General features: G+C 44.3%; 2 protein-coding genes and 1 long non-coding RNA gene across 13 annotated transcripts; 1 reads left to right on the top strand and 2 right to left on the bottom strand.

The window, feature by feature from the left end:
* Positions 1 to 27000: 27000 nt before the first annotated feature.
* Positions 27001 to 500848, bottom strand: DNM1L (dynamin 1 like). Of its 6 annotated transcripts, none has more exons than XM_069228228.1 (20): positions 500596 to 500848; positions 425465 to 425612; positions 399547 to 399585; positions 345649 to 345695; positions 344304 to 344375; positions 276637 to 276723; positions 265804 to 265966; positions 245323 to 245443; positions 237678 to 237809; positions 203943 to 204149; positions 201760 to 201880; positions 188934 to 189089; positions 161393 to 161482; positions 159521 to 159613; positions 155929 to 155985; positions 134800 to 134892; positions 84779 to 84943; positions 55524 to 55633; positions 28980 to 29139; positions 27001 to 27489 (listed from the first exon to the last, which is right to left on the bottom strand). In XM_069228228.1, the coding sequence occupies exons 1-20, from the start codon at positions 500695 to 500697 to the stop codon at positions 27433 to 27435; spliced, it is 2220 nt and encodes a 739-aa protein (XP_069084329.1). In that variant the 5' UTR covers positions 500698 to 500848; the 3' UTR covers positions 27001 to 27432. The 6 variants fall into 6 exon arrangements, with proteins under 6 accessions (XP_069084329.1, XP_069084334.1, XP_069084330.1 ...); XM_069228233.1 differs by lacking the exon at positions 500596 to 500848 and adding an exon at positions 500253 to 500560; XM_069228229.1 differs by lacking the exon at positions 399547 to 399585 and having other exon boundaries at positions 500596 to 500828.
* Positions 316611 to 321668, top strand: LOC138287635 (uncharacterized). The gene is made up of 2 exons (XR_011202257.1): positions 316611 to 317748; positions 319805 to 321668. It is a non-coding gene; the product is annotated as an uncharacterized lncRNA (long non-coding RNA).
* Positions 500849 to 636082: 135234 nt separating the features above from the next.
* Positions 636083 to 1150802, bottom strand: FGD4 (FYVE, RhoGEF and PH domain containing 4). 6 transcript variants are annotated; one of them, XM_069228222.1, is made up of 17 exons: positions 1149609 to 1150802; positions 810266 to 810439; positions 799677 to 799863; positions 777509 to 778235; positions 740210 to 740299; positions 738654 to 738799; positions 711349 to 711505; positions 681790 to 681928; positions 671013 to 671071; positions 669614 to 669760; positions 666984 to 667156; positions 666387 to 666417; positions 659522 to 659617; positions 657414 to 657539; positions 645189 to 645332; positions 643226 to 643366; positions 636083 to 639636 (listed from the first exon to the last, which is right to left on the bottom strand). In XM_069228222.1, the coding sequence occupies exons 1-17, from the start codon at positions 1149853 to 1149855 to the stop codon at positions 639385 to 639387; spliced, it is 3036 nt and encodes a 1011-aa protein (XP_069084323.1). In that variant the 5' UTR covers positions 1149856 to 1150802; the 3' UTR covers positions 636083 to 639384. The 6 variants fall into 6 exon arrangements, with proteins under 6 accessions (XP_069084323.1, XP_069084326.1, XP_069084328.1 ...); XM_069228225.1 differs by lacking the exon at positions 1149609 to 1150802 and adding an exon at positions 973487 to 973614; XM_069228227.1 differs by lacking the exon at positions 1149609 to 1150802 and adding an exon at positions 941974 to 942190.
* Between the last annotated feature and the right edge of the window lie 1976 nt (positions 1150803 to 1152778).

The following is a 1152778-nucleotide window of genomic DNA, read 5'->3' as shown; positions in this document are numbered from 1 at the left end:
AGGTTTCTGTGCTTGTGCTTGCTTGTTCAGTGGCAACATATAGCAATAATTGGTGCTTGGTGGATTTCCTAGAGTTCTTGACCCCTATGCCACTGCACTATTCAAACTGTGCTTGGGACTGCTTGTCAAGTGGCAAGATACAGCAATATTCAATGCTCAGTGGGTTTTCTAGAGATTTTGGCCACTGTGCTACTGCACCATCCAAATCAGGACCCTGGAGCCTGCAGGGAAACATTAAATAATTTATATCCAGTAATGTATGTGTTCCGAAAAAGGCACAGTTGCATACGGAATACATAATTATTTTGTAGGTAAACAAACACAAAAATGTACATAAAAAGTGAGTTTAAACCTATCCAACACTTCAAAACGAGTGCCCCACATATGTCATAAATAAAGGCTATGCTTTACACATCAAAGTGAAAACCAAGCATTGTTAAAAAAAATAGCTTGACATTTGACCTCCAGCTTTGAATGCCCAGGATGCGTGACAGATCAGAACAAGTTTTAAAGGCCTTTTGATAGAAAAAAAGGAGTTATCGGAAGTATGCAGTGAACAAAGCTTTTACTTTGGGTTGGACAAACGGAGTCTAGTCAGCCTAAAGCAAAGAGAGACAACAAATGGGAAGCAACAAAACATGAGTTACAAACCACAAAGCCAATGGCCAGCAACAGGCAAAATGCATCCCCAAGTCTACTTTCTGAAACTCCCCAAGATGTCTTTAGCATACCACACAGCTGCAATGTATGGTAGTTTGTGACTTAATGTTTATTTTATACAGCATTGTGATTTATTTATTAACAATTTATTAAATACATCCTTTAAAAAAATGTAGCCATTGCTGAATGGTGTGCTTAGTTTCATTTTAAAATACCATTTAAAAAAAAAAAAAAAATCTCATACAATTTCATTATTTTTTTATATAGTTTTACTTAACTCTTAATTTATATTTTAAAGAAAGTAATATATATTGTGCTATAATAATATTAAATCCAAAAATGGATGTACACATTTATAAAAGTAAAGTATAGACATTTCTTTCAAAAGGACTAACATTCATTGTTCCGAAATGAATGTAACATGGTCACGTTCTCTGATTTGCCAACATTCTGTCTAATAATCTGTTGTTGCTTTCAGAATCAAAGTGAAAGTGTGTACAGGCATTATTTATAGTCACCAGTGCCATCTACTGTATTTTAAGGTAAATGCACTTATTTTTATAACTAATATTTCCGATTGTACTTACGTTTGCCTGTGAAATTGATATTAATATTGTTGTTTGCTTTTTAAAAAAAATAATTATGTTTTAGTCATCCGGCTAAATGTTAAAAATAAGGCAAATGTCTATTTTACCTATCTTGTTTTTAACTTTATTATAACCGGAATTAACTATAGTACAATGTTTTTATCTAATTTATAAGTATTTTAATGAATACATTGATTTTTAATTTTCTACGACTAGTAATACATCAATATTTATTATTTTTAATGGATTAAGGATTACCAACTAAATGTTAATTATGCAGATTAATATGAATTTTAAAGAAATCATTTATAAATTAACCAAAACAATGTACTTTCATGTTACCGTTTTATATTCAAAGTTTGTATTAGATAGAAAATAATGTACTTATGTATAATGTTCTTCCGATTTAATACAAAAGTAAATTATTTAGAAAAAATATTTGTATTAGATTTTTCTAAACTTAATAAAATACTAAGGAAATTTCACTAATTAAAACAAACATTTAAATACACAAAATAAAAAAATATTTAATCTTGTATTTTTAATGCATAACTGAAAGGCATAGCATAATATATTTCTTCAAAAATAGACAACCATACTCTCTATTATATAGACACACTAGAGATTTGTGAATTATTATATTACACACTACAAGGAAGACCTTGTACTGTTGAAGATAACATAAGGAAGACCACAGAACACAACCAGTCTACCTCAGCCATAGAAACTGAGGCAAGAGAAAAATAATAGAATATGTTAAGAGGTTAGCTATGTTTTCAAGTGAACGCTCTGGTTCTGTTTGGGAGAAGCTTCTACTAGCATCCTATCACATGTTGCTGTAATGATGATAACAATTGAAAAAGACGAATCACCAGAAAAAAGAACAGCAATGTGCTTTCTGTTCCAAAATCTTCCCGAAAACCAACTTTAAGTTACTAAAATTAAAATTTTGATTTTACAATTATGAGGATACACAAAAAAAAGTAAGGGGCATATTTATGGAAAAGTGGCGCATCACTCATTATGTGCCACTTTTCTAGCACCCCATTGTGTTCCCCTAACACCACCATTTGTGCGCCGTATTTGCCATGGTGAGCCGTATTTTAGTCATGTCCACATTAGCGTCATTTATGGCACTAATCTGCCACATTGCTGGATTAGTGCCATAAATGATGGCGCTAATGCAGCACAGGACAGGGAGGCCCACTGTTTTCAATGGGAGCCTCATCTTAATAATGACGCTACAAATAGCGCAGTGAAATCTAGTAAATTTCACTGCACCATTTTTCTGTGCCTCCCTATGTGGGAAGGCCCCCCCTGAATACATTATGCCTGGCGCAGGCATAATGTTGCACAAGGGTTTACAAAGTGGTGCAATGCTTGCACTGGGCCACTCTGTAAATATGGCGCGTGGGAAATGACACCTTAATGCCACATTTACGTCAAAAACATTATGCAAAGTTGGCACTAGGGGCACCATAAATATGCCCCTAAATTCTTCAACTGTCACTGCCTTATTAACTAATAAAATATGATATTTCATTGATGGATGTCACATTTAAGAGTACTCCACCTGTATTCTAACAAATATATAAAGTTCAAGCAAAAATAACACTACACTTACGTGTAAAGAAACACTAACCAGCCACCAAAAATATAGATTTAGAATTTTCAATTATTAATTAAAACATTTTATCCCAATACTCACAAGCAACTACGTTTTTTTCCATTTTACTCAAGCGGTATAGAAGAAAATTAAAGAAATAAATAAAATATAAATTGACTGCAAGGTACAATTTGAAATTAACATTGTTACCTCTCTTCCCACCTAAATGTGTAGATTAATATTACACAGAAATCATAAAATTTTATATTTTTACTGAAAAGAAAATGCCGCAAAATGGCACCATTATTAAACTTCTTTGAAGAAACATGGTTTGGAAATCTAAACAGATATGGTAGCAGATTTATCTGAAGAGACTTCTAGATGCAGACTCCTTGCCTTAGAATTGCACCAGGCTGGATGTGGAAGATTTTTCATGAGCAGTACTCCTGCACACTTGTAGGTGGTGTTGATCGGCTTTGCGTTCGTCAATATCATCAGTGCTGTTAGTAACCTCTGTGGCACCTATATAGGCACCACCCAGGCGCACTGACGCCAGTTGCTCTCTTTCCGTGCCAGCCAGCGTAGATCAGTCACTTTCACTTTTTTTTTCTCGTTTTGTCGAGGCTTTTTTGAGTTTTTACTCATGGTGTGGCAGAATGTCATCTAGGAGGCCAGCTTCAAGCCCTGTGGCGCCTGTCACCGACCGATGTCAGTGATGGACCCACACCTTGTTTGCCTGCGATCGGTCGCGGAGTCTGAGGTCATCATCCAGTTACAAATCTTTGGGACACTTGGGTAAGACCAAACATGAGAAGAAGTCGAAGCATGCTTTGATTTCTCCTCGTCTGTCGGCCGACGAGACGCGGGAGCATCTGAATTCTAAGTCTCGCTTAGAGGTTAAGCCTGTGTCAGCATCATGCTTCCCCAAGTTTTCGGGAGCTGGAGCCATCACTGCTCAACTTAGAGTTTTAGGACGCCTTGTGCACCATATTTGAGGGGGCTGGCCCCACAGGATTTTCAGGGGCCCTTGCTGGTTCTGCACTGGCAGCTCGAGCTCTGGCACCAGTGGGGCCCCAAGGATCCACTTCTGGGTCTGGACCAACGGCAGTCGTACATCATCAACCTTCCCTGGTGCTGGTCCCGATGCTGAGCCATCCCCATTTTGATCCAGACTCCCCTACGAAGCCAAAGGGGCATCACTCAACGCGTCCCACATCCGATCCTGAGCCTTATTCCTATGGGCTTGGCCTTGCGGAGGAATGGGGGTACGGGGTGTCATGGGACCCTGAAGTCCAGCCTTCTGAACATGATATGGACTGGTGTAAGGAACTGAGTGAAGGCAGTGGCCTGGATACTTCCCCAGATGCTGACATGCTTTCTCCCCTACCGTGGCTGCACAGGAGGGAGTGTATTTTGCAATGGTGGTGTAGAGGTCCTCGACATTAAGTTGCCCTTAATGGCAGTCCAGACTGATGTCTTGACAGATGTGCTTCAGCCAGGAGATTCCCCCATCTGGACCACTCCTCCCATTTAAGGAAGCCCTCACAGATGTCCTTTTGGATACCTCGTCCAAACCTAACACGGGCTCCTGTGAACAGTACAATTGCCCATTGCCACTACCCCATCTGAGGGGACCCAAGTTTCCTCACTCAGTATTCCACCCCCACCCAACCCAAACCTGGCGCCTTCCATACCGCTCCTCTGGAAAGAGAATCCAAGAGGATGGAGACATTTGGGTAGAAGATGTTTGCCTACGCTAGCCTGGCATTGTGGTCTGTAAACACTGCATGGCTTTTAGGCCGTTAATGCCACGCTTTGTGGGATATGGTTGTGCAAGTGTTGCCTGCAGTCTATGAGGAGGCCCGGGTTGTGCTTTCCCAAGTGGTAGCAGATGGGAGGGATGCAACAAACATTACAAGTCTATGTGGACTCAACATGTTAGGCAGAGCGGTTTCATCAATGGTGGCCATTAGCCACTGGTAGCCTGGCTACAAACTACTGGCTTTTCAGGGAATGTCATGTCTTCTCTGATGGACATGCCGTTGTATGGCTCTTGTCTTATCCGTAATTAGGGGGACTCAGCACTTGAGATTTAAGGATAGTGTGGAAATGGCATGATCCTTGCGCTTATCTTCTGCCCTGTGTCATCACCAGTCAGCTTTTTGCCCCTTTCATGGCTATGGAAGGGGCTACCAACCGCGCCAGGGAGAATGGCTTTTCGTGTGATGTCCAATCATCCTTGATAGACATGCTCTTTAATGGCTCCTGTCTCCTGCAACAAACCAGGGTTGAGGGGGTTGTGGGCTGTATGTCAAGAGGCCCTCTATCCCTGGACATGGGTGGAACATCCGGGCATTTCCCTGGTGGGTCAACCCCTGGTGGGTACTCTGAATGTCAGGGTGGCAAACTGAACTGCAGATGCTTAACAGATCACGAGTGGCGTCTTCACCCTGGAGGTGGTGCAAGGTCTTTTTCAGCGATGGGGAGAGCCTTGTTTGGATCTGTTTGCCTCTGCCGAGAACATGCAATGTCAGCAGTTTTGCACGCTTGGGTTTCCATGGTGTCTCTCGCAAGGCAATGCTTTTTATTTGGAGTGGAGCTCAGGCTTCCTGTACACCTTTCCACGTATACCACTCCTCCCAGAGTTCTCAAGAACAACCGAGCTCAAGTCATCCTTGTGGCACAGGATTGGGCAGAGAGAGACAGGTATCCCGAGCTACTGTGCATGGCAATTGATCCTCCAATCAGACTGTCCCTTTGGGAGGATCTTCTGTCAAAACAGCAGGGGAAGGTTCTCCCTACAAAGCTGTCCAATCTCCACCTTCTCGTGTTGAGATCAAGCGGCAGCAGTTGACAGCCTTTGACCTTCTTCCAGAAGTCTGTGATGGTATCTTGGCAGCCAGGAGTTCTTCGACTAAGATAGTATATGCCTGCCATTGTAAGAAATTTGTGACTTGGTGTTCCAACAGAAATGCTGATCCTTTTCTGCCCCGATTTCTCAGGTTCTTCTATTTCTTCTGCCTCTTGCCCACCAGGGCTCTGCTCTGGGCACTCTTAAAGGTTATCTTTCAGCTATCTATGTATTCCTGAAATACCCTGATTAATCGTCTCTTTTCAAAATTTCTGCTGTAAATAAATTCTTGAAAGGTTTAGTTCATTTTTCCCCTTCTTATATCATGCCTCAGTGGGACTTGAATGTAGTGCTTACATTCTTATTAGAACATTGGAACGTTGGCAGCTCCATTGAAAACAATGGAGTGCTGTGGGCTTTTACTGGCCGGTAAAAGCCCGCAGCGCCAACATTCCAATGTTCGCTTTGTTCACAGAAACAGCTGTGAACAAAGCCTCACGGAGCCCGAGCGGATTTTAATCCCCTCGGGCTCCGTGAGCAATTTGTTTTATTTAATGGAACATTCTGCCCTGAGTGGCAGAATGTTCTAATAGCCTCAGAACTCGCCGTAGCGGGCTCTACTGGCTATTAAAGGCCCTTTCCCTTGTTAAATGCCCTCGCCTTTGGCTCAGGCATTTAATGCGGGAGCAGGCCTTTAATAGCCGGTAGGGCTCGCTACGGCGGGTTCTAAGGCTATAATGTGCGCTTCCTTTGAGTTGCTTCACAATTGTCCTTTGCAGTTACTCACTATCAAAACAGCTTTCCTCGTGGCTATTACATTTGCCTGATGAATTAGTGAGCTACAGGCTAGATCATCTAAGCCGCCCTAGGCAAGGCAAAGTGGTGCTTCGCATTCTGGCTTCCTTACTTACAAAGGTGGTCCTGCATTTTCATGTAGGTCAATCCATCACCCTGCCTACTGTCTACGTTCAACCTCATCCTTCCAAGGATGAGAAGTGTCTCCCTTGTCTAGACCTCAAACGAGCATTGGTGCTCTACCTTCACCGCATACAGGGATTCCAGGTGGACGATCAACTCTTCGAGGGGTATGTCGGAACAAAAAAGGATCCTGCTGTGCAGCAAAGGACCATCTCCAGATGGGTTCTACTCTGCATTAAAATCTGCACATTGACCAAGAAGCAAACCCCTGAGGGCTTGTGTGCTCATTCTGCAAAAGCTGCAACAACTGCGTTAGCACATGGAGCCCCAGTCCTGGATATCTGCCAAGCAGCAACCTGTGCCTCCATGCACACGTGGCTGGACAGTCAGGTCCGTTGTGACGTGTCTTTTGCCCATTCGGTCTTACAGGACTTCCTCGCCTGAAATTGGTCCGCAGACCCACCACCAGGGATGGTATTGCTTGGATATCTATTCTAAGGTAAGAAATCCACAGCTAGAGATCTATCTGATGAACAAGTTATTTACCTTGGGCAACCCTTATGTGGTAGAGGTTACATCTAGCTGCAGATTATTTACCCCCCCCCCCCCCCACCACCTTCTCTCCAATAACAAATTTCTAGGGGCGGGGCTGTATCCCTTTTGGGGGGCCCTAATTATCCACACCAGTGGTCAGTGTTCTTCATGTCTCTGCGCTTTTATTGTGGAAAGTCGTGCATAAACTGATGCCGGAGCACATGGGTGGCGCTTATATAGTCTTCACTTCCCGTGCCGGTAACAACGCTTGCGTAGCTGATCGACGCCACCTACCGGTGTGCATGGGTACTGCTCACGAAAAACCTTACAGATCTAGTCTGATGCCTGGGATACTTCTAAGGTAAAGAATCTACAGCTAGATATAGTCTCTACCAGATAAGGTAAGTAACTTGTTCTTTAATACAATTGTGGAACTGCTACATGAGCTGCTTTGAGAGAGAGGTAAAGACTAGTATTTGTTAAGGACTGGCATAATGTATTGGCAAGCACCATAGGTAAAGTTCACCTAAGCAAAGTTTCCAGGAAATGAAACTTGCGAATCGTTTGTTGTAATCTAGAACTTTGCATTTTGCAAAGAGATGAATGAGAAAATACAAACTAAATTAGAACAATTTGGGAAAATATTTTCACAAGATTACCTACAAAACATTGCATTTATTTTGAATTACTAATATTTTATTAAAATAGTAATTTTAAATTCCTAATTTTTAATTACTCTCCTGTCTTTTTTCCATGCATAATATTTTAACAAAAATATTGAATATTCCTATCCTGAAGATGTCTTCAACTAGATGTGGGTTACCATATCATCCAACCCCCATAAGGGAACAATCAACCATCAAAACATTTTTGTAAATATTTAAATATCAATTAAATTATCTACCTTTTTAAAAATGTAAAATATTAAGTAATGAATAAACTTGTGAATTCTTTTTTTTTTTTTTAAATGTATTTTATAAAAGGAAGGTTTTTAAATGTTTGTATATAAAAAATAAATCAAAAACATATGCACTTATTTTTTATAGTGTTATGATTGCATTATAACTGTAAAACAAAAATCTTCACTAAAAACTGCAGTCCCACCTCTTCTGCGATTCACAACCAATTTATACAAAACTACTAGCTGAACGTGAGAGAAAATGGCCAGAGTTAAAACTGAGAAAGGACTATTGTTTACATTTTAATGTAGTAAAATGACCAGCATGGCCCATCTGGGACCTCAGGACAGTCTGTTCCCCTCACACTGAAACAGGCCACCACAGAGCTTCCCCCCTCTGGAAACACCAGCACAGCACAGCACAGCACAGCACCCACCCAGTGGGCCCATACCTCTGTCCCCAGGACACGTCAATCAGCAGTGTGTCCACCACTACAGGGAACCCAGGCTAACCCACCACCCCAACAACAACAGGGACCTGGGGCAGTGGCAGTGGCAGTGGCAGTGGGCACACAGTCCAGGGGACAGAGGTCCAGGAACACAGGGGAACTGGGAGGGCTGCTGTGCGACAGGGGGAGGACAGGCCCAGGGAACCCACTCTCCATGAGGCCCTCTCCAACATCATGGGAGCCTACCATCATTCCCAGGAGACGATGGCAACGGTACTGGCCAAGTTTCAGGAGACCTAGCGGCTGCAGGAGGAACAGTATTTGGGCTTCAGGGAGGAACTCAGATCCATCAATTCCACCCTGGGCACCATCTTAGGGGTGCTGAAGGAAGTCCTCAACACCAGGAGGGAAACTGTGGCACAACAAGGGGCCCCTGACACTAGCCTGGACGATGAACTTCCCACCACCTCCACCGGCGCTAGTGGACAGGAGGCACCGCCACAGGACCACCACACCAGCACCCCACCCCCTGCAGATGGAGAACCACCCCGCAAGCGGTCCCTGAGATCCAGGTCAAAGACAGAGAATAATGCCAAGACCCCCGCCAAGAAATGAGACCGCCCTGAATGTCATCCTTTTGTCCCACCTTGTCACTCTGTCCATCCTCAAACTGCCCCAGCTCCACTTCCTATGCCCCTTTGGGCAATGCACCTGTGAGACTAATAGAGTGGACTCTGCCATGGACATTCCTCCACCATCAACCCTCACCATTTTACAGCACCCTCCAATATTGAGCACTTAAACAAACACCCTTACAGCACAAAACAATCTGGAGTCCGTCTGTGATTTCGAAATAGTGTATTAGCAATTACAGTGACAAAATGCTCTTTCCATTGTAATGTCAACATACCTATGTCACACAGCTCTAGTCCATGAGGAAACTAAGCAGATGTCACACAGTGGGACCCACATCTGTGAAATCGTAAGGGAAAGTGACAACTCAGTGACCATACACTGGGTGAAAACGACAGACAGTAGAGGTAGTAGTGTTAAAGTACATGTAGTAGGCAATTTGTATTCTTACCTGTGTCTCAGTGGAAGTATTGCAGGATCACCGTTGTCGATGTCCTCTTCTGCTTCCTCGTCTTCACTGTCCACAGGCTCCACAGCTGCCACAACACCTCCATCTGGACCATACTCCTGCAGAAAAGGCACCTGTCGTCGCAAAGCTAAGTTGTGAAGCATACAGCAGGCCACGATGATCTGGCACACCTTCTTTGGTGAGTAGAATAGGGATCCACCTGTCATATGGAGGCACCTGAACCTGGCCTTCAGGAGGCCGAAGGTCCACTCTGTAATCCTCTTAGTTCGCCCATGGGCCTCATTGTAGCGTTCCTCTGCCTTGTCCTGGGATTCCTCACTGGGGTCAGTAGCCATGACAGGTTGGGGTAACCAGAGTCACCTGCAAATGGTGAGGGACAACTGTTAGACACACACTAACCTGTAAGGATATCCCCAGACCCAGACAACCATTCCCACTGACTTGCTTCCAGGTTCTCACCTAATAGCCACACACAGTGCCTCTGGAGTTGCCCCATCACATAAGGGATGCTGCTATTCCGCAGGATGTAGGCGTCATGCACTGAGCCAGGGAATTTGGCATTCTCATGGGAGATGTACTGGTCTGCCAAACACACCATCTGCACATTCATCGAATGATAACTCTTCCGGTTTCTGTACACCTGTTCACTCCTGCGGGGGGAGGTACCAAAGCCACATGTGTCTCATCAATGGCACCTATGATGTTGGGGATATGTCCCAGGGCATAGAAATCACCTTTCACTGTAAGCAAATCCTCCACCTGAGGGAAAACGATGTAGCTCCGCATGTGTTTCGGCAGGGCAGACAACACTATGGAGAACACGTTGGAAAACATAGGCTGGGACATCCCTGATGCTATGGCAACTGTTGTTTGAAGTGACCCACTTGCAAGGAAATGGAGTACTGACAGCACCTGCACTAGAGGGGGGATTCCTGTGGGATGGCGGATAGCTGACATCAGGTCTGGCTCCAACTGGGCACACGGTTCCAGGATTGTGGCACGATCAAGCCTGTAGGTGATGATCACATGTCTTTCCTCCATTGTTGACAGGTCCACCAGCGGTCTGTACACCGGAGGATGCCGCCATCTCCTCACATGTCCCAGCAGACGGTGCCTATGAAGGACAACAGCAAGCACAGAGTCAACCAACTCAGAGGTACGTACCCCCAGCTTACACAGAACACGATTCATAATCCGAAAATTTGCATGTATGAGTGTTGAGGCAAGGCCTAGGTATGTGTGACGCAGTTAAAAATTAAGCAATGTGGGCCCCTGAAATGGCGGCTGCCTGACTTGTAAAGTGGGACAATGGGATGTGAGGTAACTGCGCTGGCGTTGTACACCGTCGCTGTAGGTGGTCGAAGACCGCAGCGCAATTCTGCATTGGTTAACATTGGACCCTATGGGTCCCAGAAGCCAATGACATTGTACTCCGGCGGTGACGGTACACACCGCTGCGGACGTGACTGCCATTTTCTCTCTGTTCAATCACTCGATACCTGATCTTCGACTGGAGAGGACCTACACTGCAAGTGCTGCTGTGACCTCAGTCTGGAAGAGACAATGGCTCGTGCGTCTGGGGAAAGAGCCCCTGTCTTCACCACGGAGGAGTTGGAGAAACTAGTGGATGGGGTCCTCCCCCAGTACACACTACTCTACAGTCCTCCAGACAAACAGGTAAGTACACTGGGAGCATGCTGTATGGGCTATGCCTGTGTGGAGTGGAGTGGGGTGGATGAAAGATATGGGTGGGGGAGAATGAGGCGTGCATGAAACGACGGTGAGTGCATGTGCCACATGGCAAGGGTAGGGATCGGGGCCAATGACTGTGACAGTGCAGTTGGTAATAACTTTTCATTTTCCCCTGTACAATTCATGTAGGTCAGCGCCCGCCAGAAGGAGGACATCTGGCGTGCCATCGCCAAGGACGTCCGGACCCTGGGGGTCTATCACAGACGGAGCACCCACTGCTGTAAGAGATGGAAGGACATTCACCGCTGGAGCAAGAAGACGGCGGAGGCCCAGCTGGGGATGGCCTCCCAACGTGGGAGGGGTGCCCGTCGCACCATGACCCCCCTGATGTTCAGGATCCTGGCGGTGGCGTATCCGGAGTTGGCTGGGCGCTTGAGGGCATCACAGCAGCCACAAGGGGGTGAGTACACTCTCATTCAGCTGATTCAGCGTGCAGTGGATCTGTCTGGGTGGGGGAGGTGGGCTGTGGGTTTCCCTAGGCCAGGGCGAGTGTGCTAGTTAGGTCCCCTTCTTCTGGCAGACCCCGTGGCACCCCACCCCACCTGTGTACAGTGCCAACTACACCTAGTCAGGCTCCTGTGACATCCATGTGTGCAGATGTTGGCCATAGCCTTGTAGGCCATGTCCCAGGGATTGAACAGTGGGCCCCAAGTGCGTGGCGTAGTGCAGGGGGCTTCTGTGTCTGTCGTGTCCGCCAACGGTAGCGGAAATGCATGCACTCAACATGTTTTTTTTTCTGTCGTTCCCCCCCCTTTTGTGGTCTCCCTGTTCTTGTGTGCATTAGCATCATCAGGCGGAGGAGCAGTGGCACCGGAGCTGGAGGGAGCTGCATCCCACATGGCCCTGGAGGGCAACACTACGGAGTCTGAATTCACCAGTGGGACGGAGGGCACGGGGAGCTCCACGGGGGGGACAGGAGCGGACACCAGTGATATGGTCTTGTCCTCTGATGGGAGCTCCCTTGTGGTGGCGGCCACATCTGTGCCCCCCGCATCTACAGGTACAGCCGCCACCCTCCCTACCAGCACTGCCCTCCCAGCAGCCCCTCAGCGTGTGCCCCGTGCCCGCTCACCCAGGAGGGTGGGCATCACCTTTGCCCCAGGCACCTCAGGCCCTGCCCCAGTCACCCCTGCTGCCCTCAGTGAGGAGGCCATTGACCACCTCAGGACCCTCACTGTTGGGCAGTCTACCATTTTGAATGCCATCCAGGGTGTAGAGAGGCAGTTGCAACAAACCAATGCATTCCTGGAGGGCATTCATTCTGGTCAGGCAGCCCTTCAGCGAGCTTTTCAGACTCTGGCTTCAGCACTGATGGCAGCTATTGTCCCTGTCTCTAGCCGCCCCCCTCCAACTTCCTCCACCCAGACCCACACCCCTGTACCTCAACCTACCCCAAGCACACCATCAGACCAGCATGCACACACCTCAACACACAAAGGAAGCTCAGGCAAACATAAGCACCACACATCCCACAGGCACTCACGCAAGCATCACACATGCAGACACACCAACATCCACTGTGTGTCCCCCTCCTCCTCCTCGTCTCCCTCCTCCCTCCCAGTCTCGTCTCCACTCACACATGCATGCACTACATCTACAGCCACCACTTCCATCACCAGCACACCCACCACCACCCCCGCTCATGTGCAGTCACCACCCCCACTACCATTCACACGTCCACTGTGTCCTCTCCCAGTGTGTCTGTGACGCCACCTCCCAAGTTACACAAACGCAGGCACACACCCACCCAACAGCCATCCACCTCACGACAGCCTCCAGCGCATGCACCTTCACCCAAAGTCACCAAACGTACACCTCCTACAACCACAACCTTCCTCCACTCCCAAACCCCCTCCAGCTACCCGTCCCAGTGTTCCCAAGAAACTTTTCCTGTCCACCCTTGACCTCTTTCCCTCACTTACCCCACCTCGTCAGTCTCTTAGGGCCCGACTCTCCAGGTACCAACCTAGCACCTCAGCCACAACATCTCCGGGACCAGTGGTGCCAGTAGTCACCGGATTCTGGAGTGCACCAGGCAGCAGGGCAGCCAGTGTGGCAAGGAGCCACAGCACGGACAGTCCCCCACCTGTCAAGCATCAAAAGTTGGCCTGTTCCCGGCGGGAGAGGGGGGAGACTCCAGCCACCAAAGCCGCTCCCAGGGGTACAGGTGGGAGTGTGGAGTCAGCTGTGACACCTTCCAAGGTGGGGAAGGGGCACAAGAAACCTGGCAAGTCTGGGAAGACAGGACCGCCAGCAGCAGCCCCGCTGGGCCAGACAGCACCGCCAGCAGCAGCCCCGCTGGGCCAGACAGCACCGCCAGCAGCAGCCCCGCTGGGCCAGACAGCACCGCCAGCAGCAGCCCCGCTGGGCCAGACAGCACCGCCAGCAGCAGCCCCGCTGGGCCAGACAGCACCGCCAGAACCAGCCCCTCTGGGCCAGACAGGACCGCCAGCAGCTGATTTGCTGCCAAGGACCCTGCCGCCACAAGCACCGCTGAACAGGACACCTCCGCCACAGGCACAGCTGCCAAGGGCACCGCCGCCACAAGCACTGCTGAACAGGACACCTCTGCCACAAGCACCGCTGAACAGGAGACTCCCGCCACAAGCACCGCTGGCCCAGGAGCGCCAAGGGCACTGACGCTACTGAGTCCACCACGAGCAGGAGGAAGCACTCTGGGCACAAAGCCCCCTCCAGAACCAGTGGAGAAAGGCGTCCACTCACACAGTCCTTGGCAGGATGAAGCACTCTGGTCACACAGCCCCCTCCAGAACCAGTGGAGAAAGCCATCCACTCACACAGTCCTTGGCAGGATGAAGCACTCTGGGCACAAAGCCCCCTCCAGAACCAGTGGAGTAAGGCATCCACTACCTCAGTCCTTGGCAGGATGAAGCACTCTGGGCACAAAGCCCCCTCCAGAACCAGTGGAGAAAGGCATCCACTCACACAGTCCTTGGCAGGATGAAGCACTCTGGGCACACAGCCCCCTCCAGAACCAGTGGAGAAAGGCATCCACTCACACAGTCCTTGGCAGGATGAAGCACTCTGGGCACAAAGCCCCCTCCAGAACCAGTGGAGTAAGGCATCCACTACCTCAGTCCTTGGCAGGATGAAGCACTCTGGGCACAAAGCCCCCTCCAGAACCAGTGGAGTAAGGCATCCACTACCTCAGTCCTTGGCAGGATAAAGCACTCTGGGCACAAAGCCCCCTCCAGAACCAGTGGAGAAAGGCATCCACTACCTCAGTCCTTGGCAGGATGAAGCACTCTGGGCACAAAGCCCCCTCCAGAACCAGTGGAGACTGTTATCCACTTGTGAGACTGTGGTTTGCACTCCCCAGGATTGAACAGTGGGCATGTGGCCCCCTCGTGGATTTGTCGTCGTGCACTCAACCGGCTGAGGTGCGCGCCCCCTCCCCCCCCCTTTTTCCCTTCCCCCCTGAGGTGCCTGTTTTATTGCAATCTGATGCCCCTGCAGTGTTCTCTCCGTCATGTTCGGGTATTGAGTGTGGGCCTCGCCCATGCAGTGTGGGCCCAGTGTTCCACGGACTTCAATGGAGCAATACCTGGACTACTATTCTTGGTGTATATATTTGTTTATAGTGTATATATATATTTTTGCGTACTGGATTTTAATATATTACAATGGTTACACTAATTTCCTTTTATCTTTGCATGGTTTGGGGGGTGTAACTGTAATGTATCAGCATGTATTAGTGTGTGTGTTGTTGTGGGTGGGGGTGTTGCGTGTGTGTGTGTGTCCCCCTGGTTTTTCCCCCCCCCCCCCCCCTCCCCTGTGCCGTAGGTGCAGTACTCACCGTGGTCTTTGCCGCCGGCGTTCGTGCTCCTGGTAGAGGAGCAAGAAGATAAGGGCAGGGAAAATGTTAAGCTCTGGTTCCATGGCGTCCTGGTTCCTCGTGGGGTGTGTAGAGGTGAGCGTTTTCCCTTCGAAGTCCTGTTTCGGCCGTGTTTTTGTTCGCGGTGAATCCGCCCCGGAAAAGGTGGCGGATTGGTAGGTTGTGATACTGTGGGCGGTGCATTGTCCTCCACCTGTCTGTTGGTTTGTACCGCCTTGGCGGTTGGAGTGTTAAAGTGGCTGTCTTTGTTGGCGGTTTCCGCCACGATCGTGATTCAATTTTTTTTCCGCCAGCCTGTTGGTGGTCTTCCTGCCGCTTTAACACCATCCGCCAGGGTTATAATGACCACCTATGTGTCTAGTCCCAATGCAACAATAAATCCCTTTGTCCATTAGCGGGTGTAGCAAACCAAGGCCTTTAGGGAGGCCGTGATTTGCATATTTGGCTGCTTCTAGCATGCCTTTGGGCCCCGAGGATCTGCAGAGGCCTCAAATTGGGAATCTCCCTTGCAGATTCGTCTTTGGCAGAGTTTGTGCTTCTTGAACAAGCTTTGAATTCTGCACTGGCTTTAGTTCCTGACTCAGTCTCACTTGAAGTAGATGTCAGTGCTAGAAGAGGGTCCACCACTTAGAAGGGGTTCAAAGCCCAAGTCAGCTTTGTCTCGACCAAGGCTGCATTCTGCTCCCAATGGAGCACAGCCAATAGCCATCCCTTCAGATTCTGACATACTGCCTTTACCACACAGTAAAGCTCATACCTTACACCAGCTGTTTGATTTGTCCCACGGTATGGGGATTACAATTAGTGCACCAACACTACTCCAGACACTGAATTTTCTCTTACCCCAGCTGCTGTGCAGTGGCTGGGTAATAAGTTGGGAATAGCGGTGATCAAACTAGCAGATCATAAAAGATTAATACAGTTGTACTGCCTAAAAAGGAAATAATGAAACACTGCAGTTGCACCACTAAAATCTATGGCCGCTGCCATTATCATAATAGGATAATTTCACTATTTTCTTTTTTAAAGAAATACCTTTCGCCTGGAAGATTATAATTAGATGTTTAGAGAGCCATTGTGAGTAAGGTGAGCGCTAAGTTGAAACTTTGATTTAAAACTTGACAATGGACAAAAGTACGTCCTTTTGTTGGAGACCTAGTGAAACATAGCGTTAACTTTAGGAACATTGTTATTGATAAAAACAGTGAAGACCGAAATGCTTCAACGCAGAATAAATGTAGTTACTTTTATGAATTCGGTATATACTTCGTTGTAAAACAGATTTTTGTAATGTTTCCAGGTATCAATAAGGTGTCATGATTTAATCACCTTTTGGGATTGTAAAGCAACAAAAAATAAACAATCTTTTGGAAGGAATTGCATCACTTAGAGAAAATATTTTCATGGTATAAATAATGCAGATAACTGAGAAGTTAGTAGCAATGGGAACTCATCAATTGTAACATAGGATACCTACTTTTGGGACGGAAAAGTCCTCTGCCTGGTAACCAATGTGCACCTGTGTCCAACTGTACTGTGGATCTCTAATGCTGATTTTTGTTGTCAGAGGCAAACATGTATCGTTTGTGCACGCCATGACATAGGCCTGTCTCAAGGATTGCAGCCTTGTTGGACCAAGAGGGACACCCAAAGCGCTACCCTCATAGTGGTGGAAGGCTATGGCCTTCACCAGAAGTTGAGCAGCGCAAGCAAAATGGTGGCAGCATATTATGCGGTGATCAGTAGGAGTTAACAGACCTTTTTAACGTGCATCACTGGAGTGACACCTATATCCTCACTCAAAGTTCCACTGCTGTGTGCTTAACTCACCCTTGCCCCACATCAGTTTGGCATACAGTGCTGCACAACACATTAGTGGTGTATCTGTGCCTGGAACGGGGACCATACATAGATAATGTATTACTCTGCATGCTGAATGCATATGCTGGATGTATGTGTGCCACGTAAAGGTACAATACACAAAGGACACCACTGTGGAGAGTGTACGTGTTTCAAAAAATATGTACTGGATGTATGAGTGCTTATGAGTGGCACAGTACAGGGAAGATTCAGTGCTGTGTGTATATTGTACACATGCACTGGGTGTATGTGTGGCTGTGAATGGTACAAAACCTGGAGGGCTCTTTGTTGCAGTTTGGGAGACCCAGGCATACAAGGTGAAACAGGGAGGAAGTAGAGGAATCCCCTCCCCCAGACAAAATTGTGTATTGCTGCATTCCTGTAAGCTGGATTTGACACACTGGAGAGGCAGGCTTCCTAGTACACGTCAAAGGGAGCTTGTTGATTCAGGAAAAGGGACACGGAAGAGGCCTGGGCACATCGCCACAAGGAGATGGTGCTGATGACAGAATCATAAAGAGTAGGGCTGAGGCCCTGGGCTAACATTTCGATTCACACCCCACTGTGGCTGACATCCAGGTGTGAACTTTAGTCATACCCATATCCTGTGTGGAGGGGCTATCAGCCTTGGAGTCACTCATGCTGTGACAGGCTGCTTTCAAGAGGGCATAGGTGTTGTCTCTTCAAAAGAAGCAGACCACCAACAAACTTAAGACTCAGGCTCTAAATCACATTTAGGCCCGTATTTATACTTTTTTTGCACCGCATTTGCGTTGTTTTTTGACGCAAAAACGGCACAAACTTGCAAAATACAATGGTATTTTGCAAGTTTGCGCCGTTTTTGCGTAAAAAAACGACGCAAATGCGGTGCAAAAAAAAGTATAAATACGGGCCTTAGTGTTTTGAAATGGACTATAGAAGGGTATTTGAGACCCCCAAAGATTGTCATCTACCAGGCTCTCAGACGGTCTGTGTGAGGTGAAGCTCTGCAAGGCTTCCTCCTGTGACAGGGACTGGGGCCCAAGGCCTGCTAGTTTCCCTGGTGGGTGATGGGACATCACCCAGGGAATCCAAGACCACCTGCCCTAGAGAACCATCGCCTGCCTGCTTACTATGGCCAGTGTGCCCTGTGAGAAAGGGGAGAGCAATGGAGAAAGCAAGGTCTGGTGGGGAATGCCGCAGAGTGGACTCCTGTTGTGAGGTGCCCATGTGCAGGACGAAGTCGGTGACCCCTGTATGCCAGGGGAGGACTGCAGTGAAGTGAGTTATGGTGAATGCTGCACCAATCAGGCCGACGTCCTTCTGGGGCTGAGGATGGGAAACCATACATGTCAGAAGGGGCTGCACAAATGAACTTTGCTGGACACAGTGGCCCATATTTATACTTTTTTAGCGCCGCATGTGTGTCATTTTTATTCGCGAAAGCAGCACAAACTTACAAATTACAATTGTATTTGGATTGACAAACCTGTATGCCAGGAGGGGCTGCAGCTCGTGAACTTTGCTGAACGTTGTGCCAATTGGGCCAGAGCTCATGTCCCGCTAAGGTATGCCAGGATGGGCTGCTGTGAGGACACATGCTGTGCCGAGTGGGTTGGTACCCGTGTACACTAGGGATGCAGTGGCCCTGCATGCCAGACGGTAGCACTGGAGATGCCCAGAAGTGTGTTCTGAGCCAGAGGATTAAGGCTATACAACTTGAAACTCTTGTTGATCTTTCTGGAGTCTCCACTACCTAATTTATCACTAACACCTAACCCTACCCTCTCACTATCTGTCACCTTCAAACAGTTGGCCCTTTTCTTCATCCTTACTGCAAACAGCTAGTTAAATACACCTACATCTGAAAGAGACATCTAGTTGCAGATTCCTTACCTGAAAGTTTCCCCAAGCATCAGTCTGGATCCAGAGATTTTCTCTAGCAGTACCCCTGCGCACCTTTAGGTGGGGTTGATTGGCTCTGCATCCATTGTCTGTTGTCTGCAACAGATGATATGCTGCGGGTGCAACAGAGGTACCACCCCAGCGCTCTGACGTCGTTCTTTTCTTTCCACACCAGCCAGCGCTGATTCAAACAAACAGCTACGTCTCAGTTATTTTTTGACGGGTTCTTTATCCACTTTTGTTGAAGCTTTTTTGAGTATTTTTACTCCTGGTGTGTTTAGGGATGTCTTTGTGTAAGACTGGGTTCAAGTCCAGTGGATCCTGCCATCGGGCAATTTCTGATGGATCTCCACCTTGTGTGCCTTTGGTGTCTGGAGCACTGCCACGACCCAAGGTTGAAGAGGCAGTCCCTAAAGTTGATGCCGATCTAGCGCTAGGCTCCATTTAAGTCCCGGTCAAAAGGAAGATCTTGGGATCTGTCGTGTAGTCCCCAACCACCCCCTCTTGCTCATCCCACTCCAAGTCCTTGGGATGATCAGGTACGTCTAGGCATAAGAAGTAGTCAAAGAAAGCAAAACATTCTTCGACATCACCTCATCCGTTGGCTGACAACACGAGGGAGTGAGAGCGTCTTCAATCTAGGCCTCGCTCTACAGAGACTGTGCCTTTCCGAGTTTCTGGGAGCTGGAGCGACTCCTGCCCAACTTAAGGAGTTTAATGAGCCCATGCTCCTCATTTTTGGGCAGTCTGACTCCACTGCCATGCCTTTAGGCCCTTCAGGGTCAAAAGGGGCCCCTTTGGGTTCCACAGCGGCATCTTTGGTTTCTAGGGGGCACCCATAGATCCATTCTTGGATCTAGACTGACGCCAATCATACCACCTTGACTTACCCCAGGGCCAGCCCTAACGTTGATGCTCCCGGCGCTGTTGTCCCCATCTTCATTCCCACTCTGACACAGACGGGCGGATGCCATGTGACATGGACTCCAGTGCCAACAGAGGCCTTGCCCCTTATGTCGGATCAGGAGCCTTATTCATATGGGCTAGGTTACGGTGAGGAATGGGATTGATCACTAGACCCTTTGAATATCAGCTCCAAGATCCCATGGACTGGTGTACAGACCTGGGTGAAGCCAGTGGACTGGATACCTCCCCTGATACTCGCATGCTCACTCTCCCTACAGTGGCTGCGGAGGAGGGAGCTTTCTATGCAATGGTGGTATAGAGAGCAGCCAAGATTCTGGACCTCGAGCTGCCTTTAGTGGCATTCAGGACTAACCTCCTGACAGAGGTGCTTCAGTCTGGGGCATCATCCTCTGGACCCCTGCTCCCCTTTAATGAAGCCCTTACAGATGTCCTACTGGGTACCTGGTCCAAACCCAGCACATGGGCTCCTGTGAACAGGACAAATGTCCACCGCCATCCCCCTGCACCAGGTGACCTGATGAAACACCCCACCCCTTGGTTATCCAAGCCTCAACCTCCCAGGGCGAGTTACCTTCCACACCCTCGGGGTAGGGAATTCAAGAGGCTGGCTTGGAAAGAGATGTTTTCCTGGCATTGAACACTGCATGCCTTTTGGGTTGTTATTCCCACGTGCTGTGGGAGAAGGTGGCACAAGCGTCAAGGGCTGTACTTTCCCAAGCAGATGCTGATGGGTGAGATAAAGCAAAGTTCACAATCCCGATGTGGACTGGATACAACCGACTCACTGGGCAGAGCGATTGCTTTAACAGTGGCCTTGAGGGGGCCAAGCCCGGTTGAGGATGTCTGGCTTTTTAGGGGATGTCCAAGCTAATCTTAATGTCAGGAAACCCCAAGGTGCCTCCTGTGTTATCTGTCAGCATCCCCCGGGATTAGGGTTAAATCATCTGTTCTTGGTTAAACGTTCATGTTTCTAAGTAAACATAATGTGCTGTGTTACACAATTGGTTTTATTGATGCTTGTTTGCTAATGTGTGCTTCTAATTGGGTGTGGTGACTCATCCGCATGTGGAAACTCAACTGCTTTCCTGATTGGCTATAAATAGCAGAGTGAAGCATGCCTCCCTACTTTGTTTTGCTTCCTGATCTCAGCATCTGATTTGGCAGTCCAGCCCCTGCTGTCATCCTCGTATTCAGGACTTTTGAGGCAATTCTTTTCTTCGTTCCTGTACCAACTGACACCAGGCATACCTTCAGCACAAGACTGCAGCTAAGTGACTAGTATTCTCCAGGGAGTTTGTTCTTTGAGCGCTGCGCTTTCCTAGAACAGCTGGTGTATTTCAGACCTCATATTTTGGCAGAGTGCTTAACTTGAAGAGACAAATGCATTTCTAAATATTCTATATTCTTATTGTAGTTACTTGCCTAAATGTGCTTCAGGAAATCTGCTTGAGCTCAAGTACTACAAAAAGTGACTGTACAATTTTAAAAGAGCATTTACGTGACTTTTCTTTCTCTAATAGCATAACTCTTGGATTTAAATTGTCATTAATGCCTGTGTTTCAGGTTTGAGGAATTTGCATTTGAAGGGTTTTTCACACACAGTGAAACCAAACTGTGCCACCCTAACTTTTTAAACCTAGAATGGACATTTGTATTTCTTGGATTGTTTTTGTTCCTTTTAGTTTAACCCTATGCATGCAGGAAAGTTATACGAGATATAATGAATGCCCTTTGTTTGTCTTTCTTGTGCATGATAAGTGCAACCACAGTTCTAATTGTAGTGTGCAACGGTGAATCTCTGTGAAGCCAGCCCTAGTGTTACAGTACTTATTGTTATGGTACTCAGTTTGGGTTTTTGGTAATGCAGTGTTAGTAATTGTGGCAACAGTTATTATTATCCAAGAAAAGTGCTGGAGCATCCTGGTGTTATTCTACTGTATTGCAACACCACTTTTCTTAAATCTGGCCTTTAGTTTCATATTTTCATCCTGCCTGCACACAAATGATACCTGCAGTTCACGGTTGGCTATGAGCATTTTCAGTTCAACATGCTCCCCTTTGGCCTCACCAGCGCACCTTGGGTGTTCATAAAGGTGATGGCAGTTTTTGCAACTCATCTGTGCAGATATGGGGATTCAGTCCTCCCCCTCTCTCGACGACTGGCTGTTGAAGGTGGGCTTGCCCTAGGCTGTCATCTTCCACCTCCAGACTAAGGCAGACCTCCTGCATTCGCTGGGCTTCACTATAAATCTGCCGAAGTCACACAGGACTCCCTCTCAGATGCTCCCTTTCATCGGAGCTATTCCGGACAGTGCATTTTCGGGGTTATCTTCCCGAGTGTCAAATCCAGGATAGTCAGACTATGATACTGATGTCTGAGCCTCTAGCCTGGTTTTCGGTGAGAATGACTGGGGCTGTTGGGCCTCATGGCCTCCTGTTGGTGACAGATGCCAGATGGCATATACGGGCTCTGCAGTGGGACCTGATATTTTAGTGGGCGCATCATTAGGGGAATCTTTTTAACATGGTTCAGATCTCTGAGGTTTTTCACTCAGGAAACCAAGACAGAGCTAGAAAACACATACTCTTATGGAGAACTGATTGAAAAAGAGAGGTAGTAGCTCCCTAAATGTGAACAGTGGAAGGATACAAGTCAGGCAGTGAAGTGGATCATCGAGAGGCTATACTCTAGGGAAGGAATAAACACAAAAAGAAAACGAGTTGTTGAATGAGAAGCAATCAATGAGTGTGACAGTAAACCCGACAAATGGTAAGCAATGGGCTGGTTGTAAGCCCCATGTAAATTCGCAAGAGGTCTTCTACAACCAGAAAGCGTGTGGTGCCTGGTAGGCGACAATAGTATATGTGAATATACAATATGAGTCAGTTGTGGCTTTCAACCATACTTTGCATGAGAGGATTGTTTACCTAATAGAACATAAACAAACAAAAAAAAGAAACACCATGAAAAAGCTGGTGGATAACATGGTTGAAATCAGCACGGCCGCTCTGACTTCAGTGCCGCTGTGGATGATTCCATCACAACCGCCGTCACTCCATCGGGATCAGAGATCCTGGCACAGATGGCGGTCTTTTGGCGGCACTGACTTCCAATCTTGTAATGTGGAGGTCGGATTGCCACAGCCGCGGCGATCCGACCTCGACCGCGAGTCTGGTGGTCTTCAGACTTGTACTCGGGCCCTTAGTGCTTTGTTGTGAATACATATTTACTATTTTACACTACTCTTTGTTTGGGCCTCAAGTACTTTAGCTGCATCACTCTGACACTGGCATAGAGCTAAGGGGATATTTCATCTAAATTTGTTAGCCACAATCTGGACTAGGATGCCGTAGGAGCTTCGCTAAAGCACCTTACCCTTTTCTATAGTGTAAGCCAGTTTTTTTTTTTCAGAAAACACGCTGTGATTTACCGCATTCTAAGTTTCAAAGTGCAAACGCTCAGAATTCAAGTCTAAACTGACAAACTGAGTGGCGTGGACTAGCACAGTGCAGCAGACTGGCCAAATTGGTGACAGCATTGATTTGCTTGTTGTGCGATAGGTGGGAGTCTCCAGAATAGACTAATGAAAGGAAATCAAGGACTTAGATCCTTCCCCGTGGCGGGGCAGTATCGGTCCATTTCTATGAGACATGAAAAACAGGACACAAAGGACTTTGATGTTATAGGAGAGCTTGAAGTTTGTTTCAAATTGAGGCCAAAAGGGCATTATTTGTAGATAAAGTGTTCACGTATATTTTACACTGCAGAAAAATACAATGGCATGAAAAGCTATGGGGCAATTAATAGTGGAGAAAATGCGCACTAGTCTGTGAAAAATTCCATAAGCACACTCTCTGCCTATGCTTAGAACCCTAGGTTATAAATATCCTGTTGTAGGAAGTGAGTGGTGCTTGCATGGACGGAGAAGACATCTTAGGATACAGGACCCCCTTCATATTGTGCCAATACGTTAAACCATGGCGAGTTAAAAGAAATCCATGCTTAAAAGGTTGCTTTTATTGGCGTAAACTAAGTGCACCTGTTTTATTTACAACATCGAACATTTCATACACACATATGATATCAGTGCATAGTATTTTTCTAACTGTGTCATCTGTGTTGGGCCCATCTACAGAACCAGAAAGAACATGTGATAGTGATTTTATATATATATATATATATATATATATATATATATATATATATATATATAACTACAAAGAAAAATCACACGCTGGGCCCATTATATAAAACATTTAAACAGGTGAAACACTGTAGAGCCAAAGGACAGTTTCATAATGAACAGGAATAGACATGTCTGTCCCAGAAACACAGTAAATGAATGAGTAAATAAAGAGGTCAGCTAATTGCTATCCTGTAAGCATATAGGCTAGTATTCACGGAATGAAATATTCTTAACTGGTCTTACTGTGAAAACGTCTACGCACGATCAGTTGTTAAAGAACTTTAATCTAGGTTCTTGGTAATGCCCATTTTAGGAACAGACACTTGAATGTTTGGATATGATATCCTGTTCAGAACCAACGCATTCAGAATGTAAAATGTGCCCCGCACTCCTATTTTCTATCATTGAAGCTGTTGCTCTAAAAAGAGGTAATTGATGCTCCACGCAGAGTCAAGCATGGCAAACAACCGTAGCAGGACAGACGGCACACTGCCAACTTCTGTAGCACAGTAAGCAATCTTCCTTTGGGATACATGCTAGGCGGGACACAATGATGCCGGGCCAATGCTCTGGAGGATAAAAAGCAATTAACTAAAGTTTGAATTTAGCCCTATATCTGAACTGGAGACATATTCCTCTAAAAACGAAGCAAGATATACCAATTAACTAATGGGTAAGCGTGAAGCACTTGTGCATTTAGGCACTTTCAAGAAGCTTTGAGTATTGAAAATACAAGACAGTTCAGAGAGGCATTCACGTCCATGAAGATCAAAGCCTCAGTCAGATAGAACAAAGCAGACCGTGCTATAATAAACATACAATATAAGCTAACTGTGAAGCTGACCATGTCTCTAATGGAGCAAAGGGTTAAACCTTCATCCCACTGGCGTAACAATAGCCCCCGCAGCGCGGTGGAGCCCTGAGCTCCACAGGGCCTCCCCAGCACTGTACATTGTGCACAGGACCTTGGCCTGAGAGCTCCTGACTGGCTCGCCCCCTTCCATGTACTCTGCAGGGGGACCCCCTCAAGTTTTGTTACGCCACTGCTTCTTCCTAAATATATTCAGCTGTCCTTCGAATATTCGTTAGGTGATGAATATATATCAAGGTCAAATCCACTACTACACAAGTAAGAAAGGAGTATACGTCATTGCCGTACAAGCGCTGGCTGTCTCACACAGACTTGCTGCTGCAGCTTTAGGTCGGTAAACTATCTGACGTCTGCCCATTTACAAGGAAATGTAGAAACATTACTCGGGCCTTTACTTGCTATACATTGACACGAAAATTAAGCCACTTAACAGACAGGATTTACATCGAAGATGTCTGGTTTCAGAAGAGGGAAAAGTGAAGAAAATGGTAGATCGAGGACACAAAGTAGATTTGGGGATTCTTTGGGGAGCTCTTGCAGGCCAATGCTAGGATTCCTTAGGAGATGTGCAAAGGCAAGGAAAGGAATCACTGGATGGATCTGTAGCGTGACAAGGCTCGAGAACTGCTGCACGACTGGCCTGCCACTCTCATGGGGTACAGAATGGAAAAGGCGGCTAATTCCGAGCTGTGAGGAAGAACAGTGCGCAAGGATGGAAATTAAACCGTCAAGCCCTAACACCAAAACCATTTCTAACAAAGACAGAATAGCAAAGAGGTCTGTAGTACAGTGCATAGATTACTGTACCAAAAGCAGTCCAGCTGGATTCAGAATCAGTCACTAAACTGGCATCTGCGCCTTGACACAAAGGGATAACAAGAAGGTAGAAGCTGGGAAATGTGGGCATGCATGGCGGGCTAGGGAAGGTTTCAGCTACATCACGTGCAAAATGGTCTTTTTATTGGTTTTAAGGACCTAGATCAATGGAGGTACAAAAGGTCAGAGCCTTTCTACACCCCAGAGGAGCTCGGTCACACAGGAGACCCTAGTACACTTCTGTAGAAAACAGGCCCGTTCTGCTTCCCACAAGAACAAAGTTATGGGCCTGGTTTAGATCTTGGCGGATGTAATACTGTCACAAGCATGACGGATATCCTGTCTGCCGTATTACGATCTCCACAGTATATGATGGGATTGCAATAAGGTGGACGGGATATCCGTCAAGTTGTGATGGAGTATTTCCCTCTGCTAAGATCTAGATCAGGTCCTATCTCTTGTGTAAAGTGAGTTTGGAGAGCTGTTGTTCTAGTCCCTATAAAAGAAATACAAACGCTGGTGAGAGGATCTGGGAGCCAGCAGGATTCAGCAGCTGGGACCCTTTCTGAGCAGTAGGGTTTCTCACAGATAGTGGGAAGCAACCTTTCTATTTAGGACAATGTCATCAGTGCTCTTCAGAAAACGCTGACAATCTGCTGAGAATATAAGCGCTGAAGCCTCGGTATGGAAAGTTTTTTTTACGTGCAATTTGCCAGTGTTAATCTTCAACCGAAAGAGACGGAATACTTAGTAACGCGCTACAAGGCACTGGCACAGCAGATTTCTATGACTTTTGTTGGTTTGTCACTTTAGCAAAAAAAAAACAAAAAAAAAAAAAAAAAAACTTTAGGGAATCTCATTTTTGAGCGATAAAGACAATTAAAGGGCAATAACGTGCACAGCACTGTCTTGCCATGAAGTAACATGAGATCTGCAAAACGCTGGTCACTCGTACCCTACCATGTAACATCAGCCCTGCAACTCGCAGCACGGGTACTTTCATCGACAAGTTATTCCCCTCAATCAATCCCTTTACCAACTGCAATGTGATTCAATGACGGTGTGTGCCCGGGGTGGGAGTTCATTCATTTATACTTCATTTTTTGCTGATTGTAGGTAGCCAGTATTTTTTCTGACTGTTTTTCACCGTACACTGTCTGTGAACCCAAACATTCTTACAAACAAGTCGAAAGGCTGATGTCTCGAAACAAAGGTAAATAAGCCACACTGCACACTGACATGTGAAAAGACAACGTTTTCCTGGCTTTTATTATGGCATCAGAAACTGACATTGTAAGAAGAGCACTTGGCATGCCCATGCTGACTGATCCTCAGCTTTTATGGCACATGCCCAGGCTCCCAACAACTAGACAGGATACTTTTGGTCAGGTCATGGCCAACGGGGCTTTCGTTTGCCACAACAGGAAACTGGAAGGTGTACACCATGACGGACGTCTGAAGGTTTATAACGTGGATGATATAGGGCTTGTTTACCTAAGTACAGCATAGAATTCAGAAATAACTTTGTGTGAGCAGATTACCACAGTACACAGCTAAGAGTTCATAAATACAATTCCACCAAATATGCAATAAATGGCATTTTGTGTCGGAATTAACACATTTTGAAGTCGTATAAGTCTCCGCTCCGTACTAGAAGACATGCAGTTTTCTCCTTCACCACAGATGCGTTTCTCGAATTTCAGCAATAATTTGACCGGCTCGTTGCAGTGCCTGTGCGGGGAAATAAAAGGAAAAGATTGCAGAAAAATGTATCGCAACCACTGCAATTTAATTACAACAGTCTAGCGTAACTGCGCCTTCCTTTGGTACATATTAGGGGGATTACATGAAAAATGGCTCGAATGTGAACGCTTGCATCCGAGTTTACAGTTTAAAATTAATCAATGCCTTACACATCAGCCATCACTCAGGGTCTACTGGTGCTCAATAACTGCATCTGGTAAACTCCACATCCGCAGAGCACTATATTTTTCAGATGCGGGAATTCCATCCACTCAGAGTCCGGCATGTTGCAATGAGGTGGGACGTGTAGGATCGGTGTTTATCCCTAGACACATTTCTGCTGTCTTCCCCCTGGCAAAATGTGTCTGTGGATGCGTATTAATTACTGATTCATGTACTAACTCTTGTTTGTGCCCAAATCTTGTGAGCACAGATGCAAAAAGTAAGTATTTTTGGTCGTAATAAGAACCAATACAAACATATATGGGCTGTCTAGGGTAATTACAGTGCACATCCTTTCCATTTCACATATTATTGTATAATTACTTTGAGCATCACAAAACATCAGTTATTAATAAGAAGTGCAGAGCTAGCAGGTTACCCCAGAGTACTCAACTACATGAGCTGTTAAGCGTCAAAACAGAAAAACAAACGCTAGCCTTCACACCTCCTATTACAGTATTTATTATACAAAATCAATTTCATAGGAATGCCTCTTATAAAGGTTTAAAAACAGTGCCGTGTTTCACAGTTTAAGTTTTTTTTAAGATTCTCCAGACAACCAGTGTTTCGTCAAACGGGACACACCAAAAAAATATGGGAAATTTGCTGTAGCACGATTGAGAACAGAAAGATGAGGTTACTGAACCTTCCATGAAGATGATGCATAGATTTAATGCGATTCTGAATAATACACATTCCTTAAGGTGAACATCTTTGTATGAAAAGAGAGATGACCGCTGAAGTATTCTATTACAGTGGATATGCCCTGAATAAGTCATAGGTAAATTGTCCCATTTGATGAAACACGTCTTGACTGGAGGAGGCTGGGAAAAAAATAACTTCAAAATGTGAAAGAATGCTCTAATTTTAAACTTGTACATACGAAACATCTCTATAAATTTGATTCTGTATACTAAATACTGTAATAATGACGTGTGCAGGCTAGAATTAGTTCTGCTGTTTAGCATCATAAGAATCAATGTTAACTCAGTTGTGGGTCTCTGGACAATCAAGTGGGAGGGGGTTTCAAGGTACTGCTTTTCTCTGTGTTTCGCTTTAGCACAAGGTTTTAAATCTTACAAAGGAAATCTGCAACAGAAGTTTGCTGAAATGACTCGCCCCCCCCCCCCCCCCCCCAACAAAATACATGCTGTATTTTAACATATGGTAAGCCTCACTAATAGAAGAACGCTGGCACACACGACCAATTAACGTGTGCACACTAACGCATGTTCGGAGTGCCAACAGCCTTGTACCTTCAGCATGTCGGCTGCCTCCTTCCTTCGCTGAGCCATGTCCTCAGACTCCGTCAAGAGGTCTTCAAGTAACAACGATTTGTACAGCTGGCCAACAAGTTCGCTCTGAAGAGTGTCCTTCACGTGGTTGACAAGAAAATGCATAACAGCCTTCGGAACACTGAAGATAAGAAACACACAGGACCATGATTAGGATAAAACAAGTGTGCAGTAAAATACTGCTAAAACACTGCTATGCAATAACCAGCAAGTTACAAATAAAACAGCATAAACTGATCAAATCAAAGTAGTTCTCCTGATTTTTGGCCAGCAATTCTGGGTTTTGAGATAACTCAGGTCACCAAAGGCGACTTGTTGCAGCTTAAGGCAGCCCTCCACTCAGCAGTGCATCTGATGAGGACGCAAGGAGTCCAATATCTCTGGGAAGACACAGGACATCCCACCTGCTCATACTGCTGTACATCTAGACGGGTCTACCTACATATGTAACATTTCATCTGTCTATGGGGTAGTGCGGTCTGGCTTGTGCTCATGTTATCATTTCTACCAAATACGGTCTACATTTCGGAATAGTCTTCAAGCCCAGCCCATTATTTTTTTTTTATTTTTTATAACGAGTTAAACATTTTTCAACCCAAAATATAGGTTTACTTTGATCATACAGACCCATAAAACATACACACCCTTACACTGATTTGAAGATAGAAGGAATACATATCCTATTTATTCGCTATGCCCCATAGTGGAGATTTAAGATGAAAAAATGTAGGATGCTTTTCAAGTTATTCAAGCTCTACATTTGTGTTCACGATGTCCGCCGAGGGTCCAGGTGCCATTTACAGATGGTACTGAAGGTTACCCACCCTGTTTTTTTTTTTTTTATAGTAAAGGCCTGCAGAACGCAAGTATTCTTCTCTACCATGCAATTCAAACAAGAGATGGTCATACAGCTACACCAAATGCAAAGCATCAACAGTCACTTAACCCACAAACAACAGTACTTACTTCACAAGAAAGAAGCTGGCCTGTAATGCTCAGATGTTCTTCAACAAGGGCAGTCCACATTCGGCTCGAATAAAGCAGAGGTTTCAACATACAGTTTATTCATTTATTTTCTTCTCCAATTCTAGGCACAAGCGATCTCGGAATCACTAGCCCTGTTTATGCAAACACTGTTGTATATAATGGGTTCCTCTCTGTGAAACTAATTTGTTTCCATTTGGCCTGAAAACTCATGGATTAAAGTTTATGAATCAAGTCTCATCACAATACACAGCACATGTGTGTGATGTGCTAATTCGTACAAGAGATGTCAGCTGGAAAGAAGGGGAAAAATACGTATTTAAACGGGCAAATATGTGACTAAAGGAGCAGCCTACCCCCAACAGACCATAAAGGTAAAGTGTAACCCTAAATAGGGTTGTAAATGTGAAACAAGAAGAGGTGGGAAATAACCGCCCTTCTTAGATGTATTTAAAAAAATAAATACTCTAAAATAACTATAGTTAGGGATCTTTTGACAGCCCTGAGGAATACCCCTGGCACATTGAGCAGGCAGAAACATGTCAGCACTTCGTAAAGATGGTGGGGCCATTGTACCTGTAGACATCCAATATTTTATTTTTTAAATCATACCTAGGTTACCACTAAATACAGGATACACCTGTGGTATACTTTATGGTATTTTTAACCTAAAGTGGATCCCAGTATTGTCCAAGCAATTAATATGTCTTAAGAACTCCAACACTGATTGGGGATGAGTCCACCCTGGTATAAACACTCTTGCCAAGGGGTGGGATGAGGTAGCCAAAGACGAAGCATGTCATATTATGTGGGTGACACCATCTCATCTAAATCTTTTTTTTGACCCACAAGGGGTCAGAAAACCTGCAGACAAGGGGCTAGGAATAGGAAGCCCTCTTCCTGCAAATAAACTGATCGCACCCTTAGATTTTTTTGATGATGTGCTCTGGGAGGAACGGCGGTCCTCAATCGGCCTCTTCTCTCGAAGCGCTGTGTAACTACCTTTGTGTGCTGCCAAAGCAAAAAGTCACACCTTTTACAGTAGTTCTAATCTATGGGCCCCATGTATGATAATTACAGAATGTGATTCGCAACTTGCATGTTTTTGAGAGTTGCAAATTGCGAGTCGCAATATGTAATGTACAACAGTGTCAGACACTTAGCAATTCCCAAATGGGGCGCAAAGTACCTGCCTCATTAATATTCATGAGATAGGTTACAATCTGCGACCCATTTGGGAACTGCCGCACTCACAGGGATGGTGGCCTGCTAGTCAGCAGACCACCTTGTCTGTGTCTGCTTTTTCAATGAAGCAGTTTTTTTTTTTTTTAAATGCAGTTCATTTTCCTTGAAGGAAAACGTAATGCATTTCAAAAATAAAAATGACAAGTTTTCTTTTCATTTTTTCAGAGTAGGCAGTGGTCCCTGGGACCACTGTCTGCTCTGGAAAAACATTCACAAAGGGGAAAGGGTCCCATTGGAACTCCTTCCGATTTGCGAATGGGTTACCAGCAATTTGAAATTGGTGTTAACTGCAATTGTTTTGCGACTGCATTCACAGTCACATAACAATCACAGATGGGGCTGCGAGTCGCAATTAGGAAGGGACGCCCTTGGACCACTCCTTCCTAATTGCAAGTCGCAATCCATATTTTGCAAGTCGGTAACAGGATATCGACTCACAAAATAGGGATGGTACATTGTACATGGCCATTCTGCAGTTGCAAATGGCGAAATTTGCATTTTACGACCGCAAAATGTACATCGGACCCCTTATGCTATAATGCTGTTCCAAATTTGCACTTTGTTACTTTTCATTTATTTTTATTTTTAAATCAAAACATCTTAGGAACAATACTTAGCTATGGCATTGTGACGTTTTTGTGAGTAATGCAAATAGTGCCTTTTACTCATTAACCCCTTCGCTGGCAGGGCTTTTTCCCCTCCTGTGCTGAGCCTTTTTTTTGGCTATTTGTGGCAGTTCGCGCTTAGGCCCTCATAATTTCTTCTCCACATAAGCTAACCAGGCCAAATTTGCGTCCTTTTCCCCCCAACATCCTAGGGATTCTAGAGGTACCCAGACTTTGTGGGTTCCCCTGAAGGAGACAAGAACTTAGCCAAAATACAGCAAAAATTTTGTTTTTTGTTTTTTAAAAATGGGAAAAAGGGCTGCAGAAGAAGGCTCTTGTTTTTTTTTCCCTGAAAATGGTATCAACAAAGGGTTTGCGGTGGTAAAGTCACCATCTTCCCAGCTTCCAGGAACAGGCAGACTTGAATTAGAAAACCCAATTTTTCAACACAAGTTTGACATTTTAATGGGACATACCACATTTCTACTATTTTTTGTGCTTTCAGCCTCCTCTCAGTTAGTGACAGAAATGGGTGAGAAACCAATGCTGGCTCCCAGAAAGCTATACATTTCTGAAAAGTAGAAAACATTCTGAATTCAGCAAGGGGTCATTTGTGTAGATCCTACAAGTGTTTCCTACAGAAAATAACAGCTGAAATAAAAGAATATTGAAATTGAGGTGAAAAAACACAGCCATTTTTCTCCACATTTTACTCTAACTTTTTCCTGCGATGTCAGATTTTTGAAAGCAATATACTGTTACGTCAGCTGGACTCTTCTGGTTGCAGGGATATATAGGGCTTGTAGGTTCATCAAGAACTCCAGGCACCCAGAGCCAATAATTGAGCTGCACCTTGCAATGGGTTTTCTTTTTATACCGGGTATACAGCAATTCATTTGCTGAAATAAAAAAGTGAAAAATAGGTATCCAGAAAACCTTTGTATTTCCAAAATGGGCACAAGATAAGGTGTTGAGAAGCAGAGGTCATTTGCACATCTCTGAATTCCGGGGTGCCCATACTAGCATGTGAATTACAGGGCATTTCTCAAATAGATGTCTTTTTTACACACGGTCTTACATTTGGAAGGAAAAAATGTAGACAAAGACAAGGGGCAGTAACACTTGTTTTGCTATTCTGTGTTTCCCAAGTCTCTCGATAAAAATGGTACCTCACTTGCGTGGGTAGGCCTAGCGCTCGCGACAGGAAATGCTCCGAACACACAACGTGGACACATCACATTTTCACAAAGAAAACAGAGCTGTTTTTTGCAAAGTGCCTAGCTGTGGATTTTGGCCTCTAGCTCAGCCAGCACCTAGGGAAACCTAGCAAACCTGCGCAGTTTTGAAAACTAGACACCTAGGGGAAACCAAGATGGGGTGACTTGTGGTGCTCTGACCAGGTTCTGTTACCCAGAATACTCTGCAAACCTCAAAATTTGGCCAAAAAAACACTTTTTCCTCTCATTTCAGTGACAAAGTTCTGGAATCAGAGAGGAGCCACAACTTTCCTTCCACCCAGCGTTCCCTCAAGTCTCCAGATAAAAATGGTACCTCACTTGTGGGGGTAGGCCTAGCGCCCGCAACAGGAAATGCCCCAAAACACAACGTGGACACATAAAAATTATCAAATACAAAACTACCTGTTTTTGCAGGTGATTGGGGGCACCTGCGTTTTTAGTCCTGGGCTCAGCAGCCATCTAGGGAAACCTACCAAACCCAGACATGTCTGAAAACTAGACACCCGAGGGAGTCCAGGAGGTGTGACTTGCGTGGATCCCCCAATGTTTTCTTACCCAGAATCCGCTGCAAACCTCAAATTTAGCTAAAAAAATAAAATCAAATTTTTCCCACATTTGTGTGGTATTACTGCACTGGGACAAATTTCATACTACCCAACGTTCCCCTCAGTCTCCCGGTAAAAATGATACCTCATTTGTGTAGGTGGGCCAAGTGCTTGTGACCGGGAAGAGCCAAAAACATGTTGAATTTGAGGGGGGAACCAAAGTGGGTCCAAAAGGGCAGTTTGAAAAAAAAAAAAAAAAAAAACTTTTTAGGCTGACAAGTGCAGCAGAATTGCCTAAGGGGTCGCTCCCCACCTCAAAAAAATAAAATAAAAATAAAAATAAAATGAGGGCAGAAATGGCCTAAAATAAATTTACCCCCCCACCTTGCCTAAGGGGTCGCTCCCCTTGCGTGAATTTGGTGCAAAAAAAAAAAAAAAAAACTCCGGTGCCTAGTGGTTTCTGGCCTAACAAAAATAGGCCAACAAGGCCTTGAAAAAGTGCCCCCCTGGGGAGCGACCCTTGCCCAAGGGGTCGCTCCCCTTATGCCAATTTCACTTGAAAAAATAATCCCTGGTGTCTAGTGGGCATTTCAGAAGCCGGATCGCTTTACGATCCGGCTTCTGAAATGCTCAGAGAGACTTCAGAGGGAAGGAAATTCCTTTCCTTCCCTTTGAAGCCTCTCAGGCCCCCATAACATGATCGGAAGAGAAATGCAAAGCTGACATCAGACGGTACTTGGGGGGGGGGGGTGGGGTGAAAGGAAGAGGAAGGGCATCCCTTTCCATCCCTGCCTTTTAAACCCACAGAGGGAGCGCTAGTGCTCCCTCTGACTTCCATGCCGAGGACATAATGGTTACGTCCACGGCACAGGAGCACTGTGCCGGTGGACGTAACCATTACGTCCCCGGCACAGAAGGGTTTAATTAGAACTGCGCTCAATGTGTACATTTTAGAACTCAGAAGAATTTCTTTGTACTACGTTACTTATGTATTCACATTTTCAGGGTCTGTTTAACTCTGTGTATTCAATCGAAATTTTCCTCATGATGAAGGGTAATGGTTTATGTAAAATGCACTGAGCACTGATACCAGACTCATGAAATGAAATAAGTGATAAGAACAAGAGACTCCACCTGCAGATTCCTTACCTTTGAGTTCCCTGGTGTCAGCTTCGAATCTGGAACCTTTTTGCTGAGCAATACCCTGCGAGCGCTGTCAGATGGCGTCATTTGGTCCCGCGTGCGTCGTCTGGCTCCGCATGGCTTCGTCTGCATTGTTGGAGCCGTCTATGACATCACGGTCGGCTATATAGATTCCACTTTGGCATGTGTTCCTCACTTCTTTTAAGAGGCACGAGTTCTGAGAACCACTTTATCTGGATGGATGGTGAGATACGGCGGCTTTGATGACACGACCTACTTCTCATTCACCATCCTGGCAGATGTTATTGCCACTAAGAAAGCTGTCTGGATGGTGAGCAGCCGGAGGCGACAGTTGGATAAAGGCTTGAAGGGAGCACACATGAGAAATGCAAGGACAAGATTGAAGTCTCATTGAGACATAATAAAGGGCATAAGGGGAAACATATGTACAAGCACTTTGAGGAATATATTTACAATGGAAGATTTGAACAAGGAAGGCTGGTCAGGCAGCCGACAAAATGCCGGTAAGGCAGAAAGATAGCCCTTTAGAGTCCCTAAGGTAAAACCCTGCTGAGCTAGAGACATAATGAAAAGAAGAATGTCAGAAAGAAAAACAGAAAGAGGGTCAATAGACCTTTCTGTACAACAATATACAAAGCGTTTCCAACGGCAGGCGTATACCGTCTTAGTGGAGGGACGCCTAGCTGCCAAAATAACCTTATAGACTTCGGGAGGAAGGTCAAAAGCCATCAACTGCCGCTGCTCAATCTCCACGCATGAAGACACAGAGTTGACTGGTTCGGGTGGAGAACCCTCCCCTGCTGCTGCGACAGAAGATCCTCTCGAAGGGGCAGCCTCATTGGAGGAATGATGCTCATTTTGAGTAGCTTGGGATACCAGACTCTCCGTGCCCAATCCGGAGCCACTAAGATGACTTGGGCCCGGTCGTTCTTGATCTTCTTGAGAACTCTGGGCAGAAGTGGTATGGGTGGAAATGCGTACAGGAGGCCCGATTTCCACTTGCGACGAAAAGCGTTGCCAAGCAATTGCCGCCTTGGAAACTCCAATGCGCTGACATTGCGCGTTCTCTATGGAGACGAACAGATCTAACTGAGGCTCTCCCCACTGCTGAAAGAGTCCTTTCGCCACCCTCCGGGTGGAGATACCATTTGTGATCCACTAGACATCGATGGCTGAATTTGTCTGCCCTGGCATACAGAGAACCTGCCAGGTGTTGAGCCACCAGGGTTATGCCCTTCTGTTTCAGCCATGTCCACAGACGCAGAGCCTCTTGACAAAGGGTCCACGACCCCACCCTGCCCTGCTTGTTGCAGTAACACATTGCAGTGGTGTTGTCCGTGAACCCATGCACTATCTTCCCTTTCACAAGAAGAAGAAATGCTTTTAATGAAAGCCGGATTGCTCAGAGCTCCAATAAGTTGCTTTGGAGCCCAGATTCCGCTGGAATCCAGAGGCCCCTGATCCCTGCTCTCCCAGGTGGCTGCTCCATCTCAGAAGTGCCGCATCTGTCACTACTGTGAAACCTGGTTGGGGAAGGGAGAGGAGTTTGCCTTTGACCCAATTGCAGTTCACTAACCAAAACTGCAGGTCTTTTCCAGTGCCCTCTGAGATCGGAACGGTGTCGGTAAGATTTCCCTGGTGCTGTGCCCACTGGAACTTCAGGTCCCATTGCAGAGCCCTCATATGCCAGGATGTAGGATGGGGACGTGAAAATACGTATCCTGCAAGTCCAACGCTACAATCTAGTCTCCTTGGTCTAGGGCAGGCAAGACTTGAGCAAGAGTGAGCATCCTGAATTTCTCCTTTTTGAGGAAGAGATTGATGTCCCTTAAACCCAAAATAGGGCGGAGACCCTTGTTCTTTTTTGGAACCAGAAGTAGCGGGGAAAAACAAACCATTGCCTACTTCTGACATCGGGACCCTTTCTATGGCTCCCTTGGCCAAGAGAGCCGTAACTTCCTAGCCAAGTAAGATCAAATGATCCTCCATTAGCCAATCTTTTCCAGGAGGAATAGAAGGAGGGAAAGACTGGAAGGAGAGGGAATAGCCCTTCTGTACGATCTGCAAGACCCATTTGTCCGATGTTATGGACCACCAGTGAGGGCGATGAAATTGAATCCTCCCTCCAACTGGGCGGACATGGTCTTTCAGAACCATACCAGGAGGGCTTGGGTGTTGCGGAAGAGGGGGGGCTGGGTGGTGGCCAACCTCTGGCTATACCCTCTGGGTCTGAAAGTACCATGACCCCGTCCTCGCATGAGATGCTGTGAAGCTGGAGAAGGCGGCTAACCTGTGGTTGGCGTGGTACCTCGCCCCGCCTGAAGCCTCGAAAGGGGCGATAGGCAGACTGCTGGAGATCAGGCGCTGAAAGGCCCAAGGACCTGGCCGTAGCCCGGGAATCCTTGAATCTATCAAGCACAGTCTGCCTTCTCACCAAAAAGGCATGAGCCATCGAAAGGCATGTCCATCAAGTTCGATTGGACATACCCCGAAAACCCAGTGGTACGCAGCCAGGTGTGGCATTGGAGGGCCACTGTCAAAGAAATCGCCCTGCCCAGCGAGTCGGTCGTATACAAGTCACACCTGATGGTAAACTTGGTTGCATCCCTCCCATCCTTGACAGCCTAGGTGAGAGTGTCCTGTACGCCCTCCGGGACCTGGGGCAGCACTTGTGCCACTGTATCCCATGGAGTATGGGTAAAACGGCCCAAGAGGTGTTTACCGACCTCAATGACAGGCTGAAGGAAGAAAACATTTTCTTCCCAAATTGGTCCTGCATCTTGGATTCCCTATCCGGGGGAGCGGAAGGGAAGGCACCACGGGAAGCGGAGGCTTGGACCACCAAGCTCTCGGGGACGGGGTGTTGGGTGAGGAAACTAGGGTCGTTTGGAGCCGGTCTATGGCAGCGGCCGATTGTCCTATTCATAGGAGCGCCTGTGCAGGGTTTGGACAGAGTCCTCAGAAGGACACCTGTAAGGGCTTCATTGAAGGGTAACATCAGCTCTGATGCAGCAACCCCTGGCTGAAGCACCTTTGTCAGGAGAATGACTGGCACTGTAGGCAAGTCTAGGTCCAAGACTTTAGCTGCCCTACGCACCACCATGGCATAAGATGCCCCCCCACCCTCCGTCGCCACAGAAGGAGGCGAGAGCATGCCAGCAGCTGAAGAAGATTGCAGTCCACTGGCTTCCCCTAGATCCTCATACCAGTCCTGTTTATGCTCCAATCCATATTCTAAAGGGTCCTCAGACTCCTCCCACTCCTCACCTTTGCCTGGCTGTATAAAATAAGCCTCAGGCACTGATCTGGGCCTAATCGGCACCAAAGTCGGAATCAGTGTCGTATAACGTTGATCTGGCTCATCAAGAATGAGGATGGGGCTACCACCACCGATGGGCGTGGGTGGTGGAGGGAGCGTCGACGTCTGGCCCGGCACCGGGGCAGGCCGACTGTGAGAATCCGGCACCGGTCCGGATCCGCTATCGGATCCTGGGGTCCCCAACAGCACCGAAGCTGCTGGCGTCGAATCTGATGGGGCCCCTGCTGACCCCAAAGACCCACCCGAGGGGGCAGCCCGCTCAAAAACAAGGCGCAAGGCCTTGCAAAAGTTTTTTCATTGAGCGGGGGTCACTCCAGATACTGAAAGAGGGGGAAAGACACGAAGTGGGCCGTAGCAACGGCTCCGTGCTCTGAACATCGATGTTCCTGAGACGCCTCGTGGGCCAAAGGGCATGCCAAAGTCGAAGTCCTCTTGGATTTCTTCTTCTTCTTGTGCCTCTTCCGTGAGTGCCCGAGGACCTTGAGTGGGACGAAGAGGACTTGGGGTTCCTGGAGCGGTTCCGCAACCTCCTCCTTGAGCGGACCATGACCTCCTAGGAGTCGCACAAATGGAAGTCGACTGCCGGTCCACCATGAGCTTTAGGGACCGGTCCCTCAAAGCTTTTGGGGTCATGGCCAGGCAGTTGGAACACGACTTCGAGTTGTGGTCCCTGTCAAGGCACCAGAGACATACCTCATGGGGGTCCATAACTCACCGCGCAATGGCAGGCGCTGCACGGCTCGAACCCCACCTTTCTAGAGGACATATCCCTCGCACAGACAACAAAAATCCACGTCAAAACATCGAAAAAAGGCTGGTCAAAAAAGGCAAATGGTAGCTCAATCCCAGATCTGTGCTTACCAACACGAAAGGAAAAGAAATGACGTACACACGCTGAGGTGGTGTCTATATAGACGCCTGTGTCATCATAGACTGCTCCAATGACGCTGAGAAAGCCATGTGGAGCCAGACGACGTCACCCGATGGCGTGTGGATTCGAAACGGACAGCAGGGAATTCAAAGGTAAGAAATCTGCAGCTCGAAGTCTCTATCAGATGTACTGTGCTTAGTCCTACTCCACTTTGAGAAGTGCAACTATCACTGCTGGTGAAAAAAATATTTACAATTTGTGCCAGCCTGGTCAGTCACTATGGTCCTTCAACACAGTGTGGCTAGTAATTCTCATCATTAGCAAAGTTTATTTGGGTGAAAAAGCTTCCTTTCCTCACACCACTGACTATAAAATGCCCTTCCTGTAGACTTGGGAGAAAAGTATGATCGCACAAAGTTTAGATATGAATTGGAAACTTGGCTGCATCAGTATACTGCATGTAAAAATCCAGGTGTTACACCTGCCAGCTGTTGCTGTGGTTTTCCTCTACTTTTTGCTTCTGACCTCCTGTTTTTGGACCCTTTGCTGTAATTTGTATTCGCTGGTTTTGATACTCTGGATACTTCACAACTGCTAACCAGTGCTAAAGCGCAAGTGCTCACTGGCTAAAATATATTGGTAATTGATTTTTTAATGATTGGCACATTTGATTTACTGGTAGGTCCCTAGTAAAGTACACTATGGGTGCCCGGGGCCTGTAAATCAAATGCTACTAATGGACCAGCAGCACTGTTTGTGCCACACACGAGTAGCCATGTACACGTCTCAGACCTGCCACTGCAGTGTCTGTGTGTGCAGTTTTGCACTGCCAATTCAAACTGGTAAGTGTACCCACTTGCCAGGCCCAAACCTTCCCTTTTACTACATTTAAATCACGCCTAAGGTAGGCCCAAGGTAGCCCCATAGACAGGGTGCAGTGTATTTAAAAGGTACATGCACTGCTGTGTTTTACGTGTCCTGATAGTGAAATACTGCCAAATTCGTTTTTCACTATTGCAAGGCCTATCTCTCCCACAGGTTAACATGAGGATTGCCTTTAAATATCTTTTAAGTGCAGTTCCCCATTGGGAGCAGATAGAGATATGGAGTTTTGGGGCTCTGAACTCACAATGAAAAAACACATCTTTTGGTGAAGTTGGTTTTTCGATTGTCCGTTTGAAAATGTCAGTTTTAGAAAGTGGGCATTTTCTTGCTCAACCATTCTGTGCCTCTGCCTGACTGCTGAACACATGTCTGGGTCAGACTGTCAGTTGGACTGTTGGTGAATTCACTTTAGGCAGGGACACAAAGGGAGCTAAGGTGTGTCCTGCATATCCTGATGAGTCTCCCGAGCTAGAGTGGGAGGGAAGAGCTGTCAGGTGACTGCCCTCACACAATACAGTCTCCACTCCCTATTGTATGCCTGGGGAAGGGCAAGGAAGAGACAGGGTCTTGTGCACTACAAATACTTTCCTTAGAAGTTTGCCTACTTCAAAGGCAGAAATGAGTATAAACAGTGGACCTAAAACACCAGACTTTTAGATTACTTCTGGATCAAGATGACTCTGCCAAGGAGAACAGCTTGATGCTTGAGTAGGACCTGCCACTCTGCCTGTTTGGCTGTGCAGGCCTGCTGCTTCTGCCTTAAGAGGGAAAGGACTGGAATTTGCTTTCTGAAGTCCTGCTTGTGAAGTTTCTCCATGGGCTTGGCCTGAGCTTGCCCCCTGTTCTGAAGGCTCAGGGACATCAAAGACTTCATCAGCCAGTGCCTCGGCTCTTCTGCTTAGAGTCATGACTTGCTAAGTGGTGCAAAATCCAGTTCTTGGGCCCTTAGAAATAGAAGCTGGTAACCTGCGGGAGAATATCCACGCACCACTGTGTGTGAGTCAGAAAAATCAACATAGTGCCTGTCCAGCAGCTGAAAATTCAACGCAGTACCTGCCTCGCGGCTGGAGAATCAACACAGTGCCTGTTCTCAATGAGAACCCTTCGTACAGCGGGTCAGATTTTTTCAGGCATCAACCCTGGGCGTCAAAATCTTCAACATCATTGCACGGACCCGACTGTTTGTCTAGAAACGGGCGCATCCCTTCCCTGCGAGGAAAGAATCAACGCACAGCTTGCTTAGCGGTGAAAGAAACGATTTACGGCCTCACTTGCGAGTAAGGAATCAATGCATTACTTGCTTTTCCTACGCGTGCTCGCCTGTGCGGCTTTATTCTTGACGCATACCAGGTACTTTGAGCTACAACAACACATCCATTGATTTCTATGGATTAAGACTCTTTTTACTTTAAAAATCATCTCTTTGCTTGTGTATGTCACATTTTTGTCATTTTGGTCTTGTTTGGTTTGGATAAATATTTGGCTATTTTTCTAAACTGGTGTGAAGTCCTTTTGTGGTGTTTTCAATGTGTTATTGTGCGTGTTGGTACAAATACTTTGCACATTGCCTCTGAGATCAGCCCGACTGCTTGTGCCAGGGTACGAAGTGGGTGAGAAGGGGCTATCGGAGTTGTGTTTCTCCCTTGCCCTGACTTCAGTGAGGGCCCCTACTTGGACAGGGTGTAAACTGACTGGCAACTAGAGACCCCATTTCGAACACCTATCTACTATTCTATATGCACACAAAGCACAAAACCCGATCACAAAAAATGCCTTAAGTAGGAAAGCAACTAGTGCCCTAAGATTTTTAGGCACATAGTAGGTAGGATCACAACCAGCCAGTAGTTGCATGGGAAACTAGGATCAAATTGTAATATAATTAAAGTGAGGTTTCCGATAGCATGCTTATATTTAGATTGAGATGTGCACAGAGAGACAAAGGTATTCAAAACAGAGTAGAAGATGCAAACAGTTCTTCCAGGAGCCCAACCACGCACCAATGCTGGATATGGTAAGATAGGAGTGGCCAGCAGGACTTCTTGCACTGAAATGAATCTTAAGTGTAGGAAAATGGCTCCCTGTTGCAGTTACCCCCCACTTTTTGCCTGATACTGATGCTGACTTGACTGAGTAGTGTACTGGGACCCCTGCCTACCAGGCCCCAGCACCAGTGTTCTTTCACTTGAAATGTACCATTGTTTCCACAATTGACACACCCCTGGCACACAGATAAGTCCCTTGTAAAAGGTACCAGTGGTACCAAGGGCCCTGTGACCAGGGAAGGTCCCTAAAGGCTGCAGCATATGTTGTGCCACCCTAAGGGACCCCTCACCTAACACATGCACACTGCCATTGTAGATTGTGTGTGTTGGTGGGGAGAAAAAGGCAAAGTCGACATGGCATCCCCTTAAGGATGCCATGCCCACAAAATACTGCCTGTGGCATAGGTAAGTCACCCCTATAGCAGGCCTTACAGTCCTAAGGCAGGGTGCACTATACCACAAGTGAGGGATTAGCTGCATGAACAATATACCCCTACAGTGTCTAAGTCCATTCTTAGACATTGTAAGTACAGTGTAGCCATATTAAGTATATGGTCTGGGAGTTTGTCAAAATGAACTCCACAGCTCCATAATGGCTACACTGAATACTGGGAAGTTTTGTACAAACTTCTCAGAATAATAAACCCACACTGATGCCAGTGTTGGATTTATTAGAAAATGCACACAAGGGGCATCTCAGAGATGCCCCATGTATTTTACCCAATCCTTCAGTGCAGGACTGACTGGTCTGTGCCAGCCTGCTGCTGAGAGACGAGTTACTGACCCCCTGTGGTGAGGTCCTTTGTGCCCTCTGAGGCCAAAAACAAAGCCTGCTCTGGGTGGAGGTGCTTCACACCTTCCCCCTGCAGGAACTTCAACACCTAGCAGTCAGCTTCAAAGGCCCAGGCTTCGTGTTACAATGCCCCAGGGCACTCCAGCTAGTGGAGATGCCCGTCCCTAGACACAGCCCCCACTTTTGGCGGCAAGTCCAGGGGAGATAATGAGAAAAACAAGGAGTCACCCACCAGTCAGGACAGCCCCTAAGGTGTCCTGAGCTGAGGTGACCCCTGCCTTTAGAAATCTTCCATCTTGATTTTGGAAGATTCCCCCAATAGGAATAGGGATGTGCCTCCCTCCCCTCAGGGAGGAGGCACAAGGAGGGTGTAGCCACCCTCAAGGACAGTAGCTATTGGCTACTGCCCCAGTCCTAAACACACACCCCTAAATTGAGTATTTAGGGGCGACCCTGAACCCAGGAAATAAGATTCCTGCAACCTGAACAAACAAGGAGGACTGCTGACCTACAAGCCTGCAGGGAAGGAGGAAGACGACAACTGCTTTGGCCCCAGCCCTACCAGCCTGTCTCCTACTTCGAAAACCTGCTCCAGCGACGCATCCAACAGGGACCAGCGACCCCTGAAGCTTCAGAGGACTGCCCTGGACTAAAGGACCAAGAAACTCCCGTGAACAGCGGCCCTGTTCAAAACCAGCTACTTCTTTGCAACTTCCAAAAGACTTGACGTTTCCCGACGGAAGCGTGAGACGTCCCACTCTGCACCCGACGCCCCCGGCTCGAGATGCAGAGAACAAACACCTCAGGGAGGACTCCCCGGCGACTGCGAGCCCATGAGTAACAAGGCGACTCCCCCCCCTAAGCGCCCACCGCAACGCCTGCAGAGAATGCAGAGGCTCCCCCTGACCACTACTGCATGGAACAAGGGACCTGACGCCTGGAACCAACACTGCACCCGCAGCCCCAGGACCTGAAGGAACCGAGCTTTGATGCAGGAGTGACCCCCAGGTGACCCTCTGCCTAGCCCAGGTGGTGGCTGTCCCGAGAAGCCCCCCTGTACCTTCCTGCACCGCTAGAGTGAACCCCGGGTCCCTCCATTGTTTCCTAACTGAAACCCGACGCCTGCTATGCACACTCCACCCGGCCGCCCCTGTGCCACTGAGGGTGTGTTTTGTGTGCCTACTTGTGCTCTACAAAACCCCCCTGGTCTGCCCCCCGCCCCCGAGGACACAGGTACTTATATGCTGGCAGACTGGAACCGGAGCACCCCTGTTCTCCATAGGCACCTATATGTTTTGGGCACCTCTTTGACCTCTGCACCTGACCGGCCCTGAGCTGCTGGTGTGGTAATTTTGGGGTTGCCTTGAATCCCCAACGGTGGGCTGCCTATGCCCCAGAACTGAGACTTGTAAGTGTTTTACTTACCTCCTAATCTAACCTTTACTTACCTCCCCCAGGAACTGTTGATTTTTGCAGTGTCCACTTTGTAAAAATGGCAATAAGCTATTTTCAAAGACTGTACATGATATTGTTTTCATTCAATGTTCCTAAAGTATCTAAGTGAAGTACCTTACATTTAAAGTGTTTGATGTAAATCTTGAACCTGTGGTTCTTAAAATAAACTAAGAAAATATATTTTTCAATATAAAAACCTATTGGCCTGGAATTGTCTTTGAGTGTGTGTTCTTCATTTATTACCTGTGTGTGTAAAACAAATGCTTAACACTACCCTCTGATAAGCCTACTGCTCGACCACACTAACACAAAATAGAGCATTAGGATTATCTACTTTTGCTACTATCTTACCTCTAAGGGGAACCCTTGGACTCTGTGCACACTATTTCTTACTTTGAAATAGTATATACAGAGCAAACTTCCTACATTAAGTAAAAGCTGAAGGTTACTCAATGTAGCCACAGCAAAGTTTTTTTGTTGTTGCAGTTTTATATAGCTCAAACATGAGTCGACGATACTGGATCACTTTATATGCGCACCAGTTACACTACACAAGGGCACATTCATTTTTTTGGTAGGTACGGGGAGATTGAGTGATTAGCCCAGAATCCAAGTACATTGAGCCGATGCAAAGACTCAAACCTAGTTATCCAGCTCCACAGTCAGCAGCTCTAGCAGTCACACTGCATCCCCTCACAAGGTTAAAGAGCTTGACGCAAACAAAGCTGAATATGCACCATTGTGGGTCAAGCACCAATACTAATATGGAGGCAGTCCAGCTGGCAAATTATTGGCCTGCAAACTTACAGGGAAAACAGCAGCAGATAGAATAGCTACAATCAAGAACAATTCCCCAGTAAATGTTACAACTGACAAGATAGACTAATACTTTTCAAAGGCGCCCATACAAAATCTACAATTGAGCAGGTGGAGGACATGGAGAAGACTATGGGGAGGACTGCAGTGGGGCCCGCCTATCCGCCCGGTGAGTGAGGACAGCGAGGGGTGGCCCCGGGGCCGGTAGAGGAGGAGGGGGGCTCCCAGACCAGAACGAGTGTGAGAGAGCATCAGACAGCCGACCCCGGGGGACACTGATGGAGCAGTAGGGCAGCCTGAGAAGACCTGATTGGGGCCCGGCCCACGGGGAGGGGTAGGGCCCCAGCCCATTCCAGCACAGAGCGCTGCGTGAGGGCCCCGAGGGTGCCGCTGGGGGCTCTCTGCCCCGTTGGCAGGGACCTGGTGGACCCTTCATCGACTGAAGCCCCTTGCCCAAAGAGGAGGAGGGAGCCCCCCACATTCGACAGTGGCGGTAGGCTGGGTGCTAAGGCCTACGCATCCACTGCAGGGAGGAGAGCTGGGCAGAGACTGGTGAGGCCTGCAGGGTGAGGCTGAACTGGGCACTTGCACTGGGTGTGGATCCTTGGCCTGGCCCCGGACCTGAGTGCTCCATGAAACAAGATGGGGGAGTGCGCTACTGGGCCTCGGGCTCAGGGCCTTGTGGGACCCGCGTGCCAGCTGCGAAGAGGATAGTAGAGCGGAGCCTGACGGGGCTAACAGAGAGGGAGACAAGAGATGGTGGCACCACAACTTTAAAAAGATAGATCCGTTAAGGACATGCTGACTAGGCCTGCAGCGGGCAAAGTCGAAGAGGACGCTCCAGTGACAGGGAAGCATAGAGATGAGGAGACAGAAGAGGATAATGGGGCAACCTGTCACATGGAGCTTCCTTGAAGGCCTCTTCACATCACTTAGAGATGATAAACAGGCGGTGAAGAGAGACCTGTTGCAGGACCTGAAGGTGGTGCGTCGGGAACTGGAGGTCGGTGAGAGAGTGGCCACCCTGGAAGAGCACGAGAACACCAGAGATGAGGAAATCAAACAACTACAGCAAGAAATAATCTGGCTACAAGACCAACAAATCAAACTTCCGGCCCATTCGGAGGACTTGTAGAACCAATCAAGACAGAACAACATTCGCATCCAAGGAGCACCAACTGGGGCTGAAGAGGAGGACATATCAGCATAAGTAGGGGCTCTCTTCCACCAGATACTAGGAGAGACCTCAGACAGGGAGGTACGCATAGACAGGGTCCACAGGGCAGGACTGCTGAGGCCGTCTCACGTACCACCGGCAGACATCTTGGCCTGCATCCATCACTTTACCCTGAAAGAACGCATACTTTGGTTGGCGGGAGAGCAGCAACTGCTGAAATTCCGGGGCCACACACACTGCTCCTGTATCAGGACCTAGCTGCCATCACTTTACAAAAACAGAGAGACTTTCGTCCAATCACCTCCCACCTCAGAGACAAGGGAGTCCCCTATTCCTGGGGTCACCCCTTCTGTCTTATTTTCCGATAGGAGGGTAAATTGCACCAACTACGCTCATTGAAAGAGGCTTATAATGTACTGCAACTGGAGGAGGCCTTGGAGGGGAGTCCAAGCTTGCCGAAACCGCAGCGGAGGAACAGGAGACGCACACGCTGGCAGACTGTCTCGCACTGGAGCACCAAGCCAGACAGAGAGACTATGGAATCAGAAAGAAGAGCAGTCCTGGAGCCCCTCACCGGGGACATGAAGGCAGACCAGGACAAGACATGCATCTGCAATGGACGGGGAGGGGGATGGAGGGATGTCCAATGAACACTGGAACACTTGGGGCGCTAGCTCCTGAAACTCAGGTTTACCCTCTTGACTATGCCAGGCAGTCCCGCCTGCCATCAGTGGGGTTGTTTGACTATGTTGTTTGAATGTGTTTTGTTTATGGGTGGGGTTGGGTGCGACAGTCGCATACAGTTATACCAGTCACATGGATGGGACCAGAGCCCCTACTAAGACTCATTTATTTGAGGGTGGGGATAAAGGGTGCAGAGTGGCTGGCGACATTTCACCCGTTCCGCCAACATGACTGTTAAAATAGTCACACTTAATGTCGAGGGATTGAACAACCCGATCAAGCGCAGAGCGGTCCTCTCTTATTTAGAACACAGACTTATGCCTCCTACAGGAGACCCGCTTAATTCCCGCAGACCATCATAGAATGCGCTCTAGATCTTTCCCAATAAAACACTGTTCCTCATGTGAGACCAAGGTGGCAGGGGTGGCACTTCTAGTATCACGCTCCTTCCAGGTGAGGGTGGGAGACAAGAGTGCCAAAATACAGGGTTGCTTGCTGGCCTTTTGAATACACATCGGGAGCACTCAAGTGGTTATAGCGACTATATATGCCCACAATGAGGGACAGGAAAGGTTCATTCACAAGGCGCTAACAGCGGTCATGGCCACACATGACAGACAGGTGCTCATAGGGGGCGACTATAACATAGTTCTAAACAAGGAATGGGATAGATCAGCTTCCAGATAAGGTAGGACCGGGGCACTATCCGCAAGGGGTCTGGGGAGGTTGGAGGAACTGGGTCTCAGGGACCTCTGGAGGGGCACACACTCTACCACTAGAGACTACACTTTTTACCCCCACGCACATAAGACCTATGCTCGCATTGCCCTTTTTCTGGGTTCTAAAGAAATCCAACAGTCACTGAGAGACAGACATTGAGCCCTGTGCATTGTAAGACCACACAGTGGTATCCCTCACGCTCAACATTCCCTCCCGACCCAGGCCAAGGGTCTCCGCCCATGGCAATTGAGAACCACACTCCTGATGAGACTGGAGGTGGTGGCCCAGATAACCAAAGCTATTACTACTTTTATAGAATTTAATGACACACCAATCTCTCTTGTGTGGGACATGCTGAAGGCGGTAATAAGAGGGGAATTCATTGCAATATCAGCGTCGGATAACAAAATCCGACGAGAGAAAAGGGCACAACTACAGCAGCAAGTGACAGAACTTGAGAGGATTCACAAGAGGACGGGGGCTCCCAGAATTTTGAGACATCTCAGTGCAGCTAGCACGCAACTTGTGGGGCTAGACATGGATAGGGCGGAATACGCAACTCTCCGACTACACCACTCCTAATATGTGGGCGGCAATAAATGCGGCCGCCTTTTGGCAACCAGGCTTAGGACCCAGAGGCAGACCACAGCGGTGGAAGTAATAAGGACCCCAGAGGGATCAGAGGTAACGAACGACACACAGATTGCCTCGGCCTTCCGTAGCTTTTATCAGGCTCTTTATTCTCCTCAACAAACTGACTTGTGCGCCTCACAGCAATATCTTAAACAGGCCCGCACAACTAAATTGATGCCCATAGAGGCAGCCCTGCTAGAGGCCCCTATTAGGATATAGGAGGTAATTTCTGCAATAGCCTGGTTGGAGTCCTCAAAATCCCTACAAACAGACGGTTTCCCCGGCCCCTTTTACAAAACATTCCGTACCATCCTGTCGCCGATCTTAACTCAACTTTTTAATACTATTACGGGAGAGATGGCACCAACTATGCTGGATGCATCTATTGTGGTTATCCCCCAGCCTGTAATGGACCCCATAGAGTGCAGTTCCTATGGACCTATCTTATTACTAAATGTAGACTTCAAGCTGCTTATGGGTATTCTTGATGCTTACCCAGTGTACATCTGTTCGTGGCATGAGGCGCTGAAGATTCACATGCTGTGCACATCCCGCCATCTAGTGTTGGGCTCGGAGTGTTACAAGTTGTTTTTCTTCGAAGAAGGCTTTTCGAGTCACGAGATCGAGGGACTCCTACCCTTTCGGCTCCATTGCGCATGCGCGTCGACTCCATCTTAGATTGTTTTCCCCGCAGAGGGTGAGGTAGGAGTTGTGTATATAGAAATAGTGCCCATGCAATGGAGTAAATATGTATGTACATAATGTGGTTAAAAGTGATATATTTAAAAATTTACAAACATACAAGTCTAATTTTTCTCAACTTAAAACGACTACAGGCTCCCGGGGAGGTGGGAGGGCACATGTGAATCTGCAGCGCCTCATGCCACGAACAGATGTACACTGGGTAAGTGACAGTTTCCGTTCAATGGCATGTGTAGCTGCAGATACACATGCTGTGCATAGACTAGTAAGCAGTTATCTCCCCAAAAGCGGTGGTTCAGCCTATAGGAGTTGAAGTTGTTTGAAATAAAGTCCGTAATACTGCTTGTCCTACTGTGGCTTGCTGTGTTGTTAACACATCCACGCAGTAATGCTTGGTAAATGGATGAGGCGTAGACCATGTGGCTGCCTTACAGATTTCAGTCATTGGTATGTTTCCTAGAAAGGCCATGGTAGCACCTTTCTTTCTAGTGGAGTGTGCCTTTGGTGTAATAGGCAGTTCTCGTTTTGCTTTAATATAACAGGTTTGAATACATTTAACTATCCATCTGGCAATGCCTTGTTTGGATATTGGATTCCCTTTATGAGGTTTTTGGAAAGCAACAAACAATTGTTTTGTTTTGCGAATTTGTTTTGTTCTATCAATGTAGTACATTAGTGCTCTTTTGATGTCTAATGTATGTAATGCTCTCTCAGCTACAGAATCTGGTTCTGGAAAGAAAACTGGGAGTTCCACTGTTTGATTTAAGTGGAACGGTGATATGACTTTAGGTAAGAATTTAGGATTTGTTCGTAGAACTACTTTATGTTTGTGTATTTGAATAAAGGGTTCTTGTATGGTAAAGGCTTGTATTTCACTTACTCTTCTGAGAGATGTGATAGCTATTAGAAATGCTACTTTCCATGTTAAGTACTGTATCTCACATGAGTGCATGGGTTCAAATGGTGGACCCATGAGTCGTGTTAATACGATGTTGAGGTTCCACGAAGGAACTGGTGGTGTTCTTGGTGGGATAATCCTTTTCAGACCCTCCATAAATGCTTTTATGACTGGGATTCTGAATAATGAAGTTGAGTGCGTAATTTGCAGATAAGCTGAAATTGTAGTGAGATGTATTTTAATGGATGAAAAAGCTAACTTGGACTTTTGTAAGTGTAGTAGGTAGCTTACGATGTTTTTAGCAGATGCGTGTAATGGTTGAATTTGATTATTATAGCAGTAATAAACAAATCTTTTCCACTTATTTGCGTAGCAATGTCTTGTGGTTGGTTTCCTAGCTTGTTTTATGACCTCCATGCATTCTTGTGTAAGGTCTAGGTGTCCGAATTCTAAGATTTCAGGAGCCAAATTGCTAGATTAAGCGATGCTGGATTCGGGTGTCTGATCTGTTGTTTGTGTTGAGTTAACAGATCTGGTCTGTTTGGCAGTTTGATATGAGGCACTACTGAGAGGTATAGTAGTGTCGTGTACCAAGGTTGTTGTGCCCAAGTTGGTGCTATTAGTATGAGTTTGAGTTTGTTTGGACTCAATTTGTTTACTAGATACGGAAGGAGTGGGAGAGGGGGAAAAGCGTATGCAAATATCCCTGACCAACTCATCCATAACGCATTGCCTTGAGTGTGAGCCTGTGGGTACCTGGATGCAAAGTTTTGGCATTTTGCGTTTTCTTTTGTTGCAAATAGGTCTATTTGCGGTGTTCCCCATCTTTGGAAGTAAGTTTTTAGTATTTGGGGATGAATTTCCCATTCGTGGATCTGTTAGGGATCCCGAGAGAGATTGTCGGCTAACTGGTTTTGAATTCCTGGTATGAACTGCGCTATTAGGCGAATGTGGTTGTGAATCGCCCAATGCCATATCTTTTGTGCTAAGAGACAGAACTGTGTCGAGTGTGTCCCTCCCTGTTTGTTCAGATAATACATTGTTGTCAGTTTTGACAAGAATGTGTTTGTTGGTTATTATAGGTTGAAATGCTTTCAACGCTAGAAATACTGCTAGTAGTTCTAAGTGATTTATATGAAGCTGTCTCTGCTGAGTGTCCCATTGTCCTTGGATGTTGTGTTGGTTGAGGTGTGCTCCCCACCCTATCATGGAAGCATCCGTTGTGATTACGTATTGAGGCACTGGGTCTTGAAAAGGCCGCCCTTTGTTTAAGTTGATAGTATTCCACCATTGAAGCGAGGTGTATGTTTGGCGGTCTATCAACACTAGATCTTGAAGTTGACCCTGTGCTTGTGACCATTCTGATGCTAGGCACTGTTGTAAGGGCCGCATGTGTAATCTTGCGTTTGGGACAATGGCTATGCATGAGGACATAATGCCTAGTAGTTTCATTACTAATTTTACCTGGAACTTTTGGTTTGGGTGCATGGCCTGTATTACGTTTTGGAATGCCTGTACCCTTTGTGGACTTGGAGTGGCAATCCCTTTAGTTGTGTTGATTGTTGCTCGTAAGTACTGTTGTATTTGACACGGCTGTAGGTGTGATTTGTTGTAGTTGACTGAGAAACCTAGCTTGTGAAGGGTTTCTATGACATACTTTGTGTGTTGTGAACACCGTTCTTGCGTATTGGTTTTGATTAACCAATCATCTAGGTACGGGAACACATGTATTTGCTGCCTTCTGATATGGGCTGCCACTACGGCAAGGCATTTTGTAAAAACTCTTGGCGCTGTTGTTATTCCGAATGGCAACACTTTGAACTGGTAATGTACTCCTTAGATTACAAACCTTAAGTACTTTCTGTGGGAAGGATGTATGGGTATATGGCAATACGCATCCTTGAGGTCTAGTGTTGTCATGTAGTCTTGTTGTTTGAGCAATGGGATCACGTCTTGCAGTGCCACCATGTGAAAGTGATCTGATTTGATGTAAATGTTTAATGTTCTGAGATCTAGGATAGGTCTTAGAGTTTTGTCTTTTTTGGGTATGAGAAAGTACAGGGAGTAAACCCCTGTTCCTTTCTGATGAATTGGTACTAGTTCTATTGCATCTTTTTGTAACAACGCTTGGACCTCCAGTTGTAATAGATCCATATGTTGTTTGGACATGTTGTGTGTTTTCGGTGGGACATTTTGAGGGAATTGTAGAAATTCTATGCAATAACCATGTTGGATAATGGCTAGGACGCACGTGTCTGTTGTTATTTCCACCCAGTTTTTGTAAAAATTGGTTAGTCTCCCCCCCCCCCCAACTGGTGTTATGTGTTGTGGATTTGTGACGCTGAAGTCACTGTTTATTTTGCGGTGTCTTGGGACTTTGGAACATCACTCTAGTTTTAGGGAACTGTCCCCCTCTGTATTGTCCCAGAAAACTTCCCCTCTGATATTGACTCTGGTAAGTAGGTCTTGTTTGTGAGGTTGAGGGTTCTGTGCTCTGTCCTCGAAACCCCCCTCTAAACTGTGATTTACGAAATGTGCCTCTGCTCTGTGGGGAGTAGAGTGCACCCATGGCTTTGGCCGTATCTGTGTCCTTTTTAAGTTTCTCGATAGCAGTGTCCACCTCCGGCCCAAACAACTGCTGTCTGTTAAAAGGCATATTCAGCACCGCTTGTTGAATTTCCTGCTTGAATCCTGAGGTGCGTAGCCATGCATGTCTCCGTTTGGTGACCACTGTATTTACAGTCCTAGCAACTGTGTCAGCTGCATCCATTGCCGACCGTATCTGAGTGTTAGAGATACTTTGGCCTTCTTCCACCACTTGCTGTGCCCTCTTTTGGAACTCTTTGGGTAGATGTTCTATGAAATGTTGCATTTCGTCCCAATGAGCCCTATCATATCTAGCCAGCAAGGCCTGTGAATTGGCAATGAGCCATTGGTTAGCTGCTTGTGCCGCGACCCTTTTCCCCGCTGCGTCAAACTTGCGACTTTCCTTGTCGGGTGGTGGTGCATCTCCCGAGGTGTGTGAGTTTGCCTTTTTGCGAGCTGCCCCTACTACCACCGAGTCCGGTGTTAATTGCTGCGTGATGTACACAGGGCCGGTCGGTGGAGGTTTGTACTTTTTCTCCACCCTTGGAGTGATGACCCTGCCTTTCACCGGCTCTTGAAACACTTGCTTTGAGTGTTTCAGCATTCCCTGTAACATAGGGAGACTCTGGTACTGGCTATGTGTGGACAACAGCGTATTAAACAAAAAGTCATCTTCTATTGGTTCTGCGTGCAGGGTGACATTGTGAAACGCGGCTGCTCTTGACACCACCTGTGTGTAGGCAGTACTGTCCTCAGGTGGTGACTGTCTCGCTGGATAACAGTCGGGACTGTTATCTGATACTGGCGCATCATAAAGATCCCATGCATCAGGATCATCCTGTCTCATTCCTGTCTGAGTTGGAGATTGCATCATTGGTGGAGTGTCTACCGGTGATGGTAGTGGTGAGCGTTGTGGTGATGGTGGGGGAGTTATTTGTTTTGCCACCTTTGCTTGGGGTTGCTTGTCCTTCTCTTGGAAGGCAAGTTTCCTTTTAATTCGGATTGGAGGGAGAGTACTGATTTTTCCTGTGTCCTTCTGAATGTGGAGCCTTCTTTGAGTGTAATCTGGCTCCCCTGCCTCTAGCTCCTGTCCGAATCTGTGTCCTTGCATCTGTGAGGACAGGCCCTGTTCCTTGGTGTAGGAACTTGGTTTCGGCTCCGAGGCCGGATGTTTCGGTATCGAAACCTTTTCAACTGTCTTTTTCGGCTCCGAAGACACTTTTTTGCCTTTCGGTGTTCCGATCTCTCGGTGCCGCTATCTCGATGTCGAGATTGCTCTGACCCGGTGTCGAGTCTGTTCAGTGCCGGTATCTCGACCGGAGTCGGATGACTTCGACACATGTGTGCCCTTTTTCGGTGCCGATGGCCGGTCACCTAATTTTCAGGTTAAGCCATGGCCTGTTGGCGTCCCCTGGGCTTTAGTGAATTTTCCGTGAGTTTTGGGCAGGGGCATCTTACTCACGGTTCTTGGCGTCTGTTCGGAATCGACCTTGTCCGAGTCTGAATCCGCGATGGAGAAGGTTTCTTCTTCCTCCAAGTGTTGGTGTCCTGCCGACGCCATTTGACGTCTTCTTGCTCTTCGGTCTCTTAGCGTTTTCCTCGACCGAAACGCTCGACAAGCCTCGCAGGTATCCTCTTTGTGTTCTGGAGACAAACACAAATTACAGACCAGATGCTGATCTGTGTAAGGATACTTGTTGTGACATTCGGGGCAGAAGCGGAATGGGGTCCGTTCCATTAGCCTTGAAGACGCACGAGGTCGGGCCGAGCAGGCCCCGCCGGGGAATCAAAAACCCTGAAGGGCCACCGGAGCTCTTCAAAATTCGGTGTCGATCTGTTTTAACTAACCCAATACCGAACGCAAACAATACCGTCGAATGTTCTGAGATTTAACTAACTTTCCGAACCGAAACACGGAGCGAAGAGGAACACATCCGAACCCGATGGCGGAAAGAAAACAATCTAAGATGGAGTCGACGCCCTTGTGCAATAGAGCCGAAAGGGGAGGAGTCCCTCGATCTCGTGACTCGAAAAGACTTCTTCGAAGAAAAACGACTTGTAACACTCCGAGCCCAACACTAGATGGCGGGATGTGCACAGCATGTGTATCTGCAGCTACACATGCCATCGAACATATATATACACACACACACATTTTTTTTAAAGGTGAGGTCAATAGGCCCTGGGAACGCTTTCCCTCAGTGCCACATATAAATACTTAAAGCTGCATCTGGCCCCGGGGTCCACATCATCCAGGGTTGTATCTAACTAAAAGGGGAGGCAGCGTGGCCTGCCTCCTCAAGCCCATTATGGCAACGGGGGTCAGGAGTTATAGTTAAATTAAGGCACGAGTTATAGTTACTTGAAATAACTCACTTTTCAACTGCTGTGGTTTTGTGTGTAAAATCTGAAACCAACTATAATGTCCCTTTAACAGTTTTTAAATTTATTTCCTAACTTCCTAACTATAACGTCCATGTCCCCAACCTCAGATGACTTCACACTTTTTTTTTTTTCAAAGCCAACTGGTCCACCTGTTCAACACATTAACAGAATAGACAGGAATCGCCAAGTCAATGTCCTAGGCTAGCATCTCCATCATTCCCAACCTAGGGAAAGACAAGCAATTATGCAGCTCATACAGACTGATATCCCGACTAAGGGGCCGAGTCACAAACTGCATTTTGTAGTACGTTTAGAGGTACTACTAACATACAACAAAAATGCTATTCAAAAACCTCTGCCGCCCCCTCTCTGTGTAGGGACCTCTGCACACACAAGTATATGTTCCAGCAGTAAATGTGAGAGGAACAGAGGGAAGTGGCTTGAGAATGGGGAGTACTTCCATCCATCACTTTAATCCTCTTTAATACATAATCATTTTTATTTACAGAAGGATTTTTCTATAATTTACACTCCAAAAAAAGTGAGCTAAATTTTAAGTAAATCAGAGTAGGTCATGTCTGGGGATATCAGGGACAAAAGGCCTCAACCCCCTCAACTGAGGCACAGTAACCCCTGCGTTCCCTGGGAGCCCCAAAATGGGTTTGTCAAAGTGGTAGACAGACTAAATTTGGTGGCACATTTAATGGGTGGTAGCAACAGCTTGGTATTTGCAAATAAAAATAACAAAGCTTCCTCACCTGTCTTGAATGTTCTTTCTGACAATAAGGAAGTACGATTTAATTAACCGCTCAATCACTTCACAGTCTCGCTGCTCACGGGCAGAGAGTTTGCGTGCAACAGGAACAGGCTAAATTCAGAAATAAACCAATATTATTCAACAAATAAGAGAACATCCCAGCCTTTGAATCGACACAATGGATAGGTTAAGCATCTTCTATATTTCTGATAAGCACTATTTACCCAATCTGATATGTTTCATGAACAATAAGTTTTTCAGAATGAAGTTCCAATTTATCCATAGCTTAAACAAGTCTAGTGCCATATGATTCTCTTTCATCCTGTATGAAATATTTGCAAAGGAATTAACACTCAGTGCACTGTTTCAATTGATGTTTTAGATTTATATTTGTGCTTCCAAATGTCGTCCAAAACCTATGTAACAAAACTGATCATCCTTAAGGGATCAAAATGTGAGAAAACCATTTTGGAGCAGAGCCTCTATGATCTTCGGAAAAACCTTAGCAAGAAAATATACTATAGAAATGACGGGCATAAAATTGATCAAGTATGAACATTAGCTCTCAAACAGTAGTGTTCTGCAAAGGTGTGGTGGAATGTTCACATGGCTGCATTACTGAGCAGTACAACCATCATATTACCCACGGGAAGAGCGCTTCCTATATATGGAAAATGTCACTTACCCAGTGTACATCTGTTCGTGGCATTAGTCGCTGCAGATTAACATGCTGTGCACATCCCGCCATCTGGTGTTGGGCTCGGAGTGTTACAAGTTGTTTTTCTTCGAAGAAGTCTTTTCGAGTCACGAGACCGAGGGACTCCTCCCATTACGGCTCCATTGCGCATGGGCGTCGACTCCATCTTAGATTGTTTTCCCCCGCAGAGGGTGAGGTAGGAGTTGTGTATGCTAGTAATAGTGCCCATGCAATGGAGTAATGTACATAATGTAGTTTAAAGTAATATATTTTCAAATTTACAAATGTTCAAGATCAACTTCTTAACGGCTACAGGCTTACGGGGAGGGGGGTGGGCGCATGTGAATCTGCAGCGACTAATGCCACGAAAAGATGTACACTGGGTAAGTGACATTTTCCGTTCGATGGCATGTGTAGCTGCAGATGCACATGCTGTGCATAGACTAGTAAGCAGTTATCTCCCCAAAAGCGGTGGTTCAGCCTGTAGGAGTTGAAGTTGTTTGAAACAATGTTCGTAGTACCGTTTGACCTACTGTGGCTTGTTGTGCCGTTAACACATCTACACAGTAGTGTTTGGTAAATGTATGAGGCGTAGACCATGTAGCTGCCTTACATATTTCGGTCACTGGAATGTTTCCTAGAAAGGCCATGGTAGCACCTTTCTTTCTGGTTGAGTGTGCCTTTGGTGTAATAGGCAGTTCTCTCTTTGCTTTAAGATAGCAGGTTTGAATACACCTAACTATCCATCTAGCAATGCCTTGTTTAGAAATTGGATTACCTGTATGAGGTTTTTGGAAAGCAACAAATAATTGTTTTGTTTTTCGAATTAGTTTTGTTCTGTCAATGTATTACATTAACGCTCTTTTGATGTCTAATGTATGTAGTGCTCTTTCAGCTACAGAGTCTGGCTGTGGGAAGAACACTGGTAATTCTACGGTTTGATTAAAGTGGAACGGTGATATAACTTTTAGTAAAAATTTTGGATTTGTCCGTAGAACTACTTTATGCTTGTGTATTTGAATAAATGGTTCTTGTATGGTAAATGCTTGAATTTCACTCACTCTTCTTAGAGATGTGATGGCAATTAAAAATGCAACTTTCCATGTTAAGTATTGCATTTCACAAGAGTGCATGGGCTCAAAAGGTGGACCCATGAGTCGTGTTAAGACAATGTTGAGGTTCCATGAAGGAACTGGTGGTGTTCTTGGTGGTATAATTCTCTTTAGTCCTTCCATAAACGCTTTTATGACTGGTATCCTAAATAGTGAGGTTGAGTGCGTAATTTGCAGGTAAGCTGAAATTGCGGTAAGATGTATCTTTATGGAAGAGAAAGCTAGCTTTGACTTTTGCAAATGTAGTAAGTATCTTACGATGTCTTTGGCAGATGCGTGTAAGGGTTGAATTTGATTATTATAGCAGTAATAAACAAATCTTTTCCACTTATTTGCATAGCAATATCTAGTGGTAGGTTTTCTAGCTTGTTTTATGACCTCCATACATTCCTGTGTAAGGTCTAAGTGTCCGAATTCTAGGACTTCAGGAGCCAAATTGCTAGATTCAGTGATGCTGGATTTTGATGTCTGATCTGTTGTTTGTGTTGTGTTAACAGATCTGGTCTGTTTGGTAGTTTGACATGAGGCACTACAGAGAGGTCTAGTAGTGTTTTGTACCAAGATTGTCTCGCCCATGTTGGCGCTATCAGTATGAGTTTGAGTTTGTTTTGACTCAATTTGTTTACCAGATATGGAAGGAGTGGGAGAGGGGGAAAAGCGTAAGCAAATATACCTGACCAGCTCATCCATAACGCATTGCCCTGAGACTGATCTTGTGGGTACCTGGATGCGAAGTTTCGGCATTTTGCGTTTTCCTTTGTTGCAAATCTATTTGTGGTGTTCCCCAATTTTGGAAGTATTTGTTTAGTATTTGGGGGTGAATCTCCCATTCGTGGATCTGTTGGTGATCCCGAGAGAGATTGTCTGCTAACTGGTTCTGAATCCCTGGAATAAATTGTGCTATTAGGCGAATGTGGTTGTGAATCGCCCAATGCCATATTTTGTGTGCCAGGAGACACAACTGTGTTGAGTGTGTCCCTCCCTGTTTGTTTAGGTAATACATTGTTGTCATGTTGTATGTTTTGACAAGAATGTGTTTGTGGCTTATTATGGGTTGAAATGCTTTTAGCGCTAGAAATACTGCCAATAGTTCTAAGTGATTTATGTGAAACTGTTTTTGCTGAGTGTCCCATTGTCCTTGGATGCTGTGTTGATTGAGGTGTGCTCCCCACCCTATCATGGAGGCATCTGTTATTACATATTGTGGCACTGGGTCTTGGAAAGGCCGCCCTTGGTTTAAATTTATACTGTTCCACCATTGAAGCGAGGTGTATGTTTGGCGGTCTATCAACACCAGATCTAGAAGTTGACCCTGTGCTTGTGACCATTGTGATGCTAGGCACTGTTGTAAGGGCCGCATTTGCAACCTTGCGTTCGGGACAATGGCTATGCATGAGGACATCATGCCTGGTAGTTTCATCACCATTTTGACTTGTATCTTTTGTTTTGGATACATGGTCTTTATTACATTGTGAAATACTTGAACCCTTTGTGGGCTTGGAGTGGCAATCCCTTCTGCTGTGTTGATTGTCGCCCCTAAGTATTGCTGTGTTTGACACGGCAGAAGGTGTGACTTTGTGTAGTTGATTGAGAAACCTAGATTGTGGAGGATTTCTATGACGTACTTCGTGTGTTGTGAACACCGTTTTAGCGTGTTGGTTTTGATTAACCAATCGTCTAGGTACGGGAACACATGTATTTGCTGCCTTCTGATATGTGCAGCTACTACTGCTAGGCATTTTGTAAAAACTCTTGGCGCAGTTGTTATTCCGAATGGCAACACCTTGAACTGGTAATGTACCCCTTGGAATACAAACCTTAGGTACTTTCTGTGTGAAGGATGTATCGGTACATGGAAATATGCATCCTTTAGGTCTAGTGTTGTCATGTAGTCTTGTTTTTTGAGTAGTGGGATTACGTCCTGTAATATCACCATGTGAAAGTGATTTGATGTATGTATTTAATGTTCTGAGATCTAGTATAGGTCTCAGACTCTTGTCTTTTTTGGGTATGAGAAAGTACAGAGAGTAAACTCCTGTCCCTTTCTGTTGGTTTGGTACTAATTCTATTGCTTCTTTTTGTAGCAATGCCTGAACTTCTAGTCCTAGAAGATCTATATTTTGTTTTGACATATTGTGTGTTTTCGGTGGGACGTTTGGAGGGAATTTGAGAAATTCTATGCAATAACCATGCTGGATAATTGCTAGGACCCAAGTGTCTGTTGTTATTTCCTCCCAATGTTTGTAAAACTTGGTTAGTCTCCCCCCCACAGATGTTATGTGTTGGGGATGTGTGACTTGGAAGTCACTGCTTGTTTTGAGGAGTTTTGGGACTTTGGAACTTCCCTCTATTCTTTTGGATTTGTCCCCCTTTATATTGTCCCCGAAAACTTCGCTGATACTGACTCTGGTAAGTGGGTCTTGTTTGTGAGGTTGTGGGTTCTGTGCTTTGTCCTCGAAACCCCCCTCTAAACTGTGTTTTTCGAAATGTGCCTCTGCTCTGTGGGGAGTAGAGTGCGCCCATGGCTTTGGCCGTGTCAGTGTCTTTCTTAAGTTTTTCGATCGCAGTGTCCACCTCCGGCCCAAACAACTGCTGTCCGTTGAATGGCATATTCAGCACAGCTTGCTGTATTTCTGGTTTAAATCCTGATGTACGCAGCCACGCATGTCTCCTTATTGTTACTGCTGTGTTGACAGTTCTAGCAGCTGTTTATGCAGCATCCATTGCTGACCGTATCTGATTGTTGGAGATACTCTGTCCTTCTACTACCTGCTGCGCTCTCTTTTGGAACTCCTTGGGCAAATGTTCTATAAAGTGTTGCATTTCGTCCCAATGGGCCCTATCGTATCTGGCCAACAAAGCCTGTGAATTGGCAATACGCCACTGGTTTGCTGCCTGTGCCGCAACCCTCTTGCCTGCTGCGTCAAATTTTCGACTTTCTTTATCTGGAGGTGGTGCATCTCCTGAAGTATGTGAGTTCGCTCTTTTGCGCGCTGCCCCTACTACAACTGAGTCCGGTGTTAGCTGTTGTGTGATGTACACAGGGTCTGTTGGTGGCGGTTTATATTTTTTCTCCACTCTTGGAGTAATGGCCCTTCCTTTTACAGGCTCTTCAAACACTTGTTTGGAGTGTTTTAGCATTCCGGGTAGCATAGGAAGACTTTGATACTGGCTGTGTGTGGACGACAGTGTGTTAAAAAGAAAGTCGTCTTCAATGGGCTCAGCATGCAGGCTGACATTATGAAATGCCGCTGCTCTCGACACCACCTGTGCGTAGGCTGTACTATCCTCTGGTGGCGACGGTCTAGCTGGATAACATTCAGGACTATTATCTGACACTGGTGCGTCATAAAGGTCCCATGCGTCAGGGTCATCTTGACTCATTCCTGTATGAGTTGGGGACTGCATCATTGGTGGAGTGGCTACCGGTGATGGTTGCGGAGAGCATTGTGGAGATGGTGGCGGGGTTACTTGTTTAGCCACCTTTGCCTGTGGCTGCTTGTCTTTTTCTTGGAAGGCAAGTTTGCGTTTCATTTTAATGGGAGGGAGAGTACTGATTTTCCCCGTTTCTTTTTGGATATGGAGCCTTCTTTGTGTATAGTCTGGCTCTACTGTTTCCAATTCTTGTCCAAATCTATGTGTCTTCATTTGTGTGGACAGTCCTTGTTCCTCAGTGTAGGAACTTGTTTTCGGTTCCGAGGCCGGATGTTTCGGTATCGAAACCTTTTCGGCTGCTTTTTTTGGTTCCGACGAAACCTTCTTTACTTTCGGCGTCGTGGTCTCTCGGTGCCGACCCATTTCGGTGCCGCTATCTCGGTGCCGAACCTGCTTGGAGCCACTATTTCGGGCCCGAGATTGCTGTGTGGCGGTATCTCGACCGGAGTCGGATGACTTCGCCACCAGAGTGCCCTTTTTCGGTGCAGATGACCGGTCACCTATTTTTCGGGTAAAGCCATGGCCTGTTGGCGGTGGCGTCCCCTGGGCTTTAGTGGTTTTTTCGTGAGTTTTGCGTTTCGACGTCTTACTCACGGTTTTCGGCGTTTCTTCGGGATCGATCTCATCCGAGTCCGATTCCTGGATGGAGAATGTTTCTTCCTCCTCCTCGAAACGCTCTTGTCCTGTCGGCGCCGACGCCATTTGCAGTCTCCTTGCTCTTCGGTCTCTTAGTGTCTTCCTGGACCGAAACGCTCGACAGGCTTCACAAGTATCTTCCTTGTGTTCCGGCGACAAACACAAGTTAAAGACCAGATGCTGATCTGTATATGGATACTTGTTATGGCATTTTGGGCAGAAGCGGAATGGGATCCGTTCCATCAGCCTTGAAGAGACACGTGGCTGGGCCGACCAGGCCCCGACGGGGGAATCGAAAAAAACCTGAAGGGCCACCGGAGCTCTTTAAAAGTCGGTGTCGATCTGTTGTAACTAACCAGATACCGAACGCGAACAATACCGACGATTTTTTCGAGATTCTAACTAACTTTCCGACCCGAAACACGGAGCGAAAAGGAACACGTCCGAACCCGATGGTGGAAAAAAAACAATCTAAGATGGAGTCGACGCCCATGCGCAATGGAGCCGAAATGGGAGGAGTCCCTCGGTCTCGTGACTCGAAAAGACTTCTTCGAAGAAAAACAACTTGTAACACTCCGAGCCCAACACCAGATGGCGGGATGTGCACAGCATGTGTATCTGCAGCTACACATGCCATCGAACATATATATATATACACACACACACACAACCATACCTAAAACCAGTGATGGCTGCATCAGCACAAAGAAGGACTTCATATCTTAGCTGGAGTAGTAAGGAAAGGCCTATATTTGAGGTATTAATACTTTCAGATCCTCCCTTGCGAGAGAGACATCTACTACAGAAATCATAAGAGGTCTGCAACAAACTGTTGAAGCAAAACCCGGAGGTTTAAGCACTGTGGATTTTGGGCAGAGGTCTAGCTGAAAGAGCAGAGCATTTTGTTCTCATTCAACACTTTGGTGGTTCAAGGGACACTAGGGACAATTCCAAAACGTCCCGAGTGCCCCTTGGACAAATTACAAAATGAAATGTTTGCTACTTTTTTTGATGGGCCTAGCTATCTGCAACACATCGAACAATAATAATTACCATCTAATGTGACGTCATCTCAAATATGACATGAATGACTGACTCCTTAGCGGAGTGATCTCAGTAATACTGGGGTTAAGAAATATTTTCTGGGTGTGGCAAGCCAAAATAACGAAGGCATTTCTCTGACCTAAGAGACGTGGCTTCTTTGGAAGTAATTTGTTTATTTGGAGTGCTCTCTTTCTCATAGCAAGAGAACAATTGAACTCCTCATTTACAGCTGCATTAAATTTATCAACAAAAAAGGCTGTGCTGCTTCAAACCCACACATCATTTGTGATGCAAGGAAAATAAGTGGTTCCTCTAAGCTTAGTCCTACAACAGTGGCCTACTGGGCAGTGTTTGTTGTGAGGCTGGGAACCTGCACAACACGTGTAAACAGATATTTAAAGAGGCTGTGTACCTACCTGCTCATCACTATTTGTGCAATTTATGTTTCAGCCAGTGCGCGGATGGTCAGGTCAGCCCCGCCTTAAGCATAAACCTGCTTAACCCTATGAACTGACCTCACAAGTACAAAGGAAGGCCATAAATGAATTTAAGAAAGATACTGTGGCAACCGTCGCTGTCGGAGCTGAGCAGAACCACTAGATGGGGGTCGGGTTTCATACTACCCTCCCATTATCGTAGCAGATCACAGCTGTAACTAAAGTGCAAACTTTCAGCTCCAAAAAGTAAGAAGCAACCTTGTACTACTCAAGAATAAACACCGGATATAAATTGAGGACCAGGAAACTATCTTGACAAGACTACTACAACATGGTCTGTACACAAAATCCATGGAAAGATACACAAATTCCAAAGGATCCAGAACAAAGCTGCCAGCCCATTCTTGAACGTGAAGAGCTCCAATGGCTGTAACTGGGATAAAGTCAATTTTAAAAGACTTTGCTCTACTGAAAGAGCAAAGTAAAGAAAGGAACCAGACTATCTGCGTAGCTGGGGTCTCAGAACAATATTGATGTAACCTAAAATGAATGCACAAACAAATAATTGATCTTGGCCAATGTCTGAGATTCTCGGCACTCTCTCAAGGGGGTGAACTGCCAAACGAGCTACATTTTAGGAGAGGTCTGGAGAAACCACTTTTCAAACCCTTCTAAGCAAAAGCAGACTGACGCAAAGTGACAAGAAGACAAGATGCAGACATGCAAAAAAAAAAAAAAACACAGCTAAGTACGTAGAACAAAACTAGATACTTTAATCTCTAGAGTGCTAAATAATTTCTTAGCATCAACCATCCACTTTCCTGAAGTCTTTCAGCGCGATACAATGCTAGACTACAGAAGTTCAGCTGGGAGCAGCAATTAGAAATCTAGAAAATCATTGATAAAACGTAAAAGCCAGGTCTTTAACATTTTCCAAAACTTCACCAAGGCAGTTTCCCCACAAAACAAACGGGATGAAATTCCAGTGCTGGGCAGTTGGTGCTCCCAGGGCAAAGCCCCCCTATTTTTTTTTTTAAATAAACTTGTATTTCTGTGTAAAAAGCAAAAGCATATTAAAGTGAACAATTTGGCGTGTATTATAATTTTTGGTGGGGAAGAATTGAATGTAACCTCTGAAGAAGTGTGGTCAAATTTCTTTAACCTTTGCAAATGCTTGACGGCAGCAACTGGAATGCAGACTGACAAAAAGCTTTGATAGTTATAATCTTTTGGGTAACATTAAAACAAGTCAACACTCATAGGTAACTTAGATAACAGAAAAAGGTTTTAGTTAGAAGCAATTTGTTGATTCACGATAAGCTCCTGATCAAATACAATGTCAAGATTACAAACCTGGTCAATGAGATGGGTCCAGTATCCTGAGAAAAGGGTTAAGGAATGGGATCCCATTTACTATAACTTGTTTGAAAGCGCAATCTGCATTTTGTGACTGATTTAACTTCAGGCGGTTCACCGACATCCAAGCCTGCACCTCCTGCAAGACTTCAGAGAAGTTTAGAGAGCAGTTCTGAGCATGAACTGCAAGACTGAAGTGTAAGTGTGTGTGTGTGTGTGTGTGTGTTTAAGTGTGTGTGTCCGTCCGTCTGTCTGTCCATGCAGCTGATGTGTCAGGAAACAGCTAATCCACTGCAGGACAATATCTTGCACAGCATCATTTTTCAGGCTTTCAACGAGAAGTGGATGGCTGACTGTGTCGAACGCAGCAGAAAGATCTAAAGGAACTGCTCCAGCCACCACCCACCGTCATGCTGCCAGCCTCTGAGGCCACTACCGCTCTAGGTATGCCTACGGGGCCTGAATCAGGCCTGTGCAGCATATAGAAGACCGCTGATGCACAGTTGCTGCGTGACAATTTTGTCCTGAAACTTAACTGTAAGTTTCCAGTAACACTGATGAAGTTAACCAGATCAACGCAGTCTAAAGAAGATTTTTTTTTTTTTAAGCAAAGCTTAAACAATAATTTCCTTGAAATTCGATGGTACCATGACTAAACTTTTAAGAGTTAAAGAACAAGTTAGTTAACTTCGGTAAAGCATTATCTGGTAGATACAATATCCAGCCGCAGGCTCCTTACCTTTAAATTTCCCAGGTGACAGACTGGATCCAGAAGATTTTTGTGTACGCACCGGTATGTGGCATCAATTAGCTCAACATGGCGGAGTCCACACCAGAGTAATGTTGAGGTAGCCTATATAGCCGACCCGACATGTTACGTTTTCCCTTTTCAAACCGGGAGCACAGATCCATGAAGTGTATGGACACTGGTCTTTCCAAACTATGGCCCTGAAAGGGAGTATCCTTAGCCCTAGAAATTTGTCCACAGAGCGGGGAGGATGGGTGGGTCTGTAAGGAATCTGCTGCTATATGTTGTCTCTACCAGCTGTGTTACCGAAAGTAAGCAGCCTGTTCATCTGATAGCGACATCTAGCTGCAGATTCCTTACCTCTGATTAGATACCCAAGCAATACTGTCCAAGGCGGTGGGCAGTGGACAAATGTTCTGAACTATGAAGTCCTGCAGGAGCAAACAGGTGAAATGTCTGCCCCTTCAGACCCAAGTATCCAGTTTGAAATGTGTGATAAACTTGTGCAGTGATGCCCATGTTGCTGCCTGGCAGATGTCCCGGGCTGAGACTCCACACACTAAAGTAGTGGTCGCAGCTCTGCCCATGGTAGAATGAGCCTGCAAGCCCTCAGGAGGCTGCTTTCTGGCCAATGCATAGCAGATTTTAATACGGAGAACGACCCACCATGAAATGGTTTGTTTCTGCACTGCCTGATCTTTCTTTGCTCCAACCTACCCCACGAAGAGCTGGTCGTCCACCCGGAACTCTGTGTGGTCCAGGTAAAACAACGCTCTTTGGTTCTAGGTGGTGGAATCGCTCCTCTCCTTTAGAGGGATGTGGAGGAGCATAGAAGGTGGACAGGGTGACAGATTGGACGCATGAAATGGAGTCACCAATTTCGGGAGGAAAGTGTGTCTGGAAAAACAGACAGGAATGGAGGCTTGGATGACAAAACCTGCAGATCACTCACCCTCTGGGCAGATGTTATTGCCGCTAGAAAGGCTGTCTTGATGGTGAGCAGCCAGAGCAACAATTGAGAAGAGGCTCGAAATTAGGTAGGTGAAAACTAAATTAATGTTCCACTGAGGCATAATGAAGGGTGAAGGGGGAAACATGTACAAGTCCTCTTAGAAACCTATTTACAATAGGAGACTTAAAGTCCTCAGAAAGGCAGACAGAGCAGCGTGGTAACCCTTAAGAGTACCCAGAGCAGAGCCCTGCTGCGCAAGGGTGAGAATAAAGAGAATATCAGAAAGATAGAAAGAGGGTTGATAGACTTTTCTGTACAATCACTTATAAATTTGTTCCATCTGCAGGTGAATACCGTCTTGCTGGAGGGATGCCTAGCTGCCAGAATAACATTGCAGACTTCGGGAGGACGGTCCAAGGCTTTCAACTGTTGCTCCTTAATCGCCTCAAAAGAAGGTGGAGACTTGACCGGTTCAGGTGGAGGACCTTCCCTTCTGCTGCGACATAAGATACTCCAGGAGGGGCAGATGGCAGTTTTCTTCTGAAAGCGTCTTTCAATTGCAGGCTTAAATTCTAGGAACTGGTGCCTCAAGTGTGACAGAAGAAGCTTAACGGTAAGGAAAACATCACATTTCTTTAACACAAGGGTTGGTGCCTGTAGAGTAGTAGGATAGATCACATTCTGAGTACTCTTCCACCATCTAGTGTTGTGTTCAGAATATTCCACAATGGCTTCCTTTCCAGTGCTTCTTTTGGTTTCCAAGAATTACTTACGATTATGTTCCTGAAACCCAAAATGCATCACACAACATACTCCGCCTAGATTACGTAATATTTTTCCCGTCGGATGGGAAGGGTGTCTATGTACATTAGTGAAGGAAAGTAAGAACAATTAGTAAAGCAAGGAGCAACCCTAGTACTTTCAAATCCGAAGGGAGGAGGAAGGGCGCCTGTGAATCTTCAACACTACAAGTGAGAACCCCAGGGTTAGAGGTGCCATTTTCAGTTTGCATCATTTTTTCTTGTAGCGCACATGCTGAGCACATACAGAATAGTAATACACTTTAGCTCTCAAGCTGTGGGCAAGGAAAGTGGCAGAAGATGGTGCAAATACATTTTTAACACTGCTTGACAGTGTCTCTGACAGCATTGTCAGCAGCGCAATGGTTAATGAAGCTAGGGACTGACTACCAAATGTCAGCATCACAAATATTAATGAGCAGAATGTTCCTTATGAGCACAAAAATGGCTGCCTTTTTCTCTGTAGAAGCAGGTCAGATAACACATTTACAATCCACAACTGACTTGAATGTATCATACTGTCCATCGAGTAATCCCCACCCATTTGGATGTAGGGGAACCTGACTGGTGGGAAGATAGACACAAAGAGCTGCTGTGTTTTGAAATGGATTGTTATGCCAGTTTTATAAACGAGGGCTTGTTAAACATCAAGTAAGTTTAATTTCCTCTCTGCCCTTCTTGAGGGATTAGGAAAAAACACATGAAGCTCAATCACTTTACACATATGAAACGTCAAGACCACCTTTGGTATGAACAGTGGGTGTCTGCGTGAATAACAAACTTATTCTTATACAACTGAAGGTATGCTTCATCACAGGTAGCACCTTTATTTCACTTCCTTGGTGCAATTACTTAACGGCCACAACAAATACAACCTTCAAAGAACCTGCAGTTCACATTAATGGAGTGATTCAATATGCTGACCTATTAATCTTGTGAGAACAATATTGAGATTCCATGATAGAGCATGTAGTGCCCATAAGTGAATAACCCATTATGCAGCTGCAGGGATGGATGAACATTAGGACAATTTTATTTAACCAGTAAACAACTGTTTGTGACCTGTAGTGCTGTACACATGCTCTGCATACTCCTGCCATCCAATGTTTGGCCAGAATGTTTGAAGTTGTTTTTCTTTGAAGAAGCACTTTCGAGTTACGGGTTTGAGTGACAACTCCTTCTAGGTGATTCTGCGCATGGGCATTGACGCCTTTGTTAGATTGTTTTCCCACAGGCAGATGAGAAAAGGAGTGTAGAGGAAGTATAGAGAAAGATGTCCATGCAATTTTAACTACATATGTACAAGTATATACAAATATGAAATAAAAGAAAGGGCCACAGGTGTCCGGGGAGGAGGGAGGGTGCAGGTGAATCTACGGAACATGCCACGAACAGTTGCGTACTGGGTAACATTTTTTGTTCTATGGGATGTGTGGCTATATATACACATGCTCTGCATAGACTGTAAAAAAGTCCCTCCATAAAAGTAGTAGCTAGCCTGTGGGAGTTGCAGTTGACTGGAAAAGTGTTTGTAGCCCAGCTTGACCTACACTGACTTGCTGACGTACTAGTACATCCACTTTACAAGAGTAATGCTTTGTAAAAACAAATATGTGGTGTAGACTTTATAGGTGCCTTACAAATGTCAACTATGGTACGTTTCCAAGGAAAGCCATAGTGCCTCCTTTTTTCCTAGTAGAATGTTCTCTAGGAGTGAGAACTAACTGTCTCTTTGCTTTAGCGTAGCAAGTTTGCATACACTTAACTATCCATCTAGCTATGCTGTTTTGGGATATTGGACTGCCTTTGTGAGGTTGTGAAAAAGCTACAAAGAGCTGTTTAGTTTTCCTAAAGTATTTGGTTTTGTCAGTGTAAAATATAAGTGCTCATTTTATATCTAGTGTTGAGAGCTCTTTTTGCAACTGAGTCAGGCTGCGGAAAGGAGACCGATAGCTCAATGGATTGATTGATATGGAATTGGGAAACCACTTTAGGAAGGAACTTTGGCTTTGTGTGAAGGACCACCTTGTCTCTGAATTTGGGAGAAAGGTTCTCCGAAGGTTAGGGCCTGGAACTCACTAGCACGTCTGAGTGATGTGACAGCAACTAAGAACACCACTACCAAGAAAGGCACTGAAGAGGACATGAAAAGTGGCTCAAAAGAAGGGCCCATAAGTCTGGTAAGCACCATATTGAGGTTCCAGGATGGTGCAGAAGGCACTCTGGGTGCAATAACCCTTTTAAGTCCTTCCATGAAAGCTTTGATGACTGGTATTCTGAACAAGGAAGTAAGTTGCATTTTCTGCAGATATGCAGCTATAGCTGCAAGATGTATGCGAATGGAAGTGTAAGCTAAATTTGCTTTCTGTAAGTGGAGCAAATAAACAATGTCTTGGACAGTAGCTTTAGAGGGATTAAAATATTTGGGTTGGCAGTAGCATACAAAACGTTTCCATTTTGCAGCATAACATGCTCTTTTGTGGATCTACAAACTTCCCTGACAATGTCCATACATTCCGCAGGCAAGCCTAAGTAATTAAACTCTACGACTTCAGGAGCCATATTGCAAGGTTGAGTGACTTGGGGTCTGGATGTCTGATCGGTCCTTGATTTTGAGTAAGAAGGTCTGGCCTGTTGGGGACCTTCTCTTGGGGAACTACTGAGAGGTCCGGAAGTGTGGTGGACCAGGGCTGATGCGCCCAAGTGGGTGCTCCAATGATCATGGTGAGAGATATCTGCCTGATCCTCCAAACCAGAAATGGAATGAGAAGGAGAGGTGGAAAAGTATAAGCAAATATCCCTATCCAGTTCATCCATAGAGCATTGCCCTGGGATAGAGGGTGTGGATACCTGGAGGAAAGCATTATTGGACGCCGTCTTGTGCTATCCTATTATTCTGCCTGGAGGCGGAGTTTGGGCATTTTGCATTTTCTGATGTGGCGAAAAGCCCTATCTGAGGAGTTCCATACTTTAGGAAGTATTTTTGAAGGACTTGCAGTTCGATTGCCCATCCGAGGACTTGCAGCTGCATCCTGCTGAGCAGGTCTGCAAAGACGTTGTCCGTCCCTCGGAGATACTCTGCCACCAGGTGAATGTGGTGGTGGCAAGCCCACTTCCATAGTGTCTGAGAGAGTTGTGACAATAGAGACAACTGTGTCCACCCCCACCTTGTTTCTATAGGTAATACACAGCTGTCATGTTGTCCGTGCGGACTAAGACAACCTTGTGAGAGTGGAGATGAAGAAATGCTTTCAGGGCTAGAAATACTGCCTGAAGCTCGAGAAGATTGATATGTAGGGACGGTGGTGGGATCTCAAAGGCCCTGGACTGTGAGGTCTTGAAGGCGAGCGTCCCAACCAGTCAGTGATATATCTATGGTCAGAATGACCTGAGGCACAGGGTCCCGAAAAGGCCACCCTTTCAACAGGTTGGTGGTGTTCCATCATTGCAGAGAGCGGTGAGGATGGCGGTCTAACACTAGATCTTCCAGGTGACCCTGTAACTGAGACCACTGATGAGAGAGACACTATTGTTGGGGATGCATGGAGTCTGGCAGGAGGAACAATGGCAATGCAGGAGGCCATCTCTAACAGGTGCATTATAGTCCTGACTGTGTATGTACGATTCTCCTGAAACTGGAGAAGAGACTGAAAACTGTGAACCCGAGCTGGATTGGGGTATGCTAGCCCCAACTCTGCATTGAGAATAGCTCCTAAATAAGGCTGTATCCAGGGGTGTGGAATTTATTAAACTATCTACTTGTCCAGGGGACAGGTTGCTTCTCAAATCTACTTGTCCTGTAAAAAGATCTACTTGTCCCTTTGGTGCCATGTAGTGTGGCGACGAATTATGGCAGCAATTAATAGCCTCTCTGATTATGCCAGGGCTACTACCATAGTAGGGCTTGAATACTTGGAGTTTCAATCCCTACTGTAGCAATTTCCTTATTTTGCCACCTTTCTGCAGATCTGCATACTGGGGCTGGAGGAAGCAGTAAGCAATAGTTCCAGGGCTGGAATGCCTTTGAGTCTGCAAACCTACTAACCTGCATGTTTTAAAGATTTTTACCAGCTTCTCTCTAATATTTTCCCATAATAAGAAAGGTTGGACATTTACTCCTGACAATGGCAGAATTAGAACTTCTTCCAGGGTTGGGAAGAAAGTGGCTGGAGGGAAAATGAACTTGCAAATGCTCAATAGATTTTCACATGAGCAAATCTACACATCGTATTTACCCATGCTAAAATACAGTTCACAAATATTTTATAGGGGTACGACATATATCATGGGTGCACTTTTGTGACTTTCTTTAAGAATTTGGGGCCACAAGTAGGTAGGTTCAGATTTGTGACCTGCAAATTGCGAGTCGCAAATCCGAATGTAGGATGGTGTCCTTGACACCATCTGTGATTCGCAAGGGCTTCGCAAATGCCCACATCATGAATAATCATGAGGTGGGTCGCAATTTGCGACCCCCTCGCGAATGGTGGCCTGCTGGAGACAGCAGACCACCATGTCTGTGACTGCTTTTCAATAAAGCAGGTTTTTTTGGGGTTTTTTTGTAATGCAGCCCGTTTATCTTAAAGGAAAACGAGTTGCATAACAAAAACGAAAAATGAAACGTTTTCGTTTCATTTTTTTCAGAGCAGGCAGTGGTCCGCAGGACCACTGCCTGCTCTGAATTTTCTTTTACAGTGACATTCACAATAGGGGAAGGGGTCCCATTGGGATCCCTTCCCTTTTGTGAAAGTGTTCGCACCCATTTGAAATGGGTGCAAACTGTGATTGGTTTGCGCCCGCGTTCGCGGTCACAAAACAATCCTACATTGCACTGCGAGTTGCAATTAGGAAGGGAACACCCCTTACTAATTGCGAGTCGCAAACCCGTTTTGTGATTCGGTGACCAGGTTACTGAATCGCAAAACGGGGTTTGTGCATCGCAATGTGCTTTTTGCACGTCGCAAACAGCGAAAGTCGCTGTTTGCGACATGCAAAAAGCTACCTACATGTGGGTCTTGGTCCCTAATTAGGTCTGGTGTTAACAAAGACATTTTGTTTTTATTAAACTTCTATTTCTCTCTCTTTCGGCTGGCTTTACTGTGAGTGATCGCATTCTGCTCTTCCACAAGGAGCATATTGCCACACAAAGTAGTTTTGTTCAGTGTCAGGGACTACAGTGGCAATCAGTGACGTAACGAAACTGGAGGGTGCCCCTTTGCAAAGAACATGGAGGAGCCCCCTCTCCAGACTCACTCAGGGCAGGTGCTGTGCTGAAGGGGCCCCCTGGAGGGCGGCTGCGGGGCCTTTGTTATGCCGCTGGTGGCAACGTGTGCTTTAAGAGTTCAAAAACTTTTTGGGGGGGTTTTGCCAATGTTTGTTACAATGTTGAGGGCCTGGTAGCTCCCACAACAATAAAGTGTTACAAAAGCCATGTCAAAACAAGACACGCATTGATGAAACTAAAAGACTTATAAAAATATGTCAGATCAGTTGGCTTTGTCAGTGATTGTTTATTTTCATGCTTCCCATAATCGTGTTGAAAATGGTTACACTGATTTTCCATTAGTAATATTTTTGGGAAATACTAGCATGCATCAACACATTTTACTAAATGACACTTCATTTGCATATAATCAGAGAGCATTCTGGGAGCATTATACTTAGCCTCTTAGCCTAAACTTTTCAAACATGTGTGTACACTTTTTTTTTTTTTGTACTGGAACCAACGTCAGTAGTGAAGTGTGACCTTAAAACATTTATTTACAGCACGCACCCTAATAATGAAGGCTTTCAAATAATGAACCATAAATACAAGTTCGAACAGCATTATCTTTTGAAAACACATTACCTCAACTGCAGAGAGTTCCACTCTCTGTAAACAGGCAGCCAAAGGGTTTGTGCTGCAGGGGGTTGGGCCTACTTGTCCCAAGGACAAAGTAAACATAAAAACTTGTTGCCCTTGACCCCAAACAAGATGTCCCGGGCGTCGGGCGATAGGAATTCCACATCCCTGACTGTATCTGAAGAGGTTGGAGATGAGATTTAACTAAGATGATTGTGAATCCCACTGTATGAAGCAGGTCCACTGTGATCTGAATGTGATATTGGCACTGTAGTTGTGTGCTGGCTATGATGAGCCAGTCATCTAGGTAAGGGAACATGTGTATGTGTCTTCTGAGGTCCACGTCGACCACTGGTAAACACTTTGTGAAGATTCTGGGAGCAGTTGCAACTTTGAAAGGCAGGACTTTGAACTGGTAATGTTTGCCTGCAACCACAAATCTTAGGTATTTTTGGTGTGCAGGGTGGATGGGAATATGGAAGTAGGTGCCTTTCAGATCTAGGGGCATCAAAAGGTTGCCTTGTTGTAGAAGTGGAATATCTTGAAGAGTAACCATATGAAAGTGTAGTGAGTGAATGTAGTAATGTAATGGCTTGAGGTCCAGAATAGGCCTGAGAGCAGTCTTTTTTGGGAATGGGGAAGTACAGAGAGTATACTCTTGATCCCTGGTTTTGTAGGGGAACATGCTCGGTGGCCCTTTTGAAAAGAAGGGACTGAACCTCTTGCTTGAGAAGGGTGAGGTGCTCATGGGATAGTCTGTGAGAGCTAGGCGGAATGTTTGGAGGAGTGGTAATGAGCTCCAGACAATAACTATGTTGGATAATGCTAATGCAAATGACTCAGTCCAAGGAGATGCTGATCCATTCTAGATTAAGCTTATAGTCTTCCCCCGACAGGTGTGCAGTGTTTGTGTGTGTGTGTGTGTGTGTGTGTGTGTGTGGGGGGGGGGGGGGGGGAGGAGGGCGGACTTAGAGAGGTGATGCTACTACCTCTGCCCTGGTTATTGTCTCTGTAGGACTCCCTAAAACACCCCTAGAGTAGGAGGTTGAAGGCTATCTGGTTTAGGAGGTAGATGCTTCTAGGGGTGTAGATTTGTAACCATCTCTGAAGGTGGGGTGATGAAAAGTGCCCCTTTGTGTGGGGGACTGTAGAGCAGCCATGCATTTTGCTGTGTCAGTCTCTTTTTCTGCCTCTCATGGGTAAAATCCACTTGAGGGCAGAAAAGATGATCCTTATCATAGGGCATGTTAAGCACCGCTTGCTGGACTGCTGGTTTGAACCCAGAGCATTGAAGTCATGCGTGTCTCCTTATCAAGACACTGGTATTAAAGCCGCGTGCAGCATCTACGGAAACTAGGGCACAGTATATGGAGTTGTTAGTAAGGGTTTGCTCCTTAGCAACAATCTGCTGCCCTCTTTTGCTGCGCTCTTCTTGGAAAAGCTGCAGGACTCCTCCATTTCATCCCAGTGAGCCCAGTCATACCTGGCTAGTAAGGCCTGTGAACTGGTGATACGCCAATAGTTACCTGGCTTGTGCAGCCACCCTTTTGCCGGCAGCATCCAACTTTTTACTCTCCTTGCCAAGAGGAGAAGAGTCCCCTGTGGCCTGTCTACTGGCATGTTTTCATGCAGTGGTGGCTACTATGAAGTCTGGAGGGACTTGTGACCTAATGTATACTGGATCCGAGGGTGCAGGGTAATATATATTTTTTAATGTACTCTAGGGGTGATAACCCTAGAGAGAATGGGCTCCTTGAAAATTTAGACACCATGACAAAGCATGCCAGGGAGCGCAGGGAGAAACTGCATATCCTTGTGGGTAGATGTAGGGATATCGAACAGGAAGTCCTGTTCGATGGGGTGCCTGTGCAGCTCTATATTGTGGAAGGCTGCTGCCCTTGCGACTACCTGATGGGAGGATGTAGTATCCTCTGATGGGGAGGGGTGTGAAGGGTATAAATATGGGCCACTGCTCAATATGGGGTAAGGATCATATGTCTCCCATGGATCTGGGTCATGCTGTGTCCCACCCAAATCTTCCCCAGTATATACAGGGGATCCCGGAGGTGCACAAACTCCTGCAGTAGGTGAGGCAGATTAATGAGGAGGGGAGGGAGGTGGAGGAGAAGCAGGGGGTGGATCAGGTGGCAGTGGAGAAGGCTTGTGAGGTGTGCTGGTAGCCTTGTCCTTAGTAACCTTCTTTGGAGGTGGACAAGTGTTCAAAGCCTCTTGGAAGGACAGTTCCCTCTTCAAACAAACAGGGGAAGAAGCAATAATATGCCCCATACCCCTCCTGGATATGGAGGAGGTGCTCCCAAGCGTTCATCGTCTCCAAAATGGGTTCCACAGGTGAAGGTGTAGCTGAAGACAGGCTACAGTCTTTCTGCTCCGATATTCTCAGTTCTATGGTTTTCGGTCGCTGCAGTTTGGCTGGCAATGAAGTAGAGGTGAAAGCTGGTCAACTCAGAGCCAAAGTACTTGAAGCCCAAGATTGCACTGAGATGGCAATTATGTCTCAGTCTGAGGTGCCGGTGGTCGAAGCCGAAGAAGCCGTTTTGTTCTTGGCTATTTTTGGAGCGGAGCCTGAGGATGTGGCAGCCGAAAAGGTTTTTGGGATCTGGTCATGGCCAGGTGGCAGTCCGTGAACCTCTGCAAGGGGCTTTTTAACAGTTTTAGGGTGGGAAGGAGGGGTCACTGTACTCACGGGTTGCGTGGATCTCCCCTCAGGCTTTCGATATCTGACTGCACGTCAGGGTCCTGGATCAAAAAGGTCTTCCTCTTGTTCCAGATCCTCCTGGACATGTTCCTCCCCAAAGGTATCTGGGGGTGTTGCTTGAAGTCCTGTGTGCCATCTCCAACTGATGAGCTCTTTGGTCTCGAAGGGTCTTCGTCGACCAGAATGATTTGCAGGTGTCGCAGGTAGCTTCCTGGTGATTGGGGGAGAGGCACAGGTTACACAACAGATGATGGTCAGTGTGGGGAAATTTTGCGTGGCACTAAGGAAATAAACGAAACTGTGTCCATTCCATCAGCTAGGCATAATGTTCAGTGCTGCACAGTGAGGTAGGCCCAAAATGGGTGAGGACACACCAGAAGGCGTGCGGTTTGTGCCCAGACCAACAAGTGGAGACGAACGAGAAGACAGAAATACGTAACTGAGAAAACTGAGAAACAATACTGTTGATAAATAGAAGACAGAAAGAAAGATTTCAAACCGGAGCGAGTCAAAAGTCGGAGCGGAGACGCACAAGTCCGAGCCCAACAGCGGAGAGAAAACAATCTAACAAAGGAGTTGATGCCCATGCGCAGTATAACTGAGAAGGAGCCACTCGATCCGTGATTCAAAAATGCTTCTTCAAAGAAAAACAACTTGCAACACTCCAGACCCAACACTAGAAGACAGGATTATGCAGAGCATGTGTATCTACAGCCACAAATGCCATTGGACATTTAATTTCATGCCAACCCTGTTTTTGTAGCCTAAACAGATACTGAACAATGTCTGCTGGTGAAGCTTTCAGAAATTCTGCAGAAGAAAGGGTGCATTAATGTACAAATTCTTTCCATTAGGCTGCACAACATGAATGTGCTGCACATCAACGTGTATTTAGTAACCCTGTCACATAATTTAAAAAGAACCCAAGAGGCAAACTTCAACCAATCGGGCATAATTAGTCTAAAGACCATACCGTGAGAGGGCAACTTCCTGTGAAGGAGTGATAGAAGTAGGTGAGTCTTAAGTGGGGAGGAGTAGTATGGGTCACATGTGAATTTATGAAAGATACCAATACTAGAGGACTAACATTAGAAATAAGTAACAGTTTCTTCTCCAGTACTGGATCTTTCACAGATAGCTTGTGTCATTCAGAATTACAAGCAGTACACAACATGCAACATCAAAAGAACATAGTGGATGGAGGCAAAAACACCAAGGCTGGCTCACCAAACACAACATAACGTTTCCTGGCCCATGACCAACTGCTGCTTTCTCTTGAACTGTCTCTTCCTGACAAATGTCCTGAACAAGTGTGTACATTTTTTCATGTTGCTGATCTGCATGTTTGTTAAAGACACTCCAGCAAATACAGCTATTGATGTTGACACACCTCTAGTAGATCAGCATTCACTTTGCTGTGTAGTGGTTTGCCCGCCTTCATGGCAAAATTAAATTGCATCTGCAACCCGTCAGGCCATGTCATACTTAGAAATGGCTTCTCCTTTTTTTGTGGGTTGCCAAAGGTGATTAAAAGCTAATATGACTTTCTAAAACACTTAATTCTATTCAGGTAGAATTTGAGACAAATTCTTATATCAAGAGAATACAAAGTTATCTCTGGAAGTTCTCTCTCTTGCTGAATTTGGAAGAAATTACTTTAGCATAACTGGTTCATTCAATTGCAAATTTGAAAGTATTTTTAATGCAATCTTGTTAATTGTATTTGAAATAATGACATGGGAGATATTATTTTCCATATGTGCAGGTTGACAGATAAAGTAAAGTAATATACCAGTAACATATCCGGTTAATAGTGTTTCACCAGTGGTCATGTATATAGAAACAGTACAGTCAACAAAAGCCATCAAAGAGAGCTAGGTCATTGTCAAACTGTGGGTAAGGACGGAGGTGGTACATCATCCAGCAATTCATTTTGTCATTAAGCACCAGCCGGAAATACCCTTGTGGACTTTATCTATGTGGACTAGTTTCATACATATTTCCCCCGCTAACAGACATTCTTTAAGATCTTTATACCATAGCTGTACTAGGGAGCCATGTTTCCAATGAATCGTAATCCAAAACTGAGCCAATACCAGTACCAATGCAGTAAACCTATATTCTAGTTTACTTTTTCATGGTATAAGGTGTAATCCCAAAATGCAGTGTTGTAGTGACCTTACAATCTTTAGCGTTTGCATTTTAGCCAGGGTTTCCATCACTAGCTTCCATTATTTAGTAATCACTGGACATGTTAAGATCATGTGCAGCAAGTCTGCCATAGATAGTATATATGCACAGTTTAAGAGTAGGAACTGCCGGAGGCAGACTAAAGCATTACAGGATGCCGCCTTGTGGTACCCCAATATTCTGTCTCAATCACTATTGCTGCTCCCATCTGGGCCGTATAGTCGGGGGATAATATACCCTGCCTCTCAGAAGATGTTTTATAGGCCAAAACTGCCTTGGCCAGACTGGCCCAATTAATATTATTGAGTAAGGTGCTCTTATCATTTTCCTCAGCACCTGTGGAATTAGAACAAGAGTCAGAAATACATATACGGAAATCTCGGACCATGCAATCAATGGGTATATCCCCACGATCCTGGTAGCATCCGCCTGCTTGTGCAACATTCACATTTGCAAATTCAGCCTGTTGACAGGGATCGATCTTTGGCTTATCCCCACATTCCAAACACTTTGTTGATCTGGGCTTGATGTAACACCTATTTGTGACAATTGCCATACACTGTGAATTAGGATGTCTCTGCCCACTTGACCTGCCATGGTAGGAGTTCTGCCTTTAAAGACCCTTTCTTCTCTATTGCTCAGTTACAGGTTTATGTCCTCTTGTTCAGTGCTTAATTTGTAAAAGAATAACTGCCGGGGGCCCAAAGTTTTACTCAGAAGCCAGGGCTGATTCTCTTGTCGTAGTGCCGCATACCAGGGCAATGTAGCCTTGATTCCATCAGACACTCCCTGTAGCCATGTATCCATGCGGCCATTAATTGCACTCCTGCAGGTTCTTTCTCATCCCAGCTCTCTACCTTTGCCACTGGTTTTCGAATTGTTCCCCAGAGTCTTATTTCCATCTTTCTTTTTAGCTTTTGTTTTTTTTCTTGCTCTAGTTCTAAGAGTCGATCCACAAAAATGAGTGCTGCTGGGCCCCACAAGCAACCACCAGTTTAAATAAGCACTGCACGTGCCATTGATAGCTATGTCCTGGAGATGAACGCCCCATGCTTCCAGGTGTCTTTCAGAATAAACTTTGAAGGGTCCATCAGGAAACTGAGACGCTTTGATATATTGGACCTTTTATTTCACCAAGCAAAACTACCTTTTACCTTCCTTGTTACTTTGATCTGTGCTCAAAATGTCCTCTTATCTGGAGCCACTGATGGTCCAGTTCTTCTTGGAGCAGTCTCATGTGCAACTGACAGAATGGAATACAGGAGATCACACATAAAAGGCCTTTGAATGGCGTAGAGTGAACTGTCTTTTACATTGTTTTTGAGTCACTAGATCATGTAATATGCATTGTCTCCTTTGAAGGATTTTTTTTTCCTTCTCTTGTATTCAAAGTTGCAGCTAGAAATTAGATCTTGGTACCTGGTTATATTAAGGACTTCTGCGTACAAAGTGTCAGTTACAAGTTCTGGAATTGACATGCTGACCGAATTATATGCTGGACCTTTTATCTGCCAGCTGTCTAAATATGGAAACACTTACTGTCCCTTTCTCCTTAAATGAGTTGCAACTGGTGACATGCACTTCGTAAATATCCGTGGTATGGACTGCAGTTCTGCTAGGTAATAGGTTGGACTGATAGTGGCAACTAGCCACCTGGAAATGCACATATTTTCGATTGCTGTGGCAAACATAGTTGAGGAAATAAGCATCCTGTTGGTCCAATGTGGTCAATAATTCGGATTCTGTTTACAGCTGAAGGATAGTCCGGAGGCAGGAGATAATGAACTTTTGTTTCTTTGGGAAAGCACAGAGCTGCTACAGGTCCAAAGTTGGTCGCCATTTTGTTGTATTCTTCCTGATTAAAAAGAAACCAGAACAGAATCTTAAGTTTTATTTGGGGACCCCTTCTATTGTGAAATTTCCTCTTATAACTTCATCTGATGTAGATATTGCACACTGGTTAAAGGTGTATTTGGAGAACTTTCAATAAACTACAAAGCATGACCTTTCTTTCTCCACTCGTTCAAGGATCCATCTGTCCATACTGATCTTGTTCCAAGCTTGTAAGCAAGAGACATTTTCCCACCTAGTCAATGGTAGTTTTTGGTGACCAGTTCTTGTGTTTCATCATCATCTACTTTCAGTGTCTAACTATCTAGACTGAGTAGTGCTTCTTCCTTTTGGCACATTCCTTCAATATAATGTTGCTGATGACCTGTACGTAGGTTGATAATGCAGATGGGATGGTTGGTGCTGTACCTGGGATGGTTGACTCCTGTACTGCTAGTATCTCCGTGTATAGACTGGTTGTCTAAAATTCTACTTCTAGTCTAAATGAAGTGCATTGTAGCCGTCTTTGTCTTCTTAAGGCAGCTGCTTCAGCCAGGTGCCTGTATCTTGTGTTTGCCACATGCTCAGATGTGTCTATGAATGCAGCTGTTGTTGGTTCTACATCTCAGAATGATTAATGCATATTTTTGTATCCTCCAGTATTTCTTCCAAAAACAGATCTATGTGAGACGTCACTCTGTCAGTGTCCTAAAAACCTACTATTGTTAGAGCGTGTGCTGTTCTGATGGTTACTGCAGATGTAGCGAAACCTTTATTCTAATATTGTCTACGAGTCTGCCTTCTCTTTCAGGTGGCACAGTACAAGGGATGGATGGATTCCTCAACCTTCTTTGTACTTTCAACTAATACTGAGTCCACTTTAGAACTGCCTATCAAACAAGTGGATGAAGTGTTTGTGCCTTGCATTTCTTGTTCAGTCTAGGGACCACTATTGATACTGGATTCTGCATACCGTTAATGCATTCATTCAGGATGTGATTGATGATAGAAATTGATCTGATTGCCTTTTTTGGTGTGTCTGAATTCTTACAGAAAACAGTCTAAGTCTAACTGGTAGTGGTATTTGGAACTGTTAGAAGCCTATTCAATAAGAGTGAAATCCTGCCATATCAGGTGAGGAGTCAACAGGTGGTGCTGCTGAAAAATACAGTGACTGAGCCACATTATCATATCCCTGGGGTTCTTAGCCACATAACCATGTCCCTGGGTTTCATGGCAAGGAGTGTCTTGTGTCATCCTGGCCATTACAGGATGAAAAACGTGTTGGTGTAGAAGTCGAAACAGGACATTACTTTTTGGATGGAGATACAACTGAGCAAGTGGTTGAGGACCAGAGAGTGTTCTTTGCGGAATTTGACTTGGATTAACTTGTGGTTGGTGTTTATCTGGGCAGCTTTTCTAATAGTCCACCATCTTTAGTCTCAGACCAGGTCTATTGGTATTTGTTTCTTCATTAGGATAATAATGGTCTCCATTGAATGTTTCATACTCCGGGAGGGACTATAAATTAGATGGCCGTCAATCTTCAATGAAAGCTTCATAACCCCTTTGTTGATAGGGCTCATCACATGTCCCATCAAAAGGTTTAGTGACAGGATACTCCCGATAGTTACTATATTCATCACATAATCTTGAATTTAATAGGGTTATATGAAGTGGCCTTTCATCTTCTGAACCATAAATGTCCAGCAGTCTGCAAGGTGGATGTTCCGATATACTGATTGAGGAGGAGTGCTGGGGAACAAGTTCTGTGGATACACCAGTCTAAGAGATAGAAGTTATTGGGGCTGTGAAAGGCTCCTCAGCCAAAAACAGAATCAGAGATTGTACTGTCAACACAAATACCGTCGACAGGTGCATCGTTGATGTAGATCTAAGGGTCAGGTATCTTGTCTATGGGGAAACCAACAGAGTTCTCAACGAAGGTGTCATCAACAGATGTCCCATCGACTTGGTGGACAGCGACAATTTGAGTTGTCATCAAGAAGGATTTCTCTTTTACTGATTTGGTCGACACCACTGCTGTGGACGGAGATGTTGACAGGCCGCTGACTGCATAGTCGATAAGCGAACGTTTGCCAGTGAGAGGGAATCTGATGGTGAAAATGGTATGCTCTGAGGTCCTGGAGATGCAGCTTTCAATGAAGCATGTAGCATTCTTGGAGAAAATGGCTCTAGTTGAAGCTTAGGCTTCTTTTGAATCCGAAGTACCTCAGGAGATTCACTGGGCTGCTTGGAATTCTTCACACCTTGTCTTGATGTAGATGGAACCTCTACTTTTAAGACTGTTTAAGAGGCAGTTTTGTTTCTTTAGAATAAGAAATCCTATTGATCTTTTCGATATCTTTGAAGACACGCTTGATTCCTTACCTGTGTTATCTTCCTCGCCTGGTTTGAGGTTTTTGAAGAAAACTTTCTGCATATTTTGCAGTCTTTTGGTTACCAATGGCAAGCTGGGAACTCTGCTCTAGGATAGTCTGAGGTCCGTGGTGAAGTGGAAGATCTGGATCACTTATTGTTAGACCCGGCATCCTTGGGTTGATCTTACTCCAGACTTTTACTTCCTGCTTTGCTGCTGTATCTTTTTGTTGTCCTTAGGACTCTGAGGACTTTACCAATGCTAACCAGGGCATGTGCTTCCAACCCTAAACATGGTAACATCAATCTATCACCAACTGCCATATTTAATTTACATGCAAGTCCCTTGTAAAGTGGTATACTATAAACCCAGGACCTGTAAGTTAAATGTTACTAGTGGGCCTGCAGCAGTGATTATGCCCCACACTCAAGTAGCCCTGTAATCATCTCAGGCCTGCCACTGCAGTCTCACTGCCTCTCCGACTTAGCATTCAAAAACCCTTGTCAAGCCTTAGACTCCCCTTTTCTTACATACAAGTCACTGCTAAAGTAGAACCTAGGTAGCCCATAGGGCAGGGAACCATGTAAGTAAAAGGCATGCCATGTGCTTTTAAGTCTTTCATGTCCTGATAATGAAAAACTCCCAAAGTTGTTGTTCATTACTGTGAGGTTTGGCCCTCTCATTGGCTAGCATTGGGAATTCCTTATAATACTTCTAACCTGTAATTTCTGATCTGAGAGGAGTTGACACATTTTTCGTACCACTGGAATAGTAATAATAAACCCACTTCACTGGTAAAGTCGGATTTATTATTACTATTTTAGAAATACCACTTTTAGAAAGTGGGCATTTCTCTGCTCGCACTGCCCTGTGTGTCCACAGTCTATCGCCAATACATGTCTGATCTGGGCTAGGTGACAGCTACACTTGTGCATTCCCTCCAGGCACCCACAATGCAGGATACTCAACTGCATCTGCATACTGATGGGCCTTCCTGGGGAAGAGGTTGGGAAGGGTTCATAATTGCACTTCAAAGGGTAGTGACGAGAGTCCACACAAAGGGGCTGATTACCTCCCACTGATAGTCTGGAGCCAAGGCTGGGGCTGAAAAGGTGTCTGTGCACTTCACAGAAACCTTCTGAAGTCATCCCCCACATCAAAGACACTTTTCTGGAATAAGTAATGGGTCTCTGACCCACTCAAAAACAGTACACTTCTGGACTCAAGGAAACTTTGCTGTTTTGCAGGAACTGCTATTCTGCCCTGCTGATCTCTGCCCTGCACGCCCAAGGACTGATCATCTGCTCCGGAGTGATCCAACTGCTTGCTGACTTGCCTCTGCTTTAATTAAGGGACATCAAAGACCCCGTTGCCCAGTAGAAACACCATCTAGGCCTCCCATAGCCCAAAGGGTGAGTGTGGCGCTCCTCCTTTGATTGCCGTGACCAAGTGCTGATCCCCTGGGCCTGGCGTACTGTCTCACCCGTTTGCATTATTCAATGCACTGCCCAACTAGCCTGCTAGCGCCATGCCACCGGCCCACTAACCTCTGTATGACCTATGCACTAGCACGACCCAGACCGCATTGTGAGCTTCCTGGGTAAGGGCACCGGTGGCAAGAACTTCAACCGCCAGCAGCACCGAGAGCTGTACAGCTGCATGCTCCAATACGGAGAAGCGGGCCCAGCAAAGGAAGCTTGTCACCATAAACCTCTGCCTAGAAGCACAAAGGCGCCCCAAAGCTTCAACCCAGGTAAGGGGCCCGTGAAACTTGTAATAGGGGCACCTGTAATGTCTGCGGGGACAACAACACAACCAGCTTCACGGATGACCGAGTGGTCTTAGTGCTTCTGCTGTGCCCTCTGCAGTGAAAGGATCAACACCTTTGACGATCTGAATCCCATTCTCGAGCCGGCCTCACATGGCCCGACTAGACCTCCCTGTGCGGTCATTAAGGAACACAAGTACTCTCTCAGAAATACCATAATGGCCCTAAAACGAGCCCCGTCCAAATTACGCTGAATCTTGACAGCACTGTAGTGATCGTACTTTTCCTAAATTACATATCTTTATTGCTATTAATTGGATTTTTGTGGCATCAGTCTTCTTTAAAACCAAATAAATATCATCTATTTTCCTAAACCTGTGTGGAGACTTGTGGTGCTGTTACTGTGTGTGTGTTGCACAAATACTTTACACATTGACTTATAAGTTAAGCCTGCCAGCTCTGCGCCAAGCTACCAGAGGGTAAGCAAAGGTTAACTTGACTTGTGTAATTGACTTGCCTTGATAGGATTGTGGTCCCTACATGGACAGGGTGCATACCTCTGCCAATTGGAGACCCAATTTCTAACACCTATCAACCTACAGGATCAGGTAATAGAAAGTAGATGGCAGAGTCACCTGTTACCACCTTAGGGAGGTGCCACCACTCATCTAAACTAGATGACAGGTTGACCAGGTGAAATGTACCAATTGCCACCATGTCCAAAGGAGAAACAGGCATATATACCCAGATGTAGGGGGACCAGCAGTTTAGAATTACTGTGAATGAGAAAACATTCCAGTCCATACTGGATTGAGAACAAGAGGGCATGGGCAAATATGCAGGCAAATTCATGTGCTGAACTAGCTGTGCAAGGTCCAGTAACAGCATTTTAGCAGTTTATAGTAACACCACTACTGCATCAAATTCCTCTTCTTGTACCAAGTATTATGAAGTTAATATTGCCTTCTAAAATGTTTTTTTGGGAGTAACTATCAGTGTTTTGGATATAGTAAGTAATTTCATAACCTTTTATGAAGAAACATATTACAACACACTTCTCCTGTGCAAGATCATCTATTCTTAGTGTTAGGATGAACAAAATCACAAGAGACTTATAATGATGTACATAGTGTTCAATAGTACTTAAAAGTATGATGGAATAGGCAAATCCATACAGCCACCCTTAACAGACCCTGAAAAGCATATTCCCCTTGATAATGGCTCTGTAATAAGATAATTGTGTGCGCCCACCTATGCAAAAGGCCTGCAAATGTAAACACTTGATATACTGAAAATGGAACAAAAATACATACCACATCCAAAAGATTTACAGCATGACCCCTCTGTGGGCTAGCAGGAACCAGCGGGATCTTTGGCTTTTCCTCAGTGTCTTCTCCTTTTGATGCTTTCAACATTCCTCGCCAGTTACCCGTTCCTGAATCTTGAGTCACATCACCTGTACCACCTCCAGAACCAGCCTATGCAGAAAGAACAAAATTGTACACTTTCAAATAAGGTATTTATTCATTCTTAACACATTTGAATACCCCTCCGAGAAGACCTCACAGGAGTCTTACTTGGTCCGAAGGAGAGGAAAAACGTCACTTCAGATCTTCAATGTGAGGAAGTTTTGAACCATGGGTCAAACACATGTGAAGGCCCAAGACCAGTGTGCTTATTTAAAATTGATAGGCACACTTTGAAGCTCACAATACTATTCGGATGTAAATTTCAAACCCTATAGAATTTTTTCTATACTGCCAGGACCTTTATGAGTAGCTGTGCAGAAATTTGTGGCACAACGAAAATAAGTTACTTACCTGTAACTGCAGTTATCCAATATTGGTATGTTTCATAGATTCACAAGTTTGAATCATTCATTAAGTGGGAGTCCCACGGTACCTTGATAAAGCAGTATGTAAAACTATCATAGGCTATATGGCCTTAGACCATCAGTTTAATAGCCTATGGGCTTCAAAAAAATAAAATAATAATAAGTACCCCACTTGAACTATGACCAATCAAATGGCAGCACCCTCCAGAATATTCCCAAGAGAGGCGGAGTCCCTCAGATTTTCGAACACAAGTGGGAATAGCATCCCTAGTAATAAGGGGTGCCTATCTGGGAAGGAGGGTGAGTTGCATGTTAATCTATGAAAGATACCAATGCTGGATAACTGCAGTTATGGCTAACAATGTCTTAGCCAGTACTGGATCGTTCATAGAATTAGAATAGCAAGCGGTATTATAGGTACATTAAGTACCCTAAAGAGGACGTGGGTAAAAGCAATATATCTTCAGGGTAGACCATACAAAATGTTATATATATATATATATAAATATATATATATGGAAAATGTCACTTATCCAGTGTACATCTGTTCGTGGAATTAGTCGCTGCAGATTCACATGCTGTGCACATCCCGCCATCTGGTGTTGGGCTCGGAGTGTTACAAGTTGTTTTTCTTCGAAGAAGTCTTTTTGAGTCACGAGACCGAGGGACTCCTCCCATTTCGACTCCATTGCGCATGGGCGTCGACTCCATCTTAGATTGTTTTCCCCGCAGAGGGTGAGGTAGGAGTTGTGTATGCTAGTAATAGTGCCCATGCAATGGAGTGAATGCGTATGTACATAATGAAGTTTCAAGTAATATATTTACAAATGTACAAATGTTTAAGATCTACTTCTAAAAGGCTACAGGCTCTCGGGGAGGCGGGTGGGCGCATGTGAATCTGCAGCGACTAATGCCACGAACAGATGTACACTGGGTAAGTGACATTTTCCGTTCAATGGCATGTGTAGCTGCAGATACACATGCTGTGCATAGACTAGTAAGCAGTTATCTCCCCAAAAGCGGTGGTTCAGCCTGTAGGAGTTGAAGTAGTTTGAAATAATGTTCTTAGTACAGCTTGACCTACTGTTGCTTGTTGTGCAGTTAACACATCTACACAGTAGTGCTTGGTACATGTATGAGGCGTAGACCATGTTGCTGCCTTACATATTTCGTTCATTGGAATATTTCCTAGAAAGGCCATGGTAGCACCTTTCTTTCTGGTTGAGTGTGCCTTTGGTGTAATAGGCAGTTCTCTTTTAGCTTTAAGATAGCAGGTTTGAATGCACTTAACTATCCATCTAGCAATGCCTTGTTTTGAAATTGGATTTCCTGTATGAGGTTTTTGAAAGGCGATAAATCGTTGTTTTGTCTTTCGTATTAGTTTTGTTCTGTCAATGTAGTACATTAGTGCTCTTTTGATGTCTAATGTATGTAGTGCTCTTTCAGCTACAGAATCTGGCTGTGGGAAGAACACTGGTAATTCTACCGCTTGATTCAAGTGGAACGGTGAGATTACTTTTGGTAAAAATTTAGGATTGGTCCGTAGAACAACTTTATTTTTGTGTATTTGAATAAATGGTTCTTGAATGGTAAATGCTTGAATTTCACTCACTCTTCTTAGAGATGTGATGGCAATTAAAAATGCAACTTTCCACGTTAAGTATTGCATTTCACAAGAGTGCATGGGCTCAAAAGGTGGACCCATGAGTCGTGTTAAGACAATGTTGAGGTTCCATGAAGGAACTGGTGGTGTTCTTGGTGGTATAATTCTCTTTATGCCTTCCATAAACGCTTTTATGACTGGTATCCTAAACAATGAAGTTGAGTGCGTAATTTGCAGGTAAGCTGAAATTGCCGTAAAATGTATTTTAATGGAAGAGAAAGCTAGTTTAGATTTTTGCAAATGTAATAAGTATCCTACTATCTTTTTGCAGATGCGTGTAAAGGTTGAATTTGATTATTATGGCAGTAATAAACAAATCTTTTCCACTTATTTGCATAGCAGTGTCTAGTGGTAGGTTTTCTAGCTTGTTTTATGACCTCCATACATTCCTGTGTGAGGTCTAAGTGCCCGAATTCTAGGATTTCAGGAGCCAAATTGCTAGATTCAGCAATGCTGGATTTGGATGTCTGATCTGTTGTTTGTGTTGTGTTAACTGATCTGGTCTGTTTGGCAGTTTGACATGAGGTACTACTGAAAGGTCTAGTAGTGTTGTGTACCAAGGTTGCCTTGCCCATGTTGGTGCTATTAGTATGAGTGAGTTTGTTTTGACTCAACTTGTTTACTAGATATGGAAGAAGTGGGAGAGGGGGAAAAACGTACGCAAATATCCCTGACCAGTTCATCCATAGTGCATTGCCCTGAGACTGATGTTGTGGGTACCTGGGTGCGAAGTTTTGGCATTTTGAGTTTTCTTTTGTTGCAAATAGATCTATTTGTGGCGTTCCCCACATTCTGAAGTAAGTGTTTAGTATTTGGGGGTGAATTTCCCATTCGTGGATCTGTTGGTGATCCCGAGAGAGATTGTCTGCTAACTGATTCTGAATCCCTGGAATAAATTGTGCTATTAGGCGAATGTGGTTGTGAATCGCCCAATGCCATATTTTTTGTGTTAGGAGACACAACTGTGTCGAGTGTGTTCCTCCCTGTTTGTTTAGGTAATGCATTGTTGTCATGTTGTCTGTTTTGACAAGAGTGTATTTGTGGGTTATTAAGGGTTGAAATGCTTTCAGCGCTAGAAACACCGCTAACAGTTCTAAGTGGTTTATATGAAACTGTCTTTGCTGAATGTCCCATTGTCCTTGGATGCTGTGCTGATTGAGGTGTGCTCCCCACTCTGTCATGGATGCATCTTTTGTTATTACGTATTGTGGCACTGGGTCTTGAAAAGGCCGCCCTTCGTTTAAATTTATACTGTTCCACCATTGAAGCGAGATGTATGTTTGGCGGTCTATCAACACCAGATCTAGAAGTTTACCCTGTGCCTGTGACCACTGTGATGCTAGGCACTGTTGTAAGGGCCGCATGTGCAACCTTGCGTTTGGGACAGTGGCTATGCATGAGGACATCATGCCTAAGAGTTTCATTACTAATTTGACCTGTATCTTTTGGTTTGGATACATGGCTTGTATTACATTGTGGAATGTTTGGACTCTTTGTGGACTTGGAGTGGCAATTCCTTTTACTGTGTTGATTGTTGCTCCTAGGTATTGCTGTGTTTGACACGGCAGAAGGTGTGACTTTGAGTAATTGATTGAGAAACCTAGTTTGTGTAGGGTTTCTATGACATAATTTGTGTTGTGAACACTGTATTTGCGTGTTGGTTTTGATTAACCAATCGTCTAGGTACGGGAACACATGTATTTGCTGCCTTCTGATATGTGCAGCTACTACTGCTAGACATTTTGTAAAAACTCTTGGCGCAGTTGTTATTCCGAATGGCAACACTTTGAATTGGTAATGTATCCCTTGGAATACAAACCTTAGGTACTTTCTGTGTGAAGGATGTATTGGTATATGGAAATATGCATCCTTTAGATCCAGTGTTGTCATGTAGTCTTGTTGTTTGAGCAGTGGGATTACTTCTTGTAATGTAACCATGTGAAAGTGGTCTGATTTGATGTATGTATTTAATATTCTGAGATCTAGTATAGGTCTTAGAGTTTTGTCTTTTTTAGGTATCAGAAAGTACAGTGAGTAAACTCCTGTGTTTAGTTCTTGTTTTGGTACTAATTCTATTGCCTCTTTTTGGAGCAATGCTTGAACTTCTAATCCTAGAAGATTTATATGTTGTTTTGACATACGGTGTGTTTTCTGTGGGACTGTTGGAGGGAATTCGAGAAATTCTATGCAATAACCATGCTGGATAATTGCTAGTGCCCAAGTATCTGTTGTTATCTCCTCCCAATGTTTGTAAAATTGGCTTAGTCTTCCCCCCACAGGTGTTATGTGATGGGGGATGTGTGACTTGTAAGTCACTGCTTATTTTGAGGACTTTTGGGGCTTTGGAATTTCCCTCTATTTTTTTGGAATTGTCCCCCTCTATATTGCCCCCGAAAACTTCCCCGCTGATATTGGCTTTGGTAAGTGGGCCTTGTTTGTGATGTTGTGGTTTCCTCGAAACCCTCCCCTAAAAGGTGTTTTGCGAAATGTGCCTCTGCTCTGCGGGGAGTAGAGTGCACCCATGGCTTTTGCTGTATCAGTGTCTTTCTTGAGTTTATCAATAGCAGTGTCGACTTCCGGCCCAAACAACTGCTGTTCATTAAATGGCATATTTAGCACGGCTTGTTGAATTTCCGGCTTGAAACCGGACGTGCGCAGTCATGCGTGCCTTCTTATTGTTATTGCAGTATTTACTGTCCTTGCAGCCGTATCTGCTGCATCCATTGAAGACCGTATCTGATTATTAGAGACACTTTGTCCTTCTTCCACCACTTGTTGTGCTCTTTTTTGGAACTCCTAGGGTAAGTGTTCTATCAAATGTTGCATCTCATCCCAGTGAGCTCTATCATATCGTGCCAAAAGTGCTTGTGAATTGGCAATGCGCCATTGGTTTGCTGCTTGTGCTGCAACCCTTTTGCCCGCAGCATCAAATTTGCGACTCTCTTTGTCTGGAGGTGGTGCGTCCCCCGAGGTATGAGAGTTTGCTCTCTTACGAGCTGCCCCGACAACTACTGAGTCTGGTGTTAACTGGGTTGTAATATAAACTGGATCTGTTGGCGGTGGCTTGTACTTTTTCTCCACCCTTGGAGTTATGGCTCGGCCTTTAACAGGATCCTGAAAGATTTGTTTTGAATGTTTTAGCATTCCTGGGAGCATAGGTAGTCTTTGGTATTGGCTATGAGTGGAGGATAGCGTGTTAAACAAAAAGTCCTCCTCAATTGGTTCGGAATGCAAGGTGACGTTATGGAAAGCAGCTGCCCTTGCGATCACCTGTGTGTAAGATGTACTGTCCTCAGGAGGGGACGGCCTGGCAGGGTACGAGTCTGGTCTGTTGTCCGATACTGGAGCATCGTAAAGGTCCCATGCATCGGGATCATCTTGACTCATGGCAGTATGAGTTGGGGAGTGCATCAGTGGAGGAGTTGCTACTGGTGATGTGTGCACTGATGGTGGTGGAGACGGTGGTGGAGTTGTTTTCTTTGCCATCTTTGCCTGTGGCTCCTTGTCCTTTTTCTGAAAGGCAAGTTTTCTTTTTATTTTAATTGGGGGAAGAGTGGTTATCTTCCCTGTGTCTTGATGAATGTGGAGCCTCCTTTGAGTATAGTCTGGCTCTACAGCTTGAAGTTCCTCTCCAAATCTATGTTTTTGCATTTGGAAGGACAATTCTTGTTCCTCTGTATAGGAACCTGTTTTCGGCTCCGAGGCTGGATCTTTCGGAACCGAAACTTTTTCGGACGTCTTTTTAGGCTCCGAAGAAACCTTTGTAATTTTCGGCGTGGTGGTTTCTCGGTGCCGAATTTGTTCGGTGCCGCTGTCACGGTGCCGAAATTTCTCTGAGCCGATGTCTCGGGTCCGAGATTGCTGTGTGGCGGTATCTCGACCGGAGTCGGATGACTTCGACACCAGCATGCCCTTTTTCGGTGCCTTGGCTCGGTCACCTATTTTTTGGGTTAAGCCATGGCCTGTTGGCGGTGGCGTCCCCTGGGCTTTTGTTGACTTCTCGTGAGTCTTATGTTTCGACGTCTTACTCACGGTTTTCGGCATTTCTTCGGCCTCGAGCTCTTCCGAGTCCGACTCGTGGATAGAGAAAGCTTCCTCTTCCTCCTCGAAAAGCTCTTGTCCTGTCGGCGTCCACGCCATCTGCAGTCTTCTGGCTCTTCGGTCTCTTAACGTCTTTCTGGACCGAAACGCTCGACAGGCCTCACAAGTATCTTCCTTGTGCTCTGGGGACAAGCACAAGTTACAGACCAGATGCTGATCCGTATACGGATACTTGTTATGGCATTTTGGACAGAAGCGGAATGGGGTCCGTTCCATCAGCCTTGAAGTCACACGTGGCCGGGCCGACCAGGCCCCGACGGGGGAATCGAAAAAACCCCGAAGGGCCACCGGAGCTCTTCAAAATTCGGTGTCGATCGGTCGTAACTAACCCGATACCGAACGCAAACAATACCGACGTTTTTTCCGAGATTCTAACTAACTTTCCGACCCGAAACACGGAGCGAAAAGGAACACGTCCGAACCCGATGGCGGAAAAAAAACAATCTAAGATGGAGTCGACGCCCATGCGCAATGGAGTCGAAATGGGAGGAGTCCCTCGGTCTCGTGACTCGAAAAGACTTCTTCGAAGAAAAACAACTTGTAACACTCCAAGCCCAACACCAGATGGCGGGATGTGCACAGCATGTGTATCTGCAGCTACACATGCCATCGAACATATATATATATATATATGGAAGATGTCACTTACCCAGTGTACATCTGTTCGTGGCATTAGTTGCTGCAGATTCACATGCTGTGCACGGTCCGTTCCATCAGCCTTGAAGAGACACGTGGCCGGGCCACCGGAGCTCTTCAAAAGTCGGTGTCGATGTTTTGTAACTAACCCGATACCGAACGCAAACAATACAGACGATTTTTCCGAGATTCTAACTAACTTTCCGACCCGAAACACGGCGCGAAAAGGAACACGTCCGAACCCGATGGCGGAAAAAAAACAATCTAAGATGGAGTCGACGCCCATGCGCAATGGAGCCGAAATGGGAGGAGTCCCTCGGTCTCGTGACTCGAAAAGACTTCTTCGAAGAAAAACAACTTGTAACACTCCAAGCCCAACACCAGATGGCGGGATGTGCACAGCATGTGTATCTGCAGCTACACATGCCATCGAACACACATATATATATATATATACATACATATACACACACACACACACACTGGACTCCTAACTATTCATCTATAAAACCTTTAGCTAATGAAAGTTAATAGAACACGCAAGCCGCAATATACAGCTGTTTGAAAAGCATTTGAATTTAATATGAATAAACACCTCTATTGAAAGAGGCTCACATTCTGGCCTACGGCTGCGTCACTGCGTTTTGTTGACTCAAAGTAGTAGTGCTGTGTGAACATGTTGGTACTATTCCACATCGCAGCAGGGAAATGCCTGCAAACAGAGCAGCTTGTAGAATGAGCTTTAGCTTCTGTTGTCAGGGGCTTGCCAGCTTTGGAATGGCAAAACGGATTTGTTGCTGATATCCATCGTGCTATTGTTGCTTTCGTCACTGCAATTCCTTGACACCCTTGTCCATAAGAAACTAGTAGCTGATCTGTTTTGTGAATATGTTTAGTATGGTGGAGGTAAAATTTGAGACACCATTTACTGTTCAAAGTATGGAGAGCCCTCTCCGCCAGTGTGGATGGGTTGGGGAAATAAAGTTCAAAGTATGATAGGTTTGTTGAGATGAAATTGAGAAGGGACCTTTGGAATGAATTTTGGGTTTGTTCTAAGAAGTACAAACTCATCAGTGAAACACAGAAAAAGCTCTTGGGTCTTGAAGGCCTGTGCCTCACTGACCCTTCTTGTGGATGTGAGAGAGTAGTAGAGCCACTTTCCATGTGAGAAACCTTAGGTCAGCCTTATGAATGGGTTCGAAAGGAGACTTCATTAATTGTGAGAGGACCACATTGAAATGTCATTCTAGGGGAGGAGTTTACACCAGTGGGAAAGCTCTGATAAGCCCTTTCATGAAGTGTTTGAGTCTTTCTGAGCAGAGAGTTTGACTCTTGCAGAGCAGAGAGATGGAGTTAGTGTAGGACGTCTGTATCTTGAAATTGTGGCAAGGTGAACCTTAACTGATGCATGAACAAGGCTTGAATATGGTGTAAGTTGTTTTGTTGACACCAGAAACAGAATCTTTTCCAATTAGCTTGTAAGTTTTGTTTGCACCCTCCGCTCTTGCTTTGGATACAATATCTCTGCATTCTTGAGTGATATTTAAGTTTTGAAACTCATAGAACCCAGGAGCCACATTTGTAACTGTAGAGAGGTGGCTCAGGGTGTAAATCTTGGTCCTGGTTCATCATCAGAAGCGTTAGCATTTTCGGTAGGCATATGGGACCGGTCACTGACAGGAAAATGAGTTCTGTAAACCAGAGCTGTCTGGGCCACTTTGGAGTGATCAAAATGAGGCAACAGTTTTCAGCTTTCATCTTGTTAGGAACCTTGGGAATTAATGGTAAGGGGGAAAAAAACGTATGCATAAAAGGCCGGACCACTGCATCGAAAGGGCATTCCCCCACGACCGCAGAGTAGGGTATCAACTAGCACATAACTGGTATTTGGTGTTCCTGTCTGTCGTAAAAAGATCCAACGCTGGTTTGCCCCAGTGTGAGAATATTGTGTCCAATTCCAGTTGATCTAGCTCCCACTTGTGGCAACTGTCTCTGGTTCTGCTGAGTGTGTCCGCTAAGGTACTACTGACCGCTGACACATGCTCGGCTCTTAGAGATATCTTGTGAATTGTGAGTCAGTCCCAAAGATCCTGAGCTTCTTGAGAGAGATACACAGAGACCGGATTCCAGCCTTGCTTATTGATGTAATTACTGGTCATGTTGTCTATACCAGACCAGCTCGGAGGCACCTGCTATTTGTGGTATAAAAGCTTGTAGAGTAAGAAAAATCGCTTTCAGTTCCAGATGCTTGATGTGCATCGATTTCTGATATGTGGACCATTTCCCCTGGATTTGTAGGTCCTATAGATCGCCGCCCCAGCCCTCCAAGGAAACATCAGTTGTGATGGCAAAGTCTGGAACTGGAGTCAGAAATGTAAGGCCTTGAGAGAGATGATTTACTTGGGACCACCATGCTAGTGCTTCCCTCATCTTTGGGGTAGTGTTAATCAAGGCCTCAAAGGAGCATTGTGATTGGATCCATTGTATCTGTAGCTCCTATTATAATGCCTCATTTTTAGTCGTACCAGCGGATCTAGGTTTATTGTAAATGAGATAATGCCCAGGAGCGACTTGAGTAGTTTTAAAGAAACGGACTTTCTTTTGAAGATTTGTAAAGCCAGTTTGGACAATCTTCATTGTCTTTTCTGTGATAGATAGCCCTGGTTTTTGATTGTATCGAGGTTGGCACCCAAGAACATTATCCTTTGAGCTGGAATAGTGTAAGATTTTAGGTAGTTTACAGTGAGGCCTAGCCTGTGAAACAGTGAGAGGCAGGCTTTGGTAGCTTTGGAAGCTTGCTGCGCTGCTGAGGGGTTTGGCAGCGAGTGGTCTAGGTAGGGCAATACCTGATGACCTTGTTTGTGGAGTGTGGCTGCCACCAGGGCGAGACACTTGGTGAAAATCTGACGAGCGGACTTTGGGCAAAAGGAAGGACCTTGAATTGGTAATGGGTACCGGCTACAGCGAAATGGAGTATTTGAAATGCTTGGGATGTATGGGAATGCGGAAGTACATGTCTTGCAAATCCAATGAGGTAATGTAATCTCCGATGTTTAACAGATGAAGGCGCTCAGATAGAGTAATCATAGGGAAAGACTGTTTGCACAGAAATTTGTTCAGTTTCCGGAGGTCCAGGATAGGTCTCCATTCCCCTGCCTTCTTTCGTACTAGGAAAAAACGGTAATAGATTTCCATGCCCTTTTGATGGGAAGGAACCTTTTCTATCGCACCCTTGGCCAGCATTGTTAGGTCTCCTTTCCTCAGTAAGTGCAAATGAGGTGGGTGCGCTACTTTCGGAGGATTGTTTGGTGGTTTCTGTACAAACTCCAGGGTATGCCTGTACTTTACCAAGTCCAACACCCATGTGTCCGATGTAATCTCCTTCATTGGTGAATACAGTTGGAAATATTCGTACCCACATCGGTGGAAGAAGCGGATGTAGCCTTTAACTGGTCCATGCCATTGTTTACGGCCTGTGGACGTGACGTAGAGAGGACAATCTATAATGTCTGAAGAGTTACATTCGCCATCTTGCAGTATCTTTTTTCCTTCCGCCTTCTTGTTTTCAGGTATCAAATTGAATGAGCTGCTGGTGGTCATAGCGCCCCCAGAATTGCAAGTGAGTTGGCTGCTTGAATGGTGAAGGCAGATATAAGAGAGAATCTTTTCCCTACATTGTCCAAGTGTCTCCCTTCCTTATCTGGTGGCGCGGAAATGGGAATGGAAAGGTTTTTCGAATGCCTTTGCGCTGCCTGTGAAATGACAGTCAGGTTTATGGTGATCAATGAGGCAGGCAGGGGAATCATCTATGGCCTTGTATTTCTTGTCCAGGCAAGGTGGTACTGGAGGTACCATAGCCGGGTTCTTTATGATTTTTACTCCCTCATTTCAAATATAGTCTATGATAGGAATGGCTCTCACAGACTACCTGGCCTGCTCCTTAAAATCTTGAAGAAAACAGTTGAACTGCTTAACATAGGTTAGATGGAATCCGGCTGTTGCTCGGGCCATTAGATTGTGAAACCCCTGATGTGTTCTGGAAGAGAGCCTGAAGGATGAGTTGGCATAGGAGATAGAGCAGGGACAAGGGGATCATCCCATTCGTCCGGACGATGTTGCAGGTCAGGGATCTCACCTTTCTCTCATCCTCTGTGGAAGTGTGATCCTCCCTTTGAGGGGCAGCAATAGTTAAGGCTGGTGTGAACCACCTGGGTGTTACCGGAGGAGGGCTGTTTCTTGGTGTGGCAGGAAAAGCAGTCTGAGGTGGCGCTGGCTGTTGTTCTTGAGGAGGTCCAGGAAACCTTCTCCTATAGTCCTGCAGCATGGCTTGCAAATTCTTAACAAGGTAGGTATCTGAGTAACATCTTGCCTAGGATGAGGATGTAGAGGATACTCACAATATTCATAGTGCCTGCTATGAGGGGTAGTGTAAGGTTCATAGCATTGCTGTTCGTCTTTGTCTTCATCATCTTCCTCCTGATACTTCACGTGAAGCTCTGAAGGACTGCGCATCCCCAAAACATCCATCATCTGATTCTTCCCATTCCAGTAAATGGCTCAGAAACAAAACTGAGATCTTGCTTGGAGAAGTCCCTTCAGGTCCTAAAGCAGTATGTATGAATTTAGTAATATTTATTTTTGTTGTTGGACCCGTTGACTATGTGTAGGAAGTTGGCTCTGTATGTGCTATTTCAAAGTGAGGAATAGCATGCACAGAGTCCAAGGGTTCCCCTTAGAGGTAAAATAGTGGTAAAAATAGATAATACTAATGCTCTATTTTGTGGTAGTGTGGTCGAGCAGTAGGCTTATCCAAGGAGTAGTGTTAAGCATTTGTTGTACATACACATAGACAATAAATGAGGTACACACACTCAGAGACAAATCCAGCCAATAGGTTTTTGTATAGAAAAATATCTTTTCTTAGTTTATTTTAAGAACCACAGGTTCAAATTCTACATGTAATATCTCATTCGAAAGGTATTGCAGGTAAGTACTTTAGGAACTTTAAATCATAAAAATTGCATGTATACTTTACAAGTTATTGACAAATAGCTGTTTTAAAAGTGGACACAGTGCAATTTTCACAGTTCCTGGGGGAGGTAAGTTTTTGTTAGTTTTACCAGGTAAGTAAGACACTTACAGGGTTCAGTTCTTGGTCCAAGGTAGCCCACCGTTGGGGGTTCAGAGCAACCCCAAAGTCACCACACCAGCAGCTCAGGGCCGGTCAGGTGCAGAGTTCAAAGTGGTGCCCAAAACACATAGGCTAGAATGGAGAGAAGGGGGTGCCCCGGTTCCGGTCTGCTTGCAGGTAAGTACCCGCGTCTTCGGAGGGCAGACCAGGGGGGTTTTGTAGGGCACCGGGGGGGACACAAGCCCACACAGAAATTTCACCCTCAGCAGCGCGGGGGCGGCCGGGTGCAGTGTAGAAACAAGCGTCGGGTTCGCAATGTTAGTCTATGAGAGATCTCGGGATCTCTTCAGCGCTGCAGGCAGGCAAGGGGGGGGTTCCTCGGGGAAACCTCCACTTGGGCAAGGGAGAGGGACTCCTGGGGGTCACTTCTCCAGTGAAAGTCCGGTCCTTCAGGTCCTGGGGGCTGCGGGTGCAGGGTCTCTCCCAGGCGTCGGGACTTAGGATTCAAAGAGTCGCGGTCAGGGGAAGCCTCGGGATTCCCTCTGCAGGCGGCGCTGTGGGGGCTCAGGGGGGACAGGTTTTGGTACTCACAGTATCAGAGTAGTCCTGGGGTCCCTCCTGAGGTGTTGGATCTCCACCAGCCGAGTCGGGGTCGCCGGGTGCAGTGTTGCAAGTCTCACGCTTCTTGCGGGGAGTTTGCAGGGTTCTTTCAAGGCTGCTGGAAACAAAGTTGCAGCCTTTCTTGGAGCAGGTCCGCTGTCCTCTGGAGTTTCTTGTCTTTTCGAAGCAGGGGCAGTCCTCAGAGGATGTCGAGGTCGCTGGTCCCTTTGGAAGGCGTCGCTGGAGCAGGATCTTTGGAAGGCAGGAGACAGGCCGGTGAGTTTCTGGAGCCAAGGCAGTTGTCGTCTTCTGGTCTTCCTCTGCAGGGGTTTTCAGCTAGGCAGTCCTTCTTCTTGTAGTTGCAGGAATCTAATTTTCTAGGGTTCAGGGTAGCCCTTAAATACTAAATGGCCAATGGCTACTAGCCCTGAGGGTGGGTACACCCTCTTTGTGCCTCCTCCCAAGGGGAGGGGGTCACAATCCTAACCCTATTGGGGGAATCCTCCATCTGCAAGATGGAGGATTTCTAAAAGTTAGAGTCACTTCAGCTCAGGACACCTTAGGGGCTGTCCTGACTGGCCACAGTGACTCCTCCTTGTGGCTTTCTTTGTTCCCTCCAGCCTTGCCGCCAAAAGTGGGGGCCGTGGCCGGAGGGGGCGGGCAACTCCACTAAGCTGGAGTGCCCTGCTGGGCTGTGACAAAGGGGTGAGCCTTTGAGGCTCACCGCCAGGTGTCACAGCTCCTGCCTGGGGGAGGTGTTAGCATCTCCACCCAGTGCAGGCTTTGTTACTGGCCTCAGAGTGACAAAGGCACTCTCCCCATGGGGCCAGCAACATGTCTCTAGTGTGGCAGGCTGCTGGAACTAGTCAGCCTACACAGACAGTCGGTTAAGTTTCAGGGGGCACCTCTAAGGTGCCCTCTGGGGTGTATTTTGCAATAAAATGTACACTGGCATCAGTGTGCATTTATTGTGCTGAGAAGTTTGATACCAAACTTCCCAGTTTTCAGTGTAGCCATTATGGTGCTGTGGAGTTCGTGTTTGACAGACTCCCAGACCATATACTCTTATGGCTACCCTGCACTTACAATGTCTAAGGTTTTGTTTAGACACTGTAGGGGTACCATGCTCATGCACTGGTACCCTCACCTATGGTATAGTGCACCCTGCCTTAGGGCTGTAAGGCCTGCTAGAGGGGTGTCTTACCTATACTGCATAGGCAGTGAGAGGCTGGCATGGCACCCTGAGGGGAGTGCCATGTCGACTTACTCGTTTTGTCCTCACTAGCACACACAAGCTGGCAAGCAGTGTGTCTGTGCTGAGTGAGAGGTCTCCAGGGTGGCATAAGACATGCTGCAGCCCTTAGAGACCTTCCTTGGCATCAGGGCCCTTGGTACTAGAAGTACCAGTTACAAGGGACTTATCTGGATGCCAGGGTCTGCCAATTGTGGATACAAAAGTACAGGTTAGGGAAAGAACACTGGTGCTGGGGCCTGGTTAGCAGGCCTCAGCACACTTTCAATTGTAAACATAGCATCAGCAAAGGCAAAAAGTCAGGGGGCAACCATGCCAAGGAGGCATTTCCTTACACAACCCCCCCCCCAAACGAAAGAGGATGAGACTAACCTTTCCCAAGAGAGTCTTCATTTTCTAAGTGGAAGAACCTGGAAAGGCCATCTGCATTGGCATGGGCAGTCCCAGGTCTGTGTTCCACTATAAAGTCCATTCCCTGTAGGGAGATGGACCACCTCAACAGTTTAGGATTTTCACCTTTCATTTGCATCAGCCATTTGAGAGGTCTGTGGTCAGTTTGAACTAGGAAGCGAGTCCCAAAGAGGTATGGTCTCAGCTTCTTCAGGGACCAAACCACAGCAAAGGCCTCCCTCTCAATGGCACTCCAACGCTGCTCCCTGGGGAGTAACCTCCTGCTAATGAAAGCAACAGGTTGGTCAAGGCCATCATCATTTGTTTGGGACAAAACTGCCCCTATCCCATGTTCAGAGGCATCTGTCTGCACAATGAACTGCTTAGAATAATCTGGAGCTTTTAGAACTGGTGCTGAGCACATTGCCTGTTTCAGGGTGTCAAAGGCCTGTTGGCATTCCACAGTCCAGTTCACTTTCTTGGGCATTTTCTTGGAGGTGAGTTCAGTGAGGGCTGTCACAATGGATCCATATCCCTTCACAAACCTCCTGTAATACCCAGTCAAGCCAAGGAATGCCCTGACTTGAGTCTGGGTTTTTGGAGCTACCCAGTCCAGAATAGTCTGGATCTTGGGTTGGAGTGGCTGAACTTGGCCTCCACCTACAAGGTGGCCCAAGTAAACCACAGTTCCCTGCCCGATCTGGCATTTGGATGCCTTGATAGAGAGGCCTGCAGATTGCAGAGCCTTCAAAACCTTCTTCAGGTGGACCAGGTGATCCTGCCAGGTGGAGCTAAAGACAGCAATATCATCAAGATAAGCTGTGCTAAAGGACTCCAAGCCAGCAAGGACTTGATTCACCAACCTTTGGAAGGTGGCAGGGGCATTCTTTAAACCAAAGGGCATAACAGTAAACTGATAATGCCCATCAGGTGTGGAGAATGCTGTTTTCTATTTTGCTCCAGGTGCCATTTTTATTTGCCAGTACCCTGCTGTCAAGTCAAAGGTACTTAAGAATTTGGCAGCACCTAATTTGTCTATGAGCTCATCAGCTCTTGGAATTGGATGAGCATCTGTCTTGGTGACAGAATTGAGCCCTCTGTAGTCCACACAAAACCTCATCTCTTTCTTTCCATCTTTGGTGTGAGGTTTGGGGACTAAGACCACTGGGCTAGCCCAGGGGCTGTCAGAGCGCTCAATTACTCCCAATTCTAGCATCTTGTGGACTTCCACCTTGATGCTTTCCTTAACATGGTCAGACTGTCTAAAGATTTTGTTTTTGACAGGCATGCTGTCTCCTGTGTCCACATCATGGGTACACAGGTGTGTCTGACCAGGGGTTAAGGAGAAGAGTTCAGGAAACTGTTGTAGGACTCTCCTACAATCAGCTTGCTGTTGGCCAGAGAAGGTGTCTGAGTAGATCACTCCATCTACTGTGCCATCTTTTGGGTCTGATGACAGAAGATCAGGGAGAGGTTCACTCTCTGCCTCCTGATCCTCATCTGTTACCATTAACAGATTTACATCAGCCCTGTCATGGAAGAGCTTAAGGCGGTTCACATGGATCACCCTCTTGGGGCTCCTGCTTGTGCCCAGGTCCACCAGGTAGGTGACCTGACTCTTCCTTTCTAGCACTGGGTAAGGGCCACTCCATTTGTCCTGGAGTGCCCTGGGAGCCACAGGCTCCAGAACCCAGACTTTCTGCCCTGGTTGGAACTCAACCAGTGCAGCCTTTTGGTCATACCAAAACTTCTGGAGCTGTTGGCTGGCCTCAAGGTTTTTGGTTGCCTTTTCCATGTACTCTGCCATTCTAGAGCGAAGGCCAAGTACATAGTCCACTATGTCTTGTTTAGGCTCATGAAGAGGTCTCTCCCAGCCTTCTTTAACAAGAGCAAGTGGTCCCCTTACAGGATGACCAAACAGAAGTTCAAAGGGTGAGAATCCTACTCCCTTCTGTGGCACCTCTCTGTAAGCGAAAAGCAGACATGGCAAGAGGACATCCCATCTCCTTTTGAGCTTTTCTGGGAGCCCCATGATCATGCCCTTTAATGTCTTGTTGAATCTCTCAACTAAGCCATTAGTTTGTGGATGGTAAGGTGTAGTGAATTTATAAGTCACTCCACACTCATTCCACATATGTTTCAGGTATGCTGACATGAAGTTGGTACCTCTGTCAGACACCACCTCCTTAGGGAAACCCACTCTGGTAAAGATACCAATGAGGGCCTTGGCTACTGCAGGGGCAGTAGTCGACCTAAGGGGAATAGCTTCAGGATACCTAGTAGCATGATCCACTACTACTAGGATGTACATATTTCCTGAGGCTGTGGGAGGTTCCAGTGGACCAACTATGTCCACACCCACTCTTTCAAAGGGGACCCCCACCACTGGAAGTGGAATGAGGGGGGCCTTTGGGTGCCCACCTGTCTTACCACTGGCTTGACAGGTGGGGCAGGAGAGGCAAAACTCCTTAACCATGTTGGACATATTGGGCCAGTAGAAGTGGTTGACTAGCCTCTCCCACGTCTTGGTTTGTCCCAAATGTCCAGCAAGGGGAATGTCATGGGCCAATGTTAGGATGAACTCTCTGAACAGCTGAGGCACTACCACTCTCCTAGTGGCACCAGGTTTGGGGTCTCTGGCCTCAGTGTACAGGAGTCCATCTTCCCAATAGACCCTATGTGTTCCACTTTTCTTGCCCTTGGACTCTTCAGCAGCTTGCTGCCTAAGGCCTTCAAGAGAGGGACAGGTTTCTTGTCCCTTACACAGCTCCTCCCTTGAGGGTCCCCCTGGGCCTAAGAGCTCAACCTGATAAGGTTCAAGCTCCAAAGGCTCAGTTCCCTCAGAGGGCAGAACTTCTTCCTGAGAAGAGAGGTTCCCTTTCTTTTGCTGTGTTGCAGTTGGCTTCCCAACTGACTTTCCTGTTCTCTTGGTAGGCTGGGCCATTCTTCCAGACTCCAGCTCTACTTGTTCACCCTGTGCCTTGGACTGTGCTCTTGTTTTCACACACACCAGTTCAGGGATACCCAGCATTGCTGCATGGGTTTTTAGTTCTACCTCAGCCCATGCTGAGGACTCCAGGTCATTTCCAAGCAGACAGTCCACTGGGATATTTGAGGAGACCACCACCTGTTTCAGGCCATTGACCCCTCCCCATTCTAAAGTAACCATTGCCATGGGATGTACTTTTCTCTGATTGTCAGCGTTGGTGACTGTGTAAGTTTTTCCAGTCAGGTATTGGCCAAGGGAAACCAGTTTCTCTGTCACCATGGTGACACTGGCACCTGTATCCCCCAGGCCCTCTATTCTAGTCCCATTAATTAAGAGTTGCTGTCTGTATTTTTGCATGTTAGGCGGCCAGACAGCTAGTGTGGCTAAATCCACCCCACCCTCAGAAACTAGAGTAGCTTCAGTGTGGACCCTGATTTGCTCTGGGCACACTGTTGATCCCACTTGGAGACTAGCCATACCAGTGTTACCTGGATGGGAGTTTGGAGTGGAACCTTTCTTGGGACAGGCCTTGTCTCCAGTTTGGTGTCCATGCTGTTTACAGCTATGACACCAGGCCTTTTTGGGATCAAAGTTTTTACCCTTGTACCCATTGTTTTGTGAAGAGGCTCTGGGCCCACCCTCCTGTGCAGGTTTTTGGGGGCCTGTAGAAGACTCTTTACTATTTTTAGTTTTGGTTGTCTCATCACCCTTCCCCTGGGGAGTCTTTGTGACCCCTTTCTTTTGGTCACCCCCTGTTGAAGTCTTGGACACCCTTGTCTTGACCCAATGGTCCGCCTTCTTTCCCAATTCTTGGGGAGAAATTGGTCCTAGGTCTACCAGATGCTGATGCAGTTTATCATTGAAACAATTACTCAATAGGTGCTCTTTCACAAATAAATTGTACAGCCCATCATAATTACTTACACCACTGCCTTGAATCCAACCATCTAGTGTTTTCACTGAGTAGTCTACAAAGTCAACCCAGGTCTGGCTCGAGGATTTTTGAGCCCCCCTGAATCTAATCCTATACTCCTCAGTGGAGAATCCAAAGCCCTCAATCAGGGTACCCTTCATGAGGTCATAAGATTCTGCATCTTGTCCAGAGAGTGTGAGGAGTCTATCCCTACACTTTCCTGTGAACATTTCCCAAAGGAGAGCACCCCAGTGAGATCTGTTCACTTTTCTGGTTACACAAGCCCTCTCAAAAGCTGTGAACCATTTGGTGATGTCATCACCATCTTCATATTTAGTTACAATCCCTTTAGGGATTTTCAACATGTCAGGAGAATCTCTGACCCTATTTATGTTGCTGCCACCATTGATGGGTCCTAGGCCCATCTCTTGTCTTTCCCTCTCTATGGCTAGGATCTGTCTTTCCAAAGCCAATCTTTTGGCCATCCTGGCTAACTGGATGTCCTCTTCACTGGGGTTATCCTCAGTGATTTCAGAGGTGTTGGTCTCTCCTGTGAGGGAACCAGCATCTCTGACTATTATTTTTGGAGTCAGGGTTTGAGGGACCCTGTTCTCCCTAGATAGGACTGGTAGGGGGGAATTTTCCTCCAAGTCACTATCTTCTTCCTCTGAGTTGCCACCCTCAGAGGGGTTGGCCTTTTCAAACTCTGCCAAAAGCTCCTGGAGCTGTATTTTGGTAGGTTTGGGGCCCATTGTTATTTTCTTTATTTTACAGAGTGACCTTAGCTCCCTCATCTTAAGATGGAGGTAAGGTGTGGTGTCGAGTTCCACCACAGTCACATCTGTGCTAGACATTTTGCTTCTAAAAGTTGGAATACTTTTTAAGAATCTACAACTGGTTCTAGAATCTAATTCAAACTTTTACAAACTTTTAAACTCTAAAAGAAATGCTAAACAGGATCTAACACAAGGCCCTAGCAGGTCTTTTAAGAATTTAGAAAACTTTTCAAATTGCAAAAATCAATTTCTAATGACAATTTTGGAATTTGTCGTGTGATCAGGTATTGGCTGAGTAGTCCAGCAAATGCAAAGTCTTGTACCCCACCGCTGATCCACCAATGTAGGAAGTTGGCTCTGTATGTGCTATTTCAAAGTGAGGAATAGCATGCACAGAGTCCAAGGGTTCCCCTTAGAGGTAAAATAGTGGTAAAAATAGATAATACTAATGCTCTATTTTGTGGTAGTGTGGTCGAGCAGTAGGCTTATCCAAGGAGTAGTGTTAAGCATTTGTTGTACATACACATAGACAATAAATGAGGTACACACACTCAGAGACAAATCCAGCCAATAGGTTTTTGTATAGAAAAATATCTTTTCTTAGTTTATTTTAAGAACCACAGGTTCAAATTCTACATGTAATATCTCATTCGAAAGGTATTGCAGGTAAGTACTTTAGGAACTTTAAATCATAAAAATTGCATGTATACTTTACAAGTTATTGACAAATAGCTGTTTTAAAAGTGGACACTTAGTGCAATTTTCACAGTTCCTGGGGGAGGTAAGTTTTTGTTAGTTTTACCAGGTAAGTAAGACACTTACAGGGTTCAGTTCTTGGTCCAAGGTAGCCCACCGTTGGGGGTTCAGAGCAACCCCAAAGTCACCACACCAGCAGCTCAGGGCCGGTCAGGTGCAGAGTTCAAAGTGGTGCCCAAAACACATAGGCTAGAATGGAGAGAAGGGGGTGCCCCGGTTCCGGTCTGCTTGCAGGTAAGTACCCGCGTCTTCGGAGGGCAGACCAGGGGGGTTTTGTAGGGCACCGGGGGGGACACAAGCCCACACAGAAATTTCACCCTCAGCAGCGCGGGGGCGGCCGGGTGCAGTGTAGAAACAAGCGTCGGGTTCGCAATGTTAGTCTATGAGAGATCTCGGGATCTCTTCAGCGCTGCAGGCAGGCAAGGGGGGGGTTCCTCGGGGAAACCTCCACTTGGGCAAGGGAGAGGGACTCCTGGGGGTCACTTCTCCAGTGAAAGTCCAGTCCTTCAGGTCCTCGGGGCTGCGGGTGCAGGGTCTCTCCCAGGCGTCGGGACTTAGGATTCAAAGAGTCGCGGTCAGGTGAAGCCTCGGGATTCCCTCTGCAGGCGGCGCTGTGGGGGCTCAGGGGGGACAGGTTTTGGTACTCACAGTATCAGAGTAGTCCTGGGGTCCCTCCTGAGGTGTTGGATCTCCACCAGCCGAGTCGGGGTCGCCGGGTGCAGTGTTGCAAGTCTCACGCTTCTTGCGGGGAGTTTGCAGGGTTCTTTCAAGGCTGCTGGAAACAAAGTTGCAGCCTTTCTTGGAGCAGGTCCGCTGTCCTCGGGAGTTTCTTGTCTTTTCGAAGCAGGGGCAGTCCTCAGAGGATGTCGAGGTCGCTGGTCCCTTTGGAAGGCGTCGCTGGAGCAGGATCTTTGGAAGGCAGGAGACAGGCCGGTGAGTTTCTGGAGCCAAGGCAGTTGTCGTCTTCTGGTCTTCCTCTGCAGGGGTTTTCAGCTAGGCAGTCCTTCTTCTTGTAGTTGCAGGAATCTAATTTTCTAGGGTTCAGGGTAGCCCTTAAATACTAAATTTAAGGGCGTGTTTAGGTCTGGGGGGTTAGTAGCCAATGGCTACTAGCCCTGAGGGTGGGTACACCCTCTTTGTGCCTCCTCCCAAGGGGAGGGGGTCACAATCCTAACCCTATTGGGGGAATCCTCCATCTGCAAGATGGAGGATTTCTAAAAGTTAGAGTCACTTCAGCTCAGGACACCTTAGGGGCTGTCCTGACTGGCCAGTGACTCCTCCTTGTGGCTTTCTTTGTTCCCTCCAGCCTTGCCGCCAAAAGTGGGGGCCGTGGCCGGAGGGGGCGGGCAACTCCACTAAGCTGGAGTGCCCTGCTGGGCTGTGACAAAGGGGTGAGCCTTTGAGGCTCACCGCCAGGTGTCACAGCTCCTGCCTGGGGGAGGTGTTAGCATCTCCACCCAGTGCAGGCTTTGTTACTGGCCTCAGAGTGACAAAGGCACTCTCCCCATGGGGCCAGCAACATGTCTCTAGTGTGGCAGGCTGCTGGAACTAGTCAGCCTACACAGACAGTCGGTTAAGTTTCAGGGGGCACCTCTAAGGTGCCCTCTGGGGTGTATTTTGCAATAAAATGTACACTGGCATCAGTGTGCATTTATTGTGCTGAGAAGTTTGATACCAAACTTCCCAGTTTTCAGTGTAGCCATTATGGTGCTGTGGAGTTCGTGTTTGACAGACTCCCAGACCATATACTCTTATGGCTACCCTGCACTTACAATGTCTAAGGTTTTGTTTAGACACTGTAGGGGTACCATGCTCATGCACTGGTACCCTCACCTATGGTATAGTGCACCCTGCCTTAGGGCTGTAAGGCCTGCTAGAGGGGTGTCTTACCTATACTGCAGAGGCAGTGAGAGGCTGGCATGGCACCCTGAGGGGAGTGCCATGTCGACTTACTCGTTTTGTCCTCACTAGCACACACAAGCTGGCAAGCAGTGTGTCTGTGCTGAGTGAGAGGTCTCCAGGGTGGCATAAGACATGCTGCAGCCCTTAGAGACCTTCCTTGGCATCAGGGCCCTTGGTACTAGAAGTACCAGTTACAAGGGACTTATCTGGATGCCAGGGTCTGCCAATTGTGGATACAAAAGTACAGGTTAGGGAAAGAACACTGGTGCTGGGGCCTGGTTAGCAGGCCTCAGCACACTTTCAATTGTAAACATAGCATCAGCAAAGGCAAAAAGTCAGGGAGCAACCATGCCAAGGAGGCATTTCCTTACACTATGTTAATGTGAATTGCAGAGTCAACAGAATTTTTTTTCCTGCAGTTAACGGTGCTGTTGCCGCCGTTGACCTTGTTCTTGCCGATGCTGTCTTAGACGGTATCTTCGTCGACTGTGTTGGATAGGTCAAATCCACCTTCATTGATGAGATAGTGGTGATAGTGGCCGTCGTCGTCGATACCAATGTCGAAAGTGCCGACAATGGTGTTCTGAGGGGATTTCTGGACCTCGACATCAACAGATCTGAGAAGGGAGATCGATTTTGCTCCATTTTCTTAACAGTAAAATGTTGAGGACGATGACCCTCTGGAGATAAGCTTAATTTTCTTCTTTTTGAGAGAGTCCTTATGATGTGACTTTAAGGCCTTTCTACTCTCCTCAGAAGCCCCTTAGGTCAGAGGATTTTGACTTTTTATGGGGTCTAACAGATGAATCACTGTCCTCAACAAATGAACTGGATTTTTGTGATTTGGACTTTAGTAGCCAGGGAAGTAGTACTCTCTCTCTGTCTCTCAAAGTTTCTGAAGAAAAAAGTATGACAAATTTTGCACTCCTCACTCCTTTACCTGATGTTGGGGGTAGAGGCAATAGAGACAGTGTTTTAGAATACTCACAACATTGTAGATGTAGAAAAAATGGGAAATCACATGAAAAACTAAGCAGAGCTCAGGGAAACTCCCTTCACACGACATGCAAAAGAAAATCTGTGGGACTCAGCCTCTTTTGGGAGTAGTCGGGGGGTACAGGCACATGATTGGTCATAGTTCAAGTTAGGTCCTTTTTTCAAAAAGGATATAAATAGGCTATTAAACTCATGGCCTAAGGCCCTTATAGCCTATGACAGTTTTACATACTTCTTTACCAAGGTACCGTGGGACTCACACTCCAATGACCGGGAATTATTCAAGCATGTGAAACTATGAAAGATCCAATACTGGATAACGGAGTTCCCACACACTGCTAGGTGATTTGCTGATGTGTCGGGCAGGCAAGCCACAGAACCCCGGACCCCAATAAGACTGATCTCTTATGATGTGTGAAATGCCATGCCTTCCATCTGATGCACTGCTCTGAACACCTAGGTCCACTTACTACTGAAAACTAAGGAGGCCCAAGTGTTGATGTTGAATGCAAGATACGCATAAGAAATATTGTGGAAATTCAAGCAGTGGCAGAGCTTGCTGCCACCACAACTGAACAAAACACAAAGAGGTAAACTGCATCATCAGTTTCCCTCTTTTCAATAAGTGAGGGCCTAATTATGAGTTTGGCCGTCCAGAGGACTGGCAAACTCACGGTGGTGGTTGGACCACCGCAATCCTGGCAGTCCGACCACCAGATTACGATCCTGGCAGTCGGACCACCAGGAGATCCCAACAGGCTGACGGCGGTCAAAGTCGTGGTCAGCAATAGCAGTGCTGAGTTCGGCACTGCTGTACTGATCACAACTTTGACCGCCGCCTTTTCATGGCGGGATCGCTATCATGAAAAGGCGGCGGAAAGCCAGCGCTGGGGCCCTCCCTGCCATCACCCTCAGAATGCGCACTGTCTGCTATTGCAAACAGTGCGCATTCTGAGGGTGCTGTATGCGACGGCATTGGCCTTGGAACTGTTTCCACTGGGCTGAAACCCAGTGGAAACTTCATATTATGACCGGGGTGAGGCCGCCGGCTTGACTACTGCATCACCTCCGCTGTATGGGAGTTGTGGCGATTCAACCGGCCAACTCATAGTGAGGTCCTGAGATCCCTCTTTTCAGTGGTTGGGACACCTATATGCATGCAAGGGGTAAGGTGTTTAAGGAGAGTCGAATACAGAAAAACAACACCAACCCACTGTCCTTTCAGAAATAAAACAAGGAACAGTGTCTGCATTCATTAACAAAACAGTTTATAAGCAACAAGAACAGTTGGAGTTCTCCTTGCAAATATTCAATTTCTGAATGAAACAATATATATACGCCCAGAAAATCTTCCCCATTCTCTTGGAAAAGCAAGGCAATGAATTAATTACAGGTCAAATTGTTTTGGACACTTATCTTCACCCAAGTGGTGAGCAAATTACTTTGGCAGTGTCCCTTTGAACCAATTAAAATTCAGCTGACTTGGAACCTTTGAAAGGCAGTTGTCAGTGATCCAGTTATTATCTCTTGTGTGAGGGTGTTGTGCATACACAGAAAAGTAAAAATCAGCCTAGAAATTCAATGCTTGGAGTTGTAATTTCTGGATGGTTATCTTTCCAATTATAACTTCTAGTTTTTGTCTCCCCCTAACCAGCACGTAAACTGATGTTAGGACTGAGAAGCTGCTCGTCACAAATCTCCATGTCAAGCACATATCTACAGTGGGGACTGATTTGTTGTTTAAAACACTAAACATGCTGAAACCTTGATGCCTAAGCAAGGAAATTATACAAGGCCCAGACTACTTGAATTAGTCACACATGACATGGGTCAGCTTGGTACCCCAACAGCTACGTGTCTCAGCTGAGAGAAGGGCAGAATTAGGAAAAAAAAGTCAAGGCTGCCAGAAGAGAGGAATAGTCGGTGGCATGCCAAGATCAGTAAAATGCCAATGCGGATGCGAAAGGGTCAGCTATTTGGCTCTAATTTGGTGTAGGGCTGCTCAGATTCAGTCACTTGGCAGACATTCAGACCAGTGACTGGAAGATTAGTAGTGCTACGGACAATTAGTCACATGACAAGATCACCTCTGAAAAACTGGATGGGCTAGGGCAGAATCATTCATATGTCAGTCTTACATCTGAAAAGATGACAGACAGATTTGCAGAAAAGTAATTCATGTACCAAACACTGTCATGCATATGACTGACTACGTCGCAGTACTTTCTATACATGATGAAAATTAGGGGCACAATCATCATGCCAAATTAAAACAAATGGGTGTGAAATATACATAAATATTCTAATCCTATTATAACAAAACAAGTTTGAAGAGTAACTTTATTAAGATGGCAAATTATTGATTTATAAGGCCTGATGTACCATACATTAATGCTTGGATGAGTGATAGTTATGTGTGTGTGTATATATATATATATATATATATATATATATATATATATATATATATATATGGAAAATGTCACTTACCCAGTGTACATCTGTTCGTGGCATGAGAAACTGCAGATTCACATGCTGTGCACATCCCGCCATCTAGTGTTGGGCTCGGAGTGTTACAAGTTGTTTTTCTTCGAAGAAGTCTGAGTCACGAGATCGAGGGACTCCTCCCCTTTCGGCTCCATTGCGCATGGGTGTCGACTCCATCTTAGATTGTTCTCCCCGCAGAGGGTGAGGTAGGAGTTGTGTATTATAGTAATAGTGCCCATGCAATGGAGTAAATATGTATGTACATAATGTGGTTTAAAGCGATATATTTACAAATTTACAAATGTTCAAGATCAACTTCAAACGGCTACAGGCTCCCGGGGAGGCGGGTGGGCGCATGTGAATCTGCAGCGTCTCATGCCACGAACTGATGTACACTGGGTAAGTGACATTTTCCGTTCGATGGCATGTGTAGCTGCAGATACACATGCTATGCATAGACTACAAAGCAGTTACTCTCCTCAAAAACTGTGGTGGCTAGCCTGTAGGAGCTGGAGTTGTTTGAAATAATGTTCTTAAGACAGCTTGACCAACATTGGCCTGTTGCTTTGAAAGTACATCTACACAGTAATGCTTTGTAAATGTATGTGGTGTAGACCATGTGGCAGCTTTACATATGATTAAAAGTTGTCTTTTTGCCTTAATGTAATATGTTTGAATATATTTAACAATGTAACTACTACAGTGGCTTGTTGCTGTGAGAAAACATCAACACCGCAGTGTTTTGTAAATGTATGAGGCGTTAACCATGTAGCTGCTTTACATATATCAACCATTGGTATGTTTCCTAAAAAAGCCATTGACACACCTTTCTTTCTTGTAGAATCTGCTTTAGGAGTGATCAAAAGTTGTCTTTTTGCTTTGATATAACGTTTGTATGCATCTAACAATCCATCTTGCTAAACCTTGTTTTGATATAGGATTGCCTGTATATGGTTGTTGCTTTGTTTTCCTAAAATCTTTAGTTCTGCCTATATAGTACATAAGAGCTCTTTTGGATTTGTTCTAAGTACAACCTAATGTTTGTGCACTTAGAAAAAAGGTTCTTCAAGAGTAAATGCTTGTAATTCACTAACTCTTCTTAAAGAAGTAATAGCTACAAGGAAGGCGACCTTCCATGTTAAAAATTGAATTTAACAAGAGTGCACGGGTTCAAAAGGTGGCCCCGTGTATCTTGATGGATGAGAAAGCCAAATTTGATTTCTGCAAATTAAGTAAATAATATACAATATGTTGTGTAGATGCTGTAAGTGGATCTGTGTTCTTAGATTGACAGTAGTAGACAAATCTTTTCCACTTGTTTGCGTAGCACTGTCAAGTTGTAGGTTTACATGCTTGTTTAATTAATTCTATACATCTGAGTAGAAGATTTAGGTAACCAAATTCTATGACTTCAGGAGCCAAATCACTAGATTGAGAGCATTGGGGTTTGGATGCCTGATTTGACAGTTGTTTTGTGTTAACAAATCTGGTCTGTTTGGGAGTTTGGAATGAGGTACTAAAGGCAGATCTAGGAGTGTTGTGTACCAATGCTGGCGTGCCCATGTAGGTGCTATGAGTATCATGGTGAGTGACGTTTGACGTAGTTTGCTGACTAGAAAGGGAAGGACTGGAAGAGGGGGAAAAGCGTGAGCAAATATCCCTGACAAATTGATCCATAGAGCATTGACCTTGGATAGGGGATGTGGGTGTCTGGATGCGAAGTTTTGGCATTTTGCGTTTTCGTTTGTTGCGAATAGATCTATGTCTGGTGTTCCCCACTTTTTAAAGTACTTTTGAAGGACTTGGGAGTGAATCTCCCATTCATGTGTTTGCTGGTGATTTCTGCTGAGGAGATCTGCCAACTGATTGTCTATCCCTGGAATATTGTGCTAGTAAACTAATTTGATTGTGAATTGCCCATTTCCACATTGTTTGGGCTAGAAAGGACAGCTGAGATGAAGGTGTCCCTCCCTGTTTGTTGAGATAATACATGGTTGTCATGTTGTCTGTTTTTATGAGAACATTCTTCTGTTTGCCAAGAGGCTGAAAGGCTTTTAGGGCAAGAAACACAGCTAATAATTCGAAGTAGTTTATGTGTAGCTGTTTCTGTTTGACATCCCATTGTCCTTGAATGGTCTGATTGTTTAGGTGATCTCCCCAAACGATCACTGATGCATCTGTTGTAATTATGGTCTGAGGCACAGGGTCTTGAAACAACCGCCCCTTTATTAGATTGCTGCAATTCCACCATTGAAGGGACATATGTGTTTGGTGGTCCATCAACACTAGATCTTGAAGTTGACCGTGTGCTTGTGACCATTGTTGTACAAGGCACTGCTGTAAGGGCCTCATGTTTAGTCTTGCATGTGGGACTATTGCTATGCAATATGCCATCATTCCTAGAATCTTCATGATAAATCTTACAGTGTATTGTTAAATTGACTGTACGAGTGGTATTAGATTTTGGAAACCTTGTATCCTTTGTATATTTGGATAAGATAGATCTAGTTGAGTATTTAGGATAGCACCTAGGTATGGTTGTACTTGTGCTGGTTGAAGGTGTGACTTTTGATAATTTAAAGAGAACCCCAGTGCGTGCAGGGTTTCTATCACATAACGAGTGTGTTTTGGGCATTGTGTAAGATTGCTTGATTTTATTAGCCAATCGTCTAGATGAACGAGTTACTTACCTTCGGTAACGACTTTTCTGGTGGATACATTAGCTACCTGTGGATTCCTCACCTCATGAATACTCCCATGGCGCCAGCATTTGACGGAAATCTTCTTACTAGTCTCTGCACGTCGACGAGGACGTCACTCTAGCCCACGCGACGCCGTCTGACGTCATACAGGCAATAAGAAGTCCTCGCCGACGTGCCGATGACAGTACCAACATTTTTTACGTGCATGAGAATAATAATAATAACCCAATGCAATGAAAGAGCAAAGCAACATCTCTTAATATTGTAAATCACACAACATTGCAATAAAATAGCTGTAGATTTAATATAACCTTTTTTTTTTTTTTTTTTTTAAACAAATAAATATATTTATACATACGAATCATGTATATACCCAATATATATATAGATTTATATATACATATACACATATATACAAATATCATACATGCAAAATGTATTGCAACTTTGAAGACCAAAAGGAGCACACTCAAGGATTGCTTGGAGAGACCAAAAAGGCAACGGGGAGGCGGGTGGGACCGTGAGGAATCCACAGGTAGCTAATGTATCCACCAGAAAAGTCGTTACCGAAGGTAAGTAACTCGTTCTTCTGATGGATACAACTACCTGTGGATTCCTCACCTCATGAATAGAGTCCCAAAGCAGTACCACGCCCGGCGGTGGGTGCCTAAATGGTCAAACCAAGAAATCCTGCAGCACTGACCGTGCAAAATGACCGTCCCTTCTGACCTCAGAGTCCAAACAGTAATGTTTCACAAAAGTGTGAAGGGACGACCAAGTTGCGGCCTTGCAGATGTCAACCACAGGAACACCCCTGGCCAAGGCCGAAGAGGCCGACTTAGCTCTGGTGGAGTGAGCTCTAATGCCCTCAGGCGGATCCTTCTTTGCCAAAGAGTAACAGATTTTAATGCAAAGAACAACCCACCTGGAGAGTGTTCTCTTGTGGACTGCCTTTCCTCTCCTCTTGCCCACGTATCCGACAAACAGCTGATCCTCCAGCCTGATATCCTTCATTCTGTCGATATAGAAGCTCAACGCCCTTTTTGGGTCCAGGCGATGTAGTCTTTCTTCCTCCTTTGAAGGATGAGGCGGAGGATAAAACGTGGACAAAGTGATTGTCTGAGCCAAATGGAAGGGTGAAACAACCTTCGGAAGGAAAGCAGCCTTGGTCCTCAACACCACCTTATCCCCATAAAACGTTATATAAGGGGGTTTAACCGATAAGGCCTGCAACTCACTCACTCTCCTTGCAGATGTTATAGCTACCAGGAATACTGTTTTAATAACCAAATACCTTAAGGGGCAAGAATGCATAGGCTCAAAAGGGGACCCCATAAGGAAAGTCAGGACCAAGGACAAATCCCATTGAGGCATAACGAATGGTTTTGGAGGATATTGATTCAGAAGACCTTTCAAGAATCTGAGAACAATAGGGGATTTAAATAACGATGGTTGGTCTGGAAGACAAATGAAGGCTGACAAGGCCGACAAATAACCCTTAATGGTAGCTACTGCACAACCTTTCTGCGCTAGAGACAGTGCAAAAGACAAAACATGTGACAGACGAGCATGTAAGGGATCAATCTGTCTCTCTCCACACCACATAACAAATTTAGACCACCTATTAGCGTAGATAGATTTAGTGGAGTGTCGCCTGGCCGCTAAGATAACATCCACTACATCAGGCGGGAGAGAGAAGGAACTCAGGTTGCCCCGTTCAATCTCCAAGCATGTAGGTGCAGACTCTGGAGGTTGGGGTGTAAAACCTGCCCCTGCGACTGCGAGAGGAGGTCTGCCCTGAGAGGGAGACGGAGCGGAGGGCACAGTGAGAGTTGGAGAAGGTCGGAGTACCATACCCTCCTTGGCCAATCCGGAGCTATTAAGATGACTTGGGCCCGGTCTTGGCGAATTTTCCTCAACACTCGAGGAATCAAGGGTATGGGGGGAAACGCGTAAAGCAACTGGTCGCACCAGGTTATCTGAAACGCGTCCCCCAACGCTCCCTGCATCGGATACTGGAGGCTGCAGAATAACGGGCAATGCGCGTTCTCCCGAGTGGCAAACAGATCTATCCGAGGAAACCCCCACATCTGGAAGATTAAACAGACTTGATCTGGATGGAGACGCCACTCGTGGTCTGCCGAGAATTGGCGACTGAGACTGTCCGCACGTACATTCAAGACCCCGGCCAGATGATTTGCCACCAAGCAAATCTGATGGTCCTTTGCCCAGGACCATAGCCGAAGAGCTTCTCTGCAGAGAAGGTACGACCCTACTCCTCCCTGTTTGTTTATGTACCACATCGTGGTAGTATTGTCCGTCAGGACCTGTACCGACTGACCACGAAGGGATGGGAGGAAGGCCTTGAGAGCCAAACGTACAGCCCGTAACTCCAACAGATTGATATGAAACACCTGTTCCTCTGGAGACCAAAGCCCTTTGATCTCCAGATCCCCCAGATGAGCTCCCCATCCTAGGGTGGAGGCATCCGTTATTACCGTGGCCACTGGTGGCGACTGCGCGAACGGCTTCCCCTGTGAAAGATTGTTGCCCGCAATCCACCACTTCAATTCCACAGCAGCATCTCTGGAGATCTTGACAGTACCTTCTAAATCTCCCTTGTGTTGAGACCACTGCCTTCGGAGGCACCACTGAAGAGCCCTCATGTGCCAGCGAGCATGCGTGACCAACAGAATGCAGGAGGCGAACAGACCGAGCAGACGAAGGACCTTGAGGACTGGAACTACCGCTCCATTTCGAAACATTGGAACCAATTCCTGAATATCTTGAATCCGCTGAGGCGGAGGAAAGGCTCGACTCAATGTTGTATCCAGTACTGCCCCTATGAACAGGAGGCGCTGAGAGGGCTCCAGGTGAGATTTGGGCACGTTCACCGAAAAGCCCAGGTCGAACAACAACTGGGTTGTTGACTGCAGATGATGCGACACAAGCTCCGGGGACTTGGCTTTGATCAACCAGTCGTCCAAGTAAGGGAATACTGCTATCCCCTTCCTTCTGAGCTCCGCCGCAACCACTGACATCACCTTTGTGAAGACTCGAGGTGCTGAAGTAAGACCAAACGGGAGGACCACAAACTGATAGTGCTGCGACCCTACCACAAACCGGAGATACTTCCTGTGCGACTTGAGTATCGGGATATGAAAGTAAGCATCCTGCAAGTCGACAGACACCATCCAATCTTCCTTGTTCAACGCCAAAAGCACCTGTGCTAGGGTCAGCATCTTGAACTTTTCCTGTTTGAGGAACCAATTCAAGATCCTCAGATCCAGGATTGGTCTCAACTGACCATCCTTTTTGGGAATCAGGAAGTATCTTGAGTAACAACCTCGACCCTTTTCCTGCTCTGGGACCAACTCTACCGCGCCCTTTGAAAGGAGGACTTGAACCTCCTGTTCTAGCAACAGGAGGTGTTCTTCTGAACAATAAGATGGGCGGGGCGGGATGAGGGGCGGGAACTCCCGAAAGGGAAGGGCGTAGCCTTTTCCCACAATGCCGAGAACCCAAGTGTCCGTTGTGATAGACCTCCACTTGTGGAGAAAACGCTGTAATCTTCCCCCTACAGGAGAGGAGTGAGTGGGAAACGGTGGAAGCCTAAGGCTGCTTCCCCTGCTGCACCCCTCCAGAGGACGAGGAAGAGGCAGAGTGCTGTTGAGAGGCTCCTCTGGTACGGACCCCACCCCTCCCCCTCCCTCTAAATGACCTATAGGGGAGGGAAGAGGCGGGTTGCTGGAACCTCCCCCGAAAGGAAGAGGAATAAGAGCCACGCCCAAATCCCCGAAACCTCCTGAAAATTCTAGAAGAGGCAGAGGAAGAAGGAGCTTGCAGTCCTAACGATTTGGCTGTGGCTCTGCTCTCCTTAAATCGTTCCAAGGCCGAATCTGCCTTGGCTCCAAACAGTCTGTCCCCATCAAACGGGAGGTCCAGCAGGGTCGACTGCACATCCGCAGAGAACCCTGAGTTTCGGAGCCAGGCCTGTCTTCTTGCCACCACAGCCGTGCCCATCGCCCTGGCCACCGAGTCGGTCGTGTCCAGCCCAGACTGGATAATCTGGGTCGCGGCAGCCTGGGCGTCCGAGACCACATCCAAAAGACCCTGGGGAAGCTCCGTGAATGAAGACGAAATATCATCCATCAGCGCATGGATGTACCTCCCCAGAATGCACGTGGCGTTGGTGGCCTTCAACGCCAAACTGCATGACGAAAATATTTTCTTGGACTGCGCATCCAGTTTCTTGGAGTCTCTGTCTCCAGGCACCGTCGGGAAGGAACCAGGCGCTGACTTTGAGGAACAGGAGGCTTGCACCACCAAGCTCTCCGGCGTAGGGTGTCTAGAGAGAAAGCCAGGGTCAGATGGTGCAGCTCGATACCTCCTGGCCACAGCCCTATGAACGGCCGAGGAAGACACCGGCTTCTTCCACACCTCCAACACCGGATCCAGCAAAGCCTCATTAAATGGCAAGAGAGGCTCAGCTGCAGCAGAGGCCGGATGCAATACCTCTGTCAGCAAATTCTGCTTTGCCTCTGCCACCGGCAAAGGCAGGTCCAAAAAGCTCGCTGCCTTCCTCACCACAGCATGAAAGGAAGCAGCCTCCTCCGTATATTCCCCTGGAGATGAAAGGTCCCACTCAGGGGAAGTGTCCAGCCCACTGGCTGTATCCAGACCATGCAGTCCGTCTCCAGAGTCCTCAATCTCTCCCTCCTCTAGGACTCGCTGGTACTCTTGCTCTTCTAAAAGACGGAGAGCACGCCTCCTCGAATGAAGTCTCTCCTCGATACGCGGAGTCGACATGGCCTCCGCCGACGTCGAAGAACGGCGCCGATCTCCAGAAGCATCTGACGCCGCGTCCGGCGCCACAGGCAGCTTCGGCGCCGAGGCAGGAGCCGGAGGACGAGGTCTTGGAGCCGATGGACCAACCGGAGTCACAGGGCAAAATCCTGACTTCGACGGAGGGGCAGCCTCCGGGGCCGAAACATCCGAAGCCACCGGAGCGGCCACCGACGCCGGCACCGGCGCCGAGCCCACATTCCCAAAAGGGAGAAAGGGCATAAAGGGTGCCGGCCGAAGAGGCGCAGGATCACCCAACGAAAAGGCCAAGGGCCCCGAAGGACCAGCCGGAGCAGCTCCTGGAGCCATCTGCTGAAAGATGGTATACATCGCATTAAGAAACGCGGTACTATCGGCTCCAGGAGTGGGAAAAGCCGGATACTGGGGTGCCTGGATCGAAGGCGACCCCGACGCCGGCCTCGACGTCTGCGACGCCGGAGAAAACACAAGAGGCTGCACCACCTCAATCACTGACGCCTGACCAGGTGAAGTCGGTGACGCCGGAGAGGGCAACGGCGTCGATGGATGCGGCGTGACCGTGGGGCTGACCTCCCAAGTCCTCCGACGCCGAGCCGAAGGTGACCTCGAATGAGACTCCTTGCTGGAGTGACGTCGTGAGTCTCTACGGCGCCGGGAGTCTCGATGACGCCGGTGAGACCTTGGCGAAGAAGACTTCTTATGATGTTTCTCCTTCTTCTTTGACTTTGCCATGAATAACTTGGCCTCGCGCTCTTTGAGGGCCTTCGGATTCATGTGTTGACATGAATCGCAAGTCGAGACGTCGTGGTCGGAGCTCAAACACCATAGACAGTCGGAGTGAGGATCTGTAACTGACATCTTGCCCCCACACTCTCGACAGGGCTTGAAACCCGACTTCCTCTGAGACATTGTTACCGCAGAGAAGACTACGCAGCAGACAATACACTGTAACCACGAAGGTAACAGTAACTCCCTCGAAGATAACCGTTTCGAATGCACGGAAAAAAGGGAACTGTCATCGGCACGTCGGCGAGGACTTCTTATTGCCTGTATGACGTCAGACGGCGTCGCGTGGGCTAGAGTGACGTCCTCGTCGACGTGCAGAGACTAGTAAGAAGATTTCCGTCAAATGCTGGCGCCATGGGAGTATTCATGAGGTGAGGAATCCACAGGTAGTTGTATCCATCAGAAATGGAAAGACATGGATGTGTTGTCTTGTTAAGTAAGCCCCTGGTACCAAGGGCCCCGATGCCAGGGAAGGTCTGTAAGGGCTGCAGCATGTCTTATGCCACCCTGGGGACTCCTCACTCAGCACATGCACACTGCCTCACAGCTTGTGTGTGTGCTGGTGGGGAGAAAATGACTAAGTCGAGATGGTACTACCCTCAGAGTGCCATGCCAACCTCACACTGCCTGTGGCATAGGTAAGTCACCCCTCTAGCAGGCCTTACAGCCCTAGAGCAGGGTGCACTATACTACAGGTGAGGGCATATGTGCATGAGCACTATGCCGATACAGTGTCTAAGCAAAACCTTAGACATTGTAAGTGCAGGGTAGCCATAAGAGTATATTGTCTGTGAGTTTGTCAAACACGAGCTCCACAGTTCCATAATGGCTAAACTGAAAGCTAGGAAGTTTGGTATCAAACTTCTCAGCACAATAAATGCAAACTGATGCCAGTGTGGAATCTATTGTAAAATACACCCAGAGGGCATCTTAGAGACGCCCCCTGAATACCAACCCGACTTCTAGTGTGGGGCTGACCAGTTCTGCCAGCCTGCCACAACCAGACGAGTTGCTGGCCACATGGGGAGAATGCCTTTGTCACTTTGTGGCCAGGAACAAAGCCTGCACTGGGTGGAAGTGCTTCTCACCTCCCCCTGCAAGAAATGTAACACCTCGTGGTGAGCCTCAAAGGCTCACCTCTTTTGTTACAGCGCCCCAGGTCATCCCAGCTAGTGGAGATGCCCGCCCCTCCAGCCACTGCCCCCACTTTTGGTGTCAAGCCTGGAGGAGATAATTAGAAAAACAAGGAGGAATCACCCACCAGTCAGGACAGCCCCTAAGGTGCCCTGAGCTGAGGTGACCCCTGCCTTTAGAAATCCTCCATATTAGTTTGGAGGATTCCCCCAATAGGATTAGGGAAGTGCCCCCCTCCCTGCAGGGAGGAGGCACAAAGAGGGTGTAGCCACCCTCCAGGACAGTAGCCATTTGCTACTGCCGTCCCAGACTTAAACCCCTAAATTTAGTATTTAGGGGCACCCCAGAACCCAGAAAATCAGATACCTGCAACCTGAACTACAAAGAAGGACTGCTGACCTACAAGCCTGCAGAGACGACGGACAACGACAACTGCTTTGGCCCCAGCCCTACCAGCCTGTCTCCTGAGTCGAAAACCTGCAACCAGCGACCTCTGAAGCCTCAGAGGACTGCCCTGACCCCAAGGACTAAGAAACTCCTGTGAGCAGCGACTCTGTTCAACAACAGCAACATCTTTGCAACAAAGAAGCAACTTTTAAAGAACGTACTCTTCCCGCCGGAAGCGTGAGAATTCACACTCTGCACCCAACGCCCCTGGCTCGAGATCCAGAGAACCAACACCACAGGGAGGACTCCCCGGCGACTGCTACCCCGTGAGTAGCCCGAGACGACCCCCCTGGACCCCAACAGCGACGCCTGCAGAGAGAATCCAGAGGCTCCCCCTGACCGCGACTGCCTGTAACAAGGGACCCGCCGACTGGACCAAGCACTGCCCCGCAGCCTCCAGGACCTGAAGGAACCGAACCTCAGTGCACGAGTGACCCCCAGGCGACCCTCTGCCCAGCCCGAGAAGCCCCCCTGTGCCCTGCCTGCACCGCTTGAGTGACCCCCGGGGCCCTCCATGGAAACCAATACAAAACCAGATGCCTGCTTTGCACACTGCACCCGCTGCTCCTGTGCCACTGAGGGTGTGTTTTGTGTGCCTACTTATGCCCCCCCCCCCCAGTGCTCTACAAAACACCCCTGGGTCTGCCTCCCCAACCCCCCCCCCCCCCCAAGGACGCGGGTACTTACCTGCTGGCAGACTGGAACAGGAGCACCCCTGTTCTCCATAGGCGCCTATGTGTTTTGGGCGTGTCTTTGACCTCTACACCTGACCGGCCCTGAGCTGCTGGTGTGGTAACTTTGGGGCTGCCTTGAACCCCCAACGGTGGGCTGCATATGTCCAGGAACTGAGACTTGTGTCTTGCTTACCTCACAATCTAACCATTACTTACCTCCTCCAGGAACTGTTGATTTTTACACTGTGTCCACTTTTAAAATAGCTTTTTGCCATTTTAACAAAAATTGTATATGTTATTGCACTAATTCAAAGTTCCTAACTTACCTGTGTGGAGTACCTTGCATTTTATGTATTTACTTCAAACCTTGAACTTGTGGTTCTAAAAATAAATTAAGAAAATATATTTCTCTATATAAAAACCTATGGGCCTGGAGTAAGTCAGTGAGTGTGTGTTCCTCATTTATTGCCTGTGTGTGTGTACAACAAATGCTTAACACTACCCTCTGATAAGCCTACTGCTCGACCACACTGCCACAAAATAGAGCATTAGAATTATCTAATTTTGCCACTATCTTACCTCTAAGGGGAACCCTTGGACTCTGTGCACACTATCTCTTACTTTGAGGTAGTATATACAGAGCCAACTTCCTACAGGAGGAATGTGTATTTCTAGACTGTCTCTCATCCATAACCTGTAAAACTGGTTCAATCTCAGGCTCTTCCTCAGAAGCCTTATGAGATTGCCTTAATTTTTTTGAAAGTCCTTGTTCCTCTGTATAAGAGGATTTTTTTGGCTCCAAAGTGTGTAGTTTTTTCCAGTCCCAAAAAGGTGGTCGAAGTTCTCGGCTCCGAAGCAGATTGATGAATTTTTTACTCTGATGGTTGGGCTCTTTTACTAGAGTCTTTAACAGATTTGCTTGACTCCGAAGTGGATGGAGAAGTGGCCTTTTTCGGCGCCAACCCCGAAGGACGGTCACCAACAGTCTATTTTCAGGCCGAACCATGGGCTTCCGGCAGTGGTGGACCCAAGGCCTTTAAATGTTTTTTTGTGCAGGGGCAGACATACTCACATGCTGGCCAGCTGTGATGGGTCTGTCATCTTCCGATTCCTGTTTGGAGTCTGTGTCTCGGATGGAGACTGCTGTCTGTGCCTGCTCTTCTTCCATGAAGTCGAGATGTTTGCTGCTTTTCAACGCCATTTCGAGTCTTCGTGCTCTGCGATCTTGAAGGGTCTTCTTTGATCGAAATGATAGACAGGCCTCACAATCTTCCTCCTGATGGTCTGGAGAAAGGCACAAATTACAAACCAAGTCTTGGTGTGTATAGGGGTACTTCGCATGGCACAGAATCGGAATGGAGTCCGATCCCTCAGGCTTTCCATGCGGTAGGCCCGAACTGGCCCGAATTGGGTGCACGCGCAACAAAGTGCGAAAAATGCAGGTTCCGACGGTACTACCGATTCAATGCTAGATGGGAAACGCGATCGAAAGAGTACCGATGAATAAGAAGGTTTTCTGTGGTTTTCTGAATCAAAATCTCGGAGTGAGAGGAAACACGTCCAAACCCGACCACGGAAAGAAAACAATGAAGTCGATGCCCATGCGCAATGGAACCGAGAGAAGGAGTCACTCGATCCTGTGACTCTTGTAACACTCTGAGCCCAACACTAGAGGTCAAAAGAGCTATGCATAGCATGTGTATCTGCAGCTACACATGCTATCGAACATACATACATATATATATATATATATATATATATATATATATATATATATATATCTCAATAGAGATAGAGAGCGAGGAAGAGGCTTAAAAGAAAGAGTACAAGTACAGCAATATCATACTAAACAACAGCATAAAATTCTAATGTAAGAAGAAATAATGCAATAGGATTCAGAAAGTAGATGATAGCAGTTGATAATAAAATTGAACGAAAACATTCCGAAATGTAGGTGGTAGAACCTTTAGAAGTTGATGCACATTTGTGAATTAGCCCACATACAGCACTCTAGAAACTGAAACTAACCAGTCCAATTTTGTAAACTCCAGAAAGTCGGACCTCATTTTATATGGCTGATTTTAATGCAGAATAAAACATTTAAGTTTGTATGCCACGCGGCTTATTGACGTTTCAATTTGCTACTGATGAGGTCATTTCTCCAATGAACGATGGCAATAGCAACAACTGCCACAGAAAAAGAATTGGGGCTACTACTACACTCACGTTTTGTTTGTGTCATGTTTGTACACAGACATACAAGTAAAAGCGCACAATGAGGAGGTCAAACAAACCCATGTGTGGCAGAGGAAACCAGTTTTATGACAAAAGTAGATACCAGTGTAGATTAAAGGAGCCAGTTGATGGTCTGTAGGTTCTTAAACATACAGTATACCTCCCCCCGAGTCGGACTGATGTCTTCATTAAATGTTGCTCAGTTATCATCAGGGTAGTTATTTTCCTCTCTGTATATTTCATTTTCTCTCATTTTCTTTTGTCAATCTTTTCGTATCTGCACGTCTCACTTTTCCTTTTGTCTCAGCGGAGCACCTCCCCCATTCCATTTTGTTACTCCATGCCATATCTATTCTGCCTTCCTGTTGCAATTTTGTCCCAAGATTAATATTTTTCACAGTAATGTCAAAAAACAATTTGTTCTGAGTTGCTCAAGTTGGTTGTTAGCCTTTTTTATTTTTATTTTCTCTCAATGGAAAACAGAAGCCCCCTCATAGTTTTGAAGATGACAAGGTGGCAGCAGACACCTGAGGCACATCTATCTGCTGCTGGAGACAAAAGTAAAGCCTTCTTAGGGGCCAAGACTTGTAATCTGGCTCCTTGCACAACCCCTTTTCGCTCCACCCCCACGTAACATTAGTGCTAGCTGTGATGTTCAAAAACAGCATTGCCACTCCCAGAGGGCTCACTGTCATGCTCAGTGACTCAGGATGGGAGAAGACCCACCACATGCTGTGCCTGCTCAGTTTGGCCAATTGTCCTACTGCACATGACAAGCAGCCACCCAGAGTCTGTACTTAGTCATACTGAGGTCTGACCTCTGTTCTAAGCCTGCAGCAGCTTTTCGGGTTGTGTGCCAGCAGCCAAGGTGGTCCAAGCAAATGTTTATTTGCAGTGTTGAAGCCTTCTTTCAGGTACAAAAACCAAAGACCAACCAGCCAAGGAAGAATAATGAAAGATATTTTATTGACGTGCACAGAGACTATTGGCTTGAGAGGTCAAGTCCAAGCAGTCCAAATTAAGGAAGTCATACATGATCTTTTATTTCTGCAAGCCACAAGACGTGTTCATGCATCTCATTAATTCTCAACATTAGCATGTGATCATTTCTCGACATTGCAGAAGGTATTACTGTTAATTCTTTATATCACACCAAATAAGGTAAGGTACAATACAGAAAGGAAGTTATAGCACATAGCCTATGTGTCTCACATTGCAAGGTGGAACTTTTCATCTAACAGACAACACATATACAGGATAGTACATTACTTCATACATATTGCTTCAGCAAGCGTCCAATGATATTTCATGAGGGCTCTCTTGATAGCAAGCCTTGCATCATAATGCGTTCCGAGCAAACACAACAGAACAGCAAACAAAGTTCATCTAGGTCATGAGCTGTTCAACAAACAGGTCTTGTAATCATTGAGTATCACAGGGCCTAGCATGCTCAAAACGGGCTCAAGGTAAAATGCAATTCCACAGCAGCTGAATACAAGCTTTGGATCTGTGACAAGTGCTGCTGTTTGACATGTCTACAAATAAATTGACAATACCAAGAGATTTCATAGAGGCAAAACCTATTGGCTTTGCCAATGCTTGTTAAATAAAAGTGCATGACTGATGGCAAAGTATTGCAGTAACAAGGATTTTTCTGCAATCCATGCTTCGACAACGAGCAAGTAACAGAACTTGATTACTTAATGCACCTGTTGCAGAAATATCTGCTACCTACAGGTCAAGGTATGAAGAACTGTCAAGTTTTCAGTTCCAAGCCAGACTAGCTTAGCCAGTCTAGTCATTTAGTTTGGATTTTGGAACTATAGGTGTAGAGAATGTGTGACACGGGGAACAGAACTACTAGTACCAAAAAGCAAAGGAAAGTATTTGACCGGAGGAGCTACAGAGGGTTGGAAGAGAGAAACCTGAGCCTATGAGGCTGGAGCTGTGAAATAAGAAAGCAATTCTTCTAATACAGGGAGGTGTGTGAGAATCTAAGGTAAGGAGGCCTCAGAAACAGCACAGATCTATGTCTATTTGATCTATTTTCGAGGAAAGTGTTAAGGAATGGAACCCAAAAAATCTACTTAGGGATTCTTAGTCCACCTCACCCCAAATAAAGGTCTTCTGAAAACTCTGGAAGCACAAAGTGACTCACCATACACTAACCACACAGCTCTCAAGTAGCCCACTCAAATTTACTTATACCATATGTGACTAGCTGATCCAGCCCAGCTTTATTTCATTGAATTCTGGGACTTATAGTCTTGTATATCCCATTATAAAACAGGGACTACAAGTCCCTGAATTGAAAGAAACAATACTGGTCAAAGAGGTCTACAAATTCCTACAAGCAACAAAAATTTGGACTGGATGAAAATTCAAGCATGGAACTGGGAAACTTGAGAACTCTACAAAGGCCTCCAGACAAAAAAGCCCAGATTTACTAAAGTTTGCACAGGTGCTTACACGATGTAACAGAACCTAGTGCTGCTGAAGTGAGCCTTTATAATTTTAAGTAAATAGACACTGTCTTTTGTCACGAGCCCCGAACAAAAATATTTGTAAAGGCAGGCAAAACTTTTGAATGGAGTAATAACGAAAAGTTGTCTGCACTGCTTCTTATCCTTCAGAGGTGGTTAACATCAGTGTATGAGTGTGGCACACAAAGTTGCCAAACAAAGCACAAGAATTTAGTTAAATTACAGAATAGTATAATATGAAATAACGCAAAAGATGAGATTTCGTCCATCTGAAAAGGAAAACCTTTCCTATATTTGCCTCTAAAGACCATCCCAATGAGCTGCCTCATTTAGTGGTTCTTGTGTGTCGTGGGCCCTTGGAAGAAGGAAATTATGCATTCCTATGGTCCCCCCCAATAGCATGCTTGGTACTAGCTGTATCTGACTCCATTTACAAAGTCCCTTCTGACTAGACAAGCATAGCCAGTGCAGAGATTTTACAGTAGTCAATGAGCCACCATTTTGACTGAGCACTGGGGGTTTAAGGCTGGGAGGGCCCAAAAAAGAATAATTACAGTTTTTCAAGTGCAAAGACAAATTAGCGCCTCTAAAAATACTAAGATCTGCCACAGGACTCGTGACTGCGCCGCACAGATTGAACATCGCCTCCTTGAATCTTTGGTGCTCTGGGGAGCAGAAGAACTATCCTTACATGCAGATAAAGGGGGTTACGAAACAGGAGGTGTTGGTGAAATTAATAAAAAGGATAAACTTGTCTGTGTGTTAGTAATTAGCTTCTAATGAGACCTTTCAGATCGGACGCCATACGGCACCTCTGAACTGGGGCAGGCTAAGACTAAGGCTCAGAAAGTAAATTGAGCTTTACTGTGATTTGCTTCAGCAACACAAGACGCCTACTCAAGAGGGTTAACTACTCTTAAGGAAGTGACCGGAAGGTGTACTTGGTCCCGACTCCACTCGACAGCATCGATGGCAAAGGCAGAGCAGGAACTGAAAGCAGATGATGTGAGACAACATGCTGGCCAATGAGAAGCAAGTAAATGAGATCAAAGTTGGAATAAACAAATTATAAGTTCAGGTAAGCAAGGGGCGAGTTTTCTAAACCCTCTTTGATATTTTTTTCCTTCACAAAAGAATTTTGCAAGCACAGCGCACAAGCACATGTGCAGGCAAAACCTAAAAATTGCAATTCTCAAACTAGAAAGGTAATGTCTCCCAACATCTTGGCACAACGGCGGTACTCTGGCACCACTGACCCTCACACAGCTCCAGATTACTTTCTTATGGTGTCCACTTTCTCGGAGAGTAACAAGCTCACCTGGAGTGCCAGAGAGGGAAAGGGGATCTATTGCTTCTGTCACAATCCGCATGTTTGTATTGGGAGCCTCAGGGTTGGCCACAGCACCGGAGTTCAGGACAGTCCCAACCTGGTCCTGTGCCATGGAGTCAAGTTCACACACAGGTCCGGAATGCAGTTCAGTGTGGCTCCTTGATGTCTTAAAAGGTAACTAACCTGGTGCTAGTGGGCATGTGTGTCAGATGACGCAGGGCGTGATGCTGCACGGGTGTACCCAGTGGTCTGCTCCTGAGAGAAGCAGGAACACATTCATATATTGTGGGGCCTGCAAGACGCAGTGCTTCAGATGTGCAAGTTACTGTCTGCATTTATTTAATCTTCATTGGGGAGTACCTGCCCTTCTCAGCATTGCTGCACTACATTTAATGGGAGAGTACTGGTACTTCTCAGCACTGCTGCAATACATTTAATGAGCGAGGACCAGCACTTCTTAGCACTGCTGCAGTACATTTAATGGGAGGGCACCAGCACTTCTCAGCACTGCTGCATTACATTTAACGGGACAGCACTGGAACGTCTCAGCATTGCAGCAATTCATTTAATGGGTAAGCACCGGCACTTCTCAGCACTGCAGTAATACATTTAATTGGAGAGTACAGGCACTTCTCAGCATTGCTGCGATACATTTAATGGGGAAAGTACTGCTAATTCTCAGCACTGCCGAGCTGCATTTAATGGGAGAGTACATGCACTGCTGCAATACATTCAATGGTACAGGACATGCATGTCTCAGAACTGCTGCAATGAAGTTAATGGGAGAGTACAGGCACTTCTCAGCACTACTGCAATACATTTAATGGGGGAGTACCGGTAATTCTCAACATTGCTTCAATATATTGATTAGGAGAGTACCAACACTACTCAGGAGCAGACAAGTATCCTAAATATGGAGTACCTGCACTTTTATATTTCCATTTAAAGCACTTGGTAGACATGCATTGCTGCACAGCCTACACACCTTGCTTGGCATCCATGTGGTTACAACCCTTCCTGTTCAATCTATTTATGAGTGACTCCTCCTCTCCCTCCCCCCACTGCACGGAGCAGGATAGGTGGCCAAATGTATCATTTGAGCATAAAAATGGCCCAGAGACAGAGGCCCAACTTAAAAAGCGTAATTTATCATAATAATATATTTTTACCATAGGGGCATAGCTCTCAATAGTGCCCTAGGTGCATTGGCACCCAAGTCCATTGGTTTTGGGGCGCACTGCCCTCCAAAGATAGCAATTTTACTATCAGCATAGCGGAGGGACCATTTTCTTTGATTAAGTTAGGATCCATGTCATCTTTGCTTTGCCACATCACTGTTCTACCCCGCAATTGCCCTTAACATGGAAAACATTTTGCCTTTGCTCTTGTTTTTTTCCAATGTTAAGTGCCAGCAGGTACTCAGCACTTTCTCTCGGTGCGAGTAAGGAAACTAGTCATATGAAACACTGTTAATGTTTCCAACATTGTAGTCAGGGAATGGGTGAGGTTATTTGAAATTAATTTACAAAAAGCTGCAGCATTTTACAAGTTTATTTCGCCTTTTCTCGAGTGCGAACATAAGTGCGAATGATGTCAAAGTGCTTGGGGCGAAGCTATAGTTTTGTAGTATACAGAGCTAGTAATTAGATTGCGCTCTGCACCTGTCATGGTAATTAAATCAGGGCATGGCAGTACAAACTAATTTAAAGCACTGTCCTAGATAAGCTGTAACAGTACTCAACTTAATGTTGGTTACCTTGTTATCGACCTTGGAAGAATGATGGCTGATTGGTCTGTCAGCATTCGAACTGGCGACTAAGTGAAATCACCAAAATAACAGGGAGCTCTGACAGATTAACCAGGTATTGTAAAGTGAAAAGTTCTCACTAAAAACTAAGGGGGTCATTATGAACATGGCGGTCCAGACCCCCATGCCAGCGGTGGCAGAAATTACCGCCACCGGCATGGCGGTCTGGACGGCCATAAAGAACCTGTGTTCGTCTAGCCTTTCCCTGGCGGTTCCCCCGCCGGGGAAAGGCTGGCGGAAGGGGTGCTATGGGGCCTCCCAGGGGGCCCCTGCACTTGGCATGGGCAGTGCAGGGGCCCCATTGCGCATGTCTCTGCCAGATTTACAGGCAGTGATATCCGCAACAGGTGCTGCTGCACCCGCCACACTGCGGCATTGACGACGGCTTCATGTGGAGCCGTCAGCAATGTCCTGGCCCAGCATTCCTCTGGGCCGCCCTGTGTTTAGACCGCCAGCATGAACACAGCGGGGAATCCCGCCCTGTTCATAATGACCCCCTAAGTCACTGGAAATGTAAATAAATCACCAATGATTGCAAAATGAATTAAATCCCTTTACAGCCACTCTGGAATTGGGGTAGGCTTAAGACTAGGGATCAACAATTAAATTGTGTTTGGTTGCGATTTGCTTCAGCAACACAAGAAGGCTACTTGAGAAGGTTAACTACTCCAGTGGAAAGAACTGGCCATCAGCCAATAACGAGTGACTAGAAGCTGTACTTTGTCACAACTCCATTTGACAGCAAAAGCAGAGCAGGAACTGAAAGCAGATAACAAGAGACTACTTGCTGGCCCATGATAAGCAAGTACATGAGGATGACATTGAAATGGACGAATGGTGAGTTCAGGTAAGTAAGGGGCGGGTTCTAAGCCCCTTTTATAAAAAAATGTTTTTCTTCTAAAAAGATTTTGCAAGCGTGTGCATGAAAGCAAAACCTAAAAATGGCCCAACAGATGGCCTTTGCCACAGGCCACTCAGACAACAGCCAATTATCAGCCCTGTTAATCCGACCATGATACCCACACACAGTGATACAATCCCAGAGTGTGGATGCTAATAAACAATATTTTTTAAACTGTAAGGGAGCAATTCTATCGTTTCAAGTGAGGCTGTATCATGAAAACATACGAAACCTTCTGGCAACATAAGTTAAACAACAACATTCTCGAAAAGAGGAGGATGGGATAGCCAACCCCAAGCCACATAAATGGCATGTGGAGACCACTATCTAAACAATGAAACAACCTCTAGAGAGAACAGGGACAGGCTGTCCTCATCTCTTTGCTGGGGCATGAAAGAATAAGCTACTTAGGTTCAGTATGGGATTCAAAACTTTCACCATATTTCTCATGTGACCTTAATCCAGGCAAGGGACGCATCCCAGATTTTGGTGTAGTTTTGGCTAATAAATTAAACTCCAGTAGAAGCCACTTCACGGGTCTCCAGAAGATTTTACGGGAGCCTGTGAAATCAGATCTGACATTCTTCTGCTCTTCACATAGGTTAAGCGTGGAATTTTGGAGAGCCGAAGTAGAACTTACAAATTAAAAAACACACAAAGTTAACTAATTTGCAGTCAAAGAGGGGAGGTCGCCAAGAAATTATGTAGAACAGAAGGATATGCTTGTTTTTCTAGGGGACACTAATTTCAGCAGATTCCTTTTATGAACCACTCACAAACCATCCTAGGAAGGGAGGTGGGCTGAGATCAGAGTGGTAGTTAGAACTGAACAACACAGCTTTGTACAACAGTCCGGATAAACTGAGTTTCTACTTTCAAAACAGCATATTTTAATAATACATTGAAAGAGAACCAGGTCACATCCTGAAAAACTAACTGGACAGGCATATCCATAGACAAGGGCTGTATTTAGGTCAAAGCGTACCAGTCAGAGCAGCTTTCTGGTTTGTTAAAGACATTCAGAAAGCTTCCCTGGGAATGCATTCCGCCAGATGCTTCCCTTTGTAACTCACATTTTCTGGCTTTCTTCTTGCTTGCTATATTTGTTTTAGGCGTCCAGGGTGAGTTTGTCCCTCCCAAGGAGCAAAGCCTTTTCTCACTAACTCCCCTTATATTCTTCCATGAGTATTAATTTCTGTTAATAGGCCTGTAAATCTTGTTCTCCTCTTTTCACATTTGATGTGCATTCAAAAACCAGAGGTCAAATGTCAGGCTCTGTCTTCCGAGGGATGAACTTGATGATTTTTTTTTTTTCTCAGACTTCAAAATGAGAGCATTTGTGTGACAATCTTGTTGGACATTGGGGGCAGGAAAGTTTTTTTTTTTCTAGCACACAACATTCAAAATAACTGTGCAAGTATTTTAGAATATATCAGACTAATGAACGCTCAAATTAAGTACATTTTATGTTAATTCTGAAGTGTGCTGGAAAAAAATACTTTAATATGATCAAAATAAAATAAATACACCAGGTTATGCTAATTCCATGGATTATCATTTGTGGGCTGTACAGTTTTATTCGTAAAATTGTATGTGCAAATTGAATGGTCATTTCAAGTGAAAATGTGTTGTCTGTAATGACAGTGTTCTACCACACCATGCATACTCCCACTCTACTCTGTACCACTCCACGTCACTGTACTCTGTCCCTCCGGTCTACGTCACTTCACTCTAAGCCTCTAGTCTATATCCATGCATTCTACTCTAACAGCACTGCACATCACTGCACTCTACATCACTCCAGTCTAGACCACTCTGATTTACTCTGCAACACTCCATTCTCCCACAATCTACAACACTGCCCTCAATACAAATACATCCTATGGCAATATAATTTACTCTAACACTCAACTCTACGCCCCTGCAGTCTGTTTTAATCCACTATACACCACGTTAATCTACTCTGCACCACTGCACTCTATGCCATGGCATTCTACATCAATTTACACCATTTCACACTATACCACTGCACTCTACTCTACTCTGAAACAATTTATTCTATGCCACTGCACTTTATTCCATTCCACTCTGCGCCACTCTACTCTATTGCACAGCATTCTACGTCAGAGCACTCTACACCACTCTGTCAATGCACTCTAAACCACTGCTCTCTACGACACTGCTCTGCAACCCTGCAGTTTCCTCCACTAAGCTTTACATCACTCCGCTCTACACCACTGCACTCTGCCACTTTATTCGACAACACTGCACTCTACGCCACTGCAATCTATGGCACTGTACTCTGCCCCACCTCACTCACTCTACTATGCACAAGTCCAATTCACACCACTGCATTCTACTACGCAGCATTGTACGCCTTTGAATTCTGTGCCGCTGCACTTTAACTCACTGAATTCTACACGAATGCACTCCGCGACGATATGCGAATGTACTCTATACCAGTCGACTCTCCGCCACTGCATTATCTGCAACTCTACTCAACACCACCCTACTCTACAAGGCAACACTTCCTTCTAATTTATGACATCCTACCCTGCACTACTGCATTCTCTGTCAATCAATCAATCATAGCATTTGTATAGCACAGCACTATCACTTGTGAGGGTAGCTGGGCACTGAGGGTGGAGTGTCTCAGTCGAAAAGCCATGTCTTGAGTCTCCTTCTGAAGTCTGCCAGGGAGGGAGCTGTTTGGAGGTAGAGGGGCAGGCTGTTCCTGGATTCGGCTGCTGTGTAAGAGAAGGAGCAGCCCCTGCTGCAATGGATGCGGAGGGGGGAGGGGTGAGCGAGGTTGAGCGTGGCAGATTGTAGTTGTCTTGTTGGGACACAGAAGCTCGGTTGATGTAGGACGGCCCTAGATTGTGGAGAGCCTTGTATGCGAGTGTGAGGATTCTGAAATGGCATCTCTTCTGGACCAGGAGCCAATGAAGGTTCCCGAGGTGCAGGCTGATGCTAGAACACTTAGGGAAGTTGAGGATGAGCATGGCTGCGGTGTTCTGTAGAGTCTGGAGTCTTTTGGGTAGCTGGGAGGACACATTAGCATAGAGAACATTGCCACAGTCGAGGCAGCTGGTGAGCAGGGCGTGCATTCAGTCTTTCTGGTATCAGCAGGGATTCATCTGAAGATTTGGCGCAGCATACAGTGGATGTAGATGCAGGAGGAGGTAACAGTTTTTCTTGTCCATTCATGGATAGTTGGCGGTCAAGGATGATCCTGAGATTTTGTGCGTGGTTCGATGGAGAGGGAATTTGTCTGAGTTCTGCTGGCCACCAGCAGTGGTCCCATATTACTCTGCATCCCTCCACTCTGCGCCACTGCACTTTAATCTACAACACTGCACGTATACACCACTGATTTCTGCACTCTAAGCCACTGCAACACCAATGCACTCTAAACCAGTCCACTCTACGCCAATCTATGCAACTCCACTATCACACTCCAATATACAACACTCTACTCCACTGTACGACTCTCCATGTCACTATCCTCTACGCCATTAACTTTTAGCCATGCTGAACAGCAGCCATGCAGGTGTACAACATGGCTAAAACACATTGGCAAAGCCAATAGCTCTTGCACTGGCGAGACCTAGTGGCTTTGTCAATGCTTGTTTAAAATACTGACTCCTAGAAATGGTAAGCCTTTGGGAATTTGGCAGCAATGACCAATGCTGCATTGTGGAAAAATATTTAGGAGTAGATGAGATCCCTAAGCACCTTGATCTCTGTTGGCATTCCTTAACTTTTTCCAAACATTTGTATCTATCACACAGCAAAACCAGAACTTTTAGACATTCTTCAAAAAACCCAGAGAGCCTAAAAAATAAATCAGTCTCACTGCAGAATCAACATCCTCCAGCTATGAAATCCAAAGAAACCAGAAAGGATCATGTATTTTGATGAGCCATCCCATGATCCACTGTTTGTTTTAATACCTCTAGCTAGGCAAATGGTCTATTTACTTATCCCCTACCTGCTATATGGCTACCTTGCCAAATTGTTGGCAGCATTCACAGACTGCAGTGCCAATGATCCTGTGGCCATGTCGGTTGTGTACTGCTCGAAGACCTAATCTATTAAGGGATCAGAAGGGAGGACTTGAGCTATATCTGCAGATGTACAACCAGAAACCAGAGCCCAGAGGTACTTTGGACATCAGAAGTTTATGCTCAATAAATCAGCTGCCTAGGTTGACCATGAACTGCACTCTTCCTAGTGTCACAACCACCACAGACTGAGCTCAGGGATTCTAGAACACAAAAACTTGACTGCCCTTGGGGTCCTGGTAATTGGTTTTCTACTACTTTAGTATCCAAGACTAAGATAAAGGATTGTTAACATCTGAGCTTGCTTGAGAGCCAGGAGTTCTATGACTAGGGTTGGTCTTAGGGCAGGACGGGTGCTGGAGAGCGGATGAGGCCCCCAAGGCATAAATGCTCCCATTTTCCGATGGGCATCTGTGTCACAATGGACATCAATCCCTACCCCCCTCCAGCTCCCCCCCCCCCCCACATCCAGCCGACAGCATTACAGATTAGTTGTACGTAGGTTCTCTTGGTTCATCTGTAATGGTCTGAGTACAAGTGTCCAGGAACGTATCTAGCTCCCTGAGGTGAGACTTTTTTTTTTTAGGGGGGGGGGGGGGGGGGGATGGAGCTTAGAAAACTGGTTCACATGAACAGTCTCCTGATGCAACTGCCCATAATAGGTGAGGGGTAAATGCACCTGTAGAAATGACTAACAAGAACTGGACCACATATTAACAAATAACCAAACTGGGTCTCAACTCTAATTTTAGGGACATTTGTTTTCAAGAAAAAAGCAGATCAAAAGTGGACAACTTGTTCAAAAATCTCATGGGTGTTAACAGTACCTATATAGGTCACACATCCACTGACCCCCCACTGGCATCCCATACTACATAGAAGTCTCTTCAAGCTCCTCACACACGCTTATAAGGCTCTACAGAATGCTGGACCTGCCTACCTCAAAAACTGACTGACTTGTAACTGACCAACCAGAGAATGCCGATCAGCCCCCCCCCAGTGTGACAAGCATGCGCTCTACAGAACCTCCTGATGAAGATGGCATCACTTGCTTCTGGAGTCACCATGAAACCAAATGGCACTCAATTACCAAAGCTGAACATTTTACTGCATTCTGTCTAGCAGAGGGAGGTTTTTCTAAATGAGAACTGTATAGGAAGAGATGTCTATTAGAAACATCTAAGTAAAGTTCAATCACATTTCCATTTGTTTACGGTGACTTCCCAGTGTAGATTACACATGCAGAAAACAGTATGTAATAACAATGCTAACTGAAAAAGGTGTCCTTAGAATGCCCTATTAGCCTCAGGAAATCTTAACTGCAGTTCTCTTTATTTTAGGTCATGAGGGCCCATGCAATAAAATAAAAGCTATGAAAAACAAGACAACACATGCACGGACTAAAAACTGGAGAAAAAAAAAAGAGGTGTAAAAAACATTTTGATTTGACTATGTTCCCTGCAGACCTGCACCACACAGGAAAACGGACATGCAGTGCTTGTATCAAGCGGCAGGACAGACCTTGCCATCAGACTCGGCAGAAGCAGCAGCAGTAGTAGTAGTAGCAGAAGGCTCCTGGGAGGCAGGTGCCAAAGCCCCTGGTGCTTTAGAAGACTAAAAAGGCAAAAGATGCATACAATGTCAAGTGAGTATACTGCATATTAAACACAATACATCTAAGAATCTTTCTGCACTGGCTGATATAATGAGCACAAATTAGTTAGTCATACAAAAATACAAACTACCCATTGTTGGCCCCTTTAGTTCGAGCCACCCATCAAATGTCTTAGAAAAGAAGTGTAAAAGGGTGAATACATTCCTTACTTGTATTCAAGAGGACAAACTGTAATATATTTAAATAGCTCACAAATGTAAGAGGGCTATGTTCTGAAGAGAGAATGCGATCTCAAATGTAGCATCCTTGAAATAAACGTCTAGAAATACTGACGAGTGGCTTCAGGTGGGTGTGGAATTAGAGCAAATGTAAACTAATGTATAAAGGGCTGACGTACCAACAAAGCAGGATACAAGTAAATGTGTGACAGCACTCACTGGTAGATTTGATAGCATGTCTGATAAACTGGAGAAGCATGATGATCGTCTAAATCAACCGGAGCAGCGAGGGACAGATGTGGAGGATGGTGGTACAACACGCAATGAGCAACTGCTGCGAATGGAGAATGTTCTGGATGCGATTAAGGCCAAGAGCGAGGACCTTGAGGCTCACTCCCGGTGGAATAACCTATGAATTTTAGGCTTACCTGAGTCTACCGCCATGGGAAGATCGAGCTCCATGTTGAAGTCGCTGTTTTGGGAGAAACTGAAAAGTCACTTTGTGGAGCGTGTCCATTGCTCATTGGGCCCGAGGGCCCCGCTGGGAGTCCCGGCATGACCAATTATCGTCTTTTGGATTAAAGCAATTGGGACATTATTTTGCAGCTCACAAGGAAGTCGTCAGAGCTCAAATAACAGGGAAATAAACTTTCCATACACCCTGAATTCACACAGGGTGTCCAAAGTGTGCCTCATAACTCTTATGAATGCTGCCCTACGCCCGCCTATATCCACCTAAATTGAAGTTCACTGTGCAGAGAAAGATCCATCTGTTTACGGACCCTAAGTTGGCTCAGAAATTTAGTCGTAGACAGATCAAGAAAGTTGCAAGCAGTGATGAATTAGCTGCGGATGACCCTTGTGTCCAGCTTAGTGACAATGACTGAAGACGTTGAGGTGTCAGCTATGGACTACTTATTCATTTCCAAACATTGTGTTCTTTGGCTATCGAAAGTACCCCCTTTCTGGACAGGGACTTTAGCCACTGGCACCGCCAAACTACTGTGGACTATTTAGAGTGGCTTCTACTCCAGGGCTGGGACCTTTGCTCCCTTTCTTCATCTCTGGTGGAACGTTTGATGTTCTGGGACCCTGGCAAACATACTTCTGGTGACTGACTCCTTGGTTATGGAGCCGGGCACTTGAGCATGGTTGCTCTACTGCATGATGGGACAGCCACCTTGGTGGCTTCGACTTCACCTCTGTGCATCCCGGCCACCCGTACTCTCTTGAGATAGGGAACCTGCCTGGCCTCTAAGGCTCTCCCTGGGATGGATCCCACTCATTCTATTGCTTTCCCGTTTTGGGGCTTTGTTACATGTTTCTTTGGTTTGTTGGGGGAGTTGCATTTTTAACGGGTTTGGACTGTTGATGTTTTTAGACCTGTGAGCTCATGGTATAGTTTCCCTTGCCTTTTTTGCTTCTTTTCTCCTGAACTTAATTTTTGCTGGCTTTAGGACTCTGGGCACCTTACCACTGCTGACCAGTGCTAAAGTGCAAATGCTCTCTGTCTAAATTGTATTGTGATTGGTTCATCCATGATTGGCCAATTTGATTTACTAGTAAGTCCCCAGTATAGTGCACCAGGTGTGCCCAGGGCCTGTAAATCAAATGCTACTTGCGGGCCTGCAGCACTGGATGTGCCACCCACAAGTAGCCCTACACTCGTATCTCAGGCCTGCCACTGCAGGGTCTGTGTGCAGTTTTAAACTACCATTTCGATCTGGCAAGTACACCCACTTGCCACGCCCAAAGCTTCCCTTTTACTACACGTAAGTCACCCCTAAATTAGGCCAAGTGTATTTAAAAGGTAGGACATGTACTGCTGTGGTTTACGTGTCCTGATAGTGAAATACTACTACATTCGGTTTTTACTAATGCAAAGCTTATCTCTCTCATAGGTAAACATGGGGATTGCCTTGAAATATCTTTTGTGTAATTTCCCTTTTTGAGTAGATAGAGATATGTAGTTTGTGGTCTCTGAACTCACGATTTTAAAAAACATCTTTTGGTGAAGTTGGCTTTTAAATTGTAGGTTCGAAAATGCTGCTTTTAGAAAGTGGGCATTTTCTTGCTTAACCATTCTGTGCTCTACCTATCTGTGAAAAACACGTCTGTGTCAGGATGACAGTTGGGCAGGTTGTGGATTCACTCTACACAGTCACACAAAGGGAGCAGAGGTGTGCCCTGCATATCCTGATGGGTCTTCCTAGGCTAGGCTAGAATGGTGGGAGGAGCTGACATTTGCTTCGTGTGAGGACAGACACAGCCGTATTCAGTTGCAGTCTCCAAACCCCTGGATTGTGTGTGGCGCCAGGACAGGAAAGGCAGGGTCTTGTGCGCTACAAAAGACTTTTCTTCAAAACCAGAAATGGGCCTCTGACCCTACAAAGTTAGAATTATTCTGGACTGAGGACATTCTGCCAAGAAAAAAAGCAAGATGCTGTAGGAGGGACTGCCACTCTGCTTGTTGGTTTGCTGTGCTGGCCTGCTGCTTGTTGCTTCCGTCCTAGGAATGAAAGGATTGGACTTTGCCTTCTGCATTCTGCTTCCAAAGGTGTTGTCCTGAGCTTGCCTCCTGTTATAAGTCTCAGGGACATCAAAGACTTCATCTGTGGTGCCAAATCCAGTCCCTGGGCCCTTGGAAGTGAGTTCTGGTGCAACCAAAAAGAAACAAAGTACATCAACTCCAGAGCAACTTCGGAACCGGTGCCACTGTCCGACTCCATGCCGCTGCCTCCGAAGTCCCGCCACCACATGAGTACCGTATTACCAACGTCTATGACACTTGACTCGGCCGCAGCACCTGTGGCCCTATGGTATGATCGCGACACAGCAAAGTCGATGCCGTGCGTCTTCATCAGCTGCATTCATCGACCTCGCCGGATCGTATCGAACCAACGCCACATCACCTCCCCTGCAACCATAAGGAAAAAAAAAACTCCCCTCCCCTGCCTAGCAGTAAGGAACCAACATCATACCAGCTCCAGCGACGCCCCACCTCCCTGACTCCATGCAACATCTGTTTTCTCGTTTTTCCAAAGGTGTACCTGGAGGTCATGCGACTCCGTGACTGGCCCGCACTCCCTTGCAACTGGCGTTGGGACTGCTGGAAACGACTCCGTCGGGATGTCGTAATAGCCCAAGTGGGAGCTAATGTGTTTCTAAGCACTTTACTGAGATTTAGGGCCTTATTACGACCTTGACAGAGGGATTTCCTCCATCACAAATGTGACTGATCTCCCATCCGTCGTGTTACGATCGCCATAGAATATAATGGGATCATAATACGGAAGATGGGATATCCGTCACATTTGTGATGGAAAAACCCCTCCGTCAAGGTTGTAATAAGGCCCTTAATCTTTAAAAATTCTTATTTTTATTTGTGTATGTTGGATTTTTGCTGTTTTGGTCTTGGTTTACTAAGATAAAGATTGGTTATTTTTCTAACCTGGTGTGGAGGACTTTTGTGATGTACACGGTGTGTGTGTGTGTGTGTGTGTGTGTGTGTGTGTGTGTATTTTCATGGTGTGTGTATGTACAAATACTTTACACATTGCCTCTGAGATAAGCCTGACTGCTTGTGCCAAGCTACCAAGGGGGTGAAGCAGGAGTTATCTTAGCTGTGTGGCTCCCTTACCCTGAGTAGAGTGAGGGTCCCTACTTGGACATGGTGCACAGGGTGCACACCACTGCCAACTAGAGACCCCATTTCTAAAAATAAAGTGGGTGGAGGAGGGATGGGATGTTATGTTGTCTTTACAATGGTAGACTTCTTCATGGATCTAAGGTCTGGGTGCTATGTTTCCAGTCGCTTCTGTTAGTATGTTGAGTGGTTGGAGGTCTTAGCCTGCTTTCTAGCTTGCGATTACTAAGTGCACCCTCTGGCACTGTTGACTGCTACTGTTGTTGTGGGATATTCGTGGGAGTCTGAGAGCCAATGTGGATACTGGGGCTTGCACTGCTGCAGCATGGGAGGGACTATGTTTGAGGTCCGGCCCCCTTCTGTACTTGGCAGATATCCCTTTAGCTAGAACCCTTACCCTGCCACTATCCATGAACAGACGTGTGTAATTAACACCACTGTATGCAATTACAAGTCATGCGTGACCTATATCCAGAGGGTTCATTCATATCACTGGCTGGCCTACAAGCGTGCACTCCTTGCACACCCTTAGATGTCTTCCTTCACTATAAATTGTGTGGCACTTGCAGGCAGCTGCAGCCTGCCTTCCCCAGGCCTCCTGCAGCTTTTGGGCACCTGACTTGCTTATAGTATCTTCATCTGGCAGGCCTAATGATTACATGCCTTTACACTATTATGCAGGATGGAGCCCCCTTGACTGTGCCCAGGGCTTGCGAGGGATAGCAGGGTGAGCTTGGTGAGGTCATCTCTGACCAGCAGTTGGGCTATTGCTGCTCGCACATGTGAATGCTCACTTCCAATTATCAGGACTGCCTTATTCATCTTAAATATTTGCATTGATTATATCGTACGCCCCCTCAACTGCATCATATGGGCCTTTGTCACAGCGCCTGCTGTGGGAAGGACGGGGCTGGGTTCCTCTATCTGGTATGGAACTGCCCGCGAACAGTGGAATACTGGGTTAGAGTGCAAAAGACTACCACTGACATCGTGAGGTATGTGATACCTCAACAGCCTGTGACAGCTCTACTATATGTGAAGGATATACCTGCCTCTGTTTGTAGGCTTACTGTGCTGGTGCTACTCTTGGCCAAAAGACGTACTGTGTTGTGTTGGGGCCATGCTGTGGTGCCCACCATTGATGCCTAGTTCGCTGATGCTGCGTTTTGTCAGGACAGCCTGGAAAACTATTGAACTTTAATGTCGGCATCTAACAGATGAAAAGATATATGGGCACCTTTTCTGAAGTATGTGGTGGCCAGGCTAAGAGCTTGTGGGACAACATAAGTGGTTATGGCTTGACGCGGATCTGACTCACCTTTGTGCGACTTGCTGACGTATGTGCAACGTATTTTGGCCAGCACACCTTCTTACGCTCTCTTACAGCTTTTGATGCTTAGACTCGGATGTGAAGTGTACACCTTGTAAGTGTTATGTTGTTTCTTGAAGTATCGAAAAAGTCAATTAAAAAATGTGTGATGGAAAAGAGATCTTCCAGTCATTAGCTAAACAAACAACATTACCAACTATTGATCTGATGTCTAAAATTTTCCACATACCAGCTCTGACCTGTATTGCTTAGGATCCATTCTACTAGAACAAGGATACCATGCATGAGGGTAGATCTGAATTTTTGCAGTACTAATAAAATGAGAATATATTAACTGTTTCCAGTTTTGACTAGTGGAGAGACTGGAACTCCAACACAGGGGTGAGTATACTGACGATATTAAAGCAATAATGCACTCAGGGACCGATATTTGACATTGGAGGAACGACATAAAATCGATTTAGCCAATATTTAATGAGAATAAATAAAAATCTCAAACCAAGTTCGCAGAGGAATTAATTCCACTTGAATTGGGAGGTAACACGGAGATTACTGCACGAAAATCTGCATGTCCGTGACATTTTTTAATTACTGGATAAATATCATGATACATATCAGAAGGTTTAAACTGTTGATATTCCTCACAAAACTCATAATTCATATACTGAAGGTAACATGAGATACCCAACATACTGAAATTTATCAGCAAACACGTAATGAAGACCTAAAAGTCAAGTGGTTGAGGAGCAAGTGCTCAAAAATGCCCCATGTGCTGTGGGACTAAATCTGGACAACATTTCTGGAAATACACCAGGAGGCTGCTGCATAACAGGCAGAAACCGGGAATATACTGAGATCAAAAAATGGGCAGACAAAGGCAAACAAAAATGTTGACATACTGGAAATTGACCGAATGATACTCAACTCCGCTCACATGCCTACAGGCTAGTTTTACCAAGTGAACAGAGAAGACACAGACAAACAAATATAATGATGGAACGAACGGAGCTTAGACAGAGAAATGGCTGATATACTGTGACCAGATACAACAAGCAGCTTCTAAAGAGATAGCAGTGTAAAGTATGATGGAGGAATGCGAAGAGAAACAGGTGGCTTTGCATAACAGAACTCTGACATAGCATAGGTCCTGCGCCAAGGGAATGGACTGCAGCCACACACATACATCCAGAACTAAAGGAGTAGAGAGTGACATGGAAGAAGATGTGGCTACATGTAATCCCAAAGCTGTAGACAGTACAGTACAGTGAAGGAGTGGTTTCAGGCCAGCCTAGGACATGGTTAAGTTAAGGTAAAAAGTCAAGACTGGATTTCGTTGAGTAAACAGGGTGTTATCTTAGATGTATTAAGCTCAAAAAGATTTTGAGATGGGGCTGCCACCAAACTTTGAAAAATATTATGCAGAAATATTAGTCCAAAAGCCTCATGGATTTTGGTTGGCATTATACAAAAAGTGCAGGTAACACACAACCTCGGATAAGTGCTGTCATCGCTAGGATTCAAATGACAGCTTGATGGAATACAGTAATGGTATTATTTAAATGGCATTACACACTATGTACCACCATCAAACAAGAACAGTAATGTATAGCACGTAACACCATCTGCAAATGTTTAACAATCGATCTGTCACCATATTAAGGACAGTTGATACAGCCATTTAATTAACTAATTGAATGGCACCTTTTCTGTATTTGTCCTGCCTACTCAGTCTTAATTGTGTTGAATAATAAAAAACTATAGTAGAAAGATTAGCCTCAGAGGAATTCTGTAAAGAGGAGGAAGAAGGGTCACAAAATACATTTAGTGGTAAGACACCACACCACCCTTAGCTAAATAACCAATTTTACCAACTGTGGATTTGACACCTATTAGTTCCACATATCGGGACTAACCTGTGTTCTTTAAGTTCTATTGTACCTTCCGGTTCCATTCTGCCACCAGACTAAGTAGCAAGTAATTTTTTTAATCAGAAATCACGATTATATATATATCTATATCTCTCAATCACACCTATTCATCACCCCCTCCACAAACTGTCTTTTGCTCTTTATGGTCCAAGGTAAGCAGGTAACACACAAACGAAATGTGTCACGGATAGTATCTGTCTTCTCATCACAGAGAGATTATAAGCACAAGACAATGGGACCACGCACATTTAACTACATCTCATTCAAGACTCTGCCAACTGCCCCTCAATCCACTTCCCATAAAACAAAATGGCAGTTGCTAGGCCATATTTTCCAATTCCAAATACACAGCCAACACAAGTTATTCACAGAAAAAAATAAAATGACTCTTCCAGCTAACTCAGATAAAACAATTTATATTCTCATCTACTACATACCTATGCCATGCTACCCATCCAGGGTTTGCAAACACCCCTGCAACAACTTGCACAGCACTCTTCATCTACCCTAATTATGGACAGATTCAGTAATGCCTTTTCTGGTGGATACTCTGACCACAAATTCCTCAACTCTGGAGTCCTCCAGGAATCAGACTGGATCCAGAACTTTTCACAGCAGTTGTTTCCGAGAGATTACTAGTGGCGCCACTGGACACTAAGGTGACCTCACGGCCTTCGTACGTGACAGCACAGAGCCATATTTAAAGGCCACCCCTGCTGTGGGACTCTTCTTTCCTCAGACACAGACTGGCCTTGACAGACTGCAAGTGTGACTGTACAAAGTCCTTTTTAGAATCTCAGATGTTCATTCAAGAGAACAGGAAGGAGGCATAGTGATGAGGATTATGCAGTTAGACAGAGTATCCACCATACTACTGAAGGTAAGTAACTTTTTCTTTTGATGGATACTTCCAAACACAGATTCCTCACCTGTTGAAGAGATACTACAGCTCTTCCTCCCAAAAGGTGAAAGGACCGACACCAAGACGTTGTGCAGGATTGTGTGGCCTGAATGGCCCTGGCTGTAGACTTGATTTTCAATACAGTAGTGCCTGTTGAAGGTGTGTACGAACACCCGTGTAGCAGCTGTCCAACACCAGAATACCCCTTGCCAATGGCACTGCTGTGGCCATTGCTTTGGTAGAATGAGCCCAAAGGCCCTCTGGAGGCTCATAGGACAAGGTTTGCTTATGGACCAACTTTCCCATCTTAGCATGGGCAAAACCAATAAAACGTTTGTCAGCAACCTAGTGCTAATTTCTGCACTCTATATAAAATTTAGGAACTCTGTTTGGGTCCGGCTGGCAAAGCCTCAACTCTTCATTAAGAGTAGTGAAGTGCAGCAAAAAAAGGAGAATAATGGATTCTTCCAGGTGACAGAAATGAAGCACAAGTTTGCACCCTCAATGTATCTGTGAGGAAGGTGGCACACGGAGGATGCACTGACAATGTCTGTAGTTCAGTGACAAAGCGAGCAGTAACTGTAATGAGGAATACTGCATCAATGGGCAGCACTCATAGTTAACAACTGTGGATATGCTGGAAGAGCAGGGAAAAAAAGATAACCAAACTGTTTCCAATGAGGCATGCTAAGTGGTGCGGGAGGAACACACTCAAGTCTTTTTAAGAGACACAACACTAATGGTTACCTGAAAAACGAGGGTTGGTAAGGCAGGCATGCCCAAAAGGTTCAAGAAATAACCATTAACTTTGCCCACCATATAGCTTAGCTGGGCCAGAGATAAAACAAACATAAAAACACAGACAGTTTGGCCTGAAGAGGATCACTTTAACAGCTTCCACACCAAACCATGAACGACCAGTATAAACAGATTTGGCATCTAACCTAGAGATTAACATCCACTCCAGGCAAATCAAATCCACACAACTAATACCATTCAATTTCAATGCAAGGAGATGTAGGTAGTGGAGATTAGGATGCAGGGCTTTGCCCCAATGCAGACAGGAGACCCTCCCGTAGGGCTAGCTAGAACAGAGGGCAAATGGTCAGGCTTAGCACACTGGAGTACCACACTCTCCCATTTAGGATGACGCAAGTCCAGGTTTTCGCAAAGGTGGGAAGGTGTACAGGAGACTGGGGTTCTACTGCAGGTCCAATGTGTCTTCGAGAGATCCTGAAGGTATAAACTCCAGTGCACGGTAATCACAACACTGCTCATGCTGGCTAACAAATTCTGTGAAGGCATTCTCCATTGGGCAAAGGAGTCTTGAACCACTTCCGGATGAAGATGTAATTTGTAATCTTCTGGATGATTTATGATAAGCTTATCTGCCCTTTACGGGGCAGTCACCTACAGAATCATGGCACTTCCTGGCACAGACTCCGTGACTCCATGCTGCCCTGGTTGTTGCAGTACCACATGCCAGTTGTGTTGCCTGTCAGGATCAGAATCAACTTCCCTGTGATGTACGGAAGTAAGGCCGTCAGAGCCAACCACAAGGTATAAAGCCCCAGAATGTTGATGTGGTGCTTTTGCTCCACCAGGTATCAAAGGCCCCATATCACCTCTCACAGGTAACCATCCAAGCTGATTGTGATACATTTGTTACTAATATATGCATTGGATGAGGTGGGGAGATCAACCTACCACAGGTAAGGTCAGTGTCTGTCAGCCATCACTGAAGGTCAGGGGCTGCCTCTTTTGCAGAAATCGAAGACAAAACCAGGCAGACCAAAACTGATACCAAAACTGTCCTTGACGAACAAGTTACTTACCTTCAGTAACACCTTATCTAGCTGCCGATTCCTTACCTCAGAATATGCCTTACCTTAGAATATCCCCAGGCATCAGACTGGATCTAGAAGATTTTTGAGCAGTACCCCAGGCTCGTCAGTAGGTGACTATGTTTGGTTCCATGTCGTCAGCTGCACCTAAGTGACATGCGCAGTACCTAAGTGGGCACCACCTAGCAGCACGCAGGGGTACTGCTCGAAAATCTTCCTCATCCAGTCTGAGGCCTGAGGTAAAGTAAGGAATATGCATCTAGAGGCCTCTATCAGATACCTTCCATAAATTGTATTCTAATCTTTATAACCCAAATACCCAATCCATTGCAAAAGACTGCCAAACCTACCTTGATTAACTACAACTACCTTTATTAGCTAATATTGCAGGTTTAGAGCTTAATAAACAAATTGGAAAATAAGAGATCGTCAAAGTGATCAATTCACTTAAATGTGGTAAGGCGCCACCCCCAGATGGGATTTCACCAAGTTTCTATAAAAACTGCTAGGCATAGTTACAGAAGCATAATGAATCTCTGTTTCCATATTTAGTGAAAAAGGTTAAGATTGGTGGTTTGGGCTCTGAGGCCACCACAGTAGTGAGTAAAAGAAGGGAAAGACCCCCTTGAAGCGAAAAACAGTAGGCCCATTTTCTATTCCATTTGAAGACCCCATCTTTTGGGCCTAATACACCTGGACTAAAGATTCTCCAATAAATTGTGAGGATCCACACTAGCATCACTTCGGGGCAACCCTCCTATTAATAGATGGCATATCGACCTGCTAGAAAGAATAGGCTAAAAAGGCTATTCTACAAATAAAAGATTTTGGCCACTGGGCACACCCCCTTTCATTTGCGATGCCACAGCAAAATCACAGCCTAACCTATCTTCAATAGGTTCCCTAGGTTCAAAGCTGCCCTAAGTAAACCACATACTCCTGATCTTATCACTTTACTTGTAAAACTATTCTCACAGGAACACACATAAATAATATTTGCAAACAAAATAATTTGGATATGCCTCCAAATGAAACTTCAGCCCCCATCTGAACAGATGTTGACTCACAAGGCAATTTTCCATGAAAGCGAACATTACCTTTACTATCTCAGTGTAAATTATGAACTACACACAGATCTGTTTGGACACCTAATAAACAGTTTAAGATTGGGCTACTAAACTGCAACACGTGGGGGACTTGCCCAGAAAACGCTGGGGATATGGAGCACATATTTTTCTACAACAAACACCTTAGACCCTTTTGGGGAGTATTTGTACAAACCATAAGGAAAATGCTACTTACCCTGAAAGCATCTGCTTGTGGCATGTACTGCTGTAGATTGACATGCTCTATATACCACAGTCATCTAGTGTTGGGCTTTGACGTGTACAACTTGTTTCTCTTCATAGAAGTCCTTTGAGTCACGAAATATAGTAAATTGTAAGACACACAGACTTCGATTCCAGTTAGAGTGTTGCCAACACAGCAGGTCAGCATGAAGGTGAAGCATGAAAATACACAATGATGATCATGCAAGGAAAAAAGACATGAAAAAAAAAAGTTAAAGAACAAAAGATATCTGCAACGAACAAAGGCTTCCTGGGAGGAAAGCGGGCTCATGTGAATCTACAGCACTACATGCCATGAAGAGATGCTTACAGGGTAAAATTTTCAGTTTGTGGCATGTGTAGCTATAGATACACATTCTCTGCAAAGAATGTAAAGCAGTGCTCCCCAGATCAGTGGTTAGTCAAAATGTACCGAAGAAAATTGATAAAGTGCACATAATACAGCCTGCCCACTTGAGCTTGTTGATCTGCCAGGCCATCCACAAAGTAGTGTTTGTTGAACATGTATGGTGTGGACCAGGTAGATGCCTTACAGATATCAGCTACTGGGATATTACCCATAAAGGCCAAAAAGGCTGCTTTCTTCCAGGAAAAAATGAGGCCTTTGTGAGGCAGGGAGTCGTCTTTTGCTCTTGGTGTAGAGAGCTAGAATACACTTGACTAGCCAGTAAGCTACTCCTGCTTTTGAAACGGCACTGTGAAACAGCATAAAAAAATATCCCTTACCAGTTTATCCATAGTGCATTGCCCATGGACTGTGGGTGTGAAAACCAGGGCTTGAAGCGTGGGCATTTAACATTTTTGGCAGTTGCGAACAAATCTATGTTGCCAAACCTCCAACACTGGAAATAGGGACGCAGGACTCTGGGGTGGAGTTCCTACTAGGAAACTTGTTGCAGCATCCTGGTGAGCAGGTATGCAAAGTAGTTGTCCACTCCCACAGGTGTCTTCTGTGGTGGATCACCCAACGCTTAATTTCTTGTGCTAACACCAAGATTTGGGGAGAACGCATGGCCCCTTGTTGTTTCAGGTAATACATGCCATTCATTAGGTCTATTTTTACCAGGACTGTTTTGTGATGCATGTGTCAAAAGACGAACTTCACACCCAATTGTACTCCCAAACAACTCCACTGCTGAAAGGGTGTCCAGAGACCCTGAATAGTCATGTCCCATAGATATGTCCCCCAGCCTGTGAAAGAGGCATCCATGGTGATGGTCACCAGAGGACCTGAGTCAAGAAAAGGGCTGCCTCGCAACAGATTATTGTTGCACCACTGTAGAAAGTGATGTGTGCTGGCTCAAATCAGCACTAAATTCTCCCATAGACCCTCTGCTGCTAGGCACTCCTGAAGCAGCTGCATGTGTAAGCGAGAATGGGCAATGATGGCCATGCAGGAGGCCATCATACCAAGGAGGCGCTTTACTGTTTTAGCTGCAGCTGACGATTTGGCTAAAAAAGAAGCCGCTGGAGCTGGAAGGCTTGGGCAAGTGTGGGGATGGGATAAGCTTTCCCAGTGACTGAGTTCAGTTCTGCTCCTGGGAATGGCTGCATTTGTAGGAGTTGGAAGTGGGACTTGCCCAGGTTGATGGTGAAACCTAGATTGTGAAGGAGATCTAAGCTGATCTGTGTGTGAGCTAAACACTGCTGTTTGATTGCACACTATCATCAGCTGCTCACTGAGATATGGGAAGCTGTGGACGCTACTCCTCTGGAGATGAATAGCTACCACTACAAGGCATTTGGTGAAATCATCTTGGGGGGTGTCAGACAGAGGGGATCAGGGAAGACACTGGGTTGGCAGGGTGGGGGTTTACCCCCCCAAAGAGCCGTACTTTGAAAGTGAAAGTTCTGTCCACTTACCATGAACATGAGGTAGCAGTGATGTGCAGGGTGGATCAGGATATGGAAAAAGGTATCTTCAAATCCAGGCGGCCTTGAAGGCACCTTGCTTTATTAACGCAATGACATTCTGGACCATGACCATGTGTAAATGCTCCCACAGGAGGTACTTGTTGAGAGGCATGTGGCCTATGATGGGCCTACCCCTGGTAGGAGGTGTTCTTAGCAACGCCACACAATTGTGAGACACAAAAAGCTGAACGGGACGAATGGAGACTGGAGCACTCCCATTGCCTTGGCCGTGTCTGAGTCTTCCTTCATTTTTTCATGCATCTAATCAACTTGAGGCCGGAAGAGGTGTTCCCATTGTTGATCAGATGTTGCTGGACTTCTGGCTTGAAGCCTGAGACACGGCGCCAAGCATGCCTGAGGCTCAAGACGTCAGAATTTGAGCCTCTGCGCTGGTGTCCGCTGTATCAAGAGCGCACCTGATGGTGGTGTTGGAGATGGCTTGCCCTTCGGCTACGATCGCCCATGTCTGTTGTTTGTATTGATCACGGAGATATTGGATTAGGTCTCTTATTTCGTCCCATTAGACTCGATCATAGCTAGAGAACAACCCCACGGAGTTGGTAATTTGCCTAGGAGCTGCAGACTGTGAGGTAACACTTTTCGCCGCTGCATCAATCTTCTTACTGTCTTTCTCGGGCAGCAGGGCATTCTCATTACCCTGTGCATTTGCCCATTTTCGAGCGGGGTGCACCGTCAATGAGTCTGTGGTGGAAGCTGTTCTCTAATTTAGGGCAGATAAGAGGGTGAGGGCTTGCATTTTTTGTCAGTCCCCAGGGTGATGCCTCTAGCCTTGGCTGGGTCTCCTGTGGAGGCAGAAGCATCTCCCCAAGCATGGGCAAAAACTGTGTGGTATGCTGGGTATAGGACAGTGTTTTCACCAGAAAGTCCTCCTCTTCTGGAATTGTGTGAAGGTCCACCTTGTGAAAGGTGGCCGCCCTGTGGTACCGCATGTAAGAGGTAGTATAGGGGAAAGCTTGGGAGGGTGAAGGCTGGGGCCGTTGTCACCTGTAGGGACAACCCTCTAATCACCCTATGGATCATCCCTATGTTCCAGGTCATAAGGAGCATCATAAGGATCTAAGGGCTGAAAGCTACTCTTGCCATAGAAAGACTATTTAAAGCCCTCCAGGGAAAGAGGCAGGGGCCCCTGTCATGGTGAAGCTTGTCTTAACGTTTCCTGAGATTTGGAGGTGGTAGGGGTTCCAATGCTAGTTGCTCTTCAAAAGTCAGCTTCCTCTTGCAAGGGACTGTCTCCTGCTCCTTTGCAGTGATTTTTCACATCTGGGGATTAAAGGACAAACAGTCTTCACTGTCAAGAGTCCAGCTCCTCCTGAAGGCATTGAAGAATCGGCAGCTCCTGATCCCTAGAGGCTCCTTGGGATGTCTGATTGAACACTGAAGGCTGCTTTGGCTCTGAGGCAGTCTTCGACATCGACTGCTGCTTCAGCTCTGAGGTGTTCGACGGTACAGGCGCTGAGACCTTAGAGATTGTCTAGAGAGCTGTCGTTATTAAGGCGGGCTGGGTCCAGGGAGACCTGCTTGGTGCTGGGGTCTGAGTCATTCTGCTTCGAGGCCTTAGGTCAGTTCTGGTCAATGGTCAAAATGCTGTGCCCCCCAACTGTGAGCTCCACAACTGGACCCTAGAGGGGCGGTGAGTGAGCTGGTGAGTGAGAACTAGTACTCACTGCTGTCTTCTGATGCTGGCCCGGCATGGGCTGCAGGTCTGGGATCTCATCATCCAAGGGGAACTCAGATTCCTGGTTGAAGGACATAACTTGTACAGGCTTGGCCTCTCCTTCTGCTTCCTTGAAGATGTCAAGGGGGTGGGGGGGCATTGTCGTATCAACGCTGTTCCATGGCACATCAAGCAAGCCACCCATTACAATGGTTCCGGATGGCCTTTTTGGAATGGAAGGCAAGATGGGGAGGAGACCTCGTTTAGCTCTGGTGAATGACAGAAGTTGCAAACTGCGTGTAGATCCACCCACGAGTACTTAGAATGGCACAGTGAATAGGAGTGAAATTGAGGGTTTGTTTCCATCATGACTAGGTCATTTCCAAACAAAATGATAGACTGTTGATTAGAAGTGGCTTGCAGAACTGAGATCTTGGTATGGGCAGAATTTGAAGCGTTATTGCTCCTAATTGGCTGGGATACCTTGGGGTCAAAAACTTCAGGATATTTTACTTCAACCTGTTTGACAATCCTTATACCCCAATGAGACAATCTTTCCTTTGTAGCATATATTTGACAAGCCGTATTATCAAAGAATCAAATTTCTATTATTTTATTGATTTCATCACTTGGTCCATCCCTGAAGGCGATATAGTCAATGTCCTTTGTAGTGATACTACTTAGGCTTGGGACGGCAGCAAATAAGTTACCAATGTTTAGTATATTCTCCTGGTCAAGCGAGACATATTTATGTTATATTCAGACATTTTTTGAAACACGTCCCTCAAATCACTGGATTGAGCATAGAGTGAGAAGAAAAAATCCTGTTAACATTCCTTAGTGCTAACCTCTTTCAGGGGCTTCTGGTAGCCAAGAACAAAAATTCCTAAGGCTGTTTTTCTTGGAGGGAACGATCGCTGACCACACAGTGGACATTAGGGTTTGAAATAAAGTAACCAACATTACGCATATCAGTAGCTAAAAAGGTGGGGTGATTACTCCCTTAATATGCCCTGCCAGCTGAGTTAGCCTGATCTACATTACAGCCAGACCCCTTCTGCATTCAGTGCACTTGATCTGTTTGTGTTTCCTGGGATAAACAGCCTTTATCAGTGACTGCTTGTGTTACCACAGTAATTTGATTCTGTGTTGAATTATTATCAGAGCAAGCTGTTGAAAGTTTAGAAGTAATCAAACTGGAAGACTGTATCACTGATCTTAGTGTTATGCTGGGGGCTATTAACAGTGCATTACTAGGAGGAGACAGCTCACTATTGACATCATCCGACTCTGGTGCGAACTCAGAAGCACTTTGTTTCTGACCAGACTTTAAAAAATAAATTAAAAAAAACATCGATACCAGTTTTTGTTGCAAGGCCTGCCCTTTTTTGTCTTGGGCCTTTGTTATGCCACTGGCCTGCTCCGAACAAGCACCAAGGAAGTGAATGCCCACTGGCGCTGGCAATATGCAAAAAGAATCAGGTGTTTCTATGGGCAATTTGTCCTCAATATGCTCCAGGGCACTTGGGAGCACTCGAGAGCGAAATGACACAGTCTGCCGGTTACTGAAGACATAGGGCAGTTTTGCAGGCGGTTTGAAGTTTTTGTAGGAGATTTACACTAAATACACTTGCGGCACTCGAGGGTGCTTGAGTAAGATGGAGCAGGGAAGCAATTGGGACGCAAGCTGCACTGACCTCTAAGCCGGCCGCTTCCGCGTCACCAATTCTCAACCGTGTGTCAGCTAGAGTATGGCAACAGACTTGCTCCTTGCGCCAATTACTTGCTCCTGGCTAACCGCACACCTCTCGTTAGCATTTGCTGGCCCCTACTCTCCCTACCACGCATGACAGCTGTGTGAGGAGCAGTTTAGGCAGTTAGGGAGAGCTGGCTCAGTAGTTCATTATCCGAGCCTGGAGAGCAAAACTCAAAATCAGTTCAACAGTGTATTGAGCCAGCGGGAATGGGAATGAGTGGGCGTAAGTAGGAGTCCAGGTGCCCATACCTCGGTCTTCCTTGCCCACATCTTCTCGCTTTAGGCAGCTCCTACAGACCAGAGTCAACCCCGGCAGTCTTCACTGGGGAGTATGAGAGGGGTGTTAAGGCCCACCCAGCTCAACCGCTTGCCGCTCCGCCAAACGCTGCAACACCTCTCTCCTCCCAGCAGCATGCCGCACACAGTTCCTTCTCTCCTCCTGCATTACTTTCTCAATGAGCACAAAAAAAGTTGAGCAATAACACACCATGTAAGATCAAAAGCACCAGGGGACCCTCAACATGTTAGGATAACATACAAGTGACTTCTGCCACAACAATATGTCAGTACTGTTTCACTGGTAGAACAGGTAATCCATCAGGAAAGTCAAAATGACTGTAGTTTGATGATGTCCTGTGAAGCTACTTGGGACTTATGAGGCATCAGGCAGCAAGCAGGCCGGAAAAAAAGGATTTGTGATATTAGGAGCAAGGGAGTCAAGTACCACTGATGTTAGAGTATACAAGAATTGTGCACCTTTCAGAATAATCAGTGAAATCACATACAAATCAATGGAATCACACACACCTTACTCTCACTCAAAATCCTCACAGCTGTTGACTTCCACAGAGGTGTATCAATGTTAAAACATGAAAAAAGCTAAGAATTTCTTCCCCAGGGGCAGGACAAGACTGACTTTAGTTTTTTGCTTCTGTCCAGGTAATTGCAGTACTTGCACTGTGGGTTTTGATTTTAATCTAGTGTTAGTAAACCCTCAACTAAAAAGCCCAGGCAACATGGGAACAAATTAAAGAAAAACTTAAATAGATTTAATATTACAAAAACACTTATAGTCAAGACTCTCTTGTGAAGTTATTCTTTTCTCCTGTGTAAGGAAGTTAAGCATTAAAGGAAATGACAGAGGCAGGTGCAGTCGGATAATGTACTGTAAGCAGAAGTTTAAATGGCCACGGCAATACAGTTGCCAGTAGACTGCTGGAGAAGGGAACCCTCTCTTGTGGTTCCGTCATTTTACGAAAAGTGAAACAATGGACAATGGTGTTGCTTATTTAGAGGATGAGACGTGAGAACCACTCCAAAACTTTCAATCAGAACAAATGCATGGCAATTACTCCAAACAGTGTTTAACCTAATTAAGAGAAACACCTTACTTTGTGCCTGTTCATTCTGGGAATAGCACATCCTTTATGCGGCACGTCTATCTTATGATTAGTGCTAAATTAAAATGCTGACTACAGTAGATTAATGGTCTGTCACCTCTAATTCTCACATGCAATACACCACTAAAAACACACATGATATTAAAGGTATTGTTTTCAATGCTGAAAGTTTTTTAGGTTGAGCCTAACACACAGCACAAGTTGTCAGGTTACGAAAGATGTACTGTGATTGAGGTGGACTACAATTGGCTGGCTTTGTCACTCATTTGCTTGCTTCTTATTTGGTGGCTTGCCTTCCTTTACATGTGCTCTTCTTTCCCCTTCTGATAGCCTGCTAGCAATCATTTAGATTTTAGCTTCTCCAAAGAGAGAGCATTGGTTTTCTAGCGCTCTGTTTTGTGTGCTACTTCATGCATCAACAGCCCCACACCACACTGTTGTTTCCACAGCTCTTAGTTTGTCTGTAAAAGCACAGCAAAGGTGAAATTCTTGCAAAGGTATGGCTGAAGATCAGCCTTTTAAGGTTATGCTTATTGCCTCCATTTCACAAATTGCATGAAAGCACACACTTTGGTAAACAAAGGCCTTTATGGCTATGGTGGTGTCCAGGATTGCAAAGGCTGTTCAAAGAGTTGCAATCAATGTTCAAGATTGCAGAAGGAACATCCTATAAAGGGCAGACATCTAACTGCTTCCAATTCTCGCACACTGCTATGAAGAAGAAACCTTTCTAACTATGTGCCTATTAAATTACAGCTTAATTCAAGTCAAACTTCATTCCAAGATAATTACCACTTCCACAATCTGTGCTGGCACAATAGTTCCCTTTCTCCGTTATTCATATCTGCACACAAGTTGTAGACATCAAAGGAGTCCACAGCAGTATGTAACCTCACAGCCCCAGCTAACATGGAGCTGGCTTGGTCCATGGCTGAGTCTTTAACTGCCCCATTCCCCCACATCATGCATAAAGCTCCACTATTGTTTATTGTTGCATGGACAGTGCATGGATGCCACCAGTCATGGGGCTGCCACAGACGCATGAACAGCATTACAGTAAACAGAATGCTCTTTGTACTTAACAGAAAAGGAGTATTTCACAATCACCGGCAGGCCATCTCAGCATGTGGGTGGCTCTTGAGCTATAGGGGAGAGGTTCACAAACCATTTTCACAAAATTGTTCCTAAGTACTGAGAATATAACTTGGAAAGTTCAGGAAATGATTTTTAATATAAATAAAAAAGTAACATGTTATAACTGAAGGGAGAGTTATCCGAATAACTCAAATGCACTTAAGGGTTGCAGCTAGAGGAGAAACCATCGTGGGTATGCAAATCTAGGGTAAAGCATGGTCAGTTGCAGTTGCCCTGCGTAGTTATTGCGAACACGGAGAAGGCTGTTCTATGAAAATGTATGTGCAAAGACCATAGTTTCACTGACAGCGAACAGAGGAGCACACCTGTAATGCGCGTGTTCACTCACAGGTTAAAGCAAGCAGGGACAACAGCAACTGCCTGACAATTGTGGGGCCTGGGAAAGCATCCCAGCTGAGCTGAGTAGTTCATCTTGTAAGTGGCACTCGCGAGCGTCTACTTTTCAAAGTGCTGTTATCTGTTTATTATTCACATCTGCTTTATTTGTTGTACAAAGTGTGAAGGTTGAAACAAAGGGACACCTTTGTGAAAGACTTGATTCAAAAGTCCATTTTCACCCTGAGCTAGATCATTAATATTGTAAATAGAGCAACTACAACTATGTTTGCAGCATTTATATTTGATAAAATGAGGGACAGAAGTAGATGTACACAAGCATTACTGCTTCGTTTAGTAAAATTATATTTTAATTAGCATATGAGAATAAAATATTTGTGCTGTAATCATCAAATTTCCAACTTTGTGGTCAATTTAGAAGAATAAAACCAGACAGCAAAAGTACAGAATTTAAAGTTTAATAGTCATTCCGACGTTCTTCAGAATAATTTAGGTGTAGCAGTAGTTAACACAATTACCACACTCCAAGAAAGTGGAAGGTCTTCTTCAATTGCTGTTTACTACCTGAAACATTTCTTGCTGTCAGTAATAAATAGTAGAGGAAAATGGACCACACTCATGCAGAACGATTTTGAAATGAGTTCACATCCCACATGAACAAATCCTTCCCCACAATCAAGGTTAAATGCAGTGATTTTCTTACAATATGATTTCAAAACCCAAGAAAGCAAAGCGTAATTAATGTCTCAAAGACAACATTTGCAGCTCTCCATCAGCAATTGCATAGTAAGAAACCTTCTTCATTCGGAAAGCAAAATTGTTTGTTCTGCCATTTCAAAGTGTCCATTTCTTCTGAAATATAAACTGTAAACTTCGCACTTGTATAGTGCAGTACTCACCCGTTAGGGTCTCAAGGCGCTGTACACATATCGCTTGGGAACTCCTCCTGGCTTTTCCTTGTGAGGCGCCCACTCCTGGACAGCCCCAGGGTGAAGCCAGGCATCCAAGCGCTGGGAGGGCCATTGTGGAGATGTAGCAAGCTATTGCCCAGAGTTACAGAGTGGGACCCATTAATTAGATTAGGCACAGAGGCGAGAATTATCTGGTCCAAGGGAATTGAGCCCAAGACCCGCTGAGGTGGGAATTTAACCCTGGTCCCAGGCCAGATCTCTGCATCAGGGTCTGCTGCTCTAACCATTGTGCGACACCTCTCCAAATATGAAGGCAAGAGTAGTAAAGTGACATTAAAAAAGTCTTAAGAAAAAGAACCTGTTAAGAAAGCAGCGATCCCCTGATTCACATACTATAATATGAAAGAAAGAAGAGAAGGAAGTAGAAAATATTCAGATAATTCATTAGGAAAAGCACAGATGCAAACAAAAAAAAACAAAAAAAAGACAGATAGCCATTTCTTATGGGGAAATATACTGTGTACTTTGTATTCTACTGGAATCTCACTTCTTACTTTTTTCTGATGTGGAACATTGCTATTCAGACAGGATCGCTTATCTAACTTGAGGAAAACTTTAGGATTATCACCCCCAGAACCCATCATATTTTCAGACACAATTATCAATTCTCACCTTATCCCGCGGAACAGACTGGGGGAAGTCTCTAGATTGCCTGTTACGCCTCTGCTCCTTTGAAGAAAGCACAACATTGTAAGAACCATGTTTGTCTTTCAACAGCATGCAATAAAGCCAACATATTTTGGAAGTCTTTGTCAAGTACAGGAACATATAAAAAATAGACAGGACTCAAAATAGTTTTGAAGGGCTTGTTTACAACAGAGACTGCAGAACAAGCAAATTTTTTCATGTCTAGCCAGACACAATACTGTGACCTTGGGAAACCATTCACATCTACTAAACGCAACTACATGCTAACGCCTCTAATGCCAGCTAGCAGTCACAAAATACAGCTATAAATAAATACACCTGTAATGATTAGAGGAGCCAAGGAAACTATATCCAGAAAAATTATTTGCACAGTAAATAAGTAGGAAATGCAGCATCTAAGTACTGAGGAACTTCATAAAAATACATAATACATTTTTTTTTAAAAAGACACGTTCACACCTGAAAAACAACCTAGTTTAAGATACAGCCCTAAATCTTCACCCTGTACTTCCATACACAGCACTTCCATACAAATGAGTCTCGTTATGCCTCGTTATGTCAGGAGACGTGTCATGCCTGAGGTTCTCAAATGGATGTAAAAATAATATATTGCAGATTCTTGTTTTTTACTCTAATAGCACTTTATACGTCTGCTGAGGAGCTGAACAGCTTTACAATGGGTTGCGCTCTATGCAGGACAAGTGGAGAGGATGGATAAGTGTCACCGTATGTGAGCATTACATTTGTGCTATTAACCTATTTTAGTCGCTGCGTCTATGGTTGAATTTAGGGGGTGAGGGACAGGATAGGCAGTGGCTGTACTATCCATTATTCATCCCTCTAACAAATCAGGATTCACTCTCTTACACTCTTATTCTCTAGAAGTGTGTCCTCCACCTCTGCTGTCAGAATACCCTCTTTTTCCTCTGGGTCCTGTTCTTGCAATGCAATCTAACTACTACACCTTCCTCCATTTCACAATGGTCACTTTGGCTCATACAGCTACAACAGAAACAAATACTCCCTGCTGCACTCCCACACTCACTACAACTTGGGACTATATCCCTATTGAAAAAACTAAGGCTGGGGCTGAAAAACAGGGTATTTTTCCACAGTTCCTACTCTACTCTGAAGGCAGAAAGAAGTCTACTGTCAGAGTCCTTTTTTGCTCACAGCGTTACCAGTGAAGTGGTAAATACAAACTTGGTAGTAAATGGTGTCAACGTTAGGATTCTGGAATCTGAGTTGAGCGCACACAATGCACTGAACATGGGTCTCTTCCTAACCATTGCCTGGAGACATCTGTGTAGGGTAAACAGGCTGGAGAGGGACAGAATGAGTGGCTTGCGGCTGGTAAGCTGGTAACTGCAGGTTATCTCCCTATCTGATGTGACATTGTGTGCCTCATGACAGAGGGCACCTAAGACACAAAGATATTTACTTAAAAGTCCAATGGAAAGACCAAATATTGTACAAAATTACATAGCATAATCATAAGGTTAACCTTTGTTTTAGGGTACAACTGAAGGTGATAATGTAAAAGGTTGGCCGCTGTAGTCTCAGGAATATTATTTTTTTAAAAGGTCAGCTCAAGCTGACTGGCAAAACCAAAAAAAAAGCAACACCCCCCCCACCCCCCCCAAAAGTGAGAATATTTAAAAAAAAAAAAAAAAAAAAATGTATGTGTCACTAGGAAACATTGGCAACCATGGAAGTTTGTTTACTAGGTGACTTCAACTCCATTCTTTAGCGGGTGGAGGTAAGTCAAGTGATTGTCCAATCAAAATGCTCAAGGGGGTAAGGAGACTGACGTGTCTGACATTCAGATTAGTGTATATGGAAACAGAAGATCAAAAGGATCTGCTTTTTGTTTGGCTACAAAATAGAAGCAAATAGGACAAATAGTAGTAAATAGGACTATAACAGATGTGCACAGCTTTCTTTGAGAGACATATTTAAAACACTACTTCTTAAATATATCTGGGGAAAGCACCCGAGAGTGCTAGTACTGCACAGAGCATAAAATAAATAAAAGTTGCCTAATTTAAATTTTTCTCTTGCTGTATGTAAATGGCTGTGATCTCATTACATTACAATGGAGACACACACTCCAGGAATTCCGTAGGTAACTACTACACCTAGGTCACTTCCAACATTAAGACAACTCTTTCTTTTAGGAATGTTGTTAGAAAAAATTGCACCTGGGACAGCAATAATCTCCAACATGCTGGAATTGTATGCTGCAAAAATGCAGCATACCTAAAGAATGGCTCCCAATGGCAGCAACTGACCTAGACACCATCAATGAGAAAATATAACTAAAAAGTACAAGTTAAATAAGAAAATACTTGAAATGTAAACAAAGCAGGATTCAAAAGTTAAGTAATAACAAAAAGCTATTAAAACTTGTTTTGAATTGTCCTACACCTAACTACTCAAGGCTATAGTAAACTGGCCAGAAAACAAATATATGCTAAATAAAATTCGAATGGCGTTAGAGAGGGCCTTTTAAACTGTTGACCAAGTGTTCACATTTTTACATATCCACAGATACAGTACACCAACGAAGCTGACACTCTGCATTGCATTCCTGGCCTTCACCTTGATCTAGTCTCAAGGCAAAGGTTGTGGGGTAAGCTCTCAGTGTTAGGCCTGGATGCAGCCTTACTCTCACTTGAATTAACACAACTGTACTGACAATCGCCTTAAAACTCCATCTGGACAACAAGAAAGAAGCACTGGGGAACTCCAAACTAGCTGGTCTCCCTGATCTGTTTATTTTTCCCCAACACCCCAACCATATCAGCAGTCTCTGACCAACATCAGATAGAGGAGATTATTTACCATTGTAAGAGGTGGTGCCCTCCTGCAAATGTCTATGCTAAAGAAAAGGAATCTTGCAGCCTATGGGGAATGTTCCAGCAGCCAAACAGAAGTTTTAGTTAACTGCCTATTGAACTGCCCACATTGCAAATCGAAAAACAGAATCTAGTTTATCACATCTAGAGACTGTTGAACGGCTCCTTTTCAACCAAGTCTACATGAAGTGTAAGGCAACAACAAGACTCAAGGGCAGTACGGGCTCAGAATCTGGGACAGAGGAGGACAAAAACTGAAAACAAGAACAAAGACTGAAATTATCAATATATCAGTATACATGTGACGAAGCAGGACACTGAAGAAATCCTGAAAAGAATATTTTAAGATCCACCATTGCCTTTCTCATTCTTCTAGATTTCTTTATTCTGTATTTTATTTCTGTTATTTTTGTTTTTTAAGAACACATAGGAACTTCAAAATAACAGTTTTAATCTTACTGTTCTCTTTTCCCCTTCCCTCCACTTCTTTCATTATCCTAAATTCCAGTGCCAAAGCCAGTTCAGCTGAAAGCACTTTAATACATCAATTCATATCTCAAATTAATTTAAGCAATTTCAAATAAAAAATAATGTGGCTGCATTTCCATGAATTTTGAATCATATCAATGTCTAATAACAGGTTATTGCTTAAACATACCACAAAGCACAACTACCAAAAAAAGATCAATTTGTCTTACCTCAATGTTGTTGTTCATCAGGCAACAGGCATCAGCAAAATCTGGGTGCTTGGTGTTTATGTAGGCCAGCTCAATTGCCACCAAATTGTGGACCTAAAGAAGGGAAAGTAAGGATGACTGAAATCAATACAACAGTGTAGGTTCAGATGATAAACAAGAGGTCACTATGAAGAAGTCTTGATTAATTACTGAATCGGCTGCTAGTGATAACCCATTAGCAGTTAGGGTAATCTCCGAGTGACCTAGGCTGGGGAAATAGGGCTAAGATGTAAGCCAAAAGCTATTAACTAAAACAATCCCTGATTATGTGTTTTATTATAGGTTAGAGCATTTTAAGGCAAGAGAAACATCTGTGGGATTATACTTAAAGTTTGTTATTTAACTGTCTCTACTTGTTTACTCAAATAAAGGTTGTCTGCATTTGATATGCTTTCAATAGGTGTTGTATTTATTTGTATTGTTGTCATGATGTGTTTGATTTCTCTAGGGAATAGTTTCTCTGATGTCAAAGGATAACAGAAAATGGAAAACCCACTGCAATCGTTGAGGCTGCATTGTTGCTGCGTTTCTCACTGATCTGAACTGCTCTTCAGTTGTGTTGCATGTCTAAGAAATTTTAAGTTCCCTTCTTTTTTAGTGGCTATGTGGTACAATTTTATGTAGCTTTTTAGTGAATCTGTCATTAGTACATGGAATATGACACATTGATGTCTGTTAACTAGATTTAATAATCAATCGTTTTGAGCTCACTATTAAGCTAGGGAATGTGTGGGATTTTTCCTCTGGATTTAAATGCTGGAGCTAGCTCATCCAAGGAGCTAATTCAAGTTACAATTGTCATTCTGGCTCCGCTCATTTATAAAGTCTGGCTACGTTATCCGAATTCTCAATTTCTTTTCCAGAGCTGCAGAGAGAACCACCACGAATAAGCTCAAAAGAACGTAACATACATCATTGCACAAACAAAGATGGTGAAGCACAAGGTAAGCCAGCATAACACAAATCATGATTTTTGGGTTATGAGCTAACTGCATCAGCTCAAAAAATGAAGCTAAATACAACCACAAATCTAAACCAACATCCTGAAAAACAAATTCTAAAGTTTTGATGCATGCATTTTAGAGACAGATTTTCACCTCTGGCCCTGCTGACCGTACTTCTGCATGAAAAGCAGATGGTAAACTGTAAACACAACCGGACCACTTCTAACATGGCACACTTGGGACTGAGAGCAACATTTGGCACTACAAAATCAGTGCCCTACATAACAATAGTTAAAGGAACAGACGAAGGAATCAGTTGGTCCAAAGTGCACCTTAAATCTAAAAAAGTATCCTGTAGCAAGGTGACGAGGTGTTCATGCACATAGTTAAGAGGTAGTAGGAAAGGGTAGACCCATCATTTTTTGCAAGGCTAACTAATATCAATAATTTGTTGCAAGACAAACAGACACTGATAAGCATTTCTTATGGGAAAATATACTCTGCACCAAATAGGTGCCAGATCTGCAGTACAGAGCTGGGAAGCAGTTTCATATTTTTGCCACAGCAAATGGGAATATGTTTCATATACCATTGCGTACATCTACTGCACATTTTATTTGTGACTTAGAATATATATGTGGTGCAATCAGTTCTCATGGTTTAATGAATCATTTAGCTGCTCTTGCAGCTGTGGTAGCACTATCACCTAACCCAACAAGCCTTGAGGCTACACGTTATTACAACACAACAGACGTCAACACCAGTAGCCTGACTTAACTAAGTGAAAAGTTCTAACTAAGACGTTATATCTTTGAGTCACTGAATAAAGTGCATTTATTTTTTAATAACAAACTATTCTAAAGTCTTATGAAAATTCAAAATCTCTTACCATTTCATTTGTTACTGGCAGTCTTTTCCGTAGAAGACAAGTCACTACTTCAACAATGGCATCATGCAATTTGGGAAACCTCAGAAGTTCCTAGACAAAGAAGTGCAATATGAACAGGCATACCTAAATGGCAACTGTATGGTCTGCAGGAACACAGCAGTTTCTAAACTAATTATATTTATAACCGTGTTTGCAACTATGATAAAAAGTATGAAAAGTGCATTAGACTTGTGTTGTTTTTAAGGAGTTTTTCCCAAGCCTAGTGTTTTTCAAAAGCATGTACGCTGTGTGCATGTACAACCAAAAATAACCAGAATAACCGTGAAGCACTTGGACGTGTCAATAGATGTTCTCATCTATCAAGGAGGCAGCGGGCATGGTAGGGCTTTATAGTACTCTCAATTCAGCTGTCTCAACCACAAAAGTCTTCATCTATTACTGAAGAAACATGGAACAAGATAGGTTTATAAATAACGTATAACAACCGTTGTCCTAAAGTTGGTATCTTATCTATATTTTCAGATGCTTTTGAATCATTCCCCATTGCCAGGCTTGGAATCCTCAGAATATTTATTCTTTTTTAGCAGTGTCCCATAAAACAGCCAATAAACATATGCAATTAAAAGACAGTCCAACTCAAATGAATTAAATAGTTAAAATGTCCTGCATCTTAAAGCTAACAAGAATTTTCATAGTAAAGTCACAATTTAACAATTAGCAATAATAGTGCTTAATATTGTTCCCTATTACCATAGTTTAAAAAAACATAAGGTGTAAATATTATGACATAGGTCTACAAAAAAAGGAGAATCAAGTAGTATGTGCACTGAACAATATAAGGTAGCAAAATGTACACAAACATTGACATTCTTTCTCTTTTCCAAAAGGGAAAAGGCAAAAACCCAAAACTACTTCAAGGAATAGGCATGGAATAATCCCAGATGCTATTTCAATACTTAAATTTCTAATCTTGGGACAAAACGTTCATGTAAATATTTTGAGCGGACTTACAACCCAAATAAGCTGCAGTTAACTGCATTAAACATTTAACAGTACTTATAAACAATGGCTACTATTAGCTATGCAACTCATTTCCTTTTCAATTAAGTGATTTACAGCTATATAATTGATTCCACGAGGAAGATTAGTGCCTCAAGTAGATTCAACAACTCCAGAGCTCAAGTTAACCAAACTTATAAGAGAGCTATATTTTTCTTAGAGACACTTATTACAATTTAGCTCTCATCTAACTCTCTAACCGATGAAGATAATAAACGTGTCGCAAGATAATCCCCAAAATATTTGATGTTACATAATTAAAGACAAATATTGTATACATCAATCACACAGACCGGGCACTTTCATATGATTATTTGGATATCATGTTCATGTAAATTAAAGGTGAAAAAATATTTTTGTGGATGTGTTGCCTTTCGAAACAGGAGCCTTTACCAAGGTGGCAACAGATAAATGAAAAACTGGTTCAAAATTGCCCACCATTAAGAAGGTTTTTACATCAATAATTACAAGTCATATTTTATGGGATTATTACCATTAGATAATTTATTAGCAGGACTCTTTCTCAATAAGCAGTTACAACACACGGTGTGTGCTAATATTATATTATTAAGTATCTACTTAGTACAAAAAACCTAAATCCACATCAATTTATGTTTAATGTCTACTATGGTAAATAAGTATAATTTGAATATATTTGTGTGTCAAAACAAACAGTGCGCATATATGTCATATTTGCATGGCATGCATTTTTCTATTTCTGTTGGAGATGAAAAAAACATGTTGTTATATATATCAAGCTTTCTTAAGTAAGCATCATAAGTAGAGCTCCGGAGCAGGGTATACGATAATACCAGTATGACAGTGGCTCCTGGTGAGTTGAGAAGGCCTGCCTCAGACAATAGGGAACAGTGGAATAGGTTCTAGATACGAGCAGGAATAGTCCACCACATGGTGACCCTCAACATGTTCTGCAGTGTTATATGACTTATAAAGCACAGCAAATATCCTAAAAGAAAGCCCCGGTGTCCACATCAGACTGCTGGACCACTGGATCCTGACCAAAGAGGGTGCTTTGAGCCACACGTCTCAAACAGCCAGGAGCAGACTAGGTCTAGACTCCCTCACTCCTTTGGTAGCATCTAGCAATGAAGTATGTTGTGTATTAACCTATCCTTGATAAACCTATCTCTTGATTAACAAGAAATGTGTGCCTGATAAGCCTATCTCTTGATAAAAAAGAAACAAGGTAATCTTTTAATGAGTTCCGTGTTAGGTGAAACCAACCTAAAAGGTAACTGTTCCAATGAATGTCATCCACAGACTTTGTGCTATATAAAATAGCTAAATAACCATATTATGCATTAGTTGAACAATTTATGGAACGTATCTCTACCAAACAGTCACTTTCTTCAGACAAAATCTTTGTTTCTGAAAGATGTATGCAAATCTGCAGTTTCTAGCATTTTTGCCCTACTTATGTGAGACCTTGTATATTGACAATCTATGTGACCAGATTGTTCCGATACTTATGACCCAAACACTGTAAACTTGCCAGATCATCTCTAAATTGCTTTAACCATCATTAAAGCATCTGATTATGGAATCAGCATCTGATTATGGAATGTTCTGCTGTAGATTCACGTGCTGTGCATATTCCTGCCATCTAGTGTTGTTCTCGGATATGTACAACTTGTTTTTCTTCAAAGAAGTCTTTGAGTCACGAAGTATGGTGACTACACCTATTACTGGTAATGCACATGGGCATTGCCTCCACTGTCAGGTCAGATTGTCCTCACCATCCACGCAAAGGAACAGACATGGAAGGTGGAAATACATAAGGTGACTGTTCCGAAGAATAAGGAAAGGAGGGCATCTGCAACAAACAAAGGATTAAAGTGAGGAATGTGGGTGCATGTGAATGTACAGCACGAACACATGCTTATAGAGTAAGAAATATTTTCAATTTGTGGCATGTGGAGATGTAGATACATATGCATTGCACAGACTGCAAAGCAGTTCTTCCCTAAAACGTGGCTAGCCATAAGATATTGTAGAGGACTGGAAAAGTGTAGAGTACAACCTGTCCAAAAGTAGCTTGCAGGCGTGCTAAGACATCCACACAGTAATGCTTGCTAAAAGTGTGTGGAGCAGACCAGGTAGTTGCTTTGCTGATGTCAGCTAAACGGATGCTACCTAAGATAGCCCTACAGGCACTATTTCCGCAGAGTGGGGCCTGAGAAGGACAGGAAAAAATTGTTTGGCTTTGGTGTAACAGGTCTGAACACATTTGACCAACCATCGTCCTATTCCCCCTTTTGAGAGAGCACGAACTTCGTGTGGTTTGGCAAAAGAAACAAAGAGATGTGTCTTATGGAAGGGGCTAGTCCTATCAACTTAATACATAATCTCTTGACATCAAGTTTGTGAAAAGTCCTCTCTGCCACTAACTCTAGACGTGGGAAGAACACTGGGAGTTCAATAGCTGATTGAGGTGTAAAGAAATGACCACCTTAGGGAGAAACCTAGGCTTCATCAAAGGGACTACCTTATATTGGTGAACTTGGAAGAAAAGTTCTTCCACAGTAAAAGCCTAAAGTTTACTCACACGTCAGAGGAAGTGATAGCCACTAGGAAGGCTACCCTTTGAGAAAGAATCTGCAGGGAGCACAAGTGAAATGGCTCAAAAGGAGAGCCCATCATTCTGGTGAGAATTATGTTGCGATTCCATACGAGGGCAGGTGGTACCTTGGATGGAATAACTCTTTTGAGCCCTTCCATAAAGGATAATAATGACAGGAACCCTGAAGAGTGAGGTGTGTTCCCTGTTCTGAATGTAAGCCGCTGCTTCAGCCACATGAAGTCTGACTGAAGTATAAGCATGGCCAAACTTCTGCAATTGAAGCAGATCACATACAATGTCCTTGGACTGCTGCCTTGAATGGTTCAATGTGTCTTGGGAAACTGTACAAATCTCTTCAAGTGGCTGAATATTAGGTAATTGTTGTAGGCCAGAGGTACTCCTTAAGGATGGACATGCACTCTGGGAACAGGGTAAGGTAGCTAATTTCCAAGTCCTCAGGCGCCAACTCACAAGATTCATCTGCTTAGGGTTCGGGTGTCTGGGTGTCCCTTGGTTCCGCATAAGACAGTCCGGTTGAGCAGGTTCTCATGAGGCACTAGGGACATGTTGAAGAGGGTGGTGGACCAGGAATATCTTGCCCATGTGGGAGCCACGAGGTTGAGAATGAGGGATGTTTGCTGAAGTCTCTAAACCATAAACTGAATAAATGGGAGAGGTGGAAAAGTGTAGGCAAATATACCTGACCAGTTTATTCATAGTGCATTTCCCCCAGAGTGTGGGTGTGGATATCTGGAGGCGAAGTTTGGGCATTTTGTGTGTTCAGCTGCAGTGAAGAGACCCCCGAAGAGAGTGAAGAGGTGCTCCCTGTCAAAGGGTCTCTGTAAGGAAATGCCTCCTTGGCATGGTTACCCCCTGACTTTTTGCCTTTGCTGATGCTAAGTTTTGATTTGAAAGTGTGCTGAGGCCTACTAACCAGGCCCCAGCACCAGTGTTCTTTCCCTAACCTGTACTTTTGTTTTCACAATTGGCACCCCCTGGCATCCAGGTAAGTCCCTTGTAACTGGTACTCCTGGTACCAAGGGCCCTGATGCCAGGGAAGGTCTCTAAGGGATGCAGCATGTCTTATGCCACCCTGGGGACCCCTCACTCAGCACAGACACACTGCTTGCCAGCTTGTGTGTGCTGGTGGGGACAAAACGAGTAAGTCGACATGGCACTCCCCTCAGGGTGCCATGCCAACCTCACACTGCCTATGCAGTATAGATAAGTCACCCCTCTAGCAGGCCTTACAGCCCTAAGGAAGGGTGCACTATACCATAGGTGAGGGCACAAGTGCATGAGCACTGTGCCCCTACAGTGTCTAAGCAAAACCTTAGACATTGTAAGTGCAGGGTAGCCATAAGAGTATATGGTCTGGGAGTCTGTCATGCACCAACCCCACAGCACCATAATGGCTACACTGAAAACTGGGAAGTTTGGTATCAAACTTCTCAGCACAATAAATGCACACTGATGCCAGTGTACATTTTATTGTAACATACACCCCAGAGGGCACCTTAGATGTGCCCCCTGAAACCTTAACCAACTACCCGTGTAGGCTGACTGGTTTTAGCAGCCTGCCACACTTGAGACATGTTGCTGGCCACATGGGGAGAGTGCCTTTGTCACTCTGTGGCTAGTAACAAAGCCTGTACTGGGTGGAGGTGCTTCACACCTCCCCCTGCAGGAAATGTAACAGCTGGCGGTGAGCCTCAAAGGCTCACCCCCTTTGTTACAGCACCACAGGGCACTCCAGCTAGTGGAGTTGCCCGCCCCCTCCGGCCACAGCCCCACTTTTGGCAGCAAGGCCAGAGGAGATAATGAGAATAACAAGGAGGAGTCACTGGCCAGTCAGGAAAGCCCCTAAGGTGTCCTGAGCTGAGGTGACTCTGACTTCTAGAAATCCTCCATCTTGCAGATGGAGGATTCCCCCAATAGGGATAGGAATTTGACCCCCCTCCCCTTGGGAGGAGGCACAAAGAGGGTGTACCCACCCTCAGGGCTAGTAGACATTGGCTACTAACCCCCCAGACCTAAACACGCCCTTAAATTTAGTATTTAAGGGCTCCCCAGGACCTAGGAACTCAGATTCCTGCAACCTAAGAAGAAGAGGACTGCTAAACTGAAAAACCCTGCAGAGAAGACGGAGACACCAACTGCTTTGGCCCCAGCTCTACCGGCCTGTCTCCCCCCCTTCTGAAGACACTGCTCCAGCGACGCTTTCCCCAGGGACCAGCGACCTCTGAATCCTCAGAGGACTGCCCTGCTCTAAAAGGACCAAGAACTCCCGAGGACAGCGGCTCTGTTCACCCAAGACTGCAACTTTGTTTCAAAGGAGCAACTTTAAAACAACCTGCGTTTCCCACCGGAAGCGTGAAACTTGCTACTCTGCACCCGACGCCCCCGGCTCGACTTGTGGAGAACAATCACTTCAGGGAGGACTCTGCGAGACCGTAAGTAGCCAGAGTTGCCCCCCCTGAGCCTCCACAGCGACGCCTGTAGAGGGAATCCCGAGGCTCCCCCTGACCGCGACTGCCTGTTCCTCAGATCCCGACGCCTGGTAAAGACTCTGCACCCGCAGCCCCCAGGACCTGAAGGATCCGAACTCCAGTGCAGGAGTGACCCCCAGGGACCCTCTCCCTTGCACAGGTGGTGGCTACCCTGAGGAGCCCCCCCCTTGCCTGCATCGCTGAAGAGACCCCTTGGTCTCCCATGGATTCCTATTACAAACCCGACGCTTGTTTGCACACTGCACCCGCCCACCCCCGCGCTGCTGAGGGTGTACTTTCTGTGTGGACTTGTGTCCCCCCCGGTGCCCTACAAAACCCCCCTGGTCTTCCCTCCGAAGACGCGGGTACTTACCTGCTGGCAGACTGGAACCGGGGCACCCCCTTTCTCCATTGAAGCCTATGCGTTTTGGGCACCACTTTGAACTCTGCACCTGACCGGCCCTGAGCTGCTGGTGTGGTAAGTTTGGAGTTGCTCTGAACCCCCAACAGTGGGCTACCTTGGAGCCAAACTTGAACCCCGTAGGTGGTTTACTTACCTGCAAAAACAAACTAACTCTTACTCCCCCCAGGAACTGTTGAAAATTGCACTGTCTAGTTTTACAATAGCTATATGTGCTTTATATGAAAACTGTGTATGCTATTTTGATTATTCAAAGTTCCTAAAGTACCTACCTGCAATACCTTTCATTTGAAGTATTACATATATAATTTGAACCTGTGGTTCTTAAAATAAACTAAGAAAATATATTTTTCTATACAAAAACCTATTGGCCTGGAATTGTCTTTGAGTGTGTGTTCCTCATTTATTGCTTGTGTATGTACAACAAATGCTTAACACTACTCCTTTGATAAGCCTACTGCTCGACCACACTACCACAAAATAGAGCATTAGTATTATCTCTTTTTGCCACTATCTTACCTCTAAGGGGAACCCTTGGACTCTGTGCATACTATTCCTTACTTTGAAATAGTGCATACAGAGCCAACTTCCTACAGTATCTCTGCAGGGAGGAATGTTTGGTGGGGTTGCAGGGAGTTTTAAGTTCTAAGCAGTGTCCCTTCCTGAGGATGGACAGAATCCACTGATCGGAGGTGACCCCGCACCAACTGGCAAGAACCCCCTGCAGTCTTCCTGCAACAGGTGTAATCTGATCAAGGGAAAGGAGAGGGAGTCACTGCTTTGAGGAGGCTGCTGCTTTAGTCAGGGCCATTCTAACTCTGCAGTTATTGTCCTTATAATCTCCCGTGGCGTAGTCCCGTGATGGACTGTTGGTGCTGCTGCCTCTAGTAGAAGGTAGAGGCTTTGGGGTAAGTAATCTTGGAGCCCCCTCTACAGGAACTTTGAAAGGAACCCTGTGGAGACGGCGTTTAGAGAGCTCGCATTGCCTTCATGGTGTTTGTGTATTTTTTTTATTTCTTCTAGTATTTCATCAACCTGTGGCCCGAAGATTTGCTCCCCACTGAAAAGTTGAGGAGATGCTGTTGGAACTCTGGTTTAATACCAGAGACGCACAGCCAGGAGTGTTGTCGAATCGGGAGATACTAGAATTAATGCTCTGCAGTGTCCAATCCTTTTGGGGAACACCAGATAGTGGTACTGAAAATGACCAGTTTGTGTCCCTGCTTTTTTAACTCATCTGGGATGTATTGGAGGAGCTCCTCTAGATCATCCCAGTGAACTCAGTCATATCTTGAGAACAGGCATCTGGTTTGCAGATTGCGAGGCAAAGCATTTGCCTGAGGTAGCAATCTTTCTGCTTTCTTGATCTGGTGGAGGAGCATCGCCAGTACCACGTATATTTGCATGCTTTCATGGAATATGAACTAACATGGTCTGGTGAAATATGGCCCTGGTTGTAGGGTGGGTCAGAGGGTGAGGCTTTGCACTTGTTATCAACCCTCAAGGTCACTACTGTATCGTTGTCTGGTTTCAGGAGCAGATCTCAGCATGCCTGCTGATGACCTTGCAATATGAGACAGTATTGTCGTAAAGACTCCCGTTATAGTAACAAGACATCAGGATTTGGGCGGCAGCACCACCAAGCGTAGGGAACAGAGTCTGATCCTGCGCCGTGTGACAGGTGTTGGTCTAACCCTTCCGGCCAGCTAGCAGCACCTCACCAGTGCCCAAGAGTAAACCTGTGGTGAAACAGATCTTACCCCTTTCTCTCAGTCACATATGTCTCACACATACAAAGACAAGAAGAGGCAGGACTAGGCTCAATAAGGTTATTGAATCAACTGCGTTCTATGTAAAAATGCATACTTTGCAATTACAATGATGATAAAACATAATAAAAGCAAAACCATGACAAGGAAAGTGAAACATAGGATAAGTCCCACCTGTACTACGAATATTCTATTCAAGAGTGAAGCAGTGTCTGCCCTAATCTGGCAGTCAGGCCCCCAGGAAGGAACTTGTCCCCCATACTTGTGTTTGTGTGTAAAGAAGAGGTCTGTGGGTCTACTAAGAGTCCTCCCACCTGGAGGTGGAGAAGGCGTCAGATCTCAGCAGAAACTGCAAAGTTGATGTGCAGCATACAATTGCAACTGGCTAGAATTCTCCTTTATCATAAAGGGGGCAGTGAGGTGTTTTATAATAAAACATCTGGGGTTCTGAGAACCTGCCCTGATGATGAACGCTTTGTGTCGGCATTAACTTATTACGTGCAGCCTTGAGCAAAGTACAGGGTGAAAGTTACTTGAAGAGAAATTAACAGAATTCTGTGTGAAAGGACAACATATAAAATAATAAAAACATCTCCACTTGAATTAAGCTCCTGCTAAAATAATGAGAATATAAATGCATGTATTGGAGTGAAAGGGCACAAGCTGCAGGCCTAAGTTAAAACAATGTGCCTGTGTAATTACTAAAGTAACCCCACAACAGTATCATCAGGAGAGGATGGCTTTGTGGGGTAGAGGTCTGGGTCCGTATCTACAGGTGGTCGATGGTATAATTATTCCATAGGTTGAATCTGGCTGTTGGGTCAAATAGCACTTCGTACGCATCAATGGGGTGCCAAGAGATTTCTTTCCCAGAGCAGGAGCATGATGATCCCTACAGAGAGTATATTTGAGGAGTGGGTGGTGGAAGAGTAAGAGGGGGTGCAGCGCTATGAAGTGGTGCGGGACCAGTGTCCCTGTCACAGTGCTTCCTTAACTTGGATGGAGAAGAAGATTCTTGAGGAAGTTCCTCTTCAAAAGTCAGCTTCAATTTGTGGGGCAATATTTCTTGCACCTCTGGAGGTGGCTCCTTAATAATTCTGCATGTCTGAATGTGTTGTTGTCGAGCTCCTCTGGAGCAACAGCAGGATTGGCAGCTCTTGGTCCTCCAACTCTACAGATGAAGGAGCTTTGGGCACAGAACGCTTAAACACTGCAGGTAAATTTTGGACCTTGTACGTAGAGTGGCCTTTTGGTGCCAATGGACTCTTGGACGCCAAGCTAGGTTTTCAGTGCCAGCTTCAAAGCTTTGTGGGCACTGATGGCAGAGTCTAGAGCTGCTGCTTCGGTGTCAGTGTGTTAATCAGACTATTTCAAGGAGGACCAGAAGCCTGAACGTGGGCTTCGGGCTCGATACATGGCTCTTTCAGGGGCAGTGCTTGGCCTGTCGATGTCAGGGTGGTCGCGAAGGAGGGGGTGTTGAAATCACGGTTGACGGCTTCTGTTGGATGCTTTTCTGCTCCTCTGCCCTAGAGTCAGAGCCGAAGCAAATGACCTGGTGCCAGAAGTCTCGGGCTGTGGCTTCACCCTGGTGTCCTGAAGTGGTCAGGGGTGTGGCATGGCATGGCAAACTAGGCGCTGATCTCATTGGTACTGGAGTGTCTTTTTTTAGCAGGAGGCAAGGCAGGTGGTGCAAATTGGTTGTCGTGCTCCAGTGAGATACGAATTACAGACCCAATGGTGATCTGCCCAGGGGTATTTCCCAATGGCACTGTGGACAGTACTGGAAAGTGGTCCTTTCCATCATGGAGTCTGCATTCTCCATTGAAAATGAGGAGAAGGCCCCGTAAGAGGGCAAGTGCCCCAAGAAAGAGGGTGATGGAAGGAACTTGAATGTCAAAGATGACAGAGATTACATCGGTTGAAGCGGAAAGAAAGATTATTCATGCAAATTGGGGGGAGAACTGATAGGTATCATCAACAAACAGCAGGAGGCACTGACCCGGAGTTCACAGGATGCACTTCCAAATCTGACCGCAGACAGAAATAATCTAACAATGGAGCCAATGCCCATTTGCATTACCAGTAATAGGTGGAGTCACTGTACTTTGTAACTCAGACTTCATGTTTTATTTATTTCATCTGTGTTTTGTTTTTTGCTTTAATCTAAAAATATTTTTAAATGAAAATGTTTTAGGGATATCTAATTCTATTACAATATCACTCTCACCAAGAATGCTACCATTAGCCAAATTAAAATATTTAAGATATGAGTCTGTGATCTTTAACAAGAAGCATCCCTAAAGCATGTACAATGTGTCAAGATTAATTTACCTTCAACCACTGTTGCACAAACAGTTCTCTTTCATCTCCCACTACAAAATCTTTTCTGTCATCACTAATCATTAATAATTTAGCCCCATTTAAAGAAACAACTACTGAAGAGCAGAAGGGCTCTTCGGAGTACTCTGCACAATGTAGTTCAGAGATCAAATCCTTAAGAGCTGCTGAGTGAGTTTAGCAACACAACCAAACACCTCTCAATATGACAAATGCATTCCTTGCCAAGAAAGCGTGCAAAAAAAATACAAAAAAACAAAATACTTTTCGATGCTATGGTTTCCTCAGTCAAAAGTCAACATGACTGACACAAAGACATTGCCAAACTAAAAACGAGTCCTCCTTTGTAGTTGACCTCGATAAAGAAGTGACAAAAAAAATAAAAATCTTTTTTCTTGGATTCTAAAATCACAAACACTGAACACCCTCTTAAATGTCTTCCCCTGTAAAAAATATGCTGATACCTGGGCTATTTTTAAGGATCTCTGTCTGTCTCTATCTCTGGAGATAATCTACTATAGGAAACTCTACAGAATGGATTTAAATCTGGCTGCAGCAGAGACTCTCCTGCTTAAAATTATGACATTCAAGACAATGGCGACTTCTGCCTGCTAGTTCTTAATTTGTCATGTATCCCTTCCCTGAGTGGCCAACTGTACTGGTGGCTGGGTCACTAATGCAGATTTGTTTTGTCATTGACAAACACCGATCATGCATGTGTGCCATGACATAGGCCTATCTTGCTTGAGTACAGCGTAACAGAGCGCATTCCCCGCATGTGGCCACTGGTGAATGGGGAATAACCCCATACATGTTGCATGAAGGAGGGTAGGACAGGGATTGGCCTGAAATCTACTAGAGCCCTGACTTCAAGGGATTGTGTTATTAGTTGTGAACGTCTTATTCTTTTACAAGTTAAGCACTGGGAAAATAGTAAGTGTCAGGGCCCAAAGTTTTGCTCAGAAGCAGGCACTATAAATATCAGGGGTGCCAAATACTAAGGCTGTCATGTCTTGATTCCACCTCGTTCATTATCGGACACTCCCTGCCCCTTTACCTCACTGTTGCAGGTTCTTGTTCATTCCACCTTTCTCTCTCTATTACTGTGTCTTTCTCTTCATCTTTTTTCCACCCCTCTAGTGTTTTCCTCTCTTTGCCGTAAAGTATGGTGGGGGAAAAATATAAAATTAGTTACTTACCTGTAACTCCAGGTCTCCAGCGTTGAATCATTCCCTCTAGTCAGGCTGGGAAAACCCTGGTACTAATAAATTAGCAGAAAACAATGTTAAAATGGTCATAGGTCCCAACAACAGTGTGTGTTTAGTAGCACATCCACTTCATTTGGGGGGGGGGGAGAACGTCAGCCAATAAGGTGGAAGTGGTAGCTCTCTTACTCCCCTCTAGAGGCCGGAATAGGTCAGATTTCATGGCACAAAGTGTAAGTAGGGTTTATAATAAATACAACTCTGACTAGGGAGGATCACGTGTGAATATATAAAAAAGTCCCAATGCTGGAAAAATGGAGTGCCAGGCAGGAAATTAACTCATTTCTTATCCAGCATTGACCATTTCATATACCCACATGCTTGAATCAGAACAGTAAGCAGTACATAATTATAACACAGAAAGAAAGAGGCTCACCTTCACTAAAACAGGTTACGGAGCACTACGTGTGCCCCAGTGTGTGTCCCACTGGGAAGTAGATTTCTGCATTCACATCCAGGTATTAGTGCTTTGTGTACGTGCCAGTCGTATGGGTACAGCAGCAACTAGTGCACTTGGCAAACATACAAGGTGCTGATTTGATGCTGAATAGCAGTGTCTTAAATTGGTAGAAATGCACCCCAATGAAAAGCAGAGGTATTGCCTGAGCTCCAGTTTATAAGGATGTGAAAATATGCACCTTGAACATCCAGAGAGATTAGATAATCTCCTACCTGGATCATCAGGACTTCTTGGAGCCTAGCCTTGTAGACAATTTTGATTTTTCTGGAACTTGTTAAATTTTCTGCAGTCTAGAATCAGTGTCCACTATCATCTCTTTTTATCAAAAAGAACCTATAACAAAATCCCTGGTTTCTTTGGGGACCGTCTCTATCGCTCCCTTGAAGATCAGGAGAGTTTCTTATTGTAGTTTCCTCAAATGGAGATGTTGTTCCCTCTTGGGTGGGCAGACAGATGTTTTTTGCATGTAATTCCAATATAAGGTCACACCCACTGGTATGAAATAATGGACTCTCATGCTGGAGGAAAAGGGAAAATGTGTCCCCCCACATACTGAGATTGGGATGGAAGCAGAGCTAGGATTGTGTTTGGTTGTTTTCTGAGCACGATTTGGAGGCACCCGTCTTCCATCAAGAAGATCTGCCATACCCTTGTCTTTGGTTGTGGTTGCGTTATATCTATGGTCATATCCAGTTTGTTGTGGGTGGTGATATGTTCACCATGACTTCCAAACTGATTGAAACCTTCTGTGTAGCCTTTAGATCTGTGTTAGCCATGAAAAGTGTCTGAGCCTGAATGTAGATATTGCAGTACTTCTAGGGAGAGTCTAAGGTGAGGAAGATAGTCCAGGCTGATAAAAAGAAATAGATTTCCGCACAGGTTTTTGAGTTGGTTGGGGTTATTCCTTTCTGAAATGTTTCACAGAGGAAACTCCAGGTTATCCCCGTTAGGAGGTACCTACAGGCATCTTCGATAACTCCAGCTCTGGAAACTACATGTCTCCATTTTTGCACTACCTCAGTGGAAGTGCTTGCCAGAGCGTTTTTCATGTAATCATCCCGAGATGAGGGGGGCATCCCCTTAAAACGAGGGCATTTCCTCCTCTCCAAGATGCACAGTGGCAAACTCCTCTCCCTTTCCTTCAGAATCTTAAAAGGAAAAAAACCTAGAAAATTTTAAAGTGTGAAGCCTTATCAGCTGGACAAAGGCAATAAATGCACTGTTCATACTGCTCATCAGTACAGATCATTTTCTGTCAACAGGGAAAACAGGATTGAAAATTAGATTTATTCTGTCAGTCATGATGGCAGTTGGTGAAAGAGACGTCTCCCTGGAACAGAAAGGGGTCGTACCTAAAAACAACCTGCAGTACTCCGAAAGCTGAAGGCAGGGCTAGTTCAGTTTCAGAGTAGACCAGAAAAAGTAACAGTAATTTCAATTACACTGCTGTTGGGGCCTAATGCCATTTTAACACTGTTTACTGCTATTTAAGATTACCAGGGACTCCCAGCCTGGTGACTAGAAGTAATTCTAGCATGTGTATAAATGAAACATCCAACGGTGCCAGTGGGCACCGCCTGTAACCAACCACACAAATTAAGCACTGCTGTCAATCATGAAATCATGAATATCTTCAGAATAGGCAGATCACTGATATGGAAGTCCGAAGGGACTTTAGGTATGAATCGTGGGTCTGTCAGTAGGATTATCCTGTGGTCTCTAATCTGTAGGAAGGTTTCCTGAATTGTCAAGGGTTGGACCTCACTGACCTGACTAGCTGATGTGAGAGCCACCAGGATGGCTACCCTCCAGGATAGAAACTTCAAAGTGGACCTGTGAATCGGCTCAAATGGCTGCTTCATGAGCTGTGCAAAGACTTTGTACAGATGCCACAAAAGAAGGGGTGGTCTGAATGGTGGGAAGACCCTGAAGAGCCCTTTCAGCAATTGTTTGATGAGTCTGGAGGACCATAAAGAGGGTGTCCTCTGAACGTCTAAAAGAAGATATGGCAGCCAGATGAACCCTGATGGAGGCGTGAGCTAGGCCTGAACGTGTCAAATGGTAAGGTAATATCTTCACCGGTGAGGAAGACAGTGGATGTATCTGGGGCTGTTGGCACTATAAACAGAAGCTCTTCCACTTACAAGAGTAAGTTCTGTTAGTGCTGGTAGCTGTGATCCTAAATAGTATGTCCCTGCACTACGGAGGGATGTTCAGATGGGCAAACTTATTGTGTTTAGGAGCCATGCTGATAAGTGAAGAGATTCTGGATTTGGGTGCAAGACTTGACCCTTGTTCATGGTCAGGAGAGTCAGGAGATAAGGGGAGACCTTTAACAGGATGGGAGGTTTCGTTAAAAGCAGGAGAAGCTCAGTAAACCAGTGTTGGTGAGGCCACGTTGGGTCTATTAAGTGTGCAGGTCTCTATCTTTAATTGGCAAGTACCTTCAGAATCAGGGGAATAGACGGAAAGGAGCAAGCAAAGATTCCATGCCATGCTATCGAAAATGCATTGCCCCATGATCCCAGATGGTGAAGCCAGCTTGCAAAGAACCGGCATTTGTTGTAAAGTGGCCTAGAGAAAAGGTAGAGACTGGGTGTTCTCCATTGGGAGAACATGTGGTCGACTGTCACCTGATCTAGCTCCCACTCGTGACATGCTGATTTCATTCTCCTGAGAGTGTCCGCTATCTTGCTCTGTTTCCATGGGACATGCACCCCATTTGTGATGGCCCAATTCCAAATCTCTCGCGATTCTCGAGAGAGGAGAAGAGACCTTCAACATCCCTGCTTGTTCAGGTAGTGCATTGTGGTCTTATTTTCCATCCTTATGGGAACCTTTGAGTTGGCAATCCCGGGGAGGAAAGCTTGCAAGGCCAGATGAACTGCTTTCAGCTCGAGGAGATTGATGTGCGAACACGGATGAGGTATCTGCCAGTTGCAGCTGACCTGCAGGTCTTGAAGGTATGCTCCCCATACTTCCAGCAAGGCGTCGGTGGTGATGACAAACAGACATGGTTAAGAGAGGAAGGAGAAGCCGACTGAGAGGTGTTTTTTCGGAGTCCACCAACCTAGGGCTTTGAGCAGGACTGCAGTGATCATGATGAGATCGTCAAAACCGCCTGTGGCTTGAATCCATTGGAGGCTTAGCTCCTCTTGGAGGGGACGCATCCATAGCCTGCAGAACGGTACTAGTGTGATGTACAAGCACATCATCCCTAGTAACAACTTATAAAGGTGTACTGAAAGATAAAACACTTTCTGAATGGCTTTTGCCAATGCGATCAGTCTTTGTTGTCTTTCTGTAGTGGGACAGGCTATGTTGGATCTGGTGTCCTGGTCTGCCCCCAAAAAGGTTGTAGTCCATGATGGTTCAGGACTTGACTTTATCCAAATAAGAGTGAGGCCATGCTTGTTTAATAGGTAAAAATACACCCTTGTAGATTTCTGTGCTGCCTGATAGTGCTTTGCTTTGACAAGCCAGTCTTTCAAAGATAATACTTGGTGCTTCTGTTTTCTTAAGTATGCGGCCACAGGTGTCAGGCACTAAGTAAATATCCTGGGGGCTGATCTGAGACCAAAGTGTAGAACCTAAAACTGATAGGTGCTGCTAGCTATCGTGAATCTTAGAAATTGCCTGTGGGAAGGGCGGATAGGGATATGAAAGTACACGTCCTGCAGCTTGAGGGTGGACATATAATCCCCATGGGTTAAGCATAGGAGGTTATCTTGTATTGTTATCATGCAGAATGATTGTTTCTTTAGACAGATGTTTAAATTTCTGAGGTTGAAGATAGGCCGCCATTTCTTCCACTTTTGCGAATTAGGAAGAAATGGGAGTAGAATTATTTTTCTTGTTGGGAAAGGGGGAACCTCTCTATCGCTCCTTTCTGAAGTATGATCTTGATCTCCAATTTGAGCAACTTAAGATGTTTAGGAATGGACTTGTGTGAAGGTTGAGAGGTGGAATCTAGACAAAGTCTAGAGTCTGTCCGAACTGAACCAGGTCTAGGACCCATTGGTCTGATGTTATCTTCTGCCACTGATGGAGGAATGAGAATATTCTGCCTCCTAGTCTGAAATCTGATGGGATAAGGGTAGCCAGAGCCTTAGATAGATCATTGACAGCGGGTAGAGTCTTTTCCCTGACGAGCTGGTCACCCCACCCTGGGGGCAGTCTGTTGTACACCGTTTGTGGAGGTTGTCTTGGGAGTATTGAGCACAAAACTACTAGGAGGTAGACGTGTAAGATGGGTATCTGTATTGTTTAAAGCCTCCCCTCATTCCACGTCCTCTGGCTCACGAAATGAAGACTTCCTGAACTGCAGTGTCCTAAGTGACTTTGCTGTTCCAGTGGCAGTTTTATTTGCCTGTAGAGCCTCATCAACATGCTTGTCAAACATGGCTTGTCTGTCAAAGGGGAGATCTAGGATCTTATTCTATACTTCCGGGCGAAAGGAAGTAGCCTTTCACCAGCCTTTTGTCCTGAATACAGCAGAACTCGCAAGCTCATGAAATGCATTGGTGGCGATATCCATGGCACAGTCAATAATTTCCGCTGATGTCCTCTCTCTCTCTTGCAAGATCTTTTTTTTAATTCCAGCCTGGCCTCTTCTGGAAGCTGATCTATGAATGGGGCAATATCAGCCCATAACTGTCTGTCGTATCTGCCCAACACTGCCAGAGAATTAGACGCCCTCACTGTGAGACTTGACAGATGGAAATTGTTTACCAATACTGTCTAAACGTCAGCCATCCTTGCCAGGAGGCGCAGAAATCAGGGTAGAGGGATATTTAGATGGTCTTTGAGCTGCTTGAGCAAAACTGAATCTGGGGCATCCACACCCAGACAGGCTGGGGCATCCTCCCAGCTTTATACTTCTTGTCATTACCTTTAAACTCTCCTCCCATATGTAACTGACAAAGAGAATGGAGCGCACACACTACTGGAATGGCTCTTTTAAGTCAGTCCATTTGCTTGAGTGACACTCGGAGTGCAAATCTTTTAGCAGCTTTCTCAAGTAAATTAGGGAAACCTCCAATATCTTCAGGAGGCAAGTCGACCTTCATGGGCGAAGGAGACGACGGGGTAGGGATTACATAGTCATCCCATTCCGTATGAACCTCACAGAGATCTTTTTCCTTTTGTTCTTCGTCTGAGGTCCCTGGATCGTGAAGAGGAGCTGTGGATGGTGTATGGATTGTTGTGAGAGCCACAGATGTAGGCCTCTGGAGCAGGGTGGTTGATTAAGGCGCTGGGGATCCAGCAGGTTTAAGTGGTTGAGGCACAGTCTCTCCAGTAGGTAGATATCTTTTTCTGTAGCCTGACGGCATGAGTTGCAAGTCAGATACTAGACAGCTCGGTATACACACCATCTTCTCCTGGAATGGCTGCTCCTGGGAAGCATAATATTGTGGATCATAATATCCCTCCTCCTCCTCCACCTGGCATTTTACATTTAACAGGGAGGGACTGTGTATGATCCCATAGGGCCCTTCGTTATCCGAGTCTCCTTCCTCCTCTAGCAAATGAGTTGCTATTGGGAGAGGTGTGCTCAAAGGTCAACAGCATTGATTCCTGATGTTTAAGACTTTTTTCTGTCATCGAGGGGGGTCATTAATGAGGTCGTCGACAGGGGCCAATGGCGAGGTCATCGACAGGGCCGGTGTCAGAGTGGTGTCCGGGAGAGTCGTCGATGGCAGTGACGTCATCAGGTTATTGATGACGAGGAAGAGCACCTACGGCTTAGTCACGGACGCCATTGCCGTCAGTATCATAATAGAAAAGGAGGTCGACGTAGGTAAGAGATAGTAACTCATCTTCATGGATGATGTCATCGTATACGTCTTTGTCGTCAACAGTGTCAACGTTGACGCTCTCGTCGACAGTGGGGTGGTCGTCGTCATGGTCGCTGATGACTTGTCGGCAGGCGGAGCTGAGTATTTTCTTTGGAAGTATGGTAGGTCTTATGAGGTGGTGTAGGTGGCTCAGAGGAGGATTTTTTTTTAGTTCTTTCAGAGGAGAATGTTCTTTTCTCTCCTTTACTGATGAACACCTGGCTCTGTGAAGAGACATGGAAGGGCTGAGGCCTTTGTAAGACCATGAAGCAGTCTTTTTTTTAGGCTTGTTTGGGCTGCGCTGAGGAGGATAGAGCAAGGGGTGGTATCTCTCTCTCTCTTGTGGGATCTAATGGAAGACGTAGAGTAGTCCTCACTGGCAGAGTCTGAAACTGGGTTTTAAGCTTTTATAGACAGATTAGCAGCCTTCCTTCTGTGTCCTATAAAGTTTTTGTAGAAAAGGTACAACATACCTTACAGTCTTTTGCAGAGTGATCGGGGTAGAGGCAAAAAAATGCAGTCCTGGTGCGGGTCCTCAGAGTGCAACCTCTTTTTGCTGCAAGTATTACAGGATCTGAATAGACTTTTCTTTTCCTTGTCAGACATAATGTTAGCCCTCTGATAAGGTCAAACTGAGTGGTGAAGGTGGAAACCTTCAGAGTAATAGAGAAAATGAGACTGTAGTCTTATACAGTATCCAAATGTTGAGAAGCCGAGCAGAGCTCAGTGGAGACTCCCTAGCATGACATGCGGTCGAAATTCTGAGGGACTGGAGCTTCCCTTAGTGTTCTAAAGGCATTGCAGCATGACTGGCTGAGGGGTAACTTTGGTCTGTTTTTTTAAATTGACTATGATAGACTGCAAAATTGAAGGGCCTAGGGCCTTCTTGCTCTATCTTTATCATGGTATTACTATTACATGGTACTGGGAACTCCCATCTCGACGACAGGGAATGATTCAAGCATGTGAGTCTTTGAAAGTCTATGAAAGTTCCAATACTGGAGTCACTGAATTAATCAAATCACTTTGATGATTCTGCTTTGATTCAAGACTCAATTAGCTGACTCACACTATTAATACGACCAAAATGCTCATAAGAAATCACATTTACGGAGAAGACTTCTAGCTACTATTCCAGAACATAATTTTATGACGTGGGTACAATCTCTGGTTCTCTACAAACTAGACTAATAAAATTCCATACTCACCTATTTAACTAAAATTCACCCACTCCACTGAAAGCTGCCTTTCAGCTCGTCTTTAGCTCATTTCCTGGCAACCACTCCTATCAATTTACCCCTATTCTCATTTCTCTCCCATTTTCTAGCACCTGATCAGATCTGAGTGCAGTAGGTGCTTGCTAGTGTAAATCTTTAATTTAACTTCTCCTCACAATCACCTTCGCAAACTAAAAATCTCTAGGGGGTATCACTCAAAGCCACAAAACTCTTCGCCTTGAAACCCCTAGAATAAAAAAATAAAGACATTAAAAAAAGACACCAACTCAATCCTTCTCTGGTTGCACTACCAAACCTAGAACTTCGTACAACTTTCCTTTTCCACATTAATCCTTCTTTCACTGCTTCAAACCTGAATTTAGCAAAACTATTTTAAAACATGTCTACACTCTAACACAACATAATCCAACTCTAAGTTTCCTGTACAATTTTATTACATGATCTTTCTTTGTTTACTCATCCCCCTCATTACTGAAATCAGGAGCAAAGTTGCTTCATACAAAAACAAAAGAAAACTAATTAGATTGTACCCAACACCTGGAAATAATTATCAGAGGAATTTTAAGATAAGTGTATCTTACATGAATCCACCAACACCTGGTTAGAAACTCCAACGTGGACCAAAGTTGCTAAAGAAAGGCACAAATGTGGAGAACAATCTTGCAACGCCTCCATTTGTTGAATTGCTTCTGCTTTCTTGCAAATGTTCTCTTGACACAGAACTATGAACGCTATGCAGTTAGCTACACAACAGCATTTGCACTCACTTTGAGAATCACATTATATGAATTTCTATTACATTGAGATATTCATGTACTCTAAACACCTGCTGAAGTTGGAGGTTATCATCATCAAGTAAAATACCCACAGAGACTAATAATCATTTCTGTAAAATGGATTAACCTGTTTATTAGGAGGTAAACAGGTCTAAGAATATTTACTCCATTTACATTCAAGTATGCATGGCCTCAATCCTGGAGTTTTGGAAACCTAAACGAAGACATAACACCATAATATGCCGTAACTAAACATCCTATGTTTTGGAATACTTTTCTGAGGCTCGATAGAGGAACCTGAACATTACTGAGAATGGAATGTAGTGCCTCTAGACTAGGCAACTGGGAATCTCAGCTTGCAGGTAAGACCTCTGGGCACCAGGGATCATTATTTGTTTTTTGTTTGTTTTGTTTTTTTGGAGGTAGGGAGCGACCCCTTAGGCAAGGGTCGCTCCCCTAGGGGGCAAATTATATTTAGGCCATTTCTGCCCCCCCTTGGGAGCAGATTGGGCTATTTTTAGGAGGCAAATCTGCCCCCAAGGGGGACAGAAACCACTAGACACCAGGGAGTTTTTTTTTTTTTACGTGAGCGACCCCTTAGGCAAGGGTCGCTCCCCTGGGGGCAAATTTATTTTAGGCCATTTCAGATTGGCCTATTGTTATCAGGCCGATCTGCCCCCTGGGGGGAGGGGGGGGGGGGGGGCAGAAACCTCTCGGCGCCAGGGCAATTTTTTTTTTTTTTGGTTTGTTTTTTTAGAGATTGGGAGCGAGCCATTAGGCAAGGGTCACTCCCCTGGGGGGCAAATTGTATTTAGACCATTTCTGCCCCCCTTAGGGGCAGATCGGACGATTTTAGGTCAATCTGCGCCCAAGGGGGCAGAAACCACTAGGCACCGGGGATTTTTTTTTTTTGCTCCAATGTCACGCAAGAGGACAACCCCGTAGGCAAGGGGGTCGCTCCCGGGGGGTGGGAGGAGTAGGGGGGTGGGAGGAGGGTTGGGGGAGCAAATTTATTTTAGGCCATTTCTGCTCCCCCCCCCCCCCCCCCCGGGGGCACATCGGCCTATTGTTATTAGGATGATATGCCCCGGGGGGGGGGGTGCAGAAAACCCTAGGCGCCAGGGCAAATTTTGTGTGTTTTTTTTTTTTGTTTGTTTTTTTTTTTTAGAGATGGGGAGCGATCCATTAGGCAAGGGTCGCTCCCCTGGGGAGCAAATTGTATTTAGACCATTTCTGCAGATCGGCCCATTTTAGGGCAGAAACCACTAGGCACATGGGATTATTTATTATTTTGCGCCAATGGGGTGCGACCCCATAGGCAAGGGTCGCTCCCATGGGGGGGGGCAAATTTATTTTAGTTCATTTCTGCCACCCTGGGGCCGGCTGAGCTAGAGGCCAAAATCCACAGGTAGGCACTTTGCAAAAAAGACCTCTGTTTTCAGTGAAAAAATGTGATGTGTCCACGTTGTGTTTTGGGGCATTTCCTTTCGTGGGCGCTAGGCCTACCCACACAAGTGAGGTATCATTTTTATCGGAGACTTGGGGTAACATAGAATAGCAAAACAAGTGTTATTGCCCCTTGTCATTCTCTACATTTTTTCCTTCCAAATATAAGAGTGTGTGTAAAAAAGACGTCTATTTGAGAAATGCCCTGTAATTCACATGCTAGTATGGGCACCCCGGAATTCAGAGATGTGCAAATAACCACTGCTCCTCAACACCTTACCTTGTGCCCATTTTGGAAGTACAAAGGTTTTCTTGATAGCTATTTTTCACTCTTTATATTTCAGCAAATGAATTGCTGCATACCCGGTAGAGAATGAAAACCCACTGCAGGGTGCAGCTCATTTATTGGCTCTGGGTACCTAGGGTTCTTGATGAACCTACAAGCACTATATATCCCCGCAACCAGAAGAGTCCAGCAGACTTAACGGTATATTGTTTTAAAAAATCTGACATTGCAGGAAAAGGTTACAGAGTAAAACGTAGAGAAAAATTGCTGTTTTTTTTCACCTCAATTTCAATATATTTGTTTTCAGTTGTTATTTTCGGTAGGAAACCCTTGTAGGATCTACACAAATTACCCCTTGCTGAATTCAGAATTTTGCCTAATTTTCAGAAATGTTTAGGTTTCTGGGATCCAGCATTGGTTTCACTCCCATATCTGTCACCGACTGGAAGGAGGCTGAAAGCACAAAAAATCGTAAAAATGGGGTATGTCCCAGTAAAATGCCAAATTTGTGTTGAAAAACTGGGTTTTCTGATTCAAGTCTGCCTGTTCCTGAAAGCTGGGAAGCTGGTGATTTTAGCACCGCAAACCCTTTGTTGATGCCATTTCCAGGGAAAAAAACACAAGCCTTCTTTTCCCATTTTTTTTTTTTTTTAAATAAACAAAATTTTCACTGTATTTTGGCTAATTTCTTGGCCTCCTTCAGGGGAACCCAAAAAGTCTGGGTACCTCTAGAATCCCTAGGATGTTGGGGAAAAAGTATGCAAATTTGGCTTGGCTAGCTTATGTGGACAAAATGTTATGAGGGCCTAAGCGCGAACTGCCCCAAATAGCCAAAAAAAGGCCTGGCACAGGAGGGGGAAAAGGCCTGGCAGCGAAGGGGTTAAGGAATATGAGGTATACAAATGTTTGCTACTTGCAATGGCAATGTTCCTACCCCCCACCACCCTCTCAATAACTACCCTGCATAAACACAAGGAAAAACACTTAACAAGAAGTTCTGTTCACTCCAGGAAGATGCCAAGTCCATTTGAGTAAGACATGCAGTTCAGTGCTCCTTTGTTATAAGGCGAGGTCTTTGATCTGTCCACACCTCACAGTGGGTATGAAGTATTTAGGGTCATTTCAACTGTTGCATCACAAAGATGTGCAATAGTTTTCCTTAAAGGGGTGACATAATGTAGACTATGTGGAGTGGACGATTTGTGTCATGAACAAGATCTGAAGCACTCCTTTATTGAGTTTATTGCATCAAATAGCAAATGCTATAGTAGATAATGTCTCATAGATTAGAAGGCTAAAATGTAATTTATATGCAAAGTAATTGAAATGAAAGATGTCTAATGCTCAGAATCTGTCACATTTGAACACACTGTGGCTGTAGAAGAGGATGCTTCAATAGCCTGTATTGTGGTACCAAACTATATTCCACAACAAAAGGTGTATATTTGGAGGTAGTAGTGTTGACTCACAGGAGCAGTGAGAGATTTTAATTAGTTTATTATGATCACAAGGTGAGTAAATTTAAGAAAAAGAACAGGAAGCCCATGTTTGCTTACTGAGTGAAACATGATTTTTTTTAAATGCAAACTTATTTAGTACTAAATGAAAAAATTAATGACTAAACTATTGGATCGTAAGGACTTAGAGACCTGATGCAGCTTGGGAGAACAGATTTAAATCTCCCATGTGGTAATTGTTGAAAGGATCTCTGTGGCACAAGGGAGGGCTAGCTTGGTGAACAGAAAGTAAACCGTAGCCAGTCAATCAATGTAAATATCTGTGAAGCTTGTGAAAGTGTGGAAAAATGACTCATTTTTAGGAAAAACGAAGGCAGCTATAGACGCAAGATCCTCTGATGTGAAAAGCTAGGAACCATGCAACTGTATGTTTACCTACATGCCTAATGAATAAGTTACTTATTTTCAGTAACTCTCTATCTGGTGTACTCTCTATCTATCTGCAAATTCCTCATCTCTTGAATCTCCTCAAGTCACCAGATTTGATATGGAATCTGAGTTAGCCCTCTTCTGCCGGCAGGTGGTGTCATAGCTCTGATTCTGCTCCAGGATACGGCATCAGAGACTCATATGAGGTAGAACCCTGGCACACAGACGTCCGTTCCTCATCTTCATCGCAGTATTTGCCTAATGAAAGATGGCATCCAACAAACCAGTGTGGGTCTGGTGATGGCACCTCTCAACAGTGCAGAGGTGGTGAGATGGGGAAGAGAAGAAGGACTACTTCTTATCTGGATCAGACCCACGAACAGCACCAAGCACACTTGTGCACATTTATTGGGGCAGCAGGTGACACAGGGGAATCTCGAGCCAACCAGAACACGGCAAGACCAGAGCAGTCAGGGAGGGCAAGTAAGAGGCATGAGGCAGCCAGTGGGTCACAGACCATAACATGCAATGCCACCGTGAAGGGGAGGAAGTCTGGCATGCTGATTGCCCTGGAAATGGGTAGAAAAGCAGATCACGTAAGGGGGTTGAGTGTCAAAATTGTGTTTGTACCCAGTCACCAGGAGAGCTAGTGGGGCCAAGGGTCAAACCATTCAATGATGGGACTCCTACAACTCTCCTGAAAAGTGGCGAAGAGCCACACCAGCATTAGAGCCACAGAAACAGAAAGGTAGGTCACAGTGGCAGAAGGAATACTAGACAGCAGCAGCTCTTGCTATCATTTTTAGTTTATAATGTAAGTTGGAAGATTCATAGCTGAACACATACTGTACTTGTAAGATTTTTCAGAACATCTTAAGGCAGGTATCCACCTAAAAGACAGCCACTCTACAAAGCGAATATCTACAGGGAGTGCAGAATTATTAGGCAAATGAGTATTTTGACCACATCATCCTCTTTATGCATGTTGTCTTATTCCAAGCTGTATAGGCTCGAAAGCCTACTACCAATTAAGCATATTAGGTGATGTGCATCTCTGTAATGAGAAGGGGTGTGGTCTAATGACATCAACACCCTATATCAGGTGTGCATAATTATTATGCAACTTCCTTTCCTTTGGCAAAATGGGTCAAAAGAAGGACTTGACAGGCTCAGAAAAGTCAAAAATAGTGAGATATCTTGCAGAGGGATGCAGCACTCTTAAAATTGCAAAGCTTCTGAAGCGTGATCATCGAACAATCAAGCGTTTCATTCAAAATAGTCAACAGGGTCGCAAGAAGCGTGTGGAAAAACCAAGGCGCAAAATTACTGCCCATGAACTGAGAAAAGTCAAGCGTGCAGCTGCCACGATGCCACTTGCCACCAGTTTGGCCATATTTCAGAGCTGCAACATCACTGGAGTGCCCAAAAGCACAAGGTGTGCAATACTCAGAGACATGGCCAAGGTAAGAAAGGCTGAAAGACGACCACCACTGAACAAGACACACAAGCTGAAACGTCAAGACTGGGCCAAGAAATATCTCAAGACTGATTTTTCTAAGGTTTTATGGACTGATGAAATGAGAGTGAGTCTTGATGGGCCAGATGGATGGGCCCGTGGCTGGATTGGTAAAGGGCAGAGAGCTCCAGTCCGACTCAGACGCCAGCAAGGTGGAGGTGGAGGTGGAGTACTGGTTTGGGCTGGTATCATCAAAGATGAGCTTGTGGGGCCTTTTCGGGTTGAGGATGGAGTCAAGCTCAACTCCCAGTTCTACTGCCAGTTCCTGGAAGACACCTTCTTCAAGCAGTGGTACAGGAAGAAGTCTGCATCCTTCAAGAAAACCATGATTTTCATGCAGGACAATGCTCCATCACACGCGTCCAAGTACTCCACAGCGTGGCTGGCAAGAAAGGGTATAAAAGAAGGAAATCTAATGGCATGGCCTCCTTGTTCACCTGATCTGAACCCCATTGAGTACCTGTGGTCCATCATCAAATGTGAGATTTACAAGGAGGGAAAACAGTACACCTCTCTGAACAGTGTCTGGGAGGCTGTGGTTGCTGCTGCACGCAATGTTGATGGTGAACAGATCAAAACACTGACAGAATCCATGGATGGCAGGCTTTTGAGTGTCCTTGCAAAGAAAGGTGGCTATATTGGTCACTGATTTGTTTTTGTTTTGTTTTTGAATGTCAGAAATGTATATTGGTGAATGTTGAGATGTTATATTGGTTTCACTGGTAATAATAAATAATTGAAATGGGTATATATTTGTTTTTTGTTAAGTTGCCTAATAATTATGCACAGTAATAGTCACCTGCACACACAGATATCCCCCTAACATAGCTAAAACTAAAAACAAACTAAAAACTACTTCCAAAAATATTCAGCTTTGATATTAATGAGTTTTTTGGGTTCATTGAGAGCATGGTTGTTGTTCAATAATAAAATTAATCCTCAAAAATACAACCTGCCTAATAATTCTGCACTCCCTGTATTTATCAAGACTGTGAATGTAAACCATGGTCTTAAATTAAAAATAAATATGTAGAATGAAGCTTTATATTTACTGTATTCTTAACTGTGACCTACTTTTAGTATCAAGCTTCAGCATTTTTTCAACTTTGCCCTACAATATTACATTAAACAACTGAAACAACGTGACAAACAAAGTAGTTATGCGGTGCCTAGAAAAAAAGGTTCTGTCCAAAATACACAATAGGAACGACTGGATCAACTCCTTTACTCTGTTGTGTTGTCTGAAGAAAATTTTGAAACCATCTTAGGTTCAAGGTTTCAATGCAACTGAATATATTTTTATACTCTGATATTAACTGCAGCTATGCGACAGGGAAGATATAAAGTTAAGGTTTAGTAATTAACATGAAACGCCAGATACAGGACACTTCAGCAACGTACGTCCTCCACAGTAACAAGACTGTCTTCACAATACAAGTCATGGTGCTTGTCACTTTCTCAGACAGGTCAAGGACGACAATAAAAGATGCAGGTCCACTAGCATTCATCATAACATTACAGAAATAAACAAGAGAAGGCTTTAGCACCCAGAAGAAGGTCAAACTAAAAGTGGTAGATGTTCTCATCGGGATTTATTTGCTTGAGCAGATTGGCTTTGGAAGAAATGATAAATTCCGAAAATGTAATGATATGAGCAAGTATTTCCACTGGCACATAATCAGCACGCCAATGGTTTAAAATGTAATTTCCCATGAATGGGCTACCCTTCACATGCTAGACGTTTGGATTAAAAAATATATATATATATATATATATATATATATATATATATATATATAAAAATAAACACACACAAAAAAAAAAAATTATCACAAAATTTGATGATAGTTCCTGACCCAAACTCTTGGCGAATCCTCCAAAGTGTAAAACATAACTTGTGTAAGAGGCTCCTAAAACATACTAAAGTCCTTGACTCAGGAAGGCTGTGTAAAAATTTTTTTAAAAAAGGACTGAAAATAGCTTGTGACATTTATAAATTGTGTGGTAGTGAAAGTCGTTTTAACGTTATGAGGACTAAATAACATGTCTATGAAAGACAACCCAAGACCTAATGGATAGCATTTACCAACAAGAGATCCTAAAGTGCACTTTAAATAATAACTGGTGAAGAAAGAAAAAATAAAGTATCAGTGATTATCTAGTTTTGCCAGCTACCTGTGTGCTGTAATTGCTGCAGTGTTGTATTATTCTCTGCATCTCCTCATGTACCAACTCCACACAGCGTAAGCTGGGCTCCTCCAAACGTTTGACTTGCCTCTTCACCAGAAGCTCAAAGGAAATTTCAGGCACAAACAAGGCTGGTCGAGGACCCTAAACAGACAGGAGAGAATCAACGTGAATGTAGAGGCATGCAATAATAGCAATTATGATTGGCTATAGACAAACCAAAATCCAAGCACAGCACCACACTTCCACACTGCTGTTTGGAGGCTTGTGTCAAGTCTTATTATTGGTAGAGTTAGGGTATATGAGCCACAGACACCTGCTAGTAAATGGGCCTCGTTAATTCAGTTCATAACTCTGTTTTCAGTGTTTATTTTTTGTGGATTTCAGTGGTGTTTTCATTGGGTTTTTGCAAACATTTTGAATACAGTGCTGGTCATTATTTGTTTTGTTGTCTAACCCGCAAAACAGTTTTTTTCAGTGTTTGCAGAAGATTTGTTTTGCAGTGATCGTTATAAAGCACATATCAAATTTGAATGAGAACTAACAGGGTATGCAGTGTCTTCCTATTTGCAGTGTGACCAATGTTAAACTTTTTTTAAGCATATAAAGTCTTGTATTTCACTCTCACCCATACTCACATGTAAGTACTTCTCTCACATCTCATTAACTCTATATCTCACTCTGTCAGAGCTCTTTGAGGTTTCAGAGCTAATAATGGATTGAAAAAAGTAAGATTACTATATTCAAATGTTTTTATTAACTTTAGGACACAATTGGGGGTCATTCACCTACTTCGTACTAAATATTATGACATTGTAAATGGAGCCAACCCGGCTAACAGCATAAGAACTTAAGAAACCATTAGGCATGCGCGCCACTTCTTTTCCGCACTCTTTCTGACTACATTAAGGTAGTGCTGCTGCTGTGTGGATGTTCAGAGCTGCCAAGTGTCCATATGGCAAATGTTTAAGTCAGTCCTGACCCTTCAACAAGCACCACATTTTATACCAAGACTTGAAATGAAGAAGTAAAGCACCATTGGGGAAAAAGGCAGGACTCTGCTGAAGATATTGCACATAGCATTGGGACGCCATGAAGCTAAGAATTGTGTTGGTATGTGGAAAGTCTTGTGTCATCTTTTCACCACTATCCCATGCACATGGCGACAGCACTCCTTTCACCGGGACCTGTCACTACGCCTTGCACTGAATGGGTAAGGCTTTAGGCGTTTTGGCATGTGACCAGCTATCAATAATGGACTTGTTAAAAAAGCAGCAAATGTAACAAGGAGTTTTACCCATTCTGTGTTTGGGGGTAAATGTGATAATACGTACTGGCCAAGAACCCTAAGAGCCAGACAGTTCACCAATTAGTGAAAGAACTAAACACTGGCAAATGATCAAATAGGATTTAAATATTTCAAGATCCTCTACAGTGTATGAAATAATTAGATGAGACCTCAAATATGCGCCTAAACCCTGCACTTTTAATCCAAGCATACAAAACTGGAGCAAAAAAAAGGAAGAAGAAACAAGAATTTAGTGACATCCCTAAACAACGAAACTCAAGCAGAATAATCTTAGACCTGTCTTTCTTGCAGCTACCTTGCATAACAAAAGTACACTATGTTCGCCCCTTCAGAAATAAATAAAATGACTATTTTTAAGGCATTTTAGTTTATGGCTGTACAGATTGCTAGTTCCATTTTGGTGGGGTTGATTGCCTACATATATCACAAACATCTTTCAACTTCCAGTAAACCCACAGACAAGTTGTGGATTTGATCTCCATTATTTTATTAGGTCGAATGATCTCTTTGGATCACAAGAGGGCAAAAACCTGTAAAGGAATTTGTGCATACAACTGGACAAATACACATTACTAAGGCTGGTCTAGTATACTTCAACAAGAAATAACAAGCATTTGCAATACAATAGGTCTTGCATATTTCGAACAAGTTAATTTTCATCTTTTGACAACAGGGCCCACAAGAAAAAACAAAAGAAAACATGACAAGAAACTGAGAAAAGACGACTTGGCAAAATAAAATAAAGTTAGCTTTAAAAAATAAAATTTTGCAATTTTGTGCCTGCTGGGCACGTTTTTGCCAGTCACATGCCTTCTGTCTGCGGGGTACTCGAAGTTAAAAACAACAATTAGTACCTCGATCACATCGGGATCAGCGGATGGGCACTAATCAAGTTGAATTAATTAGTGCTTGATCCCTGCTCCACATAGAGAAACGGAAGTGATGCCAGGCATGCATTGAAAAATTATAAAGCTGTAAAGAAGAGTCCAACGCAAACCAACAAATTGTGAGTGACAGGCAGGCTCAAAGCCCTGTACTGATCATAACAGTCTCACAAGCGAGACGCATGCACTAGTGCTTGCACTCGCAGACAACCCTAAAAGCCTTAGTCCTCTAATCTAGACTTGCGTGTTTCTCCCCTCAGAAGGATGCACCTCTTGTTTCTTTGCTTTTAGAGTTGCAGCTAAATAATCAATTACTTGTACTGCAGACGATGTTTTTTTAAATTGATGTACAACTCCAGGAGTTTTAACAGATTGGTTGTTGCACTTAAATCCAATTGTGTCCCATTTGTTCCTTGATCAACCAGTCATCCAAATAAGGGTAAAATGTAGATTCTTTTCTTTCTGAGGTTTGCAGTGACTTCTGCCTTTGGAAAAGGTCCTTGGAGATTATTTCAATTCACACAATAGAGATTTGAACTGATAATGGGGCTTGCTTTGGAGAAAGGAAATACAAGGAAGGAGAGCAGAGCAATGTAGAATGGCCACAAATCACAAAGGCTGGAAAAACAGAGAGAAAGTAGCTTTCTGTATCCCAATAGAAATACTTTGTTTACTTTGTCAGACAGCCAGCCTAAGCTAGTCTGAGGGCTGCAATCGATACTGAAAACTTTGGACAGTAATGCTTAAAAAAGGAGAAAAGTAAAACATAAAAAAGAAAGCCTGACTGCTAGCATCAACCTGCTTTTTTGTGAAACTAATGCAAAAAAACAAGTCTGTAGTAGAGTGCTTTCCTACCTTCCCCATGACACAGGTCTATCTACATCAGGGGGAGTCTGTCAAATCGGGGGGACTTTAAGTTTAGCCATTTGAAAGTTTAAATGAAAGCCCGACAGTCTAGAACAATGAATGACAGAGAGGTGTTGTTCATGTGTGCTTAACTGCTAGTGGATATAGCTACATGGATTTCCCCTTTGAGAAGCCGCTCATTCGAATGTAATGCACATTATTTTGTCCTGTTTCCATCCCCGTAATCATTCCTCAACTTACCAGAGGTGCTCAGAGGTAACCAGTGAAGTCAGCACTGCCCTAGAAATCTGACTCTAGGTTTCACTACTGACAATCATGTAGTTTTTCTCTGCTCAAGTAGTCTGCTGTTGCACAATCTCTTACATATTCTTGGTCTGTTTCCAAGCTCTTGTTTCTGAATAAGAATGACATGAAAGGATTTCATCAAGGCTATTCTAAAAGGTAGGCACGCAGCCTCCTCTGCAATGGTAAGCTTTTCCAGCTTTAATTCACAATCAATTATCATACGTGTCTCAAGGATTTCAACGACAGGCTGAAGGGCAAGGCAATTTCAGCAAGATGAGTTTGATGGAGACTATTTATGTAGGTATGCAGACTTAAATAGCAAATACCTAACAACAACGCAAAGAAGCACTATACATAAATGAAGTGAGAATACAATTAGCAATAGATGATGTAGTGGAGATGAGGGGGTTAAAAGAAATGGAGTGAGTGAGGTTATGCAGGGGTAGGCAGGCTACAGATCAAGCAGTAGCAGGTGGATAATTGGAAGACAACTAGAGGGTAGGTACTGTGGTAGTGAAAGTGAACAGAGCTCCACACCCTTGGAGCAAAGTAGGAGAATGTCTTGCATCTGGCATTTTTATATGTGGAGATTTTTGGCTGGGCCAATATGCACCATCTTGCAAACAGCTCAAGCCGTCTTGAACTTATCACAAGGTATGGTGGGGGCTGAGGTTGTTCAGTGACTTTAGATGATGCAGCAGGACCTGGTGGTGATGTGGAAAGATGGAGAAAGCTATTGTGGTTCTGAAAGCTAGAGCTATCTGGTCGAATTTCCAAAGATCTTTGCTGAGATGGGCAACAGCATGGCAGGCACTCTTCAGGTGGCTCTTGGGGAGTTGACAAATAGAGCCACCATTAAAAGGGAGTTAGGACCAGCTCCTGGTCAAACCTTCAGAAGTCATCATCTATTAAGAACAGCTTACCTCTGCAGTGGAGGATCTCTTAATGCCAGGGTGTCATGGTCTTCTGTAAGATGTGCGCCCTGATTCCAAGAGGAAATAGCAAGTTTTGAAGACAACCGGGAAGGAGAAGACCACCAAGATATTTCTTAATCTTATCAGGCATCAAAAAAGAACCGGAAGACCTCCTTGTGTGCTCCATCATACAAACAACATATCCGTGAATTGGCCTTTTATTCCTATGCATCAGAAGAAGTATGCAGACATGGGAAAGACACCCCCATTTCAACTGATTGCTTGAAGCACACCAGAAGCTAGAATCCTTCACTTCAACTATTTCCATCAACTAATGTGTTAACTATGTCTTTAATTGTGATCTCTTATTCTTTTCTCTACTTACCAACAACTACCATTTGATTAGAAATCCTATGTGCTTTTCCAAGACATTTTGTTTTAATTAATATATTTCTACTACAATTAGTTTGTCTGTATCTTTCATTATACATTTTTCACTGAGTTAATAATACAACAATTTTACTTTGGTGTTGCAGAAGACATAATAATCTTTTTTCGGACTAATGTTTTTTGGAGAAGTGGGGGAAATCTTTTCTGAACACCAAGAAGACAAATTCTTAATCATTTCCAGCATTTAAAGCATAAGATATCTTGCATTCCAAGCACATTATGAAGTAATCTCTTTTAAAAGTCAGACCTACAACTATGTTGATACCTTACTTGATCCTGACCAGTCCTTTGAAAGGAAATTATGTATATGCTACTGCAACTGCTTCATCATTAAAGAAACTGAAGATTGTCTAAAACTGCATTGGGCTCAAAATTGTGAATGACCAAATCGCATTGATTCAGCTACTGTAGAGATATAAAATAGTGTAGAGCTTAACATGTAAATATTTGACTACCATTTCAAAATTACAGTTAGAGATAAAATACATCTACTAACATTAATCGACTTGACAGATTTCCTGGTGACCAACAATGACTAATGTGAACAACCAACCTTGAAGCAGAATTCTACACTTCACAGTTGTATATTCCCCATCTGTTACCTGCTGCTTTAATGATATTAAGCTAAGTATCGATGTATGTTGTGTGCTATAGAGGTGATCCTCAGGGAAGGAGCAAGAAACCTTGGGACCACATGGTGCAGAGGTAACAACTGATCTAGTACCTACAGAACTCAAGTGGTTTAAAGGGTTATTTTTCAAATTAAATGCAAAAACAAGATATTTGTACTTGAACTATTTTAGGTATGATTTGACCCCTATCTATGTGGTGCATCCAGTTTTTAAGCTGTCAGCTAAACTTTGTGGAACTCTTGTATCACTTAACATCAGAATTACTTTGATCAAATATATCGTTCTTACATTTTCTATGACCACTTACTTGTCCAAACCAATGTCTCCATTTGACTTTCTGCTATGACAGGCAGTGCTAAGGAGGGGCACTGAGCTTGTGTTTCTTTCTCCAGTTGTGCCCATGTCAGACAAAATTTACAGACTTTACCATATAACTGAAGGTTAGTTTCCACAAATTTAAAAAGCCTTTCTTCTTTAGCAGTTATGAGGCTAGGACCAGTGAGGGTTTGCTTTCGCTATGGATGGCTGGTCTCCCATTTCAGTTGTCACTAAAGGTGTACTTGTTTGAAGAACAACTTTCTTCTAAAATCCTTGTTGTGAACTTTCTAATTCCAATTCCATCAGTCAGTAGACCAGTTCATTGAAAATTAACTTACTCAGGGCAAGGAAGCAGGACCCAAGGACGCTACTCGCTTGTATATGAGGGTGTGGTCGCAGTGGTGAACGGTCTGAGAGTTGGTCTCCCCACCAGCCACCAGACCGATTTTCAGAGGTCCTTTCACCGGCCTTTAAGGCCCTCAGCGGTTTGCAGCGGGTGACCAGGAGTGGAGCAGGAGCGCGGAGGGAGAGACTGCGGCCCCACCGATTTTCAGCGGCCTGCAAGGCCCTTACCGGTTGGCAGCAGCACACTGCGGGCGAGTGGAGCGTGTAGCCTGCCAAAGAAGCTTGCAGGAGACACCACTTGTCCATGCCATCCCACCCACCCTTTGCCGCAGCCCTTCCCTCGCCCCTGAGACTTCAAGGAGAGCAGGTGAGGATACAAGGAGGGGGACTGAGCCTAGCCAAGCGCGTCTGACACCACTCGCCATAATTTGTCATTAAATGGAGCAGACTCCTTCTGCTTCCTCTGACATTCAATTACACAAACCGGGGCAACACCTACCAAGACTATTGGGTCCAGCAGTACACTGACGAGAGCAGGGCAAGACTAGGGAAGAGTGTGGTGGCTTTAGGCAACCGCTGCCAAGAGTGTGCCCCAGAGCCCTGCAGAAGCAGCACGGCTAGTGCTGGGTGTAGCTTACAGGGGTCTGGCAAGCCGCACTCCAACCCTACAGTCCTCTGAGCCCTTGCTCAGTTCTTGCAACCACCACTTAGTCTGCCTCAAAGATCCAAAGCCCACCGCTCTTTGTCGTCGCTCCTTTCGCCCATTCTTGCTCATCTTTGTGATACGGATAACTGCAACACCGCCTCCACTGCCCTCAAATGCCCCTCCACCCATGGGCGCCTGCCCCTAGCCTCAAGACCATCACAAGCAGTGCCAAAAACATGCAAAGCTGCAGTAAACAGTGCAAGGAAGCACGCAGCTCCATCAAAAAGACAAAGTATACATCCACTCTCCTGGAAAATATTCTGTTAATTATCTTTTTCCCGCCAATTCAATCTAGTGGCAAGGCACCCCTCTGCTAGATGGCCCTTCAGCTTAGCATCACTGATAACGTCTTCAAAACCAAAAGAAGGGCCTACGACAAGCAGCCAGCCGCTGGAGAGATCATGTTCGCATCTTGTATTGGTACTAACAGGGCCACTGACCCTTATGCAGGACTCCTATGCCGTTGTGGATGGCAGACAGACTGGCTGCATCAAAGGCAATTATAATGACTGCTTTGCAGCCCAGCAATACTTGTCTCATAATCTTATCCAGATGGGCTTCCTAAGCACCCAGCAAAGAGCTGCCTCCTCGGTACCCCAAATGGATGAAGAGTAATTTGCTCAACGCAACTCTATCTGCTACAATAAACGCCCTCACCTGGCAGTCAGACAAACTTGAGATGCAATTGGACCTCATACCACGCCCTAGCCACATCCATCAATAAGATGGAGGCAAAGCTTACAGCACTGAACAAAGAGGGTTCTGCATCAGCACCAATGCATTCAGCACAGATTCAGCTTCATGTGCCTGTCTTCCAATTATGGCCAAACTATCCATCCTGCAAGAAGTATTGACAGTCCTACAAAGCCCAGGTACTGTTAGGCTGCCTGTGTCTGAACCAACGTGGTCCAAACTTCCAAATCAGACCTCAGAGGCCACACTCAGCCCTACAATAACCCAGGATGATCGAGCACCTCTAATACTAACTGCACAAATTGTCTTTTAAACCCAGCCGGACAAACCGCTTAATATGCCTAAAACTAGAGTGAATGTTCACACAGAGCCTTACATTATATTACAACAACCTCCTGCGCTGTCCCTATATGAGAAGGAGAGAAAGACAGATGCCTCCACCGCCAACGCAAGTAATGCAGACTCACACTGGTCAAAGGCGCTATCAAAGAGCCAAAAAGAGGTTAAAAAAGGCAAAAAGCAAAGCAGGAGAGGAACAACTGCAAGTTCAGCAAATTAGGAAACAGTGGAGCTCCCTAATGGAATAAGTAGATATTGTATATTTAAGAGCAGGACGACTGACAAAATGCTACCGGAAAATCAGAAGTCGCCTCAACCTTTAGCCCACCAGACCACTCAGAGCTCTTTTGGAAGTCAGCCCCTGGCCCATGCCAGTGTATATAATAACAGCAACTAATGCATGAAGTTCAATGAGTCGCCTGATCACTTGACCTCAGCAAGAGCTGCTGCGGATCCAAATCTTTTGCCTCTGCCATTTCAGCCCCGGCCCGGGCTGCTGTCTTGCCTCAAGAATTCCAAACAACAGCCGCCCCGCACCCAGTGTGCCACGCCCGGATATCACAGCTGGGTCTATGTGGGAAAAATCAAAAGTCACTGACATAAATAATCCGGAAGGAATGAATGCTCGGAAAAGCAACATAGCCTCTGCTAAGTTGGCATTCATACCCCAATATTGCTCAGAAGGCAAGCATGACATTCTGAAATTGCTCAAATCTGTTATGGCCATTTAAGGCATTCCTAGAGGTGATTAATATAAATTCCGATGACATCCTGAGACTAGCATTCAAGGTGCTAACGGAGTATAGCAAACACCACGGATCAGCAATACTGACTTTAAGCACCCCGGCATTGGTCGACTGGGAATTAGAAAATAAGCAGACCCTGGAGGAATGAGGTATAACGGTGGTCATGATTGGTCCGCCTAAATATTCTCTCCCCCTCAAAAAGCCTGCACCCACAGCCTTATAAAAGGGGTGGGGCACCTCAAACCACCTGGGTCTAACAATTTGCATCAGAAAGATGTCTTTTGACTCTGGAAATGAAAATAACAACAAATTTGACATGAAGGCCCGCTACTTCTTACAGTAAAACTCAGATACATTCTTAGCAATGACAACCAGGAGTGGGAAACAAAACGTGAGCTGTTAACTGTCTCTTGGATTGTGACGGGTTTGACGAGACTTCTGAAACAGGCTGCATTTCACCAGTTTTTGAGGGATACTAACATTGTCTGTCTCCAAGAAACTTGGTTAACTACCCCCCTCTGGTAATTCCCGTATTTCATTAAATGCACCAACCTGCAATAAAAAGAAATATTTCTGGGCGGTCTTCTGGTGGCCTCTCACTATATTTAAACATTGGCTTGGACTTCAAAGTTTGTAAAGTCTCTGGGCAAGACCCAATGCTGCAAGCGATCACGCTGGAAACCTCAACATCAAAAGGCCATATGCTAAAATCCTTAATAGTTAACCTCTACTTTAACTCTTTCGGCCAATGGAGGGCTGAAAGGATGTCGCAATTAGCAGAAACGCTAGATGTCGATGTTTGTGACCACGCCAGTTACAATATCACTGTCTGCAGGGATTTTACTCTTCAACATTTAGGAACAAGGGCAGATGTCCACCAGCCTCATGCCTATTATCCCAGCAGCTTAAAAATCGGTTTAGCAAACACGGCCTCTTCTCTATCCAGCACACTCTCAAAAAGAGCTCTCCAGCAGAGACTTATTTAAAATCTTATCAGGGCAAAAGCACGCTGGATTATATCTTTGTGTGAGATGAAGTTATTAAACACCTGGTAAACTTTGAAATTCTACAAATGGATGCCAGCGACTATCTCCCTCTCTGAGTAAAACTGGAGACGAAGCCAACCCACCTCGAAATCCAAAAGACAACGGGTACCTCTATGGGAGACGAAGACTTACTGGCAATTAGGCGAATAAAATGGGGACCAATTGCTTCCAAGAGATGTAACATCTGGAAGACTTCGAATGGCCCTGCCATACTGTCCATGACAGGTGAAATACTTCAGAGCAACTGGCCAGAAATCATTGAGGACCTGCTACAGCATGTAGGCCCTTACAACCCCCCCCCCCCCAACTATGGACCCCCGTAAAAGGCCTCCCCAGCTCCCCATAATGGAAAGTAAGCGGAGACTTCGCAGACTGCAGTCGCTATGTGGCAAAACAAGGAATCCTTCAACAAAGCCGGAGCTAGCTTCAAAGTTCCAGGCTTATGCCAAGCAGCATAAGCAACTGATCTGGTCCTTAAAACGTAAACAAGTGGAGAGAGAGAGCCTCCATATATACTCCCTGTTAAGCAAACACAACCATGAAGATTTGTGGAGATATATTAAAAACAAGATGAGCCAGGGAGGGCCACAAACCAATGTGATAAATGAAGATTCCTGGATAAAACATGTAAATAAATTATATGCAACTGATCCATCCCCCTTGGAGCAAGCGTGGATCAAAGCTCGTACTTATGATATTCACTCGGATCTTGGCCCCTCACCGGGCGAAATCTCCACCTTCTTGCGCAGCATGAGGGTGTTGGGGCTCCTGGTCCTAACTGTATTCCAGCACAAGTCTTAAAGGGAGACATGGAGCTTTGGTCATCAATTCTCTCTGCACTCTATTGCTCTTGTTTAGAGTCCCAGAGGGTACCAGGTAGATGGAGGGGCTCCACACTACATCTAATCTGTCAAAAGGGAACAGGCAGGATCCTGCTAACTATTGACTCACTGCTCTTTTGGACATCGAAGCCAAGGGCTTTGCCCTAGTCCTCTTAAAAGAGATGGACAGCTGGGCGGAAGCTACAGGGATTGTCCCCTTTTGTCAAACCAGTTTTAGGGTGAATTCCGCAACCACAGATAACATCATTGCCCTTTCCTTTTTAATACACCAGGCAGCCACTAAGAAGTCACCTCCTCTCTACGCCTGCTTTGTGGATTACTCCGCCCCCTTTGGTGCAGTGGACAGGAGCCTTTTATGGAGGAAGCTCCAAGGCTGGGGAATTCCAAATAAGTTAAGGGCAATAATCCTACTTTATACATCTACTTGGGTAAGGGTCAAGCTGTCAAGCTCTGCCATCAGCATGGAGATCCCTACCACCAATGGGCTAAAACAAGGGTGCGTGTTAGCATCTCTTATAGTTAACCTCTACACAGCAGACATGTCCTTGGCCTTAAGACATGCTAACCTGATTCCACCAAAAATCGAAAATCTTAAATCACCCTCCTACAATATGCAGACGATATTGTGCTGCTGGATCACTCAAGAACTGGGATCCAAAAAGCACTAACCGCCCTTCATGATTACAATATGGAAAATACAATGAAGGTGAATGCTTCGAAGACCAAAGTAAATCTTTGGAGGGCCACGTAAATATCAGAATGCCCGAATATGGGTCCGCTCACTATCAACAGAACAGACTCATACAACTATCTGGGTGTGTGGCTATCCATGAAGGGAAATCCAAAGGTCCATCTGCATCATCTTAAATTGAAGGCTGAATTCATAATAACCAGAACTTAAAGAAAGTCCCACCCCAAGGTTGATTCTCCAAGTTCACCGAGCCTCTCTTCTCCCAGCTTTAAATTATGACCATGAAGCCTTTCCAGGTCAGTTTATCATTCTGGTGGAAAAGCTCCAAGTCAAAGCATACAAAAGAGTGTTCAAGCTACCGCAACACATAAGGGGCTGCCTGATCAGGCTAGCATTTGGATTAGAAGGCCAGAACTGGGCTCACATGGGTGACTACCTGAAATACTACCACAGGATTATTATGGCCCCTCCAAACACTCTGAAATCAGCTCTCCGCCCTATTTTTAATGCAAAAATTAAACCCTGGTTACAATATTTAACCACAGCTCCAGCCTCCCTTCAAAAAGACCAAGCAGAATTAATGAAATTGGAGCATTCGTGTATCACAATCAAGTCTGTACCGAAAAGACAGATAAAAACGCTTTCCCAGGCAACTGACCTGGAACAATTGAGCAGTACTTCTGTACAAAAGGTGGCAGCAGTATCTTATATGAATAGCTTACAACTCGTTACCTCAACCATACTTGGCCTGTACAATTAGGAAAGTCTGTGTGACACAGATCCTGTCTGCCAGGCTGCTAGCCCTTAAGACAAAGGAGATGAGCCCAAAAGGACACTCCCTCTCATATAGTAAATTGCAGACTCTGTGGATACAAATCTGAGTCAATTAACCATCTGTTATGCTGATGCATGATGAATGCACATTGCACGTTATCAAAAAACCCTCTTTCTTCGCTACGGCATAAGATCCTGCAATGAGGCAGGATCACTAGTGTTCACCTTAAGGGAGACATCTGAACTGGCCAAATTTGTGAAGTTTGTCTCCCAGCTACAAAAGAAGCTGAATGAGTGCACTGTGTCTACCCAGACTCCCTTGACCTAAAACAGATGAATAAGCTAAAGGTTCCGACTATGAAATGTTTTGTTTTCGATTATTTTTACAGCCAAAAGGAGCTTGGACATGATGGCTCTTGTCTTTTCATTAAAAACGAAATATGCTATAATCGCACTTTGCACTCAATTGCACAAAACTGAGATATCACTTTTGTTTTTTTTAAAACACGTTTTTCTTTTGATTTTAAATCAGTGACTGTATATGCAAAGGTTTTAATTAATCATGCATAATAAATTTATCTAGCTATCTTACTCACGTAAGCTTTGCGCTTATTTTGGTACACTCTGAATTGCAAGATTGCCATTTCATTCACCACTGGTGGAGGGGGTCTCAGATGCTGTGCCAGGACTGGGCAAAGTTCTTCTGCCAGAGGTCAGCAGCACCTCAGCCAACTTGTTGCTTAAATACAACCTTAATAAGAATCAGGTGATGATTTCACTGTTCGAAATTCCAGAAAATATTAAAATAGTCATCGTTTCTTAACTATGCCATGAGAATTAAAGTTTACAATATGAACCTGCAAGCACTTTGCTCTAAATTATAAAGTTAATTTGTTTTGGAACCGGTACTTTAAATGCAACACAGCAGAACAACCAACAGCTGAACAGAATGCAATCACCATTTAATACTCACAGTGGCATTTCTGATAGCAGTAAGGACATCAATTGTGGTTAGTCCACCCAAAGGGTCGACAGATTCCAATGTTCGCCCAAAGGTCTCATGGAAAATATAGCAGATTCGAGCTCCGCCACATCTGAAAAGTGGAAAACAATACATTTCTTAGTACCCTTTCAGTACTGTCAGCTTTGTAATATTGAAGTGAGTAATAATACAGTGAGGATACAATGCATCATGCGATGGTAGGGGAAAGCAGATGGGGGGGGGGGTCTACCAGCAATGACAGATTGGCAGTGGTATACAAGGTAGGGCATATTGCAGTTCAAGCAGCAGGCAAAGAAGAGAAAAATCAACAGGGAGTTGTATAATAGGAAGAAAATGGAGTCCCACCCTTGGACCAAAGCATCTCACATGGCTCCAGAAATGATGGGGAAAAAGTGCAGCCCAGGACTATACATGTGAATGCACCACCATGACATGGAGAAGTCATTAAATTAGTTATTAACAAACATTCAACCTTCAGTATTGTAATGGATTATCCATATTCTGGGTTGCAAGATCACTGGGAGTTATCCATGATAACAGATTTACTCTCCACTGCCAAACCAATCGCACAGCAAAGACCGCAAGCTTCTACACAGACTGCTAAGGGGTATCGGACACTTTATTCCTGAGAATAATCTGCCTTTTTCAAGCCCTTATTCTCTCTATAACTGGTTATAACAACTCACTAATTACAGGAATACCAAGAGTCTATCCAGCGGCACCTCCCCCCGCTTTCCCTCCAAACTGATAAGTTGTACTATTTGTGGCAGTTTTGTCTCCAAATGAACAAAATTTGATCAAATACCTTGAGTGCTTTTACTGTTTGAATACAATGCTGTCAGATAACCTTTATAGCTGCACTATATAAAAGGGCTTATAAATAAATATAAACACCTAGTTACATACACAGTATTAAATGTACAAGGTTAGCTATCAGAGTGGGTCTAAATGTCTGATCGGAAAACTTAAGTAGCTCATTGGCTGTGCTTGGTTTTCACTGGAGACTGCGAAGAATTAGGTTTAGATTAACTATGTTTTCCCTTTTAACATTTTGGATCACATGGATTTCAATTACTTAGCAGTGAAGGGGCTAACCGAATAACCCAGAGCACCTGGCAATATAAATACAAGAACAATGGTTCCTTCAGATACCAAATCAGTTAACAACTATGTTGGTTGCATTCATATGATGCCATTCTTATCAGAAGCACAAATTCATTTAACCCCAAGTGTCAATCTAGTAGCTATATGTACTTGAAGGAACCACTGTGTCTGCGTTTATGTATTTAAATTAAGCATTTGCATATCTCTTATATTTTATGAATTCTTTTATTCTCCCAGTACAAAGATCTTGCAGATTAAGTATGTTCAGCACTAAGAATTATTCCTATGTCAAAATATTCTGTCACATTTATACAAACATTTTTAGTATGAGCTACCAGATGAACTACATGCAAAATATCCTATGTAAAATACATCAAGATATTAAGGTTTACAACGACTCCACTTTCCTCCAGTGTTTAATATGAAAACTAATTAGTGATGGTGCCTAAAACAGTGCCTAGAAGTGCGTGGCTGGTGCTATTCAACTTCAGCACACAAAATACCAAGACTATATTGTCATGAATCCATGTCGGGCCTCGTTAATCCCCCACCAGATACTCCACACCCCTGTATCTCATTCTTGCAGGTTCCTGTTTTCTCCCTTAGTTACTTTTTATCTTCTTTCTTTCTTCTTTCCCCTTTGTGTGCTTTTCCCTCTCTTGCTATTGGGAAACATCTGATAAAGGAAAATAAGTGTCAGCCCCCAAAAATGAGTGCGGTGCCCCCCACCGGCAACCACCAGTTCAAATTTAGCACCTAAGATGTAATAAAATGAGACAACAGCTGAAACCTTTACAATAACCTTAACAATTCACATGCAAAGCAAAGATTTTGTTTTTGGTGTGCCCACAGGGTGCTAATCCTTATCATTTAATAGACAACCATTTCAATATGAATGCAGTCTGGCTCCCGGCCAGTTCCTCTCAAACTGTCACTCATGTGATCAGACGGACGGCACAGCATCACATGTAAATCAAAGCAAGCCTATAACATGGGGGCAGAAGGGAGGGTCTAAGCAGATCTATAAAAGTAAATACTGCAATGCTTACAGCTCTGAAGTTTCAATATATTTTGCAGTCCCTTCAATTGTGTTGCAATACTCAGTCGCAAACTTGGTGATAAGCTGCAGTAAGGTAGCACTCTGATCTTCCACGGGCTCGCCGTAGCTGTTCAGCAGAGACTGGTATTGAGCAGCTAAAACATTTATTCTAGTCTTCAACTCAGGCAAGCAATCCCGGATATGATGCATTAATAACCTAAAAAGAAAAAGTGCACATAATAACATGAAATGTTGAAAAAACATCCACCAGTTAAGTTTTTCATAAAATGAACAAAAGGTCAAACAGTTTATTTGTGGGCACACAAACATGAAACTGAAAACAACAACAAAAAAGCTTATATTAAGGAACAAACTCAAGAATCAATAACATTTTTCTTTTATGGATTAAAGATATATTTCTAAAAGCTAAATTAAGTTTAGTTTTTTCATCCAATAAAAGTACGCTGATCAACAAAGTATAGAGATGCCAAAATATAGCTTATGGGGTGCTTCCAAATAGATTATTAAAAAAAATACATAACAGCACGTTTTGAATTTAAGTTTTCAAGTATATCATCAAATTCATTGCCCTAAACACGAATACAATGAGTTTATTTTAAACATAATGCTGTAGATAGTAATGTAAATTAGTTATTTGTATCTTGGTTTTCACAATTTAGACTGACATACGTCTGATAAGGTCAGACAGATATTTAACCAGAAGCTCATGACTGATATTATCATTGCTTAGAGAAAGCACCATTAGGAATAGCAGTATATGGCTAGATGACGGAGAGCAAGATGGCGGCCGCGTAACGCAGCCGCGAAGCGTCTGCTCCGACCAAGGAACCCTTCCAGTGTTGCGGCAGCTCTCCCGCGGGTCGGAGCTTCCTTCGGCAGTCGCGCTTAGAGGAAAACAATGTAGTAGCATTTTAGCAACATTGTGCGTTGCTTCACCAGCTCCCTCTTTTTTTGGGGATGACTGTCCCAGGACTCTCAGGAGGGGCGGGAAATATTGCGGGTGACATTGCTTTTTGAAGGACTGCTTCTCATGTGAGGATTGTTCAAGGCTACTTGGCTCTTGGTTTCTTGGTTTCTGCGGGGCCTTTTTTTCCCCTGGGAGAAGTAAAACTACGTGGATTTGCTGACGGAGGCCAAAAGGATTGCAAAGTGTTTTCCCGGGATGCGGTCTGGACTGCTCCTGCTCCTACCTGAAGACAACTACAGGTCTGTGCTCACGGGCCCCAATTGGGGGCAATTTTCGACGTGGACTCAAAAAACGGTCAGAGTTTCTTTATTTTATTACAAGTATTTGACACTGGGCGTATATTATAATAACGCATTTTGCATTAAAAAGGTAAAAATGCCACCTAAGGGAGTGAAAAATGTGACTCTGTCTGGACGAGGCAAGCCGGTAAGAGCAAGCCTGTCGGCACGGCAGGGGGGGGGTACGGATATAAAACAAGGCTTAGGTGAGAAGGTTGTCTCCAAAAACAAGAGTGCTTCACTGGACAGGTATTTTGAGAAAGGGAAGGACATACTGGTGGGGGGCATAGATACCCCCCCCGCCGATGTGGAGGAGGCTGATCCTCTAGTAAACGAAGAGATGACGGCTATAGATGTGCCCCCCCCGCATGAAGGTGGGCAGAGTGATGCTGAAGATGTGGCAACTTTACAAAAACAAGCTACCGGGAGTCAGATGGAGCAGAGGGAGCAGAGGGAGCAGAGGGAGGGCGCACAAGGCGCTAGGTCATTATTACAGGTGGAGCGGAGGCCAGTGGAATTACGCGATAATGAGACAATACAAGGAGACAAGTTTTTCTCACTATCAGATCATTCAAGTTGGTCAAGCAACGAGCAGCTGGATTTGGAGGCGGATAAAACTTCTTCTGAATTCGAATCTGAGGTGTCCTCTTTGGCACTGGGAAAGGAATTACAGGAGAGTGGCAGGAGTGCCACTGTCAGGAAAAAACAGAGGAAGAGAAGTGAGCAAGTAGGACCTAATAAGCACTCCACTAACCCATTGGACACTAAGGGCCTGATTCTAACTTTGGAGGACGGTGTTAAACCGTCCCAAAAGTGGCGGATATACCACCTACCGTATTACGAGTTCCATAGGATATAATGGACTCGTAATACGGTAGGTGGTATATCCGCCACTTTTGGGACGGTTTAACACCGTCCTCCAAAGTTAGAATCAGGCCCTAAGGGTCTTCAGTGGGAGTATTACAAGGATGATTTAACTCTATTTGATAATGGTGAAAAACAGCCTAATCCTGTGTCACTGGAAACCATATATCAAAGCATTATGGAACATCGAGAGGAATCTAAATTAGAGAGCCGTAGGACTCAAATGGCTTGCCGCAAGATGCAAATCCAAATTCGTCGAGTAGCTAAGACATGTTCAGAGTTTACTACACGGATGGAAGAAGCAGAGACCCGGATCTCGCGTCTGGAGGATGAGGCTGGAGCTCGCCAGTCATCTCGAGAAATGATGGAGAAACAACTTGAGGACACTCAGTGGAAATTGACAGATTTAGAGGACAGAATGAGGAGGAATAATCTGCGCGTCCTGGGTGTACCAGAAGGACTTGAAGGATCAGATATACATAGCTTTATGGCCGCACTTCTTAAGGAAGCTTTTCCGGACTTACACCAGTGGGACTGGGACAAAGAGGTTCAAAGAGCCCATCGATTTCCTTTTAGTAAAATAGGACCAAACTCAGAAGGAGGAAGTGGTAGACCTAGAGCAATATTAATCTCTTTGCTTAATTATCAGGCAAGGCAGGCTATATACGACCGAGCTCGACCCAATGCTAGAAGTAAGGCTAAGGGATGTGAGTTTTTTGTGAGACCAGACTATTGCCATATTACTGTTGAAAAAAGGTGGAGGCTCCGGCAGTTAATTCAGCCACTTCAAAGTAAGGGGGCACAGGTTTTTTTATTAAATCCGGCTAAACTGAAAGTAGTAATGGATAATAGGACTTACTTCTTCACGACAGAGGAGAAAGCAAGGGCTTTTTTGGGTGGACTTAACGGTCCGGTTCCCTAAGATAGATTTTCTGGATTGGGACATAGGGGTGGGGATAAAGTAGAGAGGGTTAGGAGTTAAGCCCTGAGAATTCGAGCCGGGGGTAAGATATTGTTTTGGCTGAAACAGGGTTAGATAGAGAGAGATAAAGACAAAGAAAGGGAGAAAAGGTAAAAGAAAAAAAGAAAAAAGAAAATTATGCACTGGGTAGGGACGGTCGGAGCGGAAGCTTTACCATCATTAGGGACAGTGAGATCCCATACTCTCCATAAATTGGGTGTAAGGGTAGGGGTAAGGGGTGTAGGGGGGTGGGGGGGGGTGGTTGGTAGCAGGGTCGGGGTATAAGGGGTGGGAGGATGGGAGAGGGGGGAGAGGGGGGAGAGGGGTGGTGGGGAGAGGGGGGGGGCACTAATATAGGTAGAAATGTTCAGAACAATTTAATGAAGACATATCAAAAGAAGAGGATGTATAGGATTCAATATCAACAAGTTGGTTTCTTTAAGGGAGAAAGTATTGACGTGAGTTTGGTACATCAAACGGAGTGACATGGCAAATAGATTAAGGATTTGTACACTGAATATTTGCGGTCTAAATAGCCCCCAGAAAAGGAAAAGAGTGGCAGCTGGTCTTAAACTAATTAAATCAGATTTATATTGCTTGCAGGAAACACACATTGCATGGAGTAAGCGAGAGCTCATACGAGAGCTTGGGTTGACGCCTCTTGTTTGTACCAGACAGGAGGTTTCGACACGTGGGGTGACGATACTTGCCAGAAATAACAATGTACAAGTTTGTAGATCTCGAGCAAGCAACGATGGGCGGTGGGCTCTCTTAGAATTATCCGTGAATACATTTAAATTTACCCTCTGCACTATATATGGATCAGTTTTGGACGAGGCTGAGCCTCTGGATACGTTGAATATGGAACTAGTTGGATGGCCCTTACCAATAATTATTTGTGGCGACTTAAATATTCATTTAGAGGTAGGTAGCAGGAGCATGGACACCCAGAGTTTATATCAGGGACGAAAGCCTAAAGTATGGAAAGCTCTAAGGAGGTTAGTAAGGGAACATGGGTTGAGAGATGTCTGGGAAAATATTAAAACTGTAGATCCAGGGTATACCTATTACTCGTTCCCACATGCTAAATTGGTAAGGTTGGATTATTTTTTCGTATCACAAAACTTAATCCATGGGGCTGAAATAGAATGCAAACCCAGATTCTTATCAGATCATAATCCATTAATATTGTCCATAACAATTAAGGGACCATCTAATCCGCGTTGTGTATGGACATTTGATAGGAAATTGTTGGTTGACCCAGGATATATATCCCATATGAAAGAGTGGATTCACCACTTTTTTGATATCAATAGGAATACGGCAGATCCGGGGATGGTATGGGATTCATTTAAAGCTGCAGTGAGAGGTGAAACTCTTAGCTATAGTTTGGGAATACAGAAAATTAGGGGGAAGGAAATTGTAGAACTTCAAGAAAGATTAATAACAAAAGAGAGGGAGTTAGCTAGTAAAATTACTAGTAGAGAAGACATTACTCTCACTCAGACCCAAATGGTGATTCTTAAGGCTAAAATAAATGCTTACTTGAATAAAACAGTGGCAGCCGTCTATCAAAGTCACCGATTGGAGTGTTATGAATATGGTGAATCCACAGGAAAAGTCTTAGCTAGACGGGTCAGACAAAAGGCAGTTAAACAGAATGTTTTGAATATAATTGATGGTAATGGGCGGAAACATACAGAGTTAGAAGGAATTCTAGAGGTTTTTAAGGGTTACTATCAGGAGCTGTATAGTGAAGATATAGTGTATTCTGAACAGCTACAAAAAAAGGTTAGTGAATTTCTGGGGGGATTAAAGAGTACAAGGCTCTCTTCTGAGGAACAAATTACATTAGATGCACCAATTCGTATTGATGAGATAATTGAGGCAGTAAGCTCCCTGGCAACAGGGAAAGCTGCTGGACCGGATGCAATACCACTTGAATTTTACAAGACCTTCCTGATAGACATTAAAAAGGATATGCATAGCATTTTTTGTATAGCGCAGGCAGGTCAGGCACCCTTATCGTGGGAATGTGCAAGTATCATAGTGCTAAAAAAAAAGGATAAATCAACAGAGTTCCCCAGTTCATACAGACCCATATCTTTGTTAAACGTAGATGGAAAGATTTATGCAAAGATTTTGGCCAGTAGATTGGCAAATGTGATAGTCAGGCTGGTTAGAAAACAACAACATGGGTTTATTCCGGGTAGAGATACAATAGATCATATAAGAAGAATAATAGCCATGTTTGATCTTGCAGAACTATATCAAACAAATTTAGGATTATTACTTTTGGATGCCGAGAAGGCATTCGATCGTGTATCGTGGAAGTTTCTATGGGAAGTCATGCGCTGGAAAGGTATAGGGAGTGGATATATTACAGCTATAAAAACTCTATATGTAGCCCCAAAAGCTAGAATTTGCATTGCTGGTTTGGAATCAGATACTATCTTAATCTCTAGGGGGACTAGACAAGGGTGTCCATGTTCCCCCCTTGCTCTTTGCTCTATATATTGATTCTTTCTTGCTGAGATTAGAAGAATGCAAAAATATTCAACCTCTATTATATCATGGAGAAACATATAAGGTGTTTGCATATGCTGATGATGTAGCTATAGTGACAAGCAATACGGAGGAAGCTATTGGGGCAATAGAAATAGAGGCAAGAGAGTTCGGAAAATACTCCGGATATAAGCTGAACTCAGATAAAACACAAATAGTATGTTCTGGGCACGTTTCACTAGTAGATAGACGATTGGTATCTGAAGCAGTGTATTTGGGGGTGAAGATTACATCAGTGGTTAATCGGTTGGTGGAAATTAATTTTATCCCATTATTAAATAGAATAAAGAGGGATTTAGACCGAATGCATAATTTGCACTTATCGCTAGAGGGTCGGTGCAATGTATTGAAAATGATGGTTCTGCCAAAAATCCTATATTTATTTCGGGCTATTCCCCTTGAGGTTGATAAAAAATGGCTTAAAAGATTGGAAAAGATGGGGAATAATTTTTTATGGGGGTATGCTAAAACGAGAAGGGCAATGAAGTATATGACACTTCCCAAAGATCGAGGCGGGTGGTCAGTCCCTAATTTTACACTGTATTATTACGCCTGTTGCCTTCAACATATGGATGAACTTATAAGGGGAAGTTTTAAGGGTAATGAAGAAGTAAAATCAACCCCTATTTATACTATGATGGCGGGTGGGGAGGCAAGTGGTTGGTTATCAAAATTTGAGGAACCAAGTTACTTTAAAAAAGTAAGATTTAAGCCTTTTTTGTCCGCCTTCAAGGTTTGGGCTCAGATAAAACGGAGTATGGGACTGGGAAAGTTTACGGCTTATACACCAGTGAAATTTTCAGCTATCCCAAATCATATCTTTAGGGATCCCATACTAGATTTTTGGCGTTCTAGGGGAATAAATAAAGTCGGAGACTTGTATTGTAAATCCGGTTATAAATCATTTACGGATCTGCAGTCTCAATTCGGCTTACCTAAGACCCATTTTTTTAAATTTTTGCAAATACGAATTTTTTTACAGTCTCAGAAGTGCGTTACAGTACAGTTGTCGGAGATCCCGGTAGTTGAGGCTGTTAAAAATGGGGCAAAGATTGGCAAGTTATACAAGTTACTAACAGAGCTACAAGTAGATGATATGGCACAACAGAATGAGAGATGGATTGCACGATTTGGGGTGGCTGGAGAGTGGGTGGACCAATCCTTAGCCATGGCTGAGACAACATTTCTATCAGCTAATTTGAAAAACCAGCATTACAAAACACTGATGGACTTATATTATACTCCAGCAAAACTGAAAAAGTGGGGGATATCCTCTGGAAGCTGCAATCGATGTGGGGAAGTTGAAGCTGAGATAATGCATATGTTCTTTGTATGCCCAATGTTGCAGGGAATATTAAATGAGATAGAGGTATTCCTTAAGAAGATCACGCATTGCAATATTCAGGTTACTGTTATGCTGGTAGTATTGGGAGTCGTGGACTCACCTGAAAGTACGGAACCTGCACTGTATAAAATAAGGCGATTTTTATTTTTGTCCATGGCAATATACCGCTTATGTATTGCTACAGATTGGCTCAAAAAAGAACCCCCCACGTTTGAGAATTGGCGCTCTAGATTACTTACCATCTATAATACTGAATTAAGTCTTTATAAGTTAAAGGGTCATAAGAAGAGACATAGAGGAGAACGAATGTGGGCACCACTGACTAGATGGTTGGAATATCAAGACAGTTTAAAAAAAAAAAAAAAAAATGCTAATTGTTTCGATATGTGATATATATAACTGAGGTTTTTTTTAAAGGTCTTCTTTCTCCCGTTGTTTTGTTTACTTTACTTTCTTCGCATGGATATATTATGTCTTCTTTTTTTTCTCATGTAACCCCCTCCCTCCGACATATTAAAATAAAATAAAATTTGAAAAAAAAAAAAAAAAAAAAAAAAGGAATAGCAGTATATGAATTAAATATCAATTATTGCAGTCAGAAAACCCAAATAGCTGAGCAATGTAGCTCAGAGATCAAAGGAAATGCTCGTTTTAGTAAGTTCCAACCATACCATCACTTTGCTGCAAAAAACATTCTATGCTATACCTTGGAGTTAGTCCGGAGAATACAAGATTAGGGTTTTGGCATGTCCACTGATTCAAATGAACTGAAACAGATTCCTACATTTTTTCATTTTCATTAAGAATATCACCAATACTGAAGATATGTACACAACACACTACATCAAATTGGAAGTCTACATTCTATGTCAAAATTCTGAAGCATAAAAACATTAAATAAAACACCTGATGATTGCTTGTTAGTAAACAGTAAATAATGTCCATCTCACATCTATAACGAGAATCAGAGTTCAGGGTTTATGTAGTAGTAAGCTATTATCTGAGCTGTGTTACCCTGGGAAGCTTGAAGTTTAATTTGTTGGTTTGTGGCAGATTTCCTTTTGTTGAGTTCTTAAGTTCCTTGACGTACATGACTCTCTAAGATTGTAAACTTAGAACATTGTAAGACACGAGGAAGAGAGTGAGACAAGGAGTAAAATAGACAGGCAAATACTGAAAAAGGTAGATTAAGAACTTGGCAGATCTAAAGAAGTCACATCTCTGTTTGCAAAGCAGAGGGGGGAAGAAGACACTTATTTGGAGATATTGGGGAAGATATTGTCAATAGATCGGTTTCTGGTTTAGAGGAATCTTCCAATCTGATGGGGTTGGTATCTATCAACAATAATACAATACTGGTATTTATGTATTATATGTTATGTTTTTTAAGAGGAGGAGCAGGACAAAGTGTGACAAAAATAAATTTGTTTACAAAAAAGTATTGGAGTTATAAGCAACACAAAATTTCTCCAATTAAGGTTTTCACCGAATTACAGAATATATCTGTATTTTTCCCTACTTTATACCAGTAATGTATTATTGTTGTTTGATAGCCCAGGCATAGTGGGGTTACAAGGGCTTCTTCCCCCATGGTTGTGTACAGGGGTTGGTATCTATGGCAGTTTAGACTTTTGTATCTACCCATCCAAGGAATCTCAAAATTGTTTGCCATTTTTGCTGATACTTGAATGCTGTAAGGAGGTGGTGTCTACCATCTGACTTTGTTACAAATGAGATGTAATCAGGTGCAACCTACACAACTAGTCCCAAAATGAATCAGGGCCTTTACAATGGCTGCTTTGTATGCGTTTGCCAGGAGGATTGAGATTTTGTCTGGTTTGTAGAGCAGAGGAGAAGAAAGGAGAGGAGCTTTAGGGTTCTGACAATTTTTTTTGAAAAAAGAGGAGATCAATGACAAATATGGACTTAGTAGTCAGGTTATATTAGATCGTATTCTGATTTGAAACCACTTATTTCCAATGAAAAACAAGAGACTAGTGTTGCTATGCCATGAAACAAAATGCACATCTTATTAGCCTTTATAATAATTGTAATTTTGTTTCCTTAAACATGCAAAACAAACTGTTTTAGAAGTAGTATTTTTTTAAATAATTTTTTTATGACTAAGTATAATCAAAACAACGTTAGGGACCAAAAAGCATTAAAACATCTTTCTGCTTCTACTGTTTCAGGGCTATGACCTGTGGTAGTAGTAGACAATTTCCTGATGTTTGTTGTTGCATGTGCCATATATTAAAAGCATTACGACTGAGAGGCTACTAAGACTGAAAGCATCCTCACTTTCGCCCCCACCTATATCACCATTCCGAGATTTGGCTTGTTTGAATGTTCTCCAAGGCACTTGTGACTGACATGAGCCCACTTGCTAGATCTCTGCTGTAGTGCCTCATTTCTACCTGAATAGTCACTGTTCTGCGAGATAATGTGGTAGTAGTATGGGCCTGAGAGTTCACTGACTGGCTTAAGCCATCCAATCAAGATATATGCTGGTGATGTCTACACCTCTGTTTAATATGGTATTGTTGTATAGTAGTGCATTACATGTTGTTACTGCATCTATGAGCTTATTACATTTCTCACCTATAAATAGTTGTCCCTTTTCTGAAGTTTCTCTCAACTTTTTCTTCCCTTGAACCATATGTGACATGCTTTCATTCGTGGCTACTGACTGTCTAGTATTCCGCAAGTGCTGCACTGAGGCCTTTACACCATCCATCAAGGAGAATATTTCACCACCATCTCAAGGTGTAATAAGCCCTGTGTTTCTTGGCATGAAAGCACTTCACTGACACTTTTGAAGCCTCTTGTGTCCCTGGTGGTCTCTCACAGCAGACTGTGGTGTGTCCATGGCAGTACTTGGCCCACAGAGACATCAGGAAAATCTAGCTAAGGTTCAACAGCAGGTCTGCATCAAAATGCTACAGGTGCAGTTGGTGAGGATGATGCACCTGCATACAAGCCAACATTTTACATGTGAAAAGCGGGAAAATTTAGAAAAAAAAATAATAATCAGGGGAATTAATTTCCTCCAACTGGACTCTCCTGAAGCAGAGGCAATGTCAAGCAGGAGACAGCCAAAATAAAGCCATTTCTGCTTTAAAAAAAAAACAAAAAAAACATCACCCGCCTCCCGCCTGAATCAGGTCTACAGGCAGGTATGCATCTGTAGCTTCCGCAATGTCTGAGGAACTATCATGGGGTGCCTTTTGCTCAATGTGTGACGTACAGATATTTGTTTTACGGTGCTGAATTTTCAATTTTTGGTTTTAAATGAAAACACTTTTTATTTCTTCAATGTATACACTTTTAAAGTTATTATTTGAACACGTTTGACTATCTTTTACCTCTTCATATGAATGATAATGAAAATGTCACTTACCCAGTGTACATCTGTTCGTGGCATCAGTCGCTGGGATTCACATGTTCTGCAATAGCTCGCCATCTGGTGTTGGGTCGGAGTGTTACAAGTTGTTTTTCTACGAAGAAGTGTTTTCGAGTCACGGGACCGAGTGACTCCTCCTTCTGTGCTCATTGCGCATGGGCGTCGACTCCATCTTCGATTGTTTTCCCCGCAGAGGGTGAGGTAGGAGTTGTACTATAGTAATAGTGCCCGCGCAATGAAATGTGTAAGTATGTACCTATTAAAGGTTTAAATAATATATATACAAATGTACAAAATTGAAGGTAACTTCTGAACTGCTACAGGCTTCCGGGGAGGTGGGTGGGCACATGTGAATCTCAGCGACTGATGCCACGAACAGATGTACACTGGGTAAGTGACATTTTCAGTTCGATGGCATCTGTCGCTGTAGATACACATGTTCTGCATAGACTAGTAAGCAGTTATTTCCCCATAAGCGGTGGTTTAGCCTGTAGGAGTAGAAGTTGTCTGAAATAGAGTTCTTAATACAGCTTGACCTACTGTAGCTTGTTGTGCGGATAGCACATCTATACAGTAGTGTTTGGTGAATGTGTGAGGCGTAGACCATGTGGCTGCCTTACATATTTCATGCATTGGGATGTTTCCTAAAAAGGCCATTGAAGCACCTTTTTTCCTTGTTGAATGTGCCCTGGGAGTAATGGGCAGTTGTCTTTTTGCTTTAAGGTAGCAGATTTGGATGCATTTAACTATCCATCTGGCTATACCTTGTTTTGATATTGGGTTACCTGCATGAGGTTTTTGGAATGCAATAAATAGCTGTTTAGTCTTTCTGATGTTCTTTGTTCTGTCAATGTAGTACATTAATGCTCTTTTGACATCTAATGTATGTAGTGCTCTTTCAGCCACAGAATCTGGCTGTGGGAAAAAAACTGGTAGTTCTACCGTTTGATTTAGATGGAACGGTGAAATAACTTTTGGTAAAAATTTAGGATAAGGTCGTAGGACGACCTTATTTTTATGTATTTGTATAAAAGGTTCTTGTGTTGTGAACGCTTGAATTTCACTTACTCTTCTTAGAGATGTAATGGCGATGAGAAAGGCAACTTTCCAGGTTAGGAATTGTATTCCGCAAGAGTGCATGTGTTCGAAAGGTGGGCCCATGAGTCTTGTTAGGACCACGTTTAGGTTCCATGAAGGAACAGGTGGTGTTCTTGGTGGTATAATTCTTTTAAGACCTTCTATGAATGCTTTGATGACTGGTATCCTATACAAGGAAGTTGAATAGGTAGTCTGCAGGTATGCAGATATTGCTGCAAGGTGTATTTTAATAGAAGAGAAGGCTAGCTTTGCTTTTTGTAAATGGAGCAAGTAATTTACTATATGTTTTGGAGTTGCGTGTAGTGGTTGTATCTGATTATGATGGCAGTAACAAACAAATCTTTTCCACTTACTTGCGTAGCAGTGTCTAGTGGATGGCCTTCTGGCCTGCTTTATGACTTCCATACACTCTTGGCTAAGTTGTAAGTGTCCGAATTCTAGGATTTCAGGAGCCAGATTGCTAGATTCAGCGATGCTGGATCTGGGTGTCTGATCTGTTGGTTGTGTTGCGTTAACAGATCTGGTTTGTTGGGCAGTTTGATGTGGGGTACTACAGAGAGATCTAGCAGTGTTGTGTACCAGGGTTGTCTTGCCCACGTTGGTGCTATTAAAATGAGTTTGAGTTTGTTTTGACTCAATTTGTTTACTAGATAAGGAAGGAGAGGGAGGAGGAGGAAAAGCGTAAGCAAATATTCCTGACCAGTTCATCCATAGGGCATTGCCTTGGGATTGCTTGTGTGGGTATCTGGACGCGAAGTTTTGGCATTTTGCGTTCTCTTTTGTTGCAAATAAGTCTATTTGAGGTGTTCCCCAGAGTGTGAAGTAGGTGTTTAGAATTTGTGGGTGGATTTCCCATTCGTGGACTTGCTGGTGATCTCGAGAGAGATTGTCTGCCAGTTGATTCTGGATCCCTGGAATAAACTGTGCTATTAGACGAATTTGATGGTGGATTGCCCACTTCCATATGTTTTGAGCTAATAAGCTTAACTGCGTTGAATGTGTTCCTCCTTGTTTGTTTAGATAATACATCGTTGTCATGTTGTCTGTTTTGACAAGGATGTATTTGTGGATTATGATTGGTTGGAAAGCTTTTAGTGCTTGAAAAACTGCTAATAATTCTAGATGATTTATATGCAGTTTTGTTTGATGTATGTTCCATTGTCCTCTTATGTTGTGTTGATTGAGATGTGCTCCCCACCCTGTCATGGAAGCATCTGTTGTTATTACGTACTGTGGCACTGGGTCTTGGAAAGGCCGCCCTTTGTTTAAATTTATACTGTTCCACCATAGAAGCGAGAGGTAAGTTTGGCGGTCTATTAACACCAGATCTAGAAGGTGACCCTGTGCTTGAGACCACTGTGAAGCTAGGCACTGTTGTAAGGGCCTCATGTGCAGTCTTGCGTTTGGGACAATGGCTATGCATGAGGACATCATGCCTAGGAGCTGTAGTATTGTTCTTGCTTGTATTGTCTGATTTGGAGACATGTGTTGAATGACTCTGTTGAAATTGTGAATTCTTTGTGGAGTTGGCGTTGCTACTCCTTTTGTCGCGTCTATTATGGCTCCTAGATATTGCTGTACTTTGCTTGGCTGAATGTTGGATTTTGCAAAGTTGACGGTGAACCCTAGTTTGTAGAGGGTTTGTAGGACTTGATTTGTGTGGTTTGAGCATTGTGTGAGCGAAGTGGTTTTGATTAGCCAGTCGTCTAGATACGGGAATACATGTATTTGCTGCCTTCTGATGTGTGCAGCGACTACTGCTAGGCATTTTGTGAATACTCTTGGAGCGGTTGTTAAACCAAAAGGCAATACTTTGAATTGGTAATGTATTCTTTTGAATACAAACCTTAGATATTTTCTGTGTGATCGATGTATTGGTATATGGAAATATGCGTCTTTGAGGTCTAGGGTTGTCATGTAGTTGTGTTTTTTGAGCAATGGTAACACTTCTTGTAGTGTGACCATGTGAAAGTGGTCTGATTTGATGAATGTGTTTACTACTCTGAGGTCTAGAATTGGTCTCAGTGTTTTGTCCTTTTTTGGTATCAAAAAGTACAGTGAATAAACTCCTGTGTTTATTTGTGTGCTTGGTACTAATTATATTGCATTTTTTTGCAGTAGTGCTTGAACTTCTATCTCTAGAAGCTGTGAATGGTGTTTTGATAGATTTTGTGATTTTGGTGGTATGTCTGGAGGGAATTGCAGGAATTCTATGCAATAACCATGTTGGATAATTGCTAGGACCCATGTGTCTGTAGTTATTTCCTCCCATGCTTCGTAATATTGACTTATCCTTCCCCCCACTGGTGTTGTGTGGGGGGGGTGAGTGACGTGTGAGTCACTGCTTGTTGGTAGTGGTTTTGGGGCTTTGAAATCTTCCTCTAGTCCTAGGGAATTGCCCTCCTCTATACTGGCCCCGAAAGCCTCCCCTGTACTGTCCCTGGTAGGTGGACGGTGCGGACTGTGAGGTACTAGCTTGTGTGGCCTGACCCCGAAACCCTCCTCTAAAAGGTGTTTTGCGGAAGGTGGTATAAGATCCTCTGCTTTGCGGGGAGTAGAGTGCGCCCATGGCCTTGGCAGTGTCAGTGTCCTTTTTGAGCTTTTCTATGGCTGTGTCGACCTCCGGACCGAACAGAAGTTTTTCGTTTACTGGCATGTTAAGTACTGCCTGCTGAATTTCTGGCTTGAATCCAGACGTTCTGAGCCATGCGTGCCTACGGATGGTAACCGACGTATTAATGGTCCTTGCGGCTGTGTCTGCTGCATCCATAGAGGAGCGTATTTGATTGTTGGAAATGTTTTGACCCTCCTCAACAACCTGTTTTGCTCTTTTTTGTAGATCTTTTGGGAGATGTTCAATGAGATGCTGCATCTCATCCCAGTGGGCTCTGTCGTATCGCGCTAGCAGCGCTTGTGAGTTTGCGATGCGCCACTGGTTTGCTGCTTGGACAGCGACCCTCTTCCCGGCTGCATCGAACTTTCTGCTTTCTTTATCTGGGGGAGGTGCATCCCCAGAAGTGTGTGAATTTGCCCGTTTTCTGGCAGCCCCTACCACCACAGAGTCTGGTGGCAGCTGAGAGGTGATGAATACAGGGTCCGTAGGAGGCGCCTTATACTTTTTGTCCACTCTAGGCGTTACTGCCCTACTTTTAACTGGTTCCTTGAAGATCTCCTTTGCATGGCGTAGCATGCCTGGGAGCATAGGCAGACTTTGGTAGGAGCTGTGGGTGGAGGAGAGGGTGTTAAATAAAAAGTCATCCTCTACTTGTTCAGAGTGTAGTTCCACATTATGGAACTGTGCTGCTCTAGCCACCACTTGTGAATAGGCTGTGCTGTCCTCAGGTGGTGATGGCCTAGTTGGGTATGTGTCTGGGCTGTTATCAGACACTGGTGCATCGTACAAGTCCCACGCGTCTTGATCTTGGTCATCGTGGCTCATGGCGGTGTGAGCTGGCGAATGTGACGGGGTGTAAGTTGGCGAAGCCGGAGTTACAGGTGGAGGCGAGGGAGGAGGTGTTACCTTCTTTGCTGTTTGTTGCTGAGGAGCCTCTAGTGCTATAAACTGAAGTGTTCTTTTTCTTTTGACAGGTGGAAGGGTACTGATCTTCCCTGTCCCCTGCTGAATAAAGATACGCTTTTGCGTGTGATCCACCTCAGTGGATTGCAGTTCCTGTTCGAATCTGTGTTTTTTCATTTGTGAAGACATAGAATGCTCTTCAGTATAGGAGCCTGAAACTGGGTCTGTTGGTGCTTTTTTCGGCTCCGAAAACCCTGTTGTTTGTCTTTTCGGCTCCGAGGTAACCTTCCTCTTCTTTTGTGCCGAAAAATCTTGGCCCCTATGGTCTTCGGCGCCACTGTCTCGGCGTCGATCCGTGTCGACACCGAACTCTCGGTGTCGATGCTTCTCTTTAGCACTCTCTCGGTCCCGAGGAGGCTGCGTGCCGGTGTCTCGACCGGAGTCGGACGATCTCAACACTGAATGGGCCTTTTTCGGTGCCGATTGTTGGTCACCGGTAATTTGGGTTGAGCCATGGCCGGTTGGCAGTGGCGTCCCCTGGGCCTTTTTGCCTTTTTTAAGTTCTGATCTCGACGTCTTACTCACAGTTTTTGTATTGTCGAGTTCGTCGGAGTCTGAATCCTGGATGGAAAAGGATTCCTCCTGTTCCTCTTCTGTCTCGAACTGTCGATGCTCCTTTGGCGTGGACGCCATCTGCAGTCTTCTCGCTCGACGGTCGCGCAGAGTTTTTCGGGACCGGAACGCCCGACAGGCCTCACAGGATTCTTCGCTGTGCTCGGGTGACAGGCACAGGTTACAGACCGAGTGTTGGTCCGTATAAGGATATTTGTTGTGGCATTCAGGGCAGAATCGAAACGGGGTCCGTTCCATCGGCGTTGTTCTCCACGCGGTCGGGCTGACTAGGCCCCGACGGTGTGCCGAAATCTACCCCGAAGGGCACCGAAGCGCTTCGATGTTCAATGCGTCGTCGTGTGTGTTTATCTCGAACCGGATCGCAACGATACCGTCGAAAATCTTCCGTTTTCAGCTATCTTTCCGTTCCGAAACTCAGAGCGACAGGAACACGTCCGAACCCGATGGCGGAAAGAAAACAATCGAAGATGGAGTCGACGCCCATGCGCAATGAGCACAGAAGGAGGAGTCACTCGGTCCCGTGACTCGAAAACACTTCTTCGAAGAAAAACAACTTGTAACACTCCGACCCAACACCAGATGGCGAGCTATTGCAGAACATGTGTATCTACAGCGACAGATGCCATCGAACAATAGTGTTTCTAGGACTTACAATAAAGTTTTAGTACTGCATCTCCCATAATGCATCCTTAAGTAAAATCTAAAAGCTCTTGCTTTATATTGTAGGTTTTAATATGACTAACTGGTAGTGACAAACTTCAAACATTCAGACTTACCTTTAGCTGTACTGGGTGGGCTGTAGGAATCACTGTCTGTGACATCAACAATGGTCTCAGTGTAGAGGGTGGACTCAATAAGTTGTTCTGTAGGAGTTGCAGGGGGCTGTATGGTGGGCTCCCCAACTATTCCATGTGTTGCAGATTCTGGTGGCAATGTTCTTTTTGGTCTGGGATCTCAAGTCCTACCACCTTTTGTGGATTTCCTCTTTGGAATGCTGGATAGCTTCAACAGAGTTGATTTACTTCTCAATACTTCTCCTGATCTTTTCCTGGGACTCAGAGACATGGAATGAGCTTTTTTTCAAAAAGCTCATCATTTTGTGCTACACATTCATCTATGAGCACAGCAAGCTCCTTATTAAACTTGAATTCTCTTTTGCATCCAACACCGTTTTTTTCACAATCTCCTGTGAATATTTCCAATAAAAAGGCTTCCAACAACCCAAATATATCATCAAAGTAGGTAACCAAACAATGCCTGACTACCTCAGTGTTAAAGAGGCCTGCACACTGCCATCAAATCACACCAAAAAGCGACTTTCGCAATTTCAAATTCTGAAATACAGAATCACAATTTAACAATTCAGTATTACAGAATCAGCATATTTTGAATGTTAATTACTGCAAGCTTAACAAGGGCCTTTGGTGTCCAAGATCAACAATTAACGAAATTCCTTTATACGCTCAGTAATCTAGTTTAATTTTTTTGTGCCAAAGAGACGTCATCCTAGATTTGGTCACCTATATCTCCAGTCTCTTATGAATCATTATTAAAGCTGGGGCTGTGTCAGACAGTATACTTTAGAGCGTGGAACATTAAAGTTGGTTAGCATAAATATTAACAGATTGAGAGTTATCAGATCTTTTCCAATGGCAAACCATGTTGGTGTTCTAGACATTGTTTGTGGACACCAAGCATTACCTTGTTGTGATGAGATTGCCTACTTCAAAGAAAGAAATTCAGCAGGTTCTTTGCTTTTCTCCCCATCTACTATTAAACTGAATCTTAGTTACCAGTGTTTTTTGTGAAATACTTTTCTAACCCTTTAAACCTTATAATTAGTTTATGATTTATGGACCACTCGTGAACTATTTTTATTTGTATCCACTGTAATTCAAAGTGTGGGAAGCGGGTGTAACCACTGTACTTTTCATAAGTTGGGGGCAACCCATCTACTGTAAGCAACTTTCGCCCAATCTCTATGATGCTTTTCCCAGTAAAGACTTTGGAGAAATATGTGAGCAGGCAGATAATATTTTTGGAACAGTACATTCGCCATGGCTACAAAGCTGCCCTAGTTTCCATCCGTAACAATTTGTATCTGTCGGCAGAAGAGGGCCACCTGGTGCTGCTTGATCTGTCTGTTGCCTTCAACACGGTATCTCATGACATCCTTTTGTCAAGTCTGGCTGTGACGGGCATACAAGTTTCTGCTTTCCCTTGGTGCAGATCCTTCCAGAAGGGAAGATGCCAAACTGTTCATCTGCCTCCTTTTCACTCTGAGTTTAACACACTGTGTTAAGTTGTTCCGTAGGGCTCCTTATTAAGCCCCACCCTTTCAACCACCTGCTTGTTCAGCTCATCAGATTCTTAATAGGATCAGTTCAGGAATTATACAGATGACACTCAACTGCTTATTTCGACTAATACAATGCCCAACCCCCTTGTTGTCTATTATGAATGTATGCTGGTTGTTTCATCATGGCTCTCTCACAATTCTCTTACATTTAATGTGGACAAGACAGAAGTCCTGTTTTGCACTAATTACATCCTCTCGCATGGCATGCCTTCAAACTTTTGGCTTGCCTCTTAGAGCTTTGCCCTTTGCCCACCTGAGGAAGTTCATAACTCAACTAAATTAGGCAGGTTAATCCGCTATCTGCCACCTGATTCTCACTTCTAGGAGTACTACACAAAATCTTATCACTGGTCCCCCTGCTGTTGCACGTCCACTGGTTTTCCAGGTGTCTATCCTAATTCATCTGAACTATTATAATTCTCTGTTTTGTGGTTCTCCACCAGGACCTCTAAACATGTTACAGCAAATTCAAAATGTCCCTACCAGACTTGCCTCTGCCAAAGCTGCCCCAGACTACCTACATTAGTTGCCATTGCTTAAAAGGATCAATTTTACTTCTCAATACAGTGTACATACTATGGACAGGACCTTGCTACCTCCAGCAGAAGTGTCTAAAATACACTACCTGTAGGTTGCTTTCCTCGGATGTTCACCTGGTGGTTGTGCCAAAGTGTAGGCATAGGGCAACGAGCAGGCAGATCTTTCTCATTAAGAGCTGCTCTGCAATGGAATTCTTCCCCCCCTTTCACTGTGTAAATTGCAGGGTCTGCTTTCCTTTAGTAACACATTCAAAGTATGGTTTTAAACTCAATAGTCTGGGTATTTTCCTACCTCAGTTATTTCTGTATCATCTTAGTACCAGGATACCTTGGTATATGTCACTGTGAACTTTACAAGATCATCTAACATAACATTCATGTCTTTAATGTGCTTCTTGAGATTCAGTCTATTCATCGTGACCTTTGACCTATAGGAGACCATTGGTCTTTACATTTTGTCAAGGTTGGAAGGGGTCTATCTGATTTCCTGATTTGTGGATTGCGGTATGGGGAGCAATGTTTCTCAGTTCAGGCTTAAAAACTCAGTTTCAATAAATATACAGCTAAAGTATGACGTGGAAGCGCATTTTCATTAACAATCAACACATTTTCCACTGAAATGGCCAAAACTATTACAACTAAAATGCAGGTTTGCTGATAAAACTGTGAAAGCTTGGTTTCAGCAAAAATAACCACCAAATAAAGTATTCAGATTTGTTTTCATCCTATTAAAATCTTTATTTACACAGAACTTCAAAAAATGTGTTTCCTAACAACTGAAATAAACATCCTACAGCCTTTTTATTGCATTCTCATTGTACAGTATAAGTGCAAGATAGTTCACTTTACAAAATCCTCTAACTTCAAAGTCAGAGAAAGAAAAGAAAATAAGCAGCAAATTGTAAGAAGACAAACTAACAACTGACCTCGGCCTTTGAACGCACAGCAAATGCGACAAGATGAAAACAAAATTTTAAGTAGGCGTGTGCAGTGAACTCCGCTCTGCTGGCGGAGTATGGGGGAAGGGGATGGGGGGGAACTCTGCCACGCCAGCAGACTGCGGAGCAGAGTTCACCAGCGGGCCAGTGGTGACACCTGGTCTGTACTCGTTACTACTGCATCACCTCTTACTCCATCACACCCTCCCTCCTGCTGCTGTTACCGCCGCTCCCAGGCAGTCGTGCAGACCTGTTGCAACTACTACTAGCCATTGAGTGATGCAAGGGGATTACGGGAACACTAGCTAAGGCTATGCTTTCTGCTGGTCAGCGTGAAGCAGCTGCAGGCTGCTGCTAAGGGGCTGCGCCAGCGCTTGCTCGAGCTGCAGGCCTCCCTCCTTTCATTGTCTTCAGCAGCCCAAGAGAGGAAGGGGTCAGAGGGAGGCAGAGAGCCATGTCACTAGCAAAGGGAACCAGACAGCATTCAGACCCCGTCTGTGCTTAGAAAAAAGGGAAACTGGCAGTCAGAGCTCCACTTGAAAAACCTGTCTCCCCTGTGTCCCTCAGAAAGGAAGTGGTGTTATGGGGTACGCTGCTGAGGCCATCAGGGAGCGCTGGAGACTGGGTGAGCATGAGCTGCTGCTAAGTGGTAGTCCTGCATCCCCCGCCATATAGAGATGTGTGTGGCCTGAGAGAGAGCCTTAGAGCCCAGTGGGAAGCAAGGCTATGCACTTTACACTTGGACCAAAATGAAGAAAACATTTGCGACCGGCAAAGGGAACCCTAGCTCCGGTTGCAGGCCTCCCTCCTTTCACTGTCCTCAGCATCCCAGGAGCAACATGGGGGCAGAGTGAAGCAGAGATCCAGTTCGCTGGCAATGGGGACCCTGGACCAAGATAGCGCTCAGACCCTGGTGTCGCATTCTCTTCTATGTGCACAAGGAGGCAAGCACTGAGCAGGGTCAGTGCTTGCGGGGGTGGAGGAGTCTGTGCTTGAAAAAAAAGGAAAACTTGCTGGCAGAGCTCCACTTGAAAAACCTGTCTCCCCAGAGTCCCTGAGAAAGGAAGTGGTATTATGGAGTACGCTGCTGAGGCCAACAGGGAGAGCTGGTAAATAGGTGAGCATCAGCTGCTCAGGACCGGGTGGCATTCCGTTGCACTCGAAACTCCTCTGAATTTCACAGTTTTTAGATAACTCCACGGAATAGAACTCTGCAAGCTCTGCTCGCCCCTAATTTGAAACCCTCTTTTTGCTCCTTGACTTTGAATGAACTGAACACCTGTTCTTTGCCAGATCACTAGAACAGGCCAGTAGGCCCTAAATTTAGCCTTTCCTGATACAATCTGACTAGCCATACTGAGTGGTAGAGTAGATGTCTATAGGCCTGTATAGGTTTAAAAGGCTGCTCTAATCTCAGTTGAATTGTGTAGGGAAAATCATCATCTCCTTAGGCAGATGTTGACTTTTAGGGAATGTGCTAGCATCTCTTCTGCCCTATTAAGCCAGCATCAGTGTCCGTGTTTTTTTTTTTTTTAGTTGAGCATGCGTTTGCACTTCTACTGAGGATCTTGTTTTATTCATACAATATACTACTTCGTCTTTGTACTGAATTCCTTTGTGGACTTATACAAATGTTCTGAAGATTAAATTATGGCCTCCAATTGAGATAATACTGCATATTGTGGGCTTATATCTTGCATGCCAACATGATTATAATTTCACCCCTTAAGGTTGCTTTGATGGAGTCCTACAAAATTCAGTTAGGGGAAGAGAATGAAGAGGTTGCTTTGTTTAATAGTATGAAAGGGCCTATGCTTTTTCCATTTTAGCATAATCTGTAGTTTCAGAAGATTTCCTGGTTCATTCTTCATAATTTCTGGTTGTCTCAAAGGTATGGTGTAATCAGTGATTTATTTGTAAAAAAAAAAAAAAAAGTGCCAGACAATGATAGCACCAGGACACATACTAACCATCACACTCCTAAAAGTATGACAGTTCAGACTATTCCAGGCTCGTCAAGTTGTAAGAATGGCTTGGGCGGCAGGTATCCATTTTTAATGTATACTGAATCAATAATCAACTGTTGTTGTGCTCATCTCTAAATTAAACAGACATCGCCGCCATGTGGTAGACTGTCACACGTCCTGGTGTTGACAATTAAGTTCTGCTGCCAAGCACAGGAAACCACTGACTAAAATTAAGCACTGGGTTTAGCAAACTAAAGGCATGGTGTGTTACAATCACTGGTTCAAGCTTTGACTCTTCTATCATAGGTAGGTGTAGGCCATCAATTAGTATGTAAATTATGCATAAGTATCTCTGGTGTGGAAACGAGTAGAAGGTAAATTCTGTACCATTGGGTAGAGTATTCCCAGGCTTCTACAAGTTTAAGTACTTTGAATAGCCTTGCCATTTGTGTGATTTTGTTGCCCTGAATTTACATGAAGATTATTTGCCTAAAAAACAAATCCACTGGACCAATCCACCTAGGATTAAATTAGCATTTGGGGGAATCTCATAAGTTTTTTTTTTTTAATTCAATCTGGATCAAAAGTCTGGAGTGTCTGTTATAACAGCAATAATGTTGATTACATTATCAATATTGTATTTGCTCAACCTAGTTATGACACCCCTTTCTTCAACATCAGCTTCTTACATGACAATACGCAATTTGGATTTCTTAGACCGTAAAGTGATAATTCCAATTTTCTTTCTAATTGCTTCTGAGTATGTTAAGCCTTCCACCTACATACCTCTAATTAAAAGGGACTCAGTCCTACCAATTTTAGTTTCTTGCAGGAATACCAGGTCGCCTTTGAGTGTCTGTGATGAACAAGTTACTTTCCTGCACCTTATCTGGTGGAGACAATATCTAGTTTTAGATTCCTTACTTTTGAATTTCCCCCAGACATCAGACTGGATCTGAAGAATTTTGTGAGCAGTAACCCTGCGTGCTGCCAGGTGGCATCAATCGACTCCGCGTCCGTCATCGACCACTAAGGATACGACATTGAGGTTTCTATATAGGCACCACCCCAGCGCACTGACGTCAGTTTCTTTTCACAACTTTCCACGCCAGAAGGGGAGACCCATAAAGAGACTGACTAGTGGTATGTCAAAACTAAGGTCTTGAAGGGGGAGTCCCTGTCTCTAGAAATCAGATTGCAGAACGGGGAGGTTGGGTGGGTTGGTAACAAATCTGCAACTAGATATTGTCTTCTACTCTACCAGATAAAGCGTTAACAAAGGTAAGTTCATCTGATAAAGTCTTCTAGTTGCAGATTCCTTACCTTTGACTAGATACACGAGCAATCCCATCCCCGTAGGTGGGTCTGCGAACTAAGATCACACCAGAAAGTCAGAGTACTCATCCCTTCGGACCTGACTGTCCGGACAACATTGTTTGGTAAATGTGTGCAAGGATGCTCATGTTGCCGCCCGACAGATATCAAGGACTGGAACTCTGTGTGCTAATGCGGTGTTCGCAGCTGTAGCTCGAGCAGAATGACCATGCAAACCCTCAGGGTGTTGCTTTTGGCCATTGCATTGCAGAACTTAATGGAGTATGACCCATTAGGTGATGGTCTGCTTTTGCACTGCCCGACCTTTCTTCGGACCCACATAACCTAAAGAGTAGACTATCCACCCAGAACTCTTTTCTATGATCAAGGTAAAATGCCAACACTCTTTTTGGGTCCATTGAGTGTAGTCTCCTCCTCTCTTCCTTAGAAGGAAGTGGGGGTGCATAAAAAGTAGACAACGTGATGGATTGGCCTACACAAAAGAGCAGAACCACTTTCGACAGAAAAGACGCCCCAATGCAAAGCACCACTTTGACGGGATAGATGGAAAGGCAGGGTAGCTTAGATAACACTGCCTGCAGCTCACTCACCCTGCAGGCAGATGTAATGGTCACAAAGAAGGCTATTTTCAAAGTGAGAAGCCCGAGAGGACAATTGTGGAGAGGCTCAAAAGGAGCACACATCAAAAAGGTAAAAAACAAATTCAGAACCGATTGGGGCATAATGTATAGGGATGGAGGAAAAAGATGTGTAAGATCTTTGAGGAATCTATGTACAATAGGAGACTTGAACAAGGAAGGTTGTCAGGCAACCTCAAAAAAGCAGAAATAGAAGACAAATAACCTTTAAAGGCACCCCTAACTGAGCCTTGCTGGGCCAGGGAAAGGATAAACAACAGGACCTCAGAGAGAGGGGCAGAAAGGGGGTGATTAGACTTGTCTGTGCACCAGGACACAAATTTATTCCGACAACAGGCATATACTGTTTTGGTGGAGGGATACCTGGCTGCAAAGATTACGTTACAGAGGAAGGACAAAAGCTGTCAACTGTTGCCGCTCAATCTCCACGCAAGAAGAAGAGTGGACAGGTTTGGGTGTAGAACCCTCCCCTGCTGCTGCGACAGAAGATCCTTCCGAAGGGGCAGTGGAGGATTGTTGGACATGCTCAGCAGCTCAGGTCACCAGACTCTCCACGCCCAGTCCACAGCCATAAGGATTATTTGGGTCTAGTCGTTTTTGATCTTCTTGAAAGCCCTGGGCAGAAGTGGTGTAGGCAGAAAGGCGTACAAGAGGCCTGAGTTCTGCTCAAGATGAAGTGTCTCTGAGCGACTGTGGTCTTGACGCCAACACCGCATCTCTGACCACCAACCTCTCCAACCTCGGACTCAGACAACTGGTCAACTCACCCACCCACATCGCCGGTCACACCCTTGACCCACTCTTCACTGCAAGCAACCACATCTCGTTCAGCCACACCTCCGAACTCAACTGGACCGACCACCACTGCGTCCATTTCACTTTCAAGAAAAACACCGAACACCACCGCACCCCACTACCGCCTCACCGCCGCTGGGGAAAAGTCACTGAAGACCAACTAACCAGCACCCTCGCCAAAAACCCACCGTCCGACCCCACCGACCCAGACTCCGCCGCCATCAACCTCCAACAGTGGATCCTCAACTGTGCCAACATCCTAGCACCACTCAAGAGACCCACTGTCAACCAAGAAAAGAAAAAAGCAGCCTGGTTCACAGACGAACTGATCACCTCCAAACGCAACTGCCAGAAACTCAAGAAAAAATGGATCCTCGAGCGCACACCCGACAGCCTAGCAACCCACAAGGAAGCCAACCGCAAACACCACCAACTGATCCGACTCGCCAAACGCTCCCACTTCACAGAACGCCTAAACAACAACGCACACGACCGCAAGGAACTCTTCTGCATCGTGAAGGAGCTCTCCAACCCCAACACCAACGTCAACGACGTCTCACCATCCCAGAAACTCTGCGACGCTCTCTCCACCTTTTTCTACCAGAAAATCGCCGCCATCCACGACAGCTTCAACACCACACCTCCGCCAGACCCCACCCCCAACAAACCCTCCCACGTCGACCGCCTCACCACCTGGACCCACGTAGACGACGCCGAAACCCTAAAGACCATGAACTCCATCCACTCAGGATCTCCCTCTGAACCCTGCCCACATCACGTCTTCAACAATGCCAACGCCACCATCGCCCGCCAACTCCGCAAGATCATCAACCTTTCCTTCAACACCGCAACCTTCCCGGACAGCTGGAAGCACGCCGACATCCAACCCCTCCTCAAGAAACCCAAGGCTGACCTCAACGACCTCAAAAACTTCCGACCGATCTCCCTTCTCCCCTTCCCAGCGAAGGTCATCGAGAAGATCGTCAACGCACAGCTCTCCCACTACCTCGAAGACAACTCCATCCTAGACCCCTCCCAATCCGGATTCAGACGCAACCACAGCACCGAGACTGCACTCCTCGCTGCCACAGATGACATCAGACAACGGCGAAACCTCAGCCCTGATCCTCCTAGACCTATCCGCCGCCTTCGATGCGGTCTGCCACCGCACCCTACTAACCCGACTCCACGAAGCCGGAATTCAAGACAATGCCCTCAACTGGATCTCCTCTTTTCTCTCCGGTAGAACCCAGAGAGTCCGACTCTCACCCTTCCGCTCCGAAGCCACCAACCTCATCTGCGGCGTCCCCCAAGGCTCCTCGCTTAGCCAGACGCTGTTCAACGTCTACATGGCACCCCTCGTACAACTGGCCCGTCAGCACAACCTCAGCATCCTCTCCTACGCCGACGACACCCAGCTCGTCCTCTCCCTCACTAAAGATCCACACACCGCCAAAGCCAACCTACACGAGGGACTGAAATCCATCGCCGAATGGATGAGAAACAGCCGCCTGAAACTAAACTCTGACAAGACAGAAGTCCTCATCCTCAGTCGTTCCCCCTCGGCCTGGGACGACTCTTGGTGGCCCACCGCACTGGGCCCCCCACCCACTCCTGCCAACCACGCACGCAACCTCGGCTTCATCCTCGACACCGCTCTCACCATGTCCAAACAGGTCAACGCAGTCTCCTCCTCCTGTTTCAACACCCTCCGCATGCTCCGCAGAATCTTCAAGTGGATCCCTACAGAAACCAGAAAGATGGTGACCCAAGCCCTCATCAGTAGCAGACTTGACTACAGCAACGCACTCTACACAGGCATCCCAACAAAAGACATCCAACGACTCCAACGCATCCAGAACGCATCTGCCCGCTTGATCCTCGACATACCCCGCCGCTGCCACATATCCCACCACCTGAAGGACCTCCACTGGCTCCCCGTGGACAAGAGGATCACCTTCAAACTTCTCACCCACGCGCACAAAGCTCTACACGACACTGGACCCGCCTACCTGAACAACAGACTCAACTTCTACGTCCCCGCCCGCCAACTCCGCTCTGCCAACCTTTCCCTCGCCATCATCCCCCGAATCCAGCGCAAGACCTCCGGCGGCAGATCCTTCTCCTACCTCGCCGCCAAGACCTGGAACTCACTTCCGACCTCCCTACGCCAGACCCAGGACCTCCTCACCTTCAGGAGACTCCTCAAGACATGGCTCTTCGACCGTTAGCAGCCCCCCCCGCAGAAACCCTCACGGGTACATAGCGCGCTTTATAAATTTCTTGATTGATTGATTGAAAACTCCACCTCGCAAAACTGATGACATTGCCCGTTCTCTGCGGAGGCGAACAGCTCTAACTAAGGCTCTCCTCATTGCTTAAAGAGATCTTGTGCCAACTCAAGATGGAAACACCATTTGTGATCCACTACACATTTTCGGCTGAGTTCGTCTGCTCTGGTGTTCAGAGAGCCCACCAGATGTTGAACCACCAGGGATATGCCCTGCTGTTCCAGCCACATCCAGAGGTTCAGAGCCTCTTGACAAAGGGTCCACAACCCACCCTGCTTGTTGCAGTACCACTTGGCAGTGGTGCTGTCTGAACACTTGCACCGTCTTTCCCTTGATAAAGGGAAGAAATGCTTTCGATGGTAGTCGGATCGCACAAAGTTCCAACAGGGTGATGTGGAGTACAGATTCCACTAGAACCAGATGCCTCTGATCTCCACCTCTCCCAGATGGTCGCCCTACTCCAGTAATGACACATCTGTCACTACTATTAGATCTGGTTGGGGAAGGGAGAGGGATCTGCCCCTACCAATTCAGGGTCTGTTAACCACCACTGCATATCCTGTGCAGTTCCCTCATAGATCTGGAGCTTGCCAGGAGTGATTCCCCTGATGCTGCGCCCACTTGAACTTCATGACCCACTGCAGAGCACCCATATGCCATCGGGTATGAGTCATCGGAAGGATGCAGTAGGCCATGAGGCTCAGCAGCCTCAGAGTTATTTGCACCGAAATATAGGATAGAGGCTGAAACATCAGTATCATAGCCTGAATACCCTGGACTAGCCGCTCGGGATGATAAGCCCATAAATACTGTGTCCAGAGAAGCGCCAATGAAAGGGAGTGTCTAAGAGGGAGTTAGGTGTGACTTTGGCACATTTCTAGTGAACCCTGGTAAATGCAGGAGGTCCGCTGTGGTCTGAAGGTGGGAGACAACAGTCTGGGGCGAGCCCGGCTACAACATCAGTTCTGAGACACTGAAACCCCTCATCTGCACAGATGCAACCACCGCCATCACCTTGGTGAACACCCGAGGGGCACTGGTAAGGCCAAAGGAGAGTACAGTAAACTGAAAGTGCTTGTGACCTACTGTGAACAGCCAGTAACATTTGTGGACATGCAGGACAGGAATATAGAAATAAGTATCCTGCAAGTCTAATGCTACCACCCAGTTACCTGGGTTCATGGCAGACAGAACCTGAGCCAGAGTGAGCATTTTGAACTTCTTCTTGATGAAGAGATTGAGGGACTGCAGGTCTAGGATAAAGTGGGTGCCCTCATCATTTTTTGGGTACCAGAAAGTAGCGGAACAGCCACCATGACCTACTTCAGGAATGGGAACCCTCAATGGCCTGACACTCTGAGCATGACTTCAGGTCATGGTCACGCTCCAGGCACCAAAGACACACCAGGTGAGGATACATTACAAAGTCATCCCCTGTCGCGTAGGCTCTCATTATCCTAATGAGACTACTGGATTTTGAGCGGCAAGATCGTCCACAGTGTGGGCGACTAAGTCTGACCCACAGTGAAGAACCCGTGTCACTCTAAATCCGGGTTTTGCTCCGGCTAACTAGCAGTGCCTCATCTCTCCCAAAGGGAAGAGACAATTGGGCAGCCGAGCGCATGACATCTTTAGTACTTCCCAGGGAAGTCGTGGTCACTCAGGTCACAACCGGTTCTCTAATACACACTATGGTCTCATATAGAAATGACAAAGGCAGTTTAAGTTTTAAAGATTGGTTTAATAAAATGACTGCATTTTAGATAGCAAAGCATGAGCTGCAATAACCAGAACTACACAACACAGTAGGATTGAAATAGTAACGAGAGTGAAGCACAGGAATAAGGCTATCATAGTGCAACAAGATTATGTTCTCTCTAAGTTATATTCTGAGCACAGCATGTGAAGCTCTAAGCCTGCCTTTCAGGTTCCCCCGGGAGGACATCAACCCTCATACCTGAGCAAAGGCCTGTAATCTGCAACAGCATCTGCAACGGGGCAGTTAGCATCTAGTTGTAGGTTCCTGGTCGGAATCTCCCTCTGACCTGTACTAGGACTAAGAAGTGTTTTTATAACTAACACGCAGATGTTGTAAGAAAATGTCCCTACGTACGAATGTGTATCTTCTACGAATACTGGAGACTAAACTTCTACCACGTTTACTGGCAATGTACCAGACTGTAGCCTTGACTGAAGCACAGGGCGATCAAGAATGCATTATTTGAGAACACAGTGCTGAACTAAGCTAAACAGTGAGATAGAAGGAAATAAAAACAAGACCGTAAAACTGGTTATTGTAAAATAACAGTGCGAGGTTGAATAAAATGTATCTAGTGCAAAGTGCACAGCGGCCTAGTATGTTAAACTAATGACAAGAACTGCAGGGCTGGAATCCGGTCTCCCTCAATGACACCCTTGATACACCAGGAGTTGCAAACTCAAAAAGACATCTTCAACAAAAAGTTGGAAAAAGCCAGTCGAAAAATGACTGAAGGGTAGCTCTCTTCAGACTCAGGCTTGCTGGCACAGAAAGAAAAGAGCTGGCGTCAACACGCCGGGTGGCGACTAAATAGGAACGCAGAGCTCATCAACGCCACCGGATGGTGTGCAGGGGTACTGCTCACAAAATTCTCCGATTCCAGTCTGACACCTGGGGGACATTCAAAGGTAAGGAATTTGCAACTAGAAGTCTCCAACAGATAATCTAATCTTCTATGGGGGCAATTACAGCATTTAGTATTACTTGAGTGTACTTTAACTTTGTATAGTCTTGGGTTTTATACTGATATTTCCTAGTTCATAGATATTAAGGTATAATTTCTGTATATCTCCAAAATGCTCCTTGCCCAGAGTGCTGATAGTACAATTCCTATACATCCCTTATTATGGAAGCGGTTCATCTCTGGTTTCATTTTGTTTTCAATATTTAGAGGGATCTGTCAAGTAACGCTAAGGCTCATAACAGTGCAGAGAATAACTTCTGCTGAAAGGGAAAGGACAGTATATAACAGAGAAGAATGGAGAAGGCAGAAGACCCCTGACCCTAGTTCCTACACTCAGTCCCCATTACATTTTTACTTGAGACATCTTGCTAGATGTGATCAGTAAACGTTTCCTTTCACTCAGGTTCTACGTAATTTATGTTTGCAGGGAAGATTTCTAGATAGGTCTTGGAGGATGTTGGACTAACTTTGGTAGGTTATTTAAAATATGAACGGACCACCAAAGGAAACATGCATCATTTATGTCTTTCAATTTACTAGACCATGAAACCTTTTCTACTGCTTTGTCTCTTGGGCTTAGTTTTGTGATGTGATTATTTGACTCATTTAAATATTTCACATGTTGTAAAATATGTTGTGTATCAGTAACGCAGTGGTCTGATAATCATAGGGTGCATTTTTTCATGTTTTTCATTTTAGGAGGGGATCTGCGAGCAGGTTAAATGTATAACTGCCTTGAGATTGATGTGGCTAGTGTGCCTGGTATCTATGCCTCAAGGAATTCAACAGTTATTATTGCTATCCATAGCCCTCCAGTGGTTGTGGATAACCCAGGAGGTTAAAGATTATTAAATTGCCCTAAAAGTGGTGGTCCTCTTAATTTGCAATCCCCTTTTCAGTATTGTTTTTGGTGTTAGTGGATTATAACTATTCCTCAATTTCATGTCAGTCTTTCAATCTGCTCACTCTAGACACATATTGAGTTACAAGAACATATCCTTCTTTGAAGATTTCAAATTCCAACGGTTTTGATTTGCAGCATGTTAGCATTTGTTTTCACACTCTGTGCTAGGTTATGAGGCACAACAAGCTTTTTCACAAAGCCCCTAAATCTGTCATGGCTTTAATAGGGAGAACGGACCAGGTTGATTTACTTTTAGTTGGGTTTTGTGACCAAGCTTAACTTTTTCAATCATTTGTCCTTCCATTCTGCCATTTTTGTTTTTTTAAACACAGGATAATGGTCATGTTAGGTTCACACTGAAGTTGGCAATGTAGTACAAATATGACACCATATTTAAAAGTCAGTTACCATGAGTTTGATGTGCCTTTAACTTTAACAGTATGACTGTTAAGGCATGTTAAGAACCACAGTTATTAAGCATATGGCCTATATAAAACATGCTGAAAGGCTGAGTTCTTGGAGTGCAGTAAGGGGTTCAAAAATGCTTTGTGGTATATGGCTGCCCAAATCTGTGAACGCATTGTGCTAATTTAGTGCACACTCAATGCTTAATTTATTCTTCGATCTGCTTGAGAACGTTACACTGCTTAGCAGGCTATCTCGTTAGACTCTATGACAGGCTCAATGTTTAGTTTACTTACATGGCTATCTATATTGTTATCTATGATAATCCTTTACAGCTTTCAGCAAATGTATCGCTAAATACAAAATCATACAATAGAAAAGTTCCATCTTCCATCCTCGATCCGAACTGCTAGATCTGTTAAAGTACTTGTAAAAGTGTCTGGAAATCCAAGAACCTACCACACACCTCCAAAAACAGAGATCACCACAACCATATTTTTGGTGCTAATGCCATTTCACTGTGCCCGTAAAATATCCCAGTACTATACATATCTCATAGAAATTAAGAACAAGACTCCCTTCAGGTCTCTACAGATGTATTAGGATCTCTTTAGTGTTGGTAATACCATTAGGTAAATCCAATTTGAAATTCAAACGCACAGATCTCTTTAGTGCCGGCAAAGCAAATTGGAAATTCGATTTGATAAAACCAGTTGGTAAAAGCCAGTTGGCAAAATCATGTACTTACAGGGACTTCTAAGTGCTCCACTGTCTTTTATAATTCTTTATACTGGCACCTAAAGCTCCAGCTAAATTGCAAGCACTCGTCAGATTTAATAGTTTTGCTCCTGCTGGGCTCACAATGCTGGGAGTCTCCCAAATGTTCTCCTCCTCCTTGTGGGGGCTCCCACTTGCGTTCTGGATTTGCTAATTTTCCACATGGAACAGCTCTGGGTCAGCCAGGTTGCTGCAGCATCTCTCCATCCTTCAGTTCTGCACACCTCTAGCAGTGTCACTGCTGAGATGTGATTGTCTCTTGCCACAGGTTCAGCCATCTACAATGCAGTTTTAGTTGAAGCAGTTCCTCTCAAGTAAATATTCAATGTGGTTTTAGTAACTGTTGCCAACTTGAAACTCCAGAGTCTGGAGGGACGCTACATACCTTTGAGCATTCTGTGTACCCAGGGCTTTCTATACACAGGTAGTGGAGGGGTGGTGGGGGTGGGGGTGGGGGTTGTGGTGGTGGTGGTGGTGGTGGTGGGGGTGGGGGGGTGTATAGGTGGTGCATACCTCCATGTGTGCGTTCCTGTAGGAGAAACCTTTTTAGAGCATGACTATTAGTAAGGCAACCAATTGCACAGCCACGCTACCTCGCCACCTTTCAGAGTTTACTCCTAAAGTTGAATTTAAATCTGGATGTTGTGTAGTGATCTCTGTAAGCTAGGGGGGAGGGGTTGGTGTAGGTGGTGCATACTTCCAGGTGCACGTTCCTGTAGGAGAAACATTTTTAGAGCATGACTAGAGTAGATACAGATAATGAATTATTAGTAAGGCAACCAAATGCGCAATTTTCCTCAGGCACAGCCCCGCCACCTAGTAGACTTAACTCCTAAAGTTACATTTAAATTTGGATGTTCTGCAGTGATCTCTATAAACTAGCCAACAATTGGTAAGACACTTATTTCCTCAAACTTTGCTTTAATCCAAGGTAATATTTGTAATGGCTTTAATAAAGTCACTCAATATTATACACTGTTCACACAGCATGAAGTTGTTTGTGTCTCAATGCACGAACTTTTAGTCACCATGAACTCTTTTGGTGTTCGGCATCTATTACTGCTCAGTGTAGTTAAATGCACTAGAGGAGCATATCCTCTTTGTAAGTTTCAGTTGGTTGTTTACATTCCAGACACTGAATAAGATACAAGTGTAAACTGAAAGCTTAAGGAAGAAGTTAAGTTATAGACAATAGTCATGGTGTGCCAGGTAACATGGAGCTGTCCATGATGAGGTTCGGGATAAAGCTAAAGGAAGACCTAACTTCCCATCCCCAATCCTACAAAACAATCCTAGACCTCACAGCACCATACATATGAACATTTATCACAATTTAAGACTGCATTACAGTACAAAGCTACATACATACCTCATTCCAACAATTTACCTGTTGCATTAATTTAATTTTGTTTCAGTGTTACTGGCTTGACATTTCATCTTGGAATTTGTATTGAAAGGTTCATGTAAATTAAAGGGCTAAAGGAAATGAGGACACTTTGGGATGGGAATGTACAGCATAACAATAAAATAAATTTCCCATAATTTAAGGTTAAATTGTGTTATGTGTTGTACTTCTCTCCAGTGTATTTGATATTAAAAGTGTTTGCATATTATTTGGTGAAGTTTAAAAATAAACATTTAACTGTAAATACCCAAAAACATACAACTAACAATTAAGAATGGTCCAGAAAAACCCTGTAAGTTGAGTAAGCACTGATCAATGTTCATTTACAGTTTAATTGCAGTTAGCAACCCAAAAGTGCCACTGGAATGGCGTTGCCTTTGTGAAAAGAGTGCTGTTAAGTACGGAGGACATCACATAGCCAACTGTCATCTTATAACAATCATTAAGGAAACTGTGATTCTTGCATGATAGGTGATTCAAGGTGTATAATCCTTGTAAACATTTGATAAGTGTGTTTGAAGACGTTTCCCAACTGGCATCAGACACTGACTACAAATGGAACATTGAATTTTAGAGCTTTTTTATATGGATTAGGGAATGGAATGTCGGAGGTACATTTAAGAGTATATCACTTTAGCAAGGATTGCCGGGTGTGAAATTCACATGAACTACAATGGATCAGAATACATAATTTAGATGTTTGAAGAATGCCACTATAGTTGGGACACTAAAAGCATTTAAAAATATTGGCCAATGACAATGAAACCCGTACCTTGATTCAAAAATAGACTGATAAACAACATGACAGTTAAAGAGCATAGTAATCCCAGACTACGTACCTCCACACAAGCGCAACCCTCTTCTTCAACATGTGATTAACAGAAGACCCCCAGCAGTTCCAGAAAGTAATACAGATACCAGTTTCTAAAGAGAATATTTCAAACCCCTACATTTGCAATCTAAATCATTCTTAATGTACACGGATATGATACAATAGAACTTGTTGATGATGGTCACCTGTTAAGGGTCCTAGCAAGATACTTGGTTCCATTACGAGTTGCTAGAGAGGGATATTTCTTTTGAAGAAAAGCATATTCATCTCTAATGGAGTCAGCTACACTTTTCTTATTGTTGATGTCGAGCTGGCTCCTGAAAAGTAATAGCAAAATCACATACACAAAATATCATCTTTGAGCCACTTACATATGTGGTTTTCATATCATATGGAAAACTGTAACAAAGGCACAAATGTTGCTTTCATATTTGGTTTAATGCTTGCATTACCATGTCTAATCCAACTACACGTGCAATGCAGTCACTATTATTCTGCCTGAAATACACTGACCAAGAATTCAGCCGCAATAAGTGAAGTTTAATTCTGTGCCAAATACACAAAGGCAAAAAATAGATAGTCCTAGTGCATAAATTCAATTTCTACTAGAAATAAAACAAGATGTTCTATCAAGAAAACCTTTGGGGTGAAGACAGGAAAACAAATCGTGCAGCTGTATCACCTAACAGAACCTATCTACCTAAACACTACTAATGTGAATTTATGACATCTTCATTTCGAAAGTAATGCTATGCACAGTGCTATGGGTCATTTCTTTAAACCACTGATAATAATATAAGAGAACATCTATACAATTAATACCAGCTTTTGCCAAAAGTCGTCTAAAACTTCCATCAATCAACAAAATAATCAGGCTGTTTCACAATTGCTGCTCTACAGCGGACAGATTCTTACACAGACGGGACTGTTTCTTTCTTGACAAAGCGAAATGCCTTAGACAAAAGAGGCTGCTTTTGGCCAGATGTAGGCACGTTTGTATTGCTTTAGCGTCATCATAATATCAGAAAGCTAACAAATCACTTAGTCTTGCAGCGGAAGCCCAATAAACAAGATGGGAAATTTCACTAGTGTCATTTAGAAGTTTAATTATTATCCTACTCATAAAAAAAGCCAAATTAGTCAGCCTGTAGGCTGTAAAATGTTATTTCAAAATTTTCTTCTTACAAAATAGATAATCTACATTGTAGAAGTGCTCAATGATCCTGCACATGGGCGAGAACATTTAGTGACTATGAAGAACTCACAATGGATAACCGATGCAAAACTTATGTCCACTACTATAATATGTCAAACCCCATGTGCTTTTTTGTGAAAAAATATCTATCATCCTTATTTATATCAGACGTGTGTATGGCATTCCTAACCAAGAAACACAATTCTTTTTTCACACTTTTTACTGCTGTCAACATGTTAATGTTGCATCTGTGTCCTCAAGGTTAAAGACTGTCAGCAGTCAGTTACAATTCAAAAAATACAAGCATAAATGTATTTATTCGGAATATTTGCACTTAATAAAATGCAAAGTCAAAATGGTGAGAGAAAAACCATAAAGAAGTTAATATAGATAAGGAAAATATTACTTACATTGGGGGCATCTGTTCGCAGCTTGTAGTACTGTAAATTTGCATGCTCAGCATTCTCCTGCAATCTAGTGCTTGACTTCTACACTGCAGTTGTTTTTATTGAAAGAAGTATTTTCGAGTCACAAGGTACTCCGCGACTGCCCCCTTAGCTGACAATGTGTATATAGCCATCGACTCCATTATTAGACTGTTTTATGCACAGCAACTTAGGGTATGAATGACGTGGTGGAAAATGGTGACCATGTGAATGGTGTATAAGAGTAGCAGATGTCAGTATTACAGACGTGCAATAAAAAAATAACGCATGTGAATTTACAGTTCTACAAGTTACAAAGTAACGTTTTTCGTTTGCAGCACATGTGGCTGTAAATACACATGCTCTGTACAGAATATAAAGAAGTACTCGCCAGAGTGGTGCCTAGTCAACAGATGATGAAGATGTCTGAAATAAAGTTCTTAATACTACTTGGTCAGCCTTAGTATGCGGTCAGTGCTTAATTTGAGCCGGTGGTTGCAGGTGGGGCCCACTGGCACTCAATTTTGCTCAACCACTCAGCGCAAGAGAGAAGAAAAGGAAAGAGCAAAAAAGGAAGAAAAGAAAGGGGATAAAAAAAAGAACCTGCATGCATGAGATAAAGATGCAGGAAGGGTATGGTGGTGGAAGAAGGAGCCTGGCAGTGGAATCCAGACTATGCATCGTTGGTATTCACCACCCTGACATTTGCCCGCAACGACACTGGACTTTCGAAAAAAAACTTTGGGGGAGTAGCACGTATTATTTTACAAATTAAGTACTCACCGATGGGCAGGAATATCTACACAGTGGTACTTAGTAAAGGTGTGCAGGTTTGACACTGTAGCTGCTTTACAGATGTCAGATAAGGACTGATCCCCTCCAAAAGCCTTTGTTGACTACTTCCTGGAAGAGTGCGGCCCTTGATGAGTGGAGAGAACTCTTTTGGCAGGTAGCCTGTTTGGATACATTCAACTATCCATCTAGCTACATCAGCTTGCGATACGGGGTGTCCTCTCAGGTTAAGCAAAAGCAACAAAAAGCTGTTGAGTTTTACAAAATGACTTAGTTCGGCCAACTTAATACATTACAGCTGTTAACGTCTACTGTGTTAAGGGCCCCTTCCACAACAGATTGAGTGAGGAAAGAGGACAGGTAGCTCAATTATTTGGTTGAGGTGGGAAGGCGAGACTACATTAGGAAGGAATTTAGGGTCCATTTAAAGTACAACCCTATCTGCATGAACCTGGGGGAAGAGCTCTTGCGAAGTGAGGGCACTTATGCACCGTAGAGAGTTAATAGCTGTGAGGAAAGCTACTTCCCAGGATAGTAACTGGAAAAAACATGAGTGCAATGGCTCAAATGGGGGCCCCATGACTCTTCAGAGAGCAATACTGTGATTCCACAGAGGGTCAGGTGGATTTCTGGGTGGGGTAACCCTTTTAAGGTCTGCCATGAAGGATTTAATGACTGGGATTCTAAAAAGGGGAGACTGGTCCCTCTTTTTCATGTATGCAGCAATAGGAGCGAGGTATAGGCAAGCTAACCCTGAGTTTTGTAGGTGAAGCAAATAACAGACAATGTCATGGACAGCTGGTGTAAGAGGGTCTAAATGTTTGGAGTTACAGTAGTGGACAAACCATTCAATGTTGCTGCATAGCTTAGCAGTGAGTAGGCAGGTTTTGGGATATACATGCACTCCTGTGGGAGGTTTAGGACCTCATGCTCCAAATGGCTACTGAGTTGCCTGGGGTTGGGTATTTGATCTGGCCCTGTTGCTGCATGAGAAGACCCTGTCTGTTTGGGGTGCTTCTCGTAGGAAGAAATAGACATCTCAAAGAAAATTCAGACCAATGGCTGCCTGCCTCAGTTAGGAGCCAACTGGACAAAGATGAGACATATGCCACAGCTTCTTTACTATGTACAGATGGCGTGGGAGAGGAGATAAGGCATAGGCAAATATGCCTGACCAATTCATCCACAGAACACTGCCCATGGATTGCGCTTGGAGAAACCTGGAGGTGACGTTTTGGCATTTTATATTGTCATGAGCTGTGAATACGTCTATTGGGAGAACCCCCACCAAAGGAAGTAAGGGAGTAGGACTTGTGGGCGAGTTCCCAATTGTGGACTTGTTGATGAGTCTTAAAGAGCAGGTCAATAAAGGTGTTGTCCACTCCCCGGATGTGCTCTGCAAATTGAATGCAGTGGTGAATCACCCAATGCCAAATCTTTTGCACCAGTGCTAAAAGCTACAGTGAGTGAGTGCTCCCCTGTTTCTGCAGGTAGTACATGCAGTCATGTCTGTTTCTGACCACATTACCTTGCTCTAAATGTTCAGGAAGAGGTCTTTCAGGGTTAGGTAGATGGCAAGAAGTTTCAGACAGACTATGTGGAACGCCCGCTGGAGATGCGCTCCCCAGTCAACAAGAAATGTGTCTGTGGTCACTTACGCAATGGGGTCACCAAAAGGCCTGCCCTGCAACAGGTTGTTGCTGTTTCACCACTGAAAGAGGCAAGGAATACAGGCTCTTACTAACACTAAAATGGACCCTCTGCTTTTGACCAGTGAGTCGAGAGGTATTCCTGCAATGGCCGCCTATGTAGTCTGGCATGGGGAACTTTGGAGATGCAGGAGACTATAATCCCTTATATGCACATTACAGTTCTGACTGGAAGACGATCTGGCTGAAAAAGAGACAGAAGCTAGCACTATGAGAGCTGAGATAAGTTGGGCCAGTAATGGTATTGAGAATTGACCCTAGAAAGGGCCCAATTTGTAGGGGCTGAATGTGGGATTTGGTGGGGTTTACTGTAAATCCCAACCTGTGGAGGAAGGAGGTGGGAGCTGGAATGTGTGTCTGCTGGCTGCCCGCACTCTTGATCGACCTGTCACCTGAATATGAACCCGCTCTCCTGCCCCAAACCCCCAATCTGAGGTGGGCATCCACAGCCACTGGGCATTTTGTAAACATCCTTGAGACAGTGGTAACCCCCGAAGGGTAGCACCTTGAACTGGTAATGTTGTCCCCTTACCATCAAACAAAGGTAGAGCAGACGAGGAGGATGGATACTTATGTGGAAGTTGGTGTCCTTCGAATCTAGAGCAGACACCTTCCAGCAGCAGGGGTATAAAATTATGCAGGGTTGTAAGATAGAGATATTCTAAAAGGAAGTACTTGTTGAGCTGCCTTATGACAAGGATTGGTCTGAGGGAGCTGCCCTTTCTGGGGATTACGAAGTATAGGAAATAAATCCCTCTGCCCTGATATTGTAAGGGTGTTGTCTCTATATGTCCCCCTGAGCAGGAGCCCATGTACCTCTACTTGAAGGAGGCACGCTGTTTAGTACTGACTATGTGTGGATGGGTTGGAATGCTTGTGGGGTTCAGAGAAGTTCTGAGCAATAGTCATGTTTGATTATCCTTACAACCCAACAACCAGAGGTGCTTTCTTCTCAGGGCAGAAGAAATTGTTGCAATTTACCCTAGACAGGTATGATGTGATGTGATGTGAGGTGGAGGGGTTGTGGGGCAAGTCAATGTTTTGAGGTGGATGCTTCCTTAGTGTAAGTACCTGTTAGACTTCTAGTCCTGGATGTTCCACGTGGGTATCCCCTACCTGCACATTGGGTGTTCAGATTGCTGCATGCACTGGTAGGACTAAGGCTGTTCTGGAAAAGTGGCCTTTGCTGCGTCCTTATGCTGCTGCCTACGAAAGGAACCCCTAATGGATGGTGTCCTGAAGAGCCCCAAAACTCTCAGCTATCTTCATACCCTTCTTAATTTCTTCTGACATTTGGGCTACTTGTGGACCAAAAAGGTGCTCACCATTAAAGGGTAAATTGATGAGGTTTTTCTGTCTCTGGTTTAAACCAGAGATTTAGAGCACCAAGTGTCTTTGTCATACTAGCAGCATTCAATGTGCATCATAAGGCACTGGAATGATTTTACCTCCCAATACAATTCCCTGTCCCCTCTTCCTACATTGTTTTGGGAAGTGCTGTAGCAAAAGCTACATCTCTTCCCACTGCTCCCTATTGTATTGTGAGACGAAACCTCATGGAGTTAGCGGTCCGCCAATGCGTGGCAGACCCCACTTCAACCTTTTGGCAAGCAGTATCAAATATTTTGCTCTCTTTATCTGGTGGGGAAGCATCCTCTCTGTCCTGTGCAGCGGCTGTTTACAGGCACTGTGCATCACAAGAGACTCCGGAGGAACGTGTTTCCTAATTTTAGTAGTTTCCAAGAAACTGGTTTGTACTTCTTATCCATTCTTGGAGTAAACTCCAGGGTCCTGAGAGACTTTTTGAAGGTTTCTGTGGCAAACCTAATCATCCCCTTAAGCATCGGAAGTAAGTGCATAAGCCGTTCTAAGTGTTTCTATGAGGAAGTCCTCTTCCACAAGGATGGTGTGCATGTCTATGTAGTTCTCTGCTTGACCTAATGATATCTGACTGTCGTCTGCGGAGAGGCCCTAGTGGAACTGGCTCTAGATTTGCATCCCCTCAAGGGTCTACATCGTAGTGCTGCCACAGATCTTCTGTTGGCTGAGGACAGAACAGTGCTTCTTAGTGATAAGGTTGGAAGGGTATAGGAACTGAGTCTGCTTGTTTTTGAGCAGGGTACACAGGTTGAGAATGTGAAGGGAGTGACGGGGTAGAGGCAGATCTAGTAGAGGTGTGGAAGATGAAGAGTTATGTGAGGAGGTGGGATAGCGGTTGTGTCACTGAACCTCTTGGATTGTGGTGAAGGCTCTGCAGAGATATCCGGCATGGGCTCCTTCTCAAAGGCGAGCCCTCCTCTTCTTTGCTAGAGACTCTAAACCCTTCAGGTCTTTGGAAGTGATCTTCGTAGTCCGGGGTGAATTTTGCCTTTTATCTACTGATTTCAGCAGACTTGAGAGTCGTCAGAGCCATCAGATGAGGACGATCTTAGTCTGATGGTGTTTTCGGCACCGAATGCCTTCAGATTGAATGTTGAATTGAAGCAGATGAGTCCCTTCAGCTTCAACGGGTGACTTGGTTTTTCAGCACTGGAAGGCCCACAAGACTTGAGCCACTTGACTGTATCCTGTTTCTGCTACAATGCCTTACCCTAGTGCTGACTGCAGCCCAAAGGCTGAGGAGGCCAGAGTTCCGCAGAGTTGTGAATCTTGAACTGGACGCCCGCCCCAGTGAGGGGCAGTGCTCTATTTCTGTGTGTGTCCTTTTGTGAGGCTTATGCTGTCTAGTTTCAGACATACTCACAGTCCTCAGCATTAACTTGGTTTGAAGGCCAGGGGGGTGGTGGAGGGGACATCATTTCCTTCCTGTTCTCCAAGCTCTGAGGTGCAGGAGTAAATCACTTCTGGGCTGGATAGGTGTGCAGGTATGCCTTTTTCCTTGTGCTGAGCGGATCTGCTTTCCCAAAAATGTCAGACATCCGTTGACTCCTGCTGCATGGTTATCTGAGTATACTGGACTCTATGCTGCCAGAGAGATTACTTCCAGCAAAAGTCTAAATAGAGGCTACAGTTGGTGCCCTTGTCATCTGGAGAAACACAAATTACACACCGGGCACCGGTAACTCAAACGGTATTTTGCATCACACTGCAAAATACCCTTTGAGCGACTTGCATTTTTGAAGGGTGTGCATTCCATCAGCCACCACTGCTATTCATTCTCCGGAGTCGACTGAAGGGAGGAAAAGGGTATGGGGGCCTTGGCAGTTAAGGACTGGGTCTTCAACTACCACCTCCGAGGAACTTACGATAAGAAGGAAGCTGGATACAGGTGCCAAAGAAGGTCTTCTTGACCATGGGAATGACAGTTTTATTGCAGGGGCCTGAAGCAACTCATATGAAACTTGTCATGAGCCTCATCAGTACACATCCAAACCCAATGGCGGAGAACAAAAAAAACAAATCTAGTAATTGGGTCTTTGGCCATGTTCATTGACAACTAAGGGAGGAGTCACAGGTACCTCTTGACTCGAAAAGACTTCTTTGAAAATTTGTAACATCTGCGACCAAAATCAGATGGAAGTAGTATGCACTAAGCAAGTGAATCTACAGTCACACATGCTACAAACGTAATTTTGCAAAGCTGTTTTCTTTTGTTAAATTGTTTTGCCTGATGTATGTTTATTTCTGTCTCTCTGGAACATCAGATATCTTTAAACATTTCTTATAAAGTAACTGAAACCACTGCAGTAGCAACTCTTTTTGTGCTCACCTGTTCACCACTCCTATGATACCAAGTTTGACTGGAATGACTCTGCCCATAAGCACATCCATTGCATCTGTACCGGCATCCATGAGGTCTAGCTTAGTGATGACAGCTAGGGTTCTGCGGCCTAGCATTAAAATAAGAAGAAAACCGCTCTCAGGCCAACAAGGCAGGTCACATCAAAAGAAAATATATATATTTTTACTTCATTGGTAAAAATGTTTATACATAAGGTATTGCCAGCACAAAGATTAAAGACACTGCACTAAACAAAACCAAAGAAATCTAACATACAGAAATATTAAAACAAATACAATTTTGCTATGAGCAATATTAACTAAAATCTTCCTGAAAAAGTACTTATATTTATCTTGGCAAAAGGCATAGGTGCATAATTAACCATTATAAATCATAATAAAATTCTGATAGAACATGTTTTGGTCAACAAGAAGGAACAAACAGGTGTGAACATTGAAAGTGAAGTGTTCACAAAGAAGTGTGATTTACCTCTAGGTAGCAATCAAAGCCATTTGCTCTTGTACCACTAATTTGGTGGCAGGCATGTAGGAATATAGTTTATTAGAAAATATCACTGCTCACAGACTCCCTTAATTTCCTCTGGCTCCACACTAAACCTGAAGCAAATGTCTCACTTTAGGGGCCTCCCCACACTTTTCACTCATTCCACATGTTACACTGATTCACAACGTTTAAAAATCACAGTTAGTAAGTAGTAATGATGTTTCTAAGACCCTTGAATCACTCTAGCCAACCTCCACAAATGAAGGTGTCTGCTAGCACCATTTGACATAATACTATACTAAACAATTAATGTTTATGAAATGCTTATACATTTTTGAATGATACTGACCAACAACATATCAGACCAATGCTCTCTCCACAAATCGTGATGCTCACAGACTTGATATGAACCCTGTTCAACAGTAACCAGCTAATCCTTAAAATGCTTCCTGTATACCAAGAACAAGCCATATGCTATACCATCAATCACTTTTAAATGCTGTTGTTGACAAAACTAACTTGTTTACTGTACAAGACTGTCAGGTTTTTTCTTAATGCAATACTCTTTCTTATACTGTGACTGACAATTTATTTTTCCTCTGTGAGTTCCTGGACTTGTCTTGAAGTTCATCACCCATTACCACTCACCCATTGTCGCCTCTTGAGATCCTGCCAGGTAGCCCTGTGGCTCTTACTGTCCAACACTTCTTTTAGGGATGGGGTGATGGGGTAGCCTCTTAAAGATTTCTTTTCTCTTACTCCTACACTCACTTCTAATCCACCCTTCCAGCTTGTCCCCTCCTCCAGATAGGTGTCCGAAGTCAATTGACAAACTACCCTTTAGTGCCACAGGCCAACGTACGTTTTTCAGCCTTATTTGTACTAACTGCCTTTTAAGAAACAAGAAAATAAACTGATCTCTATACAAAGCTCAACATGCCTAACACTCTTTAAGTCCTTTCACGAAACACTAAGGGACAAAACCACCCTGTTAAAAGAAGAAAGATTACAGAGTACTGCCAGAAACTTAAAGGCGATATTCTCTTACTTCAAGAAACTAAAAAAGGTGCTTCTATAGCTGACACGCTACTGAACAACTGGTATTCAGACCTTGCATGCTCCCCGGATTCCCCGCCACACTCCCCCCCCAAAAAATTGAGTCATTGCGGTCTTTGCTAAATCTAGGCACCTTCAAGTCCCCAAAACTACACATGATCACCAGTGGTAAGTGCCATGGTGGGAACGTGGGCTAAAGTATGTCTCTCCATACACCTTTCCACACTGGTTTCCCCGCTTACACTGATCATGGGGAACCAGACGGCCTAACAGACACAGACCGAGTGTTTGATACTGAACTGCCACGTTTCCAAAGCTATATCCTCCTCGGCCTGCCCAGTGCTCTGGCATACCCCCTAAATCCTTGAAAGGTAGGGCGATCACTTCAACACTGCACAGCAAAGCAAGTCCTACTATCGAGATGGGGCATGGACAACATACCTACCCACACAGACTGGTTATATAAACTCTGGGACCTCTTGAGCATGGAGAAATTGACAGCCTACGCCGTTGATACTCACCTCCCAATTTGAGAAAACCTAGGGCCGATGCATCCAGTTCCTAGCTCAGGGATTCCAGGAATTAACGTGCCCAACATACTTAAGAGTGATGCGTCTTACCACTGAGACCCAATGCCCTATTTAACACCCTGGCGGGAGGACTCTCTTCTGACTCGACCTGTGAGGGACGTTACGAAGAATGAGCACCATCCTATCCCACCCACCTGGGACTTCATGAGCAATCAGTCCACCCCCTACTCTCCTCTCTCCCAACCCTATTATCCCCCTTACCCCCGTTGGTTCTACTTATCTCTGTCCTTATTTCTCGCCGGCCACTGGATGTAGGTGAGAGGTTTTCCTTATGAAAATTAGTACAAATCTATTTAAACCAAAACTACATGACACCTAGGAGTGGTAGGAAATCGCATGGATATCCAAAAACAACCAAGAATTCTTTATCACAAACATTTATGCACCCACCTCTAATTGCCCTCATTCTGAATCGACCTAAATAAAAGGCAGAATGAAATCCAGAATGGGACAAACGCATTACTTGGAGGAGATTTGAAAATGCCCATGGATCTAGCATTAGTCGGATTGTCCCCTTGCAAACTTAGACCAGGGAAATCTTTCAAACAGATGAAGAATCTCTATATGTCTGTCAAGTTATGTGATAAACAGAGGCAGTTTAACCCCACAGAAGTGAATTCACATTCTACTCCAACCCTCATAACTCCCACTCAATGACGGACTATATTTTTAGCAACCAAAACCTTACCCCATTCTGCTCCAAAACCAAAATAGAACCAATCATCCTTTCAGACCATGCTTATATATCACTGATACTATCTCCAACACTCAAATTTCCAATAGAATTGGTGTCTCAATAAAAAAATACTAAATAACTAGCTGCAGAATTAATTTAACACTCCCCAGCAATTTCACCAGAAACAATTTGGAAAGCCATAAAAGCAACAATCAGATGACTCCTCATTAGTATAATGAAAAACAAAAACAAAATATCCAATAAAAAAAATGGTGAAGCTAGAACATAAGGTGAAACATCTGAAATTTATTTTGCTCTCCATCAGTCCCCTGACTACTTAAACTCACAACCCAGAAATGGAACTACAACAAACTACTCAGTGCAATATCCCATATGTGTGTTAAAATACAAGTAGAAAATTCTGAATTTAATAAAACTGGGAGATTCTTGGCTAACTATTCAAGGGTGATAAACAAACCCCACCCTCCCAATAATTGTGATTGAAAATAAAGCAGGGAAGACAGGGGCTATGACTAAACAAATTGCCCGCTGATCTGCTGAATATTACAAATCTCTCTAAAACCCTACCCAACATCCAGATAACACAGATTGTGACCGTTACCTTAAGAACTCCAAAATCCAAATTATCAGCCGAAGGACCAAACCCTTTTAAACAAACCAATCGACACCCGAGAAACAGAAAAATAAATTAAAACACTTAAAATAAGGAAAGCACATGGTCCGGAGGGCTTCTTGGCTTGCTTTTACAAGACCTTCACATCCTAAGTAATCACTATTTTTCCATGCGTAAGACGGGTCTAAATTTCACAGAAGCTATAATAGCAATCATACCCAAAGAAAGCAAAGACCCGCAAGAAATGAAAAACTACAGGCCCATTTCTTTTCTCAACGTAGACTACAAAATCTATGCAAACATTTTTAGCAACTGGATTAGAAAAACTCGTCCTCTCATCTATTAATCCCTCCCAAACAGGTTTCATCAAAGATAGACTAGTCTCATACAGTATCAGACTCTTCATACATGTACTGGCAAAAGCCCCTATCAGAATACCGGGATATGGTGATGACCATAGACAATGAAACGGCCTCTGACAAAGTCTCTTGTCCTGTTCTTAGATCAGTTATCTGCAAATTCAACCTAGGACTCTTTGGAACGTATGGTGTTTGGCCTTTACAACAACCCCACAGCAAGAGTAAGGGTGAATGGTTCACACTCTGACAAACGTAAACTCTCTCAAGGCACTATGGAGGGCTGCCCTTTATCCTCATTACTTTTCCTACTTGCAAATAAACCCCTACTAGCTGAAGTATGACATAATGAAAACATCAAAGGCATTCCCTTTAACTCCAAATCACAGGAGGTGCCAGCCTTGACGATATCCTCATCTTATCCAAAGATGCAGACACTGCTATACCAGAAATTCTAAACGTGATCAACAAATAAGCCAAAGCCTCAATATATATGCTGCATAAAGAAAAAAAAACAGGTATTCCCATTCAATTCATTATGTATTTGTGCAATTCTCTATAATACCAATCTCAAATGGCTACATCAAAAGCTCAAATATCTAGGACTACACTTTTGAAGGTCTCTGAGTCTACCTCCCCAAATGAAAACACCCTTTTGTAAAATATACAGGATCTTGTTGAATCATTGTCTCCTAAAAGCATTACCTGGTGAGGTAGACTGGAATGCACGAAGGTGCATATTGCTTCCCAAATTAACGTCACCATAAGTATGTTCCAACTGCTCCTCTTTACAAATTTCTTTTAAGCACTAAACAAGATCATTATACAATTTATCTGGCGTAGTAAGAAACAAATGATCTCCACAAAGGTAACCACAATGAATAAAGATAAAGGTGGGGTAGGACTTCCTTACTTGAGCAAACTCCAAGTACCCTTCCTCATTGGATTCAATCTACCTGGAAGATCCCTCCTCAAGTTTGGGCCAGTCTTGAGAAGGACCTCTTCCTTTACTTCACACTAGTAGCCGTTATCTCCAAGAAACACTTCAGGCCTCTGCACTCCACCAACATTATTAAAGATACTATGGACAGTGTTGAACAATTAGATTGTAAATGCTCAGTTAATATAAAATACTACTCCTTTGCCTTGCTATGGTACAACCCTATAATTAAAATTTACAGCAAAATACTACATTGGCAGACTAGGACCTCTCACAACATACTGTATGTCAAAGATCTAATAAACAAAGCCAAACCTATCTTGTTCGCCTCACTACAAAAAACTCTAACATCCCTAATGAGGATTTTATACTCCTAAAACTAAGAGTGGCTATTAATTGGAATCATATTCTTTCGAACCCTCATCGTTACAGAAAAGTCTATCTAATATCCTCTCAAAATCATGAAGCTGCTAAGTTGTACAAAATAGAAATTTCTCATAATACGGCATATAAAACCCAGAGCAAATGGTCCGCCCCCTGACTCTAGGCATCTCAGGTCCCTGCGTCTGAGCACTGTTGGACTCAAATCTGGAAATATGTGACTAAACTCAAGATCTCACCTCTCATTACACAGTGCAAATACTGGCTGTAGGAAGTTGGCTCTGTATGCACTATTTCAAAGTAAGGAATAGTATGCACAGAGTCCAAGGGTTCCCCTTAGAGGTAAGATAGTGGCAAAAAGAGATAATACCAATGCTCTATTTTGTGGTAGTGTGGTCGAGCAGTAGGCTTATCCAAGGAGTAGTGTTAAGCATTTGTTGCACATACACATAGACAATAAATGAGGTACACACACTCAGAGACAAATCCAGCCAATAGGTTTTTATATAGAAAAATATCTTTTCTTAGTTTATTTTAAGAACCACAGGTTCAAATTCTACATGTAATATCTCATTCGAAAGGTATTGCAGGTAAGTACTTTAGGAACTTCAAATCATCAAAATTGCATGTATACTTTTCAAGTTATTCACAAATAGCTGTTTTAAAAGTGGACACTTAGTGCAATTTTCACAGTTCCTAGGGGAGGTAAGTATTTGTTAGGTTAACCAGGTAAGTAAGACACTTACAGGGCTTAGTTCTTGGTCCAAGGTAGCCCACCGTTGGGGGTTCAGAGCAACCCCAAAGTCACCACACCAGCAGCTCAGGGCCGGTCAGGTGCAGAGTTCAAAGTGGTGCCCAAAACACATAGGCTAGAATGGAGAGAAGGGGGTGCCCCGGTTCCGGTCTGCTTGCAGGTAAATACCCGCGTCTTCGGAGGGCAGACCAGGGGGGTTTTGTAGGGCACCGGGGGGGACACAAGCCCACACAGAAATTTCACCCTCAGCAGCGCGGGGGCGGCCGGGTGCAGTGTAGGAACAGGCGTCGGGTTCGCAATGTTAGTCTATGAGAGATCTCGGGATCTCTTCAGCGCTGTAGGCAGGCAAGGGGGGGGGTTCCTCGGGGAAACCTCCACTTGGGCAAGGGAGAGGGACTCCTGGGGGTCACTTCTCCAGTGAAAGTCCGGTCCTTCAGGTCCTGGGGGCTGCGGGTGCAGGGTCTCTCCCAGGCGTCGGGACTTAGGATTCAAAGAGTCGCGGTCAGGGGAAGCCTCGGGATTCCCTCTGCAGGCGGCGCTGTGGGGGCTCAGGGGGGACAGGTTTTGGTACTCACAGTATCAGAGTAGTCCTGGGGTCCCTCCTGAGGTGTTGGATCTCCACCAGCCGAGTCGGGGTCGCCGGGTGCAGTGTTGCAAGTCTCACGCTTCTTGCGGGGAGCTTGCAGGGTTCTTTAAAAGCTGCTGGAAACAAAGTTGCAGCTTTTCTTGGAGCAGGTCCGCTGTCCTCGGGAGTTTCTTGTCTTTTCGAAGCAGGGGCAGTCCTCAGAGGATGTCGAGGTCGCTGGTCCCTTTGGAAGGCGTCGCTGGAGCAGGATCTTTGGAAGGCAGGAGACAGGCCGGTGAGTTTCTGGAGCCAAGGCAGTTGTCGTCTTCTGGTCTTCCTCTGCAGGGGTTTTCAGCTAGGCAGTCCTTCTTGTAGTTGCAGGAATCTAATTTTCTAGGGTTCAGGGTAGCCCTTAAATACTAAATTTAAGGGCGTGTTTAGGTCTGGGGGGTTAGTAGCCAATGGCTACTAGCCCGGAGGGTGGGTACACCCTCTTTGTGCCCCCTCCCAAGGGGAGGGGGTCACAATCCTAACCCTATTGGGGGAATCCTCCATCTGCAAGATGGAGGACTTCTAAAAGTTAGAGTCACTTCAGCTCAGGACACCTTAGGGGCTGTCCTGACTGGCCAGTGACTCCTCCTTGTTGCTTTCTTTGTTCCCTCCAGCCTTGCCGCCAAAAGTGGGGGCCGTGGCCGGAGGGGGCGGGCAACTCCACTAAGCTGGAGTGCCCTGCTGGGCTGTGACAAAGGGGTGAGCCTTTGAGGCTCACCGCCAGGTGTCACAGCTCCTGCCTGGGGGAGGTGTTAGCATCTCCACCCAGTGCAGGCTTTGTTACTGGCCTCAGAGTGACAAAGGCACTCTCCCCATGGGGCCAGCAACATGTCTCTGGTGTGGCAGGCTGCTGGAACTAGTCAGCCTACACAGACAGTCGGTTAAGTTTCAGGGGGCACCTCTAAGGTGCCCTCTGTGGTGTATTTTACAATAAAATGTACACTGGCATCAGTGTGCATTTATTGTGCTGAGAAGTTTGATACCAACCTTCCCAGTTTTCAGTGTAGCCATCATGGTGCTGTGGAGTTCGTGTTTGACAGACTCCCAGACCATATACTCTTATGGCTACCCTGCACTTACAATGTCTAAGGTTTTGTTTAGACACTGTAGGGGTACCATGCTCATGCACTGGTACCCTCACCTATGGTATAGTGCACCCTGCCTTAGGGCTGTAAGGCCTGCTAGAGGGGTGTCTTACCTATACTGCATAGGCAGTGAGAGGCTGGCATGGCACCCTGAGGGGAGTGCCATGTCGACTTACTCATTTTGTTCTCACTAGCACACACAGGCTTGTAAGCAGTGTGTCTGTGCTGAGTGAGGGGTCTCTAGGGTGGCATAAGACATGCTGCAGCCCTTAGAGACCTTCCTTGGCATCAGGGCCCTTGGTACTAGAAGTACCAGTTACAAGGGACTTATCTGAATGCCAGGGTGTGCCAATTGTGGATACAATGGTACATTTTAGGTGAAGGAACACTGGTGCTGGGGCCTGGTTAGCAGGGTCCCAGCACTCTTCTCAGTCAAGTCAGCATCAGTATCAGGCAAAAAGTGGGGGGTAACTGCAACAGGGAGCCATTTCTTTACACAAGCCCCCCCCAGCCCACAGGCCAGGAGACTCAGCCCAAGCTGGGAGAGTCTTCCTAGTCTGTCAGGCGAGGAAGAGTAGGAGAAATAGGCTGGTTAGTTGCAGGGCCTACTCTGCCTTACATCCTTCTGTTCAGGTCATTCCCTTTGGGGAACTGACCTACTTCCACAGTGATAGGACCTAGTCTGAATTGCCTCTTGTCTGCCTCTTCAATGTCTCCACCCATTCTTTCTATTTTGGTCTTAGAGGTATCCACCTCTGCTAAGCTTATCTTGGCCAGGGTTACCCCTAGCTTACCCAGAGAGGTTACCCAGAGCTGGAGTAACCCCACCATGACCAATAGGGTCAGGGGGCCTAACTTGCTATTTGGCATGGGGTCAGACCACCATGCTAAGGATAGTGCAGCCATAAAGGCTAACACCCAGCAGAGGCCACTGACAGCTGTCAGTGCCCAGAACCACACCTTTAGCTCTTCACCTAAAAGGGAAGGGGCTAAGTTACAGGCTTCTTTGGGTTCAGGTTGCCTGTCTGCTGTATTGGAGTGGGGGGTTACCACATCTTGTAGTAAACACCCTTCTTCCACTCTTTCTTCTGTTAGCTGAGGAGCCACCCACTCAGGTTTAACAGTTGCCTGACTAGCCAGGACTTCTTGTGGGCCAGGTTGGACTTTATCAGGGCCATTTTTGGAGTTCTCCCCTACTGGAGCAGAATCTCCTTGGCTTGCTGTAACCTTGGCTAAAGGTTGTCCACCCCTCCTACTCTGTTTTCTTTTCTTCTTCTTCTGGGGCCTGCTTGCATTTACTGCAGAGGCAGGACTTCCAGAATCCTTGGGAGAGGACTGGCACTGGACCAGTTCCTCTCTTGAGCTCTGACTAACCTCTGGGTAGTCATTTCCAAGGAGACAATCAAGGGGGAGGTCTGTACTGACTACTACCCTTCTCCAGCTAAGAGTGCCACCCACTTCTATGGGCACTAAAGCCACAGGCCTCTTAGTGACCCTGTCTAGGCTAACTCTTACCCTGGCAGTCTCACCTGGGATGTACTGGTTTGAGAGCACCAGCCTGTCATGCACAATAGTGTGACTGGCACAAGTGTCTCTCAGGGCAGTGGTTGGGATTCCATTCACCAGTAGGTGGTGGAAGTGTCTACTTCCCTCTGGAATCTCCAACTCACCTGTTGGGCCCTGTTTCCAGTTGAAGGCTAGGAAGACCTCCTCATCTGAGGAGTCATCTCCCATGGCTACACTGGTTACCCCAGGAATTTTGTTCTGGGGTTTGTTTTTGGGACAAGAAGTGTCCTTGGTGTGGTGCCCAGACTGTTTACAATTGTGGCACCATGCCTTAGTGGCATCCCAGTTCTTACCCTGGTACCCACCTTTGTTTTGGGTTGTGTCTTGGGGCCCACCCACCTGTTCTGGTTTTTGGGGGCCTACAGAGGACTCTTTTTCTTTGTTTCTAGTGTTACCCACTTTCTCCTGGGGAGTTTTTGTAACCCCTTTCTTTTGGTCACCCCCAGTGGAAGTTTTGGTTACCCTAGTCTTGACCCAGTGGTCTGCCTTCTTTCCCAATTCTTGGGGAGAAATTGGACCTAGGTCTACCAGATACTGATGCAACTTTTCATTGAAGCAGTTACTTAAAATGTGTTCTTTCATAAACAAATTATAAAGCCCAACATAGTCACACACTTCATTTCCAGTTAACCAACCATCTAGTGTTTTTACTGAGTAGTCTACAAAATCAACCCAGGTCTGGCTCGAGGATTTTTGAGCCCCCCTGAATCTAATTCTATACTCCTCAGTGGAGAATCCAAAGCCCTCAATCAGGGTACCCTTCATGAGGTCATAAGATTCTGCATCTTTTCCAGAGAGTGTGAGGAGTCTATCCCTACACTTTCCAGTGAACATTTCCCAAAGGAGAGCACCCCAGTGAGATCTGTTCACTTTTCTGGTTACACAAGCCCTCTCAAAAGCTGTGAACCATTTGGTGATGTCATCACCATCTTCATATTTTGTTACAATCCCTTTGGGGATTTTTAGGATGTCAGGAGAATCTCTGACCCTATTTAAGTTGCTGCCACCATTGATGGGACCTAGGCCCATCTCTTTTCTTTCCCTTTCTATGGCTAGGAGCTGCTTTTCCAAAGCCAATCTTTTGACCATCCTGGCTAACAGGGGTCATCCTCACTGAGAGCATCCTCAGTGATTTCAGAAATGCTGGACCCTCCTGTGAGGGAAGCAACATTTCTGACTATCATTTTTGGAGACAGGGCTTGAGAGGCCCTGGTCTCCCTATTTAGGACTGGAAGGGGGGAATTGCCCTCCAAGTCACTAATTTCTTCCTCTGTGAAGTCATCCTCAGAGGGGTTGGCTTTTTCAAACTCTGCCAACAGCTCCTGGAGCTGAATTTTGGTAGGTCTGGAGCCAATGGTTATTTTCTTTATATTACAGAGAGACCTTAGCTCCCTCATCTTAAGATGGAGGTAAGGTGTGGTGTCGAGTTCCACCACATTCATCTCTGTATCAGACATTATTTTGCTAAAAGTTGGAAGACTTTTTAAAGAATCTAAAACTGTTTCTAGAATCTAATTTCAAACCTTTAACAAACTTTTAAACTCTAAAAGACAATGCTAAACAGGGACTTAACACACAAGGCCCTAGCAGGACTTTTAAGAATTTAGAAAAATTTCAAATTGCAAAAATGAATTTCTAATGACAATTTTGGAATTTGTCGTGTGATCAGGTATTGGCTGAGTAGTCCAGCAAATGCAAAGTCTTGTACCCCACCGCTGATCCACCAATGTAGGAAGTTGGCTCTGTATGCACTATTTCAAAGTAAGGAATAGTATGCACAGAGTCCAAGGGTTCCCCTTAGAGGTAAGATAGTGGCAAAAAGAGATAATACCAATGCTCTATTTTGTGGTAGTGTGGTCGAGCAGTAGGCTTATCCAAGGAGTAGTGTTAAGCATTTGTTGCACATACACATAGACAATAAATGAGGTACACACACTCAGAGACAAATCCAGCCAATAGGTTTTTATATAGAAAAATATCTTTTCTTAGTTTATTTTAAGAACCACAGGTTCAAATTCTACATGTAATATCTCATTCGAAAGGTATTGCAGGTAAGTACTTTAGGAACTTCAAATCATCAAAATTGCATGTATACTTTTCAAGTTATTCACAAATAGCTGTTTTAAAAGTGGACACTTAGTGCAATTTTCACAGTTCCTAGGGGAGGTAAGTATTTGTTAGGTTAACCAGGTAAGTAAGACACTTACAGGGCTTAGTTCTTGGTCCAAGGTAGCCCACCGTTGGGGGTTCAGAGCAACCCCAAAGTCACCACACCAGCAGCTCAGGGCCGGTCAGGTGCAGAGTTCAAAGTGGTGCCCAAAACACATAGGCTAGAATGGAGAGAAGGGGGTGCCCCGGTTCCGGTCTGCTTGCAGGTAAATACCTGCGTCTTCGGAGGGCAGACCAGGGGGGTTTTGTAGGGCACCGGGGGGGACACAAGCCCACACAGAAATTTCACCCTCAGCAGCGCGGGGGCGGCCGGGTGCAGTGTAGGAACAGGCGTCGGGTTCGCAATGTTAGTCTATGAGAGATCTCGGGATCTCTTCAGCGCTGTAGGCAGGCAAGGGGGGGGGTTCCTCGGGGAAACCTCCACTTGGGCAAGGGAGAGGGACTCCTGGGGGTCACTTCTCCAGTGAAAGTCCGGTCCTTCAGGTCCTGGGGGCTGCGGGTGCAGGGTCTCTCCCAGGTGTCGGGACTTAGGATTCAAAGAGTCGCGGTCAGGGGAAGCCTCGGGATTCCCTCTGCAGGCGGCGCTGTGGGGGCTCAGGGGGGACAGGTTTTGGTACTCACAGTATCAGAGTAGTCCTGGGGTCCCTCCTGAGGTGTTGGATCTCCACCAGCCGAGTCGGGGTCGCCGGGTGCAGTGTTGCAAGTCTCACGCTTCTTGCGGGGAGCTTGCAGGGTTCTTTAAAAGCTGCTGGAAACAAAGTTGCAGCTTTTCTTGGAGCAGGTCCGCTGTCCTCGGGAGTTTCTTGTCTTTTCGAAGCAGGGGCAGTCCTCAGAGGATGTCGAGGTCGCTGGTCCCTTTGGAAGGCGTCGCTGGAGCAGGATCTTTGGAAGGCAGGAGACAGGCCGGTGAGTTTCTGGAGCCAAGGCAGTTGTCGTCTTCTGGTCTTCCTCTGCAGGGGTTTTCAGCTAGGCAGTCCTTCTTCTTGTAGTTGCAGGAATCTAATTTTCTAGGGTTCAGGGTAGCCCTTAAATACTAAATTTAAGGGCGTGTTTAGGTCTGGGGGGTTAGTAGCCAATGGCTACTAGCCCGGAGGGTGGGTACACCCTCTTTGTGCCCCCTCCCAAGGGGAGGGGGTCACAATCCTAACCCTATTGGGGGAATCCTCCATCTGCAAGATGGAGGACTTCTAAAAGTTAGAGTCACTTCAGCTCAGGACACCTTAGGGGTTGTCCTGACTGGCCAGTGACTCCTCCTTGTTGCTTTCTTTGTTCCCTCCAGCCTTGCCGCCAAAAGTGGGGGCCGTGGCCGGAGGGGGCGGGCAACTCCACTAAGCTGGAGTGCCCTGCTGGGCTGTGACAAAGGGGTGAGCCTTTGAGGCTCACCGCCAGGTGTCACAGCTCCTGCCTGGGGGAGGTGTTAGCATCTCCACCCAGTGCAGGCTTTGTTACTGGCCTCAGAGTGACAAAGGCACTCTCCCCATGGGGCCAGCAACATGTCTCTGGTGTGGCAGGCTGCTGGAACTAGTCAGCCTACACAGACAGTCGGTTAAGTTTCAGGGGGCACCTCTAAGGTGCCCTCTGTGGTGTATTTTACAATAAAATGTACACTGGCATCAGTGTGCATTTATTGTGCTGAGAAGTTTGATACCAAACTTCCCAGTTTTCAGTGTAGCCATCATGGTGCTGTGGAGTTCGTGTTTGACAGACTCCCAGACCATATACTCTTATGGCTACCCTGCACTTACAATGTCTAAGGTTTTGTTTAGACACTGTAGGGGTACCATGCTCATGCACTGGTACCCTCACCTATGGTATAGTGCACCCTGCCTTAGGGCTGTAAGGCCTGCTAGAGGGGTGTCTTACCTATACTGCATAGGCAGTGAGAGGCTGGCATGGCACCCTGAGGGGAGTGCCATGTCGACTTACTCATTTTGTTCTCACTAGCACACACAGGCTTGTAAGCAGTGTGTCTGTGCTGAGTGAGGGGTCTCTAGGGTGGCATAAGACATGCTGCAGCCCTTAGAGACCTTCCTTGGCATCAGGGCCCTTGGTACTAGAAGTACCAGTTACAAGGGACTTATCTGAATGCCAGGGTGTGCCAATTGTGGATACAATGGTACATTTTAGGTGAAGGAACACTGGTGCTGGGGCCTGGTTAGCAGGGTCCCAGCACTCTTCTCAGTCAAGTCAGCATCAGTATCAGGCAAAAAGTGGGGGGTAACTGCAACAGGGAGCCATTTCTTTACACTGGCTAATTCACAGATCGTTCTGGACCCCTGAATGACTCTCAAACTGGGATTGATGAGATCAAACAAATGTTAGGGCTATTCTGCTGAAACAGGTGACTTGAACTATGCTTTTCTTCTGTCCTCTTCTTCAACCCTTTTGAAAAGATATTAATAAGACTTTCAACAATATTTTCCACTGTATGATAAATACATTTCTCATTACCCTAGGCCGGATCAATGACACTTCACTCCCACTAAACACTGAGCTCCTGCTACTGGATCTCCTCCATACAGTAGGTGTTAAAACAAAACTTTGGAAGGACTTCAAATCCAAATCCTACCACACATTATTCTTAAAGATTACAACCATACTACCTCCAGACAGCTATGGTCACCTACAGACACTTACCTACAGGAACCAAAACAAAAACTCTTGTGAAAATATGCCCTATCTCCACCCTCCCATTCTTTCCGTTGACTCTGGATGGCTTCTGATTTCCCCCCCCCCATCTCCCTTCTCTCACCTCTAATCCCCTTTGCTCTTTATTTCCGATTCTTACTCTTTCACTCTTGCTCGTTCCCTCTCACAGCAGAGACTGCATCTGTTGTTTCTGGAAGCTTTCCAGGGAAATTCCTCCTCCCAATACAATTCAGTGAGCCACGTTTGTGGCTTCCTATGTAACATTTGTATTTCTTTCTTTGTGGACACGTCTTATGCTGTGCTCTTTACTGTACTGTGTTACTGAGAGTACTCAATGAAATGTTTATTTAAAAAATAAAAAAAAAATGATTAGTGTCTAAAATAGGTTTGGTTTAATTAGCTTAAGTACGCCCCATTAACAAGAGTGCATGTCACACTGCAGAAAAATGCATGCATTCTTTCAGATTCATGCATTAAATTGGTTTTCATAAAATGACTGAAATTCAGCTACAAACCATGGACTCTTCTTGTGTGCAAAATTAACAAAATGGTTTCTAACCTGTAGGAGTAGTTTTGCAGCTTGAAGAATTTTATGAATTCACATGCTGTGCATTATTTCGCCATCTAGGGGTTTAGGTCAGGAATTGTTTGCATAGTACTAGTCGTACTTCCTCTCTGGTTTTTTGTAGGTGGGTGTCAAAGATCCCACTATTTGGTGCCTAGTACATCTCTTCTTGACGTCATACACCCTTCCTGGAAACTTCTGTGCGTGGAAATCTTTAGATTTTTCTTTTTCTCTCCTTCATCTTTTGGGGAGGTGGGTGGGTCGCATGTGAATCCAGAAAATACTTCAAGTTGCAAAACTACCCCGACAGGTAAGAAACCGTTTTGCTTTGCAGAATTAATCTTGTCTGGATTAACCTGCTGCGCATTGATTTGGTCTCGTTATTTGTTTGTTTTTTAACCTTGTAGTGGTTGAAGATGAGTTTGAGCTTGAAAATAAGTGTGTTAGAACTTTCTGTCCCACTTGAGCTTCTTTTTCACTTGAATGTCTATGCAATAATGTTTTGTAAAGGAGTGTACAGATGACTAAGTAGCAGCTCTGCAAATATCCTGTAATGGTATTTTTGCATTAAAGGCTATTATATGCTTCTCTTTTGTGAGTTGAGTGTGCCTAAGGTTTTGTCTGGAGATGAAGCCCTGCAGCTTCATGACATTTGAATAGTTTGTGAAATCCATCTAGCAATGGTACTCTTTGTAACTGGTTTTCCTTGGATGTTGTCTGCAAAAGACACTAAAAGTTGTTTTCCTTTTCTGACTGATGGAGTACTTGTGTCTTGAAAAAAAACTTGGTATCTGAAATTTGAATTGGCTGATGTGGAAAAAGGATATGACATTTGGCAAGAATTGCAGGTCTGTCCTCATGACTTTTTTGTCTTCATGTATTTGCATATATGATTCCTGTATTGTGAGCGCTCGTAACTCACTATACGCAGTGAAATCATTGCTACTAAAAAGGCTGTTTTGAAAGTGACTATTTTTAAAGATCGATGTGAAGCGGTTCAAAGGGCTTCCTCAGCTGTGTTAACAATAAATTCAAATTTGGTGCTGGTACTTCCCTTAGGGGTGCTAATCTTTTTGTTCCCTCAAGAAATACATCTTTTGATTACTGGTGTTGTGAAGTCCTAAATGGCCATTTGTATAGGCCACTATAGCAGCTAAGTGCACCTTTTAAGAAGAATAATTGGAGTGGAGCTTGCCGAGCATGAAAATGGCAGCAAATGTTAGGAGCTCTGCCAGCCGACAGGCAATCACACATTATCCTGGCATCAGTCTGCAATAAATATGGGTGCGCTTGCCGGTACTGGCGGTCTGTACCCATGCTGACCCTATTTGCCCCCTTTAAATCAGTTTTAGTGGACACCGCTGGTGCTAGAATGGGGCCTGCCTCGCTTCCAGGGCCTGCTATCGGCTCGAGGACGAGTGGCCCTGACTCACAGAGTACCACTTCCGCACCTGAAGCTCGAGGGCACGTTTGGAGCTGGCAGCAGGAGGAACACCTGAATTGGGGATATCGGTGGCTGGGACCAGCGGCCTACTGCTGGATGGCTGCGATTGCCTAGAAATGGGAGTGCCTGCAGGGCTTCTGCAGCCTGGTGCGCCTGCAGCCTTGTAACACCCGGCCTGAGGCCACTGTTCAAAAGACACCCTCTTGGAGCTAGTGGCGGCCCCACTGGCTGAATTGTTGCGGAGGGACTCGCAGGGACTCCCAGCATGTTGCTGCATGCCTATCCACCCACCTTGGCCAGATTGCTATGGTTCCCGGCTGATTTTTGTCTATCTTCCGCGACCTGGAAGGAGAGGACTGGAGTGCCCGCAGATGCACTCTAACTGAGGCACTGTCTACTGATGGAGTCCCATGGGGGATGGACGAACCGTTGTGGCCAAAGAAGCTGTGGGTGCTGTCCTGCATCTGGACATTAAACTATGAGTGGGCACGATAGAGGCCTTGTGTAACTGTCATGCACCGTGCCCTGCAGTGCTCTGCAGATAATATGTGAGTGCACACTGGCCCCTGTCAGCGCTGGGGGTTCCCAAAGCAATGCTACTTCAAGAACTGCATAGGGGACACCTTCGCTCTCCTTAAGCTTTGGGATTCCAGGTGGCTGCATGATAGGCTATCTGGAAGGCACAGACGACTTGGAGATTGTGCTCAGTAGAGGAAGTGGTAGCCACCTCCAGACACCCCGAACCCTGCCCCACCACCACCCCTCGCTCCCACTCCCCCCAGTGACGGGTGTGCTGGTGCGCCTGTGGAGGACCGTGAGGACGGATCAGGGTTACAGGTTTCGGGATTTAGTTCTGCTGCTCCTTTGATCCACCTGGGCAGGCAGATTCTGCTGTATGGCATTGCCTCGGACCACCCAGAGACGCATCAGGGATATGTGTGGTGAGGGGATGCAGAAGGTTGGAGGGTCTGGAGCTCTGGACTTGGACTCTGTGTTAAATGTGTGAAACTGTGCACGGTACTTCAGACTGTTAAATATAAGGGCTGTTTAATCAATGAGGATGGGATGTTAGGTTGTTGCTTGTTGATGCTCGCCATGCAGGTTGTTCGATCTTTGGTGGCAATAAGTGTCACCGACACGAGCTGGGCAACTTCTGTTCTTATGAGTGAACCACATAGTTTTAATTCCATTGTGTTTGGGAGGGATGAGTGTTGGTTAGGGGAGGGTAATGTTTCACTCTGTTGTTGGGTAGCATTGTGTGGGAGAGGGCAGGTATTGTTTTTTTACAGCTGTCTCAACACATGTTGACATTGGCTATGGACATCGAGTATGGTATGCATTTGAAAGTTGAGAGATGTGGCAATACTAGGGATGACTGATGTCAGACAGCCAACAACCAAGCCGCTCCCAGTCCCCTGCTGCTACAGCTGGTCATGTGGAATGGTAAAGGGCTCAACGACTGCAGGAAAGTATGCAAGGAGGAGACGTATTTGCAGAGGCATATGGTTGATGATGCAATTTTGAAGAAAACACACTTAGCACCTGGAAGCAGAGTTTTACCGGAGGGCAGGCTGAGGGCCTATGCTATGCAGCATGATTTACAACACATGCCAGGGGTGTGCTCATCTGGGTCCACAAGGGATCAGAGGTTAGGTTGAAGGATTTATGCGCGGGCCAAGGTGACAGGTACATTGTGGTTCAAGGCTATATGGTCGACTTAATGGCCCTAGTAGTTCACTGTATGGGCCTAATCACAACGATCCGCAATTTTATCATGCGCTTAATGATAGCCTGCTGCAGTGGGGTCATTTGCAGCTAATCAGGGGGTTTGGGGGGGGGGGGTGGGGAGGAGATTATAACAGCATACTAGACCCCGCTCGGGATCAATCTCAGGGTCCGCCTAGGCGACCTTCGGAAGCGGCACATGCCATCATTGAGATTTTGCTCCCTGAGGGATTGATGTATGTCTGGCGGCATAAATCCCCAACTTTCTCTGGGTATACCTACTACTCATCCATTCACATAATACACACTCGCATTGACTACTGGCTGATCTCGAGACGCCTGGCTTCCCAGGTACACAGCTGAACATAGCTGCGCACCCTTGTTGAGTAAGTATTCTGATCATTTACCGGTCCTGCTGGGCCTTGAACTGTATTGCCCAGCGCCTACCTGCATTTTCATGGCGATTTTTACTGAACCCATTATTGGACACAGCTTTCCGAGAGGAACTAGGTCAGGCAATGGGAGAGTATTTTACTCTGAACTGTGGTTCAGTGGACAAATTTGCAACGGTTTGCGAAACGTTAAGGTTTACATAAGAAATGTCACCTTGGTGAAACATGCTGGTGTACTTGGGTGTACGAGGGCGCCTCACACGCTTGGAGGCAGACAAGGAAAAGGGATACATGATGGAGGAGGATCAGAGTGCCTCTGATCATACCATGTCTACTGCGGGAGTATGTTATGATGCGGATGTTATCAAAAATTGCTTGTCTGAATGACTTGTCCAAAGATGATTTTTATCATATTGTCTAGATAACAGCCTTTTTATCAGTTCCTCTGATGCTTCTTTGTATGTTTCTGGTTCACTGCATGTCCGTTGATATGTGATAATTCTCCTTTTGGAATATTCATGATAGCTGACTGAGGATGATAACTTTCTGCTCTTAGAGTTGAGATGACTGCAGTATTTCTCCTGGGATAAAAATCTACTTTTCTTATTGTATTTGATGTACTCTTTATTTAAGTCCATGATAGCTGCATTGCAAAAGAGCTCAAATATGAAAAAGTTTCCAGGTGCTAATTGAGGAATACAAGATTATATGTTTATGAATATTGGTGGTACTGATGTGGCTAGTGTCTATTTCCAAATCTTGTGCTATGTCCAAAGTTGCAGAGGTACTGTTTACTGAGACGGAAAGTGCAAAGATGTATATCCTCCACGTCTTGTGCAGTAAGTTTGCTTGATCTCACATGTTGTTCAATAGCAATTTGTGGTGGTTTGTTGCTAAGAAGAACACAAGTTTACGTTTGTGTCAATTTAAACAAATCAATTTTGATTCTAAAGAGGTTCCAGAAAGCTGTTGGGCAAAAGGATAATCCATGATTTAGTACCCCCAGTTGATAGCTTGTCAGATTAATTTTATAAAGGTTGGTAATTAATTTGCAGAGATTTTCTACTGTTTCCTCCTCCTGGCTCTTGTTGTTATTCCTGAAGTTATTGGCCGATTTTCTTTAGGTCTTGGTGCTTCTATTCGTGTTCTTGTATCTTGGGTATTGGTGTTTCTTATACCAAGTCTGTGGTGCTTTACTTCCTCGAAAAAAATCAACATTGTTTTTTTGAAATTGTGGCTTTAATGTCACTCTGTTCTGAATCACCATCAGAGCTTGTTTGATATGTTGAACAGTTAATATGACTTGGTTTATTTGTATTTCTCATTATAATATTATCATTTGTTTACACATGTATACACTCTTCATTGCTAATCTAGTAGGTCCCTATGAAATTTTATATTTTTTCTTTTAGAAGATCTTCATAGTAATCTATTATTTGATTCAAAATCTCAATTTGCTTGTCATACTCTTCTTCTGCAATGTCTAAGAGCTGTCTAATCATATTGTTAGCTGCTTCTTTAAGATTAGCTTCCCATTTTCTGATCTGATCTCGAATTAGTAGCATCCACAGGAGGAAAAAAAAAACAAAATTCCCAGGCCCTTGGGTATGCCATCAGCTTCAATGTATTTTCTTGACCCCGGATGGTTCAAGCATGTGTGAACAGTCATGCTTGGATTTGCTTTAAGCAAATATATAAATGATCAGTTAGTAGAAATACCACAGGCACCAAAGACTTTTGTGGTTGGAATATGTGCATGAGTGTATATCTTATAAAGGAAGCTGTATCTAGCCAATAAAGATCTTTAACATTTTCACATAAGAAATAATACAGTTAGAGGTCATACCGTTCACAGAGCTACAGTTTTAAAATAGTTACCAACTTGCAACATCGTTCTTTCTTATTCCAAGAGGCAACAATTTTGCATCTGGTATCCACTAAATGACTAAGTCCATAGGGCAGGTGTTTATATCAAATGTATTTGCTTTGATAAGATACCGCCAACTCCTGACAATTTTGGCAAAGCATCTCAAAAAGGAGTACCCATAAAGTAAAGCTTCCTTCCTTTAGGCAAAGAATGCACCGCTCACCCAGATATCAGTCTCTCAAAAACATGCCTCTACAAAACACGACAGAAACTATCCAAGTCTGCAAATCATTAAATATCTTTAATGGTAAAACCAAGACAGGGTCTTGACTTCCGAAGATACAAACAAAGGCCTTTAGCACGGATGGAAAGCAAATTAAAGGAAAAAAAATAAATGAGATCCATTTGTTGTGTGTGATAAACAATTTATCAAGGAATTTGCTGTTTAGCAGGATAAAGAAACAAAAATGCAATCCCTTCAATTCACCATTGGTACTCACCATCTGGGTCTACCTCTCTGGCAATTTTAAGTGCTTCAGATGTGGCCATGTCCGTGTTGGCAGCTGTGACTGCGAGAATGATAGAGTTTGGATTACTAATGAACTGAAATATGAGCTCTCTGATTTGAATTTCAATATCCTTGGGCTGGTCACCAACAGGAACCTAAGGATAGGGGAACAATATGAACACCAGATTACACGTTAGCTACAAGTACAAATAAATTAGCAGTACAGGATACAAAACATACCAGTCTAGCAGCACACTTTACTTGGATGATTTTCTGACCGTCACCAATCCAGTAGAAGCTAACCTGACTTATGGAACAGGAGTATGTGATGGAGTTACATTTGCTGTTTTCGGTCAACTAAATAAAGTTACCGATATGGTGACTCTAAACTCTGAGGCCATGATTACAAAGTCCTTCTTAATACCGATTGAGCCAATACCTGTAGTTACTGGAACCATATGAATAACATGGTCCGTGGAAACACTATGGATCTATTGTGATTTAAATGCAGCTAAATTGAGAAACTCCCAGTGGAATAATGCCCGGAATCAATTAATCTTCTATTATTTAATTCTGAGGAGACCCTTAGGCTCCCACTCATAATCCCCATTAGTTCAGTTCAGATACCGGAAGACATACCAGTGCACTCAGAATGAGGCTGTTATTCTGTAGGTCTCCATTTTGTGAGTATTTTAACCTAGCATCTGGACCATAAACTTTCTCTAAGCTGTTCAATACAGAGCTTAACGAGATGGGCACTGTGCAGGCATCATGCCATAGATATGGCCGCACATCCTTTCCCAGCTGAGTTCCCTCTATAGAAAATGTTCTTGTCGGTGTGATGGGTTTGACAGATGGACAGTGTTAGGATAGAAGAATTTACAGACTAGGAGATAATATGACCAAAAACAGATAATTGTATCCTACTCTTACATCCGTCCTGTGAGTACATTTCCCAGCAAGAGAAAAAAAACTGATACAACTTTAACCACTACAATTTAGACCCACAGCAGTTGCACTCCAGAACTGGTCAGCAGTGGTAAAGTGTCCACAGTCCTTAAGCTAGCAAGAGTAAAGTTCAGCACAGGATCAAAATGGGAGGTCAGAAGCCAAAAAGACAGGGGAAACCACGCCAAGAGCTGACAAGTCTAACCTGTGTCCTCATGAGCTGGAAGTGGGGAGAACTACCCAACCTCATGGGAGTTCTCATCACTAAGGTGGAAGAATCTAGACGGACCATCAGCATTGGTGTGTTCTGTGCCAGGGCGGTGTTCCATCTCAACAGATGGGTTCTCACCCTTTATCTGCATTAACCTTCTGAGGGGCCTGTGGTCTGTCTGAACCCGGAAGGGAGTCCCAAACAAGTGGGGTCTTAGCTTCTTCAGTGTCCAAACGACAGCAAAAGCTTCCCTTTCAACTGTGCTTCACCTCTGTTCCCAGGGAAGTAACCTCCTACAAATGAAGGCAACTGGTTGATCTAGGCCCTCTTAGTTTAGCTGTGAGAGCATGGCTCCCATACCATTTTTTGATGCATCTGTTTGCACCACAAATTGTTTGGAAAAGTCCGGAGCCTTGAGCACAGGTGTTGTGCACATGGTCTCCTTCAGGCTGTCAAAAGCAGTCTGGCACGCCTCTGTCCAGATCACCGGAAGGGGCTGCGTCCTGGAAGTCAGCTCTGTCAAGGGAGCAACAATGGTGCCATATCCCTTGATGAATCTCCTGCAGTACTCAGTGAGACATAAAAAGGCTCTCACCTCTGTCGGAGTCTTCGGGGTGCCCAAGCCAGAATAGTGTCAATTTTGGCTTGTAGAGGTGTCACCTGGCTGCTCTCTACCTGGTGTCCCAAGTACACCACAGACCCCTGCCCTATCTGGCACTTACTGGCCTTGATAGTGAGGCCTGCAGTATGTAGAGCCCTCAACACTTCTTGGAGGTGGCATAGGTGGTCCTTCCAACTAGAGCTCAAGACCAGCCAGGAACTGGTTGACCAGTCTCTGAAAGGTGGCAGGGACATTCTTCAAGCCAAAGGCATAACATGGAACTGGTAGTGCCCCTCTGGTGTTCAGAACTCGGACCTCTTTTTGGCTCCCTCGGTTAAAGCAATCTGCTAGTACCCGGACATTAGATCAAATGTGCTGAGGACCTTGCCAGCTCCCAACAGGTCAAGGAGCTCATCAGCTTGGGGGATGGGGTTTGCGTCCGTCTTAGTGACGGCTTTGAGACCCCAGTAGTCTACACAGAACCTCAGTTCAGGTGTGACACCAGGTGGAGTAGCCTTGGGGATCACAACCACTGGACAGGACCAAGGACTGCTGGAGTGCTCAATTACCCCTAACTCCAGCATCTTAGAGACCTCCTCATTGATGCTGTTTCTCACTCTATAAGTCACCGTGTAAGACTTGTGCTTAACAAGGAGGCTGTTCCCAGTGTCAATATCATGAGTACACCATTGTGTGACTCCAGGGGTAAGTGAGAACATAGTGGCGAACTGTCCCAGCAACTGGTGACAGTCCAGACCCTAGAACTGACTGCTGTTCTAGGGTCAGAGTAGGTGAGAGGTTCACACTCTCCACTAATCCATCCTGCTCTTTGGCAGACAAGAGGTTGGGGAGAGGCTCAATCTCCTATTCTCTCAAATTTGTGGCTTGAGGCGGTTCACGGGCAGGACACACAAAGGGCACCTAGGAGTCTGCATGTCCACCCAGCAGGTCTAACAGCCGGTAACTACAGTTCTTCAGAACTGTAGAGGATAATATTACAGTGCAAAGTTCTTTTCATCTTCCATTGCACCCTTGGGATGAGCCTATCAAGGGAAAAGTGCAAGCAAGTTTCCCTGACAAGAGAATCAAAATAGATTTGCCTTTGGAGGCTGGGATACCAACACATGCTTGTGTAATTTTGGCATTTCGCATTCTCCAGCTGAGTTCCCTCTATAGAAAATGTTCTTGTCGGTGTGATGGGTTTGACAGATGGACAGTGTTAGGATAGAAGAATTTACAGACTAGGCGATAATATGACCAAAAACAGATAATTGTATCCTACTCTTACATCCGTCCTGTGAGTACATTTCCCAGCAAGAGAAAAAAAACGGATACAACTTTAACCACTACAATTTAGACCCACAGCAGTTGCACTCTAGAACTGGTCAGCAGTGGTAAAGTGTCCACAGTCCTTAAGCTAGCAAAAGTAAAGTTCAGCACAGGATCAAAATGGGAGGTCAGAAGCCAAAAAGACAGGGGAAACCACGCCAAGAGCTGACAAGTCTAACCTGTGTCCTCATGAGCTGGAAGTGGGGAGAACTACCCAACCTCATGGGAGTTCTCATCACTAAGGTGGAAGAATCTAGACGGACCATCAGCATTGGTGTGTTCTGTGCCAGGGCGGTGTTCCACCTCAACAGATGGGTTCTCACCCTTTATCTGCATTAACCATCTGAGGGGCCTGTGGTCTGTCTGAACCCGGAAGGGAGTCCCAAACAAGTGGGGTCTTAGCTTCTTCAGTGTCCAAACGACAGCAAAAGCTTCCCTTTCAACTGTGCTTCACCTCTGTTCCCAGTTGTTTTAGTCTAGTTCTCAGTTGTGGCAGCCTATGTACTTTCTGCTCAGGGTATCATCATCTTCCGTTGGGCAGGAAGAGAAGGTGTTTCAATATTAGATTTATATTGAGGTAGAACCCAGTGCCACAGCTGCTGAGCATCTTTTTGAAAACTGCGCAAGTCTAAAACCTCACACCCTTCTGAATGTAATGTAGAGTTGTCTGTTCTTATCTTGATATCCTGGCTTATCAGTGGCAGGAACATCTTATGGCAAGGCTGACAACTCAATTCCAGCATGTTTCTGTGTAGCCCTTGCTCATGAAGGGACAAAAGGCCTTCATTGAGACATTTGTTGTCAGATGAAGGTGCAATCAGCCTTGATAAAGGTCCCATCCTGCATAGACATTTTCTTTGATCTTTCATCTGCTGTACTTCATTTCTTTGGCTATCTGCATGTGATCGCTCCAGTGGCCTGTCACTTGTCTACACTACATGTTCAGCCTCTGTTGAAAGGGCCTCACACTGAGCTGAAACTGCAGTACAAATTGACAGTATTCTGCAAAAAGACCTTAAACTTACTGCTTATTTTAGGTCTTAGGGCCTCTAAATGACGGTTCTGTTCTTTGTTTGGAGGCAATGTTGGTGGTATCTAAGTGAATTCTATTGTATGACCATTATGTACTATATGTAATACCCAGAGGTGTGATGTTATTCTTTGTGTGGGCCAGTGCCTTTTTACACACTGGCATCAACAGTGAGTGGGGAAGTGCCACTTAAGTCAGGTGTACCAGCTACTTTCCTGGCCCTTGTTGGATGGTCAGCCTCTTTGCTTACATTGAGGCCTACCTCCTTTTTGCACTCTCCCATCCTGAGAGGTGGACTGGATTGACTTTGTGAATAGTACCCTTGCCTATAAGGACAAAAAGGAAGACAATTCACTCGGTTGGAATGATCATGACCGTGTTAATTTCTTCTGTAACATGAATACGGCTGCCTTCTCTGTGGTACTCTATGAGATCTGGCTGTGTCCGTGCACATCTTAATGGCCTACAAGGCCTTATTGACACCCTTGCTGAACAAATGTTGTCCATTAAATGGCATATCTATAATTTTCACATTAAGTCCACACTTCCTTAACATAGCTTCTTTATCCATCTGCAGGAAACACGTGTTTGAATCATCCAATAATGCATGTTTGAGGCAATGATGCATGTTTGAGCCAGCAGGGTTGATGAAGTCACCTCACCTTCAAGTAATATTTTCTAAGGCTGTTCCAGGCAGTCAGAGTTTTTCAGTGAAAGGGATATATCATTTAATAGAGGTCTATCATAACATGACAGAATGGCACTCCTGTTTGAAATTTTAACACCTGCTAGATAGTGACGAGGAATCATCCGTGAATTGAGCTGGTGGTTCTGGACTTATTAGTTTAGGTGATTTTAACTACAGGAGTAATAGTATTGGTGCAAAAGACACCTGAGGAAAAGCTGGGGTTATCACTGATGTGAACGGCAGACGCTGTTATTGAGACAGATGATGGGGATGTGACTGCTATGACAATAACTGAATCAGAAGACAGCTTTTGAACAAACAGGCGTGGTTGACAATGCCTTTGAAGACAGAGGTTGTTTCACAGTTGGCAGAAATGTCTGCGTGGTAGACTGTGCTTGTTTTGTTGTCAATAGTAATTTCTTTGTTGGTGGGGTCTTCACTGAAGGGAGAATCCAAATCATCAATTGCAGTGACAAAGGAATTACAATCACTTGTAACAACTTTGCTGATAACGGGTGCTAGGTCATCAACTAGGCATTTTTTGCTGTTCGACTGCTGCCGCAAATAATTTCACGCTTTATAATCGTGACACATCTCATTCCATCTTTGTATGTGTGAACCATGTAAGGTATGGCTGGACTACATCATCTCAACTGTGCCGCAACAGAATTTACAGTGAGTTTGGATATGGTTCCAAAGGCATGCTGGAGGCTTCTTGGGTACTTTATACTTTTTTGTCCAGTCGTGTGTGTAGTGTGTGTTTTTGGAAAGGTCCTCTTCCCATATGTAATCCAGGACTGGAATTGTTCTGAGTGACCTCTTGCACTTTCTTTTTTAAACAGAAAATAGTGGTCATGGGCAAATGTAATTTCTGAGCTAGGTCTGATGGTGGTGCCTGAGCAGGAGCTTGCAATTGCGCTAGAGGTATGCTCCATCAACTTTTTCAAAGACTGCAAAACAAATCCGTTGGTACTTTCATCATTTGTGAACCTGACGTTTACAGCATTTCCAATTCTAGAGGATGTCCGGAATAAGATGGCTCCTGATAGTCACGTGATTCCTCTTCCTCATCTTGAAAGTCAAGACCACAGGCACTTCAGCTTGAGATGATGCCTCCAACAGCATACTGTCATCAGAATAAATGTCCCCTCTTGTCTGTTTTCTGATCACCAAATCCCTTACTGTGTGAAATACTGAAGAGTAATCATCCACAGGTAGGGCTGGTTGGTTCTGGATTTATTAGTCTATGTGATTATAACTTCAGAAATGATAGTAGTGGGGTAACAGACATCTGAGAAAAAGCTGGTGTTATCATTGTGATGTGAACAGCAGAGGCTGTTACTGGGACAAAAGATTGGGTTCAGATTGTTATGACAATAACTGCATCAGAAGACACAGCTTTCGAACAAATAGGTATAGTTGATGGTGCCTTTTTTTTGGACAAAGGTTTTTCATTGTTGGCAGAAATGTCTGTCATAGATGGTGCTGGTGCTTGTTTCTTTGTCAATGGTGAGTGCTTTGTCTGTGGGATCTTCACTGAAGGGAGAGCCAAACTCATTGATTTCAGTCAGAAAAGAATTGTAATCACTGCTAACAACTTTGCCAATGATGGACGCTATGTCATCAACTAGGCATTTTGCTTTTAGACTGTGGAGACAGTCATCAACTATGAGATTTTTGACAATGGTGTGACTGTGGTCGACAGTTGAGTTTGTGGTGTCATAGTTGAAGATAACCACTGTGGAAAAGTGGGCAATGCTCTTGTCAATAGAGACTTCATCAATGGCTTCACAGGTGACTGACTTCTTCCTCCAGCTACTCGGGTTGTTCAGACAGTCAGATGTTTTTCTTTTTCTATTACAGTGAACCATCTGGTGAAGTTAGTGCAGTACCTTGTGATGGAAGTTTTCAGAGGGCTCAGATACAGACTCTGTGACCGGACCTTTTGCTGCTGGTCTCTATAGCTTGAGTTTTTTGGTTTTCAGAGAGCTTTTCCCAGATGATGATTCTGAAGGTTCATCGTTTGAGAAATGCACCAGCCGACCTTCTCCATCTTTAAGGGTTGTGTTGCTGAAAGTCTCCCAAATATCACAATTTTTAGACTTGTCAGATTTGTGGCGGTAGAATATACATTTTGTGTGGGTTCTGTTGGTATAAGCCTTCCTATCCAATTGCACCTCCCATGGCTCGAACGGAGTTCTTGAATGTGGGTACTTAACCATGGTTCTAGTTTTAAAAAAAATGTATTTCAAGCAGAAGACACTCTCTGTAGCTCAAGATTCTCTGTAGAGATAGAGAAAAAAGGTCATCAAATCAGTGAAAGTTAAACTGACAGCAGAGGGTTGCCTGATATCAAGCAGTACAAAAATCAGACAGTTGGCCTCAGGAAGGTTGAAACCCTACCTCTCTCCTCTTATTTGGCTTGACTTCATACCTAAAATGAGGTGGATGGGCTTGTAGTCTATGAATGGTTTTCAACTGTTTTCAAAATCAATTTCCTGTATTGAGACACGTCTATATTAACACTGACTATTGATGGTTCCCATGAAAAATAAAATAATTTAAGCATGTGAATCTATTAAATATCTAATGATTCCAAGCTTTTTTTGGTCTTGTGTTGTACTCTATAGAAGAAAAATTGGAGGGAAAGCATAGGAAAACAGTTTTTAACCAGCCCAGCATGAACTAATCTCCTATGGATAATTTGTTTTTGTCCATCCAGGAGGGAAAGATGTAGCATTTTTTTTTATTTTTTTTACTTTAACCATGTTTTAAAGCTATCAATTCCCAGTCAACTGCCTGACGTAAAACAAAGAGCAGAATGCTTCAATTCAAAGTTGAGGCATTAGTTACACACCTGCTCAGATGGTCTGCTGTCAGTTCAGGGCATTACAATGTCATAAAACATGCGAACGTGCTTTGGAAGATATCTGACTCCCATAGTTTAGTGTCAATCAAATCTAGAAAAAGAATTTCAAACCGGTCTGCTAAAGTAAAAATAGTCTGTAGTGTGATTAGTGCCCCTTTAAGACAGCAGAAAGTTTCATAAAGCCACGAAGATGATTTTTTGCGTAACATTTAAGCAAAGGGATTAATCAAATTTGTCCTACAGGTCACTAATGATCAGATCTGTGCAATGTGACTGCAGTTTGGGATCAGGCAGATAGCAACTGGAATGAACACAATTTGACGCTGAGATGGTGAAAGAGATTCTTCCCAATGAGGGTACAAGCAATTACTTTATTCTGGGTCTCTTGTTTAACCCAAAGGCTTTACCCGTAAAGATTGCTGCACACCCCGATTGGTTTTTAATGTCTTGTAGCGGTGTCAATGGTCATCTGTAGTTTTTGTTCTGCTATCCCTTTTCCCAGATTAAGAATACATTTACACTCCAATAGGACTGAAGTAAGCAGTAGTGAGGCACACATACCAAAATGTTTGAGAACATGGTGCTCATGAGGAACAAATAGCAGTTCACTATGAAATAGTTAAGTATAAAATTAATGTTTGACTAGATTTCTTTGCCATTTTGTGCAGCCCTTCCCTCTCATCTTAAGATACTGATTAAATGGCCTAAGACTGACCTGTCTAGGTGTGTACTCGTAGTCTGCAAAACAAAAGAGAAATATTGGATATTACTAACGTACATGCTCAAAATATGCACTCTATGGGTTTTCTGACAGATGAGCTTCCATGTTGCAACTTAGGAGATATCCCTAACTGTTGCTGGATGCAGGCTTGCAACAAATGACAGCATATTACTGGGTCTTGGTGATGTTGAGGATGTTTGTTTTCTCACTCCTTTATGTACCTAACATCATAGATGGAAGTATATTATTATTTGGAGTCGCCACAGTGCTGAATAAAAAAAAGTGTCCAACCTGTACTGCACACATTGTCTTTAATACGTTTAAAGCAGTCTTCCCTCTTTCCCTCACCACGTGTTCTGCAATGGAGCTACCTTGGTCCTAATGAATAGCTTATTTTGGCCTGTTCTCCATCACAGCAAGGCAATGGTTTTCCACACTAATGCAATTTTCTTCTGTTCACACTTTAGGAATAGAGCTCATTTTCTTTCAACTCATTCAGGGGACTTCCTCCCAATAAATTGGACTGATGCTGGCGGCTATAGACCTCTCCCCGGTCTCCCTCACCCCTTCCCCATTATCACTCTTTTTTACTGCTCTCCTAGATATGTTGTTTACTCCTCCTTAAATTAGTAAGCCCTGTAAAGAACTGCTGCAAAATAAATAAATAACCCGCCTAGCCAGATTAGCCTTTTGACCATTGTTTTAGGTTTTGGAGAGAGGTTAGTATTTAGTAGCTTTCTGATGTGGACAGTCTTATCAGGAAGACACAGGGGGTCATTCCGACCCTGGCGGTCCATGACCGCCAGGGGCAGGGACCGTGGAAGCACCGCCAACAGGCTGGCGGTGCTTCCTGGCCAATTCTGACCGTGGCGGTAAAGCCGCGGTCAGAAAAGGGGAACCAGCGGTTTCCCGCCGGTTTTCCCCTGGCCAAAGGAATCCTCCATGGCGGCGCTGCAAGCAGCGCCGCCATGGGGATTCGGACCCCCTTCCCGCCAGCCTGTTCCTGGCGGTTTACATCGCCAGGAAGAGGCTGGCGGGAACGGGTGTCATGGGGCCCCTGGGGGCCCCTGCACTGCCCATGCCACTGGCATGGGCAGTGCAGGGGCCCCCTAAGAGGGCCCCATAAAGATTTTCAGTGTCTGCTTGGCAGACACTGAAAATCGCGACGGGTGCCACTGCACCCGTCGCACCGCAGCAAATCCGCCGGCACCATTCGGAGCCGGCTTCATCTTTGATGGGGCTTTCCCGCTGGGCCGGCGGGCGATCTTTTGCAGATCGCCCGCCGGCCCAGCGGGAAAGTCGGAATGTCCCCCGCTGTCATCTGACCGCGGGGCGGTGTTTGGGCGGTTTCCGCCCGGCGGGCGCTGCCCGCCGCAGTCGGAATGACCCCCACAGTATTTTAATATGCACTCTGGTTGTCAACCGGAAGCCTCTGGACATGTCAACACATGGTCCAGGTTTCCAAATGAAGCATGTTAGGAAGGTCCAGAGGAAGGCCAGCTTATAAGGTGTTAGCATAATCAAACCTCAAATTGACTAGATCTTCTACTAACATCTGTCAATCATTAGCAAGGATGAAGTCAAATATGGGACTGAGAAGAGCTAAAAGGGCAAATACAGCCTTTGAAAAAGTAGTAGGAGATTAAGAGACAGGTCAAAATGAAGGTCTATAGTCAAAATGAGGGGGGTAGTGGGAGTGAACTGGTGTAGATAAATGCTGCAAGGGGGACAAACTTAGGGCTTTTTTTAAGTTGGAGGTGGAAAGCTGACAACCAGCTTTAATGTAATTAAGGTACTGTTCCTAGGTGGCAATTAGGTTTATTAGGCATGGAAAAGGGACAGAGAGATTAGTAACATCCATGTAGGAAGCATAACCCACTTGATGTTAAGAACTAGAGGAGAAAAGGGGTTGAAGTGTGGTAAAGCTTTAATCTGCAAACAACTCCTCTTAATGCAAACTTCTCTAGAAGGCAGTGAAAATCTCTAGAAGGCATGGAAACAAGGGCGATACTGATACGGCTGCTTCCAGTGCTGTGCTTCACCCATCAAGAGGGCTGATGGAGTCCTGTTCCCGGGTCTGAAGCCTGATTGAAACAGGACCAGGTCATGGCTGGCATTGACTTAATTGTTCTGCAAACATCAATATTAAGATTTTACTTAGTGGAATGGGTTCCAAAATGAAATAAGCTTTTAATTATGATCCCCAACTAAGGGATTCTATCAAATGAAATAATTTTGTCCAGAACATCTGTTTAGCCAAACTCTTCAGAGGGGACAGATAAGAGGCAAGCAGCACGGAATACAAACCAGATTGCATAACTTGAAAGATTTCCAATTTTTTGAAGCAAGACATAAAATAGGCTGCATCTGAAACACAGATACCACTGTCTTATAATACAAACTGACATGCAGTGCACGAATTTCTTACCTTTGTCAGGCCAGGTAGATCCACAAGGGTCAAGTTAACAACATGTGGGGAGAAAACCTTGAGGTGAATGGGTTCAGAGCTGATGCCCTAAGGAGAAAAGCCAAATGTATCATTATAGGGGCATCCTCTGGAACAAGCATTCAGCACAGGTCCAAGAGGGCCAGACAAGCCACATTCTCAGGATTTCCACAGAACGTACATTTTCGTCAGTCAGTTTTAAAGGAACTCTTTACCATGGTCTGCGGTTATCCTGAAAATATTACATGGATCCAACAGTCCAGGACGTGTTGGGCAGCCCACACATAATTAAGGCCAATTTTATTACTTTCTACATTTATATTCACATCATATAATGCACTAAAGAAAACCTTCCATTTACTGTTTGAGAAAGGTGAAGCAAGGAAAATAACTGAGACACTTAAGAAAGCAAAGGAATTACAATAGTAGTTATGCACGTTTTTAAAAGTTATCCAGCAATAAACGTTAGCAGTTTTATTAGAGTGCCACCATGCTATGATTAGGCATAAAGGACAAATGATGCATGATGCACAGTTTTTCTAATCTCACATGGCTCAGTGACACTGAATACACACAACAGCATAGACGAGATTGCCAAGGAACAACAAGAACATGTCTGGACCTCACGAATCCCAACCAATGATTCCAACATGAAACATATTACAATCACACATTTTGGCAACCAAACAAACAAGCCCACCACCTGTAATTGCTGAAGCACTACTTTTTCAAACAGGACCACAAATGCTGGACAACATAACAATCATAGAATGTGTCAGGAGAATTAAGTAAGCCAAGTTAAAATAATGTGCCAATTTCCCAGCACACTAAGTTGTACACTCAAATTAGTCTATGCTTTCATCATGAATGTTACTATGCAACTCCACCCTAGAGTAGTTCTAAGCATGTTTGTTCCCCAATCCTTAGTCACACCTTTGAGCATGAAAAAGGACCTCCTAGGAGAGCTCTCATCTTGGTGAGTTTAATCGTCTTCATCCCTTTGAATGCTCCTCTGCACATACAAGGGTTCCCATTTGGTCTGTTTATTCAGGGAGTCAGCTCTCACCGAAACACCCAAGATCTAATCGGGATTGCTGTTCTCCCTATGGCCTTGCAAACAGAGCTAATAAAAGAAGCAGCAGTGCTTAGGAACGCTCCCTACCACGAAGTTCTTTGATTCAGCCGCAAAAGTGTGAGTTGGACATAATGGTCTTAACTCTGGTTAATGAGGACGAAGATCAGTTCCGTATCAAGGGAAATAACAGCATAACAAAGCTGTGTTGCCACCTGGGGAAATCGACAGAAGTGCTATTTTAAAGAAAATAAAGCAAGATGGTTTGACCCAAAGGAAACAAAACAGCAAAAAAAAAAAACAAAAAAAAAATCATCATCCTGGGATATGTGCCTCAAAAAAGTGCTGAATCGCCCTGTCCAAAGTGCACCATTCCCTCTTTCACAAAGCGTCAACCTCTACTAGCCGCCACAGAGTCATTTCAGCACCTGCCTCATCCTGGTAATGGGAGTTCTTTATTAAATCTCCAAATTTTTGTGTTTATTCAGCTTTCAGTCCATTGAATTTTAATCTGCTTTCTGTCGTCTGGCCAAAGTTTATGGTCTGTTCCCACAACATCACACAAAAAGAAAAAGAAAAAGAAAAAAACACAAAAAAACGAATTGGCATAGAAAATCCGTCTCATTTTGCCAGTATGCTCAGCTCACTGCTTTTGACTCTGCATATGCATGATGGCTTTAAAATTGCTCTGGCAACGTGAAAAGAAGTGTCCAGCCATCTTAGAATTTTTTTTTTTTCTCACTATGGTATTTGAATATCATCCTCTCTCTTTTGACTGGGTCTGAACTATACAAATACCACCACCTATACAGATACATCTAAGCAGAGTGACAAATTGTATGTAGAGGTAACGTGGCAGCCACCATAGAAGTACAGAAAATATGTTTGGCAATCTAGGAACGTCATCTTAGAAGCCATCCTGGAAATATAAAAAAAAAAAAAATTCACAATGGCCAAATGTTATTTTTGTTATATTCTACACGTCTACCAAAAGAAATGGAGCAGGACATGCTCTCTAATGGACTGCTAAATAAGAAATAGTAAGCATTTGTTTGCAGCATGTAGTGCTGTAAATTGATTTGCTTAGCAACCTCCTGCCATCTAATACTGGATATTTGCAAACTGCGTTTGCTCACAGACTTCTTTGGAGTCAAAACATGTGGTGTGACTACTCCTCTGAGTACATTTTGTATGGGCACCGACTATGTTAGACTGTTTTTCGCATAGCGGGTGGGAACACATATTTGGAGTGTCAGTAAGGTGTGCGAATCGCAATATGTAGTCAAAAAAGAAAGCAAGTGATTTACAAAAAAAGATAGGCCTCTGGAAAGGAGGGCAGGACATGTATTCACATTTCCTGCCCTCCCCCCCCCCCCCCCCCCCAAGAGGCCTGTCCTTTCTCTGTACAACACTATACACTACGAACAGATGCTAACAAGGTAACCAGCATTTTCTGTTCATAGCATGTATAGCTGTTGATATACATGGTTAGCCTAGAGAGTAAAAGTATTGCCTCTCCCTTCCCCCACACCTGATTCCCCCCTCCACCCCATCCCAGTAGGAAGTGATAGGTTGGCTAGATGTTGCAGGTGTCTGAAATAAGTTCCTTAACACTATGTGGCCTACCAAGGCTTGCTGATGGGCAAAGTTGTGCTTTATAAAGGTGTGTGGTGTCGTTCGGACAGCTGTCTTGCAAATTTCCATTGGTTGCTCTTTTTATGCAGGAGGAGAGTACCCTGGGTGGAACAAGCAGAACTCTTTTTGCTTTGTGAGAGAAGGTCTGAATACGTTTAAAAAAAAAATTGTTATTAAAGTTTCAGAAGTAAACAGACATAGCATACAGTATGGTCCCCAAATACAAACAGTGATTCTGCAACATGCATTTACAGTAGCAGAGTAACAACACACTTAATTCACAGCAGACGACGAAGGATTAATACAGATCACAAAGCTCCTGTTAGTATACTATGGGCACTATTAATTCGCACTTCTATCACAGGTACAAACCTCTCAGTGCAGCATGTCAACTCGTGCAGTAGGGATGTTTAAGGGAATAGTCTCAGATTCCACCATATGGCCCGTTCCCTAGTATCAGCCACTCTAGTATGATCATTAAACTTATCTTAGTAAAGTGGCTCACCCATCTCTCCCATCACACACTGAGGAAAGAAGACTGGGTGCTCTATCGTCTGGTTAAGGTGGAATGGTGACACCACCCTAGGGAGGAACTTAGGATTGGTTCCAAGGACAATCTTGTACTTGTAGACCAAGACGGGAATGGCTCTTGTAAGGGGAATGCCACCAGCTCTCAAAAGCAAAGAAGAAAATAAGTTACTTACCTGTAACTGTGGTTCTCCAGTATTGGTATCTTTCATAGATTCACATGCTTGAATCATTCCCCGTCATCGAAGTGGGAGTCCCACGGTACATAGAAAGCAATAAATAGAGAATTTTTTTTTTTTTTCATTGAAGTCAATAGGAAAAAACACATTCAATTGTACAACTATCAGCCTCATTAGAAAAAACCCAAACTTCAGCCAATCAGGCGAGACCACCCCTTTAGAATCCTCAGCACAGAGGCTCAGTCTCTCAGATTTCTCCGCACTAGTGATTAGAGGAAAGCAAAAGAGGTGAGCCCCTCTGGGGAGGAGGGTGGGTCGCATGTGAATCTATGAAAGATACCAATACTGGAGAACCACAGTTACAGGTAAGTAACTTATTTTCTTCTCCAGTATTGGGGTATCTTTCATAGATTCACATGCTTGAATCAGAGTAGTCAGCAGTAGGAAAGATGGTTGAGTTCTGAAACGCCAGAAGCATACCTGTGTATAGTTTATCCTATATAGACTTATATAGGTAATTAACATTTGCAAATCAACCCTCTACAAGATTATATACATGAATATATATATATATATATATATATATATATATATATATATATATATATATATATATGTATATGTATATATATATATATAATCTACATATATATATCTACACATAGATCTATTTACATGAAAATATCATTCTGGCAATACGTAGAGGTTTGAGGGTAAAAGTTTATTGGCTCACCTTATGCAAATAAATTACGTAACACTGCTTGTCCTACTGCGGCATCCATTCTGTCCGTAGCTTCCAGGCAGTAGTGCTGGGTAAAGGTGTGAGCACGTGTCCACGTTGCCGCTCTGCAGATCTGGCTCAGAGGGACTCCTGCGAATAGAGCTGCCGAAGTGGATACCGCTCTAGTGGAATGCGCTCTGACACTGGATGAGAACGGTTTCCCTGCCAACTGGTGGCATAGCTGTATGGCAGAAGAGATCCAGCGCGCTATGGTCTGCATAGTAACGGCTTTGCCTTTATTGATCCGTCCATAACTAATAAACAGTTGGTCCGATTTACGGAAATTGCTAGACCTTTGTATATAAAATTTTAAACATCGTTTAATGTCCAGAGAATGTAATGCACGCTCCGCTGCAGTTTGCGGATTTGGAAAAAATGTTCTCAGAGCCACCGGCTCATTCAGATGAAAAGACGATGGAACCTTAGGTATAAATTTTGGATTAGTTCTCAGAATGACCACCTCTGGTTTGAATTGGATGAAAGGTGGAGAGACTGTGAAGGCTTGGATATCGCTAACCCTCTTCGCTGATGTCCAGGCCAGAAGGAGGGCTGTTTTAAAAGAAATGAATTTGAGGTCTACCTTATGAATGGGTTCAAACGGATGCTTCATTAACTGGGATAGCACAATATTCAAATGCCACTGAGGTGAAGGACGGTGAATCGGCGGAAACATCCTGAACAAACCCTTAAGAATTTGTTTTATTATTCTGGATGACCATAAAGAAGGTGACTGAGACGTTCGTCGGAAACGGGATATGGCAGCCATGTGCACTCTAATAGACGAATGCGAAAGGCCGGATTTAGCTAAATGCAATAGATATGGCAGAATCTGTTCAGGAGAGGACTTTAGAGGATGAACGTTGGAAGTTGAGCACCATATGCAAAATCTCTTCCACTTGAACTTATATGTCCTGTTTGTAGACTGAGCCCTGGCACAGGCAAGTACCTCCCTGCAATCGGGAGGAATATCTAGGCCGTCGAATTCATAGAATTCAGGAGCAAGGCTGATGTCGGGTTGGGATGACGGACCTGACCCTGACTCGTTGTTAGCAAATCCGGTAGTGTCTTCAGTCGAATGTGAGGCTGCTTCGAGAGTAATAGGAGTTCTGTGAAGCAAAACTGGCGTGGCCATTTGGGAGCAATTAATAGAAGTTTGCATGGTTCCCTCTCCTTTTTTTTGCAGAAGTCTCGGGATGAGTGGAAGCGGGGGAAAAGCGTATGCATAAATTCCGGACCATCTAATCAAGAAAAACATTCCCCTTTGATCCCTTCTGCGGTCGCCAGCTTGCGAAGTGTTGGCATTTCTTGTTGTCTCTGGTCGCAAACAGATCCAGACTGGGTTTGCCCCAACGCCGAAAGAGACAGTCGAGAACTGACTGAGTTCCCACTCGTGGCAGCTGGTTCGAGTCCTGCTTAAGGCATCTGCCCAGGTGTTGGTGATCCCCGGGAGATGTTCTGCTCTGATGGATATTCGATGTTGAATTACCCAATGCCACAGCTTCTGCGTCTCTAGCAATAATGCTTGCGATCTTGTGCCCCCCTGTTTGTTGAGGTAATGCATGACTGTGGTATTGTCTGTTCTTATCAAGACTGAAGAACCCCTGATGTTTGTGAGGAAGGATTTGAGTGCCAAGGAAACCGCCCTTAACTCCAATACGTTTATGTGAAGAGTCGACTCTTGAGTGGACCATTTCCCTCTCACTGAAAGATCCTGCAAATGAGCACCCCATCCCTCTAGGGATGCATCAGTTGTTATAATGTGCACTGGCTTGTCCTTCAGGAATGAAAGACCTTCTGAGATGAGGGGCGTATCCTTCCACCATTTGAGAGCTTGTTTTGCTGATGGGGTTATCCGAATTACGTCGTCGAAAGAACCTTCCGTTTGTTTCCATTGATTGTCTAACTGCTGTTGAAGTGTTATCATGTGCAGACGACAATTTTCTATCAATGGAATGCAAGACGAAATCATCCCCAGAAAAGACTTGTAAGTCCGCACAGAAGCGGACCTTCTTTTGCTGAGACGTGCTGCTAAATCTCGAAGTTTCTTTCGTCTGTCGTGTGAAGCAAAGGCTTTTGCTTGGACTGTGTCCAAGACTGCTCCTAGAAAGGTGATGTTCTGGGAAGGATCTAGATGAGACTTGGGGTAATTGACTGTCAAGCCTTGTGTTCCGAAAAGAGATAGACATGTCTTCGTGTCCCTGGCAGCCTTTGACGTTGTTCGTGCCTTTATTAGCCAGTCGTCTAAATACGGGAACACTTGTATCCCTAGTTGCCTGAGGTGGGCTGCAACCGGTGCCAAAACTTTGGTGAATACTCTTGGGGCCGACCTGAGGCCAAAGGGCAACACTCTGAACTGGTAGTGAGTGCCTGCAACCCTGAATCATAAGAATGTCCGATGACTGGGGTGAATGGGAATGTGGAAATTTGCGTCCTGGAGATCTAATGAGGTCATAAAGTCCTCTCGGTTGAGTAGGCGCAGGACGTCTTGAAGGGAGATCATGCGAAAAGATTGCTTCTTGAGGTATTTGTTGAGAGAACGAAGATCTAAAATAGGTCTCCAGTCTCCTGTCTTTTTCCGTATAAGGAAGAAGCGGGAGTAAAAACCTGTTCCCCTCTGGTTCCTTGGTACGATCTCTATTGCTCCCTTCTACATTAATATAGTAATCTGTTCCAGAAGTTCGTTGAGATGGGCTGGCGGGGGACCTCTTGGTGGTACATGAGGGGGAGGCTGGTTGAATTCTAGTGTATGTCCTCGGTTGACAATATCGAGTACCCATTTGTCTGAAGTAATTTTGGACCACTGGTGGAGGAACTTGGAAATTCTGCCCCCTATTAGAGTGTTGATATAGGGGCTGGGTGCAAGCATCCGATGAAGGTCAGTGCTTTCTTGCAGTCTTCTTGGTCTTGTAAGCCGACTTTCCTCTCGCTTGTTGCCTGAAATGCGTGGATGACTGTTGTCGAAAGGAATGTGGTTGTTGCTGGCCAAAGTTGGAACGAAACTGTCCCTGGTAAGAGGAGTATTGGCGATACTGATGTGCGCCTCCTCTATAAGAAAATGTTCCTCTCCCTCTCGCTCCCCGAAAGGGCTGTCTCTTGTATTGCAATGTTGCCAGAGATCTGGCTGTCTCAGTGTCTGCTTTAATGGATTGTAACGCATCATCCACATGCTTGCCAAACAAGAGCTCGCCATCATACGGCATGTCCAGGATCTTTAATTGTACTTCTGGCCTAAAAGAAGTAGCTTTCAGCCACCCTTGACGTCTGAGTACGGCCGCTCCAGCTAACTGGCGAAAACCTGTAGACGAGACGTCTATGGCGCAGTCTATGATTTCAGCCGAGATCTTTTCACCCTCCTGTAGAATCTTGAGCGCTTCTGCTCTACTATCTTCAGGTAACCTGTCAATAAATTGAGACATATCAGACCACATCTGGCGGTCGTACCTTCCTAGGATTGCTAGGGAATTTGCTGCTCTAACTGTAGTGGCCGCCATCGTTGAGAACTTTTTCCCAATCGAATCCAATCGACGTCCTTCCTTGTCTGGGGGGGCAGTCAGAGATGCTGATGGATTTCTGGACCTTCTCTGAGCTGCCTGCGATATGACCGAGTCTGGTTTAGGATGACTAACCAGACATGCTGGAGAACTGTCCGGTGCTTTATACTTCTTCTCAAGTCTCGGTAAGACTGCTGGAATGGAGGATGGAGTCTGCATGACCTTAAGGCCCTCCTCCCAGATGAAGTCAACAATGGGTATAGCCCTTACAGACTTCCTAGTATCCTCTTTGAAGTCATAAAGAAAAAAGTCTGACTGCTTTGATGTTATTGGCAGTTGGAATCTTTTTGCAGCTCTTTCCATCACACTATGAAAGCCACCAATATCCTGCGGCGGAGAGTCCACTGGCGGTGGCGTAGAAGGAGATGGTGTTTGAATTTGATATTCATCCCATTCTGGAATGAGTGAGTCAGTGTCATGAATTTCACCTTCTTCCTGCTCGTCCTCAGATGAAGGTGGAGCAATATCCTGTCCAGATGAAGGAGCTGTGGTAGGATCAGGCAATTCAGATGGTCTAGCAGGGGTGGACACTGGTGTATGCGGAGGTTGCACCGGAGTAGAAGAGCCAGGTGGAGGAAATCTAGAATAATAATCCTGCATCATCTGCTGTAGCTTAGCTATCAACGAGACCGGCATCTGAACTGTCTGCTCCTGCCGCTCTTGAAGTTGCAAGTGACTCTGATTCTGCTGATCCGAATAAGGCTGGTTATCTTCTTCATCTTCCTCCTGACACTTAATTCATAGTTCAGATGGGCTACGTGCCACCGGGAAGAAACCATCATCAGAATATACATCATCATCATCCTCCTCGTCAGCAAAGAGATGTTGCGGAGGTACTGGTGTGACTTTACTGGGTGATGTATGTGATGGAAGTAGGAGAGAAGATCTGCTCTTTATTGGTAGAATTCTCTGTGGCAGGTAAGGAGATGCTCCAAAATGTTTGGGTATCGGATCAGGGTATTGAGCCGTCGTCGACGGAGCGTTCGTCGATGGTGTTCTCATCGACAGTGTAGGCGTCTACGGAGCCGTCGTCAGTGGAGCCATTATCGGTGCTGTGAGCGTCGACGAAGTTGCCGTCGACGGTGCCAACGTCGACAAGGTTTCCGTCGACGGGTGTGTCGCCGTCACTGCTTTCGTCGGCGAGATCGACGAAGAACTTCTGAATTTACTCGTCGATGAGTGCGTCGACGGTAGAGATTTCATCTTCTTACCCGTTGACTGTTTCTTTGTAATCTTCAAGGTGTGAGCCGACGATGGACCATATTTCAAGCTCACCGACGTTATAGTCGTAGATGACAGTGGAGACGAGGTAACGATCATTGGCGACGATGGAGCCGTAAACGTGGCCGTCGCGGTTGTCGTCGATGAAGGAAGGCCTGCCGTCGACGATGCGCTCGTTGACGGTGTCGTTGACGGTGTGGATCTCCTGGACGTCGGCGGTGGCAGGGAACTTGAAGGTCTTTTGAGCTTCTTTGATGAGGAGGCAGGTGTAGATGGCTCTGAGCGAACCTTACCACCCATTTCTCTGGATGTTGAAGCTTGTTCCTCTGGCCTGTCCTTAAATACATGCAGCTTCTTGGCTGACTTACTGCTCTTGGGGGAGAAGCTCTCCACAGACCTCTTCCTTTTCTTTGAGGCCACTGATGTGTCGCTGTCCTCCTCAGAAAGAGCTTCTCTGGCCTTTCTTTTCTGAAGCCAAAGTAAGAGCCTGGCTTCTCTGTCTCTCAGAGTCTTGTTGGGAAAGGTCCTGCAGATCTTACAGTCTTTGAGCTTATGCTCTGGATGGGGACAGTATATGCATTCCTTGTGAGGGTCCTCACAGTGAAGTCTTAACTTTCCACAGTCCCACAAGGTCTAAACAAACCTTTTCTTGCTGTAGACATGATGGATAATACTACAGTAAGAACAAAAGTGAAAATTGAAGATTATCTCTTGAAGAGAAAGAAAACTGAGCAGAGCTCAGGGAGACTCCCTTACACACGACGTGCGGTAGAAAATCTGAGAGACTGAGCCTCTGTGCTGAGAATTCTAAAGGGGTGGTCTCGCCTGATTGGCTGAAGTTTGGGTTTTTTCTAATGAGGCTGATAGTTGTACAATTGAATGTGTTTTTTCCTATTGACTTCAATGAAAAAAAAAAAAAAATAAGAAGAAATATCTCTATTTATTGCTTTCTATGTACCGTGGGACTCCCACTTCGACGACGGGGAATGATTCAAGCATGTGAATCTATGAAAGATACCCCAATACTGGAGAAGGTCACTTTCCAGGAGATTAACTTAGGGGGACATAAATGCATAGGTTCAAAGACTGGTCCAATGACCCTAGTGTGGACTGCACAGAGTTTCAATACAAATGTAGGAAGCACCATAAAGGGGTGTAACCCTTTTGAGGCCATCCAAGAATGCCTTGAGAAAATGTATGCTGAAGAGGGAAGAGTGATCCCTGTTCTGCATGTCAGCGTCTATGAGTAGAAGTGCTGAAGTGAAGAGAAGGCATGCTTTCTGCAAGTGCGAGAGGTAGACAATGATATTTTAAATGTTAGACCTTAGCGAGTCCAGGTTTTTGATTTTGCAGTGGTAAACAAACTTTCCATTTTGTAGGGTTACAAACCCATTATGTGGGCTGTTGGATTTCTTTTAGGATGGACAAACATTTTTGAGGAAGGCTGCCGTACCAAAATATTAAGATTTCAGGTGCCAAGCTGCGAAATTGAGCTATCTGGGATCAGGGTGGCTGACTTGACCATACCGCTGTTTGAGAAAATACGGTCTGAGCTGGAGTCTTTCATGAGGGTTGACGGGCATCTCCAAGGGCTGGAGTAACAGGGCTATCTGGCTCAGGGTGGCACCACTGGGATGAGGGTTAGTGATTTTGCCAGGGGTTTCTCTCAAGGGAAGCAGCAGGTGAGGTGGAAAAGCCTATGCAAATATGCCTGATCAATTCAACCACAGTACATTGCCCATGGACTGTGGGTGTAGATACCTGGCAGTGAAGCTTGGGCATTCTGAACAGGTCTATCTGTGGGGTACCCTGGTGCCAGAAGAGTGTCTGGAGGACCTGGGGATGCTGTTCCCACTCGTGGACTGAAATTAATGCTGTGGCAGAGTGTTAAATGTGCCTTACGATGGGCCAAGGGGCAAACCAGTGTGCTTCCCAAGGTAGTACACATGGTGGTCATGTTGCCTGGCAAGATGAGAATTATCATGTCAAGAATGTACTGTATGAAGGCCTTTATGGGTAACTGAATGGTTAGCAGTGCCAAGTAATTTATGTGGTTGCCTTGTTGTACAGAGGACCATATTCCTTGGACTGTGTTGTCACTGGTATTTGCACCCCAACATGTGACAGGTGCCTTAAGTAAGTTATTACTGTTTCATCATTGCTTTGGCCTATACCAGAACTAGTTCTTCACAGTGACCCTCCCATTGGGACAATTGAGCCACAAGGCACTCTTGGATGGTGCGTATGTGAAGCCTTGCATGAAGGATGATGGTGATGCAGAAGGCCATAATCCCTACAAGGTGCATGAAAATCTGTACCATGAGTTGATGATTGGACCAAAAAAAGATGAAGCAGGTGCTGAAAGAGACTGTGGATGAGACTTCTGCATTTTTGGTGAAGCCATGGCTGTGGAGCAGAGACACCGCAGCACGAGTGTGTCAGACACTATAGAGTTCTGCTGTCTTGATCAGCCAATCGTCGAGGTAGGGAAATGCATGATTGGCCACCTTTCACAAATGTGTTTCCCAAAAGGTAATACTTTGACCTACTAGCGTTGTCCACTTACCACAAATGACCACATGGTATGATGTGATCCCATGCTGAATGTGCAAAACGATTCAAGCTATACATCACAGACTAAGGCCAAGTAGGCTGACACCAGTCTGTAGTTGCTTGTCTGGAGGGAACCAGACCTGGCAATTCAGGTATGAGTGTTTCTTTTTGTGCATGACCAAAACTGATTTGTATATGGCAGGTCTTTGTCTAGATGGGCACAGTGGATGTAAAACAACTGACTGGAATGGGGACGAGAGATCGCCAGTGACTGAGTTTAAATTCGATCTTTCCATCCATTACTTTGCAGCAGAGTGTTTGGAGGGGCAAAGGCTGCTTCTTTCTTTAAATCACTAGAATCTTGAAGATCAGAAAGACACCAACAATAGAAGCATTCTTACTCTCTGTCTCTGAAGAGTCTGCAAACATACTATACCCAACCCCTTCACATTATGCTCTGAAATGGAGGTCTATAATGAAGAACACAATTAGACAGGGATTTAGGTACTTAAAAAGGTGGACTTGCTTGGTGACAGCTGTTCTTCTCTATGAGCTAATCCTAATCTTTAGGAATAGTGGCTGACCACAAAATGGCCATCAGTTATGACCATGACGAAGAGAGGGAAAAGGTCATAGGACTATTTATTATCTCAATAAGGAGGAAGTAATCACTCATTACATGTGCACTACTACTGCTGGTGTGACAACCCTCTTTACCTGGTATTGAAAGCTAAAGCCAGTTTCTCACGAATGAAGGGCTTGATCGTTTGGAAACCAAACTTCGCAATGCCAAGCTAGCGTCACTAGGATGGCCAAACATCCTGGCATGGCTTTGAAGACCCACAGACTCAGATCAGATGTGATGAGGAAAAGGCATACAGGACCACCAACTTCCAATGTCACACTGTCCGACAGAGCCCAAACACTTGTGCCCATCCAGGACGCAAACTTGGGCATAAAGTATTCATGCGGGTGTCAAATACATCCATACCTGGTGACCAAAGACCTTGAAGTTGAGAACTTTCTGCTGGATCTGCAGCTGATAGGGAGAGCAGCGGCATCTCCTCAGGTTATATGGTGTGGTGTTACCAAATTCCAAATTGTGGTAAACCATTATGAACATTCTATGTTCCATCCCCACTTCCACACCTCTCCCAGAAAGCAGGTAAAAAGAGTTAGGTGCTCTTTCCCTCACCTGCTCCTGCACACAAAGGAGTGCTGATATGCTGTCCAAATACACCATCAGCAATATGCATCTCACCCTCATTGTAAGAGATCTTTCAGTACTTTGAAAACTACATTCAGTACCAACGTTTATGGGGAGGGATAAGTCTGTTCTGTTCTGTTCTAAAACACTGATGGGTAAGTCCATTTAATGAGCCGAGTTTCCCTTACTCTTGAGCGTTGGTTCCAACCACAAGTTGATAGTAGGACAAGAGGAAAGGGTATGCCATCACAATGTTGGTCCCGATACTCTGCCAGATAAAAATCAGGGAACAAGTGAACAGACTGGAATGGGACCACCCCTGTACAGGATGCCTATAGTCAGGGAAGCCAGTGCAATTGTCCGTACCAGTAATCAGACAGATGTCTGATGTAACTGACGTTTTCTGGAGTACATAAGTTCTTCGAAAGGTTTGAGTCCATAACTGCCCTGTTGAATTGAATCCTCTTGAAAAGCACCATTGAGAATTTAGAGGAGTTCAGAGTATCAAAGATAGAATAGGATTGTTAGTGCAAGTAAAAGACAAAACTTTGCTGCCTATGTGAATGCTACTCCGATGATGTTCTTGTCACTAAAATTCCAGGACTTTGGCTACTCCAGCTCAGAAGCCTATTTGTCCAGTTAAGCATTAACTTTTACTCATCTGAGGGAAAGTTCAAGGAGAAACCGGTTTACTTGTCTAACCTATCACACAAATGCTGCCTCTAAGTATGCCAAAAAGGGTATTAGCGTCACAGAGTTTGAACTGTTTCCCACAGCTGAGAGATCTTTACATAAGACCTGCCAATCCACAGAAAAACTCCACTTGACACTACAGCATCTCTCGTTCACGACTCAGCAAAAAGATATATCACCAGCCATTAAAAAAAAATCCACTTCCACTGCAGGAGCATTCTAAGTTCAAGACAGAAAAAGGCAGTCTGTTTGAGCCTGTTTGGGCCTAAAAGACAAAGACCAGCTGCACCTCACAACACAGCGTAAATGTACTGTTAACAATTTGCATTGTCTTGATCCCATCCTGCACAACAACTCACATATGTAGCACAACCCTAATTCATCGATGCACATCAATCCCCAATAAACATTTTGCATACAGCACTCACAGGATATATACACTGAGTGGACTGTCTGATAACAGCAGATGCCATGTTTGCTACAAACCTGGTTGCGCCCGACCACAACACAAATACTCAATGTCTTGGTACTTCAAAACTGCATTATCCAGTAGACAGTCAATACTATCCAAGAAGGGGAGGTAATAGTAATTTAAACATTATTCTGCAGTAACCAGCATTTAACACCATCTATCTCCTTTCCTTGCACTGTCCACAAACAATCACAATCCACCCCTTCAGCCACCCACCCTGCTCCACCCCCAGCATTCAACAAGAGATGTCCCACTGTATCACAAAAGCCTCCAGTATCTATGCAAACAGCTCTTCAAATACTTTTACTTCTCACACATATATATATATATATATATATATATATATATATATATATATATATATATATATATATATATATGTCACTTACCCAGTGTACATCTGTTCGTGGCATTAGTCGCTGCAGATTCACCTGCTTTGCACATCCCGCCATCTAGTGTTGGGCTCTGAGTGTTACAAGTTGTTTTTCTTCGAAGAAGTCTTTTCGAGTCACGAGACCGAGGGACTCCTCCCATTTCGGCTCCATTGCGCATGGGCGTCGACTCCATCTTAGATTGTTTTCCCCGCAGAGGGTGAGGTAGGAGTTGTGTATTATAGTAATAGTGCCCATGCAATGGGGTGAATATGTATGTACATAATGTAGTTTAAAATGATATATTTACAAATTTACAAATGTTCAAGATCAACTTCGAAACGGCTACAGGCTCCCGGGGAGGCGGGTGGGCGCATGTGAATCTGCAGCGACTAATGCCACGAACAGTAAGTGACATTTTCAGTTCAATGGCATGTGTAGCTGCAGATACACATGCTTTGCATAGACTAGTAAGCAGTTATCTCCCCAAAAGCGGTGGTTCAGCCTGTAGGAGTTGAAGTTGTTTGAAACAATGTTCGTAGTACTGCTTGGCCTACTGTGGCTTGTTGTGCCGTTAACACATCCACGCAGTAGTGTTTGGTAAACGTATGAGGCGTAGACCATGTGGCTGCCTTACATATTTCAGTCTTTGGAATATTTCCTAGAAAGGCCATGGTAGCACCTTTCTTTCTAGTCGAGTGTGCCTTTGGTGGAATAGGCAGTTCTCTTTTTGCTTTGAGATAACAAGTTTGAATGCACTTAACTATCCATCTAGCAATGCCTTGTTTTGAAATTGGATTTCCTGTATGAGGTTTTTGGAAAGCAATAAATAAATTGTTTTGTTTTCCGAATTTGTTTTGTTCTGTCAATGTAGTACATTAATGCTCTTTTGATGTCTAATGTATGTAGTGCTCTTTCAGCTACCGAATCTGGCTGTGGAAAGAACACTGGTAGTTCTACAGTTTGATTCAAGTGGAACGGTGATATGACTTTTGGTAAAAATGTAGGATTTGTTCGTAAGACTACTTTATGCTTGTGTATCTGAATAAATGGTTCTTGTATGGTAAATGCTTGTATCTCACTTACTCTTCTTAGAGATGTGATAGCAATTAGAAATGCAACTTTCCATGTTAAGTATTGCATTTCACATGAGTGCATAGGTTCGAAAGGTGGACCCATGAGGTGAGTTAAGACAATGTTGAGGTTCCACAAAGGAACTGGTGGTGTACTTGGTGGTATAATTCTCTTCAGGCCTTCCATAAACGCTTTTTTGACTGGTATCCTAAATAATGAAGTTGAGTGCGTAAATTGCAGATAAGCTGAAATTGCGGTAAGATGTATTTTAATAGATGAAAAAGCTAGCTTTGACTTTTGCAAATGTAGTAAGTAGCTTACAATGTCTTTAGCAGATGCGTGTAATGGCTGGATTTGATTATTATGGCAATAATAAACAAATCTTTTCCACTTATTTGCATAGCAATGTCTAGTGGTTGGTTTCCTAGCTTGTTTTATGCCCTCCATACATTCCTGTGTAAGGTCAAATGTCCGAATTCTAAGATTTCAGGAGCCAAATTGCTAGATTCAGCGATGCTGGATTTGGGTGTCTGATCTGTTGTTTGTGTTGAGTTAACAGATCTGGTTTGTTTGGTAGTTTGACATGAGGCACTACTGAGAGGTCTAGTAGTGTTGTGTACCAAGGTTGTCTTGCCCAAGTTGGTGCTATTAGTATGAGTTTGAGTTTGTTTTGACTCAATTTGTTTACCAGATATGGAAGGAGAGGGGGAAAAGCGTACACAAATATCCCTGACCAAATCATCCATAACGCATTGCCCTGAGACTGATCCTGTGGGTATCTGGATGCGAAGTTTTGGCATTTTGCGTTTTCTTTTGTTGCAAATAGGTCTATTTGTGTTGTTCCCCATCTTCGGAAGTAAGTGGTTAGTATTTGGGGGTGAATCTCCCATTCGTGGATCTGTTGGTGATCCCGAGAAAGATAGTCTGTTAACTGATTCTGAATCCCTGGAATAAACTGTGCTATTAGGTGAATGTGGTTGTGAATCGCCCAATGCCATATTCTCTGTGCCAGGAGACACAACTGTGTTGAGTGTGTTCCTCCCTGTTTGTTCAGATAATACATTGTTGTCATGTTGTCTGTTTTGACAAGGATGTGTTTGTGGCTTATTATGGGTTGAAATGCTTTCAACGCTAGAAATACTGCCAGTAGTTCTAAGTGATTTATGTGAAACTGTCTTTGCTGAGTGTCCCATTGTCCCTGGATGCTGTGTTGATTGAGGTGTGGTCCCCACCCTATCATGGAGGCATCTGTAGTTATTACGTATTGAGGCACTGGGTCTTGGAAAGGCCGCCCTTGGTTTAAATTTATATTGTTCCACCATAGAAGCGAGGTGTATGTTTGTGCGGTCTATCAACACTAGATCTAGAAGTTGACCATGTGCCTGTGACCATTGTGATGCTAGGCACTGTTGTAAGGGCCGCATGTGCAATCTGGCATTTGGGACAATGGCTATGCATGAGGACATCATGCCTAGTAGTTTCATTACCATCTTGACCTGTATTCTTTGTTTTGGATACATGGCCTGTATTACATTGTGAAATGCTTGTACCCTTTGTGGACTTGGAGTGGCAACCTCTTTTGTTGTGTTGATTGTCGCCCCTATGTATTGCTGTGTTTGACACGGCTGAAGGTGTGACTTTGTGTAGTTGAGTGAGAAACCTAGTTTGTGGAGGGTTTCGATGACATACTTTGTGTGTTGTGAACACCGTTCTTGCATGTTGGTTTTGATTAACCAATCGTCTAGGTACGGGAACACGTGTATTTGCTGTCTTCCGATATGCGCAGCTACTACTGCCAGGCATTTTGTAAAAACTCCTGGCGCAGTTGTTATCCCAAATGGCAACACTTTGAATTGGTAATGTACCCCTTGGAATACAAACCTTAGGTACTTTCTGGGTGAAGGATGTATCGGTATATGGAAGTATGCATCCTTTAGGTCTAGTGTTATCATGTAGTCTTGTTGTTTGAACAATGGGATTACGTCCTGTAATGTCACCATGTGAAAGTGATCTGATTTGATGTAGGTATTTAACGTTCTGAGATCTAATATAGGCCTTAGAGTTTTGTCCTTTTTGGGTATGAGAAAGTACAGAGAGTAAACTCCTGTTCCTTTCTGATGAATTGGTACTAATTCTATTGCTTCTTTTTGTAACAACGCTTGGACCTCCAGTTGTAGAAGATCCATGTGTTGTTTTGACATATTGTGTGTTTTCAGTGGGACATTTGGAGGGAAATTGAGAAATTCTATGCAATAACCATGCTGGATAATTGCTAGGACCCAAGTATCTGTTGTTATTTCCTCCCATTGTTTGTAGAACTTGGTTAGCTTCCCCCCCACAGGTGTTATGTGTTGGGGATTTGTGACGTGTAAGTCACTGCTTGTTTTGTGGAGTTTTGGGACTTTGGAACTTCCCTCTACTTTTTTGGAACTGTCCCCCTCTATATTGTCCCCGAAAACTTCCCCGCTGATATTGGCTCTGATAAGTGGGTCTTGTTTGTGAGGTTGTGGGTTCCGTGCTTTGTCCTCGAAACCCCCCTTGAAACTGTGTTTTACGAAATGTGCCTCTGTTCTGTGGGGAGTAGAGTGCACCCATGGATTTGGCCGTATCAGTGTCCTTTTTAAGCTTTTCGATGGCAGTGTCCACCTCCGGCCCAAACAACTGCTCTCCGTTAAATGGCATATTCAGCACGGCTTGTTGTATTTCCGGCTTGAATCCTGATGTACGCAGCCATGCATGTCTCCTTATTGTCACTGCTGCGTTTACAGTTCTAGCAGCTGTGTCTGCTGCATCCATTGCTGACCGTATCTGATTGTTTGAGATACTCTGTCCTTCTTCCACCACTTGCTGTGCTCTCTTTTGGGCAAATGTTCTATAAAGTGTTGCATTTCGTCCCAATGAACCCTATCGTATCTGGCCAACAAAGCCTGCGAGTTTGCAATACGCCACTGGTTTGTTACCTGTGCCGCCACCCTTTTCCCTGCCGCGTCGAATTTACAACTCTCTTTATCTGGAGGTGGTGCATCTCCTGAAGTGTGTGAGTCCGCCCTCTTGCGAGCTGCCCCTACTACCACTGAGTCCGGTGTTAACTGTTGTGTGATGTACACGGGGTCTGTTGGTGGCGGTTTATATTTTTTCTCCACTCTTGGAGTAATGGCCCTTCCTTTTACAGGCTCCTCAAACACTTGTTTGGAGTGTTTTAGCATTCCAGGTAGCATGGGGAGACTCTGGTACTGGCTGTGTGTGGACGACAGCGTATTAAATAGAAAGTCGTCTTCAATTGGCTCTGCATGCAGGCTGACATTATGAAACGCCGCTACCCTTGACACCACCTGTGCGCAGGCTGTACTATCTTCTGGTGGTGACGGTCTAGCTGGATAACAATCAGGACTGTTATCGGACACTGGCGCATCATAAAGATCCCACGCATCTGGATCATCCTGACTCATCCCTGTATGAGTCGGGGACTGCATCATTGGTGGTGTGGCTACCGGTGATGGTGGCGGAGAGCTTGGTGGAGACGGTGGCAGGGTTACTTGTTTAGCCACCTTAGCTTGTGGCTGCTTGTCCTTCTCTTGGAAGGCAAGTTTGCGTTTCATTCTAATAAGAGGGAGAGTGCTGATCTTCCCTGTTTCTTTTTGAATGTGGAGCCTTCTTTGGGTGTAGTCTGTCTCCATTGTCTCCAGTTCCTGTCCAAATCTATGTGTTTTCATTTGTGAGGCCAGTCCTTGTTCCTCTGTGTAGGAACTTGTCTTCGGTTCCGATGCCGGATGTTTCGGTATCGAAACCTTTACGGCTAATTTTTTTGGTTCCGATGCAACCTTTTTTATTTTCGGCGTCGTGGTCTCTCGGTGCCGAATTTGCTCGGAGCCGCTGTCTCGGGCCCGAGATTGCTGTGTGGCGGTATCTCGACCGGAGTCGGATGACTGACACCAGCGTGCCCTTTTTGGGTGCCGATGATCGGTCACCTATTTTTCGGGTTATGCCATGGCCTGTTGGCGGTGGCGTCCCCTGGGCTTGTGTTGTTTTCTCGTGAGTTTTCTGTTTCGACGTCTTACTCACGGTATTCAGCGTATCTTCGGGATCGAGCTCGTCCGAGTCCTGGATGGAGAAGGTTTCTTCTTCCTCCTCGAAACGCCCTTGTCCTGTCGGCGCCGACGCCATCTGCAGTCTTCTTGCTCTTCGGTCTCTTAAAGTCTTCCTGGACCGAAACGTTCGACAGGCTTCACAAGTATCTTCCTTGTGTTCTGGTGACAAACACAAGTTACAGACCAGATGCTGATCTGTATATGGATACTTGTTATGGCATTTTGGACAGAAGCGGAATGGGGTCCGTTCCATCAGCCTTGAAGAGACGTGTCCGGGCCGACCAGGCCCCGACGGGGGATCGAAAAAACCCCGAAGGGCCTCCGGAGCTCTTCAAAAGTCGGTGTCGATCTGTTGTAACTAACCCGATACCGAACGCAAACAATACCGACGATTTTTCCGAGATTCTAACTAACTTTCCGACCCGAAACACGGAGCGAAAAGGGACACGTCTGAACCCGATGGCGGAAAAAAAACAATTTAAGATGGAGTCGACGCCCATGCGCAATGGAGCCGAAATGGGAGGAGTCCCTCAATCTCGTGACTCGAAAAGACTTCTTCGAAGAAAAACAACTTGTAACACTCCGAGCCCAACACCAGATGGCGGGATGTGCACAGCATGTGTATCTGCAGCTACACATGCCATCGAACACATATATATATATATATATATAGACAAAAGAATAGATTATTTTACTTACCACTGACATTGCATAGGTAGTAATGCCACCAACCAATGAGACCCTTCTGGACTTTATCTGCACCAACATGACATCTCACCTTCTCATGGGAACAGAACCAACTACACTGTCACAATTGAACCCCCATGCATCTCTCATTACCAGAGATCAACCAAAGTCAACTAAAATAATAAGCAGATCATTCAAGCACTTACATATTATCTCTACCAGATAAGGTGTTACCAAAGGTAAGTAACTTGTTCATATGATAGAGACATCTAGTTGCAGATTCCTTACCTTAGAATTAATACTCAAGCAATACCATCCCGGAGGTGGGTCTGCGAACTAAGATCACACCAGAAAGTCCTGCAGGACCAAACAGGCAAAATGCCCATCCCTAAAGACCTGACCATCCAGGCATTAGAGTTTGGTAAATGTGTGCAGGGATGCCCACGTTGCCACCTGACAGATGTCTAGGACTGGAACTCCACGTCTGCAGTAGTTGCAGCTTTAGCTCAGCTAGAATGAGCAGGCAAGCTCTCAGGGAGTTGCCTCTTAGCCAATACATAGCAGCACATTTTAATGCAGAGTACGACCCCTCTGGAGATAGTTCTCTTCTGCACAGCCCGACTTTCTTTGCACTCAACATAGCCAACGAGGACTTGATCATGCATTCGGAACTCTTTGGTATGATCAACGTAGAATGCCAATGCTATTTTTGGGTCCAGACAGTGGAGTTCCTCCTCTTCCTTAGAAGGATGTCTGGGTGTGTAAAAGTGTAAAAAGTAGGCAAGGTGATGGATTGGCCTACATGGAAGGACGTGACCACTTTCCACAGAAAGGCAGCCTGTGGGTGAAGCACCACTTTGCCAGGATAGATAGAGAGGTAGCGCGGCTTAGATGACAGTGCCTACAGCTCACTCAACCTGCAGGCAGATGTAATGACCACAAGGAAGGCTGTTTTCAAAGAGAGAAGCCTGAGTGGACAATTGTGGAGAGGCTCGAATGGATCACATATCAGAAATCTCAAAACGAAATTCAAGTCCCATGGGGGCATGATGAATGGGGATGGAGGAAACGTACGAGTAAGGGTTTTAAGGAACCTATTTACTGTAGGGGATTTAAACAAACAAGGCTGATCAGGCAACCTAAAAAAAAAAAAAAAAAGCAGAGATTGTGTTCAAATAACCTTTGAGACTGCACAGTGCAGAACCCAGCTGGGCCAAATAAAGTATAAACCAGAGAACCTCAGAAAGAGAGGCAGAAAGGGGATAAACAAACTTGTCTGTGCACCATGCCACAAACGTATACCGTTTTGGTGCAGTGATGCCTGGCTGCCAAGATTACATTACAGACTTCGGGCAGGAGGTCAAAAGCTGTCAACCACCGCTGCTCAATTTCCATGCAAGAAGGCAGAGACTGGACAGGTTTGGGTGGAGAACCCTCCCCTGCTGATGTAACAGAAGATCCTCCCAAAGGGGCAGTCTGATAGGAGGATCGATGGCCATGCTCAACAGCTCAGGGTACCAAACTCTTTGTGCCCAGTCAGAAGCCACAATGAATACTTAGGTCAATCATTCTTGATAACTCTGGGCAAGTCCCGCCTTGGACACTCCAACGTGCAAAACTGCTGACATCGCGTGTTCTTTGGGGAGGCAAATATATCTAACCAAGGCTCTCCCTCACTGCTAAAAGAGACCCTGTGCCACCAGAGGATGGAGACACCACTCGTGATCAACTAAGCATTGTCAACTGTTTGTCTGCTCTGATGTTCAGAGAGCCTGCCAGATGTTGAACCACCTGGGATATGCCCGGCAGTTACAGCCACGTCCAGAGGCACGGAGAGCCTCTTGGCAAAGGGTCCACAACCCCACTCTGCCCTGCTTGTTACATTACCACACGACTGTAGTGTTGTCTGTGAACACCTGCACTACCTTCCCTTTGAGAGAGGGAATAAATTTGCCTAAAGCTCCAAACAGATTGATGTGGAGTCTAGACTCTGCCAGAGACCAGGTCTCCGCCTCTCCCAGGTGGCCGCCCCATCCCAGGAGTGACCCATCTGCCACTAATGTTAGATCCGGTTTGGAAAGGGAGATAAACCTACTTCAGGCACAGGGACCCTTTCTATGGTTCCCTTGGCCATGACAGCCATATCCTCCTTGCAGAGAAGTGCCAAGTGACCCTCTGTTATCTGATGGTAGCATGGATAGAGGGGTAGGCTCAAAGGGGAGGAAAACCCACCTATCTGACGTGGATTGCCAGAGGAGCAGGTGATGGCGAACCCTACACCCGGGTGGTCCTTGGTGAGGAATCGTCACACTAGGAACATTTGGGGGCAGATGTGGGGGTTGGGAGGTGTGGACTGGCTGGACCGCTGGCTCCCTGATTCACGAGGACGGTGGGTTCCCCCAGCCCTGGCAACTCTGAGGCTAGGACGCATGCGCAACACAGGGGCTGGAGGGGAACAGACGTGGTGTGATGCACCTTCCGTAGCCACGAAAGGGGCGAAAAGCAAACTGAGGTGGAGGAGAGGCCACTGCAAGACCAAAGGACCTGGCAGTAGCACGAGAATCCTTGATGCGCTCCAGCATGAAGTCTTTGTCTCTGAAGAGATGAGTGCACTCAAAGGACATGTCCAGAAGACTGGCTTGGACATCTGCCAAAAAGCCAGACGTCCTCAACCAGACATGCTGCCTCTAGGCCACCATCGATGCAACCGCTCTGGCCAGTGGTCAAGTTCAGTCCACATCGGATTGTGATTTTTTCTGTTTCTCTCCCATCAGTAACAACTTGAGAGTACAGCCCGGGCCTCCTCCGGGACCTGCGGCAGCACTTGCGCAACCGTATCCCACATCATGTGGGAGTAAAGGCCCAAAAAGCATGCAGGGTTCATGGACCCCAATGCAAGGCTGGCAAAAGAAAACATTGTATTCCCCAAGTCGGTCCAGCCTCTTGAATTCCCTAACCAGGGGTGCAGAAGGGAACACGCCCTGCAGTGTAGAGGCTTGAATAACAAAGCTCTCAGGGAAGGGATGTTGCTTCAGGAACGCTGGGTCAGATGGAGTAGGTCAATGACAGTGGGAAATAGTCCTTTTCACAGGAGCCCCTGTGCTGGGTTTGGACCAGGTACCCAGCAGGACATGCTTAAGGGCTTCATTGAAGGGAAATAGGGGTTCAGAGGATGAAGCCCCAAGCTGAAGCATGTCTGTCAGGAGGTTAGTCTTGAGCGCCCCCGAAGGCAGCTGAGTTCTAGCACCTCAGCCACTCTTCACACCACCATGGAATATAAAGCTCCCGCTTCCGTAGCCATGGTAGGGGGAGAAAGCACGTCAGTGTCAGGGGAAGTGTCCAGACCACTGGCTTCACCCAGGTCTGTACGCCAGTCCAAAGGGTTTTGTAGCTGGTACTCTAAAGGGTCCAGCGACGCCTTCCACAACTCATAGTAACACAACCCATAAGATTAAGTGTCAGTGTAGGAAAGTAACATCTTTTCGGCATGGTTCCACACTTTGTGTCTGCTATCAGTGTGCTTAGACTGGTTTCACTGGGATGCTGCTAACCAGGACCCCAGTGACTGAGCTCTCTCCCTCCAAATTTGGTTACCTAGAACCTTTTTGCACTCCAAAATAGGCATACTGGTGTCCTCTTGTAAGTCCCTAGTATATGATACTTAGGTACCCAGAGCAATGGGACACCAGAGGACCCCACTTTGGCTGCAGCATGTATTATGCTACCCATGGGAGCCCATGCAAAATGTGTCTGCAGGCCTGCCATTGCAGCCTGCGTGAAAAAGTGCATTCACGCTTTCACCACAGGTCACTACACCAGGTCACTGTAAATCACCCCTATGGTAGGCCCTCTTAACCAAGAGAGCAGGCTGCAGGTCCCTGTGTGTGAGAGCACCCCTGCATGAGAAGAGGTGCCCCTACGAACTCCAGTTCCAACGCACTGGACTTAGTTAGTGCGGGGAAGCCATTTTACCCATGTACTGGCCACAGGTCACTACTTGTGCCAGCCACATAATGGTAAATCCGAACCTGGGCATATTTGGGATCAAACATGTCGGAATCATATCCCAATACTAATGCCAGTATTGGTTGTACGATTCCATGCACTCTGGGGGCTCCTTAGAGGACCCCCTGGTATTGCTCCTACTAGTCTTCCACGGTTTTATGGGCAGCCCACGCTACTGCCACCCCTCAAGACAGGTTTCTGCCCTCCTGCTGCTTGACCATCTCATGTAGGGGAAGGCAGAACAAAGGCTTTCCTGTGGTAGACGGAGGCAGCACCTTTACCCTTGGAAATAGGTGCTACAAGGCTGGGGAGGGGTAGATTCCCCAAGCCAATGGTTTGCTTTGTAGGGCACATTTAGTGCCCTTCTTGCATAAACCGGTTTGTACCAGCCCAGAGACCCCCCTGATAGGTGGTCACCATGCAAGATGACCAAACCCCCTTTTAGGGTCCCCAGATTTGGTGTGCAAGACTCCACCAGGACTCGTCTGCGTCGTCTACTTCTGCTCCTGGCCACCAGAACCACAACTGGACACTTCAGGAACTGACAAGACTGCAACTCCCGAGACGACCTCTCCTTGCAACATGGTTTCCCCGGCTCCTTGTAGCAACTGCAACATTTCCAGAGCTGTGCATCCTCTGGGGTCGGCAAGACTTCAGCTGCACCAAAGAGCAAGAAGGAATCTCCCTTAGAGTGAAGGAGTCACTCCCGTGCATTTGCAGGCACCTAAAGCAACAACATTCGGCTGAGTGGATCTGCCCTCCTCTGCAACTGGGTGGATCCTGCAACATCGGTGGTGGTCTAGAGTGGTCCTATTGGTCCTCTCTGCTCTCTGTCCACTTTGCTAGACGGTGAGCTCTTTCCTCTCATTGCAGGACAGGACCCCTGTGCACCATGACTCTTGCAGCAACCAAGCTTGTGGTCTCCTGCGCCAAGGGATCTTCAGGCTCCAAGAAGCCCCGGCCCCCAGCACTTCATCTTTGCAAGGACAGTCTCTCCTCTGCTGCTCCAGCAACGTGGGACTCCTCTCCAGGTGTCCTGATCGTGCCTCACTGCAACTTACTGTGCCTGCTGCCAGTGGGATGCCTGTGCAGGCTGCAACTGCTTCTGTTGGCTCTCCCTACTGCTGAGGGTCAGCCCAGACTCCCCTGGATCATGCTGATCCTCTTCAGCCTGGAAACTCTTCTTTGGCTTCATCTTGTATTTGCAAAGGCTTGCTGGTGGTTCTCATAACCACTGACCATCTGCGTCCTGGCAACCGATGTGGGACATCATTTGCACCGCTCAAAGGACTTCTCTGAACCTCCTGGCCTCCCCAGCTGATCTTCTCCTTCCCTTCTTGACCCGGATCTTCTTCCACAGAAGGGAGGGTAGTGGCTCCTGCCCCGACTGAACACTCCATCATGGGCTAGACTTTATCCCCTTCTTTTGCAGGTCCTCTTCTGGCAGAATCTACCTTTGGGCTCCTCTGCTAGGTCTTGTTCTTGCACAATCCTTTTACTAAGTCCTCTGGTTAGTCCTTGGGAAGTCCAGGTACTTACCTCTGCTCTATGGGGGTCACTATGGTACTCATCTCTTGGAGTCCAGAGTTTGCTCAGCTCCCCTCTAACTACTCCATATCCTTGGGTGGGAGACTTAACTTCCCATTCCACTATTTTACTATATGGTTTGGTCCTCCCCTTGGGCCCTAGCAAGAGAGAGAGCAAGAGCGAGCAAGAGAGCAAGAGAACACGTGTACTTATCTCCATTTGGGGGACTGCCTATAAATAGTCTAGTTTAGTGTTATTGTAATTAACGTAATTTTTTTTTTTTTTTTTAACACTGTGTGCTTCCTTTCACGTTTGATAAGTTGCTGTGTGACTATTGCAGTATTGCAAAAGCTTTACATATCTCCTAGACAAGTCTTGGCTGCTCATCCACAGCGATCTCTAGAGAGCCCTGGCTTCCTAGACACTGTCTTCATTCACTAATAGGGGTTGCCTGGACCTGGTATAAGGTGCCAACACTATAGGTGTCCACCATAGGCCAGCTTCCTATAGTCAGGATCCGACAAAGGGGACAAGGCCTCGGTCAGTGGCGTGACACCGGTCAGTGCTGGAGTCCGCAATGAGGATGGGGTCTACGCCACCTGGGGACACAGGTGTCATCGGGAGCGTTGATGTAGGAACCAGCATTGGAGGGGGGGGGGGGGGGTCGAGGTGCTATGACTGACACAGGTTTGGATCCAGAAATGGATCCATGGGTACCCCTGGAGCAAAGGCCAATGCTGAAAGCGCAGAACCTGGGGTGGTGCCCCTTCTGACCCCATGGGGCCCAAAGGTGCTCCAGCAGAGTATGCCTGCCCAAAGATGAGGCACATAGCTTCATAAAACTCAGAGTTGGGTAGGAGTCTCTCTGGCTACTGGAAACCTGGGGAAGTGCAGAGTCGACCCAGATGCCGGCTCCGAGGACGGAGGCCTAGAACGAAAAATAAATCCCTCATCTCGTAGGCCGACTGATAGGATGAAGTTGATGAATGCTTGTTCTTCTCTGACTACTCCTTGTGCCTCGACTTACCCGACAATAATGAGGACTTGGATTGGAATGATGATGGAGGGCTCCAATGACGGTTGTCGGGACCATCCTCTCAATCAAGCTCGGAATCAATGCAGAGCCGAGCACCAGGCCACAAGGAGCTTTATAGACTGCTCCCTCAAAGCTTTCGAATTCATGGCCCGGCACTTGGAGCACGACTTTGGGTTGTGGTTGCACTCCAGACACCGCAGGCACACGAGGTGCGGATAAGTCACAGACATCACCCGATGACAGGATCCGCAAGGCCTGAACTGAGTCTTAAGGGAAGACATCCTCAATGCACCAGGACACACAAAAAACTTCAACAAAAAGTCAAAAAAGATCAGTCAAAAAACAACGGAGGGGTAGCTCTTCTTTGGATCAGCGCTAGGCTGGCGTGAAAAAGAACTGACATCAGTGACCCTGGGTGGTGCCTATATAGGACCCGCAACGTCATTTACGGCGTGAATGCCATCGCTGACTGATGCAGATCTGATCGAGCCAATCAATGCTACCTAACGGCATGCAGGGGTATTGCTTCAGAAAAATCACCAGATCCAGACTGATGCCTGGAGAAAATTCTAAGGTAAGGAATCTGCAACCAGATGTCTCTATTAGATTGCCACAATAACCTGTTGGCTGTAGCAGCCTCGTCTGGATTGTGCGCATATGTTGATCTCTCCTCCAGGACCTCAACTGCACCCTCTAAATGACAGCAGATGATTTTGCCTTAATAAAGTCCTGCGCTGACAAGGTCAAACCGTCTGTACATGGTACAGTCTAGAAACTGCCAACAGCAAACAACATCAAATAATAACTGAAAAAAGTGGTACTTCAACTTGGTCAATACTAAGACTTTTCTTCCAATGAAGACGTGCTTACCGGAATGTACAAAGGCATATATAAACATCTTAGCTCAAGTCACTAACTAGGACTGTAGAAAGTATGACTATTGCGAAAGAACTGAAGTGTGGCCTTCTAGCTTCATACACAAACACTGACGTGGATGCAGATGAAATATGCAGCTAAGTGATTTCAACCATAGGTTGTCAAGAGACAATTACTTCAATCTTAGGAACAAATGTGACATTAGCTGTCCTACAATCTCTTGTTTCTTGCTGAACCTGCAGGTTAAAAAATCGAGCAATGGATTAGCCTTTCATGTTAAGGTCTACACACCAAAACGTTAGACCGAAACTGAAAGAATTAACTGCAACACTTTCCTGCAGGACTATCAGTTCGATGGACACTGTAATGCAGCACAGAGGCAACAACCATCAAAGTGGGAAACTGCATCCTTCTGCTCTAACAAAAAGATTTCATTCTTCCCGTCTTGGTCCACCTCTCAGCAAAACTGGCAACCGTGCCTGGCTGGACACTCCCATCCTCCAAATAAGCTACTACAGCTTTTTCATGTAACATACAAAAAAAGCACAGCCCAAGTAGTCCACCCTATTCCAGAAACATGAGCTGAATGACAAGACTCAATCTTTTTTGTTATCAGAAGGTTTGATGCTACAGAACATACACCAACTGAACGACTGCCTTGCCATCATCCAAGCCCTGATGTCTAACACCTACCTTAACTTGAACCCTAGCAAGATCTTTTATTCATACATGTAGCAAAGGCAAACGTGCAGCTACCACAGATTAAGAAAACCACAACTTGTCAACTGTGGCATGTTCTTAGGTTTGAAAACCTACGTCAAACCGAGCTTTACAAGGAAGTCAATGACCATCTGGTACCGGTTACCACTAAATCCCTTCCTACCAGACAATGACCTTGGAACTTCCATTCAACCACTGGCCATATTTCCCCTTCACTGCTGACCAGCACCCCTAATCCAATCTAACACGCATAAAAAAATTCTGTAGTTCAACTCATGAAAGGCCTGAAGTGATACAAAAAGAACTGCAACACCACTCACTATGCTGACATCACATTGAAGCCATGCTGCACAATCTACTATGCACTCACCTAATGTACACAGTGAGTGAGATCAAGATCTCTGTAGAGTTACACAGTAGGTGCAGCAGCAAAGTCAGGTTGGAGTCCAAGACTTGCAAAAAAATAAACCCAAATTTCACCTGGTACGCCAGAGTTTGGGAAATTTTGATCTGGTAGACAACATCCCTCAGCCATTTCAGTAAAGAACTAAATACCTTTTTATTCAAACAATATCCTGTCAGTGTCCATCATCAAGGTTAACAAACCACCCTGAATTTTGTGCTATGTCTGTGTTCCTTGCACAGTAAACCCTGCCACTATTCCACCCTTGACCTAGTGTTTGGCAAACATGCAACTGACTGTTGCCCTTACCCCAGCAGATATGGGACTGGCATCACCTTCCACGCCAATCCTTCACTCAAAACCTCTATTCACCCTCCTCCACTGAAACCTTCTGCCCTCTCTTACACTTATTCATGTGTATTTCCTCTGTCCATGCTCAACTTGTTCATCCATAGCTTAAAAATATTCTACTACATAGTGACTGACTGCAGCTTTTATGGTGAGGTTTGCATTTCAGAAATCTGATAAACGTAGTCTGCCAGATGGAGAAACTACGCAAGAAAATGTTACTTACTTGCAGTCCTAGTTCTGCTTTGTAGGTGTTCTCACTGAAGTCATAAAAATACAATAGACCTGCCATTTGTCTATGTATATAATAGTCTTCTGACTTTGGAAGTAGATACCTCATTGTTGAACATTACAGTGACACCTCTTGAAGCCCTTGGTAGGTCAGCTTTACTGTATTATTCTGTAGAAAACTACAGTGTTGTGAATAATATAAAAAAACACATTGCAGCATTTAGTGTAGAAATGAGTTTAGTGAAAGATCTACTGTTACTGTGAAGGAGAAAAAAGAAGGGAAAGATGCCAGTCATGTAAAGAACGCTGCACTCAGCATACACTTACTTTAAGAGAGCCAGGAGCTCCCATTCCCTGGCATGCACTGTTAGGTTATGTGAATTTGTAAACATACGATCACCTGCAAGGGTATCCTGGTGCTGAGCAGGTGCTTGGCAGGCCCTTCCTAGGACAGATTGGTTAGTTGAAAAGCAGGGTCTTTAGCTTCTTCTGAGGGAATTCAAGAAGAGATGTGAAGGCTCTGATGTAGAGTGGGTGATTGGTCCATGTTTTAGGTTAAGATATATAAGAGTATGCCAGACCTTCTCATCTGGTTCTGTGTATGTGTGGGATATATACAAATAGGAGCTCCGAGGAGTGTAGGTGTCTGGGTGCAAGGTAGATGGTCCAGCCAATAGTGTATTTGAATATGAACTGCAAATCTGCCTCAGCGTTTGTTATGCCAGTCTTGCCTGGCGATCTTGTAGCTGAAGGAAATGGCTTTAGTGATGTCTGGTGCCGAGGTTGGATTTAGTCAGGTTTCTGTGTGGAAAGGCAGGTCTTGAGTGTGGTCATGCAATAGGTCCTGTATCTTAGTGGCATGCTTGGTGAGCAAGTAGGTGTTGAGGAGCATAAATGCTAGAGTGGCTTGCTACGTGGGTGGTGGTTGTTTTTTGCTGAAGTGTGGATGGTTTGTGTGACAGAGTAGAGTGCTGTGTGCTGTTAGTGTGGGAGTGGTGGGTGTAGGGTGAGAGTGCATGAGAACTTTCAGGAGGCCCACGTGACTGCTTCTGGTGTGTTGTGTGGGGTTTAATGTGGCAGCAGTGCAGCAAGCTGGGGTTGACAGCACAGAGAAGCACAGTAGGTTAGCAGTGGGTAGGGGGAGGACCAGAGTTCCTGGTCTAAGCACAGATGGGATTGCCTTTGGCATGCCAGCGGTGCACCCCCTGTGCCTCCCATTAAGTAGGCCATGGGAGGAGGAGGAATGCATTGGGTTGCGGTTCAGTGTGCAGAAGAATGGTGTGAAATTAAGTCCTTCTGCTTGTCTTCCTCTTTTAAAGACGGTTTCATGGGAAAATAGCGGTGTAAATTCCTGTGCAGATAGATGATGGAAAATTCAGCGAAGTCACTTCCTGTGTAGATGGATTATGAGAAGAACAAGTTACTGATCTTCGGTAATGTTTTTTCTGGTAGAAACAGTAGCTACCTGTGGATTCCTCACCTTCCGAATTGTCCCAGTGCGCCAGGATTTGACAGAAATCTTTTCTTTCTAGCTCTCCACATCGACGAGGACGTCACAATGGAACAGCTCTGCACGTGACTCCGTCTGACGTCATCTAAGCCATATGAAGTCCTCGCTGGTGTGCCGATGTCAGTTTCACCTACTTTTTCTTTATTTTTTTATTTTATTTTTTTAAACTGTGCCTTTGAGGGGAACACCAACATTGCAAGCACAACATGTGCTAACTCAACACAAGAATTTATATATAGATCCATATATAAACATACATTATGTATATATAACATCCCAGAAATACATATATCTACAAGATATACAAACAGTATCCTTCTTAGTATAACCAGAAAGGCAACGGGGAGGCGGGTGGGACAGTGAGGAATCCACAGGTAGAAAATGTACCCACCAGAAAAAGCGTTACCGAAGATAAGTAACTTGCTCTTCTGATGGATACATTTACCTGTGGATTCCTCATCTTTTGAACAGAATCCCAAAGCAGTCCCGCACTCGAAGGTGGGTGCCTGTCTGACTATACCAAGAAATCCTGTAACACTGAATGGCCAAAATGGTTGTCCCTCCTCACTTCTGAGTCCAACAGTAATGCTCCGTCAAAGTGTGGAGGGAAGCCCAAATTGCTGCTTTGCAAATATCTACAACAGGTACACCTCTAGCCAAAGCAGAATTAGTAGACTTGGCGCTGGTAGAATGAGCTCAAATTCCCTCAGGAGGATCCTTCTTTGCTAGTGCATAACACATCAATGCAAAGAATGACCCACCTTGATAGCTTTCTTTTGTGGACTGCTTTTCCCTTCGTCTTGCCCATATAGCCAGTGAAGAGCTGATCGTCCATCCAAAACTCTACTGTCCATGTAGAAGCTCAACGCTCTCTTTGGATCCAGACAGTGCAGCCTTCCCTTCTCCTTAGAGAGATGGGGAGGAGGATAAAAAGACAGAAAGGTGATGGGCTGCCCTTAATGAAAAGGAGTCACCACGTTTGATAGGAAAGCCCTCCTGGTTCTCAAAACCACCTTGTTAGCATGGAATGTGGTAAACGGGGGTTTTACACTCAGAGCTTGTATCTCACTAACATGCCTAGCCGACGTGATCGCTATGAGAAAAACAGTTTTAAACATTAGGAGCCCCAATGGGCAACTATACAATGGTTCAAACGGTGTACCATCAAGTACATTAAAACTAAAATTAAATCCCATTGAGGCATTATAAACTGAGTGGGAGAAAACCTATTAGTCAAACCCTAAAGAAACCTTAGAACTATTGGGGACTTAAATAAAGAGGGTCGGTCAGGTAAACAATAAATGCAGCCAGTGCAGACAGATAGCCCTTCACTGTTGCAACTGTTCACTGTTGCGATTGCACAAACTTGCTGTGCCAAGGAGAGAGCAAATTGTAAAACATTGAACAAAAGGGGCCTTTAAAGGATCAACGTGCCTCTCCTCACACCATTTAAAAACTTGGCCCACCTACCGTTTTGGTGGAGTGTCGCCTGGTCGATAATATAACATCCACTACTTCTGGGGGGAGGGAAAAATAATTCAGAGTGCCCCATTCAATCTCCAGGCATGTAGGTGCAGGCTCAGGAGGTGGATGTGTAGAACCTGACCTTGTGACTGCAAGAGGAGGTCTGCCCTGTGAGGGAAACGGAGCAATGAACACAGTGAGAGGTGAAAGAGGTCTATGTACCACAACCTTCACAGCCTATCCAGGGCTATTAATAGGACTTGGGCCTGGTCTTGGTGATTCTTCCTCAGAACCGGAGGACTCAAGGGTATGTGAGTAAATGCGTAAAGTAGCCGGTTGCCCCAGCTCAACTGAAACGCGTGCCCCAATGCTTCCTGCATCGGATACTGGAGGCTGCAGAACAATGGGCAGTACACATTTTGGTGAGTGGAAAACTGGTCCATTTGAGGTGTCACCCACAACTGGAAGACGTGAAGAACTAACTCCAGATGAAGCCGCCACTCGTGATATGACTGGTCACACGTACTTTGAGAACTCCGGCTAAATGCTTTGCTACTATGCAAATCTGATGATCATGAGCCCAGGACCAGAGTCGTATAGCCTCTCTGCAGAGAAGATACGACCGTGCCCCTCCCCGTTTGTTGATGTACAACATCGCAGTAGTGTTGTCTGTCAAGACTTGAACCGACTGACCGCGAATGGAAGGGAAGAAGGCCTTGAGAGCCACACGTATCGCCTGTAACTCCAACAGATTGGTGTGAAACATCTGTTCCACTGGCGACCAAAGTCCTTTGATCTCCAGACCCCCCAGATGCGCTCTCCACCCTAGAATGGAAGCATCCATTATGACGGTGGGCACCGGAGGTGGAAGACAAAACAGGCCCCACTGCAATGAGTTGCCGTCTACACTCCACCATCGAAGTTTCACTGCAGTGTCTCTGGAGACTGTTATTGACTCCTTGAGATCTCCTGTGTTAAAATCACTGCTTGCGGCGGCACCCTTGGAGAGGCCTCATGTGCCATTATGCGTAATTCGCCCACAGAATACAGAAAGAGAACAGACCGAGCAGGCATAGGACCTTTAGGACCGGAACAACCGCTCCATCCTGAAACATTGGAATCGTAGCCTGAATATCTTGAATCCTTCTCTGAGGAGGGTAGGCATGATTCAATGTTGTGTCCAGTACTGCCCTTATGAACAGGAGGCGCTGAGAGGACTCCAGGTGAGATTTGGGCATGGTCAGCTAAAAGCAGAGGTTGAACAACAGCTGGATTGTGGCCTGCAAATGATGCAGTACCAACTCTGGCGTCCTGGCTTTGAGTACCCAATCGTCCAAGTAAAGGAACACCAATATTCCCCTCTTTCTGAGATGCGCTGCAACCACTGCCATCACCTTTGTAAAGGCTTGTGGTGCGGAACTAAGACCAAAAGTAAATTCCACAAACTGGTAGTGCTGTGATCCTACCATGAACTGGAGATACTTTCTGTGCCACTGGGGTTGGGGATGTGAAAATAAGCATCCAGCAAGTCAATAAAAACCATCCAGTATTCCTTGTCCAGCACCACAAGCACCTGAGCTAGAGTCAGCATTTTGAACTTCTCCTTAGGAACCAATTAAAAATCCTCAGATCCAGCATGAGCTGCAAACGACCATCTTTCTTGGGAATCAGGAAATATCTTGAGCAGCATCGTTGACCCCTTAACTGCTCCGGAACCCACTCCACTGCACCCTTTAAGAGCAGATTTTGTACCTTCTGCTGAAGCAACTGCAGGTGATCCTCTGAACACAAAGTATGCTGGAGAGGGAAGTGTGGGGAAACTCTGGAAAGGGAAGGGCATACCCACTTCCTAAAATGCTCAACACCCATGAGTCTGAGGTTATTGACTCCCACTCTTGCAGAAAATGAATCAACCCTCCCCCTGCTGGCAACATATGCTGCTGAAAGGGAAGAGAACTAGGGCTGCTTTCCTGCCAGGTTCCCAGCAAAGGATTAAGTGGAGGAGGAGGAAGGCTGCAAGGCGGAACCACACTGCCTAAGTCTCCCCTGTCCCCTTCAGGACCTGTATAGTGGATTGACATATTGTTGATCCTGAAACTGCTGCCTCCCAGGAAAGGGCCAAAACACCCTAAACCTTCTGAAAGGTCTATAGGTCGAGGAGAGAGACTGGAGACCCAGAGACTTAGCCATGGCCTTGCTCTCCTTAAACCTCTCTAGTCCTGAGGCAGCCTTCTCTCCAAATAGTCTCGACCCATCAAAAGGGAGATCCATTAAGGTGGACGGAACTTCAGGGGAGAACACAGATTCCCATAACCATGCATGTCTTCTGCTGGCAATCGATGTACCCATGGGCCCTGGCAACAGTGTCCAAAGTGCCCAGGCCTGATTGGATGACCTGATTAGCCTCTGCCCTGCAACAACTCTCTAAAATGCTCCTGCACATCTTGCAGTAGTTTATGAGCCATCTTCTTAGCAGAGTCTATTAGCACATGGCTGTATCTGCCCAAGACATATGTAGCATTCACCCATTTTAATGCCATGCTATATGAGGAAAAGACCGTTTTGATTCCCCATCTGCAGGAGTTGTAGGGAAAAAGTCAGGAGCCAGTTTTGTAGAACAAGAAGCCTGGATCACCAGACTTTCAGGTATCGGATGTTGGCTGAGGAATTGTGGGTCACTTGGTGCAGCCCTAGGTTTCCTAGCTAGGACTTTGGATACAGCAGGTTTAGACACAGGCTTACGTCACAAATCCAGAACTGGTCCCAACCAGGCCTAATTAAAAGGAAGCAAAGGATCTGATGTAGCAGAGGAGGAGTGAAGAACCTCAGTCAGTATGTTGGATTTTAGCTTCGATGTAGGCAATGGCAACTCTAAAAGGTCTGCAGCCTTCCTGATCACACTGTGATATGATGTAACCAGAGGTGGAATACCTAGACGAGATAGCAATCCCCACTCAGGAGAACTGCCTAGACCACTTGCCACCTCAATCCCTTCAAACCCATGAGCATGCCAAGGGATTTCTCTTTCCTCCAAATCCGGATGTTCCTCCAGATACTGCTGCTCCTCTAACAGTCTCAATGCCTCTCTTCTCGATCTTATTCTGGACTCCAATCTCGGTGTTGATAAAGATGAACAGACATAGAGGATGTATGTTGTGGCTATGAGTGATAATCTTTTGAAGCAGAAAGGCAATTTTCTTCTTGCTCATCTGGGAACACAACATGTTCCTCGTCAGTGAAGAACTACCTCCATAACCACCACTGACTTGGCTGTTGCTGGAAGCCTAACAGATGAGAACTACACCAGCAGTGGGAGCTGAAGAAAGGAACTGATGAGTTGATATTTTCACTTTGCCTATAAAGTCATATAGGTGAGTACATCGCTACCTCATGTGTGAGAAGATTACTGTGGACTGCACCTGGGGACCAACATCACGTACTTGCCACCATATATTTTTTTCTTAATGATGAAATCCTATGTCACCTGCACACTAGTCGGGCAGTTCCAGAGCTAGCTTGTACCAATGATGGATAACACACTACAGATATTCACTGTAATTTGTGGGGTAATTAGTAGTGCCTGGTGAGCCACTGAGAGTTACCTGAGCTAACTCTTACTACAACTGGTGAAAAATCAGCTTTTTGACAAGGTTTGCTGTGACTAAGCCAAGCCAAGCAAACAGCTATATCCCGGGGGTGGGCACCCTAGGACATAGCACGTGCCGGCCTTGGGAGTGGGTGGGGTTGTTTGTGTGGGAGAGGAGGGTGGCGGTCCCCAGGGCCATGAGGGGCTCCTTATGGGGGGAACCATAGGGCCCCCCCTAAACATAATATTCCCAGGGAGGTGATGGTCCCTGAAGTGGACCCCCTTCACTTTTTTTCCATCTCTGCCCCAGGGAGGTAGTGGTCCCTGGGGCAGGGTGGGTAGAGGGTTTGTGCCTGGTGATTAAATAGAGGCCTTGTGAGGTGGTGGTCCCCAGGGCTGTGGGGGAGGCTATCATGCCGCCTCCACTAAAAAAAAAAAAATTAAAAAGCATTTTGTCCTTGGGAGGTGGTGATCTCTGGTGCTTATTAAACACAAGGAGGGGGACCCTGTGCACCACCCTCCTCTATTAAGCCCCAAATGCCCCCGGGATCTGGTAATACCAAGGGGCAAGAAAAGAAAAAAAAAAAGCACGGGCCACGTTTTTTGTTCGTTTTTTTTTTATCTTGGAAAAATACGCAGCACCAGGGCTAAGTGGTGAGGGTGACTATCATGACCCCATGAATATAGCAAGTTTGAATTCATTTAACTATCCATCTGGCGATGCCTTGTTTGGATATAGGATTACCTGCATGAGGTTTTTAGAAAGCTACAAACAATTGTTTTGTTTTACGAAATTGTTTCGTTCTATCAATGTAATACATTAGTGCTCTTCTTATGTCTAATGTATGCAAGGCTCTTTCGGCTACTGAGTCTGGTTGCAGAAAGAAGACTGGGAGTTCCACAGTTTGGTTTAGGTGGAATGGTGATATGACCTTTGGTAAGAATTTTGGATTGGTACGGAGAACCACTTTATGTATTTGTATAAAGGGTTCTTGAATAGTAAATGCTTGTATTTCACTTACTCTTCTAAGTAATGTGATAGCTATTAGAAAGGCTACTTTCCAAGTCAGATATTGCATTTGACAAGAATGCATGGGTTCGAATGGTGGGCCCATGAGTCTTGTTAATACAATATTAAGGTTCCACAAAGGCACTGGTGGTGTCCTTGGGGGTATGATTCTTTTTAGTCCCTCCATAAATGCTTTAATGACTGGTATTCTAAAAAGTGATGTTGTATGTGTAATCTGCAGATCAAATCAAATCATTAACATTTATTAAGCGCGCTACTCACCCGTGCGGGTCTCAAGGCGCTAGGGGAAAGGGGGGGTTACTGCTGCTCGAATAGCCAGGTTTTTAGGAGCCCCCGGAAAGCGGAGTGGTCCTGGGTGGTCCTGAGGCTGGTGGGGAGGGCGTTCCAGGTCTTGGCCGCCAGGAAGGAGAAAGATCTCCCACCCGCCGTGGAGCGGCGGATGGGAGGGACGGCAGCGAGTGCGAGACCAGAGGAACGGAGGAGGCGGGTGGGGACGTAGAAGCTGAGGCGCCGGTTGAGGTATTCCGGTCCCTTGTTGTGGAGGGCTTTGTGTGCATGGGTGAGAAGTCGAAAGGTGATCTTTTTGCTGACTGGGAGCCAATGCAGGTGTCTCAGGTGTGCGGAGATGTGGCTGTTGCGGGGTACGTCGAGGATGAGGAGTGCCGATGCGTTTTGAATGTGTTGCAGGCGATTTTGGAGTTTGGCTGTGGTCCCGGCATAGAGGGTGTTGCCGTAGTCCAGGCGGCTCTTGACGAGGGCGTGGGTCACGGTTTTTCTAGTGTCGGCGGGGATCAGCTGAGATCTTGCGGAGCATGCGGAGGGCGAGGAAGCAGGCGGAGGACACGGCGTTGACTTGCTTGGTCATGGTGAGAAGAGGGTCCAAGATGAAGCAGAGGTTGCGGTCGTGGTCTGTGGGGGTCGGTGCGGTGCCGAGGGCCGTGGGCCACCAGGAGTCATCCCAGGCGGACGGGGTGTTGCCGAGGATGAGGACTTCCGTTTTTTCAGAGTTCAGCTTTAGGCGGCTGAGCCTCATCCAATCTGCAACATCCTTCATACCCTCTTGTAGGTTGGTCTTGGCGCTGGCGGGGTCCTTGGTGAGGGAGAGTATAAGTTGGGTGTCGTCGGCGTAGGAGGTGATGATGATGTCGTGCTTGCGAACGATGTTGGCGAGGGGGCTCATGTAGACATTGAAGAGTGTCGGGCTGAGCGATGAGCCTTGAGGTACGCCGCAGATGATCTTGGTGGGTTCTGAGCGAAACGGAGGGAGGTAAACTCTTTGGGAACGGTTTGAGAGGAAGGAGGCGATCCAGTCCAGGGCCTGGCCTTGGATCCCGGTGGAGCGGAGGCGGGTGATTAGGGTGCGGTGACAGACGGTGTCGAAGGCAGCAGAGAGGTCGAGGAGAATGAGGGCGACTGTTTCACCGTTGTCCATCAGGGTTCTGATGTCGTCAGTGACGAGGATGAGGGCGGTTTCCGTGCTGTGGTTGGTTCGGAATCCGGTTTGTGAAGGGTCGAGCAGGTTGTTGTTTTCCAGGAAGGTGGTCAGCTGTTTGTTGACGGTCTTCTCTATTACCTTGGCTGGGAAGGGGAGGAGCGAGATGGGGCGGAAGTTTTTCAGGTCGCTCGGGTCAGCCATAGGTTTCTTTAGTAGGGCGTTGACTTCGGCGTGTTTCCAGCATTCGGGGAAGGTAGCAGAAGAAAAAGAAGAGTTGATGACGGTCTGGAGGTGCGGGGCGATGAGGTCGTCGGCTTTGTTAAAGATGAAGTGAGGGCAGGGGTCCAAAGGGGCGCCGGAGTGGATAGAGTTCATGATGGATTTGGTTTCTTCAGTGTTGATGTGGGTCCAGTTGTTGAAGGTAATGGCCGGGGGTGCGGGTTCAGTGGTGTTATGTTGGGTCTGGTGTCCGAAGCTGTTGTGGAGGTCGCTGATCTTGCGATGGAAGAAAGTGGCGAGGGATTCGCACAAATCCTGTGAGGGCGTGACGGCGTTGGCGTTGGGGTTGGAGAACTCCTTGACGATGCTGAAGAGTTCTTTGTTGTTGTGGCTGTTTTTGTCCAGTCTGTCGGTGAAAAAGGTCTTTTTAGCAGCGCGGATCAGGCGGTGGTGTTCGCGGGTAGCGTTCTTGAGGGCGGTCATGTTGTCAGCGGTGTGGTCCTTGCGCCAGGCCTTCGAGGGCGCGACAAGTTTTCTTTGATTCTTTGAGGGTGTCAGAGAACCAGAGAGGTTTTTTGGTGTTGGTCTGTCGATGTGTGCGTTTGAGGGGAGCAAGGTTGTCTGCGCAGTTGGAGATCCAGTTTGTGAGGCTGAGGGCTGCGTCGTTGGGGTCGGTGGTGAGGGTGGGTTGGTTGGCGGCGAGTGCTGAGAAGAGTTGCTCTTCGGGGATCTTGTTCCACTGTCGACGAGGGATGGGTTGAGTGCGGAGGTGGCGGGTCTCGCGTCGGAATGTGAAGTGGACACAGCTGTGGTCGGTCCAGTGTAGAGCGGAGGTGTGGCTGAAGAAGACGTGTTTGCTGGCGGAGAAGATAGGGTCAAGCGTGTGTCCTGCGATGTGGGTGGCGGTGTTCACCAGTTGTTTGAGGCCGAGGTTGGCGAGGTTGTCGAGCAGGGTGGCGGTGTTGGGGTCGTTGTTTTGTTCCAGATGGAAGTTGAGGTCGCCTAGGAGGATGTAGTCTGGTGAGGCGAGGGCGTGCGGAGAGATGAAGTTGGCAATGGCGTCGCTGAAGGGGGCGCGCGGTCCGGGAGGACGGTAGACAAGGGATCCTCTGAGGGTGGTCCTCGGGTCGGTGCGAATCTGAAAATGCAGGTGTTCAGCGGCGAGGGGGGTGTCTTCGGTGGAGGTGGTGACACTGATGGAGTCTTTGAAGACGATGGCGATACCTCCTCCTACTTGGTTGGTGCGGTCTTTTCTGGAGATCTTGTAGCCTTCGGGGATGGCGGTGGCGATGTCTGGAGCAGAGGAGGCGTTCATCCAGGTCTCCGTGATGAAGGCGACGTCCGGTGCTGTGGAGTCCAGGAGGTCCCAGAGTTCAACGGCGTGCTTGTGGACGGATCGAGCGTTGACCAGGATGCACTTGAGGTGGTGTCCTGCCATTTGATAAAGTTTTGTTTTGACCAATGACTTTGTGTTTCACCACTGCGCATATTAGTTGCTCAATGTTCACCAGTAGCACATGGTATGTTTTGTTCAGTTTAGCCGCCTATGGGCTTTGACATTGCATTAGTCATTACATTCTGTATTGTGCCTATTGGCTTTGACATGGCATTAGCCATTACTTTCTGTATTCAGTTGAGCCGCCTATGGGCTTTGACATTGCATTAGCCATTACATTCTGTATTCTGCCTATTGGCTTTGATATGCTGTATCCAGTCTAGCCGCCTATTGGCTTTGACATTGCATGCCTATTGACTTTGACATGATGTATTCAATTTAGCTGCCTATTGACTTTGACATGCTATTAGATATTCTGCCTATTGGCTTTGACATGATATTATATATTGCATTTTGTATTCAGCTTAACTGCCTATTGGCTTTGACATGATATTCAGCTTAACTGCCTATTGGCTTTGACATGATATTATATATTGCATTTTGTATTCAGCTTAACTGCCTATTGGCTTTGACATGATATTCAGCTTAACTGCCTATTGGCTTTGACATGATATTATACATTGCATTTTATATTCAGCTCAGCTGCCTATGGGCTTTGACATGATATAAGACATTGTATTTTGTATTCAGCTTAGATGCCTATTGGCTTTGACATGACACTAGACATTGCATTTGATATTTAGGTTAGCTGCCTATTGCCTTTAACATGACATTGCATTTGATATTTAGGTTAGCTGCCCATTGCCTTTAACGTGGAGTTCAGTATTTTTCCAAGCTCTGTTTTTGCACCAGAGAACCAAGATGTTTTGCTCTCACAGTAGACTAGACCTGATAAGAGAGAGTACATGGGCGTCGTTTCTCTTCCCTTGATCTTGGGAACAGGAGTAGTCTTGGAGACCTGGCCAGTCTCCAAAAGGCTTGCTCAGTTTCCCAGGTCTGAGAGGAGGGGGCACACCTTTGTAACGAATGTAACAGGCTGCAGAGAGTCAGATTCGAATCTGCCGGACCTCGTGCTGGAGCTTGGCGCAGGCTGCCAGCAATCCCGTGTGGGTAGATGAATCACTCTTTCTCGCGGCTGACAGGGGTCATCAGCTTGCAGACCTTAGAAAGATGTAGCTGTAAATAGTTCCTACACGGTGAAGTATTTGTTTTGCTTTGCATTCAATATCTTATAAATATAACCTGCTGTGTATATTGCAAACTGATATATTTTGTTTGATTAACGCGGACTTGAAAGCTACTAATTCGTCATTCATTCATAAACATTGTGGTTGGGGAAGAATAAAATAACAATAAAAGTCTTCTTTGACCTCACAAGTGCATTTCTGTTGTGTTATGTTAGTGCTTAGAAACTAAATAAGAGAAAAGCACTACAATTGGTACCTGGAGTCGTGGGGTCGGTCATTAAGAGGTGATTAAAGGGTTTGACGAGTTAGTAGATTTCTAAGTGCACACTTTAAAAGTGTAATTGTTTTTTTGTTGTTTGGAGAATTACAGAAATTGTTTTCTGTTTGGAGAATCACAGTAGCACGGCAGACCATGTCTGAGAATACATGTGTTGATGAACTGCCTGATGGTGCTAAGAAAAACTGTGAATTGTTTTCTGTTTGGGGAATTACAGAAGAAAATGCATGTGTAGCTAAAAGGCCTGATGTTGTTTTGAGAAATAATTCCCATTGTATATATGTAGAAAAAGTGTGTTTTGGAAGTAATGATGACAGAAAGGTCTGGATACCTTTATCTGCTTACAGAGAAATGCAGGAGAAATGTAGGCAGTTGGAACATGAAAATAGGAATTTATGTGAGAAAATTAGCCCGACTGAAAGTTATAAAACTGCTGTTTTTGAAGAATCTTTCTTGTCCCATTCCAGTAATGAGGGGGTTAAGACAGCTCCGAGCTGCACTGAGTTTCCGTGTGAGCCAGGGTTTTTGGCAGCCAAAATGCATTCCTTAACTGATAACACGGAGGAGAGAGACCAGAATGTGATTTACGAGTTACCGTTGCAAAATGCACAAGTAAAACGAAGGATTTTAGAGCAAAACACCCCGAGTTTCATTAGCTTGTTTGATTTTTGGAAAAAGAATAGCCCTCATTTGAGAGAAATCCTAACACTTTTGTACATGGTCACTGTGAAAAATTATATGCAGTTGCGCGCTTGTGATTTGGCAAATGAAATAATGCAGACTTTAGGTTTCTGCGCAGTGCAAGAAGGAAATACTTATGTACATGTAATTCAAGAACAAGGGAAGAAAATACTGCCCCTAGCTAGAATCATACAATGGATCTGGTACTTGCAAGACAGGGCTAGAGTACCACAGATAAAAGAGTTACCAATGAAATTGTGTGCACCATTTGAATTCGTGTCTACTGAAGATAAAAAGCATGTTTGTTTTACTAATGATTCATTGACTGAAATGTTGTTTTCTGGCACAGGAGAAGGAACAGCGTTGTATAATGTGTGTCAGATTTTAAAGCAAGAGCTACGTGAGATGTGTCATTTTTATGCTGATTTTTGGTTCTTTGATAATGTTTTAGCACCTAACTGGTTCAATTACCTTGCAGATGTTAATCAGAAAAATTCAGAGAGAGAAGTGTTCACCCAGAATTCTGCCTTAGTGGGGATGGCTATGTGGGTGCCCCAGAAATGTGAAAAGGCCACTTACAGGTGGGCAGAGATGAGAGAGATGCACATTCCCCTAGATTTGATAAAAACTGTGCAGCACGCACAAAAGCAATCTGTCATGCAAGCAGTCACAGAGCAGTTGGGGAGAGGAAAGTTACCAGAACAGAAATGGCAAATTGATCAGGTTTTAGGGAGAGTGATTGCTGCAAATTACCAAGGAAAAATCGAAATTATGCTGATACCTAGAAAAGAATCTGATTCATTCATACAAATTGGAGACAGAATGGCCCAAATTGGCAAAAATGCAGTGAATGGAGGTTTGTTAAAGAAGGAGTCTGCCCCAGCCCTTCTGACAGTGCAAGAAAAGGGAAGCTGTGGCGCAGCAGATAAAAACCTCAGTGCTGATGTGTGGGCCGAAGCCCCAAGTGACCCTCCAGAACCTGCAGAAAATATAACAAAGGGCCCCAAAAACGTCCTGCTGATTATAAAACAGGGAAAGAAAGAGGAAGGGTGCAGTTTAAATGAAAAATGTTATTTGCAAGAACAGTCATACTTGTTTCTTTTGCAGATCCTACCACGTTTCGCCACTGTCCCTGAGTGTGCTGCGTGGTCCCCCTTCCGGTGTGTGCGTGTGGGATCGGGGAAGGGACCGAATCCCCAACCTGAACCTGGCTGAGTAAAGTGCCAGCACCATGGATCCATTTTGCGCAAACTGCGCCTTCAGTTCAAGTTCAACTTGTTTGCTGTGTTTTTTTTTTTTTTCCCCTCTCGTATGGAACTCTGACTTTTGCTTACCTTCCAGAAAACCTTTCAGGTGGACCGTGCACCTTTACATGAGCAGAACTCATGCCACATCAAATTGCTAACACTGTTGAATTAGAGACTCATTCAGAAAAAAAAAAAATTGCCCAGTCTTTTCTATGTAGATGTATCTGATGTGAAAGGTCATGAGATCAATGTGCTAATTCACTTCTATTGCTTTACAGGGATTGCTTTGATCATAATGTTTTTTTTGTGCTGATGTTTTTTTTGTTTGTTTGAAATATGAGATATGTGAAACAAAAATTCATTGGTCAAAGGGCGGAATGTCCTGCCATTTGATAAAGTTTTGTTTTGACCAATGACTTTGTGTTTCACCACTGCGCATATTAGTTGCTCAATGTTCACCAGTAGCACATGGTATGTTTTGTTCAGTTTAGCCGCCTATGGGCTTTGACATTGCATTAGTCATTACATTCTGTATTGTGCCTATTGGCTTTGACATGGCATTAGCCATTACTTTCTGTATTCAGTTGAGCCGCCTATGGGCTTTGACATTGCATTAGCCATTACATTCTGTATTCTGCCTATTGGCTTTGATATGCTGTATCCAGTCTAGCCGCCTATTGGCTTTGACATTGCATGCCTATTGACTTTGACATGATGTATTCAATTTAGCTGCCTATTGACTTTGACATGCTATTAGATATTCTGCCTATTGGCTTTGACATGATATTATATATTGCATTTTGTATTCAGCTTAACTGCCTATTGGCTTTGACATGATATTCAGCTTAACTGCCTATTGGCTTTGACATGATATTATATATTGCATTTTGTATTCAGCTTAACTGCCTATTGGCTTTGACATGATATTCAGCTTAACTGCCTATTGGCTTTGACATGATATTATACATTGCATTTTATATTCAGCTCAGCTGCCTATGGGCTTTGACATGATATAAGACATTGTATTTTGTATTCAGCTTAGATGCCTATTGGCTTTGACATGACACTAGACATTGCATTTGATATTTAGGTTAGCTGCCTATTGCCTTTAACATGACATTGCATTTGATATTTAGGTTAGCTGCCCATTGCCTTTAACGTGGAGTTCAGTATTTTTCCAAGCTCTGTTTTTGCACCAGAGAACCAAGATGTTTTGCTCTCACAGTAGACTAGACCTGATAAGAGAGAGTACATGGGCGTCGTTTCTCTTCCCTTGAGCTTGGGAACAGGAGTAGTCTTGGAGACCTGGCCAGTCTCCAAAAGGCTTGCTCAGTTTCCCAGGTCTGAGAGGAGGGGGCACACCTTTGTAACGAATGTAACAGGCTGCAGAGAGTCAGATTCGAATCTGCCGGACCTCGTGCTGGAGCTTGGCGCAGGCTGCCAGCAATCCCGTGTGGGTAGATGAATCACTCTTTCTCGCGGCTGACAGGGGTCATCAGCTTGCAGACCTTAGAAAGATGTAGCTGTAAATAGTTCCTACACGGTGAAGTATTTGTTTTGCTTTGCATTCAATATCTTATAAATATAACCTGCTGTGTATATTGCAAACTGATATATTTTGTTTGATTAACGCGGACTTGAAAGCTACTAATTCGTCATTCATTCATAAACATTGTGGTTGGGGAAGAATAAAATAACAATAAAAGTCTTCTTTGACCTCACAAGTGCATTTCTGTTGTGTTATGTTAGTGCTTAGAAACTAAATAAGAGAAAAGCACTACAGGTGGTTGATGGCGCGTGGGCTTGTGGTCGTGGTAGTTGCGTGGTGGAAGATGCGTTTGCAGGAGTTGCAGGCGAAGGGTCCATGGGTGCGTTTGGGGTGAGCTTGAAAGCAGGTGTTGGAGCATCCTGGGTTGAGGGCAAGGAGGGTCGTGGGGTCGTAGCGGATAAGCGGGGTTTGGGAGAGCTGGGGACCAGGGGTCGTGGCGCTGGGCGCGGGCCCGGCGCGGTCATGCAGCGGCCGCCATATGAGGTAGGAGGGGGGGGGGAGGGGTCAGCTGGGGGCGAATGGGAGCTGGGGGGGGCGGGAGCGAGCAGGAGGTCGCGGCGGGAAAGCGCGAGGGAGGGGGGACAGGTAGAGTGAGAAGAGCTGGGGGAGGGGGATTTAAGGGTGGAGGGGGGGGAGAGTGTTAGGAGGTTTGGGAGATTAGGAAGAGAGATAGGAGTTGGGTTTTGAAGATAGGGGAGGGGGGGTTGTAGAGGTGGGTGAGGGTGAGAGGTAGAGTGAGAGGATAGGAAAAATAGGTAATAGAGGGGGTGGCGGGAAGGGGGGAAGAGATAGAGAAATAGATAGAGAAAATGGATAGATAGAGAAATAGATAGATAGGAGGAGGTGGGGAGTGAGGGAGTTAGATAGTGAGGTAGAGAGAGGTGGATAGGAGGAGAGAGGGAGGTAGATAGCGAATGGGTTAGATAGGGGTGATAGAGAGGGGGAGGCGAGTGAGGGAGGGGGATGAGGCAGGAGCAGGAGGGCAGGTGCGGGGAGAAGAAGACAGAGGGGGCAGAGGAGCCGAAGACAGGAGAACAGGAGAACTCAGAAGAGCGGAAGTTCACAGAAGAGCAGAAGATCACAGATGAAGATACGAAGAACAGAAGGCAGAAGACGGGCAGAAGAAGATGAAGAAGAAGAAGAAGAGAGGTGACAGGAGAGGCAGAGAAGCACACAGAAGAAGAGAGAAGACGGGGAGAAGAAGAGTACAGAAGATTACAGGCGAGGAGCGAGGAGAAAGAACAGAGAAGAAGAAAAGAAGCAGGAGCAGGAGAGAGGGTGAGTAGCGCGGGGCAGGGCGAGGGGTTGGGAGGTGGGGGGCACTTACTGTGAGGTGGGTCTCAGGAACTCAGGAACCTGGAGGAGCTGCAGCGGCAGGGGGAGCGACCTACCCTTGGGTCAAGGGTCGCTACCACTGTCGCGCAGCGGCCGCCATATGAGGTAGGAGGGGGGGAGGGGTCAGCTGGGGGCGAATGGGAGCTGGGGGGGGCGGGGCGAGCAGGAGGTCGCGGCGGGAAAGCGCGAGGGAGGGGGGAAGGTAGATTGAGAAGAGCTGGTTTAAGGGTGGAGGGGGGAGAGTGTTAGGAGGTTTGGGAGATTAGGAAGAGAGATAGGAGTTGGGTTTTGAATATAGGGGGGGGTTGTAGAGGTGGGTGAGAGGTAGAGTGAGAGGATAGGAAGAATAGGTAATAGAGGGGGTGGCGGGAAGGGGGGGAGAGATAGAGAAAATGGATAGATAGAGAAATCGATAGAAAGATAGGTGGATAGGAGGAGGTGGGGAGTGAGGGAGTTAGATAGTGAGATAGAGAGATAGAGAGATAGGTGGATAGGAGGAGAGAGGGAGGTAGATAGCGAATGGGTTAGATAGGGGTGATAGAGAGGGGGAGGCGAGTGAGGGAGGGGGATGAGGCAGGAGCAGGAGGGCAGGCGCGGGGAGAAGAAGACAGAGGGGGCAGAGGAGCCGAAGATAGAAGATAGAAGACCAGGAGAGCAGGAGACCAGGAGTCCAGAAGAACTCAGAAGAGCGGAAGTTCACAGAAGAGCAGAAGATCACAGATGAAGATACGAAGAACAGAAGGCAGAAGACAGGCAGAAGACCTCAGAAGAAGATGACGAAGAAGAGAGGCAACAGGAGAGGCAGAGAAGCACACAGAAGAAGAGAGAAGACGGGGAGAAGAAGAGTACAGAAGAAGATTACAGGCGAGGAGCGAGGAGGAAGAACAGAGAAGAAGAAAAGAAGCAGGAGCAGGAGAGAGGGTGAGTAGCGCGGTGCAGGGCGAGGGGTTGGGAGGTGGGGGGTACTTACTGTGAGGTGGGTCTCAGGAACCTGGAGGAGCTGCAGCGGCAGGGGGAGCGACCTACCCTTGGGCAGATATTGCAGTGAGATGGATTTAAATGGAAGAGAATGCTAGATTAGACTTTTGTAAGTGTAATAAATAGCTTACAATGTCCTTTCTGGAGGCATGTAGTGGTTGAATTTGATTAGTGTGGCAGTAGCAAACAAATCTTTTCCACTTGGTTGCGTAACAATGTCTTGTTGTAGGTTTTCTCACTTATTTAATGACCTCCATACACTCTTGTGTAAGATTTAAATGTCCGAATTCTAAGACTTCAGGAGCAAGATTGCTAGATTGAGCGATGCTGGATTCGGGTGTCTGATCTGTTGTTTGTGTTGTGTTAACAGATCCGGTATGTTTGGTAATTTGATGTGGGGTACTACTGATAAGTCCAACATTGTTGTGTACCACGGTTGGCGAGCCCAGGTTGGTGCTATGAGTATTAGTTTGAGTTTGTTTTGACTTAGTTTGTTGACCAGATAAGGAATGAGTGGGAGAGGGGGAAAAGCGTAAGCAAATACCCCTGACCAACTGATCCATAGTGCATTGCCCTTGGATTGAGGGTGTGGGTACCTGGACGCGAAGTGTTGGCATTTTGCGTTTTCTTTTGTTGTGAATATGTCTATGTTTGGTGCTCCCCAGCGGTGGAAGTGATCCTGTAGGATCTGGGGATGTATTTTCCATTTGTGAGTTTGCTGGTGATCTCGACTGAGATCGTCGGCTAACTGATTCTGAATGCCTGGTATGTATTGTGCTATTAGGCGAATGTGGTTGTGAATTGCTCAATGCCAAATCTTTTGTGCTAAGAGACACAGTTGTGACAAGTGTGTCCCCCCTTGTTTGTTGAGATAATACATTGTTGTCATGTTGTCGGTTTTGACAAGGATGTGTTTGTGGACTACCAGTGGTTGAAATGCTTTTAATGCTAGAAAAACCACTAGCAGTTCCAAATGATTTATGTCAAGTTGTTTTTGTTGATTGTCCCATTGACCCTGTATGCTGCGTTTGTTGAGGTGTGCTCCCCACCCAATCATGGAAGCATCTGTTGTGATAACAGCTTGAGGCACTGGGTCTTGGAATGGCCGCCCTTTGTTTAAATGTATAGGGTTCCACCAATGAAGCGAGGAGTGTGTTTGGCGGTCTATTAACAATAGACCTTGAAGTTGGGCCTGTGCTTGTGTCCATTGTTTTGCTAGGCACTGTTGAAAGGGCCTCATGTGTAATCTTGCATTTGGGACAATGGCTATGCATGAGGACATCATGCCTAGAAGTTTCATTACAAACCTTACTGTGTAATGTTGGTTTGATTGTATGCTTGATCTTACATTTTGGAACGATTGGACTCTTTGTGGACTTGGAGTGGCAATTGCCCTTTGTGTGTTGAGTGTTGCTCCCAAGTATTGTATTTGGGATGGTTGCAGATGTGATTTCTGGTAATTTATAGAGAACCCCAGTTTGTGTAGAATTTCTATGACGTATTGTATGTGAAGAAGAGCGGCTACTACTGCTAGGCATTTTGTAAATACCCTTGGGGCTGTTGTTATTCCGAACAGTAGCACTTTGAATTGATAGTGTATGCCGTGCATTACAACCCTTAAGTATTTTCTGTGAGAAGGATGGATGGGTATGTGGAAATACGCATCCTTGAGATCCAATGTTGTCATGTATTCCTCCTTTTTTAACAAGGGAACTACGTCTTGAAGTGTTACCATTTGGAAGTGGTCTGATTTGATGAAGAGATTCAGTTTTCTGAGATCTAAGATAGGTCTTAACGTTTTGCCCTTTTTTGGAATCAGGAAATATAGTGAGTAGACGCCTGTTCCTTTCTGATGATTGGGTACGAGCTCTATTGCTTGTTTTGTAGTAGTGCTTGGACCTCTATTTGTAATAGGTCTAATTGTTGTTGGGACAGATGGTGTTTTTTGGGTGGCACATCTGGTGGGAAATGTATGAATTCTTTCCAATAAACATGTTGGATAATTGATAGGACCCATGCGTCTCTGGTAATGTGTGTCCAGTTTTGGTAGTATGTGGTTAGCCTCCCCCCCACTGGTGAGAAGTGTTGGGGTGTTGTGACATTGAAGTCAATGTTTGGGCTGGCTTGGTTTGGATGTTTGGAACTTTCCCCTTCCTCTTGGGAATTGTCCCCTATAGGAACCACGAAACCCTCCCCTTTGGTATTGTGCCTGATAGGTGGGTCTGGTTTGAGAGGTGGAAAGCTCAGACGTTTGTTGCCGAAAACCTCCTCTGAATAGTGGTTTTCTAAAGGTGCCTCTGACTTGTGGGGAATAAAGCGCGCCCATGGCTTTAGCCGTGTCCGTGTCTTTTTACAATTTCTCAATGGCTGTGTCGACTTCCGGCCCAAACAACTGTTGTTGATTAAACGGCATATTCAACACCGCTTGTTGAATCTCTGGCTTGAATCCAGAACTTCTCAGCCATGCATGTCTGCGAATGGTTACCGCCGTGTTGACAGTTCGTGCTGCCGTGTCTAGTGGGGACCTTATCTGGTTGTTAGATATGGCCTGTCCTTCTTCCACTACCTGCTGGGCACGTTTTTGGTGTTCCTTGGGCAAGTGCTGCATGATGTGTTGCATCTCTTCCCAGTATGCCCGGTCATAGCGTGCAAGTAGGGCTTGCGAATTTGCAATCCGCCATTGATTGGCTGCTTGTGCTGCCACTCGCTTGCCCGCTGCGTCGAATTCTTCCATACCCAACTCCTGCTCAAATCTATGTCTTTCCTTGAATTGGCTGGAAAGTCCTTGCTCTTCTGTATAAGAGCTTCTTCTCGGCTCCAAAGCCGCTTTTTTCAGGTACCGAGGTTTCGGTTACAGTCTTTTTCGGTTCCGAAGATATTTTCCTTGCTTTGGGCGAATCGAACTCTCTGTGTTGAGATCGTTCGGTGCCGGAATCTCGACCGGAGTCGCAAGTCTTCGGCAATTCTTTGGCCTTTTTCGGTGCTGATGTTTGGTCACCTTCCTTTAGGTGGGTTGAGCCATGGCCTGCTGGCGGTGGCGTCCCCATGGCCTTAAATTGATTTGTGTGACCCTGAGTTTTGGACGGGCAGGTTTACTCACAGTTCGTTGCACCGTCGAGGGTCATTCACTTTCGGATTCATCCGAGTCCGTCCCCTGGATGGAGATGCTTTCCTCCTCTCCGACATCGAGTTGTTCTTTTGGTTTCAACGCCATTTGTAGTCTTCTTGCGCGCCGATCCCTCAAGGTCTTTTCCGATCGAAATGCTCGGCAAGCTTCGCAAGTATCCTCCCTGTGTTCAGGTGATAAACACAGATTACAGACCCGGTGCTGGTCTGTAAAAGGATACTTCGAATGACACTTAGGACAGAAACGGAAGGGGGTCTGGTCCATTAGCCTGGGACGACAGGTGTGGTCGGGCCGACCAGGCCTCTGTGAAAAGTGGAAGCCCCGAAGGGCCGCCGGAGCGCTCTTGATGTCGGTGCCGATACACTAACACTAACCCGGTACCGAACAATAACAATACCGTTGAATTTTTGATAATTTAGCTAACTTTCCCAAATCGAAATACGGAGCGAAGAGGAACATGTCCGAACCCGCTGGCAGAAAGAAAATAATCTAAGATGGAGTCGACGCCCATGCACAATGGAGCCGAAAAGGAGGAGTCACTCGGTCTCGTGACTCGAAAAGACTTCTTCAAAGAAAAACAACTTTTAACACTCCGAGCCCAACACTAGATGGCAGGATAATGCACAGCATGTGTATCTGCAGCTACACATGCCATCGAACATATAGATATATATATATATATTATTATATATATATATGTATGTATATAAAAAACATCACTTACTCAGTGTACATCTGTTCGTGGCATGTAGTGCTGCAGATTCACATGCTGTGCATATTCCGCCATCTAGTGCTGGGCTCGGAGTGTTACAAGTTGTTTTTTTTCTAAGAAACTTTTTCGAGTCACAAGATCGAGTGACTTCTCCTCTCGGTGATAGTGCACATGAGCATCGAGTCCTTTGTTAAATTGTTTTTCCGCAGGAGGGTGAAGTAAGGAGTGAAGAATTGTGTATGTACACATATATAGTAAGTAAAGAAGATGTCCATGCAATGTATATACATGTTTACATAAGAAAGTACTAGAACAGCTACAGTCTTCCGGGGAGGAGGGAGGGCGCATGTGAATCTGCAGCACTACATGCCTCGAACAGATGTACACTGGGTAAGTGATATTTTCCATTCAATGGCATGTGTAGCTGCAGATATACATGCTGTGTATAGACTGAAAAGCAGTCTCCTCCTAAAATAAGCGGTGGCTAGCCTGTTGGAGTAGTTTGAAATAGTGTTTTAAGCACTGTTAGACCAACATTTGCTTGCTGGCGACATAGCACATCCACACAGTAATGTTTAGTATTTGTGTGTGGTGTGGACCATGTGACTGCTTTACATATGTCTGCCATTGGTATATTTCCCAAAAAATGCCACTGAAGCGCCTTTCTTTCTAGTAGAATGTGCTTTAGGAGTTACTAATAGTTGTCTTTTAGCTTTAAGATAGCAAGTGTGAATACACTATACTATCCATCTGGGCACTCCTTGTTTGGACATATAGGATTCCCTGTATGATGATGTTGAAAAGCCACAAAAGTTGTTTAGATTTTCTAAAATTGTTTGTTCTGTCTACATAATACATGAGAGCTCTTTTGAGATCAAGAGTGTGGAGAGCTCTTTCAGCAACTGAATCTGGCTGTGGAAAGAAGAATGGCAATTCCACTGAATGATTTATGTGAAACCACTTAGGGTAGAAACTTTGGATTTGTCCTAAGTAATATTTTATGTTTGAGAATTTGGAATAAGGGTTCTTCTAAAGTGAATGCTTGAATTTCACTTACTCTCCTTCTAATTGCTGCCAGGAAATCAACTTTCCATGAGAGAAATTGAAGAGCGCAAGAATGCCTGGGTTCAAATGGTGGACCCGTAAGTCTTGTGAGCGCAGTGTTAAGATTCCAGACAGGAGCTGGTGGAGCTCTAGGTAGAATAACTCTTAAGGCATTCCATAAAAGCTTTTATGCAGGAATTCTTAACAGAGAAGTATGCTGTTTGTTTTGGAGGTAGGCTGATATTGCTGTTAAATGGATTTTAATAGATGAATATGCAAGATTTGCTTTTTGTAAATAAAGCAAATAACGTACAATATCCTGTACCGATGCTTTGAGTGGATCAATGTTTTAGGGTTGACGGTAATATACAAAATGTTTCCAATTAGTGCCTTGCACTACCTGGTTGTAGGTTTATGTGCTTCTTTTAGAATGTCCATACAGGATGGAAGCTGTAGATATCTAAACTGACTTCAGGAGCCAAATCGCCAGGTTGAGCATACTGGGATTGGGATGTCTGATTTTACCTTTGTTTTGAGTCAATAAGCCAGGTTTGTTTGGAAGCTTGTGATGTGGTACTACAGATAGATCCAATAGTGTTATGTACCAGTGTTGACGTGCCCACGTGCGAGCTATGACTATCATAGGAATGAAATGTGACGAAAAAAGGAATTAGTGGGAGAGGGGGAAAGCATAAGTAATTATCCCTGACCTATTGATTCACAGAGCATTGCCCTTGGATTGAGGTTGTGGGTACATGGATGCGAAGTTTGTGCATTTTGCATTTTCGATTGTTGCGAAAAGGTCTATATTTGGTGTTCCCCACATATGAAAGTATTGTTGATTTACTTGGGGGTGCATCTCCCAATCATGTATATATTGCTTCGTCCTGCTTTAGAGGTCCACTAGTTGGTTGTGTATCCCTGGGATATACTCTGCTAATAGGTGAATGTGATTGTGAATTGCCCACTTCCAAATTGTTTGTGCTAGAAGGTTCAATTGAGATGAGCGTGTTCCCCCTTGTTTCTGAAGATAATACATTGTTGTCATGTTGTCTATCCTTATTAACACTGTTTTGCTTGTGATCTGTGGCTGGAGTGCTTTGAGTGCTAAGAACACTGCCAGCAATTCCATGTGGTTTATGTGGTAAGTCAGCAGTACCGAGTCCCATTCTCCCTGTATCATAAGATTACTGAGATGGGTTCTCCAACCGGTCATTGATACATCTGTGGTGATTATAGTCTGTGGCACAGGGTCCTGAAATGGCTGCCCTTTTGATAAGTTGGTGTGATTCCACCATTGCAAAGAGTTGCAAGTCTGGGGGTCCAACAACAGCAGATCGTGAAGTTGACCCCATGCCTGAGACCTTTGTTGTGAAAGACACTGTTGCAGGGGTCTCATGTTTCAACGTGCATTGGGTACTATTGCTATGCACGATGCCATAATTCCCAACAGTTTCATGATAAATTTTACTGTGTAAGTTTGATTGTATTGTACCTGTGATATGAGATTGTGGAAAGTTTTAATTATTTGTGGGTTTGGGTACGCTAATCCTGATTTAGGGTTCAGAATTTCTCCCAGATACGGCTGTATTTTTGCTGGAGATGAGGTTTTTGGTAATTGATTGTGAACCCTAGACTGTGTAGGGTATCAATTGTGTATGGTGTTGAGAGGTTTGAATGCTACTGGCTTTTATGAGGCAGTCGTCCAGATAGGGAAAGACATGTAGATGTTGCTTTCTGAGGTATGCTGCAACCACTGCGAGGCATTTGGAGAATACCTTTGGTGCCGTTGTTACTCCAAAAGGTGGCACTTTGAACTGGGAATGTTTGCCTGCTATTACAAATCTTAGGTATTTGTGAGGTGCTGGATGCATGGGAATGTGGAAGTAAGCAATCTTTAGATCTAATGCGGTCATGTAATACTGTTTTTGTAATAGGGGAATGACATCCTGAAGGGTAACCATGTGGAAATGCTCTGAAAGGATGTACTGATTGAGAGGTCTGAGATCTAGAATTGGTCTGAGAGTACCATCCTTTTTTGGTATAAGGAATATACTCATTTCCCTTGTTGAGCTATAGGTTCCACTTCTATTGCCCCTTGAGTATAAGTGATTACATTTCTTCTTTTAATAGAATGAGATGCTCTTGATTTAACTTGTGTGAGTGAGGTGGAATGTTTGGTGGAGTGGAAGTGAGTTCTAGACATTAACCATTTTGGATAATTGACAGAACCCACTGATCTGTAGTCATGTTTTGCCATTGTGGATAGCAATTTACCAGTCTTCCTCCCACAGGAGATGTGTGCTCTGTGGGGATGGTGAGAAAGTCACTGCTTGTTTGATTGTGAGGAACCTCTGGATGCGGAAGGTTTCCCTCTACCTCTACTGATAGATCCTATAGAGGGGCCTCTAAATGATCCCTAGGGTAGAATAGTGAGGATTGTTTTTGATGGGTGGAAGGCGTTTCCGTGGCCTAAGGTTTGAAACCCCCTCTAAATTGTGGCCTATGAAAATAACCTTGGTGGATGTGGTATACAAAGCCCCCATGGCCATAGCTGTTTCTGAATCTTTTTTGAGTTTGTCTATCACGGTGTCAAATTTAGGGCCAAATAAATGCTGCTTATCTAACAGCATGTTTAAAACTGCATGTTCTATCTCATGTTTAAAATCTGAACATCTCAACCAGGCAAGTCTCCTAATAAGCACACTGGTGTTAACTGATCTAGCTGCCATATCAGCTGCATCCATAGCAGATCTAATAACATTGTTAGATATTGCTTGCCCTTCATTAACTATTTGTTGTCCTCTCTTTTGGTGTTCTGGAGGGAGGTATTTTAATAGCTCTTCCATTTCGTCCCAGTGTGCTCTGTCATATCTAGCTAGTAGAGCTTGTGATTTGGCTATCCTCCAGTGATTAGCAGCTTGTGAGGCCACCCTTTTCCCAGATGCATCTATTTTTCAGCTTTCCTTATCAGGAGGAGGGGCATCTCTCATGGATTGACTGGCTGTTGGCCCTTTTTCTCGCTGCACCAACTACAACTGAATCAGGAGGAAGTTGAGGTCTTATAAACACAGGGTGTGAGAGTGCTGGTTTATATTTCTTGTCCACGCTAGGAGTGATAATCCTAGCTTCAACAGGCTCTTGAAAGATATCAGAAGCATGCCTAAGCATCCCTGGGAGCATAGGAAGACATTCATATTGTTTGTGTGTTGATGCTAATGTGTCAAACAGAAAATCCTGCTCTATTTAGTCAGTGTGCATTTGCACATTATGGTATGCTGCAGCTCTAGCCACTACTTCATTATATGCTGTAGTGTCCTCTGGTGATAAGGGTCTGGCAGGATATAACGGAGGTCATTCGGTAATATGGGATATGAGTCATAAGTATCCCATGGCTCTGTGTCCAGCTTATCACTAAAATTATCCCCATGTAGTGAAATTAACGAAGTATGTGGTGATAATTGTGCCTCATATGTGGGTGATAGCAGTGGAGGTGGTGTTGAAGGAGGGATGGGAGAGTGTGGTGGAGAGGGCTGTTTCTGCATTGAAGCCTCTCCCTGTTGTTTCTGCTTAAAGCCTTCTTTGATGGAGGAGCATCTTTTGAAGGGTCTCTAAAAGTCAGTTTCCTTTTAAAGGACACTGGAGGGGAGGCAATTATTCTTTCTGGGTCCTTCTGAATAAGTATTTTACTTTGTTTGGCGTCCATCACCTTTAGAATAGGTTAAATGTCTATGGACTCCAGTGTAGAAGTAGTTTCTTCACTACCCCTAGGTTTCGATTTCAAAATCTTTTGTTGCGGTCAAACCGAAAGTATCGGCTCCGGAGGTGGTGTAATCCTTTTCGGCTCGGAAGATGGTGCTGTCCTTTTCGGCTCCGAAGTTGTTTTTTTGGATTTTGGGCTCGATTCTGAAATTGGTTTAGTCGAAGCAGAGTGCACCTTGGTCTTAAATCTCGGTGCCAAACCCGAAGGTTGGTCATTCAAGCTTTGTTTTCGAATCCGACCGTGGCCTGAAGGCAGTGGAGGATCGACGACCAGTGCTGGAGTCTTTTTAATAACTGGTGTGATGTGGCAGTTGTACTCACGTACTGCGCAGCAGGCACGTAGTGGCTGTTATCATCAGAATGTTCTTCGGAGTCTTGAACGGAAAAGACTGCCCCGTCCTGAACCTCCTCTTGGGCATGTTCTTCACCAAAGATGTCTGGTGTGTCTTCTGTTGGTTTCGACGCCATCATGAGGCGACAAGCTCTACGGTCCCAACCAGTCTTCTTAGATCGAAAAGATCTACAGGCGTCGCAATTGCCTTCTTGATGGTCTGGAGATAGACAAAGATTACACACTGAGTGCTGATCAGTGTACAGAAATTTCACGTGATACTGAGAACAGAATAGAAACGGAGTTTGTTCCATCAGACTCACATGGAAGAAGGTCCCTAAAGGACGCTGCCCTTGTAAGGGTGAGAAAAAACGACCCCGACGGTCTAAATCGGATCGAGTATAGCTGGAAACACGATCGAAAACAATACCGATGATATTACAGCAAGATTTGAATACGTTTTGAATTTCTGAATCAAGATTCACTGGATCGAGAGAAAACACGTCCGAACCCGTTAGAAAGCAATCTAACAGAGGACTCGATGCCCATGTGCACCATCACCGAGAGGAGGAGTCACAATCTTGTGGCTGGAAAAAACTTCTTAGAAGAAAAACAACTTGCAACACTCAAAGCCCAACACTAGATGGCGGAATATGCAAAGCATGTGTATCTGCAGCTACACATGCCATAAAACATACATATATACATATATATATATATATATATATACATATATATATATACATACACATATACATATATACATATATACATATATATACATATATATACATATATATACATATACATATATATACATATACATATATATACATATACATATATATACACATATACATATATATACATATACATATACATATACATATATATATACATATATATATATATACATATACATATACATATACATATATATATATATGTATGTCACTTACCCAGTGTACATCTGTTCATGGCATGAGACGCTGCAGAGTCACATGCTGTGCATATCCCGCCATCTAGTGTTGGGCTCTGAGTGTTACAAGTTGTTTTTCTTCGAAGAAGTCTTTTCGAGTCACGAGATCGAGGGACTCCTCCCATTTTGGCTCCATTGCGCATGGGCGTCGACTCCATCTTAGATTGTTTTCCCCGCAGATGGTGAGGTAGGAGTTGTGTATATAGTAATAGTGCCCATGCAATGGAGTAAGTATATATGTACATAGTGTGATTAAAAAGTGATATATTTACAAATTTATAAATGTACAAGTTTATTTTTATCAACTTATAACGGCTACAGGCTCCCGGGGAGGTGGGAGGGCGCATGTGAATCTGCAGCGTCTCATGCCACGAACAGATGTACACTGGGTAAGTGACATTTTCTGTTCAATGGCATGTGTAGCTGCAGATAACTGCTTACTAGTCTATGCACAGCATGTGTATCTCCCCAAAAGCGGTGGCTTAGCCTGTAGGAGTTGAAGTTGTTTGAAATAATGTTTGTAGTACTGCCTGTCCTACTGTGGCTTGTTGTGTTGTTAACACATCCACACAGTAATGTTTAGTGAATGTATGAGGCACAGACCATGTGGTTGCCTTACAGATTTCTGTCATTGGTATATTCCCTAGAAAGGCCATTGTGGCACCTTTCATTCTAGTGGAGTATGCCTTTGGTGTAATAGGTAGTTCTCTTTTTGCTTTAACATAACAGGTTTGAATACACTTGACTATCCATCTAGCAATGCCTTGTTTAGATATTGGATTACCTGCATGAGGTTTTTGGAAAGCTACAAACAATTGTTTTGTTTTGCGAAATTGTTTGGTTCTATCAATGTAATACATTAGTGCTCTTTTTATGTCTAATGTATGTAATGCTCTTTCAGCTACAGAGTCTGGTTGTGGAAAAAAACACTGGGAGTTCCACTGTTTGGTTTAAGTGGAACGGTGAAGTAACTTTTGGCAAAAATTTTGGCTTTGTGCGTAAAACCACTTTATGCTTGTGTATTTGCATAAAGGGTTCTTGTATGGTAAAAGCTTGTATTTCACTTACTCTCCTAAGAGATGTGATAGCTATTAGGAAGGCTACTTTCCATGTTAAGTATTGTATCTCACAAGAGTGCATGGGTTCAAATCGTGGACCCATGAGTCGTGTTAATACAATATTGAGGTTCCACGAAGGAACTGGTGGTTTTCTTGGGGGAATGATCCTTTTAACCCCCTCCATAAAAGCTTTTATAACAGGGATTCTAAATAACTAAGTTGAATGTGTAGTTTGCAGATAGGCAGAAATTGCTGTGAGATGTATTTTAATGGACGAAAAAGCTAACTTAGACTTTTGCAAGTGAAGTAAGTAGCTTACAATGTTTGTCGTGGAGGAGTGTAATGGTTGTATTTGATTATTATGACAGTAATAAACAAATCGTTTCCATTTATTTGCGTAGCAATGTCTTGTAGTAGGTTTCCTAGCTTGTTTGATGACCTCCATACATTCTTGTTTAAGGTCTAGATGTCCAAATTCTAAGACTTCAGGAGCCAGATTGCTAGACTGAGCGATGCTGGATTCGGGTGTCTGATCTGTTGTCTGTGTTGAGTTAACAGATCTGGTCTGTTTGGTAACTTGCTAGGAGGCACTACTGACAGATCTAGTAGTGTTGTATACCACGGTTGACATGCCCAAGTTGGTGCTACTAGTATTAGTTTGAGTTTGTTTTGACTCAATTTGTTTACTAGATACGGAAGGAGTGGGAGAGGGGGAAAAGCGTAAGCAAATATCCCTGACCAACTCATCCATAACGCATTGCCCTTGGAGTGAGGCTGTGGGTACCTGGATGCGAAGTTTTGGCATTTTGCGTTTTCTTTTGTTGCGAATAGGTCTATTTGCGGTGTTCCCCAGTTTTGGAAGTAGGTTTGTAGTATCTGGGGATGAATTTCCCATTCGTGGATCTGTTGGTGATCTCGACTGAGATTGTCAGCTAACTGGTTCTGAATTCCTGGTATGTATTGTGCTATTAGGCGAATGTGATTGCGAATCGCCCAATGCCAAATCTTTTGTGCTAAGAGACACAACTGTGATGAGTGTGTGCCTCCCTGTTTGTTTAAGTAATACATTGTTGTCATGTTGTCTGTTTTGACAAGAATGTGTTTGTGGGCTTTTAGAGGTTGAAATGCTTTCAATGCTAGAAACACTGCTAGCAGTTCTAGTTGATTTATATGAAGTTGTTTTTGCTGAGTGTTCCATTGTCCATGGATGCTGTGTTGGTTGAGGTGTGCTCCCCACCATACCATGGATGCATCTGTTGTGATCATGTATTGAGGCACTGGGTCTTGGAAGGGCCGCCCTTGGTTTAAATTGATAGGATTCCACCATTGAAGCGAGGTGTGTGTTTGGCGGTCTATCAACACAAGATCCTGAAGTTGACCCTGTGCTTGTGTCCATTGTGTCGCTAGGCACTGTTGTAAGGGCCGCATGTGCAATCTTGCGTTTGGGACAATGGCTATGCATGAAGACATCATGTTTAGAAGTTTCATCACTAATTTTACTTGATATTGTTGGTTTGGGTGCATGCTTTGTATTACATTTTGGAATGCTTGTACCCTTTGTGGACTTGGAGTGGCAATCCCTTTTTTTGTGTTGATTGTAGCTCCCAAGTATTGTTCCATTTGACACGGTTGTAAGTAGTTTATTGAGAACCCTAGTTTGAGAAGGGTTTCTATGACGTATTTTGTGTGTAGAAGACACTTTTTTTTGAGTGTTGGTTTTTATTAACCAATCGTCTAGATACGGGAATACGTGTATGTGCTGTCTTCTGATATGGGCTGCTACTACTGCAAGGCATTTTGTAAATACCCTTGGTGCTGTTGTTATCCCGAATGGAAACACTTTGAATTGCTAATGTACTCCTTGGATTACAAACCTTAAGTATTTCCTGTGTGAAGGATGTATGGGTATATGGAAGTACGCATCCTTGAGATCTAATGTTGACATGTAGTCTTGTTGTTTGAGCAAGGGGATTACGTCTTGAAGTGTCACCATGTAAAAGTGATCTGATTTGATGTAAATGTTTAATGTTCTGAGATCTCAGATGGGTCTCAGAGTTTTGTCCTTTTTGGGTATTAGAAAATACAGGGAATAAACACCTGTTCCTTTCTGATGGTTGGGTACCAGTTCTATTGCGTCTTTTTGTAACAACGCTTGGACTTCTAGTTGTAATAGATCCAAGTGCTGTTTGGAAATGTTGTGTGTTCTTGGAGGCACATTTGGTGGTAATTGTAGGAATTCTATGCAATAACCATGTTGGATAATGGCTAGGACCCACGAGTCTTATTTCCTCCCAGTTTTGGTAAAAATCTGTGAGTCTTCCCCCCACTGGTGTTATGTGTTGGGTATTTGTGACACTGAAGTCACTGTTTAGTTTGAGGGGTCTTTGGAACTTTCCTCTAGTTTTAGGGAACTGTCCACCTCTGTATTGTCCCCGAAAGCCTCCTCTTTGATACTGACCCTGGTATATGGGTCTGGTTTGTGAGGTTGAGGGTTCTGTGCTTTGGGCCCGAAACCCCCCTCTAAATTGTGTCTTCCTAAATGTGCCTCTGCTCTGTGGGGAGTAGAGAGCGCCCATGGCCTTGGCCGTATCAGTGTCCTTCTTCAGCTTCTCTATAGCTGTGTCCACCTCCGGCCCAAAAAACTGCTGTCCATTAAAAGGCATATTAAGCACAGCCTGTTGGATCTCGGGCTTAAACCCGGAGGTGCATAGCCATGCGTGTCTCCGAATAGTGACCGCTGTATTCACAGTTCTTGCGGCTGTGTCCGCTGCATCCATTGCCGATCGTATCTGGTTGTTAGAGATACTTTGGCCCTCTTCCACCACTTGTTGTGCACGCTTTTGAAACTCCTTGGGCAGATGTTCTATAAAGTGCTGCATTTTATCCCAATGAGCTCTGTCATATCTTGACAATAAAGCCTGGGAATTGGCAATGCGCCATTGATTGGCCGCTTGTGCTGCAACTCTTTTCCCTGCTGCATCAAACTTTCGACTTTCTTTGTTGGTGGTGGTGCATCTCCAGAGGTGTGTGAATTTGCCCTTTTACGTGCTGCGCCTACTACTACTACTACTACTGAGTGAGGTGTCATTTGTTGTGTGATGTACACAGGGTCTGTAGGGGGAGGCTTGTACTTTTTCTCCACCCTAGGTGTGATGGCTCTGCCTTTGACGGGTTCTTGAAATACTTGTTTCGCGTGTTTCAACATCCCTGGTAACATTGGGAGACTTTGGTACTGACTGTGTGTCGACGACAAAGTATTAAATAAAAAGTCATCCTCAATGGGTTCTGCGTGCAGTGCCACATTGTGAAAAGCTGCTGCTCTGGACACCACTTGTGTGTAGGCAGTACTGTCTTCAGGTGGTGATGGTCTTGCTGGCTAGCAGTCTAGACTATTATCTGATACTGGCGCATCATATAGATCCCATGCATCTGGGTCATCATGGCTGATCCCTGTGTGCGTTGGTGATTGCATCATAGGGGGGGTTGCAATTGGTGACAGTTGCGGTGAGTGGTGTGGTGAAGAGTGAGGTGGAGTTACTGCTTTTGCCACTTTTGCTTGTGGTTGTTTTTCTTTGTCTTGGAAAGCAAGTTTCCTTTTCATCTTTATAGGAGGGAGAGTTCTTATTTTCCCAGTTTCCTTTTGAATATGGAGCCTTCTTTGTGTATAATCTGGCTCCCCTGCTTCTAGCTCTTGTCCAAGTCTATGGCCTTGTAGTTGTTCTGAAAGGCCTTGTTCTTCGGAGTAGGAGTTTGTTTTCGGCTCCGAAGCTGGGTGTTTCGGTACCTAAACTTTTTCTACAGTCTTTTTCGGCTCCGAATCCACTTTTTTCGGTTTTGGTGTACCGATCTCTCGGTACCGACTTATCTCGGAGCTGGTATCTCTGTGTCGAGTCTGGTCGGAGCCAGGTTCTTGGTGTCGAGTATGCTCTGTGCCGGGATCTCGACCGGAGTCGGATGACTTAGACACGTGTGTGCCCTTTTTCGGTGCCGATGGATGGTCACTGATTTTACGGGTTAATCCATGGCCTGCCGGCGGTGGCGTCCCCTGGGCCTTCATGATTTTGGTGTGAGATTTGGCCGGGGTTGGTTTAATCACGGTTTTCGGCGGCTGCTCATTTTCGGGCTCGTCCGAGTCAGCGATGGAGAAAGTCTCCTCTTCCTCGACGTCGTGGTGTCCTGACGGCACCAATGCCATTTGAAGCCTTCGTGCTCTCCGGTCCCGTAGCGTTTTCTTCGACCGAAACGCCCGACAGGCCTCGCAGGTATCCTCTTTGTGTTCAGGGGACAAACACAAATTACAGAACAGATGTTGATCTGTGTAAGGATACTTGTTGTGGCATTCGGGGCAGAAGCGGAATGGGGTCCGTTCCATTAGCCTTGAAGACGCACGCAGTCGGGCCGACCAGGCCCCGCCGGGGGATAGAAGCCCCGAAGGGCTACCGGAGCTCTTCTTGATTCGGTGTCGATCTGCGTTAACTAACCAGATACCGAACGCAAACAATACCGTCAAATTTTTCCGAGATTTAACTAACTTTCCGAACCGAAACACGGAGCGAAGAGGAACATGTCCGAACCCGATGGCGGAAAGAAAACAATCTAAGATGGAGTCGACGCCCATGCGCAATGGAGCCAAAATGGGAGGAGTTCCTCGATCTCGTGACTCAAAAAGACTTCTTTGAAGAAAAACAACTTGTAACACTCCGAGCCCAACACTAGATGGCGGGATATGCACAGCATGTGTATCTGCAGCTACACATGCCATTGAACATATTATATATATACACACATCCATACACATACATACATATATACATACACATTTCAAAGATGAGAGAGGGCAGAAACCTTGACATTCCTGTGTATTGTAACAAGTCAGGTGCTGATGGTTTGACACAGATACCCAATACCTTTCACCTGGCCTGTAGCTGCCTAAGCAGAACCACTCCCACTCAATCACCTTCCTCCAAGATGATACCACTGCAATGTGACAAAGCATGTTGACAACAAACAAGAGTTCAATTTGTCCTCGAGGCCCTTCACAGGGACTCTACATTCTGCAGCTGCTGGTCTAGCACGGCTGTGGTTTCAGACTTTAGAGCAATCCTAAAATAGAAACCCAGATTAGTGATTAAGGGCTACTAAGAATATAAAGGCCTGTTGAATTTCCCACTCTAGCAAGGCAAGCGCCAAGCTTCTGCCAGCGGTGCTTGGCCAGCTTGTGGGAGTCGACCGACCATGTCCACTAAAAAAATGAAATGAAGAGGATCTAGAAATACCCAGTTTTTTCAATTTCTTTCCCCTCAAGGTCACAGGAGGAAGAGGACAAAGACCCTTGATATGCCAAATATGACTCATGAAATCCCTGTCAGGGACCTACTTGGTATTGACTGCAACTACTAAAAATGTCGAAGGGAAGGTTTCTTCAACAGAAGTTGGTCTGTTGGAATTAGTGTACAGTGGTTAGCCAGCCACCAAAGTGGGAGGAAGGGTTGGAAAATGTATTATGAGGTTGGAGGGCGCAGTCAAAGATCAATGTGAGGCCCTAGTAGAGCAGAACAGTCCAAAAAATGCAAACAAGCATCAGTCACCTGAAACATGACCTGAAGGTGGTTGATCATACTGCCAGAACCACAAACCTCAGGCTTCCTGGCACATCACAATTGCTTGAATCTGAGGACATCAAAACATTGATGTTGCAGTTCTCATCAACCGAAACGCTGGGGATCCTATGAAATTAGAGAGCCATAAGGTGCTTCGCCTTCCAAGAAGAGAAATAGAAAGGAAAAAGCTCTGTGTCAGGGCTGTTAGGTGAACTGGCGTTGTCAAAGAGGTTTGTTTTTGAAGGTTAAAGAGTCAACCATTGTACAGACTTGCAATTCCAATCTAATAAACCAGGACCGCCAACAATAAAAAGTTTGAACCTCAAAGAACAAAATAAACTTACTAGCAACAGGGCATAAAGCTTCATTAGAGTACCGAGCTAAATGCCACAAACTGAGCAACTAAATGTAGAATCTCAAGGCAATACTGCATTAAGTCTTCACAGGATTCTTTATCGTTCTAGTGCAGAGGACATGCACATATTGTCCTTCCACTGCAGGCACCAGAAGGATTTTCTATTTTGTGAAAAATCTGTAACCTGAGACTGCTGAAAGTGAAAGGCTCTTGCTGCTTTCAAGCTAACCAGTACCACTAGAAATTACTGTATGAAGGAAACACCCATGCCCCCCCAGACTTGGCGAAGTATGGCCGAGAAAACGGCATCTTCAGTCTTTCTGTAACATTCCCTTCCTCTCCCCAAAGAACGGCATTTGGAAGCTTACCCCCAATCTGCCCATCTATGGCAAACAAAAGCCAATCATAAGCCATTTTAAGTACAATTTAAAAAAGGGAGAGACAGATAGCGGGGGTGTAGAGCTGCCCAGTTCTGGCATCAGACTGTAACCCCTACAGTCTTTCTGGTGCCTATGTGGAGTTTAGGGGTGGAGAGGGGTTGCCCGTGATCTGTGCTCCTGGAGAAACAGCCTACTTGACACCAGGGTTTATTAATAAAATAAATAAATAGAATTAAACCAGACTGCATCCCTACTCCTAAAGCCCAAAAGTTTTTCCTCCCCCTCTGACCCCACAGAGGGCAGTTTGAGGATTCTCACCCCCCCCAATCTGTCTTTTAGCTGTGCTCAGAAAGCCCACTAGACAGCATGGGTAAGCATAGAAAAAAACAAGATCTCAGGTGTGGATCAATTCATCCTGGCATGTGGCCAATCCACCCCATCCCTATAGCTCAGTCTTTCTGCCAGCTCGGGGGCATATTATGGGGAGGGTCACTCGATGTCAAGGATCTCAAGAACTTCCGGCCTATCTCCCTGCTCCCCTTCCCAGCAAAAGTAATTGAGAAGGCTGTCAACAGCCAACTAACCCGCTTCCTCGAGGAGAACCGCACCCTGGACATTTCCCAATCCGGATTCTGCAGCACCAAAACCGCCTTCATCACCGCCACCGACGACATCAGAACCATACTGGACAGGAGTGAAACCGCAGCCCTCATCCTCCTGGACCTCTCGGCCACGTTCGACACAGTCTGCCACCACACCCTACGCTCACGCCTCAGAAATGCTGGAATCCGCTACAGAGCCCTGGACTGGGTCATCTCATTTCTCACTGGCAGAACCCAGCGAGGCCGCCTCCCGCCATTCCGCTTAGAGGCAACCGAAATCATCTGCGGCGTACCCCAGGGTTCGTCCCTCAGCCCGACCCTCTTCAACGTCTACATGGCCCCGCTCACTAACATCACCTCATCCCACAACCTCAACATCATCTCATACCTGACGACACCCAGCTGATGCTCTCCCTCACCAAGGACTCTGCCAAGAGCTACCTCCATGAAGGAATGAAGGCCAGTCCTGAATGGATGAAGAGCAGTTGCCTCAAACTCAATTCCGACAAGGCGTAAGTCCTCATCTTCAGCTCTACCCCTCCGTGTGGGATGACTCCTGGTGTCCTGCCACTCTCGGAATGACTCCCACTCCCACCGACCACGCACGCAACCTAGGATTCATTTTGGACCCCCTCGCTATCCATGACCCAGCAAGTCAACGCCATCTCCTCATCCTGCTTCAACGCCCTCCGCATGCTCTGAAAGATCTACAAATGGATACCCACCGAAACCAGAAGAACAGTCACCGAAGCCCTCGTAAGCAGCAAGCTGGACTACGGCAACGCCCTCTACGCAGGAACCACTGCCAAACTCCAGAAGAGGCTGGAACGCATCCTGAACGCCTCCGCACGCTTCATCCTCGACATCCCCCGCCACTGCCACATCACAGACCACCTGAAAAACCTGCACTAGCTCCCAGTCAACGAGAATCTCCTTCAAACTCCTGACCCGCGCTCACAAAGCACTGCAGAACACCGGACCAGAATACCTCAACAGAGGACTCTCCTTCTACACCTCAACCCTGCATCTCCGCTCCGCTGACCTCGCAACCATCACACGCGTCCGCAGAACTACAACTGTCGGTAGATCATTCGCGCACCTTGCCGCCAAAACGTGGAACACTCTTCCCACCCACCTGCGCCAGACCAAAGACCTCTTTACCTTCAGGCAGGAAACTTCTCAAGACCTGGCTGTTCCAGAAGTAGCAGCACCTCCCCCTCTCCTCTCCCCTCCCCTCCGCTCCTCAGCGCCTGCAGACCCTCACAGGTGAGTAGTGCGCTTTACAAATTCCTGATTGATTGAAGGATAGTACATTTTCCCTTTAATTGAGGTAGGGCCCAGCCCATTATGGAATTGGCCCATACTGCCTACCTCTAAAACCCTAACAGAATTTCCAAATCCCCCACAAAAAAGCCCTACATTCCTTCTGTTGCCCCCGACCTCCCCCCCTCAACCTCGACTTGAATACTATAGCCATGACAACAGCAAGCAATAAAATTTAATTAGGCATAATTTTGACATAATAGTCAGCAGTCAGTTAACCCTCACCATTGTCCCTCCCCAAGGTGACATAAAAAGAGAGTCAGGAGCACCGGGACGGGGGCTATAGAGCAATGCTGGAACAGGCAAGCCCCACATCCCATTCTATTTCTCACATTTTGTCCTAAAGATCTAGTGGGCATCCTCAGTGACCTTCACATGCCCCCTTGGACTGGCACCTCAATCTATCAACACAGTGGGGCTGAAACTCACCAGCTTACCAGAGGAAAAAAGTGAGAAAAGGAATGGAGAGTGATGCTGGACTATCTTTTCTGGAGAGTATTTCTGCCGCCAGGGGAATGCAGAATGGGGGCTTTCCCCCCTCTGCCAGTCCATATTCAAAATTACATCCAAAGAAATGCCAAATTCTACTCACTTACTATGGGTGGTGATTGTTGTACTCGTTAGCCAGGAACCAGCCAAACCTATCAAGCCTCACCATTTATGTAAGCTAGAATTGTTCAAAGTGCAGCTAACAGTAGACACTATTGGAATTAGAATGTTTAGGTTTTCTTTATCTTTTATTAATTGTTCCTAAAACAATCAATAATGGATTGATGTGATTCTGTCTGCAACGTTTACTGGAATAATTATTGACTTTCCACAACAAACTGCTGCTCCAATGAAGGAAAATACTGCTAAAGCATGAGCTGAATAACTGGCCTGTCCTTTCCACAAAATGTAAGTAAGTTTGATGCACAATTTGGTCCTCTTTTGTCCCATGATCCTAAGTAAGCCCGACAATGGTACGCTCTGGAGGGTGGGGCGGCTGTCATGATGAAACTAACTCCACAGCTGCCTGTGAAATACTAGTTTCATCCCACTGCATTTTTTGCGCTAAAACCACCAGCATATCTGAATACAGTGTCATCCTTTGTGTAAATCATCACCTGCTTACCACGCTATAAACTACGTGTACTTCTAATAGTGGTCTTCAGTCTATTTCTAAGGAAACGCAGGCTTAAATTCATCCCAACCTCTGTACCCGCAAATACATGGAATTCTCACCTTGTTATTTCCCGATATCCTTTCTGTTTCACTTTCGATTTCTTGCCTGATTTCATCAAAATCAGCGTAGATCTAAAGCAGAAAAACACAAAGCAAAAAACTGACAAGCTCAAAGAAGGCTTACAGGACAATACCAAAAGAACAATGACTGTGTGAGTATCCAAGCATCTTACAACCATAAAGCAGACAAGCCCTTATGCAACAAGCACTGACAAAGCCAACGGGTTTAAGCTTTTGGATCCTATCGGCTTTGCAGCATCTCTGAAGCTGTGTAAGATGGCTTAAAAAAAAAAAAAAAGGTGCTATGATACAGACGCATCATTTTGTTGACATGCAAAAGCCTACAAAATAAAATAAGCACCTTGTTATTGTTTTTATTTACCTTTTTAGATCCGTAATTAAATAAAAAAATAAGTAGCGCAAAGCATTTTTTCTTGATGCACAAGGAGCTACACAAACGGCACAGGTGAGTGCAATAGCTACAAATATGTGAGTAGTGAAAAGTAACAAGACGCGTGAGGGTTTGGAGTAAGCAACATAGAGGGTGCGATTTGGGGACCGCGACATGGATGTAAAGGGGAAGCCAGCAGGTAGTAAACCAACGTGAAGTGAGTGGGGAAGAGACACAGATGAGAAAGCAATGCGGGAGAGTGAAGTACATGAGTAAAGGCAACATGGAGAAGCACAAGGGTGACAAATCACAACAGAGTGCGGCCAGAGAAGTAGAGGGAGACAGACTGAAAACACACGCAATCTCATGAAATGCTAAACACAAAAGAAAAAAGTAGTGCTTGAAAAGCAAGCAGTGGAAGGACACAACTTATGCGTGCATGCTCTAGTCCAGTGGTTCCCAACATTTTGCCTTCTGTGGACCCCTATTTTATCATTACTGGAACCCGGGACCCCTACTGAATCTTTATTGGAATCCAGGGACCCCACGCCCCCCAACAGTAAGTCATTGCTGAAAGTTGGGAACCTGATCTGGTAACATTAATTTTCTAAGCAGTCGCAGACCCCCAAGGACCACAGGTTGGGAACCACTAGGCACATACTAAATGTTGATTAACAAGTTGATGAGCGTGAAAAGTCAACGAACGGCAAGCAGTAGGCAGGCTCCAAGCCCACTCTAAGCTGACAGTATGTCTTTTTGCCAATAGATAGCTTACGCTGTCTGGTCCGTAACACCTAAAAAGTCTGGTGTAAAAGGAAAGCTAGGATGGAGTACCGTAAACACTGTGGCTAACAAAGATGCACTATTATAGTGCCTAAACCAAATTATTGGCCAATATGGTCTGCAAGACTGTGTTTAAGTGTTAAGTACAAATTTGCTACAGAGCAGACTCACCTTGTTTTTGGTGTGGAGGAATTTACCCCATTCTTCAGCTTCAACCCCTGAAAATGTATTAAGACGGTGTAAGACAAAAAATAAACTACCATGAATAATATTTTTCAGAAAGGCAACAGTGGGTACAATTCAAATCAAGTTATTGACCTTAAAATCGGGCCAAAGGTCTAAATGAATCAAGGGGTCACACAATGAAATAAGTTCAGATGGTAGAAAGAGATTAACTCCCAGGAAGGCACGCTATGCAGGACGATTAATGTGCTGACGGCCACTTCCTCAGCGTGTCATCACCTGACTAAACTCAACTAGTTAAAGAGAACGTGCGTCACGCCAGGGCCTTTCGTACACATATCCTGGGAGCCTAGCACCCTATGAAACATCCAGTCTTGGAACTATCTTATTCATTGGCCTAGTGTGTGGTTATAAATGTGACCAATTGTGCCCGACCTGCTTGGATGAACGCATGTTCTGGAAGTAAAGCAAGTTATGTTCACGCTTATATCATAACTGATATTTGAGCTCTTACCACTGAAAGTGACAACCTGCCTTAATTTGTAAGTTGTATTTTCCCTTTTCCCAGCTTCCTTCCTCTAGTTACAAGCACTCCCTATCCGACTACATGAAGAATCACACTTATTTCTTCATCTGAATCTGGGTATGACTTGATAACGTTCGACATTTTTTGTGCCGCAAAAGATGATATTCATTGTACATTGATATCTAGCACGCATGCATTATGCAAGGTTATGGGAGACCGGACCGGACAAAAAAAACCAATGAGAACAATATAGATAAAAGCGCGAAAGGAAGGGGTGCCAAACATATAAGGAGGCTCAGACCCCCGAGGCATCCTGTTATTTAGAGGAGCTTGATGACAGAGACTGAAAGCTGTGGTCGCGTGTAGCTCAGTTTGCCTCTTGGGGCCGAGCCTTTCATTCCGACAGCGGCTGTGTTGTGGGAGGTTTAACTCTTCTTGTCCACAGTGTGCTTGGGTGAGAAGCGTGCTCCCACAGCAGCGTGTTAGTGCACATTACCACCAACAGGGCCTAGGCCAGCAATCCATTTAATGATGCCAAAAGCACTTATGTGACTACCAATCTGTGTGTGTGTGTGTTGGGGGGGTGGGGGGGGGAGGGGGGGGGGGGGCGGGGACGACTTTGCAGAGATGCCACAGAAGCTCTGTGCGGAATCTGACATTTTCCAATGGATGCAAGGATGAGGGACTAGGACCCTCCTGCCTCTCCAGCCCCGCTGAGCCCTGCACCCCTTGGAGCCGGTGTTCGCGAAGCCATTCTCCCTCTCCTCGCCCTGCTACGGGGCGGCGGTTACTGGGCAGCGCACCGTGCAGTCATCTCTTTCGGACCATAACACTGACATGTCTGAAGTGACCCGTATTTCTTAGCTCTTTCTTACATTATTATGCAACTCTTTTTCCTGCTATGTTACGAATATACCTGTGGGCGCCATAACCGACATCTCCACTTCTAGCGTTGATTAACCGGGGCGTAGGTGTGCTTAGTCCATTACCTTTATCCACTCATATCAAACAGCAAGAAAAAGGGAAAAAATGGGTGAGGAGGCTAAACTTTCTTATGAGCAAAAGTAGAGCATGAACTTCAAAGCCATCAGTAAGAATGAGCATTCACTGACAGAGCGTAGAGGAGACAAATGGCTGCCAAGGGATTGGTGGTATTTACGTTAAAAACCTGGTCACCCAAGTTAAAGCTTTATTTCACATTGTAAGTAGGAAACTATACCATAAAAAAAAAAAAAAAAAAAAAAAAAAGAAGAGGTGGATCATACGTAGGCGGGACTAAGCAACCAGGCTTGAGTCAATAGAGCTGCAAGCCTTAGGGATGGAGCAACATCTAGCGCAGCACAGAAAATAGAAACCACTTAGGAGGCAGAACAGAAAAAACAATAAAGATTTAATGGCGTGATCAGACCAAAATAACATTTCATCCACTCACACTGCTCCTTTGGAAGCTTTTCTTGAAGGTCCAATGCCAAGTTCTCCTTACATTGTGTCAGTCCAATCGTGCGGAGCATTGGCTGCTGCATCCCTTTCGTCCCAAGACAGTGCACCTGATATTGTGCTTTTAAGCTCTACATCTCCAGCCAAATTAAATCCCAGTTGCCATTGATAGCCCAAAACCTGTAGACTTTGTTGCGATCATTGGGGAGGGAGGTGGTGGTGGTGGTGGTGGTGGGGGGGGTTGGGGAGGTTCTGGGAATGAGGGGAGGGGGTTCCACGACCCCCTAACACCTTCATCGTAACAGTCCACTTTGAAATGGAATCCTCTGGTGTCCCTGAATGTTCAAAAATGGTGCCGTTTGTCATAATCTTGGAGTTGGGATTACCTTTCTACCAGATCTCTGCTGTTTTATAAATTATGAAGAAGGTGTGTCCACACCTGTGATTAATTTGTAAATAAAAACGTGCCGGTGCCCAAAGCCCTCCTCTTAAACATGAGCTGCTGCAATTAAACGTGCGAGCGCAGAATACCGAGGCAACGTAATCATATCGCCATCTCGGGAGCCTTTAATCCATTTACAGACACTCCCTGTCCCTTCAGCTCACTCTTGCAGCTTTCTCCCTTTGTGACGCCTTTTCGGTTTTCTCTTCCTCGTCTTTCCCATATGTGTCTTCTGCTTGCAGTAAATGCTTGAGGCAGAAAAATAACCGCCAGCCCTCAAAACTAAGCACTGGCCCATAGATTCTTTCAGGCGTAATTTATGGAGAGCAATGTAGTGATTGCCAACATTAAGCTCTGAAGAACTGACTGGGTGCACAGCTCAGCACTACTTGGCTCAGACAAGTGAAAATTCCCCTTTAAAATCACAATTCCCCCCAAAAAGCACGATGTTTGCATTACAAGTGAACTGCATTTACTTGGGAGACTATGGCTTTTAATGGACAGATTCAGCTGAAGAACTAAATATGTGATTCCTCCCAATAGTCTTTTCATTGAGGTAAGCTTCAAAATTATTTCTAATTTCGGCTGGAGTCACCAACCAGCACCTTTATTCACGAAAACCCAGCCCTCAGGTTATGCAAAAAAAAAAAAAAAAAAATTTGTAGTCAAACAATGCAAATGGTAAGTGCCTATATATATTTTTTTTTAAAACAAACAGAGAACCAGATTAAACGTTATAACCTGGAAAGAAACACACTCAAAGGATACTGCACTACATAAATAAACGTTACTACAAGCGAAGCCAACAGATCTTAGCAGCAAAATATACTGGCGTGGCCAATGCTTTTTTTGCTGGATAGGGGAAGGCATGGGAAGCCATGAACTAACGGGGTGCAAACCAGGGAAAGTAAAAGGAGAGCAAGGAGTGGTCAGGGGCAAAAAAGGCAAAAGCAGCAAACAGGCAAGAAACCAAGGAAACACATGAACTCCCATAAACAGCTCAAAGGAAAAAAGTAGGTTCCCCGTCAGCAAGCAAAATCAGTATTAGGGGACATAAGTTGTTCAATCAAAATACTGAGATATAAATGACCCTTGTGGGACAAATATAAATAAAAAAGAGGAGGGAAGTCAACAAATCAAGAGGACACAATTCAGACGAACAAAACCATCCAATCATGTGCAAGGGACCGATTTGTTGGCCATCTTAAGGAAGGAGGTCTCACCTCCCACCCACCCAGCCAGCCAGGCAAGTGAAGGGCAGTAAGCTTCAAAGAATTCACCGCCCCTGATAGCCATCTGCGCTGCCTCCCCAGCAGGGAAAACAGCCCTCCACCTGCCCTCAGCACATTTGCTTGTGGACAGACGGGAAATTAGGTATGCAGGACTGGGCACAGCCCTACAAAAGGGGGTTCTGGGTAACAAAAGATTACTTGTCCCACCAGATATGGCCACTACAGGGGCGGATTAGATGGCAGAGCTTGCTGCCCACTAGTCTCCACACCCCTACTTCACCTAAATCCAGATCTGAGATTCTGATACCAGAACCTCAGATCTGATCAACCAACTTCAAAGGACCAGGAGGAGCTCTGCATCACTGACAACAGCACTCTGCTCACTGCAACAAGAAAAAAGGAGGGCTACACTGTCACTGAGACAATGGACTGGGAACTGCGTGATCAACTCTCGTCCTTGGCTGAAACTCGACACTCCGAGAAGAGGGACCCCTGTGGAAGCCATAAGCACCTTCAGTCTCCCTTGGACTAGTGCCTTTAGCCCCCTGCAAACTGCAGGTAAAAATACCAGCAGAATCCGAATCTTCACCGGCTATCGGCCCTGCTGTGGGGTGGTTCAGTGTCTTCTGGGAGTTGTAGTCTAGCCTGCCTTCAACTCTCAGGCTGCTACACCACTCCCTCTGACCCCAGGAATTTCCTAAAGGATTTCTGCACCCTTACCGCTGCAAGGCTTGTTGGTTGCGAGTCCAGTAACTAACCCCTTCACTTAACGCTGCATGTGCAGGGCACATCGTGCAACCTACATGCAACATCTGCAAACAAGCCCCAACTGAGATTGTGCATCCCTTTGTTAGCGATGTTGTGTAAGCGGTAAAACCAGTACCAGCGTGAGTCCCATTCTGCAGCACAAAGAGCCAAGACAACTCTGTACCCGGACCCCATGGATCAGGAAGAAGAGAACAGACTGCTGTGCCTAGTCCCAGGACTTGTACAACCTTTAACCTGCAAGGCTTTCCCTCAGCTCGACCTCCAAGAGGTCGTTTGTCACCAGTTGCTTCCTGCCATTGACTCCAATGCGAGTCCCGTTCAGCACCACTGAGTGTCAGGGCAACTCTGCTAGGGGCCAGGTAAAACTGTACTTACTGTCATGAACTGGACTAGGGACTGCACAGCCTTAACTAAAAAAGGGTTCCAACCAACTTTCTGAGTACATTTTTGCAACCAGTGATATTTCTCCCGTAGACTTCAATGCAACATTTAAATGTAAGTTCTGCTGTGATTTAACATTGCGTCTGAAATCTATAACTCTGGTTATATTTATCCAATTCTCTTTGTTTTCGTGTGTCTAAATTCATATAAAATATGCTGTATTTTTATAAACAGGTGCCATATTTCTTTCAAGTTGTGTCAATTACTTATCATCCATGTTTGCGCTGTGAAGTGATTAACACATGTTCCTCCAAGTAAAGCCTGACTGCTTTGCCACACTAGCAAGATCGAGCTAAGGGTTTACTAGTGTGAATCCAAGGACCATCTCTGGAGTATTGTGAGAGAATTACATGGTGAGGACACCACATAATACCCATCTTTCCTACACCTACTAGGGTAATCTGTGAGATTACATGTAACCAAATACCGGACTACATCCTGTAACTCAGTGTGATAACAATCCACTGTTTGAGGCCAACTGGCTTTAACAAATGGTTTTCATAACAATACACCAGGCATACTAACTTTGTCATGATGTCTCATAATAAAGTGATCATACGCAACGTATCTGGCATAACTTTTCAGTGCACACCAATCAAGCCAATAGGGGTAATCATTGGCTTGTCACCATAGCTAACTCAGGCTTACTGTGTTGAGTGTAAGCATTCGCACAAAGTAACCATCAGATATATAATTACAGATGGTAAGGCAAAATACTATCTCTCCTAAATGGGCTTAGCAAGGATTCTCACTCACAGTGCACATCTCTTGTACCCACAGTTTGTCTGAAGGAGTAACAAACACCAAAATCCTTGCCTTCTTTGGTAACCCGAGAGATACAATTTAATCTAATACCTGTGGGCTTTAATAGAGAATAGTAAAAATTCACCGTTAAATACCTCTCGACTTTAAGATATGCTTTTCACACAAAAAAAAACCCATCAGGCTTACTGTCTTTTTTTGTAACAGTTCATAATTAACAGATCAGACCTATAGCAATGATCATTGGCTTACTACCATAACCAACTCAGCCCTGTTGTATTGATTACAAGCTTTTTCACAAGGTAAAAAGTGCAATACCGGCACTCTTTTTAGCTGAAACAGACGGCACAATAAAAAACAACATGTGGGTGGTGCCTAACCCCCTCTCCAAGTAGTACTACAAATGCTCTTTTTGTTGATCATGCCTGGTCAGGAAGTAGCGGTACTGTCAAAACAGTTTCAACAAACACTGGAAAACCCAATCGGTCTGGCAAATCAGTCTAGCCTTTTACATAGCTACAGTACTTCAAGTAGATGTCCAACGCTGGTATATGCTGATGAATAAATATTACAACTTTCAATTAATGACTTTATTACTACGGGACACTTGTGAAAACAACCTCATATATATGGGTACTAGCAGTCGCTGGTTAAGTGAAGTGCCTTCAACCATATTGTTAGCAACTTGTGTTTTGAGTGTCATCATAGTTATGTCCCAATAAAATGCCCACTGGCTCATGCTATGGGCTGTGATAGGAAGAAGCAAAATACAAACAAATAAATACAAATATTTGGTGATGGATACTTTTATTCACATAATACATAAATGTTGGACTTGTCTCCCTCTGCCTGGTCATCCCCAGACTTTTTGGTTTCACCCCTCCTGTCTTCTGAACCAGTTTTTGCTGACTTTATGACTGTGCACTTTACAGCGGCTAATCAAGGCTGAAGCCCTTGTGCTCTGTCCTTTAAACATGGAGGAAATTGGCTTACATCCAACTGCTACATTGAACTTACTTTTAAGTCCTTAGTTAAGTGGTACCACAGGTATCTAGAGCCTGTAAATTAAAAGCTACATGGGGGGCCTGCAGCACTTATTATTCCACCCATTTAAGGAGCCCTTTAAAACATGTCTCAGGCTTGTCATTACAGCTTGTATGTGCAGTTTTAAACTATTTTGACCTGGCAAAAGAAAGCTTTTGCCAGACCTAAACCTACATTTTTAATACAAGTTACCCCTTGGATAGGCCCTAAACCACCCATAAGGCAGGGGGTAGTGTATTTAAAAAGTCTGAAATGTACTTTTAAGTTTTATATGCCCTGGTAGTGAAAAACTCCTAAATCTGTTTTTCACTGTTGTAAGGCCTACCTCTCCCATAGGATAACACTGGATTACCTTATTACTATATTTAATAGCAGTTTTTGTTTGGAAGGGGATAGGAATATCTTGTTTGGTGTATGAGGTTTTGTAACTTAAAATTTTCTATAACTGTAAAGTCAGATTTTAAGGGACAATTCAGAAAGAACAAGTTACTTACCTTCGGTAACGCTTTTTCTGGTGTATACACTAGCTACCTGTGGATTCCTCACTTTATGAATTCTCCCAATGCGCCAGCATTCAACGGAAAATCTTCTTCCCAGCTATCCACGTCGACGTCACAATTGCACGGCTCCACACGCAACTCCGTCTGACTTCACCCTGGCAATAAGAGGTCCTCACTGGCATGCTGACGTCAGTTTCACCCCTTTTTTACGTGCCTTTGAGGAAAACAGGTGAAAACTGACCTCACAATAGCTCAAATAAATACAAACATATAACCATACTGATGTAACATAAGTACAACAATTATTTATATAGAAATTAATCAAAACATATATACACTTGTAATACAAAAGTCTTGGTATGACCAGACAGGCAATGGGGAGGTGGGTGGGACTGTGAGGGCTCCACAGGTAGCTAGTGTATCCACCAGAAAAGGCATTACTGAAGGTAAGTAACTTGTTCTTCTGATGGATAGAACTACCTGTGGATTCCTCACGTTCTGAAAAGAGTCCCAAAGCAGTACCGCACTCGGAGGTGGGTGCCTGACTAGTCACACCAAAAAATCCTGCAACACGGAATGTGCAAAATGGCCATCCCTTTTGACATCCGAATCCAAGCAATAGTGCTTCGCAAAAGTATGAAAGAAGCCCAAGTTGCCGCTTTACAAATATCTACCACTGGCACACCCCTAGCCAAAGCTGAAGTGGCAGCCTTAGCCCTGGTAGAATGAGCTCTAATACCCCCAGGAGGAATCTTCTTTGCTAACGAATAACAGATCTTAATGCAAAGAATGACCCACCTGGATATTGTTCTTTTATGCACAGCTCTGCCTTTCATCTTTCCCACATATCCAACGAAGAGTTGGTCCATCCAACCAAAAGTTTTTTGTCCTCTCAATATAGAAACTGAGAGCCCTTCTGGGGTCCAAGCGATGGAGTCTTTCTTCCTCTTTCGACCGATGAGGAGGGTAGAAAGATGAAAGGGTAATAGACTGCTCCATATGGAAAGGAGTGACAACTTTAGGAAGGAAAGCCGCCCTGGTTTTCAGCACCACTTTGTCAGCAAAGAATGAAGTAAAGGGGGGTTTGACACAAAGGGCCTGGAGCTCACTCACACGCCTAGCAGACATAATAGCTATAAGGAAAACTGTCTTAAAGACCAATAATCTTAAAAGGACAAGAATGCATAGGTTCAAACGGTGAACCCATTAAAAAAAGTTAAAACCAGATTTAAATCCAACTGAGGCGTAAGAAACGGAGTGGGAGGAAATTTTATTTGTTAAACCTTTCAAGAACCTAACAACAATAGGTGATTTGAACAAGGAAGGTTGATCCGGAAGGCAAAGAAAGGCTGACAGTGCCGAAAAATAGCCTTTGACAGTCCCAACTGCACAACCCTTCTGTGCTAAAGTTAAAGCAAACAACAGAACATCAGACAGATGGGCTCTCAGGGGATCAATTTGTTTCTCTCCACACCAAGCCACGAATTCTGCCCACCTGTCGGCATAAACAGTCTTAGTGGAGTGTCACCTGGCCGATAAAATAACATCTACTACCTCTGGTGGGAGAGAGAAAGAACTCAGATTGGCCCGTTCAATCTCCAGGCATGTAGGTGCAGGGTGTGGAGGTGAGGGTGTAGAACCTGCCCCTGCGAGAGGAGATCTACCCTGAGAGGAAGACAGAGAGAGTTGGAGAAGGTCCGGGTACCAGACCCTTCTCGGCCAATCCGGAGCTATTAAAATTACTTGAGCCCGATCTTGGTGAATCTTCCTCAGAACCCGAGGAATCAAGGGTATGGGGGAAACGCGTAAAGCAACTGGTCGTACCAATACATCTAAAATGTGTCCCCCAAAGCTCCTTGCACTGGATACTGGAGGCTGCAGAACGACGGGCAGTGCACATTCTACAGAGTGGCAAATAGGTCTATCTACGGAAAATCCCACATCCGAAAGATGTGAAGGACCAGGTCCGAATGGAGACGTCACTCATGATCGGCTGAGAAATGCCAACTGAGACTGTCCGCACATATGTTGAGAACTCCGGCCAGATGATTTGTTACCAAGCAAATCCAATGGTCCTGGGCCCAGGACCAGAGCTGCAGAGCCTCTCTGCAGAGAAGGTATGACCCTACTCCTCCCTGCATGATGATGTACCACATTGCGGTAGTATTGTCCATGAAGACGTGAACTGACGGACCGCGAAGGGACAGGAGGGAGGCCTTGAGAGCCAGACATATCACCCGCAACTCTAACAGTTTGATGTGAAACATTTGCTCCACTGGAGACCAATGACCTTTGATCTCCAGGTCCCCCAGATGAGCACCCCACCCTAGAGTGGAAGCATCCGTTATGACTGTGGCCACCGGCGGTGGTAGAGAAAACAGCCTTCCTTGGGAAAGGTTGCCATCCACAGCCCATCATCATAGATCCACTGTAGCGTCTCTGGAGATCATTATCGACTCCTCGAGATCCCCTTTGTGTTGAAACCACTGCCTGCGGAGGCACCACTGAAGAGCCCTCATGCACCAGCGTGCATGAGTGACCAACAGAATGCAAGAAGCGAACAGACCGAGCAGGTGCAGGACATTGAGGACTGGAACAACCGCTCCATTTTGAAACGTTGAAATCAACGCCTGAATGTCCTGAATCTATGGAGGCGGAGGATAGGCCCGATTCAATGTTGTACCCAGTACTGCCCCTAGGAACAGGAGGCGCAGAGAGGGCTCCAGGTGAGATTTGGGCACCTTTATCGAAAAACCCAGACTAAACAAAAACTGAGTTGTCATTTGCAAGTGATGCAGCACGAGCTCTGGAGATTTTGTTTTGATCAACCAATCGTCCAGGTAAGGGAATACCGATATTCCCTTCCTCCTGAGACTTGCCACAACCACCACCATCATCTTCGTGAAGACTCAAGGTGCTGAAGTAAGACCAAATGGAAGGACCGCAAACTGGTAGTGTTGCGACCCCACCACAAACCGGAGATACTTCCTGTTCAACTTGAGAATAGGGATATGAAAGTAAGCATCCTGCAAGTCGACAGACACAATCCAATCCTCTTTGTTCAACGCCAGAAGCACCTGCGCTAGAGTTAGCATCTTGAATTTCTCCTTTTTGGGGAACCAATTCAAAATCCTCAGGTCTAGGATAGGTCTCAATCCCCCATCCTTCTTGGGGGATCAGGAAATATCTTGAATAACAACCCAGACCCCTTTCCTGCTCTGAAACCACCTCCACTGCACCTTTTAATAACAGGATTTGAACCTCCTGCTGCATCAACAAGAGATGGTCTTCTGAACAAAACGAGGGACGGGGAAAGATGGGAGGGGGAAACTCCTGAAAAGGAAGGGCATATCCTTTCCTCACAATATTTAGAACCCAGGAGTCTGAAGTGGCTAACTCCAGTTCGTGGAGAAAAAGACGCAACTTTCTCTCTACAGGAGAAGTGTGACTCAAAATGGGTAGAAAACTAGGGCTGCTTCCCTTGTTGTTGTTCCCCAGAGGAAGATGATGATGAAGGGTGCTGCTGGGTGGCCCCTCTTGTCCGAACCCTCCCCCGTCCTCTAAAGAATCTATATGGGAGGCTGGCAGGCTGTTGGACTGTGGACTGGGGCCTCCCACGGTAAACAGCTCCACGCCCAAACCCCCTGAACATCTGAAAGGGGTAATAGTGGAAGCCTGCAGACTCAAAGACTTCGTTGTGGCCCTACTGTCCTTGAAGCGCTCTAAGGCAGAGTCAGCTTTGGCTCCAAACAGCTTTTCTCCATTGAAAGGCAGGTCCAATAGAGTGGTCTGGACATCCGTAGAAAGGCCGGATGACCTCAACCACGCATGCCTCCTAGTAGTGATTGAGGTACCCATCGTCCTGGCCACTGAGTCTGTAGAATCCAGACCAGACTGGATAATCTGCTTAGCCGCAGCTTGAGCGCCTGACAGGAGCTCACCAAACTGCCCCTGCATATCCTGCGGTAAGTCTGGAACTACAGCTTTAGCCCTGTCCATCAGAGCGTGAACATATCTCCCTAACACACAAATAGCATTTGCAGCTTTCAGGGTCATACTGCAGGATAAAAAAGTCTTCTTTGCCGACTGCTGCATACTCGTGGACTCTGTCAGAAGGAATAACCGGGATGGAGCCTGGTGCAGAACGTGCCGAACAGGAGGCCTGGCCTACTAAACTCTCCAGAGTCGGATGCTTTGACAAAAATCCCGGATCTCCCAGAGCCACTCTATATCGTCTTGCAACAAACTTGTTCGCAGCTGCCGATGACACAGGCTATCTCCAAATCTCCAATATAGGCTCCGTAAGAGCATCATTAAATGGAAGCAAGGGTTCTTCTGAAGCTGAAGGAGGATGCATGACCTCAGTCAAAAAATTCGTTTTAACCTCAGCAGCCGGCAGCGGAAGATCCAAGAAATTTGCTGCCTTCCTGACCACAGAATGGAAAGAGGCCGCTTCCTCTGTAAACTCCCCCTGGAGACGAAAAATCCCACACCTGGGAAGTGTCCAGCCCACTGGCTGAGTCTAGGCCCTGATATTCCCCCAAGGGCTCAGCAATCTCTCCTTCTTCTAGTGGCTGTCTTTGGTACTCTTGTTCTTCTAAGAGCCTCAGTGCTCTTCTGCACGACCTCAACCTGGCCTTTGATCTCTGTGTCGACACAGTGTCAATGACACCGGCTTCAGGACCGATAGACGCGGACCAGGAGAAGGAGGAGACACACTATGATCCAAACCGGATTCATCCGGAGCCGGAGCTGATCCCATTGGCGCTGTGGACACCTGAGGCTCCATCATCAGCGTCGACTGTGTATGAGGCGACATCCCCGGCACCGCAGGTCTATAAGGCGATGTCATCGGTGCCGTGGGCCTATGAGGCGAAGTTATCGGTGCCGAACCGGTACCCCCAGTCAGATAAAAAGGCATGAACGGCGCTGACTTATAAGGGGCCGGGGAGCCCAATGTAAATGCCAATGGGCCCGTGGGACCAGGCGGTGCACCAGCAGGGACCATAGCATTGAACATGTTAAACATGGCATTCAAAAATGCAGCCGGATCCGCTCCCTGAGCAGGGAAGGCCGGATACTGCTGATCTTCCTGAGACACTTGCGCCGGCTGGGCATAAGAGTCCTGCAACCCAGGCGAAAAGCGTGGACTCTCTTGGGGTGCAACCACCTCAAAGACCAATGGCGCCGGAGAAGCCTGAGGGCTTTGAGGCTGTGGAGTCACCGTAGGACTAACCTCCTACATCGCATGGCACCGTCTAGATGGAGACCTGGATCGTGAACAAGCTCTAGCCGAACGACACAGAGAGTCGGCACCGCTTCTTATGCTTCTTTGAAGAAGAATGCGAAGACGATCTGCGATGACTTCTGTGCCCTTTCTTTGCCTTAGCCAATAAAAGTTTGCCTTCTCTCTCCTTCAGCGCCTTCGGATTCATGCTTTGGCAGGACACACACTCCTCCACGTCCTGCTACGAACTTAGGCACCAAAGGCAGTCATCGTGAGGGTCCGTAACCGACGTGCGACCCCCGCACTCCAGACAAGGTTTAAACCCCCGACTTCCTAGGAAGGAGACACTGTAACCAAAGACAAAAAGGACACCTTCGAAACAGTAACTCGAGCTAGGAGAAAACAGTTAGCGTCAAAGGCACGGAAAAAAGGGAACCGACGTCAGCACGCTGGCGAGGACCTCTAATTGCCACAGTGACATCAGACGGAGTCGCGTGCGGAGCCGTGCAATTGTGACATCCTCGTCGACGGAGAGCTGGGAAGAAGATTTTCTGTCGAATGTTGGCACACTGGGAGAATTCATAAGGTGAGGAATCCACAGGTAGTTGTATCCATCAAAAATTACACTTTTAGAAAGTTGCCATTTTCTTGTCCTAACCATTTGGTGCCTGCAGCCTGTATCCTGGGTCATGTCACTAGGTGTAGTTAGCAGCTGACCTTCGTGCATTCTCCCTAGGCAGTATCAACAGAGGGCCTGGGTGGGTGCAGGATGGGACTTGATGAGAGGGGCAAAGCTGTCACCTGGCATAACTGCACTTCAAAGACACTGCCTCAGCTCACACACAAAGAACTTCACACTAGCCTATTGTGATTGCAGACAGATGACCAGCACTGGGAGGCAGGGAATTCTAAACACCTCCGTGGGGGGGGGGGGGAAACAACTCCAGAAGCTTCTCCCTTTTCAAAGATAGAATCAGGTATAAAATTGTGGCCCAGACACCCACTCTTCAGAGCACTTCTAGAGCCAAGGAAAACTACAAAGGAGGAAGGAAGACTGGAACTGTTCGTTGAAGCCAGAACCATAAGTGACTCCACATTAAGCTGCCATTCAGCTAACTGTTCCTAGCTCTCTCTCTCTCAAGGCAAATGCTAAGCATTGAATTTCCTACATGAAGCTGCAGTTCCACAAGTCATTACTAGATGTCCCTCTCATGCCAAATGCAAACGCATTGATAGTGCAGTTCCACTTGTCAGTTACTAGGAGTCGTACACAATAGAAGATCTTTCTTAAGTCGCCTGGTCGCCTCCATTTATTGCATTATCGCCCGTCGGGCAGCCAGTGTATGTAGTGCTCTTTCTGCCAGAGTCTTTGGTTCTTTGGAAGAAACTCTGAATTTGGATTGTTTGGTTTATATGAAACTAGGATATGACCTTAGGAGGGTCCTTGTGTACAGTGTGGTTCCTTAATGGTGAGTGCTTGCAGCTCACTTACTCTATGAAGAGACATCACTGCAATTATAAAGGCTGTTCTGAGTGTGACAAATATGAAGGTGACCTTGTAGAGTGGCTCGAAGTGTTCTTTCATCAGTTGGGTCAGAATTACATTTAGGTTCCATGTAGGTGTTTTTGCACTATTTGACGAGGATATCCTTTTGAGCCTCCAAAAAATCATTTGCAATAGCTTCTTCTGATGGAAGTCCTTGTTTAGGCACTACTGCTGCCAGATGCACCTTTAAAGATGAATACATTAGCTTGATGTCTAGCGGGTGTGTAAGGCATCATTTAACTCTAGTGTCATGTCCTGTCCTGATAAGAGGCCAGATCTCTAGCACCACCTTGTGAATCTCTCCCACTTGGTTGTGTAACATTTCCTTGTTGTCAGTCTTCTTATCTGCTATGAAGAACGCCATTGTTCTTTCTGGAAGTCCTAGGTGTCCGAACTCTATGTCTTCAGGAGTCATGCTGCTAGGCTCATCGTGTTTGGTTCTGGGTGCAGAATCATACCTCCCTGCATGGAAAGTGGACCTCGTATTGCTGATAGCCTCTGCACACTGTTGAGTGCTATCTCTATTAGGTTTGAGAACCAGGTCTGTCTCGCCCACTGTGGAGGGATGAGTATTAAAGTCATCTGCGAATGTCTTCATTTCCTGCTTACTAATGTAACAGAGATATCGGGGGAAAAAACATAAGCAGATTTTCCTGACTGGTCTATTGACGATGCATTCCCCAGGGAGTGACTGTGGACGCCTGGATGCAAAGGCTTGGTATTTTGCGGTCTCTGGTGTCATGAAAATGTCTATTTCTCATCATCTCATCTCATCTATTTCCATCTTCTGAACACCTTTTCATCTGTCCGATTCAGTTCCCACTCATGTGAGGCAGATACCTGTCTTCCCCACGCTCTGTAGCTTGTGACCATTGAATGTTGACCCATTCCTGTACATATGGCATTAGAGGTACGCAGAAATCCATCCTTTTCAGCATCTTCTCTACAGTCCTCACTGTCCAAGACTGACCCTTCCAGTATTGGGGAGTTCCTTGTGCTATCAACAGTATTCTCTTTTCGCCAGGGCTTGTGCCTCTGCTGTGTGGATTCTTACTCTCAGGAAGAGTTTCTCTTGTCCTGGTGAGGGTGACAAGTCTGTGGAGTGTCATTAACACTGTTTTTCCTGCACTTGCATAGGGAATTCACCTTTACTAGCCACTCATCTAGGTAAGGGAACACATGTATCTCTTGCCTTCGCAGGTGTGCCGCAACTGTCACTAAGCATTTCGTAAACACTCTGGGTGCTGATTTTATTCCTAATGGTAGCACCCTGAATTGATAGTGTGTTCGGTCTATCATGAAGCACTAGATTTGTATGTGCTTGTGGTTCTCTAAAATATATACATATGTATCCTTTAGGTATATGATCACCATATAGTCTCCCTGCCGAAGCTGCAGAATGCCATCTTGCAGTGTGGTCATCTTCAACTTCTGTGTCTTTATGAACTTGTTTGAAATGGAGGTCCAGTATAAGTCGTAGTGACCCATCTTATTCAGTAGTTTCCCTGGTTGATCTTCTTCCAGGGAACACTCTCTACTGCCTTTGTCTGCAGCAATTCTTTTACTTTTTGTAATCTACTTTGGAACGATGGCTCCTATGCCCCCCTTCCCCAAACAGGTTGCGTGTGTGTGTGTGGTTGGGGCTGTTGGTTTCTTAAGTCACTTGCAAGCTGGTGGAGCCACCCCTGTCCATGGCGGTGTTCTGCCTCTCGCCCGTCTGCAAAAAGTTTTTTTGTGGTGCTAGGTACTGCCACCTCTGTGTTTGTGTGTACACCTGGCTTGCACTTGAAAAGCTCTATTGTGCAGTGGCACTTTGAAAGCCCCTGCGGGTCTCCTAGTAGGTGTACTTCTCATCTTTGCTGCCCCCGGATTCCCCTGTTCCCATCGATTTTGCAGTATCATCTTTCTTCAACTGTTGCAGTGTATCGTCAACTGCGCTCCCAAAAAGGTGCCCCGCTGAAAGGGGTGTCCATGATATTGGCTTGGACCTCATTTTTTAAGCCAGACATCGGCAGCCAGGCAGTCCGGCAGGTGGTCTTAGGGCTGTCCCTGCCATCATTTGTCTGCTTGCTGTGTCTGTGAGGTCTAGCACATATTTCAAACATATGTTGGCAATACTCTTTCCTTTTTCTGCCAGGGATGTCACTCTCCTTTGATATTGCTCCAGTAGGTGTTTCATCAGCTCTGCCATACCCTCCTAGTGTTGATAGGCATATATATCTGCTGAGCAGGCAATTATAGTTAGCAATGTTCCATTGGGTCACTGCTCCCCTTTCAAACGTGCTCCCCTTTCAAACGTTCTCCCTAGCATATCTATTCTCTCACTCTCCTTATCCAGCAGCAGTCCTGTGGTAGTTGGCATGTTTGTTCTATTCCTGGCAGTGGCTGTGATGATGGGAGTCCACTGTCACGTTACCTGTAACGTATGGTGGGTCCTTCGAGGACTGTTTGTATTTCTTTTCAGCACTGGGCATCGCTATCCTGCAGATTGCAGGTTATTTGAAGGCCTCTCTCCACGGTCCAGTATGCATACAAGCATAGGCAAGTATTGACTCTTACTCTGTGAGGGTAGCAATGTCTATAGTAAAAAACATGTTTGAGACGTCTCCTCCAATTGGATACTATACTAGTCAGCAGCCTTCTTTCTGTTGAATGTACATGGCAATATCATCTGGCGGTGAAATAAGTATCTATTCCCTCCATCGGGGGAATCTGTGTGGATATCCTGCCATTGTGTTTCAAGGCATTCCGGCCCTTCTCTATATTTAAACAGAATTTGGGACTCTTGAGTCCTCTCCGTCATAGAACATCCCCTTATCACCTTCTCCCCGCGTATCTGGGGTCACTGAAAGCTCTAGTTCCCCCAGGTCTTTGTCCTCGTGTATATTTCATCAACGCTTTGGGTGGAATTCTGAAGTCTTGGAGGGTTGCGTAAGAATCCTCCTTTTTCTGGAAGATCAAGGCCATTTCAGCTTTGAGACGCCTTTTCTTCCATTCATTCACACTCCCTTCGACTTGACTGTGGATGCTGATCTCTTGTAAGTCAAGGCCTTTAGAGTTGGTGTTTTGTTTGATATTTTCTTTGCTTTCTATCAATTTTTGTTGATGTTTTTTCAGTGGCACGTCCACCTGCGGGGTCCTTGGTGTGGGACCCGAGGGGCCCTTTCGGCTTCTACTTGCCTTCGGTTGGTGAGAACTTCAGCACAGAGGTAGCTTTTCGGGTACCAGATTCTGTTGTTCGAGACTCACCCACACTCTGCTTTTTTTTTTTTTTTTTTTTTCTTTTAAACGTTACCAGTGTCCTTTTATCTTTGCTTTTGCTGTTCTCGCTCGAAGCCGATTACCTCCTTTTCGAGGACTGAGCCCTCTCCCTCTGCTCCTTTGGCGATGTGGTTCTCCTCCTTGCTCGACAACCCCAGGACTCTCAGCGACAGAGTTTCCATCTGCCCCTCCATGGCCTTGTTTGCTTGCCTTTATTTCTCCCTTGCTCTTAATGACTTAATTCCGAACAGGCCTCGCAGTTGTCGGTGCTGTGGTCTCTTGGTAGAAAACGGTTGCATACCTGATGATTGTCCTTCTGGGCAAACCTGTGATGACACTCTGGGAAGAATCGAAAGGTGTGTTCTCTGTTCTCCATGTTACTCAGAGCAGCAGACAGCCTGCCTATGCATATGCTCGCCTTCCTACAATGAAGACTCATACTACCCTGCCTACTCTGTGGAAAAAACCTGACAGTTTTCCACAAATCGGATTACGATCTCCATGGTTTCTGTTCAGTATTTCTTTCTTTGACAGATTTTCTAGATAATCCTCTACTTTTGGTGGCTGGAGAGCTTTCAGAAATTTTCCAAACTCAACTGTGGAATTTTCTTTTGAAGATGGTGACTACATGGGGACAGTTAATGCCCCCCCCCCAAAAAAAATAAGGGAGAACAAGAAGGACTAGTACACAAGAAGAGAGTTCCGGACCCAACCAACAGAAGGCAAAATAAAGCACAGCCTGTGAATCCAGAAAAGATACATGCTGCAAAAGTACTGGTTTGTATTTCTGTATGTTTTAAAATAAATTTAAAAAAACATAACACTGGCACGAAAATTAAAGTGGTACTTAGGCTAGACCTAAAAAATGCATTTGGAGAACTGTAGCTTGAGAATCTAGTACAGCTCTCAAACACACTTCCAAACTTAAGTCTAAAATTAATGCTGGAAAGGAAAGGGATGTTGTCAAAGAAAAACAACCATCATAAACACCCTACTATTCTAATACACTAACAGTGCTATGTGCATGCCTCTGAAAGTTCAAGTTCCATCTCAATGTAAGCTTTATACTTTAGTGAACCTTCTCTAGGCAGCCATACTGATGATCGTTCATGTAGTTGGATAAACAATGAAATAATCACAACTGCGTAGAGAAGAAGCAATTTTTCTGCTGAAGCACACAGCTTCTACCCTACAACATGTACTCCTGTCTCCAACATGAGGGTGGAGCCAAATCCTCTCTCCGAAGTACTATAGTTTTTAAGTTGATCGCAAAAGGTCTGGTAACAGCTGTGCTGTCAAGTTCGATCTCGAAAATGGAAGTACTTCAAAGAAACATTCATTTCATTGTTCCTTTAATCTTGAGATTTTATGGTTTTCAAACGTCTTTGCATTTCAGATGAGCAAACCTTATTCTTAAAGGTGAGCAGGTAATATTTCGGCATAAAAAGGAGCACAGCCCCACTGGGTTAAGATGAGATTACAGATATATTTATGGCAACATACAGTTTTCTTGCCTGGAGGCTTTCTGGTTTTAATTCAGACAGACCTACATATAATCATCTTTCACTGCTTTCTAGCTAAAAAGATGACCATACATAGGCTTATTTTGACGAATTACTTGCATATGTTCAAACCTAGTCAGGACTCTACACATTTGAAGGAAAGATCCCTTGTTGGCATGGTTTGCCCCCCCCACCTTTTGCCTAATATGGATGCCAACTTTGATTGAGTGTGTGCTGGGATCCTGCTAACAGGCCCCAGTACCAGTGTTCCTTCCCAAAATCTGTACCTGTGTTACCACAATTGGCACACCCATGGCACATGCCCTCTGTACGTTAGCCAAACTGCTAGTGCAGGACTGGCCGTTCTGTGCCTGGCTGCCACTTCTAGACGAGTTTCTGGCCACATGGGGTGAGAGCCTTTGTGCTCCCTGTGGCCAGAAATAAAGCCTGTCCTGGGTGGAGGGGTTTCACACCTCCCCCCTGCGGGAACTGTAACACCTGGAGGTGAGCCTCAAAGGCTCAAGCCTCTTGTTCCAGTGCCCTAGGGCAACCCAGCTAGTGGAGTTACACCCCCCCGACAAAGCCCCACTTTTGGCAGCAAGTCCGGCTGGAAAATCAGGGAGGAGTGACCACACCGGCTAGGACCACCCCCTAAGGTGTCCAGAGATGAGGTGACCCCCTCCCTGCAGAATTCTCAATTTTAGTTTGGAGGACAGGGACCAATAGGGTTAGGTTTGTGTTCCACCTCCCCAAAGGGAGTGGACACAAGAAGGGTGTAGCCACCCTCAGGGACAGTAGCCATTGGCTATTGCCCTCTGACCACTATAATGCCCCTAAATCCAGGATTTAAGGGCTCCCCTGAACCCAAGTCGTCAGATTCCTGGCGACTTGACAAGAAAGAAGGACTGCTAAGCTGAAACCCCAGCAGAGAAGAAAGACGACAAAAACTGACTTGGCTCCAGCCCTACTGACCTGTCACCTGCTTCAAAGAACCTGTCCCTGAACAACGATGCATCCTGCGGGACCAGTGACCTCGGCCAAGCTCAAGAGGACTGCCCTGCATCCCAAAGGACCAAGAACTCCAGAGGACATCGGCCCATGTAAGAAAAAAACAACAACTAAGGACTCCCATCTCACTCCAGAGTCCTGACCACTCTGCACCCGACACCCACGACTCGTGTCCAGGTGGTCCACCCAGCTAGACAGGGTTGCCAGGCGATTGCGAGCAAGTGCCCACCCTGGGTTGACCTCTCCACGACGATGCCTGCAGAGGGAATCCAGAGGACACCCCTGACTGCGAATTTCCGGACGAACATATCCGATGCCTAAAGATAAACTGCACCCGCAGCCCCCAGGCCTTGGAGAACCCGACCTCCGCTGCAGCAACGTTCAGCAGGCAGCCTTCCTCCCTGTCCAGCCTATGGTTTGCCTGAGACGACCCCCTGGATCTCACCTGCAGTCTCTTGAGTGACCCCCGGGGTCTCCTCATAGACCAGCATTGGAAACCCGACGTCCTGTTTGCACCCTGCACCCGGCCGCTCCTGTGCCGCTGAGGGTGTGTGTTTGGTGCCTACTTGTGGCCCCTCCAGTGCTGCTCTAATCCCCTCTGGTCTGCCCTCCGGGCCAAAAGTACTTACCTGCAGGCAGACTGGATTCCGAGTACCACCTGTCTCCACAGGAGCCCACGTTAAATTTACTCATCTTTGACCTCTGCACCCCGCCAGCCCCGTGTTGCTGGTGGTGGGTGTTTGGGGTTAGCTTGAACCCCAACCTGTGGACTTCCTAAAGCCCAGGATCCTCAAGTCCTGACCACTCAGCACCCACGGCCTGTGTCCAGGTGGCCCAACGTGCTAGAGAGGATCCCCAGGCGATCCTGACAAGTGCCCACCCTTGGTTGACCTCTACTGCCCCTTATGATGACACCTGCAGTGTGAATCCAGATGACCCCCCCCCCGGACCACGAAAGCTCCAGATGAAGATATCTGATGCCTAAAGGTACATTGCACCCGCAGCCCCCAAGCCTCGGAGAACCAGACTACTGGTGCAGCAACGTTCAGCAGACGGCCTTCCTACTTGTCCAGCCTGTGGTTTTCCTGAACTGACCCCCTGGACCCGGCCTGCATCATCTAAATGACCCCCGGGGTCTTCTCATAGAAAAGCATTGGGAGCCCGACACTCTGTTTGCACCCTGCACCGGGCCACTCCTGCGCCACTGAGGGTGTGAGTTTGGTACTTACTTGTGGCCCCCGCAGTGCTCCTCTAAAACCCCAGGTCTGCCCTCCAAAGATGTGGGTACTTACCTGCCAGCAGATCTGAAACAGAGTGCCCCCAGTCTCCATAAGAGCCCATGTTAAGTTTGCCTCAACTTTGATCTCTGCACCCGGCTGGCCGCATGGTTGGTGGTGGGTGTTTAGGGTTAACTCAAACCCCAACCTGTGGATTTCCTAACTCCCGGAGATTTTAACTAGAAGTCAAGTATTTACCGGTAAATTGTACTAACTTTTCTTCCCCCAAAGGAACTGTTTCTGAAATCTGCACTGTCAGCTTTTAAAACAGATTATTGCCATATATTCTTAAACTGTATAACTTACTGATTCCAATCAAAGTGATATTGATTCATATGTCAAATATGTATTTATTAATGTACTCACCTGCAACTTGATTCGTGTGGTTCTAGAAATAAATTAAGAAAATATATTTTTGCTATATGAAAAACATTGGTCTGGAGTTAAGTCATTGAGTGAGTGCTTCTTCTATTGTCTGTGTGTATACAAACAATGCTTTGCATTACCCTCAGATAAGCCTAACTGCTCGACCATGCTACCACAAAAGAGCATTAGTATTATCTACTTTAGCCTCTGTTAAACCGCTGGGAACCCTTGGACTGTGCACACTATATCTCATTTTGATATAGTATATACAGAGCCAGCTTCCTACATTGGTGGATCAGCAAAGGGGTCTACGACTTTGCATTTGGTGGACTAATCAGCCAATACCGGATCACGACTAAATTACAAAATTGTGTTTAGAAACTGATTTTTTGAATTTGACAACATTTTCTAAATTTTTAAAAATCCTGCTAGGGCCTTGATTAAGTCCCTTTAACATTTCTTTTTAGATTTAAAAGTTATTTTAAGTTAGGGGTTAGTTACTAGAATTAGTTTTTAGTTTCTAAAAGTAATCCCCAACTTTAAAAACATAATAAGCAGCTCAGAGCAAATGGTTGTGTAACTCAACCTCACACCCCTTACCTCCAACAAGGGATGGGAGAGTTAAGGTCCCACTGCGGCTGAAAAAGATTAAAACAGGATCCAACCCTACCATGGTCAAGCTCCAGGAGCACTTGGCAGAGTACACCAGGAACCATCCTGCTGAGGAGGAAGACCTCCCCTCAGACAGGGAAGATGTTAGAGATGAGGAGGATGAACTACCCTCTATCCTCACCTAACTAGGGAGATGAGGGCCCCAAGGTCCCTATCTCCAAAGATAGTACTCACAGAATCTGTATCTTCCACAGAGGAGTCCAACTCCTCCGAGAACACTGAGGGCAGCCTCAATGAAGAGGACATCCTTTTAGCAAGGATGGCCAAAAGGTTAGTTTTGGAGCAACAACTCCTAGCTAAAGAAAAGGAGAGGGCAGAAATGGGCTTAGCACCCATTAATGGTGGCAGCAAAATAAATAGGGTCAGAGAGAATACTGATGTCCTAAAAATCCTCAAAGGGATTGTGTCAAAATATGAAGAAGGTGATAATATCACCATTTGGTTCACAGCTTTTGAGAGTGCTCGTTGAACCAGAAAGTTAAACAGATCTAACTGGGGAGCCCTCCTCTGGGAACTGTTTACTGGTAAGTGTAGGGATAGACTCCTCACACTCACTGGTGCAGAATCCTATAACCATATTAAGGCTACCCTGATTGAGGTCTTTGGATTCACCACAGAGGAGTATAGAATTAGGTTCTGGGGGGCTCACAAAACCTCCTTTTGTAGACTACTCAGTAAAAACACTAGATAGTTGGGTAACTGGAAGTGGAGTGCATGACTATGATGGGCTTTATAATTTGTTTATGAAGAAACACCTGTTAAGTAACTGCTTCAATGACAAGTTGCATCAATATCTGGCAGACGTAGGTCCAATTTGTCCCCAAAAACTGGTAAAGAAGGCAGACCATTGGGTCAAGAAGAGGGTGGCCAAGACTTCCACAGGGGGTGACCAAAAGAAAGGGGTCACAAAGCCTCCCCAGCGGAAGGGTAGTGAGACATCTAAGGACAAAAACAAAGAGTCTTCACAAGGGCTGTAAAAGACTACACAGGAAGGTGGGCCCCAAGCCTCTTCACAGTCCACAAGTGGGTACAAAGGTAAAAACTGTGATCCCAAGAAGGCCTGGTGTCACACCTGTAAACAGTATGGACACCAAACTGGAAACATGTCCTGTCCCAAAAAGAACCCCCCTAGCACTGCTCCAGTTAGTACTGGTATGACCAGTCTCTATGTGGGATCAACAGTGTGCCCAGAGAAAATCGAGGTCCACACTGAAGCTACTCTATACTCTGAGGGTGGGGTGGATATAGCAACACTTGCTGCCTGGCCACCTAGTATGCAGAAATACAGGCAGCAACTCTTAATTAATGGGACAAAACTAGAAGCCCTGAGGGGTACAGGTGCCAGTGTCACCATGGTGACAGAGAAACTGGTTTCCGCTGGACACACTTATCCAGTCACCAATGCTGACAATGTAACTAAGGTCCAGCCCATGGCTATGGTGACTTTAGAATGAGGAAGGGCTACTGGCCTGAAACAGGTAGTGATCTCTTCTGCAATGCCAGTGGAAGGATTGTTAGGGAATGATCTGGAGTCCTCAGCTTGGGCTAAGGTAGAGCTCAAGACCCATGCTGGGAATCCTTGAACTAGTGTGTATGAAAACAAGAGCACAAGGTGAAAAATAAGTGTTGGAACCTGGAATAACGGCCCAACCTGTCAAGAGAAAAAGCAAAGGGACTGGGGGGGGGAGTGGGGTGTCCAGCCTCTGAACAGCACAATAAACACAACCGCTCTTCCCAAGAAGATATCTTATCACCTGAGGCAACTGAGACCATGGAGCTGGAGCCTTACCAGGTAGAGCTCTTGGGCCTAGGGGGTCCCTCTATGGAACAGCAGTGCCAGGGACAAAAGACTTGTCCCATTCTTGAAAGCCTGAGGCAGCAAGCTGCTGCACAGGAGAAGGGGATGTCAGTGGCTCCCACAGGGTCTATTGGGAAGATGGACTCCTTTACACTGAGGCCAGAGACCCCAAACCTGGTGCAACCAGAAGAGTGGTAGTGCCTCAACTATTTAGGGAGTTTATCCTAACTTTGGCCCATGACACCCCCCTAGCTGGGCATTTGGGACAACCTAAAACATGGATTAGGCTTGTCAACCACTTCTATCGGCCCAATATGTCCCAGAAGATGAAGGAGATTTGTAGCTCCTGTGTCACCTGCCAAGCCAGTGGTAAGGCAGGTGGCCACCCAAAGGCCCCCTCATTCCACTTCCTTTGAAAGGGCTGGTGAGGACATTGTGGGTTCACTTGAGCCATTCACAGCCTCAAGGAACCAGTACATACTGGTAGTAGAGGATCATGCTACCATTTACCATGAAGCAACTCCCCTTAGGTCTACTACAGCTCCTGGTGTAGCCAAAGCCCTGATTGGTATTTTTATCAGACTGAGTTTTCTTAAGGAGGTGGTTTCTGCCAGTGGTACGAACTTTATGTCAGCTCACCTGAAACACATGTAGAATGAGTGTAGCCTGGCTGAGGGGTGATACCGGAAGAGGGAGAGAGGTCGCAGAGGCAAAGCTGCAGAGGCAACGTAGCAGACCAGAAACGCAGGAGAGGCGAGCCACAAACTGTGTCAGCACACACTGGTGCAGAGTTGGGGCAGGGAGTGAGGTGGTACCAGCCGGGAGTGACGCTGTACTGGCTGGGTGGGCGAGTGCGCCTGAACAGGTGACAGTGGCGGGAGGCCGCAGCGGATCGCAACCGCTGCCTCCTTCTGCCTGCCGTTGACGTCACCAGACACCCGCTTGCTTGCCTGCCGCACCCGCCATTCCCACGCTTGCCCTGCCATGCGCACACAGAGGTTGGTCCTGGGGGTGGTCTGGTTTTGGGGTTGGGGTGCCTTAGCTGCCTCAGTGCTCTCTCCGTGGCCCCTTGCAGCCACCTGATGGCCACACACCCTCGTGGCCTCCTGTACCCCCTGTGGCCCGTGCACATCAGTCGCACACTCACCCTCCCCAGCCTGATGACAGCCCACCGCCCAGAGAGGTGCACAGGGGGCAGTGGAGTAACAGGGTGGGGGTGCTGGGCGTGGGGTGCCGGGTTTGGGAGGCAGTAGGGGATAGGAGGTAGTGGGGCCAGTGGTGCTAGTGGAGCCAGCGGGGCTTGCAGAGGGCACCCAGGGAGAGCCCACAGAGAACCCTGGAAACTCAGTACTCCAGCAACCAGACAACCCGGTAGCCCGGCACTGCCCACCAACACCCACCGGCCACCCACTGGGACATCCGGCAATATCTGACCCGCAAATCAGACAACCGCATTAAAACCACTCCAGTGCCAGGAACACCGAAACGGGAGCCTGACGAATGCAGCAGCTTCAGAAGCTGCTGCGAGCGCGTGCCCCAGGACCCAGTGTAAGCGGCTCGGGCAGCTGTAAGTGAGGTTTACAAGGCACCTGGTGAGCTCCACTCACCTAGGCGCAACCCCGCTACCCAAGCCCGTGCATGCCAATTTCGCAGACGTCATTACTGAGGAAAAGAACACCAAAAGACAATGAGGTCAGGGAGACTGGAAATCCTTGGTGCAGCCGTTACTACTCAGCAAGAAAAAGAGGCCATGCCACACTGAGTCCATCCCCCCACCCCCCTGTTGGATATCCAGCCAGCAGACGTCCAGCCAACGGGCACCCATATGGGTCAGAATGGCCCTGCAACAGGGGAAACAATCACCATCCAACCCAAAATAACAACAAAGTTCCAATTTCTGAAGATGAAGGAGCTGCCATCTATTCCTCCCTCCACTGGTCACCGGTCTTCTGGTCCCTATGACACCTCTGGTGATAATCGGAGTCAAGAAGCAAGCACTGTCTCCGACTCCCAACGAGAACTCCCAGCTGGATGGGGCTCCCAGGCAGACTGGGGCACCACAGTTGCCAGAGCCACTATCTAGCTGGAGGATAAGCGGCACAACTACTACAACGGCTGCTACAGCTACAAACAACAACCGCCCCATACAAACTCAGCGGCAAAGCCATCCCAGACAGGCCCAGCATAAGGGCCACAAGCAACTCCCAGACAACTGGCACAGAAAATCGAACACATGTAATGATGCAACCGCAGCAAGTAAAGTGGAAACCCTGGCATGGACCACCCTGTCAGGAGCGCAAAACGATGGGGGCAACTGCACCTGGCCTAACCACCCCCCAACCTTCCCGTCCAGACAGGGGGACGAAGTCCTGATCACCATTACACCAGACCGGGCAAGACAGAGCACAAGAGGAAAATGTCAAGCACGAGAAAGCACTCTTTCAAGAAAAGATCGAGCAAAGTGGTCAAAGACAACCAGACAAAGGCGGCCCAGAGCTCAACAAGGTGGAGCACAGCGAGGCAGAAGCTGACCCCAATATAGAGGTAGACTTCAATGACCTATCAAAGTAAGAATGGAACGAGCTCCTTGCCTCATACCTGTTGGAAAAAGAAAAAAAAAAAAAAAGAGTGCTTGACTGCACATCGAGAACCCCAATCAATGGCTGATGCACTCAGCTACATCTCAGCTAAGGTGGATGTACAACTGGAGATATTGAGATATTGAGCTCAGTAGCAACCCTCGTGGCCAGCATTGATAAGCGCATCAACGACCTTAACAGCCTCGTCAAGAGGGCGCAAGAAGCTACCAACGATCTTGCTCCAAGATGCTGCTGTTCTGTAACTCTAGACAAATTAAGCCAGCTGCAAAGCTTACTTGGGGGTGGGAAATAAAAGAGCTGAAAGACAGGAAGGGTGCCCACACATCCACGCAACCACAAGGAGGGCCCAACACTGCACATGATGACAAGTATGACTGTGTGCCTGAAAATAAGGACTCCCCACCTGGAAAAGCGCCGTCAAACAGCCAAGATCCCTCCCCTCTGAGGAAAACCCCCAAAACCTACCAGGGAGGGGAGAAAAGCACTATCGAGCAACTTGATAACAGAACGAACCACAGGCACCAAGAGCTCATCTAACAGGGCAGCAGACATCGGACGACAGCCATGAGGTGACAGAGGGGCAAACCCCCACGCCTCAGAAAGGAGCAAACTCACCAACCCCACCCAAGAAAGGTCTGCCACAGGCACGGAAGCCAGAAGAACGAGTTACTTACCTTCGGTAACGACTTTTCTGGTGGATACATTAGCTACCTGTGGATTCCTCACCTCATGAATACTCCCATGGCGCCAGCATTCGACGGAAATCTTCTTACTAGTCTCTGCACGTCGACGAGGACGTCACTGTCTCGCACGCGACGCCGTCTGACGTCATACAGGCAATAAGAGGTCCTCGACGACGTGCGGACATCAGTACCAATAATTTTTTACGTGCATGAGAACAACCAGGCAATGCAATGAAAGAACAAAGCAACATCCATTATATTGTAAAAATACCCCACATTGTATGAATAACTGTAAATCTTTTTATGTACATATATATATATATATATATATATAAAACTCTCTTTTAAAATATATACACACACCAAGTATATACATAAAGATATATACACATATACCTACATATATATAAATATATTATATATATACATCTATTGCACCCTCAAAGACCAAGAGGAGCGCACTCAAGGATTACCTGGCAAGACCATAAAGGCAACGGGGAGGCGGTGGGACCGTGAGGAATCCACAGGTAGCTAATGTATCCACCAGAAAAGTCGTTACCGAAGGTAAGTAACTCGTTCTTCTGATGGATACAACTACCTGTGGATTCCTCACCTCATGAATAGAGTCCCAAAGCAGTACCACGCCCGGCGGTGGGTGCCTAAATGGTCAAACCAAGAAATCCTGCAGCACTGACCGTGCAAAATGGCCGTCCCTTCTAACCTCAGAATCTAAACAGTAATGTTTTGCAAAAGTGTGAAGGGACGACCAAGTTGCGGCCTTGCAGATGTCGACCACAGGAACACCTCTGGCTAAGGCCGAAGTGGCCGACTTAGCTCTGGTGGAATGAGCTCTAATGCCCTCAGGAGGATCCTTCTTTGCCAAAGAGTAACATATTTTAATGCAAAGAACAACCCACCTGGATAGTGTTCTCTTGTGGACTGCCTTTCCTCTCCTCTTGCCCACGTATCCAATAAACAGCTGATCCTCCAGCCTGAAATCCTTTGTTCTATCGATAAAGAAGCTCAACGCTCTCTTTGGGTCCAGACGGTGCAGTCTTTCTTCCTCTTTGGAAGGATGAGGCGGAGGATAGAACGTGGACAAAGTAATTGCCTGAGCCAAATGGAAGGGTGAAACAACCTTCGGGAGGAAAGCAGCCTTGGTCCTCAACACCACCTTATCCCCATAAAAAGTTGTATAAGGGGGTTTTACTGATAAGGCCTGCAACTCACTCACTCTCCTTGCTGATGTTATAGCTATCAGGAAGACTGTTTTTAAAACCAAATACCTCAAGGGGCAAGAATGCATAGGTTCAAAAGGGGACCCCATAAGGAAAGTCAGGACTAAGGACAAATCCCATTGCGGCATAACGAATGGCTTTGGAGGATATTGATTTAGAAGACCCTTCAAGAATCTGATAACAATAGGGGATTTAAATAAAGATGGTTGGTCTGGAAGACATATGAAGGCTGACAAGGCCGATAAATAACCTTTAATGGTAGCCACTGCACAACCTTTTTGCGCCAGAGATAGAGCAAAAGACAAAACGTCCGATAGATGAGCATGTAAAGGATCAATCTGCCTCTCTCCACACCACGCAACAAATTTAGACCACCTATTAGCGTAGATAGATTTAGTGGAGTGTCGCCTGGCCGCTAATATAACATCCACTACCTCAGGCGGGAGAGAGAAGGAACTCAGGTTGCCCCGTTCAATCTCCAGGCATGTAGGTGCAGACTCTGGAGGTTGGGGTGTAGAACCTGCCCCTGCGACTGTGAGAGGAGGTCTGCCCTGAAAGGGAGACGGAGCGGCGGGCACGTTGAGAGTTGGAGAAGGTCGGAGTACCACACCCTCCTTGGCCAATCCGGAGCTATTAAGATTACTAGAGCCCGGTCTTGGCGAATCTTCCTCAATACTCGAGGAATCAAGGGTATGGGAGGAAACGCGTAAAGCAACTGGCCGCACCAGGTCATTTGAAACGCGTCCCCCAACGCTTCCTGCATCGGATACTGAAGGCTGCAGAACAACGGACAATGCGCGTTCTCTCGAGTGGCGAACAGATCTACCCGAGGAAACCCCCACTTCTGGAAGATTAAACGGACTTGATCTGGATGGAGACGCCACTCGTGGTCTGCCGAGAAGTGGCGACTGAGACTGTCCGCACGCACGTTCAAGACTCCGGCCAGATGGTTTGCTATCAAGCAAATCCGATGGTCCTTTGCCCAGGACCATAGTCGAAGAGCTTCTCTGCAGAGAAGGTACGACCCCACTCCTCCCTGCTTGTTTATGTACCACATCGTGGTAGTATTGTCCGTTAGGACCTGTACCGACTGACCACGAAGGGAAGGGAGGAAGGCCTTGAGAGCCAGACGTACAGCCCGTAACTCTAACAGATTGATGTGAAACATCTGTTCCTCTGGAGACCAAAGACCTTTGATCTCCAGATCCCCCAGATGAGCTCCCCACCCTAGAGTGGAAGCATCCGTTATGACTGTGGCCACTGGTGGCGACTGCTGGAACGGCTTTCCTTGTGAAAGATTGTTGCTTGCAATCCACCACTTCAAATCCACAGCAGCATCTCTGGAGATCTTGACAGTACCCTCTAGATCCCCTCTGTGTTGAGACCACTGCCTTCGGAGGCACCACTGAAGAGCCCTCATGTGCCAGCGAGCATGCGTGACCAACAGAATGCAGGAGGCAAAAAGACCGAGCAGACGAAGGACCTTGAGGACTGGAACTACCGCTCCATTTCGAAACATTGGAACCAAATCCTGAATATCTTGAATCCGCTGAGGCGGAGGAAAGGCCCGACCCAATGTTGTATCCAGTACTGCCCCTATGAACAGGAGGCGCTGAGAGGGCTCTAGGTGAGATTTGGGCTCGTTCACCGAAAAGCCCAGGTCGAACAACAACTGGGTTGTTGACTGCAGATGACGCAACACAAGCTCCGGGGACTTGGCTTTGATCAACCAATCGTCCAAGTAAGGGAATACTGCTATCCCCTTCCTTCTGAGCTCTGCCGCAACCACCGACATCACCTTCGTGAAGACTCGAGGTGCTGAAGTAAGACCAAACGGAAGGACCGCAAACTGGTAGTGTTGCGATCCCACCACAAACCGGAGATACTTCCTGTGTGACTTGAGTATCGGGATATGAAAGTAAGCATCCTGCAAGTCGACAGACACCATCCAGTCTTCCATGTTCAACGCCAAAAGCACCTGTGCTAGGGTCAGCATCTTGAACTTTTCCTGCTTGAGGAACCAATTCAAGATCCTCAGGTCCAGAATTGGTCTCAAACGACCATCCTTCTTGGGAATCAGGAAATACCTTGAGTAAACTCCTTGACCCCTTTCCTGCTCCGGGACCAACTCCACCGCGCCCTTTAAAAGGAGGACTTCTACCTCCTGTTCTAGCAACAGGAGGTGTTCTTGTGAACAATACGAAGGGCGGGGCGGGATGAGGGGCGGAAACTCCCGAAAGGGAAGGGTGTAGCCTTTTCCCACAACACTGAGAACCCAAGTGTCCGACGTAACAGTCTCCCATTTGGTGAGAAAATGCTGTAATCTTCCCCCTACAGGAGAGGAGTGAGTGGGAAATGGTGGAAGCCTAAGGCTGCTTCCCCTGCTGCACCCCGCCAGAGGATGAGGAAGAGGCAGAGTGCTGCTGAGAGGCTCCCCTGGTGCGGACCCTACCCCTCCCCCTAAAAGATCTATAGGGATGGGAAGAGGCAGGTTGCTGATATCTTCCCCGAAAGGAAGAGGAGGAAGAGCCACGCCCAAATCCACGAAACCTCCTGAAGAATCTGGAAGAGGCCGTGGAAGAAGGAGCTTGGAGTCCCAACGACTTAGTCGTGGCCCTGCTCTCCTTAAAACGTTCCAAGGCCGAATCAGCCTTAGCCCCAAACAGTTTGTCCCCATCAAACGGGAGATCCAACAATGTGGACTGTACATCTGCCGAAAAGCCCGAGTTACGGAGCCAGGCCTGTCTCCTTTCCACCACAGTTGTGCCCATTGCTCTGGCTACCGAGTCGGTGGTATCCAGTCCCGTCTGGATAATTTGGGTCGCAGCAGCCTGGGCATCAGAGACAAGATCCAAAAGACCCTGGGGAAGCTCTGTAAACGAAGAGGAGATGTCATCCATCAGAGCATGAATATACCTCCCCAGGATACAGGTCGCATTAGTGGCTTTTAACGCCAGACTGCAGGACGAAAAAATCTTCTTCGACTGCGCCTCTAGCTTTTTTGAGTCTCTGTCCCCAGGCACCGTCGGGAAAGAACCAGGCGCTGACTTGGACGAACAGGAGGCCTGCACTACCAAGCTCTCCGGCGTAGGGTGCCTAGATAGGAAACCAGGATCAGTTGGAGCCGTCCGATACCTCCTGGCCACGGCTCTGTGAACTGCTGGGGAAGATGCCGGCCTCTTCCACACCTCTAAAACCGGATCCAGCAGAGCGTCATTAAAAGGTAACAGAGGCTCCGCCGCGGCTGAGGCCGGATGCAACACCTCCGTCAAAAGGTTTTGTTTCGCCTCCACCACCGGCAAAGGCAGGTCGAAAAAACTAGCTGCCTTCCGTACCACTGTATGAAAGGAAGCAGCTTCCTCAGTATATTCCCCCGGGGACGAAAGGTCCCACTCAGGGGAAGTGTCCAGCCCACTGGCCGACTCCAGTCCACACAGCCCATCACCCGAGTCCTCTAGCTCTCCTTCCTCTAGGGCTCGTTGGTACTCCTGCTCTTCTAGTACCCAGAGAGCATGCCTCCTTGAATGCAGTCGTTGCTCAATCCGCGGAGTCGACAATGCCTCCGCCGAAGTCGGAGATCGGCGCCGATCTTCCGAAGCCACCGACGCCGCATCCGGCGCCACGGGTAACTTCGGCGCCGACTGAAGAGCAGCTGAAACAGATGGACCCACCGGAGTCACAGGCCGAAATCTCGACGTCGACGGGATGGAGATCCCTGGGGCCAATCCCTCCGAAGACACCGGAGCGGCCACCGGCGCCGACACTGGCGCCGAGCCCACGTTCCCAAACGGGAGAAAGGGCATAAAGGGTGCCGGCCGAAGAGGCGCAGGATCACCCAAAGAAAAGGCCAAAGGCCCAGCCGGAGCACTCCCTGGAGCCATCTGTTGGAAGATGGCATACATCGCATTCAAGAATGCGGAACTATCGGCTCCAGGGGTGGGAAAAGCCGGATACTGGGGTGCCTGTCTCGGAGGCGACCCCGACGCCGGCCTCGGCGTCTGCGCCGGAGAAAACACTTGAGGCTCCAATACCTCAATCACCGACGCCTGTCCAGGCGAAGTTGGTGACGCCGGAGAGGGCAACGGCGTCGAAGGATGCGGCGTCACCGTGGGGCTGACCTCCCATGTCTTTCGGCGCCGATCCGGAGACCTGGAACGAGCCTCCCTTGAATGACGCCGAGATTCTCTACGGCGCCGGGAGTCTCGATGACGCCGATGTCTTGGAGAAGACTTCTTGTGATGCTTCTCCTTTGACTTGGCCATAAACAGCTTCGCCTCACGTTCTTTAATTCTTTTCAGCTGACACAAAAATAAAAAAATAATTACTTATGATAATTGGCAAGAGATCCAGAAAAGGGGCAAAACAACCTGGGGGTTGAGTGGAAGCACACTTAAAGAAACAACTTATAAATATCTAGGCCTTCTGTTTGACCACCACAGCTCCTTTCACAAACACAAAGAAGAAATAAGACAGAAGGGGGGGGGGGGCGCTCTCCATGGGGCTACGGACTCTGTTGACAAAACTGAACAAATACTCACTCTGCCCACTGCTAGAAGTAGCAAGAGCCAAAGTGATTCTAACATTAGCCTACGGCAGTATTGCACTCCACGCCTGAGATGTAAAGGTCATGGATGCCACAGTAGTAAACATCTACAGGCAATTGCTCAAGCTCTCGAGGCATACATCACCAGCACCAATAAGGGTGGAGTTCGGCCTACTCACACAGTCTCTAGCAAGGAGAGCAGCTTTTATCAACTTCCTTCACAAAACAAGGGCTGCGGCCACAAAAAAACATAAACCAAGACATCTGGGAAGAAATTATGATGAAACCCCGTTCACCGCCGAGAATACACATTGACTCCTCAATAAAGCAGTTCAACATCGATAGCCCAAGGACATTAGAGTTTAACCACAAACTTTTCAAAGACCTAACTAAAAGGACAACAAAGCTTCTGTCCCTCACTGAAGACAAGACAGCCCTCAAGAAAAGGCACCAAGCCTGGCTTGACCTGAACAGCTAGAAGACCTCAGCTCTCCTGCCCTATCAGGGTGAAATTTTAACCTACAGCACCAAGAGGAAGTTCTTGCTCCACCGCCAGTAGGGACACACAAGAGGCCATGGTGACGACCACCAAAGGACGGACTCTGCCGGCTGTGTGGGCTAACACCCGAAACGGTGTCCCACGCGATCTGCCTGTGCCCCAGGACTCAGGAGGAGCGTCACAGGCTCCCGAGACTGCTGTGGGTTCAACAGGGTGTCTGCACAAGCAAACATGTGTCTGTAATCTGCCTTAACTCCACCAAACAAAAACTGATCGGCTATACGGTGAGATATCTGGAGGGCATGGAGCGTCCCCTGGCTAAAGCACTCAGGGCTGACAACAAGTCTCTGGAATAAGCCCTCAGCCAGGAAACTAACACTATAACACCCCAGCACCTACGCCACCTGTTTTGAACGGGTCTTAACGCCATGGTTTTATTTGTTATGGTTCTAGTTTCTTTTAAGAGTGATGGTCTGAGTTTACTTTGTATAAGTGCAATGATTTTCGTTAACTGGATGCACTGATAGTAATAAAACTTGAAACTAGAGTGAGAGGTGATTTATAAATTCACCACACCATACCATCCACAAACCAATGGACTTGTTGAAAGGTTCAACAAGACATTGAAGGGCATGATCATGGGGCTCCCTGAAAAACTCAAAAGTAGATGATGGGATGTCCTCCTGCCATGCCTGCTTTCGGTTACAGAGAGGTGCCTCAGAAGGGAGTAGGGTTCTCCCCTGCAAGGGGACAACTTGCACTTGTTAGAGAAGGCTGGGAGAGACCTCCCCATGATGTAGTGGACCAGGTGTTTGGCCTCCGCTCTAAGATGGCTCAGTACATGGAAAAGGCATCTAAAAACCTTGAGGCCAGCCAACAGCTCCAGAATATGTGGTATGACCAAAAGGCTGCACTGGAAGAACTCAAAACTGGGCAGAAGGAATGGGTTCTGGAGCCTGTGGCTCTCAGGGCACTTCAGGACAGATGGAGTGGCCTTTACCCAACCCTGGAGAAAAAGAGTGAGGTCACCTACTTGGTGGACCTGGGCACTAGCATGTTAACCGCCTGAAACATGTTAACCGCCTGAAACATAGGCGCTGAAGAGATCCCTAGATCTCCCATTGACTTCCATTACAAACCCGACGCTTGTTGCTACACTGCACCCGGCCGCCCCCGCGCTGCTGAGGGTGAAATTTCTGTGTGGGCTTGTGTCCCCCCCGGTGCCCTACAAAACCCCCCTGGTCTGCCCTCCGAAGACGCGGGTACTTACCTGCAAGCAGACCGGAACCGGGGCACCCCCTTCTCTCCATTCTAGCCTATGTGTTTTGGGCACCACTTTGAACTCTGCACCTGACCGGCCCTGAGCTGCTGGTGTGGTGACTTTGGGGTTGCTCTGAACCCCCAACGGTGGGCTACCTTGGACCAAGAACTAAGCCCTGTAAGTGTCTTACTTACCTGGTTAACCTAACAAATACTTACCTCCCCTAGGAACTGTGAAAATTGCACTAAGTGTCCACTTTTAAAACAGCTATTTGTGAATAACTTGAAAAGTATACATGCAATTTTGATGATTTGAAGTTCCTAAAGTACTTACCTGCAATACCTTTCGAATGAGATATTACATGTAGAATTTGAACCTGTGGTTCTTAAAATAAACTAAGAAAAGATATTTTTCTATATAAAAAAACCTATTGGCTGGATTTGTCTCTGAGTGTGTGTACCTCATTTATTGTCTATGTGTATGTACAACAAATGCTTAACACTACTCCTTGGATAAGCCTACTGCTCGACCACACTACCACAAAATAGAGCATTAGTATTATCTATTTTTACCACTATTTTACCTCTAAGGGGAACCCTTGGACTCTGTGCATGCTATTCCTTACTTTGAAATAGCACATACAGAGCCAACTTCCTACATTGGTGGATCAGCGGTGGGGTACAAGACTTTGCATTTGCTGGACTACTCAGCCAATACCTGATCACACGACAAATTCCAAAATTGTCATTAGAAATTGATTTTTGCAATTTGAAAAGTTTTCTAAATTCTTAAAAGACCTGCTAGGGCCTTGTGTTAGATCCTGTTTAGCATTTCTTTTAGAGTTTAAAAGTTTGTAAAAGTTTGAATTAGATTCTAGAACCAGTTGTAGATTCTTAAAAAGTATTCCAACTTTTAGAAGCAAAATGTCTAGCACAGATGTGACTGTGGTGGAACTCGACACCACACCTTACCTCCATCTTAAGATGAGGGAGCTAAGGTCACTCTGTAAAATAAAGAAAATAACAATGGGCCCCAAACCTACCAAAATACAGCTCCAGGAGCTTTTGGCAGAGTTTGAAAAGGCCAACCCCTCTGAGGGTGGCAACTCAGAGGAAGAGGATAGTGACTTGGAGGAAAATTCCCCCCTACCAATCCTATCTAGGGAGAACAGGGTCCCTCAAACCCTGACTCCAAAAATAATAGTCAGAGATGCTGGTTCCCTCACAGGAGAGACCAACACCTCTGAAATCACTGAGGATAGCCCCAGTGAAGAGGACATCCAGTTAGCCAGGATGGCCAAAAGATTGGCTTTGGAAAGACAGATCCTAGCCATAGAGAGGGAAAGACAAGAGATGGGCCTAGGACCCATCAATGGTGGCAGCAACATAAATAGGGTCAGAGATTCTCCTGACATGTTGAAAATCCCTAAAGGGATTGTAACTAAATATGAAGATGGTGATGACATCACCAAATGGTTCACAGCTTTTGAGAGGGCTTGTGTAACCAGAAAAGTGAACAGATCTCACTGGGGTGCTCTCCTTTGGGAAATGTTCACAGGAAAGTGTAGGGATAGACTCCTCACACTCTCTGGACAAGATGCAGAATCTTATGACCTCATGAAGGGTACCCTGATTGAGGGCTTTGGATTCTCCACTGAGGAGTATAGGATTAGATTCAGGGGGGCTCAAAAATCCTCGAGCCAGACCTGGGTTGACTTTGTAGACTACTCAGTGAAAACACTAGATGGTTGGATTCAAGGCAGTGGTGTAAGTAATTATGATGGGCTGTACAATTTATTTGTGAAGGAACACCTATTGAGTAATTGTTTCAATGATAAACTGCATCAGCATCTGGTAGACCTAGGACCAATTTCTCCCCAAGAATTGGGAAAGAAGGCGGACCATTGGGTCAAGACAAGGGTGTCCAAGACTTCAACAGGGGGTGACCAAAAGAAAGGGGTCACAAAGAATCCCCAGGGGAAGGGTGATGAGACAACCAAAACTAAAAATAGTAAAGAGTCTTCTACAGGCCCCCAAAAACCTGCACAGGAGGGTGGGCCCAGAGCCTCTTCACAAAACAATGGGTACAAGGGTAAAAACTTTGATCCCAAAAAGGCCTGGTGTCATAGCTGTAAACAGCATGGACACCAAACTGGAGACAAGGCCTGTCCCAAGAAAGGTTCCACTCCAAACTCCCATCCAGGTAACACTGGTATGGCTAGTCTCCAAGTGGGATCAACAGTGTGCCCAGAGCAAATCAGGGTCCACACTGAAGCTACTCTAGTTTCTGAGGGTGGGGTGGATTTAGCCACACTAGCTGTCTGGCCGCCTAACATGCAAAAATACAGACAGCAACTCTTAATTAATGGGACTAGAATAGAGGGCCTGAGGGATACAGGTGCCAGTGTCACCATGGTGACAGAGAAACTGGTTTCCCCTGGCCAATACCTGACTGGAAAAACTTACACAGTCACCAACGCTGACAATCAGAGAAAAGTACATCCCATGGCAATGGTTACTTTAGAATGGGGAGGGGTCAATGGCCTGAAACAGGTGGTGGTCTCCTCAAATATCCCAGTGGACTGTCTGCTTGGAAATGACCTGGAGTCCTCAGCATGGGCTGAGGTAGAACTAAAAACCCATGCAGCAATGCTGGGTATCCCTGAACTGGTGTGTGTGAAAACAAGAGCACAATGCAAGGCACAGGGTGAACAAGTAGAGCTGGAGTCTGGAAGAATGGCCCAGCCTACCAAGAGAACAGGAAAGTCAGTTGGGAAACCAACTGCAACACAGCAGAAGAAAGGGAACCTCTCTTCTCAGGAAGAAGTTCTGCCCTCTGAGGGAACTGAGCCTTTGGAGCTTGAACCTTATCAGGTTGAGCTCTTAGGCCCAGGGGGACCCTCAAGGGAGGAGCTGTGTAAGGGACAAGAAACCTGTCCCTCTCTTGAAGGCCTTAGGCAGCAAGCTGCTGAAGAGTCCAAAGGCAAGAAAAATGGAACACATAGGGTCTATTGGGAAGATGGACTCCTGTACACTGAGGCCAGAGACCCCAAACCTAGTGCCACTAGGAGAGTGGTAGTGCCTCAGCTGTTCAGGAAGTTCATCCTAACATTGGCCCATGACATTCCCCTTGCTGGACATTTGGGACAAACCAAGACGTGGGAGAGGTTAGTCAACCACTTCTACTGGCCCAATATGTCCAACATGGTTAAGGAGTTTTGCCTCTCCTGCCCCACCTGTCAAGCCAGTGGTAAGACAGGTGGGCACCCAAAGGCCCCCCTCATTCCACTTCCAGTGGTGGGGGTTCCCTTTGAAAGAGTGGGTGTGGACATAGTTGGTCCACTAGAACCTCCCACAGCCTCAGGAAATATGTATATCCTGGTAGTAGTGGATCATGCTACCAGGTATCCTGAAGCTATTCCCCTTAGGTCGACTACTGCCCCTGCAGTAGCCAAGGCCCTCATTGGTATCTTTACCAGAGTGGGTTTCCCTAAGGAGGTGGTGTCTGACAGAGGTACCAACTTCATGTCAGCATACCTAAAGCACATGTGGAATGAGTGTGGGGTGACTTATAAATTCACTACACCATACCATCCACAAACTAATGGCTTAGTTGAGAGATTCAACAAGATATTAAAGGGCATTATCATGGGGCTCCCAGAAAAACTCAAAAGGAGATGGGATGTCCTCTTGCCATGTCTGCTTTTCGCTTACAGAGAGGTGCCACAGAAGGGAGTAGGATTCTCACCCTTTGAACTTCTGTTTGGTCATCCTGTAAGAGGACCACTTGCTCTTGTTAAAGAAGGCTGGGAGAGACCTCTCCATGAGCCTAAACAAGACATAGTGGACTATGTACTTGGCCTTCGCTCTAGAATGGCAGAGTACATGGAAAAGGCAACCAAAAACCTTGAGGCCAGCCAACAGCTCCAGAAGTTTTGGTATGACCAAAAGGCTGCACTGGTTGAGTTCCAACCAGGGCAGAAAGTCTGGGTTCTGGAGCCTGTGGCTCCCAGGGCACTCCAGGACAAATGGAGTGGCCCTTACCCAGTACTAGAAAGGAAGAGTCAGGTCACCTACTTGGTGGACCTGGGCACAAGCAGGAGCCCCAAGAGGGTGATCCATGTGAACCGCCTTAAGCTCTTCCATGACAGGGCTGATGTGAATCTGTTGATGGTAACAGATGAGGATCAGGAGGCAGAGAGTGAACCTCTCCCTGATCTTCTGTCATCAGACCCAAAAGATGGCACAGTAGATGGAGTGATCTACTCAGACACCCTCTCTGGCCAACAGCAAGCTGATTGTAGGAGAGTCCTACAACAGTTTCCTGAACTCTTCTCCTTAACCCCTGGTCAGACACACCTGTGTACCCATGATGTGGACACAGGAGACAGCATGCCTGTCAAAAACAAAATCTTTAGACAATCTGACCATGTTAAGGAAAGCATCAAGGTGGAAGTCCACAAGATGCTGGAATTGGGAGTAATTGAGCGCTCTGACAGCCCCTGGGCTAGCCCAGTGGTCTTAGTCCCCAAACCTCACACCAAAGATGGAAAGAAAGAGATGAGGTTTTGTGTGGACTACAGAGGGCTCAATTCTGTCACCAAGACAGATGCTCATCCAATTCCAAGAGCTGATGAGCTCATAGATAAATTAGGTGCTGCCAAATTCTTAAGTACCTTTGACTTGACAGCAGGGTACTGGCAAATAAAAATGGCACCTGGAGCAAAAGAGAAAACAGCATTCTCCACACCTGATGGGCATTATCAGTTTACTGTTATGCCCTTTGGTTTAAAGAATGCCCCTGCCACCTTCCAAAGGTTGGTGAATCAAGTCCTTGCTGGCTTGGAGTCCTTTAGCACAGCTTATCTTGATGATATTGCTGTCTTTAGCTCCACCTGGCAGGATCACCTGGTCCACCTGAAGAAGGTTTTGAAGGCTCTGCAATCTGCAGGCCTCTCTATCAAGGCATCCAAATGCCAGATAGGGCAGGGAACTGTGGTTTACTTGGGACACCTTGTAGGTGGAGGCCAAGTTCAGCCACTCCAACCCAAGATCCAGACTATTCTGGACTGGGTAGCTCCAAAAACCCAGACTCAAGTCAGGGCATTCCTTGGCTTGACTGGGTATTACAGGAGGTTTGTGAAGGGATATGGATCCATTGTGACAGCCCTCACTGAACTCACCTCCAAGAAAATGCCCAAGAAAGTGAACTGGACTGTGGAATGCCAACAGGCCTTTGACACCCTGAAACAAGCAATGTGCTCAGCACCAGTTCTAAAAGCTCCAGATTATTCTAAGCAGTTCATTGTGCAGACTGATGCCTCTGAACATGGGATAGGGGCAGTTTTGTCCCAAACAAATGATGATGGCCTTGACCAGCCTGTTGCTTTCATTAGCAGGAGGTTACTCCCCAGGGAGCAGCGTTGGAGTGCCATTGAGAGGGAGGCCTTTGCTGTGGTTTGGTCCCTGAAGAAGCTGAGACCATACCTCTTTGGGACTCACTTCCTAGTTCAAACTGACCACAGACCTCTCAAATGGCTGATGCAAATGAAAGGTGAAAATCCTAAACTGTTGAGGTGGTCCATCTCCCTACAGGGAATGGACTTTATAGTGGAACACAGACCTGGGACTGCCCATGCCAATGCAGATGGCCTTTCCAGGTTCTTCCACTTAGAAAATGAAGACTCTCTTGGGAAAGGTTAGTCTCATCCTCTTTCGTTTGGGGGGGGGGGGTTGTGTAAGGAAATGCCTCCTTGGCATGGTTGCCCCCTGACTTTTTGCCTTTGCTGATGCTATGTTTACAATTGAAAGTGTGCTGAGGCCTGCTAACCAGGCCCCAGCACCAGTGTTCTTTCCCTAACCTGTACTTTTGTATCCACAATTGGCAGACCCTGGCATCCAGATAAGTCCCTTGTAACTGGTACTTCTAGTACCAAGGGCCCTGATGCCAAGGAAGGTCTCTAAGGGCTGCAGCATGTCTTATGCCACCCTGGAGACCCCTCACTCAGCACAGACACACTGCTTACAAGCCTGTGTGTGCTAGTGAGAACAAAATGAGTAAGTCGACATGGCACTCCCCTCAGGGTGCCATGCCAGCCTCTCACTGCCTATGCAGTATAGGTAAGACACCCCTCTAGCAGGCCTTACAGCCCTAAGGCAGGGTGCACTATACCATAGGTGAGGGTACCAGTGCATGAGCATGGTACCCCTACAGTGTCTAAACAAAACCTTAGACATTGTAAGTGCAGGGTAGCCATAAGAGTATATGGTCTGGGAGTCTGTCAAACACGAACTCCACAGCACCATAATGGCTACACTGAAAACTGGGAAGTTTGGTATCAAACTTCTCAGCACAATAAATGCACACTGATGCCAGTGTACATTTTATTGTAAAATACACCACAGAGGGCACCTTAGAGGTGCCCCCTGAAACTTAACCGACTGTCTGTGTAGGCTGACTAGTTCCAGCAGCCTGCCACACCAGAGACATGTTGCTGGCCCCATGGGGAGAGTGCCTTTGTCACTCTGAGGCCAGTAACAAAGCCTGCACTGGGTGGAGATGCTAACACCTCCCCCAGGCAGGAGCTGTGACACCTGGCGGTGAGCCTCAAAGGCTCACCCCTTTGTCACAGCCCAGCAGGGCACTCCAGCTTAGTGGAGTTGCCCGCCCCCTCCGGCCACGGCCCCCACTTTTGGCGGCAAGGCTGGAGGGAACAAAGAAAGCAACAAGGAGGAGTCACTGGCCAGTCAGGACAGCCCCTAAGGTGTCCTGAGCTGAGGTGACTCTGACTTTTAGAAATCCTCCATCTTGCAGATGGAGGATTCCCCCAATAGGGTTAGGATTGTGACCCCCTCCCCTTGGGAGGAGGCACAAAGAGGGTGTACCCACCCTCAGGGCTAGTAGCCATTGGCTACTAACCCCCCAGACCTAAACACGCCCTTAAATTTAGTATTTAAGGGCTACCCTGAACCCTAGAAAATTAGATTCCTGCAACTACAAGAAGAAGGACTGCCTAGCTGAAAACCCCTGCAGAGGAAGACCAGAAGACGACAACTGCCTTGGCTCCAGAAACTCACCGGCCTGTCTCCTGCCTTCCAAAGATCCTGCTCCAGCGACGCCTTCCAAAGGGACCAGCGACCTCGACATCCTCTGAGGACTGCCCCTGCTTCGAAAAGACAAGAAACTCCCGAGGACAGCGGACCTGCTCCAAGAAAAGCTGCAACTTTGTTTCCAGCAGCTTTAAAGAACCCTGCAAGCTCCCCGCAAGAAGCGTGAGACTTGCAACACTGCACCCGGCGACCCCGACTCGGCTGGTGGCGATCCAACACCTCAGGAGGGACCCCAGGACTACTCTAAGACTGTGAGTACAAAAACCTGTCCCCCCTGAGCCCCCACAGCGCCGCCTGCAGAGGGAATCCCGAGGCTTCCCCTGACCGCGACTCTTTGAACCCTAAGTCCCGACACCTGGGAGAGACCCTGCACCCGCAGCCCCCAGGACCTGAAGGACCGGACTTTCACTGGAGGAGTGACCCCCAGGAGTCCCTCTCCCTTGATCAAGTGGAGGTTTCCCCGAGGAACCCCCCCCTTGCCTGCCTGCAGCGCTGAAGAGATCCCTAGATCTCCCATTGACTTCCATTACAAACCCGACGCTTGTTGCTACACTGCACCCGGCCGCCCCCGCGCTGCTGAGGGTGAAATTTCTGTGTGGGCTTGTGTCCCCCCCGGTGCCCTACAAAACCCCCCTGGTCTGCCCTCCGAAGACGCGGGTACTTACCTGCAAGCAGACCAGAACCGGGGCACCCCCTTCTCTCCATTCTAGCCTATGTGTTTTGGGCACCACTTTGAACTCTGCACCTGACCGGCCCTGAGCTGCTGGTGTGGTGACTTTGGGGTTGCTCTGAACCCCCAACGGTGGGCTACCTTGGACCAAGAACTAAGCCCTGTAAGTGTCTTACTTACCTGGTTAACCTAACAAATACTTACCTCCCCTAGGAACTGTGAAAATTGCACTAAGTGTCCACTTTTAAAACAGCTATTTGTGAATAACTTGAAAAGTATACATGCAATTTTGATGATTTGAAGTTCCTAAAGTACTTACCTGCAATACCTTTCGAATGAGATATTACATGTAGAATTTGAACCTGTGGTTCTTAAAATAAACTAAGAAAAGATATTTTTCTATATAAAAAAACCTATTGGCTGGATTTGTCTCTGAGTGTGTGTACCTCATTTATTGTCTATGTGTATGTACAACAAATGCTTAACACTACTCCTTGGATAAGCCTACTGCTCGACCACACTACCACAAAATAGAGCATTAGTATTATCTATTTTTACCACTATTTTACCTCTAAGGGGAACCCTTGGACTCTGTGCATGCTATTCCTTACTTTGAAATAGCACATACAGAGCCAACTTCCTACAGACACCCTCTCTGCCCAACAGCAAGCTGACTGCAGGCAACTCAGACAGCAGTATGCTGGACTCTTCACTTTGACCCCTGGATAGACACACCTGTATAACCATGATGTGGACACAGGAGACAGTTTACATGTTAAAACAAAAATATACAGACAGTCTAACAAGTCCACAAGATGCTGGAGTTAGGGGTCATTGATCACTCTGACAGTCCCTGGGCTAGCCCAGTGGTCTTAGTCCCCAAACCTCATACCAAAGATGGCAAGAGAGAAATGAGGTTCTGGATGGACTATAGAGGTCTCACCTCTGTCACTAAGACAGATGCACACTCTATACCCAGAGCAGACAGATTAATTGACAAGTTAGGTGCAGCCAAATTCTTAAGTACCTTTGACTTAACTGCAGGGTACTGGCAAATTAAGATGGCGCCTGGAGCAACAACAAAAAACAGCATTCTCTTCACCTGATGAGCATTATCAGTTGCAATAAGTCTAATCACTGGCAATTGCATGGGGTAGCATTTCCACCCATTGTTCTTTTTCACACTGTCGAACGAGTTACTTACCTTCGGTAACGACTTTTCTGGTGGATACATTAGCTACCTGTGGATTCCTCACCTCATGAATACTCCCATGGCGCCAGCATTTGACGGAAATCTTCTTACTAGTCTCTGCACGTCGACGAGGACGTCACTCTAGCCCACGCGACGCCGTCTGACGTCATACAGGCAATAAGAAGTCCTCGCCGACGTGCCGATGACAGTACCAACATTTTTTACGTGCATGAGAATAATAATAATAACCCAATGCAATGAAAGAGCAAAGCAACATCTCTTAATATTGTAAATCACACAACATTGCAATAAAATAGCTGTAGATTTAATATAACTTTTTTTTTTTTTTTTTTTTTTTTTTTTTTTTAAACAAATAAATATATTTATACATACGAATCATGTATATACCCAATATATATATAGATTTATATATACATATACACATATATACAAATATCATACATGCAAAATGTATTGCAACTTTGAAGACCAAAAGGAGCACACTCAAGGATTGCTTGGAGAGACCAAAAAGGCAACGGGGAGGCGGGTGGGACCGTGAGGAATCCACAGGTAGCTAATGTATCCACCAGAAAAGTCGTTACCGAAGGTAAGTAACTCGTTCTTCTGATGGATACAACTACCTGTGGATTCCTCACCTCATGAATAGAGTCCCAAAGCAGTACCACGCCCGGCGGTGGGTGCCTAAATGGTCAAACCAAGAAATCCTGCAGCACTGACCGTGCAAAATGACCGTCCCTTCTGACCTCAGAGTCCAAACAGTAATGTTTCACAAAAGTGTGAAGGGACGACCAAGTTGCGGCCTTGCAGATGTCAACCACAGGAACACCCCTGGCCAAGGCCGAAGAGGCCGACTTAGCTCTGGTGGAGTGAGCTCTAATGCCCTCAGGCGGATCCTTCTTTGCCAAAGAGTAACAGATTTTAATGCAAAGAACAACCCACCTGGAGAGTGTTCTCTTGTGGACTGCCTTTCCTCTCCTCTTGCCCACGTATCCGACAAACAGCTGATCCTCCAGCCTGATATCCTTCATTCTGTCGATATAGAAGCTCAACGCCCTTTTTGGGTCCAGGCGATGTAGTCTTTCTTCCTCCTTTGAAGGATGAGGCGGAGGATAAAACGTGGACAAAGTGATTGTCTGAGCCAAATGGAAGGGTGAAACAACCTTCGGAAGGAAAGCAGCCTTGGTCCTCAACACCACCTTATCCCCATAAAACGTTATATAAGGGGGTTTAACCGATAAGGCCTGCAACTCACTCACTCTCCTTGCAGATGTTATAGCTACCAGGAATACTGTTTTAATAACCAAATACCTTAAGGGGCAAGAATGCATAGGCTCAAAAGGGGACCCCATAAGGAAAGTCAGGACCAAGGACAAATCCCATTGAGGCATAACGAATGGTTTTGGAGGATATTGATTCAGAAGACCTTTCAAGAATCTGAGAACAATAGGGGATTTAAATAACGATGGTTGGTCTGGAAGACAAATGAAGGCTGACAAGGCCGACAAATAACCCTTAATGGTAGCTACTGCACAACCTTTCTGCGCTAGAGACAGTGCAAAAGACAAAACATGTGACAGACGAGCATGTAAGGGATCAATCTGTCTCTCTCCACACCACATAACAAATTTAGACCACCTATTAGCGTAGATAGATTTAGTGGAGTGTCGCCTGGCCGCTAAGATAACATCCACTACATCAGGCGGGAGAGAGAAGGAACTCAGGTTGCCCCGTTCAATCTCCAAGCATGTAGGTGCAGACTCTGGAGGTTGGGGTGTAAAACCTGCCCCTGCGACTGCGAGAGGAGGTCTGCCCTGAGAGGGAGACGGAGCGGAGGGCACAGTGAGAGTTGGAGAAGGTCGGAGTACCATACCCTCCTTGGCCAATCCGGAGCTATTAAGATGACTTGGGCCCGGTCTTGGCGAATTTTCCTCAACACTCGAGGAATCAAGGGTATGGGGGGAAACGCGTAAAGCAACTGGTCGCACCAGGTTATCTGAAACGCGTCCCCCAACGCTCCCTGCATCGGATACTGGAGGCTGCAGAATAACGGGCAATGCGCGTTCTCCCGAGTGGCAAACAGATCTATCCGAGGAAACCCCCACATCTGGAAGATTAAACAGACTTGATCTGGATGGAGACGCCACTCGTGGTCTGCCGAGAATTGGCGACTGAGACTGTCCGCACGTACATTCAAGACCCCGGCCAGATGATTTGCCACCAAGCAAATCTGATGGTCCTTTGCCCAGGACCATAGCCGAAGAGCTTCTCTGCAGAGAAGGTACGACCCTACTCCTCCCTGTTTGTTTATGTACCACATCGTGGTAGTATTGTCCGTCAGGACCTGTACCGACTGACCACGAAGGGATGGGAGGAAGGCCTTGAGAGCCAAACGTACAGCCCGTAACTCCAACAGATTGATATGAAACACCTGTTCCTCTGGAGACCAAAGCCCTTTGATCTCCAGATCCCCCAGATGAGCTCCCCATCCTAGGGTGGAGGCATCCGTTATTACCGTGGCCACTGGTGGCGACTGCGCGAACGGCTTCCCCTGTGAAAGATTGTTGCCCGCAATCCACCACTTCAATTCCACAGCAGCATCTCTGGAGATCTTGACAGTACCTTCTAAATCTCCCTTGTGTTGAGACCACTGCCTTCGGAGGCACCACTGAAGAGCCCTCATGTGCCAGCGAGCATGCGTGACCAACAGAATGCAGGAGGCGAACAGACCGAGCAGACGAAGGACCTTGAGGACTGGAACTACCGCTCCATTTCGAAACATTGGAACCAATTCCTGAATATCTTGAATCCGCTGAGGCGGAGGAAAGGCTCGACTCAATGTTGTATCCAGTACTGCCCCTATGAACAGGAGGCGCTGAGAGGGCTCCAGGTGAGATTTGGGCACGTTCACCGAAAAGCCCAGGTCGAACAACAACTGGGTTGTTGACTGCAGATGATGCGACACAAGCTCCGGGGACTTGGCTTTGATCAACCAGTCGTCCAAGTAAGGGAATACTGCTATCCCCTTCCTTCTGAGCTCCGCCGCAACCACTGACATCACCTTTGTGAAGACTCGAGGTGCTGAAGTAAGACCAAACGGGAGGACCGCAAACTGATAGTGCTGCGACCCTACCACAAACCGGAGATACTTCCTGTGCGACTTGAGTATCGGGATATGAAAGTAAGCATCCTGCAAGTCGACAGACACCATCCAATCTTCCTTGTTCAACGCCAAAAGCACCTGTGCTAGGGTCAGCATCTTGAACTTTTCCTGTTTGAGGAACCAATTCAAGATCCTCAGATCCAGGATTGGTCTCAACTGACCATCCTTTTTGGGAATCAGGAAGTATCTTGAGTAACAACCTCGACCCTTTTCCTGCTCTGGGACCAACTCTACCGCGCCCTTTGAAAGGAGGACTTGAACCTCCTGTTCTAGCAACAGGAGGTGTTCTTCTGAACAATAAGATGGGCGGGGCGGGATGAGGGGCGGGAACTCCCGAAAGGGAAGGGCGTAGCCTTTTCCCACAATGCCGAGAACCCAAGTGTCCGTTGTGATAGACCTCCACTTGTGGAGAAAACGCTGTAATCTTCCCCCTACAGGAGAGGAGTGAGTGGGAAACGGTGGAAGCCTAAGGCTGCTTCCCCTGCTGCACCCCTCCAGAGGACGAGGAAGAGGCAGAGTGCTGTTGAGAGGCTCCTCTGGTACGGACCCCACCCCTCCCCCTCCCTCTAAATGACCTATAGGGGAGGGAAGAGGCGGGTTGCTGGAACCTCCCCCGAAAGGAAGAGGAATAAGAGCCACGCCCAAATCCCCGAAACCTCCTGAAAATTCTAGAAGAGGCAGAGGAAGAAGGAGCTTGCAGTCCTAACGATTTGGCTGTGGCTCTGCTCTCCTTAAATCGTTCCAAGGCCGAATCTGCCTTGGCTCCAAACAGTCTGTCCCCATCAAACGGGAGGTCCAGCAGGGTCGACTGCACATCCGCAGAGAACCCTGAGTTTCGGAGCCAGGCCTGTCTTCTTGCCACCACAGCCGTGCCCATCGCCCTGGCCACCGAGTCGGTCGTGTCCAGCCCAGACTGGATAATCTGGGTCGCGGCAGCCTGGGCGTCCGAGACCACATCCAAAAGACCCTGGGGAAGCTCCGTGAATGAAGACGAAATATCATCCATCAGCGCATGGATGTACCTCCCCAGAATGCACGTGGCGTTGGTGGCCTTCAACGCCAAACTGCATGACGAAAATATTTTCTTGGACTGCGCATCCAGTTTCTTGGAGTCTCTGTCTCCAGGCACCGTCGGGAAGGAACCAGGCGCTGACTTTGAGGAACAGGAGGCTTGCACCACCAAGCTCTCCGGCGTAGGGTGTCTAGAGAGAAAGCCAGGGTCAGATGGTGCAGCTCGATACCTCCTGGCCACAGCCCTATGAACGGCCGAGGAAGACACCGGCTTCTTCCACACCTCCAACACCGGATCCAGCAAAGCCTCATTAAATGGCAAGAGAGGCTCAGCTGCAGCAGAGGCCGGATGCAATACCTCTGTCAGCAAATTCTGCTTTGCCTCTGCCACCGGCAAAGGCAGGTCCAAAAAGCTCGCTGCCTTCCTCACCACAGCATGAAAGGAAGCAGCCTCCTCCGTATATTCCCCTGGAGATGAAAGGTCCCACTCAGGGGAAGTGTCCAGCCCACTGGCTGTATCCAGACCATGCAGTCCGTCTCCAGAGTCCTCAATCTCTCCCTCCTCTAGGACTCGCTGGTACTCTTGCTCTTCTAAAAGACGGAGAGCACGCCTCCTCGAATGAAGTCTCTCCTCGATACGCGGAGTCGACATGGCCTCCGCCGACGTCGAAGAACGGCGCCGATCTCCAGAAGCATCTGACGCCGCGTCCGGCGCCACAGGCAGCTTCGGCGCCGAGGCAGGAGCCGGAGGACGAGGTCTTGGAGCCGATGGACCAACCGGAGTCACAGGGCAAAATCCTGACTTCGACGGAGGGGCAACCTCCGGGGCCGAAACATCCGAAGCCACCGGAGCGGCCACCGACGCCGGCACCGGCGCCGAGCCCACATTCCCAAAAGGGAGAAAGGGCATAAAGGGTGCCGGCCGAAGAGGCGCAGGATCACCCAACGAAAAGGCCAAGGGCCCCGAAGGACCAGCCGGAGCAGCTCCTGGAGCCATCTGCTGAAAGATGGTATACATCGCATTAAGAAACGCGGTACTATCGGCTCCAGGAGTGGGAAAAGCCGGATACTGGGGTGCCTGGATCGAAGGCGACCCCGACGCCGGCCTCGACGTCTGCGACGCCGGAGAAAACACAAGAGGCTGCACCACCTCAATCACTGACGCCTGACCAGGTGAAGTCGGTGACGCCGGAGAGGGCAACGGCGTCGATGGATGCGGCGTGACCGTGGGGCTGACCTCCCAAGTCCTCCGACGCCGAGCCGAAGGTGACCTCGAATGAGACTCCTTGCTGGAGTGACGTCGTGAGTCTCTACGGCGCCGGGAGTCTCGATGACGCCGGTGAGACCTTGGCGAAGAAGACTTCTTATGATGTTTCTCCTTCTTCTTTGACTTTGCCATGAATAACTTGGCCTCGCGCTCTTTGAGGGCCTTCGGATTCATGTGTTGACATGAATCGCAAGTCGAGACGTCGTGGTCGGAGCTCAAACACCATAGACAGTCGGAGTGAGGATCTGTAACTGACATCTTGCCCCCACACTCTCGACAGGGCTTGAAACCCGACTTCCTCTGAGACATTGTTACCGCAGAGAAGACTACGCAGCAGACAATACACTGTAACCACGAAGGTAACAGTAACTCCCTCGAAGATAACCGTTTCGAATGCACGGAAAAAAGGGAACTGTCATCGGCACGTCGGCGAGGACTTCTTATTGCCTGTATGACGTCAGACGGCGTCGCGTGGGCTAGAGTGACGTCCTCGTCGACGTGCAGAGACTAGTAAGAAGATTTCCGTCAAATGCTGGCGCCATGGGAGTATTCATGAGGTGAGGAATCCACAGGTAGTTGTATCCATCAGAAACATTAGTTTAGACTCAGCTGTATGCTAATCAGTCTTGACCTTGCGCCTATTGCAGTAGTGGAGTAGTGGAGCAGGGTCAAGACTGATTTGCATACAACCAAGTCCAAACTGAGGTGGCATGGTGTGCAAAAGAACAATGAATTAGAATGCTACTGTGAGCAAATGCCAGTGGCTAGATTTATTGCAAGCACTCCTCCCATCACCTTCTGTGCGATTTATACCTTTCCTTCTGTGTGTCATGTCAGCCTTTTTTTCCTCCTTCTTCTGTTTGTCTTGCTCTTACCATAGTCACTTTAGTTAGGAGTAGAAAGTATTGGTTTACTGCAGGTTCTCTGCTCCTAGGACATTGGCACTGGCCATGATGTTTAACAGATTTGTATTAGCTGGGTCTCCTTAACACACAGAATTCCACTTGCTTTGACTGGTCAGCAGAAGATCTGGTGCTGGTGTGCTCAATCTGCACATGGCTTGTTGTATATTTGCTACTTCTACTCAATAAGACGTCTCCAAATGCTTCTGACAAATAATTTTTTTTTTTCTGTGAAATGAATTGTGTAAGGATTATCTTCGACGAGCAGCTCATTCACACTTTTGTTGGGATGCTGGAACAAACACTAGAATATTTCAGCTTCAACTCTTACAGCTCTTCTGGTAGTGTCAATCTTTTTTCTGGGATTTCATCCTTAACTACTAGCTTCTCATATGATGGGGTGCCAGCACACATACTGTTGTCGGGGGGAATGTAATGGGGCCGGGACCTCTGTGACATGTCCCATATCTCCATTAAGAGGACAGCATGAAGTGCCATTTTCTGCAAGCTCGTACTTTAAAAGAAGAAAGGACTCTTCCCTGTCTCCTTTCTCCTGTATTCACATCAAGAAGTCCCTTTGGGCCTCTTTCTCAAGCTGAAATTTGATGGTATATTATGTCTTTCTCAGAGCATTTGTCTAACTGCTCCTCTTTATCCACTTCAAACACCCTCCTTTGTCTAGCACTTCTCTAAACCAGCAGAACGTGCTCCTTCACAGCCAAACTACTGCTGCATCTCAGGTGGTGTGAGGGAGAGAACGATATCGAAGGAGAGGGCTGAAGCTGCTGAGCACCTCCTTCTCCCCTACCTCTATACTGTGTTAAAAAGTGGTTTTGTTGTTACTGCTGAACAGATGAGAATGGTTGATGCTGCTTCTGCTGGAAGCTTCAACCAAAGGCTTTGGGTCTGTGAAAAGAATGAGAATTTCCAGAAGAAGACTGTAAGCCAAGAGATCTTGCTGTGGCTCTACTCTCCTAGAAACCTTCTACAGATGACAAAAATCTTGGACAGCTTGTGGAGGATAAGGTGCAGATGACTGAGAATGAGACAGCGCTGGGCCAAATCAACGCTGGTGTGTATACAACACCAAGCTGGGCAATCAAACTAGTTCATATGCCAACGTCCGTGTAGAGCTCAAAAGCTGAGGTTCCGCTGGGTGCAGGGGGGTGGTGAAGAGAGACTGCACCAGCGGAACCAGTATGTCACTAAAGGGACATATGGTATAGAAAGAAGGGCACCGCAGGACTAGTGCTGACCGGAGAACCTCAAGGTCACATGAAGGAAAAAGGTACTCTCCTGAACAGATCCATCACAGCCTGCATGAAGGAGGCTGTATCCTTATGTCAAAAACTCTGGATAAATCAGAATCTGCACTAATAGTGATGGGGGAGGTGGAGAAGGTAGAGACTGAGATAGTGCGGAAACAGTGGTGTCAGAGTTGAGTGGAGGGAAATCTCCACCAGTTCCAGCTCTCCGGAAGATGAAGCTGGGAGAGTGATCTACCTTAAGATTTTGAACTTCTCAGAAGCAGAGATCGTTTTCTTGCAATGCCTCCTTCTACTTGAAAGACTTAGACCATGATCTCACCCTTGGTATTTAACCGTCAATATACTCATCGTGGAACCAATCCGGACATCAATTTGGAGTCAGCACCCCCTACCAGCTCTGGAGAGATTGTTCTGGTGCCTGGATTTTCAAGGGTTAGAAATATGCAGATAGAAGTATCCATAAAAACACATTTGCTTAGAGATCATGAAGAAGAGAGCTTGTCCCCAAATGTCTTGATTATGTGAGGCAAAAGACGAATGGAAGCTCTTCCTCTGACTGAGAAGAGCTAAAGTCGAAGTAATCGGTCTGTAAGGTGAAGGTCTCTTGACTTTCCCAACATTGGGGTTGCTCCAATCTCCACACACAAAACAAACTAACCTACGGAATGGAATCCAAGGCAACTGTCAAGGCTGTTGGCATTCACCCGTGGAAAGTTCTCAAGCTCTTCTAATCCAATCATTTAATGCACACAAATGAGAGCACAAATTATGGTTTGCTTAAGATTACCTCAATGTATTAAACAGTAGCCTTAGTGTGTGGAATATGATGGCCAGAAGGTGCACAAACCTAAGCATAGTTGAATACTTTAAGCCATCCCCCAAAATCACTCAAGCAGCTTCCACTGGGTCAAGTAAATTAAAAACTCACTGCATCCTACCCAAGTCCTACTGGGGAAAAGGACCAGGTTACCTCCGAAATCTAGTCCTCCATTTCCTTCACACCAAAAACGTAACCATTAGCCTAGTCTGAGTTTATCTCTTGATGACCATTCAAACATAAAAGCAAGTTGTCAGATGACTGGGGTAAAAGACTCCAGACAATGGAACAATAATAACTCTCAACGCTAGCCTGAACATTGAAAACGGAGGTGTTTAGTGAGGATAGGCGAATCAGGGGTCATCCCTTGCATCCAGCTCTATTCTAAATACTGACAGCCATTCCTTGTTTCTCCATTGTGTATTCGAGGCACTCTGAAGTGGATAATGGCATTGTATGGTGCACTGCAAAACTCCATAATAAAGTAATACATGACTTTCAACTTTCTGAGAAAAGGATTTGATTCTTCCTCTTCATGAGAATTTGGGTTCCAGCAACAGCAATGGTACTGAGCAAGTTTCAAGTGAATCTTGGTCAATGAAATAACTGCCTACAAGGTGTCAGAAATGCCAGCTCAGCCACATTCTACACAGCCCTCATCCAGGTCCACAAAACCATCACCTTCGATCATTGTCTGCACACCATCAGAGAGGCTCTACACTCCAGTATATCCTGTACTGCACTTGGTAGGAGTCACACATGACACAATCTGAGCAATGGAGGGAGTGCGCACAGACCTGCAGAGTGAATAAAAGAAGTCTGGCAGAACTGTGAAAGTATAGCACAAAAATGAAAAACACACTTAGACATTGCAGTTTCTGGCCAAGCTGTAGGTTAAAGACTAGTTTAAAATGTGTGCATCTCTTACTGCATACACAAACTATCCAGGGAGCACTTTCACAATAGCTGTACGACAGAATATCAAGGTCCGAAATACGGTTGGGCCAAAACATTCTGCAGTTAAGTGCATATAGGTAAGACAGAGTTGGAATATATAACGATTTTCCTACGGAAACTAGGTCCGAGATCACCAGTAGGTACTACATATCATCAAGGTACATCTTTAAGAAGTTAAGTATGTTAAATTAGTGCTTACCTACATATACTTACCCTCACAATATTTTGGTCCTCAGTATTTAGGCCTTAATATTTTGGCCAATAAATAGTCTTAATTCAGTATTACGGAATAATGCCTCTAGGATTGGTTACCAGTAAAACGTTGTAACAAAATTGTGGCTCGCATTGTTTTCAGTTGCTATCAATTGTTACAAACTGAAAAAAATAACATGCCTCCCCGGCTACCTGATGAGGCACTGTGGGGAGCCCAGCTTCTAGCTAAGGAGAATACAGCATGAGGACTACTGCTAGTTTTGAGCCACAGCCATCTACCTGCTTTGGCTATTTTCTCTTGCGTTTAGATAGCTAGAAATTGGCTGTGCAAGTATTCTCAGATGGATTAGATCTATAACGGTTTGGTATTTTCTACGTGCAAATGGTCTTACTGAACTAGTGACTGATAAATATTCAACACAATGATGAAATGTTCCATTAAACATTTAAATATCGCAAGACTGAAAGAGATGCTCTACTTAAATGTGAAGCAGCAAAATATAACAAGAGAAGCTACAAGAAAGAATGTAGATGACAAAGTAATTTGAAGAAACCAAGGTAGGGAGAGATGTGCAGGGAAAATAATGCTTCTGTATGGTGCACAGGCTCACAGACATGCAGAAATTGCATAGCATGAAGGAAGAAAAGGCAAGTGGAAAATTGAACCTTTAGAAAGGTGCCTTGAGTTTTTCCACAGGGCTGGGTCTGTAGTCAAAGAAAAAGAGTACAGAGAAAAAAATTAGACTATTTGACTCACTCTATATCATTCAGAGTTGGATTCATCACTTGCTTTTTTAGAAGATTGGCTATCACACAGTTGCAGATAAGGTGCTCATGTTGTATGTGTACAAATAGTTTAAGTTTAAAGAGATGGCATGATAGAAATAGTTACCTACCTAGAAATGCAGATACTCTTAGCATACAGGCTTTTTTCCACTGGGGCGCCGGGGTAACTTGAATCAAATGAAAACAATGGGATCTAGCGCTATAAAGAGTTTGGTCTCTTGGGCTACGGCAAATCACAGAATCTTTTCCTATTGTTGCTTTGGCCATACTTAGTCACGAGTCAACTAAGCCTGCACGCAGAAAAGCTAGTTTTCTGCAGCCAAACATTCACATTTTGAATGGAATGGAGAGGTAAACTATTCTCTTCACTTTATGCAATGGTAATTCAGACACTGCAACGGGAAGGATTCACAAGAAGAGATTTCTGACAAACACAGAAAGAGGCAAGTCTGTCAGAAGCGAACTACAGTTGGTTTAAAAGTACCAGCAACATGCTTATTATTGTTTACCCCTTGTTCATTAATTATGTATTTTTTTATTTTCAGTAGGACATCAATAACTAACATTGTCAAACCCGATAGGCTGGTCTATTTTGAGTGAGTCAGTGCTTCTTCCTGGATTGGGCTGTTTGTGGATATGGGAATGAATGTGGCAATACATCAATGCATGAATGAGTGCAAGGATGCATAAGCAAGTTAATGAATGCAAGATAAACAAGTGGGTTCACTGAACTATGGATGCATGGCTTGATGAAAGAATGAGAGAATGTCCACATCTCCTGCTTACACTGGTCTCCATGGGTACTCTTATTTTATCTTCACTTTGCAAACATCCCACTATCACAACTGTAGTTCTACCCTTATGGCTGTTTGATTGCCTCTTCCAGAGAGAAGGGCGATGGATGTGGCTGAGGATGATCGACTGAAGCAATGTAGACATGATGAACAGGCAGAGAGGGATTTGGGCATATGGGCAGAACTCCTGGCATCTGTAGACCCTTTGGGGGTACTCAAGCACACTCTTCAACCGAAGATGTAGAATATACTGATACAGATGATGGCCGAATTAATTCATAGTACTAAAGAAGTTCAACTTTGATGTAATGCTCCTGCATTATTGTTTGACACGACCTGTGCTGACCATACCACTATGTGAAATTGTTGGTGATAGCTTTTTCTTTATGTATCTACTGTTTTTCTTTAGACAAATTCAATAAATAGCATCTACAAATTTTTTTTTTTTTTAAATCAGTAGTATAGGCTAAAATCTCAGATAGCAACAGGGATAATGCGAAAAGTGTGAAATAAAGACACCACTGGCAAAGCCAAAAGGTCTTGTCTTTGGGACATATTGGCTTTGTCAATGGTTTTGGGGACTAAACTATGGAACGCCTTGCTTTGCAAACTTTGTCAGTGCAACTCTTTTGCACTGTTTCAAAAGCTGCTGAAAACAAAGAGCTTGGTGTAGCAGGTCTCTTTCTTGTCTTAAATCCGGTAGCGCTGGGAAACCCTTGCTAGGTAGTTATGTTTGATATAATGATTTGCAGGGATGCTATACACCAGGGGTTCTTAACCTTTTGATTTCAGTACAATCCCACTTAACCATTAATGGAATCCGGTTGCCCTCACTAGGTCTTCAGGGGAAGTCGGTCCGCAGCTTAAGCATTTTCAATGATCTGAACCCCAAAACAATACACAAAAAATACTGAAACAAGTATCCACTAATGAAATACTCACATTATTAAATATTTTCTTTAACTCACAAAAAATGTAAACAAAAAAAAAACTAACTAATTTCTAACGGGAAGGTTGGAGCTTTTCGCAATTCAAGTAGGGCCACGCATTGTCCATACTATACTTTGCCTGACACACTTGCACTGCTCCCACAAATCAGTTTGAGGGTACTAACTTATTTAAATTTCAAATTACCTCACATTTACAGAACGATTTACATTTAAGTTTGCATTTTGCTTCTTAATTTATACAGTTTATTAAGTTTATTCAGTTACTAATATTATTTAATTTTCTAAGCAGATGCGACCCCCTGAGTTGGCTTCGTGGACCGTTGAGTATCTCGGACCACAGCTTAAGAATCACAGCTGTACTTTATCACTCCTGCTATTTAAAGAAGGGAAAAAAAAGCCTATCACACACGGCAGTTCGAGTCATTTTGAAGGTGTGTGCACCTAGAAAATGACACAGGCACTTTTTTCTTTGTATTTACTGACCCACGCTGGATGGGTAAAAATATGGGAAAAACCCTACATTTTTTTTTTTGCAAGTTGGGTGAGGGGGGAAGCAACAGGGGAGGGTAGAAACAACACTAAATAAATGCTCGACTTTTTTTGTTTTTTTATTTAAGTCACAAAAAATGTTTAAAAAAAAAAAAGCTTTTCTAAATCCAAGTAGGGCCACTCATTGTCCATACTATATTTTTCTTGATGTACTTGAGCTGCTCCCACAAATCAATTTGAAAGTACTAACGTATTTGTTCTAATTTCAATTTACCTCACATTTACAGAATGATTTAAAATTTTGAAGTTTGCATTTTGCTTTTTAATTTATACAGTTTATTAAGTTTGTTCATTTGCTAATATTATTTAATTTTCTGAGCAGATACGACCCACTGAGTTGGCTTCGCGGACAGTCAGGTATCTCGGAACCACAGGTTAGGAATGACTGCACTCTCATACTGTGCAGCATGGTTTAAAAAAAAAAAAAAGGGGGAAAAAGCCTATCACGTAGCTGTCCAAGTGATTTTGAAGGTGTGTGCACCTAGAAAATGGCACTGGAACTTTTTTTTTTCCTTTGAATTTACTGATCTAAGTTGGATTGGTAAAGAAATGAGGGGAACCCTACAAACCCCACCCCGACCCCCAAGTTAGAGTGGGGAGAATAACACAAGGGAGTGGAAGCAACGAAGGAGGATGGGATGTTGAAGCAGCACATGACCTCAAGGGAAAGACTGCAGGGTGGGGTGAAGTAATACTGGATGTGCGGGAGATGGAGAAGCAACACTAAGGGCACAAGTAGGGAGGGGCGCAAAATTGATGCCATGGGTGAGGGAAAGCAACACAGAGGGTGCGGTGGGGGGGGGAAGCAACACAGAGGGTGCGGTGGTGGGAAACACCACTAAGGGCACAGGTTGGGCAAATCAACACCAAAAGCACGAGTGGAGAAAAGCAAACAAGCCACATGGAGTGCAGGGGAAGCACAAGGAAAAGAGAGCAATGTAGAACTCGAAAGAGAAGCACACAGGCAAGAAAGCAATAAGGAGGCAGGAGTACACTAGAACAAATGCATCATGGCGGGGTGGAACAAAGACAGATAACAATACTGAGTGGGGGCGGGGGGGAAGAAGTACACTATGGAGACAGCTGGAAAACACAAATTGTCATTGAGAGCCAAAGCTGTCTGCAGCCATTATGATAAAGGAACAATTACGTGTATTAAAACAGCTTATAACTAAGACAGACGTTTGTATGTGGGGCTCATTTTAGCTCACATTTGGTAAGATCAAAATTTAATAAGAACATAAACACCAAGGCATATTATGCTACTGAAGATGTTATTTGCTAGTAGTTCACCCCTACAAATACTATTGATTAGTTGGCCTTTTCACATGGGCAAATCTGTATTTAGATGTTGTGAGACTGTTGTATGCTTGAGTTTCAAGTTAAAAGACAAAAGAAACGTTAAAAACTATGAGCAAAAATGTAATTATATTGGTTCGGGTTTCCCTCCCATATATGACTGGTGCTACAAAGGCAGGAAAAGGTGTTTCTATAATCTTGCAAATTAACTGTGCACAACAGGGCGAGTCAACGCTTAATTAAAAAAAAGAAAAGCATAAAATACAACATCGAAAAGGAGCAAGGACTTCACGATACCCGTCCTTTCACTTCGGCACAAAGGAGGAAGTTCCCTGACCCTGTCCAAGCAGGGACAGTGCCATTTATGGACTCTACTGGAGAGGGAACAGCTACGAAAAAACACTCATGCATATTTTCTTACTTGCACTGCTGCTTAAATGTATACATTGATATTGTTCTCCAGAGCATTTTCTTCAGAATTACAATTATTTTTGTGGGCAAAGTCATTTATTGTGATATATTTCACTTCAGTACAAAGTCAGGTTTACTACGTGAAAAACGTTCATGAAAAAGTTGTTGAAATTATTTTCTTTTCTTATATTTCTGCTTAATTTTATACAATGTTATGCTGCAGAGTACTTTCTTCAGAACTGTAACAGTTGAAGTGTACAAACTTATCAAACTTAGTTAAAGTTGATGTACCAACTTTCAAGCATTGTTCTTTGGGCAGCAAATGGAACCTAGAAATGAATGATCTGCCAACCAAACATTTTTAAGAAATCGTACCATTTTCATAATTATTAACCATTACGATGAAAGTAGGAGTGCGCTGCAAAAATGAAAAAAGAAAAAAAAACTGCAGAAACCAAGGAAAAGTTATCTGTCAAGTGAAAGAAATACAATTCTGATAAATTCAGAATGCAGGCTATAAAATATGTGGTGTTTTGTGTACGCTCCTCTGAGAGGTGGCATCTGCAGCCACCATTTCACAAACAGACACCACGTTGTTTAGGATGCAAAATAAATACTGCTTTTTGGCAAGCTGTTCCCTTGAAAATAAATATTAACCGTGACAAAATGAGTTCTGTTCCAATGCTAATTAAATAATGTATAAATCCCAGTGCTCCACAGAGCGCCCTAAACTAAATTACTAAGAGCAATGAAGCAAAACATTAGTTCCGGGCGAAGATCCTGCCCAGACAGATGGGGCTCCATTAGACAACCACAAACACATGCAAGCACTAGGGAAGGCCGATCATCGTAGAAAGGGGCACGAACTACTATGAACGATGCTGCCAGGAACAGGCACCGTTTGGAGCCTCATTAAAAAGGTATGCTGTCCAGACCCGCCGGTCTGACACTGGACAGACTAGACTTCCAAGATACAAGGAGGTAGGGCATGGAGTGTATGTTCTACAACTAACAATACTTCAATCTAAAACAGCTGCAGCAGTTCAAGGCTGTGGTATCTCAGTAGCGGCTGATGCAAATATCAAGGGGAGGGCAGGACAATAGGGAAGGGGGTGTAAATAAATGTAAAAAGAAAAAAAGACTTTCCTTTCGACTACGACGACGTTCTCGCCTGCCACCTCGCTCGTCCTCCTTTCCTGTTCTGGTGTCTCAGCCATCGCGGGTACACCAGAACAGGCTCCCCAGCAATCCTGGCGCTGCTTTCATGCTCAAGCTAGCATGAAAGCAGCGCCATGATTGGTTTGAGTGGCTCGCACTACAGCTCAAACACAACCCTGGGGCCTGTGCAGTCTTAGGCCGTCCAAACACACACGTGCACTTCAATTCCTCGTCCCCCTTCCCAACTCCCGTGGCCCAGCCCCGCCCCTCTCTGCTGGCTGAGCCAGCAGCAGAGAAATAAAACAATATTCAAGTATTGTTTTATTTTTCTGCTGCTGGCTCTTAACCAGTGGGACGACGCTCCTCCGCCATTGCGAAGGAGCCACCCCTGGTGTATCTACAGCTCAATAACTGAGAATACAGTTGTATACTTAAAGAAGAAAAAAGGCCACAGGTTTATGGAGCAGTTTCACTTACAAGGAATCCCTCCTTACATCTACCTTGAGCTCTACGTTGGAGGTGCTTTAGTTTTTAACCCAAAACTCCTTGATCGTTCACCCTCAGATACTTGACAAATCTCGCTTTAGTGTGTGCCCATGAATTTCCACTAGATTACATCAACCGTTCATGATGGAGGGCTGATCGCAGTGTTTAATTTGAACCAGTGGTTGTCGCCCGCACTTATTTTTGGGGCCAAGAAGTTATTTTTCCACATCAGATATTTACCAATAGCAAGAGCAAAAAAAAAAAAAAAAACACACACACAAAGCGGAAAGACTGAGGAAAAGAAAGAAGGGAAGTGAGTCACAAAGGGGAAAGCTGGAACTGCAAGAGTGACATAAAAGGGAAGGGGGGCTGATGGTGGACGAAGAGGCCGGAAGGTGAATTGAAGACTACATTGCTTTGGTATTCAGCAAACTGACATTTTATTGCACCGGCAGTGGGCTTCTTGTCTCCAACACTCATTAATTTACAAATTAAGCACTGGCTATTCATCTCTAGTATCTTTCCACATTCCTCTCCATCAGATGCTATTACCTCTTGCTGGTAGGTGCTCATTCATTCCTTAAACAATAGAACCAAAACCTGAAGGCCCTCAATTTCTAGTAAGTTACAATAACTGAAGCACAGCATGCGGCAATATATGTTTGGCATACTCAGCCTGTTCTTTACTTAAACTGTTCACTTCCGGAAGCCTCTGGCATACATGCCCTTGTGGATTATCAATTACTCATTCATGACAAATCAGAAAGAAAAAAAAAAAAAAAAAAAGACTACTCAATGGCAGTAAGAGGTAAAATAGAAAGCTTTCCAAAAAAAGATGGCCACAGGAGAAAATGAAATAACTAAAGATTTGTCCAAGTAACTTCAGGAGTGATACATTCAACTATCTTCATCATATAAAGGACAAGGCCACCCATTCATTTAGCACGCAATAGGTCTGCAGAAATGCAAAAAAGGTCCTTCAAAGCACCTCACTCCCAACTTGCAGTACACCCAGTTTTTTCTATCCATATCCATGGGTCCTTTCAGTTTTTGGTTTATGTACTGCAATGCACTTGCCCCAAAATCTATGTGGGGAGTACTATTCTGCAGGTACATAAGAGGATTCTTCAAAACCTAAGGACCATCAGAAACAAAGATCAGCGCTATCTGGTGGAACACCACTTTGATGAATGTCATGAAGCAATGATGCCTACCTCTGTTATTTTGTAATAGATTCAGTATCGAACAGTATCAAAGGAGGCAACAGAGATAAGTGCCTGAGAAGGTTGGAACCTAAGCACATTTTAAATTTGAACAGTAAGGTCCTCATTGGGCTGAATATTGAAGAGGAATTGTATGTCCAGTTTTAATAATTTCTATTACTAAAAGCATGCTCAACTCTGCAATTACAAGCAAGTTGATATATGATTCAATGATTTTGGTTGAGTTACATAAATGGAGTTATGATTATTACAGGCATTCTGGGGCAGTACTTGAATGAAAACAGTTATCAAATAAACAGAGCATTCACTGTGATCATATACTCATGAGGGTAAATGTTGATTACTGTATAATACTATGAACTAATGTGGACATTTCTTGAATGACGCAATTCTCGCGGCACAAGATTAATATAGGCAGTATACTTTCCCCTTGGGATGCCCTTGACCGTATTAAATCATGTGTTAATTTTTAAAGTTGTAACTTTATTTGGGAAGATCCTTTTCCGAATGCAGTCAAAGCTGCCAGATGGGCTTTAATGGAAGAGAATTGCAGACCAGATTTAGCCAGGTATAACAAATATGGTAGAATGACATCCTCCTGGCAAGATGTAGGGTCTATCTTTTTGGAGGAACACCAGATGCAGAATCTCTTCCATTTGAAGGCATTTGCAGCTTGGGTGGATGCCCGTTTTGCCTCTTATGATCCCCAGACAATCCTGTGGAAGATTTATTTAAGTGCCTATACTGTACTAGCTTAGGAGCTAGCTGCCAAAACTCAAGGAGGAGAGATTTGGAGGACGGATGATACACCCCAATTTTGTTAGGAGGTCTGGCCTGCATGGCAGCCTGAGATGTGGTCGGAATGACTGGTGAAGAAGGTAAGGGAACCACCACTGCCTCGGCTGTTCTGGTGCAATGAGGATCGTTCTGGCTGACGTCGTTGAGAGTTTGAGTAGGACTACTGGGATCAGGGGAATTGGTAGAAAGGCATACAGAAATTTGTTGGACCAGTCTATCCACAGGGTTTTCTCCAACAATTCAGGATGGTAAAACCATGCAGCAAAGCCACAGCCTTTTCTGTTTTCCGCTGTGGAGAAGAGGTAGATAGAAGGTGTGCCCCACAAACAGAAGATATCTTGAATTAAGTCTTCGTTCAGTACCCAGTTGTGGTTCTTGTCAAGAACCCTGCTGAGGGCATCCAATTGGACATTCTGAACGCCTAGAAGGTGAGCTGCTACTATCTTCTAAATCCTGGCAAGGAGCTGGTGCCATATCGCCTGGGACTCTTGAGACAAGACTCTGGATTTGATTCCCCCCTGCTTGTTCAGGTAGTACATGGTGGTTGTATTGTCTGTCTGGATAAGCAGGGTGTAGGTGTTGAACAACGGGAGAAACGCCTTGAGAGCGAGGCGCACAGCACTGAGCTCTAGGAAACTGGTGTGCCATGAAATCTCCCTTTGGAGACCAGAGGCCTTGTATTTGTAGGTGATCTATATGAGCTCCCATCCGAGGAAAGAGGTATCCGTCACGATGGTCTGCGATGGAGCCTGTGGATGAAATGGCATCCCTTGTAGGAGATTGGTTGGAGAGCCCCACCAACTGAGGGATCTGATCGCGTGGGTGGATAGAATGATCCAGTCTTTCCAGTTTCCCAATAGTTGATTCCATTGGTCCTCCAGGCACTCCTAGAGAGACCGAATGTGGAGGCGAGCATTGGGAGTCAGAAAGATGCAGGAGGCCATGGAGCCTAGAAGTGAGGAGATTGTGGGCACTGTTGGGCGATGCATAGTTTTGAGCGCACTACACTTCTGGAGAACAGATAAGTGTCCCTACTGCAGATCTATGGTAGCTCCTAAGTAGTGCAATTTCTGGACTGGTGTTGTCGTGGACTTGTCATGAAAGATGACATGAAGCCCTAGCCGATAAAGGAGATTGCATGTCAATTTGAAGTGCAGCTGGGCTGCTGGAAGGTGGATGCCTTGATTAGCCAGTCATTCAGATATGGGTAGACAAAGGTTCTGTGCCTCCGAATAAGTGGTGCCACCTCAGCTATGCACTTGGAGAAAGTTCTGTGTGCTGGCTGGAGACCAAATGGTAGGACCGTGTATTGGAAGTGTTGTTGTCCCACAACAAATCACAGGAACTTCTAATGCATTTTTGTGATGGGGATATGAAAGTAGGCATTGTGTAGGTGAGCAAAGCCAGTCCCCCTGGTGAATCTGGGGATATATTAGGTGTAAAGCCAGCATCCTGAAATTTTCCTTTCGGAAGCATTTTGGTCTGAACTCTTTTGTCCTTTTATGGGACAAGGAAGTACCTAGAGTAAATGCCTTTTCCCCGCTGGTTGTAGGGAACATGATCTACCGCTTTCTTTTTCAACAGGATGGTGACTTCTGCCTTTAGAAGGTTGAGATGAGAAGTGGTTGACCTTGGCGGAATACTCATTGGTGGGGTGGAAAACCTGAAACAATACCCATTCTGCACAATGTTGAAGACCCAAGCGTCTGTTGTAATTCACTGCCTCTGCCAGGTAATTGTTGACACTTTCCCCCACTGCAGTGGTTAATGGAAGCGGGGGAAGAAAGTTTTCAGGGTGTAGGTTGTTGAGTACCCTGATTGGGCTAGTGTGCCAACCGTCCTCTTTGTTGTTTCTGCTGAGGCTGGTATGATCTTTGGAATTGCTGCGGAGATCTTCCAGGCAGCCACTGAGGGGTTTGAACCCTCTGAAGTAAAGTGACGCTGGAAAGGTCGGAAGGATCTTCCTTGCTCTTTGGATTTTTCAAGGCCTACCGCCTTCAATTTGTTTACCTCAGCCTTCTTCCTCGACATTTCATTGTTGGCATGAGAGCCGAACAGAATGGATCCTGAAAACGGCAAGTTCTGAATGCGTTGCCTAATGTCCAATTTCAGCGACGTTAGAAGCAGCCAGGCATAACTCTATAAGGTTGCCCCACGACAGTATGCAAGTGCTGCGAGCAAAGAAAAGTCCGTCACTGCACTAATGATCTGGTTAGAGACCATGGCACCTTCTTAGACAAGCTCCAATCCTCCTTCTGATCCCTCAGGAGGTGGGCTGCAAAATGGAGTAGAGAGTCCCACAGGGCCCTATTGTATCTGCCCAAGAGGGCCACTGTGCTTGCCGACCTTCATGGATATTGCCACTGAACTATAGACTTTGCAGCCTGTCAAATCCACCTTTCTACCCTCTTTGTCAGGAGGAGAGGTAGCAGACGGAGATGTGGCGTGAGATTTGAGGGCAGCCAGGATCACAACCGAATCAGGTGTAGGATCGGAACATAGAAACAAGGGTCTTGTTCTGGAGAATGATACTTTTTTTAGTAGCCTGGATCGTACAAACTTAGCCATAGCCGGCCTAAGGAAGACTTCCATGGTGGGTTCCAGAAAACCCAGCACTAGCGGTAGCAAAGGTCTGGAGGCTGTGCGCTGATGGAGTGTCTCCAATATGAACGAAGTGGATGGAGTTGAAACAGCCATAGGAATGTTTAGTTTGGCTGCTCTTCGAACTAGAACTTCTTGAAAGGTGTTGATATAGTCCACCGGTGAGGAACAAGGTTGAGACAAGTCCAATAGTGTGGGTGAATAGTCTCTGGTGGATGATGAAGTCTCTGTGGTAGCGTTAGTAGGAACGCGATCTTATCTTTGTCGTGATCTGTGATGGGAGTGTCTTGACCTTATTGATGAATGGCCAGATGAATGATGGCTATGACAGGAATGGTGGCACGATCCTGAGCGTGGTCTGGGAACTGGAGCGGTGCTAGGCACTTACGGCATCAAAGGCAGTGGTGGTACAGGTCCCGGGAGAACCAGAGAAACTGTCATACCCTGAGGTGGAGGCGTCACAGTCGGCGGAGGAGAGGTGGTGGGAGGCGGAGAATGCGAGGAAGGGAGGAGCACCAGCGAAGGACAAACATCTTTGAAATGCTGCGAAACTCATGAGGAATAGATCCTTCTTCGTTTTGTAGATTTCTGCCTCCTCGTTGTCGAGAAATACTTCTTCGTTGATCTCTCTCTCCGACGTCTAGGTGTTGATGTTGAGCGGGACATCAGCAGGATCAGGAAAAAAGAACTAAGGTATCTGCGTCTCTCTAGGCATGATGGGATACTTGAGGTCCAACTGTTCTTAAAGACACAGTCTCCTTTTTCTTTATTTATAATGGCTGACTATGGATCGCACTGCCCTGCACTCCTTCATCCTTGTTTTGCATTACAATAAGGTTTGTGAAGGATTTTTTCTGCTAAATTTTCAACTTATTCATGAATTTGAATGCATGTGCCTTAGCTATCTGTCCTTTTTAAAAGGAACAAGATGAAGAATTTTAGACACTGTAGCTTTTCCTTTTGGCTCTCTATCATATATCCACTTATTTTCAAAATAATCCATCACCAAGTTTTGGCTGATAAAACGCAAACAGTAAATGATTGTACCTCCACTCTAGCTAGAATGGAGGCAAGATTAACTGAAGAACATGGCACGGGTAGAAGAGGCTTGAATGACCTCAATGAGATGTGAGTATTAATTAAGAATTAACAACTAAGAAATGGTAGGGGATGCCTTTATTCCAGTTTTCCTTAATTAGATCCTCCTGGTTTACATAGGTCCCATTATTTTAGTCATTGTTACTATTTATACCTGAGAGAGAGGTAAAATGACTAAATTTAACAAGAGGTGGGCACTGATTAAGGATTAATTATAGAGAAGTGCTATAGGTCGCCCTCGTTTCAATTCAATTTACTTGGGTTTCTTCTGGTTTACAAAGGTCTCTTTATAATTATCATCAATAGTATTTTAACTTGCTTTTACTAGTTTTTACATAGGGGACAGAGGTAAAGTGACAAGATCTGAGCGCTGAAGCGTACAGTCTTGCGAAACGATATGCCAAGATAGCCGCCACGGTAATACAAATGTGGCTGTCATATGAAAAGAAGTGCTTTGTCTTTCCTTGCTTTCTCTTCGTTGCCGGCTAGAATTAGCTCGGATAGCGTTGTTTGAAACACACGCGTGTAGCCAAATACAAGTGACTCGTATGGTTGAGTGAAAAAAAAACGGCTAAAAGGAAGATATTCACACGCGGGTGACTCAGTCTCTTTTTTTAAAAAGGAATATTGAGCGCAATCTGTAAGTAGAATACCAGGTGTTACTGATTGTACAAGTATAGTATGAATTGAGATGTGTGAAAATAATGTTAAACATTTTACTGATGTTTCTAGTGAAACGGAAAAATACTTTGAAGGAACAGCGATTGCCTTCAGTAAAAGTCCTACGAAAATGAACTCCACACTTAAAGGATAAGGTCAGCTCATGTATTTTATATTGGTTAAATTATAACAATAGAATAAGGAAGAGTATAAGAACAGTTTGGTATAAAAAAATGAGGTGTGCTGATAAATACTTGGAATTGTTTGCTATGGGTCAAATACGCATGTTCTTATTAAAGTTGGGTATCTACTAAGAGCACATTATTGAAGTAAAATGTAAATTAAACGGGCATGATGATGGGCATGTCATGGTTCTTTGGGTGATTCTGTTTGTATGATTATATATGTCTTTTGTGGTTGGATATATGGTTAAGATGTAGATGTAATGGTGAACAGGGCTTTTTGTAGTCCTGGCGGTAATGATTGTTACATGATTTTGATCAGTAGTAACATATTATAAAACGGTTATGAAGGCACTGCTTTTGATGTCCTGAGGAGGCCAGAAGTTGAAAGGCCGAAACGCGCCGTCTACACTTTTGAGGAAATTTCTTGAAATTATGGAATAATGAGACAATGAAAATGGGACTGTATCAAATATAAGTATCAGGAACAAAGAACCTCAGAAAGACGATACTAAATATCATTACCTCATATTACAATACTGCTTGCCGGGAAAAGGTTTAGTAGCTTACATATTGAAAGACTTCAGTGCAAACAATTCATTTTTTTAAAACATTGTTTTAGACCACTGTATTTCAAGTGTTATATATCTATTTGTGCACTGTTTGTACATATTATTTGAAACCTAGTCATATGTATAGTGTTGTAATGTCAACATTTTATTTCATTTATGAGAGTAAGACAAATAGAGATAAAAAAACTAATAAATAATTTCAATGGTAAAGACAGTAATTGTTCCCATTGATCAATTGATTTTTTCACTTAGGATATATTTATAAATACATATTTATCCCCTCTGTATATTTATATGTTGGATTAACACATATCCGGGAGGCACAATACTTTGTCAGACTCCTCTGAAATCACTCGTCACACGTCCTCTCATGTAAAAGAGAAGTATGCTAAGCTAGGATTCCCACATGGCGACTGGCTCAAGAAGCACTCAGTGACCCTGCATTTAGGCATAGGGTAGGTTACAGACACTTGTATAGAAAATAACTGGGAACCAACAGGGCACAGAGGGACGAACAGGAGGCCCTGAAGGTGGTTTTAAGAGGGGAGTGCTTGGGAACTATCAGATCAAATATTCTGAAAAAAGAGTGGAGGCGTACCTGGCAGACTTTTAGAGGGCGGACACTGCCATCACTGCCGCAGTGGTAGAGTAGTTGAGCGGCTGCTAAAGGTCTACAACAAGGCCAGGCAAATCAGAAGATTGCCTACTTCTATGAGCGAATCCATATTCATAATGATCCTCAAATCAGATCGAGACCGGGAGGCCCTGGGGCCTTATAGACCCCTTTCCATGATAAGTGTAGACACCAAATGAAGGGACCAAAATTCTTGCCAAGACCCTCACCAATAGGCTGGGCCAAGTGGTGGAGTCATTGGTGCATGAGGACCAGTGCTGGTTTATCCAGGAGTGCGGCACCCACATATATAGGAGTCGGCTGTGTCATGTACTGCATGAAACTACAAGTAAGGATATAGAGGGACTGTTGGTTGCCTTGGCTACAGAAGGAGTGTTAGTTGCTTTAAATGCTTGGACTGGGCACTTATGAAGGCAGTGCTGGAAAAGATGGGCATTGGCCCACGGTTCCAGACCTGGGTGGGCCTGCTGTACACACCTGACGTCCAGAGTGCAATCTAGGGGTGTAATCTTTAGCAGCTGGGCTGTGGAAAGGGGCAAATGGTAGAGGTGTCCATTGTTATTTATGCTAGTAAGCGAGACGCTGGTGGCTCACCTGCGGGACATGTTGGGGCCCTGAGGAATCCAGCTGGGGACAACAAATCACATGGTGTCAATGTATGCAGGTGACTACCTAGTGTACCCACGGGCCCCCGAGACAGCAGCTCCTCACTTACTAACTGAAATATAGCGGTTCAGGAGCAGGTCTGGCCTACAGATCAACACAGAAATCCCTAGTGTTCCCTCTGGCCTCGATGGCTCATCGTGCACTAGAAGAGCAATTTGCCCTTGAACTGAGATGGAAGGCAGATAGCTTTTGGTACATGTGGATTACAGTCGTGCACACAGAACAAAAGCAACATGAATGCACCATAGGAAGGGTTGTGGAATGACTGCACAACTCAGTCAATTTCTGGAATACCCTATCATTATCTGTGGTAGAAAGGGTTGTGGTGGTGATCATGACGTTTCTTCCACAATACTTTGTACATTGCAGATTTCTCTAGGCCTGATCACGGAGCTACCTTACCGAAATGGATTACTGGCCTCCCTTTTATGGACAGGTAAAAAGGAGCAGAGTGCAGATCGCAGTACTAAAAAGGGATAGAGAGGAAGGTTGTTTCGGCTGACCTGACATGGAGCTCTATTATTTACCCACCCAAATCCAGCATGCTACAACATGGTGTGGATATGCAGAAACCTGGGAGACAAGACTACTGAGGGAACACACATCACTGCCAGTGTGTCTAATGAATGTGGTGGCACAACACAGGGGGACTCTGTACAGAGTAAGGAGAGTGACTAATGCAAGGGAGATCGCTTTTAAGCAGGCCTTGAAGCGGGACCTGCACTCTGGGGATTTGCCCTTAAAATTGTTGCAACCCTTTGTTAAATAAACCAGAGCATGTCACAGCAGAGGTGGGAGAAAGAGGGGTGCATCAAGCTGGGTGACCTGTACCTGGGGGAAACCTTCATCACTTTCATGGAGACTAGAGAGACATGTGGTAAAAGGAGGTGGCCAATTTCTTCAATCTGGTAAGCTGGCCAGAACGACCAGGGAGGTGTGGCTGTGCTTCAAGGATAGGTGCAGTCAAGCACCACTCTAGAAGCTATATTGGGTATTACCTACAAAAGACATCTGATATCACGCCTTTATAAGGACCTTAAAAAAGATAGGTCAAAATTCCCATCGACAGTCAAAGGATGCTGGAAGGAGGTCCTGGAGGGATCACTGAGAGACAGGGACTGGGAATGAATGTGCGATTTGGTGCGGGATATAGTGAGCATTGCTCATTTTAAGCTGGTCCACTTTCATTTTACCCATCCACGTATTTCGCACAGGAGCGGATACACACAATATACCCGCCAAGGTCATCGGCATGTGCCAGATGAGGTGCCCCTAGAGCCACATTCTTAGGCAGGACCTGGCATGTACCCCTGTGTGGGAATTCTGGAGGGAGGTGGTGATGATCTGGACCAGCACAACTAACACTGCCACCGAAAGCACAGTCTATCTTTACATTCTGGGGATAATACTGCGCCCAAAATAAGAAAATTAGAGAAAGATTTGCCTCTCTAGGTATGGTGCAAGGCAAGAGCCGGTTGACAATACACAGATTGAGTGAGGTGGATGATAATTTACATCTGTTTTCGGGGGGGGGGGGGGGGGGGGAAGGGGGGGGGGAGGAAGAGTCCTGCTGAACAAGCTTATGGAACCTGAAGGGAAAGCGAATATAGGGCAAGAGGAATCACGGATGTGATCAGGTGGCCAAATCCAATGGGATTTGCAGACTTGGAGGTGTCTATGGAAGGGCACCTAGCCCATACCGGACATTACTGCAATCACAATCCCTCTCAATATGAAGACTGCAATAGACCAGAACTGCAAAATGCGGTTTTCTCCCTCTGGGTAAAAGATGTGTTATTGTGTCAGCGGGTGGGGATTGGTGGTGGGTTGTTACAGGTGTGATTATATGAACCGAGAAGCGTGTCCATCAGGCATTAAATGTGCATGATTCTTAACATGCTTTGGCAGACATGTCATCCTAAAATTGTCACAGTGAAATCACTTGTCAAAAAAGAAAGAGGGAGGTAGAGTAGAGACACGTTTATTTGGATGTTCCCCTTCGACACCTACTTCCTTCCAGGACACCAATAACAAGAGTTACAAATTGCCCGACAGAGTGACTCTCACAAGATATTTTCTTTCACCAAAATCAGTTTCCTTCAGCACGAAGCCTACCACACTTCCCTAAAATCAATTAACACAAACTTAAGGGGCCTCACTCACAGTTTGAAAACCTCTGGTTAAAAAAATAAAAAAAAGACTTGTTTTGACTAAACGGTAACATCTGGTTTTGAAAAAAAAATCACGAGCAAAAATATGTATTTATGGAGCGCGAACGGAGAGTATTCAGCTTTCTCAAATGGCAGCATCTACGAGCAGGTACAAACATTTTTCATATGAAACCGGTTTATGAGTTACACACACACTTGGGATACAAACATTTTCTGTGAGACCGCCTAGGTGAGTAGTTCCTTTCTGTAAATTATTCTTCAACTCACAAACTAATAAAAAATACAATTATATAATGCATTACGGCAAAAGAACGTCGGACTTGGATTATTCAAAAAGGATTTTAGTGATTCAAACACAAGAGAAATAGAAATATGAAGGTTTGCATGCAGTCGTATGGCCACAACCAAATCTTCATTCGCCAGAGGCACAGTTCCATATCTGAAAAGCACAGTGCTCAATGCACCGATTAAATAATTCTTCCAAGCACAGCTAAATTGCAGCCTCAGGACCTAATATTCTAAAGTTCAGTTTGCTCCTGATAAACCGATAATAAAAAATTGCCTTTCTTACTGTACTTCAAGACACCAAGATAAAAGCACTCCACTAGCAAATAAGGTCCCCTTAAACAACAGGCAATGATGGCTGCATTTAATAAATCCAGTTTATTAAAAACAAGCGTCCCTTTAAGATAGTACGCTTCCACATTACATTTTTGTTAACCTTTAGGTTGCAAGTGGGAATGTTTTTATTCATTAGCAACAACTAATGCAGAGCCAACAGACACAAATCAACTGAGGAAGATCAAGACGAAGTGACAGTTCAGGGATCTTTGTAAACTGAAAAAAATATATTTTTTTCAGTTATTTATTTCACGAGGATTGGAGCTGCAGCTTCAACACCAACAATTTAGCTGAAATCGAACGTTTAACTACCTGACTGCATACATGCACAATAGAGCACAATAGCTGCAAACCACTACCAAAAACGCTGCAACAAAACATGGCTTATTAGCACCTAGAAGCAACTAAGTATTGCAGATGAGGACAGGCGTTGCAAAGTAGGAAGCACTGCTAGGAGTTTGAGACAGGAATAAGTATTGTGGTTCTAGATGTAGACATTACAGAACAAAGGAATGCACACAAGGCTGGCTCAGAACTAGAGGCATCACCGAGTTAGCAACTGCTGGCTGCCATTTGGGTTAATGACATGGAACCGACTGACAGGCACAATTCAGTGGTTCTGTTTTTTACACATATTGGCCTACTGATGCCTGCAAACAGACAAGCATCAGCAATATACAGAGAGCTTTCGGGGTCAGAAGCCAGGCTACAGGAGAAAATTGGAACATTCTTAAAATTTTGCAGATTCCACAGATTTTCAGAGCTAGTTGAACAGCACTTACGGAGTAGGATTAAATAAACTTCTTCAGAAGAATAAGCTTGTGATGTGTCCATGATTAAACAAATAACTTTTGTTTCTATAAAGCTCTTAGTTTTGTCCAAGGAAATCACAGCACTATCTTAACATCTAAGTTTAGTGTCCTATCTGCTGGGTGAGAAAGGTAAGGAAAATATGTTAGGACGAGTAATGGTTTGGTTGAGGTGGAAATAAGCCACTATTTTTGGCAAGAAAGAGGACAGGTCTTGAACCATTTGATGCAGCACTACCTACCCAGTGCGGGGGTCGAACACTGGCTGACACTGGGGAAGTACTTAAAGGCTCCTCTGGAGATTTGCACATCAGGCTGCTCTGGAAGAGCTTCCCGAGCAGCTGCACCGTGACTTTTTTTTTTTTTTTACTGCAAGGACGATGGGCACACAGGGCACTGACGTCATTGCAGTAAAAGTAAAACGAGACAATGGCTTTCACTGAATCAGTGCTAGGGGGCATATCTCAGCCCTCCATGAACTGATTCTAACAGGAGAGGTATCGTTTGGAAAGGGGAGAATCTCCCCTTTCCAATCGTACCTCTGCCCAGTGGATCCCCAATTGGGGATTGCCACAGGAGAGCGATACCCAACCAACGATCCAGCCACTAAAACACCAGGGATAGGGGAAGGAGCCCCTTAGGACAAGTGCTTGTGCTTCCCCTTGTTTTTAGATTTAAGTCTTTCTGCCCACCCAGGTGGTAGATGGGGGGCAATTACCACTGATCTGCCCACCACAGAGGGAGAGGGTAGAATGCCCACCAGACGCCAGGGCTTTTTTTTTTTTAACAATAAAAAATATGTCATGGAGGAGGGGTGCCCACCATTAGAAAGCCCACTAGAAGCTAGGTTTTTTTTTAAATATAAGGGTGGGGGCTGCCTAGAATGGTCAAGGCTATGCACCCACCTCAAACAAGTGGTGAGACCGTTTTTCTGCCCAACTCCCCTCTATTGCCCACCTGGGTAACAGATGGAGTAATTAACCCCGATCTGACCCCCTCCCTGGGAGTGAGGGTGGCAGAAAGCCCACTAGATGGCAGGAAAATATTTTAAAAAATAAAATAGGGTTGGGGGCTGCCCAACATTGGCATGACCATGCTCCCATCCCAACTCAATGGGTCAACAGTGTTTCTGCCCTTGCCCCATCCCCTTGGGGTCAGACTGGGGGTATTTATTTCGAAAGGGGCAACAGTCTTTCTGCCACCCTGGGGAGTAGATGGGGGTAATTATCCTCGATCTGCCACTGGGGGTGCCTAGGGGCCAGATGGGGGTAATTAACCCCGATCTGACCCCGAGGGGGGACAAAAAGCCCACTGTATGACAGCAATACACAATATTAATACAATAATGGGGTGGGTCTAACCCAGCCTAACAGCAAGCCCCCACCCTTACCCCTAAAACCTCAACAGTCTTTCTCCTTCCACACAAACTAAAGCATCCCATACCTATGGCTTTTGCTAGGTTTCCCCAGGTGCCCACTGGGTTAAGGCCCAAAGTTCACAGCTACTCAATTTGCAAAAAAGGAGTCAGTTTTGATGGAAAAAACCCTATAACCATATTGTGCTTTTGACAGTTTTCTGTCGCATGCACTAGACCTACCCACACAACTAAGGTACTTTTTATCTTTTTTTTTTTCTTAGAAGACATGTGGGATCATAGCATAGTAGGATATCTGTTATTACCAACTGAATTTCACTGTATTTGTGCTTTCCAAATGGAAGCCAATGTGTAAGAAAGAAGACTTTTTGAAAAACACCCTCATATGCTTGTAAGGGTACCCACAAATTTAGCGGTGTACAAATAACTACTGCACCGAAAACTCTATCTTGTGCCCATTTCAGAAATACATAGGCTACCTTGATACCTATTTTTCACTTTGCACAGTTGTAAGAATTGGTCTATACTCTGTACAGAATGAAAAACCATTGTACAGTGCAACTCAGTTGGTGACTCTGGGTAACTCGGGTTCTTGGACAGCCTACAAACCCTATATATCCCACACAACCAAAAGGTTCTAGCAAACGTAATGGTAAATTGCTATTGTAAATCAGCCATCGTGACAAAATCTTACAGATTAAAACATTGTCCCAAATGGCTGTTTTTCCTATTCATTTTAAACAATTATTTATTTCAACAGTTAGTTTCTTTCTGAAAACCTTGATAGATCTACAAATAACCCCTTGCTGAGTTCGGAGCGTTGCTTACTTTTCAGAAATCTATAGCATTCCTGGATCACCCATTGGTTTCACATTAGTTTTCTGCTTTCATCTCTTAAAGCATGCCTCACCACTTGAGGCCCTCTTCGTCTTTTTAAGTTGTCTTTGTCAAGGAATGTGACATTTTCAAACCAATGGCAGAGTGCGGTGAGGGGAGGCAGAATACACAAAATTGTTAGCATCACTGACTGCCTAACTCCTCTCACATGAGGGATACAGAGAAGAGGGAGGGCATTAGGACTAAACCATCTTGTCAGAATGATCTCTACAATGGTGCACTACAAGGTAGATGATACAGATGTTCAGTGGAACAATAACAAGTATTTTTCAGACCGAAAAAAAATACGATTTTGGAGGATTGAAATCCTGGGGTATTCTGAGATCCTTCTCTCATGAGCAGGACAAAAATGGCTCTGGGAGGCAATTGATCATTTAATGCTAGTGGGAAAAGGGTGCATTCCAGATTCTTAAAGAAACAGGCTCCTTCTCTACTGCGACGTAAGCCTATTTGGCTGCATTTTCATCCTTATGTACATATTGTTAAAGCTGCAATGCAGACATATTTAACCTAGACAATAAGTTTGTATGCACATTCCGAAAAAAATTATGCCTCTGAAAGACTTACAATATGTGTTTCCATTGTTGCATTAATGGACAAAAACATTATTTACTGCTGTTTCCATGGAAGATAACCCTGCAAGAAAAGGTGTTCCGGGGTCCACATAATGCAATGGAGAATATTCAAACATTTATGACTATCAATGAAGATCCTGCAATGCGAAAGACTTATTGAATATTGCAATTTGTTCATCAAATAGATATTGCTACCTTCAAATTACTCTCCTTTTGGACAGATACCATGGTAAAATGCATCACATATGGTAAGACTGACGAATCATCACCACAAACTCCTGGAGTTCTAAGCAAGCCAAATGGTCATTCCTTCGTACTTCTCAGTCCAAGCAGTAATGCTCAGTGAATGTATGAATCAATGCTGAAGTTGCTGCACAGGTGAGGAATCTGCAAGTAGAAGTCTCCACCAGTATGGGCAGCTATCGTCATGTAATAATTAGCTGCACATTGACACATTTTAATCTGAAAAGGAGAGTACTGGCCCTTTGCATCAGTTGTGCAATACATTTAATGTGGCAGTAAGGTCGCTTCTTAGTAGCAAACAGGTACTATTGATTATTGAATCCTTGCCGTTCTTAAATTTCTTTTTGGCACCAAAGTAGGCCCTCTCTGCTTGCTTTGAAACAACCTAAAATCCTTCGTTTATACATGCATCTAGCAGACAAAGGTAAAAATACGGGACCTGACGTATCATTGTTTTTTTCCAACATTTTGTGTTCATGGGGAATGCATCAGTACATATGGGCCTGGGTGCTGCATGACATGCGGAAAATGCAAAAACAACAAGTTTATGGATGGATTGCTTGAATTAATCTGAGCCACTGTCAATCGCTCAGGGCCACATCCCAAACATTGTTCTCTTTGGGCATGTCATGCGGAGGCATCACTTAGTTGTAAAGGTAACGCAGAAGCTAAGACCTGGATCTTCCAGCTCCACGTTTCAAAACCTATATTCCCTTTCCTCTTACAGAAAAATAAGGCATTGTAGTGGGTACAGAAATTAATTTGTGACTGAACTACTGCAATGCAGTCCACTGGAGCTTACCCAAGTCTTTGACAGCAAAACTTCAAAGCAAAAACAAATGTGTAGGAGTTGTCGATAAAATGCATTTGACTACCTGTGAATCAGGGATCATAACTTAGAAGTTATTACTTTTGAATTCCTAACACAACAAGCCCAAGTCTATTTTTCAGATATGAACAACCACTAGCTACCAAGCTGGGACTTACGCAGCAAAGAGAAAGCTCTCCTGAGGGTTCCGAAATTCAAGTCCTCTACATGGGAAAGTTACTTTCCCTCTCTGCTGGGACCATTTAAAGGAATTCTCTACCTGCTGAGATCACTAAGTGCACTGACAGCACTAGCACCATGTGACTTCCATAGTAGTGTGTCCTTTCAACAGTTCTTTTCAAAGTTATGTTGGTGGGGAGAGGGGTTTGAAGAGTACTAATCTTAGATTGCCAAAATTCCCACTCACCGGTTCTTACTGTCAAGTGTTCACATTTACAGTCCTCTTTCCAGTTGTGATCCTTTACCTTTTTAACTTCTTTAGCTTTAGATTGCCCACTTCTTTGTTTCAAGCTTTTAAAATCTACTGCGAACAAAGCTCACATTAAAATTTGCTCCCCCACATTTATTTATGGGGGTCAGTGTTAAGAAGATTCTGCAGTACCCATTAGTGAGGTTTTAAACCAGAGTCAGAAATTAGGTATGTAACTGGATACTGCCACACAAAAGAATACGGTAACTCTGCAGTATTTTCCATACCTAGAGGTGTGGGAGATTAATGTCAAATAGAATTCCGTGTTGGCTCAACCAAATCTGCAGTGAAAATGATCACTGAAATATTTTACGAATATCAAGTCCAGGGTTTAACTCTTTAGTTGGAAAAAGCAATCATCTGTAGTCCCGAACAGTTAAGATGAATTATGGTAGCCAGATCAATTAGAATATTTAAGTGTCCAAGCAGCAACACTTGTTGAACTTACATAAGTTTACTGTTAAAAATGCTGCCTAGAAAGTAAGCTTTTAATGCTAGCGTATGGTAAAGAGGGCACATTAGTGAGGCATTTCTTACGTGCGCTCAAAGTCGAGGCGAATAGCTCATTTGAGACATCTTAAGGCTTCAGTGCAGGTTAGATGGCCCACTGTGCATTTGGCTGAAAGAATCATACTCTGGGTATTTCAGATACAAATGTTGTAACTACTGACAGCTAACTCTGAGAGCTGCTTCGAACACTGACAACATTCCCAGAAAACACACATTGCAAAATCTTTGCTTTTTGAAATCTTGTACCTCCAAGTGCATAACGGCTCTACTGTGAAATGCTCTAATCCCACTGTTCGCGTGCTCTTCAGGGGTTTATAGGTGAGACAGGAAACTTTAAACTGCACTGAGGCAGGTAATGTTGTGATGCATTTTAAATTACGTTCCCAAGAGTTCCAAGGCAACGGCTTGGGTGGTGGGGGCACCTATAAAGAAATCCTACAATTAAGCTTGGCTAGCACAAGGTACTGAACAAAATCTAATGTCACATGGTGGAATTAATGTTTTAATCGCCTATGATGTACGGTCTTTGGTCCAATGCATTTATTTAGAATATTGAGCAGCTTTGGTCAACCTAATAACATGCTACTATTTATCTGAAGTGAATGTTTTACACTAATTTGGTATCAAACACTGGATTTTTTTCCATTCAGTGTAATGTCTTCCTATATAATTCCTTAGTCAGATTTGTGTAGGGTGTGGAAGCGTTTTTGGGGGACATTTAAATAAGCCAGGTGCAGGAACCTGTCTTGTCAACAGTAACTGATTATTACGGAATATTTGTTGCAAATTTTGAGGGGCTGAATTCAGAAGAGTACGATTGCAATGATCAAAGCTTCTTTTTCATGTGTGGAGAAGGAGCTACTGAACTGTAAATATCCTTAAATGTCAATTTTTTTCTAATTTCTTTTACACTTAAATATCAATACCTTTCACCTCAATACAGGTTGAGGAAATGAAATTCGTTAGTTGATGAACATAACAGGAATTCTTTTGAAAGGATAATGCAGACTGAAACCGAACACAAATGTAGAAGTAAAATGGAGATACTGCACTTAAATGTCTCAAAGTGAAATACTGCACTGACCAGAACTGTTTTTGCGTTTAGATTGTTGTATCACAACTCAACAAACACCGTCCCAGAAGGAGTGTGTGAAACAATCGAGATCACCTAAGTTTATTTTCAAAAGGTAAGTGCAAAACTGCTTAACAGGCATTAAGAAGTGTGCCGCAACCTTCATACCCATAAGTAAGAATTAAGTAACTGGCCCAAGATCCTCCAGTAGCAACAGCTGGTGCAAAATGTTTATTTTATTCCCCACCGGTTATGGTGAAGAGCGTTGCAGATGACCACTACTGCAGGATGTTGAACTGACGATTATTTCACAAAATATGAATGAAGAAAAACTGCAAAAAAGTGAACATAAATGCAATAAAGAGAAATCAACTAGCTATCAAAAGGTTTAAACGACATCATACAAAAAAATGTGTGTTTTATTTTGACCTATAACTGACTGGTAGCTGCAATCAAACATTAGCTCTACTTTTATGAAATGCTGACCTAGCAATCTTATGCTCAAGCACACCCACTCTCTCAGACATTTTAGGTTGCTTGATCCATTCACGTGATTCTTTCAGACCATTCAGTGAGACAAATATAGCCAACCTGGTACAACAGGACTCAACCCAATAGTCTTAGTTTTTGCTTTCAGTTACACTTTCGGGGCATCCCAGGCTGTCATTACGCTGAGAGGATAATTTTCCTTTCTAACATCACTTCAGGAATATTTGCAGAAAATATAATTGTAACCAATAATCCTAGGATTTGAGTTAAGATAATTATTTGGGAGTCACAAGGCAGATGAAGTATGAAGCATAATCTAAGGTCCGTCCTATGTGGTAAGTATATGGGATTTATTTTCTACCTGCCATACCAGATATTCAGAGTATGGGCCAGATGGGAAATCTCCTGTTTTCAGAATAAACCAGCAAGCTGCTGCTTGGTAGGAGACATGCTGCAGTGACTGATCTTAAGTGCCACAGGTTCTAATTAGACAATTCAAACTTGTTAATGGACATTAGAGTTGGTTTTCCATGTGTCGAGCATCAGCTCAACTGTGACTAGCCACCATTATGAGAGGGTTAATACCAATAATCTCTCATCATATTCTCTCGTCAGTATCCTTCTTGCAGCTATATTTCTGCACTCTTCCCATCAATTGCCCTCTTCTTGGAAGTAGTTTGATTTGTATTTATTTTTAAAGAAGGGACAATGGGTAACCTGCTCCTAAGCCCTATCTTGCTTCCTTAGGATCAGGTGACACAAAACACTAAATAATAAAATTGATTTACTTTTAGGGAAAGACGTGTAGGAACACAGACCACAGGGAACGGATGAGTAAGTAGGATTTTTAAAGCTGAACCTTAAACATGTTTATGATTGTTTGTCCCAAATGTCAGCACAAGTCGGTATTTTAATGCTTGCTTAGGTTGTTAATCTGCATAGTGGGACTGTGGGAACCCGCATGTATTACCAAAAACAAACTGCAATAACTCTAGAACACTTCAGAACTGTAGTTAAACAGCATTGTCTTCCTTGTGTAGACTGAACAAATTCTATCAGGAAGTAAACTTCACAGGGATATTTTCTTACATTTGCAGGATATGTTCGACTCCAGCAGCCACGTTAACAGTGTTTGCAAATAATTGATTTGCTCCAATGACGTCACCTGTAGTGGCTGCTAATGGAAGTTTGCATGTTTTAAATGCTTCTGTAATGGACTATCATGTTGTACAATACAGATATATGGTTAAACACTGAAAGTGCCCAGACATTCTGGGCTAACAAAGAAAAAGTAGTTTTAAATTTTATTCTGTGTACTGTGGGGTAAACAGTAGCAACAACAGCGTAGTTTGCATCAAATAAAGCAGCATGTGTTCAGCAGTGCCTCGTCCTTTTAGAAAAGGATGTAGCGTTGCGAGGCTGAAATACAAAGAACTTCTTAGCCCTTTTGAATCATGTTACAGCAAGAAGAGCATTTTTCAAAGAAATAGGATTCAATAAGCTAGAAGACAAAAAGGACACTTGGAAGCTTCGCTAGTAAGGCTGAAGGGAAATGGGTCATTTTTTTAGTATACTTTAATTTACATACATCACATACAGCAGAAAGACGCTACGTAAACGTTCAAGAGGGACAGGAGTATTAAGTATTCATACATACCATTATCATCTGTGACCGGTTTCCGTCTATCCTCCGGGGAGACATGCACCAGCTGCAGGACGAGAGGTCTCCTGGTTACTATTCCAGTGCCCCTGGGAAGCAAGTCTCTGCCAACAAGGCTTTCTAACACCGAGCTCTTTCCACTGCTCTGAAAGACAAATGTTGTCATCTTAAGCTACTCTTCACCCGTCCATAAATAGCATAAAATTAAATTAAATCTCTCCATGCATGACAAAGAAACGGCAAAATCAGAATGGACTTTGTAACCATAAGGCACACTTTGCGTGGGTTTAGATAAACCAATTAAACAACTCAGTTTGCAAGAAACCCTGGAAAGGTTCAATATCCAAAAAGACATCCGCCGATTGATCAGAGCCAGTCAAGGTTCAGAACATTTCTTTACAGCTGACAAAATACAACTAACCAGGACCGAAAGTAATAATTGGAATTGATAAAGCGTCAAAGTTTTTTTCCACAGAGTATCAAGCTACTCCTGGCCCCCAAAGTGGATTAGTGGTGGATTAGCATAGAGAAACGTAAGTAGACATGTGAGTCGGTTAGTTGGATTTAATAGAATAAAGGTGGGCTAGAGGAGGGAAGGTATAGAAAGTGCTATTTGGGAGATCATAGTAGTAAAATGAGATCTGGAATAAGTCAAAAGAGGACTAGAGGAGGGAAAAGTCTACAAAGGGTCATTAGGGAGATCACAGTAGTACAATGATGTTTGGAATGAGTCAGAGTGGAGGCGCTGGACATATTGAGAGAGAGGTATAGGAGGAGATAAGGAGAAAAGTAGAGCAATGCAGAGAGTTTAAGATCTTTTTTATTATTTCTATAGTAGGAGTAAAGTAATATATCTAGAGATACATACCTACATAAAAAAGGTATACATGCATATAAAAATAATAGTCTTATTATATAAAGTTCCAAATATAAATTTATGAATAGATTGTTAGACACACAGACTTTCTAGTGTTGCTATACATAAAGTTGAATAATTTGTGTATTTGTATTTTTGGAAGGGGTTTTATGTATTTGTTTATTTAATGATATTTATGTTTTTATTTTATATTTTCCCCAATATTTCAAAAGTGAAGCACAGATAGCTAGACAGCTAGACTGACAGACAGATAGAAATAAATATACTTTGGCACCTTTTCAGACAGAAATCAGTGTAGGTTTTCCTGCTGATGATTTTTCACATCGTCAGAAAACAGTGCTCCTCATCAAATCACCATATTTTGTTTTTTTGCAAATTTGATATTTTTGTCTACATACTGATTCAAAAAAGTGGTATGTGGTGTAATTAAATAATTCCATATCGTTTGATAAAGAAGTTCCAATTCAAAAATAAAAATACAAAACGAGAGAGAGAGAGCGAGAGAGAGAGAGAGAGAGAGAACGTAAACACAGCTATCTCTTCCCCCCTCGCCCATCCCACCTCAAGATGGTGATCCCTCTAAACCTCTCAGCTGAAATATCTAGTTTACAAAACAAACGTCTCCTCTGTATAACTATCAACCATCAGACTAACTGGTAAAGTGGGAAAATCACCTTTGTCTTCTTGTGAAGCACGCAAACGGGTGAGGGATCGATCTGAAGCCTATAGGCTTTTTTTTTTTTAGTAGTATACATGGAAAGAAAAGGGGAGGGAAAATATGATTTAGGTCTCACACTTGGTTGTCTGTGTGCACAAGGAAAGACTACAACAGGGAGAAAAGAAGAAGAAAAAAAAAAAAAAAAACACTATACACTTCCATTTCAGGAATGAGCTACTTATGTTCTGAACCAGATTTACAGAGCCAGCTTAAATCTCTTCCTAGCTATTCAGCCCTTTAGACAGACATTCACTGTGGCTATCATGGGGCTGCAGTGAATGAGATCCATTCCCATTGACAAATATCCAGCCACGCGTCCCGGAGCCTGTGCCTATTAAATGAATTGTTTCATCAAGGGTAGATGCTAGTTGTCCAAAGACAACAAATCTCGAGGTATATAGTGGAGCAGCTATGACCGAGGTATCACTGCTTTGCAAGTTGCCATCATCCCTTGTACCTAGAAATACTTTTGACACACAGATCCTCAAATAAGCAAGACAATGGTGTTTGACATGTGGCACAGTAATGGACTGAAAGAAACTCAGCAGTGAAAGGGAATTAATACGGACTGCTTGAAAAAACAATGTACCTTTCCAAAGATTAGAAGAGAAGCTTAACCGCAAAGAACTAAGTGTGCCAGTTACCTCGGTGGTCCATATGGAATCTCTTGTTCAGTACCAAAAAATAACAACCAGGTAAGAGTGCAACTATACTTCTTAGCTGTGTAACGTCTAACAGCTGCAACACCACCTCTCATGGATGGGTACATGCAGATAGGTATCTTGGAGATAGTCAACAGGCAACAAGAATCCTCCTAGAAGAGTAACTAAATTAATGCCCAGCAACGATCTGATCCTAAAAGAGTGGTGCTTTAGTAATGCAGACCCCCTGTAGAGCAAAACAAAATTGCCTTTTTACATTACATTAGGACAAAAATAGAGAATTACTAACCTTCCATCCCTCTCTTTCCTACGGAGGTAACAATGCAGTGGCTCCTTTTAGCAAAAGAGACTGGTTTCCGTCTTGAACAGGTTTGAATTTAGGAGAATCGGAAACGGAAATGAAGACTGCGCAGGATTCTGACACAAGGAGCAAAGACGATTTAATATCCGTGACAACCAACACTAAGAAACCATTACTTGCAGACCTTTCAAGGCATATTACTAAAAAGTTTTTGGCGGTTAGGACAAGGGTCAATAAAAGATGACGAGCATGGACTAAAAAAAAAAAAAAAAAAAAAAAAAAAAAAAAAACACACACAACAAAAAAACACAACAAAAAAGACAGACATTGCGTGTCTTGCAGTATTGGAAATTTTGCAGAAATCAAAACTTCCATTAGCTGCAACTCAGGAAAGTCCAAGCCTCCAAAGAGTCATTTCAAATGAAATCCTATTATCTTAGCTGTCAAAGGCACACATTAGTGACAAGAAAATGGAACCCTGAACCTTTCAAATAAGCAGTTTATCTAGACTACGGGCAATAAACGAGAATTACTTATTAAGAAACGCTTGAATAAGCGGATTGCGCAAACAAATACAAAAATATATTTCAGTAATAAGTGCCATATGAGACAAATTATACAATTCATTTCTAATAAAACAAGTATTAAAATATAAATGAGGAATAGGTTTGAATACCATTAATGCGGAATATTTAATTATAAAAAATACTGAATAATTATGAAAAATACAGTAAATCATCTAGTGGGACCCAAATCTTACATGTGAACGAAAGAAAACGCCATTAACGATATGGTGAAAATTTGAAAGGTGGTGCACTAATACGCCTGGCTTTAGACTCATTGAGGGGCAGGATTTCAAGTCCATGAGTGTCCTGTTCCCTTAAGCGCTCTTGTCCGCGCCCTGCTGAGCATGCCTGTTTCCATGGAATGAAACACCCTCGACCTTTGCCTGGCATCCAGCAGAGAGTTTTTTCCCCCCCTGCATGGTGGGCAAGTAAGTACCTATGGAGAGGTTACATATATCGAATAAAAACCCCACCAACTTAGTCATGTGCTATGCCACTGAAGAGCTGGTGAACAAATACAGTAAGCTGTCTGATCGAGAGCAATGAAAATGTAAGTGGTGAAAGAAAATCCATTCCCATGCCAAGTGGCAAAATGTAGTTGCTAAGAAACAAGGCAAGCATCTAAACAAAAACAACTCAGGCGAGAACTGAGAAAGTACTGGGGGGGGGAGGGGGGAACCTTCCACCCAGCACGTGGACAGGCTGAGGATTAGATCGCGGGGCTTGGAAGGAGAATCAAAAAATGATAAATACGGAAACAACATTTTAATAAAAAAAGAAAAGTCTCAACAAGGACGAAATGTTGCCTCAAATAGCAGCCCATGAGCTACAGAAAAACGTAGATTTGCCTCAACACATCCGAGTGCTTGCAGCTAGTATGAGATTACAGTTAAGTAAAACATTTTCCCAAGAAACAAGAACGCAAAAATCTGATGCACTATTTACTCTTCTAATTCCTGTTCCGTCAAACTGTATTAAAGCGACGGCGAGGGGGAAGGTGAGAAGAGAAGCAAATTTTAATATAACATGGCGATCGGGAGCAATGTCATGACGCAGCGCGCTGACAAAACTTCTGATCGTCCACCTACGAGCTGCTTTTCCAGGAATTTATTTTCTATCACTATGAGGTCTGCCAGCGAATATTCACATTGAAAAGAACAACCTTTCTCTCAACTCCACCCGGGCACTCCATGGGAGACAACTAATGTGTCATCTCATTTTTAGTGGCTGAATTTAAGTACATATCTGCCTCGATGTCCCTTTTGCTTACTGCGCTTGCCTCGTCCATGCTTGTCAGACCCAATAGCCTTAGGTGTCCAGGCCTAAGCAAAGTAGGGACAGGCAAACTACGAAAAAATACTTTATTTTTGAGTGCAGGGGAGGAAAAGGGAAGAAATCGGTTACGTGCTTCTACGCAGCTCACACATCACCCTCGCAAAGCTGCCTTCGAGGGTACACACTTCTCAAAGTTACCTCACTTAATCTTCCTCTGGTGTCACCACAGAGCACGAAGTTTGATCAGGCTCCCAAGAAGCACAGCCATCTTGGAACTTGAACAGCTCAAAATTCTCTTCATCGAAAATGAAGTGCAGACGCTGACTATTCTTTTGAGGAGCTAGACGCAGAGCTTTAATTCCAAGTAGAAAAGAATGACGCACTTCACTGAAAAAGTTAAACATACAACCTCCGTCTTGCAGAAAGGATGGAGTCGAATCACTGACAAAGTGGAACAAAAGGACTCCAGAAAAAATAAGAGGAGTGTGTATTTCTAGTTTAACAGCTGAAGACCAAGAACTGTAGCTGTGAAAACTGGTTTCAGTCAGTCCATATACATGAGTTCGAACGCAACTTGCTTTTCGATAGCCAGCACATTAGTTTACCTGATATCCTGGAATTATTAGATTTCATTAACAGTTCTGTGCAGCTAGGGTTTAGATGGACACTATATAGATTTTTTTCAAATAAAGAGGACTCAAATAACTACAGTGAAGAAAAAAAGAAACCGAGGGTAGGTCTAAATCTTCTAAACGAGAACCAGGGGCAATATAAGCCTCACCAAACAGCGGTTCATGGTAGACGTATTTATTATGATATGCTTCCTTAATCCGGGGATGCAAATTCCATCTACTGTTAAACAAATTAACCTTCTTACTGTAAAGAATTCAGAATCAATGTGTCTGCAAAGAACGACCAAAGGTAAAAGTAACTCATTATATTTTATTTGCATAAAAGGTTAAGTAACAACTGATAATGTAATCAAACAGTGATCACACAATTACTCAAGAGGATGCTGGAGAGCCGTAATTAAGTCAGGGCTCGAAAAACCCACTCGATCACAGATCAGGTCGAGCTATTTTTAGGTACGAGCGCAAAGCGCTCCATTCAACGCTGTACTCTCTTTGGGCTTCTAACCACGCCCATGTCACATCAGTCACTTTCATTGGTTCATGGGCTTGCCTTTTAAAATCCGTTGCTTTCATTTGTGAAAGGCATGCATATGTCATACCTTTTCTGGTGTTTAGCCCACCTACACAGCACCAGTAAACCACTGAAACCATTCGAGGCTCGATGTTTTCAGCATGGTTTCCCTACTACATTTTATTTTTATTTCCCAAGTAGTGTGATCGCGCTGGGGTTTACATAGCGCAGTCGTGCTCGGTTTTCCCGTTTTTAATTTCAGCGTGATCGCGCTGCATTTTACGTAGCGCGATCGCGCTGTGTTTTTTTTGTCTTGTAATTTGTGTGGCACGAAACGTCCAGTTAGGAGTTTACAATGCTAATAGCTCTAACTCGAGCAAATGCGAAACCCTTTGCATTGCAAATGCTTGTTAATACTTACTTCTCCTTTCTGGCGAGTTGACACTGAACAGGTGTTCTGTTCAGTTGAAAAGTGGAGGGGCAATAAAAGATGCCTTTAAATCTTTTTCTTATGTCACATTTGCTCTGTGTTCACAGACAGAGGTCAAACTTCAGTTTTTCCTACAATTAATTTTCCTTCTGACTGCAGAGTTCCAGGACTTTGTAAGGTGAACTGTGTGACCTGCTGCTTAGAATGTAAAATAAAAGGATATAGGGTGTCAGATTTTTCCTAACACACAACATTTGAATGACTAAGTCAACCGTGCAAACATTTCAAAATATATTTCAGTAGTTGTGAAAGCCCTTTTTTTATATTTCTGTGTAATGAAAAAATATTTTAATAGGGATGAAAACAAATGAGAATACTTTACATGTTGATATGCAAAGGATATGTTTTCTGAAACCCATTTTTTCACAGTTTGTTAATACACCATATAGTTTTCTCAGTAAAACTGCAAGTTAGTGGAGAGGTTTTTGGACATTTCTGGAAAAGTTAATGTGTGTAAATGACAATATAAGACCACATCATGGTTCAGTAATATATTTAATAAAACTAAGGTCCTCATTATGACATTAGTGGTAAATCCCACTTACCACCACGCTGACTGCCGCCAGCTTACTGCCACTGCGGCAGATATCCGTTCACCGTATTATGACACACACACACACACCAATCCGTCACTATTCAGCCACATACACAATTCCACCACACCCAAGGTCAGTGATAAACTGGCGGTATCCAAACCCACACCGTTACGCCAACAGAACAACGCCCATCACATTATGACCCACAAATCACCACAGCGGACATTCACTGGCGGTACATACCACCGCGCTCAAAATGGACACCCACAAGCAAAACACCACCACATTGGACAATTCAAACACACCTCTGACATCCATACACACACCAACACCACTATAAAATACACATCCACATTACCCACAACCCTTTACGAATACAAACCATTGGCACGAGACAGACTCCAAGACCACAGACAATACCAGAGCCACAGACAATACCAGAGCCACACACTACCTACACACCACCCACGCACCCAATATCACACACCCCAACACATTACCCTACACACCCTCATCTACAGACCTCACAACACCCATGGCACCACAAAGACACCCCCAATTCACAGAGCAGGAGCTAAGGGTCATGGTGGTGGAAATCATCAGGGCAGAACCACAGCTACTTGGAGCACAGGTGCAACAGATATTGATAGCTAGGAAGATGGAACTATGATGGAGAATGGTGGACAGGGTCAACGCCGTTGGACAACACCCAAGAACTAGGGATGACATCAGGAAGAGGTGGAACGACCTATGGGGGAAGGTAGGTTCCATTGCAGCAAGACACCAGCTCGCTATACAGAGGATTGGCGGTGTACCCTACCTCCTCTCCCACAACTAACAGCGTGGGAGGAGCAAGTCTTGGCAATCCTGCATCCTGAGGGCCTGGCCAGAGAAGGAGGAGGACTGGACTCTGGTAAGTCAACTCTCTACTATCATCACCCCCCTACTTGCAAGCCATCACATACCCCCATCCTCATCACTCCACCACCTCCCACACACCCCAACATCACATCTCATTCATCACAATGCCAAGCCCTGCATGCCATACCAATGCATGGACACCACTCACAGCACCGCATGGACACCTATCACTAAAGCATGCACACTAGAGAGAATCAACTATCCCACCACATACCAACTTACACAACTGAAAGCTGCCAGGGCAAATACAACCAAAGAGGGCAAGCCACAGATGCACAATATGCCAGTCACAGAACCATAACACATCACTTACATCCCCACAGGTACCCCAGCCAATGTCACCGGAGAGGAGGGGCCAGCAATATCCAGTCCCCCAACTAAAGAGGCCCACAGGGATGACAGCAACTCTGGTCTACAGGATCTGGATGACCAACCAGGCCCATCAGGGACCTCTGGACAGTCGGTTACCCAGGCCCAGTCACACACCACCACAGCACCCACCCAGCGCACCCACACCTCTTGCCCCCAAGACAATCAGGGACCTGGGGTCAGTGGGCACACGGTTCAGGGGACAGAGGCACAAGCCAACAGGGAAACTGGGAGGACTGCTGTGTGCCAGGGGGAGGGAAGACACAGGGAACAGGATCGCCAGGAGGCACTTGCAGAGATCTTGGGCGTATATCAACATTCCCAGGACACGATGGGCCAGATCCTGGACAATGTGCAGTAGAACAGGCGGCTGCAGGAGGTACCAGGGGGATCAGGGTGGACTTGCAGGCCATCAACACCACCCTGGTCTCCATAGCAGGGGTGCTGGCAGACATGGCCAATATTATGAGGGAGGCAATCACACAACAGCGGGCCCCTGCCACTAGCCAGACATCTGAACTGCCTTCCACCTCCGCTAGTGGACAGGAGGCCCTGCCATAGTACCAACAGGCCACCAGCACCCCTCCCCTGCAGAAGGTGAACCACCCCGCAAACGTTCCCGGCGATCGAGACAGAAGCCAGAGACACTTGCCAAGACCCCACCAGGAAATGAGACTCTCCTGATTGTCACCCTTGTGTCCCATTCAATCACCCTGTCCACCTTGAACTGCCATTGCTCCCCTTCTTAGGTCCCCTTGGACAATGCACCTGTGCTAAAGAGTGGAACAATACCCTGGACTTTCCTCCATCATCACCCCATTCCATTGCACTTGCCCCTCAATATTTTAGCACTTCAATAAACACTCTTGGATAAAAATGGAGTGTGCAGTTTGTCAAATTTTTCAAGTATGTATTCATTTAACCAGGTGCAAACATTGCAATTCAACTGTACAGAAAATGAGCATAGGTTAATGCCCTGTAGCTGGTTGCAGTGATCACACCAGGAGTATATGTGAGGCACCAACATCTGTCAAATGAATTGCCAAAGGATACAGTAAGTGGGCATAGAAGTGGGAAATAACACCATGCCAGGGCCACAGAAAATCCCCAAAATTTCAGTGAAATGTGAAGTAACACCGTCTTACCTGTCTGTCATTGGAAGTATTGTCTGATGACTGATGTTCTGTTGTCCTCATCCTCTGCCTCCTCATCCTCACTGTCCACAGGGTTCACTGCTCCCACACGGGCATCTCCAGCCTCCTCCTCTTGCAGAAAAGGCACATGGCGTCTCAGGGCAGGGTTGTGCAACATGCAGCATGCCACTATTATCTGGCAGACCGTGGGTGATTAGCACAGGGATCCAACTGTTAGATGGAGGCACCTGAACCTGGACTTCAGGAGGCCTAAAGGTACATTCTATAATCCTTCGGGTTCACCCATGTGCCTCATTATAATGTTCTTCTGCCCTTGTCCTGGCATTCCTCAAAGAGGTCAGCAGCCATGAGAGGTTGGCGTAATCAGAGTCACCTGCAATAATGAGGGACAACATTTAGCCACACACCATCCCATATGGCCCACACCATACCCAGACACCCACATATACTGGGTGAGAAGCAGGGCTCACCTATTAGCCACACCCTGTGCCTCTGTAGTTGGCCCTACACATTTGGGATGCTGCTATTCCTCAGGACAAAAGCATCATGCACCGACCCAGGATACTTAGCATTGACGTGGGAGATGTACTGGTCCGCCAAGCACACCACCTCTACATTCATAGAATGGAAACGCTTACGATTTCTGAACACCTGTTTATTTTGACGGGGGTGGGGCGAAGGCAAGTGCAATGTGTTCCATCAGTCGCCCCGATTATGTATGGGATGTGTCCCATTGCATAGAGGTCTGCCTTCACTGTGGCCAAATCTTCAACCTGGGGAAATACAATGTAGCTGCACATGTGTTTAATCAGGGTAGACACCACTCTGGTCAGCACGTCTGAGAACACTGGCTGTGACTTTCCTGCTGCCAAGCCCACTGTCACTTGGAAAGACCCAGTTGCCAGGAAATGGAGCACAAGAGGAGGGGATCCCAGTGGGGTGATGGATAGCATCACCAACTGGCCACACAGCTGTGATTGTGGCCCTGTCAAGTCTATAGGTGAGGATGATGTGCCTGTCCTCCATTGTTGCCAAGTCCACCAGGGGTCTGTACAAGGGGGTATGTCTCCATCTCCTACACATCCGCAGCGGTAGCAGTCTATGGGGCAAAAGAGTGAGGAGCCGGTCACAATCTGAACATTGAGGCTACAACATAACTTTGCATGCTGTTAACTTGTAATGGGTCATTGTGAATTGTCCACTACGTCGAAATTTAACCAGTGATGCAGCAATTATCCAGGGCCTGCCTCCACCCGAAATGGCATCTACCTGTCCTGTGTGGAGGGACAGGTGGAAGTGAGGTAATTCCGCTGACGTTGTGCGCCGTTGCAGGAGGCGGTTGGGAACCGCCATGCAACTCCTCATTGGTTATAATTGGGCCCTATGGGTTACAGTGGCCAATGGTGATCTACGCCAGCGGTGACAATATGCACCACCGCGGACGTGACCGCCATTTTTTATCTGATTCCTCACTTGCTACCTGATCTTCAACAGGAGAGGACCTACAATGCATGTGCTGCTGTGACCTGTGTCTGGAACCTACCATGGCCCCTGTGACTGGAGAAAGGGCCCCAGCCTTCACTTCGGCGGAGTTGGAGAGACTGGTGGATGGGGTCCTACCCCAGTACGGACTGCTGTATGGGCCTCCAGACCAACAGGTGAGTACACTGAGGGCGCGATGCATGGGGCATGAATGCATGGAGTAGTGTGTGAAGGCCTTGTGTAAGGCGGGTGGGTGGATGTCTTCTGGACAGCATATTAGTTGTGTGCTGGGCAATGTGTTTGCAAATGGTGATGTGAAGAGGTATGGTGGGCCATAAGTGTAACAGGCAGAACTGTTTGACTAATACTATTTTCCTGTGTGTATTTTTCCTCTGCAGGCCAGCGCCCATCAAAAGAAGGGTATATGGTGCACCTGAGCCAAGGACGAGCGAACCCTGGGGGTCTACGGCAGGCAGAGCACCCACAGTCGGAAACGGTGGGAGGACCCGAGACGCTGGGCATGGAAGGTGGCGGAGGCCCATCTGGGGATGTCCTCCCAACGAGGAAGGGGTGCCTGTTGAACCCGGACCTCCCTGATGGCCTGAATACTGGCAGTGGCCTATAACAGCAGCCAAAAGGGGGTGAGTACAGTGCCCATCATTATTAATTATGCCTGGTGGGGTGGTATCCGGGTGGTTGATGTGTGTCAGTGGGTGCCCCTAGGTCAGGCCTGACATTGCAGCATAGGTCCCCTGTTGGCTAGGGTTACGAAGGGATAATCCTGCTACCTAGCTCGTAGGCATCCACTACTGGTCAGGGATGCGTGGGTCCCAGGTGTGCTGCATTTGCGTGCCCCTCCCCATACCTTGGTGGCTAGCAAGATCACTGGTAGTGCAATGCATAGTGCATAGGCCTGTTCCCTGTGTGCGACGGTGCTGTGTACGCCAACGGTGGTGTTGGTGCAGCCATTGACCAAGTGCATTCTTTGTCTCTCCCCCCCCCTCTTTGTTTTGTCACCCTGTCCTTATGTGCATTAGCATCATCTGGCGGAGGAGCAGAGGCAACGGAGGGAGCTGCATCACACAGGACCCAGTATGCAGAGTCTACCGATGGTGAGGGCACCAGTGGGATGGAGGGCGAGGGGAGCACCACTGCGGAGATTGGAGGGGACAGTTCCAACACCGATACCTCCTCCGATGGAAGCTCCCTTGTGGTGGCGGACACCTCTGTGACCACCCCAGCTACAGGTAGAGCCGCCACCCTGTACCAGCACCGCCCTCCCAGTAGCCCCTCATCGAGTTCCCCGTGCCCGCTCACCCAGGAGGGTGGGCATCTCCTTCACCCCAGGCACCTCAGGCCCTGCCCCAGTGAGCCCTGCTGCCCTGAATGAGGAGGCTATTGACCTCCCGAGATCCATCTCTGTAGGGCAGTCCACCATTGTGAATGCCATCCAGGGGCTGGCCGTCCAGATGCAACAGACTAATGCATTCCTAGAGGGCATTCACACTGGCTTGGCGGCCCAACACAGAACGCTCCAGGCTCTGGCCTCCTCTCTGCTGGCAGCCATTATCCCAGTTTCCACCCTCCCCCCTCCAACTTCCTCTTCCCAATCCCTTTCTCTTCAACCCCAACCTAACCCAAGCACATAGGCAGATGACACCTCCTACAACCACTCCCTCTTCCTCCACTCCCAAACCTTCTCCCTCTTCCTCTTCCCACTCCAATGTACCTAAAAAAACTGTTCCTATCCACCGCTGACCTCTTCCCTAACCCCTCCCCAGCCCCGCCCCCATCCTGCACATCTGGCCAGGGTGGGAAGAACCCAGCCAAGCACCTCAGCCACCCAGTCCACGGGCCCAGTCATAACCACACCCACTTGTGGTGGAAAAGGATTCAGGGTACATGTCCAGAGGGTGAAGGAGCCCCCACCAGGCAGCCTCCAGGGAGAGGAGGCTGCCCCATCTGCTGGAAGGGCAAGGAGCCTGCCCCAGCTGCTGCCAGGAAGACCAAGGAGCCAGCACCAGCAGGCAGGAAAAGCAAGGGGCCTGGGGCAGGAACTGTGATGGAGCCCCCATCACAAACCATGGTTGTGCAGCCGTCCGAGGTTGCAGGGGATGGGCAGGAGCCTCCCCCCCACCCAGCAGCAGCAGCAGCAGCAGCACCACCACCAGTGAGCAGCCGTCCAAAGTTGCAGGGGATGAGACACCCACTGAAGACACTGTGGACTATCACTCCCCAGGACCAAGCACAGGGCATGTTGCCCCCTCTAGAGCATGTGGGCGAGTCACCCACTTGAGAGACTGTGGTCTTGCACTCCCCAGGACCAAGCACAGGGCATGTGGCCCCCTCCTGAACCAGTGGTCTTGTTCCATCTGCAGGCTGAGGTGTCCCCCCCTTCCCCCTCGAGTGCCTGCCTAGTTCCCAACTGATGCCCCTGCAGTGTTCTCTCCTTGTTGAGGCAGGTGCCATGTGTGGCCTTGGAATTTGGCCTGTGGCCATGTGGACTACGTACATTGTGGACTGGGCTGTGTTCCTTTTTATGTACATATATTATCTAGCTCACTTATTGATCTTGATGTGTTGCTCTCATTACATTCACTTTTTCAAATTAGTTTGGCCTTGCATTTTTCATCAGAGGTACAGGGGAAATATGGTGTGGGTGTGGGTGTGGGTGTGGGTGTGGGTGTGGGTGTGGGTGTGTGTGTGTGTGTGTGTGGCGGGGGGGCCTGTGTGTCACTCTTTTTCCTCCCCCCCTCCCTTGTGTGCTAGGCGGATGTACTTACCGTAGTCTTTGCCGTTGTTGGTGTATGTGGTGGAGCAGCACGCAGAAGATCATGGGGAAGACGTGCAGCTCGGGCTCCATGGCAGTGTGGTTGTTCCCTGTGTCTCCAATGGTGAGTCCTTTCCCTTCTGAGGCCTGTTTCCACCAGGCTTTTGATGTCGTTGGTACCGCCCTGGAAAAAGTGGCGGATCGTCTTGTCATAATTTGGTGGGCGGAACATTGGCTTCCGCCGGGCTGTAGGCGGCTACCGCCGAGGTGCCTATTGTTTCCGCCCTGGCAGTCGGTGTGGTACATTGGCTGTCCATCGGACTGTTGGCGGTATTACTGCCACTTTTACACCAACCGCTAGGGTTGTAATGAGGGCCAGAGTGTTTAAACTGAGAAACACTCCTGCCCTGATGGCAATGTTGTTAGTAAACTCAAAGAAGTCCTAGGTTATGCACGCTAGACCTCATGGGTATGTGGGCTAGATTCTTGTGATGCATTCAGCAAACTTTAGTCTATTTAATCAAACAAAATAAGTTTTTTTGTACTGCAGAAATGCGGAGCTCACATATTTGAAGGTGCAATCATATGTGAGAATTAAGGAAAAGGCGACTGTAAACTATTTGCCTAGGATCACACAATTTAAAACCCGTTTAGGGATCAAGTACATTACAGTTAGGTCGAATAGATTATTTAAGTTACTCAACCTGCAGGTCTAGTAACATTTTAATGATTTTTCGAGTCCTGGAAGTGGCACTCGGTCAGCGGATATTTCAGGGTGGTCCTCTGGCATCCTTGCAGTTACCAGAGCACGCACAGCTGATCTCTCAAAACACCACACTCCTTGATTTATCTCCTGGCTAACACTGGGCATCCTTTAATTTCACATTACCACTGTTGGGAAGCTGTGCCTTGCACTGTGAACTTTTACTAAAGATTCTATACCTTTGGTCCTGGGCCACTGACAGTGCAAGAACCATGGATATACGATGCCCATAATGATTCACCATGGGTCACTTTTATCGCTTCTACCCACCCTAGAGCTTTGGTCCTTATTCTGTGCTGAACTAACAACCACCCACTGCTGATGATGATGATGATGATGATGATGATGATTACCTCACCGTAAAATGGAGGTTGAAGTGCCGTTGACTACAGACAATACATAGGCTCTATTGACCACAATGCTTTTACAATAATAAGGTAAATTTGTTTCATAGTGGATATATTTTGCATCCCCTTCAGTGTATTACCATAAATAAGTATACAGTGAACCTTTTTATGGTCTGGCTTGATAGTGCAGCTGTCGACAGACAATTATGTGAGCAGCACTAGGAAGGGGCTTTGGATCCCGCCATATGTTAGGAGCCAGGATTACAGAGTTTGATTGAGGCAACGTTGTGTGCTTGCACAAAAAAGCTTGCCCTCCACACAGCTGTGATAATTTTGTGTTTATTATCCAGCTGCCTGAGCTTGAATTTTCAGGTGCACACACAATATTTTAATGCTATTGAAGTGTCTTAGCTAAGTAAACAATTGATGGTGTTTTTTCTCAGAGAGCAGCACAGATGGGACGAAGACAGTCATTAACCAACATGGATTTTTAGGTCTGGCTTAACTGTGCAACTGTTAACTTACCTTTCCACCTACACCAAAATTCTTCAACACAAAATTTATCAATGCTCATGCTATTTACTTGTAATGCTTCATAGTATCATAAAACATCCCTTTCAAGTCAGACCTATTAACATTGCTAATGCTTGGTTTGTGATGATATGATGATTTAATTTAAATGCTGCATACGACTATTTGGAAAATATAAAATATATATATATATACACACATACATACACACACACACACATATATATATATACACACACATATATATACACACACACATAGATATATATATACACACACAAACACACACATATACATACATACATACACACACACACTCACATAGACACACACGCAAGACCACTACCACACCTCCTTATTGACCCATGCAGTCACTCACACACCCATACAGTCACTGATAGATCCACTCAGAGACCAGAGAACCACTTGCACACCCACTCAGAGACCCACAAATGCACTCACTACTACATACACACTCATACATCCACGTACGCCCACTCACAGACCTACACAGCCATACAGTAAAATGAGACACACCTGCCTACACAGCCATACAGTCACTGACACACCACTCAGAGACCTAAATAGACACTTCCATACCCACTGATACACCCACACACCACATACTCATAAGTACACTTACAAATCCACACAGCCACTCAGACCCAGAAAACCACTGACACACCCACTCGCACCTATGTAGTCACTCACACACGCAGTCACACATCCATACAGCCACTCACACACCTATACAGACACTTACACACCACTCACAGATCCAGAAATTCAGATAACCACTCGCACACTCATACAGGCACTGACAGCTACTCCCACAAATAGTGAAACAGTTATATAAATTGCAATAGGATATGTCTGTATTAAATGTCTTACTTTTTGTATTGCATGTGTGCTTTTGGTTGCGAATGGATCCGTGGATCAGTTGCAGATTCACCTGCAACATAGCTGGCAGACCCGTAATTTAGCAGAGGATCCGTTTATACACCTATACTCTGACACCTACACAGCCTAACGCACAAACATAACTACTTATGTAGCTACTCACTTGCTTATATTACGTAATGTGAAGTTAAATGTATTGTATATTTGATTTTCAGATATCTACTTGTGTTTAAAGAGGAATATAAAATGAACAGTGAGTTGAAAAAAAAAAAATTATGCTTGTTGACAGCATCCATAAACTGGGCAACAGATGACATTTTTAGTCAAATGGCATTTGCTACAATGAGTGAACAGGTCTTCCAGTTTTGGTGAAAGAGCATGGATGGTAAACATCTGGTCAAGAGGTAAGGGTTCCACAGAAGGTCCTGTTGCTGATGACGATGCACCACCTTCCTTCGCTCTCATTTTGCGATATGTCCTTCCATTTATGGTAACAGTTATTTCCAAACAGAGGATGTGCCACTTGAATACTTCTTTATCATACCTCTTGACAGTTTTTGCTGCATTTATTGCATTGGATGAATTTTAGGAAGAAATTTTATTTCTGGAGGAATGTAGAAATATTTTCAAATGTCTGAGAAATTCTTTGGATGTGGTTAATGTCCTTCGTCCTGCTCTTCCTTTTCTCTTCTATCTTCAACAGAAGACATCTTAACTTTAAAACTCTGTTCTTTTGAAGGAAAGCTAGAAATATGATGGAGCTGTGGTACTGAGTCTGTATCCAGAGAGATGTGATACCCAAATAACTGCTTTAGGGTGTGATTTGCAATGTGAATGAGTGGAGATGGAGTGTATCCAATGAGAAGTTGAGGGTTGGGTTTTCTTGGAATTGGGGCAGACTGGTGGTGGATCTGTGGATCCATAAAATAAATTAAGAAACAAAATCTTGCTGTATTGCATTTAAAGGAAGATTACATAAGTTACCTTATGTTGATTTGTCAATTGTTACTTTGAAAATGTATAATGCGTGTCAATAAAATGTATTTATAAACTTGTGAACATGTACATTATTAAAATGAATGTATGGGTTACATTGTAGTACAATTTATATTTTACAAAACAGCGAAATTCACTAAAGAAAACATATAACAGGGATGTTATAGCTAGGAAATAGAATTTTTAAAAACGTGGAAAATTACTGAAAAAAATTAAAGGTTACAGGTTAAAGTTATATAGTTAGGCTCAGATTTTGCACGCACAAAACAATAGTAACTCAGCAGTCTTCACTATCTGAGCCAAATATGACTTACGCTCCCACAATGCACTGCTTATGACGTCAAATATTACATCACTCATGGCATGGTCAGTGACATCACTGATGACATCTCAAATGACATCACTGATGATGGATTAAGGGATCAAGAGACATGAAAATGCAACGGTCCAGAATTCTTGTTATGCAGGTCCCCAGGTATTTAATACAGACTATCATGCACAACATCTCTCAGTGCACACCAAGTAAGGGTTCCACACACAGCAGAACACCTTCAGTACCTCTCCCCAACTACCCCATACCATAAAGCTGCTTCATCTAAGATACAGGGTTGTGGAATTTAGTAAACTATCTATTTCTTCATGTGACAAGCTGCTTCAGAAATCTACTTGCCCTGTAAGAAAATGTAGGTATGCCTTCGGTGCTATGTAGTGCGGCAACAAATTACGGAAGCAATCTCATTCTATATGAGCTCTGATAATAACTTAGCTGATTATGCTAGGGCTGAAGCTATAGTTGGGCTTGAATACCAGCAATTTCCTTATTTTGTCATCTTTCCGCTAATCTACATACTGCAGCTATAGGTAGCAGTAAGCAATAGTTCCAGGGCTGGAATGCCCTTTCGAGTCTGTGCAAACCTACTAACTTACATGTTTTAAGGGTTTTCAGAAGCTCTCCTCTAATCTTTAGTCATACTGAGAAAGTATGAAAATGCACTCCCGACAAGAACAGAAGTAAAACTTCTTCCAGGGTTGGGGGGGAAAAAAAGCAGTTGGATGGAAAGTGAATTTATAAGCTCTCAACAGATTTTCGCATGAACAAATCTAGACATGCATATTTGCTCATGGTAAAATACAGTTCACAAGTATTTTCTAGATGTACAATTTCCTGGTATACTTGTGCAAATTCTTATGAAATCATGAAATAAGTAAATCTGCACTAATGCAAAGACATCTACCCTGGATGCACTTTTGTGACTTTAAGAATGGGTCCCTAATTAAATCTGGTGTTAACCAAGACCTTTTGTTTTTATTAAACTTCTATCTCGCTCTCTACCCAGGTGTTGGCTGGCTTCACTGTGATGGATAGCAATCTGCTCTTTCACAAGAAGCATATCGGAACACAAAGCAAATTTTGTGCAGTGCTAGAATCACTGTGGCAATGTGTGCTTTTTTAAACAAAAAAATATTTTGGCTTTTTGTCAATGTTTGTTAAAATGTTAAGGGCTGCTCCCACAACAACGTTTAACAAAAGCCATGCCAAAACAAGACATGCAGTGACAAAACCAAAAAAAAAAAACAATATCAGACCAGTTTGTTTTGCCAATGCTTGTTTATTATCATGTTTCCCACAATCTTGTTGAAACTGGTTACACTGATTTTCCATTATGAATATGTTTTGGAAATACTAGAATGCATCAACACATTTTACTACATGATGCTTCAAACAAACAGTACCTAACATTTTACAGTAATTTAGCAAAACATTGTTTTCAGAGATGCATTTTTTGTGAACATTTAGAAAGCAAAGGATCACCAATCTGGCTTTCAAGCTTCTTAAAATATATGCATCTAATCAGAGAGCATTCTGGATGCAGCATTAGATCTAGCCTCATATTATTAAACTTTGCAAAAGTGTGTACACATTTGTTTTTACTGGAACCACTGTCAGTAGTGCAGTCTAAGTTTACAAATTCATTTAGAGCGCTCACCCTAATAATAAAGGCTTTGCATTAGTTAACCAACTCAACTGCAGACAGTTCCCTTCCTTGTAACCTAACAGCCAAAGGGTTTGTGCTGCAGGGTGTTGGGCCTACTTGTCACAAGGACAAAACAAACATGAAAACCTGTTGTCCCTGACCCCAAACAATATGCCCTGGGCATTGGGTTAGAGGAATTCCACATCCCTGAAAGATATCTTAGCAAGGACACCGGGGGTTCAGTTTCCAGATGCAGCATTCACCTGCATCCCCATCAATGCCTTATCGAAGGCTCGTATCACCTCTGGGGCCACATTTTGCAGGCAAGGAGGTGACTCAGTCAGACAGGGTAGGCTGCAGGTTTGGTATTAGCGAAGGACACAAAAGACAGACAACTCTGAATACATCACTGCTTCTCCAAGGCTTTAGTGATGTAGAAAACCTATCCTATTCAAAATATGAATGACTCGCATCTCATGCGGGTGAGTCTTAACTAGATTAGAGACAAGAGAGAACATATCAAAAAAGGGTTGGGGGTGGGGGGTGTGGTTGGGACTTCGCTGAAAACAAAAAACATTTGCACCCTGCGAGGGAGCTTTCCAGGGATAACTGGAAACCAGCATTTCTGTTCTATATTTGTTAGACTGACTGTCCCTAGACCACTGGGATGACTTAGACTACAAGACTACATCTGCTATCATTTGTCCTCTCTTTGGGGTGCAGCTGGTTAAAGATAGCTGACCTATTGCAAGGTGAACTGGAGAGCTGGACTTCTGGTGAGGGAAGGGTCTAGCTTCTTCCACGATGTCTGCTTTGTGTGGCATCCCCAACAGGTCTGGCAACTGCTTGGATTTTTAGCTCACAAGGAGCACTATTTGCTTAGAACAAAACTAGGAAACTTGTTGAAGTGACATTGTCAGTCACCTCAATTCTGGCAATTGTGATGATCCACAAGGCCAGAACAAGTATGGTGTAGCACATAAAACAAAAACACACCCAGCACTACAAGTAGGCATTCAAAAAGCATGAACACATCTAGTCTGCAGTAACGTAAATGGAGGTGTGGCACACTCAGCACTCACTCTCCTTACCAAAGGCTGAACACACATGATAAAACTGAAGATGTTGGCAGACTAAGTTTAAGATAAAATAGACACTCTTCTTTGAAGGGATAACATTCACAACATGAGAAATTATGAAGTCCCTTTTGAGGGCACTTGCTGCTTGAAAAGCCACTGATTTGACAGTACCTTCACTACTTGATGCAGTAATGTAGCATAGGTGCCAAAGGTTGAATTGCAAGCAAAGGAAATGGGCTCTCAATTTCCTATTTGAATAATAATAAAGGAGATGATATCTAGGAGCAATGCACGACTCAGATCCTTGGGTCCCAGTGCCACTGCACCTATCGTACTATTGAAAGATACACTTCTAACTTGCAGCGTTAAGAATGTACATTTTATAGTGCTTAAAAAACAACAAATGCCATTGTAACTCTGCTTCCTAGTTTGGGAACTTGCTTGGTAAAGTTACTTAGTCCTAGTGCCTTGTCTATAAGCCGGTGCATGCTAAAATTAGTTTGTGGAAGTAAAAGTATGTGTTAGAAGTGATTTCTGTGTAATGTGCCAGGATTCTACACATATACGGATGATATCACTGCGTGCTGCAAGTACAAGAGGCATGAGCCGATAGACCAGGTAGGGTAAAGTTACTTGTTGTGTACAATAGACATAGCGACCACTGCAGAGATGTGGTGAGACAGGCACCTGACACTTCGAGCTAGCCTAGCTTGCACCCATTTATATGGATGTCAAAGTAATAGTGACGGGGATTCCACCAGGACGAACTGCACTGATGTGGGAATCTGCAATTTTCAAAAATCCCTTTTTAGAGCGATTAGAAAAGGGGATTTTATACACACCGTAGAGGAACGATGTAACCAGAGACTAGGAATTAGTGTTGCAAAAGACAATGAGGAGAGTACGCTTGATAAACTCAGCATTGCGATTATTATATGGATGTGATTACAAAATTAAGTTATTTGTGTACGTTTATGAGGTAGAGTAAATCAAATGCAACTACAGTAAGTGAGTGATCTTTCTGGTGCTGCTTGCCAGAAGCCTTAAGAACAGAGCCCTCGTTCTTTGGCCACATAAAATTTAGTTTAACTTTAAAATCTGTATCTTGATAATATGGGGAGACACTGCTAAACATCATTTTAAAAAAGGCCATTAATCTCGGAGAAAACGATTTGCTCCAAGGAATTTCAAACACAAGAGCCCATTAGCAATATGACTATGACTGATTGGTAAACAAAGTTACTAAAATTAAACATTCTGGATGTGATGTACTGTATTGATCTATTCATTGAAAGAAACACACACACACAGTCTGCAGAGAACTACAGAAATCTCTTTACACCAACACTGAACAAGCATTGGCAAAGTCATCAGGTCTTACGTTCCCAAGACATTGGCTTTGTCAATTCTTTTAGCCATTCTGCACAGCAGCAAAGCTGTTGCGCAGCATGCCTCAAAGCTTTAAAAAATTGTTTTTTAAAAAATGGTATGACACTGTCAACACTGGTCGTGTCCTAGCTATTTTTATTGCTGGCAGGAGGCAATACAGGAGTTGGGGGAGGTAACACAGAGGTAGAGTGGGGGAGTGCTAGGATGCAGCCAGAAGTGTTCAAGTGTTATCCTTTTTTTGGCTATACCCGGTTGGAGGGGGGGGGGGGGGCAACAGAATGAAGGGAAGATGGACTGGTGGGCAGGACAATGCTGAAAACAGTAGGAGAGAGGAGTGGGGGAAGCACTATGACGGGGCCAGTAGTGTTTGTGCCGTAGTGTCTTTTTTTTTTCTTAAAGTGAGTGGGAGGGACAATGCAGCAGGCAACGGCAGGGAGAGCAGAATAAGAGCAATACACCAGACAACTTCAAGGTAACACAAAAGATAACAGGAAGAGGGTGGGGGCAAAAGGCAACTTTTAAACAACTGATGGCAACATGGTAGGCAGACAACGGGAGGAAAGGTGGGGTGAAAGGCAACATGGTGGACAACAGGAGACGGGGGGTGGGGGGGAGGCCACGCAGCAGACAACAGGAGGCAGGATGGAAGGAAAAAGGCAATGCGGGAGACAACAGAAGTATAGTCACCACAGACAGTGGAGGAGCACAGAGGAGGGAGAAGTAAATGAGGGAGCCAGCTGAAAAAGACGCACACAGAGTGCTTAAACACAATGAAAAAGGTAGCACCTAAAAAAAATGAGCAGTGGAAGGACAGAAGTAATGCGTCCATGCTCAAGGAAAGGGCCAAACAGACGAAGAAAGCCGACTGAGCTGAACAATAAGAAGCAAGAAAATGAGAATGACAATAAAGCCAATCAATGGTAAGCAGTGGGCAATCGAAGGCCACTGATCAAAAACAAAAGGACTAGAAGATACTTCACATGCGCTGTCTCAGCAAGATCTAAAGACATAATCAGGCTAAAATTATTAACTAGATCAAGAAGCATTTGCTCATTTCTTGCACAACAATATCAATATATTTAACACACCACTAAGTGGTGAGATCACCTAAATGGGAATTTGTCAATTACCAGCTAGCTGCATAGAACTTTCTTGCTTTCCCCACAGGCCTGGGAGGGTTTTGAAGCATAGTTCTGGGCCGAGGAGGCAAGCTAGCATTGGCTTCTTAAATAGGCAAAGGCAAGAAAAGAGAAGCCAGATCTCTTATTGTTCAGTGAATATCCACATCTGAAGATACTATCAGCCAAGTGTGGAAACAAGTGCATAAACATCAAACAGATCTTCCCAGACAGAAGATGGGGGATCACTATTCTACAGAGCAGCAGGTTTTTTATCTCTACGTATAAGAGAACCCATTCAGAATTATTAGGGTCTGACAATGCAACACACCGTTGCTAGACCTAGACGTCAAGTCATTCAATAAAGTGACGATACCCACTAGGCATCAGTCTTCTTTTCTTTAAATAGGCGTAATATATATAATTTAGGTAAAATTTTTAGTTTTACCAAAATTATTGCATTATGACTAGGGTGGTGGCGGCTGTGGAACAGGGTCTCCAATGAGTACCTTTGGAGCTACAGTTAGTTCACCAGCACCCTTGAAGTGGTACTCTGATTTAAAGCGAAGCCCATTATCTCATTCAGAGAATCAATGCAAATTAAATGTGGCACTTCTAATCTCAGGACCCTTAGAATAGCAACAAGACAAACCAATGTCAGGGCCTCACAAAAAGACTAATTTTAACTTTATGCATCTGTGTTTTGCTTTACTGCTGACTGAGCTAAAAAACACACACACACACACACACACACACACACACACACAAAGTCAAAATAATCTCTGGAATGCACCTCTTAGTCTAAAGAAGACATTTATTGAATCGCTCTGCAAAGCTTGTAAAGGAAAGTCAATAAAACCGAGAGTGCACCTTTAAAATGTGCACAACCATAAAGTGAGAACATGTACAAAGAATCTTTAATTTATAAGCAGCAAATATATACATATAAAGATAGATACCTATATTTATATAGGAGAGAGAGGGGGCCCAGAGTCATGTCTACTGGAAGATCCAAATTCACCTAGCAACACCTAGGACTGTGGCCCCACTGGAAACCTGGAGGAGAAAGTGGTCTCATCCCCTGGACACAGATGAGAAACTTGTGCCCCTCACCCCCATAAAGGACGGGAATTACACCTAGCAATTACAGAGCAGCATTCATGCTGATGCCAGCTTCTATTCTACCATCTACTCCGCCCCGGGGGGCCTTGCTCTGGGACAAGGCCCCCTCAACCTATGCTCACAAATACTGCAGGGAGAGGGCTCACCCTCGCTACATAAAGATGTGATCTAACACTGATCTCATATGCCTGACCTAACCGGAATCATAGCTCATAGGCCCCTGCTGTAGGCACCTCATGCTTGAACAAGACTCTGCTGAAGGACACCTCCATAGAGCTGGACCACTGCAAGAAACGTATATAGCCTACCATTGCATAGCCTTGTTACATAAGCAGCGCAACCGTGGAGGTATTAACCCCACAAACTATGAATACTTGCTACACTGAGAGCCAACAACTACATTGAACTAACCTGCAGCACTGTCATGGCAGCACATAATAACAAGAGAGACCGTACCCTCAAAGAGATACTAACTAAGGCCTCCTTAAAGAAATTAGAAGCCTTCAAAGAATCATACCCAGAAGGGCTTGACAAAAACAAATCTCACCTAAAGACTCCGGCCATGGGACGACTGGAGCACCCACAATGCTGACCCACTGGGAAGATCATTGTAACTAACACTGAAAGGACTTTGAAACTCCAAGAGGCAGTGTAGCCACTGACCTCAAAGAAGTTAAACAAGATATGGTGGACTTAGTTTAGAGAGTCAACATTGGAGGGCTCCGCTGATGGTAAAGATGAGGAGCTGTAAAACTTCTGTTGTGAAGTTATGGACCTAAAGGAGTAGAATTGTGACCAGCAATCTCACCTCGAAGATTTGGAGAACAGATGATGTAGCTCCCAAAATTAGAATTAAAGGTTTTCCCCATGGCATAGAATGGAGTGACATCGAGGGATATGTGGGACAGCATTCCAGACAAACTCCAGGAGCAGGCAGAAACTGAAGTGAACCTGGAACACATACACATGGCAGAGTCACAGGCCCCTCCAATAAAACAGAGGACATTTTAACTTGTATTCAGCACTTGAGAGAAGAGACTATATTATGAATGCTGCAAGAAGGATCAGGATTCAAAATGTATATGTTCCAAGAATTATCCCCTATCGCACTTCAAATACGAGGCCCGCTGAAACCAGCTACTATGGTTCTTCAAGACAAAGGGATGAAAACAAATAGGGTCACCCTTCTGCCTCATGGAATAATGAAACCCGCACAATTTGCACTTAAGAGGAACCTCTTACTGGGTTTAACAGAGGCCACATGAGAACCTCCATTAACACCTCGTGAACACAGAGATGCAACAAACGTTAAAGCGCTGGACCACACATACACCAGGAAAACTGCTCACAAGCTCATATGCGAAGAGAGACGCTGCATCATATCACCCCTAATCCATTAGCTCCTAAGCAATGACTCAAACTGACTCCTGAGATGGTCCCTGTTGTGAGATAAGATGTCCTAGTGAAGGAGACTCTTAAATCCAGCCCCCCAGGTGAGAACCAGGGGTCTTAAGCAATGCCTAAAATGAACTCCTAACTTTGTTGGGACTGCCACTCCACCTGCTTACACTCCAATCTTGGTCAGGGCAGACCTGGGTGACCTAATCTTAAACAGATTACACATTTCCAACTAGACCGACCAAACACACCTTCTATAAGAAGTATATTCCACTCCATTGGGGTGGGGGACATTTAACTCAGTTTCTTCTCCCCAGTTCAAACCCCTTCCCTCCCAACACCACTGATTCTGGCAATAAACTCACTAGCTCGAGGAAGACCTAATATGAGCACACTCATAATGTTCATACCCTTATGCCAACATATAGTTCTGTCAACACATCTATAAACTAATACCATACCATGGTGACATTGCTAGGCTTGAATGGCAGATCTCAGAGTCCCGGCCAAACGTATAGCTATATTGACAATGCTAAGAAATTATGATTCCAACACATATTTACCACAAGAGATCCATCTGCTTAAGAAAGACTGAGCTTGGGGACGGTCTAGTTGGAAGTGTGCTCTGCAGAAGAACTTTGCACCACCACATAACCCCTTTCATGGTGTGTTTCCCCGAGGCTCTCCATGTTGGATCGAGCCTTGAGACAAATGGCGACTGCCTCATTTGCGGTGGGAGGGGGGTACCTTTCTCGGGGAGAGAAAACTGTGTGGATGCTCCATGTTGTACCTCTCATGGCCCTACCATCTGCTGATGTTGTTCTTGCCCCCTGTGCCAAGACGACAGTGAGGTGAGACAATTTGTTTTATCTCTACACCCCGAAGGCAGCATGGGATTGGGAGGAGGAGAGACCCAACTGATGAATGCCTCTTGTGGGGGTGTGGGGAGGGTCCAGAGTAAGCATATACCATTTTCCAAATTGATGCATTGTGTTTGGTATTCAACTGGTTAAGACGGATGCTAGGGGAAGGAACCGCGAGCTGAAACTGAGAAGGCGAGAGGCATTCTGGATATTAAGACTAAGGGCAGTTGACATGGGTCTTAATGTTGATCATGACTTGAATTATTATCTGGGCGAGTAGGTCCATTGGCTCTCCTATCAGGAATATATGGATGGCACAATACAGGATTCATCCAGGTGCTAATTGATTGCACGTAACTCACGCTTTAATAACTAAAATGCTATGCAATGCGTCAATTTGGAGAACGGTACAAGTTACGTCCGGACTTTGATACCACTCTCCCCTAATGTCTTTTGGTTATGTACATTGCTTAAAATATGTTACTATTTATTAAGCTACGGAATTAACCTTTATACCACACACCTGTATTATTTTTAGCGACAGACGATTTACAGTTTGTGGTGTTGTATATAGAAATATACCCTCTATCCACCTTCTCCTCCTCTGCATTTTGGGCTTTTACGGTGCCTTTTGACTGCACTAATGTGGTGGTGCTACTTTTAACTTCTACTTACGTGTGGGTTCAATTATGTGATGTGCCAATGTAACCAAAACTTACTAAGAGTGAGTCCTATTAGATTTGAAGACAGATTGGTCAGGAATGGAGTTAGATGGGTTATTCCCTGACACATGACTGAACATATTAGACTATATTAATTATAGACAGGTGTTATGTTAATCCAGCCCGATGTTTTAATTTACTATATGTGATATCTTTTTCGGTTACTTCACTTTTCCAGAACACCCATTGATGCAAAGGGTAACGATGCTGCCACACATTGAGCCTGTCGGTACTGTGTATGGTTTAAGTTTTGTGAACAATATACCCATAGCAACATTTAGTAGTCATCTTTATTTTTAGTGTTGGTAGACTAACAATATCTATGGCAATGGTTCCCCTCCCATACTATTTTCCATTAGTGGTGATTAGAAATACTCAAACTTTAAAAGGTGGATTTCCCTTTACATACTTTTTGACAGAATTTAATAAACCAGTATAAGTGAGATTAGCCTTTTAAGATAGCACTTACACTTTTTCTGTAGTTATGAAGCTTAGACCTTTGTTAATGCCACTGATTTATAATAGCCTACAAATATGTTAACCAATATGTCGGCCACGTGACATGCCGGTATTGCAGCCTGTGACACGCCACGTGGCGAGACTGGATTAACTTCCAGGGTAAGTGGGCTTTTGGAGGGTGCATACTCTTCCTGGATGCTATTATCATTAATATTGGCTCATAGATGTTAGGTTTCATGAACAATATACTCACCCTATCTGACACGATACTATATTTATTCGAAACTATGCAACACTAATTAGGCAAGTGTGCACTAGTGGATGCACGGTGTACTATGTATTATGGACCCTGGGGTCAGAGGCTCTAATTGTTATTTGATACTCTATACGTCTCAAAGATAGTCAAGGACTGTTACTGAGTGTCCGAGTGGCACATGGTCTACATTCGGATTTTGAGGTGAACAGCATGATTATTATGCAACGAGTTGAGTTCCCACCACTTAACAGAAGTATATAGAGTAGCATGCTGGAGACACACATACACTGATGTTTGTGGTGAGCACTGTAGATTTAATTGAGTCTTATTGGACTTGAAGTTGGGTTGTTATATGCACGTGCCCTGTGCATACATCTATATTTTACTCAGATCGTATCTCCAATTACTTTCATTTTGAGTTTATTTGGCTCTCAAATTGTAATCTTGATGGGGCTAGCTTTCTCTTTTATTAACACACTTTCTTTTGCATACTAGGATGATATGCACTGATTATCAGCAATAGCACATGGGGTGACTTTGGTAACTGTGTAAACCTAGCACCAGACAGTATTCCTTATGAGTTGTGTTTTCTTGACTTTTGTAGCCCTGATGAAGTCTGCTAATTACTAAAGCTATGCGGATGAAACACGTGTTGGCTACTGTTGCTAACTGATGACAAGTTGGTGATAAAATCAAGAAAATAAATGACAGTATTTCATGATGGAGGAATAAAACGTGATTGAAGAACACGCAAAAGCATCTTTTGTGATATATTAGGTGAATACTTGGAACCTTGTGTTTCGAGTATCTATGCCCCAGTCTGATCTCACATGAGCTGTTGCTTTTGTTGGTATATGTTGAGAAGTGCAGGGGGGCAGGGATCGTCTGGGTGGGGGGTTTGCACAGTAAGGAAGGCACACACCTTTGATTAGCCTAGTTGGCTATCATCAATAGTTGCAATATGCCAGGTAACTCTTCTTGTCGAAGTATAGAGGAGGTGGGGGGTGGTGTTCTTTCCAGTTCCTTTTCTTGCTCTACTGCTTCAATTCCTGCTAACTTCGCGGGCACACAACACTCACGCACTTGACCTTAGGACACTATCACTGATTGACCGATGACTGTTTTGCAGCCACCTGACCATATGGGGATGCTCACTGTTCTCTCGAGGAACGTCAATGGTCTCCTAGATAAGATAAATAGAGGGGTGGTCCTGAAAGTTGCACATAAATATAGCCCAGACGTGCTCCTTTTACAAGCAGTACACTTAGTCTGCAATTATGTTCCCTTCCTAGCATGCAGAAGCTTTTCACAGGTGCTCCAAGCGGGGTTCCACCACGGCTCGAGGAGAGTTGCCATCTTAATACTGAGACACATCCCTGTCGTGGTGTCAAAGATATGGCATGATAAGTTGGATCGCTACATGGCAGTGACCAGCACACTGCAAGGAGGTCCGCCGTCCCTGGTTTGCATTTACATTCCCCACCCTGACGTCAGAGTTTACTGCAACGTTAAGCCAGCTCCTGCTGGTGGTCTTAGGTGGTGACCTCAACAGAATCTATAATCTCAGCCTAGACCATACATCTGTAGTGGCTACATCAGCATTGCAGCCAACTACTTTATCCACATTCCTGTGCAATCCGACTCTCCTGGCCATGTGGAGGGAGCACCATCCGTAAGAGTGATGTGATACCTTCTTCTCCAATGGACAAAGGACTTTCTCCTGTTTAGATTACTTTCTAATCCCCATGCAGATAGTCACAGGGTACTCAATGCACAAATTGTAGCTTGAGGTCTATCGGACCATTCGCCTGTACAGCTCACCCTTGCTTAGGGGGTGGAGGCCTTCGGGGGGCATGGTGGAATAGGGTCTGAGTCAGTGGCGCCTACAAAATGGGGCATTTCGTAAGACCTGCCGCCAAATGAGAGAAAGATATCTAAAAGAAAACAGGGGGTCGGTAGACTTGTCAAGGGTCTTTTGGGAGGCCCTACAGGCTACCTTGCGAGGGGATATTATCAATTACAATAAAAGCCAGAGAGGACAATCCCAACAAAAGATCTCAGAATCAGAATCCTGTATAAGCGAGCTGGATCGGCAATACCTCACTGAGGTGGAAGACTGTTTTGAGGGAGTCTTGTACACCCAGACACTCCGTGACAGGAGCATATGCAGAAGGCCTCTGCAGCATGGCAAGCCACACACAGTTGGATATGCCAATGCGGAGACAAGGCTAGTAAGACACTTTACTGGCTGTGCCCAACCCCAAACTCTGGAAATCCTATATCTTACATCAATCCTGACCAAGGTGAAAGAGCCACAGGCAGTAACAACATAGATCATGCATTTGCCACATATTATCTATGATTGTATAGCCCCCCCACACCTGGGGAGGCAACCTGTTTTGCAGAGCTTTGCAACAGACCTCTCAGTGACCTAATTAGAATTAGCAGAGAGGGAAGTGTCAGAAGCAGATGTCACCCCGGAGGAGCTAGGACGAGCCCTGGCACAACTTTGACTAAGAAAGGCACCAGGGGCCAGTGGGTACCTGGCAAAGTTTTGGAGACTGCTTCGGCCCCAGGTGGTCCTGCTCCCGCTACAGACATTTCCAGAAGCGCTAAGCCGGGGCCGGCTGCCTAGGGACCTCCGGGCGGCGGACATAGTGGTAATTATGAAGCCGGATCAAAGTGGCACACGCTATGAGGAATACCGTTCAATTGCACTACTAAAGACTGAGGTTAAGGTCTGGGCAATAAGCTGTCCAGAGTGATTGGGAAATTGGTTCAGTCAGATCAGTCAGGGTTTACTTCCCAAAGAGCTAATAGGCATAATATTAGAAGAGTCAACAATGCTATCGAAATGAGTCCTAGCTCACAAGGACACCGAGCCTTACTCATGGTTACCTTCCCAAAAGCGTTTGACTCACTGGATTGGGAATATCTTTTCACACTGTTAAGACACTTACAGATTGGCCCCAAATTAATTAGTTACATTAGACTGCTTTATACTAACTTCCAAACAGGGTACAGATTGGCGGTGTTGTCTCCCCAGTGTTCCCCATTGGGAGGGGCACCCATCACTGATGCTGTCAGGGGGTAACAGGCGCCTACCTGGCCGATCGGGATTTTGTAGTCCTTAGGGACTACATATCCCATGACGCTTCGCGCGGGAAGACCGCATAACTCCGGCACTTCCCGGAAGCGGTTGCGCGTTATTCTTTCCTCATTTCCCGTCGGAGGCACAACGAGGGCAGGGTGGACGGCGTTCCCATGGGGGAAGTCACCACGTCCACAACGACGAACTGAAGGCATCCGGAACCCTCACGGAGATCAGCATTTTAAGGCAGCTGGAGATACGAGCTGCCTCCCTTCGAGATTTGGAACCGGTGGTAAGAGGCGAGCCGGTTTCTTGCCGGAGGCTTTCGCCTTCCGGTATGGTTTTGGATCTAGTGATCCGACATTTGGTGTACTTCAGAGATGGTGCACAAAAATTAGAGATCCTCGTGAAACATGAATGGTGGTAGTTCAGGACAGAACCTTTTGTTTTCTTCGTGGCAACTCAGGATCAAGACGTACTGTTTGCAGAAGTCAAACAGCCGGGAACATTTGTCCGTTTATCTTATTCTATGAATTAGGAAGGGGTGACTTCTTCAAGTGCGTGACATTACTTAGAGGCTCAATGTTTTAATTGAATCAAAAGAAGAAGTGCGGGACAAGTTCTTTTCCTTATTATATATATTTTTTTCTCTCTTTTTTGTTGCAACCTAGCTACAGGATTAATTTGCATAAACATCGGGTTTTGAAAAACCCTTAAGTGACTAGTGGTGTTCGTAGTCGGCCTGGGCATCCATCGATGATTTAGGTGGAGAATAGACAGGCGTTGGACTAGTTCTGCCCGCCTGAGTTATGGGCAGGGACGGTCGTGGGTATTTTAGTGAGACTTTATGAGAGTAGATAGGCAATGTGATATTTAACACTGTGTATTTTTTCTTTACAGTTATCCCGTCCCTGCTGTTCCTTCCCCTTCCTTCCCTCACCTGATGACTCCAATACACCGTGGTTTTTATCGGTGACTTGGTGGTGTCGGGAGGTGGACCTTATTTGCATCACACCGAGTCTGAGGAGTACCTACAACGTGACAGAATAACGCGCCCACGAATAATACTCCTCCCGCTCGGTGTAATGCAAAATGGCATCTATGGATGACGTATTACAGGCATTGGTGGTGGTGCAACAAGAGTTAGCTAATTCTAGGGCCGAGACGGCGACCCTAAGGGAAAAAGTAGAAAGGCTTACTAGGAATCCCTTCGATGCCTCAACATCTACACCGCAGATAACCGTGAACGTCTCCCCTCCAATCCCTTTGGCCAGTCCGGAACGGTTTTCAGGGGACCCCAGGAGAGTTCAGGCCTTTTTAACCCAGTTGTCTCTTCAATTCTCTTGTAAGCCTGCATCTTTTCCCTCTAACCTTTCCCGGGTAATGTTCGCTATTTCTTATCTCTCGGGAGACGCAGCTAACTGGGCAGTGCCGTTAGTCAGAAACGATGACCCCTTATTAGCGGATTGGAATGCCTTTCGGGCGGCCTTCGAGAGGGTGTTTGATCATAGAACAACCACCTTTAGCGCTGATAGGGAATTATTGGAGCTGAGACAGGGGAGATCTGACCTGGTCACTTATCTTACGACCTTCAATAGACTGGTGGCGGAATCAGGGTGGCCAGAGGAGAAGCAAATGTCTCTCTATTATCAAGGCTTACGAGACGACATGAAAGACATACTAGCTCAAATAGATCCGCAGCCTTCCACTTGTACGGATCTTGTGAATCTTACTCTAAGATTGAATCACAGAATAGCAGAACGAAGAGTTGAGCGTAGAGCAGGTGATCGGCGACCTGTCATTCCAGAAAAGGAGGGGCAACCAGTTTCTAATCCCAATGATTTGAGTGGGGAACCTATGGAAGTGGGAGCCGTTAGGGCACCCCTGTCAAAGACCGAGAAGGAGACCAGGAGGGTACAGGGGTTGTGCATGTACTGTGGCAGGAAGGGTCATTATGTGAGAGAGTGTCCCCAAAAACCAAAAAAAAGGTTATCCTACTTCCCCACTCAAAAGGCAGCGGTTACTTCAGGGAAGACTTCAGAGAAAGAGGATTTGTCTCTTATAGATTTCCAACCGGGGTTACGGTTAACTTCTTTAACCCTTGCTCCACAAGAGGAAAAGGCGTCACATCTGTTGTTAGCAGTAGAGCTGGGGTCCCGAGATCGAAACTATCCAGTAAGGGCAATGATAGACTCCGGAGCCACGGGAAATTTCATAGATGCAGGTTTGGTTAAGAGACTGGGACTTCCTAGCATTCCCAGGAAGGAACCCGAAATAGTACTGGCAGTTGATGGTACACCACTGAAATCTGGACCCCTTACAGAACAAACTGAGGACGTTGAATTGGTTTTTAAAGGGGTATCTCCTGCCCATAAAGAAAGGATCAGGCTAGATATAATAGAGGCTCCTCAGTATGAAATAATTTTGGGGATGCCTTGGTTAAGAATACACAATCCTGTTATCAATTGGCAAACCAAGACGGTTAGTTTTCAGTCCTTGAGGTGTGAGAGCGTCTGTTTCTTGTGCGACAATCCCCCCACGTTGGCATTGGCTCAAGGGCTACAGTTGGCCACAGTGGTGGAGAAAGCAGTGATATTACCCTCTGTGTATGCCGAGTTCAAGGATTTGTTTGACGAAGGTCAGGCTGAGACGTTGCCACCCCATCGTATATATGACTGCAAGATAGATCTGATTCCTGGAGCACTCCTTCCTTCTTGTAGGGTATATGCTCTATCCAACCCAGAAACCAAGCATTTGAGAAATTATTTGGACCACTTCCTGGAAATCGGGTTCATTAGACCCTCTTGTTCTCCGGCAGCCTCCCCACTCTTTTTCATAGCTAAGGCTAATAAAGAGTTGAGAACCTGCATCGATTATCGAATGTTGAACAAGAACACGATAAGGAATAGATACCCTCTTCCCCTCATTCCTGTGCTATTGGAACAGGTGAAAGAGGCAGTAATATATACAAGGTTGGACCTGAAGGGAACTTACCATCTGGTCAGAATCCGCGAAGGGGATGAGTGGAAGACAGCGTTCAAAACTCGCTATGGCCTGTTTGAGTACTTGGTAATGCCGTTCGGGTTGTGTAACGCCCCGGCGGCTTTCCAGTATTTTCTGAACGATGTTCTCAAAGAATACATAGACCATTTCGTGATCGTTTATATAGATGACATTCTGGTGTATTCTACATCCTTGGAGCGCCACCTTGAACATGTTTCCTTAGTACTTCAAGCATTGCGACATCACAGTCTTTATTGCAAACTGAGCAAATGCGAGTTCCATGTCCAGAAGGTTGAGTTCTTGGGAGTGGATTTAAGCCCTGAAGGGTTCGGCATGTCGACAAGAAAAATACAGGCCGTTCAAGGGTGGCCAGTACCCACTAGTGTGAGAGACGTGCAGTGCTTCCTTGGGTTCTCCAATTATTACAGGAGATTCATTTGTCGTTTTTCCCACATTGTGTCACCTATAACAAGGTTGCTAAGAAAGGGTGTGTCTTTTGTTTGGTCAGAGGAGGCAGAGAAGGCCTTTTGCTTTTTAAAACAGGCCTTTTGCTCAGCACCTATACTTCAACATCCACAGCCAGACGTACCTTTTATAGTCGAAGCAGATGCCTCGGACATAGCGATTGGGGCTGTGTTATCCCAAAGAAACAAAACCACCGGACAGCTTCATCCTGTTGCATTTCTATCTAGGAAGCTATCCGCTGCGGAACTCAACTATACGGTAGCAGAAAAGGAACTGCTAGCCATAAAAAAGGCTTTTCAGGAATGGCGACACTATCTGTGGGGGGGCCCAACACCCGGTCACGGTATATACTGATCACCGAAACCTTCAGTATATGAAGGAGGCTAGGCAGCTTACCCAGCGACAAATGAGGTGGATGCTGTTTTTTTCAGAATATGAGTTTGTAGTCACCTTCCGTCCTGGGGTTGATAATCGCAAGGCAGATTCACTGTCTCGACAAGAGGATGTGAAAGAAATTGCTTCAAGACCTGATGAAGCAATCATCCAACCTGAAAGAGTGATTTGTGCCCTTCATGTCTCCCATTTCCTAGAAAAGATTTCGAAGCATAAGTCTGCTGCTCAATGGAAGAAATGGGCCGAAGTAAGTCAGGACCGTACCCTTAAGCATGGAATACCGTTGCAAGGTAATCGTTTATATTTACCAACACATGAACTCCGAGTACAAGCCCTCAAGTGGTGTCATGATGCAGTAACGGCTGGTCATCCAGGATACACCAAAACCGCGCAAATAGTTCAACGACATTTCCGGTGGGAAGGTTGGGCTAAAGACGTTGCGACATGGGTGGCTCGGTGTGAGATATGTGCTCGAGCCAAGGGAGAAAACGCAAAGAGCCAGGGCAAGTTGATGCCTTTGCCCACTCCGGAGAAACCCTGGCAAACCATCAGCGTGGATTTTGTGGTGGGATTACCAATGGATCAGGGGTACAACGCTATCATGGTGGTAATCGATAGTCTTACCAAGATGGGTCACTTTCTCCCTTGCAGAAACCTACCTACAGCAAGCCAAACCGCCCATCTAATTCTGTCGCAAGTGGTGCGGTTACATGGCCTACCAAGAACCATTATTTCGGACAGAGGCCCCCAGTTCGTCGCTAGGTTTTGGCGCATGTGGTGCAAGGTTCTGCGCATTGAATCCGCACTATCCACCAGTTTCCACCCATAAACCGATGGCCAGACGGAGCGCCTCAACCAAACCCTGAAGAAATATCTGAGATGCTATGCAAAGGACGCCCAGGAATCTTGGGTAGCGTTGCTGTGGCTGGCCGAACTATCATACAACAATGCTTGGCATAGCTCGATAAAGGAGTCTCCTTTCCGTGCTAACACGGGATTCCACGCGGAGATGTTACCTTTAATCATACCTCGGAATGTCACGGATCAACCTACGGTCCATGCTATGATTAAGAACCTCCAATCCATGCACAAAAAGATACGATTCAATCTGGAGAAGGCCAAGGAACAGTATAAGAAATGGGGTGATGAGCACCGGCGTGAGGCGCCGGTGTATCAACCAGGGGATCGGGTGTGGCTTTCCACCAAGTATATACGCTTCAAGATACGTAGCGTCTTTCATCCTCGTTACATTGGTCCCTATGTGGTATCACGCCAGGTAAACCCTGTGGCTTACCGTCTTAACTTACCTGCTTCCTTAAGGATCCATCCGGTGTTTCACTGCAGCCTTTTGAAACCAGCTCTTTCAACGGCCCAACGGGCGGTACCTCCGGTGGTTAGAGATGGGCAGCTGGAGTATGAGGTGCGCAGTGTGTTAGATTCCAAGCGGAGAGGGGGTAAGTTATGGTACTTGGTTTCATGGAAAGGGTACACTGCCGAGGAGGATTCATGGGAGCCGGAGGGCAATATCCATGCCCCTAGGGCGGTGCAACGGTTTCATGCTCGCCATCCCACTAAACCTGGCCCTAGGAGGCGCGTTGGAGGGGGGCGTACTGTCAGGGGGTAACAGGCGCCTACCTGGCCGATCGGGATTTTGTAGTCCTTAGGGACTACATATCCCATGACGCTTCGCGCGGGAAGACCGCATAACTCCGGCACTTCCCGGAAGCGGTTGCGCGTTATTCTTTCCTCATTTCCCGTCGGAGGCACAAAGAGGGCAGGGTGGACGGCGTTCCCATGGGGGAAGTCACCACGTCCACAACGACGAACTGAAGGCATCCGGAACCCTCACGGAGATCAGCATTTTAAGGCAGCTGGAGATACGAGCTGCCTCCCTTCGAGATTTGGAACCGGTGGTAAGAGGCGAGCAGGTTTCTTGCCGGAGGCTTTCGCCTTCCGGTATGGTTTTGGATCTAGTGATCTGACATTTGGTGTACTTCAGAGATGGTGCACAAAAATTAGAGATCCTCGTGAAACATGAATGGTGGTAGTTCAGGACAGAACCTTTTGTTTTCTTCGTGGCAACTCAGGATCAAGACGTACTGTTTGCAGAAGTCAAACAGCCGGGAACATTTGTCCGTTTATCTTATTCTATGAATTAGGAAGGGGTGACTTCTTCAAGTGCGTGACATTACTTAGAGGCTCAATGTTTTAATTGAATCAAAAGAAGAAGTGCGGGACAAGTTCTTTTCCTTATTATATATATTTTTTTCTCTCTTTTTTGTTGCAACCTAGCTACAGGATTAATTTGCATAAACATCGGGTTTTGAAAAACCCTTAAGTGACTAGTGGTGTTCGTAGTCGGCCTGGGCATCCATCGATGATTTAGGTGGAGAATAGACAGGCGTTGGACTAGTTCTGCCCGCCTGAGTTATGGGCAGGGACGGTCGTGGGTATTTTAGTGAGACTTTATGAGAGTAGATAGGCAATGTGATATTTAACACTGTGTATTTTTTCTTTACAGTTATCCCGTCCCTGCTGTTCCTTCCCCTTCCTTCCCTCACCTGATGACTCCAATACACCGTGGTTTTTATCGGTGACTTGGTGGTGTCGGGAGGTGGACCTTATTTGCATCACACCGAGTCTGAGGAGTACCTACAACGTGACAGATGCCCACTTTCTCCTATGCTCTTTGCCCTTGTGATAGAGCCCCTGGCAGCATGGGTGAGTGTAGATGCTTTTCTATGCCGTTTCTGCATTTTACTATATGCCGATGACGTTCTGCTCTTCCTGAATCAATCAATGAATCAGTATTTATGAAACGCAGCTAATCACCTAATAAGGCATCTAGACACTTGCAAATACCGAAGCTTATTTGAACAGCCAGGATTTGAGGGCCATTCAGAATTCCGGAAGAGATGTAATGGCCCAGAGGTGCATGGGAGGCCGTCATCCACTTCTGCTTCGGTAGATGCGGAGAGTATGAGCAAGTGAAAAGGGACGGGTGGTCCCCTGGATGATCCCCCCCCCCCCCACAGCTATGGGTGGTGAGCTCTGCAAATCTTGAACATTTTGGGACCTACTCAGGCCTGCCTATCAATACAGCTAAATCAACTATATATAACATTCCTCATTACACAACGGTCATGTTGTGGACCCCAGAGATACTGGTGCTCCCACAGGGGTTCAGGTACCTTGGGGTGTATATCACAGAAGAGAAGGCCTTGGCATCTGATCGCAACCTCCATTCCCAACTCAAGTGACTGGCTGTGGACGTTAAGTTTCGGAACTCCCTTCCACTGTCTTTGCTTGGCCAGTCAGCCATTATTAAGATGGTCTCACTGGCGAAATGATAACATTAATCATGTAATTTCTTGTTTCCAATGGGAAAACTTTTCTTAGCTAGGGTTAATTCTCTGCTACGAGAGCTCCTGTGGAGGGGTGAATACCCTGCATCTGCCTTACAAAATGCTGCAGACCCGTCTTTCAGGGGGTTCTCGCCACTCCAGATCTATGGCTTTATTCCAGAGTACTGAATCGTCTGGTGGTTTGAGGAGTTCAGGGACCCGGCCTATGCTGTGGCGGGATGGGTCCTGGGTCCAGACTACCTCATTCACCTTCTATTTGGTAGCAAAGGGCCATGCACTATGCTCACCTCCACATGAGTGGTACTGACCATATGGAAAGAGTCAACTAAAGCTGTGGGATGGGCTGACGCTAAAGACCCCAATGTAGAAGGGGACAAGGCTTCCCCAGGGATTGGCGCTCTCTGTATTCGCCAAATGAGATGCCATCGCATCACAACACTGGGGGGTGTCCTCAGACATGGATCTGTTCTAACCTTCTCAGAGCTGCAGCGGGAATACCAAATGCATCACTCACAGTTCTTTCGGTATCTTCAGCTGCAGCACGCCCTAACCCCCTACTTACCCACAGATACTGAAATCCCAGCCTATTCACCACTGAGGGAAAATATCCTGCTGACTGACATTATAAACACACAAGCTATCGGCTCTCTATCAAACACTATTGCACCAACAGCTGGACCGATGGTGATGGTCAGGGAGGCATGGTACAGAGATTTAGGTCAAACTGAGGAGGGAGGCAACTTCGGCCCGAGGGAGACAGTAGTGGCTGCTCAATCCATCTTATAAAACTCAAAATACTCCATCGTACGTACCTTACACGGACACGATTATCCCAAATGGGACTGATGAGCTGCAGGAATTGTCACAATATTCACATCTAACGAACAGGAAGAACAAAGATGTACCAGTGCGAGGAGACTTTAATCTAGCCCTTTAATCGCCACTCTTGACAGAACAGCAGGAGAACAGACCAGTCTGAAGCATTCTCTCCTGAGGATCTCAGATGGTTATCAGATATCAATTCATCAGATTCAGAGACTATTTATTCTACCCAGCCTCCAGACAGACCTACACAAGGCCTGAATAATACTTTGTTCCAAAATTCCTCCACCCACTGAGTTCAGACTGCCACTTCTCATACACAAATATGAATATCCTCTTTACTGGACTATTCTCCCATCCTGCTTACTCTTAAAGACCCATGTTTTTGGTTACTGGATGCACCTAGAGACTTAACAACAACCTTTTACTATTCGGTTCAGTACAGAGATGATCAAACATTTACTGCAAAATAATGGCACTCCAGATATCACAACACCGTGTTGTGGGAAACACTTAAAGAAGTGGTCAGCTTTACCTTCATGACCATTTCTGCCTAGCACAATAAAGATGGAAGGGACATAGACTTAAACTAGAAGGAAGATCGAAAGATTTGGAAGCAGCCCAGAAACACACTGGGGCACACAAGACAGTTGGCATTAGCAAGGAAACAACTTTAAGCCTTAGATTACAATAAAGCAGAATTTGCCGTACTCCATATAAACCAAAATATTATGCCGGGAAAAATAAGGCAGGCTGGCTGCTTGTGTTAGCTAAACAAAGGCAGGGCTGCCCTAATTGATACCCCTGGTGGAGTGGAGGCACATACGGATGAAGATACTGTACAGGCATTCAAAATTTGTATATGGACCGTTATACAGCAGAAGGAGCAGATTCACTGGCAGACTTCTACCTTTTTTCAGCTCAGGTTACACAGCCCCATCCCAGAAGTTAAATCCCTAGATTCAAATATTAATGTAGAGGAAGAAATCACAGACAGTGCCAAGATACACACTGGTAAGGCGCCTGACTTAGATCGTTGCATTCCAGCATTTTATAAAACCTTCAACATCGTCCTGGCACCACTCGCAGCATGACCTGAAGTATCAGTCATACTCAAGCCAGGGAATAATCCCACTCTGCTCTTCCTACAAACCCATCTTCCATATTAATGTGGATGCAAAGCTTTGCACACTCACTAGATGCCTCAACCCCCACATGCAAGGCCAATAGACTTAAATCAGCCAGGCCTCATACCGGAAACAAGCTCTAGTGATGACATGAAACATTCTTCACATGACTGACCATGCTCAAAATCCAGCACTCCTTTAGTTGATCGACGCTGAAGAAAAAAATAATATAAAAAATAAAAAAAAATTGATCAGGTACACTGGCCCTTTCTGGAAAAGACTCTTGATAGAGTTGGCCTTGCCCCGATTTAAAAAGTGGGTATGGTCCAGATACGCACGTCCTAAAGTCCAGGTAAAGGTGAAAGGTATTACATCAGAAGCCTTTGAGGTAGCTTAGCCAGAGGCACACAGCAGGGTGCCCTCTGTGCCTGCTCCTCTTTGCGTTGTAGAGGCCCTGCCAGAGAGGATCAGGTCAAGCCCATCAATCTCAGGTATCACCATAGGACACCAAGAACACAATCTGGCCCTCTATGCAGATGTTGTACTTGTTGCCGCGTCAAATCCATACAAATCTATACCTGCTCTGCGCTGAGCTTGGTCCATTTGAACAGGTCTGGGGCTTAAAGATCAATATCCAGAAGTATCAGATCCTCAATCTTATTTTTAGGGCAGAAGACAGAGTTGCACTGGAGGGCCTTTTTCTCCTCACATGGGCACAAGGTTAAGTTCAATACTTAGGTATTAAATTAAGTCCTTCAGCAGTTATGACAGCTGAACTCAGTTACAATGATCTCATTTCCTGTACAGACTTACACTCCTGGCAATTAGGAAGTCTGTACTGAACAGGTAATATCGCAGGGGTCAAGATGACTCTCTAGCCCAAGATTCTCCACATCATGAAGATGCATCCCTTATGGCCCCCTACCCTGCTCCTAACTAAACTGCAGCAAATTATTGAAGCTATCAGTTGGGGAGGTAGAAGGCCCCTCAAGGCAAGAAAAAGGGCATACCTTTCTGTGGTGTAGGGAGGCCTGGGCATACCTCACATTACCAATTACTGTTTAACTGTACAACTGCGGTATTTGCTGGAGAGGAATAGGCCCCTTTCGAAAAACAATGGTGCTTTATCAATCAAGTTGCCACACAGATAGCTTGAAAATACCATGATGATCTAAAAAAACACATCATGGAGTGTCTACTCCCTAGGACAGAATAACCAAATATCCCTCACCACTTGCTCCTTTAACTGGCAATCTGGACCTCATCAAGAGAATACAAGACTTTTGACCATGATGGGCTAATGACTTTCAACCACCTCCAACTCAACTACAAGATCCCAGAGACTAAGAGGTGGCAATATTTACATATTAGACACTGGGTCACGCAAGCCTAAATCAAAACCACCTACCAGAATGCTGACAAAAAAATAATATTAAAACAATGTAATAATAAAAATAGAAATAATAATATTCAAATATTAATCATAATATTAAAAATATAAAATAATAAAATAATATCAATAATATTAACAACAACAATAATACCACTTGTAAAGGGCATGGCTACTTGTAACCAAGGGTCCCAGCTCTAGGAGGCTAATTACAAAAGAAGAGATGCACACAAACTAGAAACTTAATTGGATCCAAAAAGCCAAGTTTTCAAATTTTTTCTAAAAATCATTTTGGAGAGGGCTAGCCAAAGTTCCAAAGGTAATGAGTTCCAGATGTTAGGAGTCAGCTGACTAAAAGCACAACTTCTGACTTTTTAAAATCTAGGAATAGATGCCACGTTTTGCACCAGTCAACCTAAGATTTCCAGCTGGAACACAGGGAGTAATCATAGACTGTAAATAGGCAGCACCTTGGCAGGAAAGAGCCTTGTAGCAATAACAAAGAGTCTTAAAGGTGATTCTGTGTTTCACTGGCAGCCAGGACAATTTCTTTAAACAGAGGCTCGGCAGCCTAAGCAGTGCCCAAGCTGATGCATTCTGGACCCACTGAAGCCTATTCAATCACCACTGGGTAACATCCAGGTAAAGAACACTACTGTAGTCCAATGTATATAACCAGAGCCTGGACTACTGTTTTCTGGGCGAAATCAGGAAGGAGGCGAAGAATGTTTTTCAAAGATCTCAGTATCATGAAACACTTTCGTGCAAGGGCACTGATCTGGGCATCAAAGGAAAGCTTCTCAGCAAACCAGATGACTAGGTACCTAACCTTTGGCGTGGGTGGTGGTAAAGTACCAAGACTATCTGGCCATGAAGCTTTGGACCAGATTGAGATGCTTGCCCAGTACCAGAACCTCAGCTTCAAACATTTAAGGTCCATCCACTGGCGACATTTGACTGACACACACAGAAAGAAGAGGCCATGCACTCACTGTTGTGGGACAAAGTGATGATGAGTTGTGTGTCAGTGTACGAAATAATTGTAAAACCATACTACTCAATGACCTCAGCCAGAGGGCTAACAAACATTAACAGAGATGGATTCAATGATGAGCCCTGTGGCACTCCTTGCCGCAGAGAGTGAATCAACAACAAAAATGTTTTTTTGTGACACCTGAAAAGTGCGCTGTTGCAGAAATGAAGCTTGTTTGACCCGGAAGGGGGGGGGGGGGGCAGAGGGAGTGTGAGGTGGGGCAAGAGTTTGTCTTAGCCAGCTTTCCAATTGATTACTGCCTTCACTTACATTGAGATCCAGACTCAGACTATTATTTTCCAGGGCATGATTGAGCCTCACCAGTCACTTTAGACAACTTCCAAGCCCAAAAGGGGGCGTTGTAAAGATCTAGTTCATCAATTAATGTTTTATCTATCTGACAGTTAACATCATCAATATGAATATTAAAATCATCCAACACCATCAAATTAGAATAGTGCAAAACTAGAGAGGACAATATATCTGCTAATGAGGTGGAGAAGTCAGACACCAACCCTGGAGGACAACGGATCAGAACTACTGGCACAGCAAAGTTTTTGGAGAGGGTCAGAGAGAAAAAGGAGTCTTCACAGCCCTCATTAGAGAGGTCGCAAAAGGAATATGTGAGGTCCCTTTTGAAGATTATGGCAATTCTCCCCTCACCATAGTAATCTATCTTGCCTGACAATCAAATAACCTTATGGAATGGCCTGCAGCATGTCAGGGAAGGAGTCCTCATTTAACCATGTCTGTTAAAAGACTGCATCAGGCCTGACTTCGATAAAATTATGCATTTAAATTTTATGCCTGACTGGCGACCTACAGTTAAGAGAAAAAGGAGTTTAAAAGGGTGGTGTACTGGTACCACAGGGCTAGCTCCAGATATCATAGGCATGGGCGTTTGGAGTAAAAAAATAAAAAAAACTCGGCCACAGCTGGAGTCCAAAGTCCCCATGTTTAGGAAACTCAGAGCAGGTTTTGAGAGAAACAGCGCAAAGGCCTATAAAACTGCATTTAGTGTAAAAGGGGTCCTGACCTCTGGTGCTGTCCAGGCACAGACAGGCAGGCGCAGACAGCCTTGCCGTGAAGCGGCTTCGCTTTTATGGCCAGCATCCTTAAACAGAATCTGCATTTCAGACTACCGGGTGGCAGGTAAGGAAATAATGCTAAACATTGCCTACTACTGGTACTACACTCCAGGTGGTCCGCAAAGTGGAGGACTTCTGCTATCAGGCACTTGTGGAAACATTGGCACATTAACCCATCTCTTATGTCAATGCCCCAAGCTTATGACATACTAGGACACCGTATTAAAGAACATTTACACAAAATTCTGGCAATTATATTCCATGAGTCAGATCTGGCATCCTTGGCGTTGTTCCCCCTGACTTTCTGCCTACTGATCTCCTGTTTTTCTGACTTCATTTTTGCTGGCTTTAGGATTCTGGGCACTTTACCACTGCTGACCATTGCTAAAGAGCAGGTGCTCTATACTCTAAACATAGTAACATTGGCTTATGCACCATTGGCATATTTAATTTACTCATAAGTCCCTAGTAAAGTGCACTATATTTTCCCAGGGCCTGTAAATTAAATGCTACTAGTAGGTCTGCAGCACCGACTGTGGTACCCACTCAGTAGCCCCTTTAAACATGTCTCAGGCCTGCACTGCAGAGCCTGTATGGGCAGTATTAAAATGCCATTACCCACATTCCAGGCCCAAACCTTCTTTTTTATCACATGAAAGTTACCCCTAAGATAGACAATAGTTAGCCCGAAGGACAGGATGCAGTGTATTTAAAACGTTGGACATGTAGTGAAAAACTATTAAATTTGTTTTTCACTACTACAAGACCTATGTCTCCCACAGGTTAACATCGGGGATATCTTAAAGCAGCCTTTAAGTGTAACTTCCAATTGGGAAAAGATAGAAATGTGGAGTTAGGTGTCTCTGGACTAACAATTTAAAATCACAACTTATGGTGAAGTTAGTTTTTACATTGCAAAAAAATGCCACTTTAGAAGGTTGGCATTTTCTTACTTACCATTCTGTGCCTCTGCCTGCCTCTGTATATACATGTGGGATGTATGACAGCTGGGCTTTGTGCATTCCCTCTAGACAGTCACGCACAAAGGGAGCCAGAGTGTTGCATTTGCAGCCTCCTGATGGCCCATCACCAGGCTGATGGACCTTCCTGGGCCAGATGGGAGGGAAGAGCGAACACCTGAATATGGCTGTGCCTCTCCCCACACAAAGGGCTGCATAACCCCATATAGACTATACGGAGCAAGAGAATGAAGGCCAGGGATCTTGTGCCTTTCTCTGAAGTCTCCCTCACTTCAAAGGCTCACCTGGGTATAAGTACTGGACCTCAAACCCCACCAAATAAGAACTCTACTGGAATCAGGGGCATTCTGCCAGGAGGAAGAGCTGCTGTGCTGCCAAGAGAAAGTGCCACTTTGTTAACTGCATTGCTGTGTTGGCCTGCTGCTTCTTTGATGGGAGTGAGGAGGACTGGCTCTGCTCTCTACATCCATGAATCCAAGTTCTCCAAAGGCATGTTGGCTTTCCCCTTGTTCTTGAAGTCTCAGGACCATCAAAGACTTCCTGCAACTTTGCTTCAGCTGCTGGACTCTGCCAACTGGGAGTCCTCCATTGTCTGAGGTGCCAATCCAGTCCTGGAAGTAGGTTCTACAGCTGTTCCTCACCAAAATGCGGCACATCGATGCTGTTGCGCCGCTCAGAACCGAAGGAGTGCCCTCCGATGCATTGCCGATTCAACTACAACACAGGACCAGACTGTGAGGTTCGTCAACGATGCAGCGCCGATCCGACTACACCGCAGCACGGCTAGACAATGACATATTGCACACAACTCAATGGACCAGACTGCAAGACTTGACAAAGCATCTACCAGATTGCACATCTCTTAACAGACACATCTAGTTTTCAACACCAACGTGTGCCCCATCCAAGGTACTGTTTTCAGCAGACCCTGCGTGGGTTCTGGTGCCAGCCTGTCATCCATTGCGGTCAGCTGAATTTCAGATTTACTTCACTCTAGCATGACCTCAAATAATCTTTTAGCACTATTGACTTCTAAGCACTCTTTCAGGATTTAATCTTTAAAAATTAATTTCTGGACTTCTAATTATTGAATCCTTCTTGTTTTGGTCTTGCTTTACTCAGTCTCTATTTTTCTAAACTGATGAGGAGTCTTTCTGTGGTGTTTTTTCCTGTGTTACTGTAATTTAAGTGTTGCACAAATACTTCACACGTTACCTCCTAAGTTACGCATGACGGCTCTGTGCCAAGCTCCCCGAGGGTGAGCACAGGTTAATTTAGGGTATGGATCTGACTTACCCTGACTAGAATTGTGGTCCCTACTTGGATGGGGTGCATACCTATGCAAACTAGAGACCCAATTTCTAACACCCCACTTTCCTAGCTACATTCTTCTTGGGCTCCTCAATGCACAAACATATTGGTTGTGATCACTTGCCCTTTAAGCTGCAAAGCAGGTTATCACGGCCCAATGGGGCATAAACAGAAACCAGGATCACGTAGACTGGCTTTACAAACTATGGAATTTTACTGGGAATGGAGAAAATAAAGAAATTTTATTTGACAAGGTGTCGAGGCCTTGCATACAGTTAATCTCACAGGAACTTAAAGAACTTACACATCCCTACTTAGCTAGGAGTTCTCAGACTCACAGTGGACTCTGCTGCCTTAAGTTGTTTTAATGGCAGACACTGAACCGGCGAGTGCCAGAGACATACCAGGTTAGGTATAATATTAACTATTGCTCTAATCTCCTTGACAAAGCCACCTGGAAGTGGATACAGACAATCCCAGTTTTTCCACAGTTACTTTATACATGCTAAAAGTCCCACCCCTATCTTTCCCTCCTCTACCTCAATCCTTCCAACTGTTTTGAAATTTAGCTCACCCCACCGGGCACTTGCTGTAAGTGGGTGAATTTATCATATGTTGACAACTAACAAACAAACAGATCTGAACCATAAAAATGACAAGCAATATTTGTTGATTGCGTATTTCATAAAAAATAAAACTGATATTGTGAAGGCAAAATTATTTTGGGAAAATTGAGATTCTTTGCCCAAAATGGAAATAGGTTTTTTTTCTCAAAAATGTTTATTTTCAGGAACTGATATGCTGATAAAGACAACAGGTGGAAATTCAAAAAACACATTTATAGTTCATAGCTGAATGATAACAAAAGCTAAGTTGTGGAGACTTATTGCCGAGGTAATGTACTTTGTGCCGGAGGCGCACAATGCTTTGGTTATTTCATTAGTCAAGTGCAGACATTTAATATTAAGGGTTTTTTCCTGGTATTTCTGCTGGTTACCTCACCTGGGAAGTTGGGCTGGGTCAACTGGGCATATTATAATATTGGCATATGTTGTCACTACTCTATAGTGCTAATATTTGCTAGAAGCTCAGGAGGGCTTTATATGAACAGAAGTAGCTCTCTCTGCCTGACCCAATTAACTCTGAAAAAATGATAAGTACAGGTTCAAATTTCAGCATTTACCATTCCATTTATCCAAAGTTAATTAAGGTAGCAGCATTGAGCTCAGTAACAACAAACATGTGATAACTGTCAACAGAGCCAAGAAACCCCTTAAGCTGACTCCACTTCGAACTCCATTGACATGTCTTATTTGTTTTCAAGCTTATTTAGTTTTCATCTTGTGATGCAGGAGTGCTCAGGTAAAATATGCAACGGTGAAAAGAACTTTAATGACAATCACAAATCTACTGCACTTTTCAATGCAAGACTGTTCTATGACTGATTGCTGTCCAACCCCCCTTCAGAGGTAGGTGAGCTTTTCCTGTAGCTGACTGCCCCCAGTTCACCTACAGTTTCTACTGCTCAGTAAAATGTGATTTTGAACCAGCCATTTAGAAGCGTATCTATCATGTGACTAGCCCTTAGGAACACCACTGGCATTTTACTGGTGATCCGGCTGAAAATACATTATTCCTCGGATCTGCCAGTATACAAATTTTAATGCAGACACGTGATAGACCATACCCTAAGTCTGTTCACTCAAAAAGAATTACTGAGAGGTGCTGTTATGCTGTATTATTACATACTCTCTTCCTCAGGGCTTGTAGTTCTTCATTGACACATGTCTCTAATGTTTCTTAATCTGACCATCTTCGGTACATTATAATATCCTTTTATGAGGCCCCATTTCAGTATCAGCAACAGTATAACCTTGCTATGGCCTCTTCGATTGGTTCCTTGCGTACATGCAGACATGTCTCTCAAAACACATGTTGGCTCGCTTTACATTTGTACTATAATTGACTAAAGGTGTACTTGAAGAAATACAATAAAGACTTCTATGAAGTTTTGTAAGATATCCCAATTGAAATGAAATGAGATAAAAATTGGAGTATGAACTTCCTTTTGACGGATATGGATACAAATTAAACTAGTGGGGCTGATTTGGAGGTGAAGGCGCCAGGCTATAGCTCCTTAACCCCAACGTTTTTTTGTGTTTCAATGCACACAACCTCTATAAATTGTCATCCTCCCTGCAAGCAATTCAGCTTTAGAAAATGTAGCTATGACTGATCACAAAACACTGACCACCATATTGCATGGCTCAGCACGTTACCTTCAACATGCATTAAGAAGTGAAAGTTAAAGAGTTATCAACATGAAGAAGTGTCTGCCCCAGACAAACGAGAAGATTGTTTGTCTCAGCGCCAAAAGCTAGACACCAAAAACTACCTGTCCTGAAGCAGCCAAAAACAACAGGGAATGGCAGTTTGTTTACAGACAGTGTGAGCTCAAAGGCAGTAAGCCACAAGAAATCCTACAAGTGACCCAGTAAAAGTAACCTCTTACACTGGCAATACTAGCTTATGAGGCTGAGAGGTAATATATCTAGTAACATTATTTCTGAAGCCAAGAAGTGTCTCCAAGCATTCAAGAGCACTCATCAGGACCAGTATATTTCCAGAGATATGTTCCTTCTGTGAAAGACATACATCACTGGGCTGTCTCTCTCCATCAGCATTAAAGCATACATGCCAAGGGCAACAAACAATTGCATGCAAGAGATTAAAAAATTGAGTTACTGGGCCAAATGAGATGGTTAAAGATTAGATGATTAATCGCATCATTTTAGGGAACAGGACCATGGACTGGCCTGTATCCATAATTTTAAGAAATCAAGGTTGGGAGCAGTGGCAAAAACGAGTGCTGACTTCTACATGGATATCTTTTAGTAGAAGTTGACTAATACTCACGGTAGCGGAAACAAGGCCAAGATGGCGACCGCATAAGCCACTCTGAGTGAGCTCTGTAACAGACCGTGCATTATCCACCAAATTGTCTCCCCAGCTGTCTTGCTGACACTGTATACTGCTCTGGCTGGCAGGCACCGAAGCAGGTGCAAGCGTAGGGATTTTTCAAGAGAGTCAGGCACCCGAGTTGAGGGCTCGATGATGCAACCGATGAGTGAGGTGCAAGGCTTGTGGCGGGACCTCCAGCAATGCCGACCCGAGGCCGGGATCACGCCGGCGGTGACGAGGGGAACCAGCCTGACTACCTGCGACTGCCAGCAGCACCAAATTCCTAGCATGGAGCCCCAGTCGACCCTAGAATGCACAGATGGTGGCTAGATCCCAGTCTAGCTATACTTGAAAGGGGGTAGAGGGCTGAGATTTGAATTATCATAGAGACGGTGTAGCTCAGAGCAGCAAAGGAACAATAGACTTGCCATAGTTGGTTTACACACATGAAATTTGAGCTGCAAAGTCTTAAATATTAGTTTCTTATCCCATTGGAGAAAAAAAAAAAAGACTGGTCGTACTATTATGGGTGAGGGACAATAAAAGTAAGGCACCCTCAATATACATGATATAAAATCTAGAGAAAATCAATGGTTTTATTTCAGATATTGGTCCTGAAGAAGGTGGGATAAAGGTGAGGGATCCACTGAAATGCTACATCGACAACTTTTTTTTTTTTTTTTGGTAAGTATTTTGGCTGTATACAGTTCTTTTTCATGTTATTTTTAGGCAAAATGTTTTTTGATGATGCATCTCGTCCAATGGATAATAAACTATATTAACAAATATCACTACTATTTTCTTTGTATTTTAATACATATTTATAGGATTCTAAATATTGTGGATGGAACATAATTAGTTATTGTTTGAGAGTGACATTATATCTGTTTTTCTTGGGTTTATAATTAAGCTTGCTTCCCTGACAACACTTAGCACTTGCGCAACAACAAAGGGGACAAAGAACAAAGCCACATACATACCTCACAAGAACTATTGGCCAACCCCAAACTCAACACTTCCAAGATAGGAAACCCAGATCTGTCATGAACCAAACCCCGGGCTCCAGCAAGCCCATGATGCCCTATGCTGACCAGGCCCGAGTGTCCTGAACCACATCAAAGCCGCCATCAACACACACACTGCTCAATTTCAGGTCCTTCATGCTATCTTAGACACCTAAACCATGCTGGAGGCATGGACGTGAATCTCCAGAGAGAGAACCAGCGACAAGCTGGCAGACCGCTTGAACTATGCAGAATCTGTTTTGACCTCTAAGAGCCCCATGGTATGGGAAATACAGACAAAGCTGAAAGTCATGAAAAAAAAAAGGAGGTGGCCTCGTTAAACCACAGAATGGAGGACCCTAAGGGGTGCAAGAACATCCACTCTCTGGGCTTCCCTGAAGGATCCGAAAGCCCCACAGTGCTAAACTCTTCATTGAAAATTGGCTGATGACCACAGTACTGCAAAACAGAGTTCTGAAACTTTTGTCTGTGGAGCAGGTGCACCTCATACCATCAGACCACCACCATCTGGAGTGCCACCACAACCAATTATTGCTCTTTTCCTCAATTACCGGGACCGAGATCTAGTCTTGCAACAGTTTTTACCGAAGGGCCTTTGGTGCTACGAAAACAAGATCGCAGCATACCCTCATTTCACAGCTGAGGTTCAGAGAGTTCACAGTTCCTACATGAAAATCAAGCAATGTCTCTGGGTGCTACAGCTAAAGTAGCCACTCTTGTTCCCAACAAAGCTCAACGCAATTGATGGCCAGAAATCCCACATCTTCTCAATCCCAGAGGATGAGTGGACCTCGCTTCACACTAAAAGACTGGCTCACAATTCCACTGAGAATTAGGCAGCTGGCAAATGGGTGGTGCCCCGACCTACATGTAAGAAATGCAGAAACATTAGAACACATCCTACTCAGGACCATGAGGCCGCAGAACAAGCACGAATAGTGGCAGCGGTGTCACAGCACAGGACAAATCATTTTGCTGCTCAATGACCCAGGCACGCCTAGGACTCCGGCTCGGACACACGCGACTCAGAGACCTTGAACACAAGTATTAGTTGTGGCCAGAAGCTCACACCAACAGTGGCAGATGATCTAATGTGAATGTTCCTGACGGACAGAGGACTGGTCACTGGCAAGGGGAAATAAATTGTCTGAGCATGCTCTATCACAGACCACTACCACTATGGCAGCAGGCCGGATATCAGTTCTCAGAGATGGGAAGATCGCTAATAGTCGAGGACCTAAGCCCCATATGGACGCCAAAGTAGACACGTTTCACCTTTTACTAACTTTACTCAGTTATTGTTTGTATGTTGGGGATTTAGGGCCAGGGACGCAAGAGTCACCTGACCCAGGAGGGAACTGTCACATTCTGCCTTTCGATTAATGCCCTGGTTAGGTGAAGCCAAGGTGATACCTCTGTTCTTGTACATTTTGGTCTGACCAAGATAGGGGTGACCCCTTCCGGTAGCCACTGTGCTGCTGACATGGGAATGCCACGGCAGTCCGTGCCCTCCAGAAGGAGTCCCAGAGGAAAAACCCCAAGGGGAAAAAAACCTCTTCCGCAGGAGCTCCTTGGAACAGAAAAAGGAACAAGTCAGGATACCAGGACTTCAAGGGCTGAAACTCTCCAGGATGTGAAAAATGAAAAGAAAGCAGGAAAAATGGACTCCACAAGGATAGCAAGCCGGAGCGAGGACCACCACCAACTGGAAGTGTTGCAACGCAAAGAAAGCAAGAATCTGACTCCTTATATACTAATAAACAGGAAGTGACATGCAGAAAGATGAAGGAACGCCATCTTGCATTGGGAAGAAGGCATAGAAAAAAAAAAAGCAGGAAAAAGGCACCATTTTGGAAAGGAAAGAAAAAAGGAAACTGATGCATACAGGGAACCAAACAGAATCCTGGGAAGGAGAAAACATGGCTCTGCAGCAGAAGAAAAAGAAGAGGAAAAAGATTTCCAGGACAGGACAGGACACCAGGTGAGTAAAGGGCCAGGTGGAGTATGCGGGAGCCCCATGGCAATCATCTGCGAAGCGTGTTGAAAGTGATGAGGCCCGACACCCAGCCCAGGGCCTCCGACCTCACGCGGGCAACAACCTGCCATGCAGTCAAAGAAAGAGGCCGTGGCAGGCCCGGCAGCGCGAAAAATGGACGCTGATCCCCACCGGGTCCCAGGGACAAGATGCCGTGGGCACCCGCTGAGTAGCAGGAAGAGCCATTCAGGATCTTTGTTTTTATTGTTATTTGTTAGAAATTGAATCCTGGAATCTCATGAAGGGTACTGTAGCTCTAAATAAAACAGAGGGGCATACCTTTTGGTCTACCAATAATGCACTGAAGCTGGTGTCTTGTATAAAAACAGCAAGGTTAGGTTTGTCTGACTGTTCAGATAATTTAAACCCCCTGTTTGAAAAACAGTTGTGCTTATTTTGCTTCCTCTGGAGTAAAGCTGCAACCAATAAAGCTAAGCCATTATTGGTTAGTCCTTGGAATGTAAATAAGCTGAATTGTGGTATTAATTAATTCCTTGGTAAGGGTACAGTCTAAAATGCTACTAGAATCAAGTCAAAAGGGGAAATTAATCAGCTGAAGAATGTTAGAACTAGATTAAAGATGTCTGAGCACAGGAAGGAGGAAGACCAGAAGGGGGTTAATTTGAGAGAAGCTCCCTATTCTTGTGATTCATGCGGATATTGGACATTATTAGCTCAACACTGATTCTAGAGTTAAGGCCGAGACTACTCACATCTCTGATGAAGAGTGGACTCAGTATGTTTCACAATTATATGCTGCTAATTCTAGTAGTAACGTTCATCTGGAGTGGAACGCGGAGGCGGACTCTTTCAATACATTTGGTACACCCTCTGGTAAGGAGATAGAGGATATGACTAAGGGTGCAAGGTCCTCAGGGGCAATGGGCCCAGATGAGCTTACGATATCTCCTACTAAGCAAGGAACGTCTGCTTGGGCTTTATTCTTGTGTTTAAATAAAGTTAGCGAACTGTGGTCATTTCATCCTCTTCTAAGGGAAGTATTGTTGTTCCAGTATATAAACAAGCAACTGCAGTACGATGGGTCTCGCGTTTGCTCGAGTCCTAACTGGACTTTTTTTGCCACATAAATTGAAAATGAAAAGTAACACAGTTGTCATATCCAAACTGATTCAAAGCGCCACGGCTGCCATGAGTGCCATGAGTGCGAAGGAGAGACATAAAAGGAAAAAGAAGTTTGCTCGCAGTCAAACATATTGGGAAAGTGCAATTATCCATGTAACAGGATGGCCAAGGCAGTAACAAAACTGCCCCAAGGAGGAAAAACGTAAAGCATTTACCAATGATAACTAAGAATTTTTGAAACACAAGCTCATGAAGGCGTGCAGTGGGTGTGGTTAAAAGCCCACAAATAGATTACAACAGGCCAGAGCGTTTGCCCGCTCAACCTAAAAAGGTTCCAAATCCCCAACTGTCGTAGTTGGACTCTCGCTCCTAGGCGAGACTGCTGGTTTAGGAATGACAGCACTTTTGTTTGTAGTTGACTAGGCCTGTCCTACAAGTCACAACTGTTGTTTGAACCCTCCTGGCTCACAAGCAGTACCTCACCAAAAACCAAAACAGTAAAAGGTGATTTCTGACAGCTTTACGCATGGACTCTGGCGTGCGACATCTCAAGGAAGTCGTGGTGGAACAGAAGTTATCCTTTTCACATGTTAGTAAAAAGGATCAGTGATACATAAGCAATAAAGGAGATGCAGAAGAGTTTTTAACATATATATTGAAAAGGTTGCAATCTATAATAAAATGCATGAACTGCAATGATTAGGATAATAATATATAATAAAAGAAGCATGATCGTAAAAATGTCCACGAGATGACCAGGAGAAGCACCCCCCAACCCTCATTGCCTTGGAATGAGGTCTAGGTCAGACTCTGTGGTAATACGAAGGCTAGGTCTGCATCAAGGTGAAGTGCAGCATAGATGTCGTGGATAGCATCTGGTAGGAATCCCTCCGATAACCTTGTCTGTGTGAAATTTATTTATACGGATCTTGCAGGACGCCTGACGCAGGTGTTTTCCCAAAAAACAGATAAGAGGGCAGGCTTGTGGCAGCAATTATGTAAACAATTCCCACCAAAAGCACATTATGTTCCTGTCACATGTCAGTGGGAAAGGGACATGGTGTGAACACCTAAGTACATCACTTAATTTTGACGCTGATAGTGACACCTTCACAGAGTGGCACTGATAACGTAAATCAAAACACTACTCAAATGCAGCCATCTTAACAGAAATATTAAAATAAATAGGCTAAGACAGAGCAGGCTAAGTAGGTTAAAAGTCACTAGGTGACGGGGCACAGGCCTGCAAGCCAGAAGGCTAAGCTATACTTAGACCCCTTAAAAATAAACAGGATCCACTACATCCTGCCAGTTACAGGCCGATTGCCCTGTTGAATGCCATTGGAAAACTATTTGCTAAAAGTATTTTACTTCATCTTCAGGAATGGGCCTTTGGTAACAACTCTATTCCTGCTGATCAGGCTGGTTTTCACAAGAACTGCACTACTTAGATAACATCATAGTTCTTCAAACACGGATTGAAAAAATCCGGTGGGGAAAAGGTATGCCTGCATATTCTGCCTTTATCGATTTCTCCACCGAATTCGATAGAGTTGACCGTGGGATGCTGTGCAGGAAATTGTCTGCATTAGGGATTCCATCACATCTCATTAGGTTAATTATTGCTCTGCATTCTTCGACTTGGACTCGGGTCCTGGTAGAAGGGAATCACAGTTTATCTTGTAAAGTGGAAATCCATAACTGTCTGAAGCAAGGGTGACTACTGGTGTCTTTTCTCTCTTTACATTCACAATTTACCTTATAGAGTTGGACAAACGAATGGGGATCTGCCTAAATTGGGATTAATGAATATTGGAGGAGCAGATTTGGTCATTTGAAAAGGTGGAATGGCGTATCTGGCACCATATGTGTGATGTGAATAATCTAACTGCTCCTCCCCCACTTCGGCTTGAGTTTGGCCTCCTCTCTATGACTGTGCTTGTTATGGCAGCTGTTTTGAGGTGGGGGAATAGTTTACTGAATAGGGAGTTAAGTTCCATCCGTGCAGCTTTGAAACTGTTCTTCATTCAAATTACTTGAAAGCTCTGGATATGTTTAACATTGGCCGGAAGGAAATGGCACCTTTGCCTAAGCATCTGTTAAAATATCTGATTTAAAAAAATCTATCTATGCTGAGAGTCGAAAAAGGGGTGTTTTGCTTTGTGCAGAACATGTACGGAACAATATAGTGGTGGAGAGTAGCGTATTATAAAACACCACAACCTTATGTGGTATGGAACCTTACAATTTAATTATTGAGGTTGAATTTGCTTCCACTCAGAGTCACTGGTTCTTGGGAAGGCATATCCAGGGAGGAGAGGTTTTGTGATCTTTGACTGAGTTATGTCCAAGATGTAAACCATGCGATATTTGTGTGTCCCTCTCGTAACACATTACGTCTGGAACAGATTACAAATTGCAGATTTTCAATTAAAAAAAAAATATTTGTAAATGTCTTCATATTATTGATGTTTGAATTAGTAGTTTTGTATGATGTGTATCAAGTCTGGTAATCTAAGTCATGATAGAAGCAGTGCATTAGTATTTTCTCACAATGTTAAATGAACTTTATTGTTAAGTTTAGTTTTGTTTAGGATGAATGTCTTTTCTACTGTTAACATTTGTACTGGTGATTGAACAAATCCCAGGAACCTGCAATTTACTTGTATTTTATCTGTATTTGTTTTTTTATTGTAAAGTATGGTAGTAGGGAGTATATCCCTTCTTAGCATTTTGTATGTTGTATTAACATTTTTTGATGTCTTTATTTAAATAGTTTGTTTTTATGTGGTCCTCTTCGGAGTGCCGAAAACATAATGAATAAAATACTTGAAAATACTTAGAAATGGTGTTTCTAGTTGGCTGTGGTTTGCACCCTGTCCAAGTAGGGACCCTCACACTAGTCAGAGTAGGGAGCCACACAGCTAAGATAACCCTCGCTCACCCCCTTGGTAGCTTGGCACAAGCAGTCAGGCTTATCTCAGAGGCAATGTTAAGTATTTTACACACACACTAACACAGTGAAAACACCACACCAGTTTTGAAAAATAGCCAATATTTATCTGAATAAAACAAGACCAAAACGAAAAAAAATATCCAATACACACAAGCAAAAGGTACAAATTTTTTAAGGTTAAACTTCAGTATAGCGCTTAGAAACAAGATAGCTCCAACTGGGGCTATCACAATGTCTTGACAGAGTCGTTCCCAACAGTCTGACGCCACTCACGAGGGACAGCAGTCTAGTCACGTAGTCGCAAGGACGCCAGGTACAATACCTTTGAAAATGATGAAACAAAGACATTGCACAGAATCGGGGATGTGAGGCTTCACTGGAGCCGGTGCGGCATCGGTTCCTTACTGCTACTGCGGAGGTGCGGTGTTGGTTCCTTACGGCTAGGCAGGGGAGGGTGATGTGTCGGTTCCTTGCGGTTGTGGGGGAGGTAATACGGCGTTGGTAGCGAGGCGTCAGTTCCTTACGACCCGGATGGGGGGGGGGGGGTCGATGAATCCAGCAAGTCAAGACGCAATGCATAGACTTTGCTGTGTTGAGATTACACCACGGGGGTCACAGGTGCTGCAGCAGATTCGGGGGCCCAGGACGTCAGGAACACAGCACTCAGGACTCGCACTGTGGCCAGATTTCAGAGGCGCTGCAGCAACATCAGGACTGCGGCATCGGTCGCAATCACTGCACTCAGCGGGGACCACGGCTTCGGTGCAGGCAGCAGCAAGGAGTCGGATAGCGGCGCCGGTTACGAAGTCAGTATGGAGTGGATGTACTTTGTTTCTTCATGGCTTCACTTGAACTCACTCCCAAGGACCCAGGGACTGGATTCGATGCCACTTGGCAAGTCAGGACTCTCAGCAAAAAAGCCCAGGCACTGACAGGTGAAGTCTTTGCTGTCCCTGAGACTTTGTGAGCAGGATGTAAAAAAAGCAAAGTCCAATCCTTTCATTCTCAGGACAGAGAAAGCAGGAGGCCAGCACAGTAAAGCAACAGGCAGAGTGTCAGTCCCTCCTACAGCACCCAGCTCTTCTTCCTGGCAGAATGTCCTTAGTCCAGAAGAATTCTAAAGTTGTGGTCTAATAGGTCCAGTATTTATACTCATTAATGCCTTTGAAGGAGGCAAACTTCAAAGTTAAGTCTTTGTAGTGCACAAGTCCCTGTCTTTCCTGCCCTGGCCCCAGACACACTCCAGGGGGGTTTGTGTAAGGGCAGGCACAGCCCTTAACAGGTGCAAGTCAGCTCCTCCCACCACTCTAGCTCAGGAAGATCCACCAGAATATGCAGGACACACTTCAGATTCCTTTGTGTGACTATTTAGAGTGAATTTACAAACAGCCCAAATGTCTTCCCGACCCAGACGCGTATTCCAGCAAACAGGCAGAGTCACAGAATGGTTAAGCAAGAAAATGCCAACTTTCTAAAAGTGGCATTTTTAAGCTTACAATCTAAAAAACAACTCCACCAGAAGATGTACTTTTAAAGCGTGGGTTTACAGACTCCAAACTCCATCTCTCTATCTGTGCCCAATGGGAAATTACATTTAAAAGATATTTCAAGGCAATCCCCATGTTAACCTATGGGAGAGATAGGCCATGCAATAGTGAAAAACAAATGTAGCAGCATTGCACTATTGGGACATGTAAAACACACCGCCACATGTCCTACCTTTTAAATACACTGCACCCTGCCAGTGGGGCTGCATCTGGCCTACCTTGGGATGACTTGCATGTAGAAAAAGGGAAGGTTTGGGCCTGGCATGTAGATGTACTTGCCAGGTCGAAATGGCAGTTTAAAACTGCACACACAGACATTGCAGTGACAGGTCTGAGACAGGTTTCCAGGGCTACTCCTGTGGGTGGCAAATCAGTGCTGCTAGTAGCATTTGATTTACAGGCCCTAGGCACACAGGGTGCAATATACTAGGGACTTACTAGCGAATCAAATATGCCAACCATGGATAAACCAATCACCAATACAATTTAGACAGAGAGCACTGGTCAGCAGCTGTAAAGTGCCCAGAGTCCTAAAGCTAACAAAAACAGGTTAGAAAAAATAGGAGGAAAAACCCTGCAAAAAGGGTCATTTCCCACATTATTCATATTGCCTTAAACGAGTCATCTTGAGGTGCTGCTGCGGATCAACACAACATCACAGGGCACGGTAGTCTGCAGAGTGGGGGTGCAACTTGTGCAGCGCACTATATACAGGGGGGGGAATACACATTATCAACATACACCATAGGAACCCATGTGGATAGTCACACCCCACACTATAATGTCCGGACATGGCTTGTGTGTGGCACTGCTACTCCCACCAAACGCTACAGATTTCATGCCTATCTCAAACACCACCACACACATTGCAATGCTGCAAGATACACACCTCCCTCTAGCGGAACTACACAAGATCTGCACAAAATGGAGGTGACAAGTGCACAGCACATCTGCACTGACCTATTCATGCGGAGTACTTATTTGGAATGCCCCGGGCAACCCCTAAGTCGTAGACACTCATAGGGTATACACCAGAGGGCATTATGTGATAACGGAGAGACACCTCAATGGGGCTTCCCTCACACTTGCGGGGGTACATGCACCCAACACCAACCAGTCAGGCTTTCCGCACACACTTCCCCCTGCGCTTTTCTGTGACTCACACTCTCAGGAGATAAGGGATGGCGACTTCAACTGTGTGTCGGACGTAGACCAGGACCATTCTGTATCCTCAATGCATAATGCTGCATGCACCTGCCAGACAATACTTCGATAACTGGCTTGCCCAGAGATGACTGCATGACGCGTGACGGCTAGGGCACCCACTAGATCATGAATTCTTGTTCTACTCCCCAGTCCATGACATCTATATCAGGATACACCTCTTCTCATGCACGAGCAACTGTGTGCGCAGATAATCAGGTCAGAGTACCTGGCACCCATCCTTTCAGACCACTGCCCCTTGCAATTAGCCCTGCAGTGGGGTAGGACGTGCCCCAGGATACCCACCCGGAGGCTGCAAACAGAAGTGCTTCTAGAACCACCTCCCTCCTTCTCCCCCCCCCCCCCCCCCCCCCAACACATTTAGGGAAGACCTGTCGAAGTATATCACCCAAATACTTTGACCTAAACAAAGGTTCCACCCCATCCAGGTCACTGGAATGGGATGCACAGAAAGTGGTCACATTGGGTCACTGCACAGCAGCCGCATTGGGGATATGCCAATATTTGCAGGGGAAAACAATGGCCCTCAGACAGGAGCTGTGCCCTTTAATATTAGAGGTGGCCAACTGTACTGCGATGGTCAAGCAACTCCAACAGCTGCATAAACATTGCAGTGAAGTGGAACGCACATGGGAAAGCACAACTATAAGCTCTGCGTCTCGGGTCCACAACAAACTCAGCTGACACCGATACATGATCAGTAATGACTTAGAAATAGGCTTCAGGGGGGGTTCTGAAGTTGGGGGAAGAGTCCAGAAACAACATAAATAGCTGCACAGAGACCCCAATTAAGCAATTTCCTCACACAAGTCTCCTAAGTGTGGGCAAAGGAAAAATTCCAAGATGGCCTCAGTGGACTGATCAGCCTTCCTGCATCATTCCAATCCAACATTGTCGCCTGTGGACAGTCTGCAGGGGCCAAGACAGAATCTACCATTTTCACCCTAGGTGAATTCAGCTAAAATTAGGCCACTGGCTAAGCTGGGAGGCACCAGAAAAGCGTAGGCCAGCAATGTGTTGCAACCCTCAAAGCACCTGGGGTGATTGCACCATTGTTGTCCACAGAGAGGACCCTCCAGCGCTGAGAACTTGGCCTATGGACATAAGCAGAATTGTCCTATGTGACTGGGGATGGCCCTCTCTATGATAAGGAGATGGTGTCACCTTGGAACACCCCACCAGCTACTTAAAACACCTGCCCAAGAGATAGCCTCCTAGAAAGTTGATTACTATCCTGGTCAGACCAAACACCTTTGTGGTTGGCGTCTGTACTGGCCACAGAGGCGGGAGGCATTCACACTTACTGTACCATAATGGAGGGGACCAGAGGCAAAACCTCAAAGTCATATTTATAATCATAAAAGACATGCTGCAATCACACAAATCAGGTACCCCACAGAATCAGCAAGAGTTGGATACTGAGCGGGAGCCCAGGCCACCGGAGTGCACAGACTCCCAAGCCACAGACATGAGGGAAGATAGTTACATGCTTCTCCAGTAATTTCAGAAAGATCCGTCATCCCTGTTGCAAGATCGGTCAACTAAGCTTGTTGAATTAGATCATTCAATCCAATAGACTGTGCTGTTACTCAACCACTTTGAGGGTTTCATCACAGATCAAGCTCACAAGCAAAATAAGCAGACAATCAGGCGAAACGCGCTCAAGCGACAGCACACACCCAATGTTGGTGGGGCGACAATATTCATCCAGGAAATATAGACAAGAACATAACTAGCCAAGAACTCGAATCCTATGGCCATATTCCGCTTGCCCACATTCTTCAAGGCCAGGATGGTCGATTGTATCACAGGGTGGCCTCAGTCTATCAACAGTGCAAGAACTTGACACCTGACGTGCTAACACAGGTCCACTTTTTTCTGGCAAAAAAGAGGCTCCTAAACAAAGCCAGAAAACAAGAACTGGTGACTTTCCATGGCCTCATCATGCTTTTCAGCACATCTCCTCTCACACCCTGGCCAAGCAGAAAGAATTCAGGAAAGCACGGCTCATTTACAACAGGAAATCTCTCCTAGGGGTGGGGCTTTCCTTTCTGCCTCCACTTCACCATTAAAGGCAAACGCTGGGTGATAAAAGACATCAGAGAAGCTCAAGAAATCTTGGACCTCACCACTTTGGCACCATCTGAGACAGAGACCTCTATGCATCCCACTGGAGGGGCCAGGGGTAAATGGTGACTCCCTAAACCCTCGTAAAGTAGCTCAACGCCTTTGTATTTTACAGGAGAAAAACTAGCCCCCATCATGGGATGACAATTGATCATCAGAAGAAACTCCCATTGCACCAGTTCATCTCTTTGGCCTTGACCGGATGCAGAACTTCCTTCATTGACTGATCTCACTCATATATACTCCTGGCGGACCCACTGGGGCAGGTTCCCTGCCACATTTTGTGGAGCTAACCCATTCCTAGATTTCCAATACTGTTATCAGTTGTATATAGTTAAGCTAGGAGTGACGCACATGCCTGTGATGTATCCTTCTCGTCTGGCGTCTTCATGCATTCAGTAAATTTCAATGCTTAGTTGGTTGGTTTTTTCTAGTTATGATTCACAGATGGGGATGGGTGTTGCACTCCAGTTCGAATATGCACTTCAGTGTTCACCCTCAGGGCGGGTTAGAGCCATTAGTGACAGCACTCTGGGAGACTTTTCTTTGAGGAGCCTAGGGGCTTCCTATGACTATTTCACACAACCGCACCTGCACAGAAATGTCCTTACTTTACCAATGGCACCACTAAGGATGATCTCACTAAATGTCCAAAGATTCAGTTCCCCCATAAATCGTCGAGCTGTGCTCCAATGGCTCCATAGGAAAGAGGCTGACAAGGACTTAACAGAAGAGGCTGATCTTGTAAAAACTGCTACTCATTGGATACCAACACAGTTCCACTCCACGCACAGATCCAAACCTGGGAGAGGTGCATTTCTCTTGTACAGGAGACTCGATCTTACACTCAAAGGCAAAACATCTGACAAGGAGATAGGACAACGGGCATTGAGGAAACACAACGCTAGACCCATATTACAGTGATATCAGTTTATGGGCCTAACGCGGGCCAAGAAGGTTTTTTTTCCATCCCTGTTTCGGAAAACATCACACTTCCTCACGAGAGAGGTATGACAATGGGGTGGAGAGGTGTTTAATATGGTGCCTCAACCCCACCTTGATAGGTCCAGATCGGGACCCCTACCAACCCTCCTTCGTCACTGGTGGTAGCCCTTTCCGGTTTGGATTTAGTGATTATATGGCAACTGAAGTATAATGGAGAAAGAGATCACACTTTTTTCTCCGGCATGCATGGGACATATTTCTGAATAGATTTCTTTCTGCTCTCTAGAGATTTGTTGCCTCAGGTACTTGACTCAGCTGTAGAGGTTATGATTTTGTCAGACCACGCCCCTTTTGTGATACACATCTCCACAATTCTCCCACAAGAACTAAGCACACGCCTGGGGTTCCTTAATTAAAATGCCTTTTGTGACGCTATGCGAAAAGCATAAATGAGGTGATTAAGCACTATTGCAATGAAAACAACAGGAAAGTAGCTAAATGTACCATATGGGACGCTGCCAAGGCGGGAATCCGTGGTGAATTAATTTCACATTCAGCCACTTTCGAACCTCTGGCAAAACAAACAAACAAAAAAAAAAAAACACACTGGTTTAGTATACCAGCTTGCCCAGGAAAAACAGCAACACAAGCAAGGCCGAACAGTAGGCAAAACACAGGAGCCGCTCAAAATCCGAGAAGAACTAAAGCAACTATCAATGAAAGAATCAAGCTGCTCTACACCAAACAAAAATACTATAAAAAAAAAAAAAAAAAAAAAAGTGCAAAGCTGACAGGCTCCAAGGACTAGACCTCCACAGCTGAAATCTTAACCACTTTTCAGAAGATATTATTCAGCCCTCTTCTCTTGCCAACATTTACACCCCCAATGACAAGATGGTTACTAAAAAGAAAATCTCCCCCCAGATTTAAAAAACAACTGAGAAGCTAGAGGAGCCAATAACGGAGGAGGGGGTTTGGAAGGCGATTGCAGCTATGCCGAGCAGCAAGGCCCCAGGGCCTGATGGTTTCACAGCCTTCTTCCATAAGGCATACTCTACCATACTAGTAGGCCCCCTGCGGATACTTCCTGACCTTCCAGTTGGTTAACAACTCCATGCTGGCCTCACATGTCTCGCTCTTATTGCAAGCCAATTACAAAAAAGCTGACAAAAATCTTACAGACTGTGGGTCTTATCAGCCAATAGCACTCCTCAATTTATGCTTTCATCTTAGTTCGACGACTTCACACAGTCTGGTCTTGGTTTATCCGAGTGCAGCAATCAGGCTTTGTCAAGGGACGTCAGACAGGGGGACAACAATTGACTAACCTTTAGCCTCATAAAAGCAGCTGAAAGGCATCAGCAACCTGCAGTCATTCTATTGGTAGATGTGGAGAAGTCACCTGACAGGGTTAACTGTCCATACTTCTTCAAGGTACTACAGCAAGCCTCCACAGGTCTGAAAAGTAAAACATTCATCCAGGATTTATTTAACAATCCCTCCACTACACTTCAAATCAAAGGTGAATTCTCCCCAGAAATCCCAGCGACCAGGGGCACAAGACAGGGCCGCACCTGTACCCACTGATGTTTGTGCCATCCATAAAGCCATTGGTTCTGAAGAAACAAAGGACCAAGGATATTAAGGGGTTACCAGTGGAGGAGACTGGATAAAGTGGTGCTCTTTGCTAACCATCGCCTCTGCTTTATTAGCAAGCCAGAGCTTTCACTTCTAGCAATCCAGTTGGAGCTGAACAGGTTCTCAGACACTCTGGAGTTCAAATTAACTATTTAAAATCTCAGGGCCCAAGAATAGCAGATCCCCATGGCATATGGTAGAATGGATGAGGAGAGCACTATTTGCCTGGTCTCAATAACATATTTAGGAGGATTCCTGACCACCAAATATTAAGATTTGTGTAGCTGCAATATCAACCCCCTTCTGTGTAGTTTGAACAAAGATATGCACTCTTGGGGCAAGCTCAACATTTTATGGATGGGCCACACAGTGAGTTTAAAGATGAATTTCATCCCATGCTTGCATTACCTCGCTCAAACACTGCCCCTCTTTTTCACTAACCAGAATAACTAACAAGACTACCATTTCATTTTATCCAGCTGACCTTCCACAATACCTGAATAGGTCTAGTCATCTTCACCCACTGGAAGTACAGAACCCCCCCCATCACCCCACCACATCTGACTACAGCATATATTAGACACAGTGGCAGTACATGTAACAGCCTAGAAGTACAGTAGTGCAAAGACTGTGATAACACATGTCACAAAGACAGGCATTACATGTTATTACCTACTACTAGGTTTAACACTTACAATGAAGCACAAAAAATAACATACTATGCCACATTGGTATTTTCTTCAGGTGGATTTTGTACCCAATTTAGTGTGACTTTGCAAGACACTTGTCAACAAAGTAGGCAATGCTTAAGGTGGGATGTGGTTTTCAATGGTTTAAATCTGGATTCTGAATATCTAATCAGCCTACAGTTTAATATCGTCCTAACCACCTCAGAAGAACTCATTGTTAAACACAGAGGTTTGGTCTGAGGCATTTTAAAATGAAGAATCTGTTAGCAATACGACTGCGCACGACTAATAAAGGTAATACAAGTAATCGTTTTGGATGAATTCACCAATGCAAAATTCATTGTACAAAGACTAAAAAAAAAAACACATCTTCGACATAAGCTTATTATCAAAATCCCAAAAGCATCTGGTCAGATCCAGGACAAATCTATTTAGATTTAGAATAATCAAGTATTAAAACTGACAAAAAGTGCATCTGTCGCGTAGCCCTTATTCACCAAGCAGGCATGAGAGGTAGGGGTAAGGATAGGGCATGAGGAGTGAGGGGAGCAGAGGCTCTTCAGAAGTCCAAGTCCATACAGTAGCCAGTCTTTTTAATGGTCACTGAATGCATGCAGCTGAAGACACTTAACCATTGGTTGCCATGGCTGTATATGAAAGCCAATAGTTAATACCACCCTGTACTTCCTAGGCTTAGAGGCAGACTGTTGTCTTTTGAGCCACTGTGGTTAAATGTTTCAGTCAAGAGTGAGTATTCCAGCTCTGGAAGTGGGATGAGTGGTAGAGCTGGTTTTAAGCATGTTTTTGCTCTGGCAACCGAAATGTACTTTTCTTCTAAAGTTATCATAAATCAGCTTTCACTAAGATTTCTTTTTTCTTAAATGAGTGGAAAATAAACTTGTCTAGCATCTTCCCAAGAAAAGATGTAGAATTACTTATTTTAATCATACCTAGACTTGGGGACAATGCTGTTGAACCTACACAACGAAAATTGAGTTCACTTCAAGTGCCCACTTTCTAAATTTGTAGTAATTTGTTTTTAAATATATCATCGGAACACTGCTTTATGTGCTTACAAGGCACACTTTAGGGGTGACACATATAAAACAAGTTTTCCCTGCATGGCAAAGGCACTTTTTTTGCCCTTTGATACTGCAGTGCGTTTAAACCGCAGTCCAGCTGTGGCACAGTGGTGTGATTGGTTGGTAGATATATATATTAGTGAGTGGGGTGAAAATATAAACTTCAGCCGATGTAAGACATTTAACTGCCAAACAATTGGTGCATTTTTTTTTTACACCTCCTACAAGTGGTTAAGACTTCTTGCAAGTAGCCTTTTATCACCTTCTGTGTGTCATGTACCATACTAAGAGGCATAGGTATGCCCAGACATCGGTCATGTGCTCACTATGCCCCTGCAACCAAGCTGTACCTGCCTGATGAGCCTATAACTAGGGTGAAACCGGTCCTGGGTGGCAGTTTGGGTTGTACTGTTCTCATGAAGAGCTGGGCCAAGACTGATTTAGACATGGCTGGGTCCAAGCTCAAGGCTTAAAAAAAGAAAAAAAAAAAAAAAAGTGAAAAAAAAGACTTACTTGTATAAGGTTGGGTCCAAACTGAGGTGGCATGGTGAGCAAAGGAATAATGGATTGAAGTGCTACCCTGAGATATTGCCAGTGGTTAGACTTAATACAAGGGGCCTCCCATCACCTTTTGTGTGTTTCATATACTCCCCAAACTTAACAGACCGCTATAGTGACATTTAAGCACAGCTGAGCAATCAGTGAGACATTTAAACAACAAAGCCCCATAATTGAATATAACACCTTCAGAAAACTGCCTAACATGACCATTTTAATAACACATTATTCCAAATGTTTCAAAGACCATACCGTGGTTATTTAGACTCCTATCTACCACAATAGCCTATGAGTGATAGGAGGAGCAGCTCAATATTTGATTACGCACTTCTTCAATTTAATAATAATCCTTTTCTCTGAAACATTTAAGAGTGAGTTGGAATTTTTTAAGTAGGCTAAGCTTTCCTTCGTGATGATAATTCATTAATTTGTGGGAAATTTTTCAACAGTAGATGAACATTAACATATCAGAAATGAAAACAAATAAAATTGCCTTTTGTAAGATATTGTTTCCAAGTAAAATTAGTGGTCTATGTTTTGCCTTGGATTCAAATTTGAAAGTTATGACTTGATAATGCGATGGGTCATGCGATCAGACTTCCATGTATGTTAAGTAAAAGAGAATGGGGAGGAGATGAGGCCTAGAACAGATTAACATTTAGGATTAGGTAACGTATTTATGTGAACCCCGACGATAGTCAAACTATTCTGCATGGTCGTGCTTGTGTGCATGCAGGTGCTGCTGCCACATATGCAGATCGCTTTCACTGCCTGCCAAACAAAATAGTGCACATTATGAGCTTTAAGTGCACACTCTATCAGTTTACCAATATGGTTCATTACTAGCTACAATAATTAAAGAGATCCACGACTAACGTACATCTTGTCCAACTCAGGCCATACATTAAAACTGCAATGCGAATTTGCACCACAAACATTTCCTCAAGGACATCAATTGCTGGAAGCAAAAACCTAAAGTATCAAATTACTAATGAACAGCTTCCGGGTAGAAATTTTCAAGACATTTACTTGGCGCCTAAACATGCAAATTTGATTTGCCGTGAAGAATCTATTGAGCAATACAAACAAGAAGCAGAAGTTCATAGCATTAAAGCAGATGTGGTCTCTTATTAAAAGAAACTGTCCGACAAAAAGAAAATGTGCACTGGCCAAATGCATAGCTCAACCCAAGCAAGAAACTCACTTAATCACTGTTGGAAATTGCCCTTTCTGCAGGGTTATCCCCAAACCTTTTGCCTTTCCTCTCCTATTTTTCTGACCCTCTTTATGTTGGCTTTAGGATTCTGGGCACTTTACCACTGCATGTGCTCTCACCCCTAAAACTTAACATATTTGGATTACACCTGTTTGGCTTCTTTAATTTACCAGTAAGACTCTTGTAGAGTGGTATACCATATACCCAGGGCCTGTAAATTAAATGCTACTAGTGGGCCTGCAGCGCAGATAGCACCACCCACAGAAGTAGCCTTTCAAACATGTCTCAGGCCTGCCACGGCAGGGTCTGCCTGCACTGTTTACCTCTACACTGAGTTGGCAAATCAAAACCCTTGCTAAGGTCTGAACTCCCATTTTACTATACTTAAGTCACCCCTAGGGTGGGCCATAGATAGCTCTTTGGGCAGGGTGCGGTGTTAGTAAACGGTAGGACACATATCTTTATGTAGTACATGTCCTAGTAGTGACAAACAGCCTATTTAATTTCTCAATTCTGTGAGTGCCGCTCTTCTCATAGATTGCATTTGAAATGCCCTTACATATGTCTAAGTGGCATCTTCTGATCTATAAAGAGTCACTTGGCATATTCAGTGTGTCTGGAATGGTAGTAAAAAAATCCTGCTTACTGGTGTAGGTGGATTTTGCATTGCTATTTTAGAAATGCCACTTTTAGAAAGTGGGCATTCCTCTGTGCTTCTAACTCTAGGGCTTTGCAGCCCTACCCCAATCCACGTCTGGGGCAGAATAACAGCGCCACTTGGTGCATACTTTCCAGCCAGCCATCACACGATGGGCTGGGTGTGACAGAAGAGGCATCTGCATACTGATAGTCTTCCTGGGCTGGGGAGAGGGAGGGTCGTTCACACCTTGCTTGTGAATAGGCTGGGTCCTGCCCTCACACAATGGGCTGATTACCCCCTACTGATGTATGGAGATGGGGCTGGGTTGAAAGAGTGTTGTGCTTCACTTGAAAAGTCTATCTTGAAGTCAACCCCTGAACAAAGGCATTTTTGAGTACAAGTAGAGGGGTTGTAGACCCAGATGTTTAGAGCACTTTTGGAACTGGGACCAAACCTCTGCCAGAGGGTCTGCTGGATTGCACAAAGGACTAATCTGGACTGCTCCTTTTGCTGCCTGGTGTCTAGCCCAGGAAGGAACTGCCATTAGGACTGTCTTGCTGTTTTGCTAACCTGTGGCCTGCTGGGTCACAGGAAGGACTGCCACTTTGTGCTCAGGACCCTTTGTGCTGGCCTGCCTGCATCCTGCTTGTAGACCCCAGTATGCTCCAGGAGCTGACTGGTGGCACCCTTTCGCCCCTGCTTGGGTAGTGGCAGCACATGATGAGCACGCTTTGACATCGTTTGCACAAGCGCTGTGTGTATTCCTTCATTGTTTTGCTGCCAGCTAGCGCTCGGCAAGTGCCTGACACTCCACTTTTGTTTCTTGCAACTAGCACGTAGTGATCACTTGGTCGTCCCAGGATTTATTGTTCCTTCTACAAGGCCTCTTTGGGCTAGTACTCCGAGTAGGGGATGGTCACTGTGCTGTGCCAGATTAATCGCTGGAGAAAAGGCAGAGTGCAGAGGCCGAGTCCAGGAGGATTCACCACAAAAACCCAGGCAGAACATCAGAGGAGCTGGCTCATGGCTCAAAGACGCTGGGGAAGCTTCCCATGCTGGATGGGCTCCCCGAGGAGCAAGGTACCAGTCCATAGGGCCCTGGAGGGATCTGGACTCGCTCCTGGGGCCCGTGTAAGGTGGAGAGCAGCTGCACTGGAGTGCTGCCACATGAGGAGACCGGGAGAGGTCTTCCCGACAAAAAAAAAAAAAAAAGTGGGCTATCTTGCGCGCCCCCCTCACTCCCCAATCCCTCCCTCAAAGTGGGATTACCTGTGGACGCGGGGCCTTGTTTGTGCTGGACAGAGTGCTGTGCTTTCTTCCTTAAGTACTGTAGTCCCAACAATGATAGGGGTGCGAGAGCTCCTGAGGTGAACGTGGTGAGGCCTTGGTACCGCATAACCTATAAGAAGAGTACTGAGCCTATATGCTCATGGTGCCAAATGTTTTTCCTTACAACATGCTGCATATCTAAGTTCTCTAAGGTTGACGTAGATCATGCTATCTGAAGACAGGAGCACAGAATACTGCTTTGAGGGCCTAGTGATATGCGCAACAATGTCTCTTCTACGATGTGTTTATCCTGACATGGGCCATATGGAAATGTTTCTTTTTATAGGCATTCATGATGATGAATATGTGACATATGCAATATGGGAATGTGTCTTATTCTGCATTTATGATGATGAACTGGCAACTGCTTTCTTAGTAGAGTATCACATATTCATGTCATTTTTGGTCTAATAATGTTTATGCAATACAGTTTATCTTTATATAACCTGTTGTGCAGTTTTCTCTGTGGTGTATTTATTGTGTCACTAGGTTGTGCGTGTTGTGCAAACGCTTTACACACTGCTTCGGAGATAAGCCTGATTGATCATGCCAAGCTAGAAGTTGTTACCTAGAGTATGCAACTCCCCTGCCCTGACTAGAGTGGGGTTTCTGTCTGGCTGAGGTGCCTACCATAGCCAGCCAGAGACCCCATTTCTAACAATCACACAGAGGCTTGAGCGCTACAACAATAGGGAAGCTAGGAGTCAGGTCTGTTGTTGAGTTACACCCTCAAAGAAGTGTATTATGGAAAGGAGCCAGAAATGACAGTTTCATTGTAGGTCATGATCTTAAAAGGTATATATTGCAACATTATGAATAACGGGCAGTTTGACAAAGGGTCTGTATTTTTGCTTCATCTTTAAGAAATTCTATGTGACTTTCTGCCATCGTTGCAGCTGACACAGACTTAAGGGTTTCCAGAGGGGTGGGAAGACAGGGTCCTACTGCTGCAGGTATTGGAAATAGTGGGGCTTGCCGTGGTAGTAGATGCAGAGGATCACTCCAGCCTCAACTGAAAAACAGATTTAGGAAGTTGTAACCAACTGTCAATTCAAGAGGGGGCCACTTTTGATCGAGCAATATATGTCAGCATTTGAGTAGCACTAACATTTTGAGGAGAGCATTTGGTTACCCATCCCACAAACAGTTTTTTGTTGTATGTTATATATTATCATGACTACATACAAGAACGATCGGTGAAGAGCACCATGTTTAGGGCAAACTAAAGCATTCAAATAGTGCACTTGTCATAAGCAAAAAAAAGTCATAAATCTGCAATTAAAAAGATAATCATGTCAGCTGAGTTAAAAAAAAAAAAAAAAAAAAAAAAACATGGCTCGTATATCATATCTTCAGTGTTACATTAAAAAAAAAAAAAATACCCCAGCACCAAAACCTAAGGGAAACAAATATGGAACAATGCAACCCTCCTCAAAATGCCATGAGCTTTGCGGATAGTCCAGCCAATGGGAAAACAAGACAACTACATGAAAGTCGGCAGCTCAAAGGAGTGACCCAAAGCCCTTTGTTATTGTACTTTTGAATGTCCTTCTTCAGTCTCGTCTAAACGGTGCATGTGCTGTCTCTTTGAGACTTATGTAATCTTACAGTGAGCTTATAGCCCGCCCGCTGCTTACCATTTGTTGGCTTGTGTGGCACTCGTCTTTACAGTCTCATAATGGGTCTCTGCAGGACTAGCATAATTTCTATTCCTGTCTGTGGAGCAGGGACCAAGCACTGAGTGATTCAACTTTATCAGTGCACGTCCACTGCTCCTGACATAATTGAGGAACTTCTTTTCAACTTCTAGTGCCATGCAAACAGAAGATGTATGACGGGCAAAAATATGCCCTGAAAGACAAAACACAATTGTTAAGTTTTATATTCTATAGTTAACTAATTTATTTTATTTAGCCAAGTCCTAAATTCTCACTTTTGCACTCATGTTTTGTTTTTGCTTGTGGGCACTGTTCTCAAAAGATGGCAGTTATCTTGTTCTAAATATTGCAAAGCGACATTGTTTCTTTCGGTTGTGCAATTTCTGAAATTATTCTTTAACACATAATCGCGCAGTACACCACAATCCACCCCACTCCAACCTACACGAATACACCCGACCTCACCCACACCAATCCAATTCACCCCAGACCAATCCAAACCACTCACCCCAATCCATCACACTCCAATCCTTCCAACCCACCCACTCAAGTTTGCCACACTCCAATCCAAAACATTCTGTCCCACTCCATCTGTCCTGCTCAAATCCAAAACAATCCAATTGGCCCCACATCCAATCCACCCCACCCCAATCCAACCCACTCCAATCCAGCACAATCATCCACCCCACTCCAATCCAATCCACCCCACCCCTATCCAATCCACCCCACCCACCCCACTCTAACCCCAATCCAATCAACCCCACCCGCCCCACTCTAATCCAGCCCACTACTTCAATCCACTCAAAAGCACTGCACCGTATTTCACCCCACAACACTGCACTCTAGGACACACTCTGCCACCAACCTCTACTCCCCTCTCTGACACTCAACTCCCCCTACTCCAAAAAATCTATTCTACGACACTACTTCCCCACTCTGACACTCCATGCCACTAACTTTTAGCCACACTGATGTACAACATGCCAAAAACACATTGTGCAGTCAATAACCTTGAAGACTCTGTAACGCATCTTCCCCCACCTTGGATTTTCACACAAGGTGCAGGCTACTATCTCTCTTGTACTATCCAAACTGGATTATGCCAATGGCCTCTACCATGGATCATCTCTATCTATTATGAAAAAACTACAACATATTCAGAACTCAGCTGCCAGGCTACTATTACATGTAAAGCCACAAGCCCACATTTCGCCTGGCTTGAGAGCACTACACTTGTGACCCGCTGCCAGACAATCCACCTTCAAGCTGCTCTGTATCAACCACAAAGCTATACATGGAACAGGACTGCTTTTCACCGGAAACAAAATACATTCAACAAAGAAACCTCCGCTCAAGAGTGGCATCCTACCTTAGAACACCATACAAGAAAAAGACAATAGGTGGTACATCCTTCTCCGTTCAAGCAGCCAAACTATGGAATTCATTGCCCCCAAATAAAAGATCCACGGATAACTATCTTGCCTTCAGAAGACTTCTCAAGAGTTGGCTCTTTCCTTCATAACCACCATATTCAAACAGCAATGGACTGCATATGCCTGTGTTGATAAGTATTAATAATCTGATTATGTGTATATTCTATTCTAGATATGTATAGTTCTTTAAGAAATATGTATTTTATAATAGATTATACACATACTCCTTAAACCCGATTAACAAATGTATATTACTCATGGTTCAATAAATATATATATGTATGTGTATATTATTCCATGCTTAACATGTTCATAGGCCATTGCATAGCTCCTAGATCAGTTGTTATATTAGATACTTAAGAATCCCTGCTTTTGTTTTTATATCACAATGTGCAAATGCTTTATTATCAAAAGCATTTCGCTATTCAAAAATTGAGGAAAGATAAATGAATGTTAGAAAAGAACACTTATTAATTAACTTCAAATATTACAAATCTTGAGTTTGTGTTTATACAATACTACTTTTCTTCTCATTTTATTATACCATTATATTCCTTGCACACGTTCCCTTACTATGTATTTACATATCTATTACTCTATTCCTACTGTACTAGATAAAAATTAATGAGTCTATAAATACAATTTTAATTATAAACAATTACATTTAAAATAATTTAACAAAATATATATATATATATATATATATATATATACACACACACAATAAATAAAAATGATATACATTTATTCTCGTGTAAGCTTTACTCTGTCTCCCCATCACCCTATGTCTCCATCAATCTGTCCCTCCATCCCCACTCGGACTCATCCCAAACCCATTCTACTACTTTCATCTCCACAATAACCCTTCCTAAGCTCTTCCCTCCTCTACCGCATCTAGCTCACCCCAAAGCTCAGTTTACTACCATGATCTCCCAAACAACTCTACTAAATTCTTCCTCATTTATCTCACCTTTGACATCCAAAATCCCTCCTGCTACTATGATCTCCCTAACCCTTTCCACAAACTCTTCCCTCCTCCATCTCTCCTTTACTCATCCCAAGCCTCATCCTATTACTATAAAATCCCAATTAACACTTTTGGATTCTTCCCTCCTCTATCCCTCCATTACTCTAGGCAATCCAACTAAAACTCTGCTCAGCCTAACTCATAATAATACTAATACTGTACTCATATTTCCCCATACTAATCCACCACTAATTCCTCTTGGGTTCCGGAGTACTGCGCTACTTGCCAAAAGCACTTTGACGCCTCGTCAGGGGTAGTAAGCGCTATATAAATACAATTACAATACAATAACTCCTGCAAAGGCAAGACCTATTGGCTTTGCCAATGGTTGTTTAAGCAATTGATAACATGAGCTAACATGGACAAATAAACTAAAAGAATTCTTGACTGAGTAACACATTTCTCCCCAACTTAAAATTGATGTGCAGTACTGTGATACAGAACTAATATACTAGTTCCATTTCTGCCACACTTTACTTAATATGATCACTGAAACTTTTCGTTTCACTAGATCATGTGTACACTTTCAATAGTTAAGTTATTACAATAGTCCTGTTGAATTTGACTAGAGCTCATATATGCTGTAAATATGTAATGGATGCATGACTATTTCTACGTATGATCATATGATTTGTTTTCTACCATTTTTCCTGAGCAACCAATGCACATCCTTTTCCAATCGTGAGCACATAACTTTTCTAGCCCTTCAATTCATCACAATTGCACGTAACTGTCTCCTGGCAAAGCATGTTATCTAACAGTACAGCGCTCTGACGACATCAGCCTTGTCAGTCATTAAGAAAAACTCAAACTAAAGTCCCGCTATTATCTCTTTCCTTAACGTTGGCAACACAGAGTTCAGGGTAAATATGCACAATGCTCACGTGTGGGAGCAAGACAATTTACGATCCTCTCAAAGGCACTGAGCTGCCAATCAGAACATACCACTCATGATACACAGCGGTTCCAACAGATAGGCATTGAATGGCAAAATGTAATTTATTACACCAACGTGTCCTATGCCATGCATACATCAAAAATACAATGCAAAGGAAGTACTCATCCAAAAGGCAGGAAGTGTCGGATGAGAAAACGGTGATGTTGTTTGCCACTTCTGTACCTCTTTCTCACCCTTATGGAAACATATATGCAACACCTTGCATCCTACTGCTGCTACATCACCACTTTTTAAAAGCATAAGGAGCAGACTGTGGGTAATCTTGAAGATATTGCTGGAACTAACATTTTGTTTTGGTTAGTCATTAAAACCGCAGATTTTAAAGGGATGGGTGACTGGTGCTCATGTCTAAATATAGCTCCTGGCCTCATCAGCAATTATTAATAAGTATTTTAATTATTCTGGTCTTTGGTCCGGACAGCATTCTTTGTAGAAAAAAAGTATATATATTTATGTAGTAAAGCTGACCTCACTGAAGTAGTTCATTTTCCTGCACTGTCGGAAAGGTTTACCAAAAAACTTTAAGAATCACTCTCATCGTGACATTGACGGTTGTCCCATCGCCAACTTCGAAACCCGTCTCGTTTCCATTTCGACTTGCTCTTTGATTTAAAGGTCCCCAGGAGGGCCAGATTCATAAACCTTTTTTCCATGAGTAGGTGAGACTTACGTTTGGAAATTAGGAAAACTCCATAAGTCACATATGTTCACAGACAATCTTGGTAAAATAGGTTATCTATGCTTTCAAACAATCAGCATGAGCCATTAGCTGCACAGAGCCAGGAACCCCTCAATAGCAAAGGCTTTTTCTCCGCATCAGCTACCACTTCTTGCTTCATGTCGTCAGCAGATTGGCCTGTGCCCCGATATCTCAATGGCACGCACTCAGGTTGTATTACCTTTAACAGCACCCTCTTATTACGCACTATTAGCAGCTTATGACTGTTTCACTAACTGATAACACGTAACACTGCTCGACACAGCCAACCAGTTACAAACAGCTCCTGATGGATGCACTAATTGAGTATAAACAACGTGCAAGACAATAACTGGACATTCCACAAGCTACGTATTCATTATTGTTTGTGTATTGTCCATTATATCGATCATCCATGGTGTGTTTATGCTTATCAAATCTATCCCTTCCCCGGGAGTCCTCTTACCTTCCCTGTCGGTTTGCCTATATTAAAACTGCAGTGAAAATAATGCCAGCTAAATTTGGGACTAGAGTGTTTATGGATTTAAGCTGGTACTGGCCAACTTTCCCTCTTATTTTTTCTACTACTCAATCAGGGGCTAGTATCCCAAAGCTCATTTACTAATAGATTGCGTATAGACTACGTGCAAGCCAACTGACAATTCCAAACCCTATGTATTCTTCGTATTCATTGTTTGTTTCTTACCTACAATATGGATCATCCATGTTGTGTTTAAATATTAGTATCAATTCAACCCCGTGCCCCAGGAGTCCTCTTGCCTCCAATGTGCCCTTAATCACATCCCCTGCTTCGTTCCCTCAACAACATCCTCGCTTCCTGGTCGCTGTGCGGCGTCCCTTGCTTCGTGCCCTTGGCAGCTACAACCCTTGCCTGGTGGCTCACTCACCACCTCAATTACTACCCTCGGGAGCACAAGCAAATGAGGATGGGCATGACCTCCCAAAATGAAAGAGGAAGCTGTGCCTCTCCGGCAAGTGTGTCCTTACCAGGCCACCATCGTCCGCCCCGCGGGGCCGCGCGCGCTCACCTGGGTCCCCACCACCACGATCTGTGGCAGCTGGATGACATCCGCCCCCACTGTGTTGAAAACATCCTGGAGTTTGTTGATGACGGGAATCAGCGCCTCCATGGCGGCGGCAGCAGGAATCAATGGGGGTTGACAGCGTCGCTGCTTTAAAGCACTTTACCCCCACCGGCTCCCCTGCCACTACCAACCATTGATTGACCCGGCCCGGGAGGCAGTGCGCCGTTGCGGCGCAGTGAAGCCCGACGGGAAATGTAGTACAGCCAGGCAGCGTGACTGGCTATACTCCCTTCAGCGCAGGAGGAGCGAGTAGTGCTGTGTGATGGGAAGTGTAGTTCGGAATGACAGGCCTACCGCAACGGGCGTTCTGGGAGTGTCATATTGAGTTTTGATGAAGCACGCGAGTGCTGTCTTGGCTCAGTGATGTGCCAGCAGCGGAGGCCATGCTGAAGTGCGATAGAATATAAAAACCGTCCGTGGCCAGGTGAAATCAGTGTGAAAGTAATAGTGTCGCATTACTGTCACTGTCAAAAATCTGACACGAATTGTTTCATAGGCGTAGCATGTATGTGACATTTCTGCTAAATAATAAAAACCATGATAAACTGTCGAAAGAGTCGATACTCAATAATATTTTTTAGGTCTGGCCTGGAAATCTAAAGGAATCATCATACTACTCCGCTAACAGGCATTTGAAAATAAAAATACGCACACACGCACTTAAAGGGTCTTTGGTCATCTGCATCCATTGGTCTATTTAACTAAATGTGATATGGCGTGCGTGTTAAAGGAACGGGTATGAAAGACGCTTAACGGCTCTTAGTAACTGCAGCGCGTGGTTTGGTCGTTGTGGTAGATAGAGGCTGCTTCCTATTTAACTGCCATTCTCATTTTGTTTCTGCTGCTATATCCAAAGCCCTGTCAACGGGAAGCGGTTCTTAAACCTGGGTCCGCGCTACGTACTCAGGGGTCTACGACTGTTTAGAAAATTAAATGAGCGGTTAAAAGGCTGATGATGTAGACACTCAATACGAATGGTAATTCAAGTAGAAAATCCAGAGGACAAAAAATACACATATTCCTGAACCTTATCTAGTATTGTATGTTGAAATATTTATTTCATGTATACCAGTCAGTATTTCTAATTTTGTTCATCGAGACAGATCACTTGCGTGAAGGCCTGGGGCTTTTTCAAGGCTCAAATCCGGTTTTCGCAGAAAAGCAGAAACTAAATATTTCCTGGTGTTACCCATTACATGTATCTAATATGCTTGACATTATAGGATAATGAACTTTTTCTCTGCTCGCCCAACTCTCCATCTTTTCCTCTGTCCTTTTTATGGGACGCCATAGTCACTATTTAATGTCCCCAATCAGCATGCAGTGTCTTAATAGATTCTAATAGGACATTTTCAGATCTCCAGGAGTTTCCAATGATCCTACTGCCTGTTACCCCACTCTGTGTGTTTCTTGGCTCCAAGGTAGATTTACTTTTCTTTTTCATTACGCCCCATATCAGGGCTTTACCAGCAGGTAAGTGCTCTGCCTTATTCCTCCACTGTTAAAAATTCACAAAAGGATGTCCCCTCCAACAGTGCAGTATCATCAGGCCACAGGAGACGCCCACATGGGTGCTGTGAGCAGGGTAGGTGCCCCCATGAGTTGTTACGATGAGAGTCTCCGCTTCCAATGTTCGAGGCTGTCAATCACCATAGCTTTGCCCCTCTGTCTCGCTTACTGCCTGCTCCACACAGCCAGGCCACCGAAAGGTCATAACTGCCGTTCCAATTACACAGCGTTCCTCTGCCTGCGCACAACAGCTGGGCCTATTCATCCACTTCCCTATTGGTGCGACTCCCGCCTCCTCCATCTCTTACCTCAGGTTAATCAATTACAGAGTGCCATCACCAGTTCCTCTGGATCTTGTGGTGTCACACCACTTTAGTTAGGGCGGAGTAGGCCACAGGGCGCTGTCTCTTCTTTCTGACTCCTGCAGGTCTCCGCTTACACTGCTCTGATAGGCACACAACGTTCCACCTCCATGGCAGCAGGGACATCGCTGCCTCCCCAGCCACATATCACAGCCAAAGAACATGAGCTGCTGAGGCCATCTTGGCCTTCCATCAGGCTCGCTCCCTTCATAATCCTCCTATTGACTAAAGGCTGGAATATATATCTGCCTCTCCATTTTGTAAAGAACACTGCTACATTCAGATCCCTGTTTATGTAGGAGACACCCTAGTTTACACTCAGGAAAAGAGACACAAAGTACACACCAATCTCCCTCAGATCTATCAAGGGTTCACTGATATCTTTGAAGAAAAGGATGCTGATTAACTGCTACAATCAGATCCCTGTTTATGTAGGAGGCACCCTAGTTTACACTCAGGAAAAGAGACACAAAGTACACACCAATCTCCCTCAGATCTATCAAGGGTTCACTGATATCTTTGAAGAAAAGGATGCTGATTAACTGCTACAATCAGATCCCTGTTTATGTAGGAGGCCCCCTAGTTTACACTCAGGAAAAGAGACACAAAGTACACACCAATCTCCCTCAGATCTATCAAGGGTTCACTGATATCTTTGAAGAAAAGGATGCTGATTAACTTCTGCCTTTCTACCCTTATGACTGTGCGATAAATCAGCTACATGCAACATTTACACTGAATGATTGTATTTAACCTTTTACACAGTGAGAAGAGATGGGACTAAAGAGGTACATTGAAGTAAGCCTAGGAAAAGGATTAATCTGATCATCATCTGCTGAAGGCAGGTGATGAATGGAAGACTGCTTTCAATAAAAATGTGGCCATTCCCATGCAGGAGACCTCCCCTCTTGCAGGGCACATGACTTCTTCAAATGGCCCACCTAGAGGGCTTTAAGCACTGGAATATTATCAGCATCTCTAAGCTGTTTGACATCTAGAGCGGTTCTCACATGACCTCCTTTGTGGAGCTGCAGACCAAATTCACTCCACACAACTCACAATTTTATAAATACCTATAGTTGCACTGTGCCCTTGCGACCTATAACCCCATGTTGTCCAACCTACCTGAAAACAACCCACTGGAAGCCAAGGTCAACTTGGGCCCACCCGGAAGGGGAGCAATCTGAACAAAATGATATATAAAGCAATGATCGGCAACACCCCATGCAACTCTGTGACCCAGAGGGAACAATGGGTGGGCCCACTGGATGAGAGCGATTGGCACAATACCAAAATGGCCCGAGAGAGATAGACATTTCGTCCTTCCTGCGCCTCGTCACATTGAAATATCTCCACTTGGCCTACCTTACCTCTAAGCGTTTTTTCCAGGCATGAGTGTCTGGAAACTATGTTTATTCAACACAAATCATGATGGAATGTTCATTTTCCTGTCTATTTGAACCTGAAGTCTCAGCCAAGTATCAATGACAAAGGTGAATGCATCAATCAAATCAAAACATATCTTGTCATTATGGCCGGTTTGTGTGGCCATTTGGTATGGGTAGATTTTCCTTCCACACTGCTCCTGAGGTTAATTTAGTTCTACTGGTACCATATAATTTTTCTTTCGCAGATTTCTTTTGAGTAGGAATTTGAATCTCTGCCTGGAACTTATTTTCAATTAAGCATGCAAAGGATCCAGCGTCCTTGAAAGGTATTGAGTTATTGCACGAAATGATAAGCAATCTGTTTGACCGATAGTTCGTTAATCAGTAAACTTCTCCTGAATCTGTCTTTTAGGGATGAGCCAATATGTTTCCCGGCCATGGGCATAGGAAGTGTGGGGAACTCGGGGGATGAATTGCCCCCAAATTCTGAAGTGTGGGGGACACGGGAGACAATGGGACAACATCATTTCCCTTCTCATTTCTATGATTCACAGGGTCATTAGCTCACAAAAGTGCTACCTAGAATGGCCCTGTTTGCTGATTGCAGTATGCATCTTGCCATCCTCGACCCTACCCTCACCTGCCGCTTTCAAGACGAGCCCTGCAGGATAATGATGAAGACTACTACAGGCTAGAAAGGAATCTACTCTGCCAAATAGCTGAGCGCCAGTAAATTATGGCAAATTCGTCCTGATATAGCGGGACATTTTCAGTAGCACTTGCACAAACTTTCGGAAATGCTTTAATTCCTTCTGGGCAGCATGAGAGAGGGATTACTTATTTTTTTAATTCGTGCTGGCCCGGACAAAGGCCAAAATTAAGGGGCCATCAGGTCTCCTTTTGTTTGATTATTCTAGCTGGAAGCTGTCTGGAGCGCCTCAATGAGCTGCAATGGAGGAAACAAAGGCACACAGCTTGCTATCACTGCACAGGTATGTAAGGGAGGCATGGTTTTCACTTTGTTCAGCCCCTGCATATTAGAGATATGTATGCACTGTAAGGACGTCAGATGTGTTGGTCTGCTCCAGTATTTACACAAGTAAGAATTTAAATACCACTATTTTGTTTTATTTCTTTTATAGCACTACTCATCCCAATGCAGGATGTTCAAGCGCTTTACATCATACATACACATTATTATTATTCCCTGAGATATATTGGGCACACAAAGATCTCTTCAGCAGATGGCTTAACCCCCCCCCACACAATATATTTTAAAATGCAGACTTTGCAGCCAATTAAGCAGAACTGATTTACTGCAACATTTCTCCTTTATGCCAATTTCGTTGTGGGAGAGCCTCTAACAAATACATTTATAAATTGAGTCCCAGATTTTGTGTCAGGTTTCTGTAACTTTTTTGGCACACCCCCAAAGCAAAATCTAATTTGTTATATATAGTAATGCACTTAAATGTACTCATGATAGACCTGCTAAACATATGTCTTGAGGTGTTAAGATCTGATGCAACTTCCTGTGAAGTCATGGGTTGTGATGCCAAGTGCAATGTCACACGCCATGATGTCATGCATTGTGATATAACTTGCATCCTGCCTAACTTGGGTAGCCCCCCCACTTATTTTCTTGGGGCTTGTGCCCTGAGTATTTGTAGTTGCCTAGGATCAAACCATTTAGTGAAACATGGAAGGTGAGATCTTACCTTTTCACACTATACAATTTAGCCACCTGAAGGGTATCTCTTTCTAACATTTACACGTAATGTTTGAAGGGTTAGATTACAGCGTGGCTAACAGGGAGAAACCACGTATCATGTTGTCCAGTTTTGCCTAGAGCTATTAGCTATGTTGTTGTTATTGTAACACACTTAAACATATTGACGCATAGTGAAATATATTATATTTTCTGGTTGATTTGTATTATAATTGATTTGTATTCATTTTCAACTTTTATGAGTAGAAACAGAAAAAATGGCAAATAAAGAATAACATTTACATGAGGATACATTGGTGATAGCCAGGGCCACTAGAATTATGCAGCAGGAGAGGGCTAAATTATGTGGCAGGGTTGACTAAGTTATGCAGAAAGAAAGGGCAAATTATGTGGCATAATGTGTCACATTTTGTGATAGTATTTCATTATTTTGTAATTTTGACACTTGCTAACACTCTCTGGGCTTCGGTTGCACCTCATTAGTACCAGCTTAACATCTAAATAGAAAGCAAAAGAAAGGGGCCTTCTACTGTGCACCAACACGTGCTGCTGCACGTTTAGTAACTTTTGAAACGGTTGAGCTAGAAACAATTTTTTTGTTTAAATCTGCAGATTATGTAGCAGATGATGGATTTTGTGGCAAATGCAGCAAATCCATAATTATGCAAAAAAAACACTGCAGCAAATCACATTATTCCAGTGGTCCTGGTGATAGCCAGCCAAGGCATCAGCAATACAGTGTTTGCATCAATGCATTTGCATACATCTGCACACATTTCATAATGTTACAGGACAATACAGTGAGTGTGTGTAAAAGGCCCTAAATAGCAAGATACAGTTTGACTGTTGCAGTGGTTAGATGACATATTGTATTCTAGTCTGTCAGATCTCCGAGTAGTGGGAGCATTTATTTCATGGGCATAAAATCCTTACTCTGATGTGTGGGTTAAGCCAGAGGAGGTCAATCGTCCAAGATCCTCATCTGCAGCAATGTGGAATAAAAAGGTACATAGCAGACCTTAGATGGCTTTGGGTCTCAAAGAAGGAAGTGGTAAATCTGCATATATTTTAATCTGTGTTACAGAGGGCAAGATCTCTTAGACAATCTTCTGACGTGTTTCATAATTGGCTGTTCATGAATGTTCCATTTCACACAGCGCCCCTCCAAGTAGTGTAGGGGTGGCAGACGGTGCACAGGTTTGGCAGAAGGGGTATGGAGGTTCAGTGTGCAGGTTCACCAAGCTTTGATTGAGGTTATACCTTTCAATACATAGGGGGTCATTCTGACCCTGGCGGTAATTACCGCCAGGGCGGAGGTTGGCGGTAGCACCGCCAACAGGCTGGCGGTGCTCCGCCGGGCATTCTGACCGCGGCGGTACAGCCGCGGCCAGAAGCGGAAAGCTGGCGGTGTACCGCCGACTTTCCGCTGCCCATGGGAATCCGCCATGGCGGCGCAGCTTGCTGCGCCGCCATGGGGATTCTGACACCCCATACCGCCATCCTGTTCCTGGCGGTTCGCCCGCCAGGAACAGGATGGCGGTATGGGGTGTCGAGGGGCCCCTGGGGGCCCCTGCAGTGCCCATGCCAATGGCATGGGCACTGCAGGGGCCCCCGGATGAGGGCCCCACAAAGATTTTCACTGTCTGCTTTGCAGACAGTGAAAATCGCGACGGGTGCCACTGCACCCGTCGCACCCCTTCAACTCCGCCGGCTCAATTCTGAGTCGGCTTCCTTGTTGACGGGGCTTTCCCGCTGGGCCGGCCGGCGGTCTTCTGGCGGTCGCCCGCCGGCCCCGCAGGAAAGCCAGAATAACCGCCGCCGTCTTTTGACCGCGGAGCGGTCTTTCGGCGGGAACCGCTTGGCGGGCGGCGACCACCGCGGTCAGAATCACCCCCATAGTTCTTAATATAAGGGATAAAGTACTCCCTGCCATACAGTATAAGGATATTGCAAGTCAGAGAGGAGTTCCATAAGCATATAGAGGAACAAGGTTGAAGGCTGAGTTCATTAGGTCGAGGCTGTCTGGTTTGCTAAATACATTTAGGGGACACTTGGAAAGCTTCCCTGGGAATGTATTCTGCCCATTGCTTATCGTTGGCTTTGTGGTTTGTAACTCACATTTCCTTGGTCACTGTTTGCTAGCTGTATTTGATTTAGACTGTCCAGCTTTAGTTTGTCCCTCCAGTAGAGCAACTCTTGTTTACTGTATCCTTCCACCAGTGTTCGATTTCTGTAAACAGGCCTTTAAATATTGTTCTTACCTTGTCTCACTTGCTGTGCATTCGAAGACCAAGGTCAAATAACAGGCTCTGTCTTCTCATGGAGCTTGGTGTTTATCTTTCTTTCTCTGGCTTTAAAGTGAGAGGACTTATATGACAATCATGCTGGCTACTGGGAGTGTGGTGCAGGAAGGCTTTAGGACGCAATTGTTTTCTACCACACAACACACTTGAAATGTCTGTAAATGAAATGTGCAGATACTTCAGAATATAAGTGTAGTGGAAACAAATATCTCAAGATGATCAAAACAAATCAATACACTAGGTAATGGTATTTCCACACATTAACATTTCTGTGCTGTATGTTTTTATCAGTAAAACTGTATGTCTGGGGCGGAGCTTGCCCGGCTACAAGATGGCCGCGTTGCAGTGAGGCTCCGCCAGCCACCGTAAAATCCGTTCACAATCCTACATGTCACATTCGAATCATGCTACCAAGTGCGATGCCAAGGACAGCTACGAGATGGAGGCACATGCGGATGCCCTTTTTTCCAGAAAAAAAAAGGAAGTACCGGAGCACGGTAGAGCAAATCACGTTGGCGGCTAGCCGAGAGAGGGACGCGTGGTGTACCGCAGGTGCGGACAAGAGCGGCCCCGGAGGAAAGACGATAGAGGACAAAAGCCCGGAGAGACAGAGAGAGGTGGAACGTCTCTCGGACCCGCGGAGGAGGGCGGCCCCAGAGGCGAACCTCGGACACCGTGCGACGAGGAGAGGTGAGGTGGGCCGGAGTACGATGCGAGAGAGCGCCGAGGGCACGAGTGCGCTCGAGAAAAACGGTGTGTGGAAGCAGGTGGGCACCCCCTCCCCTCGAAAGTTGGGATCGGTCTTTTGGGGAAAATTAGAAACAGCGCACTAGGGGCAACGGAGTACGCTGGATTGGACATCGGGAGGCAGGGCCCGGAGGGCCAGGGAGGCCGCTGGTTCCGCAGGGGGGCCCCGCTGTTGGCGCACTTGACTAGGCGAGACTGGAACATTAAAGAGTATGTTTAACAAGCGTAGCACTTTCAACGTACAACCGAGCAAAACGGGCCGATTACACCCAGCGTCAATAGCCATTAGCGCACAGCGCCGTCCATAGAGGCCAGAGGGGTGCGCTGCCAGCGGGTGCTTCTTTGGGACGCGAGCAAAAAACTCCACAACTTCTAAAACATGGGCAAGACAGACAAAATGCAAGCCTGGCTGCAATTTGAGTGACGAAGAGCGCAGGGCCCAGCAGGAGATGGAACAGGGACGGACTCAGAGAATAGGGTGTCTGCGACTGAAGACGGGCAAACGGAACTAGTAAACGGCCAATCGAAACTCAGCAAAGAACTAGGGGCACTCAAGCTAAAAGTGGAGGATACGGAAGCCCGGTCCAGAAGGAATAATATACGCATAGTGGGCCTTGCAGAATCCACCGCGATCACCAACATGGAAAGCCACATTGAACAATTACTGGTGCAACTACTGGGTCGAACTACCTTTTCGGACCTATTTGTAGTAGAGAGAGCGCACAGATCCTTGGCGGCTCGCCCACCTCCGGGGGCCCCTCCGCGCCCAATCATCGCCAGGTTATTAAACTTTAGGGACCGTGACGCCGCCTTGCGTCGCGCAAGAGAACTTAAACAATTGCAATATGAGGGGACGACGTTGTCGATATACACGGACTTCACAGTACAGGTACAAGAGGCGAGGAGAAAATTCATTGAGGGTAAAAAACAATTACGGTCCATGCACCTGGAGTACAGAATGCTTTACCCAGCAAAATTGAGAGTTGGCGTAGGAGGGAACCCGATCTTTTTCACAGTCCCCAAAAAACTGGAACAATTTATGAAGCGTAGGAAGGCGCACAATGGTGCTGAAGCAGACGAGGACATGTAGGTAGCGATAAGGAATCGGCGCTTCCAACGCCACTATCATCCTCGACACACTACCAACCTGCGGAAGATGGAACGCTTGAGACACAACGGAACAAAGAGAACACATGCACCGCACGTTATTGAACAAACTGAGCGCAATATGAGAGCAAAAGTGACATGGTTACTCGCAAAATAGGTGGCTGGCACGCTAACACACAGAGACAAAGCAGGGTAACATCCGCCCTGATGTGTGCCCCACTTATACCTCAGGAAAGGAGTGGTGTTGTTTTGGGAGGGGGGTGGGGGAAGACGAAGTTGGGTAAGGGATGGGCGAGATGGGCAAGTTGGGATATAGACTATCGTGGGAGGGGGGCGGAGGGCATTGGGAGGTTCGGGGACAGTTATTTGAGTACATACTCTTACACAAGATAAGGAACTGCAAATTTACAACACAAATAGAATTAATACAACACTGCACGATAATAGAGAAGACAAACCTCCACACACACACACCCTAACATAGATAAAGATCGCAAGCAGCTTCGATTGATAACTTGGAACGTTTGGGGCCTCAATGACGCGCGAAAGACTCGCAAGGTAATTACGTACCTACGTAATCACAAGGTAGATATAGCTATCCTGCAGGAGACACACTTGGCCCCCAACAACCCCATGCTCACATCTCGGAGATTGCAGGGACAATTCGTTGCTGCAGGATACACATCACATTCCAGGGGTGTGCTGATTTGGGCTTCAAAAGAAACTGATATTGGTCTCTCCATGGTAGCAGCGGACCCGGGAGGGCGATATGTGGTGGCACGTTGCACGGTGCGAGCATTCACATTCTTACTGATAGGTATATATGGCCCCAATTATGATGACCCACTGTTTTATCGAGAACTGGCACTTAGGGCGGGCTCCTGGGGAGGGCAGCCACAGCTCTGGTGCGGTGACTTCAACTGTACATTGGACCCGGCACTGGACAGATCGGGTGGGGTAGCTAGAAGGCTGGCACCGGCGGCGCGTGAGATATCGCGATTAGCCGCTGAACTGTATATGGTTGACGTGTGGCGTGATAGACACCCTGAGAGAGTGGGCTATACACACTATTCGGCTGCGCACAATCTACACACGCGTATAGATTTTTGGCTAATGGCTCGCCGACTGCTGTGCAGCCTAACCCCGGAAGCTCCTTGGCCTCAAACATATTCAGACCACTCCCCAGTACCAATACTGTTGACAACTGGTACGATAAAGGCTCCTCCATTTTCATGGAGGTTTCCTCCCTTTTCGCTTCCAGATACTGTCTTTAAGGCCGAATTGGCCTCAGAGATCACAGAGTTCTTTCGGATTAATGAGGGTTCCGTTCCCGAGGCAGGCACGGTATGGCAAACCTTTAAGGTGTACATCAGAGGGATCACCATAACCAAACATGCTGGGGTGCTCCGATCGATAAGGCGGCGGCTCCAAATACTTGAAAGTGACTTATCAAAACTGGAGCGTGACCACAGCGACACCGCAGACGCTAACGTGTTGAGCCAAATTCGCACTAAGATACAAGAATACCAAGAGACAGCTCACGCAGAAATACAACACCTTGGTAAATACACCACAGCCCGAATATACGGGGAGGGAGAAAGACCGGGGGCAGTACTGGCAGGATTGATACGTCCCCAGCGAGGCAAAAACACAATTGAAACCATACGATCCGAGGGGGGAGAGGAAATAAGAGACCCTGAACGTATAGCAGATAGATTCCGAGAATACTATCAAATCAAATGAAATCATTAACATTTATAAAGCGCGCTACTCACCCGTGCGGGTCTCAAGGCGCTAGGGGAAAAAAAGGGGGGTTAACGCTGCTCGAACAGCCAGGTCTTTAGGAGTCTCCGGAAAGCGGAGTGGTCCTGGGTGGTCCTGAGGCTGGTGGGGAGGGAGTTCCAGGTCTTGGCCGCCAGGAAGGAGAAAGATCTCCCACCCGCCGTGGAGCGGCGGATGCGAGGGACAGCAGCAAGTGCGAGGCCAGAGGAGCGCAGGTGGCGGGTGGGGACGTAGAAGCTGAGGCGTCTGTTGAGGTATTCCGGTCCCTTGTCGTGGAGGGCTTTGTGTGCGTGGGTGAGAAGTCGGAAGGTGATCCTTTTGCTGACTGGGAGCCAATGCAGGTGTCTCAGGTGTGCGGAGATGTGGCTGCTGCGGGGTACGTCTAGGATAAGGCGGGCTGAGGCGTTTTGAATGCGTTGCAGGCGATTTTGGAGTTTGGCTGTGGTCCCGGCGTAGAGGGTGTGGCCGTAGTCCAGGCGGCTCGTGACGAGGGCGTGGGTCACGGTTTTTCTGGTGTCGGCGGGGATCCAGCGGAAGATCTTACGGAGCATGCGGAGGGTAAGGAAGCAGGCGGAGGACACGGCGTTGACTTGCTTAGTCATGGTGAGAAGAGGGTCCAAGATGAAGCCGAGGTTGCGGGCGTGGTCTGTGGGGGTCGGTGCGGTGCCGAGGGCCGTGGGCCACCAGGAGTCATCCCAGGCGGACGGGGTGTTGCCGAGGATGAGGACTTCCGTTTTTTCAGAGTTCAGCTTTAGGCGGCTGAGCCTCATCCAATCTGCGACGTCCTTCATACCCTCTTGTAGGTTGGTCTTGGCGCTGGCGGGGTCCTTGGTGAGGGAGAGTATAAGTTGGGTGTCGTCGGCGTAGGAGGTGATGATGATGTCGTGCTTGCGTACGATGTTGGCGAGGGGGCTCATGTAGACATTGAAGAGTGTCGGGCTGAGTGATGAGCCTTGAGGTACGCCGCAGATGATCTCGGTGCGTTCTGAGCGAAACGGAGGGAGGTAAACTCTTTGTGAACGGTTTGCGAGGAAGGAGGCGATCCAGTCCAGGGCCTGGCCTTGGATCCAGGTGGTGCGTAGGCGGATGATTAGGGTGCAGTGACAGACGGTGTCAAAGGCAGCCGAGAGGTCGAGGAGAATGAGGGCGACTGTTTCACCGTTGTCCATCAGGGTTCTGACGTCGTCTGTGACTGAGATGAGGGCGGTTTCAGTGCTGTGGTTGGTTCGGAATCCGGTTTGTGAGGGGTCGAGCAGGTTGTTGTCTTCCAGGAAGGTGGTCAGCTGTTTGTTGACGGTCTTCTCTATTACTTTGGCTGGGAAAGGCAGAAGAGAGATGGGGCGGAAGTTTTTCAGGTCGCTCGGGTCAGCCGTAGGTTTCTTTAGTAGGGCGTTGACTTCGGCGTGTTTCCAGCATTCGGGGAAGGTAGCAGAAGAAAAAGAAGAGTTGATGACGGTCTGGAGGTGCGGGGCGATGATGTCGTCGGCTTTGTTAAAGATGAAGTGCGGGCAAGGGTCCGAAGGGGCGCCGGAGTGGATAGAGTTCATGATGGATTTGGTTTCTTCCGTGTTGATGTGGGTCCAGTTGTTGAGGGTGATGGCCGGGGGTGCGGGTTCGGTGGTGTTTGGTTGGGTCTGGTGTCCGAAGCTGTCGTGGAGGTCGCTGATCTTGCGATGGAAGAAAGTGGCGAGGGATTCGCACATATCCTGTGAGGGCGTGACGGCGTTGGCGCTGGGGTTGGAGAACTCCTTGACGATGCTGAAGAGTTCTCTGCTGTTGTGGCTGTTTTTGTCCAGTCTGTCGGTGAAGAAGTTCCTTTTGGCAGCGCGGATCAGGTGGTGGTGTTCGCGGGTAGCGTTCTTGAGGGCGTTCATGTTGTCAGCGGTGTGGTCCTTGCGCCAGGCTTTCTCAAGGGCGCGACAAGTTTTCTTTGATTCTTTGAGGGTGTCAGAGAACCAGAGAGGTTTTTTAGTGTTGGTCTGTCGATGCGTGCGTTTGAGGGGAGCAAGGTTGTCTGCGCAGTTGGAGATCCAGTTTGTGAGTTTGAGGGCTGCGTCGTTGGGTTCGGTGGTGAGGGTGAGTTGGTTGGCGGCTAGTGCGGAGAAGAGTTGCTCTTCAGGGATCTTGTTCCACTGTCGATGATGGATGGGTTGAGTGCGGAGGTGGTGGGTCTCGCGTCGGAATGTGAAGTGGACGCAGCTGTGGTCGGTCCAGTGTAGGGCGGAGGTGTGGCTGAAGAAGACGTGTTTGCTGGCGGAGAAGATAGGGTCGAGCGTGTGTCCGGCGATGTGGGTGGCGGTGTTCACCAGTTGTTTGAGGCCGAGGTTGGCGAGGTTGTCGAGCAGGGTGGTGGTGTTGGAGTCGTTGTTTTGTTCCAGATGGAAGTTGAGGTCGCCTAGGAGGATGTAGTCCGGTGAGGCGAGGGCGTGCGGGGAGATGAAATCGGCGATGGCGTAGCTGAAAGGGGCGCGTGGTCCGGGAGGACGGTAGACGAGGGATCCTCTGAGGGTGGTCCTCGGGTCGGTGCGAATCTGAAAATGCAGGTGTTCAGCGGCGAGAGGGGTGTCTTCGGTGGAGGTGGTGACGCTGATGGAGTCTTTGAAGACGATGGCGATACCTCCTCCTGCTTGGTTGGTGCGGTCTTTCCTGGAGATCTTGTAGCCTTCGGGGATGGCGGTGGCGATGTCTGGCGCAGAGGAGGCGGTGATCCAGGTCTCCGTGATGAAGGCGACGTCCGGTGCTGTGGAATCCAGGAGGTCCCAGAGTTCGACGGCGTGTTTGTGGACGGAGCGAGCGTTGACTAGGATGCACTTGAGGTGGTTGATGGCGCGTGGGCTTGTGGTCGTGGTAGTAGCGTGGTGGAAGATGCGTTTGCAGGAGTTGCAGGCGAAGGGTCCATGGGTGTGTTTGGGGTGAGCTTGGAAGCAGGTGTTGGAGCGTCCTGGGTTGAGGGCGTGGAGGGTGGTGGGGTCGTAGCGGATCAGCGGGGCTTGGGAGAGCTTGGGACCAGGGGTCGTGGCGCTGGGCGCGGGCCAGGCGCAGACGGGCGCAGACGGGCTTGCCTCTGGCGCGCCAGCGGCGTGCCCGCTGCGCGGTCGCGCAGCGGCCGCCATATGAGGTAGGAGGGGGGGGGAGGGGTCAGCTGGGGGCGAATGGGAGCTGGGGGGCGGGGGAGTGCAGGAGGTCGCGGCGGGAAAGCGCGAGGGAGGGGGGGACAGGTAGAGTGAGAAGAGCTTGGGGAGGGGGGTTTAAGGGTGGAGGGGGGTGAGTGTTAGGAGGTTTAGGAGATTAGGGAGAAAGATAGGAGTAGGGTTGTGAAGATAGGGGAGGGGGGGTTGTAGAGGTGGGTGAGGGTGAGAGATAGAGTGAGAGGATTGGAAGACAGGTAATAGAGGGGGTGGCGGGAAGGGGGGAAAGATAGAGAAGTAGATAGAGAAAATAGATAGATAGAGAAATCGATAGATAGGGAAATGGATAGAGAGATAGGAAGATAAGAGGAGGTGGAGAGTGAGGGAGATTAGATAGTGGGATAGAGAGATAGATAGGTAGATAGGAGGAGTGAGGGAGGGAGGTAGATAGTGAACGGGTTAGATAGGGGAGATAGAGAGGGGGATGCGAGTGAGGGAGGGGGATGAGGTAGGAGCAGGAGGGCAGGCGCGGGGAGAAGAAGACGGAGGAGGCAGAAGACCAGAGGACCGGAAGAACAGAAGACCAGAAGACCGGAAGAACAGGGAACAGAAGACCGGAAGAACACAGAAGAACACAGCAGAACACAGAAGAACACAGAAGAAGATACAGAAAACGAAGAACAGAAGGCAGAAGACCACAGAAGAAGATGAGGAAGAAGAGAGAAGACGGGGAAAAGAAGAGTACAGCAGAAGATTGCAGACGAGGAGGAAGAGCAGAGAAGAAGAAAAGAAGAAAAGAAGCAGGAGCAGGAGAGAGGGTGAGTAGCGCGGGGCAGAGCGAGGGGCTGGGAGGTGGGGGGTACTTACTGTTAGGTGGGTCTCAGGAACCTGGAGGAGCTGCAGCGGCAGGGGGAGCGACCTACCCTTGGGTCAAGGGTCGCTACCACTGTCGCGCAGCGGCCGCCATATGAGATAGGAGGGGGGGGAGGGGTCAGCTGGGGGCGAATGGGAGCTGGGGGGCGGGGGCGTGCAGGAGGTCGCGGCGGGAAAGCGCGAGGGGGGGGGACAGGTAGAGTGAGAAGAGCTGGGGGGAGGGGGTTTAAGGGTGGAGGGGGGTGAGTGTTAGGAGGTTTAGGAGATTAGGGAGAAAGATAGGAGTAGGGTTGTGAAGATAGGGGAGGGGGGGTTGTAGAGGTAGGTGAGGGTGAGAGGTAGAGTGAGAGGATAGGAAGATAGGTAACAGAGGGGGTGGCGGGAAGGGGGGAAAGATAGAGAAGTAGATAGAGAAAATAGATAGATAGAGAAATCGATAGATAGGGAAATAGATAGAGAGATAGGAAGATATGAGGAGGTGGAGAGTGAGGGAGATTAGATAGTGGGATAGAGAGATAGAGAGATAGGTAGATAGGAGGAGTGAGGGAGGTAGATAGTGAACGGGTTAGATAGGGGAGATAGAGAGGGGGATGCGAGTGAGGGAGGGGGATGAGGTAGGAGCAGGAGGGCAGGCGCGGGGAGAAGAAGACGGAGGAGGCAGAAGACCAGAGGACCGGAAGAACAGAAGAACAGAAGACCGGAAGAACAGGGAACAGAAGACCGGAAGAACACAGAAGAACACAGAAGAACACAGAAGAAGATACAGAAAACGAAGAACAGAAGGCAGAAGACCACAGAAGAAGATGAGGAAGAAGAGAAGAAGAGAGAAGACGGGGAAAAGAAGAGTACAGCAGAAGATTGCAGACGAGGAGCGAGGAGGAAGAGCAGAGAAGATGAAAAGAAGAAAAGAAGCAGGAGCAGGAGAGAGGGTGAGTAGCGCGGGGCAGAGCGAGGGGCTGGGAGGTGGGGGGTACTTACTGTTAGGTGGGTCTCAGGAACTCAGGAACCTGGAGGAGCTGCAGCGGCAGGGGCTACTATCAATCATTATACTCCTCCAGGGTAGACCCAAGCTCGGATGCAATAGCAGACTACCTCACACATATCGCTATGCCCAGAGTGGCACAGGAGGATAGAGAGGCTCTTGGTGCACCCTTGACCCTAAGTGAAATTACGAAAGCACTGGGGGGTATGGCTGAGGGGAAAGCTCCTGGTCCAGATGGGCTGACAGTATACTTCTACAAAGCATACCAACACCTATTACTCCCAAAGTTAAAAGACGTATATGATGAAATGGTAGAGAAGGGCAGCATGCCCCCATCAATGAGAGAAGCAATGATAATTGCCTTGCTCAAACCGGGTAAAACCCCGAGAAAACTGCTCCTCTTATAGGCCATTGTCGCTATTTTTGACCGGATTCTGGCTGATCGCTTGGCTGGAGTGCAGCCGCGTCTGATTCGAACTGAGCAAGCTGGTTTTGTCCCCGGTTGCAGTCTGTCCATGAGTCTCCGCACATTATTTGGCACAATACAAAACATTAACCCAGAGCTGAAGGCGGTGGCAGTCTACCTGGATGCTGAAAAGGCATTTGACTCGGTAGAATGGGAGTTCCTAAGGGCGACTTTGCGCAGATTTGGGGTGGGCGACACCTTCCTCAAAATGATCTCCACATTGTATGGTGACCCCCGAGCCAGAGTTTGCGCTAACGGTACGGTGACTGAATCGTTTGGGATTACGAGGGGCACTAGACAGGGATGCCCGTTATCTCCCCTGTTATATGCGTTGGTAGCGGAGCCCCTGGCGTGCGCAATAAGAGAGTACCATGGACACCGGTGCCTCAGATTTCAAAATTACACCCTTGTTTTGTCTACGTATGCAGACGATACCCTATTATATATCAAAAATCCTGAGCGTAACGTCGCTCCAATACTCTGAGAAATCATAAAATTTGGCTCACTGACAGGGCTAGTAATAAATTGGAATAAGTCCATCGTATTTCCCTTAACTCCAGTAACAACGCAGGTAGATGTAGACTTCCCGCTGGCGTGGGAGACTAACACTGTCAGATATCTGGGGATACAAGTGCATACTGACCCTATGAGAGTGATAGAGGATAATTTTGAAACTGCACTGAAAAAATTGTCGATGGAGGTGGAGAGGTGGATCAAACTGCCTTTGTCACTACTTGGGCGCATAGCACTGATGAAAATGGTTGTTTTACAGCGCTTTTGATTCCTGTTACAAAATATACCTATAGTCCTGCCGAAGACATACTTTGCCACTTTGAAAACGCTATTAATTAAATTGGCATGGGCGAACAAGGTACCTCGCGTGAATTGGCGAACTCTGACACTCCCATATGAGATGGGGGGATTGGGCGCCCCAGACCTTGAGATATATTACATAGTAGCGCATGCAGCAGTGGCACAGGAGTGGCTTCATGGGACGGGTGAGGCCCTGTGGCTAAGGATTGAGAGGGAACTGGCTGCCCCAGAGCAGCTGAGTAGCAGATTGTTCCATACACCCCATAGACGAAATAGGGAATTTGCGTCCATAAATTTGGTCACACGAGCATGGCATGAACTCATTAACAAGCAGGGGCTGGCATTATTATATTCTCCGCATGCCCCGTTAGAATGCTGTGCCTGGTTTTCTCCTGGGAGAGACCGTAGTTTGGTGCAATCCATGCACGAAATACGCATTGACAAAATGGGAGATATCTTCGAAGAAGGCATAGTGAAGACCTGGGACGTAATAGCAAGGGACACAGAGACACCCACTTCCCTACACCGATATCAGTACCACAGGGTGAGACACGCTCTGACGAACATATTGGGAGAGGGTATGCAGGAACCCCCCGAGGTACAGGCCCTATCGGTAGTACTGTCGGATAAACAACCTCGCCGACTGATTTCTTGTCTCTATGCACATGTTCAGGGGGCTAGGGAACATGAGTTATCGAGAGCTCGCCTGGAGTGGCAGAGAGAGCTGGAGGTGCAGATCACAGACGCACAATGGCGATACCTCTGCTCTAGAACGAAATCCATATCCTTAAACGTCCGACACCGGCTAATACATTTTAAATATCTAAATAGAGTCTATTATACCCCCCTACGACTCTATCAATATGGACTGAGAGAGACAGCTAATTGTCCCAGATGTGGAGAGGAACGGGCTGGATTCTTGCACATGTCCTGGGGGTGCGGAATGGTACAGCAGTTTTGTAAGGCAGTGACACAGGAACTAAATAGTATCACTGGAGAGCAGGTGACCTGCGAACCGATGACAGCACTTTTGGGCTGGGATAAACAATTAGCGGCCCAAAATGGCAGGCTACTGGCGATGGGGTTCCTATTAGCCAAACGACGGATAGCAATGAGATGGGATCGCGGCCCAGTCCCCACAATACAAGAGTGGCATAGAGATATGGCATACTGTAACACACAGTCAGACAATTATAGTGAGATGCTCCCCCCCACCACTAGGCCGAAGAAATACTGTGAGGCCTATAGCCGCTACCTTGCTGGAATGGAAACAAGCGAACCTGAATCAGGAGAGACACTCTGATGGGACATAATTGTTTCAGGGTGGAGGGGAAATGTGCAGAACTGTTTACCGTATACGACTGCCTAAATATGTCAAGTGATTGATAAGTTTGCAGCAAAATGAATACTTTGTTATGTTGTAAATGACTACACTAAAATATAAATAAAGATATAAAAAAAAAACTGTATGGCTTTGCAAATGTAATGGTAATTTCAATTAAAGATGTTTTGCCTGTAATGGCAATGTGCTACCACACTATGCATACTCCACTTTATGTCACTCCACTCCACTCTTGTCTGGATCACTCCATGCCACTGCATGCTACTCTGCACCACTCCATTCTGCACCTCTCTACTCTGCTCTGTACCACTGTACTCCATGCCAATGCACTTTACCCCACTCCAATCTAGGCCAATACACTCTACTCTACACCACTGCAGTCTACACCAGTGCACTCTACACCACTCTACTATGCACCACTGTACTTTACTGCAGCACTCAACGCCAATGTACTGCATGTCACTCTAATCTACTTTGCACTGCTGCACTCTACACCACTGCTCTCTACATCACTTTACACCACAGCACTCTATGACCCTCTGCTCTGCAATACTGCACACTACGCCACTGTATTCTACTCTGTGCCACTGTACTCTACGCCACTTCATGTGACTGCACTTTACGCCAATGCACTCTACACCACTGTCCTTTATGACACTCTACTCTGCAACACTACACTTTGCCACTGAACTCTGCGCCACTCCACTCTGCACCACTGCACTCTACTCACCACCGCTCAACTCTGTGCCACTCTACCGCACTCTGCGCTAATGCACTCTATGCCATCACACTCTACACCACTCTATCTTGGTCCACTCCACTCTACCATGTACCACATCACCCTACGACACAGCACTCTGCACCACTGCACTCTGCGCCACTACAATCTATGTTGTGCCACTCCACTCTGCGGCCCTCTACTCTTCACCACTAGAGTAGTGCACTTTACTCTAAACCAGTGCACTCTACACCAATGCATTCTACACCACTTTACTAAAAACCAATGTACTCTATGCCACTCTACTCTGCACCACTGTACTCTGCACCACTTCACTCTGGGCCACTCTATGACACTTCACTCTACATTACTCTCCATGATACTCCACTCTGACACTCTACTCCATTAAACTTTACTCCATTCTGTGCCACTATACAACACTTTACTCCACTCTGTGACTCTCTGCACAACTGCCTCTACACCACTCCATGCCATTTTACTCCACTCTATTTTATGACACACTACTCCACTCTGTGCCACTTCAATCTACGATACTCTACTCCACTCTACGACACTCCATACCACTGCACTATATGACAAAGTACTTTGCTCAGAGACACCCTATTCAATGTTTTCTACGCAACTCCATGTTACTTTACTCCACTCTACACCAATCCACTCTTCTTTATGCCTATCCACTCTAGTCCACTCTGACACTACTCCACTCTACGCAATCCTCAACACTCTGTGCCACACAAAACGACAACACTCTATGACACGTCATTCTCCTTTATGCCATTATCATATAGCCATGCTGAAAAGTAGCCATGCTAGTTTACAGCATGGCTAAAACACATTGGAAAAGTCAATAGCTCTGCATAGGTGAGACCTATTGGCTTTGGCAATGCTTATTTATAAAGTATGGCACTCCGAGGTGACTTGCAGTGTCCTTATCATCTACTCCAGGGGATACAATAGCCCATATAATACATGGTCACACCAATAACTTACCCACAAACCACGTAAAACCTTAGTGCATTGGTTCCCATCTGTGGTCTGAGGCCCCCTCAGGGGTCCGTGAAACATTCCCTGGGGATCTGCAGGTCTGGGCCAGCAGGAAGGCACTTCTCCAGCTGGGGCCTCTAGAAACACATGCGTTTTTATATTTATTACTTCCTGTGTGCAGCAGTTTCAAAAAGCACTACAAAGTTCTGTGTACATCCAGCAGCTTTCGGCAGCGGCAGGTCCTCCGCTAAGGCAAAGGTGCATTGTACAAATGCTCTGAGCATTGCAAAAGAGGAAAAATGAAATGATAATAACACAGTGTTATTATCATTTTATTTTTCACTGCAGAGCCATATTAGGGCAAGGTGGGGCTGGGCTGTGTCAGAGAGAGGAGGAGAGGTATGTGCACCGTAAGTGCTCATGACGGTTTGGCCGGTCGTCTTGGGACGGCCAAACAGACATGCGCACTTAGCATTTCTCAACCCAGCTGTACTGCACAGCCAGGTGGAGAATATGCACAGGCTCCCACTCACTGTCTGAGTGCCGAACCAGGCCGCTCAGACCAATCACGAGTCTGCTGTCATACTGGTGGCAGCAGCGTAGTGATTGACTTAAGGGAGTCTGGGAGCTTGTGTGCTTCTGTGCTGCTGGGAGTCAGGAAGAGAAGAGGACGGAGGAGAGACGGCAGCTGTACACAGATAAGTGTTCTTTTGTCTTTTTTCTTTTCATCCCCCCACCCCAGCACCTCTGTTCCGTAGCTGCCGCCACTGGATTTCGGGCAAAAATAAAGTGTCAAGATAACATGATTAATGTACCTGCTGAAGAGAGGTAGGGGTTTTGTTTAATGACAGTTTTGACTCATCTAAGGGTGCACAGGTGGTTAATATGCTTGCTGCTAAGAACAGATATAATGCAAAGAACAGTATTTTATGTGCATGGCACAGTGGGCACAGTAGGTTACTCCTTTTGTCACAGAGATTATTTTGTTATTGTGCAGTTCATAAGATACAATCATAATCTAGCACAGTGAGCTATGAACTGCCATCAGAGAGCTGAATGCAAACTGCATGGTACAAATTAGAACGTTATGTTTTGCTTTCCTAGTCTTTCATTTTCCTTATGGTGCTAATAAAGGTTTGCTTGTGTAGAAATACATTCTTATTATTAGAGTCAATGCTAACCACTGTGTTATGTTCTGAAACCCGAGTTTGTGCTTCTCCAGACCAAGCACTCCTAGAAAATGCCTACCAGTGTGGATGACATGTGAATCCTACACCTTGTAGTCCCCTGTAAATTGCCCAGACACTCTACATTGTTATGAGAGGTGCTATAAAAAACATGAATTACATGTGACACAGAGGTTATGGAGACATGATGGGCCCTTATGGTTTTACTTCCTTTCCCCACCACATATTTATGTGAAAAGCCTTCTCAGATCTTATGTACCTAAAAACTAAAAATAGAAATTACTTGGGAAACGTAGAATCTGACCTGAGGATTTAGCTTTCCAAAATAAGACCAAACATTGAAAAATTAATCACCTGAAATCCAACACCAACCTTCCCATTAAAATGTTTTGATTCTTGCACATTTTTTCAATATAAAATAATTGTATCTTTAGTAATTTGAGTATTTGCTTGATGTGAACATGTTTGTGTATTTTTTGCTAGTTACTGTTTTAATGTTTGAAATTTAAATCCAATAGAAGAAACATCTTAAAACTGATAGGGGAAATTAAAGACCTATCCCAGGTCTCATTGGCAGACCTACTTTCCATCAAATTTAAACCCCACTCACTAAGAAGCGACCAAGAGGCCACACTTACTACATGGTCCACGGCAGGCCTAATACTTCAACTAGTCTCATTTTCTGACATTTTTCATTCATGGGGCATCGAACCGCGACAAGTAGGTCATCCTCGATACCCAGGCCCGCTGCGGGCTCCCACGTACCGTAGTAAACCAGTACTAAGAGGGGCAACAGGAGCAGACACAATTGCATCGGCCAGGGAAAATCTAATGGTTGTGAAGCACGTTGGTGAAACAGGCATTGGGCATAGGCCATATTCTCTGGGCCTCCACAGAGCTCCAGCCCCCTGCATCACAAAATTGTCCCTGACAACAGCCAAAAGGCCAGGGGCTAAGGTTCACTCAGATATACGTCAACATCTGCTCATGGAATGCCCACGGCATTGAATCAACATTACAAGACCCAGAATCGTAGTACATTATCCTACTTCAGGAAACCTGGAGCTTAGAGCAATTGTGGTGTCTGGGTACGCCGTCTTCCACAACCCAGCAAAGAGTTCTAGAAAATATGCTCACACAAAGGGAGGCCTGGCAATCTTGGTGTCCTCGGCACTCATAGGACACAAAGTCTCAATTGACATAGAGTCAAACTTGATTTAGGCAACCAAGGTCACACTTGGTAGGCCGCATAGCAGTCAAATAGAGTTAATCCTTATAAATGTGTATAGTCATCCAAAAAAAGCTCAAAGTGGGGGAAAAGTGGAAACGCTGGGCAAATTAATTAAGGTCCTACAAAGACAACCCATTGAGTTCATATTCATCATCAGTGCCGATTTTAATCTTAACCTGCTCTCCACAAAAGGAGGAACCATGAAGAATCGAATGGCAAGTAGTCACAGGAAACACCTGGAACTTTTAGGCCTAACATTATTGAATGGGAACAGTGAGAAGGACTCCATAACCTTTGTCAGTGGAAAAACATGCTCAACCATCAATTACACCTTGATAAACAACTCTGCAGCATCCCTGGTGCGGAATTTGAAATAAAATGTAGAGTTGAGAGTGATCATTTCCCACAAACACTGGAATTGACATACAAACCCGAGACGCTGCAAACCTCGAATGACTTAATTACAACTCCAGTGATGTTCAACCTCAAGAGATGAAAATGGCTTGAAAAAGGAATAGCGGCAATGATGGATAAGGTGTATCAAAGGGCAGGGTCCCAGAAGGGAGAACAAACATAGTCATGGAACAAAAGGAGCCCACTTTCACAGGGAATTGGAATGAAGAATGGGCTGAGCTTAGTTATGGTCTGCTTTCAAAATGTCTGGCCACTTCCAAAGCAACTATTCAGAGTTTGGCTCTTGACTCAAAAAGGGTTTGAGTCAGACAGCCCTGGTTTAACGAGGCCTTGCGTACATAGAAATTACAAATCGCGCAGCAGGCCAGGAAACTGGGAAAATTGATCAGTCGTGGAGAGGGCGGAGATAAACGTACCTTGTAGGCCATGAAAAAAAAGTATCGCTCTGACTGTTGGCCCACAAAGAAAAACTCTCAAGAACATTCATGGACCAAATTACTTTGAGCAACCAAAAGGCCAAACAGCAAGCACTTTTGGGGCCTGATGAATGAACTGGCTCTGGGGAAAAATAGACATCATAGCTTTGGGATTGATCCAGCCTCTTGGGAGAGTCACATTTGCAGTCTGTATGGGATGACAGACGGTGGAGAAACATCAGCCAATCCCCCACTCAAATTGATGGGGGTGCAACCGCACAACCACCCATCAAGTCAGCAAGCAGAGGGAACGCTTTTGACTATCCCCGAGAAGGAACATCAGGATCTAGTTTGGGACCCAGAACAAATAGCTGGTCTGATAAGGAAGATGAAGTCCGAAGGGGCCTCTGGACCTAATGGGTTCCCAAACGCAATCTTTAAATGCGATCCAGAATACTGGGCACAGTACTTCTCGCCACTCTTTAACACTGCTGCTTATACTAATTGGATCCAAGAGTTGTGGAGAGGCAGCATTATACATACTATCTATAAAAGCGGAAACTCTGCCCTACCTTCGAACTATAGGCTAATAGCTCCCACCTATGTAGAAGCTAAGCTGTATGGCTCTTGCCTGTTACAACGTCTTCAAACTTGGGCAGATGATAATATGCTCCTCCCGAGATTTCAAGTGGACTTTAGGGTAGGCATGGGAACGTCAACAAACCTAATCGCCCTCTCCCTTATTGTGGAAAAGGCCAGACACAGGAAGTTAAGCCTTTATGCATGTTTTGTTGATCTTAAGTCGGCCTTCGACGGGGTCCCCAGGGAAAGGCGTTGGTCCAAGTTGGCCAAATGGGGCCACCCGCACAACCTGTTAAGGGCCATTATAAACATTTATACCAACACCTGGGTCAGGTCAAAATCAGAGATGAAACCAGACTTACAAAAAAAAATCCCATAGAGTCAGGCTTAAAGCAAGGCTGTGTTCTGGCCCCAATCCTTTTCAATTTATATCTTGCCGGTGTGCTGGCAGAGGTAAATAGCCTTCCCCCGGCTCCAGGTCCAGAGAAAGTCGGGTGCCTACAATACGCCAACAACATCTTATTACTGAGTCACACACCACGAGGCCTGCAACAGAGTATATCAGCGCTTAAAACTTTTATGGACTAGCAAGATCTAGAAATAAACCTGGCCAAAACAAAACTGATGAGGCTCCTTGGGGAGAGTCATAAATCATTCAATTGGTTCCTAGGAGAAAAAAAGTGGAGGTGGTGCAGTCATATAAATATTTAGGAGTCCATCTCAAACTATGTCTGAAATGGAAACGCCACCTGCTGTCAGTCCAAGCAAAGGCCCACTCACTAACTTACAGTTTTAAGTTGCTCAAGAGGAAGCTGGATTGTCCAAATTGGTCTCACCTCTTAAAAATCATATCAGCTCAGTTGCTTCCATCCATTTCTTATGGGACCGAAGTACGGCAGGTCTGGGAGATTCCCTCATAAAATATCAGCCAAGTTAGAACATACAGGGCTATCTTCAACATTCCGAAAAGTGCCTCCCCGGCCCCGGTCAGACTGGAGATGGGTTTAAAAAATCTGATTTTTCAGCAACAGGGAGCCTTTCTCATGGCATCATGGAGGCTACGGCTTGCAGAGAACACCTTCATATTCCACTCCTGCTGGCAAGAAGTGCAGACACAACAAACCAGTAATAGAAAAGGATCTTGGGGAAGCTATCTAAACCAAGTCATTATTAACCTGGGTATGGAAGATGCATGGAAATGCAGAGTGGGGAAGTCCGAATTCAATAGATTAGTTGATATCTCCATCCGCTCGCTTTCACTTATCACAGACAAGACCTCCCTAGCCAAAAGACGGCACGCTTGGGCAGACTATGTCTCCTCAAGGTTACTTAGCTGATCACTTCTCCACTCAAACGAAACAACAATTCTTGCTTTATTGCATGGGATTCTTCAATACCAAAGGCGCTCGCCCACTCTGGAAAGAGCAATATGTTGACCAAAACTGCCGCTTTTGTGGCTACAATCAGGAACCATTGTTGCACGCCTTTTGTACCTGCCCAGCTCTAGGCCCAGAAAGAAGGAATCTGCTAAAACTTGACTTTTTAACTCATAATATCCATTCCTGTAGACCGGCGGTAATACCTTCGCTCAAGGGCAATTCAGTCCCATTCTGCTGCAGGGGGGTAAAGTTTTTACAACTGCATCAAAAGAAACTGACCATGGCCTATTTGGGGTAACTGGAGATACACACAGCGTCGCGAACAACTCATCGCAAGTCTCTCCAACATAAGAACTTAGTTTTAACCCTCTCCCCTGATCGCACTGCGCACAAATGTTTCCGCTCTGGCTCAGAACAGGGAAAAGTTTACAAAAGTGGAGTGCCATGGCCATCAATTACTAAGGCCCTCATTATGAACATGGCGGTCTGGGTCGCCATGTCGGCGGTGTCGGTAATTACCGCCACCAGCTGTGGTTCTAAAAATTCTGGACCCATGTAATTTACTTTGCCACAGCAGTACGATTTTAGTATCAAAAGACCGATAATGACTAGTACACTAAGCATGAGCATTTTCGCTCAATTCCAGCAGCGTTTTCACCTCGAAATCGCCATTTTCGTCCTGCACTCGTGGCTCCCATTTTATACACAGCAGCCATTTTTAAAAGTTGCCCTCACATAGGCTTATAATACAGTCAGATTTGATTCCAAGGACACGTACACCTTGATTGACTTTTCTCTGACCTGGGCAAGCTGGAACCATTGCCTCAGGCCAAACCTGTTTGGTCAGTCCCTCTCCCAGTGGCCGAATCAGATAGCATCAAGGCACACCAGGCCATAAAGCCCTTATTATCGCTCACACACCCTGCCTAACTTGCTCACACCTGCACCTGCTCTTTTCTTCTTCTTACTTTACGAGGGGGAGGTGCCCGTTTTTATTAGGGGTCCACACTTATCTGATGTAAAATACTAGGCCTTGCCGGGTAATTTATTATGGGTTGGATGACATGAAATATAAGGTTTCATCATGACACTGTTTTTTCCTTTGTAGTAAAAACATGTGAATGACCAACCAAAATGTCAAGAATGTTTGCCTGAAGCTTAAAAAACTGTATATAAGGAAACCTGACTTTGCATTGAAACACAGTCTCCTGAGAACATACAAATCGTGCTGTTGTACTTCTAGGACACTTGTCAATTGGTTGCAGCCAATAAATTCGATCTTTGACTTCACCTAGAAGACTCTGAGTTTCTGTAGTCTGAATCAGGAAAGTACCCGAGGTCTTTGGGTGTACCCTGGCACCGCTGGGTTACCGGATCAGTACCGGTTCTGAAAAACCCAGTACCTCAGTTGGCGCCCAACGTGGGGCGATACCAGCGGTACCGGTCCAAACCTGAGGTCCGTGGGGAGCTTCGTGTGAAAATTCTGGAGGAAGGCCGCCACTTCATCGACCCCTGCATGTCGACGTGGTCCGAAAGTCTTTGTTGCGAGGTTCCCCGCTTCCCGACGGCTATGAAGGACTGCTGCCCTGGCTATCGCCCTGATTTGGACCCTTGATTTTTGGTAGAGCGAAACGATAAGACGAGTCTTCTGGTGACGTCATTGATATTTTCAGTTAAGTATAAGTGGAGCGTCTCCCAGTCCTTAGTTGGACACTTGGTTTGGTCCTTAGTTGGACACTTGGTTTGGTCCTTAGTTGGACATTTGGTTTGGTATCCCTTTGGGATCACTTTGATTTGGAACTTGCAAGTACCAAAGCCGAAGGACTCGTGTATTCACGAGACTATCGTAAACGATAATCCTTTGAAGTTTGAAGCTAGACTAGTGAGCGAAGATGCCTGGTCTTAGCAGACTTGGAAATTTGTTTTGTCTTGGTTGTAAAAGGGACTCCCGGTTGGAGGACTCATGTCCGGTTCCTCCGATTGGAACTCCAACCTATGAACTATATGTGAAGCACGGAGTGGGCCCCATCACGTTTAATAAAGTATGGGTCGGCTATTCTTGGAAATAACTGAGAAAAGTTTTTTTTTTTTTTTCTTGTAAATATGACTTACAACTAGGATCTGCAAACGGTTCTGTAAGTAAATTGCGACGGCGCTATTTATGAAAAATGGCTAAAGCGCTCTGTATTGTGTGTACTGAGTGTTTTCTGTTTATATCTGAAATGAGATCAATGTGTGTTTGTGGGTCTTCTTGATGTTTACAGTTTGTTAAGTAAAATGTTGGTTAATTAATATTAAGTAGAAACTTAGAAAAAATCCAGAAATGAACCATGTGATGTGCTAACATAGCTATATGTTGCTCTTTAATTTATAGAATGAGTAATTGTGCACATATACAAAACTGCCGTTAAATGCTTAATAAATTAGAAAACACATTCAATAGATATAAATAGGGTCCCCCCCCAAAAAAAAACGAAATTATCTATTTTCAATTCAGCCAGCACTTTCCCAGTTAAACATGGGTGGAATTTTGCATAACCTTCCTTTTAAATGAAAGTGGCGCAAAAATGTGACGCATTTCAAGTTAGGCTTATGCGCTTAGGCTTGTGAGTTAATGTATCCCAAATAATAGGCAAGGGATGCAGCTTGCTTTTATATGTGGAATTATCACAAAAAAAAGAATAATTGTTTTTTTTTTTTTTTTTTTTTTTTTTTATTAATTATGGAAAAATTATTTAAAAAAATAAGTGCCTTTCAAAATCGTTTTTTAATATTTATAAAGCTTAATACCTATACTATGACCTCCTAACATTAAAATTTAATTCAAGTTATGTTGCACCACTAAAATGACATTTGTATGTGCAATTTTCCCTTGGCGCAGGAGCAAACAAGCTCATTTCTATAAAGTATAAGTTAATATTTTCAATGGCTGACTCATGGATTGTGTAATAGACATTCTGGTAATGCATATTATGCAAGAAAATTGTAGGATATTGATTTTTTAATGCCTAAAATATCAAAGTCGATTTTGGGCAAAAGCACTGTTTAAACTGCATTTTCTTTCATTCAGAGTACTTTTTAAAGTGTCTCAGGCTTCAGTAAATGCATACATTTAGGTTTGATATATATATTTGCAGGTTGTGCCTTCTTATGATTCAATGAGTCAATGTGCCAGTACAAAGGCTTGTTTTAATATCAAGGTTGAAGGTTCTAACTTCAGCTGGGCCTACTGAGACGTTCATTCATTCGAGGTTGATGAAATATGTACCATTGCATGGGATTGCAACAAGCATTTATTCTAACAACTGGTATGTGTGTTATTAAGGTTTGTGAATTATTCACAGTAAATGTAGTTTAATAATCTGGAAATAGAGATACATTTTTTTAGCGCCTAAAAAGGAATTTTTTTTTTTTTAAATAGAGTGAATTATTGCAGGTTAGAAGGAAAATAGAAAGGCCTACTGTCTTTGACAGATTCAGAGTGGCAGAAGCTAGGAGAGCTACAGAGGCTGGCTCAAGTCATGCTGCTGAGATGCTATCTTTAGTTTTCCCATAAACAATGGAGGAGGCTGTCGTGTTGACACTTGTGACCTTTTAAATTAGGGCCTTGTCTCTGTGAAATGCAGAATGACCCTACCGGGCCTCTAAAAGTGGGATTTCTGGTTTCTCCAGAAGAACATCAATACAATTAAAGAACTTAATTCCAAAGGGAAAATATAAAAAAAGGGGTTTCTTCGAAAGTCCCAACATCATGTTAAATGCTCTGCAGAACTGATACATTTGTGTCTCCGCTCTAAAAAATAAAATGATGCCTGCTAGTTGCTTTTATTTGACAGAAAACGAAGTGTTGCATTAAGTCTTAGACAGAAAATAAGATGCAGCCCTTTTCTAAAATTTTGAAGGCTACATGCCTTAATGAGAACGATTTGCCAATTAAGACTTATTTTTCACAGTGGAAATTGTAGGTGCCAAATTAATATGGAGTGTCAGTGTAACAATTTTTACTTTTAGAAAGGTAAAACTAAGGTGGCTTGATGTTGCGAAGTAACTGACAAGAGGGTAACAGTTAAGTAATGGAAATTTATTTTTATGTATTTGGTCCTATCATGAATTGTTCTTGCTGGTCCTGTATGTTAGAAGAGAAACAGTAAAGTTATATTTGACAGCAGATTTCCATTGCCTGGTGATCTACTGTCAAAAGGAGGGTAAGGATTTTAAACCTGACAAATTAAACAGGCCCAAATATTGGGTTTTGGGCTGCAGATTTACAGTGCATAAAGTACATGACATGGTGTTGTGTGTCACCGCTTATTCACACATGCTATTGTTTTGTCTATGCTTTTTGTGCTTGATACACAGCAAGTATATCTGATGGCTTGACGTTTTGTGCGTTTTTTTTTTTTTTTTTTTTTTTTTTTTTGCATGTTTGTTGCTGCTTTTGATACTATTACAAGCTCCCCTGTGTTGTGAGGGGATGGTCATGACGATGCCCATCGCTACGCAACAGTTGGTTGAACTTGTTCTGGTTACTAAATTCCACAGATAATGATATTTCATGCTGTGAACATAAAAGACAACACTTCACCAGTGAATGTCTATTTGGCTATAATGGTATTGAAGGAAAATAAAAAGAGATATACAGGATCAAAGTGTGTCACCTGCAGTTAGTCACGTTACTGCCCCTTCCCTTAAAGGAACAGGCAGCCCTACATTTATGTATCCTTGATTGGACCTAAGGATGAAATTATAGATCTGTGACTCAAGGTGGCCTAATTTCTATATTACATTAGTTAATGATGTTGTGTTTCCTAAGTAGCATATGGCTTTCGTTCCTTAAAAGAAAACCAGGTTTTCATTTTTTCCTGAAGAAGGAACTGAAACATTAGCTAGGAGTACCGTATATGTTGTAGTCGCCAACGGTAGAGTTAAAATTTGTGTAACTTTGGCCTTTGTGTATCACCCGTACTCTCGGTGTTGTGTCACATGCCTGACTATCACCCAAATAATTTTTTTTTGTTCTTCCTATAGATTTTTTCTTTTGTTACTTCCCCTGACCAATGTCGCATCATGCTTAGTTATTGAGATTTTAGCTATGTCCTAGTCCCATTTCTCTTTTTCTAATTCCTTTCACCAGTCAACCCTTTTATTATTATTGATGTATTGTTCAGGTTCACATTTCCAGACTGCAGTGATATACCAGGGACCCCCATGTTATGTATAATTCCCTTTGGTATGACCAGACTGGTTTTCAAGAATTTGCCTGCTTCAATGTTTTCCAGCCTGACTGTCAGGGTAGCGATAGACTGGTTAACTGACTCAATATTATAGTAAGACAAGTTTTCCATCTCAATAGGAGATATCTTATGTTTACCTTTTTGAACATGACGAATTTTCAATGTCTATTTTAATTTGGTTTTCGGTTCCCTTCTGTTCCTGCTACTTTAATTTTTGGTGGGATCAGATGTGTCCTAATCATGCAAATATCAGGACCCTCTAGTTCTTGTCTTTTTGTTTGCACATTTGACTATTAGCCTGTGTATTGCATAGTGCACCTGATGCACAGTTTTTAAAGGAAGGTTTCTACATGTCCCTGATAATCGGTATCATGTGATTTCTCTATTGAGATGTTCTAAGGTAAGGAGGAACACCTAGACTTAATCATTGAGGCAAATATGTGTTTACCCCATTAGACAATGCCACTGTGTGAGGAAATCCATTCAGATAGAATTCTCATGTAGCTATAGATGGCAGAGAATAATGGAGAGAACCCAATTAAAGATGCTACAGACCCTGTTTTGCCCTTCTGCCTTTGTCTTTGTATTTTATGCCCATGGTGTATGGCTACTCCTTTGAAGATTGCAGACCACCTGCTTGCAGTCCCCTTGTTAAAAACCATGAACTGTTTTTGTACTAAATTGAAGGAAACTAACAACGGTGGCACATTTCCTACGTCACTAGATTCTGCAGGTATCAAGTCATAATAACCTGCAGGACATTGACTTAAGCCTAATTCCCATCAGTGACAGCTACAGATGAAAGATGGACGTCTTGGCCCTACAGTCTCAGCACCCAGGAAGTAGCAAAGCTGGACAGCGATCGCCAGCGCATGGTATCGTACTTGCTCCATCAGACGGCGTTGGACATCACAAAACCAAAGTTTCAGTGTAAAAGAGCTAAAGAGAAGGATTCCTGTTGTTGATGGCAGAGCTGTTTTGAGGTTTCATTTCTCTACCTGTCATGTGCTGGTAACCTCTGACAGTGTGCAATCCCTTGAGCCCCTTGGCCTGAGTTTTGGCCACACACCCCCTTTTCTTTGCTCCAACGGAAGAAGGGCAGTGCACCGGAGATTTCAAGTTTGGAAAAAGGCACTATATTGTGGTGCCCATGAAAGAGCAGTTTGAGTGTCCTCTGACACTAAATAATGAGTGTTGGAGTCTGAAAGTGCTGCTGAGCTTGAGCTATTTCCCAATTAATGGTGCTTGCCTCTGCACGAGATGATTTGTGCCCTTGATCAATGAAGAGCACATTGTTTGTAGTGTCTGCCACAGAGGAGAGACACTGGTGCATTGCTTTAAGACATTGAGACTTTCGAGTGAGCTGTGGGTGTTTGCCAGGAGGGCACTCCAACTAAGCAGTATTTTCTCACGAAGAGGCCTGAATTGAGAGGCCCATGCGAAAGAAAACAACAAAAGAAAATTTGATGGACAATAGAAGCCTGCCAGAGAGGCTTTTTGAACGGACTCTGGGCATAGTTGGTTTCACAAGAGGTTTCCGTGTGATTGTATAGACTAGGTGTTAGGAGACTGATTGTTTTGCTGGCATTGTTTTAAAGTACTATTCTGTTTAGTAAAAGCAGAATAAAGTCCATTTTCTGTGGAAAGAGTACCCCCTTTTCACCTTAGAGCATTGATGAGAGTCACCACTGTTCCACCTGAACATACAAAAATTACTGAAATGCAGAGGAGCCCTAAAAATGTTACTAGATAATTTTAGGATTTGCTTTTTGGTTAGGGTTGTGAAAAATTATTATTTCATAGTGGTCACTACTTTCTCCCGTTGTCTATATGTTCTTAATAACGTGTTTTCTAGTGTCTTTTAAACATGACGTTGTCATTTATGGGTAGGATTGTTTTTCTCTACTCAATTGACTTCTGCACCCACTTCCCAACCTATGTCTTTTCCTACTATTGTTTCTTTGCACTCTTTTCACCCTTTTCCTGAACATGAGCAGGTTAGAAGATCAGAATTCGTAAGCAATTCTTTTGTACAGCTTCTGCATCAACACTAGTTAGTAGTGAACATCACTAATTGTTGGGTGTGTGATCTTATGCCACCTACTGCAGATAGAGGTATTCCTTATTTTGTCCTGCCATATGTGGCCTTTTTGTGCTACTTCATGTTCGAGGAGACCTGTCCAGAGAGAGTTACCAAGTACTAGAATTTTGCTCCAGCAACATCTCCATGGCCTTATAAACATAGACCTGGACTCAGATTAGCATGAGAATAGGTTTATTGCCTATGTAAGGGCAAAAGGAGGGTTTGTGGTTCTAAAAATTCTGGACCCATGTAATTTACTTTGCCACAGCAGTACGATTTTAGTATCAAAAGACCGATAATGACTAGTACACTAAGCATGAGCATTTTCGCTCAATTCCAGCAGCGTTTTCACCTCGAAATCGCCATTTTCGTCCTGCACTCGAGGCTCCCATTTTATACACAGCAGCCATTTTTAAAAGTTGCCCTCACATAGGCTTATAATACAGTCAGATTTGATTCCAAGGACACGTACACCTTGATTGACTTTTCTCTGACCTGGGCAAGCTGGAACCATTGCCTCAGGCCAAACCTGTTTGGTCAGTCCCTCTCCCAGTGGCCGAATCAGATAGCATCAAGGCACACCAGGCCATAAAACCCTTATTATCGCTCACACACCCTGCCTAACTTGCTCACACCTGCACCTGCTCTTTTCTTCTTCTTACTTTACGAGGGGGAGGTGCCCGTTTTTATTAGGGGTCCACACTTATCTGATGTAAAATACTAGGCCTTGCCGGGTAATTTATTATGGGTTGGATGACATGAAATATAAGGTTTCATCATGACACTGTTTTTTCCTTTGTAGTAAAAACATGTGAATGACCAACCAAAATGTCAAGAATGTTTGCCTGAAGCTTAAAAAACTGTATATAAGGAAACCTGACTTTGCATTGAAACACAGTCTCCTGAGAACATACAAATCGTGCTGTTGTACTTCTAGGACACTTGTCAATTGGTTGCAGCCAATAAATTCGATCTTTGACTTCACCTAGAAGACTCTGAGTTTCTGTAGTCTGAATCAGGAAAGTACCCGAGGTCTTTGGGTGTACCCTGGCACCGCTGGGTTACCGGATCAGTACCGGTTCTGAAAAACCCAGTACCTCAGTGCATGGCGGCCCAGACCGCCACATAATATTCGTGGTAGAACCGCCACTTTGATAACTCCGCCACCGCCAGGCTTCCGCCACCAGGCAGCCTGGCGATGGCGGGGTTACATATCCGACAGGGCAACGATGCAAGCAGCGCTGCCCGCCGGATAATGTTCCTGGTTCCACCAGACTTTCCGAGGGAAAGGCTGGTGGAATGGTTGCCCCGGGGCCCCTGTGCACAGCCCCGTCGCGCATTTCACTGGCCGATTTACAGGCAGTGAAATGTGCGACGGGTGCTGCTGCACCTGCCGCACTGTTACATTGCCGCCGGCTCCACATGTCCAGGCCCTGCATTCAGCTGGGCCTCCTATCGGAAACACTGTTTCCGCCTGCCGGCCCAGCTGAATGAACATTATGGGGTCTTCTGCGCGCTGGTTGTCTTTTGTTGACCGCCAGCGCCAAACTTGGCGGGTTTTCCAACCGAGTTCAAAATGAGGGCCTAAATGTTAGCTTATATATTTCACTGCATTCTTTGATTTCTGCTCAAAAGTTTCTTCATGATGATTGAGGCTAGTTTTTTTCTTTCGAGCCCAAATAGGCAGCCCCATCAATGACTAACGAGCAGGTAGGGCTCCCATTGACTCTATGCAGCCTTGGATAAAACCCTAGCCCTCAGTGCTTTCAAGCATTTTAAATAATTTAAACTTTGACTCTAGCAACTGGTCATTTTATTATGTTTTATAATGTTTTATATTGCAGTGGTTTTTATTAATCTAGCAATAAAGATATTTCATTACATTAAAAAATCGTACACATTGCTTGGTGGTCCCCAGCTTCCAGTAGTGATTCCGTGGGGATCCTCAGGAGTCAAAAGGCTGGGAACCACTGCCTTAGTGTGTTGTTTCTGTCATTGTAAGTTGTTAAAATAGAGCAGAAGAAAGAAAACCTATGTTCCATTTGTTGCTTTAAACAGCTGCTTTATTTATGTTCCATGACCTGAACTGCCTTTCACTTTGGCTGCTGGCAGAAGGCATTGTGAGTCCTAACTCGACTGTAATAAGCTTATAATAGTAAAGTTCTGACATCTTTTCTTTATAATTGAGACTGATGCACCAGAAGTAGCCAATTATATAGAAATTAATGACTGACATTTATACAGGGATCACAGAATCCCATGTATTAAATAGCCTGTAACACCAAGAGCTTCTTCAGTGTAAATGCTCACAGTTTTGACTGATGTGGAGCTGACCTGCCCAAGATTGCACAGGGGAGTAGAAGTGTTACCAAAGCACAGTTTACAATTATTGTACCTGATCGCTTTTAGTATCTCCAGTGCAGTTTCAATTTGCATGAGGCGAGGGGCATAATTGGTGCGGAGCACAAAGGGTATGTTATTCCTGTTCTCCCTCCTGCCTTTATATGCTTGGTGCATTAAGACGCAAGGTGAATCAACATGTTTGTTTCACATTTCGTCTAAATACTTTGTGAATGTAATTTGCAATAAAATATACTTTCAAGCTGTTACAACATGCCTTCTTTTTTCCCTATGTCACGTCCAAACTATATGACTGCGTACATTTATTGGAGCCTGCGTTTCGCAAACAACGGGCGATTTGTATAGGGTCAATTGAAAAGTTCCCAAGGCTGTCGCTGTCCCCGCCAGAAATGTATTGCCTCCTACGCCCCTGTTCCTTGCAGCTGTGGACAGTCTTTCACAAAATGTCCCATCTTACCACCATAAAGGCAAAGGCCTGCCTTATTTTTGCAGTTATTTCTCTTTAGGGAAAGTGTCTTGCATTTTCCTCCAAACTGCGTATCTTCTTCTGGCAGTACTGCTACATCGCTATTCTCCACTCTCTTCTGAGTCCATATTCGCCCTTTGTAATTTCTGCGTTGAGCAAAGTGGGCCTTTTGTTGGGTTTCTATCTGCTTTGATAAGTTGATTAATGCTGCAGAGATGACAGGTCGATTCTCCTGTAAAGATAGCAGGTCCATTAACTTCTCTCACAGTCCTTGATGAAAGGTGGCGGCCACAGATTCATCTGTCCATGCTGCTTTAGCTGCCAATAGTTGGTATTGACTGATACAGTTTAAATGCTCTCAAATTTCCTGCTGTAGTGTTAAAAGGCCTGTCCTGAGCAAATTGGGTGGTATCTCTTTTGTTAACCTCTTCGCTGCCCGGCCTTTTTCACCTCAGGTACTAGGCCTTTTTTGCCTATTTGGGGCAGTTCACGCTTAGGCCCTCATAACTTTATGTCCACATAAGCTACCACCACCAAATTTGCGTCCTTTTTTTCCAACATCCTAGGAATTCTAGAGGTACCTAGAGTTTGTGGGTTCCCCTGGAGGAGTCCAAGAAATTAGCCAAAATACAGCAAAAGTTTGTTGTTTTCAAATAAATAGGAAAAAAGTACTGCAGAAGAAACCTTGTGGTTTTCTTACTGAAAATGACATCAACAAAGGGTTTGCAGTGCTAAAATCACCATCTTCCCAGCTTTCAAGAGCAGGCAGACTTAAATCAGAAAACCACATTTTTCAACACAATTTTGGCATTTTATTGGGACATACCCCATTTTTACTATTGTTTGTGCTTTCAGCCTCCTTCCAGTTAGTGACAGAAATGAGTGTAAAACCAATGCTGGATCTTGGACAGCTAAACATTTCTGAAAAGAAGACATAACTCTGAATTCAGCAATGGGTCATTTGTGTAGATCCTAAAAGGTGTTCCTACAAAAAATAACAGCTGAAATAAAAAACTATTGAAATTGAGCTGGAAAAAAGTCACGTTTTACTATGTAACGTTTTCCTGCGATATCAGGTTTGCAAAAGTAATATACGTTACGTCTGCTGAACTCTTCTGGTTGTGGTGATATATAGGGCCTATACGTTCATCAAGAACCCTAGGTACACACAGCCAATAAAGGAGATGCACCTTGCAGTAGGTTTTCATTGTATACTGGGTATACAGCAATTCATTTAGTGAAATATAAAGAGTGAAAAATAGGTATTAAGGAAACCTTTGTATTTCCAATATGGGCACACGATAAGGTGTTGAGAAGCAGTGGTTATTTGCACATTTCTGAATTCCGGGGTGCCCATACTAGCATGTGAATTACAGGGCATTTCTCAAATAGACGTCTTTTTTACACACTGTCTTACATTTGGAAGGAAACAATTTAGAGAAAGGCAAGGGGCAATAACACTTGTTCTGCTATTCTGTATTCCCCCAAGTCTCCCGATAAAAGTGGTACCTCACTTGCGTGCCCCTTGCTTGCGACAGGAAACACAACATGGACACATCACATTTTTACATTGAAATCTGACGTGTTTTTTTTTAAAGTGCCTAGCTGTGGATTTTGGCCTCTAGCTCAGCCGGCACATAGACCTACCAAACCTGTGCATTTTTGAAAACTAGACAACTAGGGGAATGCAGGATGGGGTGACTTGTTGGGCTCTCACCAGGGGCCAGATGTAGCAAAAAGCCAATTTGCGAGTTGCAAATTGCGAGTCCCTGCGACTCGCAATTTGTAACTCGCAAATTGGTATGCAAAACGGTGTCTCAGACACCGTCTGCGAGTCGCTATGGGGTCGCAGTGACCCACCTCATTAATATTAATGAGGTTGGTCGCAAATTGCGGCCCCATAGCGAGTCTAGGCACTCGCAAACATGGAGGCCTGCTGTAGTCAGCAGACCTCCATGTTCGTGACTGCTTTTAAATAAAGCAGTTTTTTTTTTTTTAAGTGTAGCCCGTTTTCCTTAAAGGAAAACGAGCTGCAATTAAAAAAAAACCTGAAACCTTTAGTTTTGGTATTTTTTCAGGGCAGGTAGTGGTCCCTTGGACCACTACCTGCCCTGAAAAAATAATTTTGGGTCCATTCACAAAGTGGAAGGGGTCCCATGGGGACCCCTTCCAATTTGCGAGTGGGTTACCATCCACTTGAAGTGGATGGTAACTGCGACACCATTTGCGACCGCATATGCGGTCGCAAATGGTATTGCATACCACTCCGAATCGCAAATAGGAAGGGAACACCCCTTCCTATTTGCGATTCTGAAATGCATATTGCGAGTCGGTCCCGACTCGCAATATTCATTTCTGCATAGGAAAATGCGATTTGCGAGTCGCAAACGGCAATTTTTGCCGTTTGCGACTCGTAAATAATTTCCTGCATCTGGCCCCAGGTTCTGTTACACAGAATCCTTTGCAAACCTCCAATTGTGGCAAAAGAAAACACGTTTTCACACATTTTGTGATAGAAAGTTCTGGAATCTGAAAGAAGCCACAAATTTCCTTCCACCCAGCGTTCCCCCAATTCTCCTGATAAAAATGGTACCTCACTTGTGTGGGTAGGCCTAGTGCCCGCAACAGGAAATGTCCTAAAACACAATGTGTACAAATCACATTTTCCTAAAGAAAATAGACCTGTTTTTTGCGAAGTGCCTAGCTGTGAGTTTTGGCCTCTAGCTCAGCCACCACCTAGGAAAACCTACCAAACCTGTGCATTTTCGAAAACTTGACACCTAGGGGAATCCAAGATGGGGTGACTTGTGGGGCTCTGACCAGGTTCTGTTACCCAGAATCCTTTGCAAACCTCAACATTTGGCAAAAAAACCCTTTTCCTCACATTTCAGTGACAGAAAGTTCTGGAATCTAAGAGGAGCAACAAATGTCCTTCCACCCAGCATTCCCCCGAGTCTCCCGATACAAATGGTACCTCACTTGTGTGGGTAGGTCTAGTGCCCGTGACGGGAAATGCCCCAAAACACAACGTGGACACATCACATTTTGCCAAAGAAAACAGACCTGTTTTTTGCAAAGTGCCTAACTGTGGATTTTGGCCTCTAGCTCAGCCCGAACCTACAAAAACCTAACAAACCTGCGCATTTTTGAAAACTAGACACGTAGGGGAATCCAACATGGGGTGACATGTGGGGCTCTCAACAGGCTCTGTTACCCAGAATCCTTTGCAAACCTCAGAATTTGGCCAAAAAAAACACTTTTTCCACACATTTCGGTGACAGAAAGTTCTGAAATCTGAGAGGACCCACAAATTTCCTTCCACCCAGCTTTCCCCCAAGTCTCCCGATAAAAATGGTACCACACTTGTGTGCGTAGGCCTAGGGTCGGCGACAGGAAATGACCCAAAACACAACGTGGACACATCACATTTTTACATTGAAATCTGACGTGTTTTTTGTAAAGTGCCTAGCTGTGGATTTTGGCCTCTAGCTCAGCCGGAACCTAGGAAAACCTACCATACCTGTGCATTTCTGAAAACTAGACACCTAGGGGAATCCAAGATGGGGTGACCTGTGGTGCTCTCACTAGGTTCTGTTACCCAGAATCCTTTGCAAACCTCACAATTCGGCAAAAAAAAACACTTTCTCCTCATATTTCGGTGATAGAAGGTTCTGGAATCTGAGAGAAGCCACAAATTTCATTCCATCCACCATTCCCCCAAGTCTCCTGATAAAAATGGTACCTCACTTGTGTGGGTAGGCCTAGTGCCCGCGAAAGGAAATGACCCAAAACACTATGTGGACACATCAAAATGTCAAATACAAAACTACCTGTTTTTGCGTGGGGCGGGGCACCTGCGTTTTTGGTCCTTCGCTCAGCAGCCATATAGGGAAACCTACCAAACCCAAACATTTCTGAAAACTAGACCCCAGATGGCGACCAGGGAGGTGTGACTTGCATTGTTCCCCCAGTGTTTTCTTACGCAGAATCCTCAGCAAACCTCAAATTTAGCTAAACAAAATCAAATTTTTCCCACATTTCTGTGTGTGATCACTGCACCGGCACAACTTTCCTTTCACCCAACGTTCCCCTCAGTTTCCCGGTAAAAATGATACTTCACTTGTGTAGGTGGGCCAAGTGCCTGTGACCAGGAAGAGCCAAAAACATGTTGAAATTGCAGGGGACCCAAAGCGGGTCCCAAAGGGCAGTTTGAAAAAGAATGTTTTTAGGCTGACTAGTAGGGCAGAATTTTTATCGGTATAGATGGGACAATGCTGGGTGGTAGGAACTTTGTGGATTCCTGCAGATTCCGGAAGGTTCCATCACAAAAATGTGGGAAAATGTGTGATTTCTGATGGATACAAACTACCTGTGGATTCCTCACCTTTTGAATTCATCCTTGCCCTAGCTTCCGACGGAAAGTCTTCTTCCTAGCTCTCCTCATCGACGAGGAGGTCACAATTGCTTGGCTCCACCCGACTCCGTCTGACGTCACCGTGCGAATAAGAGGTCCTTGCTGGCGTGCTGACGCCAGTTTTCTTTTTTTCTATGCCTTCAACGCTAACAGTTTTTTCCTGGCTCGTTGGATAGTGTGTATCTTTGGTAGTTACAATGTCTCCACTGAGAAAATCGGGTTTCAAGCCTTGTAGTGAATGTGGCGGTAGGATGTTGGTCACTGATCCGCATGAGAACTGCCTTTGGTGTCTTAGCTCTAAGCACAATGTCGAAGGGTGTGGATCGTACCAGAGCATGAATCCTAAGGCACTTAAAGAAAGAGAGGCCAAGCTTTTCTTATCGAAGGCTAAGAAGAAGGGCCAAGAGAGGGCTTCATCTAACGCTTCTTCCAAGAGGCATAAGAAGCGGTGTCGTCATGACTCATGGCACTGTCATGACTCACGGCGCCGGTCGACACGGAGTCGATCGAGGTCAAGGTCTCCATCTGCTAGACATCAAAGTAATTGGGAGGTGAGCCCTACTGTGACTCCGCAGCCCTAGAGTCCAGAAGTATCTCCGACGCCGTCAGTCTATGAGGTGGCTCCTCATAGCGCTCAGCAAGAGCCTGATGTGCAGCAGCAGGATCAAGATCAGAGATAGCCTGCCTTCCCGGCTCCGGGAGCAGATCCAGCTGCATTTTTAAATGCCATGTATGCTGTTTTCCAGGCTATGGCCCCTGCGGGTCACCGGCGGGTCCATTGGGGCCATTAGCTTTTTCACTGGGCTCCCCGGCTCCATATAAGATGAGGCCGTTTATGCTGTTTTGCCCGGTTGAGGGTGCCGGGTCGACGTCGATGATGTCTCCTCGAGGTATGGCGTCACCATCTATATCCGTGGCGCCGTTACCATCTCCGCGTCAGCCGACGCTGATGCTCTCCCCTGGCCAGCCGGCCCCATTACCTATGTGCCAGCCGACTCCGAAAAAGGCGCCGTTGGAGTCCGTGTTGGAGCCGGGTCCGAGTGATTCTCAGATCCATACATCTTCTTCTGTGCCTGGTCGGGGTTCGGAAGCAGTGGCTTTGGCGTCGGTGGGTTCGATGTCGATGCCGAGGTTAGAATCCCACTTGAGATCTCAGAGGAAGGCCTTGCATCTCCTTGAAGAAGAAGAATACCGGCAGTTGGAAGAGGGCGAGCTTGTGGAGTCTTTGGAGGAATACCAAGGATTGGGGTCAACCAGTGGGCGGGATACTTTCCCGGAATGGAACATTTAATCTCCGGGGGAGTTTACGGAGGAGGCAGCGTCATTCCACTCGGTCATTAGAAAGGCAGCGGACTATTTAGACCTACCTTTATCTGCAGCAGAGGTAAAGACGAATCTGCTAACTGAGGTGCTGCATCCCTCTACATCCTCAGCTGATCCTTTGCTGCCCTTCAACGAGGCATTGTTGGACCCCATTATCGACTTGTGGAGGAAACCAGTTTTGTCTCCGGCTGTTAATAGAGCTGTGGCAAGGAGGCATAGGGGAGCACCTGGGGATCCTGGGTTCCTGTCATGTCATCCAACCCCGGAGAGTTTAGTGGTTCAAGAGTCTTGCTCCACAAAGTCTGCTCCTGGTTCGTTCCCTGTAGCCCCATCTGATAGGGAGTCCAAACGAATGGAGCAGTCTTCAAAAAAGATCTTTTCGTCTTGCAGCATGGCGCTTAAGGCTGCAAACACTACCTGTGTGCTGGGCAGGTATGTCCATGCCCTTATGGACTCAGCCAAGGCTATGGTCGGGGATCTGCAACAGGAGGCACAGAGGCCTTTTGGAACACTCTTTTCAGATGCACAGGCTGCGGCGCAGCAGATTATACAATCTGGACTTGATACAACAGACTCAGTTGCTAGGGCGATGGGGACATCTGTTGCTACAAGGAGGCATGCTTGGCTGAGGTCCTCCGGATTCTCCTCAGATGTACAGATCACCTTACTAGACTTGCCCTTCGATGGTGAAAGGCTGTTTGTGGAGAAAGCAGACTCTGTCCTTGAATGTTTTAAGGAGAGCCGGGCTACAGGCTTACAGGCTACCCCTGCTGCCTCTTATAGGTCGTTTCGCAGGTTCAGAGGATTTGGTCGTGGGGCGGTTTTTCAGAGGCCTCAGTACTTGGCCCAACAGCCTGCCAATCCATCTTATCGACCCTTTAGAGGGCGTGGGAGGGCTAGAGTTAGAGGGGCAGCCCAGCAGCACCCTTCTTTGTCATCCTCTTCCTCTGGTTGACAACAGCAGGGGAAGCAGCCCTAGTTGTCCCCACTTTATCAAACATGCCTCTCCTGTAGGGAGAAGGCGTAGTCTTTTTCTCCGTGAGTGGGAGTTGATAACAGCAGACTCCTGGGTGTTGAATATTGTGGAAAAAGGATATGCTCTCCCCTTTCAGGAGTTCCCTCCTCCCTTTCCCCCATCCCTCGTTTTGTTCAGAAGACCATCTTCTGTTGTTGCAACCAGAGGTTCTGGCCATGTTATCAAAGGGTGCGATAGAGTTGGTTCCGGAGCAGGAGAGGGGTCAGGGTTGTTATTCAAGATATTTCCTGATCCCCAAGAAGGACGGTCGCCTGAGACCGATCCTAGACCTGAAGATTTTTAATTGGTTCCTCAAGCAGGAGAAATTAAAAATGCTGACTCTAGCACAGGTACTTATGGAGTTGAACAAAGAGGATTGGATGGTGTCTGTCGACTTGCAGGATGTGTACTTTCATATCCTTATACTCAAGTCACACAGGAAGTATCTCCGGTTTGTGGTGGGGTCACAACACTACCAGTTTGCGGTCCTTCCCTTTGGGCTTACTTCAGCACCTCGAGTCTTCACAAAGGTGATGTTGGTGGTTGCAGCACATCTCAGGCGGAAGGGAATAGCAGTATTCCCTTACCTGGACGATTGGTTGGTCAAAGCCAAGTCTCCAGAGCTGGTGCTGCATCACCTGCAGGTGACAACCCAGTTGTTGTTCGATCTGGGGTTTTCGGTAAACGTCTCACCTGGAGCCCTCTCAACGCCTTCTGTTCATAGGGGCAGTACTGGATACAACATTGTATCGGGCCTACCCTCGCCTCAGCGGATTCAGGACATTCAGGCGCTGATTCCAATGTTTCGAAGTGGAGCGGTTGTTCCGGTCCCCAAGGTCTTACGCTTGCTTGGTCTGTTTACTTCTTGCATTCTGTTGGTCACTCATGCGCGCTGGCATATGAGGGCTCTTCAGTGGTGCCTCCACAGGCAGTGGTTTCAGCACAAAGGAGATCTCGAGGATTCAGTAAGGATCTCCAGGGACACTGCAGCGGATCTCCAATGGTGGGCAGTGGATGGCAACCTTTCCCAAGGATGGCCGTTCTCACTACCACCTCCAGTGGCCACAGTTGTTACGGATGCCTCCACTCTAGGGTGGGGTGCTCATCTGGGGGATCTGGAGATCAAGGGTCATTGGTCTCCAGTGGAATAGATGTTTCATATCAATCTGTTGGAACTGCAGGTGACATGTCTGGCTCTCAAGGCCTTCCTCCCTTCCCTTTGCGGTCAGTCGGTTCAAGTCCTCACGGACAACACTACCGTGATGTGGTACGTAAACAAGCAGGGAGGATTAGGATCGTACCTTCTCTGCAGAGGAGCTCTGCAGCTCTGGTCCTGGGTTCAGGACCATCAGATTTGCTTGATAGAAAATCATTTGAACGTACGTGCGGACAGTCTCAGTCGGCACTTCTTGGTCAATCACGAGTGGCTTCTCCATCCAGACCTAGTCCCGTACATCTTCGAGATGTGGGGGTCTCCGCAGGTAGATCTATTCGCCACTCGGGAGAATGCGCATGTCCCGTCGTTCTGCAGTCTCCAGTATCCATTGCAAGGAGCGTTGGGGGACGCGTTTCAAATACCCTGGGACAGCCAGTTGCTTTACGCGTTTCCCCCCATACCCTTGATTCCTCTGGTCCTGAGGAAGATTCGCTAAGACAGGGTCCATGTCATCTTGGTGGCACTGGATTGGCTGAGAAGGGTGTGGTACACAGACCTTCTACAACTCTCAAAGTTCCCTCCGCTCCGTCTCCCGCTCAGGGCAGACCTCCTCTCGCAGTCGCAGGTGAAGGTTCTACACCCCCACCTCCAGAGCCTGCACCTTCATGCCTGGAGATTGAACGGGCAACCTGAGTTCTTTTTCTCTCCCACCGGATGTAGTGGATGTTATTCTATCGTCCAGGCGACACTCCACTAAATCCATTTATGCCAGTAGGTGGGCTAAATTTGTTATTTGGTGTGGAGAGAAACAGAAAGATCCCTTGAAAGCCCACCTTTCCAATGTTTTGTTATTTGCTTTTGATTTAGCAAAGAAAGGCTTTTCAGTAGCTACAGTGAAATGTTATTTGGCCGCTCTATCAGCTTCTCTTTGTCTCTAGGACCAGCCCTCTTTATTTAAATCTCCGATTGTAAATAGGTTTATTAAGGGCTTGCTTAATAAGTTCCCCCCCCACTCCGTTTCACATGCCTCAGTGGGATTTAAATCTTGTTTTACCATTTCTGATGGGTTCACCTTTCGAGCCCATGCATTCATGTCCTTTAAGGTATTTGGGGCCAGATGTAGGTAGGTAAAATTTTGCGAATCAGAAATAGCGACTCATGCAAATCGCTATTTCTGACTCGCAAAACCAAATGCAAGAAAGACTCGCGATACCAATTTGCGAGTCACAGAGGTGTCGCACCGAGTTTTGCAACCTCCGCTTTTAGCGAGGTCGCAATTTGCGAGAAGGGTGTCGCAAATTGCGACTGACTCGCAAATTGCCTGCAGGTGCACCACAACAGTTGGGAAACCCACTTCCTGGCTCTTGGTAATGACATCAGAACCAGGAAGTCATCAAATAGACCTGGGAGGAGGGAGGACCACACCCATTTCAAACTGCTGAGCCACACCCAGGGGAGAGGAGATGCAGCAGCCATGGAGGAGACAGGCAGTGCTGGCAGAAGGAGGAAAATACAATTTTCTGACAAGGAGTTGGAGGTGCTTACAGAAGAATGCTGCCTGCACCATGATGAACTTTTCGGAAAGGCAGCAATGAGTGTCCCAGACACTCAGAAGAAAAGATTATGGCAGCAGATACAGGAGAAAATCAATGCCATAGGGGTAAGCCACCCCACCCTCGAGGAAATCCGCAAAAGGTGGTATGACCTGCGCTCCAGGACCAAGGAGAGGGTTGCAGAGCGCAATGGGGAAATGAGGGGCACCGGAGGAGGCCCATCCACCATACCACCACCAAGAGCCCTGGAAAGCATGGTAGAGCAGACACTGGAGCCAGAAGCCGCACTGGGCATGGGAGAACTGGACAGTTCAGCGCCTGGGACATCAAAAAGCGAGTACCATGAGATATGCTTTGACACCCACAAATGCAGTATACAGACAATCCTAGTACACAACAGCAGGCACCACCAGACTAGCTCCATTCCAGTCTAGCAACCTCTAGAATAGTGCATTATGGGCATTGTAGTACAGTAGTCCACTTGTAGACAAATGTTTATTATGAGGCATAAAACAGATGTGCAAGACTGACAGTGTATCCTCTATGTCCCACAGGTCTCCCACAAGACACCCCCAGCAGCGAGAAAAGGCAGGTAGTGGAACATGGGCCAGACCCACTGCAGGAGGCTGCCGGTGACATAGCAGGGCCCAGCAGGACACCACCAGGGTCCATGGAAGATCCAACGCAGGACATGGGGGCAGCAGAAATAGCACCAGGGCCCAGCCCCACAGAGACGCGCACAGAGACACAAGCTGGAGCAGTGCGCATACGCCAGCGCAGAGTTCAGTCGGTGCCCCAGGATGATGTAGGAGAAGCAGAGTTTGCCGGCTTGGACGCATCACTCATTCAGGGTCCATCAACAGAAACCTGAATAGACTGCAGACCACAATGACACGATGGCAAATGTGGACAGTCAGTTCCACCACATGAATCAACATCTGGGGAATTTAACACCATTGCCATCACCAGGCCATTGAACATTTGGTGACTGAACTTGTGGCAGACAGAGCACAGGCAAGGCGCAGGGAGCGTCACACTGCCGCACGCTTTGACAGACTGGCAGCATCTATTGGGTATCTTGCCACTAATACAACATGCCTGTCAAGGCGTACAGTCAGCCTCCAGGTAGAACTTGGGCATTTTGCAGGGGATGTGGCGCGAGGATTTGGCCGCATCAGCCATGCGGTGGACCTAATGGAGAGCAGGCAGGCTGCAAGGGGCACAGGATATACCCCACAGGACAGCGAGGAGGGGTCTACCATAAGTAGTGTTTCTGCCAGTGATTCCCGTGTACTGCGGAGTAGCAGTGCACGGCAGGGGTAGGGGACCCACCACGAATGAGCCATGGTGGCCGCAATAGGAGGAGGGCATGAGCCACCAAACTGTACTGTGAATAAGGCACATGAATTTAATGTGTCTTAGATGAAAACTGACAATTCAAGACTGTGACATACAGCAATATTCAATCTTTTGCATAGTTTAGAAATAAAAAGGTTTTGTTTGTTTCACTACATAACTGGGCTATGTGTGTCTGACATTAGTGAGTGTGGTGACGTTTGCCGCATACCTGCCAAAGTATTGGGTTGCAATGTGGTTCTGTCTCTGTCTGCCCTCATTTGCGATGCTTCTATCCCCAGGCTGTCTGTGTGGTAGCTCTTGCTCCTCCTCCTCCGTGTCTGTGTCTTCAGGGGTGAGATGTAGCCCACACCTGGTGGCTATGTTGTGTAGAATGGCACAGGCGGCAACTATCTTCCATGCTGTTTCTGGGGCATACTGTGGTGCACCTCCACTTTTGTGGAGGCATCTGAATCTTGCCTTTAACAAGCCAAAGGTCCTCTCCACTACAGTTCTGGTCCGCCGATGTGCACTGTTATATCGCCTCTCGTTCTGATTGCCAGGTTTTAGGTACGGGGTGAGTATCAATGGTCTCAGGGCATTTGCACTGTCACCTGTTTGACAAAAAAGGCAAATTTAGCTGGGCATCAATGGTTTACACAGTGACCTGTATGTATGGCTTCAGGGTGTAGTCAGCAATACCTAATAGATATCCTTCTCCAAACTCCCCACGTTCTAGTCGTTGGTGTATCCCACTGTGCCTGAATATGTATGAGTCACGTGTACTCCCTGGATATTTAGCTACAATGTCAGTAATGACATTATGGGCGTCACATACCACCTGGATGTTTAGTGAGTGGGTACATTTCCTGTTGCGGAACACATATTCCAGATTTGCAGGAGGGCAAATTTGTATATGTGTCCCGTCCACACACCCTATTACATGGTTGGCAATTCTGTAGAAGTCCAACTTGATGCTGTTAATTTCTGCCTCATTCCTGGGTAGCTATATATATCTGGACATGTGTGTGAGTATACCATCTAGGAAACATCTGAAGAATCGTGAGAGTGCACTTTGGGATACCCCACCTGCCACAGCAATCACCCCCTGATAGCTACCCGAGGCCAAGAGTTGCAGCGAGCATAGCACTTGCACATGTGTAAGGATGGCGCTCTTCTGTCTCAGCCTCCTCCTCCTCTGCTGGGCGGCCTGGACTCTCCTCCTCCATGCTATCACGCACAGTTCAGCCATTTTGAGTTGCCCAGATGCCTTCTGGGTCTCCTTTTATACCTTGGTTCTGGTTACCACCTTCTCTGAATCAGTGGTAATTTGGATGTGCAAAATGGGCTTTTTGCGACTAGTCGCAATTTGTGACTGGCTTTTGCATATGGTTTGCGACTCACAATTTGCGACTTCCTGTTTGTGGGTCACAAAATCAGGTAGCAATTTTTGCGAGTCTGTAATGGGTTGCATCGTTATTTGCATTTCGGTAATGGGATTTTTGCATCCCATTTCGGATTTTGCGATGTCACAAATAGCGAATCGGGCCATTTGCGACTCGCAAAACTTTGCAGCATCTGGCCCTTGGTTCTTAAGACTGTATTCCTTATTGCTATAACCTCTGCTAGGAGGGTTGGGGAGCTTCAAGCCCTTTCCGTAAAACCCCCCTTTACCTTGTTTTTCCCTGATAAAGTGGTACTGAAAACCAGGGCAGCTTTCCTGCCAAAAGTTGTCACTCCTTTTCATATGGGGCAAACTATTACCCTTCCCTCTTTCTACCCTCCTCCCCACCCCTCTAAAGTGGAAGAGAGACTCCATCAATTTGACCCTAGAAGGGCTCTCAGTTTTTATATTGAGAGGACGAAAGACTTTTGCCTGGAGGATCAGCTGTTCTTGGGGTATGTTGGTCAGCGGAAAGGCAGAGCAGTCCATATAAGAACAATCTCGAGGTGGGTCATTCTTTGTATAAAAGTTTGCTACTCACTGGCAAAGAAAGTTCCCCCTGAGGGTATCAGGGCCCACTCCACCAGGGCTAAGTCGGCCACTTCGGCCGTGGCAAGGGGAGTCCCGGTGGTGGACATTTGTAAGGCGGCAACTTAGGCGTCCCTCCATACCTTTGCAAAGCATTACTGCTTGGATGCTGAGGTTCGGAGGGACGGCCATTTTGCGCGGTCTGTTTTACAGGATTTCTTGGTGTAATCATACAGGCACCCACTTCCGAGTGCGGTACTGCTTTGGGACTCTATTCATAAGGTGAGGAATCCACAGGTAGTTTGTATCCATCAGAAGAACAAGTTACTTACCTTCGGTAACGCTTTTTCTGGTGGATACAATAGCTAGCTGTGGATTCCTCACGGTCCCACCCGCCTCCCCGTTGCCTGTCTGATTGCACTAGGATTTGTGGTTGTGTAGATATATGTGTATATTGATATTTTGTTTCTGTGTATGGTAAATGATCATGAAGGTTTTATATATATATGTATTTATTGGGGTTATTGTGGAAGCCGGTTCTCACCTGTTCGCCTCAAAGGCACGTAAAAAATGGGTGAAACTGGCGTCAGCACGCCGGCGAGGACCTCTTATTGGCACGGTGACGTCAGGCGGAGTCGCGTGGAGCCTTGCAATTGTGACGTCCTCATCGTCGTGGAGAGCTAGGAAGAAGACTTTCCGTCGGATGCTGGCGCAAGGATGAATTCATAAGGTGAGGAATCCACAGGTAGCTATTGTATCCACCAGAAGAAGCGTTACCGAAGGTAAGTAACTTGTTCTTCAAGCAAAGTTGGACGTTTGCAGGCATTGTGGGTAGGAAAATGGTGCTGGGTGCATGTGAAGTACACCACCCAGAACTCACCTAGATGTTTAGTTTTCAGATGTGTCTAGGTCTCGTAGATTTTTCTACATGGCAGCGTCCCAAAGTCCAAAAAAGTGCAGCCCTCACCGTTCCAAGTGGGACGATTTGGTGAGTTAGACAAACTCTCATGGCCCAAATGTTAAACCAAAACCCTAAATAATCAAATGTCCTCATGCTTGCCGTGGGATAAGATGTTTTAGTGTGTGTGGGGAGAGCTGAAAGACTGTTACCCCCTTCAGTTTGGGTGGGGGCATTATGATGCCCATACTGGTTGGTAGCCACCACACCACTTTTTTTTTCTAGTTCCCTGGCAACTAGTAGATTTTCTGCCCACCCCGGGGAGGGGATCGGGGATAATTGCCCCATCTGCCCAAAGGTGGACAGAACAACATTGTCCCCATTTATTTGAGGTGGGGGTATGGCCATACCGCCACCCTCTTTTTTTGAAAGAAAATGTTCTCTAGTGGGCTTTCTGCCCCCCCCCAAGGGGCAGATGGGCCTTACAAAAATAAGACGATCGGCCCCTAAGGGGCAAAAATGGCCAACACTAATGTGCCCCCATGGGGAGCCACCCTTACCCAAGGGGCTGTTCCCCCCAAACAAAACACACGCACACCAATCCTTGGTGCCTAAGTGATTTTCTGCCCCCCCCGGATGCAGATCGGCATAATAGAAATAGGCCGATCTGCCCCAAGGGGTGCAGAAATGGCCTAAAATAAATTTGCCCCCAGGGAAGCAACCCTTGCCAAAGGGGTCGCGCCCCTTGCGTGAAATTGAGAAAATAAATCAAAATCCCTGGTGTCTAGTGGTTTCTGCCCCCCAGGGGCAGATTAGCCTAATAAAAATAGGTTGATCTACCCCACGGGGGCAGAAATGGCCTAAAATACATTTGCCTCCCCAGGGGAGAGACCCTTTCCTAAGAGGTCGCTCCTCTTGCTTGAAATTGACCTAAAAAATAAAATCCCTGGTGTCTAGTGGTTTCAGTCCCCCCGGGGGCAGATTGGCCTAATAAAAATAGGCTGATGGCCTAAAGATAATTTGCCCCCCAGGGAAGCGACCCTTGCCTAAGGGCTCGTTCCCCAATGTGTACAAAATGAAACAAAACAACAACAAAAATGATCCCTTGTGTCTAGAGGTTTCTGCCCCCCTTCCGGGGGCAGATCGGCCTAATTACAATAGGTCGATCTGCTCCTGGAGGGCGCTGAAATGGCCTAATAATGAATTGCCCCACTGGGGAGTGGCACTTGCCCAAGGGGCCGCTCCTCTTATAAGTAAACTTAGCATAAACAACAATAAACAGACATCTCTTATGTCTAGTGGGTTCTGCCCTCTCCTCCCCGGGGGCAGATCAGTGTAATTAAAATAGGCTGATTTGCCCCCAGGAGGGGCAGAAAGTGCCTTCTAAAAAATACTCCCCTTGGGGAGCAGACCTTGCCCAAGGGGCCGCTCCCCTCATGCAAATTTCACCAAAAAACAAATTCCCTGGTGTCTAGTGGGCATTTATGCAGCCCAATCTCTTCACGATCGGGCTGCAGAAATGCTCAGAGAGACATCAAACTAAAGGAAAGGCCTTTCCTTTGATGCCTCTCCCGCCACCCGCACAAACCCCTACCAAATTTCTCTGGAGGTGCCAAAACCAAACTGGTGTGGGTCAAAAATTCCTTTCAAGTGTTGTACCTCTACTACTTTCCGTGCGTTAATATTATCTGCAAGGATGTTATCATTCTGCTGTGAAGGTGTAATAGTGTTAGACAACCCTGTGTGAGTAAATTAAGCCAACTCAACAAAAACACTCATTCCTGATAAGCAGCCTCTTGCCCTTCCTGAATCTATGTTCCGCTCTGTACCTTAGCTCGAGTGGGGTTTCAGACTGATCCATTTAGGTCTGTCAAACAGTCACGTTCTGAAGATGCAGGCCCACCGTAAGTCTCTGCTTTCCCAGAATACTTAGAGCTGCAAGCAAAGGTGTACTCTCTGCCGGTGACAGGAATTTCGGGAAAAAAGCAAAAAGCACTGAGACAGAAACACCAGATTAGAGTTTGTTCCCTGCTGCAGAATCACTGTAGTAGCATCACACACATGGATGATAGGTGAGTATACCTGATCAGTCGAGTTGGAAATGCAACATACAATTAGGTTTACAATGCTTACTGTTCAGCACTGGGCGTTGATGTGATGATCCTTGCACCAACCTGAAATCAAACTGTGCTCACTAAGATTCTGCTGCAAACTCAAAGGGCAGAACAGCCGAACAACCAAGGAGGCATGACACATCAACAAAAGGAGGTGAGACAAAAGGGAACTAGTGGGGAACTAACAGAAAAACAAAGGGAACCATAAGAGAATAAAACAGTAAACGTGAGTGACACATACAAGTGTGAATAAGTTGTCTTGAAATGCAAGCAAAGTACATCGATTCTTTTGGTTTCACCAATTTTGATAGACAATTTGGCAATTCTTCTTTATGCCACAACTGTACCTGTAGCCAAGTTTGGATGAATATTTGGGGTGTTACTGTAATGTTAATCAAAATGATTGGTTTTCTTACCTTCCAACAGCAGAATTTTCTTACAGTAATGCAACTCATAATGCTAAAACATTATAAGTCTTATTTTATATGTGATGTTTTTTCATCTCCTCCTCAAGTTGGTCCTTTAATTCCCTGCAGCCACAGAAGGCTTGAGTCAATTAAAGAGTAATCAACAGATTACACCATTCTGAACTTGTGATGAAGTATACTGACGAATCAAGATCATATAGTACCATGTCGATCATTAATTTTTGGGCAATTTTGAATTACTCAGCATGTTAATCTTATGGCATTTCCATTAAAGCTACCTCGTACTTTGAAGATTCATCCTGTCATTCACTTTTCTCAACTAAAGGTATATGTGCCTAGTCCTTATCATATACTTACATCTGAACTTCCATCAGTAATGGTGCAAGAACCACCTAAATGTGATGTTCAAGAGATCTGTGATTCTCAAAAAGTCTGTGGAAAACTTCAGTTTCTGATCCAGTTAAAGGACTAACTCTGTGTGAGCCTTCCTGGGAATATGCTTCTTCGAATCATGCCCCTCTGTTCATCCATTGCTTTATTTAAAAAACATTCATATAAATTCTGTACTTCTGAAGTGGGTATGCGGTCACATTTATGCCCAAAACTAAGCAAACGTTCAGAGCTTACCTGCATTCATGCAGTTTTGGAAGGTGAAGAAGTCTCCTATGTGCTACTGTTCAGCATGTTGTTGCATGCTGTCCTTTGCATAGAGCAGACCGGCTGATCGTCAGACTTGCTCTTGTGCCTCTGAACCCAAAGAGACTCAGAGGGATTTTAAATAGGTAGTAGATGGTATGAAGTGGAGGTTACATCAATGGGCCTTCAGAAAACCACATGGCATGTAGAATGTCAGACTAGGGCTGCTCCTTCTTGGAATCGCATGCAGCATGAGTTCCCAGTGAAGGGTGGTGTTTAACCATATTAAATGACCAATCCAAGGCAGTGGTCATTGGTAGTTATTGGAACTTTCCAATCTAGGATGTGGCACGTCTCCTGCTTTGAAGTCAGTACCTGCTTAGGCCAATTAAAGGTGGTGTTTGAAAATGCACGATGCAGCGCAACACATTAGTTACCTGATTTTTCATTGCACTCTTCATTTCTTTGCTATACAATTATGTCCCTCGTTTTTCTGATTAGATCGGATTCTTCCTCTTTTCCCGTGTTTTTTTTTTGTTTAGTGACTTTTACTATTGTCATTTTTCTTCAAGCGGTTTATATCAACTTATTTGTGGATCTACTGATTTTGGACCTGTACTTTGGTTGGCTCTTTTCTCCTTTCTGATGTTAAGGAGTTTAGTGCCTTGCTGATTACACTAACATAGTCTATATCTTCAATAAAGAACAAGACACATTTCCAAAGGAGGTTTTCTCTCCTGTGGGTTTTCTGTCCTAGCTGTGAATCTGTAAAGGAGCCACATTTCACCTTTTCAAGTACAATATTTTGCGCAGAATAGTACCTTTGCTATTGGGAGGCTACACCCTTTCCTCAGACAATCTTGAAGGGTACCTACTTTGTGTCCAGTCCTTTGACACATGCTATTCAAAAATTCTTGACTCAGGAAGATTACATAATCTACAATAGGGGACATCCAGCTACTAAAGATGTTTTCTGTTCACTTAAAGTTCTATCCTGAATGTTCAAAGCCCAGGTCATTGTTTGAACATACCACAAAAATCTAGGTTTCGAGAACCTTCGACATACAAGGTGGATGTAATTTTTCCCAAATTAATTTCTTGATGCTATTTCAACCTGGGCATTAACATAATAAAATGAATGATGATTTATCCCAGATTAGAACATTGGAACGTTGGCAGCTCCATTGAAAACAATGGAGTGCTGCAGGCTTTTACTGGCCGGTAAAAGCCTGCAGCGCCAACATTCCAATGTTCGCTTTGTTTAACAGCTGTGAACAAAGCCTCACGGAGCCCGAGGGGATTTAACCCCCTCGGGCTCCGTGAGGAATTTGTTTTATTTAATAGAACATTCTGCCTTCGGCTCGGGCCTTTAACGCAGGCCTTTAATAGCCGGTAGAGCCCGCTACGGCGGGTTCTAAGACTATATTAAACACATGATATTCCAAGATCCGCTCACCCTATACTTTCTGTGCTAGTCCACACTTTTACTGCAATTGACCACTTTCTCGCTAACGTGAGTGAAGTTCAACAACAAATTGAGAGACAGAAGTGGCTTAAGGAAGACCCAGGCATGAGGCAAGTGATTTTCAGATTATTTTACAGGAGTATGAAATTGTATGTACTCACAAAGGAAGTGTGACACCTCTTGCAATTATGTCATGATACCCCAGTACCCCAGTGGCTGGTCACTGGCGTACTGGGAAATGATGTCAGGACTCAGAGGACATGTAGACAGCCAGTCAACCACAGGATAGGAAGCGGGTGGAATGCGAAAGATGGGGAATTTTAAGCTGTGGGTTCGTAAGAAGAAGACCACAAATGCAGTTTCACATTGGCCCTCACTTCCCTGTTAGGACAAGCACTTCTTGGGAAAGAGCAGCAGTTAAGTCCATCTCTACAGAAAACAAGCAAGCAAGAAATGTTCAAACTACAAACTCCTTCCAGTTCTTAAGTAACTTAATGATGCATCTAGACTTCCTGATACTCTCTTCCAAAGTGCTCATTCCATTGGGGGCAACACTGAGGGTGAGAAGTTCTGGAATATTCAATTCACAAAAAAGAGAATCATTAGATTCTGACAACACATTGATCCTTTTCACCCATAGCTTCAAACTGATTAGTTTTTTGACTCATAACTTCTTTGAAACTCTTTTTAGATACGGATTTTCGAATGTCTGCGAGACTAGAAGGTGCTGTGGAAGAAAATAAGTTAGGAGAACACAAGTCTTTCTACCAACAATTATTTTTTTCCTGGTAGGTTAATCTGAGAGCCTAGGCTAATGTCACATAACTCCAAAGCTTTGACTAGTCTGTGCAAACACCACCATGATCCGTTATTAAGTGTGGCTGATGTTTTTCCTACTCTACAAATCTTACATCACCTAGAAAACCTAAACATTCCTTGTTTGACATGAAAAGGTAATCTGATTTTGCCACAATCTCCTATTGCTAAACTCACTTTATATTTATCACTAATTGCATCAGGATTTTTAGAGATGTAATTGTTGTGTTTGGATTTAACTTCCTGATACATGGCTTTCATATCTAAAACAGGAAAAGTTTTATTAACCCAGTTAGGGTTTAATTTTGTTCTGATGTTCTTCCGCTTAACATCTGAAAAGGACTAAATCTTGTGACACCATTGCTGAGCGGAGTGGTAAGCCCAAATGTTATCTGAGACAATTTTGTATCCAACTAGCAGGTCCAGTTACCACTCTATTGAATCGTGCCACCAAACCACTGACATTTAGCTAGTATAATGCAATCTTTGTATGGAAAATACCTTTCCTTTGAAAGAACTCGTGTAGTTTGCTCGAGGTGAATTGCACCCTAATATCTGAAATAACGTATTCGGATAAAACCTCTCTTTTGAAATAACAATCTGGATATTCAATGACGGAGTCTGTACTAGTTTGAGCTATCCATGTAATTTCTAACAGTTTTGAAACACCTTTCTGCAAGATCATTATTCATAAATTTCCATCAAGGCAAGTTTCTTACATGTAATTAATATTATAACTTCTCCAATTGGACTTCTGTAAGGGAGGTATCAGCATTGAGCAAACAAAGTATCTTTTAACAAAATGCAGAAACGGAAGATCCATAAATGACCACCAAAACATTTTGCTTACCCTTTTCTTCGTCAAAGTCTCACCAAAATGTCCCTCAGGTGGAAAAGAAACAATACAACCATAAATATCCATAGAAGGTACCACACAGCCTTCATTCAATAGTGCATCTCCATTAACAGAAGGATTATCCCTGACATTTCAGAAAATTGTAACCATGGTGATAAAAGTTTCTATAGAACATTGTTTCTCAAACTGTGGGTCGCAAGCTAATTCTTGATGAGTCGCGTAGGTCCAAGCAATTAATAAAGATTTCTTTAAATTCTGTGTTTATCTTGTCAAGTTTGCAGCGCTTCAAAGATAGGGGTCAAGTGACAGGCTATATCTTCTGACAAATTGCTGCTTATTGTTTTCACATGGGGGTTGGTGTTTACAAACTCCTCTCATTTTGGAGTAAAATAAAGAAAAATAAAGTGAATTTTGTTAGAATCTTGCTGAGTACAGGGAGTGTTAAAAGAAAAGGCTGTAGGATGCCATTGTATGTAACACAACACAACATTTAAATACCTGTAAATGAACTGTACATGTTCAGCAGTTCTGAAAGCAAAAACAATGAAGCACATTTTTTGTAATTCTGAAGTGTGATTGAAGCAAATATTTTAATAGGCTCAAAACCAATCAACATACTTTTTTGGTAAGACATAAATTATAAATATTTACTGAAACCCAATTTTCACACATTATCATTTGTGTGCAGTATAGTTTTATCAGTATAACTACACGTCTGTGCAAATTTAGGGTTGCGAATGTTTGTTGTTCTCAAAAGTAGGATGTGGTTTTTAAAAGTTTGGGAAACGCTAAAGGTTAACCTTCATTAATATTTCCTGTTCACGGTATGTATTTAACCTTGAAATTGCAATCAATATTTGGACACAATCTGAACTAGCCTGGCAGAGGCCTTTCCAGTACCAATGTTATTTAACAATGCTAATAAAGGTTTGTGATCATTGTTGACTGTAAATTTCCAAACCTACACATATGTATTCAAATATTTAACTGCCCACACACAGGCAAACCCTTCCCATTCAATGGTGGAAAACTGCCTCTCAGCAGTAGACAAGGATCTACACAGACTGAACCCCGTCATCTTAGGAGGTAACTTGCAAACACAAATGCTTTGGCCTGAAAAACCAAGAGGAAGCTCTAGATCTGTGTCTGAATGTGCAGAAAAAAAGGAACTGACGTCAGTGTGCGTGAATGGCGCTTGTATGCTGCTCCATTTGTCATTTCTGGAGTGCAGCAACGCTGGTGCTGAGCCACGTGACTCCACCTACTAGTGTGCAGACGCACTACTGTAAAGTTTCTTGGTCCATTCCAATGTTTGTGTAAAATTCACAAGGTAAGATAGCAGTTAGTAGTATTCATCAGAAATCAGTGAATGAAAAACTGCAGTGGACAATTCTATGCCAAATGGCAAATATATCAAAATGCACCATAAGGTGTTAACAAAAGTGGTTAATTGATGACAGTACTCAGGTATGCTGATTTTGGATCTAAGGAGGTATAACGAATTTCAGTCTCTCCAACACAGCTAATAGTACCTGAAGTTTAGATAATGGGTGACAACCTTGATTTCCTCATTAAGAGATCTTAGCTCACCACAGAGTCGTAAAGATCCTGAGGTTTACCAATTGAGAACTAAAAGAGCAACCCATTCACTGGAGTCTAAAGGCTGAATACTCTGTGAGACTGTAAATGTTTGAGTAACTAGCTCAACTCAAGTCTTATATTTAATGATACATATCTGAATTTGTGTTTAATGAGGACATTCATGTCCTTTAATTCAATACCGTGAGAGAACCCTCAAGGTTTCCTAACTCTTTGTGAAAAATAAATTTGTGCTTTGGAATAACTTCTTCAGTTACCTTAATGACAGTCATACAATATATGGGAAGATTGGCAACTGAAGCAAGTGCCATTCCCAAATTCCCTTGATGTCTCCAACCAAGAATATCTTGACCATCTTTGGCAATGTAAATTTTCTCCAAAATAGTGTAAGACTAAAAAGTGATGGATGCCACAAAAAAAAATTGAAATTGGATTGTTGCTAAATTTAAAAGAAGTAACAACAACCTTTTCCATTTGTCTGTTTTTCTAAATTTTCCACTGTTTTTTTATGAAAGATGTATGAAATAAAAAAGAATGGTGAACCAGGATTGATCAGCATCATGGTGGAAATACTATCATGATAATTTTACATTTAGGTGCTTTACATGGTTGTACATCAATGCTAACAACTTCTAAGTTGTTAATAGCATCAACTGGCTTAAGATTTATCTCATTAACCTCTAGGTTTAACCACTAAAAGAAAATTATTGTTTTCTGAACTCATGCTAGTTGTGGCCTTGCTCCCTTCAGAACAGAGCCACCTGTGTATTGAGATCTGAAGAAAAATGTCTGCATTTTCAACATTTAAAACAATCATTGTTATACACTGGTTGTTGGACCTGGACGTTTCTGCAGAGTCACCCCCAAACTTCTTGCAATCCTCCTCCCCTTTTTGCTGAATTTGTTTTTGTTGGTCTAAGGACTCTGTGCACTTTACCACTGCTAACCATGCTAAAGGGCTTGTGCTCGCTGCTTAAAATATGGTAATATTGGCTTATACCCAATTGCCATATTTAATCTACTTTTAAGTCCCTAGTAAAGTGCCACTACATGTGCCCATGGTCTCTAAATTAAATGCTTCTAGTGGGCCGGCAGCACTTGCTGGGCCTCCCACTTAAGTAGCCCTTTAAACATGTTTAAGGCCTGCCATTGCAGAGACTGTGTATGCAGTTTAAACTGCCATTTCAACCTGGCAAAATAAACCTTTTGCCCGGCCAAAACCCTTTTTTTTAATACATAAGTCATCCATAACATATGCCCTAGACAGCCCAGGGGACAGAGTGCAATGTATTTAAAAAGTTGGGCATGTGCTAGTTAAAAACTACTCCAAAGCCTATCTCTCCCATAGGATAATATTGAAGTTGCCTTATTACATTTTATATGTGTAATTTCCAGGTGGGAAGAGATAACTCCTTCAAGTTTGTTGTCACTGGAATCCCAATTTAAAATCCTACCTTATGGTGAAGTGAGAATTTAAATTGCAATGAAAAGGCCACTTTTAGGAAGTTGGCATTTTCTTGCCTTAGCAATTTGGTGCCTGCAGCCTGCCTGTTGGTAGTTGGGCTTGGGTGTATTCCTCATAGAGAACCATACACAATGGGAGCCTAGGTGTGACTTGATTGGCAGAATGGTAGGGAGGAGCTGGACACAGCCTCACTTACACTTGAATAGGCTGTGTCCTGTCCACACACAAAGGACATACCAATTGTAAAAGCTAAATAAAATTAAACATAAAAACTTGAACCATTATCCAAGCATTCAGCATTTACATTTGGAATCTTGTTCTACGAATGATCCCTGCAACATGGTTGCATTTCTAAAATGACCACTGATAGAAATAATTGGTTATTTCATAAATGGAATTGCTCACAGAACGTTTGACTGTAAAATAGTACTTTTAGTTGAGATAAAAGTGACATGTGTTTGAAAATTATATCTTTTTACAATATATAACCAGGATGTGCCCTTTAGGGAGGCTAGGTTACTAGATACAGAATGCAATTTTCTTCAAGCAAGGCCCTTGAAGGTAAGATAAGGAGCGAGTACAGGCCCCCTTGACATGTCTCTGTCATAAATTACTCTACTGATAAACTTATCTTTCCTTTGAAGTGTAACTATTTTTCTTTTAAATATAGATTTTGCAGTTGCTCATAGATGATGAAATAGTGCTTGTAATGCAAACCAATGAGTGTTTAAACCTACAAAAGGTGCATCCGAACTAAAGAAAAATGAAGCACACCCACAGTCCGTTTCTGTGTGTCTTCCGCCTTGGGCTAAATCAAATAAACCTTTGCTTCGTTTTATCACCATGACTGTGTTCTAACTGTTCATTTCTTTTCAGATTTGCATTGACACAACTCTGTACTGTCACTTAAGCCAGACTGGAGCCAAGGGATTACTTGCACTTCAAAGCCAATGCTTAGAAGTCTCCCTCACTTTAAAAGCACCACAGGGTAAATACTGCACATTAGACACCACCACTTTGGTACACTTCTGGACCTGTGGATACTTTACGAGGAAGAAGGGCTGCTGTGCTGCTGAAAGGATTGACTCTCTGCTGGACTGCTACTCTGAAGGAGCTGCTGCCTTGCTATGCTGACCTGATACCCACTTGTGTGGGAAGGAAGAACTGGTTCTGCAACGTCATCTTGTACCCAGGACCTCAGACTAAGTCAGAGGGCTAGTCCGATGGCCTCCTGATCTGAGCTTCAGGGACATAATATGCTCCCCACAGCTCCTGGATCCATCTTAAACATGTTGCTGACCACTCAAAAGGTACCTCTTAGGTGCTGGGCCATTGGTGTGGCTCTCCAGCTCTTTAATTCAAGCTTTTGGGCTTTTCACGATTGGGCCTGTTTGCACCATAACTGTGCAGCTCGCATGCCAAATTATCACAAGCCATAGAAGACCATCTCCTTGCACAGCAAGCATCATTTGCCCATGTGGATCGCCAATGTGAGGTTCTAGCCCACCCGTCTGGGATGCCCAGCCTTTTCCTTCTGACCATTACCAAGGTCGCTCTCCTTTCTCCCAAGGAATTTCTTCCCCATGAACAGGACTGTTGGCACAAAACTTAAGAAGGGAAAACGTTAGCTGGACTAATCTGGGACTGTATGAAACCCACGCTCCAGTGCGACCAGATGTCCCCAGCTGGCCCTTTATGCTTTCATGGGCTATTTTACAGTTTATTCTTTTAAAATGCATATCTCCGGTTCTACTGATCACATTTTTATCATTTTGGTCTTGTTTTATTGATCAAATACCACTCCAGTTTTCTAACTTGGTGTGGGCTATTTTTGTATGGTGTTTTCACTATTTTACTGTTTAAAGTGTTGCATAAATATTTTACACATTGTCTTTAGCCTAAACCTGACTGCTCTGCAGCAAGCTACCAAGGGGGTTGAGCACAGGTTAATTTGGGGTTTGCTTGTGCCATTCCATGACTAGGAGTGTGATTGCTGCTTGGCCAAGGCTTACACCCCCAGTCAACCAGTAATTCAATTTTTAATACTGGCCAATTACTTTTGTTGACATTGTGTTTTCTTCTGCATCTGTTGCAATTTTCTTGCAATCCTTTAAAAATTATGGCATCCTTGGTTGTTATATTAAAGCATAATTTCTCTTTACTATTGACAAAATCTATTTCTAAAGAAGAATCTTTTTTTCTTCATTTAAATGCCTGATTGATTTAACTGAACCTTAAATATCCTTGGCTGTGTCTACCACTTGGCACATCGTTGGATTTTCATGCTGGAGACATTTCTCCTGAATCTTTTTAGTGAAGCAATGAATAAGGATTTGGTCTCTACTATATTGTTCTGCAATATCACCAAAATCCCAAGTTTTTGCAAGATCCGGTATTGCTGAATAGCTTCTTTGGTTCTTTACACAGTTAGTGTAGTGTTGTGTGGGTATAAATAATGGAACCCTTTTGGCTCCTAAAGTACTCTGTAGAGGTGTAATGTATGTGTTAGAATGTGATTAAGTGAATGCAGGTTTAGAATGTGGAGTTTGCAGTTACACGCAGTTGAATAAAGACATGTAATACATAGCTCCATGTGTGGTGCATTCATTGGCGGATACCCAGGTTGGGAAGGACTCTACACCTGGTGATCAGATAGGGGATAAGTAACCTGAAGATCAACAGTGCTCTCCCAGAGATTTTGCTGTGGTCCAAGCAAATTGCTTGTGCGTGCCACGTGTGCTTTAGTTGAAGTACAGAATTGACGTTTGGCTTATATGGAGTCAAAGAATAGTCTGAAGTGTTTGAGGATAACGAAAGCTTCACTGAGAGGTCTATGCATCATTGGCCAAGAACCTGCTGGCAAGACCCTAAAGAAAGGTACTGCGATACTATGCAACATAAAGCTACACATCATACGGAGTGATAATGCTAACGGTGGACACAAACAGATACAGAAAAGAAGCGCTAAGAGCTACCATAGTCAAATATGAGTAACATACACAAAAGTGCTGGCTGACACAATAATTGATGAAAAAGCCTACTGTCGGTGCACTTACCAGTGCCTCGATAAGAAAAGCTCCATGACCTCAGCAGCCGACAAAGCTACCCAAGAAGAAGCACAGGGGTTGTGCAACTGAGCTGTCCAATAAATACCCGAAGCGGCACACCACCAAAGCTGCCAGGTGGCAGCTCAGCACAACTCCAGAAGTCTCCAAAAAGTGAAGGGCTCCAATGGAGACCAAGAAAGAGGTCACAGTTCCACCGACTGTCCAAGATGACCCAGAGGACAGTACATCACAGAGCCTTAGAAATGGCACGGATGAAACAGGTCCTAGTGGACTGCAGACAGTATCGGAGTGAACTCCAGTCGTAGTGTCAGCCAGTTCTGTGATCAGTTACACTGTTGCTGCCTTCCTGAAACCACCATCACGATTCGTACTGCCAAAAAGCAAAATATTGGCAATAGATAAACTGCTTGGATAGAGACATTTGATGATTTAAGTGACTCACTAGAAGAAATAGGTAATAAAAAAAGATTAGCAAGTACCTGAAGAATCCTGCTAGAGACGGTGTAAAAGAAGTCATGAAGAAAATGTTGTGAGCTGATGAAGTTACTTACCGTCAAATTAAAGAAGCTTTGAATCTCAAGTTCCATCCAGTGCTGAATGTAGAATACCAAAGGTACATTTTCACTCAAGAACGACAAAGAGTTGGTGAAACCATGGATGAATTTGTTGAGAGACTAGACACACATCAAACACTGTAGATTCAATGAATTCAATGATGAAGAAGCCAGAAGTCTCAGAGTTATTGACAGCAGCCTGTCAAATTCATTCAGATGATGAATGCTGAGAGAAACTCTTAGTCTGGAGCATGTTCTCATGGCTGCCAGAGTTGAAGAGCATGCTGATCGACAAGGTGCTGACATGGAGGCCTGCGGCGCCAAAAGTGAGTTAGTCATGAACATGAAAGGCAAGCAGAAATACAAAATTGAAGGACACCACATGATGTTTCCAAAGAAAAAGAAGTTGTGTTTCAGCTGTGGATTGTCATTTGCACATGAAGGTAAATGTCCTGACATTGGACAGATATGCACAGGCTGTGGGAAAGATTACCATTTTGTAACCATTTGCATGGTGAAGGAATAAGTAAGTGTGTCACGACGAGATGCCAAAATGGCTGACCAAACATTCCAGAGGCGAAGTTCGACGCAAGCCCACAAAAGCCAAGTGACAACATCAGATGAGACAAATAAACACCAAACACAGTCAATTATCATCTAAATCATCGTCTAAAAGGTCATCCGTATCAAGATGACTGTACAATGTAGATGTTTACCTCAGGAAAATGCGCAGATATTGGACTGGCCACATGTGATGAAAAATACCAGTCAAAGAAAAGTCAACATGAAGAAGCACCAAAATCATTCAAACATTGACCGAAGATTACACTGAAGATAAACATTTAAAAAAAAAAATATTTTTATTAAGCATATACCAGCAGGTACGACATTAAGGCATCAAAATTACAAATCAAGATTACGAAATATTCCTAAAGATCGATACAGTGCAGCACTTTGTGTTGAGTTTTCTTGCGCATCTTTTACATAGTAATAATAATTTTACATTTGGTGAAGTTATGTTAATTCATTGTACATTGGATTAGGATTTGATTCTAGATCAAACTGAGGTTGAAGAAATCTTTCCTCGTATGTAATGATACTTCTGTGTGGCCCCGATTCTTTGTGCATACAGAAGTTCTTTAGCTTGAACTGATGTCATTTTCTTTCCCCAGAGATCATATGATGGAGGTTGGGGGGAGGTCTTTCATTGTTGTAAAATCCGGGGTTTCGCAATCAATATTGCAATAAAGATGTATTGCTTTGCATATTTGGACAACCCGGGATAATTAGATATGGCAAAAAGTGCCCTCATCAGTTCTGGTGTTAGCGCTAACTTGAATTTGCATACTAATTGATTGAAAAATTTGGACCCAAAAATTTGTAACAGCAGGGCAGATAACAGACATGGAGCCAATCCCCAACCTCACAATGGCAACGGAAGCAGTTGTTGAAATTGATGGAACCATCTTATTAAGTTGCGCTGGAGTATTGTAGAGCATCCACTTTATAAAAAATTAAATTCTTTTAAAATGTGCGCCTCTCAAAGCTTTGGAGGAATAGTTATTAAAGTGTTTCCATGTCTGGGGAACAATCACGCAAGCTGTAGCAGCTGCTATTCTACTTAGTGCAGGAGGAAGAGCTTTAGCTGGCAGTTCTTTTAGAAGGATGCTGTATCAGTTACCGACCCCTGTCCATTTCTGAACCCACATGGTTGTGTAATTCTGAAAGATAGTGATTCGGCTGAATATTGGCCTACAGAACCCATTGATTGGATGAGGTGAAGTATCTGGAAGTAAGAAAAGCTCTTGCGCGCTGGAATAACTGGATTGCTAATTTTAAATTGCGCCCATGATGTGACCCTATCGCCTGCTAGAAAATCCTGGAACTTTCCCAACCCTAGATTTTCCCAGTTGTTTAGAGGTTTGGTAGCGAGAGGAAGCCCAAATGCAACAGCCTCTCTTAGGGAAATAGTTGGATGGAACCGAGTAAAATGATTCCTTTGTTGGTGTTCTGCACCTCTGGACCAGAGAAAGGGATCTTATATCTGGTACGTTTTGGGAGCCATGGCATTTTAAGAAAATTAGATAGATGAGTGTTGTTTTCAAGAAGCATCTGTTTGAAATAGAAGTACGAGTCAACATGGTATGTAGAAGCAGCACTGACAATCCAACTAATATCATAATATTTTTTTTAATGGGGTAAAGCTAGGCCTCCATCCTCTATGGTCAGCTGGACTTTCTCCAGCTGAGTGCGAGGTTTTTAATTTGACCAAATAAATTCATGTACCATTAAGATCCTTGAAAAACTTATAGGGAGCATTGAGCATAACGTCAGAAAATATGAATAATAATAGAGGTAGTATCATAATTTTGATCAAGGCAATGAAGCCAATTATTGTTAACAGTGAATTCTGCCATTTAAGCATAAGAGCCTTATTGTTAATGGTGAATTCTGCCATTTAAGCATAAGAGCCTGTGCTTTCTTAAGAGTGGGGAGATAGTTCATCGAGTAAAGGTCAGACATGTTTTGAGTGAATTAGATACCAAGATATCTGATAGGGTGGGGAGTCCGATAATTAATCTGCATCTCAGGTGGCAATATTTAATCTTGAGCATTAAAAAGCAGTGCCTCAGATTTTGATTTATTAATGGCTCAATAAAAAGAGCGAAGAGAACCAGAGACAAAGGGCATCCCTGCCGGGTCCCACGTCATATTGAAACCCTACCGACTACTTGTGAATTGACTAAGATGTTGGCCTCCGCCCCTTGGTAGAGGTTAGATAAAAAATTGGACTATTTTATTAGGAAATGTGAGTTTTCGGAGGATTGCAAAAGGGAGGTCCCATTGTACAAGGTCAAAAGCTTTTTCCGCATCAAGCATTATTACCGCTGCTTTGATTTTATTTGTAGAATAATAGTTAATTGCCTGGAGCAGAAATGTTGTTTTAGTGGAGATAAATCTTTCCGGGAGAAACCCACACTGGTCATGGTGAATAAAACCCTGGGCTAAGGGTGTAATGCGAGCTCCCCAAATTTTCATAAGAATATCATTTTCATTATTAAGAAGGCTAATAGTGTGATGAGAATCAGGTTTTTCACTAGGTTTATCTTTCTTAAGGAAGCTGACAATGACTGCCCGGGTAAATGAACTAGGTTTGCATTAAAGAGTGTGGCTAGGGTCGCTGTAATCTGCTCAGACAGGATTTTGTACAACTCCGCATGAAGACCACCTTCCATGGCAGCTTTACCATTTGGGGAGTTCCTAATGGCTTCTGCGACCTCTAATTTAGTGATTGGCTGCAGCAGTGCAGATTGGAGCTCTTGGTTAAGACTCGGTAGAGAGACTGATTCAAGATATTAATTGATGAGCTCATTACATGCAGCTAGACTTAGGAGTAAAGATATTTGTGAAGTGAGCTAAAAACACCTTTCTTATCTTCTCGCCTGGTCCACCATGTGCCCCTGGGACTAGTCAAAAATGGATTTGATAAAAGAAGCATTCTGACATTTTTTAATCTAGTGTGCCAAAAATGTACCTACATGCTCACTCTCTTCGTAATATTGCTAAAAACATGTGTTATGATTAACAATCTCTTGTTCTAAAAAAAAAACTTCAATTGGGTTTTAGCATCAGGGAGGCGAGTCCGTGACTTGTGATCTCTGAGTGACTGATGCAGGCACATGACATGATTAAGTTCCTGCTGAAGGCTGTTTATTTTTTCCTTCTTGCCTTTTTCTTTTTTTAAGGAAGGCATTAAAAGCTACGGCTTTCCCTTTAATATGTGCCTTACATGACTCCAAGATAGCGAAGATAGAGGCAGTTGCTTTATTTCTAGCAAAAAACTCGTCAACTGATGCTTTCAGAGTAGATTTCCAGCCTTCACTGGTTGATAAAGATTTATCTAAAGACCACCTGGGTCTTTCTCGATGATAATCAGAAGAAAGTAGTTGTACCAATGGAACGGAGTGATCCGAAAAGGGGTTGTACATTATGTCAGAGCCAGCTCTATCCCAAGAATGAGACACTAAGAAGAAGTTGATCCTTGATGCCAAATTAAAACTTTTTGAACAACAGATAAAAGATTGATCTTGTGGGTGGCCCAGCCACCAAAGATCCTGCATAGCCAGGTCACAGCTACATTTGTTAAAAAATGGGTGTGCACATGGCTTTTTTTGTGAACGATTCTTACAGGAGGCATCAAGATTCATATCTTCGATTATATTAAAATCACCTCCAACTACCAAGAGACTAGGAAGTGTGCTCAAAAGTTCGTAGAAACTTTGCAGAGAGGTAGTTTTGTCTTCTATTGGACCACAGAAACTTGTAATATGCATTAGTTGACTTTCTACCTTGATGCTAACTACTATCCATCTTGCTTGAGGATCACAATGGACCTCGAGAATTTCTCCTTGGAAGTCCCAACTGAGCAGAACTGCCACCCCATGGACGGCCGCACTAGCAGAGGCAAAAAAGGAACGAGAAATGAAGTTCGGAATCCTAGGACAGTTTGCCTGTTGTTTAAAATGTGTTTTCTGTAATAGAATGACCTGGGCCTGGGAGCATCTTAACCAATGCAGTATTGCTCTAAATTTGTGTGAATTATTCAGCCTATTCGCACTGCATGAAGCAATTTTGAAAAACCCAGAGGAGTACGTACTGGTTTGACTATAGCTCATTTGGTGAGAAGATAAAAGTTTTTAAGAGCCTGGTGGCAATGGACCTGGTCTTGCAACCAATTGATGAGAGTACAAAGCACATTCTTGATGATTTGTATCCTCACCATACCATTGTTTCTCAGCACAATCATTCTAGACCATGAGTTACTAGTTTCCTTGTGTCTGTGACCTGCTCTTTTCACCCACCCTAGTGCAGGGACCCAACCGCCAAGTGCTCCCCACCCATGAAAACAGGCCCTACTCATGACCTCGCCCTCCCAGTGTCTCCAACCCCCCCAGTGTGATACACCCCAAACCCCTGATGGGAGTGCACTGACATGGCACCCATTAGGTCTGTGTCTGGAGAAGATAGCAAGTGTAGGCCGGTGAGAATGCATAATTTTGGCTATTATAACCATATCACGAGCCACCTCTTGCCTAACAACCTAGTTACATCTTGCCTGGTTCTTAAAATTTCCCAAGCGCCAACATTACTTCTTGAGGGGGGCAAGAAAGTATTTTGCCTGTTGAACAATTTGAGAGATATGGGCCTGGCCCTTATGAAAAACCTTCAGCTTTGCAAGTTGCACTATGCCAGCAGTGGCCCCCAATTTCTTAAAGTCATCAATAAGGCTAACAAATTCATGGCATTGACGTGCTGTAGTTTTGAACATGTCAGAGAAGACCTAGAAGGAAAAGTCACTCTCTACTTTGAACATTCTCATTTTAATCGATTGAGATAGAATCCTTTATCCTGTAGTCACTGAAATTGACCAAGATAGTATGTGGATATTTGGAATTCTGAGACCGTACTGACGGAACCCCATGGGCCTGCATAATGGTAAGGTCTGGAAAAACTGTGGTCTTGTCAGGAAGAATTAATTTATGGATTAAGACTGTTATCACTTTTGCAACAGAAGATGCAGCTTCTAGTTCTTCAGGGATCCCAACGAATCTCAAATTAGAAGGCCTAGATCTATTTTCAATATCATCCAGTTTAAACTGGAGTTCCTCAAGCTCGGCCTGGGTTTGACTTGCCACCGTTGCATGTCCACAGTGTCTTCAAGGTCAGGGACCCTCTGTTCCACTTGGGGGATCCGTGACTTCAAATGCGTTACATTAGAACTAAGTTGGGCTAGTTGATAGTTAGTTTTCTTATGGGCCTCTTTATGAGATACTTTTAGGTCATGCAACAACCTTAAAATCTGGTTCAGCATGGTTTCGACCGTCGGACTCGAAGGAGTGGTCTATATTGCCAGGTGTAGGGGATTCGAAATCAGAGCAGAGCTGTCATCCCTGTTGTTATTCCCGTCATCCCTATCAAATGATAGGTCGGATGGCAGGGGGGAAGGATCGTGAGAGACTGGAACCTTTATACTGTTGGTGGTTTGATTATTTAATGCTTTCTCAGCCACGGAGGAACTCTTCTCTTTGTCGCCCCTCTTGTTACTAAATACCGAAAATAAGGGATAGGTGGGCTTGCCTAATAGTTAGGCCTCAACAAGAGACGGAGCAGGAGGTGGAGAGGTCTCCATATTTGTAAATGAAAGTTTTGTCCCATTGTCAAGAGAAAGACAGGGAGAACCCCACTTATTAGAACTGAAGAAGGTGATGGTGGACCTCAGGAACTGCCTATAGCAGGACCAAAGGTCGCTACACCCTATATAGTCCTGATCCTTAGCCCTTGGTCTTTGGAGGGGGACGATACTGCAGTTAATTAAGGAATTCTGGTATCATCGGCTACACGTGGACTTACTGTTTGAATGCTACTATACCAGAAGTCGTGATATGGAATCTACCATTGGAGGGGGGGGGGGGGGGACTGGGTTTTAGATGTGCCTTCTTTAGAGAGTTCTCGCTGATTTACTGAAGACACTATAATGTTTTTTTGCACGCTCGCCAATGCCCTTTGGGTCGTGAGCTTTAGCAGAGTTATATGTTTGCGATTTGACACTGGCTGCACCTCCCTAGAGATTGTTTATGCTCCCTTAGCCCTTGGAGGCAGACGATGGTGCAGTTAGTCTGAAAGTTCGCAAGCTTATAGTACCTTGTCAATTTTTCAACAAATATATAACAAAGTGTGATACTAGTTATCTTTTGGCTTGCTGCAACCCGTTGCTGATTTTACTGAAGGTGGTACAGGGCTTCCCCGCCCCCCTGGTCTTTGACGTGATTCAATGTTCAGAACAGTTCGATTCTTTAGCAGCGATATGCCAGAGTCGTAGGTTTGAACATCAAAATTACATCAATAGGAGATGCGCATCTCTTGAAATAAGTAGAGGTAATTATGCCTCTCCCACCCTCGCATGTAATAAGGCGAGCTCCTCTTCAGCCTCCACCTGATCATTACCTGCTGCTTGAAACCGGCTTGCCACTGAACCGCTGAACCGATATGGCCGTAGCGTTATGAAAATGGAAGGAGAGCCAGATCTGTTCCTGCCGTTGTGCTACGGCGTGTTCAGCTCTGTTCTGCTGCTTCCCCATGGAGACGATGGTGGAGGACTACCTCCACCATCACCTCCTCAACGGTTGCTGCCACCGCCGTGTTGCGATGCCTTGCTCAGCTTCACACTATTCTGGCTCTCTTAGTTGAGCGCCTCCACCATCACCTCCTCACCCGTTGCCGCCGCGGTCATGCTGCATGCTGCAATGCCTTGCTCAGCTTTGCACTATTCTGGCTCTCTTAGTCCACCACCTCCACCATCGCCTGCTCTCCTATTACCGCCACCATTGTGCTGCGTGCTGCAATGCCTTGCTCAGCCTTGCACTGTTTGCACTATTCTGGCTCTCTCTAGTCGACCGCCTCCACCATCACCTCCTCACCCTTTGCTGGTCAGACGTCGTATGGACTTGGCTGTGCAGCGCCTCAGCTCACCGGTCAGCCATCTGCCTCCATCCTGAACGCTGACTCAGTCACGGAGCATGACGAAAGCTCCATGTGACCACTGTCTATAAAATAAACAACAGTTTCATACCTTTCATCATTGGCAGTGGTGTGTTGCTTAATAATATGCCTGTGGAGAAATATAATTAACAATTTCCATTGCCACAACTGACGTCATTGAAAACTAAAGTGTACACCTAGGTTGCACTGATACCCTTGAAAAGTAAAGGGTCATTTGTAGCAACTATGAAACACAAGAAAACAGAAGTGCAAGCACCCATCCACGTGCTTCAATGTATGGCTTCAAGTGCCTGTTTACACAGTTTCAGCACTGCTGCTGATCTTGGACTGATCTCAGTGAACTACAACATGAATGTTCATCACAAAACAGTAAGTCAGTACCCTTCATCGTTTCATGAGTTAGGAAAACCTAAGTCTTTGAAAGTAGCATATTAATGAGGATGTCCGCAAAGACAAATTGCATTTCATTTACAAGAAACTGTTGAAAAGGAATTCAAATCATTACTCAAGCATGATGTCACTTAGCGTTCGACTGGTCTGACTCCATGGTTTCTCCCATTATGGTAGTGCTCAAAAAGAACAGTGAAGGAGCTGTATGCATCTGCGTGGATATGCGTCAAGCAAACAAGGCAGTTGAAAGAGAACATCCAGGTCCGCAGATTGCCGACATGATAACACAATTGAATGGTGCAAAAGTCTTCCCTCTCCTTGATCAAAATAAAGGATATCATCAATTGGAACTTGAGGAGAACTGTGGGTACATTACAACCTTTCCTACAAATATTGGTCTGTTTCAATACAAAAGATTCAGTTTCGGTGTGTCATCAGCTGCAGCGATTTTTCAAGATGTCATTAGACGTATCATACAGCCTTTTATGAATGCTTTCAACTATAGAGATGACATCTTAGTTTTCAGAACTACACAGAAGGAACACAGTAAAGCTCTCAGACAAGAGTGTGGCTTACTTGTTGATGCAGGTTTAATGCTGATGTGAAAAATGTGAATTCACTAGGACAAAATTAAAATTGTTTTGCCATATCTTTTCTGTTGAGAGCATCAGGTCCAATTAAGGAGCAAGGCCAGCTACTATTTCAGATACATACAAGACTTTGCCACTATGAGTGTTTCTTTGGCAGAGTTGACAAAAAAGAATGTTTCTTTTTGCTGGTGACATGAATGTGAGCAAAGTTTTAAGAGAATAAACTAGCTATTGAAAATGCTACTGAAATGGCATATTTTGATCCCAAGCTACATACTGAAGTTGTTGACGCAAGCCTGGTTTGGTTAGTCCCAATCCTTGTACAGCACAGCGGCCACCCAAATGCTCAAACCACATTGTGGCATATTCAAGCAAGACTTTGTCCCAGGTTGAACGTGCTTATTCAAAATCTGAAAAAGAGAGTATATCAGTAGCTTGAGCTTGTGAACATTTCCACGTGTTTCTATATGGAAAACCTTTTACGTTTGTAACAGATCATCAAGTATTGCTGACCAACTTTGGCAATCCAAAGGCCAAGATGCCTCCATGTATTGAACGTTGGGTTCGACGATTACAAGAGTACAACCACACAATTGTGCGTCGTCCAGGGGAAGATCAAAACCCTGTTGACTACTTCTCAGGAATAAACGTGCTACTACAAAACTTTGTACCCATTGCCTGGAAGCCCCCCATGATCCAGACGATTTGAAATGGGTGGTGCTTGATGCTCCTAATGGACAGGGCAATGTGACACGTTCACTGTTTAGACTTGAACAACGTTGGGTATATAGACTTCGGACACATGTTATTGGCCTTAATGATGATATACCCTGGATTAGCCTGTCTCCGAAGACCCAGTAGTATCTACACTGTTAGCATAGCTATATTGATGAACTTTTGGCTCTCAGACTTTTGGTGCCTATCTGTTGTTACATAGCTGTTTAAGTGACCTTTACAGTTTTCTATATATTCCTTGCCAGAGAATGTTTGTGGGAATCTGCTTTATTTCCTTCCCCTCTTTTTTTGAGCTTACATAGGCTGGATAATTTTAATTGCACTCTGACTCTGGGCTAGTGGCCTATCTACTTCAATTTTGATGTCCCAATTATTTTAGTCGAATTGGTCACCACTCCATTTTTTTTTCAGTTTATTTTTTATTTTTATTTTTCTATCTTTTCCAGTCCGATTTTCACTTTTAATGATGGCTCCCATATTGGCGATGACGAGTCCTTTTTCAATGTCATGAATCTTGTTAATTGAATAGTCCTTCTTTTGTTTGTATTATACATGTCGGAGAAATGCTGTACTTCCGCTTTCTCAGACTTCAAAATGCTGATTCTACCCGCAGCGTGTATAGATTCAGGAGGACACGCTGGGGTAGGTGTGGTAGACGAGAGTGTCCCAAGATTCTGTAAGTACTATCTGTTTCTCGCTCCCCGCTGTGTCTCTCGAGTTGCACTCGAGTGCGTGTTTGACGCTAAAGCGTCAGATAGACTTTTTGTGTATTCGGCTATCTTCCTGCATTGTTACCTTAACCGGCACTCCGTCATACGAGCTGGTTATGTCAGTTTAACACCCCCAATGCTGAGATTTGCAGCACCGGGGTTTCATTAAAAGGTCTACTGGGCTAACGATATTATTTAACCCAATAAATCCCATTTTATAAATTGCTTGACTATACCAGGGGTACAATTTTGATTAATGCTGTAGCCTGGTTTAAATATTTTATCTGCACATGACAATTGTCTTTTCTATTCAATACTGTTTACCTGACTGAGTTTGTTATTTAGTATGAATTGAATCCTGTTTAAACTGTCAGGAATATTTGCAATTGTGGTATTTTTTCCTTCTTCTACCTAGTAGGGACAACTTTATGCATGTGCCTCCTATGGAGCCCTTCCTACAACAGGGGATGGTAAGCTCCTTTTTAATTTTCACACTGTGCTATTGGTTTTGTCACTCTGAGTATGCACTAATCCAGCACTGGTCACTGTTGTTTTCATTACTTATGCCGTCTTACTCTTTCTAGGGCGACCTCATTGTGTTAATGTGACTGGACGGACAGTACGCTTCATTGTAAGTGACTGCGACGTTTGGCTTGGTTTATTAGATTTTGGATAAACTACTTTATAATGTTTTGATTTTTGTGACACAGGAGAAGTATCCATATATGATGTATGGTCCTGAAGAAGCATCAGTGGATCTTTCAGACCGAGAGACGCGAAACATGTAGACCTTTATACAGGTGGCCTAGAGATAATTTCTTGCCCCCATTATTTCTGGAAAGTGTTTGAGCATTACCTCATTTTACCAGTTTCATTGCATTTTTTAACCTTGGTCTTATTCCCTCTTTACCCATTAAATGTGAATTTTTCCTTTGGGGTATAGAACCAATTTTAAACTCTCTCCTGCTTTTGAAATACGACCTGCCTGTTGTCCGTCACAGCAGTTCCTTAAAAAAAGATCTCCGGCAAAGAGCCCCCTTACGGGGAGCCCGTCATCTTTGCGATATGGGGCATTCCTGCAATTTTAAAATCTGACAATGGCCCACCTTTCAATAGTCGAGAATTCAGAGACTTTCTCAATCTGCCGAATGTGAAGCATCAGAAGAGCACACCTCTTTGGCCATAGGCTAATGGACTTGTTGAACGTTTCACAAGTACCTTAAAGAAAACTGTTCAGCACGCTGCAGTAGAAAAACTTGACCTCAAGACTGTCTTGAATTCTACCCTATGAGCTTACTGTTTGACTCCTCACTAGACCACAGGTGAAAGCCCTCCAACGTTGATGTTTGGGTGACCAGGTTATCTCAACAGCCCAACATAAGATCGAGAACTGAGAAGAAACTTGTACACAAGACTTGGATCGTAAAAAGAAAATGAAGACCAATGCAGACAAAAAACAACATGAAAAGGACCTTGTGTTCAGAAGAGGAGCTTCAGTGCTCGGCCGTCAGCCATCAGCCAAGAAAACGGAAGTCTGATGTTCAATTTGATGCCGAATCATTCCATGTCGTAACCAGAAAAGGACATATGGTGACTGCCCAATGTCCTGGAAAATCCATCATTCGAGATTCCTTGCATTTCAGACAGGTAGCTCTTCACTCATCAAACACTGATGTCAACATAGCAACTTGTTCAGAAAGGACAATTGGAAAACCCCACAGTGCTGTTGCTCATACATCTCCAATGCAGATCATGGACATTCCTGTTCCTGTTTCCAAGTTTCAGAAGACACAATCAGGACGAGTAATGAAATCGCCAAGAAGGCTTATCGAAGAGATATGATTGTGTAGCTATTTGTAAAAATTTTAATTTTTTTATTTAACAGAGGGGAAAATGTAATGTCATGTGAGTATACATGACGGAACCCTTTTGGCTCCTGAAGAACTTCATAGAGCTGTTATGTAAGTGTTAGTCCGTGGTGAAGTGAATGCAGGTTTAGAATGTGGAGTTCGCGGTGACACGCAGTCGAATAAAGACGTGTAATTCATAGCTCCACGTGTGGCATATTTATTGGTGGGTACTCAGGCTGAAGAGGACGCTACAGGCGGTGTCTTCAGTAAAAACCGAAATGCTCCATAAGAATATGTGATTTAGGGCCAGATGTAGCAAAGAGATTGCGAGTCGCAAACGGCGAAAATCGCCATTTGCGAGGCGCAAATGCCTCTTTGCTATGTAGAAATGCATTTTGCGAGTCGGATCCGACTCGCAAAATGCATTTCCGACTCGCAAATAGGGAGGGGTGTTCCCTATTTGTGACTCGCAATGCAATTCATTTTCATTTGCGACCGCGAAAGTGGTTGCAAATGAAACCGCAGTTACCATCCACTTGAAGTGGATGGTAACCCAGGCGCAAACGGGAAGGGGTCCCCATGGGACCCCTTCCCCTTTACGTCTGGAAAAAATAATAATTTTTCAGAGCAGGCAGTGGTCCAATGGACCACTACCTGCCCTGAAAAATACCGAAACTAAAGGTTTCGTTTTTTTTCTCAAAGTGCAGCTCGTTTTCCTTTAAGGAAAACGGGTTGCACTTTGAAAAAAAAAACTGCTTTATTTAAAAGCAGTCACGGACATGGAGGTCTGCTGACTACAGCAGGCCTCCATCCCCGTCAGTGCCCATACTCACAATGGGGTCGCAAACTGTGACCCACCTCATTATTATTAATGAGGTGGGTCTTTGCGACCCCATTGCAAGTAGCAGAAGGTGTCTGAGACACCTTTCTGCATACCAAATTGCGACTTGCAATTTGCGAGTTGCAGGGACTCGCAAATTGCAAGTCGCAATTTGGGAATTTGCTACATCTGGCCCTTAGTCTCTCTAAAGCTTCAACATAAACATCAAACATTTTCTGCTTGAAGTCCATGAGGTGGATTAACTGACAGTAAGTGTTCAAAAATTTCTTGAGTTTCAGCACCAACCATGACATTTCTGACAGCTGAAAGGAGTCTTTATCAATGGCAACTATATATATATATATATATATATATATATATATATATATATTCCCTGGTGGCAGTTGCCACTAGGTAGTTATAGTTAGGACCACTTTTTCCATAGAAAGAGCATTTTTTGTTTTGCCAAGAACTTTGAGTCGCTTGACGAATCTTCATGAAATTTTCAAAACGTATACTTTCATCAGTTCAGCTACTGTCTTGAAAGTTTCGGGTTGATCCGAGAAGCAGGGGCCAAAATAAAGGGGGGGTCCCAAAACACTTTTTATCCATTCTGTGTCAATGGGGATTTTCAATTTTTTAGACACACCTACAGCCCAAACTGCTGAACGGACTTGCACCAAATTTGGCACGAATCTCAAATCTGTTCTGCAGGTTACGCTTTCTTTGGTTTGGTGTAAATCCATTCTGTAGTTTTGGAGATATTAACGTTTACAAAAATATAGATATCTAGCTCAGCGGATTTGGATTTGCAGATTCGGAAAAGCAAGGCCCTGATTGGTTGGCCTGCAACCTGACAGAAAAGTTGTGGCTGCCATTTTGTTTGTCACATTGGTTGGGGTGGGAAAAGAAGAGAGAAAAACACATAAGGGGTCAAGATACAGGTATCCTGATCACATAGGACAGAGAGAGGTAGGGACCTATCGTGGGCAAAAATTGCCCAATTATTTATTTTTGTACGATTCTCAGATCCACGGATGGATCCTTGGATCCCGGATTTGCGAATCCACTTGAGGATTTACGAATACAAAGAAGAATTGAAAAGAAAAACACACCCACTGTACCCAAACTCATACTGTGCACAGCTGAAGGCAGTGTGCAGCCTGGGTGTGGGTGCATGCAGGCGGGTTGGCCACCTGCCCTGGCCATAGGCCAGGCCTGTGGCACAAACCTGCTGCGCAAGGCCGAAGATGCGGTGCTGCTTATATTCACGCCTGTGCATGCTAAAAAAAAACCATAGAAATTCACTGAAAAAAACAAAGGTTAAAGGGACGTTATTGTTAGGTTCTGAATGTATGCGCACAAAACTTTAGAAATTCAGCAGTTATAGAGTTGCTTCACGTAACTATAATTTGCGCCCTAAGGTAACTATAACCCACGCCTTTGCCATGCACAGCTAATCACTCCCCATTTTATATCACTGATGACACCTTCTATGGTATCTTTGATATTATAACTGCAACATTTAGAATACAATTATTGATCAGAGAACTGTGCATGACGAGGGCGTGAGTTATAGTTATTTGAAATAACTATCTGCTGAATTTCTAGGGTTGTGTGCGAATAAATTCAGAACCTAACTATAACTTCCCTGTAACCTATATATATATATATATATATATATATATATACATATATATATATATATATATATATGGGAAACAGTACTCACTGCCATACATTTTAAGGATTTGAATGACACCAAGGAGTTCTGTGATAATATAGCGAAACAAGGTCAATTGTGAAGTTCCTTTATAAGGTCATGGAACTCCTCAGTGATTTGCAATGTTCTTATAATGTATGGCAGGGGTTACTTAATTCCGTATAATACATGGTCACACCATAACCCTTCCCTAAAAAAAACTCTTAAATCATTGATGTGATGCTCTTTCATTTGAAAGAAGTAGGATGTTTGTAAGCAAGAATATTGAAATTAAAATCTGCAGTGCAAAATTGAGCGCATCAGAAAGAAGTTACATATTTGTTCTAAACAAATATTTGAATCAGTTTAATATATGTCTGAATTAAAAACAACAACTGTAACTGTGTAAAAGCATTCAGAGATTCTATCAATCCTTTAATTCCCTAAAGTGTGGAAAAAATAAACAAGTTGTTTATCTGTGTATCCCTGTTCATTTAGAAAAACTGAGCAGAAAAATATCCATGTTTTGGTTTCATTTTTTAAAGTGCTTCTTTAGTTATGCTCAATCTTTTACCTCAGCTGCTGGCTCTGGCAGCAGGCATTTTGACGTCAGAAATCGACTATGAAAAGGTATTACAGTTAAGTGTCATGTCATTTCTTTATTAGAGGTGAGTGGGAACTACCCGAGTGACCTGTAATATGGAAATTAGAAACAGGCTATCGTACTGGGATTGCAGGCTCCTATGTATTATAATTAATATAAAGATGTAGTGTGTACTGTACTGGAATGCTCGCTTTGCTGACCTAGGGAGATTCCACGTTCTGTTACGTGCAGTCTCCTGAAGTCAGTTGAGCCTGGTGTATTCCCTGAACGGACCTGTTCCTTACGCTTCTACTTATAATAAAAGTTGCTCCTTACTTGGCCTTCAACGCTTCGTGTTTACTACAATTTGGCGACGAGGGAGCCGGATGCTTAGAACCTCAGTATTCGTACAATTTGTATTCCTGACATTTGCCTCGGATATGGCTCAAGCTAACTTTACAATCGTTCCCCCACAAGCATTTTGGGCCATGGGTAATTCTCCACCCATTAAGTGGCAAGAGTGGAAGGACTATGTTTTTTAATTATTTAGGTGCTATCGATGTTGATAACAAGATGTCTGCAGAACAGAAAAAGAGAATTCTATTGCATTCTTTGGGTCCTATGGGCCTGAAAACATATAGTAAAATGTTTTAAAACCCTGTAAGTGGCGATGTTTGTGCTTTTAATGCTGCGATGCTTGATCTTGATAAGTATTTTGCTCCAAAAGTCTGTATGGGAATCGTTCGTTATAAATTTTTCCAAAGGAAACAAGAAAAAAATTAGCCAGTGGATGATTATGTTGCAGACTTAAAGAAATTGGCCCTAGACTGTAAATTTGGGACAATTCATGATGAACTTATTAGAGATCAAATTGTCATGCACTGCAGCAATCAATCTATTCAAGAGAGACTTTGGATAAATGGCGATTCTCCTCTGGAAGAAATTTTAACCATAGTAAGGAAAGCAGAGATCTCTGAAAGATGTTTGTCCGAATTAAAATCTACTGGAAAAAATGAGGATGGTGTTTATAAAGTGACCAATCGGAAACCTGGAAAAATCTTACAGAGTGGGGAAACTGAAAGAAGGTGTTACAGATGTGATAACAAAGACCACTTAGCTCACTCCAAGTCGTGTCCAGCATTAAAATGGAAGTGCAACAAATGTGGAGTGGTGGGCCATTTTGCAAAAGTCTGTAAATCTAAAAAGAAAATAGTCAAATATATATATGAAGGTGAAAACGTTGTAAAATGTGACACAGTGGAAACGGATCCCAGAGGGATGGATGAGGATAAGAATTTCATCCTTAATATTATGGAGGTTAACACTAAGGAAAAACCCATATGTGACATGGAAATTGGTGGAGTACCTGTCACAATGTATGCAGACTCTGGTTCACCATTCACAATCGTGAATGAAGATGTGTGGAACAAATCTTTCGTGGATAAAATTGGCAAGCAGCTTTCCCCACCTGACATTCAGCCGGAGAGTTATACAGGAGAAAAAATAAACTTGTTAGGTTTTAGGTGGTTGGTTTTCTCATTCAAGAATAGGAGTGCAAGAGGCAAATTATATGTGGCCAAAAAAGGACCGTCTGTTCTAGGTTGGAAAGATCAAGGACAATTACAGATGATTCTGGATCCAAATGGTAAAGACAAGGTTTTAATGGTGAACGACGAAGACTGCTCTTTGACCTCCTTGATGAAAACCAAATTTCCAAAAGTATTTAATAAGTGCTTGGGAAAACTTACCGGTTTCGAACATAGAATCATATTAAAGAGGGAAGCTGTACCAAAAATTCATAAAGTCAGAACTGTACCAATTATGATCAGAGAAGAAGTTTCCAGGGAGCTGGACAAATTAATTTCAATGGATGTGATTGAACCAATTGAGAGTTTGGAATGGATTTCGCCTGTAGTTATAGCTCGGCGTAGCAATGGAAAAATCAGTTTATGTGTGGACTTAAGATATTTAAATAATAATATTCTGATTGATCGTTTTCCTTTACCCAAAATCACGGATATGGTTTCTAGTCTGGAGGGAGCTTGTTGGTTTTCCACTATCGACTTGTCTTCTGCATATCATCAGATTTCCTTATCGGAGGACTCCAAAGGTCTAACAGCCTTCATCACACCCTTTGGATGCTTCCAATACAAGAGGATGCCCTTCGGTCTTGCGTCTACGGCAGCTGTTTTTCAATGTCTTATGCACAAACCTTTTGGGAAAATGAAAGGAGTTATGTGCTTCCAGGACGACATTTTAATTTTTTGAAAGGATAAGGGCATGCATGATGAGCGGTTGGAACATGTGTTGGATGTGTTGGGTAATAAGGGGCTGACTGTTGAACTGAGTAAGTGCAAATTTGCAAAGAGGAGTGTGGAATATTTGGGACATGAGATATGTGGTGAGGGTGTTAAACCTAAAGCTTCTTTGGTGAATGCTATAATTGGGGTGTCTCCTCCTGTGTCTAAGGACGAAGTAAGATCTTTTTTGGGCATGGCGGAGTTTTGTGCCAAATTTATTCCGAACTTTGCCAGTAAGGTCTACAATTTAGGTTCTTTGCTTAAAAAGAACTCTTCATTCATGTTGAATGAAGCATGTAATCAGTAGTTTAAGTATGTGAAAAGGGAATTAAGCAAGGCTGCATGTTTGGGAAGTTTTGACCCTAAGTTGGATACTTTTGTTACCACGGATGCAAGTAATAAAGGCCTAGGTGCTGTGTTGTCTCAAAAAGATTGTAATGGTAAGGAAAAGATTATACTTTTTGCTTCTAGATCGTTGTCTCCTCCAGAAGAGAAATACTCAGTTATAGAGAAGGAGGCCTTAGCTTGTGCTTGGGCTTTAGAGCACTTCCGAGCATTCGTGTGGGGAAAAGACATATCTATTTGCTGTGACCACAAACCTTTGATTAAACTTCTTACGAGTGAAGGAAGTGTACTGGCTTCGGCTAGAATTTCAAGGTTGTCTATGCGCTTAAAGGATTACATTTATCGCATTGTGTATGTACCTGGGAAGAGTAATGTAATGGCTGATTGCCTTTCTAGATTACCTAATTTGTTGGAGAGGTGCGTTGATGACCCGTGGTATGAATGGAATGTGGCTCTTATACATGATTCTGGTAGTCCTGCACTTAACGAAGATAGTTGGAGGAAGGAAATGGAGGTGGACACCAATTTACAGTTGATTTTAAAATATGCGTTAGAGGGATGGCCTAAGAAGGATTTGTTACCTGAACAATGCAGAAGTTTTTGGGAGGTCAGGAACGAACTCACTGTTGTAAACAATGTTCTTTGGAGAGGTGATAGAATGATTCCTCCATCAGGTTTAAGAGAAGTAGTCTTAGATTTATGTCATGAGGGACATTTCAGCATCGTTAGAACTAAGTCAGTAGTTAAAGAGTTGTTTTGGTGGCCAGGAGTTGACAAGTCGGTGGAAAGATTTGTCAGAACTTGTCATGTATGTTCCTCTGCTGACAAGAGTTTGTGTAACCTTAGACCACCTATGCAGCAAGCGTTCGTTCCCAGGCAACCATGGGAATATGTCGCCATCGATCTTTTAGGTCCAGTTGGTAGCTCTCAAGAGTTTGTAATAGTCCTCATTGATTTGTTCTCCAAGTGCCAGAAATTGGTATTTTAGAAAAAGCAGATACAGTAAGCGTGCTGGAGTTTTTGGATAAGGTTTTCCTCACAGAAGGCATTCCTTCTAAGTTGCTAAGTGATAATGGTGTGCAGTTTATGTCGGATGCTGCAAAGAAGTATTTTTCGAGGGTGGGTATTGAACATAAAACCACATCTCTGTATAATCCCAGTGGAAATGGCGCAGTAGAAAGGTTCAATAGAGTCATTAAGGGTATAATTCAGAGTGCTATGAATGTGGGAGAGGATTGGCACCTTGCCATTTTTAAAGCGGTGTGGGCGTATAGGATTACTGAGAACGTGACTACTGGACTCAGTCCATTTGTTATTATGAGGGGAAGAAGTCCCAGAGGCAAACATAACCCTGCTTGGTTGGTTGAGACAGGCATCCAACATTGGTCAGTGGAGAGTGTAAGGGATTGTTTGGATAGATCTCTTGGGAAATCAAAGTCTTATTATGACAAGCTCCATCATGTCAAGCCTGTTGAAATCAATGTTGGTGATTGGGTTAGAGTAAAGAAACCTTATAAAGTCAAGAAGGGTGAAAGCCAGTACTTTGAGCCTGAACGTGTTATGGAAGTTTTGCACAATGCCGTAAAACTGAGTGATGGTAAGGTGTGGAATCTTAAGCGCATTGTTTTACTTAGGAATATACAGGGACTGGGGTGGAATGGAGTCCACATTAACAGTAAGAGAGGTGAGAAGGGAAGGCCTGTACGGGCTGAATTGTTGGAAGATGAGGTTACGTGTCACGATGCCGCCCCGTCTCCACAAATTCTTCGTGATAGTGTCTTGAGTGAGGAGGTGGGTGTGAGTGACTCGATGGCTGAGTCAGGGAGTGACTCGATGGCTGAGTCAGAGAATGGGAATGTGTCTGAGTGTGCACTTCAGTGTGACTCTGTAGAAAGGAAAAGGAAAGTGATGCCTCCTGGTTGGTTGAAGGATTACGTGTTAGGATACTTAACTGACGTCTCTGATTTTCATGGTTAATTATTTTCACTTTTTTTATTTTTTATTTTATTTTCCTTGTTTTTTCTTTCGCATTTATTTTCTTGTTGTTGGAAAAGAAGGGGGATGTGTAGTGTGTACTGTACTGGAATGCTCGCTTTGCTGACCTAGGGAGATTCCACGTTCTATTACGTGCAGTCTCCTGAAGTCAGTTGAGCCTGGTGTATTCCCTGAACGGACCTGTTCCTTACGCTTCTACTTATAATAAAAGTTGCTCCTTACTTGGTCTTCAACGCTTCGTGTTTACTACAAAAGACTAAACCATTTGTTCCACTTCATACTTTCCTCACCCGGAGATGGCAAAAGGAGAAGCAGAAGATTTGCATATTGCTGCATGTTGACGCAGAGTGCAATCACATTATAAGGGACTGGCTGGGTGTGAAGTATAGCTGCTATGAATCCAGAAGGTGTGGGAGATGATCACTGACTTGGTATAAATAAAGATAAATAAAAATATGCTTTTCGGTCCTCATATGAGGCAGAACATGATGTCAAAACAGTGGTAATAGGGTGAACACAGTAAGTTCTTGAGCACTTTACCTAGATATAAATATCCAAGTTGAGAAGTCTTTTTTAAAGAAACAAAGTCAACGGTATAATTTGAACAAGGTGATCTCTGTCATGGCGTAGCGTTAGAACAATAAAACAAGATGACGACACATAGTGAACGTCTGCTTTGAATGGTTTACAGGAGTGGCTCCCAAATATTTTCTACCCACGGCTCCCTTGTCATACTGGGCTTTAGCTGCGGCTCCCCATTATGTTAGTTTTTTTTTTTTTTGGGCTGGTGGGGATGTAATCCCAGATTACGGAGTACTTTTGTTTTTCTCCCTGAAAATAATTGGGATGAAGCAGATGAAGGTATTGTCATTCTAGATATAACAAAATAAAAATAAAACAGTTTAATAGAAAATGTAATTGGCTGAGTGAGAAACAATACTCTTGAGCACTGGGGTCTGCATGCCATATGGAATGTTTTTAAACTATTTTTGTTTTAAATAATTGCTTTTGGTGACCACAGTGTATGCAATTTGCAGGAGGACTTCCCATTTTAAATAGTTGCCACCCCACCCTCAGTTACTACTGTTGTATCAAAACATATTCAGTTGTGTTTTGTTTCTGTAGTAAATACTGATAAAATAATTGATTGGGCAAGCCAGTATTTTCTTTCACTTTGAAGATTTTTTAAGCCATTTATTGCTACTATTGTCTTTTCAGTTTTGCCACCACTATTGAATATCATGATACAGTTCTTTAGATTATGGCCAATACTGTTTGTGTGATGTGTATATGATTTTCAAAGGAAACCATCGCCGGTTAAAAAGGCTTTCTTTGGCTATTTTATTATTGCATGGGAAGTTGAAAAGACATTCACCTGCCCATTATAAGGATTATACATACAGTGGACATTGTGCCTTCATTTTGCATTCAAGAAGGAGGGTGTGTTGGATGTTGATGTAATGTTATTATAGCATGCCATCACTATTGATGATTTTGCAATGCACAATGTTCACTTTGATTGAGCCCGCATTTGCTGCTCTGTCTCATTTCCATCTGGATATCTGCCTAAAAGCGGTGTTACAGATATTGTGTTCACTTAGTTTGCAAGATTCTGTGAAAACCTATTGCACTGTTCAGCGTAATCATTTTCAAAGTGCTGTGCCTATTCTGCCACCTTGTGATTACAGCCTGTAACGTATTTTCAAAAATAAATGTTTTGTGAAACAAACAGAACAGGCCTTGAAGGTGACAATACCACTTTTTCCTGATATTCCACATGTATCCCAATTACGAATCCAATCACAAACTAGGTTTAGGGTCCACAATGAAATTCTGAGTAACTTTAATGAGATCAGTTTGTTGGACTAGCTCTAAAGACTGGGCCCTTTTCGAAGACCACTTCTCACGTACTTGTCATATTCACCTCTAGCCATCACAAACTCCTCGGCATGGTCAGACTTCAATTTAATAATAAGCTATACACGGTGGAAACGCCTAAGCACTGTCCTGCTAATGGGGAAGGCAGAGCTTATACCACCCAGCTAACTGAACCAAGGCAATTATCAATGCCATGATTTGTACATGTTAGATTCGTTTTTCACAGACACAGAATGTCTGGCCTCACTTGTTAAGTACATGCTCGTAGCCGGAGTCTTTGTATCCATGATGCTGATGCCAAGTCCGGGGGACACAGAAAAGCTCTTCCACAGCAGGGATCACTCTGATATTAAGTTCAGTCCCTGCCCCGGGCACAGGCTGTCATGATCCCGGAGGAGGTGGAGGCAAGAGACCCGCCAAGACCAGGCTGCAAAGGGTCAATAAATCACACCTCCATGTGTTATTCCTAGCAACAGATAGTTTCCATTAATGTGTTTTTAGTATTTTCAAGTGTGTGCTTTAAGAAATATTTGAACAGAAATATTTACTCTTTACCAAGTGGGCATTGAGTTAGAATAGTAAAAACACACTTCCATGGAGTGGAGGGCTTGTCCTTTTGAATGTAGAGAGTGTGTGGGTGCACACGCATGTCTCCCCCTGCGTAAACATCAAGGCACTGCTGTTGCTCTGACAGCATTGTTCTCAAAATTGTTACGGTTTCAGGAAAGTGATTCATCAAAGCAGTGACAGAATCGCCCTGTGCCTCCGCTTCTCGAGAGTAAGGCCTGCAGTACGGGTTTGCTTAATTTTGTTGTGCAGTGGCTCCCATACTGTGAACGGTGCCGCTGGCTAGTTTTGACGGTCACCAGGGAGTCGTGGCGCACAGATTGGGAACCACTGGTTTACAGCAAGACAGTAGCTTTCACCACCACCGATGAGAGGCTGTTGAAGAAAAAAACAAGATGGCGGTATAGACTGATCGTCAGTACCGGCTGGCTCTCGGTGAGTTTGAGAGCGCCAGGACTGCTGTTGATGATGATGAGGATGAGCTGGCAGCAGTAACTACTTGGCAAATTTCCAGCCTCTGCCAAAATAAGATTTCCGTGTAAGATTTCCAGCAAGGGTACAAAATGCCACAACCGCAGGCGTGGATCAGAGATGTTTTGTAAATAAAATGAAGATTATCCATGAAACAGGAGGACATATGGGGGCAAACAAACTTGCTGCCAGAGTGGGCCGAATTACTTCACTAAAGATTGTTTGATACATTGAGCCCCAGGTGCCTGGATGCAGTGTCCTTCTGCAGAATCACAACATAACTCCTCAACCCACTACCATAATGGAATGTATTAGTTTGAACCGCATGACTACAATGTAAATGAGGAAGGACTGAGAAGGGAGAAAAACAAGGTAAGGCCACAAAGTGACATGATGGAAAACATAAGAAAACAGTATTGTACAACATTTGCACCCATCTTCATTACCACACCTTCATTGTTTTCTCACTTCTCAGACCCCGACTATCAAGGTTCCTGCTCTCACAATCCCTTGGCCTCCTAGTGTCTTTGCCCTTTGATGTTTCTCTAAATGTGATCCCTTCTTAGTGGTTACCTGTTGTTTGCTCTGGCTTTCAGGGGTCTCTGTTACAGGGGTCTCCGCTAACAGGGCTGATCACAGTAACATCCTGCAGAGCAGTGGTTCCCAACCTGTGGTCCATGGACCCCTGGGGGTCTGCTTCTGCCTAGAAAATTAAATATTATTAACAGATTAGGTCTCCAGCTTTCAGGAATGACTTGGTGAGAAGTGTCCCCAGATTCCAGTAAGGATGCAATGGGGGTCCGCGGGTTCCAGTAATTATAAAGTGGGGGTCCACAGAAGTCAAAAGGTTGGGAACCAGTTGTAGTATTCTAGCACTTTGGAGTGTGTTGTATTCTATTCCGACATATGTCACCTAGGATGTCAGAATAGAATGTGGGTTGAACGACGAGAGTCGGGTGGAGGTTGGAGAGGAGTTCTGTTAAGGATGGCTGAGCTGTTGTATCTAGAATACTAAATAAATGGTATTTCATAATGTCTACGGATACGAAGATACCTTATTTCAGTGGTGATGATTGGGCGGACCTGCTGCAGCTCAACATTCTTGGACGGAGATTAGACAAGATGTTACTTATGACGCCGCCGTCGTAAGTAACATGCTATCGCAACTCAATGTTTTTATCTTCAGCGTTCACCTAACCGTGTCTCAATTCCACAATTTGTACACAGTACTGTTCTACTTTAACTTTCTGTTACCTGTTGGCCATTTGTTCTCCTGATTGAAGCCGCAAGTATTTCTTTGCCTGTTGGACGTTGCTGTGACAACCTTTTGTTTTTATTTGTTAGAATCGCAAGGTTGCCCTTAAATGTTTACCGCATTGTGCGGCTGTTGAATGTCATTGTGGCAACCACTACAAAACATCCTTTGTGACGTTTATTCCTCTGAATAGTCAGGAAACATCAGGCAACCATTCATTTCATCACACGTTGGATATGCTTCCAGGCTGACGTTCACCTTGATTAATCATTGGACATTTCTTCTGTCGTTCACCACATTGTGCGGCTTTTAGACGTCGCTGTGGCAACCACTGCGCACTGACGTTTACCTCTATTATGTCAGAAAACACAAATCCATCAGAAGATTGAAATATCTGTTATTCCAACGTATTCTCAGAATTTGGACACATCGCTGATGTGCACAGCATAAATAATTTATCTTTACAAGACAAGCTATTATTACAGGCATCATAATTTCTGCTTATCCCTTAGACATTGGGCACATCATTAATGTGCACAGCATAAATACATTTTCTCTTTCAGGACATCTTATATGTACAATCATCAGACATGTTTAATGTGTTAATTTACCTTCCTCAATAAGTAGTTGTAGTAGCTATGCATGTACACAGTCATGTGTTATAACACTTTATGTTCTTGAACAAGTAGCAAAATGCAAAATGTCACAGCACCCCCTTTTTTCCCTTTCTTCTCCTGGTGAGCCTCCTATTAAATGGGCCAAATGGAAAAAGGTTTTTGAACGTTATGCTAAGGTATGTGGTACTTCTCTGAGTGCTGCACGGAGAACTGCTTTATTGCTCAACTGTTTGGGCTCGGAAGGTCAGGAAATATTTGATCCTCTTCCAGAAGTCCCAGACAGTGAAGCAATAGACCTTAATGAGTATGAAACCTGCATATGCAAGCTAGACATTCACTATCTTCCCAAGGTGAGCACCATTCTAGAACGATATTATTTTGGGAAGAGATTACAAAGAGAAGGGGAATCCATAGAAAATTATGTAACAGACCTCAGACATCTTGCTTCTTCATGTAAGTTTGCACTTTTGACTGATGAAAGAATAGGAGATCAGTTCATGCTAGGTTGTAACATTAAAACACTTTGGGAAGAATTATGGCTCAGGGATGAACCCACTCTTGAGGAAGTCTTAACTGTTGCAAAAAGAATTGAGCATTCCCTGAAATGTGTAGATGTAACTAAGAAGGATTCGTCCAACCAAGTTTACACTGTCATGGGTGGTAGCAAAAAATTGTTTAGTACAAAGAAGAAGGAAAACAGATGTTCTACAGCAGATAAGGAGAAGAGATGTTTTAGATGTGATAAGTCAGAGCATTATGCTAACGATAAAAATTGTCCTGCCCTAAAAGCAGTGTGTATGTTTTGCAAGAAACATGGTCATTTCTTCTCTGTTTGCAGAATAAGGAAATCTAAGCAGAACGTCTATGAAGTTCATGCTCATGATGATGAGAATTTGTCCTCCAGTGATTTTGATTGTGGGCAAATTGTGTTACACGTAGGTAAAGGAAATGGAGTTGGCCGTTTGGACTTCATCCTGGCTGAAGGGAAGAGAACCAAGGTCCTGTTTGATTCTGGTGCAAAAATTACAATCATATCTAATGATTTATTTGATTGTCATCTAAAAGACACTGTTAGGCTACTCAAGCCGGACATCAAACCATGTGCTTATGGTGGCGAGTTAATACACCTGCATGGGTATTTTATAGGCTTGACTGAATATAAAGATCGTTTTACTTCAGGAAAGATATATGTATCTAAGAAAGGTGACAGTATAATAGGTTGGTGGCATCAAATATATTTGGGTGTTATGTTGGATCCCAACAGTGAAAACCCCATAGTGTTGAAAGACACTATTCTTGTCAATGCTGTAACACAAAGGTCTAATGAGACAGATTTAGCATTACAACAAACTTTGTGTGGTGAATTTCCCATTGTCTTTAAGAATGAATTAGGGTGTTTGAGAGGGTATCAATATAAAATCTAAATGTTTCCAGATTCAGTATCAGCTTGTAGCAAGGTAAGGAGTGTTTCTGTGAACATAAGAGAAGAAATGCTATGCAAGTTGGACAAACTCAAGGATCAAGGCATTATTGAGGAGGTGGAGAGTACTGATTGGTTGGCCCCTGTGGTTGCAACCAGGAACTCTAATGGTTCACTTAAATTATATTTTGACCTCAGACAATTAAACAAATGTTTTTTTTTTTTTTTAACATATTTTTATTAAATTTTCAATAAAATCAAACATTTCGATGCATCCATTTAGCAGCAGTGATAGGATGTTTACAGTTACAATAGTTTGCTGGGCGCTTATTTATTAGATTTAACAAACAACCAATAACTTTCGTACACCGCTAGATCCGCGCTTTTATGTCTGTACTTACAGGCATTGCTAGTTCGCGCATTTGATACTATCTTTCGTGCGGAGGTTTCGATGCCAGCAAGAGTTCTAGTTCAGGGCGAACCCTAAGATGGACGGGAGAGAGCGGGGGGCGGGGGAAGGGGCAACTTAACTTCTGAAGACCCTGAGTTTACTAGTTGGGGACGATGGGCTGTGTGTATTAATTGGCTAGTGTGTATTTGGGGGTGCAGTGTATTTATATCTGTGCTTAGGCACCATTGGCAGGTGTGTGCGCTACTCATGATTACTGTGGTATTGCAACCGGGGTGAAACCTACAATTGTCTATGTTATCGCGTCTGACTGCTATTCAGGGAGGTTTTTCGTCATTCTTTGTTTCTAGTTTGGAGACCAATGTGCCCCAGGTTTCACAGCCCGAGTGTCGAGGACCACCTCGCGCCAGTTTCGTTAGTACCTGATATTCAGCACGTGTCCAGCGAAGCGTAAGAGCGAGCCAAGCTCTATGGTCAGGGGCCTTAGAGGCCTTCCAGTTCATGGCTATTAGTCTTTTGTACATTGCATAAGCCAGGTCTACGAATCTGTGCATAAATTTGCTCCTTTTTGTTCTGGTCCTGAGGCCAAGTAGACAGGATTTGGGATTCGCGTCCAAGCCCAGGCCAGTCATTTCCGACAGTGCAGTGGTCAGCGCGGTCCACTCCCCCCTTACCTGCGGGCACTCCCAGACCATATGATAAAACTGTGCTGCTGGGGTTTTACATCTAGGGCAAGTTGGGTCCGATCCAGGGAACATACGTTTAATTCTGGCTGGCGCTAAATAAGTCTGATGTAAGTAATTAAATTGTGTGTATCGGAATCTGGGGTTCCTTGAGACCTCGCGTGTGTGGCTCAGGGCTTTTGACCATTCTGTCTCTGTGATCGGGTCAGGCAGTACGGCATTCCACCTTTCTCGGGCTTTCTGCAGATTAGACTCCGGGGGCTTATTTAGTAGTTTGTATGTATTTGAGACTACTTTTTCACGTGTGTCGTAGCTCAGCATATGGTGTAGGTTCATTGAGATGTCTGGCTCAGCGTCCCCGGGCCCCCATGTACCTCTAATTGCATGACATATAGCGTGGTATGTCAGAAATTGCCCTGGGCTGATCTCTGTGAGGGCCTGTATATCTTCGAAGGACATTAGTTTTCCTTCCTCGAAGCATTCTCCTACCGTGCTTATGCCCGCTTCTATCCAGGTTGCGGATAGGTGAGAACCAGTTGTCACCCATCCAGGGATTCGTTCTAGTGGTATGAGAGGTGAGTAGGAAATTTTTTTGGCATCTTTTTGAATATACTTCTTCCAGTATGCATGTGCTGCTGCCATCAATGGGTTTGCGCATGTGCTTTTAGTTTGCTTGCTCGAGAGCCACTCAAGCAGGGGGACTCCCCGGAGTCGGGTTACCAGCCAAGCAGCTTCCGCCGACCCCGAGTTATGAATCCAATTTGAGATCCACTGCAGCTGTGCTGCCGCAGAGTAGAGCTCAAAGTTAGGGGCTCCCAGTCCACCCGCCGCCACTGGGTGATATAGTGTGTTGAGTGCGACTCGCCTTCTGCCATCACCCCATACCAGCTGCACCAATGCAGAATTTAAACTGTTGAAGAAACTTTTAGGAATTATGATCGGCAGGGCAGCGAAGTGATATAGCAGCCTGGGCAGCACTAGCATGTTGGCTATGGCAACTTTTCCCAATGGTGAGAGCGGTAATTTATTCCAGAAACGCAATGAGCTCTTTATAGATGTCACTGCTCTCCCCAGGTTGCCATCCCTGAGGTCTTCAGCACTGTGATAGACGTTAACCCCGAGATATTTGAATGTGTCGAAGCACCATTTTAATGGGCCTGGTGAAGTGTTCTCTCGTCTCGCTGGGGACCGGCCAACCAGTGGGAATATACAGGATTTCCCCCAATTAACTATCAAGCCCGATATCTCTCCAAACTCGCGTAGCAATGACATCACCGGGGGCAGTGCCTCCCCAACACTGCGTATATAGATCAAAGCATCATCTGCATACAATGATATGACGTGGGATGTGCCGTTCCTTACCACCCCCCATTCTTCTGTTTTTGCACGGACACGCGCGGCCAGTGGTTCCATCGCCAGGGCGAACAACAGGGGGGAAAGGGGACAGCCCTGCCTTGTTCCCCTGCTAATTGGGAAGCTCTCTGATATGACTCCTCCTGTCTTCACCCTGGCCTGCGGGTTGGTGTACAGTATGCGTACCCATCTTATAAATTTTGGGCCTATGCCCATTCGCTGCATGGTGGCAAACAGGAAGTCCCATTCTAGTGTGTCGAATGCTTTTTCGATGTCTAGCGAGATCACCGCTTCCTCAGATGCACTCGGGGGGGTATCGCCCATTACGCTTAGTAGCCTACGAATGTTGAGAAAGGTGTTGCGTTTTGGGATAAATCCATTCTGGTCTTCGTGTACTAAAGTGTGCATATGAGGAGCTAGCCTGTTGGCTAGTATTTTGCCAAGTAGTTTGCAATCTAGATTTAGTAGAGACAGGGGTCTATAGGACCTAACGTCAGTGGGGTCTCGCCCCTGTTTCGGGAGGACCACTATCATTGCCTCTCTCATTGTGGGGGGGAGACTTCCCTTGATCTCTGCTTCTTCCATGACTTTTAGGAGATGTGCGACCAGGTGTGTTGCAAAAGTGGAGTAGTATTCTGATGGCAGGCCGTCTGCCCCTGGAGCTTTATTTCTAGGTAGTTGTTCAAGAGCCTTATTTAGTTCTCCTAGTGTAATGGGGGCCTCTAATGTCTCCCTGTCATTTTGTGTGAGTTGGGGCAGAGAGGATTCCACCAAAAAGGACTCGAGTTGTTGGGGGGTGCATGATGTGCGTGTGCTGTATAGCTGTGTGTAGTATTTCCTGAACGCATCATTAATTTCATCCTGTGTGGTTGCTATTGCGCCTACGCCTAACACTATTGCCCCTATTGGGGGGCATTGCCGTTCCTCCCGCAGGAGCCATGCGAGCAGCCTACCCGATCTGTCGCCTTCCGCTTGTAATCTGGTCAAGTGATATTTGTAGTCATGTAGGCGTAGTGTGGCGTCTGCAGCTGCGTATTCTGCGCGCGCATCTTTTAATGACGTATATGGTGTTTCGCTGCGGGCCACTGCGTTTTCTAGTGCTCTTAGTTTCTTTTCCAGTTTGGTAACCTCTGCATGGAGTGTGCGTCTTACCCCCCATGTAGTGGAAATGCAGTGCCCGCGGGTCACTGCTTTATGTGCGTCCCACTCTACTGCTCTTAAGCTTGTAGTGCCAGTATTCAATTCCCAGTACTGCTTGAGCGCTGTACTCAAAGCGTCTTTAAATGCAGGGTCCTGCAACGCTTCCACTTGTAATCTCCAGGTTGGGATCGCTTGTCGCCTCCTGCCCCAATCTAAAGTTATTTTAAGCGGTGAGTGGTCTGATAGTGACTTAGCTAAGTATTCAATCCCGTTGGTTACTGTGCAAATGTCCCGGGTACCCCATAGCAGATCTATCCTAGTGTATACTTTGTGTGGTACTGAGTAAAATGAGTATTCTCTGCGCTGCGGGTGCTTCATGCGCCACAAATCGCAGAGACCCATGTCACTGGCCCATGTCACCAGTGGGTACCCGGGGCATCTGTTGGCCGCTGAATGTGTGGGGGGGCTTGACCTATCCAATGTCAGGTCCGGCGTATTATTGAAATCACCACCCCATATTGCAGGTGCTGCAGGGTTAGTCAATAGAGCTGGGGTGAGCGTGTTCAGGAACACAGGCAACGCAGTGTTCGGGGCGTATATTCCTATGAGTGACAATTGTTTTCCGTCTAATTTACCCTCCACCACCACGTACCTACCTCCCTGGTCTATCCTGTATGATGTTAGAAGAAATGGAACACTCCCTGCCATCCATATCAGGACCCCCCTCGCAAAGGTTGAATAAGATGTGCCTACGATCTGACCTCCCCATCTGTTCCGCAGTTCTTGTAAGTCTGGGTCCAGTAGGTGGGTTTCTTGTAAAATTGCAATGTGTGTGCCCTGGCGTTTGAGTCTTGCATGCACCCTGGACCTTTTTCTGTGGTTCCCTAGACCCCTGACATTCCAGGTGACTATGATATATTTGCTTACGTTGTGGGCTGTTTGCTGGGCCATGTTTGTTTCGTAGTGGTGCATCTAACAGTCTGGTCCCTGATGGGGTCCAAGCAGTCCTTCCCCTCCCCATCGCCACTACAGCCCGTTCCCCAACCTCCATCTATGTGTCTTGTGTTATGCGCAGACCCGCGGTGTACAAACTGGTAATTACCCTCCCTCCCTCCCCAACTGGATCCCAACCCCAACTGTGAACCAACAAAAAAACAAACGCACACCCCAGAGAGGTGCGACCTAGGCAGTGTCCGTGTGGATGTCTGCGGGGGAGCTATAATACTATCCGGGTGCGGCTCATTATAGGGGCTCGCATCCTTCTGCAGATTCAGCCTGCAAGTTGTGTGGGGCATCCCCGGGGCGCAGCAAACCAACCCTCCCCTGCCGCGCGTCACCTCCAATTACACGCAGGCTAAATACAGGAGTTGACTCTGAAAGCAGAGAAACAAGGATACATAATTTCAAGCGATATATCCAGCCGCTGTCGGCGGGACACACAATATTCAATCCTGTTCTCCTTCTGTGGCAGCGGGTCCCGCCCTGGTGGTGGGTCAGCATCAGTTGTTCAGAGTATGTCCGCGGTCCGGGGAGTAATCTCCGGGCCTTTCAGCGACCCCGTCAGTGTGGAATCCGAGCTTATTGAATCCGATTCCGAACCCTCCTCTGGATGGGTTCTGAGTGTCTCAAAAGCATTTTGTGTCAGCAGGGGAGTTTCCTTCAGGACCCTGGCTCTCTCTTCCGCAGCCTGTTTCTCCGTAGGTTGACCCCCGGGTCGTCTTTTGGGGCGTTTCCGATTGGATGCTGTGGACCAGTTGTCGTTAATACCGGTTTCTTCTCGGGGTTGGGCAAACCCCTTGGCATGTAGCCATGTCCAAGCATCTTCCGGAGATGTGAACACGTGGGTGAGTTCATCTGTTAGTACTCTTAATTTAGCGGGAAATAGCAGAGCATACTTTATGTCATGTTCACGGAGACGTTGCTTAATTTGAGCAAAGGAGTTGCGTTGTCTTTGCACTTCCTGAGTGAAGTCTGGGTAAGCGTGAACAGTTGAGTCCTCATATTGAAATGGACCTTTGCTGCGGAATTGTTGCAGTACCGCATCCCGGTCTCTAAAGTTCAGGAACCTGGCTATCAGCGGTCTTGGGGACTGGCCCGGTACTGGGGGGCGCCCGGGAGTCCTGTGTGCTCTTTCTACTGAGAAGAATTTCGACGGGGCTCCGTTCAGGACCTCTTTGGCTAACCACTGTTCCAGTTGAATCTTTGTGTTTTGTTCTATTGATTTTTCCGGGAGACCAAGAAACCGTATGTTGTTGCGGCGTGATCTTCCCTCCGCCTCTTCTGCTCTCCTCAGCAGTGTTTTTACCTCTAGGTCCAGGCGGAGAATTTGTTTTTGGTTGTCCGTTACTTTGGGGCACATGTCATTTAGCGTCTCTTCCGTTGACTTCACTTTTTCGGATAATTTGCGGTGGTCCGCTCTAAGAATATTTAGATCTTGCGATACCGTATCTATTCTATTTTCTAATGAAATTTTAGTGTCCATAATTGCTTGGAGTACTCTCTCGAATTGTGTAGAATGGGCCAAAAGTGTAGATTCCAGTGATTGTAAGGTAGGAGTAGGTTGTTGGTCCCCAAGCGCTGGTCCCTGCGTGCCCCGGTCCTGATTCCTCGCTGATTTTGATCTCCCGGCCATTTTGACTTGATTTATGGGTCTCTGTTTCTACTGCGCTTACATGAGCTCCTCGAGCCCCAGGTTGGACGGATATGGAGGGCTGTGTGTACTCACGGATCCCCACCGTCATGCGCTTTAAGTTTTTTGGATTACAAACTGCCTAATATTCCACGAAATGAGTTCCTGCTTGGTTGCCCGTTTCCAGGTCCCTCACCCGGCACCAGCGGGGGGGCGACGGATAGCGGGATGATCTCCGAAGTCAATCCAATATGCCCATCATGTCGGCTCCAACGATTCAGGGCCTGGGCGTGGGTCCCCCACCCTCACAAGGTCAATTGCCATATGCACTCACTTCCAATTGGGCTTCCATGCAGGGTTCTGCTCCTCTTACCGGGGGAATGGTGGAGTCATAATATACTTCGGGGGGGCCCCACTCGTAGCCCGCAGACGTTCATGAATTGCAGGAGCCACTAGGAGTGTCCAGGGGGGCGTGTAGAGCAAACCGCCAGGGCTCCAGATGCGCACCGTGACTTTTACTGCGCGACCCCCCTAAGTCGAAGGGGGGGGCACGCCTTGCAGCCGGAACGCAGGCCAAGGGGGGGGGAACCGCCAAAGGTCCCCAATCACGGCTTCACTGCCCCTCCGCTCCTCCCCACCACGGCAGTGGAGAGGGTTGTTCAGCGGTAGGGGGGGGGGGGGGGAGAGCCCGGAGGCAGGTCCGCTGCCCTTCCGCAGCGGGATCCCCCCACTGCCGCACCCCCACCTCACCTCAGGGGCTCCGGGACGGAGCTCCGAGCCTCGCACCGAGGCAAAATGGCGGCCGCAGTCCTGAGGCAATGTCGTCCCTCGGCGGCTCCTCCGTTCAGCCCCGTGACTTTTACTGCGCGACCCCCCTAAATCGAAGGGGGGGGCACGCCTTGCAGCCAGAACGCAAGCCAAGGGGGGGGGAACCGCCCAAGGTCCCCAATCACGGCTTCACCGTCCCACCGCCCCTCCCCACCACGGCAGTGGAGAGGGTTGTCCAGCGGTAGAGGGGGGGGGGGGAGAGCCCCGAGGCAGGTCCGCTGCCCTCCCGCAACGGGATCCCCCCACCGCCGCACCCCCACCTCACCTCAGGGGCTCCGGGACGGAGCTCCGAGCCTCGCGCCGAGGCAAAATGGCGGCCGCAGTCCTGAGGCGATGTTGTCCCTCGGCGGCTCCTCCACTCAGCCGCCCCAGCGCCCCCGTGGCCGTCAGCAAGGGGAGAGAGGCTCCTAGAGCGGGTTACTCCTCTGTATGAGGATATTGGCGACCCCGGGGTGCCCCGCAATCGTTTTGGAGGTGAGCCCGAGACGGAGCGCTTTACGAAGCGTCCTTCCCGGTCGCCATCTTGGCTCCTCCCCACAATTAAACAAATGTGTTGTGGTGGATAGATACCCATCACTTAATATTGCTCAATTGCTCCTGATGATTGGAGATGCAAAAGTTTTCAGTACTATTGATCTTACCTTGGCATATCATCAGATACAACTTGATAGGAAATCTATAGATCTAACTGCTTTCATAATACCGCTCGGTACGTTCAGGTATACCAGACTTCCTTTTAGCTTAATTTCGGCTGCTTCTGTCTTTCAGAGGGTCATGGAGAGAGTGCTTAAAACTTTGGAAGGAGTCTGTGTATATCAGGAAGATATTTTGGTGTATGGAAAAGACAAAGTTGAACATGATTCAAGGGTCAGGCAGGTGTTAAGGAGGTTGAATGATCATAATCTGACTGTGAAATTAGAGAAATGCACATTTGATACTAAGACCATTGATTACGTAGGCCACACCATAACTGGTGAGGGTGTCATTCCTAAGGCTGATCTTGTGAGTACTATTCAAGATATGGTTTCTCCTACTACCAAAGAAGAACTCATGCGTATCTTGGGTACGGTTGAGTACTATCATAAATTTGTTAAAAATGTTGCTGAAATTACTCACAATATGAGGGGTCTTCTGAGGAAAGGTATAGCCTTTGTGTGGAGTGATGAGTGTGAGAAAGAATTTTAGGCAATCAAAGGTAAATTAACCCTAGCTCCCAGACTCAAAAACTTTGATCCGAAAAAGAGTTCCATCATTACGACTGATGCCAGTCTCAAAGGTCTTGGGGCGGTCTTACAACAAGGTGGGTGTGGTCCACAGAACACCATTATGTTTTTATCAAGACGTCTTAAAGGCTCAGAATGCAGATATTTGGTAATTGAAAGAGAAGCCCTTGCTGTGCATTGGGCCATTAAAAAGTTAAAAACACTGTTATGGGGTACTGCTTTCATTGTAGGAACCGATCATAAACCTTTTTGTGAGGTATTCAATAAGAAAGGAATTGACTCAATTTCATCTAGAATATCTAAGTTTGTGGCTGACCTTCAAGAATAGAACTTTGAGGTAAAATACATCCCTGGAGTGGAAAATGTGATTGCAGACACATTTTGTCTAGGTTGGTAAGTGAGGGTAAAATTGACCACATAGACGGTGATATATATAATGAGAATACAGATTTTGTGTGTGAAATGAACCATTAAATTATATCAGAAGACATGTGGCGTGAAGAATAAAAAGGAGATTCAACACTACAAAAAGTAATAGAACTTATCAGTGATGGTTGGAAATACAAACATCAGGGTGGAGATCTGTGTAAGGATTTTTGGTTGGGCAAAGGCCAATTGGCTACCAGGGATGGTTTGGTGTTACGGGGACCAGATTAATACCTCCGGCTAAATTAAGAGAAGAGTTAATGAACATGGCTCATAGCTGTCATTTAGGCATTTCCAAAATGAAAGAAAGATTGCGGTCCAGCTATTGGTGGCCAGGGATGGACATTCAAATTGAACGTCTGGTAAGGGAGTGTATGCAATGTGCCTTAAGTGAAAAAAGCATGAAACCGAAAGTTCAACCTATGATAATGAGGAATCGTCCTGATAAACCATGGAAAGACATTTTAGGACCAATACACGGAAATGGTTGAGAAACCCATGTCATTGTTGCTATTGATATGTTCTCCCGCTGGCCTGAAATATATTTTTCCAGAGGTATCGAAACACAAAACGTCATACATTTTCTAAAATATCTCTTTATGAGAGAGGGTATACGCGAAACATTGCTTACTGACAATGGAGTTCAACTGATTTCCAAAGAGATGGAGGATTTTCTTCACTTGTGCGGGAACAGACACAAAACAGGAGTCCAATGGAATGATAGAAAGATTTAACAGGGCATTGAAAGAGACCATAGCCTTAGCTAAAAGTGACAGCAGGAATTGGGAGGATGAAGTTATCAAGAGAGTTGGTGTATACAGGTTTACTCCTCATACAACCACAGGTCTATCTCCTTTTGTCTTGTTTCGTGGAAGATGTCCCAACACTGTGCTTGAACCTTCTTGGGTTAATACATTTTTGGGTGGTAATGAATGTACTAGTGAAAACAGGCAGTGGAGGGAGAGAGAGTCTTCTAAAATAAGAAATAACAAGCTACATTTTGATCAGAATCATTCTGTCAAGGTAACTAAAGTGAATGTTGGTGACTTGGTTATGATAAGACGTCCTGGTTTACAGACGTGTGGAAACAAGTTGTCTAAACCAATGAGAGTTATCAAGATTTTCACCAATGACGTTAAAACGGACGATCATCGCGTATGGAATCTTAAGAAAGTGGTTTTGTACAAAGATAAAGCTTTGCAGGATGATATAGCAAAGGACAAGAGTAGCTCACGGAAGGTGGATGAAAAGGTCTCTCCGAGGAAGTCTGGCAGAAAGATGCATAAGTCCTGCTTATTTAAAAGACTATGGGGGTGATTCTAACTTCGGCGGGCGGCGGAGGCCGCCCGCCAAAGTTCCCCCACCAAAATACCGCTCCGCGGTCGAAAGACCGCTGAGGGTATTTTGGGATTTGCCCTGGGCTGGCGGGCGGCCGCCAAAAGGCCGCCCGCCAGCCCAGGGCAAATCAACCTTCCCACGAGGACGCCGGCTCAGAATTGAGCCGGCGTAGTGGGAAGGTGCGACGGGTGCAGTGGCACCCGTCGCGTATTTCAGTGTCTGCATAGCAGACACTAAAATACTTTGTGGGGCCCTCTTACGGGGGCCCCTGCAGTGCCCATGCCATTGGCATGGGCACTGCAGGGGCCCCCAGGGGCCCTGCGGCACCCCCTACCGCCATCCTGTTCCTGGCGGGAGACCCGCCAGGAACAGGATGGCGGTAGGGGGTGTCAGAATCCCCATGGCGGCGGAGCGCGCTCCGCCTCCAAGGAGGATTCTGCAGGGCAGCGGGAAACCGGCGGGAGACCGCCGGTTTCCCGCATCTGACCGCGGCCGAACCGCCGCGGTCAGAATGCCCTTCGGGGCACCGCCGGTCTGTCTGTCTCAGACCGCCAGGGTCAGAATGACCCCCTATGTTTAATCTTATATTTGTTTTTGTGCTTTTGAGTACTGTAAGATAAATTTTATTTTTAGTTTGTTTTTGTTCTTATCTTCTTTGGGTTTTTTTCAGGAACCATTAGTCGTGTATGTGCTTTTCTCTGTATTGAAGGGAGGGGGGTATGTAGTATTCTAGCACTTTAGAGTGTGTTGTATTCTATTCTGACATATGTCATCCAGGATGTCCGAATAGTATGTGGGTTGAACGACAAGAGTCAGGTGGAGGTTGGAGAGGAGTTCTGTTAAGGATGGCTGAGCTGTTGTATCCTGAATACTAAATAAATGGTATTTCATCATTTCTACGGATATGAAGATACCTTATTTCACCACTGCTCCAGAGAAAGGAGTAAGTCTTCCCTTCGCTACATCACGGCTGTATATACCTTTCTTCTGTGGTTGCTACCTTCCTAACACCACTTCACCTCTTCACCCCTTAGTTGGTTTCTAAAGTCCTGATAATGTATGGGGAATCCTGAGAAATGGTTTCCTTCCAGCACCAAGATGATTCCTACCAAAAGAAATCTAGACCTGGTTTTCTCCTGCCTTTATTTCTGCTCCCTTTTTTTGTTGTCCTGAGAGCTCTCTATTGGCGTTTCAGTAGTTGTCGTCACGCTGTGGGGACCTTTTGAGACAACAGGACATTCTCAGCACTATACATTTTTAGAACCTGACAAGTTCCTTCTCATCATTTTTGGTGGCCGAATTTCAGAGCGCACGTTTTTATTTCAGCCAAAACATCAAATACATGACTGCAGAATATTTGCATCCATTATCTAAACCAGAGGGTCCTTCACCCATATTTTCTACTGACTTTGTGGTTTATTGTCCTCCTTCTGCTTCAAACACTGCTTGTTAATAACAATTAATTCATTTGCTAAGCTGGGGAACTTCATTCCTTTAAAAATAGTCCCGTCACCTACTAATCTTGCAGGTGTTTTTGCATTATTGTATGTTTGCATTGTCTTCCTTAAGCTACTGTAAGTAATGGGGATTTCAGTTTACTGTGTGTTTTTGATATGCACTGCTATCCATGCTTGTTATGGAAAGCTAAAAGCCTATTATTTATTGTCTACTGTCTGATAACACAGTAGATGGAATGAGTGAACCATGTGATTGAACTATGTTCTCTTTGCTTTCTACCAGAGTACCAATCCTATCATGGAGTGAATTTACTACAACTCTCCACCGTTCACTGATATCTTCCCCTTTCTATTGCACCTATGGGTTCCATGCTCACATGAAACCAATTTCCCTGCTGACTTATATGGTCACAGTAGTTTCCATCCTGAAACACACCTTGCCACAAAAATGGACTGACATTCACTAGACTGCTACTAAAGCACCATATAAACATTTGGCAGTCTACGTGGTATCTTCGTTTGCCCAGTTACTATGCTTAGTTTAAATCTCGTTTTCCTTTCCTTTACTTTTTGTTGGCTCATCCATCCAGTTTTTCATGTGTATCTAGTAAAAAAACTTCTCCTTCATCTTCATTTCAGTAACAGGCATTTTTCATCTTTAGGTCATTACCTGGTGAGGTACTCATCACCAGGTAAGCTTAATTCACACTGAGCAAGGTTGGGAAGTCCCTGCTGAGCAGTGGAGCATGTGTGAACTTTCATTGCAGTAAGCCCCTGCATTTGCTTCCATGAGACCTGATTATACTCATTGCCACGATTTTGAAGTATATAATTTCCAGTTTTCAATCAACTCACCCTGTCTAAAAGGGTTGGGTAACTATCTCTTGATCGTGCATGAAATGCGTGCAGATACATAACTTCAGCTCAGTATAGGTTAGGAGTAGAAGGATCTTAGAGGTCCTGATGAATTCTGTGCATCTTCTGAAGCAGATGAAACATGTCGATCTAGAATAGACAAACTGGCTCAGTAAATGCCTCTTTGTGTCATGTGTCACTGGGCCCCTCTGATTAAAGAATTGGGTTAAGGTTCCCTGGAGATATTTTTAATGTTTTCTGTCTTAGGATCCCACAAATATAAGAACATGGAGAATATCACAGTGCTCCCTCACCGCAAGGTTAAGCACACCTGGTGATTAGTACCTCACCAGGTGAGGACCCCATGATGAAGGAGGACACATGGTTAGCATGTGGGTGAGGGTTCTATAAGAACAGATAAAGTGTGCCTGTGAGCACTAAGGAGCAGGGCATAGTAAGTGCTTGTTCTAGAGACACCCTCCACTTGTGGTGTATATATATATCAGTTTGAGGAAACTGAGGTCCATTTTTACATAACTGTTTCCCTCCCCTCTTACTGGTTTTGGAATAATTTTGGGAACCTCTATATTTTGTCTGTGTCCCCTTTTACTTTGTGCAGTCCATCGGCAGTTCCCTGGGAGCATCATGTGAGGGTCAAAGCTCAGGGCGCCTTGTGGTTGGCAATTTGTGGCAATGGGAGGTATTTGCAGTACAGGGTCCCCTGTAGAAGTGAGTACTATGGTGCGGGTGCATGGTGTCTGCGACAAGTTAATATCTCATCCAGATACAAGATGGAAGCAATCCCTTTCCGGATCAACAAAGAGGCTGATCAATAGGCTCTCTGCTTGGATACTGTTTCTTGGGAGGCGTGGCAGCAAGACAAAAGAAGACTGCTCATATTGCTCCTTCACCTGGCAGTGTCATGGAGGTGGGTTACTTCTGCATCATCCAATTCACACTTGGCTTTTCTCCATTACTTCTACTTCCCTTACTCCTGAGAACTCTGTTGATGCCATCAAGACTTTATCCTACTTTATTAGCTTTTGTTTGACCACCCTCATGTTCACGCTTCATTATCCAAAGGGGTTGTAAGTGCTGATACAATTGTGAAATACATTTTGTATATATAAACATTACATACATTCTGCTGGTGATAACATTATTCCCACTTTATAATGTTCTATGTACATAGAGCCATACAACAGTCAATGTGTAAGTTTCTGTCATTTTCCCCATAGCTAAAGTTTGTAGCTTAATGGATGCATTGGGACTGACACCTGTGGCCTGTTCTACCATACAAAGAACCTGACAGCATGTGATCATCCATCCATCCTGTTCTCAGTTAAAATAGATTGACAGGAACTTTTGTTTTTAAAATTAACACACTCACATACAAAACAAGCATTGTCAAAGCCAATAGGTTTGACATTTGTCTACTGTGGCTTTGTCAATGCTTGCTTGTGTACTGGGGAGGGGGACAACGACAAAAGCATCAGAAAAATGGATGACACAGGAAAGAAGTCCCTTACTTTTCTGTAGCATTCATTGTTCAGAAGCTTTTATCCGTGCACAATCATCATTACTTGCGCGTCACTCATCCACTGATAGTAAACATGGCAGCCATCTTGGAATGGTTACAGAACAGGAGAATACCAGGCAAGGATGGCTACCATAGTTCTAATCAGTCAGGAAGTGGCTGCACTGTTGAGCGAATGCTGATAAAATCCTTGGTAATTTTTTAAAATCAAGCAACATTTTCTTTTGCATCAGGTTTTCTAGTGCTTTTGTCAGCGCTAGTTTCCCGGTGTTGTTGGGCTTCTCGCAGACTGTTAAAGAGTCCCTCATTCATTACAGTGGAGGCAGATGGTCCCTCCTAAACACTCAATGGAATATCTGTGACTAGTGTCAACAACTGGTCCAATAAGTAGTTGACAATGAGGTGAGGCAATGGCTGATGGATCCAAGGCAAAAACAGCCACTGGCTGTAAAAGAATGCACTTTAAAGTAAGTACAGAATATAATATAACCACCAACATTATTACAATTAATAAGGGGTAGAAATGTCTGACGTACAGCAAAATGAATGTATTACACAGTAGGACATTTAAAAACATAGTAATACAGAAGAGAGTTATTTCTGAGGAAAACCCACAATTTCATATTTTCATATATCTGTTGTTACAACATGCTAATAAGCACAGGCTGCATGCCTTGCACACCATCGAACAAACAATTTAGATATCAGATAAAAGAGAAAGTGAGAAACAATGTTCTGAAACCAGAGGATTGGTGATTGATAGATGATCAGGGATAAGAAAAAATTCTAGCTTACGCAACAAGAATTTTCAATTCTATTAAGGACACGGAGGTGAGGATTATGCTTTCTCTTTCTTTTACTAAACTTTCACAGCAGCCAATTACAAAGCGTTAAGGGAAAAAACTACATTTCCCAATATAACTTAATACAAGTCACATGTACCAATCACCAAACGTGACCTCCAACCATAAGAGTCCTGAACCCCAACGTCACTTCCTCTTTCTTTGTATCACAGATAATCCTTAAACCATTTGAACACAAACTTCCTCTGAAAATGAAGAAACATGGAACTTCTCTCTTGAAAACGAAACTGGGGATTAATCCACTCCGGCAACAAGCCCAAAACGAATCCTGCGAAGAAGCAGAAACTAAACGATATTCTCACCAACAGTGATCTCCAATAAGATTTCAAGAATTCTTCTGATCAGAACCTGGAAAATAAGAGTACATAATAATACCTCTCATAGGAAGAATATATCAGAGACAATAATAAACATCTCATCAACAATTCAAGGGTGGGTATAAATCTTTATATACAATTATACAATTGAATAAAAACTTCCCATAACCATACTGGGAGGGATAACCCTCGCCTCCGTGTCCTTAATAGAATTGAAAATTCTTGTCGCGTAAGCTAGAATTTGTTTTATTCTATGTCAGGACTGGAGGCTCGGATTATGCTCTTTTAAAGCTGATCCATAACAATAGATGCAAAATCAACCACAGGTTTAAAGTAAAACTTACGAAATGTGTTCTCAGAAGACCAGTCAGCTGTCTTCATGATATCTTGCAAACTAGAACCAAGACCAAACGATTTGGAAGCCATAGCTCCTCTCACCGAATGAGCACCAAACTGTTCAGTATTAATACCTGCTTCACTCATTAACCATTTAACTCACCTTGCTAAAGTGGCAGAAGTTACAGGTCTAAATGGCTTCTGAATAGAAATTAACAATTGACCATTCATATCTTGTCTGAATTCCTCAGTGGCCGATTCATAATCCTTCAAACATTGTACCACACATAATTTTGAATTACTCGGATACCAAGGATAGGATACCGACCTGCAATTAGTTTTAGTCCTCCTGGAAATGGAAAAAGAAACACCCTCAGGAGAATATAATCTGCCAGATAAATCTAAGGCTTTGACGTCAGAAACCCTTTTAATCAAGCAAAGTAACATAGTTAATTTCGCTGATAGTTGTTTGCGTGGTAAAAATTTATTACTAGGCCAGGAATCAATAAATTTTAAAACCACATTTACATCCCATAAAGTGTTATACTTGGACTGAAGGGGTTTGGAAAACCTAATACCTCTCAATAACTTACATACTAGAGGATGTTCCCCAACCGGTTTGCCATCAATAGGTTTATGTCCGGCCGAAATGGCCGACCTGAAATTGTTAATAGTTCTATAAGCTAGTCCCGTGGAGGCTAAACTTGCTAAGAAATTAACAACTAAATCAATACTTGACTCCACTGGATTGATACTTCTTCCATCACACCAACTATTCCATCTGCGCCTAGCCGAAGCATATCTCTTGTGGGTGCTAGAAGCCCAGGCCTGTTTGATGAAGTCCCTAGCTTGTTGCGAAATGCCTGGGGTTTCCCAATTTTTCCTGAAACCATCCATGCCATCAACGTAAGAGTCCCCGATGAGATCAGAGGATGTTGAAGGCCCTCCGGACTCAGCAACAAGTCCTGTCGAGGAGGAATGAGCAACGGTAGAGCACAAGCTAACTGGAGCGCAATAGGGAACCAGGGCAGAGATCTCCAAACAGGAGTCACTAGTATCAGGTCTGCCTTCTGTCTCCGAATCTGAGAAAGTACCCTGGGGATCAACAGAAATGGAGGGAATGCAAACCCCCGAAAGGAGGACCAACCCTGTAGGAAAGCATCTGTCGCCGAGGCCAGCGGATCCGGTCTCCAGCTGAAGAACTTGTGAATCTGGGTGTTGAGGCGAGAGGCAAAAAGGTCCACCTCGCAAGGGCCCCATATTTGAACTATCTGTTGAAAAATGATCTGATCCAATCTCCAATCGCTGGCATCCCTCAGATACCTGGAGTTCCAATCCGCCACAGTGTTCTGGGCCCCCGGCAGATATTCCGCTACAATCACTAAACTGTGATCTAGACAATAATGCCAGAACTCCTTGGCTATTTCCGCTAAGATCCTGGACCTCGTGCCCCCTAATTTGTTGACATATCTTACTGCTGACACATTGTCCATCCTTAGCAGAATGCAACAATCGGTCTTGAGGGGGGATAAACTCTTTATCGCAAACGAGCCAGCTAGAAGCTCTAAACAATTGATGTGAAGGGATTGTTCCGTCGGGGACCAACGACCCCCTGTCACTACAGATCCTCAGCAGGCTCCCCATCCCCACTGACTGGCATCGGATTCTATCACCACTTCCGGATGGGATCCGAAGATGGCCCTGCCATTCCAGGCTTTCATGTGATGCAACCACCATTGAATCTCCTCTCTGACTTCCCTGGACAACGGGATTAAGGTTGAGTAATTCCAACCCTGGCTCAAATATTTGATCTTTAACCTCTGTAAAGCATGATTATGCAGAGGGGCTGGGAAGATTGCTTGAATAGATGAAGCCAGTAGACCCACCAATCGAGCAATGCTCCTTAAGGAAATATTCGGACTTGCCAAAGCCGTCCTCATCTCCCTCTTTATGTTGCGAATCTTTAGAGATGGAAGAACCAGTTGCGCTTGAATCAAATCTATCTTGAAACCCCAAAACTCTATTACTTGAGTCGGATTCAACAATGACTTCTGCGCATTGATAAGAAATCCCAAGACCTGCAAAAGATTGATTGTCCAATTCAAATGTCTTTGCACTGTAGCTGGTTCCTGGGCCATCAAAAGGATGTCGTCCAGGTAAATTATCAATCGAACTCCCTTGGTTCTCAAAAACTCCACCACTGGTCTCAACAACTTCGTGAAGCACCATGGTGCTGAGGATAGACCGAAGGGGAGGGCTGTGAACTCCAAGCAACGACCCTTCCAGTGGAACTGAAGGAATTTCCTGTGAGGTGGAAAAATTGGAATCGAAAGATAGGCATCCTTCAGATCCAATCTTACCATCCAGTCTCCCTCTATTAAAATGTCCCTTAACATGTGGACTCCTTCCATTTTGAAATGACTGTAGACTAGCCAGGAATTGAAGTCCTTCAAGGTCAAAACCAGGCGATGACCTCCTCCCTTTTTGTCTACGACAAAAATAGGGTTGCAAAACCCTTCTGGGTGAGGGGCTGAAAATACGACCGCCCCTTTGTCTAACAGTGCTTGAACTTCTGCATCTATAAAAGTCTGATTTTCTAGGGAAAAATACATTTGAGCTGGAGGGGAAACTTGGTGAGGGGTACTGAGGAATTCCAGATGAAAACCTGAAACCGTCTGAAGTACCCAAGGGTCCCCGGGAATCTTTCTCCAATTGTGAGCGCATAAACCCACTCTTCCCCCAAGAAGAACCTGAGAAGGGTGAATGAGGCTTACCAGAATAGCGTCTTGGATCGCTCCTTGCTGCCCCTTGAGATGTCCTCTGCGGAACCTGGGTCTGCCACCTCTGTTCCGGGTGGGGTAGAAGGTGGTATCTGACCGGTCCCCGGTCCAGTTACCACGCCCTCTCGGATAATAACTTTGGGGACTGGTATAGGAGCCTTGGCCGGACATTCGTCCACCATAACGTCCGGCCCTGACAAAAAGGCCTCTTCTGAAAACCTTTTTAAGAGACAATTGGGCCTTATCCAGCGTAGAAAAGTGGAGCAAAACTTTGCAAGTTCCTTAATAAAGGAAGATCCGAATAAGAGACCTTCAGCAGAAGGACCAGCCTCTGAAACTGGGAGGTCTACTAACTTTGGGTCCAAGCGCATAAGCATTGATTTCCTGCGCTCCGCTGATATAGCGCAATTAGTGTTGCCCAGTTGGCAAACAGCGCGCTGAGCCCAACCTAGTAATACCTCCGTATCCACCGGAATGCCAGATTCTTTAGAGTTAGCAGCCAAATCAAGAAACTTAGTAAGGGGCCCTGACATGTCTAGGAGTTTGTCCTGGCAAGAGCGCCATGACCTATCCAAACCTTTCTTCGGGTCCTTAGAGAACTTTTTTAAAAAGGTAACCATGGTCGGGTCAACTTCTGGGGTCTCGGACACATTATTATCTAAGTCAGGTCTGGGACACTCGGTCTTGAGGCGAGTGCGAACCTCTTTATCATAACCTTTTCTCAGGTTATCGTGTACATATTGCGCCACCTCTGAAGATGGGAGCCAGTTAGAGGACCTAGGATGTACTATTTCAGAGGGGTCGAAGTCTAATAACTGTGAAGTGTGACGCTTCTTAGCTTTCTTACTGGAAGTTGGCGTGGGCTGGTCATCCGAGCCTTGATCTGAAGAATCACCAGAAGAGGAAGAATTTTCCAAATTACTATAGTTGTGTTCATCGATACGCCTTTTGCGCAGTTTAGCAAATGCTTCTGCATGTATATCCTCAGGGTCCCCTTCAATAATAATATTTTTTGTTTTCGCCTTAGATGTGGAGGCGTTTAGAGAGTTGACCCCTTCGGGATTATCGGAGGATGAAACCGGCATCCAGCCTTGAGAGTGAGCGTACTCCAGAAGTTGCCCGGAAAAGGGGCCTAACGCTCTCACCAAGGCATCATTTACAGATTGTTGCACTCTAGAGTCGAGTGCCTCAACTAAGTTAACCTCCATTTGGTCAACAGTATCCTCAGGGAAGTACCCTGTCTCATCTTCATTCCATTGTGCCATTGTAAGAAGTAGTATACAATTCAAATACAAAGGGGGAGTGAAAAAAACCCTTAACAGGCAGGTAAAATTCACAAGATCAGATTAATCAAATTTAAATATATACTAGAGGGAGCCGCCTGTAATACACTCTAGGCAGAGCCTAATTGAATTTTTACGACCCAGCAGCACACTGTCTGGGCGTCAGGGACACACTTCTCCAGTCTGCCTCAGCCAATAAGTTAAATTGTCCGATGAGCGCTGCAGTTTACGAGCCGATCCGAGAGAAAACACCCTAGGGAATGGATCGGCTCATAAAAAGCGCGCGCTGGGCAAAATTCAATATCAACAGTGAAGACAGAATGCGCGCTAAAACGTTAAAATTTATTGTATAACATTAGTTTAACGAGTAGAAAGAGCGCGCAAAACCGCGGCGCTAAACACGTTGAAATACACACTCAAAACGCATACAATGCACCAATAATGTAGAGAATAGATAAAATGTCACTTAACTGCTGCGAAGCAGCAAAGAAAGAGGAAGTGACGTTGGGGTTCAGGACTCTTATGGTTGGAGGTCACATTTGGCGATTGGTACATGTAACTTGTATTAAGTTATATTGGGCAATGTAGTTTTTTCCTTTAACGCTTTGTAATTGGCTGCTGTGAAAGTTTAGTAAAAGAAAGAGAATGCATAATCCGAACCTCTGGTCCTGACATAGAATCACAGACACACCAGTTAAGTAGGTAATGAAGTAATCAAAGGATCCATTCAAGGAAACATTGGTCTAAAATTACTTTGAAACTCAGCGAAGGGAAGTCAGACGGCTACTGGGAGGATTCAGAAATTACTAAAATGAGCATATAAGAACATGCAAGCGCAGCAGCTAGTCAACAGTATTTAGATCACTTTCCATCAATGGGCTTCAGTGATTTAAGGATAAAAAACTGAATAAGATGCAAAGTATTGTTATGCAATGTGGCGGAATTACTGTGGCTGTGTGGTATGCTCACACAAATATACTCTTGTCATTATGGCAAAGGAATAAATAATTATTTTAAATATAGGAGGATGAGTTACTTTTTATGCAGATACATAATTAATACATTATGCCTTCCGGAAACACATTTGTTGCAAATGGAGGTTGAGATGTCCAGGAGAAGGTGAGGACTATTCTTCTCATTCTGACTTTCCATAAAATTCACAAGAGTTTGGAATTTGGGTGGACTTCCTGAATGGCTAAAATAGACTAGGGTTGTAGATATGTGACAATTCATGACTTTATGCATATGATAAATGCATCCATATTGTTATGCACCAAATGTTGTTATGGGCTATGGATTGGAGACTTCAACTGTATGTTGACTGGTGCATTAGGCAGCGTTCAGCAAGGCTGTATTTATAAGCAGCAGATGACTAAACTCTGTAGACACAATGAAGTGAAGGTTTTTTTGTATTTTTCAGCTGTACATAGTAGTTAAATAAGACTCATTTATGCATTGATTTAAAAGCACAAAGTATCTTTGTTGGAAATGGCCCTTTGTGCCGAACTATCCCCAAGCCTTTTGCCTTTTTCCTCCTATTTATTCTGACCTGTTTTTGTTGGCTTTAAGACTCTGGGCACTTTACCACTGCTGACCAGTGCTAAAGTGCACGTGCTCTCTGTCTAAATTGGGTTGGTGATTGTTTTTCTCTATGACTGGCATATTTGATTTCCTAGCAAGTCCCTAGCAAAGTGCACTACAGGTGCCCAGGGCCTGAAAATCAAATGTTACTAGTAGGCCTGAAAAACTGATTGTGCCACCCATATGAGTAGCCCTGTAAACATGTCTCAGACCTGCCACTGCGGTGTCTGTGTGTGCAGTTTTAAACTGCCATGTTGACCTGACAAGTGCACCCACTTGCCAGGTCCAAACCTTCCCTTTCACTGCATATAAATCACCCTTAAGGTAGGCCCAAGGTAGTCCCATGATCACAGTGCAGTGTATTTAAAGGGTAGGACATGTGTTGATGTGCTTTACATGTCATAATAGTGAAATACTGCTAAATTCGTTTTTCCTTTGCTGAATACACATCTGGGTCAGACTGACAGTTGGGCTGTGTGTAGATTCACTCTAGACAGTGACAAAGGGAGTTGAGGTGTGTCATGCATATCCTGATGGGTCTTTCTGGGCTGGAGGGAGGAGCTGACACTTGCACCTGAATAGGGCTGTGCCTTTCCTTACGTAATACAGTCTCCAACCCCCTGGGGTGTGTCTGGGGGCAGGATAGAGTGTGGCAGGGTCTTGTGCACTACAAAGACTTTCCTTTGGAGTTTGCCTACTTCAAAGGCACAAATGAGTACACATATTGGACTGCTGACCCCACAACTTTAGAACACTTCTGGATTAAGAGGCGACTCTGCCAGGGAGAAGAGCTAGAGGAGGACCTGCCACTCTGCCTGTTGCTCGGCTGTGCTGGCCTGCTGCTTCTGCCCTAGGAGTGAAAGGACTGGACTTTGCTTTCTTTAGCCTGCCTGTCAAAGACTTCATCTGCCAGTGCCTGGGCTCTTCTGCTGAGAGTCCTGAATTACTAAGTGGTGTCAAATCCAGTCCCTGGCTCCTTAGAAGTGGAAGCTGGCACCCTGAATGAAAAACATCCACGCACTGGAGCCGTTGCGGCAGAAAAATTGATGCCTCGCCTGTACCATGGCTGAAAAGTAAACGCATTGCCTGCTTCAGCGCAGATTCATCGTTGCTATACGTCTGGATTTTCCACACATCTTCCATGGCCGCCAAATCTTCAACATAACCCCACGGACCTGAGGCTGCATGTCCGGAAAGCGACGCATCGTCCTCCTGTGGGGAAAGGACTGACGCATCACTGCCCAGTGGGGAAAGAATCGATGCATGGCCTCACTTGCAAGTAAGGAATCGACGCATCACCTGCCTTTCTGCCTTTCTGACGCATCATCTCCCTTTGGCTTTATTTTGGATGCTTACCAGGTACTTTGTGCTAAAACAAAGGAAACCATTGCCTTTTATGGATTAAGACTCTTAGCTTTAAAAAGTAATATCTTTTCTTGAGTGTGTTGGATTTTTTGTTGTTTTAGTCTTGTTTGATTTAGATAAATATTGGCTATTTATCTGAACTGGTGTGGAGTCCTTTTGTGGTGTTTTCACTGTGTTACTGTATGTGTTCGTGCAAATACTTTACACATTAATTCTGAGATAAGCCTGACTGCTTGTGCCAAGCTACCAAAGGGGTGAGTAGGGGTTATCTTAGATGTGTATCTCCCTTCTTGGACAGGGTGTAAACTGACTGCCAACTAGAGACCCGATTACTAACAATCTTGCTCATACACAATACCTTGGGAGATTTCTCTCAGAACACTTTCCATTTGTTTTATCATACAAATGTAGTGGACCTATGCCCGAGTTTACCCACTTGATGTCTTCAACCACATGTGCTGCAGGATGTAAAATTTGGTAGGCATGTGCAAGAAGAACCGCAGGCTTACTTTGCTCTCAGTAAGAGGCTCTTCCCTGTATGTGGTCTGAGATTCAATAATACTGGCACTGAGGGGTTAACTTTGGTAAGGAGACGTGTACATGCAGGAGCCTAGAGGAGTTGGTTATTGTGCCCGAACAGGAGATGGCTAAGTTGGAAAAGAAAAATGAAAAAGGTACTAGTCTAGCGACAGAAAAAAAAAAAAAATTAGAATAGGCAACGTGCGGACGTCTCCGATGTCCTGGGTTCCCCTTTTTGTCCTTAGAACCACTCCTACTTGTGTTGGAATTAGCAATGCTACATCAGGTTGTCTCTTCTAGTCTTGCTGCGTTGTTCATTTGGCTGTGCAGTACGGCTGAATAAATGACATACAGTCCACCAGGCTACGTACGTGCCAACTAACACCCAAGCGAATCTGGCTCTTCTTTTGTTACCTCTGTGACGTCAAGCTTGTCGTCACCATTCTTGCCTTAGATTTGTTAAATACCAGGTAGCACATTAGATTTTGCCACCTATATTTTTCCTACAGTTTCCATACCTTTGAAACTAACAACACACCTATTAAACAAATCTTACTTTTGCGACAAGCACCTGGATCGATAGCCAGTGCTGCAAGTTAATTCAAATATTTATTTAAAAATATTTTTAAACATACTATCTTCCATGACCACATATAGAATTCCACAGTCCTCTCACACTACAATATTTTCAGTAAAATGTCACATTCTGGAATCTTCACAATCTCTTCACCAACCACATTGTTCACCTGCAAGTCAGTCCTATTTACCTTATTATGTATCTCCTTCACAGACTGAACTTTACCCACCTTACAAGCCGAGCATTATGTCTCCCTGTTTCCACAGTTACAAGTGGAGCTTCATGCAAAACGAGCTGCATTGCTGTCTCTGGAAACCAGAACCATTTAAATGTTGCCACACTTTCGCTTCACTCCTTCTAAAGATTGAACAACAGGCTACATTTTTCATTCTCTGTCACCCAAAAAAATAATTTTATCTAATCTACAAGCCCTTGTTGATTAAGGCTGCGTTTCACATGTTGAGAGAGGACTCTAATTCTGTTGGGGCTTCTGAATCTATGGCTAAAATCCTATGCAGAATGGTATTTTGTGGAGGAGTTGTCAATATGTTACTTTTATTTTTAGCTATTTGTAAACCTCAACATTCCCTCAAACAGTTTCATTGCACTAAATAATAGGAGTAACTTAGGACCACTTGCAGGTCACATATAAACCGGATCCACAAAAGGAGGTAACAGAAAGAAGGGCACAACCCTTTTTGAAAAATCTGGCTTTAAATCACTTCTTGAAATTTAAGAGAGGGTTCGAACCTAAGTTATAGGAGAATTTCATACCATAGAGCCTTGAACTCAGAAGCCTCCTCCAAGTTGTAGAAGTCACAATCTGAAGTTGAGATAGAGCTCCAGGAACTCTTGCCACGCGTTTCAGGTCTGTACCTTCAAAACCGAGGGCTTTTAATGTAGCATATGCCCAGTATAATGTCAGCAAATTTTAAATTGATTCTCCTATTCACAGTCGGTGAGAGTGACGCAAGTGCTCATATGTATGATCTCGCAAACAATATAAACTGAAGAGCACTCTCACTCAATAGGCTGCAAACCATTTAGATTTTGTAGTATCTACAAATCGGCAAGTTACTACCCATGAATCTATTCTCTTAGTTTGCGTGTATCACTTCAGGGTGCCCTTTGCCACTGAGGCTTAAAGAGGCACTCAGGCATGGGTTTATACAGTTTTACATTCTGAATGCAATAGCAGTTTAATTCAGACACTCATTCCTCTACTGGCGGAGGAGAGTAGCAATCCAAGAGTATTGGCCTTCTAGGCAATTACTGGCCGCATTTGGGTATTCTTAATGCAGACCTGACGAAGGTTCTGAATCAAGTACTATCATTACAAAATCACAAAGTCTGTAAGTCCTAAAATTAGCAGGAATTTATAGTTCGGGATTGATCTTGCCAAACTCAAGCTAGAGGTTCGTCAAAGTGAAAGAAAATACACTCCAGACGGAAAAATATATTAATCACATTGTCGATATCTTGTAAAAACTGTATTTCAGGAAGGCATACCCCTGGTATTTCTCAAAGCAAATCTTGAACTCCAAGATATTCTTTCACATCATAGTAGCACTAGAAGCTCCCGAGCTAGTTATTAATTCCCACACATTCTGTAGCCCTGTGTGAATATTGTACATATTTATAGGAACACATTTTTTAAATATTCCTTCATCATTAAATCAGCTTCACCAGATAAGAGTGACAGCTCAAATCTTTAATTATGATTAGTTGTCCACTTGCCCTTCCTAATGGCCTTCTTTCAGTATCCACCATAAAAATGGCTAAATTTTGTCTTAGTAAGGAGATCATGCGACTATTCAACCGCACCCTGAAATATTTCACAAACTAGTGATTTAATGAAGCCTTTACAGAAAATGTCTCTATTGTTTAGGTAATCTCAGAAAGGGGAAAATATGAATTCCTTCTTTACAGAAAATTTCTCTATAGTTTAGGTGATCTCAGAAAGGAGAAAAATATGAATCCCTTCAAATAACATGCCCTGGAATGCTCCTATTTTAATGAGAAGTTAATCTGTCTGTGTCCCATTCTACGAGAGAGAGATTATCGCCCTGGGCAATATCTGAAATAATGCATGTACTCATTAGTGCTTCTGCCATATCTGGTCCTTGTTGGTGTAGATCTCAGTTAAGTTATCAGTTCACAAGACAGATTTACCACTCATCAGGGAGAAATATTCTGATTGTTTCTTCAGTGGGTTGATGGGTGAATTCAAAAATCATCATGAAGCTGCTGGCAAACAGGTTCAATAATGTGGGAACTAAATGAATCGTTTCAGATCAAAATGGGTTTGTCTTTGGTCACTTGTTGTTTACTAATACAAACTATTTAATGGAGGCCCACGGAGTCATTTCTATAAAAGAAATTCCAACAGCACTTTTTTGTTAGATGATGAGACCTTATGGCCTAGTAGACTCCTTTTCATATTTCATTGAAATGTTAGTTTCCCTTCAGATCACAGGATTCATACAGAACATGTCTCACAATGCAGAGGCAGGGACATTTAAAATTCAGTGGGGGAGGGGCTAGACAGGGCTGTCCCCTTTATCTAGACTTTTTTCCCTTTTTCATTGAACCTTTGGCTAGAACGGTCTGAAAGGATGGGGTAAATTCAGTCTCCTCTGCAGCTGATAGCTAAGATGAAACTTTATGCAGATGATCCTGAATCCAAAACAAAAAGGGTATGCAAGTGAGAGTCTCCAAAGTCTTTTCAGTGGTTCAGACATTTAGTGGATATAAAATTAGAAAAACACAAATTTAAATATAATGCAACTTTTGCGTTGAGATGTGAGCTTCTACCACTTACCCTATTAGGTAGGGTGGCCTTGATAAAAATGGCAGTTCTTCCACTGTTCAATTTTTTTCTTGGCCATGCCATGTGTTTTACATTCAACCTTTTTCTAAGAAAACCAAATCTATGATTTAAACTTTTATATGGCTTAGTGCCAGTCTATGGCAGGATTCTAATCATAGACTGGCACTAAGATGTGTGGAGGAATGCGACTTAGCACTCCCTTATTGAAAATATATTATCATATGCATTTTGCACAGCATGCATTTAGATTCAGAAGGGTGTATAGATTATATATACATTTTACAAATAATCTGATCAACATGATGTTAAAGAGTATGATATAAAAGACATTTTAAAACTGATAAAATCCTCCAAGAAGGTTTGATGTAAAACACTACTATAGCTGCCTAAAAGTAAAGCTTAGTTTTACAAAAGCTATTCCATTCCCTATATTATTTCAGCAACCCACCTTGATGATCTAGGGCGTGGAAGAAGGGGTAGAATATATCAGGCTATTATAACCAGATGGAAGGTTAACAGCTTTACAAAGGTGACGGATTTTGCAACAGGCTATAGATGGAAAACCTGGTCCAAAACTGGGACTGCAATCACCAGTGATAAACATTGGCTTCAACTGGTCATGAATTTGGTCATAAATTTGTTGAAACATACAGTTTCAGGGAAGCTAGGGAGTTAGATAAAATATCTTACAAGTATAGATAAAGTGGATGTCTTGCATAAAATTGTGAATAAGTGGGCAAAAGAGGAAGACATCATCATAGCCCAAGAAATATGGGTTAAAATGAATTAATTACATTTCTCTGGGCTTAGAGGGGCTAATGTTTGCAGAATGCAATTGTATTCAAAGTGGTTCGTTTATCGGATGCTGCAGTTTTTAAATAAGATCAATCTAGACCAGTGGTTCTTAACCTTTTGACTCCTTAGGACCCCCACTTAATCATTATTGGGGCCAACGACCCCCAATGAATCACTATTGAAATCCAGGGACCCCCGCTGAGTCATTACTTGAAGCAGGAGACTCCAGCCTAAACATTTTTGATGATTTGAACTGCAAAACAATACACAAAAAATATAGAAACAAGCATTTATCAAACAAATACACAATATATGTTATCATTTATTTAATTCACAAACAAATATATATATATATATATATATATATATATTTTTTTATGGGATGGGTGGACATTTCCTAAATTCAATTGAGGCCACTAGTTGTCCATACTATATTATGTTTGATGCACCTGTACTGTTTACACTAATCAAAATGAGGACACTAACAATGTTTAGCCTCCAAGTTTAAATACCTTCACATTTAGAACATTTTAAAATGTTCAGAGATACATTTTGCTTTTTTTTTTTAAAAGTACATACCCTTTATTAATCTGTTAATATAATTCAATCTTCTAAGCAGTCGTAGGCCCCCTGAGTAGGCTTTGCAGACCCCCAGCAGTCCCCGGACCACAGGTTGGGAACCACTGATCCAGACCATCTGGGCCACTGTTTTAGATGCAAATCTGTGTACATTGCAAACTGATCCCACTTTATAAGGTATTGCATTTAATTGGGCACATCCTGTTTGAATATATAGAAATTCAGTGAAGGATTCAAATCCCTCCTGGCTTGGAGCCCGAACACAAACATGAGAAAGATGGTGGCTCTTCAGAGAGCTCTGGTGGCCCTGCTGCTCTACATGGATTGTTGATTTTGTTCCCGATGCCAAATCCTCACTAAACTGGAGGGTCAATCTCTCCAAATCCCAAAGCTGCCCTTGATCTGATTCACAATGCATAAATCACTATTGAATCCTGGAGAAGCTGAAATCAGGGCCAGTCTCTGCTTTGTTCAAGATGGTGGCTGCTCACAAGGAATTCCTGACTGGGAGGAATTTGGATTACTCCCTGCCCTAACATGCCTCTCTGACAACATCCTCGGTCACCCATAGGTTATTTTCTGCACCCGGAGCCTATCTGATTTACCAGCGGCAGTGCTGTGGTGATATCCAACAGTGCTCAGGGCTTATAAGGGCTCATTAGTATTCTGGTCGTCTGAGCCATTTGTCACAGTACTCTTGGATAACTTGCAAGGCTGGGAGCCGGCCCATTTCAACACCAACATCAGGAAAGTATCTCATTATCTTATCATTATTTCTCTTCCTCTTTCTTACTGCCATCTAGAGAGTGTACAACAAGGTTTTGTGATTTCTGGCATACTCCTCTGGTGCTAACATTTTGAGCTTCATCTACAGACATTTCAAGTATCTCTCACAATCTTGTTCAATGTGATCCTTGCAATGATCTGAGCGATCTCCTTCTGTTTTCCTACAATCTTTTAATTGTAGGCTAATTTTCTGCCAGGACACTCTGAATATTTTTGTCCATCCTACATTTGGTGGATATGCTTTAAAGGATTGCTGGGCTCTTTTCTTCATACATTGCCCAGGCACTTTCTTGCCTACCCTTGTCTGTTTTATAGAAGGGAAGTTGCTCAACATGGCGGATGGTAAAGTCCACTGTGACCACAGAAATACTAAAGAGAAAGATGTGAAAGGGACCCTGAAGAGATCTAAACAGGACCACCACACCCTGACTCTCCAATTAAAGATAAAAGTGATAACTTATAACTCTAGACACCAACCTAAAGAAACTTAACGATGTCCACAACATTGCTAAAAAACTAACACTAACTTGCTTCAAGTGGAGGCGGCAGCAATAAGAAAGGACTTCAGAGACCTCATGGCAAGGATCACCAATGCTGAAGGTAGAATCAGTGCCCTGAGGACCAGAACAATCTCCAATAGAAAGGAATGCACAAAACAGATATTATATTAGTGGTCTGAAACAACATTACTGAATTGAAAGATAGGAACAGAAGGAATAATCTCAGAATATTGGGTCTATTACAGGGTGCAGAAAATAAAGCCTCCTGTCCATTCGATTTTCTTGTAGCAAAAGTCCTTGATACACTAGAGATCTCCATCTTAATAGAATTTAATATAGAATGAGCCCACTGTTTCCGCCTAAAGAAGCTTCATATCATAGACCCCTAATTTTCAAACCTTTGAGATACCAACATTCGGAACTGATTTTGATTAATTTGTAAAATACAGCCCATAACACGGACACAAGCCAGGATCTCCATTTCCCAGGATTTCCCCAGAGAATTGGTACCAAGAAGGAAAGGTTTCCTTGCTACAAGAAAAAGACTTTTCAAAAAATCAATTCAATTCTCCTATGTTGGCCCTTCCAAGTTTAAACTCACCTTCAAAGGGAAAACTAAAATCTTTACTGAACCCTCTGCTCGAGTCCTTCCTCGATCATATATCCAAAACCAGCATGGAGGAATTGCTGGTTTCCACCTGTTCCGCTAAATAATGTGTTACCCACGGTGCAGTTTGATACTCATGATGTTGTTGGTCCATTTTCTTGTGTAGTTGATGTTCTCAACTGTCAGCTACATTACAATATTGCAATAGACATATCACAAAGTAATTCTGCCATGATTCTTCCATCCTCCACATCCTGCCTAAAATGTAAGCTGGTCTCCCTCTATATCTGGGGGCTGTTTGTTACCTCATCACGTGGTGTCTCCTTTGCATCCTCTAGCAGAAGCCTCCAAAGTTATCACTATTGATAAGAATCTCTTATCAATAAGGGCTCATTACATACCATTGTTATTTTTTAGAGCCATGCATCTACCTGTGGCTGTGCTCCTTCTTCACAATGTTATTTTGTTCTGAACAATTCTGGTGGGAGGAGGTTATGTTCTGTTGTTGTTCAGATCCCTCTCATGTCTATTATAGTCCTATATTCTGATCCTGACTGGTTGATGTTGATAGTTACAGTGTTTCTAGACGATGTTAACTGAATTTAGCACCATTTTGGCTAATTTGGAGTTTAGCAGGTGCCACTTGCACGGGTCACCCCATAGTTCTGTATTACCTTTCTCTTCTCTTTGAGACTTTCCTACTTAATTTGAAGTGGTACTCTTGCTCCTTTTATTGGGCCCCTGTTTTGTTATGCCTTTACCTTCTCAGATGTTTATTCCTTTCTGATGTAGTGAGGAATTTGCTTGTAACTTACAGATTACATTTAAACATTCTCCTAGGCTCTCCTTTTTCATACCTGACTGGTACCCAAATTACCCTGCCTATGTGTAGCTCTGAATATCTGTCACACAAAGAAATTGTTTATAGACACTTTAAGACATCTATCATCCTCGGCATGGAGTATAACTCCATTGTCAGCAAATAAGCTCATCCATGGGTTCACGATCAAAAAGGCAAAAAACTCTTCTATGCCAACAGAACAGGGACGTCTTTGTCTGCGCACTTAAAATTTAGGAACATTAGCATTAGAGATCCCTCAAGTTCCATTTAAAGTAACAACAACACTATATTAGATGTTTTTAAGAACTTCTAAATGCAAAGTTATACAAATCAACCCCCTCAATCACCAAAACCTCCTGCCTTGAATTCTTATAGTCTATTCCTCAAGCTTGTATATCCTTGGATAGACGTTTGAGAAGGGAAGACATTATTTCTCAAATCAGATCCTTCCCATGTAGCAAGGTCCCCCGGCTCAGATGGCTTTCTCATTAATTTCTGTCCATCAAACGATAAAATTATATAGATTCCTTTTGCCCTTTATGTGCATGAGGTTTCAACCATGGCCCTGTTATGGTTGATCATCAGGATCAGTTTCCTAATCCTGTTTATGCCGAGTCCTTTCTGTCAGAACCTTCCCAACTATATATTGGGACCTGTTTGCAATGTGCAGAGATTGCTGTACTGGATTCATACATGGCTTGCTGCTCCATGTGAATTTTATTAGTCCTGATGATGACCCTTAACAAGGTTAGGATTGAAACGACAAAGAGCTAATGGAACTTATATGATTGTGTTCATTGATAGACCGATAATTGAATGGGCATTAAGGAACACTGATTATCTACTCCTTGGGTTCCTCTGCACATCTTATTCGTGTGACACTGCATTATTTGTTTGTCATTTTTCACTGTGTGAACACTCACAAGCACTGAGAATTTTATTTACAGCAGTATAAATTTGGGATACTTGTGTATGTGTCTCCCTGCTTCATTAATTGAGTTTTTAAATTTGGGTTGGCAATTTTACTTAATTCAAAACTCTTATGGTCATATAGGTAACCGAAAAAAATCTTTATACTCTCAAAATAAAATTATGGCATAATGATCAAGGTGGAATTGCAGAAGACTCCATTTTATTGTTTGATGTTTATTTTCGCTATGTTAACTTTGCCACAGTCTTAACCCCTTAGCTGCTGGGCCTTTTCCCCCCCAGTGCTGAGCCCTTTTTTGGCTATTTGGGGTAGTTCGCGCTTAGGCCTTCATAACTTTTTGTCCACATAAGCTAACCACGCCAAATGTGCGTCCTTTTTTTCCAACATCCTAGGGATTCTAATGGTACCCAGAGTTTGTGGTTTCCCCTGGAGGAGACCAAGAAAATAGCCAAGATACAGTGAAAATTTCGTTTTTTCCAAAACAATGGGAAAGAAGTGCTGCCGAAGAAGGCTTGTGGTTTTTTCCCTGAAAATGCCATCAACAAAGGGTTTCTGGTGCTGAAATCACTATCTTCCCACCTTTCAGAAACGGGCAGACTTGAATCAGAAAACCACATTTTTCAACACAAATTTGGCATTTTACTGGGACATACCCCATTTTTACTATTTTTGGTGCTTTCAGCCTCCTTCCAGTTAGTGAGAGGAATGGGTGTGAAACCAATGCTGGATCCCGGAATGCTAAACATTTCTGAAAACTAGACAAAATTCTGAATTCAGCAAGGGGTCATTTGTGTAGATCCTACAAGGTTTTCCTACAGAAAATAACAGCTGAAATAAAAAAATATTGAAATTGAGCTGAAAACAACAGCCATTTTTCTTTATGTTTTACTCTGTAACTTTTTCCTGCGATGTCAGATTTCCAAAAGCAATATACCGTTTTGTCTGCTGGACTCTTCTGGTTGCGGGGATATAAAGGGCTTGCAGGTTCATCAAGAACCCTAGGTACCCAGAGCCAAAAAATGAGCTGCACACTGTAGTTGGTTTTCATTCTATACTGGGTATACAGCAATTCATTTGCTGAAATATGAAGAGTGAAAAATAGGTATCAAGAAAACCTTTGCATTTCCAAAATGGGCTCAAGATAAGGTTTTGAGGAGCAGTGGTTATTTGCACATCTCTGAATTACGGGGTGCCCATACTAGCATGTGAATTGCAGGGCATTTCTCAAATAGACGTCTTTTTTACACACTCTCTTATATTTGGAAGGAAAAAATTTAGAGAAAGATAAGGGGCAATAACACTTGTTTTGCTATTCTATGTTCCCCCAAGTCTCCCGATAAAAATGATACCTCACTTGTGTGGGTAGGCCTAGTGCCCGCGACAGGAAATGCCCCAAAACACAACGTGGACACATCAAATTGTTTCATAGAAAACAGTGCCTACCTGTGGATTTTGGCCTCTAGCTCAGCCGGCACCTGGGGAAACCTAGCAAACCAGCGCATTTTTGAAAACTAGAAACCCAGGGGAATCCAAGATGAGGTGACTTGTGGGGCTCTGACCAGGTTCTGTTACCCAGAATCCTTTGCAAACCTCAAAATGTGGCTAAAATAACACGTTTTCCTCACATTTCGGTGACAGAAAGTTCTGGAATCTGAGAGGAGCCACAAATTTCCTTCCACCCAGCGTTCCCCCAAGTCTCCCGATAAATACGATACCTCACTTGTGTGGGTAGGCCTGGTGCCCGCGACCGGAATAGATCACACAACGGTCAATGTTGGTCCTTACGTGAGGCAGCTGTTGACCCTGGGGTGATCCATCCCTGACGCATGCACTAGGTGTAGGCACTCAAGTGGGGTAGTGTTTTTATCAGGACAGGTGAGGAGTCACTGGGTGGTAGGAATTTTGTGGATCCTAGCATATTCCTGTAGTTTGTGTAACAGAAATGCAAGAAAAATAGAGTTTTTATTCAACATTTCAGCTTTGCAGGGTATTCTGGGTAAGAAAACTTTGGGGAATCCACACAAGTCACACCTCTGTGGACTCCCCCGAATGTCTAGTTTCCAGAAATGTTTGGGTTTAGTGTGTTTCTCTATATGGCCGCCGAATCCAGGACCAAAAACACAGGTGCCTGCCTTACAAAACCAGTTTGTTTTGCCATAGATAATTTTGATGTCTCCACAATACGATTTGGGTGGTGGAATTTGGGGCTGAACTAAATTGGGGAGCTCCCAAGAGAGCACTCTCTCTCTCTCTCTGCTTGCCGCCGCATTCACCTGCTCTCTGGGTTGGGCTAACCCACTATTACCCAGTTGCACAAACAGCTTGCGAAGGGACACAGCAGGACTGTCCTCATCAACTCCCTCATAATGTACTGGAAGAGGAGTTATCGAATGGGACTCCTCCGACTGAAAAATCACTCCCAGAGTCTGCGCCATTGTCCTATCCCTCAGATGCTGTCTCAGTATCTGATGTCTCAGTCTCTGATCCTATGTCAGAACGGTCCTCTATAACCCGAGTGCAGGCAGCAGTCATCCATCAAGATGCCATCTCTGCTATTGGCTAAACTGTTGCTCTAAAACACTAGCCTACGTAGACAGTCACAAAATCGATGGTGTGTGAGATACGTGCAACAGTAGAGGCCACCTTACCTGCGCTTCTTCCCTCAATCAGCACGTTCTTTCAAGACACTCAAAAAACACCTTGTCACATACCATTCGTCACAGTCTTTAGCACCTCCTGCGCCCAGTCCAACAATCATTATTGGTGCTCCCACTCCCTCCTCCTAGGATTCCCTCATTACCACCCAGCAAAAGTGCCCTTCATCTCTCCATAGCCGCCCTCGACCCCGCACATACATTTCATTGGTATTATAGCGCAGGTAATGGCTGACTTTACTAATGTACTCAGCTATTTACATAAAATACAGATTTGCTCTTTGCAGTAGGCATATAAACCTTCTGCGCTTCGTTATGGCACTAAAACTGCCACTAGACAAGTATGACCCTTTTCCCCCCAGGGAAACCACACACATATTGACAAAAGTGATATATACATGACAGCCAACCACCTGCAACTCAACTCAAGCAAAACCGTGTCAAAGTGGATTAAATCACAATAATTGTTGTTCTACAGCACAATAAATAACCCACATTAATAAAATGCTAAACAACACTAAAAGGCAGCAGAATACCAAACCACGCTGTACATGCAAGTGAATCGCCCCTTACAAGGCACCCCAAAAAAATCAGCCTACAAAAACCTCAGTGTAAAACGTGCATTTTTTACATCATCATAACATGCAACACCAAATATATATATACACACAACACAAACACACACACACACCATGCACAGAAAGTGAAAGTAACAAGGAGAAATAAATATATTTCTCTGCAGTACGCCTGCTTGAGGGAGGCACATGTTTTTGATCCAGTCACAGGTTTACAAGTCTTTGTAAATCTGGAAACATGCCAAAATATAAGGGTGAATGCATGAGAACACCAATGCTCCACTCACGTAATGCCTTCCTAATGAAAGGTAATGCAAGACAGCAATATGCGCTGCCTTGCGTTACTTTGTATTTGCTAAACCACACAAATCCACAAGATGGCTTTTCATGGCTTAGTAAATGCCAAAAAGCATTTTGTGTCCGATCAGTGCCATAAATGTGATGCAACCCCAACACAAAACCTTCCTAAATATGCCCCTAGGTATCCTTCTCAAGTCAAATGCAAAAGCTTGGATATTATTTAATGAAGGTGCAGTATCAAAACTCCTTACTAGGTGTCCCTCACAAGTCAAATGCAAAAGCATTTATATTCTTTTGTGAAGGAGCATTACCACAAGTCATTAGTAGGTGTCCCTCACAAATCAAATGCTAACGTTTTGAAATGTTTGCATGTAGCTGAAGTAACGCTAGTCTTTCCTAGATGTCTCTATAGAGTCAGCTGCAAAAGCATTGACATTCTTACATGAAGCTGCAGGTCCACTAGTGGTTCCTGGGTGCCCCTCACAAGTTGAATGCTAAAGCACTGAAATTTCTACATGAAGCTGCAGTTCTACAAGTAGTTACTAGGTGCCCCTCAAATGCAAAATGAAAAAGCATTGAAATTCTTACATCAAGCCACAGTTCTTCTAGTTTTTACTAGGTGTACCTCAAAGGTCGAATGCAAAAGTATTGAACTTCTTTCATCACTATGTGTCCCTAGCAAATCAGATGCAAAAGCATTTAAATTCTTATGTGAAACTGCAGTTCCATAAGTTAATTGGCGTCCCTCAAAAATCAACTGCAAATGCAGTGAAATACTCTCTTGAAGCTACAGTTCCACTTGTTAGGGAGGTTCAACTGAAGTCAGAAACAACTGCTTAGAATGACATGTACCAAGTGAAAGGGGTGTGATTGTGGCATAGAAATGTGCATACACACATTTGCTATTTTACATTTCTTGATTTTGTTTTTTTTAGTTTCTGATCACACCCTACTATTAGTAAGAACTTGAATTGACTGGTAAGTACAATTGTAGATTTTGCTTTTTATTTTGTGGAAGGTGTTAGGTTTGTCTTTGATTTGAGAGGAGTGATTTCTAGACACTGACAGGGCTTGTACAACACTCCAATAGGGGAGATGCAGTTCCACAAATAGTTACTAGAGGACCCTCTCAAGTCAGATAGAAGTGGTTGAAATGTGGAGGGGTTGCGGCTTAAACTTCAAAATCAGCGCATATATGCTGTAGCTACTCTAATGTTCATTTTCAGTACTATAAATAAATATGCCAAAGCTGGTTTAGAGTGAGGAATGAACAATGTAATTTACAATAAATGTCTTGAGTTATAAAAATAGTTTGTGTACCCTACTATACATAAGGACTATCAGTCACTGGGAAGCACAGGTGGCTTGAGTGGGCTGGTCTGTTGATCTATACCTTATGCTGGGCTGGGAGGGAATATAGTTTGAGTGACATGCTAACAAACCAATGGTGAAAGTGTGTTGATCGGGAGCCCCCATATATGTATGAATTTTTTGCATGATATTATGGGGAAAAAATTAGGACAGATCTAAAAATGACCTGGACATCTTGGGTCCAATTTTGACACCTTTTTAATGAGTGTAAGTGGATTGTTACCTATTTATATAAAAAAGTACCACAAGATAAACTGAAGAGCAGAAGGCAAATAGCACTGCTAAGCCCCACTGCTCCGGGTTTCTAAAATGTTGTTTTACCCCTTGAACAACTAGGCATTAGAAAAAATGGTCAGTCTTAGCTAACATAACATTAGAATAAAAGATTATGAATAAATACAATTTGAAATGACAGACAAATATGTAACTCTTGATAAGGCAGATCATTCAGCTTTGTGGTGTAAACTGAAAAAATATGGTAGGCCTGTAGTTTTTGTTTGGGTAATGTGTTGTTGGGAGTATAAAAAATTGGTTTCTGCCTGAAAAGAAATACATAATAGGTACATATCTCATTTTGACAGGCTATTTGAGTGTGTCAGGATAAAATCCCCATTAAGTGGAAGACACTCCAAATTGAGATTTGTTGATTATATCCTTATGTTTGAGTAGACTCCTATAGGGCTATAATGTGGAACGAATCTTCAATCCAAATTTTTTAATAAGCCTATCTTGAAAATGAGCATTACTAAAAGTAAAACTATAATATTTGGTAAATGACAGAAAAAAACAATTTGACTAGAGTAGGTTTGGACTGATCAGAAAATGTAAAAAGTTACATTTACATTGGAGTAGCCTTGTTACAATATGTCTAGTATTCTGCATGCCGAACAACAGGAGTGGGTTACTGCATGACAACATATTCATATTGTTTATAAAACCTCGGGCAGAAGACATTTTGTTCCTCTCATGAAAGTTAGAGAGACAAACACTCCCCCACTTTGCTTTTTAGTGTACATGATATAAACTATTTTCCTTTCGAAATAGTAAGGACCTTATTCACAAAGAAAGTTGGCAAATTACATGTGTAGATTTCTGCCTTCACCTCGTTTAATGTTTCGAAGTTTCTGAAAATCACAAACATTCTTAAGTGTAAGCCAGATAAAACCCATGGCTCAGAGATAATGAGTTTTAATTTATTTGCAGGGTTACGGTATCAAATAAAATATAGCCGCATTTCAAAATTCTTGTAGAACAGACTGCACAGATTCTACATTCATTTATAAAGAACAAGGTTAAAGTTAAAATGCCTCACAGGTAGACAGAAAGGCATAAGAAGTAAACAGTGAGCTTGAACACTTTGTAATATGGGGATCCAAGACTTGTTAAGTTTATTAGTGCTGTGTTGTTGATCTTTTAAGACCCATGCTTCACGTGATAATGTGTATTCTGCTAACCAAGCTTCGAATTTTATATGTGCTCCACTGTTAGCTGGGGGCTGCGGTTACATTTTTAAGACTTGTTTATAGAGTTGTAGTAATCTGATTCCTGTAATAAAGGATATAAATGATGTAGGACTCTTGATATTTTGTAGACCTTTAGCAGAGATCAAAATAAAAGTTTAAAAATAAACTGTTACACTGTAAGAAGGTTGACTGGCCCAAGATAATGGGTATCCTATCAGAAACACTTAAGTTTATACACAACTTGGGCATGTATCTGGATATTAAGGAAAATGGTACTTACCCAGTATACATCAGTTCGTGGCATGTAGTGCTGTAGATTCACATGCTTTGCATAAGTGCGCCACCTAGTGTTGGGCTCAAAGTATTACAAGTTGTTTGTCTTCGAAGAATGTTTTTGAATCACGAGATCGAGTGACTCATCCCCTCAGTGATAGTGCGCATGGCCATTGAGTCATTTGTTAGATTGTTTTTCCTGCAGGCAGGTGAGGTAAGCAATATATATATATATTATAAAAAAGGATGTCCATGTAGTGTATATACATATGTATAATATTTGTAGAAGAATTTTACTATGAATACAGGCTTCTGGGGAGGAGGGAGTATGCATGTGAATCTACAGCACTACATGCCACGAACAGACGTCTACTGGGTAAGTAACATTTTCAGTTTGATGGCATGTGTGGCTGTAGATACACATGCTTTCCATAGACTGTAAAGCAGTCCCCTCCAAGTAAGCCGCGGCCAGCCTGTAGGAGTTGGAGCAGCCTGAAAAAGTGTCCTGAGCACTGCATGGCTAACATTTGCTTGTTGGCTAGCTAATACACCTACACAATAGTGCTTAGTGAATGTGTGTGGTGTAGACCAAGTAGCAGCTTTACAAATATCTGCTAGTGGAATGTTTCATAAAAAGGCCATAGAAGCACCTTTTTTTCTGGTAGAGTGTGCTCTAGGAGCTCTAGGTAATTGTCTTCTAGCCTTCAGACAACAAGTTTGAATACACTTGACTATCCATCTAGCTGTTCCATTTTTTTTAAATTGGATTGCCTTTGTGGGGCATTGAAAATGGTACAAAAAACTGTTTATATGTTCTAAAACTTTTAGTCCTGTAAATGTAATACATAAGAGCTGATTTAACATCTAGTGGGTACAAAAATCTTTGAGCGACAGAGTCTGGCTGTGGGGAGAAAAACAGGTAACTCAATTGATTGGTTAGTGTGAAATGCTGAAACTACTTTTAGGAGAAACTTAAGGTTTGTCCTAAGGAATTCTCTATTCCTATGTAGTTGGAAAAAGGGTTCTTCTTAAGTAAAATCTTGCAATTCACTTACACGTCATAGAGAAGTAATAGACACTAAAAAGGCAACTTTCCATGAAGGAAATTGCAAATAACAGGAGTGCCAGGGTTCAAATGGTGGACCCATAAGTCTAGAAAGGACAATATTAAGGTTCCATACTGGAGCTGGAGGAACCCTGGGTGGAATAACCCTCTTAAGCCCTTCCATAAACGCCTTATTACAGGAATTCTGAACAAAGAAACATGTCTGTTTTGGAGGTAAGCAGCTATAGCTGCTAAATGAAGTTTGATTGATGAGTATGCTAAATTTGCCTTTTGTAAAAGTAGCAGATAAACAATGTCTTGCACTGATGCTTTGAGTGGATCAATATATTTAGGTTGACAGTAGCATAGAAAACGTTTCCATTTTGCAGCATAACACTGTCTAGTTGTAGGTTTACGTGCCTCTTTAAGAATGTTCATAAATTCAGAGGGAAGCTGTACATATCCAAATTCTATGACCTCAGGAGCCATATCGCAAGATTGAGCTTTTTGGGGTGTGGAAGTCTGATTTGATGTTGCTTTCGAGTCAAAAGGTCCGGTCTGTTGGGAAGTTTCTGGTGGGGAACCATAGACAGATCAAATAATAATGTGTACCAAGGTTGACATGCCCATGTAGGGGCTACAAGGATCATGGTGACTGATGTTGGTCTCAGTTTGTGAACCAGGAATGGAATGAGTGAAGAGGTGGAAAAGCGTAAGCAAATATCCCTGACCAATTCATCCATAGAGCATTGGCCTTGGACTGAAGGTGTGGGTATATCTGGATGCAAAGTTTTGGCATTTTGAATTTTCTATGGTGGCGAAGAGATCTATTGCTGGTGTTCCCCGGAGATAAAAGTATTGGTGAAGTACTTGTGAGTGAAGTTCCCATTCGTGGACTTGCTACTACATCCTGCTTGGGAGGTCTGCAAACTGATTGTCCATTCTTTGGAGATATTCTGACAGTAACTGAATGATTGTGAATTACCTACTTCCAAATTGTCTGAGGTAGATGGGACAACTGAGATGAGTGTGTCCTCCCCTCTCCCGTTTCTGCAGATAATACATAGTTGTCATGTTGTCTGTACAGACTAGAACCACTTTGTGGGAGAGTTGTGGCAGAATTGCTTTGAGCGCTAGAAAGACTGCTAGTAACTCCAACTAGTTGATGTGACAAGTTTATTGAATGAGACCCCATCTGCCTTGTATTGTAAGGTTGTTGAGGTGAGCTCCCTATCTGTGATGCATCTGTAGTGAGAGCGATCTGAGGCACTGGGCCTTGAAAGGGCTGCCCCTTTGAAAGGTTGGTGGGATTCCACCGTTGCAGAGAGCGGTGAGTCTTGCAGTCCAACAACACTAAATCCTGAAGATGACCATGTGACTAAGATCCGCTGACGGGACAGACACTGCTGTAATACACACATGTGTAGTCTGCTGTGAGGAACAATGGCAATGCCAGAAGCAATCATTCCTAATAGCAGCATCACTAGCCTCACTGGGTAAGGTTGGTTCTCCTGTAATTGAGGTACAAGAGTTTGGAATGCTTAAATGCATGCTGGGTTTGGATATGACAGCCCTGAGTGAGTACTGAGAATTGCTCCCAGATAAAGCTGTAACTGTGACGGTTGTAGATGGGATTTGAGAAAGGTAATTGTCAATTCCAGAGTGTGTAGAAATTTTACTGAGTATGCTTCTGACATTGTTGGATGGTAATGGCTTTGATGAGCCAATCGTCCAAATATGGGAAAACGTGAATATATTGTCTTATGAGGAATGCATCCACTACCACTAAGCATTTTATGAATATCCTGGAAGAGGTTGTTACCCTGAATGGCAGAACCTTGAATTGATATATGTTTTCCCACAATTACAAATCGGAGATATTTTCGATGTGCTGGATGTATGGGACTGTGGAAATAACCATCATGTAATCTCCTTGCTGTAATAGGGAAAAAACCATATGGCTTTGGCCGTGTTAATGTCTTTCTTCAGTTTGTCTATCGCTGTATCCACCTCCGGCCCAAATAGTTGTTGTTCATTGAATGGCATATTTAGCACTGCTTGCTGAATTTCGGGCTTGAATCCGGAGGTTCGTAGCCATGCGTGTCTCCGAATGGTTACCGCCGTGTTTACTGTTCTGGCCGCCGTGTCTGCTGAGTCCATGGCCGACCTTATTTGGTTGTTGGAGATACTTTGGCCCTCCTCGACAACCTCTTTGGGAAGGTGTTGAATGAGATGTTGCATTTCATCCCAATGTGCCCTGTCGTATCTTGCTAGAAGAGCCTGAGAATTGGCAATTCGCCATTGATTGGCTGCCTGTGCGGCCACCCTTTTGCCTGCTGCATTGAATTTCCGACTTTCTTTGTCGGGCGGTGGTGCGTCTCCAGAAGTTTGTAAGTTTGCCCTTTTTCGGGCTGCTCCTACTACCACTGAATCTTGAGTTAACTGTTGTGTGATGTACACAGGGTCAGTAGGGGGAGGTTTATATTTCTTCTCCACCCTAGGCGTGATGGCTCTGCCTTTGACTGGGTCTTGAAACACCTGTTTAGCGTGTTTTAACATGCCTGGCAGCATTGGCAAGCTTTGGTATTGGCTGTGCGTAGATGACAGGGTGTTGAACAAGAAGTCATCTTCTATGGGCTCTGCATGCAATGCTACATTATGAAATCTAGCTGCCCTGGAAACCACTTGCATGTAAGCAGTACTGTCTTCAGGTGGTGAAGGTCTTGCCGGGTAGCATTCAGGACTATTGTCAGAGACCGGTGCATCATACAAATCCCATGCATCCGGGTCATCTTGACTCATCCCTGTGTGCGTTGGTGACTGCATCATTGGGGGTGTTGCTACCGGGGACAGATGTGGCGAATGTATTGGTGATTGTTGTGGTGAAAATTGTGGTGGAGTTTTCTCTTTTGCCACTTTTGCCTTTGGCTGCATTTCCACCTCTTGGAATGCGAGCTTCCGCTTCATTTTGATTGGAGGAAGAGTTCTGATTTTCCCTGTGTCCTTTTGGATATGGAGCCTTCTTTAGGTATGGTCAGGCTCTCCCATGTCCAGCTCTTGTTCAAATCTGTGGCCTTGTAAGTGTGTGGAAAGGCCTTGTTCCTCTGTATAGGAGCTTTGTTTCGGCTCCGAGGAAGAATGTTTTGGTACCGAACTTTTTTCGACAGTCTTTTTCGGCTCAGAGGAAACCTTTTTGACTTTCGGTGTGCTGAACTCTCGGTGCTGAGTCTGTTCGGAGCCGGTATCTTGGTGGCGAGTCTGTTCGGAGCCGGTATCTCGACCGGAGTCGGATGTCTTTGGCTGCTGGGAGGCCTTTTTCGGTGCCAATGTTTGGTCACCGTGTTTTCGGGTAAAGCCATGGCCTGTTGGCGGTGGCGTCCCCTGGGCCTTAATGATCTTCGAGTGAGTTTTTGCCGGGGCTAGTTTACTCACGGTTTGCTGCGTCTTCGGCTGCTCACTCTCGGACTCGTCCGAGTCCGAATCTAGAATGGAGAATGTCTCCTCTTCTTCGACGTCGGTGTGTCCGGCCGGTGTCAACGCCATCTGCTCTACGATCCCGCAGTGTCTTTTTGGATCGAAATGCTCGACAGGCCTCGCAAGTATCCTCTTTGTGTTCGGGGGACAAACACAGATTACAGACCAAGTGTTGGTCTGTATAAGGATACTTTGCGTGGCAGTTCGGGCAGAAGCGGAGGGGGTCCAGTCCATGAGCGTTGAAGATGGACGCAGTCGGGCCGACCAGGCCCTGCCGAGGCGTGGAAACCCCGAAGGGCTGCCGGAACTTTTCTTTCTTCGGTGTCGATGTGCTAGCATTAACCCGGTACCGAGCACAAACAATACCGTCGAATTTTCCGATGGATAACTATCTCTTCCGAACCGAAACATGGAGCGTAGAGAAACACGTCCGAACCCGATGGCGGAAAGAAAACAATCTAAGATGGAGTTGACGCCCATGCGCAATGGAGCCAAAAGGGAGGAGTCCCTCAGTCTCGTGACTCGAAAAGACTTCTTTGAAGAAAAACAACTTGTAACACTCCGAGCCCAACACTAGATGGCAGGATAATGCACAGCATGTGTATCTGCAGCTACACATGCCATCGAACATAGGGAATATACTCCTAACCCTTGTTGACATAGGGGAACTGGTTCTGTAGCCCCTTTTAGAAGAAGGGATAGTACCTCTTCTTTTAAGAGAATGAGATGATCGTGTGGGAGTTTGTGAACACGAGGGAGAATATTTGGTGGCGTGGAAATGAGTTCTAGACAATAACCACATTGGATAATTGATAGAAGCCATTGGGGATAGACATTTGCTAGTCTTCCCCCCACTGGAGAGGTGTGAGCTGTGGGGATTTGTAAGAAGGCACTGTCTTGTATTTGAGGCAGAACATCTAGAGGTGGACCCTTTACCCCTGCCTATATTATTTGCACCCCTGCAACAGTCTCTGAAAGAACTCCTATTGTAAAAATGTGCTCATTGTTTGGTTTGGGAGGTGGAAGGCTCAGTACCTCCCCTAAATTTTGGCCTTCGAAAACTACCCTTCGTTGGTGAAGTTAGTAAGGTCCTCATAGCTTTGGCTGTTTTTTTAATCTTTTTTCAGCTTGTCAATAGAAGTATCAACCTCTGGGCCAAATAAGTGTTCTTTATCAAAAGGCATGTTGAGAAATGCCCACTGTATTTCTGGCTTTAAGCCTGAGCACCTCAACCAAGCTTGCCTTCTTGTAATGACACTGGTGTTTACACCACATGCTGCTGTATCTGCTGCATCAATGGCGCATCTAATTGAATTGTTTGAGATGGCCTGCCCTTTTGAGACTATCTCCTGACCCCTTTTTTGATGTTCCTGTGGAAGATACTGGCGTAGTTCCTCCTTTTTGTCCCAGTGGGCCGTATCATACCTTGCCAGGAGTACCTGAGAATTTGCAATTCTCCAATGATTTGCAGCTTGAGCAGGTACCCCTTTGCCTGCTGCATTCGTTTTTTTTGCTCTCCTTATTAGGAGGAGGAGCATCTCATGTGGACTATTAGCATGCTTTTGTGCTGCACTTACAACTATAGAATCTGGAGGTAGTTGTTATTTTATAAATGTTGGGTGTAATGTTGGGTGCCACTTTGTTTTTTTTTTAATGGACCCTTCGTGTAATCACTCTTGCCCTAACAGGTTCTTTGAGGATCTATGTGGCATGTCCAAAATACCTGGCAGCATGGGTAGGAACTGACTCTCTTTATAAGTCTAGGTTAAAAGATCAAAGAGGAAATCATCTTCAATAGGGTCAGTGTGCATATGTACATTATGGTAGGCTGCTGCTCTTGCAATAACCTGGTTATATACTATTGTATCCTCGGGGTGAAGGCCTTGCTGGATATAAATCAGGGTCACTAGGGAGTATGGAATCTGGTTGATATAAATCCCATGGATCTACATCTTGTGGAACAACACCTAAATCATCTCTATGAGGTGATGATGACCCTTGTGGAGAGAACTGTGGCTGTATGAAAGATGTAGGAGATTGTGGTGGTGCTGGAATAGGAGGAAGTACAGGAGCGTGAGGTGGAGAAGGCTGAGGTTGATCTGGAGCCTGGTCTTTGTTCTTGGAGACTTTTTAGGAGGAGGAGCAGTGTCCAATGTTTCTTGAAAAGTAAGTCTCCTTTTAATTGGAACAGGAGGAGAAGCAATCAGCTTGCACTGACGAGCATCCATTACTTCTAAAATGGGCTCCACTGGTGAAGTCCCTTCAGCTGAAATTGTGGAGTCTTTGGAAAGCATAATTTTTGGTTCTGAAATTTTCGGAATTTAAGTCTTTTTTTTTTTTAACCAAAGGTGTCTGCTCTGAAGCCGATATTAAAGTGTGCTTTTTCGGAGCCAAAGTGCTTGAATTGAAAGCTCGACTTGATCCCGAGACTGGTTGAGTATTTGGTCAGTGCCAAAGACATCTTGGCGAATTTTGGTGCTGAACCAGAGGGTGGGGCATCCAAATGTAATTTTTGGATCCTACCATGGCCCGAAAGACCGATGACCAGCTTGGAAGTCTTTTTCAATGTCTTAATGTGCGAAGAAGATGGGGCTGGTGTATCAGATACTGTGTTGCTGGAATGGAATGGCTCTCAATGTCAGAATCTTCGTCTGACTCGGAGCCTTGGATTAAGAGGGCCGCCTGATATCCAATTTCCTCTTGTGCATGTTCCTCTCCGAAGATGTCAGGAGTGTCGTCTGGTGTCTTCAGTGCCATTTTCAACTAACGCGCTCTTCGGTCCCGGTGAGTCTTCTTAGATTGATAAGACCTACAGGTGTTGCAAGTCTCCTCCCTATGTTCCAGGGAGTAGCACAGGTTACACACCAAGTGTTGATCTGTGTGCGGGAACTTGGAGTGGCATTGAGGACAGTACCTAAACGTAGTTCGTTCCATTAGCCCAGCATTTGTCAACAGCACTTCACAGAGTAGGCCCAAGAAGGGTGTGGATGCCCCTAAGGGCGTTGAACAGATCCGGACGCTGAAAATTTGACTGATTAGTTTAAGTGTGGAAATAGGCACTATTATACTATACCGTTGTGGAAACAAAGACCAAAAAGAAAGTTCGAAAGAGACTGAACCGAGATCTATCAGAGTGAGAGGAAACACGTCCGAACCTGACTGCGGAGAGAAAACAATTTAATGAAGGACTAAATGCCCATGCATACTATCACCGAGACGAGGAGTCACTCGATCTCATGACCCAAAAACATTATTCGGAGAAAAACTAGTAACACTCGGAGCCCAACACTAGATGGCGGACTTATGCAAAGAATGTGTATCTACAGCCACACATGCCATCAACACTTTATTTAGAGACTCGTGTCTCCAAAATGGTCAATCTTTGCTTTTTATAAATGACAATCATGAGGACATTACTACCACTTGTTTACCCAAAACGGCACATCACAGTGATCAATGCATTTGTTCAACACAGTCATTATGAAAATGCCACATACCCTGTTGCCCCATTAAAACACCTATAATGCCTCTAACTAGTCCAGAACGATGTTGCCAGATTGATCTGTGGCCTATTAAGGTACAATAATATTATACCAGCTCTCCAATCCTTGCAGATGAAACAGAAGATAACCTTTGAGGTAAATGCAGTGGCATGTGTGTGGCATCGCTTGCATTTCACATCACAGTCTTTAATCCTGGTCCCAAAGATGACAACTGTCACTTGTGTAGTCAGAGTCTTAACTAGCCACAGCAAAGAAGAATAGAATCTGCTTCCACAATAAGCCAGCTTAATACATTCCAAGAAGTTAGTTACGATGTTTCTTTTTTAACTAATAGGATCTATTTCTCCTTATAGTGTTTTATGTACAGAGCTACCCTTTTGCCAGTTAGTTCCCTCATTCCTGATGACTTAGATCCACTTAATGATAGAATGGTTAGATTCTATACGCTGCTTTTATCTTCTGGCAATGTCTTACACATACAGTGCCAAGAAACCATGTGAACAAATAACATTAGTTCTGGTAGCTGTTAGCTACCTACCTCTACCCTGAATGCACATTTACACCTGCCTATGACAGGAGAAAATGTATACACATTTTTGGAGAGCGAAAATAACTGTAGATGTTTGGTGAATACCAAAAACATTAAAGGTTTACTGTTGCTGGTTGCTCTTTTCCTGGACAGACTCACATCCTTTGAATAACTTTGCTTATTCAGAAATCCAACCATAAAGGCAAAATTTCTGTTGGAACAAATCTCATTTAGGAGGCTGAAGATACATGGAATTATTTTATCTGCACACCTCAATCAAACTTTGGTACTCTGGATCTTTTCAGAATTGGGCCCAATGTTGTATATAGTCTCACTTTTCAGATAGATAGATTAAAAAGGTACTTTCCTAAATTTAAAAGGAATATTTTGGTGGGCATGTTTTGATATCAAGAGTGCCCTGGTCAGTGAGTTGCCCACTGCTTACAAACACAGCAGTTCATCTAGGCTTTTGTGCATTCACTCATCTCCATTATGGCCCATGTATCACAATTTATCTCCTTTAGGTCTAGCACTGGAGTCTGTGAATTGTGTTGGAAGCTTATGTCTGTATACCAACTTCCAGTACCACAATGTGTTAAAATGGATGGAGGGACAGCAACTTTTTTCTTGTCTGTTCATTGTTTCCAATGTATTATACTGCCTTCAGCAATATCAATGTCTATATATATATGTAATAGCATACAAATAATTTAGTATACTCTAGGTCCATAATGCAGAAATCAACATACAACTGATCTAAAAAAAAACAAAAAAAACATGAATGTCAAAATTCCATCACGTTGCAGCCAACGCTACCAATTGAATGATGATTTTATTTTACAAGATACAAATTGCCAACTAATTTAGAAGGAATTAAAGTGCTTCATTTTTACAATACTTTCAAAACCAACCATACCTACATGTCTGAATATACATATGTTACATTATATATACATACACACACAAACACATCCAATATTGTACATTCATTGTTTTACAGACAGGGAAATAGCCACTTTTTTCTTCTATGCACCAAATTGCAGATTTAGACTTTTTCAGCAGAATGAAAAAAACAAAAACACAACATTGACATCTTTTTTTGTTTTGTTTTTTGTTTACAAAAAATTAAGTTCATGTCAACTAGATGTTCACGGCAAGCCTAGGTGCTTTGATAAAAAGTTATGTACATTCACAGACAAAACCCTGGGACGCACTGCTAAGTTTTGTTTTTTCAAAGAAACTTCATCTCACATAAAAAGGCAGATCCATGTCTCTTGCAGACACTTCCATCTAAGAGCCATCAATACACAGAGGCCAACAGAAAATGATTGTGCTATAAACATATTTTTTTCATGAGGACCGCGGGAACACCATTTTTGACAGTATGCGATATGCACAGAGGTGCCCTTTTATTTGGCCAAAGTGAAAACTTAAAGGTCAGATCAACCCAGAAGGAACAATTGGCAGAACAAAGTTGTACAGATGGCTGTGCAGTCAACAGATTTGTAAATCAAATGGTGAAAATTATATGATGACAAGTGAGTGATGCATGTGAGTGAAAGAGCAGTGGATGTCATTAGCTGGTCAGGCAATACAGTAATCTAATAGTGGCACGGCACGTGAGGGGCTGGGCTCAGCTCTTCCCTGACTTCTAGAACAGGGCAAGTCCTGATAAATGCTACTGTGATGCTCTTATCACAGCAAGCGTTTATGACAATGTTGGCACAGTTGGTTAGCATACTTGCAATAATTGGTGGTACAAAATATAAAAAAGGAATGTCAGCAGAGGTCCCAGGGGTTGAATTGCAATACGCTTTTGAGGGCCACTTTATTTCTATTCAATTTTAATATCTGTATACATATGATAGGTTCACTGCCCTGCTGTCTTCCTTCTAATTGGGACACCACTTCTTGTATAACTGTTATTGGTCCCTAGTGATTGTATGAAGATTGCCCAACTGCCCAATGTATATAACAAACAGATAATTTAATCTTAAACATTGACTCTCGCAATTATTCAAGAGTTATTAGCATTTTTAGCATATTCTGATGGCACTTGCACAACGAGTAGAATGTATTGCTTTTCATAAAAGTGATATGTCCATTTCCACTATAACAGTGTTTAAAAAACAATGCAACCTCAACTAAATAATTGCTATGGGACTTTTTCATCCACACCTTTGTTGGAGCCAATTCTAATAGACAGACTTCTTCCTTCTTCCTGCAAACACATTAAATGGTGTCAACTGTACCGTTCTTAACACAGTACATGCCCAAGCCTGCTGAAATCATAATAATATATATGGCCATTTTAAATCACTCTACCTTAGCTAGTAACAGAAAACATATTAATCCTAGTCTATTTAGCATCCACAAAAAATTAGAATGTTGGTGCTTGAGAGCCATCTGTTTTGTATGGAAGCAAAATGGTGCCAGCCTTTCATAAAATGTGCCAAAACGAATGAAACCACAGGTTATACTTATTTCCTACTTGTTGCTCGTATATATAACTATTATTCCTTCTCTGCTAAGCTGAAGCAGCCAAACAGCATCAATAAAATACCGTTTGGTCAATCTCAAAATCTGACAAACACCTTTGTTGAAATTTTGTACTGCATTTTTAGAAACGAAATAAATAAAAGTGCACAAGGGCTGCTTTTTATTCTGTCCAGTCCTACTTTTACAGTAACAGTTCCAGACAAAAGGCCCAGTTGTTTAACAGTAGAATTTATGCTGGCATAGGGACCATATGAGTACCTCTAAGAAACTTGAACAAAGTGTATTAAAAAAGCTGTCTATGTGGCTTCAACAAAACGATCCACACTCCCTCCAAAAAAACAAATTAAAATTTATCTAAAATAATTTTCTTTTAGTAAACAAAGGTGTCAAAAAATAAGCAAACAATATTCTAATTCGTTTTTTGCTTAATACCAGCTAACATAATCGGCTAACACTAATTTTCCATTTATTCAAACTGGACTGACCTTTATCAGATCATTGTAAAGGACATCAGCCTCCAAATATTTGTGCCTGAAGACTACTGTGAGAAGTCACACATTTTTATTATACTCTGTGCTACGTTCATGTTTTTAATTGTCATTTTAAAATACAAAACTGAGAGAAAATATAATTTTAGTTTTTCAATAAATCTGGAGGGACACAGTCAATATGGGACTTACTTTTTCATCTTACTGCATTTTTTACCCCTTGATATAGATATCTGCAAATTGTGTTCAATTCCACAATATGTAAACTGACGCGGTACAGCCTCAGTGATTTGAACCAACACAGAAAAACAAGCAGGCTAAAAATGAACAGTTTCAAAATGACTCGATATCATTATAATTTTTTCACTGAATTCCTGAAATATGTTCAAACCAAGAACACATATTTTTGAGTTTTAATAACTGCGCCATAATAGTTCACAAACATGTGAACACAACTTTCCTAAAAGGCTTAATATACTACAAGATACTTCATAAAGTGCTTCAAGCTTAGGTTTGGTTTTAAAGGACACCTGAAATGGGACATTATTACTTCTCCTACCCCCATTTTTACTTCCCAGATGCAGCTCATACTACACCTGTCCATACAACCACACAATCTGGAATTTTCCCTGGAATCTTTCGGCAAAGATGATAGCTCCTCTTCGGCCACAAAGTTGATCAAAAAAGGAGATTTCAGGAATGCAACAAAATAAGGATCAGACAACGAGCTGTGGGTATGGTTACCTGCATCGGAGGACCGGGGGAATAACTTTTCTACCACATAAAACCTAGCTATACCATCTAAAATGCTTATAAATAACACGGATGTCTCAGCAAAGATGGATGTGGCAGTCAACAAATTGTAAATCTGTAATGCACACCGACTTCACAACATACAGCCACGCAGCCAACCTCTGAATCGTCACGTACCCTAAGCTGCTCCCTGACTGGACAGTGAGTATCAGGGTAACTGGGTGGAATCCAAAGAAACATTTTGTGGGATAAGTCAAATGTTCTGTTGTCAAGGTTTGGAGTTTTAGACATTTTCTATCTAACTGCTACACATAGAAGGTTTGTATGTTAGCTCGGAAACAGTCCCCTGAAGAGTATAGCAAGAGATGTCAAAGTTTAGCTTTGCAATGCAGATTCATGGAGTTCTCCCAAACTGATGTGTGGATCGTTTTGGCACGTTGGTGTCTCCCCTTTTACAGCCAGGCTGATAACCTTTAACCATTTCTGCTTCAGTTCCTCGCTGTCCGCAGCGAAATTGTGCACGGATATCGACTGAGTTAGTCTGAAACTGTGAGACAACTCCGAACTTCTTAGAGCTTCTTCCACAATGTAGCCCACCAAGGGAATGGCTGCCTTAGCTTTAACATCCTAGAAATGAAAACAAAAATGTTTTTTTCAATATTCGGTATTGTTTTTTTAGGACAACAGAGTGACTAATTCAAATTGTAATTTATGCTCAGGGTGCACACATGACTCCTAGCCTTCTTAGGTTATTTACTGAGTAATCCAGATTTTTAAGAAACATTGTATTTACTGTAGTAAGATGGTCCTAACGCTCTCTTTAGCTAAACAATTTAGGAGTTAGATAACCCAGTATAGCACAGCATAACGTTGTGATGTGTACTTTCAGGAGGAAATCGCACCCTTTGTTTACGGATTTATATAAGGGACTCAGACCTGAGTCTAGCAGGTGTGCCTCACCAGTGGGCTAGGTTGACAGCAGTGTGCAAACGGGATTTGAGAATAAGTGATATCTATACACTACCCATCTCCCTTCCACCAAGAGATAGGTTTAAAGTCAAAAGAATCCACTTGACAGGAAAGTATGGAAAGTAACACTAGAATAAATCACTTCAGAGGATACTCCGCCCAAATGTAGTAATATACAGCACATTCAGCAATGGTTTACCAGAAATAAAACATTAAACTACTGAATCAGATAAGACCAGAACTTAACCATAGCTTATATATATATAGGACACAAATAATAACATGCAACAAGTTCAAGATGTAGCAAATACAGCCCTAAATGGGGCATGGGTACAGTTCAGCTACTTGAACAGTTGTTTTGAAGACATCACAAGTTTTTTCATGGACACCTTTATTCACCGTACCTGTCATTAGGAAGATAATACTCCCCTAAACGAACTTGGTAGGCCTTTTACAGGGTATGTTTACTTGATTGTGCTACTGTATTGAGTTGAAGGGCATTTCCAGGTGTGATCACAGGGAAGTACCTTCTCTAAGGTACGAATGAAAATAAATTCAGAACACTGAGCCAAGGCATGTGGAGTGGGCTGGGATTGTTTAAAACAGTGATACAAGGTAAAAGAGGAGACTATTTGAGAAATAAAAAATACAGTCTGTCATAGAATCTTAACATGCACCCAAATCCTTAAAATTATACAGCTTTTAATGTGTTTATGCTGGGCCAATTTAGCTGAGATGAAAGGAAGTTCTCTGCTTGGGGATGGGAAGGCACAGGACATTTACATTTATGCAAGACAAAACAGTGAATGGCTGTTTTGGGAGCAGAGAGCACCGTTGAAGTCCCGTTAGCGAAGATTCAGGCAGGGGATGGGTGAGCGCGGCTATGAAAAACAGTTAAACAGCTTAGGTTGCAAGGAAACGCAGCCTTCTTTAATGATGTTCAGCTCAACCAAACTGGACATAGAACAGGCTTCTGTAGAAATGATACTGTGTTTAAGATCAACATGCACAAAGTGAACTATTTCTTGATAATGCAGGCACTTCTGTAGTCTTTACCAAGAATGACCAATGCACACAAGCCAGGCAGGGCTGAACTCTTTAAAAAAGCCTCTGCATGCATGCCTCTCTCCCTTTTACTGGAATGGCCAGGCATAAGTTCTCCCATCCAGCTGTTCTCTAAAGCCTGAAGTGCTCATGTACACATTTCATAACCTTCTCCAAAACGTCCATAGGTCTCACCACATAGAGAGGCTGGACCTACCAGTTACAAGGAGATTCCCTTTGTGATAATAGCAGCTGCACCGCAACATTCATTGTACGAATTCACTGGCATAGCATTTTCCATGATGAGGGAACATGGCAAAGAAAGGACAGTACAGCTAATGTGTTAGGCAGTTTAACAATGTATTTAACCCTTTTGCTGCTAGGCCTCCAACCTCCAACGCCCCTGCCCCTTCTTCTTTTTGGTATAGTCCGAGCCCTCCTTACATGTAAAAGAGCATTTAAAAACAGCAAGTGTTACACAATGAATGAACAAATAATGCCATGTGAATTAATCATACATAGTTTATGATGCGTTTTAATAACTCAGTCAGTGTATCTACTTTCAACTCCTCCTTACAGAGTGCCTTGCATCAACAGAAGAAGGTGAATCAATGATGAAGAATTTGGTCCAGCATGCAAACATGAGGATAAAATCTAATGTGGATCATTGTTGGGGTGGCTTGTCTCTTACGCCCTTGCAATGGCAAAAAGGCTTGTCAAAATTAGATCCACTATCATCTTCTCTTTCTCAGGCTATCCCTGCCCTCTCACTGACCTTCAGTAACACTGCCTCAAATACTCTCTCATCTCTATTTCTTTTTCCCTCTATAAGTGGTAAAAGGTTTCTGAACAGAGCATAGTCTTGGAGAATTCAATAGTTCGGGATCCATTTATCTGACAAGTTCTCTTCGATTATTACTCATCTGAACAGGTTTTAGTTCCAGGATGTCGAGTAGAATGATGTATTCAATTATATCAAACATGTTGGAAAGGGATTGGCAACATGAGAAGCAAGTATTTGTGGGATGACTGCTAAGGAACATTTTATTACTGTGGAAGATGCTATAGCTGGACTTAGTGGTATCTACAAAAGAAGTGTTTTTTCCTCCAGATGTATTAGACCATTGGATAGAGACAACTTTTTCAGTGATCTTACACATGATTGGTGCGCTCAATGCTATCAGAAAATATTCTGTTTTAAAAGGGTTCTCTCTGCCTGTCTCACAGCTCAATGAAGATAGACTGTTTTAAGAAGAGACTGGATGTGTGTATGGGTATGAGCAAGGATGAAGGTGCCTGAGAGGAGATTTTGACATAGGCTGAGGTGACAGGAGTGAAGTTAGTAAATGAAGAGTAGATTGATGGTGGCATACCAATGTGGCATAGAACAGTCAGAGATATGTGGATGGTCAAGTGGGTTGATGACATCTGAGTGATCCCATTTAGAGGTGTGAATTTTGTAACGGCCTTCACTTAGGTGGAAGTGATTCTGCAAGCATTTAAGATGGGTTGATAGACTTTGACAATACCTTTCTTACATATTGTTCTGCAGAGTACTGCAAGAATGAGCAAAGGCTTACTTGTTCAGTCTTGCGGTCTAAATTGAACAATCTTCATTCAGTGCTAAGATTGAATGTTTGACGGCAATACATCTGCCCTTTACTACAAAGAGTATTGACAGTCCGACAACTAGGATATACTCATCCAGTTTGGAAGAGACACAAGTAATCAATTTAGCTTGCATCCCTTCACTTATTCTCTTCCTATATACACAGTTTTTGTATGATGCCATATTACACTGAATAGTGGCATTAATAGTTCAAATACATAAGTGTAAGCATTGATTAAATTTAATCCACACAAATGTTATCTCTTGGAATACACAACAGAAATCAAACACCTTATGCAGGAAAACTATTACTTTGGTTTGTGAGTTTGATCACTGAATAAACATTACATGCTGCCTCTCAGCAGAATTATTTGCATAACCACCCTCAGGGGTGGTGGTGAACCAGCCATTAAACATTGTGGTGCTTAAGCTGCAGAATATTCTTCAATTACTAAGGTTCTTTAAAGCTATTCCTTCTTTTCCTATTAAAATACCATAAACTTATTGTAAAAAGGAAACACTTCACAGCCTAACCATGTGTCCTGGGAACATTTTTGTTTTTTATTTCTAGAATGACAACATCTGCTTCGTTACCTGCTGTGCACCGTACAAGTACAGTACGAGGGAGTCGTTTTCAGGAATGACACACCATACTTTCTGCCAGGGCTTAGATTTCTCATTATACTGGAGAAAGCCACAGATTATGCTGTTTTTAGAGATTTCAGCTGCCTCAACCTATGGGGAAACAAAAGTAAAGTATCTTAAGAGCAGACACACTAGACCTGTACAGCAGTAACCAAGAAAAACGTCAATTTGGCCACATGGCATGAAGTACGCTCACATATTTCGTCCAATAAAATTTTAAGGATTCATTATAAAATAACGTATGCTACATGTTTGCACTTTGTGACAAACAAAAAACAGGGGTGTGACCATGAGAGAAAATACTCATCTGCTCTTCACTCAAAACATTAGGCATGACCCAAAAGAAACATTGCAGTAACTCTGATACCATCTTTGTTGTCTCTGGGAAGACTGTCCCTTACATACAGAGGTAACTTTTCACTTTATTACTCTGAACTCGGCTACTTAGTACTGTCCCCTCTTAGCAAGCCAAGTGATTCTGGCATAAGGACAGGAGATATGGGAGATTATGCAGCAAAGTCCAGGAGCTTTTGGCTCCTAACTGAAAATCTCACAGGAAAGGCAGTCTACAGAGGACGCAAGTAGTCAAACTAGGCATGTCACTGGGCATGTTATTAGTGCAAGCATGGTAAGGACAACTCCTCTCAGCATTCCTCCCTCAGTCAGAGCAATGACAGGGCTGAGCCCCTGGGGTTTGTCATCTCTCTTGAACACCTGTATCTTGTAGCTCCCAGAACATCTGCCCTTTAATGGAATGAGGGAGTAACCAGGCAACCAAAATATGCACAGTGCACAATGTATCAGTGACGCAGAGAATGGGTGTGAGGGAGGGTGAGGGTGAGTGAGAAAGAAAGAGAAAAACTATGCGGAGGAATTGCCTGCAACGTTCGTAGACAGATGAAATGGCGGTCTTAGTGGGAAGTGGGATAAGAGGCATGGATTTAAAAACTCAAAAATGGCATTGCTGTCATAAAAGTCAACTATATGACATAACCTTCCCTCAGATACCTTAATGTGGGTGTTTCACTCTTGATCTACTTTGAAACTGAAAGACCAAAAATAAGAAATGTGCTAAGATTCACATCAATGAATTTTGTTTATTAATGAAGAGTAACCGAAGTTAAAATGTAACCCTAAAAAAGTGAAACCCTACCACTCTGCAAACCTCATGTCTGCTGATGGTTGAACTTGATTAAAGCAGTTTAATTGAAGAATAAAGTATTGTTGGACATAATGCATTCAACCCATATTAGCACAAAACCAGAGTTCAAAAGGACCGTTTCATTGGATGTTTTGTGCCCCATGAAGAAATATACACACAACGCATAACAATGTTTGTTCAAGTCCTTTATCGTTACAGAGATAGGTGTGTAAGCATATATTCCTAAATCATGAACTAAACATACAGATATTCACACCACGCAACTTAAATCTGATCTGACTGTAGCCTTCCCAAAAATATTTAGGATGCTATGCTGGGCCTAGTAATTGCCAAATCATACCACATTCCCATCCATAACTGTGTTCAAGATGCCTCTTCTGACCCCTATCCTATTCATTGTAGTTTTCTTGACTTATCTATGTTTATGTGAACCAAGAACATGAGAGACATGAAAGGTATTAACTGCCTTGTTGTATGTCAAAGCTTTTCACATGTAATATTTGCAGTGGAGTTTGCACCAACAAACAAATGTTAAAAATCAACAGTGTTTGCACTGGTGGGGATTAAGTCTAAGGCCTAAGTGCAGAATACAATCTCTAGCACTCATAAACCATTAAAATATGGAATTAGATGTGTTTAGGCCATAATTACAAAAGCTCAAATGTAACTGTCAAAGCTACATTTATCCGGCACCGGTATAGCACAGTGAAGCATTCATTATTACTTCATTGATTGAATAACGTCTCTTACCACTAGATAGCCCTTTTTTTTCTTTTCTTCGTTGCCCATGGAGCCAGTAGTTAAGAAATGATGGCAATCTTTGCAAACTCTGCCCATTTTGTTGCCGTCGTACTCAAGTGCAGCCTTGTAATCGGAACATTTCGAACAAACAACCTCAAATAAAACAAAAATACGATGTGAAAAATGCAGATTGATTTATGGAAGACAGATTACAACATATTGCTTGTTTGTGTTGCCCCCCTGAGTGAGACATAGCTCACTGCACTGCTTAGCGGTCTCTGGTAGGTAGAAACTTCTATAAGTCCAAAAACACTGGCATTTAGCAAACCTCTAAAAAATACTACTTTGGAGGCTTTCTTCACAGGTTGCCGCCAGACACGGATGATACTAACAGGAAAATGTTTCCAGCATGTTTACATTTTTGTTCTGTGATTAAAGCAGAACAAAGTAGGGGCTTCCACCTTTACATCTCACTAATCTACATAATTCAAATTTGCTAATAATCCAAATACGTTATGTGGGAAAACTTGCTACAGTCAGTTACAAACAACAATTTTTTCAGATTTCCACCATGTCGCGCAGTTGACAGTATGAACAACATCCAGCTAAAGATGCCCACTTTTTAAAATGTTCAATTTGAAGCAGAAATATTATGAAGCAACAATGAACCTGTCGACTGTTCCAGACCCTGTATGTCACCACAGAGTGTGAATTCAGAATGGATTCAACATTATATAAAACAATGTCACTATTGGGTGTGGATAATGTAAGCATTCCATTTCCTAGGAACATGCTACAAGGGGTCCTGGGATTGCAACGGAGTCAACTACTGTCTAAGATCCTAGTGACAAAAAGGTAACATCCGTGGTTGGTAGGGTTAATCCTTGTGGGTGGAAATGAGATATACAATAACCCCGTCTTTAGGGCTACACCCCACAGAGTCTTACATAAATCCAAATACATTTTTAATACTAAACTTAGTGGGAGTTCTAAAACTCTCTTCCAACAGAAAATAGGGCCTGTTTTGCATTTGCAGACGGAGGAAGATCAATGCAAACTCCTGCCGAGGGGAGACTAGCAAGCACCCTGGAAGGAGGTGGAATGGGTCTTACAGAAGAAGGCAGGACCAGGAAATGCATCTGACCAACGAGCGTGGAAGGAAGGGCAGCAGAAGCACTGCTTACATTTTCCAGCAAAGTGAAGAACTCCTGGGGAAGGAAAATGGTTTTCCCAGGGTTTAAAGGGGGGTTTAGTCGAAGGCAGGTAAACAGACTAAAGTAGGAAGAACCGGTAGTTAATTTCTCATTATTTGTTACAGGCAAGTGGGTTTAACCGGGAAGAGAGACAGGCTGGAGTTTGAAGGAACTGGTGTTAAGTCCTGCTTATTTTTCACAGGAAACTAGCCGAAACCGATACAAAGAAATATATAGTATCTACAAACAAGGACATCTGCTGTGTGAAGTGGAAGTAAACCTAAGAAAATAATTCATAGAGAATTCAATTTTGGTTTTGAAACAATAAAGATACTATAAAGAATGTTATGTTGTTATAGTTACCCAGTGTTGTGAAAAAAACATCTGTGGAAAAATAACTGGCATCTCTAAAAGAGAAGGAAATCAGCTAGAGTAGTACATTTATTTGTATAAGAATAAACTTTTCTTTTGGTCTCAAATCCTATTTTGTCCTTTGTGATCTTTACAATGCACAATGCATTTAAGAATATACAGGGTAATGTAACCATTGGGTGTGAACCCCGAGTGTATAGAACATTGTATTTGTTACCGTTACCACTGGGTGTAAATGCAGAATGTATACAACTAATACCAACCTCACAATTTCCTGTCTATTACAGGAGTAAGGAATCATCAAGTGGGAAAAGTAGGATAGAGCAGGTTTTCATCTTTCTCAGTGGTAAATCAAAGGAGGGAATGAGGAGCACCAATACATGAACAGAATTCCCTGAACCGCTACCAGAATCACTGACCAGGATTTGTTTTGCTAGAAAGATATTTCTCAACTAACAGTTTGGTTTTACAAAGGTTTACAGTATTATGATTCAGTCCATTCGATCCCCATAACAAAGAGCAATACAATAAAATAAAGATATTTTTGGTTTACTGTTAACTGACATTACACACCCATGATGCACATAAGCATTTTTCATTCCGCTCTAAGGAAAAGGTCGCCATCAAAGGTTTGCTTTACCTTATAGCACATTGATATATTGAGATTAAAATATAGGGGCTTTATTGAAAAACAAAACTTGATGATGCTCCCTTTTTAGCCCTTTCCAAATGTCTGATGGAATTAAAAACACAGCAAAAACAACTCATATTGTTTATAGAAGATAAAGTTTTTCAGGAAAAGGACAGCCCTCCATAAAAGAATATTCACAGATTTTATGCCAAACAATTTAAGAAGGGATTTTATTTTTAAAAAGTAGCTCTAATTCCAGCAGCTTTGATAATAAGTAACCTTTGCATATATTCAACTAGATGATGTACTGGATGAGAGAAAAGATAGTGAAATCCTGTTTTTTTGTGACCATGTGTTAACAGAATTTACAGTGTAAATCCATGGTAGTTTCAAACGTAGTACACTTACATTAAAGCATTTCTGAAATGTGACTGTGAGACATTTTGGTCAGAAACTAATCTTAGTACCGTCTGTGTCTGGCCTCCTGGCAGTTTTACTGCCTTCTGGGTGAGTTTGACGGGCTGAGTGGTTGTCATGTACAGAGCTGCATTGTTCTGCTGACCTCACGCAGACAAGCAGGAACCTGTGATGCTGCAATAGAATGTTTCATAAACCGTGACTCTTGCTTACCACACTGCTAATTAGCAACCGCCTATATAGTACGATGCAGCGTATTCATGTGAAGGCACGCTATAAACATTCAACACCTTCATAGAAAATTAACATACAGCGGAAAATGACTGTCTAGTTTCAATGCTTCTCAATGGAGAAATAACAAGAAAAGCCAAAAGACAAGGCAATGTTTGGTAGCTGCAGGTCATTTGTGGTGTGAAATGGATCAACATTTCCTTTCAAAACCACTCAGAAAACAACTGTTATAATAAGATGTCTGAGTGCAGAGGTTCTAAGCTTCCATAAACACATCTTGTAGCACTTGAGATACCCAGGCGTTGCTAACCTTTAATGAGCTACACACAGAGGGTTATGTCACAAATATTGGAGTGCAATACACTTGATGCAATCTGGGACAAAATGTCCCTCAATTACTACCTTCCTAAGTTATAAGGAGTATCCAGCTCTTGAAGTATGGTGTGTTCTACTGATTAGCAGGACAAGCAGTGGCATCACAGAAAGATGTTGGTCTGGCAGACAAGGTACCAGGTCTTTCTATAGTCAAAGCCAGAATAGAGAAAGTGTTTTTTTTGCGTGCTCAAAATGGGTACTGCATTAACATATATCTTTAACTTGCAAGGTAAAGGAAATAGAAATTTAACAAATCTCGTCTACTCACTTGGTGCTGGCTGCTTATAGGGCTACTTGTTGTGAAACTGTGACAACTATCCCAGTGGTTTAGGCTTCTCAGTTTTTTAAAATTATATTTCTGAATGATGCACACTATTTGATAGATACATCTAGTTGCAGATTCCTTACCTTAGAACTTTCCCAGGCATCAGTCTGGCTACGGAGATTTTTCTCGAGCTGTACCCCTGAGCTCCCTGTCCATCGTCAACATCGTCTGTGAAGGACATGACGTTGCAGGTCCTATATAGGCATCACACTAGCGTGCTGACTTCCGTTCTTTTCTTTCTGCACAAGACAGTGCTGATCCAAAGAAACAGCTACCCCTCAGTCACCTTTTGGCTGGTCTTCTTTTTTTTTTTGGGTGGGGGGGGGGGGGGGGGGGGGGGGGGGGGAGGAATTTTGTCAAAACTTATGACCGGGTTCAAGCCCTGTGGATCTTGCCATCGGGCAATGTCTGTGACGGATCGGCACCTTGTATGCCTTTGGTGTTTGGAGTGTGACCACAACCCAAAGTAGTGCTTCGAGTGCCGTGCCATAAATCTGAATGCTTTGAGGGAGCGGTCCCTAAAGCTGATGGTGGCCCAGCGTTTGGCTCTGCATAAGTCCGGGTCAAGAGGAAGGTGTTGGGATTCATCATGGAACCCCCCGTTCGTCATCCCACTTCAAGTCCTCAAGGACGATCGGGTAAGTCGAAGCATAAGAAGAAGTCGAAGAAAGCGAAACATTCTTTGACTTCACCTCCTCCGTCTGGCCGAAAAGACGAGGGAGTGTGGTCGATCTAGACCTCTATATGAGGAGCGTGGGCTGACTCCGCACCTCCCACGATTTTCCGGAGCGACCCCTGCCCAACTAAAGAAGTTATATGAGGCAATGCGCCTCATTTTTGGGCACTCCGACACTGCTGATGCGCCTTTGGGTCCCATGGAGTTAAAAGGGGCCCCTTCGGGTTCCTCGCCTGCGGCTTCAGCCTTGGCTCTAAGGGGCACCCATGGATCCATTACTGGACCCAGACTGGCCGTACCATCTTGACCTTCTCTGGCGCTGGTCCCGAAAGTCAATGCTCCCTGTACTGCCCCTGCCCCCGGGCAGTGCCACCCCGATCCTCATTGCCAAATCTGACACAGAGCTGGATGGGCATTGTACGTCTCCGATTCCAGCACTGACAGGGTCCTTGCCTCCTATGTCAGATCCTGAGCCTTATGCCTATCGTGAGGAATGGGGGGGGTCACTGGACCCTTTGGAATACAAGCTCCAAGACCCCATTGACTGGCATACATCTGGGTAAAGCCTTTGGACTGGATACCTCCTCACATACTGGCATGCTCTCTTCCCCCCACCGTGGCTACGGAGGAGGGGCCTTCATATTCAATGGTGGTGCGGAGAGCAGCTGAGGTTCTGGACCTTGAGCTGTCTTCGGTGGCAGTCAGGATTAACCTCCTGACAGAGGTGCTTCAGGCTGGGACTTCATCTTTTGAACCCCTGCTTCCCTTTAATGAAGCTCTTGTGGATGTCCAACTGGATACCTGGTATAAACCCAGCACAGGGGCTCTTTCGAACAAAAGAACTGCTCACTGACATCACCCTGCATTAGTAACCCAGGGTTCCTTATGCAGCGCCTCACTCCTGAGAACTTGGTTACCCAAGCCTCCACTTCCCTGGGGGCTTTCCCTCCTGCACCCCCAGATAGGGAATCCAAGAAGTTGGACACACTTGGAAAGAAGATGTTTACTTCCGCCAGCCTGGCATTGCGGTCCGTGAACAACGCATGCTTTTTGGGCTGTTATTCTCACACGCTGTGGAATCCGGTTGTGCAAGTGCTGCCACAGGTCCCGGTGGAGTCCCGGGCTGTACTTTCCCAAGCAGCTGCTGATGGGAGAGATGCAGCCAAGTTCACGATTCAATGTGAACTGGACACAACTGACTTACCGGGCACATCAGTTGCTTCGAAGGTGGCCTTGAAGCACCACGCCTGGTTAAGGATGTCTGGCTTTTCGGAGGATGTCCAGGCTAATCTTGTGGGCATGCCCTTTGATGGCACTCGTCTCTTCAGAAAGAAAGCAGCCACAGCACTCAAGCGATTCTAGGATTCTTGTTGTATGGCTAAGTCTTTGGCCCTAACAGCAGCCCCTCGTCTGCTTTTTGCCCCTTTCGTGGCTACGAAAGGGGTACCCAACCAAATCCATTTCCATCCAGCCCCGCATGCTGCCAAGCCTCTGCATGGACGGGGCCCACCATCCTCGTGGATCAAGGAGCCAACGGTCTGGTAGGTCCGATGCCCCACTCTGAGGCTCCCTCCAAACTTTCCATGTTAGAGATTCCCCACCAGGGTCTAGGAGGAGGCAGGATACGCCATCACCTGCTCCACTGGCAGCCCATCACGTCAGATGGGTGGGTTTTGCAGATAGTCCAAGGGGGCTACTCCCTCCCCTTAGACACTACCCCTCCCATCCATGCTGCCACCCTACGACGAGGTGAAGGAGGATCACTTGGCACTTGTCTGAGAGGAAGTTAAGGTTATCTTGGCCAAGGGAGCCAAAGAGAGGATTCTTGTGCCAGAAGTAGGTTGTGTTTGTTATTCCTGCTACTTTCTGGTGCGCAAAAAGGACAAGGGCCTTCGTCCTATCCTAGACCTTTGGTCCCGGAATCTGTTTCTCAAGAAGGAGCAGTTCAAAATGGTCACCCTGGCACAGGTTCTATCTGCCCTGGACCCAGGAGACTGGATGGTAGTGTTGGACTCGCAGGAGATATACTTCCATATCATCATCCTGCCTGCCCACAGATATTACCTACAGTTCACGGTAGGCCAGATCATGGGTTTCAGTCTTCCCTTATCTCAACAACTGGCTGTTGAACGCGGGCTTGCCTCAGGCTGTCATCTCCTAACTCCAGACTACGGCAGAACTCCTGTATACGCTGGGGTTCACTATAAACGTGCCAAAGTCACACCAGACTCCCTCTTGGATGCTCTCTTTCATCAGAGCTGTTCTGGACACAGTGCAGTTTTGGGCTTATCCTACCGAACGGCGTGTCCAGAATATTCAGGATATGATAACAATGTTCAGCCTCCATCCTGGATTTTGGTGATAATAACTATGAGGCTGCTGGGCCTCTTGGCCTCCTGCATCCTGGTGGTTCAACATCTGGCAGGCTCTCTAAATGCCAGAGTGGACAAACTCAGCAGACAATGCTTAGTCAATCATAAATGGTGTCTCCATACAGAGGGGACGTAAGATTTCTTTCAGCAGTAGGGGGAGCCTTGGTTAGATCTGTTTGCCTCCACAGAGAACGCACAATGTCAGCAGTATTGCGCATTGGAGTTTTCAAGGCAGCAATCGCTCGACAATGCTTTTTGGCTCTCAAGTGGAACTCAGGGCACCTGTATGCCTTTCTGCCTATACCACTTCAGCCCAGAGTTCTAAAGAAGATCAACAATGCCGGGTCCAAGTAATCCTTGTGGCCTGGACTGAGCACAAAGTCTTGTATCCCGGGCTACTGAGCATGGCCATCGATCCTCCGATCAAACTGCCGCTTCAAGAGGATCTTCAGCCACAGCAGCAGGGGAGGGTTCTCCACCCGAACCTATGCAGTCTCTGCCTTCTTGCGTGGAGATTGAGTGGTGGCTGTTGACAGCTTTTGACCTTCCGCCCTTAATCTGTAATGTAATGCTGGCAGTCAGGCGTCCCCTCACCAAAACAGTATACTCCTGTTGTTGGAAGATATTTGTGGCATGGTGAACAGACATGTCTGTTGACCCCATTCTGTCCCTCTTTCTGAGGTTTTTGTTGTTTATCCTTTCTCTGGCCCAGCAGGGCTCTGCTACGGGAACTCTCAAAGGTTATCTGTCTGCCACCTCTGATTTTTGGCAGTTGCCTGATCAACATTCCTTGTTTCCAATTGTAAATAGGTTCCTTAAAGGCCTTACTCATATGTTTCCTCCTTCTCCATTCATTATGCTCCAATGGGATTTGAATGATTTTTAAATTTTCTGATGTGTGCTCCTTTTGAGACACTCCACAATTGTCCTCTCAGGCTTCTCACTCTGAGAAAAGCCTTCCTTGTGGCCATTACATCTGCTAGCAGGGTGAGTGAGCTGCAGGCGTTGTCATCTAAGCCACCCTACCTTTCCATCTATCCTGACAAAGTGATGCTTTTTACTAGAGCCTCCTTTCTGACAAAAAAGGTTATGCCCTTCCATGTAGGCCAATCTATCACCGTGCCTATTTTTTATGCACCCCCGCATCCTTCTAAGGAAGAGGAGAGACTCCACCCCCTGGACCCAAAAATAGCATTGGTGTTCTACCTTGATCGTACCAAAGAGTTCCGGGTGGATGATCAACTTTTTGTTGGTTATGTGGGTGTGAAAGTAAGGTTGGGCAGTGCAGAAGAGAACAATCTCCAGATGGGTTGTACTCTGCATGAAAATGTTCTACACACTGGCTAAGAAGCAACTCCCTGAGGGCTTGCATGCTTATTCTACTGGAGCTAAAGCTGCAACCACTGCGTTAAAATGCAGTTAAAATGCGGAGTTGCAGTCCTTGGCATCTGTCACGAGGCAATGTAGGAATGTCTGCACAAGTTACTTACCTTCGGTAATGCCTTATCTGGTAGAGACAATATCTAGTTGCAGATTCCTTACCGACCCACCCATACTCCCTGCTCTGCAAACAGATTTCTAGGGACAGGAACTCCCTTTCAGAGCCCTGGTTTTGACACACCAGTGGCAGTGTTCTTCATGGCTCTGCGCTTCTGGCTTTCTTTGTGAAAAGAAACTGACATCAGCACACCAGGGTAGCTCTTTTATAGGACCCGCAACATATCCAGCATGGACGACGGAGGCACAGCCAATCTACGCCACCTAAAGGCGTGCAGGGGTACTGCTCGAGAAAAATCTCCAGATCCAGACTGATGCATGGGGAAATCTAAGGTAAGGAATCTGCAACTAGATATTGTCTGTACCAGAAAAGGCATTACTGAAGGCAAGTAAAACTTGTCCGTCTGCTATTCCAGGATTTCAAAGTACACAGAGACTCTTCAATATTTGGCTAATTAAAACATTAGATCTTTATATTTGGCAATGGTGCATACAGTATTTTATTTGTTTACTAGGTTATTAGTGTCTAGTTATCCCATTATGTAACCAATGCATTTTTGGTAGGGGTAATTGTATGGATAACATCTACATTATGTATCAATCTATTTCTGGGAGCATGGTGTATTAGAGAAAACAAGTACAGGTTTTGCCAAGCTCACACAATTCATTTAGTTTGTATTTAGCCACATTTATAAAATGTTACATTATCTCTCTACGAGTCTCTTAGTGCTCTTCACTGGACATTGACTAGTTAGATCAGGGTTGCAGGACAGATTACTCAATAGATCACAGGCCTAAGATCTTGCCAGAATATTTTTAGCTTTTTAACTTTTTCCTAAACCTACTCAATATTCAGGCTACTGCTCTGAAAGCTCTTTCACCAAACATATTGCTTTTGCTTTTTGGGATGGCAAATAGGGCCAAAGATTGATATCATCGATTTGGAAAGGGGACATACTTTACAAATTCCTCTTTCAAAAAAGAGGGGTCATTATTGTTGTAGCTCTTGTAAATCATTAGTTCTGCTTATATAACAGGAAACAAGCGTATCTTGGCAGATAGGGAGAGGCACTCTCAAACATCTGTAGATTGAAAATGTACTTCACAGTGGGATTCTGAATCACCTGTAGCTAATTCATTCTGTTTTTGGGAAGCCCCAGGTAGATTTCATGGCAGAAGTCCAATCTGGACTGCACAGAAAACACATTCACAATTATGATCCTCAGAGAAAGACAGACAGGGAAAATACAAGTTTTGAAATATGGAGACTGAAATGCCAAGCATTTGTCATCACACAAGTCTGGGCAATAAAGTCCAAATTTGTCAATTAGAATTACTAAGTTCCTGACCACCATTACTGGAGTGGGGCAGCTGTAGTAAGTGGCTTTCCACCGGGATAATAAGTGTGTTGGATGGGGATGTGTTCAGTTTTAAGACGATCATAGCCATCTATCCCTTTAAAGCATCCAATACCCTTGAAAGCCCGTCACTAAGGAGGACTCGATTTTGCCTAAGGTTAACCACTGCTTGTGTATCGTGTACACCTATATAGGGGAAACATGAAACTCAGGTAACGAGTTGCCAAAGGCCATAGGTTGAGGTTTAATGAAATCAGAGAAAGAGTGGAACACTCCATTTGATCTCCTTGGGCTCGGACCTATAAAGACCCAGTTAAAACACTTGCTTGTGATCAACCAGGAGGGATAAAAACAAGTAAAGGGCCAGGGCCTTAAGCCTAAGCCCCACATCACATAGCTGATGGATCAAGACTTGGTGATCAATAGTACCAAAGAAAACTGAAAAATCTCATTAAAAAACACTTTTTAATCACCTTTGCCTTGCAACATTCTGATATTGTCTGCTATGGAAGTAGCCACTAGCTTCAACCCTAATTCTGGGCAAAATCCAGCTTGGGATTCATCCAAGAGGCTATTACACTACATATACCGATTCAGTTCTATTGTGACCACTGTTTTAAGGAACTAACAACCACATTAAACGAACACTAAAGCACACTATATAAAATCATCAGTTAAATTTAACATCAAGACCTGATTTTAATCCCACCAGATTTTTAAAGGTTTTTATTCAACAAAGACAGCTGGCTCAAAAACTTTTTTCTGCAACCAGCTGTCCTCCTATGTTCAAATGTAGACAGTGGAAAATAAGCAGGAGACAGGCGTGAGGAATCTGTTGACTTCCAGAATGGCTGTGTACATGTGTTTTTCCAGTGAGTTACAGTTCATTTAAATGCTTAGCTGACCGAGTAGGTGGTTGCCATTAGGCATGCACTTCAGTTATATCATAAATAGTATATGTTTAAAAAAAAAAAAAAAAAACACAAAGTGTAATATCAAATTCCGTAAACATATAGTGAGTGTTTTATATGGTCTTGCAATACTACTGCTTGGTAGACATAATTTACATACATTATTAGTATTTAATACCCATGTACCATATTGAAGCCTTTAAATTATATATGAGAAGGTACGAAAATGTCCTTTCAAATGTTTACACATTTAAAATTAGAAATAAACTAATGCTTACAGCTTTTGTACACTAGCATATCCTAGCAATGTGTGTAAATTGTTCTCACAGCCTGGTTTGGTGTTTATATTGAGTAGTGTACCATCTTGTAACCACTGCTCATACGTTAGCACACTATCAGTGATATGGAGCTACATGGAATGCACATTGATTCTTCTATGTCAAGTTTTTCCCTTTCATCTATAACACAGCATTAGCATACTGACCTTCAGTGCTTTTTGGCAAGTGAGTCAGTGAGCTGGTGGAGTACATGTCAGTACAGCGTTCACCTCAAGGTATCTTAATGTAAGGACGGAAAAGCCCTAATAGAAATTAGGGAAGGACAGCCCACTCTATATAAGTGGCCTTCGGAGGTCCATGCTAACAGACAAGATGACGTTTGATGGCCTTGCAGAAAGTAGAGTGGTTAGCCATCAAGTAAAGCAGAATTGTCTGCTAGTTCCATTACACTGGGGTCAGATTGAGAAAGCCCTGCCACCCATCTATGCATATTTAAAATGTGAGACAGAGAGGAGGGGTAGAGCACCCAAGTGGAAAAAACACTGGTTAACATAGGGGAAATGTCTGGAATGGACACACCTGGATGTGTTCCTAGAAGGGTCTGTGTGCAAGGAAGAGCAGAGGTCCTTTAACTGAATAACACTGCAACCAAGGGAAGCAATGGAAGCTTCAGAAACGTGTCATGTCCTTGGACCCTGCAACATCTGAATCAAGCACTCTAGAAGACCCAATCAGTAAATATAGGCATGATCACTTCTTGACAGGATTGCCAATTCTCCTATCAGGTTTGCAGGTGGTTTGGCACAGATGGGAGGGATCTTTCTTTACAGTTCCATCTAAAGGAATCAAGATGTCACAACAGACTTAGGCTCATCTTTTAACTCAAACTCTTTATGGAAATAGATCCCATGGTTTTCAACCTTGGGAACAGATGATGGCACTGGTCCTGTTTCACCGACCAGAAAGCCTAATTCCATAGACTGTCCTGGTTAAGAAATCAGTGACTTTGTTTTGCTGATTTTGAGTTTCAAGAATTTCTCTTATCCAGGCTTAGACAGCTGAGAACCAGGCCGGGGGGCGAGTATCTCATTCGGAGGGCAGTTAATGAGCAGGATCAGCTGAGTTTCATTAGCATAGGATAGTTTCCATGACAAAAGATTTTATATTTCTGAAAAAGGTTGTAACTAAATACTGAAAAGGATGGAAAACAAATAGGAGCCTTAGCAACTGTACGTGTGATCTCCTGCACCAAAAGACAGGACTTGCAAAACACTGTATGTGGCCTGACAGTGAGGAAGAAACCAATGACCCTTTGCAGGCAGAATGCAAGGTGACCACTAAGGTTTACATTCCTATTCTAGGATGAAGGCCCATCAGCGAAGATCAAGAAAGACAAACATCTCAGGGTCCAAGAGCCAACGTGCAAGTACGTTTTTGCTTGATTTTAGTGACAGCTCGTAACAGGCCTTAATATGAAGCCAAATAAATGTTACTCACTGTTGAGCGTTATGTTTTAACTAAATGGCTCAGGCTGAAGCCCCTGCTGCTTATGCAGAGGGCGGTAATTAGGTAAATATGCCAACCGCATTTAAACTTACTTTCCCACAAGCTCGACAATGATGCCTCCGTCGTGTCAGTGCAGTAAAAGGCTCTTGGCATTCCTTACACATAGTCACTTCATGGTCCCGTATCCATCGGGGAGCCCTCTTTCCAAGCTCAGCTTTCTAAAACATAAGAATACATACCTGTTAGGAAAAATAATTCTAATTTTCCAATAATATTACATTTCTGTCTATAGCACCAGCAACATACATCTTTTAGGGTAACTAATTATTTCAGTTTGTAGGTATTACGTCTGTTTCTTAAAAAATTGCAATTCGCCGATAGCACCCAATAAAGCGGCATGTCATCAGCTTAAGCATAACACTGAACACAAAAGCAAACAAAATTACAAAAAATGTGCATATTTAAGAGGGGTTAGTAGAGGGATTTGCTAAGTGACTCCTAAAGCCTTGATTCCATCTTACAAACCAAATGGGTTTAATTTTACTGTTGGGGACAGTCTTGTACGAAATGACACAAGGATGCAATGTGTTATGGTGAAGTAAAGGTATCTGTGCTATCCACAAATTGCTCTATTAGCACCTACCCTTATTTCGCTGTTGTAAAAAGGCACTTTTTTGTTCTGCATCTTTGGCATTCACCATAATGTATTCTCAAACTGCTGTAAATGTTTAGGATTTCTTTGTAAAACATATTCACACAGCTCCGACCTCATTAAGGTCCAGATTCAAAGTTAACCAGTTACAGGAGGAGGAGATACCGCTACCAAGGTTACTGATTCCAGCAGGTAGCTCCATCCAAATTACCGGCTATTGCAACTTTTTAGGCTCAAAATGGATAACAACATATAAGACCTGAGGTTACCGGTCCAATACCACAAGTGGCTCCTGATTCAGGATCCATTTCACACATAATTTCATCCTATTTTGTGCAGGTGGAAAATGTGCTAAGAAACACTTGGTTTTCTGGGTTAACCTAGGAATCCAGTGGAAAATATTTCTCACGGACACATCACGCCACTGGACTCAGGCCCTCAGTGGACTTCAGGTCAGACTGCAGTGGTGGCTGCCACTGAACAGGGGTGGCAGGGCAGGACGAGCCCCATGGTGGGGAGTTGGGGGAGAGGATGGGGGTGGGAGGGGAAGTTAGAAAAACAAATGTAAGGGTTTTAAAAAAAAAAAAAAACACTTACCTTCGAGGGAAGACGCGTTCTCCTCCCCTCCATCCTCTTCCTGTCTGCGCAGACTCCCAGCCATTAACGCCACTGCTGACAGTGTTGTGATTGGTCTGAGCGGCCTGCTTCGCCGCTCAGACTGCGAATGGGAGCCTGTGCATGTTCTCTAACAGGCTGTGCTAAACAGCCGGGTAGAGAACATGCAAAGTGCGCATGTCTTTTTGGCCAGCTGAACACGGTGCCCCTTGTGTGCACATAGCCGTCCTCGGATCTCCTCCCTCCAGCCCCACCCCACAAGGAAAAATAAAATGATTATAACATAATGCACGTTATTATAATTTTATTTTTCCTTTTTGGGAAAATCAGTGGGGCGACGCTCCTCTGCCTTAGCGGAGGAGCCGCCCCTGTCAGATTGTACCTATTTCCTTGGTGCAGGAGGAAGAATAGCTGTATTGTAGCTACTCTGATGTGCATCTATGATCTACCACGACACCCTACAACTCCTCTTCAGTAGGGAGGGACGGCAGCTCGTGAAAGCTCAATGTAGCAAGTTCATTGTTTTCTCCCTCTGCACTAAACATTAGATTTGTTCCCATGAACTTTTAATTGGTTCAGGAAAAAGCAACGAAAACATATTCTTGCGATAAACTAACACGGAAACCCTTTTTGGGAGAAAAAACCTGTATATATATATATATATCTATATATATATATATTTATTTTTACATTTCAGAGACACCTTTATTTCATAACAAATCTAGCTTAACTGCATAACAAACCCAGTATATATTTCCTTTCAGCATGTTCTGAATCAGACACCATAGAGGTTCCTCCGAAGAGACACCCAGATTGTTGTACTTACACAAGCTTGTTTTACAAATAACCAGGAACAGTTTATGGCTATCAATCAGTAGAATAGAAAGACATCTAAAATAAGAGAAATAGAGCACCACTTAACGAGTAACTCACAGAAATCTCAGGAGGTGGATCTTCACATTCCTTCGTGGCGGCGGTTTTAAAGGTTTCATTTCTTTGTTGAAACGATTCTATAGTCATCTGAAAAGCCTAAAAGAAAGAATATTGTGTTTAAGCAGGAGACACTGAAATGAAAGCAATACTGGATCTTATGGATGAATCCTGATGGTTAATGCCCACCCGTGTCTTCAGCTCACTACAAAATTATAGTGACGATAGCCTCAATGTACCTCTGGAACAAAATAAATCCACTCTTAGGTATTTGCTCTTTGCACCATTTAAGACCACTAGGCAGTTGCACATAGTTCTTAACTGAGGCAAGGAGAGAGGAAGAGACTTGACAAAACCAGTGCTTACTGTGCATTGGTGGTTCCAGGTGGGACCCTAACCACAGGTCCTCATTTTTGAGGACCGGACTTATTTTTCTAATATAGACTTTGACCCAAAAAGAGAGAGAAAGGCAGAAAAGGGGAGAGGCAGAAGGAAGTTAAACCCAGGAACACAGGGAGCAAGAATGAACGAGTATTGGCAAAGCCAACAGGTCTCTCCTATGCAAGAGATATTGGCTTTGCCACTGTGTTTTAGACATGTCGTACCCCAGTGTGGCTGCTGTTCAGCATGGCTAAAAGTTAGTGGCATGCAGTATTGTAGAAGGGAATGGCGAAGAGTGGAGTGGAGAAGAGTGCTGTAGAATGGAGTTTCATGTATTGGTGTGGAATAGTGTGGAATTGTGTAGAGTGGCATACACCGGAGTGGCGTGGACTGGTGTAGAGTGCATTGGCGTAGAGTGTTACAGAGTATGGAGTGTACTGGCATAGAATACAGTGGCGTAGATTAGAGTGGTGCATAGTAGAGTGGAGTGGTGCAGAGTGGTGTGGAGTAGAGTTGAGTGATGCAGATGGCAGTGGTGCAGAGTAGAGTCGAATGGCAGAGTGGAGTGACAGAGTGGAGTCGCATAGAGTGGAGTCGCATAGAGTGGAGTGGCATAGAGTACAGTAGCACAGAGTGGTGCAGAGCAGCATAGAGTGTGCAGAGTAGCATAGAGTGTGCAGGGTATAGTGCTGTAGAATGCAGTGGCATAGAGTGCAGTGGTGTAGAGTGGAGTAGTGCAAAGTAGAGTGGCGTAAAGTTCAGTGGCAGAGGGTGCAGTGCTGCAGAGTAGTGTCAGAGTGCAGCGGCATAGAGAGTAGTGGGTTAGAGTACAGTGATGCAGAGTAGAGAGCAGTAGCGTAGAGTACGGCGACAGAGGTGCAGTTGTGTAGAGTGCATTGGCGTAGAGTGCATTGACAGAGTTCAGTGTTGTAGAGTAGTTAAGAGTAGAGTGGCATAGAGGCAGTGAGTAGAATGGTGTAAGGTAGAGTGCAGTTGCATATAGTGGCATAATGCATAATGACAGAGTAAAGTGGTGTAGAGTAGAGCAGAGTGGCATACAGTGGACTGGCGTAGAATGCAGGAGTATAGTGTCAGTGTTACAGAGTAAAGTGCATTGGTGTAGAGTTTACTGGCACACGGTGTAGTGGCGTAGAGTGGAGTTGTGCAGAGTGGATAGGTGTGGCCTAGACTGGAGCGGAGTATAGTGGAAAGGCAAAGAGTGGAGTAGATTGTTGAAGACTGGAGTGGCAGAGAGTGTTGTGTATTGGAGTGGCAGAGAGTGTTGTGTATTGGAGTGGCATAGAGTAGAGTGGACTGGCGTAGAGTTCTGCGGACTATAAAGTGCAGTGCCACTGAATTCAGCGGCGTAAAATGGAGTAGCAGAATGCAGCGGAATAGATTTGAGTGGTGCAGAGCAGAGTGGCATAGAGTGCAGTGAGCGCAGTGGTGTAGAAGAGAGCTGAGTGATGCAGAGGGCAGTGGCGCAGAGTATAGAGCAGCAGAGTGCAGTGGCGTAGAGTGGAGTAGTGCAGAGTAGAGTGATGTGAAGTTCAGTGGCAGAGAGTGCAGTGTTGCAGAGTAGAGTGTCAGAGTGCAGTGGTGTAGTGTGGAGTAGAGAGGCGCAGAGAGCAGTGGCGTGCACTGGTTAAGAGTGGAGTGGTGTAGAGTGCAGTGGCATAATGTAGATTGTTTCAAAATAGAGTGAAGAGGCGTAGAGTGGAGTGGTACAAGGTAGAGTGCAGCTGCGCAGAGTGGCATAGAATTTAATTGTGTAGCGTAAAGTGGTGTAGAGTGCAGAGGGATAGAGTGCACTGGTGCAGAGTAGATTAGACAACGTACAGTGAATTGCCAAAGAGTGCAGGAGCATAGAGTTGAGTGATACAGAGTAAAGCGCATTGGCGTACAGTGTATTGGCATAGAGTGCAGTGGGTGCAGAGTGGAGTTGTGCAGGGTAGATATGTGTAGATACGTGTGGCCTAGACTGGAGTGGTGTAGATGCAGTAGCGAAGAGTGCAATGATGTAAAGTGGTGAAGAGTGCATTGGCATAAAGTAAAGTGGTACAGGGCAGATTAGAGAGGTGTAGTATGGAGGGGCGTAAAGTGCAGTGGCATAGAGTGGAGGGGTTCAGAGACATGGAGTGGTGTAAAATGGAGTGATGCAGAGCAGACATGGTGTGGTAGCGCACTGCCATTACAGACAACACATTTTCAATTGAAATAACTATTACATTTGAACAGACATACAGTTTTACTGATAAAACTACACAGTGCACATACATATGGAAATTGCATCACCTAGTGTAATGATTAGTTTTGATCATATTAAAGTATTTGTTTCCAACACACTTCAGAAATAACAATAAATGTGCTTCATCTGTGTTCCTAATTCTGATATATTCTGAAATACTTGCCCAATTTATTTAAATGTTGTCGTGTGCTAGCAAAAAAAATACCTTTCCTACCCCCAATATCTAGCAAGATTGTTGCATAAATCTTCTAACTTTAAAGTCAGAGAAAGAAAAGTAAACAAGCACCCTTGGAAGACAGCACCTGCCATTTGACCACGGTCTTTGAATGCACAGCAAATGTGATGAGATAAGAACAGGATTTACAGGACTGTTTACAGAAAGGGAGCACTCAGAAGGATACTGTAAATAAGGTGTGGGCAAGTGAAGGTGGAACTCAAGCTGGACAGCCTAACACAAATAAAGCCAGCAAATGCCAAGCAAGAAAATGTGAATTACAAACCACACAGTCAATGGCATGCATTCCTAGGTCAGCTTTCTGAATGTCCACAAGGTAGGGAGCTGGGTTAAACAGCTGCCACACAGAGGGTTCCGTTACAATACAGAGCTCTACACATGCTGTGGTTTATTGTAGAACCTTTACTGTGGCAGATTCCAATGAACCTAACCACGAGTGCCAGGTAAGATGCCACAACAAGGCATTTGTTGTACGCAGAATACCATCATAGTGGTCTTTGTAGAAGCGAAATGAATGATGTTTTAAGTGTAGATTACAATTTACAAAAAGCATGGAAGAGCGTCTACCACTGGAATACATGGGTAGATTGTTAATCATTTCTAGTGACGGGTCTGGTTGCTTTTGCGTGCCTCCGTGTACAGAGCACATGCGGGGACTCTATCAAATAACTTTATAAATGGACCAGGAAGGGAACTTTCACAGCACCCCTTGGTTCAGCCGGGTGCCTGTGGTTAGTGTGCACAAGCAGAGATCAAGGCTGCCATTTCTAGGTCTCTATGACCAGTGAAATGGGAAAAAGCTTCTTAGGTGTGTAAGGACCAAGCAGGCAATCATGTAAGCAGCTTCTAAATTATTCTTCTTGTCTTCTCTGTTGTTTTGAGAAATCACCTTGTATTTGTCTTGCATTTGTGATAACTGAAGTCGTGTCATCACGTGAAGTTACCATGACAAATTCACAACTGAAATAAATGCAAATAAAAGAAAATCCCAATCTAAGGGCACTGGGTGTATGTGTCCTTCAATACTTGTGGGACACAAATAAATACACTTGCCAAGTCTCACACACTTCTAACCGCACTGAGACAGAAATAGCACATGAATTCCCAACCACACAACTATGCGGTTGGTACTCATATCATAAAGATCTACTATTAAACCGTGCTTAGTGATGCAGTATAGTAATACATATCCCTGATTTTAGTTTAGGTTACATCGTCCAAATTTAACATAGATTCATCACAATGGAGACAACTACCAAAACCTATTCCAAGACAGCTCAATTACCAAATTGACCATTGCCCAAATCGATCAGCTATATGCAGATCCTAGGTTGGAATCTTAGCAGGACTGACTTAGCTTATCATCCTTCCTGTTTAGTAAAATGAGTAGTAACATCTTATTTGCAGACTTATTCAACAGTATATCTGTAGTGCTAAACTCCATTTTAAATAATCGGTTATTCATGGGTGGCTCCTCCATTAGGGTGGAGGAGCGTTGCCCCCCTGCTAGCAGTGGCAAAACCTTTCAAAGATGTTGCAGCTGCTGCTGCTGTTTATTATCCTTTTCTTTGAAAGGGGAATGGCCACGGGGATGCACAGCACTCCCCCTCACTGCGCATGTATGTTTGGCCGGCCGTTTCGGGCCAGCCAAACACACATGCGCACAGGGCTCTCTCCAGCTCAGTAACGCAGTTGGCTAGGCTGGAGAGAGCCTTCACAGGCTCCCAGTCTGCCTGGGAGTGCCCTGACTGGGCGCTCCCAGCCAATCCTGATGCTGCTCAGAGCAGCAGAGAAGCGGCGCAACATGATGGAGGAGGTACTTTTTTTCCTTAATTTAATTTTTATTCCCCCCGCTTTGCGCCGTCCCACCCCTTCTGTGCCTCGCGAATCGCCACTGCAGTTATTAGCAAAATAATTATATTTTAAGCGTGCAGATAAATTCCAAAATACCACACAAGGGAAACCTTGACAATAATTCTTTGTTGAGCCATGATCCCAGCACTTTCACAGAACTGAGATAGTTCAAAAGCATCACAATTACTTCAATCATGTCATAATCTTTCACACCATTCGATGCAGCAGCATTATCTTTTATGCTGTACATATTGGGCTAAAAAAGTGATCTACCATCACATAGGGTCGTTATATCATCCTTAAAGTCTGAGATACAAGTGTTTCACCATCAAATCATACAAAAACACAGGCAAAACCAAAAAATTAGGATTTAATTCGTTAACATGTGCAAAGACAAGCATGCGCCACGAGTTTTCATGTTTTAGCCGCGAGAAGCAAGCAGAGGGAAATACATGAAGATGTCAAAGAATCCCTCCTGCATTGCAAAGCAGGCACTCTGTTGGTGGTGAAAGGGTATACACCCAAACAGTCAAAAGAATTAGTTGAGAGAGCAACACTCCTCCTGGCTGAGCCAAGTAGTGATTGTCAAATTCACAAGCAAATGCCTGAAAGAGTAGGCTTAAAAAAAGCCAATGGTTGAAAGGGACAGATCCAGAGCCAATTTAAGGTAAGACTGGAAACAATAGGTCAATTGTGTGAGTTGTGTTCTGCTCTGGTGATGATCATTTGGTTCAGAATAAATTTTAAGATTTCACAATATTACAAAGACCCTCTAAACTGAATCTTTTCAAACAATTCTAATACAGAAACACCATCAGACCATCTACACAGAATATAATGTTTTCCGATAGGAGATCTAGGGCAAATGTTGTGTCTGCCACTATAGTAAGTGTAATTTAACAAAGGTCAGAAGTGTGTACCTGTTGGCGCAGCAGAACAAGAATACTTGCTTCACTTCTTTAACTTCCTGCTAATGCTATTTCTCTTGAGTGTCCTACATGCAGCAGCCCATTTTGTCAAATGTCTGCAGAGGGATGACAGAATTACAGCCTCAGAGAATGGCCCTTCTGCATCATATTCAAGGCCTGCGTGCACAGCCTAAAAGGAAGTCTACTGAGGCACCACCATACCTGCCAATCAAGATAAGGCCACCAGGAGGAATGTGCTGGACACATGTAAATAAAGGAAGGAGAAAACCATATACTTGTCTTTATTTTGCTCTTCTCATAGCCTAGTCCACCAGACCGCATTCCTTCTCTACTGCTGAAACAGCTAAAAGGGCATTTGCAACCATCAAAGCTACCCCATTACTAGACTCTGAAGAGAGCCTTGCCTCCCTCTTACTCTCTCCCTCTTCTTCTTTCTCATAGTCTCCCAATCTTCTCCTCCTGCATTTCACATCCTGACATGCCACACCCCATCAGAACATTATCCTCACTCCCTTCCCTGTTACACCATGTGGCCATCCCCACCTACCCATCCCGGATCACAGTCTCTGCTACTGAACCTTCCTGGTCTCCAAACTGCATCTCCTCCTCAGCCTCTTTGCCCTGCAGGACCCAGACACTGCTAATCTACTGCATATCCTCCACTGAACTGTAGCTAGGTTTGTGTTTTAGGAGCCACATTCATAAACAAATTGCGCTAGTGACAAGCATTCACGAGTGAATAGCCCGACTACTTCTGTGCCCACCTCCAGTGATTCCGATGGTCTCCCTGCATAGTACAGAGAGAGCTTCAATGCTTCTACACATATAATTTAATCTTTTCGACTAATTATCCATGACTGATGAAAACTGTTTGCAGCATTCAATAAAAGTACGATGGTAACCAGATTTCCAAATTGTTTTTGTATAGTTTATGAGACTAATCAACGAAAAATAGCTTTGTGAGAAGCTCAGAATATCTCCGTAGAGAAGAACATTTTATGTAAAGACATCTTTTGGTCATACTTTGCACACTAGGTGCCCCATTATTCAAAGAGCTGGGTCTCTTACATTTCACAGGATAAAATTGATGTACTCAACTAAAGACTGTTAATTCGATGGGCAACAAAAACGTCTTGTATTTCTCACACAGTAGAGTGATTCCACTTGGTCACATTATAAAAAACATCTCTTTGCAGAAAAAGCCTCTCTGAATTTATTTACCTTAATCCATTCTTCTTTGTCTTGTTTGGAACTAGTAGGAAACAGAAGAGTGAAAATGAAATGGCAATTGATGAAATGTGCAATTCACAAAAGTGCATTTACTTACACATGTTAAGTAAAATAGTGCTGCATCTGAGACCAATATAGAAACCTCATGAAACTCCATCTGAACTAGCAAAACGAATTAAACACGAGCCATCTGCAAATTGACCAAATTCCTCATTTCATACAAATCTCTTTGCTTACCACTAGCTCAGACTGATCACTCAAGGGAAAAAAAAAAAAAACTCTGAAGGGTCCTGGCTCAATAGCTAAGTCTTTTGATTAAACCGAAATATAAAGTGCGTGTTACTACCCTCATATAATATCCTCTTATCAGAAATGGTATTAATGCTCCCTTATAGATTTGAGTGCACTGCTCTGGGCTATTGCAGAATATTATATTCTGGTTTTGCAGCTTTCGTCTACACCTCATTTCTGTGCTGCTTCACAAATTCACTGCCTTTTTGCAAAATATGTCTTTTTTTACATTATAAGACAAATGGAGGAAAAAGGGGACTTTTAATTCATGTGTGCATTGTACAAACAATGACATACCTGGCCTGCAGCTCTAGTGTTCGTTCCTTTCCGGACACCTGGAAGGTATGTGGATAATCCTCATTGACAGTTCCTATAACTTTCATACCGTCCAAACCGATCTGTGTACGGACTGAGTACCTTGAGCCCACTAAGCTGAATTTGGGAACGCAGTACAATAGCATAGTGTTAAACTGAAAAACAAAGAAAGAGATAAAAGCAAAGAATTTAGGTATGCATCATATAAACTTCCCACCAGGTAAAAACTAAAGTTTACAGAAATACTTTCTGTGCTGTGAAGGTGGAGTAGGAATGAGCAAGATTACGTGCGTGGTTATGCTGTTGGCATGCTTTATCAACTATCTATATTACTCTCTAGTTGATGTTGAATTAAGATTTATCAGCTACTAAACTGAATTGATTTGATTAATAATTTGTTTATAAAGTACAACTGTCACTAGTAAGTGAACAATGAAACAACGCAAAAATACCCAAGGGGAAAGAGACATGAAGAAAAACAGAGAGGAAAAAAAAATATTTTAATGAAGGCAGAGAAATCCTCAAGTTGTCACAGCAAAGGGTGAAGGGGGGGTACTCACTCCCACCATGGGCTTTTTTTAAAATGAGATATGATAGCAAGGGAAAAAGATGATCTGAGGATTAGATAAGAAATAAAGATATCGTATGAGAATGTAGTTCTGGGCGTATAAAGGGGCATGTCTCAATGTAAAAAGTCCTGAATTGATTCCTTGGTGACGCTGGGGGGTCAGTGGAGAGCCCTCCGAGAAACTGCTACATGGTTGAAATTTTGGAAACCTAAGACGAGTTGTACCACCATATCCTGAGTTCCCTGTCAAATTCTCACTGGGTAGTCTGACAGACTTAGATAGATACTGTTAGAGTAATCCGGGCAAGACAGCATTAAGGTACAAATTACTGATTGGGGCATGTTTTGAGGATTAAAAAGACACACATTTCTGAGTGCTTTGAGGAGCAATGTACAGCTAGACCACACTCACTGCATCCCCACATCTACAGGGAGATGCTGGTCGAATCTGATTGCAAGGTTTTTCACAGAATTGGATGTAGGGAAATCATTGAAACAAAGTGGCCAGAGCCTCCCTGATGGTCTACTATCTGAACAACCCATCATTACATTTAATGCAATTGGTGCTCCTTTGAGTGTCTCCCGAATGACCACCTTATCCCACCATGCAAAACTGTAAAAGTTGCACAATTGGTAGCTTACAAGTCAGTGGGATCTCTCTGCAGCAGTACCCAGGGATCTTAGTTGGTGGCTGCCGTTCATGAGCCTCTCTTAACTACAGCCATAGGCTGAGCGCCTCTCTCACCCAGCACAGAATCATCCAATTCAGCCTTGTGCCTTTTTGGAGGATGGAACAGATGGGGGCTCCAGTACTGTGACCAGACTTTCATTCCTTTCAAGGATATTAAGGACTGGTGGGAGGTAAGTGCAGGCAAAAATGGTCAAGGAGAGTTCGTCTCGGGAAACTAAAATGCACCTGGAGAGGCAAGAGCCTCCCATAAGCCTTTACCACAATGAGTGTTCACAGTTGTAGTGATGACCAGATTTTGTCTGTCCCACTTACCAACTCACATGGGTTTAAAATACATTTAAATTCTGAAGGGTACACCTAAGGGATATTGCTATACAAATATGAATTATATCATATTACGAGTGGCTGTTGTTTCTATTGTTCGATATGGATGAAGCCACTGTACAACGAAGCATGTTGGAATTAAATAAAACAGGTTACAACATAGGAAACGTAAATGTGCCACCACACCCATTATTGCTTTTGTAAGATTCTGCAGACCTTTGGTATGAATGACCTAATTCCATGTTTGAAACGTAAACACAAAGTAACATCCACACAGAACTACACCAACAGTAAATCAGTGCAAGGTTTGAATGGCTCACACCTGTAAACTATCATAGGGGCTACATGTGTGTTGGGCCTTTCAACTATGTTATTTTTTGCTAGACAGAAAAGTGTTCTAGTCATTGGATCTGACTGACATCCCAACCCTCCTGGCACCATTGAGGCTTCTCTTCCCAAGAGCTGCGGTAGGTAAGTGTTGTTTTCTATTGACTGTTTGGTGTATGCGTGTATGTATGAATGTATGTATATTTTTTAGCAAGTGTTGTGTGTGCGCATGTCTGCATATAAATGCATGGGTGTAGGTGAGTGTGTATGTGTGTGTGTGCCTCCCCACTCCCACCCCTCTGTGATTTGTTCTTACCGGCTGCCACTGACAGTTTCACAAACAGGAGAATGTCATGGTGGATGCCATGAGTTATGGAGAGTGTTGTGTGCATTCTTAACCAGAACAAATTTCAGTGGTTTTACATGCTGAGCCAGAGCTATAGCTTAATTTGTAACTTTTTCAGTGTGTATATATATATATATATATATATATATATATATATATATATATATATATATATATATAAATATTTATCATTTTGCTACTTATGCTGGACATTTTACATTTAAAATAATTTTCTTACTTCAACATTTGCATAATTAAAAACACATAAAAAATGAAATTAAAAAATGATCTTTCACAATTAACGTTCTATCGCCCAAAGATAAAGAGAAACATAAAATGTGAAGCCTCATTCGTACCAAGAAAAGGTACCGCTCTTGTGCAGATGTGTTCCGTGCAGCAAGCTTAAGGATTTCTCCTTCCTTAATGAGTTCATTCGAAGGGTTGACAATATCATATTCTTCTCCCAACATTTCATACACCTCCATGAGCTTTTTCAAGTTTTCCTACACATTAAAACATGGAAAGGTTTTATAATAATGATACACAACAGCTTCTTGTTTAGGTAATTACTTTAGGTATGGTGAAAATTCACTTTCAATAAGTGCACAATTTAATGAAAATTCAATATGAAATACTAGAAATTGTAAAATGTGTCAACCTGAAGAGTAGGATGAAGTGATATGTGCAGTGCCCTGTACTTAACGTTATTTGTTTCCTTAAGTTCAACTGAAACCTCAAGTAAGCTTCACAAAATTAGAGTTTGTAAAATTTTACACCTGCAAATGGAATTTGTGAACAAATAATTCTTTATGGGAGAACTTTTTCTTTCATAAATTTAGTGTTGTGAGGGGGTTTATGAGTATTCCTGAATGGCGTTACTTGAAAACATTTGTGGACACCCACAACCTAGTATGCAACATTCCCAAACATATTCCAAGTAATCTCTTACCAAAATCACAGCAAATTTAAAATCTATATCTGTGGGCAACTAAGCTAAACACACATAACTGTTGCCTTTGGATATTTAAAAGAAATTAGAGACCGTGTGAAACAAAAACATTCGTCCAAAGCAAGAGTCATTAAAGAATCATTAGTAAACAATTACAGAAGTAGCACTAACACCAACATATGCATTTGAAATGACAGTATCCAAACTTCAATAGCATTACTCAAGGACACATTTTACTCTAAGAGGAAATCCTTAAATTATCCCCTGCAACAAACCACAGCAACAAACCCTCAGGGAAGAGAATTTAAAATATAAAAGATCGTGCTACTCTTAATGATTTCTAGAAGTAAAATTTCATCTTGAACAAAATGCAAAAGAAATCAAAAACACGGAAACAGTTAGTGAAAGTGTTAAGAAATGGAAAGATATTGTTGTTACCCTTTGTGGCTTTTAAAAAAAATAAAAAAATAAAACCATAGGCAACTGTTAAACAGTACAGCCTGCATTTCACGGATTGGTTTACTGTATTTGCAGTCCATAGTGAGTCACTTGTTCAATAAACCTGATATGAGAGCAGACAGAAGATATTAGATAGGCACTTAACGCCTGTAGCGCCTACCTCAGAAATCCCTTGCCATTATACTTATTAAAGCACATGCGTCTTGGTGCAAATTGCCTTTGATTAATATCTCTGTTTTAGCACTTATGGTGTCTCCATATGAACATTCTAGTAAAACTTTCAATATGTGGTAGTACGTATGTGCTGTATAACAATATATTATTTTTAAGTCATACTAAAAACATACCATTTTCCTGATTGCAGTATTTGAGTGAGTTGCTGCTGTAGAAATGATTTCCAAGGACTCTAGAAAGAAGAGGAATGTAATATAGGTTTACCAAGAATTTACCATATATTCTGAAAAATTGACTGTGGAATGAGAAAAAGAGTTAGCACTTTTCTATAATTATTTTGTATTAATTTCAGTAACACATGAAAGTGCACAATGGGGCAAAACCTACCACAACATACATATCTCCTGATAACAAGCCATCCCAGTTACCTCCCAGGGTTCATAACAAAGCATCAGCCGTCTAAAATATGAAGACCTGAATATGAGTAATCAAGAGCAATGCTTTTGGAAGGACAAACACATTAGAACATCCTTATCTGTGCAATTAGAGCACAATACATCCCCATCAGCCATATTGTAAACTTTAGAATAAAATGGGATTTAGCAACCTGCATGTGTGTAGAGAACGCTATTCTTTGCTTTTTTATGTCTCTCAGAGAGTAAGAGATCATGGTGACCTCGAATGGAGTGGATGTTTTGCTTTATTCTAATAGAGATCATACCTATCTGACGCAAGAGATGAATCAGAGGTTTAAGAAAGACAGCTGAATGCAACAGAAGATATTACTCATATGTTTTAATAAATTCTGGAAATGTAATCCAGAATGTGTACAGCTATCTCAATCTTATGAATAGTGCCATAGGTGTACACAAGAGTTCAAAGCAGATGCACATCCCCTGCAACTTGTGGAGCCTATATACCTCATCCCCAGTTTCTAACAACAGCACAACAGCAACATGATGGCATTTCTAGGTGGGCGCTTTATGGGGTTAGCGGGTGGCTCTTATTAAAAGAAGAGGCTTTGCACTAAAATCAAGATATTGTAACAAGTACATTTCACATTCTTATATCCATCTAATGCGTGGAAAATTGCACAGCAGGAAACATATGAAAAGGTAGCAGCAATGATGGTTAATACAATTGGAAGCATCCAGCTATGGCTGTCAAAACTCTGAGTTTATCCTGAAGCGGATGTGAAGAGACTAGTGCATATGGTGTAGTTCATGTGGCATCCTCTATAGATTGCATCTGAGGACACAGCTCTTCACTTTGACAGAGTAGATATTTATGCATTCTATAAGGAAGGGAAAATGTATGGATAACTAATTAAAACGCAGAGCACTAAAAATAGGCACTGGATGCATTGCAAATTTACACAGACACATCTTTCCACCACACAAAAATGGATGGATCAATTTCTGGTGCCCATTGTTATTTTGGAATTATGAATGGCCACTCAGAAAAGGCATCTCATCTTTAACTTACAAGAGACATAATCAAGTTAGTAGAGTGTGCCAAGGTAAACATTTTCAGAGATTTTTGAGAAGATGGATGATGGGGAATTATTCTAATCTACTGGATTAAGTTGGGTGGCTCAGTGGACTAATGCATCCACTCCACGAATCTGCGTTTGACCTTTTGCTCACGTATTTAGATTCTAGTAGGCCCACTCAGCTGTACATCCGTCTGAGGTTGATAAAATGAGTGCTATTGAGTTGCGTAAGAATTAACATCTTATTTCAGCACCAAGAGGCCCAAGGAGGAATGTGCATTTTACAAGTATGTTATGGAATGTGATCAATATAGGAAAAGCATTTCAGTATGTACATAGGACCAGATGGCCATGGGATCAACTAGATTTTTTTTTTTTTTATAGGAAACTTTTCAACTAAATTAGTAAAAAAAAATAATAATAAAGACTACTTTACAAGGCAACCAGATGAGTGACATAGATTTTGATGACACCAAATACACAACTAAAGAAGTGTTCAAATACCATTGTGAATGAGACTTTCCATCATGTAAAAACAGGTACATTATGCTGACAAATCATCACAATGCACATCTTTACTGGATAAAGGGCTGTATTCACATTAATACCAAACCCCTGTTTCAGTATCATATTAATAGGTTAATGTCTGTGTGCTTCTTGCTAATGAAACAACTAAAGAAGATATTCCCTTTTATTCCTCAACATTCTCGACAGTTGTTGGTGCAAAGACCTGATTTTAAACTGACTAGACTATTGCAATGCTCCCTATGTTGGACATCCGGATTACCTTATAAAGAGCTTGCAACTCATACAGAATGTGGCCAATAGGTTGATTTTTGGGAGGAGTATGTTTGATAATGTCTCGTCTTTACTTCGCCAGTTACAGTCATACTAACTCCCTGTGCAAACGAAGTGTTGGTTCCAGACCAAACATATGGTTCATAAGGTCCTTCAGGGGCGGCTCCTCCGCTAAGGCAGAGGAACGTCGCTCCACTGCTTTCAGCAGAAGAAAAATAAAATAAAAATAATAGATCATTATTATTTGATTTTTAGCTAAGGCAGCAGGATAGACCGGGGCAGGGCTGGAGGGAGGAGTGATTTGGGCACTTTAGGTCTGCATGTCTGTTTGGCCGGCTGTGTAGGGCCAGCCAAACAGACATGCACACTTTGCATTCCTCCACCCAGCTGTATTGAACAGCCGGGAAGAAAAAATGCACAGGGTGCCACTCTCTCTGTGAGCCCGAAGCAGGATTATCAAATCAATCATGGGGCTGCTGTCATGCTGTGATAGCAGCTTCATGATTGGCTGAGGGAAGTCTGGGAGCTTGTGTGCTCCAGGATGGCAAGGAGACGAACCCAGTGGACAAGGTGTTTTTTTTTTTTAATAATAATTTTTAAAAAAACAATCGTCCCCATCCCACCACTCCCATTCAGTGGGAGCTGCCACTGAGGTTCTTTACCCAGTAGCAGGGTCTTTGTATATATTAGATATGTTTAAAAAATATATTCCTCCCTGACTGTTTTGCTCGACTTCCACCTGTCTGATCATGATACCCAAATACTACAGAGCAAGATAGGGAGAACAGGTTTTTTCTGTGGCTACAGCTCAGGAACGGAATAGACTGCCACCCAAGTTACGCTTACAGCCAAATATCTATGGTTCTCAAACCCCATTTGTCTACATAGACTTTCCCCAGAGCCATTGAGTATGCAAGTTGCTGTATAGAGGGTATTAGTTTGCTAGCAGCAGGACACCCTTGGGTAATCGAGTTCTCTCTAAAACAAATAAATAAATTCCAAAAGGTAAATTTGGTCATAAATATAGCTTTACAATGTAATTGACTACTTTTTTTTTTTTTTTACTTTGCCAGGACTTCACAAAGGAATTCTTGGCAGGTATAAACCCATATACAAGTGTGGAGTTCTAAGCCACAGGAGTGGAGTTCTCCTCACCCATAAATCCCATTCAAGCTTTGGGACAACTGGCAATCCAGGGCATATTCAGGCTTGGAAGCATGTGCATGCCCAAAAACACATACATTTGTGGGCATTCACAGACTCCTCTCCTTCCTGTTTCTACTGTGAAAACAATAGGATTTTTGCTCCAACCAAGGTCTAGTGTAAATCCACTTCCAGTGCGGGAGGGGGAAATTATCACCACTAGCTTTGGATGGAATTTCTCTTTTGGGGAAATATATTTTAACCATTGAGAATAAAAAAATGCATTTGCACAGGTGATCCCGATCCATGTGTGGAGAGTTCTCCACCATGGAAATCTTTGTACAGATAATAGGACCCTGCTTTGTTAGTTGAATGACATTTCCAGAGTAGGTCTGGAACCTGTGCCTGGTACAGGTTACAAGGTGTACTCTTGGGAATGTTTGTAAACATCAAAAAGAGGGTTCTACCTGTACTTTTCTGACTTTATTGGTGAATTGGCCCACCATCTTCAGGCACAGTCTTTTTATAGGACTCAACCATGACCAAATACTCTTCAGAAGAAGCAACTTGGGTAGCAACATAGTCAGGTGACTAATTAAAATGTCAGTGTCAGTAGCATGGCAGGAGAGCTGGCAAAGTGTACTACATCAGATGGACTGCTATGGGTTGGGAGGAAGATGGACCTTTCCACCTCAGAAGCCTATAAGCCACCAGTCCCAATACACAAATGACACTCAAAGTGTGTGGCTAAATAGCTTCTCTGTTGGTGGTAGAGCAAAAAAGTGACAGGGTTTCCAGAGATTGGTCTGTCTGAGTCCAAGGGTAGAAGAATCAAAGAGCCCTAACTACTTGGGGAGTTAGAGCTGAGTGGTGAATCTCTATTACAGAATTCCCTTCTACTGAAAACACATCGAAGGCATAAAACCATCTAGCTGACTTCTTCTCTTCATTCATTGTGTCCCAAAAACAAAATTCTCGGGAACAATCAACTACCTAAGTGCCTGCACTGATTGGGATGCGGGCTGTCTTTATTAATTAATTATTGTATTTGCTTAGCACTGACCTCACTAGTAGGTATCAGAACACTATGTAATGAACAAGTTGGAAACGCAGGTAACTTCAGGCAGAAATGTTGAGAAACCAATAAACGATCAAACGTTCGAAGACCAGTGACAGTAAATGTTCAATGAAAGTAATGTCTTAAATAGGTCTGTGGTTTGGTCTCTCTAGATGTATAGCAAAGAGGACCCCTTCTCAGCCTCTTTGGTATTATGTTGCATACTCTGGGGTATGCAGAAAAAAGTCCAATTTACATTTTCACTTTTTGAACCTTTATAATGGTTGGGACTTGTATTTTGTGGGGGTCGTCGCTGTGTATAATTAGGACCATGTTTCCTTAGGAAATGGCTTTTTTGGCACTGTTGGACTAATCTTCACAAAACTTTCCAAAACAAAGTCTCATCCACCGAAGCAGCTTCTTGAATAGCTTTGGGTTGATTTGTTAAGTGGGGGATGAGAAAGAGAGGTCCCAAAACGCATCTTCACCATGCAATTTTCCATAGGAAAATTGAACAGCAATATTGCAAAACCGGCTGAATGGAATTATACCAAATTTGGCAGAAAGCTAGATTTTGATACAGAAAGCATGCTTTTTGTGATTTGGTGTAAACCCATTCAGTAGTTTTGAGAAATTAAGGTTTAAAATGTATATGCAAGTATATCATGCCACAAAGAATGCACATACCCGCCAGATCAAAAGATAGTATCTGCTTGGCTGCCAACAAAGATGTGGCAGCAGGCATTTTAGGATTAGGAGACTCAGATCCTGTCCTGCAAAAAGATTAAAAAAACATATAGGGTTACAGAGTACAGATACCCAAACCCCGCAGGGGATAGTTGGTGGTCCCAGAGGGACTGCCTTGGGTCAAAAATGCATTTCTTTAAAAGTATCTGCTGTAAAATGTAAAAAAAAAAAATATTATGGTCTCTGCCCTTTTCAAATAAACATCGCAGATATTGGACCAGGAGGACGCTGCAGTTGTTAAATTTGGAAAGGGTGGCATGTAGTCCCCCTTTCCGAGCATCTGGAAGGCTCCAGAGACTCCATCCCTTAGGGCTCATATATATTTTTTGGGGAGGGAGCTCCCTCCTCAAGCCATTCGGTGGCTCCAGGGACCCACCTCCCTGGGTGGAAGTAAACCTTATGAGGAGGAGGCATGAAGCTCCCCTCTCTGAGCGTCTGGAAGGCCCCAGCAACCCCTTCCCCCGGGTCAATTTGTTTTTGATGGGAAAGGGGACGTGCCAACCCCCTTCAGTGCCATTCAGTGACCTAAGGACCCATCCCACAGGGCCTGAAGAGATGCATTGCTCCGAGGACCCCATTTCCTGGGGTCCTGTCTTGTTTCCAGTCCAAGTGAATGCAGGCAGTGTATTCAAATCTAATTCTCTGCCCGAATTCTCCAGGACAGGAAACACAACTTTGCTCCAGACAGGAGCAAAGGAGCATAGCTGGCTCCCACCAGCACCCTGGGTGAGTGCTACTTGTGAATTCGTCAGGGGCCACTGGAGCCTTGGGGCTCCCTTCATCGCCCCCAACTTTAAAAGAGGAGTGGGCACTGGGGCAGGGGCATCCAATGTAAAATAATGGCCGATTCCCATTGGCTCCCAGGAGAGGCGCTGGCAGGGGTTGTGGTGGCCTTGTGTGATGGTGGGAGAGGGTGGACGTAGGGCTAGTCACAGGCTCAGCGCTCAGCCCCATGCCACGCATTGGATGGACATCTTACATTAAGTAAAAAAATACAGATACTCACTGAAAAAACAAAGGTTAAAGTGACATTATGGTTAGGAATTGTAATATCTTGCTTTAAATTAAAAATAACCCTTAAAAATTCACTGAAAAAATCAAAAGGCTAAAGGGACGTTATAGTTGAATGGAAAGATGAGTTAAAACATACTGTTTTAAACTAACATAACCACTGAAATTCACCAGTCATAGTTATCTCAAATAATGTAACTCGTGCCCTAAAGTAACTCTAACTTGTGCCCTAGCCATGCACTGCTAATTACGTCACATATTGCATATATCATGACGTGGTCTATGACATCATTGATAACAACACTGCAACATCTGAAATTACAACATTGATGACAAAACTGTGCATGGTGGGGGCGTGAGTTAAAGGTATTTTAGATAACTATAACTGGTGAATTTCAATGGATTTATTAATTTAAAACAGTATATTTTAACTGACCTTTTGACCTAACTATAACGTCCCTTCAACCTTTGGTTTTTCAGTATATATATATATATATATACACACACACACACACACACTCTCACTAGAGTAACTGTAAAAACTGATTTTATTTTAAGTAACAGAGTGCAAAAAAAGTAGAGTTCAAATGTTCTGAGGTAAAATGAAGGGTAGACTTTGCACAACTATGTTTGTCAGTTCTACGAAGACGTACATCACTCTTTACCCTAAACATTACTATTACTCCTTTCGTGCCCCTAATTCCAACCGTTTGCACAGTTATCCTGTCATTTTATGACACCCCCAGTACTCCCACACCAGCTTGTGTTACACTATCATTACAGCTCCCATTTCTCTAGCCCTAACCCCAACTTCACCCCTTAACCCAACATATACCTCGTCCCTTACCCCAAGCCTAACCCTTACCCCACCGCTAACATTAATCCTAATCCTCACTCCTTCCTTACACCATCCCTCCAACATTAACCTAACCACTAACGTTCACCTACGCCCTACCTCTACCTATGTCCTATTTTATCTAAGCCGTCATGCACCATGCCTTCCTCTAAACCTAAGTCTAACCTCTAAACATACCATAAACCATACTTCTCCTCAAATCATCCCTAACCCAAGCAGTTTTTACTTGTTTTTCTTTTATATATCCTATTTTCTAAAGTCAACCGGGATCGTGTATTTTCTTTTGTATGTGGAATTAAATTGAAAAAGTGTCTGTCATGAGTGAATGGTAGAGATTCCCCTACTAGTCTCCTTAGAGGGAACATTCCTAAGGTTTTGCTGTGTTCACCAGTAGTTAAATCTATGGTGGATATACGCTGCATAGAGAAGGAAATCTGCAGTTTTCCCGGGATTTAGACTAAGAGAGAAATGGGCTTTTACTAGTTAGGAGACAGCGTTGATCCTTGCCGCAAGAGGACAGAGGAAATGCAAGGTAGGATCTTGGGCGGTCGGTTTGTACGCATTCATTTCTCTGTTTAAAGTATGTGGCACTAATCCTTATCCAAACACTATGTCATAACTTCCCTGTCTAAGGCTATTGATGTGTCAAGCAACACCAAAGGCAGGCTTCGTCATAGTTCATCACAGGGCCCCTTGCAAGTACGCCAAGGAAATGTCTGAACATGCGCGTCTGCTGAATAATGACGAGTCAAAGCACTAAATGGAGTGAATAGTAGAAAAAATAACTAGTCACATGCTTAGAGCCTTTAGCAAAAGGCATGCGACTAACAAGCCCTCCTAGCAATTGTGACCCACTGCACATCTCTAGTCTGGGTTGGCCTAGAAACAGAAGTGTAAAAGAGGGAAATGCATTGCCGAAGCAGCGAGGGCCTTGCCTGAGATACACTCCTTTTTAGGGTCGAGCCTGCTTTGCATGCGTTCGCGCATGCGTAAAGCAGGGAGACGCTTTAGTATTTAGAAAAGGGCTCCGAGCCCTGTCAACTTCACGTCCGTGCTTTTTATTGGTTCGTGGGCTTCCCTAATTAAATCGGCTTGCTTTCATTAGTCGAGGCACGCATATGGCATGCCTTTTCCGGTGGCTAGCCCTCCTCGAGGCAGCGACCAAGTACAGAAAACATGCGAGGCTCGCTGTTTTCCATCGGGCTGGTGGACTTTTTTTTTAACTAATTTACGAGCGCGATCTCGCTTGGCAGAAGTCGAGCTCTTTACCTACTTGATTTCACTTTTTCGGGTTACGTGCATAAATGCACTTTTGCCCGATAGGTGAAAAGTCGGGTTAGGAGTTTACAACGCGATCGGCTCTAACACGAGCAAACGCGAGACCCGATGCATTGTAAATGCTAGTTTACTTTTATTACTCTTCTTATATAGCGCATCCGGGCCGTATACTTGTGCGCTTTAAATACAACTCATTTTTTCAAGAGTACGGAAGGACTATACTAGTACTAATACAACACAATGTAAAAGGTATCCGTAAAGTACAAAATGTACTTTTTACCCTTAAGTTTTCGCAATAGTTCCCTGGTCTAGCCACTAGGTGGCAATGCTAGCACATTTTGACTACGGAGGAGGCCCTGCTTCAATATGATAAAGGTGTTGACAGCGTGTGAACGACTGACCTTTGCGGGGAAAGCGCTTCACTGATCTTTAAGAAGCAGTTTTAGCAAGTAATGTATAAAACACACAAATAACACACGTTTCTGCAAGTTATTCAGTTTTTAGTACCCATGCTGCGAAAAATTCAAAACTGATATATGAATTACAAAATGGTTAATTGGTTTTAATTGACGTTCTTTTGTGTTTCTTTGAAATAATTAACTAGATACAAGAGTCACGATGTAAATTCACTTATCACGTTTATGCATGATACTAGAAGCACACATTTTGTGTAATATGGTAAATAACGTACTCTCATAATGGAGAGGCATTATCTAATGCCTACCTAGCACCTGCGTAAAATATGGAAAACCTTGCTATTAAATTGCAAATGTTTGTCTCCCGTTATTTATATCACGGTACTACTTAGCACCATACAGATGAGTGGTGTGCTATTTTACACAATTTCTTTTTAGGTCAAGCCTACCAGATGTGCCGTCTGGTTGTGAAAAGACTTCTTGGGGACATTCTGAAAGCTTCCCTGAGAATGCATTATTCCCACTGTTTATCATTGGTTTGTGACTCACATTTGCTTGCTTTTTATTTGTTGGTTTATTTGTTTTAGGCTGTTCAGCACGTCTTTGTTCCTCCCACTGAGCTTAGCCTGTTTAACATTGCTCCTCAGTGCTCGCGTTTTGTAAATAGGCTTTAAAAAACGTGTTTGCATCTTGTCACATTTGCTGTGCATTCAAAGACAAATGTCAGGCGCTGTCTTGTGAAGGAGCTTGAAGATTTCTTTTGCTGACCTCAAAGAGAGGATTTATCGACAATCTTGCTGGATAGATTAAATGACTCAAATGAACTCAGCAAATATTTCACAAAATATCAGACTTACAGAAGCACAAATGAACCATATTTTTTTGTAAATCTAACGTGTGGTGAAAACAAATATTTTAATAGAATCATACAAATCAATACACTAGGTGATGCCATTGTTACACATTATTTGTGTGCTGTATAGTTTAATCAGTAAACTGCATGTGCAAATCTAATGGTCATTTCATTTGAAAATGTGTTGTCTAATGGCAGTGCACTACCACACAATGCGTACTCCACTTAACAACACTTAATGTCACTTCAATTGATGCCACTCTGCAACACTCTACTCTAAGACAATCCACTCCACCTCACTCTACAACACTCCACTTTACTACATTCTATGGCACTACACCCTATGAAACTTTATTCCACTCTGTGTCACTCGACACACTGCAACACTCTACACCACTATACTCCATGCCACTCCACTCTACGACAGTCATGACACTCTATGACCTTTTACTCTAATCCACTCTGTCACTCTACTCCACTTAATGCTGCTCCACTATATGACACTAGTTTACGCAATTCCCTCCATGACACTTTATTTTACTTCACTTTTACTTCACTATATGACACGCCACTCCACAATACTCCACTCTACAAAACTCTACTGCGTTCTATGCCAATCTACTCTACACCACTACGCCACTCTATGCCACTAAACTCTATGACACTCCACAACAATCTACACTGCTCTAAGCTACTCCACTCTATGCCACTCCACTTTACAACACTCTATGGCACTCGTTTATGTCTATGCAATTCATTGTATGTCACATTACTCCACTGCTCAGTGGTGGGCATTTTTCAATGGGATTTGTTAAAATAAAACAAAACCATTCATAGCTGCGTGCCAATCAAGGTTGGCCATTTTTAAATGGGCAAAAAAAGACATTTTAAGATGGCAGAACACCAAAACACCAATAGAACCAGCTGCTGGAAGAAAGTGTGAATAAAATAAAGGTGGACAGGAGCGAGAAGACCCTGCACAGTGATGGAGGGAAAAAAAACCTTCCCTCCCATGCACTTAATCATCCTATCTGAATTCCTAAGAGACCAAAACGCTAGTGTGTGGGCCAAACACAAGACTGAGGGGGGGCACTGAATCAGAGGAAAGGATGAAAGGTAAACAAAGCCAACCAATCATAAGCAAGGGGCTGACTCGAAGTTTAATTATTACGTTGAATGCAATAGGTTTTGCGAACAAACAGCTAAAGCTGCTGGTAGCTGAGGCCTAAAAACGGAGCATGAAGATTCTGTTTTAGCAACAAATATTGGCATACTCTGTACACAGTGCATAGTGCTTACTTTCAGCATCTTTTCTATCAGGTGAATCTTGTGGCAGTTTCCGTAGGTAGTCCTTCAGAAGCATCTCATACCGTGGGATCCGCTGCACCGGCCCCAGCATGTGATGCTGCAAGGTCAGACTACCACAAACCTCTTGTCTCTGCAAAATACATACATGTAACAGGTTAGTGACAATGTAAAGACAAGTGAAAATCCAATACCTACTTTGCAGAAGCAGTTAATGTTACTTTAAATATATATTTTTCAAATTATATTGCAACTCCTCATACAAAATTCACAACAGAAGTCAGAAAGAAAACAATACTTACTTTTGGTAATGCGGTTTCTGGTGGGCACTCCAAATGCAGATTCCTCACCTTTAGAAAATACCCAGGCACCATACTGTATTCAGAATATTTAACAACAATGCAGCTGCAGGTCAGTAGGTGTCTTGGTGCACCTAAAGCACCTACTCTGCTCACTGCTATCAGTTTCTTTCTTGACTGTCCATGCCCTTGGACACAGAGCTCAATTCCAATCAGTGTGCAGGTGCCTAGACTGGAACCTTTTTAGACTGGAAAGGAGACAATTCCACAGAATGGTGAGGAGGATGGGTGGCGAGGAATCTGCGGTTATATAGAGAGCTACCAAAGGTAAGCAACTTGTTCTTCTGATAGATACTTCTAACTGCAGATTCCTCACTTTTAGAATAGATACCAAAGCAAAACCTCTCCACAGTGGTGGGTTGGGGGACAAACTCAGATCAAAAAGTGCTTCAGGACTATACGGGCAAAATGTTGTTTCCCCTAGGACCTGTCAAGGCAGTAGTGCTTCATGAACATGTGCATGGATGCCCATGTTGTACCCTGACAGATGTCAAGGACAGGCACACCGCGTGCCAGTGCAGCAGCAGCAGACTTTGCCCTGGTGGAATGGGCCCTCATCCCCCCAGAGACTACATTCTAGCTAGTGCATAGCAGATCGTATTGCAGAGGATTATCCGCCTTGACAAAGTACTTTTCTGCACTACCTTTCTATGCTATGTCACTCTATGACCCTCTACTCCACTGGGGAAAAGGGGGCAAAGGGTGACTGCAGGAGTTTGCTCATGTGATGAGCTGAAGTAACTGCAACCAGAAAAGCAGTCTTCAGAGTCAGGAGACGTAGCAGGCAGTTGTACAAGGGTTTAAATGGCATGACCATGAGAAAAGTGAGAACCAAATCAAGATCCTACTGTGGCATCAAAAGGCTGTTTGGAGAAAGTACGAGGCCTGCAATAGATCAGTGCTACACCAGGCCACAAACTTGTCCTAACGTAGTCTTGCATTACGAATGCCTTGCAGCCAGGATGACATCCACAACTTCGGTAGGAAGATTGAAGGCGGTCAACTGTCACAGCTCAATCTCCACGCATGGAGGTGGAGATTGTGCAGGTTCATATGCAGGACTGTAGCCTGCTGCTGTGAAAAGAGATCCTCCTGAAGTGTTAGCCTAATCAGGACACAACTGATCATGGTTAGAATTTCTGGGTACTCCATTGTCCTTGCCCACTCTGCAGCCATTAGGATGAGTTGGGTCCAGTCATTCTTGAACTTCAGAACTTGGGGCAAAGAAGGTAGCAGCAAAAAGGTATACAGGAGTCCTGTGCTTCACTCTATCCAGAATGTGTTTCCCAGAAAAAGCCTTCTGGGAAACTCTAGCACACACAGGTTTTGACGTGACAAGTTGTTTTTTGGTGGCAAAAAGCTTTAGCCAGGGTTCTTCCCGCTGCTGGAAGATGCATCCTTGCCTTGGGGTGCAATTGCTCACCTGCCCTGGCATTCAAAAATCACACAGGAGGTTCACAACCAGTCCCAGAGGCAAAGCACCTCTTGACAGGGCCCATGACCCCACCAAGTTCACTCACTGCAGTACCACATGGCAGTTGTATTGTTCGTGAGAACCTGAACCAGCTTCCCTTTGATGGGCGGTAGGAAGGCCTTCAGTCCTAGGTGAATAGACCACAAGGCCAATGGGTTGATGTCGAGATGGGTCTCCGCAGTTGGCCAGAGTCCTCTGATCTCCACCTCTCCCAGATTGCCTCCTCTATCCTATCAGTGATGCTTCTGTCACCACTGTCAGGCAGGGAGAGGGGTATACCACAGTGCCAAAGGCAGCAGAGTCACCACTTCAGGTCTTTTGCAGTCACCTCCAAAAGCTAGAAGAAATCAGATGGGTTACTCAGCTGCTGGGCCCACTGAGACTTCAGATTCCACTGCAGAACCCACATATGTCACCTGGTATATTCAATTAGCTTGCTAGCAGGATACTAAGAGGCACAAACGTCTCAAAGTCAATCTCACCGAGACCCATTACCAAGGTTGAGAACTCAGGATCATATCCTGAATGTCCTGGACTTGTTGTGGCGGAAGGAAGGCCAGGAACTGTCCAGTAGCTATGACGGCTCCTATGAAAGAGTCAGGTGTGACTTTGGCATGTTGATCATGAACCTCAACGATGTCAGGTGGTTCCCGTTTGTGCGGAGGTGGTTTATGACAATCTGTGGTGAGCCCGACTTCAACAGTCAGTCATCAAAGTAGTTACTTTTGTAAACACCTGAGGGACATTGGTGAGGCTGAAGGGGTGAAAATTACAAATTTAAAATGCTCCTGACCCACCTTGAACTGTAATAAAGTCTGTAGGACTGCAGGACAAGTACATGAAATTAAGTGGCCTGCAGGTCTAAAGTAACCATCCAGTCACCTGGATCCAGGACAGACATAACCTGGGCCAAGGTGAGCATCTTGAATTTGTCTTTCTGCAAGATGGCATTCAGAGGGTGGAGATTTAATATGGGATGAAGGCCTGTATCCTTCCTAGGCACAAGGAAATAACAGGAATAACAGCCAGTCTCTATTTCCTGAGTTCAAAACTCCTCTATGGCTTTTTTTGGTCAAAAATAGCTTAGAAGTCTTGGAGCAGGATGGACAAGTGCTTCTCTGATAGAGCTCAAGATGAGGATGAGAGGTGCAGCAGTTTGAAAAGGAATACCAGGGCATAGCCCCGTTAGATGATCTAGAGAACTAACTAGAAGGACATTATATTTTGCCAGCCCTGGAGTAAAATATGTGATTCTGTCTTCCACAGGGATGGTTACACACTACTAAACGCAAACTAAAGCTTGGAAGTGGATGGCAGAAGGGTGTGGGACTGAAAAGTTTGCTACCTTTGAGCACTTGCGTGCTGCAGTCGATCCCCATCCCCGACAGGAATGTGGTGCCTGTTGTAGGGGTGGTGGGCCTTGGTGTGGGCAGTACGCCAATCCCTTGGAGTAGGCTAGAAAGGGGCTAAAATTGTGAGGGTACCGCCTCGCAGGAGTAGAAAGGGCTAGGAAACTTGCTGTGGCCTGCTCCCTTTAAAGCGTTCCAATGCTAAATCAGTGTTCTCCTCAAAAAGGGGAGACCTATCAAATGGCAAGTCCATTAAGGTGGTCTGCATGTCTCCAGAGAAGCCCGTAGATCACATCCAAGTGTGCTGCCAAAGCACTACACTAGTGCTAACTGCTTTGCCCAAGCAGAGGTGTCCTGACCATCTTGGATGGTTTGAGCTAATCTGGCTTGAAATTCCCCGGGGACTTCTAAAAAGATCACGCCAACCATGTCCCACAAGGCAGGGGTATACATCCGAGAAAGCAGCTGGAATTGACCGACAGGAGAGCTAGACAGACCAAGGAAAACATTTGCATCCCAGAGGTCACAAGTTTGTTTGACTCTGCAAGGAGGAGTTCCCTATTGGTAGAAGATTGACCCACCAAACTCTCTGGTGTCAAATCAGAACCACCTCCCTTGTACTGGTCGGTGGCATCTGGCAAACTGCCTGCTTACTGACGGACAGGAACAGGGCTTTGAACACCCCCATCCCCCCTCCAAAAAATTAAGGGAGTCAGTCAAGGTTTCATTAAATGGAAGGAATGGCTCTGATGAAGTTTGTTCAGGGTGTAACACCTTTTTAGAAAATGGTCTTTGGCCTCCAGGTTAGGTCATTCGAAGTGTAAAAGCTTTGTTGCATGTCTCCTCACCATGGCAAAGGAAGCACTCTCTTCTGCTCCTGGTCAAGGAGGATAACGCAACCCGGTGTCCAGGAAGTTTCCAAGCCACTGACATCCTATGCATCCAAATACAAATTCCATCCTCATATTGTTGGGGAGAATACTTCCCCCTGATTCCCATTACCACCCTCAAACCAAGGCTGGCTCTGGCCAGAGTCTGAACCAAAATGTTCATGGAGCACTGGGGTAAGACTCACAGATAATGGCATGGTCCTGACTGAATCATAATGAACTAGGGATGGGTGCATCAGTCTGGCATGCAGATGGACTCAGTTCTGAATCAGAAAGGATGATAGGAACTGAGTCTTCCTCTGGTGCCAGCAGCATTAATGCCAGTGTTGATGTCACAAGGAGCAGTGACGATTTTGGAGCCAGATTTGAAGTCAGCTTGGGCTTTGGAACAGAACCCAAGGTAGGTTCTGGAGGTACAGACTGCACTGAGGGAGGACCTGCCAACAGAATCCCGACTGGCAGAATCTGCAAACCCTTGGGGACCATGGAGCACCAGAGGGAGGTGAAAGGGTGCTGAAACTTTGCAACGTGCCCCTCTCTGCCCCCCAAAGGCCTCAAAATGTTTCAACATTGCCGGTGGCCCCAGAAACTCAGGCTGCATCAGGATCAGGCCTGGAACCCACTGTGCAGCAGAGACCAAGAAAAAGATTGTGAGGCACCCTGACTTCCTTTTGATTTCTCAAGCTGAGTGGAGGGACTGAGATGAATCCTACTTTGTGCTTCCATTTTGACTGAATTACTGGAAGACTTGGACTGCAATGATGACCTGTTGTGGAACAGGTCCGTCACCTTGACTTCAAACTGGAGCCTGACACCCATGATTTCTTTAAGCATTCAGCCATATAAATGTGCACTCCTTGGAGGGCTTGGGAGTTGTGTGCCAAACCCAAACACCAGAGGCAGACCCCGTGTGGATCTGTCCCAGATATTTATTTGCAATAGTCCCTAAAAGACTTAAACCCTGAAGTTTTAGGAGGGTACATCGTGATCTTGCACACAGGAAAACTGACTGTTTCAGAAACAAACTTGTCAGAAGAAGAGGAAAAAGTTGTGAGCCAGTTCAGGATCTACATGCAGAAGTGTGGAATGGAAAGAAAGTGACAGGTGCTCTGTTCGTCACTTTCCAGGTGGAACAAAGTTAGAGCATACCTGCACACCACTATCTACTACTGCATAGTGGCATTGCTGCTAAATCTTCCTGATCCAGCCTGGTGCTTGGAGATAATCTAAAGGTGAGGGATCTGCAGTGGGAAGTATCCATACCAAAGAGTGTTATTTCTTTTGACACTTAATCCATACTCACATTTGGACTTTCAGGACACTGAAAAATGGCCGCTCACTTCACAAAGAGCAACTTTTGGAATGATGATAAAAAGCATACTGCACGATAGGCTAAAATAAAGAAAGTGCAGTATGCGTGTTGATACCACTTATCACATAAGAGGTAATGTAAACAAAGTTCTCCACAGTTTAGGTCATTTTGTACATGAACAAATAGAGTCAAATGAGTTTGGCAAAGTCCTTCTGCTAGAAGCTAAAGGAATTGTTTTTTGTCAGCTACATGCTCACTCTCTACACAGCTTTAAAAACTATGCATTTAAGTATAAGTTAAATTTATTTAAAACTCATCAATCTCAACATGTAAGTTAAATTCAAGCAGTAAAGAGCTGTACAAACGTTTTAGTAATAATATAACTGTGGAAACAATTTAAATGAAGCTGAGTGACTTAAAAATAAAGGTTTGAGCTCTCTTGTTCAACAGTTTTAACTGTGCAGAATATATCTGTAGCTTAACATAGTCCCAAAATAAACTGGTGTCTGACTTTGAATGCACGGGGTTGATCAGTTTGTGCAAATGACAATGATAGCTAATTTTTAAGGAAAGGTAGAAAATAAGTTACTTACCTGTAACTGTAGTTCTCCAGTATTGGAATCTTTCATAGATTCACATGCTTGAATCATTCCCTGTCGTCGAGATGGGAGTCCCGGTATAAATTTTCATAAGTAATGTTAAAACATATTGAAGAGAAAAAGGCCCTAGGCCTCTTCAATTTGATAGTCTATCAGAGTCATTTTGTGAAAAATACCAAACTTGATCCTCCACCAATCAGGCGACAGCACCCTTAAGAACCTCCTGAGAGAAGCTCTAGCACCTCAGATTTTCCACGCACAAGTGCGTATATTACAATGAGTATATGTACTACTAGAAAGAAAGAGGTGAAGTGAGCTTCTCCGGGGAGGTGGGTGGGTCGCATGTGAATCTATGAAAGATTCCAATACTGGAGAACTACAGTTACAGGTAAGTAACTTATTTTCTTACTCCAGTATTGGAACTTTCATAGATTCACATGCTTGAATCAGAGTAGAAAGCAATAAGTATGCACATTGTAAAATGACAACCCTTTTAATAAACAGGTTATCTTAGACCACAAAACCTTATCATCATCATGTATAAAATGATGAAGTATATGAGTGTACTGACATATGTCCCTACAGATATATCTATATATAGATATACATATATACACATCTATCTATACACACGTATATATACATAAATAACATTATGTTTTTATCTCTAATATAAATAGGTATATTCCTGTGAAGATACATGCTGAAATTTAAATAACAAACCAGTATTAACACATAAGACAGTAATGTAAGCTGATCAATATCTGATAACCCGCTTACTATGGGATTATGATAGTGTTCTATTATCTGTAGATACATATTTTTTTTTTTTGATGTGCATACCTTTTCTAGGTTGGAGGGATGTAGGAGAAATGGCTCACCTTCACCTGAAGAGATTCCTGAGAACCGCTTGGCCCACTGCTACCTCTCCGTGCGAGAGGGACTCCAAGCAATAGTGCTTAGTAAAGGTATGACAGCTCTTCCATGTTGCTGCCCTACATATGTCTTGTAGTGGCACTCCGGCAAACAGTGCCGCTGACGATGAGACTTTTCTCCTCGAGTGAGCATGCACAGATGACTGCAAAGGTTTGCCCGCTGCCTGATGGCAGAAGCGAATAGCAGAGGCGATCCATCTTGAAATACTCTGCTTGGATAGCGGGTACCCCTTCCTAGGGGCACTGTACGCCACAAATAGCTGATTAGAGCGTCGAAAAGCTTTTGTCCTGTCCAAATAAAATTGAACGCATCTTTTCACGTCTAGAGAGTGTAATGCCCTCTCTGCTGGAGTAGATGGATAAGGGAAAAAAGACTTGAAGACCAAAGGTTCGTTAATGTGAAAGTCTGACGGAACCTTTGGAATAAAATGCGGGTTAGTGCGCATTAGTAGTCTATCTTGTTTAAACTGTAGGAATGGCTCTTGGATGGAGAGCGCTTGTACCTCACTGACCCGCCTAGCTGATGTAAGAGCTATCAATAAGGCAACTTTCCACAATAAATGTTTGAGGGAAGCACAGTGGATCGGTTCAAAAGGATGCTTCATCAGTTGTGCCAAAACAATGTTCAGGTTCCACGAAGGAGGTGGAGGTCTGAAAGGAGGGTAAACCCTGAACAGCCCCTTTAGAAATCTCTTAATCAGCCGAGAAGAGAAGAGCGAGGGTGTGTCCTCTGAACGTCTGTATGCAGCTATGGCTGCTACATGAACTTTAATGAACGAGTGTGCTAGGCCAGATCGAGCTAACTCTAAGAGATACGGCAAAATCTCTTCTGGTAATGAAAGAAAAGGGTCAATCTGACGTTGATGACACCAGGCACAGAATCTCCTCCATTTACACTGATACGCCTTGTTAGTGCTATCCGCTCTGGCCTGTGACAAAATATCTCTGCAGTCCTGCGGGATATTTAAATGCGCAAATTCTCTGTGGTGAGGAGCCATGCCGCTAACCGCATTGAGTGTGGATCGGGGTGTCGAACTTGGCCGTTGTTCATTGTTAGTAAATGAGGTAACGGCTCCAGCGGAATATGAGGTTTGACTGAGAGAATGAGGAGCTCTGTGAACCAATGTTGGCGCGGCCAATACGGGGCTATCAGTATGAGAGTGCAAGGTTCGGTTTTCATCTTCGTGAGGACCCTTGGGATCAACGGAATGGGAGGAAAGGCATAAGCAAAGATGTCTGACCAGACTATCGAAAACGCATTCCCCCAAGATCCCTTTTGGTGATGCCAACTTGCGAAGAACTGGCATTTGGCGTTGTCCTTCTTCGCAAACAGATCCACTGTTGGTTTTCCCCACTGGGAAAAAATCTGGGTGAGTACAGTCTGGTCTAATTCCCACTCGTGGCATTCCGATTTCTGTCTGCTGAGTGCATCTGCTGCTTTGTTGTTTAATCCCGGCAAGTGCACCGCCGACAGTGTGACGCCTTGCTGCGAGGCCCAGTTCCAGATCGCTTGGGCTTCCCTGGAGAGGGTGAGAGATCTTGTACCTCCTTGTTTGTTGAGATAGTGCATCGTAGTGGTGTTGTCCGTTCTGATCACCACTCGCGATCCATGGATTCTTGGGAGAAACGCTTGTAAAGCAAGGTGCACTGCCCTGAGTTCTAGCCAATTGATATGCCTTGATGCCAGATGAGTTGACCATCTGCCACTTATTTTCAGGTCCTGTAATACTGCGCCCCAGCCTTCCAGTGAGGCATCTGTTGTTATGGTCCACGGGGCTGGCTGTTGAAGAAACGAGAGACCGATTGAGAGATGATGCTTTTGAGACCACCACTTGAGAGTTTTGATCATTATCGGAGTAATTTGTATCTGGTCTTCGAAAGTTCCTGATACCTGAAGCCATTGACGGTTTAGCTGCTCCTGCAAGGGGCGCATCTTTAGCCGACACAGAGGGATCAGAGGTATGCATGAAGACATCATGCCCAATAGTGATTTGAAGAGACGGACTGTAACCTTTCGTCTTCTTTGTATGAAACTCCCTAGGGTTAGTAACCTTTGTTGTCTCTCTAACGTGGGACATGCGATGTCGGATTCCGTGTTCAGTTTTGCTCCCAGAAAAGTAATACTGCGGCCTGGTAGAGGGTTGGACTTCTCCCAGTTGATTGTGAATCCGAGATTGGTCAGCAAGGAAACGCACTTTCTTGTTGACTTGTGTGCTCCTGTGTAAGTCTTTGCCTTTATTAACCAGTCGTCTAAGTATGGAAAGACCTGGTGCTTTCTTCTCCTGAGAAAGGCTGCCACTGGTGATAGGCATTTGGTAAATATTCTTGGGGCTGATTTGAGCCCGAAGGGAAGGACGCGATATTGATAATGGCTCCCGGCTACGGTAAATCTCAGATACTTTCTGTGGGCAGGGTGGATTGGTATGTGGAAGTATGCGTCCTTGAGGTCTAGCGATGACATAAAATCTCTTTGATTGAGACACAGAAGGACGTCTTGCAGGCTGATCATTCGAAACAATTGCTTCTTTAGGTATACATTTAGTTGCCTTAAATCGAGGATCGGTCGCCAATCCTTCCACTTTTTTCGAATTATGAAGAACCTGGAATAAAATCCTGTTCCTCTTTGAACCCGCGGCACCTTCTCTATAGCTCCCTTGAGAAGGAGCTTGTAGACCTCTTCTTTGAGTTGTTGAGGGTATCTTGAAGGAGTCCTGCGGGGAGGGTTGGGGGGAGGTTTCTGGACAAATTCTAAAGTATGGCCCCGTTCCACTAATTGTAGGACCCACTTGTCTGACGTAATGGTTTGCCATTGACTGAGAAATAAGGAAATTCTTCCGCCCAGGGTGACAGGAGGAAGACTGGGCGTAGCCGGCGCCTCGAAGACATCAGGTTCTACGAGCTGCATCCTTAGCAGGGCGGGTTGAGCGTCCACGGCCTGCCGGTCTATTATAGGCTGGTTGAGTCGGTTGTCTTTGGGAATAGTATGGCCGAAATTGTTGTGAAGATGACGGATAGGAAGAATATCTCTGTTGTTGATACCCTCCTCTGTAAGAGGGCTGGCCGCGCCCCCTAGGGCGAAAGGACGATTTCCGATATTGCAGGGTCCCTAGTGACCTTGCAGTGTCCGTGTCCGTTTTAATTGACTGTAGGGCTTCGTCCACATGTTTCCCAAATAACGCTTGGCCATCAAAGGGTAAGTATAGGATCTTATTCTGGACTTCTGGACGAAATGAGGTGGCTTTGAGCCAGCCCTGTCTTCTTAATACAGCAGCGCCTGCAAGCTGTCTGAAAGCAGTGGTCGATATGTCCATTGAGCAGTCTATAAGCTCTGCAGACGTGCGTTGACCCTCTTGCACAGTCTTATTTGCCTCTGATTTTACGTCTTCCGGCAGTTGACTAATGAAAGGTGCAATATCTGCCCAAAGCGGTCTGTCGTATCGAGACAAAATAGCCAAGGAGTTGGCAGCTCTAAGCACTAAGCTGGCCATAGAAGAAAATCTTTTTCCTATGTTGTCTAGCCTTCTACCCTCCTTATCTGGGGGCGCAGAAATTGGAGCAGAAGGATTCTTTGATCTTCTTTGAGCCGCTTGAGCTACTACCGAATCTGGAGGAGGATGGCCTGTCAAGCATGTTGGGGCATCATCAGGAGCTTTGTATTTCTTATCCAGACGTGGTAAAACTGCTGTGACCTGTTGCTGGATTAGTCATGACTTTAAGGCCTTCTTCCCACAAGTAGTTCACCATCGGGATGGAACGCACAGACTTCTGGAAGGGCTCTTTAAAATCATAAAGGAAACAATCTGTTTGCTTCGTAGGTAGCGGTAATGCAAAGCGCTTGGCTGCCCTCTCTAAGAGATTGTGAAAACCTCCAATGTCTTCAGGTGGGGACTCCACCTTCGAATGAGAAGGAGAAGATGGAGCAGGAATAATATATTCGTCCCACTCTGAGTGAGCATCTATGAGCTCTCCTTCTTCTTGATCTCCATCTGAAATGTCAGTGTCCTGGGGAATTGTCATGTCTGGGGTAGCCACATCTGTGAGATGCAAAGTCGTCGGTCTTTGATGTGGAGTAGAAGAACCAGAAATGGGCGATGGATGAGGCTGTTCTGCTTGTGGAGGAAACCTGCTGTTATAATCCACCAACATGGCTCTAAGGCCAGTAAGCAGGTCGGAAGGGATATACGTTCCCTGTTGATACTGTTGATGCTCCAAGGAAGCCTGGGGATCATAAGCTTCCTCATATTCCTCCTCTTCCTGATATTTTACATTCAATTCAGAGGGGCTGTGGGCCGTACCAAAAGGCCCATCTTCGTCTGAATCATCATCTCCCTCCAAAAGATGTACTGGTACCAGGGAGGATACCTTACTAGGTGAAGTGTGGGTTGGAGTTAATGTTTCTGTTCTTTTTTGGTATTTTTCCCTCGTCGACGGTGTCGACGATCTCGTCGACGACGTGTAAACTGACTTTGTCGTAGACGGTGCCGTCGATGCTGGACGCACTTATTTTAATAGCCGCAAGCTTCGCCGACGAGTCTACCGTCGACGAAGTCCTCGTCGACGGTAAAGCTGATACTGACATCAGCGCCGTCGACGATGACGAGGTATAGACGGTCGTCGACGCTGAAGTCGTCGTTGTAGTTCTCGTCGACGGTGGTGTACTCATCGACGATGTCGCCGACGGAGCCGTGGACGACGGAACACCTAAAGTAGTTGGAGTCGTCGGCAATGCGCCCACCGACGGTGCCGTCGACGGGGAATCCGTTGACGAGGCCTTTTTTCCAGTCGCAGAAGATGGCTTTTTGAAAGGCACAGATGGTGGAACAGATGAGGATTTCCTGTGCCTCTCAGAACTGGAAGAATGTTTTTTCCCCTCTTTACTTGAGAGTCTAGTTGGGGAAGAAGATGGGCTGCGACCCTTATAAGACGCTGAAGCAGTCTTTTTGAGGGCTTTCCTTGAGGTTTGTGAGGGAGATCTAGAGCGTGATCTTGCTCTTTTAGTTGATCTCTTGGAAGTGGATGATTCCTCACTCTCAGAATCAGAAACTGGATCCTTCCTATGCTTCAGTTTCTGCAGCCATATTAGTAATCTGCCTTCTCTATCCTTTAAGGTTTTAGAAGAAAAAGTACGGCAAATCTTACAGTCCTTGGCTGAATGATCTGGATAGAGGCAGTAAATGCAGTCTTGATGAGGATCTTCAGAATGAAGTCATTTCTTCCCACAAGTCTTGCAGTCTCTAAAGAGACTTTTCTTTTCCTTGTCAGACATAGTTGAAAAATAGCTGACAAATCAAAATAATTGATTTTCTCTGAGAGAAAAAGAGCTGAATAAAGGTGTGAAAACAGAGCAGAGCTCTGAGGAGACTCCCTAGCACGACGTGCAGTAGAAAATCTGAGGTGCTAGAGCTTCTCTCAGGAGGTTCTGAAGGGTGCTGTCGCCTGATTGGTGGAGGATCAAGTTTGGTCCTTTTCACAAAATGACTCTGATAGACTATCAAATTGAAGAGGCCTAGGGCCTTTTTCTCTTCAATATGTTTTAACATTACTTATGAAAATTTATACCGGGACTCCCATCTTGACGACGGGGAATGATTCAAGCATGTGAATCTATGAAAGTTCCAATACTGTAGTAAATACGGCTTAGCTTCAGAATGAGGGATTTGGGAGTGTTGAGCCCTAAGTCTCAATTGTTGTTTGATATCTTCATTGAACCATTGTTTATGTAAATTAGCAAGGATTTGGATATAGTCTGCTCCAAAACGTATCTCTACCTAGATGACATTATGGGGGTTTTTAATACCTCAGTAAAAGTACTGAAATGTTGTTGGATGTGATTAGCAATTTTCCAGAATTTGATAATAGGACTTGAATTTGTGCAAAAAGCCAGTGCCCACGCAACTACACGTATGTTAGAGAGGTAGGCACATCAGCAGAAAAGACTTCAGGTTTTGTACTAACTCAGTGACACACGGACAGTGGGGCAGACATAGTTCACCCTGATGGTGCTCTGTTTTGAGTAGGCCTGAATGGTCAGCCCAGTGACGCCACCACAGAGGGTGCTGGAGTTATAGACTACTCGCCCAGTTAGTTGGGGATGTCTTTGACCCACCTATAAAGGGAGGCCAGCATGTACTGTAGCATGAACATCTGTATGAAAAGTCATCTCTCAAGCGTCGGGTAATCTCTCGGGGCCAGCTGTAGACAGCACTTATTTTCTGTTACCAGGTGCACAAGGCTAGTTTGAGCTGATGGCACTGAATTAAAAAAGCACACTGCGGAAAACAATGTCTGTGACCCTATTATATAATGTGCCCAATGTGTTTATGATGCCCAACACTTAAACAGTGATTACAGAAACCATCATTATCTCTTATACCAGTCTGAAAGATGTTATCAGGTGTCCACCATCAATAAAATAATATTTTACTATGCATATCTGGTCCATTTGGTTTTTAGTGCACCAGGAAGGTTCCATTACTTTAACACCTAACTCTTCCTTTTGTTTTCTACTTTAGATCTTAGCCTATAGACTGAACGACATGACTTACTTACATATGGTAATAAGGTTTAATAGAAAATTGCAATCCTTTTAGACTGCAAAACCGTACTATATTGTACATTTCATAGGTAAGATATCTTTAGTATATCAAATTTCGCTCTTTGTCAGTAAAGCAGACCATACTCACTACTTACACTCTCCAATTCTACCAAACATCAAACACACTCATTACAATAACCATATTCTTTCAGCTCCTAATCAATCAGCAGCATTGTTTTCCATTTTAAAAGAACTCAAAGAACCTCAAATCAAAGGGGGGAATCAATTAAAATTGTAGGCAGTTTGTGGGCCTTTTTACTGAAAAGGATTGTGTTTGCCATAAATAGTAACTATCTGAATGAGAAATGTTCTGTCTGCAGTGTCCTCTCCAGCCTGGGTATCCACCAATGAATATTCCATACACAGAGCTATAAATTACATGTATTTATTCTTCACCATGTAACGCCGACCTCAACATCCTGAACCTGCCTTCAATTCACCACATTCTAAAACGTGTATCTTCATTCTACGGAGTCCGTCAGGATCCAAAAAGGACTATTTCATGATGAGCATTCATACTGTAGTTCATTGATGACAATCTCATGTAGCATCTCTGAGGCCGAATCATATGCTGGCCTCTGGATCATTTTTAACAGCCTGTGGAGCTGTGACCTCCTTCTTGGTCTCCATTGGAGCCCTTCACTTTCTGGAGACTTCTGGAGTTGTGCTGAGCAACAATCCGGCAGCTTTGGCGGTGTGTTGCTGAAGGTATTGGTAGCTCCATAAGCACAACCCCTCTGCTCCATCTTGGGTCTCCTTGCCCGTCCGGGTACTTGCCAATGAATATGCCACCTATGGAGCTATGCACTACACGTCTTTATTCTTCAGTGTGTAACCATAAACCTAACATTCTAAACCTGTCTTCACTTCACCACATTCTAAAACTTTCATTATCATTCTACGGAGTTCTTCAGGATCCAAAACGGTTCCCTCATATATACTCACAAGACACAACACTGTCTTTAGGACCAAACACAGCGGATATACTGTGTTCTGCCTCATGCTCTCAGTTGTCTCTCTAGTTAATGAAAATTTGCTTTAGTAGTTAAACGGTGCAGAGCATAAGGATCTCCTGAAGACCAAGTGAACTGAAATTGGGTACTCTCATCACTCTCCTAAAGGAGACCACACTAGATCCCATGGTACCTGCCAACTATGGCTGATATTCTAAGTAATTTATGTGTCTAAACTCCAGGAAAAGCTAGAACTACAAGAATATGTCATGGAAAATTCTCTTCTTCACCCTATGTACCTGACTTTCTCAGTGGATTGCAGCACAGCAATAGTGGTGGGGATGTCAGGTGTAGGTGTGCCAGTACCTCTAATATTAATATTCCAAGAACATTTAGGAGCATCTGACAACATAGACCTCAAGACTTTGTTAGCAGTCGGTATAGTCTTTGTCTTCAGAGCACTCTGTTGGCCTGGTCTTTGAACGTTCTAACATCTTGCTCTCATAAAGTCACTGTATCCCCCTCTACATCCCAGCAAGTTACTTTTGATACCTGATGATATGCTTCTCATCTGTCCCTTTTATTCTTCAATTGCCATCTCCTTTTATTGACCATTTTAGTTCAGTCATTTGGTAGCATATTTTGCATTTATGTCGATGAGCCAGAGATCGTATCTAAGCTATCCCATCTCTTAGATGCCAATGCAGGAAATATGTTCCCATGTTTACCACATGCAGAGAAATGGATAGGATGTAACCAACAAGCTCCATGAGAATATAGTTAAGATACTCACCTCATTTATCCTTAATTATTTTAGCAAAATCCGTTCTGACCCCAAGAGCTATAAATGTGTCGTAAGTCAGTCCTAGCTGTGATGTATCTGAAAGTCAAAATTAGACACAACTCAGTGTGTGGCTTCTTTTTCATAGTCTTGTATCGAAAATGATTTGATTTTCTACCAAGACTGATTATGAATGCCATGATCTTGGCACACACTGGCTACTGCAGTGCATTTTATTATGATCTGCCGACCGGTTCTGTTTCCAGACTTCAGTTGAAGGAGAAAGCTGCGGCTAGAACGATCATGGGGGTTGGCAAAGCATCACAATATCACATCTACATTAGCATTGTTACACTTGTTTCCTATAAAATCAAGAATCAAGTTTACATCCATCTGTCTCGTTTATAAGACGATGTAGAGTAACAGTTTGACACGTCTTTCTAATCATGCTACTAGTACTGTCCAGTCCCTACCCTTAGATCACTGATTACTGTCTACTGTATGCCCTTAAAACAAAAAGATGTAAAACTGGAAGCAGAGTCGTCTCAGAAGCTGTTACTGTACATTGGAACCAACCTCCTGCAGCATCCTTCCTCTCTGCCTTTGGGAGTTACAGCACTTCATAAAACCAAAATACAAATAGAAATACATGTCATTATACTACATCTGACCTATCATTAAAATTCTCTTTGACCGCCAACCTTCCCAAATTATTTTTCTTCTATTCACGTTAGTAAATAGGTTGCTCCAGTACAAGACCCCAAATTTATCAAATAGTATTTTTTTACTAACATGAGAGCAAACAAACAAAATACCTTTAAATAATATTAAGTAAAGAAATTTAAATGTTTTTTAAATATCGTAGATTATACAGGGATTGCCAGCTCACTTCCTATATTCATTTATCTTGGAAACTCCTCCACATTTTCTTAAGCGGTTCCTCACTCATTGAAAGCTCATTGCTTATGAAAGGCATGTGAAGTCTGCAGGATGTTTCAACCTTGATGCTATACAGTGTAAAGCTGTCCCCAGAGTTCTTTATATTAACTCAGTGTGACAATACATTTCTTAAAGACAACAACTTGAAGACCAGTAAACCACAACTTGAAGAGAGAAACCTGAAGGAGACCGTGGACCTCTTATTGCCAATGAAAGCAGAAGAAAACAAAGAACATTCACTAGTCAACTTAAAACTTTTGGTAGAGCCATAACTAAAACTACTATCATTTCAGAAAAAGGACAATAAAAAATGTCCAGACTGGCAGAGTTGCCAATAGTTTCTCCTGCTGTTTCTCTACTGGAAGAATTAGAACTATTAAGTGCACAACATCACATACATAATATGAAGATGCCATAGGACAGACGTCCTATGACTAGAAGGAGGCAAAGAAACCCGATTAAAACACCTTTATGCGACATGTAAAAGGAGAAAATAAGAGGTGTAATGCTTAATCTACCTAGTGACAGTTGCTTGTAGTCACAGACAAGCACAGAACTGATGGGCAATCACTTCAGAACCACTTTTAATTACTCTGGGACCAATTCATGGTTCTTAACTTGTTAGAGGCACTACACACATGAACCACTTATATGCAAATCACCAACAGTACTCAATAAGAAAGGACAGAGCAGCACAAGCCTGGTAGGCAATACCGCCTCAAAACAGGAACAAAAGCAAACTCAGACAGATTTCTGCATTACTAAGAGCCTTGGAGAGAGTTATGATTTATTCAGGCATTTTCATCTATCAGGTTTGTTGTAAGTGAGTTGCAACAGGTTTTGTGAGAATGCTTAGATTTGGCTCTGGACCTCGCTGTGCCACATGGACCAAACCAATACCACACTAGTGAAGCCCAAAAAGGCAGATATGTACTTTAAGTTATTGCTATTGCTATTTAAAGGGAACACGGCCCAAGCACTCTGGACTGCAACAGGAGGAGATTTCCTGGTAAACTAGCTTTGGTGGTTTCCCTATTGAGAAAAATTTGCAGGAGCATTCCCAAAACCCAGAAAACGGCCTACCCTACTGAGCCAAAGGAAGCAGTGAGTCAATGATGAAATCAGAGGAGCCATGGATCAGAAGAGGTAGAGCTTCCTGGGTGAACCAGAGAATGTGGGGCTTCTTTAATGAACCAGAAAATGTGACATTTCTCTTTTGGGCCAAAAGAAGTGAAGATTCTTGGTGAAGCAGAGGATAGGGATTTTCCTATTTTTAACAAAAGTTGCTGGAGCTTTACTGAAGAACGTAATGTGATGAAGCTTTCTTGGTGGACCAGCGGCAACTGAGCCTCTCTGATCAATTAGCTCTCCAATAAATTTCAGAGTAGAACCGTGATCCCCAGTCCCTAAGACTAGTACAAACAAAGCTCCTCCACCTTCCACATTTACTTATACGTCATCATTGACAGTGTTTGAAATCTATTCCATTCTTATGAAAAAATCACATTGTGAACTTTATGTTAGCATGGACCTTTAAATAAGGTATTTTGATTTTTGCATACTACCGCACCTTCATCAATAAAACAGCCAACTGTTGAACCCAGTGTATATTATTTCACACAAACACACACTGAAATAGAAACGCTTATTTATCAGCACAAACACCTTCAAAAGATGGGACGGTAAAGGTCAACATTTCAAAGCTTAGACTTAAGTAGTATTTAAAAAGCTACATCAAGAGGCTGCTAATGCAATTATCAGGCCTTCGAAATTATTAATGAAGCTTTCACAGAGAAGCTGATTGAAGTTAGCAGCCACTTTTGAAGTGACGCTCCACTGAAACTCCATGCTGTGAGTCAGTAAATGGAAAACATATTACACTCGCCTTTCAGCAGGTTGTTTAGGATTAGTGCTTTCTACAAGTACACATTCTACCTTATTTATTGAATGCATTAACATTCTCTACTTCAGTTCTAAAATAGATTTTGCATAATTAAAATCACAAGTTCAAAACATGGGTCAAATCAACTCATCCCTGGGTAAGACCCCAAATTACGCTTAACCCCCTCGGTGAGAGCCTACATTACGCTTTACTCCCTAGGTAAGAACCCAAATTATGCTTTACTCCCTAGGTAAGATGCTAAATTATCCTTTTTTTATTGAAAGCAAGAGTTTATGTTGGAAATGTGTTTTAATGGTTTGTTTGGAGAGCTCATTTATCAAGGAACCCCGGCTCGCCTTCTGCTGTAGGTGGTTTAGAGTGGAGAAGCCCTAGGGCTTGATGTACTTATTCATGCAGCTTTGTAGTGGTACGTCGATAACTACTGTCTTAGCTGCCAGTTTCCATGTGTAGTTAGCCCAGCACCGAAGGCCCTGACCTAACCAAGGCTAAAACGTGGGTGCTATAACACTGTGCTGCACTGACAAGGGGGTTCTTTCATACAAAATCAGTCCCCGCAGGGAGTGCAGCACTCCTCCAGCAGCAAATAGAATGGTAGTGTCTAGACTACAGCCTGCACTTAGTAGGCTTCAGTCCACTGCTTCAGTGTCACAAGCAGCCATGTATTGACATTGATGTCGCTTTAAATATTAAGAATATAGATACATAGAATATATACAATAAAAGCAGAAATGTGAAAAGGAATAAAAGAGCAACATCCAGTGCAACCAATATTTCGAGCGATTATTTACAATTTGTACTCCTCCAAAACAAAAAAAGCTGTATGTCTGTAAAGTTCACAACACGAGCTTTGAACAAGCCAGCAAGATGGGGAAGAATATTCCACGTTTATATTTCTTATTAATGCACAATTATTCCCAGACAATCCAAAGAAAGTGCTGTCCACTTTTTTAAACCTGCCTTTCAGGTTGCAATGTATTGAAAGCTGTAGAAAACGCTGTGCCAAACGGTTACATGTACATTTCACAATTTTTGTATTCTACTACCACTGACAGGGCAAAACATGCCACCCTTAAGAACAGTCTAAACTTTGAGCTTATTTACTTTTATGGATGCACTTAATCAATCACAGCCACGATCAACATATGACACTTGAACACCAGGCCTAGGATCATGACAGCCAAAACTTAATATTTCTTTAGATCTGAATATAGAAAGAAAGTCAATCCACAGGAAGCATTGTCAATATTTACATGCATACAACTGAAATCAAACCAGCAAAGAAAGGAAGAAACCTTCAGCCCCTCAAGTGTAAATTAATATCAAATGCGTCACTGGGAAGATAGTGACACAAAAAATAAATTGAACGAAAAAAATACCAGATAAGCATTTGTCGATAAATTAAAAGATGAGCAGTAATGTGGAGTAAATACAGGAAAACTAATCGCTTCTTGCATTCTGTTGGTCACTCATGCACGTTGGCAGATGAAGGCTCTCCAATGCTGCCTCCGCAGGCACTATTGGAGAGCCCTCTCCAATGGCCTCTAACCTCGGCGTCGACATAGAATTGGCCAACGTCGATGACACTGGCTTCAACACTTGAAGATGCGAAACAGGAGAGGAAAGTTGGCTTCAGTCGATTCCATCGCTCGGATCCGGCGCCGGAGCAGATCCCATCGGCGCCGAGGACACTTGCGGCTCCACCATCGGCATCGACTGAAGGGGCGATGAAATCGGCACCATAGGTCTGGAAGGCGACGTCATGGGAACCACAGGGCTTCGAGGCGACGTCATTGGCGCCGGTCCGGAACCCTCAGCCGGACAGAATAGTATTGTATGGAGCAGGAGAGCCCAACAAAAACGCCAACGGACCCGTGGGACCAGCCGGTGCACCAGCATGTGCCATAGCATTGAACATTGAGAACCTGGCATTTAAAAATGCCGCCGGATCCGCTCCCAGAGCTGGGAAGGCAGGATCTCCATGTTGCACCTGTGCTTGCTGAACATCCGAATCCTATGCAGCAGGTGAAAATCGAGGACTGTCCGGAGGTGCCACTACCTCGAAGACTGACGGCACCAGAGAAGCCTCAGGGCTCTGAGGTTGCGGAGTCACCGGACTCACCTCCCACGTCGCACCACGCCGTCGAGATGGAGACCTTGATCGTGACCGGCTCCAAGCCGAACAATGCGGAGAGTCATGACAACGCCGTTTCTTATGTCTCTTCGAAGAAGTATGGGAAGAGGATCTACGATGACTCTTATGCCCCTTCTTCGCCTTGGCCAAAAAGAGTTTGGCCTCTCTTTCTGAAGTGGTCGACTCAATTTAACTTTGTTCTACGGGGGTAGCATCAAGAAATATTGGTCTAAGATTATTAAGTGTGAGTGTTGTTGTTTAGGGATGTCACTGAAATATTTATTTTTCCTTTTGTTTACTCCAGTTTTGTGTGCCTGGATTGAAGGTGAAGGGTTTAGAAGTGTGCTTTAGGTCTGACCTAATATATAATATGCCTTAACATTCAGTAAAGAGTAGAATGAATGATCTCAAACTATGTCCACGAACTTGTGTATAACTGTAATATAGCACTCTTATTTTTTTTAATCCAGTAATGGCCCTGTAAATTAGAGACAGTCCCGACAGAGAGTGGGAAAGGTTATGAGATGTGCGGATAAGTAATGAAATGTGTATGAGTGCAGTACAAAAGACTCTCTATGCTAAAAACAGTGTAACGTAAGTCCACTGAATACACGGACAATGGGAATACGCTACATACACTGCAGAAATCAGTACTTTAAAAACCCTGGAAAAATATTTGTTTCCTATTTTATGGGTTACGCAGCTGAATAAACACTGATAAGCAGGGATTTCAAAAGATTTGGAAAATACTGAGAAAACAACAGTGAAATCCACAAAAAATACATCTGAACACAGGACTGCCTATTTGTAATATATCTGAGAAAATCCTTTGTAATAAGCTATGGTATAAGTTTTCGGTATTTCATGTATACATAAGACTCTGGTGTGTGCCCTTAGTAATTGTGGGCCAGTCAGATGGACACATACATCATTGTTCTGGGATGTAAAGGACATGTCTTAAAGCATTATTCTGGGTAGCCTAAGTTTGTATTCTTGCACAGGTTAGGTGGATAACAAAAAAAAAATCACAAGGAGGGCTCCAAGTCTGTTACCTGTATAAGTGAACAAGTAGGAAAGGCTTTGTGTGATGCTGTGTGTGGGCATGCAGGGGAGCATGCAGGCCACGATTTTGTAAGTAGAGTAGACTGGTGGATGGGGTACAAAACACTACGGGCAGCAAGGTGTACAAGTGAGGAGACGAGACAGGAACAATGCCAAGTTCTGATGCGGTGCTGTTACGGTTGTCCATGTGCAGAGGTTGGATCTTCCAATACGGTGCACAGGTGCTGAGTACAGACCTGTGCACCTTCAGCTGATTGTCAATGTGCCTGCTCTTCTTAAAAGTTACGAGTCAAGATCTATTTCAGCAGGGACAGCCACAGAGGGTGGAGAGTAGTTTCGGGACGGGTTGGGAGTACCTGGTCACCTTAGGAGGCTGGAATGTGCTTGGTTGGGAACCTGGAGTTGAAACACAGCTAGATAGTAGTCCTAAATAATGCAGTTTGAAGAGACACAAAAGACAATAGATATAGATGTTTTCTAACTAAATATATGACTGTCTGAAACCCAAACAAGTACACTGGTGTCCAACAGTGGATGAACATGAATACTGCTGCCCCACGTGTACCTTCCGTATGTGCTCTTGTCCTAGAGTGTGCTTTGTGCGTGTCCCTGGTCTGTTCCTGTGCTCTGTGTGCGCCCAGGATCCTGCCCCAATATTTATGCTTTATTTCTGCCCATGACCTTTGTCATTTGTTTGTACACTCCATGTGCTTTTCGTATGCCTGCGATGCTGGTCATGTGTGTCTTAGGCATTTTTGTGCCAATAGTAAAACCTGGGTGCTAGGAATTCGCGAGATACACTGCTATCTCCACCTGCCCCTGATCCTTAGGGTTTGCAATGCCTGTGTTTGTAGCCCTGGTCAGAATGGGGATGGTGAGAGGGTGCTTTGGGGGCATGTGTGTGAGTGTCTGTCTCTGGCACTAGATGTGATGTAAGTCTATGTGTGCTCACAACAGTTTTCCCATGTCATGTATGTTTTTTTCTTTTAACCCCTAACCAGGGCCTATTGTCGGTCTACCGTGTACGATCTTATGTTCCAGGTGCTGTTTCAGAGCACTGAAAACGTACTGGAGGTGTAATGTGGTGCATGCTTGTCTCATGATATCAGGCCATGCGAAAGTGCTGGTTCCTTTGGGAGGGTGAGTCATAGTGAATCACTATGGAGCCTAGTTACTGTGTCTTATCCACTGCCATGACAGATAGGCACATCAGCCCCTGCCTCCCTGAGCCTAATGTTGCAGTCTGGGCCACTATCATAGTACACTTGACCCCTTCTTCCTCTCATCCCAGTACGCTCTGGCATCATTAGAAGTGCCAAAATACAAGAGGAGCTAGTGTGCAGGGCTCAAGAGGAGGTGCAGTGCATAGACATTTTAAGGCATGGGCAAAGTGGGCCACTGCCCAGGGCCCCCACCTTCCAGAGGGCCCTCAGGAAAGTGAATTTTCTACTTCTCTGATTATTTCTTTATGTCATCCTCTCTCCCTACGTCTGCCTCGGTTTCTCATCTTTAAAACGTAGGTCCCCTTAGCAAGGTACAGTTCAACTGTTCTTGAATTACCACAACTTCTGAAAGTTTGTTAGGCATTATGCTGGCTTGAATTAGCAAAAATGGGTAACAAAAATCAAAGTTTTTTTCTGAACAGGCGCTCCCAAAATCTCTCTTGCCCAGGGCTCCAAAAATGCATAAGAAGATAATGGTGCAGCACACAGTGTCCTGGTGTGTTATACTTCAGCTACATCTTGCTATGGAGCCACCACACAGACTTCCACTCATTGACCTGGTGAGCTATTTGAAGAACACTGGTGTGCTGAATATGAGCGTTGATGCACCATCCGAGAAGTGGGCCTACAAGCGCTAAGCTTCTTGGAAATTGGAGGTTAAAAAAGACTGGTGCACTTTATAAATTACACTTGAACAGAACAAAATGTGTTTGTCAGTTGAAAAAAGTGCAGACTAAATAATTCAGACGGAAATTATGTTCCAGTAAAATCATCTTCCTCCTTTAAATATCATTCAAACGGAAAGGTAGTCTGAAAAAAATTAATGAGAGTCTCTATATTTCACAAAAAAGGTATGACTATAGGGATAATTCCACACTACAATAAGAAACAAACAAGTCAAGTCGCTGTAATGTATCACATTCAAATAATTTGGCTTTTTCAAGCATCATATAGTGGGGATGATGCCCTCACCACAGTCTGCACTGCAACACTGACTCCGGTGAAAATACAGAAGGAGGCCTTCCAACCTCCGCTTTTACCATGTCACTAAGAGAATAAGCCACTCTCAAAATTTGCAACGCGTATAAAAAATATGAAGGGCAGGAGTTGAAGTGGTGATTCCCCATACATTTTAAAGGAAATATTTCTGAAACCTGAAAATAAATGTTTCTTTTTCCAAACGCACTCTTCAAACTGCACGAGGAATATCAGACTTTGCTGCAACTGGTTATTTTCATTTGAAATGTGCCACCTGCAGAGGGCACCTTCTCTTGCTGACATTTTTTTAATTCCTTTTTATTAATTTACATGTCATCATATTTAATTTACGAAGTCATACACTGACACTTATCATAAGCAGTTGAGACATAGAGACAATGTTATAAACCACAATTTAAGAGACACAGCAGAAACTCAACCCGAGTCAGATATGTTGACACAGACATGACGGTGGCGTGCATGGCCCTTTGCACCTTCAGCTCTAAGTATAGCGGACTCCAGTTCAAAGATCTGAGACAGGAGTGTCCACAACTCAGATACTGTAGGGGGCCTAGAACTGACACAAGATCTAGCAATGCAAAGCTCAGTGGCGATCGCAACTGATATCACTAGAGATATTCTGGGGCTAATGTCGAGTTTGTGTGCCAACAAGGTCCTTAACTGATATCTGTACATCATGACGCAGAAGGAAGGAAAGAAGCTGTGCCATGCCCGACCAAAAGGCTTTCAGCAAACCACATCCCACAAACATATGAATGTCCGCAGCATGTAGACCACAATATGGGCAGCAGGTCTTATGATTACAAATGTTCCTGGCCCATTTACAGATTCTTTCCAGGGAATAGTATAGCTTGCAGGCAGTCTTAAACTGCTAGAGTTTAAGACTACCTGAACAGACTGATTGACCAATTTTACAGAGAGCATCTGTAATATCTACAGATAAAATAGTATTTCCAAGCGTTGCACTCCATTTGACAGCCAGAATAGGCCGATCTAAAGTAGACAAGATCTTTTATTGAGTCCTAATTGATAGTCTGCCTACTGTAAAGTAAAAATAAGTCATAAATAATAGATAACAAATATCTGCTTCCTTGCCACTGGTCATATAGAGATGATTAAGTAAAAATAAAAAGTCACAGATCTGTAGATATTAAAAAATAACTCTTATGGAAGATCATAGTGTGTTTGCAGAGCAGAAAAGGTACAGAACCCATTAGAATCGAAAATCCGACCGACAGTCTTTATTCCAAGACTATGCCATAGCTTAGCGACTGAATCGTGAAAGCTAGCTGGGAAATTGGGATCTCCCCACAGTGATCTAAACAAGTGTGCACGTGGAAGGGAATATTTAGTGAAAATGTCCCCCTAGAGCCAAGAAATGTCATTGACAATCTTAAACCAGACCAGTTTGAATAACTGGGATCAGACCGTCTACTAAGAAGGACTCTGAAATTGGGCCCCAAAGCCATTTGGTATCCCACTCAAGAAAGTCAAGGTCATGGTTATTTAGAATATTCTTAATACAAGAACCAAAGGTTGAATTTAGAATTATTGGAGAGGCTAGGTGGGAACTATTACTTCTCAGTAACTTCAATTGCTTTATGAGTTATGAGTTATGAAGTGGACACTACTATGTCGCTCACCCTTGCAAGGTTAAAACTAGAGCTGTTATCCGGGATGTAGCTCAGGTTCATGGGTTGGTTGATGTGTGAAGAACCCTATAACCTATAAGAACTGGTTGAATTTTCTTTCTGGCACCGCATAGGCATTACTCTAGAATTGATATGACATTTACTGTTCAGTGACTAATTCAATTTGCTCGGATGGAGGTGTGTCCTAAGATCACCCCAGACAACAACCCAGGCTTGGTGACACTACAGTTACCCAATTCTAGCAAGGAAGGGTGTCATTTAACTTTTACTCACTCACTCTTCTCCAACTCTGCTTATAAAACGTGTACGACTGAATGCCTTAGGGAATTTATAGCAGCCAGCACTGGCTTTGCTTCGCCCTAAGCTGCATGGGGCACAGTGAAGGCTTTCATATGGAGGGCGAGGGGGTGGGGCTACGAAGTAGTTTATTTTTGAAGCCAAAAAATTAGAGAATGATGAGGCTTCTAAATGTCGCATTCAATTGCAGGAGGCTGAGCATCAGCATGCCCAAGTGGTTACTGATATAAGCCATTTTGAGCATTCTGTATACTTAGCATTGGTGAAGCTACACTGTTTACTGGATCGAGGGCTTCGTGAAAAAGCAGAGGGTAAATATCATAGCAACAAGGCGCTCCAATAGGAGTATGGGGAAAATACTGGACGGATGCGCTCACATCAAATTACACAAAAAAAGACACAGGAACAGAATTAAATGTATTAAGGACAAAGACGGCATTCTTCCCTATGACACCCAAGTCACAGTGGAACCGTTGACTGATTTTTATAAAGATAATTATGGTCATGCCTTACTTATTGGACAGTCAGAGATCGATGATATATATAGAGTGCATGTATGTCTGCACTGCCTTGATCCTCACCAGACTGCAGTGCTGGAGAGGGATATTACCATTCAGGGAATAGAAGAGGCAATAAAATCTCTACCATTGGGGAAGGTAGCGAGGGATGACACTACCCCTCTGGAATTCTAGGAAACATTCCGAGAGAGACTGCTTTCCCTATTTATGAATGTTATGCTAAGCATCAATAATGGTGGGGAAATTCCTGCCTCCTGGAATTCCACCATTATATTTTTTTCTAAAGATAAAAAGAGAGAAACCTCCTGAGGAGAGAGGGTCACATCAGCTTATCTTGCTGATTAATTCTAGCTGTTTGTCTGGCCTCTCTAGTTCAGTATTTAGTCTCACCACTTCAAAATGGCTTTGTTCCACTTAGGAATACCACTAGTCATGCAAATTCTGTGGTAGCCATTTTGATGATGCAAAGACAACTGGCAGCAGGCTTGGTATGATACTGCTGAATGCCGAGAAGGCCTTTGACTGGGTTTTATGAGCATTTCTCTGGTCAACTATGTCCGCCATTGTTATCAGTGGCGTTTTCTATCCTGTGGTGTTAGGTCTCTCTAAAGAAATCTTATGGCTAGATTGGTCCTGGATGGGCATACCTCTCCACCATTTAGTAAATGGCGGGGCATATGCCAGGGCTGCCCACTATCCCCCTTATTTGCCTGCTATATCAAACCATAGTTAAGATTACTTGTTGCAAATCAACAGATTCACCCAGTTGTTCTACATGGTGTTGAGCTTAAAATAAGTGCATTAGCTGATCACACTACAGTTGACAGATCACCTATCATCTATGGATCAAATATCCATCGAGGCTGAGAGGTTTGGGGCTTTCTCTAGTTACCAACTTAACCTTTCAAAAACCCATGTTATATTGAATTTCCAAGCTGACAGCCCAGTTTTTGGGACTGCCATAGCAGCTGGGGGGGTCAAGATTTGTGCTAATGTTGGTTGAATTCTTCAGTTGAATTATGAACCCCTTTACACTCAGCTATTATCAAGATGCGAACATGGAATCACCTTCCAATCAGCATTATAGGATGCTGTAATATTGTCAAATTGAGTATCTTACCTAAACTTCTTTATCTTTTTCAGATGATCCTGCTACGTGTCCACAACTCAATTTTCAAGCGACTAGAGGGGGCGATTGGTAGATTTATATGTGGATACAGGAGAGCCAGGAGGGATTTATGCTACTTGAAACTCTCCTTTAGTCAAGGAGGACTACAAATTCTGGATTTTTAGTTATATTTTTGGGCTGCCTTTGGCTCTCGTATTTTCCTCTTGCTGACATCATGACAGAAGAGTATGGAAGCTTCTCCCTGGATCAACAAGGGGGTACTCTCCAGTCGCAAAATTGTGTTACTAAGTAGGTTTTCTTATTAAAACCAGGATGAGGTCTATAGCTCCCACGCTTCTCCTAGCTTAAAAAATAACACAAATGGGGACAGATGCCCATTACCTCTCAAAGTTTCACTTGCTGTTCATTGGCTTTTAAAAGTCTCAAATGCCATCAACATGCTGCCCAGCTCATCAGGTAGAGGCTAAGGCAGGTAAAAGAAATATCACGTATATAATATATGTCAAAGGCACGCCATGCAATTTCACTACAACACAGTATCCAATACCTTTGCATCTATGAAGTATCAGCAACTCCATTACTATAGTACTACAGTTTGTTTCTTTTTTTCAAAGTATTATTACATTTTCAAAAATGACAATCATTTTACACTATGGAATGAACTCTGTCATCCCAAAGAAGTATCTAACTTGCAGGTGCCCTTACAATCACTTATTTCTATAGAGAAGACAGGCATTAAGAAGGGCAGGAGACAGCACAAATAAGTATCGGCCCAATCTGCACTCCTGCATGTCGGGTTTAGGTAGCAATGGCGGTGGAGGTCTGGGGCACAAAATAATTCAGCGTGTTGGCTTAATGATGGGACACGGGAGCAGAAAGACGCGGGAACCTGCCAGACAAGACCCCTGACCGCTGTCTCTAGATCTGGCAGATAGTTGCTATCAAGTCACTGTTGTGGAATACGTCCTTACAGACTAAAAACTCTCAACAAGGGATCACGAAGCTGTGCTTTACAGTTGAGGTCAGGGTCCCCATGGTTAGGACAGAAAACACTCCCTGCAGTCAAAACTTACAGCTGAGATCCTTAACAGTTGCATCTAAGAATCCACTAGGATAGCGCCCTGCATCAGACTTTGCAACATAAAGCAGAAGGCTATCTGGTAGGTCAAATGTGTATAGTCCCCAGCCTTTTGTTTTTATCACCTCTTTCATTCACATAAGATGTGGGAGGGGAGCTTGCTTGGCCCAATAATTGACGTTCAGGGGAAATACTGTAAACTGTACTCCACATGGGTCCCCTCCATAACCTCTTGGTCCCAAAGAAGCACTTTAGTAATTACAAGTATATTTTTTATATTCTCTATATATAAGATATGTTTTATATTAACAAATACAAGAGATTCCCCTCCATGATCTGTAGGAAAATTACCTTGAAACATCCAAGTAGCCCTGGATGGGGCAAAACAGTATTTTGTGGCTACTTCAGGGACACATTAATCCCATGTTTTCTGTTTCTGCGGAATTTCCATAGCATAGTCTGTCAGTGAAGAGGTAATACCATTGTGAATCAATCGAAGATTGAGATTAGTGATTTTCTCTCTCCACCATAGCTGAAACTGAGTCCTGATGCTCTAAATCCCACCTGAAGTCTAAACTGAAGCAGTGCATTTAAGCAGCCCTGTATTGCCGTCTACTTGCATACTGTAATCAGCCAGTTGTGTCTCAGTCTCCCCCGGATAGGTTCTGATGTTCTGCCCTCCTGCATGAACACCAACAGACCACTGGATTGGTGACTTGATCTCCACCATCACTCACTCAAAATAGCTGCCTCACCGGAGACTGTGAACTCCAACCCATAGACAGTACAGTTCATTTACACCCTCCCAGGTTTCAACAGATGCACAGTGTGGAACCAGCATCAAGGACGACAGGTCTGGGAAAACAGCATGCTGCTTTTCTTAATGTCAAAGAGATGGTAACTGGGTTTGTGCCACCTAAGAAAACTAAATATTATATACGGTCCCCAATTGGAATTATTGTTAGCATGATACATACTGTGATTCGAGCCATTATTCTGAAATATTGCCATTTCTGTTTTCAATTACTTCAGTTTCTCCATTCTTATTTATGGTCAAGTCACTGCTACAGAATGGATTTAAAAAGGGTGAGGTTGCTTTACATAAATATCATGGAAGGCAATTTCTTTAACAGTCACAGTATCACAACCCTCTAAAATGAATGACTCAAAGTATATTTTGAATATATTCAGAGAACTGGCTCTCTGCCAGATAGAGCTGTCAGGGTTCCTCCAGTATTAATTCCCTCATTTGCAGTGGCTACAAGGAGCCTCTTACCTCTGAAAAGCACACTTTACCAAGGTTATATGTGTGTGTTTTTTTAAACTTTACATTTTTTGTAAATGCCTTTATGTACTGCAATCAGTGACCTAGTACCTGAATATCTTGGATAATGAGTTTGAACTGGGCCGACCGCTCCATCCACGACTTCACCAGCTCCATCGCATTATCAAAGTTTCTCACATACTCGGCATACATTTTGAGGAAGGGGGCCAGCTTCTGCAGAATGTCGCCAATCTTCGGGGTGGTAGACCTGCAAGACCAGAGGATGACATTAATGGATGAAGTTCAACCGTGCCCTCTTCACTTCTGTGCTTCAATGTGGTTGTGTACGATATTGGCGCAGTACAATCAACGCACATGGGAAACCGAACAAATTTAAAAAGTGTCTTCAAATTAAATAACAAAGACGTTGACGCAGCTTCTCATTACTCAGACATTTTTTTGTTTTGGAATTTGGCAGTAATCACTAGATTGTAGTGTAATTCTTTCCGGTGGCCTTTTAGGTTTGTTAAAACGTGTACAAATGAATTAAAAAAATAAACTATGAGGACATTTATTATTGGTAATTAATTTTTATATTTGTTTAAAAGACTAAAGAAAATATCTCAGCGATAATAACAAGCACATTCTATTTTTATCATTTCTAGGTGCAGCTAATAGGTGTTAATTCCACAAATGACAAATACAAGAACACTGTTCCGATATAAATAGTTCCACTCAGTCAACTCGGTGTGGAGCTATTAGATTACCACATGTCCATAGTTCAGAACAAATGCTCTCACTCACTCATGGGTGACATGCATCATCATCGGGCTTTTCTCCTCGTCAGGACGGCACTGCAATGCCTGACAGGCCCCACAAGGGGGCTCTTTACCAGAGATCTTTTGATCGTAGTTGCCAGAAAGAATGTGAAAAAGAAAGAGGACTGGATGAGGTGAAACTAAAAATGACTATAGGATTCCAAACCTAATCTTTATTCACAGTATATGTAGGAACCTATATCATAATTAAAAACAGAATAAAGGGGCATATCAGGTATAATGACCTTACTCCCCACTGGTGTAAAGGTATCTACAGTCGAAGAATCAGGGTATACCTGACCCCCGGGCACATTGGAAGGGTGGTGCAGTCCTAGACTGCCATTTCATATGTTGGGCTATGAACATAGCTCACATAGCCTACCTATGTATAGAGAATGACCTGGTGACTGGTAGCAGGGAGATTATTGTGGCTTTTTTCCCCATCCTCGCGTCCCATAGTGCTAACCTTTAGGGGGGGTCTTTAGCAGTGGTTTTGCTTATGGTGGAGTCCCGTTGCTGAGACAGGTGCGCAGGGGATAATTTTGTATGTTGTCGCTTGAGACAGATGCTTGGCAGAGGCCTGGAAGGTTTTGCATGAGTTTACAGAAGTTTGGTTGCTTTTGCCAGTTAGTGAACCCCATGGAAAGGGAGGGTAGGCAGGAAGTTCAAGGTTAAGCAGAGGACGTTTGGTTGCTTAGAGTTTGTTTCATGCAATTATAGGCTCTAGGGCAAAGTTAAAGTTGAAAACTGTTGATATCCATAACAACTGAAAATTAGAATTGTGGGGTGGGGTATGTGGTTGGGACCATATATAAAGAGGTTTGCAGTTTTGTAAGGCAGTTTGTCCAGGTAAAGGTGTGATGTGCACCTGTTTCAATAAAGCGTCCTTTTTCACACAACATAAGTTGTCCATGGTCTGTGCTGCACCCCTCACTCCCAAATGTCTGACAAGCCAAAGGCAGGGGGGCAATCAACAGCAGTGTGGAGCACAAGGTATTTGACACTGGAGCGAGCTGTGTCCCTACCTTCAGTGCTTCCCCAAATTCCAGATGTGGCAGGTAAACGGAAACCTCGGCAATTGGAGCATCCTTCAATTTTTTATGAAGCCTCATTACCACCTTTGAATGAGATTATCTGTCAATTGGCTCCTGAGCTCTATATTATTCAAGACAGTGGATTGGAGGGAAGTAGCTGCAGGTCGCCATGAAAGGGTTTATTTAAAAACAACCCAATCACCATTTATAGAAAGTCTCCTATGTGATTGATCCAAGGCTACAGACATCGCAGACTCTCCAAAAGTGGCCCAGGCAAGTCACCCCATGCCAAGGAACTGTCGGTGGCAGCAGCTGAAGGATAGAATAAGAAACTGCAGACTTCATAGCCCTACTGGCTGAAAGCAGGGGAGTAAGGAATGAAGTAAGGCTGGCGGGCAGGCCGACTGGCACAGCCAAACAGTTTGTAGTCACAAATGGCAAGTTCTAAACAAAAAAAGAAATACAGCTGAAAGCAAAAGGTGTGAAGACTGAAGTAAAACAAGTGGCCAAAGGCAGGGTGAAAACAGGTAGAGGGATTAATTTATAGTTGCTTTAAAAAACTGAGTGTACTGATTGAGATTTGTTACGAAAGAAGGTTTGTTTCAAGAATAAACACTAGTTCTTAATCTGCAGGGCTGGTGGGTACCGGCACTCATTTCTGCGTAAATAAAGAAAATGTTACTTACCAGTAGAGATCTGTTCATGGCATGTAGCTCTGTAGATTCAGATGCTTTGCATAAGCTCGCCATCTAGTTCTGGGTCCGGAGTGGTCCAACTTGCTTTTCTTCAAAGAAGCTTTTCGAGTCACAGTATCGAGTGACTCCTCCTCTCGATGATACTGCGCATGAGCATCAAGTCCTTTGTTAGATTGTTTTGCCCGTAGGCGGAAGAGTAAAGTAGTGTGAAGAGAGTAAGAGATGTCCATGCAATATATCAACATATGTACAATATTTACATGTTAACATAATTGCAACGGCGCAGGAGTCCGGGGAAGAGGGAGGACGCATGTGAATCTACAGCACTACATACCCCAAACCGAGGTCTACTGGTAAGTAACATTTTCCGTCAGATGACATGTGGCTATAGATACACATGCTTAGCATGTAAAGCAGTCTCTCCATAAAACGGTGGCTAGCGTGCAGGAGTTGCAATTGTCTGGAAAAGTGTTCTTTGCACTGCTTGCCCAACATTGGCTTGTTGACGTGCTAGTACATCTACACAATCGTGTTTTGTAAAGGTATGTGGTGCTTTGCAAATATCAGCTATAGGTCTGCTATCTATAAATGCCATTGAAACACCAGATTTCCTAGTGGAGTGTTCTTTAGGTGTCACAGGTAAGTGTTGTTTTGCTCTAGCATAGCAAGTTTGAATACACTTGACCATGATCTAGCTATACCAGTTTTTGATATGAGTTCCTTTGTGAGGCATTGAAAAGGCCACAAAAAGTTCTTTACTTTTGCTTAACTGTTTGGTTCTATCTATATAGTGCATAAGAGTCCTTTTGACATCAACAGTGTGAAGTGCCCTTTCCGCTACAGAATCAGGTTGTGGACAAAAACTGGCAATTCTATTGATTGATTGATTGATATGAAATTGTGAAACTACGTTTGGGAGGAATTTAGGGTTAGTTTGAAGAACTACTTTATCTTTATGAATCTGGAAGAATGATTCTTCTAAGGTTAAAGCCTGGAGCTCACTCACATGTCTAAGGGAAGTGATAGCCATCAGAAAAGCTTCCTTCCATAATTGCAAGAGATATGCATTTAGTGGCTCAAAAGGGGGGACCTATGAGCCTTGTGGGAACAATGTTAAGGTTCCAAGATGGTGCCACAGGTGCCCTTCGTGGAATGACTCATTCAAGTCCTTCCATAAATGCTTTAATGACTGGGACTCTAAATATAGAAGTATGCTGTCTGTTTTGAAGATATGCAGCTATTTTAATGACTGGAACTCTAAATAAAGAAGTATGCTGTCTGTTTTGAAGATATGCAGCTATAGCTGCTAAATGAAGTCCAATGGATGCGTAAGCTAAATTAGCTTTTTGTGAATGCAGTAAGTAACAATCTCTTGAACTGTTGGCTTAAGAGGGTCATTGTTTTTTGGTTAGCAGTAGGAGACAAAGCGTTTCCACTTGGTGCGCCACATCGTCTAGTTGTGGGTCTACACGTTTCTTTAAGAATGTCCATACATTCTTGCGGTAGTTGTAAATATCCAAACTCTATGACCTCAGGATTCATATTGCTAGGTTCAGTGACTTGGGGTCTGGATGACTTATTTGCCCTTGATTCTGTGTTAAAAGGTCCGGTCTGCTGGGGAGCGTCTGGTGTGGAACTAGTGAGAGATCCAGAAGTGTTGTGTACCATGGTTGTCGTGCCCAAGTAGGAACTACAAGTATTATGGTGAGGGAAGATTGTCTGAGTTTCGGAACTAGAAAAGGAATGAGTGGGAGAGGCGGAAAAGAGTAAGCAAATATCCCTGACCAGCTCACCCATATAGCATTGCCTTTGGACTGAGGGTGAGGGTAGGTGGATGCAAAGTTTTGCCATTTTGCATTTTGAGCGGTGGCGAATAGGTCTATCTGAGGTGTTCCCCACTTTAGAAAGTACTGTTGAAGGACTTGTGGGTGGAGTTGCCATTCATGGGCTTGTTGTTGCATCCTGCTGAGCAGGTCTACAAATTGATTGTCCATTCCTGGGAGATACTGCGCCGCTTCTGAATGTGGTGATAATTGCCTATTTCCATATTGTCTGTCCAAGATGGGACTGCTGAGATGATCGTGTCCCTCTGTTTCTGAAGATGATATATGGCAGTCATGTTGTCTGTATGTACCAGTACCACTTTGCGTTGCAAGTGTGGGAGGAACACCTTCATTGCTAGAAAGACTGCTTGCAGTTCCAGGTAATTGATATGTAAGGACTGGTGAGTGATATCCCAAAGACCTTGCACTGTGATGTTGTGGAGATGAGTTCCCCAACCTGTCTGTGATGTGTCTATTGTGAGAATGATCTGATGCATAGGGTCCAAAAAGGGCCGCCCTCTCATAAGGTTGGTGGTGTTCCACCATTGTAGAGAGTGGTGAGCCTGGTGGTCCAACAACACTAGACCTTCCAGTTGACCCTGTGTCTCAGACCACTGATGAGAGAGACACTATTGAAGGGGACGCATGTGAAGTCTAGCATGAGGTACGACGGCAATACAGGATGGCAACATCCCTAGCAGATGCATAAAAGCCCGCACTGTGTATGGGTGGTTCTCTGTTAACTGAGAAATAAATAAGTGAAAAGCTTGAACACGGAGTGGGCTTGGAAAAATCAAGCCCCAATTGTGTATTGAGTACCGCTCCTAGATAACGCTGTATCTGAAGTGGATGAAGATGGGATTTGACATAATTGATTATGACTCCCAGAGTGTGCAGGAGATTGATTGTGAGTTGAGTGTGATGTTGACACTGTTGTAACATGCTGGCTTTGATGAACGAGTCACCCATGTAAGGGAAGATATGAATGTATAGTCGTCTGAGGTGTGCGCCAACTAATGCAAGAGACTTGGTGAATACTCTGGGATCGGTTGTGACCCCAAAAGGTAAAACCTTGAACTGGCAATGTTTTCCTGCAACCACGAATCTGAGGTATTAGGTGTATTTAGATCTAGTGCTGTCATAAAGTCGCCTTATTGGAGAAGGGGAACGACATCCTGAAGAGTTACCATATGGAAGTGCTCTAATAGAATGTAGTGATTTAACAGCCTGAGATTTAGAACTGGTCTGAGTGAAACATCCTTTTTGGGTATGAGAAAGTACAGGGAGTATACTCCTGAACCTTGATGTATTAATGGGATTGGCTCTATGGCCCCTTTGAGGAGAAGAGATTGCACTTCTTCCTTGAGAAGAGCGAGATGATCCTGTGAAAGATTTTGAGTGCGATGGGGTATGTTTGGGGGAGTGGAAATGAGCTCCAGACAATAACCATTTTGGATAATTGAAAGAACCCACTGGTCGGTGGTGGTGTCTGACCATTGTGGGTAAAAATATTGAAGTCTTCCCCCTACAGGAGTGGTATGAGTTGGTGGAAGGTGGAGGAAGTCATTGTCTGGCAGCAGAGGTGGAGCCTCTCGAAGTGGATGGTTTTCCTCTGCCCTTGTTACTGTTCCCTCTATAGGATCCTCTATAGAACCTCTGGTGTAGAACCGAGAGGTGGCCTTGGCTTGTGTGGTAGACTGGACTGTAAAGGATGGCCTAAACCCTCTTGTGAAACATGGGCGGTGAAAAGTACCACGTTGTGCAGTGGCTTGCAGTGCCCCCATAGCTTTGGAAGCTTCATTATCTTATTTAAAAAAAAATTAAGTGTGGTATCAACTTGTGGGCCAAAAAGGTGCTCTTTATCGGACGCCATCCTTAACACTGCCTATTGTACCTCTGGCTTAAACCTTGAACACCAGAGCAAGCATGTCTTCTTATAATGACGCTAGTAATAAAGCTGTGTGCAGCAGTATCAGCAGCATCCAGCGCACAACAAACAGAATTATTTGTAATAGCTTGTCCTTCTGCAACAATTTCACAACCCCTTTAAAGATGCTCCTCAGGAAGATACTGAAGGAGGTCTTCCACTGTATCCCAATTAGTCCTGTCATAGCGTGATAGCAACGCCTGGACACTATCAATACGCCAATGGTTGGCTGTCTGAGCTGTGACTCTTGCCTGCTGAATCTAATTTTTTACCTTCCTTGTCAGGAAGGGGAGTGAGCCTTGTAGATTGACTATTTTCTCTTTTACGTGCGGTTGATGTGACAATAGAATCAGGAGGAATCTGAACCTTTATAAACAAAGGGTCTGTGGGAGCAGGCTTATATTTTTTTATCTTTTCTGGAGTGATAATGCGTGCGCTGACTGGCTCCTTAAAGAGCTCATAAGCGTGTTTCGAAGCATGCCTGTGAGCACGGGAAGGAACTGACTTTCTTTATGCGTTGTAGCAATGGTGTCAAATAAAAAGTCTTGCTCAATAGGGTCAGTGTATAGTGGTACATTATGGAAGGCTGTTGCCCTGGCTATGACTTGTTGATATGAGGTGGAATCATCAGGTGGAAATGGTCTACTTCGGTAGAGATCTGGATCACTGGGTGTTCTAGGATCTGGATCATATATATACAACGAATTTGGGTCATCTAATATGCCCCCCAAGTTATGAGACCCATGTGGGGGTGAATTGCCTGGTGTAAAAAGGAAAAGGAGCTGAAGATGAAGGAGGAGGTGGATAAGATTGAGGAGAAGGCTGAGGCAAGAATGGAGCCTTATCTTTGGAGGCCTTCGTGGGAGGCGGTGAGGTATTAAGCGCCTCCTGAAAAGCTAATTTCCTCTTTAAAGGAAATGGGGGTGATGCCACAAACCAACTTGTTCCCTCCTGAATATGAAGTTGGTGCTGTCAAGCATCCATTACTTCTATATTTGACTCCACTGGTGAAGGGGTGGTGGAAGACTGTCCGTAATCCACAGGAGTGGGGGGAGTTTTTTTGACATTTTCCGCTCCAAAGTCTTTAGTCGGTGCAATGTTGTCAGCACCGACACAGACGAGGCCACCTTTTTGGTTGATACCCAAACAGTCGGTACTGAAGCACCATGTGCAATAGTTTGGGTCAACGCCGAAGCGCAGCCACGAGAACCTGAGGTCGATGCCGAAGATTTTATCTTGGATTTTTCGGTGCTGAGCTGAAGGGCGGGGCATTCAAACCAGTTTCTTGCTCCGACAATGGCCGGGATGCAGAAGACGACCGGCGACCTCTTTTGATGTGGTTTTTACAGTCTTTGTAGAGACTGCAGGGACCTTTGTACTCACGGTCCTTGCCGACTGCAAAGGCTGGCTCTCGATGTCAAACTAGACATCTGAGTCGGAGTTTTGGCTAGAGAAGGCCTCCTCTTGGTCTAGCTCCTCTTGGCTGCGATCCTATCCGAAGATGTCTGGTGTGTTGCCTGGAGTCCGAGACGCCATTTCCAGTCAATTAGCTCAGTGTCTTCTTCGACCGAAAAGATCAACATGCGTCACAGGTTTGCTCGTTATGTTCAGGGGAGAGGCACAACTTACATACCCGATGTTGATCATTGTGGGGGAATTTTTAATGGCATTGAGGGAAAAAGCAAAATGGAGTCCGTTCCATCAGGTCTGCATGCTGGGATGCCACGTGGAGGATGTAGGCCTGAAGAGGGGCGCGGACGCCCCGAAGGGCAGGGAGTCGGTTCCAGAATTAACATTTGAACCAAGGACAGGCTGTAAGAGGAAATGCAATCGAAACAATACCTTTGCTGAAAGGAAGACGGAGAGAAAACCGTTGTGGACTAGAATGAGCCAAGAACTCGGAGCGAGAAGAACACACGTCAAAACCGGACGATGGAGAGAAACAATCTAACAAAGGACTTGATGCCCATGCACAGTATCACCAAGAGAAGAAGGAGTCTCTTGATCCCGTGACTCGAAAAGCTTCTTCGAAGAAAAACAAATTGTACCACTCTGGACCCAGCACTAGATAGCAAGCTTATGAAAAGCAGCATGTGTATCTACAGCCACACATGCCATGGAAAACTTATTATATATATTTTTTTTAAATGAGTGCAGCTGCAATCACCTGGACAAATGAAGCCCTAGGCAAGTTCAAACAGATGAGCTAATTCACACTTCAGGGAGACGGAGGTAAGCCGTGGTTTTAATTTTTCAGCTTGGATTCTGATGGATCATGTTCTGTTAAATTTGTATGTGGTGCGCATAATAAAGCCGATACAAGACATCAACTCCCTTCTAATGTGTGCTGACATTCATGTTTAATGGATCACAACAGTGCACACAAGATATTCTGACAGTATAGCACTTTAAAGCGTCAGTCGCTTCTTTCCTCTAGCTGCTCTTTTAACCAGAAAGACTTTGCTTCAATTATCAATTCATTTAGAAAGAACATTACATCGCCATTTTGCATTCAGTGCATCGCTCACTCTTACATGCACCTCCTGATGGCTAAAGAAACACTGGCTTTGAGGTAAACTATGAATCGATCACAGTCTAACAGAGATCCTCCTTTCGAGCTCCAGGCAATGCAGGTGTCAGGAAAATAAGGCTTTGTAATAAAAAATAAATAAAAAAAATAGGCTTAGAGATCCATTTACTTATCTTTGATGACAATTAACCTGTTGGTGATCAAATACAACTCGGCATTCCCTTGAACGGCAAGCATTGTTTGCATCTCTTGAAAGGAAAATGCTCTGATACGTATGAGATCTACAACACAGGAAGCAGATTCTTCACATTAATGGGGAGAACAGTAGTAAAAGCTGACTGATCACTGCCTATCTCTGGGCTTCTCAAAAATTCTTCACATAGATGTTTGTTATTTCCAGAAAAAAATGATGCAAAATGGATCATTCATTGCATTTTGGCATCCACTTATCTCCCATCATAGTTGTGCCTGTATGTACCTCAGTCTTAAAAGTAACATGGAAAGGTTTAAATCATTCTTCAAGCAATCAGAGATTGCCTAAGATATTACTCCATCTTCTGTCATGATCCCAAGAACACGTGAACAAGAGGACTTGCAACTAGATTTGTCATCTCACCTTGTAGAGATTTACAAAGTCCATTAACTGGAAAATCTTCTTAAGTATGAAGGGGAAGGAGGGTACTGGCCCGGTGTGTCTGGTACTCCACTGAGACACCAGATGCCTTCTGGCAATCCTCGTACTGAATATGACATCCGCTACCTGCAACTTGGCCATGTTTCCTCAGGCATTGCATGGAATCATCAGGTCCTGTAGTACCAAGTGACAGCACATGTCACTGATTTTTAAGAGTATTATACAAATGAGTTGGAGAGTTGTTTAACTATCACATTAGATTAAGATTATGAGAAGCTATTGCTTGGGCGTCTCCCAATGACAATGCCCTTCTATGGATCTCCTGCTTGGGAATGAGGGCCCATTGATTGACTATGTTGCGTCATATATCATATAGTTGGCATCTTTAATTCAGGATTTAATAAGTCTTGGTGATGTCAGTTCAGCGATCCAAAGCATAGGTTAGGCTTTAAGTGCCATTAATATGTTGATGATATTCAATCATTTAATTTTTAAGACTGTGACATAAACCTGGTCAGAGTTTCTCACCAATGTTGCCACTGCAATAGAGTAGACCTGGCAGAAAAGAAACCTCGAAACCCCAGAAAAATACTATGGTTATGGACCCATTTGTAACTGAACCTCCACAATGCTTAAATGATGTCCACAATTTTCTGCATACTTTGCAAGACTCACTTTCACACTTTAGCTCTCCCTCAATTTTGAACTATCATTCTGTTTCATTACTTCACTTATAAAATCACACAAAGTGATAGCCTTTCAGTGGGGATCAAAATGTATAACACTGCTGTTCTGTACAGTGCTTAGTCATGAGCAACCAGGTGTCCTGCACAGTCACAGATGGATCAGATTCAATGAAGCAACTATTTCTTCAAAATCATCCTTAAATGATGTTGCAGTTAACTCTAGATGTCTTGAACTATCTTCATGAGGAGAAAGTACCTACACACACCATGAATAATAACAGAACACATCAGTTACTTCAAAACACATGCAGATGCCAATGCTGCTGCAAGTTCCATTGAACATTCATATTGGAAATTGTCACAAATCTTCAGTCTTGTGTATTTAACAATTATAGGTGTGAATAGTTTTAAATATTTCACCCCCATTTTAAATGTCTTTATTTGGTCAATATCTGGTGAGCAGAGAATAAAGGAACCATGGATGATTTGATAAGCATTAACTCACAGGTGTAACTTCACACACATTTGATCTTCAGTTGATCCACTAACTCTCTTAGCAAGACCCCAAGACCCCCCAGTCCACCCTACATCACCTCCATCCCATGTTTAAACACCACCCAGAATAACAAACTGCCATCACCTCCATCCCATGCTTAACTGCCACCCAGCATAACTCAACACATCACCTCCATCCCATGCTTAAATAATGTTAGAAATTGGGTTTCTGGTTGGCAGAGGTATGCACCCTCTCCAAGCAGGAACCACAACCCTAGTCAGGCTAAGTGAGATACACACCATAAGTTAACCTGTGCTCACTCCTCTAGTAGCTAGGCACAGCGCAGGCAGGCAGGCTTAACTTAGGAGGCAATGTGTAAAGTATTTGTGCAACAATTCAAGCAGTAACAGTGAAAATAAAACAAGACCAAAACGACAAAAATCCAATAAGTAGAAATTGAGATAGGAGTTTTAAACATTAAAAGGTAAAGATAGCGCTTAAAAGCAATAACTGCCTATCAGGTGCTATCAGGTTATGTGGTCGCACTGGACCGAGTCAAGAGTTCAGGCTGACTGCGATGGAGGGCGGGATACAAGGACCACACAAGGCCCACTGAACAAAAGTACCTTAATCTGAAGACAAAGTGCTAGTTCTCCACGCAGTTGAGTGAATGCGTCAATTGTCTCCCTGCAGTGGAGACAATGCAGTGGTTCGATGCTGTGGTTCAAATAGTGATGTGCTGATTCCAGGTGCGATGTGCCATGACCGATCCTCACAAAAACGAGGATGTGCTTGTTCCAACCCAGGCAAAGATGTGCTCTTTCTGATGAAGATGCATGGGTCAAGGCACTTGCGGCTCTTTATAAACACTTCCAAGGGCCTAAGACTGGGTTGGCAGCAATCAAAGTCAAGGTGTTGTAGGTGATGAGTCAGAGTTTTTGCAGCCCTGAGACTTCAGAAGAACAGGAGGCAAGTCAGCAAGCCCTGGGAGTCTCTCTGGGTTCAAGTGAGATGAGTCCAGCCCTTCCTTAGCAGGGGACAGCAGGCAGCAGGACAGCACAGCAGAGATGCAGTCCAGAGTGTAAGTCCTTGTAGCAACACAGCATTCATTCTTCCTGACAGTTTTTCACAGTTCCAGTAGTGTACTGAGTAGGTAGGGTCAGAGGTCGAGTAGGTAGGGTCAGAGGTCAAGTAGTTATGGCCAGTTGTGCCTTTGAAGTGAGGGTGACTTAAAAGAATGGTCTATGAAGTGCAACTAAAAATGACTATAGGATTCCAAACCTAATCTTTATTCACAGTATATGTAGGAACCTATATCATAATTAAAAACAGAATAAAGGGGCATATCAGGTATAATGACCTTACTTCCCACTGGTGTAAAGGTATCTACAGTCGAAGAATCAGGGTATACCTGACCCCCGGGCACATTGGAAGGGTGTTGCAGTCCTAGACTGCCATTTCATATGTTGGGCTATGAACATAGCTCACATAGCCTACCTATGTATAGAGAATGACCTGGTGACTGGTAGCAGGGAGATTATTGTGGCTTTTTTCCCCATCCTCGCGTCCCATAGTGCTAACCTTTAGGGGGGGTCTTTAGCAGTGGTTTTGCTTATGGTGGAGTCCCGTTGCTGAGACAGGTGCGCAGGGGATAATTTTGTATGTTGTCGCTTGAGACAGATGCTTGGCAGAGGCCTGGAAGGTTTTGCATGAGTTTACAGAAGTTTGGTTGCTTTTGCCAGTTAGTGAACCCCATGGAAAGGGAGGGTAGGCAGGAAGTTCAAGGTTAAGCAGAGGACGTTTGGTTGCTTAGAGTTTGTTTCATGCAATTATAGGCTCTAGGGCAAAGTTAAAGTTGAAAACTGTTGATATCCATAACAACTAAAAATTAGAATTGTGGGGTGGGGTATGTGGTTGGGACCATATATAAAGAGGTTTGCAGTTTTGTAAGGCAGTTTGTCCAGGTAAAGGTGTGATGTGCACCTGTTTCAATAAAGCGTCCTTTTTCACACAACATAAGTTGTCCATGGTCTGTGCTGCACCCCTCACTCCCAAATGTCTGACAAGCCAAAGGCAGGGGGGCAATCAACGGCAGTGTGGAGCACAAGGTATTTGACACTGGAGCGAGCTGTGTCCCTACCTTCAGTGCTTCCCCGAATTCCAGATGTGGCAGGTAAACGGAAACCTTGGCAATTGGAGCATCCTTCAATTTTTTATGAAGCCTCATTACCACCTTTGAATGAGATTATCTGTCAATTGGCTCCTGAGCTCTATATTATTCAAGACAGTGGATTGGAGGGAAGTAGCTGCAGGTCGCCATGAAAGGGTTTATTTAAAAACAACCCAATCACCATTTATAGAAAGTCTCCTATGTGATTGATCCAAGGCTACAGACATCGCAGACTCTCCAAAAGTGGCCCAGGCAAGTCACCCCATGCCAAGGAACTGTCGGTGGCAGTAGCTGAAGGATAGAATAAGAAACTGCAGACTTCATAGCCCTACTGGCTGAAAGCAGGGGAGTAAGGAATGAAGTAAGGCTGGCGGGCAGGCCGACTGGCACAGCCAAACAGTTTGTAGTCACAAATGGCAAGTTCTAAACAAAAAAAGAAATACAGCTGAAAGCAAAAGGTGTGAAGACTGAAGTAAAACAAGTGGCCAAAGGCAGGGTGAAAACAGGTAGAGGGATTAATTTATAGTTGCTTTAAAAAACTGAGTGTACTGATTGAGATTTGTTACGAAAGAAGGTTTGTTTCAAGAATAAACACTAGTTCTTAATCTGCACGGCTGGTGGGTACCGGCACTCATTTCTGCGTAAATAAAGAAAATGTTACTTACCGGTAGAGATCTGTTCATGGCATGTAGCTCTGTAGATTCAGATGCTTTGCATAAGCTCGCCATCTAGTTCTGGGTCCGGAGTGGTCCAACTTGCTTTTCTTCAAAGAAGCTTTTCGAGTCACAGTATCGAGTGACTCCTCCTCTCGATGATACTGCGCATGAGCATCAAGTCCTTTGTTAGATTGTTTTGCCCGTAGGCGGAAGAGTAAAGTAGTGTGAAGAGAGTAAGAGATGTCCATGCAATATATCAACATATGTACAATATTTACATGTTAACATAATTGCAATGGCGCAGGAGTCCGGGGAAGAGGGAGGACGCATGTGAATCTACAGCACTACATACCCCAAACCGAGGTCTACTGGTAAGTAACATTTTCCGTCAGATGACATGTGGCTATAGATACACATGCTTAGCATGTAAAGCAGTCTCTCCATAAAACGGTGGCTAGCGTGCAGGAGTTGCAATTGTCTGGAAAAGTGTTCTTTGCACTGCTTGCCCAACATTGGCTTGTTGACGTGCTAGTACATCTACACAATCGTGTTTTGTAAAGGTATGTGGTGCTTTGCAAATATCAGCTATAGGTCTGCTATCTATAAATGCCATTGAAACACCAGATTTCCTAGTGGAGTGTTCTTTAGGTGTCACAGGTAAGTGTTGTTTTGCTCTAGCATAGCAAGTTTGAATACACTTGACCATGATCTAGCTATACCAGTTTTTGATATGAGTTCCTTTGTGAGGCATTGAAAAGGCCACAAAAAGTTCTTTACTTTTGCTTAACTGTTTGGTTCTAACTATATAGTGCATAAGAGTCCTTTTGACATCAACAGTGTGAAGTGCCCTTTCCGCTACAGAATCAGGTTGTGGACAAAAACTGGCAATTCTATTGATTGATTGATTGATATGAAATTGTGAAACTACGTTTGGGAGGAATTTAGGGTTAGTTTGAAGAACTACTTTATCTTTATGAATCTGGAAGAATGATTCTTCTAAGGTTAAAGCCTGGAGCTCACTCACATGTCTAAGGGAAGTGATAGCCATCAGAAAAGCTTCCTTCCATAATTGCAAGAGATATGCATTTAGTGGCTCAAAAGGGGGGACCTATGAGCCTTGTGGGAACAATGTTAAGGTTCCAAGATGGTGCCACAGGTGCCCTTCGTGGAATGACTCATTCAAGTCCTTCCATAAATGCTTTAATGACTGGAACTCTAAATAAAGAAGTATGCTGTCTGTTTTGAAGATATGCAGCTATAGCTGCTAAATGAAGTCCAATGGATGCGTAAGCTAAATTAGCTTGTTGTGAATGCAGTAAGTAACAATCTCTTGAACTGTTGGCTTAAGAGGGTCATTGTTTTTTGGTTAGCAGTAGGAGACAAAGCGTTTCCACTTGGTGCGCCACATCGTCTAGTTGTGGGTCTACACGTTTCTTTAAGAATGTCCATACATTCTTGCGGTAGTTGTAAATATCCAAACTCTATGACCTCAGGATTCATATTGCTAGGTTCAGTGACTTGGGGTCTGGATGACTTATTTGCCCTTGATTCTGTGTTAAAAGGTCCGGTCTGCTGGGGAGCGTCTGGTGTGGAACTAGTGAGAGATCCAGAAGTGTTGTGTACCATGGTTGTCGTGCCCAAGTAGGAACTACAAGTATTATGGTGAGGGAAGATTGTCTGAGTTTCGGAACTAGAAAAGGAATGAGTGGGAGAGGCGGAAAAGAGTAAGCAAATATCCCTGACCAGCTCATCCATATAGCATTGCCTTTGGACTGAGGGTGAGGGTAGGTGGATGCAAAGTTTTGCCATTTTGAGCGGTGGCGAATAGGTCTATCTGAGGTGTTCCCCACTTTAGAAAGTACTGTTGAAGGACTTGTGGGTGGAGTTGCCATTCATGGGCTTGTTGTTGCATCCTGCTGAGCAGGTCTACAAATTGATTGTCCATTCCTGGGAGATACTGCGCCGCTTCTGAATGTGGTGATAATTGCCTATTTCCATATTGTCTGTCCAAGATGGGACAGCTGAGATGATCGTGTCCCTCTGTTTCTGAAGATGATATATGGCAGTCATGTTGTCTGTATGTACCAGTACCACTTTGCGTTGCAAGTGTGGGAGGAACACCTTCATTGCTAGAAAGACTGCTTGCAGTTCCAGGTAATTGATATGTAAGGACTGGTGAGTGATATCCCAAAGACCTTGCACTGTGATGTTGTGGAGATGAGTTCCCCAACCTGTCTGTGATGTGTCTATTGTGAGAATGATCTGATGCATAGGGTCCAAAAAGGGCCGCCCTCTCATAAGGTTGGTGGTGTTCCACCATTGTAGAGAGTGGTGAGCCTGGTGGTCCAACAACACTAGATCTTCCAGTTGACCCTGTGTCTCAGACCACTGATGAGAGAGACACTATTGAAGGGGACGCATGTGAAGTCTAGCATGAGGTACGACGGCAATACAGGATGGCAACATCCCTAGCAGATGCATAAAAGCCCGCACTGTGTATGGGTGGTTCTCTGTTAACTGAGAAATAAATAAGTGAAAAGCTTGAACACGGAGTGGGCTTGGAAAAATCAAGCCCCAATTGTGTATTGAGTACCGCTCCTAGATAACGCTGTATCTGAAGTGGATGAAGATGGGATTTGACATAATTGATTATGACTCCCAGAGTGTGCAGGAGATTGATTGTGAGTTGAGTGTGATGTTGACACTGTTGTAACATGCTGGCTTTGATGAACGAGTCACCCATGTAAGGGAAGATATGAATGTATAGTCGTCTGAGGTGTGCGCCAACTAATGCAAGAGACTTGGTGAATACTCTGGGATCGGTTGTGACCCCAAAAGGTAAAACCTTGAACTGGCAATGTTTTCCTGCAACCACGAATCTGAGGTATTAGGTGTATTTAGATCTAGTGCTGTCATAAAGTCGCCTTATTGGAGAAGGGGAACGACATCCTGAAGAGTTACCATATGGAAGTGCTCTAATAGAATGTAGTGATTTAACAGCCTGAGATTTAGAACTGGTCTGAGTGAAACATCCTTTTTGGGTATGAGAAAGTACAGGGAGTATACTCCTGAACCTTGATGTATTAATGGGATTGGCTCTATGGCCCCTTTGAGGAGAAGAGATTGCACTTCTTCCTTGAGAAGAGCGAGATGATCCTGTGAAAGATTGTGAGTGCGATGGGGTATGTTTGGGGGAGTGGAAATGAGCTCCAGACAATAACCATTTTGGATAATTGAAAGAACCCACTGGTCGGTGGTGGTGTCTGACCATTGTGGGTAAAAATATTGAAGTCTTCCCCCTACAGGAGTGGTATGAGTTGGTGGAAGGTGGAGGAAGTCATTGTCTGGCAGCAGAGGTGGAGCCTCTCGAAGTGGATGGTTTTCCTCTGCCCTTGTTACTGTTCCCTCTATAGGATCCTCTATAGAAACCTCTGGTGTAGAACCGAGAGGTGGCCTTGGCTTGTGTGGTAGACTGGACTGTAAAGGATGGCCTAAACCCTCTTGTGAAACATGGGCGGTGAAAAGTACCACGTTGTGCAGTGGCTTGCAGTGCCCCCATAGCTTTGGAAGCTTCATTATCTTATTTAAAAAAAAATTAAGTGTGGTATCAACTTGTGGGCCAAAAAGGTGCTCTTTATCGGACGCCATCCTTAACACTGCCTATTGTACCTCTGGCTTAAACCTTGAACACCAGAGCAAGCATGTCTTCTTATAATGACGCTAGTAATAAAGCTGTGTGCAGCAGTATCAGCAGCATCCAGCGCACAACAAACAGAATTATTTGTAATAGCTTGTCCTTCTGCAACAATTTCACAACCCCTTTTAAGATGCTCCTCAGGAAGATGCTGAAGGAGGTCTTCCACTGTATCCCAATTAGTCCTGTCATAGCGTGATAGCAACGCCTGGACACTATCAATAGGCCAATGGTTGGCTGTCTGAGCTGTGACTCTTGCCTGCTGAATCTAATTTTTTACCTTCCTTGTCAGGAAGGGGAGTGAGCCTTGTAGATTGACTATTTTCTCTTTTACGTGCGGTTGATGTGACAATAGAATCAGGAGGAATCTGAACCTTTATAAACAAAGGGTCTGTGGGAGCAGGCTTATATTTTTTTATCTATTCTGGAGTGATAATGCGTGCGCTGACTGGCTCCTTAAAGAGCTCATAAGCGTGTTTCGAAGCATGCCTGTGAGCACGGGAAGGAACTGACTTTCTTTATGCGTTGTAGCAATGGTGTCAAATAAAAAGTCTTGCTCAATAGGGTCAGTGTATAGTGGTACATTATGGAAGGCTGTTGCCCTGGCTATGACTTGTTGATATGAGGTGGAATCATCAGGTGGAAATGGTCTACTTCGGTAGAGATCTGGATCACTGGGTGTTCTAGGATCTGGATCATATATATACAACGAATTTGGGTCATCTAATGTGCCCCCCAAGTTATGAGACCCATGTGGGGGTGAATTGCCTGGTGTAAAAAGGAAAAGGAGCTGAAGATGAAGGAGGAGGTGGATAAGATTGAGGAGAAGGCTGAGGCAAGAATGGAGCCTTATCTTTGGAGGCCTTCGTGGGAGGCGGTGAGGTATTAAGCGCCTCCTGAAAAGCTAATTTCCTCTTTAAAGGAAATGGGGGTGATGCCACAAACCAACTTGTTCCCTCCTGAATATGAAGCTGGTGCTGTCAAGCATCCATTACTTCTATATTTGACTCCACTGGTGAAGGGGTGGTGGAAGACTGTCCGTAATCCACAGGAGTGGGGGGAGTTTTTTTGACATTTTCCGCTCCAAAGTCTTTAGTCGGTGCAATGTTGTCAGCACCGACACAGACGAGGCCACCTTTTTGGTTGATACCCAAACAGTCGGTACTGAAGCACCATGTGCAATAGTTTGGGTCAACGCCGAAGCGCAGCCACAAGAACCTGAGGTCGATGCCGAAGATTTTATCTTGGATTTTTCGGTGCTTAGCTGAAGGGCGGGGCATTCAAACCAGTTTCTTGCTCCGACAATGGCCGGGATGCAGAAGACGACCGGCGACCTCTTTTGATGTGGTTTTTACAGTCTTTGTAGAGACTGCAGGGACCTTTGTACTCACGGTCCTTGCCGACTGCAAAGGCTGGCTCTCGATGTCAAACTAGACATCTGAGTCGGAGTTTTGGCTAGAGAAGGCCTCCTCTTGGTCTAGCTCCTCTTGGCTGCGATCCTATCCGAAGATGTCTGGTGTGTTGCCTGGAGTCCGAGACGCCATTTCCAGTCAATTAGCTCAGTGTCTTCTTCGACCGAAAAGATCAACATGCGTCACAGGTTTGCTCGTTATGTTCAGGGGAGAGGCACAACTTACATACCCGATGTTGATCATTGTGGGGGAATTTTGAATGGCATTGAGGGAAAAAGCAAAATGGAGTCCGTTCCATCAGGTCTGCATGCTGGCATGCCACGTGGAGGATGTAGGCCTGAAGAGGGGCGCGGACGCCCCGAAGGGCAGGGAGTCGGTTCCAGAATTAACATTTGAACCAAGGACAGGCTGTAAGAGGAAATGCAATCGAAACAATACCTTTGCTGAAAGGAAGACGGAGAGAAAACCGTTGTGAACTAGAATGAGCCAAGAACTCGGAGCGAGAAGAACACACGTCAAAACCGGACGATGGAGAGAAACAATCTAACAAAGGACTTGATGCCCATGCACAGTATCACCAAGAGAAGAAGGAGTCTCTTGATTCCGTGACTCGAAAAGCTTCTTCGAAGAAAAACAAATTGTACCACTCTGGACCCAGCACTAGATAGCAAGCTTATGAAAAGCAGCATGTGTATCTACAGCCACACATGCCATGGAAAACTTATTATATATTTTTTTTTTAAATGAGTGCAGCTGCAATCACCTGGACAAATTAAGCCCTAGGCAAGTTCAAACAGATGAGCTAATTCACACTTCAGGGAGACGGAGGTAAGCCGTGGTTTTAATTTTTCAGCTTGGATTCTGATGGATCATGTTCTGTTAAATTTGTATGTGGTGCGCATAATAAAGCCGATACAAGACATCAACTCCCTTCTAATGTGTGCTGACATTCATGTTTAATGGATCACAACAGTGCACACAAGATATTCTGACAGTATAGCACTTTAAAGCGTCAGTCGCTTCTTTCCTCTAGCTGCTCTTTTAACCAGAAAGACTTTGCTTCAATCATCAATTCATTTAGAAAGAACATTACATCGCCATTTTGCATTCAGTGCATCGCTCACTCTTACATGCACCTCCTGATGGCTAAAGAAACACTGGCTTTGAGGTAAACTATGAATCGATCACAGTCTAACAGAGATCCTCCTTTCGAGCTCCAGGCAATGCAGGTGTCAGGAAAATAAGGCTTTGTAATAAAAAATAAATAAAAAAAATAGGCTTAGAGATCCATTTACTTATCTTTGATGACAATTAACCTGTTGGTGATCAAATACAACTCGGCATTCCCTTGAACGGCAAGCATTGTTTGCATCTCTTGAAAGGAAAATGCTCTGATACGTATGAGATCTACAACACAGGAAGCAGATTCTTCACATTAATGGGGAGAACAGTAGTAAAAGCTGACTGATCACTGCCTATCTCTGGGCTTCTCAAAAATTCTTCACATAGATGTTTGTTATTTCCAGAAAAAAATGATGCAAAATGGATCATTCATTGCATTTTGGCATCCACTTATCTCCCATCATAGTTGTGCCTGTATGTACCTCAGTCTTAAAAGTAACATGGAAAGGTTTAATCATTCTTCAAGCAATCAGAGATTGCCTAAGATATTACTCCATCTTCTGTCATGATCCCAAGAACACGTGAACAAGAGGACTTGCAACTAGATTTGTCATCTCACCTTGTAGAGATTTACAAAGTCCATTAACTGGAAAATCTTCTTAAGTATGAAGGGGAAGGAGGGTACTGGCCCGGTGTGTCTGGTACTCCACTGAGACACCAGATGCCTTCTGGCAATCCTCGTACTGAATATGACATCCGCTACCTGCAACTTGGCCATGTTTCCTCAGGCATTGCATGGAATCATCAGGTCCTGTAGTACCAAGTGACAGCACATGTCACTGATTTTTAAGAGTATTACACAAATGAGTTGGAGAGTTGTTTAACTATCACATTAGATTAAGATTATGAGAAGCTATTGCTTGGGCGTCTCCCAATGACAATGCCCTTCTATGGATCTCCTGCTTGGGAATGAGGGCCCATTGATTGACTATGTTGCGTCATATATCATATAGTTGGCATCTTTAATTCAGGATTTAATAAGTCTTGGTGATGTCAGTTCAGCGATCCAAAGCATAGGTTAGGCTTTAAGTGCCATTAATATGTTGATGATATTCAATCATTTAATTTTGAAGACTGTGACATAAACCTGGTCAGAGTTTCTCACCAATGTTGCCACTGCAATAGAGTAGACCTGGCAGAAAAGAAACCTCAAAACCCCAGAAAAATACTATGGTTATGGACCCATTTGTAACTGAACCTCCACAATGCTTAAATGATGTCCACAATTTTCTGCATACTTTGCAAGACTCACTTTCACACTTTAGCTCTCCCTCAATTTTGAACTATCATTCTGTTTCATTTCTTCACTTATAAAATCACACAAAGTGATAGCCTTTCAGTGGGGATCAAAATGTATAACACTGCTGTTCTGTACAGTGCTTAGTCATGAGCAACCAGGTGTCCTGCACAGTCACAGATGGATCAGATTCAATGAAGCAACTATTTCTTCAAAATCATCCTTAAATGATGTTGCAGTTAACTCTAGATGTCTTGAACTATCTTCATGAGAAGAAAGTACCTACACACACCATGAATAATAACAGAACACATCAGTTACTTCAAAACACATGCAGATGCCAATGCTGCTGCAAGTTCCATTGAACATTCATATTGGAAATTGTCACAAATCTTCAGTCTTGTGTATTTAACAATTATAGGTGTGAATAGTTTTAAATATTTCACCCCCATTTTAAATGTCTTTATTTGGTCAATATCTGGTGAGCAGAGAATAAAGGAACCATGGATGATTTGATAAGCATTAACTCACAGGTGTAACTTCACACACATTTGATCTTCAGTTGATCCACTAACTCTCTTAGCAAGACCCCAAGAGCCCCCAGTCCACCCTACATCACCTCCATCCCATGTTTAAACACCACCCAGAATAACAAACTGCCATCACCTCCATCCCATGCTTAAATAATGTTAGAAATTGGGTTTCTGGTTGGCAGAGGTATGCACCCTCTCCAAGCAGGAACCACAACCCTAGTCAGGCTAAGTGAGATACACACCATAAGGTAACCTGTGCTCACTCCTCTAGTAGCTAGGCACAGCGCAGGCAGGCAGGCTTAACTTAGGAGGCAATGTGTAAAGTATTTGTGCAACAATTCAAGCAGTAACAGTGAAAATAAAACAAGACCAAAACGACAAAAATCCAATAAGCAGAAATTGAGATAGGAGTTTTAAACATTAAAAGGTAAAGATAGCGCTTAAAAGCAATAACTGCCTATCAGGTGCTATCAGGTTATGTGGTCGCACTGGACCGAGTCAAGAGTTCAGGCTGACTGCGATGGAGGGCGGGATACAAGGACCACACAAGGCCCACTGAACAAAAGTACCTTAATCTGAAGACAAAGTGCTAGTTCTCCACGCAGTTGAGTGAATGCGTCAATTGTCTCCCTGCAGTAGAGACAATGCAGTGGTTCGATGCTGTGGTTCAAATAGTGATGTGCTGATTCCAGGTGCGAAGTGCCATGACCGATCCTCACAAAAACGAGGATGTGCTTGTTCCAACCCAGGCAAAGATGTGCTCTTTCTGATGAAGATGCATGGGTCAAGGCACTTGCGGCTCTTTATAAACACTTCCAAGGGCCTAAGACTGGGTTGGCAGCAATCAAAGTCAAGGTGTTGTAGGTGATGAGTCAGTTTTTGCAGCCCTGAGACTTCAGAAGAACAGGAGGCAAGTCAGCAAGCCCTGGGAGTCTCTCTGGGTTCAAGTGAGATGAGTCCAGCCCTTCCTTAGCAGGGGACAGCAGGCAGCAGGACAGCACAGCAGAGATGCAGTCCAGAGTGTAAGTCCTTGTAGCAACACAGCATTCATTCTTCCTGACAGTTTTTCACAGTTCCAGTAGTGTACTGAGTAGGTAGGGTCAGAGGTCAAGTAGTTATGGCCAGTTGTGCCTTTGAAGTGAGGGTGACTTAAAAGAATGGTCTATGAAGTGCACAGTTGTCCTTTCTTCCTGTCCTGGCTCCAGGCTCAACACAGGGGGTTATGGAGCCTTGTGTGTTGAAGCAGGACACTGCCTATTCAGGCATGTCAGCCCCTCCCCCCCCCCATTCTGTCCAGGATGGCCCATCAGGATGTTGATGGTCAATCAGTCGCACCGGAGTCTTTTGTGTGTGGTTGTCTAGCCAGAATGCACAATGTCCAGCTGGCATCCAGCACAGATGTGTATTGGAGACAGGATGTAGGTGCTCTGGGCTTAAGAGCAGGAAATGGCAACTTTCTGAAAGTGACATTTTCAAAATTGGGACAATAAATTTGACTGTACCACTAAAGAGGATTTATCATTACAATTCCATAGGTACAAGACCGTTTCAATCAGGAATTCTAACTTACTAAATGTAGTAAGGAATCCCCAATGCTATCTATTGAGAGGGGTAGACCTCACAGCAGTGGAAAATGAATTTGAGTTTTTCACTGCCAGGCTATGTAAAACTTAAAAGTATATATCCTGCCTTTTAATTACATAGCACCCTGTCCTATGGGCTGCCTATGGCCTACCTTAGAGGTGACATATAAGTAATAAAGGGGAGTTTCAGGCTTGGATAGGAGTTTAAAATACCAAGTTGACATGGCAGTGTAACTCTGCATTCAGGCTGCAATGGCAGGCCTGGGACCTGTTTTAAAGTGGTACTTAATTTACAGTCCCTGGGCACGTGTAGTGCACTTTACTAAGGACTTATGAGTACATTAAATATGTTTATTGTGGATAGGCCAATGTCATCATGTTTTAAGCAGAGAGCACATGCACTTTAGCACTGGTTAGCATGCCCGAAGTCCTACAGCCAACAAAAACGAAATCAGCAAAAATGTGAGGCAAACAGGCAAATAGTTTGGGGGAAGATCACCCTAAGGTTGTCAGGTCTTACAAACACAATCCAGTGGAACACCCTACATGACCTCCATCCCATGTTTAAACGCCATCCAGCTGAACACTCAACCCATACAAGATAATTCTTGCCTAATGTGTGGCAACATTCATGTTCAATGGATAACAATAGTGCATGCAAGGTATTGCAACAATCTAACATATCACAAAAGGCATCAAATGAGATAATTATCAAGTGTAAATGCCTTATTTGATCAACTATTCTAAAACATACACAAACATTTCTCTCACTTTTCAAAACAGACCCTTAAAAGAAAAGGTACACAACTGTCAATTTGCTGCAAACAGAAGAACTAACATCCGTTCAATGTACCTCAAAATTGAGTTTGTCATGTTTATTAGAAGACTGAACTGCACAGTGAATGTGTCAAGAGATCAAGTAGTTCTCACAGGTTTGGTTCCCTCTTCTATAACAACGGGCTGCCTATAGCTAAAAGTATAGCGATTGCATGTTGGATTAAGGCTCTTAATTTCAAATGTTTGTAAATCTTTAGGTAAGATTCAATGCCATTCCAGATGCTTGCCGACTGTCATTTTGAGTCAAGGTTTTTATTTACCAGTATTAGCTTCATGTTTAAATCCTAAATGTAAAATCTGAATTTGAGTGTAAAGTCTCACAAGGTACGGTTGGACTCATCCTATTTGTTAAGCATCTTCTAGCCCATACCTCTTCTCACCATAAAGGCCAAAATTTTGAAAAAAGCTGTCAACATAATTTTATCTGCACATCTGGAGTTTACTTTAGAATTTAGGTCAGCCCAATATGGAATTCAGCTACCTCAGAGAACAGGGACAGTGTTAGTTGCCGCACTGGAAGATTATCTGGATGGCGGTAGAGTCATGGCACTGATTTCATTACATGTGTCAGCTGCCATGACTCGTCTCCAGGCTGCAATTGATGGAGTTGAGGATCTTGCACTGCATAGGCTAAAATCCTGTTTACGGATAAAACAGTCTGTCCCACTCCCTCAATTCCCCTCCACCTACTGCCAATTGGGTGCAGACTTCCACCAGGCTCCGCTCCAAGCTTAATGCCTTCATGGTCAGCTTAGCCAGTCTGATCATGTGTTACAGATTCATCTTTTACGTACACCCAGATGACATAGAAATTTACTTAAGGCTTGTAAAAGCTACTGCCAATAATATTTCCAATTGCTTCTTGAAAAATAGTCCTACAGTTAACTCCAATAAAATGCAGGTTTTAATCCTGTTCCATCTCTACTGACTTGTCCAACACCCATGTGGATTGAATTCTTAGGATCACCTCTATCTCAAGTCACAAATATCAGGAATGGAGACAGGGTGCATTATTTGACATCACCTTTTCTCTTGTTTTGTAACTGAACCAGGACATTAGCATACTTTTTACTTTTAAAACACGTATGCAAAAATCTGCCCTTTTTAACCCAGAAGTCAAAAGAATTGTCCTCAAGCAGCCATTGCCTCTTAATTGGTTTAAGGCAAAGTTCTCTACATATGTCTATTTAAACTGCTTCCTCATTACTACGAATTGTCCTGAACTATGGTAGCATATCTACCTCTTGTTTTCCCTTGTTGACGTTCCATTTTCGATCATCTATCAAGCGGAGCTAGTGGGCAGAGGGGAACACAATAACTATCAATGTTCTCTTCACAGAGCAGTCCATAATTGGGCCCTCTCTACCTCAGGTCCAAGTTTATACCTTATGCCTTTCCTTGCAACGTATAATCCCCTTCTTCAGCTTTTCTGTTGGTTTCGATAGCACCAAGTCTGCATGGAAGGCTGGACTCTGTTGGTGATGGCTGCCACATTATGGTATCAGCTTTCTGGAACCCTATGTTTCAACCTTAACTTTTTTAATGTTCATTAACGCTCAAAAAACATCTGTTTAATCAAGAGTCCTAGTGCTTCACTGATCTTATTGTGCAAGGATGCCCTATGGAAGCAGTAGGCTTAGCAAATAGCATAATCAAGCAATCAAAACAGTTCTCAATTGGTATCTGTTAGTTTTCAACAGGTCTAACTCCCAAACGACTACGCTGTGTATACAGCCTTTGTTTGATGCACGAGTAGAGCAGCAGTTTACAACCTTCTGTACAGGCTACAGTTTACACCAGAATTGAGATTCCAAGTTGGGTGGAAATGGCTATCCATTTGTTTTTTTTTGTCTGTTCAGTTTTCACGAGACAAACCCTGGGGCAAACAATATTGGCAAATAGTGCAGACTGTGATTTTCAGTTTGTCCATCTTGGTACAGGGGAAAATAAACACAATTTGTGTGTTTTATCCATTTGATGTCCAAAACTCAGAATGGTGTGGTAGTCACTAATTACTGTACTCCACATTATCACACTGAATGTATAACTGAGGCCAAATGGCAGCCTGTGACTTTTAGACTCCCAGCTAGTTAGAACGTACCTTGGGAAGTGTCACCTTAAAGCATATTAAGAAGGTGCACCAAATTGCATGAGAAGAATATTTATAATGCATGCACCATAGTGCTGGCGGTATATATAGGTAAGGCACAACTAGCAGTCTTAAGTCTGATCTAGCACCATTTTGCAAAAGGAACTGCCATATTAGCAGACTAACGGGTGTTTGATGTAACAGAAATTTGAGCTGTGAACCACATATGCAGTACACAAAACAGCCATCTTAAAGTTTTGCATTGCCTGACTCTAAAATGTCTTGTGCGTCTACCATGCATATGCTAACCCGTTTCCCATTAGGCTTTTTGCACCCATATAATCCCATGTGTATATATATATATAATTAATTTCTACGAAATTTGATCCATGGATCAAATATAGGACATCCACCCTGCCTAAAACCCACAACTCCTTAATAAAACACCGTTTTTCCTAATTTGAAAAGCATTTTAGGTAGACACATGCAGCGCTGAATGTGCATGTTTAAGGTCTATGTGGTCCAAATTAAACAAAGATTTTCTAATATGGTTTCAGTATACTATCCAGCAAATTCACTTTTTTCGCAATGAAAACTGTACTGCAAGAGACGGGCACTATTAGTCAAAGACTGCCTTCCTGGTGTACTGCAGAGCAGAGTGAAAGGGCCAGGGCGGTATTGTTCCTGCAATAAACTACTGCCTTTTTATCTTCCACAGCTTTAAAGCACATTAGACTTGCAGTGTCAGACCAAGTCATTGAATATGGAAGTTACTAATTTTCAACAGTGTTGGCCGATTTTTTTTTAAAAATAAATAAATTCATCAAATGCATCATCAGGATCTAATAACAATTACAATCCACACTTGTGCACACCACGTCAGTGCTCATAAGCAAAATTTAAACGCAGTTTCAGAATTCGTGTAGTAATATATTGCAGCTTGCCATATAAAGAATCTTGCGCCATATACTTCTGTGTGCAGAGGATAATGCTCAATGAAATGTACAATATTACATTATATAGTCACTCAAGGGAGTGCTGATGCCACAGACCAATGGGGGAAACCAAAATATTCAAAAGAGTGTCTTGTAGTTCATGGTCCACTGCACATTATCCTTTCAACAATTAAGAGGATAAAAAGTAATGCCCAGCGGGTTAAAATGATGCGCATCCTCAGTTTGGACAGCCCGTGGCCATTAATCATAACAATATGTGGAATAAACACCTTGAGAGGGTGGGAGATATGACTTGTAATTGATCTGAAATATTTAACATCTGATTTCATACTTCTATAAAAGCAGTTTCAACAAAGTGTGGTGGCATTTGATTAAAACCAAGTAAGACTACAGACTATCTTCCCTTAAGGGCAGTAACTCTTACCATTCTGTCATGCGCTTCTCTAGCTCGGGCAGCAGGAACTCACTGTGGAAGACATTTATTGATGAAGTATTGGAAAAGATTTTGTTCACCACCTCAGCTGGAAATGAACCTCTATTTGCTTCCTCCAACAGTCCAGCATAGAATATCTGCAATTAAAAAACGCTGGCAGTAAATCCTACAGCGGCTTCCAAAATTGATTGCGGTAAATCAGATACAACATGTTCCAGCGGCAGAGAAACAGCCTTTGCATAATATAATTAGTCTCTGACTTGCAAATCCTTTTCACTAGGGTAATGAAAAGGATTTAGTTTATAGTCATAATGCTACATAAATTAGCTTCAAAGCCCTGCTAACACCAATCTCGTGAAGGGCTCACAAGGTGACGATTATAAAAATAGTCTGATTAGTATCCGACATTACAACAGGTACAAAAGGAGAATGTGCATGGAGGGTCAACTTACTGGACTAAGCCAAGCCTCACCCACACACTGAAGATTTGCTCACCTATGCTTCTTGCAACAGTAACACCTATACTACACCTCAAGTCAGAGTGGTCTTTAGTGACCGTAAACAGAACTGAACTTTAGTCCCAGCTATGACCTGATTCAATCTAGTTCGCCTTCAAGACAAGGTGTCTTTCTGCAGAGCGCATCCTTTATAAATCACCAAACTCACTCTCTCATTACAACTCAACTTTTCACAGAATATCAGGCAATTGTAAATATTTATAATGAGAATAAGTGTGCTTGTCATTTGTCATGTTTTTTAAATATAATACATAAATGAATCTGGCCTCGGGAGATCAGCTAATAGGCTATAGATTACACTGGGCAGGAATAGGAACCAAACCACTCGAATGGAGAATGTGGTTCACTATATTTTGAAAACTGTCTGGAGACGGGACATCAGGCACCTAATATTATGTCCATAGTTTTTGAAGCAATGTAGTGATGCATGTGTTGTACTTCTCTTGGAGAAAAGAGGACATAATAAGTGGCTAATGCCTTTATTTAGAGTTTTGAGGACAGGAACTCATCAGAGACATGGTGGACAGATCATTCTTCATTTTACAAGTCATTATTGCAGTCAATGGTATGTCTACATAGAGGGTGGGATATCTACTGCTGATTCCATGACTGCCAAAAACTTTAACTAAGGCCCTAAAGGTCTAGGCAGAGTTCTAGCCTCTTCAGCGCAAGGAAGCCCTCTTCCTAGATATAAGATCATTCTCCTGTGACTGAGTGTGCCACATAGGCACCACGGATGTTAAAGTCGAACTAGCTAGCAGTAAGCAGGGAAGTCATGTGGTCTTCTATTTAAATTGTCAACGTTAGCAATCTTGTTTCGAATCCCCGCCTAGATATACAGACAGAACACAATGTGGTTTAGCGCAAATCACAAACCAGTACTCGCATGCCACACTACTGCACCACATTTGTACCAAAGATTGTTTCAAATGTCGAAAAAAAAATTAATCAAGTATAATAAGCAACAAAAACCCAAACCAAATAAACATGTTCGTAGGATCATTTAAAATAGGGATTGCACAGAAATACCTTGTCGAGGAGGTGAAGTCGACTGACGTAAGCTCTTTCTGTTTGCAAAAGTTCATTTGCTATCTTCTGAAGCTTCTGCTCTTTTGTTTCCTAAAATAAGAGCACACTTTGTTCATTACAGATGTCAAAAACATTACATTTTTCACACAGCAATCCACAAAGTTTTCGGTCTTAATGAACAGTGATAAAACTGATCCACCTATGTTTGGTTTAAAGATATATCCAAATAAAATCAACAGATCTCTTTTTATTGGTTGGTCAAGTTACTTACTCGTTATGGAACTATTAAAGTCCTTTCTCTGAAGCAATCTAATCTGTCTGGGTGTAGTAGAAGGGATGGAGGTAAGGCATAATGCACATTACCAGGCAACTTCAAACAGGCAAGAGGCCACTTTCTGAGGTGAAGCAGGCTACTTATAAAACTATAAGATAGCTTTTCGGATCATAAAGAGATTGTTGGACACAACCCTGCAGATTTGAAAGAGATTCAGTATCTAAGGATGCGGGCAGTATGCATGGTTGCACTATTTTCCGGCTCCTGTGATCTGCACTTATGTCCTCTGATCCACTCAGTGGCAAGTTTCAGGTGAATTCAGCATTGGAAGCTGAGTGCATAAACACCCTCACCTGTGACATTCTCACTTACTTCTCAATGTTCTCTGTTCCATGACCCTCTCTGGGGTGGCATTCTTAGATTACGCTTCCGTGTCATGATCGCCCTCCTTGCTGCAGTGCAGCTGGTTGGTTTTGTTTTAGACCAGACGCCTTACAATAACATCTGTTTTGAGAATGAGAGTATAACATGATCATTTACTCTCATTCAGTGCTTACCAAAATTATAAGAAAGACTTTTCGAAAAGCTAGCTACTAAAGTAAATTAAGTGACCAGCTCATGGTCCTCAATGGAAATATGGTCATAGCCCCTATTAGGTGCAAGTACTCCTTTTACGGTTAGTGTTTAGGAATTTCAGCCTGTCATATCAAATGTCACAAACTTTCTTGTGTTAAGGGGATATATACATTAGCTTTGATCCATTTATTAAAAATAGACATTTTTAGTGATATTTTTGAGTAGGTCTGAAAACCACCTCCATCTCAATAAGTTATTAAACCGAAGAAAAAGTAACACCTCCAAGTACAGTCTTTGAAATCTCAGGCGTAGGACAATGACCCTGGAGACAGAACCATTCAGCAGGGACATGCTTTAATTGTTCTCTACAGAACCCAAAATAAACAAGCATTTGCAATGCAACAGATCTCGCATTACGTTGAGTTAGAGCTATTAGCGTTGTAAACTCCTAACCGGACTTTTCTTGCCACATTAAATGGGGGGGAAAAAAAACGAGTGTGATTGCGCTGTTTTTCACTGCAAAATAAAGAGAAAAAGTAGTCCAGAAACCATACGGAAAACATGGAGCCTCGTATATTTCCAGTACTTTACCGGTGTTCTCGAGGAGGGCTAAACACCGGAAAAGGCATGACGTATACATGCCTTTCACAAGTGAAAACAAGCGGATTTTAAAAAGCAAGCCCACAAACCAATGAAAGTGACTGATGTAACATGGGTGTGGTTAAAATCCCCCTAAAGACAGATTAGAAGAGGGTTTGAGTGCTTTGCGCTCACCCTTAACTGAGTAGCTAGATACATAACAGTGAAGCAGTAAAGAGTCAGCCTATTTACAACAAAATAACATGGCCTAGGACATGGGTAACATGAAACAGAAGCTCCTGGTGTTTCTCAGCCTCTGTAATTCCAACATTTACAGCCAGAGGGCATGGATCTGCAAAAAAAACAGAATGCCCAACTGACCTCTATAAACTGGAATGCTAAGGCCCAATACCCAATTGTTTCACTTAAAACTCATTTTCTATACATTCATGTACAGTTTTTTAAAATAGTCTCAGAACATCCAGTCTTGGTTCCTGCTCATATCCAAGAATATCCAGCAGCAGTTACTACTATGCCTTCAGTACAGTTCAACTGGAAAAGTAACTTCAGCTGTTAAAGGGTGCTTCATGTGTTTGGCCTGGATATTTTATCAGTATAGAACTCTGCGTTGACTATCATCTGGAAATTAATCTTTAGTCACATCACAGTGCTGTTTCCTAAATTTAATGGACTGACCTACTGCCTTTATCGCCCCACCTAAAGTACCAGAAGTAATGTAGCCATGAGTATGATCTAAAGACATAAGGTCGGACTCCATTTTAAGTAGGCTGAGGGTCCATTTTTTAAAATTTTTTGCAAAATAATAAAAATGTCTGCCTTTAACACAGATGTTGTCTGTCTTCGTTTTTCCAAGAACTGCGAAAGTGTCAAGTCATTTAGATACAGATATCAACAAAACACATTTTGCAACATCAGCGTGGGACAAGTGCCTTGTTATCTCAATTTTAAGGTCAAACAAAGAGCAATATCCAAACAGTGTAGTCTGAACTGCCGTACTTTTACCGTATATGTTGCAAAGGAATGCGTCCTAAACTAGTATCTTGACACCCAATGCTACATCAAACATTCTTAAAGTGATGTTGGAAATTACATCTTAGATAAAATACAATATACATGGACTACCATTTGACCACTTGTCAGGAGACTTCTTTTGCCCCAGATTATCATGCAAGATTCTGCCAGAGAGGATTTTGCTTACCAGAGATGCTACTGCATCGCATTTTCACAGGGAACACAGCTTTCTTGAATTCTGATAATTACAATGTTTTGTAATAAACAGGTATGCAGTACTCTCATCCTCCCTAAGAAAATCTGGATGCAAGTTATTTCTACTCTCTATACTCTCCTAGTATAGCACATAAAAGTAGGTTTTAGGGTGCTATGTTTTTAGATTACATTTTAACCATGGTATAAATGTTCATTTTATTCTTGTTTGCTATGTTCATTTGTGCTGTTTTATTGGTAATATGTGTGGTTATTTTAGATGTGTTGAGCAACAGGGTGCACCTGTTGTAATAAACATGCCTTTTAGTTAAAGTATCTTTTTCTCAGCGCATCATGTGTGTTTGTGATTGAAGAGAATGAAAAGGTTTGTTTCTGATCACCACAGATTTTCAGAATTCTTGTTTAGTAACTGTAGCCCAAAAGCATTGACACCACTTCAACTACGTACTGGGTGGAGTTCTGCTGAGCTACAAATACCTTTATTTCATATTCATATGCTGGGGCATTGACCTAAGTTAAATTGTGTCACCCGTGGGTGGGAAAGCAACCTTGAAGAGCTGAGCCAGAGACTCTGTTTACACAACCAGCATGATGGGTTATAATGCTAAGGGGCACCCCTTATGCAATATCACTTTAAGTGTTGAAGTATGGATACAGTTTCGGAGAAGCGAATGCGGACGGGGACGATCGATGTTGGGCAACACCCGTCGATACTGATGGAGGGCTCTGGAGCACCAGGTTACGCACCATATGTGATCAGACAGACTGCACGTATATTTCAGAAGCTGGTAACAGCTGTCCTGCAACACGCCCCTTTCCCCCGGGAGCTGCCGGTATGGATACTGGTGCAGATCTGACAAATGGCTGAAAATATGTCCTTTCAAGCAAGGATGAGATGGGGGCTGTGAGTTATTGGTGTGCTTATATCCTAATGAGCACTTATTTTGTTTGAGGACGCGCAGGTGGAGTTTGCACTCAGGCTGGGCCACTTCTTGCACTATGCCAGCCTGGCAGAGCTGGCCAGGCAGATCTGGACCTCCTCTCTGGCAGCACCAGCCAGAGGTGTCAGGCACTATGGAAACCCAACTGTCCTGCAGGTCGGGACGGCATCTGATATCCTTGCTATGCAAAGCACAGGCGGCGAACGCGGCCGGCTGCCCATGGCACGTCCGGGCAGCCTGGGAGACGGACCTGGGTGCCCCTATGAGGGATGTTGATTGGACCCACATTTGCACCCTCAGAAAGACTGTAATGATCTTCTTAAGCTGGTCAACTATTTACATTGTACCTACCCGACGCCACCGATGCTACGACGTATGTCACAGACTCGGTCAGATAAGTGCCCTTGCTATAGGTACCCAAGGGCCGGCTTCATTCATTTGGCCTGGTGATGTCAAAGAGTGCAGGACTTTTGTGTCTGGGTGGTGGGCGAACTTACACATACCCTTCGCTTCAGCCACACTCATGCCACAGTTTTGCTTGCTGGGGAACATAAGCAGGCCTAAAGGCCGCAAAATGGCATACAAATTCTTGCAACTAGCACTGGTCCTTACCAGGCGCAGGGTGGTTATTACATGGATGGGTCAGCATGTCCTGGAGGTAGCACTTTGGCACAGGGATGTGGAGGAATGGATGATAGCAGAAGAGATTCACATAAAAGCTCAGCAGGGAGAAAAAGTTGGGGGGAAGATGTACTCACATGGGGGAGTCTGAGGGACAGATTTGTGGCCCGGACCCTGCTTTGATCAGTGATGATAGTAATGCTTCAGATGAGTAGTCCTTTCCTACGTAGGATTCCTAGACAGGGTGAGGGGAAGTTTATGGCTGGCCTCGCCATAGGCTATTGTTTTAAAAATTGACAGGGAATTATAACGTTTGCTGCTATGTACGGTATTGTCCCATGGCTTACCCGCTGTACACTGCGATGACCATTTTTAATGCTGCAAAGTTGGCTCACATGAAACTGATAAAAGTTTTTTTTTTTTTAAAGATTGTTGAAGTAGCCACTTAAACTATCAGGAAATACTATTTCATTCATGGGTGCAATCACCTTACCAGCAAACTCCTCAATAATGGATGATCAACACAAGGCTTGATAAAATGAAGATTCATGCTCTATCTAAGCTACCTATGCAAAATAATTCCATGGGCTCCATTTTTAGGTGTTGCCTAAAATCTGCAAAGCCTTTTGTGATCTTATGGCAGGCTTAGAGGCCCTCCCATTGCTTACTGTTGGTTAGTTTCATTGACATTTGCATTTGCTTCTTATTTATTAGGTTCTGGAAGCTTTCTTTCCTCTTCTTGTGTTTGTTCCCCGACTGGAGCATGAACTCACTACTCTGTCCTTCCACTAATCACTTTTTCAGTCACTACTTTTTTCTTTTGTAACCTACAAGAGTGTGAATGTTTTACAGCTGTCTGTCTCGTGTCTTCCCCCGATGTCCTCCCTCATTACCCTCCTGCACACCCTTCACTATTGCTATGCTTGCCCTAGCCCCTCCCTACAACCGCCACTGTTTGTGAGCTTGCTCTAGCTCTTCCCACACACCCTCTGTTATCCATCTGCGTGTCCCAGACCATCCTGCCCAAACTCCACTGTCTGTGTCCTTGCCATATCTCATCTGTCCTCTTCCTCCAACGATGTCCTTCTCTCTAGCCCTCCCTCCCTCTGTATGCCTAGTCCCCCAAGCAAACTCTGCTGCACAGAATGGCTAAAATCATTGCCAGAGCCAATAACTCTGATAGGTGAGACATATTGCCTTTGTTTTAGATGGCTTGGGGAAGGAAGAGAGTAACAGAGATGCGGAAAAAACATGACTGAAAAAAGATTACTTTTAGCAAGTGAGTAATGTAAGTGAGTGGCCTAACCAAGGTAGAGCAGGACTGGTTGAATAGGTATTGCAGGCTTGGAGACGACAAACATTGAGGGGGCATTACATCAATATGATCGAGCTGGCCAAAAAGGCAAAAGTAAGAAGAAAATAATGTGAACTTTCACAAAGCATGGGGCAGTAGGACACACATTTTCAAAGCATGATAGTATATTGAGGAAGCAGTTAAAGCTTTTTAGCAACTTGCTGGACAAAGGATGGGATTAATGCTAAATTCCTGACAGAAGACTGTCTTGTGGCCAGCATTTGCGAATGGCCACTGGAAATCTTGGGCAATAGTGTGGAAACTTTCTTAAAGGTACATTACATTTGACATGGCAATCAAGTTGGGTTTAATTCCTGACACACAAAGGGGTGATATTACAGTGGCCAACAGTATAATTTAAATAGTTCAATTGACACTTGCATGCTGGAACAATGCATCCTACTGGACATCAATAATGTGGACAATGGGTTGAAAATGATGAACGCACCCATGCTTCTTTACATTCCCACTGGACCTTCTGAAGACTGAGACAGTTTTATGGATCCAGGTACAAGGTATCTTATGAGCCAAGTAAGATGCTGATGAGATGGAATTATTGTTCCGATCCTCATATATGGAAGTAAATAGAGTACATATTGCTGTGGGCCAGGTGAAAACAGGTAGTACAGCCAAGTTATTTCTCAACGTATAGTTGATGCCACTGAGTCCATCATTGGGCATCATATGGAAGTAGAACATTTTTCTAAGAAATGGGATGAGTTTCATGCATTCCCAAGTACAAGTGAATTATGTTATGTTTTACTGATGAACAAAATGCATAAAAGCAATAAAGAAGCTATATGTTTGCATTTTTAGAAGTAAACATTTAACTAATTGAATTATTCCGATAGGCAACAACCACAGCTGTCCTTGATGGAATAGGTAGCAAGCCAGGATTGGTTACCATAATAACACAGTTAGCCTACACAAGGACCAGTGGTATGATTCACTGAGGAAACCACTGGGTTTGCAAAAAAGGTGCACGTTAATTATTGTTTATTTAGTTGTAATCCTTGAGAGTGGGTAATCTCTGTATTCTACAGTTTTTCATGACAGATGTTATCTGATGTCAGAAAGAGTCTGGAATAAGAAAATCATGTCACCACTTGCTTGAGGCACACAGTGATGCTGAAACACAAACGTGTTCCACTTCCAGTGAGTCAGATCCCTTCATTTCCCACCATAACCTCACTCAGAGAGGTAGCACCCCTCCTAAAAATCAAACTGGCCAGCGAGTGAGAGGAGGCTGAACATGTAGCACCTTTAGGGGAGGAAAGGCAAGGGAAATAGCAAGGATGCCTTCCACATCGTTTCAGAGAGGAAAAGTAGCACATGCGTGCATCTCGGAGAGGAAAGGCTGCACACTGCAGTCAAGCCGCTTGCTTATACTCTCTACAGTAGAGCATGCTCACCGGCACAGCACAGAGCTTGCACACCACTCCAGCTGTCTTAGTTCGCCAGCATCGGAAAGGAAGATGGGGACTCACTAATTGTATAGGATAATATACACTGCCACTAGGTACATAATAAGGATATTTCTGGTTACCTAACAGTTCGATAACCATATAAAAGAACTGGGTCTTCACTTCTGTGTCTCTGTTTTGCCATGAAACTCCTTGGTGTCTTGCAATACCCTCATACTGTACAGTTGGGAGCAGTACATCCCATATATTTTAGCAGTATGCAGACAAAATGTCATCATGCAGGGTATATGTTGCTGGGAAGTCAAATACAACTTGTGATCTAAAAAAGTGAGAGTTCATAGAGGATCAAATGGAGGTTGCCAGACACTTTGATTACTCAGAAAACAAAATTCTCAGCAGCTATAGTGCAAAAATGATTTAATAGAAATACAAAAGGTATCAATACAACAGAGGCTTTGCGAGATTCCCATAAAAGTCAAGGCTTTCATACTAGGTGAAAAGCCCCATATGAAACTGAGTCAGGTGTCGTTTGTGGGGTAGTCATGTACACAGTAAGGAACCTGTCTCCATTATTCAGTAGAAAATATTTTTTTCTTTCTTAGCTTTTACATTTTCATATCTGCAGTGTCCTGAGACTAGTACTTCTCTCTCGCCTCTCTCTTACTTGTGTGAAATGGGGCAAGTCTACATCAAAGTATAAAGCATACTGGTAATACAAGTAAATCACAAAGCAGACATTAAAGTTGCTATGTAACCTATCATTGTATTAGAAATAAACAAATAGAGGATTTTTGTGGGCATGTGAACAGAAGCCTATGAATATCATGGTTTCAATTTTGGCAAGAAATATTAATTCCACTCTATGTAATTTGGTTGTCTTTGTACTCTGTTTACCAGCACATGTGCACAGAGCCTACAGGCTGGTGTGTCACGCTTGAGAGAATTCAAAAGCACATATTAAAATGTAAATGATAGCAGCACCTGTTTATGCCAGATTCAGGTGGGTATGTGTCTTTCTTACTATATCTCGCAAATCTGAACTATTCAAAACAGTGATTAGTATTAATAATTACTTTAAAAATATTAAAATATAACTATAGTTCTAGCCCTTATTCAAATTTCACCTTTCCATAGGCTTCAACATGTCTGGAAAGGGCTATTCAAATGCTTTTAAGTCTCTTTTGGAATACTCTGCTTGGAATGTCACACGGAGTTTGAACTATTTAGTTGCTTCTTAGACAAAGTGGCTGAGGTATTGTGCTCCAAGGACCACTGCTGCAACAAAACGTTTTTATGTAACAGAGACAAAGAATGAGGTTAATTCCAGAAAGTGAAGCCCCTTAGACACTTACTGTGTGATTCTATCCGCCCTAAAATATTAAAATAGTTTTTAGTGGAGAAAGGTCAACTAAGTGGAAACATAAAGACCATAGTAAAAGATCTAGACTTGCACCAAAAGAATTAAAGTTATTGTTTTAAAAACACAATACTGATACGGGCAAATTTTAGAAACAAATATTTTTGACACTTTGGATCAAGGAGCAGAAGAGCTGTTCTCACTCGTACCAAAGTTCTCCCAGAACAGACCTTGCCAGACAACCGTCTGATATATTATCAGGAACAATGAAATACTCAGCTTTCAGGCGTGCAGTGCCTGCTGGCTGTTGTAACAATGAGTTCCAATGCGTCTGATGATGTGGAAGGTGTGAAGTTCAAGAAGTTCATGGTGCATTCAAATACCTGTAGTGGTCTACCTTTGGAGCCATGAGCTTGCCTGCAAGTAGTACCTAGTTGTGGGCTGGAGTCACGCGAGGGACTCCGGAACCCCTAGTCCAGTAGAAGTTGTCTTAGTACATGCAGCCTGCAGAGTCCGACCTGAGTTGCAAAATCCATAATCTCCAAACTATTAATCTCACAATTGTAGTGTGATTCTTTGAATGTTTGAGAGATCAATCCAAGGAACAGGGTTAAGCCTAACTACCCGTCTGAAAAATATAGGGTTCCTGACCTTTACAAGCAGTTCAGACTCGTCAGAGCCTTTTCATTTCCAGGAGTTCTGTCCACCATGACCTCGTATACAGCCTATGAAGCTCTCACCAGATCCAACCTTCAGGCAACCACTGGTGAAGAGAAGGGAACTGTACATAAATGTGTAAGTCCCAATGTAACAAGTTCACACAAGTAAGCCCCCAAGCCTTTATCTGTTAAATATTTTGCACTGTGGCTCATTCACTGCCTCAGAAAATGATCTTTACTTTGCTTCTTTCAAGTCTTCTGGCCTATGTGATATAGATGTTTGTCTAGAGCATGTTTAAAAGACTCAAGCCATTTTTCAACCTCTCCACTGACAAGGGGGACATCTAACAGACACATCTATTACTTGTAAACACCTTTCTGAATAACTCATGGCAAGGACACCAGGTAACCTCAACTTTAACTCTCAGCCAGGAAGTGGGGATTACAAGCAGGAAGAGTCTGACTTGGCTAACTCTAAAGGTGATATTGACAAAAAAACATGGCTATTTTTAAATGCTACTGTCGTTTGACTGAACACATGTATGCCACTCTATTTTCTTTCACAACATAGGTATTTGAGCTCACTTCCAGGACGTGTCTTAAAAACAAGAAGTGTCAATGCCCTACGAGACTTACATTTATCAGAATTTTAAAGGGAACCTCAGGCACAAATCTGAGGACAATGGATGAAGCAAAAGATTAACAGATATTCCAAGCAGGATAATAGGAAAATGGTGCATTTCTATTAGAAAGAAAAACAGATGCCATCCCCTCACAAAAAAAAAAAAATGGATGGTAAACTGGTAAAAGAAGGAACCACACACTACGTAGCTGAAGTTCTCAAAACCAAAAGTATTCCTCTTAAAATGTGGCAGGTAGGAGATATGAGATAATGTAGACGTTTATAACGCTCACCTTTGTCTGATTTGATTGTTAGACTGGTACACTGATTGAAAGTGATGCAGGTGTAGCTTGTACCCTCATTAATACTTGGTATTTGGACAACCTTACACCAGTCTGGAAAGTCCTGTTTGACAGTATATTTGCCATCACTTTCACTCACAAAGTCTCTCAGAGAAGTGTGACAGGTCCTTCGGAAACCCACCTTTTTCTCACTGATCTGATAATTTAATACTACTACATTGGCCACTCAGGTTTATTGCCTAGGGACGCTCGTCTCAGTGGACCTTTGTTATATCTTATTACAGAGCATTTGTTCAAAGAGACAATATAATACAATAGCTTTTAGAACACCTCTACATCGAGCACATCAATGTTGACTCAAATTGCTGTAAGATATCAAATCTGAACACAACTCACAATTCCTATTCTAGGCAACATAAATTAGAGACTTTTTAGGAGGTGTTGGCCAAAACCTGTTATTGGCAAAGCCTAGAAGTGTTATCTAAATCCTCTGTATGGCTAGAGGATCAAGTGTCAAGCAAACCTACCTTAAACTCAACAAGGCTGAGCTATTTTGAAAAAATGCTTGCATTTTTTTCAAATTCAATCAAAACAATTGTGTGTTACTGATTCTAAGTTCGGAATGCATATTTATTTCAATAGCAGCTACAGACTAACAATGGGCTAAAATAGAGAAACGGACTAGAAGGACTTATTGCAATCCTAAAACATCCAAAAAGTGTAGAAAACGTTTTCAATCTGCATCAAAAAGACAAACCATCTCATCATAATGATTTCGGAAACCATCTAGTTCTTTGCCTGTTTACAGAAACCTTTATGGAATTTGCACTTACTGGCTTCTTACAGATGTACAGAATGTCTAGCTTAGCAACTAGAAGCTAGAAATTCCCTACACTCTGAACTATTGTTTGGAGAGTCTAGGTGGCCAAGCATGGTAATCTAAATGGGGAATGAAGCTGCAGAGTGATTATCAAGTGTAGTTTTTCATGTGGGACAGCAGGCGAACATCAGAAGCTGAAAACTACGAGACTGTTTGATGGACTGGATCAACATATATTGAGTGCTGCTGTTTGGCCAAAAGTGGCAACATCTATCCCAGAGGCCATCGTCAACCGTGGCAAGGACAGGGAGGGGGAAGAATGGGACCGTCACAACACCGTACAAGGTTCTCCCTGAAAGAGCACTTATGACTGAGTATGAAGCTACTAAAGTGTGACTCACTTAGCTAGATATTTATTGCGGCAGAGCAGAGGGCCATTATACAGCCATGTATAAGTATATGGTTATGTGTTTGCATATACAGATTTTTTTTAGCATTTCCAACTATCTGTGGCAACTCTTGTTTAGTGGACACCCCGTCTATTTTCTCTCTCTTTTTTTAATGTTAAAGTGTCTTCAAGAGAGCTTCTCTTTTCTATAGTTTTCATGTTTTGTTATGTTTTTTTACAAACACGGAACCCGTTCTACAACCAACCTGTGGTACAAAATGATATTCTCACATCAACTTTTCACCCATCATGTCTTTTCTTCCTCCTCCCGAACCAATTCCTTCACATTACAAATAATGAAAACGCTACTCACTTTTAACATCTTTATAATGGCAACACATTGCAATACCAATACTCAGTATCCTTCTCACAGGAGTCTGAACTATCTCCAGGAAAACTCACAATAATACAATTTGGTTTCAAGTATCAAGAGCAGGGCTGCTCCCTAAAGACAGTAGCCAAATAATGTAATTTCAAATGCTTCTCAGGTAATTGCAAATACTTCATCCTTGCTGTGTATGGCAACGTTAACTGACTGTCCTATTCCAAACATTACAACTTAAGAAAAACGTGCCTAGGGTCAATTCATTCGACAGCTAATACCGTAGCAAATCTACATGTATGCTTTCGTCTGGTTCGACTGTTTCATCTGATAAGTCTAGAGCAACACTAAATAAAACAAGTACGATGCATTGTTATCCTGTTGGGAGTTCAGCACTAATTGTGGTTCCTTTTTGACTGTCAAACTAGTCCCCAACTCAATATGGCACAGAAAGATAATGTGATTAGTTATATATGCATGCCTAAAATATACTGTTATGATGTAAACTTATTTTTCCAATTTTTAGTGTTACAATACTGTGGTGTAAATGGTTCCTAGAATAAATCTTCCTGTAACGTACAATATAATGATGCTGACCATATACAGCATGCTTCTGAAAATTGCATTGCATCTTGGCACTTAAATAAATAAGGTTTTAGTAATTTCAAAGTGATGAGAGGAGGAGAAGCAGCCAACAAAGTCCAGCAAGAGGAAGAGCATGAAATAACAACCAATTCAAATGAATCCAACATAGATGTTTGGTAAGCCAGCAAAGCAGATGAGTGGCTCGTTCTTCGGACCTGAACTATAGAAAATTACTACTCCAGTACAGTGAATCTGCACCTCAGAAGACATACATCTTGCATGAACTAAGCTACGGTGATAAATTGGGATTTTTTTCAAAGTGACTGTCAGGGGATTCATCAAGAGAAAAGATGAAACCCCTGTATTCGCCTAGAACAACAAACTTCTAAAGACACACAAACTTATTTTCCAATGATCCAACATGATAAGAATGACTGTAGCTTCCATCTAATGTAGAACATCATATCCCACAACCCAAAGGTGTGTAGATAATCCAGATCCCAACTGATCAACAGTGTGGGTTGTACATACACATGAGATGTGAAGACATTTTATTACGAATAGAGACGCAACAGCACAAATTGTGGATGGGTAGATCAAGGCATGGATCCAAAACAAGAAAAATAGTATAATCACAAACAGACATCAATCCTGGTTGAAGCCAGGGGAAGTCATACTAAATAAAGGTTTAGTCTACCTGAAGGATAAAGACGGTGTGAGGAAAGTGGTATATTACATGGTGTGGTTATGCACCCTCACCATGTAATATAATCATGATACCAGCAGGCTCGTTTGCTAAACCTTAGCTTAAACCTGGGTAGGTGTGTCGTTGAGCAGTCAGGCATAAACAAAGGAACAAGTCTAAACCATTTACAAGCATCAAAACAACAAAATAAGAAGGTCAGGCAACACAAAAGAAATCTGACACTCATTTATAAAAATAGATCTTATTTTTATAAATTTTTAGACACAAAAACTGACCATTGGGTTCCGGAGATAGATTTTAAGTGAATCGTAAATCATTGCTCTGTACAAAAAATTCCTGTGAGCAGAAAGTTTGACAACTTTTGAAAACATTCATAAAGTTGTGTTCAACTATCCTGACAACTTTGGGAGACCATCTCCGGCAGATAGGTAGTTGAGGGGACCAGTAAGAAGTTGTAGGACAGTTACCATATCACCAAAGCAGTCTCAAGTCCAGTTCTAGGGTCTATGGACGAATCATCCAATATTTTAATAGAATGATCCTGATGCAACAGACACAGGATGCTTAAGATGTTGTGAGATGCTGAGGATGCTGTGTGGTCGACGAGGGTCTGCCTGGGGCTACTATTGTCCATCTTGGTTGATTAAACTGCACTTCGATGAACCTTTTGGGCTCACACCATGTGTGGCTTCATGTCAGGGAGAGGTAACACGTCTTCAAACAAGAGGCCTCTATTGTTCCTTTCCAGAGAGTTGTTTACGCCTCAGAAGACTGTCTTGTGGCCAGCATTTGTGAATGTCCACTGGAAATCTTGGGCAATAGAGTGGAAACTTTCTTAAAGGTACATTACTTTTGACATGGCAATCAAGTTGGGTTTAATGTGATGATTGTTTTGATACCTTGAAGTTCCAACTCTAGTGGTCCCATTCATAAGTTAGCAAAACGAAGTTGTCAGCCTGTAACCCTGTACTCCCCAATGGGGTTACTAGCTTTTCTAAAAATGGCAATTTGGGGTTTTTACGGTTAGGACATATAAAATACATGTCCTACTTTTTAAATACCCAGCACTCTGCCACAGGACTAGATAGGCCTGATGCAGGGGTGACATATATATTAAAAGGAAGGAATGGGCCTTGTCATTAGTTTCAATGGGAAAGTCAAGTTAGCACTTTAAAAACTGCTCTGCCAGTCTTCAATGGCAGACTGGGAGACACATTTTCACATTTTCACATCCAGGGTAGTACTATAAGGGCTGCTGCCCTGGTGGGACACTTATTTATAGGCACTGGGTACCCCTGGTACCATATACTAGGTACTTTTAAATAAGTAAAGTTACACAAATTCGATATAAGACAATCAACCATATTCTTTTAATGGTGGAAGTTTTGGTTAGCAGGCATCAGTGCACTCAGAGTCGAAAAACCAGCTGCATCAGTCCAAAACGTTTGGGGTGAAGATGCAAAAAGAGGCATTTGCTTATAGATGTTAGGGCCAAAGGAAAGTGCAGTGTGCTAATAAAGTAAGAACAGTCAGGCAATAAACATTACATGCTGGATTTCTGTACCTATGGGTTTCTTCAATTATCTTTTAATTTCATAATTCCAGTGGCCCTGGTCATAGTTTCTCTTTTCGAAGGTTGTGTAGTTGCAGGGGCTGGTGCTGTGGAAGTGGCAATAGCCAATGCCCTTGTTAAGCACAAGCTGAATGTTAAAGGATGCGCCCAGCTTGGAGTACAAGCTTTTGCAGATGCTCTGCTAATCATTTCTAAGGTATTGGATTGCATTTATTTTGGAATTCAAAACAACAGCAGTTCTACATGTTTCTGATGTTTGTTTTTACTGCATTTGCAGATAGTACCTTATGGTTAACAATTGTTTACTACTTTGTACCTCAGACTTTTGTTTATGGCATGTGTGGCTGCAGATACACATGTTGTGCATACTTCTGTTATCCAGTGTTGGGCTCTGACAGGTACACTTTATTGTTTCTTCAAAGTTACTTTTCTAGTCACAAGACCTGGTGACTCAACCTATTAGTGGTACTGAACATGGGCATCTACTCCCTTGATAGATTGAAGTGAGCTCCGGTTTGATGGTGTGTGGTGTTCTTGTCAGACTTTTAGATCAGTTCCCCGTCTGTACTTTTAAACAATTACACTCTTCGTCTGCCTCCACCGTTGTGTTTCTTCTGCTCCGTGTCGGTCACCGACCTCTCAACCACGCACCAGTCTCTAGCGCCCGAGCTGCCCTGCCTCTAAAGCCACTGGTGCACCACTGCCTCCCAGACATGGTTGACACCATCATTCTGAGCCGGACCAAACTCTTGATACAGACTTGAAGTCTAAGTCCTTAAAACTTTGACCGCCGTTTCGGCTCTGGACTGAAATACACACTCTTGCCCACCCTCTGACTCGAAACTAGTGGACCTGAAGTTTTCAGAGACAAGAGTTGCTGCACCAAAGCATTCAAAGTGGAAGCACATCTTCCCAAAGTGTTTGAAGCCGAGGCTTTTGGAGTCAAGAGCGTCTTCCCGTCTGCATCCACGCAAGCACTTGCCATCGCCACGCACCCCCCATTTGGCCATCCACGCAGGTGTGTAATACATGTAGTAGGCTATTTTCAAAAACATTTCTTTAGTGGTTGTAGTGTGGGCTTTCACTCGTGCCCTGCCTAGAACATCCCGCCACTCTCGATCTGTAAAGGTGCGCTCGCATTCCGACTCACATCTGCGTCTGGCTGGTGTGGTGAAGAGCGCGGTCAGTCAGGAAGGCGTAAATATCGGACAGGAGTCGCTTGTCCGCTTCCCTAGTTAGGAGCCACTGTTCAAAGCAGGTTAGGGGTCGACTTGCATGTGGACGTATTGCAGGGGAGGTTATCCAGTGGTGAATAGCCAGGTATTGCCAGTATGCGGTGTCGGGGAGACCTTTTTCTGCCTGGAGTCTGTTAAGTCCATGAAACCCTTCCCATCAAAGAGGTCCCCAATCCTCTTGCACTGTGAGTCCTGCCACGATAGGTAAGCGGGCTCCCTAACCGCCGTAGGGAAATCTGGGTTACCGATAAGCGATGACTGAGGGGAGATTGACGTGGACAGCCCTTTTGCCATCTGCACCATGTCCCACACACACAAGTGTAGCTGGCAGGACTGGGGAAACATACACCCCAGGCGGGCAGTGTCTCCTGGGTAGCCACGGCACCTTCCAGATGTGAACTCTTGCTACCGCTTGATTGATAAAACACCAGTATTTTTCTGTCAGAGGTCGGGCCCATTCAACCATGTAGCGCAGCAGAACTGCGTAATAATAGCTAAGCAGATGTGGGACGCCCAGCCCTCCCCCTGTCTGTGGTAGGTATGTCTGGTCCTTTCACATTCTAGCCCTCTTGCCACTCCATACATACTCCATATAAGCACCTGCAGCTTGTCTAGCAGACTTGGCGGTGTCTGCATGAGGTAAAGTATTTTAGGCAGAAGAGTCATCTTAATTGATGCAAGGCGACCCAGCCACAAGAGGCCGTAGGCCCTCCATTTCGTCAATTCAGTGCGTGCGATGTCTAGTATCCTATGATAGTTATGTGCTGCATTCGCGCCAGGCGTGGGATGTATTCTCAGGCCCAGATACGTGATTTCCTGTGTGGCCCGTAAGTAAGGAAGACTCGCCTCTAGGGAGATCCTATTCACCTCCGGGATAGTTACATTCAGTATTGATGATTTGGTGAGATTAGTTTTAAAGCCTGAGACTTTGCCAAATGACATCAGTTCTGCCATGACCCCTGCAAGGGAGATTTGAGGTTGGGATAGGTGAAGCAGCACTTCGCCTGGTAGAGAGCCAGTTTATGCTCTCCACCACCCATCGGCAGGCCGGATATATCTGGATGGTTGCGTATACGCTCAGCAAAGGGATCCATATATAGGGCAAATAATAGGGGCAGGAGGGGGCAGCCCTGTTGTGCGCCCCTTGAGATAGGGAACTGCTGGAACATTCTTCCGTTCACAGATACCATGCCTCTAGGTTTATCATAATTGCAGCGGTCCAAAATGCTGCAGAACCGCATGGAGATACTGTCAGTGAACCCGGTCGAAGGCCTTCTCCGCATCAATGGAGAAGAGAAGGGCTGGGATTTGGGCACAATGTACCTTGTCCAGTAAGTGGCATAATCTTTTAGTATTATCACAACATGAGTGCCCAGGGATGAACCCTGTCGGTCTGGATGAACCAGGCCCGCCATGTATGGGTTCAACCTGTGAGCCAAAATTCCCATAAAAATCTTAGCATCCACATTCACTAGTGTAATGGGTCGACAGGAGGAGCACAGGCACAGGTCCTTTCCCAGCTTAGTGATGACGGTCACCACTCCCAGTTGCATCCTGGGGGGAGGGGGAGAAGTCGTGCTCAACGTATTGTACAAGCGAGCCAGCACTGGTGCTAGTTGGGTGCCAAAGGACTTATAGACGTCTGCTCCAAAGCCGTCCGAACCCAGCGCTTTACCTGTTTGCAAACGGTGTATGGCCGCATGGACCTCCACAGGTGTGACATCCCTTTCCGCTGGGGGGATTCGGGTCAGAGGGATGGAGTCCAAATAGCCTCCCACTCCATCCACATCAAGCTCTTCTGCGGTATATAAATAGGAGTAGAACCGCTCAAACTAATGTAGAATTTGCTCCTCCTGACAAGTCCGAGTGCAGTCAGGCAGCTGCAGCCCCGCCACTCTTCGTCCCGTGGTCTGCACACAGAATCGGTGGGGCCAGTAAGCAGCCCGCCTTGTAACCCCTTGCGTAGAATTTCTGCTTAGTAGAGTGTACTCCACCTTATCCTTATCTAGAGCACGTACCTGTTTCCGGAGAGTGGTGAGTTGTCTCCTCACTACCAGAGACCCTGTCCGGCTATGGGTGACTTCCAGAGTCCTTACAAAATCCTCTAGCTGCTGATGCTTCTCCCATCGGGCCCTGTTTTATCTCACCACTATCGCTATGAACTGACCCCTAATAACTGCCTTAAGGGTTTCCCTTAAAGTGGTAATACGGGCTTCAGGGTGTCGTGTGTGTCTAGGTAACGCTTTATCATGGTCTTGATTTCCACTAGGGTATCCTTGTATGTTAAGAGTCTTGTGTTAAGGAGCCAGCGCTGTGCACCTGGGGTGTGTGGTGAAAGGGCGAGCGACATCATGAGCGGGGAGTGATCCGATATGGAGGCCACTCCTATCTCAGTCTTGGTTACAAGGTTGGTAATGCGCGGTGAGGTGAGGAAAAGGTCAATGCGTGCATAGGTTTGGTGCCTGGCTGAGAAGAAGGAGTACGCCCTCTCTCTCGGGTGTTGCTTGCGCCAAATGTCTGTTAGTCCTGCCGTCCCCACCCACCCCTGGAAGTCCCTTGGGATAGCACCCATCTGGCCATATCTCTGAAAAGATCTGTCAAGCTGGGTATCTGGCACCAGGTTAAAACCCTCCCCCACCACAATGTCTTCGCCTGGGATAGCCAGAACCCTCCCCAGGCAATCTCTTCAGAAGCGTTCCTGCTGTTCATTCGGTCCGTAAATATTAGCTACAGTCAGCCTATGGCCTTGAATATCTATGTGAAGGGAGAGAAGCCTCCCAGTGATCTCATCCTGTACACTAAGTGCCCTCCCCGGGATGTTGGTAGCCAAAAGGACTGCTACTCCTGCCTGTCTCCCAGGGCCTGAGGAATGGAACTGTCTGTCAAACCAGTGTGACTTCAGCCTTTTCCAGTCTGAGCGAATTAGGTGAGTTTCTTGTAGCAGATCAGCCCTTGTGGCCCTGAGCTGCATCAGCGGTACTTGTCGTTTCATGGCTGTGTTAAGGCCCGAACATTTAGACCAAGGATAGTGATCCTGGGGGAGATGGGGTTTGTTGCTATGGTGTTTGTTGAACCATTTACCCAATAGTGAGGAGACCCAGGTATGTGGACCTGTAAATGGCGAAGGGGGAGGTGGGCCCCATCAGAATCAAGGTAGGGTAATAGAGAACAGGGGTAAAGAGAACAATCAACAGGGTATAAACTTGAAAGGTGTTGCCCGCCTGGGAACAAACGTAGATCAGTCTGGGGGTGAGCCTGGTCTTCATTCCGTCGTCAGGCAACTACCACTCTTGACACGGCTGTCTCAGTCAATTGTCCCTTTGCCTTTACCAGATCTTGCTCTGCTTCTCTAACTGCTCCTCAGACCGCCGTCCTTTGTCAACAAGAGGGCCTTATGTAGGTACTAGGATTTACCATTGGTCTGAGTCCACTTCTGAAAGGCTGTCATGACTGCGTAAGCTTTGAAGCAATGCCCCCCTCTCTTTTTGGCTCTCTGCCGTTGTAGGTTTATGATGTTTATTTTGTCTGGCCTGAGTTTTTGAGAGCCCCCCATCAGTTTGCGGCAGCTGCTCTTGTACATTTGGCTGCTGTGCCAGATCTCCAAGGCATGGCGGCATTCCCTCCATGGCCTGTGCCTCCTCCAATGTGCGGATACTGCGAGTTTTATTTTGCCAGACGAAGTGAAGATGGAAGGGATGGCCCCATTTATAGCTAATACCGCTTTCTCTTAGGAAGTCCGTTACAGGTCGGATCGCTCTACGGCGCTGCAATGTCAGCATCGACAAGTTCCTGGAATAGGCCAACTCGATGGCCCTCGAAATCAATCGATGTTTGGTCTCAGACCGCTGCCATTATGGACTCCCTTTGTTTATAGTGGTGCAAGCAGGTCAGTATGTCTTGGGCTTGACCTGGTGAGTGGGCCGGCTGGCAAACTCTATGTGTTCTGTCAAGCATCAAAGTCTGATCTTCAGGGTTGGAGCCACATGTTGAAAAAGACGCACCACAAATTCCTCTAGGGCTCCCGCCATCGCTTGTGCTGGTATGCCCTTTATTTGGCTATTGGAGCACCGTGATCTATTCTCCAAATCCTTGATCTGATACTGCATTTCCTGGTTTTTGTCCTTTAGTGTAAGAAGTTCCCTCCTGTGGCAGTTCAGTTCTTCTTCTTGTGCGTCACAAGCTTTATTTTAGTGTGTCTACTCGTCCTAGATCTACAACCTCTCTTTTGAGTTCTTTGACCTCTGCCGCTATTTCCTGTGTCAAGGTGGCAAAGTCTCCACGAAGGGACCCAAATTGCTGCTCCATGAATGTTCTTGTCAGAGATGCTTCTCTGTCTCCCGGCGCTCCCAGGTCTATCAAGTCTCCACCTTTCGCCGCCGGGGACCCTTCTTGGTGGGAGTTTTGTTAAAGAGGTCCTTGACGGAACCCTCCTTTTTATTGTGTCTCTGGGACGCTATCTCTGCTGGCCCATGAGCGGCCAACGACCTTATAGGAGTTGTGGCCCTCCAGTTGCATCCTCAGTCAGGTTTCCCCGCCAAGCAGGTCTCGATACCTCCGAAGGGGTCCTGCGCGCAAGATGGCCCCTTCTGCCCTTTCACCTAAGGGGTTACCATCCCCGGAAAAGTGCGGAATCTTCCAATATAGGTGCTCTTATTGCCATACATTTTAGGGTTGCGTTCTCCAAACGCTTGATACCCGCCCCTGCCTCCAACCCTGTAGATCTTCAGTGTTGGGTGTGTTGGTCATCCCAGTGCCCTGTCTGTTGATCGCAGTCAGCGTTCCCTTCCTATTTCCCAGGTATTCCCCAGGTTCCGGCCTCTGTTGCAGTTCTTGTGCTGATAGTATGGTACCCAGGGATATTCTGTGTCCTTCACCAGCCTCGCTGTTGATGGCCAAACGCACCAGTAATACCGTAGGTCCCAGGGTCGGGGTGTCCACTCGTCCCCCACCCCCTTGCTTCCATGTGGCCCTCAGGGCCCCCGGCAGTCCTTGGCTTGATCGGTGAGCTGTGCTGTCCACTGTTCCTCACATGGAAAGCCGGCTCGCCTCTGTGGCAGCGCAATGCAGTTGCCCTTGTGCCAAGTACCCCTACGGCCTTGGTGTCCCATCTGCCCCCCTCCTTGTCCGGTCCTGGCCTGCTCTCACTACGTGCTCTGCTCTCTGTCTGCTGGCATCGTCTTGTACTTGATCCGCAGCTGCTCAAGCGTCCTCAGGCCTCTGTCCAGCTAGGCCTGTCTTGCCCTTCCTTCGGCTCAGTGTGGCTCCGGCGCCCCTCCGCTGCAGTCCCCTCGGTCCCTCGCTTGCCCGACTGGCCGTCAGGGGATCAGGCCCCGTCACTCCTCTGCATCCGGCAGGGCCTCCAGGGGCCTCCGTGCCACTCGTGTGCTGTCTCGGCCCCACCTCTGCTTTCTGCAAGGCTGCGCTACGGGTCCGCGGCCCGTTACAGGGGCCCCCACAGCACTAGGAAATGCCAACTGGGCCGATGGTCCGTGCGCCCAATCTGGCGTCTCTCGGGGGGTCAGGCCCAGTCACTTCTGTGCATCCGGGAGGGCCTCCAGTGGCCTCCGTGCCACTCGCAGTCTGTCTCGGCCCCGCCTCCGCTTTCTGCAGGGCTACACTCCAGGTCTGCGGCCCATCACGGGGTCCCCCAAAGCACCAGGAGATGCCACCTGCGTCGCCGGGGCGCCCGATCTGGTTTCTCTTGGAGCCGACGGCGGAGCTCCGAAAAAAGGCTTCTATGCCATCTTAGCCACGCCCCTTCAAAACACCCACTTTAAAATACGTTCTGGACCTGCTGTCTCACTTAAGGAGCCCTGAAGGACTGGACTTTCTCCCTCTTGTGCCTTGGACAAAGCGATGAATTCCAAGGGTTAGTTAGGAAGATCTGTGGGGCTACAGGGACAAAACCAGCTGCAAGAGGCCTTTTTCTGGAAGTATTCAGCTGATCAGTATAATGATCTGAACTGGACCCTCCTGTTGACCTCTGGCACTCTGCAGTGGTCTATATGTGAGACCATGGGGTCCTTAAAAGTGAACTCCTGTGGTTAGTTGTGACTTAAATAACTAAATCCATTGGGGAAAACATTGACAGGGACAAACTTGACTCGTGTAGCTGACCATACCGCATTGCCATAATCATCAAACTTCAAGCAAACCAAACAAACTGGTGTCCAATGTAACACATATTGGCTTTGCCAGTGCTTGTTTTTGGCCTTCTGGTGGTTTTAGTCCCATGGTCTCCTTCATACTGTTTCTAACCTTCTGCCTCAGGCTGTCTGGAACCCACAGTCCGGACCTCAAATTAACAAGTTTACTGTAATGTCCTGAGACTCCAGTTACTGTGTAGTTCTGCTTGTAAGTTTGTTAGATGTCAGCAATGGTTGTTGGGGGAGGAGGAGCAGGTCCGACTAATTTGTCTGCTGCACAAGCGTTGGGGCTTAAAAGGAGATGAATTGAGGAGAGGCTCCAGGCCAATGTCGCTGTCATGGAAACTATAATTAAATCTTAAATGTCCTCTGTGTAAGGTCAAATTGGGGTCAAATTGTTTAGAATCCATTTCTTTAAAAAAAATAGCTTACCCCTGGGCCTGAAGGCTGTATGCAGTTCTCTTTTAAAAAGAACAAAATGAGTAGGAAATGGATCACCAAGCACTGTCACTTTAGGATAGCGTATGACTTGAGTGCCCTGTAGTGTAGCTCTGTTGGGCTACACCTGAGGGGAAACTAAGATTATACATAACATCTCCAACACCAACACAAACAACTCCTGCATTAGCTTGTCTCGCTGAAGAACTGGATGATTCTGCACTGCTGGGATCGGTGGTCCATCACACAGACTGCTTGGGCTCTGCTGCGGGACATCCATCAGCAGGTCTTATGTCTTTTGATATGAGGCACAGCATCATTGTGGTGGCTGTCTTGTACTTTGCCCTACAGTGCTGTGGTGTGAAGGTGCTGGCAGAGACTGACCAGCAGTGGTGGCAGGTAATACTTTGTTCTCTCTACACTCTCTGGTGGTTAATATGGGTTGCAACATCCTAGAGCAGTATTCAAGGATACCATAAGACCCAGAGGAAGCCTTGATATTGTTTTGCCAGGCTTTGTTTAAGCGATCTCATTCACCAACAACTAGTAGGATGTGTAATAGTCTCCATTGTGTTAGTATTATGTTTTTTTTTTTCTTCCAATAATTGTTTTTGAAATCGCAATGTTCTTCTAGTGGCATCTTGGCACAGAGGATCAATACCAACTACTACAGTTTTAGTACAGTGGGAATATAGCCTTGTTTTAATTGCAGGTTTCCTCAAATCGTGTGTTTAGCCAGGCCGGAAACAGCTGGAAAGTCCATAGTCTGCCCACAAAGTTTGTTTGTTTGGATTTTTTGAAAGCTGGAACAGATAGAAAGCCTGATGATCTTGACCATCATTTTTAAGATGGCATATATGTTTGAAAATGATACAGCTGTGGGGAAGTATTTTGGCCATGAACCATTTTATCTACCAATCATAATGATTTGCATCCTATTGCATTTCAGAACTATGACTTAACTCAAGCCTTTGAAGGGCTTGTACAATAATAAATCAATTGTATTGACATAAAGCAGGATTGCTGCTTTAAAAACATACACCATCCTCATTTTCTCGACACGTGAGATTACATGAAGCACGTACTTTGTTTCCTAACTGATAAAACATAGGATTGATTGACAATTTTAATCTCTGGAGTTTGATCAGTTCTGTATCAGTTTTGGCCCCTGTGTTGATCACCATGTTTGTCAGATTTGAGGATTTATCCAAATCCTAGGCCAGAAATTGACTTCCCATTGAGAGGTTGGATTACTTGGTATAAAAATGTCCACCTAATGCTCTCATAGTGTTATTCTCTTACAGCACATCCAACTATCTTCCCTTCTTTATCCCTCTTTGGATCAGCTCAAACCTAATTTTACTACTGTGATCTCCCAAGAAACCCTTTCTAAATTCTTCCCGTATGTATCCCTCCTTTGACTCATCCCAAACCTAATTTTACTAGTATGATCTCCCTAATCCATCTCTAGACTTTTCCCTCTTCTATAACTCCATTATTGAGCTATCAGACACTGTAAGGAAATGCCTCCTTGGCATGGTTACCCCCTGACTTTTTGCCTTTGCTGATGCTAAGTTTTGATTTGAAAGTGTGCTGAGGCCTGCTAACCAGGCCCCAGCACCAGTGTTCTTTCCCTAACCTGTACTTTTGTTTCCACAATTGGCACACCCTGGCATCCAGGTAAGTCCCTTGTAACTGGTACCCCTGGTACCAAGGGCCCTGATGCCAGGGAAGGTCTCTAAGGGCTGCAGCATATCTTATGCCACCCTGGGGACCCCTCACTCAGCACAGACACACTGCTTGCCAGCTTGTGTGTGCTGGTTAGGACAAAACGAGTAAGTTGACATGGCACTCCCCTCAGGGTGCCATGCCAACCTCACACTGCCTATGCAGTATAGATAAGTCACCCCTCTAGCAGGCCTTACAGCCCTAAGGCAGGGTGCACTATACCATAGGTGAGGGCATAAGTGCATGAGCACTATGCCCCTACAGTGTCTAAGCAAAACCTTAAAGACATTGCAAGTGCAGGGTAGCCATAAGAGTATATGGTCTGGGAGTCTGTCATGCACGAACTCCACAGCACCATAATGGCTACACTGAAAACTGTGAAGTTTGCTATCAAACTTCTCAGCACAATAAATGCACACTGATGCCAGTGTACATTTTATTGTAACATACACCCCAGAGGACAACTTAGAGGTGCCCCCTGAAACCTTAACCGACTATCCGTGTAGGCTGACTGTTTTTAGCAGTCTGCCACACTAGAGACATGTTGCTGGCCACATGGGGAGAGTGCCTTTGTCACTCTGTGGCTAGTAACAAAGCCTGTACTGGGTGGAGGTGCTTCACACCTCCCCCTGCAGGAACTGTAACACCTGGCGGTGAGCCTCAAAGGCTCACCCCCTTTGTTACAGCACCACAGGGCACTCCATCTAGTGGAGTTGCCCGCCCCCTCCGGCCACTGCCCCACGTTTGGCAGCAAGGCCGGAGGAGATGATAAGAAAAACAAGGAGGAGTCACTGGCCAGTCAGGACAGCCCCTAAGGTGTCCGGAGCTGAGGTGACTCTGACTTTTAGAAATCCTCCATCTTGCAGATGGAGGATTCACCCAATAGGGATAGGAATGTGCCCCCCTCCCCTTGGGAGGAGGCACAAAGAGGGTGTACCCATTGGCTACTAACCCCCCAGACCTAAACACACCCTTAAATATAGTATTTAAGGGCTCCCCAGAACCTAGGAACTCAGATTCCTGCAACCTAAGAAGAAGAGGACTGCTAAGCTGAAAAACCCTGCAGAGAAGACGGAGACACCAACTGCTTTGGCCCCAGCTCTACCGGCCTGTCTCCCCACTTCTAAAGACACTGCTCCAGCGACGCTCTCCCCAGGGACCAGCGACCTCTGAATCCTCAGAGGACTGCCCTGCTCTAGAAGGACCAAGAACTCCCGAGGACAGCGGCCCTGTTCACCAAAGACTGCAACTTTGTAACAAAGGAGCAACTTTAAAACAACTTGCGTTTCCCGCCGGAAGCGTGAGACTTACCACTCTGCACCCGACGCCCATGGCTCAACTTGTGGAGAACAACCACTTCAGGGAGGACTCCCCAGCGACTGCGAGACCGTGAGTAGCCAGAGTTGCCCCCCCTGACCCCCCACAGCGACGCCTGCAGAGGGAATACTGAGGCTCCCCCTGACCGCGACTGCCTGCTTCTCAGATCCCGACGCCTGGTAAAGACTCTGCACCCGCAGCCCCCAGGACGTGAAGGATCCGAACTCCAGTGCAGGAGTGACCCCCAGGAGGCTCTCTCCCTTCGCCAGGTGGTGGCTACCCCGAGAAGCCCTCCCCTTGCCTGCATCGCTGAAGAGACCCCTTGGTCTCCCATTGATTTCAATTACAAACCCAACGCGTGTTTGCACACTGCACCCGGCCGCCCCCGTGCTGCTGAGGGTGTACTTTCTGTGTGGACTGGTGTCCCCCCCCGGTGCCCTACAAAACCCCCCTGGTCTGCCCTCTGAAGACACGGGTACTTACCTGCTGGCAGACTGGAACCGGGGCACCCCCTTCTCCATTGAAGCCTAAGCATGTTGGGCACCACTTTGACCTCTGCACCTGACCGGCCCTGAGCTGCTGGTGTGGTAACTTTGGGGTTGCTCTGTACCCCCAACGGTGGGCTACCTTGGACCCAAACTTGAACCCCGTAGGTGGTTTACTTACCTGCAAAAACTAACAAACTCTTACTCCCCTTAGGAACTGTTGAAAATTGCACTGTCTAGTTTTAAAATAGCTATATGTGATTTATGCGAAAACTGTATATGCTATTTTGCTAATTCAAAGTACCTACCTGCAATACCTTTCATTTGAAGTATTACATGTAAATCTTGAACCTGTGGTTCTTAAAATAAACTAAGAAAATATATTTTTCTATACAAAAACCTATTGGCCTGGAATTGTCTCCGAGTGTGTGTTCCTAATTTATTGCTTGTGTATGTACAACAAATGCTTAACACTACTCCTCTGATAAGCCTACTGCTCGACCACACTACCACAAAATAGAGCATTAGTATTATCTCTTTTAGCCACTATCTTACCTCTAAGGGGAACCCTTGGACTCTGTGCATACTATTCCTTACTTTGAAATAGTGCATACAGAGCCAACTTTCTACATTGGTGGATCAGCGGTGGGGTACAAGACTTTGCATTTGCTGGACTACTCAGCCAATACCTGATCACACGACTAAATTCCAAAAATTGTCTTTAGAAACTGATTTTTGCAATTTGAGCTATTTTTCTAAATTTTTTAAAGCCCTGCTAGGGCCTTGTGTTAGTCCCTGTTAGCATTTCTTTTAGAGTTTAAAAGTTTTGTGAAAGTTTGAATTAAGTTCTAGAAATAGTTTTAGATTCTTAAAAAGTATTCCAACTTTTAGAAACAATGTCTAGTGCAGAAGAGAATGTGATGGAACTCGACATCACCCCTTACCTCCATCTTAAGATGAGGGAGCGGAGGTCTCTCTGCAAAATAAAGAAAATACCAGTTGGCCTAAGACCTTCCAAAATACAGCTCCAGGAGCTGCTGGCAGAGTTTGAAAAAGCCAACCCCTCGGAGGATGACCTCCCAGGGGATGAAGCTAGTGACTTTGAGGAGAATTACCCCCCCCCCCCCAGCCCTAATTAGGGAGATCAGGGCCCCTCAAGCTCTGTCTCCAAATGTGATAGTCAGAGATGCTGCTTCCCTCACAGGAGGGTCCAGCACCTCTGCAATCACTGAGGATATCCTCAGTGAAGATGACCTCCTGCTAGCCAGGATGGCCAAAAGATTGGCTTTAGAGAGACAGCTCCTAGCCATAGAATGGGAAAGACAAGAGATGGGTTTTGGTCCCATCCATGGTGGCAGCAACATAAATAGGGTCAGAGATTCTCCTGACATGTTGAAAATCCCAAAAGGGATTGTAACTAAATATGGAGATGGTGATGACATCACCAAATGGTTCACAGCTTTTGAGAGGGCTTGTGCAACCAGAAAAATAAACAGATCTCACTGGGGTGCTCTCCTTTGGGAAATGTTCACTGGAAAGTGTAGGGATAGACTCCTCACACTCTCTGGAAAAGATGCAGAATCTTATGACCTCATGAAGGGTACCCTGATTGAGGGCTTTGGATTCTCCACTGAGGAGTATAGAATTAGATTCAGGGGGGCTCAAAAATCCTCGAGCCAGACCTGGGTTGATTTTGTGGACTACTCAGTAAAAACACTAGATGGTTGGATTCAAGGCAGTGGTGTAAATGATTATGATGGGCTGTACAATTTATTTGTGAAAGAACACCTATTAAGTAATTGTTCAAATGATAAACTGCATCAGCATCTGGTAGACCTAGGACCAATTTCTCCCCAAGAATTGGGAAAGAAGGCAGACCATTGGGTCAAGACTAGGGTGACCAAGACTTCCACAGGGGGTGACCAAAATAAAGGGGTCACAAAGCCTCCCCAGGGGAAGAGTGTTGAGACATCCAAAAACAAAAATAGTAAAGAGTCTTCTACAGGCCCCCAAAAACCTGCACAGGAGGGTGGGCCCAGAGCCTCTTCACAAAACAATTTTGGGTACAAGGGTAAAAACTTTGATCCCAAAAAGGCCTGGTGTCGTAGCTGTAATCAGCCTGGACACCAAACTGAAGACAAGGCCTGTCCTAAGAAAAGTACCACTTCTAACTCCACTCCAGCTAACACTGGAATGGCTAGTCTCCAAATGGAATCAACAGTGTGCCCAGAGCAAATCAGGTGTCACACTGAAGCTACATTAGTCTCTGAGGGTGGGGTGGATTTAGCCACACTGGCTGCCTGGCCTCCTAACATGCAAAAATACAGGCAGCAGCTCTTAATTAATGGGACAAGTGTAGAAGGCCTGAGGGATACAGGTGCCAGTGTCACCATGGTGACAGAGAAACTGGTTTCCCCTGGTCCATACCCGGCTGGACAAACTTATCCAGTCACCAACGCTGACAATCAGACTAAAATACATCCCATGGCTATGGTAACTTTAGAGTGGGGAGGGGTCAATGGCCTGAAACAGGTGGTGGTCTTCTCAAATATCCCAGTAGACTGTTTGTTTGGAAATGACCTTGAGTCCTCAGCATGGGCTGAAGTAGAACTGAAAACCCATGCAGCCATGTTGGGTATCCCCGAACTGGTGTGTGTCAAGACAAGGGCACAGCGCAAGGCTCAGGGTGAAAAAGTAGCGTTGGAGCCTGGAAAAAGGGCCCAGCCTACCAAGAGAAAAGGAAAGACAACTGGGAAACCAGCTGCAACACAACAACAAAAAGAGAACCTCTCTTCCCAGGAAGAAGTTCTGCCCTCTGAGGGAACTGAGCCTCTGGAGTTAGAACCTTATCAGATTGAGCTCTTTGGCCCAGGGGGACCCTCAAGGGAGCACTTGTGTAAGGGGCAAGAAACCTGTCCCTCTCTTGAAGGCCTTAGGCAGCAAGCTGCTGAAGAGTCCAATGGCAAGAAAACTGGAACATACAGGGTCTATTGGGAAGATGGGCTCCTTTACACTGAGGCAAGAGATCCCAAACCTGGTGCCACTAGGAGAGTGGTAGTGCCTCAGGAGTTTAGGGAGTTCATACTGACCTGAGCCCATGATATTCCTCTTGCTGGGCATTTGGGACAAACCAAGACGTGGGAGAGACTAGTCAACCACTTCTATTGGCCCAACATGTCCCAGAAGGTCAAGGAGTTTTGTGTCTCCTGCACCACCTGTCAAGCCAGTGGTAAGACAGGTGGACACCCAAAGGCCCCCCTCATTCCACTTCCAATGGTGGGGGTCCCCTTTGAAAGAGTGGGTGTGGACATAGTGGGTCCACTTGAACCTCCCACAGCCTCAGGGAACATGTACATACTAGCAGTAGTGGATCATGCTACTAGATACCCTGAAGCAATTCCCCTTAGGTAGACTACTGCCTCTGCAGTAGCCAAGGCCCTCATTGGTATTTTTACCAGAGTGGGTTTTCCTAAGGAGGTGGTGTCTGACAGAGGTACCACTTCATGTCAGCATACCTGAAACACATGTGGAATGAGTGTGGAGTGACTTACAAATTCACTACACCATACCATCCACAAACTAATGGCCTTGTTGAGAGATTCAACAAGACATTAAAAGGCATGATCATGGGGCTCCCTGAAAAACTCAAAAGCAGATGGGATGTCCTCTTGCCATGTCTGCTTTTCGCTTACAGAGAGGTGCCTCAGAAGGGAGTAGGGTTCTCACCCTTTGAACTTCTGTTTGGCCACCCTGTAAGGGGACCACTAGCTCTTGTAAAAGAAGGCTGGGAGAGACCTCTTCACGAGCCTAAGCAAGGTATAGTGGACTATGTACTTGGCCTACGTTCAAGGATGGCAGAGTACATGGAAAAGGCAAGTAAAAACCTTGAGGCCAGCCAACAGCTCCAGAAGTTTTGGTATGACCAAAAGGCTGCAATGGTTGAATTTCAACCAGGGCAGAAAGTCTGGGTTTTGGAGCCTGTGGCTCCCAGGGCACTTCAGGACAGATGGAGTGGCCCTTACCCAGTGCTAGAAAAGAAGAGTCAGGTCACCTACCTGGTGGACCTAGGCACTAGCAGGAGCCCCAAGAGGGTGATCCATGTGAACTGCCTTAAGCTCTTCCATGACAGGGCTGATGTGAATCTGTTGATGGTAACAGATGAGGACCAGGAAGCTGGGAGTGAACCTCTCCCTGATCTCCTCTCCACAAACCCTAAAGATGGCTCAGTTGATGGAGTGATCTATTCACACACCCTCTCTAGCCAACAGCAATCTGATTGTAGGAAGGACCTGCAACAGTTTGCTGAGCTCTTTTCCCTAACCCCTGGTCAGACACACCTGTGTACCCATGATGTGGACACAGGAAACAGCATGCCTGTCAAAAACAAAATATTCAGACAGTCTGACCAAGTTAAGGAAAGCATCAAGGTGGAAGTCCACAAGATGCTGGAATTGGGAGTCATTGAGCACTCTGACAGCCCTTGGGCTAGCCTAGTGGTCTTAGTCCCCAAACCTCACACCAAGGATGGAAAGAGAGAGATGAGGTTTTGTGTGGACTACAGAGGACTTAATTCGGTCACCAAGACAGATGCCCATCCCATTCCAGGGGCTGATGAACTCATTGATAATTTGGGTGCTGCCAAATTCTTAAGTACCTTTGACTTAACTGCAGGGTACTGGCAAATCAAAATGGCACCAGGAGCAAAAGAAAAGACAGCATTCTCCACACCAGATGGGCATTATCAGTTTACTGTTATGCCCTATGGTTTACATAATGCCCCTGCCACCTTCCAAAGGTTGGTGAATCAAGTCCTTGCTGGTTTGGAGTACTTTAGTGCAGCTTATCTTGACGATGTTGCTGTCTTTAGCTCCAGTTGGCAGGATCACCTGGTCCACCTGAAGAAGGTTTTGAAGGCTCTGCAATCAGCAGGCCTCTCTATCAAGGCATCCAAATGCCAGATAGGGCAGGGAACTGTGGTTTACTTGGGACACCTTGTAGGTGGAGGCCAAGTTCAGCCACTCCAGCCTAAGATCCAGACTATTCTGGACTGGGCAGCTCCAAAAACCCAGACTCAAGTCAGGGCATTCCTCGGCTTGACTGGGTACTACAGGAGGTTTGTGAAGGGATATGGATCCATAGTGACAGCCCTCACAGAACTTACCTCCAAGAAAAGCCCAAGAAAGTAAACTGGACTGTAGAATGCAAACAGGCCTTTGACACCTTGAAACAAGCAATTTGCACAGCACCAGTTCTAAAAGCTCCAGATTACTCCAAGCAGTTCATTGTGCAGACAGATGCCTCTGAACATGGGATAGGGGCTGTTTTGTCCCAAACAAATGATGATGGCCTTGACCAGCCTGTTGCTTTCATTAGCAGGAGGTTACTCCCCAGGGAGCAGCGTTGGAGTGCCATTGAGAGGGAGGCCTTTGCTGTGGTTTGGTCCCTGAAGAAGCTGAGACCATACCTCTTTGGTACTCACTTTGTAGTTCAAACTGACCACAGATCTCTCAGATGGCTGATGCAAATGAAAGGTGAAAATACAAAACTGTTGAGGTGGTCCATCTCTTTACAGGGAATGGACTTTATAGTGGAACACAGACCTGGGACTGCCCATGCCAATGCAGATGGCCTTTCCAGGTTCTTCCACTTAGAAAATAAAGACTCTCTTGGGAAAGGTTAGTCTCATCCTCTTTCGTTGGGGAGGGGGGGGGGGATGTGTAAGGAAATGCCTCCTTGGCATGGTTACCCCCTGACTTTTTGCCTTTGCTGATGCTAAGTTTTGGTTTGAAAGTGTGCTGAGGCCTGCTAACCAGGCCCCAGCACCAGTGTTCTTTCCCTAACCTGTACTTTTGTTTCCACAATTGGCACACCCTGGCATCCAGGTAAGTCCCTTGTAACTGGTACCCCTGGTACCAAGGGCCCTGATGCCAGGGAAGGTCGCTAAGGGCTGCAGCATATCTTATGCCACCCTGGGGACCCCTCACTCAGCACAGACACACTGCTTGCCAGCTTGTGTGTGCTGATGAGGACAAAATGAGTAAGTCGACATGGCACTCCCCTCAGGGTGCCATGCCAACCTCACACTGCCTATGCAGTATAGATAAGTCACCCCTCTAGCAGGCCTTACAGCCCTAAGGCAGGGTGCACTATACCATAGGTGAGGGCATAAGTGCATGAGCACTATGCCCCTACAGTGTCTAAGCAAAACCTTAAAGACATTGTAAGTGCAGGGTAGCCATAAGAGTATATGGTCTGGGAGTCTGTCATGCACGAACTCCACAGCACCATAATGGCTACACTGAAAACTGTGAAGTTTGGTATCAAACTTCTCAGCACAATAAATGCACACTGATGCCAGTGTACATTTTATTGTAACATACACCCCAGAGGGCACCTTAGAGGTGCCCCCTGAAACCTTAACCGACTATCCGTGTAGGCTGACTGGTTTTAGCAGCCTGCCACACTAGAGACATGTTGCTGGCCACATGGGTAGAGTGCCTTTGTCACTCTGTGGCTAGTAACAAAGCCTGTACTTGGTGGAGGTGCTTCACACCTCCCCCTGCAGGAACTGTAACACCTGGCGGTGAGCCTCAAAGGCTCAGCCCCTTTGTTACAGCACCACAGGGCACTCCAGCTAGTGGAGTTGCCCGCCCCCTCCGGCCACGGCCCCACTTTTGGCGGCAAGGCCGGAGGAGATAATGAGAAAAACAAGGAGGAGTCACTGGCCAGTCAGGACAGCCCCTAAGGTGTCCTGAGCTGAGGTGACTCTGACTTTTAGAAATCCTCCATCTTGCAGATGGAGGATTCCCCCAATAGGGATAGGAATGTGCCCCCCTCCCCCTTAGGAGGAGGCACAAAGAGGGTGTACACACCCTGAGGGCTAGTAGCCATTGGCTACTAACCCCCCCAGACCTAAACACACCCTTAAATTTAGTATTTAAGGGCTCCCCAGAACCTAGGAACTCAGATTCCTGCAACCTAAGAAGAAGAGGACTGCTAAGCTGAAAAAACCTGCAGAGAAGACAGAGACAACACCTGCTTTGGCCCCAGCTCTACCGGCCTGTCTCCCCACTTCTAAAGACACTGCTCCAGCGACGCTCTCCCCAGGGACCAGCGACCTCTGAATCCTCAGAGGACTGCCCTGCTCTAGAAGGACCAAGAACTCCAGAGGACAGCGGCCCTGTTCACCAAAGACTGCAACTTTGTAACAAAGGAGCAACTTTAAAACAACTTGCGTTTCCCGCCGGAAGCGTGAGACTTACCACTCTGCACCCGACGCCCCCGGCTCGACTTGTGGAAAACAACCACTTCAGGAAGGACTCCCCAGCGACTGCGAGACCGTGAATAGCCAGAGTTGTCCCCCCTGAGCCCCCACAGCAACGCCTGCAGAGGGAATCCGGAGGCTCCCCCTGACCGCTCAGATCCCGACCCCTGGTAAAGACTCTGCACCCGCAGCCCCCAGGACCTGAAGGATCCGAACTCCAGTGCAGGAGTGACCCCCAGGAGGCTCTCTCCCTTGCCCAGGTGGTGGCTACCCCGAGGAGCCCCCTCCCTTGCCTGCATCGCTGAAGAGACCCCTTGGTCTCCCATTGATTTCAATTACAATCCCAACGCGTGTTGGCACACTGCACCCGGCCGCCCCCGTGCTGCTGAGGGTGTACTTTCTGTGTGGACTGGTGTCCCCCCCGGTGCCCTACAAAACCCCCCTGGTCTGCCCTCCGAAGACGCGGGTACTTACCTGCTGGCAGACTGGGACCGGGGCACCCCCTTCTCCATTGAAGCCTAAGCGTTTTGGGCACCACTTTGACCTCTGCACCTGACCGGCCCTGAGCTGCTGGTGTGGTAACTTTGGGGTTGCTCTGAACCCCCAACGGTGGGCTACCTTGGACCCAAACTTGAACCCCGTAGGTGGTTTACTTACCTGCAAAAACTAACAAACTCTTACTCCCCCTAGGAACTGTTGAAAATTGCACTGTGTCTAGTTTTAAAATAGCTATATGTGATTTATGTGAAAACTGTATATGCTATTTTGCTAATTCAAAGTTCCTAAATTATCTACCTGCAATACCTTTCATTACATGTAAATCTTGAACCTGTGGTTCTTAAAATAAACTAAGAAAATATATTTTTCTATACAAAAACCTATTGGCCTGGAATTGTCTCTGAGTGTGTGTTCCTCATTTATTGCTTGCGTATGTACAACAAATGCTTAACACTACTCCTTTGATAAGCCTACTGCTCGACCACACTACCACAAAATAGAGCATTAGTATTATCTCTTTTTGCCACTATCTTACCTCTAAAGGAACCCTTGGACTCTGTGCATACTATTCCTTAATTTGAAATAGTGCATACAGAGCCAACTTCCTACAGACACTGCTCAAATGAACTCATATTTCCCTGTACACATCACTAATCCTTTTTGGGTTACAGAGTAACGTGCTACTCACCAAAAAGAGTTTTGACACCTTGTCAGGGGTAATAAGTGCTATATAAATACAATTAATTAAGAGAGAGATAATGGAAAAGCTCATTTACACTGAAAATAGTTTTGAACAGAATATAGTTAGTCCTTAAAAAGAAAAATGTCCATTACAATTACCTCCAACCCAGATGGGAAGATGCTATGATTTTGGCAGCAACCCCCCCCCCCACTCTATCAATTACTGCCCGAGATGGGCCACCGGAAATATCATGTTTGCAATATCAGGGGAAACTTGAAACTTTGTTTCAGCACACACATGACGTTCAGAAATGAACACTATGGTAACACTGAGGCCCAGTCAAGATCACTCTTCTGCAACCTGAACCTTCCCATGATACATCTTGTATCCAATACTTTAATACGGACTGTTTCGTATATTTTACGATGCACCAGAAGACAGTAACAGAAATTCAATTTAATACAATGTGACACTTTGCCATTGATTAATACTTATGCTCAACAGTCGAAGTGCACCGAAAAAAACAACGGTTTCAGGGGCGTTATAGTTAGGTTCTGAATTTACTCATACAAAACCATAGACATTCAGCAGTTAGAGTTAGTTAGGTTAACTAACTATAACTCACGCCCTAAGGTGACTATAACTAGCGGGCTAGCCATGCACAGTTTTCTGATCAATAATTTTATTGCAAATGTTGCAGTGATGATATCAAAGACGCCATACATGATCTCATCAATGATATAATATGTGGAGTAATTAGCTGTGCATGGCGAAGGCATGAGTTATAGTTACTTAAAATAACTCCAACTATAACTGCTGAATTTCTATGGTTTTGTATCAGTAAATTCAGAACCTAACTATAACACAGCTATAACCTTTGATTTTTTTCAGTGAATTTCAATGTTTTTTAATATAAAGCAATTTTAATTACTATACCTTATTCCAACCCCGCCGTGCATGCCGGTGATTGACCGCAAGACCTTGCCTGCAGCCATGCCTTGCAGCCAAGCCCTTTAACCACTCAACACCATGCACGTCCTTTGGATGTGGGCAGCGCAGTTTGGCCACAGGGCCTGTCTCTGTCAGTGAATCTATGAGTGGGTGCGTGAGCGTTTGGGTGGGTCTGCAAATGGGTGTGTGAGTCTGAGTGGGTGTGAGGGGGTGCATGGGTGTGTAAGCGGATGCATGAGTCTGAGTGCATGTATGAGTGAATGTATGAATGAATTTGTGTATGAATGAGTGTTTTTTCTTTCAAATGTGTCTATATTTGTGAATAATTCATGACAATTTGCAAATTTTCACAAATATCATGCATGGTGGCGCAAAACTATTTTAAACCCATAATTTGCACCTTAAACACACCTACATCACAGTGCTGGGGTCAGGGTACCTTCTCCCTGACCCCTTCTGCCACTTTCAATTTGGATTTTCACCCCCCCTTGTAGTCAGTTTGTGCTCAGCCAACTGCAACGATTCCTAGCGTACATTTATTTGTAAAAAATGTGCAAATTTTGCAAATTATAAAAGCCAGAGATATAGAAATGTATTTTCCCTTCAGTATCTCAAAAACTACTGAACAGATTCACACCAAATAAGCGAAAGTGTAATTTGCTTATCGACAGCTAGCTTTCTGCCAAATATGGTGTAATTTCGTCTAGTGTGTCGGCCTGTAGTTGTGTCTAAATAATCCTATGGGAATTAACATGGGAAATGCAACGTTTTTTTACACCCCCACTCTTCAGCCCCTGTTTGACCACGCCACTAGGTTATATATATATATCCTGGAGAGGTTTTGATCTACCCCCAAAAGACATAAATTGGTCATCATGGCCCTGAGCCTCTATACACTTTATCCCCTGCATTTCTCGAAATTGACTTGACTTCTGTAATTATGAATCATTTATCCAACCATTATGCTTATACCTACCTTTCCAAAATTTGCCTTGCAATACAGAAACAATTAAGTAGGCACTGTCTCAGGTTTGCACATTTTCTAAAGACAACAGAAGAATAATTTCTTATATGTTGACATTTCTAAACTAACTGTCATCTCTGATTTTTGGTGTTCTTATATTGTCTTTGATGCTGTACACTGCCCTAGACCCGACTAGAATGCATACACTCTCCCTGCATATGATTGGACAGAGCGATATTCCTAGACTAGAATAGTGCTACGCCCAAACATAACAGACCTGGAATTCCCACACCCAGGTTTCACAGTAGAAGAACAGAGGGCCCATTTTAGTTGCGTGAGCAAAACACACCCATTAACACTGCCTAGCAGTCTGGTGGAGGGGCAGTGGACTCTGCCACCAAAGCATATCCAATTCATCCAATCCCTGCAATACCACGGTGAGAACATTGAAAGCTCTATCTTGCCTGTCGGCAGCCTATATATTCTTCTCACCCCACACGAGCTGCAGCAATCCCCACTCCCATTTGCTACCTCCTAAAAGCAGGTGCTAAATAGGAGAAGGCAAGGGTCCATAATGCATTGCAGAATAATTATCTTAGTTTTTTTTTAACCTGGTAAAACTGGATCAGCATGTTATTCCCTATCTGGGGCAATATAATTTGTGATATTCAGATTTAGAAGCAGGGGTACTGCCCGAAAACATTAATTTCTTGCAGTGGAATCCTATTAATCTGTGTAAAGTCGACCATAATTAAGGTCAATAACTGTACTGATATAGGTTCTACATTACTGTAAAATATTCCTGCAGCTTGACAAACTGCAGCTTGACAAACTGCGGAATTCATCCCTGATCGTTTGTTCACAAAGCACCATATACATTGGCCTTACCATATTCAAAACGTACTTCTAATGTCTTTTAATCATGCAGAGCTAACTCATATTTGATCTAACAGGGATCATCTTGCAATACGTGTTTTCCCGCACACCGGATATTCTGCACTCATCACACTTAATAATTTAATCTAAACACATAGTCAGCAGAGAAATTTACGTAAACAGTAGTTTCAGTTATGAGAATTTGTGCTACAAGGCAATGGAAAAGAACTACTGTGAATCACAGACTAATTATATTGGACAGCTGGCTGATCATTCCACAGAAAAAATGCAACTGTACAAAACTTACCACCTTAACTTCAACAGGCTGAACCTGCTGAAGATGCTGCTCCTCTTCCGGTGCTTCTGCAAGCTTGGCAGTAACCCCTACTATTTTCTTTTCTATGTTGTCCACCTCATCCAAAATGTGTTCCAGTTTTTCATGAAAAGCTATGGTTTCGCTTTCCAAGCCATTCATTCCATCCTGTGACTCTTGGGACATTTGCTTTTCTATCACTAGTTTGGTGAGGCTTCTCTTACCATCCTGTATTCCTTCTGCCTGTGCCTGGTTAACCAATATTTCTTTTTCCACGTGCTCCCGATCATCCTGTGCATTTAACAACTTTGTTGCCGATTGTGAAGTCAGTATCTTTTCCCTGCTTGGTGTTCTCTGGTGGCTGTGAGTGGATTCTCCTTTGGTGCACCTTGTGTGTTGCAATGTTAAATCTGTGGTAGTGCTTTCTGCGTCCCCATTTAGCAACTTATTATCCACTTCAGTATCCTTTGGAGGACAGGTATTGTTTGTGCTTTGGGATGGTCGTATACCGACCTCAATGTGGTCTAAAGAATTATTTTCTAGGATGCCATTGACTGTAGGTTTCTGGGCTTCCTGGGCTTGTTCTGTGCTTTTTCCTTGCCGCTGAAGCAGAGGGTGATCTGTGAAACTGTTGTGCTGAAGCAATATTCTCGGGCCATGTCTTTCTTGAGGTCTCAACATATTGCATCCTGGGGGGTGGTCACAGTTCGGTTCCACAGATCTGCAGAGGAAAAGAAATGCTCTATGTATCATGCAGAAATACGTGTATTTAATTTACTTTATTTTGATGATGAATGCTTGTCTTTTTTATGGTTCTCCCATAAATTTGGAAACACAGAGTACAACAACATAGTTTTTAAGAAACATCATCATAGCATATGAAAATGTCTAATCTCACTAAATAATCAAACAGTGTTTCATAATTGTCATTTTATACTAAATGTTGATTATTTTATAAGTCAATTGAACATATGTTCCTGCTCCCTACATCACACTAGATAATATATTACATAACTAGTTAATATATTACATAACTAGATTCCACCAAGTTGTGTATAGGTTTAGACCAGGCTTGTTAAGATAATGGACCTCTACGTGGACAAATCTTATCTTCATCATGCTCCTTCACATTTGGGCATTTAGTAAATATGAACAAGACATTCACATACATCGGACACAGTTCAACTTCGTAATTTTGTTGATATTTTGTTAATAGCTTCTTTATTCTGATCAGATCTCCTAATGACTTATATTTCCCTTTATCAGACCTTCCAATCCAATATAGTGGGAATTTTAGTCTGATTAAATTAATCAAACACTGTCATGAACAAAGAAAATCCAGGGAAAAGTCAAACATTATAGTAAAAATAGTTAAATGTAAAAAGGGAAATGAAAATGTCACTTACCCAGTGTACATCTGTTCGTGGCATCAGTTGCTGTAGATTCGCATGTTTTGCAATAGCTCGCCATCTGGTGTTGGGCCGGAGTGTTACAAGTTGTTTTTCTTCGAAGAAGTCTTTCGAGTCACGGGACCGAGTGACTCCTCCTTTTGTGTCCATTGCGCATGGGCGTCGACTCTATCCTCGATTGTTTTTCCCCGCAGAGGGTGAGGTAGGAGTTGTATTGTAGTAATAGTGCCCATGCAATGGAGTGACTAAGTATGTACCTATATAAGGTTGAAATGATATATATACAAATAGTTGAAGGTAACTTCCGAACTGCTACAGGCTCCCGGGGAGGCGGGTGGGCACATGCGAATCTACAGCGACTGATGCCACGAACAGATGTACACTGGGTAAGTGACATTTTCAGTTCGATGGCATCTGTCGCTGTAGATACGCATGTTTTGCATAGACTAGTAAGCAGTTATCTCCCCAAAAGCGGTGGCTCAGCCTGTAGGAGTGGAAGTAGTCTGAAACAATGTTCTTAATACGGCTTGCCCTACTGTGGCTTGTTGTGCGGATAACACGTCTACACAGTAGTGCTTGGTGAATGTGTGAGGCGTAGACCATGTGGCTGCCTTACATATTTCTTGCATTGGGATGTTTCCTAGAAAGGCCATGGTAGCACCTTTCTTTCTGGTTGAGTGTGCCCTTGGTGTAATGGGCAGCTGTCGTTTAGCTTTAAGGTAGCAGATTTGGATGCATTTAACTATCCATCCGGCTATACCTTGTTTTTATATTGGGTTTCCTGCATGAGGTTTTTGGAATGCAATAAATAGTTGTTTAGTCTTTCTGATGTTTTTAGTTCTGTCAATGTAATACATTAATGCTCTTTTGACATCTAATGTATGTAGTGCCCTCTCAGCTACGGAATCTGGCTGTGGGAAGAACACTGGAAGTTCCACTGTTTGATTTAGATGGAACGGTGAAATAACCTTTGGTAAAAATTTAGGATTAGTCCTTAGGACGACCTTAATTTGTGTAGTTGTATAAAAGGTTCTTGTATTGTAAACGCCTGAATCTCGCTTACTCTTCTTAGGGAAGTAATGGCGATGAGGAATGCAATCTTCCAGGTTAGGAACTGTATTTCGCAGGAGTGCATGGGTTCAAAAGGTGGACCCATAAGTCTAGTTAGGACAACATTTAGGTTCCATGAAGGAACAGGTGGTGTTCTTGGTGGAATAATTATTTTAAGGCCCTCCATGAATGCTTTAATGACTGGTATCCTATAAAGGGAAGTTGAATAGGTAGTCTGCAAGTATGCAGATATTGCTGCAAGGTGTATTTTAATGGAAGAGAAAGCTAGGTTAGATTTTTGTAAGTGAAGCAAGTAACCCACTACATCTTTTGGAGTTGCGTGTAATGGTTGGATTTGATTAATATGGCAGTAGCAAACAAACCTCTTCCATTTACTTGCATAGCAGTGCCTGGTGGATGGCCTTCTGGCTTGCTTTATGACTTCCATACACTCTTGTGTAAGTTGTAAGTGTCCTAATTCTAGGATTTCAGGAGCCAGATTGCTAGATTCAGCGATGCTGGATCTGGGTGCCTGATCTGTTGGTTGTGTTGAGTTAACAGATCCGGTCTGTTGGGCAGTTTGATGTGTGGTACTACTGATAGGTCTAGCAGCGTTGTGTACCAGGGTTGCCTTGCCCAAGTTGGTGCTATTAATATGAGTTTGAGTTTGTTTTGACTGAGTTTGTTTACCAGATAAGGAAGGAGAGGGAGAGGAGGAAAAGCGTAGGCAAATATCCCTGACCAGTTCATCCATAGGGCATTGCCCTGGGACTGCCTGTGTGGGTATCTGGATGCGAAGTTTTGGCATTTTGCGTTCTCTTTTGTCGCAAACAAGTCTATCTGAGGTGTTCCCCAGAGCTTGAACTAAGTGTTCAGAGTTTGGGGGTGAATTTCCCATTCGTGGACCTGTTGGTGATCTCGAGAGAGATTGTCTGCGAGTTGATTCTGAATCCCTGGGATAAACTGTGCTATTAGGCGAATTTGGTTGTGAATTGCCCAATGCCATATCTTTTGTGCCAACCGGCTCAACTGCGTTGAGTGTGTCCCCCCTTGCTTGTTTAGATAATACATTGTTGTCATGTTGTCTGTTTTGACGAGAATGTATTTGTGAACTATTATTGGTTGGAAAGCCTTTAGTGCTTGAAAAACTGCTAGCAGTTCTAGGTGATTTATATGCAGTTTTGTTTGATGTACGTTCCATTGTCCTTGTATGCTGTGTTGATCGAGGTGTGCTCCCCACCCTGTCATGGAAGCATCTGTTGTTATTACGTATTGTGGCACTGGGTCTTGGAAAGGCCGCCCTTTGTTTAAATTTATATTGTCCCACCATAGAAGCGAGAGGTAAGTTTGGCGGTCTATTAACACCAGATCTAGAAGGTGACCCTGTGCTTGTGACCATTGTGATGCTAGGCACTGTTGTAAGGGCCTCATGTGCAGTCTTGCGTTCGGGACAATGGCTATGCATGAAGACATCATGCCTAGGAGTTGTAATATCATCTTTGCTTGTATCTTTTGTGTTGGATACATGCGTTGTATGATGTTGTTGAAGTTTTGAATTCTTTGTGGACTTGGAGTGGCTACTCCTTTTGTTGTGTTTATTATGGCTCCTAGGTACTGTTGTACTTTGCACGGCAGGATGTTTGATTTTGCGAAGTTGACGGTGAACCCCAGTTTGTAGAGGGTTTGTATGATTTGATTTGTGTGGTGTGAGCACTTTGATAACGAATGGGTCTTGATTAGCCAGTCGTCTAGATACGGGAATACATGTATTTGCTGCCTTCTGATGTGTGCAGCGACTACTGCTAGACATTTTGTAAAGACTCTTGGTGCTGTTGTTAAACCGAAAGGCAATACTTTGAATTGGTAATGTATTCCTTTGAATACAAACCTTAGGTATTTCCTGTGCGATGGATGTATTGGTATATGGAAATACGCGTCTTTGAGGTCTAAGGTTGTCATGTAGTCGTGTAGTTTGAGCAATGGTAGCACTTCTTGTAGTGTGACCATGTGAAAGTGGTCTGATTTGATGTATGTGTTTACTATCCTGAGGTCTAGGATTGGTCTTAGCGTCTTGTCCTTCTTTGGTATTAAGAAGTATAGTGAATTAACTCCTGTGTTTATTTGTGTGTTTGGTACTAATTCGATTGCATTCTTTTGCAATAGTGCTTGAACTTCTGTCTCCAGGAGCTCGGAATGATGTTGTGATAAATTTTGTGCTCTTGGTGGTATGTTTGGAGGGAATTGTAGAAATTCTATGCAATAACCATGTTGGATAATTGCTAGAACCCAAGTGTCTGTAGTGATTTCCTGCCATGCTTTGTAATAATGACCTATTCTTCCCCCCACTGGTGTTGTGTGGAGGGGATGAGTGACATGTGAGTCACTGCTTAGTTGCAGGGGTTTTGGGGCTTTGAAATTTTCCCCTATTCCTAGGGAATTGCCCTCCTCTGTATTGGCCCCGAAAGCCTCCCCTGTACTGTCCCTGGTAACTGGACGGTGTTGCCTGTGAGGTGCTGGCTTGTGTGGCCTGACCCCGAAATCCCCCTCTAAAGGGTGTCTTGCGGAAGGTGCCGTAGTTTCCTCTGCTCTGCGGGGAGTAGAGTGCGCCCATTGCTTTAGCAGTGTCCGTGTCCTTTTTAAGTTTTTCTATCGCTGTGTCCACTTCTGGACCGAACAGTTCTTTTTCATTGAAAGGCATATTGAGAACTGCCTGCTGTATCTCTGGTTTAAACCCAGACGTTTGTAGCCATGCATGCCTTCTGATGGTCACGGATGTATTAATTGTCCTTGCAGCTGTGTCTGCTGCGTCCATGGAGGAGCGTATCTGGTTGTTTGAAATGTTTTGACCTTCCTCAACCACTTGCTTTGCCCTTTTTTGTAGGTCTTTGGGTAGATGTTCAATGAGGTGTTGCATCTCATCCCAATGGGCTCTGTCATAGCGCGCAAGTAGTGCTTGAGAGTTGGCGATGCGCCACTGGTTTGCAGCCTGTGCTGCGACTCTCTTTCCAGCTGCATCGAACTTGCGGCTTTCCTTATCCGGGGGTGGTGCATCCCCAGATGTGTGGGAGTTGGCCCTTTTCCTAGCTGCTCCTACAACGACGGAATCTGGTGGCAGCTGTGCAGTGATGAAAACAGGGTCTGTAGGGGGCACCTTATACTTTTTTTCCACTCTTGGTGTGATTGCCCTACTTTTGACCGGCTCCTTAAAAATTTCTTTTGCGTGCCGGAGCATACCAGGGAGCATAGGCAGGCTTTGGTAGGTGCTGTGGGTGGAGGAGAGGGTGTTGAATAAAAAGTCATCCTCGACCTGTTCTGAGTGGAGGCTTACATTGTGAAATTGTGCTGCTCTAGCCACCACTTGAGAATACGCAGTGCTGTCTTCTGGTGGAGATGGCTTCGTAGGGTATGCCTCCGGGCTGTTATCTGACACTGGGGCGTCGTATAAGTCCCATGCGTCCTGATCCTGGTCACCCTGGCTCATGGTGGTGTGAGCTGGGGAATGTGATGGAGTTTGTGCTGGTGAGACGTGAATTACAGGTGGAGGAGAGGGTGGTGGAGTAACCTTTTTCACCACCTTTGTTTGTGGTGTTTGTTCAGTTTGGAACTCCAGTCTTCTCTTTCTTCTAATAGGGGGAAGGGTGCTTATTTTCCCTGTTCCCTCCTGTATGAAGATACGCTTTTGCGTATGGTCTACATCGGTAGATTGCAGCTCTTCCTCGAACCTGTGCTTTCGCATTTGGGAGGTTAGTGAATGCTCCTCTGTATAAGAGCCTGAAACTGGGTCGGTTGCAGGTTGTTTTGGCACCAAAACCCTGTCTGCATCTTTTTTCGGCTCCGAGCTGACTTTTCTTTTTTTCGGGGCCGAAACCTCTCAGCGTCGATCTTCGTCGGTGCCGCTGTCTCGGCGTCGAGCCGTGTCTACACCGCTATCTCGGTGTCGATGCTTGTCTCCAGCACTTTCTCGGTCCCGAGAAGGCTGCGTACTGGTGTCTCGACCGGAGTCGGACTGTCTCGGCACTGTTTGGGCCTTTTTCGGTGCCGACGGTCGGTCACCGAATTTATGGGTCGAGCCATGGCCTGGTGGCAGTGGCGTCCCCTGGGCCTTGTCAATCTTCTTATGTGTTGTTTTCGACGTCTTACTCACGGTTTGTGGGTCATCGAATTCCTCGGAGTCCGATTCGTGGATCGAGAAGGTACCTTCCTCTTCTTGTTCCTCGAACTCTCGGTGGGCTGTCGGCGCGGACGCCATTTGAAGTCTTCTGGCTCGACGGTCTCGGAGTGTTTTTCGGGACCGGAACGCACGACAGGCCTCGCAGGTGTCTTCACTGTGCTCAGGTGACAGGCACAGGTTACAGACCAAGTGTTGGTCTGTATAGGGGTACTTGTTGTGGCATTTGGGACAGAAACGGAACGGGGTCCGTTCCATCGGCGTTCTTCAGCACGCGGTCGGGCCGACCAGGCCCCGACGGGGGATCGAAAAACTACCCCGAAGGGCACTGAAGCTCTTCGATCTTCGATGCGGTGTTGAATCTAACTACGCCGATCCCGAACGCAACAATACCAACGAAAATCTTCCGAATTTAGCTATCTTTCCGTTTCCGAAACTCGGAGCGACAGGAACACGTCCGAACCCGATGGCGGAAAAAAAACAATCGAGGATAGAGTCGACGCCAATGCGCAATGGACACAAAAGGAGGAGTCACTCGGTCCCGTGACTCGAAAGACTTCTTCGAAGAAAAACAACTTGTAACACTCCGGCCCAACACCAGATGGCGAGCTATTGCAAAACATGCGTATCTACAACGACAGATGCCATCGAACACTTGATTTCTACTCTCCTGCAGATGCTTACACCTTGTCACCCTCCAAAGCAAATCTGTGACACAAGGGATTGTTTAGTTAAAGCTCTAGGATTTGACTCTGAAGATTTTCTGGAGCAAATGGTATGATTCATTGTTACAGTTTAACATATATCACATTTATTAAGAGTTGAAACTTATATTTTTGGTGATATAAAGATCTACTCCAATACCCAAAGTAATTGAGCTTAAAGAACCTAAAAGTATCTTCAGTTTACAAATGGTGAACATAAAGAACAAGTCACAGGAGCTTTTGGAAAATAGCATCTTATTCATAGTCTACACCTTAACCATTGGAAGGCTACCAGTACGAACTTAAGAGCTGTCGAAAAAGAAGCAGACATGAGCAGATACAGATTTGAATAAGATGACAGCTGTTTGCTAGCACACTAATGAAAGGAATTGGGTATGCAGAAGTGCATATTTCCCTAGAAAGCAATGTAATATATACTGGTCAAACACAACATATATTTAAATATATTGAGGACATGTATTGCAGTACAATAGATACATTTAATCACTAGGATGTTGACTTTGAGTCAAATATATTTCAGAATTTTATGGTGTGAACTAAACCTACAATCAGCATATGAGCAGCAGGTTTTGAACCCACAACTGGAAATATAAAAATTTCAGTAATAAATAACAGGGATATGTAAATACCTGTAAAGACCTTCCTCTGCACAGATAACCCCTTACTAGCTTATTACTTTTCTTCTCAGTCTTAAAATACCTATTCCAGGGAGTTGTAAGGGAAGTAAAACACATTATAAATCATCATCTTTTATTGTACTTCTTACCATTACACATACTACTGTGAAAAACACTGAAAATATCCTGAAACAAGAGAAATTACAATAAGGTAGCGTGAAACAGTACTAACAGTAATTGTCTCACACAAAGCAGAAGTCAAAGCCTACCCATTTAAGGCCCAGAGACAGCAACAGTATTTCACTCAAATTGCAGGCAAGAAACCACAATGAATGGGCCATGCTTCAGCAAAGCTGCATTTTAGTTTAGGGATTTATACTATAAGGCTCTGAAGTCACTTCTAAAAGGGAGCATTTTAAATAATGTAAAATCTCAAGATCTGCCTCGTTGTCCACAGTCACTACCCCAGCGATATAAAGCACTTATTAACATGGAAGCATTCTGTGTGGATGTGATACTAAACTGTGTTGCGTGAGAAATCGTAAAAGGATAAAAAACGTGCCTTTAGCACAAATATTGTCCATCAGACCTCTCATGCCCAAGAGATGTCAACCATAATACTTCATCTTCTCCAGGTACAACTGTCAATGAATTTCCTGTGCCATATAGTATGATCCCGAGATTGCGAGACCCACAGCATATTCGAACTGGAATTTCTGTCACTTTATATTTATGAGTAACTATGCTCACAGAAAGTGTGGGGTTCAATTTATGTGTCTAGATTGATAATCATGTTAGAATTTTGGCATTGTCATTAATTTTCAAAACAAAAGACCTCCGTGATAAATTACATTTTCATTTACGTGACATATGCAAAGAAATGGAAAAGTAATTTACATTGAAGAAGAAAACCGCATGTGAAAGCAAATGTTGTAAAACAACTATCTTTTTTAAAAGGTTTCCTGTACAGAACACTATTTCAGGTTGGCTAATTAATTCACTGTGCTTCTGCTCATGACAAGTAGGTATAAAATCGGAAATTTAGTAACAACTACAATTTAACCCTGAAATAAAATGCATGCATGACTCTTTGAACACCATTGAGAATGCATTCCTTTGGAAAAACAGCCTTGCTGAATTTTCTGGCAAACCAAGACATTACCACAAATCATGGTTTGCTGTAAAATCTCTCCTCAAAGTATTTAATATATGACATGGGAGTTAATCTGTGTACTTTAAGGCACATGTTCTCTGACAGATTTGCCCTTATATTGCCGTTATACTGCACATCACTGTGATTCACTGAACAGTAATCAGCTATAACAAGAACGGACGAAAATAGCAATATTGGCCAGTAAACAGGGTTGAGGAACGTTAATACAAGGCACAGGTTTGTCAATACTGACCACCATGTGGGTTGAACAATAATGATCCAAATATGTTACACGGAGACAACAGTAATGAACTTAGGCTGGGGAGGGTACACATGGAGTAATAAATGTAGAGAAACTAGGTACAAATGTGAGGACTGCAAACAAAAGAGGGAGTTTCCATGTCAAAGGAACGTCTTATTGTGAGCAGATACCATGACAAGATTACCAACTATAGAAAAATACCAAGAGGCAGAAAGACCTGGACGGGGAGACCTGGCTAAAATTCCTAAATAGTATAGATGCCTCAGTTACCTCTATTTCAACACTGCCTGGGTTGTCCTAGAAGCAGTAGAAATGTGGGGAGAAGAGAGCAATCCATTTCATTAAGTGAGAATATAACACTTGGTCAAGAGCTCCTACGTTTGCAAACAAATTCACATCCTGATTCCTTATGACAGAAATGTCAAGTTTCTTAAACAGATGATTCATTCTAAGTTTCACATTATGAGCCCAATTAGCAATGCTGCCAAGACCCTGATCCATACACTCCTGCTCAGATTAATCTGCTCCCTGTATCAGTTTTCACAGAATTTCATTAAAGAAACTTCTGATTCAATTTAAAAAGAAGCAAGACCGAAACACAACCAAATATCTATAATCACAGCAGTCAATGTAGAACCTATGTCACTTTCCTCCAATCACCATCTAGTTTTGGAAATTAACTTGATGTAGCTGTATAAAGTTATGTATGCAACCAGTATGCAAATGTACTGAGCACACAACTACCATTTACCAATGTTGTGAAGCTGGAAAAAATAAAACATGTTTTCTATACGGCGCTCACTGTTTTGAATATTTTAAGCATTCGCTTTGAATTTGACACAAAATGTTTGGCACAGCAGTTCTTAAACAGTGGACCTAAACACATACTTAGGAGGTTTGTGAAACTTTAAAAAAAATTACATTATCAGATTAATAAAGTATTTATACATAAAACGTCAAAATATAGAACTCAAATATTTTAAATGCTACGTAAGTGTGAAGGAATTTCAAAACTGGAGGCTAAAAATTACATTTGTATCCTTAGCTTGATTCATGGGAGCAGTGAAAGTAGAGAAAACAGAATCTAGTACCCATGACTGGTGGCCTCGATTTAAGCACTTGTGTGTACCCACAAATACAGTGCATGTATTAGGAGGAGGAAAAGTGATATTCTAGAGTATAGCATATCACCTCATGTTTTAGAAATAAAAAACAAATTATGTGAAGCTCCAATCTTTCCATTAAAATTTAAATTTTGTTGTTTGTCTTTTTGTTTATTTTTTTGTTATTTTTTGTTTTTGATTTAAATCAAATATTTCATAACTTGTGCATTTGTTTGATCTGTACTTGTTTCTGTATTTTTGTATATTGTGTTGAGGTTCAAAATATATACTGCTTAGGATGGACTCCTGGCTTCCAAATGGTGATTCACTAGGGGCCCAGAGAAGCCAAACCCAGGTCTAGATGTAAGTGTGCATACTGAAGTCAACATCATACTTTTGGAAGAGGATGATGGCCTTAAAAATAAGCTCATTTCAAGAAATTGCTAGCCTTGGAGACCAGCATCACTCAAGCAGTTCTTTTAATTATTCTAAGAAGTGACTGAATAAGAAATTGCAGATCAGAAAATCTCACACAATTCAAGTTCATTCTTGCATCAATGCACCCTTTGCACTCTTTGTACTGAAGCAGACGTTACTGTGGTTTTGCAGCATGGTACAACACAAGAACAGAATGTAACACGACATTAGAGATGCGAGCTAGCTCTGCAAGTTACAAATGTAATTCAACTCACAGAAGTGACCAAGTACACACATTACTTGGGGTAGTGTATCTTAAAGTAATATCATTACAAGACGGGATGTTAATTAGCACAATTGTTATAATACCTTTCAAAAAATCTATTTTACATTTTGCAACTTCAATCGCAGTCCATTGGTGCCAGGGTCATTACATTTTTGTAAGTCATCATAATCGGAAATGTATATGAACTAACAAAAGAAAAATATATTGAGTGCTGGATACCAAAGTAATTAAAATCCAAGAACTTTTTTTTAATACAAATGTTAATATTTTCAGTTTCATCACCAGAATGTCCAAAGAATATGCAGCAAAAGGTATCCATCAGTTAGTGTGCGTAAGATCGCTTGCCTATTTATTACTAAACAACCAGCCCACTCATTAATTACCATGCCTCTGAATACCAAACCTTCACTCACTGCATTTGAAAATGCCTGCCCACCAGTTACTGTCCCAGAGAATGGCTGCCTGTCAATTACTGTGCCTGAGAATACCTGCTTACCCCTCACTATGCCAGAGGCTACTTGCTCGTCAGCTAATGTGTCAGAGAATGTCTTCCCATCAATTACTGTGCTGTTAAACACCTACACATCACTCATTGTGCCTGACAATACTTGTGCACCGGCTACTTTTCTGAGAATACCTACCCACCACTCACTGTGCCTGACACTACATGCTCATCAGTTACTATTGAATACCTGTCCATCAGTTGCTGTGCCAGAGAATGCCAACCAGTCAGTTGCTAGGTCCACAAATGCATGCCCATGAGTTACTGTGTCAGGGAATGCCTGCTCATCAATTAATGTCTGAAATTATTCACCATTAACTAAGCAAGGGGATACGTGCTCATCAGCTATTGTATGATACAGCAGTGGGCATGGAGCCCCCTCGTGGATCTGGCGTTGTGCACTCATCCGGCTGAGGTACTCCCCTCCTCCCTTCCCCCTGAGGTGCCTGTTTTATTTTGATCTGATGCCCCAGCAGTGTTCTCTCCATTTTTATCAGGTATTGAGTGTGGGCCTCGCCCATGCATTTTGGGCCCAGTGGTCCACGGACTATGATGGTGGCATACCTTGGACTTGTATTCTTGGTGTATATATTTGTTTAGAGTGTAAATATGTATATATATTTTTGATTACTGTATTTGAATAGATTACAAACGTTCAACTCATTTCCTTTTGTCCTTGCATTCTTCCGAGGGGTTGGGGGTTGTAAATGTAATGTATCTACATGTACTTGTGTGTGTGTTGTAGTGGGTCAGGGTGGGGATGGGAGTGTTGCGTGTGTGTGTGTGTCGCTCTTTTTTCCCTCCCCCCTCCCTGTGTCGTAGGTACAATACTCACCGTGGTCTTCGCCGCCATCTTTGTTGTTCCTGGTAGAGGAGCAGGAAGATAAAGACTGGGAGAATCTGGAGTTCGGGTTCCAAGGCATCCTAGTTCCTCGTGGGGTGTGTAGAGGTGAGTGTTTCCCCTTCGAAGTCCTGTTTCCGCCATGTTTCTGTTTGCGGTGAATCCGTCCCGGAAAAGGTGGCAGATTGGCCTGTTGTAATACAGTGGGCGGAACCTTGTCTTCCGTCTGCCTGTTGGCGGTTACCGCCGCAGTGTTTCTTTCTACCGCCGCGGCGGTCGGAGTGTTAAAGTGGCTGTCTATGTTGGCGGTTTCCGCCACGGTCGTGATTCCATTTTTTTACCGCTGGCCTGTTGGCAGTTTTACCGCTGCTTTAACACCGACCGCCAGGGTTGTAATGAGGGCCTTAATGTCCCACCGAGTGCCAACCCATTATTAAATGTGCAGGGAAAAGTCCACCCATCAGTTAATGTGCCATGGAATGCCAAAGTATCAGCCCATGTGCCAGATAATCTCTCTCCAGGAAATACCTAACCATTATGTGTCACTGAATGCCTCCCCCTCAGTTACTGAGAATGTCTGTCGGTTAAGTGTCACAGGCTGACTGATCATCATCATCTTCTATGAGAGAGAAAACGTCTGCCTTTCAGTTACTCTGAACAAATTGCTTAGCTCTATTAAGTAAGGATAGTTAAGGCCTTTAGATCATGTGCAAGGGAATGCCTATCTGTTACTCTGCCACAAAATGCCTTCCCATCAGTTTTTGTGTCAAGGAATGAGTACCAACCATTAACTGTGCCGGGAATGCCTGCCTGATCTGCCAGTCACTGTGACCACCAAAGTACCATGGCTTGAAATACTAAAGCATAAGCATGCTGGCCAGATGAGCATGAGTTTCTTGGGAAAGCATGCCATTCATTTGGACTGGACTGCTCCTTTAAGGTGGGGCCATGATAGTCTGTCCTAAGTTTGAAGCTAAAAAAAAATAAAAAAATAAAAGATAAAAAAAAAGGTTGATTGGGACGCCACCCCATGGAGATTCTTGTGGTTAAGGATAGCTGGCTCACCCATTTCTATCCATCGCTTCTTTGTTATTGATAGTTACTGTGCCAAAGCATGCCTGCCACGGAAACCGCGTATCCACTGGTTAACTGTGCCAGAGAAAGCTAGCTCAGCAGTAATGGTGAAGAAAATGGCAGAGAGCCATTTAATATTCCAAAGTAGAATGTCTGCTTGGCACAGACTGCTTTACAAAATGCCTGCCCTTTATTTACTCTGTCAAAAATACATGCTGTCAGATCCTTACTTGCCATCTGACAGGAGGGAGGCACACAAAACTAAATGCATCTCCAGTCCTGCAAACTCAAACAATAAATGTATGGGTGGTTCAAGGCCAGAGGTAGCACAAAAAACTAAAAACAGTGCCATATTCATAGGCATAGTCACTTTAAATATATATATATTTTTTTACAGACAAGAGGCATTTCTCAAAAAGAATTCCATAACAGGTGTCCAGTGAAGCAGGGTGCACGTGTTACACAGTTTCCAGAGCAAGTGCAATCCCTAATGATGTGTTTTCCAGGATTCAACCTACAAGTTACATTGAAACATTTCATTTACGACTTTCATGGGATGTAAAATACACCACTTTAATTCACACCACCTTAAGATATCTGCCCTGAGTGGCTGAAAAAGAAGTAGGTATTTCTTAGACAATATTTGAATACCCATAGGTGCTGGATAGTTCACAAATAATGACAGTCATATAGAAATGAGAGTGCGCATTTGGTGTTTAATGACCATGTCAAGCAAGGACTTTTACAGACAATTTTAATTTGGCATTGGAAAATTACCTAGTATCGCACAAACTCTTATGTATTCAGTAAATGTGGAAGGAGAAAGAACTTCCAATAAAATGTTTTGTTGATTTTTTTTTACTGTGAGAACTTGGGTTGTTGGTTGACTGGCGTGAACGCCCTGTTCAAGCAGCAACTACAATTCTTGTCAGAATAAGGCACAAGCTAACCGCAAATTAACTTGTGCTCAACCTCTTCTAGTCTGTCACAGAGCAATGAGGCTTAACTTGAAGGCAATGTGTAAATTATTGGGGCAACACTCTGAACAGTAAAACTGTGAAAACACAACACAAATAGGATCCCACACTGGGTTGGAAAAATACGTGACTTAATAAATAAAACAAGACCAAAATGACAAACATCCCATCAGTAAAAGTTGAGTTAAGAATTTTTAAAGAATAAACTGTAATATAGCTCTAAATAGCAAAAAAGCATGAATCGGGTATCTGGTCACAGCAGACCAGGTCCAAACATTCAGGCTGATCGCAATGGCATGCGGGAACCCAGTTAGGACCGCTGACCAAAGTACCTTAATCATAGATGCAGAGCATTGCATGGATTTAAGTGGAAGATGCGTCACACAGCCAATGTGATGAGTTGGTTCTGAGATGCGGCAAGGTTGTAGCGTGAGGTCCTGTTGCGTCAACATCAAGAATCCCTTCAACTGGGCTTGTGAAGTAAAGGCTGGTGTTGGGGATGCGTTGCGCAGCCAAGGTTATGTGTTGGTTTCTGATGAGTGGTGAAGCAGTGATGTGGAGCTTTGGTGTTGTCAGCAACGCTGCTGTTGACGAGGAATGTGAAGACCTGCTCCAGGGAAGCATCCCGCAGTGGCGGTTCTGAAAGTGATGCATGAAACCCAAGATGCAGGATGCGGCAGCAATATGAGTCTTCAGCACTGGGTCCAATCTATGCAGCAGTTGCAATGTGGTGGTTCTGTTCAAAGATGCATCGCTCAGCTGAGGAGATGTGTTGGTTCTGCTCACAGATGCAGCGCTCAGCAGAGAAGATGCGTTGATTTGGCTGGGAAGCACCTTAGGCATTCTTCCAAGGGTCCAGGACTGGTGAGGCACCACTTGGCAGGGTAGACTCACAGTCTTCAGAGTCCGGGATTAAGAAGTAGGGTGGTTGTGTCCCTGATACTTCAGGTCAGGAGGCCAGCCAACTAGCACTTGGAGTCACTTGTTCTGAGTTGCAGAGATGCAGCTCCAGTCCTTCTCACTCCCAGACAAGAGGGCAGCAGACAACAGGTCAGTGCTGGAAAGCTGGAGTCCAGCATAGTGCAGTACAGCACAGTGGCAGTCCTTCAGCAGCACAGCAATTTTTCGTCCTGGCATGGTATCCACAGGTCCAGAAATGCACTGAAGTGGTGGTGCCTCAGGTCCAGTTCTTATAGCCAGTGGTGCCTTGATGTGGGGGAGACTTCTAAGACATGCCTTTGTAGTGCACAAATGTCCTGCCCTGGCACCAGGATAAGTACAAGGGGCATGCAGCCCTTTGTGTGGGGACAGGACACGGGATATTCAGGTGTAAGTGAGGCTGTATCCAGCCCCCCCCCATCCTGCCTAGGATGGCCCATCAAGTCACACCCAAGATCCCAATGTGTGTGGCTGTCTAGGAGGAATACACAAAGCCCAACTGCCAACTACACGCAGTCATATGACCAGAGACGGGCTGCAGGCACCAAATAGCTAAGGCAAAATATGCCAACTGTCTAAAAGTGCCATTTTCAGAATTGCAATTTAAAATCTGACTCCACCATAAGTTAGGATTTTAAATTGTGATTCCAGAGACACCAAACTTGAAGGAGTTATCTCTTCCCATTTGGAAACTATGCTTATAAAGGGTAGTAAGGCAATTCAGATATTAACAAGTGGAAGAGATAAGCCTTGCAGTGGTGAAAAACAAATTTACGAGTTTTTAACCACAGGGACATGTAAATCTAAAAAGTACTTTCCTACTTTTTTAACCCTGCCCTCTGGGGCCTATCCTAGGGGTGACGTATATGTATTAAAATGGAAGCTTTATTTTGCCATGTCGAAATGGCAGTTCAAAACTGCTCACAGACTCTGCAATGGCAGGCCTGAGACGTGTTTGAAGGGCTACTTAAGTGGGTGGCAAACTGCTGCAGGTCCACTAGTACCATTTAATTTACATGCTCTGGGCACATGTAGTGAACTTTACTTGGGACCGATAAGTAAATTAAATATGCCAATTGTTGATAAGCCATTGTTATCCGGTTTTTAGCAGAGACCGCATGCACTTTAGCACTGGTTAGCAGTGGTAAAGCAGTGCTAAAGTGCCCTGAGTCCTAAAGCCAGCAAAAACGAGGTCAGCAAAATAGGAGGTTAGAAAGCAAAAAAGCCAGGGGAAACCAAGCCCAGGGTGCCAGGTCTGTCAACTGTAATGTATACTGAACATGAAACTGAAATACTTGAATAGGGACTTATAAGTAAATTAAATATGCAAATGTTACCATGTTTTTAGTCAAAGAGCACACACTTTAGTACTGTTTAGCAGAGGTTAAGTGTGCAGAATCCTTGGGCCAGCAGAAACGAAGTCAGAAAAAACATGAGATCTGAGGGCAAAATGTTAGGGGAAACCACTCCAAGGATGCCAGGTTTAACATTAACTTAACAGAGAAAGCAAAGGGAAAAGGCCAAGCGAAGGGAAGCCTGTCAACATATGTATCCATAAAGAAGGCTTTTGAAACAACAAAGCTAAACCTCAGTACCCCAAATATGCTTGGGATAAAAATTGAAAATAGAGATTTTAGTAGTAATAGCAGACTGGTGATAAATATATACATTAACCCGAACCCAAGCATGAACAACAAACTCGTTATATTGATAGAACACCTCTTAGAGCTGGCACTCAAATATGGCAACACCTGGATCGTGACAGGGAGTGTTTTTGTAAATCTTGCCAAACATCGGAGGAGAGAAAGTTCTCAAAATAGAACTTAGCCAAGTACGGAATTCCAATTCAGGAGTTCAACTATAATAATTCGGATCAATTAGATCACCCACGTCTTGTGACCTTAGAAGCACTGAGTTGCCTCATGGGGTGTTTTCTGCCAGATAAACCAATGGCCTATGCTTCACAGGGTCAATTAAAGTCAAATTGTGTTAGGCTATATTTTACTTCAATATGTTTGTTGGACATATTACAAATTACTTCGAATAGTTCCAAGGTGCAAGAGCAATTATTATCCTCAGAAATTCTTTATTAGAAATAACAACAGGCCTGCGATTTCTGTTCCACATACAGGGTCACAAGCCAGTCAATACTAACAGAAATCAATATCATGGAACAATTAGTCTTTAACAAATTGTAACTAATGGAGAAAAGCAACTAAGGTTTTAATCTGGAAGACAATGGATCCAATTTCAGCTTGGGTCACAGAACAAAAAGAGCTAAAGCCTTATTTCAGGCTCCCTGATCAACCCTTGAACTATCATAAGCGACCCCAAAATAAATGGTACACAAAAGCCCTAAGGGGCCAGCGACGAAATCTGGACAAAGAAACTAGGAAGCTACAAAAGTACTCCAGGATATTGTAGAACACACCAAGAGGGTAAATGAGCTAAGAAAAGCCAACAAAAAAGCGTTGTGAGAGACTAGATGTGCCAAAGAGGACCAGTACTGGACAGACCCCTCTGCGGCTGGCAATTTAAAGAACCAGGTCTTCTGACTCCTTATTAATCACCAGGAGAGAGGTGCCAGCTGTTCAACAAATAATATTGATCAATCAAACTTGATAAATTTTATGACTGTACTTTACCAGAAGACAAGGCCTCAATCGATTTTTAAACTCAATCTCGCCCCAGCCCCTCCTCTGGAATTCCACTACAGAGAAACAAAAGAGTAAATCTGTGAGGGGAATGGAAATATAGCCTATGGCTCCAATGGCCTACCGTCACTATTTATATACAAGATGGCGAGTTCTGGTCGGAATGCTTTCATATGCTATTCAATGTACAGGGAGTGCAGAATTATTAGGCAAGTTGTATTTTTGAGGATTAATTTTATTATTGAACAACAACCATGTTCTCAATGAACCCAAAAAACTCATTAATATCAAAGCTGAATATTTTTGGAAGTAGTTTTTAGTTTTTTTTTAGTTTTAGCTATGTTAGGGGGATATCTGTGTGTGCAGGTGACTATTACTGTGCATAATTATTAGGCAACTTAACAAAAAAAAAATATATACCCATTTCAATTATTTATTATTACCAGTGAAACCAATATAACATCTCAACATTCACAAATATACATTTCTGACATTCAAAAACAAAACAAAAACAAATCAGTGACCAATATAGCCACCTTTCTTTGCAAGGACACTCAAAAGCCTGCCATCCATGGATTCTGTCAGTGTTTTGATCTGTTCACCATCAACATTGCGTGCAGCAGCAACCACAGCCTCCCAGACACTGTTCAGAGAGGTGTACTGTTTTCCCTCCTTGTAAATCTCACATTTGATGATGGACCACAGGTTCTCAATGGGGTTCAGATCAGGTGAACAAGGAGGCCATGTCATTAGATTTCCTTCTTTTATACCCTTTCTTGCCAGCCACGCTGTGGAGTACTTGGACGCGTGTGATGGAGCATTGTCCTGCATGAAAATCATGTTTTTCTTGAAGGATGCAGACTTCTTCCTGTACCACTGCTTGAAGAAGGTGTCTACCAGGAACTGGCAGTAGGACTGGGAGTTGAGCTTGACTCCATCCTCAACCTGAAAAGGCCCCACAAGCTCATATTTGATGATACCAGCCCAAACCAGTACTCCACCTCCACCTTGCTGGCGTCTGAGTCGGACTGGAGCTCTCTGCCCTTTACCAATCCAGCCACGGGCCCATCCATCTGGCCCATCAAGACTCACTCTCATTTCATCAGTCCATAAAACCTTAGAAAATCAGTCTTGAGATATTTCTTGGCCCAGTCTTGACGTTTCAGCTTGTGTGTCTTGTTCAGTGGTGGTCGTCTTTCAGCCTTTCTTACCTTGGCCATGTCTCTGAGTATTGCACACCTTGTGCTTTTGGGCACTCCAGTGATGTTGCAGCTCTGAAATATGGCCAAACTGGTGGCAAGTGGCATCGTGGCAGCTGCACGCTTCACTTTTCTCAGTTCATGGGCAGTTATTTTGCGCCTTGGTTTTTCCACACGCTTCTTGCGACCCTGTTGACTATTTTGAATGAAACGCTTGATTGTTCGATGATCACGCTTCAGAAGCTTTGCAATTTTAAGAGTGCTGCATCCCTCTGCAAGATATCTCACTATTTTTGACTTTTCTGAGCCTGTCAAGTCCTTCTTTTGACCCATTTTGCCAAAGGAAAGGAAGTTGCCTAATAATTATGCACACCTGATATAGGGTGTTGATGTCATTAGACCACACCCCTTCTCATTACAGAGATGCACATCACCTAATATGCTTAATTGGTAGTAGGCTTTCGAGCCTATACAGCTTGGAGTAAGACAACATGCATAAAGAGGATGATGTGGTCAAAATACTCATTTGCCTAATAATTCTGCACTCCCTGTATGCTTGACCTCAAACTACAGCGAATTCTTGGTGAGGGTCGGCACTTCACCCAATCTATTTTTTTGAAAGTGCATATTCTAGACATGGTAGCTATTATTTGATAACACTATTGGATATGGAATCGGCTAAGACTAATGTCAATTTTTTCAAATGACAAACAAGTACAACTGACAGTTTGGTAGCTTTATCAATGATAATTGAAAAGTCGATTAAAAGAAAACTACTATATAATGGCTTCATCAATTTTACAAAGGCATATGTTCATGTCAACAGAACTTCTTATTGGGGAAACTGGCCTCTTGCAACACTCCAACTAATTTGCTTTGTACCCTCCAACGTTTGTAAACTAACACATGTTATCAAATAGAGCTGGGTGAGAATCATGAGCCTTCATTCGAAGTACCCATGCAGAGAGGTCTTGAGCACGAGTGAGTGCTCGCCTAAACAAATTTTAACATGTTTATTTCAAACCTGAGCATGCACGTAGATCAAGGAGTTTCAGCCTCCTCCCCACCCCAAAGTATTGGCCGTCAGGCTGCCAACCACTTACAGTATGCAGGCAAAGTGGTGCTGCTTAACCAATGAGGATTTACTGGATAACTACTGTAAAGATAACCAGTTGGCAGTGAATTTAGGAAAGACAAACACTGTGTTTTCGGGAGAAGCTGAAAAAGAAAGGTCACTGGTAATTGGGGGCAGGCTGGTGATGATAAATAATATATACAAGTATTTAGTAGTATGGCTGCAAGACTGAGGCTCCATCTTCTGCACCTTAATGCACTAAGGCCCAAGCTTGCATCATTAATTTCGCATTCAGGAGGCTATTTCACAAGACTTCCAACCCGTCTGGATTATTCTACTGAGAGGTATGAAAGCAAAAGTAATCCCTGCGTTAACTTTTGGCATGGAAGACTAACTGGATACACTTAAAATGTGTCTTTATATTTCACAGTGTAAGGGACGCCATCTTCTATTTTATCTCCCCCAGAATAGCTCTCAAGCACAAAAAGCTGGTGCTTGGACAAACAGATCAACAACCAGCACAGAAAGAAGCCCTTCTCCAATATACATTTTTATTAAAGCAGGAGGAAAGGTCAACGCTTAAAGCTTTTATTTGAAAGGAGATGCAGTTGGGGAGCAAACGAAGCCTGAGGGGCAAACATTAACTGGGGTCTTTCGAGCCCTAGAGGGTGAATCTCTTTGGGAGTAAAACTTACTGTACATTGACTTTAAAAAATTGTTGAACAAAGAAGATAAATGGGCTACTTCAACTAATGACAAACAAAAATTCAGAAAAAGAAGCCGTACCTGTCTCATAATTAATACATATAAACGCCTTCAACCACAAAGTTATTTTGCCGAAGCGTTTTAAGGGCAATTCAAAACGGCTATCAAAGTTACAATTTGATACATTTTTTCTCCATTGCAAAAATGGTTTGACAAGCCTGATTCAAGAGTATACAGGTTGTGTCTACAACATCAAGAACTGTTAATTCACTTGCTATGCACTTGCACCTTTTTTCTGAATGAAAGTGATACTGGCTCCAGCAGCAAGTTTGTTTCTGCATAGAGAATCTGCCGTGGTAACTGTATGATTTATGACATTTATGCACAGAGTAGACAAGTTGTTATTAGCAAAAGAGTTGGAACAAATAATACTTGTAAGAGCAAAAAATGTCTATTTAATAAGCAAAATGGCTAAGCTTCGGGGTTAGGCCGCTAGCAATATAAGACTTCGATGTTAGTAGAGGAAGTTTACATTTTGGCATATGCCTGAACTGCACACAAACTTCATACCATCCTTCTACCTTTCCCTCGTTGTTTACGAGGAGCTTTAGTTTACTTGTGGTATGTAGAATATGTAGAATGGATTTTATTGTCATATAAATTCTTACAACTCGCTTTCTTGCATTATTTGCTGACACAAGTTTTAGCAGCAAATTGCTGAACCTGGTTACTTATTAAACACGCTGCACTTTTATTGTCATGTAGAATATTTACTTTTTTATTGACTGATATAAAGGATTTACTTACTTGCTTAGACAAATTCACTTTCATGCTGGATCAAGGCTCACAGGTGGGTGCTGGTACATTCTCATTCATTTTATACGCACTGAACTTCTAAAGGTTCTTAGAAAGTCTTAAAAAATGCCAATACAAGAGTTTCTAACATTAAACTATTCAATCTAAGAAACAAGTTATCTGCACCCTCGCCCACAAATAATGTTCTTACCCGCTGCTTTCAAAGCGACTGATGAGATCAGTAATCTTCTTAGATTTCTCGCTTGGCGCACTCGGACCTGGCAAAGGATTGGTCCCTTCCTCCATCGTCGATTTCTCTCTGGGTGCAGATTTCTGCCTGAGTGTTCGTGGGGTGGTCTGTGTAGAGGTATTTTGCAGAGTTGCAGGCTTTGGAGGCACTGTCAAAATAATGATAGACGCATCACTGAGTGGAGATGAGCAGAAACCTATCTGCTCGCGCAAGTCTGTCTCCAGCCAAACTGTACAGCCTCTTTTGAGATGCGTAGAGTTCACAGTTAACCAAGCAGGAAACAGTAACACAACTTCTGCATCAGTTTAAAATAGTACTTTGCTGCCTATCGGCAAACAATCTGCCCTGCCTAAATCAAGTAACAAAGCCACTTCAGTCGTTTTCAACCCCCATTGAAGCTGGGAGCATGCCAGCACTCCAGGCTCTCTCCTTAAGACTCGTCTCTATCAAGGAACTCTGCATTGCTCCCCGAGAAATTCATCGTACTGGGCTAACATTCCTGCAACAGAACCGTTGCCACTTACCAACCAAGGATAACGTTCAGATACATTCAGTCTCCGGTTCTACTATTAGGTTGAAAAAGACTTACATCGGTGAATCTGCCTTCAGAAAGACAAAATCGAATATAGCAACAATTCTATTTGTGCATGGCTCACCCTTCTAAGTCCGAACACATTAGTGATGGAGACTGGCCATTTATGGTACATATGTTCCAGCACATCTCTATATACCTCACATTCTTCAGAATCAAAGACAAGTGCAAGGATAGTGGTAGGTTCACTTAACCATTGCTGAAGCACCCCAAGTCCTCATGTTTCAGGCTATCAATGCTTCCCATAAAGCCACTCTAAAGCAGACGCTCTTCCAACCAAGCACAAGTAGCTGGGTAGTGTCCTACCCTACTCCCACCATAGTGCTTAGATACATGTTACAGTACTAAAGGATATATACTAAATAAAGGATTACCAAGCCATTTTTATGAGCACTCAATGCACACACGGTATATGAAGTTGGCCTTCCTTGTGCTTTTCACCTAGATAAAGTGATGCCATCAATCCGCTTTTGGAAAACTGAAAGATTCATGAACACCTATTGCAGTTCACAGAAGCATAGAATTCCTGGAGCACTGACTCGCCACTAAGATAACATACAGAGGTCACATTTTTTCTAAACATTCATATTCGATGCACATGATGGTGGTGTGTAACATTTCATTTTGGAAAGCCGCATTTACACCATTCTAGCACTTTATGGATTTTTAAAAAATCAAACACTTATTGCATCTAATGGTCTACGCGAGAGGACCTGTATGCAGAGGGGATGACTGAGCATGCACAATTCAAAATGAAAGAAAGGAATGGCAGGATTTGTGTACGGGAGCAACCATTAGATTTTTGGTGGCAGAAGTGTTGTTGAAACAGCATGGTCTTTAGCATTTTCCAGAATTTGCTTTTGTTTGCAGAAGTATTGCAGAAGGGGTTTTACTGGCTGGTACAACCCAGGAAGTGTTGTAACTTTGGAAGCACTGCCCCAGGTAAGGGTTGTAAGTATAGACGATTGTCTCGAATTTGATACCGGCAAAAAATGCAATGAATCTATTCATTCCAGTGTAGTCTCTTCATGGTCCCATGGTTTCAAGTTCAAAGACTAGCTTTTGATACAACTTTCAGCAGTGCTGAGCTTTGTGATCATGTCTGGGGGTGGCCAGGATACAGGGTATTACAGACATCCAGGAAGGACATGATGGTGGCTCTCTTGTAAGTGATGTTCTGTGAAAACAGATACTGGTGCCCAAAACGAATAGCTGCTGGGCCCCACTTGTATCGGATTGGAAAATGCCTTCAGCAATATCTTTTGAGTCTGATATCCTTCAATTCCAATTGCATCAGGATGACATTCGACTAACATTCAATCTGACAAGAACTCAAAATTCTAAACAACATCACAAAATATCTACAAACATTTAGTACTGTATGAAGGAAAATGACTCCCATTGAGGAGATAGAAAACTGAAATACTCGCTGCTTGAAAGACACCAGCTGACAACATCTAACTGGCGCAGCTGGAAGAAAAAGTACCTCCTACAACTATAGCCCACTCAGTGAAAACAAATATCAGGGTGCGGTTTAACACAAATAATCCCAAATACATGAAATATGTAGGGCAACATGGTTAAAACGATAAAAAGATTAAAAAAGATGCAAAACAAATCCATACATCTCATGGTTGGACAGTACAGCTGCCATTAAAATGATAACATAATTCAGACCACTAAACCCCTTTTAGGCTCTCCTGATGAAAATCAAGGACAACATTTTTCAAACACTCCATAAAGGAATGATAGACAGTCTAGTGGAGTAAGCCAGCTAGGATTTAAATAAGGAATAGGAGCGAGATAGGATTATCTGAGAAAACTACTGTAGAGCTGCACAGATACATATAATTGACAATTCCCTAATAAGCTACTCTAGCAGACACAGGGCGGATGCTATGAGATGAAATCTGGCTGCCCAAAAGAGACTGACCTCAGTGGTTATACTATAGTCAGATTGCCTGCATGGTGTTGGAAGTACGGAATGCGATAAGTCTCAAGACGGGTCTGACCAGGGTTTTAACACCACTAACACCCATACATAACAATCCATATTTCACAAATTAACATACACAGTGGAGGGATTCAAGGCTTCAAGAGTGGGGGAATGCAAAATCATATCGGGCATATTTGAGGGAGGTATAGTAAGGTCTTTTATAGACTGTAACCAAGCCCTCAGGCTATGAGCACAACATTTCTGATACTTTCAGCTGAGGCACAGGGCAATGTGTCCAACAAACTGCCAGCCACGAGAGACAAAACAGATCTGGAGAAATTAATCATTCCAAATGAGGGGACCAGAGGGCTAGTGTCACAGTTATACAAGCTTGTAACCATGTTCGAGCAATTAAGATCAGTGGACTATGATAGATGGCAAAGCATGCTTGATACAATTGAAGCATGAGTTAAGCTTTGGAGAGGTACAATATCAAAAAAACAAATTAAATGAAAAATATCAAAAAAAGATAAGATAGTTGCTGCGGGGGATGTGCAGGAGAAGATAATGCAATACATGTAAGGTGGGCCTGCCCGGAATCAATGATAATTTGGAAGGTAGTATTATCAGCTATTAAGGAGGGTCTGATCCCACACGACCCATCAATAACAATACTGGGACTAGAGCTCAGAAGTGTCTGGAAAGTGATGGAAGTTGATATTTGGTTAATTAGTATGCGTGAAATGGCCATAGCACGTTATTGGAAACAAACAATGACACAGACGGTGCATGTCTGCTATGCAAAGGAGTGGGAAGCAGTGGCGATGGGAACACTTTCAAACCGTCTAATCAAAGAGACAAGCAGCTTCCTAGCAGCAAGGTAATCAGTTGTAGACTGCACAGAAGTTACCCATCTTGCAAGACTTGAGGCTATTCGGCTAGAACAGATGACCTGCATGCAGAGGATTTTGATCTGATCTCATAAAACGACTACCCAAGGAACATGACCTCGCAGGAAATACGACGATGGTACAAAGGGCAGTGGCAATCGAATTTTGTTTTTGTGTAATTTTACATGGACGATTCGCACTAAAGGGAAAAGAAATGTGCAGCGAGCTAACTGGATATTGTGGGCAGAAGACTGGATCGCAAAATGGTGATAACAATTATTTTAAAAATATTCTTTTTAGATATCCACTCCTGGTGGCTAAGAGAATGAGTCTGTGGTTCAGGAAGAGAACAAAAAAACATTGCGGAAAGCTGCACCCTGGACTTGGAGGCAATTATTATTGAGAAATTTGAGACTTTTTAGTAAACCTTGAAAGGCTTTTGCTCCATCTTACTCCATCTTACTTTTATGAGTCATGACAGCCTTTCTTTCCCAAGCATCTGTTTTTCTTTTGTTTTGTCATTCCCCTTCTTTTATCACAATTTGTCCCCCTCCTGTATACCATCTCTTTTTTCGGAATTATTGTTTACATCAAAACCTAATAAATATTGCAAACCAAATGCTGAGCAGCCCCCAGTGCATCAGCATAGATTTCAGTAGTTCAGATGAAGTTAGCTTAATAACAGTAATAACATACCTTTGTGATCATAGCTGGTGCTGCTGTTTACAAACCTACCTGCATCCGCAGAGCTCTGGATCAGGGATAACCCAGCTCAATGGAAAAAGTCAAGGTCCTCCGGCCACCTTTCCTTTCACATTAACCATTCCTAAAGTAGCCACTGAAGAGATCGCTCCAACCCGCTCACAGTCCTAGGAGGAGGGTGCGCATAATACGAAGGGCTCTGGTTTCATATTAACGGTAAGAGATGCACAAGCAACTACTTAATGGAACAGTATAGCCCTGGTACGCGATATGCCCACAGAATGCCGATCACTAGACTTGTATGCAGGTCTGTGGTTTACTTCAAATGTCTTAACAAATGGTGTGATTTTCCCAACCAAAAGCCGCAGATGGCTTTAAGGTTCCAGTGAAATACAACTATTTAACATGGTTTAAGCAGGTAAAATTGCGCAGCTTCACTTCTTCAAATATTTAAAACACCAATCAGCCCGAATCCGTGACAGCGAGCACTGCGCTAGCATGCTCGCTGTGTGTGCATCAGTCCATTGTGCACAAATGCGACAATAAGCATTTCCCTCGTGGTATCGGTCAGGAAGTCACACAGAGGGGCTGCTGACGTCAGCACTCAATAATGCACACTACTCCACCTTTCCATGTTCCCTCATCCTGCCTCCGTCACACTGTAGAATGGAATTTACGTAATACGTGCGCTCAAACTTCTCTCCTATAAAAGCGGGCATCGGAGGAGCTGGACACTGAATGCCTGACAAAGGGGCCCATGGCATGTGGTCATGGACGTTCAGCGCCAGAAGCTGTGCTCGTCTTATTAGGGTGACATCGTCGCCCGCTAACGTTTTTGTGTTTTAGATACATAATGTGAACTGGAGCGTCTCTTCAGAACCCTCTACACACTACAGGAACATACACTGGCACGGACTCGGGTTCCTGCCCCGGAAAGGCGCGGAACAGGAACAGCTGCGAGGGCAGAGGGACACCAGGGAGGAGAGGATGCCGCAGGTCACGGCTGGCCCGTGTTTGGGCACCGCCTGCCTCCTCAACGCTGGCGTGAAACAAAACATATTTTACTAAGTTTTTAAAATAACACACATACATCAGTTACAACATTTAAGCTAAAACTAAGTGACGCTGTGTAGAAAATTACTTTTTCACAATGGAATTCACGTTTTACTTGCTGTGGGGTTGTTGTACCTGGATGGGTGCGCACATAGCTCTGCATTAGACCAGACTTTCATCACATTCACAATCAAACGGTGTAGCCCACTAAGTCACACAACCTGGATCGGATGGGGGAGATCTAGACAGCGGAAACCGAGCAGGGCAATATCGGGTGAAGCAGGAACCTCCCACCACAGAGCCCTCACCACTTAGAGAGACAATCCCGAAAGCTAACGCATGCTCGAGTCTCTGATGGAGCACATCTGCACCCTTATCGCGAAGGAAAAAGCAGTGAGTGTAATTAAAGTAGGCGATCGCTGGAAATAGGGAGGTCGAACTAGCTTCTGTGATAGTTTAGTAATAGCAGACTTCTCTTCCCAAAGTTACAGGGAACCTTAGGTGCATAAGGTGCCAAATAAACATGCCTTACCCACAAGGTAGGAGTATTATACCAGGCAAGCCTTCGCCCAGGTCTGACTTTTCCTAGGGAATAGAGAGTAATGCGCTGTAATACCAGTTGCACCCCATTTCAGGCTTGCTGCCGCACTTGGAGCGAAGCTGTAAGGCTGCACTACAGCTCTAAACTAAGGAACACAAAAGCATCACTTGAGAAAGTTGCTGATAGCTGGGCAGCCACACTACCCAGCCGCCCTGACGTCTTGAGGTGTGTCCACCTGGAACAGCATGTTCTGACTAGGGTAGCAGTTGCGTCACCGGGATGGAGCCACATGGGGCCCGTGCCCCAGATGTATCTCTTCTGGGCCCCCTTGTGCGCCATCACCACATCACTGTGTCTATTAGGCAAAGTGAAGAACACTTTACAAGAAAAAAAGAAAGCTGGATTCGAGTTGTTTAGGCAAGTCTAGGAGGAAGCATACCTCTAGGAAAGGTAACCGAAGGAAAACTCAAGATGTAAAGAAAATGTTGACGAGATAGTAAAAACTAAGGAGATGAAAAGTAGTGAAGAAGGCACAACGGAAAAAGAATTAAGAACAAGCATTTGTAATGCAATGGGTCTCGCTTTTGCTTGAGTTAGCGCTATTGGAGTTGTAAATTCATAACTGGACTTTTCTTGCCACATAAATAGGTCAACCCTATCGCACATTTTGGTCCTCTATGCCACATAATTCCAGTGGCTCTGCAGAGAACTAATCATTCCATCATTTGTGTTTGTTTGCTTCTGATGCCATAAGTGCGCCGGGTATGCCCAGACGTGGGTCGTGGACTCACTATGCCACTGGATTCAAGCTAGCCTGGCTGATGATGGGTGATAACCTGAAACTGGTCCCAGGATGCTTATTTCCGGCCCAGGGAGGAACTGGCCTGGCAGTTCGGGCTGGACTGTTCCCATGGGGAACAGAGTCAAGACTGATTTGCATATGGCTGGGTCCAAACTGGGGTGGCATGGTGAGCCAAAGAATTGATGGATTATACCAATATTTGTGACTGGGGATGAATGTTTGATTGGTTCTGCATTCCGTCCATCATTTGTGTTTGTCTGCATATAACTAAAGCACTTCCATTTACTGCAGAGAGTCTTGCCCTGATGCCTTGAACATTTCTTAGATTGTTTTTAGCTCTGTTTTCCTGCAATTTATTTTTAATGTGGGTGACATGTGAGAGACTTTTACTGACATTTTCAGAGAAATGTTGTTTGTTTCATGCAGCATCCTTAAAAAAAAGTTCTTTAAGACCAAAACAGGACCACATATATGAGAAATAGGAGGGTGTCATGGAAGTTATTGCAATAATATTAGTGAGCTGCTGCTGTTACAAGTATTGAAAACACACATCACTATCCCTGAATATTAGATGTAAACACATTAGGATTTTGGACGGGTGTGCCTGTGCATGGTCAATAAGCTGGCTGAAGAGGGCGAGAAAGAACTGGAAATGGATCATAAATTCAAATCTGTTACGAACAGGGGCCCACAAAATACATTGGCCCAGGGCCCCCAAAATCCTTAAACTGCCCCAGGGGAGAACTAGGGAAAGGGTTTAATGAATGTGGTTGTACAAGTAGGGAAGTAGATTAGGCTGCAGTTGTCAGTAGCTGGGAGAGTATATTTTATGAAGATGGTTCTTCTCCTGAAAAGTGTTCACTAAAGAGTTTATGACAGACGTGGAGCTTTACATGGGGCAAAATTGATTCACAATGGCTGACATCTCCTAGCTGCTGTTATTAAGAAGATGTTGGAACTGGAGAGGCGGCTTTTAATTAACGTAACAAGCGGTAATCTGTGTAAATACACTTTTTCATCCCACACTTTCAGTGGCTGAAACATACTATTATTTGGTAAACAGGGCACACAAGAGGGGCTATGGGGCAGTGGAAAGAGAGGAATGCTGATTTGTAGGTGTAGTAAGTGGGATGAAGCACATTACTTTGTGAAATGGCCAACATTTTGTTTTAAGTCTTTCCAAACCGAGAGAGGGAAAGTGTGTGGATGCTTTTTTGCCCATGTGTGAAAATTCCTGGTGAAATCCAACAGACACTGCACCATACCCAACTGAGAGCACCTTTCCATGCCACAAAGAGACTTCAAGCTAGGCATATATGTTAGTTCTTGGTGCTGGGCGACTTCTGGCTTAAAATCTTCTCCAAAATCACCAAAGTTATTTTGCTGTTTTAGATAGCATGAACTCGACCAGCTGGCATCAAAGCGTTTTACAGGAGCACCAATTATATTACACAAGTGCAGATTCATTTTTTGGGGTGCACAGGGAGATTAAGTCACTTGCCCAGAATCACGGGATGGTGAACCACCGCCGATACTCGAACCTTGTTCCTCAGTTACAAAGGGAGCAGCTTTGGCGCTATGCCACATTTGAGACATCTGTTGACGGAGAGTGTTAAAATAGCCTTAGAGCCCGCCGTAGCCAGCTCTACAAGCCATTGAAGGCTCGCTCCTGCGTTCGACGAGGGCCTTTAACAAGGGAGCGGGCCTTTAATTGCTGGTAGAGCCCACTACGGCGGGCTCTAAGGCTATTAGAACATTCAGCCACTAGAGGGCAGAATGCTCCAATAAATAAAACAAAGTCCTCATAGAGCACAAGGGGATTAAAATCCCATTGGGCTCCGTGAGGTCTTTGTTCACAGCTGTTGCTGTGAACAAAGAGAACATTAAAATGATGACGCTCGGGCTTTTACCGGTCAGTAAAAGCCTGGAGCACTCCTTTGCCTGCAATGGCGCTCCCAATATTCCAATGTTCTAATTACAGTAAGAACGCTTTGGATAGCATAGACCAAAAACAATAAGATTAGGTAAAGCATGTGAAATGTAATCAGTAAAAACATGGTTACGTTAATGCTTTCACACTTTTATTATGCTGGTTGATAAACATGTGCAATACTTACTGTTCTAATGTGCACGAAGCAGGGAAAGGGTGCAGTACCACAGGCTGTCCCTAAGTGTCCTCTGAGAACTCTTTTGGCCACATACTGCACCCTGCAATCTTGAATTCCACACATCCCCAATGACTTTCAGGCGCCATGCTGAAAAATGAGGCATGGGGCCTGATTTGTGAAAGGTTTTGCACTGTGCATTCAGGTTATGAGGAAGGGAAGACACGAGTAATATGCTGGCTGAAAAAAAATAAGTAGCAACATCCTGGAGAAAGGAAACACTCATAGAGAATGCTAGATTAAGTAAAGCATGTGAAATGTAAACAGAAACGACATGGTAACATTAGCTGAGAGCAAGAATGCTCTGCAAATGAAAAGGGAAACTTCGCTGAAGACGAGCAGGAAACCAAGAAAAAAAAAGGGCCCGAAACAAAACAAACATGACAAAGCGTAATTATACTTTAGTTAGTCCTTGCTCTCAAAGAGAAAAAGGAGGGACAAAAAGGCACGACAGACCACTAGCAAGGAAGGATTTTTAAATGACACTGAAACAAATTAAATGGTTTTAAGCCCACAGAAGTAAGGTATACTAAAAGAATACGGGAGGCTGTATGCTTGAGCTCGACCTAAAAAGCAGGTGACTGCAAGAACTAGATTAATGGACAAAGAATCGCTATGCACAATTGAACCTTAAAGGGCTGTTTTAACTGGTTTCATTTACTGGAGAAGGGGGCTGGTTGCAAGTGAATCTACAGTAGACCTGCTGTGGCTCTACATGGCATTCTAAATACACTTCTTGATGATGTCTGCTCCACTATGAAATTCTGACCAACATTGAAGTCTGAACAGTAGTGTTTTAAAACCATATGCCCTGAATACTTTGCAGTTTAACGTGATCAAGGTGAAAAACATCAAAACTTCATCAACTTTATCAGACAGGGCCAGATGCAGAACTGGCCCTCCAAAATGCAACAGGAAAGACTGACACTACAATTCACAATAAACACAAAATCTCTTAGACTCAAAGACATCGGCTTCAAAATATTTGGCCATAACAATATGGAGAACTTGCCAACAGCTATCATTCTTATTGTGAATCAAGCCATAAATTCCCAACGTGATCTTTGAAACCACCAATAGCTCTACCTTACCTAGAAGGTAGTGATACCTGCTCATCAACATTCCTGAGTGCCACTCACTCTAGCAGCTTCTCCACACTTATAAACATCTCATCAAATACCTAAAAATATCACATCTCTCCCACCCAGATGGATCTACACTGATATGCATCATTTCATGGCTAGCAAATGAGTGAGCGATAATCAGTGATGCATCCTACCAGCGGAAAAACTGAACATCTCTCTGGGGCAAGCACAATGCAACAAGCTGGAACGCACATGCCAAGAAACATAAAAAGAAAAGTATAAAACAAACCCTTCCACAGCTATGCACTTAGAATATTAAAGAGCGTACCTTAACATGTACCTTCCCATCAAACATATTGATCCCACTTAGAGTTCAGAACATGGCTAAGTTAAATCAGTTTAAAGAGAAGTTCATTGGTTATTGATAAAGGTCTTCTGGCCATCACGACCCACCACAGAGGCACTCCTCCACTTCCCCCCAAGATTCCCCACTTGATGTAGAGCATCTTGGATTGATTCCCTACAGCCACAACCCCCACAACGTACAGGGCTCTGCTGCAATCTAGCTAGATTTGAGATAGGCATTTATCGAAACATACATGCATACATACGCATATACAATTTGATGATAATAAAGCACCCACCCACAAATGCACGTAGATAGCTTTACAGAAAGTGATCAGGAAGTATACATTTTTTTAACAGGCTTGCAGCATGCAGAGGAGAGACTGCTATTGGCTGAAATAAACTACCACTCAAATGCAGCAGAAACCTGTGAAATTACCTTTAGGTTTTGGACTTGGAGATTGTCGTGACACCTTCTTGACCACAGCTTTTCCATTTAGAGCCCGAGGGTCTTCATTGCATGCTTTACTTGATGTCTGATCCACCAATAAGGTTTTGCTTGAGGACAGAGATTTAGAAGATAGGAGCAAATTTGGACAGACAGTACTGTTGCCTACAAAACAAAACACACACTGTACTCATTAATACATGGTCATAGACTGGAGAAAAACAGAATTATGTTATCTACTGAATTACAACTGAAATCTCACAATGAAGTTTCTATTCTTTCTGATGTTGAACTCTTTTGGCAGCTGCGGATACCAAGAGGCATCGTTTCTGACCTATGTTTTCCAGATCCAGATTACACTCAATTCTTAAATTATCTTAAAAATGTATAACTCAGCTGCAATATGGTAGCCAGATTCTGCTTTTGTGTTTAGGAATTGACACGACCCGATTGGATGCTTGCAGAGTCTGTTTCCCCTTACTGCACCAGTTTTCCCTTTAGAAGTCTCACTTTTGAGTCGTCACACGTTGATCACTTTATATTAATGTATTGTTTTTAGACAACATTCCCATATATGAATTTGATTGTTTTTGGACAAAAGTCATTAATTTGTTTCCATTATTTATCAAAACAGGTCTTCTGCAACTTTACAGAATCTGACGTCCTTAGAACTTCTAGACCCTGAAGGGCTGTTATGAAATTGCAAAGAATCATTATTTGAGGCAAAATGTCATTTTAACTAAAGAACAAATATGTAAAAATAGGACAATGGCCACAATTACTGTAATAATTAGGCCATGGGTTAACATGTAGGTTAGAGTTATGGTAGGATGAAATCTTTTTCTTATAATACAACAACTATCTTCGCTTCAAGAGGGTATATTCACTGACTATTAGCCATCCTATAGTTCAAAAAGGCACTATGAAGATATCAAATAGAAACAACTTGGGGAAGAGATGATAGAAATTGTAACTCAGAACATTCTAAAAGTTAGCCTTACATAGCCAATTGTTTGCATGACAAAGGGCTTGATTTAGTGTTTTGGGTTCTCCATCTCATCTAGAGATGGGTGAAGTGCCAGATTTCCGACAGCAGAGAGGCAAGCCCCAGCTAGCTCCATCATTGGAAACATGTGAGCACTGGCCCTTCTAACATGCATATTGGTCTGCCTGTTCTAAACAGCAAAAAACTCAATTTACCCAAATGCCCTGGGACAAAAATCCCAGCATGTAAGTCATTAATTTTTTGTTTTTCGAGAAAGAAACCGCCATTTTGGAGGTTTGGTTCTGAAAAACATAAAAAATTGTCAAACAGGGCTGAAACAACCTGAAACCTTCCAAAAAACTGCTTTCTGTGCAACCACTGCACTGGCAGACACACAGAAGACAATGAGTTCCTCATGATGCGGTGGACAGTCCTTGGGCTGGGGGAGCAGGATGCCTACCAGAGTCTAAATGACCCTGATAGTAGTATTTCTTGGATGGGTGACAAGGAATTCTAACTGTAATAATTAAAGCATTGAGTGCAGAATCACATCATTACCCAGACAAATGTCACCCGAAGATGCTAGCGCGCACTAACATGACTTACTTCTGAAGGGTAAACAGACTTTCCACAAGCTTAACTTCAAAAGGGAAACTGGTGCAGGAAGGGAACTCAAACTCTGCAAGAATCCAGTCCTTGAACACAACGTCCTGTGACATGTTCAGAGTGGCTTGGGCTGATATGTGTCTGTCCACTGCCAATTGATTATTCTGCCACATGTCGCTTTGCAGTTCTGACTGCATGTTGAGCCTGGATATTCAATCTGAAGATCACTCAATGTGCTTCTAGATCTGGTTCTTCCCCATGAATGTACTTATAAAAGCCAACAACTTAGATGAATCCCCGCACAATGTCCAGCAGCAAGTGCAAATAGCAGCTGTGTCAACACTTTTTTCTCCATTAAATTTCTCACATTAAATTATTACTTTTAAGTGCTCATTTTCAGGATCAGGGAGGACAATGTGTGAGATCCAAAGGACGATGACCCCCGCTCCCAATACAGAGTCAAACCAAGTTAAAATCAAACTTGCACCAAAGTGCAAAGTCAAAACTGTGAAGGTTTATTTAAATTCATAACTGTTAACGAAGGCAAAAATACTTAGTCCAGATCAACATGTCAATAAATTATCAAAATGAAAAATAAATAGGAATCACCATAGGGCACAGTCTTCATTTTAGTTCATCGTAATCAATGATTCTCTATTCAGTCAATCCGACCAGATATGCACAATAAAAAGACTCAGATAGAAGCATCACAATACAATAAAAATTGAACACAAAGCAGCTACACTTACTCAGACCCCTTTAAACATGATAATTCAGAAAGTCGAAAATCACAAACAAATACTCAATTTATAACGCGTATTTCCTCCTCAATTTCAATGCTTGGGAAATAACATTCAGGACTGAGATACATATTACCGGGGACTCAAGATACGGCAAAAAATTAGACCTTCCTGGTGATTATTGAAACATCTTCCCCTAAGAACGGGGTGGAGGAACTATTAACTGAAAGAGTTATACAAGGTGCAAAGTAGCATAAAGTGCTTGGCTGACTGGTGTGGCTTCCCATCACATGGGCAACGAGGGAAACCAAGCACCTGTAACATAAAAGGTCACCTGGAAATGTAGTGTGTTCCCTCTTAACCATGTAAGGTAAAATGGTGCCTTTATCCATATTAAATAAGGCTCCATACCTTGAGCAGTTATGAGTGGCACATATGATTGGATCTTTACCGAATCGAGCACTTTCATGCTCCTAGCTTTCTTTTCACACGCAAAAAACATTTTCTTGACCCGTCCCTTGGAAAGTGAATTTATCTTGCCCGGGCCATCAAAAAGATTACTCATTCCCAGATCTCAAAGGGTGTTTTTAGCGTATTTAAGCCACGGACTGCCTATCATAGTATCATGCGGAAGGCAATCCTCCACTACTTTACGTGTGAAACCCAATTCTGGAGTGGACCAAATTTTGATCCACATTAAGATGGCGGCCAGGCCCATAGCATCTTCCAAATAGTCTACCCTCAGTTCATTGTGAATTATAAAGCTAGGTGTGGATTTAGGAGTCCCTAGCAGCCTAAAAAACATCATGTAACATATTCTTTTCAAACCGAGGAATCACGCTGTCAGCATGTTGGGAAACAAATTATATTTTACAATATCAAATGGTACAACAGAAAACACATCATGTTACATGACTTTTGCTCTAATACTAATGAATAATCCTGTATGATATTGTGCTACCGAAGACAGAGTCACATTTAAAATTACATACACAATCTCAGCTAGCCAGAGGAAGTGACCTTGTAAAGATACAGTTGAGTTCTGTTCCTTCCTCCAGGAACATCAGGAACATGAAGCAGAATACATTTTAAAATACAAGAAAACACAGGACCATAAATCTGCGTCAACTAACGTTATTATTTCAAAACACTGAAGGGCTAATTTTCAAATCTTGGTGCACAGACAGAGAAACGAGAAGTTATGTTTTTTTTAAATGTGGAAAATACAACAAATGCAACTGAATTTAAGGCCTAGGTATGTCAACTTAAAACGCTTTGCTATGTTAAATACAGTTTAACTATATTTTAACACCCTGTTCATGTTAGCTAAGCATGCATTATGTGTTCAATCTAAATTCACTGTCAGCTGGCATGAAATGTAATAAACTCTTGAAATCACATGGAAATATTTTCAAGCGAGCATAAAACTCAAGATGTAATGCATACTTTGTCTAGGTTTTAGGTAACTGGATACATTTCCCAAGCACAACTTTATGGGTAAGCATAAGATCATAACGTTCACCCCAGCAGCCACAGGGACCCATGTCAGTTTCCAAAGCATAGGAAAAACATATTTCTACTAAGAGCATTGCATGTTAGCCTTGAGGTCGACCTTTGCAACACCTGGAGTCTCTGTATTTATTATATATCTACAGCAATAAGTAGTTCTTTACAATAATCAATTTCTGAGCCAAAGATGGATTTAGCAATAGTAGCTGTCCCTCCTGTAACCTTTGTGCATATCGGTTTTAAGACTGGATGATGTACATTACAACCTAGAGTCAGCATAATGGTGTGGTGTGTGGCCGGTACAGCACCATTATTTTGGAGTTATTATCGCTAACGAAGTAGTATGAAAGCACAACGGGTCCCAAGACTTCTTTAAAGAGAAGTAGTCCTCCAATGTTAAAGTGACATAACAAGGCTCACGGAGAAGCTAGGCTTAAATCTAGTTATTACAAAATACTATTCTGGACCCCCACACCCAAACTCCAGAATGTGGGACTTTACCAAGACGCAATGCCACCAGCATGACTATGACCTTTTACATGTCCTGTGTTTGTGTCAATGCCTGTGTTTCTTTCAAATACCACTGACAGAATCTGTGACCTTACACTGCAACTGTCAGTGAGATTGTCCACTGAGTGTTGTGCCGGACGCATTAATACTACATATCTGATGAGAGGGAAACAGTCCACCCACAACCAAAGGGTGAATTAATGGCCACCAGTTGGCCTGAGAATCGTCACTTGTGCCACTCCAGTAGACCAGAACCTACATGATATTATGCATTGGCCTTGTGCACGTCTATGTATTGGTATTTCAAATGCATGAACCTAGGTGGGAAGCAGTGGAGCATTGTACATTATGTGGAGTGTTGGGAGATGATCTACGACAGTGGGTCTTAACCTGTGGTACACGGACTGCTGGAGGTCCATGAAGCCAACTCATGGGGTCCACGACTGCTTAGAAAATGAAACTTTTGCAGGCTAATGAAGTGTGTATAAATAAGAACCACAATGTACAAACTAAACTGTTAAAACATTCTGTAAACGTGAAGAAATTTGAAACTGCAGTCCAAGTTAGAGTGGGATCATCAGATTGGTTCATGGGAGCAGAGCAAGTGCATCAACTATGAATGATGAGCAGCCTCAAATGAATTTAGAAAAGCTCCACCCTTCCCACTAAAATAAAAATTGTGATTTATCTTTAATTTGTTTGTGGATTACATAAAATATTTCACCATTTGTGTATTTGTTTGATGAATGCTTGTTTCTGTCTTTTAAATGTGTGCTCACAAGTAGTGTTGTTGGAAGCATACACCAAACAATTTCACACAGTCCGTATAGGGAATTAAATCTTCTTTTTTATAAAGCAGTGGGAGTATTTTATACTCCAATAGGAGGATTCCAGTATGTGTTCAAAAGAAATCAGTTTTTTTCCAGGTCAGGATTTAGTGGCACCCCAGCCTATTACTTAATTGTGAGACCCAAGATGGCCTTGGGGAATGCTCAACTGGAAATCAAGCTCGGTGTGGACTTTAGATACTGGCTTTCACTGGATACCTGATTACTTTTCCATGACACCTCCAAAGAGAGGGGCATAGCTATAAATAGTGCAGCTGGTGCAGTTGCACCAGGCTGAAGGGGTGTATGGATCCTCCAGGCCACAATTATGACTGTTTATTACTACGAATTATGGATAGGGCCCCATTTTCTTAGCTTGCATGAAGGACCCTGTCAAACTTGCTATGACACCAGCCTAAGGATTAATAAAACCAAACAAAGATTGTTAAGCAGTAATAATAAGGAACCTCCCTCTACTATCTTAAGGAGTGCACCGCAGACATGTAAGGTCCGGTTCACAAAACCAAAACTATAAATGACTTTTTTGCCAAAAATAATAAAAGTCAGAGGTCCTAATAAAGAATCCCATGAATACTCCTAAACAGTTAAGACGGCTTGAGGCCATTCCTATACATAAAATGTATGTGTGCAGAAGCCATACCAGTAAAATTCTGCTAAAGGGGGTTATGTTGAAACATGAATTAGCACAATTACTGCACTTTCTCGAAAGAGAAAATACGTTTCCCTCGGAGAATTCCTGCTCTTAAACAACCATTAAAAAGTGAAATCTCCCCTCTATTCTCCTGCTCTGTAGAGGCGCTCACCCTTGTCTACAAATATATTAGTTTATAGGTCTCCACTGAAAAATATAACGGCCATCTGCCTGCACACCCCTTCCTGGGGAGCGGGGACTGCATGCAGGGTTATTTAACTCTTTGTGAAAGTACACTTTTATGCAGGGCACAAGTCAGCGGTACATGCGGGTGGACGGTGTCCAACCACTATTTTCACATGGTGGACCCCGTCCACTCAGCCAAGAAGTGTGGCCCCACTGTGAATTTGTCCTGGTGTAATTGAGATTCCAGCTGGGCCCATAACAAAGGCCGAAGATTTCGGGGCCATCAGGCCTCCTTTTGATGGACAGTCCTTGGCTGGAAGCCATCTGAAGCCTTACACCTAGATGCAAATGCAGTGGAGGGGAAACAAAGGCGCACAGCTTGTCAGCACTTTACACATACGTAAGGGAGGCACCCTTTTGACTTTGTTCAGTGACTGTATATATGAGAGAGAAGCACGTACACAAGAATGCCAGATGTGCTGGTCTGTCCCAGTATTTATACAAAATACGAATTTAAATACTGCTGTTTTTATTTCTGCATGTTGCGCTATTCATCAAAATTTAAGGTGTCAGAGCCCTTTACATCGCACATACGCATTACCCTGACAATTAATCATACAAATGTGTACATGATGTTCAGGATATGTTACATAAGGCAGTGGGGTTACAAGGTGTAGGAGTCACATATCGTCCTTCATAGCTCACTGCGCTATATTAAAAGGATTACAATTTATGAACTGCAAGTAAGGAAAAGTATCTGTGTTAAAAGCAGTAACTCACTTACCTAACTACATAAAATAAAAATCTGTCATCTGCATGTTACATGATGTGCTTTGCAGGAGACACATTAACCCCCATGGCTACTCTGAGTCAAAACGGACACTGGTCAAAACACAGATCTTTCCAGAAAATACATTAACCACCAGAGTTATTTTACCATTATTTATATTCCCTCACATTTAGTTGGAATCCAAAGATCTCTGCGGCAGTTGCCTTAACCCCATAAAATAATTTAAAATTCAGACTTTGCAACTAATTAGGCAGAACAAATTTACTCTCCTGTTTCTCCTTGTTGCCTATTTTTGTGGCAGAGATTTTATGAAACAAGGCCCTTATTTATGGTGCAGAGCAGTACAGCAAGTCACCTTGCTGCGCTGGCTGTACTGCGTCACAGGGAAAGGGCAGGAATGCAATATAATTATCCAATACAGCACATACCTGTCATTTCCGCCTGCGCTGGCGCCCTTTTAGCAGCCTAGCGCCAACGAGAGTTGCATGCAGGATTGTTTTCATGCACAATCCTGAGGGGCTTCTCTTTCTATGTGTACTGCAGCATGCAGCACACATAGAAAAAGGAAAACCTATTTCTCCTTGTTACACTTCTCCTGGGTAGGCATAAGTTTTAGGGATATTCCCAGGCTTACAAGCCCTTGGAAATATGGGAATGCATCAAAATATATGTGAATTGCGTGGGGACACTCACCGCAATACCCAAGGAACGCCTACCCAAGGGAGAGTAAGACTACACTGCGATTTGCGTTGCGTTGCATTGCCTTACTCCAGATTTTTTAAGCAATTCAAAGCCACACATTGTGGGTTTGCCTGGCTTCAAAAATATGACTAAGTGGTTTGTGTCAGGCATCTACCACAGTGCGTGGTGCAATCCCCTCATAAATATCCCCAACATGTATAAATTGAAGCGCAGATTTGCAGATCTGTCTAAATCAGGCGTGTTTGCATTTATATTCTTTACGCTTAAAATGTACTTATGAGAGACCTGCTAAACATATGTGACGTCTGATGTCACTTCTTATAATGTCACTTCCTGTAAAGTCATGGATTATGATGCCACGTGCGATGTCACGGACCGCGATGTCACTTGCATACTGCCTACCTTGGTTAGTCCCCCCCCCCCACATTGTTTTTCAGGGCTTGTGCCCTGCTTTTATGAGTCCCAGATCTATCCAGTCACTCATGAATCAGATGGTACTTTCATAAAGGAGACCCAATCTAGAACTTGTTTTGCACATATCTTCTTAAATCTGGGACGTATTGTTCGTTTTTGGAGATTTACAAGAGCAAGTGATTTAAAAGATGGTAAAGTGCCTGTGTACCTGCAGCAAATAAATTAATCAATAACATATTTACATAACTCTGCATGAAGATGGCACTTTATGAATGCGCTGCTATGGATCCTTGCATGCAACGGATATACAGGTCAAGAATTGTTGAGTTTATCTGCATGCAACAGAGGTACAAACTATGGTGTTGTGAAATACAAAGAGGTCTGGGATCCTGTTCTCACTGCCTCTGTGAAAGACACTGGCCTTGCATATATTTTTGCAACTTTTTATTGAAAATTTACAAGCAAAGAGCGAAATACAGAATGTTCATCTAGAGCATCTGTAACAGAGATCTTAGTCTTTGAGACACAGTGGCATTAAAAGTATTAGAGGTTATACAATATATCCGCATCTAGACATACCTCCCGTCATAGGGGGCGCCCCACACAAAACGATATAATACATGGACAATACGGACTCTCGCCCACTGCCCCCAACCACACCTCTTCGCTCCACTACCATCAGCCACGTCGCCTCACTGAATAGGTAACTCACATCTCTCCAACTATGTACGGTAGAGTTTGGCTTGCCGACTCCTATTTCTGTATGAAATCTCCTGTTAATGCGAATTTAGAAATAAATGTGGTCTTGTTGACCCTACATATGTACTGTACATCATTTCAACAAGGTATGCTGCATCCAGAACCACTATAACCACTGTGGATCCTGTTCCTCACATATTTGCGTATACTCACTGGCCCTTGTTGGGATCTTTTAGCTGACAAGATCCAGTTTTAGCATACCTTGTATACAAAGTGTACATTCCCCTGCCATTTTTGCAGAGAGCTGTTATGCGCGAGCACACGTGGCGCAACATACCCCTGGGATGTACTGTTCTGATGAGAAAATAGTTCATGTTCTATTTCACTATTTTAGATTGAAGAGCAAAATAATTCAGTACAAGTAGACAAGAGTGTAATGATATATGAATTATTTTTCTGTGCGTTCAAAACTCGTATTTAATATCCATTTACATTCTGTAATGACAAACCTCTAAGAAATAAATGGATTTCATTGTAACAATTGATTCACTTAACACTGTCCAACCAAGAATAATGGTTCAGAATGAAGGATACTCTTTTGCATGTTGCATGGAATTGCAATGTGGTCAAGAACAGATGTAAACATTGCGGACGAATGGTCATGTGCATCCCGGAAGAGACACTGATTAAAGTTTTTAGATGGACAATGGGAAGTAAACCATTTCTCTGTTATCTTTTGGAGAGAAACAGATTGACAAATTGCCACCTGCTAATGCTGCATTGATTGAATCCTGGGTGTCATGTGTGTCAGCTATTAAGCATGCAGGGTGGTTGACTAAATCTACGAGGAAAACCACTTTGTAGGTCGGAGGCTGGGTCGGAAGGACATAGGCAATGGGAGGTAAGACAGCTTGGGAGAGGGCAGGAAACTCTAAACTGGGTGAGCTCATTGGGAGAACTAGGAAGAAATGATCTGATGAACTGAGCGTAAAGTTTGAACTGTAGAAATCCAAATATCTGATATATGGCACAATTGTGGCCTACACCCAGATATAAACTGGGGCCCGAACTGAAGAATGTATAAATGATCATGAGGATTTATAGTGCAATTCAGCTAACACTTTGGGGGGCTGAGAAGGATATGGGGGAAAGGTGTGGGTCAGACCAAGTACGAGGATTGGGAAGAAACACTGATTCACCCCGGGGTGGGGGGGAATTGGGGAGGGGCTTGGGGGGATGAGTGGGGATGCCATGCAGTCCACCCTGTAGCTGATACAGTTGAAAATCATACACTGAGTGCACCTGCATATATGCAGCGTTTGGTAGGGATTTGGTTGAATAAATTACTTGTGTCACATCTAACACAGAAGAGCAAACCTTTGCCTGCACATTGTGGGGGTGTGGTCTGTCCATTTTGCAACAGACTGGCTCAGAATTGATTAAAGTTATGGGGATAGAAATTGAATTGACTCCTGTATAGCCAAGATAAGTAGAGCGGGGGATGCAGCTCTTTCACGCATAAGAAGACTCAAGATGCTTTGTGCTTCTTGTTGGTTTGTAGGGAGAGTGCACACAAATGGAGGTCCTCGACCTTCCACAGTCTCATGACTGAATAGATCATGTAGAAGTATGGAATTGTCTCTGCCTGCAAAGAGAGACACATATGAGGGACGTGGATGCCCGAAAAAGTATTAAACTCCCATTGTGAATTAGACACCCTATTATCATCTGAAGCTCAGAAGAGCAATTAAGATATGGTTCTTACTGCCACACTAAGTCCAGAATCCGAAACAAAGCATGTTTCATGAATATGCAAGTTTCTGGTATTCTGACTTTAATTTTGATTGGCGGAAGTATGTACTAATTAGTGCTACCCTAACAAGGTTTCACTATTATGCACCTCTGGCATGCATAGGTCAAGAGAAAAGCCCTAAGCGACAAAACAGAGAATATCGCTAGTCCTGAGACATGACACACAGTTCTTCTCACAGAGGCGTTAATATAAACACACCATCTTCTAATAATGCACATTAGCAAGGCTGGCTGCAAACTGGACAAGGGCAACTGGGCGTTTTATGATCATCACTGTCATAGTACCACATTATATAAAGTCAGTCAAGGACCGCGCCACAAAAATGTTCCACAGCTCCTCTGATAATCATTTTCACACAGCAAATTCACGATATCTCAATCCTGACTCCCAAACACCGTCAGCTTAAAAAACAGAATTTTTTTATCTATCTCATGTAAATCTCTGCATTAGCTTCCAATGACAACACCTATAAAGTTCAGGTTTTCCCACAAATGCATAAATGCCCTTTTATGTGTGCCCGCACCACTCCTGAAATCTTGTGACACTAGCTTGCTATGCTTCTAACCGAGGTGGCATGGTGTGCAAAATAATGATGGATTGGGATGCGGCCCAGAGTAATTACCAGTGGTTGAGATTAATTCAAACATTCCATCCATCACTTTTGTGTATACTTTACTGTGCTGCCCTCAGAGGGATGGGTATGCCCAAACATGGGCCCCATACACACTGAGTCACTGGAATCACGCTATACTTAGCTGATGAGCCCTCAATAGGACACAATTGACCCCGGGTTGCTTTTTTCCTCTTTTACAGCAGCCATGGCCTGGCAGTTTAGGTTGGACTGTTCCCCAGTGCAGCAAGGTCAAGACTGCTCTGCATATGGCTGGGTCCAATCTGAGGTGGCATGGTGTGGAAAATAAGGAAGGACTGGAATGCTGCCCTGAAAAATGACTAGTGGCTGAGAATAATTCAAGCATTCCAGCCATCACTTTTTGTATACTTTGATACATCTAAAGTGAGCACCCTCTTGGCGCCGCATTGATGTGGCTTTCTCATCTACCACTCCAGACCCTGACCCAGAACCTCAGAGATCATCCTGGATGCACAGCAGGGTAGTTACAGTACTCGTTATGTTCCTGCTTTGCTCATTCCAGACCATTATTGTAAGAGGGCTATCCTTCTATGAGCTGAGGATGAACAAGAGTGGTTTAAAGTTAACTGTTTTGGTAGTGCGTGGTGGCTGCTTCCTTCAGAGTAACAAAACATGTGATGGGCTGACTGCCTGAATTCATCGGAAGCACAGGGATTGCTCTGGAAGCGGTGTACTATGTCCAACAACATGTTTTTCTCTCTACCTGCTTCAGAGAGCAGGCACAATGTCCAGTGTGGCGGAGCTGCTAATAGTGATTGTGACCAGAAGGACCGGTGCCAATGTTCAACACTCGTAATTAAGGCAGCTATGTGGTTGCCAAAGGGCCAGAAGAAGATCTGTTTCTCAGTGCCACACTTTAGTTAGGCAATTTTTCCAACATTACACTAAGGGAGAGTAAATGGGAGCAAGAAGAAGAACACAGGCCGTACTCGACTCCCAAAAAACAATACTAAATCACAGATGAGAGTACGGGGTTCTTATAACGTAAGTAGGTCGGTAGTGTATCAATTGTGACACTAGACCACTTGTGTACCTCGACTAGAGGTGTAATGTAGGTGAGCTGTAAAGTGGTGTGTGGTCTGTGAGGGGGATTTCCTTTACGGACTAGGTGGTCTCACACACTATATTGTGTCATGCTTCATCATATGACCACCTAGCCCCACCCAGGTAGGACAGTGCCACCTGGGCGGACTCGACCTCACTGTTAAAAGAACAGGAGGGAGTGCGTAAATTAATTTAATTTCTGGAAAAGGGGATCCAGCTATGCTAGGGAAATAAAAACACCTACTCAGATACCCGGGTGAATTTTAATAGAGGGTTCTGTGTGGTGTGATTAAAAAGGAATGGGGAACCAATGTGAGAGCAATGACTCACAAGGTCACCTATCTAAAAGAAGTAGCCGACATGTTTCTGCCCTTGTAATTGAGCTATGGAGGGTCTCTGGGCATTCTTCAGGGCGTTGGATCCCTGTTGCATATGCTTCTTAAGCGCTGCACAAATAATCACAATACAAAAGGGGTGGAGGAAGGGCCTACCTTAACCAAGGGAATACCTGGGGAGGACCCTAACACTCAAGGCTAGTGGCCTCTAGTATCCTGGAGAGGGAGCGTCCCCTTATAGTCAGACTTGCATCAAAGGTGGGCGCTCTCTGTGCGCCTATACCGACCTCTTGTCCAAGCGGTCCTGAAGGAGAGGTCGGTATAGGCGCACAGAGAGCGCCCACCTTTGATGCAAGTCTGACTATAAGGGGACGCTCCCTCTCCAGGATACCAGAGGCCACTAGCCTCGAGTGTTGGGGTCCTCCCCAGGTATTCCCTTGGTTAAGGTAGGCCCTTCCTCCACCCCTTTTGTATTGTGATTATTTGTGCAGCGCTTAAGAAGCATATGCAACAGGGATCCAACGCCCTGAAGAATGCCCAGAGACCCTCCATAGCTCAATTACAAGGGCAGAAACATGTCGGCTACTTCTTTTAGATAGGTGACCTTGTGAGTCATTGCTCTCACATTGGTTCCCCATTCCTTTTTAATCACACCACACAGAACCCTCTATTAAAATTCACCCGGGTATCTGAGTAGGTGTTTTTATTTCCCTAGCATAGCTGGATCCCCTTTTCCAGAAATTAAATTAATTTACGCACTCCCTCCTGTTCTTTTAACAGTGAGGTCGAGTCCGCCCAGGTGGCACTGTCCTACCTGGGTGGGGCTAGGTGGTCATATGATGAAGCATGACACTATATAGTGTGTGAGACCACCTAGTCCGTAAAGGAAATCCCCCTCACAGACCACACACCACTTTAGGCAATTTCTCCAACCTGGTCATAATTCCAGAATTTTTCTGTATGTCTTTGAAAGTGGCACTTGTTGTTAAGTTTATGTATCGTTTTGTATGCTATGGCTATATGCTGAAACAATAATAATAAACACTGTCACATACGCAACACCAAACTGTCCTAGAAAGACTTTGGAAATATTAACAAATACGTTCTCCTGGTTGAGTGAGGTGGATAGAGCAATATTATTCATACTCTTCGCTATTAAATTTGCTTAACAGTTGGTTTCCTGACACAGTAAGTTACCAAAAGAGGGGCTGCACTGCAGATATGCATCTCAAAGTAAGGACATCACTAGATTGGAGATGAGGAACTGCAAAAAAAGAAAAATCCTAGAAACAGGCCTTCACCATTGACATTCCCAGCTTATGGGACAAAATATGGCTTCCGAAGTTTAGAAAAGATCTGAAGACACATGCCTACAAGTAAATTTAATCCGCCTTCATCCCTGGGTGATTAGGGGCTCCCTTCTCTTGCAAGCCCGCATTTCAGGCTATGTACTTGATCTTGAAGTGTGTCCGTTCCAGTTCTTGCCCCCTAAGGCCTCAAAGTGGAGCCACCACCTGCTCTGAGATAGACGAGTGCTACATGAATAATACACACACAAACACAGTCAACCTCCAAGTGAAACACCTCATTAATACACATCATTTACTTTCTATATTCTGGCCACAGGAAACGGCCACCTCATTTTTCGCTGTTTAGAATTCTTTGTTTCTCCGCATGGTATATTGACGGCCCCCCATAAATATTTTGATGCATTGATTGCCACTTTTTAGTCATTTAGAAAATTGCTTTTATTGCATTCCTTGCATCCTGCCAAAGACTTTACAAAATAAAGATTAATGACCACGATTATTGAGGAATGCAAATGTGAAATGGGTTTGTGCTCTCGTTGGCTAGACCCTGGAAGAGGCGAGAAACAGACATTTATCACTGGGTCCACAGTTGTAAACCTGCACTGACCTCACTGCATCTCAGTTCACTGATATCTCCAGCATTGTTTATGGAAAGAACAAAACCATGGGGGCAGCAAATGATTTTTCTGTCAAATTTGCTGGTTCCTTCCAACATTTTTTGAATCAGATCTGCGTAACGAAAATAGTTTAAAATTCTGCAAGCAAACTGCTGATTCGCAGAGTTGATTTTGTATGCAGAGTTATTGCATACACACGAGGGAATCAACCCACACCTGTTAATGTTCCGCATTCATAAAGGCCACCTATAACAGCAGTTGAGAGTTTCCTCGCTGGGCTTCATATGGGAGCAGGGGGCAGTCTGGGTGGTCTGAAAAATGTAATGAAAATGAAGTGAACTTCTACTGTCATAAATGTGTGGGCATTCACCGACGTTTCCAGTGCACTTCCAACACTTGCTGCACCTTCGTGCCTACAACTGTTTAGGAATCATTTTACAAAGATTGATTCCTTTGATGAATGCAGTGAGTTTGTCATCGGGGTGAACGGCATTATTTAGATGTTGAGTGACCTGTATGTGGCGATCTATGTGTCTCTCGAGGTGGCAGCTGTACACAGCCAACCAGCAGTGGCGGCCGGCAGCTTTAGGAGGGAGGGGGTGGGCGGGAAGCACACACACACACACTCATTCTTTCACACACAGACATGCACGCACATCCATTAACAACACTCATAAAATTCAAACTTGCACGCACCACACATTCATTTTAAAAGTTCATACACACTCATTCTTTCAGACACACACGCACGCACATCCATTAACACTCATACCATTCAAACATGCACGCACCAAACATTCATTTGAAAAGATCACACACACACACGCACATCCATTAACAACACTCATAACATTCAAACATGCATGCACCAAACATTAATTTTAAAACATCACACACACACATACACATACACACACACTTACCTTCAGCCTCGAGGTCCCAGGAGGGTTGGGACTTCTGCCTTCCCTCATTGGCTGACCAAAGAAGGCAGCAGTCCCAGCCTGGTCACAGAGTGGGATGGGGTCAGTGAGACTGCTGACCCTCCCCACTCTGTGACGAAGTGTCACTGATTGACACTCGCCCTGGGCGCTTCAGGGCTTAAACCTGAAGCGGCCAGGTCGAAGTCAATGGGTATCGCTTTCCTCGTCACCCAGGGGAGGGCCTCGAGGCACCTTTGCTGAGCCGAGGAGGTCACGCCCATAGGAGCTGTGACCTCCTCAGCCCAACAAAGTTCAGCTCAGGCAGCCAAGAGTCTGCACAAATCGCGCATGTCTCACTCCTGGCTGTCTGAGCTGAAAAAGGAAAGTGTCTGTCAGGCTGACCTTTGTTCAGCCTGACAGACACTCTTCATGAGGGGCAAAAGGTGGGGGGGCGTGGCCCCTCCGCCCTAAAGGACGGGCCACGCCTGCCAACCAGTATGAGACAACTGGACAGTCCCGCTAGCGACAGTGGTGTGGCTTTAAGGACTGCATGGACATGTCCTGGCAGCCAGACAACACACGGTCAGAATGAATGTTCGAGTGTAATGATGGGCACAACTGAATTCTGCTTGGCCCAGAATACTCTTAGAGATGAGGGAGTTGTGTTTGAATGCCAGCAGAAGAAGCCTACTGGTAGGTAAGTACTTTCTATGCAGACTCTTTTTCATTGCCATTTTTCAAACAAATGTCACAAGACATAGCTCAGTACAAATGTCATATACTCATAATGTCCCCATACGCCCCAGCTGATGTTCATCCTGCAACATAGAATGTTGTCACAGCGAGTAGATTCTTTTATGGTGACCACATATCAAACAAAAATAACAAGTGATGGACGGAATGCTGAACAATGTCAAACATTCACCCCCAGTACAGTGATCTGGGCCTAAATCCATCGTTTTTTTGCTGCCCATGCCATTCCAGTTTGGACCCAGCCATATGCAAATCAGTCTTGACCCTGTTCCCCATGGGAACAGTCCAGCCCGAACTGCAAGGCCAGGTCTTCCCTGGACTGGAAACAAGCATCCTGGGACTGGTTTCGGGGTTTCACCCCTCATCAGCCAGGCTAGCTTGAATCCAGTGGCATGGGAAGCACGGGCTAGCCTGGCTGATGAGGGGTGAAACCCCGAAACCGGTCCCAGTATGCTGGTTTCCGGTCCAGGGAGAACCTGGCCTGGCAGTTCGGGCTGGACTGCTCCCATGAGGAACAGGGTCAAGACTGATTTGCATATGGCTGGGTTCAAACTGGGGTGGCATGGTGAGCAAAATAATGGATGGATTAAACCCAGATCTGTGACTGGGGGTGAATGTTTGATTGGTTCCGCATTCCGTCCATCCAGTTACGCTATCACACAGCGTTTGTGTTTTGCTTCACATATCAAACATAATCTAAAGTCATCCAGTTTACCCAAACTGGGAGGTGAGAGCTTTACCCGACCAGAGACATTCTCCCCTAAGGAGCACCACCTAGCAGTAGCCCGACAAGTGACTGGGACGGGACCCAGAGAGTAGCCCAAAAGGAGGACAAGCAGGCATTAAAGTCCAGTACAAGTCAAGAGAGAGCATCCCTGGTGATGGTCTGGTGCAGCACAACTTCAAGAGACGGTGAGGACTAGACCAAGCAGCAATATGGCCAGTCTGTTTCTGGAATGACATCAGTGAGTAGGAAGGCATGAAGGACAAGCCCATGAGTCTCACCATCCATACTAATAATAATAATGATAATGTTGATATTTAAATGGTGCTTCTATTCAAAGTACATTAACATAACATTTTATATACAATCATTATTACCCAACGGAAAGCAACACAATTTGTACCCACCTCAGAAAGACAAATGGCTGGGTCTAGCTGTCTGGGATTCGTACCTGCGGCCTGCAGGTCACACAGTGATCTCAACAGCAAGCACTCAAATCACAAACTGCTGTCTTAGCAGGGCCGAGCCCAGCAATAAGCAATAGTAGGCCTAGACAGTAGTCTTGGCAGCCTAGCCATGTAATATTTTCCCAAGGACAGAGAGTTTAATTACTGAGGTAAGGCCCATAGACCTCACACTGCATTTCCAGCTCGGATTTTGATGCCCCTCAAACCCCCCCAAGACTGGAAAGGTGACACTAGAGACAGTCACAAGGTCCAGGTACAGGATGTTCCACGACATCTGTGTGAAACACGAGATGGAATGCAGATGGTCGCCTGAGTCCCTTATCATAAGACTTATATCTACTGTCCTGTAGGGCCCGTAAAGAGTGTCATTAAAGAGAGTCAGCCCTGAGGGTGGTTGAAAGTGTTTCTGACAAAAGACCAGTTGCTGAAGAATTGAGTAGGCATCCCCTTAACGTTCCTGCAGCTGTGGGTTAAATGCCCCATCACGTAAACATGCAATAATGGAGTTAGGCGTACAGTGCTGGTGTCTGTGTGTCTTTTCTTTGGGGGGGATGGGGGAAGGGGGAAGCTTACAATTTTTCTGGACTGTTGAAATCCAGGAGAAGGCAGGAGAACCATGGTTACTGTGGACAATGCACGCGAGCTACTGCACACCGCCCTCGCCCATCCTCATTGTTCAGGTGGTCACTTCTGGCATCACAGGCCACATCACTTTATGCAAAGCCCAAATCCTGCATATTACATTGCATTTAGGGAGAGACCATAGGGTGATGAGAGCATACACCTCAATAACCCCAGTGTAAGTGGCCCATTAAGTATGAGAAGGCAGACAATAACATGTATGTTTATGAAAGATGACTCGAAATGAAAAGAAAAACAAAAGAGATATAAAATGTCTAATTTCCTTTGTACAGTTCCTGTAAATCAGACTCACAAGATGCGGCACAAAAAAACAGAGATATGCCAGAAATGAATGTCAATACTGGAGGTGGGCGAGCCAATGGAAGCTTGTAGTATATGCCTGGCTCATGCTCAGCATGAGGTCCACTTGGACCTGCAAACCCAAAAACACCAGAGCTTCTGCCTGCCACCTAAACTCACCTCATGCCCCAACAATTAAAAACAAAACATTAACCTTGAAGTGAATGAGAGAACAAGAGAAACTCATACAGTACCTGAATGGCACAACGTGAAACCAGATAACCTGGAATCAATCGTGGCTTTCCCCTGCTTGCCCAGACTGCATGATCTTTGGAAAATATTTCCCTTCACCGAGCCTCCTTTTTATGGGCGAGCACAAAGTGCTCTGTCCTTTCTGTAATCTCTCTTTGGGCTTGAAACCACCCCCATGCCACGTCAGTCACTGACATTGGTTCGTGGGCTTGCCTTTTAAAATCCACTTTCTTTCATTTGTGAAAGGCATGCATACATCATGCCTTTTCCGGTGTTTAGCGCACCTACACAGCACCGGTAAAGTACCAAAAACATAAGAGGCTCAATGTTTTCAGCCAGGAGTCCGGACTACTTTATCTGTTTATTTTCCACGCAGCGTGATCGCGCTGCATTTTAAGTAGTGAGATCGCGCTGCGTTTTTTTTTGCTTTACAATGCTAATAGCTCTAACTCGAACAAATGCGAGACCCGTTGCATTGAAAATGCTTGTTCTTTAATACTACATTTGAGAGCGCTGTACAAAAACGTTGTGTTTCATTTTATAGACTATAATGTTGCCACATTTCTAATAAGAATGCAGGGTGCACAACTGACTTGCCTCTTAATTTACTAGTTGCGTTATCGTCATAGATGAAGTAGGTAAGACTATTTCTAAGTTCATACTTAAAACTGTTACTTGTAAATGCCCCTCGGAGCAGTGAAATAATCTGCTGAACCATGGTGAAAAACTTTGGCACTTTTAAAAAACACTTTTTTGCAATTTTGAAAAGATTTTTTATTTTTAAATGATGCTTGTTGTACGATTTACACACCAAATATTCTTACCGCTCGGCTCATGCACAGACTCTTAGAGCCAAGGCAAGACCTTGGGCTCGGCTCTTGCTGTTAACTTCGGGCTCGATCATCTTCAGTAAATAGTGCCCATTGATAAACTAAGAGACCTTACATCAGAGGTCTTCAATCTGGGGGTTGCAACCCCCAAGGGGGGCATGGAGTCCTGGAAAGGGGGTCGCGCATTCCCCCAGCTGATTGTTAAAATGCCTCAGGTGAACTTTGATTTATTGAGTCTCCTGTGCTGTGAAAGCTGCACAGACAGCTAAGGAGGCCTTCATACCAGGGTGCCCGCTTCCTGAATGAAATGCAAATGTGCTCTACGAGCTGATCTGCAATTGTAAAGGGTAATCTGCGACTGTAAAGGATGCTTGGGAGCTGATGAATCACAAAGCTTTGTGATGACAAACATTTATTCTTTTTTAGGGGTAGTGCAAAGAGTTAAGAAGTGTGTGCGCTTTTAATTGTAGTTACACACCACTTGCTTCACCTAGAGGTGTTGAAGGGACAGCTATTTAAAAAAAATTGTATTGCATATACTCTGGTATTACTTAAATCTACTATCTTACATATTCACAGTGCTTTCTGTCACAGACTGTGACCTTGTGGCACTAAAAATACACGTCAATGTTCTCAACTGCACCAACCAGGATTTAATTCTGTCGCTCTCCGGTTACACACAGACCTCTGTAGTGCATTAACTAGTAGAGGTTTCATAATGCACTACAGTGCATTTCCCACTGAGTAACAACTTTATTTTATTTATTTTTCATTTAAGCTGGCAGTTAATTTATATGTAGCTACCTGACGGTGAAAGACTTAAAAACAACTTAGAATATTTTGGGGTTTATTTATGAGAAGCTTGCACCTCAGGAGCATCATTTTTTTGGATGCTTCAGCAGCACAAGCCTCTCAATCATACGTTTGAGGTGACGCAAAGCCACCTGCGTAGCTTTGCATGGCCTCATGGATATGGAGTAAGGCAAAGCAGCGCAAGCTGCTGCGTTGCCTTACTTTGCGTCAAGGAGGCGTTCCATGGACGTTGTGGTGGGTGTTCCCAAGCAACACCCTTGGATTTTGACGCTGCCCCAGATTTACAAAATCACATAAACTGGAGCAGTGCCAAAACCTTACGCCTCCCCAGAGCAGGCATAATGAGGAGAAATGTTTTAATTTCTCCTTGTTTTTACTCTTTCCATGTGTGTTGCATTCTGCCGCACATATAGAAAGAGGTACAATGCCTCTCGATTGTTTTTGTGCAGGAAGGTCCCTCTCCCTGTACAAAAACAATCCTGCTTACGTTGGCGCTAGGCAGCAATTTGTGCGCCAGCGCAGGGAGAGAGGACAGAAATGCACTGTATTTCATAAATACTGTCCATTTCTGCCCTTTTGTATTGACATAGGGCAGTGTAGCAAGAAGACTTGTGCCACTGTCCTACGCTAAATCTTCATAAATGAGGACCTTTGTTTTTAGCTACACCTTTGACCACACACCCACACACTCACTAACCTTTGGTTTGCTAAACACTGTTTAATATTAATATTATTTCTTCAACGTAAAAATGATTTGCTGTGGGAAATTGGGACATTTATTATTGTCGATGATGAGGCGTACCAGGTTCTAGAAATTTTTGTCAGGAGGGGGTCCTTACACCTAAAAAATCTTTGAGAGGGGCTCCCAGCATCAAAAAGTTTGAAGAACTCTGCCTTGCATGTACATTTTAAAGAACTGAGTACCAGGATTGGACTGGCCTATAGCAAACGGGCAGTGCCTGGACACTTAGATCAGTGTGGTCCTGTTTTATAGCAGTTTGTGGACCTGTTTTATTGCCAGGTGGGCCCGTTTTTACATTTCACGTAAACGCCCAATAATGGTTTTCGGCGCACAGTGCTGGTGTCTGTGTTTATTACCACAAACCTTGCCTGCAGCAAACAAAAAAATGCATGCAGTCTCGCCTATCTTGCAATATACCCACGTGGCGCGTTTTCAAAAGTTCAAAATTTGCCTGATTTGTAATGCGGGCTACTTTTTAAGCTATCTGGTTCGTTAATAGGGGGTCACTTTTATTTTGGTGTCCGGACCTATGTTCTGTCCCAGTCAGATCATGGGAGCATTTGTCGCCTCTATGCCTAACTTTGGCCTCGATTGCACGATTCGCCCACAACAGTGAGAGGGTCTATTCAACTGGCGCTCACAGGAGTCAACAATGTTTGTTTCATTCCAAGAGAAGGGAGGAATGCGGGAATACCAGCTGCACCTGTTAGTCAGCGTGTGCTCTGCCAGCAAGCCTAGGGTTTGGTGCATATGTGCGTGTTAGTGCGATGCCCGAGGCTCAGTAAACAGATGACCAGCCGCTGATAGAGAATACCAGAACCAATATCTGGTGGAAAGCTAACTAAGGAGTTGAAAATAGATAAGCATGCATTAATTCGACGATGACGTAAAAGGTTTTACAATAATGCCACTAAGACAATGTTTGTCAAAAGGCTCCTACAAATGTGTAAAATGCAGGTACCTGGACAACAACACAACAAAAAGCATTTAAGCTATTGCTTTCTTCTCCGCTAAAAAACAAAACCGGAAAATGTACGTGCGTTTTACACCGCATTTCACAAAAACAAAAGCGTTTATCTCCAAAATTCTCAAACTTCACCACAGAGCAAATGTATGTAGTTCTTCTTGGAAACCACTTAGACGCCTTTCTGTACAAGTTCAGAACTGTCTCCATTTACAAAGACGGTCGTTATATTTTTCAAATTCACTAACGGGGGGGGCATTTATTTTGGAGCCCAGGCCTATTTGATGTCCCAGTCAGACCCTGATACCGGGGCCGCGCGCACTTACGCTTCCGTTTTACATGCCGAGTACTGAGAAATAACAAGGCGACCTCTGCGCCGTGTGGGTGCACTCCAAACATCGTCAGTAAGTCCTGAACACGGGTCCTGGCATTCCTGCGGCTGCCGGTGGCTGCCTCACACCTACAAAGCCGCATTCTTCGAGCACGGGGCCCCCAAGGGCCGGCACGGTAGGCGGATAAGTGTTCTCAGCAGCTTTTCCCCACAAGCCCACCCAAGCTCCCGGTGATAAGACATCAGCTCCGAGCAGGCCTGGGCCCTCCGACGCGGCTCACGCCTGGCACCTGCGCGTTGCAGCTTACCTGGGCTGCGCTTGGTTGAGTGGATCATGTCCGCGGGTGAAACAGGTGCGTCTCTCTTCTCGCGGACACCCCGAAGCGCGTGCAGTATCCCGTGGCCTCACGCGGAGGGGGGCAGATAACTCCCTGGCCTGGGACTGTACATGGATCCTTATCACTGTGACCGAGGACGGTGCCTTCCCTGCTCGAGAAACTCACCCGGAAGTGACAGGAGCCCGCTCTACTCCCACAACCTTGGATGCAGCAATGTGCCAGGGCAGGGAAAACAGGTTCAAAGATTACTAGAAGCTCAAATGTGCCCGTTCAAGTGCGCGTTGCCAAGGTGAACAAGACCTTCCTAATGCAAATGTCGGTCTGTGCCTGGTGACACGATTGTTTTACATTATTCAATGATCTCCAGATAAAATCGTGCAAATAGACCCGTTGCCATCAATTATTAACTCTTTTTTCTGGAACTTGCATTCTGCAAACAGAACTACCTGATAACTGCGAGGCTCGTGCAACGCTGTAACCTGTTAAAAAAATGCATTTAGCAATGGGCAGGTGAGAAAACGCCAGACGCCATGACAACAGGGGCACCATGTCAGATGTGCCTATTCAATTAACATTACAATGCACTATGGGATTTGTAGTTCTGGAGCACGCCTGATCACAACTGGTGTAGAAGAAAAACTGAACATGAATTTCCAGATTACAGCTGCTTAGAAAATTTAAAAACTTAACTAGAATATGGTGCCCACAGGGCTTTAATTTGGGGTAGATCCTGCCTGGTATCAGACCCCAGCAATAATTAGAACCGACTTTGAAAAGGGTTCCTACCGAGACCCGTATTCATTTGTTTATACACAGGCAAATACACTGATTCATTACTAAACAAGGACCGTAAAAATCCACGTCAGGGATTGTGTCCCTGTTTAAATTTCACGTTTTATCTCATCTTGCATTCTCTATGACCATTTGATCCAGATATTGTGTTTGCGTCTTTTTTTTTTTTGCAACCTAGGACTCTTGTATACCGTTTAGTGTGAACTGAGTCGCCCTCTAGGGTCATCATTAAACTTGAGCGTATTAGGGTGAAGTATTTAACATACATGGTGAGGGATTTACCAGATGTGGTAAATACTTGTCAATCAGACTTTTCAACAGGAAAATGAACAGTAACTGCAGAATTGTTTCTTATAACACTGACTTTCATATGTTTTGCTTTTTCTACAGGCCTTTTCCCCAGATGAATTTCAGCAGGTTTGACATACCTGAATCTGTCACGGGAGAGCTGTGACAGGGTGATAATTAGCACACAACTCATAAATCTAATCCCTGTACGAATTCTTGTTTGCATATGGATTAGAATTTATCCCTCAGCTTGTAATGAGAGCCTAGGTGTCTGGGTAACTTCCGTGGATGTTCATGACAGGGCACAATTATGAGCTTTAGAGTTCTAGTGACTGCTAGTGGGTCATGCAGGCGCCTGGACCATACTGTCATCCAATCCTTGGCCTCTCTGTGGAGCGCACAGGGCAGTGGTCAGATATATGCAAACTGTAATAACCATTTTGTGTGAAAGTGTGTCAAGGAAGCATGCCCAGCTGTTGAAACAGCGACAGCGCCAAATGAAACCAAAATGCCGAGGAGCAAGAGTGCGGGTGTCTATTAGCAAGAAAGAGCATGGTGAAGGGGGGTGACACAAGGGTCTACATGCAGAAGGGCAGAGGAAATGACAGTAATGAAGAGGAAGGAGATTTTAGGAAGGCGTTGGAAGGCAAAGGGAGTAAATGTCTACCAGAGTGAAACGCTGCAGAGTAAAGTAGTGTGTGAGAGGAGTGATTGAGACACTCCAGAGACCATTCCCACTTCCACATCCCTTAGTAATATTACCGTCTCATATTTGTAGAATTGAAAATGTTGGCGACACTCCTTTTAGGGTTCCTTCCACACCTTTTTAATCCCACTTGCTCTGGGTGCCTTTAAGGACATTAAGTCACCTGGTAAGTTTACCAACAGATAAACTTTCAAACCGTCCCCCTTCTTGGGGAGATGAAACTGAAACTCTTCTGCTAGATATATCCACATAGTGCACATTCTGCTATTATTTTGGTCTTGTGGCGCTAATGGTATATTTATATAGCCTAGAACGTTAAACACAAAGCAATAAGATTTGCTACTGATTTCTGCAAGAAAATTTGCATCAAGTCCAAGTAGTTACCCCTGCAATCTCTAAAACCGCAGACCCCGACTTCCCTTCTATCTTTTATCTTCTTGAGAACCTGGTACGAAGAAACATATAGGCCAAGGACTGACACCACAAAGACGGTCGGTGCACCTGGGTTCTGTCAGGTACGTCTCATCCTCATACGTCCTGTCTGGATTAAAAAAGAAAGCTAACCGTAGTATCACATTCCCATAGCCTGTTCCTCCTGTCAGCTCAGCCCCGCTGGCTCTACATCCTGTGTGGGAGGCACCGTCCGCCATGCAGCTCCAGGCCTGCTGTGTGGTATTAAGACAAGGCTCTCTGCACAGTAAACAGCTTTAAGGAGCCGAGGCCAGAAATGAAATATTTATAACCGCACAAACTGAGAGCGAGGGGGCGGAATTAGTCAGTCTTTCAGTGAAGAGGAGCAGCTGCTTGCGCGAAAACAGGCCTTGCTGCTTTTCAGTCAGATGCTTTTTTTTTAGTCAATGGCTGTGAGGGTCAAGTGCGATAGGAAAGGTCAAAGGGTGAGAGCCTCGCGCTCACACTTCTTCATCCTTCACACTGCTAAGCGCTGCATCCTATAACACACACTGCACCTTGGTGGTCATCACGCCCAACATGGAAACACTTCCCACGTATGTTCAAAAGAAAGTCAACACACTTCCAACCACACAGCCTACAAGGTAGGCAAGTGCTTCAGTGTCCTATGTAGGGGTAGTAAGCGCTATATAAATGTTACAATACAATGGCAATCTCTCTGAAGGTGCTCTTAATGAGAGTTTATGGGAGCAGCAGCTGAACTAGGCATTGCAGAGACACTCTTAGCTGAGCGTGCATGGACGTGTTGAGAACCAAGGTATGGAAGACAGACTTAAGGTTCTAACAAACAAACCTGTAGTGTTGTTTGCAATGTTATGAAAGATCGTGGGCCAGGAGGACTCTATGTACTGCATCAATATTTCGTAAATACCAAAGCCACAGAATTATATAATTCCACTGTCCTGACCACTGTCTATTGTTTCAACAGCAATCTATTCATGAGAAACAAACGGAACATAAACATGCTATTTTCAATCAGTGCTCATTATTAGCTACACTTTCACGTCGATAAATTCAACAATATCTCCTTGCTTCCAGTGATTCCAGTAGCCTACATGTAGCTCTAGTTGCCAAGGTCAGCATTCATCCTAGGCCATATATCTAGACCAGCGATACTCAAAGTACGGCCCGGGGCCGCATTCGGCCCTCATGACCTTCACATGCGGCCCCCTGGTCAGGAGCACGGGGCTGCTGCTTTCTTATCTCAGCACTAACACTGAGAAGGAAGTTAACTAAAAAGGCAAGCCTTTATTTAAAGGTTAATTGAAGTTAAAGGAAGGAAGCAACTAAGTCATCCCGCACCAGCTAACTTTAAAAATAAATGTGTTTCTAAAGGCATCCTGCAGCAAAAATGTAATAAGGTATTTAAAAATCCAAAGAGTATTTCATTAACATGCAGAACTGTGTCACCTTAGTACATCACATTATATTATATCAGTGCATCCTATGTACAGCCACCCTGCTGGCATCAATGCGGCCCTCGGTCACATCACAGACAATATCTTTTGGACCCTGGAATAATGTTTGTGAGTACCCATGATCTAGACGATATACCAGTCGTTAGTTTGAGGACATTAGAATTACCCTTTATGCGGGGGCGTTTTTCTCTTTTAGGGCTGAGGGGCTGCGCCACTCAGAAATTCCTACACATTCACATAAAAAATATTAAATAAATACGATTTGTTTTAGAGATACATTTGTATCTCTAAACAAATCGATGCATTTAAGTCTGGGCTGTCCGTCCCAGGCTGCCTCTCCCGCCTCTCTTTGAAGCACGAGATGGAAGCTAGGCAGTATATCAACTTTCTACACTGTGACACATGACGCAGGGCTGACTGCTCTAAAGCCCTTCATTTCCATTGTGGCCTATGGCAGTATCCACTATAGGCCACTGACGCTTTTAGCGTAATGATTTTGGGCGTAGGAGTTTTCATCCCTGCGTGAGGGCAACCATCTGTCATTAAAAGGCACAGATCCCACCCTTTCCACATTCGTCACGCAGTAGGAGTGGATGCAAGCATGTGTAACTTGGTGCCGTGCCTTCGGTAATGGTATGTGTTATAATGCTCATCTTGTGTTATTTTTATTGTTCTGAGACCCCTTGTTACACTAACCTCCCCCATGTGACACCCCAGGCCCTGGCTGCAGATCGCTGGCTCCTTTAGAAGTGGAGCTGCTGTACTTATTCCTTGTGAAACTGTTCCAAAAAACAAGCATGGTTCTTGCTCCCTTGCAAAATGGATCCAAATGTTTGAGTCAAGCACTAAGGGAGAAATACGTGCTTACAGTAAAGGCAGTTATCGGCTGTATGGTGTTAAAACTGTCCCTCTCTTCATGCCCTTAACATTAATGCCACAAAGCATATAAAAAAAGTCAATGTTATTTTTCTAAATTGGTCTTCGATTTATTCATTGAGTGTGTGTCTTATTTATTGCCACTGTGAGTACAACAAATGCCTAACACGACTCCTTGATAAGCCTAACTGCTTGCCCACACTACCACAAATAGAGCATTAGCCCTATCTAATTTTGCCTCTGCAATACCAATTAGGGATCCACTGGACTCTCTGCACAGTGTACTTCATTTTAGTGCACTATATAGAAAGCCAGTTTCCTACAAATATGCTCAGCTGGTATGGCAGGGATGTGGAATTCCTATGGCCCGGCATCTTGTTTGGGGTCAAGGGCAACAAGTTTTTATGTTTACTTTGTCCTTGGGACAAGTAGGCCCAACCCTCTGCAGCCCAAACCCTTTGGCTGCCTGTTTACAGAGAGTGGAACTTGAGGTAATGTGTTTCCAAAAGATAATGCTGTTCGAACTTGTATATATGGTTCATTATTTGAAAGCCTTCATTATTAGGGTGAGTGCTGTAAATAAATGTTTTATGGTCACACTTCACTAATGATGTTGGTTCCAGTACAAAAAAAAATAAACGTGTATACACATGTTTGAAAAGTTTAGGCTATGAGGCGAAGTATAATGCTCCCAGAATGCTCTCTGATTAGATGCAAATGAAGTGTCTTTTAGTAAAATGTGTTGATGCATTCTAGTATTTCCCAAAAATATTTCTAATGGGAAATCAGTGTAACCATTTTCAACACGATTATGGGAAGCATGAAAATAAACAAACACTGACAAAGCCAACTGATCTGACATATTTTTTATAAGTCTTTTAGTTTCATCAATTCGTGTCTTGTTTTGACATGGCTTTTGTAACACTTTATTGTTTTGGGAGCTACCAGGCCCTCAACATTGTAACAAATACTGGCAAAAAAAAAAAAAAAGGTTTTTGAACTCTAAAAGCACATGTTGCCACCAGTGGCATAACAAAGGCCCCGCAGCCGCCCTCCAGGGGGCCCCTTCAACACAGCACCTGCCCTGAGTGAGTCTGGAGAGGGGGCTCCTCCATGTTCTTTGCAAAGGGGCACCCTCCAGTTTCGTTACGTCACTGATTGCCACTGTAGTTCCTGACACTGAACAAAACTACTTTGTGTGCCAATATGCTCCTTGTGGAAGAGCAGAATGCGATCACTCACAGTAAAGCCAGCCGAAAGAGAGAGAAATAGAAGTTTAATAAAAACAAAATGTCTTTGTTAACACCAGACCCAATTAGGGACCAAGACCCACATGTAGGTAGCTTTTTGCATGTCGCAAACAGCGACTTTCGCTGTTTGCGATGTGCAAAAAGCACATTGCGATGCACAAATCCAGTTTTGCGATTTGGTAACCTGGTTACCGAATTGCAAAATGGGTTTGCGACTCGCAATTAGTAAGGGGTGTTCCCTTCCTAATCGCGACTCGCAGTGCAATGTAGGATTGTTTTGTGACCACGAACGCGGGCGCAAACCAATCGCAGTTTGCACCCATTTCAAATGGGTGCTAACACTTTCGCAAAAGTGTTTGTGAATGTCACTGTAAACATTTTTTCAGAGCAGGCAGTGGTCCTGGGGACCACTGCCTGCTCTGAAAAAATGAAACAGAAACGTTTCATTTTTCATTTTTGTAATGCATCTCGTTTTCCTTTAAGGAAAACGGGCTGCATTACAAAAAAAAAACTGCTTTATTGAAAAGCAGTCATAGACATGGTGGTCTGCTGTCTCCAGCAGGCCACCATCCCTGTGAGGGCCGCCATTCGCCAGGGGGTCGCAAATTGAGACCCACCTCATGATTATTCATGAGGTGGGCATTTGCGAAGCCCTTGCAAATCACAGATGGTGTCAGGGACACCATCCTACATTCGGATTTGCGACTCGCAATTTGCGGGTCGCAAATCTGAACCTACCTACACGTGGCCCCAAATTCTTAAAGAAAGTCACAAAAGTGCACCCATGGTATATGTCTTACCCCTATAAAATATGTGTGAACTGTATTTTAGCATGGGTAAATACGCATGTGTAGATTTGCTCATGTGAAAATCTGTTGAGCATTTGCAAGTTCATTTTCCCTCCAGCCACTTTCTTCCCAACCCTGGAAGAAGTTCTAATTCTGCCATTGTCAGGAGTAAATGTGCAACCTTTCTTATTATGGGAAAATATTAGAGAGAAGCTGGTGAAAATCTTTAAAACATGCAGGTTAGTAGGTTTGCAGACTCAAAGGCATTCCAGCCCTGGAACTATTGCTTACTGCTTCCTTCAGCCCCAGTATGCAGATCTGCAGAAAGGTGGCAAAATAAGGAAATTGCTACAGTAGGGATTGAAACTGCAAGTATTCAAGCCCTACTATGGTAGTAGCCCTGGCATAATCAGAGAGGCTATTATCAGAGCTCTTACATAATGAGATTGCTGCCATAATTTGTCGCCACACTACATGGCACCAAAGGGACAAGTATATCTTTTTACAGGACAAGTAGATTTGAGAAGCAACCTGTCCCCTGGACAAGTAGATATTTTAATAAATTCCACACCCCTGTATGGTCAATCACAGGACGGAGGAGTCAGAGAAGAAGTTAAATGAAGTGGTAATGATTGACATAGGGCCCAAGGAGGAGGGGGAGAAGGAATAGTGGAAAAGGAGACTTCCAATGCTGGTTGTATTTCTTACATCTGTTTTGCTCTTGCAACAATTTCCCTAATGTCATTTCCTTTTTTTAGCCTTAAAAACTTCACCTACCTTGTGTTTGTCTCAGACTCATCTCTTGCTCTCACTGTTTTATTTCTCAGCAATGACGGCTAACTCAACTTAAACAACTTAATTACATGTTCCACTGATATTTATGATATGCTCAATATTACCAGACTCCAAACTGTTACTATGTGTGCTTGGGTATAGATGACTGCCCTTCTCTGAGAAACTACGTTTCTTTTATTTGTATGCTTGAACTGGCACCAATATACATTTAGAAGTGACTCTTCTAGTAGGTCTTTTGCGGTTCAATTTCTGATTTTGCTTAGGTCCCTATTTCGCACAGCAGGTCACTTGTTCCCTGGTCACTCTCCGTTCCAGGGTTGGGCCTGTGTTTTCTCTCTTTATAAAACTCAGTCTAGAGGCGTAATCTACATCCTTTAACCAGGAGCTGAACATATGTCCCCTGCAACTTTAAAGCCCTCATTGCTAGCCACAATTAACAAATCTCCTGCAGTGTCAGAGCCTTCATTGCTAGTCACAATGAACAATTGGAGGTCTTCTGTTTAGACAAGCCTTCAAGATCACATAATGATCAGATGGGAGTACAACACCGCTGAGGGTATTTTAGAACAGTTTCAAATGGTTCACTCTGCTGCTCTATTAAACATCTACAGACCTAGTATCGATTTCAGAGATGAAGTGAACAAACACTACACTTAATACAAACTAGCGAAAGAATACACAATAGTATGTCACAGAAGCAATAAAACCACACACAATATATCTACACACAGAACACTCTTACTGGGCATATAATTATCTACTGCCAGCAGTAATCTAAAGATGAAGGGCAAAATCAAGACCATGGGTCTGCAATCTCTTCTGCAATATGAACTACTTATGTTCAATGAAACTCATCAAGAGCTACTAATGTTATTAGCACTGTAATAGTGACCAAACCAGACAGGATTACATTAGTGGCCACCATATGCAAGATAACTGCCAGTGATCACCCCAGTACATCAGTTGTAGTTGCCAGTAGTAATGTAAAAACAGGCTTTGTCAATCTGGAATGCCTCTATGTGGGTTATATACAACAGCCACAGTGCAATGCCCCTGGAACAAAGGGAATAAATAACATTTGTAAAAAGTCTTGCCAATGCCACACGTTTCAGCACTAAAAAATCAGCTTTAAATATATTTTGCAAATTCAGCCTTTTTTCACCAAATATCAGCATATGAGTTCTGAAAACAAATTTTTGCCTCAAATATACACTTTTAATTTTGGTATACATATGTCAATTCAACAAAGCAAAAGCTTCTAATTTAGCAGGCTGGAATGCACACCGGGAGCTATTTACAAGAAGCTGGAGAGCAACAAGTAGCTCACTAGCTGATCAAGACTATACTATAGCCACTGATCCTCTGAAGAAAGAACAAAAGCCTTCACAGCATGGATTGTTTCGGATAACATTCTTTACTAGTATTTGAAAAAAACCAGCCAGGCAATAAATAAAAACTGTCAGTTCTTCAAAGGTGGGTTTGTTTCCTATGCATCAAACATTCCTGGCTTTGTCTTAAAGAACAAACACTGCAAATGTCTGAGGCTTCATGGTAGCAAACAATGCTGTCACCATCAGTTGAGGTTTGCACGATGGTACCATCTTTCCTCTCTAGACAATAAAAGTATATATTGACTCTGAACAACTTGTAGATGTTTTTATGCTACGATGTGAGGAATGTTTTTACTTTATATAGAGATGCTCCTATATGGTTTAGCCTATATGAGACATTTTGCAAATGTGCAATTTGTTTGTGTGTACAGCTGGTTTGCAACTTAATTTTTGATTATTTGTGACACTATTAATTATGGTCTGTTAATCTTGGTGACTTGTTCTAAAAATAATAGCTAGTATATTGTCAATAAAAAGTTATTTGGTAATAGCACTTGCTAATTAAGGTAAGTGAAACTTTATGAACCAATATTTGAAGTAGATTTGTTTTGCCAATCAGACCGCAAAGGACAATGGACCACTCCCCTGGAAAGAATTATGCAGAGATGTTAAAGGAGATGCAGGAGTAGGCTTGTACCCCATTTTTGTTTGATTTCGATGTGTTTAATGTGCACAGCTACAAACATTGAGGGCAGCGGACACTTCAGGCATCAAACTTAGTGTGGTCTTCTGGGTAATCAAAAAAGTGCAGGGGAAGGTCAGGAGCCCAGTCAAGCCACAACCTGGAATCAAGGTCATCCCAGGAAGAAAAGAGGGAGGCAGTGACTAAAAGTCAAAAGACTTTAGGAGAGGCAAGTGGTGACGCAACAAGTCCAGAGACTGTTGGCACAATCTGAGGACGTCGGAAGTGTCCAAGTAGATAAAGTCTCTGAGGGCACTGTTACAGACAGCAAACACAAAAAGGAGCTGGCAGGAATGCTTGCAAATAGTCTAATCACTGGTAATCGTTCAGGGTATCTTTCAAACCCATCCTTCTTTTATCCACCGCGCGACCTCAGATTAGAACCAGGAACATGGAAATTGGTCTTGGTCCTTTTCAATTAAAACAGTATAAACAAAACTTTCTGGCCAGTTCCTCTCATAACAGGAATACGAGCATCCCAAGACAGATTTCAGACTGGTTGGGTCTTTTCAGTGAGGTGAACACACTGGCTCCAGTAAGGGATCCACATCGGGACATGGGAGCAAGGGATCCACATCGAGACATGTCCTTCGCCACTTAGTGCATTACAGTGTTTACTGTTGCAGACAGGCCACAGCCATGACAGCAGAGGAGGCCTTTAGGACACCGTAAACACACTCTGAGGGTCACAAATGATGTGGAGAATTTGAGACCCATAGACCTACAAGAAGATTAGGTGAACCATGATATTTGAAGGACTATACCTTTGCAGGATTAACTAATATAATGTTGTTTCCTACAGAGGATTAAAAAAAAGAGTAAAATGGACACAATCCCAAAAAAGAGTGCCTTGAAGAGAAGCTGGACTTGGATGAAGCACAGAAGACAGGTGATTGGAACATAATGTTGAACTGTAGAAATGGGAATATGGATGGCCTAGACACAGAAAGTACTATTAATAATTAGTAAGCTCTCTACCTGTCTAGTGTATACATACACCATTCTTGATATCTTGATAATTAAGTTAAGTCAACCTTTTATTTAAACTAAAGCAGCTATTTTATGATAAACTAGCTTGTCTGCATACTCCTGCCTGGATCTCAGCTCACACAGTTATATTAAAACAGAACTATACATTCAAACACAATTTCGCAAAAACAGCACGTTTCCACAAATCTCAAATTTCTAAAAATACACAACATTGATGTTCGATAGATTTGCGTGCGCTTTTCAACTTAAAGAATTTGAAAACAATGCAAAGGAGAAAGCAAAACTCTAATAATTCAAAGTTTTGATACACATCAGAGCAGCAAATTGGCAATGAAGCTGGGGCCGACACCTTAAATCCTAGCTGCATAGACCACACCTGTTATAAACGATTTCAGAACAGAATGGAGTGAAAATACACTCATCGAGGTGGAAAATGCACCAGCAAGGTCTTGTTGAAATCAAGATATTAGAACATTAAATAAACTGAACAATTAACAACAGTTGCGTATCTAATGCCAATGGTACATGGACAATCCCTAACATATGTTATTTAAAATTTACGTCGATATTACACTAGATTTGGGTAATCCAGCGATTAATTTTAATCACAGCCCTTCACTTCTAGTCGTATTGGAAGAATAGACACAACATTTATAACATACTAAATTAAACAAGTTAACATTATGAGTCATACGCCTAATCATAGATGCATTTTTTTTTTAGAAAAGCAAAATTAAATAAATTACAGGCATGTCAGTCATCCCAAAGTTATAAGACTGCAATAGCTTCCTAAACAGATAATCCCGTAACCTACTGTTCCAGTAAATGATAAGGTTTCTTTGTTACTTGATATAACATAAAAGGCATCGACAAAATGAAGTAATTACTATTGACTTCTATAGCAGTATCCCCTAAAATCATTACAATGTGATGAAAAATATAACTGCATTAGACGAGCTCAGCACTGCCTATCCTAGTGATTTTAGAGAGAAACGAGGCATCTCAGAACAGTCTTCCAGATTCTGAAAACCAATGATGGGGTGGAGACTTCATTAATTTTTTGGGGGTGGTGGAGAGGTGTATGAAGCACCGTGAAGGCACCTGAGTTTGTCATTACACCACCGAGACTCGCGTCTTGTTATGCTGGAACATACGGCACTCTGTCTAATCAGAAGGGACCCGTCATGCGTTGACAGAGAAGCAAGCATCATCTTCCAGGTAATTTTCAGCATAACTCTCTGCCCATCTGCCTGGCCGGTGTGCGATCAGGTTGTTTTCTGCACAGTTCTCAGGTGGAGGGAGAGAAACTGTGCTGTAAAGGTTGGAACTTCAAAGTGCAGCAGGTGCAGTTGAGATGGTGGAGGCTGAAACAAAGAAACAAGGACCATACAAGCACCAAATGATCTCATTGCAAAGCCTTCTCTGGATGTGGGCTTATATGAGTCAACACTGGCCAATGGGTGTCAGTATACCTTCTCTCAAAACTCCCATATCAATATTGTCTAGGACTGGGAGTCCTGCACTGGCAGCATGGTGACTGTAAGAACACTTCATTGCCCACTGCAAATATGCTGCCATTGCTGCCACTTTGGTGAAAAACTTGAAAGTGAAAGGTGGGAACAGTTGTTAGAGAGGGCAGGACCGGGAGGGTAACTAGAGACCTATTACATTTCTTTGGTGGGAGGTTTGCAGTAATTTACATGTCGAGTTTCTCAGAGGAAGCAAATACTTGAGTGAACATTTAGAGTCTGGTGCGGTAGGAGGAGGCCTGTGAATCAGTGATGGTCTCACCCTGCTAAACTTGAGGTTCATCTGCTCTACTCACGCACTTGGTTTCAAATGGCAGAGCCTTGGACATTTCTGACTTGATGGCCCACTGACCACACAAATAGGGGAACATGACCTTCACTAGAAATCCCTATACAGGAACGCCGTGCAAGGCATAGAGTTTGTAGACCGAGAAATTGCTCACTGGCCCCACATGCAGTGATTATTGTGCATGTCGAGGTCAGTGATTCTTCAGTTTTGTTTATTCTTGAATACAAAATACTTTGCCAAAGGGGCACATCAAACATGGCACCCGGTCAGCGGAGGTTCACACTCTTAACTGTAGCCGCTATGGTGGGGGATGTGCAGAAAACAGAGAGATCCCAGCCTGCCTACTGGGGATCTCTAAGTATGGTGGGCACGCTTCCACTGGGAAGGTAGAGGCGATGACCTCCTGTGGCCTAGGGAACTGTCCACCATACTCTAAATGACAACCTTTGTGACAGACGGAGGGGTCTCAAGCAAATACTGTAAGGTTAGACAAAAATATGAAACATTCACTATGTTCCTTTTAATGGGGATGGCCCACAGAATGCAAGCGTAAATGGCTGTGATGGCAAATTGAGTTGCATGGCGATTCAGACTTGGGATTCTGATGCATGCAGAAGTGACAGACGTGGCTCAGTCCTTCCATAGACCTTATCAGGATGATTTTGGCGAGATTTCTTGAAACAATCAGCACTACCCAAGCTCAAGGGAGGGCTGTCAATGAATGTGATAAGAGAGATGTAAAGCATGTTTCTGTATGATTCTGAGAGCGCACATGCTACGTTCTCTTAAGTGCACATGTATAGTATTTCCTTTCCTATATGAATGGCATCTAGACCTTCTATTATGATGTTAAGGGGCTGCCCATTTCAAGGCTCACTCAAATGGTGATCTTTCCTCTATATACATTGTGCATAGTTTGTCTGCTCTCTTCACTTCCTTGTCACTTTGAATCCAGCAGAACCCATGCATCAGGCCACCTAATAACCATACAGATTGTGCTAATTGGATCTTTGTACATGTGCAGACAGTTTTTGGAACAGCTTTCCGTCACTTAATCTTGTTGTATTGTTAGGTCGTCCTCTGGGTAACATGTCTACTTAGTCACTCTCTACTTCTCTGGTGTTCAGTTACCACAACAGGATTCCCTTCTGCCTCATTCTTCTCATTCAATAGTTTTGTTTTTGTTAGTTACCCCTTCTATAGAGTGCAATCTATCAAGTTCCTCTCTATCCGCTGAAAACGTGATCAATCTTTGTAGCCCATGTGGGAGGGACTGGGAGGAGGCTCGCTGAACAACTGGAGAGTCCAATTCGAGAAAGGAAATAGCTGCGACTCCTCTTCTGGGACCATCCCAGTGTGGCAAAGCTTTGATGAAGCGGGGTTATGAGAGTCAAGTCAGGTAATATAGGGGAACATGGGATGCAATGAGTGACATCCGGGTTCAATGCTAAAGAGGGTCTGACACATGCAAACTCTGCTGTCGACTTTGTCAGAAAAACAACTGTTTCATAGTTAGAGAGAAGCGCTGGTACCTCTAGTAGGCAGGCGATCTTGCTCCTGTGGGTTGTACCTGCCAGAAGGTGAGCAAAATGAACTGGAATCTGCTGTCAGATGTAAAGGAGATAGGGGTTTGGCATGGAAAGAGGGAGAAGAAAACTGCAAAAAGCAATAGATAATCCTGCCACACAATTTAGTTTTCCAATGCCGCATAATCCTAGTGGCCCTGACAATAGTAAAGTTCTGCAGAAGGGTTTGACTGCTTCAATTATGATGACACAACCTATATTTCACAGGGACCCGGGGCATAGTTTCCATATTTCATAGTTCCCTCTGAAATATGGGTTTTTATCACACTGAGGTGGAATGTTAGAAAATGTTCAATTTATTGTATTTACGTTTCAGTTTTGACAAATGAGCCACTAATTCAATAACTGCCATCAGTGGCGCAACAAAACCTGAGGGGGGCCCCCTGCACTTGGAGGGGGGGCCCCCTGCGTGGCCCTGCCACCTGCTAGTGTTGCTGAGTGGGCCCCTTGGAGGTTAGGGGGGTAGGGGGCAGAGCCCGCACCACAGGAGCTACGGGGTTTATGTTACGCCACTGAGTGCCATAGTGTTTGAGGGGCACAGACTGAGGTATAATGGTTGAGCACTTTACCGCTGTGCAGGTGATCTGCATTTTCTATTGCAGGAATACCTCTGGATTTCACACTGTGTTAAGAATGCTTGCTTTGGATGCCGCCAAGAGGGGAGTCATTAGCTTAGTTGATACCGAGTAAAGACAGAGGCTCTGGCTTCAGAAAAAACATATTTCTTCCCATGTCTGTGAGAAGACGCTGAAGGATATTCACACTTCAATGTCAGTGGTGTTTGGGGGGAAAAGCAGGGTCATGGTTGAAGCAGAAAACATTACGCGATCTCCAGACAAGATGGGATCACAAAAATGAACACATTAATAGCATGAGAATGGATGTGTATTTGAGTGGAAGCCAAGCACTCTAGAATAATATTGATGTGGGTTAAAACGACAGGTGACAGTTGCACGATCAGGCTACACCTACAATTCTATGTAGGTTAATGACCTCCTTCCTCCCAACTGTGCTGCTGATGCAGAAAAACACCATAAATAGTTATTTAAGACACTTGAATAGAATTACAATATCATGTGTGCGTGCCTCTGAAAGTTCAAGCTCAGGATGCTGGATAAATAAAGAAAATTATCACAACTGTGTGGAGGATCAGCACTTTTGTGTGGGAGCACACAACTTATGTCCAATCCTCCTGGCTCCCAAACTGCGGGTGAAGCCAAAGGCCCTCCCTTGGTGATTCTCACAGAACTGTCTGGCGACAGCTGTGCTGTCAAGCCGGACCATAAAAAGAGATTTAAAAAAATAAGCTTCAAATCGGTCTAAAACATGGATTTGGAAGAAGAGATTCTCGGTTGTAGCTGAAGTATTACATCTTAACAATTTCATTGCGAAAATTGTTTAGAAAATTAAAAGGTATGGTCGAAAAAAAATCTTAAAACCATTTCTACAGACATATATACAATATTAACAAGTTAGAAACCTCCAGTGGACGGACCTGACTCAGAACCGTCTGAATCCAAGATTACCTTTTAATACAAGGAAGCGGAATCAACATGTTATTTGAAACCACATTTGGTTCAATGACCACATAGTCTTTTTTAATGAGGAGGAAAAGGTTATTTTGAAAAATGTCACACAATAGCAATGTGACTCATCCCAGCAGTGACAGAGCGGTGTTAGAAATAAACTAAAATCATTATACGCATTAAAGGTCCCTATAAATTAATCAGACATGTATAGAAATAGAAGATAAGAACATTAAAACATGTTTAGAAAGTAAACAAAGACACACTGTTCGAGCTACAGATGCCACCTTTCTGTGCCCATGAAAAGGCTGAGCATTAAACAGTCGGTGTTGTTAATTGGTGGTGGGGAACATTAAAAGCAGCAGATTTCACGAAGTGATTCTAGGTACAGTTTGGTTAAAAAAAAAAGAAAAAACAATTTTTAAATTCATCATCATCTCAGATGACCATGCCAGGCCACTGGACCTCGTACTTCTGCATATCTATCAGCATCTCAATTCATTAAGGGAGTGTTTCCATTAGCGTTTTAATATGGAGAGCTAAAAATACGTTATTATTTCCATTTTGCATCATCACCCTAGTCTATGTTCACTTGTCACTAGAACCTCGTACCCCACCCAAGAATTTGGATGTGGAACAGCGCTTAGGGTTGTCAATTATAGCATGGAAAAGGATCACATCTATTTAAAAAAAAAAAAAATTATACAGGTGGTTCCATCTCCAGATCCGCGCGATGTACTAATTTTCATACCTCTTGAACACGTCAAACGTCACAAAAGCTACTGGTGTTACTGATATAGCTTTTTTTCAGTTTAGTGTACCTGTTCAATGTGTTAAATATAAAGAATGTCGGGCAGATCTTTTGAAATTGTGTACAAAATAGCAAGACAAATTCACACAAATGTGTAAAGGCATACTGGAGGACACACACACACACACGAAGGATGTTTAGCCACTTTGAGGATCAAGTCCACAAAGTACCATGCAGCAAATTTCTCTAGGATATCTGATAGCCTTGTTTTTGGCCATCATCGTTATCGGATTGACAATATGTACTGTGGTTGCAGACGAGATCAATGGTATCTGATCTGTGTTTTGTTAAGAGTAAATCTTTAGTTACAGAAGACTGCAGATCATCTCAATTCTGGTCCTCCTAGAAGTTACAGCTGCAATGAACTGAACCATGCTTGAGATGAAAACTGTCCCTTCATGGAACCCAAAGAAAATATGGGAAAGAGTTGAATCAATGGTGATGTAGATCATTTATAGATTCTTTTCATATGAGGGCTTTGGGGGAAGTTGTTCCAGGCCCTCTTCAAGAGGTGCGCTCTTGACTGGGTCTAAAGAATGCGGTCAAAGCTACAGGAACAAGGAAGGGGTAAATAGAGGAATTCAGATCTCAGCTAAAATAAAATACTACAGGAGGGGGTTGTTGAGAACTCTACTGTGTACAGTAGTTTAGGTTACTCTCAATCACTACTTTTTTAGTTTACAGAACTGGACTTGGCCTACTGCCAGAGATAAACAGCTGCATTCAGGACACTTGGTCTCAGACGGAAGAGTGGAAGCATCGAAGTGGCTTTAAACCACTTTAAAGCCTGACCAAGTGAACGGGCCAGGAATAACTTTCCAAGACCAGAGAATGTCACCACAATAGTGAACAGAAATACAGAAAAGTAGGCTAATATATGGGACACAAAGTTATAGCTGGGTACACATTTTCAGTCATCTGCACAAAATTAACAGCTGCAAATGTTTGAAATGTAGTTTTGAAAATACAGCACCTGTGTCCCATCAGAGGCTTTTACATATACTAGAAATGGGGAGATGAGCGATATCCCTTAGAAAAGGAGGCATATGTTAGATGTAGGCCAAAAACAAAAAAGACAAAACAGTCACAAAGCTCGCAAAGTCTTCGGTGGAAATTGATTGTATCAGGAGAGACACACTTTTGCCAAAGCCTTGTCAGCTTTTCAAATTATGTGTCACTAAAGATTAAATTAAATATCTACACCCTCACTATGGGGTTGAACATAGACAATTTGCACAAAGTAGGATAGTGGACCGTCAGATATTTAGTGTTTTGTAGGATTTGGGATAGCACTGTGATTTCTCAGTGCATGACATGAGGTTTAACGCTGACCACAATATGGTTCATGGAATGTGCAAAAGCAATACATCCACTGGGGGTTATAATGGCTGCTTGACCCAAATGTTACAAACATGTCCCATAATGTTCCGTAATGATTTTTTAACTTTGTTCATTTGCTTTTGCATGCAGTATCTCTATAATGTCAGTCCACAACCCAGGTCTCCACAGAAGCAAAAGTAACACAAGCGTTCATCGGCTGGGTGAGATTTTCTCCAACAGGAAGGGTTACAGAGCCATTATGAACGTGATGGAAACAAATGGTTGTACTTTTACTGCCATCTAACAACTTTTTTTAAAATTTGGGTTCATGTCACAGTATAATAAAAGTGGGTGAAGAAAGAAATACAAATGGGCCATTCTGAGGTTTGAAAGTCCCATTAATCAAGTAGCCGGAATACAATACAGTGCCAGGCTCTGCCACACCAAAAAGGTAGCATCATAGAGCTGTCATGCCTACCCTCAAAACAATCATTCTTTGTGAAGACAGTGTAGCACTGGTGGGGAGACCTCTGCATGTGCTTGGGGCATTCAGGAACTCTGCTGTTTGCTCTCAGAGCTGTGCAATGCTTAGTTCATGACCTAGTACCCAAAAGATGAGCAGCATGGATTGAGGTGCTTGAAGGAGACAAGGAAGAGACTGCAAAATGTCGGGATTGCTCAGTGAAAGATTTCCAATGCCAAGAAGTCAATTTGGTGGCACTGTTTTGCTGGATACAAGAGTGTAATGCTGCACTAATGCTTGGAATTGTAAAAGAGCGTTTGGTGACCACAGCTGAAGAACTGAAATCTGCATAAAATCTATCAATAGTGAGGAACTTCACAAACAGTACATTAAACTTGCTGACTTCCACAAGAAGGAACAGACTGGGCCATGTCCTCTGCTTCACCTGCTGACAGCTTCTGGGTGTCTATAAAACCTTATTTGAGCTGAGTATGTCTGCCCTGGAGACCTACAGTACGACAGTCAGACAAAGAATCAAGTCCAACTAAACATTTCACGACCAAGCCTGAAATCCTAAATAAGGCTGTGCAGGATCACTCGTGACTGCTTGCATTGGGAGCGTCAGTCACGAAAGACCTATGAGTTTTGTGTGACCAATGAGACCTTTTCATTTTTGAACACTTCATTACCAAATAATCTACATCAACTTTCATTTTTTTCAATTTTCTCCATTCCCACTTACCACAATTTTCTCACAGATCCTGTTAATAAAAGGTATATTTTTAATATATGCTTTGGCTGTTTCCATAAATCATGTTTTACATTGACAGTGATTGCACTTGCTGATTTCTGGTTTCCCCAGCACATCAATGACGTTAAGATCTATCATCTATGTAGAGCCAAGGGGTAATTCAGTGTGCATCCCTGACTTTCCGCTATCTTTAAGCTTTTGACTCTTGTGTTTGTGAGAGTGCAACCAAAGCATGCAAAACCTCCAGCCATTATTCCACGCCTATCCTGTCATTCCGAATCTTACACTGATTGAAAGTCCGAAAGCAAATCATTCCAGTTAGGATTATTATGTTCCCTATGACTAGGTATCACTAAAGTCCTAAGAAGTGGCTCTCCTTCGACTTGGAGACTATCTTGGCATCAACTTAAGTGAAACGCATTTAATACAACAGGCATCAAAATATTAACAATAAACTTGCAAATTATTTTATACAATACTCAGTAGCCCAAATTATAAGCCTTTAACAAATGAAAAAACAAGCAGTTCTTAAAATTGCCACATGCATCTCTTTGGAAAATATTCTTTGTGGCATAACTTCAAATACTTCCTTAAAACAGTTGTCTAAAATCTACTTCAATTTAATATAGTAATTCAATCAAAATACTTTAAACTGTTTCCATTTGTCACCTTTATGTATTAGTTTCAGTATAAATGTTTAGGTTTCAGTTGTTTAGGGACATCTTTTGTTTCACAAAAACACTAGCAACCAACATCTTTAAAAATTACCCTTGTCAGAATCTCATACAAAAGACCCACGTGATGTAGATTATTAGATGTCTATATGGGCGAACATAGCCTCCTTTTGGAAACTTTCTTTTTAGTTTTCATTGGGTGTCCGTTTTTTACGCAATATATTTTTTAATTTTATGTGTCTATATTGTTCGACTCAAGTCGTCTTATGAATTTGATCTCATCAATCTGGGTATCTAGCAAAATCAAAATGAGACAATTAGACCTGTATAAAACATTCAGAAAGCAGTGCAGCTTTTTGCTGCTATTTTCTACTATTTATAAATAGTTTTCTTAGAGTTGAAACATTTCTTTAAATGAAAAGCTTTGGCTACAAAACAGCCATTTGTTTAAGAGCAACTGACATTACAATAGGATAACAAACCTAGCAACAGTGACTTAAATGTCTCAAAGCACCTAGGGGCAAGAACTGTTAGCAACACAGTGGGGCAAAAGAGACAAACCACGTCAACATGAAATCAAGCTCTGATTTCTTAATGGCATGATTTCTGCAAACATGCTCCAGGTAGGCACAGGTAAGCATGTTGGGACTGCAAGATTGGGATAAAAAATATCTACCGCAAACATTTTTAGATGCATAAATAAAGAAGTGAAATTATAAAGACGGACTAAAATAAAGCTTTTAAAATAATGACTTAATCCGTATTTTGATATTAATTTAGCAGTAGAAGAAGGTTAGAGAGCTGAGTGGGACTTCTCTCCTTTGAAAGGATGTGGCAGGTTCAACCAGCTAAGCAATGTGTGTTTCGAAATATAGATGGGTTAGGACATTGTGGGGAAAGAACACAATTGTTTTAGTCCTTTAATGGTAAAAATGAAGATCGTTATGTGAAACTATACTGAGATAAGCAAAAAATCCATTAATAGTGCATAAAAGCTTTGAGGCAAATACATGTTTATAAATAAATAAAAAAACGTAGGAATGGATTAGTATATTCAGCTTAGCAAATGACGCACTGAAGCGCCTGGAGGTGGTTACCAGGCGTGTGCAGAGCTTTTTAAAAAAATACTGAATAAATGACCAATATTTTTCTTTTTAACACTGACGGTAGCATAGTGATGGGAAACTAAACTGGAATAAAAATCTTTACAGTACACATTATTCCAGAAAACATACTTTGTTTAATTGACAGAAAATCTTTGACAGATATTTGGGGATGCTTTATTTTTGCAGTCAATGTTTTTCGTTTCTGAATGCTTAAGTGGATATTTATTGTTCTAGAAGTTATTTTTGTAGTACAAACTGTAAACTACATCTTCAACTGCAGTCCTACATGTGTGAAGCATTAGACCAGGGCTGCACAATATATCTCAATGAAAGCTGAAGCTGTGAAACATTTTAGGATGACTACTATGAAAATGAGTTCGAGTTAGATTACTGTTATGCAAAATGTTTTCCATGTGTATATCCGGATAATGTAGTATGAATCTGGCCTTAATGGACCTTGGTTGGACACCCTGGTATTAGACAATCAGAAGGTGCTCAGCGAGCATGAATAGCTGGATGTGAACATATGAGCTGCTCCGTCCACAGTCGGATTGATAAATCTGAATAGAGTATTGTCGCCTCTTTGCCATCTTGCCTGTTCTGACAGCACCTATATGCTTTAAAAGAATGTTTCGACAATGAGCTGCAATTTTACTTACTGACGTATTGCTGGAGTAAAGCCAAATCCTGAATGTTTAAAACTGCCCTGGGGTAAGCAGCTGTTTTATTTTATGAAGCGTGTTGCAATAGAAATTTGTAAGGCAAAATCTAGCCTAAAGCCCAGGTGAGAGGCACGATTGTAATTCTTCAAACATGTGTTCAATCTCATTGCTTCCTTTCCAGTGACCACCTTATTCAGCTGTGCAGGTGGGACATCTATTCACAGCCCGAGATTGTCCACAGTGGTGCATTCCAGAATATTCGACCCCAACAAACATGAAGAATCGTTGTCCACTCTATTTAGCAGTAAGTGGAGCTCATTAGTTAAGCCCAAGACAAGTCTTTGGTATACCGTAAGCATCAACAAAAAAAACAATCAAAAGATCCATCTTAACTCACACGGCAAAGGACAGAGCTGCGGGCAGAGCGACTAAGGGAGGATCGCCGTCAAGACATGTAAATGATCACGACCCTGCCTCTAAACTCCAGCTCATGGCAACTTTTCCAGATTTGCACAGATGAACTGCTATTCAACTGAACCAAAAGCTTTTTCGGTGTCTAATCACAGGATTGCTAGAGGTTCCTTGATGCCTTTTCCAAACAGTTAAAAGAGTCTAAAAAAATTATTTGGAAGCCCAATAGGGCATACAACAAGGTAAATTTGGATGTATGAACCAATCAAGAACTGGAAATAGCATGTAGGGCAATGCGAAAATAGTATGTCGGGCAATGCCTTAGCCAGAATTTTACTCTGTTCAGAAGGGAAGTAGGGGGCATGAAGCACACTGGAAAACTCTCCAACCTTATCAGTTATCATTGTTACCGCATGCCACAGAATATCAAACAGTCTGAATGCCCTCTTTGCCCCACCGAACATTTTGAGTACGCCGAGGTCCAGCTGACCGCCTGCCTCTGGGAGAGTTCTATTGGGATAACATTAGGACCTGGGACATTGCTACTCTACAAATAATGTGTCACATCCATCACCTCCTACAGAGTTACATTTTTATCGAGTGTGGACCTATCAATCTCTGTTAGTGGCAGAAGTTCCATACCTTGGAGGAGGTCTGAAAGTGTTGTTTCATTTCCATTCAAAATTGCACTATAGATTGGCTGCAATATGCCTATATTCGTCTAGGACTTTGGTTCCCGGTCGGTCAACCACACTCTCCATTTATCCATTGAATCCCTCTTAGTAAGCCAATGTAATGATCATCCAGCCTTAATGCCTACCTCTTAAAGCCTTTCTGTATCCCTAGGTACTATTGTGCGTTAGCCACCTCCATGGAAGCATTAACATTTTCTCTGCTTACATGATTGAAGTGATCAGAGTTCTGTGGAATGCCAAATCTAGGCTCCAGCTACAAGACTTATTCCTATATTTTTTGTCCATGCCTACATCCATCACTAAACTGAAGTTGCTTTAAGGCCATTCTTCAAGCTCTATACCTGGTTTATCCCTTCCCGTGTCTTAGAAGCCCCATTTAGAAATAACACACCTCCATAAAATTCAAGGACTTGCGGAACAGTCATGGTCGACACTGACAGGATGCTCTTAAATTGCAAAACGTGTTTCTCTGTATCTCTTAACAACAGGATTATCTATAAAACATCTCAGATGTACAATCTGTAAGAAAACGTGCAAAGCGTAGGTGTTACCGAAACATTAAGATAATTCAGTGTATGACCCCAGTAGGGTGCAGATTCTAAAATTGGGTGCACTGAGTTTTTTGTGGGTTTAACACAGTTAAGAGGGGTGACTTTACCTGCCCCCTCTACATTTCCCTCAGAACAAGATTGATAGATCCAACATAGTAATGCAATTCAAAACAACCTTGGACAGACACTGGTGTGAAAGCGGAGGTAAGGCATGGTTTGTGGTGTTTAACATAAATTGGCAACATGTCACATCCATGCCTGGCAGTCAATGCAACGAGCGAAGCCAGACGACAGCACAGACTAAGGAAAAACTACACGTAGGGTTGACAAGCAAAGCGTATGGGTTAAATACGTCTTGACAAAATCATCTTCCATAACGTATTTCAGGTAAAAATAGGCTTAGGGTCTGCCGCCAGCACTAGGTGCACCTGCGAAATCGACAAGACACCAAAGAGGGTGATGTGTCCTTTCTAAAAACATCTGGTTATTCGGCCAGAGGAAGGCTCGTAAACAACAAGTCCTCACTCATGTATGATCTAAAAAGTCAAAGTTTTGAAACCACACAATTAGTTTCTGATGTGATATCAACCTCATCATTTAGCCTCGGGATTATATTTTTGTCTTGGTACTGGAGTATTTCATGACACGAGTGTTAATTATAGCCAGCGTCACGCGCTCATGTTTTCTACAGCACGGGGATCGAAGAATGTATTGTCCAGATTGACACCTGCGACCTGCGCAGAGCTCCCTGCAGCCCATACATCAATTCACTGAACTACCTAACTGAAAGGTAGTAAGCAGAAATGTATTTGCCATTTATGTAGTACACAATGCGAGCTGGATCACCTCATAGCTTTCGGCAAGATGTCTTGATAAAAGTAAACTCAACAGTATTGATTTGATCTACTTTAGAAAGATTAAAGTCTGAGTTGTCTTTAGCCTATGCTTTCCTAGGAAACGTTTCAGCCTGGCCTTTGTCTCCCATGCAGATATGAGCAGTGTGATAGATTTATGAAGATGCAGAATCCCACCTTGAGGTGGATACTGCAAAACTACAGCACACCTCTCAGCAGGAGACATGCTGGTACCTACCCTATGTGTTTAGCTTGGAACTTTTCTCTTCAACAACTTACCCAACTAACCCAATTCCATAAACAAACAAACACTCAATTGAAATTGCTTGTTATTTACCTTATTGGGTGCTAGAATATATTAAGGTTGATGTAAGCAACCTTTAAATGCTGGAAGGTTTCAGTCATGTGCTGAGCCCTATAATGATTTTTCTGCATTTAAATGCTTTGCTGCTAATAGAATTTCTGACAAATGCCCAGCTTAACCTGAGCAGATGCACCAACTAACTCTCCTCTCAGCGGACTGGTACACATTGTCTCACCGAGTAGGGACACGTACACACAGCAGACCCAGCTGGAAGCAGCTTCACAGACCAGGACCACACTACTATTAAACCAAAGAATACCTACACTCTTCCTCATAGAGAAGAAACCACGCTTCTAACACTACAAGGCGCAATGAGCTTTACACATCCCCACTCCCAGCCTTTACCAACACTCAGGTGTTATGAGCACACACACACACAGATCAGTTAGAACCAGGGACTTAGCTGCAATCAACCACCTTGAGGGTTATTTGAGCCCACTGCATTTCTGATTAGGTCTGTCGACAGCTAATGGTGAATCAAATACGCTTAGAAGCCACACACACAATTTCAAATGCTTTGGAATATTGGATCCAGTCAGTCATTATCCATTTCCGTTATCCAGCATCCAGACTTCATAGTGGCATATGGTCGTAGATACAAATTAGGGGACCTAGAACACGTTTAATTGCTATGAATCCTAACCATGTCTGTCAGCTATCCAGAACACGCCCCTTTCATTACAAAATGCAGCAACATATGAGAGACAGCATCAATTTCTGCTCTAATTATGATGCTAGGTTACCTTGGTTGGCATTTCTGGCCCTCTGTAAAGAAGATATGATTTTCTCATTTAAAAAAAGTGACGAAATATGTGAGGTAAACAGTACGAAAAGGGCATAGGGTAGTAAAACTGCTTTATCCTGAACTTTTGTTACATACTTTTCACTTTTATAATCAGAAGTGAATATTTTTACAGTGCAACCACGCACATTATCAAACGTAAAGGAACCTAGGAAGGAAGGCACTATTGAATTATGGATAACATGCACATTTTTCCCCAAATCTTTCATTAATCGCCAAGGAATTCTACTCATAATGATGTTCGAGCTGAAATGTATTTATTAATAATACACTATGAAGCCATTAGATACCAGCAATACCAGCAAATGCCATCCCAGCCTATAATCCCATGCGGCAGGTAAGAAAAATTAATCTGGCTTCTTTTAGATCCCCGGATGGGAGACAGCCACAGATCAGACATGTCCACTCAATTAGGCAAGAGCAGAGTAGATAAATAATATCATAATTTCCTGCAATCACTTTTGAAACTTTCTTATGTCAACATTTTGTCCATGACACTGCTACCACCACAGACGCTGATTCAGAATTTGCATATGGTAACCTTTTGACCCACTGTAATAATTTCTGAGTTATGGGAACTTGAATGCCAGGCCCAAATGACTTCCCCCTCTAAACCATCCGGCCTGACAATTTGAAAAAGTCACAGCTCGTGGTTAGCCCATGAGATTTGATGAGACCTCCGCTTCATGTGAAGGTGCCCCAGCCCAGATCTGGCCCATTAGGTCTACACATATGATGCACTAATCAGTTTCCAGCTGCTTCTAAGCCCGGTTTGCTCACCCCACTTCCCTCCACGCTTGCAGGACCAGGAATTCATTTTGGTAGGCTCCTTCAATGATTGGCATTTGTTGTACATACAAATTCCCTTCCCCCGAAGTGTCCAGAAGATGTTAAGGACCTCATTTTGTGGCATCTTTCCTGTTTGGGCATATTCAAGCATAGGTCATGATGTCTATGTTACTCCTGCCCTTTCATCTTTCCAACCCCAACCCTTCCTCTTCACTTAACCTAAAATCTTCCTCCAGCAGAGTGGACCTCAGTTAACTACAGAGTCAACTTTAATAACGTACTACTCCTTGGGTTATGCCGTACCAGCTCCTTGGTTTAACCCACAGACTTATTATCATATTATCCATCTGGCTGTGGCTAGACCTCGCATGGTGTTCTTTGTTGGCTTTACAGCTTCCCAAGTACTGGGCTTCTTTCGCTCAGGGGTGAACTCCGGGGCATCGTCAGTATTGCCTCGTGGGGTTGGGCTTTTGTTGATCCTGGGTGGGCTCCATATAAAACATTCTCTGGTGGTTTAACAGTGCTGTCAGAGGTTGGGTTTCTGTCAGTTTTGAGTGGATTCCATACAGTCTTTACTTGTGTCTTTAGAAGTGCCACAAGGCCTTTGGCTCCTGTCACTAATGTTCCCTGTTCAGACAAGTATGCCATGCTATACTCTGCCATAGAGAATAAGGTCAGCATTAGCCACCTAGAATTCAGAAAACAGTACATTGTTGCCTCTTCCAAATTTTGGAGTCTACTGGTTTACAAATGAAAGCTCCCTTACTGGGAAGTATATCTTTTATAGAACTGTACTCTCTTTGCTCCGAAAATATTCAGCTGGTTAAGGAGAGACAGAGGGGAGAAGAGAGTGTGAGTGTATGTGTGCGTGTGTGTGCGCGTGTGTGTATGAGCAAGCTCCACTGCTCTGGAACATTCTCTTCCCTGATATCAGACTGTAAAGAACCTTTTTCACCCCTGGATCAAAATGAAGACACTGTTAAAGCCACCTACATAGAGCGATCAAAATAAGTTCTTGCTGAACTCCACAGTGCTCAACACAGGCTGCTGATTCACAGCCAACCCGAGGGGTTGATCATGACTGCCTTCAAAACACTACATTGGCTTATTGTAAAAATACTGTGCTGAGTTCAAAAGATGTGACCTACGCAAACCTTATGTTCTCTCTACAGGATCTTCCGGCTGTAACAGCTGTCCTGGAGTCTGAGGTCGGCCACCCACAACCTTCTTGCCACCCAGCCATACAATGACAAAACATTCAGTGGCAGAACACTTCATGTGCAGGGAGTGCATAATATGTAAAAAAAAAAAAAAAAAAAAATTACAAAAATCTCTTTCTATCCCTCTCTCTCTCTATATATATATATATTGTAATTTTTTTTTTTTTTTTACATATTATATATGTGTATATATATATATATGTATGTGTATATATATATATATATATATATATATATATATATATATATATATATATATATATATATATATATATATAAATGCCCGAGCCCCCAACCATAGCTTGCACCACACAATGCTGTTACCAGCACTGTTAGTGATACAACCTACTCAACTACTAAATCACACTGCCACACGTGTGACAATTCAGACTGTTCAAGGCCCCCAAAGGCCCCCAAAGCTATAACAATGCCATGGGTGGTAGGCAGTCGTTGTTTTTAATGCATATTGAATTAATAAACAACTGTTGTTCAGCTCATCTCTAAGCTACACAAAGACCACCAGTATGTGGCAGCTATTGTAAGTGCCGGTGCCAAGCACCGGAAAACATCGGCTCAAATTCAGCAAACCATACAGGGATCTTTACCAGGGAGTAACCGGACAGCTCACCCTAGACTCAAGACAGAGTTTTCAGAATACTGCACAGGTCAGAAGACCCACCTCTTCCACCCAAACTGGCCCCAACATGCTAACTCATTGCACAGTAGAATAAGTGAATAAATGAAACGAAATGTAGTATACAATAGAGTAGTTTGGTAGCATTGAACAGCTGTGTTAATACTGTTGACATTGCAGTGCTGCAGATGCAACTTTGAGGTTATTATTTTGAGTTGTCATGCCTGCATTGTAGTTATAATCTTGTAGTGTTTTAGATGTAATGCTGTAGGTGCTGGGCTGTCATAGCTGTATTGCAGTTGTGTTTCTGTGTTCTAGAATTATTGTTACAGCTGTGGTGTTTTAAGAGTAGTGTTCTAGTCACGGCGCTGTGGAGATGGTACTTGATGCCGACAAAGTAAGTCTGGGCAGTAAGGCTAGCAGGACAGCAAGTAGTAGTAGTGGTAGCTTTATTGCATAATTACTTAAAATCATTGCATAAAATAAAAATACTTTACCATAAAAATACTTCTAGTCATGTACAATATCATCCACCTCACTGCATCCAGGTGTAAATGTCAGTGCAAATTGTAATAAAATGTTAGGAGATGCATTAGCAGAATATTCTGAAAAGCACGAGCTCCCAGAGGGGTTTTCATATATAGTTGGACCTTTTTAGTTAAGTAAGACTCAGCCAAGCCCTCTGCTCCAGTGATATTCCCGATTATGGCTATATCATTTTCTCTAGAAGTTTGCACACACTGATCTTTCAAAGTCTTTTTTAGGAGTGCCTTTATTATGAGAGGGTCCGTTGTATAGGTGGGAACCAAATTGAAATATTCCTCGGCCTGCCTGAAATAGATGGCCCAACTGCTTGCGTCATCCTTAACGATTATATTCAAGGAACCCCTCAGGCTATCTGGGTCGGCCCTGCAGACGCAATGAAAGAGCTTGAATATATCCATTTTACACAGGGTGTCCATTCTTGGTATATTGAACTCTAAACGTAACCCTGCATGTCTGGTTGATTTAGGGGTCTGGAATATCCTTTTGTAGGCTCCCATCTGGTACTTCTCTAATGATGCGGTCAAAGTGCAGGGAATGTCAGGTGTCCATAGGTGGCAGCCGGTAGTAATTTTGCTTTAATAACCCTCCAGATTGCCTGAGGTGTTGGTGATCGTGGCCGACGATGGAGTTTTGCTAAGACGAAGGTGTCTCATTCCGAGAGGGTCCGTTGTATAGGTGGGAACCAAACTGAAATATTCCTCGGCCTGCCTGAAATAGATGGCCCAACTGCTCGCGTCATCCTTAACGATTATATTCAAGGAACCCCTCAGGCTATCCGGGTCGGTCCTGCAGACACAATGAAAGACCTTGATTATATCCATTTTACAGAGGGTGTCCATTCTTGTTATATTGAACTCTAAACGTAACCCTGCATTGTCTGGTTGATTTAGGGGTCTGGAATATCCTTTTGTAGACTCCCATCTGGCACTTCTCTAATGATGCCAGGGAATGTCAGGCGTCCACAGGTGACAGCCGGTAGTAATTTTGCTTTAATAACCCTCCAGATTGCCTGAGGTGTTGGTGACCGTAGCCGACGATGGAGTTTTGCTAAGGGGAAGGTGGCTCTTTCCGCCTTGGTTTTTGTTGCTGCTACCTGGTATGATGTTTTCCCCGTGTTCGATAAGCAGACTCTGAGATAGTGATATTTATCTTCGGTTTCTATTTTTAGTGGTCCAAGCTTCCACTCTCTTTGATGTTTATTGGTCTGACGCCCAAACACCAGAACCTTGGTTTTTGCCTCATTCGCCCTTAAATCACTCTTTTCATTGTATCTATGTAGTATGTCTAAGCACCTTTTCAGACCTATCCTGGTCTGAGCAAGCAATACTAGGTCATCCGCATATTGTATTATGGGGAGCGCTGTCTTACCCAGTTTCAGGGGGAATGCATTTCCTCTCAGCAATTCTGCTCCTAGATCTGCCATCTACAGGTTGAAAAGGGTAGGCGCAATGACAAAGCCTTGTTTTAAAACTTTATTAGTATAAATTTTCCTGGTCACGTGAATTTGTGATATTAATTCTCACCCAGGTGTCAGAATATAGCACAATTATGGAAGCGAGCAGTTTCCCTGGTATCCCCATGCCGTTAACTTCTTCCAGAGGATGTGGCGCACCATCCAATCAAAGGCCACACTATAGTCAAAGAAACAAGCCAGCAGCACCTGGGCCGATGATTTCAGTGCTTTCTGACCTAGGTATGGAAGAGCCAACACATTATCTAAGATGGAAGGACTAGGTCTGAAGCCGGTTTGATATATTGGTATAATCTTGTTCTTTGAAATCCATTTTTCCAGTTCTTGTAGCAGCACCCTTGCGTAGACTTTGCCGTCCGCATCCAGAAGGGCTATTAGTCTATAGTTTTCCAGGAGAGTGAGTTCTCCTTTTTTGTAGATTGGGTGCACTATTGAGCCTTTCCAATCCTCTTGGACCACATAATGATGTAAGCAGTAGTTGAAGAGTGTTCAGGGGTTCAGCCCAATAATCTTGGCCATCTCTGAATATGCACCCTGGGAGGCCATTTGGTCCCAGGGCTCCATCGCTCCTAATGTTGCCAATCACTGTTTTCACTGATTTAACTGTAGTCTCTAGCACCATGTCTACTAGGCCATCCAGATCATGTTGACACCCCGTGGTGCTCAGGGCTGTAGTATGTTCTGGGTCCACGTAGAGCTTGCCCACATGTGTTTCCCATGAGTTGACCGATATCGCATTATCTTTACTTGCTGTAGCATGGAGCAGAGAGTTGACATAGTCCCAAATTGCTTTACTTTTGCTCAGTGGTAGTAATGCATGTAAATGGAACCAGCATTCTTCAATCTCCTTTTGTTTCAGCTGCTTTTTTGTAGTCTTTCCTCGCCCACCTCCTAAGTGCTTCTGCTTCAGGGGTTTTGTTCCTTCTGCAGTATGCTTCTGCTCGCCTGCATTTCCTCTTACACTGTCTGTATTACCTAGTTGCAATCCATTGGTGCATTGAGCTGCATAGCGAGTCATGTAAGTTCCTGATCGTGTTTGCCCACTGATCACTAATTCTGCCTGTCCAACCTCCCAGATTTAATAGGCCGTTCACCTGCTTCCACAGTTCATATTTCATCTTGCTGGGCATACTCAATTTGATCCTTTTTGTCAAAGGGCATAGCTTAGTTGATAGTTGCTGCCCGCCGGTTTTGTAGGACTGGTGTCTCGGTGCTTGGAGGCCGATCTCTATTGCTATGGGATTGTGATCACTCTCTGATCTTTCTATCACCTTATGGCATGCACATCTGTATAGTAAGTCTTGGCTTAAGAAGATGTATTCCAATGTGGATATCTTTCTAAACATAGGGATAGAAGTGCCTGCTACTATATTATTGTAATTAGACGTTCTAAGGTCGTATTCCATTAAAAAAAAGTTTCTAGGGTTGATCTGATCACGTCTCCAGGGAGCCCTTCCTCCTGACCAAGGTGCTGAGTGTTGAAATCTCCTGCAATTAGGTGTTCGTGGTACGGGTATTCATTTAGGAACTCCTTTAATAGATCCAGGATAGGTTTAAACCTTGTCTTCTTGCTTTCCCGCTTAGAATTTATGTACAAATTTATGATTGATATTGGTGTAGTTATTTTGGAGAGAGCTAGACTGTGTTTGGTTATCACATGAACGCCACTGGTAGATTTCTCCTAAGGAACTGGCTTTAACCAGTAAGTCTAGCTTGACGTATGTTGTGAAACCACCCACGTGTCTTCCAAAAAAGATTTTCTTTTGAGCAGGGGACTGTGTTATTATGAAGCCTGATATAGGCTGGGGATCTGGCATCCAAGTTTCCTGTAGGCATAGAATATCTGCATTACTTAAGAAGCCTTCAATATTGGGTCTAGCAATGAGGGGGGGGGGCAGGCCAGCCACATTCCAGCTGAGAATCCTAATCACCTTGTTGGCTTCATTTGATGGTGGACCTCTTTTGCTAAACCTGCATTTTCCCTTTGGTGGCCAAGGCTACAGGGAGCCAGTCCCAATCCCAAACTCCCCTCTTGCTGACATCATTATTTGCATCATTCACTCGAGTTTCTCCTATGTGCCTTGTCAGGTGTATGGTGATTTTCTTGTCTACTTTTGGTGGTTTAATCGCCAGGGTTCTTCGCAGGGTGCTAACAGATTTAGTTGGGCGTGTTGGTTTAAGTTCCCTAGTCAGCACTCAAGGGTAGCATTGTTTCTCTGGTTGCTGATTTTTATGCCCCAGTTTTCCAGTAAGCCCTCATATTCGAGTATTCTTTCCACCGTACCCTGGTCAGCCCATGTTGTTAACGTAGACCCTCTCTGGGTGATCCATGCGTAGGTATTAACATTTTCAGTTAAGAGAACCTCTGTTGAGAGATACGCTAACGCTGGTATATGATGCAACAGCCGAAGTATATTTCACCTTTTGAGTATGTCCCAAGGACCCTGAGATGCGTGTAAGGGGGAAAAAATAATTGACAGTTGTTCCTTTAGTTCCTGTGGAATGCCATTGTTTTGTTTCAATGCACCAATGTGTTCCTGTACGTTCTCAGACCTATATATAACGGAATTCTCTCTGATGACTATGTGGGCTGCTATACCGTGGTTTCCTTCTTTACTCCAGGAGTACGCCTGTGCCTGCTCCGTTGCTTCTAAAAATGGGTTTGTTTCCTGCGTAGATTTGTGGATCTGATGGTCCTAGTTCAACTGTCTTAGTAGCGGAGAGCTTGCCTGCCGTCTCCCTTTGGGATCTATTCTGGTTGTTTGATAGTTCGTTCCTTGAGGAGATTCTTCCTGGTGTTGTTGCCAGGTTCGCTTGTCTGGATACCAGAGGGCTTTCTTCCACCCAGCCTTCAGATTCGATCCTGATTGTTGGACAAATTGATCCTAGTGAGGCTTCTTCCTGTGATTGTTCCCCGGTTTCAGGCATCATCGTGGCCTCTCTACTATGTTTATTATACATAATTTGTTCTTCATTGTTTTTGTCCTGGGTTAACCCTACGGTGGCACTTACCCTGTCCTCCACTAAAGACTTATAGTTCATAGGATTCTTCTTTGGGGGGGGGGGGGTCCCTTCCAGGGGTGCATCGCCTCACTCACCCATGGCAAAGTTGTTCTATATCCATTGCAGGTTCTATCACACCGGACTGTGAGTATACCTGTTTATTTGTGATTGAGACCTTTGTGAACCTTTCACGGCCTTCGCCATTGTGGAGCACCTGGGAAGTGCTTGCTGTAACCCCTGCCGCCTGGGTTGTGCCACTGTTATCCACATGTTCGCCCGTTTGAGGATTGTTTTTTCCATTTCCGCCTGAGTCCTCCCCAAGATCTAGAATGATGTGAGCGTTGGAGCAAGTTTCGGGAGCCAGAGTAGATGGCGGTCTCTGCTGGGAGATTGGGTAAATCTCCAGCTGAACTGGCATATTCCCCGAGGCCTGTGATACCTTTCCTGAGCGGTTCAGTTTTTTTTTTTGTTACAGCTGTGGTGTTTTAAGAGTAGTGTTCTAGTCACACCGCTGTGGAGATGGTACTTGATGCCGGCAAGGTAAGTCTGGGCAGCAAGGCTAGCAGGACAGCAAGTGTCAGACACAGTCTTTTTATATACACCTTACGGCAATAACAATTGAGCAGATACACGGGGAACAAACACTTCACAACAGCATTTTGATGTGTCTTTGAAACAGTCACAAGAAGCTATGAGGTGTTCATGGCTTATCTTAGCCCCACGTAAATATCATACTGATAGCTTGAACCTAAATGGATATAGTAATGACTTTAAGGGCAAGCCAATAAGTCTGGCGTTGGCAAACTGCATATTCTTTTCTCTTTTTGTAAAGATATGCAAAATACATTAAAAGTTTAAACGTAATAAAAAATAAAAGTGCTGCCGTCTACAGGTGGAGTCCATAGGTTTGCAAAAAAAAAAAAAAAAAAGAACCAGAAAAATGACCTATAGGAAATATTACAAAGAAACATGAAATGAAAGTAGAAATGAAGTCAGAGATTGGCCCACCTATTTCTTAGGTGTCTACATGTGATTAGGCATATGCTGTCACTCGCAGTGAGGCGAGCCAACGATTGACGTGACATGACCCATTCGGAGCGCTGTGGTGGGTGACGCAAAATGTGAAGACACTTTAACAGACCAATTGTTCAAAAGGGTGTGGGAGGGAGAAAGAGAGAATGAGATTAAAAAAAAAAAAACTTGAGGCTAGCGAAAAGTCTTCTCTCCTTAGCCAGACTTAAAAATCTGAAAGTGAAGGAAATAAAAATAAAGCTTTGGCACTCAGCTCTACTGCGGGGGCTGCAAACCCGTTGTTGTGTGGCCTATTCACAGAGAGAGAAAAAATAAACAATATCATTCCAAAGGGAGCATAGAAAAGGCCATTTACAGCTTAACAAACCGACGTCTCACATGCACGTGCACATTCCCTAGCGGCAATTAACAGGCCGAAGTAGTTTAAACAAACTATAAAAAGGTGCATGCTTTGAGTCACCTCCAATGAATGTGCTGTGCTTTCAATCACGAGGAGGCCGCTCACCGCCTTGCAGCTGTTTCCCCAGCGATGTGTTTCACCCAGTGGAAGGCGGGCAAACTAAGGGCCCAATTTAAAATTTTGCAGATGGGATATTTCGCCATTACTGTTGCAGATGTCCTGTCTCGGCGACTGTAATGTATCTACCACGTTCTGACAGGGTATCCTGAGGACCAACCTCTAAATAACGCCCTATGTGTAAAGTACACCCATTTCCACAGGTAGAGAGGAGGTCTGTGGCACCAGTTTACCGTCTCTGGGTGTGACACAATACAGCTAACAGAACCAGGCCCAAAAGTGTAAATAAGCAAGAGAGGACAAAACGTTCAAAGGCTACCCATTTCTTAAGTTAATCAGAGATTTAAAAAAACGAACACAATTAGGTAATGTCAAAAGAAATATATCGATGGGGAGGTGACAACAGTGGGTGTTCAGTGCTTGTAATTTCCAAAATGAGGCTAGAAATGCAGAGTGATGCGTGGAGGGCAAACCTGACGTAACGCCAGAACACAAATGTTAATGGTCTTTATTGGAATGTTCAGTTAGGCAACAGTCATTCATTACTTAATACTCTTGCGCCTTAGTCAAGTGTCTGATGAGGCAGAGACTGGATAGATTCAGAGACTGCCTCTGGAGCGACTCAGGAACCGACCAAGAACACAGACTCCATCAACCATGGCTTACATCAGCAACACTGCAATGTCCATGTAATAAAAACAAAAAGTCACGCAGACATACCGCACCTTCGCATGAATGATTACTGTTTTAGTCAATATTAGTTCATTAGAAAGTTAGCAGATCATCCACCAATAAATGCTTACTGAAACTATATATTTACTCTGATATGTGAGCATTCAGATTTACCTTATATGTTAAATGCATAATTCTGAAACCAGAAGGGGGATACTGCATAGAAAGGACGTAGAGAGGAGTTTATTTTCATAGGAGAATGGAAGGCGGAGGAGGTGGAACAGAGCAGGCAGATGTGGTGATGACATTTCAAACATCTGGGGCAATTAAAGCCAATGATTTAAAGCGCAGAGGAGCGAAAATGGGTGCACTAGATGTTATGAGCAGAAGAGAAAAGACTGCATGAAAGGGCAATGTGACAAAAGAAAAAAATGTGGGGTAAGTGGAGCATGTCTATATAGGAACTGGTGTTGGAGAGGATGGAGCAAGGATACGGAAATAAAGTGAGGGAAAGATGAGCTGAGAAGGTGAAACTGAAGAGGAGAATGCCAATGTAGGAGACAGGCAGAAATGCTGAAATAAAAGAAGCATTAAGGCCCAGAAGAAGAAAGAGCTGGCAGCACTCAAAACAGGTGAATAAACTAATAAGGACGCACGGACAGCCCGTCCTAGACAAAAATAAGCAAGTATGTTGTAGTATTGTATTGTAATCGTATTTATATAGCGCTTACTACCCCTGACGAGGTGTCGAAGCGCTTTTCGGTGAGTAGCACGCTACTCTGGAACCCAACAAGAATTAGTGATGGATTAGTATCGGGAAATAATGAGTACAGTTTTAGTATTATTATGAGTTAATTTGAGCCGCGGATATGAGAGTATGTTAGTTAGATTGACTGGAGTAATGGAGGGGTGGAGGAGGAAAGAAATCCAGAAGTGTTAATTGGGAGCATATCCTTCATTTACTCAACCCAAAGGCTTGGGGTGAGTAAAGGGGAATGGAGGGGGGAAGAGTATCTGGAAGGGTTAGGGAGAGCATAGTAGCAGGGTGAGATAAATGTGGGAGAATTTAGTAGGGTTGTGTGGGAGGTCACGGTAGTAGAGTGAGGTTTGGTGAGTTAGATGTGGAAGCGGAGGGAAGAGCTTAGGCAGAGTTATTTAGGAGATTAAAGTAGTAGAAAGGATTTGGGATGAGTCAGAGTGAGAATGGAGGATAGTTTGATAGAGACATGACATATGATGATGGGTAGATAAGTGTGATAAGATGAGAGCAGGAATTCATAGATATCTAGTATAACAACCCACCCAGGAGCCATGCAATGACCCACGAACATGCCAAGCACAGAAACAACATATACACATACATACATATATATATATATATACATGCACACATACACACACATACAAACACACATGAATACAAACACATATGCACATACAATACATAATTAGAACCATGGGTAAAATATACTTAGTCAAACAGGTTTAAAGAGTGTGTGTGTATTTTATTGTTATGACATAGTAGCAATACATATTTTCTAAAGAACTATACATAACTATAAATATACACAATCGGAAAAAAATATTTATCAACATAGGTCATGCAAAACGCTCGCCATCTGCACAGGGAGATCGCACTGCGAAAAAGACAAAGTAGCCCAGAAACCGGACAGAAAACAGCGAGCCTCCTAGTGTGCCTGGTCGCTGCGCTTGAGGGCTAACCACAGGAAAAGGAATGACGTATGCATGCCTTCCACTAATGAAAGCAGATTTTAAAAGGCAAGCCCACCAACCAATGAAAGGCACTGACGTGACACAGACGTGATTTGAAGACCAAAGAGAAAACACGGGAACGGAGCGCTTTGCGCTCGCCAGTAAAGATAACGCTGTTGATGAATACCAGGCAGGTCCGAGTGCTGGAGGACAGTGGAGCAAGGTATTCTAAAGCAGTAGAAAAATCAAGAAACGTGGGAAAGTGCAAGCAAATATGTCTAGCAGGAGAGGTTAAAAATAAGGGTGGACTAATCAGTAAAAGGACGGATTTTCAGAAGCGAAAGGATGGCTGGGTGTCAACACATGAACCGGTCAAACTACTGATAGTGCGATGAAAGGCTGAATGCACGGATAGACTTAGTGGCGCTTGTCAATGGCATTGGAGTGGAGTATTCTTATGCTTTGGCTACCCCTTAAGGTTAAACTCCTAAGGAAACTGGCGCACACACAGGGACCTCAGGAGTAATACATACCTTCTTGTTGACTTCTTTGCGATGGTGATAGCCTTTCTGACTAGCACGTGCCACAGAGAAAGCCACACGGGCTGGATGCCAGGCTCCGATACAGGCTAACTTTCGCAGACCTCTGTGGGTCTTGCGGGGCAGCTTCTTGGTGTGCCATCTGCTGGTAACACCTTTGTAACCATGGCAGCAGTATGGCGTGGTGGTTAAGGGGGTGGGGAGGGGGGTTGTGAGAAAGAGAGAGAGAGAGATATGGGTGGCTAAGGATCACAGACATCCATGTATCCGGATGCTTATCAGTTTTACATGTTCTATAAGGACAATATAGCATTAAATCTGGGATGACATTGTTTCCTTGGATTAAAGGATCCTGCCGGCCATTATCTAATGGCTAATATCTGGTTGTGCTTCTTAACTGAGTTGACTCTGTCAAGATGAGTGTTTCATGGTAATCAGCAGAGATAGGGAATCACATTCTGCAAATTGTATGAAGCTGGATCCTTTAAGTATGTCAGACAATTGAAACAGGAGTGAAAAAACTGTGATGGATTAAAGATGATGCATCGGTTCTGGGAAAACCAAAAATTATCACAGAGGTGGGCAGGATATGGCAGGAGCAGTGATACGGAGATGAAGTGAGGAAGATGGAATTGGCAGCTGCAGAGGAGTCACAAATGAGAATGGTGTGGCGAGATAAGTTACCGGAAGACTCAACTGTATAACACGATACAGGTTATTCCTGACACACAGGAAAACACCTCTGAAGAGTGACGGCTCCAGGCTATGCATAATAATTTAATTGACGTAGATGCAGAAGATAATATTGCGGTTTAACTATGAAGGACAGAGACAAACACATGCTATTTGGGGCTGCATATGATGTGGGTGCGGTAGGAACCTAGGACTAGTCTGCTATTGTCTATTGCGCTGAAGATATGTGGGTGAAAAGGCATATTGGATAACTGATAATCCACAAACTGTTTTAGATCTCCAATCTTTGGGAGTGTCAAATGACCATGAACGGACAATAGATGTGAATCTGATCACTTGACAACTTTATACAATTTTGATGTGTTGCCGTGGGGAAGGAAGGGGAGAACAGACCTTTCTAAGGATATGACATTTTGTACATGGACTTTAGTACTGGTTTGAAGAACTAACCAGTACTAAAGTCTATGCTTTCAGATTATAGATACTGAGTCGCAAATAGATATTAATTTGACTCAGATGTAATATGGTCACTTGTATGTTTATTTGAAAAATTCAATAAAAACATTAAAAACACAATATCCCAAAAGCTTTGTAGATGTGTAAGATCCAGGATAACGAGAATGAGGCTGAATACATACCAAGATCAGAGTTGGCAATGACACAAAGAGAACAAGCATTCAAGAGATTGCTATAGCCTGCAAGTGATTAGAGGGTGGCTGGGAAGCAATGTAAAAGTATTGGTCGTAGATAGGAGACATGATGCAAGAATGACAACGTGTTAGCAGAAAAAGATGTTAAACAGCAAGACTGATACGGGCAGAGAAACAAGGGCAGACCAGCCCTGCCTTGGCCTAAAAAGACCCAAATAGCCGATGCACTTGACTCCTAAGCCCAACCCTTAAACTGCCCAGATAATAAAGTTTAACTCAGAAAATGAATCTTAAATGTAGAGGGTGGAATGTGGACAACTACAGCCATGGAGATGACACAGGTGCACAGGTGGAAGATCAGGTGAGTGGCGCCAAAGGGATCCGCATGAAACTGGCTGTATTCGGATTCTAACGGACAAACCCTACCATCTCTCTACTACAGTCAGCATTGTGTAACTGACTGCAGCTTAGCTTACATTACTGACTTACCTGTAAGTATAAGACACTCTTATTCTTTTAGCTTTGACACTCCTGCTCCCATTTGTAAAGGAAAATATATATCTTTATAACTAAGAGCATGTCACCCTGTTTCAGACAATGGTCTGAACTCCTCTTTACTATCAAAGGGCTGCTACTGAGAAACACTCATTGGCACAGAGGAAATACTGTACTATTTTCGGTGGCCTCTGCCTGATTATACTGGAAGAATACCGGAAGTAAGCTAAGTCACTGCTCAGACAAGAACTTGAACTCAGAGGAGGGAGTGCTCAGCCCTGATTGGTTACACATCATGGCCCACTCACTGCAGTGTCTGGGTCCCTGTGTGGGTACACCCATACATTGGAGGAGGAGCTTAAGTGAGTGTGACGTGAAACATAGCCTGGCTCAGATGGTGGTCATATGGTGATCACTGAGGCCACATCACCAAGCAAGCAATGCCGCTGAAAAGCCAGGGAATGTAACTCATCTTGAAGGCAAGTTTCTTTGATGTGGGTTTCAGCGTGGACCGGAAATTAGCTAAAATTAGCTAAAGCAAATGTGCTTAGAAATAAAGTGCAGTCCCCCGCGAAGGGGAGGGTGCCACAGATTCTAAAAAAAACATTTTATCTTATGCTCAAACAGTTAGGGAGAAAAAACAACCTACAAACTTTAGAGAGACGACCCCTGTCCTGTGTCTTGCTATTTCTGCGTCACCCCTAGACAGCTGCTGGGGTTCAATAGTGTCTGAATACTGGGGCTCAAGTAGCTGACATGGTTGGAAACAACCTCAGGTGCTGGTGGCTCGGTGTTTCTTTTTCTAAAACGTATTTACAGATAACCATTCTGTAGGAGAAGCAAAAACAGCATTTGTGGGAAACTTAACTAAATAAACTTGCTTTCTTTTTTTTTTTTTTTTTTTGTAATTAGGAACGCCCTCAAACCATCTTAAAAATGTTGCCAGGCCTGCGCGGCATGCAGACCTGCGCGCAGCTCCTTGGAGGAGGAACGCCAGCAGAAGTGCCCCGTGCTGTTACTCCACAGTGGCGGTGTACCACACAGCGAGCAGGCGGCCTCACATCTATCACAGAGGTTAGCAGATGGGACCCCGATGTCAGGAGCTGGCCTGGACGCTAGCTTTGTAAACTATGAAACCAAATCACTGAAGACGATAAAATGGAGCAGAGAAAGGATCGAGGAAAGCCTTGAAGTGTGTGTTTTCTACTAGAAACCTTCCTATGCACATGCTGCCTAAGTCAGCCACACCGCTGACAACACACCACAGCCCTCCAGTGACCCTCAATTGGTGTGATAATCCACAAAAGTTACCAATAACCCATGCATACGAACGGAAATCTTATGTACTAGCAGTGTGCTAAATGTGAAAGGCCCGTCTGGAACACATGCAATGTTACAATCTGATCTGGGCTTTGCATTGTGCGCACTTTATTTAAACTAGCATTACATATGTTGCGTGGTACAGCATTTCCTGCTATGATGCTTAACTGGGATCAGCTGAGCTAAACAGCCTGCTGGGTACCCAGGGTACAGCATGGTGGGTACTCAGGGCACAGCATGCAGTGCCCTTGTTACTTACTATACCTGATGACGTAGGGAGATTGGCATTATGTTGTTGTATATGAATGGTGTCAGGATGCATTGTTCTAATATGCCTTCTTAGTGGAGTGTCCTCATATATCCTGGAAGGGCAGATCCATGCCAGGATAGCCCCTTGAAATACATTGACATGCAACAATTCTAAATTTAACTCTTTAAAATGGTTACTAGTTATTCAAAAAAGTTAGACAGGAATCCGGCCGTGCTGGAACTACACTGGGCACCTGTGCCTTACCCACACTGGATAGACAGTGCAAGGATAGATAGTGCCATATTTAAAATGGTCTTATTCTTTTTTAAACTCTTTTTATCAGTTTTGAATAAAATAGAAAAAAAGCAAAAACGGTACAGGAATTTCAAGTGACAACAGTTGTGTTTTAGTTGCAGAGTGAGATTGCTTTAACCGTCCCATCGCAGCTCCACTTTTAGCGGGACCCCTTCTGCCCTTACCACCTGCCTCCCTTTGACCAGAGGGTCATCCTTCCCGACTGTCCTAACTCAAGCTTCTTCTGCCTTGAATCTCCACCATTAACCCAAAGTTCCTCCTCTATGGGTCCCAGATCTCCTAACACTTTCCCAGACACCGTATCCCTTCGTATATTACCTCTCCGCCTTCATACATTGGTCTATCCCTGTTCCTCAGGCACCCTTATCTGTTCGTGTATTACCTTCTCTGCCTCCATACACTGGTCTATCCTTGTTCCTTAGGCACCCTGTCCATTCATTTATTATCCTCCTACCTCCATACAATGGTCCATCCATGTTCCTCAGGCACCCTGTCTCTTTGTATAATACTTCTCCATCTACATGCATTGGTCGAGCCCTATTTCTCATGCACCCTATCTCTTTGTATATTACCTCTCCAACTCCATGAACTGGTCCATACCTGTTCCCCAGGCACCCGATCACTCTGTGTATTACCTTCTTCTCACCATACATTGGTGCATCCTTCTTCCTCGAGCACCCGAACCCTTAGTATGTTATCTTCTTCTCTCCATACATTGGTGTATCCTTGTTCCTTGGGCATCCTGTTCCTTAGCATATTACACTCTCCGCCTCCATATATTGTTCCATCTCTGTTCTCCATCTTGCTTTTGTAGATTTTCCCTGATTCACCAGACTCCCGTGAACTACCTTTCTTACAACCATTATGTTGTACCACCCGCTAAGAGCCTGTCTCCTCTGAAGCTCCGGTGATAGCACTCCTTAGTTTAGTTAAACCTCAACCATGACTCCAGAGTCCACCACTTCAAGATGCGTGCACCAGTGGGGGATTCAGCAGCCAGAAGTGCTTCATGAGGTGGGAGTGTAAACCCAGACTCGGAAGGGTGCCACCCAATACTATTCCGTGGTGCAGCCTTCGTGGTCCCTGGCATTGGCTCACAGAATGTAGCTCTAAGCTCCCTCACACTTGGTTCCTCTTTAGGAAACCGCCCCCTTCTTTTTACAAGTGACGACCTGTATGCAATGGTACTATCTGTTAATGCAGGAGGCACGCTGCATGCACTAGGCCTTGCAATCAATGATATTGCCTGACGATGTAGGAGGAGCTCAGCATGCCCTATATACTGACAATAATGGAAGAGCTCTGCATGTACTAGGCACTACATCAATGACATTGTCTCACAATGCAAGAGGAGCTCTGCATGCACTAGACACTACAATCAATGAAACTGGTCCTACAGGCTTTATCAGTCCCTTTCTATCAGAATAACATTTCCACAAAGCAGCATGAAATCGCTCTCATGCCAGCATGGATTTGCACTTAAAATCAACATGAAAATGCTCCAAAGATCTGCCTAACATTGACCTGGCATCTCCATGACAGAGCCCTACAACTGGCAAGATACATCCTCAAAGGAGCAAGAACATCCCACATAAAATGCACAATACCAACCACACCATAGCAATGGCCATCACACAACCTTTGACCAAGATTACATCAGAGGAAGTGACATAAGCTAATCTTGACCCTGAAACATCATCAAAATGACTTAAAAACAAACATACTACAAAATAAATACTATAACTTCAACATTGCACTCAAGCAGGTACAAAAGTGTTCTAGTCGTCACTCATATCATATGTAGACAGTAAGTTTTGTTTTTTATATAAGAACATCTAAGGCATTTTTTGGAGGGAAATAGACTCTTCATGAAAAATCTTAGCATAAATTACAAACTTTGTTCAAATATTTGTCTTTTTAATGAACTGCACTAAATATTACTGTTTTGTCAGCACTTGTATAAGGAAATTCGGTGAGAAAGTGGGTTGTCTCAAGAAATTAACCAGTAGATAGTACAATGCTTAGAAGGATAATAGAAACAACATTCTTTGAGACACGTAAATGCCCTGCCAGTAAAACATGACTGGTGCTAAATATGCTGGTGATCAACATTAGAGAGCTAGCCCAGTCTGCTAGGTGTTGAACAGTATCCCAAACGTGACTCTTAAGTAACTCCTACCACCAGTTTCTGTGCTATGGAATGCCTAACAATTGGTTGCTCGCAAAAGATAAGCAGGAGTATTATCTGCACGGCCCACAGACCCCTGGACCTGTCACATGAATATGGAAGCCCTCTAGGTTCACCCTAACAGGTTCACCTGTTGATAGACAGTAAGGGAGCTGTAATTGTGTTTCTCGATTCCAGCAGCCTTCGGATTAGGGCCAGCGGTGGACACTTGTTCGATGTTCCACAGCTCACACTCTACGGCACGAGGAAACGACTATTGCACTCTTTTTCTTACCTTCTGTATTGTCCTGACCTACAATAGTACATGGTCGGCTTGAACATTCTTCGACCTACCCCACAGAATCCACATGATGGAGGGGTGTCCCAAAGAGGGGATAAACAAAACGGTTGTATCCTCAAACTGGATAATCTTGTCTCCCTACCCATATTCAATTTAATCCTACTGATCCTTGCCTGAATATTGGGCATTCCACTTCCGAATTAGCGTGTGCCCCGGATGCAGTCTTGGCGCTTTCCCTGTAGTCAGGGGGCTTCAGATCTGTGGCGAAAGCATTAGAGGAGTAACTCTACCTGTTTGAGGAAGCGATTCCTAACGATTTTACATTATATGACAAGACAAACAATTGTCCTTGAAATAACGTTTATTTCTTGATATAAATCAGAACTACAACCCACTGATAATAATTGATCCTCAGCACGAAGTTTTATTTAAAATGAATGGGTGAAGTGCGGCTAAGCAATAATTGTGAAGCAAAGCCACCAGCATTAGAGGGAAGCCTGGCGAGCTGAAGCCCTGGAGCTGCTGGCCCCGGTGGCGTGCATGACGTGCTCCAGGGTCACCAAATGACCCTCGCTACACCGGACCAGCCTTCAACGGCAAGCGACGTCAAATGCCATAAGAAGTATTTCCGGGGGCACTCGCCTCCTTATGAGGTGGTCTCTGAGGAACCGCTTACGCCGGGTGGGAGGGAGGAACCAGGTTTGCTGTTGCAGATTTCAGGAACAAATTTTGCGCTGGCTGACGGAAAATGGATTTTCACCGTCTTTCCTTCGACCTGCCCAAACCCGCTCGCCCCTCACGTCACTCCAACGGACGGCGGTCCGCTCCCCGTGCACACCGGATCCTGCAGCGTGAGGGCTGTTTGTGTCCACAGTCTGAAACCACATCCGCCACCGAGCATACACATGAGAACTACGACACACAAGAGGATATAATAAACTCTGCACATTAACCAGAAATCAGTCCAGCCTGCAATATTTCATTTCACTGCAAGAAAAACAACTCGATAAAAAGCCCTGGAGTGATTCGTGCAAAGCGCAAGCCCGACTGGGAGGGTAATACGGAACCGGCGCTGCCCCAAAGCGCGGAAGAGCCTATTTCACAAGCAGGGAACAGGAATACCTCACGAGTTTTTCTCCAGCTTCATACAGCTATCACTTAATAACCAGTATATCCAGAAAATCGTGCTGGTAACTAAGCCAATCAGCCCGATTATAATGTGAATTGCCCTGACTTTCTCTCCCCAAAGCCCTGCTCGAGAGTTCCGACCTCATCTGTGGTGCGATACGCAAACAGTGTGAAAATACTTTCCAGGGCAGCTTTGGGCTCTCAGAGCCGTGACAGTTCATTAATCAGGTGTCCAGCGCCTCCATCTCCCGAAATTCGGGGCATCTGGAGTTAGGTTAAGCACCAGCCATAAATGCTCCATAATAAAAGGTGAGCAAGGCATCATGGCACAGGTTCTTCGTGTGGCAGGACAAAGTTCATGCGAGCAACGTCCGCTGCCCACACAGACCTGTAGCTCTCTACTGTAGTCGCATCAGGTCTGCGGCCGTCATGGGTGGTTACTGGTTTGTGAGCTCAGACAAGGCCCACTGGAGACAGAGGAGCAGCCGTGGGTACCCTTGCGCTGTTTCCGTTCCTGCTGGTGGTCTACCTCTGAGGTTCTCCTTTGACTGACAAGTGGGTATTATTTTGGTCTCCAAGCCTTGTGGTAGTGCAAGTGCTCACCAGACTACAGCACCTAGACGCTTCGGTTGTTGTGCTGGCAGGTTTTGTTGTGCCATTGCCTAGGCATAGCTTGTAAAGCTAATAGGCTGAGAAGGCAACACTGCTGAAATCTCATTTTAAGTGTGATATCTTCTGATATTGTGATCTCATCTTCTGAATCATGGTGCCAAACATTTAAGAAAGTATGGCACCATGGCCAGCAAGCATCTTCAATTTTTGTTATAATACAGAAAACATCTCTACCTATACTGCGTGAAAAAGACTCTGAGGGACCCCACAATTAAAACATATCAGTCAAAATATGCCATGGAATTATCAACATTAGAATACATTTTAATATCAAGTAGATGCTCCTTTTCAGAATTAAATGTATGCAGGCACACACGCCATAATTATGCCTCCAGCTAAGGAAGGAGTTTATCCAGGACAAAGCATGAACGTACCTGAAAGGCCATGAAATGTTATTACAGCATTATACGATTGCCACCATCCAAGATACACATGCTGTATTCAGATCCTACATCCTCCACATCTTTTCATTCAATATCAGTTTTTAGTAGGGACTGTACAGCTGGTTTGTGCCACTTCGTGGAACCGCAACTATGGCAGCATGTGCTTCCACTCCACAAGGATAGAAAGTCAGTGAGCATTAGCTGCAGCCGAGGGCTAGGTCTGGATGCACTTTGAGCTCACAATCATAAAAGAAGAGAGGGGGCTCCCCTTGATTCTGATACCTCCTGCGCTTCAAAGGCCACCAGGCATCACTATACGCATGCCTTCTCCAGCTTTACATTTCCTAACCTCCTGCCTCTGTCAGACACACAGCAAACACCAAGCACCTATGACCAACCAAAATAAAAAGACCACCACAAGTCTCACCTTGCGAAGTGTGTGCCATGCTGCTGATGACCAACATACGTGGAAGTCCAGCGAACTGAATGAGGACAAGGGGCAGGAACTAGAAAGAAATTGTTTCTCTCCCTTCAGCCTAGTGATGCTCTGAGTTCAGCTTCACACACAAACAATCACCCAGGCTGCCACTGGGACAGTGCGGACTAAAGAATGCCGCTCACCTACTTTCAGACCTATCCTGCCTTGCATGTCAGTTGTTAAGTGCACCATATGGGTGACACAAAGATTCACACATAGTACATTCCAATCTTTCTAAACAGAACATCACACTTTTATATACTTTAACACCAACAAGATATAACTTAACTGCTTCTCCTAGATAGAAGTCAAAGACATCATTAACCTTCAAAATTTGTCTTTGATTAAAAAGTTAGAGATATCAGTGTAGAGAAAGATAGCAAAAACTGCAGTTTTCTGCTTTAGTCCCTAGGACCTATTGATAAAAAAAAAACAGGAGGGATAGATCGAGTTTGAGCTGGCTATGGAGGCAGCTTCGTAACCCTGAACCTGATAAGTACTTCATCTGTGGGTGTTTTACCTGAGATGAATATCCTAACGGCCTTATTACTGTTACTGTCTCAGTCTTCTTAAAAAGCACATCGGTTACAAGGATTCCCCCTTATTTTAATCTGTGAAGTCGTCTATAACTGCTCTCTAGCCATCCCTACACCAGCCGGCAAGGCATGTGCATCCGGCAGGTGTCTGAGGAAAGGTCTTCGATGCATACTATCACCACTGTCTATTTCTGGGGAAACTTATTCATCGTAACATCAATGGAGTACGCAGTTTCTGGGGGTGTAGTGTTTCACTGCCATTGTCATGTAGTTCCAGGAAGCATCTCGAGTAAACTCCCAGTTCAGAAGCACTACGGTTGCAAAACAACATTCTTAAAGTAGTTGCTGGAGGCTACAATCCCCAACTCCAGTTTCTGTGACAACAGCTTAATCAATGGGAGAAGGTTGAAATTGGAGACCTATTACAACATTAAAGTGTCATCTTGAGCAATACGCTGCCCACTGAAGCTTTGGGTACAGACAGCAAGAGTTGGGAACTGTGAATCTGAGATTTCGCCCAACAACCTCTTGGGTGTACCCGACTTAAAGCAGATGATGTAAGGGAGGGGAAATCAGGCAGGATAGAAGTTTAGGTTGTCTTAAGTGTGACTGATGTGACTGGATGGAAGGGCGGTATTCCTAAAAGCCACGCCCTTCAAATCTCTCCAAATGATGAGGTGTCTGTGTGTATAGATAATGCAGGGAACATATAGAATTATACATGGGTACTTCTCAATAATGGGGTGATTACTAACCAGGGTTTCCAAGTGACACTGCAGAGAAAAGAGAGCAAAGTTGGAGTTGTCCATTATCTCAGTCCTATTCCCACAAAGGAACATGAAACTTTATTGAGAGAAACCTATATACAACATCATGTGCCTGATCCTCTTCGTCTTCTCAGCTGATCCCATGGATAGTGGGTAGAGAAGTCATGCAGAAACTGGCCGTACTTTCCTTAGCCCCACACGTAGCTGAAATCTCATACATTCCCAGGGACCTACAGTCAATCCCCCAGTACCTTCTTCTGTTGATCTTTGCAAATCCCCCCTGCCCAAATATTAAAAAATATAACTGGTATATAGCCACCTCACCCACCACCCTCTCAGCCTTCTCTCCCTCTCCCCATCACAAGTGGTAAGCTGAGCCATACAGATAAACATAACATAAACATGCAATAAGACATTACATAAAACATAACATAAAATTAACATAACACAACACACATAACATAACACATCTGAACCCACGCTTTCTGCTCTTAGTTTTAGAGGGGAAAGCCAGAGGTGGGCGGACTGTGCCTCTATGAGAGTCAGAAACCATTGGAACTGCAAATTCATGTTTTCAATGGGTCTGGAGAAAAGTGGTTGTCAGATAAGGCGGCTTTTCTTAATTTCTGCTGGTGACTGGAGGTGGTAGACACGATCACTCACTTTTGAGTGCCAGGAATTATTGTTCACCAAACTTTGAACAATAGAAAGAATGGCAGAAAAGTGACCAAGAAGAGAGAAGAGAAACATAGTAGGCAGGGAGTGCAGGGTGGTGGAAGAAAGAGGCACGAGGTGGGATGAAGATTAGGCAGACTTTGGGTGCTTCTGAAAACCTTTGTCTCCAAATTCAGAGTGGGCCTTTGAAGGCTGCTGCACTTATTTCAGAATGAAGCAGTGTGAGGTAGTGAATTGGCAGTGCAAAAATGCCATCTGGATTCCCTGCATCATTGACTATATCAAGAGCTTCCAGAGATCCAGGAGAGGCAAGAGAAGGTGGCAAGAATGGAGGACAATCAGCAGCCATTGTGCTGCCTCCCCTGTGTCTGCGGAGACTTGGAGAAAGTGGTCAAACAGCGTCTACAACAGCACTGACTTTAAGTATGGTTTTTAGGTAGAACATAAGCGTATGGCCTCTTGTATACTGTAGGTGGAGCGTAAGTGTACGGCCTCTTGAATACTTTTAATATACTTATTTCTGTGGGCTTAAAGCCATTTGTTTATTTCAGTGTCATTTAAAAATCATGGATTGCTAGTGGTCAGTCATGCCTCTTTGTCCCTCCTTTTTCTCTTTGGGAGCAGGAACTAACTGCTGTATAATTAAACTTTGTCATGTTCAACTATTCTTTGGGGGACTTTTTTTTCTTGGTTTCCTGCTCCTGTGAGTCAATGTGCTTACAATGCTGAGCTCGGGGGCACTCTACACGCACCTAACTGCTTAGTCCACAGTGCCTAAATTGCATTCCCCCACACCATATTCTTGCTTGTCCCACCACTCAATCACCCTCCTCCCTCTGTCACTTGTTAACTCCTGTGTCACAGTAGCCTCTTGCCCCGTTATTTTTTTTTTTTTGCCTCGCTGGCTCGCGCTCCTGGTGGAATGTTTTTCTTCCTGTTCCTTGTTTTTGGGCATCTTGCTGTTTCTTTGTGATGTATGCAGGGTCTTTTTTTTTTTTTGCAGTTTTATGTAGCACAAACTTTGCACAAAGGTAGTGGAGCACTTTATTTTTTTGCAGTTTTATATAGCACAAACTCAATCCAAAGGTATTACAGCGCTTTACATGAGCACCGGTTATATTACACAAGAACATATTCATTTTTGGTAGCAAGGTGATTTGGCCAGAATCACAGGATGTTGAGCCAGTGCCGAGATTCAAACCGTGTTCCCCAGCTCCAAAGTCAGCAGTTCTGGCCTTACGTCACATCCTCTCCCCTAGGGTTCTTTGTTTGGTGCGTGTTGGGGCAGTCTGGGAATAACTAGTTTTTTTATATAGCGCTTAGTAATACAGGTTTTGCCATTTCATAGCGCTGCAAAGAAGGTGCCATTCTTAACAAAATCGCTATGATTCATTTGCATTGACCTTGCAGAGACGAAGAGGTAAAAAAGCTATGTCAAGATTGTAATCAAGAGACATTCTCGTTCTGTCAAGACCTCTGCAGTGGGTGCATTAAGCAACTGACTTGAGTAGCACTAGGTAATAGCAAGTGCTCTTGATTACCACTTGAGGGTCACCCACCAAAGTTAGGTCTAGGCAAGAAGATGGCGAAAGCTGTTGTCTCCAAAATGGTGCAATAGGAGTCGTGCCTCCAGACCCAAGCACTTCATGGCCTCAAGCTATATAGCAAAAAACATCTAGACTTTGGATGTAAATTAGGCCTCTTCAAATTGAGTTCAGTTAGTAGAGCAGCCATTTTCCTAACCATGTAGTGCAAAGAAGCTAACACAAGGGTGCCACAGTGAGAGAAGCAGTGTTTCATAGGACACAAAAGTGGGGAAAACTCCATCACTTCCTCCTACCAGAATTCACTGGTGCCATGGCTTTGATGCCAGTCCCCTCACAGCTACTGGGACCTTGCAGATGCTACTTCTGGAAGCGCTGACTAAAACAGCCCTCGAATAGCACTGCTTCCTGTTTGAAGAGGCCCCCACCTCGAATACCCCCCCCCCAGAGTCGCTGTAACAGGTGCAGAGCGCTTCCTCATCACCCTGTGGGGCTCCTGTGTGTAATGATCCATGCATCGCCTGTCACAGTCCAGTAAAGTTTAACCTGCTCTCCTCTCTTCCAATCCCAGGCTTCATGTAACCACTCTACTAAGTTCCCATGCACCATCTGATGTAATTGTAATTGTATTTTCTATAGCGCTTACTACCCCTGACCAGGTGTTGAAGCACTTTTCAGCGAGTAGCACGCTACTCCAAAACCCAAGAGGAATTAGTGGTGGATTAGTACAGGGGAAATATGAGAACACTATTAGTATTGGTATTAGTACTATCCACACACAAGGCGTCGCCTCCAAACGACTTGTCAGATCAGAGTCCTCCTGCAGAACCTGGTAACTGGGCCTGTAGTCACAGAACTGAAAAGTATATAATAATGGCAGCAAAACTCCATCGGCACTGATTGTGGGAATGGGACCAAGAAGCGAGGTCTGACCAGTAGTGACCGGGGAGGGGTCTGCTGAGGTTCTTTCAGCAAACGGAGAAAGGGCTTCAGTGATCGAAGGGGTTCAACCAAACACCAGGTCTGGATTTATTGCAAATTAAAAGCTACCTGCTTTTGGCCAGATGTACTCCAATGAGGGTACTTACATAGTTTTACAGAAAAATCCAAGGGTCCCCAGGGAAGCAGGGTATGTCTCTGTCTTCATACAAAGACAGCTTCTCACCAAACTCCATCTTCTGTCTGTTTGCTGGTGTAAAACAAACTTAGATACACAAAATGGCTTTACAGCAGTGGAAGTCAGATGAGAAAACAGCACGGGATAAAAAAACGGCGTGAAATGGTGCAGCACATGTACATCAAGAACTCACTGATCGTGTGCGACTCAAAGCCAACGTGGCCCAGGGGAATGGGCCAGAATAGAGCCAAGAATATTGAACTGGCAGCTTATAACAGCTTACTTCCAAAGGGATCTCTCTGAGCTAGTGGGCACCATTGAGCAGGTGCCACAAGCAGAAGAAAGGTCAAGGCAGTGACCTTCACACATGGCTCGTGAGCAAGGACTGCCAAAGCGTACGCTGACCAAGCACCATGGTTACAATTCATTGCAGCCGCAATCAGAAAGGGAAGAAGCAACCTAGAAAAACAAGCACTGGCTCAGTCAATAGGCCTCGTCTGTGCGAGATTTATTTGCTTAGTCAATGTTACAGCAACACAAGGAGAGGGGAGCAGCACTAACAGACAACGGGAGGAGTGGTGACTAATGGATGACAATATGAGGTGGGAAGGGGGAGAAATAATACCACAATCACATCAGAAACAGTGTACAGGCACTGTTCAAGTTGAATCAATCAGTGCTTGATCCGTCTCCAAAGTAAGGAACGGAAGTGACGCCTGGCCAGCGCTGGCCTGAGCTGTAAACTCTATGCACTATTTCTGAATGCCATGGTTACCAAGTGCATGGAAAATCAAGGTCAGGAAAAAACATCTTTCTGACCATATCAAGTGGCCCATTTCTCACTCCTGCTTCTACTGGTGTTCTTTTCAGTGCTTCACCATGTTTCCTGGGGTCTATAGGAATATATGTGTGTTTGTTTATAAGGGTACACCCCCAAGGACTACATCTCAAAGTCAATCCTAGGCAGTGACAGTAAAGGCTCCATGGACAGGAGATGTTTTAAACAGGAGAACTGTGGTTTAACCATCTGTGGCTACAGCTTGTACTTATGTAACCTAAATGTGTTGTTGTGACTGAAATCTTTTTTTGTATAAGACAGCAAAGAAAGACCAAAACTAGACACTATGACGAGTCCAGATTTGTTGCTGGCACAATATTGCTATGTAATTATAATGTGGCTCGCACAGGGCCTCGGTGGAAAGACACTAGACAATTGAAATACTATACATCAAGTGTTTTTTTACATAATTGCATCACACATTTTGCTCACATTACAAATATTTGAAATTTGGGGTCCTGGTATTTAAGTGAAGGTAGCCTAAATATGGGCTAAGGTAGCCCACAGGCCTAACGTGTTCTCAGCAAATATCTGTGGATTAAATGTTTGATTCCCCAAGGGGCTACCTTGGCCTTTTATCATCCAGAGTGATACCACCTGAGCCTTTGAATGATATATCACACCATCACTGCTTGGAAGAGACTGGCCGTCATTGAACTAACACGCTGAGCCCAGACCACCGCTATTCCCAGTTAGTGAGAACTTTTAGAACCCAGCTGAAGGGATGCCACAGCTTCAGATGACATCATATGGAAGGCAAAAGTGTGCAAAACAAACAGTGGGAAGATAATATATATATTTTATCTTGTGTTGGTCTCTTGGCCGTTTCATTGTTCTGGAGTCATGTGTTGTCATGGTTTTGTGTGTGATGCCATGTGGTTCCTCAGGATTTTGTATGTCAGCTGGAAACAGGAGAAGCTACTCGGGGAATGAGGTGATAAAATCACGCTGCTGGTAGGACAATGGCACATACATGACTGATCACCTACCCTCTGTACTGATTTACAAGGTAATAAATGCTTCAACACATGTTTTTGCCTGCCTGATGTGCTGTGCATCTGTCTTTTCTCCTCAGATCACCTGTTATTAGGGCCACTGGAATTATGAAGTGAATGGTGGGCAAAAGTATGTGGCAGAGGTGCCTGAATTATGTGGCTAGAAAGTACAAATTATGCTACTTAATGCTGCACATTCCTTGGCAACATTAGTTTGCTGTTTTGTCATTTAACAGACATTAATATGGTGTGAGCAAAGATTTCTCCTTATTAGTGTCAGTTTAACACAGGACCACAAGAGTCAGCCACTAAAAAGTGACCCGATGACCTCTGCAAAGGATCTGCCTCTCTGCAGAGTATGCCAGAGTCACCGAACTGCATCATTCCAGTGGTCCTTCCTCTTACTAACATGCACCAAGAAGAGACAGTACATGCTTAATGTGGGCTACATAAAGGATTATTATAATTGTATTATTATTGTTATTGCATTAGTTGTGTGAAGGGGTTATGAAGGGGTTATGAAGAGGAATACATCTTTACAACTACACAACATAAACATGATGCAGTCTAGGTTCCGGAGGAGTTAATATTTTCTCTAAAGTAATACATGATTATGATTATGACTTGTGAGGCAGTGAGAATTTGTGGCTGGCACAACATCTATTTATGCTTCACAGAATTGGACACATACTCTCTCAGCATCACTGCAACATTGATCTGTTTCAGAGAAGCGGTTCATGGCATCTTCAATACACACAAATATTCCTGTCATATGACCAGACTATTTCTGGACATTTTCTTTGACTTTGGGAGAGGTCAGACCTGAGTCATTGCATGAGGGGGACATGACTGTCTTAGCTTATTCTCATAATGTGTTCTTCGACTACACACTAGAAGTACACTAATGCTTTCTATTTATTTTATTTGGGGATGCACAAGTTTCCCTTCAGAGGGTATATGGTCTAACCAAGCCCTGTAGTGTAGGGAAGGTGCCTTATGGAGTCACCTACTGGTTATGTGAAATTATTGCCAATTTACCGTAAAAACCTATATGGGGACCATTGGCAGAGTTCCATTTTGCCTGAGGAGCTCAAAATTGCATCACTCCCTGGCCCAGCTGTTCCAACAGAATTTCCATTGAATGGCTGGGCCAAATTGATTTTTACATGGTTTGCCACAGCCTGTAATGGCACAGACAAGCTAAATACGATGGAGTGGAATGTGCCTCACCATGTATCAGAATACTGTATTCGATATTACAATTCACACAGAGCTGCTTGCCAGCTTGAACAGGTCTGTGGGATTTCTCATTTACAGCTGTGCCGCACAACCAAACTGTGTCAAAACCAGAAAGGGGACCAAACATCAGCGTGATATAACACAAGGCACCACAACTGTGTATCCAGTGCCACAACAGTGACGTGGACAGTGGCCACCCTTGGCTGGATCAATGTCCACATTCTGGTCTGCAGGTATATTTCGAATGCAAAGCTTTTCCCAGCACCTAATTGGGCAACATGCAATTTACTTGCCAAATGATCTCAGGGGAAGAAGGAAGTTAGGGTTATGTGCCCCATAGCACTAATTGTCAGGATCACAATCATTTGCATGTATAGGTTCAACTTACTTGTGTAAATGGCTTGATTTATAAAGGTGGAATATGAATTTGATCTTATACCTCAATTTACACACACACACATTATATCACCTGTATTATGTAACATTAGGTTGGACTAAATCTACTCTCATGGGTGTAGAGTCTGCATTCCACGATAGGGATGCCATAGAAAGTTTGTGCACACTGACAAATCTATGAATTGGTAACTACTCACAAACACTCTCAGCCTGGAAACGTTTAGAGACTTACTGTTGTTACAGACAGGAGTAAATCATTTCTCAGTAATAGAATGAGAGGAAACATCCCTAACATTTGTGGAGTTGTAGGAGATGTGGCTTCTCAACCGAGAAAAACATTTTCATGGTGAAAAATAGGGGGAAAAGGTAAATATCTCAGTAATCATTTTTTTTCTCATATGAAATTGTTTTCCATGAGCAGTTATGTATGTGTAGCAGCTTACGATTGTGAGTACTTCCGAAAAGTTGTGACTGTTGCAGGCTCCCAGGATTACTTCTGGAATTCTTTGAGAATTCAAAAATTAGAATCAAAAATCTCCCCCTTAATGTAGGCGTAAACTTAAGACTGTAGATGTCTTTGTGTGCTTCTGTACACAAAGTTAAGCCTAATTTGTTAGTTGTATGTCTTTGCATTCTGAAACAGTAATCTGCGGCTTGGGCTGCATAGCCTTGGCTGCTTCATAGCATCTTCAGGCTGGGTAACGTTTCACTTCATAATTCATATGGGCCTAAAGTACTTTCTTTTCAAATATTTTGAACACTGGATTTTTCTACTTGCTGGAAATGCTTGGTTTGGCTCTGTGTTGTCATTCTCCTTTCTCACAGGAGAGAGACGTCGGTGACCTCACAAGCTGATAGAGTGAGTGGCCTATTTATAGAACACAAGATGACACAGGAATCAGTGCACTGCTCAATTTTATGTTGCAGTTCTTGTGTGCTATATGTGTACCATAGGTATATGTTGAGGTAACTAGAACACTTTATTGGATGTCATTATAGAACACGCATGAAGTACTGGGAAGGCAGGATCCATGCCAGGCTTGCATCGCAGGCTTCCAGGTGTAAATAAGTTCCATGTAAATTATTTATACGTAATTTACCTTATGTGGGTAGCAAGAAACCCTGACATGGTTCTGTACCTACCTTGGATTGCCAAGAAAAACATACATCTAAATCCTTTTCATAGCCTGAAAAAATGCAAATGAACCAGCCCTGCAGGAGCCTCACTGGGCACCACTGGGCTAGGTGAAAAAAACACTATCGTCCAAACTCAGGCTTCCCTGTCTACTCTGAGTGGTCCAGATGGCAAGGTCAAGACTTAAAATTATGATAAATCTCACTTCAAAATGATCAGCCAGTGCACACATGTATGCACCAAAAAGGCACTGTCAAGGACCTGGAGATTCAGTTACACATCTGTTCTATAGAGTCCAGTCCTGAGCCGAGGGCTGTCATGAGACCATTAACCCTAGGCAGTGCTTTAAATAATATAGAGTACCAGTCCTTCTTTATTTCCATTTAAAACACCGACCCAAGGTCACAGATGTCTCACCTCTAGAACCTATCCTGTTGGCCCATCTACCACAGAAGCTTTATTTCACCAATCTGCACGCATTTGGAGCCTCCTGTTCAGTTAAACTGCCTCATCTGTTATTCTCCTTATATACAGTCAATGTTTTTAAAGGTTAGGCTGATATTGCCAATGCAGACAAATAATTCCTTTAAAAGTTTAACACACAGAAATATATGGCTGCCCCCTTTTCATTGCTCCTAACTCTTTTGACCCCCTCATTCTTTGGGTTAAATGCCACAAAGGTGCTTCTTTGTGGCTTGTTGGGTGCTATAAAAATGTAGGTAAACACAGTAAAAAGGGTTGCATCTCTAAAATATCACAGCCAGTCTATAGGAAGGAGACAAAAACAATCCCAAGGTAGCGGCCTTGTTGTTCCTCTCTCCTGCAGCGACAGGGCTGGGAGGGTTGCGGTGGCACCTGGCATACATCCACTACACTCCAAACCAAAACACATAGGTAAAAGGCATTGTCATTTACAACACCAATAGCTCCAACTCTCACAAATGTGAGACCTATTGCATTGCAAATGCGAGTTTACTGCTCGGTTACTGATGAAGTACATCCCATCCCTAAATACTTGAGTTCAGTTCTTTTAGCCTTAAATGAAAAATATTAGTCAGCCCTTCAGACAAATTTAGCTTGGAGAAAAGCTGCAAACAATCATTACCTGTCTTTGTCTGAAAGATACCAAAAATAACCATCCTGATATTGCCAGTAACAAATAATGTTTGTTTTTGCAAAGATTAGCACCATTCATTACTATGTAGATTGTTTAATGCTACAAGAGTAAGAGGCACCTCCCCCAGTAGATTTCACTTGGCTCCCAGACCTGTGGAGTTGGCCAAAGAATCTGCAGGGCAGGCAGAATGGACAGGAGTCTTAATAAACCAACATGTCAGTATGGAGGCTGTACTGACCTACAAAAGACCCTAGTAGAGTTATTTATAGGTGAGCTCCAATTAGTTTTAAGAACTGAAGGAGCACAACACTATCCTATCTACACATCTTTATATGTATAAATAGGTTAAGCAAGCACTAGAATCAAAATGAGAACATTAGCACAGGTAAATGAATTAAAAAAATTAGAATACAAAGAACACACCTAAACTCTTAAAAGCAGTCCAACAGAATCTCATGCCATTTTATGTCACTTTCAGAAACGGAGAGTGCAGCCCTTGCATCCATCCAAATCCGTGTCTGTGGGGCAGAAGAATCGTATCGTCCACCAGCAAGCTCCCGGGCACAGCATTTTGTAGAAGGCAAACATTTCTGAAAAGACCCCATTTGTTTCCCAAGATGCTCATGCGAACGAGATCTGAGTAGTGCGGATATATAGACCACGGTATTAGAAATGCAAATTCTGTTTTCCAAATCATCACATATATATTATTGCTAAACAAAATCATTAGTAGCGGTATATAAATTAAACAAGCACGATAATATCATACTATACCTGCACGAAAAATATCATGAACCTGCAATAAAACCATATTATGTTACCTTTCCAAAGGTCATAGGTCACAATACCAGGTCTAAAATGGACGCATGTGACATGGCCTGTATCCCATAAAACAAGGATATAACAGTTCATTCATTTTGCCTTGAATGTAGCTCAAGGATATCTTCCATAACCATTAGGCCCTAACACACAGTACTAAGGCAGAGTTTGGATAAAGGATGTATGATTCTTGCAGAACTCCCTTGACAGGCAAATGACATTTCACCTTGTCTAGGACACCCTGGCCTTTACCTCGTCTACCCCAGTGGGACCTGAACATAGTCTCAGTCTCTCTATTGGCTCACACGTACTCATCACTGCATATCCACAATTTCAACTTTTGTCTTCGTTTTTCATCAAAGCACATGATACAGTAGAAGTAAAATGGGACTAAGTGAAGGCAGAATGGAGCGATAAAGAAGAGTAATCTTACTTTGAGTGTGTCTCATTTGAAGTTTTATGAACAGTTCATTAACAAGTGTACAGAGGAAGACTGGAATTGCCAGCTTTCTCCATTGTACATTCAACTTCCTATAGGAAGGCTCCAGATGTGGCCTCAGTAGCAGAAGCTGGCTGAAGACTGCCACCAATTCACTAAGCTAAGTGTCCGAGTGTGCCCTTGTTATCAACAAATCCCAAAGCACCGATGCCCAAATGCTATTCCAGAGTATTTAACTGGACTCGGATAGCAACGAATCCGAGTTTCCAGTTGACATAATTTTAGGAAGCAGCCTAAATTTGCGGCACGAAAATGTAAATTTGTGACAACAGCTGAAGATCTTAAAAAAAATGGTTGTGTTTGATAATTAGGAAGTTCATGTGAATAAATGATAAGAATGTTTTTCCAAATGAGAAGCACGTGCCAGAGAATTCTATTATAGTTGTATGTCAGACTGATGTTTGGTTGGGTACAGTGAGGGGAGAACATGGCATCCGGCTAGCCGAGGGCCGCAGGAGTGCTTAGCAGTGGAGGAGGGGCATTGTTCTTTTATCCACCTCCCCTGCCCCACTCACAATACTCTCCTCTTTTGCAGGAACAGGAGCGCAGCTCTGTTTGTGCCGACATGGCATAGTGCAGCAACACAGTAGGCACAGTTGGGGGAGATTGCAAGTCGGAGCGCTAGTCGAGGGCCGCTTTCAAGCTCCATAGAGGGCGGAGAGCTGCTGTGAGGATTCCCGTCTAGGGAGGGGAGGCAGAGGCAACACCAGTAACTACAGAGCAGTGTGCAGGAATGAGGAAGAGGTTGCAGTAGGTGAAGTTCAGGGCACTGAGCAGACAGTGGTCATGGCGCCTGAAGACTCAACAGCCCCTGCTAAGGAGAGAGGCACAAATACAGGGGTAAGGAGATGAGGGGCCAAGGGGCTTTCGGGGGCTAGGACTAGCAAGGACCTTCTCGCGATTTGAAGGAGAGTGAGGCTGAAACTGCAGTTGTGACTCAGCAGAGTAGGAGGTCTAGATAAGTGCTAAGAAGCGCTTGTAAAGATCCCAGTAAGGTAAGCTCTCAAGCCCCTGAGCCATGACTACCACAAGGTAAATCAGTGGCAGAGAGCTCAGAATGGCTAGGTAGCATGTCAAGTCAACACTTGTGCCCTCATTATGACTTCGGCAGTCAAAACAGTTGACCGCTGAAGTCACGCCGGCAAGGAAACCACCATATTCTGACTCCTGGCAGCGCTCTGCTATAAATTGGGAGGAGAACCGCCAGCAGCAATACTGGTGGTCGGCGGTGATGGGACGGTGCCGGCAGAGCAGACCCCATGGACCCCATTCCCTCCTGGACAACCACAGCGAGCAGGTAAGGTGACTGTCTGACAAGGGGGGTGGGGGGAGAGAGGGGTGTTGAGTGTTGTGTGCATGAATGAGGGGTGTGAGTGTGTGTGAATGAAGAGGAGGGTGTTTGTGTGCATGTCTGTACATGTAGCTGTGTGAATGTGTGTCAGCAGGAGGGTGGGGGGTGTTGTGGATGCATGTGTGTATGTGTGTGCTTGGATGTGTGTGTGGTGTGCATGCATCGATGGGGGTGGGGCATATGTACAGGGTTCGGGGGAGGGTGGTGTCTATGGGATTCAGGGGTGAGAGGGGGGCCGTGGCTGTTTCGGGGGTGGGGTAGTCACATAATGGCGACAGGAATGTTAATTCCTGTCGCCAGTATCCTTTCTGCCAGGGATTTCCTGGTGGGGTTGCTGCCAGAAAATCCCAGGCAGAAAGGAGACTCATAATACCGTCAGCGGTATAAGGTGGACCGCCGGGCGGAAGATGGTACACCTTCAGCCCGACGTCCCACCACCCTAGTACAGGTTGGTGAACTGGCTGCTTTGCCGCCCATTCACCATAGAGTAGGAAGAGGCATAAGAACAAGCAAATCGGTCCGTAGAAGCTATGATCTGTTTATCTATAGAAATCAGGAATAGATCTTAAGTCTCTGAATTGAACCAAAAGGAGGTTCCAGGAATGTGTGAGAATTTTGGATGATTTGACAGGCAGGATGGCTAGCTTGGAAGGAGCAATTAGTGAGTTAAAAACTGTAGTTGAGACCAATAAGGAAGACATTTGCATCTTGAAAGCAAATGAAGAGGGGTACCAGGAAAAGCTTGAGGCTTTGGAAAATAATCAAAGGAGGAACAATTTGAGGATCTTAAATGAACCAGAAGGATTAGAGTGAGATGACTTGAATGCTTTTCTTGTAAGATTGATTAAGGCAGGGGACCAAATCCACCGGGACTCCTTTATAAAGATCTCTAACAGGAGTAAACTGAGAAACATCTTAGAGATTTTTCAGACCTACACTATTAAGCAACATATTCTTTTGAGTTCACTGAAGCACAAAATGCTGAATGTAGATGGGGTTACCTTTGAAATAAGATCAGATGCGTCTCGGATCACCCTCAGCAGGCAGTGGAGCTGGGGAAGAGGATAGATCCACTAAGGAAACTGGGTGCCATGGTCCAGTTGAAATTCTCTGCTACTCTCAGAGTTATGCACAACAATAAGATGTATAATTTCAGAGTGTATAAGGAGGTTAACTAAGGATATTAATAGCACTGACCAAGAGTAATGGCATAGGGGAAATTAATTGAAATTAGACATTCTCCACTTTTGCCTTTCTTTTGTCTCCATAACTTTATAGTTCCTTTTCCACTATGTTTTGAAGTTTTATTTGGGCTTTCACGTTTTATTTTTGGAATTGTTAACCCTCCCCCCCCCCCCCCCCACCCAAAGGCTTTAGACCATGAGGAAAACAGGGAGAGCTCTCCAAGGGTGGGGTGATTGTGGGGGTGGGGATAGAGGTAAGGGCACTGGGTGGGGATCATTTTGGAAAAAACATGAAAAAATGTCCTCAGACAATCACAGGTATTTTAGAAGCCTCTTTTGACATTAGACATCAAGAGTGCAGGGAAAACATATTTTATCTTGTAATATAAATGGGCTATGGGTAAAAGGTAGGTGGGAGAGACTGCTCCAATATTTAAGGGACTCCCCGGCCCATGTCATTATCTTGCAGGAGACACACCTGACTGAGTTAGAGTGTACTGATCTTTTTTTAATCTAAAAATTGGGTACAACAAAGGTTTGTATGAGTCAAAACGTCGGTACGAAAGGCGGTGCTATTTTGATCAAGAAACGTCTGAAATTGGCTATGTGATGTATGGCGAGAGAGGGCGACACAAAGTCGAGGGTGCACCTATAACAACAAACAATATGGTCGTCAGTCAAGAATCGACTACCTCTTGGTCAATAAGAGAATAAGGGAGCAGGTTCAAGATAACCAACATACAGGGGCCCACTTGTCAGACCACTCTACAATCTGTCTTGACTTTAAACCAGCTAGTAAGGTTGAGCAGTGGGGCAGACGTACAATCGCAGCTCTTTCTAGGTGAGGAAACTTTAAAGATACTTTGATTGCAAACAGAGGAGCTTATTAGCATTAATTTAGACTAAACATCCTTGGGTATGGGATTTCTTTAAGGCTTTTTTGAGGGGCAGACTCACCAATTTAGTCTTCTTCAAGTGAAAGGCCTATAAAAAGGAGATCAATGAGTTGGAGTTTAAATTTTGGGAGGTTGAGGGGAAATTGTCTGCTCTCTTTTCTTGTGCTCTTAGCATACATCTTTTTCTTCAATTAAAAAGACTTTTAAAAAAAGAAAAGAAAAGATGGAAAGCCAGTAAATTAGGTCACTTTGAGTATGGAGAAAAATGCGGGAAGTTATTAGCCTAGAAGATAAAATCAGATCTGGCAAAGAATTCTATCAATGAAATAAGACTGGGGCCAATATAAGGAGTAGGGAGAACATTGAAAATGCCTTCTGTCTGTTTTTCAAAGATCTTTACTGTGAAAATCTAGTGGTTACTGAGGTGAGGATGAGGAGTTGGGTTAATAAGGGTGATCTAGACAGGATTAAAGAGGAATAGAACATTTTTCTCAACAGCCATAATGAACGGTCTGAGGTCAAATGGGCAATTAAGACTAGTAAACCAGGCAAGGCAGCAGGTCCATATGGCCTTCTTCTTGAATAATAAGGGGCATTGGGAGAAAGCATACTGCCAGTTATGACTAGGCTATTTGGGGAGATCTTTGAGACAAAGATTCAGCTACTCCTGTCCTGAAATTAAGCATGGAAGCCATGGAAGTGTCTGAGGAGTTGCGAGTCATATAGGCCAATCTCATTCTTATTTGCGACTATAACATTTTTGCAAAGGTTTTGTCCGAAAGGTTGAACTGTGGGATTGGGGATCTCCTGCATGATGATCAAAAGGGTTTTTCTTAAGGTGAGTGTCCTGCACTAGTTGACTTGTAGTTTGATTGGCTCAACAGATCTGGCTACGGCTTACAAGGCACTTCTAGCTGTGGTAATGCTGGATGCTGCAAAAACATTTGACAGAGTGAATTGGACTTACCTACAAACCATGCTTAAGCTCTTTAATTTGAGGGAGAATTTTTGCAGGATGATACATTTGATTTACCAGAACTCAAGTGCTAGAGTTTTCATAAATGGGAGTATGACTTAGCACTGGAATAATGAGGGGAACAAGGCAGGGCTGTCCATTATCATCCCTATTGTTTAATTTGTATATTGAACCATTAGTGTGTAAAATTAGAAAAGAGAAATGCATTCCCCCCTTTCGCCATAATGGTTGGCAAAAGAAGGTCGCTCTATTTGCAGACGATCTCAGGGTGAACATTTAAGATCTGCAGGGTACATTACCAATTCTCGAGAGGTTGACCACAGAGTTTGGACAGGTGGCAGGGTATTCTGTTAACAACTCCAAGATGGAAATTATGGTCTGGAATATACCGAGGGGTAATGGGTTAAACAAAGAGAAATAAGATATCTGGGTGTAAAGATTACACAGGACATCAGGAAACTTCCAGAAGTTAATTTGTTCAAAACTACAATGGAGTCATGTATGCTGATGGTGAGTTGGATACATCTGTCGCCATATAAGTAGCTTCCTTTAAATTGGTAAAAATGTGCATATTACCTAAATTTATGTTTATCTTTAATGCAATCCCCCTGATGTTCAAGAAGGAGTGGCTAGATAAGCTACAGGGTAAGATAAACGGTTTCATCTTAGCCTCAAAGGAGGTGCGTATTGCTTGAAAAGCTGCAAAGGAAAAGAGAAACAGGGAGTTTAGCACTTACAGATTTCCCGGACTATGCACGGGCTTCCCTACTAAAAAATGGGAAAATGCTGTTGATTAACCCGGACACCTCAGAGGAAGGAAGCTCGTTTGAGGTTATGCTAAAAGATGCCCAGGGTGGCGACTCTTGCTTCCTGTACAAATTTGGTGATCTCAATTTCTATAAGAAGGTGAGGCTTAAGGTGCTGCAAGATTTGGAAGAGCTTTGGTATTGCACCAGGAAGGTTGCTAGTCTTCCCTACTGTAGTAGATATGCACCTATTTGGGATTCCCCAGACTCCCCAGATTGGGCCGAGGACAAACTGACATTCCCCATTAGAGAGGGGGGATTCCATGAACGAGGCCAACTATTTAAAAATGGCATGCTGTTACCATTTGACGAGCTTTGGGAAGTGGCAGAAAGTAAAATATCAAAGTTTAAGTATCTCCAAGTAAAAAGCTGGTCCTAGTGCTTTGGCACTGGGATAGGTATCTCGAATGAGCTGAAGAAGGAGGTTTTGAGATGGTATTGGTTGCTGGTGGATCTAGCAGACGGAGACTTCTCACTGCCGGAGGAGCTGTGGGAAAATACTTGCCGGCAATGCTGTTAAGAGATATATGGCAAGTATCTATTCATCTTTCATACAGAACTGTCAAGCCTGTTTGTTTAATGGGAAACCATCTCTTTTCCCTCCCACATTGCTTATTGGACTTCTGACAGACTATTGAAGATGGAGAAAGGCAAAGTGGTGAATTGCACGAAGTGTGGGCTTGGGAAAGCAAATGATATCCATCTGTTTGTGGAATGCCCTGGTATTCATAGCTTTTGGGAATATGTGTTCAATGCTGTATGTGATATTCGTATTGTAAAGATTCAGGTAAGCCTTTCCCTTTTTAGGTCGAGCGCGCAAGCGCTTTGACCTGTTATAAGCATTGTGGGCTTTTAACAACGCCCACCTCATGCCCATCACTTTCATTCGTTCGTGGGCTTGCCTTTCAAAAATCACATGATGTAATTAGTAAATGCTTTATCTTTGTCCCACCTTCTGGCGGTTTGGTTACAGCCGTGGACACCGGCCCTGTTACAGGGATAATTGCACGATTGCTGATATACTTCAGCGTGGGCGTGTTACTTTTTAGGGTCGAGTCTGCGTCGCATGCGCTTGCGTTTCGCTAAGCGAGACGCTATACGAATTAAAAAGGGCTCAGAGCCCTGTCCACGTCACGTCAGTGTCTTTCATTGGCTAGTGGGCTTGCCTGTTAGAATCTGCTTGATTTCATTAGTGGATGGCCTGCATACGTCATGCCTTTTCCGGTGGATAGCCCTCCTCGAGCGCATAGACCAAGTACAGAAAACATGCGAGGCTCGCTGTTTTCCGTCTGGCTCCTGGACTACTTTTTCTCTATTTTCCTAGCAAGATCTTGCTTGGCAGAAGTCGAGCGCTTTACATAACATCGACCCTGTTACACAGTTAATTGCACTTTTTCCAATTACGTACATAAATGCACTTTTGCCGATAGGTTTCATTACGAGTGAAAAGTCAGGTTAGGAGTTTACAACGCTATCAGCTCTAACACGAGCAAACGCGAGACCCATTGCATTGCAAATGCTTGTTTCTTTTGTCTGCGCTTCCTAACTACTATGGCGCTCAGAGAGCAAACTCGATCTGTGGTATTGTTTTTACATTATGTGCACTCTAATCTGCTTAGTACATGTTCCTTACAGCAGGCATATTAACCCTGTGCGCTACCTTATGATGACTCCAGCTTCAACTAGACAAAAGTATGTTCTCTCTCCAGAAAGAACACAAATCACCAAAGTTGTTTTGACATTTTTTTACATTACATGCACTTTGTGATTTGCCTAGTACACGTTCTTTGCAGCAGACACATTAACCCTGTGTGCTACCTTCTGATGACTCCAAGCTTCCACTAGACAAAAGTACATTCTCTTGGCTGCCTTGGCGCTCACAGCGCGAACTTGATGGGCGGTATCGTTTTCACATTATATGCACTCTGATCTGCTTAGTACACATTCTTTGCAGCAGTCATATTAACCATGTGTGCTACCTTATGATGACTCCAAGCTTCTACTAGACAAAAGCACACTCTATTGGCTGCCATGGCGCTCACAGCGCGAACTCGATCGGCGGTATCATATTTACATTATATGGACTCTGTTCTGCTTAGTGCACGTTCTTTGCAACAGGCAAATTAACCGTGTGCGCTACCTTATGACTCCAAGCTTCCACTAGACAAAAGTACTTTCTCTCTCTAGAAAGAACATAAATTTAGTTATTTTGACATATTTACATTACATGCACTTTGCGATTTGTACATGTTGTTTACAGCAGTCATATTAACCCTGTGTGTTACCTTATGATGACTCCAAGCTTCCACTAGACAAAAGTACATTTTTCCTGGCTGCCATTGCGCTCAGAGCACGAACTCGATCAACAGTATTGTTTTTACATTATATGCACTCTGTTCTGCTTAGTACACATTCTTTGCAAAAGGCATAATAACCTTGTGCACTACCTTATGATGACTCCAAGCTTCCATTAGACAAAAGTACATTCTCTCATCCAGAAAGAACATAAATCGCCAAAGTTATTTTGACAATTTTTCATTACATGCACTTTTTGATTTGCCTAGTACACTTCCTATGCAACAGGCACATTAAACCTGAGCGCTACCTTATGATGACTCCAAGCTTCCACTAAACAAAAGAAGGTTCTCTTGGCTGCCGTGGCGCTCACAGCGCAAACTTGATCAGTGGTATCTTTTTTTCATTATGTGCACACTGGTCTGCTTAGTACACGTTGTTTGCAGCAGGCATATTAACTCTGTGCACTACCTTATGATGACTCCAAGTTTTCACTAGACACAATTACGTTCTCTCTCAAGGAAGAACATAAATCACCAGTTATTTTGAAATTTCTACATTATATGCACTTTGTGATATGCCTAGCACACGTTCTTTGCAGCAGACACATTAAACCTCTGTGCTACCTTATAATGAGTCCAAACTTCCACTAGAAAAAAGTACGTTCTCTCTACAAAAAGAACATTAATCTCCAGAGTTATTTTGACATTTTTACATTATATGCACTCTGATCTACTTAGCACACATTCTTTGCAGCACACATATTCATCCTGGGACTTGTAGTTTTATTTTTATAACGTGATACAACCAGGAAACCAGCACTTGGAATAGTATTTGTAGAGTTGTTCAGCTCCCTAGTTCGATGAGTGATTCACTCATTTAGTTTATGTTTCAGCTTTGCATTCTGGGACTTGTTGTTTTTTTTTTTATATAACGTGATACAAGCTACTAATACAAAGCAAAAACCTGACTATATGAACTACACAGGTTTGAGTCTGTGAATCTTAAGCTGTGTGCCTGTGGTTATAAAACTAACCTCGCGGAGAGTTTACAGTTGATTATGCTGTACCATGGTCAATATTTTATAACTAATATTTCAGTTCAAGGCTGACTGAGGATCATTAATATCATGTGAGGTGGCTCTCCTAAAGCGAGTGAAAAATCATGGGCGTTTTGTTTGACTTCCCAGACTGCAGAAAAGGGACAGTGATCCAATAAGCATTCATTCTTGGACTACAATTATTTATTCATTGCCCAGTGGGCAAGGTCGCCTGAACCAACTGCCAAGTAAATATGTTTTGCACCTGGAAGTAGTTTGTATTTTAAGGGCCTTGCTTAGAAGATATTCCAGTAGGTCTACTAGCACTTTAGATATATGCAGGGCCAGTAGAATTATGTAGCAGAAAGGACCAAAATATAAGGCAGGGTTGACCATTTAATGTGGCAAAAAAGTCCAGTTATGCATTTACAATGCCAACAGCTACAACTCAAGTAAATGCATCACGTATTGCATTGCAAATGCTTGTTATCTTTGGGGCCCCAAAGGGCAAGGTTGAATGGAATAAAGACAGAGCAGCAAAATTGCTTTTTTATATGATCCTTCTGGCTCGGATGGAAATCTGTAGGAAGTGGCTCAGTTGTCTCCTACCAATATACACTTACTGGCTCGATTACTTATAATTTAAAAATTGGTGCAATTGATTTGGAAGGTAGAAGATATACGTTTTGGCTGCCGCTAGTGAAGTGGCTAGAGAGAAAGGGTAATGGAAAAGGGAAGAACCATACGAGCTCTAGGAGTTAGTGTATAGTCTTGTGATTACACCTATTTGCTGCTATGGCACTTTAATAGCGGGCCGAAAGGCTATGGTGCACTGAAGAATCAGCAACACATCCCAGCCCTCAGTTTCCCTCTCAGGTAAGGGTGCAAACAGAAAAAGATCTTCGAGGTCTAACCTGAGGTAAATTATGACAAAATAAAAAAAAATCTGTGATTGTTAATATTATCCAACAATCTCATAGGCAAAATATCATCTACACAAATATCGTCAACTTAAGTATTTACACTTAAGCATAGATTTGTCATTTTCAACTCCGTAGCTGTGTAGCTTAGCGAGATATATATTGTCAATGTACCGCTATCTGGAGAGAAGTAAAATAAATCTATATCTACTGATATATTTTAGCTTGACGATATTTGGTAGTCGGTGTTTTGGTTGTGACATTCTTCCAGGATAATAATAAATCCAGGATATTCTTTTGCCATACAGATATATCCGAAATGACTTTCAGTGCATGTTTAGAAAAGTGGATTTGGCATTTCGGAATGGCCATTAACATTGAGACACTACTATGAAGATGTGTGCCTGTTCTTCCATACATTTAACAACTGGTCCCCATTAATCTTCGGTCTGCTTCAGTGCACACCCTCCTGAAGTCTGTCCGAGGGAATTGGTTAAGGGATAAAGGGTCTGACAGTGTGTGACCACAGAAAATGTTGGCCCTCGGTTTTTTTTACTCTTCCAAGACTTTGCGCCAGATATCATTTTCAGTAGTTTCTCAAAATAACCTTTCCTTGTTCCTGGATAAGGTCAGTGTACACTGGTGACCTAATTTGGGAGGCTTGACGCAAATGTACACTTTCCCAGATTCATTCTAGGGAGCTGTCACTTGCCACTGTAACTTGAAAACCTCTACAGTTACCCAGGTTGATATACAGGACAGTGTATTAAGGACTTCTCTTGCTCTCTGACAACTTAAGTAAAAGCAAAGATGCAAAAAAAATACCCCAATGTTCTTATGACAGTCGAGCAGAAATACTTAAGGCCACAAGCCCAGGACTATAATAATGTAATTTCACAGCGACAGACATGTTCGTTGTTTTATAACCGGATAGTAAAAAAATATTATTAGGCTTACAGTGTAAAAAGCTGCCTTAAGTCACAGGGAAAAGTAAATCGCAGTTCAATTTTAAGTGTACTTTACAGACAGACTTGGATATATCTTTTGCTTTTGTACTGCGAGTTCGATTTTCTTTGCAGTCAACTTTAAGACGTTCTTGCTATTGCATTTGGAATTTTGAACACAGGGATAGGTCAGCATCTTGTTTACCGTTACTGCAAAGAAGAGACAGTCCTAGGGAACTCTGCCACGGATAGATTTAGGATGTTGCATCATAGTGTCATCCGGCTGAATCGGTTACACAAAAACACAATAAATCACACAAAAGGCGTTTTCAAATATCTGCCCTTCCGCCTTTCTGGTAAGATTTTGAATGAAAAAAACATAATGCAGGTTCCAGCCTAAAAGTACCTCCAATTAGCAAACAGCGACCTGAGAGATGAAAGTCTCTTTTCATTTGGCCCCCCACCTTTTAAGACAATTTTGATGTCTTCCAGGTTTGCAGGATTACTTGAATCTGCCCTCGTTCGCTTGTGTTACTAAATCTTATTCACCCGTGGTGTGAGTAGGTCTTCACGTTTTTCTGTTTCATGTCTCTGACCTCCTTTAACTTGCTGATTTAGTACCCAACTCCCAGAGTTCCTACACCCTTGCTACACATTTGACACTGGATAGGCATCGACCATTGGGCACATATGGACATATAGGACAGAAAACAAAAATATAGAAAACGGACAATGAAACACAGGTTGAAGGTCAATATTTATGTATCAATAATAAGGGGGAAATTAAATACACATTTGATGCACTACAATCGCTTTCTGTTTCTCACTGGGCTACTGAATGTTGCCTGACTTTTTTGTTGACTGATGAGATTTTTGTGTATTGTCTGTCACATGAGGATAGATGTATCTACTGGGAGGACTAGATTAATGTTAGATATGTTTTAATATACAACACTATAGACTCTTAAGTGGGGGCACATTCTTTTACTTATTGCTGCACACCCCGGCCCACTCAGGTGCCTAGAGAATGTCCACATTTAGACGCTGAGAAGAGGGAATGCCGGCGTCCATTACTGTTGCCATGGCTGGAAGAATATGAGGGTTTCCAAAGACTGCTCTCATGAAGGGGGGCACCATAAGCCTACAGGGCCTTGCCTCCCATGACTCGTAGCCTCTCCCCATACCCAGCAATGCCAATGAGTAGCCATGGTGCATCTCCATCCATACTAAACAATGTGTCTAAATGTGCACAGGGCAGTCCTTAACAATAAAATACGACAAGTTGCTTTCTAATTGATCTCTACTAACATTCCCGGCAAGGCCCAAGGAGTAAAGTATCCCAAAAGACTATTCTTTGACCTTTGCTTGTCCCTAAAGAAAAGCCCCATGAGCCTACGTCATCTTACGTTGTATAGGTATGGCTGGGGCGCTTTCTCACTTAAGGCCACTCTAGAGCAGGTGGAAGCAGAGCAAACACCAGTCTCTGTCACAGGAAGCACATAATGACCCCCACATATGAACCCCCTGCATTCACATCAAGAGAAACAGTAAATGCAAAGCAGAAAAATGGACGAAATCAGCAATGGGTGCAAGAAAGGTCTGCAATTAAGCTTTTACGGCACTAATAAAAGGTTAATTCTTGCAGTTTGTTTCCCAAGTGTCGAATTAGTGCATTTGTGCAGAACGACAGAAATGAAACTCGTACAGGAAAACAAGTATGACCTTGGCATCCCTGACACAGTCGCAGCAGGGAATGCGTGTGCCAAAGCAAACGGCAGCACAATGGCAAGGTCTGCAAGCACAGGTGTTCAACCCTTCCGCAGCTCCAACAAAGACCGCTCAAAGCGCCAGGAGGCCAGAACCTGTGTCACCGATCACTCCATGCAGATGATTAAACTCGAGGCAGCGGCTTGGAATGGGAGAAATCTTCCACACAAAGAGAAGGTGCACATCCTTACACCTCTCCTGCAGAGCAGGACACACGAGTGCCAAACGGCTCACGCGCTCTGTAAATATCACCAGCAGGAGGGTTGCACCGCAGTGCACGCGCTACAATGTACATGGAATGTCTCCCAAATAAGAGGTGGTGGTTGTGTGGCCGGATTCTGCTGCCAGGTCCGGCGTCATTCGTCTGTGAAGCCAATAAGCAAAGAGCAGACCAGCTTGTTCCATGCAGAACTGAACAGTCTTCGTCACCCACTGCTGCAGGTGTCCCCCTCCAGCTGCGGTTTATAATCTCTAGGACTCTTGCCCCCTGGAAGCGTGTAACATGACATGCGTTGTATAATTTGTTTATGTTATGAATGTCTGTATACATTTGAAGGTATTTTAAACACAGGCTAGCTCCGTGGGTATGAGGGATAAGGCAAATCTACCAAGGGGTGTTACGGAAGAGGACTCGATTTGGCTCACATGAGCACAAAGGGGATACCTTTCACCAATGGATTTCAGGTGTGCCACGGGGGATCTGGATCCCTCCACTACTATCACTGCAGCAGCAAGGACACCTTCCACAACTCTCTGTCCACACGTCTATCAGAGCTGAGGCCGCTTGTCCTGGACCCAAGGAAAGTGAAAGAAATAGCTCTCCTATGTCTCTTGGAAATGGAGGTGATGGCACAACAGCCCTGGTGTTTCGACTGCATCACTCGGGCTCCCAGGCACTGAGGAGACAGTAGCGCCATGCTGTGGATGCCTCTAGTTTACAACATGGCAGGCGAGTGTGTGTGTGTATAATAAAGTGACATCTACAGCCCTCGGTTCGGTGTCCTGCCTCCTACTAAAAGGCTTTAAGGATATACACAAAATAAATGTAATATTATGTATAAATATTTGAGTAGCGAAGTACTTCCACAAAAGTCCAAAACACTTTCACAACAAGCTGCCAGAGATGACAAGCGATAAAGATAAACCTAGCTGGATAATTTTCTTAAACCTATTTTAAATCCAAGAGCGTGTACACTTAATTCCCGCCTTTTAATACTGTGCTTAAATACTCCAAAACAACAATTTTTTTACTAAAAATCTGCCATACTAAACTGGTATCCCTAAGGTTCCCTTATTGATACACCAGTATTAAGTATTTAGAAGAAAAAATAATATGTATGTAATAAGTGCCCGAAGCAATGAAGAACTGATGGAAAAAGCTATTCTGAAACGAGGCGTAAATCTGGGTCTCCAGAAACGTGGCTGGTTGCCCAGCAAAATGAACGTAATTGTAAACACATTCCTTTCCATGGAAAAAGAAGAACGACTGAAGTGTTTCTTGAGCTTCTTTCTTGAGGGGCTTATATGGCCTGATGCAGAGATCCAGCACACGTTATTCATGCCTGTGCTGTATTTCAGAGTTGAGAGAGGCAAATAACTTAGCAGGGGATGGATGCTATTTGCATTCCCTTTGAGCTTGATTGAAGAGGCAACATGCAATATATCTATATGTCTAAAAGGCAATTCGTTAACAAGTATTGATCTCACCTTTGAGACCTGTGGACTTGTTCCATGATTAGCCACGTCGCACAGCATTCTTGATACTGTTCAGGATGACTAAATTATTAAAAAAAAAAAAAAAAAAAAGCCTTTGGTTCGGACGCACATGTCATTTTGTAGGTGGTGCATGCACCACACATGCGCATGCCTACAAAAAGGACTTCGCTGCTTTTTTCTTTTTGGTTACCTTTATTTTTTTTTATTTAAAGGGGCGGTGGGGAGAGTAGAAGGAATAGGGAGATGTGGAAGGAACACAAGAGAGGTTTGGGGGATGCAAAGGCAATACAGGTCAACAAAGCAACACAGTGGGGGTTGTTTGAAGCAAGAAAAAATGGCGGAAAGCAACACAGATGGTGCAGTTGGGGTGAAGCAACAATGGGGAGAGTGAAGGAGGGGTGGGGAAGGCAACCAGAAGGGTGTTGGGAAGCAATGGGGAGAAGTTCAAGGGTGACAAGAGAGCAACACGTAGTGCAGGGGGAGGGATGTACACGAGGGAGACAGCTCAAAAACTCAAGCACTCTTATGAAGTACTTAATAAAATAAAAAATAAAAATGTAGGGCTTGAAAAGCAATCAGTGAAAGCTGAGATAGCAGCCAATCAAACAATGGTAAAGAGGCAATGCTCCATGGGAGGGACAAATACAAAGTTGAGACATGAATAAGAAGCATGCAAATGAGAGTGACAGGAAAGCTAGCCAACAGTAAGCCATGGAAAAGTTCCAAGCCTCTCTTTGTTTTTGGTAAGCTATCCTATATCTTGCAGCAGACAGCGCTTGTCTTGTCTACTAGACTCGACCTAAAATAAGATCTCTCTTAGCAACATGTTCTTATTCTTGGAGTAACAGCTGCTAAAAAATGGATACCTCCTAGATAAAAAAAAGAAAGACACATTTTTCAAGGTAAAATGAAGTCATCATCTCTATGGCACTGACAAACTCTTCACTAGGAAGCAGTAGGGAACGTAGCAGCACCACCATTTTTGTTGCTTTGTGTAAATAATAGCTTATTCCAGGTTTCTTCACATTCTGACAGATTTAGTTCAGCTGTAACTCACTTGTTTTTACTTTTTAGTATTCGAGAGCTGTTTTCAGAACATTCAAAACGTGTCACGGTGCACTGAAGGAACACAAATTGTTTAAACTATATCTTGGCTTCAACATAGAGAACGATCTAGATAAGAGAGCTGCCCTGATATTTGTGCTACTGGGGAAGCACTACCACTTAAAAGGAGCACCTAGAAATTTACACACTGGTAACACGAGTAAATAATTATTAACTAACAAGCACAGAACAATTCCTGTGTGTTAGAATGCAGAAATGAGGAAGAATTAACAACTGCTTACTATTGAACATTAACATAGGTTAATTACTAACCATTTGGACAAACGCACTGCTGTTATAGTGCTTTTGAATGAAAGGAATCTGGTTCCATGAATAAACAATTGCAGTATTGGGTATTTCCAGCATCTGTGTCGGGGAGTGGAGAAGCCAATAACCCCTGCAAGTTGAGTGAGTGGTGGTACGCTCCACGGTTATGTAAGGAAGATAATAAAAGTGTCTTACCAAGCATACTCAACAGGCTAATAACCCATATTACATAGTGTGTACATGTTATTTCTTGCACATCCAAGGTTCCAAATGGGCAGGCCCTGACGTAACAAAATGGCAATGAGTCAGGTGGTTTAGCGTCAAACCAGCATCAGTCTGCCTAGAAATTAATGGATGCACCTTCATTACCCCACCTACCATCCTAAATTTCGAAGGCACGTTGAGGGCGCCTAAACTGTACCGTCTTCCTCCCACATTATCCAGCTCTACCACCGCACGGTTGGGACCAGCGCCACCCCAAGCCTTGTCTACAAAGATTTGCCATGACGCAAAACCTTTTTCTTCACTACCGTGGTTAGATATTCAGCACGAATGAGTCAGTCTGCTCCTCGATCCATCACTGCCACTGTGCATGAGCACCCTCTTGTAACTGCAGGCTTTGCAGTTTTCTGACTCCTCACGACACTGGCAGTGAGGCAAGGGGTATTTAGCCAGTATGCAACTGTGTCAGGATGTGAAGGTTGCCAGCATAAAATGGCTGCTTTCCCCGAGGCCACACAGCACAGCCAGCTGAGGCCCACAACAGAGGACAAGAATAAACCACAGAGACATAGCAGGTCCAAGTGAGATGGGGATGGATGCGACACACATCATTACAACTCCATCTCATTTACTGAGTCCAGCTTAAGAAACCATGACACCAAGTCCGATGGGGTCGCAATCGTGAAGCAATATAAAGTCTATGAGAGCTGTACAAGACTGCCGTCACCATGGCTTCGATAGACCCTTTCAAAGTAGCTGGTTCCCTGTCAACACAAGCTTCAAGGTGAAAAATTTGGGTACAACGACTAGAAATGTACTTTCAGGCACGGGCATCGATAATGATCAAAAAAGACCCGTGGTGCTCCGTTTATAGTAGACGGAAATCTAGGAGCTGTCATGGACGGTCACAGACATTGGTCAGCCATTCACATATGCCAAACTGAAAGCAGCCCTGACCAATTATTTCAAACCTATAGCCAATCCAGTTTATCAAAGATGCCTACTGCACCAAGCGAGGAAGGAGCCGGAGAAATCAGTAGGCACCATCCATGCATTATTCCTTGAACTGGCCTCAAATACAAAGGCAACAAGATGATGGATGGGATGCTTGAATTAATCTCAGCCACTGGCAATCCCTCGGGCCGCATCACAATCCATCATTTTTTTGCCCACCATGCCACCTCAGTTTCGACCTAACCATATGTAAATCAGTCTTGATCCTGCTCCTCATGCGAACAGTTTAGTCGGAACTGTTTATGAACTGGCCAGCACGTGCACCTGCTATACGAAAAGCATTAAATCAGGGCTCAATTCATACTAGTATGTGCATCTGCCAAACTAAGAGAACAAATCCTACAAGACCCAAGAAACTCTATGCAAAGCATCCTCACGCTAGGATTCTCCCCAAAACTATCCAAGGCCTGAGTGTCCCACATAGTGGCCGTTTTACAGCATCTGACCAAAGTCAAACCTGTCAACCAAATGTCTCGAGACACCTTGGTGGGAAAGAAAGACATGAGTATACCACAGTCGCCTCGCAATCTCTGAAGATGGTGCAGCGAGCCCTTCCCGCAATTTGAAGAATGCCTGTGGCAGGAACAAGCTGCTCGGTATGAACCATTATGCCAAGATATGTCATTCTGTTCCTTGGCTGCAAAGCTGCCCGAAGAAGGCGGTGAATACCATGGAGCTCTCAGCAGAAGCCCAAGAGGATAGTGACATGGAGGAAGACGAACTGAAGGTACCATATAGCTCGTCCAAACCATCGAGCCATTCCAGAATTGGGCCAGAAAACCTCAGTTGGTGGATAATACATGATGGCAGTCATCGACACTGGGGCAGGAGCTAATTGAGATTGTAGAGAACAAACTCAAGCTCTGACCGACCAGAGTGCGATTGTATGCTCTTGGCAGTGCTGAACACCTGCTTCTAGCGGAGATGTTGGTAACGGAAATTGGCCACCAAGGACACTCAACTGCTACTAAAATGTATGTTACAAAAGAAGGAAAAAGCATGCTGTTGAGTAGCCAAACTGCTAAGAAACTGTTACTATAGGAATTTGTGTTCAGTGTGTATTCATCAGGGATAGACTGCTTACTAAAGGCGTTCCAACTGCTATTCCATGGATTAGACTGCTTGACAGAGGAAATGGTGCCCTTCCACATAGATAAATTCAGCCAGTGGCACTGCAACACTTCAGAGCAGCTTTTCATGTCACACCCAAAGTTGAGGGAAAACTATGAAAACTAGATGCAGCAGACATAATCAAATGAGTCGTAGGTACTATGCCCGGGTTGCCGCCAATCATGGATACCCGTAAGCCAGAGCCGAAGAAGCTGGGTGAAGTACAACTGCCGTCAACATAAGCACCCAGACCCTGGCCATCAAGTGGGATGACATCCAACGACAATGGTTGATGAAATCGTGAGTGAGGTCACCAGGTTGTGCTTGCTTTTAAAGATGCACCTGCGATCAGGGTACTACGAGCTCCTGCTTGCTCCTGGCTCATACTACATTATCACCATCCCAGCACTATAAACGCCTAAACTTCAGCATATGCAGTGCAGCCGAGGTGTTTCAGGTCACAATAAAAGATGTGCTGGCAGTTCTCAACATCAATGTTTTCACTCGGGTACATTCCTTGACTGTGGACGAGCACCTTGCATGCTTGTGGGATTTGTTTCACAGATTCAAAGACTCTCTCTGCAGATACCACTTTGGCGTATTTTGATCCAAGTAACGACTTAGAGCTGTATGTGGATGCTAGACTGATGTAACTAGGTGCTGTCCTATTGCAGAAACAGGATTGCAGGGGTGGGCCCCTGTAGCATATTGTAGATGGGCTCTCACTCCTACTGAGCAGCATTATTCTCACATTGAGAATGAAGCTTCAGCTATTGACTGGGGGTCCAGGAACCTTCATCTATATCTATATGGGAATCAATTTAACGTACACCCAGATCAAAAGCCCCTCAACCCCCTGTTCTGAGGATCCATGTCCAAGCGACCCCCTTGAATATAAAAGAGGATACTCTAGCTAGAAGTACCAGTTCACCATGAAATTTAAGCTGGCAGCACAGACCTCAGCTGATTACTTTCCACGGCACGCTTGCCTGGCAACTCAAGAGAGAGGAAGAAGAAATAGCTCTAGACATGGAGGAGTATGTTTGATTAATAGTGGTATGGTTAAGACCACTGTCAATATCCCTGGCCAAGACAACTGAAGCCACACAGGCTGATAACTGTCTTGCAGCAGTAAATTCCGGAGCCTGGAAGACTCTTAAGATCCTCTCACTGGACCGATGACGCTTGGCTTGTACTGGAGTCCCTGTAAAATGTGCAAAACAAACTAGCAGTTATGGTGGAAGGTTGTCCCATTGAAGGTCCCCGACTGGTCATACTGCAGAGTCTGGCCCAATGTGTAGTCTATTTAGCACACAGCTTGCACCAAGGAATGGTCAAGACTAAGAGTAGGGTCTGAAGCAAGGTCTGTTTCTCACGGCTAGATGAAGTGGTTGAGCAGACCAGCCAAAGGTGTAAAATGTGAGAGGTGTTTTGGACCCTAGCACCTCTGGCACCAACACTAATGGAAGAGATCCCCAGAAATCCTTGGCACCATGCGAGCACAGACTTTGGGGGCCTGCTCAACATGCCATACATGCTAGTTGTCATTGATGATTATTCAAAACATCTAGAAGTATAGATTGCATCATCAAAAACAATATAGAGTACACTGTTCCTAAAAAAAGAAAAAAAAGGTCTAGGCAACCAAAGTGTTCTAGAGCAAAGCCCTCATGCATCACAATGGATGACAGGCATCATCATCGGGAATTGCTCAACGTCAGGCCGGCACTGCAATGCCTAACGTGCTCCCAAACCGGGAGCTGTCAGCCGAAATTGTTAGTGTGAAGGCTAGTGGAAGGAACTAACCACCAGACCAAGGCAGGGAGAGCAAGGAAAGATAGGTTAAAATTGGTTAATCACTTCCAAACTCATCATTTTAATCAGAAAAAAGTAGTGACGACCAAGATTAAAAATGCAGAAAGAAAGCCAGAATTGAGTGTGATGCTCAACGGCTTTCAAAATAAACTACGAGGATCCCAAAAAGTGTGGTGCCTCTACCAAAAGGTCGACATGTTTCGCGTCTGTCGGTCCAGCTGGATCCGATGACGCTTCTTCAGGACCAGAATAACGCTTCTCCAATTCGTATTAAGAAAAGAAGTCACTCGCATTTAATCATTTGTCCAGTGACATCTAAAAAAGGGGGAGGGAAGGGGCCGGCCACAATTAGGGGGGGGGATGGCTCCAAAGGAAGCGCGAACCAAAGGACTGCTCAGATATTTTCAGAGTGTAGTCCTCAGCCGGGGACCTAACCTCCAGAGCGCTGCCCATCAAATGGCATTTGGGGCCGGCCCCTTCCCTCCCACACTTTTTGGGATCCTCGTAGTTTATTTTGAAAGCCGTTGAGCATCACACTCAATTCTGGCTTTCTTTCTGCATTTTTAATCTTGGTCGTCACTTCTTTTTTCTGATTAAAATGATGACGGAGTTTGGAAGTGATTAACCAATTTTAACCTATCTTTCCTTGCTCGCCCTGCCTTGGTCTGGTGGTTCGTTCCTTCCACTAGCCTTCACACTAACAATTTCGGCTGACAACTCCCGGTTTGGGAGCACGTTAGGCATTGCAGTGCCGGCCTGACGTTGAGCAATTCCCGATGATGATGCCTGTCATCCATTGTGATGCATGAGGGCCTTGCTCTAGAACACTTTGGTTGCCTAGACCTTTTCTTTCTTTTTTTAGGAACAGTGTATTCTATATTGTTTTTGACGTAGTTGGGAGATTGTACACTGGACCTTTAACCTCCCGGTCCCCCCCCTTGTTGATTTTGTAGATTGCATCATCAACATAAGCTGGTGATGTGGCACCCCAGCTAGAGGAGATCATGGCAACCCATGGACTTATGCAAGAAATCTGAACAGACAACAGGCCCCCATTAATTAGACAGGAAGTAAGAGAGTACTTACAATCTTGGTACACCAAGTGCAGGAAGATCACACCACATGGCCTTGAGTCAATAAGAAAGCAGAACAATTTATGAGAATATTGGCAAAGGCCATGCACATTGTTCAAGTGGTTATTTCATATACAGGATGGATCACAAGCAGACTTCCACCACCCCCAAATGTGACTAATGTTTTCACCCCAAGCTTGGCCTGCATAGGGTGCCAAGTAGTGGACATTATCCCTCATCACCTGGAATAGGTGTCAGTGGTACCAGCTGAGAACTTGTTGCTGCAAACCGGAGAAACCAAAAAGGCAGAGTCAGTAAGTGGCCCAACACCAGGAGTTAACAAGCATTGGCAAAGCCAATAGGTCTCTCCTAGACAAGAGCTATTGGCTTTCGCAATGTGTTTTTGTCATGTTGTACACCAGTGTGGTTGATGTTCAGCATGGTTAAATAGTTGATGGCGTGGAGTGTCATACAGTAGAGAATTGTAGAGTGGATTACATGGTGTAGAGTGTTGTAGGGAGAATAGAGTGTCGTAGAGGAGAGTAGAGTTCAGTGGTACAGTGGCAGAGATTGTTGTAGACTTCAGTGTTGTGGAGTGGCATACAATGGATTGGAGTGGAGTAGGGTGGAGTGGGTTGGAGGTAGTGTGTTGGATTGGAGTAGAGTGGGGTGGAGTGGACTGGGGTACGGAGGGGAGGACTGAGTGAAGTGTATTGGAGTGGGTAGACTGGAAGGGTGTACTGGATTTGAGTGGGGTGGATTGGAATCGGGTAAAGAAGATTGGATTGGGGTGGACTGGAATGGGGTGAATTGAAGTGGAGTGGATTAGATTGGATTGGGGAGGTCGGATTGGATAGGAGTGATAGGACTGGGGTGGGGTGAATTGGATTAGAGTGGGGTGGTTTGCAGTAGGGTGGACTGGAGTGGGGTGGATTTCTTCTAAAGTGAGGTGAATTGGATTGAGGTGGGGGGGCTTGATTGAGTGGGGTGGGCTGAAGTGAGGTGGATTGAACTGGATTGTAGTGGGTGGATTGTAGTGGGGTGGACTGGTTTGGAGTGGGGTGGATTGAAATGAGGTGGGGGATTGGATTGGGATGGGTGGATTGGTGTGGGATGAACTGGAGTGGGATGAAATGTACTGAGTGACATGGATTGGAATGAAGCGGGGTGGAATGGAGTGGGGTGGATTGGATTAGTTTGGGCTGAGGTGGATTGGAGAAGAGTGAATGGCAGTGGGGTGGAATGGAGTCAAATGGACTGGGATTGGATTGGGGAGGGGTGGTCTGGATTGGGGTGGTCTGGATTGGATTGAGGTGGATCGGATTGAGGTGGATTGGAGTGAGGTATGGTACTGGAGTGAGGTGGTTTGGAATAGATTTGATTGGGGTGGAGTAGACTGGGGTGGAGTGGTCTGGATTTCAGTGGGCTTGCTTACGGTGGACTGGACTTGGGTGGGGTGGATTGGAGTGGGATGGATTAAGGTGGTTTGGAGTGATGTAGATTAAGGTGGACTGATTGGACTGGAGTGGGATATATTGAGGTCGATTGCATTGAATGGCCTGGAGTGTGGAGGGTATATTAGACTGGAGTGGGTGGTTTGGGTTGCAGTGGATTGGACTTGAGCGGGGTGGAATGGATTTAATGGACTGGATTAGAGGGGTGGATTGGGGTGGGGCAGACTGAAGTGAGGTGGATTGTTTTGGTTTTAAGTGAGGCAGACTGGAATGGAGTGAATTGTTTGGGATTGGAGTGGGGCAGATTGGAAGTGTGTTGTTTGGAGTGGGACAGATTGTTTTGGATTGGAGTTGGGAAGATCAGAGTGGGGAGCAAATTTTGGCTGCCTCCCAGCGAGTGACTCAAATATAGGAGGCAATGATGTCTTCCTGCAAAGGAACAGAATGGGTCACGAGGAACATATTTTTAAAGTATTGATGGCACCGACATGTTGGGCAGTGGGGGTGGCAGAGTGAATAACCTGACAAAAAAAAAGAGAGCCTGTGAAGACACTTCAATAAGACAGTCATATTGGAAGGAGTTTCCTGAAATGAGCAATCTGAGGGGACTGCACCAGAAGAAGTAACTGCAGGGTCTGGGGATACCAATGGCTATCCCAAAATGCCAGGCATACCCATCGTAGGGTCTCTGAGTCAGTGAAGGGGTACTCACCAGTATAAACTCAAGGTGGTCTGCGCCCCTTCAAAAAAAATAATCAGGACTTGTAGCTGAAGAGGGCAGGATTGCAACCAAAAGAAACACCTAGCATGATGATCTGCAGGGAGTGGCTTCAGAAAAGACTTTGCTGAGAAATAGCTTGGTCTGGTGGGTAGGAAAAGAGTTGTTTATTTTCTGGTGATTCTGGTTGTATTTGATTATTGGGGTTAAAGAGGAATCTAGTACTGGGCCTTCTTATTACCTGTGTAATAGACCTTTTCTCAACCCAACTTTATTTAGCCTTTGAAGAGCTCTGTAATGCAGGGGGCCTGGGGAAATTGCCTGGATACATGAGTACAGGAGACCAATTGTTCTTGCTAGATCCCTGAGAGTTACAACTTCTTTTCTCAATATGTACCTTACTTCCTTTCTTATTTTATCTTTTTCTGAGGTAAAAGTAACTGGGCCCATAGAGTATCTACCTGAAAACCTAGGAATACCAAAGATGGACTTGGTATCAAGACCGATTTTTCCATGTTCATGATAAACCCCAGGTTTTCTGTAAATTATCCTGTCATATGTAAATGCTCTTGAAGTTCCAATTTTGCCTGGCTCACCAAGAGTATATGGTCCAAATATATTACTAATCAAATGCCACTCTCCCTCAAAAAGGCTACCACTGGTGTTAACACCTTGGTAAAGCACCAAGGGGCAGAGGAAAAACCAAAGGAAAGATAACAAAATTGGTAAACACCACCCCTCCATTTTAATCTGAGGTATTTCTGAGAATCCTTTTCCACAGGAATTGTGAAATACACATCCTTCTAGTTTTACTAACCACTCCCTTTTCTGTAAAATATCTTGTAAAAGACGGATACCTTCCATATTGAAATGCCTGTAAATAAAAAATGTGTTTATTCCCCTAAATGTATCACAGGGCACCATCCTGTGTTTTTCTTCTGTACCAAGGGAATTGCACTCACAAAACCATCTTTTGAATCTACAACCTGTATTATTGCCCCCTTCTGTAACAAATAAAAAACCTCTCCATCCACCAATTAAATTTTTTCTCTGTCGAAGACAATCGCCGGTGTTGAGAGACCTCAATAGGGGTGCACCAGAAGAACAAGTTACTTACCTTCGGTAATGCTTTTTCTGGTGGATACAATAGCTACCTGTGGATTCCTCACCTTATGAATTCATCCTTGCGCCAGCATTCGACAGAAAGTTCTCTTCCTAGCTCTCCACATCGACGAGGACGTCACAATTGCACGGCTCCACACGACTTCGTCTGATGTCACCGTGCCAATAAGAGGTCTTCGTCGGCGTGCTGACGTCAGTTTCACCCATTTTTTACGGGCCTTTGAGGCGTACAGGTGCGAACCGACTTCCACAATAAATCCAATAAATACATATACACATAAAACCCTCATGATGCAACATAATGAAAAACCATCATATATATATATACATATATATATATATATATATACATACATACATACATACATACAGGAAAAAATATCAATATACACATATATCTATACAACCACATATCCTAGTGCAATCAGACAGGCAAAGGGGAGGTGGGTGGGACTGTGAGGAATCCACAGGTAGCTATTATATCCACCAGAAAAAGCGTTACCGAAGGTAAGTAACTTGTTCTTCTGATGGATACAAACTACCTGTGGATTCCTCACCTTATGAATAGAGTCCCAAAGCAGTACCACACTCGGAGGTGGGTGCCCGTCTGATTACACCAAGAAATCCTGTAAAACAGATCGCGCAAAATGGCCATCCCTCCGAACCTCACCATCCAAGCAGTAATGCTTAGCGAAAGTGTGGAGGGACGCCCAAGTTGCCGCCTTACAAATATCCACCACCGGGGCTTCCCTTGCCAGGGCCGAAGTGGCCAACTTAGCCCTGGTGGAGTGAGCCCTGATTTCTTCAGGAGGAACTTTCTTTGCCAGTGAGTAGCAAACTTTTATACAAAGAATGACCCACCTGGAGATCGTTCTTTTATGGACTGCTCTGCCCTTCCGCTGACCAACATACCCCACGAACAGCTGATCCTCTAGGCAAAAGTCTTTCATCCTCTCAATTTAAAAACTGAGATCCCTTCTAGGGTCCAATCGATGGAGTCTCTCTTCCTCTTTAGAGGGGTGGGGAGGAGGGTAGAAAGAAGGAAGGGTAATAGTTTGCCTCATATGAAAACTGGACTGACAACTTTTGGCAGGAAAGCCGCCCTGGTTTTCAGTACCACTTTATCAGGGAAAAACAAGATAAAGGGGGGGTTTACGGAAAGGGCTTGAAGCTTCCCAACCCTCCTAGCAGAGGTTATAGCAATAAGGAATACAGTCTTAAGAACCAAATACCTTAAAGGACATGAATGCATGGGCTCGAACGGTGAACCCATCAGAAATGTTAACACAAGATTTAAATCCCACTGAGGCATGTGAAAAGGCGTGGGGGGGAAACTTATTAAGTAAGCCCTTAATAAACCTATTTACAATCGGAGATTTGAATAAAGAGGGCTGATCCGGGAGACAAAGAAAAGCCGATAGAGCAGCCAAATAACCTTTCACTGTAGCTACTGAACAGCCTTTCTTTGCTAAATCAAGAGCAAATAACAAAACATCGTAAAGGTAGGCTTTCAAGGGATCTTTTTGCTTCTCTCCACACCAACTAACACATTTAGCCACCTATTGGCATAAATGGATTTAGTGGAGTGTTGCCTGGACGATATAATAACATCCATTACATCCGGTGGGAGAGAAAAAGAACTCAGGTTGCCCCGTTCAATCTCCAGGCATGTAGGTGTAAGCTCTGGAGGTGGGGGTGTAGAACCTGCCCCTGCGACTGCGAGAGGAGGTCTGCCCTGAGCGGGAGACGGAGGGGAGGGCACTTTGAGAGTTGTAGAAGGTCTGTGTACCACACTCTTCTCAGCCAATCCGGTGCCACCAAGATGACTTGGGCCCTGTCTTGGCAAATCTTCCTCAGGACCCGAGGAATCAAGGACATGGGGGGAAACGCGTAAAGCAACTGGCTGCCCCAGGGTATTTGAAACGCGCCCCCCCCAACGCTCCTTGCAACAGATACTGGAGACTGCAGAACGACAGGCACTCTACCTGCGGAGACCCCCACATCTCGAAGATGTACCGGACTAGATCTGGATGGAGACGCCACTCGTGATCGGCCAAGAAGCGCTGACTGAGACTGTCCTCACGTATATTCAGAATCCCGGCCAAATGATTTGCTATCAAGCAAATCTGATGGTCCTGAACCCAGGACCAGAGCCGCAGAGCCTTTCTGCAGAGAAGGTACGACTCTACTCCTCCCTGCTTGTTTACGTACCACATTGCGGTAGTGTTGTCCATGAGGACTTGAATCGACCGACCGCGAAGGGAAGGGAGGAAGGCCTTGAGAACCAGACGTATCGCCCGCAGTTCCAACAGATTGATATGAAACATCTGTTCCACCGGAGACCAATGACCCTTGATCTCCTGATCCCCCAGATGAGCACCCCACCCTAGAGTGGAGGCATCCGTAACAACTGTGGCCACTGGGGGTGGTAGTGAGAACCTGCTTCCTTGGGAAAGGTTGCCGTCCACTGCCCACCATTGGAGAGTCGCTGCAGTGTCCCTGGAGATCCTTATTGAATCCTTGAGATCCCCTTTGTGCTGAAACCACTGCCTGCGGAGGCACCACTGAAGAGCCCTCATATGCCAGCACGCATGAGTGACCAACAGAATGCAAGAAGCAAACAGACCAAGCAGGCGTAAGACCTTGAGGACCGGAACAACCGCTCCATTTCGAAACATTGGAATCAGCGCCTGAATGTCTTGAATCCGCTGAGGCGGAGGGTAGGCCCGATACAATGTTGTATCCAGTACTGCCCGTATGAACAGGAGGTGTTGAGAGGGCTCCAGATGAGACTTGGGCACGTTTACCGAAAACCCCAGGTCGAACAACAACTGGGTTGTCATCTGAAGGTGATGCAGCACCAACTCTGGAGACTTGGCTTTGATCAACCAATCGTCCAGGTAGGTGAATACCGCTATTCCTTTCCGCCTGAGATGTGCTGCAACCACCGATATCACCTTTGTGAAGACTCGAGGTGCTGAAGTAAGCCCAAACGGAAAGACCGCAAACTGGTAGTGTTGCGACCCCACCACAAACCGGAGATACTTCCTTTGCGACTTGACTATAGGGATGTGAAAGTACGCATCCTGCAAGTCGACAGACACCATCCAATCCTCCTTGTTCAACGCCAGAAGTACGTCAGAGTCAGCATTTTGAATTTCTCATCCTTGAGGAACCAATTCAAAATCCTCAGGTCTAGGATCGGCCTCAGGCGACTGCCCTTCTTGGGGATCAGGAAATATCTTGAATAACAACCCTGACCCCTTTCCTGCTCTGGAACCAACTCTATCGCACCCTTTGATAACATGGTCAGAACCTCCTGTTGCAACAACAGAAGATGGTCCTCCGAACAAAACGAGGGACGGGGGGAAAGGAGGAGGGAACTCCTGAAAGGGGAGAGCAAATCCTTTTTCCACAATATTCAACACACAGGAGTCTGCTGTTATCAACTCCCACTTGCGGAGAAAAAGATGAAGCCTTCCCCCTACAGGAGAGGCATGTTCGATAAAGTGGGGAAAACTAGGGCTGCCTTCCCTGCTGTTGTCCACCAGAGGAAGAGGATGACGAAGAAGGGTGTTGCTGGACTGCCCCTCTAGCTCTAGCCCTCCCACGTCCTCTAAAGGGTCGATAAGATGGATTGGCAGGCTGTCGGGCCGAGTACTGGGGCCTCTGAAAAACCACCCCATGACCAAACCCTCTGAATCTGCAAAAAGACCTATACGGAGCAGCAGGGGTAGCTTGTAAACCTAAGGACTTTGTAGTCGCTCAGCTCTCCTTAAAACGTTCAGGGCAGAGTGAGCTTTCTCTCCAAACAGCCGTTCACCATCAAAGGGCAAGTCAAGTAAGGTGGTCTGTACGTCCGAGGAGAATCCGGAGGACCTCAGCCACGCATGCCTCCTTGTAGCAACAGATGTCGCCATCGCCCTAGCAACCGAGTCTGTGGTATCAAGGGCAGATTTATAATCTGTTGCGCTGCAGCCTGCACATCCGAAAAGTGTTCCAAAAGGCTTCTGCGCCTCCTGTGGCAGATCCCCGACCATAGCCTTGGCTGAATCCATAAGGGCATGGACATACCTGCCCAGCACACAGGTAGCGTTCACAGCCTTAAGCGCCATGCTGCAAGACGAAAATATCTTTTTTGAAGACTGCTCCATTCATTTGGACTCCCTATCAGACGGGGCCGCAGGGGACGAACCAGGAGCAGACTTTGTGGAGCAAGACGCTTGAACCACTAAACTCTCCGGGGTTGGATGACGTGAATGGAACCCAGGATCCTCGGGTGCCCCTCTATGTCTCCTTGCCACCGCTCTATTAAAAGCTGGAGCCGAAACTGGCTTCCTCCACAAGTCCATAATAGACTCCAACAATGCCTCGTTGAAGGGCAACAAAGGATCAGCTGAGGATGTAGAAGGATGCAGCACCTTAGTCAGCAGATTTTTCTTTACCTCTGCTGCAGATAAAGGCAGGTCTAAATAGTCTGCTGCCTTTCTAATGACCGAGTGGAATGACGCTGCCTCCTCCGTAAACTCCCCCGGAGATGAAATGTCCCATTCCGGGGAAGTATCCAATCCACTGGCCGACCCCAATCCTTGGAATTCCTCCGAAGGCTCCATAAGCTCACCCTCTTCCAATTGTCGGTATTCTTCTTCAGGAAGACGCAAGGCCTTTCTCCGAGATCTCAAGCGTGATTCTAACCTCGGCATCGACGCCGAATCCTGACCAGGCACAGAAGAAGATGCATGGATCCGAGCATCACTCGGAACCGGCGCCGACACGGACTCCAACAGCGCCTCCTTCGGAGTCGGCTGGCACGCAGGTAATGGAGTCGACTGGCCAGGGGAGAGCATCGGCTGACGCGGAGATGGCAATGGCGCCACGGATCTAGATGGGGACGCCATACCTCGAGGAGACATCTTCTACGTCGACCCGGCACCCTCAACCGGGCAGAACAGCATAAATGGCTTCGTCTGATATGGAGCCGGGAAGCCCAAAGAAAAAGCTAAAGGCCCCGTGGGACCCGCCGGTGCACCAGCAGGGGCCATAGCCTGGAAAACAGCATACATGGCATTTAAAAATGCCACTGGATCCGCTCCCGGAGCAGGAATGCTGGATAACGCTGTTTTTGATCCTGCTGCTGCACATCAGGCTCTTGCGGTGCCGAAGAAAACTGAGAGCTATGAGGAGCCACCTCACAGACTGATGGCGTCGGAGATACTTCTGGGCTCTGGGGCTGCGGAGTCACAGTAGGGCTAACCTCCCAATTACTTTGACGTCGAGATGATGGAGAGCTCGACCGGCTCTGTGTCGATCGGTACCGTGAACCATGAGGGCACCGAGAGTCATGCCGACGCCTCTTCTTATGCCTCCTGGAAGGGGTGTGAGAAGAAGCCCTCTTGTGGTCTTTCTTCTTAGCCTTTGCTAAGAAAAGCTTGGCCTCTCTTTCCTTAAGTGCGTTAGGATTCATTTTCTGGCACAAACCACACCCCTCGACATTGTGCTCAGAGCTAAGACACCAAAGGCAGTTCTCATGCGGATCCGTGACCGACATCCTACCGCCACATTCACTACAAGGCTTGAAACCCGATTTTCTCGGGGGAGGCATTGTAACAACCAAAGATACACACTATCCAACGAGCCAGGAAAAAAACCATTGGCGTCGAAGGCATGGAAAAGAGGAAACTGACGTCAGCACGCCGACGAGGACCTCTTATTGGCACGGTGATGTCAGATGGAGTCGTGTGGAGCCATGCAATTGTGACGTCCTCGTCGATGTGGAGAACTAGGAAGAGAACTTTCCGTCGGATGGTGGCGCAAGGATGAATTCAAAAGGCGAGGAATCCACAGGTAGTTTGTATCCATCAGAAATCTATTTTGAAATCTGAAAAAGTTTGCAGAACCCAGGGATCGTTTTTCACTTCTCCCCATTTCTGAATAAGTAGTTTTAGACTTCTGGCAACCTTTATCAAGGAAGAACCGGAACACATTGTTCAACTTACCTTCCAATCCTGTGCCTGGAGCTCTGGACCTCCTCCTCTGGTTCTAGATCTTCCGTTTTGTGGTAAGAACCCTGATAAGGTTTGGAAACCCCTTCCACCGCCTCTTGGGCCCTGCGAGTATTGGTTTTGAGACTAGTAGTAGGTTCTTCTAATACCTCAGCCAGCAGATAGTCCCCACCTGTTGGCCTTTGCAAAAACATGTGCTGAACACACACCTCATATTATTTTGTGCTTTGCTCAAAGACACGATGGTGAATACATATTTGTTCAGTGTTATAATGAAGTCATGTCCAAAGAGTAGGCCCCCAAAGTCACCCTCAGCATCTTTATTAGACAATTCAGTCAATTTAGGGCTAATATTCTAAAGAATGGCAGTTTTTCTCTTTAATATAAAACTTACATAGGCGCTGCCCAGCATGCAAATTGCCCTTTGACCCCAGCCTCTTGATAAATTTATGTCCACCTCAGTGTCATTAATGTAAGCCTCTTTGGCCATACATAAAATACATGCTAATAGACCTAAAATGTCCAGTAGATGGTCTTCACACTGTTTATGGCACAGTTACAACCCTTTTCTGGGGTCTTTATCAGATTTAAGTTAAAATGTTATCAATTCAGGGTCCATGTTTGGTGTATGATAAGCTTGGTCATCTAATGCTGGTCTAGTGCAGTCAGCCCACATTAGATTACGGTGCTGTTTTTCAAGGGGCCTTCTCATCCATTGTTTAATTTTGATACATGTGATGGAGTCCACCACTCAGAACTACGTAGGTGTGTTACTGTGTCTGTGTTAAACATTTCTTTCCCCAAAAGATCTTTTATGGGCTTAAAAGGATGAAGTTGAGGGACCCTGAAGGTAATCATCTAGACTCCCAAGTGTGTTTAAACCTTTGTCTAGGTCAAAAACAAACTGATACAAATCTTTGTCGTCACTATGGACAGTGATTAAGTCATTCAGGCTAATTGAATCTTGGTTGTCTATTGTGAAGCTAAGTACACCACTCTCTATTGTGCCAAAATGGACATCATTGTTCTTTGTAGCGCTAAGGTTACCCCAACCCTTTGTAGCGCTAAGGCTACCACTTATAAAAGAAAGGTGTTCATCCCTTTTTGATCTTGACTCAGTGAGAAAAGTTTTGTTTAAAAATGTTGATTTAATTAAAACTTTGCCACCCTTTTTAGGTATTGGTGGTCTATTTGCATCAGAGACAGAAAAGTACTCTTCCTCAGGCGTTCCTTCTCTTCCTTCTAGACAAAGCAGCCTCTATTGCTTCTTTTATAGAGGTTTTAAATCCTTCCTCCAAAAACTTTTCAAACATCTAATTTACCTCTAGCTGAGAAGGCTTTTTCCTCAGCCACACTACCTTAAGAACACTTAATATTATTATCATACTAAATATCCAAAATTTTAAATCTAAACCTTAAAATCTAAACTCTTATTAAAATCAGTTAGTCATATTAAAAATCATAGGCACTATAAATAGGCACTTCACCCCTTTTTTTTTTTAGATCTTCTGTAAGGGTAGAAATAATTAAATAAAGAGCAACAAACTTCAACAGCTGATTGTCGGGCAATGAAAGCCAGTTAACAGTAACCGGCTTATGATTTCAAGAAGGCGTTGTCATGGAAACAGCTCAAACAAGGGAACCCAAACTGTAATGGCGCCTGAAACTCAGTCCGCTTTCAATTTTTACCAAATACCACACCGCCACGACCCGGGTCACTGAAATTAAAGATCACCATAACAGAGCGGTGGACGTTCAATGCGCCTGCTCAGAATCATACAAAAAAGCTCGAGCCGCTGTCGGTAAAGTTAGAGACTCGATGCGGCAGCCCCGCCGCGTCGCAGCATTTAGAAGCAGAACAAAGGCACATTAGGCAGCACAAGGGAGAGTTGATGCTTGTCAAGATAGAACGGTCTGTCTGTCTTTGGCCGACTCCCCGTGTATTCATAGAACTAGTACAACAGCTGCACAAAATTCTTATCCCAGCAGACTCCCCCAGCACCTCTGATGATTGAGAACCATCGGTCAAGAAAGAATGGAGGAAAACTATAGCCAAGAGACAAACGCTCTACGCCTTCAAATAAGAGCGGTATGTAGCAAACTCAAAATGTATACTAATTAAAAAAAGAAAACGAATAACAGTAAAACAACATCATTAAGCAAAATACCCAAACAAAACAGACGCCTGAAATGAAAGTTTATTCCACAAATTGGAACAACTAAATAGTAATCAAATATTCTAGAGAGAATATAAGCAACAAAACAGTATCAGAGAGAACAGTTCGATAGCATACTTATGTGTTCAATGGAGCAGCTAAAAAAAGAGGAAGAAAGCTGTTGATATGGACATATATATTGTAGTACATATAGTAATGTTTGTGAATGAAAGGGGTCTGGTTCTATTAAAGTTAATGTTTTAGAATGAAAAGCAGCTGGTACCATCAACCTACGTACAGTAGCAGGCATTTTGAGAAGCCCCTTAAGGGTCACAATCATATTCTCGGAGTGGGTCATCAAAATGCTCAAAATGGCAGCATATAACAGAATAACAAGAGTCCTATAAATGAGCAGATAGAGGCCAACCTAAAATTAGGGGTTTCCGAGTTACAGGAATTTTAACATGGTACACTGTGTATTAAGAATGATCTGTAATATCGAAATAAGTGCACTGTTCCACAAGAGAGAGAAAGACAGAAAATGGCGAATCTATACTGAATATTCTTAGGAGGGCCCTCAAGCACCCACTAGGGTGACAGGTATCATCATCGGGCTTACTCCACGCCAGACTGGTGCTGCAATGCCTGGCGGGCCACCCAGCATTCTGGGTGGCACTCAACCATTTTTAATTCGCTAGCAACGAGGGTCTGGGAACAAGACAGAATAAAGAAGGAGAGTATAGAATGAGAAAGGAATTTCTCTTAAAATTAGCTCTGAACCTGAGACATTATTTTAATGTGATAGGAATGGGTTCAGGCCAAGATTAAAAACAAAAAATATGAGAGTGTGGCTGGAGATAATGTACCGTTAAACTCTATGCTCAGGGAAGGTAGTTCACCTAATCCTGCATGGTCAACATGTTTCGCGTCTATGGTTGGTCACAAAGTGATCCAGTGACGCTTCTTCAGGACCCACAAAAAAACCTTTGATTATTAAACTACTTCTCCTATGTGTCAGTAATAAATCGAGTGCACATAAAGTCACTTACAGTGTGGAAGACAGAATATGTCTAAGTCAGTTGGTCAGTACAGTCGCCCATCCCATATTAGAGATTGGGCTCCCTAGGTCTGCGCTAGCATCAACCAAGGAGAACAAATTCTTTTGTTCCTCAGTTCATCGGGGAACCTACCCCCTGCTGCGCGCCTGTAGACACATTTATCCAGTGCAAAGTTTTTGAAGGTTGTATCCTTAATTTATATTCAATTTCACATTTTATTTTTGGCATTTCAAAACCCTAAAACAATCACCAAACACAATTAATTGTGTAACAATTACAAACCAACATCCATCATAAAACTCACATTTCAATATAAATAGCACAGATTATTAAGACCTGAAATAACTACCATAACAATGTGTCCACACAATGGCAATGTTCATGTCAGCATTGAAAAAATTGAGAAAGCTTTGAGGACTGATTGAATATCTCCTGCTTTCATAAAGACTTCATATAAATAAAATGTTCTGTAAATCTATAAAATGCTCATATAAAAATCAATTCATATTACCTCTATGCCGTCCACCCCCTCCAGTGAACAGTATGCTGGGGGGATGGGGCATCTGAAACACTGAATAGTTAAATAATTTAACAGATAATTGTTTAAGCATAGTTCAACTAATTTTAACTTTCAGAATGAGTGAAAAGAACATTTTTCTCACTATGTGTGAGAAAGTCATCCTTTTAGCTTGTTCACCCCCATTTTTTTTTTTTTACTGATACTGGTGATAAATGACCCTGAATATGCCCTGGGCTCTGCTAACCAGGCTCAGGGCCAGCGCTCTGATCACAAAGTATATGGTAATGTGGTAGAATTAAAATCGGCAATGACAGAACCCTGTAAGTTCCTAGTATACAATAGGACAAGGGGGATTCAAACTACCTATGCCTAGTATATAATAAGGCAGGGAGGTTTAGAGGCCCAGTGGATTTCCTGCACTGGAGGGTGCACTGCTGTGTTGCCTGCTGTCATTTTTAAAGGCAGCCTTGCGTTGCAGGCTGTCTTTAAAAACTAAAATGTGTGCAAATTTGACTTTGGAATTAAAGGTACTTCCAAATTGTAACCTACCTTATTTTTACATATGTCAACCCTAAGGTCTCCCCTAGGTGCCTCAGGTGCGGGATACATGTAACTAATAAGGGCCATTATAAAAGGTGTTTTCTATGCCCTGGTGACGATAAACTGCCCATTTTTTCCCCCACTTATCTCCACAGGCCAACACTGGAATATTCCATATAAGCATGAATATTCCTAGGAAGGCGCTAAATGTGACCTTGAAGGACTCAAAAGATTGGTAATAATAAATCCAACAACTTGCCACTGTTGAATTTATCATAACGAACAGAGAGGAAGTTATGGGTCTTTCTTTTCTGTGAGTCAAAATTCAGCCCTAGTGGCCTCTCCTGATTGGTCAACCTTAACAGGATTAGCCAGGCTGCTTTGATGAGGTGATAAGTGGCCTGCATAAAGGAGAGGTTATCTGGTGGAAGGAGCTCTGCAGCTGCAGAGCACAGACCAGAAAGGGGGCTGGGTAAATTAAACTGGGCTTCAAAGAGCACAGGACAGAAAGGAATGTCAGGCAGGCTTACCCCCTCACCTATAATTCAGGTTGGTTGGCTTACTCAAGTCTTACACTGCTGGAAAGGAATTCTCTATCTTGGATTTTAGAAGTGCAGTGCTTTGTGGGACAAGAATATGAAACATTTTGGAGGAGCTGTTATTTTTTTGTGTGGCACCCTGCATTTCACTGGACAGGGATACCACCCCAGGCTTGCCCACCAGAGACCATTGAATAAACATGCGAGAGCTGCATAGCAACTCCGATCTTCTGCCTGAAACTACAAGAAGAAGGACTGTCCTGCTGCAACCCAAAGGACTGCACTCTGAAGGACTGACCCTGTTGCACACTGGAACAACAGCCTTAATGACTTTACTTTGCTTCTAAAAGGACTAAGGAGTGGACTCCCTGTAAGCAACAGGTTAACAAAGCTTCCTTGCACCAACTTCCACAAGACATCCCCAGCCTGGAGTGCATCCAGTGGACTTTTGAGGAAATGGGCAGGTGCATTGTGGGAATTGTGGTCCAAATTTCAAAGGACCACCTCAGAGCTTCTAAGCCTTTGGATTTGTGTTTTGGACACTTTGAGACCCAGAGGAGAACTTCAGAAAGACTTTGCCGAAGTTTGGATAAATTTGGAGCAGCTTTAAAAAAAGCTCCGTAAGGTGACCGACCTGTCAATAAGAGTCAAGCCGCCACTGCCAAACCACGACCTGGTCTGAATTTCAGGTTCGTCCCGCTGACGAGACTTTCAGGATTTGACTGGGGCCCAGTGGAAAAGCAAGCTGACAACGCTGCATCGAATCCCAGCCTGGTGAAGAGCCTCTCCAGACGACGAGAGAAAAAAAACACTCCAGAAAAACTACTAAGTCTGCAGGTAAAACTTTGACTGAGGCCTTCCGCTCAGTGTATCCGAGCGGGGCTCCATTGCAGTTGGCCTCAAATTGTGATTTGGTCCTGATCTACTGTGGCCACATGTCCTTGGTTGGGGCTAATGGCTTTTAAGCACTAGAAAGCACATTTTTTGGTTTAATCCTTAAAATTTCATATCTACGGTTCCCTAATTTGGATTTTTGTCATTTTGGTGTCATTTTAAAGATACAAGTATTTCCTATTTTTATAAACTGGTGTGGGATTTTTATTTTGCGTTGTGTCTTACTTATTTACTGTACTGGTGTATTTAAATTCTTTACATACCCGTCTGTTAAGTTAAGCCTGCTTGCTCGTTGCCAAGCTACCACAGGCTGAGCAAGGGGCAAATGTTTTGACACCTTGACTGGACCTTATGTTGGCGTGGTGGCCTTGTTGCTAGTGGTAGGTGTATACTTATCTCTTCTAACAACCCTACAGCCTCCAACAATATGGAAGTAACAACCAACTGGCTGTGGTCCAGTAGGTAAGTGTGCAAGGTTCCCCAGTATCATACTTTCCTGTGGCACATTTGTAGCGTTTCATAAGGCACTTTTTTATACGCTTAAGGCATACAGAATCAGAATTAAACATATGAATGTTCAGGATTTAGCCAGCAATAAAATCTGTTCTGCAAAGTTAGTTGAGCTAGTTTTGAATCATTGGTACATGTATGGCACACGGGCAACATGAACAAGCATCGGGAAAGCCTAGAGGTCTAAGTTTAAGGTGCTAACGCGATAAACACTAGCACAGTGGTTCCCAACCTGTGGTCCGGGGACCCCTGGGGGTCCACGAAGCCTCCTCAGGAGGTCCGCGACTGCTTAGAAAATTAAATAATATTACCAGATTAGGTCCCCATCTTTAAGTAATGAGTTAGTTGGGGGCCCGTGGATTCCAATAATGATTCGGTGGGGGTCCCCGTGTTCCAGTAATGATAAAGTAGGGGTTCACAGAAGTCAAAAGGTTGGGAACCGCTGCACTAGCACATTACAGTGAGACAGGCAGGAGGGAGCTTGCAAAGAGGATGGAGAAGGTTACAGTTGTAAAGTAGTCCTTCGTGCAGTTCAATGCAACCACTCGGTGGAGGCAAAAGGTAACAAAGAAATAGCCAGTAGCATTAGGTGAAAATAAACACTTCAATGGGCTAAGCCACAACATAAATGACAAAGTCTCAAGTAAATGGCTAAAAGAAAACCATTGGCTGAAAAGGGAGTATTCAAAGTCCGCCCTGTATAGTCTGATAATTGTTAGCAATAGGTCTGTTAGACAGCTGCACTGTCTAAGCCCTGAACAATACTGAGATAAATAGACTACTGTCTTACACCATATTCTTTAAATTTATAGGCACAAGTATTACTAAATTAAACATGAACTCTGGTCTAGCCCTACTGCGTGATATTCTTTACAAAAATGCTTCTCATTACAGCACATACAGTAACATTTTCAATATCACAAACAACCTAATCCGCCTATCATCATATTAATGCATTGCACATTATTCCATAAGAAAAAAGACGCTGTTCAGTATGAAATGCTGAGGAGGGCTCCCTGGTCAATTCGCCGCACGTTGCAAATAAAATAACTGCACTCGTCTTAGGCATCGCATTTACTCCTTATTTACAAATTGAATTGTGCAGTTTTTCACATTTTAAATGGCAAAAAAAATGTATATTAGCACAAGAGAAATCCCCCAAGCATGGAAACACAACCTTTTGCCAAAGATCACACCACAAACAAGGAACAACGTGGACAATGGTTGTTTTTTTTGTTTTTACTTAAAACAACATGCTTTGATTTGAATGATATGATTCAAGGAGGTCAAAGTTTGCATGTGAAGGCAGAGGTCACGGGTGCATAAGGGACACAAGGGCATTAAGGGGTCCTATTCACAAAGCCACAAGTATGTAAAGGAGAAAGCACCTTTGCAAATATGCCCCACAGAGCTCAAAGCTGCAGTGCACAGTGATCCCTGGATGAAGTGCATGGATAACATAGGATTCTGCTGCATTGCTTTATTTTGATTTGCAGTAACTCTTTGGTCTGAATCCGGCATATTAATGACTGAGTATTTTAAGTCTCAAACTGCGTAGGCTTTCCTGTCCTTGCAAGTGCTGCTCTATCTTGATAACACTGAATCCTAATGATATTCTTGTCTACAAGCCAACCACAAAACCAAGAGGCTCCTCCTGTGCATGTAGTGACTTGTCAGCAGGCACTGTCTTCCCACAGTGCCCTTCCGGCCTCCTCCTTCCCCTTTAACAGTGGACTTACTGCTTTCAGACACTCAAGATGGTAACAAAACTGGAAGCTGCACACAAAGCCTGAACTATTTATTAAAGTTCCTCTTGAAAAAATGTTTTTAAAGATACTTGGACATGCACAATGTATTGACAAAACTGTAGGGCCAGCACGGAATGCAGAGAGCACTGGAGGCCAATAAGAAACCATCGTTCATCTCAGAATTCAGCTCTAAACAAGCACCACAGACTATTTTAGCTAACCTCTCCCCAATCCAAGCCCTACACGAATTACTGGAACCACGTTTACTAAAGTTTTGTCCTTGTAGAATGCACACCAACTATACTTATGTTCTCTACATTTATCTGAAGGTGACAGGTATTTGCTGTAAAACATGTGGTGAATAAATAAATATGAACACAACTTAATCTCATACAGATGAGTGGTGGGCAAAAAAATCCCATCGGAATGTACATTGGGAGAATCTTCCAATTTCAGCATTCTGCTGGTGGTATGGAAAAACCAGGGTCACTTTACATTAGTTGAAGGGTGGGCGCTGTTAGACCTGACAGCCTCAGGGTGGTCACCCCTAACTTTTTGCCTGCCTCCCTCCCCTTTTTGGACACTGTTTTTGCTGGTTTTAGGACTCTGCGCACTTTACCACTGCTAACCAGTGCTAAAGTGCATATGCTCTCTCCCTTAAAACATGGTGACATTAGCTAATACCCAATTGGTTTATTTAATCTACTTGTCAGACCCCAGAAAAGAGCATTACATGCGGCTAGGGCCTGTAGATTAAATGCTACTAGTGGGCCTGCAGCGCTGATTGTGCCACCCACATAAGTAGCCTCTTAACCATGAAAAATATATAATATTCCTGTTAAAAGACCTGCCTCCTGTCAGAGTTTTGAGCCACATAAAACATCTCCTCCAATGCACGGGCCTCCCATCAATAAGATCCACGGGACAAAGAACACCACCAGGATCACTCTGAAGTCTAGAACTGCCAGACTGTCATATTATGCACTGTCTAACCAGTCATCCTCCTCCCTAATGCCTAATAATCATACACGGATTGTGCTTAAGGATGGAGGGACCCAGTATTCGCATTTTTTCTTTGCAAAGGTCAGTCTGACAGATACTCTTTATGTTTGGGTCTGGCATCTAGGTGCTCTACATGCACTAAACGTGCAGGCGCCTGGCTGCATGAGCCGAAATTAGCCCAGCTGAAGATTTCATAGCCTGATGGGTGTGACCTCTGCACCCCAGCAAAGTCTTATGTGAGCCTCCTCCTTTTGAAGAGGGTGCGCGTCACTTGCAGACTTGGACCTGGACACTTCAGTTTTAAGCCCTGAAGTAGTCAGGGCTGAGTATCCAGGTCCGAGTGTCCATCAGAGTTGGGTGGAGTCAGCAGTCTCACTGACCCCATCCCACTCCGTGAAGAAAAAGGGACCGCGGCCTCCTCTCACTGGAGACCCATAACAAGGTCAGCTAATGAGAGGAGGAGGCAGTCCCAATCCTCAATGAACCACTGAGACTTCCCTTTTACTACCTGAGATCACCAGTGCAGCCTGGCAAATGTTTGTTTTTGTTTTTACTATTTGGTGCGTGCGAGTGTGTGTTTATGAATGCATGTTGATTAGTGCGTGCTGTGAACGAATATGTGTGAATGTGTGAGAATGGTGGGTGTATGTGCATACAGTTAATGTATGGCTGTGAGTGTGCATGTAGATCGGTGAGTATGTGTGTGTGCGTGTGCGTGTGTTGACCCGCCCACCCCCTCCTGCTCAAATTACCATCCGCTACTGCTAATAATTGCTACAATGTTTAAAGTGAATGGGTTATAAAGAACGTTAATGATATTATCAACCTAAAAAAAATGAAAGATTGAACCATCCACCAGGATATGAAACGAAAAATGTTTAGGTAACTCACAGATCTGTGCAGCAAATGAATGAACAAACTAAGGGTGTGTGCTGTCTTAATGCTGGTAGTATGGTAACATACTGGAATTGAATGTCCTAAGCAAGGAGATATAACTAATGGCTCATAATGTTAGTTAAATTCCAAGCAGATTGGCATTCCATACTCCTCTCCAGAACAGAAAGTGCCGATAGTGGAGGAGGCGCGGTATCTTTACCTGTTTGTCTCTATTAACGCCAGCGTGGTCACGCAACTGGGTTCTTCTGCTGGCCACTTAGAGAGCGCAGGCTATTTAAAGCTTTAAGACTGTATAGCTATTTAAAAATAGATAACTGGAAGTAAAAACAAAAGCCTAAATAAAAATAAGGGGCACTGTAGCCATGTGTGCACGGCAACGTCATCCGTAATGGCGAATCTATGTCTTATGTGAACTACGGAACATGTCCCCCACTTACTGACTGCATCTTGGAAAACACGTCTCGTAGATGAATGCTGGACATGAAAATGGATGGTTTAAGCGACCTGGCAATTACATATATTTTCGTTGGCAGCCCAGTTCCAGTATGCAAGGCATACACTTAACTGTGTGGCAATGGACGTCAATTCACCAAAGAGCCAAGGGTAGCACAAGTGACTTCACACGCCATTTGACCTTTACATTCACTCGCACACACATGCTTACACACACACACAATCACACATGCACAAATTCTCTCACATAAACACACTCACTTGCATGCACACAACACACGTGTAAAAGCATGTTTTCCTTACCTCAACAGCTAGGAATTCCAGCTAATTGTACTCCATTTTTATTATAGTAATAGTGAATAGTATGTTATTATTCACTATTAGTGTAATAAAAATTGACAAAAAAGAAGAGCGAGGTTCATTAGGGGGAGCTGCTCCTGTGTTTCTGGCCCTCAATTTGCCACCTCTGAGGCCAGGGGTCGCAAATGCTGTGCTAGGACTCGCAAGGGGCAAGCCAGTGGTCGCGCGGCCCCTAAATTACGTCCATGCGTGTGGCACTGTAATTATCAAAATTTGCATGAAAATAATTTGTCATGTGAAAAATGAGAATTAATTGGGCAAGCACTCCACTCTTCCACTTCTGAACCCTCTGGCTCATTTCTCTTGTTTACTTCAATGAATACAGAAAGGCCCCTTTGTTTCCAAGACCTCACTCCTTGGTAATACTTTGACCGGATGGGGAGGCCCGGAAGTCCCTGCTGCACCGCCGCAGCTTCCGCTCATCCAGTGAGGCACGTGAAGCTGCAGAGCACGGACACCTGCTCCAAACAGGCTGCCCCACCAGTGCAATTAACTTCACAACACTCACGGCCAGGCAACATGATGGCAACTAAAAGCTGTTTCACGTACTTCCTAAAACCTTAGGCAGCAGTTTCTAATTTGAAATGACGGGGAGAAGTGCCCGCTTCAGCATTATGCGGGAAAGAACAAGCTTGACACAGCAAGGACTGGAGAACGCGCCAGCAGCAGTGATAAACTCCCAGCGAGCCCCACGGAGGCGGCGGGTCCCGTGCCAGCGCGCCTCACCACAACACGCACATGCCGTTCACAGCTCTAACCTTGAAACAAACGAAGCCGACTGAAGGGCGATAAAGGGCCGTGTCACGCGCTTATTATGTGGCAATGCAAGGGAAACAAAGGTATTTAGGCACTAAAGGCGGGTTAAGAGTGTCGGAATGACACCGGCCACTAATCCAAAAACCACGAAGTCACACACGTACCGTCACTCTGGGATTAATCTCTCTGGGTACCAAAGGCTGATGTATGCACAATACTCGTACAACAGCCGGTATAGCAGCAACACATATAATTCTGACTTGCACGAGTGGGGTGGCCTAAAAGAATGAGGTGTCAAAAATGTAACACAGACATCTAAGGAAAAATAGAGCAAATTTCTTGAGCTGAATTAATGCTATTTTCTATGTGGGTTCCATCAGCATCTCTACCACTGAACACAATGAAGCAACACAACATTTTCTTCTGTTAAGGAGATAACAATTACTGCATTATTGCTCAGACACCTTCCTCAAAGTCTGCAGGTTTGCCATAAGTCCTCTTCTGTGTGTGTAGGGGTGAGTGACTTTGGGGGGCTTAGGAGAGTGTGAATGAGTACAAGTGTGAGGGTGTGGACCATCCTCTCACAGTCCATTCTTCGTGGCTAGAGTGGGAAACTTAGACTGTTAGTGGAACTCATTATCAGTGTATTCGAGGTGTGCCACTGTGGTAAGGAGACCCAAAATCCATCTCCCTCTAACTTGGCGAAGTCTCTTAGCATTGGGTATGAGGATGGGAAGGATGCTGAGCTATAAGTCAAGTGAGGAACTATTTTGTTTTTTTAATAAGTCACATTTTGCAAGGGTCTGCATAGATCTAATAAGGAAGACTCCTCTAATGCAAATAATAATAATAATACAATAGCTCCAAAACATAATGTTTACGTAATCTTTCTTGTATTACTAGGTGAAAACCACAGAATATTTGGGCGCTTAATACTTTGGAGCGACACGCTACCTAAAACGTATGTTGTAACCCTCTTTCCTGTGATGCTAACAACACAAAGAGTAAGCCCGTACAGCTCTGTGTACCTGGACGCACAGTGCGCAGCTCCATGGCACAAACTAGTAGTGTAGAGTGCTAATAATTCAACATGGTTGCATCTTGTACTTATTTAGCTTCATTTGAAGAGTTGTGCTGAAAACCTGAATCGTTCACAACACAAACGGTATGTATGCAGTTACTGTATGGTGTATATGTTGATTCCTAAAATGGCAATATTCTGATCTGGACAGAATCATGGGCGGAGAGCAAAAAAAAACCTTCTGGTCTCAAATTATGCCTGAAAGTCTCATAAAGAAAAAAAAGCCATGAATAAACGAAAACCATAAGACTCAAAAGGTCAAGCTTGTGTGGGAGAGAAGATGAACCCAATGTACTACAGAGTTCTCTGTCCTCCAGAAAGAACCTACACCAGGAAAGAGTTGTTTTATTCACTCTTTATACTACCTGTAGATGTGTCGACAGAGTGGGATAATCTACGGTACTAAAGCAACAGAGAGACTGAGCAATATCATCATGTCTACAGGCCCTCAGATTGTTCCACTAACATCATGTCCCAGATATCCAAAAGGACACCCTCAGTATCCTCTGTGGATCCTGCATGGTAGCGATCAAGAAGCAATAAGTGGTAAGTTGGGACTGAAGTTGATGTGCCACTATGTTTGTGAATATCCCACAGGGTGACAATCGGGACCTAAGCTGGGGTTTGGCTCTTCAAAAAGCACAGAGATGTGCTAACATTTTTCAAGAAAAGAGTCAACTTCCACAACAAGAAGCAGCATTGTACCTCATTTCCAGAAATATTGTACAGTTATTAACACAAATGAATAAGATGTATTCTAGGACCTGAAAACCCAAGGAATCCACCGGCAAGATCTCCAGAAACTGTTTCAATATTTGTTAATAAAATGTTGGAGGTCCTTCCAGAGTGAAATGTAGTCCCACTCCACCAATGATGCCGACAACCATTGGGCACCCAGCCTCACGACATTAACTGATAAGGTTAAAGAATCAATTCTAGAGTGAAGATTAGATAACGTGCCAGGAAAAGAGTGGATTATCGGTTCTAAAGCAGTGGTTTCACTAGGAGAGTCTTACCAGATCAATCTAACTGATTGCTGAGACTGAGTGACCAAGATACTAACTACAACAAAGTGATGCATGGTTTACATAGACTTCAGGGAAGACTTCAGTGGTATTCAGACAGAAGGCTTGTAATCCACTTGAAAAGCCTTGAGCTGGTACCACGTTTGCAAGTGGGTTGGGATGTTCTGGAGTAGTGGGTAGCAGAGAATGGAGGAGAGCTATTTCTATGGAATAACACAAAGCAATGACTGTTGGTTCTTGGTAGGGCTCTACATTGCATTTATAAACAAATTATTAAAGAGATAAGTCAAGTGTGCCACTGTGTAGACAATCATGGTATAACCTAATCAGCAATTAAAAAAAGAATAGGTGTGGAATAGAAATGTGACCAAGAGTCACCTAGGTGATGTAATTTTAGGTTTAGTGCAGTAAACTGAAAAAACTTGTACCAAGGGCATACATGTTATGAGTGTACGATGGGGTGGGTATGAAGTAAAGCAGAAACATATGGAGGGGTCTATGTGGAAATCAAGAGTTAAGTTCAAAACTGAAAGGATAAAACCATAGTTAAGTGAACTAAATATTTACGAAGGCTGCAGAGCATGTGCTGCCCGAGATTTCCACTGATGGTCCGCATGCCAGTGCATGCATAGAAGAACAGGAACTCAAGGAGGCCTCGTGTCACCATTAAGTTCATGAAAGCAAGCACACAGTAATTCCTCACATCCGTCATCTATAGTGTATTTCTGAGGCTCCAGGCTTTGACCCAGTGAAGATGGACTCCTGCCAGAGTGATATCTTGAGATGGAGAGGCGCCTTCAATTTTGTTGTGACAGAGCGTGTGACAAGTACAAATATGTTTTTATGGGTCTGTGGGAAAAGCCACACAGGATAATACATCAGAAAATATAGAATAATCCAAAAGTGAGATAAAGTCATCAATATTATACGGATCTACATGCTCCCTACACTTATAATTATGTATGAGTCTACAATAGAAAATTGCCCAGGAACTAATACAAGAATATTTCATGTTGCCCGATATTCTAAATGTCTGCATTCTTTGCAACATCCCTATTACATCAAGCAGAGAGATTGTCAAATCAGAGCTTCCGAACAGTACATCCTTAAAATATGACGGAACAGTTAATGAATTTTCTGATCCCACCCTATCTCTTTCTGCAGCGGACATGCTTTATGCCATAGAATTAATTTTATGTTCCATAACAAATCTTTCGGAAATAAACAGTGGTATGGGAAGACAACAGTGAACTACACTTATTAACACTCCTGACTCTGGGATGTCTGCTGATAAGAGGATGGCAAAGACACAGATGACACGCAAGTCGACTGTAAAGAAGCAGGTTCTCTGATGATCCCTCATATGGAGTGCAGAAGAGACAGACCAGTGACGGTCTGGAGATGGGCCACCAGCGGGTGCAGAATATCACAGATCCTATGAGGAGCCACTCAAATAACAGACAATGGAGCAAAGGAACCATAAAAAGAAGTGATAGAAGATAGTCCGACGCCTGAAGAGCAGAAGCACAGCATAATAGACTGGTTCTTACCAACAGAAGGGAATAGATTATACAGGCAAGAAGCATCAGAAGAAATATAAAAAAATAGTGGCAACAAAAAGCAGGCAAAAAAATGAAAAAGCGTAATACTGGTCAAAGGAAGCAACATTTCTTCACAGACCAGTACAACAACGGGGATCATAAGGCGGCTGACTTACGAAAGGTCCATCAGATGTGTGTTCACTGGCTATGTGTTGGGGGACTATCAGAATAAGCAGGTTCCTTCCTCATGAATGGGGCAGGAGTGTTGTCGGAGACCCGCTGGAGGACAAGGGCTGCACAGCATGGCCAACCAGGTCCAACAGAGCATACGTTATGATTTTGTGCCCAGCAACTGCATGGAAGAAAAGACAGGGGGTTTCTCATAGTAGCAGTCTCTCATCATCCCACCTACATGTCTCCCTGAGCACATTTCCATTGCACACTGCCCTATTCCCAGTGGTGCAACGGAAGGACCAGCCGGGGAAGAATGCGACTCATCTGCTGTAACATCAAGTTGTGAATCACAGATACACTCAAGGTATGCCGAACCACACCTTTTGTCAAGACTCTGAGCAAAGATTTATAACTTTTTCGAACCTGAAAGCATAGTTTGCACTATCAAAGTGTAGAAATGTTTTTTTTTAATATAGCCCTTTGTGTCAATAATAACAGGTAGTGAATAGGGCTGGTTCATAGGATCTAGTAATTGTTTCCTTCCTACAGACTTCAGGTTTCTCGTAGGAGAAATCCCTTTGCTGATATTCTTAATCACACGCCACCATGCCGCACAAATGATGTACACAAGCATTTACCATGAAAGCCATCTAAGAAAAACAAAAATGCTTTAGAAAGTAATGCAACTTAACGAAGCTGATATTACTCTAAGATCGCAGTTTTTTCTGCTCTAAAATACAACAATTTGAAAAATTAAGGGATTCTAAATTGTTGAATTGCAAACAACCTACTTTCATTTGCAACTCAGCCAAAAATAAATTGACAACTGTACAAGTCAACATCGTCACACTGACGAGTGAAGGGTTTTAGCAACCTCGCCCTTTATCAGCATCTACAAAAGGGAAGACATGGGTAGTAAAGCAACGCCTTTTTGAGCATAAGTGTATCACTGAATAAGAATCCACGTTTGCCATGATATTAACATTCTGCTAAAAATAATAATCAGTTGTTTTTGTTTTAAGATAGCACACGTCACAGATTTCGGCATTTTTATGTGCTGCATATTATTGGTGCTCAATGTTTCCCAATATGATGGTGCTCAAAATTAAAGGCATATATTGGCCTTGCTGGGCTCCAACCCCACCACCTGCAGATCACGTGAGATGTAAACAGCGAGCCCATGACTTGCTAAACTATCTCGGTCGCATTTACTGACACGGCTTAAACAGGTGAGGGTGGTTATAACTAGAGGAACACTGACAAGTAAAATATAATGTCCCTTCTTTCTGTTTTTAAACTACCACTACGGTATTACACAGAGTTCAGAATAGATCAGTTTTTATTCTGGATGCTAGGGGCCTAATGTACATAAAAGTGATTGGCACTTTCCTAATAGCAAATTTTTGAAATTCGCTATTAGGAAATCGCAAACTGCAATGTACTAGTGTCTCAGAAACTGTCTGCGATTCCCAAATGGGTCGCAAGGGACCTGGCTCATTAATATTCATGAGGCAGATCGCAGTTTGCGACCCATTTGGGAACGCCACAATCACAGGGATGTGGCCTGCTGGGGTCAACAGACCACAATGTCTGCGATTCTTTTGCAATACACCAAATATTTTTTGTAGTGTATTCCGTTTTCCTTAATGGAAAACGGGATGTATTACAAAATGCACCCCGTTCCCGTTTGCAAATGGGTTACCGCCTCCTCTACGGAGTTGGTAAAATATTAATGTTTTGCGACCGCATTCCGGTCGCAAAACATTCATACATACCAGTGCTATTCGTTATTAGAAAGGGACGCCCTAAACACGCCCCTTCCTAATACCAAATCGCATACCGAATAACAAGTTACCAAGTTACATTTTGCCTTTTGCACGTGGCACAATACATTTTACCGGTTGCTAACAGCCCAATTGGCTGATGGTGCCTGGTAAATGGTTCGTACATCTAGTCCTATAAGCGGAGATGTTTGCAGTACTGTGGCTTAAAAACGTATGTCATGAAAAAACAGACTCCCAGATTCATAAAGGTAGCCTAAATTGCAGAAACGTTTTCAACAAGTCCGGAATAGGATGCATAATCAAGTGTGAGCTTCTTTTACTATTCTTACCCCACCGCTGAGGAAATGTTCTCTGCACCCTGTGGATATGGCCAACTACCACAGCACTGCTGGGAGCTCCACTTCTTGCAAAACTAGCATCCTCAAAGCTTCCCTAGCATCTTACAGAACATCACTTGCACTGGCTAGACCGTCTGAATTCCCCAGGCAGGAGGACAGAATCTGCAGTTTGGGGGATTGGGGAACGGTTGCTCTGGCTGGCGGATAGCCTCTTAGTTGAGTCATTGCTGCTACTGGACTTCTCCACCCCCGCATTTGATAGCATAGAGCATGGCACGTTCCTAGTCAAGCTGATGAGCTGATGAGAGTGGTATGGATGTTAGACTGCAGACCGCACTCAGATGCAGTGTGGGAAATGCTGAACCCTTGCTCCCTGGTGATTTGTAGTACCTGTGATGACCTATCCCGCTTACAACCTCCAGGCAGCTGTTGCATGGGATCCTAAACAAACTTGGATGAAGAAGTGATTTTCAAATGTGTGCCAATAATAGCCAGCTTTTCTTTCCCATTTGGGCAATGTTATTGAGGATATCAGATAGCTTTATCAACACGTAAATACCAGTCAGGCTTGGATGACTCATTATTCGCTGGCTCTTACACTTCATAACTGAGCTGATGGTAGTAGTCTTGTGTCAAGCTATGAGTAAGATTAACTTCTCAATGACCAGCTAACTACTGGAAGAAAAGTAGAAACCCTTGGTCAGGAAAGTGGAAATACCACGAATTCTTGTTTGACTGCCATTTATCCTTTGGTAACCAATGCAAACTTGACCCTTTCCTTCAGGAACAGGTAAGGGAAACTTCTGTCTGGGCCAATATAGGCTCATAAACTACTCAGCAAATGGAGTCTCTGTGAAACACGTTGACTGGCTATCTCACACATCGTCCATCCATCTCAGGATACCGCCATGCTGCACATCTTCCCATCTCAGGCAGAGAGAGAAGTCTCAGGACCAAGAACTCACTCCTACAAACACTGTCTGGAACATCGCCTCAACTCAAACACAAGTATTATTGTGCGCTGCTCCTGTCTTAGGAACTCTCCCCCTCACATAAGACTTAACAAGGGCTGCTATCCTTCAGGACGCTTCTAAAAAACTACATGTTACGGGTCCAACTGAATTAATTTTCATCCCTTTAGCCTAGTATTTCCCCTTTGCCACATGTCTCTAATGTATTGTCCCTTACTCTGGCTTATATTTCTCTAGTTACTTGTAAACTGGACTGTACATCTTATTAGGTAAAGATGAGCTATTAAAAATCGTAAATGAATAAATAAAACTGGATGCAAAAGATCCAAGGTCATGCAGCTAACACCTTTACATTTTCCCCAATTTGCACCCTTTGTATTGGCTCCCTGTTAAATTAAGAATGACGTTCAGACGGCTTGTGCATATGCAGTAAATCTAGCACCAGAGAGGACCAGAGCAGTGAACACACCACATTCTGGTAGGTCCTTAATAGGGCTCTGAGTAGGCCAGCCGTGGATGTGTACAGTCTTTTCTAAGGAATTTGTAGGGGGAAGTGAGGCGAAGAGCTATGTAAACAGTAGTGCCACAATTCAAGAATAATCTGCTCCTCTTGATAATGAAGACCCCAGATCTGAAAGTCCTAAAGAGACTGAAAATTCACCTACACCCTGCCCTATCACTGTCAGAGTTCCCAACGCAGCAAGGGAGGCAAACAATTATTTAATGCAGGAAGCCTGGACTTGATGCAGTTCTTGGGAGTACGAGGGTAGGTAGTGAGGTCAGTTGAAGAAATCTTTAAATCTGAACATTGAACTTTCTTGCTGTCATCTACCAGGCATGTGCCTTTGGCCTGGGCTTGCTTCACTAGTCCCTCCCGACACCAGGTAGCCGTCAGAGTAAATGTTTTCTATTCCCAGCTCAGCAGGTATCCAGACTCTGCAAATACAACTTCAAGGCATGAATGCCAAGTATATATGTAACTATTTCTCATTTTCGAAGAGTTAGATTTGGGCAATTTCTCAAGAAGTATAGGGAGGATCCATAAATTGTCTAACTTTTAACTTACTGCACATTTTCAGTGCCTAAACCCAACGACCTAAGAAGTGCCCATTCGTATAACATCCAATTATCGGAAACAAATTCAAAAGCTATCTTTAAAAACGCGCTTGGTGGTCATATTAGGGCTTTAGCACTCCATAGATCATCACCTCTGGGGCATACATTATCTTTGCACCCTAATTCTGCACTTCCTTTAACAAGCCATGTTTGACTGAAACTGACAATAGATTTGATGAGACCTGTTTTTGATTTATTAAAATGGAAGCACTGTTTCCCACTTCTCTTAGAGCAGTCTACATTCGACTGTGAAGTAAGCTATTTAACTGCCATCGGAGACTATGACTAGGTTTCTGGTGACCTGCATTCCAAAGAATGTGAGGAATAAAAGGCGGCGGGGGCCTTTTGAAAAAAATAAATGCCTCTGAAATGAAGATTGTGGGTACCCATTATTCTGTGTTTGCCAGCAGCATGTCCGTACTAATGCATCCAGAACCCGCAACTAACGGTGTCTCCAATCTGCACACAATTACATATAATTATAAAGGACGGCCCTTCAGGATAAAATCGTGGGAGGCTGGCCTCCTCTGGTGCATCATAATAGGAAACAAATGCGCGCTGTGTTGCAGCGCTATACTTTTTCTGGCAGAGAACAAAAAAAACGTGCGCTGGTGAAGCGTTAATTTGGAGGACATTCTATTAGCTGACAGGCATTAAGGGGCAGCAGACTTCATGTGCACCAGCTCGCAAAGCAGAGAGTCATTAAAACCGTATTTTGGGAAAAAAACAATACGAAACAAAACGAGAAGCCGCTTAATTTTTCACGTATTGCGCAGTGCTGAACAGCAGTGCCTAGAAGCATGTGCCATCTGTGCAGCCGAGTGAGAGGCCATTACCCTAAGATTTCCGCTCTTCGGGCATCTTAGCCGGCTCTTCCCCATCGAGCGCCGCGGAAGCCGTCCATTGGATGAATGGCGGAGGGCTGACAAAGGACACCGAGGAGCCCCATCTCCCCTCTCCCTCCCCCAAGGCCCGCTTCACCGCACACAAACTATATGCCACGCCACGGTGCGGTCCAATAACACATGGAGTATAGAGCAAAGGTACTGAACACGCACATCCAGGCGTTCATTGCTACAGGACCCAGATCCCATTCCGTGTTATTCCCACAGCAAAGCTGAACGAGGAAATGCTGCCAATAGCGATGAGGCCTATTCAAACTGATCTAACCCTTCGGCAAAAAATGTAAACTCTCGCATCTTGGTTTGAGTCAATGCAGTGTTTACAAACAATGCACGTGAAAAATACCAGGTCACAAACCATATCAGCAGATTGTGACAAGGTTATTATCAATGTTGAAGGAGGGGAGGGCTGCGGCATCACAACCAACCCCACTCTTGTGAATCATGGAGTCTTTATACACTGAATAGTAATCAATGCCATATTACACGCTACACGTGTGTCTGTGCCTACCTATCTATAGGCACACATATACTCACACACACACACAGATGCACAGAGTGCAATATTCCATCCATTACCGTTTTTGTTATAAATCATAAATGCAAATCAGCATGTAAAGTGTAATATACATATATCTTCTTTTTACTCAATGGAAAGTTTTTGATTTTGCTAATTTTATTGCAGCAAATGCGTCTCTAATTAAATGAAAGAGCTGCTAGGTTGAAAAACAGTAAATACAACCGCTTAATAATTGGAGACCCCAGATCTCTACACTCTTGGCAAATACCAACCGACGCCCCCTCCCCCCACTCCAATAGCTGAGCCACTACTGACAGTGCAGTGGTTCACTTGCACACTCTTATCCCCGCTGCATCCCCCCCCCACTCCAAATAAATATTAAAAAGTCAGTATTACGTGGCTTGACTTGCGAATAAATAGCTAAAAAAAAGTTAATGTTCAAGAGAGTTCCACCGCCAGAGGAAGAGAAAGTATCGCAAGCTTTGGAAAAAGAAGTCACTGTGACAAACCACTGCTGTCATCAGGCAGGGTAAAATTCACAACGCAACACCAACCTCCAAACTAAGTGCCATAGCTCACTGAAACCACTGTTCGCGTCGAAAAACGAAAACAACAGGACCCTTACAAAATGAGCTTGAGAACAAGCACTACTTTCGTCATCAGTGAAGACACTGATGGAAAACTCAAGAAATAGAAAACAAGCTGCCAGCAGCACAGACAGCGATGCGAAGGGGAGATCTGCGGGGGTTTTAACTCACAGCAGAGCAACGAGGCTGTCGCAGAGAACTGGGGCAGCACAGGACATGAGAAGCGGCCCCCAACCAGGGCTGTCTCAGGGGAGCCGTGTCCTGGATTACTGGAGAATGCCTCCTACTGACACAATGAAAACTCCGCGTCCCTTCCCGCTGCAGCCCCCAGATCGGCCCGTGTGCCCCGACTAATGACACCCCAGAGTTCAGACAAAAACAAGCCCTGTCAAATACAGTCCAAAAGCCAATGCAGTGCCCATCCTCTCTTGCGCTGCATGCAGTACTTTATTTACAGAACTGCACATCTTCATCTCTTACGAAAAAGCAGCTGCTTCCTTTCCCGGGGTGCACTGACCTCGCGGATCCGAGAAGCATCTCCCCGTCGACCCTTGGCTTGGAGTCAGCAGCAGGTCCCCGTGCAAGTGTTCCCTCCGTCAGGCAGCCCGGGAACGGCTGGCGCGAGCACACTTCACTGCGGATGGTTCCCCGCAGCCCACGCGCCTCTCCCGGCACAGCGTGGATAATCACATTCCTAGAGGGAGGGAGCAGATGGCAGCCGCCATGGTAACCGCACTTCGGCCAGACGATTGGCAGAGGCGTCGGTGACTACTGCCGATTGGGCAACACACGCACCCTTTGTACTTGGGCTCTGTCCTCGTTTTCAAATCTCAAGTGAAGGGGCGCGCGGGGTCTGGCACTGGCTGCACTGCCTGGCAGGTGCTTTCCTTGCTCCACTCCGGCATGGCAGACAGTCAAGTGGCGGCTCAATGGAAGTGAGTGTGCATGCCACACTTGTGTTAGTGTGTGTGCCTTGCAGCCTACGACAGCATTACTTTTCAGGCCTTCTAGCAAGGGGGAAAACATGTAAATGTAAATGTAAATTAGCACTTGTATAGCGCACTACTCACCCGTTAGGGTCTCAAGGCGCTGTACTCATACCGCTATGGAACCCCTCCTGGCTTTTCCCTGTGAGGCGCCCACTCCTGAGCACCCCCAGGGTGAAGCCAGGCATCCAAGCGCTGTTGGGGCCGTTGTGGAGATTAAGCAAGCTATTGCCCAGAGTTGCAGAGTGGGACCCATGAATTAGATTAGGCACCGAGGCGAGAATTATCTGGTCAAGGGGAATTGAGCCCAAGACCTGCCGAAGCGGGACTTGAACCCTGGTCTTGAGCCAGATCTCTGCTTCAGGGTCTGCCGCTCTAACCATTGAGCCACACTTCTCCACCTCTAACCATTGAGCCACACTTCTCCACATGCTACACAAAGGGGGTCATTTAGACCTTGGAGTAAATGGAGTGTCATCAACCTCAAAGCAAACTACACTTCACCAGGTGAGGTCCAAGTTTTTAAGATTAGGATCCCACTCGGAGTGCTGTGGTATTTTGTGAGGTAATATCGCACCTGGTACATCATACTGATACCCATTGGTGTGGGATTTTTAGGGAGTGATATTATGTACTCAGTCCATGATGTACACATCAAAAGGGACGGCCAACACAGTAATACAGCATGTTTCCCTAATTCTCAGCAACAAAAACCCAAAATGTGTGGTATTTGTTCGGCACAAATTCATTCAGGTTCACCATGAAATTTCGTGAGGGACTTTAGAGGGAGTGCAGAATTTGTCCAAAAGTTATAATCCCCATTCTGGTGAAACCTCAGCTTTTGTGCCTGAATTGAAACTACTGGACTACTGCCCCAGACTGAAATATGAGATTTAAATAGGGCATTAAGTTATTTTTGCCTATAGTAACTGTTTTTGCTGCGCCTTGTGTTAAAGTTTAACACCATATTATTTTAAACCTAACTATAGAACTACAGTGAGTAGCATAATTACCACTCGACTCGTCTTGTGCACAGCCCAAAAAGGTTACTTCCCAGTTGAGTAGCCAGCTTTTTAACTAAAATTTAAAAGAAATAGAGGCGAGGAAATGCTTAAATTATATATATATATATATATATATATATATATATATATATATATATATATACACATATATATATACACACACACACACATACACACACGCATATATACATTACACAGTGGTGGTTGCTCCTGTGCTACCAAAGGAAGAGAGATTTTTGTTTTGCTAATAACTTTGGCGCTTTAGAAGATTCTTCACAAAACTTTCCAAGACAAAGTGACAATGAACCTAAGCTCCTCCTTCAAAGGTTAAGGGTTAACCGTCAAGCAGGGGGCCAAGAAAAAAAGGGGGACCTCAAAACACTTTTCCCAATGCATTTTCCATAGGAAATATTAGACAAGGATATAGCCTAATAGCTGAATAGAATTACACCATATTTGACAGAAAGCTATATCTTTACCCAGAAAGCATGCTTTCTCTGATGTGGTGCAAAGCCTTTCAGTAGATTTTGAGCAATTGAGTTTCAAAACTTATAGATATATTGAGAGTTGATCCTACAACACTCCAGCAGGACTCAAATTGGAAAACTGGAACAATCTGATTGGTTGCAAGCAATTTGAAAAGAAAAGGTATTGGGGGCACAGTAGGGTACACTGACCTTCTAGCCTTTAAGGGCGGGCAAAGCATCCCCCCATGTGAGGGATGGGCACAAACAAATGGTAATATGATATAATGTCACATAAAAAACGTAAAAATTCACTGAGAAAAAACTAATGGTTAAAGTGGAATTATATCAGAAGAAGGTGGTAAGATTTTAACTTACGTTAAAACAATGTCTGTAGTTAGCTGGAGCACTCCACTTAAACAAATCGACCAAATATTGTTTGATTACAAAAAGTTTAACAACATTTATTCCAATAATTTAGTTCAAAGAAATACATGAAACAGAACAAAGATCACAAATCATATCATGATCAAAAAAAAAATGCTCAGAGTATGACAATAGTGTACCAAATGTCCATAATTTAGGTCAGCGTATGAATAGTTCAGGTAATGGAAGACACCATAGACAATAGTTGATCATTTCTTATATGTGGTCCAATTATACTGTACAGCCAACATGTGTTTCGTCTAAAAAAAATAATTCCTTAGGGTTTGTAGTAGTAGTAGTTTTTATGTACAACAACCAAAGCTGGCAGAAAAGCAACAAAGGTACAACAAAACTGCACATATTATCCCCTTGCTGGCCACGGACGTAATGGTTACGTCTGTGGCTGCGCCTCTCAGGTGCCACGGACGTAACCAGTACATTCAGTTACCGGCCCTCGGGGGAAGTCCTAGTGCTCCCCCCGAGGGCCACCCCCCAGGTCAGGGCTGGAAGGGGAATCGCTTCCCATTCCACCCCGACTCACCCAGTGACAACTGATGATGTCAGCACGCAATAGCGTGTTGACCTCATCAGAGGTCACCTCTCATTGCGCTGGAAGCATGCTTCCAGAGCGATGCGGAAGAGAAATGCAAAAGCATCTCTCTTCCACTAGGGAGGAGGGTGCTGGCAGAGGCATGAAAGGAAAGGAAAGGCCTTTCCCTTCATGTCTATGCAAGCATTTCTGCTGCCCGCAGCAGAAATGTCCACTAGACACCAGGGAACTTTTTTGTGTGTGAAATGGACATGAGGGGAGCAGCCCCTTGGGTAAGGGCCGCTCCCCAGGGGGCAAATCATTTTTAGGCTATTTCTGCCCCCTCTGGAGGCAGATCGGTCTAATATAATTAGGCCAATCTGCACATAGGGTGGGGCAGAAAACCCCTAGACACCAGGGATAATTTCTTTTGTTTTTCTTTTTCATTTATGTGTGGGGAGCGACCAAATTGTTTTCAGGCCATTTTTGCCTCCCCTGTGGGCAGATCGGCCTAATATAATTAGGCCGATCTGTCTCCAGGATGGGGCAGAAAACCCCTAGACACAAGGGATAATTTTGTTTTCTTTTTCATTTATGTGTGGGGAGCGACCCCTTAGGCAAGGGTCGCTCCCCAGGGTGCAAATTGTATTAAGGCCATTTCTGTCCCCTTTGGGGGCAGATCAGCCTAGTTTTGATAGACCAATCTGCCCCCAAGGGGGGCAGAAACCACTAGACACCAGGGATTGGTGTGTGTGTTTTGTTTGGGGGGGCTGCCCCTTAGGCAAGGGTTGCTCCCCATGGTGGCACATTACTGTTGGCCATATCTGCCCCTGGGGGCATATCAGCCTATTTTTGGAAGGCCCATCTGCCCCCAAGGTGGGCAGAAAGCCCACCAGAGACCAGGGAAGATTTTTTTTCAAAATAAATTGGGCCAAAGTTTTTCTGCCCACCAGTGGCAGATGGAGCAATTACCCGCAGAAAGTCTACTAGATGCAATGGAATAAAAAAATAAAATAAAAAATAATGGGGTGGTGGCTACCAACCAGTATGGATCTTTCAGTTCTTCCCCCGCACACTAAAACATCTTATCCCACGGCAAGCAAGAGGACATTTGATTATTTTGTTTTGGTTTTACATTTGGACCATGAGAGCTTGGTAACTCTCAAAATCGTCCCACTTGGGAATGGTGAGGGCTGCACTTTTTTGACTTTGGGACGCTGCCATATAGAAAAATCCACAAGACCCAGACACATCTGAAAACTAAACATCTGGTTGATTCCAGGGTGGTGTGCTTCACATGCACCCTCACCATTTTCTTACCCACATTGCCCTGCAAAACTCCAACTTTGCTGGAAATCACACATTTTCCCCACATTTTTGGGATGGAACCTTCCGGAATCTGCAGGAATCCACAAAATTCCTACCACCCAACAGTGTCTCATCTATACCGATAAAAATTCTGCTGCACTCGTCAGCCTAAAAATGTTTTTTTTCAAACTGCCCTTTTGGACCCGCTTTGGTTCTCCCTCAATTTCAACATGTTTTTGGGTCTTCCCTGTCACAGGCACTTGGCCCACCTACTCAAGTGAGGTATCATTTTTACTGGGAGACTGAGGGGAATGTTGGGTGGTAGGAAATTTGTCCCGGTGCGGTGATCCCACACACAAATGTGGGGAAAAAGTGATTTTTTAGCTAAATTTGAGGTTTGCTGAGGATTCTGAGTAAGAAAACATTGGGGGATCCACGCAAGTCACACCTCCCAGGACTCCCCTGGGTGTCTAGTTTTCAAAAATGTCTGGGTTTGGTAGGTTTCCCTAGATGGCTGCTGAGCCCAGTACCAAAAACGCAGGTGCCTCCCACCTCCCCCCCAAAAACAGGTAGTTTCGTATTTGATAATTTTTATGTGTCCAGATAGTGTTTTGGGACATTTCTTTTCACAAGCACTAGGCCTACCCACACAAGTGAGGTACCATTTTTAACGGAAGACATGGGAGAATGCTGGGTGGAAGGAAATTTGTGGCTCCTCTCAGATTCCAGAACTTTGTCACCGTAATGAGAGGAAAACGTGTTTTTTTGGCCAAATGTTGAGGTTTGCAAAGGATTCTGGGTAACAGAACCTGGTGAGAGCCCCACAAGTCACCCCATCTTGGATTCCCCTAGGTGTCTAGCTTTCAAAAACGTGCAGGTTTGGTAGGTTTCCCTAGGTGCTGGCTGAGCTAGAGGCCAAAATCTACAGCTAGCCACTTTGCAAAAAACATGTCATATTTCACTGTAAAAATGTGATGTGTCCATGTTGTGTTTCCTGTTGGGAGCATTAGGCCTACCCACGCAAGTGAGGTATCATTTTTATCGGGAGACTTGGGGGAACACAGAATAGCAAAACAAGTGTTATTGCCCCTTGTCTTTTTCTGCATTTTTTTTCCCTTCAAAATGAAAGACAGTGTGTAAAAAAGACGTTTATTTGAGAAATGCCCTATAACTCACATGCTAGTATGGGCACCCCGTAATTCAGAGATGTGCAAATACTCACTGCTTCTCATCACCTTATCTTGTGCCCATTTTGAAAATACAAAGGTTTTCTTGATACCTATTTTTCACTTTTTATATTTCAGCAAATGAATTGCTGTATACCCGGTGTAGAATGAAAACCCATTGCAAGGTGAAGCTCATTTATTGGCTCTGGGTACCTAGGGTTCTTGATGAACCTACAAGCTCTACACATCCTGCAACCAGAAGAGTCCAGCAGATGTAATGGAATTGTGGTTTAAAAAATCTGTGATCACAGGAAAAAGTTAGAGTAAAAAGTGGAGAAAATTGGCTGTTTTTTTTACCTCAATTTCAATATGTTTTGTTTCAGCTGTTATGTTCTGTAGGTAACACTTGTAGGATCTACACTAATTACCCCTTGCTGAATCAAGAATTTAGTCTACTTTTCATAAATGTTTAGCTTTCTGGGATCCAGCACTGGTTTCACACCCATTTCTGTCACTAAGTGGAAGGAGGCTGAAAGCACAAAAAATAGTAAAAATGGGGTATGTGAAAACAAAATGCCAAAATTGTGTTGAAAAATTGAGTTTTCTGATTCAAGTCTGCCTGTTCCTGAAAGCTGGGAAGCTGGTGAGTTTAGCACCACAAACCCTTTGTTGATGCCATTTTGAGGGGAAAAACACAAGCCTTCTTCTGCAGCCCCTTTTTTCCATTTAAAAAAAAAAACAAAACAAAAAAAAAAACGTATTTTGGCTAATTTCTTGGTCTCCTTCAGAGGAACCCACAAAGTCTGGGTACCTCTAAAATCCCTAAGATGTTGGAAAAAAAAAGGACGACGCAAATTTGGCATAGGTATCTTATGTGGACAAAAAGTTACAAGGGCCTAAGCGCGAACTGCCCCAAATAGCCAAAAGGCTTGGCACCTGAGGGGGAATAGGCCTGGCAGCAAAGGGGCTAATGTTAGTATATATGAAGATCCTCATTTCCGAATTTCGATGTCAAAAACATTTTTTTAAGCCTTATTCTATTTGAGGGTTACTGCACTGCCAGCCATAGGTGCAGCTTTCAGAAACGTTGCAGATGTTTGGATCAACAACTGGACATGCTAAAATAAGATTTGGCAGAAAGCTATAACTTAGTTCAGAAAGATCTCTTTTTGTAATTCGGTGTAAATCTGCTCAGTACTTTTGCCACTAGTAAAGTAAAAAGATTTATGTGTATCTTGAGATGTGGATCTGCTGCAGATCCTTCGTGGAGCCGTGTTGATTCAGTTATCCACATGTCAACAACAATGCCCTGACTGGCTGGCTGCAACCTGAGTAGAAAGTTGCAGTCACCATTTTGCTCATCAGGACTCTGTACCCAGCATGAAACTGAAATTTAAAAGTGATAGAAGGGGTCAGGATAGAGGTACCCTGACCCCATGGGACTGATGTGGGCTCTGTGGGGGACCCCTCATCTGCAAGAAATAGTCCAAAACCATTTTATTTTGACACGTTCAAGGATGCGGGGAGCCAGACTTCAAATAAAAAAAAACACAGATACTCACTCACAGACCACCTTGCCTACTCACACACCCAATTACGCACCCAGACAACCACTCAAACACCCACTCACAGACCCCCACAGGCACTCACACATGAACTCACCCAACCACTTACACAACCACTCACGCCCACTCATAGACCCACACACCCACTCATAGGCCAACACAGCCACTCACAGACCCACAAAACAAGTCACACACACACTCAGACCCACTCACACGTCCACCAGAGACTCGCACACTCACACCCAGATTATAGGGGCATTATAATTAGGCAATAGGATCAAAAATGTAGAAATTCACTGAATTAAACAAAGGTTATAGGGACGTTATAGTTAGGAAATAAAATGTAATAAATCCGTAGGAATTCACTGAAAAAAGCAAAGGTTACAGGGAAGTTTATAGTTAGGTTCAAGTTTTACAAACACAAAACCACAGAAAATCAGCAGTTCTAGTTATCTCAAGTAACTATAACCTGCGCCCTCGCCATGCACTTCTAATTATCCCACATATTACATCATCGATGACATCTTCTATGACTTCATTAATAATATCACTACAACATTTGCAGTGAAATTATTGATGAGAAAACTGTGCATGGTAGGCGCACGAGTTATAGTTACTTTAGGGCATGAGTTATAGTTACTTGAGATAACTATAACTGTTGAATTTCTATGGTTTTGTGTGTGTAAAATCTGAACCTAGCTATAGCGACCTTTACCCAAGAAATATTTCATATAGTCCGCAGAAAGTAGTGCATATTTAAGAAAAGTAGCAACACCAAAAGGCAGCATGTGCAAATATATGCATTTATTTGTAAATTAAGCATTACTACTGTAAATACCGCACATAGCAACAGGGCAGTGAACAGCTCAGGGGTGGACATGATTAGTGACAAAAGCCACAATAATGGCCGCCGCGACGGATGCTCCTTGAGAAGCTCCTGAGGGACGGGATCACTCTTTTGTGTAAATCCCGATTTTTCCCCTGACCGGCGTCCGTTTCTCAGCTTCATCGCTCCCGACGGAGATCCCGAGAGCAGCGCTCCCGTCGGTGAGCCTGGTCTCCCGCGACGAGGGAATCAGCGCGCCCGACGGTCGAGCCCGGTCCCCCGCGGCGAGGGGAGCAGCGCTCCCGACGGAGAGCCCGGTCTCCCGCGACGGGGGGAACAGCGCTCCTGACGGTGAGCCCGGTCCCCGCGACGAGGCGAACAGCGCTCCCGACGGTGAGCCCGGTCCCCGCGACGAGGCGAACAGCGCTCCCGACGGTGAGCCCAGGCCCCGCGGCGAAGGGAGCAGTGCTCCAGACAGAGAGCCCGGTCTCCCGCGACGAGGGGAACAGCGCTCCCGACGGTGAGCCCGGTCCCCGCGACGAGGCGAACAGCGCTCCCGACGGTGAGCCCTGTCCCCGCGGCGAAGGGAGCAGTGCTCCAGACAGTGAGCCCGGTCTCCCGCGACGAGGGGAACAGCGCTCCCGACGGTGAGCCCGGTCCCCGTGACGTGGGGAACAGCGCTCCCGACAGAGAGCCCGGTCTCCTGTGACAAGGGGAGCAGCGCTCCCGACGGAGAGCCCGGTCTCCTGCAGCGAAGAGAGCAGCGCCCCCGACGTTGAGCCTGGTCCTTGTGCGCCGTTCCGAAGTTTCGGATCGCATCAGAGGAAACGTGAGGAAGCGTCCTCTCCTGGAGCAGTCGGTCATCCGGGATTGTGCCGGGACCCGACATTCGCACGCAGCCTCCATCCATCTGGCCGAGGTAGGCACCAGACACAGTTGAACATCGGGGAGTGATTCAGGTTCAGTCCTTTGTCCCTGGTACGGCCAGAGGGAGGGCTGGGTTTTCTGGGAAAGCCTCTCCGGATCTCCAGTCCTTTCAGTCCTGGGGTGGCACCCCTTTGCTTGGGGCCGTAGGTCCCTGGATCCAGCAGGGCACTGAAGCTGTTGCTGGCCCTGAGTCCTGGTGGTGTGGAAGACCCGCCGCGGGTCTCCGTGAGCCGCCGTTCAGGGGAGGGCGGAGGACTGCTCTGCATCTTCTCCTGGCAGCCAGAGAGGAAGGCTGCTCCTTCGGGCTTGTAATCTCGATATCGCCCTGGCGCTGTTTCCCTTCAACTTCGAGCTGCCTCTCCTTCCGGCCCTCTGTCAGCCCCTTGCCCTTTGGGGTGCCCCCCCCTGGGTATATGATTTTCACTGCTGATCCTGGCAGCTTTAACAAGATGGCCGCCACGACGGACGCACCTCGAGAAGCTCTTGAGGGTTGGGATCATTCTTTTTTTATGTAAGTCTTGATTCTCCTCCTTCCCTCTGGGGACCATTTCTCACCATCTTTGCTCCCACTGGATGAGACTGATGCTGGACCTGATCTCCGCTCTCCCAGAGCCTTGTCTCCCTCCGCAGTTGATCTGTCTTTGCTCTTTGGCAGCTGAGGGCATCCTTTTCAGTGTCTTTGGTCCCGCCGGGTGAGTCAGACTGGTCTAAGTCTCCGCTCTCGCCCCGTCCTCTGAGGAGCTGTTTTCGCCAGCTCATGCTCGTGGGATCCTACCCGACCGCCTTATGTACTGAGACGGCAATTGGGCATTCTTCTGCGTCCCTGATCCCACTGCCGGGCTACGGGCGTTCTGCCCGCCCTGAACAGCCTGGGTCTAAGGCAGGACCGGACTCCCACCTCCCGGAGTCTCATCTCTGGCTCCAACGGTTAAGGAATCTCCTCCCCGACTCTGACCCGCGAAGAGCCGCCTGACTACACCGCCCCTAAAGGCCCCCACCCTGGGCTGGTCTACTAAAGCCCCTTCCCTGGCCCAACCTTGGAGGTGCCCCCATCTCCGGTCTTCACCCATGAGGAGCTGCCCATCAACCATCTGTGCCGACGCTGAAGACCCCTAACCTGGGGTAGCCCTCCTGTTGTCCTCATCCTCCTGATGTCGCCCCCCACAGGATACAACTCCTCTTCCATTTCCCCCTTCCTCAAACCCCATGGGCCCAACTCCTTCTCCATTTCCCCCCCTAATCACCTCTCCCCCTCTGCGCTGAAAAACTTCAAACGCAAACTTTCCAGGCAATATCCAGAGCTGCTTCTCGTGGACACCTATTTTACTGCTCATAAAGGCCCGAAAAAGACTGATCTCATCTTCTTCACTAGACGCCCGGCTAAATGGAACACCCTCCTCACTACTCACCTCCACCCCTTCAAGTCTACTAATATCCCTTACGGTTGCAAACTCTCTATCTCCAGCTCCCCGGCTTTCCAGGGAAATCTCATCATCTCCATCTTCAGAAATGGAACCATCATGATTCAAGCAAATGACTCCAACCTCTGTGCCTTTGAATCCTTATTCCCTGCCCTTAAGTCCACACTCCCTCCCCCCCAATCCACCCCCAGCCCTTTGACACCCCTCCCCACCCCCATTACTCCCCTTACCACCACCCCTTGCACCCCCCCGGCTCCCAGTGCCGTCAACCCCACCCTGTCTGTCCCATCCATCCCCACTTTCCCCTCTCACCTTAATCAAGCCTCTTACTCCCGCAACCTCAATACCCCCAGTTACTACGCCCTCCCTATCTCCTCCTCCTCTACTCCCCTGATCCTCCCCCACATCACCTCTCCTCTCCCCGAACCCCCCTTCGACTCCCCCCCCTCTATCGACCCTCATTCCCACCCTCTCCCCCGGATCTCCTCTAGACCCAACTTGTTGACCTGTAGTAACTTTCTTACCAAGCCTGCCTCCCCTTTCCCACCTTACCCTTACTCCGACTCTAACTCCTCCCACTCCTCAACAGCCTCCCTTAACCTTCTGCCCAATGATCCTATATCCCATCGTAATCAATCCCCCCAGCCCCTTCCTAAGAAGAATTTTTCCTCCCACTCCTTCACCCCTAATTTCTCTCCCTCCACCAACATTAATTCACGGCTCTCCAACCTTGAATCCCAACTAAAACTCATCACTCAAGGCATTAACAAACTAGCGAGAAGCCTTGACTCACTGTTCCCCCCTGTGCCGACCCAGTCACTCTTGCTTCTATCGGCCAACAACTCTTCCCAGTACATCCACTGGCCCTCTATTCCCCTTCCTCGTAACACCCCGAGACCTAGAAGAACCAGCCCTCCTCTATCCCATAAGGAAGCCACCATTCTCGCTCTCTCCTATAACCCCCCCCTCCCCACACCGCCCCCCCCCTCCAACATCCCAGTCATCACCGGTCTCAGGAGACAGCATATACAACCTCCCTCTCCCAGACTCCCTGCCCAACTCGTCATTATCCCCCCTCTCCCTTCCAATCCCGAGCCTAAGATCCATCCTCGCACCAACTGCATGCTCATCAACTGTAGATCAGCAGTCAAGCACGCTACGGATCTTGCTGACGCTATCCTCAGCCATAACATTGACATTGCCTTCATCACAGAGACCTGGCTAACTGAACTCTCTCAACCAATCCTGGACACCCTTGTCCCTCCCGGCTACTCTATCTACAACAAAGAGAGAAAGAACCGACGGGGGGGAGGTATTGCCATCATTCACAAAAATACCATAGAAATTGATTTCAAAGAAACTCTCCTTTTCAATTCCTGTGAACACTTGAACGCCTCCTTGAAGACCAACGCCAACTCTAAGGTGTCCTTCCACCTTCTCTACCACCCCCCGGGTAATACCCAACCTTTTGCGGATCACCTAGCTGACCTAATAACTCACTGCTCCCTCTCTGACCCCAACTTTATCATCTTGGGCGATCTCAACCTTCGCTGGAATGATGAGAACAATGCACTCATTCAATCCCTACATGACCTCCTTCACAGCAACAACCTTTCTCAACACTGCAAGGGCCAAACCCACAGCAAAGGTGCTATACTAGATGCGATCATAGCACATAAAGATTCCCTCAAGGTCGTTGACATCCTTCCTGTCGACTGGTCAGATCATCACATCATCCTTTTCCATCTCAACTTTATCCCCCAACCCACTCCCCATCCCCAAAAATCCTTTAGTTGGAAAAGAAATGTCAGCCAAATCCCCTTATCTACCCTTGAAGAAAAAATCACCTCTCTTCTTCCCCCCCCCTCGACCATCCTCTCCACGACGGACTTAACCACCCACTACAATTCAACTATAACTACCATATTGGATCAGCTTGCCCCTCTAAAACTGAAAAAACTGCGAAATATCCCATCTAGAGCTTGGTTCAACAATGATCTCAACTCTGAGAGAAGACAACTCAGAGCCACGGAAAGACTTTGGAGATCTGACCCCTCCTCCACCCACTTAGATCAGCTCAGATGTGCACGGAGAAGGTACAAAAAACACATATATAATGAAAAAAGATCCTTCTTCCAGAATACCCTTGACAGAGCCAAAAACCGTCCGAAAGAGCTCTTTAACATCATTAAACAACAAACGACCAAACCTACTCCCAACCCCTTACCCACCACTGAGACCACCTGCGTTAACTTTGCCAACTTCTTCAACGATAAAATCACTGAGATTGAACGTTCTTTAGCAAGGGACTCTCCCCCCAACATTGTGCCCCTCCTCCCATCCACTGTCAATCTTACCCCCACTCTATACCCCTCTGACAACTCTTCCCCCCTAACCGAGATCACTCTCCCCATCCGGTCGCATCGGCCGGCCCCTGCCAACTGGAGTTCTTTCCAACCCCTCCTGGTATCGGACATCTCCAAACTCATGTCCTCCTCCAAAACCTCCTCCCACCTAGCTGACCCCCTCCCTTCCTCCTTGGCAAAAAAACTCCACCAGTCCCTCTCCCCTACTTGGACAATGATCATCAATAGCTCCCTTCAGACTGGCGTGTTCCCTGACTGCCTAAAACTAGGCCAAATCACGCCAATTTTGAAGAAACCAGGAGCAGACCCGAACAACCTCCACAACTACAGACCTGTCTCCAACCTTCCCTTCCTGGCCAAAATTCTCGAAAAATGTGCTCTCCAACAATTAACCCAACATATTGACTCCAACAGCCTCCTAAACCCTCTTCAATCTGGCTTCAGGAAAGGCTGCAGCACTGAATCCGCCATCCTCAACATTGTAGATGACCTCCTCATCTCTCTTGACTCTGACAGACCCTGCCTACTCATTCTCCTTGATCTTACAGCAGCCTTTGACACTGTCGACCATAAACTCCTTCTCGACTCCCTCCAAAAGAGAGTAGGCATTGAAGGCACTGTCCTCCGCTGGTTTTCCTCCTTCCTACAAAACCGTACACAACTAGTAAAGCTTCTAAACTCGACCTCGCCCACCTCCCCCATTACCAGAGGGGTCCCCCAGGGTTCTGTCCTCTCTCCAACCCTCTTCAACATCTACATGGACCCTCTTACCACTATCCTCACCCGAGCTAATATCCCCTTCCACCTCTATGCGGATGACACGCAACTCTATATTGAACTATCTTCCTTAGATGACATCCACCACCTGAAAAATACCCTTAAAGAAGCCCTTTGCTGGCCCTCTCATAACCACCTCAAACTCAATCATGAAAAGACGGAAATACTCCTCCTCTCGAAATCTAACCAGCTTCCTCAACTGCAAGAATGGCTAAAATCTATTGACGCCCTTAATTGCACTCTCTCCCCATCTACCACGGTCAAATCCCTGGGAATCTCTCTGGACTCTAACCTGACCTTGCAGGACCATATTAAGTCAAACGCTAATAATGCCTTCCGCAGCCTTAAACTTCTTCACAAAATCAAATCCTTCATACCCCACGATGACCTCAAACAGGCCACTCAAGCACTGGCACTCTCAAGACTAGACTATGGGATCTCTATCCTCACTGGCACGGCCAAATCCCGACTCGCCCCTATGAGGTCCACTCTTCATGCAGCAGCTAGACTAGTGACAGGAACGAACAAATTTGACCATATCTCCCCAGCCCTGAAGAACCTGAAATGGCTCTCGATTGAGGCCCGCTGCCTGTTCCGCACTGCCTGCCTGACACACAAAGCCCTTCACACTGGAAAACCTGAATACCTCGCTAACAAGCTAGTGAAAGCTGGTCAAACCAGATCTCTGAGAAGCACAAACTCTCTCCTCCTCCTCCTTCCGAAACCCAACAAGCAAAAAACTCGATCATGCTCATTCTCTAAACGCTCCGAGAATATGGAACTCCTTACCCATCCACATCAGATCTAACACCTCCCACCTGTCCTTTAAGAAACTACTGAAAGAATTCCTCCTAAACCACCCCTCTCAGTAATAAGAATCTCTCCCTCTCCACCCCCCCTTCCCCGAACTGCCACCCTTCTATCCGTGAGAACCCACTTGTACCCCCATTGTACAAAATGACTCTTGTCTTGTTGTGTTTCTTATGTTTATTCTTATGTTTATCATGTTTATTCTTATGTTTACTTCCTGTCATGCTGTAAAGCGCTCTGTTACCCTCTCGGTCTTGCTAGCGCTATAGAAAACTCTTAAAAATAAAAATAAATAAAATAGCAACAGGGCAGTGAACAGCTCAGGGGTGGACATGATTAGTGACAAAAGCCACAATACTATGACACTACATCACATGACATCTATGCTGCACATGGGAACATGCTTTGATTTACAACATACATATCTACGAATCGGGAACGGGCAGACAAACTGACTTGGCTTGAATCATATTTTTCGTAAAAGTGCAAAATCTGGGATTGTAATCCATCTTTCTAAAATCTTAGATTAGCAGTTTATCCACACATTTTATATTGTGTGGGACGGCATTTGTGCGTTCCCACCGAGCATATCTCAGAACCTAGAGTACCTGTAACATAGTTCACTGAATTAATCCCCCTCTACATGGGACCTGCAGGTAATAGATTAATTCTAGCATGACCAGAACTCAAGTTTTCAAAATTCGTAATAGTACTAATACGAACCGTAAACATTGATTAGAACTAAATCCTGAGGAAAGAGACTGACAAACCAGGATTGCTCTTCAAGGACAAGGTCCAGAATCTGAATCACATGCTAAAACACTTTTCAGTACAAGAGGCTTGAAGAAAGCCCAGTGACGAGGACGGGACTTAGGCGTAGCAACATAGAGATAGTTCAGAGAACATAGGTATTTTTTGAGAGGGACCTTCAGTGAAGACTCAAATGCTCAGTACCCATGTCCACAACCTCAGACACACAACCTCGGACAAAGTGTTTCATGGTAAGGAGAGGCAACCACAAGTCAAAAGAAAACATCTGACATGTAAGGAGAGACAACCCGAAGGACATTTGTTTTCAGTGGGCAACAGCTAACATCACCTGAGCCTTCACTGCCTGATGCCCATTAACACCCTCCGCATAGTGAAGAATGGAGGAAAGCAGGCGATAGGATCAGCCAGCCGTGGAGTGTCATAGAACAGACACACCGAGCCAACAGATCCCTAACTGATGCAAAAGGCTGGACAAAATAGCTGGCCCTGCAAACATATATCACCAGGGAGACACTAGCTTTGAATGATCTGTAGAAACTTTTTCCCAATTAAAAAATACTGTAGGGAGGAAGGGAAAACCAGCCTTAAATGGTCTGCCTGACATTGTCCATATCTGGAATGTACATGGTCCTTAAAGATTGACAGTTCACTCCCTTTAATCATTTAAGAGGATAAATCATGACATTTAAGGTTCCAGAGCTGGTGCGCCCACATGGATTACACAGCGGGTCTGGCCATCTGATTATTACAGCACCCATTGAATGATCTTGGAAAAATAAAGGGGGTAAATGAAATAAAAATATTGGAAAAGGTTAATTCCCCCTCGCCCCCCAGTTGGAGATGCTTGCTGCCTTTGAAACTACAGTATGAAACCAAAGGAAATGGTGCCGCAGTATAGCCCCTCAGGCCAGCATACGGACACCTACTGTGATGATGAAGGCCAGCAGATGGCCAAGGTCACCCATTAGCCATATTCCTGCTGAAGATCTATATAACTGAAGTGCTGAAACAGAAATAGGATGTTTCAATGGCAGAGAATTCTATGAAAAATGGGCCATAAAGTATCTGGCCATGGACCAAAGGAGCAGGCAGGCTCAGAGGAGAACAAAGATACAGGAATCCATGAATCACTGGTGTAGAAGCCTCTGATGAGCTTCTGCATCCAGCACAGCATGCACCCGCCGAAGTATCAGGCTGTGCTTGATCCAGAGAGCCACGTATATATTCCAAATCATCCATGAAGGGTTGGAGGAGAATTCAGAGACAGTGAATCATCTCCTGTAACGGGGTCAAGACCTTTACAAATATGTAAAGAGATGAGTCCAGGTGAAGGGAAAGAAATGGAATTGTCAATGCAGCTCTTCGGCACAATACATAAATGGCAGGTGGCAAGAATGATGAGGAATGTAGAATCATACAAGGTCAAGGTCTGAAAAGCTTCACTGCTGTGGTGACCCAAAGGCACTTAACGCCAAAGCAACAGACTATGGAATGCATTATTCAGATCACTGTATAACCAAACAGCAGACAGACACCACATAGCTGGGTGTCATTGTGCGCTGATCAAACTTTCCACTAGATGACAACACACACAAACATCCACCACAACGTATGAGAAAGAACACAAAACACACATTCAGCACTGACTAGATGTACCACTTGGATGAGCATCAGCGTGTCCACAAAATCACACCATATCCATACACCAAGATAGTACAAAACACCTATTAAGAGTATTTATGGACACCCATCCCAATACAACCTAGATACGCCAGCAGATGTGTGAAATTAGTTTTAGCGTAATTGTAACGTGCCTCAGCCTGTTTTTCTGTTCATGCTAACAAATGCTAAGAAATGACAAACGGAAGAGCCCTCTCTGAGGTTTTCAGTCTCTCTTTCGCAGTTTAGCTACTAACACCTGAAAGCAGTGCTTAATTTGTGCTTGTTGTTTCCGGTGCTGAGCACCGGCACTTATTTGTGAGGGCCGGGGCTTATTCTTATGCCTCAAGCATTTGCTGGGAGCAAAAGCCACATATGGGAAAGGAGGAAGAAGGAAAAACTAAAAAGCGTCATAAAGGGAGAAAGCAGAAAGCTGCAGGATGAGTTTAAGGGGCGGGGGTGCCCTTAAATGGATTGAAGAGGCCCGAGATGGCTTCAGGATTACGCTGCCTCAGTATTCAGTGCTGGCAGATTTAATTACAGCAGCCGCGTGTTTAAGAGAAGGGCTTTGAGCACCGGCACCTCTTTATTTACAAATTAAGCACTGATTGAAAGTATTAATGAAGCTTACTCAACTGAGGAGGATAGTCTTCGTCCTAGCCCATGCTCTCAGTCTTCATACACCTGTATCCTCGCTTCCTCGGCTGTAGCCAAGCGCCCCCACTGCAGATAGGGTTGTGAGATCCCAAACCCACAGCACATCTAATCACCAACATCACATATTCAAACTGCCCAGAGGCCACAACTTGCGTATTATCCGGCATCATAAAGGGACGGCATGGGTAAAGGAAACCTCTGCCCCAGCCCAGATATATGAAGTTCCAACAGGGTATATACGCTAGTACTCTGTGAATGCGACATACAATAAAATCCAAGAAAATGTTACCAGGGATGGGGGAGAGTAAATATTCTTTGGAAAAAACACTGTATGACTATCAGCCCCCAGTTCCCACCACCTGTGAAATTACTTGCGAGCGGCTGTTCCTACTCACTCCGTGCAACAGCTTGCATGCTACGCTACTTCCCACCTGCAGTCCATTCGGAATGACTCCATCATGCATTATAGTTCGTAAATCACTTTCATTCTTGTTGTCAGAACATCGTGCCTGCTGAGACTGGACACACACGGGAGAGCTGAGCTGGCTCCGTTTCTTCAACATGTCTGTTAGTGAACACCTTAAGAAGTACTTGTGCAACAATTCCTTCACTGGCGCTGTGGGTTAGTGTGGTGGCGGGTTCACAGTTGGAGAGAAGGTAAGTGCATGCTCACCCACTTATCAGCTTTCGCCTGCACTTTAATAACTTGATTCAGTGCTGTGCAACCAGCACTTCAGGTGGTCCTACATGCTGGAAAGTCTACTACATAAAAGGCCACTGGAATGATGGGATTCTGCGGCTGCTGTTTTCACAAAATTGTGGATTTGCCGCACTTGCCACATAATCCATCGCCTCCTGCATAATTTGCAGATTTTAACATAAAATGTTTCTACCTTAAACGGATCAAAAACCACTAAAAATGTGCCTATGTCTTCACGTGCAGAGGAAAGCCCTTCAGAAAGGTTAACTAGTCATCTCTCAGTTGCTTATTTCTGTTTAAGGTTGTTAAACCGGTAGTAAAGGGGTGAAATCTTTGCTCGGACTGAATTACCAAGTATAAAATTTACCAAATCATGAAGTAGTATCAAAGATTGTGCTGCATTAAGCCACTTAATTTGCATTTTCTTGCTGCATAATTTAGTCAACCTGCCACATAACTTGGTGCTCCCCTGCCCTATAATTCCAGTGGCCCTCACTATACATCTTCGCCCTGGTCAAAGCCTCACAGCGATTGTATGCTGGCAGTAAACTACTTTAAGCAAAAATATTGCAGTATGTAGCAAAAGCACAATTAGCATGTTATAGATGTTTCCACACATAATATGACTTTCTAATGCTGTTTGCCCACCAGGCTGGTATTATATTTGTCTAAAAAGCACTAAAATTGCTCGTTATATTAAATAATGCTTTTTTGTGTGGCATTGGCTGTTGGAGTTTTACCTCCACTTCTGCTGGCCCATAACTTAAAAAAGATTTATTTTAACTCGCGTGACACCTTCAGCTAATCTTGCCTTTTTGCCATCACCACATTCTTGCAATGGTAAGTGAAACTAGAAATCCCACAACGCAATATGCTCTGCTGGTTCTTGAAAGCCTAGTACGACTGAAGGTAACACACGATATGAGGTCAATTGGCAGCTATTAAATAAAGCTCACCTATGTAGCCATTCCATAATGGTGACCAGGGGCGGCCCCTCCATTAGGGCGGAGGAAAGTTGCCCTCTGCCAGCAGCGCCAGCTGCAAAACCTTTTCAAGAAAACGAAAATAAACAGTGTTTATTATCGTTTTCTTGAAAAGGGGTGGGGCATTGGGGTGACAAGTACTTGAGGGAAGCGCACAGAGCACTTCCCTCAGAGTGCATGTGTGTTTGGCCGGCCGTCTCGGGCCGGTCAAACAGACATGCTCAGTAGGCTCTCTCCAGCCCAGCAACACTGTTGCTGGACTGGAGAGAGCCTGCACAGGCTCCTAGTCTGCCTGGAAGTGCCCCCAGCCAATCCTGATGCTGCTTTGAGCAGTGTCAGGATTGGCTGCAGGGCAGGCTGGGAGCCTGTGCCTGCCCGGCTCGGTGATTAAACAGAGGAGTGGCATGGCTGCGGCGAAGGTAAGTGTTTTTTTATTTTTATATAATGTAATATGTCCCCCCAACCCTCTGCACGCTGCCCCGACCCTTTTGCGACCCATGAGCCACAACCGATGGTGATACAAAGGCCACACAGGAAGACATTGCTGGAGTTCCATCCCCCTGGAGTGTTGGTTCCCATCAATCAGTATGTTTAACTGGGTGTGAGGGAGTGGTTTTGGAGGAGGTAAACTTCCAATTGGCAGTGTCTTATGTAACTGGCTCCCTTGGCCAGCCTTGAATTGTCAGCCAAGACAATTTTACATTCAGGGAAATAAGTTACTAATCTTGCTTAAACATTTGAGGGTTGTTGCACCTGTTGTGAGGCCATTTGTAGACAGTTACTCTACAAATAAGCATTTGCAATGAAATCGGTCTCACATTTGCTCTGGACAGAGCTATTGGCGTTGTAAATTCCTAACTGGACTTTTCTTGCCACATAAATTGAAAATGAAAAGTAAAACATTAGTTGACAAAAGTGAGCCCGATTCAAAGTGTCATGGCCGCCATGAGCCCGAGGGAGAGACACAAAAAGTTCACTCGCAGTCAAACATATTAGCAATTATCCATGTAACAGAGTCAGTCTGCAAGGCGGTACCAAAGCCTACCCAAGGAGGGACAAACATAAAGCATTTACTAAAGAGAAAGGATTTTTGAAGGGCAAGTCCACGAAAGAGTGAAAGTGATGGGCGTGGTTAAAAGCCCACAATACTAACAGGTCAAAGCGCTTGCACGCTCGACCTAAAAATTGGGTAATTTATCACATTCTTTGTGCACGACACAAAGTGTCCCTCAATGTGTCACACTTAATGCATAAAAATATCACATATAAGCACGGTAAACACTGGAAATGTCACCCATAAGCAAACACAAACCACGACAGCTATAACAAGTTATGAATCTGCATTACAGGCAAAGCCTTACATTCTTCCATACCATAACTTATTGAAAAAAAGCTCCAGGCATATTTCCCAATCGCACCCTTTCGAAGCTTTTCAAAACATACACATTGGTATTTATATTAAGATGTACAAATGATCATTGTGGGAAGGAGAGACTTTTCTGTATTAGCCCATAAACTATGGGATTCCCTTTTACAGCACAATAAATCAAAAACACATTTTTGATATTTGTAAAATTTCCCAAAACACATTTATTCCAACATTACGCGCCAATTTATCATATTAAACCAATTTCTCAGTAACGTCAAGAGACCCGCAGGCGGCACAGCAATTTACAAATAACAAATCAAATCTGTACTCTTCAGGCAATGTAAGAGCAGGATAGCAGAGTTCTGGGCTATCAACAAGTATGGGAAAATCCATTTATCCCCACTATCTGTAATATTTTAAATGCATTAATGGCTTTCTGTGCACTGAGACTTACATAGGTATTTGGTCAGTTTGAAGACAGGACACGCTTTCTGTGCGTCAACAATGAAAGAAAGTAGTAAGGCATGGCAGCCACTGTATGCTCCAGTGGGTAAACGTCTGACTTAAGTCAGACATGTTTACCTTGGAAGTTCTCTGCTGTGCAGACCTAGCCAGCTTAGGGCTGCTGTGAACATGCATTAACTGCTTACTCGAGGCACAATCGTTCAAACGTACTTTTGACACCATCTATGTTCTATATTTGCGTTTTAAGTCTTGCTTTAGCCAAGACCGTTTGAGTTTACTACAATTATACTGTACTTACTAATAGGAGCTTTCAGCCAGCCCTCGTCATTCATTGGTCTGTTATTGAGCAATTCACATTTTTCTTCTGGCCACTAGAGCATGTAGCATGGGGCAGTGGGTCAGCTAAAGGCCAAATCCACTGTGAGCAAAGGTTTTCTGTCCACACACGAAGTAGTTCCTTTACATGACAGGGACTAGTACGGCAATGCATGCTTTTGTTTAGCCCATTTTTGTTTAAGATTGATGACGTTCAAGTAGCTTAACCAACAACAAAAATATGCAAACACCTTGACAAACCAAGCACTAGCAAAGCCAAAGGTCTGTCGGATTACGTCAGACCTATTGGCATTGCAACTGCTTGTTTACAGTCTGTTGCAGACACGTTGGAAAACAATAAGTCAAACAAACTCTAGTAGGAAATACATAAGAATGTTTAATGCCTGCTCCAGACATTACTGTATTGATTGCCCAGCTCTAACCACACACCCCATTGCAAATACATATTGTTAATTTAAAAAAAAAAAAAAAAAAAAAAAAAACACATGTTCTTGTGTCTTCTAAGAGGAGGCAGGGAAATAGTAATCCACGATTGACCGCTTGTGTGTAAAGAGCAATAATAAGGAACTTTGGTTTCTCCTGACAGCAGAACAAACCGAGGTGTTGCAATAAATGTAATCCTCAAGGCCATGACAGTAACATTTGCAGATGGGCAAAACAAAAATCAATTTCCCACCATGTATATTGCTTATAATTCAGCCCATTTTACATAAAGATTTTTGCAGGAGGGTTACAATGCATGGAACAGATTGTGAAATCTATGCAAAAATTAGGTGACCCATCTATTACTTGCTACCTATGTACCTATGTAATTTTTGTCAAAGAAAGAAAACAGTCCAAGGGTCATTTTTTTTTTAAACATCTTTTTATTAAAGAAGCGCTCAAAAAGCAATAGGATATCAGACTGTTGCACAAAATAGTAAGCTACCACATGACATACTTTAACAATACAGGTTGATGGATTGTTCCACAGCAGATATCGTTATCATCGTCCTAGACTATTAAGACATTGTCATAATAGCCCATCACACACTGTCCCCGTTCCTGGGCCATCACCCCACTTCCCTGAAAGTTGCCCATGCTCCCAGATTTTCTCTCATTGTTGCGGGCAGTCCCTCCTGGTGTACACAACATGTTCTGCTCTTTGGCACCAGTCCACATCTTCCTCCCAGTCCTGGACCTGCGGTGCTGTAGGCGATCCCCAGGCCCTTGCCACACTGAGCTTCACAACCGCTGCTACCAATGTCAACCAGATTCGTTGACACCTAGGCCATGATAACTCCCCATTTATGTTCAACAAGACCCCTTTTGCTTCCAGTGGGACCTCCAGCCATGTGACACTGGACATTATTCTCAGAACCCCTTCCCAGTATTGTTGAATATGTAGACAGCTCCACAGGATGTGGAAAAAGGTCCGCTCCTGTCCACAGCCTGTGAGGCACGATGGGGATTGGGCTTTTACTATACAGAGCAGTAGTGTGTGTGAATAGTAAGTTCTATGGAGTACTTTTAGTTGAATCAGCCTGAAACAAGTGCATATAGCCATCTCCCTAGGACTCTGAAGCGCTTCACTCCACTCCTCATCCTCCAGCGGGCCCAGATATCTCACCCATGCTGCCCTCAGGTCTACCAGCGGGTCTGGGGAGTTGTTGATTATTTTCCTTTAAGGGAAATGGCCATCTCCTGCATGGGTTCAGTCAGCAGTCTATTCTCGAGAGGGGCTGCTGATTGTAAATGTGAGTCACAGATCATGTCCGAATTGCAAATAGCAAAATTTCTCAGAGCTGCCCATGCTAAATTCTTTTTTTGTAAGACTTCAAATGTAATGTAGGTCTGGTTCATCCAAATATCACCTAAGTGCCCAAGGCCGATCAGAGCCCATCTCCTAAAGCCCTGCAGGCCCACCACCTCCCACAGCAAATTGCTAGTCCATAGTGGGGTAAGGTCCGTGAGTTTACCCTCCCACCTGAGAAATCTGGGGGACTACCTTCATGTTCTCGCTACTGTGCGGATGTGTGGGTCACAGCTGCGACCCCTGGCTTGCCCTTTGCTACCACTCTCATTGCCTTTGCGACCCCTGGCATCAGTAGTGGCAAATACAGTGCCAGAAACACAATGGCAGCTACTCCTCATGGATGTCAGTCGAGGCCCACTCTCTTTGTTTTCTGTCATTTTGTTATTACACTAAGAGCGAATAATATTATATTACTCACTAGTAGTGTAATAAAAATGAAGTACAGTTAGCTGCAATATGCCCTTCCATGGCAGCTGAGCTAAGCAAAAAAGGCTATTAAATGTATGTTGTGTGCGTTCTGAGTGCATGCTTGTGGTAAGTGTATGGGAGAGAGAATGCACGTAAGTGTGAATTTGTGTGTATGTGTAAATATGTGTGTGAGTGAAAGTGGAGGTCAAAGGGCGTGTGATGTCACTTCCACTTCCCCTGGCATTTCAGTGAATTGAAGTCCACCTGTGTAGGCAATGCCTGCTCTGTCATTTTTTGGTGTAGGGTCACTAGATAACTAGCCCATCCCACTGTCAACCTGTTGACTCTATAGGCTGGTTCCTCTGTACGCGAACGCCCATTCATAAATTGTCACCAGTTGTGAGGCCCAGTAATAATGCAGTATGTTAGGGACTGCCAAACCGCCCTTGTACACACCTCTCTGCAATACATAAGACAATACGGGAGGTGCCCCCATCCCACAGTAACTGTCGTAGTTCGCTATCTAACTTATGAAAATATTCTAGGGGGATCTTGTCTGGAGTATTTTCCATTACGTACAACAGCTGCGGTATGGACATCATTTTAAAAATGTCCCATTATCGTTAGCAGGAGGTGCCGCAGTGCGGGGCATCCCGACCCAGACACTCCAGCTGTGGAAGGAGATTCCTGTCAAGAAATGCATCTGAGTCCCTGGTGACGTAGATGCCCAAGCCCTGAATCGTCAGTGGAGCCTCACACCGACGACGCAGCCACACTGTTGCATCCGATAAAGGGAAGACCAGCTACTTCTCCAAATTAATGTGGTATACAGTGTACTCACTTAAGATCCCAAAAATATGTAGGACCCGGTCTGTTGACCGTGCCAGCTTGGTCACAGAGTAGCACATCGTCCGCATAAAGGGATATTTTTCGTCCCACTAAGATACACCACAGGAGCGGGTCCTGCCGAACCTATGCAGCCAATGGTACAAGGACCAGTGCAAAAATCATAGGAGACAGCAGGCCGCCCTCTCTCATGCACTTCTGCAGGGTAAATGTTAGCAACACGTTATTGGTATTATTAACGTGCATCCAGGCCAGCAGCTCGTTATACAGAAGTTTGACCCACTCGAGGAACCTTGGGCCAAAGTCAGACCTGGTTAGCGACTCAAACAAATAGTAGGGCCACTCCACACTGTTGAATGCCATCCTGCCATCCAAGGATAGCAGCACAGCATTGTCATGGCCAGGGTCGTTGGTGGAGTGCAGGATGCCGTAGAGGTGACAAAGATTGAGTCTGGTCCCCCTGTGTGGCATGAAGCCAAACGGGTCTGGGTGCACAATTTTAGAGATAACTGCTCTCACTCTAGAGGCTAAAGCCTTAGTGAGGACCTTGGCTTCAAAGTTAAGCAGTGAGATGGGCCTGTAAGAGCTGCAGTCCTTAGGAGGCTTTCCTTGTTGAGGGACTAGTACGATCGTGGCCATACGTTGATCCTTGGGAAGAATCCCCTCTTTTCAAGCGGCTTGGAACATTTGCAATAAATGCTCCCCAATGTTATCTATCAGACATTTGTATAATTCTATTGGTAGGCTATTGGGCCCGCTGCATTTCCAGACTGCAGGGAGAGAGCAGCCCTGGTCAGTTCATCCACCGTCAGGTCCTGATCCAGGGTTTCACGATCCTCCACTGTTAATGTTGGAAGAGAGATATCCTTCAACAAGTCAGAGCAATCCATGCTTGCCCTGGCTGTGGATGAGGAATACAAACTTTCATAGTAGCTAGCAAAAGTTTCTGCTATAGCTGTACTGGTGGTCTGTCATGTACCTGGACTGTTTAGGATCACCTGGACCCAGTTATGGCCTTCGTCTCATTTCGCCAGCCATGCGAGTAGCTTGTTTGCTTTATCCCCTATCTCGTAAAGGTGACGCTGTATGCACGCTTTGTCTCTGCCCATTCTTTAATTTGTGCTGTTTCACAGCCAACTTATGTAGGAGCTGGTGCGGGTCCGCAGTGTCCACTGCCAGCCGAGCCACATTCAAGCTTGTTGTCCTGAATTACCCCTGCTCGCCCTTTGTCCCTGAATCCCACTTACTTCAAATAACAGGGGGTGGGCAGGGGGAGCCCCAGCATCTGAACGGGCCGTCCAACACCACCTCTACCAGTGAATGGTCAGATATCCTGCGTGCCTTTATCGATGCTGCTCTAAAGAGGCCCAAATGCGTGGTCTGGCAAAAGATACAGTGCAGACCCGCCATATTACCATGGGACTACGAGATATGTGTACACTGTCTTACTATTGGGTTATGTGCCCTCCATATATCTTTCATTCTGTTCAACTGCTGAAAATTCTCCGACCTGGCCTACTGCTATTGCCGCTCCGTACCAACTATCTATGGGATGGTCTATAACATCGTTAACATCCCCTCCCAGAATCAGCAGCCCTGGTGAGAGCCCAAGAAGCAGGGTCCCCAGAGCCTCCAGTGTGGGCCCATGTAATCTAGGTGGCATGTAGAGGGATCCGATATTCAAGGAGAGACCTTACCAGCTCCTCCTTGGAAAAACATATCTGCCCAATGGTTCTGTCTGTACCCGGTCAGCTTTAAGAGGGACAGATTTCTTGCAGAGAATCCCTACGCCCCTGGAGTCAGTCCCGTGGCCATCATGTGCCACCAATTTGTAACCAAATCTGTCTAGAGCACTGTAGTGGTTGCCTTGTAGGTGCTTTTCCTGCATTAGGGCAGAGTCTGGGGCATTCCTACGTATGTATTGTAAGAGCAAGGTGCTTTTATGTTTACTACCCAAACCGCTGACATTCCATGACCAGAATGTCAACTTGTTATGCTGCCGTGGAGTCATACGAGATTGTGACCAAGAACAGGATATCCCTCTGTGTGCAGCCAGTCTCCATTAGCCTACTCCCGCCCCTATAAAACCTGCGAGGAGTGGCATGAGTATATCGTGTTGCAGTTGAGTGTACCTGAATGTAAACTCAAATCTAGGTAAACAAGAAGAATAACCCCCAGCTCAGCATGTCCCCCTTCCCTGCTACCCCGGCACAAAACTACCCATCTCCCCAACTTGCAGAGCGCCTGTCGCCCTAACTTACCATGCTAAAGTGCAGCATCAACTTGTGGGGTGAGTAGCTGCACTTCAATGGACAAGCGGATACGGCTTAGTCTGTCTGAATTTGCCCCCATATTTACAGTATACTTTATAAAGTACCCGAGGCATTTGTGAAGGAGAAAATCCATGCCCCCGATCAGAAGGGACCCTGTCCCGGTCCATTTTAATCCAGCTTCACAGGCAAGAGGCCCCTCCACCACCCAACTGCTGAGGAAGCCCCATAACAGCCCCCAAAGATTGAGCACCTCCAGGGGAGGACTCGTGTTGTTTGTCAAATCACCCTTCTTTTACTGCTTGCTCCAATCCCTCAACTTCTTGTGCATTGTCGGTCCCCCAATGAAAGGTTCCTGTGTTACCTAAAAGAGCAAACTTGCTAAGAAATCCACAGAGGAAGCAGGTGACTGTGATGAAGGCAAATAAGGCTGAGCCTAACAGAGGTGGCCAGAACGTAACTGGGCCTCAAACATTTCCCAAATCTTCTTCATCTCAGGATGAATAGTTTACAGAGATATGTACAGTAGAAGCAAAAGAAAAAATCCACAAGCTGTCCGAAACATTAAATAAATGCGTTAGGGGAGGTCAGTGTCCTACAAATGATTAACAAGGGGACACCCTAACTTTACAACCATGAAATAGCCATTCTCGGGTGAACCAATACTAAACACTGATTGACACATTAGCTTGTTCCATCTCTTACTGCAAAGAAACAACCAAAAACACCCACCTATCCAGTGCAGCAACTGATAGTTTCTTCACCCTCTAGCCTGGACCATCAGCCACGAACAGTGAATCAGAAATACTAAAATAAATTGTCATTTTCTTTACATTTTCACTGCTTTGGCCATATTCTGAGAATGAAGAACATTATCATGGGATATGTTAGAAATGGGGTCTTTGGTTAGCAGTCAGGTTACCCCCTGTCCAACCAGGGACCCTCACTCCAGTCAGGGTAAGGGAGAATCACACTCCGTTAACCCCCGCTCACGCCCTTGGTAGCTTGGCACGAGCAGGTAAGCTCAACTTCAGAGACAAGTTGTAAATTATTTGTACCAACACACATGGCAATACAGTAATAAACACCACAAAATGACTCAACACAGGTTTAGAAAAATAGCCAATATTTATCTGAACAAAACAAGACCAAAATGATAAACATCCGACATACAAAAGTCATGAATTTTTAAAGATTAAACTTAAAAATAGTGCTTAGAAACACAAAATACTTTGATCAGGTGAAAACACGGCATCGTGCCGGAGTTGTTCCCAACAATCTGACGCCAATGGCACTGGGTACGGAGTCATGCAGACCCACCGATACAGTACTTCAGTAGAATGTGAGAACAAGCCGGTGCACGAAGACGGAGATTGCGGTGTCGCTGGATCCGAGGTGGTGACGGTTCCGGTGCTGCAGGCGAAGGCGTGGAGGTGAGGCGGACTTTGGCAGGGCTGCAACGATGTCGGGCCTGCGAGGGTCGGCACACTCCAATGAGGACCACGGATTCGGATGCAGGCGGCGTCACAGGATTAGTCAGCGGTGTCAGTCCAGAGTCGTCCGAAGTTGGTTTCTTGGATTTTCACCAGCTTCTCCTTTCAAGGGCCCAGGACTGGATAGGGCACCACTTGGCAGGGCAGGAGTCTCAGCAAAGAGTCCAGGTGCTAGTAGGGGAAGTCTTTGATGGCCCTGAGACTTCAGAACAGGGGGGGGGGCAAGCTGAGTCCAAGCCCTTGAAGATACTTCACAAGCAGGAATATACCACAAAGTCCAGTCTTTGTCCCCTTTCACAGGCAGAAGCAGCAACTGAAGGATAGCCCAACAAAGCACAGTCACAGGCAGTGGCTGCACTTCTCCTCAGCTCTTCTCCTTGGCAGAGGTTACTCTTGATTCCAGAAGTGATCTGATTTTCAGTGGTTTTGGGGACTCTTCTTATACCCCTATCTGCCTTTGAAGTGGGCCTACCTCAAAGGAAAGTCTCTCTTGTTTGTGAGATCCTGCTTTGCCCAGGCCAGGCCCCACAGACTGCATTGTGTGAGGGCAGGCATAGCCCTTTCAGGTGTAAGTGACAACTCCTCTTCTCCCTCCTAGCACAGATGGCTCACCGGGATATGCAGGCTACACCCCAGCTCCCTTTGTGTCACTGTCTAGAGAGAGGTGCAAACAGCCCAACTGTCTAACTGACCCAGACAGGGAATCCACAAACAGGCAGAGTCACAGAATGGTTTAAGCAAGAGGAGGCCTACTTTCTAAAAGTGGCATTTTCAAACACACAATCTAAAAAACAACTTTACTAAAAGATGTATTTTTAAATTGTGAGTTCAGAGACCCTAAACTCTACATTTCTTTCTTCTCCCAAAGGGAATCTGCACTTTAATAATATTTCAAGGCAGCCCCCATGTTAACCTGTGAGACAGATAGGCCTTGCACAGTGAGAACCTAATTTGGCAGTATTTCACTGTCAGGACATATACAACACACAAGTACATGTCCTACCTTTAACATACACTGCACCCTGCCCCTGGGGCTACCTAGGGCCTACTTTAGGGGCGCCTTAGAAGTATAAAAAGGGAAGGTTTAGGCCTGGCAGGTGGGTACACTTGCCAAGTCGAATAGCCAGTTTAAAACTGCACACACACACACTGCAGTGGCAGGTCTGAGCCATGTTTACGGGGCTACTAATGTGGGTGTCACAACCAGTGCTGCAGGCCCAGTGGTAGCATTTGATTTACAGGCCCTGAGCACCTCTAGTGCACTGTAGTAGGGACTTACCAGTAAATCAAATATGACAATCATGGAGAACCCATTACATACACATTATATATAGGAGCACTTGCACTTTAGCACTGGATAGCAGTGGTAAAGTGCCCAGAGTGACAAAAACAGCAAAAACAGAGTCCAGCACATGTCAAAATCCTGGGAAACAAGAGGCAAAAAGGTAGTGGAGACCACGCCAACAGATGAGGAAATATATCTTGACCAAAGTGAAGCTGCAACACCACCTGCAGAACAAAGATAAGGGATGACATAAAGCTAGACCTCTCCCCCAAAAATATCAGTTCAGCAGATCAAGGCAACCAACTCTCCTGAACATGTCAACTGTGACTGCTCATAACAACTAAAAGGTTTTGAATGAGAACCTTCTAAGGAAAATTCGCTGAGGGACCTAATTAATGTGACTGGAGAAGCCTGAGAACAAGCAGACCATTTTAGGTACGAATGGGAGCTCTGAACATCCCCAACTAGCACTAACTGTTCCCTCAAAAAAGAGATTTCCAGCCCCAGCACCAAAGTGGCGCATTAAAAGTTGACAAATAAATAAGTTCACACAATTTGGGTTTAAGACTCATGAAACACGCCATGAGTAAAGAATTGTCTGACGCCAAGCATTGGATATGGGCATCTTTGCACACCTACATGGCTGTACAGTTGTTACCAAATCTCCATCTGCAGTTTTCTTCTGCAAACTGAGATTTTCAGTTCTGAGTCTGAGACGCGAAGATGAATTATTATCTGCCTTGATATAGAAGTACAATTGATAGAGGAGAAGTTAAACTAAGATGGAGTTTGATTGCGTTTTAGGGAACTTCTGCAAGCATAAAAGGGTGCACAATGTATGTTAAACCAGAAACCAGATACCACACTCTGTAACACCTCCCCCATTCTGTTCTTAACAGAGGGTCCATGCAATCAATGTAAAGGTGCACATTTAAACAACAGGTTTTGTGGCACGAGGGTGAAGTGAGAAGTGTGTGGGGGAGAGAAAGTATACACACACAAGGCAATTTAACAGCTGATCTGGGAATAAAATGCTATAAGAAATTCCTACTGGAGAGAAATAATCTAGAAGTGGTTTTCCAGACCTTTTCCTTATTTCAGCACATACAGATAGCTAGGAGAAAAATCCCTAAGATGATGAAAAAGCTCATGATAAGGTATCTGCCTAAACACTTTCCAGCCGTGAAACATAACCATTATTCAGGGAAAATATGTTTTCGCTGCCAGGTGCAGTGTCAGATCTGCCATTGGTCTGAACTGCACCTCATTTTGGTAACTGACGCAAATCTTGGAGAACAGACTGTTCATCTACTACCAAAGCTGATAGATCATTTGATGATGGATTAAAGCTGGCTTGTAGAAAGACCAACTGGTTACCTTCCAGGTTCAGTTGCTATTATCAGCAGAACTGAAGGAACTAGTTCAATGACTAAAGACTTTCTCAGGGAAAAGGGAGATGACCGAATTCCAAAAATCTACTTTGGATATAGTTTAAACTTCAATTTCTTGGTTTAGCTGCATGGAAATACAAACATGAAAAGGAACACAAATATTTCCAAAGTGGGCAAGTCGCAGTTGAGCAGATGCATGTAAACTGTGGAGTTAAGTAATCAGTTGCAAGCCTAACAAAAGGCAGATGGCGTCTCCCTGATAGTCACACATGCATTTAGCACCGTGCAGGCACACAGAATTAACTGAACATCATCAGGCAGTCTAGTTTCAAATGGGCAAGTACATAAGAGACTTGAGGTGCAGCTTGCCTAGCTGATCGAGGAGCCAAAACCCAGCAGGACCCTCGAACCTTTGCCAAATGAGCAACCCAAACTGAAAAAAGCACCTATGAGGCGAGTATGCCAAGTAAAAGTTTGCACCCTGCTTTGGGGGAAGAAACACATTCCAAAGGTATGAAAGAGGTTTCGAATAAATTCACAGTTTGACCACCACATGGTGCTGCCCAAACTCACTGCTTCTGGTGGTCCGATCGCTCCATGGGAAGATATGTCGAAGTACCACAGTACGCACTAGTCTAATGCCAAACATGTTTAAAGACTACAGTTGTATTTTACGGATCTAGCCTCCTGCCTCTACACTTCCTCGTTTTTGGCACAATGATATGTTGTTTGTAATGCCCACAAAATAGACAAATACCACCATTAGCATTACGGAAAAATTACTTCTGATTATACTACAATTAGAAAACGAGTTCCTATGTGAAAAACAAAACAAAACAAAAAAAATTCAATGCGGTAGCACGCTCCACCACCGAGTACAAAAGTGATGCTCGGTCCTCTATGACCACAGACGTTTCAGCAGTTACCAACGATGAACACAGAGTGATGTGAGACACCAGCCATACTTACAGCCTCCCATCTGCCTGTTCTTCTCTCACAAACCTCAGGCACACGTGGGAAGTCAGCCTTCGGTTTCAGAGCAGTCCACTTCCTGCCGAGGTTACCCCTCTCAAGCCTGCATCCTCCATAACAACCCGGCGAGTTATCTAGAGCGCTCGTAGTATCTGCTGGACCCACAAATGAAGTCTTCTAAAATGGGAAATGGTTGTAAGGATGTGCCCGATGCTGAGCATACCGCAGGGATTGAGCAAGCAAGAGGTTTCAAAATGCAACGCTGCATGGCCGGGGTTACACCGCTTCTGCGAAGAAAGGGCTGCCTACGGCTGCAGTGTTTTAAATCACACGCACGGATTTACTGAGCCCTCTTGAGATATTAGACTTTAAACAAGATGCGAGTGCACCCATTAATTCTCAAATGAAGCTGTTGCTCCCAGGGTTTTGGGATTCCATTAGATAAATCATGCCCTGTGTAAACTGCTGCCCGGACTCCCCTGCCCCGTGGCACGTGCAGGAAGAACATGCCTTCCACGGCACACTCGAGTGGAGTGCGCCTATTAATTACCAGCGGGTACTTGGCAGAGCACAGGCAGCACTGAATGAAACACCGGACGGAAAGCCACTCAAAGAGCCCAGAGGCAGCCGTTTTGTACAGTCCTTGACAACATCACTGTCTCTCCATCTACCCAACCAAGATTGTGCAATGCTGCAAAAACAGGTCATCCGTCTGTGGTAGGAACTGTCATGTACTACTGCTTCCTGTTACTGCCCTCCCGCCTCTTAGCAGCATATTAAGCTCATAACCTACTCATGCTTGTGAAATGTACCAAGTATTGTTCATTTCATCAACACTGTGGCGCACAAGCGTACATACCACAGCCCTTTAAATACATGAAATGATGGATGCAGCATAGAGATAGCATGAGAATTGTCTCCGGCCAATTCGATGGCTGATCTGCACCCAGAAATGCACTTGCACCATGAAGGACAACGCTACTTTACAACATCCATCAGAGATCACCTAACAGTGGCCCCCAGCTTTAAAAGCAACAGGCGGACATCCTGATGACGCGACTGAGCACATGCCACATAACTATCTTTCTTGGAGATGTCACATTCATCGGGAAAACACACATTGTCAAATACCTACTCACACTTCCTCTCAGCCCCTACGAAAACACATCACTGCCCACAGGAGCACCAACACCAGTAGTAAAGCCCTTGAACAACATTCATTGCCTGCCTGTAAAAGAAAAATCAACACACGTTTATTGATACGATGATGGCTCTCACCATCCCTTTCCCATTGGTGATCAATATCACCAGAAAAGGCACGGGCTAGATAACAGGCAAGCTGATCTAGCAGCAAGGGAAGCAGCATACAGGAGAGAGATCAAAAACATATCCACTCCAGGGAGTGCTTAAAGAAAAAGAAAAAAAAAAGTTGTTCTCTGGTGTCAGCTGCTGAAAGATGCAGTCATCCAATTAAAAGGATAGTAAATAAACTGTGCTCAGAAGAGGGCTAAGCAGAGGCAGAAAGCCTCTTAATAAGAAGCAATCAATTGACAAGAAAGCCAAGAATGAGCAATTCAAGAAACCAATGATGAGCAATGGGCTGAACAGGGTACGGTAAACAATAGGTATTCAACAACAGACTGCTAAAAGTGGCGGTAATTACAAAGAAAACGGTCATCCCCAGATTATATTGAGGGCTTTTAAGCATCTTGATACAGATCACAAAATCTGGTGGCCCTCATTACAGCACAAGCATTAGCAAAGCCAAATAGGTCTCACCTACACAAGTACTATTGGCTTTGTCAATGTGTTTTTGCCTTGTTGTACATCAGTGTGGCTGCTGTTCACTATAGGTAAAAGTTAGTGGCGTGGAGTGACAGAGTGGAGTGGGGGATTAGAGTCTTGTAGAGTGGAGTAGGGGGAGTAGAGTTGAGTGGAGGAGAGTAGAGTTCAATGGTTCAGTGGCAAAGAGTGTTGTGGTGTGAAGGGGCCTGGAGTGGAATTCAGTGGAGTGGACTGAGGTAGTGGGGTAGATGGGAGCAGAGTGAGGTGGACTGGAATGAGTAGAGTGGGGTGGATTGGAAAGGAGTAGGGTGGATTGGAGTAGGGTGGATTGAAATGTGGTGAGGTGAATTGGAGAGGGGTGGATTGGAGTGGTGTGGATTGAAATGTGGTGAGGTGAATTGGAGAGGGGTGGATTGGAGTGGGGTTATTACATTGGATTGGAGTAGGTGGATTGGACTGAAGTGATAGGTCTAGGGTGGAATGGGGTGGAGTGAATTGGACTGAAGTGGTTTTGACAGGGGTGCACTGGAGTGGGGTGGCTTGGAGTGAAGTGGGGAGAATTGGAGTGGAGTAGATTGTGGAGTTGATTGGATTGGAGTTGAGTGGATGGATTGGAGTGGGGTGGATTATGTAGAGTGGGGTGGGTTGAACTAGAGTGGGGTGGATTGGACTACAGTGGAGTGGGTGAACTGGAGTGGAGCTGGGTGGACTGAAGTGAAGTGGCATGGGTTGGAGTGTGGTGGAGTGGGGATGACTGGATTGAATTGGGGGGTGGACTGGAGTGGGGTGGACTGGATTGGGATGGAGTGGAGTGAAATGGTTTTTTGGGGATGGGGTGGGGTGGACTGAAGTGGACTGGATTTGAGTAGGGTGGACTGTGGTGGATTGGACTGGAGTAGTGTTGACTGGCCTTGGGTGGGATGAATTGGATTGGAGTGGGGGATTCGTCTGTGGTGGTTTGGATTGGTGTGGGGTATATTGGAGTGGGTTGGATTAAGGTGGTTGGGAGTGGGTTGGACTGGGGTGGATTGGCCAGGAGTGGGGTGGATTAAGGTGGACAGTATTGGAGTGAGGTGGGTTAAGGTGAAATGGACTAGTGTGTAGTGGATTGGAGTGGGGTGGGCTGAATTGGGGGCGGTGTGGATTGGATTGGGTGGTTTGGGGTAGAGTGGGTAGGAATGGCCTAGAGTGGGGCAGATTGGAGTAGAATGGGGCGAGGTGGATTGGAGAGGGGTGGAGTGGATGGGGTGTATGTGAGCGGGTGTATTGTAGTAGGGTAGATTGGTGTGTGGTAGAGTGGATTGTAGTGAGGTGAAATGCATTGAGGTGGGTGTTGGACTTTTTTGCTTTTGCAGGGTCATCCCCTTATCTTTTTGCCTCCTGCCTCCTATTTTTTCTGACCTGTTGCTGTTGGCTTTTGAACTCAGAGCACTTTTTCACTGCTAACCAGTGCTAAAGTGCATATGCTGTCTGTGTAAATTGTATGGTTTACTGGGTTATCCATGATTGGCATATTTGATTTACTAGTAAGTCCAGAGTAAAGTGCACTAGAGGTGCTCAGGGCCTGCAAACCAAATGCTAGTAGTGGGCCTGCAGCACTGGTTGTGCCACCCACCTTAGTAGCTCTCTAATCATGTCTCAGACCTGCCAATGCAGTGTCTGTGTGTGCAGTTTTAAACTGTAAATTCGACTTGGCAAGTGTACCCACTTGCAGGCCTAAACCTTCCCTTTTCATACATGTAAGGCACCCCTTAGGTAGGCCCTAGGTAGCCCCAAGGGCAGGGTGCAGTGTATGGTTAAGGTAGGACATATAGAAATGTGTTTTATATGTCCTGACAGTGAAATACTGCTAAATTCGTTTTTCACTGTTGCAAGGCCTGTCCCTCTCTCCCAGGTTAACATGGGGGCTACCTTTAAATATGATTAAAGTGTAGATTCCCTTTGGGAGTGTATAGACACATGGAGTTTGGGGTCTCTGAGCTCACAACTTAAAAATACATCATAGTAAAGTTGATTTTAAGATTGTGTGTTTGAAAATGCCACTTTTAGAAAGTGGGCATTTCTTGCCTAAACCATTTCTGTGACTCTGCCTGTTTGTGTATTCCCTGTCTGGGTCAGTTTGACAGTTAGGCTGGTTGCACTTCTCACTCGACAGTGACGCAAAGGGAGCTGGGGTGTAGTCTGCATTTCCTGATGAGCCACCTGTGCTAGGAGGGGGGGGGTAGGAGTGGTCACTCACACCTGAAAGGGCTGTGCCTGCCCTCACACAATGCAGTCTCCAACCCCCTGGTGTGTGTCTGGGGCCTGGCCTGGGCCAGGCATGATTTCACAAACAAGAGAAACTTTGCTTTGAAGTAGGCCTACTTCAAAGGGCAAAATGGGTATAAGAAAGGCACCTAAAACCACAGACTTTAGAACACTTCTGGAAACCAAGAGGAACCTTTGCCCGAAGAAGAGCTGAAGAGCTGAGGAAGAAGAGCTGCCCTGCCTGTGACTGTGCTTTGTGGAGCTATTCTGCAGTTGCTGCTTCTGTCTGTGCTAGAGGACAAAGAATGGACTTTGTGTTGCCTTCCTTCTTGTGAAGATCTCCAAGGGCTTGATTTAGAGCTTGCCTCCTATTGTTTGAAGTCTCAGGGACAGGAAAGACTTTACTCTGCCAGCACCAGGAGCCCCTGGAGAGACTCCTGCTCTGCCAAGTGGTGCCCATCCAGTTCCTAGGACCCTGAAAAGAGAAGCCTGCAGCCCAAGAGTGAGAAATCCACACACAGACCGCCGTGCGGGGAAAAGATCAACGCAACTCCGATCTGCGGCTGGGAAAAAAATAATAAAAAATAAAAATCGACGCTTGCCTGCAACGTGACCCGAAGATCGACTCCCGGGGCTGGAGAAACGACACACAGCATCGCTGACGGAGGCTAGTGGGATCGCAACCCGCGCTGCATGGTTTTCAGATCATCGTGCAGCTGGATTTATGATGCAAACACCGCTGGGTGTGTAAAAACGACACAAGGTCTGCCCGGACCCGAGAGTGCTGACCGGATCGACGCATCGCTCTCCTGCGGAGAGAATAAACGACGCACGCCGACCTGACGAAATGAGAAACAACGCAAGGTCTCGCTTGTGAGTGAAACTGACGCATCGCAAGCCTTTTTTGACGCACACTGGCCTGAGCGGGTTATTTTTGACACGCTCAAGGTACATTTTCACACTAACAGCGTTAGTGTGTGTTTAAAATTATGTGAAGACTCTTTTTGCATTTTTTGTGATAACTTGACTTGTGTATTGTGTATTGTTGTCGTTTTGGTCTTGATTGTTTAGATAAATATTCTCTATTTTTCTAAACCGGTGTTGTGTCATTTTGTAGTGTTTTCATTAAGTTACTGTGTGTGTTGGTACAAATACTTTACACCTAGCACTCTGAAGTTAAGCCTACTGCTTGTGCCAAGCTAACAAGGGGGCAAGCAGGGGTTAGCTGAGGGTGATTCTCTTTTACCTGAGGGTCCTTGCTTGGACAGGGGGTAACATGACTGCCAACCAAAGACCCCATTTCTAACAGTGGGCTAGACTGGAGTGGGGTGAGATGGATTGAGTGGGGTGAACTGGATTGGAGTGTGGTGGACTAGAGTGAGGTGGAGAGAACTGGAGTGAGATGGATTGGATTCAGTGGGGTGGATTGGATTGAGTAGGGTGAATTGGATTGGAGTGGACTGGATTGGGGTGGGTTGGATTGGTGTGGGGTTGATTGGATTAGGGTGGAATGGAGAGGGATGGAATGAATTGGTTCGGAGGAAGGTGGATTACATTGGCGAGGAGTGCAGTGGATTGGATTGGTGTGGTGTGGGTGAATTGGAGTGGGATGGATTAGGGTGAGGTGGACTGGATTGGAGTGGGGTGGATTAAGGTGAACTGGACTGGACTGGGGTTGATTAAGGTGGATTGGAATTGGTGGACTGGGTTAGATTGGATTTGGGTGAGTTGGGTGGGGTGGGTTGGATTGGAGTGCGGTGGGATAGATTGGAATGTGGTCTTTTCTTTCAAATTGCAGCTTATTTGAACCCAGAGATGTTTACTTTTCATTCTCTGACAGCAAAGTTAGAGGATTTTGTAATGTGAACTGTCAGAAAAGTGTGCTGAGGTACAGGGAGTCTTAAAAGGATAGATGTCAGTGTTTTATTTTAATTGCTTTTTTTAAACACAGAAAATGTGCATAGCTTGTAATGGACTGTACAAATATTTCAAAATATACCAGGAGTTGGTTAAGCACATTTTTGTAATTCTGAAGTGTGATGGAGACAAATATTTTAAAGGATTAAAATAAATTAGAACACTTGCTGATGAGCAAATAATAAATATTTGCTGGAACCTGATTTCCACACATTGATGTTTGTAAGCTTTATAGTTGTAGCAGTAAAACTGCATGTCAGTGGGAAAGTCTGTGGGTATTTCAAGAGAAAATGTGCAGTCTGTACATGACAGTGCAATACCACATCATGTTTTAGTAACCTATTTATTAAAAGTGAGAGGTTTTTAAACGTCAACTGGGAAACATTCCTACCCCAATTCTGATGGCAATGCTATTAGTGAACTAAGAGGCAACTTAGGGGTCATTGTGTGCCTATATATGGGGTAGATTCTTATTATTCAAGGAGCAAAACGTTAGTCATATAAATTAAACAAAAGTGAAGGTGCTCTCATGTTGATAATGAAGAAAAGGGCAACGCGGTGAAATAAAACATTTGTCTAGGAACACACAAATGGAGACCAGTTTACAGGTCAAGCTCATTACAGTTAAATTGAGTAAATCATTGACGTCACTAGCGCTGCAAGTCTGGTAATATTTTTATTGTTTTTCGTGCCCTGTGCTTAATGCTTTGGCGGGGTAGGTTTGTTCACTCTTTGGTAACCTGAAATGGAGCACACGGCTCCACCATATACTGGGACACCACTTAGCCTTTACATATCAGAGAGTTGTAGTCTTGGTTTATTTTAATAGAGCAACTTGGCCCAATACACCTGACAACAACAACAGGTAAGTCCAAGAAATGGAAGAGAGGTGTGCCGGTGACACGGAATCACCTGGCCAATCTATACTTGTGTGATGAGCTTTGGGGGAGTTACTGAGAATCATCCTCCTTATCACCACGTAATCTGGATGCCCTCGGAGTACAGCGCTGAATCTTGACAGATACTGTACATGTCTGGCGTGTCACATTCAAAGGGTGCATGGCATCCATTCATGAGATCGCCGAGCCCTGTTACTGTGCTGATTGACAGCTCTGGCTAACAGTGCTTTCCACAGTGATTTGCGCAAGTTTATGTTGTCGTTTCGACAGTGGCGTCCGCACCCCAAACAGTCAAATGTTTTAGAAGTGGGAGTTTTTGGCAGTGAAGTATTTCTGGGGGGATGGACAATGCAAACTCAACAAAAGTCAGAGAGAAGTGAATAGGAAATGAAATACTTCTGTTTTATAATCGTTGCGGATTTCTGTTTTTTTTATTCCTAACAATGTGGAACTTGTAGCTCTCACATTAAATTCATTATGTTTCGCTGTCAGAAAAAAGTCCAGTTTGATTTTCAACCCTGTTGCCAACGCGGGGCTTTTGTTCTGTTCAAGAAAGGCCCAATTATTAGAGCAGATCTGGGAAACGTGTAATAAGCTTCGTTAATCGCAGCAAGGAACTGCAGCACAGTGCTGCATTTATATCATTTCCCCTTTCAACCTCTTGCGAAAGTTCCCTCTGGTTATGAAAAAAAAAGTCTAGTTGTCAAAAGCCTAAAGCTGCCGCAGCTGAAGCATGCGCATGCGCGCTAGCAGTCGGCCAGAGCAGGGGAGCCACTCTACACCAGCCGACCACAAACCACCCTGGCCCTAGGCAAATTATGGCGCATTAATACAAGCATAACGCACGCGGGCATGATTAACTGGTGTTTCAGCAATTCTCTTGATTCCAGGGTTCGGGGCTACTGAGCAGTCACCCCAGCTGTTCTCCAGAGTAAATCCGAAACAATGGATGCATTTGTGTGCGCATATTTGACGGGTTTGTGACGTACTTAACACTTTACGTCATGGCAGCTTGAGAGTGCTATATTACAGCGTCAACTAGGTGCCCCCTCGTTTCGCCCCCGGGGTACGGTCAAGGGCAGCTCGCGTGCTGAGGGCGGTTGGCGCTATTGCCTCCTTTCACTGGCAGAGCCCCGAGAGGTTTAACCAACGCTGTTATTGTTTAGTCTTTCTTCACAACTAAATTACGGAGAGGGTACTGACTAGAGGAGATTCCCGAGTGGGGTCTCCCTAATTGCCACACTTTTCCAATCGTGGGTTAAGAATAAAACGCAGACTCCAGAATACACGTTGGATAATCACTCTATGCGATTCAGTTCTACGTAATAAAAAAAACACAATCCATTTGCTTTTTCCCCCCGTAGTGACTTATTGTTCATTTTTCAGTATGTGTGGTTTGTGATCTCGGTCATGTTATTGATCAAAGCTGCAAACTATAGCACCAGCCAACACACGTTTTGCCCCCTACGGCTAACTGGCCTGTGGCTTTTTCAAGGCTAAAATGTAGAGTTTTAGAAAATCAGTTGCTTGAAGGTGAGATAGATAAAACCAGAAAAGTATTCATCCTTTACTCTTAGTGGTACGAGCCCCGGAGTGACCACCACACTGATGTGGCACAGTTCACCTGACACAAGCGACAAAATCTGACCATACGTATATTATTGTGCTTCACACAATGAGAGTGGGTCTATATGAGTAACATGTGTAGAGATCATTGTATTAGAGAGAAGCAACTGTGGCTAATGTGAGACAGAAACCATCACGTCACACTAGCATGTTATACGCATTATGAAGAGATTGTCTTATTAATGGCTGTTTGTCGACCGGTAACTCTGTACCTGAACACATGTGGAAAATATAAGGGATTTGGGGCCAGATGTATTAACATTTTTTGCACTCGCTAACGGTGCGAATCGCAAAATTCGTCCGTTTGCGAGTGCAAAAAAGTGGTCTGCGATGCATGAAAGGCATTCGCAGACCACAAATAGGAAATCGCTAAAATTGCGATTTCTTGCGTTGCGACCTGGTTTTGCGAGTCGCAATTTGCGATTCACAAAATCCACATCACAAGGCGATGCTGCAAAAAAATCGCAAATTGCGATTTTTCGCAGAATGGTATTTTGCACATGCAAAATACCATGAAATGAAACCAGGTGGTAACCTGGTGCAAAATTTAAAAATGCATTTAAAATAAATTTTTAAATTGAACATGTAAAGCACACATGCCCTTTTGGCATGTGTGCACCTTACATGTCCCCCAAAACATTTTTGGGGTGCAGCAGAGGGGGCCTTAGGCCCCCAGCACCCTGGGCATTTGCATTTCCAAAATTGCGATTTCTGGTTCAGAAATAGCAATTTTGGAAATGCAAAAAATTCACAGCTATGGGCCAACAGGCCCATAGCTGCGAATGGGGCCGGTATCGCAATTTGTGATTCGGTAATAGCATTTGTGATTTTTAAGAAATCGCTATTACCGAATCGCAAATGTGATACATGGCACTTTGCAAGTCGGAAATAGCGATTTCTTAAAAATCGCTATTTCCGACTCGCAAAGGGCCGTGATGATACATCTGGCCCTTGCTCTTATGTATATATGTGAGAGGTTAGTAATGCGCAATTGAAATTTCTCACACTGAAGGTAATTATTTGTATCATTAATACCCACCGTGCAAAAGGGGATTAGTAATTTGGCCTAGATGTATTTGTGAAATAATAATACAAAAAAGTTGTAGATTGTTTCCAATACAAAGTAGAAGGCAGACAAGCATGGGAAGGATGTATAGAGCAATGTTTCCCAAGTTATGGGTTGTGACCTATTGGTGGGTCCCAAGCTGAATTTTAGTGGGCCATGAAAGTCAGAGCAATAAATTAAGATGCCTTTAGATTCTGAGTTTAATGTTTCACATTTGCCAGTGATTAAAGACTGAGGTCAAATGTGACAATGTAGGATGTTGTTTTTAGCAGTACACAACAAAATATAAAAACCTGTGAATTAACCGTATCTGCTCAGCAGTTAGGAAAGAAAGATGAAACATTTTTGTTTGTATTTCTGAAGTGTGCTGGAAACAGAGATTTCAATGGGATCAAAACAAATCAAGACACTTGGTGATGCACAAATGATAAATAAAAAAATCACAGAAACCCGATTCCCACACATTGTGTGCTATGCAGTTTTATCAGTAAAACTGCATGTTAGTGCCCATTTCAACGGAAAAGGTGCTCTCTGTAAATTACAATGTGCCACCACACTATGCATTAGTTACATTCCAAAATTACCCTGCCTCATGTCCATTGAAGATAGGTGGGTCATAAAAGGTATGTTGTTCTAAAAAAGCTTGGGTACCACTACTCTGCATAGCAGAAATGGCGTGGTCATGTAGATGGACTGACCTAAAGTTGAATCTGGCCATTTTTTTGCTGTTTGTGGGCCTGTTTAATGGTGTGGTGAGCTGTTTTGTACTCTTGATTTCCCCATTAGCACATACATTGCCTACAGAAGGTACAAAGGTATACAGTCTCCCATACCTTGCAAAACACTCACATCATATAGCATCTTTACAAGTTCGAAGCTGCCCATATGTTTTAAATATGCACCATTTTAACTAGCTAACTTGCTAATTGGAGATACATTTATTTTGGTGCCTGGGCCTATCTTCTGTCACAGTCCACCAATGCATTGTCACCGTCAGAGTGATTGTGGAAGCGTAGCTCCAGTAGAGGCTCCTGGTAGGCCTCACTCTGAAGGTTGCAGCCAGGCAGATTATGGTAAATATATTTATATTGGTATACATCCATATGGTAAATAAGTGTGGGAAGAAAGACACACGAGATGACCTGTATGCCAGCACAGTCCTGGTATATCGGTCACAATTGGTTAGTTGTGCGAAGGTTGATAAAAGTCTCTATAGAAGGTCCATATGTGGACTGTAGACAAATTAAAACAGTAAATTGTGATAGATAAGAAAAGTAGACGGTGACGGTCCTAAAAACAGTAGAGAAGGAGCTTACTGGTAAATGGAAGAATTCTATTTTGAAACTACATAACTTTTTTCTGGTTCTGGGGCCCTTACCCAGGGTCTTTGGAATGCACATAGATACCAACCATGCTTCCCCCCATATTAACTTATCATTAAATTGGGTTATCAAGGTTTTTGGGCCCCAACACCCTCACTCACTTCCAATCATGGTACTACACATAGCACAGACAAGTAAGGGCAGAGGTGGCCAGATGAAAGTGTAATTGAAAACACAGTTCAGACACCCCAAACAAAGGTGCCCTAACATTGGGAACATTGGGGGATAGAGTTTCCCAGGTAAGCAAGCCGAGTCAGAAGCATAATTCGGGTACTGTAAGATGTGAATATAAGTTCACCCTCCCCCAATGGATGCCTAACGGTGCTTGCGCCTCTCGAGGGGAGGAGGAGAACTGTGGGTGGGAAAGGATACTTTAATCTATATGCTGGGTTTGAAACACACAAGAGTCACCTGAAGGAAACCTTTCATACTACCCTGCAATCCCAGTACTTTAGCTGTAGACACCTCACTTGGCACATAGAGTATGTTGCATGCTTGAATGCCTAAGTGCATTCTACATGTCATGACCCACATATTAGTAGAAGGGAAACAGCCAACTTATGTTTGACTGAACTAATTTTTCAACATGGGTCTCCAAGGCATACTGGTGAAATGGCGAAGCATTTAACTATAATTCGGCTGCCACCAACTGTCAATCTCGTCATAGTCTGTTGAGGGTACACTACTTACTCTAGACTGAGGGCAGGGGTACATTTAGAGAGTTCTCCCTCTTCAAAAGGGTCATGTGGTTTGGGGTTGGAGGGGGTAGTAAATACCAGACATAGAACACCTGCAGCAGATCATGACAAAAAAGCAAAAATAAGGTTTGGGAGCGGACATCCTTGACGTGGGTTCCCCCAACTTTTTGCCTTTCATCCTCCTGCTTTTGCTGACTTAGTTTCTGCTGGCCTTAGCACTCTGCACACTTTACCACTGCTAACCAGTGCTAAAGGGATTGTGCTCTCTCCTTTGAACATGCAAAGATTGGCTTACACCTAAGCCGCACATTAAATTTACTTGCAAGTCTCTAGTAAATTGGTTCTATATAAACCCAGGGCATGTAAATTAAATGCTATTGGGCCCGCAGCGCTCATTGGGCCACCCACATAAGTAGCTGTTTAAACATGCCTCAGGTCTGCCATTGCAACTTAGATGTGCAGTTTTAAACTGCCATTTCGACCTGGCAAAATAAATCTTTTGCCAGGCAAAATCCACCCTTTTTAATACATATGACAGTCCTACAGTAGGCCCTACACAGCCCAAAGCTCAAGATGCAGTGTATTTAAAAAGTTGGACATGCACCTTTAAGTTTTACATGGGCTGGTAGTGAAAAACTCCTAAATTCGTTTTTCACTGCTGCAAGGCCTAACTCTCCCATATGGACATTGGGTTATCTGATTACATTTAAAAAATGATAACTTTCCATTGGGAGGAAGTTGGAATGCCAAGATTGGTGTCTAGAGAACTGTAATTTAAAACCTTCTTTAATGTCAAAGTTGGATTTTAAGTCACAAATCCAAAAATGCCGCTGTTAGAAAGGTATCATTTTCTTGTACAAACCACTTGGTGCCTGCATCCTGTATCCTGGGTCACATGAAAAGGAGTAGTTTTCAGTTTGTGTATTACTCCCAGATAGTGAGACAAAGGGCGAGTACATGATGGGCCATTTCTGACTTGACCGGGGGTCGGAGCTATCACCTACCTCACTTTCACATCACAAAGACTCTGACAAAGGTTTTCAACCTCATAAAGTGTTTCATACTATTATTTTGTACCCCCAGTCACGCCGGCGCCAGGGCAGGGAGGCAGAAAAATTCATGAAACCTCTGTAGCGGGAGGACTCTAGAAGCTTCTCCTACTTTAAAGTGGGCATCAGATGTATATATTAGACCCTCAGAGCCAACTCTTCACTATAGACCTGGACCTGTGGAAGGCTCCGAGGAAGGACTGGTTGTGCTACTTTGCTGCCAGAAGGGCTGCTACTCTGCAGCCCTGTTACTCTGCTGGCCAGCTTCCTTAGTAAGGACTGGACCTACATCTTGAACCCAGGACAACCAGAATGAGTTCAAAGGTTACTTGGCTGGGCTCCTGATCAGAGCCTCACGGACAGAATAAGCTCCAACTCTCTTGAACCCTACACTTGAACTTTGCCTGCTGTGAGTCCTAAACTCCTCCCCCCCCCCCCCACAGGTGGTGCCCATCCAGTCCTGGACCTTTCAAAGTGGGGATAAAAGTGCTTTTTCAGCTCAGCTGTGGTCTTCACCAAGTCTGGCACAAAGTCTTGCCACACACCTACAAGCTTTATCAGAACTAACCGAAGCGACGTGGAGCCCCACAGAGCCTTGTGGGCCAACTGACAGCCTCAACAGAATTGACACAGAGCAACGCAAAGCCTTGGGGCCCAACTGCCAGGTTCATCGGAACTGACAGCATGACGCAACATGATCCAGGACCTCACACTGTGGTGTTGCAGCCATGTGGAACTAATGCTGGACAACGCGAAGCCTCGCACAGCAACACTGCACAGATTGCTCACCAGAATGTAAGATACTTTGTTCAGCAGGCTTAACATAGTCCCTGTATTTGGCCCGCACTCCATTGCAATCGGCCAAAACTTGTGACTTTAACCTGGTCTGGCACGACCAGATACCCCCAGTAGGAGCTTTGTGCTTTTTAAACTCTGTTGTCACTTAAATATTTAAAATTCTATATCTATGGTTCTATTAATTGGATTGTTGCTATTTTCATCTCAATTATTTACATTTTATTCCATTGTTCTAAATTAATATGGGATTTTTCTTGTGTTGTGTTTTCACTTTATTACTCAATGAAGTGCTGCTAATTTACTTTACACATTGCCTTTAAGTTAAGCCAGACCGCTTATGTGCCACGTTACCAGAGGGTCGAACACAGGTTAATTTGGGGCTTGCTCGTGTCTCACCCTGACAAGAATTGTGGTTGCTGCTTGTGTTGAGTTTCACCCCCTCAACCAGTAACCCAATTTCCTACATAAGGCTAGGGTACACAAATTTCCAGTAATGTGAGGGTGCATGGAACAAGTTATTGACTCCTCTATTCAGAAATCTCTGGATAAGGCGATTTCTTCAGCCCTTCAGCCTTTATCCAAACATTTAGATGAGATCTCTGGTCCTTTACCCTCGCCTCCCACGGGGATCTATCTTCCTCTTCTTCTTTCCTTCTGACCAGTCATGGCCCCACACCAGCTCCAGGGCCAAATTGCCCCAGCTTCCTCTCCCCGAAAACACGTATGCAGCGGATGCTGCCCCTAAGAAACATATACCCCTGGTTTCATCCCCTCCTTCAGAGTCTGAGTCCGATTCTGACTCTTCTCAGGAATCCTGTAAGACGCATAAACGATCCAAAAAAAAAAACCATAAGCATTCCTCCCCCATCCCATTCCTTCTCCTTTCACCTTTAACCCTATGACATTATTCACCCCCGTTCCTCTGATTGGGCTCCGGCCGTGACTGAATATATGCATTTGCATATCAGGAAAGGTTTGAGAAAGAGGTGAGATCCAGATTAAAATCTGAATGTCCCCGGCCTGATCTACCTCCTAAGGTTGCTGTCATCCCTGAAATTGATACCACCATGGTGACGTTCCTAAAAGAGTTTACCAAAGACCCTAAGAAAGGTATTGATATAGCCCCACAAGCTTGTCAGGACAAGCTTCTAGACATTTCTCGTCCACTAGCCAAGATCCTTGAACTGGTTCTTCAAGCAAAAGAAACTGGTGCATCCATTCACTCTGAGGTACTGGCCGGATGGACGAACGTGCCATGTGTTTCATGGTCAATGCGAACTGCGCTTTGGCCTCCGAAAGACGTAAATCGGTCCTTCTTTGCATTGATCCTCAACTTGTTGATTTGGCGTCGGCTGGAGCAGGCCCCCTTGCAGAGGGACAATTATTTGGTGATTGTTTCATAAAAGACATTTCTAAATTTGTGTGCACTTTTACTTTACTGGACAAGTCACAGTCATCCCTCAAACGGATGTTCAACCCTCTTTTTGGAAGTGCCAGTCGCTTTTGAGGACACTACCAGCCGGGGGGTATCAACAAAGTCCTTCCAGAGTATCCTATGCTAGATGTGGAGGCTACGTGCAAGACCCAGCCCAAGCGGGCTTCTATCCGTCCAGAACCACAGGTGCACGAGGTCGCAACTTCTGGGGCTCTGGCAGAGGTTATTGAGCCAGCGAAAGTTCCCCCACAGGTAAGGAACCCTTCTCTTCCTTCTCCACCTTTGGGGGGAATATGTGACTCTCCCTTTGGCCTTTCTTCAGCCCTGTGGGTTTTCACCAAACTTCTCAAACCAGTGGTGGAACATCTGCGGGGAAGAGGGATCCGCATGATCATTTACCTCGACGACATGATTCTTTTAGCACAGGACCAGGGTCTTCTGCTAAAACACCTGTCGTGGACAGTATCCATGTTGCAAAATCTGGGTTTGTGATCAATATAAAAAAATCGGCTATGATCCCGGCCCAGAAAATGGAATTTTGGGGGTTTCAAGTGGACTCAGTCAAGGCACAATTGCTTTTACCCCCACAGAAAATGAAGTAGATCAAGAGAGAGTTAAAGGCGACTCGGTCGAATCAGGCGGTCCCTTTGAGATCCCTAGCTCGGATTTTGGGGTGATTAGCTTCCTCGTTTCAAGCAGTATTCCTGGGTCTGTTACATTACAGGGCTTTACAGAGATTGAAGAATCATTATCTTCAACAAGGGTTTGCTTACGATCACCTGATTCCCTTATCTCTCAAAGCGCAGGAGGAACTCCATTGATGGGTCTCCCATATGGAGGCTTGGAATGGCATAGCCATCTTCAGAGCTTCTCCGGAGGTGGTGATAGAATCAGATGGCAGCCGGTGAGGCTGGGGAGCGAGATGCGGTCAGTGCTCAACAGGCGGTCGGTGGTCTTCAGAGGAGTTAGGACTCCATATCAATTGCCTGGAGCTGTTAGTGGGCTCCTCCACCATCAGGTCCCTCTCTCCTCTCAAGAGCAATTGTTGCATCCTTTTGAGGATGGACAATGTATCAGCAGTTCATTACATCAATCGTCTGGAGGGGGGGGGACCAGATCACGCCTGCTGGCGACTATTGCTAGGGAGTTCTGGCATTTTTGCATGTCTCAAAAGATTATGGTAGTGGCGGAATTCCTTCTGGGGAAAGACAACCGTGTGGCAGATTGGAACGCTCGGTTCCTGATAGACCTCAGCGATTGGAAAATCCATCCGTCTGTCTTCCAGAGGATCATGTTTTTATAGGTCCTTGTCATACAGATCTGTTTGCATCTTGTCTCAACTACCAACTTCCAAACTTTTACAGTTGCAGACCGGACCCGTTGGCCCTAGCAACAGACGCCTTTCTGCAGAACTGGTTGTACTAGAGGAATTATGTGTTTCCTCCGTTTGCTATGATTCCCCGGGTGGCAGCACAGGTGAGACGTCAATCAGCATCTTTGATTCTTATCACTCTGGTAAGAGTCAACCCTGGATTCACTTCTGGAGTTGTCCATTACCTTTCCCCTCCTCCTCCTGTTTTTTCCCTCATCTTCTCCTGGACCCAGTGGGCTCCCCCCATCCTCTTCTACTGGCGGGGTGTCTAACCCTCATGGCTTAGAAGATATCAGGGACGTGGCCAAGTGCAGGGCATTTCGCCTGCAGCTGCCGCTTCTATACATCAAGCATGGGCTCCATCCACCCGCAAAAGATGTTCTTTGGCATGGCGAAAATGGGTGGGTTGGTGCCTTCGAGGGGATGTGGATCCCATGGGATTTGAAATCAAAAACATTTTAAACGTTCTTCGGAGTGTGCTGAATCTGGCTTATGTTACAGGTCAGTAAATAATTTCAGATTGGCTATTTCGGCAGGACATAAATGGATAGATAGTAAACCTGTGGGTCAACATCCTTTAGTAGGTAAATTGCTTAAAGGCATTAGGATGGCCAATCCACCCAAACCACGCTATTCACAATTGTGGGACGTAAATGTTGTATTATCTTTTTTTCAATTCCTGGCCTGACAACTATTTGTTATCTATGAAAGAACCAAAATTGACCTAGCTGGTATGTCTAATTTCATGCCGCAGAGTTTCAGATGTGAAAGCTTTAGACTTAGCAGGTAGGTTATTTTCTCCTACAGGAGTTTCTTTTCTTATTTCCAGAAGGACTACATGTATGTCTTCTTCCGTTGTTTACCCTGCTTTTCCACAAAATGATAAGCTTTGTGTAGTTAAATGCTTGAAGGTGTATGAAGAACGTATGGCTTGTCAGAGGAGTGATCCTTTGGGCCCTCTTTTGATTGCAATTCAAATGCCTTTTTGTCCTGTGTCTGCAGCCACTATGGCCCGTTGGGTCATGTCGGAAGCTGGCATTGACGTTTCTGTTTATGGTGCACATTCCACCAGAGAAGCTATGGCTTCTAAAGTTTCTATTTTATGTTCTAGGTTGGAAGGTTTGTGCGGCTGATTGGTCTAATGATTCAATGTTTAAAATGTTTTATTACAAACCAATTTTTCATGTTTCTTCTCTAGTTGTTGATCAGCTTTGAACCAGCATAATAGGAGCCTCCGGTTCAGACATAGAATACCACATTTTCTAGCTTTGTGTCAAGAATTTTAGATTCTATTTAGGCGAGGATTATCCCACCTGTTGGGACAGTATTTTGCAAATCATCCCATCAGTTAGGTCAGAATTTTGCAAATCTATAGAGCCTGTATTGCATTGATTGTTTTGATGTATTTTACCTGCCCTTGACCAGCCTTTTTGGGCTGAAATGGAACTCACTTTTTCTTTCTTTTCACGAAATGACCCTAAACAGACGAGCTGAATCCAAACAAGTTTAAGGAGTGCTGGATCTTCCTTTTCTGTTGGTTGCAGTTCTTGGTGATATTTCTGGTATGACAGTTATCCATGAAGACCATGTCCGGATATGTTCATCTAGAGTGATACTGGACTTGTTTTCAAAGAAAGAAGAGGAAGACAGATGGTGCCTCTATTTTGTAGACTATGTTGGGCTACTATTGGTGGGTTAAATGAGAGGCATGGTTCAAAGTCTCATGTTATAGTGTGTTTTCTGTTTTTACTATATTTTTATTGGCTGCTGTATTTGGAGTAGTAAAGATTGAGAAGCATAATCCTCGCCTCTGTGTCCTCAACAGAATTTAAAATTCTTGATGCAAAGCTAGAACATTTTGTAGTCACCCACAAGAACGAAAGGACAACAGAAAAACAGTAGTAAAGGCCAATCAGCAGGCTGTCTGGCATGTATGCTGGCATGGAACACCAAGGAGGGGGTGCTGGCATCAGCCTCCAGAGAGGTGTGTAGATGGTAGAAACAGCAAAATAAGATGAAAGGGCAAAAAAGAGCTAAGAACAAACTTAATTAAGCAAGAATGTTTATTCGGTAGCTCGACAGAAACGCTCTGGTTATAAATAATACAGGAAAACAGTGAGGTTGGACTTTTCCGAAGTTAAGTCGAAACAGATGCGAGAGGCTCTGAAAGAAGCTCTTGCAGGTCAAAGGGTGACTCATCTAAAAATCATGAACAATTAGCAAAAAAGTTAACCGCGAAAGCCGGAAAGTACTTGCACCCTCGCAGTTTGTTGTTCAAATTCCAGCTCCTACGTTAGACGTCCTCGCCGCGGTAGGCTACGTTGTAGCATCTGTAAAATATGTAAGCATGCCACCTCTCTTCTGAGAAACACTGAAAACATAACATCGGTATCTATTCTGGAAGGTCTTGCTCATGCTCATCCGAAAAGCCTTTGTCAAATGTTGCCCTGAAGCGTCGCAGAGGTCCCCTCGGACAGCGGGGTTTCACATCTGAGGAAAACAATATTTTGTGGTTTCAACTCGAGGTGAATCAGCCAATCAAGTAAACGGGCTGAGTGCCCGTGAAAGGTCCATTGTTGTGACCGTCAGACTCATGTAGGTCACGAGACGATCGCGGGTGAAGCGAAGGAACAACAGCGCTCTTTGGAGAAATTACTGCAAAGTGCACCTCACAGGCACCAGGGGCGCGGCAAGGGCTCTTTGTGATATTCTCAAAATAAAAGAGGCTGGCTAGATTGAAAACACCCCAAATGAAGCAGAAATAAGCCCGTCAAAAAACTATAAATGGGGTGCGATTGCACAATAGGTTGAAAACCCTGCCCCGCCTTTTATTCTCCAGTGGCAGCCATTAAAGTAAAAGTTTTTTTTGGGTAACGAGCTCTGTTACAAACTGGATAAGTAGGAGAAAAAGAAAATTAAACTCCTACCTGCCTGGACTGTTGCACTGCTTGGCAATGCATTTGAGAGGGCGACATACCAAAAACAAGGGTTGCAAAACCAGCAGGTTTGCTATTAGTATCTTTCATGCCACACTATATTGGTTTTGCCACTGCTTATTTGTGAAGTAGGGATCAAGCACAGACAAAACGATCTTAAAAATAGATGCTATAGAAACTAGCACTAGCAAAACCAACATATGTGAAAGCTATTAACTTTGGAAATGTCTTTTAGCCATGTTGTGCAGCAGTGTGGCTGCTGTTCAGTATGGCTAAAAGTTAGTGGGTGGAGGAGACTGGCGTAGGGTGGCATGAAGCGGTGAAGAGTAGTGTGGAGCGGCATAGAGTGGCGTGGCAGAGAGTGGCAGGGCATAGAGTGGTGTAGAGTGGCGCAGCATTAAGTAGAGTGGGGTAGATTAGAGTGGCGTGGAGTACAGTGGCATGGAGTGGCTTTGTGTGGAATGGATTGACGCGGAGTGGCATGGAGTTGTGCAGAGTGGTGTAGAGTGGCATAGAGTAGATTGATATAGACTGGAATAGAGTGGAGTAGAATAAAGCAGAGTAGCAATGTGTGGAGTAGAGCGGATTTGGGTGGGTTAGAGTGGCATGGCATAGAGTGGCATGGTATAGAGAGGCATAGAGTAAAGTGCCATAAAGTAGAATGGGGTAGACTGGAGTGGCGTGGAGTAATGTGGCATGGAGTAGAGTGGCTCTGTGTGCAATGGAGTGATGTGGAGTTGCATAGACTGGAGTGGTGTAGAGTGGCACAGAGTAGATTGATATAAAGTGGAGGCACCTAGAGTAGAGTGAAGTAAAGCAGAGTGGTACAGTGTGGAGTTGAGTGTAGTTCAGTGGCGTGAAGTAGCATGCCATACAGCGGAGTGGCATACAGTAGAATGGTGTGGAGTAGCACAGAATTTCGTAGAGAGCGGAATGCTGTGGAGTGGCATAGAGTGGCTTAGGTAGAATAGCGCAGCATAGAGAAGAGTGGTATAGAGTAGAGTAGCGTACACTAGAATGGCATGGAGTGGCAAAGAGTGGAGTGGCAGAGTAAAGTGGTCTAGAGCGTGGCAGAGTGGAATGGAGTAGAATGGCATACAGTGGAACAGAGTGGCTTAGGCTAGAGTGGCATATTAGTGACAGAATAGAGTGGAGTGGAGTTGAATGACAGAGTAGAGTGGCATGAAGAGGTGTAGAGTGGCAAAGTAGAGTGGCATTGAGTAGAGTGCTGTAGAGGAGAGTGGCTCAGAACAGAGTGCCATAGAGCAGAGTGGCACAGAGCAGAATGGAGTAGCATACTATGGAGTTGCGTAGAGAGCCACAGGGTGGCATTGTGTTGAGTAGAGTGGCGTGGAATGGCATTGAGTGGCACAGTGTAGAGTGGCATAGAGTGGAGTGATGTAGAGTTGCGTAGAGTTGAGTGCCATGGAGGGGGGTGATGTGGAGTGGAGAGGAGTAAAGTGGCATTGTGTGGAGTGGCGTAGCGTGGAGTAGTGTGGAATGGCATAGAACAGACTGGTGCAGAGTAGAGTTGTGTGAAGTGGTGCAGACAAGAGTGGCATAGAGTAGAGTAGAGTAGAGTAGGGTAGAGGGGCATGGAGTGGCATAGAGAAGAGTGGAGTAAGTAGTACAGTTGTAGGTGTAAGTAACTTAAGCGTCAATAAAGAAGGTAGATTGGGTGAAACAAAATATATAAGAAGCTGTATGCATGTGTTAAAAATAGGAAAGTACATTGCACGTCCAGGAATATAATTGAAACGCCTACAAAATAAATAAAAATAGTATGGTGCAAAGATGAGGAAGAACAAAGACAAGGATGAACTTTTACTTGGTCCATAATCCAGGGAGGAGCTAACATAAGAAAGGAAGAGAGGCCAAGGGGAGGTAAGCAGTAGAAAGACTGTAAATGAGAGTGACAATGAAAACAACTAATGGTATGCTGTGGGTAGGTTCTAAGTCAAATTAAATGTCAACAATAAGTCTTGCAGCACAGCCCATGCGCTGTGTAGACTTAAAAAGGGCTGCTTCCATTTCCATTTTCAGATCCCTTTGTCAGTACTCACTCAACAATGCTACTGGCTGCTTGTTTACTGCTTTCGGCTGCAAAATAGTCCCTCACGCATTCTAATGGAGACAGAATGACACACCAAAATCGACAATCAAGTTCTTTGGGCAGGCCCATAATGAGACTGCCAATGTCTCAAGTCTTAAAGATCCAGAGCAAAGGAAATCCCACAAAATAAGAACCCCTTTAAAGTAAGCATACAGTAAGCTTGCAATCAATTCCCAGGAATAGCTTGATGAAAAGATTCTTGATTAATTCACTCCTTCCTCACCAATAATGCCAAGTTATCCACTTTCTACAGCAACAGAATCCTTTGACTCAAGGTCCGCATTTTTGGAAAGCAGTGAAAGTCTGTGACTAACTTTCATTTCATGACTATTATGCTAGCACTGGTCTTCTCACACCAATATGGCAATCCAGTGTCCCAGACACCCAGAGCAGTAGAAAACATCTTCTACGAAGCAGCAAAACATCATGGGACTGAGGTAGTATAACCGGACCATCCACACATTCTAGGAATTACACTGACCTCACCTGCAAGCCTGAATCATTTTCAGCATTTGCTGCAATTTGCTAAAATCAAGGCTGTCATCTCAAACACACAACCCTATTTTTCAGACAAGATCATAATCTAAAGTGATGAATGGAACACATCCGGCCATTGCACTGCCAGGCTTAAACAGAGAAATGAGAGGAAAATATTAGAAGAATCCTTCTCTTGCTAGGCAACAAGAATGAGAAGCACCACCCCTACCAAAATACAACAGGCACCTGCATTCTTCCACTTCAGAAGTAGATGTAGACCCTCCTCTTAAATGGAGTCCTCATCCGGAAGTAGACACTTAAAAACTGCTTACCCCACATGGATGCCAAGAAAGAGAACCCTGCCATTTCCAATTAAGCCTGACTTGCCTTTGTTCTGTACTAACACACTCCTGTATAATGCAGAGCTCTGTTACTTCATGGCTAGGTTTGTCAAGGGTAGAACCTGGCCACAGGTCTGACATGGCAAGATGCACAGACTGTGAACTACAATTTAACTGAAAAGGAGCAATAACTAACTTGAGAAATAAGAAGTTATTTTCACTTAACAGGCATTGCCCATTACTATTGGCATTGGCGCACTTATGGCTCTAGGTCAAAATCTCTTGTCTAATTTATACATGTGCTATTATGACTTGGGTGCCACAATTTCTCAACAAAGTTTATATTAATTAGATTATAAGGCGGAGTACTGAATTCAGCTCTTTTGTTCTTGGTGTGAATCGAGGGATTGGTAAGAATTCAGATAAGGTCTTAACAATCAAACGATTTTCTAACTGCAACAGCTATGTTCACAGATAGCACTGTTACATGCTCACTGGGGAAGGCACGGCAAAATAATAGCGCAGTTGTGAAACCTCTTTTCATTCTCATTTATCTTTTTGGAAAAATCATTTATTCCATGCTTCCCGGAGGCTCTCTTTTTATGTTCCATGTAGGAGGAGAGGATTTACAGCTGAATGTCAAGGGCAGACCCAACTCAGCGTGCCACAGGAGGAGAATGTCCATTTAGTTTGGATTAATTTGCTGTAGAGGCTGAGAAATGCTCATAAAATATATGTTGTCTAATTTGAACCACCAGCCTAATTCCTCTCAATCGATTCATCATAAGATACGACACAGCTACAGCTGGAACTGACATTTGAAAGGTGCCGGCTGTCAGGGTGGGTGGTGGAACAGGACATGTCACACCGTGTCCCACGACCACGCGGAATTCTGTAACGTGGGTAATGCGGTTTCAGCAGGATGCTCACAGTGGCGAGAAGTCTCAGGCCAGTGTTTTGATGGGGCCATTGGCCAGGGCCAGGGACAGGACAACAGTGACTTACTGACTAAGAGGAGGAATTCAGACTCACGCCACTGTCTATCATGCAGTGGACTCAACAATGGCAATAATTAGCATATTATACTCTGCATATATTACTTATGCAATGGTATTTTTTCCAAGTGTATTTGTTTTAAAACAAAAGTTATTTAACTCCCAGCAGAATGCATGGGGTTAAATTTAAGCACTGATGTAAATCCATAGTGAGGAGGCCTGAGGACTACTCGGAAGTTGTTTCCCTGTGTAAAGATATTTTTACATGCAATCTGCAAGGCAGAGTGTTTTTCTCGTTAGTTTGGCTGTACTGTGGTAATCAGGGGTGTGGAATTTGATAAAATAGCTACTTGTCGATATTACATGTTCCTTCATAAATCTACTTGTCCTGTAAAAAAAATCTACTTGTTCCTTTGGTGCCATGTAGAGCGTTGACAAATTATGGTAGCAATCTTCTCATATAAGAACTCCAATAATAGCCTCTCTGATTATGCCAGAGCTGATACTATAGAAGGACTGGAATACTAGCAATTTCCTTATTTTACCATCTTTCTGCAGATCTACATACTTGAGGCTGGAGGTAGCGGTATACAAAGTTTCCAGGGTTGGAATTCCCTTTTGAGTCTGTGCCAACCTACTAACTTACATGTTTTATGGGTTTTCACAAGCTCTTCTTTAATCTTTTTATATACTGGGAAATGATGAAACTCCTGATAAGAGCAGAAGTAAAACTTCTTCTAGGGTTGGGAAAAAAGTGGTTGGAGAGAAAGTGAGCTTGTAAACACTCAACATATTTTCAAATGAACAAATCTACATATACATCTTTACTCGTGCTAAAGTACAGTTCACAAATATCTAGGAGTACGATTTCCTTGTCTACTTGTGTAAATTCTTGTGAATTTATGAAATATCTAAATCTGCACTAATGCAAACACAAATACCTTCGGTGCACAACTGACTTTCTTTAACAATTGGTCCCCTAAATATGTCTGGCGCTAACCAAGACCTTTTGTTTTTATTAAAATTCTCTTTCTCTCTCTCTATCCATCTATTGGCTGCTTTCACTGTGACTGATAGAAATCTGCTCTTTCAGATAGAGCATATCGGCACACAAAGTACTCTTGTTCAGTGCCAAAAACTACTGTGGCAATGTGGGATGTTTGAGAGCAAAAATATTTTTGTGTCTTTCCAATTTTTGTTACAATGGGATTGGTCCACAGATCTCACAACAATAAAGTTTTACAAAAATCATGTAAAAAATAAGACCTGCATTGAAAACAAAAATCAAAAGACTGACCACAGATGGCAGACCTACTGGCTTTGCTAATGCTTGTTTATTTTCGTGTTTTCCATAATCTTGTTGAAACTGATTTTCCATTATGAATATTTTTTTGGAAACACTAGCCTGCATCAAAACGTTTTACTGAATGATGCTTCAAAGAAGTAGTATCTACATTTTCACAGTAATTTAGCAAAAGTTTTTTTCCTAGTTGCACTTTTTTGTGAACATTTTATTTTGACAGCAAAGAATCAGCACTCCTGCATTGAAGCTTCTGCAAATATTTGTATCTAATCAGAGAGCATCATGGGTGCATTACATGTAGCCCCCTATTGTTAAACTTTGCAAATGTGTGTACTTTTTTTTTTATGGTACCACTGGCAGTAGTGCAGTCAGAGCTTACAACATGTAGTTAGAGTGCTCACCCTAATAATAAAGGCTTTGCATTAATAAATCATAAATACACGCTCAAACAGCATAAACATATGGACACAATTATTACCCCAACTGCAGACAGTTCCCTTACCAGCTCTATAATGTGGTATTGTAAACTAGCTTCCAAATGGGTTGTGCTGCAGGGGGCTGGGCCTACTTGTCCTTAGGACAAAATAGACATCAAATCCTGTTGTCCTTGACCCCAAACAATATGTCCTGGACATCGGGCTATAGGAATCCCACACTCCTGGGTGATACATTCACATTTTACTTTTGCACTGTAGTAGTAGTGTGAATGTGTGCTTGGTATTAGTAATAGTGCTCCACACACACATATATATATATGACGCCAGTAGATAGTTATAGTTAGAACTTAGTTTCCATAGGAAAGACGTTTTTTTGTTTGCTAATAACTTTGGCACCGTTAGATGAATCCTCACAAAAGTTCTGCCTAGTTGTGCACGAAAAGTTTTGGGGTGATCCGTCAGACAGGAGCCGAGAAAAAAAAGGGGGATGGTAAAAAAAAACATTTTCGTAAAGCAATTTCCCATAAAGATTTTTGACACAACTACAGCCCAAACCTTGTGATGGAAATACACCAAATTTGGCAGAAAGCTAGAACTTAGTTCAGAAAGATCACTTTTTGTCACTTGGTTTAACCCCTTTGTTGTCAGGCCTTTTCCCCTCAGGTGCAGAGTGCTTTTTTGGCTATTTGGGGCAGTTTGCTCTTAGGCCCACATAACTTTTTGTCCACATCAGCTACAAACGCCAGATTTGCGCCCTTTTTCCCAACATCCTAGGGATTCCAGAGGTACCCAAGAAATTTGCCCAACTACAGCTACAAATTTGTTTTTTAAAAACGAACGGGAAAAAAGAGCTGCAGAAGAAAGCATGTGCTTTTTCCCTGAAAATGGCATCAACAAAGGGTTTGCAGTGCTAAAATCAACCATCGTCCCAGCTTTCAGAAACAGGCAGACTTGAATGAGAAAACCACATTTGTCAACACAATACTGGCATTTTACTGGGACATAACCCATTTTTACCATGTTTTGTGCTTTCGGCCTCCTTTCAGTTAGTTACAGAAATGGGTGTGAAATCAATGCTGGAACCCGGACAACTAAATATTTCTGAAAAGTAGACACAATTCTGAATTCAGCAAGGGGTCATTCGTTTAGATCCTTCAAGGATTTCATACTGAAAATAAGTAAAAAAAAAAAAAAAATGAAATTTAGGTGAAACAAAAGAGCCATTTCTGTCCACGTTTTCTTCTAGAACGTTTTCCAGCTATGGCAGATTTTTTAAAGCAATACACCGTTACATCTGCTGGACTGTTCTTGTTGCGGGAATATGTAGGGCTTGTAGGTTCATCAAGAACCCTAGGTACCCAGCGCAAATAAACGAGCTGCACCTTCCAATGGGTTTTGATTGTATACCAGGTACATAGCAATTCATTTGGTGACATATAAAGAGTGAAAAATAGGTATCAAGGAAACCTTTGTATTTTCAAAATGGGCACAGGATAAGGTGTTGAGAAGCAGTGGTTATTTACACATCTCTGAATTCCGGGGTCCCCATGCTATCATGTGAATTACAGGGCATTTCTCAAATAGAGGTCTTTTTTACACACTGTCTTACATTTGGAAGGAACAAAAGTAGAGAAAGACAAGGGGCAATAACACTTGTTCTTCTATCCTGTGTTCCTCCAGGTCTCCTGATAGAAATGGTACCTCACTTGTGTTGGTAGACCAAGTGCCCACGACAGGAAACGCAACGTGGCACATCACATTTTTACATTGAAATCAGACATGTTTTTTGGAAAGTGCCTAGCTGTGGATTTTGGCCTCTAGCTCAGCCGGCACCTAGGGAAACCTACCAAACCTGTGCATTTATGAAAACTAGACACCTAGGGGAATCCAGGGTGTGGTGACTTGTGGGGCTCTCACCAAGTTCTGTTACCCAGAATCCTTTGCAAACCTCAAAATTTGAGAAAAAAACCACTTTTCCCTCACATTTCAGTGCTCCAAAGTTCTGGAATCTGAGAGGAGCCACGGATTTCCTTCCACCCAGCATTACCCCGAGTCTCCCGATAAAAACTGTACCTCACTTGTGTTGGTAGGCCTAGGCCCGCGGCAGGAAACACCCCAAAATGCATCATGGACACATCAAATTTTAACATTGAAAACGGACATGTTTTTTAGAAAGGGCCTAGTTGTAGATTTTGGTCTCTAGCTAAGTCGGCACCTAGGAAAACCTTCCAAATCTGTGCATTTTTTTAAATTAGACACCTAGGGGAACCCAGGATGGGGTAACTTATGGCACTCTCACCAGGTTCTGTTCCCTAACCTCAAAATTTGGCAACAAAAAAAACCCCCCAAAAACACTTTTTCCTCACATTTTGGTGCTGCAAACCTCTGGAATCTGAGGGGAGCCACAAACGTCCTTCTTTCCAGCATTTCCCCACATCTCCTGATAAAAATGGTACCTCACTTGTGTGGGTAGGCCTTGTGCCCGTGACAGGAAATGCCCCAAAACACTACGTGGACACATCAAAATTATCAATTACAAAACTATTGTTTTTGCAAGGGGGAGGGGGGTGCGTTTTTGGTCCTGGGCTCAGCAGCCATCTAGGGAAACCTACCAAACCCAGACATTTCTGAAAACTAGACACTCGAGGGAGACCAGGGAGGAGTGACTTGCATGGATCCCCCAGTGTTTTCTTACCCAGAATCCTCAGCAAACCTCAAACGTTGCTACAAAATAAATAAATTACATTTTCCCCACATTTCTGTGTGGGATCACTGCACCAGCACAAATTTCCTACCACCGAACGTCCCCCTCAGTCTCTCGAATGATACAATCACTTGTGTAGGTGGGCCAAGTGCCTGTGACAGGGAAGAGGCAAAAACATGTCGAAATTGAGGGGGAACCAAAGCGGGTCCAAAAGGGCAGTTTGATGAAAAAAAAAATGTTTTAGGTTGACAAGTGGGGCAGACCTTTTATCGGTTTAGTTTTAATAATGCTGGGTGGTAGGAATTTTGTGGATTCCTGCAGATTCCGGAAGGTTCCCTCACAAAAATGTTGGGAAAATGTGTGCTTTCAAACAAAGTTGGAGGTTTGCAGGGCATTGTTGGTGAGAAAATGGTGTGGGGTGCACGTGAAGCACATCACCCTGGACTCACCCAAATGTTTCATTTTCAGATGTGTCTAGGTCTCGTAGATTTTTCAACATGGCAGCGTCCCAATGTCCAAATAGTGCAACCCTCATGATTCCAAGTGGGACGATTTTGAGAGTTAGCCAAGCTCTCATGGAACAAATATAAATCCAAAACCCAAAATAATCAAATGTCCTCTTGCTTGCCCTTGGAATAAGATTCTTTAGTGTGCGGGGGACGGTGGGAGCTGAAAGACTGTTACCCCCTTCAGTTGTGGTGGGGGGCATAACCATGCCCGTACTGGTTGGTAGCCACCACCCCACTGTTTTTATTTATTTTTTATTCCCTGGCATCTTGTAGGCTTTCCCAGGGGAGTGGATCGGGGGTAACTGCACCATCTGCCCACCAGTGGCAGAACAACTTTGTCCCCATTTTTTTGGGGTGGGGGTATGGCCATGCCCCCACCCTCTTTTTTTTATTTTTTTAAAGAAATTCTTCCCTGGTGTCTAGTGGGTTTTCTGCCCCCTTGGGGGGGTAGATGTGCCGTACAAAACTAGGCTGAGCTGCCCCCAAGGGGGGCAGAAATGGCCAACAGTAATGTGCCCCCATGGGGAAAAACCCTTGCCCAATGGGCTCCCCCCCCAAACAAAACACACACACACCAATTCATTGGTGCCTAAGTAAATCCCTAGTGTCTATTGGTTTCTGTCCCCCTTCAGGGCAGATTGGCCTAATAAAAGAAGGCCGATCTGCCCACAGGGGGGCAAAAATGGCCTAAAATAAAATTTACCCCAGGGGAGCAACCCTTGTCTTATCATCAGACGTCACTGTAGGAGGAGGTTCAGGGGGGCCAGGGGTGGAAGAGGAAGCGATTCCCCTTCCATCCCTTCCCAGGGGAGGGGGGTGGCAGGCCCGGGGTGTGGGGGGGGAAGCACTACCAGTCCCCCTGTGGGCTGGGGTGCAGGAACAGCTGGTCTTGTCCGTAGCACACGGCAACCGTGGCCGAGACTAGCACGTCCTCAGCACCCAAGTGGTTAAATCCATTCAGTAGATTTGGAAAGGAAAAAGATATATTGATATCTAGGGATGCAAATTATCTGTGGATCCAACGGATCTCATGCTGAGATCTGATTGACTGCCAACACTTCAACCAGGAAGTGTTGTCAGCCATCTTGGGGCTCTGATTCAGCCCTGACTCCCTAGGCCTGTTGTTGGGGTCCCACCATGCCTTGGCCCAAAAAATGATTTAAAAAAAAATAAAATGCTTTGCCGCAAATCTACAGAGGATCCATAAATCCAGTCAAAAATGTTTTATTGGCCCACTGGGTAGGCCATGTCCCTGGGGAGGATTTATCAATATTATGGGGGAAAGGGGCATGCATGGGCACCCCTCCCAAGCCATTTTTATAGCCCCAGGGACCGCTATCTCCCGGCGCCAGGTCCATTACTAGAAAGGGGAAGGGGGGTTTGCTGCCCCTCTTCCCCAGGCCATGATCAGCCCCGGGGACCCCATCCCCTGGGTCCTGGCAGTGCACTTTGGCAAGGAGGGGAGGGGGGCCCCTCTCCTGTAGTCATTAATGGCCCTGGGAGCGGACTTTTCAGATGAAAAAAATGCTTTTTAAGCTGCTCCTTGTGGGAGGAAGTAATGCTGGTTTCCTCAGGAGTTGGGGAGCCAGCTGGGGCCACGGTAGCACTGAGGCTCACTCTGTGGCCTCCAACTAAGAGCACGTGGGATCCCTGGATAGGCACCCACCATGTAGTGGCCAGGCCCTGGGGGATGGGGTCCCTTGCGCCAGTATTGGCCTGGGGAGAGGCTCTGGCTGTCCCCCTATCCATTTCTTACCCGGTAGTGGCCAGGCCGCAGGGCATGATGTCCCTGCGGTCAATAGTAGCCTGGGAAGGGGGGCTGCATACCTTCTAACCATTTATTGTGTGGCCAGACCAGGGGGATGGGGGCCCCTGGGGCCAATACTGGCACAGGGAGGGGGGCTGCATGCTCCCGTTCCCCACTTATTACCATGCAGTGGCCTGGGTCCAATATTGGCCGGGTATGGGGGCTGTGTGCTCCCCTCCTGGTTTACATCGTGTCCAGGCCCTGGGGAGGAGTACCTGGGGCTAAATACGGGCCAGAGAGGGGAGCTCTATTCCCCCTCCCCTTATTAGTTAGGCCAGACCTCCAGGAGATGGGGTCCCCAGGGCCAAAATCAGCCCAGGAAAGGGGGCAGTGTGCCCCGCCTTTTATATATGAACTGGGTTCCCTGGGTGGGCTCCAGGACATCAATCAATTACTGGGAAGGCCCAAAGACCTATTCCTGGGGCCAATATTGGCCTAGGTAGGAGGGCTGTATGTCCCGCCCCCTTTACATACTGGCCTGGCACCGAGGGATGGGGTCCCTGGGGCCAATATTGGCCTGGAGAAGGGGCAGTGTGCCCCTCACTCCACCATAACTTAATTGATGAACCTTCGAGAATGGGGTCACCAGAGCCAAATCCTGCTCAGGGAAGGGAGCCACATACCCCTCCCCTAAAAATAGGTGGCTGGCCACAGGGGATTGGGTCCATGGGGCCGAAATTGGCCCTAGCAAGAGGGGGGGGGGCTGTGTACCCCCTACCTGGACTGACTGTCTTTCGGGGTTGGCGACAGTTCCTACCGCAGGAAAGGACCAGGGGCCAATCCCTACTGCACATGGCCAAAGGCTGTGCGCACCATGGGGATGGATTGATATGGGGGGTTGGCTGCCAACTCCCCTCTGTGCATGGCCAACGGCAGTGCACGGTGTGTGGGATTGGCCGCATGCAGTAGGTTGGATGCAGGACCTTGCCACAGGCCAGGCCCTGCAGCCAACCCTCTGCACACATGGCCTTCGGCGGTGGCTGGATTACCTATGGTAATTAAATATTATTTTATGTTAAAAAAAAAAAAAAAAAAAAATTCACTGAAAAAACTAAAAGTTACAGGGACATTATAATTAGGAACTAGAATTTAAAATAACAGAAATTCACTAAAAATTACAGTGATGTTATAGTTAGGTTCACATTCTACATGCACAAACCCATAGAAATTCAGCAGTTATAGTTACAGTTATCTCAAGAAACTATCATTTGTGCCCTAAGGTAACTATAACTAGCGCCCTCACCATGCCCAGCTAATTCCTCACATATTATTTCACGCATACCATCTCCTAGGACATCACTGATAATTTCACTGCAACGTTTGCTGTCAAATTATTGATGAGAAAATTGTGCATGGCGGTGGCCATGTAGGTGAAATAAATATATTAAATATACAGGCAATTATCAGATAGACATAATGGTAACCTGAAATTAATGACCTAAAATTAAGGAGGTTAAAATAGTAACATACAATGGTATTCATGGATAGCCCATCGTGCTACTTACATGGCCATGATGGTAGTTTATATCCTGACTCAATAAAACACAAATTTCCAAGTTACGTTCTGCAATGTCATAGTATGTGTCGCCATCACAAACCCATGTACTCGTCCCAGGTACAAGACCTTGATACCTTATGCCCAGCTAGTCACGTCAGTAACTGACCTTATAAGCCCAGGTTTGAGGTTTCACAATAAACTAGTTATTGGCATTGCATGCACAGGAATCCATATGGATTTGGCTGTGCTGCCTGCACCAGAAATATGTTTTGTCCTGCTTTCTTGAAGACAGAATGCGATGAATGCCTTCTCTGCTTTCAGATGATGCTGAATACTTACCTTTGAAAGCAACACATTATAAAATTCCATATTTCAGTAATTTCCGATGGGCATCCAACATCCCAGCTTTTTGTCCTGCATATGCATTCTCTTCTTAAACCTCTCATCCTGCTCCACCCTACTCCAAAATCCTTTAAAGACTTTGCAGGCTCCACACATACCACATTTACTCACTCCCATCAATCCTCAATATGTTCCATGATCCACTTCCCACCTAACTTGTACAAACATACATGTATTCAGAATCCGTGTTTAGCTGAGGCCTGTCAGCAAATTAAATCAACTGTGTGCATGTTTTATGTAAATTAATTAGTTTGACAGTGGCTCACCGTCCGTCTAAACACCTTTTATTTTTTACTAATGCTCACTTTATATGCATCAACAGGTGCTAATCCATGTTGTATTCTGTCTTCTCACCACTAATACATTGCCAATTTGATGAAGATATTTTTTAACACTCCGTATTGCAGACTCATAAGAGCAAAAAAATACTCAGCGTTTTGATCTTTTCGAATCACACAATTGTCTCTTTATTTGTTTGATAACACATTGTGTTTTTTATTTCCTTACAATTCCTCTTCCTATATCTTTTTTTACATCCCTACTGTATTTCAATAACGCATATTCATCGGGGGTAGACTAGAACATCCGCAACAGACAACAATAGTCATAGTTATCAGGTAATCTCATAAATAAACTCCTTGTTTATGTCAAATATAACTGGTAAATGCGGTTTAATTTATAACCCAACATATCCAACTCTGTGTTTTCCATACAGTATATCATCAATTCATAATCACAACATAAATCCATTCAGACTGAATTATTTCATGGATCTAATGGCGAGTTACCTCAGTCTGTATAGATTGATGTTTTTGGGTGTTCATTAGGTGAACCAATATCTTCCATATGCATTGTGACTATACTGTGGTGATAACCTCACGTGTGCTCCATGAACAGGCATTGTGGCATGCTGCCTCACACTGGATAGAAGTATACTATACGCAGGATCTACTTACTCGTTCCCTTTATAAAAACCTTAACTTTGTTTTGGTGACGTAACAATTGTCACTTAACGTCACAACATCTTCCAATATTGCATTATTAGTGGTATAATCTGTTTATATTATCATGTTCACCATTCTTTAACTTTATCCACAACATGTTTGGCATATTATATAGTGCGCTGTATCACATGTTTGTTCCTATCCTAAAGTGGCACATTCCGTATTAAATACTCTGTTCTTTAGATCAGTGGTCCCCAACCTCTTGACTTCTGTAGGCCCCCACTTTGCCATTACTGGAGCCCAGGGACCCCAACTGAATCTTTAGTGGAATCTGGGGACCCCCACACTGAGTCATTACTGAAAGTTGGGGACCTCATCTGTTAATATTATTTCATTTTCTAAGCAGTCATGGACGACCATGGGTCCCCGTGCAACAGGATGGTAACCACAGCTTTAGATTAATCTTCAATACTTTTATGTATTTGGTGTCACAAACCAGGTATTCTAGTGCATCATGAACGTGTTCGCAAACTACTTGCTCTACTACAGTTTACACTTCAATGTATTCATAGTTGGCCTTTACTTCAAAAGTAGGACTACAACTTCAATTTGTTAATAAGACGCGAGTGATTTATTGTTTTTCCACTGTCCATACAGCAAGATTCCCACTGCAGTAATAATCTTTATTTGTATTTATTTTGTTCTGATAGTATTTCTAACACCTGAAATTTGACATGGTTGATAGTTTGGCCTTTTTTGTAAGATTTTTGGTCAAAGGCGATATAGCGTTTTTATTACTTATTTGACTTTTGTTTTTCCATCATACCTTAACTGCATGAGATGTTTGACCACTGTATAGTAATCCAGGAGGGCATCTGATGGAATATATACAATTGTGTAGTGTCTACTGGATGATGTATAAAGTGGGATTTTAGAACAATTTCAAATTTGAACAGTACTTTCTATGTTTTCAAAACACCTTCTTTGAAGGTCACTTCTTGAGGTTTGGCTCACATTACCAGATTTCTGATATTTCTGGATTCCCGTTATCCATCTCAGTTTATCTTTAACAATATGTTTTTCCGTTTTTTTTTAATGGATTTCTAGGTATTTTAGTGTCTTTTCCTTTGCAATTGTAAGAACAATATTGGCTAATCTTGCTGTTGGCATTTGTGTGCCAATGTAAGGAGCGGGTGGGGCAGGGATTTGCCTTTGAAACATTAGAGCCCCCAACTCAAGGGGGAATGTGTTGTTGTCTATAAATGTCGTAGCATTCCTTTGAAAGGAAAGAATTAGAAATAAAATACTTCTTTTAATTCTAAAAATAAATATGTGACTGGATATTGATTTATTGCCAGAATCTGTCCACTAATCCGCATCCACACCTCCCCCATCCTCCCACGGGACCCTTAGACTGCTCTTTCATGTCTACCACAGAGTCAAGTGCAGAAGGGGTACCACCTGTTGAGCAGGATCCATAGTAGGTCGGGCCCTGGGACCTCAGGAGTAAAATACCTCTACCACCACGATTGGGCCCAGTAACCCCTGCGTACTCCAGGGCCCTCTAAAGGGGTTCTAACAGGGTTGTGGTTTCCTCTCATGATTTGTATGACACAATCATTACCTCCCGTCCCTCCCTCGCCTTCCTTTTAACCAATGAGGCCTCCCGCCTCCCCCCTAGACCCTCCCTTCCCCTTTCAAACCCCCCCCCCCACCCTTATCCCCTCCTGTTCTTTTGTCTAGCCCACGCTAGACGTATCTCTTTCCCTTTTCTTACCTGCACGGCGGGGCCTGGAGGTCGTCGAAGGAGGCACTCCTCGGGACGCGGAGCTCCGCGAGGAGTGCTACGGCTGGGTCGCGTCTTGAACGAGCAGCATGGCTGCTAGAGAGGCGTGTACTGGGGGCCGGCTGACGGGGTCAGCCGGCCCTCTGTGGCTGGGGCGTTGGTTTCCGGGTTTCCGCGCCGCGGAGCCGCGAGGAACCGAGGAACTTCGATTTTGTGTTGCTTTTCAGGTAGGACGGGCGTTCTGCCCGTGGTTTTTATGAAATGTTACAAGGAAGCCCTGTTGGGGGAGGACCGGGGTCCTTTATATAGGGTAGTTTTTTGGAATGGAAGTCAGTGTTTTTTTATGGTTTACCATGCCTAAACCTCCAGCAAAGAGACGTAGGATTGTCTCTTCTTCCTCCTCGGAGGAGGGAGGTGAGGATAGCATTGCTCTTCCTGAGAACCCACAGGTACCTGACAGGGGTACTCCCCTCATGTCTAGAGAGGAAGTGCAGGATATGATTGAGGTAGCTGTTACCAGGGCACTGCAAGCTGGCGTGGCCAGGTCTGCTCAGCCTAAGCGTGCGCACTCATCGGTAGCAGCAAGGAAATCCTCATCAGAGAGTGAGGATGAGGCCCCATCAACGTCATCTGGGGGGAAATATGTTTCCAGAGAAGAAATGTGGGAAGTGATGGCACATGTTCGGAACAATTTGGGTTTCCCAGTGTTTCAACCTACAACCTCGGATTCTCATTTATTTCCTCAATATCAGACGCCTTCAAAGTTTGCCATGCCTTTCCAGGGACCTGTGAAGGATATGGTGTTTCGTGAGTGGAAGGATGTGGAGAAGGCTCAAGTTCCACGATTCCTTCAGAAACTTTACTTACTTGAGGGTGAGGAGGTTTTGCCTCCTTCAATACGCCTGGACTCTATTTTGGCTACTCTAATTGGCAAAACGGCTGTCAATCCGGAGGATTGTGTGCCTACGGATGCCACAGACCGTAAAGTGGATTCGGGTCTTAAGAGGGCTTTTGCTGCGGAGAATCTGGCGCTGAAGGCAGGGATTTATTCGGCTTATGCGTCACAGTCATTGGTTCAAGACTTTGATAAACTGGCGGTAGCTGTACAGGAAGGGGCGGAATGTTCTGAGCTCCTGGCTGGTATGGAGCAGCAGGCCAGATTGTTGGCTGATGTGTCTTCTGATGTGGTCCGTACTTCGGCTCTGGCTTCTGGGTCTTTGATTGGGGCTCGTAGGTCCCTCTGGTTGCGTTCCTGGAAGGCTGATCCAGGGGAGAAGGCGGCCTTGTTGAGACTGCCGTTTGAAGGCCGTCACCTGTTTGGAGAGCAATTGCCATCCATGCTTTCCAAGGCATTTAAGGAGAGGAAGCATGCCTTACCTTATAAAGGGGGTTCTTCTTCGGGTAAAGGGTGGAAGAAGCATTCCAGATCTTCTCCTACTAGGGATGCTAAATCCTTTTCATTTAGGAAACTACGTTTTCAGCCGCGTTTTTCGCCTAAGAAGTCTGCTCCTGCGACCCGGGGTGGTTTCAAGAAGGGGTCCTGACAATCACTGTGGGCCTGGCAGAGGGCCGGTTGGGGGAAGACTGAGTCACTTTCTTTCAGCATGGGAGGACAGTGTAAACGATCATTGGGTAATAGACATTGTGACCAATGGTTATGTCATAGATTTTGTTGCGGTTCCTCCAGATTCAGGGGTACGTCCCACACCTCTGCCTTCAGAGGGGTCACGGAGAAGAGCATTGTTGAACGGAGTGCGAGACTTACTGGTCAAAGGGGCCATTTCCCGCGTTCCGCTAGACGAACGGGGTCAGGGCACTTATTCGGTCTTGTTTCTTGTACAGAAAGTTTCAGGGGGATTTCGACCTGTGCTCAATCTAAAGGAGGTGAATACCTGGATCAGGACAGTGCATTTCCGCATGCTGTCCATTCAGACTATTTTTCCATTGGTCAGACAAGGGGACTTTCTGGTGTCACTGGATCTGCAGGATGCTTACCTACACGTGCCTGTGGCAAGATCCTCTCAAAAGTTCCTGAGGTTTGCTGTGGGTCAGGACCATTTTCAGTTTTGCGTTCTGCCTTTCGGTCTAAAATCTTCTCCTCGGATTTTCACAAAAGTGCTGGCTCCTCTAGTGCCTTTGCTTCATTCAGAAGGGGTGTTTCTGCATCCTTATCTAGACGACATTTTGATTCATGCCCATTCACGAGACCTTTTGCAGAGGCAGGTGGCCCAAGTTCTGGGGGTCCTGCAAAACCACGGGTTTTTGATCAATTGGGAGAAATCAGACTTAGTGCCGTCCCAGGATCTGGTTTTTCTAGGGGCTCGGCTTCAGACTCTTCTAGGGTTGGGGACTGTGTCAGAAAAAAGGTTGGGTGTACTCCAGGCTTTGGACAATATTCCTGGCTCTGGTCCATTTCCAGGATTCCCTGAGGGGGTTGGCGGTTCTGGTTCGCACAGACAACTTGGTGGCCAAGGCTTATGTCAATCGGCAAGGGGGGACCAGATCGAGGGCTCTGTTCAATCTAGTCAGGGAGATTTTTGTGTGGGCTCAGGAGTGGGTTCCCTCTCTCAGGGCTACGTACATTCGGGGGGTGGTAAATGTTCGGGCGGATCTACTGAGCAGAGTGATTCCTTCCTCTCAACTTTTCTCTCTCCGGAAGTCTCTGTTTCAGCATCTGGTTCGGCTTTGGGGTCTTCCAGTGCTGGATGTGTTTGCGTCAGTAGGGAATGCGAAAGTGGAGCGCTTCTGCTCTCGGTTTCGGTGTCCCCAAGCATGGGAGGTGGACGGGATGTCATGTCCTTGGCCGCAGGGCCTTTTATATGCGTTCCCTCCGTTTCAACTACTCAGGGCGTTTCTGTTACGAGTAAGGGATCTGGGGTCCAGGGTTATCCTAATTGCGCCACTTTGACCGAGGGCGAATTGGTTCCCATTGTTGAGGCTGATGGCGGAGGGGAGGATGTGGCCTCTGCCTCTTTGTCCTTCTCCCCTGGAGTTTCCCTGCCTCCCATTGGGGTCATTGAGGAGGTTACACTTGACGGCTTGGAAGTTGAACGAAGGGGGTTGACGGTGGCTTTGAGTTCTACCTTGCTGGCTTCAAGGAGACGTTCAACTTTGCTTTCTTATGGTAGACAGTGGAAGGTGTTTCCGTCTTGGTGCTTAAGTCGTGAGTTGGATCCTACCTGCGCTTCTATCTTTGAGGTGATGCAGTTCCTGCAGGACGGTGCTCATTTAGGGTTGTCAGTGGCATCTCTTCGGGTACAGTGGGCGGCTATTCAGGCATTCAGAGGACCGTGGCGTACTCTTCAGGATGAAGGGCGATTGATGCCTAGATTTTTTCAGGGGCTTATTAATTTATTTCCTCGCCCGGTACGTTCTTTTCCTTCATGGGATCTGTCCTTGGTTTTGGATGTGTTGACGGAGGCCCCTTTTGAACCATTGGGGGACTGTGATTTGCGACATCTATCTTTGAAGACGTTCTTTTTGGTCGCCATTACTTCGGCTCGTCGGTTGGGGGAATTGGGGGCATTGGCATGTTCCTTTCCTTTTTGTAAGATTTTTCCCGATAGGGTGGTTCTGGTTCCGGTGCCTTCCTTTATTCCAAAAGTCAATTCTTCGTTCCATTCCAGGCAGGAGGTCATCCTTCCTTCATTTTGTCCGAATCCCTCATCAAGGGAGGAGGTCCGTTTGCATTTGTCGGATGTACGTAGGGTAGGGTTTTGTTGGAGTATCTGCGGGTGGTGGCTCCTTTTCGTAAGGGGGATTCACTGTTTGTTAATTTTGGTCCGGCGCGCAAAGGTGAGAAACCTTCCACGGCTTCCTTGAGTCGGTGGGTTCGATCTTTAATTCTGTTGGCCTATTCCTTGAAAGAGGTGGTTCCTCCTCTAGGGATTCAGGGGAGATCTACCAGAGGCATGGCGGCGACGGTGGCAGAGCTTCAGGGGACTTCGGTGGTGGAAATTTGCAGGGCCGCCACTTGGGCTTCTCCTTCGACGTTTGTGCGTCATTATAGGCTGTCGGACTTGAGTAGTTTGGAGTCGGTGTTAGGTCACCGGGTCTTATCCTCTATGAGATAATGTTTGGGGGTGTTCTTGGTGCAGGATATTAAATAAAGGTCTTACAACTCGATGTCCGTCTCCTGTGTGTTTTTCTTGCTATGTCTCATTGGTTAAAAGGAAGGCGAGGGAGGGACGGGAGGTAATGCTTCCATTTTCTTACGATAATGGCATTACTCCTAGTCGTACTCCCTCGCCTTCCTTTTCTGTTCCCTCCCACCCTCCCGGTACGGACTGTCCGAGTTGCAGCTTGGGCTTGGTTTTTGTACAGGAGGGGATAAGGGTGGGGGCGGGTTTTGAAAGGGGAAGGGAGGGTCTAGGGGGGAGGCGGGAGGCCTCATTGGTTAAAAGGAAGGCGAGGGAGTAGGACTAGGAGTAATGCCATTATCGTAAGAAAATGGAAGCATTATTTGCATGTTTTGAATAAAGCAGTGACAACTTTAATTTATAAAATAGCTGCAAAATGCCCATGTTAACAAATGTCGTTCAGGTTATATTAGAATATTCTTCCCGTTTACAGTATTCATCTCTTATAGTGTTTAGTTTTTTCAAAACGACAAAAGAAAATGCAAAAAACAAATCCCATAGTGAGTAGTTGTAAGAGAACGGGCAGCAGGGAACCTGTTTTTTTTTTTTTTTTTTTTTACAATTGAGTTGCTCAGAAATCCGTAAACTTTTTACAATAATAATACGAGCATGGTTAGCTTCCTATGTAAAGAACAGGCTTCCATCAGCGCTCTTCTTATGTTACACTGCCTCCTCCAGGCCCATGGAGGTATTTTCATCTATCAATCGGCCTGCAACCCTTCTCACATTGATGTCTGAACACAGATTGCAGTAATAATGGACATGTATGGCAGCGACTTCAGCAGCAGCAGGTGTCAGAGAGAGGAACGAAATGTAGCGGGAAGACAGTGAAAGAAAATCAGCAGCTAGTTCTAGGATTCTTTTATTTTTACCATCCGCGAAAGCAGCTGCGAGGCTGCCTGAATCATTACTTATCCTCGTGTTTTATACTACACGGAGGTTGTCGGAAGGGACCCATTGGTGGAGATGCGTAGACATCAATACTAATTGCAAGGCTCTGAAAGGCATAGGCTGATCTTTAATGTGATTTGTCTGTAGTTTATTACATTACTTCCTTGTGTTAACTATCTAACATCCGGTTAATAATGGACTACAAAGGGTGTCTGGAGCCGGGAGACCAGAGATAAGGAATCAGTCATGAAGGAGCAGCTGTGGGACCCACTGAAGAAGACGAACAAGAGACCATCTACTGGTGAAATCTAAGCACTCTCTTTTGGTCATAGGCCGGCTCTCAGTTACATTACAAATAACTTTTACTCATTGAGTGCATTCATTTGATTTAGAAACGTAGCCCCATTTATATTTCACACGAACTAGGCTTTAAATGATCTTTAAGAAAAATATTGACTGCCATACATTAGGCTGCTCAATTTCACTAAATAGAATTTTTTTTCCGAAAAAAAGCTATAAAAATGAATAATTACATTATTTCTAAAAGATATTGCGATGCAGTAAGGGCGCCCCAGCAATCAAAGAAAATGCCCACCAACCATCCAGTTAAGCAGAAAAAACGACGCAGGTGATGCCACGCTGATGCCGCATTCGGTGCTTCCTTGTAAAATAAAGCTGAAGCCACTCCTAGGCTTGTAACTCAACTCTGTCCATCGCCTGGAACAAGTAACTCGGACTTCAAGCTTTAGTGATGCTTAATGGCCATACAGACTAGTGCTTGGTTGCTGCGGAAGTCAGTGTAAGCAGGACACTCAAGTACTGAAAAAACACGCTGGTGCGAACTTCTCAAAAAGATGCGCCTGCACAGGACTTGTGAAAGTGCAACTGTTTAGATAACATCGTGGGTTATGTGTGGGTGTGACACAGCAGAAGGACGTGAAATAGTTTAATTTCTATCTGCTTAGGACTCGGAAGTGGCCTCATTTTCAAGCGGACTGTCTGCGAAAAAGCTTGTCCTTTCGCACCACAAAACAGAAGAAGAAATTAGGAGTTTGAAAAGGGGTTCCTAGTTACATCGCCTTTTTAAAAATAATATTACATTTAAGTAGATTCTCCTCTTGTGGGCACCGGCAATAGACGTGTAAATGCCCACTAACGCATAGAAAGATCCTAGTTTCATATTGGACAGTAGACTGTTTTACAAAAAAAGTGAGGCGACATGCCGAAGCTCACACAGTTTGCTTAATGACGAAGCCGGGTTTAACCCTCTAGGCCACACTCTTTATCAGCCCACCATCTGATGAGCACATTTTATGGAAAACAATGTTCCCCTTATTTCAGCATGTACATTTCAGTGCGTTCTGACACTGTTAGCAGAACAGCAACACGAGGTAACCTGACACGATAAGAAAGAGGCGGGTCCATGTAGGCTCCATGGGAAGCTGCAAGCCTTTGTCTCAGGCTCATGGAAGAAAGGGCAGATTTTCTTTACTGAAAACAGAATGCTGATCTTTGCCACTAAACAGAGATATGAACCAGGACACACCTTCACTTGGTCAATTTATTGTTTGGGTTAGATTGCCAAAACCAATGAAGTAAAGTAGACAATGTTATCACCAGAGGCCAAATATCAGGCTGAGCTGTTCTTGAATGGAAGGTTTGGTGCAGCTATTTTAATGTTATTTGTACAGCTAAAAAAAGACACAGCAGCTGTGTTGGCACATGGAAGAGAAATGTATTTTGGATGCAAGACACGGTGTTCTCATCTGAAGGCCATGGGGATGGCCAGTGTATAATAAGTTTATAATGAAAGCTGCTTCACTCTCTTTCTGTCACATTGATGCTGCAGCAAGTACTTACTTGTAGTGTTCTATATTGCGGTACACAGCGCTAATCAAGCTCCACAAAGACCTATTTTACATGAAAGGTCCCACGGGAACAGTACAGTATACAAGCCACCGAGATCAGGAAGAAACGTCTGTTTCCATTGTCACCTATGCTACCTTCTCTGTTCTGGTCTCTAGTGCTGAAATGCCATTCACGGTCACTCTTTGCGCTATACAAATCCAATTTAAATAAGCATTTACAATGCGATAAGTCTTGCATATTTCAAACAAGTTAATTGTAATCTTTTGACAACAGCGCTCAAGAGCAAAAACCAAAAAAACATGAGTGGAAACTGAAAAAAAAAGACAACTTAGCAAAATAAAAAAGTTAGCTTTAAAAAATAAAACTTTGTAATTCAGTTTGCCCTGTTGGGTACATTTTTGCCAGCCACAAGCCTTCTGTTTGCAGGGCACTAAACGTTAGAAGATAATAGTACCTCGATCACGTCGGGAGTAGCGGACGGGCACTAATCAAGTTGAACCAATTAGTGCTTGATCCCTGCTCCACACAGAGAAATGGAAATGATGCCAGGCATACCTTGATGAATTACGAGGCTGTAAATGAGAGTGCCAGGCAAATCAACAAATGGTGAGCAACAGGCGGGCTCCAAGCCCTTTACCGAACCCAACAGTGTCTTGCATGCGAGATGCATGCGCAAGTGCATGCACTCGCAGGCTCGACCCTACAAAGGGTAAGTAGGCTATCATGTTCTAAGGCTAGGAATGAATAATTACATTTATAAGGGCCCACTGCCCTTAAAGGAGACAACAAAGTTGAAAGGTTACCAGATGGGGTACCGGATTCGAGTTCAAGTTTTCCCCCTAGAAGGTACCATAATCTAGAAAGATATTTCAATTGGTTGAACTAAGGTGAACCAAGACGACAACTCCCAGGCTACATTTGGAAGTTCAGTGAATGCCGAGGAACTATAATCTGAAACTCTGCAGTGGCACATGTGATGGAAATGAAAGAACAGCACAGGCACTTATGAGTGAGAGGGAACAAATGAAGATAAATCCTTTAAAAGAGGAGCAAATATTGTAATGCTCATATTCATGAAAAGGAGAAAACAGGTACAGGTGACAGTACAAACATGCTAGAGAACGCCAGGAGGAATATGAAAGACAGTTAAAAAAAATAAATAAAAAAAAAACAGGATCAATTTCAAAATGTTTGTTGTAGAAACCTAAAATGTGTGTACTAATTGATTTCATGGAAATCTGGAGTGGAAAACATACCTCATTGCAAGTTTTCAGGCTTCTTGTCATACACAGTACACCTTCTTAATGACAAGCCATATACAAGCAGGGGTCCCAGTGAACGGGGAGAGGAACAGAGAAATAGTTCAGTTCAAAAAGGGGTACGCACAGCGATGAAGGAAAGTGATCGGAGACTTATTTAGAGGTCATGGGTGAGCAAAGACATCTTTACAACAATACATGCACTAAAAACATTCTCTCTCTCTCTCTAAAACATAATTTTTTATGGTATGCATTTTTGTAGAGCGTGCTATCACCTTAGAGGGTATACTGGCACCAAGCAGGCTCGACTGGGAGACTGATGTGTAGTGGCAGGTCATTCCAGGCTCTAGGGATGATGTAGGAGAAGGCCCAACCACTTGATCTGATTCTGCATATGCATCGGATGTGTGTAAGGAGTGGCCCTGGTGGTTCCTCCATTATGATGAGGGAGCATCAATCCCCCCTTGTGAGTGCAGCAAACACGAAAAATAAAATGTTAATAAAATTATTTTATTACCGTTTTAGTTTTCAATGCGGCCAGCCCAAGACGATTTGCAGCAGCAGGACGGAGCAATGGCTACTCCATTTTAAAGTGCGCATGTCACCTTGTCTGTCTGTCTTGCGACAGCCAGTCTGAAATGCACACTTTAACACAGCTCAGGTACAGAAGTTTAGACAGCTGCGTGGAGAGCAGGTAAAGACCTCCAGTGTCTGTAGGAACGCTGAGCCAGCCCTCTCCAACCAATCCTGGAGGTCCTTTCAAGCTGGCTAATATTATCAGCAGTACAACAGCAACATCTGCATTGGTTAGGAGAGTTGACTCTGGGACACTGTGCTGCCTTGGAACCACGGACTGCAGGACCGAAGAGGAACACAAGGCACTGGGTAAGTATGCTATTTATTTTGAATAAAACTGCTTTTTTACCCTCTTACAGGTGGTGTGAGAAACTCACACTGCCTTGGCTTCAGCCTCAGTTCCTGAGCTCTTAATCGTGACCAATTGTAAACATTTATAATTAACCACAATTGAGAGCTTGCTGGGTTCTCACAGTACTTGTAACTCAATTAATCAAGGTGGATTTATAAAGCGTGCCTAATCACTCCTGAGAGAATCCAGGCGCTGAGGGTCTTGCTGCTTCAGGTGGGTTCAGTTGAACAGCCAGGTCTTGAGTGTCTTCGCAATTCTAGGAGAGATGTTGAGGTCTGGAGGTGAAGGGACGGTTGTTCCAGGGTTTAACCAAGAGGTAGAAGAAGGTGTGTCCTCCACTGTTGCTACAGCGGATGCGGGGTGTGTGCACGAGGAAGAAGGAGGTTGAGCATAAGTGTCTAGAGGGTTGATGGAAGTTCAGACGGTGGTTGATGTAGGCAGGTCCTTGGCTGTGCAGTGCTTTGTAAGTATGGATCAGCATCTTGAATTGACATCTCTTCTGTATTGAGAACCAGTGGAGCTTTTTGAGGTGAGGGGTCATTTGGGTCCATTTAGAAAAATCGAGGAGCAGTCTGGCTGCTGAGTTCTGGATGGGGTGCAGTCTCTTCAGGAGATGAGAGGTGATTCCTGCGTAGAATGTGGAGGCAAGTGACTAGGGCTTGAGTGACAGTCCGTCTGGTGTTGATGGGGAGACATTTGAAGATCTTCTGGACCATGCGAACAGTGAGGAAGCAGGCAGATGAGACTGCGTTGATCTGGGTTTTCAAGGTGAGTTTGCTGTCCAGGGGGTTACGTGGATCTCCCGTCATGCTCTGTGATGAGTTGCAAGATGGCCACTGCTGTGTAGCTCGGAGACACCGAAAATGCACATCGGGCCCTCCGAACCATCATTGAGGGAGCTGTCGAGGAGCATGCAGAACGTTCAGAGGGCTCAGAGGAGACGCGACGAGCTCCGCTTGAGACAAGTGGCATCCCAAAATTAAATCGCGCATCGCGTGCCGAGGACTGCAGGCCAGGAGAGAGAGGCAAGACCCGCCTGAGAGGTAGGAGAGGGGCACCCAACAAAACCTTGCTCCCAGGACGAGCGTCATGCTATCTCCGCCACAGTAATTAATCCAGATCTCTTGTGAAAGAGATTTCGCCTAAAGTCACTTAGCATTGTGGGTATATGCAGGGCCGGCATATGCTTAAAATGACTGATTATTACTACAAGGCCCTATAAACTCCAACTGCGCAGGACACTTCTGCCCCCCGTATTAACCTCAAATTCAATACAGGAAGTGGGACCTAAAGGAAAGTAAGACAGAGGGGAAAAAAGGGGGGGGGGAGGGAAAGAGGTAGTAGAGGACGAGGAATCCCAACTACAAGACAGAAATCACTCTTCCCTGTCAGCGGGAAACAAATTAAAGTAATTTCAAGGCGCTAGGAAGGGACAGGTGCAGTACATGGCTTTCTGGTTTCCTTGCCTGAGGAAGAGGCTCAGACAATTATAGAAGGGAGAACCAAGGGGTGTATAAAGAGGAATTAGGAGTCAATTTCGAAGTTGCTATTCTTTTTTTGTGAAGCCCCTGGCTAGCGCCGCTCGTAGGCCATGAAAAGAAGCAACTTCAGGCAGTAAAGAAAAGAGCAGATATGGTTTGTGACCCACAGTCTTGCAGTCCCCCTTCACCTGTCAAATATTATGACGTGCCTCACTCAAGACACCTTGCATAAAGCCTGCACAATCAACAAAACCTTCAAAGCACCTAAAGGTACTAAATCCAAGAACGTGACTTCGCTGGAAGAGAATCAGAGACAAAGAGGTATCCACAGTGAGCACGACCACCTGCGAACTCCTAAAATAATTAGCTAAACCAGCACGTGCCTGGACTACTCCGATTACTCCAGCTAATAATACAATGAGGTCACCAACAGGTCAGGAGCCAGGTCGCTCTTGGGCCGCCTTACAGGCACCTGCAAACGCGAGGATGGTATAAAACAATACCTCTCCCAACGATCAGCCTACCTCTTCCACTCATACCAGAGGTGCCCCAGTTCTCCAACACCCTCCCGTATCGCCGACTCTCCAACCACTTCCGACTCTTTTGACTGTCTTAAAGAAACACCCACATATCCCCTTTTTGTATCCAGCAACACGAAAGGGGGCAAAAAAAGACAGCAAAAAGAGCGTGCCATGTGAGTCGTTAAGTAACCATGGGCCAGCTGGTTCATCAAGTTTAGCCCCATAGTGGCATGCCCTGGCAAGACCCTGACATAAGGACTAGCAATGGAACTGACTGTAATCAAGTAATATCTAATCATGTGCGCACTGTAGAATCTGTGAGCCTCCTTGGCCTCCCTGATCCTACACCGGGCTCCTTAACTAGCCCAAGTACAGTGGAAGCTATGTTCACTTTGATTCTTGGAGAGCTGGGCGCAATGAAGATCTCACAAGAGGAAGCTAACAGGAAGATCAACAATCAATTGGGGAAGCTGAACTCTAACTTAGTCCAGCTCTCCGCCAGGGTCTCTGAAGTTGAGCAGAGGGTCTCTGGTCTGGAGGACGCACAAACTTGCCACGGATTGGTAGACACACAGGTGCAGACTGAACTCGAGGAGCTACAATCAAAGCTAGACGATATTGAAAACAGGTCATGCCGGTCAAATTTGAGATTTACTGGGGTCCCAGAAGATCTTGTGGCAACATCCTCTGTGACCAAGGTGGTATCGGATCTTATTTCTAAGTACATACTCCTAGAGAAATCTAAAAACAATGCTGACTTATCTATTATGTGGGCCCATCAGGTCCCCACAGCGAGAGCCCCATCTGCAAAATACCCACGTACAGTTCCCGTTAATTTTGGAGACTTTAGGATCAAGGAACAGGTATTGGCACAGGCTATAGAAATGAAGTACTTCAGCAATAACGAAAACTTCAGCTTTCACATATTCTCCGCCATGTCCATCTCGGCAGCGCAACGACATCACAAATTTGTTGGTCTTATCGACAACTTCAAGAACTTATAGGCCCCGGCTGGCAAAACTAAAGGTGCTCCATAACGTCCGGGCGCATAATTTTCAAAATATACAGCAGGCAAAGGACTTTTTGGACTCACTTAGAAAATAACATTAGCACATTCAGCGATAGGTGTGTGGTATAAGTACTTGATGTCATGTGATCAACGTGCAGCCTTCCTTGTCTGCTTTTCTGGAAATTGGGTTCTAGAGTGCCATACCAGTGCACTCAAGGCTGCGGGTTGGGGACTGGGATATGGGACGGGGGGAGGGGGAAGGTGGAGCTTCAAAGGGAAGTGGGGGTGACAGGCTTGGCCATTGCTGGTGGGTTTGAATGGGGGCACTCGGGGGGAAGGGGTTTTGCACCAAGGTGGGGGAGACAAATATCAGATGTTGAACACACGAAGGTCTGTGATCCATGTGCTGGTAGCACAGTGCGGAGGTTAGGCATACGGAGATTAAGGGTCAGGGCCAATAGGAGATGCCTCTTATCATTAACAGGCAGTCAGGACAGGGGGGGGCAAAAGGGCTAGTAGACTTCTAATTATACCTTTCTCGTTAAATGATAATCTCTCTAGTACAAGTCTCTCTACGTCTTTAAGGTCATTTCCTGTACTGCAAATGGGCTTAACAATTCTCATAAATATAGAGCTATTCTGCAGTGGCTACGAACCCTTCAACCCCAGGTGATTTTATTACAGGAAACCCATTTTAAGTGCCAGGCTACAAGACCTCGAACTCCTAGTTTTATTTCCCAGTCTTTTTTTGCCTCTGCTAGTTCATCGGTGTGTGGAGTTGCAGTTCTTTTGACCCAGAACTTTCAAGGGGAGATTCTTCAGGTGTTTTGTGATCCCCAAGCTAGATGGCTAGATGTTAGTGTCAAGGTAGGCAGCCAGCTTATGCATATCTCAAGTTTCAATGGTTCGATCGAAGATGAAACCGCCTCCCCTCTTGAGCTTGTATGAACTTTTTTTTAGCAGTGGGAGGGGACTTTAACATAATCCAAGACACGAAACGTGATGCTTTTCGAAAAAATCTTGCACAGAATAAAACCTTGTGCCTCTCGATTCTTGGGCAAAATTTATTCGCGATCTGGCATTACAAGATCCCTGGTGGCTCGACCACCCACTAGATCAAAGCTTGCTTGCTTTTCCAAAAGATTCAATTTGGCCTCTAGGATCGAGTTTTTTCCTAGTCTCTCATCACTGGGACAGAACCGGTTCAGATCTAATATCATAACCCATTTTCAGACGATGCAGTACCATCGGTTCAACTATCTCTTTTACGCCAGCACCCAGTAGGACACAGGTGGTCTTTAGACACATCTCTACTAGCCAATGAAGATTGGATTTCAGTCTTGAAAGCATCAGTGGTTGAATTCTTAGACCGAAACGAAGCTTCCGCTTCTTTATTTGATCTGGGAGTCTTGCAAAGCTCATATTAGAGGGGAAAGCGATTGCATTTAAGGCCTTCTTAATAAGAGAAAGAAAGGAGAAAATAGGCAGTCTCCAGAAGGAATTGGATCATGCCATGCACTTGTATCAGCTATATAATGATCCTATCTCATGGTCTTGCCTTCAGAACGCCAAAACCCAGTTAAAGGATTTTTTTCTTAGCAGCAAAGATAGTAAATCGTAGCACATGTTTTCAGTGAGCATGTAGGGAAATTTTTAGCACATTATGCCAAACAGCGCCAGAACGCATCAGCAATCAAAACCATATTTGATGAAACCCAGGGCCGAATTGTGGATCAGGTTGAGGAGATAGGTAAGGTGTTTTATAGACATCATATGAATCTCTATACTCCTACAAGGACAGCTCATGATGATTCTCTTGAAGTATCTTCAATCAGTCTCCATGCCAACCCTCAGTGATGAGCTGCAGGCAGTGTTGATACAGCCCATCACTAAACTAGAAGTGGTTGAAGCCATTAGGGATTCCCTAAATGGCAAAGCTCCAGGGGAAGACGGTCTTCTGGCAGAAATATATAAAGCCATGTCAGATCAGATCATGGATATTCTAATTACGTTATTCAACTCAATACTCAATGGTCAAGATGTGCCTAGCTCATTTACACAGGCAGTTATAGTTAGCTTTCTTAAGAAAGGCAAACCGGGCAACAAACCGGACTCCTATTGGCCTATCTGCCTCCTTAACAGCGATAACAAAATCCTCATTAAAATCTGGACTGCCCACATTGCACCCATAGCCCAGGCCCTTATACATTATGACCAGTGTGGGTTTCTTCCGTGTAGACATATTTCTACTAATACGAATGTCTTGCTCCAAGCAATTGATTATTATTCAAAGAACAGGGTTAAGGCAGCGGTAATCATGCTTGATGCAGAGAAAGCGTTCAGTCTCGTGCAATGGGAACTTCTATTTGCAATCCTCAGGAAATTCAAGTTTCCGGATAGAATAATTAATCTTCTTTCTAATCTTTATCAACGGGCCGAGGCTAAGATTTTAGTCAATGCACATGCTGATGGTCAAGTCCCAATGTGGTGAGGAACCAGACAGGGCTGCCCCCTCTCGCCAGTCCTTTTTGCTCTCTTTATTGAACCACTGGCGATGGCACGGAGGCAAGACAATAACATCCAGCCCCCGATTTTAGGTGTGCCTAAATTAAAACTATTTGCGGATGACGCAATTTTATATCTCGTGCATGATGCTCAGAATATAGACAATGCCTTCAAGAAAATTCAAGAGTTTTCTAATTTGGGAGGCTGCCGAATCAATAAGACAAAATCCAAGGCTCTGCTTTTCACCGTCCAAGGGACAATCTTACCAGTCAAGATGCAAGCCTCCTGCCAGACTGGACATTCCATTAGATATCTTGGTATATATGCTACCCAAAATACATCGCACCTCTATCCGCTTAACTATCTTATCACTCTCCAGAAAGCACAAGTCCTCATTGACAAATGGCAGAATTCACCACCAATGATAATTGGTAGATTAGCTTTGGTCAAAATGATATTACCTTTATTTTTATTTGTTTTTTTGCAATATTATGATTAAGGTCCCCCAGAAATTTTTCAGGTATCTCGACTCAACGTTACGCAAATTTATCTGGGCAAATAAACCTTGTGTACAGCTAGAAAACTCCAGTTAACTATGGAGGATGGAGGCCTAGGCCTGCCCCATTTCAGAAAATATTATGAGGCAGCTTTTCTAAACTGGCGTGTTAATGCTACCACCATAAACCACATAGACGCCAACTTTTATCTACGTCAAATGCTACTCGAAAGTAAAACTAGCTTATCCCATTTTGTTAAGATGCCATGGCTAACGAAGCTCTCTAGATACAAGACTCCCAATCTACTTTGCATCAAAGCCATGAGTTCCAAAATAGGTATCATATCCCATGTGCCCACTTGTCTATTTCACTTGAGGAGGTGGGAGCATTTGGGCTCTCTCTTCCCAGCAAAGCTATTAACAAATGGAGAGAATTAGGGTTTGTGAGGCTTTATTTGTTTGTGCTAGGAAACAATATTAAAACATGGCAACAACTTAAAGCAAACAATCCTGCTATCCCGCTGTGGCTAAGTTTTTCATATCTTCAGATCCACTCCTTTATCCAGGCACTGGGCCCTCTAGTTCTCCACCCATCTGAATCTCTATCTTCTACAATAGTGCAAGCAATGTCAGTTCAGAAACGAGCTGGAGTCGGTAATTGGTATTGCATTCTACAGGAGGAATTGTCTGGCAAAGTTCTTCCTCCTGCATTAGAGAGAATCTCAGCTACTACAAGCTGTAATATTGACATCCAATCATGGAGATATTATAGCAACCACTCTTTTAAAGCACTAAGAAGCGCTAATTTTAAGAGGATGTCTTTTTTCACAAAGTGGCAGCTTTATTATACACCTGCGCAGCGGAATAAAATGTTTCCATCAATCATGAGTAATTGTTTTTGATGCCATTGTGAAGTGGGGGATTGGTTTCATATATGTTTCACCTGTCCTATCATTACCAATTTCTGGGTTAAAGTCTTCCAAGCTGTCAGCACTCAACTTCAGACCTCGCTACAACCAGACCCAATAGAGGTGCTTTTTGGAATATCTAACCATCCCGTACAGTCGAAATCTGAAAAGCAATTTTTTTTTATTGCAACATTGGTAGCAAAATCTCTAGTCTTGCAGCAATGAAAAAACCCTGCAGCCCCTCGTCATTTGAATCTGAGTTTAACAAAATGAAAGTGGTGCAATGTAAAGAATATTTTTACGCTCAAAGGATTGATGCTACCCGGAAGCATCATGGCATATGGGATAAGAATTCACCTACCTCAGTTTGAATGTAATTAAGCCTAAAAACCTTCACATTGTATTATGTTCTTTTGGGAAGTGTGGTAATTTTTATATGTTTGAAAAGGAATCATGACAAGTTTTGTATACCTGCTTATATAAATAATAAAAAGAAAAAAAAAAGTTTGCTGTCCAGGACAATATCAAGGATATGAGCATGGTCTGTTGGTGTGGGTGTTGGTCCTAGTTTTGAGGGCCACCATGAGTCATTTCATAGGGAGGTGCTGTTTTCTGAAGATCAGTACTTCTGTTTTCTCTGTGTTGAGTTTCAGGCAGTTGTTTTTCATTCATTCGGCGACGCTCGCCATACACCTGCGGAAGTTGGCTGTTGTGGTGATGAGGTCTTCTGAGAGCGAGAGGATGAGCCGTGTGTCCTCTGTGTAGGATATGATGTTTAATTATTGGGCTCTGATGATGTTGGCTAAGGGGGCCATGTAGGAGTTGAACAGCGTGGGGCTGAGGGACGAGCCTTGAGGAATGTCGCAGATGATGTTCTTGGGGTCAAAGGTGAACAGTGGAAGGCAGACTCCGGGTTCTTTCAGTGAGAAGGAGGTGATCCACTTGAGGGTGTCTCCTTGGATTCCGATGCAATGTATTCTTTTGGTCAGTGTGTAGTGGGATATGGTGTTGAATGCTGTTGAGAGGGCAAGGAGGATCGAGGCCACAATATTCACCACACCACTTTCAAATGGAAGCAGCTGCCACAGCATGTGGATGGTTTGTGGAAGGAGATTTGGCTATTGAGGTAGGCTGGCCCAGAGGAGCTTGAAGATTGTTTGAGTATTATGAGCCTGTAGAGCTCCTTCAGGTGCGGTGCGTGTATGCAGTTTTGGGAGGTTAAGTGTGATTTTTGCGGCTGTGTTCTGAATCGTTTGTAGTTGTCTGGTTTGCTGTCCGCCAAATCTGGCATAGAAGGTGTACACACACACACACACACACGCCCACACACACCTAATGAAGTTCCGCAAAATAGCAAGATCTGTGCTGCTTCCAAGGACACTAGAAATGGGCTGATCTAGAAACTAGTGCATCAAACTCAATGACCAAGGCCAGATTTGGATGTGCAGGACATAGCTTGCAGGCAGCTCTCTTAAGGCAGCAAGAAGTGTTGATGATCTTGTCAATAGGAAGGCACATGTCCATTAAATCTCTCAATCTAAAACGAATGTTTTACTATCTGCAAAGACTAGGAAAAATACCATGCTTCATTCCCCTAGTCTAATAGACACAGTGGTGAGAGCTACAGTCAATGCCAGAGTAGAGTGCAAGAACCCACTCTATTTAGGGAGCGCAAAGTAGCTGTTAAACACACTTTAGATCACACAAAATGCTGGAATCAGAGCAACATCTGAACTTTGTGGATGTCATCATGTCTCCACAGACAGGAGTGCTCTCCACTGATTAAGTGTGAAATGAAACAGAGGATTATCCTCCAATGTATGTGTAGGGTACACAAGAGCCTCTTTAGACAGGTACCTCAGTATCTGAGGGACAACCTTCTATTCCTGCAAGCAGGGAGAAAGCTCGGTCCTTCAACAAAGGACTCCTCAAACATCTTTCATTTAGTCTCATGAGTGTGGGAGGGAGGAGATGTTTATGTCACAGTAAAGAGGGCTTTAGCTTCCAGGAAGCCCTCATGTCATTAATGAACTGAAAACATATTAGGAACAAGAGGAGATAAAGAGAAAGCATGCTTTGTGTCAGCCTTCTTCAGACACTGACTTTTATATTTGTTTCATGGTCTGCCATTGGTTGCATGTGCTGTTCATCAAAGACATGCCATTTTGTGCACGGTTACGTTACCCCATTTGTGTTTCCATTATGTTTTTGCTGTGGGGCATCGTGTAGTATGGTTGCTGTCCAGCAGATGAAACATGATGTAAAGCTTGGAACTTAACCGCTGTGTGTACTTTGATGTATTTATTTTGACACATCAGCATTTTAATTGCTGGTTTATGGCTCTGTTGTATATGAGATGCAAACAATATTGCAAATATACTAGATTAGAGCCACCGACTACTGCTGCACTACTGGTTCAATATTTCCATATTTGGTCTTATATAATTTGGTGGAAAACTGCTATTTTCCATTTTTTGCACACATTTTCAGCTGGTGCTATAAAAAGTTAGAGAAATCACTGTCCATGTTTGAAAAATGATGATTTTACTTTTGTCAAAAAATGTTCTAACATGATTACTCGTGTACTACTTATGCTCTAAGTACTATTTTATGATTATGCAATGCAGTCTGTAGGTCCTGTGAGTTGAGTGAATGGAGCTCACTCACTGCTCAGCCCATGGAGGCAGCAAAAAATAAATAAGCCTTCTAAATAGCCAATTTATTGACACTGGAGCCAAAAACCGAAATTGGTTTTAACAAACATGGCTATGGAAATAGTCAAACCACAGTGTGCATGGTGTACCCTTCACAGAAGGAATGGGGTCACTCATGCCATGGCATGTATGCAAACCAATACCACTACTGGAAGTACTAATCCAGGATTGACAGAAGTACATTTTAACTTAAAATCAAATCACATTTGGCTGTCAGTTAATGACTGAGGTGGAAGGAACTCTTTAGCATGGCAGGAAAGGCTGAACATCTTCCTATCCAATTACACACCAAGGGCAAGCCATTTTTGTGTGATATTTGGCCCACAAAAGTGCTTTCTGGGTGCCCTCAGGAAGGAGAGGTTCTCAACTGGCAGTTTCAGGTGGTTGCATGGTATGGTCCTTCCTTCCTTCTTAGTAGGAAACAGTTACTTTTGGAGGTTGGGCCTAGTTCTTAATGTCGAGATGGGAGATAAGGCCTAACGAAAACCTGGGGGTGCAGGCTTCCTAGTAGCATGGACAGTGATACAAGCATAGTGCCAGTAGCCTGGGTAAGTGGATGAGATGGAAGCGAAGAGACAACTGATTGTGTGGAAAGTACACAAAGGCCAGAACGCCAAAGCCTATACTGTGACTCGCTCTATAATGTTAATATTGTTAGTTAATATGGCTTGCTTCTTTGTCGATCCAATTGGAATTTTACTATAGTTAATAGAAGCACGCACAGCGGAGGGTGGTTCACACTCAATGTGCTTTTTGTCTGTGTGCTGCAGACCACTATATGATTGCAGGGACCTGCATGAGCGCATCTAATCTCAAATATATCTTAAGGCAAATGGCTCTGTGCAGCAGCACAACATGAGCTGTACTCCTGGGCAATATACTCACAACCTGAACACACTCCCCATTTACACCACAGTGCAGTTACACACTCTTTACCCATCCGGTTCATCAGCTTTAATGCTTAAGCATCATATTCCTCATTCCCTCTCGCTTCAGCCTCACATCTAAGTGTAGCAATAAATCACAATAAGTGCTCAACTTTACTTCTCAGGCACATCAAAGCACTGCAAACACACTCTTTCAACCACTGAACCCCCACGTATTATGTCACTCACTTGCATATGAGGTGAATCATCAGGAGCACGAGTCACTGTGCAATGAAATAATACAATAGAGAAGTACAGTGAGAACCTGCCATCTGGTCTTTCAGTCTTCTTCAAAGTCTGTCTTTCTTTCATGAATAGTCCTGTATCACCTTACCAAAAAATTCACATTTACACAATGGCACCCACCAACTCTTTACGGTAATTACAGTGCACATATATTGGTTCAATATTCTTGACCTATCTGCACTCTTCGCCCAGACATGCACCAAAATCCCTTTTTTCCATTGAAACTGTTAAGGGTTTTTAGATTCTAGTCTTTACTTTTGCAATGGCCTCCCTTTTCTCCATTCTTCCCCAGTCCGTCCCTTACGTGCCAGTGCTTGGGTGGACAGCAATCAGATGCAACAAATGCAAGACGAACTTCAACATCTGCCATCTACAATCTGCGAGTCATAGGGCAAGTCACATTTAAAGTATATCACAACACAGTCAACACACGTTTAACACCAGGCAGTGTGACTGAGAACATACCTGCTGTTCAATGCAATTGTGTGATGATTGGTCCTAAAGGAAGAAAGGGGTAATGCCCGATGGATTATGTTACCCAATATTGGCTAAATGTTCAAATGTGCTGCCAAGCCCTCGGAAGTGGGCAATGCCCCTATGCCCACAGCAACAGATTAAATTAATGGGACAAAAGGGCAGGCAGTAGGTTCTGTAGTAGTACTTTATTCAAATGAGATAAATCTCCAGTACTTAGTGATACACATAGGCTGATTATTTTCATTTTCATACAATGGTGTATTTTGAGATATTTTATATGTGACATCAGCCTTAACTAACCTTAAGGTGTGAGAAACTTCAGCCAACGTGTATTTCGCCCCCAAAGCAACACGCAAGCCTGGGGCTTTCTCAAGGCTAGTAATGTGAGTGATGTAGAAGCCAGGTAAGGGTTCAAGCTGTTACATCCTGTGATACTCGTGGAGTTAGCTTGGAAGCCCAAAGTGTAATTAGTAATTAAGTTCAGGATCAGAGATGCCAAAGCCTTTTGTTCCCTGCTCGTAGAACCCTATGTTATGTTATCTTCTGAAAAAATTGGAGAAAACGGTCAGCGTATGGAGATTTGAGTCTGTTAGGAAGTGGAAGAAATGACTTGAGAAGGTAGAGCATGGGTACAGGTCAATGCGGTCATGTTTGGATGTAAGAGGTTATCAGGCGCGGCTCCTACGCTACGGCGGAGGGGCATTAGCCCCCACCAGCAGCTGCCAAACTTTGGCAATAAAACAACTATGTTTATTATTGTTTTATTGCAAAAGGGGCAGGGCCAAGGGCGTGACAGGGACGGAGTGGGAATGCACAGCACTCCCCCCTCAGTGCGCATGTACGTTTGGTCGGCCATCTCGGGCCAGCTAAACACACAAGAGCACTTAGCGCTCTCCAACCCGGCACTGCATTGCCGGGCTGGAAAGAGCAGGCAGACCCTCCCAGTATGCCTTGGAGCGCACTGGCTGGGCACTCCGACCAATCCAAAGGCTGCCGTCATGCTGAAAGCAGCATTCAGATTGGTCACAGGGCAGGCTGGGAACCTGTGCCTGCAGCGAAGACAAGAGGAGCAGTGCGGTGGTGGCAGCAGAGACTCAGGTAAGTTTTGTTTTGTTTTTTAAATTAATTTTTCTTACCTTCCACCATGCTGGCATGCGCCACTCCTGGAGGTTAAAGAAGCTAAACCGGTCCCTGCAGCCGCTGCTTCTTTTGCCACAGTAGCTGTTACCACCCTCATTTAGAAACGAGTGCAGTGACCTCCCTCATTGGGAAACAGCTACTGCGACCTCCCTCCTATGGAAACAGCTACAGTTACTTCAATGCTTTAAAACAGCTGTAGTGGCCTTGCAGTTTTAGAAAACAGCAGAACCCTCACTCCTTTAGAAAGAAATACAACGAACTGACCTTTTATTTAACAGCAGATGCAGTCAACCCTATCCTTTAGAAACAGCAGTGATATCACTAAGTAAGGAAGTAAGTAATGTGTTTAGAAAGCAATCAAATGCCTATTCAGCATGGATAGAACGGTGATGTTTAATTGAAAACCTGTGAAAAGAGCCTGGTCTTTAGCCCTTTCCTAAAAAGAAGCTGATAGGATTGGGACCTTAAAGACTAGGGTAATGAGTTCCATAATCTCGAGGCGCAGAAAGAAAAACTTCTACCCCCCCATCTCATCTTTTTTATTCTAGGAAATGGCAACAAGTCTACCTGAACTTGACCTGTGGGTCTGCCCTGGTAGATGCCAAGTGAACATATTTTGAAAACACATAGGGCCCCTCTGATGGAGGGCTTTATGGACCACACACAGAGCTTTACAATGTATTCTTTCCCAAACTGGGAACCAATGGAGGATTCTGGTAGATTTTGAAACCAATGCAAATTTTGAAATTTTCAAGAGCAGCTTAGTGGCAGCATTTTGAAACAGCTGCAATTTGTGTAGTAACCGGTGCTGCAAGCCTTGAAGTAAGGCATCCCAGTAATCAATTGTTGAGGTGACTAGAGCCGTAATCACTGTCTTCTGAAGATCTGAAGGAATGAATAAGAAGATTTTTTTAAAGATTCTGGGTAGAAAGAAGTAGGCTGAGGTGATTTAATTAACATGCTGAGAAAAGTGTTGCGTCCTGTCGAAGATAACTCCTAGATTCCTTGCCTTTTGGACTGGAACAAGGAGCAAGCCTAGGTTTGATGGCCACCAGGTAGAATCCCAGAGCGAGGTATCATTCCCAAAGAGTAATACCTCAGTTTTGTCCTGAGTTTAGCTTGAGACAATTTTAATCCATCCAACTCACAATGTGAGCCATACATTTACTGAAATGTTTGGCTGTTTCCCCAACATTAGATGTTATCGACATCACAATTTGAGTGTCATCTGCATAGAAAATGACTGCAAAGCCATAGCTTCAGATAAAATTGTCCAATGGGGTGACATAGATATTGAATAGAGCAGGGCTGAGCGAAGAGCCTTGTGGCACCCACATGGTAGGGAGAAAGGATCGGAGGTAAAATCTCCAATGGCAACAACTTGCTCTCTGTCTTACAAAAATGAACTGAGAAGAGACTCTAAACGCAGCAGTCACTTCTGTCCTTGAGATGTAGCTGCAGTTAGCTCTCTCCAGTTTGTTTCACGCACATTTCTTTCTGACCCACCTCCAACAGAAGAGAGTGCACACTATCAGGTAACATATGCACTGCTGAATGCAGGAGTAAAGTAAAGCAGCAGATGTAGCAGCCATGCTGCTCATCTCCTACATGCTTGTTGCATCTGGGCAAATTTTCGCAGCAAACGTCCCCGACCAGTAATCCAAGTCTCCCGGGGTAAAAAGCTGCTGCTGGTGGGTTCATCACTGCAGAAGGAGTAAGGAGGCAGAGCCCCATGAGTACAGACATCAAGGGGCTCCCAGCAGCCTTAGATTGATGGTGTTATGTATTTATTTCACAAGCACAACATAACAATCAAGCTGCTTGGTCAAAATAAAAATGAATTTACAGGCTCCTTTAACATCATGAGATGTTAATACAGATACTAAATGAAAGCATTACTAACTAAATGCCAGTTCTTTTTCAGGAACATTTTTAATCCAAGCAGCTACTTCTCATTGTGAGCATTCAAAAGAAGAGTGTTCCAGCATATTGCTGCCATCACAGAGAAGGTTTTGTCTCCAAGGGTTATTGTTCAAGTCCTGGATACGGTCAGTAGGAAACAGTGAGTCGATTACTAGACACTTTCTAGGTTATGTCTTGAGCAGTGAGCCATGTGCCATCATCAATATCACAGCGGCACCTATTCATGCTCTCATCAAGCGGCAAATTCACACAAGGTTAAGATCTAATGACCAAATAAACATCGTTGAGTTTTGCCTGTATCTTGCTCTCTGCAGCCTGTAACCCTGTAGCATGTTCTGTGCTGCCTGTATGACGGTTGATAAGCTGGATTATTTGCATTTGGAGTCACGCTAAAGAAGTCACATTTTCCATTTTCTAAATGTTGTTAACTTAAGACGTTGTTTCCAGATGGAACTATTTTGTGGTTTGTATAGCTATATGAGCGGGATCACTGGTGCACCAGCTCAAATTAAGCACTGGTGGTGAGGCTCTCTACAGTTAAATTACATAAGAGTGTTCCATTCTCTGGCAGCTTAAACAGAGAAGGCTCGACCACTAAGTCTCACTCTTTGAATGTGGGTAAGTAAAGAGACCCATTTCCCATTGTACATCAAAGCTCAGTGTAAAGTTGGTTCTTGGTTTTGATGAATGTGGTGCTGATTTCAACAAAGGTTCAATGTACTAATGAAACTTAATTCATTTGGGCGCCATCGGTCAATGTAGGGTGCATCAACCCCAAAGCCAGCATGAGAAATATTTGGAATATGCTAATCACTTTATAAACCATTTGGGGAAAGCACAATTAGGAACAATTTCCAAATTCCAAACGTTATGATACAGGTGCTTATGAGATGAACTGGTGAGGTAAACAGGAAATATAACACCTGCCCCCACAGTGTGAGCTAAAAAAGCACAAGATGTGGTGATGTAGTTTTTGAGGAAGCAGGATAAAGAATGGGATTTCATACCTGAATACCACCGGAAGGTATCAAGAAACTCGCGTTTCAAATGTATACAGTTATCCATACTTCACCGTGCCCATCTCACCCTGCCCGGGCTCCACACCATGTTTTCCACCATTCCCGACATATGCCCTCGCTGTCAGTCGCCAGAAGCCAGCCTATTACATATGTTATGGGACTGCACTCGATAACTTCACTATTGGTCGCAAATAGCCAGGGCATTCACAGAACTCACAAATAACAATTAGTGGTACACATGGGAATGCTGCCTCCTAGCCCTATTCCCTAGACCAGAAGCCACCAAAATAATGACTCACTTTGTAGACCTAACACTGATACTAGCTAAGCGCCTTATAACCAAGTGCTGGAAGTCACAAGAAGTGCCATCAGTGACGTTATGGTGGGGGAAGGTGGAGACTTGGGGGTTAGCGGACAGCGCTGCTCTGCGTCAAGAAGAAGAGAGAGGACTGAGGAAGAAACCCATAGCGCTGGAGTGGGGCACGCGTTTAGAATCATTCAAGCATCTGGACACATTTGAGGCTACTATGATTACATAAGGACTGGAACTCACCATAGATGTCGCAGCCCCTGTCTGCATTCACAGAACAGACACTAAGACGCCCTCTCCCTGACAAGAACACTTGAGATACATACATACATTCCATTAATACATCACACATAATTACGGTTACGCCATTGTTGGTTTCCAGCTCCACTAACACACAGGTGGCAAAGTTTGACAACTTAAGCACAAGTAACACAATGATATTGGTGTGGTCTTAGGAGGCGGGAAGGGTTTGTTTCTGTTCATTATCATATGTTCCTATTACACGCCACAATGCTAATAAATTACAATACTTTATTTACTTTGAATACACCATGGGATCCCAGACTCAAAGTCGGAACCATCTCCTGGCTTAATGTTATGTAGATTGCAGAATAGAACATTTGAATAATGTTGGTTGTGACCTCTTGATACTATTTGAAAAACAATAAAATTAATTTAAAAAATGTACTTCCAGCAAGCTGGCTATTGAACATACTGCACAGGATTTTAATTGAGTCAGTGGGTTCAGGATAAGGTCTCATGAAGTTGGTTCACAATTGAGCAGCTGAGAAACTACCAATAACAAGGATCTTGGATTGGGTTCTATTAAGCTTTACGCCGCTCAGTGACATCCAAGATCTCACTTTGTTGACAGAGAAGATTAGATTTTGCTGTGTCCTACTTCTATCTTCGTGGACCACCTGGGTGTCATTTGCATACATGAAAACATGGAAATTACGAACATAAATATACATTACACAAAGATTAACTAACTTTTATGGACACTATTACACGTGGAGATGTGAAAATTGCTTCCCCTTTAATACCCAGCAAAACCTGGATAATCAAGTTAGGGTGATACAGCTGATAAAAGGACCTACCTACCTGCTTAAAAGCATCCCTCCCCCAATCACTTGCGGACCTAATCCTGGACAAAGCATGCAGGCACAAGCCCTACAAGACCTTCAAGCAGATCAGGTATATAACCAGTGTCCTCTGGCCGCTGCCGAACAAGACTGAAAGGATTATCCTGGACCCAACTCAACTGAACTAATAAAAATAAAGCTTTTCCAAAAACCAACAGCTGCTCTCATATTGTGTCAACTTAAGACCCAGTAGAAGTCATAAGCCAATTTATTTTATTACCTGGTCCTTTGCCAACGGTAGACTAGATAATGCGCGGTGCATTAAGTTTGAGAACCGGGTAGGCCACCCTAGGGATATTCAGCCCTCACATTATATAACTAAAATGAGTGCATACCACTTAATATCTGTTGGTAACAAATTAATTCTCAATTCCCATGTTATAATGATTCATTTAAAACCCTATAAACCTAGCCACATTCCCAATTTAGAAAGAGCCGCTGACCATTGACAACTCAAATGATGGAACATGTCTAGCAAATCAACCCCATGGTTTTATTCACTTATCTGCATCTTAAGGCACAACCCTTCTGGAAAGAAGCAACAGTAACGGCGGTCACTCACTTTACATGTCTTTACCAAATGCCCTCAAAGGTTTCCGGGGCTTATCTTGTTTTGGGGTCTTCAATAGTAATAGCTATTTTAATTTAGTATTTGGTGCGACAGTCCTGGGCTTCATAGCACTCTATAATAACACTATTCTTGATTCAATTGGACTCACTCATCGACCTAAAAGGGTGAAAGTCTGAGTTGGCCCTGCTAGTATCCAACTTTCTAGTTTGCAGGAACCGAATAGATTTCTGCAACAGGTGCATTAACCAACTGATGTGTTTGAGAGGCACGTGACGCCAAACCACATCAACAGAAAACTGTAATAAAGGTATGAAAATAAATTCTCACCAATGCGGGGAACCTCCTTGAAACACCGAGAAACGGCGGGGTCAGCTCTACTTTTCCACGGTGCTCATGTGAAGTCCTTCAAATGTAGAAATAATTTGAAACTTTCAGTTTTCACTGTAAGAAAACACTAAATACTTACTTCCTGTTGAATGCGAGGTGCTCCTACACGACAAACTGTAGCAGTGGGTGTCTCACTTCCGGTATTAGACCATCAACAGCAAAAAAAGCCAGCCAAAAGCATTTTACTGAGTAGTGCTACTTCCCCCTTGCTTTTCAGAAGGTCATGGCCCTGTTTAGCATAAAGTACTTTGCGCTTGTTTCAAGTATTGATTGCACCAGTTAGAGTTTAGTTTGCTAGATAACCACAGTTGGTGGTGTTTCTTCAAAGGCGCAGGCCCAATACCTCGAGGGTGGCTTCTGATAAAGTAGGGGTTAACGGGGGCCTATATTGCCATCGAGGTTATCATAAAACACAATGGCGAAGGAAGATCCGTTTATAAATTTTACCTGAACCCCGAGATGACAGTACACAAGTAACTCACTATGTATTTTTTTATATTACCTGGTTTATTGAATGTTTTTCTTGCTCTTCATAAAGATCGAGAGCCTTCAAAGTCATCCTCAGTTTCATTTTTAGTATTTATTGTTTGCCAGAGATTTCTGACAATGTTTTGTCAAATGTCTGCTTTTGTTGGGGAACAGATAATGTGCTAATATTTAAAATGGGTTTTCTTGAAACGATGTTTATTAGAAATCACATTTTAAATGTAAAGCAGCTTAGTAAGGAAATCGAAGGAATTATGTTACTTAACCTGGAAGCATCGATTTGTGCAATGAAGTGCTCAGCATACTCCTGCCATCTAGTGTTAGTCTCTGACGCCTGCAATAGTTTTTTTCTTTAAAGAAGTCCTTCAAGCCACTAGGTATTATGACTCCTATAATCTGTGTTGCGCATGATCATCGGCTCCTTTGCTAGATCGTTTTTAGCTCACTGGGTAAACTGGGTAAGCTCAGGATTGAAGCAATATAGTGAGAAAAAAGATGTGTGGGAGTGAAGATTAGAACAAAGTATTAATAAAGTAGGTGGTACGTCAACCAGTGGCTTCAAGGGGAGGAGGGTTGGTGCATATGAATCTACGCCACTCAATGCTAGGAATAGGTGCTTACAGGGTAAGTAACATATTCCATTCGTAGCATGCGTTGGCCGTAGATACATATACGTATCATCGACTGTAAAGCAGTGCTTCCCAAACGTGGTGGTTAGTTAGTGGTTGACGTAGAAACTTGAAAATGTATTTGTAATACAGCCTGACCCACTCGAGCTTGTTAATTAGCCAGCAACACAATAGTGTTTTGTGAATGTACATGGTTTATTCCATGAAGCTGCTTTACAAATATCTGCTTGTGGGAGGTTTCGTAAGAAATCGATTGAAGCTCCTTTATGTGTAGAATGAGTTCTTAGAGTTATAGGAAGTTCTTGCGTTGCTTTGCATAGAAGTCTGAGTACATCTAACTATCCATCTGGCTATTCCTGCTTTAGAGCTAGGGGAACCTTGTTGTGGTTTTCCAAATGCAACAAAGTTGTTGCATCTTACAAAAAGCTTTAGTTTCTAGCTCTATTGTTTCGCTCTCATGGAAAGAGGATACAACTTTTGGGTTAGTATGAAGTACTAACCTTGATAGATATGCTTGAAAGAAACATTCGTCCTTTGTGAGTGCTTGCAGCTCACTTATCCTTTTAAGGGATGTGACAGCTACCAAAAAAGCAACCTTCCATGTAAGGGGTTGTAGATCACTAGAATGGAGTGGCTCAAAGGGAGGTCCCCATGAGTATAGTGAGAACAACATTAAGGTTTCAAACTGGTGCTGCTGGTGTAGAAGGTGGAATGACTTTCTAGGCTTTGCGTAAATGCTTTGATGTCTGGAACTTTGAAAAGTGACACGTCTGTTTTGTATGTAAGCAGCTAGAGCTGTTAAGTTTAGTCTAATTGATGTATATACAAGGCCTGCTTGTTGCTTATCAAAGAGATAACTAATGAGGTCTTGTACAGTTGGCGATATTGGTTGGATTTGTTTGTTTAGACAGTAATGTACAAATCGTTTCCACTTGGCCACATAGCATGCTTGTGTAGTTGGTCTATGTGCTTGTTTTAGGATGCCCATGCATTTCTTTGGGAGGTTAAGATGTCCAAATTCAGAAGCCAAATTGCCAGATTGAGCTGTGAGGGACTTGGATGCATTACTCTTTCATGTTCCGGAGTTAGAAGCTGTGGCAAGAGAGGTAAATTAACTTGTGACACTGCAAATGCTTGTAGGAGGGTTGTGAACCTTGGTTGGCATGCCCATGATGGGGCTGTTAGGATTAGTGTGAGGGATGTTTGTGTGAGCTTTTGAAACACGTACAGAATGAGTGTGGGGGGGGGGGGGGGGAAGTGTACGCAAATATCACTTACCAGTTGATTCATAGGGCATTGCCCTTGGATTGGGGTGAGGAAACCTGAAGGCAAAAACTTTGGCATTTTGCGTTCTGTTGTGTTGCAAAGGGGTCGATCTCCATGGTTGAAAGGGGGCACACATGTAGTCAGGCATTTGGTACTGTGGATATGCATGATGCCATCATTCCAAAAAGACTCATGAACTATCTTCACTGTGACATGATAATGTGGTTGAACCAGGGGTAACACTAGTTGAAACGTTTGCACCTTGTACGGATTGGGATAGGCATTGGCTATAACTAAGTTTAATATTGCACCTAAGAAAGTCTGCACTTGCAAAGGTTGGAGGTGAGATTTTGCTAGGTTTAGTGTAAAGCCTAATTGGTGTAGAAGGTCGATTACCTTTTGTGTTTCCTGTAGACATTGCTGACTGATGGGACCTTTGATGAGCCAGTCGTTTAGATATTGGAACATGTGTGCCCCTCCATTTTGAGATTATCTGCTACCACTGTAAGGCATGACTACACGTGGAGCTGTAGTTACTCTGAATGGTAATACCTTGAATTGGTAGTGGCGACTCAACTTAAAAACGAAGATAGCAACGGTGTGCAAGATGTATGGAAATGTGGAAATAGGCGTCTTTAAGGTCTATGGCTGTCATTAAATCTCCCTGTAGTAATGGTACCATTTCCTGTTGTGTGACCATGTGAAAGTGTTCTGAGAAGATGCATCTTTTGAGTGGCCCGAGGTCTAGAATAGGCCTTAACGCCTTTTTTGGGAATTAGAAGTATATGGAGTAACTCCCTGTGTCCTTGATATTGTTTTGGGACTAACTCCATAGCAACTTTTTGAAGCAGAGATTGTAGCTCCTCCTGGAGAAGTGCAAGATGGTCTGGTGCCATATTTTGAGTTTGTGGTGGTATTTTGAGTGGTGTAGTTGTGAGTTATAAGCAGTACCCATCCTTGATAATGGAAAGGGCCCACTGATCAGTGATAATTTGTATCCAGTGTTGACTGTACTGTTGTAGCCTTTCCCCTACTGGTGTTATATAATGCGGGGGGAGGCTTAGATTCTCACTGCTTATTAGGTGTGGTGATTTTGGAGGTGGAACCACAACCTCAGCCTCTATTGTTTTTGTATTGTGGTTTGTAGTAGGTCCCACTGGAATACTTAGACTGGTATGTGCCTTGCTGTTTTTGTGCACTGCTTGAGCCCGTAGATGTGGCAGGTCTTGACGCACCTCTATACTGTCTTCTACGAAAGGAGTCTCTAGGCCAGAAAGTTTGTAGGGCACCCATGGTTTTGGCTATGTCTGTATATTTGTAAATTTTATCTAACATCTCCTGTGGTCCAAATAAATGTTGACCATCAAAAGGTAGATTGAGTAAATGTTGCTGTACGTCAGGCTTAAAGCCCAATAACCTAAGCCATGCCTGGCGCCTAATGAAAATACTTGTATTGACTTCCGTAGCACTAGTATCGGCGGAATCGAGTACCCACTGAATGGTAGCATTTGAAATCAATCTGCCTTCCTCAACCAATTGAGACCCTCTTTGGCAGTATTGCCTAGGAAGATGCTGCAGTAGCTCTTGCATCTCACCCCACTGGGCTAGATGATAATGTGAAAATAAACACACTGAATTTACTATTCTGAGGTGACTAGCTGCTTGTACAGCAACAAGTTTTCCTGTCGCATTGTATTTTTTACTTTCCTTGTCTGTTGGAGGGGCATTGCCAGTGCCCTGGGAATTAGCCCTCTTTCTAGCCATGTGAACTACAAAGGAATCAGGGGGAACTTGACCCTTGATATATTGAGGGTCTGATGGACATGAATTGTATTATTTTGTCCACCCTTGAAAATCTCCTGTGTGGATTTATGCATTCCTTTCAACAAAGGTAAGAACGGCAACATTCTATGCCAGCTAGTTAAAGTCTCTACTAGAAAGTCATCATCGTCCTATAAAGTATTGAGATCCACTTTATGCTATTGTGCCACCCTACTAATAACCTCATGATAAGTTGTGGTATCATCTGGTGGTGATGGTTTAGAGGGGAACAGGTCTGGGTCAGTATCATCCACAGGGTCTACATCATATTGATCCCAGGGATCCTGTACGGTGTTGGGGTCCCCTGTGGGTCTGCAAAATATGGCATATTATATTGTGCTATATCCTCCCCTGTATGAAGGTCACACGCGGAGGATGGTACAGGTGATGTGTGTGGCTGCTCCGATGTTCGGTGCTGAGGTGAGTGTGTAGGAGCTGGTAATATTGCAGGTGGTGACAATATAGGATGCACAGGCGGAGGAGGAAGAGATATATTTGTAGGTGGAGTTGGAGAAAAAAATAAAATAAATACGACTGTTTATTTTTTCTTGGGAACCTTAGGTGGGTTTGGGCCCACGATGATCTCTTCAAATATTTTCTTCCTTTTTTGAAAGGGTGTCCATTCAATCTGGAGGCGCTTTTGCTACTACCTTGCCAGTCTCTAGATGAATAAACAACATATTTATGCTCTGGTGAGACGGGAATGGTCAATTTAGAAACGGATATTCATATAGCTGTTTCCTGCTAATGTCAGGCGCGGCACGTCCTTTAGGGCAGAGGGGCCACGCCCCCCACCTTTTGCACCTCATGAAGAGTGCCGGTCAGTCTGAACAAAGGTCAGCCTGACAGACACTCTTCATGTGTTCAGGTCAGGCAGCCAGGAGCAGACATGCGCGATTTGCGCAGACTCCTGGCTGCCTGAGCTGAACTTTGCTGGGCTGAAGAGGTCACAGTTGTGGGCTCGACCTCCTTGGCCCAGCAAAGGTGCCTCGAGGCCCTGCCCCGGGTGACGAGTGAAGCGTCACCCATTGACTTCGACCTGGGCGCTTCAGGTTTAAGCCCTGAAACGCCCAGGGCAAGTGTCAATCAGTGACACCTCGTCACAGAGAGGGCTGGGATCAGCAGTCTCACTGACCCCATCCCACTCTGACGAACTTGGGACTGCTGCCTTCCCTCATTGGCTGACCTAAGGTCAGCCAGCGAGGGAAGGCTGCAGTCCCAACCCTCCTGGGACCTCCGAGGCTGAAGGTAAGTGTGTGTGATCTTTTTAAATGAATGTTTGGTGCGTGCGTGTATGTTTGAATGTTGATGATGTTAATGGATGTGTGTGTGTGTGTGTGTGTGTGTGAAAGAATGAGTGCGAGTGTGCTTCCGCCCGCCACCCTCCCCCCGAAAACTGCCGGACGCCACAGGCTAATGTCAATCAAAGAAAATAAAACAAAAACAGCCATGCATCTGCGGTTTTCACTAGGATTACATTTGTGTGCCAATGACAAATGCCTCCATATGTGGTATGTTCCCCACCCATACAGAGCTGCTAGTCAGTGTGATGTTTTCAAGGTATTGTATTGCAACATTTATATACAATGGTGCTAGAATAATTTTCAGTGTAGGGATGCTGCCATCAATGTTACATGACAGAAAACATAGGGATTGTGAAAAATCAAAGCACTACACAAAGAATAGCAAATGAGTCACACTAATTCAGCAGCAGAGCAATAAGGATGAGGTGTGTAGCATTCTGGAGCACACCGTTACAAATATATTATATTACCAGAGTATGGAACAAAAGCACACTATCATTTATAAGCAGCACATTTTCCATTGAAATGGCCAATAAATGGGAACACATCCAGTTTTACTGATCAAACTATATATATATATATATATATATATATATATATATATATATATATGGCGCAAATGATAGATAATGTGTGGGATTTTAGCAAATGTTTATTATTTACGCATCACTTAAGCATCACCAAATAAACTGTCTTTGTTGAATTAAAATCACTGTTTCCATCACACTTCGGAATTTAAAAAAATATGCTTTATTTGTACCTTCTTAATTGGTGATATATTATGAAGTACTTGTAGAGTTCATATACAGCGAATTAAATTTTGGTGAGTGTTAGAAAAAAACAATAGACGTTACAGTCTTTCCTTTCACCCTCAACACAAAGTGGTCACATAGTTCACTTTACCAAATCCTCTTAATTTGCAGCCAGAGAAATCAAAATAAATACAAATCTCCAAGTTAAACCAATAAGCACCAATTTGTCAGAAGACATAGGCTGACGTTTGATGTTTGCCTTTGAACACACAGCAAATGTGACAAGATAATCAAAAAATGTAAAGGTATCTTTATTGCTCATTCACCTTCTGAACACCAGTATGTTATGTTATTGGTATTTGCTGAGCACAAGTCAGCCTCAAGAAGATCTTTTGGCGGTGTTACACCTTCACAAGTCTAATATTAAGAAATTAGCAAAAATGTATTAACAACAGATTAAAAAGCCAGGTTTTGAGGGATTGTTTAACCCCTTCTGTGCTGCGGACGTAATGGTTACGTCCTGCGGCACAGTGCACATGTGCCGATGACGTAACCATTACCTCCTGGGCACAGAGCTCAGAGGGAGCGCTAGCACTGCCCCGACCCCTCCCAACCCCCGTGATGTCTGATGACATCAGAGCACATTTGCGCGCTGACCTTATCAGAGGCCACTTCCCCATTGCGCTGGATCGGTAGAGAAATGCAAAGCATTTCTCTTCCGATCATGTGATGGGGGCCTGAGAGGCTTCAAAGAGAAGGAAAGGATTTTCCTTCCCTTTGAAGTCTCTCAGAGCATTTCAAAAGCCGGATCGTAAAGCGATCCGGCTTTTGAAATGCCCACTAGACACCAGGGATTTATTTTTGTATGAAACTGGCATGAGGGGAGCGACCCCTTGGGGGCAGATCGGCCTATTGTTATTAGGCCGATCTGCCCCGGGGGGGAAGAAACCTCTAGGCCCCAGGGCTAAAACATTTTGGGTGTTTTTTTTTTTTTTTTTTTATAGATGGGGAGCGACCCTTTAGGCAAGAGTCACTCCCCTGGGGGGCAAATTGTATTTATGGATCAAATCTGTTTATTAGTTTTCAATTATAGAACATCGCATATGCAATACATCACAATATTGTCAAAAGGCTCATTTTCAGCTTACTACATGCGAAACAATAGAAAAAAGAAGGTTAAAGATTTAATACAACTATGTTTCCCCACTTCTGGCTAACAATACAGTGATCAAAGGCAAATTGTATTTAGACCATTTCTGCCCCACTTGGGGGCAGATCGGCCGATTTTAGGTCAATCTGCCCCCAAGGGGGCAGAAACCACTAAGCACCGGGGATTTTTTTTTTTGCGCCAATGTCACGCAAGGAGAGCAACCCCTTAGGCAAGGGACGCTCCCCGGGGGAGGAGGGGGGCAAATTTATTTTAGGCCATTTCTGCCCCCCACCGGGGGTTTATTAGGCAGAAACCTCTAGGAGCCAAGGAAATTTGTTTTTAGGTTTTTTTTTGTTTTTGTTTTTTTAGCGGTGGGGAGAGACCCCTTAGGCAAGGGTCGCTCCCCTGTGGGGCCAATTTTATATTTAGACCATTTCTGCCCCCCTTGAAGGCAGATTGGCCGATTTTATTTTAGGCCAATCTGCCCCCAAGGGAGGCAGAAACCACTTAGGCACCAGGGATTGGTGTGTGTATGCATGTGTTTTCTTTAGGGGGACAGCCCCTTGGGTAAGGGTCGCTCCCCATGGGGGTACATTACTGTTGCCCATATCTGCCCCCCTTGGGGGCAATGGGCCTATTTTTTGGAAGGCCCATCCCACCAGAGGCCAGGGAATTAAACAAAAAAATAATAATAAGAGGGTGGGGGTATGGCCATACCCCTCCCCAAATAAATGGGGCCAAAGTTGTTCCGCCCACCAGTGGGCAGATGGGGCAATTACCCCTGATCCACAAGTCTACTAGAAGCCAGGGAATTTAAAAATATTGGGGTGGTGGCTACCAACCAGTATGGGCCTGGTTATGCCCCCTTCCCAACTGAAGGGGGTAACAGTCTTTCAGCTCTCCCCGCACTCTAAAACATCTTATCCCACAGCAAGCAAGAGGACATTTGATTATTTTGGGTTTTGGTTTTACATTTGGCCCATGAGAGTTTGGCTAACTCTCAAAATCGTCCCACTTGGAATGGTGAGGGTTGCACTTTATGGACTTTGGGACGGGCCATGTAGAAAAATCTACAAGACCTAGACACATCTGAAAACTAAACATCTGGGTGATTCCAGGGTGGTGTGTTTCACATGCACCCTGCACCATTTTCATACCCACAATGCCCTGCAAACCTCCAACTTGGCTGGAAATCACATATTTTTCCCACGTCTTTGTGATGGAACCTTCCGGAACCTGCAGGAATCCACAAAATTCCTACCACCCAGCATTGTCTCATCTATAATGATAAAAATTCTGATGCACTTGTCAGCCTAAAAATGTTTTTTTGCAAACTGCACTTTTGGGTCCCCTTTGGTTCCCCCTCAATATCTACATGTTTTTGGTTCTTCCCTTTCACAAGCACTTGGCCCACCTACACAAATGAGGTATCATTTTTACCAGGAGACTGAGGGGAACGTTGAGTGGTATGAAATGTGTCCCAGTGCGGCAATCCCACACAGAAATGTTGGAAAAATTTCATTTCTTAGCTAAATTTGAGGTTTGCTGGGGATTCTGGGTAAGAAAACATTGGGGGATCCACGCAAGTCACACCTCCCTGGACTCCTTCGGGTGTCTAGTTTTCAGAAATGTCTGGGTTTGGTAGGTTTCCCTAGATGGCTTTTGAGCCCAGGACCAAAAACGCAGGTGCCCCCGCAAAAACAGGTAGTTTTGTTTTTGATAATTTTGATGTGTCCAGATAGTGTTTTGGGGTATTTTCTTTCGCGGGCAGTAGGCCTACCCACAAAAGTGAGGTACCATTTTTATCGGGAGACTTGGGGGAACACTGAGTGGGAGGAAATTTGTAGCTCCTCTCGGATTCCAGAACTTTCTGTCACCGAAATGAGAGGAAAAAGTGGTTTTGGGCCAAATTTTGAGGTTTGCAAAGGATTCTGGGTAGCAGATCCTGGTCAGAGCCCCACAAGTCACCCCATTTTGGATTCCCCTAGGTGTCTAGTTTTCAAAACTGTGCAGGTTTGCTAGGTTCCCCTAAGTGCCGGCTGAGCTAGAGGCCAAAATCCACACCAAGGAACTTTGCAAAAAACAGCTCTGTTTTCTTTGTGAACATGTGATGTGTCCATGTTGTGTTTTGGGGCATTTCCTTTCGCGGGCGCTAGGCCTACCCACAAAAGTGAGGTACCATTTTTATCGGGAGACCTGGGGGAACGCTGGGTGGGAGGAAATGTGTGACTCCTCTCTGATTCCAGAACTTTCTGTCACCGAAATGAGAGGAAAAAGTGTTTTTTTGGCCAAATTGTGAGGTTTGCAAAGGATTCTGGGTAACAGAACCTGGTCAAAGCCCCACAAGACACCCCATCTTAGATTCTCCTAGGTGTCTAGTTTTGAAAACTGCACAGGTTTGCTAGGCTTCCCTAGGCGCCGGCTGAGCTAGAGGCTAAACTCCACAGCTAGGCACTTTGCAAAAAACAGCTCTGTTTTCTTTGTGAAAATGTGATGTGTCCACGTTGTGTTTTGGGCCATTTCCTTTCGCGGGCGCTAGGCCTAATCACACAAGTGAGGTACCATTTTTATCGGGAGACATAGGGGAACACAGAAGCAAAACAAGTGTTATTGCCCCTTGTCTTTCTCCACATTTTTTCCATCCAAATGTAAGAGTGTGTAAAAAAAGACGTCCATTTGAGAGATGCCCTGTAATTCACATGCTAGTAAGGGCACCCTGAAATTCAGAGATGTGCAATTAACCACTGCTTCTCTACACCTTATCTTGTGGCCATTTTGGAAATACAAAGGTTTTCTTTATACCTATTTTTCACTTTTTATATTTCAGCAAATGAGTTGCTGTATACCCGGTATAGAACGAAAACCCATTGCAAGGTGCAGCTCATTTATTGGCTCTGGGTACCTAGGGTTCTTGCTGAACCTACAAGCCCTATATATCCCCGCAACCAGAAGAGTCCAGCAGACGTAATGGTATATTGCTTTCAAAAATCGGACTTCGCAGGAAAAAGTTAGAGTAAAACGTGGAGAAAAATGGCTGTTTTTTTCACCTCAATTTCAATATTTTTTTATTTCAGCTGTTAATTTCTGTAGGAAACACTTGTAGGATCTACACAAATGACCCTTTGCTGAATTCAGAATTCGGTCTAATTTTCAGAACTGTTTAGCTGTCTGGGATCCAGCATTGGTTTCTCACCTATTTCGGCCACTAACTGGAAGGAGGCTGAAAGCACAAAAAATAGTAAAAATGGGGTAATGTCCCAGTAAAATGTCAAAATTGTGTTGAAAAATTGGGTTTTCTAATTAAAGTCTGTCTGTTCCTAAAAGCTGGGAAGATGGTGATCTTACCACCGCAAACCCTTTGTTGATGCCATTTTCAGGGAAAAAAACACGAGCCGCCTTCTGCAGCCCTTTTTTCCCCATTTCTTTGGCAAAAAATTTTTTTTCGCTGTATTTTGGCTTTTTTCTTGGTCTGTTGCAGGGGAACCCACAAAGTCTGGGTACCTCTAGAATCCCTAGGATGTTGGAAAAAAAGGACGCACATTTGGCATGGGTAGCTTATGTGAACAAAAAGTTATGAGGGCCTAAGCGAGAACTGCCCCAAAAAGCCAAAAAAAGGCTCGGCACAGGAGGGGAAAAGGCCTGGCAGCGAAGGGGTTAAACTGGTATAAGCTGGCGCATGAAAGTAAATGCAACGGAAGCTGATTCTGATGTTGGGGAACCAGGTAAGAAAATGATCATCCCCCTGTACCTGGTCATGTGTATGCGTTGAGAGCGTAGTAAAAGTCTCTTGACTTTTAAGTAAAAGTTACATGAGTTAACCATAATTATAACTGCTGAATTTCAATGGTTTTGTGGGAGTAAATTCAGAACCTAACTATAATGTCCCTGTAAACTTTGATTTTTATTTTTATATATATAAGAGAGAGAGAGAGAGAGAGAGAGAGAGAGAGAGAGAAGGAGCGAGAAGGAGAGAGAAATAATATGAGATCGTACTCTGTAGTAATTTCACAGCATTGTTCACTGCCTTCCAGAACTGTTCAATACATTTAAATGCCACAGCTAACAGACTCGTTTTATCTTCACCAAAAACCTATTAAGGAGGAGACTCCAGGGAAGAGCCGGGTCACTGAACGTCTCTTTTTACTTCTAAAACAAGGTTTGTAATGTAATTACTCAAGGCTGGGAGCCACATCACATCTTTGTAATTTACTTGAAATAACCGTAATTTCCTCAACTACTGCCCTTTACTGAGTTAATTTTAACTCGAGCAGAATGTCCACAATAAAGACCTTTTTTGTGAAGTTTGAGGCACTGGGCCCACCCCCGCCCACGCCTCATGCCAACAAGCTACCGAGTAAGGTCAAAAGCTGAGCAACTTCAAGAACTTAGTATTTGAGAAAAAGTGGTATAGAGTCGCAAAAATGTCTATTTACCGCTGCAGAAAAGCTGTTAAAGCTAGAGATGTTTAAAAGCAGGGGCAAAGTGGGCAATTGCCCAGAGCCCCAAACTTCAAATCTAGCCCTCCCCACCCCCCGGAAAGTAAACTTTCTCTTTACCTATCTCACCTCTGTCTATTTCTATATATCAGTCTCGCTCCTCTCTGCCTACCTTTTTACCTTTGAGCCTCTCCTGATTTTCCAAGTGGCATTTTAAGGATTTCCCAGAGCCCTGTAAACAACATAGTTCAACTGTTTTTGCCTGAACTTTATTTCTTAGAGTTTGGCATCATGCTGGCTTCATTTAGCAGATAAAAGGGCAGTAAAATATGAACAGGGACCCATAATGTGTCTCGCCAGGGGCCCCAAACATCTTTGACATTTGTTGTAGCTGCTTTGGACACTAGATCAATCCCAGCATTCTTTTTCAGCAAGCAGCGAAACACCAGCCAATCTTACATGCAAAGTGCAATGCCTTTTTCTCCCACAAATGTAATAATATATATAGGTCATTAAAAAATATAAGTTAAAGTTACATTGTAGTTAGGTGTTGAAATGAGAAAATAACTAAAGTTTAAAAATCCCAGTTATAGTTTAGTGAAATACCTATAACTTGTGACCTTCATGCACTGCTATGACCTCACATATTACATCGCTTATGACATGTTAAATTAGGTCACTGATGACACCTCTGTTGATATCGCAAATGCCATTACTGATGACATCATACAGTTATTGTGACAGAATCCTTAATGTCCCTGGACTTTAAGTAATTCAACATGCTATTCTATGCCCCTTTTTAGGTTGAAGCCTACCAGACGGCACAGCTCTCTGGTTGCAAAAGTCTTCCTGGAGACATTCAGAAAGCCTTCCTAGAAAGGTATTCCGCCCATTACTTACCATTGGCTATGCGTTTTGAAACTTACATTTGCCTGCTTTCTATTTGCTGGCTTTGTTTTAGACGGTTCTTTACCCCCCCGCCTTTGAGCATAACCTGTGTACCACCTCTGACTGCCTCTCTGAACTCTTTAACAAGTGCTCACTTCCTGTAAACTCTTTTTTCTTTTTCATGAGACATTCTAAAAGAGTGCATGTGTTTTCAGTTATCTCCCTAGTATGCTAGATGAGAAAGCAGTAAACGTGCTGTATTATTTTGTAAAAATATTTCCTGCCTACTATCTTTCCACTTGACTGATTCTACACATCTTTCTATTCATCTTTGCCAGTACATCAATCTTGCATGCCTGTGAGGAACAATGTTCAGTCTACAAGCTTGTTTATTTTGGTAAGCGCTCTTTACTAATAGCATAACTTACACAATTTTCTTCCTCAATTTTGCATCCATTCCATAGGATGGAATCACCCCCAAAATAACTATGCTGGAGTTCAGAAGTAAAAGAGGAATAAACAAGACTTAATTTTATTTTATCTTGTCACATTTGCTGTGCACTCAAAGACAGAGGTTAAAATGTAGGCCCTGTGACCCAGGGAGTTGTGTTTACTTTTCTTTGACGGCAAAGTGAGAGGATTTTAGTGACAATCTTGCTGGGTATGGTAATGTAAAAAGGCTTCTAACACACAGAAAAATGTAAATGCCTGTAAATTAACTGTACAAATATTTCAGAATATATCAGAAACAGGAAAACAAATCAGTACACTAGGTGATGCTAATTTCCGCACATTGTGTGCTGGATTATTTTATCACTAAAGCTGTATGTCTGTGCAAATATAATGATCATTTCAAATAAAGATGTGTTTGCCGTAATGGCAGTGTGCTACCACACCATGTATACTACATTTTACAGGACTCCACAATAACTCCACAACACTCTATGCCACTCCAGGACACACTACGCCACTCCACTCTACTTCATTCTAGGACACTACACCTCTCCACTCTACGACATTCTCTAATCTACGCAATTCAACTTTATGCAACTCCACTCTACGATGCTCCACTAAACTTCATTCTACACTACTTCACTCTACGCCACTCCAATGTATGACACTCCTCTGTATGCCACTCAACACTCTACAACACTCTACTCTAGACACTCTACTCCGCTGTACGCCACTCCACTCTACAATGTAGGAACCTCCTGCTATAAATAATGGCTCCTGGGACAGGAAAACAAACTAATAAAGCAAAAACCTTGGCTGTCAAAAGGTATGTATTTTCTAAGATGTTATGGCTCAAACAGAAATCTTATTAAATCACATCAACTTTATTATTACATACTTGAGTATAGTGAGTATATATAGAATCTCTTCAAACTATGATTTTATAGACATCAATACTTAAAAACTCAATCATTTTTCACTCCACATTCGCAACCACAATCATACCCTCAAACATGCACTTTCTCGCTAACAATCATCAGACAAAGTAAATTGCCAATCTTTTCAACTTGGCACTGATATCCAATTAACTTTTGTTCAAAATGCTGCACGGCAATGATCCATATCGAAAATATATTTCAGTCCATATCCATTTCAATCCATCATATTAATTGTATGCTACTAATTACGTTTCTCTTTATACCTTCAGCACTTTCCGTAAATGGAGCCAATTGATATTCCAAGCTTAATTCGGTGGCTTATATATTCTTCTGTTCTGCACACGTTTCGGCTTTTTCAGCCTTCCTCAGGAAAAGCCATTTCACAACAATATGCTGCATCTACTTATTCTATAATAGAAAAATATATTTTGCTGAGCCATGACTAATACAGTTATCAAATAAAAATATAAACCAAGAGCCAAGACCTCCACAAAAGACACCGTGCTCCACCCTAAATGATCTCATATTGCTCCATGTATGTGACATACATAATACATTTTGTGACGATCTCATACTTATCAGTGTCAGAGATCCACCTAGAGCTGACGTGAAGAGTGCCATAAAAACAAGTGGCTGTCTGCGTTATTAAACCTATATCATAGTGTGGAAATCAGGGTGCACCACATAGGTTACCTTAAATAGTCCTTTATCATTACCTTGCTTCTAACAGAGACTAGGATTCAGCTAAAGAGACCAATGCATTCTTTGCTAAGTACAATTGCATGCCCAGACATGCTTCCAAGCCAGAGCTGAAAGACAGAATGTCTGAAATTAGAGATCACCTACACACTGTGAGGGGCCACTGAACTATCCTAAAATAATATGCGCAGACATCTCCCTTGTTTTAAATTATTGCACTCGATGTTGTAGCCTTTAAATGCAACAATACAGCACCTAAATCCAACCACTACATCACAGCCCTCTTTCCTTGTTTTTTATTATGAAAAGAGGGATACATGCCTGTAGCAAGTCGGTTTAACAAGCTGTACTTCAAAATGAAAAAGGAAAGTTGGCAATCTCTGCCCATATAATGTTGATATTTCTAACATACCTAAACCCAGCACATCCAGTTTTGTTTCATCTTTAGCAGACAGACAAACTCAGCCAAGTGCAGGACACCAGATGAATCCTGTTCATTCTCAGATCCCAGTGACTCTGCTGGGCTTGGCCCGTGGTTAAGAAGATCTGTGTGGATCAGGGATGGGAGGTGGTTCTGAGAGAGGCCAGCGGGCCACCTTTCTCCAGCACAGTTACTGTTTGATTAAACATGGCGTGGAGGAGAGGTGTGTGCCTAAAGCAGTTCATTAGCAGTCAGCTGCCAGCTTACGTGGGTAGCTGTCAGGCACCACACAGAGCTAACAAAGTTCTAAAGACAGTATATTCCATGGGAAAGTGAAGATATGCACTCTGTTAGGAGCGGGTGAGGTAAGTAAAGCACTGTGTAACGTGAGACCACCAATGAATGTGTTAAACAGTCTATCGGTGATTGATTAGTTTTGGCCATTTCTCCATTGATTATCTGAAATCTGGTCTCAAGGTATTAGGCTTCCGAGCCTGGATGTTCTTTGTTATTCTATATGAGGACAGTCAAAAGTGCAAAGAGGCACCTTCCTCTGGCCTATTTGTCTGAACAAGAGGGATGAAAATGGAGGAAGAGGGGGAAACACAAAACGCCATCTCTACCTGGACGCTTCCAGGTACTCTTTTCAGTAATGGATCAGAAATTGCCTGGAGTTTTGTCAGGAAAATCAGAAAATAATCCATGCAGTTGTTTCCGATGATTTGGCTGTAGAAAGATCTAGGAAGATGTGTAGGCATTATAGGCTATCAGAGTACTGTGATGATAACTCTTCTGCCTCTGCTTCACACCCAGAACCCAGTACCTTAAATGATGGCAGATACATTGGAAGGGAGGAGGATGGCTAGTTACAGTCCACATCAGAGACAATCTGGGGTTTCCAGGATTCCCGTATTGAAATAATTACAAGGGCTGTTTCAAAGGTGTGGCAGGCCTAACATTCCATCTATTCATTCCATGAAAAGATTAAGGACTTCTTTCTCAGAAAGTGAAAAGATCTAGACCACATTAATATATCATGTTTCTTGCAAAGGGTGTATGCACTGGACTATACTGTGCTGGAGTTTGGATGTACTTAGAATAAAGCTCAGACACAGGGCTAGCACTTACGAGTAGGTAAGGATCACTAGGAGCACTGCAGGATTAGCTAGTTTCCTGGAACAGAAGTAGTATAACTTGGCACGAGCAAGGTGCTGAAGCGTTAACTGTATTATTAAGTAGTTATGCCATGACTCTGCAGTGAAGCAAGAAGCAAGGGTAGGATGTGCCCAATATGGGAAGCCAACACACCTTTATTAGCTAAGATGTTCCTTCAGAGCAGCAGAAGCCCGGGATATTGTCAACAGTGAAATTCACAGAGGGAGATCATGTAGGTGCTAGATCACACGTAATTTTGATTAGAGACAGTATTGGGAACCAGCTTGTACAGCCTGTGAGAAAGAATGAGGGAATAAGCATTGTGCATCGTGGAAAAGTAATTGCATAGACGTGTGATGGGCCTGGAAGGTTCTCGAATGGAGAATTACTAGTGTTTTGTCTAAGTCTGCACCACATATATGGGAGAGAGTCAATGTTGAACTGAAGCTGTCCTTCTTAGAGGTGCGCAGCAGGGCAAAGCTGGATTTTACTCTCCACACCAATTCCAGCAAGGCACAGCAACACTTGACTAAATGGAAAGTATGGGTTTTAGCAGTCACCACTGGGTAGTTATAGTCAGGTCAGCTTTCCATGGGAAATGCACTTGTGTTGCTATTAACTTTGGCACTGTTTGTTCAATCACCACTAAACTTTCCCAAAAAAGTGCTCTTTTTTGACTAGTTTGTGCATGGAAAGTTTGCGGGATGATCCATCAAGCGGGACTGAGAAAAAAAGGTCGGGTCGAAAAAACAAAACCCTCATGTATTTTCCATTGACTTCTTTAGGCAGGGCTTCAACAAAAACTTCTGAACAGAATTACACCAAATTTGGCAGGAAGCTAGATCTTGGTACGCAGATTGTGCATTTTGTGATTTAATGTACAGTAGTTGTAGTAGTGAGAAATTAAGAGTACAAATTTGTGGAATAGCTGAACAGTTGGGTCCAAGAGAGGCTTGAGAGACTTTCGCAGGAGCGCCAATTTAAAAATGGAGCGTTGTGATTGGCCCAGGGAGATTTATTTCCCTTGGGTCAATGCTCCTCACAGAAGTCAGACTTCTGCGGGAGTGAACGCTCAGACTGGCTTCCAGCAACATAAAAAAAAATGTTGCTGGCAGCCATTACAGGACTCGAGGATTCACTCCCCTGCCCTGAACTTGTAATAAAAAAAAATACCAAAAAAATAAAAAAATATATATAATGGTATAATGGGACAGGTTTGGGATATTTTAGTCTGACCCCCTAGGATTCAAGGGGGGCCAGATGGCACCCCATGGGACCAAAATAAAAAAAAAATAAAAAAAATGGAGGCCCGCATTGTGTAATTCAGGGAAAGGGATTGCACGGGCCCCCTTCCAAGCTGTATTTGGCCCCCAGGGCCTCCAAAGCCCCAGTGCACCCATCCCCCAGTGCCCCATTCATTAATATAGTGAGGAGGGCCACTTGGCCCCCCTCCCAAGTTGTATTCGGCTCCAGAAACCCTATCTCCTGGGGTTCAGGCCATCACAAATGGGGAGGAGGTGCACAGCCCACCCTCTCCCAAGCCATTGTACATCTTAGGGAGCACACCCCCAGGACTGAAATTCACTAAAAAGGGGCAGGGGTGCCACACGGACCCCGCCCTTGTGCCTTGAAAAGGTCCAGGGGGACCCCATCCCGAAGGCACGCTAACTTTAAAAAAAAATAAAGAAAGAAAAAAAAAAAAAGGAGGGGGGTGTACGCTCACCCTTCCTGGGGCCCTCATTCTCTGGGGCAAGCTCACATACTATGTCCCGGGGAGCTGACGCCGGTGTGGGCAGGGAATTTCTTTTCCCATTTTTAAATCTCCCGCCACACAGGAGAAAATACTAAGTCTGCACCCAGCAGATTGGAGTCTTGAAAGTACAGACTTTTGATCCGTTATCCTGCCCACGCTGATGAGGTCAGGGAAACAGATCAAGATTTTGCTCCCACCTGGAGAGAGTAGCATAAATAATTGCTCCCTCCGGGTGGGAGCACTATGTATTCTGTTTCCCTGCCCGCATTTCAAAGTTCCTGCCCGCTGGAAGCGGACCCAGTGTTTGCACCAGGCGGGAGCAAACACAAGTTTCCCTGCAGGTGTGGGAAGGGAAACTGCTGTGTCCCCGGATCATAGCTTGTGAGCCACCCAAGGGGGATGGGGACCCAAGGGTAAAAAAAAAAAGCTCTAAAGTCAGCAGCCCCCACTGCCCTTATGGAATGCGGCCCCAGGGGTGGGCTTTTCAGGGCCTATGATAGCTTGGTAAAGGGGGGATAAGTAGTAGCCCTGGGGTTTGGGGCCCCTCCCCTTTTTAAAGAGATAGGGCTCTGTGGTGGGCTCAGGCCACAAACGACTCTGGATGGGGGCCACAGTCTCCCCTCCCTTTCTAAATACATTGGGCACTGTGGGACAGGGTCCCAGGGGCCAAATATGATTCAGGGAGAGGGGATAAATGCCCCCTCCTTTTACTAATTATTAGGCCCCAGGGATGGGGTCCCTGGAGCCTAATATGGCTAAGGGAGGTGGGCCGCCTGGCCCCTACCCATTTTTAATAAAATACAGCCCAAGGGAATAGGGTCTACAGGGCCTCAGAAGGCTCAGAGAGGAGTGTGGGGGGTGGGGTGGAATGCAGCACTCGCCCTCTTTTTAAAAAACAGATGGTCCTGGGGACTGGGTTCCCCAATGTTAAGGAGGCTCAGGGAGGGAGCCACGTGGCCCCACTCCCCTTTATAAAAACAGATGGCCCAGGGAGATGGGGAGGGGGGTCAAATGGTCCTGCTACCCTTTTTTCTTGTAGTTGGCCATGGATGGTGTGTTGGGCTAACCCCCTATACTGCGCACAGCAATGGCCGTGCGTGGCTGGGGTTGGTAGTCTATTGGGGATTTGGCTGCAGGCCCTATGGCCAATCCTACTCTGAGCACAGCACAAGGCAGTGCACTGCCAGGGGTTGACTTTATGTATGGTAATAAAATACTACTTTATATTAAAAAACAAAAAAAACGTTGAAATTCACTGGAAAAAACAAAAGGTTAAAGTAATGTTATAATTCCATCTGTTAAATAGATCTGGTTTTGTAAAAAAAATCCCTTAAAAATTCACTGAAACAAACCAAAGGTTAAAGTTATAGTTAGGTGAATATGTGAGTGACAACATTATCATTTTGAACTAAAATAAACCACCGAAATTCAGCCTGTTATAGTTAGCACAGCTAATTGTAACTTACTACCCGCCAGGCACTGCTTACGACCTCGTGACATGCTCTATGACGTCACTGATGACATAATTAATACGTAGCTGAATTCAGAACAGCTGGCAGCTATCCGTGTTGTTTAGCATTTCCAGGATGTGGAACAATCAATACTACAGCTGAACTTATTGCGAAGAGTCTGGATGATATGTGACGAGAACACATTTCGGAGCACCAGGACCCCAGGAAGATCGACCTCGGAGCCCAAAGCACAGAAGCCCTGAGTTTGCTTGTTCGATGCTCCCTGGACCTGTGCAGCACCGCAACCTGAGATCTGGTAGGAGTCAAGACGTTGGTGGGGGAACGGTGCACTTCACCCTTGGCTCCTGGCCTGGTACTCACCACCGGGCTCCCTCTATCAAGGGGTATATGTGTGGAGGGGGTCAGGAGTCAGTTGCGAGTCGCACAGCAGTCAGTCACTGCAGCTGAGCATGGAGAAGCCCATTGAGTGCGTCACCAACCCACCACACTTGCGACTGGAATCTCACAGGCACGAGGTAAGAGTGCGTGGGGTAGCTCCACTACTGCCTCTGCAAACATCATCGCTTCTACTGCCTGTTACAGCCCAGGGAGGGCTTTCACACTGTCCATGCTAACCCCTTAAGCTCCACTGCTCCCATTGCGAAGCTGACCAATGCCACAGTCACCCAGTTTTCCTGAACAAAGTCCAAGCCCTAACCAATAAAGTGCATGGCACTTTAAAAAACCTACTCAACAACCAGCCAGCCTGATCTGGCAGCCTAACAATCTATAATCAATATTGAGCAGAATAACAATCACCAGTACAGCAGACTTGGTGGTAGAGTGTAGGGTGGCTGGGTAGTGCCACCACACAGGGTTGGGCCCAGCAATACAGAGACTGCCCCAATTGGTTGGAGTGCGGTTTGCATTGCCGGTGTAAGCTCCCCACATCACTCTTTACCAACAGCACCAATAGCATCAACAGCATTAACTGCAATGATCTCTCCATCTCCTGATGATACGAGGGCAGGCACCGCATGTTGGAGGTGTCGAGTGATATACAGTGCCACTATTACCAAACCAAGAGCAACACGGAATCCAGCAAATTGAGGGTACAGACAGAACCGAGCAAACATCGTGGAAATGAGATCAGGAAAGATAAGGCAGCAGCCTGGACACTAATGGGTAAAACAGAAGAGGGACATCAGAAAGTTAAAAGCAAGTACATCAACCAATTCTGAACTTGTTTGGAAAAGCGAACCCAAGTTCAAAGTTCATCTTCTTAAAAGACTCTGGAGATGCAAAATATTCAATGCCTAGTGATATAACAGGCCTTCCAATCCCACTAATCCCTCAAAAAACACATCTACTAGTGACACAATCGGATCTATCAGTGATTTAAGAACACAGATAAAGGCCCTCATTATAACCACCTCAGCGGTCTTTTGAAAAGACCGCCGAGGCTGCAGGAGCCAGAATACCGCCAGTGCCGGCGGTATTTCTGGCTCCCTATTAGGACTTTTCGGCTGGCCCAGCGGAAAAGTCACATCAACATTGCTGCTGACTCATAATAGAGCCGGCAGCAATGCTGAGGTGCAGAGGGTGCAGTAGCACCCGTCGCCCATTTCACTGCCCGAAATTTGCCCATGCCAAGTGCATGGGCAGTGCAGGGGGCACCAGGGGCACCCCAAGACCCCCTTACCGCCAGCCTTTCCATGGCGGTGTTTACTGCTGTGGCCAGGCTGGCGGTCGGGGACTCATAAACCCTGGGGATTATGACCGGTGGACAGGCCGGCGGTATGGCCGTGGCTATTGCGCCACAGTCATAATAGCTGGCGGAACACCGCCAGCTTATCGCCCGCCGCCAGGGTCATAATGAGGCCCAAAGTCTTGATCATGACAATGAAGGATAGGTATTTCCCCCAAAAATAACCCAGATGCCAAACCCAACCACAAAGGGCCTAATCCAAAATTAATAACAGCAAATGCCCAGATTCATGCCACAAATCACCCTTTTGAATATAGAGACATCATGGCTCCAGAGATGGATGTGATAGTTACCACAAACCGCCCTTTTGAATATAGAGACATCATGGCTCTAGCGACGGATACAATAGTTACCTCTTCCTGAACAAAGTCCAAGCCCTAACCAATAAAGTGCATGGCACTTTAAAAAACCTACTCAACAACCAGCCAGCCTGATCTGGCAGCCTAACAATCTATAATCAATATTGAGCAGAATAACAAACACCAGTACAGCAGACTTGGTGGTAGAGTGTAGGGTGGCTGGGTAGTGCCACCACACAGGGTTGGGCCCAGCAATACAGAGACTGCCCCAATTGGTTGGAGTGTGGTTTGCATTGCCGGTGTAAGCTCCCCACATCACTCTTTACCAACGACATCAATAGCATCAACAGCATTAACTGCAATTATCTCTCCATCTCCTGATGATACGAGGGCAGGCACCGCATGTTGGAGGTGTCGAGTTGAAGTTACCTCTTCAAAACGCAAACCTCACGGCAATCACCTTGCCAATGTGCCAGAATTAAAAACCTCAATAACAAACGCCCAGGGTCACAATACAAATTACCCTCATTCAACTCCCAGACCTATCCTAAGCACAGAAGCTCTAAAGGGAGGTAACAGTATCTCCAAGAAAGACCTGGATGACCAAGACAACTCCTGGCTGAGATCTATTTCAATGCCAAGCAACGCAGACCTCATACAAACCATGGAAGTAAAAACAATGAACCTGGCAGATGAGGTCATGGGTCAAATACAAATTAAAGATCACATAATAGCAAATACAACTACAATATACCACCCAGCTGCACAGGATGATAGTCCTAAACATCAAAAGTCCACGTTAAGGCCTTCTGAAATCTCGCAACAGCCCCACGAGGACATAGCAGTAGCAAGCACTCTGCAAAGTGTTAGAACTAATTTAAGTAGCCCAGTAGGAACCCAGTCAATAACAGCAATGAACCTGCAGTACGGTGACTGTCAGGACTTTATGTTTTATTGCTAAGCACTTCACAAGCTTCAACCGCGGCCCTCAATATACAGTCAGATAAATTAGACATTCAAATTAAGCTAATGGACTTAACGGCCTCCCACATCTCACGCATAAACATAAAGTTGAAAAAATTAACCAATTTAATTATCAGAGTTCAAGCAATCCATTTACAATCAACTTGTGTGAGTGGTCCCATCATAGAAAAATTAAGCACCTTGCCTATGATTTTAGCAAGCATTATGGACATGAAAAAACAACACCTGGTCAATGAAATTCCTAATAGACTTCAATCGTAAGACAATATTAACCACCACCCAAACCAGGGAAGTGAGTAACATGGGTCTTCACAGCCCATTGAGTTGCTAAGATTGGCGCCTGTACATCCACAAAAGGAAGAGGGCAGAATTAAAACATTGCTCGCCAAGCAGCAGTTGCTAACTGGTGGAGCAAGCTGCAATGAGCATAGTGTCAGTAAGCAAATAAAGAGACATAAAAAACGAGTAAGAAAAGCAAGGAACAAAATCATGTGACTGGCAAAGGAGGAACCGCTTTGTATTTGCCCAATGTTTAGAGTAAAACAAGAAAAAATGGACATTGCTGAGACAAAGGAAGAACCGCCCAGTATATACCCAATGTTTAAATTAAAGCAAGAGGTGAGGGGCACCGGTGACAAGTGCGTCTGCAGAATTAAAGATAAGCAATGCTCCAGAAACCCAACTCCTGTCTTCGGAACCACCAAACATTCCAGCAACAGTGGATACAATGAAAGACACAATTGACGGTTCATCTAATGAAACTGCACATAAACCTTCAGCGGTGTTAACTGGTAGTGGAATCTTCACTTCTGCTAAAGTAAAGCACAAGCAGCAAATTACTCACATAAAAGGAAAAGGAGCTCCCTTGCACAACTCACCTATCCTTCACTATGGCCAATATGCTCCAGCTGGCATACCCAGCAGTCAGGAAGCTACGACAATCTATAATGGCCAAGAAAGCAACTTACGTCAAACTACACAGGATGGAGTGAAGGACACGGACAGCAACAAGCCACTAAGGAGATCAGAAGACCATTGGCTAAAACTAACACAACCAATTTGTGAACAAAGACAGGGAGTCCATGCAGGATCAAACAACAACATCATCACCGGACACTAGGTCATCCCAAGCTGCAACATCAGCAAAAGCTCCCAGTGCTCTGGAAGTTATGATACTTTTCAGTGGTCAGAAAACCAAAGCAACACCGGCTGTGTTGAAGGGTACACAGACTGGTCCTCCCCAAGCTGAATGGAAGGTGATAGGTTAAGGGTCAACATAATGATGCACAGCAATACTTCACTACCAGGGTGAGTGGATATCCAACAAGCTCATAAGAAGCATTGCCACCGTAGATCTTGGGATCTTAAAATCTACAAACCTAGAGCACTTGAGGTGGTCAAATACCACATTACTGGGTCTGCACAATGAAGCAAAAGAATTAGTTGAGGCTAAAACAACCACAACAAATGATCCAATAGACGACTGGACAGATTTCACCACTACACTGACACTGCATGCCCCACCAACAATCAGTAATAAGCGTGTAGCGGGTACAGGTTCCACAGGTCTCTCTGTAAAAAGCCAACCTTTAAAAAGGGAGTTAAAAAAGGCTGTTAGGCAATTAAAAACTACTGACACCCATTTTGTCTAATGGGCAAAGGTACGGTGACTGAGGAAAGAATATAAAAAGCAGTTATTGAAAGACAGGAACACAAAGAAAGTGCAAAAGAGATCAATTCCAGATCATTGGGGGAGGTCATGAACAGCCTGGGCAGGCCAACAAAGGTAATAAATAATTCAAACGTTCAGGATGCAGTCTGGGTCGACTACTTGGCCAGAATGTTTGAGGGGGGTACTCTCTGAATCTCCGGACGTAATTGAAGGATCATCATGCCTTATTAATGAATGGGGCTCCAACCGCTCTCAACATGGGGGAGAAGATACAAAGGAAACATACAATGCAACTGCCTCCAGAGGTGGATAGCACAGCACCATGCCGGACAGGCAAAATCATCTGTTCTATTCGTCTGACGAAGTTAAAAGAAATTATAATCAAAGACAGAAGAGATGGAGCTCCAGGACCTAATGGAATGCCACAGGCCATTTTTAAACGGGACCTGGAACACTGGATATACTCTCTATCCACCTTATTCAAAGTGGTGGCGTCAACAGGCATTATCCCATTGAGCTGGCATGGATCCATTATCAATCTCGTCTTTAAAGGTGGTGACCTAATCCAGCAAATTATAGGCTGATCACATTATTAGATGCGGGAGCAAAGTACTACGCATCTCTGATTCTAGCGGACCTCACAGAGTGGTCTGTTAAGAACAATCTGGTTCCGCTCAACCACGCAAAATTTGGAAGATGGTTCAGCACAATTACAAATAGCTGTCTCCCTAGTAGCAGATAAATGTAAGCAAAAACAGCAACAACTACACCTCTACTTTATAGGCCTAAAAGTGACATTAATTTGTGTCATATTGCGGAGGAAATTAAGGGTTTGGAATAGCCCCAAAAGAATATTGCAAAGTACAGACCAGTTCTATACACAAACCTGGATTTGTGTCAAACTGGGGGATTGTGACATTTCTGACCAGAGAGAGGAAGGAGAAAGCCACAATTATTTACATTACTTTTTAGGTCTGCTCGTCTTGGTTTCCTATGGTGACCCAGATGAAACTGTTCTTGAATGGGTTTTGCCAACTGTTCCATCTCATCTGTTTTATTATCTCCACTCTCAAGCTGTTCTTTCTTGGCTCTGCTTAATATCGTGGACGCTGAGGGGGTTGACTTACAGAGGAAAGGCTGAGCAAGATAGTTTGCTATTGTGGTCAAAGCATCTAACTACACTCTTGCCATTGAGAATCATTTGGAAATAAGTGTGAAAACATGAATTTAAATTCCTTATCTTGTGAGATTATCAATATTTTGTCTTTTCTGCAGAATCATTTTTCTTTTCAATTTGATGGAGACATCAAAGACCCAATGGGCTACAATTAGGAGAAAACATTTGGAAGATGTAAGGATTGTAAAGAAGTAGGTTTTCTTTGTTGTCAGCAATTTTACATCAGATTTTTTTCTGATAGTTCAAAGACTTGGTCCATCTTTCTTACTGAAGATTGACTCTTTTTTCTATATGGATCAATAGATTAGTTTACCTGAGTTTTGCTATTCTCCTACCGCTCCATAAGTGGCTGCTCTTCACACACTGAACAGTAAAAAAGTTTTGACTAGTTATCTTGACAGAGTTTCTTCTCTTCCGAAAATAGAAGCTTTTTGGTTAATTTTGCTCCAGCTAGGAAGTGAAGTAAACCATCGAGTCACAGTCTTATTGGTGGATAAAAGCTTTGATTGCTCATGCGTACCACATTCAGGGTATGTTAGGAGTAGTCCAGTAGAGGTATGGCTGCCTTTTAGGCGGAATCTCAGGGTGCTTCTTTACTGTTCAATTGCAGGGTGGCTACTGGGTCCAAGGCTTCAAACTTTTGTTAAACTTTAAAGACTCCGTCATGATGGTCAACTGAAAGATGTGTTTGGAATAAGAGTCATATTGAGACAGGCTAATTACCTGGATTTATACATGTACTAAATTTTGCAGCAGTAATTCTGTAGGTGTGCTTACTCCAATTGTCTTTGTGTACATCCTGGGTACTGCCCATTTGGGGAAACCCTTTTTGGCCACCAGAGTTGCTAGTCCAATTAATGCTCTATCTACAAAAAAAAAAAAAAAAAACTTGTCCAAAACACCCAGTGGTGCCAACTTTGGAGACTATTGTTCAGAGATTTCCAGAACAACCAAGAGGGCAGCTCCTACCCAGTACCAATACGGGGTAATCTGTGGGGCAATTTCATCTTGTGAAAGAAATCAGCCGTGGGGACTGGCTTTGAGGATCTTCGCATAAACCGGTCTCTGGGAAGTCATATAGGTTTGGTGTAGGTAATGCAGTTGAATCAGCCACAGCCAGGCAGAGAGTGCCAACTCCCTGGGAGCCACACAAGCCTTCCGCCACTCAGCCTTCTCAAGAGCTCCAATCCATCCCTCCCCCCTCTGTCTCAATGACTTCAGTGTCCCAGGTGCATTACCAACAAGAGCTCGATATAGCTGGGAGATACCATCCTTACCCATCTTCCTCATCAGTCATTGGGCCTCCAGAGGGTTAAAGTCTGGGAGTTCATGCAAACCTTCACTGTAGGATCTAAGGGCATGGTGCAATTGCAAATATTGCTGAAACTGAGTATGGGGAGAGAGAGAATTGGGCCTGAGATCAGGAAGGGAATACATGGTGGATCTGTGCCAAACATCAGCCAATGTGGAGATTCCGATTAAATCCCAACAACTGAACTCCTTAAGACGCGTCAGTTGCTCCAGCCAACGACCCCTCCACAGGGGGGTCTCTCCTGTTAGAGCCTTTATGGGCCTATTCCAGCCCATAACGCGGAGAGCCCCCCCCCCCCCCCCCCATATCAAGAAACCTACTCTGGTGACTTCTGGAATGGAAAGGGGCAGTGGATGACCGTACCAATAGTGCATCACTCCATCAAGACCCAAGCTGCATAGTTCCAGCTCATACCTTGGATCATCCCAACCACCTGTCACCAGTCATTTATAAGCAAAATATGGGATGCCCAATAGTATGGGAGGATGTCTGCTACCCAGCCGCCCCCACCCCCCTTATCAAGGAAATGGGGTGGTAGGACCCACACGGCCGACAAGGGCTGAGTAGTTTTGGGAATGGCAACAATGGTCGCTAGGTCCAGCTACCGGCGGGGGAACGACCTTGTTCCAATGGCTTCCATATGGAGCTGGAGTTGGTTGGGGATAAGATCGTGACAAAATGTGGAATAATATTCAAGGGGTAAGCCACCCGGGCCCGAAGTCTTCCCAGAATTTAAGTCATTAATGGCGGCATGAATCTCGTCCTCCGTAATTGGTTCCTCTAGAGTCTTTCATTGGGTCAGAGTCTGAGAAGAAAGTGGTATGTTGTTAAGGACCAGTTGCGTACTTTCTATGGGTGGGGTGGGGTTGCAGATTGCAAGTATAGAGCTGCTGATAATAAGCAGCAAACACTGTTGTGATCTCAGTGGCTGTAGAGGCCATAGACCTTGACGCATCTCTCACCGCAGAAATAAACTGTGAGCCACTGTCCAGGGTGGCCATTCAATGCAGGAGTTCACCGTTTTTGTTGCTGTGTTCATAGATGCGGCAGATAGTTGCACGCCAGCAGCGGCTTTCCTCATGAGAGACCAGTTGTCGTAATGCGCCCTATTTGTATTGAGTTGGCAGGTGAGTGTATCAGTGGTGGCACAGGCTAGCGCACTTTCATCATTATGTATACAAGTCTCTAGGTCTACAATATCTTGTCTATCTTTCTCTTTATGCTTGAGGTAGCTCCTCGCCCACCCCGAATCATCAGTTTACTAGCTGCCCAGAGAATACTAGGACTTTGAAATTATCACAGGGTCAGTACAAGTAGGGGGGGGTCCCTGAGCTAGGTGTTCCACCAGTACCTTATCCTCTGGGAGCCACGCGGGGCTAAGGATGAGAGATCGAAGTGCTCAGTTGAAGAAGTTGTGGAGGATGATCATATATACCCCAGGAGAACATTGAGGTTTCCATAGTGGCAGAGATGTCCACCGCTGGAAGAATAATACAATCAATCCAGAACACTGTCTTAGTGGAGGTCAGTGTGTGAGAGCAGGACTTGCCCCGTGGATTCCGGACCCTCTAAGCATCATAGAGGCCAAGGGAGGTCATCTTTTAGTTAGTCAAGGAGCAGGACTGAGCACAACGACCCTGAGAGACACAGCCGGATACAGCTAAGAGCAGGTCGGCCACAGCATTGAAAGCCCCCTCCAAGGATCAGTGTACCACAGAGCAGGTCCACAACGAGCTGAGTCGGGTCATGGAGGGTCTGTGGTTGCAGTTGTGGAGGGACATAAACACTAAAAAGGTTGTAAGGTTTCCCCACCAGTCCGCCAATCACTCCCACGTATCTACCCAGGGGATCATGTAGTATCTGGGCAACCACCAGAGGGAAGGTCTTATGAAGGAGGGTCACCGTACCTCTCGGCCCTTAGCAAAGCCAGCATAAAAGACTTGATTGTAACCAAATCTGCATAGAAAGGGACACCTAGGGTCCAGAAGGTAGGTCTCCTGTAACAAAACTACCCCTGGTTGGTGGAAACATTTGAGGCCTGCAGTGTGCTTTATTCGGTCTCAAAGAACACTCACATTCCATGAGAGGAGACTACAGACCATCGTGGAGTTCGTTTGAATAGGAAGGCTGTATGTGCAGCAGGAGCACAGGCAGGGTCTTCAGGGAGAAAGGACAGCAGCAAGGAGCAGGGAACAGAAAGGGAGAACAAGAACAGCAAGTAAGGTCAAAATAGTGAATCAGTACCCACAACAGTAACCCAACTCCATCCTCCCCACACCCCCCTCGCAGGAAGCATCTATCGCCTAATAACTTTTCCCAACAATCATAGAACACACATCTGGGCATTCGAAGAGGACCTCCTTAGTACAAAAGGATCGAGGTAAAAGGATATGAGTAATGTTGGACACCCTGGGTCAAGGGCAAGTATATGATAATCCATGAAACACTGAATGTCATGGTGTGGCAGCCAGAGAGCTTATATCATTGAATGCATCGATATCCTCCTCCCATGGTGAGCTCCGGGGTTGCCGGGGTGTAGCATTGTTCCCAGATTCTGGCTGCTATCCAAGACGATCAGATTCAGATAATGTAGGGGATCAAGTGTAGCCCTCCCTCCTGCTCTTGGACTTATGGTGTCGACAGGACTGGGAGTGAGCAGCAGTCAACTAAGGGACTCGGGGCTACCCACAAAGGGTTCCCTGAAGGGTCATGGCTGCGAAGGGATCTCTGTTCAGTGACCCACTACTAAGTCGCCTAGGGGTGTTAACTAAATGAGTGCGTGAGCCATGCCCCACCCACAACCTTGCGGGAAAAAGCAGCATGTAATGGATGGACATCATGCTGAGCCTCTGTTTCACTGCGTTGAGGGATTTGCACTGCAGCTGGGTCGCCTTCCTATAATAAGGGAATATCATTATTTGTGGTGAGTGGTAGAGGAGCTTGCTCTGGGTGTACGCCTCTTGCAAGATCGCATCTCAGTCCCGGAATATGAGGAAATGTATTAGCAGCAGGCAGAGGTGCCCAGGAGGTGGTTTCCACATCAATGTACGTTGTGCCCACTCCACCACAAACCATGGCGATAGGGAGCCCTCTGGCATCCAGGATTGAATCCAGATTTCCACAAAAGTAGTCAAGTGGGAGGTCTCAACCCCCTCGGGGCAACCCACCAGTCAGAGGTTATTCCATCGAGATTGATTTTCAGCATCTTCAACCCTGGTTTCAAGGGTCCAAACCGTTACCAGAAAGGTAGTCAATTTGAATTTGATATCAGAGGAGTTATCTTCAAGGGTGGATATTTGATTGGCTACCTCCATCACCCGACCCATCACATTGCGGAGGTCTTGTCTTAGAAAGACCACATCAACACCAACCTCACCAATTTTGGATTCCAGGGCCTCTTTGGATGCCTGGAAGGCCCGAAGGGTGTGGTGCACATCGGGTGTAATAGTGCCTGTTGAAGGAGGATCCCCTCCCATAGGAGGATGAGTGCCGGAGTGGCAGATGTCACTTTTAGATTGGGAAACTAATGGTGGTGGTTTGTCTTTCCCTATATCCGTTGCACTAAAAAGGTGATCAGGGCAGAACCTCCCTGAAGGCACTCGTGTCGCAAGTCCCCCAGAGGAGCAGAATGCAAGGCAGGGGCATCAAAGGATGGTTCCACTGGGAATGGGAGGGATATTGAAATCTTCAGGTATTAAATGTTACTATGAAAGTTATTCCTTGGTAGAAATACATTATCCAGGTGTTTGAAGGCAAATATGAGCTTTGCTTGTAAGAAGCCATTGTTGGTGATTCCTTGTGAGTACTTTGTATTTTTGCGCACAAAATTCTATTCCGAGTATGTGTCACCTATCGTTTTACCAGACCAAACTGCTTCAGCAAAACAATTTATATTCAGGATGTCTAAAGGATACTTTAACCTATCTACAGCAGTCAGGACAGTTCCAGAGTCTGTGTTGTGTATTAGCATCATGGGTGTCTCAGCTATGTGAGGAGGCGTTTATACTTTGTACCAATGTACGACAAGTTGCAAAGTAGGAAATTCCATGATACATTTGTTGTGGTTATGCTGCGTATCACCAGACGCGGGTATAAGTCCATGTGATGCAAGAAGTTTCAATTTAAAGTTGGCCTTAGCCAGAAAGGGAGGATCCATGATAAGTTTTGATGTTGTTTGGTTTAGCATGGTGAGGGGGATTTGAGAAGTCCATTTCTCAGAGGCAGGTACCCTGGCCTGTGACACAGTAGGATATTTTATGACACTTTTGTTTGGTAGTGTGCACTGGACAGCAACTTGGTCTGGTACTTGGGAAAGGACATGTGTAGGGATCTGTCTTAGTGTGCAGTGAGGTTAATTTACATTTCTTTGGATTGTTTTAAGTTGTTTGAATAGTCTTTTGTGATTGTGTGAGCTACACGTTTTAGATATTTATGTTTGTTTGGCTGGCTTTGCAGAGAAGGGGAAATGTGCTGTCAGAGTTGCTGTGTATTGAAGTGCTCCTGATAGTTAACTTGGTGGGGCCAGGGCGAGAAGCCTCCCCTGAGCGGCCAGAACAGGGACACAATAATGATGACTCACTCTTTTGCTTATGTTTCTTTAACTTCACAAATTCAAAACAGAGCTTCAAGTGGGATCGAGACGTACAGGTCAGACGCCCAAGTAATAGCACTTTAGATGTCTTCAAATACATGCATTTACCATTAGACTTCTTGTAAGCAGAAGCAAATGCTTAAGGTGAATGAATGTCCTGTTAACAGCAAAATGAAACAGATTCTTCTCAGCATAGTTTTGTTAGTCTGCATCCGCATGTGATGAAGCGCTATACGACCTATGCTTTTCCCAAAGATAACAAGGAGAGCAAGATCAACGGATTTAACACTCATATTACCCAGTGGTGAGCTTCATTCTAGGTTGTCCTGTTCTTCCTCATCATCGTCCTTATGAGCGGGCCGGTCCACCCAATCATGGTTTCCTGTGGCTTTGTCCATAGAGGCTTGAATGTTTAGAAGTACCCCACATGTACTGGCAACCTCCGTCAAGCACAATATTGTTAGAATGTGGCACAGGGTGTGCTTACTTTTACACAGTGGTCCTGCATGATGTGTTACTTTGAAGCTCTTTGAATTGCATGTCATCAGGAGACCAATAGGATGGAGGACAGCGCAGAGTGCAGGTTATGTCTGGACAGAAGCCTTGTGTCTCAGAGGGACAAGTGATGTTAAACACTTGAGGGAAGGCAAGTAGGTCTATATACCCCTTGGGGCCTCAAGACTCACTTGAAATTTGCCAAATGTGATGGCCATCTTGCTAAATGCCTAGATTATAAATTTATTGTGGTCCAAAGTGTCATTGCAAGGCAAATGTTCTAGATCCTTGCTGCTGCAGCCAGGACTTGCTGTTGGAAGTTAAAATTCTTGTGACCTGGTATCCTGAGAATTCAACAAAAGACATCAACAACATCAGAAAAGTATTCTGACGCAACATTTGCAAAGGATATAATTGTGCACTCTTGTTTTATACATAGAGTCATCTGTTAGAGATTGAGAACTATGGCCCTCATTTTGACATTGGCGGTAAAAACCGCCTACCGCAGCGGTGACAGCCACCAAAATACTGTCACCGGAGCTACCACCCGTCTGCCAAATTATGATCACTGCTTGACGTCCGCCACAAGAAGGGCGGAAATCCGGCAGTGATCAAACTGGTGGACGGTGGTAAGCTGGCGTTGCTACCACCAGCACCGCCACACCAGTTGAACGCCACCAGCTGTATCATGACCTGTGATGACAGTACAAATTCAGCCCAGTTGTGCAACCAGACAGTGAGACGATATCCAGTGCAGGTTTCTCTCTCTTGTGCCATTCCTTTTTCCATGGATCTACTGCTAACCAACATAGTAAGAGCGTGAGGCTGGATGTGAGTTAAGTGAACTGTGGAAACTCCTGTTCCTTTTGGGTGTGGGTTGTAAATTGGGCGCATCTTGACAGATATAATTTGCATTGGCGAAATCTCAAAAATTATGGCACAAGAGGAGGAAAGCACCACACAAATAAGGACTGGTATGAGCAAGAGCAACAGTCAGAACCTCGCCTGATGGAGATTAGCTTATGGGCTAAGAAACATCTGCTATTCCTGTGACAATATCCTAATCAACTGTGATCATCATTTTCAAAACAATCTATTGAAGCTGCTCATGCTACAGTAAATGGCAACTCACTCCGACTGGTGCTACAACTAGTTATGGTTGAGCTCAAAAAGGTGAAGTGTGGCTTGATAGATATATTTCAATGAATGCCTGCAGAAGAATTAGTAGACCTTATATAAATGTTCCAAAGGCTACGACTAGAAGAATAAACGTTACTGTATTGAAAACTACAGAATTTTTAAAAACCCTCCCTCATACATATTCTTGAAGGATGTTACAATAAAGGTGGGGTGTTTTGTCATTGTGCTAATGGTAGCTACTATGTGGGGAAGATAAACAGCACGTATATTATAACTCATGAGTTTCTCCACAAGCGAGAAATATTAAGAGTGTAAACATTTTTTGCTGTATCCCCATATAAAGTAGAAAAGGCTCCTAGTCGGGTATTTGAGATCGCTGATCCTCAGAGATCACTACCCACAAAATCTCAATTGATGTAGCTGAACTTTAACCCTAAGACACAAGATAAAAGGTAACCAATTATGTACTCAAAACCAAGAGGACAGCAGTAACACGCAGCTGGAAGAAAGTTGCAACTGGACCATTATGAAAGGTAAATTTACTATTGTTACATAAAACTACACCAATCTCATGTCACACCAGCCCACCACTATGTTCAGACGTGATGCTTTAAAGAGCACAATTAATACATTTGTAACATCATACATAGACATTCAGTAATACACTCTCTTTCCAATAACAACCCATCATTAATCTTGCAAGATTCATGTCTGACCTTGTTCGAGGGCAAGTGGGAACTGCTGGGACTCAATCATCGGAGTAAAGGTCATATGACTTGATGCCTTAGGGTCTGCTGTACCACAACTATGCCAAACTAGACCAAGTGCAACCTTTTCAGTACTTGACTCTCAGTAGTAGCAGTGACAAACAGGCACAGGGAGGTAAGGTGGAGGTGCTCATGGTCAGAACTCAACTATCACAGAGCAGCACAATAACTGAATGTCTATCCAGTGCTTAACCTTTAAGAATGAATAGTACTTTAATGTATGCTAGAATTGGAATACTACCAACAAATATAGGGCAAACACAATTTATTGTCCTGGGCAATGTTAGTCAGGCCTGCACTTCTCCATGCTTTCTCTCCCAGGTCCTCTTTCCAGCCTAGGTGTATCTCCCAACCGCTTTGAATTTGGTCAGTTTGCTGACTTTCTATTCACCTGCATCAGAACAGTATTTCAGGCAACTGCTCGTCTTCATCTCAATGCATTTGCTAATTCTTGGTCTGGGAGGAATTGGCAGGTCCTTCGGTGGCTCCTTGCCAGAGGTGGACACCACTCAGCAGACACAGTTTCAGTGGTCTTGCTGCTGAGAGGCACCGGGAACATGCTGCACCTCACTCCTTCTAGACAGACATTTCTCCTTCTGGGCTCCCAGGCTCTTTCCTCCTCTCAGCAGGCAGACTGGCTTCTAGGTGCTCCAGGTCAGGTACACAGCTCTTTCAGCAAGGATACAGACTAAGGTGATGTCCCCTCATACCTTGGAAATTGGCAGACACCAGATCTGGTTGAACGGCAGTCCTTTGAATACTCTATGCAGCACTACTTTCACTGGCTATAGAGGCCTAGAACCTGGAAGAACATGCAGCAAAAGCAGACAAGGGATGGGCATTGACTGTCTACTTTCAAAATTGACTTGGAGTGGTTCTCCTTTCTGGTGCCCTTTCCAGGACACTCTCCGATACAGGTTGTTGGTAGTGATGCTGGTCACAGTGGTATTGTCTTTAGCCTGGAGCACCCCCACCAGAGGCGCAAATAGGTTTTTGCTCTTGGCGGTTACCAGCCAACCGATAGTGTTATCAGGAAAAGAAAAAAAAGCTGTGTTTCACATAAAAGGGTCCCTTCACCTTGCAGAACAGAGGCTGCGGGCCTACCCTTCAAACCTACCATCCACCAAGTAGTAGCAGTCAGAAAGACTAATCAGCAGCTCCTGTCTCAGAACAAAAGGCCTATTTGAATTTCTAGGGGTGCGTTGTCTCCTTTTCCCTGACTTCAGTTCCTAAGTCTCCTCCATACAGCTTTGGAATGTCACCAATACATTTTCACTGTCTGTGGCACATGAACACCTCCTCCTTCTTCTGTGAAATGCCAGCCTTTCACACTCTGGCTCACTCACACACACCATGCATGCACCACACAGGCTACAGACATACTTGACATACACTTGGGATGTTGGTGCTAGGAGTCTATCAAGCTCAAAGAGGTAGAACTTTACTAGAGATGGCTATTAGGCTTCCACCGGAGTGACACAGATAAAAAGGTCAGGTTGCAACTATGGATTGGTGCCCTACCATCACTGTCTGCCAATGAAGGCTTGTATGGTGAGTGAGCCCCTTCAGGTCACAAGGCCTTACTTAAGTGAATCAACTGGCCTACTCATCTTTCATATGCTAGATTAGTGTGACACCAAGGGCAAAAGCCAAAACACAGAATACCATATACTCCTAGTTGGACACTCAGGTAGGAGAACATGACCGTATACCAAGCATGGGATTTTCCATTGCCAAACAATTCACAAAAGACCACTGTTGGCATTGTGATTTGAGATCAGCAATAGCAGCATTGATACCCACAGACAGCATTTCTCTTCATAAGTAAGCAATATATCTAGCCCCATTAAGATACTTTGTGATGCTATCGCAGACTATCTGCAACTGTGACATCTCCAGAATATATGGGAATGGTTTGGGCTCATCTTCCAGTCCACAGGGCAAGAATAATGAAGGGTGTCTCTTGGAAGATTCTGTTACATTTCTGTGGCTTGAAATACAAAAGATGAATTAAGATAAGATGCTGGTGTTTATATTTGGCAGATCTAAGCCCACATTCAACAAGAAGACTATCCTTCCCACTACAAGAGTTCGCGTTTTATGAATTTTTTGGACTAGATTGCTAATTTGATTACATGAACAGATTGTTTAACATAATTTGTCATATCAACTTTTAAGAAAAAGGAACCAAGTTGAGAATTTGTTATGAAGTAGGGCCAAAATCCAGTAATAAAGGTGTGCTCTGTGAATGAACACCTAATTCAATCTGGGATACAAACATTTCTAATGGTTCTTAATCCAAAGGATAGCACTGTATTAAAGGGATTTCAGAGATGTCCACCCTGTAAGAGGTCTTGAAAAACTGGGCACTGCGGTTACTCATAACACTAAACAAAGCTTTTCGAAGAAGTATCCGGCTCTAACTAGAAAAAGTAGGTGGGTATGCACGAGAGAAGAGTGTTGTAAGAAGTGTCAGCTGGTCAATATTGCATAGGCACTGATCGGGTGTTAGCAAGAACAAGAGACCTAAATGTATCTCCTAAAATGGGGTCTCACCATTGTCCCATGACCATACTTTAGAAACAGCTATTTTTGGGGATAAATACATGCCCTCGATAGCCCAGATAAAGCACTCAATCCACAACTCCACCTTCTTGAAGAAAAAGGTAGGAATATGAACAGAGACATTCTTAAACAGGAAGAAAAGTTGACAGGATACACAATTTTTACATAGTTCCCGTGTGAATATAATGAACTGAAAACAGATCATCAAGTTGAACAGACTGATTGACCTCCAAATAGCTTGCATTACTAGTCATCCAAACTATTCCTGCACAGAGTGTCCCCGTTCCAATGCATAAATTCACCTGCAGACCATTGGCATATAGCTTTATCTTATGGCTGGATTCAGCAAACTCAAAGGAAAATGTCCTTAGGATCTTACAAAATATCTGGGCTATTGGATATAAATGTAAAGCAAAGAGCAGGGGTGAGAGTGCTTACCCCAGTTGTGCATCTTTATAAATCGTTATAGGGGCACGGAGTATGTTGAGCCCTAAGCAATGGCAAGAGGAAGTCCCAGTTGACCCAGCCCAAAGGTTTCTAGGCTTCACATGGGCCACTACCAAGGTAGCCCTGTTTGTCTGCACAATATTATTCAGACTAGGATGTTTCCACAGTTAAATGACGAACTTGGCATTACACTTCAGCAGGGAGATGGGTGGTCTGATGAGAAGTGCGTGGGCCCTTAGCAGTGGCAGCTGGCTACAAAACTCAAGAGGGGATGACGGTGGGGACGGATAGGGGAAAACAATAAAGTAAAAAAAATAGTTGAGAAAAAATAATAATAATAATTTACCTGTCTGCTGCCGGCCGCTATGGCTTCTCTTCTTCCCTGCAGATGGTGTTGGTGTCCCAGCACTCCCTGGGACATCAGCACAGGCTCCCCATGCAATCCTGGCACAGCTCTCATGTGCGATACCGAGCATGAGGGCAGCACCAGGATTGGTCTGAGTGGCTTGGTCTGCCGCTCAGATACTGCATCGGAGTCTGTGCAGTTTCCCCAACACAGCCAGGTTGGAGAACCTAAGTGTGAATGTCTGTTTGGCCAGTCAAAGTCGGCCAGCCAAACGGACATATGAATTTAGTGCACTTCACTCCTTCGCCCCCCTCCCATGGCCCAGCCAGCCCCTCCCTTCCTTCCTTCACACGCTGGCTGAGCCAGCAGCTGAAAAATAAAACAAAAGAAAACTTTTGTTCTGTTTTTCAGGTGCTGGCTCTTAGCTGGGGGGTATGGGGGGGGGGGGAATTTTGGGGGGATCAGATAACGCTCCTTCGCCATTGCAAAGGAGCAGCGCCTGGTCCTTGGTCTTTTTTTTTTAGGCACACAATCAATCAATCAGTCAATCAATTGAACAGTTTTTGTAGAGCACGGCTATTCACCTGTGAGGGTTTCAAATGCCTCATGTGAAGAGCTACGTTTTGAGATTCTTCCTGTAGATGGTGAGCAATGGCCTTTGTCTGAGGTATAGGGGTAGGTCATTCTACCTCTTTGCTGCGATGTATGTGAAGAATCGTCCTCTGGCAGTGGATTTTCGAATGCCAGGGATAGTGATCAGAACCAGTTGAGCGGAACGGAGGGGTCTGCCAGGGTGTGGGAGGAGATGCAGTAGTTTAGATAGGTCGGCACGACGTGTATGGCTTCGTACGTGTGGGTGAGTAGCTTCAAGCTGATTCGTTTTTTGTTTTTTTTTCTTTTTAATCGGGAGCCAGTTTAGGGTCCTCAGGTGCTCGGAGATATGTCCTTGGCGTGGGAGGTTAAGGACAAGTCTGGCGGTGGAGTTCTGGATGAGTTGCAGCTTTTTGATGTTTCTTGTTGTGGTGCCAGCGTAGAGAGCATTGCCGTAGTCAAGCATGCTTGTGACTAAGGGGTGGGTCCTGCGGCACTCTGCTGCGATCCATCTGAACATTTTCTGGAGTTTGCGGAGGGTGGGCCAGCAGGAGGAGGTGACGGAGTTTAACAGTCGGGTCATAGATAGGGAGGAGTCTAGGATGATGCCTAGATTGCGGGCGTGCTCAGTCGGTGAAGTTGGGGTGTTGAGAGATGTGGACCACCAGGAGTTGTCCCATGCTGAGGTGGCGTTTCCGAACATGATGAGCTTTGTCTTGTCAGAATTGAGCTTGAGGCAGCTTCATTTCATCCAGGTGGCGAAGGCTTGTATTCCCAAATGTGGAAGTTCCTTTTGTCCGTGTCCGGGTCTTCGGTGAGGGAAATGATGAGTTGTGTGTCATCGGCGTATGACATGACAATGACTGCGAGTGGGGTCATGTATATTTTGAAAAGAGTTTGACTCAGAGAATCCATGGGGAAACCACAGCTGACTCCTGTGGGTTTAGATGTGTAGGGAGGGAGCCTGACCCTCCGAGTCCTTCTGGAGAGGAAGGAGTGGATCTATTTAAGGGCAGTTCCGCTGATTCCTATGTCGTAGAGTCTGGTGCATAGTGTGCTGTGGGAGACCGTGTCGAAGGCCGCTAAGAGGTCGAGGAGTATGAATGCTGCGGTGTGGCCGCGGTCTAGAAGTGATTGGATGTCATCGGTGGCTGCAAGAAGAGCCGTCTCCGTGCTGTGGTTGCTGCGGAACCCGGACTGGGAGCTGGCCAGAGAGTTGTTGATCTGGTTGAAATTTCGTAGTTGTGTGTTGATGGCTTTCTCCAGTATTTTGGCCGGGTAGGGTAGCAGACACACTGCTTACAACTTTGCTTAATATACGAGGGCCACTCTAAATCAATAGACGTTGGACAAATTCTTTGTCACTAAAGGGAGGTGACCAAATCACCACTGCACAATACAAATAAAAAGTATAATTTTAAAAGCCAGTATCAGACACAACCTATCTGATAGGTGACTCCAACCAAACACCCAACCGTTTCCTTTCAGGTCTGTTCCTGTGTTTTTTTCAAACACAACAGTATCACAGACAACAAACATAGAGAAATGGTGAGGAGTACATTTGTTTGAGAAGAAATAGGCAGGGGGATCTTGGTGAATGATTGCCAAAAATCACAAGTTGGGTAACCTCTTTAAGCTTACATTTAATCTCCATTTGGTCGAGTAATGAGTATAAAATGTCAACAGTTTCATCAACCACAATGGAGCCAAGCAGCCAAGACACCCCCATAGGCCAAGCCAAAGAAGTTCATTAATCTGACTAGTCTAATTGAACATTAGGTTTGGGGTGGGCATCCAATGTACAGTACTGGCAAAATGCATGTGGTGTGCTCCATATGGCTGGTTTACAAATCACACCCAGATGAACATGTCACTGGAACATGATCGGAGTAGCTTTAGCCCTGACTGCAAAGAACTTTTACTGTAAGGATGGAACAATAAGACAAAGAACACTGTAGGGTAGCTCCACGGTGACTGGATGTAAATGGAGTGAGAAATTTTAATAGTGCCTTTTACATAAAGGATCCACATAAGGTACTTATAGGTGTAAAGGTTAGGGCTAAATGCAGGCCTTTCTGTACCAGAACATTACAGAAATTACAGAAGACTGAGGAGGAGAGGTTGGGAAAGAGGGTGAATGGAAGCACACTGACACTCCTCTGAAGAACCTCAATACTTGTCATTTTTATAGTCCACAAATATTGCTGAGCTAATCGTATTTAAAAACTTTTGTATCCATCTTTATATCGCTATCCTGTACCAGGTGGGACACATTTGACTAGTCCAGCTGGACCGGAAGATAACAGAGTCCCCGTCTTCTGCAGGGCAAGGTTTAATTAATTAATTGTTCTTATTTGCAAACAAACAGGAACATTGGATGGTGTGTTTGTAGAAAAGTACCATCTTGCCTGGCATGTTACCCCCATATTTCACTGTATAGATGTTGTTTTAGTTGTATGTGTCACTGGGACCCTGCCAGCCAGGGCCCCAGTGCTCATAAGTGTGCCCTGTATGTGTTCCCTGTGTGATGACTAGCTGTCTCACTAAGGCTCTGCTAACCAGAACCTCAGTGGTTATGCACTCAATTTGGAAGCAAAGAGTCACTAACAAGCTAGTGACCAATTTCACCAATTCACATTGGTATACTGGAACACCCTTATAATTCCCTAGTATATGGTACTGAGGTACCCAGGGTATTGGGGTTCCAGGAGATCCCTATGGGCTGCAGCATTTCTTTTGCCACCCATAGGGAGCTCTGACAATTCTTACACAGGCCTGCCACTGCAGCCTGAGTGAAATAACGTCCACGTTATTTCACAGCCATTTACCACTGCACTTAAGTAACTTATAAGTCACCTATATGTCTAACCTTTACCTGGTAAAGGTTGGGTGCTAAGTTACTTAGTGTGTGGACACCCTGGCACTAGCCAAGGTGCTCCCACATTGTTCAGGGCAAATTCCCCGGACTTTGTGAGTGCGGGGACACCATTACACGCGTGCACTATACATAGGTCACTACCTATGTATAGCGTCACAATGGTAACTCCGAACATGGCCATGTAACATGTCTAAGATCATGGAATTGTCACCCCAATGCCATTCTGGCATTGGGGAGACAATTCCATAATCCCCCGAGTCTCTAGCACAGACCCGGGTACTGCCAAACTACCTTTCCTGGGGTTTCACTGCAGCTGCTGCCAACCCCTCAGACAGGTTTCTGCCCTCCTGGGGTCCAGCCAGGCTTGACCCAGGAAGGCAGAACAAAGGACTTCCTCAGAGAGAGGGTGTTACACCCTCTCCCTTTGGAAAAAGGTGTCAGGGCTGGGGAGGAGTAGCCTCCCCCAGCCTCTGGAAATGCTTTGATGGGCACAGATGGTGCCCATCTCTGCATAAGCCAGTCTGCACCGGTTCAGGGATCCCCCAGCCCTGCTCTGGTGCGAAACTGGACAAAGGAAAAGGGAGTGACCACTTCCCTGACCTGCACCTCCCCTGGGAGGTGCCCAGAGCTCCTCCAGTGTGCTCCAGACCTCTGCCATCTTGGAAACAGAGGTGCTGCTGGCACACTGGACTGCTCTAAGTGGCCAGGGCCAGCAGGTGACGTCAGAGACTCCTTCTGATAGGCTCTTACCTGTGTTGCTAGCCTATCCTCCTTCCTAAGTAGCCAAACCTCCTTTTCTGGCTATTTAGGGTCTCTGCTTTGGGGAATTCTTTAGATAACGAATGCAAGAGCTCATCAGAGTTCCTCTGCATCTCTCTCTTCACCTTCTGCCAAGGAATCGACCGCTGACTGCTCTGGACGCCTGAAAAACCGCAACAAAGTAGCAAAGACGACTACTGCAACCTTGTATCACTGATCCGGCCGCCTTCTCGACTGTTTTCCTGGTGGTGCATGCTGTGGGGGTAGTCTGCCTCCTCTCTGCACTAGAAGTTCTGAAGAAATCTCCCGTGGGTCGACGGAATCTTCCCCCTGCAACCGCAGGCACCAAAGACTGCATCACCGGTCCTCTGGGTCCCCTCTCAGCACGACGAGCGTGGTCCCTGGAACTCAGCAACTCTGTCCAAGTGACTCCCACAGTCCAGTGACTCTTCAGTCCAAGTTTGGTGGAGGTAAGTCCTTGCCTCCCCAAGCTAGACTGCATTGCTGGGTACCGCGTGATTTGCAGCTGCTCCGGCTCCTGTGCACTCTTCCAGGATTTCCTTTTTGCACAGCCAAGCCTGGGTCCCCGACACTCTAACCTGCAGTGCACGACCTCCTGAGTTGTCCTCCGGCGTCGTGGGACCTTCTTTTGTGACTTCAGGTGAGCTCCAGTTCGCTCTTCTTCGTAGTGCCTGTTCCGGCACTTCTGCGGGTGCTGCTTGCTTCTGAGTGGGCTCCTTGTCTTGCTGGATGCCCCCTCTGTCTCCTCACGCAATTGGCGACATCCTGGTCCCTCCTGGGCCACAGCAGCATCCAAAAACCCTAACCGCGACCCTTGCAGCTAGCAAGGCTTGTTTGTGGTCTTTCTGCGTGGGAACACCTCTGCAAGCTTCTTCACGACGTGGGACATCCATCCTCCAAAGGGGAAGTTCCTAGTCCTCTTCGTTCTTGCAGAAACCACAGCATCTACCATCCGGTGGCAGCTTCTTTGCAACCTCAGCTGGCATTTCTTGGGCATCTGCCCACTCCCGACTTGAGTGGGACTCTTGGACTTGGTCCCCTTGTTCCACAGGTACTCTCGTCTGGAAATCCATCGTTGTTGCATTGCTGGTGTTGGTCTTCCTTGCAGATTTCCCCTATCACAACTTCTGTGCTCTTTGGGGAACTTAGGTGCACTTTACACCTACTTTTCAGGGTCTTGGGGTGGGCTATTTTTCTAACCCTCACTGTTTTCTTACAGTCCCAGCGACCCTCTACAAGCTCACCTAGGTTTGGGGCCATTCGTGGTTCGCATTCCACTTCTAGAGTATATGGTTTGTGTTGCCACTATACCTATGTGCTCTCATTGTAACCTATTGTGACTGTACATTGCTTGCATTGCTTTCTATTGCTATTACTGCATAATTTTGGTATTGTGTACATATATCTTGTGTATATTTGCTATCCTCATACTGAGGGTACTCACTGAGATACTTTTGGCATATTGTCATAAAAATAAAGTACCTTTATTTTTAGTATATCTGTGTATTGTGTTTTCTTATGATATTGTGCATATGACACCAGTGGTATTGTAGGAGCTTTACACGTCTCTTAGTTCAGCCTAAGCTGCTCTGCTAAGCTACCTTTTCTATCAGCCTAAGCTGCTAGACACCTCTTCTACACTAATAAGGGATAACTGGACCTGGTGCAGAGTGTAAGTACCCCTTGGTACCACTACAAACCAGGCCAGCCTCCTACAGTGTTAAACACTGACTTATTGTTCCCCCACTGAATCAATTGTATCCCTGTTATCCCTGTCTGCAGAGATATAAACTTGAGAGAAAGAGGACAGCTGCTCTAGAGCCACGAGAATTCTGGAATTTTAAGGCTCAAGGATCTGCAGTGATTTACAAAATTCCAAAGGTAGCCCAGGAGAGTAGAAGTGATAGCATAATCCAGGTTCTGCTTCATATTCCAGCTGTACAGTACCACAGGATTCAAGCTATACTTTGTTGATGAAGCCTTAGTTGGCCAAAACAGGCCTGGGTTTGCTTGTGACCTGATCTGGAGGGGAGCTGTCTTGGCACCTCGGACTGGACATTTTCTACTGGAGAAGTACCAAGACTGAATTGCGTTTAACTGATCTATGTCGAGGTTGAAGCAGTATGTGAAAAATGGTGGACTGGATTTGGGCTCTAAACAGAGGTTACTTCAAACATTCCTTCCATCACTTTGTTAGTCAAAATTTTTCATGGGGTCTGCTGCAGAAATCCATAAAGTTATATCTGAGGGAGAGTTCGTATCAGTGCTGGCAGACGACCGTTTTTAAGACTGAGAGGCACTCCCAGATATGTTGGTCTTTCCCTCTCTGCCATTTCTCTGAAGGAATTCGGAGTCCCTGATGAAGGCAAGCCCCTGTGCAAGTTGTTTGCCTGGCAGACAGTATTCAAGGAGGTTATTTCCATGCAGAAGCAAGCACACATCCCAGATGTGATGAAACATGCCAACTGCTCTTAAGTGGGTGGGGACTGGGTGCCTCCCTGAAACAAATAAAATGGGACAATGAGCCTAGGAACCTTCTCCAAGATTTGCTCAATGAATTGTATATAGCAACTTTTGAAATCGTGGAAGGATGGTCTTGTCATGCAGAACGTTCTACAGTAGTCAGCACCAGAGACACATTACTAGTTGTGCTCTTTCTCTAGAAGTCTCCATCTCTTACACCTACTTTAGACTCAACTGGCAGAAAACCTCTACCTGGAGGTACAAGAGCTCTAGCTTTAAATCAAGGATGGTGTGCACCTAAATACAAGAAAGAGTAACTCACTTCGCCATAAGCTACTTTTGGCTACAAACATCACAGAAACACAGCAAGAACTGAACCCCATTCCCAACTCGGTATGTATACAAGAGGCTCAATCATTCTTATGTTCCTCGAGTGATGAATGACTCTGTATTGAAGTACAAAAGGCCAAGTGCTCGCATCAAAACATTACACTTCACAAAATAATTGTATTTAAGTGCATAAGGTCATGTGCCTACCTCGGGCAATTGTTTCATTTAAGTGCATATGGCCAAGTGCCCACATCTATAACATTACGCAAGCACACACTCAATGTCACCCGTGAGAGTGTTCAACATTCCCCATTTATTATGAACGTAGCCAAGGGATTACACTTACTCTTTGGCATCCCATTGCTCTCTTAACCCATATTTACGATTCCGAATGTTCAATATTTGCACTCTTCATAGCTGTGTCCTGGCTTGAAAGTTGAGTGGTAGAATATTAAAATAATTTAAAAGTGAAACACACACCAATGAATACTTGGGCATGGTCGTTCTGCGACTAGGCAGGGCTGTGCAATACCTGGAGACCCCCAACTAAATCAATTTTTCAAATTTGTCTTGAAACATACATTATTAAATAAATTATTGAGATTTCAGCCCATTTAGGACTGTGACCCATGAAATCTCATGCGGAAATAGAAGTCACAAATGTCACTGATATTTTACTTACTACAATGGTAATTCTAAACTTGAAGAGTGAAATCTAATGTCCATTTAACTATTTCGTGGGGCGACTGTGCCTGAAGGATAGATGTAGGCCATAACCTGATTTATAGGGAATTTTCATCAGGACGTTGTCAAGGACATTTGTATATATCAATCTCTAATAATGAAGAAAGCAAGTCAATTATTTTTAAGTATAAAATGAGCATTCTTTTTCGAGAGTAATAGTATTAGATGCTCATTCTAGAACTAAATTGGCATGTGCGATCACACTTTTGTATGTTTGATAATTACAGGTCTGGATGCATGTAAACACAGTTGATGTCTATGCACGAATTGTATTCGAATGCTTGATTTAGTGAGCATAATTTGCCTGGATTTATTTAGACTGCTCACTTTATTTTTCAAGGTAACAAAGTTTGAATGCAGTGAATTGTCAGTTCTTTTCATCTGCTCATTTATTAGCCAGAGATGGATTTTCCACTCTCTGAAGAAGAGTCCGTGGTGACTTAAGTCTGCTAGCAGAATGACCTTGTTCAGGTTTGTGCTGGTGGAATTCAAGAGATGGAAGAGCTGTGGCTTGCATTCCCTCCATGATAAAATAAAGTACTATGGTCACTCGGCGCTTTCTAGTCAACCAATAGAAACATTGTTTTCACTCATGCATTGCAAAATACAGGATCTGAGCGAATTGTACCCTACTTGCTCCATATACTCCTTAAATCAAAAGGTCATGAATGACCCGGAGGGTAGGCAAGGAGATCGATCAGTTACAAGGGAGATGCTCTCAAATGCGGATGCGACTTGAGGTGGTCTTGCATGCAGGTACATGGCACATATACATGATTGACTAAACATCTTAAACTAATAGCTGCTGCTGCTAGAGAGTTTGCCTCATGACATCTATGGATCGTAGGCGAACAGGTTAGTGATGAACAATGTGGGGGTTAATTAGTTTTTACTCATCTTATTTTTAATCACTGAGGTACTCATTACTATGATGATTATTATGATGCACGTGATTGGTAGAAGAATAGCAGATAATAAATTAAATTTTATTATAAAATACCAATGTTTGAAAGTGCACTGATTGGGGTTTCACAATATAACTTACCGATGCAAGAGATTATCCAAAAGGTTTGGCGCATTCTAAGCACCCTCGGTCTGCGTGAACATAACAATGGTTGCAGTGAGAAACACCTTCCAGTTTTTCTATTTACAGGAAATTTTACCTTTTTTTGGTTTCATAAATATACCTGGCGTGATACCCCAAATTACTGAGGCTCTGATAACAACAGGTTGTTCTTTGCAGATGGTGGACAGGACTGCTGCAACAAAGTCCATGCGGTTATTTTTTAGTGGCTGTTGTAGAACTTTGAAGGATAGATGCTGAACTTTCAGGTGTAAGGTTACACGGAATTATGAATTCGTCGGGCCAGTCCAGATAAAAAATATGTTCTACACCTCTGTGGTATTTGTATGTGCAAATATGAGATTCGGTTGTTAGAATGATAGACAATGCATGCGTTCTTTATAGTTGACGTCACGTAGCTCTTCCAGACATTATATATGTATGTATTTACACCAGCTTTCATGTTCAAAGGACAAAACTATATACATATTACTCAATGGCTTGATATTTTAGAGATACCACCCAGGACAGGTATTTACTCTGAAAAGTATTCCATTCAAACCCAGAATCGGGGCACTAACAGATGCTATGGTTATGCAGACTTTCAATGAGCAATTTGAATTGTTCAGCTTCGTGAATAATAATTAAAAACGCCAATGATGCGGGATGCAAACCAACAGGAACAGTCCACACTAATCATATCTCTGCTAACATAACACTAACGTGCGACTGAAAAGATTAATTCCCCAATTACAAAATCGTAAATTTCACCTCGATTTTGTTCAAGGCACAACCCAAAGTACATACATCTCAAGGCTTGAAATCCGGTAGGTGCTTAAAGATTACACAGAAACAGGACTTTTCTTGTATTTTAAAACTCTGGAACAAGTTACCCCTGCAGCTCAAATGGTCTCTCTTGAAAACAATTCAACAAAGCACTAAAGGGTAGAGTTTTCCATATTACTACAGCAAACTGACTTACTCAATCCAGCCTCCTGCCTGTCCCCTTGTTAGTCGACCCTCTCTCAACATAAACACCCCTTGAAAATTGTGGTTGCTAAATTGTTGTTGCTAAATTCCTCAATGTGGAAAATTGCCTCAGGGACCCCCCCGTCCTTTAAAGAAGGCTTCCCTGGACCCCTTAGATCCTGCCAACTCTAGTCCTATCTGTTGCCTAACTTTTCCTGCCAAGGTGGTTGAGAAAATTATGAACAAGCAACTTGTCAACCACACCCAATCCCCCCACTGCTTGAACCCTACCCAATTTGGTTTCCGTAGTGGTCACAGTATGGAGACAGCATCATTGAAGGCTTCTGAGGAGATCAAGGCATCACTCTATCAAGGCCACAGAGCAGCCCTCATTCTTCTAGATCTATCAGCGGTCTTTGATATTATTAATCATGGGCTGTTGATGGACCGATTAACGAATGTCAGGGTCACGGGCATAGCATGGACATTGCTGAATTCCTTTCTTTTCAAAAGAGTGCAGACCGTTCAACTAGGCGACTTTGTCTCTCAGCATTTCTCTCTTTCTTGTGGGGTCCCTCAGGGGTCCTCACTGAGTCTCACACTTTTCAATATTTATGTCACTCCTTTGGCCAATCTGATTAAATCTTTTGGCTTTTCGCCCACCTCCTATGCTGATGGCACCCAAATTGGCCTCTCACCGACAGATGGCGACCCTGTCACAGGGAACAGATTTTGTACTTGCTTTCAAGCGGCCAAGCTGTGGATGAGCAAAAACTACCTGAAACATAATGCAGGGAAGACCGAGGTTCTATTGTTTGGTAACCATACTTCGTTTTGGGAACCTAACTGGCGGCCCCAGGATAGGGGTCCTCTTCCCACACCAGTCAAGAAAGCCAGAAACTTGGGAGCTATAACTGTTAACAAGCTGAGCTACAACCATCACGTTAACTCTATAACTTCTTCCGCATTCTTTAAGCTGAGGTCCATAAAAATGATTCTCCCTTTTATCCCTGTTAATCTTCAGAAAAAACTGGGTACATCGCTGGTCATGGCTAAACTGGTCTACTGCAACATTCTTTTGGTCACCGCCCACCAGGATCTTCTGACTAGACTCCAAACTTCGCAAAATGCTGCTGCCAGACGTTTAATTCAAATTCAAATTCCAAAACACATTCAGAAACCCATGAAAAAGGTTCACTAGATCCCAGTAAGGCAGAGAATTACCTTTAAGTCCTTATGTATCGCCTATACGGCACTCCATGACTCCGGTCCTGCTTTTTTAAAACACTGCTTTCAGTGGTATACCCCAGCCAGATATTTGCGCTTGGCGGCTGCCAAACTTGCGGTCAACCTCAGGTTTAAAAATATGACCTAGCGCTGCAGGAGTATGATTGTAAGGACAGTCAAAGGCCTGGAATGATTTACCCTTTACATCAAAGAGTCTCTGAACCTCTAAGTGTTCAGAAAGGCTCTGAAAACCTTTCTATTTAACACCACCTAATACTATACTGTTAATTCAAGCTCAGTGCCAAGACGCCTTCGGGCATTCAAGTGCTTTATAAAACTACATAACATAACATATAAAGAGGAAGGTTTCTCTGGTGCCTAGGTGCACTGCCCCTGCCTACGTTGCACCTTACACATCTGCAGAAATAAAATAAATAAAATGAATATAAAAGATCGAAACGGAAATAAAATAAGAAAACCTGTACGCTACGCAGTCATTTGTTTCCGGGGATTTCTGTCTAGATGTCTAGCACAGTGAGAAGCTGTTAGCATTCACATATTCCTTGAGAAAGACCGCAAATTTGTGTGGGATTTCTAAAATATGCCAGTGAAGTCTGCGGCAGGCACCCAAACAAAGAAACTCATTTAATCAGAGGCCGTGGGAGAGCCTGTTCTGGTAGCTTGCAGACTCAGGAGAAAACTTCAAACCAGCTCCCACGAAAATGTTCTCAAAATGACGCATATCAATTCCATAACAACCTTATATATTATCTATTCCCTAAGAAAAGATACACTGGAAATCTTTGCAAACAGATAATACAAGCTGGTATGGGCTGCAGCAGCTTTATGACGGGCATCACTCGTGTAAAAACAAGGCCCTGCTATTGCCCGGTCTCTTGAAATATAGCCAACAGACACAAATTAAAACGTCCACTTAATGAGCATCCTATAAATGTATTTGTGTGTACTGTAATGCATCACTAATGCACACACGAAGGGTTAAAGTCAAATAAATAAATCGGGCTTTCTTAGAACAACAGATAAACTGCAGATAAACCTGTTCTTCAAAGAGAGGATTCACAAGCTAGCCCATTCTGCAGAGAACAGAAAATAGTGCCTTAATACTTTGAGGGAGTATTTCATTTATTTAGATATTTATTTGAGGTGTCTTGCACAGCGCTCCATAGCTTTAATTATGGAAACACTACCTATATCAATATATATAGGGATGGCCTCTCTGTGGGTGCTATCAGTGTATCACCTCAGCCTCAGTTTGCTGCATTTTAGAAAAATCACAGACTTCTCAAAAGACAGAAAAGGAAGACAGAGTGTACAAGAGTGGGTCCAGCCACTAATCAAAAAATGGGACTCAGCATCTCCCCTCTAGCAGGGGAGATACATAAATAACTTCAAGAAGGGCCTAGAAGAAGACCTTCCAGTATAAAGAGATTATTCACTTCACTGCTTTAAAACAAAATGCAAATCAAACTGCAGGATTTAAAGTCAGCAGTAGTGCTAAAGGGACAGGTTCTTCATCATAGATTAAACTCCCTGTTGTGCTTTTGAAGAAAGGCTGGCAGGCTTCCTGTATTTTCCATTTGATACAGTGCAGTACCTGTCCCTAGCAATGATTTGGATGTTGGTGTTCTTCCCATCAAACCTTGATATTCCCCAACCTTTAACTGTGTGTATAACATGAAACTGACCACGTCACCAAGCCTGTAACATCCACTTACCCACATAAACTAGCCGGGAACAGGCCAGTACTAATGGGGTTTTCTAGGCCCTTCTTCCTCTGGTATTCTGGCACCTGTTAGACATTTTCTTCTGTTGATCTTCTCTCTACCCAGCCTAAAGACTCTGATGTCTGACCAACTGCTCCTCTGAAGGCCTTACCCAGCGCTACCGAGTGCCGACGTGTTCTTCCCCACGTCGTCTCGTAAGGAGCAGATTACTGTGAATGAAAGTGTGATGAGGATTACAGCTAATGAGGTGCTGAGACTGGTTTTTGTGTGCCACGTCTGAATTCCCCCGGTGCAGAGTCTGGCTGGGGTGGTGAAGGCCATGTTGAAAAGGTGCACGACACAGCAGAGTGTGGTAGAGTGGATCAAAGGATGACAGAGGAGTGCAGGAGAGCCCGAGGGAAGGAGTACCTGATAAATGAGGTGCGTGGCGTGACTGGATGGGAAGCGGTTAAGGGTTTGAGTGAAGACCCTTATTGTTAATGTTTGTCCAAAACACTACAAGGGATCTGTGGTCTGTAACCTAAAAGATTAACTAACATTACAACAGAGATTGCATTGAAAGTCACAAGTGTACCTTTAGTTTTCTTATAAGTGCCAGCAAAGTCATGTACTGAAGTTAGTCTACTTCACATTTGATGGAAGGGTCTCAAGACATAAACCCATGAAAAAGCACTGTCAAAGCCAATTGGCCTGGAGTTGACAGCCAGCAATTGGCTTTGTGAATGTTTATTTTGTCTCGTCCTGGTTTTGCAAACCTTTTTGTTGGGCAATCTCCTGGGCCCTCGTTATTCTAAAAACAGTTGCTAACAGCAAAAACATTTTTAGTCTAAAAAAACATTCACTGCCATAACATATTTCTTGTTTAGCACTTAACAGAAATACCAATATGCACCCTTGTGAAAGGGCAGAATGGCTTCACTCCCAATTGAAGACAGTCAATGGCTGAAATGGTCTGAACAACTGCCCCACGCTGTATGCTGTAGCGGCAGAAATTAAATGTGGATGACAAAATCACAGCCCAGTGGAAGAAGAGGGCTGGCTGAAACCCTGAATAGGTAAGTACATTATACATAGAATTTTAGTGAAATCAGAAGGTCTTGGCAAACGCCAGACTTAAAAAGGTCAAAACTCGTGCATGGGAATTTTTGAGAGAGGAAATTATTGTTAGACCCCCTGACTGTAGACCCAGTAAGGGAAGTATACCCAAGGGAAACACAGCCAAGGACTTGACCATTAGCATGCTGAAACTGCACCAGTTACTGGCTGCCAGTAACAATCCATGCAGTAGAATTTACTCAGATATAATGTGATGTGGAACCTATTAATATCTCCATTTGTATCACAAAGCCCATTTATATATCGCATGATATCTGCCCTCCGGAGTCCTAAATTAAGATCCTGAATGACACTAAATTAGCAAGGAAACATAGGTCACAAAAGCAAACATTTATTTCTTTTTAATTTGCTGTTGCGAATTTTCCTTCTTCTGACGTCCCCACATAAAATGCAGACAATTCTTGCTTTTGAGTTCTTTAGAATAGGCTACGCCACAGGCCTCTATGTAAGCATTTTGCAGTAGTGAACTAGCAGACAATCTACTAATTTTAGAAATTTCATCCTCACAGACCAAAACAGTGGAGGTCTTTCCAGACATCCAGCACAGCCTCAACTGACCAGGTGGCCACAGGTAACAAGAGAACTATTGCTGCAGAAAAATTCCATAAATAGAAAAAACAAGTTATGTGGAGGGGCACTGCCTGCTCGCCTGATGTTTTCCCCAAATGGAAAACCTTTATTTTTTAAAAGCCACACCAGCTCCTTCAAGGAACACAAGTTGATTAAAAAAAAAACATAAATGAATATATTGTTTTTATGCACAAATGCAGACACAAGGATTGTGATCTGCTGTTTCTTGCAGGGCACTATTCCTATATTTGTGGCCAATCACAGAGGGCCGGAGGGCAGAAATTGAGACCCGCTCAATTAATATTTATTGGGCCGGTTGTTCTGTGACCCACTGCGAACAGTACAGTAATTTTGTGATGCATCTGGCCCTTAGAGCCCAATTAACGAAGGAAAGGCCACAAATTGATAGTCGTCGTTTTAACATGCCTTGCAGTTGGATGCATCTATGTAAGAAATACAGCTGTTAATGTATCTTGATAAATGGGAATTTAATTATATTTTAAAAAGTAATGAAAATAAAACTGCATCCAATGACAGAGTACTGCAGCCCTTTGTTACGAGCAGAACATTCAAATATGAAAACTGTGACATAACCAAGGAAGGATGGGGTAAGTAAATATGGGTCAGTCCCTTTGTTACCCTTACTAGTGATAACTTAACTATGCTTAACAATGACTGAAGGATTAAATTAACAGACTCACACATAGCCACAGAGGTAGGTTTCCGCACTGAAAGGAAATGTTGTACAGCATTAGAAGCCGCCGAAGGATTTTAAAGGGTATGCACCTCTAGCCTCATCAATAATACAAATTAATACTGACTGACGGGAACCAGAGGATTTCACATCTAAAAGAGAATTTGTACTCCAGTGTTGACACATGGATGCTGTACTAATTTGTGTATATGATGCTTTAAGCAAGCCGAATAAGCATTAACCCTCTATTGTACCACCAGTACCACAGGCTCAAACATCAAAGTGAGCTTAAGTATGCAAAGATCCAAGACATGCTCCTGGGCATTGCTACCTGCCAAGTAATTTTGTTTGAACTGTAAGATCATGCTATTTAAAAGAGGTTTTGTCTGGTTTACCTCATCATTCTTAATGTGACTCGTCATCAAAGTCAACATGGCACTGGAAGGTTGGTATCATGGGTGCAGCTAATATTTGTGACTCCGTCATTGGACTAGAGCTATAATGTAAGAAATGTGTTTGAAAGGTGGCGGAGTTGACACAGAACATAAAGCGAGTGGAGAGTCCCTAAGAAGGGGCGGCAGTTTAATGTCTATTCCCCGCCTCCTTCAGAGCAGCAACTGCCACACACCGCCGAAACATCAAGAATGCAAGGAAGGATGCACTCCAGGATCGCATCTCTAAGGAATTCTTCTCAGTTATCAATGAGTTCATCTTCCCACCTCCGAAGCCACCAACATCCCCCAGTCAAAGGACCTCTGCGAGAAACTTGCCATCTTTTTCCAGTGCAAGAACCAGGACATCTACAACAGTTTCCTCCTAGAAACTTCTGTCACCGGAACCTGCGACCGACCCACCCCCCCACAGAACCCACACAGACCATCCACAGCTGGTCTATGCTCACCACGGAGGAAACAATCAGCCTCATGAACAGCACCCAGTCCAGAGCACCCACGGACTCCTGCCCACACCAAATACACATCAGAGGCAGCACTTCCATCGCCTGAGCGCCAAAACACAATGAACTGCTCAATCAACACTGGCACCTTCCCCGAGGACTGGAAACACACCAAAATACGCCCTCTCCTGAAGAAACCTTCGGCCGACCCATAAGAACTAAAGAATTTCCAGCCCATATCGCTGCTACCTTACCCTGCCAAAGTACTGGAGAATGCAATCAGTGCACAACTACGGAATTTAATCACAGTCAGCAACTCCCTGGACAGCTCCCAGTCCAGTTTTTGCAGCAACCACAGCACAAAGACAGCCCTCATGGCAGCCACCAAGGATATCCGATTACTCCTAGACCGCGACCACACCGCAGCGCTCATACTCCTCGACCTCTCAGCAGCTTTCGACATGGTCTCCCACTGCACTCTACGCACCAGACTCCACGACATAGGAATCCGCAGAAGAGACCTGGAATGGATTCACTCCTTCCTCTGCGGGAGGACTCAGAGATTCAGACTTCCGCCCTACACATCCAGACACACAGGAGTCAACTGCAGAGTCCCCCAAGGATCCTCACCGAGTCCCACACTGTTCAGCGTATACATGGCCCCTCTTGCAGCCATTGTCAGAAGCCACGGTATGAACATCGTGTCATATGCCAATGACACACAACTCATCATTTCCCTCACCGAAGGCTTGGACAGGGCCAAAAGGAATTCCCACTCAGGAATGGAAGCCGTTGCCACCTGGATGAGAGAAAGCTGCCTCAAGCTCAACTCTAACAAGACTGAGCTCATCATCTTCGGAAATGCCACCTCAGCTTGAGACAACTCCTGGTGCCCCCCCTGCACCGACTGAGCACACTCGCAACCTAGGCATCATCCTTGACTCCTTCCTATCCATGACCCGCCAGGTAAACTCAGTCGCCTCCTCCTGCTGGCACACACTCAACAAACTTCAGAAGATCTTCCGATGGATTCCAGCAGACTGCCACAGTACAGTCACCCACGCTTTAGTAACAAGCAAGCTCAACTACGGCAACGCCCACTATGCCGGCACCTCGACTAGAAGCATCAAAAAACTACAATTCATCCAGCACACTGCTGCCAGGCTCATCCAGGACCTCCCACACTGAGAAAATGTCTCCCAACACCCAAGAACCCTCCACTGGCTCCTGATCTAGAAACTAATCACCTTCAAGCTACTCACCCACATGTACAAGGCCATACACAACGCCGGACTAGCCTACCTGAACCACTGCACCTCCTTCTACACCCCCACCAGATCCCTCTGCTCCACCCAGCTGGCCATCGCCACCATCCCTCGCATTCGTAAAACCACCGCCGGAGGACGATCCTTCACCTACATTGCAGCAAAGAGCTGGAACCACCTCCCCCTGCACCTCAGACAAAGCCCATCACTCATCATCTTCAGGAAGAACCTCAAGACGTGGCTCTTCGAATGAGGCCCCTACCCTTCGTAATGTTTGTTTACCACAATATAATGCTGTTCATCTGCTAAGTGCTTATGTTCTCAAAGTTAATTAATGTGGTATAATTTTCGGGTTGCATGATTTCATTCAAAATTATTAAGCATTTCCCAGTCTTTATTCATGCAGTAATAATTATCATGGCTTTTGTTTTTGTGGTAAACAAACATTAGAAAGGTTACATTTGAAAAAGAAAAGTAATAAAAGCACTATGCTAAGTAATTTATAATTAAAGGAAGAGAACGTACTACAACTCACAGAATGCTCTTGAACAAGCTATAAATAGTGAAGTAAATCAAAAGGACTGACTAACACTTGAAGAAGAATGTTTGTCGAAACGTGTTGTGGAAATGAGATGACAGAGATGAAATTCAAAATCAAAATGGCAATAAATGAAGACATTTTAACTCCTGAGAGTGCCGCGAATGTTTGGTTGATTATATATATATATATCTCCATCCAGGGAGTGAAGAAATAATACCCATGTGTGTTTTCACTTCATAGGAGAGCTGCTCTGCCAATAGGTTAACGTGGGGAAGTTTTACAATTACTCCTAGCTGCAACTGTGGACTTCGGCAGAGAAGACTCATATTGTTTTATGAAAAGGTGGTTTTGTCAATAATAATAATGGAGAAATGCCACCTATAGCATGTGGACATTTTTCTGTCGAAAACACGTGTTATGCCTTTTACTTTGACTCAATTCCACACTGGGGGACGGAGGTGGACATCTGTGCATTCCCCTGTGAAAGCTATAAAACCTGGGCACAGAACCTCTGCCATTTGTGGGCCTGACTGGATAGATTGGAGGTTCTGACATTTGGCCTCTCGAAGCTATATCACGGCCCACTAAGGATTAGGATCTGCATTTCACAGCCCCATGGCAGACAGGACTTAAATTTAGGGGAGACAGCTGTGTTTCAAAGTGGAACCCTCTGAACCTCCCCCAAATTCAAAGGCACACCACAGTATAATTAATGGTGCCATACTGCAGCAAAGTAGAGGCACACTTGCAGGAATATGGTGCACACTGTAAAGAAGAATCTGTTGTGCACAAGGAGTAACTACTGCCCTAGGAGGGGATCGCAAACCCTTCCTGCATCATGGCTGGCCTGGGCAAACTGGTTGCTGCTGCGTGGCACTCTGAAGTGTGAACGTGTCCCCTGTTCTTTTGTGGAGGTCTCAGGGACATCAAAGACCTCCTGCGAGTGATCTACACCTTCTACCTCCATCATCTGGAGAGTGGTCCCCTCTTATGTGCCTACATCGTCTGCTGGATGTCACCTGGAAGCGGCGGTGTGGGCATGGAACTAAGTATTGTGCCTGGAGACCGGATTTGCCTGTTACAGAGCCTTCAAAGTTGCTACCAGCATTTAAGGAGTATGGTTATTCGTCGTGGGGCCATGACATGCATAAGCGTCTTGTTGGTAGTGAGCAGATTCATCGGTTGCGGAATGCTGCGAAGCCCGCCTTTGTCAGGCATGCCACATTTCTCTTGTGTGACACCCGACTGCATACTCATTGTGTGCAGTGTCCGATTCAATGGTTGTGACCCTCATGGGTGGGGGCGTAACCAAAGCAGTGTTGCATTCTACCTTGTGTGGCACCGCTGAAATTGAATCTGTGCGTGCAACAGGAACTGTCTGGTGCAACTCAAGTAATTGCGCACAAGATGTTGTGCCTCATTCCAGGGAGTACAGGTTTGGTACTCTTTGTGTGTGTTCGAAATTGTCTTGTGCGGCTCAAATGTCTGTGCACCAGAGTCTGTGCCTCATTCCAGGGAGGTACAGCATTGTTAAATTTCTGTGTGTGTTCCGATTTGTCTGGTGGCTCCAGTCATTGTACACCAGACGTGCCTCATTCCAGTGAGGTACAGGATTGGAACTCTTTGTGTGTGTTTGGAATTGTCTGGTGCGGCTCAAGTCTTTGTGCACCAGACGTGCCTCATTCCAGGGAGGTAAGGGACTGGAACTCTTGGTGTGTGTCCGGAATTGTCTGGTGCAACTCAAGTCATCGCACACCAAACACTGTGCCTCATTGCAGGGAGGTGCAGCACTGGTCACCTTGCATGTGCGAACGGAATGGTCTGGTGCCACCCAAGTAATCATGCACCAGACGTTGTGCCCCATTCCAGGAAGGCACGGAAACTGGTAACTCTTCATGGGTGATTGGAATGGTCAGATGCGACTCAAGACAAAATGCAGACAGTGTGCTTCCTTCCAGGGAGGTATGGATTTGGTAATGCTTTGTGTACAACCGGGACTGTCTGGAGGCAACTCCAGTCATCACACCCCAGGCGTTGTGCCCCCTAGCAGGGAGGTGTGGGATTTAGTAACTATCTGTGTACTGGAGTACCCTTCTTGGCTGGGGGCCACTGAACAGCGTGTGTCCCAAAGTGACCCTCCCCTCATGCTCTGCAGACTGGGGAAGGGTGCAGAGATCCCCGAGTGAACTTCCAGAGTGGTGGCCAGAACTCCATTTGTCGACTGTTGCCTGATCAGCGTTTATCTCTTTCTATCCCCCACCTTCGCACCGGGATCCTGAATAAGTGTAATTCGGGCTGCAGGAGGCCTCATATCCAGGGAAAGGGTGCAGTTCGCAGGGGCAGGGTAGTAGGAACAGGTCGGAGGATGGAGAGAGGTTTGGACCCGGGAAGGGGTGGGGGTTGCAAGCGCAGTGACCACTAGCTTGTCGGATATCAGTGCGCTATATTAGGGTGCTGGGAGCGAGTTTGTGAGAGTGAATCTTATACTAGCATGCCTGATATCAGTGGCACTGCATAATCAAGCAATTGAGTGTGAGTGGTTGCCTACAACTGACTACACCCCCCAGTGGTGTGCCATACACTTTCTGTGTGGGAGGACTATCATGGTTGACACTGGGTTTTATCTGTGCGGCCTAGGCCACTGAGTTATTTAGAAGTGCTGCTGTTCTCTGTATATACACATTGCTGCTTTCGTTGTGAACCAGAGCGCAACCTATAACGTGATATTGAGTTGGGGGTAATTGCTCGGGTGGGTCTCGTGCTGACAACGTTTTGGCACCGCATGAGGGTGCTGGGAGGGAAAGTATTTTTCTCACATGTACATACTGCTAATGTCCTTTAACACAATTGGGCCTAGTACTGCTAGTGATATTTCAAAATGTGATTTATGCCCAGATTTGCATGATGTTCATGGTGTGTTAACAAATGTGTGTGCGGAATACAAACTTTATTTACATACACCTTCTGTGAAGTCTCTTTTGTGGCGATCAGTTCATTTGTTGTGCGGTAGTGCTTGGCCAATGCTCTACACATTGCCCCTGTGATAATCCCGACTGCTCCGTGCCAAACTATCCAAGGGTGAGCACAGGTTATAAAGTGAGTGTAATCACCCATGCCTGACAGGAGAGGTAGGTTCTGCCTGGCTAGGGCCTCGCTTCAGCCAATCAGAACCTGCCGCCAACAGTCGTGCACTCTGTAGCATCCTATAATATTCACTTCCTGTCTCCTTTACTCCCTCAGATAAATCTATCACTATTCACTTACTGGCAACTGATGTACTCCTAAAAGAATTATGGATTGGATTCTTTAACAAAAATACAACTGACCATCTCATAGGTTTATTCCTATTTTTGGAGTAACTTACAGACTTTCTGAAAATCATAGAGAATTTCTGGAAGATGGTATAGGGAAGCTGTGGGGCAAGCAGATGACTCAGGAAGCGGAAGAGGTGGGCAGTACATTGATATGGGCTGTGGTCCTCTTCTAATTTAGGTTTCTGGGTCAGAGCCCGCCTCTAGTGTCCGGCTGAGGATCGACTCTCATGGCGTAGGTTTGCTGGACCAGCAGGTAATTGACTGAGCTATAACATGAAAAAATACCTGGATGCCAGCATGGCAGTAGGATTTGCGGTATCATCATATATAGTAGAAATCCATTTAGAAACAAAAAAGAGTGGTAGAAATATTCCCTTGGAAAAAAAGTAAAGCAAGGTTCTTAAAAATAAAATCATCAAGAATTCACTGTGTGAACATAAAATGGCACAGATCCTGCAGTTGTTTTAACTAGACCAGTAGCATAACTTTTTAATGACACCTCCCCCACTTTCCATCATCAGGCTCCTTTCCACCCTGAACACCATACACATTTTCTAATATTTATTCAATAACATTGGTAGCTCAGAACATATTTAACATGTCAAAAACTGCAAACAAATACATGACTTCTAAAATTCTATAGGCAGTCTGATCGCTCTAAAAAATAAAACGTATCCACACTGTGACGTTTTATCAAAAATGCCATGACGTGTAGCAAAAGACGTTATTGATGGTCCATTACATAGGGGGTCACTGCCAGTCCCTTTTCTTTCAATAAAACAAAGCACCCTTCAAAAGCATGGTATTTGCCTGTTACTCGGGGACATAAATACTGTTCCAGGCCGGAGTCTGGTATTCTAGTCGTAAAATCAACTAAGCCCTTCCCTCGAAAGGAAAAACACCTCTCAGAAATCAATTGTCTGACACAGTCTTCTTGGCAACATTATCAAAGCCCTGCACCCCAGACTCATGCTGCTGCTGCATTAACCTTAAACTTTGCAGACACACACCTGCACACTGGTATACACCATTCCATATACAGCAACACTGGGTGCAAGTTAGGCTAGGTAGAGCTGCTAAAACATTCTTCTCATTTTATCACACTTTGTTGAACAAGGACCTGAGCTCATTCCACTTCTACTTCATACGTATTTGACAGATTGTCTTGCTGGTCTGAGTATGGAGATAATTTGAACCTACGAACCTGGAGGCTGGGGAGGGTCAAGGAGTCCAAAATTGTTATGCATAAAAGATCCTGTTTTCATTTTCCATTTATTTTATGTTCTGGCAGGATGTTTTCAGTGCTTTCAGGTGTTTAAAAACTTGTAAAATCTGTGGTTATCAGTGTTTATACAATTTTCTCCATATATATTAACAGGGCACCATATATTTCCAGTATTTACAGAGATTGTGTAATATTTATATAATATTTGTGTGCCTGTAAATATAATGTATACGAAACTATCGCAGGCACTCCGAGGCACAATGGTAATCCCTGGGTACCTAACAGACTACCCTCCTTAACAAAAAGGGGAGCCGCAGGGACTCCAAAGCCAGTAAAACAAATGTCCCAGTACTAGTGGAGTTAGGGGTGGGGTGTTCTAAGGAATGACCTTGGCATCCCAAGGAACGATGGTAACACACTCGAGATATCTTCCCAGATGATGGTGGTAGATTATGGCCTGTGAGGCAATATGCACTGAGCTGTATCATCACATGTTTGAGGTGGTGGACCCCAAAATGCAAAATACAAAGTTCACTGGCAAGGCAGTCTATCATTTGAGACAAGAGAATGCAGCGAGCCTATGGCAGGTGTGGAGACAAGAGGAAGGTCCTGGCAGCCATTAGAGTTTGTAAGACAAGGCACACCCAACAGAGGCATCAAGCGGGCAGAGTGGGACAAATCAATACATAAGCATATATTATCATTTATGGACGCCCTTAGGTGGAATCACCTGCCATTACTATAGCCAAAGAGGGTCATCTCCAGTGGTCCTCCAACAGGGATACGAGCAGAAAGGGGTGCTCTTACAGGGACACAGGTGGGGATATAGCACAGGACTTTTCTCATAAGACACTAAGGTAAGAAGTTCTTCATAGTTTTCTTCCAAGCATACCTGCAGGCTTGGCATAGAGGGGGTTTGGCACATGCACTGCCAGTTTCTTACTGGATATTTGGCGAACTAGAGAGGCTGCCACTAAACAGAATTCAGATGAGGCGATGATTTTATTTCTAGGGGTAGAATAAGGCATGTCAGGGAGCCGGTTACTTTCAAGAGGGGCCTTTGGATGCATGGCAAAGGCTCTCTAGGAGACTGTGATGAAGTTTGCCCTGCTGCCGCCTTAATCTACCCCCACCATGCAGGCATGAGACAGGGAGGGAGGAAGCCTTCCACCTTGATGCCAGGCTGTACTTGTGCCCAACATGAGCATAAAGAAAAGCATGCACTGCTTCTGCCTCTAGTGTATCTGTCTGCTGTGTCAGTGAGATCTAGACCCCACAGTGCTGTATGAGTGATTGTTGGTTTTTTACATATGCTTTGTATAAGAGATGATTGGACTGCTGCTGACCATGTTTTACCTGTGCAACATTTGCCGTAAGCTTGCTTTACCTCTGCCTGTGATGTATCTCAGCGGAGGCCCTCGCAGAGCAGCATCTACAGCCCATGCTGCACCCATGTGTGCTGGAAGTATGGGTGCGGGGGTGCTGGAGCTCCACCAGGCAGGAGTTCAGGATGTGAATAAGGAAGAAAGATGCCTTGGAGTTTTGTTTTTATCTTGTCACAAAGGTCAAATGTTTGGCTTTGTATTCTGACAAATTGCTGCTTATTCGTTTAACACGGAAATCGGTGCTTAGTTTTCTTTTACTGTTTGCAAAGTGAGCGAGGATTATGTTATTTATATCTAACACATCAAAACCTGAACTGTGCAACTATTTCAAAACACAGCAGCAGACAGGAAAACACAAACGAAGCACTTTGTTTTGCTCATATTAAAATATAGATTTCCATCACACAGGTACAAAAGAAACAAGACGCTGTGCTTGTTTATGTGCAAATAAACATTCACTGAAACCAATTTCCACTCGGTATCATTTGTGCTTTGTATGGTTTTATGAGTAAAACTACGCGTGTGCAAATGTAGTGGTCATTACAGTATAAATTGCGCTGTCCATAAACAACGTGCAACCACACCATGTCAGTAACACATCTGTGACAGGGTGCTCCTAATGTAACAGCAGCTACAGACCACGCTCCTGCGGAACGGGCGTGGCGCGTTTGCTACACTTGTCCCTTCTGAGGTGTTTACATTTTCCATAAACCCCATGACTTCGTTGGTGTAACACAGTGGCGGCACCCCCATTTGAAAAACTGCTCCGGTGCCACTAGCTGCACCTGCTCAAGGAAGAGGACATCACAGTGGGGGTACAGGCTTTCAATTAAACCACAGCAGCCTCGAGTCCGAGGGGTGGCTGAAGAAGAGAGGTGACAGCACATTCTTTTGTCGTTGCTAAGTCTCTCTCTAGGCACGCCCGGCTCCTGTTGTGCTGATAAATAACAGCTTTTAGCGCGCTGCTTTGTGTTTTAGCGTAGTGCGTTAGCCAAGTGAGATGCTCACGGCGGCATTATGGGCAGTTTAGGGCGAGCCCACCAGCACCCCGGTGGAATCATGCCTTCTGCATTCATCCCACTTAAGAAGGGGGTAGGTTTTCCAACCATGTCCTTCCCAAAAGAAAGGTAAATGTGTAGTTTTATTTATTATATGTTTCGCAAATTTTTGCGCACAGGAGCGGTGTTTAAGTCAAACAAGTCCAGAAGACTGAGCTTGAGGCTCCCTGGTGGTTCCAAAATCTTCTTACCTCGGACACGACGCAGATTTTAAAACCGTTTTCCTGTTTATTGATCTGTGTCAATCTAGACCGAGGACTGAACTCCAAAATATTGCACTCCTTTCCTCAAATCAAAGGACTGTTTTAAAGCACATACCTGGCCATAGAAAACAAAGACAGGGAATCCTGGCGAAGGTGCGTAAGTTAAGGCCGATCTTCTCCACTCTGGCTGGCAGAGAACACAAGAAGTGAGAAGCAAAGATTATTCTTTCAACGCCTTGTTAGTGGTAGTAAGTGCTACATAAATGCAGGGGGAGGCGCTTCCGTTAGAGCTGGGGAGCGTTGCCTCACTGAAATGCCCCCAGAGACGAAAAATAAAAAGGTAATGAAATTAATTCATTACCATTTTATTCTTCCTCAACCAGTCCCGAACCGAGTGACAGGCCGGGTCAGGGCCTGCGGAGAGGCAGCAGGGAGGAGTGTTGGGCTCTCCGTGCATTGGTTTAAAGTGCGCATGTCTCTTTGGATGGCCGTCTTGCAACGGCCAGCCAGACAAACTACTCTAACTTAGCTGTCTTAAGATAGGTGGGTTAGAGACAGCAGAGGCCTCCAGTGCTCTTAAGAGCGCTGCGAGAAGCCACCAGCCCCAATCGTGGTGATGCGTTCATGATAGTTACCAGAATGAAAGCAGTGCCAGGATTGGTTAGGGGTATTTTCTGGAGGCTGGGAGACTGGACAGAGCAGAATATAGACCGGAGCAAGGACGTCATGCAGCAAGCAAGGTAAGTGGCTATTTCTTTTCTTTTTTATTTACTATCGCCACTCACCTTACATGCATGCACCCACCCACCACCCATTTGGCTGCCTTACCACTCTAAGTACTTTCCAGCCGTCGCTGCATAAATGCAATGACAATACCAGTACCTCACAAAACTCCCTTCATATACACAGCTTAGGACATAATAACTTTCAGAGGTTTTGCGAGCACATCTTAGAGAAGGTGGATTGTGCAGGTGGGCTTTAGAAGCATTAGAAAAAGGGGAGGGCCGCACAAAAGTAAATCTGTGCGCTGCCATAGTGGCAGGGAAGTGAAGGTAAAGTAAAAATAAGGATTATTACATTCTATAGAGTGGCCTGTTTCTAGAACGACATTGCAAATAATCAGGGCCACTTGACTATGTGGCAGGAAAGGGCCTAATTATGCGTCAGGATTCAGTAAATTATGCAGCATATGAAGGCAAATTATGCAGCATAATGCCCCACAAGTTGTAAAAGTATTACTTGATTATTTCATCATTTTTAATTTTAACATAGCAACACTCTCTGGGTATTAGTTTCACCTCATTTGTACTGGTTTAACACCAAAATATAGCAACAAGCAACCGAAAGGTGACTAATCCAGCTTTGCAAAGAGTCTTCCATGACACACCAACAAGTATTGCTGTTTTTTTGTTTTTTTTAATAACTTTTGAACCGTTTGCAGATATTAACAAAAAAAATTGTTTCTAGCTCAGATTATATGGCAGATGACAGGTAATGTTGCAAAACTATAATTATGTGACAATCGCTGCGGCAGCAGCAATTGCATAAATCCAGTGGCCCTGCATACAACAGCATGACATTCACTGAAGTGAGGTCTCTCAGTGCTGCTCAGTGTTTACGGGATCCCTTCCAATGGGGGTTATCAGGACTGAAGGAGATAACATCCAAAACCAGAGATCCTTTATATATAAAACTTAAAGGTACTGCTCCTGTTCAGGGCTCTCTGCATGCTCTGAATTACAGGGGCACCCCTCCACATGACTGAAGGAGCATCGCCCTGCTACAAAAATGCCCCAGAACTAAAAAGTAAAATGGTAATAAACTGAACAGACTATCAGTAAGGGGTGGGGCAATTCCTGATGAGTGGTAGCAGGGAGCTGAGCACTTGTTTAAAGTGCGCATGTCCCTTTGGCCAGCCGTCTTGCTACAGGCAGCCTGACATGCACACTTTAAACGTCTCTAACCCAGCCGTTTTAAGACGGCTGGGTTAGAGAAACCACAGGCCTCCAGTGCTCTTGTGAGCACTGAGCGAGCCGGCTCCCATCAATCCTGATGCTGCTTTCATTCTGGTTGCCAGCATGAAAGCAGCGTCAGGATTTGTTGGCGCGCATTGGAGCTGCCACGATGAGAGGAGAAGAGGACGCTGTGAGGAGAGGAAGACATCCGCATGTAAGTGTATCTCTTTTTTCTTTTTTTAATTATTGTCATTGTACTCCGCCCCGTGCCCCCCCCACCATAACTGAAAGCATTTTTTGACAGAGGATATTGCAATAAATGAAGAGGGGAGCTTGATTAAAAAAAGAAAAAAAAAAAAAAAGACTCCCAGAATGGCTGCCCGAGAAAACAGAGCCCAAGCATTGCCCAGTGGTAGCCCATATATAGCTCAATGATATATTTAGATTTGTGCAAACTCTTAAGTAACTTGTGCAGCAAATAATCAAGTGATCAATACGATTATTAAAAAAATCGCAACTAGTTTATAAGCCCTTTGTGGACGAATTTAAACAATCTAGAGGACTAACCATAATTTCTATGAATAAAATAACTCCCTTATGTTGTTCATTTCTATGAAATGCTTTAGGTTTTACAGTTTTTATTCCATCAAGATGACTTCAGATGTTAGTGCTCTAATTGTTTATTAGACCACTCGGGGGAAGGAAGGTATGGAGGCACGAATTCAGACAAATCAAAAGCTCAGGAAGGGAGCTGGGGCAGCGAACAAACCACCCCAGGCATTCAGGACAGGCAGTGGCTTAACAATGGTACACGGAGGGGTAGCAGGCCAACCATGCAGTATAGGTGGTGGCAGCAAAACAAACCAAGAAACGCAAGTGGGAGGGGCAGTGGCAGCACAATGGACCGTGGGGGGCAGGAAAGAAGGGCAGCAAGCTGACTACATATGTCAGGACACATGTGTAGTGGCAGCACAATAGACCATGAAGGGCAGTGGCATTACCAAAGGATCATGGAGAGCAATAGAAATGGGGCCCAGGGCAACACGCCGCGCATGCAGGCCGTGGAAGGGGCTGTGCCATACAACAAACCTTAGAGAGCAGAAGGAATGGGACAGGGGCATGCACGTGGACAATGGTGAGCAGAGAGAGAGGGTGGCAAGGGCAGCAAGCTGATCACACAAGGCAAGCAGGTGGGGAAATGGCAGCCCAAAGGACCATACGAGAGGCAAGAGGGAGGAAGAGCAGCAGTACAGCATACCATGAAGAGCAGGAGGCAGTGGCAACACAATGGACTATGAAGGGCAGGAGGCAGGTGATAAGGTACGGACTCGGACAATGGAGGGCAAAGGGAGGAGACAGGGGAGGCAAGCTGACCACACAGGGCAGGCATAAAGGACAGTGTCAGCACAACTGACCATAGAGGGCAGAGGGAGGGAGAAGGAGCCCACATATGGACAAAGCAAGGCGGAGCAACAAGCTGATCAGGCAGGGCAGGCGGGACGGGCAGTGGGGCACAATAGGGGCAGGAATGAGGGGATGAGACATGCTCATGGACAACAGAGGAAGGTACGAAGGATCAGAGGTAGGGACATCAAGCTGACCATATACTGTTGGTGGGGGGTAGTGGCAGCACAATGGACCACGGTGGGCAAGAGGCATGAGGCATGTGGAATAGGCATGCAAAAAGGACCTCGAAGGGCACAGTAAAGGGGGAAAGGGTTGGGCTAGCACAACAGAGGGCAGGGAAAGGGGCCAGGAGCTGGGCCAGGAAGCTGACTGGGGAGAAGGAGCAGTGTCAGCACAACATACTGCACATAGACAGGCAGGAGGAACAGTGGCAGCTCAATGGGCTATTAAGAGCAGGAAGAAGGGTACATGGGCACACACACTGACAACAGAGGGCAAGGGGGAACAGGGCAGTGGCAGCAAGCATGCCCCGCATGGCAAATGGGAGGGGCAATGGCGGCACAACAGACTACACAGGGCTGGAGTGATGTGACAGGGTGATGGAGGGCAGGTGAAGGGGCAGGGCGGTGGCAGCACAAAAGACCACTCAGGGCAGGAGGGAGGAGACAGGGCACAGACTCAGACAATGACTGGCAGGGTCAGCAAGTTGATCATAGGGGAAAGGCCCGCAAAGGCACCACAATGGACCAAGAAGGCTAAGAAGGAGGAGGCAGCGACAAGCACACAGAATGAGGGTCAGGGAGGGGGGGGCGGGAGCAGGTGCAGTAAGCTGGCCACGAAGGGTAGGCTGGCATGGGCAGGTTCAGTAAGCTGTCCACAGAGGGCTGGTAATGGGGCTGGGGCACCAGTGTGACCATGGCTTGCAGGCTAGTGGCAGGATCAGCATGCTGGATCATGGAGGGCAGAAGGGAGGGGCAGTGATGTGTGGGTAGAAAGCTGAACACTGAGGACAGACCAGCATGGTAGCTAAATGGACCACAAAGGGCAAGCAAGAGGGTGCAAGGGCATGCACATGCAGAACAGAGGGTGGGGGGGAATTAGGGGCAGCAAGCTGACCACAGAGGGCAGGAGGTGGGGGTAGGAGCACACAAGCAGGTGCAGCAAGATGACCACGGAGGACAGGCTGTGGATGATTGGCCTACCCCCTGTTGCAAATGGCCAAAGTGGAGGGGTTGGCTGAATATGTTTAAAAAAAAACTAGAAATTCATGATATAAACCAAAGGTTAAATAGACGTTATAGTCAGATATGGTAATGATCTTCCCCAACTTTAAAAACCCCAGAAATTCACTGAAAAAACAATTGTTAAAGTGACAGTTATATATATGGTAATAAGATCTTCGCTTATGTAAAAAATAAATCCTAAAAATTCACTGAAAAACACAGAGTAAGTAAGGTTTTGATTTGGATCCAAGACATGCTTAAAAACAAAAACAAAAATGAAATTAGCCAATGCGAGTTCGGCAAGCTAACTAGAACTTGTGCCCACGCCATCCACTGCTTATGACGTCACATATTATATCACTCATGACATGTTCAATAACATCATTGATGACATCACGAAAGACATCTCAAATGACATTTCATGAAGAGCATTTCACAATATATCTGAAGATCGTTGAAGAAAGGAAAGATGTAATGAGGGGATGCCGGGATAATCAAACTGTCAGAAGTGTGTAACCCACCAACAATGGAGCATTATCAGGGGCAACATCTTTGTTAACATACTGCTACTGGCTCTGTTAACCTGGAAGTAGATTTGCTTGTGACGGCCATGCTGGAATGCGAAGCACACCAAGGTCTATGCATGTGTGATACGACTGCAGCTAAAATGCCTTTAAAACCAAGATCGCCATCTCCTCTAGGCATTTAAAGCTGTAAAACACAATTCTTGCAAACTATTAGACAAGGTCTCCCCAACAGCCTATACTACACTCTAGTGAGGAGCTGGTTGGAGCAGGCAGCTGATGACCATTCTGGTATCTAGGCAAGTTCTGACAGAATGGGATATCTTTGGCTAAAGTTAAAGAATATAGTTATGTTGTCACTATCTGCACTATAAACATTCAATGATACTGAACCAGGAAGCAATGAAATTGGGGGAACAGATTTGAAGGAGTATGTTGGCTTGCTGTGATGAGAGTGTTATTGTTAACATAATGTGCTAAAGCATTTCCTTGATGCGTATGGAGCAGCAGATGGTCTAATAGGCTGATGTGGTCATTTGAATGTCTTGGGGCCAAACTATTGAGGGCAACTAAGGGCTGAAGATAAGTTGCCTTGATTGAAATAATGAGATTGGAATGTTGTTTGTTTGCCTGTAATACCTGTATAGTGCAAGCAAGTCTTCTTAATGTTTCTTTAATTAATTCTTTTCTAATGGTATTGGAAAACTGAATGGATTCAGCAAGTAGTTCTAAAATGGCTTAATAAAATTAATTTGAGAAATGTGTTTGAAAGAGGTTGTTAAATATGAGCCACAAATGAATTTGTAACCCTTAATTCAAGAATGTGAGATCATATATTACCTGGGTGAAAGAATAGTATTGTTCACTAATGCAGCCATATTAGAAGGTAAATCAGCAATGCCTAGTAGCCCTACTCAATAGGTAGTAACAAATAGCATTCTTGTTTGTACAAATAGCTGTGAGTTTTTAGTGTGGTGTTGTTAGTAACATAACGTCATAATGAAATTTAATCGGAATATAATTATGACATTGAAACATGGTAGTCTTCACCATTAGGAGAACCTAGATCTAGAGTGCCTAGCACCATAGTTGGAATTAAGGATTGCTAAAGGGGAGCATGTACCCGGACTTAGTACAGTGGTCTTTTGGAACACTGTATGTGTGTATTACAAAGACATACATTCGAGAAGGAATACCTGATAACTGTTCCTCACCACTGCACTCTGTTAATAAATATTTATTTGTGGTATTTTAATAATCTAAAAACTGTAATATTTTAGCTGGAATCGTGTATGCCTAAATCATGTTCTTGATTATTCGAAGTTGACAATAATGAGTTTGCTACATTTATTAAACTATTAATAGCCTTGCCACTAAAACAAGTTACTTTGATGTAGTCACATTAAAATGAATTATGGCTACATTTTACTGTTGTCAACCCCACTCCTTTAGATGACCAATGTAATATCTACACTAGAAACACAAGCTTTATAATGCTTTGCTTGGGAGACTGCTAAGCAAAATAATTATGTGAACAATTACATCTGCGTAAACACAAGATGGTGGGCTTGGCCCTCTCTGCAGGATCACCTCCAAACTTTTTGCCTTAACCCCTCCTGTTCTCTGAACCCATTTTTGTTGGCTTTTAGGACTCTGTACACTTTACCACTGCTAACCGGTGCTAAAGGTCTTGTGGTCTCACCTTAAAATGAAGTACAATTGGATTACATCTGATTGATCCATTTAAATGTACTTGTAAGCTCCTCGTATATGGTACCATGGGTACCCAGGGCCTGTAAATTAAATGGTACTGGTGGGCCTGCAGCACTAGTTGTGCCACCCACTAAATGTTGTTTTTTTAAAACATGTCTCAGGCCTGTCATTGCAGCCTGTAATGCAGTTTTCAACTGCCAATTCGACCTGGAAAAATAAGCCTTATGCTAGGCCTAAATCTTCCTCTTTAATACATATAAGCCACCCGTAAAGGTAGGCCTTAAACAGCCCACAGGGAGGGTGCTTTATACTTCGATGTACATGTTCGACATTTTTAAGTTTTACTTATCCTGGTAGTGAAGAAATGCTAAATTGATTTTTCACTACTGGAAGGCCTACCTCTTCCATAAGATAATATTAGGTTACCTTATTATATTTAATAGGAGCTACCATTGGATTGAGAGAGGGTAGAAATATCATGTTTGGCTTTAAGTTAATTACAATTTGAAATCCTCTTTAATGGTAAAGTCAGATTTTAGATTATAATTTTGAAAATGACACTTTAAGAGTTTCCAGCCTTCTGGACCTGTTATCTGCTGCTCCACCAGGAACATGTACTGGGCCCAGAACAAAAGGACCAGGGTATAGCTTGGAGAGGGCATCCTGCTTAGGGTGGAACTTTTTTCCTGCCCCGTTTACATTTCAAAGGGCTTGCTTCCAGCACACACAAAGAAACCAAAGAAAGCCTTTTGTCAGTCTAAACCTCTTGGAGAAAAGCAGGGGAAATAAAGAATTTCCCAGAACCAGGTGTGGGGGTGGATTAGAGGTTTCCCTCACTTCAAACGATGGCACCAGATATATGTATTTGACCTCCTGAGCCACTCATCAGTTCACTCCTGGACCTGTGGACATTACAGAAGGAGGATCGCCTTCTTCCCCCAGAGGACTGTCTGCGCTTGAGGCCTGCCTTGTTCTTCAGAGGACTGCCCTGCTGCTTGAGGCCTGCCGTGCACTCAGAGAAGGAAGACTAGACCTGCTCCCTTCATCCCAGGCTAACCTGAATGACTCCAAGTGTCAATTGGCTGACCCCCTATTGTGAGCTACAGGGACCCAACAAACTTCAGAGACCTCCCCGCAAATGCCCAGCTGACCAACTGCAACTATACCTGCCTGGTCCTGCAACCAGACCAGCCTAAGCCCTGCTGGCCTCACTGGAATGTGTGTCTGATCCCCAAGAGGTTCCCCCCCTACGTCCTAGGCCCTTAGGCTGACATCAGTTGAGCTCTTCCTGTGGAATTCTGAAGTTTTAAACTCTGAGCTCCGGAATTTGAGAAGGTAACTTTTTTAGGGTACCTAACCTGGTCCCTGTATCCATAACTTGTGACTTTGTCCTGGTCTAGCACAAAAGATATCCACAGTCAGTGCTTTCTGCTTCTTGACACTATTTTTAATTAAACCTTTAAAATGGCATTTCTCCAGTTTTTTATTTTTTATTTTGATCCCATTTCACTCATTAAATTTTCCTCTATTTTGTGCTGCATGACTACTTTACACATTGCCTCTAAGATAAGCCTTACTGCTTTTGTGCCAAGCTATCAGAGGGTTAAGCATAGGTTAATTTAGTGACTTTTGTGGTTCATCTGATAAGGGTTATGGTTGTTGCTTGAGAAGGGTTTTCACCCCCCCACCTCCCCTACCCCCAATAATAAAAAAAAATAATCCTAAATACAGGTTGGCAGATGCTGCATCAAAAGAAAGATACCATGTGGTTATCCTGGCAATCTGACATGACTATGGTACTGGTATAAACAGACAACACTTACTTGCAGTCCCTTTTTGACCACTGCCTAGTGGACGGGCATATGAAGTGACAATTCCACCAATAAGAATCACAATGCAAGGGGACAATAAAAGTCCCTACCTATATGGATCTTATTGACATATTAGTTCTGGTAAATAGCTAAAGATGCTCACTTTACAAACACCTAAAATAAGTTACTGAAGATGAGCAAAGAAATGTGGAGATACTATAAACGTGCTGGCTATTCCTTTATTGTTCTTTTTTACTCTTTTTAGTATATTTCTTTAAATAATGTTTTAAACATCTGAGGCTCAATAAGCCTTCTTTCCTTCCTTGAGATACCCGTCATGAACCTCGATTGGGCATGCAGGGCTGGACTATCACAGTTTATTTATTTGACTATTAGTTCAGATAACATCAGTCTTGCTTTCCCAGTAAATTACTTTTAGCATGAAAAATAATCAGTATGCAACCGATATGTGTAAACAATTCGCTAGTACACTTGCATTTGAAGGGTAAAAGGGATATCACTACTGGATTGATACGCTTCTCTGGTTAAAACCGGTTTCCTAAAACCCACAAATTGCCTTTCGTAGCTTAAATTGCTACATTCCAAATAACCCTGTATACAGGATTACATAAGTTAAATTGTTTGTTATGTATTTGTATGTGAGGCTTGCATGGTTTGTTATAAAGGTAAAATATTAAATAGATACTTGTGACCCACTTGCAAACCTAACTCTCAACATGGAAAATAATCAAGTAAGTGCTCTGGGAAAGAAAGCAGGATATGGATTGTTAACGTATTTTGGTATTTAGATCCAACTTCGTCTATTCTGAGGAATCAACGTAGGCCTTTCAAAACACAAGATAAAATCCAATCCTTTGACAAACTATCCCTTCTTCAGTTCTGATCATGCCTTTGTGGCACTGTACATCAAACATTTTAAGAGTATATGTTTCGGTCATCAGCAGGTATTGGATTCCTGCAGAATGAGCTTCATTGTTATCCTGACTGAGAACCTGGTCTTCTAACCTAGTATTTCAGAAATATAAGAGCTCTGTTGTCACTCTTTTTTTTGGCTCTCGCAGACTTGGCTACACACCAATATACGGTGTGTCTGGAAACATGGCATAGTATAATAGTCAAAGAAATACAGAACTGAGCTGAAGAAGTAGAGCATATATTTCATCAGGGAACTTGCAGGCTTGGCTATAACTAAACCTGTTGTATTGCGGGAGTGAGATAAGCTTAAGATATTAGCTCAACTTAAGAATTTTATGTCTTTTGAGGTTTTGTGCCGCAGCCAATATTGCACTTCCTTTAACCTTGGCTTACCCTTAGCTTTATGTTTTTTCAGGCATTTTCATTGTTTTTTTTTATTGATGGAAGTCTCTTGTATCGTTTGACATGAGAGTCTTTTATATTTCAAGCTGTTGGGTGTCGCAGCTCTTTTTTAATCGACCAAGCCCTCTTTGACTTTCAATTTTAAGAGGATGAAGGTGGCCTGAGACAGGTTGATACTTGTAAATGACAACTATCCGCCACCTTGGCCATGAGAAGGGATATATATTTTTGACCCTCAGGTATTTGCAAAGCGGAGTAGATGTGTATAAGCCACCCCTATCTTGCTTAGTGTGGGGTACTTTTCTATAGTCCATACACCCCATTCATGGCGGGTGTTACTTTTCTCAGCACCATGCTGACTAGCAGAAGGTCCTTAGTGCCCTTCGATACTGAGAGCTGCATTTGTTTACCCTATGGCAGGGGAAATGCTCAGGCTCCCTGTATTTTCACCCAACCTTTCTCCGGGGGAAAGAGAAAGTTTGCTTGTACCCTCACTTTGGCAGGGGTGGAGGCATTTATTGTATCTCACTTTGTTCAAGAGTGGGACAGTATGTGTTCTCCCCGTCCTTGTTTGTAATCACAAAGATACAAGAATATGCTGCCATGCAAATTATTTTAAAACAAAATTGTAATTTTTCTAAAAATGGCCTGTTTAAAATGAAAATGAACTTTTATTCCTCTCTTCACTATGGCCAAATGTGGAAGGAGGCGATATATTTAATTCTCCACCCACCTTACCCAAGGTTTACGTCTTGAATTAATCTTACTGAACGTTCATGACATTAAGAAAGTGTGTTCATTTGGGTTAAAAATGGTAGCTCTACACACAGCCTTGACAATGGCAGGAGGAGGCATTGTTTTTTTGCCACCTCCATCTTGCACATGGTGTGGGGGACATTTGTTTTTTAAAAATCCAACCTTAGACAATGGTGGGTATGTCTCCATAGCACACAAGATGCTGCACACAAAGAAGGGGCAGGGCACCTAAGAGGTGCACTGTATCCTGTTTGCATTTGCTAAAAAGGTGCATGGGTATGCGTCAGCTTCCTCAATTCCACTACATGTTGTGAGTCATGAACACATGAAGCAATTACAAGCTGCTCCGGCGCCGTCCGGTCAAATACTAAGATGGCACTAGAGTAGTTAGTCGGAGCCCTTTTTTCCTTTAAAAACATTTTGATAAATCTTCACTTTTGGCCTAGGGCAAAGCAAGGGGAAAATCTGCCCACACTTCCCTAATGTTAAGGGTGGGACTGAGGAAAAATATTGATTCTGAACCCATAAGCAACGCATGGATGTGTAACAAAATACCACACACTTCAACAATGCGACCTGGATTAGGGGGAAAACATTCACCTGAAATTGATCAAGGAAAGGGAAGTAACACCCCCGCGCTTTACCTTGGTAGAGGGCTACAAAAGGGAGTATCCCTGTGCTTTATTTTTTGGTTTTGGAAGTCAGGGTAGATAATGATCACTCCAGCCTCAGGAAAAGCCAAGGACCATGATAACCTAACACCTGTCCTTGGGCAAAGGAAAGCCCACCTGAAGGCTGGGACAATGATGCCTTCCGGCAAGTTGCCAAGGTAGGGTAGTGTTTTAGGTCATACATGTCTTCCCTGTCTTATTACTGATAATAGCTATTTATGCTCATAGATCCACCGTGCTAATGGCACCTGGAGTCACATGAATTAGCAGTGTCTGACATTAAAGGAGTTTGGATGGGATAGCAAACTGTCTGAAGGATCCAGTTAACCAGGACATAGAGAATTTTGAGCCTACAATCATGATTGGAAAGTGTAATGAAGCCTTGCATAGGCACACACATCTTCTTTTTTGGGGAACCTTGCTAGCTCGTTTATTGATCGCTCAGAAATGCCCCTCACCTGGTTATTAAACACTGTTGGATCATGTTAGACTGAGATTTGTTGGTAATATTATTACTGCATTTTTTTTTCACTATCGACCTCTACTTGGCTTATTCATGTTACTTTGAGGCTTTACTTCTATTTCGGTGCTAGAACTTACCCAATCCTCGGACGCACTAAAATAGGGTGACTAAGGTGACCATGTTTTTTTTACCAGCCGTCCTGGCGGATTTCTGAAAATTTTGCTCATGTCCAAGGTTTTACAGAGGGTCGACTGGAAATTTCCAAAGCAGGGATAATTAGCAGCTGTTATGAGAATGCAACGTAATCAAATGGTACTGGCTTTAAAAACTGCATTTTATTTATTTTCTTAGTACCTCTGTTGTAATTCTATCCTATAGAGCACTCATTCTGCACTCGGTTGAAGTAACATTTTAGTCCTTTTTCTTTTTTTATGAAATGTCTCGTTTTTTTATTTTAAAAAATAGTGGTCATCCTAACTAAAATTACCCATCCTCAAACAGGCACAGGGTAGTAGCGTGGCATCAATTCAAGGGCACATCCACACTTTTTCAAGGCATATGGGAAAAAGTGGTGCATTTCACTTACATACTTAACGCATAATCTACAAAAGGTGAACCATTTATAAAGGCATGCATGTAAGAAAATCACCAAAGAATAGTAGTTTTGAATTTGGTGTGTTTCATAAGAGTGTCAAAAGGATAATTACAGGAGCATACAATGCAAATGTAGTGAATACTCAAACAACCATTTAAGTATTTTGCAATGCATTTTCTGTGCTTGTCAGTTTCTCTAGCTTACACCGAAAAGGTACAGGTATGGGTGTTGCATCAAATGGAGATAAGTTTTCTAAGTGCGTACAAATCACAGGAGGGATGTTTTCCTGACTATTAAATTTTTTTAAAGTTAAAAATGCGAATTCACTGTCTAACCTTAGATATGCATAATGTCACTTTGCGTATAGAGTGGGTGTGTACATTTAGGAACGCCAGCATTTTGATGAATTCTTTCCATTAGAAAAGGTAGCTTACAATTCATAATATTCACATGCATTAGTGAGATAGCTTTGTTAATCAGCCAGATACTCAAACATTGTGATCACGTGGGGCTTGAACTGCATTTACTGAACTATTTTGAGTGTTACTGTGAGTTGGCACCTCTGTTGCCAATCACATGCCCATTAGAGTAGAGGAAAAGGATTGAAAGGTGAAGTGAGGAGACAATCTCTCTCAACTCTGGGCCCCGTCTCACTACCACTATCAGATGATTCCCAAATGCTTCGTCCATTCCATGTTTTTAAGCTAAACAGCGGCAGTGACTCCCAAGCTGAATTGCTCGCTAAGTACAGGTTTGCCATCACCACAGGTTAGCAGAGAGAGACATTCAGCAGGTCATGGATTGGTGGAAACAGACTACCAGAGCTGGTGCAGATGCCCCATGACATATTCCTTTACCCACCCATCTTCTCTGCCAGTACAGCCATGCATAATGGTTGGAAAGCCAAGCTGGCACCGTAGCTGCTGGAAGCCAACCATCGCCTTGCATTAGCACTGATCTTGTGGGTATGCAGACTTTTGGCTGCGTTGTTCCTGCCAACGGACAGTTCGCCACCTGCAATGCAGTGTCTAATTAAATATCACCGCAGCTGTAGATGGGGAAATGCCTGTCAAACAAACAAACAAAAAACAAAAATCATGAAAAAAAGTGCTGCAATGGAAGAACCATGCTTTCACAGTAGAGTGCACAGCGTGACACTGGTCAGTGCTTCGACTACCCCACACAATATTCATGGTTAATGTCAGTCAATGCTCTCGATAAGACACTAGGAGTCCACTGGCAGAAACGATCTGAGGCAGAGCGCAGGCATGCGTCCAGCACAACTCGGAGTGCCTTGTAACGCCTCACATCCTGAAGAAGGCCAACCCTTTAACTACACAAGCGTGGAATTACAAACGATGGAAAAATAACTAAGGGATGGAATATACGAGCGACTCATGCCTGAAGCAATCTGAAACACACGCTCTCCGTCTATCACAAACAGGGATGATTTATTCACAAGGAGCATAAACTGGTGTGAGGAGTATCAGCTAGGGATCACTCCCCATTTCTGATTAAATCACCATTACAACAACACATTCTCATGATAGTTAATATTAATGGATGTATCTTCCATTGGTGCAGTAGGTGCAGTGGCCCCGGGGCCCGCTGTACCCCGACTGCTGTATTTCGCAGTTGAAAGGTGGCTAGATGGCAATTTCCTTCCTTGCACTGATGCCCATAATACACTGGCTACACCACTGCCAACAGCAGGGGCGGCTCCTCCGCTAAGGCAGAGGAGCGACGCCCCACTGTTTTCCACAAAGGAAAAATAAAATGATAATAATGTACATTATGTTATTATCATTTTATCTTCCTTGTAGGGTGGGGCGGGGCTGGAGGGAGGCCTGAGGAGGGCAGTGTTCACACAAAGTGTGCATGTTCTCTACCCCGCTGTATTCCACAGGCTCCCATTCCCAGTCTGAGTGGCGAAGCAGGCCGCCTAGACCAATCACGACGCTGCTCTCAGCAGCGTCGTGACTGGCTGGGGGCCTGTGCAGCTGGGAAGAGGAAGAGGAGGGAAGCCCTCAAAAGGTAAGTGTTTTTGTTTATATTTATTTTTTTAACCCCCTCCCCCTTGTCCCTTTGCACCGAGTCCTGCCCCACCGTAGTGTCAGACGACACTGGATACTAGATGCAACCAACCTTACTCCTCCCAACACGTAACATACAAACAATAAAATGTAGTTTAATGCTCTCCTTTAAAGCCAACAAAATGGAATAGCTCACTTAAAAGAAAGTGAAAGAAGCGCCAATGTCGAGAAGCTTGGTCTGTTGATAATGCAGAGATGTGCCAGCTATCTGAGCTTTCATCTATAACTGGAATTGGTCCTTGCTTTACTGACTGCAGATAGTTTACAACTAATGCTATTTTAATTCACGTTTATGTTAGCTCCCAGCACTGCACAGGTACCCGTATGTTTTACTATTTTAAGAAAAAGATGCAGTTTACTGTTGCTATGTATTTATTTTTTGTCCTGGAATCTCAGCCAAACAGTCGTTTGGCTCAGATTAGAGTTTTCCATCGAAGTTTAAATGAGTATGTACTTGATTTGTCTGCATAAGTTTTATTTTAACTCTTATGTTTATAAAATTATTTTAGTACATTTTCATTAAGGTCTTTTTAAATTAGTAATGTTATGCAATGGCTGTTACTGTATATTTTTGGCCCCGATTACAAGTTTGGCAGGCGGGTGTTCCTGTCTGCCAAACTCCCAACAGGGTGGCCGCCACTGTAGTGGCGACCTTCCCCCCTGCCCCATTATGACTTTCCCGCTGGGCTGACGGGCGGACACTAAGGTTCCCAATAGTCATCCCAGCGGGAAAGTGGCAGCAGCATTGTCACTGGCTCGTAATCAAGCCAGCGGCAATGCTGCCACCCGCAGTGGGCACGGCACCCTGGTAATGGGCACTGTCTGCAGAGCAGACAGTGCGCATTTTGAGGGTGCTGGGCAGGTGAACCCCTGCACTGCCCATTCCATAGGCAGTGCAGGACCACCCCTGTGGCCCCCTGCACCTTTTCTCTACCAGCCTTTTCATGGTGGTGAAACCGCGAGCAGTGCTGCCCTGGCTGATTACAACCTGCACCCACCGTCAGCCTGTCAGGATCACAGTTCCCGGCAGACACAGCAGTACTCTGGCAGTCGGACCACCAGGGGCGTAATGTGCCGATTGGACCGCCAGAGCAGCGGCAGTCTAGACCGCCACCTCAAGTCTGGTGGTCTAGTGACTGCCAGACTCGTAACTAGGCCTTAAATCAGAAGGGAATACAATTTTTTCTAGTTCTTCACTGTAGTAAATGCGATGAAAGATGTCACAATAAGTCGAGAATAAAATAAACCTCGTACCGAGGAGCAGTAGTCAGTGCCTACAGCATCGATCCAGACAAAGGTATTCTACAGAGCCTGTGGAGTGAAGGTCACAAAGGTGCAGTGAAAACACATTGCTGCAGGTAGAAAAGGACAGGGAACTCTTGTTTTCCAAACATACGCCCTGCATATTTACTCTCGCTTTTTCATTTGTTCATTTTGTATTTTGGTGTTATTTTCGGGACAGTTAAAGCTCACTGATGCATTGTTGTCATTTTCTCTACAAACACCATCTGCATGGTATTCTCTTTTGTCTCAATCGTTTTGTAAACTGGATATTACGATTAATTTGGCAATGCCCCAATGACTGCTTAAATTTTTGTCATTCCAATAATCTTTCATTACAGGTTAATCTTTTTGTCTGGCCTACTACTACGTGTTTAGCGTTTGTGTATGCTGCCTCCAATACATACTACAGCTTGATGCCTTTCTTTTTGGACATTAAATTTGATATTTCAAAATATGTAAGTGTTAATATTTTAGAACTGCAGCTTAACCAAGAAACAAGCAAAATAATTATTCTTACATTTTAAGGAACAGAATAGGTTTATACATAGTTGTGCTTTTCTGAAGTACATTTCGGTAGAAAAAATATTAAGGTTACACAATAAAACACTGAATCGCTGGTCTGTTTAGAAATAGCAGGGCCATGGCCCAAACAGCACTTAATTTTTCGAACACAGACATCCGAAACCACTCTGCATTTTGGAAATTAAACAAAAAATATATAACACACACAATAGCGTCCTCAACACTCTGTGAGCTTTATCCCAGTGAATGAAGTGACATTTGCACATTTTTCCTGCTGGGAATACCACGTTGAACATGGTGGATTTAGACGAGACAAAAAAAAAAAAAAAAAAAAAGAGCGGGCAAGGCATTAGAAAGCAACCCTAAATTTATTAGCCCTTCTGGTACAATAAATAAAGGCAGATGCACTGCTCGGAGAGTTTAAAGGATGGCTGAGGAGAGCAGCAGCTCTGCTCTGGAGAAATCCAAAACTCTACATGCAGTGCCTAAATAGAGCCAGTGCTTGCAGGAAGGGTCGGACTGGGAAAGAAAACGTCCCGGATACCAAAATAAAACAGGCCCCCATTAGCGAATCAGATAGCTTAAAAAAAGTGGCCCACATTTGCAAATCGGGGACCCTGTGTAGGTGTTCTGTAGGGTAGGAGCCCGCATGCATCTGTGCTTGCTGCAAGCAATGTGTGTGGTAATTGCAGGGAAAACAACAGTTATAACTGTCCCACCAAACAAAAACAATGTCTCACATATTGAACCAGCAGGCCAGCTCCTTGGGCACTGCCTGACTGCCGGATAGGCCAGTCCGATCCTGGTTTCAGGTGGGTACCACCAACACTAATTTTCCTCAACAGACTTTGATTCAGAGTAGGCGAGAGAACATAAAAGGGGTAAAGAAGGAAAAGCAGTGACAAAGGGAGAAACTATAAGTAAAAAAGAACCTGAAAAGTGAGATAGAGGCAGGCATTATCTGGTGGTGGATTAAACAGGCATGAGGAAAATTCAAGAATAAGCAGCCTTAGGAACACTGGCCGCGGGCTTCTGAGCACAATTTTGGGCCCAGGCACTAAATGTTTTGCAAATTAAGCAAGATCTTCGTGAGGTGAAGGATGCCTGATGCATGCAAGGTTTTGGACACATATTGTAGATTTCTCTTAGCCCACAGGACATAGAATTATAGTCTATGGACTATACAGAATAGACAGATCAGACAAGGTTCTCACAGTCCCTCCCACAGACGCCATCATAATAAGGGTCAGTATTGGAAACATGCAACCAGACTTGCCAGAGACTCAGGAAGTTTTTTGTCCAGGAGGGCCTCTACTTCAGCCCAGAGTCAGTACACATACAACCTTGTATCATCAGCTCTCTATTATGAACTACCCTAGAGAAGACTATCCGTAGCAGAATTGTCTGCCTCTGTGATTGTTAGCAAATGAACATGACCTTTTGCAGAAGCTCATGGAAGATTGAAAAACATGGAAATGAAACTCAGGACGTATGTAACTGCATATGTGAGAATATGTGTTAATAATTGTACATTTGTAGGGTATATAAGAGTAATCGGTTTCTCTTATGTGCTTTATGATGAATCACATCATGATGATGAATTTCAAATATCACAAGTAAGCAAATTAATGCACTATGGGAATACCTAGGATACTTGCTAATCTATGACACAGCCACCTCTACATGAGGCCCTTAGTGGGTTATGCAGTCCTAAAATACTGAAAACATTTTAATACTGCAGCCACCTCTAATGAAAGTAAGAACTTTTCAGGAAATAGCAGCTGAGAATGTTCTCTCCTAAACTGATAAGCATCTGTACCTGCTTGATCACACTACATAAGGAAAATACACTTTTTCCATAAGAAGGCCATTTCCCAGACAATCTGCTGATCATAAGAAAAGGAAATCTAGCATTAACTGTTCCACTAGTACTCAAGTTGGCGGAAGGTTGTTTTCTGAACTGCTTTAAGTGACAGAACAGAAACAATGGCAGAGAAAAGGTATATAGTGTTGGCTGACAGTCTTTTGGCTTTTCAAAGCTAGTTTTGCTTTGTTGTAGTTTCTGCAGAAGTTTATTTTGGGGGACATGCTGGGCCACAGTAATCAAAAACAAAACACTGGTTGAAAGGAAACTTTTTTTAGTCTCAAAAAAGCAAATATTGCCATAGTAGTCTCTGGAACTGAAAGGAACTTCTTTGTGTGTGGAAATGCTCCCTGTGAAAGGGCATGAATGCTGTCACGCACTGTGAAGCTAGCCAACAGCTGAAGTAGGTTGACTCACTGCCTCAAGCTGTGTGCTGTATTGGGCAGAAGAAAACTGTGATCGATACAACACCAGACACTGGATTCAAAGCCCACCTAAAAAAAAAACAAGACCAAGTTGGCTGCCAAACCAGATGTGGAAAAACTTGACTCTAAGCAATAAAGGGCAGTTCCCATGCAATACCTTTCAGCCTCAATTCTGCTTCCTATGTTTCATGGCTCTAGTAAGATCACAAGCCATTTTATCTAAGTTATTTGCACACTTCTGAGAAGTGTAACCCAATTTTCCAGATAGGCAACATGAAACAGGATTTTGGGAAAGTAATGAACTCAGTATTGTACTCATGAATGGTATCTTCTCAAAGAGGTGTCACCCTTACTTATGGTGAATGTCCTGCCACCTGCTCATTAAATACGCTTTTGCTCAAAGTAACACTTTCCTGTCACATGATTAAGTTCTATGGACTTGTACTCAAAGAAACAATATATAAACTGCCCTAATTTTCATGTATTGCAGCATTAAGTATTTAATAAACATTTGTGCCTCATGCCTAATTTTTTCCCAGTTTGTCCTGTCAGAAACACTCTCCTGTGCTTATGTAAAAAGTTTGAGTTCTCTATCACACCACCACTCGGATAGTGCACATCACCTGGAGGAAAGTGATATACATACACTTTGCAAACTGATTTAGTGAATTGGTATTATAGTATTGTTTGCCTGGAAAACTGCTTTTCTGCCTGTGTTCAGGGTATACTGATCACTGTCAGTTTACGACTGGTCCAAATTGGCTCCATTCAATACCTTGAACACTGCTCCTCCTCAAGCATTTATACTGTCCTGGGGGAAGTCATCTGTAGAATGGCAAGAATGGTGTGAATATTTTGTAAATTATACCTCTAAGTTTGATTATGACAATGACTTGACTCCTGATTAAAAAAAAAAAAAAAAACATTTTATTGCATCATCTTAGCCCAGGCGGTTTACACATATTCAACCTGAAAGAGAAAAAAAAACAAAAGCCAAAAGGATGCGTTTACAAATGCATTAGAGAATCTGGATACATACTCCACACCAATGGTGTGTGTGTGGAGATTGACGAGTGCAACTTCTATCGTAGGAATCAATGTAAGAATTAGACAATTAAAGACTCTGGGCCTGATCAGCATCTTGGCCTGTGGGATACTCAGTCACAAACATGACGGATTTCCCGTCCACCATATTACAAGTTCCATTATATCCTATAGAACTTGTAAAACGGTGGGTGGGATATCCATCATGTTTGTGACAGTGTACCCCATCCACAAAGGTCGTAATCGGGCCCAATGTATCTGCCTTGGAACACGTAGCACTAACTTGTCATTTTGGAACTCTGCATAATGACTCCTATGTGACTAACTTTTGATGAATGCATCAAATTCAAGAATTCAGGACAGACTTTCCTTTGTAAGAATTAATTGGCATTGCAAAAAGGGTGGAACTAACTGGGAGATGTACTTAAGCCATACTTTCTGAAGGGAAAAGGAATCATTCAGAAGACAATAGGAATGAAGCTAGAGACATTGTCACCAAGGTCAAAGCAAGAAAGAAATTCACCCAAAACTGATTTTTGTCACTACAAAGAAATCTTCAGTTTATGACAAATTTAGAAGCATGAAAAAAATGATTTTAACACTATTATTGGAAAAGGCTACAGGTGTGGATTTGCAGGTAATTTTGCCAATAACAAGAAGTGTTCCACGTGCAGTCAAAGATGTTCTGGCTGTGGAAAAATGGGTCATTTTTACTAATTGTATCGGAAAAGAAAAGACAACATGCTAAAACTATGAGATAAGGAAATCGACTGACTCAAAATGATACAGAAAATTATGACAAAAACATGTGTTTTGAGTGCTCTCACAGATCAAGATGTATTTGACATATATAATAATAAGAAAAACGCAAGTCCAAATTATCCATAAAGGCTGCAAGTATGATGATTGTTGTCAACTCGGGAACTCCATATACTATTGTTGATGAGGAGGTTTATTCAGGCTAATTTAAGCTAAATTAGGGGAGTTTTTAGAATCAACAGATATTATTGGTTTCAGAAAATTGTTGTTTAAGTTCAAAAACAGGCAGGCTGAATATAAAATGTATATTTAAAAAAAAGGTCAGTATGCAGTGGGATCAAGGCGATTTAGGTATGATTTTTAGACCCTAATAGTTCTGAACCGGTCCTAGTCCTTCAAGATGAGAGTGCAGTAGATATAAAGATTTTAATAATCAGACCATGAAGTTTTTTTCTTGTATGTACAGGTAACTCAAGGGTTTCTAGCACTGAACAGTTTTCAGGAAAGATGCTGTACCATGTGTCCACAAAAAAATATTCACATCACCATAAGAGAAGAAGTTTCAAAAGAACTGGATAAACTGCAGTCTGCTGATATCACAGAACTAGTTGAATCCTCCAACTGAGTCTCACCACTAGCTGTAGTGCGATGTGCCAACGGAAAACTCAGATTATATGTGGATTTAAGAGACTTTAACAAAAACTTTGTGGTAGATCAGTTTACCCCAAACACAATAAATGAAATGTCTTTCACTAGTGAATGCAACAGATTACCTCTACTGATTTGACTTCAGTTTACCACCAGGTTCTGCTACACCCAGACAGTTACAGCATTTATCATCCCTTTTGGCTGTTATCATTCTGTCATAGGCTAATGTTCAAGGGGATTAAAAATGTAATGTTTTTCCAAGATGATAATCTAGTAAAAGGAAAGTTGAGGGAAGAACATGATTCTACACTTTCTGTGAAAAGGAAATTCTAAGAGAAAAAGGACTTACTGTGCAATAACGGAAGTGTACAGTTGCAAGAAATAATGTTACATATATAGCACACAAAGTGAGCAGAGAGAGAGAGGATTAAACAAAATCAGAAGTCATGGAGGCAAATATTCACCTTCCTCTAGTAAGGATTTTGTGGTCGGCCTTCCTGGGTCTCGCTGAATTTTATTCCAAATTTGTCAATAAATTCTCAAGCAATACGCACCAAGTAGGACAATTTTCAAAGGCAAAAAACTTGTCTGAATTATTGAAGAAGTGTCAAAATCCATTTCAGGGGGTAAAGGATAACAATTGCAATGCACCCTATTCATGGTTCTGACCCTAATTTAGGGAGTATTATTACAATGGGTGCAAGTCATAAAAGGGTCTGTGTTGATACAGGTGAACAATAACAGAAATGAAAGTGTTGTTGTATTTGGTTTCCATCCATTGCTCAAGTGTAGAAAAAATTTCTGTAATCGAGTTGAAAGCTCTTTCATTTGTTGGGGGGTTGAAATATGATGGTGATAATATTTGGGATTCATGTGTGACTTTGCACAGTGATCATAAACCTCTTACAAAGGTCCTTAACCCAAAGAGTTTGTGGAAAGCTTCTCCACATTTCGGGTAAGGTGTCAGATTGTAACTCTGATGTGCAATATATGCCTGAGGTGAAGAACAGGCGTGGAGATTTTTTTTTTAGCAACCTACCTTAAACCCTTGAAAATTACACCAGAGGATGAATTTGAGAAATGTTGTGTCGCAGATGTGTGCGAGGAAGCATGTGGTAATTACAATGATGAAGAGATGGAAGCCCTAAAAAAAAGATCATGTTTTGCAAAGTGTGCATGAGATGACAAGGAAAGGGTGGCCAGGGAAAGATACGCTGAACTGAGGTCTGCAAAGTTATTAGGAACAGAAACATGAACTTTCCACAGAAAATTTTAAAGTTATGCGATATGGCAGAATAATTCCTCGGGAACGCCTAAGAGAAAGATTGTTAGATATCTGCCATGAAGAACATCTCTGAATTAAAAGTTCATATTAGTGGCCTGGTTTAGACTTAGTAATAGAAAAGAGGGTGATGGGATGTGTAAATTGCAACAATTCTGACAAAGCTTTGGTAACATTTAATCCAACCGTCCGTCTGCCCTTTTAAAAGTCCTGCAATGCTGTTGAAAGGGATTGACATAGATATTACAGGACCAATTTGTGAAAATGTGAACCAAAGTAGGTTATAGTAATTTTGAGCATTGTTCATAGTGACCTTAAATTGATATTGTTACTAAGTCTGATTCTTATCTGTTTGTGAAATTTCCTGACAAAATATTCTTAAAGGACGTGTTGGAAATGGCCCTTTTTTGCAGGGTTACTCCCAAAACGTTATGTCTCTGACCTCCTGTTTTTGACTGCGTGTTGCATTTCGTTTTTGCTGGCTTAAGGACTCTGGGCACTTTACCACTGCTGACCAGTGCTAAAGTGCAAGTGCTCCCCGTCTAAATTCTATTGGTGATTGGTTTATCCGTGGTTGGCACTACTAGGTTCCAGGTGAAGTGCACTATGTGTGCTCAGGGCCTGTAAATCAAATGCTACTAGTGGCCCTGCAGCACTGATTGCTCCACCCACCCGAGTAGCCCTGTAAACATGTCTCAGACCTGCCACTGCAGTGTTGGTGTGTTCAGTTTTAAATGGCCATGTCGACCTGGCAAGTGCCCCCACTTACCAGGCCCAGACCTTTCCTTTTGCTACATGTACATCACCCCTAGATTAGGCCCAAGGCAGCCCCATGGGCAGGGTGCAGTGTAATTAAAAAGTAGGCCGCGTCCTGGTGTGTTATACGTCTTGATAGTGTAATACAGCTACATTTGTTTTTCCCTATTGCAAGGTCCATCTCTCCCACAGAATAACATGGCAATGTGCCTTGAAATATCTTTTAAGTGTAATTTCCCATTGGGAGCAGCTAGAGATAAGGAGTTTGGAGTCTCTGAACTCACAATTTAAAAATACATTTAAAGAACCAACAACATCAAAAGATGTAAGTTAGAAAATGACACTTTCAGAAAGTGGGCATTTTCTTGCTTAACCATTCTGTGCCTCTGCCTGTCTGAGCCTGGGTCAGGATGGCATTTGGGCTGTTTGTGAATTCACCCTAGAAAGTCCCACAAAGGGAGCTGATGTGAGTCCTGTATATCGTGATGGGTCTTTCAGAGCTACAATGGTGGGAGGAGCTCATACTTGCACCTGAATAGGGCTGTGCCTGTCCTTACACAAAGTAGTCTCCAACCCCCTGGAGTGTGCCTGGACCAGCGCAGGAAATGCAGAGTCTTGTGCACTACAAAGACTTCTCTTTGAAGTTTGCCTACTTCAAGGACAGATGTGTTTGTAACTATTGGACCTCTGAACCCACATAGTTAGAACACTTCTGGACTGAGGACATTCTACCAAGATGAAGAGCTGGATGCTGGAGGGGGACAGCCACCCTGCCTGTTTTGCTGTGCTGGCCTGATGCTTGCTGTTTCTATTCTGGGAATGAAAGGACTGGACTTTGCTTTCTACATTCTGCTTTCCAAGGTTCTTCAAGGGGTTGAGTTGAGCTTGCCTCCTATTAGGAAATGTCAGGGGCATCAAAAACATCATCTGCCAGCACCTGGGCTCCTCTGCTGAGAGGCTTGTTCAGTCAAATGGTGCAAAATCCAGTCTGGGTCCTTGAAGGAGGTTTTTGGTGCTACAATAAGAAAATCCATGCATCGACCCACAGCGTCATTCCTAACCGACACACCACTATAAGAATTCGATGTATCACTGCTGCCCGCACCGGACCGTGGTCCCCGCCTGACGCAAGACCACAGTTTTCAATGTAGGCCCTAGCTTTCCGTCGCAGTGTGTCAGAAGACCCACCGCTGTGTCAGTTTTGAGCACTCCATCACCGAAGTCCATGATACAGTCGTGACTCCAACACAGCGCCTGCTTCATTGCTGTGAGATTGGCACATCACAGCTTGACTTTTGGCGCAACATCGAGGCATCATACCTGGGCACCATCCTCTTCATCTACACCACACTGCAGTAAGGAACCAACACTTAGTACCACAAAGGGTGCTTTACCTCCCCTGTGGCAGTAAGGAACCAACGCATAACCTCTCCTGCCTAGCAGTAAGGAACCAACGCATCATCTCCCCTGCAACAGTAAGAAACTGGTGCATCTCCAGATCTCTCGATGCATCACCTCCCCTGCGGCCCGCATCGTCTTTGTTTTTGACACATAGCAGGTACTTTGCCTCAGTTGAGCACTTGATTGATTTCAAGAAACTATCATTACATTTAAGCTTTTAAAAGTGATACATTTGCTTCTGTATGTTGGATTTTTGTTGTTTTAGTCCTGCTTTACTCAGATAAATATTGGCTATTTTGCTAAATTGGTGTTGAGTACTTTTGGTGTGTTTTCACGGGGTGTGGGTGTGTGTGTGTATGTGTGGGGTGGTGTGTGTGGGTGGGGTGTGTGTGTGTGTGGTGGTGTGTGTAGGGTGGGGGTGTGTTTGTGTGTGTGTGTGTGTGTGTGTGCACATTGCTTTTAAGATAAGTCTGACTGCTCATGCCAAGCTACCAAAGGGATGAGCAGGGGTTATCTTAGCTGTGTGACTTCCTTACCCCGACTAGGATGGGGGTCCCTACTTGGACAGGGTGCAAACTACTGCCAACTAGAGACCCCATTTCTGACAGGAGGGTTCACCGAAATCTACATTAAGAGACAAAGGTCAACAATTTACTTCTGATGTCTTCAAATCATGCTTAAAAAAAGGCATGGGATCTTGACTAAAACTACAACTGTGTGCCATCCAGCAGGTAAAGGTGCTGAGGAGTGCTTCATAGTGGTTATAAAGGGCACTATGCAGCTAACTAATAGCGCTAGTACGAGCATGAGAAAAAAGTATTAAGCACTTTGCAGGCATACCGAATAACTTCTTATTTATCCACCGGACATAGTCCTTTTGAACTCATGGGAGGAAGAACACTATTTTCTAAAGACAATTTGGGCTGGATGCCTAAATCCAGAAGGGTCAATTGGTGACCTACTGAAATGAAGGACAATCTGACTTGTGCACAAGAGAGTTATAAACGACATTATGACCATAAGCATAATTGCAAACGGGTGGATATTAAGGTTGGAGATTTAGTTTATGTTAAAACAGCTGGAATTCATAAAAAGGTGCTGGTAAATGTCTCCTGACCATTTAAGGTAGAAAATGTACAGTGCATCTCTTCTACTTAGGGTTCTCAAGGATATCTCTTTTTATAAAGGAAAGGTGGGTGTTCTATGTGTTTGTAGTGAAAAGCAGCCTACGCAAAACTATGGTTGGTTACTGGAGGAAGATACCAGTTATGTCAATAATACTCAGATGGAGGATGATAGGACTGGAGAACAAGGAGGTGAGCATCAACACCAGCCTGATCTCAATGGCCATGTAAAGAAGTATGGGAGGTTTGGAAGAATTGTTCACAAACCTACTAACTTTGTGTCTTATGCCTAATTATTTACCAGTTTGTCCCATCAGGAACACCATACTGTGGTTATGTAAAGAATGTACTGAGGTGATAGAATTCCATGGATTAGGGATTCTGAATGATCTCTCAAAGACTGGAGCAGCTGTTGCATGTAGCTCCTCTATGCTGTACCAGGCGTTTCACTATCAAAGTAAATCCACATGCTCCTAGCACCGGTACTACATTAGGCTCCAACTGATCCTTTTCTAGTGATAGCTCGTCAGTTGTCATGGCAACACTTTTTCGATTATCAGTGCTGCTTGCTACTTTTGCATTAAACACGTTAGACTTGGGAGCTTCCTGGGATGTTATGTTTTATTTTTAACATTGGGGATATCTAAAAGTTGTATGCAATGTTAAAGATTGAATTCTAAAACGAGGTATTCCTGCAGACATACTAGAGTCCAGGAAGCACAGAAACCCACCATTTCCTGTGTACCTCTAGAACACTGTAAATCCTAATCTCAAGGAGAAAGCCCTACAATATAAAGGGGTTAATGAGTGCTTAGTATACTATCTGAAAGGCTGTAACACTTGGGAAAATTCTTCAAAAGTGGAAGACACTTCGGTAGCTGGAAAATATGTGTCTAATTTGGAGGGGATTTCGGGTCACTCAATCTCTTAAGCAAACATACAATGGGTGTATGCATGCCTTAAGAAACTAAGCATCACTTGTTGAAAGTTTTCCAGTTCTTCCATTCCAAACCATACCTAACAGAAACACCAATTTTACTCAAGTGAAATGTAAAGGATTACAAATCAACCTTTGCTGAACTTGAAAATTAGTAGTTCAGATGTGAAACTGGTTATGTGTCACTGCTAATCACAGGATATAGTTACATTGAGCTGTCACTATGCAGCAGTCATTACACTGAATTTACCAACACAAAGAATACCACTGTTCAGAATAAAGTATGTACTAAGGTTAATGTGAGTCATTTACTTTAAGCCTGACCCTTACACTAATACTATGCATAAACCCTAAACATTAGACTATTATTGCCCCATAGCCTGGCCCAGACTCTTAATAGAGCCCAATCTCTAAAATTAACCCCATCACTAACACTTCTTTCTACCCTCCCCCTAAGTCTTATCTAAACTGTCCCAATTGTAGCTTCTGCCCCTAGCTATATTAAAACGTTTGCATGGAGACACCGACTATTTCTACTATAATATGTATAAGATGGGAAGGTTATTCTATTCACTGCATGCTTAATCACTAAGACCAGAATCAGAGAAAGTATAATGGAATAGAATTAAACTCAGTAGCCCCCTATAGTAAGCATCAATCATTGTTTTCACCTAAGTGCACCATTGCACTATAATGCTTTATTTTTTCCCCAATAAATGGCAATTTTCAAAACGCATTCTTAAACAACATACCAAAGGAAAGCCATTATGATTAGAATGCATTCAAATATGCCTTGGTCACCTGTGCACCATTGCTGCGATTTAAACATTTCATTTAGTGTTCATTACACAAATGATATGAGATAAAGTATCCCTGATGTACATTATAAGGATATTGCAAATCACAGAGGAGCTATGGAACCATATAGAAGAATGATCCTGAAGGCAGAATTCATTTGTAAGTTGATGGGACACCAAGGTGACTTGAAATGTCCTCATAATGTACAGCAGAGTATATTTTATTCATTATTATAATAAATAGGCCCACCCAGACTCTCCCAATAAACATCTTAGATCCTTAGTGTCTTACGCCATTGTATGCAATAATATGGTTGTACATTGAAGACTAAAAGTGGAACCTATAGTGAGAAATTAAATGCATCAAAAAGCAACTAGTAATCTGTTGAAAGAACATATTAGATTATGTTTTCTGTAAATCAGATTTTAAAAATATCTGTAGCTTAGATTGAGTAGTAACCTGCAGATATATTTTTTTTCCTGTATTGAGCTATGGGCAGAAAACAAATCATGTTACCATAAATCTCTCATTTCTGCTGATCACTGTTCATTTTGGAAAGACAGCTCAGATCAGAAGAATGTGAAGCTGGTTCCTGCTGCAATTATGCTTTGTGACTAGCTTTTCACACAGACTGCTGCGTTATGCAGCATCTCTTGTGAATTAACTACTCAGTTGTGATAAGTCAATACATTTAGGTAGCTCTAGCCACCAGCCATTGCTCTAGTGACAACTCAACGACAATAGGGAAATTAGATGGGGGAAAATGAATTACAGGTACGTTTTCAATGTAAAGCTCTGAGTGACATCAAAAAGGCAACGATAGCCAACCTTAAGTTATCTAAGATGTCACTTTGGACCCCAACAAAACATCCCTGTAATATCAATTTTACCCGTCTATAATCTTATGTTGTATATGTCCCACAAAATAAATAGCCCCTGCTTTATAAATATATATATATATATACATATGCACAACAGCAGAGGAGTAATGAGGACGCTGTGCAGAACAAGTAAAAAAAAAAAATATAATAATAATAATAAATATATATATACACATATATATATATATTTTCTACCATACAAGTGCTCACACAAGAGCTCCAAGTGGCCCAAGAGGGGTGGTGCAGCAAAAAGACCGGCAGAGCACTCCGGTTAATTTCTTCTTAACCACAAAATTGTTGTAAAACAGCAGCACTCTCAGGAGGTCAAAAGAGAAATAAGTTTATTCAGCACAACGCGTTTCGGCTGACTAGCAGCCTTGGTCACGTGCATAATCCAACCAATACAAACAACAATATATAACTAGTGATCATGGTCATAGAAATAGGACTTCATTATATATTCTCAAAAATTACTATTATTCTTTTCTTGTAGATTTCAAATATACAACCATAATTAACCTATTAGACTGAAAATGGTAAGTATTGTACTGTACAATCGAAAAATATATTATAATTTCATCCATATACATACATTTATCACCACATATAAATAAATACGATATAAATATGTTTATGAGTAGAAATAGATGACTATAAAATATCAAAGATTATACATTCCTATACCAGTAAACAATACCAATAAAAATATATAAATAGATAAATAATTGTATAAATATAGATGTTTAAATATTCATGTACCATATATATACCTAAAACATAGACCTGGTTCCAGATCATATATATCATTTAAATTATTTATCAATAAGTCATTTGTCATGGATATATATGGAACCAATGTCATAATTTAAGTAACGAATTCATATATACCAAGAATCTATCTATTACATATCATATACATCATACAATGATTGAATATCTCCCTTCGGAAAACAATAAAATTCTTCCTGTTCCAATCTCTTTGTTATACAAGTCAATAAAAGGAATACTTCCTATTGCTTCTATGAATCCTATGCCTATCACCTTATGAAACAACTCAACACTCATCACCAGTGAATGCACAAATCTGGAATCCGGCCGGACCCCTTCATTCTGAAAAAAACATAAATGTAAAAGACACATTATACTCTAAAAATTATTAGAAAAAATTATTAGAAAAAATTAGAAAGATTACTCGGAGAATAAATTTGGAGGAAATAGCAATTGATTAAAACCAATATCAAAATAAGCTTGTTAGTCAAAATGTTACTACCCTAAGGTTATGTCTTCAAGGATCATAAATTCAATATTTGTAATATTATCTCATACTAATTGTCTCAGGTGTCCAATAGGTGAGTACTCAACTCTTCACCAATGTTTAATCCCTTCGGTATTTTGGTTTCAAGATCGACAATGTATCTGGATTCTTTTTTCCTTAACATCAACTCTTTATTTCCACCTCTATGATGTGATAATATATGTTCAACACCATAGTAAGATAACAACGTGGAGTCGGAGTTGTGTTTATCCTGAAAATGTCTTGCTACCGGATAGTGGGAGTCCCTTGTTGTAATAGCACGCATATGTTCTAAAATGCGTTTTTTTACAGCATGTTTCGTACTACCCACATACCTAAGATGGCAAGGACATTCCAATACGTATATGGTAAATGGAGTACTGCATGTTATAAACTGCTTAATTTGTCTGTTTACTCCTGGTTTGCTCATAGGGTACTCATTCTTCACCACACTGTTGCGACAAGCTTTACAGTGACCGCAGGGGAAGAAACCTTGTAAATTATGTTCTTTTATTTGAGCGATAGATGTTATATCATTAGATCTCAGTCTATCATGGAGATTACGGCCTCTTCTAAAAGTAATTAGGGGCCCCCTCTGTAATTCCTTACCATTAACAGGATCACTTTTCAGAATATTCCAATGTTTGGAAAAAATCTTTTTAATTTGTGCTGTGTCTTCATTATATGTTAGAATCAGTCTAATATCATCATCATCCTTTTCATTTTCTCTTTTTTCAGTATTGTCAAAGAGGGTATGTACTCTTTCAACTTTCTTGACCTTATCTATAGCCTTTCTGATTACCCAATCCGGGTAACCTCTTTGTTTAAACCTTCTAATCATATCTTCCTGTTCTCTCTCAAAAATCTCTTCTGTATTGCTGATTCTTTTCGCCCTTTATAGTTCACCATAGGGAATACTCCATTTTAGTTTTTCTGGATGTCCACTATTAGCATGCAATAGACTATTACCTGCTGTGGCTTTGCGAAAGAGTTCAGTGTGAATCATTCTGTCCTTGATCTTAATCCTTGTATCTAAGAAATCAATCGAAGAGTAACTGATATCATATGTCAGTTTAATATTGTACTCATTCTTGTTAAGTTTCTCAATGAAACACTTGGCCTCATTCTCAGAACCTTTCCAAATTATAAACAGATCATCAATATATCTAAGCCATAGTATAGCCTGATTGGTTTCTGGATATTTTTCTTCATCTTTGAAGATTCCTTCTTCCCATAAGCCCATGAATAAGCAGGCAAAACTGGGCGCAAAGCAAGTTCCCATTGCAGTTCCAAGAACCTGTTTGTATAGCATGCCATTAAATAAAAAAATATTGTTTGTCAGACAGTATCTTATCATCTCTATTAGCATGTCAGTATGTGCCAGATATTTTAATGATCTTGTCTGCAAAAAATGTTTACAAGCTCGTATGCCCATCTCATGATCGATAATCGTATATAAGGAGTTCACATCTAAAGTGACCAATAAAAAGTCATCTTCCCAGACAATGCCTTCCAATTTGCCTAGAAAATCTTTCGTATCACGAACATAAGAGGGCAAATTCATAACAAATTCCCTCAGGAAAAAATCTACATATTTAGACACATTTTCCAATGCATTCTCACAAGAGGAGACAATTGGTCTCCCAGGAGGGTTCCCTCTGTCTTTATGAATTTTGGGGAGAATGTATAGGATAGGTAGCTTGGGATAATCTTTTTTCAAGAAACAATATTCTTCCCACAATAAGAGGCCCTTATCTTTCCATTCCATTAATAGGTCCCAAATTCCCATAACACTCTTCATGTAAATGTCTTTAGTCACAGTCTTATAGAATTGGGAATTGCTTAATTGGCGCATGACCTCATCAATGTATCTTTGTTTTTTCCAGAGTACTATATTGCCCCCCTTATCAGCAGGGCAGATAATGGTGTCATTGTCCTCTGCTAATGATCTAATGGTTTCGTTTTGGCTAGATGTCATGTTACCCTTAGATCTAGGTTTAAACCATGTACGATGTCGAAAATGTGTCAGGCTTTGTGTTGCCATATCATGAAAAGTATCAATGTTATCATGTAACATGTTTGGAAAAAATGCAGACTTGGGTTTAAACCCAGATGGAGCTGCTCTGTCATATACAATATTCATATCATCTAAAATTTGATATAGCTCTTTTCCATTGGTCTGTACCGATTGCTCTTGTTCTAATTCATGAAGAGTTAGTAGTGTATCAACATCACCTATAGATAATACAGATTCATCTTGATCTCTAATCATGAGAGATTCTGATCTCTTATTGACATTACCTTTCAGTTTGAACCATTTTTTTCAATTTCAATTTCCTCATAAATTTGAACAAATCTATACGGGTTTCAGCATAATTGAACCACACTATAGGACAAAAGGAAAGACCTAGACATAGCGTTTTTTTATCATCTTCTGTTAGTTGATAATCTGATAAATTGATGATTGTCTTATTCACCGTTTCACTATCCATTATGTCAATAGCTCGGAGCCGTTTGTTGTTTTTCCCACTTGCTCCATGTTTAGATCTCTTCTTAATACGGTTTCTAAGTCTCTCTCTCCTCTTTTGATTCCGGCTCGTCTTCCTCTTCGGCCCCTTGATCTGCCTCTGTGATTCGCCACTTCTCCTTTCTGTTTGTATGAGACTTGCCTGCCATGTCGTAGCAGGCGATATTCGTCTAAAAAAGTAGCCGGTTTGTTGGAAATATCAATGCTCGAAATTTCACTGTCTGTTGAACTCAAAGAATCAGTTTCTTTCGTACTTTCCAATTCACTTTCAGAGGTGCGAGGTTGGACTCTTGGTATTCGGTTGCTTGCCCCAGCCTTATATAGATGATCATATTTCCTGCTAAAAGTCAGGATTCTTCCACTTTCATAGTCACCTATGTCTTTGTGAAGTTTTTGTTGTTTTTTTGTTTTTATGTCATCTTCGTATTTTCTCAGTTTTATCTTCATTGTTTCATAGAAACCAGTAATGAATTCCTTTTCAGATCTTAAAGCAAAACTCTCCTTAATTTTCTTAATATCTGTTAGTAAAATTTCCCTGTCACGCCAAGCATATTTCACCAATATTTCAAGCATATGTTTGGAACTTGCTGCCGAATTCTCCGCCCACTCTTTCAACATGTCAGGATTAGATGTTTCATAAGCTGGTGTGATAAAGATTCTTAATCCTCTCGGGACCATATTCTGATCGATATAGTTCTGTAAGGAAGTTGCTTCCCACCATTTAGATATTTCTTGTTTGCACATTTTCTCCAATTTGTAGAGTAATGTGTTCAAATCGTTATTACCACTTGCATCATTTCCAACTAATTTTCCTCTCAGAGCCGTCTTAGCAAATAACACTTGAGCAGCCATTTTCCTCTGGTTATCAGTATCCTCATCCATAATGATTATCCTATTGATAACTTCAGTATACTGAACAAACAAGTATTATTGTGTCAAATTTATTTTCTAAAAAGTCAGAACAAAATAAACCTTTCCCAATTAAGATCCCCTGGGTAAAATACCCAGTTCCCCTTGCCTTCACTCGCCACACTTCAGTGAATTTATTTGATAAAGTCCTTGGAGACAAATCTACTCTCATTGATTATTTGAAATTGTTGTCACAGGTTACGATGTTCCTTGATTCCAAATGTCCTCTTGAACATATGTTCACGTTTTTTATCCTTTTCTGATGTCAGTATCCATTACTGTGTTCTCAGAACTGCAATGGGAACTTGCTTTGCGCCCAGTTTTGCCTGCTTATTCATGGGCTTATGGGAAGAAGGAATCTTCAAAGATGATGAAAAATATCCAGAAACCAATCAGGCTATACTATGGCTTAGATATATTGATGATCTGTTTATAATTTGGAAAGGTTCTGAGAATGAGGCCAAGTGTTTCATTGAGAAACTTAACAAGAATGAGTACAATATTAAACTGACATATGATATCAGTTACTCTTCGATTGATTTCTTAGATACAAGGATTAAGATCAAGGACAGAATGATTCACACTGAACTCTTTTGCAAAGCCACAGCAGGTAATAGTCTATTGCATGCTACTAGTGGACATCCAGAAAAACTAAAATGGAGTATTCCCTATGGTGAACTATTAAGGGCGAAAAGAATCAGCAATACAGAAGAGATTTTTGAGAGAGAACAGGAAGATATGATTAGAAGGTTTAAACAAAGAGGTTACCCGGATTGGGTAATCAGAAAGGCTATAGATAAGGTCAAGAAAGTTGAAAGAGTACATACCCTCTTTGACAATATTGAAAAAAGAGAAAATGAAAAGGATGATGATATTAGACTGATTCTAACATATAATGAAGACACAGCACAAATTTAAAAGATTTTTTCCAAACATTGGAATATTCTGAAAAGTGATCCTGTTATTGGTAAGGAATTACAGAGGGGGCCCCTAATTACTTTTAGAAGAGGCTGTAATCTCCATGATAGACTGAGATCTAATGATATAATGTTAGACCTGACAGCCTTAGGGTAGTCACCCCTAACTTTTTGCCTACCTCCCTCCTCTTTTTGGATACTGGTTTTTGCTGGTTTTTAGACTCTGCGCACTTTACCACTGCTAACCAGTGATAAAGTGTATATGCTCTCTCTCTGTAAACATGGTAACTTTGGATCATACCTGATTGAACTATTTAATCTACTTATAAGTCCCCAGTCATGTGCACTCCAGGTGCCTAGGGCATATAGATTAAATGCTACTAGTGGACCTGCAGCACGGATTGTGCCACCCACTTAAGTAGCCCCTTTTCCTTGTCTCAGGCCTACCATTGCTAGGCCTGTGTGTGCAGTTTCACTGCCACCTCGACTTGGCATTTAAAAGTACTTGCCAAGCCTAGAACTCCCCTTTTTCTGCATATAAGTCACCCTTAATGTGTGCCCTGGGTATCCCCTAGAGCAGGGTGCTGTGTAGGTAAAAGACAGGACATGTACCTGTGTAGTTATATGTCCTGGTAGTGTAAGACTCCTAAATTAGTTTTTGCACTGCTGGGAGACCTGCTCCCTTCATAGGCTAACATTGGGACTGCCCTCATACACTGTTGAAGTGGCAGCTACTGATCTGAAAGGAGCAGGGAGGTCATATTTAGTATGGCCAGAATGGTAATACAAAATCCTACTGACTGGTGAAGTCGGATTTAATATTACTATTCTAGAAATGCCACTTTTAGAAAGTGAGCATTTCTTTGCACTTAAATCCTTCTGTGCCTTACAATCCACGTCTGGCTAGGTTTAGTTGACAGCTCCTTGTGCATTCACTCAGACACACCCCAAACACAGGGTACTCAGCCTCACTTGCATACATCTGCATTTTGAATGGGTCTTCCTGGGCTGGGAGGGTGGAGGGCCTGCCCTCACACAAAGGACTGCCACACCCCCTACTGGGACCCTGGCAGACAGGATTGAACTGAAAGGGGACCTGGTGCACTTCTTAGCCACTCTTTGAAGTCTCCCCCACTTCAAAGGCACATTTGGGTATAAAACAGGGCCTCTGCCCTACCTCATCAGACACTTGCTGGAGAAGAAACCGGAACCAGAAACTACATCCTGCCAAGAAGAACTGCCTGGCTGCTCAAAGGACTCACCTGTCTGCTTTCTACAAAGGACTGCTGTCTTGCTGTTGCCCTGCTGCCTTGCTGAACTCTTGTCTGGCTGTGAAAGTGCTCTCCAAGGGCTTGGATAGAGCTTGCCTCCTGTTCCTTGAAGTCTCAGGACCAAAAAGACTTCTTCCTTTCACTTGGACGCTCCGTGCGCCGAAAATTTCGACGCACAGCTTGTTTCGCGGCGAGAAAAACGCCGCACACCGACGCTGATCGACGCGACGCCCTCGGGACGATCGAGACTTCGACGCACAACCTCGCAAGGACAAAGCCGCTCGACTTTCCAGGAGAAATCGACGCGACGCCCACCGTGAGTGCGAAACTTTGACGCACGGCCTCGCAAGGACAACGCCGCCCGACTTCCAAGGAGAAATCTACGCGACGCCTGCCGTGAGACCAAACTTTCGACGCACGGCCTCGCAAGGACAATGCCGCCCGACTTCCAAGGAGAAATCGACGCGACGCCTACCGTGAGATCGAAACTTCGACGCGCAGCCCCGCAGAACGACGCGCAGCCGGAAAACAAGCAGGAGAATCCACGCACAGACCCGGGACATCTGGTAATCCCCGCGATCCACAAAAAGAGACTGTCTGCGCGCCGGAAAACGACGCCCGACTTCCCCGCGTGGAAAAGAACGACGCAAGTCGGTGTGTGCTGAGGAGAAATCGACGCACACACCCCTTTTTCCACGCATCTCTTCTCCTGTGGCCCTCTGAGGAGATTTTCCACCAGAAACCAGGTACTTTGTGCTTGAAAGACACTTTATTACATTCTAAAGACTTAAGACCCTTTATATCACTTTCCTGTGATAGTTCTACAATTTTCCATTGCATCTTTATTCTTTTTTTGACCTACAATTATCTTGATAAATATTATATATTTTTCTAAACACTGTGTGGTGTATTTTTGTGGTGCTATATGGTGGTATTGTATGAGTTATTGCACAAATACTTTACACATTGCCTTCTAAGTTAAGCCTGACTGCTCGTGCCAAGCTACCAGAGGGTGGGCACAGGATAATCTTGGATAGTGTGTGACTTACCCTGACTAGAGTGAGGGCTTTTGCTTGGACAGAGGGTAACCTGACTGCCAACCAAAAACCCCATTTCTAACATTGGTGATCAGCGGTGAGGATAGGACTTGTATTTGTGCAGTGACATACAGTAGCTAAGTATTTCACTACCTACCCACAGTTGAAGGTCAACTTGGTTTTTATCTCTTTTTGAAAATCCGTTTTTTCCTGACAATTTTCAAAAACTAAATCCTCACTCAACATGTCTCTGACTGGGTCTCAGACAGGGGACTTTGACCTAGTCCAGTTGGATACATACACGGTCAAACAACTAAGAGGATTCTGCAGGGCATTAAGGGTACCCACCCAAGGGGCCTCCAGAAAGGAGGACTTTCAAGTGGCGCTGGGGGCCTTAGGCAGAAGCCCATTTAGAGGATGATGAGGAAGAGGAGCCAGAAAATGGCCCCTCAGAAGGATTTTCACTATCTATGGATGGTGTTACCACTGCAATTGTGCACCCTTCCAGACCAGGGAGCAGTGTCTCCATGCAAAGCCTGACCGCAGAGGAAAGGAGAGAGGAAAGGGAGTTCCAATTGCAAATGGCAAAACTGAAAATTGAGGCACAACAGGAGGAGAGGAGGGCAGAAAGAGAAGCCAAACAAGCTGAGGCTGAAAGAGCAGCCAAACAGATTGAAGCTGAAAGGGCAGCCAAACAAGCAGAAGCTGAAAGAGCAGCCAAACAAGTGGAAGCTGAAAGAGCGTTGGCTGAAAAGAAACTATTGTTGGCTCATGAACTGAGTCTCAAGGAGCTGGAGATCAAGGCAAGACAGTCTGAATCCAGCAATAATGGTGGCAGCATACAGACAGGACCTGCTGGAGAAAAGAAGGTTCGTATACCCAAAAATGTGGTGCCCAGTTTTGTGGTGGGAGATGACATAGATAAATGGTTAGCTGCTTATGAAGTTGCACTAAGGGCTCATGAGGTTCCTGAAGGGCAATGGGGGGTAGCTATGTGGGGTTATGTGCCGCCATTGGGGAGGGACACACTTCTCACATTGGATCCACCGGATCAAAACACATACCCACTCCAGAAAGCCACTTTACTTGCCAAGTTTGGGCTGACCCCTGAGGGATACCGTCAGAGGTTCAGGGACAGCACCAAACAAACCACACAAACATGGGTAGATTTCTTTGATTTCTCTAGTAAGGCACTGAATGGATGGGTGCGGGGCAACAAAGTAGCAGATTATAAAGGTTTATATGACTTGATCCTGAGAGAGCATATGCTTAATGTTACTTATACCGATTTGCGCCAGCACCTAGTGGATAGTAAGCTGACTGATCCCAGGAAGCTTGCTGAGGAGGCGGACCTCTGGGTTAGCACCCGAGTGTCCAAGAAGGTACCTGGGGGGGACTCCCACAAAGGTGGACAGGGTTCCCAACAGAAGAAAGAGGGGGGAGATAAACTTACAGATAAGGAACTCTCTAAAGGCCCCCAAAAGAATTCCCAGGGAGGGGGTGGCAACCCTTCCTTTTCCAAATTTGGGAAAAAGCCAGGGACATTTGACAGGTCAGGAAAATCTAGCCCCAAATGCATGGAGTGTTACCAATATGGTCACTACAAAGGCGATCCCCAGTGCCCCAAGAGGGCACCGTCCACTACTGGACAGGTCCCTGGGTTGACTAGTGTAGCGCTCGGGGGGGAGATGGACCCAGATAGCTGTGGGGGACAGGTAGAGATTTCCCTAGTGTCCCTGGGAGAAGGAGAAATGATGTCCAAGGTCCACATGCCTAAAAATACTTCCAAGTACCGGCAGTGGGTCCTCATTGATGGGCAGAAGGTGGAGGCTCTGCGTGACACAGGAGCCAGTATGACTACTATCAAGAGTCAGCTGGTGTCCACAGAGCAAATAATCCCTAATACATTCCACCAGGTCATAGTCGCTGACAATCGCGAGAGTCACCTACCGGTGGCTCGGGTTCCCTTTGAGTGGGGGGGGGGTCTCTGGTACTCTGAAAGTAGCTGTGAGTCCTGCCATGCCTGTAGATTGTCTGTTAGGCAATGATCTAGAGCATACTGCTTGGAAAGAAGTAGAGCTCAGATCTCACCTGGAGATGTTAGGGTTACCTGAGTGGGTCTGCATGACCACCCGGTCCATGGCTGACCGAGAGGGAAGTCAAGGGCATCTGGAGCCTGGAACGATGGCCCAGAGAGCTGCCAAGAGGAGGGACGAGGGGCGCGGGAAACCGGCCCCAGAAGTTCCCACGGTGGCTGACGGGGCTCCTGAGGAGGAGACTCCCGAGCCAACTGGGGAAGACATTGCCACCCTAGATGACTTACCTGAGCTTGCTGGCTGGCAAGTTGAGGGTGGACCCACCAGGGAGGAATTCTGCAAGGCGCAGAAAGAGTGTCCCACTCTAGAAGGATTGAGGAAACAAGCCTTAAACCAGGCAGCCGGTGACGCCTCTGGCAATCACCACCTATATTGGGAGAATGATCTCCTCTACAGTGAGCCTAGGGTTCCGGTCTTTGGGGCAGCACGTGTGCTGGTGGTCCCCCAATGTTACCAAGCCTTCCTACTGGGTCTGGCTCACGACATTCCCCTGGCAGGACATTTGGGACAAGACAAGACCTTCAACCGGCTTGTCACCCACTTTCACTGGCCCAAAATGAGGACACACTCAGACAAATTCTGCAGGGCTTGTCCTACCTGCCAGGCTAGTGGTAAAGCAGGAAAGAGGGTTAAAACCCCCCTGATTCCACTTCCTGTCGTTGGCACCCCCTTTGAAAGGGTGGGCGTCGACATTGTTGGCCCCTTGGACCCCAAAACTGCCTTAGGCAACAGGTTTATCCTGGTTTTGGTGGACCATGCCACCCGGTACCCAGAGGCAATCCCTCTGAGGACCGTAACTGCACTGGTGGTAGCCAGAACCCTGATGGGGATATTTACCCGTGTGGGATTCCCCAAGGAGATAGTGTCTGACAGAGGCACTAACTTCATGTCCGCGTACATGAAGCATCTGTGGGATGCGTGTGGTGTAACCTACAAGTTCACCACACCCTATCACCCCCAGTCTAATGGGCTTGTGGAGAGATTCAACAAGACCCTGAAAGGCATGATTTGTGGCCTCCCTGAGGCCATGAGGCGTAAATGGGACGTCCTCTTACCATGCCTTCTCTTTGCTTACAGAGAGGTCCCCCAGAGGGGGGTAGGGTTCAGTCCCTTTGAGCTTCTCTATGGGTACCCCGTCAGGGGACCCTTAAGCATTGTCAAGGAGGGATTGGAGAACGCTCCAAAGACACCCCCTCAGGACGTGGTCAGCTACATGTTGGCCCTCCGCAATCAGATGACCCGCTTCTGGAAAGAGGCCCAAAGTAACCTGGAGGCCAGTCAAGAGGTGATGAAACAATGGTATGACCAGAAGGCCACTCTGGTAGAGTTTCAACCTGGAGACAAAGTGTGGGTAATGGAGCCAGTAGAGCCCAGAGCTCTCCAGGACCGCTGGTCTGGCCCATTTGAAATAAAGGAGCGGAAAGGGGAGGCCACTTACCTAGTGGACCTCCAAACCCCTAGGAACCCCCTAAGGGTGCTCCACGTGAACCGACTAAAAGCTCATTTTGAGAGGTCGGAGATCAACATGCTTCTGGTCACAGATGAAGGAATGGAAGAGGAGAGTGAACCTCTCCCTGACCTCCTCTCTGCCCAAGAAGGTGATGGGTCCGTAAGCGGGGTCATTCTGTCTGACTCCCTGACTCTAAACCAGAAAGGAGACTGCTATGAGCTGTTGGAGCAGTTCTCCCCCCTCTTCTCCCTTACTCCTGGACTGACCCACCTCTGTGTTCATGATATTGACACCGGTGACAGTCTCCCTGTGAAGAACAAAATTTACAGGTTGTCAGATAAGGTGAAGGCCAGCATCAAGGAGGAGGTCTCCAAGATGTTGACGCTAGGGGTTATTGAGAAGTCCAGTAGTCCCTGGGCCAGCCCAGTGGTGTTGGTCCCTAAGGCTACTGCCCCAGGCGCGAAGCCAGAACTCCGGTTCTGCGTGGACTACCGGGGTCTCAACTCCGTCACACGGACTGATGCTCACCCCATCCCCCGAGCTGATGAGCTCGTGGACAGGCTAGGCGCTGCCAAGTTCCTGAGTACGTTTGATCTTACTTCAGGGTACTGGCAGATCGCCCTGACTGAGGGGGCTAAGGAAAGGTCCGCCTTTTCCACCCCTGACGGCCATTACCAGTTCCGGGTGATGCCGTTTGGATTGAAAAATACCCCCGCTACCTTCCAACGGTTGGTTAACGGGGTCCTGGCTGGCAAGGATGCCTTCTGTGCAGCCTACCTGGATGACATAGCTGTCTACAGTTCCAGCTGGGAGGAACACCTGCTCCACCTCAAGGAGGTGCTTCAGGCCCTGCAACAGGCAGGCCTGACCATCAAGGCTAGTAAGTGCCAGATTGGGCAGGGTTCCGTGGTGTACTTGGGACACCTAGTAGGTGGTGGCAAGGTGCAGCCACTCCAGGCCAAGATCGAAACTATCAAGGCCTGGCAACCACCTCGAACCCAGACTGAGGTGAGAGCCTTTTTAGGCCTCACCGGATACTACCGCAGGTTTGTCAAGGGCTATGGTACCATTGTGTCCCCCTTGACAGAACTCACGTCCAAGAAGCAACCTAGGTTGGTGAATTGGACAGAGGCTTGTCAAAAAGCCTTTGACGCCCTGAAGGAAGCCATGTGCACGGCCCCCGTGCTCAAGGCCCCTGACTACTCCCAGGAATTTATCGTGCAGACAGACGCTTCAGAGCATGGCATAGGGGCAGTCCTAGCACAGCTAAATGAGGAGGGCCAAGATCAACCGGTAGTCTTTATTAGCAGAAGGCTATTACCACGGGAACAGAGGTGGAGTGCTATTGAAAGAGAAGCTTTTGCTGTGGTCTGGGCACTAAAGAAGCTGAGGCCCTACCTGTTTGGGACCCACTTCCTAGTTCAGACAGACCACAGGCCCCTCAGATGGCTCATGCAGATGAGGGGTGAGAATCCAAAACTTCTGAGGTGGTCCATTTCCCTACAGGGGATGGACTTTACGGTGGAACATCGCCCAGGGGTTGACCACGCCAATGCTGATGGTCTCTCCAGGTACTTCCGCCTTAGCGATGAGAGCTCCCAGGAGGTCGGGTAGCTCTCCCCACTTTCAGCTGGGGGGGACACATGTTAGACCTGACAGCCTTAGGGTAGTCACCCCTAACTTTTTGCCTACCTCCCTCCTCTTTTTGGATACTGTTTTTTGCTGGTTTTTAGACTCTGCGCACTTTACCACTGCTAACCAGTGATAAAGTGTATATGCTCTCTCTCTGTAAACATGGTAACTTTGGATCATACCTGATTGAACTATTTAATCTACTTATAAGTCCCCAGTCATGTGCACTCCAGGTGCCTAGGGCATATAGATTAAATGCTACTAGTGGACCTGCAGCACGGATTGTGCCACCCACTTAAATAGCCCCTTTTCCTTGTCTCAGGCCTACCATTGCTAGGCCTGTGTGTGCAGTTTCACTGCCACCTCGACTTGGCATTTAAAGGTACTTGCCAAGCCTAGAACTCCCCTTTTTCTGCATATAAGTCACCCTTAATGTGTGCCCTGGGTATCCCCTAGAGCAGGGTGCTGTGTAGGTAAAAGACAGGACATGTACCTGTGTAGTTATATGTCCTGGTAGTGTAAGACTCCTAAATTCGTTTTTGCACTGCTGGGAGACCTGCTCCCTTCATAGGCTAACATTGGGATTGCCCTCATACACTGTTGAAGTGGCAGCTACTGATCTGAAAGGAGCAGGGAGGTCATATTTAGTATGGCCAGAATGGTAATACAAAATCCTACTGACTGGTGAAGTCGGATTTAATATTACTATTCTAGAAATGCCACTTTTAGAAAGTGAGCATTTCTTTGCACTTAAATCCTTCTGTGCCTTACAATCCACGTCTGGCTAGGTTTAGTTGACAGCTCCTTGTGCATTCACTCAGACACACCCCAAACACAGGGTACTCAGCCTCACTTGCATACATCTGCATTTTGAATGGGTCTTCCTGGGCTGGGAGGGTGGAGGGCCTGCCCTCACACAAAGGACTGCCACACCCCCTACTGGGACCCTGGCAGACAGGATTGAACTGAAAGGGGACCTGGTGCACTTCTTAGCCACTCTTTGAAGTCTCCCCCACTTCAAAGGCACATTTGGGTATAAAACAGGGCCTCTGCCCTACCTCATCAGACACTTGCTGGAGAAGAAACCGGAACCAGAAACTACATCCTGCCAAGAAGAACTGCCTGGCTGCTCAAAGGACTCACCTGTCTGCTTTCTACAAAGGACTGCTGTCTTGCTGTTGCCCTGCTGCCTTGCTGAACTCTTGTCTGGCTGTGAAAGTGCTCTCCAAGGGCTTGGATAGAGCTTGCCTCCTGTTCCTTGAAGTCTCAGGACCAAAAAGACTTCTTCCTTTCACTTGGACGCTCCGTGCGCCGAAAATTTCGACGCACAGCTTGTTTCGCGGCGAGAAAAACGCCGCACACCGACGCTGATCGACGCGACGCCCTCGGGACGATCGAGACTTCGACGCACAACCTCGCAAGGACAAAGCCGCTCGACTTTCCAGGAGAAATCGACGCGACGCCCACCGTGAGTGCGAAACTTTGACGCACGGCCTCGCAAGGACAACGCCGCCCGACTTCCAAGGAGAAATCGACGCGACGCCTGCCGTGAGACCAAACTTTCGACGCACGGCCTCGCAAGGACAACGCCGCCCGACTTCCAAGGAGAAATCGACGCGACGCCTACCGTGAGATCGAAACTTCGACGCGCAGCCCCGCAGAACGACGCGCAGCCGGAAAACAAGCAGGAGAATCCACGCACAGACCCGGGACATCTGGTAATCCCCGCGATCCACAAAAAGAGACTGTCTGCGCGCCGGAAAACGACGCCCGACTTCCCCGCGTGGAAAAGAACGACGCAAGTCGGTGTGTGCTGAGGAGAAATCGACGCACACACCCCTTTTTCCACGCATCTCTTCTCCTGTGGCCCTCTGAGGAGATTTTCCACCAGAAACCAGGTACTTTGTGCTTGAAAGACACTTTATTACATTCTAAAGACTTAAGACCCTTTATATCACTTTCCTGTGATAGTTCTACAATTTTCCATTGCATCTTTATTCTTTTTTTGACCTACAATTATCTTGATAAATATTATATATTTTTCTAAACACTGTGTGGTGTATTTTTGTGGTGCTATATGGTGGTATTGTATGAGTTATTGCACAAATACTTTACACATTGCCTTCTAAGTTAAGCCTGACTGCTCGTGCCAAGCTACCAGAGGGTGGGCACAGGATAATCTTGGATAGTGTGTGACTTACCCTGACTAGAGTGAGGGCTTTTGCTTGGACAGAGGGTAACCTGACTGCCAACCAAAAACCCCATTTCTAACATATAACATCTATCGCTCAAATAAAAGAACATAATTTACAAGGTTTCTTCCCCTGCGGTCACTGTAAAGCTTGTCGCAACAGTGTGGTGAAGAATGAGTACCCTATGAGCAAACCAGGAGTAAACAGACAAATTAAGCAGTTTATAACATGCAGTACCCCATTTACCATATACGTATTGGAATGTCCTTGCCATCTTAGGTATGTGGGTAGTACGAAACATGCTGTAAAAAAACGCATTTTAGAACATATGCATGCTATTACAACAAGGGACTCCCACTATCCGGTAGCAAGACATTTTCAGGATAAACACAACTCCGACTCCACGTTGTTATCTTACTATGGTGTTGAACATATATTATCACATCATAGAGATGGAAATAAAGAGTTGATGTTAAGGAAAAAAGAATCCAGATACATTGTCGATCTTGAAACCAAAATACCGAAGGGATTAAACATTGGTGAAGAGTTGAGTACTCACCTATTGGACACCTGAGACAATTAGTATGAGATAACATTACAAATATTGAATTTATGATCTTTGAAGACATAACCTTAGGGTAGTAACATTTTGACTAACAAGCTTATTTTGATATTGGTTTTAATCAATTGCTATTTCCTCCAAATTTATTCAGTAATCTTTCTAATTTTTTCTAATAATTTTTTCTAATAATTTTTAGAGTATAATGTGTCTTTTACATTTATGTTTTTTTCAGAATGAAGGGGTCCGGCCGGATTCCAGATTTGTGCATTCACTGGTGATGAGTGTTGAGTTGTTTCATAAGGTGATAGGCATAGGATTCATAGAAGCAATAGGAAGTATTCCTTTTATTGACTTGTATAACAAAGAGATTGGAACAGGAAGAATTTTATTGTGTTCCGAAGGGAGATATTCAATCATTGTATGATGTATATGATATGTAATAGATAGATTCTTGGTATATATGAATTCGTTACTTAAATTATGACATTGGTTCCATATATATCCATGACAAATGACTTATTGATAAATAATTTAAATGATATATATGATCTGGAACCAGGTCTATGTTTTAGGTATATATATGGTACATGAATATTTAAACATCTATATTTATACAATTATTTATCTATTTATATATTTTTATTGGTATTGTTTACTGGTATAGGAATGTATAATCTTTGATATTTTATAGTCATCTATTTCTACTCATAAACATATTTATATATTTATATCGTATTTATTTATATGTGGTGATAAATGTATGTATATGGATGAAATTATAATATATTTTTCGATTGTACAGTACAATACTTACCATTTTCAGTCTAATAGGTTAATTATGATTGTATATTTGAAATCTACAAGAAAAGAATAATAGTAATTTTTGAGAATATATAATGAAGTCCTATTTCTATGACCATGATCACTAGTTATATATTGTTGTTTGTATTGGTTGGATTATGCACGTGACCAAGGCTGCTAGTCAGCCGAAACGCGTTGTGCTGAATAAACTTATTTCTCTTTGGACCTCCTGAGAGTGCTGCTGTTTTACAACAATTTTGTGGTTAAAAACACATTATATATATATATATTAAAACAAAAAAACACCCTGGCCTCCTGCCACCTACCCCCGCCACACTCGACATACACAATCTACCACACTCCCATTTAAGGTTTAATACCGGTCTTTCTGCCATCCATCCCCACCACTCTACAAAAACACTCCCACCCATCCCTAAATATTAGAATAACTGACCTCCTGCCACCCACCTACACCTCGAAGTGAATAAACCCCTCCGCCATCTCTCAACAAATTATAACTAAAGAATACCAGGCCTGCTGCGGCCCGCTCCACCACCCTCTGCAACCCTCTCGCCTGGAATGAAAATGACTTAGCCTTCGGTAATCCACCTACCACCCTCTGCAAAATACTCCCACCCCAGCATAACTAAAAAACATAAATAACCGGGCCGCAAGCCGCCCAACACCACCACCCTCTGTGCGGTACCACCGACTCCCAACCCAAAGCCAGGCTCCCCGCTCTCACACAGAGAGGAGGGCTGGCACCACTTGTCAGCACAGCCTCAGTTACCCTGCCAGCGCTGGTCTGCACAAACCCGCACTGACAAATGTTAGTACTGTCCAGATTAATGGTACCCAAGTTATCACCTCAGGAGGGTAGCTGCATGACTGTCTCCCTTTCTGAAATTCGAACACGTGACTTTAAAATCGCTAGAAAAGCCAGCTGCTGACTTTACACCTACAAGAACGTCTAAGTTTGCTACCTGGCAATAAACAAAATACTAGTAAGGAAACAGGTGTATTATTAAAGCTCCCACAAGCTTTGTCTTTTAATAAGAGGATGTTATAACACGGAGCTGCGCTTGTAAGACATCCTTTACAAGAAGGAACCAAGAATATCTGAAATCGTCTATCACCAAGATAAATCTGCTTTTCTCACCAACTAGAAGTCATATTTTTAGAACTACAGGACGTTCCTTAGCCCAGCAGAACCCTACACGAGGCGTGTCTGTGAGAAGCGTGCCCCAACTAACACGACTTCACAAGATCTCCTCAACTCCCAATTCCACATCATTTCTTCTGTCTCTTCTCTGGGAGGGTATCCGCATGCACGGGGCTTCATTTGTGTGCGCACGTTCAACCATGCGACAGCTTCAAGGAGTTTGGCTGAACTTCTCGACCAAAAGGCAAATATTAACCAAGCTATACCCGAAAACACTACATAAAATCAAACAAAAACAATAACAAAACGCATTAAAAGCCTAGAATGAAAAATCGAAATCATATTTAGTAAAAAAATAACTGCAAATAGATTAAAGTTAAACCGTCGCACTGTCCTTCACTAGATGTAAACACGACGCTTTTCTGGCTTTCTGCAAAGCCTTAAAATAAGCAGCTGTTTGAGCTGAGTCAGGTGAAGTCTTATCCTTCTGTTTCCAAAGCTTCACACACAACGAATGACGTCCAGTATTATCCACGAAAAGCCCGGCCTCGTGACCGACTCGGGTTATAAGGTACCAAAGGGGGGTGGTGGGCGGAGCGTTAGATGGATGGATGTACATATCTCCGGACTATATACTTTGAGACAGCCTCCATATGATGTCGCAAAGGGGTGCGGACTAAGATTTGCTGAGGTAGCCCAGTCATTACTTTGCTCGCCAGCCCAGACACAGAATCCACACTTTACTCCCCCGGGTGCAATAATCAGCGAAGTAGAAGGAAACGTGGACCAACCTGCAGGGCAACATGGATGAAATCCAAACCTATGGAAAGATGGATATAAAATCAACAAACTACCAGTGAAGCAGAAAACAGACACTACACACTCTGGCCCAGGATAACATCACAGAGGTGTCCTTTTCTGCTACACAGAAAACCTCAGCAACCATTTATTTGCTGCTGAGGGTTTAAGAAAACGTGAGAAGTGGAAACACCAGAAAGTTAAGGCACTCTTCTTTACTTTGCATTCCTGCCCCTGCCTTCCTAACCCATCAGGAAGGGACAGAAAGGGAACTGGCGAGGATACTATCCGTGTTGTTAATAAAGTGTAAGAATACCGAATTATGTATTCCTAGCACCCTCTGTTACCCGCTCTTGTGTGTAATACTGGCAGGCACTGCAACACTTCCCTTCCACCTAGGACTGTGCTCCATCCTAGGGGTTACTAGGAGTTTATATTCCCATAGCAGGAAAATGCCCCCCCCCCCCCGAAGCAGCAGTCACTTCCTGATAAGTCAAACATTGTCTACTTTTGCTGACCTGAGGCACTGTTTTTACACCACATACTCTAATCAGAGTACGAACTTTCAAACAGGGAGTGCCTTTTTCATAGGCAGTCGTTTAAGAAAAGAAGCGAGTCAAACACTTAAGCAGAACGCTCCTGTGGCTCTTTGGTGACATGACACACTTAACTGAACTAACCTTTGGTCGAATTTGACAAATAGTAACGAAATCTATTAAGGCAAAGCCTCCGGGAGGTGAAGGAAAGATGTCGGAGAGCAGAAAGACTGCAGTACAAGAAAATGTGATGATTGTGTTGGCGGCAAGAGTACCAAGACTTCTGGTCTATTCTAAACTCCAAAAAGACTCGCAAGCAGTGGAGGACTAACCACAGTGCTGCAAACAGACGCATCTAAGAGCATGACATCCACCGCCAACTCATGCACATTTTTTGCCAAAAGGCAAACAGTAATTTAGGTCTGCTGTAAATCTCCACCAACCGCACTACCCTCATTGACTCGGCTCGACCACTGCAAGTGAACGCTGTTTGAAATCTAGCCTGGTCGGGAGCCAAAGGGACAGAGGACATCTCTAGCACCTATTGAGCTTCTTGCAAATGCATGATGTTACATTTTGTTCAAGGTGCTCATGGTTTCCTCTTTATAAAGCAACACAGCAATAGTGTTTACAATGATCTACTTGGGTGATCTTCAAATATATATAAAACACCCCTCCCATACCAGTCTTGAGTGAATGGACGTTATACACTTCTGAACATAAAATTTGAATTTCTATCACTGTTTAGAAGATATCAATACTCCCTTCACTAAACTTTGAAGGGTAAGCAACTTCCATGACAAAAGTAATGAAAGTTACAAGATCAATAATATGAAACTGGGAACGCTACTGCCTTAGATTTTTCAACTGTGAGAGCAAAATTGAAGGCAGAACAGGCAAGCAAATGAAAAGTCCCAATCTAAGCAAATGGCGAGGCAGGAAAACTACAGAAAAAGTGAACCACCTGTTTTGAGAACTCTTGGGGGACTTCTCAAAACCTCAAGCACAATGTAATACATGGAAGTCTTCAACTTCCTGGCTTGTACTTTAAGGTTTTTGTTTTTTTAATCGAAATCTTTTAACAAGTTCCTTACTGAGGTTTTGCAATTGGTAACATTATATACAATGTTTATATTGCATATGTGTTAGCAAGGAAAAGAGCAACAAAGCACAAACATAAACAGTGCGATCTAACAACAAAACGTAACTGGCAGAAATCAAAACATGCCCATGTCTTTCGCGCACCCGTTGTGCAACAACAACCATAATTGGCACCTTCAGAAGGTGTTTTGTAACTTTTTTTTATAGCTCAGTTTAACTGTTGCTCTTCCAAGAAAACGACTAACATCTGTACACCCTAACTGGAAAAGTTCTATGAGGAAGAAAGGGGGATTTTTCAAAGATAACAGGAGAGTATGAAAATGACCTATCTCTAGATTTGAGGAGGGCTCAAAATAGGTCATTTGTTGAACATACGGCCAAAATACCTAGAAGCACCAGTCTCTAGGGAAGGCACTTAAATTCCAACAGTGAACAATGAAGAAAAAAAAAAATCAGAAAGAAAGAATGAAAAAGGAAACCTCCTTTTTCACAATTTAATCAGAACATAAATCCTGCAAGTACTATCTTTTAACTTTAGGTAAAATTAGTATCAAGGCGGTTCAGGTTCTTAAATTATAGATAGGCTATATAGGGCTACATAGATAGACCAATAAGGGCCTTTCACAACCATCCAGTGCAACTGAAGAAATACATATTGATGCACGTGTAGAAATTGAACTTTAACAATTGAGATACTACATTCAGTATTAAAATAATAAGTTTACATGTTTTCTGGCATTTCTTGCACTTTCAGGAGCTTGCATGATTTTATCAGGAGTGGATTCTGAGGCAGATCTTTCCAAAGACTAACATTTTTGACCAAAAGATAAGACCGCCAATATTTTTATTTTATGATGTTTCCCATCTATTACCTAAATTGTTTTTGCTTTGCATATATTTTCAAATTCTGTAACACAGATTTAGAAAGTCAAACTTCCAGATAATCTGTGCATTCCCCATAACACCAAGAACCATACACCAGATTAACTAACTTCTTGCGCAGCAATTTAGGTTGCTGTGCTGCATAAAAAGAACAGAACAGCACCATATCTAATAAGTTATGTAATGTTTTCCTCTATCCCTGTGCTTGTGCACTCTAGGCTGCTGTGTGACAATACACACTAGGCTGCCGTGTGCCAATGCACACTGTTGCACCATAGCCAAATTTCCTATGGAAATTGTGCTTTATGTTGTGAATTAAATACCATTGCAACACTTTGTGGGGATTTGCATTGCAAAAGTAATGCAGAGTGTTAGTAAATGTGTGTTTTTTAAATCTGGTGCAAGTAATTTCTAAAGTTTATTTCAGGTGGCCTTTCCAATCAGTGGGATCTCCAGTGGGCACAACAGTTTATCAGTGGATCCTTCAATTACTAAACGCTCCTTGAGCAACGTTCTTGCTAATCACCAGCTAGTTTAAGAACTTTAAATGTGTTTTGGTGCGAGACTACACCAAGATTACAAAACTTGAATGGTTGTTTGATGCACTGACTTTAATTCTTCAACAGTTTATATCCTGGATGGAAGTAATCTACAACTTAGACCCCTGAAGAACTGTGATTTTGGTGTAGTACTAAGTATCAATCACACACTAAAAAAATTAACAGGAAGAATAAATTAACTATGTAAAAGTTCAATGATGTACAAGGAGGGATACTGGAAATCACCACGCCTTAGCCCCAATGTACTGGATATGGAATAGTGTGGTTGATATCAATGAAACTGATTAAAAAGAAAGCTTCTAAACCACTTCAAGGTGCATTCACTATTATTTGAAGCATCCCAACAGTGCAGGATGATACACACTTCAAAATGTCACTGGCAAGTTGAGAAAAAGTAAGATGACAAATCGTCACTAATCGAAAGTCTGCAATAGGTCTTACCAGCCCCTGGAATGCCTAACTCTGTTTCGTGCTCTAGTGTGAAATCCAACTAGACTAGGACATGGCACAAATGGGCATCCAAGAATGTGAACTGGTACACTGCAAATGGATATTGTGGAAACACCATGATGGTGCATTTTGGCCCTTTCTTTGGGGGCAAACTTTAGCTACATCTGCAACTAAGGCTGACCCACTCACCTCTAAAATTTCAGGTGTGATTACTCCCCTGTCTGTGTTATGCAGATACCAGACTCAAGGCATTTTTCGTACCCTGAGAAAACCTGTGTATTGTCCTTTCAAGGTGACTTGGGTCCCACCATGTATGTGGTGCAGCTGCACAAGTAATCCTTCAACCAAAAGCTAGACCTTCATCTGCAGAAAATGGGATGGCACAGCAGGAAACTACAGGGGACGCACTATGGACTCGGTGTAGCACTACAGTGCTTCCCAGGACAGAAGTATTTTTTTATGAAGCAGCTAGATCTGACTAGGTAGTGCTGCAGAATGTTTCACAGACAAATCAGACCGCATGTCTTAAAAAGGACCACAGATGCATGGTGGATTAATTACAGTAAGTTGGGCCATGGAAGAGGCAAAAAAAAAAAAAAAAAAAAAAAAAAAGAAGGGAGGGAGGGATCTAAAAAAGCTTTATTATGCAGCTATAAGGAGTGGGCAGAAAATTAGTACAAACAAAAAAGGGGATAAAAATGGAATGCAAGCTGGGAAGCCTCAAGTGGTTCTGTGGAACTGGTGGGATATCCTTCTGCCAGCACTGAGCACTGTGAACATGAGCTATGCAAGAGTGTAGAGTGATTGTGAAGGAGCTGCTGTGGCATGGAAGGTGTCGTGTGAAATGCAGCTGTAGAAACATGTCTTACCTTTAGAGAGACTTATATAGCCTTATAACCCGCTGCAGATGGCTACACAGGTTGTTGTCCTGAACCTGAGCAGCTCAGGCCAATAACCAAGGACAGTGCCTTTAACAACTCATATAGCCCAAAGCAGAAAGGCTATTAAAACATTCCACCCACTAAGGGTACATTGTTCTAAATTAGAAAGGGAGAAACAGAAAGACTAGAATTGAAATGTTGAAGCAGACGACTTATACCCGCCATTGCAAGCCTGGAACTACACTGTTGTCTTCAATGGAGCGCTCATCATTCTAATGTTCTGATAAAGAACAACGTGTACACCTACTGCAAAGCAGCTCCGAACCAGCAGGGGCCCGCCTTAAAGCCTTTAGTGCTACCAGCCCATCTGTCATTACATTGGCTTAATTAATGGTCACTCCGCCCCTGAAACAAAGCAATCAGACAAAGTGGTGGGGGCATGCCACTGGGGGCTACAATGTGCAAGAAGACCATATCTGGCAGTGCACCAGTTGGACTGTCTGGGACTTACTGCACTGAAACAGCTGGGATGGCAAACTATGGGTCTGACACTGCACAAACCAACATTATCACCACTAAATCCCTAGCACAAACCAACATTATCACCACTAAAGCCCCAGCCACTACTGCTTGGTGTTATTTTTTCAGTTTTCACTATAGAATGAAAATAGGCTGGGTGGACATCACTGCCCTTAACAGTATGAATTAGTCATTTGACAGTGTAGAGCAGTATTGGGATACGGCAAAGAGAGCAGGTTAAGAGAAACCTCAGTATTGTAGGGAGCCTGCTGCTCTCTCAGGGAGTGATAATCAAACAGGAATGATCTGCAAATCCGTGTTCAGCACACAGTACCACAGCATTACCGGTGTGAAGGATAGCTTTAAGTAGAGGGGATACTGCGTAGTGTACGATAATAGCTCTAATGCTTCTCTGAGACTGCAGTACTGTTTTTAGTGGCAATAATGCTGCTACTGCTTCAAGGTCACAATAGTAGTACTGGTCCTGTCACGATTAAATCTTCAAGGATACTTAAATACAGGCCATCTCTGGCGCGCAAATTATTTTCCTAATCCCACTATCCGGATGAAAGTGTCACAAAGGCACCACTGCACGTGCAATAATTGTAAACAATGCAGGCAACACTAAGCGGTGCAAATGAAAGGCGAGACCTGTACCTGCTTCCGCCCCATCTTTGCTCCCAGGTGGCTTGTCAGGCTGACCGTACTGTACATGACATTCCTCAGAGAAAAACCCTCCATGGCCTGGGCCTGATCTTTTCTTGAAGGCTTTCCTCCTGAAGTCATCGACGCCAGATTCCCTGCAGGCGCGAACATGGAGGATGGCTCCCTGCCGTTGGCTGTTAGTGGCCCTTTTCAGTCCTCTGCCCACGGGAACCACACTGGATTCAGACTCCTCCAACATGACAAAAGTTTGTACTTCTCAGTCAGAAACCACACTCTTCTGCAATTTCCCTGTAGAAGCTTTATGGCCTCACAACATTCGAGCTAAGCTATTTTTGGTAAGTTTGATAAAAAAAACTCCTCATAAAAAAAGAAAAAAATGTAACAACCTTGCACGTTTACACTCTTCTCCTAAAGAAAAAACTCCAACAAAAAGAGAGGATGGGCGATTTCAAACCATTGGAGTTCTTGTGGGAACAAATAAGGCATGACATTCCCTAGAAAAAAATGCAGTTCACAGCAAAACATTCCCTGAAGGCTCAGATCCAAACAATTCCATAAGGAAGAAGGCCCTGGTGCCAAGATAACGCCTTGAAATGCAGCACCCTGCAGTCGAGACGTTCCAGGAGTTTACAGCAGCAAACGTTGCTTGGAGAATTAAGAGCAAAATGTACCAAGCACCAGAACCTTGCGCTCAGCTGCGAGTCCTCCCTGGAAAACCAACACTTCGCAACAGATTGAGCCCTGGACCAGAAGCATTCGGCAGCAGTGCATTCCCTGGAGAAACAGAAGACCGCAGACAGAAAGCCCCTTCAAGTCTTGCAGAAGAAGGCTAGCAGCACTCCAGCAGTAGAAAACCTCTTAAAGACCCAGCACATACCACGGATCAGAAGTAGTCGGTGCCCTGATGTCACAGGAGCCCGTGTTGTCCCAGCCGCACTGCCCCCCACTCGTCCGCTCCTCCCATGGAGCAGTAAGGCTCGTGCAGAGCTAGCCACGCGCTCGCAACGGCACCCCAGACTCCCCCGAATCACCAGCTTCAAAAAAACACTGCAAGCAGGTCAGTGGGATGGCTCGTCCATCGCTCTGCTACTGTCGCTTCCATAACAGTGAGATTCACGTGGGCTTCATAGGCGGGTTCTCGCCCCCGCCGGACCCGCCTCTCGCGCGCCCCTCTGTTTACAGGGCGCGTGGCTCGTACCTGACTCACCTGCGCAGCGAACGCCCCGCCCACTTCCTTCCCCCTAGCCAACCATTCCCACCCTACCCGAGCACTACACCTCTACCCGATCTTTAGCGTGCCCCGCCCACTTTTCTCGTTTACGTTTGGAGATCTTGTGCATGTGTGTCAACTTCTGTTGGCCGCCCAGGTGACCCGGCTGGGATTCCGGCGTCGCGCGCGCCTACTGTCCCTCCGCAGTGACCAGCTGAGCGCGTGGCCTCGGGAACGCCCCCACTCTAACAAGAAGCACAGCCAGGATACAGGCGTCTGCGCATACCTCACATTCCAGCGCCGTGTCCCGGCTCGCCCGGTGCTACCCTGCTTACCGCCGGGCTAGAGGGATCCCGCCTGGGGGAGCCTGGGTCTCATGCACTGCATGATCACCTGTTTCAGGGAGGAAACGGGACCTTATGAAATGTCCTGATTTTTTTCAATCCTATTTGCTTCTCTGTTACTACTTCTTCACCGTGGCGTTGAAATCATCAAGCGTCTTTCGGGGATTAACGCGGTCTATTTTTTTTAATTAATGAAATTGGAACTACTGGCCATAAAGCTCATTCATTATCTAGGTAAGGATCAATAATTGCTTTTCAGTAAGGTTTAGAGCAGCATCACTCAAAACTGATTCCCAGAAACTGTGAACCTGCAACTATTACAATAGAACTTTGACAGAAACAGTTGAGTGTACGAAGGGTTATAAGGTAATGAAGGAGGGTTCGGGTGAGGCATTAAAGGAGGAAAATGGGAAGACATTGTGATATATAAATCTGTGCAAGACATTATTCCTTTTCCATGATTAGAAGTATATCTGGAAAACTAGATATTCAGTCCTGCAAAATTCTCCATGAGGGTGTTATGAGTGTGACGTCGTTACCCTAGGTGCTATGCATCCAGACACATCTTCGAAGGCTTCATAACCAGGTACTTTCTGCGATGGTGTGTGTTCAACAGAAGAGAGTAGTTCCTCCTCTCCCTCAGCAAACAGACAGCGAGGCAAGTGCCTCGTACTCACAGTTTCACTGTGACTCTCCTCACCAATCTTGGACACACAAAGCTGCTCCCTCAAGGAGGAACACCTCTACCATGCGTCATTTACTATCTTGGGTTATTACACCTTTGTTTACTTTCAACCAGTGCACAAGTCCTAAAAAAATAGTGGGGTGACTAACCAAGTTAGGCGGTATGCAAGTAACATCATGGAATGTTACATTACACGATAAATCACAGGGAGTGGCATCACAATCCATGACCTCAAAGGAACTGATATTACAGACAGTGGTGGCCGGCAGTTTTAGGAGGGAGGGGGGGGCAGGAAGCACACTCACTTTCTCACACACACACACACACACACACACACGCATGCACGCACATCCATTAACAACACTCATCAACATTTAAACATACATGCACACACCAAACATTCATTTAAAAAGATCTCTCCCTCTCTTTCCCTCCCTCTCTCCCCTTCAGCCTTGGAGGTCCCAGGAGGGTTGAGACTGCTGCCTTCCCTCACTGGCTGAGTGGAATCTGCACAGAGCCACAAACTTCCTTCCACCCAGCATTCTCCTGTGTCTTCTGATGAAATTAGTACCTCACTTGTGTGGGTAAGCTTAGTGCTCGCAACAGGAAACGGGCCAAAACACACCATGGATGCATCAAATGTTTCTACACAAACTGACCTGTTTTTTGCAAAGTGGGGAGCTGTCGTTTTTGGGTCCTATCTCCGCTGGCATCTAGAGAAACCTAGCATACCTATACAATTTTTAAAACTAGACACTTTGGGAAATCCAAGGTGGAGTGAACTGTGTGGCTCTCACCAGGTTGTTTTACCCAGAATCCCATGCAAACTCAAACTTTGATTAAAAACACATTCTCCTCAAATTTCTGTGATGGAAACTTCTGGAATCTGGACATAGCCATGAACCTCCTTCCCCCCAGCATT

This window comes from Pleurodeles waltl, chromosome 4_1 (genome assembly GCF_031143425.1).
Source record: "Pleurodeles waltl isolate 20211129_DDA chromosome 4_1, aPleWal1.hap1.20221129, whole genome shotgun sequence".
NCBI lineage: Eukaryota > Metazoa > Chordata > Amphibia > Caudata > Salamandridae > Pleurodeles > Pleurodeles waltl.
Note: the sequence above shows the minus strand (reverse complement) of the source record. Positions and strands in the feature narration are given on the sequence as shown.

Bases quoted from the DNA above. Each gene is read 5' to 3' on its own strand.
- FGD4 (XM_069228222.1), bottom strand. From the start codon at position 1,149,855: ATGTTGGAGGAGTCTGAATCCAGTGTGGTTCCCGTGGGCAGAGGACTG. The intron at 671,072-681,789 runs GTAAGCACTATG...TCTTCTTTCTAG, and splicing joins TGATAGAAAAGATGCTGAAA to AGTCCTTGGAAATCATTTCT. The intron at 643,367-645,188 runs GTAAGAGACGTT...GTTTCCCCATAG, and splicing joins AAAAAAAGGGCTATCTAGTG to GTTGAGGCAGCTGAAATCTC.
- DNM1L (XM_069228228.1), bottom strand. From the start codon at position 500,697: ATGGAGGCGCTGATTCCCGTCATCAACAAACTCCAGGATGTTTTCAAC. The intron at 425,613-500,595 runs GTGAGCGCGCGC...TTTGTCTTTCAG, and splicing joins TCGTGGTGGTGGGGACCCAG to AGCAGTGGAAAGAGCTCGGT. The intron at 155,986-159,520 runs GTAAGACAAATT...CTTTCTTCAAAG, and splicing joins TGATGAACAACAACATTGAG to GAGCAGAGGCGTAACAGGCA.